Here is a 1,153,433-nt window from a genome sequence, read left to right on the forward strand (position 1 = left end):
GTTAGGATAAGTTGGTCACGGAATGGGTTATTTTGACACCAGGTCACCCGGAAACCTCAAAAAGTTCTGTGCAATGAAATACACTACAAAACATACCATCTCCAACCCTGTGGCACACCCCTTCTAGGTATTAGCGTGTTTCCAAGAGATCCAAGGCTGAGCTAAAACTGTTAATGTGCACATTAAGAAAAATTGGATGAGATTTTCCCTTTTGTCTTGTTCTGTCAAAGAGCTTGACTTTGGGACCAGTAAGGATACTCCACGTGGTCTTGACCATTCGGAGGACGCACTTCCCTGGATGCACCTTGGGGGCCACATGGAATGGGGATCGGAGACATGTAGTAATAAGCAGCACTCTTTGTCCAGCCCCGCCAGCCCTCAGGAATCTGTTAACCAAGGTCCTTTGTGGGCTAGGAGCTACTATCTCAACCTTTGATGCTTGTTAGGACTGGCACGTCCCATTCCAGTAGAGCCTGCCTGGACGGGTCTCCCATTTGTGGAAGTCTGGTGATACCATATGTTCTTATCACTTGTGCAACCACAGCCTTTACTCTCTCATACCACTTTTGGGAATAAACTTTTGGATAATAGGGAAAATGATTTTTTAATTCTTAGCCCAGCTAGAACAGAATCTTGGACTCAAGAAAATTTCTTCCTCTCCTTCACCACTGACATCCCTTTATAGAAGATGAGAATTTATTCTCCACACATACAATTCCTTCCTTACCCTCATCTTTCCACTCTAATTACAATTTGGGATTAGATCAATATGTTTTACTTTTCTGTGGCTATGTAAATATTATATATAGCTGACCCCCACAGTGTACTATAATTACATTTACTTTTATACAATTTTTTTTTTTTAATTCTCTGTAGTTGACTTCATTTTTTTTTTTCTACTTGAATAGCTTGCTAGAAACCCATCCCCTCCACCCCCTGATCCCTCCACCCCTCCACCCACATACAAAGTAAGAACTTATTCTTTGGTAACTTAGTTCAAACACAACAGACTTTTTATCAGCCTCATCTTCGTGGAGACAGTTGACTCAGCAGAATGTGGCATTTACCAGAGCTGTTCAGGTCGCCGTCCTCGCTTCCAGGTTTTTGAGTCCTTCACGGATTGTGAATGACAGGGGTAAACTCTGGATAAGTGAGGTTGTATTTGTGTTCAGAATGCTAAGGCTTTTCTAGTAAGGATCTTCCTAGCAATTTCTCCTCTGGGATAAAGTATTTTCAGTAGGTGCCATGTGAATATTAGCATTAGCTTGTTTCTTTTCTGTCTTCTTATCGCTCCTTTTCATTTCCTTTGTAAAGACATCAATTTCCTTAGCACAAGATTCTGTAAAAGACTTATGAACATTTTCTCAAATTCTGGGTAAAGCAGCAATGTTTTCTTCCCACATAGCACAAAATACTGCATCAATATCCAATCACGGAAAGATATTGCTGGTGGCATTAAAATTGGTACAACACTTTTGGGAACAAATTTGCCAATACGCAAAAGAACTATAAAAATCCTCATTCCTCTGCCTCTGCAATTTCAGTGTAGGAATACTTTGTAAGGAAATAACAATCCAAAACCTGGACAAAGCTGTATGTAAGAAGAGTCAAAGTGGTGGTGTTTGTAGGAGTCGGAGGTTGGAAACAATATAATGTCAATTAACAAGGGAATGGCTCAATGAATTATGGAATATATTACTTTGCCTTTACTTATATTATATGCAAATACTATAAAATAATTTGTCTAGGTTTACTGTGACTATAACTGTATAAAATGTATACATTGAGAACTGAAACTATCTCATACAGCTGTAGTCTACATGACTATGACTCCATATTCCAATGTTCATTAGCATCAAGCTTACGAGGACTCTCTTGGTGGGGCAAATAACTTTATTGTTCATAACAGGAACTTTTCAACCGATTCTATCAAATCAGCAACAGAAAGCATCAACGGACAGTTCCTATCCTAGCACTTTCTGAACCCCTAAACCCAAAATTCTCACCTTGTTATTTCCATCAAACCTGAACAATCCTATCATGATGTTTACCCAATCTTCAACAATGCCTGCTCACTGAAAGTCCCACCTTAAACAAAACTCCAAAATTCCAGTAAAATCTGATCTTGCCCTTCCCTCCCTGAAACCCAAAGAAAGCTCGACTGAGGTGTGGTGCTCTCCCCACTGGCAATGAGTCGGCCCTATATTAACTGGTTATGTTGGCGATTCTTGGGGAACCACACTCAACAATGTAGAAAAACTATGCAATAAATATATGTAGAAAAAATTAAAGGAATGTGTAAAAAATAATAATAGGGGATTGGAATTTGGTCAATTTTTCAAGGCTTTTTTTATAGTATTCTTATGTAATGAGGGCAAGGCTTATTTCAATCAATAACTAAGAATTCATTTGGTACAGCCACGTTTTAATATGTAAAGATCAAATAAAGGCAAAGCTGTGCAACTTGTTATTCTCTTTGTTGTGTTTTGTGGAACAATCAATAACCATCCAGAGAGAAGACTACTTAGGTAGGAAGCAGAGCTATTCATATTGTAATTATGCTTGTAGAATCGAAATACTTACGGGCTCTGTTGTAATGAAAATGATCCAAAAATGCTCTAAAATCACTTAGTTAATGTTGAGAAACAATCAGGAGGACATGACTATGGCCTTTAAATGGGTTTTGGTATTTAATGGGATGGAGGCTTTAGACAATGGCTTGCTTAGCACTGAGTCACATAAATGTTGTAAACCTAACACAGAAATAGATGCATCTCACATTTAACGCCAGGTTCTATTAACAGAAATCTTATAGTCGATGGGTTTTGCAGTGTTTGTCAAATAGGTTTTCCATCTTTTTATGAAAATCAGGAAGAAAAGCTGGCCCGTGGATAGAATTTGTCACAGCTGGCACCAGCAGCTATTCCTTTGCATGGTTGGCAGTTACCTGTCTTGTGTCAAGTTTTCCAATGTAAACAAACCTGGATGGTTTTAGCTTTCTTTTGAGAGAAAGAGACAGAGTGAGCACAGAAGCAGCAACGGGGCAGGGAGTGTGTGTAGGGGGTGGGTGAGAAGGGGCTGAGGAAGGAGAGAGAATCCGTAGCAGGCTCCAGGCCCAGCACAGGCCAGCACGAGCCCGGCAGGGAGCTAGATCTCAGAACGCTGAGCTGATGACCTGAGCTGAAACCAAGAGTTGGCACCCCCATGCCTTAACTTTTGAAAATGGCTCTGGTAGGTTAATTAACAGTCTCCCACCCAGCTAAATCTTGCTTCTCTACTGGTAGTGACCAATACCATTACTTTTTCAACTTTCTTTTCCTCTAAAGCATAAATAAGCTTTGTAGGCGGAAGAAGTACATCAACCAAGGCAAGACAACAACAAAACAGGATCTATCAACGAAGGAGTCTGATAATTTCGCTACGATATGACCAAGAGATACACACAGCTTTTGTTTTGGGCGAAGACACACTGAAAACAGGAATAAAGACAGTTGTATTAAGATTAATCAGGTAATTTTATTAAATATTTACCATTCAGCAGCAACCAACATGAACATCTGAGCTAAGAGTCTTTTGAAATGTTCTGCTATATAGCTGCTTCAGAAATACACGCACGTGATAAATTGAACTGTTCATTGCCAAAAAACTTCTTTAAAAAATGGCTTCAAGAGCAGATAACACTGATTTATACAGTGCCCAAGCACTAGTCAACGATCTATTAAATTACAAAGGAAAAGGAAATCAAAGAAGCTTTGTTACCTTATGCATGTCAACTTATTTAAGTGGAAGGCTTTACTGCTTAAAGCAACAGGAATATGGAGCTTCCTATGTATGTGTGTGTGTAGATAGTTTTAAGAATGTGATTACAAACACAAAGTGTTATCATCAAAAGCAAAAGCTAGTTCCAGAAATTTCCGACTGCAAAACTTGCAAGATACAAAGCTAAAATTCGTATGTTCCTTTTCTCCATTATGAATACTTTCACTAAACATAAATATTTTAACATATATTAATCTTTCTGACATTCAAAATTGTAAAGTCAATAATGGCAGAATTATTGTTAAAAGCACATATGTACAAATATTCTTTTCCATACATAAAGTATTTGGCATAATTATAACAATCATACTGCATCCACAACTGTTTGCTTTTATTTTTACTTTTTTTTTTACACATAATGGTATCTCTTATTAAAATTAACCAGTTATGTACAAAAATACTTGAACATTTATTATAGAAAACCTCTATAACCAGCCTCAACAGCATATACCTGCTGAATGGTTTCATTAAGAGAATATAAAAAAGTGGTCACTGCCTTCCAGGTAAGCTATCAACAAAAACAAACACGGTTAAACTAAAATGAGCTTCCCAACAAAAGAGGGAAAATATTTAACAGTATGATTTAAAATACAGTCATATTTATCGTCAATTGAGTGTTATAAACAGTCAGTAAAAGAAAAAGACATAGATACAAAATCCATTACTACATACAAGGTGCTTTTTTCACACTCCTGCAACTGGGGCCTTAGCATCCCTACCCAGCTCTGAGACGCTGTGCAGCAATACCCAAGCCAGAGGGGTCTGCGGCCATCTCCCCCTTCAACAAGAAGCGGGATCCGCTACGAAGGCAAGCTCCGCTCGGAGCCTGGGGAGTTGTGAAGACTTTTCCACTCGGTGCAGGACTGAAAGTTAATGCCCTTGCCTTCTGAAAGTCCTTTTGCCATTTAATCATGCTAATCTATTTTCTCCAAGGTTTTTTTCTTCATTTACGCTATTGATTTAATACTGTCCTGTATTGATTCCTGAATTCTCGTTAATGGGACACATTAATTTGTGCCTATTTAACACGTGAACATCTGCTCTTCTTCAATGACAAAGGCTGCGGAGGAAACTATCAAGTACGGAAGCACAAGATTCAAGTAAACATTTCTCCCGGGCTCCTCTGCTTAATCGAGCCGACTGCAACTCCCGACAGTCAACTGTACCTCAAGAAGAACTACAGTAGATGCCCTGGTGTCGGGGCCCTAAGGGATCCACCAAGCAATTCACAGAGCAGGGGCTTAAGAAAGCAGACAAGGGGTCGAATGTCAAAAGCAACCTCCAAGAATCAGTTTTTGTTTCAAGAACAAAATCACCTGCAGCCCTCCTCCTTGCAACTGCTTAAGTGCATGGCCTAGCGAAGGCCGCCTGAACTGGGAACTCGGGGTGGGCACCCATGAGCCCACGAGAAGCCTCCCATTAGCAGGGCCACCGCGTTAGGCTGTGCCCGGCCTTCGCTTTCGCAGGGGACCAAGTGCAAGGTCACAAGGACACGACAACTGCACGCGCCCTGTGGTTCGGCGACGGCCTACTGGTGTGGACGTGCAACTGGATTATAAAAAGAAATAAAAAGTGTGTGTGTGTGTTGGGGGGGGGGTGAACATAAAAAGATCCAAGAGAAGTCTTTAATGCTCTTTACCACTTTCAGAGGGGAGACACCTAAGGAAAGTCAGCCCCAGGCCACGACCACCCGGCGTTTGAGATCAGTGACTTTTTTCTAATATTGTGCAACGTGTTAATAAGCAGGTTTTAATTCCGCCGGCTGAAGGAGCAAGGGGGAGGGTCCGGGGCGCCCGCCCGCAGCGCCCCCCGCGGCTCACAGCTGGGACACCTTGCGGGGCAGCGGCCGCGGCCGGGGGCCGGGCTCGGTCCTGCGCGGCCCGTTCTCGGGGGGCCCGGGCCGCGGCGCCGGCGGCTTGGGGGGCAGCGCGGGCGGCTCGACCGTGGCCGCCACCGCCACCGCCACCGGGATGGACAGGCTGTGCGGCAGCGGCCCGGGCCGCCGCAGGGTCCGCTCGTACACGCTGTAGGGCGGCGGCGTCCGGCTCTCCCGGCGGCCCTGCTCCTCCGGGCCCGGCCCCGCCGCCTGCGCCGGCCCCTCGGGCGCCTGGTTCTCGAAGCCCGAGGTCTCCGACGTGCTGCACCGGCTCAGGGAGGAGATGCCGCTGCTGTAGCTGCCCGACAGCACCGGGGAGTGGGAGGTCAGGCCCGGGGACTGGTACTCCACCGGGGAGGGCGTGAACCCCTGCCCGGAGCCCTGCTGCGGGGAAGGAGACGGGGTGGTGAGGGCGGGCGGGGTGGGAAGCCGCACCCCCAGCCCCCTCCCCGGCCCCGACGGCGCCAGAGCTCCAGGGAGGCCCTCTGATGGGGTCCTCGGAGGAAGGAATGTGGGTGCAGAGGCGCCGCAGGTGTGCTGAGGCGGCGGCCGTCTGCAGGCCAAGGAGGGGGGCCCCCGCGCCAAACCAGGGGGCGGCCACCCTGACTTTGGCCCCCGCAGCCTCCGAGGCCTGGAGGAGATGCGGCTCTGCTGTTCGGGGCCTGGCTAGGGCGGCCTGCGGCCAACATCCACACTCGGGTGAGACCGCGGCATCCCCAGCACGAAGCACTTGCTGCGCATTGTCCACCTCCCTGCCCACTTTCCTCCTCCCCATCCTCCGGGCAGAAAGAGGCTAAAAGTAAGCAGATGGAGAACTCAGAGATATAGAATTAGTCCCAGGACTTGAAAGACATGGAACTGGCCAACACCAGAGAGTGCTGGCAGTGCCATTCTCCCCTTTCTGGCTCAGCAAGGTGGGGACTGGAGCCTGGAGCAGGGCAGGGGGGCTGGGTGGCAGAGGCACCAGAGGCCTGCCTTCCAGGTCTCTCGCTCCCCAGACCCCCGAGCTGAAGCAGCGGCACACCGGTAGCTCTCAGGCTCTGCTCTGAAATAGGACTTGTTTCATCCAGAGTGGTTTCTCAAGACCTGACTCAGTTGCTATTTTTTTTTTTCTTTTTAAAGAGGAAGATTTCTCCTAAACCTCAGATTTTTGGCATTGGATAAATAACTATTAGTTTTAGCAACAATGGCTTGCTTTCTCGTAATGGAGATAATCTTTCGAAACTGAGCAGGAGCTTTTCCTTGGCGATGGGGCATGAATTCTTCAGGATACCGTAGTCATCACGTGGGGTTCTACAAGCTTCCTTGGCTCATTTATGGTAGCTGTCCACCCCGCTGGCATCTGAATCTGCTACTTCCCTAACTGGTGTCCTATGGAAATGGGGGCCTAGGTGATCCTCTCTGAAAGGACGAATTTATACCAGGGAAATGCATAGTACTCAAGTCCTCCTTGAATGCATTCAAAGCGTAGGAGCACGTTAAAGTCTTACAATAAAGAAAATGAAAGGACTTTGCAGCCCAGGGTTGTCTAAACGTATCTGACCACAGACCAGTTTTTTTGTTTATCACATAATGGTACGTGATAAACGTTTATCAAAAACTAATGTTCTAAGCCAACTGCACCTTGGTCTCTCTTTTTAAACAAAATAATGCTGGGAGACACAAAGTCATTTAGCAGGAAGCTTAAAATTAAGTGTTGCCAATGAAGAGATCCAAATTCAATGCTGGTCACTGTTGATAGACGGCAAGCTTAAAATAAGGCAGGTAAGCTCAGTCTCCCCCCCCCCCCCCCAACAGGATGGACTCCATCATTTAATTGCTGAAAAAACTAAGTCAAGGCAACCAACTGCATTCTAGGCATAGCGAAACTCGTAACCTGGTAGCAGTGTGCCCTCTAATGTAACGCAGGAGTCACAACAGAAACACTCCATTCATTTTCTCTCCAAACCCCATTTGTAAAGCTATGGCCGTGAGCTACACCTGGCCGGGAGACCAGCAGCAGCTCTGCGGAGAGAAAGTAGATGCTACCTTGCTAAACAGGACTGCTGGGTCACCACTTGAGTATTTTCATCCTTCAGTTCTTTTTTACAGAATCAATCTCTAAGACTTACCGTCTTATCACTACTCTGCAAAATCAAGTTGGAAAATGCAGATGTTAATTGCATAGCAATACGTGGGAGCTCCTCGCGGGTAAGGCTAAATGTAAGATGTGGAAACATCATGATGCTTCCTCTCCCATCACATCAACGTGATGGTCCATGGCTTCCAGAGTGAAGGCAGTCACGTGCACTTTATGATTAACAGCTGCATTGCAGAATGACAAAAAAACCCCAGCAAATAATTTGCTCTCTCCAGCAAATTTCTGCATCAGAAATGTTGGCAATGCAAATGAAATCACACTTCTTTGCAATTTTCTCCATTTGGGGGCTTTTGTTTTCCAGATTCTCAGTTTCTATCAGCAACTATCCTTAGCAACACAGATGCACTGGATCACGACCTGCCCCTATGTGTTTTTAGAAGCTAATTTGCCTTTTTCTTTCACATTAGCTAGAAATACCTCCCTAATAAAAAGGACACAGAGCATGTACATCCTCAGTCACTCAGATCCAAAATCATTCTTTTAACACTCACTTCAACTTCATATTTGCCTCTGGTGCAGCAGCTCTGAACACCAATGTCTATTGGTATTGACAATCCTTGCAGCCAGTCTGATTCAATTTGGATAGAGACTAAATATTATTCTTTACCTTCATGAGGGATTTTGTATGTTTAGAGATGTTAAATAGCCTACATTTATATATGTTTAAACATCTCACCTTTAAAGCTCTTCTTCAGTTTGTTTCCTAGAAAGTTTTTATTCATTTTACTATCTTGTTTTTCACTGTCAAGTATATAACTCTAATGTAAATGAAAACCTTGGTATGAAATATTAAAGGAGAACAAGTTGGTTTTGACTTTGCCACAATGGGTGAGGCTGACAGAAGCAAAAAGAAACAGGGGACCATTTACTAGGCTTGATTACTGAGTTTTTCAATTCTTATTCTTTTTCTTTTCTTTTCTTTTCTTTTCTTTTCTTTCTTTCTTTCTTTCTTTCTTTCTTTCTTTCTTTCTTTCTTTCTTTCTTTCTTTTCTTTCTTCCTTCCTTCCTTCCTTCCTTCCTTTCCTTTCCTTTCCTTTCCTTTTTCCTTTCCTTTCCTTTCCTTCCTTCCTTTTATGTCCCTGAAGCCAGTAAGACCAGACTGAAACATCCTAGGAAATACAGTGTATTTCCTAGGAAATATGTTTCCTAATTTAGTGTATACACAGACTCTAGCCTGTATATTCTCACTGCCACCATTTGGGGAATGAGGCTAATAACCTGAACACAAATGACTCCATTTGTGGAGGCGGCCTCCTGAAAGGAAAGCCTAGTGTCTTCTTACCAATCTTCCTCCGTCCCTTCCCTAGATGTCCCTTGCCTGGTCTGTGCCTATGAAAGCAGCTCAGTGGTATGCCAGGGATGAGTCTTAAGGAAAGAAGGAAGGTGGGGCCAGTGTCTGGCCTGAGTCTAAATATGAGACTATACCTTCAACGGAGACCTTCCAGCAGGTGAGGGGGACACAGATGTAGTATGTCTTGCTGGTGAAGCTGTGAACAGAGAGAGAGAAGTCCTTTCAATTGAGAAAACCCAGGAGGTTGACTCTCTGCGAATGCCCTTGTGTACAAACCCATACAGATGGTCCAGTGCCTAAAGCCCTCCTAGGCAAGGAGAGGTAAGGGAGAAACTAGATGACGTCCATCCAAAGCAGATTCCTCACTAAGGATGGCAGCTCCAAGACATGGGCTAATTAGCGAAAAGTCACCAGCACATACCTGATGCTATAAGCAGTGACAGGGGCTCCAACTGGGCCAATGTCCCATTTCTCAGAAGTCCCAGTGCTTTTCCACTGCCTGACCCATTTCCAAAGGTGCTTTCATGTGTGAGGTGCCAGGGAGCAGTCTTTGGAAAAGAGCTTCTGACTGGTCTGAGCAGTAATGGGGAGACCCACGCCACTGAGGCAGTCTAGCAGGGGTCTGTGAGAATAAATCTATACCCGCCTCCCCTTTCACAACCTAATCCTCCTGGAATAAAAAACCCTTGGTCAGGCCCAAACAAGAAGCAAGAAGTTTTCCATTTCTCCCCTGCAAGCTTATACTCAGGTCTTCCCTCTGTCCTGGCCGTGGGGTTGGGGTGGCGGTGGCAGCAGCAGCACTCAGTGGATTTCATCATCATGGCAAAGAAATGCTCTCTTTCTGTTTTTCCCTGTAGGTTTTCAAGCCTTGCACCTGGGATGCAGCAGGAGACGGCCCTGCTCTATGTGCTGGTAGGTCAGGCCCTGCCCCCTGAAACACAAGCACGTGCGTGGAAAGCTGCCGCGACACAGTCCACGCAGCCCGTGTGAGCCCCATTTCCCAATTCCACTTGCACAGGTTTCACTGAGTTCAGGCTTTGCTGCTCTAGCACGAGCTGCCATGCTCCCTGCTGCCCAAGTGAGGTTTGCGACTCTTAGGTAAACTAGAGCAAAGCTGAAGGAAATACAGACAGACAGACCTCCCAACAGTGACCACGAATGACGACATGAGGACAGACCAGGAGAGCAATCAGTGCAGAAGGGAGGGCAGCCCTGCCGGGTTAAACTGGGAAATGTAGGGTCACCTGCGTGCTCCCGGCACTAGAGCCCAGGGAGAAGGGCCCTTGACTGCTCTGGGGGGGTATGCAGCCTCTGCCTTGCGCCCGAGGGCATGCCATCAGCACATGCCACCCTCAGACACCAGGGTCAGCTCTAGCCTGCCAGGTGGGTGTGTTGCTTACAGAAGAAAATCCCGTATGGGTGGAGAAATAGATCCTGACTGGGAACCGCAGTCCTGCCACGGCTATGTGTGGCGAAGTCAAGGTCCTCCTCCTCCTGACTCTGGCATTCCGCGACCCCACCGCGGTGGGCCCTTGTAGCCACAGCATGTCCACAGTGATGTTTCTCTAGAAAGGCATTCTCCCCCAGACACCTAATGGTCCCATCATTATTCTGGCCTCTAAGTCTGAATGGGCCTAGGATCTTAACTACCATCAATAACACTGTTCCTCTGAAAATGCTTTTTGAGTTTCCAACATTAGTGATACGACCAGTTTAAACTGCAGACTCCTTGAACATATGTACAGCGTGAATAGATACAAATTACTTGGTTGATGAATCTTATTAACCGTCTCGGGTGATGAATCTTATTCACCATCTTGGGTCACGATGGCATTCTAGTGTGGATTATTGAGTAAGCCTAGTTATTTCTTGTTCTGTTGAAAAACCTCATGTGCTCTTCAAAACCTACTGGTGACTTTTAGCTTTGGCAAGTACCAAACACACTGGATAGCACATGGTTTGTTTTAAAAAGACAGAGAAAGTCAGTAAAAAAAGAAAAAGATGAGATGCTAAAATATAGCGAATGAAGTATGAACGATCAACTCAGGAACATCTGTGAAGAACATGTCATATTTCCTCTTGCTTTAGGCCAGTTCTATTTGTAAAGCTTCAAAACTACTCTAGATGTGTGCAAATGTTGAAAAGACTCTCCTTATCACCAGGATAGGCAGAGTCAGCAGAGTAAGTTAAGGACTGTACCATGTCAAGGTTACCAAGGTCACCAAGCAAATGGCTTATTCGGTTGGAAAGCCCTGTTATTGCTATAAGCTCATCAAGAAAGTTTCTTCAGAATTTTCACTGGTTCCCAAAATCTAGAAAGGTTTGGTAAAATACCAATTCTACGGCCTTACCCCAGAAATGGTGAACTTCTGATTCAGTAGGTCTGAAATTAGGCCTAAAAATTTGCTTCTTAAACCACCAGCTGAGGGGATGAAGTACCCTGAATCAACCCCTTGAGAAATCTCACCTTTTTTTCTTTTTCTTAAAGATGTATTTAGTTTAGAAAGAGAGCGAGCATGCAAATGAGTGCGTGAGCAAGGGGTGGGGGAGGAGCACAGGGAGAGGGAAAGATCTCAAGCCGACTCCATGCTGAGCCCTATGTGATGGGGGGCTCGATCCCACGACCCTGAGATCATGATCTGAGCTGACATGAAAAGTCAGACGCTTAACTGAGCCACCCAGGCACCCTGCGAAATTTCACTCACTCTTGAATACAGACCCCTCTATGCAAGGGACATCAATGGATGGGAGGTTGGATGCTCCCCACAAGCCTATCAGAGTTAGAGTTAGTTCCTATGCTGGGGCAGTGTGAAACCCTGGCATCAGTCCTGAGTAAGAGTGAAGTGGCTGAGTTAGCAGAAATTGATAAGAATGAGGCAGTTCAAGCAAAGGATCCAGAAAGATACTAATGGCTTGGTGAGGGTAGGGGACCTCCTCAAATTCTGAGGATGAGGCCTAGAACATTCTACAAAATCGGTCTATGGGGTTTGTAAGGAACGGAGCACGGTGTGACTTAGTGTAGTTAGAAGTTCAGGGAAGAGGGAAAACATTGTAAGTGGATTGGGAGACTAAGGTTTTACCTCAGAACCAAATGCCTACCTTTCTCTGAGGAATTCACGACAAGCTGGAGTAGTCATAAAAGTTATTTTATAAAAGTGATTGTTCAAATGCTTCAAATACCCACCAGTTTGTGTGGGTCTTGGAGGGACAGGGGGAGAGAGAATTTTCCCACTATCCGACATGTTCTTGGCTTCTTTCCCACTGTCCAGGCTCCAGCTGCTAGGGGTGGGATTCACAGCTGGAAGGGAATAACACAGCTAAAAACACACGGTCCACTTTGCCTTTTGAACACCTGAGATCTTAGAAGAAAGTCAAAATTATCCAGAATGAAAAAAAAACCAACTGGATTAAAGAAAAAAGCAAAAACAAAAACAACCCAGGAAACCTCCTAAATACTAAATCTTTATTTAATTTTCTACCTCACAGTTATAATTGACATTTAACTGGACGATGTCATGTCTGTTTATTTCCCCTCAAGCAGTCCAACAGAACTACCACTCTTGACACCAGGCCGCGGGATCTTGTTGAGAATCACAAATGCTGGATAACAGATGGAGGATGGAGTCACTAAAGTATTTTAAAACTCGGTTTTTAGTGGAAACTTCTGGACAACTGGTGCCCAACAAGGGGGAAGGCAGTAACAGGCTAAATATTTCAACTACCTGGCAGGATTGCCCTGCCACACCACCCTGTTGACGAACTCTTTGGGAAAAGGACCCTCGTTCCTGAAATCAATGGATTACACTGATCTATGTCCTAAGAAAAATGATTTGGGATAGTGACAGTATCATTCCTTTTTTTGTAATTTGTCTGTTCCACGCTTCAGTAAGATGCAGAAATATGGAACAACCCTTGTTGGGAGCAAGGGCAAGACACACCAGATTATAAATAGCTGCTAGGAAATCAAGTTTACAGAAAAGCAAGTCTTAAGATTTCCAGTGGCTTGCTCCCTGTACAGACACTGCCATCTGATGGACACAGCTAGGATTTCAGCATTTTACTCTAAATTACCACATGGATTTAATGGATAGTGGAATCACCGGTCTTAAAATAATTTTCTCAGTCGTTTTAAATCGCCTTTGCGGTTTTCGTAGGTAGAAGGGCTGAGAAAAACACCAAGTTCTCCAGGCAAAGATTCATATTTGACTTGTTAACATGAAAGCAAAATTTGTGTCTTAAAGTCATTTTGGCCACCGTCTCACTAACTTCAGTCTCCCAAGGAAAAGTTTTAATGTCAATCTCTCTGTGGACTCAAATGACAATACAGTTTAGCTCTTAACGAGGACAATTAAAGTGCACTTTACGGGAACGTTTCATTAGTCACTCGATTCGTTGGCTTCCGAGACTGGCTGGGCTTTTTGAGGCCTGACCCTGAGGGAGGCGAATGGGGGACCTGCTGCGAGCCCCCACCTGCACCGTGGAGCAAGTCGCGCTGAGTCCGCTCTCCATCTTCTGCTGTGTTGCACAGACTGCTGCTAATTGGCTATTAAGGGCTATGCACGTGTTTTTCATGTTTTGTGCGACCTTGAGGCAGGGCACACTCCATTATGCACTGGATTGCAATTCTTAAATAGTACCTGAGTCACCACAAACAACAGATGAACTAGCAGAATGAGCTTCGTAAGGGAAACAAAGGGTGGGACCAGAGAATCCATCTGGGCAGGTGCTATTTTCACTGTGCTGAACAAGGAGCCTCACTGGCAGCTTTGCTGCGGGGACCACAGGAATCGCCTTGGTGACCCGACACCAAAAGCCAGCTCGCAGAGGAGTTCCTAATTTGCCTAGATTCTGCTGTTACACCCTACAAGAAAACAGTTTGGAAAGACTGTATCACGAGTGACCGACCGCCTTTCACGAATCCCCAAAAGGGCAAATGAGTCCCGATCATTACAGACTGGAGATCTGCCTTCCACACAGACACACGGTAGACTGGAGAGGATGAAGACAAAACAAAGCCGCACACCTCTCGGGACCGATGGAGGGGCTGGCTTTATACCCACCTTTCTCAGGTGCAGAAAGATTTGGGTCGCTGCGAGGCAAGGCTCCTTCTGCAATATGATTAAACAGCAGCCTCTGGAAAGCACAAGAGTCTATTTTCATGATGCAACATGCTGTCACAGTGAGACCTTCTAGAGAATGAGATGACTGTCTCATTACTGAAACTTTTTGCTCAAAATAATTTTTATATGGCATATGATGAGCCTAGGAACCAAGAATTCAATCATATTTAAGGGAAAAAAGGGGGAGAAGAGTCTCAAGTTTAAGAAGCTTGTATTAGACTTTAGGTGTAAATGGTAAATAGGTTTTCATAATAAGATGGACGGAAAACTGGTGAGTAGCAGTTAAGCTATGGTGCTCTTTATAAACAGGAATGCGAGACTGGCCACAGGAAACGTAAATAAAAATTGAGAAATATTAGCTCAAGAAATCTCTAGTGGATGGGCACGTTTTCGATCCTAGGTTAAAAACATGAAATGGATAATATGCTACAATTTTTAACCCACGAAAATGCCGATTTTACGTGCTTCTACCTGACACATTAGAGGGAAAAGTGCAAGTCCTTAAAAGTAGAGGCACCATAGCAATGTGTATTACTGAGGTTTTGGCAACTACACACTGCTTCACATTTTACCAAAAGCGGACAAGGCGGAGGCTAATCAAGGAAGGTTTTCAGGGTCCCCCGCGCTGGCACCGCGCTCCTGGAGCAGACGGGAACAAAGGGTGAGATTCGCTTGCAACAGCAAGTGACAAAGGGAAGGAAAACTGGTGAGCTGGTTCGGCCAAACGCACTCAGAGAGAGTTTCTGCGAGACATCAGTGCTGTGCAGAGGAGGTATCCTGGGGCTTTCGGGAAGATTACACAATCAGCAAAGATAAACCAATCAAGCCACATCCCACTCGCTCTCATCCATTTCCAGATGCAGCTACCGACTTCTGCCAGGATGGTGTAGAAAAACAGAACAATTAGCCGGAACATACATAAGTATTGTTGTCCGCTCCTAAGTTATTCCCAGATCATCGGTAAACCTCAGGGCTACCCAAGAATCTTCGCCTCTGAGACCCCCCTTCAGAGCCCTCGAAGTGCGTAGGGGGGCAAAGCCCTGCCCTCACCTGGCGTGAGAGAGGCCACGTCAAAATCAAGTGGGAGCAGGAGCTGAGGGCCACGCTCCTTTGCTCTTGGGGGGGGCGGGGTGCAGGGAAAGCCCAAGCACCCAACCGCTCTTCCCTCGGTGCATTGAAGAACGGCAGGGGTGACCAGGATTGTCCTTGCTCTCCTGGGTACCCCAGAAAGGAACCAACTGAGGCTGTCTCAGACTAGGGGGAGGCCAAGAGGAGAGGCTGCTGGACAAGTCCTGTTTCTGCTCAAGGGTCTTTTGCTAACATCGAGAGTCGCTCAAAATTTTTGCTACACACGCATGCAAACACACCCAGACACTCCAACACATCCACCTAATTACCCCTTGTGATGGTTACATCAGGTCAAGGAGGGCAAAATCACTTCCCATTTTCCGCTCAGCTTTACTGCTCAGGCAACCACCCGTGTATCTGTATCGGAAACATGGCTCCAACAGAAATTGCGAACAACAGGCATGGGACAGAGAGGTTGGCTCTTCACTCAGCTTGCCTTGTCGTCTAACAGCCCATCTGGTTGCCTCTGGCAGGCACAGGGCTTCTCTGCAGAGGTATGTAAGCCATTCCAGACACTGGCTTGTTTCCTAGTATCTCCATCCCATAAGGACTACCTGAGAAGGTTCCACAGGTGTCGGATAGATGGCACTGCATGGCCTCTCTCGCGGGGACAGGCAAGAGTTTTCTCTGGAATGTTTGTGTTTGTCAGACAACAAAGGGGAAGCTGAGAAGAGAAGGAAAGGAAGGGTCAGCAGGGGGTGGTGCTGGACCTGCCTGGAGGGCTTGTGTGCTGTGGCAGCTGGCCAGGGATGAGGAACCTGAAGCCACAGCTCCGGGGGCGCCCCGGGTCAACCCCACAGCCCGGCACTGACCTCTGGCACTCGATGGGGCAGAGCTTGTCACGTTAGGCGAAGCGGAGTGAGTCGAACTCAAGCTTGAGGTAGATGGACTTGGCTGCAAATACATGGGAGCTGTTATCACCCACTGCTTAGAGGCCCCAGACAACACTGACATATTGAAAACAGCATCGCTGCTCTTTTCTTTCAAAAAGGCCAAAAAACCCAAACAGAACAGAACGAAACAAAAACGAAAAGAAAAAGGCCATTTAGAAATCTAGAAAAATCTCAGGGACCCCTGGGTGGCTCAGCGGTTGAGCATCTGCCTTCGACCCAGGGCGTGGTCCCGGGGTCCCGGGATCGAGTCCCACATCGGGCTCCCTGCAAGGAGCCTGCTTCTCCCTCTGTCTCTGCCTCTCTCTCTCTCTGTCTCTCATGAATAAATAAATAAATAAAATCTTAAAAAAAAAAAAAAACCCTCAGACTGATAAGGAAGACTGTCTGGATTAATCAAGAATCCGAGATTTAAAAAACAAACAAAATACTCTAGGGAAAAAAAATACTCTGAGATTTTTGACTCCTGCCAAAGGATCGCACTCGCGTTAGTTTCGTGGACGTCCTGGGACTTAGGCCCGGGAGCAGTGCCCCCCCCCCCTGACTAAAGTACACTCGGGAGGGCCCCGGCCTGGGGCCCCGAAACAGCCGATGCTTCTCAAAGGTGGAACATGCACCTGCTCGTTTTCTCCAAAAATGTGCTCAAGGCATGAGTTTGGCAACATGTATCATGCCCCCTTTTCTAAGGGTAGTGGTGAGGGAAGCTTCAGCTTATTCTTACTAAATTATTACAAATGCTGTAGCAGCGGTGTCTAAGTAAAATTTTATGTTGCAGGAGTTACATGGACTCCTGTCCTTAAAAACTGCTTTTTTTTCCCTTCAATCAAAATCTTTTGATCAGGGAAAATTTCTGACTCGTAAGTAGGTAGAGGAATCTTAGAACGACCTCTCCACCTAGTACCGTGAAGCAAAAAGGCCACTTAGCAACGCTACGAGGCGGCTAGTGGGTGGTGACAGGCTCCACGCGTCCTGAACCCAAGGGGCCAGTCCCAGGTGGGTTTCACAGCTAACCCTGCACGGCTGGCCCGGGCTTTTCCCACTCTCGCTCACATCTCCTTGGAGTGGATGGGGCGGTTTGGGGAGACACGTCTCTGGAGACTCTGCGGGGACCCACAAGGCCGTGAGAGCATTTAAAGGTGAGTCCTTAACTTAGCTCTTGCCCGCAGATCTGCCCGTTAGCACGGCAGAGTGAACAGAAACTCTCAGGATGGAGACAGAAAAGGAATACACACGAGCAGACGATTAAGAAGCCAGTCAAGTACCTGCATGTTAAAGACTTCATCAGAGCTTTCTGATTGCCCTGTAATATTGCTTACTTCAGCAGACGCTTGTGAGGACAGTGAGGAAGAGGAGTATCGGTTCACAGCTGGGTAACTTAATGGGCTGTTTTGGGGGGGAAAAGGAAAGGTCATTCACTCAGTCTCTGAATTGCACTCTATCCCATGCTGGTGCGGTAGAGAACCGAAGGGGGAAAATATATACACACACACGCACATCCCCTTTTGTTGTCTCCCGTTTGCCTCAACATAATCCAGAGTTGGAGTCTGTTTGTTTCTCAGCTGTTCTGTTTTACCAGTGGCAGATGTCTGCAGCTGCCTCGCGGGTTAATTATTTCATTAAGAAATCGCGTGTTTGACAAATTGTGCCATAAAGAATGAGAGAATCAGCCGAGATCATCTTGTGGGGCTGCCAAATTGTCAGATAATTCAGAATATGACTTACCTGCGTCTAGGAATTACCCTGGGGCCATCTGGGCTCAGAGAAGCAGGTGCAGAGTTTCTACACACGCGGGGGCTTCCGTTGGGAAAATGGACTGGGCTGGCTTGTATGCAGGCGGAGAACTCCTGGAGAGGGAGAAAAGGAAATGTTCTGTGGGCAAAACAAGTCGTGAGGTATTTGAGCCTACTGCTGTGCAGTCTTTACGTCGGGTTACAAAGGTGAGTTTCGGCATCCGTAAGTTTTCTCACCCTTTTCTGTTTTCATAAAAGTTGAAGGGGGCAGATAGAAGATGACACAACTTCCATACTGGAGGACTCCCTGGTGGAATGGTGCAGTTTGGTAGGAAAACCAAAAGATGTCACTATTGGATGCTTCATGGTCCCTCTAACAAAGAGCAACCAGCATCGGGCAGCGGGCAGCAGGCAGACTGCCTCCTATGGATGCTTGGTGGACGTACCTGTATCCCTAAACTTGACTTCATCACAAAGAACTGGTCGACTAGCTTTTTGTGGAGGGGTCTCATATCTTGAGGCACAAACTTCTCGTGCACGGCCAGACCAAACTCCAAAATCTGTGCCTGGATAATAAGACAAGGAAAAAAAAAAAACCCACATCAGTGAGTAACTCCAAGTGCCTGCAAGGGGGCCAAGCAGTGTACCACGCATTTGGCACATGTCCTCGTTTATCCTCTCAATCCCACAAGTAAGGAGTGGTCCTTCATTTACAGATGAGGACACAGAGGATCAGAAAGATCCCGCAGGTACTAAAAGACAAATGGGGATTCCAACTAAGGTCTGATTTTCCTACTGCCCTAAGCTTCCTTCCCATGTATTTTAGATCTGTGATAACAACCCTTGTAAGCAGTTACGTGGCGTTGGTCCCTTTCTGCACTTTCCAGGATTGGGCAGGAGCTGCTCTCTGTTAGTGGGTCAGGTGCTTCTCCCCAAGGGATCTCTTTTCTGGATGGCACCTCCTTTTCCATGATACTCTCTTTCTCTTCCATCAGATTCTGCTCTGCCCATCTATCCTCCCCTGGGTTTCTAAAATTTGTTGAGGAGGACATGGAGGTAAGATAGGAACAGGAGGGATGCCTAAGTGGCTCAGTGATTTAAATAATTTTTTTTTAAGATTTATTTATTTATTCAAAGAGAGAGAGAGAGAAAGGCAGAGACACAGGCAGAGGGAGAAGCAGGCTCCATGCAGGAAGCCCAACGCGGGACTCGATCCCGGGTCTCCAGGATCACACCCCAGGCTGCAGGAGGCGCCAAACCACTGCGCCACTGGGGCTACCCTGGCTCAGTGATTTAGCACCTCCCTTCGGCCCAGGGCATGGTCCTGGAGACCCAGGATCGAGTCCCACATTGAGGTCCCTGCATGGAGCCTGCTTCTCCCTCTGCCTGTGTCTCTGCCTCTCTCTCTGTGTCTCTCATGAATAGATAAATAAATTTTTAAAAATCTTAAAGATAGGAACAGGAATTCTGTAATAGTTGCTATGCTTTTTTGCTTTTTGTTTTTGTTAAAACTATTATTCTGATTCACTATTAAAATGCAATAAGGAGAAGCTCCCTTCTTTAAAAAAAAAAAAAAAAAAAAGAGCGAGAAAAGATTTCCTGCATTGAGGATCCAAAGGAGATGAACACAAACATTCAAGTTTCTTTTGTTCTTCAACTACTAATAGTGCTTAATTCCTTTGAGTATTAGCTGTCTTTTACATTTTAAAAAATGCCCCATCCTAAAGTGGTTAAAAGAACGAATTTCATGGACTGTGAGGAAAGCCCATCACAGCATCACCACAGTGGTTTTTCTCTTTACATTTTATGAAGATTCAAGATTGAAAGCTCAAGTCAAACAGGACTGAGCCTGGTGGGTTAGAGCATCCAGCACCCTCTGTACAGGGATGGGAGGGGCAGAAGCAGGACTAGACTGAAAAGAAGCCAAGACACAGAGAAGTCACACCGGGGAGCCCTGGGCCTCAGCTTTGTATGTGTATTTTGGATGTGGGCCATCCAAGACCAGGTGGTCTTGGGCCGGGGAGCATTCTGCAGCTGAGGCTGCAGCTGAGGCTAAAGGACCTGCGAGCCCAAGGTGTCTGTCGACGGCCACCACTCCCATCAGCTGGGACAACAAATCCTTTCTGGAAGAGCCACTGGGGCATCTCCGAGTCTCCTAGAAGTTTACCTGAACCAGCTCACAGAGGTCCAGAGGAGGATGGTGCCCTCGCTAGCCTAATCCCCAGTCCCCTACTACCACAGTAGTAAAGATGGCACGACCGGCCCAAGGTCACATGGCAGACGCTTGACTGCTTGACCTATGACAGAGATCTAAAGGTTCCTTGTGTCAAGGCTCTTGCCACAAGACCCTGTGAACATAACCAGGCAAGATATGGAGGAAACAAAGGTTTCCAATTTTATTTTTCTTGAGAGCCTCCTTGGCCCTTTTGATTTTAATTCTGGGGAAAGACTTCAGTCAGACACCAAGTCAGAGTCCTGCAGTGAGGCAAACCACTCGCAAGAGACTGTGCATGGGTTAAATACATGTGATTTTGAATATCAACAAAGGCCATAATCATTCCATAGAACTGAATAACCTAAGTTGCTCACTTCTAGTATCTATATCGCCCCCAGGGCCACATCGAGAACTTAACTTATTTTCTATTTCCTTGCAGGTCAACTTAAAGTAACTCTTTTCTCTTGCAGAAGCTGCATAACTGACCCTCTTCCAGCCATGGTCCCTGTCCATGGCCACTTCTTTCTCCCAAGTATTAAGTTCTGTGGGTTAAGCCTGCAGAGCATAAAATATGGATGAAAATCAGGTGCAGCCTCATCACTTTCTAACCCCAAAGGGCATGCCTTATTTGTTGATTAATTTGGTATTATCAAGTAGAAAGAGATGCCTTGGTCATATTTTATCATATGTATTCTATTTTTTATGGATCTAAAATGTCTTTATTTCCTATTGAACCCCAGCCTCTTAACCTCACATCTCCTACTTCAGAGGTTTTCAAACCATTTTCAGGCCAGGAGCTATCTGCAGGAACACAGCAGGCAAGAGATTACTCTAGTTCTTTGTACTTGCTGTAACTAAATAAATAAACCATGCTTCTCTGGAGAAGAAAATGATGAGCTTGTATCCAGTTTTGTCCATATCATATCAGCTATAGGCTTTAGTCTTTGTTTTAAAGCAAAGTCTATTGATTGCCCCCTCACTGGAACATTTAAGTAAGAATCTCATTCCTTCACTTGTTCATTTATCTATTCATTTATTTTGAGCTGGCTTGATTTGAGCCCAAATTTTTTTTTTTTTATGATAGTCACAGAGAGAGAGAGAGAGAGAGAGAGAGAGGCAGAGACACAGGCAGAGTGAGAAGCAGGCTCCAGGCACCGGGAGCCTGACGTGGGACTCGATCCCGGGTCTCCAGGATCGCGCCCTGGGCCAAAGGCAGGCGCTAAACTGCTGCACCACCCAGGGATCCCCGAGCCCAAAATTTGGAGGGAAAAGTTGGCATCAAGCCTACAGCAAGTCTTTAGGGAGAGAAACTTCAAGCATTGTTCCAAGAGACTACATGACGCGGTCTGTTGTAAGGGGCTTAGTTTACTCATAGTTTACTCATTGTTTACTCACAGTTTACTTATTGCTGATTCAAAGTGGAAAGTAAAAATAAAAATTAGCAAGCTGGAATACATTACAGATGAATCCCTAACCCCTGACTGATGGCTTCTCTTAGAACACAGACGTGGAAAGCCAAGTAGATGGTCTCTGGGTAACCATGCATAGCTAGGCAGGAAAGAGAGAAGGTGATTGGCTTCTGCCCCCACCTTACCTGCTCAAGCATCAGCTCTCTTAACCGTGCAATTTTCTCTCCATCTTCAGGGTGACTTAAGATATATTCTTTGACAAAAAATGCCTAGAGAGAGAGAAGGGATAGTCAGTTTACTTCAGGGGAGTTAAAAAGAAAGTATGAGCCACAAACCTGCTACTAAAGACCCAGCATCTTTAAAGAAGCACCAGTGTAAACCACATTTGTGGTGGCAGAAGGAATTACTCCTACTATGGACAGCTGGTCAGAAAGGGCCTATAAGGAAAGGATTGTTTAAGGGAGAGCAGAAATTATGTAAATAAGTGTCTTTGATATAGCAAGCAAGTAGCAAATCCAAATCAATAAGCTTTATATCATAAAATAAAGTGCTTGAAGAGTCAGTATGACTAAAACCGTGGCCTCACCTTCCAAGCTGTTGTGCTTTTCTGTTTAAAACCACAAGGGCAGATGAAAACTTAAAGAATCTTCTAAACAAGATCAGATTTTTCTATGCCCGGGAACCTCTTTGGTCAGGGAACTGGTTTTAGGTAGACATTTATTCAACAATCTTGATAACCTTTATTCATCCAAGAACACACACACACACACACACACACACACACACACACACACACACACTTTTGTCCTCAAAATATCACATATAGGAAAATGGAGTAAGTGTGCATCACAAATGACTGCTCTACTTAACAAAGAACTCTGTATCAGTGGGAGCCCTATATTAGCATGTGGCAATTTGTACATATTTTGAAAAAAGACTTCTGAACCCCTAAGAAATCACACTTAAAAACTTTAAGATTTTATTTATTAGAGAGAGAGAAAGAGAAAGAGAGAGAGATAAGCAAAAGAGAGCACAAGCAGGGGGAAGAGGCAGTGGGAGAGGGAGAAGCAGGCTCCCCGCTGAGCAGGGAGCCCCACAGAGGGCTTGATTCCAGGACCCTGGGATCATGACCTGAGCAGAAGGCAGACACAACTCACTGGGCCACCCAGCTGCCCCCATTTAAAAACTTTCAAACAACAACACTGAATCCTCACCTCTTGATACCTGGAAACCCCACCATTCACCGCAGCATCTATAACTCCATTCAGGCACATGGTCAAGGGATTGATATTCTGCATCTGTCTTGTCTGACACTGACTAATCAGAGTCTTCAGCTGCTGATTTTTATTTTCCAATACTTCAATTGCATTCTCCAGAGGACTCATTTCTACCTGAGAAGCAAATGAGAATAAACCACATTTTGGATTTTGTGACATTCAAGAAGAAAATAGATTGTCCATGTTCTGAATGATCTGTGCTCCCCCGTGGCCCCCATCAATATCTCTACCGGGGGGGCCATACAGTAGAATAGACAAGGATGTGGAAGACAAATGAACTGTGCATTCAGAGTCCTGGAAAGTGAAGGTGATTATACCGACTGGTTGAAATGAGGTTTGTGTAATCAGCAATCATCAATTATATATTAGTACTGCAACAAGCCATGTAATCCTTAAAAGAAAACTCGATCTCATGTCTATTTAAACTCATTTTTCTTTTCTCATGAAGGGTTAAGTATTCAGGGGCCCTGCATGTTATTATCACCTTTTTAGTTGCTTACTTAATGAAGAGCACCACAGGAGATACAAAGATGCATTTACAAATTCTCTGATGTCAAGGAGCTTTCAGCCCAGTTGGGAAGATGGGACATATGCCCATATGGACCCCATATGCATATATATCAGCACCATAAGGTGGCACAGGATGGTACTCAGTTGGGAGTTACAGAAAATAAGATAATCATATATGCTGCAGGATCTATTTGTTGAAGGAGAGCCAAACAGAATTATAATGACTTAAAAATTCTAGGTTATATGGGCGACCTGACTGTGAAAATGATGAAAGTGTTCTTCAGATGTTAAACATTGTGGCCATTATTGTCATTGACATTCTTTTTGAAGTGAAGGTCTGCCAAGCTCTTAGCCGTAAAATAATTCAAGCTTACAATAAGCACATTTAAATATTGGTTTTTTCAGTTAAGGAAACAAATTAGGTTTTTAAAGGTCACTTACATCATCTTAAAACAACACTGAAAAGTACTAGAATAATTTGACTATGTCAAAATTAAGATTATACATTCTTCAAGAGACACTATAAAGAGAAGGAAAGATAAGCCAGAAAGGAGAAGATATTAATAACATATAATGCCATCAAAGAGCCTTTGTCCAAAATATATAAAGAACTCTTACAAACCAATAAGAAAAAAGCAAGTGACCCAATAAAAATTGGGCTAAAGACTTCTATAGGCACTTTACAAAGGAAGAAATCCAAATGGCCGATAAATATATGAAACGGTGTTGAACCTCACTTGATCAACAATGTGAAAAACAATACCACAGTAATACAGTACTAAGCACCCACCAAATGGCAAAAATAAATAGGACAAGAGCAAACAAGGATGAGAAAGTACATGCTAGGCTCTCTCGATTTCGGCTGTTGGAAGTTCAAATTGTTTCAATCACTTTGTAAAACAATCTGGCATTATCCACTAAAGTTAAAGAGCTCTTTATTATACATTACGGTCCTACATGCAGTTCTCTGCAGGCATATATCTGAGAAAAAAGCGGAGTAGGAGATGTGTGTACATGTATGTGAAGAAACATACAAAAATGGTCATAAGTGTCTCAAAAATCTCTATATTCCCTGATACAAGAATGCATGAACATACTGTGGTATGTTCACACAATGGGATAGGACACAGCAATGCAAAGGTCAGTCACAGGTAATACCATGGACTAACGTCACAAATAGTACTGAGTAACAGAACCAAATTATAATAGAATATACACACTATGACACTGTTAGATACAGTTCAAAATCAGGCAAAAGGAAACTGACTTGTTTTGGGGAAACAAACTTAGATGATCAACCAAGCAAGGGAATGGATACCACTTAAGTGAGGATAGCACTGACCTGTAAGGGAAAGGAAAGGGAGCGAGTTGCAACTGGAAAGAGTACATGGGAAGCTTCTGGGTGCTCCTGGCAATGTTCTGTTTCTTGACTGAGTGCTGGTTAGTGGGTATTTATGACACTATTTATGAAAATAAACCTTTGTCTTAGAATCACAAAAGCTAAAGTATAAAGGAAAAGTCTGAGGACTCTGATGGATGGAAAGTTAAAAAGTAAGACGTCTTAGGAAGTACAACAGTGGTTGCTAGAGGCCAGCGAGGGGGAAAAGAGGAAATGTTCAAAGGATTCAGAGTTTTAGTTTTGGGAGATGAAACTGGTCCGTTGCATAACAATGCCCACATAGTTAACACTGTTGTACCGTACACTTAAAAATAGTTAAGATGGAAAATTTTATATGTGTTTTGGCTGATGGAGAAAAAAAATCATGCTCATCTCTATAGATTCAAATACTGTTAATATGAATAAATTTAAATAAAATGCAACACAGACCAAAGATAAATAATAACTTCAGGAAATGTTTCCACAAATATTCCTAATAATTGATATTTCTCAAATACTGAAGAAAATCAGACATAGGATATAACCAGTGCATTCACAAAATAAAGAGAAACAGGTAAATAATATGAAAACGTATCATCTCCTCCAGTATCCAACAAATGCCAAAAAAAAAAAAAAAAAAAAAATCAACCCTAGTATGATCACTTTTGATCTGTTATTTGGAAAGATTTAAATAACACAACCTTGTTGTGCCCAGGGTTGGAGAGGATGCTGGGAAACTGGGTATTCCCAAGAACAGTTATTCCCGCCAGACAAGATATAAGTTGATAATATGCTGTTGTTGGTCCGTGAATCAAAGGTTAAACTATGGACTCTTTGATAGATCGTTTCACCCCCAAGGAAATTTTCCTAGGGAGATGGTCGAAGAAGTGTGCAAAGAATATTGTGTAAAAAATGTTCATCAAGGGATTGTTTTCTGCTAGCCCCCAGACTGTGATCTTTAAATACCGTTTACCACTACAAAGCAGCAGGAGTCATTGGAGAAATGGTTGCTTTAAGGTCTGGGGCAGAGCATGTATAACTAAGCATGGAGTACCTAAGCCATCCCAGTAAGCCAGGAAGGCAGCTGGGAGGAAGGCATTAAAGCAGCTGGACTGTGACCCTTCACTCTCTTTAATGGAGGCATATCCTTGGGGAATAGAAAAGGCGGCAGGTGAGAGGGTCTTATCCCCTTGTCAATTGAACCTTCAAGTGAATAGATTAAGACTAATTACTAGGAGGAAGAGATGGTATCTGTGTCCTCAGCTAAAGAACTGCTTATACTAATAAAACCTAGAACTCTGCCTGAAGACATGATTTCCTACAGAATGTCCCAGGAAAGTTTTATAACTCTCTGCCGCATAAATGGAATATTTCACAATTTAAATGTGCCCCCTGCGTCAGAAATCCTGTGAGCCTCACTTAAAGACTCTATTTCAAATTATTATTGATGTGGGGAAGAAGGATCTAGAAGATAAGGCTTGAGGTCTCAGATGTCTCTGTGCTTCATCTGAGTCTCCTGATTGCCTTGAAGTTATTAGGCAAGGTTGCTGCCGATTCCCACATCTGATTTGACAATCCAGGCCTGTGTGTCAGCTCAGTAACGACTACTGGATACTATCAGAGACTCAGAAGTCGATTTGAAGAGGCTCCCAAGGGCAAAATGGAACAACCTGAAAATTAATATCAGCAATAACTGCAACGGATTTAAAAACCTAAGCATGCTTAAATCCATGAATTACCAATGATACGAAAAACAAAACCAACCAAACAAGAACTTCTGTGGTCACTTTTATAGGCTGTTATCCTATATTATAGGATAATTATATTATAGCCTATATATCCTATATTTTATAGGCTGCTATACCTCAGGGTATAGTTGATGAGAGAACGCTTCTCACTGCAGAAGTGTTCCAATGAATAAACAAAGAAGGAATGATAAGATACCACCGTTTTGTGACACCCAGTAGCTGGGGGCCATGATCATCAGTGGCTGCCAACTCGGCAACAAAAGAGAGACAACCAGAAGCATGTAACATCCCCTATGAAGTACTCTTGCAAAAGAAATAAAAATGAAAAATTCAAAATAACAGTATCTTATCAAACTCCTAAATCTAACTGCCAATTTACAAAAAAAATATAGGGGCAAAGAAACCCATTAAATTATCCCACTGGTTCAGTCTGCAGATTGCAAGGAAAAAAAAGCAATTCAAGGAGAACCTATAGATCAAAAGAGACTTTAGGAGACATTTCAACTAGCTGCAATGTATGGCCCTTATTTGGATCTGAACTGAAACAACAAACGACTATATGTTGGCAAATTGAATTTAAATGAAATATTAAAACATAATAAATAAAAAATAAGACTAAATAAATAAAATCTTTAAAAAAATAAAAAAGACAACAAATGACCAAAAAAAGACCCAAACAAAACTCATAAAATAAACAGACCCTTGGTGAAGTGTGAACACTGACTTGATATTTTATGTGAAGGAATTACTGTTAATTTTTTTTAGATGAGATGCATGATATTGTGGTGATATTTTTTTGTTAATATACATACTGGATTATTTATAGATGAAATGATAGGATGCCTGAGATTTACTTTACAATAACCCAGTATAAAACAGGTGCTGGTAAAACAATTATTGGCCTTTTGGATGGCTGTTTAAGTAAAATGATGGGCAAATCAGGTTCAATATATATTTTCTTTATTTTTGTATGATACAACTTAAATTTAAAAGGGACACTGGGTGCTCTGCACAGAGGTGATTGCAGGGGATTAAGGGAGAAGCACATGACCACTTAGGTAGGACACTACTGCAGAAACCAGACGCTAGATGGTGCTATTAGTGGGGGCTGGCGAAGAGTGGCCAATTTCCAAGAAAACAGTAGTTCAAAGGCATTGTTATCTTCAAAAGAATAGGATAATATATTCTGGGGTTATGACTTAGTGAGTAAAGGCCCACAGTCTCCTGTAACACCTCTGGTGCCAGATGTTTCACATTTCAAAAAATTTCAAATTTTAGAAATGTGATATATAGCTCGAAGCATATTACATAATCCTCAAGAAAGGCCTGGGAAGACTCTCTTTAACCAAACGCATTAATATTTCTGCAGTAAAACAGGAATATTTGTACTAAGTGAAATACAGATCATGAGTGGTCTTACATCAGATCAGGTTAGGCTTATTGCCAAACTGAGTTTTGGAGATGAGCTTATGAAAACATCTTTTGGTTTTGAGAATCTTTTAGGTTTTGACATTGTACATAAGGAATTTCAATTCAGGTTGGGGTACATGTATTTAGTACCTACTACATGCCCCTGATCTCGAGGACCTTATATGCCATGAACTGAAGCGGTAAACCAGCAACTTTAATAGAAGGTGGGGACATTCCAGGCAGTAGGAACAAGAGAAAGACATAAGGTTGTTATGAGTGGGCTGTGTTCAGAGAACAAAGTAGCCCAATTTAATTTGTTCTGTTTGACAGAATGTAAGATTATAGATATTCTAATAAAGTAGGCAGCTGACGTTTGAAAGGTTGTGTTTTGTAACGCTTCTTTAATCATTATCAGCATGGTACTTTTTATGCCTATTTGTACGTGTGTGTGTGTGTGTGTGTGTGTGTGTGTGTGTGAGGGGGAGGGGGTTATATTTCAAAGGTTAGGACCATTGGTAAGGCCTCAGAGAATTTAACAGTCTGGGTAGTAAGTAGATGAAAAGGCTCTCTGAATCGTTAATGCAGGGCTAGATGACTAAGAACATTCTGTGGGTTGGGGCAATGCCATTCAGCAGGAAGCATAATAAGACCTTCTGACGCTGTTGAGCAGCCTCTCCTCTTCCATGGAAGGCACCAGGGTATACTATGTGGGCAACCAGCTCTGGGCACCCTTGACTCACACCCTACAAGAAGACGAGTACACTGAGGCAGTCTACTGAACTGAGTTCCATTTGTTTCGGAAGCCACGTGGATTTTTCAGCACTGTGAAGGGAAGATGCCCCTAAATCCTGAGCTTCATCGACCATGATAAGCTGAGTGGTTTCAGTGCTTAGTGAAGTTTCAGGTTGGATAAGCCATTCTTGGAAGATGATTTGGGCAGGAGCTACTTACTTACTCCCTGACAGAGTAGGCTTGTCATCTAAATAAGAAAGGGGTTAAATGATATTTTCACAATTGTCAGGTTTTCTATCAGCTAGAGGGCTACGGCAATCAAAGGGCTGGCTTCTTGTAGGATGCCCCAAGGGAGGGAGAAGGGCTGCGGCTTGGGTGCAGGGCTGCCATGAGGTGCTGCGAGCCTGAAGAGTGGCAGAGGCACCAGGGCGAGGTCTCACCCCGATATAGCTGCTGTTGGCTCCAGAACTGGGGCCCAGAGCTGGAGCATGTTTTACAGCCTGAAGGGTTCTGGGGTGCTGGTTTCCAGGTTCTAGAATGCCACCTGCTGGTCTCTAGCTGGTGTTCACCCGGGACTGCTCAGTGAGGCTAAGGCTAACCCTTCTACTGCCAACAGGAAGACAGGGTGCTGGGGCTCTGCGCCAGCCCCCCTGCAGCCCCTAAGGACACTGAGCCCCTAAGGACATGGATAGAATTGGCTTTTGAGTCAGGAAAATCTGGGCTCGAATCTATCCTTTTTTATTGTCTTGATGTGAGACCTCTGGCAAAGGCTTTTAACTTCTTGTTGAAACTTGCAAAAATAGGGGTAGGGATACATACCTCATAGTTTTGGTAGAATGAGTCAATAAGACAAGGTAGAGAACCTCTTCCCTCTGGCCTACAGGCATTCGAATTCCGGATCTTTTACTCAAGGACCCGAGTTGTTCCCATGCTGTAGTCAGTCCTTTTTGAGGAATGCCTCTTGCTGGCCGGACTAGGAGTACAGTAATGCTCCCCTTCAAGCCTTGGTCACACAGGGGTCAATACCATTAACATTCACTAACTTACTCTGTGCGCTTCCGGGGACTTGGAGTCAACAGCAGAAGCAATGAATCTATGGCGTGACTCCCGGTGAGCAACTGTGATGGGAAAGTACCTGAGAATAAGCTCTGATCCTTACCACTTCACGCTTTTCCACTTCAAACCAGCGGGAAATTCCAGGTAAACTCTGCACCAAGTACAGCGATGTTCTCTCCACCCAGAGACTCTACGGAATACAAAACAAATTAAGTCCCCAAGTGTCCCTTCTCTGTAGTTACTGAGCTATGACTAATGTGTGCCATTCAATTTGGTCAGGTTTGCTTATTTCTGTAGGCTTCTCTCTAGCATGTGGGCCATCCCTTGGCACTCGTGAAGCCATCACAGTAAGACACCACCGAGGCCGGGTTAATAGTTCCAATCTATGTTGTCAGACACTTTTTCCTGCGTGGACTACATGATCTACTTCAGACAGCAAGCTTGAGATATAACAAGAGGCCACTACGTTATTTCCTTTGCCTGTTCTTTCAAATTCCAACGTAAACCCCCATCACTCTTTAAGGTCTTGCCATTTTTTATCTAGAAAGGGTAAGAGTATCAGCCAGTCAACACAGGATCAGAATAACAACATCCTCACGGAGGAAAGGTCCATGAGGAATCATGTAGCTCCATCTTTCTCTTGTAAAGAGGAATGAGCTAAGCATCAAGGAGGCAGTGCTGGGGGGTGACCTGCTCGGGGGTATGTTCTAGTTTCCTGTAGAAGCGGCACAGACCCTATCTCCTAGAACTTCTGATGTCCTCACTGGGCCACATTTTTTCATGCCCATTTCAAAGGCCATCATCCAAGAGGATCTGTATTTAAGGAGCTGAGGCTTCCCCTGGCCAGGAAGGGCATCCCCGTGACACGTGAAGCCACAGCTGCCTTGATGGGAGCCGCTGCAGGTGACAGATTTCTCTTTTGTCAACCACGTTTCTGTGTGCATGCCTCCTTTTTCTTACTTCAACAAAGTACATTCTCAAGAGGATGATAAATTTGACAAACTCCCTGAAACAGTGCCACTTATTCCAGAACAACAGAAAATGGAAGGATTTCTTCATGTCGGCCAAGATAGACTGAGACAAAAAGGGCAGGGTCCCTGGGACGGTGGCCGGGAGGTCGGCGGGGAAGGGAAGGCTCAGGGCCAAGAGGAAGGAATGTTCAAGGTGCGAGGAGAGAGCAGGAGGCTGCAGGCACACGGCCGGTGGGGGGAGGACGGCGCTGCTCAGAGGAGGTGACGCGTGAGCGGGCTGCTGACGAGCGAGTAGGAGTTTGCCAGGCGGAGGGCGGGGAGGGAGGCAGTGGGAAGCAGCCCGCACAGGCCCCATAGCAGGAGACGGGGGAGAGAAGTTCAATGTCGTGGGAGCCCACCAGGAGGGCAGGCGAGTGGGCTGTGGCACTGATGAGGCTTCTGGAAGGGCAGCTCGGAGCCAGATGCCAAGCGCTGCATGCACAAGCATGAGGAGCCAGATTTCTTATCATTTTTCTAGGGGGCCTGCCATCCCACTGACAATACTTAAAGTGATGGCCACGAGGAACTGCAGTGCAGAGAAGGTGCTAGAAGGAGTGGGTGGTCGTGTTGGGTCTCCGGGTCGTTAGGACGTGACTTTGAGCAAGTCGACTGCCTGACTCCGGGGGGTCTCTCAGACCTGGCATTCAGTGAAAACACCTGCAGCCAAAACTACATCACAAACTAATGATCGCTAATTGGTTTTGTGGGACACACAGAAAAATTTAAGTATCCAAAAGGACTAGAAAATGATCGTGGGTTTTCTCAGTGACATCCCAGGACCGTCTCTTCCAACAGGTTCTTTGCCTTGATACGTAACCCGTCAGCCTCCTGGCACAGAGGACCGCTCGGTGTGAGGCCCATCGTGACACTGCGGCCCAACCTCAGCTTCCCGTCGCGGTCACCGGGCCGGGCCCGATCCCGGAGCCACTGCTGTGGGCACTGGGAACGGACACTTGGGCGGAGGCCACGAGGCAACTTAACATCACGCCGGCAATGCTAACCGTGTTAGGAGAACGTTTCCCAGCTTAAGTAGAGACTCTGTGATGAAAGAAGCTAAGCCGATTGGCCCACAGTAACGGGTCTGTTTTGTGTTCTGACTACCTGGGGCTCTATCTGGTCTCACTGTTATCAAGAAAAGAAGAGATTATAATGTCTCTGTGGCACCCCCCACCCAGGGGGGCTGTGACAGCCCGAGAGACAGCAAGGTGTATTGCAGCTGGTGGGAACAGACAGCTCACAGCACAGGCAAGGGGTCTATGGGGCGCCTTCACTCTGTGTCTTCTCAGAAGTCCTAGTGACACCCCATCCTGACAAGAAAAAGCAGAGGATCACACGGAAATCTTCCACCGTACCAGCGGACTACCTGGCTGTTCCCCGTCTCAGAAGCTCCTCTTCCCTGTCAGTCAGGCATTCGTTACTCACCGCTGACTACTGTCTCTGAGAATGAACACCCTGAGGTCCCCTCCACTCGTTCAGCATGAAGGAATGACAGGGCTGGGCTCAACCATGACATCTTTGAGATGGTCTGAGGACCACCAGCATTGTCACAAAGAAGCTGATCCCAGGCCTTCCTCTCAGACCTACTGAGGCAGGATTCCTGAGCTAAGAGGGCTGGTTACGAAAGCACCCCATGGCACTCAACTCATACAGCTGAGTTTGAGATCAACAAGACTAAATGATTTCTGGTCCCTTCTGGTTCTATCACTTGATTCCATTCTTTTTTTTTTTTTTTTAAGATCTTATTTATTTATTTGACAGAGAGGAGGAGAGGGGGAGAGGGGGAGAGGGAGAGATGGAGAGACAGAGAGCGAGCAAGCTAGCAAGCACAAGCAGGGAGAGGGGCAGAGGGAGAAGCAGGGTCCCCACGGAGCAGGGAGCCTGACTCGGGGCCCCATCCCAGGGCTCTGGGATCATGACCTGAGCTGAAGGCAGGTACTTAACTGAGCCACCCAGATGCCCCTACTGGACTCTAAGTATTTATCCAGGGGCTTGTCCCAAGAAGCTCACAGGAAGCCGTATGTAATGAGAACTGCACGGTACCTTGAATTCATTCTCTTTATCTTTAGTGCCTTTGTGAAATGGTCTGTCATAGCGGAATTTCCAGATATGATTCACTTTATAGAAACTTTTGATGTTGTCCGGAACACCCTCTCTCTGCAGGACCTCCTGGCTCTCCGGAATAGGAGTCACGGCATATATCTGCAAATCTAGGATTAAAAAGTCAAGGAAGAAACCTGACTTGGCAAACGCCACAGAAACCTGGCTTGAGCTGCGCTGTGGCAGAGAGCAGAGGATGGGTAACAATCTGGTGCTTCCGTTGGGTCAAAGTCATTTAAAAAAATTTGCCAAGAAGGCGCCAAGAACTCAACTGACAACAAACCATTTCTCAAACTACAGGTCTTGCACTAGGTTTAGGGAGGTGATTCTAAGTACCTGATTAAAATAACTCATGAATTTATGTGTCACTGATTTTTTTTTTTTTCCTTTTTCCTCTTTTTGGTGTTTTGGTGGGGGTGGGTGGGAAGAGCTTAGATCTTAGGTACTCAGAATCGTATTAATCCTAATCCTCATTTAGGAGACACTCTTCTCTTTAGTCCATGCATGGCCCCTCTTAATTAATGTTTGTTTGTAAAATAATGTATAAATACCCATGCAACCGTGGCCAAAGACGGAAACCAGTTCTGACAGTGATTTATATTTACCTGTGTGATGCTCTGTGTCTCCAGCCTTCCCACACTTGGGGTATCACTCTCCCAAATCTTGTACTGATTAGCAGAGTGTTGTTGTAGATGATATTTTTAAAATTACATTAAAGGGTATCATATTTACTAGTATAGTTACCTTCTTCTCTTCTCATTCAAAGGATAGCAAAATCTTTTCCCTGATGTAAAGTCTTGCTTCTGTTGCATTTTATTTTCTACTTTGAAATGGTATCCATGATTATCAGTGGGAGCTTCTTGTCTCCTTAAAGATCGTAAGTTTTAGGAAGAGGCAGAAACATTCCCAAAGGGTGAATTCCGTTTGTCTCTAGGGCCTGGGTAATTTCAGTTGAGTTGTTCGTATTTTAGACCATGAGAGTGTCAATTACACAGCAATCATCAAAGGCTGTCCAAGATGCCATGGCTAAGAGTCCCCCAAAGATACTAAGGCACCTCCTTCCCTGCCCTTCCTTCCAGAATAAAAATAAAAAGGGAAAAGGGGCTGAATGGCATATGCCAGTACATATGATGCTATCATTTCCTCCAACCGAAGCGGTTTCCACAGGATATGTTGGAGGAAAGTTATTCTAAGGGAAATCACTAAAAGGAGCTTTAAAAGCAGGGCTGAGATAGAAAAGTTTTAATTGAAAGGAAAAAAAAAATCTTAACCAGAATCCTTAAGGGATTTCCTTTCATCTGACATTGTGATAATAACTAGAACAATGCTGTTTGGAAGGAACTAAGCTAAAAATCAAGATGAAGGGAAGGAGGGAGAGTAAGAACATGGCTATTGCAAAGGGGCCAGAGGCTAAACAACCCGGCACAAAAATGCTCTGCAGCTAATGGCCAATGGATCTAACCCGTCTAGGTGTGGATACACTGAGCTTCCGCCTGGAAGATGGTCTCGTCGGGCTGGTTGGCATGCTGCATGGCGATGGCGTGGGGGAACTCATTCAGCATTCTCTGTTGGAAGGCCTCCAGCCTTTCGTAGTCATGCCCTCGACACACAAACTCCTTATTCTGGAGGTGAAATAAAAAAAAAAAAAAGAAAAGAGAGCCATGTAATTGAGTGCATTAATTACAGAGAGAAGCCAAAAAGAGAGGACACTGGCAATGAGTGAACGTATGCCTCACCTCCACACACTATAACATAAAACCCCAAAAACAGTCTGAAAAATCTGCCCACATATGGAGAAGGCAGGGCAAGGATCGTGAGCTTCAGACCCGGATGCAGTGTGCCACTCTTAGTGTCAGGGTGTCGGGGACAAAGAGGCATCTGATTCTCAGAGCACCAAGATTCAAAACAAGGCAATCGTGTCCCCCTGAGCGCTAATGAGCACGTGCTAAAGTTTTTTTTTCTTTTTTTTTTTTTAATAAGCTAGGTATCAGAGTTTAGGGGATACATTCTCAATATGGAAAAAAAGAAAGTAAATGCAATCTTCAAAAATGCATTTTGCTGCATCCTTTGCAACGGCCACAGAGATCAGCCTCAACTCCGGATCCCGGCGTGGAAAAAAGGAAGGCTGCGCCTGTTTGTGTTCCTGCTCTCAGCACAGCTGGCACAGGAAGCTTCTCTGCCATCACCAACTCAGCACGGCTTCCTGTAGCCAAGGGTCTTATTTACGGGCCCAAAGTGAGATTTAGGATTTTTAGGGACTTGCCAAATGGTGGACACTTTTTTTCTGTGTGTGTGTGTGTGTGTGTGTGTGTGTGTTTTGGTCTGTTCTGTTTTACAAGATGTATGAGTATTCTGTGGCCTGGGACTGTCTCTCATTCCAGAAAAATGAAGGTTATCCTAAAGTAGGCCTGAGAGCTGGGAAGGTGGGCAGGGTTTCTGGAAAGCCCCGCACTGGTCAGGTTAGGTAAGAAGGAACTTTGGAACCACTTTGATGGTTATCAGGTTCACTGTGGACAAGTCACTGACACTCTGCACAAAACTTATTTAACCTACTAAGAGGTGGTAGCTGGCTCCCGCGTGGCACCCACTGTAGAGCTGGGACTGAGGCTCAGGATCCCCAGGATCCCCACGCACTCTGTCCACCTGCTCCACATTCAAGCTCAGGGGTGGGCCCAAGGCCTGAGCTCGGGCTCTGCTGAACGCGGCCAGTACATCCAGGAAAAAACTCCTACTTGCTACCGAGACCACGAAAGGTGGTGTTGTGGGTGACATGCCCTGAAGATCTTCTCAGAGAAAGAGGGAGACGTTCGAGGTCTGGGAGAGCTTGCTAAGGCCCAATGTTCTCAGCATTTCTCTGCTTGATGAGGTTCCTCTGTTGCACAAAACTGCCCTAAGAAGAAATCAGAGCCACCACCGGAGGAATTCGAAACCCTGAGCAGGGCGGGGGGCTCAGGGCTGTGGCTGAGAAAAGGCAGTGGCAGGCAGAGGAGACAGCCGGGCCTGGGCTCCGGAAACTGGGCATGATCCTTTGGTGACACAGGCTAAGACAGACTACCTAGATGTCAGGCCCTCCAGACGATCCCATGTTTAATATTTTCTAGGTAAAAGAAGGTATACCTTCAGATGCTATGTGCTTTTTACTCAAAAGATAATAAACTTGCTTGATAAGACTATATATATATATATATATATATTCCTGCATATTACAGAAGTCCTAAAATAAATATCTGAGTGCTCTAATAGCTGCAATTTTGTGTATTACAGCAGTTTGTAAACTCAGGGGTTATTCTAAGCATATAATCAGTCAACAGTGTTAAGGCATTCTGAAATAAAAATGAATTTGGAGTCTGGTATTGGAGTTGTCAAGAAATAAAAAGGAGGGCAGCCCGGGTGGCTCAGTGGTTTAGTGCCACCTTCAGCCCAGGGTGTAATCCTGGAGACCCGGGATCGAGTCCCACGTCAGGCTCCCTGCATGGAGCCTGCTTCTCCCTCTGCCTGTGTCTCTGCCCCTTTCTTTATATCTCTCATGAATAAATAAATAAAATCTTAAAGAGAGAGAGAGAGAGAAAGAAAGAAAAGGGAATTAAGCATTGCCCCCATCAATCCATTTTTTTCATCATAGCTTTGAGATATAGTTCATGTACCACAAAATACACCCTTTTGAAGGTTTTTAGTATATCAACTATCACCACGGTCAAATGTGAGAACATTTTCGTTACCCTGAAGAGAAACTCGTACCCTCTAACAGTCACTCCGTTTCCCTTCCCATCCCCCCAGCCTCTGGCGACCACTCCTCTACTTTCTGTTTCTATGGATTTGCCTCTTCTGACATTTCATATACATGGAATCATATAACATGTGGTCTTTTGTGACTGGCTTTTTCAATTAACATGATATGCTTAAAGTTCACCCACTATGTAGCATATTTCAGTACTTCATTCCTTTCCTACTGCTAAATATTCCACTGTGTGGATATACCATATGTTGATGTTGTTTATCCATTCACCAGTTGATGGATATTTGGGCTGCTTCCACTTTTTGGCAATAGTGAATAATGCTGCTATGAACATTCGCGTATAGGTCTTTGTGTAGACATATGTTGTCAATTCTCTTGAGTATATACCTAGGAATGGAACTGCTGGGTCACATTTGTTAATACTTAAAAAATTTTTTTTATTATCTTTTTCTTTTGAAAAGGAAATCTATATCTATGGATTAAAGAAAAATCCCAAACAGTACAGGGCATACAATGAAAAGTAAATCTCTCTCCCATCCTTGACCTTGGTCATTCTTCCCCAACAAATAAGTCCTCAGAGGTATTCTGTGCCTAAAGAAATTGTCAATAAAGAAGCCATTTTTCATGAGGGTAAAAAAAAAAAAAAATCTACTTAGATCATACACTTATATAAATGTATTAATTTATTGCAGCTTGAAAAATTATCTTGAAATTGATCAATAAGGGGATTTTTAATGTTGATATTTGCTTGTTTTTAAATTGAAGGACAGACTAGAATCTGATTTCCTAAAAAGAAGTCCAGCCCTGTGATTCTGAAGGGTGTGGTGCCCCTTAGAAACCAATAGAGGGTGACCCTTCACTTTCACTTTGAAGAAAATGCTATTTATATCTAGGAAAGCTATTTTGAAAAGACTAATAACATAGGTTGATTTATTCTAATTGATTTTTTTAGAAGATTTTATTTATTTATTCATGAGAGACACAGAGAGAGGCAGAGACATAGGCAGAGAGAGAGGCAGGCTCCCTGTGAGAAACTCGATGCGGAACTTGATCCCAGGACCCCAGGATCATGACCTGAATCAAAGGCAGATAGATGCTCAACCACTGAGCCACCCAGGCATCCCTCTAATTGATTTTCTAACAATTTTTTTTTTTTATTAGCCAATTCTGTTTTCTAATTTGCTAAATTCCCTTTAAAATTGTGGCTCCTAAATTTCTGATTTTAAAAAAACTTTACACTTTTATCATGGTTTCATTTATTAGATAAGTGTCTAGAGTAGTTTATAGTGTACTTGCAGCTGAATTCAGAATTTGAGCAGGGCCACAATATGACTTTTGTGGGCTCCTTCCTCTATAAAAAAGCATTAAAAATCATACTGAGAGACTGATTTGGCATAGGGACAAATGAATACACGATAATCTAGTGTATCAGATACAATTTAAAATATATTATAACATTTTCTTCAACAAAAAAAAAACTCACTTTTTTTCTTCTGATCTTTAAAAGAAATTAAAATACTTTGGTAGGTAATATTACAATTTTTATTTATTTATTTTTCTTTCTTTTTTTTATTTATTTATGATAGTCACACAGAGAGAGAGAGAGAGGCAGAGACACAGGCAGAGGGAGAAGCAGGCTCCATGCACCGGGAGCCCGACGTGGGATTCAATCCCGGGTCTCCAGGATCGCGCCCTGGGCCAAAGGCAGGCGCCAAACTGCTGCGCCACCCAGGGATCCCCAATATTACAATTTGTAAACGTTATACCCACTATATGTAATAGATTGATTAGTCCTGAGTATGATGTGGAAGAAAAAGTAATCTTTTGCTTTGCTTCATTTTGAGCCAAGAGAGGAAGGGCATCAGCTGCACCAGAGTTATGTCTGTACCCTCCTGTGGGGTCTCCAGCCCTCTCTCTCTGTGTGCTAGATTGTTTCTCTTCTACTCACTACCCGGATCCTGGCCATGCATTCTTGGTGGGGGTTGCTGATGACTGGACGTACTAGTCCGGGCCTAGTATGTCCACTTTCAAAATTTAGTCTTCAAAGTCAGCAAGTGTTCTAAACCTGTCTCTATTTTTGATCCAGAATCAAGCTTTCCTCTGTCCTTAGGTCCACCTGCAGAATCAGCTTTGTGACCATGTCACACACCATGACCATCATGCAGATTCCTATTTATTTATTTATAAAAAGATTTTATTTATTTATTCATGAGAGATACATCTTACTTATACTAATATAAAAACAAGTAATGAAGGAGAAGTATCTGGAGTAATTTACAAATTGAGTGAATTCATGACAAACTTTAAATCTCAGCATACAAATACTTCAGTATCTGTGTCGCTCTGCATCTTGCTTTAACTGCCAGCACAATAAGAATAAATATAGGATGGGGATACTTGAAGGAGAAGGGAGAGGAGAAAGATTGGACTTCATTGTTTGTTTAATAATCATCAACTTATCTGACTTTTAGAATGAAAGTTTTATATGTATTTGCTTATTTATATATTTACATATGAAGTTTATCTCTATACGTATATGCTAAATATAGATGTAGATTCCAAAATATCCAAACGTCATAGGCAAAAATTCATTTTAGTCTTACATAGAGCAAACACTCAAATGACAGGTTGATTGAAATGACCATATGCTTTGGTGCCATGTAGACATTACATAAAATCTCCTTGTTGGGTTAAAAGGGAATCTGCAGGGGATCCCTGGGTGCCTCAGCAGTTTAGCGTCACATTTGGTCCAGAGTGTGATCCTGGAGTCCCGGGATCAAGTCCCACATCAGGCCCCCTTCATGGAGCCTGCTTCTCCCTCTGCCTGTGTCTCTGCCTTTCTCTCTCTCTCTCTCTTTCTCTGTGTCTCTATAAATAGATAAAATCTTTAAAAAAGAAAAAAAAAGAAATTTAGGAAGAAAAATCAAATAATTGTTTGATACCTTGGGAAATTATTCAAAACAAGGTATTCTAGATTTAGTATAATGTCTACAAACTAAAAAGTTAAATCTTATGACATTATTGTCCTAAAAGGACAATAATGTCATTAGCATCTTAGTTTTCTTGACTGGGATATCTATACTGAAGGTATAACAACAAGTTAAATAGTGCATTAACTTACTCTTAAGAAAAATGGAAATTTCTTCCCATAAAATCCAACTCTGAAGAACTCTGGTTCAAGGCGTTGCTGGTCCATGATTTTATCATACAAAGAGGCTTCCATCATCTGGAAAGCAAAGGAGATGTTCCAATAATTTTATCTCACCCTTCAGCTCTCCCTATTTATGGAAGAGGATATTTCTTTTCTATAAACGAGAACTTCATTGTAGTTTCCAGTTTGCAGAAAAGAAGGTTTCACTCCCTTTCTGTGCTTTAAGGTGGGGATCAGCAAACTGGTTCTGTAAATGTCAGAGAACAAAGAGTCTAGGCTTTGCAGGCCATTTGGTCCATGTCACTACTACTCAGTCCTGTGATGTCCACAGGCTCCGTTTGTTGACCCTGTTTTTAAAGGAATAATTTTACCACATGTTCTCACCAGAGAAAATAATTTCTATGCACAAAGTCTCTCAAAAAGATATTTTCTTCACAATTAAATAAAAATCAACAAAAATGAAAAGAAAAGGAAAGAATGATTAGAGACCGGATCTTTCTGGAAGATTCTAGTGCCAAAGGTACCACACCTGTGGATCTGGTTCTCCTTGGTCACAGTAATTCAGGACATTTGGAGGGTGCAACCTTGCACAGGGATAAACCAAACCAAAGGAGACCCATAGTGCAAAGTGCTGTCTGGGCTGAAAGCCCTTAAGTGTGTCTCTGACAATGTTGGCATTATGAAGCACATAAAGCTGATGGTTTTCCATTCATGGTATTATCATCCCCAGGGTTTATAGAGAAAGACTAATATTGCACTTGAAAACTTCTCCCCCTCCCCCTGCCCCTAGTAACAGCACCCCAAAGAGCAGTTGGCGTGAAGTGTAATGCTTTGGGTTTATAAAAATCCGAGTGACTATGGTACCCAAGGGCTCTCCCGGGTAAACACTGTAACCTCACTTCTGTCACAGGGACAGTATGCCAAGAGAAGCACAGCAACGTTTTTATATAAAACTGCAGGGCCTGCCAGGGCCAGCATGATGGACTGAAGTTAAAACAAGGTTTTTTCTCTTTGGTTTTCATGTTAGGAGAAACCTCGATGAACCACTGGCATGAAATACTACGCCAGCAGTACAGGACCAGTTCCCGCAGGCTGGATCAGTTACTTGTGGGCATGGGATTTTAGGAGCTGTTAAGGGTTGACGATATCATCTCTTAAACTGCTACCTCAGAATTAAAAGGCAGCATCATAATCTTCTTCCTACTTCAGAAACCCTGCAGAGCTTAAGTGTTATGAGATGACACAAAATGCTCATGGCTCTGAAGAGTAAGGACTCAGGGTGCAAGAGGGGCCCATTTGAACCTAGAAAGAAGGGACAAAACATTTGGTTCAGGGATACAGAATATTGAACTCCTCGAAGCTCATGGGTACTAAGACCTTGGTTCAGGTTTAGCAAATAGAACATATTGCTGAAGCTAAAGGGATGACACCGACAGAATTTAGCCCCGAAATAGTTCCAAATGGGTCAGCTCGCCATGGCTACTGTTTTGCGGTGCAGATTACGAAACTAAGAATGGTATGTTGTTGCAGAGCTCTGCGTACAGGTGAGAAGCTCTTCAAACAGTGGGGAGATTTTTCTTCAATAAACCAAAAGAATTAATCGTGATTAGATTGTGTATTCCAGAGGTGATGTTTAGAAGAGATCCAAGGCTCACTTTTGCATACTAACTAAAAGCATTTGCTATTTGTATAAATAGCTGAGCATGCTTCAGAGGCAAGACTTCTCTTTCAAAAGCCTTCTGCAAGACAGGTCGAGATGATCACAAAGTTAGTTTTTATGGAACGATACGGGAAAGTGAGTGAAAAAAGGATGCCTTAGGCTGATTAGCATGCACCCGGGTGCCTTACCCTCATTTTGCTCAGGTTTCTGTAGTCGTAATAACTCTCGTACTGCTCTGCAATCTTCCGGCACAAGATGATACCGTTCTCCCAACACTGTGGACAAATGAATGATATAAATGCTTACGATCCCACATCTACTTATTTCCACCCAGAGGTCAGGGTGGGACTGCTTTCAGATCATCAAGCCTTATTTCTTCATCTTTATAATCTACCTTTAATAGTGTCACTGCCACTTTAAGCTTGATCACAGCATGCAATCAGCATGTAAATTATTAAAAATCTTTAGGAAGCGAGAAAATATAATCCACTACAACAGGCATTAACATATGGTGCGGAAACATTTTCTGGTGTCATTTCAGAATCATCATCTTGAAATAACTACAGTTCCACAATGGCCAAGTACATGAATAAATAGGCCCTCGGTGCTAAGGAGGGAATTACCACTGACCCCTAAGGCCCAATTATCCACAGCTGGCATGTTGGATGCCTTGCTTGGCTCAATTGCACTTGTAAATTGTGAGGATCTAACCCAGCTGGTTGCTATCAGCAGAAATGCAAAAATTCTTTCGTCTAGCCCAAGTGTCAGCAAACTTTTTCTACAAAAGGCCAGACAGTAAATAACTCAGGCTTTGTGGCCATACAGTCTATGTCACAGCTACTCAACTCAGCCATTAAGGCACAAAAGCAGCCACAATGAATAAACTTGTCTGTGTTGCAATAAAACTATCATCTAGGGACACCAAAATGTGAATTTCATGAAATTTTCATCTGTCAGATATTCTTTTTCTTGGGGTATCTTTCAAACACTCAAAAATATAAAAGTAATTCTTGGAATGTGGGCGATACAGAAATGGATGGTGAGCCAGTTGATCCAAGGACCATGGTTTGTAACCCCCAATCTAGCAAAAAACCTTTGGAAGGGCCAAGGTAAGCAGATAGAGATTTAATGACAACTTATCCTAAAGATGGAAACTTTACCAATGGAGGATACAAAGGCATTTCCTTACCATTAATGTTAAAAATGATATGTCAGTGTATTTAGATAAATAATAAAGGAGGATCGCAAAGAAGCAATTCCCTTGCATCAAATTATGCAATTATGTTTTGTAAAAGAACGACAGCCACTGTTTGTATTTTAGTCTCCTGTTTAACCTTGGCATTTGGGGAGCTATATTTAAATCTAAGACAGGTATCATCAAAGCAGCCAAATGTTCAAATCAAATAAACAACTGTGGTTGGATTCATAAGTTTTCCTAAAGGGCACTGCAAGCTCTTAAAGAGGGAGATGGGTGGGGAGCAGGTGAAGTAATGGGCTGAATGGCATCATTAGCTCAGTGAGGTTTTTCCATACCCCATGGCATCTCTTAAGTATATGATGGGATGCCGTAATATTCTTTAAACAAAGTGAGTTTCATTTATTTTGCCTTACAAAGAAAGTGGAATGGGGCAAAACACATGCAGATTTGGGGAGGTGGGTGAGGGTGGTAATGATTTTCCAGAAAATAAAATACCTGGTGTTAAAACCTCTGGACCAGTGTTTTTCAAAATATGGCCCCAAGTTTGCACACACTGGAATCTCCTGAAGTCCTTGTTAAAGTCACAAAATCCCCTGCTTATGCCAGACAGACCTAATCAGAATGTCTAGAGGTGGGACCTGGGAATTTTAACAGACTCTTAGGTGTTTTCAATGCACATTAAAACCTGAGGGTGCCTGGCTTGAGGAGGTGGGCATCAAAAAACTAAATGAAAGGACACATGCCACCCACACAACCACCTTGAGAGAGGCCATGGAGGGGGCGGAGTAGGGCTACGTACTTTGCCTCGGTCAAAATTCTGGATGATGGCAAGGTGTAGGTGCTCCTTTCGCTGCCATTCTGTTTGCATGGGGTAGGTCAGGAACTCCCGGAGGGGCCGATCAGACCATTCCAGCAGCTCATCGTACAACAGGAGAGTATATGCAGCCTCTGAAAGTTGAGTGGGAAGGCTGTGATCAAGATAGGATCCCAGGGACGCCTGGGTGGCTCAGCATTGAGCATCTGCCTTTGGCTCGGGGCATGATCCCAGAGTTGAGGGATCGAGTCCCATATTGGGCTCCCTGCATGGAGCCTGCTTCTCCCTCTGCCTGTTTCTCTGCCTCTCTCTCTCTCTCTCTCTCTCTCTGTCTCTCATGAATAAATAAATAAAATCTTAAAAAAAAAAAAAAAAGACAGGATCCCAAACAGCATCCCCTCAAACAGGGCTGGTTTGGGATAAATTGGAAAAAAAAAAAATTCGTTGAATTTCATGATAATGAAGAAAAAATGTTCAGAATATATGCAAGAGCAGACTAATGAGTGATAACTTCCCCCTGGAAGATGGAACTGTATATTTTATATTTTGGCTCCCTATATTAATTCTCTCCCTTACTTCTCTCTCTTTCTTGCTTTCTCTTCCCATTCCTCTTCCTTGCTTCTACAATGCTGCTGGGGTAATAAAAATGTTTAAGGATATATTGTTGGAGCTTGTTCAAAGAAATAGGGCAACATGCCTTTGATTGCTGGGGAAGTGCACTGGTAAATCCCTTGGGGTGAGACTATGGGCATCTTACAAAGGACATACTAGGAAACGAAAAATGGTAATTAAATTCTTCTTGATAATAAAAGGCTGAAAAGTTTGAAAATGGTGTTCTGGGGCAGGGTTAGGGGATCGAGGCAGAATTTGGGAGGTGCAAAGAAGACAGAGAGGAGCTAAAGGTAGAGAAGAAAAAGAAAAAAATCTAGTAACAGGAGGGACTAGGAAGGGCAAAAGTGTTGGTAAGAAGTGTGTGTGTATATGTGTAAAGAGAGAGACAGGGATATAGAGGGAGGACTGTTGTGTGGTATGATGCTCAGTTGGCCCCACAAATCTCAGTAATGACGTGGTTGGGATTTCTTGGGAAAACATGTAAAGGGGTGATATTCTGGGATCCCTGGGTGGCGCAGCGGTTTGGCGCCTGCCTTTGCCCCAGGGCGCGATCCTGGAGACCCGGGATCGAATCCCACGTCGGGCTCCCGGTGCATGGAGCCTGCTTCTCCCTCTGCCTGTGTCTCTGCCTGTGTCTCTGGCTCTGTCTCTCCTTCTATCTCTCAAGAATAAATAAATAAAATCTTAAAAAAAAAAAAAAAAAAAGGGGTGATATTCTGTATACACACATGGAAATGGTTATCTGTAGGCCTAAGCACAGTTGGCAGGTAGTGCACTTAATTGCCATTCTGCAGGTCTCTCCCTGAATCTGGCCAAACAGATCAACAGGAACCAGAGTTCCATTGTCACTGATGAAGGACTATGATTATTTTTTTTTCCTTTAATATTGTGACAGCCAAGTCATTTATTAAATTGAATAGACAAACCCTTATGTTATTAATCCATTACCATCCCTATATGTCTCTTAAATGACGTAATGGTTGGCGTCTGGGTGGTGCAGTCGGTTGGTTTACGCTTGGGTCATGATCTCAGGGTCATGAGATTGAGTCCCATGTTGGGCTCTGTGCTTGTCAGAGTCTGCTTGAGATTCTCTCTCCTTCTCCCTCTGCCCCTCCCACTCAAGCTCTCTCTCCCTCAAATAAATAAATCTTAAAAAACAAACAAACAAACAAACACATGTAATGGTAGCTTTGAACATAATACCAATAAATGGTCATACTTAATCTTCACTTATTTGCCTTAAGAGTAGCTACACATAAGGCTCTAAGGTAGCATGTTAAGTCCTACGTGATTTGGCCATCTCAGCATATAAAATGTAGCTGTAATAAGAAAGGTCTGGGTCCCTATCACTTTTTTCTTGCCTCTTCTGCACAGAAGTCCTGTGAAGCACAGGCTCTGACTTTTCTTCTTCTTAATTACCTTTGGTGAGCTTAGTCTCCGGGCTTCAATAACTGCAAAAGCTTTCATAACCCACCAGCGGTCTCTTATTCCCCTCTGTTCAGTTTGCACACTGTTACCAGTATGATCTTTCAACCGCCAAGGATCATGTCGCTCCCCTGAATCAGGGGGATTCTCAGTAGCTCACAATAAATGTAGGCTTCCTAACATGACAGAGAAGGCTGGCCGTGAACTGGTCCCTACCAACCTCTCTGCTCACATTTCCCTTTATCCCTCCACCCAGTACAGGTAAGAAGGAGCTCACCACTGTTTCTCCTAAGAAGCCTCCAGCCTCCATGGTTGGGGCCCCTGGATCCCATCATTGGCTTTTGCTGAATGGAACAAGATGTATCCTGACCTGGAAGCAGTTGTTGCAAGAAAGCTTCCCCAAGGGATGGAGGTACCTTCTGCTTTAATGGGCACTAGCCACAGTCTTTCCTGTGGAAGCTGAATGTGACATGGACAGAGAAGAGTATTGGCTAAGGGCTGTTGGTTACTTGGTGGATGCAGAAACAGAGCTGAATCGCCACAACATAGGTTGCCATGGAAGGCTGCTTTTGACAGGACAAGAATGATGATAATAATGACTGTCAGTTCTGCACTGTATCTGAATAGCTTTCTAGTTTTCGGTGAGACATCCTGAGATGATTTCCTGATCTCTAATTCCCCACATATCCTTATAATAAATGCCAAGCATCTAAGAAAGCTCTGTGTGTGTCTTTGTTCCTCTGTCTATACACTTTGCTCCTGCCACGTGAATAATCCATAGTTCCCTTCATTTACCACATGGGCTGACACCTGCAACCCCTCACAGACTGTTCCTTCCAACTCTTGCTGAATAACTCCTTTTTCTCTTAATACACAGCACAGGAATGATCACTTTTTTCTCTCAAATTTCTTGTGTGTCTCCCCCAGGCCTGCTAATTCACAAAATATTCTTGCGATTAATTATTTCATAGAGAAAAGGATGAGAAAGACTAAGTTGAAGCATTCAGCTGCCCACAGGGAGTGAATGGAAGGGCAATGAAAGTCCAGTTCACAGAGCCAGAAAGTAGAATGGTGGGGGAAGAGAAAATGGGAAGTTACTGTTTCATGGGTATAGTTTTGGTTTGTGCAGATGATAAAGTTCCGGAGGGAGGAAGGTGATGGTCGCACAATAGTGGGAATGTACTTCATGCCACTGACGTGTGACCTTAAAAACAGGTCAGATGGTAAATTCCATGTTACATAAATTTTACAATAAAAAAAAATTAAAAGTAGGGAGAGGGGCAATGAAAGGATTTTAGTCCCTAAAGTGCTTTCCAAATCATGCTTGCTCTGGGATGGTCCCAGGGCGTGATAGAAGATGGGTGTGCCCCTGAAGATAAGCAGGTATTGACAAGCCATCAGAAGCTGACGAGTGACTGAATGGGGACATGGAAAAGTGTGAAATCAGTGACACTTGTTTCAGAATCTGATTCAAGAAAATGATGTCTTTCTGGGGAAAATGGTATGTGCAATGGAAGCAGTAGAAACTTTTCACGAGGGACACCTGGGTGGCTCAGCAGTTGAGCGCTCCTTCAGCCCATGGCGTGATCTTGGAGTCCCTGGATCAAGTCCCACATTGGGCTCCTTGCAGGGAGCCTGCTTCTTTCTCTATGTCTCTGCCTCTCTGTGTCTTATTTATGAAGAAATAAATAAAATATTAAAAAAAAAGAAACTTTTCATGAAATCAAACATATATCCGTTTGAGGCATGACCGACACAGGAGACTACTGAGGCTGATTTTAAACACATTAGCAAACTGTAGACGCCTTATGGCAATACATCGGATATTTTTTCTTCTGCATCTCAAGAAGACAATAGCATGTACTGAAGAGGGAAGAATGAATCATATCCAAAATTTCCAGCAATCATTGAAAAAGTATTTATAATTTTGAACAAAAGGCATCACCACATAATTAAACACGGACCCTCTCACTCCATCATCTTGACAAATATACAGTGAGGACACCAATATGCAACAAGGAAGAACACAGGAGAAGACTGGAGATAAATTAGGAATGAAGAGTACTGTCACGGAAGGCTGCAAAGGGTTAAAGCCATTTAAACAGGATCCTATAAAGATAGAGAAGTTTTCCCATTAATTTCTCTTTCTCCAAGGACACACAAAAATGAGGACAGAGGAGTGATGAATAAAATGCTGCATGGGAGGAGAACTTATTTCTTATGACTTTGAGGGACATAAAAACTGCAAGTTCAGTAAACAAATTAAAGGAAAACAACCTGCCCATTGCTGAAATATAATCCGACAGATTTGGACTGTTTAAGAGAACCAAAATACGTCTATTACATAGCTGCAAGAGCTTGTCCTAAGTTCCCTCCCTCATTTCTTTTTTAATGACCTTTAAAATTAGTCCACAAGGTGGTTTCTACAGCTCTAATAACTAAGCTCACCATTTCTGTCAAAATTTGGCTACTAACTACTATGAAAATGGTCAGTGAAACTCCCAGACAACATACCTCCAGAATCTTAGTCTATTTAATCAAAACCATCAGCGCATCTGTGTGAAGAGATACTGGGGCTTCCTTAGTGACTCAGGAATTATCAATATTGAAGGAGAAAAATCTCTGCAGGTGTTAAAATTTAACCAAGTAAATTTATTGGTGATGCATTTATTTAAATCTCACACTGCTGGGGCACCTGGGTGGCTCAGTCGGTTATGTATATGACGCTTGGTTTTTGCTTAGGTCATGATCTCAGGGTCCTGAGACTGAGCCTCATGCCAGCTCTGCTCTGGGTGTCAGGCCTGGAGCTTCTCCCTCTCCCTCTGCCCTTCCCTCACCTCCCCCATGCACATGTGTTCTCTCTCCTCTTTCTCTCTCTCTCAAAGACAAAAACAAATCTCACACGGCTAGGCACTAAAAGGAGAAGACTAAGAAGAAAAAATTACGTCTTTAAAATTCACTCTTTAACTAGAGATATCTCAAAAAGAAAAAACCTAGAGATATCTCTATCTACCTACCTACACACACCCCTTATATAACTATTAAATACAATTTGATAACTACTTTCATGAAATCTGAAAAAAATGCAATGGTTAAAGAGTGGCAATCATCAACTCAGGGCATGGGCGAAGGGTGGGGGGCATGAGGTTGCTGTGGGAAATAAAAGGGAGAGAAATCCAGAAAAAGATGGTAAAGACACACGCCCTGAAGGATGAAGACAAGGCACGTAGTCCAAGTGGTAAGATGAGGCTGCACAGATGGGCAGGTGTTGGTTTTATGATGATGGACCCTGAATAAAGAGTTTAAACTTTTTTCTTTTTTTTGTAGAAGATACCAACTAAAAACAGTTCTATCTAGAGAAGGGGCTGGTGAAATTGTCGAAAGGGGCCAGACAATAAAAAACACTGATAATTAAAATGATCATGATTTACAGTCTAGCTTGCAGGTGATGTGATTGTTGTTGTAGCTACTCAGTTCTGCCTTTTGTGGCACAAAAGCCGCCATAGACAATGTCTGCGGAAGTGAGTGTGGCTGAGTTCTAATAACACATTTTTTAAAAAAAGATTATTTATTTATTTGAGAGAGAAAGATAGAGAGCACATGCACACATACCTGAGAGTGAGCACAAGCAGGGGGAGGGACAAAGGGAGAGGGAGAAGCAGACTCCCTGCTGAGATGGGAGCCCCATGTGGGGCTTGATCACAGGACCCTGAGGATCATGGTCTGAGCCGAAGGCAGACAACCGACTGAGCCACCCAGGTGCCCCTCCAGTAACACTTCCTTTACAAGATCAGGTGGTTGGTCTGCAGGCTGCAGTCTCTGCCCCTCTGCTCTAGGGAAGAACTCTGGGGCTACTTAAGAAACAGTCCAGGCGTGAGACCACGAAGGCCACACAGAGGCCTGGGGGGAGGGGGGGTAGGGAAGGGGGGAAACAAAGAAAGGGAAATATTTTTGAGAGATTGTTAGGAAGGGAAATGAATAGAACACGGTGAATGATTAGATTGCAGGAGGCTCAGAGATACCAAGGTCTCCACACTGAGTCAACGGAGATGCTGTTAATTGATACAGTGACACAGTAGCTGGAGGCATTATTTAAATTCTGGCCACACAAGCACCATTTCTGAAAGGATTGCTTTCTTTTAAAGCTGGAGGAAGGGCCACAATTCAGGAGTTCCTGGGAAGAACAGTGTGGCAGCAGACTCAAATTTATAGTTCCTACATCCAGCTAAAGCATTGTTTTCTGGTTACAAGGTAGGAAGCATCTCATATCCTACCTTTCCCACTGATTGTAACTAAAAACCCTAGGCAGAAAATATAAAGCAACTCTTGGAGGATTCTGAAAAGTAAAAAAAAAGAAGGCAGGAAGAGTAAGAAAAACGATACTTAAAGAATGACCATAAAATAGTGAGCTCTCGGGGAGCCTGGGTGGCTCAGTGGTTGAGCATCTGCCTTTGGCTTGGTGCAGGGTCCTGGGATAGAGTCCCATGTCAGGCTCCCCACAGGAAGTCTGCTTCTCCCTCTGCCTATGTCTCTGCCTCTTTCTCTGTGTCTCTCATGAATAAATAAATAAAATCTTTAAAAAAAAAAAAAAGTAGTGACTTCTCATTTTTTTTTTTTTTTCCTTTCCCATGTCCTGGCTTAGCCTTCCTGGTCTCCTGGAACTACAAATGGAAATGGACAGAAAAGGCTCCAAGGAAAGCTCCTCTGGTGAGAGGACTGAGGAACTTCCTGGGCTGGGTGGAGTACTTTTGACCCTTCCAGCCTCTTCTGGGTCCCAGGAACACAGAGCAAACTTGTGGAGTGGACAGTGCAAACAATCACAATGGCAGCAGAGGCGTCCACGGGCTTTTCTTCTGTTCAGTGTTTGGCTCCCAGGAAGGGTGTATGGAGTGCATCATAATGTGTGTGTGTGTGGGGGGGGGGGGGTGGAATCAAGCCTTGGCTTTGACCAATTTGGCTTTGATTAAGCTAGAGTGCTAGGTAAAGGAGCCCTTGGGAGATAGGAAAAATGAGGAAGATCACAGAGAGGAGGCACATGGAAAAAGCAATTTTTAAATTTGGTGTGCGATGTCATTCAAACATCTCATTCATTTTGGTTTTGGCATTTGATTTCCTTTTTTTTTAATTTAAAGATTTAATTTATTTATTCATGAGAGACACACAGAGAGAGAGGCAGAGTATAGGTAGAGGGAAAAGCAGGCTTCCTGCAGGGAGCCAAATGTGGGACTCGATCCCAGGACCCCAGGATCACAACCTGAGCCCAAGGCAGACGCTCAACAGCTGAGCCATCCAAGGGCCCCAAAAGTGAATGCTCTTGAATAGAAAGATATAAGCTCCCTGCAAAGAAAAGGAAGCTACAAAAAACCCCACAAAACAACAACAAACCAAACATACAAAAAACCAAAAGTGGAAAGGAAATTTTACAACTGAGTAATAAAGTAACAAAAATTAAAATTTCACTGGAAGGTCTCAGTAGCTGAATGGAAATGGCAGAGAAGAGACAGTGGATTTGCAAATGGATCAGCAGAAATTATCCTATTTGAACAAGAAAGAAAGAAGAAACATTGGGGAAAAGAAATTAATAAAGCCCCAAGAACTTATGGAACAATACCAAAAGGCCTAACATTCATGTCATCAGAGTCCCAAAAGACAAGGACTGGTAGGGAAAACACATTTGAGGAAATAATGCCTGAAAACTTCCCAAATCTGGTGAAGGAAATAAGTCTGTAAATTCAAGAGACACCGTGACCTAAACAGGATAATCTTAAAGAAAGCCCATGTCCATGTACATCATAATCAAACTGCTGGAAACCAAAGATAAAGGCTTAAAAGCAACCAGAGAAACTTAGACATTAAACATAGGGACAAAATTTAGATGATGCTGATGTCTTATTGGAAACCATGGAGGCCAGAAGACAGCAGAGCAACATTTTTCAAATACTGAAACAAAAGAACTATCCACCCAGAATTCAATATCCAGCAAATGTATCCTTCCGGGATAAAGGCAAAATGAAGACATTCTCAGATGAAGCAAAACAAAGAGAATTCTTCACTACTAGATCTAGTTTTTTGTTTTGTTTTTAAAGATTTTATTTATTTATTTAAGAAAGAGAGAGAGAGAATGAGAGGGAGAGAGAATCCAAAGTAGACTGCACTGAGCACAGAGCCCAGCACAAGGCTCGAACTCACAATTTTGAGATCATGACCTGACTGGAGACCAAGAGTCAGCCACTGAACTGACTGAGCCACCCAGGTGCCCCTCACCACTAGATCTACTTTAAAAGAAATATGAAGACAAGTTCTTTAGGTTGAATAAAAATGGTAACAAAGAGTAGCTGAGAACTTTCCTGAATGAAGAAAGAGCAATACAAACAGTAATATGGGGTTTTCAATGCATGCACATGTAATACATAGGACAATGACAACATAGCATTTAATTTGAAGTGCTACAATACCAACTGTAAGTGGACTCTGAAAAGTTAGATATGTATTTGGTAATTGCAAAAGCAACCTCTCAAAAAACAATGCCAAGTGGTATAGTGTCAAAGCCAATACATTAAAATGGAGTATTCAGAAACATAGATCCAAGCAAAAATTTCAGTTTGGAAGTACAAATGCAATGCTTGAGGCCTCAGCTCTAAATGTAAAAACCCAGGGAGTGACATGTCTAATAAACCAGTGTCCAGCCCACTCTCCCCAGCCTGAGCCAAAAGACAGAAAGAATTACCTGTAAAGTTTTGGGCTTTGAGATGCAGATCATAGAGTTTGTGGATGTAGCGTATGTACATCTCTTCCTTGTTCAGTTCAGTTTTATAGAAGTTCTGTAAAAAAAAAATACAGGTATGGACCGTTTCTCAACAGTCAGGCCTGCAAACAGCTGCCTTTTACTCTGTAGAAGTTCCATGTCTGGAACCGCGAGAATGGATGCATTCCTCCATATAAGCGTCTTTTTTTTTAAATAAATGTCTTTTTAAAAATTAAGTAAAGAGACCCAGTGATATACTTTTAATGCAATACTGTCTGTGTTAAACATTACCTAGCAACTACCGGATAAGCTGGTAATGCTTGGATAGTGTCACTACCAGTGACTCACATTTCTTTTGTACACTATTTGTTAGTTTTTACTGCCTATTCAACTAAAAATATTAAAAATATGTAACAGATTACTCTGCTTATTAAGCCTGACTACTGGTAGTCAAAGGATAGCTTAATTTCAAGTTTCAAACATATTTTGCTCTAAAGAAAAAAAAAGTTTCTAAAATCTATGGGTAAGGATAAATAAAAATAAGGTAAAAGCATTTTTTTCTTCCTCTGAAGAATCCTGTAAAGGAGGGCAAATGAAAATGTTCTTTACTGGTAAGGTACTATTCTGAGTTTCTTGTGTTGGAGTTTCAGTTTTTCCAGCCAAGGGATTATTAACAAGAGATTTCAAACTATTTATAGAGGGGCATGCTTACTGGAAATATTTTTGTTTATTTAAAGAAAAGATATCTGGATCTTATTAAACTTCTCTAAAATGTTTTGAGAACATTCAACTCAACTCTGACCTACCTGGACACATTACGTGGTTATGTGTTATGAAAAATTCAACTCTGACCTACCTGGACACATTACATTGGCTTTTTAAAGGCATAAGCTATACACACCCACATGTACTCCTCCACAACATTGTGCAAAGTACCTCAGCCCTCACTGAACTTAGTAAACATACAACAAAAATGTACATGACGTTAGGTTCTAGCAAAAAGCAAGATGCCATGAGGTTCTAAATGGGCATTTTTTGTTAGCAGATCATTCATTGTACAATATGAAATCCCTGCTCAAGTCATCCAAACTACTATCACTGTTGTTGACTGATCTAGCCAGTATGGGGAAGAAAGGAAAATGAGTGGTGATATGGGGATAAATCTGTTGACCTCAAGGAGTGACAGTTTTTTTTTAAGGGAGAAAGACCAGGAATTCTAAAAATCTTTGAAACTGATTCAAAGCTAGACAGGGATCTGGTGATGAACCAAACTAGCCAACGTGGCTGCTTAAATTGTTCTTGGCTTCAAGCCTGAGGACTTTCTGTCAAATGTACTTTCTGTCCACTACCTAATAGGTGTCTATTCTTCAATAGGAGAAGTCTTATAACCTTGAGGCACTGACATTTAGTTGAATGCATTGTAAGAGTTTTTTTTCTCCCAATTTATACCATTATCCTCCCCCTTTTCTTCTTATTGCCTATAGATCTTGGCATTCTTTAAATATCTAAGCAAATAGTGCTAGTCACATCTCTCTTATTATAAGCAAAAGCATTTTAATTAGCAAGAATTGTTGTACCGTAAACACAAGTCTAACAACCCCACAGCAGGCTTTTTACATTATTAAGGGATGATTTGCTCTAATAGCTTTCTGGTAAGAAGCAGCTTTTTTTTTTTTTTTTTTTTTTGAGAAAATAAGTGATCACTTTGTAAATGAATAATTCTCCTTAAAAAAAAAAAAAATAAAAGAAGAAGAAGAAAAATTTCTCCAGTCAGCAGATGAGAATTCTTCACATATGTCTGGCAAAACTTGTGACACAAAGAACAAAACAATAATTACATTTCCTAGTATTAGTCATGTCAAGCATTATGCATTTTTACCGATTTAACACTAGTATAACTTCAATCTTGTGAAGGATGCCAGAGCTCTCCTGAAGACTATCTGGAAATGGTCTTTCCAAAGAGTTAAGAAAAACCTCTAAGAGGAAGTGAGTAGCTGAAGAGAACCATATTACTACTAGAAAATATCAAGAACTTTCCATATGGACTAGAAGCTAAAAAGATTAGCTTCAAAGTTATGTATCTGGCACTTGGATAATAAGCCTTCTTGTGCTAGTTTGAAATTAGAACAGCTCTCACAATGTTAACATTTTCTGTGAAGATTGTTCTTAGCGCAAAGCCAACAGGATAAATTCTTTGTGTCAAGTGAATCCTGCTGGGGCTACTGATTTTTATTAGGTGTCTGGCTTATTCCTGCTGGGGGACTACACACATTTTGGGCAGAACATTCATTCCTTCATCCGAGGAAATGATCTCTTTTGTTACACCAACTGAGGAAGTGAGCCTAGAGTCTTGCACGTACCTGTTTACCTGCACACAGAAAGCACTGTGGGAGAAGATGGAGACAAGAGAAGACGATTGTTCTGGAAAAAGGTAAAGGTTGTCCTTTGAGGTTATTTCTAAGACTTTGTGGCGGGCACTTGGAAAAGCTGGGGTTAAGGAGACAGATTAAGAAGACAGAGTTTACAGAGCACTTTGGCTCTTCTTCCCAAACACTGATACAGAGGCAGCTCGGGCTGAGGATCTCGAATGTGGTAGAAGGCTGGCAAGGGCAGGCAGGACACTGGGGAAACACACACAGGAGACTTAAAATTGGTAATGACTACGCTCAAGGTTAGAAATGAGAGCCCAGGGCAGCCCGGGTGGCTCAGCGGTTTAGCGCTGCCTTCAGCCCAGGGCCTGATCCTGGAGACCGGGCATCGAGTCCAACGTCGGGCTCCCTGCATGGAGCCTGCTTCTCCCTCTGCCTGTGTCTCGTCCTCTCTCTCTCTCCTCTCTGTGTTTCTCATGAATAAGATCTTTAAAAAAAAAAAAAAAGAAAAGAAAAGAAAAGAAATGAGAGCCCAGGGAGGAGGTGAGTGGGCTGGCCTCGTGAGTCTGGCCTGGTGGCCTGATGTCACTGTTGGGTCTGATGACAAAAATGATGGAAGAAAGGGCACAAGATGTGGCCTGAGAGAGGACTCTGGGGTCTCACAGTTTTTAGTGACTGGTATTGGAGGTGGAGATGTGGTGCCTGAATTCGAAATGAGGAACAAGCAGCAAGTGTGGTTAAGAAGGACACGGGCACGTACCCGGAGAGGAGCACGGCTCAGTGAGAAGGCGAGTGAGGGACACTGGTAAGGAGAAAGCAGAAGTCCTGTGCTTTGAAGAGGGGCTCTGAGGGGAATAAACAAGACGGGCTGAAAAGACTAAAGCCAGTGAGCTGGGATCAGAGAGAATGAGAGGGGGACAAAGGACACTTCCAGGGTGCCGGCCAAGAGAGAAGAGTGGGGCATGTGAGCGATCCCAACAACCACGGTCAAGATAAGACTGTCTGTACAGGCACTTAGAATAGCTGGTGAGGCTGCATCTCTTCTGCAACATAAGTACTCACAAATTTAGAACTGGAAGCAGTCACATAGTCTGTATTTCAAATCTGACTAAGGGAAATCATCAAAAGCATCAATAAACCCTATATTAAAATATATATATACAAAACAATGTCTCTATGGATGGTTATTCTTTAGCTCTTTGGTGAGAAGTGAATCCTATCAACCATCCTATTTGATAATTAGTGATGAGACATTTCAATACAGTTCAGTTTTCCAGGAAAATTCTGGTGCAGCCTGTTTTCCTGACATCATTTTTAATTTTACTCTTAAAAAAAAAAAAGTCCTGTTTGGGTGATCGATTATATGGTTATCTTAGTTATAATGCAAAACTTAACCATAGTGGTATCAGACACTTAGTTTGCCAACAAACTAGAGAGCGAAATTAGTGCGTTAAGCAGAAACTGTCATTTGTTCACAAAAGAAGAGATGACGAGTATTCATTAAAATGTAGACTGACTATAAGAAGAGGGACAGAAAAAAAAAAAGAGGAGGGACAGAAAGAAAGAAACTGTCTGCACAGAGGTAAAAAGATCTCTACCCGGGGACCCTGTGCCTTTTCCTAGGAAAGCCACCAAAGACTCGGGGATGGTGAAGCAGTGCCACAGGAGAAGAGGGGGCATCACTCTGATCTCACGGAGCCTCGGGGGATGCAGTGGGTGCATTCTACAGTGTTCGCAGCTGAGAGTTTTCTGGGATTTAATTCAACCTGAAGCTTCTTTTGAAAACACTTTCAAGCTCTTCTAAGAAACATCCAGATTAAAAAAAAAACACACACATTGTAAACTAAAAACAAGCAAAACAGTATTTCTGTGAAAAATCAAACATTAGGCTAAAAGGAAGAAAAGGGGAATAGTTTACTAACCAGAAGGCTAACTGTGCAGCCAATCTTTTTGCCATCTACCTCTCCCATTTTCATGCAGTCCCTAAAAACAAAAAGCAATCGTCAGAACTCAGAACTCCCTTCCTAGGGACAGTTTCTTCATTTAAGGCGGGGGTGGGGAGGTGGGGAAGTACTGTTAGGGACCGAGGCAATTTGCAAGTAGTTGAGACAGAGGCTCTGGGGACCAGAGGAGCTGCCCCAGGCTATATGATCTCAGGTGAGACATTGCTGAGCACCTGTTTCTGGGGCGCATTTTACTTGCATGTGGACTGCGCTCCCTGTCAATAGATGGGGGGGGGGTCCTCTGGGAGAAGGAAGAGTGAAGATGTGTTCTTATACTCCTTCTTCCAGAGGGGTGAGACATAGCTGGAAGCCTGGCCATCAACAACAAGAAGGAGGGATTCATTCTTAAAAGAAAAACACCACGCATTTAAATGGGACGAACTGCTTTAACAGTTGAGATAATTTAAAAATAAAAAATAAAAAATTCCCGTCTATGAAAGGTAACGGTGGTGTGCGCCACACAGCACCCCGTTTCATAAGAAAGCAGCATGACTGTACAATTTTCTGTCACAATGTCCTCACCTTAAAACCCACACGGATCGACTGGTTCTACTGGCTGAGTCTAAACACCAAAAAGGATTCCTTTACTAATGGGACTCTGAGAACCTTCTCAACTCACTCTAAGACTTTGAAAGAACCGTCAACCAAAACAAAGAGAGAAAAAGGGGGGAAAAATCAACAAAAAACTCAAAGCCAGCCAGTTACAAGTCCATTATCCTACTGCACAAGGTTCTGCGATCTGATTATCAATCCTTTGCGTGATTAACTCCAGCGGAAAGTTGACTGCATTTGAACTTTGGGACTTTCTAGCTGGAGCACATCACACCTGGGAGATGGGGGGACTCTGCTTACCTGTAATCTAACAACCTCTCCATCAGACGAGTTACGGTGGCGATTAATGAAACGCCACTTTCCCTCCATGTTTCCCGCTCAATTTTCTTTAGTAGACTGGAAAAGAAAGAACCCAGGGCATTTTCAACATTTATTTTTATCAGTCACCATGACAACCATTTTACTTTCATCAGTACCTTAAATGCCTTAGCAACCACTGCAACATCTCACAAGTAGCACGATTTGCAAACAATGTCTTACCTAGGATAGGGACCAAATAGTGGAATTCTAATCCAGGAAGCATTGACAAAGCAAATTGATGTTCAGATTATCCAAGTCATAAAATACGAACACATGCATATGATCATTTTTTACAAAATATACAAGCACCCCCACAGCTCCAAGACATTTCCCCCTGGCTTTTCTCTTACACTCAAGAGGCTGGAGCCTACCCACAGCAAATAACACCACGAAAAGCAACAACAGGAGTACCTCGAAGTTTACTTTGAAATAAGATCTTGCTTTTATTCGCAGAAAAATGTTTTCCTACCTCTCGGTGGAATGCATCTTCATCCAGGCAATTTTACTGCGATGCAAGTGCTAGAGGAAAATCCTTGTACAGACGGTATGACGTTTGGCGTTCCTTCCCTTCCCTTCACATTTGCCCACTCAATACATATTGTACTATCTGTGCACTCACTCAACAGTTTCATTCATTTTGTCATTAATCATGGGGGATTGTCTATGTGGCTGTTACAGCAGATTGATGACGAGTACCGAACCACATCTCTCCTCCTACATCTCCCCTAATCTTAAGCCCCTTGGAGCAGAGGCACTTCGTAAACACAAAATCACAACAATCAGGATAATTAGGATCTGTTTGACTTTCACTCCTGCCTCTTGGCAAATTAAGCATGCGCTTGGCAAAGCCTTTAGGGACTGAACTTTCTCGGAAAGATAAAAGTAAGAGCACAGGCATGGCACTGGGAGGATCCTTCCCTACCCCTCCGCATTTAATGATCTTTTCTGTCTAAAATCTTGCATCCCTTTCATCTCGGTCTCGGGGAATAGTGGAGAGAGAAAGCATTTCTCACGACTACAATCTAAGCCAATCATATATTGTGCTTAAAGGAAAAATAAACATTAAAGAAAAAAGCCATTCTGCCAAAGCTAGCTAGCTTCCTTCTTTCCTTCCTTTCTTCCCGTGGCTCTGCTCTCTCTCAGTTTCCCTCCCCACTTCTTGCTGTTGCCATTCCAATGTCCTGTGTCTTGTTTCCTCATCTGTTGCCCAAGCATCTCTGATCATTCCTTTCGTGGTTTCCTCTGACTTGCTTCCATGGATTAAGTGGGAGGAGAGAGGGAGCAGGGGAGGGAGAAGTATAGGAAGCGATGGGGCCTGCCCTGACTAATCATTCCCCAGGGAAGGTCCCTTAGTTTGTTTAAATGTGTTTTATTTAAAAAACAAAACAAAACAAAACAAAAAAAAAACCAAACAAACCTCCGAACAGCACCTGTTTCAAGCTTAAATGCCAAACTGGTATTGAACCAAGTTCTCAAATGCAAATCTGCCTGCCAAAGCAATGCAGGATGATGGAGAAATTTCCCCAAGTGACAGCCCACACCTCATATACTTTACGGGCTGAAAAACAAAGAACTCAAGTTAAGTAATGATTCTAAAAATATATGGAGACTTCCTTTGTGGGCATGAATTTCATTAATTTGCACAGCTCCTGATGCAGTAAGAAATCAGAGCTAGAGAAGCCCTCCTGTAAGAAGGGGCACAGCTGTGCAGAGCCTCCTTAACCTCGACTAATCTCAGACCCTCAGAACAGGTCCAGAACCCTAGTCATTTGCTTTCACAGCCAGCCTGCTCTGTCAGGAAGCTTGTTCTCCCCATTTAACTGAGAAGGGGAGCCTATCAACAAGAAGAGAAGAGTCTTTCTAGAGATAACTTTGGTGAGATGGGTTTTTTTTTTTTGTTTTTTTTTTTTTGAGATGGGGTATTTTTTTATTTGGTCTATAATCATGCCCATGGGCCCAGGCTGAGTACACAGGGAATGCATCCAGTAACAGTGAAGGGTGATTTCTGATTGCCAAGTTGATAGGCAATGGGCTTCCGTAACATGGGAGAGAGGGATACATTACACCACAGTTCTGTAGGATGACATAATGCTCAACAGGCTCTTACTCTGTGAAAGAATATTAACAGGGGGAGGTAGGATCTGACCCTAAGTTGGCTTCTCTCTACATCATCGTGCCATGGCATTGAGGCCATCACTCCTACATAAAACACTCGTGTCTGTCCATGCTCTTCTTAATCCAAAGACAAGAGTTAGACATGTGTATTGCATAGCCAATGCTGGGTCTCCAAACTAAAATTAAATGTGTGATCGCCAAAGAAAGAGCTTCGAGGGATGCCTGGGTGGCTCAGCAGTTCGGCCCAAGGCGTGATCCTGGAGTCCCAGGACCGAGTCCCGCATCGGGCTCCTTATGAGGAGCCTGCTTCTCCCTCTGCCTGTGTCTCTATATCTCTCTGTGTCTCTCATGAATAAATAAAATCTTTAAAAAAATTTTAAAAATAGCTTTGCAATAACTTGGAGTCTTATTTAATTACTTAGAGCAACACACGAGAAAGAAATGAGAGGGATGGTATCTCTTTCAGCAAGTGCCCTACTGGGTGCTCTGACAGCACAGTCACTGCAATGTCCCCTGTCCCAGAAGAAAAATTCATCCCTGACACAGTGAGGTGCTTGATAAATAAAACCAAATGAGTAAATCACGTAGAGTCAGGGGAGGCAGGATTTAATTCTGGTACTCTATTCAGGAGATATCACTCTGGTGTCTATGATCTACAATTTCAGCATTATCAAAAATAATAAATCCTGACTCAACTTATCTCCAAAAGATGTTTTCTGGGTCCATGAAGATAATATGGGGGGGGCGGGGGAGGTGAGTGAGCTCTTAGGAAGGAAACTACTGCACACATTTCAAGTCTCCTTCTAAGGAGGCTACTTGGGCAATTGCTACATGTTCAGGAAGCAGGGAGCTCCTTTCAGCTTCTGAAGTTTTAGATATGAATTACAGAGAACAAATGAGAATCTGTACCATAATGGCATTTGTTCCTAATTCATAATGTGTGCGGTGACTCACTGTGCCTATACTAATTCATGGTGACTTCTATTGCCAAAGAAGCATTTCATTGTTTCCTGAAATATAGTTAGGTTTTCACTTTCTTTTCTGAGCCCAGGTAGTAATGATATTTAATCATTACTTTAGGTTTTGTTTAACCCCAATATGCTGATGAGAAAAGCATGAAAGAAAAATATTTATAGTAACATTTCTAATAATATGCTAAAAATCACAAAAGAAAAATAATCTTCATTGAATGAAATCAGGCACCTTAAAACAGTCTTAACTATAGAGGCTTAATACATTAATTATTGGTTTGATTCTAATGTCAAGGTACATCTTCTATTTCAAAGCCCCATTTATACACAAGCAATCCAAATTGCAAGCTATAGGCTTTTATTAAAGCAGATAAGAGGCACTATAAAATGATGTATTTATTAATCTTGTGAGTTTATTATAAATAATTAATCACAAATCTCAAGAGATTCATTTCACTGAGTGCTTGCTCATTTTATTTCTTTGTTCCAACCAAGGACTGGTAACTGAAATGAGAGCAGTTTTCAAAGGCAATTTATTACACTGGATGAGGTTTTAATCAGAGTTCTTGCTAAACTCCAGCTGTCATGAAACGCCGGCGCTTTGTACACTAGAATGAACAAGGGCTTGGTGAATAATTACTAAAAGTTCCAGTTTAATTACAGTATCAGAAGAAAATGGTTTTGTTCAGGATTCAGTACAAAGAATGTATTTTATCATCACCCACCACCATCCTAAGAAATCTGTATACCCTTTCTTGACTTTTCCTTTGAATATAATTTTCTTGAAGGGTTCAGGGATGATTCTGAATTAGGCAACTTGAAATCTATCAATCACTAATAATACTTCCTAAACCTGGATACTAATGTATCTACTTTTTAAAATTAATGATCATAACACGAAGTATACAACTTTGCTTTTGGCTTATCAATCCTAAAGCATTAATAGTTTTACATGACACTTGGGCATAAATACATGGAAAGGTACATTCTGTAATAGAAAAATATATTGCTGAATGATTTTTGTATTTCTGAAAGACTTGCAAACATTTTCCAAGCATCATAAGCTAGTCTTGCCTTCAAAAAGAAACACACTTTATCAATATACTAGAACTGAAGATGGTTAAGATCCACAGAAAACCACAGAGAAAACAAGTGTTAGACTTCAAATCCTAAAGTACTAAAACATTCTTACATGTCCTCACTGGCCATCTCACACAGTGCATGAAAATTTGGTATAAGCAATTCACCCTGGACTGTGATCACCTTCTATTGATAAGGACAACCTCAAAGCTCACTCCCAGCACTCTGTTGTCATTCTGTCCTCCATCTAAATCCAAATCACAGAAACTACTAAAAATGACTTGCTTCTGTGATATTCTAATAAGAAACAGGTAGACAGTAAATGATAATGCTGAGTGAGCAATTAGTATTGATGTATCAAATCAAGCGCTGAAAGACAGATGCCAGCTAGGTTAGTTTCCCCACCAACAAATCAGCCAAGGACATCTTGCCTTGGAAAGCATTGCACACGGACATGATAATCACACCACTCCTCTCCACTCTTAACCCTACTTAAAACCATGATCTTGCAGCCCCGGTTTTAATGCTTTGGCTTGAAAAGAGAGAGATTTGTTACATAACACAAGTGACCTGACCTAATCAGAGATTAAAATAAGGAGACGTGTCTAATCATCAACATAATAAGATCCATTCGCCAGAGTTAGGCAATTATCTTTTATTTCACACTACACAAAGACAAAGCACTCCTGTGAGACCCAGGCTGTCTTTGCAGCTCTCAGTCGCTCAGCACTGACACCAAATCCTCTGAATGGAACTGACTTACATACACATGCTACTCACATACTGTTGAAGAGCTCGCGGTATGTTTCATCACCTTTGCCTTCCGACATCAGGCTATCCAGTTTGTCAATGAGCTTGGCTTCCACCTGAAATATACCCAAATGTTACTCCCTTTCTTCCCCTTTACAAGTGGGATCTCTAGGCAAACCGAAACGCATTTATATCTGCAAGGGAAAAAAAAAAAACCCACAGTGAATTTTATGAAAGCAACATTATCATAAACTGTGGTTAATAGCAGACAGCCCCTTGGAATTCTAGAGGGCTAATTTAGATGGAGCAACATGACTTCAAACTCCCGGAGGGGTACCATTTGCTGCCACCAGAGACATCTATTTGTTGACTCAAACACAAATGCTTGCAGCCCAGCTTAAACACTTGGATTTTTTTTTAAGAGCTATAAAAACTGGCAAGTCCTACTTATTTATTTTTTTTAAAAAAATCACTTTATGTGTAAGAACGTTAGCAAAGAAACATACCCACAGACGTTAATTTAAATCTTTGATGTGTTTTGTATCTATTTTCTTTCTCAAAACAGTTCGAGGTTGCACTAAATCTTTGCTCAAGTTGAGAACTTGCCTTATCCATGTACAGATGGTAGATCCATAGAAATATTCTAAGTCAGCAATAAGCTACATGAGAGAGAAGGGACATATTTCCTGAAAAACTGTAGTCAAAACATTTATATCTTCAAGAACGTAAATCCTCTGGGCCTTGAATATCAGGAAAGCAGAAATAGCCCTTCATCTGTCTATTGGAGGCAGCAGAGACAGGAATGAGACACCCCCACACGGCCAGAGAGAGGTAAACAAGTGCAGGTTGGGAGGCATATTTGACTTTGTCAAAGGACGAAGCTCAATTCTTCCTTTGAATCAAATTCTATTAAGGGTAAGAAGACCAAAGGGAAGGAGTGCCCCACACCCAGGAACAGTTTTAAAAGAGCCTTCCATTTACTTATTAGTTTTTTTTTTTTTTTTTACTTATTAGCTTTCTTAAAATGAGATATTGATACAGGTGAAATGCCATGCTTCCGACAGTAGGAGGGCTCTGTGTTGCGTTCAGCTTGCTCATACCGTTTATGATCATTTTTAAAATTTGAGAAAGGCTTCATTTGGAGAAGCATGAAGGGGGGGTGCAGATCCTTCACAGGTAAGTATGTACAGGTCACTGCAGTGAGTGTGTGAACAGAAAGAAGCTATTATCCTCAATTTGAGTGACCTGGTGTGGCGAAGGCAGCTGATTTCTTATGTGATCTGGTTTTGTAAAACAACAACAACAACAACAACAAAAATGTGTTCTTTCCAAAACTGGAGCAGAGCTATCAGAACCAATGTCATGAGAAATAATAGGCTCATCTTGGAATCTCCTTTGCAAGAATTTCCACTGCTTTCCTGTTTAAATTATCCATGCTTCAAGCAAACAGCAATATAACATACTGGGCATCCAATGCTCAAAACAAAGCCATTCACCAAAAGGAATGATCAGACCACTGAAAGGTCCGTGATGATAAGAAACATTAACCTTCTGATTCCTCTGTGTTGTGTCTAACTGGGAACAGATCAAGTCTCTGCTGGCTCTTAAACAGAGACCTTGGAAATCACAGAATTTTTCAGCTGAAAGGGATTTGAAGGCTTCCCCAGAGACTTAGGGGGACATAAGACTGGAGAGGTGATCAAGGCCACAGGAATGGGAGAAGGCAGGCCGGGCTGGAATCTAAATCCCTTGACAGCTGGCTCAGTGCTCATTTCCCAACTCAGAGTTGAATCTCATAGCTCAGAGGTGCTCAAGGAGAACTGAAACTCTCCCAACTGCTCTGAGCAGCTCATCCACCTACCTGTTTAAAATTGCCGCTCCGCCTCTGCTCCCAATCCATCATATCATGAAAAATAGGAATCATGACATTCCGGAGATCTGGTTGGGGTATCAGGGTCACTTCTAGGAAAGGGCCAATCAAGGCAGGGATAAAATGAAGCTTGTGCTCTCCTAAATTGAATAACACATTTGAGTTTCAGTATATTTAACCATAGCAGGATCTCAGAAAATTAATATTATTAAATTTATTTTAAATGACTACCACCAGTATATTCACTTATAGTTGTCTCTCCAGGCAAGAAAGTATTTCCCTAAGCAGATATGTAAACAGTAAATTTCCATATGTTGATCAATGTTTCTCCATCATTTTTTATTGAAAAACCATAGATTTACTTTTTCACAGTTAAAAAAAAAAAAAAAAAGCTATAAGATACCAGGAAAAAAATTACACCACAAATTAAAAATGACATTACACCAAAAATTAAATCTTCAAGAATTGGTTATATATGTACTATTATACAGTCACGAACATTCAAATTTTTATGTAGTCACTAAAAATGAGGCTTAGGAAGGATAATCAGGCAAAGCTTTTCAACATAATTAATTGAAAAAGCAAGGTACAATACAGTATGGACAGGTACCTCTTTCATTTAAAAAAAAAAGCTATATATAATAGTCAAGAAGATCATATCGCCTAATGGTAACCACAAAGGTTATCTCTGGGTGGTAAGAGTACAGTCAATTTTTTTTTTTTTTTTTTTTTTTATGATAGTCACAGAGAGAGAGAGAGGCAGAGACACAGGCGGAGGGAGAAGCAGGCTCCATGCACCGGGAGCCTGACGTGGGAATCGATCCCAGGTCTCCAGGATCGCGCCCTGGGCCAAAGGCAGGCGCCAAACCGCTGCGCCACCCAGGGATCCCTTTAAATTTTTTTTTTTTTTTTTTTTTTTAACAGTCAATTTTTATATATGAAAAAAAGTGGTCCCTGGAACATATAAATTTTCTTATGTTTTTAAACATAATAAACACACAGCCTAAATAAAAAACTAAATGGTACTCTAAAAAAAGAATATAACAATTTTCTAAAAGATTACAGTATAATTAATAACAATGACCTCAAAATGGGGTATTACCAAAGTACACAATATATGGTACTGATACTTCTTTGAAAAGGAAGGTAGAGGGTAGGATGGACACTGACGATTTCATCTAGCAGATGAGTACTGTGTAAACCTGAAGAGACTCTCGCCATAGAAAACTTAATCCCTTCCTGATCAGCAAAGCAAAATTCTTTTTTTAAATGTCATATCATGCTGCACCTTCGTCCTTGAATATGCGCATGTTATTATTTTTTAAAAGATTTTATTTATTTATTCATGAGAGACACACATAGGCAGAGGGAGAAGCAGGCTCCATGCAGAAAGCCCGATGTGGGACTCAATCCCGGGACTCTGGGATCACGCCCTGAGCCAAAGGCAGATGCTCAACCACTGAGCCATCCAGGCGTCCCGGCAAAGCAAAATTCTGAGCTATGTATGACAACAGCAAAATAAACTTTACTTAAATGATTTCTTTTTAAACTGAAGATTTAGTATACTTTCCCCAACTCTAATTGTCAGCCACATGGTCTTGTTTTGAAGTATTTAGGGCATCTGCTACTTGGGCTGCTGGAGTTTTATATTTATGGGCACAGAACAGCCTGTTAGGGAAGTATTGATTTTTCTACAGCAGTTACAAGACACTGTGTTTGCAAATGCAGAAAAAAGAGCCCACTTTATATTTAGTAAGAATGTTGGTTCAACTAAAAATAGCAAGAAAAAACTTAACCTTGGAAGCACAATGAATGCCAAAGATGGGACACAGTAGTCAAGACTAGCCTCTTTCTTCGTAGACTATTCTTGTTAGTAGTAGTGTACAATATTTTGGGGGAAACTTTATGCCTTCCCTATTTCCTTGACTGCAGTTTTAGTCCTTCCACTGGGATATGAAAACACTGAGGAATAACACATTTAAGAAAAGGTATTTACTTTTCACTACTTGGTCCTTACTCTTCAAAAGTAAATTATTTTATCAAATCTACAAGGAAATACCACTTCACACCCATTAGGATGGCTATTTTCAAACAAAAAAGAAAGGTGAGGGGTTCATGGGTAGCTCAGTCAGTTAAGCATTTGACTCTTGATTTTGGCTCAGGTCATGAATTCAGGGTTGTGGGATAGAGCCCCACATCAGACTCCGTGCTGGGTATGTAGCCTGCTTAAGATTCTCTCTCCCTCTCTCCTTTTGCCTCCCAGCCTGCTCACACCTGTGCTGTCCAAAAGAAAGAGAGAGAGAGAGAGAACAAATGTTGGCAAGTATGTGGAGACACTGGAACCCTTGTGGACTGTTAACAGGAATGTAAAATGGTACATCACTCTGGAATACAGTATGGCAGTTTCTCAAAAAATTAAACCTATAATTACTATACGATCCATTGCTCAAAGGTAAATCTGGGGGATATAATGATCAGACTTGAAAATCGTACAGCTTTGTGCTTAAAAGCAGACTAAATTATATGCGCCCTTTAGTCCTTGCTCTCAACAGAAGGGAAAAAACAACTTGTTTCTAGCATATGCAAGAGTTTCCACACTTCTAGGTAAGCACCGATGACCAAAATCTGATTAAAAAATACTGTTCAGTAAAATCTGTGTTTGTGTATTAGACTAACTGGGTAGTTTCAAGTGGCAAAAAAAATATATATATATTCAGTACTCTCAGTATTTCCTCTTTGCAATTTATTTTTTAAAAGTTAATGTTTTTTGGTATCTACTAAAAACTATTAAGGATCTTGATTTATGAAATCATAAATCCTACTTGCTTTACTAAAACATGATGATTAGTTTTTATCAAGATTTTTCTTATTCACACAAATTGGACAAAAAGTTTAAAATATGAGATTTAAAAACTAAGCTCTGTACTGGTGTAGACCATTTTTTCTTATATCCCTCCAAATAAGTTGCACATAGCCAGTGCTTCATCAACTGTGATAAACTGAATTTATTGGCCTGATCTGTTAAGAAATGCACATCTATAATTATCTGAATAAATTCTTCTTTAGCATTCAAAACACTCAATGTGACATATTTACAGATAAACCAAATTATAATAGATATATTTTCATATTCCTAAGTAACAAGCTGACTTAAGGTCTATAAGGGGTGTTAAAATAGTACTCTGAATACTTAATTTTTCTTATCATTTTGTAAAAATATACGTTGGAAAAGAGCCTTCCACATTTCTGAACATTTTCCAATTCTAGTCGTTGTACAAAGGCAGTGACCTTTAGAATTCACCTTACGCTGTGGAAGTGTCAGAAAAGTCAGAACACAACTCTAGGGAAATACGAAGAGGATGAAATACCAAGAGGAAAAACCAAGGAACGAAGTGAAAATTTACACTCACCCTGCTTTGGAACTATGTCATGCTGGGAATTCGTAGCTGAGTATAATGAAACTTTTCTAACAGACTGTTAGAACTGAGCTAGAGCTAGTCTTTAGGGCTGGGAAAACAAAGAAAGGGGAAAGTATCTAAAACAGTGCTTTTCAATCTTTCGTCAAGAATCACCTGGAGAACCTGTTAAGACTCAGTTGTGTCCCACTCTTGGTGATTCTGTTTCAGCAGGTCCAGGCTAGAGCCAGGTAATTTGCATTTTTCACAAGCTCCCAGATGCTGCAGGCCCTACTGGAATTCCAGTGTTCTAAAGAGTACTGACATAATGCGTTACGGGGATCAATATGCTCCAGAGATTTTCCTCTAGATTTCTGAGGAAATTTTTGAGAAATCATTTCACATAAAAGCCAGAGAGGTAGAAATATTTTTGTTTTAAAGACCAAAGAGTTGGGAAAAGTTTATGAAGAATACAAAGACATCTTTAAGGAGACTAAAGGTGCTGGCTTTATTTAACAAGCCAAAGGTCATGCACAAGGTGCATAGCTATCCTGGCTTGAATAAAGATTTATGTGGAAATGATTATACGTGGCAAAGCCAATGTTCATCTAGGAAAGGAAACCCTCCATGTCTTCTAACATTTGTCATTTGAGTTCTGAGAAGAGTTTAATCAACCACAATGGCATTCCAATGCAGAATTCTTCGGAAAACATCTTGTTAAATTAATGCCAAATGCAATATGGACACAACAGGGCTTTGAAAAACAACACAAAGAATTAACAGAACATAAAGACTGAAAGGAATACTCTTTAAATAAGACAAACTGATGCTATTTTAGAGCTGAATCTAAAGATACATCATGGACTTCTTCTGGCTGGCCTTAGACAGAGTTGGAGATTGCTTTCAAGATGCTCACTTTTTTTCCTGAAATTACCAGCAAGCACTGAACACCAGGCTCAATTATATATAACAAGGCTTCCTCAAACTGCTATGAATATTGCTATACATATATACAGATCGTGGTCAAAAATCACTCTGTAACATGAGTTGAAGTAAAACGATAATAGTTCTATTTTCATTTACAGAAAACGAATCCTGCCATTTCCAAGATGTGCTTGGATGAGCCCAAGAGAAAAGATACTTTTAGATCATTACGTATTCAATTCAAATAGGCCCATCACTTTAATGAATCACAAGAAGTTTACAGTGCAGTAATAGTAAATGAATACTATAAACTTGCATAGTTAGCATACAAAATTAAATAAGTTGGAATCTCCAGAAATAAACCCTATGCCAATGAGGTTGTAAAACAATTTATTTTCCAAATATTATTCTTTTCTATGCAACCAGGTCTGGGTCATCAATTTGCTGGAGTAGTATTCTCTATCTGCTGTGTCAGATTAACAAAATTGAATTTAATAGTTTCTTAGCAATGGCAGAGGCTTTAAAATCCTTTGGCTACGCTCTTTATGGTATAGGTCCATGGTGTCAAGTTTTTAAGAGTACTTTTGTGCAAGTCAATGTTTCATGAAGTTAATTTTAAATCTGTTATGATTCATAGACTCAATTCAGAGTTCTAGAAACTTTGAATTGTTACAATCTCAAATTCTGAAAGGTTAGCTCATTGCTAAAAATGTGTATGTTATTGGAGCAATGCTAGATTATAAAATTTATCATTCATTAATGATGAAACACACAAAAGTGAGTTTTCAGATATCAATTTTAAAAATTAGTTATAACCATATTCAGTGCCAAAATATTGATTACTTTCTATGGATAACTTAATTGATTTAAACATTTGGTTTCAAATGCTGTCATTGGTAAATTGCCCTTCTTCAGTTATTCACTTAGGAATATAGTGATAAACTGTACAGTGGAGGCGGCTTCTCTTTCCATCACTTACCTAGGTTTTGCCACATGCTGAAAATTTCACAACCCATTGTCACACGCATATCACCATACCTGAAATAAAACAAAAAGCAAACCTGATACAAAACCTCCAACAAAGAAGTATTTGTGTCTCTTTAGGATGTAGCCTATCATTCTGAATTAAGGGACACTATGTTTGTAATTAAAGATGTTTACTGTAGATGTCTTGATGCTTCTAATGTAAATCCTTATATAAATCCTTTGATAAAACAGATCTATCCTCTAATTTATTTGCTTCTATAATGTATTGATTCCTGAAAGAATGAGGCAAAAAAAAAAAAAAAAGGGTAAGTTGAAAATTTCCAGAAAAGAATGCTTCTTGTCCTCTTGCTCATTGCTTCTCTATTGTCATTTCCAGTTATAGACATCTGATCTATGAATCATTTGAACTAAACACCACTTTAAAGGCACAACATTTGATTTGCCTCACGTTCCCACCCAATTATACCCTGGTACTTACTTTTCTAACACCTTTTTCTTTTTGGAAGGTGTGAACATCTCCAACTGCAGACATAACTGGTTTATAAAAATGACCGCAAGGTAAAAGTAGGAATCCCAAATCTAAAACAAGAACAAAATATCTAAATGCTATAGTGTTACAAAAATATTTACAGATTAAGTGACACGATATCTTGGATTTGCTTCAAAAGTGGTAAGTGGAGGAGGGTACAGTTGAAATAAGATTGGCTCTATGTGGATAATAGTCAAAGTTGGATATGGGTATGTGGGGGTTCATTACACCATTCGCTCTGCTTTTATATATGCTTGAAATTTGCTGTAACAAAGAAGTAAAGCAAATAAATACTGTCTATTTATATACTGCTTCAGTGCCACATCACAGGTTTCTTAAGCTCTTGGGTATATGTTAAATGTTTTGTTTCTCTTATAATAAGTCTTAGTATCTCCATGGAAGCTGAGGTATAAGCTGGGTTACTTTATTCCTGTGAGAATTCATTTTTGGAACTCCTTTTAATGGAGAATTAAAAAAAAAAAAAAGGCATACACTTCTCTGGATATGCTAATTGCTTTAAATTCAGACGGTGTATAAAAATTCCCTACCCAGACAAATCTTTTGAGACTAAGTTTTCTTATACTAAAAACAGCATCAGAAAGAGATCAGAATAAAATTCCCAGAAATAAATTTAACCAAAAACATGACATAATGGAAGGAAACTACTTCTTTACTGACACCAAGTAAAAATTAGAAATAATAAGGCAAACCATTGCAAAGAATTAATATCTTTTATATATAAAGAGCCCTTACAAACAAAAAAGAATATGCTTAGACTAAGCAAAATAATGAACAAAAGTCAAGAACAGATACTTCACAAAATATGAATTTTAATCATTTCAGGTTGGTATATACGTAGGAAATAAAATACAATTGGCATAATCTTTAACTCAATAATTTCACTTATAAATATTTATCCAAAAAATAATTAAGGAGGTATGCCAAATTTTACTTTGCAAGAAGGCACAGAGAAAGAGTAATTTAAAGAATAAAATAGCAGAAACAACTTGAATATTAGAAAACAGAGCTGTGATTATAAAATTTACATGTATTTATTATTATATGGCATGATAAAAAGACATATTATACAACCTTTAAATTCCATTGGTGTTTATTGTATTTGTGCTTGTTTGTTTTGTATTTTCGAGTTATCCAATAGGGATAATTTATTCAATGTTTAATATGAAAAATGTTATTTAAAAAGAATAATAAAGATGCCAAAAACATAAAACATCATTAAGAAGGGAAGCCAAAATAGGCACTGCCCATCTTTGTTTACCATTTAAAAAGTAGTACATCAAGAATTCTTGGGCATATCAAATTATATTATAGATGTATAGCGAGTTCTGCCTTAAAGAATTTTACCAACCTTTTATTTTGTTTCATTAATTCATTCTAAAAATATGTGAAGATGGAAAAATAAAGGAACTGGAGCATTTACTTTGTGAATATTTTCTTCACAAAACTCTACTTTAAAAAATGTCTTAAAAACTTATGTTGCAAGTTCCCTTTGCCACACATGAGGACCATACAGGAAAGAATCAAAATTTATAGTAACGACAAGGAATTACATACAGTCTCTTAAGCAATGATTTCTACTAGGTTGGTAAGCATGATTAGTTTTAACTTGTTCACAAATATAATGAAAACTCTTCAATATTATTTATCATGAAAACTAATATAGCCCAAGATTAAATTAGGGTAGGGAGACTACATGTGTTTTCCTATTATTAAGAGAAAGAAAATATGTTGGGAAGTTTCCTTAAGTATAAGGTAAAAGATTTCAGCTCATGCAGGATAGTTATCCAGATGGACACTTACCTTATAATCAAAGTTTTCATTTAAGAAGTTCTTACGAAGTGCATCTGACAGGTATAGAACTGTTGTAATAATAACACTAATGATAAAAAAAAAGAAGAACATTTTACGTTGGAAACTTTGCATTAGTGAGAATCATTTATTTGATAAGAATAAAAAGCAATTAAGGTAAAAGATAACTTTTAGGGGGCACTTTGGTGGATCAGTTAGTTCAGCCTCCAACTCTTGGTTTCAGCTCATGATCTCAGGGTCATGTGAGATAAAGCCCCATGTCAGGCTCCACACTCAGGGTGGAGTCAGCTTGGGATTCTTTCCCTCTCCTTCTCCCTCCCTTCTACTCTGCAACCCGCCCCCCCCCAATCAATCGATAGGTTTTTTTAAAAAAGGAAAGAAAACCCTCAGGAAGCATGTAAAACAGTATTATGAATATCATCTGCTAGCTTTTAAAAATTTTCTTTAAAGTAATCTCTACGGGATCCCTGGGGGGCGCAGCGGTTTGGCGCCTGCCTTTGGCCCAGGGCGCGATCCTGGAGACCCGGGATCGAATCCCACATCAGGCTCCCGGTGCATGGAGCCTGCTTCGCCCTCTGCCTGTGTCTCTGCCTCTCTCTCTTTCTCTCTGTATGACTATCATAAATAAAAAATAAATAAATAAAAAATAAATAAATAAATAAATAAATAAAATAAAGTAATCTCTACATCCAACTTGGGGCTTGAACTCATGACCTCATCCAGATCATGAGTCACATGCTCTACCAACTGAGCCAGCCAGGTGCTCCCAATGTGGAACAATATTAGATAATTCATATTTGAAATAGAAAAAAGGGACACCAGGGAAACAAACAAAAAACAAACAAAAAAATTAAAAATTTTAAAAAAGAAAGAAAAAGAAAATCAATCACTGAATTTGGGTTCTTTGTAAAATGATACCCAGATCTATAAATTCATATGACCCAGGCAGAAATATATTAATCTCTTGATGTTTTTACAATGCTTTTATTAATTTCTGAACAAATCAAAATGATGAATCCAAATATAATATTCCATATTTTATTAGGAAGAAAGCCACACTTCAAAAACAAAAGGAAAAAGAAACGGAGCCCAAAGATGAAATGGATAAAATGATAGAATATACTGAGTATTTATTAAAGGTCTTCTGTCTGGTCTCTCCTGTTTAAGGGATTAGGGGGCATGCAAGAGCTATGGAAGGCGGACTCCCTCTCTCCTAGTGACAGAGTGCCACTAAAGAAACAATTACAGACTGTGAAATTGTCTATAACGCAGCGCTAAACTGTGTGAAACTGCCAGTGGGTGTTAAGGCAATTCAGAGAATGGGGCATCTCAGGGCTGGAGAAATTAGGGAAAGCCTGACAAGGGGACATATGCAGCCATGTGTAGCTTGCTAGGGAGATTAAAAGATAAGGGTTTGGTGAGCATTCTTGGTTAATTCTAGAGTTATGCAACTTGTTCAAAACCTGCTCCCTTTTTGCAGCTATATGAGCTGACATTCAGAATTCAATGCATATCCAGTTGGTTCATTTAATATTACATACAGCATTACACTGAGGCAACATAGGCCATTCCCCCAAAATACTATAATATAAACTAATGGTATATATATATATATATATATGGTTGATACTCAAAACCTCCTCAGCCTTTGCTGAGATGCACGCCCAGTGGAGAGTTTGTGATGTGATGAGACTCCAGTTGTCACCACAGGATTTAGAATCAAGGGGTAGAGTTCTGTGGCTGCAAATAAAATGAAATGATACAGAACACTCCACCAAAGTCATTCACACCTTCATTATCCTACTGGTAAAACCTGGATTAGAGGGATATTTACTAATTAGAAGAATATTTATAGTCTTTGAAGGACATAAAGGTTCATTATTGTTATCTGCTGGAAAACCCATTATTAGCCTTCTCCTGGGATAGGAGAATATTAATGAGACTAAGGGGCTGGATGGTTGAATGAGAATAGCTCAAGGTAAAGAAAGGGAAAGAGAATCACCATTTTTCGGGCACCTACTCTACCATAAGCAAGCATGTATGTTTTATGTATGTCAATTATATCTCTCAATGAATCTTACTGTGAAAGTTAAGTATAAGCAAAGCCTATGAAAATGAAAAGCCCCTTTTTTGCAACGGGTTTGCCGCCAGAACACAGGTGTCGTGAAAACCTCCGCTAAACCTACACCAAAATGGGAAAGGAAAAGACTCACAACAACATCGTCGTCATTGGACACGTAGATTCGGGCATGTCTACCGCTACTGGCCATCTGATCTACAAATGTGGTGGGATCGACAAAAGAACTATCGAAAAATTCAAGAAGGAGGCTGCTGAGATGGGAAAAGGCTCCTTCAAGTATGCCTGGGTCTTAGACAATCTGAAAGCTGAATGAGAACGTGGTATCACCATTGATATCTCCCTGTGGAAATTCGAGACCAGCAAGTATTATGTGACCATCATTGATGCCCCAGGACACAGAGACTTTATCAAAAATATGATTATAGGCACGTCTCAGGCTGACTGTGCGGTCCTGATTGTTGCTGCTGGTGTTGGTGAACTGGAAGCAGGTATCTCCAAGGATGGGCAGACCCGTGAGCATGCCCTTCTGGCTTACACACTGGGTGTAAAACAACTAATTGTTGGTGTTAACAAAACGGATTCCACTGAACCACCCTACAGCCAGAAGAGACATGAGGAAATCGTTAAGGAAGTCAGCACCTACATTAAGAAAATTGGCTATAACCCCGACACAGTAGCATTTGTGCCAATTTCTGGTTGGAATGGTGACAACATGCTGGAGCCAAGTGCTAACACGCCTTGGTTCAAGGGATGGAAAGTCACCCCTAAAGACGGGAATGCCAGTGGAACCACACAGCTTGAGGCTCTGGATTGCATCCTGCCACCAACTCATCCAACTGATAAGCCCTTGTGTCGGTCCTCCAGGGAGTCTACAAAATTGGTGGTATTGGTACTGTCCCAGTGGGTCGAGTGGAGACCGGTGTTCTTAAGCCTGGCATGGTGGTCACCTTTGCTCCGGTCAATGTTACAACTGAAATAAAGTCTGGTGAAATGCACCATGAAGCTTTGAGTGAGGCTCTTCCTGAGGACAATGTGGGCTTCAATGTCAAGAACGTATCTGTCAAAGATGTTCGTGGTGACAGTGTGGCTGATGAGAGCAAAAATGACCGACCCATGGAAGCAGCTGGCTTCACAGCTCAGGGGATTATCCTGAACCATCCTGGCCAGATCAGTGCTGGATATGCACCTGGGCATTGTCACACGGCTCACAGTGCTTGCAAGTTTGCTGAGCTGAAGGAGAAGATAGATCATTGTTCTGAAAAAAAGCTGGAAGATGGTCCCAAGTTCTTGAAATCTGGGGATGCTGCCATTGTTGATATGGTTCCTGGCAAACCTATGTGTGTTGAGAGCTTCTCTGACTATCCTCCTCTGGGCCATTTTGCTGTTCGTGACATGAGACAGACGGTTGCTGTGGGTGTCATCAAAGCAGTGGACAAGGAGGCAGCTGGAGCTGGCAAAGTCATCACGTCTGCCCAGAAAGCTCAGAAGGATAAGTGAATATTATCCCCAATACCTGCCCCCACCAGTCTTAATCAGTGGTGGAAGCAGGTTTCAGAACTGTTTGTGTCCACTGGCCAAGTTTAATAGTAAAAGACTGGTTAATGATAACAATGCATCGTAAAATCTTCAGAAGGAAAGGAGAATGTTTTGTGGACCATTTGTTTTTTTTTTTTTTTTTTTGTGCGTGTGTGGCAGTTTTATTAGTTTTTAAAATCAGTACTTTTTAATGGAAACAACTTGACCAAAAATCTGTCACAGAATTTTGAGACCCATTAAAACAAAAATTTAATGAAAAAAAAAAAAAAGTCCTGTGTCCTGTGGTGTCTCCAGCCCCCTCAACAGCAGAAATCATCAGTGAATTTCCTATTAAAGAGATAAATCACCTGCGAATTACAGTATAAAGTGGCAATTTTCCATAGTGACTACCAAAATCAATGACGGTAACTGAAGAAATCATTAAAATTCCCAAAGTGGTTTATCTAAAACTTACATTAGGAAACTAAAACTTAATTATCAGAATATGAAATGCTATCAAGCAAAGAAGCAGTTCATCCTTACCATGTAGTTCTAAGCACATGTGGTTCTGCTTTGGTATTCAATGGAGAAATACAGTCAGTCCCACCATACCTGAGTTTTACATAAAAAAACCACCTTCTGGCCCATAACTGTAGCATGTTATGGGCCAGACCTCTTGTTATGGGCCTCTTGTTGTTGTTCAGAAACAAGAGCGTCCATGAGGCACCTGGGTGGCTCAGTTGGTTAAGCATCTGCCTTTGGCTCAGGTCATGATCCTGGAGTCATGGGCTCCCTACTCAGCGGAAAGCTTGCTTCTCCCTCCGCCCCTCACCCTACTCAGGCTCTCTCCTCCCCCCTCCTCCCAAATAAATTAAAACAAAAGAAAACAAAACAAAAGAATAGCATCCAGTGCTAGTGAAACTTGACATATTTGGGATTTAGACTATTGGGCCTAATATCCTGGAAAGCAGCCAACGAATCCAACCTTCCTGGTAAGAGGTTATTTCACAGCAAAGATGACCCATTTGTTAGTTATATGCGAGTCCTAAACACACAAACAAAATTTACAGCTTCCTGAACTGTACTCACTGGTAAACAATGTGGAGCCTCTGTGGCCTTCTTGTCAACCAGTGAGTCTTAACCTGGCTGCTCCCTGGAATCACCCAGGAGCCTTTAAAATAGATACCTGGATCACACCCCTGGAGATCCTCATGACTGGACTGGGGTGCAACCTGGACATCAGGAGTGTTAAGGTGATTCCCCTGTGCACTCAGAGCTGAGAATGGCTGCTCTAGACAAAGCAGTGCTTCTCAAACAGTGGGTACCTGGTGATCTAGTTAAAAAGATTATGACTCGGTAAGCCTGAGCTGCTGCCATTTCTAACAAGCTAAGGGGATGCTCAAGCTGTTGATCCTTGGTCTACACTTTGAAGAGCTCTACACAGGCCTAAGCCAGAAAAACTTGCAGATGGAACACTGCTTCACATTCTCCTGATTTCTAGAATCATTATGCTTAGGAGATCTTTCACGGGGCATGTAGTCCTTGTTCTAGACTGAACACCTCATCTTCTCACCAAGGCTGCTTCACTGTTAGGCACAAGAAGCACAGTGCATAGGACCTAAGATCTTTTGAGGAGCTTTGGGAAATACTGAGACCTGAAAAAATGCTGTGTGATCAAAAAATAAAACTGCAAAATAAAAACGAAAAAAAGGTTAATTACTTATGTCCACAGAATGCAACATTATTTTTTTCATCTATTGTCCAATTTCATACTTAGGCAACTCCTATAACATTAGGAAAAAGTATAGGTTACTATTTACACCTTCCAAAGAATTCCTAAATAAACAAAAGTGCTGAGAAATCACAAGCAATTGGAGTTCACTGATTCACTCATAGGTCAATAATTTAAAAAGCAAAATGTAAAAATTGCTCTTTACTTTTTTTTTTCATGCAGTAAAATGTGGTATGTGGGTCTATTCAGTACGTTTGATACGTTGAGAGATAAGACCTCCAAAAATAAGACTTCTCAGAGCTAGAAAGACCTAAAATGAGTCTACTTCAAATGCTTTGCTTTTACGCTTCTAACATTCAGCCCAAGTCACAGAGGAAGCTCCCGGAGCTTTTTATGGTAACTCAGCACTGAGTCAGGAACCTGGCACACAGGTCTCCAAGCCAGTTAATGGCATTTAACATTATTGCTCCTTCACTGTAGTCAATACCTGTGGTGTTTAGGGATCTTTCTTTACTCCTCCAAAACCACGAGGCTCCTTTGGTTTTATTCTTTTACTCATGACTCAGTTTCTGAATATAAGGACATTTCAAATCTCAGCACTCCCAATTCAATAGCCAAGAACGGTTTGCAATCTGTTACTGCAAATGGTCAAGTTACCGATAGCTGCCGTAGAAGTGCAGGCACAGGATCACTTCTGACAACCTTCATCTATGGGCACAGCGTGATAAAACTCACACATAAAAGAGGAACTGATGCACAGAAATCAAAGTTATTGCTTCAAGATTTTCAGATGCCACCTCATTCTGGCATTTAGAAAGTATTCTTTAAGCAATGCTCTCTGCCTGCTACAGAAATCTCATTATAATTTGTTTCTTGTAAACTACTCCACCCCGACAACGTGCTTAAGCAAAAGCCCACCTCCACAGAATATACTTGGACTGGGAGATGCCCCTTTGTGGATACACTGGGTATCAACAAAGACCAATGTTTACACATTGAAAACCTAAGGACTTCTAATCATGGAGGACAACAACTTCCCTTCAACCTGGTGGGTTAATAGGAGCAGAAGAAATCAACACAAAGACACGTGGGGGAGAGGAGACTCCCAGAAGGCCATCAAGGGAACTGATCTAAGCTAGTGGCTCTCAAACATTAGAGTATGTGATGATCACCTGAAGGATTCACAAGACTTCAGGGCCTCACCACCACTTATGACCTGGTGAGTTCAAGATGGGGCCCAACCAGAGGATTCTAACACACATGATCATCCTGTCTGGTTTTGGGGACTGTGTCACAGATGGAAGAGAAGACAGCCAATGGCTGGACCTTGGAGAGGAGCAATGTTGAGGAGAGCTGGCCTTGTAACTAACCATGGGTTCACCATGGACCTAGGCCACAGTAAGTCTTACTAAACGACGGTAGCCTCGCAACTATATTTAAACCTGTGATTTGTTAGACTTCTTTGCTGTACTAGGTAATTCTCAAATGAGAAGCTTGTAAAACACTATGCCTTTTTAAAAGCTATTTTGAAGGAAGGGACTGAAGGTACTCCAAGGGGAGGGGACAGCATAAGCCAAAATGGGGAAGCAGGAAATGGAGTGATCTTGCTTGCGGTCAAGGAAGCATGCAGTGTGATGAGGAAGAGTGAACCAGGATTGAAATGGAGGGATTTTAACAACTCCCTTTACCTTCTCCACGGAGTGGTACTGGCAGAAAGTCACTCATGTGTCAACAGGCTCAGTTTTAGCCTCTCAGGCTCGAATCTTACAGAAGCCTTTTGTTCATGTATTCATTCTTCCTACCAGCTCCCCACAACTCACCAGGGATGGAGTATGAGGGAAATTCTTGTGCAAATATTTGCTGTCACTATTTAAGTTTGGCACATTTCATCGTAGCAATAGATAGTTTTGTGGTAAAAATCAGTATCTTATCTCTCCCCTGGACAGAATTGCTTAAGGATTATTAGACCCTAATAGAAAAACACTACCACCACCACCACCACAAAACAGTAGTGGTGTTGGTGCGTGCTCAACAGATTAGTTGCTCCACCACCCAATTTTCCATCGTCACTATCACACACCCTGTCTTCCCTCCTGTTACCATGCCAACGCTTCTAGCTAAGGCCAAGCTTTCTTTGTGTACACAAGATCAGAGCTACTCTAAGTGTGGCAAGCTTCTTTCACTGAGAAAGTCTTACCACATTGGCAACGCCAACTAACCTAAACTGCACACCTCCATGGTTGGTTTAATTTCCAGTGCAAGCTGACTGTGGACAGGTAACAGGCAGTTCTCAACGGGCACACTGCGATACTGCATTTGTACCAACACCACTGGCCCCCACAACATGCTCCTTCACTTATTCCTGTTTTCTTTAGTATCATCGGTATTTCTGTCTTTGCTGGGCCATTCCTACTTGTAAGCCCAAATACTCTATTATTCCATATTTTTAAAAGGGTCTTAGTCCCATAATTCTTTCCAGATGTAGCCCCATTTCTCTGCTCCCTTTCAAAGCAAAACTTCTAAAGAACTGTTTTCACTTTCTCAGTTCCTATCTGATCTTGAATTCACTCCAAGGCCTCCTCCTGCATCACTGCACTCAAACAGCACATGTCATGGTCATCAGTATTTACACCACTCTGCCCAACCCGGGGCAACCGTCTGTCTTCATCATCTCCAAGCTCCCAGCAGCTCCTGATACTGCTTCCTTCATGAAATACCTTCTTCACAGAACATTATACTCTGCTGGTTCTCATCTTTAATCACGGTTGCTCCTTTTCTATCTCTTTTGCTGGATGTTTCTCCAGATCTTGACCTTTAAAATAGGAGCATGCTCTACAGCCCATTCCTAAGTACTTGTCTCTTTTTAATCTACACTCTTTTCCAGGTGCTTTTAGTCAGTGCCATGGCTTCAATTATCATCCATATGCTGGTGATTCTCAAATGCACATCTCCAGCCCTAACCTCTTCCCTCGGCTCCATATAAACAGGTTTAGCTTCCTCTTCCATGTTTCCACTAGGATATCTAAGAGTACCTCAAACTTGCATTTCACCTAAGATTCTTCACCTTCCCTGCCCCCAGAGCTGCTCCTCTGAGTATTTCCCCACCAAAGAGAATGGCACCACCATTCATCCTTCTGTTCAGGCCAAAATTCTAAAGGCCAAATTCCATCTTTTTCTCTGCCACCCACATCCAGTCATCTGCAAATTATGTCACCTTGATCTTCAAAATTGATCTTCTTTACCTTCACTGCCATCTACCTGCCCAAGCCATCAGCATCTCTTAGCTGGACTGTTGTATTAAGCTCCTAACTGGTCCTTCTTCATTGGTTTCATTTTTCTTTCCCTCCCTGCCTTCCTTCCTTTATAAGATTTTATTTATTTATTTGAGAGAGAGACAGCATGAGTGGCAGAGGAGCAGTGAGAGGGAGAAACAGGCTCCCCACTGAGCAGGGAGCCTCATGTGACGCTCAATCCCAGGACCCTAAGATCATGACCTGAGCCAAAGGCAGATGCTTAACCAACTGAGCCACCCAGAGTGCTGCCTTCTTGGTTTCTCTTATGTTTCTCTACTTCCTAATATTTGGGCCCTGTCTCCCCCTTCTAACCTTATCATTACTGGTTCCTTCTCTCCTCCTGTTCCAGCCACTCTAATAGTCTTTCAGTTTCTTGAATGTGCTGTATTCACTCTGACCACAGAGCCTTTGTGTAAGCTATTCCTGCTGATAAGAACATTCTTCCTTTGCTGTTTGCCTCTTAACTCCTGCTTTGGCTTTCAGCTCAAGTTTTACTTCCTAATGAAAGAGGTTTCCAATCCCAGTTCAGAACAAGTTCCTTTCAAAAACATATTCAAAGAACTATACTCTATCTTTATCTAGTACTAGATTATCTTTATCTATTACTTTAGGCAATGAAAACTATTTGGTGAATGGATGGGTCAGTAAATGAATGAATGACCTTCCCTATGAATTTTTGATTCCATAACCACCTATTTGCTACACTGATCTTATTTGAAAGCTAAATTAGTTGAGGGTAATAGTCAACTAAATAATTCAGGGTTTGGTGAGAAAAAGCACAAAACAAAATGTATGCTACGTTTGAAGCCAACATGCACACAAGATAAACAAAATGAGGGCCTGAAATTTCAACCAAAAGGCCAGAAGGTTTTACTTTCCTCAGTAAGCAAGGCTGTTATAAGATTTATCTCTGAAAATGTATAAAGCTGTGACTTTATTTTTGTTCTATATTTTGCAATGTGTATGGGAAGGGGGTGGAGAGAAGCTTGTCTCAAAGTGTCCTGTATTTTTGGTACTTAATTTTCATCTCCCTTATGTTCCTTCTTTCTCAAATTGAGCAGTTGTTCTCATCAGAAACATCTAACAAGAACTTAGCAGTGAGGACAATATAGCTTTGCACACAAGCAAGAGAGACACATGTCTTATCCTTGCACAATTTACGCTGGACACACTGTGTCACCTAATACTAGACATTCAGGTGGAAATAAATAAACACAAGACCATACTAATCACCAAATGTCTGGTCACAGCTTTTGGTAGGACTTCACATAAAGTAAAGAAGCTACAGGATTTGGGACATGGTTTATAGATGAAAGTTAAAGGCATTTAACTTACTTGAAAACATAGAAAGGACCAAAACATAAAAGAATACATATTTTGAAGGATGGGCTATTTAGCAGGGTTCAAGGTGACTTCTCAGCTAGTTACTATGATTTGACATGTATTAAGCACATAGTGGGTAATAAAAAATGGGAGTTTGGGTAAAAATGCCTCTTTGAGGGGCCCTGATCAAATATTTGTCTAAGAAAATTAGCACCATGGAAGAAAGGTGGTCAATTTCAGAGATGTAGATCTAGCTCCTGCAACTTGCTTCTACATAGTTTAGGAAAGTGATAATGTCTTCTTTCCAATGTATGCTCTTTAACATTTTTAAAAAGTATTTTATTCATTTATTTGAAAGAGAGAGTGAGTATGCACACAAGTGTGAGTAGGGGGAGGGGTAGAGGGAGAGAGAGAATTCCAAGCAGACTGTGCTGAGCACAGAGTTGACACAGGGCTTGAAGTCATGACCCTGTAGACCATGACATGAGCCAAAGTCAAGAGTCAGATGCTCAACCAATTGAGCTACCCAGGTGCCCCTGCTCTTTAATGTATTTCAAATACCTTTAACATCTTTCAGAAAATTACTTTTCTACCAATATTATAGTGGCTAATTTTTTTTTTTTTTATGTATAGAGCAGAAATAGTTGAAGGCTTATTTCTGGAATATATTACATTCATAAGGCAAGAAAAATCTCATATGGTTTCATAATATAAATGGGAAATGGCTAGGGTGGTTGAATGGGGAGAAAAGAGGGAAGCAGGACAGCAGAAAGCAGTGTCTGTTCCAACTTGGCCAGCGTTTTCTATCAGACTTGGAGTCCTCTCTACAAATTAGGTCGGACTTGCCATCACCCCTGGAAAAACAGTAACTATTTCTTATCAGCACCAACGTGAGTGGCAACAGTATGATGTTACTGCATTTAGCAAAGGCTGATGGCTTTTTGCTTGGATTTGCTTTGGGAATATCTTCTGTTTAAATGTTTTACACAGAGCTCATCTTTAACTCACGCTCCTGTTTGGTTAACACTGTAGATAAAAATCTCAAGCATCGTGTGTTTACTCAAAAGCAGGATCTATACTTCTGTTACCCATTTGTGTGACCATGAAGTCTTCATAAACGGAGTAGAGATTTTTAGATTGAGAGAGACGGTGTTTTAATATAAAAAAGCCACATTGTGGTCATGGTTTTCAGGAAGCTCAAGTAGAGCCAATGTGCATAAGGAACAAAATGTCACATTTATTTCTGGTTTGAATTTTTGCCATTGAGTATTCTAATTCAAGTCAAAATATCCTTCTGCACACAGGGCAGGCATAATGACCAAATGATGATGTTGCATGATGGTGATGTCAGCAGCCTGGACCTCTTCCTGCCTGGCTCCCTAGACCACTTCATAGCCCTCCGCAGGTACCCAAAATGTTAGACCTTTGGTAACAAGGCCAGATTCATGACCAATAGCTCCCACTTAAATCTGTGGCATCTGGACATCCAGATGAAAAGATATTTGATTCTACTCACAGATATCAAACTAAATATGCTAAATTCTAAAGAGAGCTATTTCAGGAGTTTCAATTAGTCTTGAACATGGAAAAGCTGCTTCTGTACTTATGTAAAACATAATATGCCATATTATACTATTTGTTACTTCACAAGTTTTTAACACATCGTTTTAACACCTCCACATCTATAAATGTATACTGCAGCAGAAGCCATATTAGGCATATCTTATCAAAATCCAACCCTATATGCCTGTGGCTCTTACCACCATCATCTCTGGCATCTGGGGAGGACAGATGGTGTCTTTGGTCTATGGATAGATACCTGGAGAATTCAACCTTTATCCTGAATATGAGGGTGTTCGGGGCTGGACAAGAGGAGGAAGGAGAAGCAGACAAATGGAGACTTGAAGGAAAGAATGCTTATGAAACAGAGTGAATTATAAGTGTGGAAGTAAACACCAGCCAGTTTCCTAAAGAACTTTACCTTCATTTTGTACCTTGAGATGACACACACAGGAAGCGTGAGAGCAGATACAGCCATGACACTGTCCACTCTGGGAAGGCTCCTGCCATTGTAGCTGCCCCCCCCCCCCCCATCTCCTTTCCTGGCTCCTATTTCTCCAGTACTGATTTCAGAGCTTTTAGAGCTTTTATTTTTTTTTTCCTGGATATGCCTAATACAAGCTAATTTTACCAACTTCCAGAGCTTCAACTTTATGTCAGTATCTCCCCAAATGTCTTCTCTAGTTCTGAATTTTGCTGAGGGCATTATTTTCAGCTCTCTACTGGCCATATCACTTGGCTGTATAAAAGGAACTTCAATCTTCATGTATCCAACTCAGGGGTAATATCTTATTCCCAGGGCTGAGCACACGGTAGATGTGTAATGTACTCTGCTGAGTTAAACTGAATTGAGAAAGATTAGAAATGACTCAAGGGTCCAGCAACAGGGCTAGTTAAAGAAATGATGGTACATCGATGCAATAGAACATTTTATGACTCAAAAAGAAAAAGGAGAAACAGAAATGAACGAGGGACTTTCTATGTATTAATGTGGAAAGACTGCCAGGATTGTTAAGTGAAAGAGCAATGTGCTAAATAGTGTATATATTATGCCGTCTGTCAGGCTCTGCATTAAGACAATGCTGGAAGGTCATGCAAGAAACTAATAAAAGTGGTTACTACAGGCTGGGGGTAAGGGATAAACACAGTAGGTGGGAGGGGGATTTTTCAATATACACTCTTGTTACATTGTTTGATTTTTGAAATATTACATTAACATGTATCATCTGTTTAAAACAAATACAGCTTTTCTAAGTGAGAGAAGTTAATTCAGAGATAAAGAAAAAGAACCCCAGGATTTGAAGTTTCCAAACTTGAGATCAAACTAAAAAAATCGTCTTATACCTCCTCTCCTCCATACAATGAGCTGCAATTATCATCAACTTAAACGTCTTACTTGTTAGCCACCAAGCGCATAACAGTCCAGTCCTTTGGAAACATCTCTGGGCGTATCAATATTCGGAACACAGTAAATATCTGCAGCAGGAAATCCTTGGGTAGGGAGGAAAGAGACCAGTTTACTGAGTTATTGTAACTGTCAACACACACACACACACACACACAGAGCACTGTTGTTACCTTTTCCAAAGCAACAACAGAGAAGAAAGCCAAGTTTTCAGGGTTCACCAGGAGCAGGAATCATCCCTCTTCCTCACTCTTACCATCCTCCACCCCCAACTGGCTTGCTACCCTTCCCAAATGTTCTCTTTTCCTTTTCTTTCCTGTACACAGTGCAGGTGACATTTCATTTCTGTTCACAAGCGCTAAACATTTCGATTTCATAAATAAAGGGGAAGACTGGTAGTAGAAGATTAGCAGGCAAATATATTATCTTTTTTTATTACAGTGTCCTCAACATCAGAACTTTTCATATCGAGCGAACCCCATCAGCAGTCCTTCCCTTTAAGCAGGTGTCAAAATTCAGAAAGTTACTTTCATTAAAAAGCATTTTAAGCAGACACTCATGTTTCTTCGAGGGCATTCTGAAGATGCCGTATTAATGGTATGCATGCAGGTTTATAGAGTTTGAGTGTGCCAAGCAGAACACACTCAAACAGGACGTGTGCTACGCTGAGCCCAGTGATGAATGCTTAGTAGCTGTGCCGGTATCAAGGAATTCTTCACCGAGATGCCATGCCAGGGGGCAGTGGTATTTACTGAGATGTTATCTTTAAACTGATCACCTGGAGACACTCTTGACAAGAAGCTACTGTCAGACACAGAAATACCTCTTCTTAAAACACTGCAAGCAAATGACAGGGCCCCAAACACTGTAGCATATTGCACTTGAAGGGGACTCAAGGAGACAACATACTCTATGTACTGAATGACATAAAGCATGCCCAATCACAAGGAGATTGGCTTCAGTCTAGCTTTTCTTTAGATTTATTACCTAGAAAACTTAGACCTAGAAAGATATGTTGTTAACCTTAAGCAATGCTAGGAAAATACAGCTCTCTACCAATCTGGTTGAAGGCAACAGTATGATGTTGTTTAATTAAAAACACACACACACACACACACACACACACACACACACACACACAAGAGTTTTATTTATGAACCCTAACAACACATTGTGTTAAACATGTAAGCTGCTTGAATATAAGATTATGGTTATCATTCGTATCATTAGAAGATAGAATCTGAAAACATAAGAAACATGTGGTAGCTGTGTGTGTGTGTGTGTGTGTATGGTTTTTTAACATTCTGTAACAGCTGATCAAGCCCATAAATATTTTGACATGAAATTATTTTAGCTTCTTCGGCATCAACATGCATTCGTTGATAGGTAGTGTGTGCCATGTGGGAATATGACTGCTAGGTCATTTGCCTTTAAATGGCCAGACAGACAGATCCTTCTCCTGTAGGCAGAATCACAAGAGAAACAATTTCGCAAATGCATTCTACTGCAGGTCAGATAATTTGGTAAAAACACTTCACATTCTAGTCCTCTCTCAGGGAAAGTAGGTTATTAGCATGCTAAGACTGTGAGAAACCCTTTTGAATGCATTTCTTTTTTCCTTTTTATTTAAATTCAATTAACATATAATGTACTATTGATTTCAGAGATGGAGGTCAGTGATGCACCAGTCTTCTATAACGCCCCGTGCTCATTACACCCCATACCCTCCTTAATGCCCATCACCCGGTTACCCCGTCCCCCGCCACCATCCCTCCAGTGACCCTCAGTTTGTTTCCTATGATTCAGAACTCTTAGAGTTTGTCTCCCTCTCTGATGTAATACATTTCTCAAACTTATTCCAAAAAGTTCTTCAGTGAATGTATATGAATATATATAATCCCTGCAAAAATGGATGTTTGCATTTACCTTTCAAAGAATTATATCCTATTTCAGTTTCCTATCTGGTTTGACTTGCTTAGAGAGATGTTATAAAAAAAAGTCATGAAGTGGGGAGCCACTTCTCATAGTCTACACTTACTTAGGAATATTTTAATTTCTAAAATATTGAAACTTCATCCTTTCCCCTCAAAACTTTTTGAGAATTGGAAATTGGAGGTAGCCCTCTTAGCGATGGGGTATGTGTACGGTAGAGGGGGGGTGAGTAGGAGAGAGTGATGCCCACTGCACAGAGAAAAAAATGGGCTGAAGAACTGGTGACAGGAGATAGGACAATCTGCCTTCTGGGCAAGCAACTTTGGTTGTTCTTTTGTAGTGCTGGGGACAATGGGTACTATAGTCCAGGTGTAGGAGCTGGGGACAGACAATCTGTTTCTGTGCCATCTTTTTTTCTTATTCCCACTTACCTCACAAAATAAAAGGTATGGCATTGTGTGACATGTGCCAATGACTACTGATCACGTATTGACTTAAATCTTTACTTCCCCTAAGAAAACCTTTTAGTGTCTTAAATAGCTTTCTAGGATATCCGCACAAGCTCATCTACCTTTATAGAACCCAACACATTGTTGCAATCTTACAATGAAAGTGAAAAAAAACATTACACTGAAAATCAGAAAGTCTAAATTTTAATCCTGGCAAATTTAATCCTGCAATGAACTAGCTCAAAGGCCTTGGTAACTTAACCTCTTTGGAACAGACCTCTCATCCTTGGAACATGTGGGGGTTTTCAGGTCCCTGGTAATTAGAGGGGATTTTAAAGTTAATATGATCACTGATCTATTCATATACTAGACAAAAATTTTTCTTATTTCTCAGCTGGAGGCTGATGTTTCATCAGATGGTACTATAAACACTTTCTACTGTGGCACTCACACGTGATTTAGTTCAGCAAGGATTTACTGTCAGCTGCCATACAACAGGTTTCATTTCAAGTTCAGCTCTACATTTTAAAGCACTAGAATGCTGGGTTCTTCAACATCTCCCTGCCTCTCATCCCCAAATCCAATGTGGTTTCCTTGTCTGCCCCAAGTACTTGTCAGTTCTGATCATTTCACTGAATGTGTGCTTTTGCACATATGTATCAAATTATTTTGTACACATAGCCATAACTAACAGATCTTTCCCATAATTTAAAAAAAGAGCATCGCTATAATAATATTCCTGTTTGGATAGCAAGAAATAAGTGTTTCATATGCCACTATTTTAAAATTGGTAGCCTGGGAGCAGTTTCTTTTTTTGTTTGTTTACTTCAAATAGCATAACATGGTAACTGCATTGCTGGTTTTATTCCAATCAGGGTTCAAAATAGAAAAAGGAACAGGGAGATGGTACTTTACAGAAGCACTTTTGCAGTGCAAGAGGTCCAAGTAAGAAAGTTCACGTGAAAACCAAAATGATAAAAAGTCCCATACTCAAATAGAAAAGAAAGCAAGAGCAATTTTTTTTTAATTTTACAAATCATCAGTGACATTTATTCATTCATAAATACTGAGCGCTCGGTTACGTACCAGGCACTGTGTTCGATGCTGGGGACCCCTAGTGGGTAAGATACATTCTTTAATTTATTCATGCAAGAGTATTTATGGAGTGCCTGTGACACGCCATAGCACAGTTAAGTTAAATGTGATGCTTGCCCTCATGGAGCTTATAGTTTGGTGGGAGAGATAAATGTTAATCTAAAAACCACACAGAACTATATATGCACTACAAAAAAGGATAAGTCTGAGAACCAGGTATTCCACACAGAGGGAAGGGTACCAGCAAGCCTTAAAGGCAAGAGACAACACAGGGTTGCAAGGACTGTACCATGGAGTGACAAGAAATGGGGATGAAAGAGAAATAAAAGGTAAACAAATCTCAGTCCTGCTTCACAGTATGGAATGCAGCAATTTATCCTGAGGGCAACGTAAGGCAGTGAGGGATTTTAAGAAGACGAGTGAGGGAATTAAATTTATGTTTTACACTCATTTCCTGACTATATTGAACAAAAAAATTGTTTTGTGTTTACACACAATACTGTGGTACCAGAAAAGCACAAGACAGAAACGAAGTTCATAAAACAAAACTAGTGAGACATGGGAGGAAGAATTCTGAGATGATAAAACATGAGGTAAGAACTCAGGAAAATAAAGCATCATGACGTGAGCAGATGGACCAAGGCACAGTCTCCTTACTTCAAAAGCAACGAACAGGGACAGAGCCTTCTAGGAACATATTTCCTTCACTTACGACTTTTGTCAAATACTATTTTAAAAACTTGCCACAAATTTCAAATGTGTAACACCCTTTGTATGGGGTTTGAATTCAATTAAAGGGTGTTAATAATCATTATCATGTTGAAATTCATATCCTTAAAGTTGAATGTTTAAGCACATTATGCAAAAATAACTCCCAAGTGGTCTTTAGTCTTCGAGAGCTATAGAACTATTTTTTAATAATAAAATGAAGACTATAAGTTGAGATAATTGTACAAAAAAAGATGGTTTGTGAGGCATGCAGATATTTATTAAGAGGGTTGTTTCATTCAACAGAAACACCGTTCTGGGCTCTGTGCTTAGGACACAAAGACATGGTCCCTCCTCTCACAGAGCAGTCATCAAGGATCCAAGGAAACAACATTACAAGGCATTGTTGGGTGCTGTCACGGGGGTGGGGGTGGGGCACTGTATTCTGTGAACACTTCATAAGTAAAGTGATCCTTGAGCTGGATTTTATAGCAGGAGCTGAAATCAAGGAGGGATTAACAGGGGTGAAATTAAGCAATTCAAGGAGTAGTGGTAGAATAGGCATTTCAGGGAGACAAAAAAATTATTCAGAAGAATTAAAAACTGTCTGTATGCTTGGTTAGGACTAGTAATTTTAAGTGGCTGTTGTGAAAGGGGTTTGGAAGAGAGTGGAAGGTAATGAGGACAGAAGGTAGACTGAGGACAGGGATGACCTGGCAGGGACTGGATCTTGTCCTCAGGGGTTTAAAGCTGGATTGTGACTTGATCAGACATGATTTTTCAAAGCTAGTGAGCCAGTATATGGGAGACAATGAGAGGTTACCCTAGTGCTTATACTTAACTTCCAGAACATGTACAATGTCATACTTCAAGCAGGATCCCCACAGTTCTTTATGAAAAGTCATAATCGACAAAGAACAGGAGACTCACTGCTCTCCATGTACAAGAAGTCCCATGGATATGGGCAAAACTTTAGCCCTCAGCAGAAGGTGGGTGTATAATAAAACATTACCGGCTACAGAAGGAGGAAAAAAAACAACTCTAATTACTTGCTAGTCTTTGCTTTTGTTCATTTCTAAAATAATGCCATGCTCTACAGAAGGAAAGGGCTACACAATGCAGAGCACCAGCCCTCGGGTCCTTGCTCCTACACAGTTCTGCTGACATCGTGACTCACACCACTCATCACACAGAGCACCTGAGGACCCAGGAGGAGAAATGGCAATATGGTTCAAAATGCCAGAAGTCACTCCAACAATAACCCTGGAGATGTCCTAATTGTTCTAGCAGCAATGGAGACAAAACACTAATAATCTTAGTAGATACGAGAACTACACACTTCCAAAATTTGCTTTCATTTAGAAAACCACTGTGAAATGCAAGGCCACATCTTTCTTTGAATTGATAAGAAGAAAGAAAAAAGCAGTGATGCTAGGGCTAAAGAACATCAAAAATATTAATTTGAGTATCTCAACATAAAATTTGTCAGTATCAATGGAGGTTTAAAATGCATATATCCCATGACCCAATAGTTTGACTTCCAGGAATTCATTCTACAGCTCTAAGGGCAGAAGTCCATAGAGACAGGGCCATCATGATGTTCCCTGCAGTGTCCTTTCTATTGGCAAAATCAGAATCGTCCTGTTGCTCAGCAAGAGGGAAATGCTTAAATTATCAGCATCCACATAGTGAAATTCAGAAGAATAAATGATACAGTGAGCTCTACAATATTCAGGACATATTATTGTGTGAAAAAGTGCAACTAATATGAAAAGTAGGATTCCATTAAAAATACATATGTGTGTATATATCATAAAAAACAGTCTATGAGGACACAACCTTATATATTAACAGTAGCTGCCTCTGGGAATTAGAATACACGTATGTGGAGGGGAGGGGGACATATACTTAATCACTTTTAAGCAGTAGGTTAAATGGGATTTTTAATGTCTAATCCCAGTATCAGTTATGATTTTCCATTAAATAGCACTTTAGTAAGCTGTACCTTTCCTTATGTATAGTTCCCTTATATATTATACATTCCATTTCTAACCTGAAGATAGTCACAAAAACCCCAAATAACCCTCCTTCCATTAATTTGGCTTTTTATCCCCCATTTCATGACCGGAACTGCCTTATTACTTTATACAGAGTTGACAAATGAAATTTCATGCAATTTGATAGCAAAGATTTTGGTTTAACAAACTTCATTAAAGTTTACAAAAAAGCTGAGTTTAGCTGCCTAAGCAAAGAGCTCAGATGTTAATAGAATTCTAGGTCCTCTCAATTACTTCCTTGCAGGGGTGAAAGGAGTTTGGGTGAGATTAGCAGGAGTAAAATGAGGCACCGCAGGAAAAAGTGTTTAAGCACTGCATCTGGCTCATGGCAGTGGGAGTGGGGGTAAGGAGATAGCCCATAACTGTCAGGGGGAACACCGTGTTTATATACGTCACGCTCATTTATAATTTAATGATTGAGATGCTCTTAATAACATCAAAGCATTGACAGAGATTGTTTTGTTAGTCTTGATATCCTTAATGTCTAGCCAGGGTGCTCAATAGATGTCTGCTGAATCAAATAATTGACACTTGTAATAAAATCATAACAGTGCCTACCTTTGGGGGTTCTTTTCAGGATTAAATGAGTTACTACAAATCAGCCTTTGAGAACAGTACCTTGCATGCACTAAGCATTTGCTGTAAGGGGTTCTCAGGTCCTTCCCCACAAGAGCAAAATCCCAAAGTAGCCTAAACATTTTGGTTTTATAATCAATTTGGCAGCAAAACCTGACCTGAGCTATATCGTTTTTATTTAATCCCACTTAGACTGAATATTTTTTGACTGCAGAAATATTAAGATGTTTGATTATAGCAGCTGTCCCAAATCCTACTGGAGGGGCTACATCATACTTGCGATGTGCACCATATTATCTTTCTGAAGTGTCAAAAGATTCTAATTTTTTTTTTTTTTTAAAAGATTCTAATTTCTAAAAAACACATGATAATAAGGACTTTGCCTAAAGGACTGGGGCCAGGGTTACTATCTTTGAAAGATCTTGTAATATAGGTTTTAGCAGTATAAATAGAGGGTGTTTGGCTTTGAGGAAAAATGAGAACAAGAAAAATTGTCTGGGATGCCTTGGGTGGCTCAGTGGTTGAGCGTCTCCCTTCTGCTCGGAGCATGATCTGAGCCTGCTTCTCCCTCTGCTTGCATCTCTGCCTCTCTCTCTGTGTTTCTCATGAATAAATAAATCTTTAAAAAAAAAAAAAAAGAAAAATTGATCTCTTAAAAGGTGATCTCTGAACTTTAAAAATACAGATTAAAACCAGATAATTAGCCTTTAGTAAAATAAGTGACCTTTAGCTTGCCTTCACCTCAGTTACCCCCCTTCCATTCTTCCTCGCAGTCAGGGCTACTTCTGTCCCCACCCCCGGCCTCCCCGCCGCCGTCTCAGGGAGTCTCACTATCCTGAGTGCTTCTTCCTTACACCTCACCTTCACCTTATAATCTACTGGCTCTGATCAGCAACATTTAAACACGCTTCAGTCTCCTCCATCATAAATACTCCCATGACACCAAAGTTCTCCTTCGGTAAACACCTTATCCTCCTTTTCTTGAAACACGGTTTACATCTACTATCTCTTTTTTCCCTTTTTCATTCCCCAGTTCATGACAGCTTGGCTTCTGTCCTCTGCACTGAAATTGCTCATCTAGTTCATCAACAACATTAAAGGACCCTTTTAGGATCTTAGTTCACCTCCTTGCAGTAGCAAGCAGTGTTCAACATTTCTTCCTTCTTAGTGCTTAAGATACTTTTTTTTAAAAGATTTTATTTATTTATTCATGAGAGACAAAGAGAGGGAGGCAGAGACACAGGCAGAGGGAGAAGCAGGCTCCCCATGGGGAGCCCGATGCGGGACTTGATCCCAGGACCCGGGGATCATGACCCGAGCCAAGGCAGACACTCAACCACTGAGCCACCCAGGTGCCCCAGTGCTTAGGATTCTATTTAGATTCCTTCAATTACATATTCTACACTCTCCTTGGACGTTCACATTTACTCTCATGATGTCGATTACTATTTATTGGCTGACAATTCCCAAATCTGCATCTGCAGCCCAGTTTTCTCCCCTGAACTTCAGACCCTATCTATTAAGACATCTCCATTTTGACGTCCCTCAGGTGACCAAACTCTAGCTGAAACTGGATTTATGTTCGTTCCCAAACCTGCACCCCCACACCTCCTGGGTTCCCCATGCAGTGAGCGGCACCAACATCTGGCCAGTTGTCAAAGAGTCTGGGAGTCATCTTCAACTCTTCTCTCCTTCACTTCTGTTATCAATTCTATCACCAGGACCTGCCAATTCAACTTCCTAAATGTCCCTCAAACTACCAATATGATCGATCACCTCACTTTCAGGTCATGGTCATCTCTAGCTCATACTAGTGCATCAGATCCTTTACAGGCTTCTGCCTCCTGTTTGACCTCAGTTAATTTATTTTCAAAGGTGCAACCAGACAGGTTTTTCTAAACTCAAATGTGATCATGGCTCTCCCTTTTTTCTTAAAATCCTCCAGCTTCCAAATGTCATCAAAATAAAGTTCACAGACACTCTAAGTCTTGTGTCTTAAAACTCTGTTCCTCATACTCTATATTCAAACAATGAACAAATGTTTCTTGAGTGCCTACAATGTGGTAAGCATGTTCTGGGATCTGAGGATACAGCAATGCTTCACACAGCCAGGAGCTTATAATCTAGTGACTAGGGGCTGGGATTCACACAAACAAATAAACTAAAACATTCCAGATTTTGAATAACTATTAATAAAAGTGGTGCAGAGAGTATGCCTTGTTAGTATATTCTTTGTCATTTTAGTTGAGAGATCTGAATATCCTAGCCAAAGGCAGGTCCACTACACTCCTACTCTCCTATCTCTTAGCTCTCAGCTGAGATCACCCTTGGAAACTTTTCCTCATATTATGAATTTGGGTTGGCAGCAATTCGCAGATGCTCCAAAGCACCATGTGCTCACCCTGGGAGTTCACCACTTGTGGGGTTAATGCCTTCTACCTGTCTGATTTCTCCCCCTACAAGGACTGGACAATTTATACCTGGCTGCATAATAAAACCAGTACTTGCCTGAATTTCTCAATCGATACTGCTTAAAGGATAGATTATTAATAGCATTCAATAACTTTCCCGGCCTGAAGGCCCAGTTAATTTTGAAGTGGGAAATTGTGAAAAGGTGTGTGGCTGACTGAAATGAGGAAAGGCCACATAAAACACTTTATTCATTACTCACTTCCATTTACTTTGTTATTATTAATGTGAATAATAAGGCATAAAATTCAATATCTGGACTAAATTAATTATGATTTTCAGTATGTTTCTCTGCATTTTTTTATTCCCAGGCTCTGTAAAAATAAGTAGCTTTTCCTATATGAAATTTTGAAATATGAAGTCATAGTCTTCTTATGTAAAACCTAATAGTTCCTGGGGCACCTGGGTGGCTCAGTGATTGAGCATCTGCCTTTCGTGTAGGTCATGATCCTGGGGTCCTGGGATCGAGTCCCCACCATCAGGCTCCTCGCAGGTAGCCTGCTTCTCCCTCTATGTCTCTACCTCTCTATTTCTCTCATGAATAAATAAAATCTTAAAAAAAACACCCCAAAACCTAATAATTCCTTAACCGTTTTACATATTTAACTTCTGAAGAAAGTTAATGACTTTCTCCTCCTTTTTAACCACATGAATTTCTGTATGTAGAGTGAGCATCTTCTAAGGCCTTTTATCTGTTTTTAATTCTAAACTCAAGATTGAAAGTAAACATGAAAAATGTATTTTTAGGCATGGGTATATGCTAACTGACTTTCTGCTAGAGCAATTACATCTGCCCAAACCTGTTCTTTGTTTTGTGATTCAGCTTGTCAACTGCTCCAAGGTAAGTGAAAGATTCTTCTGAGGTCATACAACATCTTCCTGGCAGTTAAAAATCAAAGATAAGTGATTTCTGTGAGTGATCTATATTAAACAAATATACAAGTCTTTCCCTGAGGTGCTGTGACGGCTTCTGGTCATACAAACGTTGCAGCACAACTGTTCCTACTGTCCTATAATTTAGCACCACCGGCGTGTAAGCACGCCGTCCATTACAAGGGTTTACATATAAAGGTGTCTGGGAAATTCAAGAGATGGAAGAGAAATCAAAGTAAATAAGAAGAGATGACAGGTCATTCCTCCAACTGAGGGCAATCAACTTCTAAGGTTTTAGTGAACACCACGAAGGAAATATTGATGTTCCCTAAATCTCAGCAAAGATTGAACTTTTATAAACCTGGCATCAATATTTTCTATTTAATGTCAGCCTGTCACACTAGCACAGCATATTGATTAGGCCGTAGCTGATAGAGAATATCAAATACAACTCTGCTCCCTGGTCAGAACGTTGTAGCCAGAACTCACTGTGGTTCTAGAGAGGGAGGAAATCAGCTAATATATTTACAGATTCTCCCTTCTATTAAGGCAATATTTCTAAGTCCACCTAACTAGAGTCAGTCTATTTGCTTTTGTCTTGTTAGGTCTGTGATTCTGTTTTAGTTTATTGGATTCTGCTGACAGGTATTTCAACTCCTATGTTCTTGTATAAAAGCAAAGTTAATTGCTTTGCTTGAGTCGTTGAAATCTTTAAGAGCCAAAATAGATAGACATGTGGATGAAGGTGAGAAAAAACAGCTTAGAATTTAACCGAAACAGGTAAAACAACTGTCAAGAAGCTCTCTTAACAATGATGAATGAGAACAAGGAAAGCTAGAAAGATATAGGAAATTTTTAAAAAAGTCACTTACCCTTAATTCTTCCTTTGTATTGAAACTATCAAGAAGTTGTTGATAATGTCTATCTGTCATTTGTCGTAATAGGGACAGGAGACAAGCAACAAACTCTCCCTAATTAAAAAAAAAAAAAAAGCATACTTTTTAGTAACAGTAAAAATGAACATCAGTAACTTACTCTGAACTGCCCTCATACAGAACATTAAAAAAAAAAAAAAGTAGGATCTAAAGTCACTCTATGAAGTCTTTTAAATCTAAATTAACCATAATATAATAGTCAATATTTCTTCCTGTGATGAATGCCATTTACTTGTGTGTGTGTGTGTATATATATATATATTTTTTTTTTTTTTTTTTCGAATTAGGAGTAGATATTTTCCCTTGGGTGGAAGCTTCTAACTAGGAAAGTAACTTCACACACTTAACAGAGGTAAAGGCCATTGACGGGGCCTTTACTATGACTTCATTCATTCTGTTATTTGAAACTCATTATCAGTACTATGAGGGAAGGGGTATAATATTTATTTAAAGAAGATACATTGTAGGTTCAGTGGGCTAAAAGACTTGCCCAAAGTCACATCACTCAAAAGTGGAAGAGTTGAAGTTATCTCTATGTCTTTCTGACTCCAAAGCTCTTCCTGTAACCTCATGCTCCATTTTTGAATTCACATAATCTCCTCCAACTCATCTGAGTGCTGGTCTGCTGACTGGCAGGGTATAGAAAAGCCATATATTACAATGTTGGTTTCAAACTCCTTTTAAAAACAGTTTATTATGATCCTTTTCTGCTAGGGTGCTTTGTGTTTGACTCCTAAAAAGTCCATTCTTAAGATTAATAATGAAAAAAATAGCATCCATAGATTTGAAGATCTATAAAATTGCTATCACTTGCATTTCCCAAAGTACATCTAATTTAAAATATTTGTGTTCTGATGCAACCTCTTCTGCTCAGCGAAAAATGTATCTACTTTTAACGAGAACAATAACATTTAGAACAATATGAACACAACAAGAAGCAATCAGTGGTAACTGTAAATTTACAAAAAAGTACTTTAATTGGGGATTGGTAGGGTGTTTTGTTTTGCATTTAAGTGGAAAGAGACTATAGACTTATGTGTAAAATCAGGGACTGAAAGCTCTTAGATTCGGGATTTTCCAACAGAGGCAGTTAAGTCAGGAAAGTCCCTAGCAGCTGCCAAGGAAGGGCTGGAGATACTACTTAATCACCGTGTCAGGGTAACCAAAGATGCAGGCTGGCTTCTTGCAGGAGGATAAACATCTGTAATAGACAAGTATGACAAATGATTGTTCCTTCACACTTAATGGGCCAAATATTTAAGAAACTAACTAGTAAGGGCTAATAGAAATCTAAGCTGAATACTTTGTTAATGAACAAAGAAACCCTTGGTACTTAACACAAGAAGTGGAAAATTTAAGGGCACAGTGAGTCATATTTTAGTGCATATGTGTGAGGAAACAATCCAAGGCTAGGAAAATAATGACTAAAAAGGACTGAGAGAACACCACCTGGTGCTCACACAGGACTGGGAATAGTACTTTATCTTATCGGCAAGACTGGAAAAACCTTGCCATTATTAGAGTATCAGAATACTAAAAAACATCTTCTCTCAGTAGCAGGGAAAAATTACACCTAGAACAAATGCTGCTCTGATCCTAAGAAAGCTCATACGCAAGATATATAACAATCAAATAGCTCCTAAGAAATTCAACCTCATTCCAGAGCAAAGTTCAAATATATTTCTAGGAATTAAAAAAAAATCCATTTTCCAATATAAAATTCACAATGTCTGACATTCAATAAAAAAATTACAAGGCACACAAGCAGGAAAAAATAATGATGCAAATGAGGAGAAAAAAAGATCAATAAAAACAGGCCCAGAAATGACATAAGTAACAGAATTAGCAGTAAAAGGCATTAAAATAGCTATTATTGCTGTAGTTTATATATTCAGGAAGCTATAAGCAAAGTTTGAAGATGTTAATTACAGACTTCAAAGACAGCAAAAAGACCCAAATTGAACTTTTAGAGATGAAGACTATAATGTGAGAGATGAAAATTTACTTAATAGGGCTAATGGCAGATTAGACCTCTGCAGAAGGAAAGATTACTGGACTTGAAGACAGTAGAAATTCTCCAAAAATTTTCTAAAAATGGAAATAAAAGAAAAAGTATCAGTGAACTATAGGACAACTTCAGGTAGCAGAATATATATGTAATTGGAGAGTTCAAAGAGGAGGAGGGCATAGAAAAAGCAATTGAAAAAATAGGAGAAAATTTCAGATTCTCAGAAAACTTAAATTTATGTATCAGAACATTTCAACAATCCTTAAGCACAAGAAACATGAAAAAAATACACAAAGTTACATTATAATAAACCAGAGATAAAGGACAACTTAAGGACAGCCAGTGGAAAAAAAACACATCACATAGGTACAAAGACAAGGATGAGATATTTATTAGAAATAATACAAGCTGGAAGACCATGGAGCAACATCTTTGGAGTACAGAAAGAACAAAAACCACTATCAATCAAGACTGCATTACCCAGCAAAAATTTTTCAAAAAGAAAGACAAAATACTTTTCAGACATTCCAAAGCTTAAACAATACACCACTTCTATTCAACATTATACTAGCCAGTGCAATAAAGAACAAATGATGAAAGGAATATAATTGGAAAGGAATAAAAAAATCTGTTGTTATTCACAGACAACATATTTGTGTACATAGAAAATGCTATCAAATCTATAATGAGCCACAGAACTACTTAATTGAATTAGTAAATGTCTCAGAATACAAGATCAATGTACCAAAATCAATTTTACTTCTACATATGAGAAATGAGTCATTAGAAACCGGCATTTAGAATAACATAATTTATAATACCATTGAAACATGGAAGTACTTCGTGATATAAATGACAAAAGATCTGCACACTAAAAATCATAACATACTGATGAGAACAATTAAAGAAGACCTAGCTAAATAGAAAGAATACTATGTTCATGGATTGGGAGATTTAATATTGTTAAGATGTCAATTCTACTCAAATTGATATACAGATTCAGTGTAATCCCAATCAATATGACAGCAGGCCTTTTATAGGGTAGAAAGTGACAATCTGATTTTAAAATTCATATGGATATGCAAAGGACTTGAAATAGCAAAACACCATTCAAAAAAATAAAGTTGAAGGAACTTCAAGATTTACTATAAAGTTATGGTAGTCAGGATACTGTGTTACTGGTGTCAAAATGGGAAAAAACTGATGATAGAACAGATTTGCCCAAACAAAAAAACAACCAAATGTTCACGAAAGGGTGAATGAATAGACAAATGGTAGTATATCCATATAATGAAACACTATTCAGCATTAAAAAAGAATGAACTATTGATATGCACAGCAGCAATGAAGAAACTCAGATAATTATACTGAGAGAAAGTGGTCAAAATGTCACCACCTCTCACCAAAAAAACCCCCCAAACTAACAGTAACTATGTACTGTAGGATTCTATTCATATAAAATTCTAGAAAGGCAAACTTAAGGGTAGTAACAGAAAACAGGTCAGTGGTTGCCTGGGAATGATGTAGTATGGAGGGTAAGAGGGAGAAGAGAGGGGGGGGGGGAGCAAAAGGAAACTTTTGAGAGTGATGGATATGTTATTCATCTCGATTGTGATGATGGTATACAGAATACATATGTCAAAACTTACCAAATTGTATACTTAAGAACATGTACAATTTTTTTTGAATGTCAACTACACTTTAATAAATTTAAGAAAGACATTATGACAACATTATCATTTATGGAATGGTACTATGTGTAAGTTACTATATTTTGATTATTATCAAACTCACTCCCTAACAGAGTTGGGTGGATACTATTAACTTCATTTTACAGTAAGATCTGTAAAGGTTATGGTATTTGTCCCAGGTCTCACAGTCAGAAAATGGCAAAGCTAGGATGTGAACCCAGCCATCTCTGGTTCTTCTATTACTGCTCAGACTGATTTGATTTATAGAGGAAATATACTTGAGCTTGAGGTTATATTTCAAATTTAAATAGGCATCTAAGAATCTATCAGGTGATAATCAATGTCTGATTTTTTAACCTCTCTCTTAAGTCTCAATTTAAAAATACAAATCCTACTTAGCAGAAACCTATTTAATTCCTCATCTGTTTTTCTACATCCTAACTACACTATCTCTAATATAGCTCCTAGATTAATATTCTTAAAATGTTTATTCCTAAAACATGCCATCCTGTGAATAGTGACATACCTTAAAGTTGGAAGAATTACATATTCCTACAATAATTTTAGTAATAAGAAAAAAATTATTCAAAAAACAAGAGCCTTTCATTAAGTCTTTACACTCAATGTACATAGGAACACTTCTTTGAATCCATGTTATTATCTATATTTGTTACATCTGGTATAGACTGCAAACAACTTATCCTGGTATCTCATCTTTGGCACATTTACAATGTGTTGTTAATCTGAACATCTACTCTGCAATGTCATTTTGTTTATTCACTTAATTTATTTAGGAACTCTAAGCATATGTCTATTGGCCATAGGAACATTTTCCTAGGTATATCTCCTAAGGCAAGGGAAACAAAAACAAAAATAAACTACTGGAACTATATAAAAATAAAAAGCTTTTGCACAGCAAAGGAAACCATTAACAGAACAAAAAGACAACCTACCTAATGGAAGAAAATATTTGCAAATGATATATCTGATAAGGCATTAATATCCAAAATATATAAGTAACTTAACACAACGCAACACCAAAAAAAATCAAACAATGTGATTTAAAAACAGGCAGAGAACCTGAATAAACATTTTTCCAAAGACAACATACAGATCGCCAACAAGTACACAAAAAGGTGCCCAACATCACTCATCAGCAGCAAAATGCAAATCAAAATCACAGAAGGTATCACTTCACACTTGTTTGAATGGCTAAAATCAAAAAGGCCAGAAACAACAAGTGTTGAAGAGGATGTCGGAAAAAAAAAAAAAAAAGAATCCTTGTGCACAGCTGGTGGGAATGTAAATTGGTACAGCCACTGTGGAAACAGCATGGAGTTTCCTCAAAAAATTAAAAACAGAAAATACCATATAATCTAATAATCCCACTACGAGGTATTTACCCAAAGAAAATGAAAACATTAACTTGAAAGAATATATGTATCCTTGTGTTTACTGAAGAATTATTTATAATTTATAATAGTCAAGACACATGTCCTACATGTCTATCAATGAACAAACAGATAAGGAAAAGGTGGTAAATATACATCATGGAATATTATGTAACCATAAAAAGGATGAGATCGTGCCATCTGAGACAACATGGATGGACCTAAGTGAAATAAGTCAGACTGAGAAAGAGAAATACTATATGATCCCACTCACAAACAGAATCGTAAAAAAATAAACAAACATACAAAAAGCAGAATTAGACCTATAAATACAGAGAAGTGATGGTTGCCAGAGGGGATGGGAGTGAAAGGTTAAGCAAAATGGATGAAGGAGGGTGGAAACACAGACCTCCAGTTATGGTATGAGTAAATCACAGGAATAAAAGGCAAAGCGTAAGGAATACAGTCAGTGCATATAAAAACAATGCAATAGTACAGATGGTAGGTACACTTGGGGTGAACACAGCATAAGGCACAACCATGTCCAATCACTAAGTTCTACACCTCAAACTATACAACATTGTTGTCAACTATATTCCAAAAAGATGTCCAATATTTTAACTAACATGTTTTCATCTATAATGTAATTTTTGTTTTTAAAATATTTTAAATGTCCAGGGGCACCTGGGTGGCTCAGTAGGTTGGGCATTTGTCTTTGGCTCAGGTCATGATCTCAGGATCTTGGGATAGAGCCTCTCAGCGAGCTCCCTGCTCAGTGGGGAGTCTGCTTCTTCCTCTCCTTTTGCTGCTCCCCTGTGCACTTGCATGCGTGTGCGCTCTTTCTCCTTCTCTCTCAAGTAAGTAAATAAAATCTTTAAAAAATTTAAGTGTATGTATAAAAACCCAAGACTCAACAATTTGTTAAGAATAAATGAAAACCATTCGTGGCCAAGATTAGCTTTGTTTCAGTGTGGGAATTTACATATACATCGCCTTTAAAACAGTAGGTGTCTCCGTAGCTTGCATCCGTTTTATGTATACGTTGAGTATGGTGGGCATTTCTATCAATAATTGTGAATAACAAGAGTATTAGATGGCTACTGTGGCCCTCATGAAACCTTCTATTATACATATGCACTATTTTTTCCAGAAATTTCTTACAGAATTCTGCATCCCTTTCCCTCTTCTGACCACAAGCCCACAGTGCATGAAAAGTTTAGACAAGTGTATCTTTCTTAGACATGGTCTGTGTCGAGTTGAGTCACCTGCACTATAAATGGTGATTAACTAAATTATCTGCAAAGAAGGAAGCATTTATAAATTGTAAGGAATTCTGGAGTCCAATTAGTTGAGGGTGTGAGCAAATGGCCATATATGCTGCTTTTATTAAAACTGCTTCCACACAGAATTAGATTTTTGAAAGGAACCGATTACAATGGTGTTTTTTTCTTTCTAGCAAGAGAGAGCACTTCAAAGTTTAAAGAACAGTTGGTAAAGGAACAAAAAGTACAATCCTTTTAAATAGCAAAAATAAGGCTACTGTTATCTAGAATTATGATACAGCGGAAGCCAGTCCTTCTGTCAGCTTTATGGGGGGGTAGGGGGCTAGCCATGGTACTTGCCAAAGAACTGGAACACTTCACCATGACACGCTGTGGGAACTGCTTTTACCCACAGTACGTCTACTTATTGTAGGCACTTTTTCTGCAAAGATTGAAAAGTGTTCAATGGAGGACTACCATCTAAATGTCTTGCAGCATAAAATCAAAGGAGCCAAATAATTCAAGTGCATGTTTCCTTTTTTTTTTTTTTTTAAAGATTTCATTTATTCATTCATTCACACACACAGAGAGAGAAGAGAGAGAGGCAGAGACACAGGCAGAAGGAGAAGCAGGCTTCACGCAGAAAGCCCGACATGGGACTTGATCCCAGGTCTCTAGGATCATGACCTCGACTGAAGGTGGCGCTAAACCGCTGAGCCACCCGGGCTGCCCTCAATTGCATGTTTCCTAAGCAAATTTCAATCCGCATACCTTGAGAGAGTTTGGTTTTTCAGGGGAGGTACAACGTGGGTATGCTGGGGTAAGTTTCTTTCTGTGATTTTTCCTAAAATTTAGAACAATGGAAGAATAGTCTGCCTGCCCTATTCCCAACTTCATCTGCAAACCTGATTCACTGCCTTTAAGTCTTCTAATTTGCATTGATTATTACATTGGGAAGGCCTGAGGGCCATGCGTGCATATCCCAGAGAGGTCTGTCACCGACAAAACCTGCCTATGGATAGAAGCAGTCTGAAAAAGGGTTTTAGCTTCTGGCCTCAGGCAGTCTTTATCTGCAGCCAGGATTCACTCTGAGGTTTGCTGGGCCATTATAATTTCAAAACTATGTTAGAGCTGTATTGCCAGGAAGCAGTTAAAACACTGCCATCTAAACCATAATGAAGGAGAACTTTCTCCTGCTTTGGAGAAGATGGGATAGATATATTTTTACCTAATCCTCCTGCTCAGTACCACGTTTAAAACCTCGCTATTACATAGAGAACAAACAGAAAAGTCTGAAGGTGGAGAAAAGACAGCAGTCTGGCCAGGGACCTTGTGATCTGAGGAAGGACATGGTACTGAGTTCTCTGGGTGTTCTTTCTGGTTTGGAGATGCCACACCTGGAGTTGAAGAAGCTGGCCACTCTGAAACACCAACAATTACAAACAACAAAAATCCCCAACACAAGTCTACTCTCTTTGGCCAAAGGATCAGGCAAAGGGTGATTTAGTAAGACAAAACTTTCAGTCATAATGGCTCTACTCCAGTTGAACACCGCAAAAAACTTTGGCCTCATCCACACCGAGTGGGCAGCTTAGACTTCCATGCTTACCAAGCTGTGCAGAGGTGCCCTCATATCTTCCTCAGAGAAAGCCAAATCAGGAACCAGTACTTTCAGGCTCAGTGGTCAGTGTTAGTGAAGACAGTATGGGGAACCGAACTTCTACCTCTGGCCATTAGGAGTTAGCACCCTCCCCCTTCCCCTACCAGTGGTATCACATAAAGCCAGCTAAAACAAGGTTTATATAAGATTCAGAGTCTCATAAGATAAAAATGTCCAGACTTCAATTAAAAATCACTTATTAGACCAAGAACCAGGAAGATCTCAAATTGAGTGAAAAAAGACAATATAAGTCAATACTGAGTAATAGAGTATTAGAATTATCTGGCACAGCTTATGCAAAACTTTGTTTGTTGACTCAAATGTAAAAAACAAAACTGTAAAAGTTTTAGGGAAAAAAACCTGGGAGATAAACTTTAGGATATAGGTCTAGACAAAAGAATTCTTAGACTTGACAGCAAAAGCATGATCCATTAAAGGAAATACTGATAAATTGGATTTCATCAATATTAAAAACCTTTAAAAAGACCTTGTTAATAATCTGGATGAATCTCCAGAGAATTATGCTGAGTTTAAAGAAAAAAAGCTTATTACAAAATGTTATATACTGCATGATTTCAGTTCTACAACATGCTTGAAATGACAAAATTATAAAAATGGAGAACAGATTTGTGATTGTTGGGGTTGAGGTGAAGGTGGAGATGGGAAGGAAGTGGGTTGGATTGTAAAAAGGCAACATGAAGGATCTTTGGGGTGATGGAAATATTCTGTGTCTTGACTGTATTAATGTCAATATCCTAGTTGTGATATCGTCCTATAGTTCTGTAAGATATTACCATTGTGGAAACTGGGTAAAAGCTCTGTAATATTTCTTACAACTCTAATAATTCTTACAACTGCAAGTGGCTACAATTACCACAAAACAAAAAGTTTAATTTAAAAAACATGAAAAGTAAAATAAAATCAACCCCCCAAAACCCCAAACTTCCAAATCCATAATGAACCCCAGGAGTCTTAAGCAACAATGACATGTTTTGAGCATTTACTTTGGATCAAGTAGTGTGCTAAATATGCAAAGCCAAATGTACATCCCACGATGTAGGTACCATTTTTCACATGAAACTGAAAAATCAATTGCTTGCTCCTCTCTTCTTTAAACGAGGCAGTACAGCTATTACACACATCAGGAAGCTTTTCATACTATCTTTAAATTAATTTGTTGAAAGAAAGGGTTTAATTTTGTTTCCCAAACTCAGAGCTTGGTTTCCTCAGGTAAATCTCAGCTCTGAAAGCAGAGAAAATAAAATTCAAAACAACGTGGCCATCCTGAAACAGGAGAACTTGGTAGGAGAGTCAGGGCAGACTTTTTATTTTTTTAGGTAAAAATAAAAATTATTTTCATCAGAGGCTAGGCAAACATTCTTAAGACAGAGGTTCTACTGTGGATGATTTATAGAAAGAATGGCAAACGCTGACATTTTTGTAAATATTTGTGAAAGATATATAGCATCTACTGATTTTTGAAAGAACAGTCATTTCTGATATTTGAAAGAACATTCTTAATCAGATCTAAAAAAAAAAAAAAAAGTCCCATTCTTGGTCAACTGAATGTGAACTTTAAATAGAATCCACCCATCCACCTATCCATCCATCCAACTCTCTCTACAGGCAAACACACACACGTATATATACACATACATAAACTATCAGACACATTATTTCTTAGTATTTTCTAAATCACGTTATATTAGACTCATAAAACTGTGGAGCTTGAAGGGTACTTAGAAATTACCACGTCAAACTTTCTCATTGCATGGCTGAGGAAACTGAGGCCTCCCTAAGTTAAGGTCCTTACTATTCACAGTGAAAAATCCAGAATTAGAATTCAAGGCCCTTGATTCCTGGTTCTCTATTTCACTATTCTCATTTTCTCAAGCAATTTGATGGCTAAAAAGAGAATGAAGAGTTATCAAGAGGACTGGGGACACAGAATCACACATTAATTTAAATTGGGCAAAGTGAGAGCTAATAACAAATTCGGCTTCCTGAAATTAAACATATCTTAACCCAAGATCTTGTAACAAACAGTGCTTATCTTCATTCCCTGGTAAAATGAAAGTAGCTTCATGTGTATTTGAAACAGACATGGGTCACTCCCCCAAGGTCACATTTCCCAGATTCCCATAGCAACCCACCCTCAAAGGGACACAAGCTTTTATAAGCACAACTATGCTCTGTTCCTATACCATTTGCTTTATGATCTTACAGTGACATCCTGGAACTGGAGCCGCATGGCGGAGCCGGACGGCTGAGGTCGACTGGTGATCTCTAATATGGTTCTCAGCAGGATGTCCAGCAGGCTGGCCACTATCACATCTATTTCCTCCAACACAGATTTTTCCTTAAGAGAAAAAAAAATAGAGTTCAAAAAATGGTAGCTTATGTATCAGTCTCTCTTTAACAGAAAAGGGAGGAAAAACCCATATTTCCAAATACAGAATCAAAAAGTCAGGGGACCTGAGAACTTGGATTGGGCCTCACCTATGTCACCTAAGTAAATGACCTTCTTTTCCAGAAAACAAAGGCACAGGGAAGTTCACAGCTCACTGTGAACTCACAGCTCACTCAAGAGTACCTAACGAGGCTGTGCAGTGGACACCTGACACGCAAATGAAAAGGTGAGGTGATGTCCTGGAAAGCACGCCAGGCTTACTCAGAGTAGCGGCTATGCACTGACACGGTGTGTGATGTGATCCAGTCAGTTTGCCTGAGTCTGATTCATCACTTGAAAGTCTCTCTTGGGCCCCAAAGTCCTTAATTCTTTTTTATCGTGCTTACATATACTCTTCTCATCACTTGAGTTGCACAGGTCATTTTCCAGAGCTGTCTTATAAGTGCAGATGACTACTGCTATAAAAATGATTTTTAAAACATTCTCATGTAAGATGAGCAAACAGCATTCAGTGTTAGATGAACACCAAGAGCTCCAGACTAGACGTAAGACCAGTGGCCACGGGGGGCACAGCTCCTCTAAAGCAAAATTAGTACTTGTATCCAAGCTCCTAGGACTTGAGAGAGAAACCCAAATTGCTCTGCACTGACTGTATACGTAGTAGAGCTGGATTCTTATTACATCTGCAGAAGACAAAACTCTGTGTCCAAAGGCTCCCTACCAAGAAGACTGCCATTCCAAAAAGAACCAGCCAAACAAAAATAAAAACTTTTACAAAGTATGGGTTTGAAACAGCTTTTTAGCCAGGGATTTATGATAAACTGTCTTACACTTGCAAGATAACTACCAAGGGTTCCCTTCTACCGCCCAACCCCATGCCCCATCCCCAGGGCAGAGTTTCTGTTCTGAATTCCCTATCAGGTAGGTCCAAAAGCCGACTGTAACTTCCAAACTGACACAAACAGGAAAAATTAAAAAAAAAAAAAAATCTTTTCCACTACTGCTGATACTGGTTTTCAGTTTTCAGCAGCGAGCTATCTCACTTAGCAGAATTACGGTTTGCAAAAACATTCACGCTAGGCATGCGATAGCTATTCTTTACTGAATTACATAGAAAAGTTTCAAAGCAAAACTAGCATTTCCTCCCATCGTCGCTCTTCTCACCAGTCCAGGATCAACCTTGGGGGGCCTGGGATCATGGGGATGGGTAAAAGTCAGTCTTCCCTCCCCAGGCAGGTTTCTCTTAATTGCACTTTTTATACACAGATCTTCTGACCCTTTCCTCTCAAATGCCAACCTGTTCCCATAATGTAGGGCCCTCTCACCACTAATTCCACTGGGGGTGAGTGGGAAGGGGAGGTCCCAGGCCAGCTCACCGCTGAGCCCTTCAGAAGGTGAAGGATCATAAGGATCATAAGGAAGAGTGACAAAGATGGGGAAACTATGTAGCATAGGTCTAGAAGGGAGGCAGAGAAATAAAGGTCCCTGCATTACTCTGCACACGCCGTCAAAGAGGACCATAATGCCAATTCACGGCTGCAACTGACAGAACTAGAACAGGAAATCCCTTCTATGGGAACTTCACATCAGCCCCGTGAGCCATGGACATGCACACTCTAAGAGTTGTCCCCATTTCTAAGTAAGCATGTGATTTTTTTTTCTCTATTTGTCCTGTATCCTCTAATGCAACTATATTGCATCAAGAGTCAGGTACATCCATAGGAATTCCCAAATCCATAACAATTTAGTGATAACTGTTGAGGCTGAGTAATGACTGTAGTGAGAGATACCCTCAGTCTCCTGGAGCTTTCCTGTTTCTCCAACTTCTGCAGGGCAGGGCCCAACGGCCATGGCCAAGCTCAGAGCATCACCATGCAGCCTTCCACAGAATGAGCCCAAAAAGACTTCACTCTGCAGGCAGTAATTTATTCTTGCCACAGAGTATTCATCATATCAAGATTAAAGACACATGTAGGAGGCTTTGAGATTTCTAATTTTTCTCACTGGGTATTCAGTTCTTTCTCGCAATACAAGTTTAGGGAAGCCAGGTTATTTGGGGTTACAGCAATCTTACAAGGTTAAAAAAAATTATTTCAGAGGAAAAAGAAAATGTCCGACCCAGCTGGAAGTAAAAGTTCAGAGTCTCAGAGGGTTACTCTTCAGTGTGGTTTCTCTGAAGACCTTAACATTTTTATTTCCAGAAGCCATTTGATGGGAACTACGTACTATGACCTGTATTTACTTACTGAGCTATTTTTCTTGATGAGACAAAATACGTTGCTTAGGATACGTGCGCACATGATCAGGTCCTTCTGTTCTTGCAGGTGCATATGGAGGTGATGTAACACGACGGGCAGGAGAATGTACCTGGAATCTGGAGAGAGAAGCAACGTTAGTGTCACATCTGTGGAGCCCCACACCAACCTTGCACAAATCCTTATCTACTCTTTAATCTAATTGTAATTGTTAAATGATTAACACAGTTAAAAGGTACATGACTGATATTAAAAAGCAGTGGTTCCTTTCCCCAATCCATGATTCCTGCACTCAAGAGAGGCCTTTGATTCTTGTACTGAAATATTTTTTAAATTGTTTGCTTTACCTCCAAATATCTAAATGGTATGCTTACCCGGCCATTTTCTGATTTTTTCATTGAGATCGACTATTTAATGACTTCTACTGTAGTAGATGAAAATTTAGGTTTTTTTTTTTTTTAACCTTCTTTTCTTCTCCCCAGTCTCACAAAAACAACCCCCCCCCCTCAAAAAAAAAAAACCTATCACAATTTCTGGCTAAATTAATGTTTTGTATTTGCTACCATTCTGATTTCCAGTGCTTTGCACATGACCATGTTTTTGTTTTACTTTTGTTCATCTGTCTTTGAAGGCTTTTGGGAAATTGTTTCTGGTAATTCAAAATTTCCTAATTGTGTGCCTTGCGTTGTCCCTTGATATCTACAAATTTGTGTCCTTCAGCTCTGGAAACTTGCCTTGAAATACTTCTAGGATTGTTTTCTTCTCTCTAGATTTTCTGTTCTCTGGAATTCTGACTACATTTACATCATGAATGTCTTAAACTATCTTCTCTTTTTAAGTACTTTATCATTGTTTTGTCCAACTTCTTTATCTTCAAACTTTTCAATTTTTTAATTTATGCTCTCATGTATTTAATCTCCAAGAATTCTTTCTTATTTGCAAGGCTAGTGTCACAGATGTGCCACCTGTGCTATCACACAGGTCCCTGTGCTCAGAAGGGCCCCACACTTGTTTTCATGCCCTGTGGCTCCTATCATGCAATTCCTAATAATTTTCAAAGAAGAGGCGCTGTATTTTCATTATGCAGCCATTCCTGTTTATTTCTCTGAGTGATATCCTTTTATAACATGTTTCATGGATCTTCTCTCTCTGGGTTAGTCAGAGACGATTTTGTGATATATTTTTTTTCTCCTTGAACTATCTTTTTCTTTCAAGTTCTCTTTTCTGTTTCTTCATTTTGGCCTCTGCTTGCACATTAAAGGTATTTCTACAGTATCTGGTGATTGTTGGTTGTCTTTACAAGTGAGCATTAAAATGCTAACTGGGGAACAAAACACAACAGTGTGCCTTGGCAAGCTTGCGAACTGGTAAAGCTTTACAGCAGGAAGAGTAGGTATCCAGATGTTTCATCAGGAGACCCCCAAATATCAGAATCCAAGATGCCTTTTCTTAGGCTGGCCAGTTCTCTACAGAGAAATCTGCCAATCTCCTCTCTGAGGAGCATGACACCATCATCTTTTAGTCATTTGAAATCAAGAAAGGAAGGGATAGGGGTCTCTCTGTTTAACTGTGAGGTCCCCTTTATGGTGCAGAGCCTAATTCTTGAATTTAGCACTGTCTGATTTCCTGAATCCAGGCATATCTCATTCACTTTCTTTAGGGAGTGAACTTTCCATTTTTGCCTGAATGAAAGGAGAGGACAGGGCAGGGTGCTAACTATTCCTTCTTAGGGCTTTTAAAAATCCAATTTCCATATTTCTAGCACGCTTAATCTGCAGATACCTGGTACTTTCTATTTTCCATAATTTTAAAAAAGTTTATCTTTTTTTTAGTAATCTCTACACTCAATGTGGGGCTTGAACTCACAACCTGAAGATCAAGAGTCACATGCTCTTCCAACTGAACCAGCCAGGTGCCCCTGGATAACTGGTATTTTCAATTCCTGATCCTTTCTGAAACCGTCTTGAGCCATCTGCAGTTCTGAGAAGTAAACTAGTTTGTTCCTGGCTCTACTCCAACTCCACACACCTGTGTGTGTCAGCCTTCTCTTGTCTGCTGTCAGCTGCCACTCAACTTTGTAAAAACTGTTGATATTTACATGTTATCTCCTCTCCCATGCTCCTAAAACTTGTGAGATTACAACATTAAAAAAAAAAAAAACTTTACCGACCAAAGATACAAAAATGCTTTTTACAACTTCAGTCAATCAATTCTAGCAATAGGTAAAATACATACTACTTCACGAGGAGATAAGGTTTATCTTAAAAGCAAGGTTGTTAAACATCTGAAAATCATACTTGTATACTTTCATCAGGGAAGAGAGATAAATAGAGCTGATTCTTGTTACTCATGCTAGGTAAGTTCGAACAAGTCACTGGGAACAATGAAACAGCAAATAATGAATCATTTCTCCTAGGAGAAATATACATACAAATATGATACATATCCCACATAGATAACACTGTTAAATCCTAAAAACAACTCATCCAGTTAGATTCTATTTTATTTAACAAAAGATAAAAAGACGTTCAGAAGTGGTAAGTGAGTTGTCTGAGGCCACTCTACTAAGAAGGGCCAAAGGTGGAAATCAAACTATCAAATGGCCCCAGAGCTGGAGCTTCTTGCACTGCACTGCACTGCCCCCTACTGCTCCATCCTCTAGTTATCCCTGTAAGAGAGTGGAAAGGAAGGCAGAGCATTGCCTTGTTTGATCTCAGCTGGGAGTGTCTGCATTCTGCTACTCAAATTTTTCACTGCTCTTTGCATGTCCATGAATGAATGTGAGAGTGTCACATGTATTGATTTTGAGCTTACAAATACATTTTAGTAACTGAACCCATAACTAGTGAGTTTTGACTTGACTGTACAAGTATCATTCCTTCATCAACGCAAAGTCTTATATTTATCCCGTTTGTCATTAAACTGGTATTTGAAATAATAAAGTAACTTATTCGGTATGTAGTTCAATATTCTGGAAAAGAAACAAGTAAGCATGCTTATTGTCCTGAGTGTTTGCTTTTCAATAGGATGTCATATGCACAAAACTATTATCTATTACGTGCCCATCATGGTCATATATTTGTGCATATGCCCACTTGCAAATGCCCTAGCCTCTTTCCTTGATCTGCTTGGAATTTTAAAAGATGTCAACTGTACAACAATTTAGATGAATTATTCTTGATTTATTAAAACCCATGTGTCTTATAAATAGTTGCATAAATTATAATTCAACTTGACCCACTCAAGAAAAAAAATGGATAGCTTAAATAACACTATACCTACTACAGAAACTGAACTTGTAGTTAAGAACCTTTTCACAAGAAAAATTCCAGGCACAGATGATTTCTGCAAATTCTGTAAAGCTTATGGAAGAAATCAAGTCTACAAAAATTCTCCCAGAAAATAGAATGAACAGAGAACACAACTAACTCTCTTTATGAGGCCAGCATTGATGCCAAAATTAGTCAAAGATATTATGAGACAAGAAAGCTATAGACTGCTATCTCTCATAAACACAGATGAAAAAAATCCTTATAAAATTTTAGAAAAATGAATCTAGTTTTATATATATATATTTTATATATATTTTATATATTATATTATATATAATTATATAATTATTATATATTATATAATTATTAATATATATTAATTAATATATATTAATATATTATATAATTATTATATATAATTATTATATAATATATTATATATTTTTTATATATTTTATTTATATTTTATATATATATTTTATATATATATAGTTTTATATAGTTTTATATATATATATGTCCATATATATATAAATATATAATTTTTTTTTTTTTTTTTTTTTTTTTTTTTTTTTTGGAAAACAAACAGATCTTCTATTTGCAGTCGTCACTGGGGCCGTCTCTTGTTGCTTATCTGTTTGCTGGCCTGCTCCCCCAGCTGCATGGCCAGACGCAAGGCCTTGATGACATCTTGCAGGGCTGAGAAGTGCTTGGCCCGCTGGATCACGACAGACTCTGCCCCGTTCACGAAGGTCTCCAGGTCATGATTGAATAGAATTTATCATGAAGGCAAGTTTCATATAACATTTGAAAGTCAATCCATCAATGTTAATTCACCACATTAACAGATGTAGAAAAAAATGTACAAAATTTAGCATCCATTCTTGATAAAAAAACTATCAGGAAGCTAATAATGGAAGGTAATTTCCCAAATTGATAATGAGCATTAATGAAATGCCTACCTTTAGCTAATATTAATACTTAACAGTAAAAGATTGAATGCTTTCTTTTTAAGATCAAAATGAAGGCAAAGATGGTCAACCAACAACTCGGTTCAACACTATAGTGGATTCCTAGCCAGTATAAGATATTTCCATAGGTAAAAGAATATACGATTCTGAATCCTAACAAAAATCATAGGGAATGCAAAATATTCATACCTGGGAAAGTGCTATTAATCAGTGTTCGCATGATTTCTCTTATTGGTTTACCAACACAAAGGGGTTTGGCCTCAAGTTTACTATTACAACAAACCACACAAGGTACAGGCCATTCCTCACAAGGCAACACAGAACATTAAAATCCAAACTTGTGAAATAATTCATTGCAGGCTTCCTTTAAACTGTAAGTCTGACCAGGAAACTTAAGTAATCATTTAAAAATCAATCACTTGACAAAAAGAACCAAGAAAAAGAATCCACAAAATTAAATGACAGGAGTCACTGCCTAGTGATGATTAATTAGAAAGGAAGATAAAGCTTATCGGATGTGTTCCTGCAGCCAGCAGAATTTGATTTCTAAAAATTCAGTTTGCAACCAACTGTTAAGAGAATATCTACTGCAAAAAAAGTGAGTAAGGTAGACAAATAATTCGTGTGTGGTGTGCATAAAAAGAAATATAAGACTACCTAAACTGCAGATTTGCTTTTTCTCCATTACTAGGGCAATGTCAGCCAATGCAAATGATACAGTCGGTGGGTAAATGCCAAACAAGCTGACTGGTTAAAATGCTAATTCTTACCTTTAAAAGGAAACACCTGGACTCATCAAGCAAGCTCCACCCCCACACCCCAAAAAAGAAGAAATCCACTTTGAACAGATACCAACTTTCCAAACATTTAACAATAGAATCAGTTATGCAGTTTCTGTCCTTGAAAGGGTCAGCACACTCATATTCCACATCTCAGGCAAAGCTTGCTGTATTATGTATCTCATTGAGTGTATAAAGGAGTGACTCTCATTTACTTTTTATTTTGTCTGTACACACTTGAGTGAATAAAGCCAGCTCCCATGAGTAATTCTCAATGGGTGTGGGGCTAGGAAGGAGGAGAAGCAGCTATGAAATGCTGCTAGATTTCCTGCTGAGGTTAATCTTGAAGAAAGTCAGAAACTGGTCTTTACCTCCTCTACTAACCAAGACTTAGATGAGGATCCTTGAAGTCAGCCTCTGTCCATAGAGGAGTGAGGTCTGGGAGTCCTGCGGTGCCATGCAGGGTTGCCAGCCACTCTCTACAATGGGCGACGCAGGCTGGACACCAGCAGGGCCACCTCCGTAGCTGCTCCCAGGCAGCCTCAGGAGCGGGGGGATTATAAAGCAGGTGAGCAGAGCTGCAGGCTGCAGAGAAGCAGCAGCAGGGCAGAAAACCTGAAATCGGAGCTTGGTTGGGCCCTGGTGATCAAAGCCACCGGCACCTGAAATGCCAATGCCACAGACAGCAACAAAACCGGCAAAGGAGCCTTTCACATGCTGGAGGACAGACAACACTCCGAATGGAAAGGACGGCTGACTATGCAGGGGCTCTATTCCCATGCAGACAATGTCAGGATCACAGAGGACAATGACAGGAGAGGCCGAAGGATGGCCTGGCTGTGGCTCATAGAGCTCACTCACTGTATTTAATCCCACCCTGGGTGCCTCCACCACGGGGCGCCTTCCTACAGCAAAATAGATGCTATGAACACTTGCTACATTTTTCCACTGAGCTTTGCTTCTGCTCTGGGCCTCCCACAGCCCAAGCTGTTCTGTTGTCATATTTGTGCTCATCCTGAGCTCAAAATTCACTTTTCCAGTAAGATTTCTTTATACAGATCATGTATTTACTTATTGGTGCTCTATCCTGATCCTGAATGTATGACCCAGCAGTACACAGTATTCATTCAAGAAACCTCTACTGAACACCTACTATGCACCAGGCCCAGTTCTGGAAGCTGGAGAGATCACGGTCATCAGGATAGATAAAACCCCTGCCCTCTGAGGTTTTCCTTCTGGAGCGAGGGATGAAGACAGACTTTAAATGACTAAAACCCAATTCTTTATTCAGTTACAGACGTGTCAGGTCATCCAAGAAGCAAAACGCAAAGTGAGTATGAGAGAGAGAACTGAGCGAGCAGGGCAGAGAGGAGATGCTTGGGAAAGTGAGGGTTAAACTGAGCCCCCAGCAGGTGAATCGGGATCACCCGGGATGGGAGGGCGAGGAGCAGGAGAGCAGGGGTTCAAGCAGAGTGAAGCATAAAGACATGGGACCAGGCAGGTGGGCAGGGCAAGGTCACGGGGCCTGAAAGACCAAGTCTGTTCTGTGTCCTCAAAACAGAGCACAAGCAGGGGATGCGAGCAAGGGAGCTGGGGGTGACATCACCTGGTGTGAGTTCCAGAAAGGATGGGAGAAAGGAGAGGGACGCAAGTATGGACCTGAGGGAGCGCAGGCAAGGCGGCAGTGTGGAAGGGCCCCGTGCGTGGCAGGCAGGCGGGGGGCCGGGGGTGGGGGAGGCAGATGTGAGATGCTGTGGAGGCCCCAGAGTAGTCCAAGAGAGGTGGGGATGAGGACAGAAGGGGGGGAGGTTTGCAAGGACAGCTCCGAACTTTCTAGGGTTTGGTGCTGCCATATACTGAGATGGGAGGAGCGGGCCTGGAGGGAAAGGCTTTCAAGTGCTCCCCAGTAATGTGCTTGCTCACGCCAATCAGCATTGGAAAATTTGGAAAAAAGGTAAGAAAACTGCTTAAATTGGGCCTCGATGTTTGCATTTGTTTTCACACAGATCAAGCTCGGAGTAGCAACTGTCTGCACCATACTCTATGTTCTGAGAAATGGGAACTGGCAAGAACTAAGTACTTGATCTTTGACTGATTATGTGTCCAGCTGATGCCCTGTTGTGCCCTTATCTCTACTTTAACTTGTCCTAGTTTAGATTTATAATTTTAAATTGGGAAAGTGTCATTTGTACCATCCTCCTGGCTAAGATGTATATAGTCACATAAGTGCAGCACTCTGAGTCTCATTCTTTAAAACTTTCGATCGATAAATAAAACTCCTAGATTTCCAAGTGTTTTTTTTTTTTTTTCCTTTTTTAACCTTCTTACATGCAGGTTATCCATCTGAGGGTAGACAGACTAATGGTCCTCCAAAGAAGTCCATGCCTTAATTCCTAGAACCAGTGAGTATGTAATGGCAAAATGGACTTTGCGTAAGTGACTAAGGGTCTTGAGATGATGAGATTATCTGGGATTATCTAGATCGGCCCAGTGTAAACATAGGGGTCCTTACAGGTGAAAGAGGAGAGACTGCTGAGTCAGAGAGAGAGAGCTGGCGATGCTCCACTGCAGGTTTTAAAGATGCAGGAGGTGGCCAGAGGCCAAGGAGTGCAGGTGTAAAAGGCAAGAAAACAGATCTCTCCTAGACCCTCCACAAAGAAATGCAGCTCTGCGGACTCCTTAATTTTAGTGGAGGGGGAAGCATTTTGAACTGCAGCGCTACTGAACTGTAAGAAACAAAATTTATGTTGTTTTAAACCATTACACTTGCAGTGACTGTTACAGTACCAACAGAAAACTAGTACCCCCAAACTGTATCTGAACAGGGTCTGATTTCATCAAATTTTGGTGATGCCATTCAATTCTCTAGGTTTATAGTTTCAAGGTATGTTTTAACCCATTCTCTATCATTCGGTTACAGTTACTTCTGGGGATATAAGATAAAACTGGGGCATCCAAATACCCTAAACCAAACCAAACCTTTCCTCTGTTTTAAGAAGTGTGTGTGTACATGCCCCCCCCCCCTTTTTTTCTTAATTACAGGCCAAAAACGTTAGACTTAAATTCTTTTACCTGTTGTTGGCGGTGGCCAACAACAGGAATTCCTTTTAATTCTTTGTATCCCTCTCCCCGACGCCCTTAGCTATAGTTTTATATTGTCCTTCTTCTTCTCCCTCTAGCTAGACAAAATCAGCCTAAGTTTGTGAGATGTAGGGATCTACATTCTCCTCTTAATCACAACCTAACACATCCTATCCTGTCCTTTGATACTATCTATGGAGCCTACTATTTGCACTGCACATCTTCCTTTCCTCTAACATCTCATATTTCAACTGGACAATACAGATAGGCTCCATCTATCATCTAAGTCCATAGTTTCCAACTTGGAATTTTGGAGTAGTTACTAGAAACACTCTCCAGGTTTCCCTAATGCTAGTGTTGGTGATCAGGTAATTTAAGCAGAGCATAGTTGGCGACTTGGGAAGCTCTCAGGTAAATTTGCTGTTTTCTTTCCATGAAGACAACCTGTTTCCGATATGCCTTGCCATTTATATGTAAGTTTCTGTTTTCTCCAGTGGTGAATCACTCAACGTCAAGCCAAACCTCATCCTGGGGCAGTGATGGAGGTCTTTCCTTTTACTAGATCTGTATGCTTCTAGGTGTCCCATTGATCAGGAGCTGCTTCTGCTTCTCCAGAAGGTTATGTTTCTCCATAATCGTCCTCCATGGGGAATGTCGCACATAACACAAGAGGCAGGTTTCCCCTTCTCCTCCTCCTCCTCTGCAGCACAGTGACACAGTCACCAACCTCCCAACATGGCCTCTGAGCCTCTCCTCCACATCACCAGTAGAGACACTCCAACATCCACATTTCCTGGGTCTCTTGAGTCCATTCACCCCCACCTCAAGACATAATCTCACCACCTCCCACAAAGACCCAATTACTTTTCTCCTGGATTCAAACAACTTCTTCTCTTTGTGTCTCCTTAGTCCTGATTTCTGTACCACCAACTAAACATCAGTAATCAGTAAGAACTGAGTCCACAGACAGAACACATTTCAGAGAGGCATATGATGAACACAATCCCTTCAGGTAATTTCTTTACCTTTGAGAACAATTTTCATGATCTACGTTGTTCTTTTGGTGTTAGACTTTAACAAAGAATTAACTGGCCAGTGAGGGAGAAATATGGCAGAAACAACCAATTCCTCTGAGATGAGGTGAACTTTTCTTGATTTGGTGAAAGCAAAATTGGTGCTCTAGTTACACCAGGTACCTGGCCTGGACCTCTACCCCCTACGCTTTGCACCTCTGTTCCTAACCCTGGGTCACTGCAGAAGAACCTCCATGTCTCTGAGGAGCAGAGTTTGAAAACCACTGCAAGAAACATCTTTACTCCAGGATGAGATGTTTTCCTGGGGAGAAATTAGAAGGTTTGAAATTTCTTTTATTCACTTAAGTATTATTTCAGGGAAAAAAAAAAAAACCAAAACAAACCATAAACAAAGTCTATCAACAGGAGGAAGAAAAAATTAACCATGATAGATTTGTTCAGAGTGGAACGCTATCCAATAATAATAAAAATAATAAAAGGACTAGAGCTGTATCTAGTAGCTTGGATAAATATAAAAGTATAATATTAGTCAAAAAGAAGCACTCTAGGGACGCCTGGGTGGCTCAGGGGTTGGGCGGCTGCCTTCGGCTCTCCTGCAAAGAGCCTGCTTCTCCCTCTGCCTATGTCTTTGCCTCTCTCCCTCTCTCTCTCTGTGTCTCTCATGAATAAATAAATAGATCTTTTTTTTTTTTTTTAAAAGGAGCACTCTATAGAATGTCATACAACATAATATCGTATAAAGACTAAATGGTGAAAGACATTTGAAAAGATGAAAAAAATATTTTTATAGATTTGTAATAAAGGCATAGAAAATAGAAACAGGTGTCTCTGACAGTGGGAATTTCTCTGAAATAAGTAAGTACACGCAGGAGGGTCTAAATATATCTCTAATGACAAATTTCTTAATAAAAGACCTAGAGCAAATATCTGGTATTGTTGAGATTTAATGATTTACTATCTTATACTCTACTCTTGTCTGTATGTTTAAAAGGTTTTACAATAAAATACTGTAAAAAAAAAAAAAGCTTTGCTACATTTGAAATGCTATTTCAAAAATATTATATACACATATGTATTCATGTGGAAAGATAATTTTCAATAGAGTCAATTTTTAAAAGTTTATTTGGTGATAGTGATAGAAACTTCTTAAAATAAACTTTAAAATGAGGCTGGTACTTTATTTCAGGAAAAACTAGAAGAAAACAAAAGGCAATGGGATTTAATAACAGATATTATGATAAAATCAACTTAGTAACTGGTCATTTGCTACTAGGATAAAATAAAAAATGATAACACATCAAAACTTTCACTCAGTTTCAGAACATAAATCGATGGAAACATTTTAAGAACAAAACAAACAAACAAGGATCAGGTCCCTGTAAACATTCTCTGAATGTAAATGTTAAATTTTATTGAACCAAAAAAATGAAATCTATAACAAGAAAATAAGCATGCCTGATATCACAACTAGTTTGTGATTAGAATCAATTTAATCATTAGGGTTTTCATTCTTTCTGGAAATAAAGCTTTAATAGCCATACCACTGTATTTGGCTACTAAATAAATTCATCCTACTATCCAAATACACAATGCTTCTGAGAAAAGAATTTTCTGTTTCCTCTTTCTCATTGCTTCTGCTGAACTATGACTACTGCAGGTAAGTAATGGCTTTCCAGAAACATTGTTTCTGGAAAGAGACTCATCACCCTACCTGGATTGGTGTAAAGCTGGCTTTCCACGGTTTTGCCGATGCACTGCAGTTTAACGGCCTGAAGGGAGTCATCTACATGTACGATGGTCGGCAGACTGCCCAGGGTGTCCTGCACCAAGTTGGCCACTTCCCTGACATCAAAGAGCTTCAACAGTTCTGAGTACACAGCTGGAAAGGAGCTCAGAAACACAGCCTTAAAAGGAAGAAATGTAAATCAACTCCAATATGCACCCAGAGAAATCTGCTATAAAATGTCAATGAATTTAAGACTGTGACAAATAATTGTGAATGATTAAAAAAAATGAACGTAAAACATTTCTGGTGCCTAAAGCTAAAAGGCTGCAATTTTTTAAAAAGTGTAGCAAATTAGAACAGTATTTTTAAATGTGCCAGGGTGCAATATAATAAAACTGAGAATTTCTGGAAAATCACTGACATTAGCAAAATGATTGGCAAAAAAATCCCACAGAATCAGCAAAATGCAGCATGATCGAATGGAAAGAATGCTCAACCAAGACCTGGAATGCAGTCACTTATAGTTCATTTCTTTTTGGAGAAGGTTTCTGAAGAGCTCATATAAATCTCATTTACCTTTAAGAAACCAAACACACTGATTCCCAAAAGCACTGAAGTTATGGTTAAAGAAAGAAACGAGACAGAGACTCAGTAGACCTAGATTGTATATCCTACTAGCTTTGCTACTAATCAACTCTGTGACCTCAGGTCATTTTAGCCTCTTGGGTTTCAGCTTTATCACCGGTAAAATGAAAAGATTATTATAACTAACCTTTAGGTTGTTTTGAGATTTATTGTAACCCCAGAACTGTGTGTACTCAGAACAATATTCTTTATGTAAGTGAAGAAACCTGATAATCATTTTTTAAGGAAAAAAAAAAAAGACGCCAGTATTAAATCCTAAGGGGCACAAACTGGGCTGGGATTGTACATCAAAACAAACCTAGTCTTTTAAATTCCACAAAAGGAGGGCAATGGAAGGAAGCATCAACCAGCCTCAAGTCTATGAAGTGGGGGAAGGAGGCACATGTTTCTAATATGCTGATATTCAAGCACTAGCTGGCTTACCAATGAGACCTGACACCAGCAGAAAGTAGGTCGAGTGTACATGTGCTGATGATTCAAACGCAGACTCAAATTCAAATTCATGGGTTTTGGCATTTATCTATACAGCAGCAGCAAAAATATCTAGAAGAGCCAAGACCTGTTTTTGATGCCAGAACCATCAAAATGCTTCAGGTGCTACAACTGACAGCTATGCTCTCCTTGACTCTTAGACATTATAGATTTACTTGAATGCATTTAAAATTAATAACTTGGTATTCTCTGTTAAAGACGATATTTATATAACCTTCATTTCATCTGCAAAGAGCTGAGTCATACAGATGAAGTTAAAAAAAAAAAAACAATAAAATGAGCCCAGCTGATTACTGAAAAGGCAACTATGCTGATTTTCCTGAGGAATCTTTTCATTTATCCATTAATTCTTTACTTATAGCTCTTCAAAAAAGCATGTGAATGTGCCTGAAGTGGAGACACATGTATTAAAAAGGATAAAGGAACAAGCACCTTGTGATAAGGACAGAGAGACAGCTGAACCAAGCTATCTAAAGGATTTTCATTGCAAATAAAAAGAAAAGCCTACATTTGTTTTGACCTTCCCGATAACCAAGACAAATAGATAAAGGTAATTATTAGGAACTTGGGGCAGGGTCTTGGGCCTCAACTCCTTCTGACATTCCTCTTCTGCTCTGAGGGATCCAGGATAGGTATCTATCTGTGGAAGGGAAACCAAGAGCCACAGCTCCAAGAGCTGAGTGAAATGGCAGTTCTGTTGGGGCAGGGATCCCAAAGACAGAGTCATGAGTGAGCTGGGCTTAGGGCATCCCGGTAGAACCACGGGGGCCAGATCTGTGGGGGCACTAGAAACGGATTCAATGTGAAGGTTTTCTGGGATGGTTACTCTGCCTCCAGAAGACAAAAATTGCCCTGAGTTGTAGCCTACAGGGAAAACCATGCAGAGGAGAGCAAGGGAACCAGGTTTTTGTCTTTAAGGCAATTTAATAGTAAAATTCAGACTAGTGGGTTTCCTTGGCTCTGGGTGTGATAGAATTCTAAGATGACTCCCAAGACTTTTTCCCCCTAGCGCTGTTCCTAGGACTTTGTTATATTACATGGCAAAAGCAACTTGGCAGGTATAATGAAGGTTACTAATGAGTTGATCTTAAAATATGCAGATTATTCATATGGGGCTGTCCTACTGACATGACCCTTCCAAGCAGAAGTTTTCTCTAGCTCATGGTGGGAGAACTGAGAGAGATCTGAAGCATGAGAAGGATCTGACCTACTGTTGCTGGCTTTGAGGATGGAGGGGCCACATACCGAGGAATGTGTATGGGCTCTAGAAGTGAGAAGGCCTCTCCCCTCTCCCAACGCCTCGCTGATAACCAGCAAGGAAATGGGAATCTCAGTCTTATGAACACAAGGAAACTGTTTCCTACCAAAGGCCTGGAAGATTCTGAAAGTGAATTCTTCCCCAGGACCTCCAAAGAAGCCATCAAGGCCAACACTTGGATTTTGGCTGTAGGAGATCCCAAGCAAAAAATCCACCCTACTCTCCTGATCTACAGAACTGTGAGCTAATAAATGGATGTTATATAAAGCCATTAAGCCCGCGGTTATATGTTAGGCAACAAGAGAAAAAAATCACACACAGTGTCAATCAGATTAGTGACACCTTCCTTCTTAGAAAAGAGAGCTATGAAGGTGTGGGGTCAAGAGGGGACTTGGAATAAGCAAAGTGTAAAGTATTCCCCACTCTCCCAAAATACAGAGAGACTAGGAAGTCCTCTTTGCTTAATAAAGAAAACTAACCACTTCATCATTTTAGATGAAGTCTTTTAGGATCAAACTAAAAGAAAATCATCATATCACGTGGGCTCATATTCTCAGTTCAGGGCAACTACTGAGATGCAGTGGAAACATAACTTAAGGAAAAAGAATATTTCTCTAACATTATAGAAGGGAAAAATAAAAACCTTTTGAGTCCCTAGGAAGGCATGTCATTGAGAAACCATGACTTATGGTTACTCCTAAAAGTAAGAGAATATTTTTCAGATGTGAATTAGGTAAGTTTGTCCCTTTAACCAGTAAAGGTTTAAGATTAAAAAAGAAGTCTCAAATATAATAGCTTTTATAAAAGTAGTGAGTTACTGAGAACTTTTATTTAAAGGAATACATAAGTAGCTTGTTGGATTATCCTTTTCAAATATCAACTGCTGGAAGTAGGGTTTAGCTAGTGGGCAATGTGACTTTCAGGTATCTGGCAAGTTCCTTAAGTGCAGTGATTGCACTATTGGCAATAGAGCCCAAAATGTCATTTAAAGGGCCTGAGTTGTATCCTTGCCCAGATGTAAGATCCGTCCACTTGTGTAAAGAAGAGATTAGCAAGAATAGCCCCCAAAAGTGAGAAAAAGCACAGTGCTGCTATTGGAAGGTTGGTACATTTCTGCTGTTTTACCATTCTATGTAATGCCTTCCAAATGTCAAATGGCACTAAATTATGATGATACTCTAAGGGATCTAGTTTTGTCTCTAATCTCCCATTTCTTTCCCCTAATTCTCGGTGATTATCAATCTCTACTCTCCAGGGGATGGCAGCAAAGAGGCTGCTTCTCCATCTGACAGGCTTTTAACCAAGTCATTAGAACTCAAAGTATATCAAAAGGATTAAGAAAATGTAGAGTAGATATTGAGACCAATTGCTCAGAACACTTCAAGGCCAACACTTCAAGCCACTTGGAAAGTGGCTAAATCCCGTTCTCAAACAGAACATGTGGAGCTACTTCAGGTAACGGCATGTGGCAACAGCCTCTCAGCACTGGTCATACAAGATCAGTCCCAGGGCAACTAGGGTCAAGTTAAATAAAACAAAACAACATGCAGTTTAGCCAAGTCCAATATAATGAGTCTCAAGTTGACAGATTAAAATGCAGTGAAAGGGTTGGAGTAAACAACAGTAACAAGTCAGCTCCAGTGAACTTCCTTCCTCAAGGCTGATGGTGACAGCGTGTCTACTCATCGGCATGTGTTCTGGGAACTGAAATCCAGGCTGTTGCAGACCAAAAGTCTCCCCAAGAAGAGGGAGAACAGTTGGAGGAAAGGCAGCCTAACTTCTGCTCTGCTGGGGCTCAGAGACTAGGGCACCTTTTAAACGTCTGCAAAGTTGCTTACGTTACAAATATAAACTGGAGCTATGGATTTCTCATTGGCGAAAACATTCGCTTCTGCTGCTGTGTAAACACAAATAAACTGGACTCATTTTTTGCTCTACTGAGCGGAGACGAAAAAGACATTACCTGTGATTGAGATAACGCTCCTGACCCCTTGCTCTCTTGAGAAAGGAAGAAACGGACCGACATAAGGAGCTCCTGAATGCAGCAGCGAAATTCCTCTTCATTTTGTCCACCGGTAGCAAGGGAGAAGAGCCTTCGGGATTGCACTATATACTTAAAAATATATTCTTGTGCCTTGAAACAAAACATTTTAAAAGTTAGTCTCAAAAGAAACCAAAAGCATTTAACAATGACACGGCATAAAAACCATGGACAGCATTAGGTTGTTAAATTATTGACTTAAATGCTAAGACCCCATGAGATTTTCGAACAGTATTTACTTGTGGGCAAAGAGCCATTTTTTTCTCTGATGCTAGTGAGAGAAAAGGTATAGATAATTTGAAAATCCTTTGTAATTTTCAAGATATATGAACTTGAAATGCTTTTGATCCTCAGGTGGTTTTTAAAATTTAGTTAACAGAGAGATACGTCGGTTTCTCAAAAATTACTGTGTTTTGCTGGCAGGTACTCTTGCCACTTAGCATTTTACCTCTAATCAGCCCAAGGCGATAGATTTATAATCAGTAAAAGACTTGTTTTTAAAAATGTATACCTGTCAACTTCTAGCTAGTGACCTCAAATAGAGCAGCATTCAACAATAGGACATCAGAGGACCCTTAGAGCAGCTAATGGACAATCCCTTTAAGAACCTGTGTTCTTGGGATGCCTGGGTGGCTCAGTGGGTGAGCATCTGTCTTTGGCTCAGGCTGTGACCTGGGGGTCCTAGGATGAAGTCCCGCATCGGGCTCCCCTCAGGGAGTCTGCTTCTTGCTCTGCCTGTGTGTTTGCCTCTCTCTGTGTGTCTCTCATGAATAAATAAAATCTTTAAAAAAAAAGAGCCTATGTTCTTTTATGAACATGTTTGCAAGTAAAGTGTTAACATCTCCATATACAACTGAACACAAAGGGTCCAGACACCTGGGCAGCATTAAGTCATGAGACCCAGCAAAACCTCAGGTCTCCTCACTGTGACCCCTGCTAAGCCACCCTATTCCCTTTCAAAATTAGGACAAATCACCCTCAAATGGCCTCTGTCAGGGTATTGGAAGCGAGAGCCAGGAAGTCCCAAGCTTAACTGCCTATGTGTGGTCTTCTGTCATGAAACCTCCCTCCTGCTAATCCTAGACTTCACTCCGAGTGTTCTGGAGCTCAGAGGTATAAGGATTCAATCCCAAGCAGTTCCAGTGGGTGAGCCTGGCAAAGTTTCTTTCAAATTTCATCAGCTCTGGAGGAGCATAAACTGATTAAGAGCCTTGAATTGGAAAGCCAGTAATATATCATCCCCAATTACTGTCTGTGTAGAGGAAAGCAATTAGTTTAGGCAGCATCATGCAACAGCTCCATTAGACTATATTATCTGTTATTGACAGCACGTCATTACCTTCAACACCTCCTGGATGTGCTCTTGCCGTTCTGCTTCCGTGATCCTGTCCACGTACCACTTGAGAACTTTGATGAGATCTCTAAAATACAGGGGAAAATGTACAGAAGGTGGACTTGGTCGAGTTCTTAGGTAAAAGCCAACAAATCAAACGTTGTTATCACAAGGAGGCTTCTTTTCCCATGGGTTCTCACCATTTTCGAACTGCTTGATCTGATAATGTTAGGAATCTGCACATCAGCATCACTACCCCTTTTTGAAGATGCAGAGAGAAACACTTCCTCCCACTGAGATTCTCTTCAGTATGGATATATTCCATTGACTCTGCTGTTTTCTGGCAAAGCTTTCCAATGGGCAGATACAATTACCAGAGAAAAGGTCTCTGGCCAAGAAATCTGGAAGTCTGACCATCATGGTCAATCCTGGACAACTGCTAGTTGGGATTTCTTCCCCAGTGATCATGTAAATAGCCGGATGAAATATTCAGTTGGAGGCAAAAGGGGGTGTGGGGAAGGATAAGGGAACATCTCTCTACTTCAAGTCACATGCCTGTGGGTTTATCTAGCCAATTCTCTGACCTGTGGGAAGAAAAAGGCTTACCCTCAGAGCGCCTAAGTAAGAGAATTTCCAAAACAGCCAAGTTGGTTTTTTGTTTTGTTTTGTTTTGTTTTGTTTTAAGGAACAAAAAGAGAATTTTAAAAAACCCAATAATAATTCTCAAGATTGCAGTCTTCCTACCTTTACCTTTGTTCAGTTCTTCGTTTCTGGGAAACAGAGCAATTTTTAAAAAATGCTCCTCTTTTCTCTCAGTCAGAAAAGAGCACATGGATGTTCTACTAGACAGGTGCTGCCAGGAATGTTATTTTGAAGATAAATGTCAGTGAGTCTCTGACCACCCATAGTCTGAGAAGATTCCATAGGCCTTACCTGTCTTATTAGGAATGATTATCCTGCTCTCCTGGCCAACATAAAGTGTTAGAAATTACGCCCTTCCTCTCTAGCTTCCACTGGTAATTTCAATCACAAATGGTGAGGTGCTACTAGGGCCCCAAATGTCAGGCCGAGTGGTACAGTGGGGCCAACGTCCCAAACAGTCCCTGATAGTACATTTCACCCTCTGTAAAAATCATATTGACATACTGTTCACTTAAATGTTGGAGGCATAAATCTTCACGTGCCTTGATAGGGAATACCCAAGGTAATAGGATCAGATGCTTCTTTGATTACTTATTATCTTTTATATAACACATGATGGGGAAAAACAGGCAAAAACATGATTCAATCTTTTTAAACACACTTCTGGGAAAAAGGCTCGTATGCACAGCCATAGTGCTTAAGGGATGAGGTACAAACGTGGGCAGAGTAGCAATGGCAGTGTTAGAATGGGGAGAAAGAACTTGGGGGGAACATTCCAGGGCTGTATTTAAGCAGGGCCAAAGCCCGGGAAGATATTATACATAGCACAGGAGAGAAGCTGTTGCCTTCTGGCAATTATCAACCAGGCTGCAGGGAGGCAGGTAGGAGCTACAGTTTGTCATTACTCATTTGCTTTAGCCTTGCCTGCAGAGTTTGAGCTCATCAGAAGGGATGAGCAGTTAAAACGGCAGCTCGTATCACAGGGTGGAATCCATGGCTGCACTGCTTGTGGCCAGGAATCCGGTCTTCACATTAATCAGCATGCACTAGGCACACAGTAGGTACTCAGTATACATGAACAGATAAATGAATGAATGAGTTAAAAAGGTATGATGACAAAGGCTGTTTTCCCTTCACCTCTTGTTCGTAAAGACTTCTAGAATCCCCAAGGAACGTGGTGGTTAAATGGGGTTCTTGGCAGCCAAACTGAAATAACCAGTTATTTCAGACCAAAGCGTATCACATGAAATAGAGACAAGAAGAAAACACTTTATATGTTAGGTTTTAGGAATAGAATTCAGAAAGTTTTTTTTTTCTTTTAATCAAAGTAAGTTGCAGCCATTAAAAAAAGATGTGTGAGAAAGGAAGAGACTGACTCAAGAGACACTTCAGTTGCTGTGCTTCATTTCTTCCTACACTTTCTTTTAAATTTTCCTATATTGCTGGTTCTGCCTAGAAAAGCTCAAAAGGATCTGCTTCTGAACCAATTACAAGATAAAGGCCTTACCTGTATGCAAGTGCCCCAGCAAAGTGACTCTCAATGTAGGTGTCCATTACAGGTTTAAAATGATGGAATTTGCTATCTTGCAGCAAATTTATTATGTGAACCTAAAAAGAAAATTGAGCTTTATAAACTGAATGCAAATCAAGATTTTTTTTTTTTTGGTTCTTTTTAAGTGACTCTTAAGCTATTAAGTGCACATTTCAGAAAGTCTTGGTCAAGATCAAGAGACAAAATTGTTAAGATATAATTAAAGTGAATTTAAACTCACCAACGAATCAAATACTTTAGACCCATATTTTTGGGAATTTTCATCTAAAATTCCAAATAAGGTATCCAGTGTATCTTGCAGAAACTGTCAGATAAAGAAGTAAATCAATAAAGAAAATATCACCTGTCCTTCCCCTCCAAATATTCTTTATTCCATGAATTTCCAAGAGAGGGATAACAAAATAGCATATACCTTTACTATCTCTGAGCCATCAATTTCTTTTAATTTAGAGAGACAGCCTGTGATCTTGTCTGGGTGGGTTCTCCATTTCAAGAGATCAAGCATATCACCTTTTCAAACAGAAAAGGAAGATTAATTGCCTTAGCAGAGAATAGTCCATCATGTGAAAATATTTCACTGGTAAAAGCTAGGTTCTTACACGTGTTACCTACTCTTCCCAGTCCTCTAAGTTTCAAGTTCCCCCAGACCATGACTAGCTCTCTAGGATGGCATTTATTACACTGTATTCTAATTATTTCTCCCTTCCCAATGCTCTTGATTTACAAACTCCTACTCATCCTTCAGTTCCCAGAGTAGCTGTTGCTTCGTCCAGAAGTCTTTCCTGAAATCTCCAGACTGAGCCAACTGGCCCCGCCATGTGCTCTCATCCCAAGGTGGCAATGACCCCAACTATTTCAGTTGTTTACCGGTCTTTGCCCCTACTAGTTTGTAAACTCCAAGGGAAAACAAACAAACAAACAAACAAACAAACAAACAACACAACTGACATGCGGAGTCTGGCCCTATGGCATCCCAGCACAGGTAAAGAGCAGCACATAGGAGGCAGTTGATAAATATCTATGGAATCATTTTCTGCCTCCTCCTGTTAAAATGGGAGTTTCTTGAGGGTCAGGAAGCTGCTTTAGTCATGTTTGTGTCCCCAACACATAGCACTCTGCCTAGCAATCAATTCTACCTAGCAATGAAGGTCTCCTGGACAATGTGACCCAAACCAGGCAGGACTAGAAGGTCCCCTGCACAACGATGACAAGTCTAGTCAATTGTCGGGTCATCGAGTGAGCCCGTGGAGCTGAAGAGGGCCAGTTCTTGGACTCCACGGTCATCATCCATCCCAGATTCTGGGCAGGCGCAGGGCTGAGCTCTTCAAGTCCCTCCCTTTCCTAAACTGACAAGACATGGGCCTGAGTCTAACAGAGTCCTCTGAGAACCTCTTCACCTGGTGAGGGAAAAAAAAAAAAACCCTTCTCTCAGCTTTCCTGGGCATAATTTAGAAAGGCTCCTGAGCATGGTGTCCAGCTTCACTAGTCTCCAGAAGGAGCAGAGAGACAATGGTGTCTGGAAGCCAATGAAAGCAGTTCAGAACTGACAAGGCTCGTGTATGCAGGAAGCGCACAAGGCGAGGGAAGCTGGCAGGGCTGGCTTCCCAGGGCTCAGTGAGGCTGACAGTCTAGAACAGCCAAGAAAGAAGCCAGGAGGGATTTTCCAGCCTTAACAGGGAGAAGTTCGCTTGAAAGCACTCTTTCAGGAAAGACCCAAATGGGACTTGCCGAGACACAGAAAGACCAACATGGAAACAAAAACTAGAAGAAAACAAAAACAAGAAACCAAGGAAGAAGTAGCTGTGATGAAAAAAAATATATAAATAAATGATGTAGCAAAAAGAGATGAGAAAATGTATAACAATCTTCAGAGGAAAAAGAAGCAACATTCACCAAAGCCAGATTCAAGAGAAAAACTTCACAAAGGACTTAATAGTGAGAAATTTAGTATTAAATGGAAATATTGATCTACATCAAACAGGGATAAGAGGATGGTTCAGAATCAGGAAAATGAGGGAATTTTAAGAATAATGATTTTGAAAAAATTTTGTCATATTTCCATAGTGGAAAAAAATCAGAAAATGTTTACTATTCATGTCTCATTCAGACATCCTAGAGGTAGGATTGGAACCATTAAAAAAAAAATCATTGGTTATATTTAGAATATCAGGTATTTCCACAAGTGGAGACGCGCCACAGCAGAAGTGGCTCTGCGTTCTCCCATCAGCTCCTGCCTTGCGCTTCCTTCCTAATTCCGACCCGGGCATCCTCCCTTCCACTTCCCCACTGCATGATCCCTGCCACTCCCTCTCGCTCCTTCTTGTGCCCCAGAGCCAGGCTGTTGCAGGGGCATCCAGGGCAAAGCTCAGCGTGAGGAGCGGAGTGTGTGCAGAGGAAGGAGGTGGCTCTGCAGGCCTGCGAGAGGCCTCCCCAGCGGCTGCAGTGGGAAACCAAGACCAGCACTGTCCTAGCAGAGCCGGAGAAGAGATGACAGTGGTCCAGACAATCAGATCGGAATGGGGCTGTTGACCTTTCCTGCGAGCAGTCTGATGACTCTCTAGGCTGCTCGTAATGGGGGAAGCGGAAGAGTAAAGCAGTGTGTTCATCTGGATGTAATTAATCATGTGTACAAAGTGCTCAGAATTAAGTCAAAACCGTTCATCTCTTAGGTCTCTCTTTTAGCTGCCTGAAGATACATTAGTTGCAAATTAAGAGCTATGGCCCTATTGCTGAAAACTGTGATTTTTAAGTATTCCATTCAGCAAGCATTTTAGACTATACAGTATGTTTGATCTACCAAGAGCTAGAAAATAGGTGGATGACATAATCCCTACTCTTTTTCTTCCTTTTCTTTTAAATCACACTCTCAGGAAGAGACTGAATGAACCACCCATTATTTGGGGGAGAAGGGGACGTGCGGAAGTCAGCAACTGTACAACTAACTGGTAGGCTAAATTTAAGCACTGTTTTTTATTTTTAGACTTTTTAAAACTTATGTGTAACAGCCCTAGGAAGAAAACAAAGAAGTAAAAAATTTCTTCCCTGATCCCTACATTAAGAAGCTTAAAATATCTACTTGATCTGGCAATCACAGATGTTCAGCAGGGAGCTCTGGCCTTGGTATGCTATCCATGAACAAACTGGAATACGGAATATGTGCAGACAGACACACTTTCAGGATCCTGAAATGCAAATCTTCTATAAGAAATTGTTCCTAGAGACCATATCACTTGCTAAATGCCCGGTTGTAATGGAAATGGGATTTGTGTATTTTCCAATTTGAGTAAAATGAATACAAAGCAATTTAATTCCAATTTGGAACTGGATTACTTCTGGTCAGAAATGTGTGTCTAGCATGTAAATTTCAGAAAGATCAACTAACTTCCTTCTTCCCATCTCTTTGAAACACAGTATTTATTTCCTGATTCATTTTGGGCTTTGTTACATGGACAAGGGTAATCAAAGTCAAATGATAATTAACCACTTATCAAGTGTCCAAAAATGAGCCAAGCATTGCCTTCCACACAGTGAGATGTTTAACATAATGATTTCTGAATAGGTTTATTTACCCGTATCTATTTGAAAATGTTCTCTGCTTTTACAAACCTAATTTTTAGGTTCTGGTTCAGTTTTATGTTCACAATTCTATCTGACATCCTAAACCCGAGAATAAGAACAAATTAAGTCTGCAGGGCCAAATACTTTGACGGCAGATAAGCTACTGTTAGGATTATCTGGGTGGGTGGCAAAATGATGGCCCCACAGATGTCAATGTCTTCATCTCCGGTACCTGTGAATATGTTTACCTTTTATGAGAAAAGAGATTTCACAGATGTGATTAAGTTAAAGGTCTTAAAACAGGGGGGATTATCCTGGAATATCTAGTGGGCCCCCTGTAAAGCACAAGGATCCTTAAGAGAGAGAAGATGGTCAGAGTCGTGAACATGTAAAGATGCTCTGCTCCTGGCTCTGAAGATGGAGGAGGAGCTGTGAGCCAAGGAATGCAGCTAGCAGCTATCAAAGGGCAGCAAAAGGATTCTCCTTCAGAGTTTCCAGGAGAAATGCTGTTCTGATGACACCTTGATTTTAGTCCAATGAAAAGGATTTCAGATTTCTGACCTCCAGAAACGCTCAAAGATATATTTTTGTTATTTGAAGCCAATAATGAGTTTATAGTAATTATCACTACAGCAAGAGATAACTAATACAACCTGAAATTCCTCTACCAGAGTAATCGATCAGTTAAATGTGAACCTAGGTTCTATAGCAGACATACAACTAATCTGCGCAGAATAAATAGATTTTCTGTCTAAGGGAGTAAATAAATAGCAGGTTGATTTTCTTATCTTCAAAATCTCTGTAGGGTAGACTAGCACCATAAAAAAACATCTGCTGTTTGGTGAATGCTTTATAAACATTATAGAGATCTGTCAGTGAAGTTTTAATTTAAGGAAAACCATTAATCCCTGAATACAGATCAAGTCTTGAAGTTTCTTAACTTGGTGATGGCTACCTTCAACCCAATTTACTAAAAATACGCAGCTGATTTTTAAAAAGATTTTCCCCAAAAATACTTTTGGAAGGGGAGAAACAAAAACTAATACAAATGTGAAAGTATCATTTGCCGAAGTCCTACATAAATATAACAGCGCCACAAGAGAAATCGAAAGGGATCTTAAAAGATCAATGTTATACTGTGACATTTTACTTCTTTTCTCGGGCCACGTTCTAGAGAGGAACCGTGTTTTCTCCTACAAATGCTGTTCTGTGACACAGAAGAAAGAGCTAAAAGCACTTACTAATGCTGAGGCCCAGGGACACTTTGTGAGATTCAATACCTTATTGCGAAGTGACTCTCCTCAACATCATGAGTCTGACTTATTAATACGGCACTCCGAATGCTAGCCAGAAGCCTTATATAGCAACCATGAAGAATTCAAAAATATTTAATTTCCTTCCTTCATTACAGATGATGTTTTCATGACAATTTTCCAAGGAAAAGAGCTTGTTTTATTAATCATAACTTGCTAAACAATCACTGACATAAAAAATATGGTAGAACAGAAAAGCAATATCCATCTAATTAAGCTAAAAACAGCCCCTTGTTCCAAAGCCTGCAATCAGCACTGTTTATGGCGCTATAAAACAAGAGAGATTAAGGTGGTGGTATCCTTTGTCTCTCTGTCTTCCTCTTTTTAAAAAGCAGCTGGGTTTTGATGCCTTGTGCACTTGGGTTTCCATACTGGGATAATTTTGAAGTCTTTAAATTACACGCATTAACAGACCATCGGGGCACAGCGGTTTCTATTTTGCTGGAGGTCACAAACAGAAGGACCAACAGTTTTTCTGGTGCAAAGTTCTCCAATATAACACTGGTGTTTGTTAAACATGCCTGCCAAAATTCTCATGAGTGCTTAAGTACAAGGGCTTTCGAATAAAACAGCATTAAACGTTACCATTCTGTGTGAGTTTTGTGGAACAGAGAAAAGATGTTATCCAAAAAGACTCCTTTGTGGCCTTCATGGCTTGGTGATTATTTCCAAGGAGGATGCCCTTGGAAAAGGGAAGTTTGAGGTAGCGGGTAGTATCCTGAAGATTTGTATTCTCTTCACACTGTTAAAAATATTAAAAATAAAATTAAAAAGGGAGAGATAAGAGACCTCATGAAAATTGTTAAGCATACTTTCCATTTCTGCTGTTTATAAACTGGGAAACATTCCACACGGGATTACAAGTAGAATTTGGCTTTTAAGTAAAGTACACAAAAACAGAGAGATGGAATTAAGCATGGATTTTTGGGCTCAGACCAATTTGGGTTCAAATCCCAGTTCTGCTACTTCTCCCAGGAGTAACTCTATCACGTTATCTCACCTCTTGAGATCACCATTTCTAAATCTAAACCTCAGTGTGTTGTCGTAAGAATCAGGTTCCATAAAGCCTTTCACACAGAGCCTGATATACAGGAAGTACTCAAGAAATCATATTTGCAGTAACTACATTTAAAACAAATGCTTATTAAATTCTTCCAACATCTCATCTGAGGCTGCTATCGAACAGCTCCTAACTTTGAAAACTGGCAATTACAGGAAACTTTTTCAGGGTCATCTAAGAGTCCCACCATGTGAGAGAAATCTCTACTTCACAGAACATGCCAGTTAACAAATATAAGAGGGATTACAAATTTAGAAAATATAGTTTCATATCCCTAATGTAATTCTTTCTTTAGTCAAAGGTGGTCACTTAATGCTAAAATCAGCAAGAAATTTGTTGGATAAATAACTGGACATTTGGCCATGGGGTTGGCTCGGTAGGTAGAGCATGCAACTCTTGATCTTGGGTCATGAGTTCAAGCCCCACATTGGGCATAAAGCTTACCTGGAAACCCCACCCCCCAAACTAGACATTCTTATGATGCCAATGTACTATAGCACACAGATTAATTTCCAGTGGCAAGAGGACAAATACAACTGCACACACATGGGGCAGGGGGGAATCAGGTTGTCGTTATACCGATGCACAATGGTACAAAGACAAATATCGCTGTCTGTAATGTATTCTTACTACAGATGTTGAACCTCAATCTACCACAAGTACAGATTCCACTTCCATTTCATAATAGATACAATGGACAGAACAACATGCTGAACAATACTACAGGGGAAGCAACTAGAAAAACCCCAAAGGCAGCATTTTCTGCAGGATGCCAGGCTTTGTCTCTTCGAGTCCAATGTTAGAAAGAGAAAGAAAGAAAGAAAGAAAGAAAGAAAGAAAGAAAGAAAGAAAGAAAGAAAGAGAAAGAAAGAAAAGGATTGTTCTAGACTAACCAACACTTAAGGCAAATGTGACATATAGTCCCAGATTTGGATCAACCTACTGAAAAGGATTTTTTGAAATTTATACATTGACTTAAGTTCTAGATGAGATTGAAAAAATTCAGTGATTAGAAAATCATTTACCCCAAAGATACAGATGCAATGAAACACCAGGACACCTGCACCCCGATGTTTCTAGCAGCAATGTCCACAATAGCCAAACTGTGGAAGGAGCCTCGGTGTCCATCGAAAGATGAATGGATAAAGAAGATGTGGTTTATGTATACAATGGAATATTCCTCAGCCATTAGAAACGACAAACACCCACCATTTGCTTCAATGTGGATGGAGCTGGAGGGTATTATGCTGAGTGAAATAAGTCAATTGGAGAAGGACAAACATTATATGGTCTCATTCATTTGGGGAATATAAATAATAGTGAAAGGGAATAGCGGGGAAGGGAGAAGAAATGGGTAGGAAATATCAGAAAGGGAGACAGAACATGGAAGACTCCTAACTCTGGGAAACAAACTAGGGGTAGTGGAAAGGGAGGAGGGCGGGGGGTGGGGGTGACTGGGTGGCAGGCACTGAGCGGGGCACTTGACGGGATGAGCACTGGGTGTTATTCTATATGTTGGCAAATTGAACACCAATAAAAAATAAATTTATTATTAAATTTTTTTAAATGTATTAGTCTAAAAAATAAAAAGAAAGAAAATCATTAACTGAAAAAGTAGGTTTTAGGCCAGTATGATATAATGGCCTTATGTCCTTATTCATTTGTCTGAACCCACAGAATGTACTATACCTAGAGTGGATCTTAAGGTAAACTGTGGACTTTGGGTGATTATGATATGTCAATATAGGTTTTCCTTGGTTAAAAAAAAAAGTACCATTCTGGTAAGTGAGGTTGATAAGGGGAGAGGCTATGTATGTGGTTGGCATAGAGAAATTTACCTCCTCCTCTCAATGTTATTATAAACCTAAAACTGTTCTATGATATCATTTGTGTAAAAAATCCACATAGAAAAATATCTAAAAGCATATACACTAGAGGATTAATAGTTAACAGCACCCAGGTAATGAGGGTATTGTTTTTATTTTGAATTATCTCTGTACTTCTTTATAATGATAAAAGTGATTTTAAACTACAATTCTGAAAAAAAATATTTTCACAGATACAGAGTTCGTATAACTTAGGCTATTTTGAGTATAAATTTTAAAACTCACATGAGCTTTATTCCTTTAAATGTTTTCAAGACAAGCGTCTTGGTAACAGGCGGGAGTTTAAGCAGAGAATCTCTTTGGTATTCCAGAGTACTGTGTGTGATTCATAAAATATTTTTAAAATTTTAAATAATAAATTTTAGGAAAGACCTAACGAGTTCAGAGAGATGGAATCAGAATTCTACAAGATGTTCTTACTAGCACACCTGCCCAGTAACAGGAGTACCTATAAACACAATAAGCAGCCTCTATAATTCTCCTCTAACGTTACAACTCCAAATGCTTTCTTTTATTACTGGGAGATATTTCATGGAGACAGCAGAGCGTGTGAAACACACATATATGGTTTAGAGAATCATTACAAAGTAAATGCTTCAAATGCCTTCTTCAGAAGAGCCCTTTGGCAAAGTAATTTCTGGAACCCTCGATTGCCATCCCTTCTCGTCTTGTTCTTGGTATCGGGGCTCGGAAGATAGCAAGCCAAAGCATGAGTCACAGCACCCCGCACTGCCCCGTACTTCCTGCCTGGGTCTGGTCTGTGGGGTCAGGAACATGCTCTGGTCTCCCAGCCCTCACCTGACTTGTGTTCCATCTATCTAACCGCCACTTCCTACTGTGACAAGCATGGGGGAACACAACGGACATACTGTCCAGCTATTGCCAAGCGTCCTCTTCAGGAGCTGGAGAGGCTCTAGCCTGCTGTGTTCCATCTACTCACAGAAATTGTGCCCCTACAGATATAGCTCTTATCCCCCCCCCCCACATAAAATAATTGCCTAGCTCATGAGCACTTCTGGCACCTTCTTAGAATTTCTGCTTGATACGCTCATCTAGCTCTGCTGGTGGCCATGGACTGATGACTTCTGTGACTGAAGATAGGATGGCTGTTTCATATATTTAGGGAGCCCTGTGAATAGAAGACTTGGTTGTCTTCTCTTGGGCCAATCACTGTGGCCAGATGAGTGCCACCAGCACTGGTTCACTTTACTTCTCCTTCAGCCCGGGCCGGGGGGGGGGGGGGGGGGGGGCGGGTCAAGACCTCAGCATCTGAATTTGTCTGAGGCGTGATACCTTAACAATTCTTGCAGCTGAACACTATCACTCACAGTCAAGTACAAAGACAATAATTAACATAAATATTAAGACGTAAAAATCATTTCAAGATCTCCCGCCAACAATACTGGGTATGTGTGCATGAGCTTGCATGTGCTGGTAGGGAAAGGGCAGGTAGAGAAAATTCTACCCACCAATTCAGCAAAGAAAAGCACATGATCACTCTTTGGTCTCAATGAACCTTTTGATGAGAACATGTGCCAGGAGTTTGACACTGAATTTTTTTGTCCAGTAGGAGCCCAAGGAGATAATGCTAGGTATAGGGTTAGAGTTGGAGGTTTAGATCTATTTCTGAAGAACTTATGTGGCCTCAAGAAGTTGTACAGAACAATCTCATAGCATATCTTTTGTTCTCTGAGGTTCTCAGCATGCATCCTTAACACATCATACAAACACTGGAGATTTTAAAAGCATCCAAGCAATCACCATTTATGATGGTTTACTACATGTCAAGCACTGCAAAGCACTTTATGTGCATTTTCTTATTCTCATAATCACCTCGTGAGGCAGGACACTGTAATCTGAGGAGCTATGTGATTTGCTCGATGTCACATTATCAGTAAGTATCAAGAGTTGGGATTTGAACCAAAGTTTGTGTTCATAACTACTAGAGAACACTGCCTCCTTCAAATGTTGTTTTAACCAAGTTTTGAGTTTTGTTATAATGTATAAACATTTATTGATTTATAGGTAACATACTGAATGGTAGGTAAGGCTAAGAAAGACAAAAAAGTTCACTTTTCCAAAAAAAAAAAAAAGCCTATTTGTGGGAGACACCCTGGGAGGCAGCTCAGAGTGGTCTGTGGAGCTGAAATGGATTTCTGTCAATCAAGCCTAGGAGCCCTACAGCGAGGCAGCTAGGCTCTATTCTGAAACCAGGCAGGGAGCAAGGAGGATCATGTGACATGAATGTAGTGGGGAGCAAGGCCAGGTAGGAGCAGATTAGGCATGACACAGGAGCTCGGGAACTCAACAGGTGAGTCAGAGATAACATGTCAATTCATCTGAAGAAAGAGAATCTAATGAAGTAAAAAGTAGATGAGGAGCAGTGAAGATAGAAATGAGGTTCAAGAAGGCAGACCTACAAGGCAGGGGCAAGTATCAGCAAGAGCTGAAGCCGAGAAGGTTCTCCAGCCTTTCATGAGGAAATGTACCGTTAATTAACAAAAGCTAGGCAGTGAGGAAGAGTCAGCATCAAATTCCTGGGGCACCCTCAGCCAGATGGGAGAAGGGAGGGTGTACTGGGGGCACAGATCCGAATCAGGACATAGAGTGGAGAAAACAACCAGAAGTGAACAACCCTTATCCCCCTACCCTTAGGCTAAGAGTCAATTAAGTCACAGAAATGAAGCTGGAAAAGTCTGGTGTGGCACTGCCTGCATGTTAACTGTAAATACTGGTATAAATGAGTTGTGGTTGAGTGTCTGCAAGCCTGTGAGGCTGAGACTGACCACCGCAGCTTCCCAGGAAGCTACAGCGCAGGCAGGCGAGAAGTGGCTTTGTCACCACAGTAAAATCCAGTTATACCACTAACCTAGATGAGCTGTTAAATACAAATCACTTGCATTTTGGGGACTCACACAACTGTTTGGGTTTGGGCATAAGGGAAACTTTTTTCATCAAATCTGGTGCAGGTGTGGAACAAAGCAACGAGGACATGTGAATAATAAGACACTGTCCTCCCCGTACACTTGTGACAGACACAGCTAATGTACTACCAGTGTGATGGCTATATGATGATAGACAGATGAGGGAACAGTAAACTGAGCCACTCTTTCTGGAAGAAACAAGGCAACATGATCGCAGCCTCATGAGGCTGCCACTAGATTACAGGAGCAAAACAATGTCATTGTCGCAGTAAAGGACAATTCTCTGTGTTTGCTCTGATAGGCTGGCATCTGTGCAAGCCATCTCAAAATGGAGTAAAGTTAATTTATTACAAATTAAAGAGGAAGGATTAAGAATGAGTCCTCTGCTTTACCACACTTGAGACTGAAATCAGACCTGACAGGAGAAATGTGCTCATAGAAGAACTAAGTGCAGGCTTTGCGAGGAGGCAGCGGTAGTCTCCATGAGCTTGGCTCACAGGCTATTCCCTCGCTCAGAGTTGAAACCACTTGGCACAGCAATGAGTGGTGCATCATACCCCAGGCCACTGTTTTGACCCACCGTCCTAGACAAGGGAAAGAGAGCTGTGATGGTCCGTCATGAGCAGTGTTCCAGAAATGTGGTATCTGGAGTAATATAAGCTACGTGACTGAGCATTAAGCATTTAAAATTTATGTAGAAATAAACTGGTATGGACATTCATAGTACATTAATGAACTTAAGGGGTTTATAATTTGCAAAAAATAAAGAATTAAGTTGAAAAATACAATAAGTTAGACAATCCAGTTGGAACTGTATTTTACTGGTCAATCAAAAGCAGATTTAAACAGTTTGTGGTAGCAAAGTATCTTCTTTTGGGAACACTCTTAGTATGATTAGCCATCCTGGATGATATCAGAAATTTTAGAAATTTATTGAATTACAAATTACCAGTCCTTTAATTTGGTATTCAGAACGTACCAGGGAAATAAACAGTCCCTGTCCCTCAGGGAATTACCCATCTGACCTCTGCACCCTTAACACCCATGCCAATGTTGTGATGAGGGCCCCTGGATTCCCGCCCTGCTGGGGAAGGGAAGCAGGGTCTATAGGAGCAGGTCTGCCTGACTTCAGTCAGAGAGAATAAGAGGCTCACCAAGCAGGCAATGGAGGAAAAGGCATATCATGTGGGAGACATGGTAGCTATAAAGGCCTTGGGCGAATAAAAGCACATAAGTGAGACTATGGGGCCATGGCAATGAAGTGCAATGTGGGATCCTCGACTGGACTCCCCAAGAGAAAAATGACATTAGTGGGAAAACTCCTGAAATTCACCTGTTTTGTGTTAACAGTACTGCACATGGGTTAATTTAGTTTCAATAAATATGCTACGGTTGTGTAAGATGTTAACATAAGGAGAAGCTAGGGGAGGGGTATATGGGAATGTTCTATACTATTTTTTGCAATTCTTCTGCAAGTCTAAAATATTTTTTAAACCTTTTAAAATATTTAAAAAAAAAAACCTTTCGGGATCCCTGGGTGGCGCAGCGGTTTGGCGCCTGCCTTTGGCCCAGGGCGCGATCCTGGAGATCCGGGATCGAATCCCACGTCAGGCTCCCGGTGCATGGAGCCTGCTTCTCCCTCTGCCTGTGTCTCTGCCTCTCTCTCTCACTGTGTTCCTATCATAAATAAATAAAAAATTAAAAAAAAAAAAAAACCTTTCTTCATCTTCTCCCTTTTTAAAAAAATTTTTTTTAACAAAGCACAGGTATATTCAGACAACTACATGTAGCTTAGTAAGGCTGGAGCATGGGATCTTTCAGTACAAAAAAAAGGCTTGGAACTGCCCTAGGCCTCTCAATTAGGAAAAAACCCAAGAGAAAAGCTCAGTTTGGGACCTGCTGAGTTTGAAGTGTCCCTGGAGAAGGCAGCTGTAGATGGTCAGTGGGCTGGAAATCCAGTGCGGCCGTCTGCAGCAGAGATGTGGTGATGAGCTAACCCGCCGAAGTGGCTGAGATGGTTTTAGACTGGAGGAGTCACAAATAGTGGCCAAGGATGAAACCCATGAAAATACCCTCGTCATATAAGGTGTGGATAACGACAGAAGGGTCCTCAAAGGAGAAGGAGGACGAAACTCAGGAGAACACTGTTGAATAGAGGCAAGAATGTGGGATTTTCAGGAAGGGCCATCAATGGTGCAACACGCTACAAGGAAATAAGGAAAGATTCTGAGAGTGGCCAGTGGCTTTCGCCACTTTGGGAAGACTGAAGATGTCCTGGTATAATTTGTGAGAATGAAGGTGCTTCCTGGATGTCACATTAATAGTCTTCAGCACTAAGACCACGCCCGCAGATTATTTTAGCCTTTTTTTCTTTTCTCTGTTCATCGTGGCACATTTCTGCATTAAATATACTGACTTCTAATTTTTAAAATTTTATAGGTGTTTCATTCTTATTTTTTTTTTAAGATTTTTATCTCTTTATTCACGAGAGACACACCAAGAGAGGCAGAGACACAGGTGGATGGAGAAGCAGGTTCCTCGAGGGGAGCCCGATGCGGGACTCGATCCCGGGAAGCTGAAGGCAGACGCTCAACTGCTGAGCCTACCCAGGCACCCCAGGTGTTTCCTTTTTAATTTCTGTCACAGTAATAAACCAAAGGTAATGTGACGCAGATTGGGCACTCGTGGCCTCCAGGGAAAAGTTCACCTGAGTCGGAGGGGCCAGTGGAATGCAAGGAAGCAGCCACAGTGGGGGAAGACCGGCTTTTCACGTAGACGGACAGTGCTGGGAAAGGAAGAACCAGTGTGCGGCCCTTTAAAAAGGTTTTTGTGGTTTTTGTTTTTCAGAAAAAGGCTCAAGCAGGTTGACGATCTGAGAAAACACGGCCAGAAGAAAGGAAACAGACAGAGTTGCAGGAGGAAGAGCGGACAATGGGAAGAGCGAGGCCTCCAGGGAGTCAGGAGGGAGGGAGATCCTGAAGGAAGCAGGTGGAAGAATGAGGAGGGAAGGAGTCTGGTCCCATCGCCTGAGACAGGAAGCAGGAAGGAAGGGAAGGAGGCCGGGAGGTTCGCAGGTGGCAAAGGAGAGACCATGGGAAGCTCAGAGATTCCTGTCTGGTGGCTTCTGTTTTCTCTGCTAAGTAGGGAGGAAGTGGTGTGGGGAAGGCCCAATGGTAAAATCTGGTCAGTGGCCCCTGGGGGGCTGCGGGTGAACTGGGGACAGCCACCCTTCGCAAGCTGTGTGGCAACGTGTGAGTCTGTCATGTGTCTCTCAGCCTTGATTTAGATGGTTTTACCAATAAAGAGGTCTGAAATTCTATGTAGTCAAACTTCCACGGTTTTTTTAGTACCTGATTTCTAACACGTGAGCCAGTCTTAGAAAGACCCTCCTTACCTCGATAGTATAAAAATGTTCAGTCATATTTTTATAAGGCTCTTACAAGTTTTTTTTTTTCTTTTTCTTTTTGACCTTTAATCTGGAACATGTTTTGGTCTAAGAAGCAAGATAGGAATCCAGTTCTTCCTTTTCCCCCAATACCCATCATGGTCATCTCAACACTACTTATTAAACAGGCTATTTTTTTTTTAATTTATTTATTCAATGCTTTGAAATCTACTCTGCCTCCATTTTTTTTTTCTTTTCTACTTCTTTTTTTTTTAAATAGTAAATTCAAGGCTGCAATTATCCGCAGGCCGTGTGCCTTCCTGCCATGGCAGAAGAAGGATAATAAGCATTATCCTCATAATATGGTTTTATAATCATTACACTACAAGAGGCCTCAGGCTGAAACTGAACTTGTTGGCTCAGTACTATGAAAAAGAAAACCATGGCATCAATGAGACTAAAAACCAAAGTTGTTATACTTGGCGAGTATCCCACACCTCTTTAAATCAGCAATACCGAAAAACCCCAATCATAAGACAACACAGCTACTTAGGTTTCTTCTGTGGAACTAACACTTCCTGATGGGTCTCCTCAAAGTAAGTCTGCCCAAAATTAGACAATCTATAGGCTTCATCCTGAGCCTCCCTTGTGGTCGAGAAAGATTACTGGGAACACCTGCCTTTTCAATTGCTCAAGCTCAAATAAATAAATTTTCCTGTGCTTTATGGATCAGAATTCTGAATACTCCATGAAAACTTGTACAAAGGCCTGAGCAGATCCACAGCTCTGCTTCTGAGAAAATTTTTGCCTTTGCCAAAGGACACAGGCCTCTGATATCAGAGTAGAATGGTTCCCTGTCTGGGAATCGATATCAGTTGAACTCCTAAATGCTTCTGTAGAGAAGCAAGCCCTGAGACCTGTCCTCCTGGCATTTTAAGTAGATGGATGTCTCTAAACACCAGCTATGAATCTTGGTATTTTTTAATATTTAGAGTCAACCTGGACTTGACTGGACACTTAGCACCTGCCCTAAAACACTGTCTAACCCACAGGTGAGAAAGCCTACACCTGATGTGTCATATAAAAGTGATTCATTCTTCTATATATTATTAGGAAACGGGAGCTCAGTTTTAATTATCTGAGCCTTGCCTTTTCCGAGTCAAGATTTAATGCTACACAGAGGTAATAGCACAAACATTCATACAAAGTACCATATGTCCTTTGGGAAATTGTAGCTAAAGACATTGCCTGTCATATCTCACGTAGGGCACCTCTCACCCAACGGTAAGATAAACTGATCCTCTCGGATGTCTAGCACATTGAGCTCCTCTATTTGCTTTACTGATCACTTTAAGTTGTTTTTTCTTTGTATTTGAACACTGTAAGCATATTTAAGTCCTTTTTGAAGTAGAGAGAATATAAGTGTCAGAAATGGAAGGGACTTTACCTGTTTTGTTCACCACTACATTTCCAGTGCCTGACTTGTAGTGTGTGGTTGGTAAATACGTTGAACAAATAACCAGAAAATGAATGATTAAACGTGCACATAGCAGCAGAAATTACCAGGTGTGTTGTGCATCGACACTCATTTTATTAGCAACAATCCAAAGGTAAGGAAAGTTTTTGTTTGTATCTTCTTCATTCATTCCATAAATCTTTGCTGCACATGTACCGTGTGCCAAACCCCTGACACAGCTGTCACGCTTAAGGGACACATTCATCTATTGGAATAAGCCAAGGGAGCATTAGATACAGAATACAGAGACAATCCTTTCAAAAAGACATAGTCCTTGCCAGCAATCTCCTAAAAGAGTGTTCTTTTCAGTCATTTTTTTCCTCTTTTCCAGAGTGATAATAAGATAACGAGTTAATAATTCAGTCCTGTTTATCGCAGCCTGTTGCCAACATCTGACTGATGTTACCTTATGCACGATGAGCTCATGAGTGCCATCTGGAAGAGTCCTACCATCTTCCTGCATCAGGGGGACAAAGGAGAAACCAAACAATTTCTTCTCTCCTTTCTCCTTTGCTGTGAGAAAAGAGAAAAAGAATTACTTGCTTTTCAAAATCCTCGTCTACTCACCCGTGTTCAGATACACAGACTGCCAGCAAGCATGTTCATCAAGAAATACAACCTACGCTCACCAGCTCCCTCTCTATACAACGGAGAGCAGCCTTTATGATGAGACCTCTACAGTAGCCACGCTCCAACCCATATTCCTGCCCCGTAGCCTGCAAAGTACTCTGCTTGATGAATCTTCTTCATAGGACTATCTCAGAATATGTTTTAGAAAAACTTCTGGATTGCCTATTTTTTCTCTTTGCATCCTATCCTCCACCCCCGGCTGTAAGCACCATTGAGGGCAGGATTCTTCTATTTTATTTTATTCTAACTTTGGTATCTCAAAGAGTGCCAAGCACATAGTAGGTTCTCAATAAGTATATGTTAAATCAATGAGCAAGTGAATGAATGAACATGAAATTCAATCTTTTGCTTGCTCCTTGTGCAAAGGCAGTTTCCAGGCTCTGCCTTGCTCTGTAAAAGAACTTTCCCTATGTCCATGTGTGTGAAGACAGAGAGCGCTGTGGAAGCCACTTCCTTGAGCTCTTAGGCATGTGGATAAACGACATGAATTGCTATCTATAATTTAAGAATTGCTTATTAGAGAGAGCAGTACTCTGTGAACTGGAAATGGAGCAATGAGGTTTTCAGATGCCTAATGAAGAATTACAATGGCTAGAAAGGTCAAGGATCATTGGCAATTATTTGCAGAGAAGGAAATTGAGATCACATGATATTAGGTAACCTGCTCTAGGTCTTCAGTACCATTCTGGTTCTTTCCACCAACCTTCCTTTCCTCCAAAAATGGAGAAAGCATTAAAAGAAACGGATTGGTTCAACTGGACTGTCTCTTTATATTTAGATATGTGGGAGGAGTTCCAAGCCTGCAGGCCAGACAGTTATTATTTCCCACGTAGGTGTGCAAGTGGAGCATTACACTTGATAGAAGAGTTCAGCTTTGGGATGCAGTAAGGCCTGAGCTAGAGGAGTCAGACATGGTGACCTTGAAGATCAGACAAGAGACTTGAGCAACACATCACTCCCTCACGATTGCTTCTGGCATTTAACCACAGAGAAGTGGGCTCCACATACAGAAGAGAAATTTTGGCTAGCTGGTTTTGGCCCCTAGCGTGAAGACATCCCTGAAAATGTGATTTTAGGAAATTATTTTCTTCTGAAGTCATTAATTTCAACCCCAGAGAGAAACTGGGAAAATATCCATGTTCTTTCAAGTTAAGCGAAAATCACAGTGAAGAGCTCTAGGATGTGACTTCTACATCAATGAGAGTGCTAGCTATGGAACTTATGATTTAGGGAAGAACACTTATTTAGAAGTAATTTGCTAAGTTTATCTGACTATCTTTTTGGTGTAGATTTGGTATTTAATTTGGAAGGGGAACAAGATTCCGTGAATGAATAACATTAGCAAAGGTAAAAAATAAAGCAATCGTTTCCCCAAATTTGTCTTTTGTTATAAAAGAAGAATAAACACCGAACAAAGTTTAAAGGGCACGGCCTTTTGTCCTGAGCTACTAGATCAGAATTAACAAGTTGAATGGACTATTATGCCTTTTTACTAACGAAGACCCTACGTTCATGGATTCCACCTCTTGACTTTTCCATTCGTTCTTTCTAATATCTCAACTCCAACAACTTTGCCCTGGGACCTCAGAATTTACTGATGCCCTTCTCCGTGCCCCTCTGCTCTCACTTCCCATGTCTACTAGGCTCCATCATTCTAATCACTTCGAATCCCCTCAGCCCACTGCTATCCTCTACACTTCCTGCTACACTGCTGCGCTGGGCTGAAACCCAACTTGCAACTTAGTCTACATCTATGCCAGACTAATCTCACTTTAATTAACTCACATTAACCACAGATGGGCCCTGAGCTGGGCAAACCTTCCACATTTCCTGACCAGCTCACCTTTTCACTTTTCTAGACAGGGGTTTCATGCTTCTCAGCCTCTAATACCTCAGCACTTTCCTCACTTTCAGCAGATGCAGAGAGGACTCCTCCACGCTCTGCCCATTAACGCTCCTGCATCGGCCCTCCTGCACTATTCCCGAACTCTCCACTTAACTGGGAGCACTGGCCCCATGCTTCCCTTCCTCAAGGGCACTGCTCCTACACTTGTCACCTCTTTCATCTACATCATCAGTTCTTCCTCTCTTCTGAATCATCTGCACCAAACATGTTTTAGAACTCCACCTAAGAAAAGAAAAAAATACCCTCCCATGACCTACCGTTCCATTATAGTTACTATCCCATTTCTCTGCTCTCTCATACTCTTTATAGCAAATTTTCTGGAAATCTTTGTCTGTATTTACTGCCTGCCCTTTCTCCTCCACCTCACTCTTGGACTCATTCGCACCAGATTTCATCACCACAAATCCACTAAAACTACTTGTCAGGTTCACTGACTTCCATGATGCCAAACTGGGTGATCATCCCTCTGTCCTCCACTTATTTATCACTGGCACCTGACATATCAGATCAATCCCTTCTTGAAAATCTTTCTTCAATTAATCTCCTGGATTCTATTACTGGATACTCCTTCTACCTCACTGGCAATTCCTTCTTAATTTCCTAAATGGCTTCTTCTCATTCCCCCAAGACCTCAATGTGAAAAGTACCCCAGAGATCCATTCTTCAGCTTCCCTTTGCTATCTAAACTTACTGTTTAGGAATCACATCCAGCATCACGGTTTTGAAAATCACAGCTGCCCTGTAGTGGCTCACAAGAGTGGACAGTGTGCATCTGTCCCCAACTCCAAGTTGAGTGATGGTCATGTTTGTAGCTTGAATTTGCCCATGACAGGAGTATTCACTGATGGAATTCAGGGCTCCCTTCTGCCCCAGCCCACATGCTGGTTATTAAATATTTACAGCACACCACTGTCTGTCCTCCTTCTAAAGCTTAAGTCTCTAGCTTGAATCTCATTCAACTGTCTATTTGACATCTTGAATATCTAAGACATCTCTCAGATTTCACATGCAATGTTTGGCTTTTGCTCTCTAAAAACACTTTTTTTTTTTAAAGATTTTATTTATTTATTCATGAGAGACAGAGACAGAGACAGAGGGGGTGGGGGTGGGGGCAGAGACACACAGGCAGAGGGAGAAGCAGGCTCCATGCAGGGAACCTGACATGGGACTCTATCTCCAGGATCAGGCCCTGGCCCAAAGGTGGCGCTAAACTGCTGAGCCACCTGGGCTGCCCCTAAAAACACTTCTCTTGTTGCCCTTCTCCACTTCATTAAATGATCACTTAGTTCTCAGGCCAAAATCTTGGGGGTCATCCTTGACTTTTCTCCTTCCTTCATAGCTAGTTTCTCAATAAATCTGTGAAAAAGAATTGATCTCCCAGCATTCTAATGCAAATAATTTTAACGTCTTACTTGGAGGACTGCAAAAGCCTCTTGAATGGACTTTCTGTTCACACCTACAACCTACCATACAAAAGCACCATGCTCATCTTCAGTCTAAATTCTCCAATGGTGCTCCTCACACCAAACAAAGTCTCAAGTCTTCCCTCCGACTTACAAGACAATATGGGATCTGGCTCCCCTGCTACCTCTGTGGTGTCATCTCCAAACTCTCCCCAGCTGCTCACTCTGGCCTCCTTGATATTCCTTGAAAATACCAAACATGTTTCAACCTTAACTGTTTTGTATTTACTGTTCTCTCTGCCTGTAATATTCTTTCCCATGATATCCAAAGGCTTTATTTCTTTTAGCTTATTGTTGATACATCTCCTTATCAGAGAGCTTCTTTCTGACCACTCTTTGTAAAAGAGCAACACAGCAGCATCACTTTTCAGCACTTTACCCCAATTTAATCTTCTATACTGCACTTAACAGGACCTGATGTAGTATGTGTTTATTTGCTCAGATATGGTCTGTCTTCCCTTTAGAATGAAAGCTCTATGAGGAGGTATTCTCTTGTGTTCACTCATGTATCTCCAATGCCCAGGAAAGTGCTTGACACATAGCAGGTGTTCGGTGAACATGTGTTTCACGGATAAAAGATACTTCTTGAATAAATAGATATACAGAGAAATATTTGGGAGCTTTGTGATAAAGTAATCATACTGATTACCCAGTTTATGGGATTTGGGGGATTTCTTTTCTTCATGCTTGTGGTGTTTCTTCTGAATTTTAACATCGAATATTCAAAAAAAATTGAATATTCAAAAAACAAACAATGTGAACAATGTTTGAAATACAAGGACAAGAGGACAGAAATCTAATAGGTTTTACTGAAAATAGCCTTTATTCCATTTTCCAAGTTCTGAGTTAAAATAAATTTCTCCAAATGCTCTTTCTCTCTTTTCTCTCATTTCATCTTTACTTTTCTCCTATCTTTTTCTTACCCTAAAGCTTAAAGCTCATATTTGGCTCCACTGAGAATTTATAACAAAGACTGGGGAAGGAATGTTCTGACACCATTCCAAGGGCTTTACGTTTTCCCACTCTAAGTCCTTTCCATGACACTCCTCTGGGAATTTGGAAGAATGGTAGGACCTTGCTATTCATCTCCCTATATTGTGAAACATCCACGAAAGCATAATTACTGGGGCTCCCTGAGCCAATTCCAAAACATGCCATCATCCCTGCAACAGGCAGTCATCCCCTCTCTGAATCCTGTGAGAATTGCATAGCGCTCAGGTGAGGTCACTGCATATCTATTGGCAATGCCCCCATTCTTTCCAGACTACAGAGGAGTCTGCTGCTTCTCCAGTGATGTGATTCTTCTGTACCTCTCGTTTGTTCCTGAAGCAAGATTCACCAGAACCTTCTCTAGTCACAGTGTACACTTCTGGTAGTGTCCAAGATACACGTCAGGGACACAGGGATACCAGAAGATGGGAGTGGGGGCTGGAGAGGGTGGTAGAGAGAGCAAAAGAATTAAAATAGAGATGTCAAGAGATGACAATTTTAGGGACAGTAATGCTCATATGGGCAAATCCTCTATCATCTCTACATCTTGGGTTTTTTTAGATCTGTGAAATGAAACAATGATTTCACGTCATATTTGAGGCATACTGGCATTACCTGTCATTTAAATACTGAGATTGCATTGTAATATGGAGATAAGCCACTCAGATATAAATCTGAGCCCATAAATCCTAGGAACTTCACAGGCCCAGAGAAGTCCTTCTGGGTTCCCCTAAGCTCTCTGAGAGCTGGATGAGCTCTTGGCTGGAGAGCAGCAGATAGGTCAGGACTGCCTTAGACCCCCTGAGCCAGACAAGTTTTTAATGCTGTGTCTCTCCCTTTCCATTCAATCTTTCTAGATTACGAAAATGATAAACTCACTTTTATGAAAATGATCAACTTAAGGCGAATCCTGTAGACTTCCACAGGTATTGTTTCCCTCCTTCTCCTTCCCGTATGTTTCCACAGAGGTTACTGGTTCTTCGAGAAGTAGCGAGCCCACTCACCTCTTAGGACTCCACTGGTCTTCATTCCTCCCTCTCCAAGGTCTCTGCTTTGTCACACTTTCCGCAGATTAGCCCATATTAACACTACAGCTCAGTAGGCACCCTACCCCAACACGGCAAAGCCAACCCCAAGAAACACTTACTGGAACAATGTCGAAATTCAAAGCGGATGTGCGCGCCCCTGAATTTGTCCACAGGAATAGGAAGTTTCAGCAGTTCGGACCACCTGGGACTGTTGTTATGATAAAGCACAAAGGAGTGGTACTCACTAGCTGGCGGCTCTCCAGAGCCGAAGGAGATAAAATCCTAACAAAGGAAACAAGCAGGTTAAAGACAGCTTCATTTAGAGATGATCTGAAGAGCAGCAGAGCGGCTGCTTTGCTCTGCTTGCCTGCTCCCCAGACAGCACTTCCTCTAGAATGACCTCCCCGTCCCTGGCAGGGCTGGTTTGCACTTGCTCCCGCCTGCGGCTGCACCTGTTTAATGCCCAGACACAGCCCCCAGGGCCTGCTGCCTGAAGGTGGGCCTCCGGGACAAGTGCGAGACGGGCAATTGCGTGCCCAATCTGGAGTCCAACTGTGCGGCCCAGTCCTCAGCCTGCCACTGTCACAAGGCTGCTCTGTGCCTGGCTGCCAAGCTCTGAGACTCACGCAAAAAACACTTTTGGCATAAAGGAACCTGCTAGCACCACCCCAAATCAGTAACGCCCCACTGCTCATAACTCACTTTGATCAAAATGAAAATACACGGGGCTAAAGGTGGTAGTTTTTACCTTATTTGTGTTAACCCAGTCACCAAAGTGTTCATCTCTAAAACTATGACAGATGAAAGGGGGAGAATGGAATGACATTACAAATGCTATGTTTAAGGAAGAGCTGCCACGAGGAAAGTACTGCCACAGTTCATTAAACAATCCAACCGTAAAAGCCTTTTGTTTCTCTACCTTCTTTTCTGGAAGGTATTTCAACAATTAAAAAAAAGGAAAGAAAACTACACAGGGGTGGAGGAGAAAAATAAGATGAATAGGACTGCAAATCAGAAATTAACTGCTCACATGAAAGGTGAACCCAAAATGAGGACGTGGGATTGTTTTACCAGAAAATACCCAGTATTCACATACCTTTAAGATCTGGCCACTACTCTCCACAATGAACATGGTAACTTCCACATTTCTGGCCACGCTCTTCCCTCCTTTCTCAAATTCACCCCTTTCTATAGTGATGTATAAATCATTTCTCATTTCACCTAGGAAGATTAAAACCATGTTTATATATGTGTGTGTGTGTGTGTGTGTGTGTGTGTATGTAAAACTAGGAAGTGTAATAAAGTACTCTATCAAGAAGGATCTTAGTTCATAAAATGTACTGTTATAGCATACATATAAAAGTAAAATATATTATATTTACACTTTTATATAAAGGTCCCCACACTCATTGCCAATATCCAAGAGAAGTAAAGGCCAGCCTCTGCTGGTCTGAATTTGCAATACTGAAAAATGTATAGCTAAGAGGTGAATACGGGGATTGAGTAGGAAGGTGTTGTCAAGTTTCATCATTTTTCAATATTTCCCTCATTTCATTTATGAGGTGTGATTACAAAATGACAGCCGAGCAGGGTGGCTCAAAGAAGCCAGTCTTAATACTTTATAGACACAACACTTAAGAGTAGAAGAAATACCCAAGTGGAATAAAATGACAGGACTGCAAAGGGTAGAGTTACAATTTAAATCTTTTTCAAAATTCATGGACAAAATGATCTCACTGCTAGAAGAATCCAGGTTAGTGCTTTATGAACAGATGTAGAATAAATCAGTTACCATCAAGCTATAAAAGAAGTAAGATTCAAACCGACATACTCTATGAACACATATACCATTTATTTTTTTCCTCCATTGGTTATTTATAAAACTTATGGCCCCAAGAAAAAGAGAAAGTTGATGCCAATGAGTAAACTAAGGCCAACAGGCTGAAAGCATGCTTTTACTCTATTAGAATTAAATTAAGGGTAAGTGGTGAGTGACGAGGGAAATGAGAAAGAAGTAAACAAACTGTTACCAGAACGTTTTTGAAGATGAATATTGGTGAGGTTGGCAGAGCTGAACTTACTTTTATTTAACATAGCTTTCAAACAGTAGAAGAATTATAAGCAAACTTTTTTCTAAAAAGAAACAACAACAACAACAACAAAAAACCACCTCTCCACACACACACACACACAAAACAGATCACTAGAAAGAGTGATAACCATACCATATGGTTATCAATAAGTCCACAATTGGGAGATTTACAAAACTTCCTGACCAAAGTGTGTACAAGAAAGTACCCCAGCTTTTGAAACCATAGGGGAATACCAGTGTGACTGGTCATCTTCCTCTACTAAGATCAACTTTTGATGAGGGCATGACGTGCGAATGACCTGGGCTGACCAGGAAACAGATGGGCCATAAAAGAGACAAAATGAGTAAGTCCCAGAGCAGATGAAATCGAAGCCACCCTTTACAAAGAGTATGTAAAAAATACATTGGAAATAATGGATATAATGGTCTCTGGCTTACTCATTTCTAGTGCTTTCTTACAAATCAATTTGAAAAGGCAATGAACTTGGAATTCCAAGAGAAAACCAATGTATTTCAACACATTTAAAATTATACCTGTATGCTTTTTGTTTTGTCTGAACCATCTCTTTTTTTTTTTTTTTTTTAAGAAAACGATCCAGTAAATTTTTGTAAGTTTGCTTGGTTTTATTACTATATGTACTCATTCCTATACATACACACATCCTTAATAGATGTGCATTTTAACAATTCCATTACAGAATGACGAGTACATTCAAAAACTCTGTCCTCTGAATCAGCCAATTTCAACAAAATCAAAATAGGCCTGGTATGTTGATGGTCCGCACACGTGCTATTTCAACAATATGTCTCGGAGGAAATTCTTGACAATAGTTTCCCCACTAACAGATTTGGCAGATAAAAAAGAAACAATCAGGGTAATTTAGAGCAAAAGATGTCTGTTAACAATAGCAAAATTCCTTTGCTTCTTGGAGTAGGTGACACATAATGAGTAGCTCTGCTTACAAACAGACTAAAACATACTGATTAAGGGGAAGTACAGCTACAGGCTACAGGGATTTTCACCTTAGGAATTTCTCCTAATGAGTAATTAGCTGGTCCAAACCCCATGGGGATTAATTGTCCTGCAAAAAAGAAGAGTAAGTGTTTCTTGGGGAGGGGACTTTCACTCTCATCTGTCGGAAGGAATGGCAACTTGGACTTTAACGAAGGCAAGAGGGGATGAGGGAGGTTTGCAAGGTGACCAGTTTTTCCCAGTCTGTAGTCTAGGTCCGAAGGAGGAACTGGGGTGGTGGGGAGAGGAATGTACTGCTGCTACTATGACATTCTTTCTCCGTGTAGTCATTCAGCAAAGATATTTTTAGCACCCACTACATGCCAGATATTATCCTGGGCCTTGTAGACCAGCAGTGAGCAAAGCAAAGCAAAAATCCTTTTCCCACAGAGTTTAGAGTCTAGTAATTGGGGGGGGGGGGGGGGGGGGGATGTCTTTAATAAAGAAGTTAAATATACAGCACGTTGAATAATAATAGGAAATGCTGGGGATAAAAGTCAGACCAAGAAAGGGGCATAGGGAGTGCTGAATGGGGGCAGAGGGGGTGTTATATGAGAAAAGACCGTACTGAGAAGATGAGAGATCTGAGGAAGCTATGGTATATTTTGACAAAGGAGCAAGGCTGAAAACAGCATTAGTTCCCAAATTAAGCCATAAAGCCTGTTGTACTTATACCATAGTTGGATTCTTAGAACTCTTCTGAATTCAAAAGAGATTCTGGGTTCAAATAAGCCTAAGGAATATAAGGTCACGGGAAGATTGGAATAAAAGATCCAGACTCCAGTCTTTCTCTCTCTACTGTCTGTTGTGTGTGATATCAGTCTAGATAGGTTACTGTAAACCTCTGGGTCTCAAGTTATTAAAATGGGGGCAGAACAAAGACAGAGGTACAGGTAAGACAGGTGGTAGGAGGGACAAGACTACTTTGCTATGTCACGCTGAGTCTGTGACTTAGGAAATTCTGAAATATAGAATTCATAAACGAGAGGCACTGATGCACAAGCTTTCCTTTTCTGGTCTTAAACGGTCACTATCCCTGCAACCCCTTCCTCCTTTGCAAGTCTTTTAGACTCGAGTAAGATTTCTTTGAAAAGAGAACACATGACAAGGAGAATATTTCTGCTGGATGACATTCTACATATGTCTCCCCAGGAATTCCGCAGCTTGCTATGTTCCAATACTGCAAGGTACCACATCTTGCCAAAATATGCAGCAGGATAAAGTTGAAACATGTGCTAATTAAAATCAATACACTTGAGGTCAGCTCTGGAGAAAACTAATAAGCCCAAACGGTGTTAAGAAAGCATCTTGGGTAATTAAGAGAGAAACCATAAAGTGAGTACGAAATGGAGTCATAGCACTAGTGTGAAAAGCTATTTTCCTGACAATGTTTATTAACACCTTGCACCTCTCTCTCATATTTAATACTCTGTAAATTTGATGTGCATAACACTTTTCTTCTGTTTAGCAGGCCCACTGCCTTTGCACACGTGAAGGCTTCTGAAAATATCACTGTAGACAGAAAAAATATAAGGTCACAACAATGGGAACAAAGTCAAAAGAGTTCAGCGATTGCAGTCAAATGGGGTCAATTTATGGCTTGACCTCCAGAGCCAAGAGGTTTCCATCAGTAGCTGAAAACCTTGATCTTTGATTCTGTGCTATGAACTCCTTGCAGAGTGCAAGCTCACCACATCAAGTAAACCACTGCACTCAGCTACGGGCTGACCAAGTGCCTTAATCTGTGCTGGATGTTTGTTAAGATTATGGAACTGGAAAAGAGAAGCTCCTGTCCTTTAGTTATAAACAAATCAACACGTGTCTAAGACTAACAACTTAGATTACACTAATGATGATGACAGTAGTAGACAGATGGTAGTTAGGTCTCTTCCAGGTGCTACAAAGAGAACAGTTCAATTAAGTCCTCACAATGACATTCTAAGAAGGCCCTATTATTTCCATTTTATAGATTAAAAAAAGGATATGTAGAGATTAAGAAATGTGTCTAACGTATTAAATTTTTTTAGTATGAAAATATCATTTTTTAGTATGAAAATCATTTCTTTTAGTATGAAAAATGGAATTCAACAGGGTGAGAATGGCCATTGAATAAGCAAGTGCAATTCAGCTTTCTTCACCTTGAGCAAAGAAGGTATGACTCCTACTCTATCCTGCAATGGTCAGACCAGGCTTGAAGCACCGATTTCAGTTCTAGAGACTATCCTTACAGGACTGGCACAGACATGAACAATATCCTCCAGGCCATAAATAATACAGAACAAGGACTCAGAGCCTATCGGAGGAGGAACGAGGGTCCCAAGAGAGTTAAGTGAATTTAAACATGTTGAGGTTTCAAATAGAAAAACTCAATGCAATGGGTAGAAGGTAGAGAGAACCTGGTCCAACATGACAGAGGTCATTCTGAAATATGATGTGTTCTTGGTCATTATTAATATTCAAGTAACATGCCAGAAAACCATTACCAGGAACCTGAGGAAGAAACTCATGCACTGGACACACAGCTGGGCTGCATGACCCTTCATGTGTGTGGCAGCCAGGATAATGACACCACCTGCACTCCCAAAAGATGTCCATGTCCTAATCCTGGGAACCTGTGAATATGTGACCTTACATGGCAAAAGGGACTTTGTAGCTGTGATTAATTAAGTTAAGGACCTTGAGATGGGAAGATTTGCATGGATTATCAGCATAGGTTCAATATAATTACAAGGGTCCTTACAGCAGGGAGAGGGAGAGGGAAGCAGGAGGGCCAGAGTCAGAGAAGGGGATGTGATGAGGGAAGAAGACACTGGAATGATGTGGGGCCATGAGCCAAGGAGTGTGGGCAGTCTCCAGAAGCTGGATGAGGCAAGGAACTCAATTCTCTCTTAGAGTCGTCAGAAAAAAATGCAGCCCTGATGACAGGCCTTGCTTTTAGCCTAGTAATACCTCTACAAATTTCTGATCTCCAGAACTGGAAGACAACATTTTTTTGTGGTGTTTTAAGCCACCCTGTCTGTAGTGATCTGTAACAGCAGCCATAAGAAACCAACACAATGTGCCATCCATATCCAAGATTCCATCACTTCATGAAAACTTCATGGGTGAGGGAAGGGACAGGGACACTATCACAGGTAACTGGAAATCAAAGCAGAACACAGAAAGGGGAAATTTATGCATGGGTTGAAAATTCAACTTCAGATTTCTTGCACAGAGTGCACTTCTGTGAAATCTATTAATTTTTTTGTATTTTTTTGTGTCATTCTTATTTTTGTCTTGCTTTATTTTAGGAGAGTATTATGAGATATTGAACTTTTTGGGGGTGTAGTTTTTACTTTTTTGCTTATGCCTATTAAGCAAACAATGGTAAACGCCACAATAGCATCCATGATAGGCTGGCCAGAACAGTGTTGTGTAAAGACAGGAGTAGGGATGGGCGGGGGCTCCCTGATGTCCATCACATTCTAGGACAAAGAACGGTCTTCTGGTAGGGCCAGCTGGGGAAAGTCCTACCCCCTTGTGTAATGGGGCCTGTAAGCTTCAATATTTTGGAGGAACCAGCCCCCCACTGCTTTATGGTTTGAGGCTGGAATCCCATCTCAGCATAACATGGGAGAGCCTTAGTCCTCACCTCTCTTGGATCACTGGGGTATTCACTGGTTGGAAGACCATGTCTCCCTTCCCTAGCATGATCATGGGGTTCAGGCTAAGTGGTTGCACATACATGGCATGGAGGCCCAGTGACATGCACTGAGAGGTGGTGGGGTTTGGTTAGATTTAGGATGTATCTTAAGGAAGATCAAATCATATCACACTGGCTCCCACCTGCTTTCGCCAAAAGAAATCTCAGGTAATCCCATCTGCTGATATGTATGTGTCTGTCAGTGACTGGTAGAGAATAATAATATTTATATTTAAAAGAACAAAACTGCGTATCTTCTTAAACACGAGACAAACATATGTACATTTTTCTTACCCCAGCCAGTAAATCATTATCTAGTCATCTTTGACCAAAGAGAAATTTGACTTATGTGAACTATCACCTAACAGTCAAAGAAGAAGGCAGCTTATTGAATGATGCTTGAAAAATAAACTTAAATAAATCTTGAGATCACTGTCAAAGCTACTTCCAAGGGCAGCCATTTGAAACACAGGCTCTGCTAATTGTTTTCAGCGTGAGCCTCTCCCCTCCAAATCTCAACCTCTCCTTCTTCCAACACTGCACAACTTTTACTTAATTCCTTTTAGGTTAGGAACTTCATAGACCTCGTATGAAAGACTGACTGTACCAGAGGTATTAATTAGGGGTTCCCTAACAAAGAGTGACAGTTTAACCACTTGGTACATGGGAACAAGTCTCCAAGGGAAGAGGGCACAAATGGGGAAGAGAAAGTAGGGAGGCCATGATTAAAGCAAAGGTCATTTTGCCTAAAAAGAACCATAAACTCAGAATAAGAATGGACCTTCAGGGTGGGGAAGGGCTCCGTCTGACCTCTCTTGACATTCCTGACACATTAGTCAGCTTTGCTCAAAAATGTCTGCTGGATGGAAACTTCGTGCTTCCCGATATTCAGCAATGGCCCAGGTCCTGCTCTGTACAGTCTGCTAAGACACTTAGAGGCAGCCTGTCCAATACTGTAACCGCTGCCATGTGTGGCAACTGAGTACTTGAAATGTGACTTGGCTAGAAAGAGATGTGCTGTAAATGTACAACCCTCACCAGCATCAGGGATGGAGGGTAAAAAAAGACAGTGTAAAATAACTCATTAGGAATTTTTTTGCAGGAATTACCTATTAGAAATGATAATATTTTGGATGCAGTGGGTTAAGTAAAATGTATTATTAACATTAATCCCAACTCTTTCTCCCCACTTTTTTGAAAGCGGCTACTGGCAAAGTTAAAATTACATTTGTGGCTCTCATTACATTTCTTCTGCAGAGCATGGGTTGAAATATTTTTGCTGCGCTCCCCGTCATGGGCTCAGAGAGCGGATCGGGGAACTTCTGGCAGAGCTATTCGGTTTGTAGGTAGCAGTGATGGAGCTTCAAAGGAAGTGACTTAGCCTCTTTGAAAATTACACACCCTGAGAAACAAAGTGCTGGGTGACCGACCCTTAACAACAGGGAAGGGTCATGGTAGCTCGAAAGCGCACAGCTGGATCACCTCCTCACACTAGGTGACATCTTAGACACGTGCCCCTGCCACCGCCAGACCAAGGGGAAGAGTTCCTGTTCCTGTGCCACTCCCCTTTCCATAAAGAGTCTGGCACTGAGCACAATCTATGGGCCTCGACGGGAGTGTCAAGACCACAGACGACTCCTTCTGCAGAGAGGCAGCAGCTATGTTGAGGAACCTGTCCTGCTGGTCTGAGCGCGGCCTCACCTGTCCTGACCCCCATCAGCACACAAATCAACTCTGAAGGATGAGTCTAGAAAGCCAGAAAATAGAGAGTCAGGCCAACAGACTGTCACTGCAACCCCGGCAGCGGAAATGCTGTCCCCACCCATTTTCTCGTTGGAGAATTCAGCTCAAGTGCTCATGAGAGGGTCACCCTGAGAATCGACTGACAAGTCAACATTCTGGAAATGACCAAGGGAAAGCCAGCGCCATGTCTGCCCACGTAAAACAATCCCAGGGAGGTTCGAGGCTGCTTTCCGCTGTGGATGTAAACACACACGTCTTTCCCCTCTTTGTCTAACTCGGAAGATTAAGACGCTGCAGGAGAAAAAGGAGGGGAGAAAAAGCAGCAAGTGCTTTGAAATGATGTGCTGGCGTGCCCAGCTCGGCAGACCTGGGCCTGCAGGCCGCGGGCGGGCAGCGCGACCGTGGCGGCCATCACGGGGCGCCAGGAGCCCCCTTCCACACAGAGCTCACTCCGCCATGAAAGCCAGACAAACGCGGCCTGAGCGCGGCACATCCCAGACAATTATTCAGCTGGTGAAGTGTCATGTTGCTTTATGTTTTTCCACTTCTCGGTGATACTGCCCAGAGACCAAGCTGAGGAATTCTTCCAGCAGCTGTCTGCATTCTGTTCGAAAATATGTTTTTTATATTAGATTTGCCCATCAATTTGCTTCCCAGTGGCATGAAGGTTTTTCTTTTTTTGTTACAAAGGAAATACCAGTTATTTATAGCAACTGAAGGAAATAATGAAGGGGGTGCGAGAGCCACCGAGTAACAGGCCACCAAGTAAACAGTTCTATAAACAGTCATTTTCAACGACAGTGGCATGAGATGCTCAGGCAGGGCAGGTCCCTAAGCCAGGTCAGGTCATCTCAGGAAATTTCCAGGCTCTCTCTCTCTCAGCCTTCCTTGCATAAACAGATTTGCATAAAGAGATCACGGGATGCTGCAACAGGGCGACGCTGGTCACTTGCTGCATCACGTTAGGTCTCTGTCCAGAGCAGTCTTACCATTCCTCTCTCAGCTGTGCCAGAGGCCTTGTCAGATGCAACTTCCCGTGCCTGCTTTCATACATGGGCCTTAAACGGAGATTTACACAATCTCGTTTCTAAAAATACTGTTAACAATTTGAGGGTATTTCATTTGGTCTCCTTTTTGTCTTGGTTGTAGAAGGTGGGATGTGGGGCACTGAGAAACTACTACTATGTGGCATTTACTTCAATAGTGTGACTCTCACTAACTGCCACCTTCTCCACTTAGAAACAGACACTTGTTTTCGAGTCCTTTTAGGTTGCTAAAAGAGATTTGGATAGATCTCAAACAGAACTAGGAAAGGTGCAGAAATACATATGGTATTTGCATATGGTTGCTTATTTACATATACATATTCTGGGTAGAAGAATCCTCCAAGAAGGGCCAACTGCTGCTCAATAATTACTCTTATCAAAACCTATAAGGATTTCCCCTAAGTGTCTTTGCTAACATTTTCCACCAAAGTGTAAAATATTTTCTGGATCCTACCCCAGTTCTCCATCATATCATGGTCATACAGAATATGCAGCACGGCCCTATAAGTTACTCACCCTAATATAATAAAAATGTAAAGATTAAAAAAAAAAACTTTTGCTTATTTATTATCACATACCTCATTTTCTTCTTTAGCAATGGTCCATTTGAACTCTTCAAAACTGACCATTTCAAAAATTTCTCAAGTGTCAAAAACAAACATAATACCCATATGTCAACCTTTGGTCCATCCCACATCACTTACCAGGCATAATAATATTAGAAAAACCCAACTTCCTCGTTATAGACACTCCGTGAGAAAATACTGATGAGTATTCTCTTCTGATTTGCTCAATGTCTCCATGTAATAGCTGTAGGGAAACCGCTAAACCTAAAATAAATGAGAGATACCAGAGTAAAAAATAGGAGGACAGAAATAGCATGAATGGAAATCTGAACTTGTTTCAACAAGCCCACAACTATAATAGCATTGTTGTAAACGAAAGGTTACTATTCAGGCATAATCAAAAGAATCTATAGAAATAATTTCTAGAGAACACTTTTCCAACATAAATATCTGAGTTTGGCTGTGTTTAAGGAGGTTCATAGTGACTGGAAAAAACTTGAGCAGGATACTAAGAAGAGGAAGTCTGGTTCCTAGCCCCTATACCCTCTTCTCCAGGCCTGTGCCAGACGGAAATATCCCTGCTGCAAGGACGCTCATGCCAGCAACTGTCAGTGGCTATCTGGCCCTAGAAGACACTGATCTCAAAGGATGAGTTCTGATTTCCTTTAACTCCATAAAACCTATGAGTAGTTACTAAGTAAATATATATGGTATAATAAGTATCATAAAAAGATACATAAATATAAAGTCATATCATAATTCAAAGATTTTTAAGGATATTCATAGAGATTTTCTTAAAATTTAAGTAACAGGGGTGACTGGGTGGGTTAAGTATCTACTCTTGGTTTTTTTTTTTTTTTTTTTTTTTTTTTTTTAATTTTATTTATTTATGATAGGCACACAGTGAGAGAGAGAGAAGCAGAGACATAGGCAGAGGGAGAAGCAGGCTCCATGCACCGGGAGCCCGACGTGGGATTCGATCCCGGGTCTCCAGGATCGCGCCCCGGGCCAAAGGCAGGCGCCAAACCGCTGCGCCACCCAGGGATCCCCTCTTGGTTTTGATTGTGATCTCAGGGTCATGATATCAAACTCCTATAGGGCTCTGTGATTGGCAAGGAGTCTGCTTGGGATTCTCTTGCTCATGCACACACACACACACACACACACACTCTCTCTCTCTCTCTCTCTCTCTCTCTCAAATCAATCAACCTTTAAAAACTCACGTAACAGAGGTGCTTATAACAAAACCAAGACTATATTATGTGCATTAGAAACTCATAGTGGCATTATTTTCTACCGAGAATTTAGCAGGATACAGGCTACTCTGACAAATAAAAGAATATTTAGTCAGGAAAGTAGTAAAACTGTCTTTCTTTTAATTGCAATTACAATGACATTACTACAGTAGGATACATAAAAGATGAATGAGATACATTTTTCTTATCTTTTTTCCCCCAACTCTCAGTTCTTCTGTAGGCAAGAACTACAGAAAGGAAATTAATGCCAACCTTGTGACTATGTTTGTATGTTTCTGAGATGCTACTTCTTTCTGCCTTTTTTTAAAAATATTTATTTATTTACTTATGATAGACATAGAGAGAGAGAGAGAGAGACAGGCAGAGACACAGGAGGAGGGAGAAGCAGGCTCCATGCCAGGAGCCCGATGCAGGACTCGATCCCAGGACTCCAGGATCGCGCCCTGGGCCAAAGGCAGGCGCCAAACCGCTGAGCCACCCAGGGATCCCCTTCTTTCTGCGTTTTAATTCCTTCTTGTTTTTCTTCTATTATCTTTAACAAGAAAGACCAAAAAAAAAAAAAAAAAAAAGGAAAGAAAAACAGCAAAAAAGCCCCTTAGTGATAGAAAATGAACCCGATCAAAGGGGGCTGATTTTTAAAGCTTCCAGTCATCATTGAACCGAACTCAATTTTTTTCCTGTTTATTTTATTATTTGTTTTTAATTTTAGGTAGTTGCAACAGTGCACTATTGATTTCTGTAGAATTCAGTGATTCATCACTTACATACAACACCCAGTACGTATCACAAGTGCCCTCCTTGATACCCATCACCCATCTAGCCCATCCCCAGCCCACTTTCCTCCATCAGCCCTCAGTTTGTTCTCTATCATTAAGAATCTCTTATGGCTTGTCTCCTTCTCTCCTTTTTTCTCCCTTCCCCATATGTTCATCTGTTTTCTTTCTTAAACTCCACATGAGTGAGATTATATGGCATTTGTCTTTTTCTGACTTATTTAACTTAGCATAATGTAATCTAGCTCCATCCATGTCATTGCAAATGGCAAGATTTCATTCTCTTTGGTGGCTGAGGAGTGAATGTTGTGTATATGTATATACATATATTGTGTATATACGCTATATATATATCTATCTCACATCTTTTTTTTTCAAAGATTTTATTTATTTATTCATGAGAATACACAGAGAGGAGAGAGAGAAGCAGAGACACAGGCAGAGGGAGAAGCAGGCTCCATGCAGGGAGCCTGATGTGGGACTTAATCCCGGGTCTCCAGGATCACACCCTGGGCTGCAGGCGGCGCTAAACTGCTGAGCCACTGGGGCTGCCCTATCTCACATCTTCTTGTCCATTCATCAGTCAATGGACATTTGGGCTCTCTCCACAGTTTGGGTATTACTGATAATGCTGCTACAAACACTGGAAGGCATGCATCCCTTCAAATCTGTATTTCTGTATCCTTTGGGTAAGCACCTAGTATGAACTCAATTTTAAAATGCACTTGGATGGTAGAGTTAAGAGGATGATAAATCTGTACTCCAAAGACTATCTATATCATTACTTACCACGTGCAAGTTATCATTCCCCTTTCATAACTTACAATACTACAATGCAATCTCCAACATGAACCATAAGAATGACAACAATCACACTGGGATAAAAAAGAAATGCAAAGCTTATTTAGCACACATCTACATTAGGATCTTCCTTTTGTTCTCCCTCAGCAGTATGAACAAACAACAACAAAAACAGTGTCTTGTTTGTTGGTTTTACTTGGTTTTCAATTAAGTGGTAAAAACATCAGGAAAATTTGTTTAAAAAGAAGCATTTGGTTCAGGGAGAAGACGGAGCCATTTCTGGGGTTCAAGTCTGACCTAGATGGGGCATACCTAAGGGGCAAAGCCAAAAAAAAAAATGACAGGTAGGACAGGACTGCATCATTATGTCCTCACACCTTCCAGTGTGCGGGCCTAATAGGATGTGTCAGAAAGCTGTTGTTAGAATAAGGTTGAATCTGGCAGGATTCAGGAACTTTAATTGAATGCTCATTCCATTTTACTTACCTATCTTTTATCTCCCTCCCTGCCCCCACTCCATTTGAGAAGGCAACAAAATGGAGGCACTTCTGTCCCTGAGACCCACGGGGAATGAAGGAGGGGAGTATAAGTGGTCTGGATGGGTTGACGGCGAAACAGTCAGTGCAGCTTTGGGATACTTTTATGTGGTGTGATTGGTTCCTTTTAAAACCCAGAGGCAGTGGATGAAGACAAAGTGTAGCATGTGTTATAATCCATCTGTCCCAGCAGCTATTTCTTCCTGACTCACGCTCTCCCACTATCCCTACCTCATTACTGGTGTTTCTGTTCTCTTCCCACTTCTGTCCTTTTGCCTTCAAAATACTCACCCACACCATCACCATCATCATTAACATCATCAGGAGCTGGTATCTGTAGAATAGCAGTGTGTGCCAGACACGGTACATAAGAACAGTCCCTCCTGCTGGGAAGAACACTATCCAAATCTGGGGGACCAGAAACAATGCTTTCAAATAGAGAATCAGATGGATTTAACAAAATCCTTGGGGTCCTACAATTTTTTTTTCTTTTTACAAGTGAAGGTCAATTCACTAGGACTTCTCATCAGTGTCTGATCAGACACTGGCGACATTACGTGCCATGTGTAATATAGGAAAAAACCGAACAGTAGTGTAAAGCAAAGACATCATGCTATTCAGGGTAGGGGCTGGAAGAAGGAAAAGTGACTAGAATTCTGGTTTTGCCCTACTGGAGCCAGAATTCATTTTAATCATCAGTGATTTTCTTTTTTTAATGTAAGCTGAATACCTAACAGAGGATAAGACAATGAAAAAAGAAAAGCATTCAGTCAGAGACGAAGCTTAAGAAAATCCAGGACAGACAAATACTACATGTTACGGAAGGATATAGATGTAAACAAGAAAAGAAAAATACATCAATGTACTCTAAACAGTAAATGCCATAGAGATTAGAGAATGCAAAAGGATAGAGAGGATTCAATTAGGGAGTAACAGGAAGAGACAGCTAGTAGATAAGTGAAGGGAATGAAGAAGTGACAGGGGTAAATCAGACAAATACTATGGGTGGGTTGGGGGGAAGGAAAATACTGTATTTAGGAGTTGAATGCATCTTAAAATTTGGTTAGACAGTTCAGCAGTTTTCATTTTAGAGGTTTAGAAGATGCAGATTTAAGCCCTAGGTGTAATGATTTCATTTGTCTTGCCAAGTGACACCAATCTGGAGGAGAGGGGAAGGTACTGCCATATAGAGGTGACCCAATTTCTTCAAAATAAAGAGCTCACAGAGAGTCAAAAATTGGAAAGGCCAACAGAACTGAGGACTTCACCACAACTTACTTGGCTTCTCCTAAATCATTGACTCAGTTTTCATTAAAAAAAAAAAAAAAGAAATTAAAAACAAAAAACCCCACAAGACTCAACATGCAACACTCAAGAGCGGGTGTACTTTCAATAAAACAAAGAAAGAACATGATATAATGTGAGTCCACAGGCACTCACCCGCAAGGAGCCATTGCAATACTACTTATTTTTCAATCAAGGAAACTCCTGATCCTACTTTCATGGTGTCCCTTAATTACCATGACAAAAATCAGCAGGGTGGGTACAAGAGTCATCAGAAAAGCAAGAAATAATGTATTAAGATGAGGAAACTACTCATCACCACAAAGGAGAGACTCATCAAATACTCATTTCAATTATCCAAGGATTAGCCCTATCCTTTCAGGAATGGTCATTTATGTGTCATAAATTTTGTTTGTTCACAGAGCAGTATTTTTATTTCTATTCTATTCCTTGTCAGTCCTTACCGTACCTTCTATCTCTGGGGCCGGGACTTCTAAAATGTTATGTGCCATACACCTTAAATGAATGTAACACTATATTCCAACTATACTCAAATAAAAATTTTTTAATTAAATTTTAAGGAATAGAATTTTATTTGTACACTAGTTTAGTCCTGCCGCAATTCACACTGCCCATTTTGGGTGTGGCACTAACTTTCAGCTTGAGAGGAAGGTGAAAGGTGGGCTATAAGGATATTTTTGATAAGGTTCCTACTCCAAAGGAACTGATATTCTAATACTGACTACAAGACACACACACATAAATAAATGTAAAGCAGAATGGGTTACATGTATGATAAGGATATTGAAATAAAAAAATTACTGACTGAGGAAATTTTAAAGTTCAGGGTAGATTTTGGGGGGGACAAACAAGAATTTATGACAACCAATAAGCTGAAGAACTAGGTTAGATTTTTAATTTCACAAAATAAATCAATAATGTTTTACAAGCACTTTTTCCTGGTCCTTAATCTAAGTACCAAAAATGAAATTGCTAAGGGAGAACTGTCCCTTTTATTAAAAGATGCAATCATTAAACTGAACATTTTTATCTGCCTAGATGCTTAAGAGCCAATTATAATGATTTGATATCTAATTTTAAACAAAGGCATAGGCATTAATTAATCTAGAGTCTGTCACAAAATAATGTATTTTTCATGATGCAGCTACACTTACAGAGCAGTAGTACAGGAAAGAAAGGCTTCATATCTGATAAATCAAACATGGCTGACTATTTGTTAGCTCCAATTTCACAGGAATTGAAGTTAACTCACTCCATAAGATGGTTCTTTTCAAATTCATGAAATTCTGCACTTTTATATAAAAAAATGCCAAGCTCAGCATGACTTATAAGTAGCAGGCAAAATTAATTTTAGACTAGATAAGCCATTTTGCCACCATTGAACCAAATAACATGGAGCTGTGAATGTACAGCAAAGCAAAAATAAAAAAAAATGACAAATACATTTGATAAATACATGTTGTGATTAAGTGTGCAAGTTAAGACCCTGCCAAATGTTAACTTCTCTGTGCTCTGTTTTCCACATCTATAAAATCAAGATAATAATGATACCAACTCCATAAAACACTTTGGGTGATATCTAGCACAACGGAGGTGTTCGACAATGTTGGCTGCTGTCACTACAACTACCACTGCCGCTACCATTATTATATAATATCATTGTTTTTTTTTTTTTTAAGATTTTATTTATTTATTCAAGAGAGACAGAGAGAGAGAAAGGCAGAGACAAAGGCAGAGGGAGAAGCAGGCTCCATGCAGGGAGCCTGATGTGAGATTTGATCCTGGGTCCCCAGGATTACACCCTGGGCTGAAGGCGGTGCTAAACTGCTGAATCACCGGGGCTGCCCATTGTTTCTGTTCTTATTCCTCCCTACCATGAATATCAACAAATTATCTTCTATCAAAAAAATGTTCAACATCCTATGTGCCATATGCAAAGACTATTCCTTTCAATAGTCATGCACACTTACCACTAGATTAAGCCAAGTTTTGCAAACCTCCTGTATATTTGAAAGATGAAATTCTATGGTGGCTTTGGAGGCAAATCTGTCTATCATGAGCAAGACTCAATTACTGGAGATTTGGCAAAGACAAACATGATAAATACAAGTAGGTAATATGCACAGATAGACACATGTGAAGATGGGGAAATTCCTAACAGCACAGGGGAAGCCAGGAAAATAAGTAGCAATCACAGAGGTCATAATTAATTACTGATGAGCACAGGTATGAAGGCAGGAAATGATGGAGGCCATGCTGACACAGTTACAACAGAGATGGGAAATAGTGTTTAAAAAGTTACATACTGGCATACAAGAAGTCATTTCTTTTTGGTACATGAGATGTGGGGGAATGAGGGAAAATAAGGAATCATGAAAGACTCTTTGAGTGCTTGATCTGAGAAACTCTGTAGAAAAATGTGGCTGTACACTGAGTTGAGAAGATTAGTTAAGAAAGGAGAAGAAACAGCAATCAATATTGTCTTTTATAAATGCATAGTTGACCTTGAGTGGTGTTATTTTTCATGGAGATTTGGATTATGGTCTGGGTCACTTGCTTTCAGCCTGAACAACTTTAGTATTTCCTGCAAAGCAGATTTGTTAGCAAAAAATTCTGTTTTTTTGTCTTGTCTTTATTTTTCCTAGAATTTTGAAAGATAGTTTTGCTGGATATAAGATTCTTGATTGACACTTTGGTGGGTTTTTGTTGTTGTTGTTGTTGTCTTTAAAAAAAAAACAAAAAACAAAACCATTAAGCACTTTGAATATGTCATCACTGCCTTCTGACCTCCACTGTATAAGAAGTTAGGTAGCAACTTCCTTTAGGTTCTCCTGGGTATGAGGAGTAATTTTTCTCTTGCTACTTTCAAAAATTCTGTCATTGTCTTTTAGCATTTTTGCTACGATGTGTTAGGATGCAGATCTCTTCCCACTTATCATACTCAAAGTCACTGAGCAGCTTGGATGTACAGATTAATGTTTTCCATCAAATTTGGGAAGTTTTTCTGCTACTATGTCTCCAAATATTTTTCTACTCCTTTCTTTCTCTCCATTCCTTCTGGTATTCCTATTTTGTATATGTTGGTGCACTTGATGGTATATTTTTCTGCAGTTTTTTTTTTTCTTCATTCTTTTTTTTAAAAAAACCTTTTTCCAAAGTCTCCAGTCTCAAGAAGTCCCACAGGCTTGTTTCTCCATACTCTGTTTTAAATAAAGTCATTTCCTTTCAGGAGGGCTTCTTAATTTTCTCTCCTCATGAACTACCACTTCTCCTTGGGCCAAAGCTTTGATCCATTGCTCCAGAGTTGGAAGTGGGTACAGTGGTCTATTTTTTAGAGGGACACCCCTGCTTCATGGGTTAGGTATCAGGCTGAGATAGTAGTCTCTGGGTTTTCTTAAGTTGCCTCTCTTTGTGCCTCTCTTTGTGGCAGCTCCATCCAATGAGCAAGCTGGGACAAGAGCAACTGATGCCCAATATTCCTGGCTTGCTGTATCTCAGGTAGAGCCACTGTCCTATGACTAAGCATTGGGCAGAAGAAGGGAGACTCCTCTGTAACTCAAAGCTAAGGGTGATGAAAGGTACTGGGAGCCTTTAACTCTCAGCCAGATATGGTATCCCTTGACTGAGAGCTCAGAGAAGGAGTCTCATCTTCTTGGTCACATGTGCCTGGAGCAGAACATCCATCATGATGAGCAGAGGCAGGGGGAAAGGAGTAAATGGGTATTGGCACAAGTGTCACCAAATCTCTCTATTAAGATTTAGTATGACTCTTGAATAAGTTTCTCTCTATATGCTGTACGCTCTTAGAAAAATCTTCAGATTTTAATGTTTTTCAAATATTTAACAGTTATAGCTGTTTCAGTTTGGAATGCATCCATGCAGCTCCTCAGGCTGCTCTTCTGTAGCAAAACTCTAAAAAAACTTAATTTTTAAAAAATATTTATTTATTTGAGAGAGAGACAGATGCATAAGTGGGGGTGGGGGGGAGTGCAGAGAGAGAATCTTCAAGTGGATTCCCTGCTGAGCACAAGCCTGAGGCAAAACCAAGAGTTGGACACTTAACTGACTGAGCCACCCAGCCATCACTAAAAACATTATTTCTTCACAGTATTTGCATACTAAAACATAATTGCTAGGACTTCTAAACTTGGAAGTACAAAATCACTAACATAATGAGATAGCAGCAAAACTTGCAAAAGATGGTATTATGGCGCACCTAGGTAACTCAGTCAGTTGGACATCTGCCTTGGGCTCAGATCATGATCTCAGGGTCCTGGGATCAAGACTCACATTGGGCTTTCTATTCAGCAGGGAGTCCGCTTCTCCCTTTGTGCTTGTTCTCTTTCCTTTTTTTTTTTTTTTTTTTTTTTGCTTTTTCTCTGAAATAAATAAAATCTTTTTAAAACAAGATGGTATTATTAGATTCTTTCATAAAATTATCTTTAGTAAAGTCTGCTTATTTCTAAAATATTTAGGACCTCATTGTTATCAGAAGAAGAATGTTTACTTCTATTTATTCCTATGTGCTTGATTTACAAAAACCTATCAACAGAGTTTTGCTTTGAGTACTAGAATATTATATGTGGAGTCTATAAGGTAAGATAACTAACTTTTAGTATTATTATTTTTTTTTTTTTTTGAGAGAGAGAGAGAACGAGCATGCGAGTGCAAGTGGGGCAGGAGCAGAGAGAGAGAGAGAAAGTCTTAAGCAGGCTTCACATCTAGCACAGTGCCTGACATGGGGCTCAATCTCACGACCCTGAGATTATGATCTGAGTCAAAATCAAGAGTCAGACACTCAATCGACTGACCCCCACCCCCCCAGGCATTCTTAAGATAACTGACTTTTAAAATAAATACACTAAAAGCATGTATCTAATGTGGGTCCAACTCAAAGCCGAAGAGAACTTTCAAGAGTAGATTCTGGCTGCATCAATAAAAACCTGGCAGGATTAAGGGAGTATTTACACAGAGAGGTCAGAGACAGGATCTCATAGTCTCTGGAGTAGAGGAGAGAAGGGAAGCCAAATGTCTAGCAGGAGTGCTGTCAAGTAAAACAGCACTGTTGGAAAATGAGTTAATGGAGCAAAAGTCAGAAGCACTAAAAAGACACTAGAGTGTCAAAATGAGTCAGATTAGATAAAGAAATAAAATGAGAGCCATGACAGTACTAGAAGCCCACTGAATTGTTAAGTACATGGTAGAGGGGCCTAGTTGCTTAAATCCTCTGCCCAGCAGGACCAAATTATCCAAAGGACAAGTGTCCTTTAACACTGTCATCTTGAAAATACAGACACTATATTATTAATGTTGCCAATGCTCAAATTTGGGGATGTATCTCTTCTTTCAGATGTAGTTTTAAAGCCAACTTACATTAAAAAAAAAATTGAAGAAGAGAAAAAGAAAAGAAAGATAAAGTAAAAGAAAATCATTCTCCTTTCTTAATAGTCTAGTCACACCTCTATTTTGACTTTCAACCAGTATTATTCAGTTTGTGAATAAACTGAAATAAAAATAAATAAATTTAACTCAGGAAGGTGTGATTTTGACACCGCTGAGGATAATCAAAGGGTCTGACTATAGGCTCACTTTCTGAAGATCATTTTCCTGAGATCTTTGAACAGGTAACCCTACTGATTGGGATGCTATGGTCTATCATGTAAAAGGTATGATAAATATGTGCAAATATTCTTGTAATTATAACTGCCAGTCCACAGATCTGCTATTTCAAAGTCTTAGAAAAAACTTTAAAGCTTTCTTTAAAGAAGTGGTTAGCCCATGGCTAAGGGTTATAGCCCAAATAAGACTGAAGTAATACATAACGAGTTATGGAACGTCAAACTAAAAAACAGAAGAGACATCTGCAATTGTTTATTTTCATTGAGTCGTAACCAGAAAAGAAATTTACTGACCAGAAATGAGGGATGGAGAGGGCATGTGCTGGCATGCAGTGGAAGCTGTAATTATAGGAGTGGATGAGACCATTCAGAGGAAATTCACATTTCCTTCTTAACAGAGGAGAATTTTCATCTTAAAATTTCCTTCCTTGTTATGATTTTGGATATCAACATTTCAATGGTGTACATGAGGGTTCTGTCAAGGTTCAAAAGGGTTTTGTTTGTTTGTTACAGGTATATAATAATCATCATTATTATTGATTTGTAATTTTTCCAAAACATGAAGCAGGTTGTAAGCCCCTGGATGAAAACGATTTTTTAAAAATGTACACAGAACATATCATATATGAGTATAATTTAACATCTGATTAGTTTATTCAAACACTTGCTTTTATAAAATGCAAAGTTTTTCTATATAGCAAATCTTCCAAACAGTTTTACTAGTGACTAAATTAGCAAAATATAAGTAATTTGGAGAATAAAATCAAGCTCTAATCACTACTTTTTTAGTTTATGATTTGTTTTTTGTATATTTCATGAAGCTATAAAAATACTTTATACATATAATACATATTTTGAACTCTTTTTTGTTCACTGTAATTAAAGGAGAATGGTTTAGATTAAAGGAAACTGAAAAGATATTACAACTGCATGTGATACAGCCTGGGTCTCTTTAATTATAAAGGACACTGAGAAAACTGTCGAAATACGCGTATGTTAATTTCCTGATTTTTATCAATGTACTTTGGTTATGTTGTCATGTCTTGGAGTAAACAGAAGTATAGAGGAATCATGCCTGCATTTTGTTCTCAAACAGTTCTGGGGGGAAAAGTATTTGTGTTGTGTATGTATTATACGTATTGTACACACACGTTTAAACATTAGGAGCACTGAGCCAATCTTAAGAATTATACTAATTCAGTGATGCTAAATTATAAATTATAGGAGAAAGAGATTGAGTGAGTATGAAGTAGAGAAGGATACAGCAAAAGTAGTAAAATGTTAACCTTTGAGAAACTAGGAATTCTTTGTACTACTCATGCAACTTTTCCGGAAGTAAATTTAGTTGAAACTAAAAATCTCTAAAAGAATAAAAGAGAGAGCATGGTTTAATAATTAGGTAATTTCTAAAGCGAGCAAAAAGGTCACATCCCACATTTTCAGCCAACAGATGGTGCCAATAAGTACCAGCTTCTTTTAACAATATTAGAAAGCAAAGTTTCTAAATGCCATGCCCAAAAATCAGGAGCATTGATACAATCCTCAAGAATTCTAGCAGTTCAATAACAATGAATTAAATAACCACACTGCTCTATAAAGGTAGGTTACTCAACCCCAAAATGCAATATAATGATCAAAACCCTCCTTTTACTTCAGCCAAAGAAAGAACACTACTCACTTCCTGCATAGAGTTAAACTGTTCTTCCTGCACTCATGAGTTCCTCATCTAGGTAATTCCTCAATCTTTTGTGGGGGTTAAAATGCATAGTTGGCAGGAATGCAACTCATCTTGCTAAGGCAAAAAAAAAAAAAAAAAAAAAAAAAAAAGTGCAGAAATTGACCTAATTAGTTGATATGATTTCTTCTAGCTGGAAACTACATGTGTAAACTGCAGGAAATAGGATTTCATAAATATACAGATAATATGAAAAGATTTTGAAGTTTCTCTCAGGACATACTGAACCAGAGCCAATGATTCTTACACAATTTACTTCAAGTCACAGAACTGAATTTGCTTCAGTAAATCACACTGGCTCAGTCTTAGTACACATTCCTAGCATTTCAATTGCTAATGCCTATTGGAGGTGACATTTATAATAACCATTTGCTCAACAAACCTAAACCAGGCTCATTTCATGAATATTTTTAGAATTTCAAATTCTTACAATATTACTTTTGGATTTTAAAATTCCCACAGAGCACAAAAATTTCAAATTATTCAGCCTAACTAAATCCAACCAGAGAGAGATATGTTAATTCAATTATTTTTTTCTTCATCTTTAAAAGATAAATGGATCACTTGCAATTTTCTCCCAGCTTCTAAACTCAAAGATAGTGGTTAATGTGCCTTTGCAACATAAGTCTTAGTTAGGGGGTAAAAAAACCCAGTTAACTAGACAAATCCCTTTAACTATTTAACAGACAAGATTACAACTCCAAGAGATAGGAAGACATCAATGAAGCATAAAGGGCCTGGAAATTTGTTGGTAGAATTTGTTCCGAAAACTGATTTCAAAGTTCTTTTTTTTTTTTTTTTTTCTTTTTTAGTATCAATGACCAAGGAATAGTGGGAGGAAAGCAGGAAAAAAACAATACTTTACTGAATGAACTCAATTTTCTTGAAGACATCTGACCACACTGCTTCCATTTAATCAACAATCCCGTGGTTCAAGGAGAAAACTATGTAAGTCAACAGATCTAATCACTGTGATAGTTTGAACATTAGGTATCCCAATTTCCAACTTCAATTTTGTGTACCCTTGTCTCCCCCACTTTTTGTTTCTAAGGATTTTAAGTAACCTCTACACCCAAAGTGGGGCTCGAACTCACAACCTCAAGAGTCACATGTTCTTCTAACTAAGCCAGCCAGGCACCCTGCTTCCCCCACTATTTTTAAGTAAGTCATTAAGGGTCTCCCTTTCAATAATAAAGCCAAACAACTCCTATTTCTCTTCTGTTCTTATAACTGTTTTCTACAAGAAGGAGAGTGATCCACCAAGACTGAAGGGTAGAAATTTCAGTGGAGAGACCAGAAGAGTGGAAGGCAGACAGATGTTGGCTGTGGGCAGCTGGCTGAGGCTCAGGCTTAAAAGGAGAAGAATGGAGAGGAGTGGCCATTAGAACAGGAATAGATGGGGCTCTGCAGCAGAAGCCAAGTATAAAGCACATAAATCTGGCTGCCTCAGCATCAAAGTATCACAGTAGGCAACAAAATGGAGGAGGATGGATTCTGCTAAAGGCAAAACCTTTCATTCAGGGCTCTACAGTACAATGGTTCCTTTCACTCTTTCCAAAGATGCAGCAAATAGTTTTTCATTTCAGTATGATGGTTGTAAACAGAAAAGGGAACACTCAGGGAATATGGTGGTTTATATGTCACTAACTGGTAGTCTCACTCCGGAGCAAGGATAAATGGTCCGTAGGTCAATAAGATTGACAGATCACATGGAATAGAAGGGCATGTCTAAGCTCCAGGAACTACCAAGGAAATAAATTGTGCTGCCCTCCTTCAGAGTTAATCTGCATAATCACAAGGACAACAATTAAATTTCAAAGAAGGGAGGGATCTTAGCAATTAAATCAGCAGAGACAAGATGAAAGAAACAAAGTAGGAAGGCCCGTTCAATGATCTAACCTATCAATAATCCAACACACTTTGCAGATGCTTTCTCCCTGATAATCCTTAGAAGATGATATTATTATTATCCCAGTAAAACGGTAATTCAAACTTAGGACATCCTACTTCCTCAGGCAAAGTTCTTAGAGGCTATCTGTTGTTTGTTTGTTTGTTTTAAGATTTATTTATTTATTCCTGAGAGACACAGACAGAGAGAGAGGCAGAGACACAGGCAGAGGGAGGAGCAGGCTCCCTGCATGGGACTTGATCTCGGACCCCGGGATCATACCCTGAGCGGAAGGCAGACACTCAACTGCTGAGCCACCCAGGCATCCCAAGGCTATCCTCTCTTTAAGATGACTCTCATCTATAAGCAGAGAGAAATGTGCAATTTGGCATTACTGGAACTCTGACCTCACAGGATATAGAATCAGTGATGTTAGGAATCTATCTGGAGGCATAAATCAAAGCGCATCATTGAGAACTCCACCATGATTCAAGAGGCAACTGGGAATCACATCAGAGTCTGGACAACGATATGCGCAAACAATCCAAGAACAGAGGAATTTTGTTCTGCATGAAGCATAGTGGAAGAGGAAAGGCTTTGGAGTCAATAAGGAGTTGGGGAAAAAAAAATCTACTGGGGCAGGCCAACACACACTGCTTAGGCAAGAATACATCTGTGATGGTAGTGAGAGAAGGTAATCCATGGGAAAAAAAAATCACAAGGTCAGGGATTTGTTTATTCATAGAGGAGGCAAATGCAGGCAAATTAGGAGTAGTAGGAATCCTGAAGAGGCATGGAAAGAACTGAAAAAAAATTTTTTTTAAGATTTATTTATTTATTTATTTGAGAGAGAGAGCGAGCGCTAGAGAGATCCTGTGCGAGTGTGAGCAAATGTGGAGAAGCAGGGCCAGAGAGATAGAGAATCTCAAGCCAACTTGCCGCTGAGTGAGAAGCCCAACGTGGGGCTTGATCTCATGACTCTGAGATCATGACCTGAGACAAAATCAAAGGTTGAATGCTTAACTGATTGAGCCACCCAGGCGTCCCTGAAAAAAATCTTTAAGTCCAGGGCAGCACTATCTAATAGGGATACAATTGGAGCCACCAGTGAAATTAAAAATTTTCTAGTAGCCATGCTAAAAAGTAAAAGGAAACAAAATTAATTTTAGTGATGTATTTTAACCCATTATCTCCACAATGTTATCTTTTAACATGTAATCAATATAAAAGTTATTAATGGGATATTTTACATTTTTTTAAAGTACCATGTTTTCAAAACCCAGTACATATTTTATAATCACAGCACACCTCAATCCCAGTGCTGTAAGCCTTGTATCTAGTGCTCAAAAGCCACATGTAGATACTGCCCAATGAACTGGACAGCACAGGTTTAGAGGGTAATTAATGATAAAAAACAGTCAGTGGTTTCATGAAACCCCAGAAGGTTTAGAACAAAACTAACCAGGGTTTTGCCTAGAAGTCTGCCAATGAATTTGGCATGATTAGTTTTTAAAAAGTGGTATCTTTGCCATCTTACCAGGCGTACATTTAAAATAAATCATGTGGTCTGCACACAACTAGTGTTATAATTCTTTACCAGAAAAGGTGAAGACAAATACACATACCAGATTCTAAAGTATCTTATCATCGCTTCACCTTGTATACTACTACTACCATCTCTTCCCGACCCTTTAGGGACTCTGCCTTCTACTGCTCCAAGTTTCTTTGTTTATTTAGCCGGTAGATGGAGGACTTTGTGTGAATTAGGTCAAACTCAAGTTACCTCCCCAACTCTTGGGAAAGGGAGGAGAGGGTGATCTCACCACTCATAACAACCTGAATGCTGCCACATGTGTGACCTGCTGATGCTTAGGACTCTCACTGAAGCAGAAAGTTTCTGTCTATGGTTACTTTTTCTTTGTGGGTCGGTGTGGCCTAATAAGATGTGTACGGGTCTGAAAAAAAGGTGGTTTGAGCTCAGATTCTTGTTCTAGATTACCAGGAAGGTTGGACAAGGGCATAAATATCTATACTCAAGTTACTTTGAAAACCAGTCTTAAAAAATAATGCATTCAGTTCTAATAGATGACTTAATGTCAAGTTTTTTCTTATGTCAATGAAACCACACAGCTACACAATCTGTTTTGCTTCAACTTGGATTTGAAGGGGGGCGGGGGACAGGGAGCTAAGAATATTCACCTAGTTTTTGTCCACTGACCAAACGTAAAAATGTCACTATATATGCTGTATGATGCAGTATCTATGAAGTTTCCAGGTTAAGAATATGTACCACGTATCATATAGAACTTGTAACGCTCTGTATTTCAGTTCCCCCTCTTACTACGCGTGCATACATTTTTCTGTACGTGAAACTGCAGTCAACACATTTGTCTCCCTAGCCGATTTCAACACACGAACCTGTATGTTTGCTCTCCAGTACGTTGTTCTGCTCCCAGCTATAGGCAGGGAAGCATGTCTTTCTTGGACCTAACTTCCGTCCATCAACCCTATTCCACACCGCAGTCAAGAACCCAAGCATATTTGTCATTTGGGTTTTAGTGACTGGTAACAACTCAGAGGCCTCACCACTTGGTATTACTGAACAAATCCACATACTCTGCCTTGTTTCAAACCAGAACAGAATACATTAAATAGAGCTACTTTAAATAGAGTTATAGCTATAAGCCCATCTTAGCACAGGGAGACGTACCAGATTGTTGACTGTACGTTTTTAAAGTTACAAAGTGAATGCAGAGAAAAACAAAGCATGGTTCATCTCCTTCTTACACAGATACATAAAATAAAAGGCCTGAAATGAAAAGCGGAGGGAGAGTCAGCCAGTCCCACACACTCACCTGCGTTGGAGCCTGTCAGATTGTAACGTGCATTCAGTTTTTTGATGATGTTCTCGTGGATTTGGTACCACTCACTCTCTGTGTTACACCTATGAAGACATTGACACTCGGTTAAGCTTCCATAATGGATGAGATCAAACAATGGCCTTAGTAGCACACCTGTTCTGTTTGGAATAACCATCAGAATGTACGCCCTTAAATCTCCTTGGGAACTCCCCCAAACTGGTCAGTGATAGCATAATTGCCCCAGGATGAGCAGGATGCCCATATCTGGTAAATGCATGACCACCTACTTCATGCGAGGAGTGGCTGTGAGGAATGAACAATTTATGAGAGTCCCCCTCGCCTCAAAATCTCAGAGAACTAATGCACACAGTGAAAGGCAGTGCAGATGAAATGTGCTACTCCCTGGATCTGAACCCTCACCAATAACTAAATTACGTTCTTTGGGCAAGTTATTTACCCTCCTTGTGCCTTGATTTCCTCATTTGTGAAATGGGGTTAATATACTACAATTAAATAAGCTTGGGTTTAAGATGATTCTGGGCTTAGGATAACACCTGACATATAGTAAATGCTCCATGAATTAGTTCTCATTAGTGGGTCTCTGCCTACAACAACATGACCAAGTTGGGCTAGCATCAGAATGCAACAAAGCAAGCAAAATGCAACTGAGGTTAACACTACTTGAAAGAGGGTAATTAAAAATTACCCTTTGGACACCTGGGTGGCTCAGCAGTTGGATGGCTACCTTCTGCTCAGGTTGTGATCCCGGGATCTGGGATCGAGTCCCGCATCGGGCTCCCTGTGAAGAGCCTGCCTCTCCCTCTGCCTATGTCTCTGCCTCTCTCTCTCTCTCTCCATGTGTGTCTCTCATGAATAAATAAATAAATCTTTTTTAAAAAAAATTACCCTTGCACTGAAAAGTTAAGCAAAGCTCCCCAGCTTTTCCTCTACTGGTTAAAAGGCATCTTTCCATCTTCTTACTGTCATAGCCATCTGTATCTTGCTCTTTTAGCTCTTGTCACTTGCTAGCTCATGTCATCTTTGTTTTACATGCTGTAGTTCACCCAGGAAACTTTTAAGGTTTCTTGAGGAATGGATCTAGGACATGTGTCCCCCTTGGGACTCTGAATACCAAGGGTGCTGAAAAATTAATGAGCTGCATCAATGAATGGATGGAAGTCCCTCTGACTGGCAACTCCTAATGGCCCCTAAATATTGAGGCTGGTTATCCTTCCTTACTGCCATGACTGCCTCAGTTAGCGGGGACAGCCTCCCTCATCTGACTATGTAAATCACTACTTCTATTAGCCACAAATGCTCCTTTCCTAAGGGCCGTGAATATCAAGCTTCTATACATATCAGTCAAAGCATTCCACGGTAAGTTCCTTGTCTGTGGCTGAGAGTTCACAGTTCGATTACATACTTAATTTCATCACCATAGGCTTTTCCAGATGTACATGATGGAGGGCATTTCTGAGCTACTCAACAGTAGGGCACCAAACAGAATACGGCATCTTGGAAGGCTGAGAAATTAAGATGAAATGAAACCATCCCACCATCCAGCTGCAGGATACCAAATTGCAATTTAGTATATTCAGCCTCTAGTTTTCTTATTTCAGCTCAGGCGGGGAAGGAAGAGACTTCCTATTAGTGAACGGACTCCCGGATTCATGCTTTTAACCTACAAAACTCTACGTAAAATCAAAGCTCAAAGGTGTGACTGAAATATCTTCCGGGCTCAGATGAGGTATTTGTTACTGTTCCGTATTTGAGTCCCAGATGGGTGAGGGATTCAGTCATATTAACAAATAGAAATTTCTTCCAAATTGTTTCTAACAGGCACTTCCTTAAAATGTTTTACTAAAATCACACTTTCTGTTTCATCTACAGTGACTGTTTTGATTGGCTAGCATTCCTCCTGAAACACATTCATAATTTGCTGAACTGGCATTTTCAAGGGGATCTCTCTTCCAACAAGAATAATCGAAAGCCTTATTTGATGCTTATAAAAAAACAGATAGTGACAACCACAAAGAGAAATACAATTTATTTTTATGAGAGTGAGTGTCTCCCATAGGCAGAGCTGGAATTCATGGGTCTTTTTCAGCAGGTTGCATAGCCAAGGGTGATGCATGCAACTGTTGGTCCTGTTTTCCCAGTGGCAAGATAAATATAGTGCTTGCTAGCCACACCTGGAAAGACTACTCTAAGAAAGGATGAGACTGGGTTTCTAAGGAATTCCAGTTTTCTTAAAAAGCAATGCTACACAACAGCATCATTATCACATCACTAGACAGTGGTGTCAAATAACACCCGAGAGCATGGGACCTGGTACATGACAGCTTGCGTTCTGGAGTCAGATATTCCTGATTTCACATCTGGTTCCTGTTCTGATTAGCCAAGTGATTTTGGAGCATTATCCAGCCTCTCTGTCCCCTTACATGGAAACCAGAGGCAATAGCATCTGCTTTATGTGTATGTCATGAAGATAAAGTGACATGACACATGGAAAATGCCTAACAGTTCCTTGAACATAGTAAGCACATATTAAATAGGGGCCATTCTCGCCAGAATTATTTCAAATACATTATATTTTATGATCACCAGAATGTGGGAAGAGGATTGTCATGGAAATTGAGGTCTGCCACATGATAAAAAAGTCATGAGTTTTCTACCCACTAGTTTCACCCAAAGTTTTCAAGTTTAATATCAAGGTCACAGATTTTATTCCTCTTAAAAGAGATAAAATTAAAAAAAAAAAAAGAGAGATAAAGTTTGTGGTCCTAAACCACAGGCTATAGACAAATCTCTGTCAACTAATTAGCAAATGTGTGGCACAGGTCCTGGGGGCACTGGATGGAGAATTGGATAAATCCATGAAACCCTCCAGCAGTGGTCAAAAGCAATTTGAAGTCTATGTCCTACAGGCTGCTTATATTAAGCCAACATAGGAAAACTATTGGCATCCATTGGGTATATCAGCTCCACAAACAGAAACGAAACTAGAGCACACTCACTCATGGAGGTGACCAGAAGTATGGTCCTCAAATCAGGAATGAGGAAAACCCATCCCACCCCCCTACCCAACTCCCTCACCCCAGGGTGGGGACACCACTGTATGTCAACTCTCAATTTCCAAACCTGTGGAGAGATGCTCAGGGTGGGGTGACCTGAAGCCATGTGCATTTTAAAAAATCACCTAATTTAAGATTTAGAATACATTAAGTGATTTTCTTAGTGGAGTGCTATGAGTTGAACTATGTGTCCCCTTAAAGAGAGAATCATGAAGTCCAAAACCTTAGTACCTCAGAATGTGACTTTATTTGGACACTGGGCCTTTACAGAAGTAATCAAGTTAAAATTAGGTCACTGAGGTAGGGCCCCAACCTAATATAACTATGCCCTTAAACAAGGGGAGATGTGGACACAGAGACGAAGGCAGGGGCTGGGTAGTGCATTTAAAGGTCACAGAACACCAAAGGCTGCCAACAACCACCAGAAACCAGAAGAGAGGGACAGACTGTCCCTCCCAGCCCTCAGAAGCCTCAACCTAGCCATCACCCTGACCTAGGACTTGCAGCCTCCAGGACTGAGACAATCCACTTTTGCTGCTTCAGCCTCTCTCTTTGTGGGACTTTGCTGGGCAGACCTAGCCAACTAATATTATAGGAAATAGAAGGGAATTCCCCTACCTGGGCTTTTTGTTCCTAATTCTAATTAGGTTATGTTAAAAACTATTTCCATTTTCCAAGAACAAATGAACTCTCTGGAGGTAAAGACAGGTTAGGTTTTTAATTCAGAGAAGGTACTCTGTGAAGTAGATGGTCCACCCAACTGCTAGTCTGTTTATACTCTTGGGTTCTTAATTTCAGAACTCCTCTGATTGGTGAATGGTGGTTTGTGGGCTCACTTGTAGTTGAGTCTCCAGATTGAGTTTTGGGGGAGTGGCTCATAAACCCAATCGTTCCCTGCTCTTCCATCACCCTCCTTGGAGTAGCGTTCACCACGGAGGGTCCACATGGGCCTCTGCACCCGCCCCAGCCCCTGCCGTGGTGTGTGTGCTTCTTACATGTACACTTTCAGGATGAGGTCATCTTTTGTCTCGCCTGTCAGCAGGTCAGCAATGCTCAGAACTGCACAGCCAAAGGGTCGCCGGTACTGGACACTACAGGCATTCTTTTTCTCTCCAGCTCCCATTCGACCTGTTCAATTGAAAAGCAAAGATGGCCCATGCATGGGGCCATTTGACTGGTGCCCCTTAAACAAATACAGAGGTCATAGTAAATGTAACTGGGCAAGTAAAAGGGCACAGAAGATGTTACTTCAGTTCTTGATTCTCCTTTCTAAGCACCTAGCTGGGTGACCTTGGGCTTATAGATGAATCTCTGGGCTCCAGCTGTCACCAGTGAAACATGGAGACTGGAGCTGATCCCAGGTTTGGGAACCCTCTCCCAAGGATTCACCAAGGTAACCCAGAAGGTTCGACTTAAGAAATGCAAAAATGGTGCCTGTTTCATTTTTCTATTTTTTAAAAATTTCCATATTTAAAGAACTATTTCAAACATTATACCTTTGAAAGGAAGCAGTTTGAGACTTCCTGAAAGTAGAACAAGTAAGCACAGACGATCAAATGAGCATGCATGCCCCTTTCCTGACCCAGGGCTCAGGCTGATTATAACTCAGCCAATGGCTGAAATCTCCTGGGATGCTTTTCACTCTCATATAGTTTCAACTTGTTATATATTTTTAAGTATTATTGAGATACTGTTGTAATTTATTATTATATTTACCAGTGGATTATTGTGAAGACAGGAAGCAGAAAGTATACTGAAGCTGAAATATAACAAGTTAATGTGAGGAAAAATAATGAAAAAAAATATGCAAATCTGTTTCCAGATGCTTGGCAACAGATACATAAATTGTTTTCCATCTGAGCAAAATTCTCCCATAGCACATCTAGAGGACTTAAGCACTTCCCCAATCCAATGTTAAACAGTGTAAAAATAAAAGGGGGTGGGGGAGGATGGCAATATCCAATTTGGCTTCCATTCATCAGTAATAAAGTAAAACTACCATGGCAATGCATCATTTTTAGGGAAATGGTTACAAACAGCATGAAAATTTCTCATTTTATCAGCTAGAATCAAAACTAAAAAACATGCCAGTTGCTTTGTAGAGGTGCGAAATTCAAGGAAACATGTTTCATGACCTGATGCTGTAACGTGTGGCTAAATTTCAATCCATGTTTTAATATAAATTACACTGGAAAATCATATACTTTACATGTCATACTTGAATTTATCAACAAATCATACGTTTATTCACAAACCTGACAATCTTAAAACTCTAATGACTTATTAAATGGGAAAAAAATTCTAGGTCATCTCTGTTTTGAATACTATTACAGATTGGATTAGGATGAAGCATATTCTCCAATCTTTACAAATATCATGATTTATTTTTCCTTCTTGATCATTCCCTTGCAAATGCAAGACAACTAAGTGATTAGAAGATTTCTGAGTGGAGTATTTCAAAGTCCTTTAACATCACACAAGAAATTCAGTACTAAAAAACAAGAAAACCCTGAAACTCTCACCATGATTATTCCCATGGATTCTCCTAGCTCTAAATTCCTAGAAGTTTATGCAGGGCAAGGCTATCATCCCAATTTTTTGGCCCCTTTTGGTTAGAACTGCATGAAAGAAAACCCTGCAGGAGCCTGGGGAGGACAGCCAAGTACAGGGGATGCAGGAGGCCATCCTCACAACCAGAGGAGACTGCAGGGAGGTTTTGATCCCTCCCTCTAACTGCAGGTCAGCATCACTCCTGAGCCTCTGCAGCACTCAGGTCCTCAGACCTTCAATTTCAAGTTTTCTTTCCTGGCTCTGCAGGCATCACCTCTTTGAACACCAAAACTTTGGTCTAAGTCCTGTACTGAAAAGACTGTATGATGCCAGCCCTGGCGTTCCCAACTCTAGAATTAATAAAAGTTCACGGTTCTGGTCAGATTTCTAGGAAAATTCTCTAAGCAGAAAGGAAGGTAGGCGTGGGGAAGGTAAAAATATCTAGCTGTATTTAGTAAATAGTTTCAGCAACCAGCTAAAAGCCAAAAGGAGAAACACTGAGGTGGGAAAACCTTTAGCAGGATGGCTATGAGGATATGGAACTATTTATTTCTTTTTTTCTCCTCCTCTTCTAACCAATCAAAGATCCAGGCTTAGATTGTGGGGCAAGGTGCCACTGCTCCTGTTTTCTGCAATCGGTGAGGGTCAGCTTGCCCTTTTCTTACTAAAGCAACACTCCAGAAAAAGTAAGAAGTATCTGCCCCTGATAGACAAGAATCTTCCACTCCTTAATTTCATTGCAGCAGATGAAGTCTTGCCCTTTCTTAGCGTTTCTTACCTTCAATCTTATTTCTTGTCAGTCTCAAAATGTCAAACCAGTAAATGTGACCAACCATCAGGCAGTTTTGGCGGTAATCTCAGGGAAGGATTAATTTGACCAAAACTCGGTGGGTGGGTGGGCAGGGGGTACAGGTAATGTCTGATTCAACATTCATTAATGATCATAAAAATCTTAATAAAGAATGCAATCGCTAATCCAGGACCATGTATTTGAAAGGCAGCCCTATGACTGGTAACACGAAAGCAGCTTCCTCAGCAGTAGAGCCACCTGGGCCACAGGTGAGCAGGGCCCAGGGCCCCGCTGCCACATGGGCTACTACCACCAAAGACCTGCAACTACCTTTTAAAAAGTTCTGAAAGCAAAAGTAATATACTTTTTCTCTCGATACTATAGAAGATTATATTCAAATGCAACGTTTACAGGAAGGTATCCAAAGCCACATTTTACATTAACAATTGGCATTACAAATTTGAATTAAAAAAACACACACACAAAGAATTACTTGACGAACTGTACCCCTGCCATCCTGGGAACACAAAAGCTTCATCTTATAAATACACGGTAGCATGCATTCCAACCTTTTTAAGGATTCTTTCTGATTTTTTCTGCATATACTCACTTATAAAAAGAAAACTAACACAAAAATGTTTAATTTTTTTTATTTCAACTGTCCCTCAAATAAAAAAAATAGCATAAAATGAAAACAGGTCCCCAGAACTGACTTTTATGAGAAAAATGTATAGAAAATCTATGTTAGGATAGTAACATGTTTTATAGTCTCTCGATGCACGGTGCACTTATCAGATGCATAAGATACAAGACTATAAAAATAAAGATCACTATGCAGGATTGCCTGGCAATATATTACTATCCTGCAGAAGCATTCCTAAGCAAATGATGCAGTACAGGTAGTGAAGAAGTGGGAACCAGTTTCCAGTATTAGCTGGTTAGCTTTAATACAAAAACTGTGTAGGCTTTACCATTCCTCATTTTACCTAGTTCCTCTGCCATTAAATACCCGCTTTTGGAGGTATTTTATGGGTAAAAACAAGTGAACACATTCTGGCTCTGTTGTGCAAGCTCCGTGTAGAACACCCAAAGTGTGCTCTGCAAGATATTAATAAATGTTACTTTATATAAATGTTTCCATGGTCAGATCAAATTTGGAGAAAGCTAGGGCCAACCAAGTTAGAGAGGCATTTTAATATTTCCCGGTAGGACTTCTCAGACCCTTTAATGAGCTGATGATATTATAAAAGTGGAAAAAAATACATAGCATTCAGTGTTCCATAGCCCTTTAGTCTTTAGTTATAGCACTTTTTTTTTTTTTAAGTTGTAGCACTTTTTGCAATAATGCTCTGTAGCACCCTGCACTTTGGAACATGTCAATTAGTATAAAATTTTCAAAAACTTGTAGGAAATCCAGATTCTAAAAGTAATTTATGCTGTTAACAGAAATTAGAATTTAAAAAGACAAATGCCAAATTTTGAATCAAATCTGTTTAGGGAGTCCAATAAAACAAAAAGAAGCACAACAGACTACCTCGTGACTTCTATGGAAAGAAAAAAGTCTATTTGTGATGCATGGGGAGGTTGGTGGTGGGTTTGGAGAGGCAAGAGAAAAATTTCCAAATGCGGTGTTTCTGGGATTCCAAACTGGCTTTCACTTCTTTCTGATCCAGATAGCAAAGAAATCACAACACAGAGACCTTTCAGCATTTCTTCCCCCTGCTGTGCTCCTATCACACTGACAAATGTTGAACTTACCAATTCGGATAATGTGCACAGTGATATAGATGTCTCTTCTTAGCTCGCTGCTACCCAGATCCTATGAAAAGAAAAAAAAGCAAAGAGAAAAAAAAAGCATGATTATTTTAAAACTCATAATTTATATAGAAGCATTAAAGGTCAAAGCACATTATTTCCACAAATAACAGAAGACAAAGATAATGTAGACACTCCTAATGGAATTTTGTAGCAGAGGTATATAATTCAAATCCTGTTCTAAAAATACCACTCCAATCAACTTAACACTCTAAGTCTACTGATGTCAAATAATACTTTAAAAAAAAAACCCATTCTTATTTTAATCTCTCACTCACTGATTCTTTAAACATTTAGTACATTCTAAATACCATACGCTGTGCGGAGCGTAACAGGCTCTAACGTACACCAAAGGAAGAGAGGTGTGTCTATGAAGGGTAATATTCAGAGTTTGGGGCACTACCGTATTTCGTGTGTTATTTACAAAGTTTAAGCAAAGTCACTGTGTTCTCTCACAATACTTCATTCCCTTTAAATATAAAGTACAATTGGAAGAATTCGCCTATAGATGAAATAAGATCCACCTACCACAAAGAGAGAGCAATGTCGTTCTGGTTTATCTGGGGCTTTGGGAAGTCCATTTCTATTCAGCCTCAAGAAAAATCTCTCACTACAAGAGAAAAAAAAGTTTCATTTTCTGAAAATTATTTAATATCTAATATCTTGTCACTCTTCTAGTTGTTCTTCATCTTAAGTTAGACTCGAAACATATTAGGTCCTTCATTTGATGTCAAAATTGCTTGTTAATTAGAAGGACGCCCAAGACAATAAACATTTGCTTCACTTCTGACAATACTGGCAAATCAGCAACTACAAAAGCAGAAAACATAAATATACATGCAAGCGAAAACTTAATTTTTAAAAGAATAGGTTTCCATATCCGTGAAATCATTCTTATTATTCCAAAAAGTAGAAACAGGTGCTGTAAGGGAAAAAAAAAACCACGATCTAACATCTTTTTTGTGTTTGTATCCAAGAATATTGTTTTTCAAGTTGTATGTCTTAGTAGTTAATTAACATCATACAAGGACACCATCCTGAGTGGCAATCCTCTAATAGAAGGCTTAATATGTTATGCTCCAAAACATAAAGAGAAGGCCCAAGAAATGAATTTGCACTGGTCCACAAAGGAAAAGGAGACCTCAAACTCCCGACAGAACTTGCGTTTGAAAATAGAGGGTCCCCAAATTTAATACAAACACAAATGCTATTGGTCAGTTACTAATTCAAATCAATAAATACTTGTGGATATCATTTAGACCCAAGGTAATGTTATCTCATTTATAGTCAAATAAATAAATAAAACAGGAAGACTATCAACCCCCCCCCCCCCCAAAATGAATGTATCAGCAACCATGAGCTTCTAAATTTCAATATCCTGGTGCCTACAACAGTATCAAGTGGCTGCCTGCCTCGGGCAGAGAATACAGAGCCAACAATCCACAGAATGTGGTACTAGGGGGTATTAGCACACCGTGTGGCCTTGCTTGGAGTAGCTTCAGCCTGGGGACCGAGCGGAGAAAGGGACTGTAGGGCATTAGTGAGGCTCAGAACTACCAACCCCATGCTTATTCACCACCCAATCCTTGCCTTAAATAATGGCTCTATTGACTCCAATCTTCCTTCTCTCAAACAAGGGGAGAAATGAGAGCCATAACCACATCTCCAAGGAAGCATAAGGATACAGATTTATGGCTGTTTTGAACATTTTTATTCTCTTTTGTGATTTAAATCTAGATAGATCCTTGTAACAGATTCAACTACCTGACTTACCTTGTTCTTTTTTTTTTTTTTTTTCCTTCCATTATACCTATTCCTGACCTCTCATATGAGAAAGGGCAAACCAATGCACATTTCTGTGGGGTCATTTCCACACCTATTATCTATGGGGTTTTTTGGGTATTTTTCCATAGAGCGGTGGCTGATGAGGTCTGAATGAAGAGAATATAAATTGCCTCAAGGATTCTCAAGTGAAGCTAAAGTTCCCACAATATACAATTCTGAAGAAGAGGTGGGAAATGACAGCTCCAACTGAGGATGCAGAATTAAATTAATGATACCCAATCATTATTTCCTATAATGAAAGGAGAAGAACTGTAAGCTTTCTTCACCATAGAATATAATTCACTATTATTTCTAAATTAAGATATGCTAAAAGGGAATATGTAAAAATCATCTTCAGATAAATGAAATAATCATATTAAGTATTACTATTTTTCCAAGAATTTACCATTTGATGGCTATTCTGCTAAGGACTTTACAGGGTTTAATTCATTTAATCTGGGCAGCCCAGGTGGCTCAGTGATTTAGCGCCACCTTTGGTCCAGGGTGATCCTGGAGACCCGGGATAGAGTCCCTCGTCGGGCTCCCTGCATGGAGACTGCTTCTCCCTCTGCCTGTGCCTCTGCCTCCCTCTCTCTCTCTCTCTCTCTCTCTCTCTCTCTGGGTCTCTCATGTATGAATAAATAAAATCTTTAAAAAAAAATAAAAAATAATAATTCATTTAATCCTCACTATGTCCTTATAAAGACAGTACTATTATTCCCATTTTGTAGATGGGAAAACTGAGAAAACAGTAAATAGTTTTACACCCAAGATCACAGACCTGGTGTGGCTGAGTAGTGGCTCCAACCCATGTGTTAATTCAAAACCTATGCACTTCATTTGAATGCTGTATGGTAAATCTTTCCTCTGCTTTGTAGAAATAGAGAGCCAATATTTCCAGAATACTGAGATAAGGGAAAAGTCATTTATTTGCTTGGGACAACCACTGATTCAGTCAAGCCTGATCCTAAGAGTACAGGGTCACTGTCCCCACACCCTTCCTGGCCTCTCAGGAATGAAAGAAGTAGAGATCTAGTTCAGCAGGTTTCAAACCAGTCCCTGGCTTAAAATAGTTCCTTGGTAGTTTGTTCAAGGAAACATATATAGAAAAATAAATTGGGGAATAAATTATTTTATTAAACAAATGCAGAGCTCCAAAATGATGTAAGAACTTGGCTTCAGTGAAACAAAACTCTTGAGATTTAAGACTGGTATTTGGTTTTGCTTCTTAGTCATCAAAGAACATTTATTGATTATATCTTAGCCCCAAACACAAGCAGTGTGACCACTTTCCCCTCTTCTGTATCACAGATGGCACATACTACTTTATGTTTTTATATTTTGTTGAGATGCACTTAGGTTGGAGGTTCCTCTTTATCCAACATAAGTGGTAAAACAAATTTCACTTTATCTTCTGACAGGCCAGTCTAAAATAATGAATGCCAATAAGATTACTATACAAAAGTCAACAAGGCATTCTAGATATTAAAACCTTAACTTTAATACTGATATGAAACACCACTCCATATTTGTAAGCTTCATCAATATTCTGGTAAAGCAATGTTTCCTAAAGTATTCTATTTCAGAAAGAGATTCCTTTCACTCTGTCACTATTTTAATTTCACCAGTCTAGACAGAATCCTGATTATGTAAGTATTATACTATATCATATCCTGTTTCAGAAAGAATATCAATATGTACTAAGCCAATGACATATCCCTGAGCTTAAGCATGCCTTAAGGGGGAGATAAAAATAGACCAACGATGGGTACTATGGAAAAATAACTCATGTGCAATTTTTTAAAAACCAGACTTCTATTCAAAGGAAAAAGAAAACCTCTGTTGCTAATTAAAAAAAAAACAAAAAACAAAAAAACGAAAAACAAAAAAAACCCACCTTTTTATTCATTTAGTGACAATTTATTTTACAAACTCAAATCAGGGTCTCTTCAGCTTTGGTGATACAGAACCTATTTAACCAGCAAATGACTTCAGAGTAAACAAAAGACTTATAGCGACACATTTCAGAATTCTAAGTAGACAGGTGGCATCTCTCATTAGAAAACAAAACTAGTTTTTGTGAGTTTAAAAAGTGTTCTATGATAAGATGTAAATCCCTCAATTACATCCTTTACGTTTTTTCCCTCATCATAGCAGGTTTGTGTGTTTCTATTACATTGTGAGGAACTAGAGTACAGGGTGACCATTATTAACCTTGACATCCCCAGCTGCTAGCCAATGACTCGGTACTTCCTCAGTGTTTAACTAAAGACTGAACACTCTTTTAGGAAAAAATACAACACAATCCAAATAATTGGGGAGCTTTATTTCCCTTCCTAACTTTCTCTCTCTTCTCCATAGTGTCCTTTACTTTATGGTGAGAAATGTAGGAAATTCTCCAAAGAGACATTTCAATCAATGGTGCCTCCCCACCAGATGTGAGAGCCACCTAATTAACTTCGTGGACCTCCCACATTCTAGATCATGCTTTTAACCTTGTCCTCATGCGCATTTTATATCTTTATTATATTAAACATACAGTAATGGAAAAATCTACAGTGACATCATATATTTCCAAATAAGAATACTGCATCCTTCATCATCAAGAAATGAATAAGCAAATAGAAACACTTCCAGAAACACTGAGAAATGTGAATTGGTATTACCAGCAAGGAAAAAAAAAATTCCTCATTTGACTTCTCCATATACTGCCATGTTCTCCCAGAGGAAATTTCACTGCCAGAGAAATTTAGTGTCCACTTGAATTCCGCATGTGAGCCCTTATAAATCATTCTATATTATAAATCAACAAGGAAATATGTTCTTTGGAAATAAAGAATAAAAAAGCCATAATTATTTATTATCTATGACTTGCCTTTTTCTAACAAGGATGCAAGAAAACCAAGATAATGAAATAGAGTGTAAATAAGCATTTCCAGGATGGCCTCAGGGGAAAAACAGTACCAGTAAATACATACCCTGTGCTAGGCACCACAACTTACACTTCACATGGATTTTCTCACTTAATTGTCACAACTGCCCTATGTGGTAGGAACCACCTCTGTGTCCCTACTTTACATATGAGAAAGCTGAGGCTTGGAAATATTAGGTAAATCAGCCAAACCTGCATGATCAGCAAGGATGGAGCCAGGAAATCAATTATTCAGGGCTTGACTCCAGAATCTCAGCTCTTAACCACAACACTATTCTGTATTTAAAAGAACAGATTACCTTGAACATAGGAGAGCAAAACTAACCATGTCATGTTAACTGAGGGTTTTTATTGTGAATATTTTCAATAAAATATAAAGTAATGAAAATGCATGAATCTGGAAAGAAATTAAGAAAGGCAGCCAGCAAGCTACAAACGTATCTGTGTTCAGTGTACATCTGTGAACCTGTTCAGCTGTACTACTACATTCTGAAATATTCAAAAAGATCTCTGACAACGAAGGGTGTATTTCCATAGCATAGTTTGATAGAAAAGTCCTTGCTAGTGATCAAATACTGTGGGGTGTGCAGCAGGGCCATGAAGCCCCCTGATGGCTTCTGTTCCCATTCTCAGCAGGGCAGGATGCTCCTGTCTTCCTGCCCCTCTATCATCTTCACTGAGAAGTATCACCCTTTTGTAGGAAAGGCCCTGCCTAGGGTCTTGGAAGCCTGCAGGCCAGATGCAGAAGGGTGCTTCCAGCCTTCTGAGTAACCTCATCAAGTGGTTCTCCCGTAGGGTGTTCCTAAGATACTCAGTTGGCTTCAAAGAGCAATGCACCTAAAGTTAGGAATGGCCAATGCCAAGGAGACTTTTACATTTCTCTGTATGGATTCATGTTTACCTCCCTTCAGTTCCCATCTTGTAAGAAGCAAAACTGCCTGATGATTTCAGGTATGTGAAAATTGTACAGCCTGTACTTCGTACAAAAATATATGACTGGGGAATATCTTGGGTAGAAACATGTGGTGTAAAAGATTAGTGGTCTAGTCTGATCAATCTACAAAAAATTACAAAGAATATTTCTAAAATCATTTGAACAGTTAAATCATTGAAATAAACGTATGGTCCCCAAGAGGAATAATAAAAAAAGAGCGAAAACATCTAGATGCTCATGTTCTGGTAAACTAATCGGAAAAAAACCTGAACTGTCCAGTTCTTTTACACTCATACTTTATGGAACCATTGGCCGAAAAAATACTCCATGTAGTGCCTTTGAAAATATAAAGTCACTTGTAAAGTTAAAGGATGACAATATCGACTCTACAATGAACAGAAGTGAGGTGAGATGTGCCAGGAGGCAAGGAGGCAGCAGTGGGAGCGAGAGGACAAAAGGAAGAGTGAGAAGAGGTGAGGGAATAGTTCAGCTGTGCTGACTCCAGAGCCTCTATCCAAAAGGCAAGAGAACGCAAACATACAGTGATTTCATGCTTCTATTTCACAGCTTCTGCCTTTTTTCAAATGCTTTCTGACTGATGAACAGTTTAAGACGCTGCCAACAGTCTGAGGGCGACCATTACTGTGTTCTTTTCTAGAACAAGTGGTGAAGGACAACTCAAAACAGGAAGACTCAAGAAACTTTCTAAATGTGGACTAATGCCCCCCATGATCTGGTGCTATGGCTGGTCAGGCAAGACTTCGGGGAGGTGGGTGGAAGGTGTGCTGGCCGCTGGATCAGGGGATTCATTGCTCAGGGTGGCAGAGAGGAAGATGAAAGGAATGCTCAGTAGGAAAAAAGACACTGCTGGCCTTCTCATCCAGGGGCTCCTAACCCAGGAGTGCATGACATGCTCTTGGGAGTCATATAAAACCCAGACCCTACCCTGGACTTCCTGACTTCTGAGGTCAGGATGGACTTAAAAGCTCCCTGCATGTTTAAAAGCCCAATCGTGTTTAAAGACCACTGTTTTGACCCATATGTCCAAGCCCTAACAAGTCAGAATTGCCTGCCGTCTGTTACGAGACTCATATATACCAGCAAGCAGGCAACACATGCCTGGTACCTTCAGGACAAAGACTCTTTTCTCAACCACAGGACCAGTAAGGGACAGAGTTTCTCCTTGGCAATAAAGAAAGCAACTCCTCAAACAAGACTTCCTCAATAAACCTATTAACGTGCTTTCTAAATTTAAAACTAAAGCAACACTAGGGTCATGAGCTTTTCTGATTACAGGGAAATGGAAAGAGAGTGATTGTCGGTATCAAGGTTTCTGAAGTTCACCTAAAGAGTACAGACTCTGAGTTTTCTTTTTTTTAATATTAATGTCCATGCCCACATTCACCTTAAGAATATTGGAGGGTGAGGGACTAAGCAACCAACTAATATAATGCCTTTGTCAGGACAGCAAAGGATTTTTAAGTTGAATGATACAAGGGGAGGTAAGTTTTTAAACTATAGTCAACTGCATTGCCGATTTTGAACATGAAACAGATTCTTTCTTACTACTTACGATGACTGGGAAGTGCTATTTCATGTTATTTTTCTTTTCAGAGAATAAAGTTACCTGAACTGAAACTCTTTCTAGAAAAGTATAACTCAATGAAAAAAGAAATTCCGTGCTTTGTAAAGTTATAAATAAGTGATATATACGGCACCTGCCATTTTACCTTACCTGTGCTATTCATCACTGATGAATTTTAAAAAGTGATCCCGGTTGACTGTTTATTTGAGAAAAACAGTAATGACTATAAGTTCAAAAGACCCAAGACCCCAGAAGTCCCAAGGTTGTATTCAAGTAAAATCCTTAGAAATAGTTATACCATTGGAGCAATGCGGGAAATACTCACTTGCATCTATCTCAAGAGAACTCATTAAGAATTTCACTAGAAAACAAGTTTCTCAGAGAAGTAACAAAAAGCTGGCAATGATAGGATCTGGTCAACAGAAATGGGAACCACAAAATAAGAAGGCCTATATAGGCAGGATATCTTATGCTTATTCTTCTGGGAATTTACATAATTTGATCATTATAAATACTGTATCTCTGACATGCTGTGAGGGAGGAAACACTCTGGGTAATTATTCTGACCTTTCTAACAATGCCTCTTTGTTAGGAAAAGCACCTGTAAAAAAGAATCTTGAAAATAGAGCAAACCAGGGCTTAAATATTCTCTGGATTGAAGCACGCAGGTCCTTGCAAGGAAACTTTACATGAAAACAGAATAAATAATAAAACTGGAAGTAAGTCAAGCCCTGCAAAACCACTAAGTACAACACATCTTTCATGCATTTATTACTTCAAAAAGATGTCCTATTTTTTTAAAAGACAATAAGTGAAAATCAAATTTCCTTTCTACAGTTTACTGACAGATTCTTTGTATTCATTACAAGTTTAAAAACCGAAAGCTATCTAAATCATGATTAAATACTACTTATTAGCTAGATGACACATGCAGCTGGGCTTTTTAAAGGTCAAATGATCTTTTTTTCTTAACAAGACAGCTACAGTCTCTAAACTGATACACAAATGTTAAGGTGCATGAGAATAGGTACATTACTTTCCAGAGAGATTTACAGTTTCTGTAAGTTTGAGAAGGAGCTGAAGGCACTAAAAGGTTAGAAAGTGCAGTACTTTAGAGACACTGCAAATATTTTTGTGAAATGGAAACAGCATATTGGTTACAATACGAAGAGATGGTACAGAAACTGTATTTTAAAAATACTTCTCGACTTAAAGCTTAAGAGTATTAGAATCCAAGTTCTGGAAGAGCAGGATTTTTTTCTTCCCCTGTATTACTCACTGATGTGTCCCCACTGCCCAGATCAGTGGCTGGCTCTGGGGAGGACGGCAGGAACAGCTCAATGAATGAGCATCAGTGATTCAACAGCAACCGTGTGAAACCATGATCAATGGAAATAAAAAAGAAGACATAGGCTCTGCCAAACGTGCAATCAAAAATCTCTAAATAGAAATACTTAGGAAAAGACACTGTATTTGTCTCCACCATTTTTTATTCACATTTTTTAGCATGACAGATTTTGTAAATGATGCCTCCATAGGGACAGGTCTGATGCACACAGAGTAACAGGAAACGAGTCCATCGACGCTCTGGAAGCCCTCAACAGCTTGGTTTCTCCCTCTCACTGATAAGCCATCCCCGCTGGAATAGGATGACCACAAAAATGAAGACAGTAATGGCATGATCTTACAATGTTTTGCTTCAACAACCACAAAAGACTTGTAAGCTTCCTTTAGCCGCATCAATGCCCCACCCAGTGGGCACAAACAGATGATTAGAGGATAAAGTCTTATCTTCAGAACAGGAGCCAGTGAGGGCCAAACCATTCATAATTCCTTTGTCAGCGTTCAACAGTCTTACAACAGAAATGGCAGCGAATGCCGAAGAAGTCCTTGCGAGATGGGTTACTTTGTGTGGCTGTAGCTTCTTCATTGGGGAACTTAGGAAAATGAAATCTGAATTCCCTACAAGCAGCAAATGCAGCGCAGGGAAAGGGAGGCAAATGACCAGGTTCACCGTCTTCTAAAATACGGGAAGAGTGGGGCACTTGGGCGGCCTAGTCGGTTAAGCGTCTGCCTTCTGCTCAGGTCATGTTCTCGGCGTCCTAGGATTGAGCCACGGTCGGGCTCTCTGTTGAGTCTGCTTCTCCCTCCCCCTCCTGCCTTTCCCCTCCCTCTTGCCTCCCACCTTGCGCTTGCTCTCTTGTGCACACTCTCTCTTTCTTTCAAATGAATGAATAAAATTTTAAATTTTACACACAAACACACACACACACAAACACACAGGAAGAGGGGTAAAAGGGCCTTCTGGTCACATTCTAAAATATTATTACACTGTTTAAGTAGGAAGAAACAAGGGGCCAGAATAACTGGGAAGAGCTAAGAACAAGGAAGCCAGTACTGAATCCACTGACTCTATGAATAGTTTTGTTTTTTGTCACCTTGAATTTCCAGCCACTTATCATCACAATAATGTACTAATTTGCAATTTGAAAAATAACTGGAATTGTATGGCTTTTAAAATGCTACGGGGAGGGGAAAAGAGTGGATGGCTGGTACCCCGGGTATTCTCAGCACAAATGAAGTTATTTCTCGCTTCTTTTATTCTAATTTAGATCTTCCTCCTGGTCCATTTCTTAAAATGTCTCCTATTAAAGACATCACCACATCTCGAAAGCAATTATATGTTGTTGTTGTTTTTTTAATACATGACACTGAAGTGCGACCAAAGAGGAAGCAAACCACAAAATCTGATTAACTCCAAAGGGACAACAGTCCCAATTTTCACACACCTGCTGGAAGAATTAAATGATGGTAAAGAAGAGGGGGAGTGGAAAGCAGTAGTGCCTTTAAACAGGAGGCCCCAGGGAAGGTCACTGCGGGTCACCGCTGCACAGACACCCACAGTGAGATGTGTGCCAACATGTCTAGACACAGCAGGAAATGCTCTGGGCCGTATGGAATAGTTGATATTGCCACAATCCAAGGAGGATCTCTGAACGCCTTCTTCATCTATTTTTGTTCTCAAGCAGAGTTGTGCCCCCTGCACGTATGGCCAGATTTTTTCTCTGCATTATTGCTGTGCTTTGGAGAGGTTACAATTTTGAGTGAGCTTCATCACAGAAAACTCTAAGAAGAGATCTCCGCCAGCTATCTTTCAACATTCACAAACCATAAATGCTCTTAATTTATGACAAAAATATAAATGCTGAACTTATGTGATCACACTCTAATAAGTTGTAAATGATGTATGAAATGAGAAATTCTAGCACAGTGCTCAGAGAATTAAAAAATCTTATCCACTCTCTTAACTGTGTTATGTACTACAATACATACGATCTACCGTAATACATACAATACAAAAAATACATTTTTCCTGGTCTGGGCTGAATAACTATTCTGACAGCTGCCTTCTATGAGCCCTTGAAAAATGTTCCCAGTAACCGCATTTTTCAAAAACAAAACAAAACAGCACTTCTTTAATTTCCTTTAAAAACTGAAAAGGCTATTATTAGATCACCTCTGCCTCTGAAGAGACCTATCGGAAGCTTCAGTTGTAATTTCTTTGATTCTCCTCCCCATTATGCTATATTCCCAATCTTCTCATCCTTTTCCAACTCTGATACTTCAAACTCTAACTCCCATCACCTGCATCTGATCCCTACTTCCTGAGCACCACTGGCAAAAGCTGTGTAACTTGGGAGCCAGGATTCAGTACCCCTTTCAGATGTCCCTCTTGGGAGGTGCCTCACCACACGCAGCAATTCTATTATTCCTCACTACCTCACTTCCTATCACACTTGTGCTCAGCATCCACTTCCCTTGTTCCTATAAATCACTTTCAGCCCCCCATTCCTTCCCTTGCTCTCCAATGACAGCAGATCTTGCTTCCCAGCCTTGACTATACATGATCGAGGCCACAAACCCCATCTCTCCATCTCAACATTTTCTGTCCATTTCACTGGCCTTACCTCCCTTCCTCCCCCTTTAGAAGCAGTGTCCTTCCTCTCAAAGTAGATTCCTTCACCTGAATCCTGGATCCCTTCTGCCATTTGCTCCAGGATTCATCTTTGAATCTCCAGTAGGGTCTCATACTGCTGGCACACAACAGATACTACTATGTGCTTGTGTAATGAGTGAGCAAATGAACACGTGATTGGTTACAGACCAACACGCCATTCACAGAACGGTTGCATTTCCTCACCTTCGAGAGGACAAACTTGTACTAATTCAGAGTTTCTGGGAAGCTGGCCCTAATGAAAGCATAGTATTTTGTTTGAGCCTATAATGTACTTCCTCTCACAGGATCTTTATTAATCTTCTAAGAACTGCTATTTTGTTGTACATCATACAAATCAGAGTTTATGCTTTAAAGGTAATATTGTAATGTCCACGTTATAAAATACTGATGTCCTAGACCTTAGGAAAACACTCCTTTTAGGCTTTGTCAAATACATTATCAAGAGTATCACTCAGTTTATATGAACCCAGGAACACTATTATAGGCAGAATGGAATCCAGACCATCCAAGCAACTAGCAACTAGACCAGACTCACAAACTAGTCTTCTTCAAAGAGACTGAAGAAAATGCCTGCCCTCGTTGCTTTTTTGCCAACATGCACAAAACACGTGAAGCAGGCAATTCATTAACTATACATACTATATTGCTAAAAGTTAAATCAAGAGCCCATATACCTACAGGGAATATACAACCATTCAATTTTATCACACTAGCTTCACCTATCCTTTTTTTCTTTTTTGTTTTTCTTCTTGTTGAAGTATTTTAAAGAAAATCATATCCCTGATGCCATTCTGTTTACTAGTAAGCTTCTCTGAATCTTACCTAAATATAACAACATACACCTAAAAAAAAAAAAGTCAAGAATAATTCCTTGTAAAATATAAGAATTCAAGACCAAATACTATGTATCATTTCTGGTTATGTTAAAGTAGATTTCCTATTTTGGGTTTTTGAAAATCATAATCTTTATAGCTAACATTTACTGCCCAATTACCAGGGGTCAACCATTACACTACAAAGTATATCTATTATCTCATTTAATCCTCAAATAATCCCAAGAGGAAAGTGCTATTATCATCTTCAGTTAGCAGATAATTAACAGCCATAAGAAAAATGGATTAACTACCCAGGCTGATGCATCTACTAAACTAAAAAACCAAGATTTGAACCCAGACTATGACACCAGAGCCAGGCCACTTTTATACTATACAGTGGTGCCTACATTAGATATAGGAAGATACATGTCTTGAGGATGGAGATAAATTCAGACTTACTTCATAGTTCTATATAAACTCATAAAAACCTGTACTCCACTAATAATATTTGCTACTTCTCTTTTTCTTAAATGACAGAATTAGAACAATACACTAGAAAAGAGGGTGATTGTGGGTAATATAAAATTTACATGGAAATGAGGCATTTCAAGAAAATGGAGAGTTTACATGTATGATGGGAGGAAACATAACATGACTTCAGGAAATAATGTGAATAAGGTACTGGAAGAAAGTAAATTTTATCTGAATTTAACTACTATGAAAAGACTTTTGGAATTTACAGAATAAGACTTTCAAGGAGTACTACCCTCCTGTTATTTTCTCAAATAAAAGCCCATGCTAGCAGCGTGCATGCATGAGCAGCCCTGTACTAAGCTAAGTACCCATTTGTGGCACTTAGGTCCTATTAAATATATTCTCTGATGAGAATGAAATACAGTAATAGATTAGTTGTGAAACAAATTTACAGCTTTAATTAATGAAGCCTTAGAATACATCAGTAAACAAAGTAATGAAAATTATAAGGGAGGTAGTCAACCAGTGAATGATGTCATTTTCATTGGCCCATATAATTTACAGTCTGTTGTAGATTAATTGACACATATCCACACAGGGAAGATATGAATGAGTACACACATGCAGATCTGTACAGCCTACGGAAAACAGAAACACTAGGAGTATTTCTGTTACCAAATTGTTCAACAACCAATTTTAAATGCAAGCCAAAGGAGACATTTGTAGCATATAATGTTACATAGCTTGATTTCTTTATATATGTATTTATTTATTTAGTTTAAATAAAACACACACACACACACACACAGTTTAAAAAACCTCCTGATATTCCCAATCCTATAGCTCAGCTTATGCACATCCATACCCTTACTGTTGTCCCTTTCTCTGGTTCCTGGCTCATCTCTCTGCCTGCAGTCTCAAGTCCATTTCCTGAAGCCTCTGAAGGGACAATGATCCAGCCTTTGCTGGATTACAGCCTCTTTTGTTACTGGATCCTTCCTGTCAACAAGCTCCTTGTCTCTCCCAGTTTCTTAAAAACAACAACAACAAAAAAAAACACAAACCCTCAGCAGATCCCCTACTCCATACTGGTGAGTAAAACTGGGTTGAGGAAGAAAACAGAACATGGTAAGTACTGAAGATGAAGAGAATAGGTGTAGAAAAGTGATGCAGAGTACTGATGAGTGCTGCGAGTGAAAATACCAGCCATACAACATACCAGCCATGTCACCTATTAAACGCTCTATGCCTCAGTTTCCCCATCCGTAAAAAATGGGAATGTTAATAGTGCCTACCTCATTGGGTTTTTGCAAGGGATAAATAAGTAAATATTTTTAAAAGAGCTTAGAACAACACCTGGCACGTCATAAGCATCATATTAGTGCTTTGTTAAACAAATAGAATAGAAAAGAATAAAACAAAATTATAGATGATATCTAGGGAAATGGCTGCCTGACTTTTCCAGCTATACCCTTGTAAGACTAGGGAAATTATAAACTTTCAACCAGAGAGATGTTCTCTAAAATCACTTTACTCATATAAAACTTAATAGATCAAACTCATTTTTTTTTTTTTTACTAATTATGCTTTATGGTGATAAATCATGTCAAGACTTTACAAAACTCCAATAAGTAAAAGTATGTTATATTTGCTGATAGTTGAGTCCAATGTAGCTTTATCTGCAGGGAGCTCTGGGCTGGTGCTGTTATACAAGTGGCCAAGGAAGGTAAGCTGGAAAAGTGCAGGGTAGGTGTATGTTAGCAAGATGGTGTCAGAGATTGAGTGGAAGTGGATCTAATCAATTATCTGGAATTCCAGATAAGGAATTTGTAAAATTATATGAGTCAACATGGAAAAAGTGAAGACTGGCTGGAGATGGATATTTGATCCTGAGGGAATACTAATTTCTTAGGTAGTAATTTCTTTGGATTCCTCTTTTTCAGGATATAGCCCACAATATTTACATTTGAAAATACAATGTTGGGGATTTGCTGTCAAATAATCTGGGGGCAAGGAGGAGGACAGGAAAGAGGTGTGGTTAAAACAAGATCGGGCCTGAGCTGATCATTGTTGAAGCTAGAGGCAGGTACATGGGGCTTCAGTGATATCCTTCTACTTTTCACACATCTGAAATTTTCTTAAAAAAAAAAAAAAGTTGAAAAAAGAAATATAAGTTGATTTTAAAATATCCCTACAACTTACACTGTTGGGCCTAAGAAGAAACACAACAATGTCTCAAAATCATATCTTACCTTTATAATACCCTTTCCTGAGAAGATGCAAATACTTCACACTCACGAGTTAGGGTGAGAGCAATGAGGGAAGCCAGACTTGTCAAAAGTTTCAAGATGAAGGAAAAGACAGATGGAAGTGAAGGGTTCAGGGCAGCAGGAGTCAACTTCAGAGATCAGAATCCAGTCCAGTTTCCAGATCTGTGCATCCTCTTCAAAAGGTAATGATGACACTGACTTGTGCTATCAATGGAATCGAAGCTACTCACAGCAAGGTTTTGAAAACTCCCCAAAGAATAAGCACGGTGCTGCCCAAGGCCTCAGAAAGTCAAGTAAATAAATCTGAGCCTGTCCCATCACCTAGTAAGCACATACTTTCACCCATATTCATTCTTTGGCTGATCACCTTTAAGGTGATTATGAATTTGGCTGCTGAGAGCCGATGGTCAAGCTCAGTGAGTAGAAGCAGTGAAGAGGATTTTGACTTGATTTCTTCTCGGCTTATATGTATCAGGGGGATTATTCAAGGGAGTGTGTGTGACAGAGGGGAGTGGAGGGGAGAGGAAGAGAAAAAAAAGGGGGAGGGAGATGGAGGAGGCAGGCACATGTGGTAGCCTAACCATGTCAAAAAAGGTCCAGCTCCTGGTCTGAACTTTGGGGCCCCAAAAACATACTTTGGGGATCCCGCACCCAGGTTATTTTCCTACTCTCAACAAGTACATAGGAATAAAACAAGGGAGAAGTCTGTTGATCAAAACCTAAAAGGATGTTTTAGGAAAATTCAAAATGTTTATAACAAGACAAAACTAAGTACTATTAATCCTAAATTAATGCCCTCCTATAGTAATACAATGTGAACACTAGTGGCAAAGGGGAATCTATCGTCTTCAAAACCTTAATGGAAGAGGAATTGAGTCAAACAGTAGAAGCTCCTGGTTCTCATACATTTCCTATAGTTTGTTCAATATGTTAGAGACAACATATTACATAGACGATGTTATAAGGAATTTTTGGTCAACTACCTGGAAGCCAAGCTTTCTAAGACACACTTCAGTATGTTAGTAAGTATTACTAATCTTTCACATTTCCAAAGCAAGTGCTAAGCTGTAATTTGGATCTGTTCTTCAAGTCTTTGTTTTCTTCCCTTTTTAGCACTGCCAGCTTGTGAAGGGGGAAAAGTTTTCTAACTTACCGATTCATTTCCTCCTAAAGTATATAAAGCAGATTTTGAAACTATTATCATTGTTATTTACACATCCCATAAATTCTGTCCTTGCCACCCTAAAATTGCTACCCTTTAAATTCCATGGATTTAGTCCACTGTCAGGACTAGGAAAGTACTCTTACTAGCAGGTAATGATTAAGATATAAATTAACTCACCAAAGATTTTGTGGCTATAAATGCATTAAAAATAAACTTTACACATATTTTGTAGAAAAAGAATATATATCAAAGATTTTATTTATTTATTTGAGAGGGAGAGAGAGTGAGCAAAGGCAAGAACACAAGCTGGAGGGTGGGGGGGATGGGTAGAGACAGAGAGAAGCAGACTCCCCACTGAGCAGGGAGCCCCATTAGATACTGGGACTCCAGGATCATGATCTGGGCCAAAGGCAGACACTTAACTGACTGAGCCACCCAGGCACCTGGAAAAAAGCCCTTTTGATGAGGAGAGAAACACTCCAGAATTATTTTGTATTTATAAAACAATGTATTTGACTCAGAGTTGCTTCAAATTGTCAGCATATTCATTATTTAAATAAGCATCATTTTTAAAATGATATTTGATCATTTTAAAAACATTGTAGAGTTGGGTCATTATGCGTGAATTGTGTGATACGATTTTAAGTTTAAATTTAAAATTTTTTTTTTTTTTAAATTTAAAATTTTTAACGTAAAAGGTTGTGTGCACTGTGTCCAACTTTAAAACAAATACAAAAGAAAAAACTTGAAACCTAAAGAAGTCTCAACAAGAGTGGAAGTTTTCGAATACCAAGCAAAACATCTACTACAGCTTTTTCCTAAATATTGAAAACTTGCCCTAAGAGAAGACTCTGAGAACTGAGAAAGGAAAAAAAAGTGAAACTGTTTACCATTTCACAGCTCTGAAACTCTAATGAGGTTTCCAAATACTTACTTCCTTTGTGATTTTACCTGATGCAGACAGGATAAAAATAATGTAATTGTTTACTGAAGATTTGAAAAAATAAAACGTGTTTACCTTAATAAGCAAACTTTGGGCTTTAGAAATATTATGTCTTCCTTGCATTATCAATACAAAATAACTCAAATAGCAGACCTGATATCAATGCCATATTTTCATTTAGTATTAATTATTATGGTTCCACACCCCTGTTGAGTTTCTCAAAGCACTTCAGTACGCATCAGCCCATTCAACTTTCGTGGGAGCCTCCAGAGGGTAGGCAGCTTAGAAATCCAGAGTTCTACAAATGAGAAAATTGCGGCTCACAGAGGAAAAGTAGACAAGGTCATATATCCCAACGTTTGCCAATTACAAATGCTCACCATTCTGACACTAAGAAATTCAAATCATGTTTCCGTACGCAGTTACCTGATTGGTCGATTCTCTTTACTGTCAAAGAGTGAGAAGATGACCTCAAGCTCCTCCCCCAGGTTGGAACACATGAGGCTCTTCATCTGCACAAAAAGGTGGTGATTGCTGGCCTGCACAGGGGTATCCTTCTTCCGATGCCGGTGTTCCATCTGAGTAACACCCACCCCGCCCCCAACAAAAAAATGATCAGCATGAACTGAAGAAAACAATGTGATCCAACAACTAATTAGCTATGGCATGATTATGATGTCCTGTGCTATCTTTTTTTTTTTTCCCTGTGGATTTGGCATCTGGTTGGATATTACATTCCAAATTTTCTTCCAACTTCTAAAAAAAGAAGCCATGAAGTTTGCAGACTATTAAGGAATCTTGCTTTAAGAATTTGGTATGTATGTATTTATTTATCCACTCATTCATTCAATTAGACAGGGAGAGGTGGGGGAGAGGGAGAACCCACACTCAGTGCAGAGCCCAACGTGGGGCTCAATCTCATGACCCTGAGATCATCATCTGGGTCAAAATCAAGAGTCAAGACACCTAACCAACTGAGCCACTCAGGAGCCCCAATAATTTGGTTTTGAATCATTAATGTTAAAATGATACCAGCTTAAAATGAGTAGATTCAGGCATCATGACGTTCAAAAGATCCTACTGTTCCCTTATCAACTCCCAGGGTGAGAACAAATTATTAGTCATCTTTAAAAAAACAGACTCAAGGGATCCCTGGGTGGCGCAGCGGTTTAGCGCCTGCCTTTGGCCCAGGGCGCGATCCTGGAGACCCGGGATCGAATCCCACATCGGGCTCCCAGTGCATGGAGCCTGCTTCTCCCTCTGCCTGTGTCTCTGCCTCTCTCTCTCTCTCTCTCTGTGACTATCATAAATAAATAAAAATTAAAAAAAAAAAAAAGAACGTTTAAAAAAAAAAAAACAGACTCAATGGTATCTATCTGGTCATTTCATTGATGGTAGTTGAACAATGCAGCTATGATTTTATATTTTTCATAATTAAAAGTCTTTTTAAAGTATACTAAATTGTGAAATTGTGGCAATTTTCTGTGATGTGCTGTGGCAAGTGATATTCAATCACAAGAGCAAGAAAATGTTTCTAACTTGCCGTGGAGCTACAGGGAGGCAGACTGGGAAAGCCAGTGAGATAGATGGCTAAGGGGTGGAGCAGCATCTGTGCCCATCTTATGTCTGCCTAGTGTAGGTTACACTTGGGAGGCAGGATCAGAAGTGAGAATTAACAGAAGTCGAAGGAGGAAAAGAATCACCCATAGTTCCAGGGTAAAGAGTCAGGCAACACATAGTTGTTAAGTGTCTACTATGTGTCAAGCAGTGGAATGCACTGATGAGCAAAAAAAGAAATAGCCCCTACCTTCATGGGTCTTATCTACCAGGGGGAGCAAACATCAACAAAATCATCCCACATTCAGATAGGAAACTGCAACTGTGACAAATGGAGGGGAAGAACCAGATACTCATGAGGATCTGCAAGGAAGTGATCTGACTTGTGTCTGAGCGGTCAGAGCAGGCGTCCTGAGAAAGTGACACTTTGGCAGAGAGGCAAGGAGGGAGCAGAGCGATGAACCATCTAGGACAGCACTTCTCAAATTATGTGCAGGAAAAAAAACAAGTTGTTCTTCCTCCTAACCTACTATAGGCAGATATTTCCACGAAATACAATAAGAATGTCATGGTAATGTTAAAATGTTAGGAAGGTTCCTAAATCTTTACTCACCATTTTTGTACTTGGACCAGTAATAATCAGTTCATGGTCCAGCTAGTTCTTGGACCACCTTCAAGGAGAACTGGCTCAGGGTAAGAGCAGAGGGAAAACATATACAGAGGACTATGTATTCACCGAGTCAGTGCTAAGAACGTGGAGGTTTTTTCTTTCCTAACAAAGATTACTAATGACCACCTCTTTTGGATCACTTGACAATTAAAAAAACAAAAACAATAAAACAGCTCAGGTATTAATTCTACAGTAATAGGGTAATATCCTTCGCTTAGGATTAAGGTACATAACCTGTTTCTACATTAACCATCTTTTTAAGTTTCTTAGTTCAGCAATTGCTAACTGACCAACATTTGAAAGGGAAAAAAACATGATCTATATTTACAGGTGTAAATGCAACAGCTTGAAATTACCAGAATTTCACTTTTATCTTTTAATTTGCACTATTCAAAAAGTAAACGGTTAAAAAACGTAATTAAGCAAATGCATCTGTAATCACTGTATCCTCAACAGGTACAATGGACATCTCTCCATGAAACTGAAGAGTAAGTACACTTTCTTGTAAAGTGCACCTCGGCATCGTGTTATGTGTTAGTCATAATTGCTAGAAAAAGCCTCCTGCAGAGAAATATTCTAACTATAGGGGAAAAAAAAAACAAGTATAATTCTGTCTTGTTTTCTGAGAAGGTTGCTCTTTTTGTGCTTTTAAAGTTCTTTTTTACCAGAGGAAAAGCATCAGACATTTATAAAACTCTATCTCTTTAACTCACAAAGCTTTTTATTTTCTGAAAATGCTAACTTATTTTCTGATATACTTAAAAGTTTAGGTTAACACAGCACAGAGTACTATGAAGAAATGAATAACTACCGAGGACCAGAGTGGGAAAAACAGGTATAAAAACCTTATTTAAATAAAGGACCTCAAGGAGGCATCTGGTCTTTACTTCAAACAGTGCAAGGTTCCTAGCATCAGTCATGACATTTGCTAAAAACAGAGAGAAAAAAAAAAAATTAGCTCCTTTACTCATGCAAGGAATTCAATATATCTAGATCAGTGGTTCTCAACCTTGACTGCACTTTAGAATCACCAAGAGAGCTTTTAAAAAATACTTATGCCCAGGATCTATCCCAGAACAATTAAATTAGAATTTCTAGGGGGTGGGGGTCCAGACAGTGATAGTTTTAAAAGCTCCCCAGGTGATTCTAATGTGCAATGAGGGTGGAGAACTATGGATTGAGATCATATGCAAAGACATGCAAATCACAGCCAAATGAAAAATGCATTTTTGCATCTTCTGGGCAATTACTGCCTTGGAACCTTGATCTTTGCATGTATGCTTGGCCTAAGCCTGCCTGCTTCCACCCTGATTTTGCACATGTGATGCAGGTCATCACAAATGGCACTGATATCTCTCCTTCCTCACCCACCTCTCTTCCAGGTCTAGAAAAGATGTGGATGTAAGTAGATTAGGATGACCTGTTTATCTCTTGGTAACTCCCTACTATGGGGAACTGCTAAAAAGGTCTCTGTGAAGATATTATAACAAAAACAAAATTAAAGAGGCATGTTCATACCTCAAGGGCTGTAACTTGGTAGTTATAAGAAAGAGACAAAAATCTATCTCGAAAATAAATTATGGTTACAAAGGAACTTACCAGATGCTCTAAATGTGCTTACAGTTTAACTAGACCTTTGAATAGGAAAAGAAACAGATTTATTCCAAAGATTTATTGGAAGGATGCAAATTTTTAATCTTCATATAATGTATATGTTACTGGGTGAACTATCCAAAGTTTTTCAACCTCAACACTACTGTTAATTTGGGCTGGATATTTCTTTGTTGTGGGGGCTGTCCAACATTGTAAGATGTTTAGTAGCTTTCTCTGGCCTCCATGTATCACACCCAGTAGCACCTCTCCCCACCCCCACCCCTACCTCACCTCTAACTGTGACACACAAAAATGTCTCCAGACATTGCCAAACATCCCCTCCTCTCTGTTTGAGAACCCCTGGTCCACCCACTAAAGATCACAAAGCAAGAAGTTAACATGATCTTATAAAACCAAGAAAGGCTCATAAAAAAGATACTCTGTATGCACAGATAACCAGAGAATCTAGCTACGGCTCTCTTTATTTATAGAAGGATTGAAATCTGGCCTTTGGCAGAAAACCAAATATTCCAAGTGGACATATGTTAACACTGTGAGGTTTAGCACGTTTTACTGCTTAGATGAACATAATTAGGTGAGAAAGACCTGTTAACAGGGCTATCAAAAACCTAAAGCAAGACTTTTTTTTTCTTCTAATGATGCAATATGGATTTAGCAAGGCACAAACACTTGTGTTTCAAATAGGACACAGAAAAGACATAGTAAAAAAAGACAAGTGGCAACAATCAAACATCTACTGGGGCATGCATTGCCATGGCCCTTGATCCCTAAGTGACAATAAACACCAAAACAACAACAAAAGCAACAAGGGGTTGGTGGGAGTGCCTGCAAACTCTCCCTGGCGAAGTCAATATAGTCAGTCACTTTTATGCTGCCCAGAGATTGTCCATCGTGCTGGCTAACATGCTGGACAATCTGATTATTGCTAGGCCAGGGTACTAAACAGAATCCTGAAGCTTCCTTAAAGATAACATGTCCTTCTGAGGCTTGTAATAGTTTGGATTTTTCTTGGGCTATTATCTATGCTTTACAAACAGTAAAATACAGCCAGTACTGGGAGAAATTAAATTTTTATAGAAAATCACAAATGAAGACCTTGAGCTAGGATCTGAGCTATAAAAATGGAAAACATCTTGGACTGGCAGTCACTGCTCATCAGGGATAGTTTCTTGCACCACCAGCAGCTACTGCTCATCAGTCACAGACCAGATGAGACCCCAGAATTGTTATCAACATAGCCACCACTAACAAATTTGAATATTGAAAGACATAAAATCAATTTGCCATCCCATACACAACATTAAGTGAAAAGAACAAAGACAAAATCACACACACAGAAAATTATACTAAAAAAAGTAAAATGTATTTGTGTCAGACACTGTTAGTTGCTTATTAAATATAAGACATCCTTAGCTAAATATGGGGAATGTGACTATGTTCTGGCCAATGAAATATAATTGCAAATATTGTGTGGAATTTCCAGCAAAGCTCCTTACAGTCGTTGAACTAAGAACCTTTCTCCTTCCTATTGCTGGAGAGCAGATGTAATGGGCTAGAGCTCTTGCAGTTGTATCAAACTTTGAAGTACCCTTGATGAGGAAGCCATCTACTATACAGCAGAAAAATAAGAGCCTGTATCACTTTTGACACCATGAAACCACATGCAAGCCCAGGACTTCCTGCCTCTTGGCCTGCATATTGTGAGAGATAAATAAATTTCTTTTGTTTTCTTTTTTAAAGGTTTTATTTATTTATTCATGAGAGAGAGAGAGAGAGAGAGAGAGACAGAGAGAGAGAGGGGCACAGATACAGGCAGAGGGAGAAAGCAGGCTCCATGCAGGGAGCCCGACATGGGACTCAATCCAGGGGCCCCAGGATCACACCCTAGGCTGAAGGTGGTGCTAAACCGCTGAGCCACCCAGCTGCCCGAGAGAGAAATTTCTATCATGTCTAAGCTTCTACTATTTCATTGAACACAGCTGAATCTAATTTTAGATTAGATTTAATCTTATATACTAAGATTTAGTATATAAGGTATCAATTATTCTTGCCATCTTGCCTCTGTAGTAAGGAAGAAATAAAAGTGAGCAAGGAATGAAAATCAACTGAGTGTTTAGATGCTCTGCAAACATTAACTGTCAATGAAAGGTATTTTACATGCATTTCTTATTTAATCTTCGTAACACGGTTAGAATTAGTTCCTTACTTAATAGAGGAACAAAACTGAAGCTCTGAGAGACCAAGCAATAAGCTCAAGACCAAAGATCTGATAAAAGGAAGAGACGGAATTCAAATTTAGTTTTTTGGATCTATACCCATGGTCTTTTCATAATACCATAGTAACCTCAAAACACTGAGTGATTGCTTATTAAGTGCAAAGCACTAAACAAGATTATCTGGGGCATGGCAGAGGAAGTATAAGACAGTGCCCACCCTGAAGAAACTTAACAGTTGGGTGGGATTTAAAAAGCAAGAGGCAAATTTGATGCTCAGTGAGTTAAATAAAGTAACTACAATGAAGATGTTCCATGAGAGGATGTGACTGGCAAATAAGTTATACAGATTTTATTTGTTATACAAGTGAAGAATTACGGATAATTTTATCTCAAAATACTCGTTTCCTTCCTTCTCCTCTGCCTCCCTCCAACTCACCTTTAACTGTGTTTTTGCCATGTGCCAAATATTCTACTTAGCACTGATGCCACAAAGGTGTGCCACATGAAACATCACTCTCAAGAACCTCAATATGAAGGAAGTTATAAAAAGCAGAATGAATCCTAACTGACATAATACGGTGTAGATAAACTGAATAGATCAGCGACTAGGGAAAAAGCTGAAAGTGAGAGAATTACTTTCTAAAATCAGACATAAGCTCTGATGGGTTTACTGATGATTTTTTTTCCCACATTTCTCAGACCCAGATAATCTCGGGTCAAGAATACCTCACTCTTCTATGAAGAATATTGTACACTTAGGAAGCTATCCAAAAGGGGCAGGATCCTCCAAAAAGAAGTCTAGTATTTACCACAGGCATTCTTCCTTTGAACATGACAGTAAGATGCATGGGAAACTGTATCAAAGTAAAATTACACTGGTGTAATGGCCTGGGAAAGCCCTTCCCACCCACATTCTTTTTTGATTTGGGGTATTAACTAAGAACTTAGTTAATATTGAGAGATTAGGTAATTTTTAAACAAGTATTAAGAATACAAGGCAGATTGGACCAGATTTGGGGAAACCTAGATACCAAGCAAATAAATGAATCTTAACATGTAACTAGAAAAAAATCTGAAATCGTAGGTGATGGGCAATATGATCAAGTATTTTAGAATTATTAACAGACTTCAGCACTTTGGATGGATTAGGGTATAGGACAGCAGTTGGAGGCAATAGAGGAGATGCTTTCAATGGTCTTTGCACATTGTAGTAATGGGGGCAGGGAGGGGGCAACATGTTGGGGAACAATAAATGGATATCACTGGTCACAGCACTGTCCTGGAACACGATAGACAAATACGTGTGATTTGCAGGCATTTCACTAACAAAATGTACAAAGACGTGCAAAAGAACTTAAAACTTCTTTGGATTTACTTCCTAGTATCTAAGACTAAAGAGCTCAGTAGAGCATATCAAAGAATTCTCAAACAGGTAGAGTGCCTCAGTTTTTTACTTAGGGCATGGTCACCTCAACTCTCAATTCTCTTCACTTGCTCCAAATTAAACCTGGGACATCCTGTTCTCACAAAATCAATCAAGTATGAAGAGCACCATGGAAACCACAAAATTAGCAGTGAGGTTGTGAGCCAAGGTTTCTTGTACCTACCAATCGGTAGAGCTCGGTAATGCTGATGTCCTCTGGGTCCACCATCGCATACTCTTTCCTAGGCACCAGATCCAGTCCCAGTTGTCTAGAAAACACATGGCAAAAGATTGGGGGAAAAGTCACCTCTATAGAACATATCAAAAATCATTATTTTTATTATATCACTCCGAAATTACATATGTCGCACACCATGCTTCTTTCACTCCTATTTTTTGCCTCGTATTAACTGGTTACCCCATTTGGAGTAGCCAATATAACTAGGCTGGACACTGGGCATAACTCGACAAACAGAAGATGATGAAGGAAGGGAAATCCGGGGGATGGGCAGGCACTGTGAATGGAGTGCCTCTGCCACTGGAGGCCTGGTGCTGGGTGGTGGGGAGCCATCAGCACCTCAAGAACTATCACCATAGAAACCCCTCCAACTTGAACTGGGGGAGAACCAAGAGCGAGACCTAATTTTGTTCTAGAAATCAGAGTTGAGAAGAGGGAAGTTTGGCCTTTAGGATGCGACCTGGCATTAAAATTATATCCAGAGCTAATACATTTCTTTTTTAAAAATATATTTTATTCATTTATTCATGAGAGACACACACAAAGAGAGAGAGAGAGGCAGAGACACAGGCAGAGGGAGAAGCAGGCTCCACGCAGGGAGCCCAACGTGGGACTCGATCCTGGGTCTCCAGGATCACGCCCTGGGCCAAAGGCAGGCACTAAACCATACACCCAGGGATCCCGAACTAATACATTTCTAATGTGAATCTCTGGCAACGTGTGTAGACCTCAGTCAGAGAGTTCTGCAGTCACTCATTAGAAGAAACTCAGAAAAGGCAGATGACAGAAATTAAGGCACTGTAGTTTTAGACCTGGGGTGGCGAAATGGTTTAAACTCTTGTGTCAGCTTGACATGATTGACATGTGGCTCTGAGGTCATACATCCAGCCTCAGTGGGAAGCCATCTGGTGACTGATTTGCGAGGTCCTACCACAGAGGAAAGTGTAACTGCCAAGTTGCTTCTACTGACCTTGGTGACAACCTCCTCTCCAGGGTGCCCACTTGACTACATTGCTATCAATGTTGTATCACTCTATTCATCTCCTTAACCTTCCATGACTATCCCAAAAATGTCACAATATCTGTGTAATGCTACTGTCTCTCCCAGACCCCCCTCAGTTACCCCATTCCAGGTATCCTGCAATTCTGTGGTGCGAATTTGTTCCGTGTCCTTTTCACATCATTTTCTAACATGGAAGCCTTCTGGCATGGCATTTCCAGTTATAAAGCCAGAGCTTCCTCACTTGTACTTTAAAAAAAAAAATCCTGAAATTCTGTATCCTACTCAAAACTTCATTAGAGGTTTCATAAGTAGACCTTACTAATTCGGCCCTTACTTCAAGCCAGGCACTGACCCAGCCATTCTGAGGGATGGTTGTTCTTAAGAAGATCACATCTGGACCCTCTCAATGGCAGTAGTTGTTTTAGACATGGAAATGGTTTCTTAATTTTCTTTAGTTATGGTTCTCTTTGAGAAACTTAAAAATCACACTCCCCCGTTCTCTAATTTTTGTTGAACTTTCGAATCATAGACGCACTGTAATCTGTTCTCAAAATACTCATGTTTCCCTGTTATGGACTGAACGTGCCCTCCCAAAATGTATATGTAGAAGCCCAATATGCCAACCCCATCATGGCTATATTTGAAGATAGGGTCTATATAGTAATACACATTACATGAGGTCATAAGGGTAGGGCCCTGATCCAACAGAACTGGTGTTCTTACAAGAATAGACCCCACAGATTTCTCAATGTCCATGCAAGCACAGAGAAAAGGTCATGTGAGGACACAGCAAGAAGGCAGCTGTCTGCAAGCTGGCAACAGTGTCCTCACCAAGGTCCATGGTACCTTGGTCATGGATGGACTTCTAGCCTCCAGAGCTGTGAGAAAATAAATGTGTCGTTCAAGCCACTCAGTCTATGGTATTTTGTTATGGCAGCCCTAGCAAATGAATACATCACCCTTGGTACACCTCACCAGGGATTCTGATAGGATCTATTCCCCATTCTCTACTCCCTCCCAAGAGAGAGCCACTGCCCTACAATGTAAGACATCATTTGACACCAGGTCAGTATCACTGAGGAAAGATGATCTAGCAAAGGAAAGAGGATATATAACCACGTATGAATTCACCTCACCTACCCTACCCACAGCTCCTTCTATGAGAAGCTGTCCTACCCATCCTCTTTGCCAGGAGGCATGAGGGAGAGCTGAGGCAGTCTAGTCATCTGACCATCTCGAGCCACACCTGCCTGGGCACCTGACCTAAGGATAAATAATCTATGGACTGGCCAGTAGCTTAGGAGTGACTGGTATAACATGCTCAGTCTAAACAGGAATAGTAGATTTTGGCTTTCAGTGAGATTCCTTTTTTGAGAATTTAGACCTAGAGATTCAGAGCATCAGCCATATGGCGCAAGGAAGCAAAGATACATGAAGGGCATCTGGTTGACATCACTGTAGAGTAAGCCAAGACCAACTCTAGCTGCACAGGTGCTGGAGCAGGTGTGAAGTCCAGAAACTTCACGAGCTTTGGGGCCCCAGGAACTTGTAACTTGCAAGTCTCTTTCTCTCGTAAGGCTTTCATTATTCAACTTCTGCTGGCTTCCTGGGTCCTAGCTGTGTGAAGAGAGTCCCCTCTGTTTCTGTTTTGTTTTATTAATTCCTAGGTATATGGTTAGGATAACTCTCCCACTGTGAGATTTCCTTAGCTCACAGAACAGGATCATGGCAGTGCTTTTCAAACCAAGAAGAAGATAGGAGGCAAAGTGAGAAAGGAGAAAATGCGAAGAGAGCTCTCAGGATGCAGGAAACCAGAGCAGCGAGGTGGGGGTGGGGGGCAAGTTCTCTCTCATTTCAGGCACTGCACTGCTCTGGGACATCGGGAAAGAAGGATGAACAGATTCTCCATCCTGTAAGATCTTAGCAGGAAAAGTCAAAGGACAGTACAGGACTCTATGGGCAACAGAAACAGACACCATTATTTTAACTCTGTGTGACACCTCCAGGTGAGAATATTTCTTTTCATGGCTCTGTTGAGGAACAAAAATGAATAACTCCTCCTCCTCTGCCCCCCGAGCTTCCCACATCCAGAGGGCTTCTCTTTACCACTCTTCAGCAGTTGTGATACACAACTCGAGACTGAACATTCTTAACTCCGTTTCATCCAGAGATCTACGTGCTAACAGATAATTTCGCAGGACAATCTGATCCAGTTTAATATGCGGGAGCATTATCTGAATTTGCTTTCCAATTAGTACTATTCCGTAAGAAAAATGACGTTTTCTTATAGTCCGCGCACAATCTGTGTGCTACAAGCTGTTTTTAACTAAGTGGTCGAAGAAAAAAATGAGACCTCAGAAAATTCGTGAATTTGAGGATGAGCTATATAAACTATACTGTTCATTTTCACACATCAATGTTTTAACAACTTACCATAAATTAGCCACAGAACTGCCCAAAGTACAGGCCAGAACTTACATGAGTCAAAACTGAGTCATGATTCAGTCAGAATTAGTGTTTTTTCTCTCGGTCATCATCCTCCTTCCTACAACTGAAAAAGTAACTTCTTGCCTGCTCTATATTTCTAAGTTATTTTTGATAAGCGACTTCAACCAACTGCCTTCCTATTTACAAACTAGGCTTTAAGCAAGGACAAGCATAATGACTAAGAGCCAATATAATTCAGTGAAAACTCAAAGTTTTTTTCAAAATCAAAAAGAAACACATTCCTGTCTAGAATGGGTCCCTTTCAAAGGGCCTTGAGATCCACTCTGCTCGGCCTGCCTCATCTCACACAGCAAGACCGGAGGCTCTTGGGCAAGTGGCTGCCAAGTTCTTTTCCTCAGGAAATGCTATGTGTTTGGACTCATACTGTCCTGGAGCCAAGAGGGCCCATGGACCTCCTCTAGTTTAACATACTCCTTCCACAGGTCAAGAAGGCAAAGTCAAGAACAGCTCAGACATTCGTCTCACATCTTATAAAAGCAGCGTTCCTAGTCCAATGTCTTTTTGCCATTCCACACCTATGGTTGTTCTTTTTTAATTCCCTCCAGGAATCAATCTCGTAGATGTAAATAATTTAGGGCAACCATACTGGTTGGTCATCTTTAAAAGGATGAATGGCACATCTTACTCAACAAAATAGCGGAAGTAGTCTGCGTGAGCACGAGGCTTAAAATGTGTCAGGAGGTCCATGTGCTCATGTCTGTAGTATGTCACGTCTCAGCAGAATCAGAAGTGGCTTCTGATAGAGCTACTCCCTGTCATCAGAGGAAGCAGCACTCTAGCTTCAAATCGGTTTTTCCAGATTCAGTAAGAGGCGAATTTATCTGTGGTTTATGTCCTGCCATTTTCTCCTTTCCTGCCTGCTTTTCTTTTATTCCGTAGCCCTAAGATCCTCTGAAGGTCCAAATAGCAAATGGGGACTTGGGGAGAGAAAAGGAAGAGAGGATGTGACTTTGACGTTGAGACACCTTTCAACGTCTTTCAACAAGCCTAGGATCACAGTCCAAGCTTTTCCTAATTTCTCACCCACATTTTAACATTCCTACTTGGTACAATATCAGCTTTGATCAGGGCTTTAAGTGATGAGATTTACTAAAGTGCTTTGCTCTTATTTTACATTAGTCATAGTTTTCTTTAAGAGTAAGTCTTGGTCTGCCTTTTACGGAGTTCTCCCAAGCAGCTCCTCCAAGGGGCCACTGCATACACACACAGGCGGAATCAGGGCAATCGTGAATGCCCCACTGGTGCACCTGTTTTAAGACTTTCAATAGGCAGTGTTAGCATTAGTATCTCCCTCCAGATTTCTCCGGTGACATATTACGACGCTACGGAAGGGGTATATATTAAAAGCAAATACACAGGCCAAACCTAAAGCCTATTTTTAAATAAGATCTATTTAGCAGAAGCCATATGTGGCTGATCCCTGTGAACACTCCCTACTCTGTGGGCACATGCACACCGTCTGCCCTCACGGGGCACTAGTGAACAAACAGCAACCTGGTGCCCTCGCCAGTTGGACAGGCTGCGGTTCTCAACTCCATGGGTGACAGTTTTCCCCTAAGTCCCCAAAAGGAAAAAAGAGCTGAAACAGCCCCCTAGGGGGTTTTCTGGAGACATTACCGTGCAGTGGCTCACACCTGTGCGCTGCCAGCAGAGATCCCCCCCCCGCCCCCACTGCGGCGGACGGTACTCACTCATTGCCCCAGTCCAGGCGGGCCGTGATGTGGCGTTTCACGTCCTTCATCCGGTCGTGGGTTAGGTGGCCCACCAGCACCTGCCGCCGCAGATCCAGGATCTCATTCATTATGTGCCACAGCCGGTGGAAGAGATCGCCTTCGTTTCTCTGAGAGGTACACAAACGTGGCATCGCGGGTCAGTCTCCAGAGTGAATGGTGAGGAAACTAGGCGGGAAAGGGAAGGACAGGGACGCCCGGGTGGCTCAGCGGTTGAGCATCTGCCTTTGACTCAGGGCGTCATCCTGGAGTCCTGGGATCGAGTCCCGCATCGGGCTCCCTGCACGGGGCCTGCTTCTCCCTCTGCCTGTGTCTCTGCCTGTCTCTGTGTGTCTCTCACAAATAAATAAATAAAATCTTGAAAGAAAAAAAAAAGAGAAAGAAAGAAAGGGAAGGACAGTCGTGCCCACCCTCCATGTGCCCACCCTCCACGTGCCCGCCACTCCGCAGGCAGATCCTCTGTTCACAGGCCCCTCTCCCCTCGGACTCTGGGCTACACACCTGCTCTGCACGCTTTCACCCAGCTTCGCGACTCCGCTCTCCTGGCCAAGAGTCCAACTTCACCTCTCAGACCGCCCAGCGTCCTCACTTCGCCTCCACACCCGGAGCTCACCTTCCCTGCCTCCTTTCCCACTTCAAATCCTCCTTTCTTCAGCTCTATCCAAATTCTACTGTCCTTCAAGGCTCCGCCCGTATCCCACCTCGGTCAGGAATCTTCCCTGGTAACTCTCACCCATGTTCTTTTCTCCCTTCTCTGAACAGTGGCTGCATGCAACGAAGGCCACTTTAACGGAAAATACCGTTTTCTAATTATTTCTTGCATGTTGGTCTTAAGGCTCTCCGGTCTTTCCCACCATAGCTGGGTACGCCGGGGGCTCTCAACCTCATTCGCGGCTATTACCTGGTCCCTATTCAGACCTCTGCAAATAAACACTGTTTTTTTTTCTGACTGGTTAAACATTCGTGTAGATTCAAGATACTCTCCTGAGAAATTCGTCCAGCAAGGGCGGCTTAATGTAAGGTAAATGGGTTAACTGGTTTCAGATCCTGGTTTTGCTACTTACTTGTTTTACAGGCTTTGGAACGAGTCTTGTCACCTGTGAAACAGACAGTACTACCTTCCTGTGAGGTTGTTTGGTGGATTGGAGATAAGGTTCGTGAAGAGAGCAGAACGGCACAGTGACGAAGAGCACAGACTCGGGAGCCTGACTACCAGACCTGCTTTCCAACTTTGCCCCTAACTGGCTGAAAAACCTTCGGCAATGTATTAACTTCTTGGTGTGTATTTTCTTATCTGTATAATGGGTATTATAATAACTATCTGATGGGGTCACTGTCAAGACTGATGAGTTAACATACCAAAACTCTTGAGAATAACACCTGGCCTAGAATAAATACCACCCAAGTGTTGGCCATTACCAATACTGCTACTGTTGTGGGTTTCATCTAGAATAAGCCCTCTACAAATGTTGTGTCCTTACCAAAAGCTAGCCTATCTCTCTTACTCGGAGACATTGAGGGCAAAACCATTTCTCAATATCCACCTTTCATCTTTCTTAACCAGAAGTTATGCTTTTACTTTCTACTAAGATAATAGTAGAGGACAGAGACAGTGTTATGAAAGGATTGAGATTATCATACACGTGAAGTCCTCTGCTGTGATAAACTACCAAAAATAGCAAAAATCCTGTGTGATGGGTAAAGATGCTCGGTTGGAACACAATTTTTTTTATTTTAATTTTAAAAAGTCGTGACATGTCTTCTACTTTATCAAGACTTGGTGACTTGGAGTATTTTAATGTACTGTGCAGGTGAGACAAATGTGCTGGCTAAACAGCAAAGCATTCTCCATGACACCACCCCTGAAATATAAATAATTGTGCTTCTCGACTCGTAAAGCACTCTATGGAGCTTCTTCGTCTCGCTCTTTACTCATGTTATATGCTACCATACAAGTCACGCCAGGGGCATTGTGATGCAAGACTCTGGTAATTCGCCACTCAGTGTCTGTGCTCTCCACTTGGTGTCAACTCCCAACCATAGATGCTGGGTCGGCCTTGGGTAGCCCCAGCAGCTGGAGAATGAATAAATAGATACTTGATTTATAGGAGGTCATTCTGTAGATCTTGAGAGGTAGATCCTGTGTAAGTCATGTGAAACAATAAGGGAAGAAGATCAGGAAAAGCTTGAGGAAGTCAGTGGTCATTGGAAAGGTCCATGAGAGTCAAAGAAGTCCCATAAGGAGGATGTAAAATAAGTCAAGTCTCATGCAGCAAAAGGGAGAGCCAGCTCCATAGACCTGACTGTCACAGTGTGAAAGTCATCTGCCCTGCTCTTGGGAGAGGTGTTCTGCAGTCGTTCAGTAGGATGGACTTGCTTTTCTAATGATGTCACCTCTAGTACTTAGGCTGAAGAGAACGCTGACATGAAAAGGAAGCTGGATCCTTTATAAAAATGAAAACCAGCTGGTCAGCTTTCCCTTTAGGGGAGGGGAGGCAGGAACACTGACATCCTGCAGTCGTGACCAGCACACCTGCCCTACTAATGTGCAAGTTGTACGTCTCTCATCTGGTCTGACAGCAGGTCATAAAATGATGATTCATCAAAAACTGGATTTCAAACACTGGACACTTATGAAGACTATTTAGATAAAAAGTGCTCTTGATTTTAACATTAAATGAAAAGGGTAGGGTGCAATACCAAGCACTTAGAGTAAAGCCATATCTAAAAGTTCCTGCAATATATCGGAGCTGTAGCAAAAAGCCAATTGGATTTTAGTGTTTTAGAGAATGGGTAGGTTTTCATTTGCCTCAAATGAAAACAGTATAGGGTTTAGAGCAGCAGATCTACCTTCAGATGCAGGCCTTACCACTTAGCACGGGACCCTGAATACGTTATCTCTGCTAAGATTTGAGAATAAAAACACTCTGGCAGAGCCCCGAGAAGAAAGATATAAAATTTCAAAAATAAATAAATAAATAAATAAATAAATAAATAAATAAATAAATAAATAAATAAATAAATAAGATATAAAATATCCAGCCAAAGGCCTGCGCAGAAGTACTTAGTAAAAGATGGCTGCTGTATTTCTCCTAAGCTTTTTGCGGTTATGTTACTGGTATTTTATTAACTGATAGTTGAAAGAACATTATTTAGGCTCTTCTCAATGATATTAAAAAAGAGCAACTAGCATTTCTCAAAAAGTATTTACCATGAGCTTTTAAAATACAAGTTCTACTTATACAAAGTAGACCTCATAAATGGCTTACAATTTACAAGATCTTAGTATCCTCATCAAACATCTACCAGGGGAGAAGCCAGGCACCTTAAAAACTACTAGAAAAGAACATGCACCGACCTGAACCAGAACACTGGGCTTGGAACACCTGGATTAGGAAAAAAGAACCCAGAAGGTCCGACACAGCCAAGTCAGCCTCATTCTCAAGGTCGAAAATCTATTATTTCCAGGTCCAACTTCCTATCTGTCCCTAACATAAGTGACTACCATGCCAGTCTCCAGGGGCAACTTTCAAATCATTCTCTCGGTGTGTCCATTACTCAGGACGTCAGGAAGTGGAAAAGTTACTCCTGGGGCTTACAGCACATAGATTTTCAAGCCAATCAAGTATGTCCCCAAAATAGATGCTCGCAACCTGAAAAGCAGGTAAAAATAGCTAGATAAGACAGACTCAAGAGGCAATTCAACTTTGTTCCCCACAAGCTGCCGCATAAAAGGCAAAGTGCTGGGGCTCTAGCTCAACTAATGGATGACACTTACACTGCCATTATTTTTATAACTCTTCTGTTGGGTATTTAAGATGCAATGATTTGAACGTTTCAAATAGCTTCATTCCCACGTTAATATTATGCACAATGTTATTTTAAGTGAAATAATAGTTGGATTTTATACTCGTTCTAATACAATTTTTTTTTCCCAAAAAATCTCAAGAGGAGATCTGCGTGCATTTCCTTTGTAGCCTCTCAGCTCAGACCCCTTGAGTTCCGTTATCTTGACTTTGCATTTACCTCATTCCAGCAAAGCTTAGACTGGCATTTAATCTAAGACTGCCCTGTGGATTTTAGGAGTGAGTCCTAAAGCCACCAGCGCCAGGAGGGCATGGTCAGAGAAATCCAACATCAAAAGGGGTTTTATTTTTAAGATTTTCTTGCCTCAATGAAATATCCTATTGCATTTTATATGTAAGAGACAATAAAAACTGTCATTCCGTGCCAATGTCCTTCGCTAATTTGGATTTTCTCTTTGACAAGCTGTTTCAAATCGTTTTGTCAGGCTAAGTACACCTTTGTATTTTGAACGCATCCCTTCAAATGATCAAGCTGTTCTATAAATGTCTTTGAAAATAAAAGGAGAAACAGTGTTCCTCATCCTCAAACCTTCACCACCCCCAAATTTGTGCTTATCAGAGATCCAAAGCACTAGATTCACATCAGAATCCCAGCCCTGCCATTTTCTGGCTGCGTGGGCCAGAGCCAACACTTCACTCTCTGCCTCTTGCTCCTCATTCGTGAGCTGGGGATGATCACAGTCATCATTTCCTTAAGTGGTTGTAGAGATCGGAGGAGATGCTGCACATGGAGGACTTCCACAGGGTTTGCAACATAGTAAGCTCTTCATAAGTACAATTTGTTATAAAAAGTAAGTACATGAAAACATACTCCCCAAACATTGACCTGACCCCCTCCCATTTTGTTTGAGAAGCATTCCTTTCTCTTATATATTTAGAATATTCTTGTTCATTCTGCCTAAGGAGTCTATCATTTTCAGTATATCTGAATTACTTACAGAAAATTAATATAAAATACCACCAATACTCCAATTGTATGCAAATAAATTTCTCTCTCCTTGAAAATTAAAAATACTCAGGAAACCTGACACTAACTAGATCCATGTAAACCATTCTACTTGATGAGATGCCAGAAAAATCATCTTTTACATTCCTGCAGCTTGAAAAAGAACTTAGCCCATGCTTAGTAGACTCACAGATTGCAGCAAGGCTATGTGTTATTAGGCTCTGTATGTGATTTCTAGAGCAGTGCTAATGCCTTAAAGTGAGTGCTCAACCATTGGTCGATGCTGACTCTTGCTCAAGTATTTCTTAAAACAATTCGCAATCCAAAAAATTACACCATTAAAAAGTTACCTACCACATACAGCTGCTTCCACATAGTTCCCCAGTCTCTTAATGTCGATGTCATTTCTGTTATAACGGAGTCTTCGGTGGGAATAACCATTTCAAATTGTCTGTGAAATTAAAAGAGAAAAAGTATATATGCAATTGTCATAGATAACAATTTTCTTTTCAATCCTCCGAAAGATAAAACTAGGAAAGGAAACTGCCTATTAGTTTGGGTTCTGCAGACAGTAACAAGGATCTGATTAGAGACCTGTGTGAGGCATGTTATGTGGGTCATGGCAGTACAACACCAAAAGGACCAGCCACTTTATCCACATCAATTTTGAGGAGTGTGGTGAGAAGCAACAAAATCAGAAGACTTCTGCTCCAGCCACAATGTGACCACTAAACAACAACTCATTTAAGTTCCCAAGCCCAAAAGCCTTCATGTAACATGAGGTCACTGAGCCCACATAAACTATGAAATAGCTTTTGCTTTTCAAGCACCATGACCATACGATTCAAAGGGAGTAACAGACTTGCTCAATGATCAGGATATTACGGCTGCAAACGTCCAACCTAACCTAGTGTTATAAGTACCTAGACACCGAGGTACCAATTAAACACTCGCTTGATCTTATTAACACTTCATTTTTATTATTTGTAAATGGGACCATGAAAAATGATTAATATATTAGTAATGTCATCATGCGTCATTGAACTTCAAAGCTTTTGCTATCACAGACGTTCGGATATCCATTGCACAACGCTCCTCTCTATGATTAGGGTAATATATTTTTCCTGTTTCTTTTCTAAAAGTGAAACACTATACTGGGAAAACACTCATACCAGCATCTACTGGGGTACGTACAGTGGTCTGTTGTTGAGGAGATCCATGAAGCTATGGACGAAAAGAAAACCCAGAAGATTTTCTTTATCCCCTGCGTCTATCTCTGATGTACAACAACCTTTTCCCTCATCTCGAGTTTCTTTTTTCAATTTTTTTTCAGTTTGTGTGCAGGTTAAAATGCTTAAGTGGCTATTATTACTACAACTTCTCATAAGAATGCTGCCAGCTATTTGATGGGGATTATTTTCTTAACATTTGAGTATGTATTTTTTTCAAGGACAACATCTAATATGTACAAGGTAACAGCATTTTAGACACTGAACCAGGTTGTCTAGATGATCAAGGGAAAATTACTTCTTAGCATGAGGCTAATAACTGCTCTGTAGCTCCTTTGTGATGTTATATCCAAAGGGTGTATAATTGTCTTTTGTAAAGTCTTCTTGACAGCGAGTAAGAGAACGAAAAATCTTCACCAACAGAGCCTCATTTCCTCATTTCATACTGCTGCTAAAATACGTGCTCTGTGAATATTTCCCTTCTTTCTAGAGCTGAAACACAGCTGAAAATGTAAAAGTGGGATTCAAAATTAGAAATAAAAGTAAACAGTAGTATATGAACTGCGACATATACAGATCCTTACATCAAGTCTACGTGTGACATTTTCAAATGGTAGCGCCTTTATTTTGCTTTTGAAGCAGCTGTTGCAATTTAAATGATGAATATTTGGAGACAGAGATTATAAAATGATCAGATGTAAGGTCAAAAAGGGAATAATGAATTTCCAGGACAACTCGACAACCTACTTAACATTTAAAAAGTGGCATGACCTCAAGCAGCAATTAAACACTAGAGAAGTGGCCTCGTTGTTCATAAACCATCATTTAATTTAAGGACCCCCATCAGCCCAACATTGCTCTGAAGACCCAGGAATGAAGAAAAAGGCAATTCAGTCTGTGAGAAGTTGATTTGGTATTTGTTCACCAAAATGTAAATTTTTAAGAAGCTTTACAAAATCACCGTTTTCGGCAAGCCAGCTGTTTCCTCTTAATTACACCAAAACCAAAGTCGATGTTCAAATAGTTGTAAGTAGTGGCCCCTGAAATTACATTTTGTTTAGTTATTCTGATACACTTTGCAGCTACTTCATCCTTCCGAGATACATTTTGCAGCAGCCATCAGGCTGCTGATCTTAAAATAAGAGAGGTTAATGTCAAAATCCAAAGAAGTTCCTCTTTGGGAAAGCAATCATCTGGTAATGTGTGTTCTCAAATGTTTTCAGGCTCAAGATTTTCTTCCAGTTAATGGTCCTAGAATCTGGAGTCTCAATTAATTCCAATAACTTTTTTCTTGTTAAGAAAATAAATTTGTATTCTCCCCCCAACGTTCTCCTGCTACTTAATGCTCATTATGCCCTGTGTCACATGAAGAACCCACAACCAACTCTTAAACTTACACAACAAAATTCTGAGAACACTTTATCGTTACTTAAACTTCCTCAGGCTCAGGGAAGGGGGCCAGATCTGTAGTTTCTCCCTGGGACAAAAATAAATAAAAAAAGGCACTTGTTTTGATAATGCCCCACCCCAATCTGCTCTGAGGTAGGACTTCCATGGGGTAGAACGATGCTTGACATTATCTTTGCTAGCATTCTCTACTTCCCTTGGTCAGAGTGTATGGTGGGGGTTGATCATCCCTTTGCTCTGCATAGTTAAAGGGGTAGGGTTGGGCTTGGGGTATAGGCAGCAAAGAGAACTGACTGCATGGGTCAACCCAAGTGGACATTTTAAGGATCAGGGTAGAGAGCTTGGGGTTTCCATATTGCCCAGCCCGGATCACTAGAGCAGAAAGCTCAGAACAAAGAGTGAGCCTATGGCCCAAGCAACTGCTAGTTTCCTCTGGTTTGCTGGAGGGGAGCTAGACAGTGCAAAGTAAGCCTGGCGGGAGAACTCCAAGCTTGACTCATTTCTGGTGCAACATTCCCAAAGGACACACACTGATTAAAACAGTAGCAGCAGTGGTAATTATTCATATTAGAATTATCATGTTTTTAATCTACTATTTTAAATAATTACTACGGCTACTACTAATGATGGTAATATTGCTTCAAGCAGTATTGAATGACATACAGTATAAGATCTCCTAGAGATTTATCCATATAGGTAACTCTCAAGGTACTTATTCCACAGATGCTCACCCACCTGCAGAAGTTATTTCAATGAATTAAGATTAATACTTTACCTTTATAGACAGTGGATATAAGAATCATCCATTTAAATAGCATGCCTTGGAACTTCTTTAGTAAAATTCAAGTTTAAAGATCTCATTTACTATGATTTAAAATGTGCTTTAGGGGGATCCCTGGGTGGCTCAGCGGTTTAGCGCCTACCTTTGGCCCAGAGCATAATACTGGGTTCCCTGGATTGAGTCCCGCATCGGGCTCCCAGTGTGGAGCCTGCTTCTCCCTCTGCCTGTGTCTCTGCCTTTCTCTCCCCCTGTGTCTCTCATGAATAAATAAATAAAAATCTTTTTTAAAAAAAGTGCTTTAGTAATTCAAATAAATGTTTTTTATTTGAAGTAAAATATAATTTTTTAAAAAAGATTTTATGTATGTATGTATTTATTTACTTATTCATGAGAGACAGAGAGACAGAGAGAGAGGCAGAGACACAGGCAGAGGGAGAAACAGGCTCCATGAAGGGAGCCCGACATGGGACTCGATCCCGGGTCTCCAGGATCACGCTCGGGGCCTAAGGCGGCGTTACACCACTGAGCCACCAGGGCTGCCCCAGATTTTATTTATTTATTCATGAGAGACACAGAGAAAGAGGCAGAGACACAGGCAGAGGGAGAAGCAGACTCTCTGCAGGAAGTCTGATGTGGGACTCGATCCCAGAACTCTGGGATCATGCCCTAAACTGAAGGCAGATGCTCAACTGCTAAGCCACCCAGGCATCCCAAAATGTAATTTTTAAGGCTGAATCTGTATTCTTCCTTTTGTCATAAAATGACAATCATTCAGTGATCTAGTGCATATTCATTGTGACACGGGCAGTGAATGTTTGGGTCCAAATCCATGGCCTACTTATAATGATCTGCTCATGACAACCATTAAAATAAGCAAGTTCTACTGTTTTATACTATGATATTTTATTTGAATGATCTGTTATCCTGCAACGACTTTAAGTCCTTTTGGAAACAGACTGGAAAAACTTTAAAAATGTATAAGAAATCTTAGGTGATCAATGAGCTCAACCAAACCAAGTACAGAAATACCATTCCCTAAAATAGAAGAGTGGCTTTGTGAAGTGGTCACACAAGAATATGGTATTATCCCCAATTAGGAAAAAACAGTCAGGCTTGGCTGCTTATAATCAGTGGTAAATCTAGGAAATGCCTGGGGTTTGAGACATGACTCAGCACTCCATGGGTTGACTGCCATGCTTCTCTATATAGCAGGAAACCAAAAAGAACCAACCCCTTCTCCTTAAGATTAGGCTGATTCCATGATTTGTGGACAATGAAAGACCTCTGAGGCCCTAGATTCCCCTCTGGTCTAGCACACACAGATGCAGGGTATTACATTTTCTCCACCAACTGCCTTAGTGTAATCCACCTTTATCAAACCACACAGACAATAGCATGATCTCCTGTAGTTCATTTTCAAGACAATTACTAAGCCTTTCAATTTCTCGAATAAGCAATGGTTCTGTGAAAATCCCCTCACTATTAATAAAACTCATTTCTTACCCTTTGTTCTTCACACAGGCATTTTTCAAGTGAACGTAGCTGGAAGGAAAGATACCCTGCAGGAGAAAACATGAGGTTATGGTGCTAGGTGACTGATAAGGCGGGGGTGTTTTCACAAGTTATACGTATAAAACACAGTCATACAACCATACAGTACTGGGAACAGGGAAAATCAACATCTCTACCACACTGGATCCATTTCTCTTATTTTCTGCTATTCATTAGTTGACAAATTCAGGGATTCTCTAAAGTAAATATAATAAAAAAAATTAAATCTCACTTAGAAGTATTTTCTTTATAAAACAAAATTTCTAAATTTTCAGGAATTCTGCATAGAATAGAAAGCATGTTATACCAAATAAGATTTTTTTTAGTATTGCATAGTTTAATATTGCATTAGTTTTTGTTTGTTTTGGTAGTTCATTTTCTTCTAAAACACTCGTGTCTATTTTAAAATACACACTAAAAACAAAATACCACAATGAATTGGGAGACAATACATATACTATGTGTTAGGGGAAGAACTTTGATGAAAACATAGTAGCAATTAATCACCAGGCTGCATTGTGATGGAACAAAAATTAAACAAAAGACAGCATGCTAGCTCAAAGCTTTTTATTGTAGACAAAAGATAGGACTAGGAAATTGTTCCTTTGTTCTAAATGGGAAGTTGAAAGAAACAACATAAAAAAACATCAGCATCAATTTTATTGTCCATTAAATGACAATATCTTCTGAATGATTTTTGATGTATCATCACATGACAAATTCAATTAAATATTTAGGAAAGCAAATGTCATTTGAATATGTTATCACCATTGTGGATCCAAGGATAACATAAAATTTAATAAGCAAATTCTGTACAAACAACAGTAGTAAATAGATATACGTGTTAAAAATATTTTCTTCAAAAAAATAAAAAATAAAAAAAATAAAAATATTTTCTTCAAAATTTACACTAACTCAATATGGTAGGATTAACCAATAGAGTTAATTATAATTTTTAAAAAGTCAGAATTTGAGGTTAGAAGAGGGGCAGAAATAAGTCAAAATAAATTTTTTTCAAAATTACTCTAAATGAATAATTAAATACTGAAGCTACATTGGCATGTGCCTTGCAGATGTTCAAAAATAACTTTAAATGACAGCTAAAGTATTTTAAAAAAATTAAATTTCTGTAGTCTTTTGTCCCTCAGCCTCTCCTTTAGAATGACCAAAAATAAATGAAATACAGTTATTAAACATAGCTAGGTGATCCAGAGAAAGGTATATTTAAGGAGAAAGGCAGGTAGAAGAACTTAGCTTACACTGTATTTTGAGAGTAAGAAATGATACATTTTCTTATCTACAATCCTAATAAAGCCAGAATTAAACCAAGAAATGAACATGACATGCAAGAGAGTATTATAGAACCTGGGAAGTGTGGATGAAAGTTGGAGAGATTAGAATAAAGTAGACAAACACAGAAAATAGTAAGGATTAGTGTCAAAGTCATAAGGTATACAAAAGAAAGGTAAAATAAAAATCATACTACCTCCTTACTATAATTTCTGAGGATGTATATAAACATATAAAGGACAGTGAGTCTTAGTTTCTGTCTGGAATCGTAGGAACAGGGAGCTCTTTGTAACACGGCTTCCCCATGTTTCACCTGCCCAAACCCAGAAGGGAATCTTACTAGGCTGCTGAAATAAACGTGTTTCTCCACATCACTCTTTTACAAATGATACCACAGAAATCTTAACACCTCTATTCAATTTTTCTTTTGGAATATCTATTTCCCCTGCTTGAATTTTAATTTCACTCTCTGCTAAACTAACACTTCAAAAAGATTTTGTTTATAATATAATGAGCTTATTAAGGTCTTCTCAGCACAAACTGCAAGAGCTACCTAGGATTATCATTTGAGTAGCATGTCTTAATGATAATCCAAGTTCAAAGGAATTCCCAAAATTATGAAAATCTGTATTGCCATTTGGCACTTTAAGAGTCCCAACTGTAATTTCAATTGTAAAATGAAATAAAATAACTTTTTTTAAAAAAATCCCATAATTATGATTATGAGTAATATTTTTTATTACCTTGACATTTGGGTTTTTTAAGGCAAATCCTCTGTACCAGCCTGTGGAGAAATAATCATGGTCATTATTTTGATAAACCATTATAATATTTTAAAGAAAATAAATTATTACAAATCAATCTGTCCTTTACTGATGGAATTTTACCCTACCAGTAAATATTCTGTGTATGAATAAAATGGGGGTTGGATTGGGCTAGACTATAGCTCAAGTGACTAATAGTTTAAGCATTCTATTAAGAAACCATTTAAAAAAATTGTAATGGAAATCTATATGAAAAATAGAAACATGCATAATGGAAGTACAGGGTTTGGAATAGCATTGGGCTTAAATTCTGGCTTTGCTACTTATCAGATTATTTTATTTTGGGCAAGTTAATTGACATGAGCATGGTTTCTCCACGTTTTATAAAAGGCTACATTATGTCTCAGGGAAATTCAAGAATCTGCACAAGATTTAATAAGTTTCCAATTTCTCTTTGCCTGACTACAAGGCCCAGACCCTATTGCCAAAGAATAGGGCTCAGCCAACAGTCATAGAGTGAATTTGCACATCCTTCAGCCCATCATCTAGGTTTAGGATCAGTCTGATAGCATAAGAAGAGGAAAATCAGGTATCACCTATCAAGGAAAGTGATGGGCACTCTTATCAGCAAAATGTCCTACCACCTGAGCTCACCTTAATGTTTATTCTGTGGAATGCCTATGGCTTAACCTCTAAGCAATTCTGAATCAAATTTTCAGCACTATCCTGAAAGAGGAACTTACCTTTTTATACCTTAAAACAAGTACAGGGTATATATATATGAAAATAAATGGTAAATATATACTCCCTCTAAATGTATTATTTTCAACTTACAGTTTCTTCAAGTATAGAACCATTTTGTTTATCGGTAAGAAGTTACCATGTAACAAATATTCTGTTGAATTGGTTTTTTTTTTTTTTTTTGATTAATTGAATTTTTAAAACAAAATATTTGAACTTTATATTTCAATACTCTGTTCCTTTTAAATTTTTTTAAAAAGATATATTGTAAAATGTCATATCTAACAGCTTTAAAATCAGTCTGAAGAAAAGCAAAATGAATTGAACAGAAACTATCTCAGGATTTAAAAATCCCTTAAAGACACATCCAAGAAATATATCCATTCTTAAATAATTACTCTAACAGAACCACAACTTTTTGAGAATTGCTAAAGTCTTAAAAGGAGGTCTCTGTTCAATTATATTGCAGGGGAAGGTTTTTAGGTTACAAACCAGCTCCCAGTAGCCATGGAGCCCATTTTCATGCACCAATTCAAAACAGATTTTATATTTATCTGTATACAGGGTAAAAATAGACAAAATGCATCTGACAATAACATGAAAGACCTGATTATACTTTTAGAGATCTCATTTACAGGGCACAGAATAAATGTCCATGTACCATCACCATTTAATGCCAGGTTCTAAGTAATTTTAAGAGTTCTGTTTGGAGGAACACAGTTTAATGAATCTTGCTACGACAGAATGTTATCATATTATAAATCCTATTAAGCACAACATTTCAGGAGAAAAATGGATATTTAAAATGTGGTCATCTTAGCAACAATAAAAAAAGAGCAGTCATTTCAACTGGGATCTTTTTAAATATGAGAGCTTAAGCATGTCTTATGGAACAGGACTGGAAACCTTTGAGATCATGCTAAGTATCTTGATTTAATGAGTTACATGCAGTATAAATTAATAATCATAAAGCCCTTACAATAGATTCCATTAACATTTCATATGCATTGAATAACTTTAGTTCAAGTTTCGGGGTGGCAGGGAAGAAGACAGCAGAACTACAGCAGAGTTGGCCTTGGCAGGAGTCTTCCCCAAGGCATCTGGTTACTTAACCTTGGAGAAGCCATTTCTGCTCTGGATCTGTTTCTTCCTGTCCCGGGGGACCTATTAGACCCCTGAGATCCTGAGAAAGTTTGGCACTGAGTCATGAATCCCCTCAAATACAGTAGCCTCAACTGCTTTATATGTTGGCATCTAGTGAATATAAGGAAATAATATCAGGAAAAATATATCAGCTTAAAAATAGCAAATGATGCTTTTCCATAAGCCAAATACTGAATCTGCAAGAAATAAGCTTTGTCAAAAATGGATCACTGTGACCACTGGAAAAATCCCAGAAATTAACAGAAGGACAGAATTTGCAAACACTATGAACTGTCCAATGGTGACGAGGTTGGTTATACAACCTTGAACAATCAGCACTAGCCCACTTACCATCACACTTCTCCAGGATCTGAACTGTATCTCCAATTTCCAGTGACAGGCCATATGGGACAGTTCCTCGAAAACTGGCAATAACTGTAAGAAATGTTATAGAATATATGAAGATAATCATATCTGTTATAGCCAGTTATACTGCTTGCTATTAAATGTCACTGACTAGAAAAACGAATGCAAAGAGGAAGTATACTTTGAGAGCTAAAACCTGCTGTCATATTTAACTTTTATATGTTTTTGCAGAGTATCACTCAATAACGTATGTGACAATGTTATTTCCCGAAGAGCTCTGTGCCACTCTTGTATACTGCTATATTCACTGTGCATCCAGACCCCTTGCCCACAGTAGTTACTCAATAAAAGTGTTTGATAACAAATGAGGAATACATATCCTACTTGCTGTTCAGCTTCATCTACCTTCCAATTATGTTGCTTGTAGGAGATTTTTTTTCTCTTAGACTGTAAGCTCAAGAGAAGAGGCTGCATTTATTTGCTTACTAGTATGTCCCCAGGGCTTGGCCAAGTATGTGGCATAAAAGCGGTCATCTTGAGTAGTAATTAAGAGTAACATTTTATTTAGTCTCGACTAAGGTCCGCTCCTAGGATTAAATATACACCCACTCTGACAACTCCCACATGCTCCAACTCTCTCGGAATAGGGCACGTATGTCCAGGGGAGAGTGGGGTGTCACTACCTTACCTAGTGCCTTACCTAGTGGTTATGGACTGACTGGTTTCTGAAACATTTCACAGAGCTGGGCAGGGCAAGGATGTTAAAGCCAGAAAGAAATTGTGTGTAGGTTAGTTATCTCCGGATACCTCAGAGAGTTACAGAGAGAATGAAGCACAGTGATTCTCCCCGGGAGAGTAATGCCTGAGTCAAAAAGGAGATGAGGATGGAGAAATAACAAAAATGCACCTCACTACATGAGAAAAAGAAGAAACATCTCCCGCTCAATACAGTGCACTGTAATCAACTTTCCATTCACGTTTGAAAAATGATAGTAAAAGCTTTGACTGAGTGATTTTTAAAAGACCAAAATTTTGAAAGTGAATTCTATAACTCTGTCTCACATAGTAAGATTCAGATACAACCCTAAACCCCCAAATAAATCATGGCTACTGTCGAGAACGTATTTTAAAAGCTTGAAGAAACACATGAATCTGTCAAAAATCAGGACATGCCGGTAAGTAATGGGCTTTTACAAGAGGTCTAAAGCCCTTTCATAATCTCAAAACAAAATTAACAGTAGAGATCAAAATGCAAGACAGAAAGCGTAACCCACAGTACATGAGATGGATGAAAATAACTGTAGAGTAACCAAGTTAGAACATTTTAGACAAGCATTAATCCGTGATGTCATTTTCCAACCTAAATACCCTAGGACCTCATATTGACGTGCTAGGAGATGTTCACTCAGAAAATAATCTAGGGTCTGTATATCTTGACAGATTATCTTAACCAACTTTCAGAGACCTCTTCTTACAAGAGATCACAGCTGCACAGTCAATAGACTGATTAGAATTTAAAAGACTTCAGAGCAAGCCTGCACCCAGAATCGCCTTTCTACATTCATGAAGTTATCTAGACTCTTGACGACCCTAGTGGTTCCACGCTGCACCGCTTCAAGATTTGAGAGCACAGACTACCCAACACGGCTCTCTCTATAGCTCTTACCACTCACAAATGGCTTTGTAATTCCCAGACTGCATGTTCTCTCCCAGCCCCTTCTTGAACACAGTGATACCATCCATGGACTTCATTTCTTCCTCCCCCGTTCATGCTCCAGCCCACTCAACACAGCCTTCCATGTGCTCTGAAACCACACTAATGAAGTCACTATCCCCTTACTGCGACCACGAGCATATCGCTTTCAGGAGTCCACCTTCGTTTGAACCTCATCTCTCACACTCCCCAGCCTTCCTCTGTAGACCTTCTCTTCTTAGCCCTCTCCTTAAATGTTGGTGTCACCTAGCATTCTATGCCCAAGATGCTGAAGCATAAAGGCTGAGGTGCAGGACAACAGCGTCATCATGAGACATGAAGGGAGAGCCCAGATTTTAGCAGTTATTAGCTGCGTGACTATAGTCAAGATACTTCTCAAAATCTGCATCACCTCATCAAGCAAATGGGGGTAACAGTAAAGGAACTGCAAAAGATACTGGAGGCTTAAGTAAGGTGCCTATTGGAAATAACTTACTACACTCAGGAACGTTCTAGTCATTTCATAAATACCTCAGTTATTTAAACTAGACTTTTCCTTTTCTATCCATATATATTCATTCTTCCTCTTTGGAAAGAGTTTCAAGACTTCTAGCATCACCTGTTGACAGATGGCTTGCCAAGTCCCTCTCTAGTTCTGATCTGTGCCCCTGAGAATCTGACACAGACTTGCCAGGTGTGTATCCCTGTTCAGATGTCTAAGAACTTAGCATACTTCCAGCTAAACCCATCATCTCCCCTCATTCTCTAACCAAATCTAAGATATTTTCTCTTCCAATTACCTAATCTGAAATGTTAGTCTAAAATTGTACTATTGGCAGTCCTGCTTTATCCTGCTATTACTAGGTGGATTTCTCTGTATCGCTCTACAGGGCCACTGGGAAGCCTTCTCGGATGTCTCCCTGGTTGTCCTTCCTCAACACAAGGTCCATGATGCCACCAGTTACCTTTGATTCTGTCGCATTTGGCCTAAGGGTTTGTGGGTTTTGTTGTTGTTTTCTGTGTGTGTTTTTCTGTTTCTGTATGTAGCTTCAGGAAGATTTTTATATTTCTTCCATTAGATTTCTATTTCTTTTGTACTAAAAGATGATTAAATAGATCGTGCAGTGCTGGACAAGAGCTTGATCAGCCTGTTTTCCTCTTATTTCATGTTGCCATTTAGTTCATACAATACTTAGGTGTCTCCAAACCAGATCCTCCTCCACTGTTCCCAGTTTTATCGAATGTTAGCACTGTTCATTGACTGGTAAGGTCAGGAACCCGGGGGTCATGAACTAGCCCTCTCATCCACGTATCCAATCCAACACCATGTCGCAATCATCTTATCTCTGAAACACCTCCCGGAGGCACCCTCTCTCAACGTTTCCACTCCTGCCACTTCCCAAACTGACTGGCCCTCTCCTGTGGTCTCTTAACAGGTCCATGTTTAGATACTCAGGACCCTTTCCAATCCTTTTTTCATATGACAGTTAAAGAGGTCATTTCAAAATGCACATGTGATGATGTCATCCTCCTCCTAAATATATTAGAGCTCTGAGAATGACAAAGAGATCAGTACCACAGCCCATACGGTCCTGCCCTTCTCTCTGGTACCATCCTGTACTCCTTGACTCTGACTTTCTGTACTCCAGTTACAGAGACCTTCTGTCAATACTTTGGTTACTATATTCCCTCATATGCTGGACTTTGCACATGGCTGACCTCTTGCAAAAGTCTTTCCTTTCACTCCTTACCAAGTTAGGCCATTTTCATCCTACAGATATGAGTTCAGGGGTCAGTCACTTCTAGGGCAGCCTTCCTTGATGCACGTTCACTCATCCCAACTACGTGCACTCGTAGCAACAGACTACTGAACCACAATCCTTATTTGTGCAAATTTCCACAAATGTAAGGATTGTGCTGGTTTTAGCTCCCCATTGTATACCCAATTCAGTACTGACCTTGGTACTCAATCTGAGTTCAGTAAATAATCACTGAGGGAATGAATGAGGGTGTGGTCATTACTGCTAAACACTCTGATCTTAAACAAGAAGCTTCCTTATTATTGCAAATACTATTTTTAGAGGGTACTTAAAATTTCAAGAGCCAAATTATATTATCTGTCAAAACTCACGCTTTCATAGGAGTTGCTGAAAGTGGGATGACACTTTGTCTGGGTTTTATTTGTGTATCATCTCATTTCTTATCTAAGTAGTCTATATGGATGAATACTGATTTTACTCTTCAGCTACGTAATATTTGAAAACTAATAAGAGCATGCTAGTAAGTTCTTCAATCCCACTGGGCTTCAGGTGCCTCCTCTACAAAACAAAGGAGGTAGACAGGGTGCCCTGTGCTCAGCCATACCCCAAACTGTATCAAGATCTTTTTTGAAGGCCTCAGTGCCTTTATACATATTATTCCCTTTTGAGGGGTTACCTATGCCATCCCTTCTATGCGGGGAACTGCCAAGGAGTCTTCGTTTAAGTTCTAGCTCCAAGGTTAGCTCTTTTGATTTCCTGATGCTACCCTTTTTCCTTTCCTCATCCTTGCTTCAAGTGTAATCAATTATTCTCTCATCCGTGCTCCAAAGGGACTCTGACCACACCTTCAATAGGATTAAGGCACCATATGGTATTCTACTACTTTATTCATCTCTGCCTACCTGAGAACATGAACTATTTCTAATTCACCTTCAAGACTCAGTATATGGGTGTCTGAGTACATGAACAGAGAATGAACACACACATGGAATACATGAAGCCACTTAAAAATGGCATCCAGGTTTTAGAGATTCACAGAATGTTAGGGTCACCTCTTTTAGCCGAGAACACCGAGGGGCAAGCATTGAACTGCAGATCACATTAGGGTGTGAAGCTTTTTCAAGATATAGTTCAGGCATGATTTTGAACTTTACCCTCTAAAATGGCAAGCCACTTTCAATCTTTGACTTACACAAGTAACTCCACCTTGCAGTGTACTAAACTTGTCAATGGATGGATGAATGCTATATTATTTATGCTTCAGGTTATGAAAGAGAAAAGTTGAAAGAGAAAGGCAGTTCTGGGCAAAAAAGCAAAAGATTTGAAAAATGGATTGGCTCTTGTTTATTAGTGGTAGTGTGTGATATATCATAAAGTAAGCAAACTGGTTTAGCAAAGCAAAGATTCAGGAGATAACACAGGCATTCACAAAGCCTCAATTTGCATTTTCATCAAATGTACTACATGTTATTTTTAGATTCCATTGTGGATACAACTTTCTAACTAAATCCCTTTAAGATCCTTCAGGCATTTTTGCATAAAACACGTCTTTTTAACAAATAGCTGAAAATCTACTTTGTCCCCAGTTATTCTAATGAAGTTATATCTTTCTACAAAAGTCTTCAGCGTATACTTTCCAGGGGCGTCTTTCCCCTAATAATATTGGGGCCTACTGAACATGACCACACATGTCTTGATCCTTTTTGTTTTCTTATAAATTGAACAATTTTAGTATAGATAGATCATTGAGAATGAACTCTTCACAGAACCAAAAATGTAAAGGTCCAATACTATTGTTTCAGTCATAAACCTTGAGAGTATAATTTTAAACAGCATATATAAACTACCCTATGGTATTGTGTTCATCTCTGCTCACTTGCTATTATGTAAAAAAAAAATTATTTGGATTAACAAACATCATATAACCAAAGTTATAATCAATTCTTTAAAAATATATAGGTAAAGTCAACATGTTCAATGTAGAGCATAATCATCTTGAAAATCGTATCAACAGCTGTCTATTATCACTCATAATGTTATTACTTTATATGATAATCAGTTTAGTACCTATTGGCCATTTATTTAAAATTAATGGCTGTGAGAAACATCCTCATATACACTCAAACATATCTTCTATGAAGAAGGTAAAAAGAAAGCAAAGTTGTTCTGTGAAGTAGGGACTCATACCTCAGTTTCAATGACACTATTTGTTCACACAAGCAACAAATTCACATTTTAAAACTTTTAAGCAGTACAGAGACACTCCATCATAGAGTTCTATGACTTTTAAAAGCAAAACTAGAAAACCAATGTTTAAAAAAACCTACTCTAAGTCAACCATTGAGCTCTACAGCACAGACAATAACAAGTTGTGCAGCATCATTGTCAAAATAATATTTACGCAATTCTGTCCACTATAATTCAATTCAAGCCCTTGAATTTGAATTCAATTCAAAGGCTGCCCTTGCCCTTTATGGGCTGACAATCTAAGATGAATGGAACATACTGTAAAAAATAAATAAATAAAAATAATGAAAATGCTTTGTCTCTTGTGGCACAAAAGAAGGAAACTCATCTCTCAAAGTCAGAGTTTTGGCTTCATCTTTCTAATAATAGGATCTCCAACTCATGAACAGGTTGTGGTCTGAAAGGTCACTTGGGGGCTGACTACTTACAATACAGAACATGGTTCTATTGTTCTCTAATTCTGGGATTAGTCCACAGAATCCTATTTAATACAAAAATGAAACTGCTGTTTTGCTCCACAAAAAGCGTGTTATGGCTGCACCAGAAACCAAATAAACATGTTGATGTGAGCAGTTGTAAAATCTTGAGGCATAGCAGGGACAGTTAGAAGACAATGATGAAGCAGGTGTTGACCATAGAGGCATGCTAAGAAAAGTCTTCCTGAGAGCCCATTTAAAACTGGTTCTTGCCTGTGTCCACATTCATTTCACATTTCACATTGTTCAGCTCTGGCTGGTCATAGATGGATCTACATTTAGGTTTATCAGTTTTGAGTGCCATTGGTAGCTGGGGGAGCACAAATGGATAAGTGGAGAAAGAGGTAGGATTTCTGAAGGTCCTGGATAAGGACTGGAGGAAACAGAAGAGGGAAATAAGCTTAATGAGGAAGTCTTTCCTGGGGCCTTATTTCATGAAATGGTGAACTGTGGAAGAGAACAAGGGGTCACCTCCTTTGCACATGCACAAAGTCCTCCTGTAGGCAAAGATACAATATGGTAGGGAAAACCAAGATACTAGTCTAATCAAAGATTCTTCTTTCTTTATAGCTGCCTGGAATAGGGCTTGAGGGCAGACAGAGGTCGCTTGAGGATTTCTGTTGGTATCATCACTAGTACAGGACAAAACTGTCTTTCTCCCAGGTCCTCTTCTCTCTTTTCCCTCCACAAGTTAGGAGCAAAGTGGTCTTTCCTAACCCCATGGGATTTCAGGCTGGCTATCAGTATGACAGCGGGACTGTGCAAGCAGATGGCTCAGAAAGACTCAAGAAAAAAAATTCAGATGAAATGTGGGTGGGGGGGTGCCTGGGTGGCTCAGTGGGTCAATGTCTGTCTTCAGCTCAGGTCATGGTGCCAGGGTCCTGGGATAGACAGCGGGGAACCTGCTTCTCCCTCTCCCCACCCTGCTCATGCTCTCTCTCATTCTCTCACTCTCTCTTTCTAATAAATAAATAAATCTAAAAAAAAAAAAAGGAAGAAAGAAAGAGAAGGAGGAAAGAAAGAAAGAAAGAAAGAAAGAAAGAAAGAAAGAAAGAAAGAAAGAAAGAAAGAAAGAAAGAAAGAAATGTGGGACCAGAAAGAAAAATGAAAAGAAGAATGTGAGGGGGGGAGATGGAATGGTAGCTCCTGAATGTCGCTCTGATGCTGAAAATGAACTAAGAAAATGAAAGAAATGCTGTGCTCCTTCTTCTCATCCTCTGCGACTTGCCAGGAGTTTGCGATCTGGCTCAGTCCTGGAGGTGGCCCGTGCCCACGGGCCCCATACACCTTGCAGGCGCACCTGAGGGGCCCACGCGTAGGCTCGCTTACAAGCAGGGCTCCATTCGTTTACCATTCATCAGTCTTGAGACTCCCTTCTGGCCCAACTGACTGAAAAATCAAAAGCGTACCGAGTAAAATATATTCAGTTCTGACATGTCACACGAATCACCTGAAAATGTATTGCTGTCCTTGACTGTTACGAGGATAATTCTATCAGGAACTGCAGAACTTCATTCTGCTTGAACCACTGCCATTTGGACTCCAGGTAAACATCAAGTCTGTGGTGGCTGCTGCGACACCAAGCTTCCTCTTCAGAAATGCATGACTTATTCTCCCAGCTGCTGAGAGCATCAGGGCAGGTGGCCCTTGGCTGTCAGCCCCCTTCTGGAATTATCTCAGCTGAAGAGAGCTGCTTTCCCCAAGGTCATGCTTTCCTCCCAAGGTGGCTTGCATGTGGTGACAGACTGGGTGGGAGTAAGAGGGTCAGATCCTCCTGCTACCACTTGGTATAATTCTGAAGGGTCATTTTAGCTCAAGTGACCAAGGCTGTCACTGGCCCTGCCTCACAGGTCTTCTCCCTCTGCCCTGTCCTGCTTCCTTCCACTGCCTTCCCTGGTAAACACCCAGCAAGCTCATCTCCAACCCAGAGTCTGCTTTCTGGAGAGCCCAACCTGCTACCAGCATTAAAGCTTTAACCACTCAAAATTTATTTCTTGCAAAATTTGTTTCCAAGGGAGAAGGAGAGCAATCTTATTGCATGGCTACTTTGTGTTAAGGGTTTTGCTAAATTCTTTATGTATTATTTCTAATCTTCTATGATGTAAATGTTTCTATTCCCATTTTAGAGAGAGAGAAAATGAAGAGAAGAGAGGCAAACAAGGAAACAAATCTACGATATCAGGAGGGAATTATTCCACATTAAGATTCATCGGAAGATACTGTTGCCGTGGCAGTAAACGAACCACTTTTATTCTCCAGAGTCACAAACATATTCTTCACCTTGGTTTTAATGCTACAAAAGCAAAGGCATTTGCCTAAGTGGCTACAAGAATAACTGAAGGTCAAACAATAAAGCTCTGAACTAATTATTGCATCCGCCTATCTGTACTTTTAAAAACAACTTAATATGATAGAAAGGTTATGGTTTTGGCCAAGTGCCCGCCAAGAGGAGGGAAGAGACAGAGTTTAAACAATTATCTCAAAAGCATCCCAGCACTTAGGATAGGGAGACAAAGTTGAAGAGCGAGAGGAGGCCTGGGGCTCAGCTCCACTGCTTATGAACCTGGGTCCTTCCATTTACTCTCCTGGGATGACATCACCTGCCTGGCCTTGCTCACAGACATGTCACGAGGATCACACAAATGTATGAGAATGGGATTTATGAGCCTACAAAATGTAAGGAAATATAGGATATATAGGATATTATATTTTTATCATCATTGCTAACCAGAAACTTGGTGTCTGGACCTGAGTCTGTCTCAGGCAAAAACACATTTACAACAGTAAGTCAAAAACTTTCTATTATTACAGCTTCTTGGAAATCATTATTAACAAGTTAAACTTAGATTCAGGCTCAGCCATTCGAGAGAGGGGGGAGGAAAAGCTGATAAAACGGAAATCTTTGGCAACTGAGATTGATAAGGAACGTAAAAGAGTAAAGAGGCATCTTCCTAAAATGCAGAGACAGGACAGGAAGGCGATGCAGCTTCAAGTGTTCACTCCACCTCAAGAGGGTTTGTCTGAGGGAAAAGGGCATCAGGATCAAAAAAATCACAAGACAGCCTTCGTGTCACAGAGTGGAATGAAGTGACAGGAAACAGTCATTGCTTTGCCTGGATCCAAGTGAAGAATTGCCACTAAGAAGCAAAACACCATTTTCCAAGGAAACATTAAATCTACCACCAAATATTTGGTGTAGATAGATGATATATATAGGACGTATATATGCACATATATACACGTGTATATATATCGCATATTATATATGCATATCCATAATGTGCTTTTTTTTCCCAATGTGAGGCAGTTAATATGAAAATTATGCAATTTAGGAGAGTTTCTGAAACACAGGATTAAGTTTCCTGACATTTTTTTGGTTTTAGTTTTTTTTGCTATAAGAGAAAAAAAAATCTGTTATGTCTTCCTGTGCCTTTCCTTCCCTCTGATTTCTCTCTCCAAGGACTAAACACTCAGTCACAAGACAGGGCAGGAGAAATGAAGGGCACACCTGAGCCCCAGCATCTGTGCCTTCTGCACCGCGGCGGAATGACCCCCAGGCCGCCCCCAAGCGGGGAGAGCCTGGCTTCCTCTCCTCTCCTCTAACCTTTTGTCCAAAGCAAACTATTATTCGGCCCTGTCCCATCTCTGGTCATTCATTTCCCCCTCACAGTGAAGCATGCATATTTCTAGTTTTGTTTCCACAGGCTTTTCTTTTTCCACTTTGAAGTTTGACTTCCATTCCCAATGTTGACTTCTCAAGAAGTCTGCTGGTCTGTCACCTGCAACTTGCATAACTCCCATGCGAAGAGAAGCAAACTCTACATTCCTATTTATTACCCTCCCTCCTGCTCTGAGAACTAAGCCAGTTTCCAATTTTGAACAAACACTAGTTCTAAGTGGTTTCGGCTGCTGAAAACCAGTCACAACTTCTTTAGAAAATAGGGAGCCAGTGAACAGTTCAATGGAGGAATAAAGCCAAGTCCAAAGGTGGTGGTGGTTGTTTTTTTTTTTCCAAATCCGGTTCCTACACACTTGTGCAACCTTCCCTTTATAAACCATATTCAATGGTCACAATAGACCTCTCATGAGTCTGAGCAAATGCTTTTCACTCTACTTGGGATTCTGGATTCTTGTTGCCTTTCCCTACCAGGTGTTCTTCAAAAACACTTAAGCATCCTCTTCAAGGAAGGCTTACTCCCCCGCCCCTGTACCCCTCCAGTTATACATCCTTCTGTTAACACTCATCCCCTCTAGTTTTGCAGCTCCTTTTCATTTCCAACACCCAGCACAATGTATGACACCCAACAGGTACTCAAAAAGTATCTGTTGAACATACAATGTAATGAAATCACCAAGGTGTACAATTCACTCACTGACTTATTCAGCCAATGGCCACCTTCTTGTATATGCCAGCTCCATGGTAGGCACTGGAAGCACAGTGAAGACAACGCTTTGGCACCCACTTTGTTGAGTTCATAAATCACAAGAAGGAATGTTTCTTATACTTTTTGGTTCCTATGAAATATAGTTATTTTTCTATCCCCAGTAACTTTTTTTTTAAGATTTTTATTTTTAAATAATCTATACTCCCAATGTGGGGCTCAAACACACAGCCCCAAGAGTCACATGCTCCACTGACTGAGCCAGCCAGGTGTCCTTCCCCAGTGACTTAAAATTACACAAAACTGACACACTTACACAGTTCTGTTTCTTCTCATGTGAAAAAAAGAGAATCCACCATCTATTTTGTTAACTTCTCATTTTGAAATAATTTTAGATTTACAAGAAACATCAAAATTGATACATCCGTCATTTCCCATCATCGAATATCAAGATCTTAAATACAACACGCTTACCAAAACCAGGATGTTAATGTTGATATAATACTATTAACTATTCAACAGATCAATATGTGAATTTCCCCAACTGTCCAAATGATGTGTTTTTTCTGGTTAAGGATCCAATCCAGAATTCCACATTACATTTCATGTTATATTCCATTAGTCTCCTCCCATATGACAGTATCTCAGCCTTTGTCTTTCATGACCTTGAGGCTTTTAAGAATACTTAATAATAAGTTATTTTGTACAATGCCTCTAAATTAGGTCTGATATTTCCTCATGATTCAATGTAGGATAGGCAAATTTGGCAAGGATACCAAGGAAGTGACCATATGCCCTGCCCAGTGTACCTTATCAGGAGGTATACAATGGCAATATGTATCACTGCTGGTGATGTTAACCTTGATCACTTGGTTAAGGCAGTTTTCCCACCATAGAGTTACTATTTTTTCCCTTGTAATTAACAAGTATCTTTGAAACTATGCAAATATACTGTTTTTCATCATATTTTATAGCATTCATTGATGATTCTTGCCTGCAACCTTAGCCATTTAACTCTGATGTTTTTTCATAGGGTTACCCAGACACAGATGAATTATCTTAATTGCAGTAAAAAAATACAATGGACCCTTTTTGAAGTGGGCACAATATCCTGAGTGTAGGCTTGATTTTTTATGCATAAGGCATAAAATTAACACCACTGCTACCAGAGGCAACCTTGAGATGATCTACTCATATTAAACAAAATAAAACCGTAACCTTCACTTGTTTCAGCAAGTGAAAAATAAACTATTTTTCGCTCAGTTTTCAGTATATCCCATGACCTCTTCAGGTCCATTTCCTTAACCAATGAATGTGTGTGTATATGCACATGTGTGTGTTTGGTCAAAAACAGTTTTTGAGTTGAGTTTCAACTCAACATTTTTAAGAAAAATTGGATGGGTCCTGTCATTAACTGTAGCCATGTGCAGGTCTGAATCAAACTCTTGGGTCTTTATCATACTTACTGGTACCTAATAAGGGAATCTGGGTAAAATTCTCTACTTTTATTTCACAGAAGGAATCTAGCCTTCTATGATGGCTAATTTGTCAACTTGACTGGGACTCCAGGTACCCAGATGAAACATTATTTCTGATTGTGTCTGTGAGGGTGTTTCTGGAAGAGATTAGCCTTTGATTTGGTGGGTTGAGTAAAACATATTGCTCTCCTTGAGGTGGGTGGGCATGATCCCACCCACTGAGGGCCTGAAAAGAACAAAGGTAGAAGGAAGAATTCCATCTCTGCCTGACTCCAGGCTGGAACATCAGTCTTCTCCTGCCCTCCGCGAGGACCTCTAGTTCTCAGAACTTTATCACCAGCTTGCATTGTGGGACCTCTCTGCCTCCATAATCACAAGAGCCAATTGCTTATAATAAGTCACATATATTTAAAATATAATAAATCATATAGAATCCTATTGGTTCCATTTCTCTGGAGAACATTAATACACCTTCCTAATCATTTTGTGCCATAATACTTCTTTTTAGCCAAAGTCTTAGGTTTTACTGGTGTTTACATTGGCTACTATTATTTATTAATTCTTCACATGCTGTATTAGAACTGATGACTAAAATTTCACTTAAAATGGGACAATGACTTACAAACTACAGTGAATCTCTAATTTGCAGGTGACTTACATTTTATAAATTTGGTTATTTAGAATCAATAAGTAGAACCTCAAGCTACCACATAATAATAGCCTACTTAATCGATTAAGCAGCTTAAACAATAATTTCACATGCATTGAAAATTAGGGGATGAGAGAGACTTTTGTCAAGGATATACTTTGGGGGTGGTGGAGAGGTACTGGCCAATGTGGAGAGACAATGGGCTAACTCCTTCCTGATAGGATGCTTCTCATCCTGGTCTCCTGGAAAACCTCCATCCCAGAGAGGGCCACCATACCTCACCTTGCCACGACCTCGTAAGCCAACCACACTGCTCAATGCCCCCAATAGAAACTGCATAATTATGAAGACATCTTGCTCTTCTTCCTTTCTCCCCAGAGGAACATACTTACAATAAGAACACCTCTCTCTTTCAACTCCACTCCCATCCCAATACCCAGTGCGGACACAAGAGCCACCTGAGCAGTGGAAGCTGAGAGAACACATGCCCATATAGTCTACGATCTAGTAGGTGCCCAACCCAGCCCAGATTTGCAAAGTGGTATGACCAAAAGAACCTTATAGGAACGATCACAGCATATATACAGGGTACTTGTAAACCTGGTATTCGTGTAGCTCATTTTATCCAAGAAATTCATCTAACCCTATTATTTCTACTTTATAAATTCTCTATGAAGCCTTTCTGTTCCCCCTCAATTACTATTTTTAAAATTAAAAGATATTAAAAAGAAATGCTGCCAGTTTATCTTTGAGATTTTAATGACAAGTTAAGGCAAACTCATGAAACTATAATGGCCAAATCAGGGAACCAGGATAAAAATGAACATTACCAATTCAGCACTTATCAATTATAAATGAACTTTTAAATCCTTCCTCAGGGTTTTTAGAGGGCACCAAGTTTCTCTGGGGATAGTGCCTCTTCCAATTTTATCAAGTAATGAAGCAACTGCTTCCCAAGCCTTTCTTCTCACTATGAATTTCAGCTATTGATCCCAGATGTTGTCTATAATAACTGAAATCTGGATTCTTTGTTAGCAAAATGTGGCACTTTTTAGAAGAAACTTCTTAAAACTCTGACACCCACCCCCCTCGGCCACATTCCTCCCACACAAGTATCTCTCTCTCTCTCTCTCTCTCTTTTTTTTTTTTTTTAATAAAAATCAGAAATCACTGTGCTCAGCTGGGGTTAAAAGTCTTTGTAAATATTTATTCTTTCTCCTTATACAATGGAACTCGCCAGATAAACTAGCTAAGTTTCCAAAATATCTTCAAAAACAGACAACAGGTCTGGTGTTAGAGCCAAAACCAGTCATTTATTTCACAATATGTTAATTAGGAACAATCCATCTATTGCAATTCCTTGGTCTGAATGATAATTTTGCATTTGTTTTTATTTTCCTGAGTATTACCGGAGGTGACTCAGTCTGGTCATGAACTAAATCTGACAACGTGAATGCCCTTGGGGCTTACGTACAAAGTGACTGCCTTTAATATTCTAGCCAGTGCAGAGTAAAATAACAAGTGCCCAAATATAATAAGATTAGAAAAAGAGAAAAAAATTTCAAGCAACACAGAAAATTTGTTTTTTCAGAAGATAATCTCAAACAGCCCAAAATAACCTTAACACACAAAATTAAAATGACCACGGTGTGTGTTCTTCCACTGGCGTGTGGGAATTTAAAAATAATTCCACTTAACAAAATTAGAAGAATTAGGATCTCAAATTCCTAAGCAGCACTAGAATCAGTTACACATCCATGAAAAGTATATATGAGAAGATGGGTGTATTTCTTCTTTTATTAGCGACTACAATGAAAAGTATCTTGTTTCATAGCCTCTGGTGACAGCGGTATGTTAGTTATCCCTTATAAAGCATTGGCGAATTACTAAAAGTTTCATTATTAATTATAAACATAGGTAAACAGAGTGAATTCTTAAAGAGCAACCTATATAAAAGAGTAATGTAGTTATTTCTAAAAACAAATGAACAGATCAAAAAGTAACTATAGGCTACCAAGACTCCATAAGCTCAAAAATTCTGAACTTACCAACTTGTAAAATTCAAATTAAAAAATGTAAATAATTACAAATGTCCCCATCATCTCCCCAAACTGTAGCACTTATATAGCTAAGTGAAGTATCAGAGTAAAGGATTAGATACTTCTTGAAAGTTTTTTCAGTTACTAAGTTTGAAGGTCTTTTTGTGTCATTGTTTGTGTCTTTTTTTTTTTAACCCTTTCAATGAATCTGTAGTAGCAGATTTGCCTATTGGAGAATGCAACTTAAAAAAATTCTGCATTTTCCTCTGAGTTCTTAAAAACATGGGTGTCCAAGAAGGTCATTTGTTTGTCTGTTTGTTTACCTAGGAGATAAATGTAGAACTAAGCTATGCTATGCCAGGAAATTCCAATTTACAATTGGAGCTGCAGTTAAAAATACCAAACAGTACAGGGAAAAACTTTCCTATGCTGGGTTTGAAGCTATGTGACAGATATTTAAAAAGTCCTAAGTGCTTCTCAATCGTCTCCTCCCTACCAGCTGCCCCAATTCTGACAAACACAACAGGCAAAAAGGACATATTAACCAAGATCTCATCAAAACAGATGAGTTAAAATGTACCCACCCTTCCCTCCATCAAGCTATTATTTCCCTTTCTTTGCCTTAAGACTGAACCCTTTTCGGTTCATGATACATAAGTAGAAATAACAGATCATTCTGTCAGTTTCCCAAAGACAAGTGGGGTCCTACTAGATGTAAGATATGTCAAGCGACTCAATATGCATCAATCTCAAACTCCCAAGGTGAAAGAGTTCAGCTTCATACAATTCCCTCGACAAGGCAGCCCTTCTGCTTGTTTTTAAAAACAACAAAAGAAACAAAAACCATCTCAGTTTGAATCCTTGATGCCCTTCATTTAGTCTGCAGCTTGCACCTAGTGGCCTTGAGAAAATGAATTTCTGAATTTACAATTGTCTTTGAAAATGAGTTGATGTCAATCATTTTTTGAAGTCTTTGGCTTAAATGATCAAACTTTTAGTATCCCAAACCCAAGGGCTGGGTAAGATCACAGGATTCAGAAGAGAGGCTGATAAGGATCTTGCATTCTATGCCAAAGAGCCACTTGTACTTCACAAGTAAAATTTTTAAAGGAAATGTAATAAATGAACAAAAGCTAGGCAACAGAGCCAGGGTGCTAGAATAAGGAAAAGCGGAGGGCGGTAGCTACTAATCACAACGGCCTGGCTTTTAGATGAATGTTATCTCCAGATTTAGGTCCTCAAGACTTGAGGATCTATAAAATAGTGTAGTTTCTTATAAGGAGTTAGAATTGGCTCCTGTAATCAAAAAGCACACAGCCTCACTGTCTTCTTCCACACACTCAAATACTGTCATGAGTAAGTTAGAACATCAGGTCATTTGTGGTAGGGAAGGTAGCCAGGTTGCGGGGGTCGGGGGGGGGGGGTCTCTTGAATTTACAGGTCCACATTTGATTCTACAGCTGGATTTACAGGTCCACATTTGATTCCACATAATACGCTTACATATTATCCTCTGTATTTCTCATTCCCAGCGATTTCCTATGCCCCTGAGCCCTCCTCCCACTGTGGGAGCTGCATGGCTTCTAAGGGGCAACTAACAAAGGAGGCGAACTTGATTTGTTTCCCAAATCAGCTTGCTCATTTCCCAGTCAACAGTTGTGAAAATTGGGGCACCCCTGGGTGGCTCAGTGGTTAAGCATATGCCTTTGGCTCCTGGGGTCCTAGGATCAAGTCTTGCATCAGGCTCCCTGCATGAAGCCTGCTTCTCGCTCTGCCTCTCTCATGAATAAATAAATAAAATCTTAAAAAAAAAAAAGGTTGTGAAAATCAAGGCTTTCATTAGCCAGAGGCTGGCTTTGCAAGGGCAAGCGTCTTCTAAACTCCAAAGGGTGTCCTTTAAATATCAAGGCTTAGAACCTGGAGGACTCAGAATCATGCTCTAAGATATAGAGCATGAAGTTGCAGAAGGTATTCCCACCATTGGAAGGAGAAAAGCTCTTCCAGGAGGAAGAAAGAGGCAAGCCACGGAGGGTGGCATACAAACCTAGGGCCTGTCTGGAATCCTACTGGGGTCAAGACCCATTGAATGGAGAGAGATGCTTAATGGAGATTCCCTGATGGAATTTGGAGATTTCAAAGCAAAGAATTCTGTGCTCACTGCTCCATGGTCCTCTGGGAGGGGAGGAAACGATTAAGCAGAGTACAAATGGCAGGCCGGTGTTGTTAATAAGTCGGGTCAGAATTAGCTAGCCTTCACGCCTTCCCTCAAGACAGCCTCTTCCCCTCGAGAGGCAGTAGAAGGCAGCTGAGAATACAGAATCGCATTCCTGCTGGACCTGCGGAGGCTGTGGGGTGGACAGCTCAGAGTCAGGCTGCATGGACTGTGAGCTGAATCTCAAAGGCTCAACACCACCAACTAGATCGAAGGTGGAGGCCAAGCGAGGATGGGAGATGGGCCCTTGACCATGTCCTGCACTTATCAGGAGACACACACCGGACTGGACATGGAAGACAAAAGGTGATGCCCAAAGCTACCATAATATTTCTCCATTGTTTTGGTTCAGAAATCAGCCCTTTAGATTTGAGCATAAAAAAAAGAATCAATAAACTGCTAGAATAAATATCATGAGCTTTAAAGCATGGACTTCAGCAAATCCATGTTGTTTGTTCAGAAAATTACTTGCTAGTTACGGGCCATGTTGTATATAGGTGAGGTGAGTCCCAGAGATAGAAAAGGTTATAAATATACCTGTCCTCTAAGGGCCTATACCTATATGAAGAAAAGGGCAGATACAAATGAAAAAATAAGGGAAAACATCAATCCTGTTTATCCTTTGAGTAGCTCAAAAAAAGAAAGAAGTAGTGTGTGAATTTCACACATAGTTCTAGCACGTAGGCTGAATAAAAACTCCTTAGGCTTCCTGCAGTATAGGAGGAAGTCCAACGTCTTCCAACAGGCAAGTCAGGCTAATCCTCTCTGGGAGTCTGTCAGTTGAAGCATTTCGTATCATCCACAAAGGATCTCATCATTTCCATAAATGCACCCAAATCTACTCCGTAAGCTAATTTTCCCCCATCTGTTAACAGTTTCCTTAAAATCTATGCGTTTTCATTTACTTACTGCACAGAGTACGACTCTCAAATCATTTCTCTCTGTTGGACAGGACTGCACAAAACAACAGATCAAGACTTGCTTTTTATCAATCTTTATCAACTAATGTGTGTTTGATACATTTATATATATATATATATCAAACATATATATCAACATATATATATATCAAACATATATATCAACATATATATATGTTGTTTATATATATATATATAAACATATATATATAAACAACACAAAACTGTCTAAAGTACAAAAAGACCGTTGACCCCATCTCCAGCCACCTTCTTTCAATCCCACTCCCTGGAATTAACTGTTCATTGTCTCTTTCTTGCCTCTCTCCTCCCTCTCACAGAGTGTTTTTATTCATTACTGTTAAAACATTGTTTTATTGGGATCCCTGGGTGGCTCAGCGGTTTAGCGCCTGCCTTCATTCAGCCCAGGGCATGATCCTGGGGGTCCCAGGGTCGAGTCCCATGTCGGGCTCCCTGCATGGAGCCTGCTTCTCCCTCTGCCTGTGTCTCTGCCTCTCTCTCTCTCTCTCTCTCTCTCTCTCTCTGTGTCTCTCATGAATAAATAAAATATTTTAAAAAACCAACAACAAACTTTGTTTTGTTTCTACAGACAAGACAATTCGGGCTCACCGTATACATAGTCCTCCACGGCCTGCTTTCCACTCGGCGACACAGCATCAGGGAAATTCCTGTCAACCGCTGGTGCCCGGGATGCACGGTGTGCAGTCCCAGAATTTACCGAAGCGACCTGTTATCAACGGGCATCCGGGCCGTCTCTCATTTTTGGCTAATTCAGACCCAAGCTCTTTGTCATGGGGTTCCCTGCTCCCCCAGCCGAAGCAGGCCCACTGGGCCCCCGCACCCACGGAAGGCGCAACCCACAGGGCCCAAGGCTGCCCAAAGGCCCAGGACCGCTGTGTCTATAAAATATGCACCAATCATTTGTGCTCCTCAGCAGGGGGACAATCGAAGGGGTCCAGCGGGATGCACGGCACTTGGCACTGTCGCGCACGGTGAGCGCAGGTGCGGCGGGGACCCCGAGGCCTCGGGGCTGCCACCTGCACCTCTGCTCTGTCGCCGCAGGGCTCCCGGGGTAGCGGTGATGCTCTGCGAACCCCGCGCCTGCCCAGACCACAGGCCGGGGCTCCTCTGGGGCCTGAGCTGGGGGGCCACAAACGCCACCCTGGGGCACTCTCTGCAACACCCCGGACGGGGCCCGGGTATGGGCACCCTGGCTCCCGGGGAGGAAGACCACCCACACGGTGGTACCCGGGACAGCTCCAATCCCAGGCGGCTGATGGCTGTCCCAGCGGCGGCTTCCTGCCCTTGCCGGGGACAATCGCCTGCACGGCCGCGGTGGGGGGGGTCCAGCCCCACTTGCACTGGCAAGTCTCCTCCATCTGTCACTGGGGCACCAACAGTGGGTGCCCCGAGGGCTCGCGGAGGGCACCCCAGGCACCTGGAGCAAATTGAGGGCAGGCAGCACAGCGACAGCCACCGCCCCGGGCAAGCAGCTCAGCCGCGACAGGCTCCCTGCCCAAAGGCTCTTCCCTCCACTTCTGCCCCCATGACTTACCCGATGCACGTTCCTTCTAAGCGCTAGAAACCAAAGTCTGCAGCCTGCTTCTATCCTGGGGGCCGGCGCCCGCAGAGCCCAGGCAGGCGCCCGCGTTCCCCGGGGGTCTGCCGCCCACTTCCATCCAAGTCGCACGGAGCACGCGATCAACCAGGCCAAGCAATGGGGCACCTACACCCCGACTCACGGAGACACAGCCGCCGCTTCCCGGGGGCCGAAACCTTAGTACGAGAGTACGATGTCAGACCCATCATCCCTCCTTCTGAATCAGGAAAGAGAGGTTCTGGGGTATTGTGCTTTCCATGAGGCTTCAAATCAGTCATGGGGGGGGGGGGGGGCTTTTTTTTTTCTTCTCCCTTAAACTTTGTTCCTGGAATCCAACCACTAGAATACTAATGAAAGAGGGCCAGGCATTTTGCACTGCACCCCCCGCCCGAGTGGTGGTAGGGCGGCACTTAGGCCGTGTCATCTCCGCCACTCACACATCTGCAAGGAAAGTCCTCAACAGGCAGCCCTGGTGGCACAGTGGTTTAGTGATGCCTGCAGCCTGGGGTGTGATCCTGGAGACCTGGGATCGAGTCCCATGTCGGGCTCCCTGCATGGAGCCTGCCTCTCCCTCTGTCTGTGTCTCTGTCTCTGTCTCTCTCTAAAATAAATAAAATATTTTTTTAAAAAAAAGGAAAGTCCTCAACTTAACAACTCATACTATGTCTCCGAGGAATTAACAAATACTCAACGTCAGACTTAACTCTTTAATCTACAGTAGAGCTCTCTTCACGTCATTAAACAAATTAAACTTTGATATTTAATGCTGCTAACTGCTAGCCAGGAGACCTAGGGATACCAGTACTGAAGGGTGTCTCCTTCCCTTGCTTGGTCATATGCTGGTCAACAGCTTTCCTTCCTAAACTGCTTTGTTTATGCTCTTCAGAGGCAAGACAGTATTAATCCCGTACACGTTGGTTAACCTCCACTTGCTTCTCCAAAAAGACTATGTATCTCTGAAAAGATATCATCGAGGACACAATGCTTATTATTTTCTAGTAAAATGGCTTCATAAAGATAATCAATTTGCTTTAAAACTTAATGAGTATGTAGTTCAGGTGTCACAAGAGGGCTTTTTCCACCTGCTGGGCTTCAATACCATCTAAATCCTGAGGATTCCCAAATGGATGTATCTAGTTGTGACTCCTCCCTTGAATTCCAGATCAGTACCCTCAACTGTCTGCTTCATATCTGCATGAAACCCATCTCCCCATCTCCTTTTCCCACCCGCCCTAGTCCCCAGTCTCAACCCTGCTCTACTCCTAGCCCTATGTCTTAGGAAAGTATATTATCCCTTCTAGCTCAGGTCTAAAACCCAAGAGTCACCCTTGCCTCTTTTCTCTTACATCCTTTAACCAACCCACCAACAAATTCTGTCGCCTACTGTAAAGTACATCTAGAGTCCCACCACCTCGTCCCCCTCCACTAACACCAGCCTAATCAAACCACCATCATCACTAACCTGGATTATTGCAGGTATAGCCTCTCAAAGCTCCCCCTGCTTCCAAAACCTTGGCTTTCAGTTAATTCTCCACAGGGCAGCTGGAGTGATTCTTTTAAAACTTAGATCATATCATCTCTCACTCAAAATAACATAATTTCTCCTCTACTGTTTCTTGACAGGCATTGATTTGTTGTTTTTGTTTTTGTTTTTTTTCACATGTTGGGTTCTCACGAACAGCGCAGCTATCAAGACCTGTTGTACTCAGCCGTGTATAATCTAAAATTAGCAAAGTGATACAAAATCTTTCACAAAATTAGCAAAGTGATACAACTTCTTCCTCATTATTTCATGCTACTAAATACATTTACAAAATAACCAAATTTCCAAGTTTAGAAACTTGGCTTGCATAACACAGCTGGTCATCGCGAAAGCACTAATCAAGAGAAATGTTCAAGACCCACCTAAAGCACTCAGTGACAGTAATGATAGTACAGATGTCTTCCAAATGCTGATATAAGCCAAATCCTCAGCGTTCACTCAGCAGCTCCCATATGCCAGCACCACACTGGGTGCTAGGGATTGGGTGATGGATAAAAAAGCCCTTTCCACCTTCTCCTCATTGAGCTTCCAGGTCAGCTCGATTCCCTGCCTGTGAAATCACTGACAGCTCAGAGACCCCCAGATGAGGACAAGCAATAAACACAGGCCCAGCTTCTGATCTGTACCATGGATGGTAGCAACACATGGTTTATTTGAGCTATTTTGGGTATTTCTTGGCCTTTTCATCTTAAAGTGCTGAGATATCAGACCAGCCAAGGAGAAGAAAACCTACTCCACACTATGACAAACTCCTCTTTCAGCCACCCTCACGTTCCCTCTGGCCTCAGCCCCTCGGATTCTCCCTGCATGCGGGTGTCAGCACAACATACTGCCGACAGAGATGGGTCCCTTCCATGTAAAACCCTTCAGTGGCTACCCCCGTGACTGCTAAGATAGAGTCTGCATCTTTAGTGGCGTGACCCATACCTGCCTTATTTGGGGGCTTCTCCTTCACCATCTTTTAATTGTATCAACACCACCAGAACCTGTAGTTCCTCTCACTCATGAGGCAGTTTCTTAGCTTCTACTGTCTCATGTGAGTCCGTCTACTGGGAGTAGCCTTCTGCTTCATTCCCTACTTGGTTTATTATAAATCACTTTAAATTCAACTAAGACTGTGTCACCTCCACCAGGCAGCCTTCAGGCCTAGTCCTGCGCACACAGCTATCTTCCCACCTACAAGGCTCAGTCAAGTGTCCTGGCTTGGTACCCCCATTAAGCCCAGAACAAACCCCTCTCACTATACTTACCCCTGTGTACATATAAGCATCAGTCTTCCCCACCAAACTTTAAGCTTCCAGAACTTTGCCTAACACACAGTACATTATCTAACACACAGGGGCTGCTTCATAAAGGTCCCATTACCACCTTTCCAACTGTCCCCTAGAACAAAGGTCAGAAAAAGATGCACCACTGGCCACATACAGCCTGCCACTTGTTTTTGTAAAGCCTATGAGGCAAGAATGGTTTTTTTGTTGTTGTCTTTTTTTTTTTTTGTCTGTTTTAAAGATTTTATTTTTTTATTCATGAGAGACATAGAGAGAAAGGCAGAGACACAGGCAGAGGGAGAAGCAGGCTCCACACAGGGAGCCCTAAGTGGGACTCAATCCCAGGTCTCCAGGATCATGCCCTGGGCCGAAAGCAGTGCTAAACCGCTGAGCCACCCAGGCTGCCCAAGAATGGTTTCCATATTTGTAAATGCTTAGAATAAAATCTAAAAAAAGAGAGCAATAATTTGGGACTTGTGAAAATGTTATAAAGTTCAAATTTCAGCTTCCGTCAACTTTTATTGGACCTTCATGCTCATCCATGCTCACACTGGCTAAATGTGCTTGGCACTACATACTATGGCAGAGTTAACTTGCTGCAACAGAGACTATAGGGCGCCCAGAGCCTCCAATATTTACCATCTGGCCACTTACAGGTTTCCTGCCTCTACTCTTCAACCCAACTTCTTTGTCTATTACTATCCTAGTCCTTGCAAATCAGTAGCACTTTGAATTGATATACGAAATGCAACATAAGTTCAAATTAAAGAGAATCAAAAAGATCACAAGTGGCAAAAGAAGGAAGATGTGCTCCAGCTGAAAACAGGGTTGTTCAGGATAGAGTTTTATGGCAGAGGAGCTTAGCTTCACCACCTGAGGACAGAATGAGTTTGGATGAACTCATTTGCTACTCACTGGCACTTTATAATTGGGGGCAACTGTTCAAAATAACAAATAAGATAATTTTTTAAAGACTTTATTCATTCATGAGACACACACACACAGAGAGAGAGAGAGAGAGAGAGAGAGAGAGAGAGGCAGACACACAGGCAGAGGGAGAAGCAGGCTCCACACAGGGAGCCTGATGTGGGACTCAATCCCAGCACTCCAGGATCATGCCCTGGGCCGAAGGCAGGCGGCAAACCGCCGAGCCACCCAAGGATCCCCTAAATAAGATAATTTAACCCACAAATATTCTGGAAAAATTTGATACTTTCATAGAGTTCTAAAGCGCCAGATCCTCAATACAGACAAAGTAACTTCGTACACAGGCAGGCTACCTTTCTTTACTTATGTCTTTATGGACTCTAATTTCTATTAACTAAAGAAAATAATTTATACCAAATTGATAAGCAAATAATAAACTAAGCTCATTCAGCTTTGGTATTTTTGTCAAAGCAGAAGACTATACACACTTTAAAAAAAACAGGACACTCATGTGCTAAACCAAAGGGCTTTGAGTTTGGGGGGCCATAGACACATAGCGCAGGAAGGGAGGGAAAAGAAGGGAAAAAAATACTCTTGATTTTTTTTTAAAAAAATTTGACTTCCTTCACCACACACAAATCCCCTTCAATAGTCTTTCTTAAGCACCTGAGTGCCAGGCAGAAAGGCTAAGATACAAGGTGAGTAAATCTCAGCATTTCCTCCAAACTCACAGTCTAGGGAAGCGATGGACACTTGGGGTGCAGCCCAACAATGACAATGCAGTTTGAGAAGAATGCTATAAAAGGTGTATACCGAGCGGTACAGAGAAGAGGCTTATCGACAGATCCGGGAGATGGAGGATAAATCCTCAATAGAGGCTTTAATAGAAGAAACACAATACCTGACTTGAGTTTTAACTAATGAAAAGGATTGTAGAGAGAAGGGGGGGCGGAAAAAAACAGCAGGCCATTTAGGGACCCGCAAGTTGGTGAGTCTCACTAGAGCCTAACATACAGATCCCACAGGGAAGAGAAGGCAGTGGAATTAGTCGATCAACTTTTTTAAAGATTAATTTGAAGAAGGCCCCACCAAAGGAGTAGGTTCCAAGTCCAAGATCTCCAAGGGCTGAGACGCTCGGACTCAGGACCTCACAGGTGGCAGCAAAAATAAGAAATGAGCTCCAACATCTTCGCAGACCTCTATGAAGACACAACTTTCCCAAGAGCAAAAGCATTTCGTTGGCAGAGCAGAGGCTGAGAGCCTGCATCAAAAGGACCCGTCCGTATTTGTTTGAAAACTGCCACCCCCTGATCCCAGCACAGAACTACCTCATCTCACTGGCATGGTCTCAGCAGAAGTCACTGGCTAGATTGTAATTGCCCAATAATACCTTAAAAAGACCGACTTAACCTCTTCATTTAAAGAATCATCACATGGCTGAAATCAATGGGAGCAATTTCAACCCAGAAGAAAAGCTTTCTGAAAGAACCTAGATGAAGTGAAATGGAAACTCTGGAAAGAATGAACATCTCCGATCATCCTCTACACAGCAAGTCCCAGCAGTGCTCCGTTCTCTGGCACAAAAAGGCTCTAACTGCCTCACTGCCTTCCCTCAGTCCACTCCTCTCTCGGCACAGAGGACACACGTGCCACACTGAATCATACTACCGCTCTGTCCTCCTTGTGTGCTGATTTTTTTTTCAGACTTCCAATTGTTTAAAAATAATAATGCTGGGGCTAAGATTTTTCAATCGAATATATCAAATGTGCATCAGACAGCCAAGCCAGCAGGGCTGATCCTACAATGCTACAATACAAGCAAGGTGCATTCGGAGCTTCCCCTCCTTTGTCTCTTGGCATCCAGCTCCTCCCAGCTGCCCTTGAAGAATCTGTCACTGAGCTGGGGGCACCCAGCTTGGAAATGTAGCTGCTCATACCTGAGTTCTCTCCTATCACTGGGGCCCATGAGATCTGAAGCAAATCTGATAAGCTAATCATTATGAATGTGCAGGCACAGAAAGGCTGAATGGCCGGTCTCTGGGAGCATCATCATTTCAACGACAGGCTTTTGTGGGAAGAACAGACATCTATCCTCCCAGACTTCCCACTCCTGCACATCTGATTCATCAGGTGACCACAGGAGGATGAACAGCATTTTGGACGTCTCAAATTGCACAACACAAAACCACTTCTTTCACAGGGAGGCCTTGGATATGCATCTGTTTTGTAAAAATGAAAATCTGAAGCAGCCTCCAGGGGTAAACATAAATAGGAAAAAATTATTCATAAAACGTCATCATTCATTTTCAGCACAGGACCAGCACTTGGTATCTGCAACATCTTTTGCAAAGTCAAATCGACATTGGAGAACTGTCATTAACCCCTGAACTTCCTTGCTAACATGAAGGACAGAACTTACCACTTTCATTTGGATAATCTAAAATGTCAGCCAGCAGTCACTCCTGAACTCATGGAAATTCATTAGTTCCAACAGACAGCAGTGTTAATGAAGAGAGTAATTGCGGTCACTGGGTGGTTTCTTTGCTTATGTTGACAGGAGATTCTATTATAAACCAATCTGATCCCCTTTAATCCTTGGAAGTACAAGGGTAAACTACTGATGCATCACAGAAAGTATTTTTAAGGAATATGGCCGAAACCAGTGTCATGATTCATTGTTTTTCTAGACATTCATGGTCATTAAATAGCTGTAATATTTCAAAAAAAGATCTGAATGTCTAAATCACTACAAATGTAGCTTTCCAGTTCAAAATGACTTGAAGAATTTGCTTCCATAATACAAGCAAAGCAGTTAAGAAGGAGACCACTACCTATTGGTGTCAAGAATTTTGCTATTGGCATGTCATGTATCTAACTCGAATGCTGGCTTCTGATTCATAAACACCAAAAAGGGGACCAGGACTTTGGTTTTGCAGAAAGTAGAAGAGATGCCCTTTTAAGCCCAAATTAGCCTTTGGGCATGAAACAGCAAGTTCCAAGTATTGATTTCCTAAGGAGAACACACAGCCTCACTGAGCGGGCTGCGACGCGAGCTCAGGTGGGGTCTGAACAGAGAACCATCAGATCTGAGACACACAAACCCAGCTGTACAAATACAATCCCTGTCTGAAGCCAACCCTACAGAATCCTGTGTTAATGCTGCCTCAATTAATGCAGCTAAAGAACGGATTCAGAGTGTCTGTAAAATCACACTGAAACTACAAACATCATGAAACACTCGCAAGGTGAACATTCTGCAGAGCGCTTTTATCTTTTCTAACCATTTCACTCAGGCCCCATACCTTGGAGGGAAAGGCCCCTCACATTTTATACGCCCTCTAGCCAGGCACTGAGGAAGGTCTAGCAGATTCTTCTCTCCAACTTCAGCCAGAGCTGATGAGAAAGAAGAGCTTTCATCTTTTTGGGACTTTGAGCTGTTAGAGATGTGAAAGGCTGGAGCCATACAGACAGAACTTGCTAGAAAAGAAACCTTCCCAGAGGGATGAAGAGAGCTCTGCTAGTACAATGAACTCCTGGAGCCAGCCGTGCTCCAGCAGCAGTAAATACCGCAGATTTCTCAAGTTAATGAACATTTTTAGCTAGTTTGAATTTGGGGGAACTGCCAAGAACAGTGTAAGAATAGCGACCATCTACTATGCAAATACCCAGAAAGGGATGCAACTGTAGGGCAAGGGTTGGAGCACTCTAAAGGAGAAGTTACTGGCTTATATTCTCTTGTGACTTGCAGTTCATCATGGTGAACTCATGCCTGTCTGTCCCCTTCAGTTAGTGTCACCAAATCAGAACAGAGCAGAGAGAGAAGAGCAGGAGCATTACACAAACAGCAGAGACATTACGCAACCATGGCCATGACCTACCAACAATTATGCCATAAAGTAAGAGACACCAGCAACCATGAAAGCCAAGCGAGGATGACCGTGGATGGGGAAGGATGCTGAAAAGCCTGGGCTGGTTCACCTCCAGTCTGACTTCAGGCTGCTATAACAAAGTGCCAAAGGCTGAGAGGCTTATAGACAACAAGATTTTACCTCTTGGAGTTCTGGAGGCTGGAAGTTTGAGATCAGGGTGCCAGCATGGTTAGGTTCTAGTGAGAGCTCTCTTCCAGGTTGCACACCATTGACTTGTCATTATACCCTCATGTGGCAGGAAGGCAGCCAGCTGTTCTCTGGACTCTTTTAAGAAGGGCCCTAGTCTCATTCATGAGGGCTGCACCCTCATGACCTGATTACCTCCAAAGTTCCCACCTCCAAATACCATCCCAATAAAAGTAGATTTCAATATCTGATTTTTGGGAGAACACAAATATTCCATCCAGAACAGATCCCTAGCCAGCAAGGGTAGCCTTCTCCCAATTCCCCACTGACCCAAGTCATCATGCATGCAGTCAACTGACTCCCTTTCTTGTCTGCGGATCTTCAGTGGAGCTGGAGCATCACCCTCTCATTTACTTAAAGTAGGATGCCAAAGGGTTTCTCTTTAGGAAAGCTTAATTCCACTCTAACTCTTCATGGTTCGTTCCCTCCCTCCCTGCCATCTTCCTTCCCACCTTCCCTCTCTCCCTGTGATCTGGCCTTCCTCATATGAGCTTTAATATTGTTAAAGATGGATGACATCTTCCTACAAACTTTTCAAAAAGCACACCCAGCGCAGTATTCATAACCTCCCATTGTGTGCACTGCTTGCGAACCCATAATCAAGCCAGAACCTCTTCCTTACGCCTCCCCCTCCCCCTCTCATCCTCTTGAGCTGTAACTCATGGGCGGACTTCTTTTCAAAGGGAATTTGCTATGTGCAGTTCATATTTCAAGCTTCTTCAATTAATCTCATTGCTACAGGGCAATTTCTTGCTTCAGCCCAAGAACATTTTTGAAACTATTAGATTAACCCTTGAAAAATAGTCTTAGAAGGGAGATACTGACGAATCAGAATTCAGATGAGGTGAACATCTCATTAAAATGTCTCCTGCCAAAATGCCAAGAGATGCATGCAGTGTCCACTAGAAACTCAAATCAACCAAATCAAGTGGCATTCCCTCTTGAGAGTCACAACAAAAAGCATGTCTACCAAAAAAAGAAGGCAGTGGGTTTGCATGACAAGGCTGGCCATTATCTCCATAGGAACAAGACTGGAAAACACAAGTGTAAATGCTGAATTCACTGCAGTCTGCCGCACGAAATTCACCAGGATTTTTAATCTTGTCATAAGACCCTTAAGTAGGTCATAGCAAGCTTAAAAAAAAAAAAATGACAGCAAGAAAAGTGTGATGGGTGACAATGTGTACAGTATTTTGCTATTCTGACCAAATCTTGACTGCATTAAAATTATGAAATATTTAGGAAGAGAGGGTATAAAAATACCTTCTCAAACAGAGAAACTAGAAATACTATACCACCTTCAGTCAAAATATTTGGTGACTGATTAGGCTTGAGGTACTGCTTCCCTTAAATTGGAAATCCTAAGGGAATGGCTATAAACATCGAATACAATTACGAAGTTATTTATGCAAGTAAGCTAATTAAATTTTTGAAAATAAACCTTTTACATATTACTACAGTGAGGTCTCACATGAAGGTTGTTCTTGGCTTCCATTCGGGGAGCTGCTCGCGTTACTTTTAAAAAAGAGTCTTTTGGTATTTTGGTATTCATTGCAAGGTGTCCAAATACTCAAGAAAGATAGGTCTTATTCTGAATTCCTCACTACATGATATTGTGTTGCAGTCCGATTCCTGTGTATTATGTGAACACCATATAAAACAGCAAGTCTGGAAGTGGCTGGAAGGTAGACTAAATTGTATTTCCAACCATACCTTTGTGAGCCCACATTGGTTACTTCTATTGTCTTATTCATGCCCCCAGGACCCCACTCTCTACTAAGATGAGATGGGGGGGGGGGGCAATAGCCTTTTATTCACAGTTTCAAGTGAACATTTCAGTATTAACTGAATAATTTTCTCCAATATATTTTGTTTTCTATGAGGAGAAAACATTCTAATCTCCCAGAGAAAAAAAATCTTTTCTCATAATATCCCCAAAGGAAAGGAGAAGGGAAGTGTTATAGCACTCATTTATTCAGCTAACCAATGTAAATATAATAAAACTCAGTGGAATTGTTTCTAAGCACAGTTACTAAATGCATCTGTTTATTTCAGCAGTCATAAATTTGAGCAAACCATCCAATAAGACACAGAGGTATATTTTAAATTTTTTCCCAATTTGTATATTGCATTTATCCCTGGAAAGCTCAAGAGAAGGCAGATAATTCCGGAAAAAATACAATATACAGACAGACAAATACAACAGAATTGGAAAATAAGCCAAACCTCTTTATCTTTCTAGACAAGAAAAAATGGGCTAAGAAAAGCAAATATAAAAATGATCATTTCTCTTATTATCTATCATTGAGGCTTAATGAAAAAGCACAAAACTTCAAATTTATAAATGGATATTTGAATAATCTCAATCCCATTCCTTAAGACAAAGCAAAGCCAAACAAACAAACAAAAAAGCACCCATGGGAGGGTAGAGGTAAATGCCTTTTATTCTGATGGCACTTGCTACAACCTGCTATTGCATTCAGCAATACTTTTCTAGGTGTGCCTAAAATTTCTTTTGGAAATTTACTTGAAATGCTTTCTCACCTTCATTCAAAACGTTAACGCTGATCCTCTTTTAGGATGTATCCATCACAGCGTAGCATTGTTTTTCTGACCATATCAGCTAAGACAGGGCTTCTTTTTCTTGACTTTACAGGTTTTGACTGCTTGATCAGCTTGTGTGGACACAGGATTATTAAAGCAGCTCTGCAGAGGACAGGCACAAAGAGCTGACACTGGTTCCCAATGTTCACTGCCTCAAATAACACAGTCCTTGAAAATCTGAGCCACTACACACTTCACTGTTAGGGGATCATAATCATCTTTACACTTAAAAAAAATTAAATCTTTAAAGAGAATGAGTAAGCTCAACATAAAATCCACATCAGCATTAATGTTTCACTGTTAAATATAGTGCTCAGCATGAAGCAATCCCTAGAAATAGAAGTTTCAATGATAGCATCTAAATGTATGAATCCTGCAATAAAAGAGCACATTTTCAATTCATGGGCTCATCTATTGTGCTTTTGATTGGGTTTGGGTTCTGAGCTCCCTCTCAAACCTTTACTTTTTATTTAAAGAGCCTACTATTTTCACTTGCATACACATCTGGGGTAGGGGAAAGAGAGAGGAAGAGGGGGAGGAAGGCGAAGTTGATTCTCATATGTATCTGGGGGCAGAAAGGGAGAAAGTAGGAAGATATGAGGATACATCATGTGACCAACTGAGTTTTACAGGGACTGAGTAACAATAGAGGAATCAAACAGGATTACTAAAAGTACCTCCTCAAATGCCTAATGGGTCATTTTAAATATCTTTTTAAAGTGATTAAACAAGGGAAAGAAACTATGTGTGCCATCGTTTGGAATGTGACCCCTGAAAGAAACAGACTCTAGCACAGTTCTGAGTCCTGCCCCCCAAGTTATTCTGCCCAAGAGTAGTAATAAGGAAAAACAATGAGCTGACTACACCCTGAGCATTCTTACTTAAATGCTCTCAACTGGAGAGATCCAAATTGGAGAGCCTAAAGAAAAAAAAAAAAAAAAAAAGCCTGACACTAGAATCCTGCATTTCTTCAGGTACCCCAGGCTTGCCATACTCCAAGACATTAAACAAAATTAGGGTCAAGTTAAACTAGCTCTGGCTACATGGAATGGACACATATCTAGGGAATTCAAAAATACACAGAAAAGAGAATACCCCAATAGGGTGACCAGCCATCTCAGCATGGCTAGAACTAAGAGGGTTTCGTGGGATGTGGGATTTTGAATGCTAAATATAGGAAAGTTCCAGACACATAAGGATGGTTAGTCACCCCAGGTCCAGATCCTCCAGCAAAGACTGTACTCTGCTCCAACTGACTTCTTCCCTTTCTCATGGCCCATGAGGCTGACAGCCAGCCCTCAAGTTGTACATAGGGATTTGAGAGACAATTTAATCCTGGATAAAGGAGGAACAGGATCAAGTGAATTGATCAGAACAAACAGATGTTGTGGAGAGTGGCCTCCATTATGCATGAGTGAGATGACATAAAGGTAATTTTAAAACTCTACTAAAACAAAAAATACAAGAAAAGGATCTCACTTGCAAATGGCAGATGTGGAACTAAGACTGTAAGAACATCACCTTAGAAACAGGACTTGCAGTGAGAGTTTCACATTCTATAAAAACTTCATACAACTATGAGGCCTATAAAGCAAGGACTCAAAAACTAGATGACAGGACAACAGGCTAAGATGAAAGGAAGAAAGTAGAAATAAGGAGATTCTTATAAAATAAAACAACATTAGGTAGCTAGTAAACAAATTAGAGCAAGGGGTAGAAGAGATAAAAATCTAAGGGCACAAGTAAAGGTCAGAGATAAATCTTGCTGCAAGCAGCAGGAAAAGATAAAACTAAGGGAAGAAGAGAGAAGGTGACACATAGAGAATCAAGATAATCAAACCTGAGGATGATTGTTGTTCTTGAAGTAACACATATACACACACACAGGAAAGAGAAAAGCAGTGTTCATATTTAAAAACCAGGCTACAAAGAAAAAGGAACCATCATGCATTGTTGGTGGGAATGCAAACTGGTGTGGCCACTGTAAAAAAAAAAAAAAAATTATGGAGTTTCCTCAAAAAAATAAAAACGGAATTACCATATAACCTAGTAATTCCACTAGTAGGATATTTACCCAAAGAATATGAAAACACTAATTTGAAAAATTATATGCACCCCTATGTTTACTGCAGCATTACTTAAAATAACCAAATTTTGGAAGTAACCCAAGGGTCCACCTATAGATGAATGGATAAAGAAGATGTGGTCTATATACAGAAAGGCGTATTACTCAGTTCTAAAACAGAATGAAATCTTGCTCTACTCAACAGCATGGAAGGATCTAGAGGGTATAGTGCTAAGTAAAATGAAGTCAGAGAAAGACAAACCCATATGATTTCACTCACATATGGAATTTAAGTAACAAAACAAAGAGAAAAAGAGACCAAAAAAACAAAAAACAAAAAAACAAAAAACAAAAAAAACCCCACCCCAGACCCTTAGATACAGAGAATAAACTGGTGGTTACCAGAAGGGAGGCGGGTGGGGGATCGGTGAAACAGGCAAGGGGATCAAGAGTACACTTATTGTGATGAGCACTGAGTAATGTAGAGAATTGCTGAATCACTGTATTGTACACCTGAAACTCATATAGCACTGTATGTTAATTATATTGGAATTAAAAAAATTAAAACAAAACAAAACCAGAGAACAAAGCATTATAACACACCAAAAACTTTCCAAAATAAAGGATGGAACTAAAACTGCAGCTCAAAAGGGCTTCTCAGGCCAGGAACAATTTATACATAATACAAAAGAATTGAGACAATGTTTAAATTGTTGAACAGAAGAATAAAAAAATTTCCAGACATCAAATATAAAAAGCAAGCCATCTACTAGAAGGGGAAAGACCACAAAACTAGGTGGAGAAGATGACTACAGACATCTTCATAATAATGTTCAACGTCAGGAGATAGTGGGGCCGTGTGTTTAAAAACAGAAACATATGACCCAAGAATATCATATTATTAAATACAGTTAATTTGTGGTTCAAGTACAAAAGCAAAACAAAGGCATTTGCAAACATTTAAAAACTCAGGAAATAGATAATCCATGAGTATTCCTTTAGAATAAACAAACCAAAAAAACAAAAAAAAAACAAAAACTACTTGACCATGAAATCTGGATAAACAAGAGATGAATCAAAATAAAAAATTCAGAAATGGAAAAACTGTGGCAAAAGAACCCATGGTGAACACAGAATCTATTTAAATATAGAACTAAGACTAAACAACTAGGGGATTATGATTGCAGATCAGAGTATGAATGCTATAAAACCTGAAAAAAGAAAAATGAATTCAAGTAACATAAGGGGCGGTGGGAGGAAGCACCAGTTTGTTCATTCTTCTCATTTTTTCACAGAAAGACAATCCATAATATGTAAGATGCTTACATTTAGTTTGCTTAAACAATTTTTAGGTTGAGGTATACTTACAATAAAGTGGACAGACCTTAAGTGTACAGTTTGATGGGTTTCAACAAATACATACACTCATAACCAATACCCCAGTGAAAATACAGAACACAGATGTTACCAGAGGACGTTTCCTTTCCAGTCTATCCTCCAATCATGTCACAGGCAACTACTGTTCTGATTTCCAACACCAAAGACAAATTGTACCTGCTCTTAAACATAATATAAATGGACTCATTTAATATATGTGCTTTTGTGTCTGCCAGCTTTGCTCAATGCAATGTTGTCTATGTTGTGCATCCTTTATAGTCTCTTCCTTTCTTTCTTTCTTTTTTTTTTTTAGTCCCTTTCTTACTGATGGATACAATTATATTTCATGGACATATCACATTATCACATTTTGTTTGTGGATATTGTTTCTAAGTACTTTTGAAATGCACATTCGTGCACACATCTTTTTGTAGGCATGAGATTTCATTTCTAGGGAGACTCAGTGGATTACTAGATCCTAAGATCTTAATTTTATAAGAAAAAATTTCTAGGGCCTCTATCATTTTACATTCTCACCCAGAGTGTATGAGATTTCCAGTTGTTCCATAACCTCATATAAACTTCGTGTTTTCAGTATTTTTCATTCCAGCCATTCTGAGGGTTGCATAGTGGTAGTATCATGATGACCCCAACCTCCTAATGGTTCTTAACTCTTTTCCTTACCTTAGAGGCATTATTCTAGATATTAATGTTTTAGGATGAAGAAACTTATTCAGAAATTCAAAAATCCCTCCAGTTTCATTTCATTAAATGTAATGCCTTAAATTCTAAAACAGCATGTACAACATGAAGCCACTGTTATAAAAGTATTCATACCAACCTACCTATCCACTCATTCGTCCTTCTAGTCGTAAATTTAGCAAAATTAGCTTCAAAATTTAGTAAAATTAGCTTCTGCTAATACTCCACAGACGATAATATTTTATTTCTGGCAGGTATGATGATTTGGAGATGATTCGTAACTGTCTTCTTCGTGTTTTTCTGTATTTTTGGAATTTTATAAAATGAGTATGTCTTATATTTTTAAAAGTGTTATGAAGTCATTATTTGTTGCTTAGTGGAAATCACAAGCCACATAAATGCAAATAGAGAAAAATATGAAGGTGAGACCCCAAGTCCTTTTGAAAACTAGCTATCTCTATTTCAGGGACTTATGACTCCTCAAAACTGTAGGGAGGAGCAACAGAAGGGGTTAGTGGTGATAAACACTAATGTCATCATGCCACACAACTGGATGAGAACTATAGATCAATATGTCAAGTGAGGCCAAGAACAAACAGCTTGGAGGTGGCAGTACTGTCACTCCAGTGCCAGCACTGGCTGTGGAGTTTCAAGCGCACTCTGGACAGCTATACTTTATACTGTCATTGAGTGTGTATCCTGAAAACCACCACCAGTGGGACCATGTATCTCTTCTAGGTGACAAAGTAAAAAAAATGTAAGAACCGAGTTGAATCTGGATAATCCTCAATTAAGTCGAACCTTGTTTGGTTCTAGAACCAACTTCAATCCCCACTCCTGAGTTACCATCTCCAATGTTGTATGAAAATTAAAAGGCTCATGTCTATTTCACTCAGTGGGAACTTTTTTTAAAAAGCCACAAAAGAGGCCAACTGGACCAATCAGACTACCATCTGGGCCTAAGAAACAGTGCCTCTCAACAAGTTCACCCTCACAGAGGTGTTCATGTCCACTTTGGGCTGCTCCTTCTCCTCTGAGAGGTGTTTAGTCTCTGCAAGACAAAGACTAAATAACAGGAAATGGGATTTAAACACGGGAAGCAGACAGAGAAACCAGTATTAACATTCTTATACCATAACATATTATATTGCTTCAGGCTCAGTGAATCTCCAAGATCCTCCAGAATCATCCATATTGAAACAAGCACTTCAAATGCATTCCACACTTAAGTCTAAGTGATATCAGAACTGTCCCCAATGCTTACATTATTATTTCAATGGAAAGATACTTGCTGATTACCTACAGTATGAGGAACCCTGTCACAATTCCTGCTGATATGACTGAATTATCAAGGCACTTACTGTGCTATGCAGAAAATTGAAGATTTTAAAGAGATTTTAAAGAGAATTTCATTTGGGAGCCTTAGAAAGGAATGAAGTCTAGTTTTAAACTGTTATTCTTTTTCCTTGAGTAATTTCTTACTCAAAATCTTCTGGTTTTTATATATTATACCTACCTTTTAGTAACCCTGGAAAAAAGAGTGTAGAAAGCGAAACCTTGTCTTTCCAAACGATGTCCAGATTCCTAAAGAGCTAAAAACTTCCCCCTCGGGCTACCTCTATATCTAGACCTGTGGACTCTATTAGATGCACAGATGTCTCCTGTTTCCTTAGCACTGTGTTTTAAAACAATTATAATTTCAGCCAACATTTATGAATGAGGAGTTTTTCATAAATAAATTTAATTTCCAGCTTTTTTTTAAAAAAAATCAGAAAATCCTGTTACTCTGGATCCTTATTTCCCATGTTAACAACTTAGTTTGATTTACATAACAATTGACCCCTTTAGGTGAAAGACATAACCAATTGCCCCTATTATTTATTACCTGGCCCCTCCCACTCATGCCATGAACCAATCAGCATTTGAATTTTCAGCCCCCACTAACACAACAGGTGTCTTCTATAACTACCTTATTCATACTGCTGCTTTCATTAATACAGTTAAGAGTGAGTTTGGCAAAATTTTAAACCATCTTGTATGCAGCCCAGTAGCTGAGAAAATACTCTCCTTATATGTATGCTGACCCAATTTAAAGTGAGGTCAAAATGTTTTACAGAGAAAATTTAATGAGATCAATATGAAATAACAATGTGTGAGTAGATGGAAATCCTCCAACAAGATTCTCAAGCAATACACTAAATTTCCAGTTTCTGTGCTATCAACTCTTATGATTAGAATTCTATGTAAAAAGGTCATCATATTTAAGTGACACAAATAGGGAAAATTATGTCACAGGTAGACTGTGCTTTTGTTTTTAAATGTTCAATAAGAGTTTGATTAAATAAATCGCGGTGCACCATACAAAGGAATACTAGCATTAGGAATGATGTGACACAAGGAAATTTAACCACGTAAGAAACTGATCAAGAAGTAACATTCAGTGAAAGAAGCATGTTCTAAAACAGTATGTCCAGTTATTATACATATACACATTAAGCATGTGCAATTATATATACGGGATTCTATAAATACCCATTTTAAAAGACAGAAAGTATATACAATGCTTAAAGTAGTTACCTCTGGGTAGTAGATTCAGAATTATTATTATTATTTTACATTTTAACATAACCAAATATTATTTTTTAGTATGACAATGATAACATAACCGGTTCAGCCTGAGATATAGCCCCAAGTTGAAACCATTGTTTGAGACACCGTATGAACTATTTTCCTTAGGTTTAACAAAACAACTGATGAACACTGCCGATAGAAATCCTTCCAGAGTGTCCAGCATCCATCTATTGTGACAGGAAGGCCACAGAATGCCCAATTATTATAATTCTTTTCAGGAGAGGTGAGGTCCTGAGGTGTAGCTGTCAAAGCAGATAAGAATATACAATTGTAGGAGTTAAAAAATGTATTTCCTCTGACTCAAGGAAATGGGAGAAGAGAAGAAAATGGGATCATAGTGTATTTCCATATTAGTCAACATTTTTCACCAATTCACTCAGTTATAGCCTTGAGTGAATTTTAAGTATGAAATGTGGCACAACTCACTATATATGAGCAGACAACAGACAAATTTTAGACAAAAGGAGGGTCACTGACAAATCCACTGTTCAATGGATAAGTAATTTTAGGAACAAGGAATTTTAATTATTCCAAATCGCAACTACTGTGTCCCAATAGACCCGGACATAAAAACCCCATCTTCAGATTGCAGACCCAACACTGTTTCTACTCTATCATTCTGCTTCTTGTGTCATTTCACCACGGGTATAATACAGGACTCAAAAGACATTTTAGTTATGGTTCCTGTATTCCTATCAACTTTCACGTTGGCAAAGACACTTAGCATTTATGAGTTTCCTTTCCTTACCAATAAAATGAAGAACTAGATCTCCATGATTTCAATGACGCTCTAAGACCTAAAATTCTATGACTCAATGGCAAAGGAAAGACGTTTGCTTGGACCCCAGTCTGCCCCTCTTGGCACCACATAACTACTTCTAGCCCATTGGGTCAGGAGTGCCAGTCTGTGGGCTCACAGGGGAGCACGCTGCCAACATAAAAATTGTCCAGTTCCTAACAGAATGCAAGCAACCAGCTTCAAGGTGAAAAGGGCAATGTTCTCTAAAGATGTCTATCAATCATTTTAGTGCAACTCCACTCACTGGAATAGACATCACTGTAGTCCAGAGGAATCAATGACTAGGAGATGAACACTAAGACCCAGGCTCAGGCCTTATTTGCCTTAGGACAGGAAGATCATGCCAAAAAGTCTCTCAGGGCACCTGGGTGGCTCAGTGGTTGAGCGTCTGCCTTTGGCTCAGGTGTGATCTCGGGGTCCTGGGATCAAGTCTTGCATCAGGCTCCCCACAGGGAGCCTCCTTCTCCCTCTGCCTATGTCTCTGCCTCTCTCCGTGTCTCTCATGAAAAAAAAAATAAAATTTTTTTAAAAGGCCTCTCTCTCTCTCAAATAAATAAATAGTTTTTTTAAAAATGTTAAAGAGGCTACGGGACTACAGACAATGAGAAAGGATCAGAAAGTTATCAAACACTACTGACAAAACTCACGTCCAAGACAGCAAAGATAAATAAAACCTGTTACATGGGAAAAGGGGGAGAAGATGATTTTGTGCTAAGTAAAATTCCATAAATGCCACGTGACAAAAACTAGAGCAAACACACCAGGGCGGGGAAGAAAGGTATTCAGCTGATAATGCACAACCTATACAAAATAAAATTGCTGCTGTCCAACCACTTGCTATGTGAATGACCAATCATGTATGGACAATAATAGGTCTATTAACACACTTTACCTGACACTTGGCATGTCAGGCACAAGAAGGAAATAAGCAGACATTATAATCTACCCATGAAGTACACAGTGACTTGTACATGTCTTGACCAAAACTGTGTCCTCAAATCTTCTTTACAATCAAAAAGATCCTAATCAATAATCTTACTATCTCTCTGAAAAATTTAACAGTTTTACTAATAAATCATATTCATTTCTTATACCCTCAAGAAACTGCCAACGAATCCACTCTTAACCACAAAGGATGGGGTCTTAAAACCAGGAACTTACTTGTTTTGATCTGTACACACTGATGCATTGATAATGTAACAACACACCAATGAGAGGTTACAATGTAGATAATCAAGACATTGCCTAAAATGTTAAAGGAAAGATTAAGTCCTCTATTTAAAAGGCATACATAAAAGCCATCAATGGAGAAAATGAGGTGTCACAAAATCATGAATCTTTAATAAAAAGGCAGGCCATTCTCACAGAACATAGTCAATTTAAAGTACAAAATAATGCAAAGGAGCAGAGTTTGTTAGCAACCAATTACAAGCGCCAGTAGACCCAAATGTCAGGGAGAGAACAGACATCTCTGGACAGAAGGGATATGAGAATATTTGCTTCACCATGGCTTATACATGATATCTGAATAGCTCCCGATATCAAGCCAATTCTGGGTCCCCCAGACGTTCCAAGGAAAGTTCTAAAGCTTCCATTCTGAAATAAGAATCTTAGATGACATTTAGCAGGCTACATTATTTTGCATTTGAGGCAGGACACTCAGGTTAACACACAGACTTTGTGAAGCTCTTGCAACTAGTAAATTAGAAAAAGAATAAAAATTAATTATTATTATTATTATTATTATTGGAGCTGCAGCTTTATTTGGATCCCACTACCTAAGTAACAGGTATTGTTTGAAGTGCTTGACATACATCCTGCCAATTTATCTTCTCAATTACTCTATAAGTATTATCAACCCCATTTACAGATAAGGAAATTGAAGCCCAGAAGAGCTAGGTTATTTATCCAAGGTCACTCAGTGATTAGAACCTAGGAAGTGTGTTCCAGAATCTGTGCTCCTTAACAGTGCCCATCACCACTGTTTACTACATGTGGCTTTTATGTTAGTGGGACTTCACCCCTTCTATTACTATAACTTCATGGATAGTAGACTGTGTGCTGGGTTAGAAACAGTAGATGATGAGCTAAGTGACATGGGTTTCACTAACAATCTGTGTGTCCCTGGACACTTCATTCTACTTTCCTAGGCTTCAGAGTCTTCATTTGCATAAAGTATGTTCTGTTTCATTATTTTTGTCTAGTGCTCAAAGTACATGAATTTGTTCCTCCTACTTTCATCATAATATGCCATAACAAATTTATCCTCTAGCCCAAACTTCTCCTCTCACTCTACACACATACATCCAAGTACCTAACTAATATCTCCACTTGTGTCTACTATTTACCTCAAACATACCAGGTCCAAAATCAAATTCTTTCATTCTACTTAATCCCTCCAAATTGCCTGATCCCCATTCCTAATCACCTTATTAAACATGACTCTCCTCTACCAGTTCAAGACCAAAAACATTACAGCCATTCTTGATTCTGATTCTCCTCTCTTTTCGCACTGTACATCCAATCCTTCGGCAAACTCAAGGATTGGTTCTTCGAAGTATCACCTGAATTGACCACTTTCACCACACTAGTACCCCATCCCTACCCAAGCTCTTCAGAATCTCATCTGGGCTGCTTTGACAGCTTTTAATCACCCCCACAATATCCCCAAAGTTTCTTCCCCGGGCAGCAACCAGTGGGTAACTTCCAATGCCAGGGTTCTTCAAGTCTCTCTTCTCTGCAGAATCCTCCAGGGTCTTGCCCTAAAGCTCACAAAGAACACTCCATCCTTCACATCATGCTAATTAAGTCCCCGCGATCTGGTTCCTCACCCCACACCCATCTTCTCCCCACCTTGGGGAACTTACCTCCTGTCATTCTCCCCTTGCTCATTCCACCTGCCACTCCAGCCTCTCTGTGGTTCTTCAGATACACTCGAGCACACCCTCCTTTGCTAGTTTTCATACCTGCCTCTATCTAGAACATGCTTTCCTTAGACAGCTGTGTGATTTGTCTTCTCACTTCTTTCAGGTCTCTGCTCAAATGTCACCTTACAAACAAAGGCTTTCCTGACTTACTAGATAAAAATAGTCCCTTCCCACTGTCAAAATCTATCCCATTACCCTAGTTTACCACATTTCCTAGACCGCCACCTCCTCACTGCCTCATTAAAATATTACTTCCATAAGAGTAGACAACAATTCACTGCTACAAATACACAGATTGGAATAGTATCTGACACACAGCAGATTCTCGGTAAACACTCACTAAACAAATAGACAAACCAGCAAATAATTATCACAATGTGTTACAATGATCATTTGATACCGAATGCTTGTCAACAGAGAACAAGGATTAAGTCTTTTTTTTTTATCCACACACACACAAAATTTAGCCCTTACCTAAAAGATGATAATTGTTCAAGAATATTTATCTAACAAGAGCATTTTTTTTTACCCCAAAACATACTACTTTCCATAACAGGGTAAGAACTAGTAGATTCAAAAGTCATGCCTCTAAATCTGATAGGCTGGTGAAAGCATGCCATTTTGTTCAAGAGAGCACTGTTGACCAAAAAAGCCCTAACAGACATTGAAAGCACTGCCATAGCAAATGTTACTATTTAAAAGATGAGAGAATATAGGTCAATTGCCATTTGCCAAAAGTTAAAAAAAAAAAAGTATATTAAAATTCATGCCTTATAATGTGAAGTTCAGAAAAGTAATAGGATTTTTTCCTTAGAGTAAAAAGAAAGCAAGTTCCCTTTAAGCTACCATTTTTAAGTTTACATTCATGGCATATGGAACTACTGCTTAGGGAAATCATTGTTCAACACCCTGCCCCTTGAATAACAACTGCACTTAAAATAAACAGAAGAACTTGCCAACTAAAAACCTACATCTCATTTGAGCTTGTTTTTTGTGCTGGATATACTTGTTATTTGCTATATTCTGGGAACTTTAACAAGCAGTTGTTAAAAAAAAAAAAAAGCAATCCTAGGCCATTATGTTTTAAAATCTCTACAAGACAACCTAAAAGGTAATAATTACCCATATCCATGCAAATAATCATCATTTATTCAACTTTGGAATCAACAAAAAAAGACAGCATCCATCAGGGATCTTTGGGTACCAGTTAGCCTTTGTCCAAATCTGGGGCTGGCATCAGGAACCAAAGGTCTCATTTGTTCCACTTGAAACATTTAAGAAAATTCAGACAGCTGAAAAAAATGTAATTATACTCCTTCATAAAACATAAAGGCCAGTAATAAAAAAGTAAAAACCAAGATAAAGGGAAATAGTCTCCCAAAAAGCTGCCAAACTGAAAAAGAAGAAAAAAAAATCCTTCAGTGTAATATTTCTTCACCTAATATTTCTTCAACTAATATTTCTGATTCCAAGATGAACAAATAGGAAAAAGATTTAATCTTCTGCCTACAACACTGAAACACCAGATAAAATATGCCTAACAGTAAAAATACACACACACACACACATACACACACACACATACATACATATATATATGTAACAGTGGTTTTTCAAGCCAGTGGACATGGGGCACTGAATGACAGGATCCTTGAGAAAGAAATACACATGAGGTGAGTTCTATGACTGCCCCAGCTTAATGCCTTGGGAGCATACCCAGGCCAAGTAGCACTGAGGAAGAGTACAAATGGAGCCCAGCAGGCTCCCTGAGTTGAGGAAATAGAGTTGGAAACCTGGGGAGACCAAGGAAGCTTTGAGTGGAAAATAGGATAGAAGAAAACAGAGAATATTCAGGAGAATATTGATTCGTGCATGCATCTGAGGAAACTACCTAAGTCTGGGGAAAGAACTACCTTGAAGATTTGAAAGGAATAGTGTCTGGAACTCACAGAAGGCCTATTCCCAACAGCCAGATTAGAAAACCTCATAATTTACTGGGCATTAGGTAGAGAAGGGTTTTGCCTTAGTAGTGGGGCAAAAGTAGCCCCAGACTAACCACTACTCTGTCCTAAAGAAAATCTTAAAAGATCCAAAAGGATAAAATTAACTGTATCCCAGAATGAAGGTTAAGAATATTTATAGAAATGTCAAATATCCACCCAAAATGGTAAAAGCTATTAGAATGTGCAATGATAAATACCAGAAATGCAAATAATCAAGAAAATATGGCTCTTTATGTAAAGAAAAATCAGCCAATGAAAAGTGACTCAAAACTAACACAAATATTAGAATTAGCAAAGACACTGGAATAGTAGTATAACTGCATTCCATATGTTCCAAAGTTAAGTAGAGACATTGAAAAGATATTAAAAAGACCAAAATAAAATTTCTAGAGATGAAAACTACCATGCATAAGGTCGAGTGAGGGGAAGAACCACTATGAGATTAATAGAAAAAAGGACTTGTGAATTTAAAGACAAAAATAGTAACTACCCAAAATGAAATAAACAGGAAAAAATTTTAATGAACACAGTATCAGTGATCTATGCAACCTCAAGATGCCCATCACATGTGTAACTGGAGTCTCCAAAAGAAGGGCAGAGGCAAAACATGCATTGAATAAGTAATGACAACAATTTTTGTAAATATGACAAGAACAGAAATCACAGATCCGATAAACTTAACTAAGCCCAAGCATAAGAAACATGAGAAAACTATACCACATGCACAGAGATTGCTTAAAATTAGTGATAGGACACATTAATGGCATAGTGAGAAAAATATACATTATATATAGAGGAACAAAGATAAGAATGACAGATTTTGTGTCAGGAACAGTGTAAGTAAGAGGAAAGTAAGGCACTGAAAGAAAAACAGTCCATCAACCTTGAATTCTACAACCATAAGAATATTTCTCAAAGACAAAAGTTAAATACAGACTATTCAGACATACAAAAGCTGAAAAAATTTTTCACCAGCACACTAAGAAATATTAAAGGAAATAACTCAGGCACATGAAATGCATGGAGGAAAAAAAAGGAATAAAAAGCACCAGAAATGCTAATTACATGCTTAATTCTTTTAATTTGCTATAATTTAAGTCATTTTAACCGTAAGTTGACTGTTTCAACAAAAACAATAATAATGTACTTCACAGCTTAAAATGTATGTATGAATAAAATGTATGACAACAAGCATAAAATTCTGAAGGAAAGAAAGAAAAGTACACTATTTTAAGTTCTAATCTACATGTGAAGTTCTGTATCACTTGAAGGTAAACTGTAAGTTAAAGATGTGTGCTAAAAATTTAAAGTAACTGCGACGCCTGGGTGGCTCAGTGGTTGAGCATCTGCCTTTGGCTCTGGGCATGATCCTGGGGTCCTGAGATTAAATCCAGCATCAGGCTTCCCACAGGAAGTCTGCTTCTCCCTCTGCCTATGTCTGTGCCTCTCTCTGTGTCTCTCATAAGAAAATAAATAAAAATCTTTAAGAAACTCTAAAGTAAACATTAAATAAACAATAGAAGCCAACAGAAGTTGATAAGCCTATAGAAGAAAAAATATAACCATAAAAAATACTCAATCCAGGGGATCCCTGGGTGGCGCAGCGGTTTGGCGCCTGCCTTTGGCCCAGGGCGCGGTCCTGGAGACCCGGGATCGAGTCCCACGTCGGGCTCCTGGTGCATGGAGCCTGCTTCTCCCTCTGCCTGTGTCTCTGCCTCTCTCTCTCTCTCTGTGACTATCATAAATAATAAAAAAAATTAAAAAAAAATACTCAATCCAAAAGAAAGAAAAAGAGGAAACACATAAATAGCAGATGGGGCAAATAGAACACACACATCAAGATAACAGATAAAATCTAAACATATAAATAATTACATTAAATGCAAATGGTCTAAACACCACAATTAAAAGGCAGGGATTGACAGATTTAAAAAAATGAAGACCCAGTTATATACTGCTACAAAAAAAGCAATTCAAATATAAAAGCACAGGTTAACTTCAACATGGCAACATTAACCAAAAGAAAGCTGGAGTAGCTGTACTAATATCAGACAAAGTAGATTTCAGAGCACAAAATATTAGCATGGATAAAGTCATTTCATACAGATAAAAGAGTCAATTCAATAGGAGGATATAACAACCCTAAATGTTGACATACCTAAAAACAGAGCTTCAAAATTAAATACAGTGAGATCAAGCCAGAGGTGCTAGAAAGAGTATGGTGTTTAGAGGCCTACAGACCTAAATCTCAATATTAGCCTAACCACTAATTTTGAAATCCAGGGTAAGAAAGGAAACCCCTCAGGGTTTCATATCTTGATCTATAGTATATGTATCCTCAAATCTATTTATTTGACGGGTGTAAGAGGACTTGTCTCGGGGCGCCTGGCTGGCTTAGATGGTGGAGCATGTGACTCTCAATCTTGGGGTCATGGGTTCAAGCCCCACATTGGGCAGAGCTTACTTTAAAAAAAGGACTTGCCTCAAGACTTCATGTAATGTCTGATGGAGAAGAAAAACTCAAAATTGGTTATTATTCTCTCCTTTTACTTGTGACTGTGTCTGTTTCAACATTCCTTCTAAAATGAGAGATCTGTCTTTATAATAAAATCTGGCATTTTCCTCCAGAATTTAAAGAGGTTTCTCCTAAAAGTATTTAGAATATTGGTCACTTTTAGACCAGCCTTGTTTTTGTTAAAATTTTTAAGGGGGGGCCTCCAACTGAGATAAAAGGAAAGTTGACTGTGGTGGTAGCTCTGTTACCATTCAAAGCTAGGTCAATGGGTCTATTCCCTGATTTTAAATGAACTGTACAGACCTCAGAACAATTCTAAACCTGGTGTTTATTTTCCCCAATGCCTTTTCAGTATTCTGTTTAATCCATATGTTATACAGTTGACCCTTGAATAAAAGCGGTTTGAACTGTGTGAGTCCACTTACACATGGATTTATTTCCCATAAATGCAGTGTAGCACGGTAAATGTATCTTCTATTCCCTATGACATTCTTACTAACATCTTCTTTTCTCTAACCTTACCGTAAGAGGAAAGGATATAATACATATACAAAGTATGTGTTTATTGGCTATTTATGTTGTTGGTAAGATCAAAGTACGCTATTAGTTAAGTTTTGGGGGAGTCAAAAAAGTTATATGCATATTTTAGGCTGCATGGGGAGTGACTGCCCCAACCCCTGCATTGTCCAAGGGTCAACCGTATAATGTTACATTGGTCCAAAAAGAAATACTTTTGAGTATTGGACTCCAGTCGGCCTTCCAAGTTGTCAAATAGCTATTTATGTAGAAAATTAAAGGTAGTCTTTGATACGAATGACTTATAAAAGTATTCCTAATAATACCTTTTTTTCTTTTCTCATAACACTTTTTAAACAAAAGGCAAGAGTGGGAATTCATTAAAGAATTATTTTTAAAAAAACAACAACAGCAGACAGCTCCAGCTTTGAGGACATACTTCTTTCACAGTAAGGAAACTGGCCATCTCATCTGATTTTTCACTGACTTAAAAGTCTACATAAGATTTCATGTTGTCCGGGGCATCTGAGTAGCACAGTCAGATCGGTGTCCGGCTCTTGATTTTGGTTCAGGACATGATCTCATGGCTGTGGATTAGAGCCGTGCATCAGGCTCTGCTCTCAGTGTGGAGTCGGCTTGAGACTCTCTCTCCCTCTCCCTCTCCCTCTCTCACTCATGCGCTCTCTCTCTCTCTCTCTCTCTCTAATAAATAAATAAATAAAAATTTCAGGTTGTCACAACAAGTTCAGATTGCCAAATATTACTAAAATCCAAATTCTGAAGCTAGAACATCCATGGGCTGATTTTAATTTTTACTTTCAAAAGTAGTAATTCCCAATTACAGCATTATATAGATGAAAATGTATTGTGAAAATCCACCCTTTGCAAGATGGCCTATTGGGCTAAGAGTAAAGTACGGCCACTGACCACAGTTTAAAAAAGGGGGGGAGGATATGATTAGGTACACATCTATATATTTGTGCTGGATAATATTACTGTACTATATAATACTATGCTGACACAAAGAACAATGAGTGTACAATTTCAAAAGTAAAGTGTTATTTTTAAGGTTAAGGAAAGCAACAGAACAGCAGAAGTAGGGTGGGCAGGAGTTGTGAGCGAAGGTTTCGTGAATAAGGCTGGAATTGCTCCTGGCTTTCAGGGTGGAAGGTTCAAAACTCCAGAGAGGATGAGGTGAGACACTTCAGCAACAGGATTTATCCCTATGATGGAGGGCAAATTTAATGGCACCAGATTAAAAGAAGCCTTGAAGTTTCTGCAGATGCATTACATTTTTAAGACGGAAAAGTATCAATGACATTAAATTAAAGAGAGGATCTTTTTAAATGACCTCTTTTGTAGAGGAGAAGACGAGCCAGGAAGAGTGAAGAAGGAGTCAGAAGAATATGTAGGCTCGATACTTTCTGATGTTAATTTCTGAAATAAGATATCTGAAAATGACTGCAATCATTTTTTAGAGAAGCCATTAATAGGTCAGAAAAAGATCAGACAAAAGCATGGCATTTTCGAATAATGAAAAAAATTTAATTTGCACCTGGCTGCAAATATTTTTTTCAATAAAACTTGAGAGCATGAAGGAAAAGAACCTCAGGAGTTGTTCAAATGGTACATTATATGAGATGATTTGATATCGCTATAAAAATATTCAAGCATTTTTAAAAAGACCAAAAACAATGTTCTTCATCTTCCCAAGACTATTCTAAGAAGACTTACCTTTTTTTTTAAGATATTATTTATTTATTTGACAGCAAGAGTAAGAGCACAAGTAGGCAGAGTGGCAGGAAGAGGAAGAGAGAGAAACAGGCTCCCCTGCTGAGCAGAGAGCCTGATGGTGGGCTTGATCCCAGGACCCTGGCATCATCACCTGAGCCAAAGGCAGACGCTTAACCAACTGAGCCATTCAGGTGCCCCAAGAAGACTTACTTTCAATTAAAATCTTAGAAAGTTCTAGCTAGACAGGTATCTTATATGTATATTTATAGATTTATAAGTACTAACTTATGAAATATAGACATATTTTAATATTTTAAGTGTATACATATGTATATATACATTTTAAGCTATCTTTTGCTATCCAAAGCTTAATATTCCTCTTAAAGAAAGCCCTATAAATACATGTTACATTCAGAAGAATTTTGAACTTTCATTTAACATTCTTTCTTATTTTCTATTCCTACTTGCTTTTTGGGCATGTAATATATTACAGATACCCATGCTAGATTTCTTCGAAATCCATTATAAGGCTATCTTATTTCAGTGATGGATCACCAGACCTGTTTCCAACATACCAATTTACCATCTGTATTTCCACATTCTGTCTTGATGCCCTAGACCCAGCCCTGGACCGCTATACAAAAAGCTTCACTGCTTCCCACTCACCGACTAGGAATAATAGTGGCTGCTTCCTCACAGAAGCAGCTGGGCTTATACACCCACCCCCTTCCACCATTCTCCTTTGATGTGTCCCTGAATTGATTTCACACTCCTCTCCAATATTATTATTAAGCTCTTAATTCTTCCCCTCAACAGTCTTATTTTACAGTTTTACAAACGAAGGCCCGATACAATTTGCATAATTTATACAACATATACAGTCTGTCCATTTTAGAGTCAATTGACAGAACACAGCCATCTGATCCCAATTTCATGTTCTGCTTTCTATATCACCAAACTTACAGAGGTTTAGAAAAAAAACAAGTAAACAAGTAAAAGCCCAGTTAAATGCTATAGTTCCCCATACCTTGTGTTTGTTTATTTCAATTATTATTATTTCAAAGGATTCATATATAATAAGACTCAATTTTCCTACCCATTCAAAGCCTAGAGCTTTTATTAGCTCTGATTCTTACTGACCAGCCATCACTGTGGAGAGGCAATGGCAGGCCATAAACCTTACTAATTATAGTACAAGATTTGGCCACATGCAAGACCCCAGGGTGCTATTTATATCCTTCTCAGATCAAGTTCAAAGGTTTGAAGTTCAAGGGAAGGACAAGCAAGGTGTCACAGTCAGACTCTACCACTGCAGACCGTATCACAAGACGAAACACAGGCAAGTAAAAACATCCTTGTCCCTCTCATTTTTATGACTTACTCTGTGTGTATATCTTTAAACAGAGTTTTCTATAAGAAAAAGAAATCATTCCACTTATTTCATCCCCACTCCAAACCCCTCTTTCTCAAAAGTCCAAGAAGTAACCCTGACCTTTCTCAGAGAAGAAAGTACCACTACCTAGTACAACCCAAGGCATTATCCAGCTTAATTACAGTGTCACTAACATCATAATAATACCACACTCTTTGCAAACACTTGCCTATACTTACACTACACAATATGAACATTTGTTCTGACAGTTTATTTAGAATTTTCCTTGCTCTTCCACTCAATGGTATGCATACAATTACTAAATCTTGCAAAACCAGTAATGTCCATCAGAACCTGTGGGAGAAAGGTCCAAGGTAAAGGCACTGTCAGCCATATAGTAATCCTCACACCTTGAGTGATCATTTGGGCTGGAACTTGACGCAAGTACCTGGGGGGAGGAGTACTAATTGCAAATGAAAATGGGAGCTGGCCCTGGTTGCTGGATAGGGAAACAAATGTTCAGGAGGTCACCCTCTGAGCTTCTCCAGCATCCATCTCAAGGCTCTGATTCTCAGAAAACACTCCTTTGAAGAAATCACGGACTAATGAACAAATTAACATATTGAGAATAGCGAGGTTCAGAAAATGAGTACCCCAATGTCTGAACCAGGTCACTTTCCAATTACAAAATGATGAGATCTATCATTATATACTTAAATAATGTGTCTCCATGACAAGTGACCCCAATTTTCAGAGAAAAGAACCCCCATTCTCTGGTAATCCTAGCATTAAAATCCTGACTCTGCTGCCAACACCACCACAGAAGCCATGAATTTATTAACTGACTTCCAAGTTAAAACTAGAGAACCCAGATGTTCCTCTTTTGTAAACTAGCCTCCTGAAATGGGAATCACTGACCAAAAAATTTTACAAAGTAGTAAGATACAACTAAATATTTTCGAGTTTTTGTGGGTAGAAAAAAAGGTTTTCATATAAAATTGGACTTACCTGTCTCTCCTTCCAAAACCTTTTAAATAAGTCATTCACATTTTGAAATCACTTATTTTAAATGTATCGAGAACTTTTCTCCCCAAAATATTAATTTTTGAGTATTAATAAGATAGGCAATATTCTCAAAGCCCTTGTACTTATTCCAAAAGAGATTAAAGTACTTTAAGCTGTATGTATTAAGGGAAGTTAAAATAAGTATGACTTGTTTAATATAAACAGAAAATATAAATCAAGGAACTATGAAGCAAAAGAATATAAAAGGACAAAAGTACAAGAAAGCCAGGAGTGGGCCTGATGTCCCAAATGTATTCCATGCATTTCCATATACTGCGAAAGACCGAACAGATGGAACTTAACACTGTGTGTTTAGTACAAAGGATGGAACTGGCTCTAAGCTCTTCCTACAGAGAGGAAAAGAGGGAAATGATCATTGACAAGAATGTCAAGGTCCATAAGCTAAAAACCAAAGAGAGCAAAGGAGAAGCACAATGAGATGGTAAGATCTGAAAAAATGTTTTCCTTCCTATCTTGAATCCAAGAGTGCTCTGCTAGCTATGGCTGGGGAGGCAGGAGGGCGGCAGGTGGGAAAGAAATAAGGCAGATGAGACTCCAGCTCTTGAACACTGCATCAACAGCAGCGCTGCTTATTTTTACATTTATATAATTGGCCCTCTGTAATAAGTTATATTTTTTGTAATAAGTTATTTTTAAAAAGGGTTATGTGGCTTTATTTTAAGCAAATTGACAACCATTGAAAGAGGTCTACAAGATGAGCCACTGAGGTACACAGAACAGATTAGAATTTCTGTGTGCATGTGTGCATGCACATGTATATAAAATACATATATGTACTTTTTTCTACCTTAAAAATATATTAAGCCCTACTAATGTCTACTGTCCAAACTCTCCCTGGTACATTCTCTATGTCACATGGTATGGGAGCTGATGAGGCATCCAGAGAGCAGAGGGGAAACTCCCCACCCCCTACCCAGAGGGAAGGGCTCATTCGGTTCCTCACTTTTAGCAGGTTGTGAAAGACAGCAATGCACCTGGGTCTGGCTAAGTGGATTTACAAACAAGATTATATCAGTTTAAGTGAATTTGCTTATAAAATGAGCAAATGCTTAAAAAGATTCTTGAAATCAAAACACAGATTAAGGATAATGCTAATAACATAAACACACGCACACAAAAAATGGTAAAAGTGATGCTTTTCATGGATTTACCTTAGTCAACCATATGTTACAGGTAAAAATTGAAGATTTAATTGAATCTGGAAATAAAAGGGCTACACAAAGCATGCAACACAAGGCTGAAATAATCAAGAAAACTATTTGAAATATGTATTTTATACCCATTATTTCTTAAAAAGATTTTATTTATTAGAGAGAGCATGAGAGAGAGCACGATAGAGAGAGCACAAGTGGGGTGGAGGGACAGAGGGAGTGGGAGAAGCAGACTCCCCACTGAGCAGGAAGCCAGATGTAGGCTCCATCCCTGGACTATGGTATCATGCCTGAAAGCAAGGCAGATGATTCACCAACAGAGCCACCCAGGTGCCCCTTATGCCCATTTTTTTTACCCATTATTTTTTAATAATGAATTATGACTGAACTATAGTTTGTACATTAGATATCCTCTATTAAAATCAAATATTTTTTAAAAAACTTAATCCAAAACTTATTAAAATACATACTTTAAAAATGGGTGCAATATCATATACAAATTATAATAAAAGCAATGAGGCCAAAGATAATAAAGTACTTAGAAACCAACCTTCAAATGGCTGTACCACAAAGAAGCTAAGATTAAAAATAATGAATCATATTTAAACACACTGCTTTCATTAAAATTATGTATTATGTTATCTGATTAAAAGAGTTGTACAGTGTTAGTAAATATTAAATGACAAAGCTTATTTAACCTTCAGCTCTTCCTATAAGGATGTTTTTGTAAGTGCTTTAAATTATGCTTTAAAAGAGTATATACGACACATATGCAATTTGTAGGTAAAAATACCTATTTTGGGAGTGCGGCTCATTCTTTCACCAACAGAGCTTTATCAACAGAGAAGATACTGTATGAACTATATAAAGTAGAAACATCTGGAAAACATCTGGATAGATACTTGCAGAGAAAGACTCCCAGTAGCAGTAATAGCACCTTATCATTGCCCCCATATCCCTGTTTATATTCTTCTAGCTTCATCTCTATCATGGTAAATATATTTTTATGGGACGCCTGGGTGGCTCAGCGGTTGAGTGTCTGCCTTCGGCTCGGGGTGTGATCCTGGAGTCCCAGGATCAAGTCCCACATCGGGCTCCCTGCGAGGAGCCTGTCTCTCCCTCTGCCCGTGTCTTTGCCTCTCTCTGTGTCTCTCATGAATAAATAAATAAAATCTTTTAAATAAATAAATAAATAAATAAATAAATAAATAAATAAATAAATAAATAAATAAATAAATTTTTATAATGTGTCATTTAGGTAATTTTTATAAATAAATCATTATGGGCAGCCCAGGTGGCTCAGCGGTTTAGTGCTGCCTTCAGCCCAGGGACTGATCCTGGAGACCTGGGATCGAGTCCCACATCGGGCTCCCTCCATGGAGCCTGCTTCTCTCTCTGCCTGTGTCTTTGCCTCTCTCTGTGTGTCTCTCATGAATAAATAAATAAAATCTTTAAAAAAATAAATAAAATAAAATAAATAATTAAAACCTCTGTTATAAGGAATAGCAAGTACTGTCTCCTCTATTCCATGAAGGCTCCAAATCAATAAGAAGTGATGACACGATCTAATATGCCTAAATTATTTTCATAATATGAATTACCCAAGCATAATCCACATTACATTTCATTGGTGACCTTTCATCTAAGCCACCCTACTTGATTAGAATCTCTATGTCTTCTCCGCCCTTTCAAATGTCTACCATCACGCATGGGGCTCACGCATGGGGCTTCCATAAACTAAATTTGTCACCTGCTCCCTGTTTCATTAACCCAATCATGAACACATTAAATATTGAGTCCCTTGAGTAAAGGCTTCGTGTAACCAATTCTCAGAGCTTCAGTCAGGCAAGAGCCTTGATTACACTTTTGTCTGCTGTCTTGCAGAGAACATGGTCAGATAATAAACAGGAAGACAATGAAGTAAGCTGGACAGAGGAAGGGGAGAGAAAAGGAAAGAAAAGCAAATCTGGGAGTGGGTTCCACGGTGTACACTGACAAAGGTCAAAGCCTACTACTTCCACTTCCTCTTCCCACATCTGCAAGGATCACATTCTCCTCTTAATAAGTAAATGCAGGGAGCGACAGCTCAGAGAGGAGGAAAAAGGCTCTTCTTAAGTCACAGTTTAAAAAAAAAAAAAAAAAAAAAAAACCCTGAGGGAAACACTGATTTAAGTAAATGGCACTGGAAAGAGACAGGGCTTTCTGAATCTGATCTGGCCTATGTTTCATAAGACTCAAGAGGAAGACCTTGTTTCAACTGCTCAGGACTCTCAGAGTCACAATAATATTCTTACACACATGTAATAATTACCCACTCATAAAATTACACCACTGCATTTCAGAATTTTTCCAATTCAATGAATATAAAATCACCATAGCAGAACTTAGGAACCTATTCCCTTTCACCTATCAAACCAAGGTATAAGGATGACCCTCTATTTTCCTTCACTTTCATTTAACAGCAAAAAGTGACACACAATTATTTTCCCAACTCAGGAGGGAATATATCAAAGAGAATTCTAGATACACAATCCTGACTAACCAACCCCGTCTCCTCAAAGAAGTTTCTCCCCTAGATTTAATAGGGATGGTTGACTAAAGCAGTAATTTTTTGATTAATATAAAAATTAACATAAACATGGACACATCAAAAGAAAAAAAAAAGATGAAAGCCACGGGACAGGAAGATTGATAAGAGGCTCTAGAAATGGGCGTATGGACACTTGCCAATGGCTCTGTCTAAAACCTTAAATCTTCCTTTTCAGATACTGGCATTTACTCCCCTCCCTCACCAGTCACTACTGCTGCTGTCAGAGTCTACGCCAAGTCATGATAGGAAGACGATATATGTAAGGGCCAACAAAAACTTTTTAAAGAAATTCTTAAGAGAAACCTTAGAAAATTTCCTCAATATAATGGAAAGAATTAAGATCATATCCAAGGTGGGGGCTAAACGGTTTGCCAGAGAGCTGATTTTATTTCTGTCTCCTTCAAAGAAGAATTACAGAGAGAATGAATGGATGAACTTTCATCCCTCATTTTCACGCCATTTCAAGGTCAAAAGCACAATCTAACAGGAGAGGAATGGCCTGAGTTCATCATGTTGAGATGTACTGAGGTAACAGCGAACGACCCCTCAGGTCCCACTCTACCTCGTGTTCTCTTCCTGCATGCCTTTATTTCACACAAATGAAAACTTTCCAATACAAAAGGGAACGGATGGAGTTGCAAATGACTCCCCTTCCCTCCCTGTATCTCCCCCCTTCATCTTCGGGGGTCTCTCCCACCAAGGGCTGATGATCACACATGTGTGAACAAGCATTTCCAGTAACTCTTGGGATGGACTCGAGGTGCGCCCTTGGGGGAGCAGCTGCACCCTGCCCTGACTGGCCTGCTCAATGCCCTCGACGACTGCAGAGGTGGTCACACGACCAGGCAGTTGCAGAAGGAAACCACGGAGACAGTCACGTCAGGAAGAGAATGAGAGCCACACTGGGAATGACTGTCCCTGAGAGCCAGGCTCTGCTTCAGGAAGTGGCTCAAGGCGGACGCCCGGGGGCATCAAACTCCAACCAGGCCTCCCCTCAGGGGGCCAGGCCCTGGGCCTGCTCCACACCAGCCTGCCCGTCCCCTGCCTGCTACTACTACCCCACCCTCCTATCTGATACCAAACCAGGTTGGCACCAGCAAACTCTTCATAAACCCTCCGTGACCACTTGAGACAGTCTTGAAAATAAATACACCAAAGTTTTCCTTTAAAAATAATTATGATTCGCAGTAGCCTTTCCCGAAGTTCATTATGTGGAACAATATTCTAGGAACATGTTAATAATGTTCCACCCACACATAAAAATGGTGTACATCATTTTCAAAATGTCAACAGGTTCTTCTGTTGGAGAACTTCCCAGTGTCTTTGTTATGTTAATCGTCCCTGGGAATCTCCCAGAGGGGAATAAAGTCATGGTAGAAATGTTGATTGAGGCCAGACCAGCCTCCTCTCATATTTTTTTTTACATAGATTACTTAATCCTTAAAACAGGCATATGCAGTAACCAAAATTATACAGTAAAAAGATGAGGAAAGGGAGGATCAGAGACATCATGATAAGGCAGGTAGTAAGGAGCAGAGCAGGAATCTGAACCCAGGTCTGGCTCCAAGGCACGTATCTTTGTTTTTTTACTAATTGACTCACTCACCAAATAAATATCTACGGTAAGACACTCCCAATATGTACTCTGCCCTAATCATATTGGTAATCATGACCACCGTCTCTCCTCCCACTTTTTAATTTTAAAAATTTCGAAACTACACAAGTTGAAAGAAAAGTGCAATGAATATCCATGTCTCCTGCCCTGGAAATTCACTTTGTGTAACAGGAAGTTTCAAAAGGAGAGAAGCCCATAAAGGAAGCCATGAAACTGGGGGAAAAGCACTATAAACATTCACAAGACATTCTGAAGGAGCTTTTCTGCCTCCAGTAAAAACAAGGCTAATTCTTAAATCTTCTATTTTATTCCAAAGCAAAGACTGTTGTCAACATGCGTATATGTAGATAGTGCTTTATACGGCACTTCCTAATGAATATATTGTGATGACCCCGAGATGTGCTGATGCGTCCTTCTCTCTGCTCTATCTTCAGGGCCAAAACCAGGGATACCGTGGGCGATGCCTGAGGGTTGACTTCAAATAATTCTATTTGTAAACCCGTGCATACCGACACGTCTACAGTCTATGATTTAGTTGTGCCCTTCCTGACTGTACAGTAGCTCTCCCTGCCTTGACATCACGTGTACACTCAGGTGTGGCTGTGACATCCACACACAGTTGACCTCCCACCCCCATCCAAAGGTAGAAAGTTGCGTCCAAAAACCTCTTAGTGCCCACCTAACAGACACAGAATCCCTCAGTTTAAAATAAACCACATTGGGCAGCCCGGGTGGCTTAGCGGTTTAGCGCCGTCTTCGGCCCAGGGTGTGATCCTGGAGACCCAGGATCGAGTCCCACGTTGGGCAAACTGCATGGAGGCTGCTTCTCCCTCTGCCTGTGTCTCTGCCCCTCTCTCTCTCTCTCTCTCTCTCTCTCTTTCTCTCCATGTCTCTCATGAATAAATAAAATCTTAAAAAAATAAAATAAAATACAATACAATAAAATAAAATAAACCACATAGGGGAAGACATCTACAATACTTCCACTGTGACCAAACAGGAGAGGGCCATCCTGAAGATTACAGCTAGGGTTCAAGATAAGCCCCAGGACAGAAGCCAGGGCATCTCGAAGCGGGGTGTGCACTTGCTACAGGCCAGCCTTTCTTCCGCAGCCTCCTGCCATCCCCCTACCTCACATAATGCAATCGAGTAATGGAAGGGTCTTTACCGATGGGGCTCTCATGATTTCTCCACGCTTCATCTCCTACTTTGTGTTCTGTGTATCTCACTCGTGCCCTCTCAAAGATGTAACAGACACTGAACACAGCCCCTGCTCATGTGTTACAATTTTTGCCAGGATAGGACTGGAGATGTCAAATGTGAGCGTAACTTGGAAAAGTGGATTGTGGAGAACATATGTCATAACTTCAAGTGTGGGCACCCAAAATATCATTCTTCCTTGGTCCTTTTTTTTTTTTTTAATGAAGAAGGGGCCATCTTTGACAGCTCCCCATACTGGGAGACCTCCCTTGCACCTTGAGTGCAGCCGTGAGACCAGGTACCATCACTCAGATGTGAGTTTTGATTTGGAAATGATTTATGTGAGGGAACAAGACAGGCCTAGGACGTCCAGTTTGCTGGCACAGATGATACAGAGGTGTGAGTGCTGGGTGGGTCACAGCAGAAGCAATGTGGCTCTGGGGTTGGTGACAACAGCCAATCTCTTGTCAGACTAGTCCCATGAGGTATTTCTAGAAAATTCTAGAAATTCATGGAAATTTCTCCTATGGCATGTTTCTACATCCTTTCAAGGAGTCTATAAAACAGCTAAATCTCACTTTAACCAGCGAGGGTAGATTCTAATATCTGCATCAAAAAACTCTGGTAGATAGAGAATTCTCTGGAAAGGAAATATTTTGAAACTGTAAAAAGTCCCAGCCAGGAGAGCAAAAATTTCATAAGCCAGTTCCAAATCACTTCCCACCCTTCCAACTCTAACAGAGGTTGCAGGGACACTAAGCCTGTCTCTCGTTTGTTTAGGGTATTTCAATTAAAAAATCGAGCTAATAATTTACTAAAGTAATATACATGTCTCTCTTGGCCCGAATCGCAGTTGACAAATAGGTGCTTTGCTCTGTAAGACTGACTCCTATGACAAATGGGGGATTTTGTCAACTACATGAAGGCAGTTTGTATGGGCTGAACTATTGCCCTGCTCCAAATTCCTATGTTGAAGCCCTAATGTCTAATAGCTCAGAATGTGACTATATTTGAAGATGAGACTTTTAAAGAGGGGATTCATTAAAATGAGGTGATTAGGGTATCCTAAGGAAAGGAAGCCTGGATACATACAAGAGACACCAAGGATGCACAAGTACAGTTAAGACCATATGAGGACACAGCTAGACGGTGGCCACCTGCAAGGAGAACCAACCCTGCTGAAACTTTGACCTTGGACTTCTGGCCTTCAGAAATGTGAGACAGTAAATTTGTTATTTAAGCCCCCTGGTCTGTAATATTGGGCTATGGCAGCCAAAGCTAAGACGGAGGCACAGGAGACACTGACTAATGGGACATAAAATTCACAAAGTAGGTTCTGGCCACTCTACCAGTTGCCAGCACAGGTACGTGGGTACTAGTAACAACAACCTTAAACCCATCTCTGCACGCTCCCATCTTTCACTGCCTTGCAGACATACCACCCTTCAATTCCCGAAATATACCACGCTTTTGCTCACCTCAGGGTCTGCGTGTGGCATGCCTCAGCCTAGGGACTCTTGGCCACACTCTTTGCATGAGCGGCTCTTTCTTAGCTTGCAACTCCTGAGACCTTCTCTGAGAGGATGCATCCACTGACCATTGTATCTAAAATTGTTCTCTCTCGGTGTCTTACTTTCAGACGACTTACCATGATATAATGATTAAATTTTTGCTTGCTTGATATTTCACTGTCTTCCCTAGTAAGACACAAACAGCATAAAGGAGACTATCATGTCTACCCTGGTCATCACTGCATTCCCAAGCTCTCAAATTCCAGCACACTGAATGGTGGGGGGCTACCTGTAGAAACCTTCTAGGGAACTTCTTATTCCCAGGCTCTAGCTCGAAGATTCTGTTTCAATTGGCCCAGGATGGTAGCAGTTTAACCAGTTCCCCAGATACCCTCATCATGCACAGTGGCTTTGGAGCCAGATAATCTCCAAGGTGCACTGCAAAACTCATTTGTTTCCATATCTTTGTGTCATTATAACTGTTTTCCTTTCAAACTGTCATGTGAGGGGTTCCCTGGGTGGCTCAGCAGTTTAGCGCCTGCTTTGGGCCAGGGCGTGGTCCTGGAGTCCCCGGATCAAGTCCCGCTTCAGGCTCCTGACATGCAGCCTGCTTCTCCCCCTGCCTGTGTCTCTGCCTCTCTCTCTCTCTCTCTCTTTCTCTATCATGAATATATAAATAAAAAATCTTAAAAAAAAAAAAAGACTATCCTGTGAGCTCTTCCAAGATAAAACAAATACCGTTTGTGGAATTAGTAAGGAAGAGCCACTGCTATCACCATGTGATATGACACCAGGCATCCAAAAGGGGGTGTCTGACCAAGAAGCAAATAAAATAAAATAAGATAAAATAAAGATTTAAGGGAGTGCCATGGTGCTACCACATGATATAAAAACATCAGATGTCCAAAATGATAAAACATCAGATGCCAGGGGCAAAACAAACACACAGTGCTTCTCATACCTGAGAGTAAAAGTAAATGGCCCAAGATATGAACTCTGGCTATCCATAGGGTTGACCTTTCCTTTCAACTCTTTTAAAAATGTTACACAATGGGGCTCCTTTGTAATCAATGCTTAACAGGCGGCTTAACCATTAAATGTTAAGTGCCTGCCTTCTGCTCAGGTCAGGCTCAGGTCATGATCCCGGGGTCCTGGGATGGAGTCCCACATCAGGCTCCCTGTTCAGCGGGGAGCCTGCTTCTCCCTCTCCCTCCCGCTCCCCCTGCTTGTGCTTGCCTTCTCTCTCTCTGTCAAATAAAAAAAATAATATCTTTAAATAAAATGTTACACAATGAGTATTATTAAATTTATAACCAGGAAAAAATAAACATGCAATTAAAAGAAAGGAAGAAGAAGATGCCTATTCCTGGAATCAAACCGGATACTGCCATGACACCAAACAAAACACACCGGCAACCCTAATGTGGAGAATCTGCCCAGGAGGGCCACAGAGGGAGGGCACCTTCCTGCCTGGCATTCTGAGTAGACAGGAGAGAGGGTGGGATTCCCAGGGGAGGTACTTCAGCTAAATCTTAAAGAATGGAAAATACCCTGAGCGAGAAAATCAAGTCTTTTGCATCCTCACCGGGTGCTAACCAGAGGGCTGCAGAGGAACGGCAAGTGTGAATGACGTGGTAAGGTCCTGGGGCCCTTGCCCGCTGTGGAGCAGCACTGCTTTCAGGAAACAGGCAGGGACAGGTTTCCCGACAGCTCTTCTAGAACTGACAGCCTTGACTTACTTCCAGTACCTATGGGGACAGGGGAAGGGGGAAGCTCCCCAAAGATGGGCGGACATATAAAACATGCCTTCAAAGGCCACCACGTGGACTCCTTGGGAACCCTCCCACCCCTGCCACATCCATGATGTGGAAAACCGCAGCAGGCACCCACCACATCTCTGGCTTGTCCGCTACCAGCAGTTTAACAATTAGCACTTTGGGGGAAAGATCTATAAGGACTTAGGCGACAGCACAACTGTGTCCAATCTCAGCCCATGAATCACTGCACTTAGATTTCATCTCAAAGCAGATACATGATCACGTATACACGGAGCCAAGAGAACCATCCATGTCCCACATGATAAGGGAAAGGAGAAATGAATGGAAGGACAATGTAATAAACTTTAGATCTCTGCTCCTGCACAGTACGTTGTTCCTGTTTAGCTGCTACTGGGGAGTCGGACAAGGAGAACTGAGCTGTTCGATTCACAAGGCAGTACTGCTACTTAATAAGAAGAGCGGGGATGTCAGTCCTGCAACCCCTCACGGTCAGCTTCTTCTACCATAAAACGGGAAGGGTGTCCTGTGTCCCTCAGTGGGTCCTTGGAATGATCACAGGATGTCAGATGACCTCGTAATGACCCTGGCAGTTTTTTCCCAGGTTGCTTGGGTTAGACAGGAAGGCAGGGCAGCACAGTGGCTAAGAGCACTGGCTTTGGGTATGAATTCCAGCTGCATTCCTTGTAGGTATATGAATGTGGGCAAGTTACTAACCTCTCTGAGCTTCAGTTTACTCATCTCTATGATAAAGGTAATAATACTTATCCCATAATTTTAACATGAGATGTTTTAAAAATAATTCATGTGAAGTGCCTGGCACAGTTTCAGACACATCATAAATACCTACTAATTACTGTTTAATTATTACCTCCATCTTAGGCGAGGAGAAGCCAGTAAGGCAACCTAGAAGAAAACCAGGCCTTCCCTGACAGAAACTTCCAGACATCCCCACAATGGCCTGAGGCAGACCCAACTTCCTAGAGAGTCTTATTCATCCCTGCAACCCTGGCATCTCCCACAGTGCCTTGCACTCTGGTTGTATTAATGGTCCCAAGACCCTTCTTGGGGATTCAGAGAGCCCTCTGATAGACGCAGGATCTCTACCTCTGGGTTACCCTCCAAGTGGTATAGCAGAGAATCACTTCTTTAATGACCTAACATGAGAGTACCCAAGTGAAACAGTTAAACACAAAAAGAGGAATGTTCGTAAATGATATCATCAGGGTGAGTTCCCAACTTCTATCTCTAATTCCACACTTACACAAAATGTGTCTCCTTCAGAGCAGTGACTATGCCTGACATTTAAAATGCATGCTCGAAAAAAATAAAGTAAAATGCACTTGCAAGTACCTTGAATAACAGTGACCAGCTATTTTGAGCATCTAATGATTATCTGTTGCTTGACTGTCAGGCAATGAATGAAACAATGAGCCTTTGTCATCAAATGGATGATGGTTCCATGCTTTTCTTCTGACAAGAATGTGTTATCTTCAGCTATGCAGGCTAAACACTTCTATAACGTTCATACCTTTGCTCATCTTCTCCTTCAAGCACTCATTTGACCAATTACTAATTCCTGCCTTCAAGGGGCTCTCAGGAGGTCCTCAGGAGGACCAGCACCATGTCACTGGTAAAGGTTGGGCTTCACAGTGAAGAATAACTTATTTAAATATCAATTTTACCTCTTGTTGGAAGACTTGGAGATAACAGTTCAACTTCTCCAATTTTCTTATCTGTAAAATGGGGAAAATAGTATTTACCAGTCTCTTGACTAGGATGAGGGCCCTTGTAAGCAGAAGCCAGAGAGCCAGCTAACTCTCCCTCACCTTGCGAAGGCTACCCCTCTGTAAACCAGGAAGAGGCTCTTGCCAGAAACCCAACCATGCTGGCACCCTGATCTCAGACCTCCAACCTCTGGAAATAAATGTTTGTTGAGAAATAAATGTTGTTTGAGCCATCCATTCCATGGTAATTGCCTATAGCCACCTGGACTAAGACATTATTACTATTATTAATGGTGGTTGATGTGCACTGACCTAACAAGAGTAGCCAATTCAGAAGGAGGAAATGGAAAACTCAGGAAAGAAACTACTTACTAGAAACAGGTAACAAGCATAGAAGGAAGGGAAGATAGCAAAGCAAAAATGGCATTTGCCAGCACGCCCCCTCCCCCCCCCCCCATTTTTTTTTTTTTTACTATGAAGGTAGAAAGAGGATGTAGCTTAAGGCCTGCATTTCTTTGGATTTTTCTTTGAGTAACTATTACTGTTTACCTCACATAAACATATACTTATTATTGTAAAGCACTGGACAGAGGATGGTTCACTATACTGCATTTCCTTCAGCCAAACCAACAGTGCTTTGAGTTATTTGACAAAAACAAAAACAATTGGTTCTACAAAGCCATTTTGTCTTAGAAATGGTAACACCAGTTACGATGTGACTTTACTACAGCCCTCAACAGGACCCTCCTCCTAAAACATCTGGCAATTTTGATGGTTTCTGACGCTGGCAATGAATGTGATTGCGCTTACACAATTTTTTCTACTGTCTTCAATGGGTATTATTTACTTCATCAGTATTACTTAGTTCCCATTTGTTTTTATTTTTTTGTCCAAAAGCAGTTTGAAGCACCTTCAGGTCAGGAATCTTCTACTTCTTGTATTTCTCTTGTATCTTCTGCAGCTCCTCCCTGGCGGAGCATACTTAAATGTCAGAAAAATCAATACATGTTGAGTGAAGGGGAAAAAAAAAAAAAAGAATTCCTTGGCATTATCATTAAAGATAGTTTGAAATTTAACTGCTCCTACAAGATTTAAATTATAACTCTTTATTATTCTAGCATCTGAGAGTAAAAACATTTTTTAAAAAGTTATAATTCTATTATTTATTTTTTAAAGATTTATTTATTTGAGAGCGAGACAGAGTGGGTGGGAGGGGCAGAAGGAGTGAATCTCAGACTCCCCACTGAGCACAGAGCCTGACACAGGGCTCGATCCCATGATCCATGAGACCACGGCCTGATCCTGATCAAGAGTCGGGAGCTCAATCGACAGAGCCAACAGGCGCCCCAGTTCTATTATTTCTTTAACTGAAATGAACTCGGGTATGATTCTATCTCAAGAGGAATGTTATATGAATTGTAAAATATTATATTCTCAGAACGGTTTCAATCTTCTCAAAGGAATTCCAGTAATTCAAATTCTCTTAAATATTTGCTATACTTTGAATGTACTTTTATTCAGTTACCTGTTGAGTTCTTATCTTCATCCTGGCATATCCCTGCCCATAGCACAGAAAACTACAAGCACATTAGGTAGAGGAAAATGCACCAGGAGCAGTAGGCAATACTGCCAAAAATAAAGCTAGCAGGGAGTTACTATCCAAATCCTGTCAAAAGAAGAGTAGAGCCTTACCTCCTAGTTTTTAAAAAGATTAGACTAATGAAATCCCAAATTACTCCTCTTTCTACAGTTTGAGAGGAATTTGCCTCTCAGAAGTTGAATGAAATACATACCCTTCATCCTGCTCAACTCCCTTTATTATAAACCAATACGAAAATTAATTCCTGAGTCATAACCTGCTACAATACCATAGTTACTAGGATTTGGAAATATCTTCTGTTTTCTTCCTCAAAGGCTCTAACAAAAGGGTTTTCCATTTTCATTTGCAAAACTCTAATACACCAGAATATTTTTATGTACTCAGGAACTACAAAGAGCTCATAAATTTATTACCCCTTTAGAAATTCTCATGTGTAAAAAAACTAGCCATGACCAGATTATCAGCTTGAAAAATGATATAACAATAACAAGCCAGTCAACAAGCTGTTTTTATTTCATTGAATCTTTACCAACACCTACAAAAGACATTAAGCATAATATATAGGCCATTATACGTGCCCTTGCGATCCAGATCCCTTATCTGAAATCTTGGGGCCAGATACATAGTGTAATTCAGCATTTTTCCAAGCTTTAAAAAGGAAATTGGGTTAAATCTAACTTTCCCAGACAGATGCCCATTTAGGATCAGTATTTCTGCAGCAACGTGTATGTGTATAAATATTTACATCAATAGGTTAGATTAGGTTTTACTATCAAGTGAGTTAGGACAATTTTTAGATTTTAGACATTTGGGGATTAGGGGAAGAAGATAAAGAAGATTCACTTTCAACATCAAAAAACTCATAGTAGGGGGAATCCCTGGGTGGCGCAGTGGTTTAGCACCTGCCTTTGGCCCAGGGCGCGATCCTGGAGACCCAGGATCGAATCCCACGTCAGGCTCCCGGTGCATGGAGCCTGCTTCTCCCTCTGCCTGTGTCTCTGTCTCTCTCTCTCTCTCTCTCTCTCTGTGACTATCATAAATAAATAAAAATTAAAAAAAAAACCTCATAGTAGGGCACCTGGGTGGCTCAGTCAGTTAGGCATCTGCCTTTGGCTCAGATCATGACCCCAGGTTCCTGACTCAGCAGGGAGTCTGCTTCTCCCTGTGCCTGCCCTCCAGGCACCCTTGCCCATATGCACCCTCTCTTGCATGCATGCATAAATAAATAAATTCTAAAAAAAAGGGGGAGGAGGAGGAGGAGGAGAGAAAAGCAGTATTTCATTAAAAAAAAAAAAAAAAAAGTGCAGGGCAGCCCGGGTGGCTCAGCGGTTTAGCGCTGTTTTCAGCCCAGGGCCTGATCCTGGGGACCCGTGATGGAGTCCCATGTCAGGCTCCCCGTGTGAGGCCTGATTCTCCCTCTGCCTGTCTCTGCTGCTCTGTGTGTGTGTGTGTGTGTGTGTGTCTCATTAATAAATAAACAAAAGCTTTTTTTAAAAAAGTACATAGTAAACTCAAGGAAGTTATTTCATTATCCTTCTCAGTTAATAAGCCAGTACCAGCTGGCCTTGGTCCCTAGGGGCACACAGGGACCCGGTTCTGAACTCAGCAAGAGCAGCACACTCTCTTCAGTCTGTTTCAGTTCTGTGGTTTCTAAGTTTTCATAATCTAACCTCTGCCCTCAGAGGCTACCTTCCCGATACTTGAGTGGTCTCTTCTTGCCTTGTCAGCTTCCTTGGTAACCCCTCTATACCTAGTTAACAATTCTTTCTATTAAAGTATCACTGTTCAAATAACTAGTGTAGTTACTGACCCTGACTGGATTCTGGCTGAGGAACGATCCCACAACACGCTATCATCAATATGGGAACACATATCATGGAACAAAATATTTCAACAGCAGGGCCAAGGAAAGATAACTGAAGAGCTAAGAGCTGAATTAGAACCGTATATGACAAGAAAGAATTCACCCATTAGAAAAAGGGGAAAGGAACACTTTGGTAGAAAATGCAACAGAAGCAACCACACAGAAAATGCAGAGCCTCCTCATGAAAATCATTTTTGCAGGGGAAGAAAAGGAGGCCAGGCTGGAAGGCAGGCTTTTTGCTGTTACTAAGAAATGGGGTTTTTTTTTTTTTTTTTGTAAACAAAAGAGAGCTACTGAAGAACTCCCATGCAGTTCCCAGCAATGGGTGGAACAGCACTGATGGTGGTGTAGTGGACAGCTTCTAGAGAAAGTACAGCATACCAGAGAACTTGGAGATCAGTAAGAAAGCTTAATGCTAAGACAAAGTATTTCCTTCAAAGATTTATATAATTTAACAGGAAATTCAGACACAGCTCACTAAATACAGTATAATTAAATATAACTAGTTCCCAAATTTGGCAGCAAACAAGGGAGTTTTATCCCACTCCCAAAAGTGGGATAACAACTTTAATTTCTGATGAGATTTTTATCATAAAGTACTTCTACACAGAGTCAACCACCCTCATGCATACACTATACAGAACCACAATGAAACTTGTGAGTGTGTAAAAGGCTAAACTTTGCCTTTATCTGAAGGGGGGAAAAAAAAAGGAAAGCTCCCTAGAGAAATGAATAGCATACCAGGAATAAACTCTTCCAGTCCAAAGGAAGTACCCAAATAAATGCAGTGACTACTGATTTCTTAACTTGATTTTCTTTGAACTCCTAGATAATATAATTATCACTTACTCATATCCGTGCATTATCTGTTATTTTATCTTCTCTTAAGCTAGATCATAAAATTACTTTGTCAAAGAGAAGTATCACATGGGACACTTTTCCTATATTTTTCTAGAATCTGTCATAGTGAATCAAAATTCCTAAAGTATTTCTTGATTTATATGCTAAAAATATAGTATTCTCAGATATTCATTTTTTCAGATATTCATCTTAAAAACTCTAACACATACTACATGAAACCGTTTTGTTAGAACAGTTCCCAGTAATTTGAGGTGAACAGTGGGATTTCTGTACTTTTATATCCCTTGGAAACAGGCATAACACCCTGTCCACAATCAGTAGATAATACATTATTTGTTGATTTGAGCTGACCAGGGAAGAGATCAGATGAAGATCTTTAAAATATTTTGAAATCAGATTCTTCATTATTTTAGTATCTGGACAATCAGAATTAACAAAAACAAATTGGATTTGGCAAAAAATAGTTTAAATTTTTGGAACCATTTTCATATTAAATAGGTTATTTAAAAAAAAAAAACATATGAGGAAAGCTTAGGACACCTTGGCACAATTCCACAGACTATTTGATGATCAAAGACATCTGGCTTTTTTGACTATTTACGGAATTCCACCCTAAGGCCCACTTGATATTTTCAAAATATGTTTTGCAATATTTGGACATTCTCCAGGTGGTTGGTTTAATTCACATTTCCCCAAACACTCATCTTATTGGAAAGCTTGATTATTATTATTCCTTTATGATTATAAATAAGCCCTAAAACCTAGGTAAAGTGTGTTCAGGGTTTCATATAACAAAGTAAGATTTTTAAAATTCATTTTTCATTTAAAATTGAAATGAAGCTTAGAACCAGTGGCTCAAGGAGTCGTTAAGTCTCATCTCTCTGTATAATAATATAGGTAAAAACTAAACATTACACAGAGTTTTATTTTTCAGGAATAAATACTACATTTAATTGTGAGATAACTAAATATACTATTTCTTAAAGGTGGGCAGGCACAAGTGTTATTTCCATAGCGTATAACAAACACAGTCTCATTTAGAAATTCTTTTCTCCAAGAGATCTGTTAAACATAAATGTCAAGGTGTCTATGGTAAGTAAAATAGTTAGACATGTTTGATTTTATTCACTGTGAAGCCAAAATGGGAAAAGGGGTAAGACACATCAATGGGACAGGGGAAGAACAAATGAATGCCAACCAATATCCAACAAGTAAGATTATTGTTGGTCAGTAGTCAGAAGTTCAAAACCCAAAAGCGATACGCTTTTCTGGTGAAAATAGCTTCTGAGATAAATCTTTCCTCCATCTCCAACACGGCCAATTACATAGTCAGTGAAGCTATCCAAAAAGGAAAAATGGTACAGAAGTTGCTAAATATCTTACTAGCAAAAAAATGCAACACATTTGGGATCCTTCAGAACATTAAGAATAAAAATGGGAGAGTATTTACATCTGCATGATGGGAAAAACAACTCCTAGGAAAGGAAACCAAATGAGAACTATTTTCATTTTATACTTCTGATACTATAAAAATAATTTAAAATATTTATAGACACTAATATATCTTTTAAAAATATATGCTGTTTATAAAGCAGAATTATGAATCAGTTCTGCTCTGTGGTAAGAATGATGGACTAAGTATTTGGAAAAAAATCTTTCACTAATAAATCACTTATAAGTGTTCCGTAATGAATTGTGGGTACCATGTATTATATAATATCATGTTTTAAACCACGGTGTATAACAGATTGCCTTCAAAGAGCATCTATAATTTATTTATATGTGTGTGTATGTGTATTTCTTAACATGCTAGCTATTTGCAGCATCACAGCAACATTTTAGGCTGAATGTTGATATTGGAAAGCAGTGAGTAATACTTATAATTTTCTCCATAATACCTTTGGGAAATAAGAACTATAATCAGTAAACTTAATGTGTTAAAGGTAGCTTAAAAATGTCAAAGCAGTCTCAGAAAGAATAATAATAAACATTAATCACTTTGTGGTAGTTATTCATTAAATGTACAAGCCAAAGTGAGTGAAATTATGACTATTTATTGAACACATCTGCATAGTTAGCACCCTAATTATTGATAATGTCGATGAACACAGGAAATTATTCTCTACTAAATGGTACACTGATAGACGATCAACTCAGGATACATAAATATACTGGATTCTTCTTGAAACTTTAGGGCTATCAGGTATATGAATATAATTTTACCTCTCATCTAGTTTTAAGAGGTGATAGAAGATTCTTTCTTTATTAAAATCTATATCTGAGGTTCCCTAAAACAAACAAGAAGTGCCTTTTGTCTCCCATTCTGTCCCCAGCTATATCTAATACCATTAGAGCTGCATATTGTCTAACGTGAAATAGAAATGGTCTGTAATCCCCCAGGTAAATACTTTTTCCACTTGTTAACTCTCTGCTACTTTCATGATTACTAAGCAAACTATTAGGAGTCTTACTATTTGAGGAGGAACTTTACAGGTATAAGCAGGGCACAGAATGACATGGTGATTTAGGGATAATATATCTCGCGAGGCAGGATCACTGTGAATGATCAAAGGAAGGTGATTTAAGAGCCTGTCAGGTTATAAGGAAGCAAAATGCTGTAACATAGCTCCAACCTTCTTCCCTAAGATAAGATGGTCAAAGAGCACACAACACATTGACATCACCCCATTCATTGTATGCCCATTTAAGCCAAATACAAAGACAGGCAGAGGCTAGGAATGTCCAAGTAAGAACACACACAGGAGATACTCACATATTCATACATGCACTTTCCTGCAGAGTCTGGATCTCTATTCTAAATACAAATCATTACCACCACTATGATTTATTATATGACATGATACCAGGCAGGAAGAGGGAGGTAAAATGAAATAATTTCTAAAAATCAAATACAAGTGAATTCCTATACATTTGTTTAAAAAAAAAAAAACTGCACAGAAACTGAAAAAGACCCAGCTTGCTTGCATTTTGTGTAGATAAGGAAGCTAGAAGTTTTACTCAAAGAAAAGCTCAAGCAGACTCAACTGTGTTAGGTGAAAGATTGTTCACCACTAAGAAATAAAGTTATTAAAATAAAAATTCACATAATCCTTGGACCACTATTAGAACTATAGCACCCAGTAAAAAGGCCACTGAAAAATCCCAATGTACTCTACTTATAAATTATATTACGCATAAAATGTACTTTTAAATTTTGACCATAATACATTCAAGGTCACTCACATACTGTAGCTAACCCAGAGCTGAACGAGGATAGAAAGGAGTCTAGACACATTGCCCTACAAGGAATCAAAGGGGTGGAAACTTTTAAGACTACAAAAGAGAAAATACTTCAAGAGTTGACAAAGAGATGTGTCCTTGGTTAAGCTAATTAGCTTCTCTGTGCTTTAGTTTTCTGATTGATAACAAGCAGAAATCAGAAAAGTATCGGTCTCAAAATTTTGTTGTGATGATTAAGGAAAGTAAAACAAACTCTACAAGGGTGCCTGGCACATAACTGATCTCAGCAGGGGCTGGCTGTCCTTAGTAATACCGTTATTTTCTAGAGCCTCCAGAGGGCAGAATTAGGAGCCATGGGGAAGTGAAGGTAAAGGAAAACATATTCACTGAGTATTAACTATAAATCCTACTTTCCTCTCTCTAGGATTCTTTACCCTCACTTTAAATCTAACCTAGTTGACTTCAGATAGGTCAGTGTTTAAACTCCTATGCTTCCTTAACTAATTAAGTTTCTATCAGAAGAGCTAATCTTAGACCAATACGCTTTTATACGCATTATTTTAAAAAAAAAAAAAAACATTCTTAACTGACCTAAATGTGGATCAATACACTTTCTTCAAAGTAGGATTTCCAGATTAAATACAGAATGCCTAGTGAAATACAGATTTCAGAAAAATAACAGAGATGTTTTTAGCGTAAGTAGGTCTCAAATATTGTATGGAACGGACTCACGTATAAATTTTTTTCGTTGTTTACCTGAAATTAAAATTTAACAGGGTGGCCTGTACTTTTTATTTGCCAAATCCAGCAACTCTACTTAAAAGGGTAAATGTCACAAACCTCAAAGGAACCGAAAATGTTTTTTTAAAACAAATTTTCTGAGGAGGCTTTTTCACCTAGGATGTTTTCTAGCACTGATAGGGAAATGTTGCATATTTGCCACTGTTTTGCCTAAACGACACTTTAGAAAATTTCTCTCCCTGACACACCGTTTAGTCATATCTCAGATTTCCTGTGTCAGCTTAAATTGCTCAAGAAGAGGTTACCATGAGCCACGTACTTGTGGCAACTTGCAGGGACATCACTTCCCACTTGGCTAAAAAGGAAGACGGACCTGATGGTAGACTTTTGTTTTCACCTCTGTTAGGCACAGATAACACAGTTCTTCTGTGCCAGGAAGATTTACACAACTAATGCAACCAACCATTTGAGATGACCACTGTCAGAAAACACATGTGGTACCATCTTCTCAGGCTCCACAAGTATCCCCTCACCTCAGCGCTGGAAACTCATAACTGGATGCAGATAGTGAGGTATTCTGAGGTCTCAGCATTTATATATTTATGTCATTAAAAACTTACCCTGTGTGACTTATGGGGTATAAGAAATGAGAAAGCAGATTTAAGTAACTGTTCTAGCTGGTGTTCAACAACATAAAAGAATTTTTATTTTTTTTAATAAAGATTTTATTTATTTCTTCATGAGAGAGAGAGAGAGAGAGAGAGAGAGGCAGAGACACAGGCAGAGGAAAAAGCAGGCTCCCTGCAGAGAGCTCAATGCGAGACTTGATCCCAGGACCCCAGGATCATGCCCTGAGCGGAAGGCAGACACTCAACCACTGAGCCACCCAGGCGTCCCTAAAAGAATTTTTAAAAGGACACAAATGACCACTGTGGTGTACTTCTGGAGGATCTGCCACTAACAAAAATGCCAAGACAGGAAGGGGCACGGTGGTGCCAGAAACAACAGCTCTGCAAGAACTGCATCAGGAGGAGGAGCCCCCAGCAGAGAGGAATGAAGTCCAGAGGACAAGGCAAGGAAGTAGTGAGGTTTGGAGGAGCTTCACAGAATGCGGGCAAGCTGCACTCCATGACTCAGTTTCCACATGACCACTGCTTCACAGGGTTGCAAGGAACAAACAAGACAATCCATGTGAAAATATTCTGCACACTATGAAATCTTTAGGAGATGCTCGTCATTGTGGTCATGAATCAGGATGGCCCACATCCAGGGCTCAGGGTGAGGGCAGAGGCCTCTAGGGAAGTCTGAGATGGAAAGTGGCCATAGCAGTATTTGTTAGGTAGGCAAATAAAGGACATGAAAGCAAGCCCCTCAAGTAGGACTCTTCTAGGCAGCCCCCAAGGGGGAAGTCATTTTATCCTGATGATCTGGGATTTATTTTTTTTTATCCTTTTCTTATTGTATCTATTTTATCAGCTACCCCAAATGTTTTGTAGACTGTAAAAGAAACAAATCTTTATAGCTCCATATCCTAACATAGGAAGCGCTCTTCACACAGCTGATGTTTAGGACATGTGTATTAAATAAGTAACTAATGGCTGTTTTCTTTAAGGGATCCAAAAGAAAGATGGCAACTGAACTTGGGACTTGAGAATGAAAGGAGGGAAAATGATCTAAGGCACCCGGATCTAAAATGTCAAGACCAAAGGAGGCGGATCACAGAGGAATGGGGCATTTAGCATAGTGCTCATGAGTACAGGCTCCAAGGGAGACAGATGTGGCCTGGAGCCCTGCTCCCTCTCTTACCAGCCACATGACAAAATGGGCAAACCGCTGATCCTCCTTGGCCTCAGAATCCTCTGTCAAATGGATATCCTAACAACACTTACTGCAGAGAGTTGAGGGAACTAAATGAGATTATATATGGAGAGTTTGCAGGGGGTCTCTGACATGAAATAAACACTCAATAAATGGTAGTAGGAATAGCAATAATAGCAGTAATAATGAAATACTAAAACATGAAAAACTTCTTTTAAAAAACATATTTTATGACTAGAGGAAGAAGAAATCTAGGCTAACAGAACCATGCTTTCTTTGTAAGATCTCAAGGACATAATGTTTGGGTGACTTGGGTTGATCAGTCGGTTAAGTGTCCCACTCTTGATTTCAGCTCAGGTCTCACTCTCAGGATCTCAGGGTTGTGAGTTCAAGCCCCGCACTGGGCTCCACTCTGGGTGTGAAGCCTAATTAAAAAATCATAATAATAATAATAATGTTTGATCCTGAAATTCTCATAAATTACAATAATATCACTAGTAGATAAGAGTCATCACTACACCCTCATCTGTGGTCTGGAAGGTCAAGAACACTCCCAATAGGGAGTTGATAATTCCACAGTAAAATCAAAGGGAAAGGAAGAATGGGTAGAAAGAAATAGGGGTGGTGGGCTCTGTGGTACGAAATCTACTTTCTTCTCCCCCTCGACTGGGAGATAATAGAACTGGAAAACCCTCAGTGGGCTGGCATTTCCCATTAAATCAAACATCGCAACTGTAGTTTATTTCAAAATTTGTTTCTCTTCCTATAAGAAACTGGAAAATCTTACAGAGAATATACTGTTAAATGAAACACTTAACTAATGGAGATGGGGAGGCACTTAAGGATAGTGGCAACTCCATCTCTTTCCTGCTTGGATTACATTACATTTTTACTACATTGAAAGCTCTATATATTAAAGAGAAAGAGAGAGAGAGAGAGAGAGAGAGAGAAGGGAACGAAAAATACTAACCACCATATCACTTGGCTGAGACACTTCATATCAAAAGCAACTGAAGATCAGCCGTGCCTTTTACGCATCTGGAAGTATGTAATTTCGTAAACATGGCAAAAATCCTACTCATGTGATTTAGTTAGAAATGAATTTGAATTAAGGAAATATCACTTATTGTGAAACATATTTAAATAAAAACCACTTTATTACTTTCAATTCATTATGGAAATTGTCAATTCAAAGTCCATTGGGCGTGCTTTGTGAATAGATTAAGCATACTTCAAATTAGCACTAATTATAATTAGCATTGATTATACCCAGTAAAATAAATGTTCTAATTTTTATAATGTACTATGTTTTAATAGGTTCATTACACTAATCTTTTTAATAAACCCTTTCTCCATCAACTGCACCAAGGTAAATTTCAATGAAGCTTAGGCAGAATGATTGCTAATTAGGAATTAGAATTTTATATTAATAAAATTTTAAAGTATTTGAAAATAATTTTATTTGATATGTGATACCACCACAGTTGCCTCAGGCTTTCACATCTATCATCTCCACTGGTTTCATTTACAAGCACCCAGAGATTAGGCAACTTGACCCTGAAGTTCTGTGAGTTGGTTGAAGATAAAAGATCAGAATCTGAAAATTCTAGAGTTACTACTAGTGTGGTACATGACCCAGTTACTATAACAAATTAAATTAACCTCTATTTCCTAGAATTTTACCTTTACATGCTGAGTTAACCCCTTACTCCCAGAAGTCAAATTCCTGGTAATACCAGCGATCCTTTTTGAGACAAATTGTGCAGAGAAAGGTAAAGAAAAAGGTTACCAAGTATCCAAAATAGCCATAAAAATGCTTCACTTCCCAGAAGGTGGCCTTAAATCCTCTTATAAGATTTATTTTTCCTTACCCAAACATGATTCTTGGCAACATCACCTAGAACTCTCCCAGCCATTTTGATCCCTGTGTCTTTTTCACACATCCCATCAGTCTTTGATCAGGTATGGATTTTTAACCTCTAATCTTGCTTATTGATTTCTGAAGGGTGTTTGACAGTGCTCTGTGAGCATCTTGATGGTTTGATTACATGCAAGCATTTCGAGGTTATGAGGGAGCCGTGAAGTATTTCTTTATATGTTACCGTGTTAGACCTCTTCAATTTGAGGAGAAAACATTGGAAGAAGGCTTTGTGGCAATATCTACATGGCAACTATCTACATGGTAACTTCGGATGTCAAGATGAAGATACAAGAAGTATTTTTTCATGGTATAGGATATGAGTAAGAGCGCTGGTGTGAAGACAGCCCAACTTCAAATCACTGCCTAACCACTTCCTAGTTCTACAGCTTTACCAAGTTACATTTTAGCTTTTTCATCCTCCAAAGTGCAGAGGGCAATAATACATACTACTTAGCTTACCACTTGAAGGGATGATGGGGAAATGCCCATCACCAAGCCTGCCACACATGGCAAAGGTCTAGTTAGTGACAGAACAAAACGGTATCAAGTCACATCCCTGGAATTTGGCATTCCATCTTACTCTGTGTAGATATAAAGGGGGGTTTTCTAAACAAAACAAAATTTTTTTAAAAAATGAAGATTTTCTTTCTTTTCGTTATTTAGATCTTAAAATTTCCTGCATTGGTTAATTTGTGGGATGTGAAGGAAACATTTTCTCAACCCACAGCATCATGTGACTGTTTCTTATTGCTAGTCAGCAGTGTGAAACCTGATGAAAGTGTATTAACTCAGGGTCCAGTACAACTGTTCAGCAAAGCTAAGCAGACTTTATTTAAAGAAAGTGCTTGTTCTCTTTTTATGAACACACAATTCATAAGAACGATGTATCACACTGTTAAGTAGTGGCTTTGGGATATTTTCCATATAAATGAATTTTCCAGTGAAAGCTAATCTCTTCAAATGTTAAACTTCAAAATATTTTTATAGCTTGATAGAAATGTTACTAAAAGTGTAACTGCCTTAAGCAGAGACAATTTAAACGTCTCTAACTTTTTCTCTATGACTGCATCAGCCAGCTATTGCTATATAACAAACAGTTCCACTACTCAGCATCTTAAAACAATTTTTATTCATTTCCATTCTCCAGTAAGCTGATTGGCCAGCAGTGTTCAAGGCAATGTTGCCTGCCTGCCTGGTCTGGGTTTGGGTCCTCACTGTGGAGTAGATTTAGGTCCATCCCACAAATATTTCTTCTGGGGCCCAATCTGCGGGGACAACAAGCCAAGGGAAGCTTTTCTGATGGTGACTGTGGAAATACAAGAGGGTTAGTTCAAGGGTACCTGTATCACATCTGATTTGATTTCACTGGTCAGTTACTGAGCCTAACATCAGTGGAACAGGGACCACCTGACCTATGTATCTTGAGTAGATCCACTGAAAGAGGGGAAGTCAAACATCATGTCCTTGTTGAAAGAAGGTAAAAGCGCATAGTGTCACCAGTGAGATATTTTTGCCAAAGGAGTAAAGGAACAAACAAGCCTGAATCTAACCACAGTTCTAGATGGGATATTGAATTTACAGGTTATAGAGGAACAAGTGAAAGGACAGTGTACACCATGAGAAAGCCAACAGCAATATGGCACATCTGAACATACAAATGAGCTCATTTTGGCAACAAGTCAATGGCATGAAGAGAAGAAAACAGCAGCAGGGGAGAAAAGGACAATAATAAATAAAAAACTTAAGAGACCTAACAATGACTGCAAAATGTGTACTTTGTTTAGATCCTAAATTGGACCAGATGCAGGGAACATCTATAAAAACACTTCCTTAAGATCACCAAAAATATGGGCTGGCTGTTAATATTAACTTTTGAAATTACTGTTCGTTATGTTAGGTGTAATGATTAAAAGATAATCACTTTTTAAAACTAGTCCTCAGTTAAAAATGCATATTGAAGAATTTTGAGGTAAAATAACATCATACCTAGGATTTAACTTAAAATTCTTCAGAAATAGGGAAAAAGAGGATAGGATTGATAAAATGTGTATAATTCCTGAAGTTCAGAAAATACACACAGATATTTTAAACTACTTTTGTATACCTAGATGTTCCAATTTCTATAACAAATTTGGGCAGAAAGTGAACTCAAGAAAAACTAAGGCACCACAGCTAACACTCTTTTAGGTATGGGGACTGTTAGTAATGCTTCAGTTAATGTTTACTTTGCCTGTCTCTTCTCTCTTTTCTTTTCTTTTTGAAATTATAGTTCTGTATTAAATAAGTAAGTTTGAGGGAAGTTGTGCTTTCTGCAACTTGAGAATCAATGAGACAGAAAAAAAAAAATAGAACTGAGTGTACCAAAATTCATTCATTCAATAGTAGTTGAATCTCTACTTCTCTACCTCAGTCAAAACTCAAGGCTGTGCGGATGGAACAGTGTCAAAGACACAGGTCCCTCTTGTTGAAACAGTGGTTGCTAAAAATCTGGCAAATGTCAGCTTCCCCATTAGAATCAGAAATAAGGATGTGGTAACAGACGCAGTTTCCCAAATCAACTTTGGCACATAAAGTGTCCATAAAACCCAGCTCCAAAGTCACATCTAACTGATCCTGATGGGCTTTATGCTGAGCCCAGGCCATCCTGCCCAAGCTCATTAAATGTTAACTGTGAAGCACAAGCAGGAGAATTAAATAGTATTCAAAGATCAGAATGGGGTTTTGTCCCAGTTTACATGGTCAATAGCACCAGGAAAAGAAAAGCAAAAGCACTAAAGAAGGATTGGAATACTCCACCACCACTCCCACTACCCCTGGTGGAAAAAACTCAGGAAAGGACACAATTTCAACAAGTTAAATAACAATGCATGCCAAACCGTTTGCACAAGGAAGAAAAGTTAGAAAAATAAAGAGGAAATCCTCAGGATTCTCAGTTCTACATTGCGTGAAGGCAGCTTACCACAGCAGGACGGTGATAAGCTTTTTCAACTTTTAGGTTCCAAGATACCAATTTAGATGATGTCAATTCCCAGTGCTGATCTTTTCAATGGCAAATTTCCACCCATTAAGCTTCCTACCTTGAAGGATAGTGCTAATACAGGCAGGAAACCTTGATGGTGAGCATCACACATTCTGAACTGGCACGTTCAGATTCCCCTAGCTCTGCCAATGAGTTGCTCTATGACCTTAGGAAGATTCCTTAACCTTAGTGTCCTCATCTATAAAACAGGAATAATACTAGTATCTACCACTGAGAGTAACTGAGAGGATTAAACAAAGTAATGCATTTAAAGAGCTTAACATAAGAGACTCTTAACTCCAGAGAAGGGCTGGTGGAGGGGTGGTGGGTGGGGGACACGCTAGATGGGAGATGGGGATTAAAGAGGGCACTTGTGGGGGATCCCTGGGTGGCTCGGCGGTTTGGCACCTGCCTTTGGCCCAGGGCACGATCCTGGAGTCCCGGGATCGAGTCCCGCGTCGGGCTCCCGGCATGGAGCCTGCTTCTCCCTCCTCCTGTGTCTCTGCCTCTCTCTCTGTCCATCATAAATAAATAAATAAATCTTTAAAAAAAATAAAAAATAAAAAATAAAAAATAAAAAAATAAAGAGGGCACTTGTTGGGATGAGCACTGGGCATTATATGGAAGTGATGAATCACTAAATTCTACTCCTGAAACCAATACTGTAACACTATAACACTATATGTTAACCTGAATTCAAATAAAATAAAAATAAGTAATAATAAAGAGCTGACAAGGATACTTGGTAAGTGCTCAAGAGTGCTTGTTATATGTTGTCAATGGGAAAGACACACCAGATTCTGAAGGCTTTCTTCTAAAAAAAAAAGAATATGTAACATCTCAATTTTTATGTTGTTACATATTAAAAGGATCTATTTTGAGGATATATTAAGTTAAATGAAAGATTACCAGAATTAATTTCACCTTTTTTACTTTTATTACTTTTTAACTTTTATTTTTTTTTAAAGATTTATTTATTTATTTGTTTATGACAGAGAGAGAGAGAGAGGCAGAGACACAGGAGGAGGGAGAAGCAGGCTCCATGCCGGGAGCCCGATGTGGGACTCAATCCGGGGACTCCAGGATCGCGCCCTGGGCCAAAGGCAGGTGCTAAACCACTGAGCTACCCAGGGATCCCCAGTTTGTAACTTTTAAATGTGGCTACCAGAAAACTTAAAAGAACATGTATGACTGACAGTGGACAGGGCTGCTCTGGAAGGTTGTCTTTAGACTAGAGACCCATCATTTTTCCTCCTTTCCAGAGCTGATTAGATTTACTTGAGTTCAAGAACAGCTGTGCTACAGATGATCAATAAGGCAATCTGTACCCCACCCAGCGCTCCAGCCCCGTAGAAAGCAGAGGAGACTCCCAAGGGTATTTCTCAGGTCTTTCTTCACCTGGAGAAGAAGACTAGACCCACTTAAGCCCCCATTCACAGCGTATGTGCTACTGAGATTTGAAATGAACGGCAGTCCCTAAATGACACCCAGAATCCTCCCTGTACCTGCTGAAAGCATCAAGAACTGAAAAGTAAGAGACCTATGAAGTCCATCTTATAAGCTTATTGTCTCTTCTGCAGTATCGTTGGCGCAACCCTATCAACCCATCTCCCCCTTGACCGCATCCGCAAGCCACACGCATTCCGTCCAGGTATGATGCTCTCACGGACTCCCCAAACACCCAGACATCCAGGTGAGCACTCCACAAGCAACCCGCTAAAGGCTCTGGTGTGTCCCGCACAGAGCCTAGGCCCACCCTCAGCTCTGCTAACACCACGTCCTCACCAAGGCCGCTGTGCAGCAACTTTAATAAATGAAGACACCAGGGATCGCACCAACTATTTCTTGCCTGACACACTATATTCGCATCGTGCCTGGTCTTCGCCCTCCACGGAGTACTGGTGCCACACTGGTGCCACACTGGTCTGTCACGAAGGAGGAAATGAATGAACATTTACTGCCCACCGTGTGTGAAGCATTATTTTGGGGTTTTCACATTTTATTTCTTAATCCCCGCAACAAGCCCCTGAGATATTTTACACTTTCCAACAGATAAAGATGTTGAAATCCAATTACGTGCCTACAAAACAGCTCTCTGCACATCTGACACGTGCTCGCTTTTGATGTCAAGGATCAGAGAACCGCAGCCGGAGGAGCGACGGCCTCTCTCTACCTGCCCGGGAAGAACTGGGCCCCGCTCGCCCCTGGACCTGCACCAGGGCTGTGCGCCCCAGCACCAAGCCTCTGCAAAACAACAGCTGGAAGCACTCGGGGTGAGAAACGGTTTCTCCAAAGGCTACGGCGCCGTGAGACAGCTGACGATGACCCTGCCTCGAACAGACCGTGATTTGCATTAAACTTCTCTGACTTTTCTTTTTTAACATGCCCGACAGGCAGCCCCAGATCAGAAAGCCATAATCACTATTCCAGTTTTGAAATTGCACTGTCCTCCTTCCCCAAGAAGACGGAACAAAATGCACAGACAGCAGGCTCCGGGCACCAATAAATTACAGGCCCGCACAGCTCAGGAGGCCGGAGGGGGCTGCTCTCTCCGGGGGCGTCTGGGAGAAGCTGGAACAGAATGCTAAACCACCTGCCGGCCTAGGCCCAGGAACCTGGTCCTGAGCAATCAAGCTCCAGTTTAATGACAAAGGGTTTACAGCCTCCCCCTTCCCCACGTTGGCACTATTACTGAAGATCAGGGCGCTTGTGGAGGTAACTGCAATAGAAGACAAAAGAAAGTAACCCAAGCGTGGGGAAGGGGTGTTGCTGCCTTCCTGAGTAGGCAGACAGTTTTACACCCACTTCCAAGGACATAGAGGGCACAATGTTACCCTGGAGTCGCTTCCAGGCCACCTGATCATGACTAAACATTGGTTCCTGTCACATGTGCTTTCTCTCAGTGCCTCCACCTCCACCTCCACCTCCACCTCCCCACAAGCCACTGTTCTTACTAACCCAGGAATGAACGCTCTCCAGGCAGCTAACCTGTTAAAAGTATCACTTAAGCTAGTCTACCACCATCATTAATCTTCACAGAAATAACCGACTACTTAATATTGCAGGTTAAGTGAAAAGTCATCAGACATTTCAAAAGAGGAAAAAAACATTATATTAATATTACCGCTCTGGCCTCCAGCGGCGACTGCCCTCCTGACTGATTCGTGTGCACCAATAATTCTAAGAAGCACATCTGCTTTTCTTGTTTGAAACATCGTTGCAGTGGAGCTGGGAATTAGCAAAGATGTTGTTTCTTTTATTTGTTTTACTTTTATGTTTTTAAAGATTTTATTTATCCATTCATGAGAGACACAGAGAGACAGAGAGAGACACAGAGACACAGGCAGAGGGAGAAGCAGGCTCTATGCAGGGAGCCCGACGTGGGACTCGATCCCGGGTCTCCAGGATCACGTCCTGGGCTGAAGACGGTGCTAAACCGCTGAGCCACTGGGGCTGCCCAGATGTTGTTTCTTTTAAATGAGAAACAGGGTATAAGCAAATCTACCTTTCTGTAAGGAAACTCTTCTGACTAGAATTTGTTATCTCAAAGACTAGTGCAAAAAATCCAGGGATTCTGATCCTAATATTTAAGGAACAGAAGGTCCGATACATACTTAATATGAAATTAGCTTTATAAAACTTGTCTTAAAAAAAATTAATAGCTTGCAGAAATATAAAGGAAAATAAAAGAAAAAACACAAAACTGTTTAAAATGGTTATTGTAGAAATTTTGTTCAGATTTCATTTTTATTTATTTGACAAAGAGAGAGAGGCGGAGAGCATGAGCAGGGTGGGGGGGGATGAAACAGAGGGTGAAGGAAGAAGCAGACTCCCCGCTGAGCAGGGAGCCCCATGCAGGACTCGATTCCAGGATCCCATTATCACGACCTAAGCCAAAGGCTGACACTTAGCCAACTGAGCCACCCAGGCACCTCAGTTATCGTTGGAATTTAAAAACTGTAAATTTAGTTTCTGTCTCACAAAAAATTACTGAGCCTAGATATTATAAAAGACTATTTCATTCATGTGAAGTAGATAGAAAAATACACTGAAATACCAGCAAGTGACTAGAAAATCTTTATATACATTGTTTCTTTCAAAAGCATATTCGTGCCATCTTTCAATTAAAAAAATAATCCATTTACTCCCACTAAAATAGTATGCTCCTTACTTCAATAACACTGGTCTGTTATAGATTAAATTAATAGTCATCACAAGGAGGAAAAAACGCAATATTCTCAGGTCAAAGCTCAAGAATGAACCACAGGGAATTTTCTTCTTTGACACAGTGACAAGTTTTATAGATGAAGGGAGATATGAGAAAGAAAACTACATTTCAGTAAAGTCCATTTCTCCTAAACTGTAGGTTTATCAAATGGAGATAATTTTAAGTCAAAACATCTTCCAAAGATTTTGAGTTTACATCTGGGGAATCTCCAGTCTTTATCAGTATTACAATTTAGAAAAGGACACTTTGCAAATTACACCAACTTACTTGTAGCTAGCGTGAAAGAAACATGATAAGCGCCTATTAAAATAAAATGTGTGGGCACCTGGGTGGCTTAGTGGTTGAGCATCTGCCTTTGGCTCAGGTCATGATCCCAGGGTCCTGGGATTGAGTCTTGCTTCAGGCTCCCCACAGGGAGTCTGCTTCTCCCCCTGCCTATGTCTCTGCCTCTCTGTGTCTCTCATGAATAAATAAAATCTTTAAAAAAATAAAATGAAACCTGTACATAAGGATTTAAAAATGTGTATGATAGAAAATAGCAGAATCAGCAGCAAAGAAAGTTCGGAAACAAACTGAAAAATGGCCAGCTCTTAACAGTATATTCCAATGATCTTAATAGGAATTTTATTGTGAACTTTTAGAGCAGAATAATTTGCAATCCTGAAAAAATAAAAAAACATCCCTCTGCTTACCATTGATCAGCCTCCCAAACATATAGGGCAGAAGGCAGAAGTTAGGTTCATTTTATACAGAACAAGGACCAGCTGGAGTCAAAAAAGGCAATGCAGTAAGTTGAGAGAATAATGCTGAATTATCTAGAAATGAACAATGACTTGCAGTTACTAAAGGAATATAAAAGGTTAGGAGGGAAGCAAAGGGGGGAAGGTAAGGGATTTCAACTGCTTTAAGAAATATTTAATTTAGATTTACTTTAAAATCAAAGGAGAAATGGTGAATAGAACACAAAAGGGAGTCAAACCCCAATATATACATTTACATATTTATTTATTTATTTCCTTATTTATCTGTTTTAGAGAGGGAGGTGGGGAGGGACACTGGGAGAGCGAGAGAGAAAACCTTAAGCAGCCTCCACACCCAGCACGGAGCCTGACTTGGGACTCAATCTCACAACCCCAAGATCATGACCTGAGCCAAAATAGGCGCTTAACCAACTGAGCCACCCAGGTGCTCCAAACCCCAACATTTTAATCTCTTATGAGACAGAATATATATTTAAGTACCCAACACATTTCTTGAAATTATTTGGCTCCATGAATCCTATGAATAGAGAATTCAGCCAACTTTTCACAGAAGTCTTTTTTTCTCCTAATTGTTGCAGTGATAATTCCATCCACAAATGGCTTCATTCTTTCCAAAACATGCCTAATAATTTGAAAAACTTTTATAAAGTTCGCTGAAGTAGAGAGGGACAAAATAAATGCAAGAAATTTTACAAAACAAAAGTATTTCACCAAATTCTCTTAAGAAAACTGAATAAACAAGTTTCATGAAACTTTAGGTGTATCCAGAAGTGAAAAAGCCTAGGTATAATTAGGTCTCTCTAAGCAAGTTCTACAGTGAAATAAAATTTTGTCTGTGTGTGTAATTTAGGGGGGACATTCTTTTACCCACCATGTGTCATGTACTAATTTTGTTCTCTCAACTGGTTATATGGCTCTAGAAATTGGGATCAGGTCTCACCTGCCTCTTTGTCACAACTCAAAGCATTGCTTTATTATATACAGTTGGGGTTCAATAAATGTTTATTCAGACACAAGGAATTCTAATGCTTTTGAATTCCACTCAGGAGTCAAGACAATGTTAAAAATCAGTGAGGTACTCCAGAATGAGTGAGATTTGGTGCCGGCCAAACCCAAAGACCAAGATGTAGCTGATTAGTCAAGTTCCCAGTGAAAAGATCAAGACAGACATCAGACATAAGCCAAGCCAGCGCAGAGATGAGCAACTGGACATCCCAGCAGTGGATCACCGGGTACGCATCGAGGACTGCAAGAACAGAAAGTCAAGTGGCATCACAACAGTTAAGTATATTTGTCTGTGTAAGAGACCCAATTGGTGGCCTTGTAGATAAGTAAGTAGTCTGTGTAAGAGAGGCAGAGTAGCAGGGTCTTAGGGACAGGATTCAGTCCTGGGGCATGGTGTGAGTGCCTGTCTATAGGAAGTAGGACACCAAAACAGAATAAATGAAATGCTTAAGAGATGGAGCGCACTGAGGCAGGGCATGGGAATGGACCGAGGACCTGGGGACCACCACTGGAGCAAATTCTTATCCAAAGAGAAAGTGACTAGAACCTACCTAAGTGACCAATTCCAACCCAAACCAAAAGAACAATAGAAGAGTTCCAGCACTAAGTCACCAAACCATCAGATCAAGGATCCTTACACTTCTTAGCTGGGGAAAGGACTGGTTCCAAACCCCGGGGGAAGGTCTGGACATACTGGAAGGCAAACTGGAAGGTTTAAAGAGCTCTAGGTAAAGGGATGAAGATTCAGGTTGTCCCGTGAGCCCTCTGTAGACTACACACTTATGTTCTGAACATTATTTTGACAGTGAAAAGCTTAGTCACGCATGCCTTTGCTGTTCTCATCAGTATTGTGTGTAGTCATCACACAGGTGGACGCAAGGACAGAACTTTTTCAAAAGTCCTGGGCCTGTTAACTCAAGGACAATCAGTACCACTAAGCTGAGAACAGCCTATTAATAACTTCCAGAGTCATCAGGCTAAGATGCAGGAGGAAACAGAGAATGTCGGAATGCCAGAGAAAGCCCGGTCCTAATACAGACTTTAGGGTACCAGAAGGTTGCCCACAGCAAGCAAAAATGCCTTAGGGGCAATGAAATATTGTTATGTAACAGGGCTTTAAATACTCCATACAAATGCCATGCCGTCTCAGGAAATATTTTCTCCTCTTCCACCCTGTGCATCAAATGTTTCCATGCTGCACAATTATTAGAAATGCCTTGAATGTGAGTTAATGTCAAAATTAAAAGGCATAAGCACTAAAAAAAAAAATAGATCATCTACATCCCTCTGCTCAAAACCTCTGAAAATAGTGAACTGCTCCAGAAATTTGCAAGTTTTTATTCTATACAATACATATATATAATTAAGTTATATATGTATATGAAAACATATATGTAATTTCCTCTAGTGGTGAATAATTTAATATACACATATGCATGCGTATGTCACACAATTTGAAATAAGATAAATACTAGCTCCAAATTAACACAGACTGAACTTTAAATAGACCAAGAAACACTTCACAACGCCATAAAAAAAGCGCATATTCAAATTTCTAAAACTTACTATCACCACTTACAGCCTAGAAGGGCTAATACATAACAGTCCACAGAAACAGCAGACACCAGCCCTGATAACCCGATCTGTAGTAGGATCCACCACACACATGCCTCTCTTTAACAGTAGTCCCTTATTCTCTTTAACAGGAAAAAAGTAGTTTATTGTGTTCCTTAACACAATTGATAACTATGCACTGACTTGTTTGTTGACTCACTCAATGCCGCCTGAAGTACTTCACTGTTAAGTTCCATGAGGTCAAGAAAGGGGCTAGTTCTTTTCACCACTAAGCAACTATCACAGCACATGGTGGGCATTCATTAAAATCGATAGATTGATTGACTGAATTCACGAACAAACGCTGCTTTCTTTTAGGTTCATAGATCTTACATCAGTCAGAAGAACTTGCCTTTCAAATCAACCAAGGATGAAGTTGGCTCAGAAACCCCATAATATGTGGGTAAAAAGAAAGTCAAAGAGACAATTAAACAGACGACTGGCCAGATGGACACAGCAAAAGACAAAACTACTCCCCTTCACTCATACTTAGAAATGTCGCTGGTGGTATTTGAGTCAATTACTATATTACTACCGACATGAGGATAGGTACGATACGAAATTCAGAATCAATGAAAAAATAATGAACAGGTTTTATTTTCATGGAATTCTTGCACAAATTAAACACTGATAAATATTTGCAAAACAAGGACTCGCAAACAGTCTTTTATCCTTTTAATTCTAGGCTATTATAATTTTACAACCATATCTTTATTTTTAGACTCCACGAAATAGTTCAACAAAAATAAATTCTGGCAATGAAAATGAGCTGTGTTTCAAGCCTACATATGCCAAATATCATACCTCCTTCCAACTGTGAATAAGGAATATTATGCATGAAGCATTTCATATGTTTTGGTATAGTTGCAATTCAGGTATTAGTAACCATGTAAAGCAATTGTTAAAATTGGACATCTCCAAGGAAAAATTAGACATAATTCTACCCAAAGATAAGTTAGTTATTATCTAACTAGAGAGTGCTCTTTGATCTATCTTAAGATCTTGGGCACTCCCCTGATTGACATGCATTTGGATGCTGGGTTAATACAGTATACCAGGCTATCCATTCCCTTGGTGTGTTTATTTGTGTAAGATTTATTTATTTGAGACAGAGGGAGCACGTCTGCAACTGCGAGCTGGGGAAAGAGCAGAGAGGGAGGGAGAGGCACAAAGAGACTCCCTGCTGAACCCAGAGCCCAAAAGAGGCTTGATCTCAGGACCCTGAAATCATGATCTGAGCCAATATCAAGAGTCAGGACACTCAACTGACTGAGCCAGCCACCCAGGCATCCCTATCCATTCCCTTTGAGAAGATACAAAGCAGCTATTCAAAGTCAATTTGTTATCCAACAGAGGCAAGTAGGCATGGAAGCTCCAATATTTTACATAAGCCTGAGAACACCCCCATCTTCTCCCACCAAGCCTGCCTGAAGAACTGCTTCTTTCTTAGGACTCATCTGAAAGGGCCCACCTTTGCCCCCACCCACTGGGAAAGCCTTGCCACAAAAAAGCGGTAGCGATTCCCTCCTCTGGACTCCCACTCCACGTCCAGGATTGCATATATAAAAGCGCAACAGAATTACTTGTTTGCATCTATTTCTTCCCACTAGAATAGGAGCTTGGTAAGTTCAAGAACCCCACCACCTTTACTCCCATATCCCCCAGGCCCAGCACAAAGTAGACATTCAAATGTTTACCAAAGGCAAAGATGAGGTCAGAAATTGTGATTAGTGAAAGCTCCTGATTTCTTCCTCCATCTGTGTCTGTCTGTCTGTCTCTCTCTCTTCCACATGTTATCAGGGCTAAGGGAAGGAAGCATTTAAAATAGACTCCACCCCTAAAGAATGGTTTATATTCCAAACTCTGATCTTTGAATTCAGACTTAAATAACCAAGTGAACAAAGCAATACTCACAAGTTTCTGCGGAATAGCCATTCATCTATTGTGAGAGTCTCCTAGGAACTGAGTCTGGGTGTGTTACAAAAAGACAGGGTGGAGTGACACACAGTGAGAAGATTTCCACTTTTGGCACCACTTCTAAGGATGAGAATTACAGTCAACAGCCCACCAAAAAATGTCATCTACTCAGAATTAACAAGCAATTTTATCACAGGCAGACAGTCCCTCAGTATAAATTCAATTCCACTAACCCAGTATAAGGTTTACTTTGCTATATATTTCATATGCTAGTTAAGAAACTCATCTATGACATAACCCTCAAAATGTCTTTTGAATCAGGATGATGGTGACCCTGCCTACGCCACAGCTCCAGTCCCCAGAGGGGTGAAATATGTGCTATAAAGGAGAGAGGCTTGATTTTTACACAGGGTTGCTTAGCATCAAGTGCTTTTATGTCAAAAGACAAATGGCACCAATAAAATAGCTTATTACAAAGGCTACCAATCAGCCCTAGAAAAGTCATGACCCAGTGCCAACTTCCCAAAGCAATTCTCTCAGTTGAATTTGATATTTATTGTTGTTATGATTTTCCACACAATGAAATCCCTCAGAATCCCCCTCTCTTGGTATTTTTTAACTCGAATGCTTCACTATCCAACCGTAACTTTTTTGCCTTTCCCACACTGGCAATTACCATCATTTTTTTCCTTTTGCCCCCAAATAGATCTGTAGTTCATTCCTAAACCTTCTACATTATATACCTGCTGAATGATTTTTTTTTAAGGTCTTTTTTGTCGAGCCCTTATATTTCACCCTTCCTTTAAATGCTGATGTTCTGAGGCCTTAACACACACACACACACACACACACACACACACACACACACACACACAGAGTAGATCTCTCCCTTCTACTCCCAAACTCCTCATTCTGTGGTTTATGTATCTATCTCCCACTGCCAGGCTGAGGTTTTTGAGGACAGGAAACATCCTTGACCGCAACACCTAATTGATAGCAGGTCTCAATAAATGTGAGACTAGTGACCAAGCAAATGAGGAACTGTTATGTGGGTGAGGAAGAAAAAGAAAGCTAGAAACACTGGGATTTCTGAAAGTAGGTGTAGTATGATGGTTAACAGAGAAAAGACTCCAGAGCAAATCACCAGGGTTCAAATCCCAGCCCTGCCATTTTGTAGTCGTGTAGCCCTTGGAAAGGTACCTACCTTACGATGTGTTACGATGTGTTATGAGGAATAACTAATAGACATCAAACACTTAGAAAAGTGCCTCTTAACATTCTAGACACTCGGAGTATTGGAAATTAACATTTACACAGTGAACTGATCTAAGAATTCTGGTTACTCTAAACTAAATAAAATAATTCTTTTTCTTGAGTTTTCTTACTGAAAGGAAGCAAACCCACAGATGCCTTGACTTCTGCCTCTGGTAATGCTGACTTATATATGTGTCTGAGTTTACCTGTTACAACACAGAATTCATTTAAAGTATCTACAACATCAACTCAACTTAGATGGAACGCTTCCATTTATGAAACTTATAAATCATACCCACTTATAAATTTTTCCCACAATGTTTTAGGAAAACAGCATGTGATTAGGGTTTTTTTAATTGTTGGATCAAAACTCCCAAACATGGAGAACATGGAAGAATAAAGTGGAATTTTTCTGACAAGACTGTAGGCACAGAGAACCTGAAAGAAGAGTAGGAACGTGAGGCTAGAGAACTCATGACCACAAATTCCCAGCATTACATGCCTCCCTTTCCAGCCCCAGCCCAAGGCTCCTGGGAGCTTTGTGGGAAAGCCCAGAGGACCACCCCCTGGCCTCAGCCGGAGGCATCTGACCCAGAGGAATCAGACCAGATTATTCACTCATGGCCCTTAAAACCAAAGTTTGAGTCTTAGGGTAAGGTAGACTGGTAAAAGATGACCTATAAAGGATTTTTTTAAAAAAAATGATAAACCTATGACTGCTCTTGCCTTAAGAACAGTCCTGAACAATCTCTCCCTTTTTCTGAGACCCAGGACCTAGTCCTACCTATCCCTCTGGCACACAGGGCCAACTCTCCAAGGACCGCCTGTCCAGCCTGTGCTTTATGCTGACAGGGAGAGGAAACTCAACCTCCTGCACCCTATGCTCTCCTCTCCTCTCCCTACTGAGGCCAGGTTGCAGGGCAGGCTCTACAGGAAAATTCAGTCTGAATTTTTTCCCTAGAATTGTGGTCATTAGAGAACAGGGGTTAGGTAGGTTAATGCTCTCTCCGTCTTATAATGATACTTCCACAACAGATGTGTTATTGCTACTGTATGTTCTGGAATATGAATCATAGCATGCAGCAATTATTACTGAATTACTTTTAAGTACACCACTGAAAAAGAATGCCTCATTAACCAAGCCGTGCTCTCTCCATTCGAGAACAAATCATTAGAGTAGGGCACTCTAAGAAGAAATGGGGAAAAAATTCCCAACTCAGAACCTTTATAGCTTTTTTTTGCACATAATTGCAGGCCACGGCTTGTGAAATGTGGCTCACTGATTGCAAGGGAAGCACCCAAATTCAAAATTAACCTTGACTTGCTACCAAACTCTGAGAATCAGTCATCAGAAGAAATCTGCTTTCCCCCCTATATTGGACAGCATAATTTAGAATGGACAAGTATAAAATACCACTTCTTAGGAGAAAAATATCAAGTGACCTCCTGCGTTTTAAATTTCGGCTAAAAAATACAGAAAGAATATTAAAAATGAGAAGGCAGATGTTTCAAAATGCTTATAATGTGGTGGGGGAGAACAGAGTAAAAAGTAAGTTTGGAACAAAATAAGGTAGCATATAATTAGCCCAATGCTAGATGGTGTGATATCAGTAATAAGCTGTACACAGGCTTATTTACTGAACCAGAGTGAGATCAGTAATGCTGGAGGTGGTAGGTTTAAGAATAACCATTAGGAATCAAGAAAGGGATTAAAGCATTGTGTAAACAATTCCTCAGAGGCTGGTGGAATAATCTTCTGGGATCATTAAAAAATGGGAAAATACTGGCCATTATCAGAAATGTGTCAGAGATCATATGGGAGACATTATTCTGTTATCATATCCAATGAGAAAAACTCCTAGTTCCTATCACCTTGGGTGGTGATCTGAAACATTTAGGTTAACTCAAAGGTGACAGTATCCTGTTACTTTTCCTTATTTGCTAGCTTTATTTTCAACCTTTGTCTAAATATGTATAGGAAGCTACAATTAAGAATATAGCAATACGATCAGAAAAACAATTGAAAAACTAATGTGAAAATCTAAAACTCTAACATAAAACAGATTAAAAAAAAAGTAGACACTAACCACGAGGGTATATAAGGACCTCTTTGTATTAATTTTTACAACTTCTAACAGTGCATAATTATCTTAAAATGTTTTTAAATCATCATGAGAGCAAAATCAAAATGCAAACGTAACTACATGAGTTTAACTTAAGTAACCATGGCAAAATTTAAAATTTGGTAGTGACCTTCCTTGAAGCAAAGGCATAAAGCCACCTAATTCTAAAAGAAATTTCTTATAAGCTTTATGGTTATATGAAGGATGGGAAAACACATAATGGACAATGGACTCCACAGCAGATTCTGTTGGGCAGTTCCCAAATGCTACGGTTTGAATGTCTGCATCCATGCAGAATTCAAATATTGAATCTTAATCCCCAAGATGATGGTGTTAGGAAGTGATTAGGTCAAGAACAGAGCCCTAATGAATGAGATTAGGGCCCTTATAAGAGAGACCAGAGAAAATGCCTTCTCCTAACATGTGAGGAAACAGCAAGAAGAGAATTGTCTATGAACCAGAAAATGGGTGTCACCAGACACTGATTCTGCTAGCACCTTAGTCTTGGACTTCCCAGCCTCCAGAATTGTGAGCAATAAATGTCTGTTGTTTATAAACCACCCAGTTTCTGGTATTATGTTACGGCAGTCTGGTCAACTAAGACACGTATACAGTCTTCAGCAAGGGAAGAGAGCGTAACATTCAGGTATGGCACTGGGAGGCACCCATGGAACCGAAAAGAACATGGTACCTCAAGGTATAACTGGATACAAGTCCTTCAGGCACAGTGAATGCCCCCCCCCCCCTTTTTAGGCAGGCTTCAGATACAAGCGGTTTGCCAGAAAGGCTGAGGGTCCACTCTAAAATGCTCCCCGGGACTGATGTTCCCAACTGATGATGAGGCCAACCCTAAACACAAAAAGGTCAGACTAGCAGAGAGCAGAGCAGAGCCTGGAGTGTCAAGCTGAGATATTTAATCAGTTCCTTCCAAGCAAAGCACAGACACAGAGGTGGGGTGCCGAGGAGGCTGCAGGCCAAACAAGACATTTTCTTGGACATCAGCAGAGATTTTCCTCTGACATGAAGATATGTATTTGATCGAACTAGGAATCTGCTGCACATTGGACGATGGCAGAAATGCTCTGAATCTCTTAAGTTTTCAAAACGTGAATAACCAGTGTCTTGGTCTAACCAGTGTTAACTTCAAAAACATTTCCAAGGAATATCTAATTCCCAGGACAGTGGCTTCCTGATAAGGCCTTTGACGTCACTAGTCCCAGAGAACTGAATGAACTGGTGAGCTACACCCAAGCATCATTCAACATGTGCCAACCGAATGCAGAGAACGACTTCGCAAAGCAGTCAAGATGTGTGGATTTAAAAGGGAGATACATTAAGTTCATCTTGACTTCTCCTTTCACCTTGAGTTTTAAGAATGAGAGAGGATATATGCAAAATGAGTATTACTTAGGTCTGAAGGAAAAAGAAGAGTAACCTATTATTCTGGCAATGTTTTGTTTTATTAATGACTTGGCAGCATTTTGCCAAATCCATAAAGAAATCTTAAGTATCATGTTTTGGCCATAGATCATTCTCATAAAAACCTAATAACTACACAAATTTATGAAGAGTTGATTTAATTAAAATTAAATTCAACAGATATTTACTGATCATTTATTATGTATGAGGCTTTAAACTAACACCAGATAAGCCCATGTATACAAGGCTCTATCTTCACATACCTCACAATCAAATCAGGGAAAGGAAAGCGAGGGTACATAATATGTATAAATAGCCACTGTTCTGGATTGAATTGGCTTCCTCCTCTCCCCTCTCTTCCCCCCAAAATCAATATATTGAAGTCCTAAGCCCCCCAGTATCTTAATATATGACTGAACTGTATTTGGAGACAACCTTCAAAGAGGTTATTACAGTTAAATGAGGCCATATCCAATCTGATTGGTGTCCTTCTAAGAAAAGGAAGGGATGTCAAGGAGGTATGTGAGGCCATGAAAAAAAGTCACTAGTCAAAGAGAGAGGCCTCATGAGAAACCAAACCCACTGACATCTTGATCTTGGACTGCCAGCCTCCAGAACTGTGAAAAAACAAATTTCAGTAGTTTAAGGGACCCAGTCTATGGTATTTTGTTATAGTAGCCCTAAGAGACTAACACAGCCATTCTCTGGGGGAAGTAATGATACATATCATAAAAGGAAAGTTGTATTTTATTTAATCAAAGGAATCAAGAACAACTTCATGGAAGAACCTAGAATGGATGGAATTCTAAAAAATGAAGGTGCAGAAGAGGGGAGAAATAAATCATTGCAGGAATGAGCCAAGATCTCAGGGTGGCAAGGAGTAGACAATCTGGCAAGCAGCCAGTTGCCCAGTTTGATGACGTCCTCATTTCCCGTAACCAAGGAAGTAAAAGCCATAGAGCAAGAGCTTTGAATGTCAGCATCAGGAATTTGTCCTGAATTTGGTAGAGGCAGGACTGCAAATAAAAGAGAAATCACCAATTATATGATTTTTAAGTGCAACAGGAAGGACTATTTCAGAATATGGAGAAGAATCTTATACAGGGTAATGAAGTTAATAAAGTTTCTAAGCTTTTCTTTAAAAAAAAAACTCATACACACTAAAGTTCTAAGTATAATTTATTGTAAAATTCTAATATTATAATACGAACATTTAAGGGATTGCTGGCTTAGATATACAGATATTATTTCATGCAAGCTAATCCGAATTCTGAAGAGCTTGCAAAAATAAATCACATTCTAAAAAAGGAAACTATCCCAAATTCCAAATTCATATCCATTTCATAATGTTAGGTGTCACATCTAACACAGAAGTGATGCGTATCCTTCTAGGAAAATGAACAGAAAGTGACAGAAATAAACAAATCCCTATTAGAAGCCTCCTATGCCTCTAAACTTGGATGGTACAAGTCAGGGAGACCCCTCCTCTCCCTCTGAATTGAAATTTCTACCTTTGTTCATAAATGAAAATATTTTCCACCATTAATTACACTAGTTATTATTAGACCACTGAGGATACTGTTAGATCACTCTCTTGGTAACTAGGCATTTATTTAAACTCCCTTAATTTGCAGACCCCAGTGAAACTTAGATAATTAAAAGGGCATTTAAAACTTAAGTCAGTAAAAGAACACTGGCCAAAACCCTAACTTTCCACAGATATCAAAATAAACTAAAAACCCATTTCAGGGGCTGACCTTTAATTACATTCTTTCTATTTATTGCAGACAAATGTCAAAATGCCCACATGAATGCATTTCAATGCCAACAGGAATCCAACAATTGTTGAAGAAACCATAAAAATGGATGCTGTAATCCTGCCTCTGAGGAATGTAATATAGTAAAATACAGGGGATTTTAATTTGCAGTAAATAAAGCCAGACTCATTTCTCAATGTTGCTAAGGAGCAGGGAGATAGATGTGACCAATCACTTTCAGTGTTTGGCCCAGTTTTAGTTATTGAAGGAGGAGAAAAGGAAAGAAAAAATATCCCAATTCTAATCCCATTTCAAAAGATGGACAGGAGAAGAAAGTGCTTTGCCTCTCTTAAAGCGTTAATCTCCATAAGAGCCGTTTCTTGCCTTTAGGCCACATGGTGACATCCCATTGGCATGGCTGGGAGGCCAGGGTTTCCTCTGGGCAGCAGAATGGGCAGGATGATGCCCAAGAGCACTCCAGCAGTGCCTCCAAACATCCCTCCTCCTACTCCCATATCCCCAAGCAAACAAAACAATATAAAAAACAGGCATGAAAAAACAAAAAAAAACAGGCGTGAGCAACAGGAGACCCTTTCTCGATTGCCATACAGACAAGATGAAAGTTCTCGGCTGATGAGGAGTCATTCCCCCAGTTAGGAATACAGAGGAGGCAACACTGAAGGGTAGACCGCTGACCAACTCATCTCTTGGCAGCCCTGAATGAGACGCAGAGAAGGAAAAAAAAAAAAAAAAAAAAAAAAATATATATATATATATATATATATATATATATATATGACTTCTTTCAAAGAAAATGCTATAGATAGTGGAGCAATCCAACTCTCACATAAATGGTACCAGTTCTCATGATAAAAAAAACTCCTGGGCCACCTGCTCTCTCAAGGTAAAACTAGTGAACTAAAAATACGATTGTATTGATTTTTAGGGATATTGTGTCTCAGAAGAGAAGGTCTTCAGGTTTTAAGAAAGTTCAGGGATGCTGGTTATTGAACAAGTGCTACTTATTTGTGAGCAACCAGGGTGCACTTCTATATATAGCACTATTTTTTTTTGTTGAGCTGCAGTAAAATCACCTGTAAACACAGCATTGGATCCAAAAGCGAAGTCATCTGTGGATGCCCTCCCAGAGAAGCCAAAGGACTGCCAAACACGAATATGAGCCTCCAAGTCTCCCGATGCCAGTTTGTTTTATTAATATGCGGTAAAAAGAAAAGTAATCTATTAGCAGATAATTTCAATAAAGGTAAGAAAGACTTTAAATACTAAAGAGTCTTATTTTAAAACATTGTTAACACTTGCAGAGCTCAGTTAGGATTAGAATAAAAGCCTAAGGAAATGAGTATTTCGTACTGCTAGGTGCAAAGGCAGCATCTCCTATCCACGCATATTCCCTAGTTGGTGCACTGAGTCCCACCCCGTCCATCTCACAGCTTAGTCTTCAAAGACCTGATGAAATTATTACATGCCAAGATACTAAATTAAATAGGATAGGACACGTTTATGTGCTATTACCCCTGTACTGGAGCCCTGACATTGAGCCTGTCTATGCCTGCCCACAGAGGAGGGTATGGCAATCAGGATCTTCAGGTCACCCTCATTGACAGATGAGGCAGGGCAAAGGTCAAATCTCATAACCATGATGCATAGCAGGGGTGGGGGATTCATCCAGAAATCTCTCGGCCAAGAAGACTGAGGTGCAGTGGTTGGGGTGACCTCAGCCCTGCCTGCAATGCCTTCCTGATTGTAGCCTTCCAGATCTGGTATTCCCCACTGTGTCTCTCAGACACTCCCACTACGGACCCAGTGTCCACCACTCAGGGAAATCAGGCAGGTGGGCAGCTGGAGGCGGCGTGTGGCCCACATCCCACAGGGCCAGGGTAACCTACCTCCCCATGGTGCAATGTGCAGACACGTCTGCCTGCATCTTCGCCATTCAGAATGCACCTGTACCTCAGCAGAGACTTCTCAGCTATGTCCCATCTATTCATCTCCTACCAGCTCCCCTAACCCTTTGGAAATCCTCAGGCCTTTACATAGCAGAGTACTGAATCTTCAGGGGAGCCTCATTGGAAAAGAGGTGTGGTCATTTCTGAGAAGCAGACTCAGCAGGTGATATCATCAAGGTAGAGCAAGAGTTGGCCTTTTCAGCTCACCATTTCTGGGGCACCTGCTCCTGCTATAGTTCAAGAGCTGGTTCTAGACAGAAAAGATGACACTAAGGGAGGGGTTGTGAGACTACTGGGGAAGGATGGAGCCACCTCAGCCTAGGCAGTAATGGCTTGAGGTATGAGCAATGGACACGAAGACACTGCCTTCTGCGTGGAGGGGATAAGGGACTGACTGCCTTAGTTCCAGTTGCTTCTGTCTGCTTGTCCTTAGGACATTTGTGAGAGTCCTGGTCGCAGTGGTGTCTGTATCAGGCTTAGAAAAACATTTTCATTTTAATTTCACAAATTGGTTGAAAGTCACCAGTTTACATTTAGATCATTAACCATACACTGAACTACCACCTATGTGGGGCATGTATGCTCATCATTTGTCATCACTTTATTTTAATCCCAGGCAGTAATTTCTATTATACATATTTAGCCATCCTTTGCAATTTTTCATTGAATACTTTTAATGAGTCCTTACTCAGAAAACTTATCCCTCCACGACACTTGGGTTTTGGCTCTCAGAACTCATGTGATAGTGCCCTGGCCTGGATAGGCCCTGGTCCCACATATGGAAGAGTCAAGGGTGAGGTTCCTGTTCTGGACACAGTATGACCTGCCTGTCTCACCTGGGATCACTAGCTATTTTAATTGAGTACAATAGTTTCCCCACCCCCACCCCGTTTTGCTTTCTGCAGTTTGTGTCTCCCGAGGTCAACCACTGTCCAGAGGCAGATGACCCTCCTCCTGACCGTACGTACAAGGTCAACAGTCACCGAACACCACGCCACAGCACCTAATTCAGTCACCTCACTTCACTCATCTCCCCAGGTGGGCATTTTCTCAGCTCATCATGGTGAGTCCAATAAGATATTTAGAGAGACAAAGACCACATTCACATACTTTTATTGCAGTGTCTTTTTATCATTGTTCCCTTTTATCATCAATTACGATTGTTAAACTCTCCCTATGCCTAGTTTATAAATTAAACTTTACTATAGGTATCCATAGGAAAAACCATGGTATACAGAGGGTTCAATACTGCCCGCTGTTTCAGTCACCCATGGGCGGGGGGGAGGAGTCTTGGAAGTATCCTCCCCCCCCCATGGATAATGGGGAATGGCCATACAGTTATCCTCATTCATGAAAAGGAGAGATGAACAGTCTATGTAAGGCTCATGATTCTTTGCCAAGGCCGTTGTATTTCAGCTCCAACCTGGGCGAAGACTTTTTTCCACATTCATCAAGAAGATTCTTCTCAGAGTAAACTGTGAGTAAGCAATATGGATTTTCCTAGATTTCAGGGGAAGAAGCGCCAGGGTGTTCCCACCCACAGAACCGAACCAAGCCCTGCAGGCCTCTCTTCCCTCAACTCTTTCCCTTCAGCTCCAGCTCCCAGAGAGCCTTCCCTTCAGCTCCGCAAGGCAGTGCTCTGAACCTCACTGGCTTCGGGGTCCCCTCACCTGCCAGTCAGGGAGACAGCTGATTCCAAACTCAGCAAACCACAGGTTTTCCACGAGGAGGATCCCTGGAAGGCAGGAGGGGATTGGGGGGAGGGGGGTTATGCGAATGCATATTCAATAAAAAACGAGCTTGCAAATCAACAGCAGCAACAAATTAGGTCAGAGGCTACCGTGAAAGGAGCCATTATTAGCGAATTCCCGAGGCAAAAGTGGGGCGTTGGCCAGTTCTAGCAGTTTAAAAACCAAAGAGATTTGTTCCTGAGTTCTCAAATACAAAGCCCAGTATCTGAGACCAGGAAGGAAAGTCTTAAGTGACCCCGGGGAACAGAGAGGGCGGCTGTGCAGAGTCCAGGCCTTCTGACAAGGGGTCAGCAGCCCGAGGGGGCTAACCTCTGGGCCATAAATGATTTAAAAAATGAGACAAAAAAGGAAATGATGACTATTAAGGTAAGTGGAAGGGGGGGGAAGATCTTCGAAAACTGATTTCTCTAGGTCTAACTCCATAAAAGTCTTCCCCAAACAGAAAAGCTTTGATAAGCGTAGCTTATTTCGAATACATTTGAGGGAGTATATCAGAAGTCAGCCAAAAGCAAAACATCCTTTTTCCCCCCCTCCCCACAACCAGTACCCCCACTTGACTTCCCTCTAGAACTACGACCCCGGGGAGGCGGTGGCAGATGTGTGCGTGTGACACAGGTGAAGGGGACCAAGGGCACACTTACCACGATGAGCACCGAGCAATATACAGAATAGCGCAGCCACTATACCGCGCACCTAAAACTAACAGAACACTGTACGGTGACTACACGGGAATAAAAATTTAAAAATCCCCTGCAAACATAAAGACATACGTACACTTCTGCACAAATGCTAGAAAAAACGCGGTACAGTCTATACAATGGAATACAATTCAGCCATAAGACGGAATGATGCACTGATTCGTGCTGCAACACGGATGAACCCTGAACACCTCAAATCAAGTAAATTAAGTGGAACACAAAAGACAACATAGTGTAACTCTGAACACATTAGACTAAGTAAATGAAGTCAAGCACAAAACACAACACAGTGTATTCCACTTATATGAAATGCCCAGAACTGACAAATCTAGAGAAACAGAAAATAAATTACTACTTGCCTAGAGCTGGGGGTTTGGGAGGAAATGGGAAGGATTGCTAGTGGATATAGGGTTTTGGCAGGGGGTGATGAAAATGTTCTGAAATTGATTGTGTTGATGGTTGCAAAACTCTCAATAAACAAAAATGTACCAAAAAAATGTACATTTTAAATAAGTGAATTGTATGGATGTGAATTTTATCTCAATAAAACTGTTCATTTAAAATAACATAACACAAAGTAGAATAAAAGTATTACTAGTATATATGTTCCTTGGGCTCAAAACATCTGTGGTTTTGGGGTTGTTTTTTTCATCTGACCATCCCCCCAAGTAGGGGGGATGGTCAGATGAAATGCTGAAAACCTAACCTACCTTACTGTGTTCCCCAGATGAGGGCACGAACATACCAGCCATCCTGGTCAAGCTCTCATGGCACAGTCACTCCCCATGACGAATACTGAAATATATTGGCTGACTTAGTAATGCATATCTTCCAAATGTTGATGCACTTCGTTACACAATATTTAAGTATCACAAAATCACATCCGAAAAGTTTTAAAGTATCAGTACACTAGTGAGTTGACAGTGACAGACACAAATTTTTCAAAATTCTCATTTTTTGCTAGAAAGGACAAATTTTATCATTGGCAATAACTGCTGTCAAACGCCTTGAAGTGACAGGCTCGTGTTGTTCATTTCCAAGAAAATGCCTGCCAAATATCCAAGTCTGAACGATTATGTCAATTAGTCTCCCATGAAAAAAATGGTGCTCCCTGAAAAATGCAGCTGGTTCATCTTGCAACCCAAACATTTGTGGAGGTGATCTCCCTCCAGACCACCCACATCCTCTAGCATGCAGCAGTGCTATCTGAGCACTTTTCATTTTGTCACAGAGAATATTAAAAAGATGTGAACCTGAGGGTTGAGATTTTTATTGCTTCATCAAGGGCACTCTTAAGTGAAACAGGTATTTTTTTCCTGCAGGTCCAAGAAGGTGAAAAAGAGGACTACAGCTTGTGCCGTGACCTTGATTTCAGCTAAGGCACCAAGTTTCCCAAGCATTGGTTTTGTACCATTAATACAAATGCTCAACCCAGCGAAAACCCCTAGTAGTAACATCTTGCCATTATTATAAAAATAGCTTTGTCTTTGCAGGCTCTCCCCCCAAAACAATCTAGGGAGACACCTAGGAGTCTGCAGACTCCACTCTGCAAACCTCTGGTTTAGATCATTAAAATTCATTCCTAATAGGACTCCCTATCTCCAGCAATCTACACAGCAGATAATTTTTATCTCAAAATGCTGCCAGATGCACTTAACCTAAAGAACAATTACAGATATCTATCCCTCCTGCCCCTATCAAAATCCTTGGAATGCTCCCCACTGGAGACAAAATTAACTGCAGATTCTTACACTGACATTAAAGATGCTCTGTGAGATTGCCAAATTGCTCACTCTGCCTGGCTCCTCCATCTCCTGCACTCACGCTTTGTCTGGTCAAAAAGAACATAGGTTCTCCCAGCTGGACATTCGCTTCTATAATTTCCTCTGCCCAGAACATACCTGTCAATATTTAATGATTCCTTAAACCTGTGGTTTTTATCCCTGGCTGCTAGTAAGAATCACCTGGGAATTTTGGGGTTTTTTTTTGTAAATACCTATTGTTAAGCCCTGCCTTCCAAAGATTTTGATTTAATTTGAACACGGCCAGGCCTGAGAACAGATGTTTTTAGAGCTTCCTAGGTGACACTTAGTTCACCTAGTTCACACATAGCTCTCCCCCGTGAAACCATCTTTTGTGCTAACTGCCTGGAGGAAAGCCTTTTTGGATTTCTCCAGAAGGGCAGGTACATTTCCCTCTCTGGACACTTGAAGCCTACTGTTCTCACCTCCTCCACAGTGCACTTCAATTCTGCTTTATAACCTAACTATTGTTCCATTTACCTCATCTCCCAACTGAGCCGCAACATCCTTTTTTTTGTTTTAATATTTAATTTATTTATTTGAGAGAGAGAGAGCACGAGGAGAGAGCACAGAAAGGGGAGCAGCAGAGGGAGAGGGACAGACAGGACCCTGGGATCATGACCTGAGCTGAAGGCAGACACTTGATCTATAATCCATTGCGACAGCAAACTTGCTGCACTTCTTCCTGGGTCCCCTGTAGTACCAAGCACAGAACTTTTTCCAGGAAAACAAACCCAAAATATGAGGGGGGAAAAGGAGGGATAAAATACATCTTACACAACTACACAAAGTTTACATTTTACCTCTTTTAAGGTGTACAATTTAGTAGCACAAAGCAGATTCACAATGTTGTTGCAACTGTCACCACTACCCAGTTTCAGAGCATTTTCATCACCCTGAGAACCCCATCCCCGTTAGCAGTCATTCCCTAAACAACTCCTAACCTGCTGTCTCTACGGATTATATGACATAAAAGCCTATTAAAACAGGCCACACAATTGATGGCTTCCCACAGCCCATCATTTCACAGTGACTCACAAGCTGCGACCCCCGAACCTACCTTCACAAGCAACTTCAGACAGTTTTCAAGTGAAAATGCCCTATTTATTCTGGTATTTATGGATTTCTTAACCACTTAACATGTGTAAAACCATGCTACCGTTTGTACTTGGTTCCCATCCTTTTATGAATGTGTCACTGAATGTATTTTTAAATGCTAGGTCCCTAACCCTGTTTTCTAAGTGCTGTGGTTTTCATTGTGCAATTTTGTGCAGCATGGTGATTTTTAGGAACACAGAAGTTGCATGATAACAGAACTGTCTATATATATGGCTTTTACTTCAAAATAGAACCCTAGGTCCAAGACCAGGCTTTCATGACCTGCTTCTTCTTTTGCTCTGACTCAATCCTGGACATCCAAAGACATCACTGCACTTATTAAAAGCCTCTCTCCACCAAACTACCTTCAGAATTTATCCTCACACCATATTAAGCAGGTACAGCCTCCTCCTCCACAGTCAGAAAAATCCGTGTTAAGATTTCCTGCACAAGACACTGAGCTATTATATAAAGAAACTCTTGTTGCCCTCCTCACATCACCCATTTTCCACACAAATCTCTGATCCGCTTGCAGGTCTCTTATTTACAAAAGAATGACAACAGAACCAAGATTGAAGGAATCGTTTCTCTCAAATTCCCTGGAGCTTACTTCCCCATAGCCAATTTTCCCCGTCTTAAATTTTAGAAAATTTATGGGGATTATTGAGCAATTTATTGCCACGCTTAACTAGACTTAATTGGACTGCTCCAAATGAAAATCATTCAGAGAGAGAGAGAGAGGCAAGACGGTGGTTAGAATAAACAAGTGAGATCTCAGAATAATTTGAGAAGAACATTTTGGCCTCTCAGCATTGCCAAATAAACCATCAAAATAAAATTGACACTTCATGTAAAAATAGAGTAACAATTATCCAATAGCTCTGTCACATGTAGAGAAATAACTGCTGAAACGCCTTCCTCTGAAGTCTGGCAGTTGGGTGGCCAGGAGGACCTTGCTCACTTCAGGAGGCCTTCCCACTTCCTCCCCGCCGTAATGCAGACTGAAGCGTAAGAGCATCTTCTCTTCTAACTCCTAGACCCCCGTCCAGGGCCTGGCCTCAGCCCCTGAACCAGACAGGCCAAAAGTGGCGTAGCTGTCAGGATACTCCACCTCTGGAGCTGCTTCCCACACCGCTGCACCTGCCGTGTGCATGGGTCTGCAGGCCCAACTCCTTCAACGACTAGCCCCGAAGACGCACCCCATCCGCACTTCCCCCTCAATGCAGGTACGTCTTTCCCTGGAAGCTGAAATGCTCAGTGCCCACAAACAGCCCTCATGTATGTCCGCCTCCTCCGAAGGAGACTGCAAGTATGTGAAGAAGAAACAGCGACAGGGCCAGGCGAGTCCCTCCAGTTAGCTCCCTGTTTCCAACAATCGCTGGCAGGAAAAACCTCTTCAGACAACAGCCAGGGACTTATGTCATTCCCTTAAGGACCCGGGGCAGGAGAGGAGATAGGAATTCTGCTCCAAGACAAGACCAGGAAACTAGAGCAGGAAAACAAAACAAAACAAAACAAAAAACAAAGGGGGGGGGGGTGTGGGATGGCAGAGGAAGAGGAATTCCATGAACTGCAGAATCCCAGAGGCTTTACTAGAATCCTCTCCCTAACCCCTCCTGAAGCCCAGAGGCTTAACCTCTGTCCTCCTCCCCACACTGCAGTAGATTACCACCAGCTCAAGCGCTAGGGGGGCCAGGGAGGGTAGAGATGCCCGGGGACAGGACGAAACTGAGGAGAGAGGAGTCCCCAGCCTTCCAAAATTAAAAAAATCAACACTGTCTCAAGATGTCAGAATGGCTTCATGATCCATAGCACTGAGGCACCAGACACATCGGAACATCTAGGCAACCTGCAGGCCAAGTCCCAGCCCCTGCACCCTACACCAGAAACACGGCCCTTTGATAAAGATGCAGTGCAGGGCAGTGACAAGTTCTGAATAGCTTCTGAAGGCAGGTAACCAGGGCTCAGATTCCAGCACCATCTCCTCTGCCTTGGTTTCAGGCAGTCACCGTAGAGAGGAAGCAGTGATGAATTAGCAGTGTTGAGGACCTACTGTGTGCTAGACACCATGCTATAGATTTCATATAGGTTATATCCTCATATTCAAACTGCAGGAGTAAATAACTTGTCCATCACATAATGCAGAAAATGGCAAAGCTGGGATTTGGACCTAGGTCCTCCTGACCCCAAATCTCATGCCTCCTACCTGCCTCAAATGGGATTTCTACATTAAATGCGGTATCTTCTGAATCTCTCAATAAAGAATCTCTGAATTCCAAGCAGTCTTCTCCCTTCCAGGGACAGTAGCAGGACTTCATGCTGTGACCAGATTCGATGAATTTTCTCACATGTTCTGTTGAGCATAGTTTCCCTAGTGCCTCCAAGAAGGCCCACACCCATTCTCCACTGACAAAGGGTTTAGCATAGTCTCCTACAAATCCACAGAGAGAAAGTCTCTTCTCCTTTTTGTCCACAGCCACTAACCTCTTGGCAGGAGGTTCATTTTCTCCTTTGAATTTTCAAAAGTTTCCCTTCCAAGCTTCTCACCTCTCTAACTTCATCAACCTTGTCTAGGAACTCTTCCTCCACTTGAACATGAGAGAACAGAAAATACTCTTTGAAAACTTTTACCTTTGACAAATTAGACTCTATTTGCAAACAATCAGGAGAGAAAATAACTCCAGGCAGAAAGACTCACAGGCCAACATATAGGTATCTTAGGGTCTGTGGTCCCCTCTGTCTGGTTCCCCATTATTCTCCTATATGAGGAATGTGGTTCTGACCACACCCATCCACAGAAACTGCTCCCACAAAAGTCACTGATGACATTCCGGATGCCAAATGATAACTGAGGTCTTCGTGAACATAGACGAAGTTCCCTTCCATTTGAATCTAGAATATGGAAGTTCTCTACCACAATACTCTGTCAATTTCTCCACCCAGTTCGATTAGTATTTGATTTGCATTTATTCTTGAGCGCAAAAAAATCTTTAATTGAATTCTGCTTTGTCTGATATTAATAATGTCATACTTGCTTCTCACCATTGTTAAGAAATGTTAACCTGTCTTTTTTAGTTTTAGTTTTGGTGTGTCGTGTTTTTTTTAATTGTGGCAAAACCCGAAATGTAGAATGTACCATCTTAACACACATCTTCAAGTGTCTAGACTGTAGTTGTGAAGTATATTCACATGGTTGTGAAATAGATCCTGGGGACTTTTTTGTCTTGCAATTCAGAAACTCAGTATCCATTAAACAGCAGCTCCCTCTCCTCTCTTCCTCCCAACTCCTGGAAACCACCATTCTACTTTCTACTTCTATGAATTTGACTACTTTCGAAGTGCATCATTATGTTGCAAGACTATTTCTTATAAACAGCCTTTAGTTGGATTTGTTAAAACCCAATCCAGGGACACCTGAGTGACTCAGTGATTAAGCGTCTGCCTTTGGCCCAGGGCGTGATCCTGGCGTCCTCGGATGAGTCCCACATCGGGCTCCCTGCATGGAGCCTGCTTTTCCCTCTGCCTGTGTTTCTGCCTCTCTCTCTGTGTCTCTCATGAATAAATAAATAAAACCTTTAAATTAAAAACAAATAAAATAAAACCCAATCCAAGTTGGAACCCTGTAATGTTTAGTCCAAATGCATACACTGAGATGAGAGAGATGTATGCATTTACTTTTTATATTTTGTTTAATCCTTTTTCTGTGTTAATTGCTGTGTACTGTATCTTCCATTTCATTATAAAGACTAGGATATGTCTTTAAATTATCTTTGTCTTTAAGTTATCAAATACACAGTAAACCCTAAAAAGCAAGGTCACTTCCAATTCTGTCATATGCAGCAATAAAAAATTCAGCATCACAAAAGAATGACAGGAAAGGATGGTTGTCTTTGTAAAAAGTACCATCAACAAATCTTTGACTTAAACTCAAAGGCCTAGTTAACTAAACCTAGTTTCTATCAATCATTTCTTCCATTCGAGCAAATCACATCTGGAATTTTAGCTGCTATCAAGGTAAGTAACCTCTTACCCCTGGAATACGGTAATTTTTACATTCTGGGTCCAGTACCAACTTGAACTATCTATTCACTATGTCCATCTGTTAGAATTCAAGGCATGAAAGGTAAATCTCCATTCACCCCTGCATCAGCTGTAATGAGGAAAGAAATCTACTTTAAAAACTAAAAAAATATGCTCCAAACCATAATAAGGAATTTTTCTAGAAGTAACAGAAGCTAGAAGGAATTTTTCTAGAAGTAACAGAAGCGCTATCCACACTTAGGTGGCACCCCCACTGCTCCATCCTTGTACTAATTATAATCAGGACTCTATTGTGAGAAAAAGGTATTAGCTTTCCAGATCATGGAGAAAACGCTTTAAGTGACATCATAAACCAACATTCTCTACAGCTTATTCTTATATGTAACACATCAGGTGAGTGAGAAATGGTTAACATGGACAAACTTTTTCATTTATACTTAAATAAAAAATAAGTGGACGAGTATTCTCCTTAGACCTCACAGCCACACTAAAGGATACTTCGTCAGCATAACCTCTCTTCTGGCCAAGGAACAAATCCCCGCCCTATTTTCCCTTCCCCCAGTATCAGAGGAAAAAGATCATGGCCTACAAACAGAGAAACAGTAATTGAAGAGCGGACTAGCGACTCATTTGGCCATGTGACTTGGAAAATCTCCTTTTCTCATTTATAAAATGGTGACAGTATCACCAATTACTTCATAAGACCATTTTATTTATTTATTTATTTTTAAATTGATCAATAGGCATTTTTTTTAAGATTTTATTTATTTATTCATGATAGTCACAGAGAGAGAGAGAGAGAGAGAGAGGCAGAGACACAGGCAGAGGGAGAAGCAGGCTCCATGCAGGGAGCCCGATGTGGGATTCGATCCCAGGTCTCCAGGATCGCACCCTGGGCCAAAGGCAGGCGCCAAACCGCTGAGCCACCCAGGGATCCCCATAAGACCATTTTAAAGATAAAATAATATTATCAACTGCTTAGCATAGTGTCTGGCCCATAAGAGCTACTCATTAAATACTATTTAAAACAAATGAATGAACAGAAAAACATTTGTTCCATTTCCTTGTTTTTAATTCAAGGAACAAACCCACATTCATTAAAGTGATAAATTTACTGATACATCTCATATATCATTTAGTTTCATTTTTTTCATCACTTTCCCACCTATAACCTTCTTAAACTTCTAAAACATAGGCTGTATTTGAATCTATTCGTGTACTGACAGTGATAAATAAACAGGCTGCAAAGAGATATTCATACCAAAAATGAAGCTGGTTTCACAAATATCACAACATCTTTTCACAGGGAAGCTTCGTGTGTAAGCATGGCCCTAAAGCACTGGGTTAAACCGGGGCCTCACTGTGAAAACAACAAATCTGAAATTCCAAAGCTCCACCAAATTGGAAATTATAAACAATACTGAACTATATGTTTTAAAAGTTACATCCCTGATGAAGAGATGGGTGGGTTAACTCTCAGGTAACTGTAATATCTCTTACTTTCATATCTTTATGATTTAAATTACAGTGTGTGGGGAAAAATCATAGGTTTCAGAGACAATGCTTCCCCCTCCCCCACAGGGTGACCCCAACCCTTCTCTATCGTGTCATTTAGAGTAATCATCTTGCCTCTCAAAAATCCAAACTAGTTATTTAAAACATAGTAAGGTCAGTCAGATTCTTTCTTTCTGAAATATGAGGTGATTTCGTATGTGGGGTTGCTTACATGGACTTCTAGACAAAGCTCAAAAGTACTTCTCAGTAGGTTGGCTCCCAATGAAGGCAGCAAACCCAAGAACTCCAGTTACCATCTGTACCATGCAGAGAACTGCATTTGAAAAAGCAACGGACACTAAAGAACAGGTACAGAATAATGGCTACAGCACTAGAGGCAAGACAGTTAAGACAAATTCCAGCTTCCTAAGATCTATTGATCTTCATCCAGTTAATTAACCTCTGTAAGCCTTGGTTTCCCTCATCTGAAAAGTGGGTATTATAAGCATACGTAGTCATGGCTCTGGTACGAAGCTCAAATGAGACATGCTTACCAAGTATGGCATTACACTTGATATGTTATCAATAAATGAGACATTAATCATGAGTGTTCTTCTTATTAAAGAGTCAGCAATAGATTTTTTCTCTTTTGTAAAACTAGAGCTAATGAAGACATAAGGAATATTAATCAACATAAAAATTAACCAAAAGGGCATAATATTGAAATAGTCAGAGACAGAGGATCTCTGAGGATCTACCATAATCCAGGAAGTCAAGATATTATCCTACTCAGTGCCCTCAACAGCCAGTGTATTAGGTATTATCATCTGCAATTAAAGATGAAGCTGAAGCTCAGATAAATACCCACAGCTAAAATGGGGAAGTGTTGTGAGTTAAACACCATCTCCATCACCCCTAAGTCTATATATGCACATTAGATCAGAGTATCCCCCGTGGTGTCTGATACTAGCAAGTGTCCTACTAAATGTTTGCCAGTGAAAACACTGAAGAGAATCAACAAAAATAAATCAGTATTACATAACCTCTTGGTATGTGTGCAAGTGCCTTTGCAAAGAACGTCTACTACGCTTATGGCTTACTTATTTAGAAGATTCTGAATCCTGTACCTCAGATGACTCTGTGAGGGTTAAATTACTGTCATCTTAAAAATCAAGCCCTCTCATACAGTACGTGAAAATGTAAAATGCTATAGTCACTCTGGAAAGCACTTTGGCATTTTCTTATAAAACTAACCATGCACTTACTATATGACCTAATAACTGTACTCTCAGGCATTTATCCCAGAGAAATGAAAACTTATATGGACACCATTACCTGTATAGCAGCTTTAATCATTATAACCCCAGACTGGAAACAACCCAAATTGTTCTCCAGTGCAATGAATGGTTAAACAAACTGGTTTATATACTAGGGAACAACACTCAGCAATAAAAGAAATGAACTATTGATATAAGAACAACCTGAACAAATCTCAAAGCATTATGCTTGGGGGTGGGGGGAGCCCATCTCAAAGATTATATACGGTATGAGTCTACTTACAGAATATTTTCACAATGACAGGATTATAGAGATGGGGGACAGACAAGGAGTTAGAAGGAGCCAGAGACAGCCAGAGATGGGTGCACTTACAGCAGAGTAGCTCCAGGGGGATCCTCTGTGGTGACTGAATAGTTTGTATTCCGACGATGGTGGTGGTGGTGACATGAACCTATATACGTCGGATTAAACTGCATCAAACTATACACACACACACACACACACACACACAAGGGCACCTACATGCTGAACAAGGCATGTAGTCCAGTTAACAGTAATGTGCAGTATCAGTGTTGTAGTCCTGATGCTGTATCACAGCTAAATGAGCTATCACCTTTGGGGGAGCTAGGTGAAGTGCACATGGAACTCTTCATGTGTAAGGAACCTTCTGTGAGTCGATAATTTTAATTATTTTAAGATTAAAATAAAATATTTTTTAAGGTCCCTAGCAGCTTTTTTTAAAATATTTTATTTATTTATCCATGACAGACACAGAGAGATGCAGAGAGAGAGGCAGAGACACGAGCAGAGGGAGAAGCAGGCTCCATGCAGGGAGCCCGACGTGGGACTCGATCCCGGGTCTCCAGGATCAGGCCCTGAGCGGAAGGTGGCACTAAACCACTGAGCCACCCGGGCTGCCCCCCTAGCAGCTTTTTAGCTCAACTGTATGTAGATACCTGCAAACAGCCTGGGCAACATTCTTCTTTTCTGAAGTTGTGATTTCCCCTAAAGCTCCTCAAACTAGCAGCAGATTGCAGACTCCTGTCACTTACCTCACAAAACAGCTCTCTATCACACCTTTCATAATGGAGGAAAAGGCAAATGCAAAGGTATAAATGAATTCACGGTCTCCGCCATTAAGTGAAGCCATTCCCTCAGTGTTGAGTCCCTGGGGATCCTGATCCAAATGAACAGGGCCTTGATTACATCTAGACTTGGAAGCACCTAACTCTGCCTGGAAAGGTCATGGGAGGCTTCCTCCAAAATGTGAAATTTGAGCAGTTTGAAGGTTGGGGAGGACGTCACCTGGCATGACTAGAAGGAAAGAGCATTCCAGGAAGCCACAGGCCTGGGACAGCACCCCAGGTTTAGAGAGCTGCCGGGAAGGGGGTGTGACAACACACCCGTGGGAAAGAAGCAGTCTTAAAGGTCCACAGGACCATACTACAGGTGCAAAGCCTTAAAGCTCAGGGACCCCCACCTGCCACACCCCACCATTGACAGGCAGTCTCAACACTTCTCTTCACGTTTTAAGAGACTTATGCAGTATTTCGCCTCCTCACATGGTTAATATAAATAAGGCATCATGGTTTGAACAATCCCCCGAATAATTATGATAATGCGATGCTTTGTCAGTGTGTCTTCTAAACAAGACAAGCGGGTTTCTTGAGCAGTAAAATTAAGCCAATGATGAACAATATCAAAATTACTAAGCCAAATTATACACAAAAGCTAAAGGAATCTCACATAACATACCCCAAGTCTGTTTTTATTCAATCTTGCCCTTTCTCAAAGCTGGTCTATACTCAAAATAAACTTAAGCCATGTTTTAAGTTAGTTGATTGTGGGGAAAAGTAAAATATACAGGAGGTGACTAAAAACACAGAGGTGTCCTACCAAAAGGAGCCAATAATTCTTGATTTAAATTTAACAGCTTTGTTCACTATGGCAGTAAAATATTAATGGCACTGCAAAGTTGAATTCGCATGAGCAGTAATTCACAATTTCTGGAACAGAGTCTTTATTTTATGTCAAGTCATTACATCAGTAAAAGTTACCAAAAATAAATCCATTTGACTTCCAGTATTTTAGACAATAAATAGAGCCATTTCTCCCCATGTCAAGTTAGCTTTGAAATACACAGACTTATAACAGTGAAAACTCCCATGTTATCAAAGAAATGGCATGCCAAATCCCATAAATATGTCTTAAAACTAACAAATGTGCTTCTGCTTCTTGTACTTTTGAGCTGTCTTCTGTTCTTTGAATTAATCTAAAACTCTGAGTATGAATTATATGCCATGTGCTGAATAGAATCAGCTCTCCTTACAGCTCCTAAGATTGTTTTCAAATGTGCTGGACCCACAATTAATCAATGAGTCTACAGTGACCAAAGGATCAAGTACATGCAGTAATGTGATCTCCTGTCTAGCTGGAGAGGCAAGTAACTCTTGCAGGACGCAGGGATGCCAACTTAATGGACAATCATCATGGTGAGTCATTCACCTCATGAGGTACGTAATTGTCCACAGCTTTCATAAGACAAAGAAGAAATCAAGAGCTTTCACATCTGATAAACTACGGGCCTTTTGTCAGTAATAACTGTCCTTACCTCTTTGTAGCCCCGGTCCCTAATACGCTGCCTCTCAATAAATGTTTTTTGACTAAATGAATGAATAACAGAATGAATGCATGCCTGGTGCAATTCAAGAAACGGTTAAAACGTGACATATACATTATTTATCCATTCACTTTTTTGCTATAAACATTGATCAGTGCTTATAACGAACCAAGTATCATGCTAGCTAATGAGGAAGACACACAAAAATCCTATGTCACAAGGGACGTAACAAGAGATGTGATAGGAGAGAAAGACATGACCCAAGTGACCCAAGAGAGGATAAAGGGAAAAAAGCCAAGTATGGTCATAACAAACTGCATGCTTTCAAACTGATACACGGGTACGGGGGAAGGGGAAGGAGGAGATGCTTTTAAATTCCATCCCTGCTTAGAAAGCCACTGTCCTGCTGGGAGGCAGAAGACTAACTCAGACACAAGGGGCCTTCATATGCTTATCATCTATAGGCCTGAAAGCTTAAAAAATCTCCTTTCAGAAGCATTTATTAATAATTGTATTGAGGGCAAAGATGAAAGGGATGTGGGAGCACAGGTTGGCAGTTCCCCAGACCATTAGGAAAACAGTGGACAGTCCTGGTGTGTAGTTTAGGAGTTTCACTTTGATAGGATCCCTGCACCCCATGTAAATTGGCCCCCCACTTCAGAACCCGAAGTCATTTTCTCTGTGGTTGTTATGTCTTAACGACAGGGATTCCTGAGGAGGTTGAAGCCACACAGTTTCAAAGGCACAGTTTTACTTGAAATTCGGTTCAACACTGTTAAAGAACAGATTGCCATCCCAAAAGGATTTCTAGCTATCACGAACAAAAGAATGGAACTTAACCAGGAAAAAGCTGGGGGGAAAACAGGACATGTGGTCATCCCAGCCTGGTGGCAGCTCCTACAAAGGATGCAATGCTAAAAATAGAATCAACAAACATTCACACGGAGATGGTATCTAGAAACAGCATGAAGATTGATGGCATCCCTCCCCTGAAAGGACCTTCAAGGAGGAAGCTACAGACCACAGGCACGCATACACACAGCAAGGCATGTGGATTAATGGTTTAAAGGAAACATTTTTTTAAAAAAACGCCTTTAGTCTTGCTAATTCACCTACATTCAATGTCCTTGGTTACCAAGTAGGAGGTAGCATGGACCACATGGAGAGCAGTTAGTAAAAGATGAGCAGAATATTCTCTGGCATAGGGAAGTTTATTCCTGGCTTCTGCTTGCCCTTCAGCACTGGCCCCATGGCCTGACAGACCCATTGTCTTTGCAGAATTCATTACTGGGAGGCCCCCATTAACCAGTCCTGATGGTCAGAAGTTCCAGCTTTCACTCCCGGGTTTCAACTGACAATGTGAAGTGAAATGGATGACTCCAGTTAGTATTCAGGTTCCTTAGAATTCAGAAGCCCAAATTCCAGAATCACCACCCACTCCTCAACTCCAGAATTATCTAAGTCTCTAATATTGGAGTCCTGAGACTTCCAGGTCTTCAGTCCACCAGAATGGTGCCACAGGCCCTAATTCTCCTTTCGAGAGCTGGAGGCGGAGGAGGTGACAGGTGAGGGTGAGGTGGTCATGTGTCTACCCACCCAAGTCACTGAGTCTCTGGAATGCAGAAGCATGTCCAGGTATAATTCTTTTTAACTAGACTGAACCTGAAATGGAAACCAGGCTGATTGAGGTGGAATTTATCTTGCCATTCCATAAATGTTCTTGTCGTGAGCCTTCTTAAACTTCCTCAAGCATATAAGCAAGCCACGCTTTCTTCTGTAATCTTATAATTAAGTCTTTAATAGTGCACCTCCTTGCCCAAATGAAAAAGAAACACGGTATAAAAAGGCTGCTGGGGGGCGCTTGAGTGGTACAGTCGGTTAAGTGGCCAAGGCTTGGAGTCAACTCAGGTCTTTTTTTTTTTTTTTTTTTTTAATGATAGTCACACACACAGAGAGAGAGAGAGAGAGAGGCAGAGACACAGGCAGAGGGAGAAGCAGAGGGAGAAGCAGAGGGAGAAGCAGAGGGAGAAGCAGGCTCCATGCACCAGGAGCCCGACGTGGGACTCGATCCTGGGTGTCCAGGATCGCGCCCTGGGCCAAAGGCAGGCGCCAAACTGCTGCGCCACCCAGGAATCCCTCAACTCAGGTCTTGATCTCAAGGTTGTGAGATAGAGTCCTGTGTAGGGCTCTGTGCTCATTATGGAGTCTGCTTATGATTCTCTCTCTGCCCCTCCCATACCACATGCTCACCTGTTCGCACCCACTCTCTCTCAAATAAATAAATACATCTTTAAAAAAATAAAAAGACTGCTTGGATGTGTGCTTACAAAGGACAAAGACTGCGTGTTTGGAAAATCATATACAGGCATGTGTTTATTACTTTGGACCAGAGTTTCTCAAACTGTGAGTTAATGTCTCATTAATGGTTCCTAAAATGGTTTATGAAATCAATTTTGTGAATGGAATAGAATAGGATGGAAAAGAAAATATCAGAATGTATCACATGTTTTCAGGTTCTTATTTGTTGAAATTTGTACCATAGTAGAGGCTAGGATTTGGCTTTCAAAATAAATTAAAAAAAAAAAAAAAAAAAGAAGAAGAAAAAAGAACAAAACCTATTCTAATAATGTCAACTTAGAAAAATATAGATGCAGTATTCATACAACTCATATTACTTTGAATTCCTCATTACAGTGATTCAGAAACATTTTAATTAGACAAAGTCCCATACCCTTTACAGTTTAGTCTCAAGATAAACGATATTAATAGACTGAGTTGAACCTTTACTACAATAACAACATTCCTCCTCCCTTGGGCACAGAAGGCTTGCGGTGACACCAACAGCTTGCGGGAGGGGTAAACACATTTTTGAAAACTATTAAATTCCTAAATGCCTCAAGAAATCTATTCCAAAGACATCAGAGGTGGACATGGCAGTTTGAACCAATGAACTGCAGAAACTGACCCAATGAACTATAGGAGTGTTTGCACTAATATTTCAAAATAACTTTAAAAAGTTACAATAGAAAATATATCTAAGAACAAAAAAAATAGATTTTAAAATAATTCTATCAAGATATGTTTCACAAAACCTTCATGTATATGATCCTATTTAATAAGAAAATGCTTGGCCTTTGATTCAATGAGGCAAACTCCATTTCTCAGGGTGGCAGTAATATGTCATGATATAAGAAACCTTTAGCTTCAGTAATTTTCTTAATCCGTATTCGCTCTCGATTGCTATAAAATTTATTTCACCCTTAAAAGATATCACACAAATAAATTTTAAATACAAATACAATCTTTACTTAATCAATAAAGTCCTGTATAATTTACTCTTTATATATTCTTGGTCAATTTTAAGGGTCAATCAATTTTAAGACATAATTTGCTTTAACTAAGACGTAACTATTCTGAGTGGGGCTCCTCAAATTGATTCTTTTACATTGCTAAATTAAAGTCTGTATTTTTTCAGGTAAATATGATCCAAGCTTATTGATAAATGGAGTAAACTTTAAGTCGTTTAAAAATAGTTAAAACCATGAAAGTAAATGCCTTTTTAGTATCTACTAAAGGTTTACCTTTCTCTCCTTTATGCTTTTGTCAAAACTAGGGCATTAAAATCTCAGTATCTCTCTCTCTCTCCTTCTCCCTCCCCCTTCTTCCCTGAAGAGTACCATATTTATAATATGTACTTGAAAAAAATTCTTTTCTGAATGGAAAAATTACACAGGACACATTAAACTTCTTCCAATAGCCAATCACAGCCAAACTTACTTATTAAATTTTACTCCCTAATACAAGTTTTTATTAGCTATATAATCTATCTCCTTCAATCAACAGAAAGCCATCAATCCGAGCCTTCAGTACTACACCCACTCAATTGACAGCTTGCTGCCTTGGTTAAGCTGCACACAGACTATTATACAAAGTATTACAGAACATCTAGATGTGAAATTCAACCATGAAAATCTTATTAAAAAAAAAAAAAGACCCAATAGCTTTCTCTCTCTCTTTTCCAAGGGTTACATTCAATTCTCAACATTTCTCCCACCAAAAAAATTAAACTACTCCAAATTACAATCAAAATATAACAATGAAAAACTGAATTTTGTTGCTGTCCCAGGAATATCTGAAAGGACAACTGACAAGGCTAATGGGTATAGAAAATCATAAGAAACACAAACCATCCCAACCATCCTTGTCAATTCCCTTCCACATTCATCTGAATTCCAGACCACTTGCTCCGAGATAATTATTTAAATCTTCAGCCAAAAGGAGAAAAACCAACCATTAAGCAACAATGGAAAACTAATCAGATTTCTCTCTCCTGTCATCCTCATTGCCACAGGTTGAAAGGAGAATTCTTTGGACCAATTTCCAAAGATGTCACTATAAATTAAACATACTCTCCTATCTTTTTACCTCACTATGGTTTAGAACCCAAACCAAGAGCTTGCAAAATTTCAGATCTCTGAAGAAACTGAGAAAAAGGGGGAAAAAAGTTTTATTTTACGTCTGCTGTAAGCATTTAAAAAAAATTTTTTTAAGTATAGAAACTATAAAGAACTAGCAACACACAAAAAGGCATTATCTCCTTTGTTTTTTTCTCTCTGTGGTTCATTTCTCATCTGCAGTCCTAGGCTGCCTTCTAAACCATTCAGCCTAAAATCATGCCACAATTCCCACTCCCACATACAAGTACATTGCACTCAGGCAACACAGAATAATTTTTATTAGCTTAATCCAGACATTTATGAAAAGATAAGTCAGCTACAAAATTCAATAATTCATTCACTTAGTCATGAATGTATGTATGTAGCACCTGCTATGTGTCAAACTCTCTGTGGGAGGATTACGTGGCGAAGATTTGCCTCTGCCCTCAGAGCTTGTAATCAGGTGGAGGACAAAAGATCAGATACAAATAATTAGAGTTTGAGGTCAAATGCTGTAAATACCATCAGATGACATAAACAAAATACTCTAGGAGTCAAGAAGAGGTAAATTATCACTGGCTTATGTGATGAGGCAAAGCTTTTTGGAGATCCAATTTAAATGGGGTCTTGAAGGATGAACAGGATTCTGAGAAGCAGAGATGAATGGATAATTTGAGAAATGAGAGGGCAGAGAGCACCGACATTTCCCAGAAGGCTGGTGTGTATGTGGACACTGTGCTATGAGTTTTCACTTATAGTGGCTCGTAATTCCTTTTCAATGAGGAAGCACAATGGGATTCGGCTGTAAGGTCTGGAGGGGAAACAGAACAGCAGAGAAGATGGGGTAGGAGCAAGTGTAGCATGTCTCCAATTCTGAGCCAGAAAGTCTGGACTCCATGAGAGAGAAAAGTAAAATAGACTATTACCAGCTAAGCTTCTGAATGACAAAAAAAAAAAAAGAAGAGAAAAGAAAAGAAGGGTGGGTCCCACGCTGCTATGGATAATTGGCACAGAAAATTGCTAAGCGCATCTATTTTTTGTGACTGCTATGTGATACTCCTTACATTACATAAAATGTTAGGATTTGAAGAGTCCTACAAGGTCATTTATTTCACCTTCTACCTAATTGTGTGAATCCCTTTACATCATCCAGGAAAAATGTTCTGGCCAGTTTCAAGCATTTACATGAGGAGGAGCTTGACACTGAGCCACTGCTACATGGCAAGCCCTGTGACACAGGAGGTTACATTTCTCAGCTACTTTGAGAGGGTAGGAACCGTTTCCTAAAACTAAAGTCTTCCTACAGCTTGGTGCTTCAGTCCCCAACCTAGGAGAACACAGGACAACATTTTTCCACTTGAGAAACGCTTTCTTCACATTGTAACAACTATCAAATCAGAAGGAGTCTTACCATTAATTGTGTGTCATAATATTAATTGGCAGCAATTTTTCTTAGTGGCAAATAAAATAATGATGCATCCTAAAATCATGGGTTTCTCCAATGCAATAAAACACATCAGATAGTCGTGTCTTACACAGCCTTGGCCTAACCCCTCTTCACAAGCTAATCTCTTCTTTGACAAATGTCCTCCAAAGCAGAGGCGATGAGTATAGGCCCTGGACACGTAGGCTCCCATGGCAGTCCCTCATATGCTGGATGGTTGACTTTGACCTGAGTGATGCTCCTTTGTACTTCAATTCTTTCATTTGTAAAATGGAGCTAACAATACCTGCCTCCCGGGCTCTGTATGTGTGTGTTGCATGGAATAACACACGTCAAATCCTTTGCACAGTGTTTGGCACACAATCAACATTCAGTAGACTGTTGGCCATTATCATCAACGATGTCTAGACTAAATAATTCCCTCCCTACAATCATCCTCCATAGGACATGGTTTCGAAAACTTGCCCACTTCTGAATCCACTCCAATTTGTCAACATCCTCCTACAGGGATCCCTGGGTGGCGCAGCGGTTTAGCGCCTGCCTTTGGCCCAGGGCGCGATCCTGGAGACCCAGGATCGAATCCCACATCAGGCTCCCGGTGCATGGAGCCTGCTTCTCCCTCTGCCTGTGTCTCTGCCTCTCTCTCTCTCTGTGACTATCATAAATAAATAAAAAATTAAAAAAAAAAAAAAAAAAAAAACATCCTCCTACAAAATCTTTTGTCCAGAAAGGAATAAGGTATGTTCTCAGTGGTTTGGCTTGAATATAATACAGGAGGACAATTATTGCCCTTACTCTTGACATTGAATATAGAGCAAGGGTGACTGTTTGGTAGAGCCGAAGTAGAATGATCAAGAAAGCATTTGCCCAAGAATTTTACAATTTATACATTCAGTTAACACATGTGGAAACCAAGTACGAACACCAGAACAACAGAATACCAGGGCGCCTGGGTGGCTCAATCAGTTGAGCTACTAACCCTTGGTTTCTGCTCAGGTCCTGATCTCAGGGTCATGAGACTGAGCCCTGCATCAGGCTCTGGGCTCAGCACAAAGTCTGCTTGAGATTCTCTCCCTCTCTTTCTGCCCCTCCCCGTTCTCTCTCTCTCTCATATAAATAAATAAAGTCTTTAAAAAAAGAGAATGAGGGGATGCTGGGTGGCTCAGCGGTTGAGCATCTGCCTTTGGCCCAGGGTGTGATCCTGGAGTCCCGGGATTGAGTCCCACATCGGGCTCCCTGCATGGAGCGTGCTTCTCCCTCTGCCTGTGTCTCTGCCTCTCTGTCTCTCATGAATAAATAAATTAAAAAATAAAAATAAAAACAGAGAATGACACAATACTGTACCAGAAGAGGGCATGACTAGTTCCTGACTTCAAACAGATTAGAAAAGCTCATCACATGCCCAGATTCTGAGAGGAGACACCACAGGACCCCTGTCCAGACCCAACCCCACCACAGTTACCCAGCTTTGCAAAAAGCTGGTGGCACCACCCACAGCAGCAGCTCCTGCAACCACCTGCAGCCACCCATGTTCCAAACCAGGGCTGCTGGGATTCGGGAAACAACCACTAATGACATGAAATCTGGCAACCTCTCAAATGACACAAGAACCCACCTCCCACCTGGTAAGTAGGAAGCCCAAAAGGAGTGATTCCTTTGAACAAAAAACATTATTAATTCCCAAAGCATGGCAGTCTGCCACGAGAAAAAAGGGTTTCTGGTTCCAATAACCAGTAATCCCAATAGCAGGCACTCTCACCAGTTTTTGCATAGAGGTTTCATCAAGATTATCATTTTTTAAATATAAAGAGCAATTTGTGGAAAAGACAGAGCTTAGGAAAAGGGCAATATCGACATCTAATTTTAAGATATAAGAGAATGGAATTCTCTTATTTAACCGAAACTGAGAGAGCTGAGAAAATATCAAATTAACAAATCCAGCAGCAGGCTGTACTTTCTGTAGCCAGGTGTGACAAAATAGTATGTGTTTTACGGACTAACAGTGATAATTAAAAGTTCCCCTGAAAAAATATATTAATAAAGTCAAGGTCACAGAATTAAGAGGACCAATAAGGAAGTACTGTTAGGACAGTGAGGTCACTAACTGAGGAGGAACAAGGAGATGGTGGAGCCTGGGGTTTGAAGAGAGCAAGACAGATGAGATCCTGACAAGAATGATTGATATGACAGGCCATGGGCGGTGCTGAACAGAGAGAAGATGTTAGGGAAAGAGCAGAGCCATCAAGGGACCACAAGAGGCTCCATCCAAACTGTGCCAAGACACAGTTTATGGAAAGTAAAATATATATCCCTAGAATTTTAGTTATCACCCCACTCAAGCACCCTGTGGTTAACATGAGGGAAAAGAGGCCCAAGTCACTTGCCTTAAGGCTGTGAAGCGAAGGCACCCACTGAAGCAAGATTGGACACCACAGCTCCCAAGTCCAAATTCACTGCTCTTCCCTCCCAAATTCTTTCAACAAGTCCAAGAATAAACACTAACACAGCTGGAAATCTTTCAAGAAAAATCAAGGGTTGAGCTGCATGGTTCCACTGAAGGATAAAAGTAGGAGGTCAGTTAGACTAGCCAACCAGCCAATATCAGGCTCTATGCTGTCTCCTGGTACAAGAAACTCTGAAATGTAGACATGTTGGTGCCTCTACCCCCCTACCTCCCTCATTGGACACTGTCCCTCACTCTGATGCAGCAATGTTCAGACCACACCAGATCCCATGGACTCGTCCCCTACATGTGTGCTCAATGGTGTCATGGTATGTTCCACAGAGAACATAGTCTTTCAGATTAAACTCTGAGGCTGAGCTTCCAGGGTTTTTGTGTCCTTCCTTAAGATTAATTTCAGATTGGGGTGCCTCGGTGGCCCATTTGGTGAAGCTTCTGCCTTCAGCTCAGGTCATGATCCCACGGTCCTGGGATCAAGCCCCCATTGAGCTCCCTGCTCAGCAGGTAATGTGCTTCTTCCTCTTTCTCTGCCTCTTTCCTTGCTCGCACATGCTCTCTCTCTCTCTCTCAAATAAATAAATAAATAAATAAATAAGATTAATTTCAGATTTTTTAGCCAGTTTATGTTTTCGTGGAAATAAAACAAATATTTAGTATTTTAAGTTTGAATTCTGAAAAAACATGCAGAAATGGAATATTGAGGCTTTATTCCATGTCTCTGCTCCCCTACCAACAAAAATAAAAAAACTAAGCTCAAAATCATCTTACCTGATGCATTAAAAAAAAAAGCAAACAAAACAGTGCAGAGACAAACACACATGGAAGGATTGTTTTTTGTCTTGCCTTTCAGCCTCTCTGTAGCAGCTCTGCACAAATCTCAGAGAAACAAAGAAGGCTTTGGGAGAATGCTTTTTAAGCCCTGTTGGCATCCTTCCAATGCACAAAGCCACAGGAGGCAAATGGTGGTGATATGCATTCAGAACCTGTATTAATACCTGACCTTGAGCAGAAAGAGCACAAGCCTGTACACCTGGTTCGCAGGAGGCTCTACAGTTGGTGAAGAAATCTATCCTTCCCAAATGCCCTGTCCCCCTCCTAAGTCCCCTATGAGGCTACTCACGACTATTTCCAACCCTGAGCAGATCACCAGAGCTACCAAACCCAGCTTCCCTGTCACCCCCCACCCAACCCAAGTAAGCATCCTGCATCATCCATCACCAAGGTACTGCCTCACAGATCCCAGCCCAGACACAGAAGGTTTATTTGCAAAGCTCAGAAGTTCTCAGAGATTTCTATATTCAATTCCTTCAAAAATCCTAAATACCACCCCAATCCTCTAAGGAATGGGAAAAAGTCTATAGGTGGTGCCACATATATAAGGGTGCTCAAAAAGACACAACCTGTGATGGTTATTTCCTGTGCCAACTTGGCTAGGCTCTAGTACTCAGTTTCCTACCAACACTAGGCTAGATGTTGCTGTGACAGTGTCTTGTAAATGTGCTTAATATCTAATAAGCAGGTGACTTTAGGTTAAGACAATCATTCTTGATGATGTGGGAGGGCCTCATTCAATCAGTTGAAAGGCCTTCAAAGCAACACAGAAGTTTCTCTGAATAAGAAATTCTGCCTAGAGATTGTTCCATCAACTACTGCCCAAGGGTATCCATCCATCCATCCATCCATCCACGAATAGAATATATATAAAATCTCCTACCAGTTCTGTTTCTCTGGAAAGCTCTAAAGCTCTGACATAATCCAGTTCCCTATCTGCATCACTACAGACCTTTTAGAATCCAGGTTGCAAATTCCAATTCCAAGGGGTGGCCAGGCAGGTGACATCACTGGGCAGAGGAGCTGTTAGGCGACAGATGGTGCTGAACGGGCTGCCTCAGTGACCAGGAGACACAAGGGAGTGCTGGGAATTACACTCAACCAAGGACACTTATAACCTAGAAGGGACAGTGTTGTTGCCAATGGGAGACCAGGGTCACTCTGTGTTCCGCTTGTTCAAGAGAAGCCGGTAATACGTGCTTTGTAAATGTAACCCTCACCCGATCCTTAAGTACAGGTAACTCATTCAAATTTAAGACTCCCAGTAATCCGATCCTATGAACATCAAATAGGTGGAGTTTGTGAGCCAGAGGGGAGAGAAGAGAACAGGCTCTACAGGCTCTACGTACATAACTCAGTCCTGAGAACACCCCCTGGGCCCCCTCTGCAGATGACCCAACTGGAGGGGGCTAGCCAGGCAGCCGCGCAAGGCCGCACGGCTAGTAGGCGGGCTGCCAGGACACCTCTGCTTACCTCGTCTCGAGTCCTCAGACTGAAAAGCTTGAGGCTCTTCGTTTGCTTTTCTGCACGTTATATGAGGCTTGTTAAGGCATCGTGGAAACTTCAGAAGTGGAGAAAATGTGACACAGAAAACTAACGGCAGGGCGAAGGCCTCACCCACATAGAAGAGCCACTGAATCAAAAGCTGACTCCCTCCTTGACCTTGCAACCCTGCAGGTGCACTACTCTCTCTCAGGAGCACGAATCCTGGCTGGGCTTCTGCAGGATCATTATTTTCTAAGTTTAAAGTCGAACATTTTAGCCACTGAAAGAGTTTAGAAAATGATGCAGGGAACCACGGAGTGCCTGCCATTCCGTTTCAAAAATTACACGCCACAAGCACACCAGATAGCTCACACACAGTCCTCCCCGCTCACAGAAGTAATCAGGAGCCTGAATTGTTTCTGTAATCCTTCACGTGCCAGTGCCACTGCTTCCACTAGCTTCTAGTACTACTCGGCATGCTTTCCCCCTGAGGTGAAGGGTGTCCTCAGGCATATACACCCTTCTACAACTGGGTTTCACTTCTTCAACATGCACATCTGACATTTATTGATGTCTACTATTACATGACATTCCCTCACACAAAAATTACACACGTTATATATCCATTTGCTTGAATTTACTTTGCATTATGCACAATGCAACAAAGCAATATTCTTAAAAGATTTTATTTGAGAGTGAAAGAGAAAGGGAGGGAGGGAAAGAGGGAGAGGGAAGGGGGGCAGAGAGAGAGAGAGAGCACAAGCGAGCACACAATCAGGGTGGGAGAGGGGGAGAGAGAGGGAAAAGCAGGCTCCCTCCTGAGCAGGGAGCCTGACAGAGCTCAACCCCTCGACCCCAAGATCATGACCTGAGCTCAAGGCAGACGCTCAAACGACTAGGTGACCCCAAAGCAAATTCTTTTTTTTTTTTTCCCCAAAGCAAATTCTTACATAGGTCTTCTTGTGGACAAAGGTGAGGCTTTCTCTGAGGGTGGATAAGCAGGGGTGACAATTACACGGTTCTGCAAAATGTTAACATTTGGGCAAGTGGAATGAATGACAGATGTGAGAAGATTCTGTACAATTTTTGAAAATTTTCTGTAATTCTAAAATTAGTTCAAAATAAAAAGTTTTAAAGGAAAAAGAAGGACTCCTCCTTCGGGCCACTTAAAGCAATTCCAAGGGCTTCTGGGTGGCTCAGCTAGTTAAGTGTCTGATCTTGGTTTCCACTCAGGTCACGATCTCAGGGTTGTGAGATCAAGCCCAAGTCAGGCTACCTGCTAACCATGGAGCTTGCTTGGGATTCTTTCTCTCCCTCTACTCCTTCCCTCCCTTTATAAAAACAACAAACAAACAAACAAACAAACCAATTTGCCCTAAGATTGCAAAGCTTTGGGCTAAATATCAGGCACAGATGAAGCCTCCACAGCCAGTGGCAACAGGAAGAGGCTCAGTCCTGAGCAACCAAACCCAGAAATTTCACAACACTGCCCTAAGAACATGGCTGTTTGGAGCACTTCAAATAGCTGAGCTTACATATGGTCAAGTATGGATAAGTAAAATCAAAGCAATTTTTTGAATATCTATAAACCAAGACTGGAAGGAGTTATTTAAATGGAAAAGACAGGAAAGATTCATCAGAGTCAAAAGTCTCTTAAGCTACAGCACCTCTATCCAGAACATCAAATGACTTGTCTTTTTCATTTGATCTAAATCGGATATGATATATGTACTTCATTCTGTGTATTTGGCGACACGTCTAAAAGTTTGAGACCCCCTAAACTATCAGGGGGGGAAACTCTGAGCGCAAACATCTCTTCTTTCCAACCAGTCAGATATCCTGCACTATTAGAAAATCATGTTTCTGTAAAAGCCCAGCAACTGAGACTGAGGAGAGCTGCATGGGCCAAACCCAAGCCCAGCCATCTCCTCTCGGAAGCCTGCCAGGACTAACCTCATCTGAACCACATCACTCATCTCCTCCTCTCTCCCTTTGGACTTCCACATTCCCTTTGGCCTCAATCACTTAGCACTTGTACATGTTGTGATTGGGATCATCTGTAAGCCCCTGTTATGTTTTCTCTTCCTACACGGACTGCAAACTCCTCAAGGCATTATGTCAATCCGTCAACAGGGGCAATTGCTAGAATAGAGCACAAAGAAGCTGCAACGGAAATGGGGGATAAAGCATAGTTTCTAGTAAGATCTCTGCAACCACAATCTAAAGATGTTACTATCTTTTGGGGGACTTGGTTTCTTTATCTTTCCTCAGTTTCTAAGACAGTTTCCTCCCATTGATTTCTGTGTGTAAATCACTCATACATTCCACCTCCCTCTACTGACAGTTTATTAAGTGCGATTTACATGAACCATGGGAGATATACTCTTTGCCAATAAGAAACATCTGATAATTTTATTGCAGATTTTGGTATCTTCCACAACACAAGCAGCCCACTATCAACCAAACACTACTTACTAAACGTTGGTTAAAGCGACAAACTGATAAAGCCAATAGCTGGGGAATAAAAGCCTCAGTGGATCCTTTATCTAAAGGGTGTTTTCTCTATCTAGCTCTTCAATCATGGCCCACGCTCAGGAACAGTTTGACATTTTAGCACCATATGGCTCAGCGAGGATCCAAAGGCCACAGCAGAACTTGCCAGGCCATTTGGCATTTCCTGCGTTTGCCCATGTGGATGGCACCAGGCCCCCAGCTCACAGCTGCAGCCTGAGTCAGGTCTAGGAAGACCAGGGTCTCTCCAGGATGCCAGGTCAACAAGGAGCCAGGGCAGTGGCCATGGAGCTTTGTGGTTCAGCATCATGTCGCCAAAATTAATAATCTAATGCTCATTCTACCAAATTTCTGGCACGGCTAAGAAAATACGCCAGTGGTTTTGCAACTGACTGTCCTTCCATCTGAGGTATCCTGTAATCACACCCTACACGAAGATGCCATACCTCTGAAATATGTTGCAGTAGGCTCACTCTCTTTGGGATGCCTGCAAACATCAAGGAACCTATCAGGACAGGGAAAGCACAAAGGTGTGAAAAGAAGGATCCCATCTCAAAATGACCTCCTTTTCCATAGGCCTGGATTTCATCATTAGAGATCTTTTTCCAACTGGGTTATGAAACATCTCTTGCTTGTTAAAACTTTTTAAAGTGCTACACTTTATAAGCTATACACTCAGAACTTCTCTTGTGCGTCAGTAAGGGCAGCTCCCTTTGTGATGGAACAAGATTTACACTGAGAAAAGGAGGAAAGCAGAAGGTACCAGGGCAGGGACTGGACACCATGGAGGGATAAAGGTAGCAGTACCAGAGAGAAGAGGGATCAAGCAGCAATAAAGCCCTACAGAAAGGAAAGGCAAGTGTGCATTTAAGACATTTGCCTACCCAAGTCTGTAATGAGGGCATTTTATAAACATAAGTATTTGGATTTAGGCTGTGATCACTGAACCACATCCCTAAGCAACACTCCGCTTTAACTGGCCATGTCTCATTACTCCAGGCCCTAAAACCTCTCTTAAACAACATGCACACACACACATACACATATGCACTAATAAATTCCCATACTAGACCTAAGATTGCTTTGGCTCACAATAAAACAGAGCCACACACAAGCATATGTTGTTCAAGAAAAGAGCCTTGGGGCTTGCAATAATGCAATGCTATCTATGCGGAGACACAATAGAAGTCTTCCCGGTTTATAGTGCCAAAACTGGCTATTCAGAGGATGAGCTATTCCAGACGGGCTTACCATTCCTCATTTAATAACATTAATCTATATAAAAACCTAACAGCGTCATTAAACAGGATTTTTATACTTCCTTCAGGCTCACCTAATTTCATCCTTTCTCTAGAAAGCTTTGCATTCCACTAGACACGCATACACTCTAGGGATGATTTTAGAACATGATTTGCATGGAAATGCTTATACTCATCTGACTTATCTCCTAAAATCAGAAGTCCAGGTCACAAGTTACAAGTCACCAAACTTAGTTAACTTGAAGAAAAAAACTAAAATGGTGCAGGGAGGGTATGAGATCAAGTACACAAAAATTAATTTATGATAAATATTCCACGTCATCTAACTTTTCTTAAACTGCATACTTTATGAGAATGTGCACGAATGTTTGTTTCCAATATAGAAAATGAGAGAAACAGACTGGAAGTTATAACATCCTAATAGGATAAAGTGTGCCTCCCACAGCCAGAAGCCCATGGAGCAAATCTGAAGATCCAACATCTAAAATCACTATGGGGCAGTGGTTAACAAATACCTATAACATAGATCGGTTTTTGTAGCAGAAACACAAGGTGACTTTACACATGGATTCAGCTTTGAGAAGCTTTGGGAAGCTTTGGGAAGTGGCTGGGTCTTACTTAAATGGTTTCCCACACTTTGTGAAATAAGCTTTTTTTTAAGGCTCATGTGGGAAGGAGTTTCAAAGCCTCCAGCCCAAGGCTACAGAGGTCTTGAGAGCTTGGTCATCATGCAAAGAGTTAGCCTGAGCTTTCCTTTATAAACTAGCAAAACTTGATCACCCCTGCTTCTTAGTCACTGTAACTTCGGGAATGCCAAATAACAGGCAGGAATTACAGCACGCCCTGTTGTTTTATTATCTGTGTGACAAAGAACTTTGATACAGAAAGAATATTTGACAACCAACGTTCTCAAGAGGCATTTATATATATACCCTCATCCCATCTAATTTTTTAATTTATTTGTGGTTAAGGGTTTGTGATAATTCAGTAAGTTTAACATTATCTAAAATTTTAACATTTTCTCTAAAAAAAGGATATGATAGGGAAACCAAAAATGCCAATAAAAATGATTTTCCAGATATTTGAGACTTTCTTAAAAGTTCCAAAGCATTTTATAAACATAACTACCGGGATCCCTGGGTGGCGCAGCGGTTTTGCGCCTGCCTTTGGCCCAGGGCGCAATCCTGGAGACCCGGGATCGAGTCCCACATCAGGCTCCCGGTGCATGGAGCCTGCTTCTCCCTCTGCCTATGTCTCTGCCTCTCTCTCTCTCTCACTGTGTGCCTATCATAAATAAATAAAATAAATATATATATATATAAACATAACTACCTAACAAATGGCATGTGTCTAAGATATCCTATTTATTTATTAAAGCAGAATCTTTAGTAACATACTGGACAAGAATTTGTTACATTAGATCTAGTTATTAAAAGTATTTGAAAACAATGTAGTTCTTACCTAATAACGTTTATATATACTGTCTTGTTTCTAATTCAGATTACCCTCAATCTGAATTCAGTGCTGTCATTAGAAACATACATATGCAAGCAATAAATTGTTGGTTTTTCAGAGACTATAATCCACATAAACCCAATCATTCATTAAAATCTTCTTTTCCAAATGGTAAAACATGTTTCTGGGGTCTCAAGGCAATCCAAACGTAGGTTCTAGTATTACCAGAATAAACAGTTTTTTAAAAAATTCCCTAGAATTAGTGTTTGAGCATAGCTATTTACAGATATATCAGTGCATGCTTATGCACTTTGAATTCCTTTCTGCATCTACTTTCCCTGTGATATTTCCCTTGTGGCTTAATAAAGATTCAACATTCTGTTACTGGATATTTTACCTAAAAATATTCTCTTTTGAATCAGTTTTTACCCTTTGCCCAACACTTCCAAATCCTCAAAGGTAGGCAATATCCCCTACAAACCAACAGTTTGCTGACTTCCTTCTATTCGAGACAAAATCTGGACATACCACATCATAAAGATTCCGGCAACAACTTGAACTAAAATAAGGGAGTTATCTGGGAGGTAAGGAAGCCTACAGAAAGCCCTGAGTCACAAAAGCTCCATATTGAATTCAAGTAATTGAACACACGGGTGAAAAATCCATCCTTAACTACATAGGAACAGTTCCCAGGAGCAAAAGTAGATTTTGATAAGGAGAAGCTTCCATCAAGAGTAGGCTGGAAAGCCTCAATTTAATTACTTCTCCATCTCCTTATTATTCCACCCGATGTACTATTTCCCAACTCATTTCACAGCCTCTACAGGCTCTTCCCTCAGGCCTCATATTATCCCATCCACCGTCTCCCCCGCACCCCCCCCCACCACCACCTGCCCCACTCCCAGGGCTCCATGTTCTCTGCTCTCTGTCTTGCTTTCACAGAGGCCAGCTTTCCAATAAACGGTCACTAGATTAACACCTTTCACTGGAAGTTTATGTAGACAGGAATCGTACTGATGAGCCAGAAAAGCTAAAGGGAGTCTCTTCCTTTAAGATGTGTAAACAATACAGTCGAAGAATTTTGGTTGCCAGAGTCAAAAACATAGAAATAAGGTGCCAGCGACACAATAGATATTGAGCCTTTCAAAGTGCACATGTCAGCTCTCCAGTGCAGGCAAAGGGACATGGTGGAGAAGAAAACAGAGGAATGGCTGAGAATTGAAACTAATAGAGAGGCAAAGGACCGGAGTCCTTTTCTGTAAATTTTTTACTCCAGACCCCCACAGGCAACCTGGGGAAGCCCATCAACCTCTTCTCAGAATAATGTTTTCAAAAGCATAAAAGACATAGGATTACAAAGGAACACAAATATATTGAAATACAGTCATCAAAATATTAAAAAGAAATTCTAATGTATTTATACAGTGCTGCTTTATTAACACATTAACTCTAGTGGCATATTTCACGAGTGTTGTAATTTCAAAGGCTAAATATGAACCTGGTAACTAAAGGAAATGCTAAATTTCAGCTAGGGATTAGCGAAAATGAGGATTTTTCCCCCCATTCAAGTTCAGAGACCTTGCAATTCTGTTCATGGGCTTCCAGGTTACAAATCTCTGCCACAGTTATTTTTCCCAGATTCTAAAATGGTTGAGGTTTCTTATAGGAATTACCTCTAAGTTCATGTCAATACAAATCCAATGCCAAATTCAAGTCAGTGATGATGGGACACACCACTACTGGACCCAAGGGGTAACTACCTCCTGTGTTTTGGGGATGTAAGGAAGCCTCTGCAGCCCTGAAGTCCAAATCCCTAGCGCTGAGGGGAAGGCTCTAGCCATGGAACATGCAGCTCTTGCTTTCAATGGATAGGTAGAGAATTGCCTTCATTCCCAGACACTGATTTTATACTTCTCAAACAGAGTACAGATTCAGCACATTTATGTGGACCTATGAATCATCATGCTTCCTTGATGAAAGACAACCAAGTTCTTTTTTCGTTGCAACATTAATTAAAGCTTTATTAGGGGAGGGGTGACAACATTAAACAGATCCACTGATTTTAAGATATGCATAATTTTCAGACATTATAGTGTGTACAGCAGAATGTCTCACAGAATTAGATAAAAAAATATGTGATTTCATGTTATTATGAGGATCTGAAATATTATGCTTAGGTTGAAGACCTCAATGAAATATATCAAGCTTCAAAATATTAGCCCTTAGATTTCATGCATTCATGGAATCCATCAGATCATTTATTTAACCAATGCTTACTTGTATTTTAGCCTTTTGCATAAACACACCAATCAGCTCAGCAGATAATCATTATTCATCAATTTATTTAACAAAAAATAATAATTACTATTATTTAACAAACATTTATATAGTGCCAGGCATCATTCTAAACACTTTTTAAATATGAACTCAGTTAACTTTTAAGACAAGCCTAGGAGATTGCTAATATTCTCGTTTTACAATGAGTCAACTGAGGCACACAAAGGCTGAATGGCTAGCTTGGGATTGCACAACCACTAAGCTGCAGAGCATGCTTCAACCCAAATAGTTTGGGCTGCAGGAGCCAGGTTCTCCACTGAGCAATCCTGCTTCATCTTGCTCTGTGCCTGCTTCTTTGAACACCACTTATTGAATTAATTTTTTTCAAAGTTTGAATAAGTGCTATTTGCTAATATATCTCTTTTTGGCATGTGGATATAGAGACTCTCCATGGAAATTTTTCATACCAGTCAATAGGGACTTTGGACTCTGATCTATGGAATAAGAGATGGTACCAGGGGGATGCCTGGGTGGCTCAGTGGTTGAGGCGTGATTCTGGAGTCCCAGGATAGAGTCCCACACTGGGCTCCCTGCATGGAGCCTGCTTCTCCCTCTGCCTCTGTCTCTGCCTCTCTATGTGTCTCTCATGAATAAATAAATAAAATCCTTAAAAAAAAAAAAAAGGCCATTATCAGGCTCTACAAGAGAGTGTCAATGCCATCTCTTTGTCATGATGGATTCTTAGCCTCCCACTTGAATACACCACTATTTCTATGTTCAAGCATTGAGTCCACTGGCTGTCTTTGGCAACTGGGGCTTTCAGAGTACAGACTCAAAGCACATAACTTTTCTCTTGCCCCACCAACACAGGTCTGATAACCCCTCTGTATGTGAGAATATAGGGTCTTCTTAAAGACTCTGTAGAAAAAAAAAAATAAAACAAATTTAAAAGAAAGGGAGAGAACATTATAAAAAAAAAAATACACAATTGTATCCTTATTTTACAGAAGATAAAAGAAGCCGCTCAAAGAGAAAACCCACTATTCTACCGTGGACAAGAGAACAGAAGTTCACAGATGCTGTGAGAAGAAATTCAGCCCTCATGAGAAGATATTTTTCTCTAATATGTCTACACTCTGGACTCACTACATCTGGAGGAAGGATAAAAACCATTGGTGGAGGGGATCCCTGGGTGGCGCAGCGGTTTAGCGCCTGCCTTTGGCCCAGGGCGTGATCCTGGAGACCCGGGATCAAATCCCACGTCGGGCTCCCAGTGCATGGAGCCTGCTTCTCCCTCTGCCTGTGTCTCTGCCTCTCTCTCTCTCTCTTCTCTCTCCTCTCTCTGTGTGTGACTATCATAAATAAATTTTTAAAAAAAAATTAAAAAAAAAAAAAAAACCATTGGTGGAGAAAACACAATGAGCTTCCAGGCCAAGCCACAATGGGCAAGTGCGCAAAGGCTTCTGAGACACGCCCTAGGGCAGCCCCCAGAGGAGGCGGCTGGGCCTGGTTCAATTGCCACATGCTCAGCTGATGGGAAGGGTGGAGGACACACGACAGCTGCTGACACTTACTGAACATTTACCCTGGACCCAAACAAGGTGTAAAGTGCTTCACAGACAGTCTCTCAGGCTCACAAAAGCACTTTGTGTGTTATTATTGTCCAATGTGTTAGAAAAGAAAACGGGGACTCAGAAGTAAGTAACTTGTCTAAGATAACAGAACGAGTAGGAGCCAAAGTCTGGATTTGAACATAGGTCTTACTCCAAAGCTTTGAAATACTTCCCTGCCTGCGGAATTTCTCCTCCTAAGACCCTAACATTTCCTTTATAACAAAGCATTTCCCAAAAGGTCCATCGCAGATGACAAGTGCAGAGGTAAATACATATTGTTTTATTATAGTTGGCAGAAATATCGGGGGAGCAAATACCCAGTGATTGGGTAATTTATGGGTAAAGAGTCTCAACCAACTCAATTATTTTGGCTTCCTGGATGAGTCCATCTCCATGGGTACCCAGTTCCAGACTTTCTTTGAGTCAGGTGGCTCTCAGCCTCCACCCCTCACCTGAGAGATAGCCTTGCCTCATCTTGCTTTTCCCGCTTAGGTAGCACTGTGGATTGATTGTTTCCTTCAAAAACAGAAACAAAGCCCACCATTTCAACAGCAAGCCATCCCTGCTCCCCCTGCAAACCTCCGGACGTTGGACTTCTCAGCAGCCTAGCTGCCACTCACTGATCTTCCCTGAGCAGCTTTTCCAACATGTGCTCAGCTCACCTCTTGCCCAACACTCCTAGTTTCTGATTCAGCTCCAAGTCCTCTGCTCCGGCACTCCCCACAGCTCTCAGTACCACGGTGACCTCCCCAGGACTTTCAAAGGCCCTGTGTGTGTGACTACAGCCCTTTCCCAGGGCTCCCAAACATCCAGACACCATTTCTGAGTCACTTCCTTCTAAAACATTAGCAAGACCGACAGCATCTCCCCAACTTAACTACAAGGCACCACTTGGCTCCAGGAGGACTGGGATGCTGACAGACTCGGCAAGGTTCATTTGTGTCAGTCACACAAACCTCTTCAAGATTGGTCCTCCAGAGTTCTTGGGTGGGGTCACTGCTTCGTTATCTCCACTAAGCACAACACATCTAAAGGAAGTGACATTCAGCTCTGGGGAGAATAACTCAGGTCTGTACACTCTTATTTACACCTGGGACCAGCTACTAGGACAGGTGATGCAATACCCTTCTTTGAAGCAGTTTTACAGCAGGAAAGGTGCACCCACAGCTAGGACAGGGTAATGGCTAAAGCCTGGAGCTGTCGTACCTGACCCTGAGTTAGCTGCCCAGACTCAGTAGCTGGTAACTCTCGCAACCGCAGCTTGCTCACATATATGACACTCACAATCTCTACACAATATCTACCTTAGAAGACTGGAGGAGGTGAATACAATAATTCATGTTAGGTACTTATTTAAAATCCAGTAGATATTACTTAGTAGTAAAAAGGGGAATGACTCAACAGTGTACACACTACACCGCAACTGTCACCCAGGGTAAGACAGCTGCATAAGGATCCACTTGATTTTCAGTTCCATGGAAAGGCAGGCACATTTGAGATTCAGATGGACACCCCTGTGTCTGGAGCTCATCATCAATATGCATCTCTGAGTCATTCACTGTAGTGGAGCATCCTTTCCCAAATCCCATTTTCACGCTGAGGTTAAATCTAGTGAACATGAAGTTGTGTTATTGTGAGTCACTGAATGCTTTTCTTACAAAGAGCTTGGTTGTTTTTGTTTTTATCCAATGAATGTCTTTCTTCAATGAGGGAAGTTCAGCAAGAAGCAGAGAGATAAAGGACAAAAAGTGTAATTTAATATGAAGGTTTCTGTGACCCAACAACCTACACAAATCTGTTATTGAAAAGGAACCTGTGTCTGGCTACAGATACAGCCTGATGGGCAGAAACAGCAGTCACACACAACTACGGAAGGAAGAATCACCTATCTTTAACTACAGCAGCAAACTGCTGCTAATTTCTTAGAAAATGAACTCCAGCTGATTCAAGCTAAAATGCAGTTACTAGATGCCTCGTTGCATCTGAGAGAAAAACTAAAATCCATTAAAAGACATACAAAAGAATAATAAATGCTATTTTCTCAAATACTCTATTTATATAAAGGCACATGCTCAACTTTAATTTAAAAAAAAAAAAGCTCAAGAAGAAATAACTCTTCCATTTACTATGTTAGTAACAAGCTCAGAAAATGGACAATAAGACCATTCCATGACACAAGATTAGCATTTAACAAACTTGTATAAATATAAGCAATAAACAGTTTCAGCACAGCTGGCTTCTAAAGACTTCAATATTAACAAACAGACTTAATATTCTTGATTTACTACAGATTTTCCCATCAAATGAAATAGTCATGGTGATGATAATTGGCCCCACATGCCACACGGCATGCCTCCTAAAGACACAGCTCTGTAGTGTGATGGGGTGCAAGTCACAGATTCCAACAGGAAGGCCATGTGTGCAGCATTTCTTAGCTTGCAGTAATGAGAAGGTTCTGTTTCCTCAATGCAACTAAAAATAAAGAAAAGGGGTATATGCCCTCCTAATGACCCTGTCACAGATTTTAAATCACACACACAAAAAAACTCATCCATTACTCAAAACATACCAAAGATGACTGACTCTGAGGAGTACTTCCACAGTTTACAGCCACCAAGCTAAAGGACGTGTCTCTAGTCCTTGAGTAAAACAGGAAAACATCAACATTTATTCAAACTAAGATCCTGGGCACCTGGGCAGCTCAGTGGTCGAGCATCTGCCTTTGGTTCAGGGTGTGATACTGGGGTACTGGGATCGAGTCCCACATCCAGCTCCCCACAGAGAGCCTGCTTCTCCCTCTGCCTGTCTTTCTGCCTCTCTCATGAATAAGCAAATAAAAAGCTAAAAAACAACAACAACAACAAAAAAGATCCTATGAGGGTTTATGATGTCTATGATGTCATAAGATTTTAAGCATATTTCTGTGTTTAACCATTTCAAAAACATGACCCAAATAGGATCAGGAATCATACAAGATACCAATATCAATTTCAATAGTAATTTAGAAACCACAGAATTTGGAATGACAGATAGGAAATATTTATCTTATAGTCTTTATACCTCAACATTATTTTACAATGAATTGTATTTACCTTTGCAGAATGGAGCACAATAAATTCTTATGCCTTTGTTACTACCACCATGTACTGACTTGCTGAGTTTTTAAGGAATTCTCTTTTCAACAAAAGAAAACCAGTGTGAATCAATAAAATGAGATCATTTTAAAACTGCATTTAATCAAAAGAAATGAAATATAAAAGCCACAGTGCTTTTTAAAAAAGCAAAACTTTGGCAAATAAAGCAGACACCATGAAATTTAGCTCCGCTTCCACCAGTTGCTAAATTTTGATTTATTTTAGCTTTCAGGTTAAAGTTCCTAAGAAGGGAGGAAGCTCCTACACTAAGAAGTCAGAAATAAAGTTTTAACACATATGTTATTTGGAATTTATGTTTTTAAAAAACGAGTTAGCGGTTCCCAGCTTACCAACTGAAGTTGTTGGCTGTGAAAAATTTAGCTCTAAGTCAGTTTTTGAAAGCATCTTCAGATCCTAGCACATATGTTTCTCTACCAGCTAAGCCATTTTATGGGTTAATTTAGTTTGGTGGACCATTCCGGGAACCAGCTCACTATTTACAACATTATCCCAACTGCAAAGTTAATTGCCAGTTCCAACATAGAATGTGGAATGTGTGCGAAGGACACATTGTCCTAGCAAAACAAAGAGATAACCCTCCAATTCCTACCAACCCCAGTTATTGAACCAGGAAGCAATGTGTGCAAGGCAGCACATGAGGTCCTTTGAAGGACTGTAAGCAACAGCGTGTCAGTGGTATTGGCACCCAGGCCAAAAACCACCAGTAACAAACATTAATCATTGTGATGGAGAGGACAAACCCGTCAAAATAATCTATTGATGGCACAGTTTTTTTTATTATTATTAATTATTATTATTTTAGGTAAAAAGAATAAGGAACCTTTACTTAGGTCAGGTAAGGGACACCATGCCTAAAGAAAGTATAGGTTGGAGAATATAGGTTAGTGTCAACAACCACGAAGCAAGAGTCTGCTGCCCTTCTAGTGAGGGGTGATATCTCCAATACCGCTTGGATATTGTTTGCACAACTCTTTTGTCTTCACACTTGCTTCTGAAATACAGACTTATACGAAACCCTACGATGATGTTCTACATTTGTCACAACGTCCTTCCAGACTTAACGAGTAGAAGTGTTAGATAACTTCCCCCTTTCATGAATAAAGATAGCAGCTGATACACAGAGTATTGTCTACTACATATCAAGACAACTGTTCTCTGGTAAAGAAGTGCTAAGACGGAGACTGGTATTTATTCCTCCACGAGATAAAGACTCTCTCATCTCCCAGGAATATTGGCTCAGGGTGAACGAGTTCATAAAGGGAAGACAGCCCATGCATGGCACCAGGAATCCTCCTCGTCAAACAGAGTATTTTTCATCGTGTCAATCATATCACTACTGACCCTCTATTAAGAACAAGATCCTTCACTATCAGTGTGTGTCAGGGACACAGAACAGCAGCAGAGAGCGGACTTGGGAGAGCTAAGCCTCAGGCAATACCTTGCTGTGGCTCAGATTCCACTAAAGGTTCAGACAAGAGGGGACCCAGGAGGCGATGCCTGCTCACATGTGCACAGCACTGGTTGCTTCCTAAGCACTACCACGTAGACGATTTCATTTGAGTTGCCAATGTCTCTGACAAACAAGGCAGGTAATATTATTCCAATTTATTGATGAAGGAGTGGATAAGGAAAGTGACAAAGCTCAGAGAGGTTACACAGCTTTTTAGAGATCCACAGTAAAGCCCTTTTTCCCATTACAACGCTGCCTCACTTGGCAAAATGACCTCTTTTGTCCTACTTCTAAATGCTGTAATAATAAAATATGCAGACAGTTAAGTTAAAACTCCTTTTATGTATTCCCATCCCCAAAAAAGTCCTTTAAAAAGCCTATTCTCTGTGTCAAAAAAAAAAATTACCTACAGATTACTAAGAATTTTCATTTTAATGTGTTCAAAAATTCACCACAGTACATCCTGAATTTCAATTTTCACTAATTCTTCCTCATTTTGGTTTATCCTTCCCCCAACTGAATTAAGACTCTCTGTTGAGAAAATATTAATTGAATTTAAAATAATAATTTGTACCTGACATATCGACAGTTTGGAACTTATGCAAAGAAACAGAAATCACTACCCTTCTCACAGTCTAACCTATTTTCTTTAAAAATGTCTTTTAGGTAATATTCCATCAACTAGTATTATGGTTAAGATGCAATCCCCAACCAGTGGGTTATGCAAGTCTTCTTTAACTTTTCAGTCAGGAGGCCCCAGACTGTGGACAGTGTAGATTCCAGAGTTCAGAAAGATGAGAGTGTAAGTGGCTAAGAGCAAATATATGTTCAAGTCCCAAAGAAGTATTTATACATTAGTGATTCTGTTAAGACAGTGGAAAGAAGCCAGTAAGGACTTTCTCAGATGCAGCCTCCAGACCAGTATGGTCCAACAGAACTTTGTGATGGCAATGCTCTGTATCTGCACTATCCAATGTGGTAACCCCAAGCAACATGGGACTATCAAGCACTTGGAATGTGGTAGTGTGGAAGAGAAACTGAATTTTATTTTATTTATGTTTATTTTGATTTAAATGCAAAGAACCAAATGTAGACATCCCAGCTCTAGAGTAATGGCATCACTCCATACAAAAATCTTAGCCCAGTTTTTTGTTCATGGAGCTCATGGATCCCAAGGCACCTATAGGTAACAGAAAGAACATGGGCTTTGGAGGCTAACAGACCAGGGTCTCTTACAAGCTGCACAACCGTGAAAGGTAACTTTATTGAGTCTCAGCATCTTCATCTTTATAATGGGGATCTCAATGCTTTCTTGGGATGGTTGGGAAGAAAGGGGTTTCCCTCTCACTGTGTCCAGCACATAACCTAGAAAACATTAGTCTATCTCCTTTCCATCCCAATCCAAAAGAATTTACACTTGGGACTTACCAGGCAATTATGAGATACTTCATCAATAATCTATAAAAATGTCTGAGTTTCTTAGAACTGAGGTAATGAAGAAAAAAGAAAATTACACCTGAGCTTACATTTTAACTTGGTAAAAATTTTATGTAAAGAATTATGAACTGTATGCATTTTTTAATATTTGGTTAATTATAACTACACTTTATTAATGAGCCGGAAAGCTAAAGCATGTTCCTCTCTTATCTCACAAAGCATGACATTCTATAGCAGAAACTATAAAAACCATTTAAAATTATTTAAATGTTACTTTATATGATGTCGTTTTCACAAGTAGCAGATACGGAGACTCTGTATTACTATGTAGGGGAAGAATTACTTAGCAGTGTTCTACTTCTCAATAAATGTTTGACTGTAAAATAGATAGAAATAATTATAGAGAAAAAAATGATGGTTACCAGAGGGGAGGTGGGGGGTGCATTTAATAGGTGATGGGGATTAAGGTGTGCACTTGTTGGGATGAGCACCAAGTGATATACAGAAGTGTTGAACCACTATATTGTACACCTGAAATTAGTATTACACTGTATGTTAACTGGAATTAAAATAAAAACTTAGGGCACCAGTGTGGCTCAGTTAGTTAAGCATCCAACTCTGGGGCTCAGGTCATGATCTCAGGATCATGAGATCAAGGCCCAAGACGACAGGCTCACACTTAGCACAGAGTCTGCTTGACATTTGCTCTCTTTCCTTTTCCCTCTCCCCCTCCTCTGCCCCTCTCCTTGTTGGTGCTCTCTCTAAAATAAATAAATCTTGGGATCCCTGGGTGGCTCAGCTTTTTGGCACCTGCCTTTGGCCCAGGGCATGATCCTGGGGTCCCAGGATCAAGTCCTGAGTCGGGCTCCCTGCATGGAGCCTGCTTCTCCCTCTGCCTGTGTCTCTGCCTCTCTCTTCCTCTCTCTGTGTGTCTCATGAGTAAATTAAAAAAAGAAAAAAATCTTGAAAAGAAATAAATCTTTAAGATAAAAACTTTAAAAAGATAAAACAGAGTTCAAGAATAATTACTGACATCCTTAATTACATACTCAGCTAGAGAGATAATTTAAAGACTATTCACAAACACACAATTTGAGATAGTCAATGAAGTTTTATTTATAAAGAAAGCAAATGGACTTAACATTCCATTACAGTGGAATTACATAAGTAAGCAAAGGTGCATTCATTCAATGGAATTTCATGTAGAGGTTAAAACATGGATTAAGGGGATCCCTGGGTGGCTCAGCAGTTTGGCGCCTGCCTTTGGCCCAGGGCACGATCCTGGAGTCCCGGGATCAAGTCCCGTGTTGGGCTCCCAGCATGGAGCCCGCTTCTCCCTCCTCCTGTGTCTCTGCCTCTCTCTCTCTCTATGATAAATAAATAAATAAATCTTAAAAAAAATAAAATAAAACATGGATTAAGAATTTATAGTGAGGGGTGCGCCTGGGTGGTTCAGTCAGTTGAGAATCTGACTCCTGAGTTCAGCACAGGTTGTGATCTGTGTCCTGAGATCCAGCCCTGTGTCCGGCTCCACACTCAGTGGGAGTCTGCTTGAGATTCTCTCTCCTTCTCCCTCTGCCCCTTCCCCCACTCACAAGCACATGCACTTTCCCTCAAATAAAACAAATCTTAAAAAAAAAAATTTATAGTGAGCGATTTTCACTAGGAGATAGAGCAATATATAAATTTTTCCCCTCATACTTTTCTCCCATCTCCCTAGATTTTGATAATGACTATGTGTGACTTTTATACTGGGAGGTTGGGCACAAATGTTTTTAAAGTTATTCACTGTGGTTGAGCCCCAGTCATCTATATTTCCCATCATTTGAGACAAGAGCCCAAACCACAATACCTCAAATGTGTTTTGGCCCCCAGCAGCCTGGCAACCAGACAAGGAGAGTAATTACAGAGTGCCCATCCCACACCATCCTTGTGGCAGCCACTGGAGACATCTCCTCCTGCCCCGAATGAAGGCATACTCGGTTCTCTACCAGCTGTTGGCTTGCTCTCCAGAGGTATGAACGTTTTAAAGCTGAACAAGCAGCCTCCCGGGGCAACTACACACCAAAGTAATCTGCTTGCAAGGTCTTCATTGGGTAGCAAAGATTTTTAAAATATGAAGTTTGTGGTCAAATAATTTTTGGAATGCTCACTTTGGCAGCATACAAATGATTTTTGGAATGATTATTTAAAGGAAAAAACACTACAACAGCTCAGAGAACAGAGCCACTAACTAGCGCTGCCTGGGATGCTAAAGAACACCTGGCTATAGAACTTAAGTGTGACTAGAAGCTCTCCAAGCAAGGAAGAAAGGGAGGGATGTTCCAGGTAGGGGAACAGTCAACACAAAGGTGAAGATGACATGGTACAGTCAAAGGACTGTGCAATCATTTCTGCTGAGGCTAAAGTACAGCAAGAAGATCTTTAAAATGCAGACAAGGTCTGGACTAGACCACGAAAACTTCTTGCAAGCCATTCTAAAGACTATGGACTTGATCCCACGTGACCGATGACAAGTTACATGATTCATACCTAAGAATGATTCCTTTGGCTACAGTGGGGAGGATCCGTTGGGGGAGTGGTAAGCCTGTTGAGGCAGGACACTCGGATTGTGATTTCAATTGCTGAAGAAGGAAACGAGTCTTGAGCTAAATTAATAACACTGAGGATACAGAAGAAAGGGAAGATGTGAGAAGTACTTCAACAATTGAATCCAGAGGATATGATAAATTGGTGGATTATAGAGAGAAGGAAGAGAAAGGACAACAGGATTCCTAACTGATCTTTTCTGTGCCATAGACCATTTGTGCAGTCTGTTGAGTGCAGTCCAGAAATGTTTCTCAAAACGTTAAGTGCATAAAATAACAGAATTAAAAGGGGACTATTGACACCGACATACAGTTCTCCCCATGAAAACCTTTAGCCTTTATCAGAGTCACTAGGGAGGGCTTGTTAAAACTCATTGTTGGGTCCCACCCTCAAATGCCCAGATGATGCTGATGAAGCTGGTCTCAGGAACACAGTCAGGAAGCACTGGTCCAGGGTGATGCCCAAGTTTCTAGCTAGAACCCTGAGTAGACTTGGTACTATTGACAGATTTGCTTACCTCTCTATCCTAGTGCCTATTATAGCTTAGTACGTAGTATGAATTCAGTACATGCTTTGTGGACAAATGAAGTAGGAATACACCCACAGTAATGAGTTTAGAACTTAATATGCTTGGATAAGTTATACCTTTATTTGTTTTTGTTATGCTTTTTTGGTAATCTTTGGAACTCCCAAAGACAACGGATTACACCGTTTTGATCTAATTTACAAGTTTTTGTAAGATTCACCAGCTCTTCAGGTGACCCATTCTATTCCCCTATATGAATAAATATGTACAGCATGCATTTACATTTCAAAATAATACTTGCACAATCTGTTAAAATGCTGAATCCTATTTTTTCTTATATAAGAAATCTCTCTATTAAGGCAAACAGTGTCAAATCCTGAAAATTTCTAAGGAACTGTCACTTTTCATAAATTCGGCAAAGTCCAAAGGTTTGCTTGCCCAATAAAAGCCTCTAAGGAATCTTTTGAAATAAATGGCTGAAAACTACTTTTAATTAGCATCTCAATGGTTTATTTAAAAGACTGTTTCTCTAGCTCCTGACAGTGCTTTAAAAATCATGTTTCCATGACTGGTTTGTTCTCATTTACTAGAACTATGGTGTAAGGTTTACACTTAAGGTAAGATTCAGCCCAGCTTTATTTATGTTACTACAAATCAACTAAAAGAATCTCAGTTCTGAATTCAGTATGTGTTGGTAAAGTGGCCTGATCCGTGCTGGATGCTATGGAGGATGCTACAGAAGCCAGAGAGAAAGTCAGCCACGATTTAGCTCTGTGAGTATAACCAAGTCCCTTTGATATTGTACCTGTCGGTATATCACCACAAATGTGCCACCTCAGAAGCACATTATCATCTCTTAGAATGAAGCTCCAGGATCTTTCCGAGTCTACACCACTCTACAGATCACATAACCCACTACCTTCCCATCACATGACTGGGACTGTCCTTTTTCCTTCCCCCCTCTCTCTCATATTAACATTTCTTACCATCACCCCCACCCAGGTGCTTTCCAGGTAGACCTCTGCAGCAGCCTCTTAATCCTTCTCCCCATACCCAGGAGCTCCTGGCTGTATTCCCACCACACACCTTTATCACTTTGGTCCCTCCGTCAAACCTGCTCTTGGCCCAACCAAGATCCTTGGTCTAGCACCAAGGTATTCCATCATTTGATCTCAACCACAGCTTCTGACCTATTTCCTTTTTGCTTCTCTCAACAAATTTCTCCATTCAAATTATCCTACATAAAAAAAAAAAAAATTAAAAAAATATTATTCTACTTTCCTCTCCTCAAAACATGGCCGGTAACTCCTTATTTCTCTCGCTCTGTTATCACCCTGACAATGATGTCCTGTATCTGTCAAAGACTTACCCATATGCTGAAATCCAGCACCTTTCTGCCCTAGAAGCCTTCCTTATCCCACTAAAGAATCCTCCTTTCCCACTTTTCTGCAAAATAAACTGTCACATATTTTATATAATAGTGCCCAACTTCTCCTCTTGGCCTGATTGAAAGCTTCTACCTAACAAGAGCTGTGCCTCACTTTACTGTCATCCACTGGTCCATGACAGACCACTTTCACTCAGAGCAATCGCCCCACAAATATTTAACTCCAGGAGCCCATCTCGGTGCCTCAGTTCATCTGCAAATATAGGTTCCTGCTGTACCTCTCCCAAAGGGCTTTTATGACTATCAAACGAGATAATAAAATATTTGTTTTGAAAACACTCCACAGAAGGAATTGGTGGGATAATATAATTGGGGAGGCAAATGTATACTCACACAGTACCAGAGAACCAAAGGAGACAGCGCCGTCCCTAGCTCTCAAAGCATTAGAATGTCACAGGAGTGCAGACAGCAAGCACCACTCCGGGCTCCTCAAGATTACTGTGGAAAGTTCCCTCTGGAGGAAAGAATTCGAGGCAAGTCCTGAGGGAGGTGTTGGGTCAATGTGTGTAAACGGAAAAGGGGCAGCGAGGACAAAGGAGGCCTACCAGCCCGTCCAGACTCTCTGAAAACTATCTTAACCTCCTAGTAAATCATCAAGAATCTGAACATGGTAGCCAGAGGTTACTTAGAAATCTTCCGAAAGGCATTGGGTGGTCTCCCTCAACAGGCACCATCCCGTCCCCAGCCACAGGTCAGTGGCCAAGCAGGAAAGAAACCAGAATGTTGCTTCAGCAGGAACCAACAATAAAGTTGTTAGACTTTGGCTTTCTGTACATTTATCTTTCTAAACGAATGGCTTATACTTGGCTATGGCCTCTAGGAAAGAACCTATCAGTGCATTCATCAGTTTACATTTCACAACTCTTTCCCGAGAATGCAGCTTGGCAAACATTTTCACACACAACATGGGCTCCGAGTTCTGAAGGCCGGACCCAAGGCCCACCATCAGGATCGCCACTGTGATCCAGCATTTCCTGTACTCTGATACAGGCATGTAACTAATATTTGAGGGTGGACAGACTTAACAACAAAAGTGAGTCATATGATTTTAATAATTAAAAACTGGCCTTGAAAGCTCACATGGACAGAAATGGCCTATCAGCGGCCCACTTCCCATTGTTCCCTTTCCTGTTATGATGTCTACCTGCTGACAGCTACTCTTCAAATAAACCCCATACGCAAATACCTCTAGAGTATTGAACATATTTATTACAACCCATATAAATCCAATACATAAGAAAAGGTTGGGAAGAGACTTCTGTGAACTAGTGAATTTGCTGGGCTGGTTGAGAAAACTGAATGGGACACATGCCTATCGTGGAATCCAATTCTTCCCCTGCGTCACATACCCTAGTACCGAACAGCACAGAACAATCTGGCTAAGCACCCAGTAACAGGAAGGAAAGCTAAATACATCTTTCACGTCTAGCATGGAAAAATCTAATGGAAGGCTCTATTTCCCATAAATTCTAATTAGACTAGAAAGGGTTATCAGAGGATTGTGCTTTGATCTCATGATCTGTCTTTATCATAATACCAACCTGTGAAACACAAAAGCAACTTATTAATTCTGCACTTGAATTTCAGGCCGCAAAGCCTTTTAGGGTAAAACAAATTGCAGTTCATGCTGACTGTCTAGAGAGATTGGGCTAATTTACGTGATATAAGGGATGCTTTATTTATGGACGAAGGTAGGCTAAGCTCTCCTGGGCATAACAACTTGAGCTCTGGAACAATCTCTCTGGACCACTTAAGCAATATCAATAGTTCACTTATGACATTTACACATCTTGGTTAATGCGGCATAACAAAACTAGAGGACCTTTATGCCAAGAATTTCTTTCCACTGTGACTGTAAGTAAACGATGACAAAAAGCCTTCATCATGGGCATCCTAACTAAAGAGTCTTCTGAACTCACAGTTGCTGCTCCCCATCCACACTGGTTTCAACTTTCCTCTCAAGATTTGGAAGGCAGAAATGGAGTACGTCATTTACTACTATGGCGGTTAAAAAGCTGATGAAAAAAAAGTGCCCATTTCCATTACAGAATCAGTATTACAAATTTGATTAAAAAAAAAAAGATAGTGCAAGTAGTTTTTTTTTTTTTACATGCACAATTTTTATTTTGCACATTTCCAAAGAGAGCAAGTAACTCCAAATAATGTGAAACCTCATTTATCTGGCATGGAGAGAGCAGAGCTCTGGAGGAGTGGTTTCCTGAATAACAAACACTCTGCCATTCATTTCCCTGGAGTGGAAGTCTCTCTCCTGCCAACACTCCTTCTCTAGAAAACTTCCCCTCCTCCACTCTGCGTACTCTGGCGGGGCTCAAGTAACTCAGCCCCTTTGCCTGAGGGGGAGCATGTGACCAGATGGGACCAATCACACCCAGTGTCCCCCTGGACACAGTGGTAAATCCATAAGCAAGCATGGAACCCAAGCAGGACCTGCATCCCTTCACTTAGGTTTGTAGACAGACCCTGGGAGGAAGAGGGTCTCTTCTCTCCTTTGTCCAAAAGACCCAACCATGTAGACTGGGAGCAAAAGCAACAGAGTCCTAAGAAATTCCGTATAATCTCCCGAGTACTGCTTTGCCCCCAAGCCAGCCATACCTTTGAACCACCGCTTAGTTTTTATTACTGGCAACTAAAAGAATTCTGATTCATACAATGGACAAATTTCATCTGATTTAAAATTTTCCCAAGGTTAAAGGAAACCTTCCCAAAACAAACTGAATGCTTCTACCTTAGTCATTTTTTTTTTTAAGCCATAGTAAACACAATTTAACCTTTTCTTATTGATCCAGCCACTTACATGGTAACATGTGATGTTCTCAAGCACTATTGAATTATCCAGGGATACTTAACTCTTCACTAAAGAGGTCAATACTGCTTTGTAACAGATTTCTGTGTTTATTATATTGTAAGCAACATAACACCTTCTGAGTGTGTTGGGGCCAAATGTGAATTTGTCCTCCCTTGTAGCTGCTACTGATACATCCTACAGCAGGTGGACTTTTTTTTCTAAACGAACAAACAAAAAAACATTTGCTAAAGGGAAACAAATTAAGACATGCCAGGCAAGTTGCTGTGCATGACTAATCACCCCAGGTCCTTTGTCTCACAGGAACAGAGCTTCAATCAAATTACAATACAAAGAAACAAAAAGATGAGGGGAGAGTGAACAGGAAGTGCATGCTACATATATGCAGACACCCTGGCATGGCCAGTCCCCAACCTCTCCTCTGTTACTCTGCACAACATGCCCCACTCTCACTGCCGCCTGGCCCATGGCACCCCCTGCAGCACGCATCCTCTAACCGATACCCACCTCTCTGGTTTGTAAACTGCCTTTCTCACAACCAATTGGCTTATTTTCTCAACTTCCCAAGCATAACTTCCTGGAAGGGGGATTTGACCGAGCTCTTCTTCCTAGACTGGCCCCCATCATGTCAGTGTCAACCAGTGTCAGTCTCTGGGTTGGATGTCCACTCCTGGCACAATTAGCCGTAGCCAAAGAGAAGTTCCTTTTATTTATTTGATATTTAATCATTTATTTTAATCATTTAAAATTTACATAGAGCTTAATAGAGGCAAGGCACTCCCCTAAGTGCTTTACAAATATTCATTAACTTAATACTCATAATAAACAAATGAGGTAGGTACAATTACATCCCCTTACACAAATGAGGAAACTGAGGCATACAGAAGGAAATAATTGCCCCAAGGTCCTTAGCGGGTAAGGGCATATGACCTTAAGTTGTCTCAAGCCACAATTTATACTCTTAACCACTATGCCAAGGAAAAATTCATCATCAGTTAAAGGGACTGGGCAAGCACACATTCTTAGTATACATTTATCCATTCATTCCAATTTTCTGAGCATCTGTTAAATATCAGACACTTTCTATTCTCTGAAGAAAGAGCAACGAACACACAAAGACCCTGTCTTGAAAGAGTCTGCATTATTTTTATTTTATTATTTATTTGAGAGAGAGAGAGCACACACGTGTGAATATGCGCAGTAGGGAGAGTCAGGGGGAGAGGGATAGAGACTTGTAAGCCGACTCCATGCTGAGTGCAGAGGGGCTCAATCTCATGGCCCTGAAATCAGGACCTGAGCAGAGACCATGAGTCAGAGGCCTAACCAACTGCACCATCCCCGTGTCCCAGGAGGAGTTTATATTCTGATCACATTAATATTACCCTGCATGTTTTTACTGGTTATAAAGGACTTAGTGTTTTTTAAATATATGTGGGGGTTTTCTGGTGTGTCTACATATAGCCATATTAATTTTATTATTGTTTTACAGTCTATCTATAGTCATATTAATAAGGTATGGACTTGGTAGACTTTCTGAAAATGGAATAAATAATAATTGTAGTTGTTGTTCTCTAACCTGTCTGGATTACTCATTCACCCTGTGCCATGAACTATACTAAATGTGCACTACTTCATTCATACAAATATACTCCAGGCCTATATGCTCTATCTAAAAAAGCAAACAAATTGGATATCCATCTCACTTAAACAGACTTAGAACTGCCCAGAGAGCCTTGACTCAGGCTGTATATTTACGATTTTTATTTACGATTTAGTAAATAATTTTTTAAGTAAATTTTTACGATTTTTACAATTAAGTAAATGCTTTCCAGAGCATTAAGTGTGCCAGGCATTGTGCTAAATGCATTACATGCTTTACTTCATGCACTCCTCATAGCCGTCCTGAGGAGGTATGATTAGTCCTTCATAGACATGCGAAAGGTAAGGCTTAAACACCTGCCAAGTGGCAAAGCCAGAATATAAACTAAGGTCTATAACCCATTCGGGGGACATGTCGCTCATTGGTGATAAGCATGTTCTTAAAATCTCATGCAACAGGGAACTATCTATTAAGGAGTACGAAAATCTTTAAGTACTAACATCAGCAGAAACTCTAATTAATACCACCATTAAGCAGAGTATTAACTGGGCTTTCCATCTATGACTACCAACAAAAACTGTCCACTACATGTGTCTAAAGTGGATTTCTCTCCCTGGGTTATAATCAGCTCCAATATGAGAACTACTACTCTATTACCTCAATATTAAAATATCAAGTGCATTTCTTAACATGACATAAGGAAAAGCAAAACCTTTGTATCTTTCTCTAAGAAAATGAATTAAGCATAAGGTTTAGTTCTGTTAGAAGTACTTTGGAAAGCATTCAAAAAACACCAAGATGACCAACCAAACCTAAGACTTAAACATCCTCTTCACCTTCTCCACTCTGTTCCAAGCACTGGATTGTCTTGCGACCCCTCCCCCTGAAGTAAGGGCCACCTTCTGGGACCTGGGGCATGGTCACAACCTACAGCGTCACTACCGCTATGGAGGAGTAAATCAACGGGCCACTCTTCCTCACCATTTCTGTCATATCTTTTCTCTCTTTCCAAGAGGAATATCACATGCTGGGCTGCTGTTTCTTTTTTAATATCATGTCCATAAGTGGCAAAGACAAGTGAGAACCCTTTAAACACCACTGCCCACTACACAATCCGAACCAGGTATCTCAGAAAATGAAAAGGCATATTGGAAGCATGAGATGATCTAGCTAATAGAACTACTCCATTAAAGAGAAAAAACAAACACTGCCAAGAGTAAGTGTTTTGTTCTCCTACGCAATCACTGAGGGAGACCTTCACAATTCACTTTGGCCATACCTTGCCACTGAGATGCCGTCAGAGCCTACAGTATATTTCAAATCAAAACCCTTAAGGGTGAAAAAAAAAAAAAAACCCTTAAGAGTGGATTTGACTTTAAATTCAAATCACAATTCCCTCAAGATAATGAGGTATGCCAACCCAGCTACAACCCCTTAAAGTAACAAAATTTTATAGGTGCTATAAGGCTGTAACAAATTCCAATTTTCAATTCTGGCAGGATTACTGAAAAACAGATTAAATATTTAAAGTAACTTCTCTTAGGTCATACTAGTTACTTAGAAGAATAAATTCTGGGGATCCCTGGGTGGCGCAGCGGTTTGGCGCCTGCCTTTGGCCCAGGGCGCCATCCTGGAGACCCGGGATCGAATCCCACATCGGGCTCCCGGTGCATGGAGCCTGCTTCTCCCTCTGCCTGTGTCTCTGCCTCTCTCTCTCTCTCTGTGACTATAATACATAAATAATAAATAAAAATTTTAAAAAAAAAGAAGAATAAATTCTAATAATTATATTTGTTTTAAAATCTAACAGGTGAAATGGTTTAAATGTTCCAGGTTCCCCCTAATACACCTCCCCAGTAGTTCTCAACTACAAAAGAACTTGTTTGTGGACAAGATTTCCTTCAGCCTAATGGCCTATAGCTGGACCAAAGTCCCAAGATCTCAGCTAAGAGCTGCTATTCTTCAGGGAACAAAACCAGGAACCTGGATCATTCATCCTCCTCCCCTTTCCAAGGTCTTCCAAGGAATTTTTTGCAAATGATGTTGATGCCAGAAGAACCACCTCCATTTGCAAGTGAAACAGAACAACAGAAGCAGGTGGTCAAGGAGTTAAACTGGCCAAGCCCCTGGCCAGTGGCCACATGACCTGCATTCAGTCTAGGCCAAGGTTGCCAATAACTGCCCAGTGCACAGCTGTCCAGGAGCCAGTCCTACCTTTACAAGAAAAGTCAAGTCTTGTGAAAGACAACAAAAGGCATGGCCAATAAAGTAAAATACTCACTTGATTACAAAGTTGCTAATGCTGTAACAAACATTAGGAAATCAGCCTATTCATTTGAAAGGCTCATGGCAAAAGAAAGAACCCAGCGAAGACAGGTTAAGTCTGGTGAGATGGGTCATATATATTCAAGGAATTTACCTTAGAATATCAATCATCAAAACTGTCCTATGTCACTCTTACAGTTCATTTTAACACCTCTGGCTTTTTTACTATTTCCTCAATTACTGGTTCAAATTCAACCTGACTCAACTTAAGAAATTTGATTAACAATGCTGGGCCTTGATTGTTTCTTCAGGGAAAAAAAAGGTACTGCACTACATAATCTCTAAGATCTTTTTAAGCTTCTTAATTTCATCACTATAAAATTAAAACTCCTTGGCTTTCTCCTAGGACAGTAAATATCTCAACAGCCCTTTCCTCACCCTTCATACATCTCACAATTGTCCTACATTTTGACATCTGTTAACTTGGATTCATAATATAGTCATGATTATGATTCACTTAAATCCAAAGTAGAAAACTGTATGACTTTTGAATCATTGACTCCACCACACATCACATTTTCTGGCAGAAAAATGCTATTATTCATGAGTACTTAAAAATACTCTGTTTGGAATAAAAGTTACCTGGTACTTTCAAGTAAAATATCAAGTACTGATCAAGTTTAAATGTCTTGAGGGGATCCCCAGGTGGCTCAGTGGTTTAATGCCTGCCTTTGGCCCAGGGTATGATCCTGGAGTCCCAGGAACGAGTCCAGGAACGAGTCCCAGGAACGAGTCCAGGAACGAGTCCCAGGAACGAGTCCCAGGATCGAGTCCCACATTGGGCTCCCGGCATGGAGCCTGCTTCTCCCTCTGCCTCTCTCTCTCTCTCTCTCTCTCTCATTCTTTCTGTCTCTCATGAACAAATAAATAAATATAAATAAATAAATAAATAAATAAATAAATAAATAAATAAATAAATAAATAAAATGTCTTTACATCTCAGATCCTCATTCTGGTATCTGCTTTCACCTGGATATATTGTTTGGAGCTGTAGAAATCAAAGTCTCTGGAGAAAGTGATTCTTCATTTTGGGCAAAATGCCAGCATACACACAAAAATTTTCTTTAGGAACATAGTTAAGCAACACAAGAAATTAGGCAAGGTAAGTGCTGACCATAGCTGATGTTGTAAATCACTGAGGGGGAAAATCGGGTTCATCTGTCATCCCCAGTTTAGGTCAGAAGTCCATGAAAAATTGCAAGTTAAGCATGGCAACCCTAAGGAAAAAAAAATTCAGCACGCTGGTGGTCCTTTTAAGGACGATACACATTGATCTGTTTTATCGCTATTGCTCTGAAGCTCTAGTTTTCCAAGCAAAATCAGCAGTTAACAAAGCTAAAAGGATGACATTTTATAAACTAAAATTAAAATACCACTTAGAACAAGATCATTGAAGTCTCTGAAAGACTAAATGGAGAGTTCTACAAAGCAGGTATTTGCTTTCATAATGGAAGCACTTTGGGGGAAGTGAGGGGATTATAAATTAGTCTGTGCTTGACTCCATGAAGAAAATTTTGAAACCCATTTTGCTGATAGCTAAGCAATATAGAATTAGTCACACGAGCCTCAATTACGCATTTGTGGATGAGCCATGCCTTTCTCTTGCAGCCTTTGATAAGAATTATGGCCTCTGTTGGAAAGTACAAATTAAGACTGAGAGAAACAGAAACTTTTATTTTTCAGCTGCAAAAATGGTCAGAGCTGACAAGACAGGAGGGAGACAAATCACTTCTGTGATTCACCAGCCAGAATTCAGGGCACTGGCCAGTGCAGCACAGGGTGCAAACTCACCTACAGTAGGCACCCCACAGAAGTATATTAATCTGAATAGGTAAACAGCTCAGGAAGATATCACACACTCCATTTGTACTTTTTTTCTGAAGCAGAGCTCCCTAGCGTTCTCAGGCAGCTGACTTGTACACAACCACTCTAAGTTCAATTATCATAATCTTCATTCCCACAAGCAAAGCAGACACAGCAAATTACAAGGAGGCAAGGGGCTACAAAGCAGCAAAGAAAATTATAAGTGATGATGTGACAACAAAATAGAGGAAAAAAGTATAAAAGGCAAGGAAAACATTCAAAAACCATATATACTTAGGTTTATTGTAGGAGTAAGCTATACTTAACTCAATAGCTCCAAACACATCATTACATTCCACAACAAGAATTGCTTTCATAATGATGACCTTGATTATTTACACAAAAGGTCAAGCTATATTCAGAATACTCTAAGAGGGAGAGGATATTTAACACCTTTTACGGATATTTTCTTAAGAAATATTTTCAACTGGATGCTAAAAGGGAAACCCCAGGCATCCAGAATGCCTGAAAAAGTGCTCACGTAATCGAAGAGATTTTTAAAGCCAAATGCTCCCTGTGAATAATTATCAAGATACTGAGATACATAGAAATATTGTCAGCTACTGCCTCAGAAGATAGTATACACTCAGAAGCAAGACCATATGTGCTTAAAAGAGTGTTTTTCTAGCACAATGATCTAATCAGACACTGTACCTTGCAACCACTGCATTTAAAATGTGATTGATCAATGTGAAAAATCTCTACAGTCACAGTACACAGATGCACACACGCATGCACACGCGCGCACACACACACACACACACAGGCTAAACTGACATGAACATACATCAGACCCACTTCCACTAAACACCCACAACTTACTCTCCAGAGGATGGTAAATATTCTCAATCCTAAATATTAGAAAAAGCTTCACAAGTAGTCCTGACCCTCCTTTGTAGCAGGTATTTGAGGATGATCACGCTTCAATGGTGCATGCTTCTGCATTTTTTTATCACATTGACAAGGCTGAATGGCTCCCTTCTGATATTAATTTTCCCCTTAAACAGAAAAATAATTAACCTATTTCCCATAAAGAAATAACTAATGAATACAATCACAATCTGCTTCCCAGAACAAACTAGCTTTTGAAAAGAAAAACTATGAAAATGATAGTAATAATAAAAAAAATCTGACAATGTCTTACCTTATTTCACTAAATATAATCCACATAAATAAGTTAATTTTTCCTTCTTTTATATCTAAATCTAATGCTTTTTCTTTTATCTTTAATATTTGATCCATGGGGGATCCCTGGGTGGCGCAGCGGTTTGGCGCCTGCCTTTGGCCCGGGGTGCGATCCTGGAGACCCGGGATCGAATCCCACGTCAGGCTCCCGGTGCGTGGAGCCTGCTTCTCCCTCCACCTGTGTCTCTGCCTCTCTCTCTATCATAAATAAATAAAAATTAAAAAAAAAAATATTTGATCCATGGGAAATTACATAATGTTAAATAACATAAGTTAGAAAGCATAATAATGTAATGGAATGTTGAATCAACCACACAATCCAGTCGCTAGAGCTTTCCCAAAAACCTGCATCCAACTAGGTACTTGCCTTCCCTTATCCCATGCCCCTACCCTCCCAAGGGGATATCTTCACACCCTCATGGAAATGTTCTCCGTATTATTATAGTTGGAAAACATATCCCCAAATATATCAAATGACTCTTCTGCAGCCTTATTAGTTTGCTAGAGCTGTCAAAACAAAATACCATAGAGTGGGTGGTTCAAACAACAGAAATTAATTTTCTCACGGTTCTGAGGGCTACAAGTCTAAGATCAAGGTGTTTGTAGTATTAGTTTCTTCTGAGGTCTCTCCTTAACTTGCAGACAGTTGCCTTCTTCCTATGCCTTGCACATGGGTGTCCTTCTTTGACTCATATCCCTGGTGTTTCTGTGTGTCCAAATTTCTTCTTATAAGGACACCAGTCAGATAGGATTAGGGCTCCCCTAAAGGCCTCATTTTTTTTTTAATTTAAATTTTAGGTAGTTAACATACAGTGCAATATTGGTTTCAGGAGTAGAATTCAGTGATTCATCACTTACATACAATACCCAGTGCTCATCACAAGTGCTCTCCTTAATACCCATCACCCATCTAGCCCCCCCACCCACCTCCCTCCATCAGCCCTCAGTTTGTTCTCAATCATTAAGAGTCTCTTACAGCTTCTTTCCCTCTCTCCTAAAGGCCGCAGGTTAACTTAACCACCTCTTTAAAAGCTCTGTCTCCAAATGCAGTCCCATTCTAAGAAACGGAGGAGTAGGCCTTCAACATAAATTTCGAGCCCATAACACTGTCCAAATGAAACTTAAAGCAAATATTCCAGTAAGTTTCCAGGGCTGTGAGTGTTGGGATTCTTTACAGCAATTTAAAGAAAACGTCCTCCCTCTTGGCCACACAGGAAATGTCCACAAAAAAAAAAAAAAAAAAAAGACAGAAACAGAAACACTCCTAGAAAAAGAAATGCCAGAGCTTTTATCTCTTCTTTGTGAACTCCCTTCAATATGCCAGGCTCTCTCTTAGGTCCTGCACTAACTATGTCTTTGTAAGAAGTTTTCCCGAATTTCTGGGAGAGCTCATCCTCTATCTCTAGTGAAAGGTGAACAATTAGAAGCACCTGATTTCAGATGAAGGCCAGGTATTCCTCATTTCCTCTGTATGGAAAAAAATGACTTTTAGATACTGCCAGCATTAGAAACAGAGGTAACAATCAGGGCAATTGCTCCTCTAAAGCTAGACTACACTAATTGCCTAAAATTACAGTAATTCACATTTTCAAGTGTTTATCTTGTGTAACAGAGATAAATCGATTAGCTTGCAATCTATCATTAAGCAGAAAAACTATATTATATGGTAAATATTATATGATCCTGTTATTAAAAAGAAGGCATCAAATACATTTTAAAAACGTAAAGACACAAAGGAAGCACTGTAAAGAACAATAGCAGGTTACTTCTGGTATTGGCATTACAGATAAGATTTTGGTCCTTCTTGACATTTTTTCCCCACATTTTCAGCCATGGAGTGTTAAATCTTATTTCCTGCTATACAGAAGCACAGGTAAAACTGATGGCCCTATTGTCCCCAAGGACCCTTATAGATAGACCTTAACCCAAAAGACACAGTCTCAGATAGGAACAAAACCTGGGAACCAGAGAGAAGCTTAATTACCTCCACTGAGCCCTTCGTGACAACCAGTCTGATCACACAGACATTTATCATTTCACTGATACCAAAGACATCTGGCATGTCAACAGCTCAAAGGCCAACCAATGATTACCCAGAATCCAATGTAATCCCCCCAACATTCTATACATTTGCCTGATTAATTTAGTGTCAGGTTTTACAGGCATCCTGTCCAAACACCAGGGAGGAAAACAAACCGCTAAAAAAGCATGATCTCCCTCGTGTGCTGGGTGAGAAAGAAACCGCAAAAGGGATGGTGCCTCCCCAGCCCCCAATTTCTAATTACTTTTCCATGTTTCAACACAACTGCTTCAACTCAAGGGAAGGAGGGAAATGTCACTTCCGGACAATAGACCTTGTTGTATTAGATTATTTTCCATTGTCTCTTTCTAAAGACTTAGTGGCCAGGCAGCTGTTTTGCAGGCAGCAGGTCCTCTTATCCCGGTTCCCGAAGGAATCATTTCCTAAAGAGATTAATAACGGGGCAAAACAGAAGTGGCTTTGAAGCCTGCACTGCTCTTTCAAAGGCAGTCAGCAGTTAGTTCAAAAGGGTTCCACTGGGATCTCGTGTGGCTTTCCAAATAGTTATTAGTTGGGCAATATTTAGGAATCACCTGCTCCCAAAGGCTCCCGCACACTCGCAACACACCCCGAGGACGCGCTGGACACCCCAGCAGGTGCGGGCCCGGCCAAGCCCCATGGCAAGACACTGTTCATGGCAATCCCAAGGGCCAACTGGCCCCCAGGAGAGCCTACGTCAAACAAGGCACCAAAGTCAGAGTATCGACTGGCCACAGGGACCCTGGGCCCCGGCAGGTGTCCCACAGCATGCCAGCAAGAGGATCCCCCTCCTCCTCACCCAGCACCCAGGCTCCCTCGGTTCTCCCCCTACCCTGCACCCTGCCCAGGCACACCAGGTGTGGCCTGAACCACGGCCAGAACCACGCCAGGTGCCAGCTCCCACCCTGAGCAGCTGAAGTCAACTTTTCAGTTGGCTTTAGGAGTCTGTGGGGTCCTATCAGACATTAGTACACCATCGGACATGACTCCTGCTCTCTGAAAACTGTCCACACAAGCACACATAATCTGGAAAAGACGGCTGTGATCCTTGAAACACAACGCCTTTCCCAGTTCGAGCTTTTCTCCCCCGATGGCTTTAACGAGTCAGCAGCTCGTCCAACTCACTGCTCAATTCAATGATGAGCTGCCGGCCTTCCATCACAGAAATGCATGTGAGTGCCATGCTGCACAGGATCACAGGCTGATTTTCACCTTCGGCAAAAGGACCCCAAAAGGACCCCACTAGCACACCAGATTATTCTCACTCTCACACATACATGCACACGCCCCCCCATATACATACCTCCATTTCTATGAAAGAAATCATGATTATAGGGAATAAAGGCAGACTTTTAAATAATAAATTCTTATTACTATTTTAATTAAAAGTTCTCACCACCTTAGGATAGAAGATGCTCCTCCCAACGCTTTTCTTCATGTGGTCCCAAAAGCCTCCAGAGCCCTCCTGATTTTAGGGTCTGTCCTTTCCATGTTGTATTCCCAGAAGAATGGTACTTGTTTCTAGATGATGCTTTTTCTCCATGTTTTCCCTAGTGTTTTTGCTTGCACGGCTACTAAAAGACTTACAACTATGCTTCCCCTTATACATGTTTAAGTTGACATCCAAAATTTTTCATCTCAAGTTTAAACAGTTACAGAGGATCTAATTGCCCAGGTATCATATAATTTGAAAACTAAATTGTAACATAATTCTCTAAAGTGAATTCAACTAAATCAAAACATCAGAACTATTTGCTACCTATCATTATTCATTAAAAAAAAAAACTGAAGAAGCTCTTGAGAAACAGAAATATTACACTGTTCTTTATTCTCTCTGATTTTGTAGTTCCATCCCAGTTCCCCCGCAGAATTTTCTTTCAGTGTAAAATATTCTTATGCTTGAAGTTTTATTAACCATCCTATGTATAGCTTTGTAAATTAAGTACACATAGATATGCATAATTCACAGAAGACTTTAAATGTTATAGGTGTGTAAATATGGTCACAGAAAAGTTGAAAATTTTACATATAAATTATTTTATGGTCACAGGGTCTTTGTAGATTTATGAAAACATAAATGTGAATTCTTTTAGTTTCCTGCGACCCTAATTTTTTTTCATCTGGATTTATAATATTAGTCATGCACAAATGATAAAATCACATACTACATATTTCATAAATGATTATTAAAAATAAAAATTAGTTGCTTCAGAAATGCACCACTTAGGGACTGACGAACTTTTTCCAATTAAATTACACATCTGTAAATGAATATTGCTAAAATGAGACTTCTTCATCAATTTTATTCGTATGTGCCCCTCCCCCTTTGTTAATCTAAAGGCTCAGAAAACTTGTTCACACAAATAACTACATGGAAATTTAAATGTCTTGTAATGATGTTCCTCAATAGTTTGAATTCCTTCTGGAACATATGCCAGGAACAATCACAGGGTGATCTATCATCAAAATTATTTTTAATGATCAACTGACAACTCAATTAAGTCCTCTTTCAATTTGTAGAAGATAAAGAATTGGACGCCACCTGAATTGCCAAAGTATTTGTTATCCTGTCATTAGAGTCATTAATTTTCATCAACACCAACACCACTATTTCAATCATCCCTTTGTTTGGGTTCCAGGAGTTTTTCCAGCTCAGGGTCTGACGAGCACCCTAGTAAGATTAGGAATGCATGGGAGACAAGACTGGCCTTACTGCCAGTGGGAAAAGACCTTCAGGGGAAAACAGAGGTAGGAAAGGAGACGATATGTAGTAAAGAAAAAATATATATGAAATTGAAATCTGGAAATTGATTACCTGAAATCCACTGAGCCCCCTCACCTGCTCATTAGTAGCCTATGGGTCTGTGAGCAAGTCTAAAGATCTCCCCTTGACCCCAAGGTGTTCTACTTGGCCCTGGCTCCAAAGACAAGGCAAGGCTGGCAGCTTTGTTCTTCCTTCCTGCAGTAGTAATGCAGCTGTCTGCGTGACCTCTCCTTTTTACCTTCCCATTATTAATAATGATACAAAATTCTTTTTCTTAAGGTTTATTTATTTTTATTTTAGAGAGAGAGCACACATTTTATTTTAGAGGAAGGTGCAGATAGAGAGCACACTCCCCTCTGAGTGGGGAGTCCACCATGGGGCTCGATCCCTAGACCCTGAGATCTGAGCTGAAATCAAGTCAGTTGCTTAACCAACTGCACTACCCAGGAGCCCTCGATACAAAAGTCTTAATGGCTCAATTTGTTGGTACTGAAAAAATATGTTGGGGGGGGGAATTCTCATACATACAATGCCCTTATTTGGCTTTTTCAGAATCAAAACAGAAAAACCTGTATTTTGCGCAAACCTGCCAATTACTGTATTTTAATTACAGCAATTTTTACCCCCCAGAGTCTTCTAACCACTAAGTCCTGCTCGGTAACAATGTGGAATGTGGAAACTGACTCATTATAGTAAGCTGTCTCCTGAGTACCTACTTCTTTTAACCAAGTGCATTTGCTCCGAGAGTACTGAATTCGGCGAGGAGATTGCACATAAAATAAAAACAAGTTCAGTGGTTACTGTTTGTATTTGTTTTTAATGAAAGCACTGCACAGATGTCGACTGTCTAGGTGTGAGCAGCCTCATAATAAGATCTTGGGTAAGGTCGTCCTTTTGTAACCTGAGTTGCCCTAGGTTACGGGGATAGTGAAGTGGGGTGAGGATTGGGAAGAAAAATAATTCTCCTGCCAAGCAACTTCCAATTCCAGTCATCCCTGTCCGACAATTCAGCTCCAGGCCAAGTCGTTAGGCAGAGACACTGGGAATCTACGCTGCCCCTGCAAAGCTGCGCCCGTTGTGCTGCTGCAGACGTCAGGACACAATCAGCATAGCCTGAGGACTTGCAGAGTTTCTGTTCAGGGATCAGAGAGCCCTGGGCCCAAAGTCTGATACCACCCCTTACCATAGCTGTGTGACCTTGGGCAGGTAATCGTTCCAAACCTCACACAGCTCCTCTAAAACATAGGGATGATAATAATAGCATCTACCTCACAAGGTTATTGGGAGAAGCAGACAAGGTAATAATGCATTTAAAAGCACTTACCTTGGTGCCTGACAAATACAACTATTCACTTAATAGTAGCTATTGTTGTTAAATAAAATATCCTCTCATACCTCTGTAAACCAAATTCTTTGGAAGTCAATTCACAGATGGTACGTCATATGCAATAGGGGGATATTGATTTTTTTTTTCCCCACAGAAATCTGAAATGAGCCCTTTTATGAAGGTAAAAAAAAAAAAGTCACCTTTTGGGGAAATCTGGATCTCTATGGACATGGCATTAGGTTTGCATTACAGAAATGCTGTGCTTCCTGCTAGGGAGACACCACGTCCAGTCTCTTGGGCATGAATGGCCATCGGTGGTCACCCGTTTAGCGAGCTGTGTGCGGGCACGCCCACGTGGGGACACACGCTGGGACACTCCTCCTGGGACTGCACGGCCACAGCAGAAGGCTGCAGAGCTGCAGGCAGTCCAACAAACGGTTTCAAGTACCCGGCATCAAGATCAGAAAACTCCCCGAATGCCTAATGACACCAGCAGCACTCTCATTCCCTGGGACCTCTGTGAAGGCTGCTTCTGGCCTCATTTCCCTTCCTCACAGTCGGGGACGTGACGGTCATGACAAGGCGCTACCGCGGCAGCTGGAAGGTGGGGGTCCTCTGCACGGCCTACCTGCTGCAGGCCCCGCTCACCTGCGCACCTGCGAGCTGAGGCCTACGCCCCGCCTTTGTCCTGCTTAACCTGGAACCGTCTGAAGTCATCCCACAATTTAACTGAGTCAAGAGCTTTCTCAAAAGCGAATGGAGGAGGGAAGGTGCTGCAGGGGAGGCCGGAGAGTGGGTCCCCCCTTCGTGTCCAGAGGCTCCTGGGTGAACCCCCAGGTGCGCGGCCGGGCCAGCCTCTCGGGACGAAGCCACATCCCTCCTCCAGCTGACCCAGGCGCAGCCAGAGCTACAGCGGGAAGGACACAGATCATCACATGGGGGGCATGGCTTTGGTGCGCTTTTAAGGGATCCTAAACATTGATTTTTCACTCCGCCGTCCATGTCCATCCACGCTCCCCTCCAACCGCCCCTTTCCTCCTCAGTTGCGAACCACACGCGAGTCCACACGTATGTTCACACCGTGCAGACGGTGCAGGCCACGGCATCCGAGGCTGCGGTGAACAGCTCACCCTGTAACCGACCCCGGCCCCCGGGCCCCATCCATCAGAAACGTTACTGAAACATGCGGCACCGTCAGACATAAAATGAACCCATGATGATAAAAAGAATCAACATTTTAAAAACCTGTGTTGGGAGTTTAGCCAAGTCCTCAAGAGTTAAGAAATGCCCAGTGGGGCACCTGGGTGGCTCTGTCGGTTAAGTGTCTGCCTTCCACTCAGGTCATGATCTCGGGGTCCTGGGATCGAGCCCCATATCGGGATCCTTGCTCACCGGGGAGTCTGCTTCTCTCTCCCTCTGCCCCTCCTCCCCCATGTGCCCACACTCTTGCGCTCTCTCTCTCTCTCAATACATAAATAAAAAGATCTTAGGAAAAAAAAAAAAAGAAATGCTCAAAAAGTTGAGATCCTTACTTAGGAATACAAAGAGACATGAAAGTGACCACAGAGAAACACGGCTAAGTGAAGTCTCTAGGAACCTTGTCTTATAGGTATCAAATAACACAGTGGTAGTGTATCATTACCTGTTAGGGAGCTGCAGGAAAATGCCCCACACAAGGAGTTGGTTTTTTTAAACCTATGTACACAACACACACACGCGCACACACACACACACACCCAGAGGTGAATTAAAGAAATATCCCTTCAAGGAATATGCAAGTGCCTCAAAAGGAAGTTTTTCTAGAATCACAACACGATTCTAACTGACACATAAAGTCACCTCAAAACCCTTTCTTCCACACTCCACAAAAACCTAACTTAATTAGAAATATGGAAATAAAACTGGCAGTTCTACAGTCAAGATTTAGGAGATTAGAATAGCTTTGTTGAAAGCCCTCAAAATCAGACGCGTGCCAGGGAAACAGGCACCTGAACTGCGTGATGAATACTGAATGTACACTAGCATCACTTTAGTAAAAGCATAAACACTTTCCATTTAGACTCTATTGTGCAAACTTCTGGCCTGTCAGTAAGCTGACAAGTTGTCAATTCAGTTTGAAAAAGAGTGGGAGGGGGGGCCACATCAGCTCCTTGTTCTGTAGTAATAAGTCCGAAAAGCTAAAAGAGAACATGACTAGACAACAAAATTCCAAAATAAAAACCCAAAACTTGATCGTCTCAAAGTCAACCACTGAACAACTTAAGTACCATTCACCCATAGCTCATCATGCAGACAACTAACCATACGAAAAAAAAAAACGATGTCCGCTGAGCCCAAGGTTGAGCAGCAGCAGAATACAGCAAGGACCTCAATCCAGACCTCCCTGGAGGCTGCAAAACCTCCTGGGGAACCCTGACCCTCAAACGGCCCAACCAGCATTCAAAGGACCAGAGGCCTCAGGAAAACGGAGGCACAGCATCCCCCAACACACAACATCCTCCTTCCTTTGGCAAACAGCTTTGGACTCCACACAACACAATCTGAGATCAGCTAGGGAGATTAGATGGAAAATTCTGCTCCCCCAGGCTTGAAAGTAAGTGTGAGTTGATCCTGTGGAGCCCAAGCACCCAGAAGTGGAATCTGTGTGCACGCAGCTCAAAGCACTGGCTTTTCCTGAGAAAACTCAAAGAACAGCACCGACGATAAAAGCACAAGCTCCGGAGTCACTTATGGAGTTGTCTCAGTTCCATGATGACAGCACGAGCTTACTGGCAGCTTGTAAGAGGCACTGTCCCAACGATCGCATCCTTCTTTGGAGCCGCTGGGGACCCCGCAGAGCCGCCCAGCACTTCGTGGCTACGCACTGCTTCACCACGTCAGGAGGAGGGGTGTGCAGTGGGCTGGCCTACGTATTAGAGGACACTAAGTCCAGACTCCCAAATCAGTAAGTGCCTGCGCTCTAGGAAGCCTCCCAGGCTTGATGACATGGGGCAGGCTGTTTTCCTGAAGTTGATAAAAATGCTTCATAGTAACTGCATTATTAAAGAAAAAGAAGAGAAGACATCTCTTAGTAAAGCAGGGAGTATATGCATAACTTGCACACAACTCTTCTTGAGCAAATGAATCCCAGCGAAGCTGGATGAGCTAAAGATAACGAACTGTAAATGCTATTGATTTCCCTCACCTGGTGTACTGACATCACTTAACAAATACAATATTCGAGATACTATCCAATGCTGGTGAAGGACTGGGGAAACAAAGACATTAGTAGGAGCACAAAATCATACATATTTGTGGGGAGATCATTTGTCAAGATCTATAAAAAGCTTACTGTGCACCCCTTTTTATTTTTTTCTAAAGATTTTATTCATTTATTTATTTATTCATTCATTCATTCATTCATTCATTCATGAGAGACACAGAGAGGCAGAGACATAGGCAGAGGGAGAAGGCGGCTGCCTGCAGGGAACCCAATGCAGTACTTGATCCCAGGACCCCAGGTCACGCCCTGAGCCAAAAGCAGATGTTCAACTGCTTAGCCACCCAGGTGTCCCTTTTTAAAAAAAAAAAAAAAAAAAAAAAAGCTTTTATTTATTTATTCATGAAAGACACAGAGAGAGAGAGGCAGAGACATAGGCAGAGGGAGAAGCAGGCTCCCTGCAGGGAGCCCGATGCTGGACTTAATCCCAGGACCCTGGATCACGCCCTGAGCTGAAGGCAGATACTCAACCACTGAGCCACCCAGGTGCCCCACATGCACCCCTTTTGACCCAGCAATTCTACTTCCAGAAATATACTGTACAGAAATATTCACATGTGTGATTACATGATTGCACATATTTGCCTATAATAAACAGAAATATCTTTGAGGTGGCATTGTTTAGAATAGCATGATACAGGGATCCCTGGGTGGCGCAGTGGTTTGGCGCTTGCCTTTGGCCCAGGGCGCGATCCTGGAGACCCGGGATCGAATCCCACATCAGGCTCCCGGTGCATGGAGCCTGCTTCTCCCTCTGCCTATGTCTCTGCCTCTCTCTCTCTCTCTCTCTGTGACTATCATAAATAAATAAAAAAATTTAAAAAAAAAAAAAAAAAGAATAGCATGATACTGAAAACCACAAAGAGAGGTGTTTAAATAAATCATGATACATTCCTACTGTGTAACAGTATTCAACTATTAAAAAAAAAGGTAATTATTCACAGTAGTCAAGATATGGAAACAACCTGAACATCTACCAAGCAATGGACAGATAAAGAAAATGCGGTACGGAATATTATCCAGCCTTAATAAAGAAGCAAATCCTGCCGTCTGTGACAACATGAATGGACTTAGATGATACTATGCTAAGTAAAATAAGCCAGACACAGAAGGACAAATACTGCAAGATTTTACTTACACGTCAAATCTAAAATAGTCAAACACACAGAGCAGAGAACAGAATGGTTTTTGCCAGGGGCTAAATAAAGGGTGACAGGAAGCAGTATCACAGGATTGACATGGATGGACAACAGATGTATTTGTTTCTCACTGGTATAAAGGAAAAAAAAATTATGCCCGTGTACTGCTTTCTGTGTTAACAGGTCCACAGTGGACACTGGCCACGTGTACCCAAGTGGCTCACAATGAACTGACAGAGGGCTGCCCCAGGGATGAAAACTTCAGGATAAGCGCCAGGAACCTCAATTGCCATCAGATCACTAATTTTTTGCACCTTTTGAATTTTATACTATATGCTATCAAGCAGATGTAAAAATGTCCGTTCTGAAGCCATGACACCAGCTTCAAATACTAATACTACAACCTTGCCCTGCATGATCTCAGACAAGGCACTTGATCTCTGCACCTCACTTTTTTGGGCTGAAAAATGGTACAAAATAGTACCTATTCCCATAGAATTGTCATGATACACGTAAAGGGCTTAGAGCAATGAAGAGACATGGCGAGCTTCAAGTTTAAGTATTATGGTTGTTATTATCATACATAATTTTGAAAATAAATAATTTTGAAAATGTAATGGTTTTTAAAAGACAGCTAAATTCATAATATACTTCTATGGAAAAATATAATGTTCAAAAAAGTTGTAAAACTTAAAATACTATGAACGTATTTTTAAGATTCATTTATTTATCTTAGAAAGAGTGCAGGAGTGTGAGCAGCAGGAAGGGCAGAGGGAGAGGACCAGACTCCCTGCTGGGTGTAGAGCCTGCTGTGGGGCTCTATCCCACAACCCTGAGATCATGACCTGAGCCCAAATCAAAAGTCAGAAGTTTAACCAAGCCCCCCAGACACCCCCAAATGATCACATTTTTAAAAAGACGCACAGCAACAGAATAGGAAAGAATCAAAGAGGCTCTCCTCCAAAGCATCAGCAATGATAATTTTTTTTTAAAGCAATGATAAACTTCTAAAGTTTTTTTTTTTTTTTTTTTTTTTTTAATTTATGATAGTCACACAGAGAGAGAGAGAGGCAGAGACATAGGCAGAGGGAGAAGCAGGCTCCATGCACCAGGAGCCTGATGTGGGATTCGATCCCGGGTCTCCAGGATCGCGCCCTGGGCCAAAGGCAGGCGCTAAACCACTGAGCCACCCAGGGATCCCCTAAAGTTCTTTTTTAGCAATGATAAACTTCTAAAGAGGAGAGTGGGGGAAGGTGAAGAGAAAGTTCAGCTTCATACTCTATACTCTTCTATGCTGTGAACTTTTAATCACAAACATGTGCAAACTGTATGGGTGAGAGACAAAATCCAGCGCTCACAGAGCACCAAAGCTTTGTTTCACTAAGGAAACTAGAGGGCCAGGTAAAGTAATGAATAACACCCCTTTCATCCCCTGGAATGAGAGAGGAAGCAGGTCAAACCAATGTCAGCTTTCCTAGCAACCAACCCCACACGGAGCGACACAGCTGGAAGTGTACACATCCCGCTCACTACCAAAGCAAAACCTCTAAGACTTAGAACAGCAGACACAGAACACAATGAGAACACAATGGTGCCCTCTGACGTTGTGCAACATGGTGGCCACTGGTCTACACAATGCTCCCGTTCAAATGAGCAGAAGGCACAGCTCAGGTCCCAGCACAGCTGGCTGGGTACAGCGGAGCTCTGGCAGGCTCCCAGCCACCACTTGCTCTCTTTGTGCAGTACACAAACCACATCACTGTACACGGGGCCCAGCTAACACTCCAATACTGAGTTAAAGTCACAAGCATGCAGGCCTCCCACACCATGACTAACCTCGCAAATCAGAAGGCAGATTCTCTGCAGGGACAGACACCCTTGGGAAGGAGGGACTGAGCCAGGCCAGCCAAATACCTTCTCTCCAAGTAGCCAGCCAGTTGCCAATCAAGGGAGGCAAGCGGCAGAAGCAGCAGAGGAAGGGCAGGCTCTCTCTTTGATGGAGCCCCTCCACTTGGGAACAAGAGGAGAATTAAGTATTTCCTCTTAAAAAAAGATGCTATCAACTAAGGTATTCTCTAGAATTGAGGCAGAATGGCAACAAAACATGGAAACCAGAAAGGGTGAAAGAAATTCCAAACAAAAGATATTCACAGAAAAGGGATTCCAGACGCTACTGATGGCCCACAAACTGTGAGGCCTTGGCTTTCATGCCTTAATTGAAAATTGCAAGCATGCTTCCCAAATTGTTACGTCATGGGATTTTTGTCTACTAGGGTTTCCAAGAGACAACACCGTAGGCATGTGGGATGGAGGCATCTTTCCTTCTGGAGGCCACGTAGCATTTCCAGGTAGGTCCAATGAATGCCACTAGGGCTTCCCAGTCACTCTATTAATGAAGAACAATATATTTCCAACACTCCTCAGAGTGAGGGGTGAAGAGTTCACCTAGGCTGAGAGCCACAGATCTAAAATGGAATAAGGTCATACATCAGCTACATATAGGGGTATTCTGGTAGTAATTTTCCAGGAGTAATCTAGTGCAGCTTCCCAGCCTTTCCACACACCCCTACCCTTAGGCTTACTTGCCTCTACCTACACTTTTTTTTTTTTTTTGAGAGTTTATTTATTCATGAGGGACACAGAGAGAGGCAGAGACATAGGTAGAGGGAGAAGCAGGCTCCCTGAAGGGAGCATGATACAGGTCCTGATCCCAGGACCCCAGGATTACGCCCTGAGCCAAAGGCAGATGCTCAACTACTGAAACACCTAGGGGCCCCTATTTACACTTCCCTTATCCAAGAAAGTCCTTCTCCAATTCTCCCACCTACCTAACTTCTACAATCACTTCACAACTCTTTCCAAACAGCATTCCAAACACTCTTGCCTGCGCAGATATAAGGAGACCTCCCAGTGGGCCCCCTGCCTTCCCAAGGACCACAGTCCATGATCCCTCCTGTCTTCTCCATGCAGATTTGAGCTCCGTGGAATTCACTGTTCACCTCGGCACCCACAGCACACTGCTCTGCCTAACACACGTACCTGACACATACTTAATGGAGGAGTGAATTTCTAAGCTTTCTGAGATCCGAAAACCCCACCTTCCCCAATGTTGACCCATCCCCTAGCACAGCGCCTGGCACAAAGAAGTAACTCATAAATCAGAGAATACTGCACAGATAACAGGTGCATGAGTGACCATCGCTTGCTAAGAACATCTGGCCAGGGTCAAGTCTTCCCAAGGCCTCCCCTCCGTCCCCCTGCATGATCAGTGGGCACTTGACATGGACGGTGCACAAGAGTCTCCACCTCACTGTCACACAGGAGTGTTACAAAGTAATCATCTGACTTGAGGTTTAATAAAGCATATACTCCCCAAAGTATCTTTCATTTTTATTCTTTTTTTTTCCCCCTTTCTGAGCAAAAGGTATAAGCTACTCTCCATGTTTTGGCTAGTTTCAGTGAGTATGGCACTGAGTCAACTCATCAACGTGCAATTCTCTGGAGATCAGCTGGTGACTTCCTGGCAGTGGAGCCCACCCTGGTCCTATTGTCATATGCCTTGGACAATGGCTTCCAGAAGAGTGAGCCAGGTCTTTCCCAAAGAGCTCTGTAAGCTTTTCTGCTCCTTCACAAACATCTGCGTGACCCCCATAATTCCTCATGAGGCTTGCAGCAGGTCTCGGGAGAAGGACTTATGCATGGTATCAGGACCAATTACTCCAACTAGAGCTGATTGCCATCTTGAACTTAAGGGTCATCCATAGTAATTCCTCATGCCTGTAAAGCCCTTTATAATTTCCATGGCTTCACAAGAATGATCTCACCTGATCATGATAATTACATTGTGAATAAGCAAGATAGGTATTATTATCCCTGTTTACAGGGCAAGAAACTACAGCTTTAGCACCTTTCCCACACTTAGAAAATGTTTAAATAAAACTGACATGGGCCATACAAATGATAAGGAAACCAGTAGTACTGAACTACAGGGTAACCAACACACACAGCACTGACGACGTGGAGGCAGAGCGTGGTCTGGGGAATACAGTAACAGAGCACGGGCTGGCACACTGATACGCTCATCCAAATGTGGTAGCCACCCATCAGGATCTCGTTTGGTCCACTGCTCACACGTGTACATGCACAAAGCATGTGGTAAATGGTCAAAGTTCTGCAACGGGGAAAATATGTATACAAAGAACAAAGTGACATAGTCCTTCAAACAAAGAGCAGAACTGGGCTGTCTTGACCCTTCACATTTTATCTGTGCTCCGCTGGTCGCTTCATTCCCTGTGCCTCAACTGTGTCATCATTAAAATGGGAACAATCTCCTCCTATCTGCTTCTGAGACGATGAGAGGATCAAACAGGCTCAGTGAGACAGCACTGCCAATTAAAAAAAGCCCCAAATCAATGGAATAGGGTATTATTATTCTACACACAGGAAAGGTATAATTTAAGCACTCAAGTCATTTTCTATCAGACCTGATGACTTCATAAGGGAGTTGGAACATGGGTCATCCTCAGGGAGCTATCTGGGCCAAAGCCACTTGAAATAAAAGACACAGTCTGAACACAATACTTAATTTATGGGAAGTTGTTATCATCACATCTCTCTGGTATTGCCATAGAGCTCTCCCTCCACCCCATCCAAAGACATGGCAGGTCTCTACTGTTGTGCGTTGTTTTCATAACCCGCCTTTCCAACATTTTTTTTTTTTTTTTAGATTTTACTTATTTATTCATGAGAGAGAGAGAGGCAGAGACACAGGCAGAGGGAGAAACAGGCTCCATGCAGGGAGCCAATGTGGGACTCAATCCAGGGACTCCAGGATTACACCCTGGGCCAAAGACAGGCGCTAAACTGCTGAGCCACCCAGGGATCCCCCGCCTTTCACACATTATGAGTGCACTGTCCTACACTGCCTTTTCTAAGTGGAATCTAGCCTTTTCTACATCACTTGATGAGGTGAGGACTACCACAAGGTGAGAAAGTACCTGCCATCACTGGCTGCAGCTGAGGGAAGGGGTCACTTTGGTAGATGTGTCCATCCCTAGCTGCACACTTAGGGATGCTCCAACACCAGGCTCCTGGAAGCAGTCCCTCTCAGCTGGGTCTCAGTCCAAACTCACTTCTGATGAGCCCTGGGGCAGTGATGGGCTGGGCTGGAGAACCTCTGGGACATCATGCTTATTCTCAATAAAGAACAGAGGATCAAGGGCCCAACCCAATGTGAAGGTTTCAAAAGCAAAGGCTGTCCAACCAGTAGCCTTGGCTCTGTGTCAGTTAACACCTTACACTCATCCATCCTAGTGGAGTTGCCTGGTTTCAGAAGTAACATGTGCTGCTATTATAACCATGGATTTTGTCAACAGCTTAACTTTAGGGCAATCGACACCCCAAGTCCCATACTACCACCACCAACCCAAGCCAAAACAAATGGGCAAGAAAGACATGCCCGGGGAGACACCATGACACAGTGGTGAAGGCACTGGGCTTTGTAATGTGACAAAAAAATCAGAGCTATCTTGGGCAGGTTCTGTAACATTTCTGTGCCTCAGTTTCTCATTTGTAAAATTGGGATGAAATAGTATCATGCAGCTGTTCTATTAGCACAGAACAAAATGTATACACCACCCTGGCATGGGACCTGACACATAAGTTTCAGTACACGTTTACTATTATGCTATATGAGGTGCTGCCTATAATAGTCTATATCATCACAAAATATGGTTGCATTAACCATCTGACATCAAATTAACATTAGTACTGAGGCAGAAATATAAATACAAGAATCTTCTCATTGTGCTTAATGAGACATCCACAGAAAAACTGCAGGATTTGGACCTAGTGTTCACCAAATATGGCACAAAAGTTTTCCCTTTTGGAAATACTAAAAACACAAAAAAATGCCACTACCCCTTAAGAGTACTGCAAAAACTGCATGGCAACAGAATTTTAGAGACCTACAGAAGATGTGGCTTATTAGAGCAACAAAGGTCACTCAGCAAAAATGCCACGGCTATCAAAAATACCCCACAAAAACAGATATTAAGAGGAATCAGATTTTTGTACACATTCATGTATTTATTTGAGAGAAGGGGGAGGGTGAGAGAGAGAGAGGAGGAGGGGGGAAAAGAGAGAGCGAGCGAGCGAGCACATGCACACACACACACACAAGCAGGGTGGAGAGGGGCAGAGGGAGAGAATCCCGAGCAGACTCCACAGAACCTGAAGCAGGCCTCAATCCCATGACCCCAAGATCACGACCTGAGCCAAAGCCAAGAGTCAGACCTCTAACCGATGGAGCCATCCAAAAGCCTATTTTTGTTTGTTTTGTTGTTGTTATTATTGTTTTAGGAGAAAAAAAAGCAGTTAATAATGATGGGGGGCATTAAATATTTTTAAAAGCCAATCATGACGGACACCTGGATGGCTCAGCAGTTGAGCATCTGCCTCGGTCTCAGGGCGTGATCCTAGGACCTGGGATCAAGTCCCACATCGGGCTCCCTGCATGGAGCCTGCTTCTCCCTCTGCCTGTGTCTCTGCCTCTCTCTCTCTCAATCTCTCTCTCTGTATCTCTCATGAATAAATAAATAAAATCTTTAAAAAAACCAATCATGAGACAGACTAGCATTTGGCAGTTGCCCTTTTCTTTTAAATCCTGCTTAAAATGTGCAAATGCCCAAATAAATTTTAAGTATGCCAAAATACTACGAAATTACAAAACTCAATACTAAAATAATTCATGTGTTACAACCATAATTACTTCTATAGTTAGAGAATTATTACCCTCCTGAGAAAATTCTGGCAAACTGCTTAAACCATTTCCCTTCTGAGTAAATCTAGGAGGCACAAAATGAAAATTCAGAGTTCAGTCACTTTGCTGTCCCCATACCTAAAAAGACTTTATCTCCATCAATTACTTACATGCAAATAATTTCAAATGTCTATGCAATGATATAATTCCATAGCTTTGAGGTCTTCCTTCTACCTCCACCCCATTGTCACACCCGTTTCTGTGGAATAAAAACGAAGGAAAGCTTTCTTCCTGTTTTGTGCCCTCTGCTTTTTTGCAACTCTTTGTCTGATCTATTCCAGACAACTACAGCCAGAAAGGAAACGGGAAGGAGAGTAGGGAAAGGAGGGTTTGGTTTTATTCTCAGAAGCCACCATTTCTCAGGTGGAAAATAAGGATGTCATGCCATGATGACATTTTGCCTTGTGTCACCATGATTAATAGTCCTAATTTTTTCCAATTAGGGACGTAATCTCAAACAGTCAGTGGAATCTGACCACTCTTGCACAGTGCGGTCTCTGAGTGCTATAATTTGGATGTGAAATGAGATCTAAGATGATTCTTTTCTTTTTGACGGTGAAGTGTAATATATTTCCATCCCTGAGCTCTTTTTTCACAACTGAAAAAGAAAAAACGCTTTCCAGAAACAAATTACTTCCAAATCTGACACACACACACACACACACACACACACACCCCAAACCAACCAATTTGTTTTCTTTAAATTGGTACAATGTGACTCGCAAATAGACAATGGGGTTTGGTTTATTCATTTGAATAAGTTAATAACCCTGGCCAATGCCTATTAGGGATAGAAAGACGTAGGGGAATAGAGTGGAATAGAGTGGCCTAATGTGATATTTATCAAACACTTACCAAAATTCACAGAACCAAATTCCACAGGGAATTGCCCACAAGGTTTGAGATAACACATAAAGCTGCAAATACAGTAAACTGCCTGGCACAAGAGACCACCACAAAGAGTTAAGTGTGTCACATGCTTCACATTCAGCTACCTAAACACAAACGGAAACATTTCAGGTACAGAATATTCCAGTCAGTTCCACTGACACCTAGTCTGGGTGCCCAAGGAAATCTCTGACTTACAATGGGGTTCTAGAATTTCAAGGAGCCCTGGAAATCAGTTCATCCAACTCTCATTTTACAGAAAGGCCCTAAGAAGTCCCTAAGAGATAAATACATTCATACAGTTCATACAGTTATTATAGGGGGGGATGAAATTAGAACCCTCACTAAAGCCTAGGGGTTCTCTCGTAAGATCAACTCCCATTAACCCTTTGAATTCGGTTCTTTATAGTATGATGGTATCAAACAAATGCTTTTCTCAGGCACGAAAGCTTTACGGCATCATTATAAATGGTGCAAACTGGACCATATGAACAAAAGCAGTGGTTTGTACCCCCCCAGGCCAGACTTCCCCACAGCCAATGAAAACAGCAAGGTGGCGCCTCATCAACAGAATTCGGACAGTGACTGCAAAGACTGCTCTAAGAGAGATTCAGCTGTGACACTTTAGCCTTGTTCCAAGTCATTCTGCCAAGTGAGTGGTTTTCAAACTTGGATTTTCACAGTCAGGTTTTCTTATTTCTATTTATCTATTTATTTTTAATGAACTCTTGGATAGAACCCCAACATATCAAGCCAATAAAAACAGCATTTTATCTTAATAAATTTGTTTATATTTTCAAAATTCTATCTGCTCAATATCAAGACCCACAGCAAGGCAGTCATTAAGGACAAGGACTGGGGCTCCTGTTAGCTCTTAGCACACTACTGTGTACTGCAAATCAGAGAAAGTGAGCATCCCTCCTTCTAGAGACAACGTTCCCAAACCAGCCACGTCGTGCAGAGCACAACCTGCAGTGCCACACACGAGGCACGACAGATGGCCTCTAATAAAATGTTCTCACGAATAAGCTGTTCTCATGAAAAAAAAAAAAAAAAAAAAATAGAAGCTGGGACACCTGGGTGGCTCAGTCAGTCAAGAGACAGACTCTTGATTTCAGCTCAGGTCATGTTCTCAGGGTTGTGAGGTGGAATCTGCATAGGCTCTGAGCTCAGAGGGGAGTCTGCTTCTTTCCTTCTCCCTCCACCCCTCCCCTTGTGTGGGCTCTCGCTCTCTCTCTCTAAAAATAAATAAATCTTTGTTTAAAAAAATGAGAAGCTAAAAAAAAAATTAAAAAAAATTAAAAAAATGAGAAGCTATGAATGACGAGTGTAGTCTCTCTCTCCAGCATGTCATAGATCTGTTATTTTTTTGCTTTCAGTGGAGTGACGATGCTGTTTCTCACCAAAGGCTAAGTGCACACTTGGTAGCAGTTTTGTGTCTTTGTCTTTGATAACAGCCATGCAATCTTAGGAAACTCTTATCCTGAAAGAGCAGCAGTACGAAACTTGTGTTGCAAAGCTGAATTACTGGCAAGTTGGAAAAGCACCCACAGCTTGCAGGAAGCACTACAAATGCATAAGATACAGACTCTTACCTATAGAGAATGAACCAGTGGTTACCAGAGGGAGCTGCTGGGGGAAATAGGCGATGGGGACTAAGGAGTGCCCCTGCAGTGATGACCACACCTACAGGGTGACACGCACAGAAATGCTGAAACACGAATGGCACACCTGAAACCAATATTATGCTTATGTTAATCAATTGGGATTAAAATTTAAAAACTTAAAAAAAAATGTCTAAGACACAGTGTTAGCCAGAAGATTTTCTACAATTGCTTATTACGTGGTGGCCAGACCATGTGACAAACAGATGTGCTGGAGCATCTTCTGGCATGTGAATGGAGTCCGACAGCCACATGCTGCTGTGGAGATGTCACTGAACAGGCTCTTAAAAACTGAGACCTACCCACACTGACTCAAATACAATGTGCTTTATTTCTCACAGTATAAATTATGCAGTAAATGTTACACTAAGAGCAGAGAATACAAGAGAAAAAAAATCCAGTCCTGTCACCACAGAGGTTAGTGGTTAGCCGTAGATCTCGTCATGCAGAAGCACTCACACCTTTCTTATTTTATTTTCTATGTGGATTTTTTAATGCCAATTTTATATGGTCACAAAACAAACAGAACCCTGCTGTATGTTTCAGAATTTGTGTAGGTAGTTTCATATGCTCTTGACAAATGCTGTCACTTCTCTGACAAATATCTGTCTTCCTCTGGACCAACACTTTAGCATGTTGGGGGCATTCCCCAGTCTGGTTGCTTCATCCTCTCAGAGGCTGGTTTATGCATTCTGGCAACCCCTGATTCATAAACCTAAGGCAACGCCCCAGCCTTAGAGATCTCCTCCCTCATCCAAGGAACCCATTCACTTCGACCTGAATGTCCGTGCCCCTCCCCAATTTGTATGTTGAAATCCTGATGCCCAGTGAGATGGTATTAGGAGGTGGGGTGTTTTGGGAGGTGCTGAAGTCATGGGGGTAAAGCCTCATGAATGAGATTAATGCTTGTATAAAAGAGACCCCAGGGCAGCCAGGGTGGCTCAGCAGTTTAGCACCACCTTCGGCCCAGGGCATGATCCTGGAGACCTGGGATCGAGTCCCACGTTGGGCTCCCTGCATGGAGCCGGCTTCTCCCTCTGCCTTTGTCTCTGTCTCTCTCTCTCTCTCTCTCTCTCTGTGTATGTGTGTGTGTGTGTGTGTGTGTGTGTGTGTGTGTGTCGTGAATGGATGGGTAAAATCTTAAAAAAAAGAGAGAGAGAGAGAGAGAGAGACCCCAGAGAGCTCCACAGGTCTTCTGCAATATGAGGTCACAGCAAGAAGTCCACAATCCAGAAGAGTGTCTCACCAAACCTAACCATGCTGGCACCCTGTTCTTTTTTTTTTTTTTTTTTAAGATTTTATTTATTTATTCATGAGAGACACACACTGAGAGAGAGAGAGAGAGAGAGGCAGAGACACAGGCAGAGGGAGAAGTAGGCTCCATGCAGGGAGCCCTATGTGGGACTCAATCCCAGGACTCCAGGATCACGCCCTGGGCTGAAGGCAGGAGCAAACCCTCTGCGCGACCCAGGGATCCCCATGGCACCCTGTTCTTGAGCTCCCAGCCTCCAGAGCTGCAAGACATGAGTTTCTGTGGATTATAAAGCCACCTCATCTGTGGCGTTTTGTTATACCGGCCTGCACATGGACTAAGACACCATTAACTCACTGATTCGCCACTTACTGAGCCCACTAAACGTCAGCTCTTTATCTATCATCCAGGGAAATCAGAGCTGAACAGCACAGCATCTCTGGCTTCAAAGGCTTCACAGGCATACAGAAATGGCAGACAGTTTCAAAGGGCAGCAGAGAGGGTCCTGAGAGAAGCAGCTGCGGGCACAGATGTGCAATGATGGGCAAGAGTCTTCATTTCTGTAAGAAGTCAGAAACGGAAACTCTCAGAGAGAAGACACCACAGTTAGGTTTTCAAAGTAGAGAAGGGGAAACAGGGTGGTCAAGCAAGGCAGACCTCCAGCAAGCAGAGACCTAGAGTCTGAGACACTGTTCGTGGTTCCCCAGGATGGAGCCCAGCGTGTGGGAGAAAGAGCCACCCGACACTAGACTGGATTGCACACAGGTGCCAGTTTACGAAGGGCCTTGTGAGCCATGAATTGACTGTGGACTCTACCCTAAGTGCAAAGAAAACACCACAAGTATTGTTTCTCCAGATGAACCACACCAAACAAAAATCTGCTTTACAAAAGAGATCGCTTGCAGTTTAAGCAGAGCATGTTCGAGAGAAAAGAAGAGACTACAAGTAGGAGACAAATTAAGAGGCTACCGCAGTAATTCAAACAAGGGGTATCTCCAGCACACCAAGGTTGCTGAAGGCCTAGCTCAGTGGCTCTGCACAGTGAGGCTGCCCCGAGCACAGACGGGAGTGAGACGCCTGGGTCCATGCAAAGCCAGGGCTTCCAGCATCAGAGCTAGAGCTTCACAAATTAGGGCTTCCCTGGTTCCTAAAATCAATGCTGACACTCCCACCTTTCTACCTCTCCTCCTTCCAGTCTCCCAGACACAAACCCCTGGTCACTGAGAACTTGAGATTTTTACTCCAGGGCTCCTCCATGTTCCTGGTCAGGCTTGGCTAAGGTCCACTCTCATGCATGGATACATACTTCTGTTCCCTTCTGGTCACAGAGCATGGTCTCATCCTTGCCTCTCACCCCCCTCCCTCTTCCCCACACCCTTCTGGCACCATCTTCAACTCCTGATCCCTCCAGTGACCCCCTGGGCACCACTGTGCTCTATCACAACCCCCACCCACAGGCAGGCAGCACACAGTGGGGCTGGCCACCACCACCAGAGACTAATGTTGGAGCAAAAAGACAGTGTGAGTACAGGCTTCCCCTGCTGTCCGAAAGTAGGGCGTTCCTATGAAAACCTTCATAAGCAGAACTAGCAGAAGACAAAGAAGCAATGGCCATTAATTTACATGGAACAATTTGTGAGCATTCCCAGACTCAAAAAATAACCTCTCTCAGGCTTTTCTGATACGTTAGGACACATCTTGCTAAAGGATGCATGAAATAAGTGGAGATAAAGCACAGAAGCTCACAGACACAGTTCAGAGCTACAGTGGCTTGATGCTGAGTTCCCGGGGGAAGTGCTTGGTGGCACCACTCTTGCAGCCAGGGGGTGGGCACTGCCGCCCTAACAGCTCTCTGCAAAACAAATGCTAAGTGCAATTTTCACTTTTTGCCTTTTTTTCATAAAAGCAACAATCCTCTTTGGATTTCTTTCAGGTGGCAAAAACAAGTACTAATACAGGTCTGTCATAAAAGGGAAGTGGTGTAAGGTGAACTTTGGCAAAGCAAAGGATACCTGTACTTAACTGCACACACTTCTGGATTAATACCAGCAGTTATTTAAAAAGTAAAGAGGGCAGCCCAGGTGGCTCAGGGGTTTAGCGCTGCCTTCGGTCCAGGGCATGATCCTGGAGACCTGGGATAGAGTCCCACATCGGGCTCCCTGTATAGAACCTGCTTCTCCCTCTCTCTCTCTCTCTCTCTCTCTCTCTCTCTCTTTCTGCCTCTCATGAATAAATAACTAAAATCTTAAAAAAAAAAAAAAAAAGTAAAGAATGATGACCAATTTCTTCATCACCGTCCATGGAACCCCAAAGCCGGGGGCTAGGCCTCCAGACCCGGGCTTACGTGCACAGAGGAATGTGGTAGGTGTCACAACAGGCCTACAGCTTTGGGCTTGGACAATGTGTCCAAATCTCAGCTCCGCCACTTACAGCTGGGTCACCTGGAACAAACCACTCACCTCTCTCGATTTGCCATTAGGCTTTAGTGTGTCCGCATGGACCAATCACACAGGCACAGACACACAAGCATTCATCTTAAAGTTAGTTTCTTCTCTGTTCACCTACTCTAAGTTTTCTGTAATTTAAACTACTATGGTTTTTATTTATCGCTCCAAAATTCTCTTGAAGGGAGAGTAAGAAATACTGAGTCCATCTTTCTTCCTCTGTCCAATTTTAGAAGGAAACTACCAAAGGAAAAAAAAAAAAAGGCAAATCATTTTCCATTTTCTAAGGTATTTGATGTTGGTGAGGTGATAGGAATGCGCTGCGGGATGGGGGGGGGCGGGGGGATGTGGTGGGTGGAACATGGAAAATGCTTAGTAGGAAGAGGAAAAAGGTTTTCCAGCTATTTAAAGTACAACACCGCTCAGGTGTTTATATTGGACAATCCTAGCAGCTGGTGACTCACTTCTATGCAGAGTATCTTAAAATGAAACTTCTATTCTTTTGTACAAGTTCTCAGTTTTCCAGGATATGAGACACTCCCTCCTCAGGGTTGTTTCCTCAGGCTCACAAGTGAATAATATCACCATCCCAAGTCCTTATCTTCATTTTAAAGCTTGAGGGGAAATAACTGTCTTAACCTTCACACTGATTTCTGTTTATGCACTGCCTTACTGAATTTTTAAAAAATAGATAACTACCTTGAATAAATGTATAAATTAAAGGAGATAAAAAAAAATAGGATACGTGGCTCACTTTCTCACTTGTTCATGGATCCAGATCTGTATCTCCTTGTACGCCCCACCAAGCTAGCATATTGTCTTATACGTAGTAGGCATACTCAATAAATAATCATCCAATGTAAGATTTTCCATTAATGTGTCACAGGAAATGCCTGTATAGTCACCACTGAGGAAAACAAAATACGTAGCAAGTAAATTCTTAGAGGGATGTGCTACCAGCCATCAGGAAAAACATATTTAAGGATAGAGAATGGGAGGACAAAAAATTTCCCCAAATATTGCTTTATTCTTCTCAGAGACCTGGCATTCAACACTCAGGCCTTTCAAAAACAAAGGACACCGAAGTGATGTCGCCAACCAAATTGCCATATGATAAAACTGCATCTACCTGTTTTAAACGCTAACCTAAATGTCAAAACTATCACTTCAGGCTCTTTATAAATAATTGTAGCGGGAAGACTTAAAGCACCTCAAGACCTTACTTCTCTGGATGGCTTTCTAGTTGGAGGCTTTGCAGGCACCGGAAGTGATTTGATGCCTTAAAACAATGTGAGCAACTTTGCAAAAATGCCATTATTCAAACATGCATATGCCTGGAGAGGATAATCACCATCAGGCTGACTCAACTGAGTCTGTGCTTCCGAGTGTGGACCAGGGGAGTGAGATCTCAGCCACGGCAAGGATCTACACTGATTGCATCTATCACGCTGAGGTCCAGGATTCAGCTTCTATTTATTTTGTCCCTCTTCCCAGTACCCAAAACTGTTCAAATCCATCCTGTTAGCTTGGGCTGCCATCAGAACACCACAGGTGGTTTAAGTGACAGGGATTTATTTTCACACTGTTCTGGAGGCTTAGCAGTCCAAGAACAGGGGCAGGCGGGATTGGTTTCTGGTTAGAGACCTCTTCCTGGCTTGGGGATGGCTGTGTCTCACTGTGGCCTCACATGGCCCCCTCAGGTACACGTGTGTGCAGACAGCGAGCAAACTCTCTAGGGTTTCTCAAGGGAACACTAATCCTATCCAATCAGGGCCCCACTCTTGGGGCCTCGTTTAGTCTTTCTTACCTCCTTACTCCAGATACAGCCATGCTGGGGGGAGGAGCTTCCATACACGAATTCGGGTGCATGGGTGGGGACATAAACATTCAGTCCCTAACGTCCACCAATATGCAATTATTCCTCTGATTGCCAACTCAAATCTGCCAGTTGTGGACTCTCTGTGTCGACGAATTTCTGTCGCATAAATTATCCCAGGGCCCACTGCCTCACAGGACTGAGATCACAGAACAAGGGCAAGTGGGCAGTGACACCAACATCCGTTCTCTAAATGAATACGTCATGGAGAGAACAGCATTTTTATCTTCGGTGAATTCCTCTGAAGCTCTTTTTCAAAGAAGGATTAGGGCTCTTTTTCAAAGGCTTCTACCTCAAGGCCATCTGAAAGCACAGATTCACTGTGGCTGAGGAAGAACCAACAGGGCAGCAACATCACAGGTAATCAAGACGGGGAAAGGCACTTTGAAACTCTGGAACAGAGTACTTCCTGGACATAAATGACAAGTACATTCAGGCATTCCAGACTCAACTTCCACCAGTCTCACCTCTAATCCTGAGAGGAAACTCTATACAGGAAATAATGGTCAGCTTATAAAAGACTGTAGATTGTTATTTCTGATTATAACAGAAATTCATGTTAATTTTGTAAATTATTAAAAGTACAAAGTCAAAACAAACAATGCCACTTCTCAACTGAAACAACTGGTTACAGCAACACAGCAACATGTGCTTTTGTATCCCAGTTCTTCACTTCTCTTAAGCACTTTCCCATTTCAACACTCATCATTGTATTTCTAACATAACTTATACCAAATGTTCCCCCTTCTAACATGGGGCCAGGACTGAAAATATCTGGTTGTCTGAATCAATTTCTATAAATTACAGCTGGGAGTATTACAGTGAAATGTAGAGTGCAATTAATACACATATAACTCTCCTTTAAAAAGGCAAATTGAAGAAACAGCACACTTTTACTATGTGTGTAATTTTGTAGGAATATTCCTATCTTTTTTTTCAGTGTTTATTACCCAGATTTCTAGAGAAAAATCTCAGCAATTTCTTCTACCTTCATTCTTTCTAAAACTACCAATTCGTGTTTGGATTTTCCTGTTTCTTTGAGAGCCCAGGTAACCTCTTACACCTGCTAGCAAAGAAGCTCCACTACCAACAGACTGTTGAACCAATTTTGGACACCTCAGGAAAATGACCAACAGGCTCGCTCTCCTCTCCCCAGGACCCAGATGAGAGCTATTTTTAGTTGCCTCACATACAACCATGCCCATGTTACCGAACGTGTTCACCTATGGTCACCAGTGACAGACAAGATATTTTATTTTGGAGAAAAGAAAAAGACATAGAACCCAATCTCTACCTTTCTTTTTTTTTTTTTTTTCCTCAATCTTCACAACCAATCTCTACATTTCTGCTTAAAGATATCAAGGAGATATTTTTAGGTTACTGTCCAATTAATACTCTTCTAAAAAATAAACAAATTGCTTGGTTTATGAAAATGGTTCACAACTTGAGGGAGGAATGGTTATTCAATTCACCAAGGGGAAGACTTGCTAATGTCATAAACCAAAGAATCACCACCAACCTCCCTCCTGCCAAGCTTCTCTTTCTGGCACACTTACCCAGGACATGAATTGAGGTGGATAATACACATATGTACTGGCAATTTCCAACAGCCTCCCCATACAAATGTCATGCTTTCCCTTCTTCCTCCCCAGCTGAGAAGCAGTCATGTTTTAGTTTATTACTAAGTGACAGATGCCTGTTTCCAGATTTAGTTGCTTTCCTCCTTCCGTAGGGACACAAATGTGATCAGTGACTGAGGCAGCCTGGTTCTCGAACCTCCCTGCAGTGCTTTGAACATGGCTGAAAATGAAAGTATGTGTTGAGTCCTCCTTACAGGCCTTCCTTGGAAATCCGGTGGATGTGCACAACTCTGAGTCAAGTTCCCAGCTATAAGCCATCATGTTCCATGTGCCATGGTTTTTGGCAATTCAGATGAGATCATCTTTTATCCCACTGCCTCTTTCTCTGTCACCAAGAGACTGCAGGCAAAACTACAATATCCATCATGCTTTGTTACTGCAGCACTTCAAGGGCACCCATGAAATCACTTTTCTTATGAAGACCACAGAGCACTTCTCAAAGACAGAGGGGCATTTTTCATAGACTCCTTGCTACCCACCCACCCCCTTCCCATCCCAGTTGTTTCTGGAAGTGGTTATCCCTCAATGGAAATACAAAGATGGGGTGGAATGAGAAGGACCAGAGATGCCTCGGGCAGTAAAGGAAACACTCCACGTTCCAAGTATTGACCTGACATCTAAGCTGGAGACATGGGGAGAGATAGTGGTCTTCCTGCCCAGGTCACTAATGCTGCTCTGCTTAAGGAAAGAAAGCAGGGAGAAACCACCAATTGGTTTTCTTAATCCAATTCCATCTGCCTGAGGGAAATTACTCCCAAGTCTTGGCAATAGGCCTTCTGTCAGACTTTATTTTTAATATTATCAATGTTTGCCTCTTTATGTGCATTTCTTGATATTTCAGTGGGAAGTTACAACAGGCTACATTAGGGGAAGAGAGCCCAATGCCATCTTAAGCTGGAATCCCTTACTTCAAATGACATGTTTTTCAGAAGTGCAGTGGTATAACTTTAAGAGTTCTAAATTTGACCTTGTGGTTCCTAAGAGGTATTATATATTTACCCCCCCACACACACAGACACACACAATCTGTATGTATTAATATATTGCTTTGGATATCTGAGCATTTTCCCATTTTTGGATATGTAAATACACTTAAATGCTGTTTGAGGGATGTATAAATCTTGTTTATCGAAATATTTGTTCATTCTGTTTTTCAACATCCTGTTGGTGAAATCCCACAAACATGCATAATCTGGCATGAGATATTTGCTTGAGAGAGAACTGTCACAGAAATAGAGGTAACTGATGCCTTAGCCAGACAAGGCACTAACGGGAAGCAAGAAAAGACCATAAAATTTAGTTTACTACCAAGTCTGCCTAGACAGGTAATATTTCTTCCTTTAGAGTACCCTGCACCCATATTAATAAAGTGCTCCAAGATGACTGCTCTTTGGAAATTTAGGACCTGTCACCTTAAAATTTAGAATGAACAAGCAGACTACGTAATCAAAGTCAATACAATGAATAAAGTCTTATCTAGGTCAACCACTTCAATCGTCATACATAAACCTAAAAACTCTAACTATACTCTTTACTTCAGAGCCTCCCTCCTTTGCTTCAGGCTGACTACCTACCAGCTACTGCCGCCTGAACATTTGATAGGTATGGAAAACTGTAGGTGGCCAAAAGAAACTCTTAATCTTACACCATAAACCTGCCCTGCCTACATGTTTACCATGCCTACATGTTTACCCATTGCCTATGTTTACCCATTGTTGCAGCCAGAAACCAGGGAGACATCCTAAACTTCTTCCTTTCCCAACTCCCCACATCCAATATTAAGCCCCGTTGTTTCCCATTTTCTAACCATCTCAGATCCATCTGGTTTTTCACCTTGCAAAGACTGCTAAACTGGTTCCAGTACTACTCTCTCAAGTCATCTACTGCAATAATCTCTCTTTCTCATTTTTAAGCCAGTTTCCTCTTCCAGTAGCAGCAATAATATGTGTGCTTTAAAGTTTCATACTGCCCATATTTCCAACAAAAGTTTTTAAGAAAGAACGTGCTGATAATTCCCATATTGTAACAAAAGAATTATTCTCATCTACGCATTAACTGCATCTTCTCTATATGCTGTACCATCTACAGTTTCAGGCATAGTTGACTGGTGGCTCAGGTGGTTAAGAGGCTGACTCTTGATTTCCGCTCCAGTTGTGATCTCAGAGAGTGGGATTGAACCCCATGTTAGACTCTGCACTGAGCATGGAGCCTGCTTAAGATTCTCTCCCTCTCTCTCTTAAAAAAAATAAAAACAAAACAAATTAAGGCATTAAGGTGCCTTAAAAAAACACAAAAACAAGTTATACCATCTGCCTTGTTCTTCTAATAATCAGCAAGCAATATGAGAAAAGGCAGAAAATAATGATAGGTGGTAATCCTAAAACTGACAATACTGCTCAGTAGATTTACTATAGTTATTCTTGTTATAGTGGTCAGAAATCATTCTCAAAAGAAATTACGTAGAAAACATCCAAAATCAGTCACTAAGTAGTCCATATCGGTCTTTGTCAAGAAGATCCTAGTTGGAAGACACACATGAACTTGAAGAGACAACTTATACAATGCATGTGATGGCTTTGGATAGTTGTTTCATCTTTAATAAGAAATAGTACAATAATAAGGCAGATTTTGACAACACTAAAGGAAAAAAAGCATGGTTACTAAATTCTAAGTCAAAAATAAGCACAAATATCTGACTGTTAAAAAACAAAACAAAACCAATGTCATAAATGAACCTGACTAGAAACCCAACAAGAGTTGAGTTCCAGCCCTTCCTATATTATGAATGTAGTATCTAGAGAAGTGTTTTTCAAACTGTGGGTCAGGATGCATTAAGGAGTCATCAAGTTAGCAATGAGCTTTGCTTTTTTTTTTTTTTAATTTAATAAAGAATAGAATATCACACAGAGCAAATATCGTTATACTCTATGCGTGGGCTGGTGCTGATGGTATTTGTGTATATACATCAAAAGACAAAAGTAAATGTATTTCCTATTATGAATGATATTATGGATTAATAGGATAAATTTATTTTCTATTCAATGTTCTTCCTAAACAAGATTAACAGCCACTGACATAGAGTAAGTCACTTAATCTCTATAAAGTTCCTTCCATATCCCTTAAATGGAACTTATTGTTCCATTTCAGAGAGTATACCAAAATAAAATAACTTCACAATGTTTTTTCCAACTATAAAACATGTATCAATAGGTTATGGTTACAGCATCTTGGTTGGATTTCCTTAGAGTATAATGTTTCCCTGTCATATATGCTCACAGCATAAAATCACTATGCTAGAAATTTGGACATCCTGAATCAAAGATAATTCTGAAAATACAGTCTCCTAAGAGTAGAGCTGGAGACAGGAAAGCCTAAAGCTTCTCACAATTTGTATAATCTCCTTCACAGTGCCTATCATACTGCCTCTGGGGTGGGGAGGGGAGGAACTAAAGAGGAAAGGCAGCATAGCATCTCTGTGTTTCTAGGGCCTCGTGAAAGAATCCTCACTTAGTAGAACGGCCAAAAGAGGGAAACATGTTTATAGGCTATTCCCACAGGAGGCCAGCTCAAGAACATCAGCTGCCATCCTGCTGTCTGCACAGCCCTTCACTGGTACTTCGCCTAGAGAAGTACTGGTACTTCATCCTCTTTGCTTCCCATTTAAAGTGTACAATCGGTGCCAGGCTCTAAATGCCACAATTTCAGGCAGCACATCATTATTTATCTATACATGTTATCTGGACACATCATGGTACCACAAATAGGAAACATTTTAAGACACTAGTAGCTAAGAAACTGACAGCAGCTAAGAGGACAGGTACGCTCGCTCGTAACACTCCCACACAAGCTACCATTAAAGCACACTTTTTTAAAGGAAAAGATATCCTAAAGATCCTGTATAACAAGAGAAGGTACTTCTTCCCCTAAAATAGAGGGAGCTTTAGTAGGAATGGGATTCCTACTTGAATGAGTTCAGACCACTTCAAGAGAAATGCAGGACAGGAATAGTTTTGAGGACTCAGTGATACAAGTACTAAATACTTCATTTTTAAAATGACAGTTGTAACCTTCAGATCAGCTTGTTTTGAGTTTTATTTCTTGTCAGGCTCATGAATTTTTTGCACTTATCAATCCAGCACATAATCTTCCTCCAAGCTTAACCAGGCTCACACATGTTAAACATCTGGCTGGGGTTGAGAGGTGCAGTTTGCAGCTCAGTAAAACAAGCTGGCTCACCTGAGAAACTGGTGCATAAATGGATACTGAACAAATAAATACAGAAATGTATCTGCAATGGTCATAAAGTAACTTTCTCTGTGATGAATCCCCAACCCTCCATGGGAGGGGAAGGGAGGTATGGCTGATGAGAGCACGCAGGAACCAGAGTGATCATAAGGAAATTTGTGAGGAGGCTATCAAGAAAGCTTTGGTCACTGCCCATGGAGTTCCTACTAGAGAGAGAGTATCAAACAGATTGAAAAATGAACTCTCACCTGGGTTCTGGCAGTCTGCCAGCTCACTTTTGCTTACCTTTGATCTTAGTTAAAAACCATATGGGATGTGTCACAACAAAAGTCTCTTCTTATAACAATCTCTACACCATGGAGATATTTTTCTAACCAAAGGACACATTTGTTTGGAAGAGCTCTCAAGAATTTATACTGGGAAGGACCTTGGATACCATTTGTCTAAAAGACTGGTACTCGGAAAGGCTAAGTGAATTACCTAAGGTCACACAGCTAGCAGCTATGTCTAGCCTAGGACCAAGAGCTAACCAGAATTTCCCAAGATAAAATATGTCTATCATTGTGCCTACTAATATATTTTTAAAGAGACAAGGTCCCCTATCCCTCAGGACTACAGCTTTATCACTATGCGTTCTAATTCTCTAGAACCAGAACTCTTAGGGTTATAAGTATCCATTGTTTTTAAGACCATCCATCAATTGGACGGAGAAGAGAGTGCCCACATGTCAGATTTGAAAAGGTATTTCTATCTCTGATACATCTTAGTACAGGTATGAAATTTAAGTAAGTTTATCCATATTAACAATGTTGTTTCAAATTGAAACGTTTATATACACACATATATATAAATAAAAACACATAATCATCTCATGTATAATCGATGGTGGGTAAGAAGTATCATTGGAAAAATATACAATTTGCACTAAAACTTGTTATTCCAAAGTTACAAAGACTAATTTATGTCGAAGAATGAGGAAGTGAATTACTACTACACCCGATAACAACCAAACATTTTTGCCCATAAAGTATCTCTTCTTCAGTATTTATGAAAACTAGATGCGAAAAGCACATGTACTAACCAAGGTTAAAAAAAAAAAACAAAAACAACTTGCAAGTATAGACAGCTACAAATAGTGCTCTCCATGGTGAGAAATGAAGTCCACACTTAAGTATCCTAGCAAAATTTTCACCACACAGACACACACACAAATGCACACGCCTAACAGATGGATTCTAAAAAATAACTAAGCATTCCATAAGCCAAATGCTCAAAAATTAATAATAAAAGATTAACATCCCTGTATGTGTGATATTGTATAAATGAGCAGACCCTTCTGTCCTCATCTCAACCTCCTTTTCCCAATGCTGTACTCACCCTTCCACCTCCCTCTACTCTGCAACCAGATCATAACCACCCAAAAGCAAGGTGTCTGCTGCAGCCCAAAACACTTGACCGATAATATCCGGTTTGCCATTCCAGGAAATCCCAGAGTGTGTTTTAAGCCTCTGCCCAAGGCTTATAAAGAAAGGCGAGAGAAAAACTAATCAATACCAGCACCCAGCTGTGACCTGGCACGTAAAGGAATCAAGAAAATAAATCCCATCCATAATCTGTATAATTTAACACTTGGAAGAAAGCAACATCTGGGATCGACTCCAAGCGGGACAGTGTTGCTGGATGGATCTGTGCCTCTTGCAGTGAGTGTTAAACCCAGTGAGTGACCGACCGGGGGCGGGGGGGATGCTCCAGTTCCTCACCATTTCAGCAAAGGCAATATAGTTTCCTAGTAAGGGTTAATCTGCTCCAAAAGGAGGTTGAGGGGATGGTATCAGCAGGAAAATAATAACCACCAACATCTACTCTTTGCCAGTATAGTGCCTGGCAAAGCCACACACACACACACACACAGTTTAAAGAGAGGGAAAGCTGGAACCCCTTCCCAAAGGTGGATCTAGGGCAAACTATTGTCTTGCAGAACGGTGACAATCAGAATGAAAGCTAATGAAAATATGGGAATGACTGGTTCCTCATACAGTCCTTTCAGGGGACTCCAAAGTCCTATCCCCATGCGAAGTTAAAAAAAGAAAAAAAAAAGAAAAGAAAAGAAAAAAAGAAAATCCCCTATGACTCTGATTCCCTGGAAAGCCTTTCCAGATTTTTTAAATAACAGGCAAATTAATTTAGACCATAAGCAGATACCTATACATTGTCTAAATCACTAGCTCTGGACCCAATTTTTTTTTTTCCTTTCTTTTTAAAAAGTACACCAGTCAGCAGGACCTGGCATCATAGGAAATAAAGATCGTTGGTAAAATCCAAAATGCTTTCGCCCTGTTAAACCTTCCGAGGGGTTATAATTGCATTTGGCCGCTGCAGGCTTGTAGAAGAGCCTGGCTTCTTAATAGCCACAACCCTAAAAGGAGTTAACTGTCAAGGGGGGGGGGGGGGGGGAACCCAGCTGAAATCAAACAACAAAAACGGGAACTGTGATCAGCCTGAACGGGAGGAGGGAAAGGAAGGGAGACTCCTGTATTCATCAGTCAACATTAATGTCCTTTGTTGTTCACCTTTGCACAGAACAGCGAGCGCTACCCCGCTCCGCGGCCCTGGCCCCGAGGACCCCGGCTTCCCGAGCTCCCCTCCGCATCCCCACCCCACAGCTGTCCTCCGCCGGCCCCCAGCGCGCTCACCCCGGGCCGGGAGTGAAAACGCTGCTGAGATGCTCGTTCCCCTGCAAAGCCCAAAGGGGCGCGGATGCTGAAATGCACCGAGCCCCCCAGCGCCTCGACCCGCGCACCCCCGCAGCCCGGGATGGGAGGGGGGAGGAAGCTGGGCTCAGGCTCGGGGGCGAGGACCGAGCCACATTCCGCGCTCCGGGAACGCCGGAGAGCGCCGGGGGCAAGGCTGTGCGCCCCCCTTCTGCTTGGGGGTGTCCGCTCCGCTCCCTCTCCCGCCCGCCCCGGGGAATCGGCGCAGCCCCCTGCCCCTCTCCGGGGAAGAGGCGAAGGAGGGACACGGGGACGCCGTTCGCCTCCTCTTCCAACTTGACTCACGCGCGCCCCGTCGCCGCTCCAAACTCCGCAGCGGGAGGGCTGGCCGCGCGCCTCCCCGGCCGTCCCGGCGCTCCCGGCGCTCCCGAGCCCCCGGCGCACGCCCCTCCGCCCGGAGCGAGCTCGCCACAGCCCCGAGCCCGCAGCGCGATGCCACGACCGGGCGTTCGCAGCCCCGCGCAGCGACAGGGGCGCAGGGGCAAGGACGCGGAATGCGCACCCGCTCGGGCCAGCGCGGAATAAAGTTCGCCCCGCCGAGACTCACCCACGCCGTATTTCTCGTGCTCCGTAGGTATCCACATGGCTGACGGGCGCTCCGGGGTCTTCGGGCTTTGTAATCCCCGCGCCTGCCCCGGCTCGCAACAATGCACCGCTCGCGAGTAGCGGCTGCAACGCCGGAGCCCGGCGGCCCCGCGCGAGAGCTGCGGGCGCTGGGCAAGGTCTGCGCTGGGAGCTCCCGAGCCCGGCGTTGACGCCGCGCGGCTGAGGCTGCGCCGCCCGCCGCTCTCTCCGGCGGCGGCTGCTCACAGTCCTCCGACGCGCTCCCGGGGACCCGGCGGCGCAGTCATTGTTCTGATTCACTGAACTAAGCTACACGCCAGGATACTCTCCGGCGCACCCCCCGCTTCCCCCCGCCCGCCAGCGCCTCTTCCAGCCCTCCCCGTCCCGGAGCCCCCCGCTGCACGCTGGGAATTGTAGTTCTGCGCCTCTCCATCCCGGAAGGGGGCGTGGCGCTGGCGGCCGGGGGCGGGGACAAGGCTGCGCTCTCCGCGTCCTATTGGTCCAGGACGCGACGGGGAGGCGTGGACGTCGAGGAAACCCCGCGTTGATGGGGAGTTCGCCTCCAGGCGCGTTCCCATTGGTTGCGAGGCCTCCGGGCGCTGCCCGCCCTTTTCTCGGCGGCGGCGTAATGGCTGCTCCCGAGACCCGGGGGGCTGCTGCCCGAGGGGAGGAGGACTGTGGCGAAGCCGGGGGTGTCAGTTATGAGGGTGAGTACGGCGCCTCCGAAGCGCAAGTGGCTGGTCCCGCTTTCTCTCCCAGCAGGCGTGCGGCTGACCGGCCGGCTCTGAGGCCCCCGGGGCGCGAGGGGGCCCCGGGCCGGGCCCAGCCCGACGGGAGGCGGGAGCAGAGGGGCCGTGGGATGGGACCGGGACACTCCGCAGCCGGGGAGGCTCCCTGAGCGGCTGCCTTCGGTTCGGAGCTCCCGGCTTCGCGCCCGCTCCCGGCGGGCGTGTGTCGGGTCACGCTGGCGCAGGTGTGGTGGCCGCTCCGGGATTCGCGGCGCGCCCCTCGCGGTTCCCCGGCGCCGCCCCGCCCCCCCCCGGTGGCCTCGGCAGAGGTAGGTCTTCCCGGGGTGCGGGAGGGTTCCCAGCTGCAGGCCGGGCGCTCTCCTGCACTCCGCGCATCCGCTCGGTGGGAGCTGCAGCGGCCTCCGAGGGGACTGTGCGGCGCGCAGAGCCCCGGGGCGATCGCCTGCGCTGGGGCTGAGTCCTCAGGCACTGCCCGCAGAGCGGGTGGAGGGTTGAAGGCGGTTCTGAAAATCGTCACCTCGACCTTAGCTCTACTTTTAAATTGCCTTCTGATCCGCCGGAGGGAGCGGAAAGCAAACTTTGGAAGCCGCCAGCGGATTGTCTTGAGGATCCCTCGAGGCCCTTGTTCTTTTTCCCTTTAGTGCACCCGTCCTTGCCCGCCTCCCTTTGGTCTTTTTTTTTTTTTTTTTTTAAGATTTTATTTATTATTTATTCATGATAGACAGAGAGACAGAGAGGCAGAGACACAGGTAGAGGGAGAAGCAGGCTCCATGCAGGGAGCCCGAGGCGGGACTCGATCCCGGGACTCCAGGATCACACCCTGGGCCAAAGGCGGGCGCCAAACCGCTAAGCCACCCAGGGATCCCCTCTTTTTGGTCTTTTGATGTGTCTAATCTAGCCCAAGTTGTCTTTTTTTCTCTTGGACATGGTTTGGGGCTTTAAGGTTCTCTGCCCTTGTTTGAGATTTTTTGGGGTGGGGTGGGGGTGGGGGGATGGCTTTTTTGTTTTCACAATTAAATTGACATTTAGTCTTGGGTTTTTCATCTCAGCAGCAGCCCAGAGATAAACTGCAGTTTATGTTGGGCTGCCCATCAGTGGAACTACCTACTTTTGAAATTATTTTAATATCTGTACCATTGGTAGGCTCTCGAATTTATTTTTTTTTTAAGATTTTATTTATTTATTCATGATAGAGAGAGAGACAGAGAGGCAGAGACACAGGAGGAGGGAGAAGCAGGCTCCATGCAGGGAGCCCGACGTGGGACTCAATCCTGGGACTCCAGGGCCAAAGGCAGGTGCTGAACTCCTGAGCCACCCAGGGATCCCCGGGCTCTCAACTTTTTTTTTTTTTTTTAAGATTTTATTTATTTTTTTCATGAGAAACACAGAGGGAGAGGCAGAGACAGAGGCAGAGGGAGAAGCAGGCTCCACAGAAGCAGGCTTCATACAGGGAGCCTGATGTGGGACTCCATCCTGGGACTCTAGGATCACACGCTGAGCCAAAGACAGATGCTTAACCACTGAGCCACCCAGGCATCCCCGGCTCTCAACTTTAAATAGTTGTAACCATGCCCTAAGCAGTTCATTTGGGGGGTGGGAGGCTCTTACCTGATGGTAAGATACTTACTAAGGTTTTCCAGATTCTCAGAGTTCCAGAGGGCTGCCTTTTTAACATTTAGAGATGAAATCTTTGACGGGTTTATCTCACAGAGTAACTCATAAAAAAGAAAATTGGGAACTCCTTTCCAAAACGTTGTGGAACTTTTAAATATCTTTAGTTACTATAAAAGTTTTCTTTTCTTTTTTTTATGTAAGTTTTCATTTTGAATATTTGAAGCCAGTGGGTGTAAGTTAAATGAAAGTTCCTCCACACAGTTTACTCCCACAATAACAACAGTTAAAAGCTCATTGTGTGTTCTTTCTCACGTATTCCTACATGATCACACATCTGTATTGTTTTGATTTTGAAAAATAAAAAAGGACCATTTTCGGGATGCCCTGGTGGCTCAGCAGTTGAGCATCTGCCTTCAGCTCAGGGCGTGATCCTGGAGACCCAGGATTGGGTCCCACATCAGGCTCTCCACATAGAGCCTGCTTCTCCCTCTGCCTGTGTCTCTGCTTCTCTCTCTCTCCTCTCTCTCTCTCTCTCTCTCTCTCTCTGTGTCTCTCATGGATAAATAAATAAAATCTTAAAAAAAAAAAAAAAAAGGCCATTCTACGTAAGCTGGAAGATCCACAATCTCCTTTTCCCAATGATCTATTATATACACTCTTCCATGTTTGTATGTTTGTTGCTTCATTTTTTTAAAGGACTGTGCCAATTTTTTTCCATAATATGAATGTGCCATATTCACCATGCCTCTGTTAATGAAAGTGCAGTGTGGCTTAGTGAGCAACTTTATATACATATCCTTCCCCTCTTTGTGTGTATTTCTTGAGGAATTGCTGGGTCAAAGGTAACACGAGTTTGAAATTTCAATAGATGTCAGATGTTCCCTTTGAAAGATGACAGCACACAGTCCTATCAGTAATATAGGAATGTCCTTTTCCCATGTGCTTACTTACTGCAAGGAAATCATTAATCAAGGACCCATGTTTAAGTGACTATTGGATTAAATTGAGTAACTGCTATAAAGCTTAATTTTATGTTCCAATTTGTTTTCAACAAAAGTACTGAGCAGCAGTGAATTTGAAGTATCTGTAACCAAAAAAATTCCTCACCCTGGCTTACAGCTGACAAGTGTTCTTACTAATTTGTGGCAGTCATTTGGAGAGCTAATGGTTGAATTTTATGTCATTCTTAGAAGGGAAGGTTGTCATTAAAAATCCCCTTAATAAATTTTGTATCATTCTATAATTTTATCCAGATTCTTTTCTTTTTTCTTTTTTTTTTCAAAAAAAGATTTTATTTATTTATTCATGAGACACAGAGAGAGAGGCAAAGACCTAGGCAGAGGGAGAAGCAGGCTCCTTGCAGGGAGCCCGATGTGAGACTCCATCCCCAGACCGAGATAAAGCCCTGAGCCAAAGGCAGATGCTCAACCGCTGAGCCACTCAGCATCCCTATCCAGATTCTTTTCAAAGCCTGCAGAGTATGATACAAATTTTGGGTGGAAATAATGATACTAAAAGTATATTCATATTTTTTTGTTAAGCGGTTATTTAGGCCCTCAGGAATGCCTTCCCCTATAAAATCATTTATTTCTTGAAAACTCTCTGTTTTTAAGAGGTTTCACTCTAGGTCTAATTAAAATATCAATCTGTGTGCTTAATATCCCGGGACTGAAGATTTCTACTACAATGTCACTGAGTGGTGTGCAGGCAAGTACAGCACCTTACCTGAGATCTATGCTTCCAGACTTTCTCAGGCTCCATCCTTCTCCAGAAAAGTCCCTGATCTTGCACAACACTGCTTTGCATACATGTGAACTATAACTGGGATTTCATATTATCCTCTGAAATTAAGAACAGATAGTAAATAGACTCAATTTCTCATACTTGGGATGTATTATTTGTATTTTTTCTTTTGCTGTTTTTAGTTAGAGGCAGTAAGATAACACCTATAGTTTATTAACTGACAGTATTACTTACAGGAAATTCTTCTGATGAAAGTGATTTTTTTTTTTTTCTGACAATTAACCTTTGTATCTGTATTGTAGTATTCTGACAGAGTTCACTTTTTTCCCTGCAAATGGATGGTCAGTAGATGATAATTATAGGAATGCTACTTTGGATTTATAGTGTACTTCCTCTGGAGACCTTATTAACTAATTTGTGATGTCTCTAGAAAGAATGGGAGTAGCAGGTGGTGTCAACTCATTCTTATGTTTCCTATTTCAATAAATAGCAACACGTCTTAGCTAGAAACCTAGGAAGAATCCTTGATTTCTATCTTGACTTCACGTCCTGAATCTGATCAGTTACTAAGTCTTATTTTTCTGTGCCTGAAATAATCTTTTGAATTTGTTCTTCTCTTCATCTCTTTAGCCACTATTCTATTTCTAACCCTCACCGTTGCTGAGAATTACCTGTGTCCCCCATCCTCCAAACTGTGTTCTTGGGGGCCAAAACTTTGACATGTTTGGTTTTGTCTGTCCAACCCTGTCTTGGCACTTTGTCAGTGTTTAATCATTGTTTAACTAGAAATGAATTCTAGCCTGGGTGATTGCAAAATCTTCCTAGTGATCTCTCTGACTCTTGATTTTTGTCTCCTTTAGTCCATATTCCAAAATGCAGATGTGTTCATTGGTCCTCACTTCAAATTTTCAGTGTGATTTCTGATGCTTGTATAATGAGGTCTAAATTCTCCACATGGCTCTAAGGATTCAAATCTGCTTTTCCAGCCTCATCTTCAGTCATCCTGCTTTCCTTCCCATATCTCCATTATCACACTTGCCATATAAAGCCGTAGTTATTTATTGGCAACTTTGTCTACCCCAGTAGACTGAACTTCTTGAGGGCAAGAGTTGTCTTATTTTACTTTTATACATCCAGTGCTGATCATGAAGTAAACACTCCAACCGTTCAATGGTTAGAATCTGTTTGAAATTTATTCAAAGTACTTAAATGGCTGCTACTTTACACTAGAAATTGAAACCAAATAAAAAACTGAATGTTTCATGCTTGTGAAAGTTATACACACCAACTAGAAAATGCAGATTATGTCATGAAGATGATGTTCTGTCACAGGTAATCATAGTTAACAATTTCACATAGTCTTTTTTAAGTTAGTGTTGTATAGATAATGAATGATTTAAAAAAAAAAAATTCCCAGGACACCTGGGTGGCTCAGTGGTTGAACATCTCCCTTTGGCTCAGGGTGTGATCCCGGAGTCCCAGGATCGAGTCCCACATTGGGCTTCCTGCATGGGGCCTGCTTTTCTCTCTGCCTATGTTTCTGCCTCTGTGTCTCTCATGAATAAATGAATAAAATCTTAAAAAAAAAAATTCCCATCGGTCCTTAATAACCTTGAACCCATAACTGAATGAGTTGGTGCATTAGAAATTGAAATCAGTGTTCCATCATCTGCCTGGCAGTTACCTGGTTTTCCACAGGTTGTCATCTTATTTCCAGTGTTGATGCTTAAGTCCAGCCTCATACATTTGACATGACAGTGGAAAGAGAACTAGACCCTATCTTGGAAAAACTGTATTTGAATTTCAATTCCAATGTTTAGTAGTTGTGTACAGCTTTATTGCACGTGCTGTTGCATTTATGAAAATATGAATATAATACCTACTTTGCAGAGCTGCTACGATTATTTCATTCAGTTATATATCTATGACAGCATAGCATTTATTCACTGGTACCATCTTGGAATTCAATAAATGTTAGTTCTCAGTATAAAGGTATGCCTAAATGAACTATAAAACTGCCTATTGTCTGATTTTCTATTTACTTAGGAAGCAGTCTAAATTGTTTATTGTCTTATAACCAAGGAGAGGCTTAGGAATGTGTTATCTTCATACCCATTCTCACCCCTACTCAGTGCTGCCCCCTCATCCCCAGCTCACCACACATATACCCACATTCAGAGTCAGCAAGAAGCTCAGATAATCTTGCACACTGGGATGGCCTTCCAAGGTACAGGCTAGAGGATGTCATGGAAGAAAAAGAATTATAGAGACCTTGTCTTTCGGGTTTGGTGTAAAACTCTGAAGAGGTCCCCTTCAGAGGATCCTTTATTTTCCTATGAAAAATAGGTGGAAACTGGCTCGTAGGATATTAAGAAGAAATGTTATAAAAGAGGATATAATAATAATGGTGGTGCTGTAGAGCAGTAACTGTGCTAAATATGGTTTCAGATGCTGTCATAGGTCTTAGGCCATTTCATCCTCACAACATCCCTGAAGTGGATACTCGTATTATCCTTTTTTCATATATAAGTGAGGAAACTTGTGCAAGAGTGGCTTGCACAAGGTCACACAGTAATGGAAAAAGACCTTTTATCCTATTTACTATTATAGTGTTGCTTATAGAAACTAAATTCCATTGGATAAGGTCAGAAACAGACTTTCCTTAAACATATATATGTTCCAAAGCTAATGTTACTGTAGAAAGGCCGTGTGGTTACTTACCACCTATAGGCAAGTTAATTAACTTCTGACCCTCAGTTTCTCATCAGTAAAATGGATAATAATCAAATCTGTTTTGCTGGACTGTTGAAATGAGAACTGAGATGATAGATATAGTAGCCTGGTCTTCAATAAATGGTGACTTATTGTGGACACAGGTGTGGGCTCATCTTTAGCTCGTGTACCAGAGGTGATGCACGTCATGATTTTGAGTATTACGACCGTAAAGTGTCTTTCCATTTCATGTCCAGGTTCCTGTTGAGAGATTACTTGGAGTATCAGACACAGAATTTACATACACTTTTCATTGTGTTGACAAAGACCTTCCATTCATGCAAAAGAACAGTGCTACCTCCGTAACACATACTCCTATACTTCCCATCTTGAAAAATTGAAGATAATGTTGACCAGGTTCCTACTTTCTTCTAAACCTAAATCCATGAGTAAATAGAAACAAAGTAGTATACCGCCATCCCCAGGGATTGAATCTTTAAATGTTTCTGTTAGCTGTTCTTGAAGAACTTTGCCACAGAATTAGGGTTCAGTTTTGCTACAATTTAATAAACTCATCAGACTCTGAATAGATTGGCCTTTCATAGACAGCATCTTAAAGAATTGCCATCTCTTGCTGAAACAAGAGTGTTCTTACTGACCTCATTGACTCAAATGTGCATGGGGCAGCATTTTCCAAAAGTGGTGATGGATTTGACTGATCAGTCTTCTGCCTCTCTTTACATCTCAGCCAATACCCTTTGTGACCAGTGTCATTTATTTGTAAGATAGCCAACTGTAGTTGAATGCTATTTTTAGCTCTAGGGACCAAGTAAAGTTTCTAGAACTAAACAAGACTTGAACCTTTGCCTCATTTGGGGAGGGGTTGTCAACAATTGACATCATATTGTGATGTAAGTCAATGTGGGATACATTGAGTAAAAATGTGTGGAAGGAAAAACTGGTTTGAAAGTCTGAAATACTGGACTCTGATCTTGAATTTGCTGCTTTGTAGCAGTGTGAACTTGGGAAATATTATTTAACCTCTTAGTCCCCATTTCATCATGAAAATGCTGCAGTTAACTGCATATCTTATTGGGAGATTGAGTGAAGCAGTGAATACAAGGATGAATGATGCTGCTGATGGAGGTGTCTCACATGAGACTGTGACAGGTCTTTGGAATACAAAAAAATGGATTCAAAAGTAACTGTCAGATACAACCTATGTGACCTCAAGTCATTTGACCTCATCATTATTACTGCTACTAAAAAAGTCAGTATGACTTTTAACTGATTGCAGACTAATCAACATTAGAATTTGAGTCAAGGATTTATGTAAACCCTTGGATTTATGTAAACCCTTTAGTGTTAGGGACTGTCACATGTACCTTGGAATCACTTCATCTTCTACAGTGCCATGCTATGGTGGGATTTGGTGTGGTTGAGTGGTGACTGTGGATTGGCCCCATGCTGGGTCCTACATGGGGCACAAATGAGGAAGAACCCCTGGCTTTATCTGTGGGAACATTTCAATGTAGTTGGTGGGGCTCTACAGTCATATTTTATCAGATTTAATTGGAGAGTCCTTTCTGTTTCCATATCACAGTGTGGGAAGAAGTGGATACATTTGAATCTGCAGTTTGTATGCATTGACTGAGGAGCTGAAAGCTTTTAAATGTGCTTATTTATAAAAGAAAGGAAATTCATGTTCCGGCCTCTGGTTTCTCTAACACTGTCCTCATTTCATGCTATTTCTTCACTGAAAGATGCATCCTCCCCCAAGTAATTAGAGGCCCTGCCTTATAAAAAAAAAAAAAAATTTTTTTTAGTGTTTTTATCCAAAAAAGAGATTTGTTTTTTAAGAGAAGGACCTCAGAATTGTAATTGTGGTTATTTAACACAATCTTCTGTTATGTAACAAGCTGCTATTCACCAGTAATAGCCAATTAAAAAAGAAAATATCTTGTACTACTAATTGTAATTATCATTATAAAGCAATTAATAACAGGAACTGTTGTTGAACAGTAACATAACAGCAATCAAGCTATCTTTGTTAAAGCAATCTTATACCTAATTTCCACAAATGGAGGAGGGGAAGAGTAGGAAAAGTAGGTGAAAAAGAGCCCGAAAGCCTATTGGAATATTTTACAAACCAGTTCGCAAATGATTTTTGAAAGTTTTATTTATAAATATGCACACGCATAAAGAAAAGCAATGCTAATAACTCACTAAGACTTAGAGGTTTTTTCCTAGCAGCAGTGATCACAGATAGTAGTGTTCCATAAAGAGCTCACTGGACAAAGATCCAGAGACCTGAGTTTTAATCCTATTTCTGCTTCTGACTCTCTGACTTTAGAGAAGTTATTTGCCCTCATGGTTAAGATTTCCTGGTTTGTAAGTGAGGTAATTCATTTATATTAGCATCCTCTCAGCTGCATTTTTCAAATATCAATAAAAAGAAGATAGGTTTACAGCTAGGGAACCCAGTTATACATATCCTAGAATCTATGTAAAAAATCAAGTATCTCTGGGAATTCCCTTAAGAACTCATTGCACATGTGAGTGTAATTAGGTGTATCAAGGTAGAAATTTTGTGGAGAACCACTGCAATAGTTGACTTCTCCAGTCTCAAATTCCGAGAGAGTGTAGCTAGATCAGTAGGGCATATCACATCTCATTGTATCCCCCTCTCCTTTCCATTCTTTAAATAAACGGTGTGAATCTGAAGGAGCTTTTAAGAGAACTGAGACTTAGTTCAAAATTTTTATTAAGCATTGCAATATACAAGCTTCTGTATTCTAAATGCTATAGAACACAAAGATCAAAGATATCAAGATAGGTCTTGCCATCAAGTATCTTAGAGCCTAAAAGGGAAGATAGGAGAAGTACATAAATAACTATATTACAAGGTAGAAAATGTTAAGGACCATCAGAGTGATCAAGATGGAGTTGAATAAGAAAGAGATTAAGACCAGCAGGTGTTGCTCTGCCTTGAAGTGGAATAAGATTTAGACATGCAGAAATAAGGAAAAGCACTTATTACATGCCTAAGCAAAGGGAAGGAACAATAGAAAAACTAAGGGCATATACGGAAGATAAAGTCAGTTCATTTTGCCTGGAGAAAAAAGGTAAATGGAAGCAATAAAAACAAGTTTGAAGAGGTAAGTTGAAGCTATATCATTTACTCTCAAATGTTAGACCCCATCTCTGCAGACTTAGAGGAAGAGAATGACAAGATCAAAGTTTAATCAGGTAGCAGTGTACCAAAGAACAAAGGATGAATCAGGAAGCATGAGTATTTACCAAAGCAAGAGATAATGAAGACCCACACTAGAATTTAATAATATGCCTTTGTTAATGAAGTCAGAGATAGTTCAATCCTGTAAACAAATTCCTGAGATTAGAAAAATAATGCTGGGACACAGCAGGTAGCATATGAAGATTCTCCCTTTGATAGGTTGAGCTTCTTCTTAGGCCCTTTCATGACGAAGGCCCAGAGACAGCAGGCAGAGAATGCCACAAAGCTGATAAAACAGCCATCAAATGGAGCACCTGGGTAGCTCAGTTGGTTGAGTGTCTATCTTTGGCTCAGGTCATGGTCCTGGGATCATCCCCACGTCAGGCTCCCTGTTCAGTGGGGAGCCTGCTTCTCCCTCTCCTCTCTGCTTGTGTTCTCTCTCACTCTCTCTCAAAATCTTTTTTTTTTTAAACGTATCAATTAAGTCTAAACAGGTCTAGAACCATGCTCAGTTCCAAATATAAGGAAAGATGGGGACTTTCAGCCAAGGAGCAAGCTGGGGGCAAGGGTTCGGAAGTTCCTAAGAGGAAATCTGGCTGAACAGACTTGACAAGGTTCTTGCTAAAGGCAGGCCAGGGTGAGATATCAGGTGACAAGATACCACCTGGAGGGCAGTAGAGGATGAGGAACCTCATCAAAAACAGAGAAGGGGAGAGTCTCTGAATTGACTTACCAGGATTCTTGCAAAAACTGGGCTGGTGAGGCCTAATCAAAAGGATTCAGAGGACCCTACAGGAAACCAAAGTTTGGTCAAGAAGAGAATTTTTGTCAGTAGCAAGAACACAATCACAAATAAACTGGTCTATAGGAATAGGTCTTAAACCATTAAAAGACCTAAAAGAAACAAGAGCAACATGGATTCTTGGTGAGACGTTGAACGGACAGCTTACGGAATCAGGGCAATGGGTTGAGGACTCAGTTACTAGAAAAGGTATACAAGCTGAGGCTTGGTTCTAAGACATCAGTCACATGCCCAGTGACTAGCATCCTGGACCCAGATGGAGATGAGGAAAAGCCTGGGTTGACATAGAGCCACTGGTTTAGGTGGTCCCCTGCTGGAGCAGAGCCAAATTGCTGGTAGGTCTGGGGACCCCTGCCATGCTGATTGGCAGTATTGGCAGAGGCCTAGCTCCAGGCAATTCATTACAGTTGCCCATATGGCCACTGAACTCCTGACCCTGAGCTCATTAATCCTGAATAATCAGCCAGTTGTAATATAATTCTCAAGTATAAGGTAATAACACCCTTTCTTTCACATGACCCCTGGACTCCATGGAATTTGATGCCTCAGAGAAAGATTCCTGTTCTTGATCTTTTTCCTTGTGAAACATCTTAGAGTTTATTGACAGAATAGATTATGATGTTAATAATTTCCACCCTGTTAATGTGATATTTTAAGGTATCAGTAGTTATTGTTGTTTCTATAGAGTATAATCCTGTTTTCCATTTATTATATGAAACTCCAAGTACATCCAACCATATGAATTTACACATTCTTAGAGCCTAAATGAATTAAACTTTTAAGTAATGGACTGAGAAAAAATTCATTTCTTGCTGTCATGCTTTTGAAAGATATTCATAGAAATTGTGTTCTCATTGTTTTCATTCATCTATGTGATCGAAGTAGGTAGGGCTAATGTAAATTTAGTATGCTGTTTATGTTTTTAGGGACAGTATTTCAGGACTCCATAGAATCATGAGACAAAAGTATTATAATACCTTCTTACACAAAGGATTTCATGATCAAATAATTTGCAATGACTGTGTTAAACTTTTAGTTTCTTTAGGACTTTACTATGCTCATTTTTGTAACCAAGAGATAGATATTATACTGCAGTTTCCCAAATGCTTGACCATAGTATCTTTTTCTCAACCAGCGCACATTAACATTTCATGGGATGCTAGTGTTCTATGGAATTTCATTTGGGAAATGCTAGTCAAGGTCATCTTCCTCTTAGGCAGGTATTTATTAGAAGCTTAGACATCCCAAAGAGTTTGACTTTTACTTCAAGCACTTAGTGGGGGGAAAATAAGCATAGAGTAGTAGGCACAGGGTAGAAACAAAAAGCCTAACTATTTGTTCTGCCTCAGGGAGATCTAACACCCTGTAAAGAGCATTTCCCCCCTGTTATATCCAGAACACCAGTGTTCTTTCATGGTAATAATGAAATAAATACTTGTATAAACAAAACCTAGCCCTGGAGCACAATATGAGAACTCTTCAAATCAGTGTCTTTTGTTTCTTTATTTTAGTATCCCTTTCTTAGTACATTTGAATTAAGATCTGAATATTGAACAATAAGAAAGCAAAGTGCTCCTAAGTAACCAATTTCTGACCTACTGTTCCAAGGCACTCAAGCCCGTGCTTCTTATTAAGTCAGGTAACCATAGCTATTTAATGCATTATTTAAGGTTATAAAAATTTAATTCATGTTCCTCTATCAACTTTCATTGACTTGAAGAATGTAGGTTGGTTGCAATTTTTTTTTAATTGCCTGTACATGGCATCATTGTCAGAAATGTCAGAGTTTCTGAATTACTGTTTATTAATGAAATGATGAATCCAGGCAATTCTTTGATGTAAAATCCACAACTAGTATGATGTAGAGGAATTTTTTAGTGAAAGGTTTTTTAAAACAGCTTAGAAATGATTCATTGGACCATTGTTATTCACTTCTAGTTAGCGGTATTCAGAGCCAACTGGCAAATCTCCATTTCTTCAGGATTCTCACTTAAAATGTGATTTCAGAGTAAACCAATTTAGGCAAGCAGTGTATAAGTGAAAGAACTGGATTGTTCTCTTTATATTGTCACCTTTTTCTAAAGTTTCATGTTTGTTGGTATCCCTTGTGATAATACATTACTCAGATTCTGAATTCATCTTATATATGGATAGTTACCAAAAGTGATTGTCATATTATTAATATTAGTTGATCTTTGGACCCTGCTGTGAAAGTCAAACATACTTGTAAAAATTCAAACATGTTTTCATGTACTTATGAGCATTTTTAAAGTTATAACCTGCATAAGTTATACTTTATAAATATTATAACCCTCATTAAAAATGTAGACCTCCTCCCTTTTTCTTTGTCATATTTAGAATCTTAGCTTAAATGTCACTTCTTACATGAAGCCACTCTTGAACCATAAACTGAATTAGCTACATACTTCTTTGTAGCTTTAATCATATAGTTATCTAGGAGAATCCCATTTGTTACCTGCTTGTAAAGAGAGAAATTTTTACTCAGTTCAACTGTTATATACTATATGAGCTTCCAAAGGCTGCCTGTAACAAATTACCACAGACCAGTGACTTAGAACAAGAGAAAGTTATCCTGTCTCAGTTCTGAAGGCCAGAAGGCTGAAATCAGGATGTCAGCAGGATCACATTCCCTTTGAAGCCTCTAAAGGAGAATCTGGTAGCATCAGGCATTCCTTGGTTTATGGCATCGTAACACCAATTTCTTCTTCTGTCTCATATAGAAAGCCCTCTTCCCTATGTCTCTTTGTCAGTCATTGCATTTAGAGCCCACCCTAATCCAGGATCATCTCAAGCTATTTACATTAATTATATCTGCAGGGACCCTTATTCTACATAAGATCACATCTGAGGTTCCAGGTGAATCACTCTCTCAAGTCACCATTCAATCCACTATACATACTGAAGATATTCCCTTTTTTCCAGATTGCCTTGCCTTCTTTCTGACCTAGTCAAGGAGTACGTGCACAGGCGAGTGCTTGTTTTTATGTAAGTTGAGAAAGGGAAGGGTCCTTTCTCTCTCTCTCTCTCTCTCTCTCTCTCTCTCTCTCTCAAGCACTCTGTAGCACGTGGTACATGCTATTTGACTTTATGGACATTGGGACTTTACATTGACCTTATTCTCATGAATATTAAACTCTTTATAGAAAGTCACTGGCAAGGATTCGGAAAGAGCTTATTAAAAATCTTTAGTCTTTTTATGCTGGGGCTTTTCCATCACTGTTATTTTTACTTTCCTCGTCTTTTATTGTTTTAGGTACTCAGATTGTGCATAATATATGCACAATCCTTTTGCTTATGGACTGTCAGCTCTTGTTCTTTGTACTTACAGCCTCTGAAATTTGGTCTTTTCCTGAGATCAAGAGCATGGTATAGTGAAAAGAACACTAAACTTATAGACAATAATCCAGTTCATATTTTAGTTGTATGACTTTAAATAAATTATACTCCCTAAAAAAAAAAAAATTATACTCCCTAAACTTCTATTTCACATAATAATGATAGAAATAATAATCTTTCTTACCTGGCAGTTTAATAATGAGGTTTTTAGGAGATGACTTTATAAAATGTAAAGGGTTATATAAATAAATCAGAAGTACATTAATATCATGCTTGAAATGACCATTTTTGAATTTACTGATCAGTGCCTTTCTACCCTGACTATCCTTTCTATCTTGAGTATGACTGGGCCCTTCCCCCTTTAAACTGTCAATCACTTATCAGTTAATATAAATACTTGTAGACTCAAAACATAAATAAATAAATAAATACATACATACATACATACATAAATGTAGAATATTTGAGCTGGGCATGACATTAGGGTAAGTCATATTGGAATATATTTTAAAAGGCCATGATATAGTTTCTGTCTTGCTTGTACTCTGAATGGAGAAGAGACACACATACGGGTAACTAGGTTAAGCTCCCATAAGTGGATACCGGAATGGATAGAGAAGAAAATTGCTTGAAAGGGATGATCATAGTTGCCTTCGTGGAAAAAGTAAGAGAAACCAGGGGGCTAGGAAAGATTCCTGCAGGCATGTGGATGGATAGAGTACCTGAGGCTCAGGGGGAGGGGAAGAGCCAGGTGTCATGCAGCCAGTGGCATTTCAGAGACTGCTTAAAGCTTCAGAGTAAAGAAAGAAGTAGTGAGAGATAAAATGGAATAAAAGACTATATCTGATAACTGTCTTAGAAGAACCAAGAAGCTCTTCAGTGCTCAGGCCCTTACTTACAAGGATGTAGATATTTCACGATTTGGATCTTTGTTCTCCTTCAGGCCAAATGGTCTCCAAAAGCAGTAGTAGAATCTCCCTAATTAAAAATAAGAGGGGCAGCCCGGGTGGCTCAGTGGTTTAGTGCCTGCCTTCAGCCCAGGGTGTGATCCTGGAGTCCTGGGATCAAGTCCCATGTCGGGCTCCCTGCATGGAGCCTGCTTCTTCCTCTGCCTGTGTCTCTGCCTCTCTCTCTGTGTCTCTCATGAATAAATAAATACAATCTTTAAAAAATAAATAAATAAAAATAAGAGAGCTCACAATTTGCCTTACAAATCAAAAAGAACACATTTGATTTTCTTAGGCTCTGAGTTTTATCGAGCATTTATTGAGCACTACTTATGTGCTAGGCCTTGAAAAACAAAAAAAAAGAACAAGACAAAGTTCCTACCCTAAAGGAGACACTTAAGTAGCAGAAGATAATAATGCAGAAGTGCAGTAAAAGAATCACACTGAAGCAATGAGATAACTCTGTCATATGTGCTTCTAACCCATCAGGGAGGTTTGGGTAGGCTTCTCCAAGAGGTGATACATAGTCAAGGTCTTTGCCAGGTGAGGTAGGCCTCCTTGATAGAGGAAACTGCATGAGGAAAGGCTTGAAGATGCCCTACAAGTACATATTATCATAGTCTAAAAATGATGTAGTAGAGACAAAGCTGGGAGGTAAGACTGAAAAGAGGCAAGAGCTGTACTAAAAAGGAGTTTGAAAAAAACAAAAACAAAAAAAAAGGAGTTTGGGGCAGCCCAGGTGGCTCAGTGGTTTAGTGCCGCCTCCAGCCCAGGGCATGATCCTGGAGACCTGGGATCGAGTCCCACATCGGGCTCCCTGATGGAGCCTGCTTCTTCCTCTGTCTGTGTCTCTGCCTCTCTCTCTCTGTGTCTCTCATGAATGAATAAATAAAATCTTTAAAATAAATAAAAAGAAGTTTATGGGCCTAGCAAAAGAATTTAGATTATCTCCTACATGATGGAGAGTGTTTTAGGTGAGTGAATAAAATGAATCAGATTTCCTGAATAGGAACAACCTCATGGCAGTCCTGATGTGAAGATGCATGTACAGAGGCAGGACAAGTAGTTCAGAGGCTCTTGTTAATAGAGCATGTTCCTTAGGCAGTTCAAACTGGATGTCAAGGTAAATAAGTCTTTCTAAAATGTGCCTTACATTTTAGAGAGTAGTGAGAGTATCATACCACCTTCCAGCTCAAAAGCCAGCTATGATTTCTCTATGCCTATAGGAAAAAGCCCAAAATGAAAATATATCCCATTCAAGACTCCTCATTGCCTGTCACCACTAATTTAATCTGCTACTTTACCACAGAGATAGCTGAGTGTTTTCTTTTTCTCCCTTACAGGTGTAGCCACTCCTCAGTTGTGAGATAAGTATTAGGAGAATAATTAAGAGGCCAGATGGAGGAGTAAGCCTATCCATTGAGAGCTCACTTTGTCATGTGGAAATACACTTTCAAATTTTATTTTTTAGATGAAAGTAATTTTTAAGTTATGTTTCTTCCTAATTATTTCTAAGAAATCTTTTTTTCCTAAGAAAAGTTGATATCTTTTCCACAATTAACAGTGGCCATGTACCCCTACATTTCTATATTTTTGTTTTGATCCATGGCAGATTTTACCAGATACTTGTAATTTAGCTCCAGATTTTGTATGAGTCTTCCAAGAATTTTCAAACAAGACCTTATATCGTTTGTGAGGGATGGTGATTGTGTACATTTAAATATTTTTGTGTGCATGTATGTGAGTGCAATAAAAATTTTGATTTGTAAACATTTTTAAATGATGTGTTCATTGGAGCAAAGATAGGTCTGATTAACCAGAAAGGTGAAATGCTGATTTGTTGCCATATTTTTTCTCTTAATGAAAACTTAGATAATATCTACTACCAAATCTTTCATTCTGGTTTAACACAACTAATATAAGTCTAAGGTCATCCTTACCCAGTATTCAGAGTTATTGAATTTTCCAGTAGGGTACTTCTTTTTAATGATAAACTGCATTTTTTTGTGAGGAGCTCAGTTACCTCTGAAGTCTCTGATGACTGCCATCTGGTTCTTTTTTTTTTTTTTTTTTTTAAGATTTATTTATTTATTTATGTGAGAGAGAGAGAGAGGCAGAGACACAGGAGGAGGGAGAAGCAGGCTCCATGCCGGGAGCCCGACGTGGGACTCGAGCCTGGGACTCCAGGATTGCGCCCTGGGCCAAAGGCAGGCGCTAAACCACTGAGCCACCCAGGGATCCCCCTGCCATCTGGTTCTAATGAAGGATCACAGTTTTCCAAATTGCTTTTGGTTCCTTTCATCTCCCTGTTCTCCTATCTTTTTTCTATTTTCATAATTTATTATTGTAATATTACTTCCTTGCCTATGAATGTTTTTACTGCTTTTTCTTTAACATGAATGACATCTCAATTATATTTGAAAGTAAGCAAACATGCCATCACAGTACTATTTTAGATCATGTATTGGGATCAAGACAACCATAGAACTTCCCTCATTCAAAGAAATCTTTCATTTGATCAATGTATAGCTTATTTTATGTATTCCTCCCTAATATCAAGTATATTTGCTTGACATAGGTATTTTGGGGGAAGAAATCTTGTCTTTTATGATGGTAGTTTCCACTTCATTAGGAAAGAAAATTACTATCAATTTAAAGTATTCTGTTTTCTCCTCTTAGCTCCCTTGGTGAAAACAACAGCAGTATCCAGGGACTGCCACCTCCGTTTCAAAAGGAGCTCCCCCCCACCCCCGGCCCCCAGCCTTAGCTACAATGATTTCAAAGCCTTTATCCCATAAGGGACATATATTGAAGACTGAACAGATGATTTTTAAAGTGAATAAAGAGATCTAGGGTATTAAGATACTATTGGGAGTCAAGATAATTGGGATTAAAGTCTCAGGGGGAAGACAGACAACATGAATTGCAACCACAAGGAACAAGGTATCAACTAGACAAAAGAAGAAACCTTGTGAAATCAAATAAGGTGTATCCATTTGGAGATTAGAAGAAAGTAATCTGAAATAGTTTGTGGATTAGCACTTAATTCATGTAGAATAATGCTTTGAATATGCCTCTTCCTATTTTGAGTTGATTTTCCTACTTGGAATTAATTTCAAAGCCAGATTACAAATAAAGTACTGAGTATTGAGGCCACTTCTGAGGTTACTGGGAGTGCAGTCATGTATGTGTCCACAAACAATAGCACACCTAGTGTTTGATGACAATCTAGGTATTATAAGGGATGAGCAAGAGTCAGAGCTATTCTCTGGGATGATATTCCCTCAAGATCTCTGGAGTCCTGACTCTGAATAGCAATTGTGTATCAAATGTTATGTGCAGTGTCCATATCAAGAAATTAGTGATGCAGTTTTTATCTCATTAACTTTACCGCACTGAAGTCTTATGTGTTGTCACTGGTACACCTTGTAATCTTCAGAGTAATGACTCATCATTCTAAAAGCCTAAAGGTACTTGAAAAAACCACTTCCATTATCTCTGCATATTTTGAGAAGATTTATCATCTTTGGACCATTCTAACCGTAACTCATATTCTCTCTGCCAAAAATATCTTTTTCCTGCCTGTCTACCTTACAACTCCTACTCATTCCTTAAGACTTAAGTTTAGGTATCATCTTCACCTTTTCTGTGGAATGTTCTTGCTGACTCTTTGCCAGTACTAAAAAGGTAACCCAGCATTTCCATTATCAATTTCTGATGACAGGTCCCATTTGGGGATTGTAGCTGTGATACACGTTGCTCTTTCACACACACACACACACACAAGTTTTTAAGTTGTTTTTTTGTTTTTTTAGTTTTTAATTCCAGTTAACATACAATGTGATATTAGGTTCAGGTGTACTAGTGACTAAACACTTCCATACATCCCTCATGAGGACAAGTGCACTCTTTAATCCCCTTTACCTATTTCACCCATCTCCCTACTCACCTCCCTTCTGTTAACCATCAGTTTGTTTTCTGTAAGAATCTACTGGTTTCTCTCGCTCTTTTTCCCTTTGTTCATTTGTTAGATAGGAATGAAATCATATAGAATTTGTCTTTCTCTGATTTACTTAGCATTATACTCAGTCCATACGATTGGCAAATGGCAAGGTTTCATTATTTTTTTTTTATGGCTGAATAATACTGCAGTGTGTGTGTGTGTACATCTTCTTTATCCATTCATCAATCAATGGACACTTGGGCTGCTTCCATAATTTGGATATTGTAAATAATGCTGCAGTAAACTTAAGGGTGCATGTGTCCCTTTGAACTAGTGTTTTTGAATTCTTTGGGCAAATACCCAGTAATGTGATTGCTGGCTCATAGGATAGCTATATTTTTAACTTTTGAGGAACCTCCATACCCTTTTCCAAAGTGGATGCACCAGTTTGCATTCCCACCACAGTGCATGAGGCTTCCTTTTTCTCCTTGCCAACACCTCTTGTTTCTTGTGTTATTGATTTTGCTTTGCTCTTATATTTTATATTCAGATGCTTAGTAAGAGATATCAGAGTTACTCCTGACTTGACACCTGCCATTTGGATGGGATTAGACATCTGTCTGCTGTATGTCCAGGGCTGAAACCAAGGCACCTCTGGTTCCGTCTTCTTTTTTTCCTTCCTGCCTCTTAGCTAGTGGAGGCTTACTGTCTTTGAAGAGCCAATAGCTATACCAGCTCCCCTCCACAGTCTTCACCATATCTTTTAGCAAGTCATATTTTCTAGAGCATTGTTAATGCTTGACTTCATTTTATCTCCTTGGCTACATTTAGGAGATGAGCAAATTACAAAGTAAAAGTCATAAGTTACACTATTAGTTTTTAGTAAGCAGCACTGTTATCGGATCCCTTATTGTATCCACTTACCCTTAGTGCATTATCATTATACCACACCCAAAATCCTTTCGTGCTGTCATTTTAAATATCTCTGCTTTGAAATAATAGCATTTTTTGAGGATTTTATCTATTTATTTGAGAGGAAAGAATGATAGAGAAACAGCACAAGCAGGGGGAGGAGAGGGAGAGGCAGACTCCCCATTGAGCCCAGAGCGCAATGTGGGGGCTCAATCCTAAAACCCTGGGATCATGACCTGAGCCAAAGGCAGATGCTTAACTGACTGAGCCACCCAGGTGCCCCAAATGAATAGCATTTTTGGTTAATTTTTGTATATGATATAAGGAAGTAGTCCAGCTCTGACCTTCAGTTGTTGTAGCATCATTTGATGAAAAGACCATCATTTCCCCAACTGAATTGTCTGGGCATCCTTGTGAGAAGTCTATTGACCGTAAGTGTGAGGGTTTATTTCTATACTCTGGATTCTATTCCAGTGATCTATATTGATTTTTTTCTATGCCTGTACCACCCTGTCTTAATTACCATAGTTTTTTAAGGAAGTTTTGAAATCAATTAAGTGTGAGATCTTCAACCTTGCTTTTCTGTTAAAAATCTTTTTAACTTACCTGCTGATTTTTCCAGCATCAGTGTACATCAAAAGAAAGACACATCAGTAGTAACTCTTTGTTTTAGCATATAAACAATCTCTTGAAATCTTTTCTTAATGGGCTATTTTTAGGTACTGCTCTTTGGTTATACTAGACCTCTTTTGGGGGTGGGGCTTTAGTTTTTTTCTAGTGTTCAGTGATTGAGTCACTCTCTCCGTTCTTGATAGCCTTTAAAAATTTGGGCTCAGTAATCTTTTCCTTATGTAGTTGAAGATGTACATAAAGTATAGGTGAGAAAAAGAGTTTCCTGATGAGTCAGTATTAATGAAGCTTACATGGTATACAATTGGCAGTAAGTTTTAGAATGAAAAGCTAACTATGATAAATACCCTAAATTTTGTTGACCCTAGAAGTTCTACATAATCTTTCACTAACAGTCATCCATATTTCATATTAGAAATTAAGCACAATCTAGTATTTTTAATTAGAACCCAAAAGGCAATTTTAGAAACACATGTCAAAGTGTCTCTCTGTGCAAATAAGATATATTTCCTATGACAGTGAGGTATTAAACCTGATTTAAATGTATAGATTTTTATATTTCTTACTATTTCACCCATACTTCTTGTAGCAAGCATTGTTCCTTCTAGGTTCTCAGTTTATGCAACCTGTTGAGATTCGAAGTAGGTTCTTTCTGTTGTAATTTTAGATCATACTATACCTCTTTTCAGCATGTTGGGCCCATTGATCTTCTGGGTACCAGTGACTTCAACTTCTTTAGAATTAAAACAGAAAAACTCTAGAAATGAATGTATATTTACAGAGATAGAATAGAAAAAGAAAAGAAGCATATTCCCTAAACAGATGTTTTGGTGTTTAATACCATATATGTATTACGTATACATAATTGTATGGTATACAATATACATATATGTATATGGGCTTGTTTGTTTTAATTACCTCTTTCTAATAAAGATACCCAACAATCTATTTATGATGTCACTTGGTGGCCCCGTTTTATTAAAGTATCTAGATTAGGGGCACCTGGCTGACTCAGTTGGTATAGCACACATGCAGCTTTTGATCTTGGTCGGGGTCATAAGTTTGAGCCCCATGTTGGGTGTAGAGATTACTTTAAAAAATAAAATATTTTAAAAATTAAAAAGTAAAGTATCTAGATTAGAATTTATGGTCATGTGATTAGTTGATATGTTTTCTAAAGTGTTGATCAACATTTTCTATTTGTAATCTTGATACATACATTAAATGTATGTTTATAATTTAGTATTTTAAAGCCTCCCTCATTATATGCAATTAATTATTTTGTGATTAGAAAAGAATTTCAAAATGCAATTATAAACACTTTTCACAAATGAAATATAATGTACTCTGTCTACTGTTACCTAGGAAAAGTAGCATAAATCCTGTTACTGTATTTCTACTTTGAATGCCTAGTTACCATCACAGAAGAGCTCAAATTATATGTCTTTTGAATAAATGCTTTTATTTACAATGCCCAAAACTATTTTTTTCCACACTCTTCATTTTTAGCCTTCCCTTCAAAAAATTATTCCTCTTTCTCACTTTCTGATGTATTAGTGACCACTCTTTCCCCAGTCATTTTGATTCCTGATTCAAGTCTTTATTTCTTTTCAGTTGCCCCTTCACCCCTACTCCAAGACACTGATAGCAGTAGACCTGTACATTGTTTTGGGATCCACAGGCTATGAAGGGCAGTGTAGCTACATAAAGGTTAGAGAGAATGCTAGCTGAAGCTCCGACTACCTTCTCTCTTATTAGGGTTCTCACACAGGTTGAAAGCAGAAGAAAGAGAAATGGAAGGAAAAGCAGACAGAGGGAAGGAAGATTCTGGGTTTGCTCTTCTATCCTTACAGACTTCAGAAGTCAGGCAAAGTTGTTTTTCTCCTAGAAACACTAAGGGTATATACATATAATGTATCTTTTTGCAAGAAAAGAGTTTGGGGCTTCTATTTCTGTACTGGACACATGAACAATATTACCATGCTACTCTACTCTTGTCACTCACCCTTTTAAGGAAATGCGTAAAGAACAGCAGGGTCTTATGGTGACAAAGGCACTTTATTCTCAGTTTAGTATTCCACTTGTGGCCTTGTCTTTTGTCTTCTCTTCAATTGCAATTACAATAAACTAGCCTCTTGCATCTCAAATGCAGTTGTAATTCCAAGGAAATAGCCATATCAATGAATGTTTCATTAGCTGTATATTTCTTAATAATGAGATAAGAAAAAAATAAAAAATAGGTCTTTGCAATGAACCAAATCCTGTATTTGTGCGTCAGTATAGAAAAAGTTATGTAAACCCAAAAGACATGAATGGGATTGAGAAATTAGCAATGACGTCACAAAACTGGGTCATTCTCACAAATTAACTGCAAATTTCAATGGCCTGATTTGAGTGTCGTTGGAAAGGCCTCTATTCCTCAAAAATCTGTCCTGTAAGTTTGCTGCTGATTTTAAAAAATCTTATCTTTATCAATCCATTATTTTGCACTATACACTACCTTCTATCAAGAGCTATGTTTTGGGTTTTTTTTTAATGTGAGATATTATTCACAGGCAGCACATTGTGTCAGTCACCTCAGAATTTGTCACATCGGTGTGATTTTTACCAGATCATTTGCCAAATGGATTTTAAAATGAATCAATCAACAGAATGCACTGCTTTCCTTGGCTCTAAGCTGAGCACAATGGGGAAAAGACAGGTAAGCTACTTTTAAGGAGCTTTGAGAATTTGAGACAAAACATGTAAAACAAAAGTATCAGTAACAGTATTTGTTAAGTGGCAAAAAGATTTAGTATATTAGAAGTATTTCTCACTATTGTTTTTAAGCGATAAAACTATTTTCCGGATTATCTTATGCAAAATCCCAACGTATAAAACATATAAAAGTCAAGCCTCTTTGACTGGGAGCCATCTGCTCTGGCTGTCCTATCATCCCTAGTGGGGTTCTTTGAGATTTGTGGCATCTCAGATTACAGTTAAAAATACTTAAAATTAGGACATAAACATGGGGTCTGCCAGGGACAGAAAAACTCCGAGTAGGGGTTCCTTCCAAGTTGATGCAAAAAAGGACATAGACAGTGTGAGGGATAGTAAGAAAGTAAGTTGGATAAGTGGATGGATGGGGCATCCAGGTGGCTCATTGGGTTTTGTGTCCACCTCTTGGTTTCTGCTCAGGTAGCGATCTCTTGGGTCCCAGGATTGAGCCCCATAACTGGCTCCACATTGGGCAGGGAGTCTGCTTGAAGATTCTCTCCCTCTGCCTTTCCCCCTACTCATGCATGCATGCACATGTGCTCTCTCAAGTCTTTTTTTTAAAAAAACACCTCATTTTAAAAAGTGATAGACATTAAGTATAACCTAGAAAAACAGGCAGAAAAGTTGAGGTATGTTGAGAAAGAAAATAGGGAGACACCAGGGTTTTAATTTTAGGAACTGATGTGATAAAAGACTTGAAGAATGGAGACTGGTAGCAGGTGCAAGATGGTTTAGATGGAGAATTGATGTTTATTTCAGATTCTTCCTTTCTCTCTGGCTCTTGCTAGTTTTTTGTTTTTTTGTTTTTTTTGAGATTGATAGCCGGCCATCCACCTACCTTCTCCCTTTCTCAGTCCCTGGGACTGTGTATCATACCTGCCTGAGCCTTCCATCTCCATATTGTTTAGAACTGGATCCAAGTGAGCAAAATGCTCCTTTTTGCATAGCCACTAGCCTCAGGGCCATCATGCCTAACTGTACTTGATAAAAGCCCCTAATGCCATTTCCTTCTCCTCCTTTTTAAAAGATTTTGTTTTAAATAATAATAATAATAGATTTTGATTTTGCTTCTCTCCCTGAATTGCAGAGGAAGTATTCATCTACCAAAGATGGAACGATCTATATGTGGCTTTATCTCATTGTTAAAGAATTTATACCTTAATTTATGTAGATGCCAGAAATAGGCAATATAACTTAGTTTTATTTTCTCAGAAATGTTCTTGTTTTTATTGTTTTAATTCATTAATTCCTTGCTTTTCATTTTCCTGTGTACTGATGATTCCTCTCCAGTTGGTCCCCATAGCAACACTGGATCATGCTAATGAAACTGCAACATCTAAGCTCTCCCACAGAGCATCTCTGTTAAAATAGCCATGAAACACAGTTGCATTTATTATTTTCTTTCCTTGAAAGGAATTGATACTTTGGAATCTTTCCCATGATCAAGACTTAACCTCCTAACTGTCTGACTAGAATTGCAATCTAATTTAGAGAAGCTTTTTTTTGAAGGGTGCTAAACCATAATTGGAATACCACCTTTTCCTTGCATTCACACCCCCCTTATTGGTGTATGACAGTGGTTCTCAAAATGTGGTTGCCCAGCTGCATCAGCATCACCTGGGAACTTGTTAGAACTACAAATTCACACACCACACCCCAGACCTAAAGAATCAGCAGCTTGGGATGGAGCTCAGCACTCTGTTTTGACAAGTCCTCCAGGTGATTCAGATGTACACTAAAGTTTGAGAACCACTGGTGTACAGGGTGAACAGTACTGTAGTAGGCAACATCACACCCAGTTTGTGATGGATTTTGCCAACATGATTAGAAATATTAGCTGAATTCCAATTTGTGTTAAGATAAAATACAGCAGTGGAGAGTGACTGATGTCAGCCAATGAAAAGAAGTATTTCCTATTCCTTATTTATCCATTACTAACTAGCGTGAAGAAAGCTAAGTAGTTGCCATTTAATTATGAAAACAGGTAATGACTCAGACTATAAAAGCATGTGGGGTATTTTTTTCCCCTGGGGTTTTTTTTTTTTTTTTTTGGTTGTTATTGTTTCTTATGTTTTGATGTGTGGATGAAGACCTGTATCCCCCTTTTTGAAAGGAGTATTTTAAAGAGTGCTTTTTCTTCTTGTAGTAATCCATCCTTTATATACCATAATGCATCCAATGCCGGCAGTAAAAGCAAGAATCTTTTAGAGGCCATAATGAAAAATAGGAAGTAGATGTAATAGAGAATTGCAAAAAGGACAAGTTTACTTTGTCATGTGAAGTTGTAAGAGATAGGTAGGCCCCTGAAATTCAGAGATCCAGGCAGAAATTTGAGCTGGAGCAGCAGAGTGAAAGTTAAGGTCTTTAAAGTTTCTGGTTACTGCATAAAGGGAACTATCTGTATACCAGAACCTAAGGCATTGCATGTGTTGATAGGTCCAATTGGAAAGCCAGGCCATCAGACAAAGTAAAAAAACAAAAACAGCCAAACAGCATTCAAAAATCAAGATAAGTAAAATTCGTCTGGTCAGGAATCCAGAAGTCTCTCAGTCCAAGGAAACAATAGCAGCAGAGTGATTCTTATCACTCACCTGATAAGCACCTGGCTTTTGCTCTGTTGATCATCACTGCCCTAATTCAGACCCTCCTGTATTCCACCAGAACCATTGTTACTGCTTCCTTATTGCGGTCAGACCTCTGAATATTAGTAATATTCATAGTTCCATGATTATGCTGTCTCTGCCCTTATGCCATGTTTCTCCTTGAAGTGTTCGTGGTCTCCCTGCTGTTTCCTACTAGGTTTGTTTCTACCATATAGTACTCATATTTGCCCTTTCTGTCTTAATTCAGGTAACTTCTGGACTTTGATTGGCAGATGTAAATGCTCTCCATATCCTGGATTTACCTTATACCTTGCACATATCATTATTTATAACAAAGGCCATTATTGCTTGTGTTTCTACCTGTGCTTTGGGAGCAGGATCCATGTCTTCATCTCTAGTCTTTTCTTCTAGTTTGGTGCCTAGTATACTGTAGATTTTCAATAAATATTTTGGAATGAAGGTAGATTTTTACATGTTATAGGCATGACAAACAAATTATGGATTTTCTTTCTGAAACCTGATTTGAAATTTTTTTGTTCTGTTCTCTCTGCTCCAGTAACTTCAACTATTGCTGTAACTCAAAATTATCTCTTTAACGTCTTACATGCAGAAATAACAAATCCTTTAAATGAGTTACCATATACCAGGGATTGGGAAAAAGGAAGAATATATCTCTACCCTTGAGGAAGGATGTGTTAGCCATTTAAGAATATCTCGAGGGAACTCCATTAATGAAGTCTTAAGCTAGGGGATAGGATAGAGTGTTTTTGTGCTTGTTTATGATAATTACTATAATTCTTGGACCAAATTGTCAGACCTTATAAAAAAAATCTTCCTTTGAATTTCCACACTCATCCAAAATTCAAAGTACTGGGGAAATGTGATTAGAATTGGGAAATTTTTTTTTAATTTTACATTCGTTCTATGGGGTGATGGATTATAATAAGCTTTAATTTATCTGGTAACATCTCAGAAAACAATACAATGTTTTGTATAAGGAGTTTACCAGGTTTCTGAAGATTATTATATTGGGCAGTTATTTTTCAAAGGGATTACATAAGTCCCTGACTACAAACATCTGATCTTGATGACTATCGATATAACATATATTTTTATCTACTAATTATTCCTAAATTGCTTTATTTATTTTTTGTTTTCATAGTATTCCTTTGCTTCAAATAGTATTCCCTCTGATGCCCATGTTACTTTGCAATTCTTTTTGTACTTTTTGAGATTCTTTTATTCTTTCTTTCCTGATATTAACCATCTGTATTAATGAGATAATAAACTAGGCTTATTGTTAATGAATTGATTCATTCAACTGCTGGATTTAATTAGAAAAACATTTAACATGCCATATGTTAATCAGATATTCTGATTTTGTTTCATTATCTCCAAATATAATAAAATAAAATGAATTTTTTTATATTTTTGCATGAATTAAAACTAAAGCAAGTTTTGTTACTCTACCATGTATTATAAAAGGCTAACTAAGGAGTTTTGTCTTCATTGTATTCCATATTTCAGAAGGAAAATCAGTTTTCTTCTTTGAACACTCACCTAACTCTAATTGGCACAAGAATAAAGTCTAAGAATAAAGATTATCATGACCCTCAAATAAATAGAAAGGAAACTAAGCCACAGATCTATCTCCAAAGACTTTTTTTTTTTTTTAGTACTTTGGTAGGGGATGCATTTTCTGAATTAAGCAACCACTGGAAAAGTTACTTAAGAACTTTTATTCCAGAGACACTATTCAGTGAGTTTGTTTTTTTGCTTTTCATGTTTTTGCCTATAGTGTCCAAAGGGACTTTTACTTAAAGAGGAAAGAGAGAACAAGGCAAGGTTTTAGGAGAGATTTTAATGTTCAGAGCTTTTCTTTTTTAAGATTTTATTTATTTATTCATGAGAGACACAGGGATAGAGAGAGAGAGGCAGAGACACAGGCAGAGGGAGAAGCAGGCTCCATGCAGGGAGCCGGACGTGGGACTCAATCCCCGGTCTCCAGGATCACACCTTGGACTAAAGGTGGCGCTAAACCGCTGAGCCACTGGGCCTGCCCAATGTTCAGAGCTTTTATTAGAGAAATTGGCAGAGAAAGATTTAAGTGTACTGGCACAAGCACAGAATTAACGGCTCAAACTGAGCAGTTGTCACTTTGGACCTTCGGCCTCTAGTATGCCCCTCCAATTCATTTAATCGTTCTTTTATTGTTGGATATCAGGTCATTTCTATTTTTTTTTCCTATCATTAAATTAACATAAAGATGTTCTTGAATAAACCAACTCAGTCTTGCATATAGGCCAGTTATTTCTGGGAAGGGATCACCATTAGTTACCAGATAAACTTTAATATTCATATTATATTTCAGAGTATAAAGAATGCATCAGTTTTCAAAACTAGGGCCGTAAGAGAATGAAATCAGGAAGTTAGGTAGAGAGCAAAGCTGATGGAACCAGAAAGTTGTGCCTGCTGTGGTGTCTGTTGTATCTTCTCTGACTTCTGCAGTGAGCACTTACATTAGAGAGTGGTTGCATTTTTCTCATCTGAGGTTCACTTCTTATAAATTTGGAATATTTTTTTCTTTTAGTCTTAATTCTTTCAGCATTTGGTGGAATTGTTCATGTCGGTCATATCCACTCACAAGACTGTGTGTGAGAAAGAGATTAGAGTTTATGATGATAGGCCACTGTCACCCCTAAGAATGGTCTTTAAGTAGAATTTGACTCAGTGGTTCTCCTGCTTATAGTTTGCTTAGAAAGCTTGGGAAGATACCAGCCACCAAAAAATTTCATGCATTAAGTAGCTTTGGAATTAAAGATGTCTTTTGGGCACTGCATTAGTCTTTGAATTTCCTACTGGGCTTTCCCTATGCTAGAGGCTATCTAATGTCTGTTTCAACCAGGTGCTTGGTGATTAAAATGAAGCTTCAGCCCTGACATTTTCCTTCAAAACTAGCAATAATATACCTGAAGACCAATTGTGTTCCATTTCATCATTTGTAAAGTCTGTTTTACCAACCAGCCAACAGTTTGGTGTTCTGCCTATAAAAAATGAGAGAATGCAAAATAAATTTGCTAAATCCCAACAAGAGCTAAATGGATGGCATTTGGATATGCCTAGCTACATCTACTTTCTGTTTTTTTATTTTCAAATAAAGAAAAGTGATTGCTTCATTTGGGCTCATATTGATAACCATTTCTTTTTCTGTGAGAAAAGAATGATAACTTGTGTTGCAAATGGAAGCAAAACCTCATTTTTTAGTAGTAATCTTTCTCATTTGTTTTTATGCTTCTTTTCTGAATATTACCACATGTAATATTGGTCTGGCTCTTACATTCTTTTAACCTTTGTGTTCTCTTTAGAATTGTGTCTGTTTTCATGAGTTTCTTCATAATCTTCTCTGCATTAAAAGACACCAGTGCTCATTTGTGTAAGCTTTTTGAATATCAAAGCCTCCACTCAAAGATCTTATGTCATTCTGCTTGCTTTTACTTGAATGTTCTGTAGTAGAAAACTCTTTTAAAGCAAGGTGACCTGAACTATCCTTTGTTCAAATTAAAGTTAGTTACTTTGTTTTTAAATAACATCCTTTGACTTATACCAAGGCAATAAACATCTTAGAATTCTATTTAGTTTTTTAAGCACTGTGCTAAAAGTTTAGTCTTGTCTTTATTCTTCTGTTCAGTGTCTTGTAGCATATGAGTACCAAGGGTATACTCATTTTCTGTAGAATTTGATGTTGCCTAACTCATTACTTTATATTTCTCTACAATGAGTTCTGTACACTGCTCTCAGCCTGCTTGCATTTAATAGTCTCCTCCTTTCTACAATCTGCCCTTCTAGTTTTGCAGGCTCAGTAGAGTTCATTTCCCTTTATGTTCTGTTTTCCAAATTACTAAGACATTTTAAAAAGCAATAAAATAAAAAAAGATTATTATTGAGCCATGTGTATAGACTGCTTGCCCATATTTATGGATCTTAAAATGGCCAAGATGCTGGCCAAGAATTTTTAGCTTTATATTAAAGCTCAGAAAAAAAGCCAAAGGGAGAGCATCATGGGGGGGATTGTCATTACCAAGAGAACTTGGACTTTCAGTTCCCATGGTAAAAGTAATTTTTAGTTTCAGGGGGTTTTTTTTAGAGATTATCGGTCTTAACTTTTTATTTATGAAAAATATACTGCACATGATTTATTTTCTATATTAATAACCTTGAGAGCTGATAAGTTAATTATATCAGTAAAGGTAGTTTAATGACAGGAAAAATTTGTTCCATGGGATTATCTCTGAAATGTTTTGTAAACAATATAGAAGATATGTTTTCTAAGATATATTTTGTCTTATTAATACAAAAATATGTTGTTTATATTTAGAAACTCTTTGCAGCTTGGCATTTAAGAGATTATTATGTTGTTGTTTTTAAGATTTTATTTATTTATTCATGAGAGACAGAGAGAGAGAGAGAGAGAGAGAGAAAGAGAGAGAGAAAGAGAGAGGCAGAGACACAGGAGGAGGGAGAAGCAGGCTCCATGCAGGGAGCCCGACATGGGACTCGATCCTGGGTCTCCAGGATCAGGCCCTGGGCTGAAGGCGGCACTAAACCACTGAGCCACCCGGGCTGCCCCGAGATTATTATGTTTTAAATGTGTTTCAGTTTTTAAAACTGGATACTTTGGGGTTATAAAAGTTGGTAGATAATACTGCTTAACTTTATAAGGACTTAACACATTCACAGTGTCCATAGGAGAATAAAATTAGGTATAATAATAAATTACCATTACTGTCTTTTTAAAAATATTTTATTTATTTATTTGAGAGAGAGAGCTTTAGCGCATGAGCCTGGTGGAGGGGCAGAGGGAGAAGGAGAAGCAAGCTCCCCGCTGAACAGGGCGTCTAAGGCAGGACTCCATCCCAGGACCCCAGGATCATGACCCGAGCCGAAGGTAGACACTTAACTGACTGAGCCACCCAGGCGCCCCCCACATACTGTCTTTAAATAATATTTCAAAGGTTAAGAAAAGGAAGGGGAAATCAGGGCCTCCATATAAACCATCATAATCCAAATATTAAGATATTTGTTTGAGGTGAGGTTAATGACTTAAAAAAAAGATTAGGGTCTGGAGTCAGACTGCCTGGATTCCAATCCTCTTGACTCTTACTGGATGTATAACCCTCTGTAACCGTCCTCTAGTCAAGGAAGAATTCACTCACTACTCAGTATCTGAAACAAAAAGCTAGATTGACTGTTGCTGGACAGTGGAGACCTGTACTTGCAAAAAACATAAGACCTTCTGAACAAAGCAGGCTGCTGATTATTTTGGGTTTGGGGAACTGTAGAAGTTGGAACAGCAGGGCCCTAGAAGCAAGTGTGTGGGGATTGGTAGAGCTTTAGCTGGGGCAGTTTAGTTACTGAATGAAGCTATTGCCACTATTGGTTGTCACTGACGTATTGAGATGAGTTATAAACTGTTTATGATTTGAGGCACCTGGGTTCCTCAGTTGGTTAAGCATGTAACTCCTTGTATCATCTCAGGTCATGATCATGGGGTCATGAAATAGAGCCCCAGATCTGGCTTGGCACTCAGTGGGGAGTCTGCTTAAGATTCTCTCTCCCTCTGCCCCTCCCTTTGTGCGTGAGCGTGCTCTCCTAATCTCTCTCTCAAATAAATAAATCTTTTTTAAAAACGTTTTTATTATTCTCTCACTACTTAATAAAAAAGCTACCTTTTTCGTAGGAAGTTTCTGATAATTAAAATGTATATAAATTTCCTAGCATAATGCTAAGAAACAAACTATCATCTTCATCAATTTGGCCTTGAAAAGAGTAAAACCCCTCATATAAAAGCCCCAGATTCCACAGCATTTTCATCAACACTGGGGCTGTGTTGCACCTCAAATTTGTCTCATTCTTTGGCGTTATTTAGTACATGTCATTAGTTTTCACTTGGGTGTATGCCTAACGCACAGCTCCACAATGTCAGCATTTTATGTACTGTTCATCTCACTTTTAAAGAGACACCATTCACTTCCTAGACAAGTGGGCTTTTTGTGGATTTGGTTTGGTTTTTAAGCTTTTATGAGCGTCAGAGATACCTTTAAGAACCTAGTAAAAGCTGTGAACTCTTTCCCCTGAGGAATATATATGTGCATATACACATTTTTGTATTCTTTTCGTTTGTTTGTTTGTTTGTTTGTTTCTTGGGTTCTCGAACTCCATAAAGGTTAAGGCCCTGCTCTTCAGAACTATATCAGAAAGATAGTTCTCAGGGCGCCTGGCTGGCTCAGTCGGCAGAGCATGCAATTCTTAATCTCAGGGTCATGAGTCAAACCCCATTTCGAGTGTGGAGCCTACTTAAAAAAAAAAAAAAAGGTGATTCTCTGTCAGATTCTCACCTCCAAGTTTCAGTTGCAGGACATTAGGTAATAGCAATTTTAAAAAGCCCTTTATGGTAGAAAACATAAAGCATATCTTGGAGTTTGAGGGTAACTGGATTAGACAGGAAGGTGCCACATCCTAGAATCTACAGTGACCCTTTCTAGGCAGTAGTTCAGGCTGGGGCAGTAGGTTCTGAAGATCAGTATATGTAAGCACCACTGGGAATGCTGCTCTGGGCCTTACCATAGAATTTGATTAATTAGGTCTGGCACTCGGTGACTGTGGTCCTAATCCCTCTAGGAGGAAACCTGAATTACTTTACTAAGTCCCAACTTGGTTATGACACAGCAAGTTCTCTCTGACCAGTTACCTGCCTTCCTCCAGCCCAGTTTTGGCATCTTTACCCCTTGCACCTATGGATCTTGTGAAACAACCTAAGAATTTTTCTAGATCTTACGGTATTAGATCTCTAGGTTAGTGGTTCTTAACCTGGAGGGTTTATTAAAATGCAGACTTCTAGACTGCACTCCCAGAGATCCTCATTTAGTTGGTACTGGACTGGGGCCCAGTAATTTGCATTTCTAAGGAGTTTCTAGGTTATACTGATATTGCTGGTGTGAGGGTCACACTATGAGAACCACAGTGCTCTAGTCACAGATACATCATTGGTCCCCCAGGCTCACTTACTGCTGGTACAAACATTAGATTGTTTATACCAGTTACTCAAACCTGTAACTTAATTTGTGTTAGGTAATTATTTATAGTGAGTCTAGGTCAGATGAAAGGGGTCATTGCTCTTGGTTATTGTCTAATAATAAAAGTATTACAGAAATGTCTTCAGGCTTGAGAGAGTGGGACAAGGGCAAAAAGTTTAAATAAATTATTCAATAAGATTTAAAAACAGAAATAAAAAAAACCCTGATCTTAGTAAAATGCTGACTGTTTCCTCTGGTCCCTAGCCTATCTCTGGTTAAAAGAAACTTTTGAACAGAGGCTGTGTCCCTACCCAAGAATAGGTCACACTTGTAATAGGGCCTACTCGAGTTATGGATATAAAGAGCTCCTGCAGCTGAAGAGGTGGTGGCATATTGAGTGGAGAATATGCGTGTATCAAGAAAATATATTTTGGATTTTTAATAAAAATATATGTTGAGGGATCCTTGGGTGGCGCAGCAGTATCCTCTTCCATTGTAAATTACTGCTTTAGAACACAGCAGAAATGACAGCTGGTAGTGAGATTCAAAGTGAGCACCTTTCTACATTGCATAGGTTCCCTTGACCACTACCATGTCCTCTTAATATATTCTTAGGTATATTGGATATATTGAATATAATTACTCTCCCATTAGCTTATTTTATATAACCCAAGTAACTTATTTTGCTTTTTACATTTTATTTAGTGGCTGTCATACAATATCAATGATCATTGTTCAGTGGAGTGTTAGGATTTGCCAACATTTTATTAGCTTTGCTGGCTATTTTTCTATTTGTTTTTTGTTTTCCTTGTGCCTGCATCTAAAAGTCCTCTTCATTTTTCCCTTGCCTGTTTTTCCATTCTTCTTTTTAATGTACTCCTCTTTGCTAGCTGACTGGAAGAGGACTAGGAGTTTTGAGGCATCATATCTAAGAGGCTGAGAGGCAGTTTTCTCTCCTGTTGACATTTCCTCATTCCACAAGGGGATCTGAGCCCATTGCACGTTCAAAAATAGCCGTGGTGGGAGCTCCCCCCCCCAACAGAGATCCTCCCCAAGATTTCTCTAGATGTTCCCACAGATGATTGAAATTCTCAAGCAACAGGAACTCAGTCTCTCCTCTCATAAGCAGAGCTAAGCATTTTTTATTAACTCTGGCCCAGTGTAAGACCCAAGTTGAGTGGTTTTGAGCGCCATTTCTGGAAAGTCAAAGGTACTGTTTGACAATTTGACATGAAGGCAAATTTATATGTTCCTTAGGGTTTACAGTGTGTGACCTTTCCTTTCTGGTTTTTTGTGGGGTTTTTTTAAGATCTTTTTTTTTTTTTTTTTTTTTTTTAAGTAATCTTGACATCCAGTCTGAGGCTTGAACTCAAAATCCCAAAAGTTGCATGCTCAGAGCACCGGGATGGCTCAGTTGGTTAAGCAACCAACTCTTGATTTCGGCTCAGGTCATGATCTCAGGGTTGTGAGATTGAGCCGCACATCAGACTCCATGCTCTGAGTGCAGTCTGCTTGAGATTCTTTCTTTCTCTCCCTCTACCCTTCCTTGTGTTCACACTCATACGCGCTCTCTCTCAAAAAAATAAATAAATAAGGTCTTAAAAAAAAAGTTGCATACTCTACCGACTGACAAATAGGAGCCTCTCCTCCTCCTCTGAACGTTATCTTTTTTTTTTTAATAAAATCATTTGGTGAACAGTAGAAATTTGGAATGATTTTATAATGGGAGAAGTACAAAGATGGTTTATAGATCATTGTTTCCAAATGTGTTTTTGTGTACCCAAAATTCAAATCCAAAGTCAGAAGATTTTCTGGAGTCGTGTATTCTTATATCAAAGTAAAACACACCAAAACTTTGGATGGATTGCTGTTGTTTTGTCGGTACATATAATCTCTCCTTGACTTGTTTATTTTGAATTACTCTCAACTTTTTAAAGATAATTACTGTATGTCTGTTTTACGTGGTTTATATAAACACCTGATTAGATTTCATTGAGTACCACTGAATAACTTCAGATATGCAGTCACTTAAGCATTTTGTTTTAATGTAAGTTTTTTGAGTTTCTTCACTTTGAAAACTACATTTCTTTGATGTCAGTGTTTTCTTCCATGAGTCAGTACCCCAGATCTTACAGACTGGGACTATTGAGTAATACTTTATTATCTTTCTCCATTGAATATTTTTATCTCTCTGTATGGCAATTTTATATTTGGATATTTTTAGAATAGATCCATTCCAGTAAAATTGGTTATGAAGCAGTTTGAGTTTAAAAAAAAAAAAAAGAAAGACACTATTTCCTCATTGTTTTGCAGAATAAAACTGGAACTGCATTGGGGAAGGACAAAGCCTCCTTGTTGACTTGGTTATAACATGATGCCAAAACAGTTAAAATAGCCAGTCATTTCGCATAATGAGCATTGGCCTATATAAGAAGGCTCGTAAAGCTTTACTAGGGATGCAAGTGAAGTAGGAAGAAGCTGTTAGGTTTTCTTATCTTTAAAGTGGAGTTTTGATTCTAGGCTCTTATTAGTAACCTATGATATGCTATCCTGGAATCAATTTTTCAGTATTTAGAATACCCTGATTCCCAAGCCCTACTTCTTTTATTAAGGTCTTGTAAAAGTCTAAAAGCTGAATTGTATTGACTTAGCCAGTAGATGCCTTAGTCTGTCCCAATGTATTGTGCCCTAAAAATACTTTGCTATATACAAATAATAGAGGTGCTTCTGTCCTAGTAACCTTAGATTTATTCCTGAAAAACTTTGCATTCCACAAAATCAAACAGTAAAAACAGATCTCAGGTGGGTAGTAGAGTTAAGGACAGATCACTCAAAACCAGTAGAACTTTGTAACCCGAGCAGTCCTAATAAAAAAAACTAGCAAAGTTAAGTCTCTACTGGATTTACATTCAGAGTCACAGTCCAGTTGATTCTTTGCATCCTTGAACTCAGGAATTCATGCTGCCTCCTTCAGAATGTGACATTTGCTCCTAATGAAGATATGTTTCATCAGAATTAAACAACTGACTCAGTGTGTAGACCTCTACTAATCACGTGTTTTGTTATTAAGACTTTATGTTTTTAGAGCAGTTTTAGGTTTACAATACAATTCAGAAGGAAGTACAGAAGTTTCCCATATTCCCCCCTGCCCTTCACATGAATAGTCTCTCCCATTATTAACATCACTCACCAGAATGGTAAATTTTTTTAAATAAGGATGAACCTACATTGACATTATAATAATCACCTGAAGTCCGTAGTTTATGCATTCTAAGGGTTTGGGCAAATACAGAATGGCATAAATCCATCATTAACTTACAAAGTGTCTTCAGTGCCCTAAAAATCCTCTGTGCTCTGGCTAATCATCTGTCCCCACCCCTAGTAGCCATTGATCTTTATTTATATGGTCTCTGTTGTTTTTACCTTTTCCAGAACATCATATAGTTGGAATCATACTGTATATAGCCTTTTCAAATGGACTTCTTCCACTTAGTAATATGCATTTAGGATTCCTATCTGTCTTATTATGGCTTGATAGCTCCTTTTAGCACTGAATAATATTCCATTATGTGGATATACCAGTTTATCCATTTGCCTACTGAAGAACATCTTAGTTTCCAAGTTTGGGCAGTTAGGGATAAATCTGCTATAAATATCTGTTCCCAGGTTTTTGTGTAGACATAAGCTTTCAGTTCCTTTGGATAAATACCAGGGAGCAAGGTTGCTGGATCAAATGGTAAGAATATGTTTAGTTTTATGAGAAACCACCAAGCTGTCTTCCAAAGTGGCTGCACCATTTTGCATTCTCAGAAACAGTGAGTAAGAGTTCCTGTTGCTCCACATCCCCACCAACATTTGGTGTCAGTGTTCGGGATTTTGGCCATTATTACAAGTGTGTAGTAGTATCTTATTTTAATTTACATTTACCTTAACATATGTGGAACATTTTTTTAATATGCTTACTTGCCATCTGTATATCTTCTTTGGGGATGTGTGTTAAGATTACTGACCTATTTTTTAATCAGGTTTGTTTTCCTTTTGTTGAATTTAAGAGTTCTTTGTATATTTTAAGTAGTCCTTGATTATCGAGTGTGTCTTTGGCGAGTCTTTTCTCCCAGTCTGTGACTTATCTTCTGACGTTCTTGATATTGTCTTGCAGAGCAGAAATTTTTAATTCTAACAAACTTCAGCTTATCAATTGTTTCTTTCATGGTGCATGTCTTTGATTTTTAGATAGTACCTAAAAAGGCGTTACCATACTCAGGTCATCAAGGTTTTCTCCTTTGTTATCTTTTAAGAGTTTTACAGTTCCATGTTTTACAACTAGTGCTATGCTATATTTTGAGTTAATCTGTGAAGGATGAAAGGTCTGTGTCTAGATTCACTTTTCTGCATGTGGATGTTCACTTGTTCCAGCATCATTTATTGAAGAGACTCTCTTTGATAATCAGGTGTTTTTTAAACACAGGAAGAAATGCCTTTGCACCTTCCTCATCAGCATCCTCAGCTTCCTTGAGTAGCTTAACAAAGTGGAAAGGGTGGGAGTTTTTTTGGTTTTTAAAGATTTTCTTTTTTAGGTAATCTCTACACCCACTCTGGGGCTCAAACTCACAACCCCAGGATCAAGAGTTACATGCTTCACTGACTAAGCCAGCCAGGTGCCTCAGGGATAGCAATTTTTGAGGCCTCTCCCTAGAATTTTCAGGAGTTTTGTTAAAGATCTTTCTATATTGCTTAGACTTTCTTTAATAATGTCCTGATTGAGGGATCCCTGGGTGGCGCAGCGGTTTGGCGCCTGCCTTTGGCCCAGGGCACGATCCTGGAGACCCGGGATCGAATCCCACATCGGGCTCCCAGTGCATGGAGCCTGCTTCTCCCTCTGCCTGTGTCTCTGCCTCTCTCTCTCTCTCTCTCTCTCTGTGACTATCATAAATAAATAAAAATTTAAAAAAAATAAAAAATAAAAAAATAATTGTTGCAGCTCTGATAGTGTCTAGCATATACTTTTGGCATAGTAAGCACTTGAGTTTAAAATGGTAAATTTAATAGAAAATTTTCATCTTAAATGTCAAGACTTATTTTTTTCTCTTAATTTCATCTTTCACAATCACATTGAGAAACTCATAAGATAACTTTCAAAAATTTTTCAGTGTGGGATGCCCAGGTAGCTCAGCAGTTGAGCATCTGCATTCAGCTCAGAGCATGAAGCTAGTCCTGGGATTGAGTCCCACATCGAGTCCCTGCTTGGAGCCTGCTTCTCCCTCTATGTCTCTGCCCCTCTGTGTCTCTCATGAATAAATAAATAAAATCTTTAAAAAAAATTTTCAGTGTTAGGGCACCTGGGTGGCTTAGTCAGTTAAGCATCCAACTCTTGATTTCTGTTCAGTATATGATCTCAGGATTGTGAGAACAAGCTCCATGTTGGGCCCTGTGCTGTGTGGAGCCTGCCTGAGATTCTCCCTCTCCCGCTCCCCCCCTCCTCCTCCCCTGCATGCAAGCACGAGTGTGCTTTTGTGTGCTCTTTCTCTCTCTTTAAAAATAAATTTTAGTGTTAAAGAAAATTGGGGGTAAATGAATGCATTCATAGTCTCTGATTGTTTTTCTTTTTGTTTTCTTTCAAGCCCTGTACTTGTATGTGGGGTTTTTTTTTGGTTTTTTGGTTTTTTTTTTTTTTTTTTAGGTTTTGTTTATTTATTTGGTAGAGAGACAGAAAGGGGCACCTGGGTGGCTTAGTCAGTTAAGCATCTGCCTTCGGCTCAGGTCATGATCCCAGAGTCCTGGGATGGAGCAGTACATTGGACTCCCCAGCTCAGTGGGGAGTCTACTTCTCCCTCCCCTTCTCCCTCTACCCCCTGCCCCACTTATGCTCACTCTCTCACTTGCTTTTTTTCTCTTTCAGATAAATAAATTTTAAAAATCTTTTAAGGGAAAGAGTGAGAAAGCACAAGCCAGGGGAGGGACAGAGGAAAGTTAGTTAAACATAGATGTTAAACATCTGACTTCAGATGCTTAACTGACTGAGCCACCAGGCACCCCTGCCATATATTAAAGAACTGATTTTGATTTGCATGACACTTAGGTTGTATCTATTACTTTGCTTTATAGGGGATGTTGTAATAAAGTTTTCATAGCTTTTCACTTGTGTTAAATTCATTCCTTAAATTTCTAAGCACACGTTTATTAGGTTTAAGGGTTGAATGTGTTTATAACTGTATTTCCACACCAAAGGCCGTGGCAAACCTGCCATCTATAGTTGAGTGTACTAATTCAGCACAGCCTCATCAGCAGTATAGTGTCAAGAATGTATAAAAACGCCCACTTAAGCTTATTTCCTCCTTGCCCATATTCCCCTACTCATAGTAGTTGTACAGTAAATCAATCCTTTTAATATTAGGCCTCAGTAATTTACAAAATGAATTATTAGCCCAAAAGTAGTTAAATAAGGGCCTACAGTCTTACTCTGAGCTTTAGAGATAGATTGTGGTTAAAAAGACCAGACCCAGTCTTCTCCATTTTTTTCAAATGCATCTATATGGGGCACACACTTAAAAATTAAGGAACTAACAAAAAGAGAGAGAAAAATTAAGGAACTAACTTATTCAGGAAGTAGAAGATTTTTTTTTTTTTTAAGTTAAGAGAGAAGTACCCTTAACTTCGAAAGAAAGTTACCTTCCTGGAGTTTAACTTTCACAATAAAACGAAGACATAATAAATGAGATTGAGTTGGCATTGGAGTCTTATGGAAAAGGATGATGTTTACTGAATTAAAAGCTTAGAGAATAAGCCTGAAAATATCATCCAGTCTTGATAAAATACTAAAACAAGCTATCATCAAATAAATGACACTAATGTAAATAAAGAACATACATAAAGGAAATGTTTGCTTTGGAAATTAGGAGTTTGTTTACACATTTTCTAAGTTAAAACTACAAAAATAAACAAAAATACCCTGCCCATCTTTATATTCCAAATTTTATGATTATCAATTAGATTATCAGAGTGTGATAGGAATAGCAACTAAACTTATTTGATCTGGGTTCACTATATCACCAAATTACTGCTTTTTTTTTTTTTTTCAAAGTTTTAGCAGTGTGATGGTAGTTTGCAAAGCAAAGTGTGGGTACTTAAAGGGGAACTTATGGGTCACGTGTTCTGCAGTTCCTCATGAAGGAATACTGAAAAACTTTTCATCAATTATTTGTTGATATGGGCTTTTATTTTCTCATTTGACTTAAGGGGGACAGAAACTTCAGAAGCTGCTTATTTTTCCTTCAAAGCACCAGCAGCTTTTATCTACTTGGCAGGAATGATACACGGTAAAGTCTAGGGTTGTCATTTTAGCACATCGAGGTATTATGAATTCATGACTGGTTTTGTTCCTAGATAGAACCTTACTACTAAAACATGATTGTGGATGAGCAGACTGACATCTTCTGGGAACTCTGACATGCAGAATTTCAGGCCTTTTTTACCTCCTAGACCTATTCTGTTAATTCATGTCCTTCAAGAAGCACACACCAAGATGAGATTTGAAGTGTAAGAGATTTTGAGGGGAAGATACCAGAGGAGGGAAAAAGGAGAGAGTGCTGGAGGAGGTACCAATGTAGGTCTGACCCCTGTGAAGGAGAGAGGGAAGGAAGGGTGGTGGAGTAGAATGTCAGACTATAGCACAGTTGTAAGCAAGTTTCTGACAAGCTGATGGGAATCCTCCAGCCAATGTCACATGTCAGTGAAATTCCATGGCTCACTGGAACAAGGCTGATTTCCTATTTCTGCTGCCTCTAATCATTTACTGAGAGCAGCCTATGGAAGCTTGGCTTCAGTGCAAGTAGGATTTCAGAGCACAGCACCTGAGACTATCTTTCAATTATGTTCCTAGCAGCAGGAGATTAGATTGGCATGTTTCCCTGGCCACCAGACCTCCTGATTCAGGATCTGCATTTTAACAAAGCCTCCAGGTGAATTATAAGCACATTAAAACTTTGGGAAGCATGATTCTAGAATAATAATTTGGCCCTTTGGGATCTTACCCAGAGTCAATAAAATTGTTCACAATCCGTATAGGATCTCCTCAAAAATTCGGCTCTCTTGGGATGGTATTTTTTTACAGTTCATTGGAACAGAGTTGCTGTTCAAAGTGAGAACTAGAGCAGATAATTTGTTGTTGTTAATTTATAACAAATGTGTGAAGCAGATTTGGGGCCAAAGCAGACTTTCCAAGATGCTTTGCCTCTTTGCTGAAAGAAGCTAGATATAGTTTATTTCCTCTTGCCTTTTTGAGTTCAAGGTCCCTTTAGCAAAGAATTCTGTATTTTTTTATTTATTTATTTTTTACCATGTGGTAAGTTGTAGCTATGATTCTTATGGTGGCAGCTAGAAATAAACAATCTGTTAGACATTATCTTACTGAGTTATCTCTACTGACCCAGTGCTTAATATTTGAGAAGCTCTCTCCATAGGACAGAATACAGTGCCAGGTAAGCTTCATCACAGGCCCTGTTCCTTGTTTACAGACTTCCATGTGTTCAAGATACCCATACTCTCATGTATAATCAAAATGTCCACAGTCGTGTGGAATCATCCTTTGAACCATTGATCCCAAGACTTCAGTCTAGGGACAACTGCTTGGTAAAGTCTATAATGAAGTCTTGAAATCGTTACTTTTAAAAAGCCCTCCAAGTGATGAAATGCAAACAGATTTGGAAACCACTGCTCTAAAGTAAAATACATCCTTGAGATGCATGCCTTTCCCATAAAAACATCCTCTGATGGAGTGGTATAATTTACTCTGCATTCCAAATGCCACTTGTCTCTGTCTACTGGACAGTATGCATGAAAAATTTTAAAAGAACTTAGAAATTCCTAATTAAACATAACATACTTCTATTATTCTCAATAATACTTTTTTATCTTAGAATTTAGTGTAATTTTTACATCATTCTTTATTATCAGTGGGCTCATTATACCAAGGCCCATAGACCTAAAGATCTAGATATAATTATTCTGGACTACTCTCATTCTGGGTTAGAGAAAGTTCCCCTAAAGATAGACAGCCACAGGTGTTTCCTGAAATAAGGCTTAACTGGAACCTGAGTTAAAGGTACAACTCCAGTTTTGAGTATCTCTGACCTTATTCATTCTTTTAGACAATTATAAAATACCATCTACGTTTCAAGCACTCTATAGCGTACACCAGAGATAGGAAAATAAGATTTAGTCCTTGACCTTGAGGAGTTCCCATACTACCCTAGAGACATTACTACAACAGATATATTTGCTATTATTGGACATGCAGAGATGGAGTGAGTCAAGCCTTCAAGAGGAGTGGGTGGAAGGGTGCTGGAAACCAAGAAAATAACACTAACGCATCACATGAGACTAGTCACTGCTGCCCTTGTCCAGCAGCCATGCCAGGAATATCTAACTTTGAAGCAGATCATCTGCACTCTTCTAAAGCTTAACTCATTATCCATTCCTCCAGAACAAAAAACCTGCTTCTCTGCATACATTCCTAGATTGGTGACTGGTACCCCTCATTTATACTGCCTCCCCAGCCAGAAACTGAAGGCATCCTAGTCGTCGTCTTCACTTCCTGTGGCCAGCCAGTAATCAGGGAACTATCAATTCAATCTCTGCAGCTTCTCCTCTGTCTGTCACCTCTAAGTGCTACTAACATTCCTGTCTTCATCCTGGACGCTGCAGTAGTCTCCCAACTGGCCAATCTCATCATCTTGAGACCTGCCTCTTTCTAATCTACTCTCCCTATATCAGTTCAAATATAGGAGTGGCTCTACTGACTGCCTCAGTGTTATGTATAGGGTAAGAGTGCTAAGGCTTAAGCCAGACTGTTTGGATTCAGATCCTGGCTCCACCACTTACTAGCTGTCTAGAGCAAGGCATTTAGCCTCTCAGTGTCTTGGTTTCCTCAACTGTCAAGTAGTGAAGGAAATGGAATCTCTGTCCGAGGGTTATTGTGAGGGTTGATTGGATTAATACTATACATATAAAGTTAATACTGAATACATATATAAAGTGCTTAACAGTGTCTAGCACAAAATGAACCCACAGCGGTGGTGACAACCATGGTGCAGTAACCTAGTGTACATACCAGGTAAATAAAGACAACCAGGACTCATCTGGCCATCCAGGAATTAAAAGTCTGAAGTGGGGAAAGAAAAAAAATAGGTAAATTACTTCTTTTGATCAATGCTGTTGTAAATTTGAGCGTGATGCTAAACGATTAAGGAGTCAGAGAGAACACTAAAATCTTGTCCAAAATGTTCTATTAACATTTCTATTTTTCTGGGAGTGCCTGGGTGGCTCATTTGGTTGAGCATCCAAGTCTTGGTGTTGGCTCAGGTCATAACCTCAGGGTCGTGATATCAAGCCCCAAGTGGGGCTCCACTTTCAGCATGGAGTCTGCTTAAAGTTTCTCTCTACCTCTCTGACCCTCCTCCCTGTACACACACTCGCTATCTCCCTCTCTCAAATAAATATCTTCAAAAAAATTTTTTCTGGATTACATAGTACCTTGAGTTCCCAAAACAACTTAGTACCCCCTAAACCACAAGTTCCTCATACATGAAATTTGTATATTTATGATTTTGTTCCTGTATGCCTTTACCGTAACCATAAGAGTTTGGTTCTAGTGTGTGTGAACTTTAAGTTTCATTCTCTTAGGAATAATTTGAAGAGAACTGTGCATTGAACATACAAAAAGGAGGAGAAATGAACCACAGAATATTAGAGAGTTTGTAGTGAAACCCCAGAAAAGCATACCGACAATGACAGAGATAAACTGTACCCAGTGGCTCTTGGAGGATGTGGACTACCGAGGTTTTTTTGGTGAAAGTAGTACCAGGGAGACTTCAGGACTCTGTAATCAGGGCAGATTACACAGAAATTAAGTGTGGCTTGTAAATACATAGGAATTCAAAATAGCACCGAATCGACACATTAAAGAAAAACACATTTGGGGAAATACCTTTTGGAACTGGAGGCAGAATAATGTAGTATTTGAACTTAGGCTTAACTTACTTATTTAGGCCCCTTGATTTAACTTTCCTAAGTCAAAAAAAAAAAGAAAAAAAAAAAAGGGATCCCTGGGTGGCGCAGCGGTTTGGCGCCTGCCTTTGGCCCAGGGCGCGATCCTGGAGACCCGGGATCGAATCCCACGTCGGGCTCCCGGTGCATGGAGCCTGCTTCTCCCTCTGCCTATGTCTCTGCCTCTCTCTCTCTCTCTCTCTCTCTCTGTATGACTCTCATAAATAAATAATAATAAAAAAAAATAACTTTCCTAAGTCTCAGCAGTCTCATCTGGAAGACTTTCTCTTAGTAATAGTACTAACTGAGAAAGGTAGCTATGATTGAGCAAGTGCCTTGAAGACCTTTGCTGGTAATTTACAAATATCAAATACCTAGTAATGTTTGTTCTTGCTATTGGTGATGGCTAATACTGTTGTTTTCTGAAGTCAGGCAAAATGAATTCATACATACATCATTCAGATTTGGGGAGAAGAGTGTAGGACAGTACCTGTTATTTTCTAGATGGCAGGCAGTGTTTACCAAAGGTACCTTTATTTAGAATATATGTTGTCTTTTGTTCTAGTAAATGTAAAATATAGATTCATAAGAGTATTGCCTCTCTTCCCCCATCCTATTTTTAACATGAGGGTTTAATTTCCCACAGAATTTTTTCTTAAGATTTTATTTATTTATTCATGAGAGATACAGAGAGAGGGCAGAGACCCAGGCAGAGGAAGAAGCAGGCTCTATGCAGGGAGCCCGAAGTGGGACTTAATCCTGGGACCTTGGGATCACACCCTGAGCCAAAGGCAGATGCTCAACCACTGAACTACCCAGGCATCTCGAATTTCCCACAGAATTTAACCTACAAGTGAAAAACTATAGAACTCCTTGGTTCCATTGTATAATTTAATGAATGTAAAAGTTGATAACACATCACTTTTGTTAATAGTGCTTCTAGAAGTATTGTATTTTAAATAATCTTGTATTTTAAATATTCTCTCCCTTGTCATATATACTCTATCTCACCTTTTCTGGTATTAAATAATTTTATGGAACTAAGATAAAAGTTTAATTCAGCATACTTTAATATGAGCAGAGTATTATGAGCGATGTACTAGAGGACATGTCCTTTGGGACACTTTCTCACTCCAGCTCAGTTACATGACTCTCCTGTCCCCATGTTCCCACAAACGCTATACATTCTATCTCTCTTTATCCTTTCAATTTATTTGTGCTGTCAAGCAGGTTGCAGGCACCTTAGCCTTGATAATAAGGCTATGCAACATTAAGCAGAAAAAACTAGCATTCAGTAGCTACTCAGCTGGTTTTTGTGGAGTGAATGAATGCTTATCCAGTGTTGAGGCCATGGTCAGCAGCCCCCCAGTGACTGATTCCATGAACTAGGCAATTAAGAAGGTCTTTAGAAATGAGGTAAGGTAAGATTAAAACAAGAAATAAAGTTAGTAGGAAGCTAATTCCAAAGACTTTTCTGCGGAATACCTGTCTTTTTTTTTTTTTTTTTTTTTTTTAGATTTATTTATTTTATTTTAGAGAATGAAAAAGAGAGAATGGAGGGGAGGGACTGGAGGTATAGGGAGAGATAGTCTTAAGCTGACTCCACACTGAGCCCAGATTGAGATTTGGTACTTGACCTTACGACCTTGAGATCATGACCCTGACTGAGATCTGGACCTGTGCTGACACCAAAAGGTGAACACTTAACCTACTGCACTACCCAGACACCCCAGAATAGCTGTCTTTCTTTATGAAGAAGATTCCCTATCCTTCCTCAGATACTACATGTTTTACCATAGTTGCCTAGTTACTAACTACTCAGTAGCTTGCATAAGGTGACAGGTCTAACCTTCTCCCCTGAAAAACTAAAGAGGGCTCCTGACACAACTGGGTATGGTTTGAAACCTGGATTCAGACCTATAGACCTTATACAGCTCAACTCTTATAGATACCATAGGTGATGTTAGGAAAATGAAAGTTTAGGCAGGAAAAATGTTTACCATGTATGTCTAATAATCGAACATTCATCTCTTTTTCACAAGGACTTGAATTATGGTACATAATTGTGTAACAAGCAAATGGTAGACATAAATCAACATTAAAAATTGCCACCTGGGCCACCCAGCACATGCTGTGTCAACCCAGTGTGAGAGCTATCTTCCTTGCACATGACAAATAATCAGAAGCAGGAAAAGAGTTTGCAGGTGCAACAGGAAGCAGCTTAAAACACTGGCGTGGTATCATCTGGAGCCTCAGTATATACCATTTACTTCCCATAGTGTGATGACTATCAACCATAGGTCACAATCAGGCCATAGAACCTTAACCCAGCATGTTGCAGCCATCCCCCTACAAGTACCCCCGGAATTGCTGCCATTGGCCAATGTCCAAGAATGCTTGAACAGCTGCTCTGACAAATGGGTTTCCCCCATTCAAGCCGGCAAATGGGGAGTTTGAGCAGCTTTGCAACACTCCCTGCCTCTAGGTTGCAGAATCTATTTAAAATGATAATAAAGTATCCTGCTCTCTGACACTGTATTTTTCATTTTGGAAATAAGTAAATATCATTAGAATCCTTTTAATGCAGGAGATGAGAAATGATCCTAAAGAGTTGATTTCAGCTTTTCCTTTTGCTTTTTTTTTCCCTCCCCGCTTTTGCTTTTGCTTTTTCTCTCTCCCAGACAGTAAGGATTGTATCCTGGAGCCGCTTTCCCTGCCAGAAAGTCCAGGTGGCACCACCGCTTTAGAAGGTTCTCCATCTGTGCCTTGTATTTTCTGTGAAGAACATTTTCCTATGGATGAACAAGACAAACTTCTGAAGCACATGATTATTGAACATAAGATGGTCATAGCTGATGTCAAGTTGGTTGCTGATTTCCAAAGGTAAATTTTGTTTTTTACCATAAATGAATTAAATCCAGTATTCCATAAAGGAAAGGCATAACTTATATTTGTTTATAAATAAAATTATTCCTATGCAAATAGGAAAACTCATATTCTTTTTCAAGCATTGTTGGGAATGGAGATCTTTAGTTGGAGCTGGTCAAGCCAGAAGGGTATTGTCCAAAGAATTCTCAGTTTAAGTGCTGTGATGAGATTGAGAATCAGAGGGGGAGAAAAAGTCATTCAAAAACCAAAGGGGTATAAGAGTAGACAGTTGTTGAGGTCAGTATATGAGGTACTAAGAGGAAGAAGATGAGGAGGATGAAGAGCAGATAGATAGAGGCGAGTGGTTGCAGAACTGCCAACAGTGGGCATGTGTGAAATGTAGGAACTTCACCTACATAGCCAGGACTCAGAGTGAGCTAAACTCCAGTTTATGAGCACCTGACTTAGAATATCCACACCAATCCTTATTACCAGTTGTAATATAAGCAATTATTTATTTTTTTCCAATTTCTAATTGCTGGAACTGATTGTTCAACAGAAATGCCTCTTTTTTCCAGTGTAATATCTTCTTCCCTTTTTTTAATTTAAATTCAATTAGCCAACAAAGAAATGCCTTTTCATAAGCAGATGGAGTGAAGTAGTTATGTTCATGTTGTTGTTGGTTGACACTTGGAAGCATTTTCCATACCCACAATAGCATGGTAATTATCTGGCTTTGTATAGTTACCGAAAGCTCGCGTTTTGGTGTATCTGGCCAGGACCCATTTTGCAATATTCTGCCCTGATTTCCCTACAAAATATTTCAGTAGCCCAGATGTTATGGTATCTCTGCATCTAAACTCTGTGTCTGCCAGACCACATCATTCCTAGCACGCAACATCTTTTTTATGATGGGTCTTGTAGAGCAACAAGCTATATTACTAAAAGCGGACTGTGAAACCAGGCAGATGTTGAATGCAGGCTTGGTGACTTCCTGACCATGTGACTTGTAACAAATTACTTAAACCACTTTAAGGAGCAGTTTCCTCATCAGTAAAAGAGGATAACAGCAACTCAAGTAAGATTGTTGAGTATTATGTAAAACAGGATATGTGTAGCACCAGCCAGTGCCTGGGACATCTTTTATTTTTATTTTTATTTTTATTTTTATTTTTATTTTTATTTTTTCTGAGACATCTTTTAAATCCACCAGATGGTAGACAAAAATTTTATTATATTTTGATTACAAAAGATATATTTGAAATCATAGTTTTCTATAACTGAGTTTTCTATAGAGGTATTTATGCTGGTCTGGAAACCTAGTTATCATTTGTAAACTATAACTTTGGAGAAAATTTAATTTAGGATCCTAAATACTCTAAACTTCAAGAATGAGGGTTTTCTTTTTTAAGTTGTAATAGCCAGAATGCCTACAGGAGTAATATTAGCTATTCTCTAACTCTTCATGTTCCTCTCAACTGCCTAGCACTGATACAGAATGTCTCTGGTGCTTTCTGTATTATTATGGCCCCTTAAATCCACTCAGCATTGCAATTTTTGAGTAGATTTTAGTGTCGCCTGATTAAGCAGAGATAGAGCACAACAGTAAAGGACAGTTATATGAGTGATACATGCCACTAGCTGGTAGAATAAACTAATTATTACATAATTGCAGAGGAAGCACTTAATATTTCTCATTCTCATTCCTTGGTCTTTATTTTCAGTTAAAGTATTTATGCCTGTGTGTGTGTGGATGTGTGTGTTTGGAAAGTATTCTGGGAGCTTCCTCATGTATGATTTCTAGTTATATGTAGTCAGGTCTGTTGGTTTTGTTTTAGATACTTTTTAGGCTAGAGATCTTCAAATTCTTATCAAGTAACCATTGACAGGACTATCAAATGAGATATTCTTTTATAAGTTGTATCGCTCAGCTTTTCTTTGATGTAAATATCTTCTTTATTTTCTTTTATTCTGCTTAGTCATGTAAATGCAAATTCTCCCTCGGGAATTGGAGAAAAATATGATCTACTAGTGATAATTGAGTAACATTGAGATTTTCTTTCTCCTAAAATCTGTGAGGAGTATTTAGAGTTTGTATTTTCCCTTTGTGCTTATGTATGATAGCTAAGTAGCTATATTTTTACAAATCTGTCTTTTGTATGATTGATATTAATCCCATCTGCATGTGGGCAAGAAAATCAAATTATTTACTAGGTCTCAGACTTAGGAGTCAATCATTAAATGTTGGAATCGATCACCCTCTAAATGTAGTTATGCAATAAAATGGGTGTTTTAATTTAAAAGAGAAAGAACATAGCTGATATATATAAGTGCTTTCTAAATAAAGTGTGTGGTTAACATGTACTTTAAATTTGGAAACCTAAATTTTCCTTGTCAGCTGTCCTCCCAATAAGCTTTACTCTGGTGGTTCATTCAAATTGACCAAGAATGTATGTGAATAAACTCTTGCTTTTAAATGCTTTTCGATATATCCAGTCTCTTTTAGATAATATCTGTCTACTATTTAGGGAAACTAAAAATTCCTCTCTCAAACAATACAAACATTGACTGTGAGAGTTAAGTTTAAATCTTCTCAACGTTTTATGACTTTTTCTTCAGAAAAATTGTGGGAGTGGGTGTATGTGTATATATTTACATGGATATGTGGATAGATAGATAGATAGATAGATAGATAGATAGATATTTACATGGATATGTGGATAGACAGATAGATGTATGTATGTATACATATATAACTTCTCAGAGAGGAATTGTTTCTTCTGAGTACAGTAAGTAATAAAGATGATAAATAATAGATGAGATAGACTTACTTTGTGCTTTACTGGAAAATTGTGCTGTAAATTTTCATATAAATATATTTAACATTTTCTTTATTGGAAAAAAGCTAACAGTAAAACTGTTCTTTCTCAGACAGAATAAAACAAAAATAAAAATCTTTCCTTCGAGCCATTTAACATAGTATTTATACTGAACCATTTCTAGCTTTATTCAGTAAATAATTTTTTTCCAGAAGATAAATGCTAACTCCTTAATTCTTGCCCCTTTCTATATTAAATTCCACTCATTCAGTGCTACTTAATTAACAGCCATATCTCAAATCTTTATACCTCTGTCAGTAAGGACACCAATTACAGTGAGGGACTGAGCAGGCAAGATTACTAGAAGGATTTTTTTGGGAGACAATTCTGTGAAACATTAAAATTCTTTCAAAAGAAAAAAGTATTTGCTGATGACCTAATAACTACTCTTACAGCTTTTTAGCAAAGTACGAGATGCCTTGATAACTATCCTCCAAATAAAGAATTCATACTGGCATGTCATTTCTTGGCTACCTTTAAATATTGAGTGACTGCAGTTGTAGCTTCAAATAAGCCAGAGAAGTAAGAAAACATGAAAAAAATGGTCCCTTAACATTGAATAGCCCCCACATGGTCTTCAGTAGAGTGGTAATCAGGAGTGAGGAAACTCTCCATTGTATATTGTAGGAGTAGCCATGATGAAACTCCCTGTCAAACTTGACTGTCCTGGTTTTTGTTTAAGTCTGTTATCTCAGCACCCAGTTTTGCTGTATGAATTTGATTAGTCATGAAAATAGATGGCTGTGTAGTACAGTTTGGAAGAACAATCCAATTTCTATTCCTGACATTTCTAATAGAGGTTCTCCTGTGTTCCTTCATCCCTTGCACCACTTTGCAGTAGAAAATATACTAAAGGGAGAATAAGAAAAGTAGCTGAGAATGTCATTTTTGTTTTATTAAGTCTTCTCTTGCCTTTTACTTCTCCCCTTTTCTCCCTCCCCTGGTCTGGGAATAAGTAATGGAGAATGGAAATGGAGAATAAGAGTACCTCTGTAAGATACTGAGAACTGGATGGTGCTGTCACTGCCCTAGGTGACCAAAGAATAATATTTCTGCCCTTTATAGATACTTTTCTTCTTTTTGTGCACATTAATGGATCTGACATGCACTTGCCTCCTGTATCTGACACTTCCAATATGGAAGCCAACAAGCTAGCCATAGTGTCAATATTTATGGTTTGAGGCTAATATTTATGGTTTGAGGCTGGATGCAGCCTCAGATCATCATTTTCAGATCTCTTAAGATAAGGTCTTGCACTGTCTTATAAGAAAAGAGTTCTCCCCTCACATAATCATCCAGGTCAACAGTGTGGTTGTACATGAGAAGAAAGAACTAAAACATGATTTTATTTTCATTCATTATTCATTTACTTCTTTTCCTTATATGTTCTATATTCGGTGTTGTCATATTTATATTTTTAATTGTCACAGTTCTCTTTCTCTCAAACCTCTCCCAGCACATAATTTTTTTTTTTCAAATACATGAATGCTCTTTCTGTAGAGCACCATGGGGTTGGGACATTAATGTTCAGACAAAGGGGGAGAAATATAAAAAGGAGACAAAATAGTGCGAGTTGAGGGCTACTTAGAGAAACTTACAGGAATCTTTAAATGCTCTTCTATCTCTTAAAACCATTTCTTATTAACCTACTATGTACAGAACATTGCTAGTTGCTATATCAAACCATTTAAAATTCCAAACTTTTACAATCTATCACTAAATCTATTTCAGTAAGTTCCATCCCTTTCAGGGATTTTTCTTTTTCTGTTGTAAGTTTTTTGGTTGTTTTTTATCAACCATGTAGCTTGATAAACTGTCAGCTATGGAGTCAGCCTTTCCATGTTCCTTCTCCCCATGAAAGAGGCTACCTTCTCTTCTTGGTACCATTTGATAAATGAGATGCAGTTGCCAATGTAAATCGCGTTAGATAAATGGGAAGATGAACAGGTTGTTAAACCGTTTCATCTTGCTCCTTCTTTTCCTCAGACAGTGCAGGTCTGGGTGTTACGCTTTGCTTTAAAATTTACCCAGGGTGCTTCTTCTAACTCTGCTTATTGGGTACAAAAATTGTAAGCTTGGCCATTTTTCCAAAAATCTGCCTTGTTTCAGATACAATGTGCACATGCAAAATTTTTCTATCTTGTCTTATAGGTATTTAATTTAGGCTAACCTCTCATTGCATTATTTTTTTTTGCCTTCAGTTCTTTTTATGTATAAGATAACCACCCAACTTTCAATTTCTTAGAAATGTGTGATAAAGCCTATTTAATCATTGTTGCATTTTAAATTCACATAAACTTAAATGTGATTTCTAAAATCTTCATTATCACATAAAAATAATTCATTTTAACTTTCCCATATGTCTATTTATTGAATTTGGGGGTAGTAAAATTTAATCACGTCCATGCCTTTACAGAGTAATTTCATTTCATTAAATATTTATTTCATATTTCTAAATGCGCTACTGCCTTTCTATTTGTAAGTTTTCTAGCAGTTATCAGTCAACATTTGATTTATTGTTTTGGGATAATTAAATGGTCTTATAAAACCCTGTCACTCTACAGTAAGTAGTATATTGTCTTCTTACCATCCTTTCTGTTTGATTATTCTAAGGTACATTTTATATTGGAGGAAAAGGTTCACTGAACAGCCCATTACAGATTTTTGTAGTGTGATAAGAATCAATTCCACAGCTCCCCTTGGTAAGTATACATCTTAGCTACCATCTTTTCCCTACAATCCAAAAATTCAAAGGAATAATCGTACTTTCTTAAATTAGAATTCTCTCACTTTCATGATAGCTAAAATTAAATTGCCCTGTTTATGTTGCCTAACTTCAATAAAGCTAAAACAGTACTGTATACCAGAAGAGATATCCTAATGGACATACATATATGTATGTTTTTTAAAGGAATAAACTCTTCTGTAAAAAAATGATAAATATCATTTCTCCTTTATTTTCCTAATCTCTCAACAGAAGAACAAGACAATTACTTTTTGTTATGTGATGTTTTACCAGAAGATAGACTACTTAGAGAAGAACTTCAGAAACAGAGACTGGTAAGAATGGTTTTAGATGATAAACAATGTTGGAAATATATGCAAAATCATTTTTGTTATTCTTTTTTGTTTGTTTTCACTTTTTAATCTGTAAACTTTCAAACATACACAAAAGAGATAATACATAAAAATCTTAAAACAGAAGGAAAGTATACACTTGATTGAAGATTAAAGCGTTTCATGTTAAAAATGCAGTGAGAATTTTTGGCTTTGTTTTGCTTCCTGGATTATCTCTAAAATAACAACAGAGCTTACACATTTAGTGTAATTTTAGCTGCCTGGCACATGCTAGGGTTCAGCAGTCGTGGAAAAATGCCCTCAGCTAAAATTGAGTTGAATTAATTAACTTTTTTTTTTTTTCTCCTCTTCACTGGAATGTGCTATGCACTAGCACTTCTTTTATTCCCCTTTATGAATTAAGCATATGGTTTGATCATAGTAGCCTTTCTCACTTTCAACTTTAACCATAGCAAGCTAATTTGAAAATCTCAGCATTTTTGGTCTTTAAAAAAGGTAACAACATATACAAGTGTGAAAATTTTTATTTTCCTAAGTTGAACAGAAATTGGTTCATTTTTTTTAAAGTATGCAGTTTTCCATTATTTGTGATTTAGCCTCAACAATTACTTGAAAATAACTTGTTCCTCCTTTGGTGATTACCTGTAAGTGTTCCTTGTGTCTTTGGATTTGGCTAGTGTTATGACAGAGAGCTATGATTTCAGTGTTTCTGCTAAATCCTCAAGACATCTAAGAAAATAAATTCTATCATAGTCATAGGATTTAAGAAAAAGTCTCCTGAAGCACATTATATTCTGTAAACATCCGCTATGATTATTTCTCATATAGGAAGAAACGATATGGTTGGATTTTGATTTATATGTCAAAAAAAGTATACTTTTACTGTGGCAACAAACCCAGTAAGTAAACAGGACTTCTTAAGTCTTTCTTCTTTCCCTATTGTAATGTCTTAAGAAATCTGCAAACAAGGATGAATTTGTTTACTTGTACTTACTCATAATTTTTTATTGCTTTGAGTTTTTTCTCAGTTACAGTGGCTTAATCAAGAATGATCAAACTGAACTATTCCTGGTACCTCCCAAGAATTTCTTTATATCAAACTACTGTTTCAGCCATTGCTAGTGCTCTGTACACAAAATCTACTATGTATCTGCAGATAGATTCAGTTCCTAGAAATAATAGATGTATAAAATTTAGGTGACCTTTTAAGATTCTGACACCAGTTTCAACATGTTTTTCCCCCCAAGCCACTAAGCAATTCTCCAGCACCAGCTGGGTGTCCTACAATTCAACTCAATTCTAATGCTATCTGCCCAGAGATATTATCAGATTCCACAGATTGAGGGCTCAGTCCCACAAAACTGTCCACCACTTTAAATGACAATTTCAAGTCCAGGTTGTTACCTCTGCTTCTGACCCACTGACGATAAATCAGAGGTTTCCATGATCCCCTTGCCCTGACCTTAGGTTTGATTAATTTGCCAAGCAAATTCCTCTAGGAAACCAGTTTACTGTCTACATTACCAGTTTATTTACAGAGGATATCCAAGAATATGCGTAAATAGCCAGATGAAGAGATACATGCATGGGATGAGATCTCAAGCAAAGGAGCTTCTGTCCCTACAGAGTTTGGGGCCCAGTAAGACAGCACATGGACCCTTTCTGATTCATCAGCCTGGAAGCTCTCCAAACCTTGTCTTAGTGGGTTTTTTGTGGAGGCTTCATTACTTACACATGACTGATTAATTCATTGGCCTTTGATGATTGAACTCAATCTCCATCCTCTCTCTCCTCCTAGACAGGAAGGAGGGCTGCTGAAAATGCTTACCCTCTCATCACATGGTTGGCTCCACTGGCAGCCGTCCCTCATCCTTCGGTTACTTGTGTGCTTTCCAAAAGTCAACTCATTAACATTCAAAAAAATACTTTTCTATAGCTCTGGACACTTAGGACTTTAGGAGCTATGTACAAGGACAAAGACCAAATATGTGTTTCTTATTAAATCACATCACACCTTCTTACCAACTTTATAGTCTGACTAAGTGATAGTGTTAGGGCAGCTAAACAAAGTGTCAAATTACACTCAGTTCATATATACATATATATTTGTTGAATTCCTGCTTAACTAGATAATCATACAAAGGAAAAAAATGCAAGGCATGGTTCATGTCATAAAAGAGCATAAAGTCTAGAGAAAAAAGGCAAATATGTTCTTATCTCAGTACTGGCAATGATAGAATATCTTGTAGGGCTTATGAAGATTAAGTAGATACTGCATATAATATACTTAGAACAGTATCTGCCACATAGAAAGCACTCAATAAATATTACAGACAAATAACAATAATAATAATACTAGGTCTTAAACTATGAACTGGGTTTGGGCAGTTGGAGAGTTGTGGAAATGGGAGGAAAAATGCATGTGGACCTAAGTAAGTATTCAAGATGTCAGGAAAGTTTATTAAATCCAATCTGACTAAGGTAGAAAGATTTGTGGAGGAGGAGTATGAGATGGATTTAATGATATGAGATGGAGCTGAGTTGTAGAAATCCTTCAGTGCCAAGAATATTGACTTGGTAGTGAAGACCCATTGATGTCTCATCATTGTCTATGGGAGTGAAGAGGAGAAAAGATGATAAGTTCAGCTATGTAAAAATCCACTTAAAGCTGACAAACTCGGGACGCCTGGGTGGCTCAGCAGTTGAGCGTCTGCCTTTGGCTCAGGTCATGATCCTGGAGTCCCAGGTTCGAGTCCCACATCAGCCTCCCTGCATGGAGCCTCCCTCTCCTTCTGCCTATGTCTCTGCCTCTCTCTCTCTGTGTGTGTCTCTCATGAATAAATAAAATCTTTAAAATGAAAAAAAAAAAACTGACAAACTGGCAAAGAGCAGACCAACATGGAGATATGGAAAGAAGCTGACAGTTACTAAGTGCCAGCCATATGCCATGCCTTGCCTTAGGTCCTTGCATTATGTCAACCACATGCAGTAGCTATTAAACGCTGTTCTATTCATGAGGGAACTGTGTCATAGAAAGACTAATTTTCCCAGGACCACATAGTGAACAAGAAGCAGAGATGGGACTTTAAACCAAATGTGCTTGATGTGTGCCTTTTTAAGGAGTGCCATGCCAGTCTAGTAGTAATTTATTCTGCTTCCCATACACCTTCCTCTTATTCTAGACTTTGGGAACAGCTCTGTCATGGATGCTCATAGTCTGACAGGTCTGTGTAAGTAGGGAAGGGATTCAGGCTAGGATTGGAGTTAAGGGAAAGCAGAGGAGATTTACAATAGGCTACCTCTGGGAATCATGGCTAGAGAATCATTAAGAAAAGATTTGCCAAGTAGCAGAAAGCTGGGTTGAATTTACAGTTAGCCATTTCATCACAATTTTGTGCTCTATAGTTATGGAAGCATGAAGATAGTGTGGGTGATCTTCCTTTGGAAGTTTGGGACGATGACAGAGTAGCTCTCTTTTATGTATAATGAGCTCTACATATCAGGAACAGGCATTTCCGAAAAGAAGTCCCTATGATCAAATGGAACAACTTTGAGCAAAAGTAGTAATACACCTTTTTTCTTCCATTAAGGACGAGAACTTTTTCAGCCCCTTTTAAGAATATGAATTGCTATGCCATTCCAGAAAGGTGCTTTGTGTAGGTTGTCATGTATTGGAACTCTTGAAGAGATTTTATGCCCTTGGTCCTTATTCGCCTTCTAAGAACTCCTTCCAAGAATCATACACGCAGAGGGTTAAATCACTCATTCTGCCACAGCTTGGTAGTTTTTTCTTTGTTTGTTATTGGTTGTATTTTATCAAACGGTTTCTCTTCATTCATCAGAGTTTAAATCTAGCTTCTGGAAAATGTAATTTAAACCAATTAAGTTGCGGCAAGATGGAGTAACTGGGTGACGGGCACTAAGGAGGGCTCTTGATGGGATGAGCATTGGGTGTTATACTATATGTTGGCAAATTGAATTTAAATTAAAAAAAATTTAATTGATTAAAATTAAAGGAAACCTTTTAAAAAATAAATAAACCAATTAAGTTGCTTTATGGTACTAGATATGTAATGTAATCTGTATTTAATTGAACTCAGTTTAATGTCAATAGGATCTCAACTCAAGTCCATGAGGGAAGCACCCTCAAACTGGAGTACTAGTGTGACATTTGCTCTCCTGATTTGCATTAATGGTAACTTGCATATGGATTATATTCTTTGATATTTACTCTTGTTTGGAATTCTCAATAAAGCATTTATTTTAAATGCCTTTATATGCTTTGAGTTCAAATTGACTTTGTCATTTCTTTGAGGGCAGGAATTTTGTCTTATATTTAAATGTTCTTCAGTAGTACTCAATATATCACTAAGTTCTTTTTGGTATTTTTCCCCTAACTCCATTTTTATTTTTAATTCCTGTGTGACTAGCTGAACGTATATAGAGTTTAAATCATTCACTTGAGGTTACCAAAGCAGACTTAAGGCTAGAACCATATTTCTTTTTCCATTTTCTTCTAGACCTCACTGATTCCTTGTGACATTTCTGAGATTTGTGTGTGTTCCCAGTTTTCTTTTTGAAAAGCTTGATTCCTATTTAACACTTCTTTGAATTTTTTTATTTGTACTCAGAAGGGAACTACAAAATTAGGAAAGATTCTTGAGAGTTTAATAGCTTGTATACCTTCCTTTCTCTAACTTTGTTCTTTAGAAATGTTCCCTTGGACGCCTGGGTGACTCAGTCAGTTACGAACCCAACCCGATTTTGACTCAGGTCATGATCTCAGGGTTGTGAGATCAAGTGTCGCATCAGGCTCCACACTTAGCATGGTGTCTGCATAGGATTCTCTCTCTTTCCCTCTGCCCCTTCCCCCACTCACACTCTAAAGAAAGAAAAAGGTCTTTTTAAAAATAAATAAAATGTTCTCTTGATCTCATCATTCTACTTCAGTATCCTCCAAAGGATACCCTTTACCCTCTTCTCTCTCCAGTGAGTATATAGAAGTTTCTCAGGGTCATTCCCTCCTCTAGGCTGTGCACTCCCATAACTACTACTACAGTCCTGATAGCTCAGATACTGGTGCTGGTGCAGAGTAGGTGGTCAGAATAAATACCTATTGATGGAGTTCATCTACAACTTTCATGCTGGCTCACCTCTAAACCCCAGTTCTAACTTCCCTTAGGTTAAACTTCTCCATATGGATTTCCAGTCAACACTTTAAGTTGAACGTGCCTATGACATATTCCTTTCTCTGCTGAAATTTGTGATCTGCCTATGTTCCTATGTAATGAATGGTACCACCATTCTCCTAGTCTTTCAATTTGGAAATTTCTAGGATCATCTCTAACTCCTGTCAGTTCCACTTCTAAGTCCTGACTTAGATACCCTTCTTTGTAATCCTGATGCCTTTTTCTTACCTTACCTATGGACTTACCCTTCTTTGTAATCCTGATGCCTTTTTCTTACCTTACCTATGGACTCACCTCTCCGGTCAGTTGACATTGCCTCCAGAATTTTAATGTTAATATGTTAATATAACTTAACATTTTAATATTAAAATATATAACAGATCATTTTATTGCTAAGCCTGCATTTCCAGTGTTATGTATCTTTCAATTACCCAGTGTCCAGCTTATTCATTTATTGAATAAATATTTGTCTTGCATCAGATAGTGTTTTAAATGCTTTTAGTCTAGCAGTGGATGAAATAGGCCACAGTCCCTTGCAGGCCCTTGTAGAGAACACACTCTAATGAAAACACTACTTGTCTCACATTTACTTGAGTGTATTAGGTACATACTGGACTCTGCTTCATCAACCAGGAATGCTAGCCCCACCAATCCACCTATATAAACGCCCCCCCCCCCCCCCAGGATATTGCTTAAATGTCACATTTTCCACAAAAGCTTCCCAGATGCCATCTATGAGAATTAATAACCTCTTCTGAGCTCTCTTAATGTACTATTTTATTTGGCTTTTCAATTATAGTTAGTTGCTTAAAAATCTGTCTTCCTTACTGTGATAGATGCCTGTTAAGGTTGGGAATGTCCTGTTTACTTTGTATCTTCTCTGAGCCTTGGTCATAAAGGTTTAACTTAAAGTTAATCCTCGGGGATCCCTGGGTGGCACAGCGGTTTGGCGCCTGCCTTTGGCCCAGGGCGCGATCCTGGAGACCCGGGATCGAATCCCACGTCAGGCTCCCGGTGCATGGAGCCTGCTTCTCCCTCTGCCTGTGTCTCTGCCTCTCTCTCTCTCTGTGACTATCATAAAAAAAAAAAAAAAAAAAGTGTTAAAGTTAATCCTCAAGTATTGGTGAGATATTTCTATAAAACTGCATAGTCAGATCTCCCTGATTTTTAGGAGAGATACAAAATTGTGAGACAGACATCTTTAATCACTGGGTTATGCCTTAGCATTAAGAAGCACTAGTTTTTCAGTTGCCCTATAGAAGAAGATGATGCATTTGTAAGCTCTCAATAGCAAGATGTAACTTTTAATGAAATTGGGATAAGGGGAAACATCCATTTAACTACATGGAAGTTTCTCTTTTTTTTTTTTTTTTTTGTAATCATTCTTATGTCACCTTGAGCAGTCATTCATGACAACTACAAATATAACAATTTAAAAAAATTTTTTTAATCTAAAGATGTTTGATTTTGTGCACCTCGACGGTTCAGTCTGTTAAGTGTCTGCCTTCAGCTTAGGTCAGGATCCCACAGTCCTGGCATCAAAACCCGCATCACATCAGGCTCCCTGCTCAGCAGGGAAACTGCTTCTCTCTGCCCCTTGGCCCCTCTCCCGCAAGCCTTCCCCCTGCTCATGCACACTCTTTCTTTCTCTGTTCTCAAGTAAACAAAATCTTTTCTAAAAATAAAACTAAAAATGTTTGATGTTAATGCTACTTTATATATCCCACCTCCTCCCACAATAGCACAACAAAATGAAATTCTGTATCTCCCAATAAGATTTTGTTTCCTCATGCCACTTTTCTTCATAGATCTTAGAAGTTTATACCTTTCTGGCATGATTCCTACCCTTGTAGCGCACACCCTCTAATTGCAACTAGAATAACTTTTCCAAACATAATGTGATATCTCCATAGATCTGTAGCATTATATCAAGTTAGCTAAAATGACCACTGAGCGATTTTAGCCTTCAGATTAATGTTTCCATTTAGGAAATAAATATAAACTCAGTCTGAAACTATACTAAACTGAATCCTAAAGTTTACCACTTTGAACACCTTTAACAGAATTAAATTTTTTTTTAAACACATTGGCTCTATGAGGCCAGTAAGGCAATATCATTATTTCTGTTTAGATGGAAAAAACAAAGTCAAAGTTGTTGGGAGAAATGTTCAAAGCCACAGTTATATAATGTATAAAATAGGAAGGAAAGCAACGCAGACTCCTACTATTTCCCAAACCCCATGTGCCATTCTTTTTCCAATTGTACCAGGATCTTTTATTCAATTAGATCTTAACTTCTATAAGCAAAAGTGACATTTTCTAAATTGACATTTGTTGCAATGAATAAAAACGAATGAGTGGGACTTAGATGCATATGTAAATAAATAATAGTGTTTTGTTTCTGTTGCTAAGTTTTTTTTTTTAAGAAAATCTAATTTCCTACTTTGTTATCCTAAGTCAGTGGTAAATAGTAGATTCTTATTTCTTTGGGCTTAAGCTTCTTACATTTTCTTTTAAAACTTGAATAGTGTGTTTTCAGAGTTTTCCCTATCTTTAAAGAAATATAGGGGTATATCTGACCTTGAATTTATCTAAGAAAATGCTTCCACAGGCAAGGTTATACTCTACTGATCCATGCCATGCCATAGCTCTCTCTCCTTTTAGTGGAAGAGGGGAACATTTTGCAGTCTCCTGTAGTCACCTTTCTATTTTTAAAATCCTCCTCTTCTTGCCTCAGCTAGAATCCCTCATATCTTCAGTACAATTTGAAATTAGGCTTTTCTAATTTTCATGTGTTTAACTCTTGCAATTTTTTTTCTTCTGTACTTCTTTTTTTTTTTTTTTAATTGTAATGGTCTGTTCCATGTTAATGGTTACCTTTATGTAATCTTTTTCTCTACTAGTTAATTCTTTTAGATGTTCTGTCTCTCCTGTCAATTCCCTTCTCTTCAGGAGCCACCGCAGTACAACTCCAACTGGAAGAAAAATACTGTCTTTCTATCCTGTGTAGCAAGCAGATGGTTGTTGCTGTTATCATTGCTGTTTCAGAAAGGGTGGGAGGTGCTGATGTCTTTCAAGAAGGTGGAATATTAGTCACATCAAACCTCGTGGATTTGTGGGAGTATATCATAAACCAGTTAAGAAATTTCTCTCTGGCTTTTTTGTTTTACTGTCTTGCTTTAGTCATTGACATATCTTTTTTCATTTATTTATTAAGATCCTTGATATTATTGTCAAAGTTAACTTTTTATCAGCTCTCATAAAATGCAGGTTTTATTTTAAGAAACAGTATATGTCATTGATAATCCATGCTTTAATATAGTTATTCCTGCCTCTACATGAAGAGGTGTGTTTTTAAGTATAGTGAATGTATTATACGGGCGCCTTACTAACATGAATTCAAAATGCTCAAGTCCTCAGATTCTGGCAGACATATTTGTCTTTTCTGGGGCTACCTAGCATTTTTTGACACTTAAAAAGGAATCCTTTAGGGAGAATACATACCTTTTTACTTGACCCCTGCTCAAGAGGGTTTCTAAAATATTTAAGTAAGTTGCAGGCAAATTCTGTTCTGAACATGGTTGAAACTACATCAATATCTTTACACAAAATTAATTCATTTCCATTTTACTTTGTTAATCAAACTTGTTTTCCATTCCTGAAGTTGGTGGAAGCTTACTGAGCTTTATGTACTTTAATTTCCTCATATTGAGTTTTTACCTTAAAGGATGTGATAGAAAAATAAGCCTTCACCATAACTCTGAGATCAAAATGAAAATACCATGCTTACTATAAGAAGATATGAGAAATGGCAGAAAGAACAGAGAGGATGGTGTTATTTTTTTTTTATCCTTCCTGATTCTGAAACAATTTAAACACCATTTCAATAGTTTATATAATGTTCACTCATTCAGTTCATATAACCCTAGTATATCAAATTTTCCAATACTTTCAAATTTATTTAGAATAAAAATCCAGACCCCTAACCAAGATCCCAAAGGTTCTGTTACCTGTTTCTCTCCCCCTCTCTGGTCACCATATCCAGCCACATAGCCACATCTCTATCTCTCTATCTCTTAGACACACCAGGTTCTTTCCATCATTACTTGTTGTTTACATTTGCACTTGCTATTGACTCTACTTGGAACACTATTCTCCAAAATCTCTTGGCTTTTCTGAAGAATGAGGGAAGAGTTTTTGGAGAAGCTGATACCTGGGGTAAGCCTCTAGAATGGAGCTACAGACAAATGAATGCTTTGGAAATTCTTTTGGAAGATAAAGACATTCAGAGTCTTTCAACTGACTGAAGTGACTTAGGAAGAATTGGTTTCTGTAAACCAATTCACGTTAGCTATGAGCTGCAAGATAGACACTCAAAACTAAATATTGACTGATTAATTTACCAAGAACCTTTTTTTCTCAGGGAGTATGAAGGATTTAAACCTATTCTTAATTCCAGATTATGACCAAAGAGAAGGCATAGATCACAGTGCCCCCTATAATACCAAACCTTCCGTTAACCTTTGGGAAATTTTTGCTGAGTAAATGGCATTTGTTTTAGCCAACTGGAGTGTCCCAAGTCACCTGTTTTCACCAAAAAACAATATAAAACCTTCTCTATGTTAATTTTAATTCATTTAACTTCTTTGAGGGGAGTAGGGATGTGGAGAACAGGAAGTAGATAGCAAACAGACTTCCATGGTTTCTTTTTTATCACCAGAGATAACTGAGGCACCATTCTCCATGCCTTGATGTCAGTTTCTCAAAGGAATGCCAGCCCAGAATCTCCAGTGCTGTACTTAGAAGCTGCAAATGTTCACACTCTTAAAGAGAAAAGGCTGATCAGTGTTCCATATGCATTAGGGGGCTTTGCCATTTGGTATGCAGTCTGGGTTCTGGTATTGTAACTAAGTCACTTCAAAAGAAAGCTAGTACTTTGTGACTCATTTATAACAACAATACAGACCTTTTTCTGGTCTGACAAATGTAATTTTTCATATTTGTTACTTTTCTTTTAAACCTCCATTTTGTTGATGATCTCCTGTTTCATTTTTTGCCCTGAACTTATATTGATGGCTGAAAACCTACGAATATCTAAATTCTCAACCATTCCAGGTTTGATTTTTCTGCAAAGTTTTAACTCCTCTAAAATTCCTAAATACTCATGTTAAAAATCATCCCTTTTTTTGAAGGGATGACCTTTTGTAACCCATCATATAAGTAAAGAAATGTGCTGATCCGGGGACATACAGGGGAATAGAATGACCAAGGGACGGTGCTGCAGGTCTCTTTGTCTACTTTCTCTCCCTGCTATCCTCCCATCAAGTTGTGGCAAACCTTCATTTCCATAAATTTTATTTTTTTTTAATATTTAAATCCCTTAACTCCAAAATACATCCCTATAACTTGCTTGAATCTAAGAAGAATGCATTGTAGAACTTGCTGGACAAACTACAGGTTAGGGTCTCCTGGGCCTGTCTTCATACCCAGCTCTCCTACTACTGAACGCTGTTGTACAGTCAGAAATAACTCAGGAATGATACTTATTTCTCAGCGTTCCTGCCCTCTCTCCTGGCAGCAATAAACCTCTGCTTTCTGGTAAGGCAAGGCTTGGGGCCTTCCCCCAGCAGCTTCTGGCTTTTGCTCTAAATGCTAAAGAATGGTCCTGGGAAGCATCGTGCCTGCTCACCGTTGATAGGCTGTCATTCATATTTCTTTCCCCTACACCCAATCTTCCTCCTGAGAACTTAGAGGAAACCCATGGAGAAGAGCTGAACCGTTTTGTGGCCAGGGTTCCCAGGGACTTAACCTTTAAAAACTCTGTGAAACTTCACTTATTTTCTTCTACTTGCCTTTTCCTCACATGTTCTGTCAAAAGGGGAAATGATTTGTGTGTCCCTGTCTCTCCTGAGGGAGGTTCATTGCTTTTTGGAATTCAGTTTGTCTGGTTGCCTTGTGACTTCAGATTTCTTCTTTTCCTTTAAAAATAATAACAGCTCTGTTGAGATATAATTCACGTAAATACAATTCACCTTTTTAAAGTGTACAATTCAGGGGTGCCTGGCTGGCTCAGTTGGTACAGCATGTGGTTGGTAGGGGTCATGAATTTGAGCTCCATATTGGGTATAGAGATTCTTTAAAAAAAAATTAAATGGGGCACCTGGGTACCTCAGTCAGTTTATGTGTCAGACTATTTTGTCTTGAGTCATGATCTCAGCATCGAGGGATCGAGCCCTGCCTTGGGCTCAGTGCTCAACAGGGAGTCTACTTGAGATTCTCTCCTCTAACTCCCTCTGCCCCTCACCCCCTTTCCATGCTCATGCATATCCTCTCTCTCTCTCTCTCTGTCTAAAATAGTAAGTAAATCTAAAAAAAAAAAATTTTAGATAATTAATTAAAAATAAATACAGTGTACAATTTCATGGTTGCAAGTATATAGATTTTTGGATTCAAAGTAAGGAATGATTTTCTTTTTCTTTTCTTTTTTGATTTTCCAGCTTTTTTTCATTGTAAAGATATTCTCTGTGACTTTCTTTTTTAAGATTTTATTTTTAAGTAATTTCCACACCCAACGTGGAACTCAGACTCACAACCCCAAGATCAAGAATTGCATGCTCTACCTACTAAGCCAATCAGGCACACCTCTGGCTTTCTTTATCCTAAGCAGGGTAGCAGAGCAGAACTCCTCCTCCTCCCTCTGTTTTATTTTAATTAATATCTTAGTGATTAAGTGCCACTTTTGGTTAAAGTAGATGCTTTTCCATTCACAGAGTTCAAAAAGACACATGTATTTGTCTATTGAATGACAGACATAGCTCCAGGAGACAATTGACTCAACTAACTAGTTATCATAAATAAATTCTAAAACCTATTCTTATTTGGTACCCAATCTTGATCTTTTAACCAAGTTGTTAGTGATAAATATATCGATAAATTGTAGTAGTTACCTTAGTATATATTTTGCCTTTGTCTTTGGAGGAGATGCTAGCAAATTATGTCCCTCATTGCCAGGTGTTATTTGGATAATATTCTGACAATCCTCCACCCACTCATCCCATCAGGGCTAGACAATTGGTGACACCTTACTTAAAATTTAATCCATGCTAAAAATTATGACCATGGTAAACAAAATACAACTTTAGAGACCAGTAGTGGTGTCAGAAGGATGGAGTGGGGATTAAAAGTTATTTTTTAGGGGATTTTTTTGTCTAGTTTGTGGCTATTCTCTTGAGTCATTTTGAGAAATAATAAAATGACTTGCCATGCAAGATCCAGTCCATGTTTAGGATTATGCAATTTCTATGAGAATATCAGCCCACATATTTCCTCATTACCTCCTAAGACCTGTGGCTTTACATCCAAGTGAGAGCTAGAAAAGCAGCATTCCAGGTGTTTTACTGGAAATACAAAGTCCAAATTATTACCAACCAATATTTATAAAAACCACATTTGGGAAAACTTTTTGAGTTCAACAGTTTTTCTAGATAGTCTTAAACTTTCAGCCTCCAATCAGGAAGAGGCAGGCATCTGTACCCTCACCCAGCAACCCTCACCCAACCCATCTGCACTTCACTGAGTTTGGAATGTACTTTGGCATGAGAGTGAACTTGTTTTGAAGATCGTTATGAGAACAGTCCATGTTGTTTAGTCTATTCCAATATATTGGTATATATTGTCCATTATATCACATGATATACCTATTGTCAATGACTTCTAGCTCCCTAAGCTAAGCTAAGCTAGACTTCAAAAGCACAGTGCCCCACACAAGACTGTCCTTACTTTAACACCAGCCACAAGTGAGGAGACCTTCAGGCCACCTTCATTTGTGACCAGCTGGCTACAAATTCGGGGGTTCCCACTACCCCACAGCCTCAGAACTCAGGAAACCACTGTACTTAGGATTATAGTTTTGTTATAAAAATAGATACATATCAAAATTAACAAGAGAGATACATAGGGAGAGGCCTGGCAAAGTCCTAAACACAGTTTCCATAGTCTCTAGGGACCTGTTGCCCTCCTAGCACATCAATATGTGACAATACAGAGTACTGCCAACTAGGAAAGCTGACCTGAGCTTTGGTGTCCAGCTTAATGATTGATTGAATCATTATTCAATCATTCAATCAATGATAGCTGAATTCAGCTACCAGTTCTTTCTGAGGTGAGACTGATGTGGCTCAAAGCCCTAACTCACTGACCACGTGGTTGGACTTTCTGGCATGGCAGCCTCCATCCTGAGTTATCTCAGCATTAGCTATCAGGTGCTGTCAAAGGGCTCACCCTGAATAACAAGGACACTAGCCACTCGAGAAATGCCAGGGGTTTAGAGGTTACCTCCCAGGAATAAGGACAAAGCCATCACAAACCCCTGTCTGATCTGTTTCCCTTATCTAGGAAAGCTGATAGCCAAATTTGGGGTCCATCTTTATGTTTGAATTTGTGTGTGTGTACTTATTCATTCATAGTTCTTATTTTTATTTTTTTAATTTTCAGTTTATGTGTCCATCCTACCTAATACTTTCTTTTACTCTCATCTTTATGCTGCATTGTTTTATAGCTGCCTGAAATACTTACTGAGCCAAGGAGGAGGTGTAAATGAAGTAATACCAAAAACTTCAGAGAAAGTAGGGAGCAGGAGGATAGGAGATCCTGTTGTCTGCCTTTGGAGGCTTTGGGCCACCACTCTGACTTTAGTAGGGACATACTTTGTGTTCTCTATTGAAGGAGCTCAGCTGGGCTTCTAAACCAAGAATGCCTAACAGGTTCTGCGGTGCTGCTGCATGTGATGTCAGATTGGGAAGGAACCTTAGGAGTGTGTTTTTTGTGCTCATAGTCACTCATACAACCATTCAATCCAGAAACTGTTGTGCATCTGTTATGTTAGTATCTATAAAATGCTTTTAGTATCTATAATTAATAACATCAGCTTTAAGTTTTACTTCCTGATGGTAACGCAAGCTGTCTCCATTGGATGTATCATTCTAAGCATCCGTTTCTGCTTTCCTGTATACCACTACTTAACTAAATTGAGATTTTTCTAAATTGCTTTTTCCTAAATTGCTGATTTTTATAACTTTCAGCCTAACTCACATTTCCATTTTCTACCTATATATGTCAATCCCCTATGACTATTGAGTGCCATCTGCTCTATCTGCTGTTTCATTAATGTTTCCTCTGCCTTCGGCTTATGAATAAAGATGAAAGACTCTGCACTGACCCTTTTGCTGCCATTCTTGACATTTTAAACCAATTAGACAAAAAAATACAGCTTGTTATTATGACTCCTTGCCTAATACATAAGCTGATCTTGTATTCTTATAACTGTGGTTTTTATCCATGCCTATTTTGTAATGAAAATTCTATCGGATTTCATCAGATAAGTTTGAGAATTTCAAACATATAACATCTGTGACTTTCTCTTCATCCCTCTATTCTATAAATCCGTGAATAAAAACTAGTATGCCTACCCAGCATGGGATTTTTTTTTTTTTTTTTTAGAAAAATAAAACCACAAAGCTGGTGGGCTTTGATTTATACATCTTTGTGTTGCTTTCTATGATTGTCTGTTAATATCATATTTTTTTGTTTGAGAGTAAGTTAAAAATGTATGCTTGAACTAATCAGATATCAAGCTTAACAAAAGAAAAAGGAAAGAAAAGAAAAACGATTTTTCTTGATTGACTTCTGCTTTCTATTTATTTAATTTATATAAGACTTCTCTTATTTTAAAATTATCAAGCCTAGGAAGAGCAGAGAATCCGAATAAATCTAGTCCTTGTGTTCATTTTTCCCGGAAGAGCAGAGAATCCGAATAAAACTAGTCCTTGTGTTCATTTTTCCCGGTTATGAAATTCTTCCCAGATTTGTTAATATTAAAATGAGAAAAGTTTTATGCAAATGAAATAAACAGAGGAAGAAAGAAAGCAGAGGTGGAGCAACAAATGGCTTAAGTTGCTCCCCTTGGAGGAAGATCTAGAACGAAGTTTAGAAAGAGTTTGTGTTGTAGACAAAAGGCAGATCTTAATGGAATGAACTTGAGTAGAAATTAGAGTTGTTTGGGGCCTGCAAGATCAGGAATGATGGGGGACACTCCAGAGTTTTTGTCTCTCTTATTGTGGTTGTCGATTGTGCAGGTAAACTAGCTGAGAGTGCACAGTACCCTGCCATCACCATATGAGAGAGACCCCAGAACAAAACAGCCTGGTTTTAGTTAACTTGCCATTAAAGTGATTTTGCTTGTTGTCCTGTCTATCCCATGCTGCCTCAAGTATACCAAAGTGTAAATTAGGCTCTCCTAAGAAGAATTTATATCATTTCTAATGTTTACATTGCACATTTTGCAATATAGGGTCAGTTGATTAAATTTGGCCAAAGAAAACCTTAGGTGGCTTAGTATCACTCTGGTTTAGATTCACAATTGTGTTTGCGCTGAGCCAAAACCAAGGAGATTAAGGTGAGTAAGATTTTTCTTTAGCCAAATGGATTAGATCATCACAAGCTTGAGAAATGTGAGCCAGAATGGTGACTCTTAATAAGCACTGAGTCTTGTGGACTGAAAACAGGAGCAGGCCGAGAAAGTACATGCTCCGTCTTGCTGTACCAATAGAGATAGGATTCTTTATCAAGAGCTTTGTTGGCTGGGTTTTTGTTTTTGCTAACAAAGTTGTTGATGCAGAGCTCTGAAATGTGTTGTTTTGTTTATTTTGTCAAACTGTGCATGTTTATAAAAGTTCAGTTTCCTTTAACAACACACCCCTTTTCTTTGACTTCTGTCCTTTTCAGTTTTGACATAAGGTTCACTTAAATTCAAAAAGCAATAATTAAGATGGTCTGATAAATCCACCGTAGCCCTTTTATTTCTCTAGCTTTTTATCTATCCACTTGCTACCAGCATAAAGCTTTGGCCTTCATAAATTTAAAAGTTCTTCTCTTTCTTTTATATTTGCTGTATGCCTAAAGTGTTGAGCAAGGTCTTTTCATTCTCCATATCAGAACTCCCAACATATTCCAGTGCTATAACCTCTGGAATCTCTACTAAGCTTTACAGCCCTTGGAAATTCCTCCAGCAGGACTCATAGAGTCCTTCTTTGTACATGTACAGCTCAGTATTTAGACAAAGATCCAAAGAATCCCAGTACAGGTCTCTTGAGCTCCCTCTCTTCAGCTCTCTTCTCTCTAGTACCTTGTCTCACAAAGTGTACTCACTATAGTATCCTGAACTCCAGGCTTTTTTCCCCCTCTATCCAATGAGGTATCTACACCTCATTTGGGTTTCACTTCCCTATGTTGCAATTTGAAAAATACTACCCAGCAGAAAACTAGCAGTGTATTATTTTCTTCTTTCATGGTTCACAACCCTGAACTGTCTATTATCCAATGTCTGAAAACATAAAAATATATGAAGCAAGTTATTTTATGGTAGTTTTCAGGGGAAGGGGAAGTGTGATCTCCATTATTCCATCATGGTTGAAACCAGTTCATTGAATTGATTTTTTTCATGGCAACCTTAATTTTGGCTCTTCAAGTGGATTAGTATTTCTAGATGTTTGGTGATACATTTCCGGAAATGCCACATAGAATTTATTACACTTCTAGGTATTATTTCATTTTATGCTATTCTATAAATATTCACAGAAAACAGCAATAAACTTTATAAAATTCCTATTTTGAGCTCCATGTATACGAGAAGCTAGAGAATAGAATGCCTATTATAAGAACAGCATAAAGACTTTCTTTTAACTTCAAAGAATTTTCAAATCCCTTCAGAAGACAAGGCAGACAAACAGTTAACAAATATGATGGTAATAAACCGTGGAAATTGGCATTGGCTGGATAACAATGATATCCAACATGTAATGACCCATGCACAATTTGAACTCTTTACATAAATTACCTGAGTTAATCCTATAAACATTTCTGTGAGATAATATTTCCATTCTCATCTAAAAAGTGAAAAAACTGATGGGGTGCCTAGGTGGCTCCATCGGTTAAGTGTCTGTCTGCACAAGTCATGATCCCAGAGTCTCAGGACTGAGCCCCCAGCTGGGCTCTCTGCTTAACTAAGAGTCTGCTCCCCCTCCCCTCCACCCCATGTGTGCTCTCTCTCTCTCTGTCTCAAATAAATAAATAATTTTTAATAAAAAAACTGATGATTAAAAATTATAAATAAAATATTGAGTAGCACTGAGGGCCAGAGTTCAAATCCAGGTCTAGTGTTTCAGAGCCAGAGCTTGTAACTCTTTTTTGTTGTTGTTTTTTAAGATTTTATGTATTTATTCATGATAGAGGCAGAGGGAGAAGCAAACTCCCCACAAGGACCTGGATGTGGGACTCAATCCCAGGACCCTGGCATCACGCCCTGAGCCGAAGGCAGACACTCAACCACTGAGCCACTCAGGCGCCCCTCGTAACTCTTTTACAGTAGTCTGGAAATGGCTGCATGATAAAAATGCAAATCTTAAGTTACAGGTTAAGATTTGCAACAGGCAGAAAGCAAAGAGAAATAAAATGACGTCAAAAAAAGATTATATGTAGAACCACCCTGATTGGAGCAGGTGTTACCAAAGCGTATTTAAAATTATTTACGTTGAAGAATGATAAGATAATTGTGTAGGAAAGCAGTGTTCGGAAAAGTTTGTCTGGGAGTACAAAGAAGGATGGATGTGAGGAAAAAGGGACTGAGATCAAGGAGACCCTCTAAGAGACTTATTTATAGTAATCCAGTGACTGATTAAAAACTGGACTCAGGGTGATGGCATGGGTAATGGTGGAGAGAAGTCAAAAGATGGTTCAAGTGAAAATTTTATCAGGACTTGATTACGAACTAAACTGAGAAGTTACTAAAAGGGGCAAATCAAAAAGCCCAGCACATTTTTGTTTGAGGAAGAGGCTGAGGATGGGAGTTAGCTGACAAAATCAGGAGGAAAACCAGGATAGGGAAGGGTGCTGAAACCCAGCTGACTGAGTTTTCTGCATAGCTCTCCAAATGGATTGTCTGTCAGCATTTTACAGTGTAGACTTGGAGTTTTGATTCAAGGACAGACATGGAGAAATTTGAAATGTTGTCAGTATTCATATATTCCCCCTTGTGCTTCTTCCCCAGATTCCTCCCATCCAGACTGTAATATTTTCCATTAGCTAACTGTACATTTATTAAGATAATATCAAATATCTGTTTCTACTTTACAGAAAGAAATTCTGGAACAACAGCAGCAAGAAAGAAATGATAACAGTTTTCATGGTATTTGTATGTTTTGCAATGAAGAATTTTTCGGGAACAGGTTTGCCTTTATTCCTGTCTTCAAATATTATTTTCACCTGAAAACTCATCAAAATGTTCATAATGGTTATTTAAATTGAGTTATGTGGATTAGCTCAAGATCCTTTCATGTATCAGCAGTAATTTTTTTTTAATATGCCTCACATCAAAGATGGACTACAGTTCCTCTAAACAGAATGAGGAAAAAATTTCTTATTTTCTTCTTTCATTGTTTTACCAACTTTTATTTAATTTCTAGTTAGTTTACAGTGTAATATTAGTTTCAGGTGTAGAATTTAGTGATTTATCACTCACATGAAACTCTCCAATACCCAGTGCTCATCATTATAAGTGCCCTTCTTAATCCTTGTCACCTATTTAAACCATGTCCCCCACTGCCACTCCTCTCCAGTAACCATCAGTGTGTTCTATGTATATAAGAGTCTGTTTCTTGGTTTGCCTCTTTCTTTAAATGCCAAGAATAAATTTGTGTTTAATGTCATAGGACTTTTGCAGTTGACTGGTAGGCAAGACCACGTCCAACAAACTACCACAGACACACCCTTCTATATTGTTAACTCTAAACCTTTAGAAGTTTTTGATGTTTCACTTTTGAATATTAAAAATGATAAAGCTCTAAAAAGAAAAAAACCAAAAACAAAAACTAGGGTATTGATAATTCTTTACCATTCCCAACTGGGTCCTAAACCAGCTGGCAGATTATGATTCAGTTCTAACACTAATTGCCCAGAGTTAGCATTAGGCTCTGCAGATTAAAGGGTATCATCCCCAGCAAAACTGCCTCCATTTTAGATACCAGCCACAAGTTCACTTGACCAACTGGCTAAAAATTCACAGATTCTCACCAGTAACTTGCATAGTTCAATAATTTACAGAATGACTCACAAAAATCAAGAAAGTAGTATGACTGCAGTTTTGTTATAAAGGAACAGCCAAGTGAAGAAATTGGGAACAGCCAAATGAAGAGATACACAGGGCAAGTTCTGGGAGGGTCCTGAACTCAGAGCTTCTAAGCCCTTTCCCCCCGAGGAATCAGGACACGTCACCCACCCAGCACATCAAGGTATTCACCAACAAAGAATCATCACTGAGCTTTGATGTCCAGAATTTTTAATAAGGCTTTATGACATAAGCATGATTGATTCAGTCATTGAACTTAATTTCCAGACCCCTCCTCTCTCTGGAGGTCAGGCTGGTCAAAATCTCTGCCTTCTAATCATGTGGTTAGTCTTTCTGTTGACCAGCCCCCCCCCCCCCCCCCCTTGTAAAGCTAACTAAGGGCCTTCAGTGAGTTGCCTTGTCAGCATAACAAAGTTAATCCTATTGCAGAAAAATTCCAAGGATTTTAGAAGCTCTGTGCCAGGAACCAAGGACAAAGACCAGACAGATTTCTCATTACACAGCATTTAATATTACAAATGTATATCACTTAAATACAAGTTATAAAGTTGTAACCCCTAGGAACTGGCAACATAAAGTGGACAATCAGAAAAGTGTCATTTTTCTGCCCACTTCAAAAAAGGCAGTCTACTGTATTAAAAACAAAAAACCTACCATAGTAACTGATACTGTTATCTGAAAAACAATAAGAAGAGGGTAGCTACAGATACAGTATTAATTTGAATTTAGAAAAATGGTTTGGTGGCAACACAATGTTTAAAACACTGATTCTTCTGTAGGGCAATTGGCATAGAGAAAAATCTGTACCAAACGCACTGTGAAATACTTGGTTTATTCAGAGTTATCAGCAATAAATAAGTGGCTAGCCCAAAGAGCATATTAACTATGTGATTAATAAATATGACTCCTACATAGTCAAAAAACATCAACATTTTCATAGAGATGGTTGCTTCATTTTATTTTCTAAAAGAAAAAAATAATAACCCTAAAAAACAGTGATTTGAGGGCCAGCTGAGTGTCTAAGTAAGCTAGATAAACTGTGTAATGTGTCAGTGTGTCAGTGGTTTCTGTACCAGTAAGTTCCCCAAAACTGTCATCTTTATTTTATGAACTAAAATAATAAAGAGGGTGCCTGGCTCGCTAAGCCAGAAGAACATGCCACTCTTGATCTTGGGCTCCTGAGTTGAAGGCCCATGTTGGGTGTAGAGAATGAAAGAATGGATGAATGAATGAATGAATGAATGAATGAATACACACAGAAACATACTAACTAACTTCAGGAGCACCTGGGTGGCTCATTCCGTTAAGCATCTGCCTTCAGCTCAGGTCATGATCTCAGGGTCCTGGGATCAAGCCCGTAGGCTCTCTACTCAGCGGGGCATCTTTATCCCTCTGCTTCTGCCTCTCCCCCCTTCTCATATGCACTCTTTCACTCATCCTCAAATAAATGGATAAAGTCTTAAATAAATAGATGTTAAAAAGTAATAAATAAAAATAAAGTTGTGATAAAGACCCAATCAAATAATATATTTTACACACAGACATTTTGCTAGGTAAAACTTAGATAAATTAAAATTTTCCTTTGGGAATAAACTAATCAACAGGCTGCCATAGGTGTATTCAGGTTATGGTACTTGGATGTACTTAGATGTGTTAATTGTGGGTTCCAGGTCTCAGATAGTGAGCTGATTAAATGTCTGTGATCCCAGGACATGCAGTGCAGGGCATATTTCCCTTTGGCAGTTGTCCCTTCCTCCTCACCAGGATGAATTGGAAAAGTAGGCAAAGCACAGTTTATTTAACAGTTTAATTCATTTATAATGAATCATCTATAGATGAATGAATTCATCTATAGAGTATGTTCCTGTCCACTAGCAGATAATGGAATGCACTTAACCCACCTTAAAGAACTGTTGTGATTGTGTGTATACTTAAGTACTTGATAATGAACCAGTCTTTTATAGCCCAAATGTGTGTTTTAGTGTTTAACCTTTGCATGTACTTTTGATTAGTGTTATCATTATAAAAATGCTATTCCAAGAGCACCTCAGTCAGCTGGGTGTCTGCCTCAGCTCAGGTCATGATCCCAGCGTCCTGCTTCTCCCAATCCTGCTCCCCCTGCTTGTGCTCTCTTTCTGTCAAATAAATAAAATCTTTTTAAAAAATGCTATTCCTGACCTGATTTGTTACTAGATGGTTCGTAAATAATATAAATTGCTCACATTTGTTCCTAGATCTGTTCTTTTAAACCACATGGCCAGAGAACATGCTTTCAACATTGGATTGCCAGACAACATTGTAAACTGCAATGAATTTCTATGGACATTACAGAAAAAGCTGGACAAGTAAGTTTTTTTCCATGAAACACAACCTGAAGCGATTTTAATTTTGGACTCTGTTGGGAATTTTTTTTAATTGTCTGTTTTGAACTTCTTAAGATTAATCTAGCAGAAGTAATTTATAAAATTACTTCTCTCCATCTGTCCTGGAAATAGAACAGGGGCATCTGGATGGCTCAGTCAGTTAAGAATCCAACTTTTGATTTCAGCTCAGGTTACAATCTCAGGGTCAAGTCTGCTTGAGATTCTCTCTCTCCCTCTGCCCCTCTCCCCTCCTCATGCATGCTCATGGGCATGTGCTTTCTCCCTCGCGCTCTCTCTCTCTCTCTCTCTCTCTCTCTCTCAAATAAATAAATCTTTTTTAAAAAGAAATATAGCATTACTAATTCTCTTGAATTTTCATGTGTGTCCTTCCTCAGTAGTAGCTCCCCATTTCTTAATTTTGTATTGGTAAATCATTTGCTTTTCAGTATAATTTTTAACATATTTAATAAATATATTGTCAAAATGTTGGCATTATTCAGCTTTATGTGAGACATTACGTACTCTGTGCATTCTTTTACCTTTTAGTATTTATTCACATTTATATATCATAACATTCCATTTTTCCTAAGGTCATATTGGGGTGACTGTGGGTATCTAGAGCTTAGCTTGTAAAAATAAAGAAGGAAATTCTCTAGGTCACAAAAATGGCTTTCAAAAATCTATCCACTTTTCTCTCTAGGAGAGGGACCAATATTTTTTCTCTCAAAACCTAGGAGTTCTTTTGTTTGTTTGTTTTTGTTTATTTCTTTTTAAAGATTTTATTTAGAGAGAGAGAATGTATGAGTAAGGGGATGAGCAGAGAGGTAGGGAGAGTGAGAATATCAAGCAGACTCCTTGGTAAGCATGGAGCCTGACATGGGGCTTAATCCTACCACCCCAAGATCATGACCAGAGCCAAAATCAAGAGTCTGTCGCCTAACAAACTGAGCCACCCAGGTGCCTATATTTATATATTTTTTTTTCTTTTCTTTTTTTTTTTTTTTTTAATGAAATCTCAGCTCACAATATTGGGAACAATAACATTACAAAAGAAATATTAAATGACATAGATCACTTATTAAAAGTTCTGAGTTCAAATTCTGGTATCAACACTACGTTAAAACAAGTCCTTTCACGCTTACTAAATGATACTTCATTTATAAAGTAACAGTTGTACTTTCTATCAAGATTAGCATAATCTTTTTTTAGCATAATCTTTTTTTAATGCCATAAATTACTTGCTGTAAAAGAATATAGTTATTTCTGTGACACAAGAAATAGCTAAAAGCATGTTTAGTAGTGATGACAAAAGAATTTGAAATTGAAACAACTGATTTCACTCATTTGAGAGTTTTCATGTAGAAGGAGCTTAGATATAATCTGTGTGACTCCAAAAAGTGGAACTCTAATGACTGATAGGGAGAAGTGATAGGCAGAATCTGCTGTCAGACTTAGGTTAGGAAAGACATTTTGTTAGTAATATGTTCGTTTTCGCTAGAAAATGAATGTCACCAGAGCAGACCAGTAACTTGACCGAGTCTCACAGGCAGTATGTACTGGAACTAGGCATTAAACCCTGCAAATTAGTCACAGGATATACCAAACCATGGACTAATTTGTTGCACTCAATGGAGGCAGCCACTGCTAGTTACCATAATTGAAGAACATACCTACATTTTCATTTTTAGAAGAGATAATTCTATTAGAAAACAAAATAACTTTTGGGTATTACCTATCTCTGTCACAGCATGAAGTAAGTACATAGCCAAGTTGGCCAATGTAGCCAACTACAAAATAAACCAAGCAAAATAAATAAATAAGCAAACAAACAAACCAAGCTTGCATCCCACAAAACTGAATGAATGAAGTAAGACAGATTCTGACAAGGATGTCGTATTCTGCTTGAAGATTCTGTGTGACCTAAAATAAATAATCTTAAGACTTAAAAATTAAGGACTTCTGCAGCAACTGTCCAAGAGACTTGTGTATTTTGTCAGAGTTTGTGTATTTGTTTTAGCTTGCAGTGCTTATACTGTGAGAAGACCTTCAGGGACAAAAATACACTTAAAGACCATATGAGGAAAAAACAGCATCGGAGAATTAATCCTAAGAACAGAGAATATGACCGATTTTATGTCATCAATTATTTGGTAAGGCTTCCTCTTCACAATTTAAAATTTGATTGAATTTCCATAGACAAAAATCTTTCTAAGGGCTATCTAATATTTAAACAAGCAATTAGTATAAAGGTCAAAATGTAATCAAGGAACACTTCTGAGCAATGATTAGCTTCAGAATGGTTAGTTTACAGAACATAACTTGATTTGATTTGTCTTTGATTTGCCAGATGTTTACACAGTAAAAATGTCATTTCTCTAGAATTCATAGTGATCTGGACCAAGAAAAATAATAACAAATTGAAAGTATTTGGATATCTATACACTCCCTCCCATTTGTTCTATTACCTTGAGTCCATAGACATCTATATTCCAGTAAAAAAAAAAAAAACATCTTTTGACCTCCAGATATGCTAGGTATTCTATGCTAGATAACTCTTCAAAAACCAATCTCTTCATAGGGCACCTGGGTGGCTCATTTGGTTGGACATTTGACTCTTGATTGCTGCTGGGGTCATGATCACAGTGTTGTGAGATCAAGCCAGGCTCACGCCCTGGGTATGGAACCTCCTTAAGAGTCTCTCCCTCTCCTTCTGCCCCTCCCACTCCCCTTTAAAAAAAAAAAAAAATTCTCTTCATTCCTCCCTCTCTCCCCATTTAAAAAAATAATAATAATAACTTATTATCCTTGGCCAGCTTACCTTTGGTGGAAAATTTAGGGAAAACAAGGCATTTCACTAGGCAGAAGGACATTGATTTGTTTGGCTAATAGAATGTTATAATGGTGTTACCATGTCAAGGGTTTTAAATACATTGAAAGCCTTCCTTGCCCAGAAACTTCAATACCATTTGCTGACCTTTTTGGTTAAGAAGATTTCCAGTTGGAGGCAAGTATCACTAGGGGGGGCATCTAGAAATGTAAGAGGGGAAGGAGTATCTAGGTGTCAGTCCGTTAAGTATCTGCCTTTGGTTCAGGTCGTGACCAAGGTGCTGGGATTGAGCTCCATGCTTAGTGGGGAGCCTGCTTCTCCCTCTCCCTGCTCATGCTCTCTCTCTCAAATAAATTTTTAAAACCTTTAAAAAGAAAAGTAATTTAAGAGAGTATTTTGTCTGACACAGTGACTGGAAGTGCTATGGGTCCTGTGCTACTGCTGAATTTGGGGTGTACATAACAAAGGTGAGAATCCACTCGTGTAAAGAAAAGGATTAAGTAACTCTCCACTGGAATTAGTAGAAAAAGTGTTGCTTCTGACACTTTTCTTAAGCAAATGGAAACTATTTTTTTCCTCTCAATAGGAATGAATTAGAATCCAAACTCATGGCCACAGAAGACATAACCATTTTATCTATTGGACAGAAACAAGCATATCCAGAAATATGTTGGAAATCTCAGCTTTGGGGTAGAATTTTTGTCTGTTCTAACTAATCCTTTTAGCGTTAAAATGAAATTCCCCTTGAGAACCAAGTTTGACATGTGTTTAAAGATTGACTCTAAGAAGTCGCCATGATCTGCTACAAATGTTTTACAACCAGCTAAAGGCAAAGGCACTCTTGGAATCCTTCAATCTTCTCTTGAAATCACTCAGTCATTAATTCCTAGAACAAATGCCGCTTCAGGGCCCAGCCAAATCCAGTGGGGAGTGGACTTCAGTGTTAGCTCTAAGAAATATCAGCTACTGCAGAAAGCTGTGGAAGCAATTTGATAGTACTTCCTTCTGGGGATCTTTTAAAATAATATTCAAGAGCTTGGGACAAGCAGAACATTATCTATATAGCTGGAGGTATTTACCTTTAGAGGAGACTTCAGAGGGACTGTTCACTCAAATTCTGCTGGTACTTTTAGAAAATTATGACACTTTATTCTCTGGGCATCAAGTAGTATGTCTGTCAAAATTGAAATTATCTGCAAGGACCAGCTGTCTCTAGATGAGTGTGCTAGATTTTACTACCCACTGAGTGCCCAGATATGATGTGGCATGAATCATAGCTTAAGAGATGTGTTTCAAGAGAATATAAGGACTTTAACAATATATAAAATGAAAACTAAATCATTTTAGGAGAATATTAATAGAAGTAACTTTTTCTTTTAACTGGCAGCATTTGAGTAGTTGCTAAGTGTCAGGCACTGTCTTGGGTATTTTCTTTAAGTCATTTACTCTTAACCATACCCATATGTCACAAGTTTTATCATTATCCCCATTTTATAGATTTGGGAACGAGGCACAAATCTTTTCCCAGAGTCACATAGTTAGAGCAAGGTACTTAACGTCTCCATGTATCAATTTCCTTCAGTTTTTCCTCGGTTGAAATAAGGTACCTACCTTAGTTTTTTAGTTGGTTTTTGGTCAAGTAATAGTGATGAATTCATAATGATCTATTCACTACCTCCTGCCTGTTCTCTTTTGTACCAGACTAGAAAGTGAGTCAAGGTCAAAGTAAAGCCAACTTTAATAAGCTCATCAAGGGCTCTGACCCACAACTTTAACCTTCTTAGTCCTGTATGCTTTCCCACTGAGGTAATAGCACACAAGAAGAAGAATGAATTAAAAAACAAAACCTAAAATGTATTATGATTAATCTTAGCTTTTTGGAAATGATGTAAACTTACCTTAGAAAAGAATTAAAGAAGCTAATAAAGTCTCTAAAGATGTTGAATTGTCCTCACATAGAGAAGTGCTTACCAGAAGTATCAACCTTAATACCATCCTGAGTATTGTAGATAAAAGGTATAATAATACGTGGAATGAGTATATAAAAGACTGTTCCAAATACTAGTATGTGTAGTTAGAGGAAAATTTGAGATTGCTTAGCATTATTTTAGTTTTCGTTTAGACCCCACTAACGAAAATACTTATTATTTCACAAAAATATTTAATATGAAGAATAAATTCTAAAAGTTTACTTAAGCAATGAATAATGACATTGCTTTAGTTTTAAAAAGGGGGGGGAAAAAACATGGAGAGACACTCACTGTGTATCCCTCTGAGGGAACAAGTGACATGAGCAATGAATGTGGGCCAGAGAAAAGAACTGTTAATACTAGCTGTCAGGCTCTGCACATCCATTTCTCACGTCCTCTTCCCTGCTTCACTTTCATTGGCTTCATACATTCTACACACATTTAAGTGCCCTCCATTACTAGATGCTGGTGGAATAGAAAGAAAAATACTACAGACCAGGTGATTAATTTAAGTCACTACTCCGAGAGTTTAGAGGTTGGTATGAGAGAGGGACATGTAAGCACATAATTCAGCATCTCGGAATAGGTGCACCTCAGAGTGCACAGAGTTAATGCTTGGACCTCTCAAGTAGCAGATACGTGCCCACAGAGTTCCTCACATCCACTTGGAACGGAATCTCCAGGCCAGCAGTGATGGCAGCATCCAGGATATTCCTGGCAAGATGCACTCTCATAGTCATCAAAGGTGGGAGAGCTAAGGGACAGAAGCTGTTTTTGACCCTTTTCTGAGCTCGGCAAATTGACAGATTCCTTTTTCTTCCTTAGGTGAGATAATTTCTGTATTTAATAATTAATATGTTTAATAATTTTAGAATAGTAACAGACTTGTAAATACATAAAAAGTCACTATGCATACTCTAGATTACCTACTACGGATTCTTTCTTTGTTTTCTCACAAACAAAAGGAGTCCGGGGATAGTGGAGATGGTCAGGGGGACAATTTCCCAGGCAGTTTCACATTCAGATGCCCCTGCCTCAGAGGGCAACACACCATGTGCATGGTGACTGAGCTACCTATTCCTAAGGTGTTCATGTTTCAAGCCCTGAGTTTTCCCTAAAGGAAACTATTTTTGCAGTGATGTTACCATTTTTTATTTATATTTTTTATTCTTAAGATATACAAAGCCATTGGTAACAAAAGTAAGCTCTTCACCTGTTTTTCATAGCTTTAGTATAGTTCTTTCTACTGAAATTATTTATATTTAAAACACTTTTTAAAAAGAAAATTTTATTTATTTATTTGAAAAAGAATGGAGTCAAGTGGGCGGCGCAGGGAGGGGCAGAGAGAGAGAGAGAGAGAGAGAAACAGGCTCCCTGCTGAGAGAGAGAGAGAAACAGGCTCCCTGCTGAGCAGGGAACCTGACACCAACACTGGGGCTCTATCCCAGGACCCTGAGATCATGACCTGAGCCATCCAAGTACCTCCATTTAAAACATTTCTCTATCAGGAAGGGAGACAGAACATAAAGACTCCTAACTCGGGGAAACGAACTAGGGGTGGTGGAAGGGGGGAGGAGGGCGGGTGTTGGAGGGGAATGGGTGACGGGCACTGAGGTGGACACTTGACGGGATGAGCACTGGGTGTTTTTCTGTATGTTGGTAAATTGAACACCAATAAAAATTAATTAAAAAAAAATAAATAAAAATAAAAAGACTATAATTAATTGCATACTAATTATGCCCTAAGATATATCTGTAGATATAATGACCATTGTGTATTCAATTTATATTATTAATTTATCTTTCTTTTTGTAACCAGAATAGGATATTCGTTAAAATGGTATTTGTATTGCTTGCCTATGTTGAATTAATGGACAAAAGTGAGGGAGAAAAAAAAAGAGAAAACATGGATACTTTAGTATTTAATTTCCCTCTGCTTCTACTAGTAGCTTTTTTTTTTTCATAATTAACAAAAGGATTTATTTTTATTCTAGTTCTATTAGCAATTTCCCTTTCATAGTTAACAAAAGGGCAATTATTACAGTGAGTAATGCCAATCGTTTGGATACTAACTCCACTACCAGGTGGTGTAGTTGGTGGAGCAACTGACTCTTGTTTTTGGCTACCGCTCTGACCTCAGGGTCCTGAGTCTGAACCCTGCATTGGCTCTGCCCTCAGTGCAGAGTCTGCTTAGGACTTTCTCTCCCTTTGCTCCTTCCTTCCACATTCTCTTTTACTCTCTCTAAAATACATAAATCTTTTAAAAAATAATGCTAATTGCTTTTAAAAAAATAGTATTTGGTAAAGTGGAAAAATCCTTGAAATCATACCACAATTTGACAATGTAGATGAAATAATTTTCAAAGACAATCATCGTCAAAAGTAAGAAAATAAATGTATTTTTTCGTAAAAAAAATAAATAAATAAAAATAAAACATTTCTCAACGTACTAGAATTTAAATAAAAACTTGAAAAAATTTTAAAAACACTTTTCTTTCTCTGTTTATAATGGATTTTTTTGTATAAGTACTTATAAGTGTATGTGTTGGAGTGGTGGAGATGCTAGGTGAAGGAGATTTCTTTTTTTTATATGTTTTTCTTGTCTGCCCTCTCATTGATCATAAACCATCTGATGCAGGGGGTTGAGGGGGTGTGCTGAACATCTTTACTGACATGCTTTCCAAACTTTGTTTTTCTTGAAATCTTTGCTTTCCTAACATGATTCATTAGCAGGCACAGCATCTTAATTAGAGAGTTCTGTGCGTTGGGTTTTTTTTTTTTTTCCTTTTTGGGTCTTGTTCCTATAATAAATCATATATATATGACTATACAAGCAGAGCATTCTAGGAAAGTCTGAGCCATGTCACATGCAAATCACTTGTTTCTTAATACACTAGTGATCAGCAAGTTCCATTTTCCTCTCAAGTGGTAAACGACTAGTGCTCTTGCCTAGGAAAATCCCTACATGTTATAATGAATACTTAGAATACTCAAAATAATGATTTGGATTTGGAAGTTTGATACTGAAAGATATTTTAAGTCTCTTTGCCCAAAATATCTATCGATAAGCAACATTTGTCCATATATTGAAAATGGTAATACCACTGATGGCCCTTCTTTGAATAATATCTCGCAGCAATGACTTTAAAGTACAAGTCCAGAGAGACCAAGTAATCCATGAAAGATTTAATTCATCACCAAAAATTCCAACTAACGGATCCTGTTGGCATTGTTGAAGCCATTCTTGGTGTCCATAATGAGGTCCAGACACTTCATGGCAACTTTGAAAAGTACATTATAGAGTCCAAATTAACTGTCTCTAATGACATTATGGTAAATCTCTGCATGTCTGAGTTTATGCATCATTTAGCTGATAGATAATGACAGCTTCAAAACCTCTCATTAAGTTGATGAATGATAGATTTTCTTTTTTCCCTAAATCATAATGGACCTCGTAGTTCTTTGTTTTTTTGTTAAGTGAATACCTTTTTTTTAAGGGAAAAAAATGTTCAAAACTGAGTAAATTTTTTAAGATTTTATTTATTTATTCATGAGAGACACAGAGACATAGGCAGAGGGAGACACAGGCTTTCCACATGGAGCCTGATGCGGGACTCGATCCCAAGACCCCAGGATCACAACCTGAGCCAAGGGCGGATGATCAACCACTAAGCCACCCAGGTGCCCCAAGAGTAAATTTTAGTTATTTTTTCAAAAGAGAAATATCAAACAAGGATATCTATATTTATAGCAGGTCAGGTTGCGCCTGACTGTAACCATAGGTTAGCTGCTTGGAAAGGTGTGCATTTTTGTTCTTACATCCTTCTTTAGTGTAATGTCTGCTTTTGCATGGCACAGTGGGGAAATCAGATGGAGAAAAAAGAAAAGAAAGATGAACAAATGATTCAAGAATAGAAAAGATAGATGATTAGGCCAAAAGAAATCATTCCTGCTCATTACTCCATAAAGTTTTGCTAAAAGTATAACTAAATTTGCCAGACAAAGCCCTGAGTAGGTGAAATTGTAAGAGAAGAAAAGGGACTAAAGTAGATATTTGAGTACTTACTATTGCCTGGTGCCACATACTTTATATACAGGCATACCTTGTTTTATTGCGCTTCACTTTATTGTGCTTCGCAAGCATACATTTTTACAAATTGAATGATTGTGGCAATCCTATGTTGAGCAAATCTATCAGTGCCATTTTTGCAACAGCATTTGCTCACATTGTGTCTCTGAGTCACATTTTGGTAATTCCCGCAATACTTAATTAAGGCATATACATTATTTTTTTGGACATAATGCTTGTGCACATAATAACACTGCAGTGTAATGTAAACATGACTTTTATATGCACTAGGAAACCAAAATATTCATTTGACTTTCCTTACAGTGGTAGTCTGTAACCAAACCTGCAATATCTCTGAGGTATGCCTATACATTAGCTAATTTATTTAATCACCTTACAAAAACCTTTTGAGACCGGATCTAAATTGGCATTGAATTTTTAGATTTTTTCAGTTACAGTTCAGTTTAAACAATACTTTCTAGTACTTACTATATATGCTTGGCTCTGGAAATGTAACAATGAACAAAGTCCATGTCCTCAGGGACATTCTGGTGGAGAAAATAAACAGCAAGTAAGAAAACAAATAGATATACAGAATTGATTTCAGGAAATGATTGATGTTTTTAAAAAAAAATCACAGGGGAATAAAAAGTAACTGGGAGGAGAGATGTTGTTTTAGGCAGAATAGTTAGAAGAAGAGATGGTAACATTTAAGCAGATGCCCCAAGGACTGAGCCACGTAGTTATATGAGAGAGCAATGTCGAGGCAGATGATGCAACAAGTCCAGAAGTAGCCAGGTAGAGGGGAGATTGCTGCGTTTAAGGGATAGCAAAGACACTGATGTGTCTGGAGCAAACTGAGCCAGAGAAAAAGTGGTGAGACATAAGGGATGGAAAAAGAGCCAAGGCAGAACGTACAGATCTTACAGGCCATGATAAGGCTTCTGAATTTTGTTCAAGTGTGGTAAGAAGCCATGGGACTTTTGGACAGCCCGGGTGGCTCAGTGGTTTAGCGCCACCCTTCAGCCCAGAATGTGATCCTGGAGACCCGGGATCGAGTCCCACATCAGGCTCCCTGCATGGAGCCTGCTTCTCCCTCTGCTTGTGTCTGCCTCTTTCTCTCTCTGTGTGTGTCTCTCATGAACGAATAAATAAAATCTTAAAAAGAAAAAAGAAAAAAAAAAAAAGAAGCCATGGGAAGGTTTATACAAACAGGGAAGTGTCCTTTAGAAAGATCACTGTGGCTGCTGTGTGATACAGGGAACCTCAAGGAGAAACAGCCAGCTAAGTGGCTGTTTTAGGATCCCCATCAAGAGATTCTAATGTGCATCCAGGGTTGAGATTTAAGAGAAAGGAATTTGAAAGAATATTGCTGCTTCTCCAAAAAGAAAAACATATTAAAAACATTTTAGGGGATCCCTGGGTGGCTCAGCGGTTTAGCATCTGCCTTCGGCTCAGGGTGTGATCCTGGAGTCCCAGGATCGAGTCCCACGTCGGGCTCCCTGCATGGAGCTTACTTCTCCCTCTGTCTGTGTCCCTGCCTCTCTCTCTCTCTCTCTCTGTCTCTCATCAATAAATAAATAATCTAAAAAAAAAAAAACAAAACAAAACATTTTAGGATACATCCTTCCTTGTCACTGAAATAACTTAATAAATCCTACTTGTATTGATTTAAAACCAGTGAGTGTATGTGTTTTTGAGTGGGTTTATTATGGTGGCTTTTTTTTTTTTTTAAGTCTATGCCTATTTTCTCTCCTTTCTCCTCTTCCTCTTGCTCCTTCCATCTCTAATTTTTCTGTTCTTCCCACAAAAGGAACTTGGAAAATCGTGGGAGGAAGTTCAATTGGAAGATGATCGGGAGTTGCTAGACCATCAGGAAGAGTAAGACTTCTTATAACTGCTAATTAATTGCTGTGTTTTAAGAGGAGGAAAACATTTCTTTAGTTGGGTTTAAAATTATTATTCTGGAGAGAGAGTAGAAACGAAGAAAACTTTCTCTCTGAGCCATGCATCTTTCCATGTAATAGTGCAAAAGCTTGAATTCAAAGTAACTTTGACATAAAAATCACTAAAGCAATTGTTATTCCAACTAAATACGGTTTTGTCATTACAACAGTTAATTGAGGGGTGCCTCGGTGGCTCAGTTGGTCGAGCATCTGACTCTTGGTCTTGGCTTAGGTCTTGATCTTAGGATCAGGAGATCAAGCCCTATGTCAAGGTCTGCTTAGTGTAGAGTCTGCTTGTCCCTCTCCCTCTTCTCTTTCTCTCAAATAAATAAAATCTTTAAAACTGAATGAATAAAAATTTTTTTTAATTTAGGATCCTGGAGTCCTAGGTGGGTCAGACAGTTAGGCATCTGCCTTTGGCTCAGATCATGATCCTGGGGTCCTGGGATTGAGCCCCATGTCGGGCTCCCTGCTGAGTAGGGCGTCTGCTTCTCTCCCTCCCTCAGTCCCTCCCATGCCCTCTCCCTCACTTATGCTGCCTCTCACTTTCTCGTGCTCTCTTTCAAATTAATCTTTTTTAAAATAAAATAATTTTTAAACTGTTAATTAAAAACACAGATAAAATATAATTCAGAGAAAAATACATTCCATTGGTGTTTTGCTCACCAATGGTACCCAGACCTTGAAGTGATACGACTTTTGGCTTCTCCACGCTGCTTGTCATTGAAATAGAGAATATAACGGAATTCAAGTTAACCTTGTTCCATGTGCATCCCATTGACCTAGTTAAAACATTCGCAGCTTCTTTCCTTGGAATTACAAGCTTGAGAAGTGTTCTTTTCAACTAAAAGGATTCCCTGCTATTCATTCTCTTTTCCTTCAAAGCTGTTTAGCCTTTTTTCCTCTCTTGGGATTTCAATTTTCCAGGCTTAGGAATGACAAGAAGTTGGCAGTGTCTCAAAAATAAATGCAGGGTGTGGGGGGTAGGCAGGATTAGTAACATGAGTTCTGTATGTTTTTTGACTTCTCTGTCTACCACCAGATTTAACACTTGCCCATTTAAAATGATCAGTATTTCTCACATGAAGGATGTACGGTTTGCCTTTTTAAAACACACCATTTGTCATGCAGAGAGAGACACACTCCCAGCATTGCACCTCACAGCATGCGTACTTAGTGGTTGTGGCTAATGAGAGACAGCATCGCATCTACTGATATGCCTCCTTTGCAAATTAAACCTAGTTGTCTCAGAAAAGCATTATACTGATTCTGTAGTGAAATAGTTGCTCAGAAGAGAAGCAAATAGAAGAAAATGGAGCAGCACCTGTTCGCTATTTATATTAATTTCATGGTGCTGCTTTGAATTTCAAAAGCTATATCAAGGAGTCATAATATGATGTGACAGTCTTTACAAAAATGTCAGAGTTGAAAGAGATTGGCAGGGTTTCCCGGGGAGGAGGAAGTAATACCAAGTGACTGTGTAGTACACCCTTTTAATGAGGGGAATCTCCCTATTTGCTGTTTTTTTTTTTTTTTTAACACAGTGATTGGTCTGATTGGGAAGAACACCCTGACTCTGCTGTCTGCCTATTTTGTGAAAAGCAAGCAGAAACGATTGAGAAATTATGTGTCCACATGGAGGTGAGATACTTTTATTCATTTGAATTTTGTTTTGTTCTGACAGGGGAAAGCTGATCATGATTGTAATCTTACAGCATTTATACGAAATTTCTGTCACTATCCTATTCCTAAAAGTGTTGTAAGCAGAGTGCCTGGGTGGCTTAGGCAGTTAAGCATCCAATTCTTGGTTTTAGCTCCTGTCACGGTCTCAGATTTATGAGATAGAGCCCCAAGTTGGGCTCCTTGCTCAGCGTGGAATCTGCTTGAAAGATTCTCTCCCTCGGACCCTCCCCCTGCGCTCACTCCCTCCCTCACTTTCTCTGTCAAATAAATAAATGAATAAATTTTTTTGTTTCTTCTAAGTGCTATAAGCAAAGCAGAAGAGACAGGTCAGAACCATCAAGAAGAACCAGAACTCAGGGCAATTTAGTACATTGCCCTGGATGGGTGTGAACTGTTAGGGTGGGATTTCACAGACCACTGGTGCCTCCTACCTCTGAGATGTTCATGAGATAATTTTAGCTTAGAATGTGGGACCTATAACCATGATTAATAGTACTCAAGATATGGACAGGTTCTGAGTCTTTTTCCACTGCTTTCTGTGCTGGTGAATGAAGAAAGCAAGAAGGGAGAAACTTCCATTTACAAAGCCCTTGATGGAAATGGAATAGTAGAGCATGGGGGGAGGGGAGTGGGCAGAGAGAGTACAGAGTATGGCTGTGCAAGCTCCTTCAGTCACAAGGATTTGGAGGGACGATATTTGAGGGCATTTCCAATTTGTGTGTTCCCTTCTGTGGATGCCATTTTTATGTTATAATGAAGCTTGAAACAAAATCTTCTTTTTACCCCAATATATCTGAAACATGACACATTACCAATATCTCTGATCCTCAGCTGGACAGTGGAGGTGGAAAGGGGGAACATCTAATGAGTCTTGACAGTATCGCAGCCTGAGGGTTGAGGGGTGATTTGAATATAAAGAATATTATACTGGATGATTCTAATATGCTGTCCCTACCCTCCCCCAGCCATCTCTGCCAACCGTCATATAGACTGTCCTCTTTCACCCACCTTCTCCCCACTCTCATTCAGAAACACTGTTCCTAGTTCCATGAAATAAAAAAACTAGAAGGTGTCTAAAAGGCCATGAGCATTTACCCCTCCAAAAGCAGTCTTTTTTTTCTGAAACAGGTTGCTAGTAGTATGTGGGTATAGTTACCAGTATTTAAATTTAGTTCATAATATCCTAATATCTTTGAATTGAAAGGAGTCTTAGTACCCCCTACCCTGTGTAGGAATTCCCTTTGCAACGTCCTTGACCTGTGTCCTCGGCCTCTACTCAGTCGCTTTCAATCATGAACTATCATGGAATTCCTAATTATCCTGCCTCTGATGTTACACTAATGCCTTCATAGGGAGTTGGATGGTCTTTATTCTCTGTAAGCTTTTAAGTTCAAACATTTACCCAGTTGGACGATTACAGGAGTAGAGCAGAATAAGTCTGCATTGTAAAAATCAAAAGAAATGTAATTTATGATATCAGTGAGGAGAAATTTGCATTAAACCGTATATTTGACAGCATAAAATGAAAAGCAGATTTGTAAAATTACCTATGTGCTTGTGTAGCAAAGGACCTATATCCATAATTCTAGTCCAGGCGCACAGTATAGTAAGTAGGGCCACATCTTACTAGAGACTGAGGACACTTTTGTCAGACTGCAGAATGCATACACAGTAAATTGTGAAAACTGTAGATACAAACTGTGAATAATTAAAATGTTTTAACTGATTGGCATGACTTGTTTGGACTGTGCTTTAAAAAGTAGTTGGATGTGGTGGGGGGAAGTAGTTATATTTCGAATACTTCAAAAGCAGAACATGATGAACTGAGACGAGTTTCAACAGTGTTCAAACTCCTATGAATAAGCCGTCTGTTTATAACTTCAGCCTGAAAGATTAAATAATTTATATGCTCACAGATATTCATTCCTTTTTTTAGGATGCTCACGAGTTTGATCTCCTCAAAATAAAGTCAGAACTTGGTGAGTTTGATTCAGAAGTTGTTTTCCATGATGTGGCATTTTTATACACCATCCTGTAAGCGATGCCTGTGTTCGGTGTCGTGATGGGAGGGTGCACAGCCAAAATGTGTCTCTCCACAGATGGTCTCAATGGGACCGCCTGAAGCGGTGATTCACAACCATTTTGAACTGTAATATTCAAGTATGGTTTTTTATTTCATATGGTCTTTCTTCTTTCCTACATATATGAATGCTTCAAATAAAATACAAGCTACCGGTTAGTATCCGTCATAAATAAAGTGGAAGGGGCTAATGGAAAGACCATGGATTTTGATGTCAGACTAGAGTTCATATTCCAGCTCCAGCACTTACTGGCTGTGTGACATAAGGCCTCAGGTCAACAGAATGTGACAAGGAGTAGATAATGTATATAAAACACCTACTGTACTGCTTGGCAGTGTAGCTGGATTATTTATTTATCACAGATGTACCCAGTTGCATCATTCTCAGTATCACTATGATGGAAAGATTAGGGGCATGAAGATGTAAATTACTGACTCGCTAATGGATCAAAGACAGTAGAAAGCCTACTTCCCATTCCTCAGCTCACTGACTGCTTTCCTAGACTCTGGTATGTGTTACTTTTCTTTGCTCTTCTTACAGACATGTATGTACGTCAAATGCTGGTTCTACCCACCCACTGGCTATTCAACCTTGGGCAGTTTCCTAATACGTGGCTATGATAATACTACCTATGTGGTAGAGTTCTGCAAAAGCTAAGCGTATTAATACATGGAAACTGATTAGAACAGTGCCTAGCACATAAGCCCTATAAAAGTATTGGCTGTTATAGTTTGGTATCTATTATTATGCTTTGTAATCAGACTGTCTCTTCACGTTGGTTAATAAAGAGAAGTGACTCAGGCACTTGGGTGGTTCAGTTGGTTAATTGTCTGCCTTTGGCTCAGATCATGATTTCAGGGTCCTGGGATTGAGCCCTGCCTTGGGCTCCACACTCAGTGTAGACTCTGCTTGTCCATCTTCTGCCCCTCTCCCTGCTCATGTCTCTCTCTCTCTCTCTCTCTCTCTCTCTTTCTCTCTTTCCCCCCTCTTTCAAATAAATAAAATCTTTTTTAAAAGAGAAAGAGAAGTGGCTCCTTTAAAAAATCATAACAGTGCAAAAATGAGTCTGACTGATTCTAAAGATTGTATAAACTCTTGTTTTCAGGATTAAATTTCTACCAGCAAGTGAAACTGGTCAATTTCATTCGGAGACAAATTCACCAATGTAGATGTTATGGCTGCCATGTGAAATTCAAATCCAAAGCAGAGTTAAGGACTCATATGGAAGAAGCTAAACATACATCACTGCTTCCTGAAAGAAAGACCTGGGATCAACCAGAGTGAGTGCTACTCAACCACACATATACTTCTTTACTCCATATCCCTATTTGTTCCTTTATTCAATTTCTCCAAACTTAAATAAAAGAGAAATATGTGTTTATTTTAAAAAAAGCAAAAATCTTAGAAAACTTTTTTTTTTAAGATTTTACTTATTTATTCATGAGAGACAGAGGCGGGGGGGGGGGGGGGGGGGGGGGCGGGGCAGAGACACAGCCAGAGGGAGAAGCAGGCTCCATGCAGGGAGCCCGATGTGGGACTCAATCCCGGGACTCCAGGATTGCACCCGGAGCCAAAGGCAGGTGCTAAACCGCTGAGCCACCCAGGAATCCCAAAAACCTTATTTTTAAAGGAATCCCCTTTTGGGATCCCTGGGTAGCCCAGCGGTTTAGCGCCACCTTCAGCCCAGGGTGTGATCCTGGAGATCCGGGATCGAGTCCCACATCGGGCTCCCTGCATGGAGCCTGCTTCTCCCTCTGCCTGTGTCTCTGCCTCTCTCTGTCTCTCATGAATAAATAAATAAAATCTTTAAATAAAAAAAAAAAGGAATCCCCCTTTTATATGTGTCACTAACTCTCAGATTTTGTGGCATGAAGATAAAGATGAGGTATAGATTTTTTTTCATTATAGTTTATTAATAATATTGTAAACATTTTTCTATATCAATACATATCAGTTGCATTATTTTTAATGATTGCCAAATATGCCATTCAGTAGATATACCCTAATTTGCTAGATACTGAGGTTTGTTTCTTGCATTTTACTCTTATAAATAGTAATACAATGAGTATCCCTATGCCTATCTTATTGCACACTTACCCAATTTTTCATTTAAATAAACTCCTAGAAATAAAATTACTATGTCAAAGCACGACTATTAGAGCTTTTGGTATATATTTTGCATCTTAGCATTTTATAAATGTTAGGCAGTTGGCCCACTGATCCGTACCTACACAGAAATAAGAAAAATTACTTTGTAGCTATATTGGAACAATAAATATAGCCTATAAAAAGTATGATACACTCTGTGTTTTATCAGGAAAAAGAAATCCTACAGTGGGGATGTGTTCTTCAAAGGGCATCGAGCCTAATCTATAATAGTACTTAAACAATTTTGTTAAAGATTTGTATTCATTTATTCATGAGAGACACACAGAGAGAGAGGCAGAGACACAGGCAGAGGGAGAAGCAGGCTCCTTGCAGGGAGCCTGAAGTGGGACTCAATCCTGGGACTCGAGTATCACGCCCTGAGCCAAAGGCTTAACCACTGAGCCACCCAGGCATTCCCAGATTGTGAGTTTTATGGGTACATCAAGTACAGGCTGAATGGGCAGCTAGCAAGGATGCTAGTGAGATTGACGTCAGCCAATAAAGGTTAAAGTAAAAGTAATTCCAAAGTTGACACCCATACCACCTTTGCAAAATGCTGTTGGAATTGTGGGCAAGGAAACTTAGCGGAATTAGAGTAATGTGTATGTTCAACTGCCTAGAAACTTTTCTGGATATTTTATATAGTTTGATTATTCACTGTATCTGTGGTTGTTTTCAGGTATTATTTTCCAACCTATGAAAACGACACTCTACTGTGTACACTGTCTGATAGTGAAAGTGACCTGACGGCTCAGGAACATAATGGAAATATTACCATCATCAGTGAAGATACATCTAAACTGCATGCTTTGAAACAAAGCAGTATTTTGAACCAGTTGCTACTACATGAGGGCTTGAAAAACTAGAAGAAAATACCACAGAAGCAACTTTTCATGTTTTTCTCTTATGAGACAAACTCAGAAAAATAGTTTAAATTTGGACATCAGCAAAGGGTTAGTCCTTGGTGACAAATTTTTTAAAAAATACTTTTCAAAAAATAACCTGAGGACTTTTTGTATTTTTGGCTGTAAAGCTCTACTATATGATCATTATAAGTGATCTCATTTCATTATACTTGATTGATTATCTGTAATAAGAAGGACCTGCAGGGTACCTGGCTTGCTCAAGTGGTTGAGCATGTGACTCTCAATCTCCAGGTATGAGCTCGAGCCCCATGTTGGGTGAAGAGATTATCCCCCCTCAAAAAAAGTTTTTAAATAAGGAAGACATACAAATCACAAAGAAATGAAATGTTCAAATTATTTATAAAGTTAATTTCCACCAGTAATTTCAATTTCCTCTCCCACACTCTTTCTTCATCCAGCAAGTCACAAAATTTGACTATTTGTGTAAACTGTAGAAGTAGTGACCAAAAGAAAGGAAAAATGGTCAAAGACCTGGAGAATGTACAAATTGGAAACTATTTCAGAAAAGTCAAGATCTGACTCTATTATTATTACTGCTTCCTGCCTAATGTAACCAAACTCCCTATAACTGGACATCGAGCCTCTTCTGCAATGCATATATCACTAACAGATCAATGCCATTTTAAAAAAACAAATACATACCATTATGACATCTAACAAAATTAACAATAACTTCTTAATATCTTATGTTTTCAGTTTTCCCTAGTTGTCTCAAAAATGTCCTTTTGAGTATTATCGGTTATAGGAAAAATATTGTATGTTTCCTGATTAGATGCACTGAGGAAGAGAAAGCATCATGCTTGAGGAATTCTTCAAAAAATGCATAATGTAAATATAACAAAGAGATAGTAGTCAAACCCAAGTTGAGGGACAGTCTACAAAATAATCAGCCTTTATTCTTTAAAAGTCCAGGTCATGAAAAACAAAGACTGAAATACTATTCCAGATTAAAGAAAACTTTAGAGATACGACTACATGTTATACTGGATTGGATTCTGGACCAAGAAAAAAAATTTTTTTTTCCTGTAAAAGATCTAGTGGGACAAATGGTACACTTTTAATAAGGTCTGTAGCTAATGTTAATTGGTATTAATTTCCATATTTTGATAATTTTACTGTGGTTATATATGAGAATGTCCTTGTCTTTAGTTAATACACAGTGAAAATTAGGGGTAAAGAGCATTTTGGCTGCAACTTACTCTCAAAAAAACAATGTGAATATGTAGAGAGAAAATGCTAAAGTGAATGTAGTATATTGTTAACGTTTGGTTAGGTGAAGGTTATATAGCAATTCTTGGTACTACGGCAACTTTTCTGTAAGTCTTAAATGCTTTTACAGTTGGTTTGTTTAAATCAGGTCCCAGGTGAGATCCATATATATTGCATTTGGTTGGCATGGTTCTTAAGGGTCTTTTAATCTATACAGTTCATGTTCCGTTCCTTTTGAAATGGCACTTTTTTGTTAAAGAAACTGAGCCATTTCTCTCCCTTTCTGAATTTGGATGATCATATGTTCTTTGTATCATTTAACGTGTTCCTCTATCACCCATTTTCCCTGCAGACTGGTAGATTTAAGAAATTCCAGTAAATTTGTGTTCAAACAATTTTTTTTTGCAAGAATAATCTATAAGTACTGTTGTTGTTGCATCATATCAGGCATATAATACCCCATGTGCCAGTTTTAGAGATTTTAGAGCTAATAGTCCATTCAGGTATCAGTCCATGCACCATTACAAAGTTCTCCATCGGTCTTTTATCTAACTAGTTTAGTGTTCATTGTGATTGTTGTCTATTATTTTTTTAGTGTCTTCAAAATGATGATATTTTAATTCTCTCATTTCTTTTACAGTCAGTCTTTACACAGCATGTGTACTGTAGAGAACTGTAGTTTGAAGTTCTAGTTTTCAACTGTTGATACCAACCTATGTAGCCAATACCCAAAGACTAATCTTGAAGTCATATGGCCTGTCAAGAGTCCCAAGAGTAATCTCCCACCATGTGATCCAAAATTTACTGGATTTGTGAATTTAATAGGCTCTGACCAAGGCTTTAGATTTCTAAGCCTCCAGGTTTGCAGATATCCACACCAGTCTTTTATTAAAAAACCAAACAGTGAAGGAGCACTTGGGTAGCTCAGTCAGTTGAACATCCACCTCTTGGTTTTGGCTCAGGTCAGGATCTCAGAGTCGTGAGATTGAGCCCCACTGTAGGCTCTGCTCTCAGCAGGGAGTCTGCTTAGGACTCTCTCCCTCTGCCCCTTTCCCACTCTAAAAAAAATAAATCTTAAAAAAGAGAGAGAGATAGAAAAAAGCAAAGACATAGAAGCCTTACTATAATGGAAAATGCCTAAGTTAAAGATACAATTGTGTTAAATAATTCTAAAAGATTAAGAAGGTAGTTAGTCCTAAACCTAGAACCTTGTGTGTCTAGGAATCAGATTTGTTCAGGAAATCAGGGAATGTTTAGAGTATTTCTAGAATGTACTTCAGTTTTAGAACAGGAACAATGAAGGAATGAGAACAAAATTAAGAATAATTAAGTTTGTGAAGGAGAAAGATTTTTTTGGAGATAAAGTTGAGATCTTAGAGAACAGATCAGATGGATATAAGAGGAAAAATGAAATTGAAGGACAGATAAAAGGGAAAAGATGATGTACTTAGGTTTAACTCATGTAAGAGGTTATTTTTAAAATGAGTAGATGTTTTGGAGGTTTGGTTTTTTTTTTTTTTTTTTTTTTTTAGCTCAGAAATAATAACTTGGTCCCAAAAAAATCAAACAAGAATAGAAGCAAAATTTCAGCCAACTGTGCTGACTCTCAGAGGGAGCAAGAATATAGACCACTACTGGAAAGTACTCTCTTAGAGCTACACAGAGAATAGAGACTACTTGCCAAAAACTATTGGGAAGTCCTCATTAAAGGCTGGGACACCGATGCCAAGTGTACCCCAAAAGCTGGACAGTTCAAAAGAGGAGGATCAGTCAGATGGAAATACTCTACTCAAGGGATTATTAAATGGTGGAGGTGCCATCTCATCTCTGGTGATAAGGTTGTTTGTTCCCTTCCTGATATGGAAAGTAGGGGATGCTGAGAGGAGGGGGGAGATACCTTCATAAGGGAAATTTAGGATCTTGTTTTCAGGTAGATAGGATGCCACAGAGAGGTCATCCTATGCCTACTTTTTCTCAGTTGCCTTCGGCTCAAAATAATCCTTATGCCAGAGTGGCAAAGATTAGGGCGTCATATTCTGATCTCCTACAGTCCCATATTTCACCCTGAGAGAAATAACAGTTGATTCTCCCCACAGAAATGGTTAAAGCATGTTGCCAGTGCTAACCTCTTGGGGGAGACTCCTCCCAATCGAGTTTAAGTTTACTTGAGCATCCTGGTGAAGCTGAAATCAGGATACCACTGAGTCTCTGTTATGGAAGGTGCAGTGTTCTGGGAACATCATTTTATCTTGGTAATTACTTAAAGATCTTGGTATTGATTTGTTTTCTTCTGTTTAAGTATGTTGGTGTTAAGAATTTTGATGATACTCTTAAAACTGAGGTATACCAGGGGCACCTGGGTGTGGTGCATTCGGTTAAACGTCCAACTCATAGTTTCCACTCAAGTCGTGATCTCGGGGTTGTGAGATCAAACCCCAAGTCAGGCTTTACGCTTAGCACAGAGACTGCTTGAGATTCTCTCTCTCCCTTACTCCTCTGCCCCTCCCTCAGTTTTCACTCTCTCTCTAAAATAAATAAATCTTCTCAAAAAATCCTTTAAAAAGTGAGGTATGCCAGAAATTTGGTGTATAATTTAACTTTTGAGATTCTGATAAAAGCCACACCAGTGGTTCTCGTGAGACCCTGTCCAGGTTGCTGAAAGAACCACAGTGCTATCCAAGGCATGAAGAACCTATCTAATTCAGATCAAGCACAATCAGAAGGATGAGTTTAACCCAAGCATATAAGAGAATCTAATCTTTTTTTTTTTTATAAATTTTATTTTATTTTTTTATTTATTTATTTATGATAGTCATACAGAGAGAGAGAGAGGGAGAGAGAGAGAGGCAGAGACACAGGCAGAGGGAGAAGCAGGCTCCACGCACCGGGAGCCCGATGTGGGATTCGATCCCGGGTCTCCAGGATCACGCCCTGGGCCAAAGGCAGGCGCCAAAACGCTGCGCCACCCAGGGATCCCGAGGATCTAATCTTTTAACTTTTTCTCCCTGGGAAATTCACAATGGTAGAGGGGTCATATTTAAATCAGGGGACATCAATATTTGACTTTTTTTCTATGAAAGTATCTTTACATCGTCATAATCTCTTTTCAGAGCCTCTGATAGACTGACCAAACAACATAGTTAGACATGATTAGGACTGCAGAGTGAAATGGGAAACTTTCAGCTGGGATTCAGCGTGGCCCTGGAATTATTTCATTCACTGAATTACCTTGTGAGGGCAATAGCTATTCTCTTTCAACCATTCGGATGGGAAGAGTAGGGGTATATGCTCATGGTGGGAGCAGCACTGTCAGGATAGATTCCTGGTCTTCTACCAAGGAGAAGATCACACTCTTGGTTGGCCTTGAGCTTAATGGTTAAGCCCAGTGAGCTACGAGAACAAAAACCCTGGGAGTATTGGAAAGGGGAAACCCCTTTCCCTAGCATCATGTTTCCATAATAAAAGGAATTCTTAACAATAACTTGCGCGGTTTCTTTCTGCTCTCCTGTTACTGCTATGAACAAGGAGAATGAATTTTGACTGGAACAGGAACTAGACATCTATGACTCAACCCCTTCCTTCCCGCACCCCTTTGTCTCTTTTGGATCTGTCTACAGAGAGAGCACATCCTGTTCTCCTCCTCCATTCTGCAAACTTTAGAGTGGCAGGCTCTGCCTCTGAAGTTGGAGGCCCGTGGTTACCCACCACTGTCTGTGACTGGATAAACCTGCCTGACTTTGGGGTTCATCATTAGTGCTCACAACTGTATGCCATGCTCTCCAACGGCATCTTTATTAGCAGTAAAGGTTATATTTCCTGTCTGCTTGACTCATGTATCACCTGTCCCCCTAAAAGGTACACAGTCTCAGGGGATGGTAGGTATAATCAGGATTAGTAGGAAACCACTTCTTGGAGAGTTACGGGAAATACTCTTAAGCCCTGCTGGTCAGGAGGCAAAACAGACTTAGTTCCAATCCAGGACTAAGGCTGGGCAATAAAGCCAGAGAATTCTAGGTTATCATTGGTGAGCTAGCTGCACGTATACTTTTTGAAAGACCATTAGAACTAGGGTCTTAGGTTGAGTTCCACGAAAAGTGGACCTGAAGGGCAGCCCTGGTGACTCAGCGGTTTAGCACCGCCTTCAGCCCAGGGTGTGATCCTGGAGACCCAGGATCGAGTCCCACGTCGGGCTCCCTGCATGGAGCCTGCTTCTCCCTCTTCCTGTGTCTGTCTGTGCCAATCTCTCTCTCTCTCTCTCTCTCTCTCATGAATAAATAAAATCTTCAAAAAAAAAAAATGGACCTGAAGATAACTTGAGTGCAGATCATTTATTTCACAGGTAAACTCAGAAAATGTAAAAAATGAAAAGTGTGTATTAATGAAGAATTACTGCTGTGGGAATTGAACCTCAACCTTTCTGAGGACTTGTAGGGGATTGCATAGCACACATAGTGTGGCCCTCCACCCACCTCTGCCACCAAAGGGCAAAAAAAAAGGATATTCATCCACCAACCCCCAACGGTCATGGATCTAGGACTGTTCCCACGGCATAAATTGCCTGGCACTCCCAGCCTGCCTTGCACAGATCTAGTGCCTTTACACAGACTGAGGAAGCAGTAGTGCAAAAGGACACTAACAGTAACTGCTACAACTATAGATGGTGTGTGACCATAAAAGAAATGTTTTATGTAGAATTTAGCAAGCCTCACGACTTTTCCTTGTATCATCTGACCTGCCCCGCAAAACAGTGTTATGAGCTATCTAGTCAGGAATTTTTATCCTCATTAAGAGTAAAGAAATGATAAGAAAACTGAGAAAGAGATGGGGACTTGTCCAAAAGAAAAAAGCCCCACCAAGTATTTTGTATTTTAATGACAAAATAATATATGGGAATTTAAAATGAAATAAAGCCAAGTCCAGAACTTCTTTACAGAATGGAGGAATAGCAATTCTTTTTGAAAGGACAGACTTAAACTTGAATCAGAACAAGACTAGATCGTGATCCCTGGGTGGCGCAGCGGTTTAGCGCCTGCCTTTGGCCCAGGGCGCGATCCTGGAGACCCGGGATCAAGTCCCACGTCGGTCTCCCGGTGCATGGAGCCTGCTTCTCCCTCTGCCTATGTCTCTGCCTCTCTCTCTCACTGTGTGCCTATCATAAATAAATTAAAAAATATATATAAAAAAGAACAAGACTAGATCCTTTAAAATGTAAGTGCTTTGCTGACTTCATATGCAGAATTAACACACCAGTCCGCTTCCATCAAGGGCATCAAACTGCAGCTATTGTTTACCTGGTCTGCAAAAAATAGCCACCCTACATCCTTGAAGTTTAATTCAACTCTTTCAGGAAGCTTTAGATGATGGATAGCTAGAGGATTAAACCAGGAGCTGCAGTTGAACTCTTATGCCTCATAATTGATACTTTGAAAAGCTAAAACATGTTCACTTCCTGATGATAGCAATTTGCAAGATTGAATGACATTGCAAGCATATTAATTCAAACTGAAAACATTCAGCTAAGTTAATATTAATTTCACAGTGTTGTAAGATTCAAGTAAAGCTGAGTTCTTGTGGGCTTATAAAATTAGGCTACAGAAAACAGGATTTTTTGAAGATAATTTCAGTCAGTTGACTTGGATACAGGGTGAGCAGTAAATCAACCTAATGAAATCATAGGCTTTCATTTTGGTGTTTTCGTCACTTGGAAAACAGTAGAAAAGCAAAAGAATATACTGTGGTAAATTGTAAAAACTAAAAAAGAAAAATTGAAAGACATCCAAAACCAAAAATTCTTAATCTCTTACTCTCGCAAAAGGCAACTCATTCCAACACCTCCATCATTGTCTACAAAGATAATATCCAAAGCCTGTCACTTGAGACTTCTTAGCATCTGGACACAACTACCTCCTCCATCATCCAATCCATCACTAGGTCCAGTCAATTCTATCCCCCAAATGCATCTCCATCTGTACCACCATCACCCTGGACTGAACCACTGCAACAGTCTAGTAGTTAACCTTCCTCCTTCCTTCCTGTCTCCTCCAGTCTGCCCTCATAGCAGCTAGAGTGATTTTTAACAATGCTTCCATGGTACAATGAATTTTGGAGTTACTTGCCCAGCATCCACTTCCCTTTTCTTTCTTAATTGTTTCCAAATTGTATTGGGAGGACCACTCCACCCTAAGTATCCGCATGCCATTTGGGATTGACCCCAGCCCTAGCGTCAGGAAGGAGGGAATCCTGACTGGAGTTAGAGCTTCACTGCAGGTATTGAGGTGTGTAGAGATATGCCCACTGTGACTGGTCCAGGCTGATCGAAACCCAGTGAAGGTGAGGGATTCTGTTAATTGGCTTACAGAAGCTAGACTCTCCCTCTCCTTGTGAAAAAAGAAACAGGTACCCTGGTTGCGGCCCAAACCATCTTGCCATCTTGGGAGAAAGTAGGCCAAGACAAGATGGCAAGATGAGGAATGGCAAATTAAAATGAAACCAGAGGGGATCCCTAGGTGGCGCAGTGGTTTGGCGCCTGCCTTTGGCCCAGGGCGCGATCCTGGAGACCTGGGATCGAATCCCATGTCGGGCTCCTGGTGCATGGAGCCTGCTTCTCCCTCTGCCTGTGTCTCTGCCTCTCTCTCTCTCTCTCTCTCTCTCTCTCTCTGTGTGTGTGACTATCATAAATAAATAAAAATTAAAAAAATAATAATAAATAAAATGAAACCAGAGCCCTCACCTCAAGACCATCCTCCTCTGGACTTTTCAGGTATTCAGGTCAATAAATTCCCTCTATTGCTTAAACTGTTTAAGCTGGGTTTTCTATTACATACAGTGAAAGTGTCTGAGCTTATATACATGGCTTCCTGTTGAATATGGAATCAAGTGTAAACTTCTTACATCACACCCAAAGCCCTCATGATTTGGACCTGGCCACTCTCCTGCATGCCCACCACACTTCAGGCAACCAGGCCTCCTCCAATAGACAACACTTCTTCCCACCTCAGCGTTTTTGCACATGTTCTGTCTGTATATTCTTGTGTGGACTCTTTACATGACTGTTCTTGTTATCCAGGCCTCAGCTTCACCCTCACATGCTGGTCCCTTCCACTTCAGAGTCCTACGCTATCTTGGTGACTGCCAGTGCAGTTTCACTTTCAGCAACCCCATGAGAAAAGAACTGGGGGAAGGTCAGGCTAGGAGTTGGAAATAGTCTTGGTGCCACAAGCCAACATGCACTTGGTCTCTCCCCACTCTTGCCTCTGAGGAGAAAATTATAAATGTATGGGGGCATCACATTTTTCTGGGGTTAGGATGGAGAATTTTATTCCCAAGAATGCCAAGAGGCTGCTTGCCATGAGACAAAAGCTGGACTGCACCTAACTGCCGGCTCTGTGGGATCTAGAAGGCCTTCTGCTGGAAGCTGGTGCAATAGCACATGAAAAGGTAAGAGATCCAGAGGGCAGCAAGTCAGAAGACTGGAGAGAGATTGCAGGGCTCAGAGAGAGGACAGGCTCTTCAGCACTGGAGGGAGGGTGAAGAGAACTTTGAAGATATATTCACGGACAGCAACACATGGTGTACTGGTGTCTTCCCTAAAAATGTTCCTGGGGAAACAGAAAATTGGGTTCCCAGGGAAAAGGGGAAATGGAGAGTTACTGTTAGGTGGTTACAGAGTTTCTGTTTAGATAACGACAAAGTTCTAGAAATAGATAATGGTGATAATTGCACAATATTGTGAATTTTTTTGAAGGGGTGTTGGGGAAGAGCAGAGGAAGAGAGAATCCTAAGCAGGCTTCATGCCTGGTGCAGAGCCCCATGTGGGGCTTGATCTCACCACCCCAAGATTATGACCTGAGCCGAAATCAAGAGTCAAACTTAACCGACTGAGCCACCCAGCCACCCCCAACACTGTAAATTTAATTAATGCCACTGAATTATTTATTTTAAAATGTTCGTGATGCCTGGATGGCTCAGCAGTTAAGCTCTGCTTTTGGCTCAGGGCATGATCCTAGAGTTCAGGAATCGAGTCCCACATTAGGCTTCCTGAGGGGACCTGCTTCTCCCTCTGACTATGTCTCTGCCTCTCTGTCTTTCATGAATAAATAAATATTTTTATTTTATCTTTTTAATATTTTATTCATTAATTCATGAGAGACACAGAGACAGAGAGAGAGGCAGAGACACAGGCAGAGCGAGAAGCAGGTTCCATGCAGGGAGCCCAACGTGGGACTTGATCCCTTGTCTCCAGGATCACGCCCTGGCCTGAAGGTGGCACTAAACCGCTGAGCCACCCGGGCTGCCCATAAATAAATATTTTTATTTTTTTTTAAATTCAATGTTCAAAATGATTAATTTTGTGTTATGTATATTTTATCACAATAAGAAAAATATTTTAAAAATAAGCTGAGGGGATCCCTGGGTGGCTCAGCAGTTTAGTGCCTGCCTTCTGCCCAGGGTGAGATCCTGGAATCCCCAGTTCAAGTCCCATGTCGGGCTCCCTGTGTGGAGCCTGCTTCTCCCTCTGCCTGTGTCTCTGCCTCTCTCTCTCTCTCATGAATAAATAAAAAAAATCTTTAAAAAAATAAGCTGAAAATGAGCAAAGGTCTTGAACATTTTTCCAAAGAAGGTCAATAGGCACATGAAAAGATGCTCAACATCACCATTCATTAGGGAAATGCAAATTAAAACCACAGTGAGATACCACCTCATAATGCCAATATATCACCTATTAGAATGCCATCATCAAAAAGATAAGAGATAACATACTAGTATGGATGTGGAGGAAAAAAAAGCCTTGTGCACTGTTGGGACTATAAATTGGTACAACTGCTATGGAAAACAGGATGGAGGATCCGTAAAAAATGAAAAAGAGGGTCACCTGGGTGGCTCAGTCAGTGGAACATGTAACTCTTGATCTCAGGATTGTAAGCTCGAGCCCCATATTAAATACAGAGATTACTTAAAAATAAGATCTCTAAGGAACACCAGGGTGGCTCAGTTGGTTAGGTGTTCAAACTCATGCTTTTGGCTCAGGTCATAATCTTGAAGTCAAGGAATTGAGCCATGTGTTGGGCTCCACACTCAATGGGGAGTCTGCTTGAGATTCTCTCTCCCTCTTCCTCTGCCCCTACCCCTGCTCGTGCTCTCTCACAAATAAATAAAATATTTTTTTTAGATTTTATTTTATTAAAGATTTATTTATTTGAGAGAGTGAGAAACACAGAAACAGTGCATGAGTGGGGGTGGGGGGGTGAAGTGCAGAGGGAGAAGCAGACTCTCCGCTGAGCAGGGAGCCTGATGCAGGGCTCAATCCCAGGACCCTGGATCATGACTTGAGCTGAAAACAACCACTTAACTGACTGAACCACCCAGGCACCCCTAAAATAAAATAAAATCCTTAAAAAATAAAAAGAGACCTACCATATGATCCAGCAATTCCACTTCTGGGAATATATCCAAAGGAAATAAAAACACTAAATTGAAAATGTATCTGCACTCCCATGTTCATAGCCTCATTATTTACAATATCCAAGACATGGAAACAACCTAAGTGTCCAGCAATGGATGAATGAATAAAGAAGTTATGGTGTATATAAATACATACATACAATGGAACATCATTGAGCCATAAATGCGCTTAGAGGAAGTTCTACTATTTGCACCAACATGGATGGACCTTGAAGGCATTATGCTAAGTGGAATAAGTCAGACAGAGAAAGACAAACACTGTATGATATCACTTACAGGTGGAATCTAAAACTCATAAAGAGATCAGACTTGTGGTTACCAGAGGCATAGTCTTAAGTTGGAGGGAGGTAGTCAAAAGATACAAACTTCCAGTTATAAAATAAATAGAGTTGTACAACACAATGACTATAGTTAGCACTGCTGCATGATATATAGGCAGTTAAGAGAGTAAATCCTAACTGTTCTCACACAAGGAGAATTTTTCTTTCCTTTTATTTTTAGTATATTTATATGAAACGACGGGTGCTAGTTGAACTTATTGTGGTAATCATTTCACAAAACATATAAATTTAAAAAGAAATATTAATTTTTAATTATATAAATATTTGTATAAATATTAATTTTGTTTTTAATTATATGAATATTTATATAAATATTAATTTTGTTTTTAATTATATATTTATTTAAATATAAATTTTATAAATATAAAATACACCATAATGCTGTATGCCTTATAATTATACAGTGATGTATGTCAACTGTTTCTCAGTAAAACTGGGAAAAGCATTTAAAAAATAAACTATATAAAGCAGGAACTAGAGCAGGCCAAGCAAACCAAGAAGGAGATCACATCAATCTTTATCAGGAGCTGATGAAAACTTGAACTAGGGCAACAAAATCAGGAAAAATTTGGAAGTAGAATGGTCAGGACCAAATGCCTATTATTTTGGACCTGCTGAATTTGAGGCATGTGGTGGACACTCCAACTCCCTCCTTCAGGATTGAGGCCCTCATTTCCCCATAGCTGGCCTGGGTATAGATTGATAATGGCCCACAGCTTTATCCCTATATGGGCATTGCCCTTGGGCAAATGGAGCTTCATTGTGCAGTGTGTCATGGAAAGTTGAGAAGAAATGGTGACCAGAATGAGGGAGTGATGGACAGAGAAGGCAATCTGAGAGTTTCTGTTGGATTTGGCAACAGAGAGGTCTTTGGTGACTTTGGTAGGAATTTATTCAGAGGGACAAAGTCTGGATTGCAGGGAGATGGAGGCTACATCGGAGGCAATGAGAAGGGGCTAGGGCTGAGTCTTGAAGGAACGGTAGGAAGTAGGCCCCCGGAAGACCACCTGCCAGACAGGGAATAGGTATGAGCCAGGTAACCCAATCTGGGGAAATCACCTCATCTAAATGGAGATAGAGGAAGTTGGAGTGGGTGACTGGAAAGTAAGTAGTGCCAGCCATAGCTGTCTAAGTTGTAGGCTGTGGAGTTTGAGCAGAATCAACCAAGCTGCCTCTACACATATGCCCTAGTTCCACTGGGTTTGGGAAGCTGCCCCCTAGTGGGAACTAGGCCTTCTCTCCCCTGACCGCTGACACCTGTTGGATGTTTTGAGTGGTCCCTTGGACTCCAGGTTTATGAATGCAGATGTAATACATTTTCTGCAGTGAATTCCATTAAGCTAGTTTAATTCCTTGATCAGTTTCTTATTCTTTCTTGTAAATTTGTCTCTAATATTTTTTACTTTTATTTTACTTATTTTCAAAGAACTCAATTCTGTTTTGTGTAGATTGGGAGGTATTTATTTTATTTTGTTAAGATTGTATTTATTTATTTATTCATGAGAGAAACACAGAGAGAGAGGCAGAGACACAAGCAGAGGGAGAAGCAGGCTCCATGCAGGGAGCCTGATATGGGACTTGATCCCGGGTCCCCAGGATCGATCCCTGGGCTGAAGGTGGCGCTAAACCGCTGAGCCACCTGGGCTGCCGGAAAGTATTTAATACATCCATCAAATTGTATCCATTATAACTTCTGCCATTGTAATTTTTCTTTTGTGAACATTGTTTTTGTCAAATCCAGTTTCCCTAGATAAATATCTACAGATATAAATTTTATGAAGACAACTTGATCTTTTTTTATTCTCTAACAAATTGTAGAGTGTGAAATTTTCACCATTATCAGTTCTTTTTTGAGGCAATTATTCCTTCTAATAAAATTCATTATGATTAGGAAAAATAATTCCTCTGTAAAAACCTATTGTCAAAAAACAAAAAACAAAAAACTATTGTAAAAGCTTCTGGAGTTGGATCTGTGTTCTTTTCGAATGTGCCCCAAAAAGGCAGGACTCAAGACAACCTTGTTGTAGGCCAGTTACAAATGGAGAAACACAAACTTCATAGTGAAATTTAGTGCATTTTACCAAGGACATTCTGAGGCACTAATGAGAGAGTCTTTCTTTTCTTTTTTTTTTTTTTTTCCTCATCATGTCCCTACTTCGTAATGAATGAATGGTTTCAGGTCTGGAAAGAATCTAGCTTAATAACATATAAGATACTTTTCCTTTTTGCACATTATTCTTTTCCTTAGAAAGTGACAACATGGTGATTTTAAATCTCCCTTGAAACCAATGACGATATTAATAATTTTATTTATTTATTTGTTTGTTTGTTTGTTTGTTTAGGGAAAGAGGCAGGGGATGGACAGAGAGCGAGAGAGACTCTTAAGCGGGGCTCAAAGTGAGGCTGCATATCATGACTCTAAGGTCATGACCCTGAGAATGTGACTTGAGCCGAAATCAAGAGGGGGAGGCTTAACCAACTGAGCCACAGTAGCGCCCCAGTTAATCACGTTTTTTAAATACCTTCATTAGTCAAGGTCTTTCTTTCAGCAGCATTTCATTACCTCAGCCATGGAAAGGTTGTTATTAAGACCAACTCTCAGGACACCTGGGTGGCTCAGCAGTTGAGCATCTGCCTTTGGCCCAGGGCGTGATCCCAGAGTCCCAGGATTGAGTCCCACATTGGGCTCCCTGCATGGAGCCTGCTTCTCCCTCTGCTTCTGTCTCTGCCTCTCTCTCTCTCTAAAAGGAAAAACAAAAACAAAAAACAACAACAAAAAAAAAAAAACAACTCTCACCATGGTGCATCAATAAGCAGATTTACAATTAGGTGAACCCTGTAAAATTCCTTTATTTCTAGCATTTGGGACCTGAGAAATGGCAAAGTCATACGGATCAAGCTAATATGATTGGTTTTAAAAGTTAATGTTGGAGGTAAAAATTATCCGGCAGCATACAACATACCAAGATGAAAACTGTCTCCATGTTAGGATAGAATAAGAAATCCTTGTCAGATCTACTGTCAGTCAGTAGACAGTCAGTAGACAGTCAGTCTGTCTTGGCAGTAGATCTGACATCAAAGCCTAAAATGTCCACCAAGTCCATGTTTAATACAAATGGGGTGGGCAAGGCAGAGACACTGCAGTGACTGGAGACGTCCACTGGCACATCCTCCCCACCAGGGACTCACTGCTGGGATCCTGCTCATTTTCTGCTGCCAGTTATGACATCACAAACTCAGGCCCAGGTGTCAAATCTACTGTTTTCAGAAGAAGTCAGAAATCTGTATTTTTTATGTGAAATTTCCTGATTTATAATTGTTGTCTGATGGCTCATTCCTGTTTATGACTTCTTGATATAGATGGCATGATAAAATAGGATAACAAATTCATCATTGCATTGACTATAGACCAGTGTTCTCAAAAGAGAGAAGGCATGCACTTGAGATATTTAAAAATTTTTATTTGTGTCTACTTATGGTATACATAATACACTAGAACCACAATACCTACATATTAAATCATAAAGAGTAATTTACAAAGAATGTATATAATTTGGAGAAAGAATGAGAATATCCGAGAAAATATCTTTTAAAACATCTTACAGATAAAGGTATAGAATCAAAAAAAGTTCCGGGAACCTCTGATGGAAACTATACCTCAAGAGTATGTCAGTAAGCCACAGTTCTCAAACTTGGATGGACTGAAAAATCTGGTTTCGGATGCCTATCCCTAGACCTCATACACCATAGTTTCTGATGCATTAGGTCTAGGGTGGGAATGAGAAATCTACCTTTCTAACAAGTGCCCTAAGTGATGTTGGGTCAAAAACCCATGAACCAGACTTCAACACAGACATATTGTTAGGAGTAGAGGCTCTTGAGTCAAAAGGTCCTGATTTCAAATCTTGGCCCACACTTATCAGCCACTGGACTTTGAGAAAGTTAACTTTAACTTCTGAAAGTCACAAATTTCTCATGTGTAATATGGGAATAATACAAATGGGGCTACCTAAGAAGTTTGTAAAACAATATTCAGCACGAAGGAGAGGTTAAATAAATATTAACTATTTTGTTATGATTGATTTATTCTCAAACTCTGTGGGAGGGATCTGAAGTGTTTCAGGGCAAGGTGAGCTGTCACCCTATTTCTTTTGTCATCCATCTTACAAAAAGCCTTTGTCTGAACAGGACTCCTCCCTTTTATCATGACCTCCTTTGTCTGTTCTTTCTCAAATTCTTTTCCTCTTCAAAGGTGCCCTTGATGTTCTTTTTAACTTGACTTCATCTCCATAAAACATTCACAGACATGGGCGCTCATCATACTAATCTCTCTACTTATGAATATGTTTGAAATTTTCCTTTAAAAAAAAGTCTTCTAAGGTCTTTGTTCACACGAACTGCTCCAAATGTTGCCCTCCCTAAGGTTACCTCTGACCAATGGCGCATGAAATTTACACCCGGACAGTGAATTTTAGACACCATCTCTTGAACTCTCCTCACTGGAGAGCTGCTGTCAACACGAGTATGTACAAGGTCTGAGCCTTATTCATGATCCCAGCATGGCCTTTTCCATGAAGAACACCAACCATCCTAGCACGTATAACGTCAGTCTGTCAGAGCTGTCAGGGAGGTTGTTTCCAGGTGGACTGCCATCTCATTGCTGGGATGGATGATCCAGTTGGCTAGGCCCTGTCCTGGGTTCTGGGGCCTGATCCCCAACTCCAACCAAGGTACTCCACAGATAAATGCAGATGATCCTAGGAATAAGGTAAAACTAATTTAGCTAGATGAGCATTCATTATTACTGCTAGAAAGTAAATTCAAAGCATATGCCCTAATTTCCATAACTCAGTGCCAACATCTTTGTAAAAAGGTACTAGATGGGGAAGTGTAACTTAAAAATTACCAAGAAAGTTTAAAAAAATACCAGCAAGTGATTTTTCTATTCTCAAGTAAATCTTTGAAAACGTCATTCTCCTAAATACAAAAATTCCAAGTGAAACTTCCCCAAACCTACTACTATTAGGATTTAGGCTATCCTGCTGTAACAAAGAGACCAAAGGATACATTGGTTTACCTCAGGTTCTATTTGCCTCTCTCATCACAGTCTTGAGGTGCTCCAGAGTGTAGGGCTACTTGGCCAACCCTGCACAGGGCTTCCAACCAAGTCGGGAGAAAGAAGGGGAAGAGCCACAGAGTAGCTGAGTGTTCTCTATCGGTGCACATCTGAGAAGTGCACAAGTCACTTCCAATGACACTCCACTGGACAGAATTTAGTCACCTAAGCCGCACTTAACAAGTCTACTGGGACATGCATTCATCACATGGCCACCCAAACCTCAGAGTCCTATTATTTTTTTTTCTTTAAAAATTTTATTTATTGGGCAGCCCGGGTGGCTCAGCAGTTTGGCGCCGCCTTCAGCCCAGGGTGTGATCCTGGAGACCCAGGATCGAGTCCCACGTCGGGCTCCCTGCATGGGGCCTGCTTTTCCCTCTGCCTGGGTCTCTGCCTCTCTGTGTGTCTCTCATGAATAAATAAATAAAATATTTAAAAATGTTTTTATTTATTTATTCATGATAGACATAGAGAAAGAGAGAGAGAGGCAGAGACCCAGGCAGAGGGAGAAGCAGGCTCCATGCAGGGAGCCCGATGTGGGACTCGATCCCGGGATTCCAGGATCACGCCCCGGGCTAAAGGCAGGTGCTGAACCGCTGAGCCACCCAGGGATCCCCTTAGAGTCCTATTATTAAAGAAAGGAAGAATAGGTATTGGTGAAAAGTAGCTGATTCCTTCTGGTTCCTCCTCACTTCTTATACAGTAGAAGTGCAGAAACTTTTTAGGTCATCCAAATCCTCAGTGGGAAGTCTGTTCAAGATGATCATGGAGTATATGGTATTTGGAGTCTGGGTGCAAAACGTGGTTTTCTCACCCATTGTGTACCTGTAGGCAAGTTACTGAACATCTTTGTGCCTCCACTTTATTATGTGTATTTGGGAAATAATAATAGTATCTATCTCACAGGGTATCATACAAAATAAATGGGAATATATTATTAAAGTGTATAACATAGTTTCCACAATGCAACCCCTGTCAAAAAAATTTTTTTTCAAAAACAGAAAAAAAAAATCTTACCTAAAATTCACATGGAATTTCAAGGCCCCTAAGTAGCCAAAACAATCTTGGAAAAGAAGAACAAGGTTGGGAGATCTCATACTTTTTTTTTATATATAAATCTATTTCTGGATTTTTCTTTTTTTAATTTTAAATATTTTTATTTATTTATTTATTTATTTATTTATTTATTTATTTATTTATAAGACGCACACACACACACACACACACACACAGAGAGGCAGAGACACGGACAGAAGGAGAAGCAGGCTCCATGCAGGGAGCCTGATATGGGACTCGATCCTGGGTCTCTAGGATCACACCCTGGGCCAAAGGCAGGCACTAAACCACTGAGCCACCCAGGGATCCCCGATCTCACACTTCTTAATCTCAAAAACATGTCATAAAGCTATAGGAATCAAAGCAGCATGGTACTGGAATACAGACTTCTAGACCAATGGTATGGAATAGAGAGCTCAGAAATAACAGTTTCTAGCATGTAGGATGCACTCAATAAGTGTGCCACCATCATCATCATCATCATCATCATCATCATCACCTTCATCACTAAGCTGGATTACTTTTCCCAGCCCACTTCTCCATATATTGCATACTAATGTCAGCCATTTAGTTCAGGTGCATTTCTTTACTTCTTTACCAACTTTGAGTTTTGCAAGTGTTGACTGAGTACAAGGAGAAATGTGATTTAGGCAGGGATTAATTGAGGAAGGGCAGATTCCAATCTTATTGGGCCCCAAGGATTCAACCTGACCAAATCTTTTCTACTTTCCAAAGTTTTAAATAGAAATGAAAAGACTTATTGTTGTCCCATCATTGGGAGTTGGTGGGTGGGCAGTGGTCAGCAAGTCTATAGGCAAAGGCATAGCTCACACAAAGCCAATTATGGACCCCTAGGGGCTGTTGCTCAGAAGTACAGAGTCTTCAGAGCATGGGAGGCCATACGGGGCTTGTGGTCTTAAATGCCGCACTGCTGGGTGAATCTTTGATATCTCACTGCACAGAGAACAGAACAGTCAAATGAACAGTATATAGGGGAACTTTATTGTTCAGGTGATTTCAGACCCAACCTGAGGTCAAGGAATAAAATGTTGGGCTGACAGCTCAGAGGTCAAGGCCTGAGCATGCATTTTCCACAATTGCTTCTGGAGTTTCAGAGGAGCTTAATGAGAGCCAACAAAATGTCTGAGTGTTTATTGGTAACTATGCCAGAAAGCTGGGTTGACATTATTACATGGCAACATCATTTGATGTCCTAGGTGGAAACAGTTTGCTTTTTTTCTCCTCTTAAATAATAGCTACAATTGAAATATGATAAATGGTAATGACCAATTCGAGTTTCATTTCATGTGTTAGGGTCTGAAAGTGTTAGTCCCAGCTTGCCACATTCAGACCACTGTGAAAGTCTACTGCTGATTTTTATTTAAAAGTCTATGTCTGGAAAATGGTCTATTTCAGTCTTCCTTTTTTTTTTTTTTTAAAGATTTTATTTATTTATTCATGAGAGACACAGGCAGAGGGAGAAGCAGGCTCCATGCAGGGAGCCCGACGTGGGACTCGATCCCGGGTCTCCAGGATCAGGCCTTGGGGTGAAGGCGGCGCTAAACCGCTGAGCCACCCGGGCTGCCCTCAGTCTTCCTTTTTACCAGGAGATAATTATAAATTCATCAACCTGCAAGAAGGTATAACTCTTACAAACACAGTTAAGAAGGGCATGTCAGCCATTCCTCTCCATGATGTGTGCTCTTACTGCTGTTAGGTAGCAGATAGATTCTATTGGAGTCCCCTTCTTTTCTCGCTTAACCACACCCAGAGCAGTTGGTGGTGACTCCCAGACTTCCAGCCCATAACAGGGAGCTGTCAGGTCATGAGTGCCTGAATCCTTGGTGTCTGCAGTTTCATTCTATGGACCTTGGGGCAACCTGAACCTTCCAGAGAATTAACACAATAGGGAGACTTTTCTGTTTTCCCAGGAATCAGGCCATGATTTGGGCCATGATGAAAACCAGAAGAACACTTGCGTGCCTTACCACTACCACCCTCCAGAGTCAGGGGATGATATGTAATTAGGTAAACAGGCATTAAATACCGATATGCACAGTTCTGGACTTCAGTGAATACCAGTCCTGGATGTCTTAGAGAACAACATGACAGACCAGGGGCTGGGGCTATGCTACAGTCTCAGTTACGGGTTAGAAACCTGGGGTCCCTGAACTCTCCCCGCAGGGATCCATAGCTAAAATCCGAGGAGTCTCTGAACACAAATGGGGAAAAAAAATGACATCTTTATTTTCACCAACCTTAAACTGAAAAGTGTTTCCTTCCACTATGAATGTAGGCAAGACATCACTGTAGAGGCATCAGTGCTTTTGATTATAGGAACCACAAATGTATTCATGTCGCATTCGCTGTTGTAGACATCTCAAAATATCATCTATACTCATTAGTACTCCAAAATTCAACAGTTACTGGGCTCACCACTGGATCTTGTTGAATGCAATAATAAAGATGCACATATATTACTGTAGCTTAAATAATTTCTAGTGTTTTTAGTTGACTGTATCTAACATGTTTGGTTTCCCTTGTATTTAATTTTCTTTTTCGAAAAGCATTACTCTGAACCAGTGTCCATAGTCTTTGCTAGGTGGCAAAGGGTGGCCATGACACACACCCAAAAAGCTTGGGGGAGGGGGAAGCCCTGCTCTAAAAGACATCACCACTACACTACTGATGGGACCTTTTCTCTCAAAGACTGGGTATAACTTTAGAATCCTACTCAACATAGTGCATCCAGTAGCCACCAGCAATCAACTAGGATGACACCTATTTACCACCTCTGGTCAATAAGAAGGAACTGATATAATGCCAGGCATCTCCTGGCCCCCACAAGGTTCAAGTTGATTTAGAGAGTAGGACCTAGCCCCGGATTACATCTGCCCTGGATAGTTCTGCCCATGGGGAAGACTTTAGCTGAGTGTTTGCAGCTGAGCCCCAGGCATCCATGGAGCTCCGAAGCAAGACAGTCTCTGGAAGAAATGATCAGTAGCTCAAAGATTTTTTTGATCATAACACCTGTGTTGTTTAGGAAGCCACCATGTGTCGTCCGTGTGTTCCCTGTAAAGCAGCTACCAGTACAGCAGTGTGCATTGGTACAATATTAAAAGCTCCTGGAGCTCCTGGGTGGCTCAGGTGGGTAAGTGTCTCCCTTCAGCTCAGGTCATGATCCCAGGGTTCTAGGGTAGAGCCCCATGTCCAGCTCCCTGCTCATCGGGGAGTCTGCTGCTCCTCCCTGTACCACACATTCTCTCTCTTTCAACCTCTCTCTCAAATTAATAAATAAAATCTTAAAAAAGAAAGCTCCTTTCCAACTGGTAAATAGACAGTGGCTCAAGCTCCCTGAATGCCCTTTTACCACTCCAGCCACATCAGGCCTAGGGAGCCCTGGTCAGCACTAGAGGGAAATAGCCTTATAACTGGCTAAGGCTCCGGCATGCCTGAGGCTGTCCTATATGTCCCCCATCCTCTCTCTACCTCTCACCATCAATGATGCTATGAGTACGTTCAGACACCAGTCCCTCTGGGAGCAGGATTGTTGTCCTGTAAGGAAATATGTCTAGTGCACACCTGGCCACCCCAAGGCTGCTGTGTCCTGCTGCCTACTGCCAGGAATCACTTTTACTTGGCCTCTTTGGGTCTATAGTGTACAATAATGGTTGAAATATTTTGACTATTCCCCTTATCACAGCCACTCTACCTGCCCCTAAATATCTGCCACTTTCACCAAGCAGGAGTTTGCACTTACTGAAATGGTTGTGTAAGGGATCCCAGCATCACTTCTCCATATTTTCCTTGTTTACCACTGGATGAGTTGGAATTCACAAGGAAAGGCAGTGTTGCACTGGAGGGGAGGCGGCTTCTAGGCACTTCGGCTGTGTCACATCAGCTATCATTCTTTGAGCCAAACCTATTCACTGGGGCTCAACCACTGTAGTCCTTGGAGGGCTAAGGCCATGGCATCTTTGTTCCATCTGAGTGCACCTCTACTACTACCTCTAACAACTGCCCATCACTAACATCTAGGTTTGGATCTCTGAGTGAAATTGGCCACATAGCAGCTCTCCACCCCAAGAGGGGGCAGGGATAGGGCTTTTTTTTTTCCCCCCCCAACCCACAGCCCTCATATATGTAGATAGCTTCATTATTGCTTTAAAGTTTGGTATGAAAATTAACAGAAAATTTGGGAAATTTGATCCAAGAATGTCCCACCCAAACATTTTCTTCACAGTCTGGTATATTATTTCAGACCCTAAATGGTGAAAAATGCCTTTTGAACATCATTCAACAACAAAGTGTGTGCTGATTTCTGTGGTGTGCTGCTGAGCTGTTGCTAATGGCACCGCAGTTGTGTGCCAGCTGGGAGCGGCTTTCCTTCTCTTCCAGTGGGCTGGGCACTTGCAGTCAAAATAGCTGAGTGGATTTTTTTTCTCTACCACTTCCAAGCTGCATGCCTTGGGGAGCCACTTAGGCTTTCCAAGCCTCAGCTATTTATCTAAAACGAAGCTGGTATGGGGTTTAAAGGAATGTAAAAGGCCCAGCCCAAAGGCTAGCATGTAATAAGAACTCAGTCATTTGTTATTTTTGTTGTTTTAATGCTCTTTGGTATTTCAGTGAGCCAAGAGGCTGCACGCAGGCAAAGCAATGGCGCATTTGGAAGGATGTAGGGAAGGCTCAACCTTATTATTACATAATCGTTGCCGGAAATTCTCCATTAGAGAAACATTCTTTGGATAATCACTTTTTATTTTAAAGATTTTATTTATTTATTCATGAGGGACACACACACACAGAAAGAGAAAGTGAGAGAGAGAGAGAGAAGCAGACTCATCCTTGGACCCGGGGTCACGCCCTGGGCCAAAGGTGGTGCTAAACCACTGAGCCACCTGGGCTGCCCAGATAATCACATTTTTTGCTAGATAATCACTTTTTAAAAACGCAAATACCTCTCCGGGTGTACTTTATTAAACTATTAGCATTAATTTACATTGATAGGATATGTGGGATTGGCCCAAAAATATAGCATGTCCTAAGCGTTCCCTCCCCTGGGGATTGACAGTAAAGGGAGAAGCAGAAAAAGAAACAAGGGAGAGAGCGCGAGCTGGAGAGGTGGGGGTGGAGACTGGGGCCCACTTTGCGCTGCGGGGCCTGAGCCCTGAGAGCGCGCTTTCGGTAAGCTCTAAAAAGAGAAAACTGGAAGCGGATAATATTTAGGGGGAAAAAAGCTGATGGGAGAAGGAAAAAAAAAAAAAAAGGGAGGGGGAAAAAGTCTAAACAATTCCGGCCGTGCTTGACACAGTCCTTGTCTCAGGTTGGTTCTGCAGGAGCAGACGCCGGGAAGATGGAGCTTGGGTTGCCCTGGTCCTCCTAGGGGCGCACACCTGGAGAGGCAGGTGAGCGGAAGTGGGGGGGGCGGGCCGGCCCCGCCCCCCCGCCTAGGCCAATCACGTGAGGAGCCCTGGGCTGACCCCGCCCCTTCCGGCCTGCGACCCAAGGCCACGCCTCCCCGCGCGTGCGGGCTGGGCCCGTCCATCTTCCCCTCGCGCGGAGGCTCCTTTCCGACCCGGTTGGCGGCGCAGTTGTCTGGGGCTCCAGGGCCTCGCTTCCTGAGGGAGACTTGAGGAGAGCGGCGAGCGGAGCACGACCCTGCCCTGTCTTCCTGCCTCCTGAGTTCCCGTCAGGCCCCGCCTCACCCGGGAAGCCCGAGGTTCTGGGCACGAGGCCGTCACCGCGGGGGGTGGGGGTGGGGCGGGAAGGCGCCAGGAGGGCGGCGCCCTCGTCCTCCGTCCCCAGGGCGGGACCCTGAGGGCCGCAGGCAGTTGCCCCCGCGATGTGGTAAGTTGTGTCCCCCCGCCGGTTCCTGGGCTCGGGGAGCGGAGGACGGACGGCCGCCTGCTCTGTTGCCGGCCGCCTGGACGCCGGGTCTCGCGGCCCCGCGGAGCCTCCATCCGCGTTGCTTGGTCCCTCCGTTCCTGCTCGTGGAGACGCCGCGGAAGGCCCTGCGGCCTGGGAACTCAGCCGCATTCCAGGGGGTGGACGCCGTCCTCCCAGGGGCAGGGCCTTGGCAAACCCTCCCGGGCCAGCAGCTGCTTCTGAGGAACCGGGCGGAGCCGCCGTGCGGGGCTCACGGGCCGAACCTGCTGCTCCGCCGCTGTGACGTGGCCCCTGGTCTGCTGCGGTGCCTGTGCGACCTCACACCAGGGGACACAGACCCTCGGAGCCCTTGACGGTGTGGCCCCTGGTCTGCTGCGGTGCCTGTGCGACCTCACACCAGGGGACACAGCACCCTCGGAGCCCTTGACGGTGTGGCCCCGAGCTCCGCTGCGGTGCCTGTGCGACCTCACACCAGGGGACACAGCACCCTCGGAGCCCTTGACGGTGTGGCCCCTGGTCTGCTGCGGTGCCTGTGCGACCTCACACCAGCGGACACAGCACCCTCGGAGCCCTTGACGGTGTGGCCCCGAGCTCCGCTGCGGTGCCTGTGCGACCTCACACCAGGGGACACAGCACCCTCGGAGCCCTTGACGGTGTGGCCCCTGGTCTGCTGCGGTGCCTGTGCGACCTCACACCAGGGGACACAGCACCCTCGGAGCCCTTGACGGTGTGGCCCCTGGTCTGCTGCGGTGCCTGTGCGACCTCACACCAGGGGACACAGCACCCTCGGAGCCCTTGACGGTGTGGCCCCTGGTCTGCTGCGGTGCCTGTGCGACCTCACACCAGCGGACACAGCACCCTCGGAGCCCTTGACGGTGTGGCCCCGAGCTCCGCTGCGGTGCCTGTGCGACCTCACACCAGGGGACACAGCACCCTCGGAGCCCTTGACGGTGTGGCCCCTGGTCTGCTGCGGTGCCTGTGCGACCTCACACCAGGGGACACAGCACCCTCGGAGCCCTTGACGGTGTGGCCCCTGGTCTGCTGCGGTGCCTGTGCGACCTCATACCAGGGGACACAGCACCCTCGGAGCCCTTGGCGGTGTGGCCCCGAGCTCCGCTGCGGTGCCTGTGCGACCTCACACCAGCGGACACAGCACCCTCGGAGCCCTTGACGGTGTGGCCCCGAGCTCCGCTGCGGTGCCTGTGCGACCTCACACCAGGGGACACAGCACCCTCGGAGCCCTTGACGGTGTGGCCCCTGGTCTGCTGCGGTGCCTGTGCGACCTCACACCAGCGGACACAGCACCCTCGGAGCCCTTGACGGTGTGGCCCTGAGCTCCGCTGCGGTGCCTGTGCGACCTCACACCAGGGCACACAGCACCCTCGGAGCCCTTGGCGGTGTGGCCCCGAGCTCCGCTGCGGTGCCTGTGCGACCTCACACCAGCGGACACAGCACCCTCGGAGCCCTTGACGGTGTGGCCCCTGGTCTGCTGCGGTGCCTGTGCGACCTCACACCAGCGGACACAGCACCCTCGGAGCCCTTGACGGTGTGGCCCTGAGCTCCGCTGCGGTGCCTGTGCGACCTCACACCAGGGGACACAGCACCCTCGGAGCCCTTGACGGTGTGGCCCCGAGCTCCGCTGCGGTGCCTGTGCGACCTCACACCAGGGGACACAGCACCCTCGGAGCCCTTGACGGTGTGGCCCCTGGTCTGCTGCGGTGCCTGTGCGACCTCACACCAGGGGACACAGCACCCTCGGAGCCCTTGACGGTGTGGCCCCTGGTCTGCTGCGGTGCCTGTGCGACCTCACACCAGGGGACACAGCACCCTCGGAGCCCTTGACGGTGTGGCCCCGAGCTCCGCTGCGGTGCCTGTGCGACCTCACACCAGCGGACACAGCACCCTCGGAGCCCTTGACGGTGTGGCCCCTGGTCTGCTGCGGTGCCTGTGCGACCTCACACCAGCGGACACAGCACCCTCGGAGCCCTTGACGGTGTGGCCCCGAGCTCCGCTGCGGTGCCTGTGCGACCTCACACCAGGGGACACAGCACCCTCGGAGCCCTTAACGGTGTGGCCCCTGGTCTGCTGCGGTGCCTGTGCGACCTCACACCAGCGGACACAGCACCCTCGGAGCCCTTGACGGTGTGGCCTCGTTCTCCACTGGGTGCCCTGTGCGACCTCACACCAGCAGACACAACACTCTCGGAGCCCTTGGTGTGGCCCGGGACCTGCAGGTGGGAAGGGCAAGCCTTTCCTCAGAATATGCAGCTTTCCCAGGATCCAAGCAGGATCCAGGCAGCCCAGTTGAGGTTAATTTGTTGCCAAATTACCTAGTCAGTCTCTTTGGGGGCGTGGCGCCATACCCGAGGCTCAGCGCTGGCGTCTGTTGCTGGACCTTCAGCAATGCCATTCGTGGACCTTATACCTCTTCTCTTTACATTCGAATTGAATCACCGGTAGCAAAATCAGTTTGCTAAGTGAGAGTCCATGAATACCATGCTCCTGGCCCAGGTATTGCCCCCATCTTTTCCACTGTGACCAGATGCCAGCCCTCGCATAGCTGATGGCAAAGGGTGGCAGGCACCAACTGACGTGGTTCTGTTACCTGCTTGATTGCTCATTACCTTGTCTCTGATAGACACTGTCTGGTGGATGCCAACATAGGGTACACAGACCTTCATACTTTGTGTCCTTGTCCATATGTCTGACTACATGCTCTTTGCTAGACCTCTTTGTCCCCCATCTCCTGATATTTTTCCTTCCATGCCCCTGACCAAAAGCTAGCCCTTTTAATTCCACCTGTGAATCCATAAGTATTCTAACCTTAAGCCTTTTCTCTTACTACACAAAATGAATAACCAGGTGTACCTACAGGAAGAATATTCCCTTGCCACTGTCTTGCAAGGCCACCCCCGAGTGAGGCTGAAAGGCAGCTGCTCTCTATTTTCAGGTTGCCCGCACATACTGACGTGACCCATCCATAAATCAAGCTTAAGCTTTCTCCTCCATCTTCAGTTAGTCATACAGAATCACCCATGCAGCCGTCAAGTGGGAGCTGAGGAAGGGAAGCTGGTGCAATAGTAGCGGGTACGTTGGGGTCTGGTCTCCCTTCTCATGCAGCTTGCTTATGCCCTCTGATCCTATTCATGCTCAGTCTGGACACCACTTTGATTTTGTTGGGCCAGTCCAACACTGTCTTTTTTTTTTTTTTTTTAAGATTTTTTTATTTATTCATGAGAGACACAGAGAAAGAGGCGGAGACATAGGCAGAGGGAGAAGCAGGCTCCTCGCAGGGAGCCTGACGCAGGACTTGATCCCTGGACCCGGGATCACGCTCCGAGATGAAGGCAGATGCTCAACTGCTGAGCCTCTCAGGCATCCCCCAACACTGTGTCTTAATGGGGCTTTGGATGGGCAGCTCTAGAAGCTGGTCCCTTGGTGTCCTATGTCAGGCACTCTGTCTCTACCAGTGCCCAGGAGCATGCCAAGAGTTTTTTTCCCCAGAAGACATGGCCTTGCTCCCAAGTCTTAGGGACCTATGTTATGATTCTTTCAATGGGGCTTGTCACATACTTCACACATCGTATTTTCCTTCCATTGGTAACACCAGCGGATCCACTGAGTCATATGACTCAAACAGGAGGGCTGCTTGCATTGGAGTCTGGACTTGCTGCAGATCCCTTCCCTGTCTTACAGCTCTCAAATCCAGCCCCTATTCACCCCACTCCATATTTAGGTCATAAAAGTATTGCTAACGGTATAAGACGATGCCTCCAGAACCCAGAGACACCTACATGGCATTGGGCATCCTTCTTCATTATAGTTAGTGAAAGATGTAATAGCTTGTCTTTTTGGAGGGGATGTCCAGCATGTCTCTGACCATACTTTTTTTTTTTTTTTAGGACCATACATTTTTTTAAAGAATTATAGTTCTTGTACAGTTTTTTTTTAAAGGATTTTATTTATTCATTCATGAGAGACACAGTTAGAGAGGCAGAGACACAGGCAGAGGGAGAAGCAGGCATCATACAGAGAGCCTGACATGGGACTCGATCCAGGGTCTCCAGAATCACGCCCTAGGCTGCAGGCGGCGCCAAACCACTGCGCCACCAGGACTGCCCTAGTTCTTGTATAGTTAACACGTAATGTTATATTAGTTTCAGTGCATGATATAGTGATTCAACAATTCTGTATATTACTCAGTGCTCATCAAGGTAAGTGTGCTGTTAATCCTCTTCACCTATTTTACCCACCCCCCCATCCCCTCCCCTCTGGTAATCATCTGTTCTCTGTAGTTAAGAGTCTGTTTTGTGGTTTGTCTTTCTTTTCCTTTGTTTTGTTTCTTAAATTCCACATGTGAGTGGTGAACTCATATGGTATTTGACTTTCTCTGATTTATTTTGTGTAACATTATACTCTCTAGTTCCATCAGTGTCATTGCAAATGGCAAGATTTCATTCCTTTTTTATGGCTGAGTAATAATCCACCCTGTGTATGTGTGTATACATATGTGCACACATACCAAATCCTCTTTATACATTCATCTATGGATGGACACAGGCTGCTTCCATAATTTGGCTCTTGTAAATAATGCCTCAGTAAACATAGGGGTGTATATCCTTTCAAATTAGGGTTTGTGTATTCTTTGGGTAAATGCCCACTAGAGTGACTACTAGAACATGTTAGTTCTATTTTTATTTTTTATTTTTATATTTAATTTTTAAAAAATTTTATTCATTCAAGAGAGAGAGAGGCAGGGAAACACAGGCAGAGGGAGAAGCAGACTCCATGCAGGGAGCTGGATGTGGGACTCGATCCCAGGACTCCAGGATCACACGTTGGGCCAAAGGCAGGCGCTAAACCGCTGAGCCACCCAGGGATCCCCTATTTTTAATTTTCTGAACAATCTCCATACTGTTTTCCACAGTGGCTACACCAGTTTGTATTCCCACCAACAGTGCACCAGGGTTCCTTTTTCTTCACATCCTTGATAACACATGTTGTTCCTTGTGTTTTTTACACAGGTGTGAGGTGATATCTCACTGTGGTTTTGATTTGCTTTTTCCTGATGATGAGTAAGTAATACTGAGCATCCTTTCGTGTGTCTGTTGGCCATCTGGATATTTTCTTTAGAGAAATGTCTGTTGATGTCTTCTGCTCATTTTTAAATTGGATTGTTTGGGTTTTGGGTGTTGAGTTGTATATTCTTTATATCTTTTGAGTACTAACCCCTTATTGGATATGTCATTTGCAAATATCTTCTCCCATTCAGTAGCTTGCCTTTTAGTTTTGTTGATCACTTATGTGCAGAAGCTTTTTATTTTGAAGTAGTCCCAATAGTTTATTTTTACTTTCATTTCCCTTGCCTCAGGAAACATATCTAGAAAAATGTTATTATGGCCAATGTCAGAGAAATGACTACCTGTGTTCTCTTCTAGGATTCTTACAGTTTCAGGTATCACATTTAGATACTTAGCCCATTTTGAATTTATTTTTGTGTGGTGTGAAAAAGTGGTCCAGTGTCATTCTTTTGCATGTAGCTGTCCCCAAATAATTATTGAAGAGACTCTTACCCATTACTTATTCTTGCATCCTTTGTTGAAGATTAACTGTATAATCGTGGTTTGTTTCTGGGCTCTCTATTATGTTCCATTGACCTGTGTGTCTGTTTTTGTTCCATTACCATATGGTTTTGATTACTACACCTTGATAGTGTAACTTGATATCTGGAATTGTGGTTTCTCTAGCTTTTTTTCTTTTCAGATTGCTTTGGCTGCTCAAGGTCTTTTGTGGTTCCATACAAAATTTAGGATGGTTTGTTCTGGTTCTGTGAAAAATGCTGTTGATATTTTGATAGGGATTGCATTAAATCTGTAGATTTTGGGGCACCTGACTGGCTCAGTGGTTGAGCATCTGCCTTTGGCTCAGGTTGTGATCCCCAGGTCCTGGGATAGAGTCCCACATCAGGCTCCTGCAGGGAGCCTGCTTCTCTCTCTGCCTATGTCTCTGCCTCTCTGTGTGTTTCTCATGAATAAATAAAGTCTTTAAAAAATATATGTAGGTTGCTTTTGGAGTAGTATGGACATTTTAACAATGTTTGTTTTTACAATCTGTTATCATGGGATATCTTTCTATTTGTTTGTATTGACTTCAGGTTCTTTCATCAGTATTTTATAATTTTCAGAGTACAGGTCTTTCACCTCTTTGGTTAAGTTTATCCCCTAGGTATTTTATTTTCTTTGGTTCAATTGTAAATGGGATTGTTTTCTTAATTTCTCTTTCTGCTGATTCCTCATTAGTATATACAAATGCAATGGATTTCTGTACATTGATTTTGTATTCTGCAACCATACTGAATTCATAGTAGGTTTTTGGTGGTCTTTACGGTTTTCTATATATAGTATGACATCATCTGGGAACAGTGCATGTTCTTCCTCCTTACCAATTTGGATGCCTGTTATTTCTTTTTCTTGTCTGATTGCTGTTGCTAGAACTTCCAGTACTATGTTGAACAGAAGTGGTGAGTGTAGACATCCTTGTCTTGCTCCTGATTTTGGGGAAAAGCTCTCATTTTTCCACATCGAATATGCTGTTAGCTCTGGGTTTTTAATTTTATTATTTTTAAAAAATATTTATTTATTAGAGAGAGAAAGCACATGTGCGAGTGGAGGGAGAAGTAGAGGGAGAGAATCTCCAAGCATACTCCTTGCTGAGTGTGAAGCTTGACACAGGGCTTGAGCCCATGACCCACGAGATCATGGCCTGAGCCTAAACCAAGAGTTGGAGGCTCAATCAGCTGAGCCACCCAAGCACTGCAGCTGCGGGTTTTTAATATATTGTTTTTACTATGTTGAGGTATGTTCCCTCTGAACCTTCTTTGCTGAAGGTTTTTACCATGAGTGGATGTGGTACTTTGTCACATGATTTTTCTGCATCTATTGAAATGGTCATATGATTTTTATCATTTCTCTCATTGATATGATGTATCATGTGGATGGATTTGTTAATATCAACCCACTCAGACATCCCAGCAGTAAATCCCTGACCAGAGCTATCCCTGAAAGGTATTGCCAATTAAGAGAAGGTAGTACATTTTCTATCATTTTTTAGGTTTGGATTTCTAAGATTTCTCTTTGAATATTTGGAATTTCTTTTAGGTAAACAGTGGTAATTTGAGCAAACTGTTCCAGAGAGGTTAACGGTATCTGAGAGATATTTGTGACTGTGGTATTGGCAGTCCAACTTTCCATGGATATGAAGCAACTTTGCTATCTACTGTGGCCAAGGATTGTGCAGCTCCCTAACACCACAGCTGCATGAGCTAATCCACCCACCTTCCTACCTACCTACTTATCCATCCATCCATCCATCCAGTTAACATTTACTAGTACCTATTGTCTGTTAGACTCTGTGTAATTGGTGGATACACAATGGAAAACACAATAGTCACCATCCTTATCTGTAAGCTTATGGTATATTGGTGAGGAAATCAAATAAAAAGTCCTTTACAACACTGTGAATCTAATGCTATCAGAAGTAGCGTAGGATTATGAATGAATAGAGGTCTACCCTGATAATTAATCCAAACAGTGCGCACTTCATCCAATCCTTTTTCTATATAGATGGCCTTCCTCAGTTTTCTTTCTTCCTCTTGCTCCCAAATAACCATTTTCTCTTACTCAGTTAACTTTAAGATGAGTAATAAATGAGGGAGTAACAGGAATATAAAATTCTTACTCTATATAAAGCATTTTACTAAAGTACTCTTGGGATATTATAATTTTATATCAGATCCTTGCTGCTGTATTATAAATAAATGACCATACTGTCAAGATCACAGTCACATGAATGTTCTAGAAACATTGTAGCAAGAAGCTCAAATTCATTGAAATAATTGGATTAATTACCTTCTCTTCTGAGACTTGAGATTTTTCTTTCCCTAGTAACTCTCTTTAGACAAGTTTTATTGCATAGCCCTAAGCATCTGTCTCCATCTGTCTTAGATGGCTGGTTTGGGTTTTCCTGTGTGGTTTTAGCAGTTCTGGAAACTTGTTTGCCATTATTCCTTCAGTTCTGTTAAAATTTGAGGTCCTTTGAAAGACAAATGGTTTGTTGCTGCCTGCATTATACTGACCACATCCTCACCCTTGTCAGTGTACTTCAGAGTTCCTTTATTACCATATCATCAATCTCTGTAATAATGACTGAGTTTTTAAGGATTATAGGTGCATTTATATATATATATATTTTTTTTTTTTTTTTAAACTTATGTAGCCTCGTAATTTAGAAGAAACCTGATGGGGCGACTAGGTGACTCAGTGGGTTAAACATCTGCCTTCAGCTCAGGTCATGATCCTGGAGTCCTGGGATCAAGCCCCATGTTGGGCTCCAAGCTTAGCAAGGAGTCTGCTTTGCCCTCTGCCACTCTCCCTGTTCATGCTCCCTTTCTCTCTCTCAAATAAATAAATCAAATCTTTAGAAAAAAATTAAAAAATAAAAGAAACCTGGTATTCATACTTCAAGAAGATGTGGGTAATTTCTAAGATTTTGAGTCCTTTGAAGTAGGATATTGCAGGAAATATAATGTCTTAACATTAAAAAAAATTAGAAATGAGAAGAATTTAAGAAATATGTAGATCTAGATATTGCTTTGAGAGATGAAAGAAGGGCGATTGAGTGCTATTGATTTATAGGAGAAATTTAAATATTATATAATCATTTCTGCAATAAAGACTTCATTATAACATTTGAACATGAGATCAAATATCATAGTTTGTTTCCAACCTAAGTATTGCTTTAAAAGGTTTTTGAATATTCCATTTGTTTGTGCATGAGCAGAGTGGTATCTTCAAATTCAAACTAATTAAGGGAAAAACACCTAAAAATTTTACTCAAGAAAGATTTCGAATTTGTTATTACTGTCAGTAGCACTCAAATTATGTCAAAATCTTGACTATAACTGCATAATGTGTTTATATTGAAATGAAGACAAGAAAAAGATGTGCAGAATAAATATAAAATACATTGTGAGGGTGCCTGGGTGGCTCACTAGGTTAAGTGTCTAACTCTTGGTTTCAGCTCAGGTCACAATCTTAGAGTCATGAGATCAAGCCCCATGTAGGGTTCCATGCTTAGTGGGGAATCTGCTTGAGATTCTCTCCCTTTCCCTTTGCCCTTCCCCTCTTCTCTTTCTCTCTCTCCCTCTCTCCTGCCAAAATAGTAACTGGTATATACTTATATACTTGTAAAGCAGCTTACAGTTTTAATTAAAAGAAGCTCACAAATAATACAAGTGGTGGTACACATATCTGACAGAATTTTCATGTAACCTCATGATACAATAAAGTGAAATATGACCTCTCTTTCGGTCATATTTTAACTTTTTATTTATGAGCCCAAATCATAATTTTTCTGGGCTATAGAACCTTCTGGGTTACTAAGGTGGTTTAGGGGTTGTCTATGTCCCATGTGCCCAAATCTAGCTGCAGGCTAGAACCAAGTCATTTATGTTAATACTAGTATCTCTGATAGATGGACTCCAGGGTTATGCCAGCAGGGGCAGCTCGCCCCAATTTCCCTAATTGTAACAGGTTTTAATTCAGGCAATAATCAGAATTGAGCCCTCTTAGCACCTAATCTCTTAAAGGAGAACTCTATTCTTAGGGGTGCAGTAAGTCAGAATGAAAGACCTTAAATAGCCACCCACTCCTTTATGCCCAGATCTGAGAATAGGGTATTTTTCCTGGATGACTGCTGTAGTCCAGGAGGGGAGGGTGGGGGGTTCTTCTGTGTAGAAACAGCAGGTGGTATGGCAGATGCTCTGCCTCCCACCTGTCTTTGGGGCCAAGCAGAGGAGTCCCTTGACATAGTTGCAGGAAGGGCATGAAGACCTGGGTCAGGTTTGACATGGCTTTTCTCAAGTAGTGTAGAGGCCCCTTCCAGTGACTCATCAGCTTTCCTGGTATGATGTGGTATATGTGACATTGTTATAATTATGAGATCTTTTTCTCTATTTCAGAAGAGGAACATGTTCTGAGATTGATTAAATCCTGTATCTGGTTGACTGTAAGGGATTCAAAAAGGATAGCCCTTTTATGTCTCTCTTCACTTTTTTTTAAACATTTTATTTGATAGAGAATGCACACATGCACAAGCAGGTGGGAGGAGTAGAGGGAGAGGGAGAAACAGACTCCCCACTGAGCTGGGAGTCCAATGTGGGAATTGACCCCAGGATCCCAGGATTATGACCTGAACCAAAGGCAGGCACTTAACCAACTGGATACCCTCCGTTCATTTTTTTTAAAAACACATGATTTCTGATTTGTATATGTGCTTAGCAAATTCTCCAATCTTTCTCCTTCTTTATTGATTGAAGACCCGTGGTACACACAATGCATGAGGTTATACTGTTGGTCAGAGGACCTTTGGAACATTTTTGTCTTTAACTGTAGTCATTTGATACAAGCCCTGTGGACATAGGTTTGCCAGAAATGGGCCATTTACATGATACATGACATTTCAAGGATGGATTTGCTAACATTTCACTAAGAGTGCTCAATTTGTGCTTAAAGCTAAGAAAAGAAGTTTAGTAATTCCAATTATCAATGAAAATGAATAAAATATAGCAGAACAGGTTATTGTACATTAATATGAATATGAGCTATGAGACATATCTGGAGAAGAGAACATTTTTAAGATTACTTTGTTCTGGGACTTGATACTGAAATTTTAGATTCCCTGTCTTCTCTTATTCTCTTTCTTTCCCCCACCCTTCTTTCTCTGTTACAAAGTTTGTTGCTAACGGACATTGTATTGCTGTTTTAATCAAGTAGGGGAATGTTTGGTTTGTTTGCTAGTTTATTTGCCTGGTATTACAAGTCCATTCAAATATATATTGATGTGGGGGGATCCCTGGGTGGCTCAGCGGTTTGGCGCCTGCCTTTGGCCCAGGCATGGTCCTGGAGTCCCGGGATCGAGTCCCACGTCGGGCTCCCGGCATGGAGCCTGCTTCTCCCTCTGCCTGTGTCTCTGCCTCTCTCTCTCTCTCTCTCTCTCTCTCTCTCTCTTTCTATGTCTATCATGAACAAATAAATAAATAAATCTAAAAAAAAACCAAACTTATATTGATGTGATATTTTCTAAAGTGTTCTTAAGCTATGATATATGTGAATTTTCTTTATGGAGTCACACTTAAGGATGCATTGTTACTTAACATTATTATACCTGTTGTTATAATCCACTAGTGACATGTGATATTTTTCTTTTATTATTATTATATAAAACATAACAGAGGTACCTGGGTGGCTCAGTCAGTTAAGTGTCAGCCTTTGGCTCAGGTCATGATCTCAGCGTCCTGGGATCCAGTCCTGCATGGGACTACTTAACTGGGAGCCTGCTTCTCCCTCTGCCACTCCCCCTGTTTCTTGTGCTTTCTCTCTCTCAAATAAAATCTTAAAAAAAATATAACCAAAATTATAATTAAAGCAGTTGAACAGTACATAAAATATAGAATGTAATAATCTCAGATATTGCTGATTATAATTCAATATAATGAACTATTTTTAAATTATTCATTGATATTTATTTGCACTAAAGGGAAGCTTATTTTGAGGTTTTTGGCTATCTGCCTAGACAATTTAGTGTAGGTAATAAAACAATGCTGAATTCTATAGTAATATATATGTATATATATACACACACACACACACACATATACATTTCATTTCTTTTTGCAGATTTCCTACATGAATGAGGAAAGTTTACTTTACCAGTTAAAACTTGTTAGTGAAACTACTCATTTGGGTAGGGAAATCATGAAGTATATATAATGCCCTGAGGTTTAATAAGCAGTTTCTGGAAAGTTGCAAGGCTGTTGTTGGGTAGCTATTACTATGAGGTTGTTATTATTTGATTAGCTCATTACAAAGGAGTCTTTCTCTGAGATTTAGCCATGGATCACTGTCTGCATTTGAGAGTTTTCTCTCCTTAGTTGCAGGAGTAACCCAGCCATTCACTGTGGAGGATCGACCCAGGGATATTGCCATCTTAGGTTTGTAGGAAACATCACAAGTTTGCTCAATCCCTTTAAAAAGGCTGGTTATAAGTGAATTTCCACTGCCTATTTAGGGAAAAGAGAAAAATTTTCTTGTTGATAATCCCAGAAACAACTCTTGAATATCAAGAAGTATATTCCATTTTTGAAGAGTTAGAAACCTGGTTAAAAAGTCACTTTTGGTGACATATCTCCGTCATTAGGAACAATCCTTCTCTTAGTATATTTTGCCTCAGGTCCAGCCCTACATGTACCTGGAGTGCCAAGGGAGGAGGAACACCTAGAAGATTGAAAGAAGCATAAAAAACGATGCAGCCTAGGTGGCTGGACCCTGAAGATTCATAGGGATTTTAAAAAATAGTATTTATTCTGAATTGTTTTAATTATATAAAGAAACAATAGAAGATTTAAAAAATATAGAGAAGAACAAAGAAGATTTAAATTTAAGAATTTAAATCCTTTAGTAATTCTTTATAAATAATACTGTGATGAACATCTTTGTGCATAAATTTTGTGTGTGTCTCTATTTTCTCAGGATAAATTCTGAGAGCTGAAATTGTTCACTTTAAGCCCTCTGAAACTTACTAACTCAATTGCCCCCCCAAAGAAGTCAGACTGATTTATCTTCGTATCTACAATGTTTGAATCCCAAAGCTCCTGCATCCTCAGACAGACATAGGGAGACAATAGTGTTGTCCATCTTGAGGGTCATGTGAAGGCTACATTCAGGTTACAATGCCGCTGCTACTCCAGGATCATAGGAAGCAGCTATTTGGGAATTGTTAACAGTCAAAACTATGTCACACAAAAGTTCTTTCTTCGTTTTGCTATCAATCTCTGGGATTCTTTTTTGTTCTTATTGGTGGTATTAGTTTTACTTAATTTTACCAAAACTTAATATTATTAAAGCCTCGATCAAAACCTTATCAATTCCCACTGGGATGAATATTAAAATACAGATGGGGCACCTTGGTAACTCAGTAGGTTAGGTGTCTGACTTTTGATTTCAGCTCAGGTCATAATTTCAAGAGTTGTGAGATCAAGCCCCATGTCGGGCTCATGCACTGGGTGTTGAATCTGCTTAAAATGGTCTCTCTCTCTGCTTCCCCCCCCACACACACACACTTTAAAAAAATACAGATAATAACAAGTGTTGGTATGGATGTGGAAAAAAATGGAACCCTCATACTTTGCTGATTAGAATGTAAAATGGTGCAGCTACTTTACAAAACAGCAGTTCCTCAAAAAATTGAACATAGAGTTCCCATGTGACCCAGTAAATCCACTCCTAGGTATATACCCCAGAGAACTGAGAATTGAAAACGCATGTCCATGCAAAAATTTGTGCACAAATGTTCATAGCAGCATTATTCATAATAGCCAAAAAGTGGAAACAACACAAATGTATGCATCAATTGATGTATGGTTAAAGTGTGGTGTGTCCATAGAATATCTGGTATTACTTGCCACTAAGAAAGAATGAAGCACTGACACATGCTATGACATGGGTGAACCTTGAGCATATTATGCTAAGTGAAAGAAGTCAGTCACAAAAAGCTCCACATGGTATGATTCCTTTATATGCTCAGAATAGGTAAATCTATAGTTAGAAAGTAGATAGGTGGTTTCTAGGGGATGGAAGGAAGGGAAAATAAGGCATGACTGCTAGTGGATACGGGATTTCATTTTAGGATGATGAAAATGTTCTGCAATTAGATAGTGATTGATAATGGTTGCATAACTCAGACTATACTAAAAAGCCTTATTCAACAGAATAAAACAACCACAGAGAGACATGCATGGGAATGTTTATAGCATCCACAATAGCCCCAAACTAAAACCCAAATGTCTATCATCTAGAGAATGTTTAAATAAAATATGATATACCCATACAATGAAATACTATTCAATGACATATTGAAATAAAGTACTGACAGGTGCTACAACATGTATTAGGATGAACTTCAAAAACATAATGCTAAGTGAAAGAAGTAGGAGCAAGAATCACATGCTGTATGATCCTATTTAAAGAAAATATCCAGAAAAGGAAAATTTATAGGCATAGAAATAAGATCTGTGGTTGCCTAGGGCAGTGGGGATTAAATGTATGTGGGCACTGGGGAGCTTTATGAGATAATGAAAACTAACGTCCTAAAGCTGGGTTTTGGTGATGACTACACAACTACAGATTTATCAAAAATCATCAACATAAATGTATAATGGGTGAATTTTATGGTATATAAATTAGATCTCAATAAAGCTGTTAAAAAGAAAAACTTGACCAGTAGAATTGGCTATAAATTCCATTTGACATTCCCCAAATTCCTTGCTGTAAGGATGAACATTTTCTACATGCCAAAGGGTATGAGTGGAAGAGGAGTCGCAAAGATGTTTTGAGGAATAGTAGCATCAGATTTCTACTCAAGAAACTGATTTGAAAAGAACAAACTTCACTTAGATGTAGCAGTGCCAGTGTGCTCCTCAAAGCACAGGATCCTTAAGTACCAGTAAGACTTCAGAGAGTGCTAGAGACTGAATGTTTTGTCATCCTCCCTCCACCTCTGAATTCATATGTTGAAACCTAAACCCCAATGTGATGTTATTAGGAGATGGGGGTCTTTGGGGTGTGATTAGGTCATGAGGGTGGAGCCTTCACAAATAGGATTAGTGCCCTTGTAAAAGAGACCCTGGAGAGATCCCTGGTCCCTTCCACCATGTGAGGACGCAGTGAAAAGGTGACCATTCATGAACCACCAGACACCACATCTGTCAGAGTCTTGGTTTTGGATTTCCCAGGCTCCAGAATTGTGAGAAATGTTTGAGTTGTTTATAAACCACCCAGTTTATGATATTTTGTTATTGTAGCCCAAACAGACTAAGACAGGGAATAATTTAATCTCTCTACCTCAACTTGGTCACATGTAATATAGTGATAATAACACAGCACTGATTACATATCCAGATTTTTGTAAAGGTCACATAATGTGTGGATAGTGCCTTGGAAAGCAGCAACCCTTATGTAAATATCTGGGCTTTTTAATCATGGGTCTATGTAAATTACTTGGAAACACAGTGGCTGTCACACTTGCTGAGAGGTCAGAACACTATTTCCTCCTGTGTCTAGCTAATTCCTTCTCTTCAAGTCTCAGCTTCAATGTTACTTCTATAGGAAAGCTTTCCTGACCTCTCTCACAATGTTTCTAAACTTTTCTGAACATACCGTACCTACTTCTACCATTGCAGTTAAGAAAAAAAAAAGATTTTATTTATTTATTCATAAGAGACAGAGAGAGGCAGAGACACAGGCAGAGGGAGAAACAGGCTCCCTGCAGGAAGCCTGAGGCAGGACTTGATCCCAGGACCCCAGGATCACAAACTGAGCCAAAAGCAGACACCCAACCACTGATCCACCCAGGTGCCCCTTTTGTAGTTTTTATATGTATTGTAAATACTTGCTTACTGATCTGATTTTCAGATCCTTAAAGACAAGGATAACTATGTCTGTGTTGCTCACCATTTGTGTCCTTAGCACTTGTCAAAATGTCTAGCACATAGTAGATGTGCTCAATAGGTATCTGTTGAATGAATAATTGGGTGAATGCCTGGAAGTCATGATGCTCTTTTAGAACAACACAAATATGGATATATTCAACACCATGATACCAGAGAGGAACAAGTTTATTATCAGGCCATGTGTACCATACTTACACAAAAATGTCAAAAACATACACACAAGCACTTGTGCCCATGGAGGGAACCTGAGTTGATGAATAATGTATGAATGATTATTTGTGTCAATGACCAAACATTTTTGTGCATATTTTCCTATCATTCTTCTTTTTATTCTATTCAGACCCATTGCTCCTGCAGTTTTCTTTTATTCTTCTATCACCAACTTTTCTCTTTTTTTTTTCAAAGATTTTATTTATTTATTAGACACACACACACACACACACACACACACACACACAGGCAGAGACACAGGCAGAAGGAGAAGCAGGCTCCATACAGGGAGCCTGACGTGGGACTTTGATCCCAGGTCTCCAGGATCACACCCTGGGCCGAAGGCAGTGCTAAGCCACCCGGGCTGTCCTCTCTTTTAGATCACACTCATCAGTACACAAACAGGCTGTGCTACCCCTGTTCTTAAAAAATAACAACAAAAACCCTTAAATTTTAAAAGCTCTTTGACCCCACATCTCCCTCTGACTGCTGTCCCATTTCTCTGCCTCTTTTTTCTTAAACTCGAAAGATTGGTCTGCGCTCCCCAGTTCCAGTTCTACTCTCCTTTCCTGAACTCCTAAGAAAGGATTTTGCTCCCCTCATGTACCAAAACTTGTCTTTTTGAGATCAACAAGCACTAGTATCCTGCTTATTCAATGGCCAACTCCTAGTCTTCCTTTTATTTGACCCATTAGCATCATTTAACCCATTTGACAGAGTTGATCGCTCCTTCCTTCTTGAAACTATTATTCTTCACTGGGCTTCAAAGACATTGCACTTTCCTGGCTTCCCTTCTTCCCTTCTAGTGTTTTCTTTTTTTTTTTCTTTCCTGGTTCTTTCTAGTTGTCTTGATCTCCAAATGCTGGAGGGCTCTTGGCTTAGTCCACAGACCTGTGTTCGCCATCTACATTCACTCCTTTGGTTGGTCTCATGCAAGCTCATGACTTGAAATACCATCCGTGGACCATCTATGCCCAGCTTAGACCTCACACCTCAACTCTAGATTCAAAGAGCCCAGTGTCTACTGGACATACCCACCTGGATGAGGTTGCTAGAGCTCTTAAAATGTTCAAACCTAATCTGGCTCTTTGTTAACTCTCTGACCTATTTCCTCTGACTCCTGGGTGTCCACTCACTCTGTTCTATGCTTTTCTAAACACATTAGGCATACTTCCACTTCAGAACCTTTGTAATTGCTTTTCCCTTTTCTTGGAACACTGTTCCTATAAAGCTACATGGCTTGCTTCCTCTCCTTCGGGAATTTGTTCCAAGATCCTGTTTTGTTTTGTTTTTTTTTTTTAATTTTTTTTAAATTTTTATTTATTTATGATAGGCACACAGTGAGAGAGAGAGAGAGAGGCAGAGACACAGGCAGAGGGAGAAGCAGGCTCCATGCACCGGGAGCCTGATGTGGGACTCGATCCCGGGTCTCCAGGATCACGCCCTGGGCCAAAGGCAGGCGCCAAACCACTGCGCCACCCAGGGATCCCCACAAGATCCTGTTTTTACTAAGGCTTCCCCTGACTACTCTTTTAAAAATAACAGATCACTCTACCTCAAGCCCTTCCCACCTTCTCTTCTTATCTTATTTTTCCAGATAGCCCTTAATCACCATCTCAATATTATTTATTTGCTGATTTGTTACTTGTCTTCCCTCCCTAGCTTGTAAATACCACAAGAGCAGGGATTTTTTAAAATCACTCTTATTTGCTGTTAATCCCTAAGGTCTAGCTAGAATAGTGCCTGGTACATAATAGGCATTCAATAAATATTGTTTGAATAAATAAATCTTAAAGTGTTTAGAAATGTAAAATTTCCTTTAGGACTTAGGGTCATCCAATTTGGGTAGTCTTTCCTCATTAACCCTTTCTTCCATTCTCATTGGAGCTGAGTTTTATGCTTTCTCTTCTACTGCTGTTTCTTGCATGTACTCTTATAATTGGACTCTTCACACTGAATTCTAATTTGTTTATGTGGAGGCTGAGAAAAATTAAGGCCATTCCACCTCAAGTTTAGCATTAGCACAAGTACAGCCATCTTAGGCCCCTCTGAATAAGAACTGAACTTTACGGGAAAAACTGCAGAATGTCCTCGGCAGGGAATCCCATATCAGAAAGACAACAGAGCCCACACCCATGGCAGAAAGCCCCATATTAGAATGAGAACAGAGCTCAATGCCCTTGAAAGCTCCATATCAGAATGTAAACAGAACTTGAGAAAATCCTCCACCCATTCTGAAAATCCCCTAGACCAGCCCATTAAAAAACCCAGCTGTAACCCACTTCCGGGGTCCAAGTCCCTGCTCTGCTTTGTCGGGTATACTTGGACCCAAGCTCCAGCTTGCAAATAAACCCTCGTGCACTTGCATCGGTGTTGTCTCCTTGATGGTTTCTTGGATTCGCAATCTTGGACACAACAATTTATAAACATGTCTGCCTTCCTTTCTACACTTTAGGGCAGTAGCTGTATCTCATCTATTTCTAAATCCCCACCACCTTGGATAGTGTCTGGAACTGGTTAGACGCCAGTTAAATGTCAGTTAGAATGAATTGCCCACACGTAGAAGAGTAGATGCAGACATAGAGCATGGGACATTTGATTCAAAGCGTGATTGAGTTTGTTGTTCTACTATGTACGGTTAATGTTACCCTCCTTTTCTCTCAGCTTACTGAATCATGGGATCAGAGTACTTCCACTTGGCATGTGAATTACAAGTAACTAGCTGTCTCCTCCACCTTCTGCTCCCTCTACACAGTAAAATCTCCCTGCATCCCCCTTTCTGGAGTTAAGAACAGAGGCATACTCCTCCCGACTCTTCTTTGCCTGCCTCCTTCTCTGCCTGCAGCACCCCTCCCTCCATCTGGGGCTGCTGACAGGACTGCCTCATCCTGGTCCCACCTCTCTTCTTCATTCCTGAGTGTAGGATCCTCCAGGCTCTGCTCTGAGCGCCTTTCTTGTTTCATATACTCTTTCTTGATGATCTTATCTAGTCCTTCACTTCCACCTATGAAAATACCATCAAACCTATGATTTTAGAGAGAATTTAGGACTATTTTGTATTAAGCACCTTCTAGACAACCTAAAATTTGGCCTCACAAACTTTGCATTTGCAAGCTATCTGCACAATTTCCACCTTACCAGACTATTGCCTTTATAATGTAATGTTGCTTAAAAACCAACATGCCGAGATGCCTGGGTGGCTCAGATGCTCAGTGGTTGAGCATCTGCCTTCAGCTCAGGGCGTTATCCGAGTCCCGGGATCAAGTCCTGCTTGGGCTCCTTTCATGAAGCCTGCTTCTCCTCTCTCTGCTTATGTCTCTGCCTCCCTGTGTGTCTTTCATGAATAAATAAATGAAATCTTAAAGCAAACAAACAAAAACAACCAACATGCCTTTTTTCTTTACTTAGCCAAAGAAATAATGTCAATGAAATCAAGGCTTTCTTGTGCAAAATATATATATATATATGGCTTTCTTGTGCAATATATATCAGTATATATATACTTATATACTTATACTTAGTAAATATATAAATATATACATATATATGTATATATATTGGTAAAACACATGAAAATAAATAGAAAACATTAAAATGAGGTTTCCGTGTGGACCACCTAAAATCCTGCAGTGTATGTGTACCATGCTTTGGGGACTTGGATTTAACACAGCATTTTCACTTTGCACGGGACGAAGTTGAAAATCAAAGAGACTTAGCAACACAACTTAGGCCACAATTTGAATTGGCAGTGAGCCTTGACTCCATCCTTGACCCTGAGACCTTTAGCCCTCTACCCTCTCCAGGACCAGAGACTAGTTTTCCCAACTCCCTGCTCTCATATCTCCCTAGATAATCCCAGCAGCATATTAGATTTGGCCCTAAACAGAACTCCTTTTTCCCCCATCTCAAAAGCTGTTCTCCTCTTGGCTTTCATTATCACTACCCAGACTCCAAGCATCTGCTTGATTCTTCCACTCCTATATCCAACTGCTGAGACTGTCAGTTTTACTCCCTCATTATCTGGCCTGTCAATGGCAAAGCTGTCCTGTGAAACCCAATGGCAGCCAGCTTTCTCACCTCTGAGCTCTCTTAGTACTTTGTATGCTTCAGTTTGTGGCATTTATTAGATACTACCTCTCCTATTCATTTTATCTGTAAATTTATCTACAAACTTTTCTTTTTTGAGGAAGCATTTAATTATTATTGAATCTCCAGTGTCTTACACATGTATACAGTGCTCTGTGTAAATGAATGTTTGAATGAATGACTGAATCAGTCAATCAATCAATCAGTCGATGAATGGATAGATGAGTTAACTACAATTAAGGCAAGGTAAAAGCAGAATAGGGAGTTACGATTTTAAAGTAATCATTTTGTTAATATTTCAGTAGTAAACTTTTAGAAAACAACTTACATGTAAGTTTTCTGGATGTTCTATGAACTTAAAGGTAGTGTTAGTATAGAGTCAGTCGAACTTGGCTCCAGGTATGAAATATGAGATATTTCTAACTCAATGCTACCTGTAAAAATCCAACTTGTTATTGATCACATGTGACTTATAAAAAAAAGTATAATCTGTTAGTCAAACAATTAACCTATTTGAAGTATAAACAGAAGGATAATTAATAAATATGTTAATTACTTTTTCAGGGCATAGTGCCAGCAGTCAGCTTTTAACTCAAGCATGTATACTGTCTTGGTAGTAGAAGTATAAATCTGTAATACTGTTGTTATGACACAGTATTTACAAGTTACTAAATTGGGAAACTCTAGAATTATGTCCTTAAATATTTTTTTGTCTTATACTAACTAGAATGCCATATTCTTGTTTCTTTGGCCAGTGATTTCCTTACCGCCTTATATCATTCAAAATCAGCTTTAAATCTCATTTCAATATGTCATCTCCCCTGGTTCCTGAGGAGTAACCTAAGCATTTTCATTGAACCACTGCCACAGGTGGCTGTGATTCAGGGGGTTCCCACGCCACACTTTGTGTAACTCTCTACAAGACTAGAAGTGTTTTAAGAATGAAAGTCTTGAGTGCCTGGGTGGTTCAGTCAGTTGAGTGTTTGCCTTTGGCACAGATCACGATCCCAGAATCCAGGTATTGAGCGTCTCATCAGGCTCCCTGCTTGGTGGGGAGTCTGCTTTTCCCTCCTTCTTACCCTGATCATGCTCTTTCTTTCTCAGATAAATAAAATCTTAAAAAAAAGGGGGGGGGGAGTGAAAGTCTTCATTCATTTGTATTTGTTAGACCTCTATGGACTATATGCTATGCAGAGACACATAATGGAGATGCAGTCTGTTAGTCAAACAACCTGTTTGAAATATAAGTAAGACAGTATAAGCAACAATCTACAAATACACATTGAATGAATGACCTCAGCCACTGTGTATGTGTCACTGGAACACCCATCCCAAACCCAAACCTTAGTTTTGTTTTTAAGTACAGTTCTGTAATAGCTGCTTTCTTGCTATTTGCCTTGGTATGTAGTATTAAAGCATTTTTACTATTATTTCAGCTTCAATACAGTATAATTTATTTTTTAAGATAATGTTTACTTACTTTGTAAAATTCAATTACAAAGATAATAAGTACTTATAGTAGAAGACATGGAGACCATAGACCCAAAGAGGAAAATACAAATCACCTCTAATCCCTCCTCTGATTATGTTATACCCATTGCTAACATTTAGGCCCATGCTATGATTGAATTATACGTAACTGTACTTTACATTTTTTAATTAACAGAATTATCTTTTAATACCTCTCTCTGGAGGAGATATGTAAAGATAGAGAACAGTTTCAGACATTTTGTAAGTCATAAAGAGTGATGACCTGTTTGAGGAGCAAAGTACTTTCTTAGTTAGCTTTCTAATTAAACATTTTTACTTTATTCATTAAAGCTGTTGTTCAAGCAGCAGAAACTAATTATCACTAAGTTGACCGAAAAGAAGCTTTACTGGAAAAATATAAGGGTCTCATGAGATTGAAGAGAGGCTAAAGAACAGAGTTTATAATAGAGAGGGATCTAGCAGTCTCAGCCTGGCCTGCCTTCCTTGCTTGTACCTTTGTTCTCAAGAATCAAAGAACTGGGAGAGAATGAATTTTGTTTTGTTTTGCTGAATTTGGGTTACATAAAAGTAGCTGGACTTGGCAATAGACTAAGTATGGATGGATAGGGGAAGAGAGGGACCAAGAATAATTTCCAGTTTCTGGCTTGCATAAATACATTGGTAATGATGCCATTTCCTAAGATTGGAATAATGAAAGATGACCAGTTGGCTAAATCTTGGGAGGGGTTGCATGAATGGTTTCATCTGAGGCATGCTGAATTTCAGGTGCCTTGAGACATCAAAAGATGTTAAGTAGGTAACTGGATATATGGGTTGTTCCCCACATTTTCTGTCTGCCCTTCCAGATCACCTCTCCACCCTGCTTGCAATCCTATGGGGCTGACCTGCATCAATGAAGCGCCTGGCTTCAGATCACATTAGTTCAATGGGGGTGCACTAGCAGGATATCAAAGGAGGAAAAGGAGTGAGTTGGGTCTTTGTTTTCCTGGCTTCTTCCCTGCCAAGTTGCTGTGGAAAGGCTGCAGCTCTGAACCAAAGGTCACAGCTCTTGTCAGACACCTCCCCATCCAAGCCTTGTCTCTTGAAGGTCTGGCTGCATTCTTGCTTGTTCCAGAACACTGTGCTACCTCTTTTAATTTCCCTATACCCTGTCTACCCACCCAAATTGTGCCAGTCTGAGTGTATCACTCATTTCTGACCGATTCATGCAAACAATTCAAGGGGCAGGCTAAGGCTAGAGATGTATTTTGTGACCCTCTGTTTATAGATATAGCAGAAGCTGGTGTGGATGATAAATTCCTTTGTGGGAGAGCAGTCAAGAAATCGAGAGGACTTAGGACTGAGCTTTAAAACACTCTGCCTTGCTTCTCACTGAAACAGGACTGTGAGAAGGACCTGATGAAAGGAGACTTGGATGCATTAAAGAGAGAATGACCATCCACGACAGCCTCACACAGCAACAGAGGGGCAGTTCAATAAAAGGAAATCAGAATGATATTAAAATGAGAGAATGGATGTTAGGTGGCTGGACCTAACACACACACCTACATAACTTTATTAAAATGGAGTACAAATATTCCTGCTTTGTCATCAATAATAATTCTGCTGTGGATGACAGAAAATCCAAAATGGTAGTAATGTAAAAAAGATATCCATTTATTTCTCTGTCATGTAAATGAAGTTTGGAAATAGTTCAGAGCTGATGTAGACATCAGTCACAGTGTCAGGGTTCAAGGCCTCCTCGATATTGTTGCTCTGCCATCCTTGTCATACAAGTTCCGTCTCATGGTTCAGGATGGATACTTGTGTTCCATTCATCTTGTCTGCATTTAAGCCAGCAAGACTCTCCTCAGATAGTGCACATAATACTAATCCTTATATCTCACTGGCTACGACTTAGACAAATGACCATATCTACTGGTGAATTACCAAGAAATATCTGTTTCCAATGGCTGTTTAAAATCAGAAGTTCGGGGCAGCCCGGGTGGCTCAGCAGTTTAGCCCCTGCCTTCAGCCCAGGGCGTGATCCTGGAGACCCGGGATCGAGTCCCATGTCGGGCTTCCTGCATGGAACCTGCTTCTTCCTCTGCCTGTGTCTCTGTCTCTCTGTCTCTCGCTCTCTCTCTCTGTGTCTCTCATGAATAAATAAATAAAATCTTAAAAAATATATAAAATCAGAAGTTCTAATATAAAGGAAATGGGGGGAATGGAAATTGGAACACCACTAGTGGTCTTTGCTAAACATGTTATTTTGTTATGTTTTCTTTTTCATTCACCTATTTCCTTTTTTCAACTAGTTTTGATGACTCCTTGCCAGCCATAGCTATATTGTAATATCCTTCCATGTACACGGTGTCTCATAATCCAAAGCACCCATGAAAAATATCATATAACATCAAGGATTTAACACATGGCTAGCACAACTTAGGAAGATTCCGTAAACAAACTCTTCTGGTCCACAAATATTATAATATTAGAGTGAAAAGAACCTGTAGAGAACTTCCAGCCCAGGAAATGGAGCAACAAAAGATCAAGGCACGTATTTCAGGAAAGTGCAGCCTATCTACCAAAACCTGCCTCTTGTAGCTTGTTGTGACTTTCTGTGATTTCAAAATACTAAAGAATCTTTGATTCATGGGCACATTGACACCCTGCTTTAGGCAGATGTGAATGTGCACATGTTACCCCTGGCTACACATCAATTTCTAGACGGGAATAAACTACCCATTGCTTCTTTTTCTAGGAGGCATATGATGCTGTGGTGAATGGGGCCATAAATTTCTGCAGGAGATGAAAATTCCACAGTAGGCAGTCATTACCATGTCATTGGACTGCCTTTTCCCATAACAAATATGGTCAATTTTGTTTATGGGCTTGTAAGGAAGGTAGTTGTTGGCTCAAAGAATTTGGCTCATTAACCTAGAGTAAACCTGCCCCCCCCCCAAAAAAAATGCCTTAAACAATGTAGAGTAGAAAAAAAATCCAAAGTCCAGTGAAGGGTAGGTTGAGAAGGCAGTAAGGTAGTAGGATTTTTCTTATCATTATAGATCTACTTACTTTTTATGCAAGCATAAGGAACCAGCAGTTACTCTGTGTCAAATTGTTTTTGAATTCTAGAATTATCAAACCCTGTCCTAAATATATAGCAAAGAATAAGCATGGTAAAAAGGGCTTGTGATAAAACATTTAGTACACAAGATTTTTGGTGAGAAACAAATGTAACTGTAAATGATGAATAATACAAGCTTTAACCTTTAAACCAATGCTATTTTAATCATCATTTTCTTTATCTTATGTCTCCAGCATGGACATTATTTAGCCAGTAAGAGCTATATATATTAGTCTGATATAATTATTAGGTCCCAGAGAGCCTTAGGTTGTTAGTCTCAAAGGTGCTATCTTAGCCAGATGGCCAAAAGGTTTTGTGGAGCTCTGTTCAGTGGGAGAACTAGTGAGTCACATAATTTTACCCATTTGTGTGGGTAGAAAGTTGTTTAACTTGAACATAGCACCAGCAATTAAAGATATCTCTCTGGAACACTTTTAAAAGAACCTAATAATTCTCTAAGATTATAAAATGAACCAAGTGTTACTTTGGTTCCTGGCAAACTCTGTTCTCTATATCCTACTGCTTATTGGTGACAATAGTTGAATATGTTATGGTGCCAAATTACTAATTTATTAGATTTTGAATCTTCATGTAAAAGCCTGCTACATGTTGAGTTGTTTACTGACCCATGAAAATACTATGGTACACAAAGTAGGAAGTAGGATTATTTTCCCCTATATTATCTAAAAAGGATCTTCAGGGCAGCCAGGTGGCTCAGTGGTTTAGCACTGCCTTCAGCCCAGGGTATGATCCTGGAGACCTGGGATCGAGTCCCACGTCGGGCTCCCAGCATGGAGCCTGCTTCTCCCTCTGCCTGTGTCTCTGCCCACCGCCCCCACCCCCAATGTGTCTCTCATGAATAAATAAATAAAATCTTAAAAAAAAATAAAAAGGATCTTCAGAGTTTCTTTTTAAGATTTATTTATTTATTTATTCATGATACAGCCACTTCTCTCACAGACTGTTGTCAGGGACCTGGTCTATCCTGAGTGTAGGACTTAGATCTTGTCTGGCTTTTTTTTCTTGGCCTCTTCAGTTTTCCTAAAGCACAAGTCCATGTAGAATCCTGTCACCTCTCCACACCAGTTCCAAATGATCTAGGTCTCTCCCACTGCCTCAGGCAGACCTTCACTGTACCTGAGCTTTTGACTTCTGCCACTGCAGCTGCCTTAGGAACACCAGGGCTGGGGGGCGGCATGGGGAGCCGGTTCCATTTCTCCTTTTCCTGGTTGGACTCGCTCAACCACGTTCTTCTGTTGGCAGATCTGCTTCCAGGTTGATTTTTAAGAACCATCACTTTCACATTGCTAATTTTAAGGCTCAAAGTTTGTGCTAATTTGTTATGTAGCAATAGAAAATTATCCACGAATTAACCAGCAGTTGGTTAAGCATCTGACTCTTGGTTTTGGCTCAGGTTATGATCTCAGGGTCATGAGACTGAGCCCTGCAATGGGCTTCCCACTCGGCATAGAGTCTGCTTAAGACTCTCTCTCCCTGGATGCCTGGGTGGCTCAGCGGTTGAGCATCTCCCTTCAGCTCAGGATGTGATCCCAGGATCCGGGATCGAGTCCCGCATCGGGCTCCCCATGCCTGTGTCTCTGCCTCTCTCTCTCTCTCTCTCTATCTATCTCTGTCTCTCATGAATAAATAAGATCTTAAAAAAAAACCTTAAGTATCTTATTTAAATAAATCTTTAAAAAAAAGGACTCTCTCTCCCTCTACCACTCCCATGAAGCAGAGAGAAAAAAGACTAACGAAGCATTGATGATTGTGAGCAATATCAAGTATTCTAATACATGCGTAATTGAAGTCCTAGGAGAAAGGGAAAGGGCATATTTAAATATATAATGGCCAAAGTGTGTATAATATTTAGGCCAATTATGTAATATATAATAAATGAAATTCTCACTATGAAAATTTACTTTCTCTTCAATACTTTAAAAAAACTGAGAGTTGTGGAAATTAGTTTGCTATTTAATTTACTGAAAGAGAAGTTACTAGATGAAACATATAGAACCTATAAAAAACAGTATGTATATTTTACAGGCTCAGTGCCTAAAATATTGATCATAAAACTTGACCCAACCTAAGCATTTCAATATTAGCTACTATGTAAAAGCAAAATAATTTATTAAAATCAAGACCATTTGTCAGACAATCATTTCAAAAATATAAAACTCCAATGCCATTGTTGTAGGAAGCCTCTACAATAATACCTAATGATCTCCACTATCTGATGTTCATGCCCGTGGGTACTCCCCACTAGTGCTCTGGAACAGAATTACTGACTCACTTCTAATGAATAAAATATGGCAGGAGTGACATCATGTTACTTTTGAGATTATAAGAAGACTGCCTTCTGTTTTAGATTCTCTCTTTCTCTCTCTCATCACTAACGATGGAAAGCCAGTTGCCATGTTTTGAGGCAACCCTGTGGAAAAATCCAACTGGCAAGTGATTGAATCCTGCCGACAACCACAAGTATGGCCTGTGGAGTGGATCTCAGCTTTACCACCAGTCAAGCTGTTGGATGAGACTACAACCCTAGGTAAGAGCTTGATTGCAACCTCCTAAGAGACCTGGAACCAGAGGCACCCAATTAAGCTGCACTCAGATTCCTGACACACAGGAATTCTGTCAAGTCTCTGTGGGTTGGAAAAATTTGTCATACAGAGTAGGTAACTAATACAATACAGTTTAATTATTCAGTAGTTTGATCCTTTTCATTAAGAAATTCTGAAGATCCAGGGATCCCTGGGTGGCTCAGCAGTTTGGCACCTGCCTTTGGCCCAGGGCGTGATCCTGTTAGGATTTAGGTCTTCCATTTCTCTCCTCATAATGGTCATGTTTCTCTACCTTCTTGAATATTTATAATAACTCTTTCAATATCTTTGCTAACTCATCATATTTTTCTTTTCTTATTTTTTAAGTCAAAATGTCTCCTGGTTATAGATAATATTTCCTGCTTTCTTTTGCATACATGGTAATTTATGATTGGATGCTAGACATTGTGAACTTCATATTTTTGAGTGTTTGGTTTTGTTGTATTCCTTAAAATTGTGTTGGATTTTGTCCCAGCACATAGTTAAGTTACTTGGAACCAGTTGGATCCTTTTCACTTTTGTCTTTAAGCACTCTCTGTCAGGTAAAATCTAGAGTCACCTTTAGTTAGGAGATAGTTTAGCCCTACTACTAAGGTGGCCCACTTTTGAGGATTCTACACAATGCCCCATGTATTATGAAATCTTTCCACTCGGGCTGATACAAAACAAACCATTCCCAGTTCTACATGACCTCTGGGAATTGTCAGGACTTCTCATGTCCCATGTTTCTTTTCCTGACCTTGGGTAGTTTCCTTTCAGCACTCAAAGAATAATAGTCAACTAGAAATACTCAAGAGCGTGCTTCTGAAGATCCTCAGAGCTTTTTCCTTCTCTTTTAGCAGCTCCTTCTCTTCTGGTAATTTGTCTTGAATATTTTTCCTGCCTTATCCAATATTTCTTTTTTGTTTCTTTAATTCCACAGATGAGTGAAATCATGTGACATTTGTCTTTCTCTGATTGACTTATTTCACTTAGCATTATACTCTCTAGCTCCATCTGTGTTATTGCAAATGGCAAGATTTCATTCCTTTTTGTGGCTGAATAATATTCTATTGTATATCTATACCACCTCTTATTTATCCATACATCTATCAGTGAACACTTGGACACTTCTATATCATGGCTATTGTAAATAATGCTGCAAAATATGATCTATTCTGGAGAATGTTCCCTATGCACTTGAAAAGAATGTGTATTCTATTTTAGGATGGAATATTCTCAATATATCTGTTAGTCCAATGTGTCATTCAAAGCCACTCTTTCCTTGTTGAATTCTTATTTAGATTATCTGTCCATTGACGTAAATGGGGTGTTAAAGTCCCCTACTATATTGTATTACTATCGATTATTTCCTATATATTTGTGATTAGCAGCTTTATGTATTTGCATACTCCCATGTTGAGTGCACAAATCTAAACAATGGTTATATCTTCTTGGCTTGTTCTCTTTATTATTATACAGTGTCCTTCTTTGCCTCTTGTTACAGTCTTTGTTTTAAAGTCCATTTTGTTAGATAGAAGTATCACATCCTGGCTTTCTTTTTACTTCCATTTTCATGATAAATGCTTTTCCATCTCTTCACTTTCAATCTGCATGTGTCCTTAGGTCTGAAATGAGTCTCCCGTAGGCAGCATATAGATGGGTCTTTTTTATATATTCTGTCACCCTAAATCTTTTGATTGGAGCATTTGGTCCATTTACATTCAAGTTAGTTATAGATGGGTATGTATATTTTGCCATTTTGTTGCTTGTTTTTGGTTGTTTTTATAGTTCTTCTCTATTCCTTTCTTCCCTTCCTCTCTTTTCACCTTAACTTGGCTTTCTTTGCTGATATACTTAGATTCCTTTCCCTCTCTTTCTCTCTTTTGTATATCCATTACTGATTTTTGATTTATGATTACCATTAGGTTTATATATTACATCTGCATATAGCAGCCTATATTAAGTTAATGGTTAAGTTTGAACCCATTCTTTACCCCACCCCCCATTTTTAGTACATGGAGTCATACGTTACATCCTTTTATTTTGTGAATCCCTTTACTGATTATTACAGATACACTCATTTTTACTCCTTTTGTGAAACTTCCTACTTTTCTTACTCTTAATTATGGTCTTTACTTTCCATTCAAAGAGTCCTCTTTAACATTTCTTGTAGGGGCAGGAGTCAATTTGGAGTGATACTGATCACTTTTGGAGCTGCTTGCACGCTGCCATGTTTATTAAAGGGGGTGGGACGGGCAGCCCTGGTGGCTCAGTGGTTTAGTGCCGCCTGCAGCCCGGGGTGTGATTCTGGAGACCCGGGATCAAGTCCCACGTCGGGCTCCCTGAATGGAGCCTGCTTATCCCTCTGCCTGTGTCTCTGCTTCTCTCTCTGTCTCTCATGAATAAATAAATAAAAATCTTTAAAATAAAAAAAAAATAAAGGGGGTGGGTGCAGGAGAGCACTGAGGTGGGGTGTGTAGTGTTTGCTAGGTTTGTACAGGTCTGCTATGGGAGGTGGCCAGATTGGAGGGGGCAGTTTTCCAGAAGTGTGCAGGGGTGGGGATGCTGTTAGCAAGCTGGGGGGGGGGGGAATGTTCATGCTGTGCTGATTTGTGTATCTAGGCAGGGGGATGAGAGGTGGAGATGGCACCTGCCACCCCCTTTGTTCTTAGAGAAGTCTCCCAAAGATCCCTGCCCCTGCAGCAGAGGCCCTAAGATTAGCAAACAAATCACCTTCCCATACATTCCAGGTGTCTTTCAAATTACCACTTCTGTGCTATATCTCAGCAGGGCTGTTTCTTGTGCTATTTCTTTGAGAGCAGTTACTCAGTTTTCCATCACTCTCCAGGTTTCCTAGAGCCAAGCCCACTGATTTTTAAAGTTTCAGGTGTTAAGCCCCACTTATTGTAAGAACTCTAGAAGTTAAGCCCCTCTGGTTTACAAAGTCCAATGTTATGGGGAATTGTCAGCGTGGTACAGGTCCTCTGTGCCTGGGGTACTGGAGTGGAGTCTGATCCTTTCCCCTCCCTGAACCTGCAGGGTCCCTTTCTCCTGTGGCCATGCCTTTGGGTCAGTTTGGCTCCTGACTGCATCTCTTTCCCACCTACTCTCCTTGATGTGGTCTCTTCTCTATATTTTGCTGCCGAGAGTCATTTCTGCCAGTCTTTGGGTTGTTTTCTGGGTTATTTACAGTGATGTTGGTGTTATCTAGGTGTATCTGTGGGACAAGGTGAGCCTAGGATCCTCCTACTATGCCCTCTTTCCCAGAAGTCTGGATACCCATTTTAAAGTGTCAGCACCTAGATCTTTAGATCCAGGCAACATGGTTTCTTTTCCTTTTCCAACTGGCTTTTGGCACCAGTATTTCACAGACACAGAAAACATATAAGGTTCTCTGTCACTGTGATCCAGAGCTTGGCTCTCATCTAGTACAACCTATGACATTATGCCTCTATCCTCAGGGTTAATACTGTTCAGGACGTAGCAAAATATTTATCCACATCTTTTGCCCAAAGTACTTTTAAACAATAGGCATTGGGATCTGAATGCCCTGAACATCTGTGTGTTTTTACCACTATAGACATTGGAGATGGGCACTGCTTTAGTGTGGGAATTTGAGTAGCAGAAATGTTTAGTAAAGAAAAGACAAATTAATTAACTTTTGCATGCCTGCTCTTAGGTAACTTGAATGTAATAGATTCTTGCACAACAAAATATCATTTTTCAGTAGTGCAAATGTCCATGTTCTTGCTTCTCCTCATGTTTCAATCTGTGTTTCCAGAGCATTGTGTCCACAAAAACTGCAAATGGTGGCCAAGAAATAGTTTGTAACATTAATTCATATTATTTAAAATATTGTATATATGTGGGCCTAGATGTCACATGAATAGAATGCAATACCAACTCTATAGGCTGTCAACTAAATGGATACTAAATGCTAAAAAGTTGTGCCAGTTTGGGTTTTTCAGGAAGCAGATGCCAAGACAAAGTCAGAAGTACAAGGGATTTATTTGGGGAAATATCTGTTAAAGAGAAAAGGGAGCAGGAAGGAATGGGTCAGGAAAGTCTTCAGACCACAATGTACATCTGACACCCAGGAAGGCAGAGAGGAAAGTAAGTAAGTTTGGGAAGGAGGATACCCTGACTGTAGTACAGTTCTGAGGCAGTGTGGCCCAGCATGGTGGGGATCTCTAGGGTAAAGATTGTGGGTAGAGGAGTCCTGGATTGAGCAGAAATGGCTAACAAATGGAAAACAAATGGCATTTGTTTTCAAATGAGAAACATCTCAGCAGCATCTAGCTGAGAGCCCCCATGAGATTGGTATAGCCTCAGCCTGCACACTGAGGTAGATAGATCCTGAAGGTATGGCTAGAAACCATTGATGACTGCATACTTCATGGCCATTTCTCTCTCTCTCTCTCTCTCTCTCTCTCTCTCTCTCTTTTTAAAGATTTTATTTATTTACTCATGAGGGACACAGAGAGAGAGGCAGAGACACAGGCAGAGGGAGAAGCGCTCCTTGCAAGGACCCCGATGTGGGACTCCATCCCAGGACCCTGGGATCACAACCTGAGCTAAAGGCAGACTTTCAACCACTGAGCCACCCAGATGCCCCCCATTTTTCTCTTTCAACTGAATTCTGAATGACTTACCTCTATGGCTGGCAAAAATTGTAAATCATTTTATTTTTATAGAAAACGTAGTGAGATTTAATATTTCCAAAAAATAACTTAAATATCACTAATCATGCTACAACATGGATGAAATTTGAGGATATTATGCTAAGTGTAATAAACCAGGCACAAAAAAACAAATACTGCATGATTTCACTTATATAAAGATCTAACTAAAGTAGTCAAACTCTTAGAAACAGAAAGTAGAATGGTAGTTGCTAGAGGCAGAGGGGGAAGACAAAAGAGAAGTTATTCAATGGGTATAGGAGTACATATAGTTTCAGTTTTGCATGATGAGAAAGTTCTAGAGATCTGTTTACAAGCCACATATAGTTAACAGTATTGTCCAGTATACCTAAAAATGGTTAAGATGGTAAGTTTTATGAGTTTTTTACCACAAAAAATAGCTTTTATTTTTATTTTTGTTGTATTTTATTTTATTTTTAAAAGTAGGATCCACACCCAATGTGGGACTTGGACTCATGACCCTGAGTTCAAGACCTGAGATCAAGAGTTGGACATTGCACCTACTGAGCCAACCAGACGCCCCAATAGTAGTTTTTTTTTTTTTAAGATTTTATTTATTTATTAATGAGAGGCAGAGAGAGAGAGAGAGAGAGAGAGAGGCAGAGACATAGGCAGAGGGAGAAGCAGGCTCCATGCAGGGAGCCCAAACTGGGACTTGATCCCAGGTCTCCAGGATCACGCCCTAGGCTGAAAGTAGCACTAAGTGTGCCACCCGGGCTGCCCCCAATAATAGTTTTTAAGAGTCATTTGTTATAATTACTATTTTGCCTTTTCATTTTAATATAACATTTTGAAACATGAATTAAAATTAAGTGTTTTCTTTTTTAATTGAGATATAATAGACATATGAGTGTCAGATATAGAACAATGATTCTATATTTGTATTGTGAATTGATTACCACAGTAAGTTTAGTTAATATCCATCAGCACACATATTCACAAAAACTTATTTTTTGTGATGAGAACTTTTAAGATCAACCCTCTCAGCGACTTTCAAATATACAGTAGAGCATTGTTAACTGTAGTCACCATGCTGTGCATTCCATTCCATGACTTAACCTATAACTGGAAGTTTGTGCCTTTGTTTCACCTTTTCCATTTCTCCCACCCCACCCCCCACCTCATGCCTCTAGTAACCCCCCTTCTATTCTCTGTATCTGTGAATTCAGTTTTGTTTTATTTTGTTTTAGATTCCACACATTAGTGAGATCATGGTATTTGTCTTTCTGTGACTTATTTTAGCTAGCGTAATACCCTCTAGTTCTACTCATGTAGTCACGAGTGGCAAGTTTTCTTTTCCTCTGTGGCTGAAGACCACATTTTCTTTATCTACTCATCCTTTGATAGGTACTTGGGTTGCTCCTATGTCTTGGCTATGGTAAATAACGCTGCTGTGAAAATGGGGGTGCTTTTTGAGTCAATGTTTTCGTTTTCTTCAGATAACTACCCAGAAGTGGAAACGCTGGATCATATGGTAGTTCTATTTTAATTTTTGAGGAACCTTCATACTGTTTTCCATACAGGCTGCACCAATTCATGTTCCCACCAACAGTGCACAAGAGTTCCCTTTTCTCCACGTCCTCCCCAACATTTTTACTCTAGCCCTAGGCGCCACAAACATTGAAATCTGCTGAGCTTCCATTTCTTTCAGACATAACCCTCTCTGCCCTAAGTATAGCAATCAGACACTAACAGCCTGTTTTTTTGTTTTGTTTTGTTTGGTTTGGTTTTTGTATGTCCAGTCTGTTGTTTCAGAAATCTGAGTCTTAACTGTAACTTGTCCCAAATGGTTTAAAACAAGAACCCCTGCCTCTGGCACATGCTGGGTCATGTAGACAGAGGAAGGGGTAAAATGGGAGGAACGAGGTCTCAGAGGGAGAGAGCAAGGAGACTGCTATAGTATTTTAGGTTAATGTTACCAAGAGTGAAACCAGCAGTGAAGAGTGGGTATTATAAGGCAGGAAAGGAATATCATCTTTATAGGAAACCGAACAGTGATGTTAATTACAGCCCATAACTAACATAACTGTACTTTTCATTTGTCTTAAAAAAAAATCACATAACTGACCCATTCTTAAGATAGAGTTTCAGCTGTTTTAAGATGTCAAACACAACAGTGTATATTCAGAAATATTAACTAGAAACTTTCAATTCATTCTCAAGATTTTCATTAAATCAGACCCACCTAGTGTTAAGCTGTTTTCAAAAGGCCAAAGGCTGGACGGGAGGTGTGCAGAAATTTTGGATATGTGGAGAAATTTTGGAACTGCACCTATCAGAGGAAACTGGTTGTGTCCAGAAAGTGCTATTATTGGGAGCATTGAATTATTGTGTTATTATGTGAATGAATACAGAAGAACAGGCCCAGCTGGGCAGTATCCAGGTGGCAGTACTTCCAAGCTGTTTGGCTTTGTAATAGTCACTTAACCTCTCTGTGCTTTGGGCTCCTCATTGATAGCAAGGAGAGATAATGATCTAGTGGTCTGCCCTATTGGCAGTTTTGCTTTCTGTGGTTTCATTGACTTGCAGTCAGTTGTGGTCCAGAAGCAGATGATTTTTTTTCTGCTGAATCATCAGAAGATCAGTAGCAGCCTCACTCTTACAATACCTACGTTATTCACCTTACTTTGTCTATCAGGTAAGCATTTTATCATCTCATATTATTACAAGAAGACGGGTGAGTACAGTACAATAAGATATTGGGGGGGGGAGACTACATCCACATAACTGTTATTAAGTCTATTGTTATAATGGTTCTACTTCATTTTTTGTTATTGTTAAACTGTTACTGTGCCTAATTTATAAATTCAGTTTTATCACAGATAAAAACATTGTGTATCTCAGGTTCAGTACTATCTCTGGTTTTAGGCATCCACTGACAGTCTTGGAATATATTTCCCATGGATAAGAGGGAACTTCTAGTACTTCTTACCTTACTAGACTACTGTGATGATTAAATGAGATTAGGCATATGAATAAAGTACTAGAACAGGGCTTGGCACATACCACACCTTTATTAAATATTATTCATAATTATTGTTCCTTATCCATGTGTTTTTGGCCCCCTCCATGAATTGATTATACGTCTACGCTACCTGCTGCCTTGCAAAATGTATTCATTAGGAGCATGTTGAGTGGACCAGTTTAAACTCATCACCACCACAAATAAAAATAAAACTACTCAAAGATCCTATGATAATGGCAGTGCATCCACTGGTATCCTTGTACCAAAAGACTAGTATTAGATTAGAGTGGATAGTCCATTTTTAAATCCCTACCATAAATCTACCATTAAGGTTTCAAAACGATTCTTTGAAAGGGCCTAAAAGCAGTTTATTTTTCATGCTGCTCTTAAAGTATACTATAGACTCTATGAAAAATGAGGAGAGGAAGTAGGAGGGAAGAGTTCTTAGGTGAATGTGAGATTTAGGATCTTGCTTGCCAAAGAGTTTTAGTCTTGTTTTTACACATTTCAAAATTGTGTCCCACAGGTTTCAATGATGACATCCAAAGTTGGTTGAGTGGCTGATGAGAAAAGCATATGGCTCTGTCTGGCACTTCAAGGCTTCTGCTCTGCTACTATCTGCTCTTCACCCCCAACTGTTCACTACTATTCACTGCTCACCCCAAGAGCCATGGGGCCAGAAACCCCCATATCTCTTTGCAATTCCAAATTGGTGATATCAACAAGAATATGGGAATCTGAGGGCCTTGAAAATACCTTGAAATTATTATATGGAATTCTATTTGAATTCTACTACATTGAGTTCTATTGATTTTTTTTCTTTGATTCTGACCAACCTCACTATGTGTGAGAACCCTCTCATTGCCCTCCCAGGAGCCAGCTCTGAAGATTTTTCTTCCTTGAAAGCCAGACATAGGAAAACAAGGCCTACAATATCCAATTTCATTCATTGCCTGCTTCTCAACCTTGAGTTCCAATTCCATGTGTGAAGAATAAATCTCTTCTTGTCGCTGGATGTTTCAAGGGAGAGGGAGCTCCCAGCAGGGAATGGCCTTGCTTGTTAGACCTTAAGATGACCCTCTCCCCTAAAAGATAGCTAGGAGTTGTTTTGACACAATGGTTCTAAAGACAAAACCAGGCACCCTCTCGCGCCTCACGAAGTGGCAGGTGTGCCATCTAGAGGCACACAGAGTGACTGCTACCACGATGCCAGTCACAGCTCTTGAAATGGGCTCCTTAAGTCTCTTTAGACTCAACATCCCAGCTTCCTTCCACTTGCTTGTTTTTTAGGGCTCCAAATCTCCTTCCTCTCCTGTTTAAAAATTCTTCTATTACTTTTGGGCCACTTCCCTCTGAAAGGGAGGCCCCTGGAATGAAATATTTGACTCCAGATGTGGCGTGACAGGACCAGGTACATAAGTGATAACTAGTCAAGGAGATTATTTTTCCTAGCTTCTGGAAAAAACCTTGACTATACTCAAAACTTCAGTCTACTCTTAGGATGTCCAAGGTGTCATTTTAATCTTTTTTGCTTTGAAGTTTTGAGGAGAATCTTATGTCACCTTACTCTTACCCTCTGACTTTATTTAAAAGACTTCTTTATCTCATCTAAAACCCTGCCTCAGAATCCAAAGCCTCCCTAGGCTGCATACAAACTTATGAGAGTCAGCAGACATTTTTTTTTTCATCTCTTGGCTCTGGATGGTCAAACTTATGTAGCCACTTTACAAAATGAGCTGTCCTCAACACAGCATGTTGGATTTTCTTTTCTGGCTCTGTGGACATCTTGGGCAAATGACATCCATTTCTGGTCTCTTTCAGTTATCTGAAGAGTCTTGTCTTCAGGTATTAAAAACTACTATCTTGACTAAGTCAGGAATGTAGATGTCAGTTTGGAAACCAGGCACCCCTTGTCCACAGCTGGTATGAGGGCCACCCTTCTCTTCCTGGGTGCTGGCAGCTTTAGCCCTTTAGAGGAACATGGGCACCAGTTTTTCTGTGGGGGACATGTGTCACATTTTCTCACTTTGGTTTCACACGAAGCTCTTCCCTGACCGCTCTCTCCCCACCACAACATTTCATGGTGTGCTGGCTGCTGCTTCAGTGAACTCCCCTACCATCTGGCTCCTTGACAGGAATTCCCCACTGAGCTGCACTCTTCATAGTTGTGTAATTTTCTGCATGTATGTCAAACTTCAAAAAAGTTTATTTAAACGTTTGACAGTTAATCTTGCATTGACAGGCACACTTCATCTTTGCTTCGTAGTTGTGTGGCTGTAACCTCTGACAAGTTTAGGAGTCCATGTGTGCACGTAGGGAGCTTCTTTATCTCCACCGGGACCCAACACAGGGTTTCCTTAAAGCGGAGGTGAGCACCCTCATGTGACCTGGGGGTTCATTTGCCATCACCATTAGCCAAAAGAAGGAGGCACCCGCTGTGGACCCTAAGGGGTCTAACAGAGGAGTTAGAGGTTTTCATGGGCTGCAAGCTGCCTGGGAAAGCACTCCAACAGCTAAGGCACTTGTAATTTGATCATGAGAATAGTAGGGTATTTGTTCCTTTGTTATGTAACTTCAGACTTGATGAACAGGTTTTTATAAGCTGAGATATATATATACACTGTTTTTGCTGAAATTAAGAAGAGCCAGTTGGACTGCAGAGTAAGCTAGGTGCCTGAAGGGCATCCCTTCAAATAGAAATGTATATATACATTTTTGCTTGTCGCTTAAATGCTATACTTAGGATGGTGACAAGTGCCTTAGACCTTTTGCATCTTGCCTCTCCTTAATCACTCCCTCAAAGAATGTGTCTTACCTCGTAGAAACAAAAACTTCCCCTTTGGGAGATGATTCTGTATTTCTAGGTAATTCTAGCAATTGTTCTGTAAACCCTAGAGCCCACCCCGGCTATTCTGGGTACCCGTGGTGGGACCTTGCTTTGGTTGAAAAGCTCTGCCTTAACCTCGAGCAACTCTTTTTCTCTTATTGGATGACCTTGAAAAGCACGCCACTTCCTTGCTGTCTCTGGATGTTTTCTTTTTAAAGCGAGAAAGACTGTTAGAGAAGGTGACCTTCTGATTCAGCTCTTCATGCTTTAACATGAGGCAGAACAGCTGTGTTCTGTGGAGTAAGCAACTTTCCCAAACAGTGGCCCTTATTCATCATTAAGGTTTTCACAGGGAGGTAAAAATTACCACTTAAAGTTAAAAATAGGTTAACCAAATTTGCAGACCACTCATTTTAGTGTATTGTGTTACGGTGCAGTCCAAAAAGTGGAAAGACACGGTATAAGGCTTATAGAAGAAAATATGAGAATTTGCTCATAGGTTGAAGATTTTCTGATGACTTACAAAACAGATTTCACTCACCGGGGAAATCTTTATCTTGTAATCCTGGAGACATCTTTTTCTTAAAAAAAAAAAAAAAAAAATCCAGAGCTATTTTATGCACAATAGTTTTGACACTTTATCAGCATGCAATTAAAATCCCTTTGTCTAAGGTTCTGGTTCTAACTTCTTAAACAGGCAGAAGCTCAGAGTGAACTATGTTCTACGTTTCGAAAGAAGAAATGAATTTGGCAACTGGTACAGTTGCGCCCGCAGGAGGGCGTGAGCAGTGCAGTGCTGCACTCTGTTGGGCAGCTGTGGAAACATATAGTATGCATATTGTTGGTCTGCCAAGAGAATCGTCCCCAAGAAATGTCTCCAGTCACTTCCCTGGGAATAACCTGGCTGTTGATTCAACATAAAGACTCTTCTTTTAACAGAAGAGCAAGGGAAACACAACAGGCTAAGCAACAGAATAGAAAATTCAATGTTAAAACTCTTTTGGTGGGTGGTGTCTGTATGCCCCAGCCCCCACCCCCAATATCCTGTTGGAGCCCGAACCCCCAATGTGCCGGTATTTAGAGTGGGGTCTTTGGGAAGTAATTAGGGCATGAGGGTGTAGTCCTTGTGAATGGGATTAGTGCCCTTATAAAAGAAATGCTTTTTCCCCCTACATCTATTGAGATGATCATAGGATTTTCATTCTAAATTCTGTTAAATGTGGTGTCTAGCATTTATTGATTTGTGTAGGTTCAGCCATCATTGCATCCTAGGGATAAATCCTCCTTTTTTGTGTTGTGTGATCCTTTTTATTAGGCTGTTGAATTTGGTTTGCTATTATTTTTTTGAGGATTTTTGCATTTGGCTGGCACATTGATCTTCGATTTCCTGGCATCCATAACTGTTAAGAAATAAATGTAAACTAGTTCTGGCCAATGAAATATAAGAGCAAGCAGTCTGGGGGAAAGATTTTTCCCTTTAATAAGAGCAAAATCTGCTGGAAAAGAAAGTTACACCTGTCTACTCATCTGTCCCTGCTCAAGGAGCTGTTATGTGAGACTGTGCTGCCTAGAACCTGGCAGATACCTTGTGAGCATCAGGTGTTAAATCTGTGGATGAAACTACTGACCTGATGACCACCCCTGGAAGAGCCGAGCTCAGAGCTTCTTGTTCCTTATGGCTTAAGCTTCTGTGGTTGAATATTCTGTGACTTAAAGCTGAATGCTTTTCAGCTGCTGCAGATGGTTTAAAGTTTGGGTAGGAGGTAATGCTTCTTCACACCATTGCCTGGAGGAGTGTTAGAATGGGCCATCTTGCCTTCTATTAATTCCTTTAGTTAGTGCTTTGATTACTCAGTGACCTAGGAGCCCTAATGATTACAGTTCAGTAAGGCTTGATATGTGTAAAAGCAGACTTCTAACCTGAAGCTGGGCTCTAAAAGTGTGGTTTGGGGGTGCCTGGCTGGCTCAGTCAGTGGAGTGTGAAACTCCTGATCTCGAGGTTGTGAATTTGAACCCCATGTCAGGTGTAGAGGTTACTTAAAAGTAATATCTTTACAAAAATAAAAGTTAAAAAATAAAATCTTTACAAAAATAAAAAAGTGTTTTGAATGGCCATCAAAATCTTCTACTCAGCAGATAAATTTTCTTATATCCTGCTTTCAGATCTACAATTCTATTGGTAAAGATTATTTTTCTCAGAGTCTTTAAGAGTTCTTTCTTAAATTACATATTTTTCTTGAGCAGAGGCTAGCATCCTATAGCCTTACCAGCTCACGTATCAACTGAGATGGAGGAGTATAAGATGGGGACAAAATAAACAGAAATCTTAGAATCTGTGAATCAGTAGGGATCTTTGACATCACTTAACCTCACACCTTTATCCTGTAGATGAAAAATACTGCAGAGTGCAGAGTCAGTGGTTTACCCTCCTAGTGTCCACCCTCCAGCCAGAACCCTGGTTCTCAGACTTCCAACTCAGGGAATTTGATACTCGGTTGCCACACCTAAGGTAAGTGTTTTAACAGTATGCCTGGAGAAACCTTGTTGCAGTTTGTCTCTCTGGGTCTGAAGTCTGTGGGCTTGAAGCTTTATTTGAATAGTAAATGTACTTTTTGCAATTGCAGGGGTGAACAGCAGGAAAGGAAGAATGGACCCGGAAACTGACTGGAGGGAACACATGGCCACTGGCCTCGGGATTTTGTTGAGGTCTAAGCCTGCTTTTGCCCTCTGTCTGTTGGAAAGGGCATTTCCTTCTCTCCCTCTCCCCACCTCCATTCTTACTGACCTGTAGGCTAAATGCATAATCATCTTTAATCAACAACCCATTTAACATTTTGACACTTGTTAGCTCATTTAACAAATGTCACTGCATTCTGTATTTACGGTAGCATCACATTCTTTAAAGAAATCCATTTTTTAGATTTGTAAAATTAATCACAGCTATGCGTGTTTATTAACGTTTCAGAGACTTTATTTCTGTGAGATTTTCAAATAAAAGTATTTCTTAAAATTTAGGTTAAATTATTTAGACACATTCCCATATTTTTGTCAGGTATTTAAGGCTCTATAAAGAAATGCATCATTTAAACCATTTAAATAAATTCTGACTTTTTATAAAACAAGAATTTGTTACAGTGTCAACGGTAATTAGTCACTGCCTTGGAAATGCTGTTTTTAAATATGATCTTTCAAAAGAATCACACCTGTGGTGTTTTTGTTGTTTAGTTTTGCAAAGACACCTATAGAGTCCTTCTATTCCAAACATTTCTCGGATCATAAATCTTGGAATGGTTTCTGTGTTCTTTTGCCCTCTGCTGGCTAAATTGAGACCTTCCTAAAAAACACATCAATCAGATAATCTTAAGGTCACCAGTGTACCAATGGTCCTCTGTCCTGCTCATCTTTAGGTCTATGTGGCAAGCCTTCTTGACAATCTTTATGCCAGAGATAAGAATCTAGCTTTAACTGCTGCTTTTTTATCAAGATATCCATGACCTAATGGCTCCACCTATGAGATCTGTCCATTCTCCAGCATCTTTTGTATTTATCCATGGCATCCTATGATCAGGACCTTATTATATACTATCCTATTTCTGGGTTGTCTGTACTGCATAATTTAGTAGATATATCAGTGTGTAAATATAAACAAGCTCTATCCTGTCTTGTTTACTAATTGCTTGGTATTTATCTTATTTTCTCAGAGGGACTCTCAATTCTCTAGGCCTTCAACCCCATCAAGTGGATTCAAAAGAAGCCTCAGGCATGGCAGCTAAGCCCTCACACATCCTCTAGACTTGAATAGGAATGATGAGGGAGCCTTCATTCTTGCTGTGAACCTGGCATGCCCAGGCCTCCTCCAGTCTGCAGTGGTCATGATGGAGCACACACATATGGGGAAGGTCCACCCTTCCCTTGTGGGCCCCGTGGAGGAGAGTGAAGCAGCTCATGGTCTTAGACCTGTATTCTGCTACTCATCTCTGGCGGTGAGGCCAGGCTGATATTTAGGTTCTACTAGCAGCAAGACCCCACTGCTCTTTTTCTCTTCCACATAATTCTCACAAGTCTGAGCTTCTGGACTGGGCTCAGGAGTGAAGGCTGCCCTTGGATTTCTACTGTCCCACTTACATCTAAATGGAAAAGTGTTCTCCCTCCCTCTTTATTAATCTGTTGGGAGTTTTTTTGTTTTGTTTTTTTTTTCCCTAGAGGGAGAGTGTGTGAAAGATTTGAATCTGGGTGGCTGGTGTTTTTATCCCAAAGGAAAACCGCAGAAGCTCTCTTCTGATTTTTCGGGTTTTGTTGATTTTATTTCTCAAGGAGATAGAAAACAAATCAGCTGAACAAGGTTGGGGGGGGAGGATATGGGGAAGGGAGAGGATGTGAATCGCTGTTGGGGGGTGGGGACCTGGATGCTGAAAGGGCAATGTGACTGGCTAGGAGCAAGAAGGTACCGCTTGTGGTCTGTGGTAATACATTTAAAGTAAGACCAGTCAGCATGACCATGGGCTTTTCTCCAACCATGGTCAGCTGCATCCTGTTGCGGTTTTACCAAATGGATGCAAAGAAATGTGCAAGACAGATAGGAGGACAACTTGAAAGCACTCAGTGAAACACAAATAGAGGTGAACAAATAAGAAGACATCCTACCTTTTTGGGTTAGGCAATATAGCATCAAGAAGATGCCAGTTCTCTCCAAGTTGATAAATACAATTATTGTGACCACATTAAAAATGCCCCCCCACCCCCACCCCCGGAGTCAGAAAAGTTTCCAAAGTACTTTCCTGAAAAAGAGGCACAATGGACAAAAGATATGAACAGGTGGTTAAAATTTAAAAAAAAACATTTTTTTAAGGGGATGGCCTCTATCTCAAAAGCTACTCCATCTTATATTAAGAGGAAAATGAATTTAAAAAATATTTTAGGGCAGCCCCGGTGGCTTAGCGGTTTAGCGGCACCGTTAGCCCAAGTCGTGATCCTGGAGACCCGGGATCGAGTCCCATGTCAGGCTCCCTGCATGGAGCCTGCTTCTCCCTCTGCCTCTCTCTCTCTCTCTCTCTGTCTCTCTTTCTCTCTCTAATGAATAAATAAAATCCCCTTTTTTTTAAGATTTTATTTATTTATTCATGATAGTCACAGAGAGAGAGAGAGAGGCAGAGACACAGACAGAGGGAGAAGCAGGCTCCATGCAGAGAGCCCGACGTGGGATTCGATCCCTGGTCTCCAGGATCGCGCCCTGGGCCAAAGGCAGGCGCCAAACCGCTGCGCCACCCAGGGATCCTAAATAAAATCTTTTTTAAAAAAAGTATTTTAAAATATTTCTACTCACTGGTGGTAGCTACTACACTTGCAGTGAGCATAGCATAATGTCAAATCACTACCTTGTACACTTGAATACAGCATTGTCAATTATACTAAAAAAATATATAACTGCTCATCTATCTGACTGGCAAAACTCAAAATGTTGGCTAATACCCTCTGTTGGTGAGGCTGCGGAGAAACAGTTGCTGTCATAATTGTTGGGAGTGCAAAATGGTACAGCCTCTATAAAGAATAATCTGGAACTAACTAATAAAGCTACATTTGTTTCACCAGTGGCCAGCAATTCTACTTTTAAGATTCTCTAGAAATTTGAAACACTGTGTGCAGGGAGTTATTCATTATGACATTATTTATAATAGCAAACAATTAAAAACATATATTCAGCAATTGGGGACTTGTTAAATAAAGCAAAAGAGAAAACACAATAGCTGTTAAAAAAATACAAAGAAACAGCTCTCTAGAAACAAGATTCAGAACAAAAGATTAGTGAAAGACATATATAGAATACTGTCTTTTGTGTAATAAAGGAGGAGAAATATGAATGTTTGCTTATTTCTCCCAAAACCAAGGCCTTGGAAGGTTAAGTAAAAAATTAGTAAAAATCACCTTCTAGAAGGAGCAGGATAAAGGACTGAAGAGATGGATGATAGTGGGGAAGACACTTCTTTAAGTACAGTGAAAAGTATAAACATTTTACAAATTAAAAAATAAAATGAAATTAAAAAGTAAAATAAAAGCAAACCCTCATACTGGAAATAAGTGAATTTAAAATGAATAGTAGTGGTGCCTGGGTGGCTCAGTCAGTTAAGCATCTGCCTTGGACTCAGGTCATGATCCCCCCGGGGTCCTGGACTCCCGGTTCTAATCAGGCTCCCTGGTCAGCCGGGAGTATGCTGCTCCCTCTCCCTTTGCCCCTCCCTTCACTTGTGTTTGTGCACATGCGCGCTGTCTTGCTCACTCTCCTTCAAATAAATAAAATCTAAATGAATGAATGAATGAACAGTAGATTGAGCGACCCCATGCCTCTTTTAACCCATCACTTATGAGCTTCCCCGGTAAAGCCTGCACTTCATAGCAAATTGTGGGACTCTGTGGAATTTGCACAACTTGTCTCAATTATGTTTATTGACTGTCGTCCAGCTTTTCCCACTCAACAACCAGCTCTATAGGGTAGGGATCTTTAATTGTTTTGTTTACTGCCATATCTGGTCTATACAGTGGCGCATAGTAGGTGCTATACAAATACAATAAATATTTGTTGATTGGATGAAACTCTTTGTGGGCAGGGAAGCCATTTATTGTATGTATGTATTTTAATGCCCCAAACCTTGTACAGGGAGGGCTAGCATAGGGATTGCTTAATATATATGGTTATCTGAGCCCAAAGGTTTTTAGCAGAACTACAACTACATTTCTGTCCTCGCTGTCATTTATTCATGTCTGGGCAATAGCTATATTGCTAGAGCTGCTATAACTTTGCAGCTGGACATCCCTGGAAACCAAGACATTGCCCAGGTTCATGCTGCATTGAACGTGGCCTAAACTGTCTAAGATTTACTCTTTCTTTTTTGGTACACCCCTAGCTGAGTGGCTTTGTAGTTGATTCAGAGCCTATCTCTCTGTTTCTTTCTACTCAGCTTACAATGACAGTGATATTTTGGATTCATGGAGAAATCACTCCCTCTTTGAAAATGTCTATATACAAATGAGATTTCTTTCAGTAGGTCTGGTGTAATAATAAACTGGATCGATCCAACTCTCACTAAGAACAGCATCAACCTTCCCACATTCTTCTCTGGAAGTTTCCTTCTCTCCATAAAATTCACAAAAAGGCCTCAGCTGGGAATCCATTTCATAAACCGTTTTGCCCTGGGAGAGACGAGGATTTGAATCCTCACTCTGACAAGTTATTAAGTCACCTTTCTAGGGCTCAGTTTCTACAATTTCAGCAACATCTGGCTTTTGGAGCTGTTGGAAACACCAGCAAATGTGTATGTCATCCCCCTTACACAGCCCGGGTTCTCTGCTGAAGTTTGCTAGTAATAAAAATAGGCTTCCTATTCTTACTAAAAATTGTAGGAAAAAAGAGACAGGAAGGAAATAGATCAAAACATGGAGTTGGGATGCCCGAGTGGCTCAGCAGTTGAGCATCTGCCTTTGGCTCGGTGTGATCATGGGATCTGGGATGGAGTCCCATATTGGGCTCCTTGCATGGAGCCTGCTTCCCCCTTGGCCTATATCTCTGCCTCTCTCTGTGTCTCTCATGAATAAATAAATAAAATCTTAAAAAAAAAAAAAAACATGGACAGTTATGGCCATGGGGTGGTGAGATTTTTGTCCTTTTTATCTTGGTGATTTAAACTTTCCTGGATTCTCCACATCTTATAAAGCCATTAGACAAGAGTTTTATAATCAGAAAACATCAATAAAAGTAATTTGTATAATTCTTAATAAACAAAATTATCGGTTCTCCTTTCATGATTCTGTCCAGTTTCCCAATAATAAGTCTTTTTTTAAAATATTTATTTTAAATTATTTATGATAGACACACAGAGAGAGAGAGGCAGAGGCACAGGTAGAGGGAGAAGCAGGCTCCATGCTGGGACCCCGACCCAGGACTCGATCCTGGGACTCCAGGATCGCGCCCTGGGCCAAAGGCAGGCGCGAAACCGCTGAGCCACCCAGGGATCCCCTCCCAATAATAATTCACAACAAAAATCAAACTAAAACAAATTGTGTGTCCGATCATTTCATTTACAACCAGGAGATTACAAGCACACGGACCTAGGGCCTGAAAAAAATTTTTAGGTTCTGCAAACAAATATGAGTAAGAATGAAAACTGAGGACTTGATCTTTAGCACAAATATTGAAGTCAGAACTTTTAGGACCTGCTGAGCAGATGGCAAGTCTTTTATAGTGTTGGCCAAGAAGAACCATCTCAAGATGAGGCTCAACAGAGTGCCCCGTGTGAAGCAGAGAGAGCCGAGGTGGGGCGCATATTTCCCATCAAGCTAGGCACCCTCTCTCTGCAGGGAAGGCATCTTCAATGGCCCTCTGGGGAGCCAGGCATAGAGCAGTGAGGCAGCAAGCATCACCCATGCTACAGCCACCCTTGGTGATCCGTGTGGATTGGTGAAGATGCCACAGCAGGGTTGTACGCGCCCTGCGGTGGAAGGGCTACATCTGCATCGCCTGATGGGGGGAGGGGACAGGGGCGGTTATCAGAGATTGAAACCCAAGGGGGAAGGAAGTGGTACAGTTGGTGGTTAGTGCTCTTCAGACCTGCCAGCCTCGCCCACCGCCTGTCAGTCGCAGGGACGGTGATCAGGGTTGCAGGAGAAGTGGGGACAGAGGAGGCATTTGTGACCACTCAGTCCTCATGCATCAGACTTCTAACCACTCCTTCTAACCACTTGGTGTTTCACCACTGAGAAAATAGGAAGTGAGGACTTAGAAGGGAACATGGGGGCTGGGAGCAGTAGACTCAAGACTTCCAAGGGCAAGTATTTTTGCCAATACAGGTTATTCAGTAAGCAAAGATGCTGAAAAGCATTTCTCATGTTTTTTTTTTTTTTTAATAGTGTTGTTGACCAGCTCTATAACTCAAGACATCTGCAATCTGTTGCAGGGCTCTGAAGCCTGAAAATCAAACCAAACCATTCATCTCACTGGCCTACAGCATAGAGCAAAGGTCAATTAGCTACCAAAATTGATACTTATTACAGGGAGAATTTATAACAAAGAATAGATGGCAAGCCATCTTTAAAATTCTGGCAGCACCCTTAAATTGCATAGATAAGATCAGGAAATTAATAAAGTAGTTGTGTTCTGGAAAACATATCTAATTTTTTTCTTCTGCTTCACTTTCATCCATGTCCTCTGTGAGCAGGTTTTTAATTTTCTTCCTCCTCCCTCTCATTTAACTCTTTTAGAAGAAAAACTTGAGCGGTGTTTTCAGGAAGAAAGCACCTTTTTCTGTTCAGGGCATTCCCCTGAGTCACAGGTGGAAATTCCCAGTTATCAGTAGGAGGACCTGCCCATTTGGCTGCAGCTCAAGAACTGAGGTCAGGAGGCTCCTGCCCAGAGAAGGAAAATAACCAGTTGGATCAGTGGGCGAGAGGTGAGAGCGTAAATAGGGCTCAGACAAAGAAGAGGTCAACTACAAGTGGGTCAGGAGATCAGAGTGGGCCCAGTCGGCCCTGGAAGGCTCTGCTGGGAGGCCTGCCAGAGAGGATTTCGGTCCCCAACACCCTCCAGCCTCCTGCCCCGCCCAGGTGTGGGAGGGGGTGGTAGGATGACTCAGCATTTCCTATCATTGCTAATAAGGCCAACTCCAGAGGCCCTAGCAAGGCTGACTACTGTTAAAACCAGACTGGTCTCCTTCTGGCTTCTGGTTCATTCTAGGTCTACATAGCAATAGGGTGTTCCAGAAGGGATCCGTAAGTCATCCCAGTATTTTATGCTCTTTCATTACTTTTTTTTAACTTGGGCCAACAGCCTGAGCTGGTCAGGCTTTGGGCTGATACCAGCTACTTTATCTGGGTGCATTGTCACATAATAACAAGTAACATTTTTCAGTGATTGTCGGGTCCTGACAGAATGGGAACTTTACACAGACATCCCCTTTAATTCTCAGAAGCAAGCCGCGAGGTAGGTGTTATATCCATCTGCATCAGCGGATGAGAACTGAGGCTCAGAGATGTCAATGAAATTGCTCAGGACTGAGAATTTAACTCATGCCTTTCACTTATGAGCCCATGTACCCTCTAAACCTGTACTCTCTGATGAAGTTTTGGAATATAGGTAAGGTTTGGTGGGGTGAGGTCCAGAGCCGAGACCAAGAAAGAAATTTTGTTTTTTTTAAAGAATTTTTGAGATGTCTTTGGTGCAAAATGGTGGTTTTCTTAAAGCACAGGGACGGAACCCGTGGGCAGGAAGAACTACTGCCCCAGGCCTGTGAGGGGTGGCTGATTTTTTTTTTTTTTAAGATTTTATTTATTTATTCATGAGAGACACAGGCAGGGGGAGAGCAGGCTCTATGCAGGGAGCCAGATGTGGAACTCCATCTGGGGACTCCAGGATCACACCCTGAGCCAAAGGCAGGTGATAGATGCTCAAAACCGCTGAACCACCCAGGCTCCCAGGGGTGGCTGATTGGGAGGGGTTTGAGGTTAGCTGTACTGTAAGGAATTTTGGAAGCAAGGTTTCCAGGACCTTGAGGGAACTAGCTATTGTTGGGAAAAGGTTACTTATTACCGCCTAATAAAACCAGAGTCATGAGATCCTTCAGATGTATATCGGTGGGCCGTGTGCTTGGAGGATGATTGCCAACATGTATCTTGGAGGGTAAAGATAAAGAAGATTTCTAAAGGAATTTTTCTATGTTAAAGTATACTCACAGGATCCAGGGGGTCGGGCTAAGATAGGAAAGTATGAACATCGAGGCAGTTGAGTCTATAGAGGAATGTCCTTTGGCTGTTTCAAGGGCTCGTCAGCATGCTGCCCCAGGCTCGTGCTTTGTCCTCAGCTAGCCCTGTGTTTCCCCATCTCTCTCTTCAGCCCAGCAGAGATTAGAAATGGCCTATTGAGTTTAAATGAAAGTCAGAAGGTGATCATACGCAGGAGGATGTGGAGAAAATTAAAAGCAAACAGAGGGCCAAGAATGTGATGAGCAACACATCACATTCTGTGATGAAGAACAGGAGAGAAGCATCTGCTCCTGCTGGAAAATGGAGGTGATAAAACCACTGGCTCTTTATGATCACCCAAGGCCCTACCTAGAGGCTTGTTTACCTATTAACATCTCTTCAAGATGGACATGGTTTGTTGACTCCGTCTTCTGTGTATGAGTTCTGCGAATGTATTATCTAGATTTGTATTCTTCAGGCCACCAGAGGATAAGTGTATATTCAGTGTGACAGTGTGTCCTATGTGTCATACTGTTTCCTCCCAGAAATTTTCACTATTCAGGTAACTTGGTAGCACAGCAAATACTGGACTTTGTCTCCAGGAGGTTATTTTTGAAATGTACGTGTTGTCCTCCATGTCAGAGTCCATGAAGGCCAAGATTTTACTTGTCCACCTGGGAATGTAGAAGGTAATCTTTGTGTATTGAATTAAGAGCATATAGCTAAATGGATTAGAGGGGAGCAGGAGATAGAGTGTCCCTTGAAGGCTTTGTTGAGACTCTTGTTAGGTGATTCATTGACTTTGCAAAGTAGAAAATGGGACTGGGTAACAGGTAGTATTTTGGGGGAACGTGGCTGGGTAGGATAAAGGCAGGAAAATGTGGGGCTTGGGACTCTGTGGTGGGAGACCTGGTGGGTAGGGTCAACTTTCCCTCTTCCTTCCACTTGAGTATCAGTGTCTCCAGACTGGCCTCTCCTCTGGCCCTCAGCTCCGGGAGAGCAGTCCCTCTGACCCAACAAGGCTTCCATCTCCAGCCTGAGGCTGTCTCCAGCTTGATCCTTATCTCCACTGCTACCTTCAAACAAGCATGTGTAGTCTTCCTCCAAGAAAGATGGAACAAAAACAAAACAAATCTGGTTCAAGTCTATAGTTCTTGATGGTCATCAGACTATTTCTCTTCTTCCATTTACTGTTAAACTCGAATAAATAGTCTGTACTTTTAATCTTCATTTGTCCAATACCCAGTAACGATAGTTCCTTGAAATCTGGCTTTTGCTTCTACTGCTTTACTGAAACATTCTCTTTCCCTCTCTCTTGTAGAAAACCAACAGAACAGAACACTTTCCGTCTGACCACTAGTCATCCCTGGTATTCCTTTCTTCTTTTTTCCTTTTATGGATAAAACTCTCCTGAGTTTCAGCTGGTCATATTCATGCCCAACTAGAGTCTACATTTCCCAATATCCCTTGCAGCTGGGTATGGCTGTTTGGCCGGGAACTGGGGGCAACTTGCTGCTTCTGTCCTGTTTTCCCTGCTGACTAGAAGCAGCCTTGGAAATTGGCGGCCGAGAGGCAGGGCAGGCATGTTGAGGATAGCAGTGCTGCTCCACTGGCTCTGGACTGATCACCTTTGGGTCTTTACGTGAGAGAGAAATAAACTACTGTATTTTAATAATTTTATTTTGGGGTCTCTCTGTTTGAGCAGCTTAGCATGTGCCCTAATAAACATTTTTTTAAAGATTTTATTTATTCATAAGAGATACAGAAAAAGAAGCAGAGACATAGGCAGAGGTAGAAGCAGGCTCCCTTGTGGGAGCCCGATGCGGGACTTGATCCCGGAACCCCAGGATCATGACCTAAGCCAAAGGCAGACACTCAACTACTGAGCCACCCAGATGCCCCATAAACATTTCTTATTTGAAAAGTTGTAGGGGCAGCCCAGGTGGCTCAGCGGTTTAGTGCCTGCCTTCGACCCAGGGCCTGATCCTGGAGACTGGGGATCGAGTCCCGTGTCGGGCTCCCTGCATGGAGCCTGCTTCTCCCTCTGCCTGTGTCTTTGCCTCTCTCTCTCTCTGTGTCTCTCATGAATAAATAAATAAAATCTTTAAAAAATAAATAAATAAAAAGTAGTATGCATTCACTGTAGAAACTATAACTTCATGATAAATAGAAGATGACACAATTCCTGTTAATCCTTCTACTTTTCTGACTACTTACTCTCAGTAGCCTATGCTTAGTTGCCTTCTTTTCTTTCTCTGACTTACAATAATGGGCATAGCCCAGAACTAAGTTCTCTACTCTTTTGTCTCTCTGTACTTTGACACAGAGAATGACTCATATGGTGATTGATTCAGTCATTAATTTATTCATTCAAAAATAATCTAGTGAGGATGGACATTCTGCTAAGTGCTAGGGATACAAAATGAGTCAGACATGACCCCTACCCCAGAGTTAATGACAGGCTGGAAAGGTGAGGAAAAGGGAGATGGATACAAGTCTTAACATAGTGTGCTGTGTACCTGGAGGGAGGTAGAAGGGAGGAAGATGAGGAGAAAGGGAGACTCTGAGCTAAGAGGTCAGCCAGGCACCAAAAGCCTGGATGTGAAAACCTATAAGGTTTTTGCAGGAAAATACAAGCAGTTTGTTGTTGATACCGTAAAAAGTTAAGTGCTGAGGGTGGAGAGGTACAATGTACCAGGTCATGGAGGCCTGCTTGTCATGCTAAGGAGGCTTAGAGCTTTCTCCTAACTGGGGCTTTGATGAAGGGTGCTCCATAGATTGTGAAATTGTAGATTTACCTTCTGGATAGACAGAGTGTTCTAGGTACAAGGTCATGGATTTCTGGGAGGTAAACAGGAGTGGGAACAGGGAACCTGTTAGGAAGCTATTTGCAGTAGAGTAGGGAAGAGATGCAGATGGCTAGATCCATGGTGTCGGCATTAAGAATGAAAAAAGAGGGGCACCTGGGTGGCTCAATAGGTTAAGTGTCAGACTCTTGATTTCAGCTCAGGTCATGATCTCAGTTCAGGGTCGTGAGATTGAGCCCCACCTTAGGTTCTGTGCTTGGTGTGGAGCCTGCTTAAGATTCTCTCCCTCCCTCCCTCCCTGCTGTAACCCCACCTCCCTCTTCTTTCACTCTCTTTCTCTTAGAAAAAAGAGAATGAAGACAGAAATGGATTTGAGAAATAATTAGGGGGGGGGGAATGGGCATGACTTGGTGAAAGGAGGAAAGAAGAAGAAGAATCAAAGACAATTTCTGGGTTTCTAGCTAGGGTGGTCGGACAGATGGGGCAACAGTGTGAGCGGCTTTAAGCTATCACTTGCCCATAAGGTAGCTTATTGTGAAGGTAAGAAAGCTTAACCTTCACACCTCCTTCCTCGTATGGGTCCATTCAAAGGCTCTGGGTGTGGCACCAGCAGTTTTGTAGTCTTAAATATATATTCTTTTTCTTAAAGACAACCTACACCCTCTTTAAGCTGATAATAGCTTCAGACACACAGAACCTGAACCCAACCTTGCCCATCCTCTTTCCATTCATTCTTCTGATTACTAGATTAATATTCCTATAAAAACCATGGACGACATGTCAGTCCTCTCCTTGGAAGCTGTTGTTACCGTGTTAGTGGCGATTTTACTGGAACACTGCCTTTTACCTCTTTCTAAAATTGCCTCCCAACAAATGTTTATGATTTGAGAAAAATAACTTTGACCTGTCTGCCAAAGAGCAAGGACATCAATTACAAATGTCCTTGAAGATCCATCTAATCCATCTACTGAAAGTTGCAATTACTCTGCTGCACTTTCTTATTACCACTCTTCTTTCTTTTTCTTTTCCTTTTTTTTTTTTTTTTTTGGTTCTTTCTTACTTGCTTTGTTTTTATACCAGTTGTGACTTTTCTATGTTCCTTGCTATTCAGACTTGGCCATTCAGCAGCAGCTGGTGTTTGGAATGTCTCATACCTATAGAGAGCTTCTTTGCTAAAGCCAACATCATTTTGCATTTTGGCCGTGGTGTATGTACCTCTATCATTTGATTTTGCTTTAATATTCTGTTTTTGATAATGTTGAATCAAAAGTGATGTGCACTCTAGAATGTTCATCCGGGCTATAAACCTTTGAGCATTAGTTACTCAATAGTTCCAATATCTGGAATATAATGTGCTGTCATCTGCAGTCGCAGAGCTATCCCGGACCATTCTCTCATCTGGAAGAAGAGTTGTGCTGGTTGTTGTTTGCCGTGTTACCCCCTGATCAATTATTTCTGAGGGTTTTTCTGCTATCAAGCAGCCACTACTCCATGTGTGAAATATCTAATTTCACTTCCTAAGCATTTTTCCCATAATGTCCCTTCTGCTTCAACAAATTCTCACTCAGATGCACTAAAACGGGACTCATAATAATCAGTGTATTATTTTAGCAGTCTCAGTAAACGAGACAGTCTCACCATGTTCTTTTTCACCATGTTCTTTTCTCTTTAGCAGTAAGGCACACCTAGCAGTTTTCTATAAAAGAACATACTGTATGGCCTCATGTCACAAAAATTTCAGCTTGGTTAAATTTTAACAGACAGTCCTTCACTTTTTCTTACAAGATGACTTATTATGGAGAAAATTTGTTACATAAAAGAAGTAAAAACAGGATGTTACTATTAGGAGAGATTGTGAGCAGCGGAGCCCATTGCTGACCTTTTATATTGGATCTTTGTCCTCTTCCTTTTTCTCAGCTTCTTCCTACTTCTTCAGTCTCTCCTTCTCTTTGTCATGTGTTGACAGATCCAGGTCAGAGGTGTAGGGGGCTTGACAGCACCCACAGAGGCCCAAGGACTTCTCTTGGATAAACAGATTTAGATTTTAAGATTTGTGTGGAATCAGAAAAGACCCCGAATAGCCAGGGGAATTTTAAAAAAGAAAACCATAGCTGGGGGCATCACAATGCCAGATTTCAGGTTGTACTACAAAGCTGTGGTCATCAAGACAGTGTGGTACTGGCACAAAAACAGACACATAGATCAATGGAACAGAATAGAGAACCCAGAAGTAGACCCTGAACTTTATGGTCAACTAATATTCGATAAAGGAGGAAAGACTATCCATTGGAAGAAAGACAGTCTCTTCAATAAATGGTGCTGGGAAAATTGGACATCCACATGCAGAAGAATGGAACTGGACCACTCTCTTTCACCATACACAAAGATAAACTCAAAATGGATGAGAGATCTAAATGTGAGACAAGAGTCCATCAAAATCCTAGAGGAGAACACAGGCAACACCCTTTTTGAACTTGGCCACAGTAATTTCTTGCAAGATACATCCACAAAGGCAAAAGAAACAAAAGCAAAAATGAACTATTGGGACTTCATCAAGATAAGAAGCTTTTGCACAGCAAAGGATACAGTCAACAAAACTAAAAGACAACCTACAGAATGGGAGAAGACATTTGCAAATGACATATCAGATAAAGGGCTAGTTTCCAAAATCTATAAAGAACTTATTACACTCAACACCAAAGAAACAAACAATCCAATCATGAAATGGGCAAAAGACATGAAGAGAAATCTCACAGAGGAAGACATGGACATGGCCAACATGCACATGAGAAAATGCTCTGCATCACTTGCCATCAAGGAAATACAAATCAAAACCACAATGAGATACCACCTCACACCAGTGAGAATGGGGAAAATTAACAAGGCAGGAAACCACAAATGTTGGAGAGGATGTGGAGAAAAGGGAACCCTCTTACACTGTTGGTGGGAATGTGAACTGGTGCAGCCACTCTGGAAAACTGTGTGGAGGTTCCTCAAAGAGTTAAAAATAGACCTGCCCTACGACCCAGCAGTTGCACTGTTGGGGATTTACCCCAAAGATTCAGATGCAATGAAACGTCGGGACACCTGCACCCCGATGTTTCTAGCAGCAATGTCCACAATAGCCAAACTGTGGAAGGAGCCTCGGTGTCCACCGAAAGATGAATGGATAAAGAAGGTGTGGTTTATGTATACATGGAATATTACTCAGCAATTAGAAACGACAAATACCCACCATTTGCTTCAACGTGGATGGAACTGGAGGGTATTATGCTGAGTGAAGTAAGTCAATCGGAGAAGGACAAACAGTGTATGTTCTCATTCATTTGGGGAATATAAATAATAGTGAAAGGGAATATAAGGGAAGGGAGAAGAAATGTGTGGGAAATATCAGGAAGGGAGACAGAACATAAAGACTCCTAACTCTGGGAAACGAACTAGGGGTGGTGGAAGGGGAGGAGGGCGGGGGGTGGGGGGGAATGGGTGACGGGCACTGAGGTGGACACTTGACGGGATGAGCACTGGGTGTTTTTCTGTATGTTGGTAAATTGAACACCAATAAAAATTAATTTATTAAAAAAAATCTGCCTGCCATGATCCCACAAGAGTCATGAACCAAGGAAAGCAAAAAATGATAATACTAAGAAATGTGGGACAAATGCAACGTGGGGCAGGAGGAGGACTTGGGAGTCTGATTCTTGTTCGGTAAAACACTGTTTTCTAAACCGTGAGTTCTTTCCTGTGGGAACAAGCCTTCTGATCTTCCCGGTGCTTTGAGGGATTCGGACAGAGGTGAGTGTAAGTGGTGGCAGGAGAGCAGAAGGGCAAGGCCAAGAGCAGCCCAGGGAGGGGGTGATGACCCAGGGAGCCACAACCTGCGGAGAGTGGAGCTGCTGCCTGGCTCCATGCTCCGTGCTGCTCTCTGCGGGCGGATGGACAGACGGTGGCCAGCGCAGATGTGCAGAGCCAGTGAGCCGTCTTGAAGGATTCTCAGAAGCACCTGGAAGGAGAACCTGATGTAAGAAAAATGCCCTTCTTGTCACACATAACGAGAGCTTTAGCTTTGATCCTTGTTACCCGTGGAAGACTGGACTAGTCATAACATCTGGCCTACCCAGAACAGACACCGGTGAGCACATGTCAAGCAGCCCCCACCTCCTTTCCACATACACACTCCCTCCCCATTGGTGTTCATATGACTTCTATCTCTTCCATTTGGAGTTGCCCAAGTGAAAGGGGAAGACTGGAAGGTATTTTATATAAACAGAGCAAAGAAGATCTCAGTCACTCGCCACCTGTTTGTAGCTTAATATCCCCAGAAGTGGCCCTGGGCACTAGTGTAATCTGGTGTCCGAAATAGAGGGTTCTCCCAGCATCCTCTCTCATATAAGGCAGCATCATATTCCTCAGCTAATTAATACAGATTAATTAGCCCCCCCAAAGGCCAATGGGGGTGAAAGGGCCATTCATCAGAGCTCCTTCAGCTCCGTGTTCTACAAATTAATCCTTGATATGGCTGGACCTTGTTAGATTGATTTATTATTTCTTACTTTTCTTTTCCCCTCCCTCCCACCTTCTCCCTGCACTCCCTTCTTTTGCTCTTGCATTTTTGGTCCTAGAAAATTTTCTGTTCATTATTTTTCAGGCAGTGTTGCTGCCACTCTCTGTATCTTGTGTTACCTATTGTGGTCAGAAATCTGCATTTATCATTAAAAGCTTAGAGGTGACACAGGAGGCTGGCGGGGAGCTTCATGATGGGTCTCGGGGTTACTGCTTAGACCTTTTTGCCAGGAAAGTCTTGTATGAAGACCTGTAACATTGTTTTAACTCTGTGTCCTATTACATTTTGAATTAAGGATCTCAATGTAAAGACGTGTGACAACAAAATTCAAATTGGTAATTCAGCATGACAGTCCTGAACTTTTTCGTCCTCTTTGATCAACAGTACTCTAGTATGGCTTATGGACTTTACTTCCCCATCTGTGTTGGAGGAGAGGAATGACACATAGCAGCAGGGACTTTTTTAGGTGAGATCACTGAAAAGCCAAGTGACAGATGAGGTGCAATCATTTATCTTTAGTCTCATGGTTAGAATTTATCCTCCCTCCACCCATTCTTCATGTCTGCACAGCCCTGCTTCCCATGGTGTTGTAATTATGGGAGGATAGTATCCAGGGCAGTAGGAACTCCCTTGTCCTGACCTCCAGAGTCATGGTTCCTATACTCTCTGTGTTTGTAGCAAAGATCATAGGCACTACCTCCCTCTGTCTAAATGAGTGGGAGCAGAAAACTCAGTTATGAGAGTAGTATTTGCAATAAAGAGGAAAAGGGACTATCAAGTGTCCTGTATGTTCACTGTGATCTTTTTGAATCTACTTTACATGGAAAGCTGAGTTGTCTAGGCCATCAAATTCTTGGAAAGTAAACACTTCATGTTCGCCCCTGACATCAATGTACTTATTCATAAATATGTTACCCATTTTGTCCTTTGCATCCTACGTGCTCAATATTTACTAAGCAAATAAGTGACTCTTGTTGGCTATAATCATGTTGTGTTGGAGGTATACGCATAATTTTATAGTAGAATGTGTTAGTCATCGGGCCAGTCATTTAGCCACGTCCTCTCATGCCTTTTCCAGTAATTACATGATAAATACACAGGCATGAATGCCCATAGCAGTCTTTGTATCCTTTTTTTGTTTTGTTTTGTTTTGTATCTATTTGTTTTCAAAATCAAAAATCAGTTATTGGTGCCTCCTATGTACCAGGCACTGTAACTGTGATTGGCATTTTATATACATTCTTTGTAATTCTCACAATAGCGTTGTAAGGGATTATCTTCATTTTTTATTCATTCACTGGTCCATTCAAAAATAGCCAGGCTCTGTGTTAGATGCGAAGGACAAGCAGTGAACGAGACAGACAGCATCCTACCTTCATGGTGCTTAAAAGCTGAAGCTTACAGAAGGAACGGGTAGTTAGGGGACACAATAAGTGACCAAGCCTGGATGTGAGTCTGCTTGTTTCCAGAACTCTGAAACATAGTGACAGTCAGTTACAAAGGACCTCTAAGTGCCAGTCCTTTATAACTGAACTCATTTTTAAACCTTCAGACCACTCCCATGTGTTAAGGGTTATCTCCATTTTACAAGTGAGGGAATGGGGCTCTCTCTGGGAGGCTAAATAACTTGCTTCTGATCATAGAACCAGTAGACAGCAGGACTAAGACCTGGATGCAGGTCGGCCTGTCTCCAGAGACCATTTTGCTTCCATGTGACCATGACAAAGGTCACGGGCCCTGCCCTGTAGGAGCTTACAGGCAAGACAAGCAAAATATAATTACAGTGCAAAGCACAACAGCATAAGGCCAACAAGAAGAGTATAAATATAAACAAAATGCTCTAAGGTTGAGAGGGAATTATTTTAGTCTAAGGAGTCCTTGAAAACAGAGGACAAGAAAAAATGCTCTATTTGATAGATCTATAGGGTGTCTGTCATTGTTCAAGTAGAAAATGACCTATTATTCTGAGTGAAGTATAAAAATAGAATTCAGAATTATTTCACTTCCTTGTTTTTGCTTAGCAAATGTATTCATTATATAAAATATATTGAGTGGGGCTGACTGTGTAGAGCACTGTAAGGAACCTCAATTTCAGAGATGTAGAATTGTTTAAAAATGTGGATCTTGGAATCAAATACAATTCTCTTTTTAAGATTTATTTATTCATTCTATATATATTCATTGAATATATTTATTCAATGAATATATATATATATATATATATATATATATATAGAGAGAGAGAGAGAGAGACAGACAGACAGACAGACAGACAGAGAGACAGAGAAGCAGGCTCCTCTCAGGGAGCCTGATGTGGGACTTGATCCCGGATTCTGGGATCAGGCCCTGAGCTGAAGGCAGAAGATCAACTGAGCCACCCAGGCGTCCCTACAATTCTTTTTTTTTTTTTTTTTTAAGTAAGAGTGTATACTGTATTTGTTTGAAGTATTTTCTATAGAAAAAGTATGGAAGAGTCCTAGGATATTTTCACTTGCATTGGCACCCAAATGGGGCTGCTATTTAGAAGTTGTATTGTTTGTGTGCTGTACACAGGTACCCAGCTGGGGCGGGGGGGGGCGGTGCAAAAGGGTTGAAATCTAATCACATTTCCCATGCTGAGCAGTGCTGCCTATTGGAGGACTGCCTCCCTCTCACCAAGGGGAAAGGCAACTTGATGAGTTTTAAAATTTTGGAGAAGTTAGAAAAGATTCTCTAGGGGCTAGCAGTGACCCTGGGTCCTACAGCAAGAATGCTGATAACAGCACTGCAGCAGCTGGGGTTGAAGTGTCCTTGTTATTTTGAAGTTGAGGGATACTTGATATACAGTAGTCTATTAGTTTCAGGTGTACAACATAGTGATTTGATATTTTTATAAATTATAAAATAATCACCTCGACAGGTCTAGTTACTCTCTGTGACCATACAAAGTTATTGCGATATCATTGACCATATTCCCTATGCTGTACATTATCATCCCAATGACTTATTTATTTTATAACTGGAAGTTTGTACCTCTTAATCCCCTTCACATATTTCCCCCTCCCTCCTCCCCCTCCCTCTCCCCTCTGGCAATCACCAGTTTGTTCCCTGTACCTCTAAGTCTCTTTTCTGTTTGTTCATTTGTTTCTTAGATTCCACATATAAGTGAAATCATATGGTATTTGTCTGAGTTACTTTATTTGCACAATATCTTCTAGATCCATCCATGTTGGTGCAAATGACAAGGTTTCATTATTTTTCATTGTGGAGTAATATTGGAATATTATGTATAATGTATATAAACACACACACACATATATATACACACACTCACATAACACATCTTTTTAAAAAAGATTTTATTGATTTATTCATGAGAGACACAGAGAGAGAGAGAGAGAGAGAGAGGCAGAGACACAGGCAGAGGGAGAAGCAGGCTCCATGCGGGAAGCCTAGTGTGGGACTCGATCCCAGGACTCCCTCAGATTAGTATACCCATAGTATTATACAGAATGATTCAAAAAGAATCAAACACTTAACAAACAGAAACATGTGTTCAAAACCTAGTACATTCCCTATGGCTGGACACTTAAAAGGTCGCCCACAGTTTAATACATATGTGATCGTGTATTACCTGGTCACGGAGTAGTCCACTTTGGAAGTGTTCAATACTTTTTGAATCACCCTGTATCATTTTATCAACTTCCTCTGACAGGTTTTAAGCGCCAACCTGGTGGTCCTAGCTTTGGGTGTTATTGTGCTATGGATACATATTTATTATAGCTCACTTTGCAAGTTAACTTTTATAGGTTGGATTAACGATGAACAGAGTAATTCTTTATTGAATGACAATAATTATACTTTATTATTTTTATTTTTTAATTTTTATTTATTTATGATAGTCACACACACGGAGAGAGCGAGAGGCAGAGACACAGGCAGAGGGAGAAGCAGGCTCTATGCACCGGGAGCCCGACGTGGGATTCGATCCCGGGTCTCCAGGATCGCGCCCTGGGCCAAAGGCAGGCGCTAAACCGCTGTGCCACCCAGGGATCCCCTAATTTTACTTTAGATTTGCATGAGTGATGATGCCATTAGCTCCCTACTGCAATACTCAAAATCAGGTTGAAAATAGAACTTCCCCAGATCTGAAGCATCTCTTAAAGGTTAAGAATGGTCCTAGCGACCACTTAATTATAAGCTCTTCTACTGTCAGAGAAAGTGAAGTTTCCCGGGACAATAAGTCATTGTTTAAGCAGAGAGAGCCTCTAAATGGTTCCCTCATTAGACCAGCCAGTGTGCAACTGTAAAACATGCATTTTGACAATGTGGTTTTCATCATTAGCCAGAGGCTATCTTCCAATTCACAGACTGTCTCGTGAAACTGTCATGTTAAGTATTTATTTTTCTGGCCAAATGTCACCTTTAAGAAATACTATTTCATTAGAGAGTTTTCTGAGAGGAGACTGGCTTTTTCTTCTTCTTCTTTTTTTTTTTCTTTTTTCTTTTTTTTAAGATTTACTTATTTTAGGGGGAGAGAGAGAGCGTGCGAGAGAGCATGCAAGTAGGAGGAAGGGCAGAGGGAGAGGGAGAGAGAGAATCCCAAGCAGACTCCATGCTGAGTGAGGAGACTGATTTGCAACTTGATCTCATGATTCTAAGGTCATAACCTGAGCTTAAACCAAGATCTGGGGCTTAACTGACTGATCCACACAGGTACCCCTGACTTGGGATTTTACCATAATCTAGAGGAAATCTGCTGCAGGTAGAGGGAGTGGGGAATCACTAGTTCACTAGCTGAAATGCCACATAATCTGACTGCAACTATATACATGAGCTCTATCAGCCAGTATAAATTAAAGCTGATTTTAACAGCAGTGTATTTATCTGCTCAGTTTAGATAATAGCTCTTTGTAAAATTTTCTCTTATTAGTAAGAACATTCGTATGTTAGTATAGCATTAATTTGGAAATGTTTTATCCATTTTACTCTGTTGATATTTTTCTTCTTGAAGGCATCAAATAACATTGACTGATTATAAACCACATTTCCTTAATTTTTTCCTTTTTAAAACATGCAAATATTTGTTCAAAGAAGACATGTTTTAACCAGGAGTGAAAGCTGAGTATAAGTAATTCAGTATGAAATCACCAGGGCACATGGCAAGCATTTTGCTTTACTATCTGGAGCAACAGGTATGAAAGTGTTTGCAGGCAGGATTTATATGTGAGGGATATTCAACTATCAATGGTTCAACAGGTGGCAGTTTTCCTTACCTAACACATAGATGATCCGTAATATTGGCTGACATTTTGTTTACCTGACAAATATTTGCTGAGTGCTTCCCCTGTGCCAATCATGGAGTTGGGTGGCTGGGATACACAGATCAATAAGGCAGGGCCTCTGTGTGTGGCATCCTGGATAATCAGTCGTTCATGAAAGAGGCAAAAGTTTCTCTGGGAGCACAGAAGAGGGAGGGATGGGCTCTAGCTGCGAGGGAGCCAGGGAGCTGTGAAATCTGGAAATGCAGATACATTATTTCATCCTGTAAGGTAACATAATACCAACAAAATTACTATGTATTTGCCTGTGTTTCTGGAGTTGGTGGCCAGCTAGAAGATGGTCAAGAAAGACCTTATAGGAAAAGATACTTGATTTGGGTCTTGAATGTCAAAAGAAATTCACCAGGTTTGGAGAAAGGGCCTGGGAAGACATTCCCAGTTGAAGGAGATGTTTGTTTGGGGAACTACTACTGATCTTGCTTAGCTGGAAGGTAGACGATGAAGCAGGATGGATGTGTAGAAGCCAGGTATCCGAAATTTTGTAAACCACGTTGAAATGTGTGGATTCTATACTACAGGCGATCAGGAGCCAATAAAGGGTTATGAGCCAGGCACTAACATGGTCAGTCAATCAAAAAGTGTTCGTATAGTGCCTACCACATTTCAGACCAGTGCTAGATGCTGAGCTACAAAAATTAGATGCAAGTATCTCAAAGCCTGGTAAAGAAAAATATAGAGAAGTCGGTACAATAGAGCTCATAGATTTTTCTGTGATCATAATCATATTATTACGTTTATCGAGTATTTACTGCATGTCTGGCGTGTGCTAAGTGCTAACATGCATTGTCTTATTTAATTCTCCCAATAATCCTAAAAGTGCTATTGATTAATGCCATCTTATAGAAGAGGAAAGCGAAGTACAGAGATTCAGTGACTTGCATCTGGTAAAGGGGGAGCCAGGGTTCAAATCCTAAACAGTCTGACTCCAGAAAATGCACTTTTTACCACATCAGAGGGGACGATCCATTCTGCAGGGACAGAAGTAGGGTTTGGAAAGTCTACATGGAGACAGTGATGAAATTTGCCTTAAGGAGGATCACTCTTGACTAGGAATGGCAAAGAGGGAGAAAGAAAAGGATACTAGGGGGGAAAGTCCACAAAACACTCACATACACTAATGGAGTGAAGGAAGGGAAATTCTCCAAATAGTTTTAACAGGGTGTCCTTGGACAGACTTCTGCGGAGGCGGCATGAAGTGGGCAGTGGCACTATGTTGGTACATTCTATGTACAAAACAGCAGATGACAGGAGTGAGGATTTCAAAGACATTTTCTTTCTTGGAACATATGGAACTTTTTAAGGGTTGTAGGGGAATAGTCGAAGGATTATTTTTATTCAACTCACTTTTAAATACATATAAGAATGTTAGAGATTGCCAAATGCTACCATCATTTTAAAGAGATTCTTAGATGTAACGGCATCAGTTGGGATCCTTTCAGCCCCAAGTCACAGAAATCTCCGGTTAAAACAGACTTAAGTAATAAGTGCTTTTATTATCTCACATAATGAGTGGTCTAGAGGTGGTAGGTGATGGTACTTGGTAATTGAGTGTCTCAGGAATCTCATCCAGTTTCTGTAAACCTTCTCTCTTGCAGTTCCTGGCATATTAGCTTTATTTGCCATCAGTGGTCTCAAATGACAATATACACAGAGAAAGACCATCTCTTTTTGGTCTTGGTCTCGGTCTCCTGGGAAGGAGAAGTCTTCCTGCCAAACCCCTCAACTCTTAAACACCATTGGTTAGAATTATATTGTGTATCCAGGACTACACCAACCATTTGTAGGAGGAATCAGTCATGGGATCATTCATGACCCAGTGCCTGGAGCTGGGACTAGATCCACCCTTCCCTGAGGCACATGCCACTCAAAGGGGGTTGGAAATCTGGACAAAATTGGAGTTTTGTAAAGGAGGAGGGAGGGTTGGATAGATTTGGAGTAGGCATCTGCTTCAGATTAACTACTACAAAAGCCTTTCTTAAGTGGAATGGAAAAATAATTGTTAAATGTATCTTATTAAAATTTTCAGTCTTTTAGCAATGTGTCCAATAGCCAATTTTCTCTTATTTTTAATAAAATAATTATAATTTTAAAAGTACCTAATATAAATATTTCAGTGTGATGAGCCTGGTATGGTTAGTTCAGTTTGGTTTAGGTTTTCAAACTAGCTCTTCAGAATTCTTTTGGCTGGGATGGTTCACAGTAAATATCACTGATGATGAATGAAATTTGGCAGTTCAACTCATTCTTCATAATTTAGAAAAATGCTAAAATGCTAACATGCCTCCAAAGTGTTGGGAGAATCTGTTCCTACTTCCTACTGCCTTTCATCTGAGAGTAGAGGATAGGCTCTGCAAGTCCCATTTGCAACTGCCTGAACAGTTTCCTGGGTCTCCAAGAAACATTAGATTCAAGGAAACAGGGGAGTGCCAAGAAGAAACTATTAGTTACTCCGGCTTACAAGAAATAGAAACAGACTAGACCTAACTTGAGTCTAAAGAAAGGGTTTATTTTAAAAGTTCAGGGATGATCCTGGGACCCAAATTCAGCTGAGTCTCAGGAAGTTCTGCTATCTGAAAGTAGAAGCCCTTCAGGAGCCTGGCAGTTTATCTCTTGTTCCTGCTTCTCTCTACAGTACTGTTTGGTTCTTTTCTCTCTACAAACTGACTTTCTTGTTTTTTCATATCTGTGGTGGGCAGATGAGAGCTAATTTATATTCTTTGATATCATATCCCCTCTACTCAAAAGACTAGTTCAGACTCTGACCGAGTCTCTACATTCTAACTCTGAATTCCCAGTGGAGAGAATCTAATTTACAAATGAGGAAGCTGTGGCTTAGATTAAGTATCTTGCACAAGATCACCCAGCTGGTAAGTGTAGATAAGGCCTTTTGACCCTAGGTCTGTCTTGATCTAAAGCCTGGTGACCTTCCAGCAAAATATGTGGCCACAGTTGGATTCTCAGAAGCAAAGCTGGATGCCTTGTTGACTCAGTCTAGTCTTGTCCTGTTGGTAAGCCTGATCTGGAGGCTTGGTGCAGCTCTTCGTCTTAACCCCTTTATCAGCTCCTCACCAAAAGACCTTCCCTTGCTGACTGACATCTACAATTCCATCTTGAGGAGAGTCATTTTTCCCTTTGGCTTAACACATGGACTATCTCATCATTACAGAATACCTGACAGATTGTGAAGACTATATAATGATCTAATTTTTTTTGACAATCCAGTGACCTAATAGGCAGGGTTATTTACAGCCAGTTAGACATAAGGAAGGACGTTCCCAGGAGCAAAGTGCTTTGCTCCAGAAGAGAGGACTGACCTCCCTGGGGACGGGGGTGGGGGGAGTGGGGGGGTGGGGAGGGGGTGCCTGTGGACTAGTTGCTTGGGGGTAGATGAAGGCTCTCATTGGTCATATCCCTGAGGAACGTAAAAGCATCACTTCTACAGGGCTATGAGGGCAGGACAGCCACAGGCCACTTGGCACTGAACTCTTGATAGACTGGGGACTTCATGAGGGCACTGTTCTCACCCATCTCTTTGTTCTCAGGTTCTAGCATAATGTTTTGCACAGAGCAGCCACTTGATGATGGATGTTTGTTGAAGGAATATGGGACTTCTTAAAATGATAACTATCTGGTATTGGAATGATCTGCCTTGAAATTTGTGTGATTCTTAATACTGGCAGGGTTTAAGAAAGATGGATAAATATCTGCTTCCTAATATTAAAGACTAACATTTATTGAATGTTTACTATGTGTTGGGCCCTGGGCTCAGTGCTCTGCATAGTATTATTTCATGTATCCTCATTACAAGTCAACGCAATAGGTTCTTTTATTCTTCTCACTGAAACCAAGGCATGGAGAAGTGAAGTGATTTGCTCAAGAATCCATTGCAAGCAGTGTGACAGGATTTGAATCCTGGTAGACTGAGTTAGAGATCAGGATCTTGGTCGTGTTGCCCCAGCGTTTCCTAGATGAGACAGGAGTTTGAAGTAGATGACCTCAAGTCTATTTTATTTTATTTTATTTTTTATTATTTTATTTAATTTTACTTATTTTATTTTATTTATTTTATACTTTATTTTATTTTATTTTTATGTATTTTTTCATGAGAGACACAGAGAGAAAGATAGACAGAGACATAGGCAGAGGGAGAAGCAGGCTCCTCACAGGGAGCCTAATGTGGGACTTGATCCCTGGACCTCGGGATCACGCCCTGAGCTGAAGGCAGACGCTCAACTGCTGAGCCACCCAGGCGTCCCCTCAAGTCTTTCTTGACTTTAAGATTCTCTGGTTGTTTGACCAGAAAATTGATGCTGCCACAGAGAAAGTGGGGAAGTAGAACTGGCTGTAGGGTTTTAGGAAAGAGAGGTCAGTAGAGAACAGATTGATTTTGATTATATTTGGTATGAAGTATCAGAGGATATCCAAATGAAATAGTCCAATGATAGCTCTCTCTTCAAAGAAAAGAAAATCCGTATGTATGCCGTTCTCATGAAAAGCCCGTTCATTACAACATGTGATGAGCATTACTGTCTGGCTGCATATATTATGTATGGCTCACAGCCCTCTTCTAACATACCTAATACTGTATTATTGATACTACCACAACTTTGTGAGATAAGCAACATTCTCTTTTTAGAAGACAATTGACAACCCTATTTTTTTTTTCAGAAATTTCATTAGAGAAAGTGTATGTAACTTCAAAATCGATGACCACAAAGAAATGTCTCCTACATAACAAAAAGTGAAAAGGCAAACAAAATATATCTGAAGCCTTAGGAGTTTTAACTAACTTTGCTGCCGTATCCCTTCTTAAAACAAATAAACAGAGACTTCATATTTAGCATGTTGTATTATCACCTTCCCTGGCAATGAAACAAAACTTGCAAACAGGTTAAGAAAACAACATACAGGGAGGCCTGGGTGGCTCAACGGTTGAGTGTCTGCCTTTGGCTCAGGGCCTGATCCCAGTCTGGGGATCCAGTCCTGCATCAGGCTCCCTGTGAGGAGCCTGCTTCTCCCTCTGCCTATGTTGCTGCCTCTCTCTGTGTCTCTCATGAATAAATACATAAAAAATCTTAAAAAAAAAAAAAGAAAGCAAAATACATTAAACATGAGTGATAATCCGTTTAAACGTTATTTGATTGAATAACATTGCTATTTGATAATATAATTCTGCTATAGCCTTTGGAATATCAGAAAACTCTAAATCTGCCAAATAATCAAACGAGCAGTCAACAACAGTAGGGGTCAAGGGACAGTAAAAAGTGGGGGAACAGGGCAAGATTCTGCCCACATGGGCCCTCCTAGCAGGACTACGCTCATAACCCATGACTCCTGGGAAGGAGCACTCAGGGTCCCATGTGGCTGAGGTCAGCCAAGGACAACCTTGGGATCAGACGGGCCTGGGCTTTAATCACAGATGAACTATTTACTAATGGTATAACCGTGGGAAAGTGGCTAATCCTCTCTGAGCCCAGTTCTTCATCCACAAAATGTTAAAACTAATCTGTCCTGTGTATGGTCACTATAAGAAGTGTATGAGATATATAAGATGAACCTAGAATTAAGTGTTCTTATCACACACACACAAACACACACAAGTTGTGTAGAAGGAAATTTTTTAAGATGATGGGTATGTTTATGGCATTGATTGCGGTGATGGTTCCACTGGTATATATTTATTTCTAAACTCATCAGGTTGTATCCATCAAGTATAGCTTTTTGTATGTCAATCATACTGCAATAAAGTAGTAACAAAGAGAGCCCTACAACAGTGCCAGCAGCAGAGTGGACTTCCGGTAATGGTTAAGTGTCATCTTCTCCCTCAACCTGAGTTTCAGTCTTTAAGAAAACTGCTCAGAAGAAATTCTGAGTTTTACAAAATTCTGAGTTTGCAGTTTTACAGGAGAAATTCACTCCCTCACTGAATTAAACACTTACTAGGGCCACTTACCAGGGCCACTGTGTACAGATGGACAGGTTGTTGCCTGATGAAGGGGGAAAGGGGGCTTGAATTCCAGCTTATTATCACCCATTAAACTGGGTGCCCTTGCCTGTCTTTCTAATTTGCACAAGAGTACTACATGTATTTTTTTTTTTTTTTAAGATTTTACTTATTCATGAGAGACACAGAGAGAGAAGCAGAGACACAGGCAGAGGGAGAAGCTGGCTCCCTGCAAGGAGCCTGATATAGGACTCCATCCCCAGACCCGGGATCACGCCCAGAGCCGAAGGCAGACACTCAACCGCTGAGCCACCCAGGCATCCCAAGAGTGCTACATGTAAAGCTCAGGTGCTTGTAAACTTTGGTGTCTGATTCAGTAATGATGATCTTGGACTTTGCCCACTCTGTCTGATGGGAAGTGGTCATCAGGAATTACAATATGTATAACTAATGCTATTCTAGGGAAGGCACTATAGGATTGTAGAAGAAAGATATTTAACCCTGATGCTATGGGGGCGGGAGGCCCAGGATTGGTGACTTAAAGGATGAGGGGAGATTGTGGAGAAGGATGTTCCAGGCAGAGGAGTGACATTCAGTTATTTGCCCATTTATTCATTTGGCAAACATGAATATCTACTATGTGCCAATACTGAAGATACAGCAGTGACTAAAACGAAATCTCTTTTCTAATAATTCTGACATTGTAGTAGGGCCAAGAGAAAACAATGATTGAACATGAGAAACAGGTGGTGAGATGTGCTTTAGGAGAATAACATACATGGGGGCGGGGTGGTAAGTGGGGTGAGAGGACCACATCAGGATGGAGAGTAAGGGTGGGGCCTCCTAAGGGAGGCGTCACTTAAGCTGAGATCTGAATGGCAATTGTGGAAGCTCAAGGGTGAGGGAGGGCTGGTACAGAAGTCTAAGGGGTAGGGAATGAACTTTGTATTCTGAGGTGGCAAAGAAGACACTTAGGCAAAGTGTAGTGGGTGAGAAGTCAGGCGGGAGAAGTAGCGAGGCACCAGGCCTGTATGAGGCCTGGTGAGCACGATGAGCTCCGAGACCTGCCAGGAGTTCCATATGGTCAAAGGGAAGGGACTGTGTTGTTAGGTGATGAGAGGTGGGTTGGAAGAGACAGGCAGCAACGAGGTTATGATAAGTCTTAGCTGGATCTGGGAGACATTTAATTTTGCTTAATACTATGCAAGGAATCCCAAGGAAGCCATGACTAAAGTCATTCAAAGACAAGCTTTTATGTTTGTTTATGCCTTCAAAGGAGGTTTGAATGCCAAGTCTTATTTGTGTTAATTGTTCTTGAACCATATTTCTCAATATACTGACCCCATGAGCAGCTTAGAACTCTTCTCAGATAGGTGTGCCCACAAATTCAGATTAATGTACCCTTTATTTTTGTAACAATGAGTATATTTACTGTGATAGTGATATCTGAGTAGGTTGTTATTTCATAGGAGGAGGACACATCTTTCTACTACTCAGAGGTGAGAGGCAGCACATAATGTCAAGTTGGTAGCAAACATGTGATATTTATTAGATCATGGGAAAACTTTGTCTCAGAGTACAAGAAGCAGACACTGCTAGCTGCCCACCCCACATCCATGATCTCCCCTTTTTTCTTTTTTTTCTTTTTAAAAAAATTTTTAATTTATTTATGATAGTCACAGAGAGAGAGAGAGAGAGGCAGAGGCAGAGACATAGGCAGAGGGAGAAGCAGGCTCCATGCACCGGGAGCCTGACGTGGGAATCGATCCCGGGTCTCCAGGATCGCGCCCTGGGCCAAAGGCAGGCGCCAAACCGCTGCACCACCCAGGGATCCCCCCTTTGTTCTTATTAACAGAACCTCAGATTTGACTGTCAGTAAGCCCAGCTGAAAATACTTATCTCCTAGACTCCCCCTGCCCATTTTTTAAAGATTTTATTTATTTATTTATTTATTTAATTTATTTATTTATTCATGAGAGAGAGAGGCAGAGACATAGGCAGAGGGAGAAGCAGGCTCCATGCAGGGAGCCCGACGTGGGGGACTCGATCCGGGGTCTCCAGGATCCCGCCCTGGGCTGAAGGCGGTGTTAAATCGCTGAGCCACTGGGGCTGCCCCTAGACTCCCCTTTGGCCAAAGATCATCGTGTGACAAAAGTCTGGCTAGTGAGATCTAGGCAGAAGTCCCTGGAAAAGGTATTCTTTCCTGGGTAAAAAAAGGCAAATTCTGGCTAGGAAGAGGCCCTTGTGTCCTGTTCCCCTTTCCTCCTGCTATTTGTAGTCATTTGGTGACTCAATGTTGTTGGGAGTCTGTAATTTCTTTAAATATGTTGTAAAGCCAATGTGTGGAATTAAGGTCCACTGTCTTGTGAGAACTGTGCATCTTTCTGGCACTTAATCTGAGGTAACTACAGGCATAAAAATATAATATAAAATATATATTAAGATGAATTTATCAAAAATACGTCTCAGAGTTCATAATTTGAAACTTATCTTCTGTGTATGTAATGTTTTTCCCTTTTTTTTACACTAGAGAAATATAGTCAACAATTATTTCCTAGAAGTTCATTTAACATATACTGGCTATAATTACAAAGATAACACTTCTTTGTATGCCATGAAGAATAGAGATGATGAAAACAAGGTTCTTGTTCTTGGGGAGCTGGCAGTTTTATTAGATGACGCATGTGTTCATAAATAAACGTAAAACAAGTACGTATGTCATGTGGTAGGCCGTGGCTGGGCCTGCCCAAGAAAAGCCTCTAAGTGGACATGAACATGGATGCAAATAAAAGGAACGTGCCCCAGAGGCAGGCAAGGCACAGATCAAAGCCTGGAACCTGGACATCCAGCCTGGGAAATGGGCTCAGACTGTAGTAAAATTATTGCCTTCTGTGTAGTGTTAGTTATTTCTGGATGATGGAGAGCCTGGTGTTATAAAAGGTATGGAGTTCTGTGCTCCTCCAGCCTGGGGTCACCTCACTCAATGCGGGCCAAGGTCACTAGACTTCAGATGTGTAGTCGTCTGGAGGGCTGATGGAAGGAGCTCAGTGGGAGCCGTGTCCATCAACCTGTATCCTTATTTGGTTTACATGCTCTGTGCAGTTTACTTGCTGCTTCAGGATTCAACAGAGTAAAAGCTACCCCAAAATATGGCCCCTTGAAGAACATCTTTGAATAACCTGTGTGGCCTGTAGGGATATAATAAGTGGCGACAGAATGTTACAAAGAGCCCTAAGAGTTGTCAGGAGGAAGAAACAATTCTGGTTAAGTATTTATGAAGGAGGTGGCATTTGAGCTAGATCTTGAAAGGTGGGATAAAGTGTTAAGATGAAGGTGAGAGTCAGGGCATTACAAGAACATGGAACTATGTGAGCGATAAAATGGAGGAGGAGAGCAGAGCTGTGTCCTGGGAATGACAAGCAGTCGGTGCAGTGTGGCTGAAGATTGGGATGTGTTTGGGGAAGCAGGGAGAGGTGGAGCTGGACAGGGAGCCCAGGCCGGGCTAAGACGGTTGGCATCGAACACAGTGGTAATGGAACCAATGAATGTTTTTGAGCAACTATTAAATTAGTGAATTAGTAATATAGGGGAGCCATAAATAAGCCTGGCAGCATTATCGTGCGTGAAACCTTGGTGAAAAAACTGGAAGGTCCCTTAGAGTGCCCAGGTATGAACTGAGGCCATGTGTGAGGAGAACAGGACATGAATTTGAGTTTTATTGTAAAATTGATTGTTCTGGGGGGCATTGGAGAGAGAGTGGAACCATGTATGAAGTTGAGTTTTTGAATTTGGACATATGGGGAGAACAGTAGTACTGTGGAGGCACGAAGGGCAGACAGGAAGAGGGAAACAGGTGTCCTTTTAACGATATTGAAGTGCAGGTGGCCCATTCCCGTGGAAATGTGCTGCAGGAGGCTGAGAACAAGAGAAGGAGCCGAGGAGAGAGGTGGAGTAGGGGATGAGTCCCCCACACTGGGGTGAGGCCGTTGAGTTGGGGCTGTCCTAAGCCTAAGACACGACACTAATAACAGGTCCTAAATACACAACAAATGTAACGAGGAAGACCTATCTAGGTAGCACCTGGGAAAATACAGACCTGTCTAGGAGCACCTCGGAAAATGCGAACCAGGGGATCCCTGGGTGGCTCAGTGGTTTGGCACCTGCCTTCCACCCAGAGCCTGATCCTGGAGTCCCGGGATCGAGTCCCACATCAGGCTCCCTGCATGGAGCCTGCTTCTCCCTCTGCCTGTGTCTCTGCCTCTCTCTTTCTCATAAATAAATAAAATCTTAAAAAAAAAAAAAAAAAAAGAAAAGAAAAGAAAATGCAGAGCCGTCTAGGAGCACCTCGGAAAATGCAGAACACCGTGATGTTGGTATTTATAGTTCATGTTTGTTTTACCAGCTGTTAAATTCTCAGAAACCACCTCTTATCCCCGGTTGACCGCTTGGCAGGCCGACTTGTCAAAGGGCTCACTCTTGTGCAGAATTTGTGACTCACGTGACACCGAATAGCCAGATCTTTCTAGTTCCTAATAGGAGAAATACCCACACTACACGACTAACTAGACTAAAGCACAGCCTTTTTGGGGGGGTAGGAGGCACACGGGGGGGCGGTGGTTAGAATCGCACAGCTCGATTACAGACATTGGTGACCGCTAACCTAATTAAACAGCTAAAACCTCGGAGGTGTTCCCGAGGCGGGCGTATGGGGGCGCCCGGGGGCGGCTGCACGGAAGCCGGGGGAGGTTAAGCAGGAGGCCAGCCGCGCCCCAGAGATGAGCTAAGCGGGTGGCGTGGCTCCCAGCTGGAAGCTGGCCGTCGTCACCAGGCATACTCGCTCCATTGCTCATCGCCGGGAACAACTCAGGCTATTCCGAGGCGGGGCCGCTGGGAAGTACGCGAGAGGTCACGAGTCGGGAGGCAGGAGGGAGCAGGAGCGTCCCCACCAAGGCGTACTACATTTCCCAGAGGCCAGTGCGGCAGCGAAGACTTGCTCCCTGGGCCCCGCTGGCAGATTTGCGGCATGGGATTGGTAGTCAGCGTCCCTCGGCCGCCGGAGGCGGGCCTCTGGTGGGGAGATCTATAGGGATTGGCTGGTCGGCGTTCGAGTCCCGCCCACATATGGTGACGACAGGCGGCGGTCTTGCTACTTAAGGCGTCGTGGCCCACACCGCCCCGCCTTAGCTCCCGCGCTAGAGAGAAACATGTATCGTTTCCGATCACAGCTCTTCACGGGGATTTCTGCTGCTGCCACCGCCCACTCGTACCCCCGCCGCTTCTCGCCTCTGTTGTTAGCCGAAGACTCGCCTCTTAGCCGCCCGCCGCACAGACGCACGAGTAAAAAGTGCAGCTCCATCGGCTGATCCTCGCTACGTTCCGAGTTTAGGCGGCACCGGGCGTCCCACGATGCCGAAGAATAAGAAGCGGAACGCTCCCCACCGCGGTGGCAGTGGCGGCAGCGGCTCAGGGGCAGCTGCAGCGACGGCGGCGACAGCAGGTAAAGGGGTGTCCCCGCCGCCGGCATCCCGGGGGCCGGCCGGGCCAGCTAGCTTCGGGCACCGTGGGATTTGTAGTTCCGTCCGTCTGGACGTAAGCGTCGGCCTGCCGCCTCTGCCTGGCTGGCGAACTACAATTCCCAGAGTGCCCTGGGGGGCGGTACCTCGCGCGATTTGGATCTGGCGTGCGAACCGAAGTCTTAGGCACCGGCCTTGGGGGCGGGGGTGGAGGGGGGAGCGGGGCGAGTAGGTCCTGGGGCCTGAGAGTGGGTTGGGGTCCGGGGTGACGGAGTCCTGAGCGGCGGGGGCACGGTTTTCCCGAGCTGGCGCTCGCTCCTCGGAGCCCCCCCCTCCCCCCACGGAGGGTGGGGCCGAGCTAGGGTTTGCGGCTTGGCTGTCAGGGGGCGCCTGCGGCCCCCCGACCCCAGCCTGGGGTTCGACCCTGCCGAGGGTTCGGCGGGTTCGGCGGGGCTCCTGCGTCAGAGGCCCGGCCTCGCGCGGTGCGGCGGGGGACGCGGGGGACGCGGGGGACGCAGAGGCGCCGTGGCATCGTGGCATCCCGGTGCGCTGCCTCCTGGGGAGCCCGCGAGGCCACCTGGCGGCGGGGCGGGGCGGGGCGGGGCCGCAGTCCCAGCCCCGGCTCTGCTGCTGCTAACCGGCACCTGCAGAGATCCCGCGCCCCCCCCCTCCCCCCCCCCCCCCCCGCAGCCCGCGGCCCGGCGACCTCCTCCCCCTCCTCCTCCTTTGTGCTGTTCTCCCGTAGGTTCTGCGCCCTGAGGCCCGGACGGGCGAGGTGTTGAGGAGCTCAGGTTGCAATTGTGGCCCCAAGTGTAGATTGTGTGTGTGTGTGGGGGGGGTCACTGCGGAGGTGAAGCTGTTCCCGGATGGGTAGGTGCTTCGATGAACTAGGGATTCTCTCCTGCTCACTCTAGGCTTAAGGAGAAAGGACTTCGAAGCGGAAAGTCCTAGGAGGCACGACCGAACTCAAATCGAGTGTTCAACCGGGTGAAATCATCCCATTTAGTAATTTTTTTTTTTTTTGGTTGAGATTTTTGCAGTTAAGCATTGGAATATTCTCAGATGTGGTCCCATCGGAGCTACTGCTGGCCGTGAGGTGTTTGTCAACACAGTTGCTAATCCGACCCTCCGAGTCATAGGCCTTCGTTCATTAGTAAACAGTCCAGTTTTTTGTTAAATATCCCTGGAAAGTGGCATTTCAAACGCTTTCCTTGGGGGATCCCTGGGTGGCGCAGCGGTTTAGCGCCCGCCTTCAGCCCAGGACCGGACCTTATCCTGGAGACCCGGGATCGAGTCCCACGTCGGGCTCCCTGCATGGAGCCTGCTTCTCCCTCTGCCTGTGTCTCTGCCCCTCTCTCTCTCTCTCTCATGAATAAATAAAATCTTAAAAAAATAAGTGAATAAAACGCTTTCCTTTAGGATTTATAGCAGCACGAGCACTTGTGTTCCTGCATTAAACATTGGCAATAGGAATGGGTTTGGGTTACCTACCATACTTGAAGTTTTTCCCTTTTCTTCATGTCGCTCCTTGATTGTATGCCCGCGGTACTCATGAAATTCGTTCGTGATCAAGACGTAAAATACAAAATTTGCTTATTGCAGCATCTCATTGCTGTGTGTGAATAGGGAATACCTCTGTTCTTTTCTGTATTTCAGCTTTTCCTTCTTCGTTTTATTTTCCTTTTAAGTTTTACCTCTTGGTGGTGGAACAAACAATGATGAAACAGCAAGCCAAAGTCACGTTAAAAATTGTAACTGTGTTATTAGTGGCTTCCTCCATTTGCAAACAAACCTTTATTCCGTCTGAAGCTCCCAAGTTTCCTTCCTTCCTGGTACTAACAGAATAACCTCAGGTGGTAGTGGGGGTTGCCTTTCAAAATGTACTTCCAGGCTCTTTCCTTATCTCCCATCAGCCTTATTGCTGTTGCTTTTTTTTTTTTTTTTTTTTTAATATTTTCAGTGGAAAAGGTGAATTTAAACACTTAATTTAGCATATCTAAACAAATAGAAAAGAATTCAATTAGTTTATAAAACTGTACAGGCTTTGGATATCTTTCGAAATTTAATTTGTTATCCGTGCTTCCCTCTGGTAAGTGGAGTATGCAGTGCGATTTATTTTTTAAAATCTGAATTTGGGGGTATCCCTGGGTGGCTCGGCAGTTTGGCGCCTCCCAGGGCGCGATTCTGGGGTCCCGGGATCGAGTCCCGCATCGGGCTCCCTGAATGGAGCCTGCTTCTCTGCCTGTGTCTCTGCCTCTCTCTCTCCCTCCCTCTCCCTCTGTCTCCCTCTCTCTCTCTCTGTCTATCATAAGTAAATAAATAAATAATCTTTTAAAATAAATCTGAATTTGGTTCCAAGTGGCTGTATTATTCAGTAAATGAATAAATGAGAAGAGATGGAAAGTTGTCACAAACTTGTGCTTTTCTAGTTGCTTACTTTGTTGGTATTTTTAAATATCTAGAAGAGTTGGGATTCAAATGAGATTTTAACATGTACAATCAAAAGATAACCAACTTTCCTTTCACTTCAGTTGATTTTCCATTTAATTCTCTTTTAAGTTAGTGAAAGGTTCTAGAAAGCTGATAAAATTGACAAGTATGCATACTTCCCATTGTACTTAATTTAAAGAAAGCATCTTTTATGAAAGAACCAAACCTTGTTAGTTAAGTAAACCTAAGAAATAAGGACTTCATGTGTCTAGAGTGCCACCTAATTAATATTACTTGAGATGGCAAGGTGGGTGACTTTGATCTAGGTATCAGGCATTCATATAGGGTCTTCTTGAGTTTTTGGCTGTTGAACTTTTCTTTCTCTGGAGTCTTGGAAACTGAAACGGAGAGAAAGGAGCTGAGTAGGAGCTCAGTATAGGAATACTCTTCTTGGCAGTTTAGAGGCAGACTGAATATGAAAAAAAATGAGTTGACTTGTGACTAGGTATTAGTAGTAGTAAACAGATGACTCTGAACTATCCCCATGACTTCAAATCATGAAGACAATGAAGATAGACCCAGAAATAGAGTATGATATCATAGGTCTTGGGTTGTTTATTCCTGCACTAAGCACTCTGATTAATACATTATGGTATCCTGGCTTCTTCATGCTTTCCTGCCTTGATTGGCAAAGTTACTCCTTTGGGATACCAAACAAATTTGAAGGCTGCTTGGCACCTTCTGTTGATTTAAAAATCAGCCAATTCTCTCTCTTGATTTTTAAAAAACTCTAAAAACCCCTAAACTTAGCAAGCTTAAACTTAGAGGATTAAAAAATTTTTTTAAAGGTAATTAAGTGCCATGAATTTTTTGAATATAGGCACCTAGTGATATTTGATGCAATCTTTGACTTTACTGATAAGGAAACTTGGGCTCAGAGGTGAATCAGGTGACCCAAAGTCACTTCGGGGGCAGAATTTGGAACTTTAACTCCATGCTCAATGTAATTCATGACTGAGCATTACTTCTGTTAATATTAAATCCCCACAAGACAAAACATTACTATGGATTTATTTATTTATTTTTAATTAATTTGAGGAAAGATTCTAGTTTTAAAAAATTTTATTTTGGGGCACTTGAGTGGCTCAGTCAGTGGAGCATACGATTCTTGGTCTTAGCGTTGTGAGTTCAAGCTCCAAGTTGGGTATAGAGATAAATCTTTTTTTTTTAATATCTTATTTTTTAGTAACGGCCCTGATGCTTTTTTTTTTTTTTTAATTTTCTTATTTATTTATGACAGTCACAGAGAGAGAGAGAGAGAGAGGCAGAGACACAGGCAGAGGGAGAAGCAGGCTCCATGCACCGGGAGCCCGACGTGGGATTTGATCCCGGGTCTCCAGGATCGCGCTCTGGGCCAAAGGCAGGCGCCAAACTGCTGCGCCACCCAGGGATCCCTCCCTGATGTTTTTAAACTGTTGGATTTGTTAACCTTTCTTTTAAAGATGAATTATCTAACAGGCTTTTATACTATATTAAAAACCAAAATTTCTATTTTACTCCTCCTCCCCTTTTAAAAAAATACTTATTTATTTGAGAGTGAGCCTACACACGTGCAAGCGAGCAAGGGGAGGGGCAGAGAGAGAGAGAGAGAGAGAATCTCAAGCTGCAGACTGTGAGCTGAGTCCAGAGCCCTACATGGGGCTTGATCCAGAGCACGTCCTGAGCTGAAATGAAGAGTTAGATGCTTAATCAACTGAGCCACCCATTGCCCCTCCTTTTTTTCCTCTCTTAATTCAAGTTATCTTTAAAACTACTGTCTCTTAATGTCTTAGTTCTTCACACATGGTGCATAACTTAAAAATTAACCCATTTGCCATGTTTGTGTTTGCTAAGCTCACTCTCCTTGAAAATAAACTTTTCTTATTCTCTAATTTCACACTCTATTTCTGGATCTATTTTTGTAGTTTTCATGATTTGAAGTCATGTTTTGGAGATACTTTTTTCAACCATAATACCAGTTTTTGATACATTTCTGAAGTTGATGTATATTTATATTGTAAACAGTTGTTGGCCTGAAAAACAGGTGAATTGACTTATTTAAGAATATTTATGTTTTTTTGTAGCATAATAATCTCTTTTCTTAAATAAGGTTGGGTTTTTAGTACTGGGTTTCTGCTAAGTAAATTTAAAAATTCTCAAGTTAAATATTTGAGTATATGGCAATACAGTTATTTACTTCCACTTTCTTTTACCTAATAGGTGGCCAACATCGAAACGTTCAACCTTTTAGTGATGAGGATGCATCGATTGAGACAATGAGCCATTGCAGTGGTTACAGCGATCCTTCCAGTTTTGCTGAAGATGGTATGAGTTTTAAATTTAAATTGACAACTTTAGATAAAAGGATGTTTTAGGTAGAAGAATTTTTAGAGTTAAGGCACACTATCACTGTTCCCTGCTTGTTTTCTACTTAAATTATAATGGTTAGTTTATATTATTCCTTAGGACCAGAAGTCCTTGATGAGGAAGGAACTCAAGAAGACTTAGAGTATAAATTGAAGGGATTCATTGACTTGACCCTGGATAAAAGGTAGGAGATACTGGAAATTCTGTTCATTCTGTGTGATTCTGATCAGCCACTATGTATATTATGTGCAGTTTCCTGATTTAACAATATGTTTTTCTAAGCTTGATTTATTTACTTTGGATGTTTTAATGTTTCTTATTCCTTTGGACTTTTAATGTGGGTAGGAACATGCTACTAGAAATTAGATCGACTCAAGTTAGTCATTGTTCTAGCATAATAGCATTAAACTATATATGATTACAGTTGAAATAGATTTGTTGGATTCAAAGTTCTTCTTCAGCTAGAACAGGTAAACTTTGCTTTAAGCCTCTTTTCTGTTCATTTTGTAGCAGACAGAAAAAAGAGCAAAGCTAAATTTTCATATTTCACAGTAGTTCTAGAGCTGACTTATAATAACTAAAAAGCCCCGAAGATTCACACATGAACTCTAGACTTTTGAAGCATCAAAAAAAGTGAGCTTACTTAAATATGTCATATAGAACATGTCTTTTATGTCTTTTGTGTAATAAGATGAATTATGGATAAAAATTTAAAGAAAAATGGTTAGAGCTTGATGACAGCGATAGAGGGAAAAAAAATCTACAAATCTATGAAGAGAAATTGAGGGAAATAGTGAAGTTTTTACAAGTCATTGTCTTATGGTACACTCCAAATGGGTCTTCTGTTTTGTTTTAAATAGTGCGAAGACCAGGCAAGCAGCTCTTGAAGGCATTAAAAATGCACTCGCTTCGAAAATGCTTTCTGAATTGATTCTGGAACGAAGAATGACTTTGACAGACAGCATTGAGCGCTGCCTGAAGAAAGGTAACCTTTTTGAGTCAGAGGCACCAAACTAAAAAGGGATTTGCCACCTGCTTTGCAGTAATGCTTATTAAGGGAAATGGAAGACTGGCTCACTCTTTCAACTTTAGAGTTGTCAAGGAATATGCCATGCTAATTCAAATTAAAAATGAGACTTGCGTTGGTGGTATAGTGGTGAGCATAGCTGCCTTCCAAAAATGAGACTTGTGAGAAGTGTTGTTTTTGTTTATGTAATAAACAGCTTGAAACTTGAATTGTGGTGGATTGCCATCCTTTTTTGTATTGGAAGAGATGATCACCATTCTCATATATAAGAAAGTCTTGAAAACCTGTGTCAGATTTTCACAAAACTTATTATTAAAGCCATTCTACTTCATTCTCCTGAAATTTAAAAAGTATTATAATCACATAGCTTATTTTCCCTTGCAGTTACTGAAAACATCAATTATACCTGTGAATGACATCATTTTTCAGGATATCCCTTAGAATATTTGAATTCTAGAATTCTGTGCTAGAAATTCTAGAATTCATATTGTTGTGATCATAGAACTTTTAAGAATGAAGAGAGACCTGAAAGGTTAAGTCTGGTATTACTGGACTTCATTCAGCTTTAGGAACCACCAAAATTAAAAAGACCTAGAGATGCCATGCCAGCATAATTATTTTGCCAAGTAAGAATATTGTGAGAATAATGACCTTCTGTCATTAGGTCTTTATTAACAAAATATTTCTAGCACCAGAAATGTGGGAAGCACACGTGCTCTTTTAAATTGAATGAGCTTACTAGGTTATGTCCTTGTTTTTCTTATTTTACTTCAGCTGAAAGCTTTGTCATGAATGGGTATTTGGAAACCTTACATCTATTCCATCTCTCTCATTGTACAGAATAAAGGCCTAGGAAACGGGAGATTGGTCTAAGGTTATATAACTTCTTGTGGTATAGTTGATAGCAGAGCCAACTTTTTTGAGATAGTACAAAGGCTTTGATAGAGTTGTTTACATTGGAACTATTTCCTATAATGGTAGCTGGATTAGATGACCTTTAAAAACTATATTCCGATCTGTTTATTTTATAAATTTTTAATTTGTCAGGTATTCATTCAGTGTCTGTAATTTCTGTATGGTCTTAATCCTTTATTTTTAACTTTATTGTTATTTTTAAAAGCTTCTAATTATTTGTTTGTGAGAGAAAGCATACACATGCAAGTGAGAGGGGAGAGAGGAACCCAGGGCTGGATCTCACAACCCTGAGGTCATGACTGAGCCAAACTAAGGGTTGGATGCTTAACCGTCAGAGCCACCCAGGTGCTCCAAGAATCATTTATTTTTAATTCATTGTTTGTTTATTTCAAAAAAAAAAAAAAAAATTGGAGGAGGGGAAGCCCTGAAGGCTTAGTTTACTTCATAGCCTGCATACATCTGAAATGCTTGAGCAATTAATTCAGGGACTACCTGAGCACTGTTCTGTGAGTACATGAAAGATTTGGAAGGTCAAAGCAGCTTGGAACACGTTATTTTGCTGATTTGTTACACTACTCCCTAAAGAGCAGTGTTAATCTTCATTTTACTGCTGAAGAAATATGTTTTGAGAATAAGAATTGTAAGTCATTTGGCTAATAAGTGGTAATCTAGGATTTGAGTCAGGTCTGTTTCCAGAGTTTGAGCTCACTATATTTGCAGCTCATGTCAAAGTTTAGAACATATTATGGGATTTTATAAATGATAGATGATAGTTTGGAATTGTACAAATTAGGGAAATTGCTCTTTTAATAAGTCTTCTCAAAATAATTTTTCATGGTTGCACCTTTGCTTTCTTATAGGTAAGAGTGATGAGCAGCGTGCAGCTGCAGCATTAGCATCTGTTCTTTGTATTCAATTGGGCCCTGGAATTGAAAGTGAAGAGGTTTTAAAAACTCTTGGACCAATCCTAAAGAAAATAATTTGTGATGGAACAGCTAGTATCCAGGCTAGGCAAACTGTAAGTATATAATTTTTTAAATTTCTAAACCTAGAAACCCAGATACTCAAATGAATGATCTAGGAAAGTTACATTTTTTTAAAATAGATTTTTTTTAAAGATTTTATTTATTTATTCATGAGAGATACAGAGAGAGAGAGAGAGGCAGAGACACAGGCAAGAGGGAGAAGCAGGTTCCATGCAGGGAGCCTGATGTGGGACTCGATCCCAGGACTCCAGGATCACGCCCTGAGCCGAAGGCAGGGGCTAAACCGCTGAGCCACCCAGGGATCCCAGAGTGAGCAGACTTAATATGACAGTTGTTTCCTTAAATTTTTTGAGATGCCACAGACCATCCCAGATAGGGCAAATTTCTATGTCTTTGCAATCAAAGGGCATACTCTGATAGGAAATACTATCTTGAGTTATTTAGGATGATTGAAGAATAATTTTGGTAGGAACTTAAATGATCTAGACAGTGTTTATTGGGTGGTTATTTTTTATTCTAAGAAATGTAATAGGTATTTTAAAAAAAAATTGGCTGCTGTGGCCTACAAGTCCTTATGAAAAAGCTGAATGCTTTATTTCCATGGGTGGATTTGGGTATTAGATGTAGGAATCTGTAACTTGTGAGATACTCATCTAGTCATGTCATGGGATTTGAAAAACCTTTCATTCTCTAATTTGATATTTATCACCCATAACTTTAGATTGTGGGGTTTGTTTTTGGTGTGCTTTTGTGATTGTTACAAACATCCTTCTGGGTTTAGAAAGTGGATTTGGATCTTAATGGATCTTAAGAATCTTTATCTTAAGAATTTAATCTTAGTAGATTTGAATCTTAAGCTGCTTTCCTAAGAAGAAACCAGTTCAGGTTTAAAACTTTTTTAATACTGACTTTTCACATTAGCCTTCTCTTTAGTATTACTTAAAGTAAATGGTGTTGATCTTTGTGTCTGATAAACCCTGAAACCTTAGTGGGCTTAATAAGTTTCTTTCTTGCTCATATCACTGTGTAAGTGGGCAGAGTCCGTGGGCGCCCATTCTCGGCCCTACCTTTAGGTCCTCTGTATGGCAGCTAGGATGGCTAATGGCTAGGTGGGGAAAGAAAGAAGGCAGATAGATGCTCAGGCCAGGACACATCACTTCGTGGCCCGTTGCTTGGTTTACCGACTATATAGAGGCTGGGGATAGTTAACCTGTTTCGCCATAGGCAAAGAAATAGGATTTTGGTAACTTCATAGGAATCTCTGCCCTCTAGCAGTTAGTAATCCCCAAATAGCTAATTAAACTTTTGCTCTTTACATTTTTATCCGCTCTTTTTGGATTTTCACGCAACTTTTGAATCATGTGGGATGGTAGAGGTATTTTAAAATGCTCGACAGAAAACACTTGGGTAGATATTTGTAGTGAGCCGTTAATTTTTGTTGCATGTGTGTTTGTTGTCTTTTTTTTAAAATACATTTGATGTTTGCTGTGAATTAAAAAAAATACTTGACAGTCCTCATTAGCAGAAGGAATATAGGCAGTTCTAATTGTTAAGCTACCTTTTTTTTTTTCACTTAGAGGCATCAAAAGAAGAGATGTGGTTTTGCCTCTGCTGCTTGCATAGAACAAGGGTTTACAGATTGAAAGTTTTGAAAGTTGCCTTTACTGAGAATAATACCTAGACTACTTTTTAATTTTAGCTATGTTTAGTTTTTTTTAAGATTGATTTATTTATTTGTTTGTTTATTTATTTATTTATGATAGACACACAGAGAGAGAGAGAGAGAGAGGCAGAGACACAGGCAGAAGGAGAAGCAGGCTCCACGCCGAGAGCCCGATGCGGGACTCGATCCCAGGACTCCAGGACCACGCCCTGGGCCAAAGGCAGGCAGCAAACTGCCGCGCCACCCAGGGATCCCCGCTATGTTTAGTTTTTACCAGGATGTAATAAGAAAATAAAATTGTGATCCCAAGCAGATTAGTGCTGCAAATGTCCTCATGATACCAGGCACTTGGGCATGTGTATGGTGACTTTAAAGACTTAATGCTTTAGTGGCACTCAGAACAGCACGAGAAAATTTAAAGTGAAGACGGAAATGGAGAATAAAAACTCACAAATTTTAAATTGTTTTCATATGATTTATTTGTTGAGAGCGGTGTTCTGAAAATTAATGGCTCTTTTTTATGTTGTAAGCAGATTGCATATAAATTTTGCTTTTTTTTTTTTTTAATTTGTATTCTGAGCTCCATTTTATTTGGTAACTTATACCTTGGTATGGTAGACCTCTAGTGTAATCACTTGTTGAGCCCCCTCTTTCCCCTAACAAAAGGCAATTATAAGATTCCTGACCATTTTTCAACATATTCGGAAAAAGGTGAAATCTGAATTAATGAGATCCCTGTTTAGGTGGCAAGTTTGAGGACCTTTATTTGTTTATCTTTAAGATTTTATTTAACACAGAGAGAGAACCAGAGACTACAAGCCAGAGGGAAAGCAGAGTGGGAGAAAGAAACAGACTCCCCGCTGAGCAGAGAGCACAAGGTGGGGCTTGACCTCAGAACCCTGGGATCATGACCTGAGCCACAGGCAGATGCTTAACTGAGCCACGCAGGTGCCCCAAGGACAATTATTTAAATTTTGGGAGATTTCTTCTCCAGGTGTGCTTATTTCTTGGAAAATGATTTTTTTTAGAAGTTTTCATAATAGGGTCTATGTAAAAACAGATGAATGTAAATAGTTTTCAGTGCTTAAAAACCTATAACAAACACTGTGTTTTTAAGGTTTTTAATAGAGTAGGCTTCTCTATCTCCAATGTGCAAACTTCATCTCTGTCTTTAAATTGGAGTTGGAAGTTTGGAAAGGGTCTGTTGGGTTAATGAAGGAAGACCTAGGAGAAATTGAATAACTTTCCTAAGGTCATACTCTCAGTTTGGTAGCAGAGTTTGGCTGAAACCCATTCCCCCCCCCCCTTTTTTTTTTAAGATTTTATTTATTCATGAGAGACACACACAGAGAGAGGGGCAGAGACACAGGCAGAGGGAGAAGCAGGCTCCATGCAGGGAGCCCGACATGGGACTCGATCCCGGGTCTCCAGGATCACACCCTGAGCTGAAGGTGGCACTAAACCGCTCAGCCACCCGGGCTGCCCCATTTCCCCCTAACTCTTGATCCTATGTTCTTTCTCTCTTTTTATTCATTTTTTAAAAAGATTTTATTTATTTGAGAGCGAGAGAGAGCATGAGTGGGCATGGTGTGCAGAGGGAGGGGCAGAAGCAGACTCTACCGAGCAGGAAGTCCAACACGGGACTTCATCCCAGGACCGTGGGACCATGACCTGAGCTGAAGGCAGATGCTTAACTGACTGAGCCATCCAGGCACCCCTCTCTCTTTTCATTCTGTATTTGGGACCAGTGTAGTCAGTAGTTGAGAAAACTTCCACATTGAATTCTAAAAGCAAGAAGATGCAGAAATAATAAGAAAATTATAAATATTAATGTCTGTATTTACTTTTTTTTTTTTTAGTGTGCAACTTGCTTTGGTGTTTGCTGTTTTATTGCTACAGAAGACATTACTGTAAGTAGAAAACCTTGACTCTACATATTTGCACATTTCAAATTTAAGGTGGTTACCTTATTTCATGTTCCTTATTTTTATTTTTTTATTTCATGTTCTTTTACATTAGGAGCTGTATTCAACATTGGAATGTTTGGAAAATGTCTTCACCAAGTCCTATCTAAAAGAGAAAGACACTAATGTTATTTGCAACACCCCTAATACAGGGCTTCATATCAGCTCGCTTCTTGCGTGGACATTATTATTGACCATATGCCCAATCAATGAAGTGAAGAAAAAGCTCGAGATGTATGCACTCTTGGTTTCATATTTTATAAAAACAAAATTTATTGGCATAATTCGTTGTGTTCACACAGTAATGACTGTTTTTTAGGCATTTCCATAAACTTCCAAGCCTCCTCTCTTCTGATGATGTCAACATGAGAATAGCTGCTGGTGAATCTTTGGCACTTATGTTTGAGTTGGCCAGAGGGATGGAGAGTGTAAGTATCTGATGCATAGAGGAAAAAGATTGTATCGCAGGGACCATTATTCTATCTTTATCTTCATAATTAAGAATTTGATGGTAACCTTGGAGTATGGCCACCTTGAGAATCAAGTGATTGCCCTGCCTCTTGGCAGTGATGATACAATAATTTTTTTTTTTTTAAGATTTTATTTATTTATTCAGGAGAGACACAGAGAGAGAAAGAGAGAGGCAGAGACATAGGCAGAGGGAGAAGCAGACTCCATCCATACAGGGAGTGCCTTGTGGGACTTGATCCTAGGACCCCAGAATCATGCCCTGGGCCGAAGGCAGCCGCTAAACTGTTGAGCCACGCTGGCGTCCCTGATACAATAATTTTAGGAGCATATACCGGTAGGGGTTGGTAGAGCAACATTTGATTATAGTTAGTTAATTACGCTCTTGCTATCTAGAGAACTCAAGTTTAGGGACACTGTTACTCATGGAGAGAGTTGTTTACTGCAGTCTGTATGGATCTGCTGGGATTTCTCAGACACAGGGCACATTAAGGTGATTGAGGCATGGATGCTTTATAATAAATGTCAAACAAATGGATGAGATACTAAATTGACATGAGTTTGAAATCCGACGAGTTTAGTCGCTGTTGTTTAACTTCTCTGAGCCAAAGCTAGGAGCAAACATGGCCCTTTGGACTAGGATGTGTGCTTTGCAGTCCCCCCCGCTGTCTGTCCATGGATGTTTGTTACATCCATTTGGCTCTCAAAGGTATTTGAGTTTGTAATGGGTGATCAGCTTTACCAGTTTGCCTGGCTCTGTTCCAGGGTTAGCACTGAGTTCTGTGTTCCAGGAAACCTTTCATCTTAGGCTAACGGGGGACATTTGGTCACCCCATTTCACGTCCCCTGTTTTGAACCTTGGGTTACTTATTAGCTACTTTTTAGTGTAGGAACAAAGACTATATTTCTGGAACGAAACCTTCTCTGGAGTGAAAGATGTCATTTAACAGTTAATAATTCCATTCAAGTCCTGTTTAGGAATATCTGAGAAACGTCTTTTTTAGGCTTCCCCCAGCCTATCGCCTTTTCTTTGAAGGATAGCAGGTAGGAATGGAAAGAAGTTATTAATGCTTTCAGTAGCAAATGAATCTGCTTATTTGAGAAATTGGACTAAAGTTTAGCAATCAATCTAATTTTATTGAGCTAGTTAATGGCTCCTTAACCTCAAGGCATAGAAGCCAGATGTCCCAATTTTTTAATCTTCTGTTTTTCTACTGGCTAGAAATGGTAATTTCTTCTCTTTTTCCTTTGAAGTGTATCTTAAAAGTAAAGTGATAGTACAGTTTAAATGATACATGTTGAATTTTTTAAAAATTTCATAAACATACATTTATTATTGCCCATGTATTGTACATTCTCTGGGTTTAATAAATCATATAAGATAGCTAGGAGAACTCTGATCAAATTAAACATGTTTGGATAAGTCCTTGTCTAAGGACAAAAATGAATGGATTACAAAACAGAACCTAGTGTTTTGTTTGCTATTTTTGTTAAGCTTTTTCAAAGGAGCCAGTGTGTGGTGGTGGTGGTGGGAGTAGTTATAGGGTGTTCAAAAAATTAATTAAACCAAGTGTTCATGTATATATAGGCTCATTTAAATTAGGGTTTTGGTAGCAAATTCATAGCATTGAAATATTCAGAGCCTTTTGCTAACATAGTTTTAAGTGGATATGAGGAATTAGGAGTTGTTTGTGAGAGCTCTCTAGTTCATTATGCATGTTTGTTCTGTAACCAAACTGGTAAGAGTGTACTCTGCGTCACTCTCCCAAGTTCAAATCTCTTTTTCCACCCTTACTAGTTGGATGATGTTGAGCAACTTCTCTATGCCTCAGTATCAGTATATTTAAGATGGAGAATAAAATAGTAACTACCTCATGGGGTTGTTGAGAACATAGGATAGATACAGTGTAAGCGGTAGCTATTATTGTAACACATTAAAGTGAGGATTATGTCCCCCTCTTTGGCAGTCATCTTTTAGTAGTGGCCTTTTAGGAGCTCTCTAGGATAATCTGTAATAAGATAGACTATTTACCGGGCAGAGTTAACAGACATTTTACCAGGCAGCCACATAACATACTGACTCAGGAAAATATACCAAAATATAGTATAGACAGACCTTCCCCAATTCCTTTTTTATCCCCCACCTAACCTGCGACAGGGGAGGTGCTGCGGGAAGGAGGCCGACCCGCACACACCCTTGTGTGTTAATGATTACGCTATTTTCTTTTTATTATTGCTAAGAGTTAAGGTGTGTGTCTCCGAGAGCCCAGTTTTCATTTGTCCCTGGGTGAATAGTTTTACTGTAGAGTTATCCTAAACTCCAATAAATTGGCTTTTGGATGCTATTTTATGGACTATTTTTTATGTTTTACATTTTCTTTTTAATGCCCAAAAAGGTTATGGAGAAATTTCCCTACAGTACTTAACATTTATTTTTCCAAGTTAGTGCTATATTGAACTCAGTGATTCAGACTGTAAAACTAGATTGAGTTTTACTGATTGCAGGGGTCATTTACAGTGGGATTTTTCAACTGTGCATGTTGATATATTATTGGGCTGGATAATTTTTTGTTGGAGGGAGTCAAACCAAGGTAGTAGCAAATAGTAATATATTTCGTGGCTTCTCTTCAAAGGGGATTAAAATATTTTCTCTTAGCTTGAGTAATTTAATTACTTGAGTTGTGCACTTGATTTAAAGATTTTTTAGAAATGAGGGTGCTTTAGGCATTACTGATAGCTTGTACTTTTAGAATAAGAATATTTGGAATCCTGGGGATGTGTGCTTTGGGGACTGAAGAGTGCCAAAGAATAGAAGCTGTTATGGTATTTGTGGTATCTTCACTGAACTTTGAAATCTCAGAAATGTCTTGGATATGGTAGGAGCACAATAAGCATTTGTTGAATGTGTCTGGATATACTTGGGAGGGGAATGTTAATTGTTTAGTGGGAGTATATCATCTTGTAGTCAGCATTTCTGGATTAAAATTTTTGCATGATATTATAAATGCGTTAATGTGTGCCTGTATGCCAAGATCTCTAAAGAGCTCAGAGATAACGTGGTGCTTTTACCCCTGCTAGGTATTCTTTGTTAGCTAGGAAAGGTTGGGGGTGGAAAAGAACCCAAATAACGAACTAAACAAAATTGTTTTTCCTGACCAGGACTTTTTTTATGAAGACATGGAGTCTTTGACTCAGATGCTTAGGGCTTTGGCTACAGATGGAAACAAGCACCGTGCCAAAGTGGACAAGAGAAAGCAGCGGTCAGTGTTCAGAGACATCCTGAGGGCAGTGGAGGTAGGTCTCTTAATGCTCTCTCTAATGGCTACTCCTTTTTTTTTTTTTTTTTTTTTAAAGTAGACTCCATGCCCACTATGAGGCTTGTACTCATCATGACCTTGAGATCGAGAGTCATTATGCTCCACCAACTGAGCCAGCTAGGCGCCTGCTACTCATTTTGAAATGAGATTGTTTTAGGCCAACCTGGACAATTGGGTCATTTTTTTTTTTTTTTTAATTTTACCTTTCATCAGAATAATTTTCTCATTTTAAACCTGGAGTAGGTTTTTAACACAGACATAAAGACAGCTTTTTTTTTTTTTTTTTTTTAAAGATTTTATTTATTTATTCACGAGAGACTCAGAGAGAGGCAGAGACACAGGCAGAGGGAGAAGCAGGCTCTTTGCAGGGAGCCCGATGTGGGACTTGATCCTGGATCCCAGGATCATGCCCTGAGCCAAAGGCAGACACTCAATGCTGAGCCACCCAGGTGTCCCAACAACTTTTTTGTTTTTTTAAACTAAGGAAAATTTAATTCTGACACATAAAGGTACTTTTTTTTTATGTTAAAAAATAAGATTCATAGTTTACAAAAGTGTATTTCAGGTGGTTGTACTTGCCATCATTTAAGCTGTGGTACTTAGCACGTACATACTAAGTACAGTGCTTTTTATGGATGGTAAATTATTGTCTACCCCTCAGTACTTTTAAGGAAAGACCTTTGTATTCTCCCTAGGAAGCCTAGGTGCTAAAAACTGAAATAAAGCAGCGTTTATTTTTTTTAATATTCTTTTTTTTTTTTTTTTTTTTTAGATTTTATTTATTCATGAGAGACACAGAGAGAGAGGGGTAGAGACATAGGCAGAGGAAGAAGCAGGCTTCTTGCAGGAAGCCCGATGTGGGACTCAATCCCAGGACCTCAGGATCACTACCTGAGCCAAAAGCAGATGCTTAATCACTGAGCCACCCAGGGATCCCAAACCCAGTGTTTAAATAAGGGTTTAAAATCATCTGATGCTTGAGAACCTTGTACAGTGTTCTAACCTGTTTCTATCTGCCTGGCAAAGAAATTGATTTAGAAACCTTCAGGGATTTGAACAGAATGCATGGTTAAAAGGAACTGTAGGATAAGGGCAGTTTTACTCTGGAGAATATCAAATTTTTTGTTTGTTTTGTTGGCCAGGTAAGAAATATTTCTTGGATATAAAGAATAAATATCTGGGGTTCTTGCTATATCTGATAGAGCAGTTCATTTAAGAATGTCACCAAAGAGTCATTAACTTGACATGTATATGAAAATTTAGAATGGGAATTTAAAATAAAGATGCTAAGGCTTCATTCAGGTGCAGTTTTGAAATGTTGCAGTGATTCTCATACATAGCCTGCTTAAGAACTACTTTCTTCTAAAGCCTGGGGTATAAAATAGTTTAGAGATCTTCTGGGATCTAAACATTTTGGTTAATGCTAACTCTTATTTCATTACAGTAATATTGTATATTTACTCTGGTTTTTATAACGTAAAAAACAAAACAAAATCCCCAAACTTGAGCAGACATCTATATTAACAATTGATCCCTTTGGTTTTAAAATTTTAGTGTGGCTGTATCCCCAAATTAAGCTGTTTTCTTGAATAATTACAAACTACGCCTCTCTGGGATGTTGCCTCTAAAGAGAAGATAATGGTGTGTTGTGGGTTTTCTGGATTAGACCTGACGTCACATTTTCTGTCTGGATGCATCCTCTCTGGATAATAGATTTTTTTTTAAGAGTCAGAACAGGATGTGAGCTGATCCTGTGACAAACCCCTCAGCCTAAGCCACCCACAGCACACGGCACTGATTCTTCTTAGAAAGACACAAGCCAGATCTCCGTGTCCACCAGCTCTAACAGGTCTCTGTGTGCCTGTTGCTCTTGCCCAGCACCACTCAGTGAAAGCGTTTTCTTGGCCTCGTGATTCTGACCTGTGGTGCTCTCCCTCCCAGGCCTTATGCACCCTCTCCTCTCCATCTCGGGATTTCTGCTTCTCCCCTTCCATTTGACTGGCTTCCCTGTGCTCTGCCTCAGTGCACCTGCCAATGAAAGGTCTGTCCTCACAGCCTTGCTGAGTGTTCTTGTTTCTTTGCTTAGAGGAGAATTTTCCCTTTTAGGTGTAGTTATTGGTGCCTTTATCATTTCTTTTCCTCCAGAAATCTTTCTTTAAGCTCATGTATTTCTTAAATCAGCAAGCAATATGTTAGGTCCCTTGACATTCAGTTTTCTTATTTCATTTCCATTATAACACTTAAGCAACAGAATTGTCTTTTTAAGGAAAAACAGACTAAAGGCATAGTTAAAGATCAGTAAGTAGCATAGCTGGAATTTGAACCTACCGTGCTGTCTTTCAACTGGGTCAGTGCTGCTGATAGGGCAAGGGACAAAGAATCAAAGTGTCAGTGGGCTTTGTCAGGTAGGTCATTGGTAATGACCTTTGTAAGTGCAGCTTCAGCAGAGTGATGGCAGAAAAGCATGATTGAAGGGAATTGAAGAGTGAATGGAAGTGAAGAAATGGGAGATGGTCTTTTTTTTTTTTTTTTTTTAAGATTTTATTTATTTATTATTGAGAGAGAGGCAGGCAGGCAGAGGGAGAAGCAGGCTCCATGCAGGGAGCCCGACGTGGGACTCAATCCCGGGTCTCTAGGATCACACCCCGGGCTGAAGGTGGCGCTAAACCACTGAGCCACCCCGGCTGCCCGGGAGATGGTCTTTTGAAAAATGGATTGTAATTGAAAGGGGAAGAGAGTTGATCAGTGGACTGGGGGGAGGGTTTGTTATTTTGTCTTGTTGAAGATGCTGGATCAGTTTATGGGAGAAGGAACCCATGGAGAAGGGAGCATTTGAAAATATAAACGAAAGATTGAGAGTGTGATGTAAACAGTATGATCTGCCTTGAACTGGAGAGGTTTAGGAGAGGAGTGGGTAAGGGTGCGGATGAGTTAGGAGGGAGTTCTTTCCTGGTGTGTTAGTATTTTCTAAAATACGGACGGCTGAAATAGTAGAACCCTTGTGGGTTTCTTTGAACTGTTGTGACAGACCAGGCAGTGTATGAGGCTCACAGGTTTATCTCACACATCTAACAACTGTGGTACAGGCAGGGAAAGCCCCACCTGACAAGCAGGGGAATAGACCCAAAGCAGTTAAATTACTTACCAAATTGACAAGCCGGCAAGTTGTTAAGTCTAGAGTTCACGTTCTTTTCTCCCATATTACATGCCGTGTCTGCTGACAAAGAAAGGAGCTAGATAGATGTGGGGAAAGCAGTTGGTGTGCTCAGGTTCCATCTCCTTTCTCCCGTCCCTGTGGTGATCCACTGTTCGCTACCTGCTTTCTCTTCCATAGTCCTCATTCATCAAACAATGGAGCGGCCAGGTCTTTTTCATCCCAGGTTCTGCCCCTATTCTGGGTGACTCCTCTGTGTTTTGAAAAACCCTATTCTGTATTTGGTACAATGATCTTTACATTTTCTCTATTTCCGTTCACTTGATTCCCTCTCAGAAATTATCTTCTGGCAAAATTTTTCCATCTCTAAAGTCTTAAACTCAGTTCCCTCTCCTTTCCTCCCTCCCTCCCTCCTTATTGTTAGAGAGTGAAAGCACGAATGAGCACAAGCAGAATGTGAGAGGGAGAGGGAGAAGCAGACTTCCCAGCCCATGCGGGGCTTGATCCCAGGACCCCAGGATCATCACCTGAGCTGAAGGCAGACGCTTAACCGACTGAGCCACCCAGGGATGCCCCCTCTCATTTTCTTAGTAAGCCTGCTCTTAGACCCTTGGAGTCGTCTAGTTGGTGGTCCTTTATTTTTTGGTTGGTGTCTTAACCCCATTTGTCTTCTCTTGATCCCTGCTTCCCCTCAGTACCATCGCTGGCATGTGGGGACATCTTGTCTTCTGACTTGTCTTGCAACCTCCTCCTCCTCCCTCCCCATCTCACCCCCCATTGGCAGATCAGTACAGATATCTGATTTTTTTCCTTCAAGTTTATTTATCAAGTGCTCTTGAAATTTAAAGACATTCACAACAATGTGGTTTTGCCAGTATTATTTATCTGAACTCAGTTGTGCCAAGTCTATGACAACTTGGCAAGTTTTAGTACTTTCTAGTCTATTCACATCTCAGGGATGGAGGTATCAGGTTTAAATCATCTTTTCTTACCTCAGCATGTAAATGTGTCTATTTAGAAATTATATTTATGTATCTCTTCAAGCCATCTTAATTCCTCTTAAAATTTTGGTTCTTTTGTTGGCTAGGAACGGGATTTTCCAACAGAAACGGTTAAATTTGGTCCTGAACGAATGTATATTGATTGCTGGGTCAAAAAACACACCTATGACACCTTTAAGGAAGTTCTTGGATCAGGGATGCAGTATCATTTGCAGGTGAGAGAGTGACTTCTCTGTGTGTTTGCTTTTAAATTAGGGAGCACTTGACGGGATAAGCACGGGGTGTTATGCTATATGTTGGCAAATCGAACTCTGATAAAAAAATATACAAAAAAAATGAGAGAGCAGTTTTAAATGTAGTTCTCTTAATGGGCTTTTGAAGTTGGTTGTGCAGAATGCTTTCAGCAGGATACAGACTACAATCTATTATTTATTTATTTATTTATTTATTTTTAAAGATTTTATTCATGAGAGACATTTTTTTAAAAGTAGAGTTGAGTAAATATGAAACTGTTCTTTTTGTATTGTATAAATCGGGTGGAGCATCTATAAATTTAGTAGAGCACTGTTGCTTTCCTCATAACTTTGTTGAATTTGAGGCATCAGAAACAATTTAGTCTTAGAATCAAAGTAAGTGACCTGAGTGCTTATTTATAAACTCCACATAACTTCCGTTAATCAGATTTCACTGTGTAATAAAAAAAGAGCTGGTATTTAATAATGTGCCTTATTTTCTTTCTGTTTTACCGAAGTCCAATGAATTCCTTCGTAATGTATTTGAGCTTGGACCCCCGGTGATGCTTGATGCTGCAACACTTAAAACAATGAAGATCTCTCGTTTTGAAAGGGTAGGTTTTGTTTTTGTTCTCCTCAAAACTAAATGCATCGAAGAAAAGCAGAGCCAAAGCTTTGATTCTCCCGGGTGTGTGTGTGGGGGGGGGGTGATAGGTATTTAGTGGAGTCTGGGCTTACAGTGCTTCATGCTGTATCAGATACAGAACAGCGGTATTAAAATTGTAGAAACTTTACTGCGTCTAGAGTATGGAGGGGTGGTAATGAATAATTTTATCCATAATCCCATTAACGTAGAAATTCTCTCCCTTTCTTGTTCTGTTAGCCTTTTATATTTAAGAATAAGTCCATAGTGCTTTTATATCTGACAACTAAACCTACTTAATAAGTACCAGATTCATTTTGCAAGTTAAGGAAACATGTGCTCAGAGAATTTGTAACATTCCTCAAAATTTCCCTTAACATTTCAATATTCTTAATTATATTTTTATGTTTTTACCGAGGTGAAATTCGTGTAACATGAACCATTTTAAAGTGTACAATTCAGAGCATTAAATACACTCAACAATGTTTTGCAACTGTCTGTCTAGTTTCAAAATATTTTCATCGCCAGGAAAGGAAACCTAAACCCTTTAAGCATTCACTTCCCATTCTCTCTCCCACTTCCCCCCCAGCTGCTGTCAGCTGCTAGTGTGCTTTCTGTCTCTGCATTTACCTATTTTGGATATTTCTTATGAATAGACTCATGTATCGTGTGACCTATTGTTGGCTTTTTTCATTGCGTGTAAGGTTGCCAAGGGTCATCCATGTTCTAGCGCACACCAGTACTTCAGTCCTTTTTGTGGCTGAATGAAACCCCATTGTGTGGCTGACACCACATGATTATCCAGTCATCCATCCATTGATGGACATTTAGCTTGTTTCCAGTTTTGGGCCATTGTGAATAGTGCTGCTATGAACATTTGCGTACAAGTTTTTGTTAGAACCGCTGTTCTCAGTTCTTCTAGGTTTATACCTAGAAGCAGAGTTGCGGGGTCATATTCTGTGTTTAACTTTTTAAGGAACTGTTTTCTGTAGGGACTGATTTTGCATTGCGACCAGCAGTATATGAGTATTCCAATTTCTATGTCCTTATCAACACTTGTATTGTGCCTTTTTTGTTTCTGTTTTAAATTATAGCCATATTAGTGGGTGTGAAGTGCAACATTTTTGTATATATATGTACATATATATATAATTTTTTAATATAGATATATAAAACTTTTTTAAAGAATTTGCTTGTTTGAGAGAGTGCGCTCAGGAGCGTGTGAGTTGGGGGAAGGGCAGAGGCAGAGACTCCCAAGCGGACTCCACCCTGAGCAAGAAGCCCAATGCCAGGCTCGATCTCATAATACTGAGCCAAAACCAAGAGTAGGAGCTTCACTGACTGTGCCACCCGGGTGCTCCTGAAGTGCTTAATTAGATTTATAGACTTTTTATAGTTAATCATTTTTATGGCCATGTAATTGATTGTTGGGTATTTTAATATTAGTATCTTTACATACTATTTCTCTTGAATTTTTTCTCTTCACATGGGGATATAGGGCTGGATTACTACTTTTTGATATGTACTGCCAAATTACCTTCTAAAGTTATTCTATCATTTTGAATTGTTTCTAGTAATGAACAAAGGCACATAGCAATTACATTCTTGACAGCATTGAGTTTTAGGATTTAAAAAATTTGTTAGTTTAATTGGCATGGAGATGGAAGCTTATTGCTTTTTTCCATATTCTTTTAATTAATTGGATATTTTGTTCACTTTGGTTCATGATTTGTTTTTTCTTTGATCAGATGAAATGTTGATGCATTTTTTTTAAACTTTTTGTTGGAATTTTCTTGGTATTTTACATATTTGATTAATATTTTTTCTTAATACAGAATAGCTATCATCTATTATTTGTTTTCCCCCTTGTTCTTTTTGCGTATGTGTTTTATAAACATTTAAAAAATTGATAAAGTTGAGTTAGCTCATTTCTTTCCTGTGATTTTTGTTCATCCTTTTCTTTATCAGGATACCTTAAGCTTTAGTGATCCACATGTGTTTTCCTTTCCTCCATTTCAGCACCTGTATAACTCTGCAGCCTTCAAAGCTCGAACAAAAGCTCGAAGCAAATGTCGAGATAAGAGAGCAGATGTTGGAGAATTCTTCTAGATTTTCAGCACTTAAAGACCACTTTCTAATATATTTTTTTTTAATTTCTAATGTATTTAAACTAGAGACAGTTTTTATCTTGGGTCAACATAGATAGCTTTTGTAGCAGGGGTTGTATTATAATTTAATGTACAATATTGCAAATGGTGAGTTCTGATTATTAAATATTCTCTGTAAATCATTAAACATCAATAAAGTGTAATGTTTGGGCCTTTTCTATTTATGAGAGAACAAAAATACAGTATTTCACAATGAGGAAAACTATTACTCAAGGTTAAATTTCTTGATTGTGGTTGTCCAAAAATATTGATTATAATGGTATAAATATACGAGGCATTTAACTTAAGATGTTAGGCAAGTTCTGAATACAGTTATGGGAGCTAGTTCTTCTGGAAAAGCTGCTATATTTTAATTTTTAAATGGAACCTAATTTAATTTTGTCACTGGGATCAACAGAATTACACCACGAGAACTTACAGCTGCACTTCAAGGTCATTCAGTCCAGCTATTGGGAGTTCATGAAGAATTAGCATATGCCAGAAAGGCTACTAACCTTGACCTCTGAGGGTACTAACACATTTTATCTGCTATATTCTTGTATTTTGAAATAAAGATTTTTCACATAAGAAGTGCTTCTTTTCTAATAGAAACAGTTACGAGTTTCAAGTAGAGTTCACAGTGACCAATCTAGATAGGGAGGGAGACAAAACTTGCTTTGTATATTTGGATGCATAAGAATAAATGAAAAAAATGTAGCCATGTCACCGGGAGTAGTACTGTAGAATAATAGTGCAGTATATCATTGGGATTCTAGTTACTGATTTCTTTGGTATTAGTGTAGAAAACAGTAATAAGAGGGCGGGTGAAGCATGTACACTGTAGAGAAGAACCCAAGTCAGTGAAGGTGCTTCCCAAACTAGCGTTTTTCCTCTTTCTCCTCCTCAACACCTCCTGGGAGGTCTGAAGTGCCGTTGAAGACCACCTTGGAATCCAGAACTTGAGTCCGCGTGCTTTCACCTCCTTGTACTCCCAGGTAGCCTAGAACCTTGGAAAAGAGATTGCAAGGAGTGTTTTTCCCCCGTAAATCTTCAGTTGCCTGTATGTATATACTTTTAAATAGTGAGTTATTAAAGTGATCTATGTACATAGCTCAGTGGTGCTGCGAGGATGGTAAGGGAAAACACTCCTTGCTCTGTCCTTTTCCATTTCTCAGGGGACATTTCAGACTTGAGGTTTCTGCTAGTGCTTTGGCTTCAGACTTCTAAGTAATAGTCTTATGCTGTTTATTTATTAATTTACTGTGTTTAGGCGTCTGACAGCTTCCCATTTGATACATGAAGATTTCTGCCTTTTTACTTTTTTCTCATTCTCCAGTATTTTTGCATTAAATTGGCATCATTTCATTAGAGTGACCAAATTTCTATGTTCCTTCCTGAACTAGTTTACTGTGTTTCCATTTCCATTCTCAACATTTGGTCTTGGTTTTACATACACATCACCACTGCTTCCAAAACAGCCCCAAATATGTAAAACTTAAAATTATTTTCAACTGGTCAAAGCTCAACCGCATACTTAGTTGTTTCAGTCTAAACTAATTGGTCTCATTCATGTATACAGCTGTTTCCTGAGACTTCATCCTGTGATTTGTTTTCCTCTCATGTTGGGAGTCCACGTTTCCTGGACCCTCTGTCTTTGTTACTAGATAATTTGCTAAAGTGGAACACTTCCTTCAATAACTCCGGCGATGGGTACATGGGAGGTCAGTTACTTCTAAGAGTACTACATGTCTGAAAGGTAGCATGGCTTGGTATTTAAATTTTAGCTAGATCATCAAATTAAGAATTTCGAAGGCATTGCTCTATTCTAATTAAAGCATTGTGATGTGTAATTTTTATTCCTGATTTGGTTTTTTGTTAGGGGCTCTTTAGTGTTCTAAAATTCTGTGATACTGTGCTTTGGTGGCCCCCGGCAACCCGGAAGGTATTTGTAAGTTCTTAACCCTGCCCTGCACTGTCCTCCTCACTGCCCTCGCCAGAAAAACCCAACTGAATGCACACACGTTTTGTGTGTGAACCCCATGACCTACTAGAGCTGCTGGATTGAGCCTCTGGCCTTACTTTTCATTCATTAATTTTTCTTTCTGGATTTCTAGAACACAGTTTTCCAATCTTCATGAAATTACCTTCCTGTATTTAGCTCCTTACCTGTTTCCTCGAATTCTAGAGCCTGCCAAGATTCTGCACCTCCCCCATCAGTGATGGGCCTCTGGAGGTCTGCTAAGGCAGATTAACAACCACTAGCTCTTCCGTATTCAGCACATTTGTTGAAATCTTGTTCAGCATGGTTTCTTTCAATTTTCATTCTTGTAGTATTGTAATTTTTATTCCTATTCTGCCTTTTTACTGGGGTTTTAGGAGGAAGAAGAGAGAAATGAGTTAATCTGCATATTAAATTTATAGATGAGTACATTTTTAAAATAAATTTATTTTTTATTGGTGTTCAATTTGCCAACATATAGAATAACACCCAGTGCTCATCCCATCAAGTGCCCCCCTCAGTGTCCATCACCCAGTCATCCCCCCCCCCCGCCCACCTCCCTTTCTATAGATGGGTACGTCTTCATGAAATTTATTTATGGGTGATTGCTCAACAAGGATTACTGGGGATTCAGTGTATAAAAATGTTTGAGTTTTCTTGAAAGTAGTAAAATGGTATATGATAGGCCAGCTTATTCCTTGATTCTTTGTTATTCCTGCTGGTTTAAAGGAATTTTAAATGGTCCCTGCCTACTAAGTTCTTTATTTTGAGGCTCAAGCTTTAATTTTGGAGCATCCAGTGTTCCATGATTCAAGTCTTTAATGGCATTGACTGAATTTCCTGGGGGTTGAATCCAGATAAAATATTGAAATAAAAATTAAATACTTTTTTTTTTTTAAGATTTTATTTATTTATTCATGAGAGCGAGAGAGAGAGAGAGGAAAAGACACAGGCAGAGGGCGAAGCAGGCTTCATGCAAGGAGCCTGTCATGGGACTCGATCCCAGGACTCCAGGATCACGCCCTGGGCCGAAGGCAGATGCTCAACCGCTGAGCCACCCAGGGATCCCCAAAATTAAATACTTAAAAATGCCCCAGACTAAACAATTCAGGTGAGAATACCTATTTTCTTCTTGTGACTCTGAACTCTTCTTGATGTGGTCTTTCAGGTATGTAATAGATAAAATGAGGTATGTTATCTTGCTTTGTTGTTAAGTGGTTCTCCAGAACTGGAGACAATTGGTCATAAGCCATAAAAACTTTCATCCCTTTCACTAGCTTAAAATAATGGTTTTATTCAGATTTGTGGTGTAAGGATTGCTTAGGCTCCATCTTCTTTATCCCTGAAGGGGAAATGATACTTCACAGGCTTGTAAGGTTATAGGAGAGAGAAAAACACAGTAAATGCTCAAAATGAGGCTATCCTATTTCTTCAAAGGTTCGATGGTTTAAGATAGATCAGATAATTGGAAGATTATGTCAAAAACAGGTTCATAACAGCAAACACATTCTCATTTTTCAAGGAATTTGGCATAGTTTTGTTTTTTTTTTTTTAAGATTATTTATTCATGACAGACACAGGGAGAGAGAGCGAGAGAGGCAGAGACACAGGCAGAGGGAGAAGCAGGCTTCCTGCCGGGACTTGATCCCGAGTCTCTAGGATCACGCCCTGGGGCTGAAGGCGGCGCTAAACCGCCCAGGCTGCCCTTGGCATAGCTTTTTAATGTATAATATACCTCTGAGAAGACAGAGGTTACATTGTTTTCCTCCATGAACTGGCCTGCTGGTACAGATGAAGCTTAAGAAAATGGCATTCCTTTCCTCTAAAAATACAGTGAGGTCTCTACTGAATATAAATGTAGATTGATTTATTCATGAGAGACACGGAGAGACAGAGACACAGGCCGAGGGAGAGGCAGGCTCCCTCTGGGGATCCCGAGGTGGGACTTGATCCCAGGACCCCAGAATCATGCCCTGAGCCAAACGCAGATGCTCAACCCCTGAGCCACCCAGGCATCCCCTGAATATAAAAGTAAAGGGAGTTGGGTGAAGCAAACATTTTCTCATTGACGTGCAAAATGTTTCAAGGATGAATAACGTCCGTCTAGACGTAGCAAGGGAAGGTGGGACTAGACAGGACTGCACGTCCGCTGCCTACCTCGCCCTCAGTGTCCTGCTGGGGCAGTCGGTCCCTGTGGCCTGCAGATGGGACTGGGGATGGCAGGTCTCACTGTAGCTTCTTTCGTGTACACCAGAGGGCAGAAGCTCCTTGGCATGTGAGTGAGGGAACCACGCAGGAGAAAGCCTGACGTTCCTGAGAAACGTGCCTAAAAACTCAGAAGGAATCAAGCTTCTGGGTAGAAAGGGCCGTGGATGACACGTGCTCTCAGGCCATCCGACCTCCCACTCAGCGCTGTTTGGTAGCTGCTGGAAGCCCCAGGGGGGCTCTGACCCGCCATCACCCTGGTTTGTCACCACCCTATCCTGCCCTTGTTGGCTGCGGCCCTCTGGGCGGGCTGGGGTCCTGGGCGAGCTGGCCTCTGCGGGTCAGTGCCCGGGCGCCTAGGGTGGCGCAAGTGCTGGCAACGGGTCAGCTTCCACAGTCACAGCGGCCAAATAAGGACATTAACTTCGGCCCAGTAAGAACCTTCTCGGTTACCAGTTGAATCAAGGCAAAGTGGCTTCTTTTGAAAGCATAGTTTCAGGAATATCTTCGCGAGAAACCTTAAGACATTTTGAAAAAGATTAGTTTTTGGAACCTGACATTGCTTGGCTAGACGAACCCTAAATAGAGACCAGCATCGTGCTGGGGTTCCGGGGCCTGCGGGAGCACCCGTGCGCTGAAGGAAGGCAAAGGACCACCGAGTTTGCAAAAAGTTTTATTACAGTTGCTTCTGAACAGGTTTTTTTTTCCTTTTTTCCTGGTAACCTAGCAGGCAAAGCTCACACTTTTGTAAGTAATCTGCATGCTATTACTCTCCCCACCCTGAATTATATGATTCTTGAGGCTGGGATGTTTTTCTGTTGCATGCGCTCTGTGCTTTTAACTTTTGATAGAAGTGATTTAGACTTGATTTAAAAAATTAATTCCTGAATGTGAAGAGGCACCGACTCTGAAATGGAATTAAGGAACAAATTACCATGACTCACTCAATAAAGCTCCCTATTAGCTTTGAATTAAGCCCTATTATAACAATTCTGATCCCGGGGCAAGCAGTACCCGTGTGCTATTTCTGTGCTTTGATTCCGAGCACCTATGGGAAAAAAAATAAAGAGCAAAGCAATTTTCCATAGACAACTATTTTGTCAGAATATTTATTTGTAGGTAGTGAAAGGATTCTCAAATGATAATAAGAATCAGCTGTGAGGGTTGATCTAAGCTGGAGGAAAACGGACTTACTTACATGTTGTGGGGCAAAGGTCTGAGAAAGGGCTCCATTGACCGGCTGCTGCTTTGGTGGCTCTTACTGGGATCTGCACAGCAGCGTGAGGGAGGAGGGCTGAGCTAGTGTGATGCAGAATTTAGTGACTGTGGCCTCTCCCGCCCGCTGGTTGCTGCCCTTATACGGAGAGATAGCAACAACTGGAAGTCAACAGCATGGGCCCCGGTTTCAGGGCCATGCGATCCTATATCCGCTTTCTCACAGGGTCATTGGCAAGCCCTTGGGGGCCACGAACCACAGCCAGCCAACTGCATTTTCCTTACTAGTTCCTTATTGTCCTCTTGCATGTTGAGTTAATTTAAAAATACATGAAAGTGGCATCCATTTATTTTTGTGACTTCACCCTGAAGAAGAAATTCACTTTCAGGGGCACTTCCTAGCTTATTCTAAGTTCCTGCCTTAGTGCTTTGGGGTTTGATGTTGTGCTGAGTCACCTTTGTAGTCACTAGTAGCAAGGCTCATAATTTGGAGATTTAATCAGCTGCCCTGCTCTTAGGTTAGCTCACCGCGGCCAGGATTTTCTGGTTGGTCCTCCACTTTGTAAACGTCGATCGAGCTTCAGTATGAGATCTGAGCAATCGGAATTCCGTTCCTAAAGGGGAAGCTAAGGCCTAAGGACGTTATGTCAGAGATCCAAAAATGAACCACACGTCAGTCACCAGGCCCAAAATAGAAGCTGTGGCTGGAGTGATGATCCTGTGATGTGACACACACACAACCTTTAGCCCTCATCAAATATTAGTATTTGGGATAGTAAAGTATAAGAGATGATAAAATGCAAAACATTTCTAAAAGAATAGAGATCTGTGACCGGGGCTCAGCCATTCCGGTTTCATCTATGAGAGGATAAGATCGGATTGATCTCCAAGGCTCCTTTATTTTACATGCTGCTGCTGCTGCTGCTTTTTAAAGAAATGATCATGTCATTCCCTTAGGAATGCTCCATGAGGTATATTTGGAATTCAGTAATATCAATATCTAAGGTGCTTCAGTAGCAGCTAATCTAAGATACCCAGAGAATTCTATTTTTTTGTTAATTAAAATTTCAAGATAACTGAACCACCTTGTTTAGTTTTTAGCTTTGAGAAAACGTTTAATTAGACCATGACATTTTTTAAAATAAATATTTATTTATTTATGATAGTCACAGAGAGAGAGAGAGAGAGAGAGAGGCAGAGACACAGGCAGAGGGAGAAGCAGGCTCCATGCACTGGGAGCCCAACGTGGGACTCGATCCCGGGTCCCCAGGATTGCGCCCTGGGCCAAAGGCAGGCGCCAAACCGCTGCGCCACCCAGGGATCCCAGACCATGACATTTTTAAAAAAGATTTATCTGTTCATTTCAGAGAGAGAGAGCATGTGTGATGGGAGGACCAGAGGGAGAGGGAGAGCATCCCAAGCAGACTCCCCGCTGAGCTTGGAGCTGGGACCCTGAGATCATGAGCCGAGATCAAGAGGCAGGTGCAGCTGACTGAGCCACCTAACACCCCAGGCCATTTTGAACCCACTGTCTTCCTTAGGGCTTCGGGAGCATATTTTTTCCCAAGTACTAGTGGGTTTCAGGTATCACTGGGACATTCTTGGTTTTAATATTTTATTTTATTTATTTTTTTTTTAATTTTTTTTTTAAATTTTATTTATTTATGATAGTCATACAGAGAGAAAGAGAGAGAGGCAGAGACACAGGCAGAGGGAGAAGCAGGCTCCATGCACCGGGAGCCCGACGTGGGACTCGATCCCGGGTCTCCAGGATCGCGCCCTGGGCCAAAGGCAGGCGCCAAACCGCTGCGCCACCCAGGGATCCCGGTTTTAATATTTTAGACTGCAATGTAGTCTACTTAGTAAACGGCTGATTCTTTTATCCGATCTTCTACAAGTGTTCACACCTTTCTTTTTTTCTGAATTTGGTTTCTCCTACTTTTCTTCATTCTGTAACTGCTATTAAAGGAGAATTTTTAAATGCTTATGGGAAGTAGCGTGTGGCTTTATATCAGCAGGCAAAGAGTTTACGGACTTTACCAGAGTCCAGGTGGATAGCACATGGGGGTTTTTTACACTCAGTTTTATTTCTTTATTTCTCAGTGTATTTATTATTAACTCCTCAAATTCTTTTGGAAATGGTGAGCTTCAAATCTTGAATGAGATATTTTAGTTGCTCCGACTTCACAAAAGTCACTGGCTTATACGTTTGACATTGGGCATTTGAAGAATAGGATTGGTGCCCACCCTAAGGAGTTTGCAGGCAGTTGGGAAAGTCAAAGATGTGGCAATAAATGCTGGAAAACTGTAGAAGTGTTCTGATGGGAGAATGCACCGCATCGAGCAAAGGCACAAAGGAAAAGCAGGTTGATTCTTAGAGGACGTGAGGTTTGATGGGAGCCTTGAAAGACGGCTAGGGAGGGATGTGGAGAAGAAAGGAGGACACGGCGACCTCTGAAGCAAGAGGCCCGCTCGCAGCCCTGCAACTAACTGTACCATCTGGGCCTTTCACCAGCCGAGCTTCGATTTCCTCCCTCGTGGGAAGGAGGGGGACCAGACCAGAGCGTGTCTCTACTCCCTTTCACATCAAGGCCCTGAATCACCAGTAGACTCATTTTAGGCAGAGAGGTAACTGTGACAGAGACGGCTTTGACAGTAATTTGAATTTGTCTTCCTAGAGCCCTTTATTTCATGTACTTAAAAGGCCACAAGGTCTCTGTTGTCCTGGAGAGACCTCTTAAAATAGACCTTTGGAACCATTCAGGCTTTTCAGGGTTGCTTGAAGTTGTGCTTCAAGAAAATAGTACCTTAAATGTAAGCCTCCCCCTTTTTTTTTTTTTTTTAAAGATTTTATTTATTTGAGAGACAGAGAATGAGCAAGAGAGAGAGCACAAGCGGGGTGAGGGGCGGAGGGAGAAGCAGGCTCCCCATTCCGCAGGGAGCCTGATGCAGGGGTGAAACCCAGGAATCCGGGATCACTAAGGCAGACTTAACCCACTGAGCCACTCAGGTGCCCTGTTAGCCTCACTTTTAAAATTATATAAGTGACCTCGATCTAAGGAAACTCAGGAGGAAGAGACCTCAGATGTCCCAGAGTCTAGCCTCCAACCCGCCGTATGGTTCCTGTCTGTAGCCCCTGAGCTTGCAAAGATTTTGTCTGGAGGACTGAGCCAGCATCTCCTGGCTAAAGGATACATTTAGGGTAGAGACTCTTTTGCCATTTTGAGGGAGAATATAACAATTGCAGTTTTGCACAGTCGATTGAGCGCCCAACTCCTGATTTCAGCTCAGGCCGTGATCTCAGGGTTGTGGGATCAAGCCCTGTGTCAGGCTCCTGTCAGTGTGCTTGAGATTCTCTCTCTCCTCTCTCTGCCCCTCCCCCCTGCTATCTCTGTCTCAAAAAACCCCAAAAACAAACCACATAGAATCTTTGAAAGAAAACTGCAGTTTTGTTTTAAAGCCCCATGCAATTAGGATGGTTCATGGTGCTGTTCTCTTCCTCCCTCGGAATCTTTGGGCCACAGGCCGACTGGCTTAGTCTTATCTTTCTGTGCCTTTATACCTAGTTTTCTTGGGGGAAGAATTTGAGGCATCTCAGCAGAACACACACGCTGTCATAAAGAAAGCTGTGTAGGGCAGCCCGGGTGGCTCAGTGCCACTTTCAGCCCAGGGCGTGATCCTGGAGACCCAGGATCGAGTCCCACGTCGGGCTCCCTGCATGGAGCCTGCTTCTCCGTCTGTGTGTGTCTCTGCCTCTCTCTCTCTCTCTGTGTGTCTCTCATGAATTAAAAAAAAAAAAAAAGGCTATGTAAAAGCGAATTACAAAATGAAAAGCAGGCCCAGGGGAAGCAGGGAGAGCTGAGAAATCCGAGGAGGCAGGGAGGGGAGGATGTTCAGAGAAGTGAGACATCAAGGGCTCAGCTTGGGCCGCTCACTGGAGCTGAGCCGCCAAAAAGAACAGGCCCCAAGGGGTCCCCACAGGCTCTGGGCCCCTGGACGACCCGGCTTTTCCGGGCCTTCAGCTGGGGGTAAGGCATGTGGCTGTGGCCTCCCGCAGCCTGTGACTCCTGTGACGTGGGGCTCCCGGGCCCAGCCTTCCATCTCATGGCAGGTTTTCTTCCAGGAACGATGACTCACTGCTCCCCGGATGCCGGCTCTCGGGGTTCGCCCGAGGGGAGGAAGCTGTACGTCGTGGACTCCATAAACGACCTACACAAGCTCAGCCTCTGTCCGGCCGGGTCACAGCCCCTGTTCCGTATGTGTGCCCTCCCAGCTTGCTGGCCCCCCCGGCTTCCAGGCCACCTGCAGACGGTCGCTGCTGGTGTGGACCTGGGTTGGGGGAAGGATGGTGGGGGGACCGGGGTGCGGGGTAGGAACAGCTTAGGAGGGAAGTGCTAGTTATTATTAGGCAGTTTTTGGTTTTGTTCTCTTAGTCTTTGACAGGCTTATGGGCTTCCTTGGCCCCTAAGCAAGATTTGGGATCTGTCTTCAAGGGTGCTGAGAAGTCCTGGGGCGCTCTCAGAGGCTGGCGTGGGGGCTCCCAGAGGCTGCTCATCCCTCTTGGCTGCTGCCGGACCTCCCGGGGACCACAGCCAGGCCCCCCGGGTGCCCATTTCCCTGGACAGCTCTCGCTCATTCATAGCGGATTGTGGAGCAAATGCCACACATGTTCATCCCGCTTTTACAAAGTCCTGAAAATGTTGTTGGGCTAAGAAGTCCCCTTCGTCTCCTACTTCCACGTTGCAAATGGCCCCAGTTAAAGGGTGAACACGGGAAGGGGAAAAGCAAAACTCTACTAAATACTAAGCCCCATTTTTCCAGCTTCAACTCTGACATTCAAACACAGGCCCTAATTTTCCACTGGCCGCCTGTTCCGTCCCCGCCCCAAATTCACATCTATTCTTCCCCTTCTAAATCCTCCCGGGGTCTCACTGTGTGCTTCATTTTGGTGTGTTCAGGTTCTCACTTGCTTTCACTGCCGCCAGTCTCATAGACAGGTACTGGGGGCCAGCTAGGGCCGTCGCTTCCATGAGGGAGCATGGTGGTGGCAGGGGCACGGGGGCTGTGCTCCGCAGCCCAGGACAAGGCCACCCACCGGGCTAGGCTGATGCTGCGGGAGAGGACACACGGGGTGGCAGCAGCCTGCGTTACCCTCAGTTTCTCGATGCCAGTTAATTTACCTAGGGGGGTGTCACTGGGCACACAGGCCTCACGGCGTGATGGCCAGACGCAGGCATTTCAGGCTGCGGGGACCCCAGCTGTGTTCCGGGGTGCAGGCTGATTCCAGGGCACCGCATGGGAAGAACCCTGTTTGGGGAGCAGGGCCCTCCCAAGGAAGCTCCAAGGAGCCCGAATACCTCGGGCCGTTTTCCTGTTTAAATGGACAGAGGCTCCCCTATGGCTCCTCCATAGCTTCCCCGATGGCTCCCCTGATGGTTCCCCCAATGGCTCCCCGATGGTTCCCTGATGGCTCTGGATGGCTCCCCTGATGGTTCCCCCCCCATGGCTCCCTGATGGCTCCCCCATGGCTCCCCTATCGCTCCCCCATGGCTCCCCAATGGCTCCCCTGATGGCTCCCCAATGGCTCCCCGATGGCTCCCCTGATGGCTCCCCCATGGCTCCCCCATGGCTCCTGGGATGGCTCCCCGGATGGCTCCCCCAATGGCTCCCCGATGGTTCCCTGATGGCTCCCCCATGGTTCCCCTGATGGCTCCGGATGGCTCCCCTGATGGTTTCCCCGATGGCTCCCTGATGGCTCCCCTATCGCTCCCCCATGGCTCCCCCATGGCTCCCGGGATGGCTCCCTGGATGGCTCCCCCATGGCTCCTCGATGGCTCCCCCATGGCTCCCCCATGGCTCCCCCATGGCTCCCCGATGGCTCCCCCATGGCTCCCCGTGCAAGGAGCCCGCCAGGTGACACCTTCTACTCAGGAGATGGCCCCAGGCGGCTGTTTCCCTCCGGGGTCACTTCGGGAGGAAGGGCGGAGGCCTCCAGGACTCTGACCCCTGATGGCACCTAGGGGACCCCCCCCCCCAAGCCCGCGCTCCCTTCCTCAGGGTCACCAGCACCTGGGACCACGGCAGGAGGCTGCGTAGCCCCTGCGTTTTGAACCCCGGCGGGAGGAGGCGACCCCAACCCCGGCCCGGCCTGTCCTGAAGCAGGTGGTCCCGGGCCGGCTGCGCTCCGGCTCCGGCTCCGGCTCTCGTCACTGTCCCTCTGCTCCCTGACAGCCCCCCAGGAGGAGCTCCCGGACACCCGCGACCCGGGACACGGCGGGCGGGGCCTGCTCCTGATGGGGCTGGTGACGGTGCTGATGGTCAGCCTGGCGCTGGTCTCCTTCGTGATTTTTCTAACAGGTAAGGCCGCGCACCTGTTCTCATTGCCTACGCGCTGCTGGCCGGGGCCCGGGCTGTGTCCTGCGGCGGCGGGTGACGCGGGGCTGCCCGCTGGGGGGGGGGGGGGGGGGCAGGTCACGGCACCGGGACACACGGGCACCGGGACACACGGGCACCGGGACACACGGGCACATCACGGGCACCGGGACACACGGGCACATCACGGGCACCGGGACACACGGGCACCGGGACACACGGGCACATCACGGCCACGGGCCACGCCCGCAGCGCCGCAGGTCCCCGGAGCCGTGGGCGAGCGCGATCCGGGCCTGACCCCCTGGGGGGGGGGTGGGGGGTGCAGGGTTCCCGGATCCCACCTCCGCCCCGCAGGGCAGGGCCGCTGGGGGCACGTGCGGCCGCAGCCCGGGGCGGTTTTCTCAGGTCCCGGGGATCACCTGCAGGGTCCCGGGTGCAGCGCGCGGGGGGACGAGCCCACTCGCTTCCCGGTCCACACCTGCGGCTCCGCGGCGGGGCCCCCAGCGTGACCCGACCCCTCGGGCCCCTGCACGTGGCCTCCGCCCCTGCAGCCGCAGCCCCGCGAGCCCCTCCGGGTCCGCATCCCTGGGGCGCAGCGTGGGCGGGAGTGTCGCCCCCTCCTTCCCCAGGCCCGGTAGCCCCGAAACTCTTACGCGGGGCGCGGAGCCTGGTCTGGGGAACGCCTGCAACCTAGACTCACTCAGGATTAATCCTGCGGTAGTGGCGGTGATGGGGGTGATGGGGGGAGACAGGCGGGCAGAGGGCGTGACCTTCTTTAAAAAGAGAGAGAGAGAGAGAGAGAGAGAGAGAGAGCGGAGGGGGGTGTAGGGCAGAGGGAGGGGAGGAGCAGCCTCCGCAGGGCGCAGGGGCTTGCGCGGGGCTCGACCCCAGGACCCCAGGATCACGCCTTGAGCTGAGGGCAATCGCTTAACCCACTGAGCCCCCGGGCGCCCCAGGTGCGACTGTTCTAGAGCTTCAGGCCCCTTTTCTTCCCCAAGGCCCTCCTTCCAGCTGGAAGGTCTTTACGCAGCTGGGGGCAAGGACCTCCCGGGTTGGGGCTCCCGGGCCCCGCCCCGCCCTCTGGCACTTAGAAGCCGCAGTGGCAACCTTGCATCCATCAGCTGCATGTGGCTTGTTCCTGAACCTTCGGGGCCACAAAGGTCCCCTGGGGAGTGCTCTTCTGAAATGTTGTTATACCAACAAAAATGACTGCTCCACAGACCCCCAAAAGAACTCCTCTCTTCTGCGGGATCATAGGTAGGATAAGGATGATGACAAATGCTAGATTTTGGGTGCTCACTGTTGCACACACTGTGCTAAGCACGTGATGTCTGTTTGCTCACACTCTCTCGACTCTGTGGTGTAGGATCTACTATTATTCCGGTTTTACAGATGCTGAGGCTTCGATTCATGACGGTGCCCGAGGTCCACAGCTACTAAGTCCCCAAAGACACTCCTGCCTGACCTCACAGAGCATGCACCTTAGCACCGTCATTATAAATAGGATTTATTTTATATTTGCTGCTGGTGTTTTATATTGAGGGTAAAGTTATATTAAGAAACAGGAAGACATGAATAGAGAAGAATGTCTTTATGGGGCGGTTGCTCTGTGCCAGACACATAAGTACGTTATCTTAAATCTTTACCTCTTGGGCAGCCCCGGTGGCTTAGGGGTTTAGCGCCGCCTGCACCCCGGGGTGTGTTCCTGGAGACCCTGGATCGAGTCCCACATTGGGCTCCCTGCATGGAGCCTGCTTCTCCCTCTGCCTGGGTCTCTGCCTCTCTCTCTCTCTCTGCATCTCTATGAATAAATAAATAAAATCTTAAAAAAAAAATCTTTACCTCTTAAGATAGTATTTAATGTTTCTATTTCACCGAAGCAAGACAAGGCCCAGAGAGCCTACCCCTCCGTGTTTACCGTGCAAATCAGAGCAGCCCTGAGATCCAAGCCCTCATCTGTCCGGCTCCAGAGCTCCCCTGGCCTCAGGTGTTTAAGGTGAAGCAATAAACGAAGGACCTCGTGTGGTTTTCAGACAAAACTTAACCTAAGACCAGAGTCGGCACAGGCATCTGGAAGTGGCCTTGGCCTGTGCTCATCTTTAACATGGAAATCTTTTTGCTCTCAGTGGGATTTAGTGCAGATTTGTAGCCTTTTCACTGAAGTGAAAGAACCTGTATTCTTTATAACTCTGGGCTTTTTACATGAGAGAGAGAGACAACTTATTTTATACTGACTACTTTTTTTTTTTTTAATTTTATTTATTTATGATAGGCACACAGTGAGAGAGAGAGAAGCAGAGACATAGGCAGAGGGAGAAGCAGGCTCCATGCACCGGGAGCCCGACGTGGGATTCGATCCCGGGTCTCCAGGATCGCGCCCCGGGCCAAAGGCAGGCGCCAAACCGCTGCGCCACCCAGGGATCCCTATACTGACTACTTTCTTATTAGAGCATGGGGCCTTATGTTTTTGTCATAATCTCTGTCCTATAAAGAAATAATAGACAGCAAGGGTGGATGACTATGGATGCCTCAGGTCACGGTTTCTAGTGGCCAAGCCGTGTATTCTAGAGACTACTTAGGGGCATGGGATGTTACCAAGTGTTGCCTGTAGAGAAAGAGGATTCTCTGGTCAAATGCATTTGAGAATTGCTGAGTCAGATAATGCTCAAAGGTTTTTTTTTTTTTAATATTGTAATTTTTTTTTTACTTCTGAGTTTCCAAGAGACAAGTCAGTATATAATTTTTCTCTGAAATTTTTGCACATGCAACTTTTTTTGGGGGGGGATTTTAATTTGGAATTAAATTAAAATTTTTGCACATGCAACTTTTTTTGGGGGGGGGATTTTAATTTGGAATTAAATTAAAATTTCCACTTAAGCCAACATGGCTGCTGCTTCCTTCTCTGACTAATGTTCTAGAAGGTTCCCAAGAGGGGAAAGGATATCATGTGTTAGGAATTTACTTCAGTTTCACATTTTTATTCCCAGAGGCAAGTGGTATTTCTGCCTTGCTCTGCAGCAAGTCTCAATTAAGATCCTTCCTTCATGTCTTGGGCCATCCTTTATCCAGCATAAGTTTTCAGACGTGAGGAAGAAGCAGCTTCTGAGCAATAGTTTGTCCCGAGCCTGGAAGGGGAAGCTCTGATGTTTAGTTTACCTTCCCACATTAGTTTATCCACTAAGCTTCATGGCACGTTACCAATATCATTAGCTCCTGAAAGATACCTTGGAAGAAACTTGCCTAAAATGGAAATCAAGAAGCTCAAATATTAAGTGTGGATTTTGTGCTGCGTTTTCTGGAAATTTTAACTCTGATAAGCAGACCTTGGGGCGTTCTGTTCCATAGCTGACTGTGTTGCCAGGAGTTCTGTTTATTTTGAAAATATTGTCTCTGCTCTTAGGATGGTCCGAGGGGAGTTATTACATATTCATTTATGGGCTGGTAATTCATAGCCAGCAGAGCCTATGTCAAAATAGGCTGAAACCCAGAAAACCTCATTTCCCGATGAGGAGCCAAAATCCTTTTGAGATGAAGTCTCTAAAAAAGACAATGTAACAGCCCCTTCTCTGACATGCTCATAATGAGGCACGCTGGAGGTTTCCTCTGGTTGCTCACAGTGATGTTTCTCAGCCAAAGTGTGTGCAGAGCTTCCAAAGGTAGTCTAAGCTGGCTCCAATAAATTGGAAAAATAATCCATTTGGTAGAGAACTGTAGTCTTCAGCAGTTTCTCTCCCGGGCTTCTGGGCTGCGTGGGATTATCGGAGCAGGGGACTTGCCAAGAGGGCCTTTCAGCATTCAGCTGAGCACCAACACAAGGCACTAACGAGTCCCGATGGAACAGTCTGGAAACCAATGTAACACAGTCTGTTTTCTATTTTGAAGTTCAGACTGGAAACAAGATGGATGATGTGTCAAGAAGACTAACAGCCGAGGGAAAGGACATAGACGAGCTTAAGAAAATCAACAGCATGATTGTAAAGCTACTCAATCAACTGGACGCTGAGCAAAACTAAAGAACTGAGCATCTAAGAGCCGCTGCTAACACCTGAGCTTTGCACTTTTTCTGGGTGTGCGTGGGGTTCTGACCTGGGCACGTGCATTTCTGCAGGACACCAAAACATCTGGTCCGTGACCCCCGCCCTGGGGCCAACTTTCTGCTCTAGGGAGGGGAGCGGCTCCTAGGCAAAGGGGCTGGGGACAGCAGCCTTTAGAAAAGGGCTCGTTTTCTGGAAGGGTCCTCCCGCCCCTTTGGGGTTAGGGGTGGCTGGCGTGGCGGGGAACCAGCAGCGAGCAAGAGAATTCGCCTCTGTACCTACAACTTCTCTTACAAGAGGAGCTTTGTCAGCAGAGTAAGTTCGCTGGGCCGGGGAGGTCCGTGGCACCCCGTGCAGCTTTATGACTTCCTGGGGGCGCCTCATGAAGTCAGCGAATGATTTGTAGTCAAGAGAACCAGGTGATAATTCTTTGCAATAAAAGATGTTCTGCTCAGGTGATTAAACTTTGACTCTTATTTCCCCAGGGGCAGGGGATGGCTGGACATCAGAGCTAGTGGCCTTCTGGTATTTGCTAGTAGTATTTCTATGTGTATGGGGGGAGGGGGTGGGGGGTTCACCTCGGGTGAAAAGCGAGAGCCTAATTTATTCAACCAATGTTTATTGAGCTCTTCCTTTGTGCAAACCATCTACTTTTCTTTTTTTTAATAATAAATTTTGTATTGGTGTTCAATTTGCCAACATACAGAATAACACCCAGTGCTCATCCCATCAAGTGCCCCCCTCAGTGCCCGCCAACCAGTCACCCCCACTCCCCGCCCTCCTCCCCTTCTACCACCCCTAGTTCGTTTCCCAGAGTTAGGAGTCTTTATGTTCTGTCTCCCTTTCTGATATTTCCTACCCATTTCTTCTCCCTTCCCCTCTATTCCCTTTCACTATTATTCATATTCCCCAAATGAATGAGACCATATAATGTTTGTCCTTCTCCGACTGACTTACTTCACTCAGCATAATACCCTCCAGTTCCATCCACGTCAAAGCAAATGGTGGGTATTTGTCATTTCTAATGGCTGAGGAATATTCCATTGTATACAGAGGCCACATCTTCTTTATCCATTCATCTGTCAATGGACACTGAGGCCCCTCCCACAGTTTGGCTATTGTGGACATTGCTGCTAGAAACATCGGGGTGCAGGTGTCTGGCGTTTCATTGCATCTGTATCTTTGGGGTAAATCCCCAGCAGTGCAATTGCTGGGTCGTAGGGCAGGTCTATTTTTAACTCTTTGAGGAACCTCCACACAGTTTTCCAGAGTGGCTGCACCAGTTCACATTCCCACCAACAGTGCAAGAGGGTTCACCATCTACTTTTCTTAGAAGAGTTTACATTTATTTGGGGAACCAAGGAAATGATTTGGTTATATATAAATTATATAAGTTACATAAACTTTGTTGGCGTCCTTTCTCATGAAAAAAATCCTTCAGTGTTCTGAGGATTCCTTTGGAAGAAATCTGATAGGTTTGTGGTCTTTACTGAACTACAGTAGGAAATTGTATATTTGGAATATTTGCAACCTGCCCTGTTTTAGCCCCAAAGGTAAGATACACAGTTTATAAGACAGGGTGTGACATAAATGAGCTTAAAAAGCATATGAGTCTTAGAAAACCTTTTACTTAATACAAATATATCGTGCAAGTTGACTGAAGAATGCATTGTGATTCAGTCATTTGGGGTTGATCAAACACCTGCCATTAACTATTAAACACGTACACGCGCACTTATGTTTTATGACACTAGTTGATGAAATAAATCACAAGATATTTTACTTACCCATTTTTGCCCTCAAAATCATTTGTCCCATATACTCCCTTAGTTAAAATTGATAGATATCATATAGAGTATTTTAATAATCTAAAATTTGTGTTTACTGGAAAATTCTTATTGAAACTGTTGACGGGTTGTGGCAAAATAATTTTATCTGGAGGGAGGGAGGGAGACAGAGAAAGAGAGAGAGAGAGAGAGAGTCCCAAGCAGACTCTCCACTGAGCAGGGAGGTGGACACAGGGCTCAATCCCAGGGCCCTGAGATCACGACCTGAGCTGGAATCAAGAGTTGGACGCCCACCCAACTAAGCCACACAGGCGCCCCTTTGCTTTCATTTTAAACAGCTTTCTTGAGCTATCAACATATAAAAATTGTATATATTTAGGGTATAGAACTTGGTGTTTTGATGTATGTATACATTGTTGAATGAGCACCACAATGAAGCTAATTAACATATGTATCGCCTCTGTGGTTACTGTTTGTGTTTGGGGGGCGTGGGGGTGAGAATATTTAAGATCTATCCTCAACTCATTTCAGGCATACAGGACAGTATTGTTAACTGTCATCACGGTGCTGGACATAAGGTCTTGAGAGAGGATTCGTCTTGTGTTACTGGAACTTTGTACCCTTTGCCCACACAGCTGTCAAATAGGGTCATTGAGACGCGGGCTGGGGAACTCAAACCTCCTGGTTCAGATCCTGCTGCCACTATTTACTGTGAGTTTTGGAAAATTAACTTCCGGTTGTTTATCAGCACAACCGCATAATTATAAAATCTATTTTTTAGTATTGCTGGGAGGCCTAAAAGAGATGATAAACCACTGAGCACTATCAGAAACAAAGTAAGTACTAGTTGTTCCAGTAATTATTATTGTTAAACGCAGCAAGTGTGGGATGGTGGAAATAACCAACTACATTTAAACCTCTGCATTAAATCTTTGGGACTTAAAAAAAAAATAAAAAATAAAAAATAAATCTTTGGGACTTAAAGCCAAAATACCTTTTCTGCTGCAGTGTTCAGGATCACAGCATCCTGAGCTCATCTGGCCTTGGATGATAGGGTGAGAGCCTTTTTTTAGCAAAAAATTTACTGTGCTGTAGGAGGTGATCAATAAATGCAGGAGGATTTTATTGTTCCCCAAATAGTCTAGTCTGAAGACCATCAGGATCCCCACTTGCCTACTCTGAGATGGAGCCAGGAATCTGTGTGTCTGTCCTGCGCTAAGGGCTTGACCACAAGGTTCTAGGTGGAGGCAGGAGCTAGCAAAGGAGGAGAAAAAGAAAGAGAAGAGACAGCCGGCCTGAGACATGTCCTGATAGGAAAATAATGTTTTGCATCATGCTTTGGACCCTGTGTGTGTTCACAAGAGGCTGAGAGTTTTTTTTTCCCCCTGGCAATGGGCTCCGCTGTGTTGGAAGGATTCCACACACCTTCTGCCCCCCTCCCCCACTCCCAGGCCAGGTACTTTCTAGTCCCCCTTCCCTGAGCCCCTCCGATTGTGCTGCTCTGGCAACCACCTGCAGGTGAGCGTGGCCGAGCCCTTGCCACCACACTTGTTGACACCTGGCTCACTCCTCCAGAAAGGACCTGGGCCATCTGCCCGAGGCCCTGCGGGTGGACGGGTGGACGTGGACGCCAATCTCCAAAGCCCAGCTTCTGGGTAAGAACAAAGCAACCCTGCAGGGGTAAAAATAACACAAAGCCATTGTTTGCTTTACTAAGGACAGCCCGTGGCAAAGGGCAGCGTCCTGCTGTGCATGTCCTGGGGAGTCACCCAAGGGTCTTAGGAAATGCAGCTCAAACCATTGTGTTCTAACCCATTTTTATTGCTTCGAAAGATAATTTCAGCGGAAACGAGATTTCTCTGAGTCAGGGTGTATAAAATGACTTTATCCCAGCTTAACCATAATGACCCCACTGGGGTCAGCCCAGGAGGAGGGAAGCTGGTAATCTAGCCCCTTTGTAAAGGAGTTTGCCCACAAGCAGCTGCGAAACGGAGGAAGGGCCACGAGCTGTCGCTCCGCGGGGGGCAGGAAGTGTATTTTTTTTTTTAGAGGAAAAAATGAAAATATTCTTATTGGAACCTCTGTGCCCCTTTATTCTTACTTGGTGAGGACAAACGCTTCTCAGTAAACATTTTTATGGGGAAAACATTACTGAAATGTAATCCTACTCTTTACGAGGGCGAAAAGGGTTATTTTTATTTTTTTAATTTAAGATTTTATTTATTTATTCATGAGAGAGGAGGAGAGAGACAGAGGGAGAAGCAGGCTCCCTGCAGGGAGGAACTCCATCCTGGGTCCCAGGACCAGGCCCTGAGCTGAAGGCAGACTCAGGCACTGAGCCACCCAAGGGTTTTTATTTTTTATTTTTAAAAGATTTTATTTATTTATTCATGAGAGACACAGAGAGAGAGAGAGGGGCAGAGACACAGGCAGAGGGACAAGCAGGCTCCCTGCAGGGAGCCCGACATGGGACTCGATCTCGAGTCTCCAGGATCAGGCCCTGGGCTGAAGGTGGTGCTAAACTGCTGAGCCACCCAGGTGTCCCCCAGGGGGTTTTAAAGACAGGTTGAAAAAGCAAGTGGGAAGCGAGCAGGGTGCCGTATCCAGTGGTGGGGGCCGGGCTGGGCTTCCCGGAGTCCACGCTGCAGGGACCCGAGAGGAGGCTGTGGGGTGGTCCCTTCTCCTTCTCCCCCCAGGCTTCTGATCTAGGTGCTATGGTAGGTTGGTGACAGATGATTTTCCAACCTGGGGAAGTTACATGGGACATGCATTACCTTTGGTTGGGGATGGGGGGCATTTTGATCATCATGTAGGTTTTATGAGAACAACTGATGAACTACATCCACGTCAAGTGCTTATAATGGTTATACTTCCAGCAGCTGATGATAATAGGCTGTCTTACGGTCTTACTCTGAGAGGCTCTGATATTTAAGGTTTTTAAAGAGAAATGTTATTCTTTGAACCAGAAGATTTGGTTAACATCCCCATATTTCTTGTTTTAAATTATAACTAGCCAGAGAAAACACACAGAAGCATCTAATGTGCTGCTAAATGCCTGGCTCTGTGCTGGTTTCTTTATATAATTTTTTTTAAATCACAAGAAGAGAACGTGTTAGATTTCTTAAAAAAAATGGGTCAGATGATTACTTGAGGCTGAAAAGTAAATTTAAAAAATGTTTTCTTGTTTTCAGTTTGCTTCTATGGAACAAGTGAATTGTAATCACTGGAAACGGGGGTGGAGGGGGGAAGAAGGTTTGTACAAGTAAGACATAAGAACCCAGTATGAAGAAAAAAAAAAAAAAAAAAAAAAGAACCCAGTATGATCTGTAACCACAGACAGATGGCAGGTCCCAGCGTGCCCACAGGGGGTCGCCTGGGAGGCTGAAGGAAAACCCTGATTCCAGATCCTACTCTCAGAGATTCTGATCTAGCAGGCAGGGGTTGGAGACTCATGTGTGTTTTTTTTTTTTTTTTTTTAAGATTTTATTTATTCATGAGAGACACAGGCAGAGGGAGAAGAAGGCTCCATGCAGGGAGCCCCATGTGGGACTCGATCCCAGGACCCCAGGATCACGCCCTGAGCTGAAGGCAGACGCTCAACCGCTGAGCCACCCACGTGTCCCGGGACTCATGTTTTTAAAAGGTTGCTGTAATGATTCGGGTCCTCACCTTGGGTGGGTCGCTGCTAGGTCACACTGTGTAAACAGAGTCACTTCTCATTTCCACTGCTTGTTTTTGCTCCTCGGTGCTGAGGACTGAATTCATCATTTGCCTCCCTTCACGGTCCATGACTGTCACTGGCTTCAGCTGACGTTGAGTATTTTGGCTTTGATTATATATATATATATATATATATATATATATACACATATATATATATATATATATATTTTTTTTTTGGTCCCAGCACCTGTGTAGAGTTGACCTGCGGGTTTACTGGAAATGTGAGACACACAAACCTGAACAGGCAGGTAGACCGTCCAACAGTCTGTCTTTTCACATACATTGGAAAGTGGTGCCTTTGACCTTGATCTAAAGACACAAATGACTCAGATTTTAGGTTTTTGCTTGAGATAGGCGGTGCTGCCCAGGGAGTGGCCTGGCTGCAGGTGAGAACGACCCACCTTTGCCCCATCCCTGCAGGTTATGTCAGAATCCACCTTGTCTTCATTTCGAATGAGAACGTCCTGTCTTTCATATAGTCAGTGAAGACATTTTATAGGTCCTTTGATGGAATATTGATGTTCCCTAGGGATTAAAAATAATGTTGAGGAATGGTCAGGTGCCCCACCTCTTTGATCCAACAGTTATAAGTGACCTAGAAACAACTCTATGGAGGTGGTGGGACAAAAAAACACAACCCGGTTGAAAACTGGTCTTACGTGTAGTTGAATTTTCTGTCTTTGCAAGAGTTCATCTGGACAAAGCTTGAGTTGCCCCTGAATTTCCTTCACCATCTAGAAGAAATCAAACGGGGCCTGTAGGAAGTCACATGATTGGTCAGAAGGAAATTCGAGGAAGCTGTTACCTTTATTTCAGGTCTTATTTTTTCCCTTCAGAGTTGGTCTTGCCAATAAAATACTAAGGGTTTTTCTGTAGACCTTTGCTTTCAGGTGGGGAGCGTGGGGAGGAGGACGTGAGGGGAATGAGGGCAGAGGAGCAGAGAGCCCGTGGGCAAGGCTGTGGCATTTGCCATCTTCCCAGATAGAGGAAGACGTGGCTACTCTGCGCCTCCCCAGAGGGATGAGGAAGCCATGGGCTGTGGGAAAGGAAGTCATGATCCTAACTTTTTCTTGTTTTTGGCTTCCTCTGACTCTCATGTCCCTTTTTAAATTTCGAAACCTGATGCATTATTCATGCATGAATCCTCAAAGACACAGATTGTAACAGGCTTGTTCCATCAGGAATATTCTTCCTGAAAGTGGAGTGCTGCTGCCACAGAGCATTTATTATCTGATGAACAAAGCAAGTAAGCCAAACAATTGAAAAACCAGTTAATAATTTAATTGTGGTTTCTCACGTGCCCGAAGGGCCTGATTTCCCAGGCCCTAGAGTCATTTTAAATATTGCCACCAACGAATTCTAATTCTTTTCCACATTCTTCCTCGCCCAAGCTTCTTTAATATTGATGAGTTGGGGTCGGCTTCGGAATTACACTTAAGGGCTCAGAAACAGTTTCTTGAGGACTCAGGACAAAACCAAAACAAACCAGGAGGGAAAACACATCAGGTAGCCTTTGAGGTACGACCTAGGACCTATTTTTAAACCTTCATTCATCCGGATGACAGAAAACCCAGGTTCTTTCCATAGTACTTGTAGAAGTCACAGAGGAATCTTCCATAATCATCACCTCCATCAATTTGATGCAACCTATTCCTCCTTTGTGCCTAGGACTTGATTTGACCCCGATTTTGCCTTGTCATTGTGTGCCCGTGGTGGACCCTTCGCTTGGCTCTCTCATCCGGGCTTCCTCAGGGTATATAGTACGCTGCTCAGTAAGGTGAATTTGTGTGATTGAATGAAGCCAGGAAGTCTTTCCAGTTTGCCTGCGTTGCCTCTGATGGCAATTAGGACAAAGTGTGGCTCACCAATAGGAGAGGAGGGACACCTGGTGGCAGTTGGTTATTTCAGAGGAAGGAGGTCACTTTGAAAGGAAGAAAGGAGGCAAGAGTGAGAACAGAGTGTGTGATCTCCATGGGAGAGTGAATGGTTGTTTCAGACTTGGGACAGCTGAGGGCTTATGTCTGGAGAAAGGCCACTAGGCTAGGGGGCCGCCCCCATAGGGGCGAGGACTGTGTGCTCTGGTGTTGAAGGGGCTACCTCCGAATCTGGTTCTGTGGCTCACCAGCTGTGTGACCTTGGCTGGGCTCCATGGCTTGTCCTAGTGTTGATCATCTTACCTGTAAAATGGGGATGATTCTACCTAATAAGGTTGCTGTAATAGTTGAACAAAATGATGCCCCTGGGACTTGGTGAGCACTTAATTACGGGGAGCGGTGTTATTTTTCTTGTTCAGAGCAAAATGGTGAGAGTGGGGTTTGATGCCAAGGAGCAGTTTTCTGCTGGCTCTGGTGAGAGGCTCATAGTTTTCTTGTTATGGGATGATCTGCAGAAGGGTCCTCTTTGATCCCACTTTTAGGTGACCTTGTTTCAGGTCTGTTGGGAAGTATCTCCCCATGAAGCAGAGGAATTTATCAAGCTTCTCAAGTGTCTTTCCACCACCTAGACGTGCCACCCTCATGGAGCTTCTCCTTAAGTGGGGAGATGAGATCACCACACAAGGGCAGAACAAGAAAGAAGGCATAACCCCAAAGTTGGGCCCAGAGAATAAGAGCTCCGGGTTCAGGGAGGGAAGGCATGTCCCCGAGCAGACCGTGGGCGGACCAGCTGTCCTGCAGGAGCCTTCTGTCCCCAGCAAACTGGGATTGTCAGTCACCCTACCTTCGGAGACAATACTGGGACCATCAGGAGGGTTTCTCTCAGGGTCCATCTTCTTGCTCTACAGACCTGCCTACAACCGCACCCCAACTGTGGCTTTTCCCCAAGACCCAGGTCAAGGGCGCCGCCTTCTATCCTGGATCTCAGGATCTCTTTTCCTAACTTGGGGCCATGCTCTCCAGTCACTCTGTCCTTTTGCACAGCGCCTTCTCTTGTGGTGGATACCCGGGGAAGTCTCCCCGAGCCTCTGAAATCCTTCTCCTGCTATCTCCTCTAGCCTCTGTCTTTTCTTGCTGTCCTTCCTATGTGTGTTCCCAAGACGGTGGGCTACCCCCGTTGTCTCTTAGGGTTGGACCCCCTTGTCTAGTCCTCACTGCCTGCTGCAAACGGGCATTCAGCTCTGCCTGTCTTTGGATACTGTCCTTGTTGAGGTCATAAAACGTGTGACCTCATTGCTAGACCCAATGCTCATTTCCCAAAGTTTTTCTTAGTGGACTTTTTTGTTGGATTTGACATTGCTGATGCTTCCTTCCATGCACCTCTTCACTCTCTTGACCTCTGGGTGAGCACCCTCCGGGGTTTCCTTCTGTACTCCTGGGCTTTCCATTCTATTTCCTGCCGGGGCCCCTCTTGCTCTTCCTCCCTCCTCATTGTTGTCATTCCCTGGGGCTTTGCCCACTGTTCTGTCTCCACATACTATTCCTGGATTAGTTTATCTTATGGCTTTAAATGCCACTTATATATAGATGACTTCCGTATCTGTTTTTTCAATCCAGATCTTTCTACTGTGCTTCAGATATGGAACGAATTGCCTGTTTAATATCTGGGCTTGGATAAACAGAACACGTTTAATATGACTGGACCATAACTGCCACGAAGGTAGAAACTACGCTCTGTTCATCCTTGAATCTTCAGCACCTGTCAGCCCTTGGCCAGAGGGGGACTTTTTGCATGCATGAATAAAAGGCTGTAAAGAAAAATTTTTTTTTAAAAAAATGGCTGTAGCTGTTAGAATGTATTACATACGTGTGTATTGCCTACAACTGCTTGCTTATTAATACTATTTTGGGATAAGAAATCTCGAATTCTCTTAGGCCTTGTAGGTCTGCTCTACTTTTTGCTAAGGTAGCTTTTACTCACCAAAGACAGATTGTGGATTCTGCAAAGAGACTGTGGATTTAATCTGGAAAGATTAGAGGGGTCGCTTGACCAGAGAAAGACTTTATTAACATGTGGTGACCCTTGTGGGGGAACCCATTGTTCTGTGGGCTCTTATGATGCAGCTCATGCTGTCAAGGCACATTCTCATTAACCTTGTGCATCGTCCTGGGGAAGGAAGACTGGGGAAAGTCAGTCGGCAGGTGTGACAGAAAGAGGGGGCGAGTCTCCCAGATAAAGGAGGTGGATGGATGGTCCTTGTTCTTGCTTTACTCTCTCTCTAGGTTGATCTGTTATCTTAGGTGGTGGTGGTGGGGGAGACATTTTGTGAATAGTGGTAAAATTCTTTACAGTCTTGGGTTTATTGCAGGATCAGCTATCTAATTTATGGGGTCCAGTGTAAAATGAAATTGCAGGCCCTTTGTAAATGATTAATTCCAAGATGGAGATAGGAGAGCATTAGACCGAGCATGGGGTCCTGTGCTGCTGCATGTGTTGATTGCTTATGAAACTGCCCTGTTTTGGGGACTGTAACTTGTGTCCGAGACAAGAAAGTCTTTGTGTTGCTGGCATTTTATTCAGTATTCAGCTCAATTTCTGACTCATGAAGTTTAGAGAAAGAGCTGGCCGGCAAGTCCTTTCTCCTTCATAAAGCTGGGTTGTGTTCCCTGTACTTCACATCAGTTATTTGTTTGCCCCAAACCCCAAAAGTCTTTCATTATAGATTTTTCCAGGTTTGATTCTTTTGTCCTCCTGTTCTCATCCTGCTCTCTTCCTGTTAGGATTTGTGCCCTGTTTTTATGACTAAATTTCATCCATGCATCCTTCTTTGCTTTTCCTGTCTTTTAACCAGATTTCCATCTTTAATTAATTTAGATTGTCCTAAAAAAAATCTGCTCTTCTGTGATCACTTTTAGTTTTCCTTGGATTCTTTCCAATTTTCATTTGTTCCTCAGCAAATAAAGTACTTAAAATGGAGTGTGGTGTTTGAGGAGCCATGGATGTGTAGGCAGCACTTGGCTGCCTTATCTTAGGAAACCTAGCTTATCCGTGGATGGTTCACCAGCCCCCATCCATTGTTATGGTCCAAATTATATCCTCACTCTTTTCTCATAATTGGCTCCTGTTATACAATATATTTGGCATTTCCTCTTTTTAATCTTTTCCTACATCTGTTCAGTATCAGTTTCTTAGGTAGAGTTGCACTTCCAAGTTTTTTTAGTTAGCACTCACCTTTAGTTGAATCTGAATTGATTTTGTGTCTATTTCTTGGCATTCTTTGGCTCCATACCAACTTATTCTTTGGTCCTAATGGTTGTGTTAAGGGAAGGAGGCCCACTCATATTAGGGCAGATCAGAGATTTATTTGGTTTAGAATTCTGCCTTTGGGCAATCAAGGATCGTTTAATGGGCGAATATGGTGATTCTCCATAGCTCCTCTGAATGATTACGAATTAAAAACATATTGTGGGGACGCCTGGGTGGCTCAGTGGTTGAGCACCTGCCTTAGGCTCAGGTCGTGATCCCGGGTCTGGGGATTGAGTCCCACATGGGGCTCCCTGCAAGGAGCCTACTTGTCTCTCTGCCTATGTCTCAGCCTCTCCCTGTGTGTCTGTCATGAATAAATAAATAAAATCTTAAAAAGTATATTGTGGATCTGTATAGCCTATGATATTACCTAAATTCTTTGTAAATACTTATTTATATGGTCTATTTATTTTCATTTTTTACTTCCCAATTTCCCCTGCCAGTCTCTCCCCTCTTTCAGAGCTGTTTGATGTCCTCTGCCATTAGCTCTCTTTGTCCCTTTTTAAGGAAGTGATGTGTTGTTCATGGGAGGGTACTCATATTGGATACTTCCACATGGACTGCCTTGAGTTTTTTTTTTTTTCCCCAAGATGAGGAGAATCGTTACCCCCCAGTGAAGAGATTTAAAGATACAGGAGGTGAAACTATAGTTTTAGTTTTGTTGTCATTGTTGTCATTTCTATGAAACCCCATGAGTTCTACTTGTTCAATGTATCAGATACTGTCACATAGGCAAAAAGAATTTTCTGGAAAGATATTAGCTAATATGCTGACATCCAAGGAAAAGTCAAACATTAAACCTTAGGAAATGGGAGAGGGATTTCTGCTTCTAATCAAGACAGAGTAACAAGGACTGGATTCACCATACTCCTGTCCCCCAAGATATACCCAGCTAGGGTTTCAAGATGATGGACTCAGGCATTGGAGGACCATTATCTCTAGAGTTTAGAAGCAAATAAGGTAAGTCCTACCATAGTCCCTGTTTACTGCCTTGAATTATATTCAATATGTTTAAAAAGCTAGAGAAAAGGGAAATATAAAAAAGACTGAAATTAAGCATCTAGATGAAAACTACAAGGCATGAGATGAAAAATATACTGGATGCACTTACAGCAGATTAGACATTGCAGAAGACTTTTTCAGTGAATTCGATGGCGTGGTGGTAGAAATTGAAGTAAAGATAAGCCAACAGAAGTAAACAGAACTATTTTACAGAATAGAGTTCCTCAGTGAGCTGTAGGACAACTCCAAGCAGTCTAAGATTTGTATGGTTGAAGAACTCAAGGAACAGAAAGAAAATATTTGAATAAATGCCCCCAATTTTCCAAATATGATGGGAGCTAAAAATCTCCAGGTCCAATAAGCTCCATGAAACCAAACCATAGAAACATGAAGAAAGCATATTGTAATCAAATAGCTCAAAGCCAGTAAGAAAGAGAAAATCTTAAAAGCAGCCAGAGGGCAGCCTGGGTGGCTCAGCGGTTTGGTGCTGCCTTCAGCCCAGGGTGTGATCCTGGAGACCCAGGATCGAGTCCCACATCAGGCTCCCTGCATGGAGCCTGCTTCTCCCTCTGCCTGTGTCTCTGCCTCTCTCTCTCTCTCTCTCTCTGTGTGTGTGTCTCTCATGAATAAATAAATAAAATCTTAAAAAAAATGCAGCCAGAGAAAAGGGTATGTTAAATAGAGAGGTATGGTGATAAGGATGACAGGTTTTTCATGGAAAACAGTATAAACAATATAAAATGAGAATATAGTAAAACAATTATCTTTAAGCTACCAAAATTAAAATAACTACAACTGTCAGCCCAGAGTTCTGTACCCAGCAGAAATAGCTTTTAAAAACAAGAGAAAAGAGATTTTTTTTCAGACCTACAAAAGCTTAAAGAATTAACCACCAACAGATCCACACACTCCATGAAACGCTAAAGTTCCTTTTCCAGAAGGAAGTGAGAGGACCTAGAAATGAGAAAGAACAGATGAAACAAGGGCATTTTCTCAGTCTGACTCTCTGGGACTCTGTGGTCCCCTTGTCTCTGTTTCATTCTTCTTTCTTTGCAGATCAATCTTTGCTTTACTGTTCAAAAACTTCATGATAGCCCATAAGCTTATATGTCCTCAGTTCCAGAAATGATCTGGCTCTCTTTGAACCCCATCCCAAGTTCCTAGGAGAATCCGTGGCTCAGTTTTTACCAGGTGGCTATTTCTGGGCCCTTCACATATGGCTGAATTGGAGTGGCCATCCTGTATGAACAGGGTAGTTCTCAGAGAAAAGGTTTGTTATGAACTGGACATATACTCTAGGAGGTGACAAATCAAGCCTCCAGACTGCATCCTTCTCCAACCCACCTTTGAACTCATCCTGGAGATATATCAATCTGGATTAATCCTAATGTTTATTGAGAAATGGGGATGCTAAGGAGTTATCAATATGGATATTCAATGACCAAATCTGATGGAATAAAGTGAAAAGGAAGAGTTAACATTAGTTTGGGCACAGACTTGTCAGAATATGAATTCTGAATGTTGGGGGGGAATTGGTACTGGGGACTAAGAGTGTGGTGTAAAAATGGGAGCTGAAGAAAGTAGAGGATATCTCTGACCTCACCTCCTCACTAAGACAAGAGAATCCAGAAAATATTAAGGCTCCATTTAAAAGCACAGAGAGGGGGATCCCTGGGTGGCGCAGCGGTTTGGCGCCTGCCTTTGGCCCAGGGCGCGATCCTGGAGACCCGGGATCGAGTCCCACATCGGGCTCCCGGTGCATGGAGCCTGCTTCTCCCTCTGCCTGTGTCTCTGCCTCTCTCTCTCTCTCTTTGACTATCATAAATAAATAAAAAATTAAAAAAAAAATAAATAAAAGCACAGAGAGGGAGTTTGTTGACAGGAGACAGCCAGCATTTTCCTTGACTGAGGAGATAGGAGGAAAGGGATGACATACATGCAGATGCAGGGCACTCAGTCAGGGTAGGGAATTGAGGCGGTTAATTTCTAGAGTGTGAAATATGAAAGCTGAAGGTGGTCTAGGGAAGTGGGACACTGTTGCATGGTGCAGGAATCCCGAAATGAATGAATCAAAGGACAAAAAGATGTGCAGGCCACTGGATCCTCAAGTAGAAGAGCAGGTAAGGCATCACACATGTAAGGTAGGACCTTGGACTTCTGGAAGTATGATTTCTGTGTCCCTATTGGCAGGTTTTTTTTTTTTTTTTTTTTCTTTGCTGACTGAGGCCAGTGATGGGATGATCTAAAACCAAGATTCCCCTGGAAGGAGGAGGAAAATCTTATTTTTCTTTCAGTGTCACTTCGTGCAGATTTAGTACTAGAATGGACTGAAGTCTCCTGGGAAAATTAACCATTTTCTTCCCTCTCTTCTCCTCCCCTTCGCTTCTCTTCTGCCTTGGTCAGATCCTTGGTCCATAATCTCTACATCAATCTCTGTGCCTTCAAAACTACTGCATGTGATGGCATAGTCAAAGTAAATAAAGCATTGGAAAGTCCTCATCTATGAATACACATAGAATTGTCTTGTCACTGCGAAATGTAGCCTCAGAATTTACTGAGTGGGATCCTGCTTCACAGTCTTGAGGGAAAAGACCTGGTTCTTTTTCGATTTGAGTGACTCCCATAGACTGATGTGGCTTTATCATGCTTGACACATCCAAGAGATTAAAGCTGTGCCTGATGTTACCCACTTGTGCATATATCTTGATGGTGTCCATACTAAATGAATACAAAAATGAAAAAAAAAAAAAGTCCTAACAATGGATCTCTGCAAGTCCCAGTAGCTATTGCTTGTCTCAGAAATGGAAGCATTGCTGAAGCCTCTGAGGCCCAAATTTACAGCATCTTTCATTGATTAAAGTGTTTGAACAGTTCATTCCTTTAAAGCAATGTTTTCAGAGTGACCTACATAGGTAGCTAATGGCTAGCAGCTAATGTATTCTAAATTCTAGAAAGGATCCAGAGCGAAGGATGGAGAGTTTTTCCACTAGGTGGTAGAATTTTGCCATGGTCCTAAGTCTCAAACTACGGGGAGGAGGGAAAGTAACTTAATTAAGAAGAGTTGAATTAAGATAGGAAGTGAGTGTAATAATAACACTACACATTGATCGAATAGATTTCTTTTCTTGGTCCAAACACAGAAAATTACTCCTAATGCTCTTCTTGCCGTGGGTCCAAAATAAAGCATCAGAGATTCTAAATTTCCAGAACAAAAGTGGTCATTTTAAAAAACACCCTTAGAGGGAAACTAGTTGTAGCTTATACCCTTTTATACCTGTAGAATTTTCTACCAATGTGCATGCCTTACATACTCAAAAAACCAGTTGCCTTTTGACTCCCTTTCGGCTTGAGGGAAGAGAAAAGACATGGCTCTTTCTCCCCTTGAGTGACTCATGTAGATGAAGGTGGATGTGGATTTTTAAAGAACCATCTTGGACCTCTGCGAGACCCCAGTCCTCCCTGATTATACTACCTTTCAGCGAGTATGCTGCTCTAGCATTTGTCAGAATTGGTTATTTTATTAACACCTTCCTTCTCCTATTAATGCTTTGAGAAAGAAAGCCCAGAAAATGGAAGAGAGAAAAATGTCAAAAGATACAATTATTTACTGTCAAAATAGTTTTTTAAAATTGAATTTCTAGTTTTCTTTCTAAGGAAATCTTCCTCCTAGTACCTAGCCTCCCTCGCCTGCTTCATTTACGTGCTGTGGTGTTGGCAGGTCATCATCTCACTCACATACCACCAAACACGCTTGGAATCCATTATTCCCACTTGTAATTAGGAAGTAAGATTAGATAATATTCCTTGTGGGTTTTTTTTTTTTTTTTTGCAGGTTTTTACTTGGCCAAGGAATTCACATGTTTTCATTTCCATCGGGTTTTTCTGAATAAAATCCTGGCTTCCTAGCCACACTTTACTTTTTCTTTATCTAGGGAGTAAATCTTTCCGATTCCGTCATCATCCCCCAGTGTGACCCCCTGGTCCTTTTCCCTAGATCTTTTGAGCACCATAAAGGCCTCTGCTGAAATACGATTCAGCTCAATAGATGTGGGTCAAGATCTATGATTAATAATTAATTTCCAGCCTTAGATAAAGGTCAGCTAGACATTGTTTCTCTCCCAGTCCGTTTGTGGCCTAAACTCACAGTATAATTTGCCAGCCAGCATCCTAGCTCTGACCCTTTAGCCTTTCTGCTATCTGGGTCTTTCTTCCAGCTCAGGGCTTGCCTTCTGTTCATGAAAAATTCACACACTGAAGCTGTTTTTTTTTTTTTTAAGATTATTTATTCATAGACACACAGAGAGAGAGGCAGAGACACAGGCAGAGGGAGAAGCAGGCTCCATGCAGGGAGCCCAATGTGGGACTCGATCCCGGGTCCCCAGGATCACACCCCAGGCTGCAGGTGGTGCCAAACTGCTGCGCCACCAGGGCTGCCCTGAAGCTGGTCTTGAGTGGATTTGGCTGAGGCTCTTGTCGGCCCTCGCTGACCTGAAGTGCTTTCCTTCATGCAAGAAGATGATACATCTGATTCACTGGGTATATGTTCTGGACTGTTTTTTTCCTGTTGTGTGATGCTTTCCATTGTCTAGTGCCCTTGTGGCAGCTACCTTATTGGAGATTTGTTGGTCAGTAATTAAGATTCCCTATTTTTTACTAGGCATTGTGCTGAGGAGATATAGACACGCAGAGGTAAATGTGGTCTCTGACTTCACAGACTAAATGCCTAGTGTGGGGTAGAGATGAGCAAGCTGGCAATGACGATTCAGTATAAAAAGATGATCTCTCGAATGAAAAAAAGTGTAAGATGCCGTGGCAGTCCAGAGGATGGAAGACTGAGCCAGACCTGTGTGGCCAGATATGTGTATCAGTCAGTGGTGCTGGGCAACAAATTGGCCCAAAACTTAGTGGCATAATACCACCATCTTATTACACTCATAGAATTTTTGTGGATCAGGAATTTGGGAAGGACAGAGTGGAATCAGTTCTCTTCTGCTCCACAATGTCTGGGACCTCAGTCAATAAGACTTGAGTGGCTGGGATAACTTGATGGCTGGAATCATTGGCGGCATCTTCATGCACACGTTTGGCACCAGGCAGAGGCTATGAACTGGGGTACGAACCCATGGCTTCTCACTGTGGTCTGGGCTTCCTCACAACATGACAGCCTTGGAACAGTCGGACCCTTATGTGGTCAGCTCAGGGGTCCAAAGATCATGTGGGCTAAAAGACAGTATTGTGGCCACCTTCGGAAAATCCTTCCTAACCCGATTCCCACCTAATGCTGCATAAATCACCCTGGTAGATTATCTGCTTTGGCTGAGGGTCCCCAGGTAAACAAAGACGTTCTTAACAGGAAGGACCACTGAAGGGCCTAGAGATCAGTTTTCGGGAGCCAAGGGCAAAGGCCAGACTGCCCTTTGCACAAGGTTAATTCTTTACTAAGCAGTAGGATTAATGGATGGAAAGTAAAAAGTAACTTGGTGGTTTCAGTGCAGGTGATTGGGAGGACAGAGGTGCTGTTTTCGGAAACAAAGCCAAGCAGCAGACCTGGTCGGGACATAAGGAGGACGGGAAGAAAGGAGACGTTCTTGAGTTTAGCTTTTGAGTTTGAGATGATGGCTCCTTATCCAAGAATAGTGACTGACTTCACGGTGGCAGTGGCAGGAGCAGTGCTGCATCACTAGAATGGGAAGTGGAGGCCAAGGGCAAGTGTGGGAAGACCCTGGAGGGAGGGAGAGAGAGAGAGAGAGAGAGAGAGAGAGAGAGAGAGAGAGAATATAAAGGAATGAATATATGAGGACTTCAGGGCACCAGGAACCACCACTTTCTCTGCCAGGCAAGTCTCAGATTAGGAAAATGACCTCCGAACAGCCCCCCTGCCAGGCACTTTGGGGAATCGCTCTTTTTATAAACGCCTTCAGTCACAAACCTGTCACTTTGGGCCATTCCGTCACACTGTAAAATTTTAGCTACCCCATGATGTGAATTATTTTTTTTTTTAACAAAAATACACAACACCTTTGAGGTTTATTTCTGTTAGGGTATTTTGCCCCCATTTCAATTTTTAATTTCCAAAGTCCCAGAATTATCTGCCAGATAATTCAGAGCACACGAGAGATCTCAGACTGGCTGCTTTTGGTAACTTCCAAATGTTCATTTTCCTAGTACACCCATAACACTTTCTGTTTGTGATATCCCTTACTTAACTCTGGTCTAAATTTGCCTTTGATTTTTCTTTGTAAAGACGCTTTGGGGATTAACAGCGCACAAATGCCTCCCCTGGGTATGCTTCTGCTTTCGGTGTTTTCTCCACTAAGTGAACTTTCCCAAGACCCCTGGGCCATCTTGTCTACATAGTCATTGAATTGCCATTGCCTTTGCCCAGAGCCTTCCTGATGATGGCAGCCAAATCGCAAGCTGGTATGTAAATGGGACTCTGCAAAGCTCTAAGCAGATGTTCCTGGAGGCTGGAAAACAAACGTGTCCAAGCTCTCAGGGAGGTAACAGGCTGGGCTGAGGCATGAGACGGGGGACTTCTCCTCCCCTTACCTCTGAGCCAGAGGAAGCAATGCATCACATTTTTCATTCTCCTGAAAGATTGCAAATCCTCCTGTTGTTGACTCCCCTCCTTGCACAGATGGGCTGGCTGAGCGCCTCTTGGATTGTAGAAGGGGGATGAGCCTCCTAAATACCCCATTTCTCAGAACGCCCCATACCCTTGGCAGAGCCTTCATTCAGCAGGGGGAGAAGCCTATCGAAGAAGGGTCTTCAAGAGTCAGTCTCTCACTCTTCCTTCAGGTAAGTGGCCACTGATAACGTCCTCCCTGTGCTCTGCCGGGTGCCACTACCTTCACATCCCCCCTCAGCCCTTCTCCCAGAATTACCTGAGTGGAAATTTAACTAAGAGGCCTCAACATAGAGAACAGATGGGTAACTGTGTATGTGTGTCACAAGGCCGGGGCTAGAACAGAGGTATAGCTGTGTCTGGCATATGGAATGACAGCCTTTCCCCTCATGCATCTATTTGCCTCCACGTGTATAACAAGGTGTCCTATAGGCTGCTTTCTCTGAGCCTTTTTCTTTTCTTTCTTCTTCCTTCTTTTTTCTCCTTTGGAGAAATTAACGGTTGTATTCATAATGGAATCACCTGGGACCAGCTCTTTCATTGAAGATTCAGTTGGAGTGGGTCCTCTTAGTTCATTAAGTTAGTTTAGCTGGCCCCTGCTCTGGGCAAAGGGGTGAGGGGAGTTTTTGTCTGACTTGGAAGGGCCAACCTCTCCCTTGGTGTGTAAAATCTGGGGACAAGATAGATCGGTTTGCATAAGAAGCCGTGGGAGTGTACACCCACCTCTTCTTCTGAAGATTCAGGGCTTTGCGTTAGGAAAAATGCAGCCTTTTGAGCGAGCCTACGTGGTCCTAATCAAGGCCCACAGCCTGTAACATTGGGGCTTGTGAGGCTCAGCAGCTGTTTCCCAGAGAGATGCCACCCTTATCCTGTATCCTCGACAGAGAGCCTCTGAGCGGCCTACACACCTGGAGGAATGAGGTCAGCAGGATGGTGATGAGGCCCTGCAGGGCCATGGGGAAGGTGGCGCAGCAGAGGCTGGAGTCTAGGCACAGCTCCAACTGATCTGTGAGAACGTGTGGGATAATTTTTTTGGAGTCCTCCTGAGCGGTTGTAGAGGATCTTCATGGGACTGGAATAGAGAGGACGCCATAGAGTCAACAAACATTGGCTTGAAATATCAACAGAACATCTGCATGGCTGAAGGGATGACCCACCTTCTTGGCTTGTCTTCTCACCACTGCATTGCCTCATTCCTTTCAGAATCCCCATGTACTCAGCTAGGTTTCCTGGTGCCTTAATCTGGGTGGGCCATCATAACAAAATACCATAGGCTAGGTGACTTAAGCAACAGAAATTTATTTTCTCACAACTTAGGAGGCTAGCACTTCTAGATCAAGGTGCCAGCATGGTTGGGTTCTTTTTTTTTTTTTTTTTAAGAGTTTATTTATTTATTCATGAGAGACAGGGAGAGAGATAGAGACATAGGCAGAGGGAGAAGCAGGATCCTTGCAGGGAACCCGATGTGAGACTCGATCCCTGGACCCCAGGATCACACCCTGAGCTGAAGGCAGATGCTCAACTGCTGAGCCACCCAGGTGTCCTGCATGGTTGGGTTCTAGTGAGGACTCTCTTCCTGACTTGTGCATGGCCACCTTTTCACCATGGCCTCTCATGGAGGAGAGAGGAAGCAAGCTCCTCGTCTCTACTTATAAGGGCACTAATCCCATTGTGAACATACTACTCTCATGACCTCATCTAATCCTAATTACCTCTCAAAGACCCCCAATTCCAAATACCATCACATTGGGGATTAGGGCTTCAAATATAAACTTTGGTGGGGCGGGGGACATAATTCAGTCTGTAGCACATGGGTTGCTCTGAAATCCTCTGCTCATATCTCAGTCTTCCTAGAAAGGGGAAACTGCACTTCTTCTTCCTTTTAAATCTATGAATGTAGGTATATATTTGTGCTTATTTTTTGATAGTGAAATGAAAGCATCCACAAATAACGCTAAGTCCTCATTTTTACCAGTAACTGAACTTGGATTAGATTTTGTGATCTAATTGGCTTGATGTCATCTATAAGTTAGGCAAGAATATCATACTTTACATGGACGTTAAGTGAAGAAAAATGACATGAAGAGCATGAAATCTGAAAATAGTGGATCTTACCTTTTCACATTCATGGCTGGGGGAGAGGACCTACGGTATTCCCACTCAAGCAGCAGGCTCTGTGTGAAGGCATTTATGCGTGTATGTACGTGCATAGTCTTAAGTTCTTGTTTAAATTCCAGTTAACATATAGTGTAAATCAGTCTCATGAGTCAGAATTTAGTGATTCATCACTAACTTAACACCCAGTGCTCATCATCACAAGTACCCTCCTTAATCCCCATCACCCATCTAGCCCATCCCCCACCCATCTCCCTCCATCGGCCCTCAGTATGTTCTCTGTAGTTTAGAGTCTGTTTTATGGTTTGCCTCTCTCTCCTCCCCCCCATCTCCATCGGTTTCATTTCTTAAATTCCACATATGAATGAAATCATATGGTATTTGTCCTTCTCTGACTTAGTTTGCTTAACATAATACAGTCTAGCTCCATCCATGGCATTGCAAATGGCAAGATTCCATTCTTTTTTTTTTTTTTTTTTTATGGCCAAGTACTATCTACCATATCTTCCTTACCCATTCATCAGTGGATGGATGTTTGAGCTCTTTCTATAATTTGGCTCATGTTGATAATGCTGCTATAAACATTGAGGTGCGTGTATCCTTTTCAATCAGTATGTTTGGATAAATACCTAGTAGTGCAGTTCTGGGTCTTAGGTTAGTTCTATTTTTAACTTTTTGAGGAACCTCCATCCTCTTTTCCACAGTGGCCGCACCAGTTTGCATTCCCACCAACAGTGCAAGAGGGTTCCCCTTTCTCCACATTCTTACCAATACCTGTTGTTGTTTGTGTTGTTAATTTTAGCCATCCTGACAGGTGTGAGGTGATATCTCATAGTTTTGATTTGTATTTCCCTGATGATGAGTGACGTTGAGCATCTCTTCACGTGGTGCCATTTTCCTAAGGAGAGCATCTGATCTTTCTCTGAGACTCATTCTTCTGAGCATTCTCAGAATGACTTGGCTCTTCCAAGTCAGTCTTTCAGTCTCTTCCTTATGGCACATACCCATAGGCCTTGCATCCTCCCTTGACACAGGGGCTGTGTCACAATTATGAAGAATAAGGAGTTTGACTCTGCCCTGCTGCCGTCCTCTTCACACCTCAGGGAGAGAAGAGTACCTTCAGGCCTTATGTCAGCCTCCTGCTAAGGTGGGAGTTGGGGAGGCAGCCCCAGGCTACAGGGTTTGGAGGCTGCCTCCCCACAGCCGGGAAAACACTGCTAACCATCCCTACTATTGGGTCAGAGTTTTTACACTAGAAGCAATGGTGATAATCAAAATATTAAGTGACCCGTAACACAGGACAGATGCTGGTCCTAAGAAGACAGATACTGCCATATAGTTGAAAATTGCCTCAATGTTATTTCTAGTTGCAAGAGCTAGGACTCTAACTCCAAGTGAATTAAATCAAAAAGGGCTCCTGCAACCCTTGGTAGCATCGGATAGAGATGCTATGTGCATATGGCTTGAAACTTGACTGGATCCAGGGGCTCAAATGACATTGCTAGGGCTTTGTGCAAGTCTGTCAGTCTCTCCCCTCTACCTTTCCTCTGGCCCCCTCCTGCACACTGACTCTCAGTGTGGTGAAGGAGAGAGTTAATGAAAGTCCCATAGAAACATCGTTTCTGTTTAGCAACACCAGTGGCCAAAGGCACCTCTCTGTCGCCATGTCCGTAGGTCACCATAGGGAAGGGCTCTGATTGGTCCATCTGAGATCATGTGCCTTTTCCTTGCCTAATCACTGTCACCAGAGGGATGAGGTCAGTTTTGTTGTTTTCTGCATGTGGTTTTGCTTGATTGCATCATGAAAGTCCTACGGAACAGAAAAAAGAATAGTTCCCCGAAAGAAATAGAAAAGTACTGGCAGGGAAAAACCAGATTCATCCACTACCTTTACTTGTTAATTGATAGCAAGATGTCAGGTGAAGAGTAGAAGAACTTCTCTCCCCACAAACGCGTGCACCGCTGCACTTGATGCGGCCTGCAGCTTGGATGCTGTTTCTGTAACAGGTGGGCGGAAATCCCAAAAGGCTGATTCCTGGGGAGTAGCAGGGTGGAGGGAAGGGGGGATGGCCTGTGGGACTTGGCTTTCCTTTTGTGCATTTGCAGATGAATTATTGGGTGCTCGGCCTCTGTCTTTGTTCTGGGAGCACCTAGTAGACACTCGTGCAGGGCGGGGGAGGTGACGGGGCCCAGGGCACCTCCGAGCAGCTTTGTCTCCTGAACGGTTACCCACGCAGGCCTCCCGGTCTTGCCCAGGCTGCCTTCCTGTGCAGGGTGTGGAGACAGAGCTCTTCCTGGTTCACTGAAGAGAGGTTGGATTAAACTGACTCATTCTATTTTTCAAAGGTTTATTTTTATCAGCAGTGGGTGGATTGAGGTTAGAAGGTAGCTGATGATGTTTAGGTGTGAGTGGGAACCTGCCTCCTATTTCCATTCACTATAATTGGACGTCGATGGGTTTTTGAGGAGCAGGTGGGATGAGAGGGGGGTGCTTAGGGATGGGAGGGCCCACGGCGGGAGGTTGCTGCAGGCCAGCAGCTAGAGAACAGGAAAGAGTCACAGCTGGAGGTGGGCAGGCGGGCAAGGGCACCTTCGGGGAGGGAAGGCTGTGGGGGCAACAGATGGGTGCAGGGAGGGGGGAGCTGGGGAGACCCCCGCAGGGGAAGGAGCTGAGGACACCTGTGAGGCTTGTGGATCAGCCAGGAAATGCGCATCACAGCGCCCAGGAGCCAAGAGATCAGGGATGGGAGGTCGGGTGTCGCCTGCACTTGGTGAATTTGGATTTGCGGCTGAGTCGGGTTGGCTGGGGGCCTGGCGTGGGCCGGGCTGTGCAGGTGACCCTGTTTTCTAGGCGGAGGAACAGGTGCACAGAGCCGCGCTCTGGGCCACGGTGGCTGCATCCTGGCGCCCGGGGACCCATCCCCTTCCACCTGCCAGCTGCGCCCTGCGGGTGACCTGGGCTGGAGGTGTCCGCAGGGCGGGGTGGGGGGACCCGTCGGAGGCCGCCCCACGGCACCTGCAGCGCTCCGCGCCCACCACACCTGCCTGGGCCCGTGTCTGTCTCTTCGCTTGGTGTGCTTGGGGGAAAGACACCAGCCCTATTGGATTAGGGACCCACCCTGCCCCGGGTGACCGTGTCCTAACCCATTACATCTGCAACGCCCTGTGTCAGAACAAGGTCCCATTCTGGGGCGCTGCGCATTAGAACTTGAATCTGGGGCGCGGACTCCGGGGCCAGGGGGGGGGGCACGCCCGGTGGCAGCCTCGCAGCCCGTCCCCACCTCCTGCGGGGCGCCTGGCTGGGCCCAGCTGGGTCGCCCCGGGGGCAGGTGCTCACCTCCTGCCACTGGAGGCCGCACCTTCGTCATCACCGCCCGGAGCCCCTGCGGTCCTCTGCCAGGAGCCTCCCGGCCTCCCTCTGCGGGCTTCTCTGTGGATGGCGCGGCCGATTGTTTAATAAATGCCCTAATGCCCTAGTCCTGACTGCACACACGGCGCCATCATCTCCTCCCTCCTCTCCATGGACTCAAAGATGCGTCTCCACCTCCACCTCTGTCCCTGCTGAGACCCCAGGTCACTAGGATGCCTGCCTGGGGCTGTCACCGCCCCTGAGGATGACATCCTCAGCATCCTCGCTCCCTCTCAGAGTGACTGGGGGGCTGAGGCTTAGCTGGGCTAATCTCCTGGCTGGTTTCTAGGCAGCCGCATACTTGGCAGGGAGCTGTGATTTGAACGCGGGTGTTAACTCCCCAGAAAAGCAGGACCCCTTGTCGTGCCCCCCTCTTGCGGGCCTGGAAGTCTGCAGAGGACACACACAGTCACATCCCCCCGGACTGTATGATGTTCCAATCAGCAGCCAGCGTGATGAAATCCAATTAATGTGTTAGGCTGTTGTGATTCTAAAAATATTTTACATCCCCCCCCCCACCCCACCCAGGGGCTGAGGAAATTGGAGGAATCAAGGTATTATAGTGAACCCGTAATTTGCAGGAAGGTTCTTCAATCATTTTGGAGGTGGAGGATTTGTTCTTGAGAAAACAAAAATAGATCACCTCTCCAAAATGAGGCTGTCCCTGAGATCATTCCGAGGATTCTTTATTCAGACGCTAGGCCTTTTGCGCAAGTCTAATGATCCCTCGGTTCGGATACATATGAATTATTAAGGTCAGTTAATTAACACATTTTTCTTCTGCTGAAGTAATTAGATGAATAGAGTTCTTGCCCTCTTTTTTGGCTTTCCTGGCAGTTGCTCAGAGCTGAATTGAGGCAGTAAACATATTGCCACCCAGATGCCAAGCAGAGAAGTAATTTCTCGGTCTCCATCTGATTTCTGGAGTGTCACCCTGCAACCGTAGGGCGCTTTCACTTGGGGACGGTAGTGGGAGGGCAGGGGGAGCTCAAGGGGAGGGACGAGAACCAGTGCTAAGCCTTCGTCTAAAGCTGCCCGGAAGCATCTTCTAGATAACCGATGCCCGTTTGTCACTCTGCCTCATTTGAGGTTTTACATCTTTTGCCGAGTCTCGGTGTCATTTATGTAAAGGTTATCCGAAGTGAATAGTCACCAGAGCTGTTTGTATTAATATTCCAAGGCCATTTCCTCTCGGCCCCCAGTGTGAACACAGATTTTACAGTCGCCAGAAATTAGAATTTGGTATGTTTGAAGTGATTTTTCTGTAATTTGCGTTTCCTGATTTTCTAGGTCAGTGGTTCCCAAGATTGCCTTTGTCGCAGAATCATCTGGAAGCATAATGAAGTGCAGATTCTCAGCCTTCCCCTCGCTTCTATGGTCTCAGAATGTCTTGGGATGGGGCCTGGAAATCTGGATTTAGAAAATCTCCCAGGGTGAGTCCGATGCTCAGTCAAGGTTTGGGGACCCTGATGCCTGGTAACGACAAGGGAAATGCCAGCGCACAGCGTCCCTCCCCTTCCTCGCTCACAGGCAATCTGCGAACGTTGTGCACACGCTGGGCTTGATCTCCAGCCCCTCGAGGCTCTTGCAAATCAGCCCAGGCAAACACACCAAATGGGACCGGTGGCTTGGGGTCATGGGTCCTGATCTGCGTGGCCTGATGTTTGCGTCTCCAGGGCTCTGCTGACCAGAGCCCTATGTTTTATAGAAATGTCCTGCTGCAAGAAAGCCTGGCTGGTGAGGAGGCCTCTAGAACAGAAGGATAGAGACATAGGTCCCCACTGTGAGGTGCTCTATTCAGAGTCCCAAGGAAATTTGAGAGCCTGTGTCGCGGAAGGATGATGATGGTGCCGGTGACGGTGATTCAGCAAAACTCCGACTCAGGCAAGGGAGCAGAAGGGAGGGTTGGGGAAGAGGAGGCAGGAGCTGTGCTGTCTTGAAGGTGGGGCAGGTGGCCCAGCAGTGCTACCTGTGGTCCAGAAAGGCTTCCTCGCTCACCACGGCCTTGCTGAGGCTTCATGTGTTCCCCCCGCCCCCCATCTTTCACCCTGCATGATTACTTTTGCTAATTTTAATAATATTTGCCCTAAAAAATATTGTGGCTACGGGGAAGGTCTACGCTGGTGTGATTTTACCCAATTCCCACCTTCCAGAGTGGCTCTGCGGACAGGTCTTTGCAGGGCCAGTCTATAGCACCCCTCTTAGGAACTTGGGGACTCTGCATGAAGACTGGCTTGGATCCCCAAGAACAACGGTCAAACAGGCTTTATGACTGGTGGTAGGGCTGACAGCCGGCAAAGACGAGAGTTCAAGATCAGAAGCCGGAGTGAAGATGATGCCTCTAGCTTTGGTGCTTTTTGAGATAGCAGAGTTGAGGCACCTGGCCTGAGTAACTGGGATATTGGGTCACGTCTGGTGTCATTTTGAAGGAATATCAGATAGGAAGTGCTTTACATGCATTGCTTTTTAATTCTTACAGACACTCTGAAGCAAATATTATCATGGGGGGCACAACCCCTATGTGCAAATCTGAAATCCCCCAGAGCTTTGAAAACCTCCAGGTTTTCATAACTCATTTGAATATAAAACTGACATGACCTGAAAACTTGAACTTATGTGAGACCGTTTATAGTTTCAATTTATCCTGCCGAATGTGAATATTCATATGTTGTGCCGCAGAAATACATTTTTCTGTAGAAATATTAATGGACTCGATTGTAGGAGACTGTGTCAGACCTTGCTGGGTGTAGTGCGTAATACGTGGTATGGACAGCGCATTGCTGTTCTACAATCCAGAAAGTCTGAATTCTGGGGACACATCCGACCCCACTCTGAGTTTTGTGATAGGGATTTTCATTTTGTTTCTCCACTTCTCTAGAAACATGGAAGCTTAAGGGGGTTAAGTAATTTGCTTGGTGTCACAAAGCTGCTAAGTTGGGGACTATGGTTCCAATATAGGTCGATTTGGAGCTTTTCTGCTAAAAGTTGCTATTTCTTCCTTAGTTTTGAATCATGTCCCCAGAAGCTCCACTTTTTGTTATCTTGGTTTGTATGGCAGGCCCCAGGAAGAGGGGTGTGTGTGTGTGTGTGTGTGTGTGTGCCTACCGAGGTGTGTGTCTATGTATGTACGGGGGTGGGTGTGAGCGTGAGTGTAGGGAGTAGAGTCGGTCTTCCTGCCTGGCTGCCCTCCCTCTTTCTACCCTCCACTCTGTAAACACTTGGCATTTGTCCTAAAACACAATTCTGATCATTACACTCATCTGCTTAAAATCTCCCGGGGCTGCCAGAGGGTCAAGTCCAAGGGTGGGATATAAACTCCTCTCTGAACTGGCTCTCCCCTGACTTGAGTAGCACGGAGTGCTTACGGCTGTGGACTCGGGAGCTGGACCAGAGGTTAAAACTCCCTCTCTGCTGCTCCGTGCTGGAGCATGACCTTGACCTCTCTGCCTCAGTTTTTTTTTTTTTTTCCTTCTGCAAAATAAGGGCACTAGTCGTCTCCTTCCTGGGGTTGTAGCGAGGAGTGAATGAGTTAATGCCACGTCAGCTCTTCAGAGAAGTACACACAGCACTCAGGTGAGGTCAGCTCTTATTAGTAGGGTTTCTCTAGTGGTTTTTTGCTGGCTGCTGAGACTCCTTCTTTTCCCTGCCCGACCCCATCCTTGGACTGTCTTCCCCAAATAGGGAAGCCTATCATAACCGTCTTGACCTTGATCATGTTTTTGCCTTGGCCTTTGCCCCACTGCCTGACTGCCAGCAACTGTTTATCTTTGGCAATTCAAGGGTCATCTTCCCCTTGAAGGCTTTCCCAACGCGCCCTGCTGCCCCCTGTCCTTTAGGCCTCCATGGTGCTACATTTGTACTTCTGTCACGGCCACCTTCTTGGTTTGCTGATCATTCTGTTTCCCTGAATTGGAAGGCCCTCGAGAATAAGTCCTGCAAGTGTCTGTGTCTCCTCTCTGGCAGAGAATCTAAGTCATATAATCAATGTGTGTGAGTAGCTTCTGTGGAAAGAATTCTTTCCAATTTGGGTGGGAATTTCTGCTATAGACGCTATTTACAAGCAACAGAATTCACTCTTGATAATTTGAGCTCCGAAGCAATTTATTAAAGGATATTAAGTAACTCACAGGATTTCCAAGAAGCCAGAGAATGGGACGTGGATGTTTTAAAGCCAAGAGTAAGATGGAGGTTATTATCAGTGGGTTGTTCCAGGGGGGGCCCTCCTGCCATGGTGAGCCACATGGTTAGCAAGGATCTCCCTTGCTGACGGTGAGCATGGGGCACTGCCTGCAGATCACTGCCACTGCAGCCTCTGAAAGCTGACCTTCTCTATTGTCACCCTCCCCCATCCTTGCAGCATGTTGTCATGCAGTGCCTGGCCATTGCCTTCCAATTGAATAGCTTTCTCCCCTGAGTGAGCCTGATTGGTGGATCTTTGGTTACACACTGCATGTAGCCTGCAATGGAGTCTGGAAGTGGAAGAGAAAGTGAGTTCAGGAAGTGGGGGAGGGATACCAAGCACAGAAGGGGATTTCCAAGGTGCGGAGTGGCCAGGGTGTCTCGTGTGATGAGGTTGGCCGTGGTGGCAAGGCTGTATCAGTAGCAGTGGGGGTGGTGCAGGAGTGGAGTGCACGGGGTTTCCCGGACAGAAGGTGAAGAACTTTTATAGACCAGGAGTAGGAGACTCCTAAGACTCGATGCAGAAAAATGAGAGGGACTTTTCGAGCTTAGAAAAGTCAGACCATTGACTTTCTTCCATGTGCTTGTCATTATCCACTCTCAACCTTCCCTGTGAAGACAGGTGTTGTCTGGAGAACTGAGGATCACACTGAAGCATCACAGTGGCTCTCCTTTCTACACTGTTGACTGCAAGGTGTTCATGGAGGAAGGAATTATTGTCTAAACCAGGCGGTTCAACAGATGTTCTTTATCTGCACTGCCCACTAGCCACATGTGGACAGCACTTGAGGTGTGGCTGATGGGACTCAGGCACTGCATTTTTAATTTATTCAATGTTAATTTAACTGTAAATAGCCACATATAGCTAGTGGCTGACTTACTGGATAGCAGGATAGTGCAGGTCTAGATAATGTGACCTGTTGAAGAATGTAAAAAAAATTCACTTTTTTATGTGTGAAATATACATATAATATATATGTTATTTATATAATATATATATATATATATAAAACACCACACATTGCTTCTTTCCAACTAAAGCCTTTATTTTATTGATAGAAACATTGGGGTGACTGGATGGCTCAATGGTAAGCCTTGGACTCTTGATTTCAGCTCAGGTCATGATCTCAGGGGTGTGAGATCCAGCCCGACATCTGGCTCCACACTGTACATGGAGTCTGCTTAAGATATTCTCACTTCCTCTCTCTCTCCCCTTCTCTTTTTCTCTTTCTCTCCCTCTCTTAAAAAAAGGAGAAATATTTGGTGGCTTGTTGATTTAGTGACAAACATGTACATAGTAAAATATTGGATTTAATCTTTAATCGTAATTCCTCACTTTAGGGTTTGTTAAACTAAGAATCTAAAAACTAGAGTTTGCAATAACACTATTATTTTCCAAAAATAGAAGGGTCAGTGTTTAGGATATTGGTCCTCAAACCACGCATCAGAGTCCCCTTGGCAGGCTTGTAATAACATAGATTGCAGGGTCCCACTTCCAGAGTTGCTGACTGCATAGGTCTGAGTTGGGCTGAGAATTTACATTTCTAACCGGTTCTCAGGTGATGGTCATGCTGCTCACCTGGGGACTGCATTTGAGAATCCTTGACTTAGGAAATGCTCTGTTAAATAAAGTGAAACCGAGCTTTTCATTGTAGGACATCTCTGAATCTTTCATCTGCAAATAGTAGTCTGGTGTTCTGAAGTTCCCGAGGGGAGCCATGTGTGTCACATTCTCCCACCTTGATCTGATCCGAAAACCCTTCTTCTGCAGGGTATCCCAAGGACTAAAGCTGGAGAGACACAATTCTATGAAATTCTGTTGAGTTAAACATAAAGCTCAGTTTCTCACTCTTTGATTTCCTGTATCCAGCCACAAAATTGGAGTTCCCCTGGGCTCCATTCCGACATGCTTTTTTTTTTTTTTTTTTTTTTTTTACATCTCACCTCAGAGGAGAGCTCATCGAGGGCCATGACTTTAAATGCTGAGGACACCCAGTTTGACATGTCTACCCAGTCTCTCCTCCAAACACACGGTGTATCCATCCCCTGCCTACCTAGCATTTCTATCTCAAATAGAACATGGCCCGAACTGAACTTCTGTTGGCAGCTCTCCACTGACCCGATCTGATTCCTCAACTTGGTTTCCCCTTCTTAGTAAAGCGCATTGCCCTTCGCTGCCTTGATTGTCTTCAAATCCATCAGCAAGATCCATCATTTCTGATCGAAGTAGGTACGTATGAGAGTATATGTGTGTACACTTGATACACACGAGCTCAGCCACAAGACACATGTGTACGTGGTGTGTACGTATGCCCACATTCATGGATAGGCCTTTTTCTTATTGATAATGCCACATGCTAGTTCAAGATATGACTCATCTCTGATTATATCATCACGCTCTTTTAAAATGGGATGACTCCCGTTTCTCTAGGCTGTGCCATCCTGGAGGTTACGATGGTGTCATAATGTAAGAGAAAAAAAGATATTTCTCTAGCTCTGCTCCCATCTATGATTGTGGAAACTCATGCAATTCTCAGATCTTTGCAGCTAGTTCAGGAAGACCCTGAGATGCTTTGCATGTGTTTGGGAGCTAGCCCTCCGTGTCAGCTTGCCGACTCTTCCTTCCCCCGCTGTGGCAGTGTCACCTGTCACCCAGAGAGGGACTCAGATGCATATCATTCTCTCCTACCTCTCCTCTATTTCAGAAAGAGGTGGGTCCAACTTCATGCCCGGGCTGCTGTATGTCTCCTCTAATGAGCTCCACATTCCTCTGAAGTGGGATATGAAGGGATACTGAACTCTTCTCTATTCTGTTATACAGGCTGTCAGAGTTCCTTTTTAACTTTTTGCAGAGTACTGCTTTTTTATGTTCTGTTCCTAACTGAAAATTTAGCGAAATAGATCTTTCATTTTTCATTTCTTTTATTTCAGGCTCTTCTACTGGAACTCAGGCAAACAAGCGTCCCTAAATCTCCTTTTCTTTCCCACACCGACCCGGTGTTCTTGGATCAAGTTTGTGTAACTTTATTCTCTTCTCTTTTAGGAAGACTTTTAGAAGGTGGCTGCTAGTGTCTCATACAAACAGAACTGTGGGAGGTCTGCGCCTGGTGACCCTCCTTGTTTTCTTCAAACTGGGATATACTGAACCTCTCGCTTACTATGTATCCTGCCCCCCACACTGACATAAATGTTCCCGTCTGTGTGTGTGTGTGTGTGTGTGTGTGTGTGTGTGTGTATTATGTAAATGATAGGTCTAAGCCTCTCCATTTTATTTGCACCACATCATGAAGTCCAGAAGTGGATATTCTGTAGGCTTTTCTTTTTGTCCTCTTCCTTTTCGAGTGTCCTGAATTGTTTTTAGTTACCTTCAGAAACCATGTATGAGAGTCGGAGATAGAGATTTTATCCTTTGAACCAGGTTGGTTGGAAATCTAAAGATCATTAAGCCCCTGAGTCTACTTCCTCAAGCTTTATGGACTGTGCTCACATTAAGAGAAAGATCCAAATTGCAATCTGAGCTTCAGAGGAGAGCCTCACAGAAGAGCAGAATGCTCTATTTGTCTTGCTCTGTCCACCCCTCAGTTATGCTCTTTCCACCAGAGCCAACTTTCTTGCAGCTTGCAGGGCACTTGGGGGCTGTAGAGGCCACCGGGAGTTGGGTAGGTGGAGTGGGGCTTTAAGCACAGTTTAGCATGAGTGCTGCCTTGATTGCTCATCAGAAAACCATGTGGACAGATGGTGGGTCTTTTTAGTTTTTCACTTATTAGCAGTTTGTTATGTAGCATAATCCTACTTCCTACTTAGGCAACTTGATACACTTAGGGCTATGTAATTTAAAAGATCAATAAACAAAGAATGAAAGAGTTGTGAATTTAGTGTGTGGTGTGTATCTTTTCAAACTCAAAACAGCATGCAACATGGTTTTAAAACATACATTCAAAGGGAGAGCGTGTCTATGGTTGTATCATAGTCCTGAATAAATAATTGAGAGATTCACTTGTCCAGGACCTATGCCAGTTTAGCCCCAAATCATTCAGGTCAATGGATGGATCCAATTTTCACCTGACACTTTTTCAACAATTAAAATCTTACAGTAGAAAGATAGAAACATCTTCCCCTGTATGTCTGTTGAAAGGGAGAGTCTAGGAAGAGTCTTAAACCTTAGGAGGGAGGGGGAAAGAGTGGGATTTGTGAAACCAAAACAGTGATTCCTGATTTTTTTCCTGAGGCTTCTGAAGGCCTGCTGTAGACAGAGGACCAAATGTGTCAACAATAGCTTTAATCTCCCCTCTAGAACAGTGGCTTCTGAACCTGACTGCACAATTGAATCACTGGGGGAGCCTATTAAAAATAGAGATTCTTAGTCCAGTTTGGAATATTAGATTCAGTAGGTCTACGAGTGAGGAACTAACCCACCTTCAGAGTAGATAGCAGCCTCTTGATTTGCTTTGCTTCTGGGATTTTTGCCGAGGAAGAAAAAAAAAAAAAACACAAGCTAAAGACCAGGTGTTCCAAGTTTTCATTAAAACCTAACCTCACTGAAGAGCTGCTTCTACAGGGTGACTCTGGTCCCAATATGATTTCTTATAAAGTATTTGGAATAGCATTTTATTTCTTCTCAATTTTCTTGCAACTCTCTCTTTAAATTAGATTCTTTGTGCAAATTTTTATTGCCTGCCTGGTGAATTTTTGGTCGGGCACTAGGTATCTCCCAAATGCCCTCATTATCATTAGTGACTATTATTAATTTATTGCTTCCAATAGAATCATCCTTTTTTTTAAAAAAAAAATATTTTATTTATTTATTCATGAGAGACACACAGAGAGAGGCAGAGACAGAGGCAGAGGGAGAAGCAGGCTCCTTATGGGGAGTGTAATGTGGGACTTGATCCCAGGACCCCGGGATCATGACCTGAGCCAAAAGCAGATGCTCAACCACTGAACCACCCAGGTACCCCACAATAGAATCATTCAAAAAGCATTGCTTTTTGGCATGCATCTTGCATTGCTTTCAGAGCTATATCATTTATTCAAAGATCTATTCATCCAGTTTGCCTGTGATTTATTATCTGGTGTTATTTGTACAATTTAGATAATCAGTACATAGTGAGTTTACTAATCATAGTATTCAAAATATATGTATATGTGGATGTTTGCTTGTATTTATATAAGTAGGTAAAATAATCAGCCATTTCTTCCCTAGAAGTGACATATAAAGGAAAAACGTAATCAGTTGTTTAAATATTAGATGCAAATGAAGTTTTGTGCATTATTATAAACATTTCTCTGTGTTTGAATGCTCAAAATCTGAAAATTCTCATATGGCTCCTCAAAAAGTGATGGAAAGAACAGAATCCTTTAAGGCACAAAACAACTTAGAACCTTATAATTTATTTTCTTGCTACCATGAAGCTAATTTGAATAATCAATTTTTTTTATAGTGTAATAACTCTGATTTAAAATTCATCATTCAAGTAAAGGGCCAACATCACTTATGTACTCACTAAATTTGAAATGGTTGTGATTCTGTCTCAACTTCACCTTTCTACCCTGGTCCCTTTTCTTCATTAAGAGACAACTCTTTATCTTTTGCCAGGCTCAGATCCATGCCTCATGGCCACTGGCATGGAATGGCTGGTAGCAGCCAATGCTTCTGGATTCACAGAAGTGAATTTCATTTCACAGTGTTGAAATTATTTGCTATCCTTTCCATTTCACACTTGGTTTCCTTGTTAACCATTGATCAAATTCCACCCAAATCCTGTGATTAATAGCATTTAAACATCTCTACTTGCTCTCTATCTTTCCCTTTTAAGGAACATTGCTGTTTTCTATTTTTTTTCTTCAAAGTTAAGTTTCTTCTGAAATTCAGAACTTTTTTGCAGGAGACAATTTTTCTCACAGGAAACAGTTTTTACCTTCAGGCAGTTCTTGCTGTAGGGAGCACTTTGTACATAAAATAGAAGTAGACTCTTTTGGGTGTCTGCTCAGCCCGCAATAACCATTCCACCCCCCACTTTCATCTGAGAACTGTCTCCTGATCCACAGGGGTAACCCCCTCCACCCCCCTCCACTGCAGCCCGGTTTATGCTAATAGCCTTGACTAGCCTCTCTAGTCATGGGGGGCAGGGAAGGGACAGTTGACCCAAACTGAATCTACTGTAGTCTCTTTCCTCAGAAAGAAAATTTGGGATTCAGGCACAGAGAGGCTTGGTGAGTGACTATAATTGCCACATGTGTCAGTTAACTCTGAAACAATAATGCTGCAAAACAATCACAAATCCTGGTCCTATGATCTTCGGAGTTTCTTTATGTCTATGTTTGGCTGATTTAACCTTGGCCCAACTGAAGCCTTCCATCCTCATCTCAGAACCAGTGGCCTAGGCTGGGCATGTACTTATGCTGCTCTGATCTGAATGTTTGTGTTCCTGACTGCATTTGTATGTTGACATTCTAATCCCCCAGGAGATGGTATTAGGAGATATGGCCTGTGAAAGGTAAGTAGGTCATGTGGGTGAGGAACAAAGTAAGCACAAAGAATCACGAAGAAGGGATGGAAAGTCCTGATGATCTTCCTGTTTCTGGTTCCAGGTCCTTTTTGAGTCTTGACTGCATTTCTGTCCTTGGTTTCTATGCAAGATCTCTGAATACTTTTTTACTCAATCTATTCTCTGTGTGGATACTGATTGTAAAGTGGAGAGGTGGTCAAGTGGAACTAGCTAAATCACAGAACCAGTGCAAGCTCATCTGAGCCACAGCTCTAAGTGTGGCCAGGTAAGCAGGTGAGTAGAGGATGCTTCTGCCAAAGACATTTCAAAAATTATGAACAGATCAAGGGCATAGGCAGCTTCTCACTTCTCAAGAAGCAAGATCAGTCGGAGGAAGCCCTGGATGGTCCCTTAAAAGATGGCTTTTGGAGAATCTTCAAACATTGGGAAGCTTTACACTCTTTGCAGAAAGCCTTTAAACTTCCCTTGGGTACCTTTCCTCAGTAGGAAAGTAAATAGAATGCCAAGCTTTATTGGTCAAGTAGATAGAGTAGAAAACCCTATTCTAATGTTGACAAGTTACACATGATTGATGATCTCCAAATTTGAATCTCCAATCAGTTCCAGCTTCACTTTAAGCTCCAGATTTGGATACCATCTGCCTTTTGACATCTCTATTTAGAAGTCTAATGGGCATCTCAAACTTAAAATGTCCTAGGTGAAATTGCTGACCACCCTCTTTCCCTTCAAAACACTTGTTCCTGTCCTCATCTTCCTCCACTACAACGGATGGTACTGCCAGGCACCCCTCCATCAAACTTCTAATAAAATTCACATTTATTTTGGCTTGCTCCTTCATATCATTCAGGTTTTTGTTTAGTTATTACCACTCAGAGAGGTCTTATCTGCTCATCCTCTGTAAAATAACTGACCTGCTTTGCCCACCCCTGGTCCCTGCTAATTTCCTTAACTTTTGTTTTTCCTCATAGCCCTTACTAGTTAAAGTTATATATTTACTTTTTTAAAAAAAGATTTTATTTGAGAGAGAGACAGAGACAGAGAGAATATGCATGAGCAGGGAGAGGGGCAGAGGGAGAAGCAGACTCCTGGCCGAACAGGGAGCCTGATGTGGGGCTCAAGCCCGGGACCCCAGGATCATGACCTGAGCTGAAGGTAGACAACCAACCAACTGAGCACCCAGGTGCCCCTATATTTACTATTTTTTATAGTCTCTGTATCCCATGAGAATGTAAAATCCATGAATACAGTGACTCTGCCACTTATGTTGCTATATTCTCAGTTTCTAGAACAGAGCCTGGCCCAAAGTAGGTGCTGAATAAAAATATTTTCTGAATGAATGATTAAATGAATCCTGAAGTATGAGATATTCAGGGCCACTATGCTGCACGACTTCATTGGACTATGTTTATTCCATAGCCACACATGGCAGTTCTGAAATTTGCAAAGGACAAACCTATATAGTAGATATTTTATGGACAGATTGTTTTCTAAAATTATTTCTGCCCATTCCTTCTGGAAGTTTGCAGGATCAAATGGGAACTTTAGTTGGCCAGGTAGCAAGAAGCTGTGTACATGAGCTTCTTTTCTGTTTCTTATAAGATGGAATAAAGGCACCCTTATATATTTTCCTCCGATTGCAACCTTCTGTTTTCACTCTGGTTATGTTGGGTTAATTTGCACATAAGAGCTTTTGGTCATTCTGTGAACATAGAGGATAGAAGCAAGATTTTTATATATCTGAGAATAGTTCTATTCAATTAACCCTAAGTATTTTGTCTCACTCAGAGTAGAAGAAAGGTGGATTCCCATAGCAGCTTTTTAAGACGGAAAGAAAATCCTGAATTGTGGCATCAGGATAGCATGATGATGAATTTCTGGGTCCCTTAGGGGACCCCATCAGTTGTAAAAGGTTTACACATGTTAGGTTAATATACCAGAGCCTGCTGCTTGCCCTTATTTTCTTCCTTCATAATACAGCTAAATGAGGTTACTAAGAGGATTATTTTTACCTTAATTCCCAGTTCAATTGCTCTTATTCCTTTAGGCCCCTTACCTGGCCAGAGGGGAAGAGGCCAACCGTCACTGATATCCAGAGAGAGAGCTGTTCTTGACAGCTCCAGACCACCCACAGGGATCTTCCCCAGGCTCATGAGCAGCTTACTGGAAGTGGTCAAGTCCCCCTGCACAGCCCAGCAAAAGTCAATGACATCGTCACACACCAAATGTTTCTTCTTTCCTCATCTCTCCATCTCAGCCTCCTGATGGCAGCTCAGTGTCCTTGCATATTCTCATTCTAGACCCTTCATTTCTCCAAAGCAATTTCCTCTTTATTTTCACTTCTGTTGTTCTGGTCTAGAAGCTCCCTTTTTCTTGTGTGGAATATGTGGCCTAATTGAACAGAGTAGAAGTTTGTGGACTTTCCCAGTATCATCTCCTTCCATTTGGGTTCTCTGTTCAGTATCCTAGCCAGATTGTCATGGACTTGCCTGTTAAGCAATTCTTGTTTGATACAAGATCCAAAACCCAACTGTTCCAGCTATGATGCTGACTTGGCTGGCCAAGGTGTTCTTAATTTAATCTTTACCTGGGATTTAGGTGGGAATTTTTGTTTTTAAGATTAAGCAGAGGCAGCAGCACGTTCTGTTTGAGAGGTTTTATGCAAATTTACTCCTCAAATGTTCAAGCCCAGTTGAAATAGACCTTTTCTTTCTTTTTTCTTTTTCTTTCTTTCTTTCTTTCTTTCTTTCTTTCTTTCTTTTTTCTTTCTTTCTTTCTTTCTTTCTTTCTTTCTTTCTTTCTTTCTTTCTTTCTTTCTTCTTTCTTTCTTTCTTTCTTTTTCTTTCTTTCTTTTCCTTCCTTCCTTCCTTTTTTCCTGCCTGCCTCTCTTCCTTCCTTCCAACAATTACTGTACTCTTTGTGTTATATCTTTTTCCTCTTCTGTTCTCAAAAATATCCTGGCAACTCATATGCAGTTGGATATCCTAACAAGGGAGTGTCCAGTCTCTTTCATTTCTGAAGAGATACTAAACTTTTATCAAAAACAATAGTGAACATTGTAGGAGCCAGTTAAGTCAACAAATTGTCAAATATACTGAAGCTTCACCATGAGACACACTTTGGAAGCTGTGTTATAGAATTATGTATTCATTAAAATAGGGTGTAGTGACTTCTTTTTTCTTGAGAATTAAAATCTGTGGCTCAGGATCCAAGACTGATTTTTGTCTTAAAAATTTTAAGCTTTATGAGACTGGGTTATGGTGATAAATCTCTGGCATCCTTATCGGGCTTTAGAAAGTCACTTACACTGATGGTAGGGCTAGTATGTGTAACAAGAGGACAATGACTCCTCTATAGCTTCTAAAAAGACCAGAGATGAACTAAAGATTATAGGGTTTTATTTTAACAGTTTGTTTTATTGAAGAGATTTTAGCACTGGCTTTTTCAGACAAGATATCATTTTTTAAAAAAAGACTTTATATATTCGACAGAGATGGGGAGAGTGAGCATGAAAGAGAGAGAGAGAGAGAGAGAGAACCATTTCGGGAAGAGGGAGAGGGAGAAGCAGGCTCCCTGTGGGGAGTCCAATGTGGGACTCGATCCAGGACCCCGGGATCATAACCTGAGCCAAAGGCAGATGCCCAACCAACCGAGCCCCCCGGGTTCCCAGGATTTCATTTTTATAAAGCATTTTTCTTTGCAGTTTTTCTAAATTTCCCCCATAGGGCTATTTACATTGCTAGACATATTATTTTGGGAGTTTTTGCTATTATTTTTACTTAGATTGGCTGCCTAGCCTGTCCCCAAATCAAGAGATAGTTGAGTTTTCCAATATTTTCCTCTGGATATAGGCGTTGATAAAAATTAATGTGGGGAAGAACAAAAGATTCATGACATTTTGAGTTGGCCTAATAGGCATATCTCTAAGCATCGGTCTTAAATTCAAGCAATGTGCTTCATAGATATCCCCGCCCTCTTCGGTTCAGGGGTAGCATGAGGCTTAGGGAAGCCTATTGTACATTTCTAATTTTTTTTTTTAAATACAGAGAATGCTTATATTTGATAAGGCTGCATCCACATGACTACATCAAAATGTTCCTTCAAGTCAAAACCACAGCTGCGAATTGACCCTGCTCTGATATCCTGCTTTTGAAACCACTCCAGTTGAGACACTCACATTTAAAAAGTATAGAATACATGGGGCACCTGGGTGGCACGGTCGGTTCAGGTCCGACTCTTGATTTTGGATCAGGTGGTGATCTCAGGGTTGTGAGATGGAGCCCCTGCTTGGGATTCTCTCTCCCTCTCCCTCTGTCTCCCCCACCCCCAGCTCCTGTTCTCTCTCTAAAATAAGTAAATGAATCTTTAAAAAGTATAGAACACACAACAGATACAGAACAGAATGTAAGTGATGTCAACTTCAAAAACAGAAAAGCAAAAAGGTAGCTGCCGATAGATGGGAGTGGGAAGGGGGAAATGAGGTGGAAGTTAGGGCAGAGGTGTTAATATTTTCACTTTACAAACTGTGGAGTCAAGAGATGGCAATTTAATTATTTAACGTTACAAAGGCAAGCAATAGATGAGGTAAAGGTAATTATTTAAACACAAAAGATGAGGAGGCAGGAGGAGGAGAAGGTGGGCAATGGTGTGCACTGAATCCTTACTGCTTGGGGCAGAAAATCCACAGATTCACAGGGTCTAAAGTTGAGAAGTCAAGAAAGAGGAGTGTAGGGACATTCTTTAAAGATATTGAGGTAGTAAGTGGAATGACTTAAACTGGAAATGGTTTCAAGTGGTGTTCTCTGTGGAACAGGACTGGAAGTCAGAAAGGGTTGGGTGAGGGATGTTGGCTTTTCAGGAGAAGTTTTGGGCCTATTATTTATACGATAGATACATAAATTCACTTTAATTTTTAAATCAGAAAGTATTTTGGTACAAGTCTTAAGATCTAAAAGTTATTTATTTATTATTTTTTTTCCAGAAAGGGAAAAGGGCCAGAGTCTTCTGTAGCATAAACTGTTGCTTAGTGCCGACAAAAGAAATCTCTAAGAGCTGCTGTGGAAGCCACAGGAGTGTGACAGCTAATTAGGGAGTGGGGAAGGCCTTGGCAGCAGGACTGTCATTTTGCCTATATATATATAGAAAGAGAGAGAGAGAGAGAAATGTGTGGGGTAGATGAGGATTACTCTCCTGTCCACCCAGGGCCGCCTGTACAGAGGGCTCATTCCAGAGCCTTCTTTCCCGTTCGCCTCCCACCAAATTATACCCGCCTCATCCAGCCCCCTCAGGCCCCGTGTGCTGTCTACAGTTTTAGCTCTAATCAGCGGAGGTAACCTGCCTGAGTAGGATAGTGGTGGCTACATTCTTGTTAGGAGAGAGCAAGTTCCAGGGCTTTCCTCCCATCTTGCTGCTGCCCTGGAAGCAGCTGCCTGTACCTTGCTTTGTGGAGCTCGGGCTTGCTGGCTCTCTGGCCACACATCCACTGACCCTTCTACCTGAGGCCCTCCCTCGTCAGTCTGCTTTGCTGGGGGGGTGCCGCAGGCCTCGGTCTGAGGGTGTCCTCTCCTTCCATCCATAGCCTCATTCACGCCTGGAACAAGATTGCCTGATTTATATGTATGTCCAGGCTCTATACTTAGTTGCCTACTTCATCTCACCATTCAGCACCTCAAATTTAACTTCTCTCCAACTGGACCCTGCATCTGTTCCCTTAAAACTGTGCCTTTGAATGAGTAAATGAATGAATTGTGGTCTTCTGCAGATGGTGCTGCAATCAAGAGAACTGGATCTAATGGTGAAAGTTGCAGGCAAAAATCAGGCCTTTCCGTGACGTGGGGTAGTCTGTATCTTATATAAAACTCTGGTTCATTGAAGCAAATCTCTCTCTCTCATACACTTGCCAGAGGAAAAAAGTATAATTCCTCTGTGGCCTCCTCTCCCCCTTCCCCAAGAAGGAGAGATCCTTGGGGAATGAGGGACTGAGGGGGTGTAAATCGTCTTTGTGTGTCTTAGAAAGCAGGGGTGGGCTATGCAAGGAGGTGGTGAAGAAAGAGAACCCACCCTGGAGATAAACTGAGGCAGACTTTTGTGTGGAGGACACGGAAGAGTTGAAGTAGGCGGTAGCGTCCTGTCGACCTGCTTGTCAGATGGAGAAGAGAAAATGGAAGGTTTACAGATCTGTCTGAAGAAAACAGCTGGGCCCCTGTGGGAGGACAGTTGCCACGTTGCGAGGTGACAGGGCCTTAGAAAGGTCATGGAGAGGATTGGCCATGAAGTACTTGGCCCTGTGGATAGTGCTGAAGGTTTCCTTGGCCAAGCTCCGTAAGGAGGAGGTGGAGTTACTGTTGAAACTAGTTCCTTCCCATGGTGGGGGGCACTACCCACATGGACTGAGAATCAGATCTCCTTCCGATTTTTCTAGATCTTGTAAGACCAAGGGTTTTGTATGATCCAAAGAGAGAAGATGATATCCTTGAAAATCCATAAATATATTTTTTAAAGATTTTATTTATTTATTCATGAGAGACACACACAGAGAGAGGCAGAGACACAGGCAGAGGGAGAAGCAGGCCCCATGCAGGGAGCCCGATGTGGGACTCGATCCTGGGACTCCGGGGTCATGCCCTGGGCCAAAGGCAGGCGCTCAACTGCTGAGCCACCCGGGGATCCCCCGAAAATCCATAAATATTTAATGTCTTTTCAGTCTTGTTGAGAGCAGAGGAGATCAAATGAGATCGATTTAGAAATATATCTTTTAGAGAACTGGGAGGGAATTCCTATCTGGGATATTTGTGATAGCATTAAATCACCCCTGACCACTGCATTCTCTGTGTTTCCAGATTGACCCAGGGTTTATTTCTAATCACTGGCACAAGAACCAAGGACTCATTCACGCAAATACAAATTGGCCATGAAAACAACACCTTCAAAAACACTTTGGTGGCACTCTAAAAAGAGTTCTAAATCATGTTTATTAAAAGCAAATATTATCTTTTAAATATTTGTCCTAAGCAAATTCATGGGTTTTGTCTGGGAAGCCAGCATAGTGGGGAGAAAAAAACAAAACAAAAGAAAACACAAAACAATAAAAAAAAACCCCCAAAAGTTCTTCATTTGTTTGTTTGAAACTGGGAAAGTTTGTTGCAAAGCATTTCAGGCATTATTATATCTACCATCTGTTGATGGTCTCTTCTGCTAAGTCACCGTGACACCTGTCTGAGAACCATGGCACCCATGTGAGGGGTGGGGCGAGGGAGACAGAGTTTCCAAGAACTCTGCACTAGCACTCCTGGACTGTAGTGACAGGAGATCTAGAGTGGACTTTTAACTCTGTTTGCAAGAAGAACCTGAAATACTCTGGACGAGTTGCATGTCCCACGTTACCAGACCTAGAAATCTAATAAAGCAAATTCTCAGTCTAAGAGCTTTTAGCACGATGTCCTTGCTGGCACCCACCGTTGTTGTTTGGGGCCCAGCATTAGCCCAGAGAACCTAGCACAACAGCCACAGACTGAGACTGAGCCTGAGCCTGTAGCCCAGGTCATTTGTGGGAGAAAAGTGTTGGAATCCGGGCTGGATAAAAATAATATGAAAATCACTCTGTCGGTTAAACATTTGTCAGATTATATTACATCTATTTTTGGTCGGAGCTCTTTAGTAAAGTAGGGTAGAGACAGCAAAGAGCGTGCCAGAGGGACTAAGATCAAAAGATGGAAAGCACAGCAAGTCCTCATTAGCCGGAGACCCAGGTCCTTATTTCTGTGTAAAATATACAAAGTCGAGGTACCTCATAGACTTTCTGTTTCTCTTTGGGGCAACTTTGGCCGTATTGACGTAGCAATCAGAATAATTGCTGCTTCAGAAAGTTGGATTTATTAAAAATTGTAAAGAAAACCACCATGCTTTTACATGTCTATCCCTCTTTGCTTTAATATTTCAGGGAGTAGTAGTACAGGTGTGGTGAAAGCCCCCTTTGCAATTTTACTCACTTTTTAAAACTCTTTCCCAAAGCTAACCCATCATCTTGCAATGTGTGTGTGTCTTCCTGCCTAAATTATTATTATTAAACAATCTTTTATCGTAAAGTACAGTTGACATACAGTGTTGTATTAGTTTTGGGTGTTTAGCATAGCGATCTGACAGTCCTGTACAGTACAGTATGCCACACTGACCACGCTAAATGTGGTCACCATCTGCTACCACACCATGGCATTGCAGGGCTTTGGACTCGATCCCCCACGCCATTCTTTCCATCCTCGTGACTGACTTATTTTATAACTGGAAGTTTGTACCTCTTAACCTCCCTCTCATTCCTTTTTTGTGGCCGAATAATATCCCACTGTATAATTTTACCTCGTCTTCTTTGTCCACTCATCTACCTAAGGTTGCTTTCCTATCTTGACTTTTGTAAATAATGCTACCATAAACATAGAGGTGGATATATTTTTTTTGGAATTAGCATTTTTGTTTTCTTTGGGTAAATACCTAGAAGGGAAATGACTGGATCAGATGGTATTTCTGTTTTTAGTTTTTTGAGGAACTTCCGTACTGTTTTCCAGTGACTTCACCAATTTACACTCCCACCAACAGTGCATGAGGGTTCCCTTTTTCTCCACATCCTTGTTAACATTTATTTCTTATCTTTTTTTTAATTTTTTATTTTTATTTCTTATCTTTTTGATACTAGGCACTCTGACTGATGTGAAGTGGTATCTCATTGTGGTTTTGATTTGCATTTCCCCGATAATTAGTGATGTTGAGCATCTTCTTCATTTGTCTTTTGGCCATCCCTATATCTTCTTTGAAAAAATGTTCAGATCCTCTGCTCATTTCTAATCAGATTTTTCGTTTTGTTGAGTTGTAAAAATTTTTTATGTATTTTGGATATTAAGCTCTTAATTGGGTGTATTATTTGCAAATATCCTCTCCCATTCAGTAGGTTGCCTTTTTGTTTTGTTGATGGTTTCCTTAGCTGTGCAAAAGTTATTTTGATGTAGTCCTACCAGTTTAATTTTGCATTTGTTTCTCTTGCATGAAGAGACATATCGAGAAAAATGTTGCTAAGGCCAATGTCCAAGAGATTACTGCCTATGTTTCTTTAAGGAGTTTTATGGTTTCAGGTCTCACATTTAGATCTTTAATCCATTTTGAACTTATTTTTGTGTATGATGTAAGAAAGTCCAGTTTCATCCTTTTGTATGTAGCTGTCCAGTGTTTTCAGCACCATTTATTGAAAATTGTTTTTCCCCCATCGTATATTCTTGCTTCCATGGTCATAGATTAATTGACCATATAATCATGCGTTTATTTCTGGGCTCTCTATCCTGTTTCATTAATCTGTGTCTGTTTTTGCACCAGTACTATGTTGCTTTGATTACTATAGCTTTGTAGTATTGTTTGAAATCAGGGAGTGTGATACCTCCGGGTTCTTCTTTTTCAAGATTGCTTTGGCTGTTCAAGGTCTTCTGTGGTGCCATACAAATTTTAGGATTATTTGTGAAAATAATGCTGTGAAAAATGCTGTTTGTACCTTAATAGAAATACAATTATGGAAATTTTACTAATATTACTTCTTTCCAATCCATGACCATGGAATATCTTTCCATATATTTGTATTGTCTTCCATTTTTTTTGCATCGGTGTTTTATAGTTTTCAGAGTATATGTGCTTCACCTCCTTTGTTAAATTTATTCCTAGGTATTTTACTTGACTTTTGTGTAATTGTAAATGGGATTGTTTCCTTAATTTCTCTTTCTGCTACTTTGTTGTTAGTGTATAGAAACAACAGATTTCCACATATTAATTTTGTATTGTGCAACTTTACTGAATTCGTTTATTAGTTCTTTTTTTAAAAAATTTTATTTATTTATGATAGGAACACAGTGAGAGAGAGAGGCAGAGACACAGGCAGAGGGAGAAGCAGGCTCCATGCACCGGGAGCCCGACGTGGGATTCGATCCTGGATCTCCAGGATCGCGCCCTGGGCCAAAGGCAGGCGCCAAACCGCAGCGCCACCCAGGGATCCCTTGTTTATTAGTTCTAATAGTTTTTTGGTGGGGTCTTTAGAGTTTTCTATGTATAGTATCATGTATTCTGCAAATAGTAACAATTTTACATTTCCTTCCAATTCGGATGCCTTTTATTTCTTTTTATTTTCTGATTGCTATGTCTAGAACCTCCAGGGCTATGTTAACTAAAAATGTTCCTGCCTAAATGATTTCTAAGGTGTATGCTGTATTTATGAACATTAAAATTTTTGTTTTCTATATTTGTAAACTTTAAATAAATGGTATTATAACACACATGTCCTACATATTATTTAACTCAATAGCAACTCCTTATTAGCAGCTTTACTGAGATAATTAATATACCATACAATTCACCTAGTGGACATGTACAATGTAATGCTTTTTTTTTTCTAAAATCACAGATAAATGCAGCCATCACAATTTTTAGAACATTTTCATCATCTAGAAAAGAAGACCTGTGCCCATTAGCTATCATCACCCTATCTTTCCCCTTTGTCTCACCCTCAATCCTAAGCAACCACTAATGTACTTTATATTTCTTAGATTTCCCTATTATGCACATTTTAGAGGAATAGAATCATATAATACATGGTCTTTTGTGACTTATTTCTCTTACTTAGTTTAATGCTTTCAAGGTCCCTCAATTTTGTAGCATGTGTCAGTATTTCATTCCTTTTTAAGGCCATATACAATTGATTTGTATGGATATACTACAGTTTGTTATCCATTCATTCATTGATGGACATTTGGGTTGTTTCCACCTTTTAACTATTAAAAATAATGCTGCCATAAACATTCATGAACACATTTTTGTGTGGACATATGTTTTCATTTCGCATGGGTATATATACCTAGGAATAGAATGCTGGGTGGTATGGTAACTCCACTTTTAATTTGAGGAAGTGGGCAGCTGGGGTGGCTCAGTGGTTTAGCGCCACCTTCAGCCCAGGGCATGATCCTGGAGACCCGGGATCGAGTCCCACATCAGGCTCCCTGCATGGAGCCTGCTTCTCCCTCTGCCTGTGTCTCTGCCTTTCTCTCTCTGTGTCTCTCATGAATAAATAAATAAAATCTTAAAAAAAAAAGATAGGGTAATTTGAGGAAGTACCAGACTCTTTCCAAAGTGGCTGTATCATTTTACATTTCTGTCAGTAATGTGTAAGACCTCTCATTTCTCCACATCCTCTCCAACATTTGTTATTATCAGACTTTTATGTTAGCCATCCTAGCGGGTGTCTCATTGTGGTTTTGACATGCATTTCCCTGATGACCAGTGATGTTGAGAGTCTTCTTACATGTTTATTGGCTATTTTAATGTCTTCCTTGGAGAGATATCTGTTCAGATCCTTTGCCTACTTTTAAATTGGCTATTTGCCTTCTTGTTATTAAGCTGTAAGGGTTATTGATGTATTTGGGATATAAGTTCCTTATGAAATACGAGTTGCAAACATTTTCTTTAATTCTCTGGTTTGTCTTTTTACTTTATTCCCCGTATCCCTTTAGAGCCTATTTTAAATTTTGATGAAGTGCAGTTTGTTTATTCTTTTTTTCCCCTCATGCTTTTGGTATCTTGAATAAGAATCTATTGCATAATTCAAGGTCATGATTTATCTCTGCGTTTTCCTAAGAATCTATGGTCTCATATTTATGTCTTTGATTCATACTGAATTAATTTTTGTATTTGGTGTGAGGTAGGGGTTGACTTCATTCTTTTCTTTTTTTAGAAAAATATTTTATTTATTCATTCATGAGAATACACAGAGAGGAGAGAGTGAGAGAGAGAGAGAGAGAGAGAGAGAGAGAGGCAGAGACACAGGCAGAGGGAGAAGCAGGCTCCATGCAGGGAGCCTGATGTGGGACTCGATCCCAGGTGTCCAGGATCACGCCCTGGGCCAAAAGTGGCACTAAACCGCTGAGCCACCCAGGCTGCCCAGTTGACTTCATTCTTATGCATGTGGCTACCCAGTTGTTTCAGCATAATTTGTTGAGAAGACCATTTTTTTCCCACCAAAGGTCTTGGCATCCTTGCCAAAAATCATTTGACCATAGGTATATGGATTTATTTGTGGACTCTCAATTCTATGCCATTGATCTACATGTCTGTCTTTGCGCCAGTACCACACTGTCTTGATTACCATTGCTTTGTAGTAAGTTTTGAAGTTGAGAAGTGTGATTCTACTTAGTTCTTCTTTTCAATATTGTTTTGGCTATTCTGAGTCCCTTGCGATTCCATACACATTTAAAGATCAGCATGTCACTTTCTGCAAAGAGATCAGTTGGGATTCTGGTAAGTATTGAATCCATATGTTAACTTGGGAGTATTGCCATCTTAGCCATGTTAAGTCTTCCAGTTCATGAACTTGGGATGTTTTCTGTTTATTTAGATCTTCCTTGATTTCTTACAACAACATTTTATAGTTTTCAGATTATAAATTTTATACTCCTTTTGTTAAGCTTATTCCTTGGTATCTTTTTGTTGCTATTGTAAATTAAATTTCGTTAATTTAGTTTTTAGATTTTTCATTGTAAGTATATGAAACAATTGATTTTTGTGTATTGATATTGTATCCTGCAGTCCTGCTGAATTTGTTTATTGGTCCTACTTGATTTTAGTGGATTCCTTAGGATTTCCTGTACACAAGATCATGCTATTTATGAATAGAGATAGTTTTACTTCTTTATTTCCAATCTGGATGACTTCTCTCTCTCTCTCTCTCTCTCTCTCTCTCTCATCCTCCTTCCTTCTCTGTCCCTCCCTGCCTGCCTGGCTACCTAATTTCCTGCAGTGGAACCTGCATTACAATGTTGAATAGAAGTAGCAAGAGTGCACATCTTGTTCCTGATTTTTTAAAAATATTTTATTTATTTATTCATGAGAGACACATAAAGAAAGAGAGAAAGAGGCAGAAACACAGAGGGAGAAGCAGGCTCCATGCAGGGAGCCTGAGGTGGGACTCAATCCCGGGTCTCCAGGATCACACCCTGGGCTGAAGGCGGCACTAAACCCCTGAGCCACCCCAGTTGCCCCTTGTTCCTGATTTTAAAGAGAAGCATCAAATCAATTACAATTAAGTATAATGTTAGCTGTGGGTTTTTTGCGGGTTGAAAAAGTTCCCTTTTATTCTTGGTTTGTTGAATATTTATTATGAAGAGTCAATGGTATGCTACTGAGTTTTCATCGTACATCTGTTCATTAGTTCTAGTTCATTCATCTAACTGTTATATAGTTTTCAGTATAAATATACCATAATTTATAAATTTAAATTTCTCTCTCTCCCATTTTTCTTATTACAAATTATACTGCAGTTAACATGCTTGCACATGTCTCCAGATCCATGTGATCTACGGTATCTCAAGCATTTGGTCCTAATAGATTGTTGGATTTTAGGATGAATTCAAATTGTTCTGAAAGGTTTTGGCAATTTATACTCCCACTTGTTTATGAGAGTTTCTTATTCTCATATCTGTCCTCAAGTTTATGATTGTCATTTTATTAAATTTTTGTTAATTTGATGTGTTTAAAATATATCTCATTTTAAATTTATATTTTCATGTGTTTGTTGATGAGATTTCATCTGTGATTTGCTCATTTCCATTAATTTTTGCTTGTTTTTCTTTTATTTTTTTAAGTTTTTATTTAAATTCCAGTTAACATACAGTGTAATATTAATGTCAGACGTATAATTTAGTAATTCAGCACTTAACATACAACACCCAGTGTTCGTCACAGCAAGTACACTCCTTAATCCCCATCACCTATTTAACCCATTCCCTTCCCACCTCCTTTCTGGTAACCATCACTTTGTTCTCCATAGTTAAAAGTCTGTCTCTTGGTTTCCCCCCCCCTCTCTTTTATCCCTCTGCTCATTCGTTTTGTTTCTTTTTTTTTTTTTCGTTTTGTTTCTTAAATTCCACATATGAGTGACATCGTATGGTATTTTTCTTTGACTGCCTGACTTAGTTTAGCATAATACTCTCTAGCTCTATCCATGTTGTTGCAAATGGCAAGATTTCATTCTTCCTTATGCCCGAGTAACATTCCATTGTATATATGTACCACATTGTCTTTATCCATTCATCAGTAGCTGGACAGTTGCCTGTTTTCATAATTTGGCTACTGTAGATAATGCTGCTATAAACATTGGGGTGCATGTATCCTTTTGAATTAGTATGTTTTTATTTTTTGGATAAATATCTAGTAGTGCAATCACTAGATCATATAGTTGTTCTGTTTTTCACTTTTTGAGGAACCTTCTGTTTTCCAGAGTGGCTGCACCAGTTTGCATTCCCACCAACAATGCAGGAGGGCTCCCTTTTCTCCATATTCTCAACAACGTCTCTTTTTTTCTTGTGTTATTGATTTCAGCCATTCTGGCAGGTGTGAAGTGATATCTCATTGTAGTTTTGTTTTGTATTTCCCTGATGATCAGTGATGTTGGGCATCTTTTCATGTGTTTGGTGGCCATCTGTATATCTTCTTTGGAAAAATAACTGTTTATGTCTCCTGCCCATAACAATCCATTCATAGTAAAAATCCTCAACAAAGTAGGTTGAGAAGAACATACCTCAACATAGTAAAGGCTATATATGCGAAATCCACAGGTGATATCATCCTCAATGGGGAAACACTGAGAGCTTTTCCCCCTATGGTCAGGAACGAGACAGGGATGTCCACTTTCACCATTGTTGTTTAACATGAATGGCAAGTCCTAGCCACAACAATCAGACAACAAATAGAAATAAAAGGCATCTTCTGCTTATTTTTCTAGTGGGTTTCCTCTTAATTTGTAGGGGTTCTTTATATAGCCTGGATATTAATCTTTTTCTGACTTTCCACAGTACAAATATCTTTTCTCAGTTTGTGGCTTATCTCTCTATTGTATAAAAGTTTTAAATTTAAATGATGCCCCATTCACCAGTTAGTTTCTTTGTAGTTTGTACTTTTAATCCTGTTTAAGAAATCCTTCCCTATCCTAAGACCACAAACATACTTTCCATTTATTGTTCTGAAATTTAAAACTTCTGCTGTTAAATTGAGTGCTTTAATCCTTCTGGAATTTATCTTTTGTGTATTGTGGGAGTAGGGATCTATTTTTCCTCATATAAAAGTACCATTTATTGACTAGTCCATTTTTCCCCCTTCCTGATTTGTAATACTATGTCCTTCATCTATTATATTTTTGGATGTGTTAATCTGTTTCCAATCTTTCTATTATTTTTAATTTGTTATTTACTGTATTGGTGATTCCTTTAATCTCTAGAGTGTGAGTAGATACATATGGTATAAATATGTGTGTGTATGCCTGTGTGTGTGTAAAATACAATTTAAAAGAGAAAGTGAGAAACTATATCTGGTAGGGCAAGTCCTCCCTTGTTACATTCTAAATTTTTTTTGGCTTTTCTTGATCTTTAAGTTTTTAAAGTGGATATTATAGTGAGCTGGTCAAATCCTGTGAGAAGTCTTGCTGGATTTGCATTGAGCATACATATTTATTTGGAGAGAATTGACATCTCATACGTGTGTTGATTTTGCATCCAGGCACCTTTCTGACTCTGTTTCTGATAATTTGTCTCTAGGATCTCTTGGATTTCAATGTGAAAACCATATTTTCTCCAAAATGTGACAACTTTGTTTCTCCATATTATATTTTTAACTTCATACAACTTTTTTTTTTTAGAATTCTTGCATCAGTTATGACTTTCAGTATACCTTGAACAGTACAGGGAATAATGGAAATTGTTCTTTTGGTTTTTACTTCAATGAAAATGTTTCCAAAGCTTCATCCTTTGCTGTTAGTTTTTGATAGAGTACTTAGAATCAAAGCTGTTCCAGAGCAGTGATTCTTATCTTGGATCCACTTTGGACTCCCCTAGGAAGCTTTCTAAAAAAAACTGATGCCTAGTTCCTACCCCTAGAAATTCTGATCTAATTGGTTTTGGATTCACCTTGGGCATTGGGACTTTAAAACCTCTCCTGATGCTTCTAATGTGCAACTCTGACTAAGTTAAGAACTGCTATTCTTGATTAATGCCTACATATATTGGTCAAGAGTCTCTTAGTGATGGGTAACAGAGACATATGAATAAATAGCTTGAAACAAATAAAGAGGAGGATGTTTATAAGCTTATAAGATCATGGCAGTTGCAGAGCTAGGAATAACTGGATCCAGAACTAAGGCTCTCTGGATCCTCTTTCTCTCCATTGCCTGTCTGTACTCTTGTTGCCAGGGGCAATTATTCTCTACTACAGCAGTGGGTTGTCTCCAGAGAACAGTAGAGAGCCCTGAATCCATCTTGTAATAGCCCCAGTGACAAGGGCATCTCTTTTGTACTAGCTCTAGCCAGACAGATTCCCAAGAAAGGCTCTGATTGCTTGACTTGGGTACCTGCCCTTTTCTGCACCAGTCCCTATGGCCCACATACAGGCAAGTGATTGCAGCCAAGTCTTGTTGGGCAAGCTGAGACAGTAATTTATTTAACATTTAGACTTTGGTTAACTTTAACTTTCTTGAATGCAGCCCTAAATCTGACAGTATAGGAAAGTCTCTAAGAAAGGATGAAAATAGAATTCATAGGAGAGATGTGAAACCATTCTTAAATATTGTGTTAAATTATGTTACTCATTTAATAAAATTGATAATTTGGTTTTCCCTGGCAAGTTGCCTAGGTTTTAGAAAAAAAGACAGCAGGATCAGGGAGGGATTACTGCTGATGCTGATATACTGAAAGTGGTCATTTGTAACAAGGGAGGAGAGAGGTAAATCATCTGGTAAAAGCTCAGCAACCTGGCTTATTTAGTTATAGGAGGAAACAATACTTGACAGAACCCGCAGCAAGAAATACCTATCAAAAATAACTATAAAGAGTTCTAGAGGAATGCAGAGGAAGAGAAATCAAAAGGTTTTAGAATCAGACACAACTAGATATAAATGTTAGCTAAAATACGTATTTGTTTTTGGATAATTTAACCTTCCTAAATCTTAGTGTCTTTATCTGTGAAATGGATAGAAGAATGCCTACTGTATAGGATCATTGAAGAAGTTAAGTGTTATACATTTGGCACATAGTGCAATAAATGCATAGTAATGTACAGTAAGTACACAATAAATGTTACTACTCATCCTTTCCATCTTTTACCATCATAAATAATGATAACAATGATCTTGAGTTTACATGTAAGATTGCATTTTGTCCAGTATATTGTCTGTTGGGAAGGTAGGAAAATTTTAGGGATATTTATATACAAATGGCTAAAATTAAAGGTTTAGTTCCTACGGTAATAAACTTTATCTAGAAAATTCACTTGTACATATAAGGTATTACTCAACTACTGCAATGTAGAGGGGATTGAGAGTGTCAACTTTATATTTCCAACATGTAACTATAATCTGAAATTTACTTGTTAATAGGTTGAATTGTCAACCTTGTATGATTCCATGATTTCTAAATCTTTTCCCACTGACGCGAGTGAAGAATGGGATAAACTCTTTGAAGAAGCCATGGAACTCCTGGCTGACCTGAGCTAGAAATGCAAATGAAGACTTTTCTGTCCTGGACCATCATCATCATCATCATGGAGGCCTGTGGCTGGTTTCAGGTGTCCCCAGAGGTTGCCCATGGATACTTGGACCCGAGGTCCAAGAGAAGACCTCAAACCTCTACATTTCCAGACAAAACTTCTCTTGGATTATCTGATGGGGGGAGGAACACCTGATAAGGCTCTTCTCTCTCAAAGGCTTCCCTCTTTATCTGTGTTACTGTCCCCTCCTGGTTTCCCTGTAAGTTCTCTGGTCTTTATCCTTACTCTTTTCTACATTCTACATGTTTCTCTTAGTTCTTTCATTCTCATCTACTCTGAAGATGTCAGTCACCATTTATGTGTGGCCACTCTTAAATTTATATTTCTAAAAAAAATTAAAAAGTATTTATATTTTTAGACCTCAACCCCTCTCCCAACCAGTTTTTTAAAAAGATTTTTTTATTTATTAATTAGAATAAATGAACAGGAGGGGCAAGGGGGGGGAGAGAATCTCAAGCAGACTCTGTGCTGAGTGTGGAGTCCCATGTGAGGCTCAAATTCACAGCCTAAGATCATGACCTGAGCTGAAATCAAAAGCCGGTTACTCAGACAACTGTACCCCACCCAGGCACCCTGACCAGTTTTCACATATGCCACACATGCATTTTTCTAGCAGGCTGCTTCCCCAGGTCCCTCTAACTCAGCATATTTTTCATCTTTCTCTCCTCTCATTTACACCTGTTTATCCTGTTTTTTTTCAGCCCAGTGAAAGGCATGTCTTTTTACCAGGCATGCAATCCAGAAACATATAAGCCATCCCTATCTCACTGCTCCCATCTAATACTTCTCCTCCTTCTACTAATTGCTGCTGCTGCTGCTGCTGCTGCTAATAATAATAATAATAATAATAATAATAATAATAATAATAGAAGCTGCTCTTTCTGGGAATCCTACTAAGCCAGAATTATTAGTAATAAAGAGCTAGCATTCACTGTTTCCTGAGTCTTGCTTTCAGTCTCTTTACTTTAACTGCCAGTCAGTTCTCAGGCCTCACTGATTTTACCTGGTTGTTATATTTTAGATCTTTCTTCTTAATGTGTAATGTATTTGGCCTGTTCTTTCTATCCAACTCTTACTGACTTAATCATATCCTCCAAATGGTCTCTCTGCTCCATCTTGCCTTCTTTCAGTCCTTAATATGCTGCAGTGAGATCTGAACCCCTTTCTGAGACTGACCACAAACCAAATATGCCTTTGGCATTTACCCCTCTGTGTTACACAACTCCTTTATACCACCCTCAGAACAGATGTCTCCTCTTTTCTCTTAGAGCCTGAGTGTGATAAACATTTTAATTCATTTTAAGCAACTGAAACAGTAGCTAATCAGGTGTTCTTTCAGTGCTTAGTGTCAATATATTTAGTATTCATAGAAGATTCGTTTCAGCTTTCCTCAGCAGCTTGCCATGTTCCTCCCAGCTACAGCTCTCATTGATGGAGATGAGTGCTGCAGGGCAAGGGACTTAGATGAAAAATGCTCTCATAATCTCTATCAACACAGGAGTTGAGATGCTACATGTACATGGGAGGTAGGACTTACTAGAGAGCCACAGGAGAGCTTTAGAAGAACTGGTGCTAATACAAATAGGCTGATTTTCAAGTAGAGAAGAATGCTACACTCTAGAATCTTCCCCTTGGAGCTATCATGGTTAATTAAGAACAGGTTAAGGGTCATAAGATACTCTGTACCCAATAATAAACTATGCTGGTTGGCAAATCAAGGTACACAACAGGCTTCTTTCTTTAAAGAATTAAGATGAATAAACAGAAAAGTTTGTTGGAATTCATTAACTTGCTACAATGTGGAACAACTTTTAAAGAGATTAAAAAAAACCATTGCATGCTATGAATTATTTTCCAGAGGATTTATGGAATACACAGGATTTTAGAAACCAAACTTCTTGAGGAAGTAATACACAATCATAGGATGCAAACTTCAAAAAGTGAAAAAGAGCAGACTTTAAAAATAAAGTTACTTCTACAGAAGGTAAAGCTGTTAATAGTTTTTTTGTGTTTCCAGAAATAATATATCATAGAATAAAATTTGAGTAAAAATTTTATCAAAATAAGCTTCTCCATCTTCTCAATAACAAATGTATTGTCTCCTATATAGTAGGTATTCTTTATTTTTTAAAAATATTTTATTTATTTATTCATGAGAGACACAGAGAGAGAGAAAGAGAGGCAGAGGCAAAACGAGGCTCCACACAGGAAGCCTGATGTGGGACTTGATCCCGGGTCTCCAAGATCACGCCCTGTGCTGAAGGCGGTGCTAAACTGCTGAGCCAACCGGGCTGTCCAGTAGGTAGTCTTTAAATCCATAAGCATATAGTAGGTATTCTTCTGTTTCTGAAGAATGTTTTGGATAATTTTATGAAAATATTTTCTAAGTTAAAATTACCCTTGGCTCACCACATAAAAACAGAAACAAGATGAAATTAAGCAATGATAAAGGGGAAAAGAGGTATATCTCATCTGAATTGCTTCATTGCAAGACCACAGTTAACATTATAGTCAATAGTGAAAAGTTGAAAGCTTCCTTGATAAGGTCAGGAACACAACAAGGATGTCTAATCTCACCATTTCCGTTCAACATGTACTAGAAGTTCTAGCCAGAGCAATTAGGCAAGAAAAAAAAAGCATACAAATCAGAGAGGAAGAAGTAGATTATCTTGTTTTGCAGATAATATGATTTTTTATAGAGAAAATCCTAAAGACTCACCAAAACAGAACTTAGAAATGAATTCAGTAAAGTTTTGATTTTGCAGGATATAAAATCAACATATAAAAACCAATTGTGTTTCTATATTAACAGTTAACTATCTCAAAAAGAAAGAAAACAATCCCATTTAAAATAGCAACAAAAATAATATAATGTGTAGGAATACATTTAGCCATGGAGGTAAGAGATCTGTACATTGAAAATTATAAGTCATAGATGAAAGAAATTGAAGAAAACAAATAAATGGAAAATTGTGCTATGTTCTTGAATTGGAAGAATTAATACTGTTAAAATGTCCATACTACCTAAAGCCATCTATAGATTCAATACAATATCTATCAAAATTCCAATGGCATTTTTCACAGAAATAGAATAAGCAATCCTAAAATTTGTCTGGAACTACCAAAGACTCCAAATAGCCATAGCAATCCTGAGAAAGATCAAAGTGGGAGGCATCACACTTCCTGATTTCAAACATTATTAGAGAGTCATAGGAATCAAAACAGCATGGTACTGTCATTTTTCATAAAAACCAACACATAGACCTAAAAATAAACTCTACATATATGGTCAACTAATATTTGATAAGGAAGCCAAGAATACTCAGTGGGGAAAGGAATCTCTATAATGGTGCTGGGAAAACTTGATATTCACATGCCAAAAAATGAAACTGGACCCCCATCTTATACCACTCCCCAAAATTCACTCAAAATGGATTAAAATCCTAAATGTGAGATCCCAAACTGTGAAACTACTGGAAGAAAAGCATAAGGAAAAATTTCCTTGTCACTGGTTTTGGCAATGCTTTTTGGATATGACACTACAAGTATAAGCAACAACAGCACAAATAAACAAGTGGGATTATATAAAACTAAAATTTTTTTTCATAGCAAAGGAAACATTCAGAAAAATGAAATGACAACCTATGGAATGGGAGGAAACATTTTCACACCATGTACCTGGTAAGGGGTTAATGTCCAAAATATATAAACAACCTCTAAAACTCAGTAGCAACAAAACTGAACAATCTGTTTAAAAAATGGACAGAAGAACTGAAAAGACATTATTCCAAAAAAGGACATACAGATGGCCAACAGATACTGAAAAGATGCTCAACATCACTATTCATTAAGAAAATGCAAACCTAAACCCTAAGGAGATATCACCTCCCACCTGTTAGAATGGCTATCATAAAAAAGATAAGAGATATCAAGGGTTGGTAAGAATGTAAAGAGTACCCTCACACACTGTTGGTGAGAATGTAAATTGGTACAGGCACCATGGAAAACAGCATGAAGGCTCTACAAAAAAATTAAAAATAGAACTACCATATGATCTAGCAATTCCACTTCTGAGTAAATATCCGAAGGAAATAAAATCAATATCCTAAAAAGATATATGCACCCTCAGGTTCACTGCAGCATTATTTACAATAGCCAAGACATGGAACCATCCTAAGTGTCCACTGATGGATGAAAAGATAAAATGCTATGTACACACATACATTAAATATTATTCAGCCATGAGAAGAAGGAAATCCTGACTTCTGTGGCAACATGGATGAAGGACATTATGCTAAGTGAAATAAATTGGTCAAAGACAGACAACTGCCATAGCATATCACTTACACGTGGAATCGAAAAAAGCCAAATTCATAGAAATAGAATGGTGGTTGGGAGAAAGGTTAGGGAAGTAGGAGAAAGGGGGAGATGTTTCTCAAAGGGTATAAACTTCCAGCTATGAGATAAATAGGTTTTGAGGATCTAATATGCAGCATGGTAACTATAATTAGATATTGTATTATATAGTGAAAGGGAATATAAAGGAAGGGAAAAGAAATGTTGGGAAATATCAGGAAGGGAGACAGAACATAAAGACTCCTAACTCGGGGAAACGAACTAGGGGTGGTGGAAGGGGAGGAGGGCGGGTGTTGGAGGGGAATGGGTGACGGGCACTGAGGTGGACACTTGACGGGATGAGCACTGGGTGTTTTTCTGTATGTTGGTAAATTGAACACCAATAAAAATTAATTAAAAAAAAAAGATATTGTATTATATACTTGAAAGTTAGGAGAGTATATATTAAATGATATCACTACAAAAAAGATTATTGTGTGAGATGATGGATGTGTTAAATAGCCGTATTGTGGTAATTATTTTGCAATCTGTACGTGTATCAGATTAGTATATTGTACCCCTTAAACTTACATATGTTATATGACAGTAATATCTCAGTAAAACTGGAAAAAATACCTGAGGTGAATCGGACTTTAGCGTAAAAAACAAAACTAAAAAAGTCGTAGAAGAAAATATGAGAGGAAACATCCTGGGTATAGGGTGTGTATCACTGTATTTTTTGTAAAGATTTTTATTTATTTATTCATAACACAGAGACAGAGACAGAGACAGAGACAGAGGTAGAGGGAGAAGCAGGCTCCATGCAGGGAGCCCGATAAGGGACTCGATCCCAGGACTCTGGGATCATGCTCTGAGCTAAAGGCAGATGCTCAACTGCTGAGCCGCCCAGGCGTCCCTCACTGTGTATTCACAGCATCTTCACTGTAGACTCTTGTACTTTATGAATGTTGTACTAGGTACATGTATTACATAGACAAATATTTTTTAATAATGAAATAATTAAATAAGGATATTGTCTCTACCTGAATATTCACGTCTAGTTTGTACACCAAAAGCTGAGTATTAATTCATTTCTTTCAAGCTTCATTTCTGCTGTGACAACACAAACCTGTAGGCAGTTTGTTTGTTCTTTGTCCTTACTGCTCTCTGGTGAAATGGGAGAGAGGCTGCAGGGCAAGAGAAAATTCTAGAAGTGAGAAATAAAACACATCAGATAATATTTCAAAATGTTTATTTGGATTCCTTTCTCTGCTCACTAACTCATCTTTCACTGAGGATATTTCTATGCTTTAAATCTAGTATTTCAAGAGAATGACTACAACTTTGGGGTTTCCTGATCAGCAAATAACTTCTAAATTACTAATCTGAGTAATTTACAAATATAAGAACCTTGGTAGAGACTGTTTTGTTTACTTTGTTGTTCCCATTTCAGACTGTAGCTGACTGTTATTATAGTGCATGCATCACTAACAAGAGTAGATAATATTCAACAATTTGAACCCTGGAAAGTTACTAGAGCTTAAAGCAGAAAGGATCTCCAATCTTTATTCTAGATTGGTTAATTATTACTTTAAAATTTTAAGGAGTTTACTTTTGTTCATAACACAGCGGTGAAGTGGTCCCACAAATTCCAAGCAGATAATTATAAAAGCTTGTTAAATAATTTGAAAAAAATTACAGTTTATGGAAAATGTCCAAAGCAGTTGAAAGCCAGAGGAGAGTTTAATCCCTGATGATGAACCTGACAGGGGAAGAACTATAAAATTTTTCTAAAGCCCAGGATGCAACGGAGGAAAACTACAAGACAGTACTGAGAGAAACTTTAGAATTTAGGATTTAAATAAATGGAGAGATATGCTTGTTCCTGGATTGGCAGATGCAGGATAATTAAGATAACAATGAACTCCAAACTCCTTTTTGATTTTTTACAAATGTGCTAATATAATTAAATGGAGGGAAGAAAATGTTTTTTCAACAAATACTGAGGCTATTGGATATCCATATGCAAAACAGTAACTTCCTTCCTTACCTCACACTATAAAAATTTTTAACAAAAATTAGATGATAGGCCTTAAGCGTAAAGAGCTAAAGGTATAAAGCTTTGATAGTATAGGAAATATTTATAATATTTCATTAGCCAAAGATTGCTAAGGCAAGATGCAAAAAGCATGAAGAGAAAAATTGTTAAATTGGAATTCATTACAATTAAACCTACACCTATTGGATAAGTCCTTTATTTTTTCTCCTTCTCTTCCTGGCTACATTAACAGTTGAGTGACAAACTAAACGTTTCTTTGCCAGTTAGTGTAATGCTGGGCTTTGTCAGTAGAGGGCACTGGAGCAACATTGCAGGATGATAACAGTAGGAACTTTTGGGGGCGATGGAAATGCCATGCACTGTCTAATATGGTAGCTACTTGTCACATGAAGTTATTTAAATTAAGATTAATTAAAATGAAAGTTACTAATTCTGTTCACTCAGCCTTTAAGTCACATTTTAATGGCTTCCATATTGGTCAGGGCAGATAGAGAACAATTCCATCATGGCCAATAGTTCTACTGGACAGCACTGCTCTAAATCTTGATTCTGTTGAAGGGTACAGGACTGCGTACATTTGTCAAAAGTCATAAAATTGTATACTCAAAGTTAGTAGTTTTGTTATATGTAAATTACACTTCAATAAAAATTTAGCAAAGTGCTATTACTTTTTGATTTAAAAGATGTTAATGAACTAGTCTAAGGTTTTATCCCTGAAATTGCACCATTAAATAAAAGAAAAATCTTGTGAACATCAATATTGCCCTCTCCTTTTTTTCTATTCTTATTTATCTTTCTGTGCTATAGTGTTTATAGTCTTGTGTGTGACATTAGTATGAATTTCCATTTTTTTAAAACCAGGCTTTTCACCTCTTATCTAGCTTTAGAAAATTAAAAATGCATCCTTTGAAGATTTAAACAATTTTGTTACCATTTTTAAAATGCTTTTCATGAAGCTTCATATCCTAAGAGAACTGCCAAGCATTTAAAAGTGTTTTCTAAGGTGGTTTAAACAGTTATTAAAAAATAATCTTGAATCATTCTGTTGTGCATCTGAAGCTAATATAAGGCTGTATGTCAATTATCTTCAACAATATATACATTTTAAAAATTAGTTGATGTGTGAAAGAAAATCTACCTATCTAGTTCAATTCCTAGATGCTAGATGATTGCCTTTCCTAGAAAAATGATTAGCTTTTGAATGAGGAAAACCATGGAAGTTAAACCATGGTGGGGGCAAGAAGCAGGTAGAGACCATGCCTATTTTATTCCAGAATTGCCATCTTGAGCTCTTGACTAGTACCTCATACTCAGTAAATTTCTGTTAAATGACTGACTGAGTGAATGAGTTCATGTATTGGGGGAAGTCTGTAATTGGTTTTGGATTTTGAAACACAGTGTAAATCGCCAGTAAAGAAGAGGACTAGGGAAATACATAGCTTTAATTTATTTTTTACTGAGATACGTCTCCAAGTTTTTTTTTGATTGAGTACCCAGGCCAATTTCTTAATTTCAAACTGAATTTGCTATAGCATAAAGCCAGCTGGACAACATATTCTAGGCATTTTACATGAGCAAATATTGAGCTTCTGTGTGCCATTTGGTTTCAGCATTTGAAACAGATGATTTGAACCACAACCTTGGGGACGTCTATCCAGCTACCTCCAAACTGCTTTCCTTTGATGTCCTCCAGACACTGCAACATCAGTGTGCTCAAATCCAAGTACTTCATCTGTCCCTAACTCCCCTCTTCTGGTCTGCTTTTTGCATCTTGGTAACAAGAACAATTTTAGCCCCTCACCCCAGCCAGAAACCAGGGAATTGCTAGATTCTTCCAATTTTTCTTTCTTATCATCTTTTTTTTTTTTTAAGATTTTATTTATTTATTCTTGAGAGACAGAGAGAGAAAGAGAGAGGCAGAGACCCAGGCAGAGGGAGGAGTAGGCTCCATGCAGGGAGCCTGACGTGGGACTCGATCCTGGGTCTCCAGGATCATGCCCTGGGCAGAAGGCAGGCACTCAATTGCTGAGTCACCAGGGCTGCCCTCTTTCTCATCTTCTAGAGGCAATCAGTTGCCTAACCTTTGGGAATTACTAATGCATTTTAAACTGAATTGCCTCTGGTCATGTCCAGAAGTATCATGGGATTGAGGATGGGTGGGTATGAAGGCTGGATGAACAGACTGGAACTTGGTAAATAGGGAAGCATTGGCTCCTTTGGGACATATTCTCAAAAAGTAGCCCTTGTTTTTTTTTTTCCACAATAATTGTTATTATTAGGATAAAAATTCTTAAAGGAAACAACATGAAGTCAAGACTCTGGTATAATGGAGAAAGTAGTTGGAGCAATGACTATTTTTATTTATCTTTCCAAAGCAGCCAATGACAGAGACACAGATTCATTCTCTGTTAGAATTCTTTATCTCTACTCCTACTTTTTATTTCAATTCTTTTCCCATCTTGATAACAGAGTCATCCTTCTGAAACTAAAATTTTTATTCTCTACTTAAAAACTTTTACCACTTGACATCCAGTAGAATGGCTAGGATAAAAAATACTGATAATGAAAGGTATTAATGAAGAATGAAAAGGTTGAAACCCATACACACCGCCAGTGGGATTATAAAATGATGCATCCACTTTGGGAAATATGCTAGCAGCTCCTTGAATGATTAAATGTAGAGTTGCCATATGATCCAGCAATTCCATGCCTAGGTGGATGCTCAAGAGAAATGAAAACATATGTCCGCAAAGGAACTTGTACAGAAATGTTTATGGCAGCATTATTCATAATAGCTAAAAGATGGAAACAACCCAAATATCCAGGAATGGATGACTGGATAAGCAAAATGTGGTTTATCCACATAATAGAATGTTATTTGGGCATAAAAATTAATGGGATACTGATATGTGCTACAACGTGGACGGACCTTGAAAACATTATGCTAAATGAAAGAAGCCAGGCACAAATGACCACATATGATATGATTCTATTTCCTATAAAGTATCCAGAATAAGCAAATTTATAGAGATAGAAAGCAGACTAACAGTTGCTTAGGGCTTTTGGAGGACATAAGGTTATGGGGAGTGATAGCTACAGAGTATAGTTTCTTTCTGAGGTGATGAAAATGTTCTAACATAGTGGTGATAATTGCAAATATCTATAAACACGGTAAAACCCAATGGATTGTAACTTTAAATGGATGAATCATACTGTATTTGAATTATATATCAATAAAGGTGTTTAAATAAAAATAAAAACCCTTCAGTGATCTACTCAATAAAGCTCAAACAAATTTCACCCCATTCTGTACTTTCTGCAGGTCTGGCTTCATTACTGGCTCAGTGTAATCAGTCTTGACTTGATGTTTCATTCACATGTTGTCCTTGGATATTCCAGACTGCTCGGTGGGTCCGATGAACTCTTGCTTATGCTGCTTCCTTTGCCCGGAATGTCTTTCCCAACAGTCCCTTCCTTTCAGGATCTGCCAGGCAAACACATACTTATCTTCCAAGTCTGTTCATTGGTCACCTCCATTTTGAAACCTTTACCCAAACTCCCCAGGCTGAATTGGCCACTCTCTCTTTCTCACTCTGATTCTACACCTTGTATGAACTTTTAATCACAGCCTCTCTGCTGCTTGTTTGCTTACATGTTTCTCTTTCCATTTTTAGACTCTGAGCTTTTCAGTGGCAGGGATGTCACTGTGTTCTTTTTCTCCTTCTTCCTTGACGCTGTGGAGTTGCACACACCTGCTAGCCCTTACCTACCTACCACGTACTGAAATCGAAGCTTAGGACGGAGACCAGACGGTCCTATCTTGGTTTTACTCACACCCTGACCCTATTGCCTTGTGGTCCTATGTCTCTTTCTAGATTATCTTTCCAAATGCTGAACCTGAATCTTGAACTCTGACCCATGCCACCAAACTTTTGGCACACTGCCTGACCCCTGCTGGGCTTGTGTCTCTGGAAGTTGCAGCCTCTGTATGGGACTGTAAACCTTGCCAGGTCTTTCTGGTTTACCTAGATAGCCTACACTCTCTCTCTGCTTCATTCTAAGGTTGATGGAATCAGGAACTCTAAAGCTGTGCCATGCCCAAGCTGTCCTAGTCTTAGCTCCTGGTTCTGCCCTTCCTGATCAGCCTTATCCCGTGTTAGCTTTGTCTTGGCATGGTTTCCTCTAGTCCTAATTCACTCTCTCCTGTCAGCACAGTTTTCTCTGACCCTTTCTCGTTCTCTGCATGCCCAAAGCTTTCTGTGCATACACCAGGTATGTATAGTTGCACCTAACAGACTACCGTAATCACTGTCTATCTGATTGTCTCTCTTTCCCACCAGACATCCAGGCTAGAGCTGGTCAACACTTCTTTTTTCTCCTTTGACCCATGATAGTTGAATTCCATTTGTTGACACACTCCCATGGGTTTATCCACATGATGGGCCACAGCAAAGACAATATAGGATGTGGAATATCTGCAGTTTGTGAATGGTAACTCTATCCCTTTCATTCCTGCTCAGGAATGCACATGCTGATGCCAGTAAGTGAATACAAAGTTATAAGGACAACTGAATCCATTCTAATCTTTTAAAGTAAATACTTTGCCAACTTCAACACTTCATTATTAATAGCAGATTACTTATGCTAGACCTCCAAGGGGGCTGCACTACACCAGTGTGTTCCAAGGGCCTCTGTTTAGGATTTGGAATCCCTGAGAGCAGGAACTTTACAGTTGTGTCTGTAAATCCAGTGTCTTGCCTACTTTCTGACAATAGCAGGTGCTGAGTATGTGTTTAATTAGTGACTGATTGATAAACTATAAGATGAAATTTATCTTATTATTTTTTAAAGATGAAGTTAAATTTTTAAAAAAAGATTTTAGTTATTAGAGAACGTGATAGATGAGGGGCAGGGGGAGAGAGAGTAGCTGACTCCTCCCTGAGCAGGGAAACTCATGTGAGGCTTGATTTCCAGGATCCCAGGATCCCAGGATCATGACCTGAGGGGAAGACACATAACTAACAGAGCCATTCAGGCCCCCCAAGATGAAATTAATTTTTAAAAAATTCCCTGTGTTTGCATAAAAACAAAGAGGACTGCAGGTGACCATTTCCAGCTGTCTACTTGCAGCTCCTAAGACCAAATTTCTTTAGAATTGGGTATTCCTTCAAAGTCAGGCCATGATAGAGATTACTGTTCAGAAGAAGTAATATACGAAGTTGGTCCACTCCTGGATTGTTACTTTTGCACACTGGTGAGTGGTTTTCTTTTTTTTTTTTTAAAGATTTTATTTATTTATTCATGAGAGACACACAGAGAGAGGCAGAGACACAGGCAGAGGGAGAAGCAGGCTTCTTACAGGGAGCCTGATGCAAGACTCAGTCCTAGGACCCCGGGATCACAACCTGAGCCAAAGACAGGCACTCAACCACTGAGCCCACTCAGGTGCTCCTGGTGAGTGGTTTCTATTCTGTTATTGTGGATATCTTCTGAGTATCCATATGGAACCCGCCAGGTGAATCCACAAATCCATATCATAGTCTTTTAATCAAATGTTTACAGAACAGTACTTTTATGGTGTTACTTCATGGAGCCCACAATTGTAAGTAGCACAGTGGAAATAGTTTCTTTCTTAGAGAACATGATTCTGATACAGTGCTCACTATCTGACATATGACTTTAGCCTGGTCAACTCTGCTTTGCTGATCCTTTAAAATGGGAATGAATGAATAATTTCTAATCTCCTCATTGGCTTTAAAATTCTGGATTCTAACAAGTAGAAGAATTTAGAAAGGATGTGGACAGAATGTCTTCTTATTAAACAAGAATAGGATATTATAAAGGTTGGTCAAAATCTTCATGTACCCTCCCAAGGAGGAAAGCTTGGTGCCTCAGTCCCCACATCATAGGAGATAGTGGGCTTCTTTGCCAATCCCTATATGAAATGGGTACCTGGTCTGAGGTGGAGAAACAAGGATTCCACGTTTGCTGCATGGCTGGTACATATGGATTTTGTTTTGGGGTAGTTCTATAACCAGGTCCAGGCATGATACTTTAGGGCAGTATAGTGGAATTTGGATTAGATTGTAGTTTAGACAGAGCAGTCCTTTTGGCATTTGGAATCCATGAGCCTGTAAGCATCCTCACCAGTCTGTATGATTTGTGAGAGGCACACTGCCTAACTTGCAAAACTGATATGATGGGATCCAGAGCCCAATGGAAACATTAGCCTTTGAGGAGCAGAATGACACATTTTCCATTGTAGGGGGAGGAAAGATGGAGAAACAAGCATTGACACAGGTAGGTTTTATATATGGAGATGAGGATCTGAGGGAGTTCCTATATAATGATATCTTGTTTTTTAGGAAATAGAGGTCAATATCATCAACTGAGAGTACAAAGGGAAGGATATATAGAAGGTTTGGGTCAGGGAAGGAAGTTTGAAACAATTGTCTTAGAGAGAGGGAAAGTGAGCTTACTAGGGAAACATAGTAGACATCCCAGGAAGTGTTATGTACCCATTTGAGATTTGTATTCATGAATTTAAATGATTTTCCCTAGCATCATTCAAGAAACAGGAAAAATGGGTATTCAGGTTCAACCAGGATTTTGTAAGTATAGTACACTTGAAGGAGAGAGCGTCAAGGGATTGATAGTGTTAATGGACCATAGCATCTAAGGTTGGAAAAAAGGCAATTGAAGATAGGAGATGGGTATTCCAACAAAAGATAAAATCTTTATCAAGATTTAAAATGGTAGCAGTGGAAGAGGTTGTTAATAGAATAAGGAAACTCAAAGAAATAAAGATAGTGGCCAGAAATGGGATGTTTGAAATGGAGATTATGATAGAGATGATTCCCACCATGTGGTATGGGAATGGCTGGCTGAGGTGGTACGAAAGGAAAAATCCCTGTTGTAGAGGCAGTTAGGAAATTAAATGAGACACTGAGATGTATGATAGGTCATCCATGGAGATGTTATCATCACTAAGAATGAGACAAAAGTAAGAGTGATAGTAAAGATTCTGATCTAGGATCCAGGATTGCATCTTGTCCAAAAAGGAGGGGAATAGCTTGGAGTTAAGATGATAGCATTGAGGAGGTAGAGTGGTTAGTATGGCTGGCTGGCATGAGCCTGAAAGCAATAGAAGGAAGGGAGAAATGATTTGAAGTTGCAGTGGAAAGCACAGAGGACGATCTACCCTCTAACTCTTTTCTACAGTGGGCAGGTGAGAGAAGAACAGCCTCTACTCGAGAAGATTTCCAGGGAAGCAAGACTCTTGGATGATGGCCTGGTTTTGTTTAAGGCAAAGAGGAGAAGGGTATGTTCAGAGAAGATGTTGAGGGTGCAGTGTTCACTGCTGAGGAATTTTAGAGAATTCAAGAGGAAGATGTGGAAGGGAAGGTGGGGATGAGTGCTGGGTCACATCCAAGGATGTCCTTGGAAAGCTGGGAAAAGTAATGACCATGGAAGAGCATCAGGCTTCTAAAAGGAGAGGGATAGGATCATGAATATAAGGTCTCCACCATGAGAGGGCCAAGAGAGTCTCGAAACACTTACCTTAGTGACGAGATATCTTGGGAGCCTCATATTCTAAGCGTTAGAATTGTGAAGGCTTTTAGGTAAGAAGAGGTGTAAAGCAAGCCTCTAGGGCATGCACTTAATTTCAAGTTATAATTAGGAACTTCTGGATCCAGTAGAGTTGTTCTTTAAATAAACTGATAAAAATATTTAGAGCTCAGAAAAGAAGGCTTTGGCATTTGGAGACTATCTGAGGATGCACATCAACGGGTTGAAAAGTGAAAAAATCATGTCTTTTCTCCCCATCATAAGTTCTTCACGTGGTCCAGTTTTTGTGGAGAGAGAGACTGTACCTTTTGTTAAATTCTCAAAGTGGTCTTTGATGCCAAAAGATTTCCAATCACTGGTCTATATGATCAATCAAATATTGGGTGAGTTTCTTTCTTTTTTTTTCTGAATTGATTGAAAGTAGACTGGATACCAAGTCTTTTATCATCACTTTGACACAACCTTAATCTTTAGTTTACATAATTGACTTCTCTGTGAACTCTTCTAACAATATAATGAGAAATACTATACAGTACAACCTTAGTAATTTCCCATAGTTACTAAGAGAGTTTTTGCACGTGTATTGCACTTCATAAATCAGTGAGTAAATAAATAAAGAGACATGGTAAACAGACAAGGGCATGTTGTCCCTGAGAATATACTTGACTGTGTAATTAAAAAAAAAGCCCCTATAAACTACTCGGAATGTACGGTAATGGTTTGAACAGTACTCTACACAAAAACAAACACCTCATTAACAGACTTCATTGGAATTGGTGATAATTCTGACCTGCAGAATGGAGTAGGGGGCATAACTGCATTTTAAAAAATGTGTTTGATATGAATATTAATCATGTAAACAAAGAAAATGGGTAGCTCACTGGGATGAAGTCCCTCAGTCCAATAAGCTATTTTCAAAAGCTTATTTGTAAACCATGTTGAGAGTATTTGAATAGTACCAATGAATATGTTAATGACAAATGATTAATTATTTACTGAAGAACTTGTGAACATTTCCTCAGACCCACAGCCCTGTTTCACTCCCCTGCCAGTTAGCAGTGTGACTATAGGTCTGTATACTATGAACCCCAGACTTGCTCTCCCTCCAGTTTGTGTGGATTTATTAAATGGAACCAAATTTTAAGTTTTTCTTTCCTTTAAAATCCATAAACATAAAAATAGTTTGGGGCTCTATTAAAAGAGACTATTTTGAAACAGATATTCAGGCCTATGAGTTATCAAAATCAATAGTTTCCTTTGACTTGTGATAATTTCAGATGATTTGAAATGATTAAATGATAGTTGGATAAATTGAAGTTTTTAATTTGGGATTCATTTTCCCATTCTTAGAACAAATGAAGGTAAATCGACATATAATGTTATGAGTTAAAATAACAAAATTTAAAATACAAATACGAAACTATGATATAAATTGAGCTGGATTATAAATCTCAGGATGGGAGGGCCCATATCTGTAATTTATCCTCATTACCTAGCAGAGGGCCTCGCTCATTGTGAGTGTTCAACAAATATTTTTGCTAATGAGTGAATTAAATATAAGTGAATTAAAAAATATATTTTTGATGAATAGAAAACATTGACACTTTGGAGAGACATTGTATTATAAGTCATTTTCTGTGGCTTAAACTGATTAAAGATATTTAAATTAACTTGGTGTATAGAATTAAGAGCTTTTCGACAGGTATACATTTCTGACTCAGCTGTATATGGTCAGGAAACATTTCCTTACTTACATATGCATGTAGAACTACCAAATGGTCAAACAAATCATGGTGCACCAACTAGATTTTGTATCCAAAAAAACTTATGTAAGAGAGAAATAATCTATTTCAAGTTTATTTCAAGGAAGAATAGGGGGGAAGTCCATTTAGGTTATACTTACTAGAAGTGAAAATCTTAAATATATGTTTTCTTATTTGGGTTAATTAGGTCTGCAATTTGGAACCACAGGCAACTGCTTGAAGAACAAGTTTTCTTATAGAATTAATAGATACAGGCAGAATTTATAGCTTGTCATCTTACCCAGTGCTGGTAGCGTCTCTATTCCCATTACTTAATGTCCTCGTTTGTATGGATTACATTAACAAAAATGTGTTTGGAAAGTGTACACAATAGGTGTTTAATAAATATTAAGTAAACAGATGAAAAAATAACAATAGACAATTTAAAAATATATTTTATTTTTAAGTAATCTCTGCACCCAACCTGGGATTTGTACCCACAACCCTGAGATAAAGCGTCACACGTTCTACAGACTGAGTCTGCCAGGCAGCATGATAAAAATTATTTTTTTGCATTATTTCTATACTTGAATGTTCTGGTTCATTCATTTAGCAAATATTTATTGAGCAAATATTCTATGCTGGGCACTATCCCAGGACTGAGACCCAGTTCCTATGCTCGTGGTACTGATATCATAGAGTACTGGAGCTAGCCTGGTAGAGTACTTGGTGCTAGGCAGGGTTCTAACACTTCACACACATATTAACTGTTGAATCTTCACAAGAGCTATATTCAGTAAGTGCTTTTATTATCCATCCTCATTTCACTGATAAGGAATCTGAGACTCAAATTGGTTAAGAAACTTGCCCGTAGTCACACAATTAACAAGAGTTGATGATTTCAAACCTAGGCAGTACAGCTTCAGAGCTGTCTCTGTAACATGTTCATGATTATGGGGGAAATGAAATAGGACTGAGGTTTGGCAATGGGGCTCTAAATGAGCAGCTACTTTACTAACGGGGTAAAAGTTTTATAGTAATTTAATGCCCATTGTCAGTCAAAGATCATTTCACACGTATTGCTTGGATATTTGAGTGACTTCTACTAGAATATTGGGTGAAAGATTTGGTATTAGAAGGCAAGATTCTTGGACAAAATTTTCTCTTTATAGACCACTATGATAATTCTCCCTGTCATGAGTATAAATATTTTAAACAAGAAGTATGATATATCTCGTTGATATATTTTCCCCCCACATTTTAATTCTAAAGATGTGAAAGAGAAGAGGTCCTAATAAAGAGTCAATAGAGGGATATAATGCCACCTTAGACATTCCTGAGGGGTAATAGTGGGAGAATAGGCTTTCAGATCTCATAATTACAAAGGAGTTCCATTAAATCCATTTACTTTAATACTGAGAAGTCTGCTTTTGGTCATTTTTTCGCACTCTGACCTGAATCTGAGATTGCTTGTTCTTATAGTCTATAAATACAGTTTCAGTGCTGTAGTAAGGCGCTGGCACTATGACTAGAGGAAGGAAGGGAAGAGCTGGACTATTTGGCTGATGTCTAGGCAGCCAATCTGAACAGATTAGGAGACAAGAGAGGACTGATGCTAGTCTGAAAAGTAGACTGAAGCCTAAAAGACTTAAAAAGAGACATGGAAAAGAGAATAAAGGAAGGTGCTGAAGAATATATTAGGATTAGAAGGTTGTGAGCTAATGTCACTGGGTTGAAAGGAGCGCTAGCATCCTCAGATAGGCTTTTCCAGCTCTAACAGGCCAGAGGACTCCCTGGGGAGCAATCTGCTGCTGAGGCAGGAAGCTTGATGTCCAGTTTGCGTCCTCACTCATCAGGCTGGCACAGGCTGGCCTCTCTCATTCTACAAGCAGTTGGGACTGAGCTGACAACCAGGGGCAGGAGGGCTCAAAGATGACTTGCCTGAGCCCAGACCAGAAGATATTTTTCATTAGTGTTTGGAATAGAAATCAAAGTCCTTATGATTATACATTATGTAGCCTTCAGAAGATTGTCAGGTGTGTGACCTTTAAAGTATGAGTCCTTCCTCATGCATGCTTTTTCATGATTGTGCATATTGATGAGAACAAATGAAACTTTAAATCTCCTTCGTTTATTGTCTGTAAAGGCAGCAGAAATGACAGCAATAAAAAAAGTCCTGGTTTCTATTACAGGATCAATGACCAGTCCTTTCATATCCAAGGTAGTTCATGTGACAATAAGCAATGGTCTGCAGTACCATTATCACTTAGAGGCCAGCCAGCAATTTTGTTACAGAATCTTCTGAGACAGCTTGTAATTTGGCTGTTTAATTAAACCTCACCAGCCCAGATTGCAGAGGGAAAGTACTGGGAATTGCCCACTGAACTGTCACTCTAAAACTGTGTTCTACTATGGATTTGGTGTCAGAAATCACAACAATATTATGCTGGATAATTGGCATAAAAATGATCTTGAAGGGCAGCTTGCATACTTGGGAAGTTAAATTAAAATTGATGTGCTTATTTGTGTCTCAAACTGTCAAATCAGTACATGCACCTTTTGCTTTTCCAGCACTGCTACATCTTTGGGCAGTTGGCCGCAATCACTAGTTAGCTCTGTGCCTATTAGCCACAGAATGGATTTGATTCCATGGCTTTCTTTCCTTCTTCTTCTTTTTTTTTTTTTTTAAATGTTACTGAGAATAATGAGAATGATGTTAATGGTAAATTACCAAAATGAGACTGTAAAAGGTTAAATGTTTAGGTAAATATTTTCTTGGCTTAATTCATCTGTCCAGGGAGTTTAGGACAATGTAAAGTAGCTCATAATGGCAGTGGCTACCATTATTGAGTGTTTACTCTGTGCTGGGTACGAGACTCAAACTCTACTATTCCCTCACTTAAAACTTCGAGCCTCTCAATAGAGGACCGCTTCATAGATGAAGAAATATGCCAAGTCCCATAGCCAGTTAATGGGGGCTCTGTGATTACAGCGCAGGTCTGCCTAACTCTGGAGCCCATGTTGCAAACTATGATTATGTCATAATGCTCTCTGCCACAAACTATGCCCTTTTCTGCCAAAAATCAAATTCTTTTCCTAAGAGTCTAAATTTGGAAGAAGCTTTTTTTCTATTGACTTTTACCCAGAGGAAAAGTATTTATTCTAGAGCAATATACAAAAAAAAAAAAAAAAAAGTTAGAGATAAATATAAAACATTTAATTCAGGTACTTTTACTTAAGAACAGTCATAAAACTTAATATAGTTTTACAACAGTTCACATTATTATTTTTATTTCACTTCTACACTGGCTAGATGAGAGAGAGAAGGTGAGGGAAAGGGGAAATGGGCAGGAGACATGAAAAGGAAGCACTGGGAAGTTGAGGGAAAGGAAGATTGATGGGAATGAAGAGAGGGAGGCATGGAAACAATTCCTAGAAACAGTGGGGAGAGGTCCTGGGAAGGCTCTTGTACCATGTTTGGTCATTGCTTCTGGGAACTTTCTCCCATGTCTCTCTTTTAATCCAGGTCTTTCTCTTAACATAGTCAATTTCTTCCATCCATTGACTTTATCTTCTTTGCTCTCAAAAATACACAGCTCTCTTAACATGAAAAGCCTTCCCGTGGTCTTAAGCCCTTTTTATCACTGATTGAACTAGTGATTGACTTGATGTATGAGATCTGGGCATCCACTTGCCAGGCATTAGCTTCTAGGCTCTAGGGGTGCAGAGTAACACAAGATAGAATTCCTTCCTTTTCATAAGTAAACTTTCGGAACGATTGAAAATTCATCATGAGCTAATCATGAGTCAGTAGATGTCGAAGCTCATATTTTGTTATGATCATTGAAATGAGAATAAAAAGCTGCCAAACCAGCTTATGGTGTCCTATTGATAAATCCGTCACCACAGTGATCATTTTCCTCCTTTTCACCCACTTCTTTTTGTGGGCTTTGATTACTATCTTCATTTCCTTTCTGCCCACTTATTATGATAGTTTGGTACACACCTGTCCCCTGCTAAGCTGTACCCTTGAATGTCACTAATTACTTCTTTTTTGAGAAATCATGTTTCTTTTACTCTCACACTTCCTCTTCTTTCTATTGCACATATTGTATTTATATATTGGACAGTCTCCTTCACCATTTCACCCCACCCTCAAATTATTTCTTTTTAGAACGATAGCTCAAATATTCATTTCATTCTAGAGCAGCTTTATGTCAAACTTGGTTAGGACATAAGTATCTTGAACTTGTGAGCTTGGCTTGCAAATTTAGGGTAAGCTACTCAATGGGAAATTGAGGTTCTGTTTATGCTAAGCCATATCTTCAGGTCACAAATTTCATTCTTTTACATCTGGAATATACCTTCCAGTGATAAAAGGAGATAGTGTCTTTGTTGTGTACAATTTAGGGGGAATTATTTTATTTTTGATGCACATAGATATGAAGGAGATGTATTGTAAACCTAATTTTTTGATATTAAGTGATTTAAACCCTTTGGTTGTCTGGGTATAAGGTGAATGTGTATGTGTGTGTGTGTGTGTGTGTGTAGAGGGGACCTAACTTTGATAGAAGTAACATAAGTTGAATTCTAACTGTCCAATCTACCTTCTCTTACTCTTAGAGGGAAGATCACCCATACTCCCTGGATTTTACCAAAAGAATCTTTCTTTAATAACAGTGTCCTCATCATAATGGCATAAAGTATCTGCTTAAATATTACTCATGTATTTCTGAACTCTATTTTGTGTAAAGTCACCATGGAGTTACTTATTTTGGGAATTGAGTGTTCTATGAAATTGGCTATCAACTTCATTATAGAGATACTTTCTTTTCCCCTCCTCTGTTTAGAATGACAAAACTTACCTGTTTAAAAAAATTATTATTCTGCATGTTTTGCTTACTGACATAGTAAGAGATTTGGGTTATGTCCATATGAAGAAGAACTGAATGGTTGAGAAGAGGGAAAACAGTTACTATGGTCATGAATCTATCTATATGACACCATAAAACTGGTTTGGCTGACTTCTATTCTTAATTGATTCAATTATTATTATAAAATATGGTCTTAGATATCTACAAGCTCATGATTAATTTCTGATTCATAACCTTGCCTTTTCTGACAATTTGCCTTTAGAAATTTTCTAATAGGATTGAAAACTTGAAAAATGAGTATTAGATAATTTGAAGAACCTGGAGCCCAGATGAAGGAAATAGAGCCAATTTATATAATAAGACTAATTCATTCTACTTTAAAAGACCATACAATATTTGGGCTCTAGAATTTTTTTAAAGTTTTATTTATTTTATTTTATTTTAAAGATTTTATTTATTTATTAATGAGAGACACACACAGAGAGAGAGAGAAAGAGGAGCAGAGACACAGGCAGAGGGAGAAGCAGCTCTCCATGCAGGGAGCCTGATGTGGGACTCGATCCCCAGTCTCTAGGATCAGGCCCTGGGCTGAAGGTGGTGCTACGCTGCTGAGTCACCCAGGCTGCCCATATTTATTTATTTTAAATAAACTCTACACCCAATATGGAGCTTGAACTTGTGACCTTGAGATCAAGAATCACATGCTCTTCCCATTGAGCCAGCCAGGTGCTCCGGGCTCTTGGATTCTTAAGGATATTATATTATAAGAATATTATATATCTCAAAAAAAAGAATATTATATATCTCAATTATAATTGTGTATTTTATTATTCCAGTAGAGTGGGTGTGGTTTCAGTTTTAATAGTCACGGAGAAAGAATGAGAAAAGAGCACATGTGAACTATAATTTCTATGTAACTGTTAATAATAACAGCAGTTATTGTTTTAATTACCTCTGAAAGTCAGGCTAACTCTCCATTGTCAATAAAAGAAGCGGGCAGTCCATGGCAGGTTATATCAGTCAGGATCCAGGCAGGAAATAAATGGCTCACTTAAAAGAGTAATGGAGAAGAGTTTAACAAAAGGACTGTTTACAAAGTTGTAGGCAAGGTCAAAGTGAGGCAGCAAGGAATGAAACACTACAGGACTAGCAATAGCAGGAAGCCACTATCATCCTAAGCCTGAAATAGCAAGACGAGAGCAATTACCAGAACCCCAGAGAGAGAAAACAGCTGTAAGAGAGTCTGACAAGTGTTGTGGCTTTTGGCAAAGGGAAAGAGTTAAACCATGGCCAAGGAAATAGATACCTAGTCTTTCCTCTCTGTCATTTTGATACTCTACTAGTGCCTTCCATTGGCTGAACCGAACTGGAAGTCGGAAGATAATACAGCCCAATGATGCAATTCATATAAGTTAGCCACGAGCATAGAGAGCAAGAAAGAGAAGTTTGGAGGGTGAATTTGCTCTGGAAAAGCAAGGGAAATATTTCCAGCTTAAGGGCTAAGTTTGATCTATTGCCTACCTCAATTCACTTGGGGTCTTCTCTTTTATTGGTCTAGATATTAGCATCACTCCTTTTCTTGAATGACACCAATTACTTCCTTCTTGCTATACCTAATGTTCGTTTACTCTCACACTTTTTCTTTAACTTATACACATTGGATAATCTCCCCTTTATTTTTCCCATTCCAAATTATGTATTTCTAGAACTATAGCTCAAGTCTCCATTCTAGTCCAGAAGAGCATTATTTTGAACTAGATGACTTCCTAAATTTAGAATAAGCCACATGAAGGGAATTGAGGTTCCATTTGGTGCTTCCCCACCCCCACCCAAGACTATGTAAAACTTAGATTGTTTTCCTTTTTTGGACTTCTGAAGTCCATGGATACTGTGGTTAGAAGCATGACAATATTGGCAGTATGCCAAGGTACACAATCACTGTCTTTATAGATCAATTATCTTCTGTGACAACATGTCCTGAAAACTGTTAGGCAAATGGGAAAAGGAAAAGAAAAAAGTCTTATATCTTTTTGAATTTACACAGAAACTGCTATATTAGGAAGTGTTGAGCTGTTAGAAGACTTGAGTGTCTTTAAAACATACTTTGTAATAGTATCCAACCTTACTATCTTTGTCTTGATGTGAATAGAATCTGTTGGATAATGGCTCCAGGCAAGTTTAGCAACATGCTTTGCCAAGATGAGATAACTTTTAAGGAGGGATAATTGGCCACTTTTTCTCCAATCTCATCTTTCACTATTCCCTCTAACACCCATTGTGCATGTCCACACACCCAGACATCTATCCCTAGATAAGCTCTACTCCACCATACTAAGCTTCCTTTTTAACTCTAGATTTAGTGTTTGATGTTCATCCTGCCAACAACACTTTCTCTGCTTCTTATATTTTCCCCATCCCCAACATATTTTCATTATGTTGTATTATATTTGATTATTAATGACATTAGACTATCATTAGGCTGAGAGCAGGAGATATTTCTGACTTGTCATTGAATCTCCAGGATGGTGCCTGGCATATAACTTTTCATTATCTGTTGGATTAAATGAATGAAGGAAATAGCAATGGGAGAATTTTGTTCACCAATGTTTATCCTAAAGTTAGTTCTGCTTAGGATAATCTCATTTGTAAGTGGGAAAGAAAATTGAAAAGTGTCTCAGTAATTCACAAATACAAGTTCACTACCTGACTAAGCAGCTGAGCAATAGACAGTATATTGCATCATGAGGGTCACAGACTTGTTAGACAATTGTGAGGAAGCTGGCAGCTACTATAGTGCTTCTCAGATTAGATGCCCACCAGAATGCCTTCAGATTATTTGTCACAGTTACCCAAGTTAGACTGTCTGCATCCCAGACCTTCTGAGTCAGCACCTCTGGGGGTGGTACTGAGAGTCTGTGTTTTATTAACTGCTCCCATCATCCTCCAGGTGATGGTTCTGGCATTTAGTTAGGCAGGCATATACTTTTCTTGACCCCTGAAAGGTTTTCAAGTTCCCTAAGGATCTGTGATCTTGCCATGGTCATGAGTCATCAACAACCTTAAGTTTGTAAATGATATTTGTAAATATTCACAGTTTTATGTTTTAATTTTTTATGACTTGTAGGCTTTCCCCTGGGGAGATGTTTAATTTTCTTTTGCTGTTTTGTATTGCAGGGTCTTATTCACTTGATTAATTTTTAATTGGAGAATCATGCTGAGCTATTTCCAGACTATGAGTGGAAGCAACTCTGTACTGCTTTTCCAGTAGAATTCTGATTAATGCACTTTCTTTGTGGTCCCTGGAGACCAATTTCCTTGCCCCCCAATTATGTTTTTTCTCTTGAGAGAAAGGCAGAAAGTTGGGGAAAGGTAAACACAGTTGAGCACGGTTGAGATGTGCTGTGTGACAGTGTTAAAACCTACTTTTGCATGCCTGTAGGTATGAATTTACTTGCATGTTTCTGTGGCATCGTGCAATGTAGTTCTGCCTCTTTGTTTTCACAATCACTTGCTTTTATTAGAAAATTGTTTGCTCTAAAATTAAGCATTTAATCTCATCAGATACCTCTGCTAAAACTTCCTAATATGCATCCTACTCTAGAAAATGATTGTTAGAGTCATTTTAGTTAGCTCGTTCTGCTGATTCTTCTACTTAGGCTTGTTATTGAAGCCAAGTGAGTCATTTTCCTATAACAGCTCTTCGTGGTCAACAGACCTCTCCTGACAGTCACCTGGTGGCCTTGCTGTTTCTCCTGGTGAGCCAGATTTGGAGTCTTTCTACAAAGCTGCCTGAAAATATTAGATACAATAGAAGCACGGCATGTAAAGTCTCAGAAGGATAGTACATTGGTTATCGCTTGCAGCGTAACAAATTACCACAAAGTTAGTGGCTTAAATGATACCCATTTATTAGAAGAGTTGGGTAGGTCAGAAATATGGCAGGGGATCCTGTGGGTTCTCTCTTGGGCTCTAGCAAGGCAGAAATCAAGGCACTGGCCAATGGGAGACGGGGAACTCTAATCTTGAGGCTCTGGGGAAGAATCTACTTCCAAACTCATTTAGGTTGTTGGCAGAAGGCAATTCCTCCCAGTTATGAGACTCAGGTTGCCATTTCTTTGCTGGATGCTGGCTGGGAGTCTGTCTTAGCTCTTAGAAGCTACTCTCTGGTCCTTGCATGCAGCGCCTACTGGTCCTTCTGCAAAGCCAGCAGTAGCGCGTCAAATTCTTTTTCAGGCTCACATCTCTGAGACTTCACTCTACTACCAGCCAGAGAAAATCACACAAGCTTTTACAGGGCTTGTATGATTAGGTCAGGCCTACCCATATATCCTCTGCCTCTAAAGGTCAATAGATTTGGAGCTTTACATCTTAAAAATCCCTTTATAACAGTACTGGGATTAGCGTTTGATTGAATAGTTAGGGGACAGGAATCTTGGGAGTCTACCTGAGAATTCTGCTTAAAACCTATCATTATTTAAGATGATAATAAAATGGTTATATTTATAAATATATGCAATCTATTTCATATATGCAATTTAGATTAGTCAACTTTAATTGGCTGATAATATGGCTATCTTTGGCAAAGATATTAGTTGTGGCAGGATATCATTTGTGCATTATATGAAAACCAGAAATCAGACTATGAGGATATATGATCTTTTACTGAATTTAAAGGTGAACCTCCTTTTGAGTTTTGCACAAAATAGTTCACCTCTACAGGTAGGACGTTTAGGTCTTCCAAATGCTCATTCTAATGCTGTAATCTACTAGACATTTCCCAGTAGTTTCCTGGTAGACCTGAGAGCCCATTATTTCCTATCTGTTGCCTGATTTCAAGCATTCATTTATTGACCATAATAGCTAATACAAAACTCCTGTCATGCTCAGTTTGTGTTGTGTTTAAACCACCAACATTAGGAAAACTACCTTTCCTGGCTGATTCAATAGGCCAGCTAGCATATTATATCAAAATACTTAAAATTCTTACTAAATATGTACCTTTTTTTCCTTTTTCTCCAGTTTTTTGGAGTGGCAAATAAATGAAATCTGTTTTGGATAGTGTACTTAAAATCAGTGAGAGAAAACAGTGTTTACAATGAATAGGATCATAAGAATTGGGTCAAAGATTAGCGTGTATGGTTGAACTATGAATTTGCACATCGACATTAGGACCAAGAACAAAAGCTATAGCAAGATGTGTATAGAGGAAAGAACACTCAGGAGAAGGATGAGACCAGGAAAGTGCCAGGGGGTGATGGATAAAAATAACCAAAGGCTGGAATGAGATAAGTTGTCCAAATCTATGTCTAGGCACATCCTGAAGCCCGAGTGTGAAGTAAGGCAGTGAGTCAAACTAGAAGGAATACAGAAATCAAAAGAACACAGATAATAGAGATCAGTGGTTCCTAATTTCTAATAAAACCCAATTGTTCTCCTTCCAAACACACACACACACACACACACACACACACACACATAAAACTACACATGCAATTTTGAATTTAATTCTGGACTACATAGGGATTGTGTCTCTGTATAGATGTTCAGATCCACAGACACCAACCCAGGTTCTGGAATTTAGATACAAACCCAGAATTGAGACATGGTCTGAAACCTCCTGCAAAACCATATTGGAGCAACGACCAGCAGGCACCAAGGTCCTTGATTCTGAAATTACCCACTGCTTTCACCAAGAACCTCCTTATACATTCTGGTCACTTAGTAACCAGTTTTATGGTGTGACCCCTGCGAGGTCTAGAAGGAATGAGGCGAAAGAGGGTGAACTTGGGTGTGTAAGATAGAAAGAAGTGTGAGCCCTAATACCAAGATTATATTCTCAAGTGTTCTGATGGATACTTAAACTGGAACTACCTTTTATTTTTTCTCTTTAAATATTCATGTTCTCCTTACACATTTCTAGCAACTTTATGGTACAATTCTTAAATCTGTGCATCTGAGAAAATTGTTAAAAGGATTTTTAAACTGGACGTTCACAGAAGCTTATTTAGTTTATATTCCTGAGTATTTAAATAATTAAGAAGGAGCCTCAAGAAATTGTCAGATGAAATAGGTGCCTAATAATTGATGAAATACAAATGACTTTCCACTGGAAAGACAGAGCAACAGTAGATTTAGCCTCCAAGGCAAGATAGTCAAGAGAAAGCATTTAAATACACATCGTTAAGTTTTGTCTAGGATTACTTGTCAAAAAGTCACTAAAAGTTAGGGTTTTAAGATGACACTTTCTTCTCTCCCCTTTATCAAATATGTAGCTGGAAAAACTATGTGGGTTGAGAAGTTCATTGATTATAAGCATCTACTTGGCATCCAGAAGGGCCTAAGCATTCTCTACATAGAGTGTTCCCCAGAGGGGACTATCCTGGCCTATCTGCATGTTGCATCCACAACAAGGGATTCAGTGTGTCACTTTTTCTCCCTATCACCCTCAGTGGTTTATAGTTAGTTTCAGAAGGGAATAGTTTGAGGGAATTTTAGGCTACTAAGCACGTCACTACTGTCGTAACTGGAGTTGTGTCTGTGTTCTGAGTTCAGGTTCCATTTAGGTAGGAGACATTGCTAGTAACTATGGACATCCCAAATGCTTGGGACTCCTTCTCAGGAAGGAGATTCATGTACAGGGACTAATCGAAGGAAGGGACCCTGGAAATCTATAGTAAACAAATAGGTTTGGAAAAATCTATAGTAAACAAATGTGTTTGGAAAAATCCAACCACTCTTCTAGTGAGTAATCGTTTGTATTGAACATGAGTTAATTGAGCATAAGTGGTAAATGTCATTCATAAATCATTTAATATTCCATGGTTAGTCTTTCTCTGTGTGTCAGAATGCACACGTTTATAATCTTAAACCACATGCGTCTACAGAATGCAGTGTTCTTAGCTGCAATATTTCTTTGATGGTTATAACTCTATGAAGTAGGCAGCAAAGTTGTTAGCATTCTTAGCTTTAAAAGATGTATAACTGAAGCACACAGGGATAAAATACCTTGCCCAAATTTACACACATTATAAATGGCAGACCTAGGACTTGAACCTTGTCTCCTCATTCTTGCATATCTGTAGATGCGCTTCTGCTCCACCATCCGAAGGAAAGGTATTCTGTGATTTGTTTTTCGAGAGGCAATGATAAAATCGTGCTTTACAGTGGTTCCTTTAGAAACCCCAGCAGCAACACTCATGTCAGGAATGAGTGTCGCAGCCTGGGCTACTCACGTTGGGCTTTTCTTCAAGATGCAATTAACTGTTATATTTTTATGATCAAAACACGTTTTGTTCAACTTTAGTAGATAAATGCAAACCAACTCCAACAAAACACCCGAGACAGTGTCTGGCACTTGGTAGACACATAAAAATTTTTGTTGAATTAACTGTTCTTAGCATTATATTTATGACTGAAACTTTTATAGGATGAGTTTGGTCAGAAGAATTTATTCATTTATTCATTAATTCAACAAATATATATCAAGTACCTTCTGCCCTTGGCACTGCTCTGGGCTCTAGGGATTAAGGGGTGAGAGAACAAGGTCCCTGCTTTCATGAAGTTTATAGTCTAGTATGGAGAGACAGATATTTAACAAATCAGAAAATGTCATGTATGATGAGTGATGCAAAGAAAATGTAAACAAGGGCAGCCCGGGTGGCTCAGCAGTTTAGTGCCTGCCTTCAGTCCAGGCCCTGATCCTGGAGACCCGGGATCAAGTCCCACATAGGGCTCCCTGCATGGAATCTGCTTATCCCTCTGCCTGTGTCTCTGCCTCTCTCTGTGTGTGTCCCTCATGAATAAAAAATCTTAAAAAAATAAAGAAAATGTAAACAAAGTGATAAAATGGCTGAGCTGTGGTGTGGATAGGTATTTCAGAAAACCTTCTCCGAGAAGGTAATATGCATGGTGAGATTTGAATAATACACAGGTGCCTGCTGGGCAAGGATCCAGGTGATGAGCTTTCTAGGAGATGATTCTTGGAAGTTAATAAGCTAGGCATGTTTGAGAGACCAGACAAAAGGCCTGTGAAGTTGGGGTGTCTGCATCAAGGGCACAAGGAAAATATGATGAGGGTAGAGACAGAGCCTTAAGGACCATGATAGAATTTGAAATTTATTGTAATTATCCTCAGAAATTGCAGGAGGATTTGAAGCAGGGTAGTCATAAAATCTGATTCATAGTTGAGTCAGACTCTTGTCTAATGAGTGGGCTGTAGGGAACAAGGGAAGAAATGGGGTCCAGGTGAGAGATGTTGGTGGGGGGTGGGTAGAGAGGGTATCCGTGGAAGTGTTGAGAAGTGGCTGGGTTTGACATGCATATCTTGGAAGTAGGATTTGGTTGCTATGATGGGCTGAGGTGGGAGCAGGGAAAGGCACTGATCCAGGATGATTCTAGGATGTAGTCTTGAGCAACAGGTGAATGGTAGTGCCAGCTTGTGGGGATGAAGATTTGTGTTGTGCGGGTGAGGATGGAGAATCAAGAATTGCTGCCCAAGAGCACGTTTGCTACCAAAAAACTCTGCTTGTAAAGGAAAAAGATGAGAGAGGAACGGATGGAACTAGGATGTGAGAAATTTGGGCTTTCTTTGATTATTCCCTACTGTGGTATTAAGTCCAGGAGAGTATATTCATAACTCTTTTTTTCTCTTTCTTCACTTAATGAGTGGCAAGATTAAATACTCGAAAATGCAGTGCACAGTAGCCTCCCCCAAGTGTCTTGAGCTCCTTGGATTTCAGTGTTATACAAGTGTAAATGGTTCCCCCAAAGGTCAGGCAGTTTATCTCCTTGAGAGTGATTTATGTTAGCAGCCCTGGTTGTTTATCTCTTCAGCAGCTCTGCTGCCAAGAATAGAAAGAAAATCCTGAGACATCTTATTCTTCATTAGGTGGCAGGGAAAGTGGTTTAAAGCTGCTGTCCAAGTTATTAATTAACCACTTAACTCAGTTCTATAATAAAATATAAGGAATTCTTTCTTCTCATCTTAAAGGAATGTTGAAGAAAACAAAATATGTAAACTAAACAGTGTGAGCAGCATAGGTTACTGAAAAAAATAGCACTTGTCTCCTTGCTGTGCTTCAGCCTTTAAAAATAATTCAGGGCTTTGAGCATCCATTAGTATTTGGTTATAATTTAATCAACCTTTTCATTCACTGGGTAAAATAAGCTGTCACCAGGGGATGATTCTTGGGTGCCAGTAAATGACTTCTCTGATTCCACCAAGGACTCTAGATGGTCTTTAGATTGGCATTAATAACAGGAGTAATGAGTGAAGTTAGCCAGAATGATTATCTCTCATAGGGTGATGCGATTTTTTTTTCTCTGCACATATTTGACACTCAAAGATTGCCGAGCATTTTTAAAACCCTAAACTTGTGAGACTTTTAACAGCTGAGAATTTGAGGTATTGAAGGGGTGGAGGGTTTATCTAATGGCACGCCAGAATTAGACTCCGAAGAATCTAAGTCTATAGTAGATGAAAAGGTGGAAATGTATTTCCAGTGACTAATGCCCTCACCTTCTTTGTCTGTATTATTTCCCACCCAGGGGGACCAGGGCCCTACTGGATACACTTCCTAGAGCTCTGGTTTCAGTGGAAAAGGTTATTATTGATGAATTCATGATTGAATCAGATTGGTGACAATTTAAAGTGTGTTCCTCCAGGGAGGATTTGAATTTTTAAGAATAGTCAGAGATGGGATCCCTGGGTGGCGCAGTGGTTTGGCGCCTGCCTTTGGCCCAGGGCGCGATCCTGGAGACCCGGGATCGAATCCCACATCGGGCTCCCGGTGCATGGAGCCTGCTTCTCCCTCCGCCTGTGTCTCTGCCTCTCTCTCTCTCTCTCTCTCTGTGACTATCATAAATAAATAAAAAATTAAAAAAAATATTAAAAAAAAAAAAAGAATAGTCAGAGAAATGCTTTACTGAAGGAGGGGAGAAAGCTAGTCTCTAAAAGTGGACTTTTAGTCATGCGATCTCTGGCTGGACACATGTTTGAGGCCAGGAGCATCTTCCTGTCATAACAAATCAAAGATTGCCCACTCTGTCACTGTGAAGACGGGTCCTGATGTGGCTTCCATTGATTCTCTGAAGCCCAAGAAGCAATAGAGACAAAAATATCCATCCCACCACTCATAGATCTGTTTTCTTATAAATAAAAATGAATAAAATAAAAATAGAGTATTCTTACTCATGCACTCTCTATTAAATATTATTTACATAAATGTATTTGAGAAAAATAGCAAAACGTTTCTTAAATTCTCCTTTCTGCTACGCTTCCTCCTTTCTGCTAGTACGTAAACAAGAGATAGCTGGTTAAATTAAAGACATTAACTGGTCGCTTACCTTAGTATAGTGGTTCTCAAACTTGATTGTGCAATGGGCATCAGAATCAGGTGAACGGTTTATTAAAACACTGATTGCTGGACCCCTCCGTGGAGTTTCTGATTCAGTAGGTCTAGAGAGAGTAGGGACTGAGAACTGGCATTGCTAACAAGGTCCTAGGTGATGTGGATGCTCCTAGTCTGAGGACCACATTTTGCGATCTACTGAGTTAACCTGTACTCTCATCTGACTCCCCTCACTTGCGTCTCTGTAGGAAAAATGAAGAGTGGACATAACAGTGACCAGTACTTTTCACTTCGAACCAGAGGAACTTAAGTCTTAAAACTTAATTGCTATATTACTCTCCCCCTTAATTTTATCCAGAACATCTATTTCACATGACTTAACTTTTTAAGTTAAGTCCAGAGACCTCTCACGGTTCAACCAGATGCATCTCTGTCTTCTCACCGACTCAGTCTCTCTAGGATGCTGGAAATTTGTGTTGTCTATCATTTGGTTTAAAAATCAAGACACAAACTGGGGTTCTTCCCTGGGTTGACAAAGATCAAATTACCCAGTGGTCTGATTTCCATCAGCTGCACTGTGATAGAATGGAGTTCAGGTACTATTTCAAATGTCACCTTTTCATGAAACGCTCCTTCTCTCAAGCAGGAGTGAGCTGCCCTGGCATGGTCTACACCACACTTAGCTCGCATGCTGGTGTTTCTCACAGGGAATTACAATATATTCTAACACAAGTTTTTTCCCTCAGTAGACTATGAGCTGTTCAAGAAGGGTGAACTTTTTTTGTAACTTCCACGCCAATTATAATGTCAAACATGTAATAGACACTAAATGTTGCTAAATGAATAAAATTTTTAAAAAAATATTTTATTTATTTGAAAGAGAGAGAAAGCATGAGCGGGTGGGGGTGGAGGGACAGGGTGAAGGGGGGCAAAGGAGACAAGCAGACTCCCCCCTGAGCAGGGAGCCCGGTGTGGGGCTCCATCCCAGGACCCCAAGATCATGACCTGGGCCAAAGGTTGACACTTAACCCACTGAGCCACCCAGGTGCCCCAGTGAATGAGATTTTAAAATGTTATTGTTGGACAAACATTGATAAATAGCAGAAGATGATAATCTAATTTTATCAATAATGGTGCCCCATTTCCCTTCTGGAATAAATGATAAATTAAATGATAACAGATACAATTTGTTAATCTTGTGGCTGTTGTGAGGTATAAAGAACATTTGGTGAACTGATTTCGATTATTAAAAAGGTGACTTTTGTTATAATACTAACATATTTATTGCAAGCAGTCTGGAAAACACAGGAAGGAAGATATTTTAAAAATCACGCCTGGGTTTATACCTAAATTCCATAACAAAAGTGTATGGAGTTAAAGCAAAGTTTCTGTTTTAACTATCACATCCATCCTTTCCTAAGACATAACCATGTTAACAATCTGGCTTACCAATTTCACACAGATGAGGTACTATTTAACATGTTGTTCTTACTTGACTTTTCATTTAATATCCTATATTTTGATCACTCTGGGTACCGATATCATAAATTTGTACTTCATTCATCTGCGTATGTCATATTTTTGCATAGTTTGGCTTCGTAAGGAAAGGAAACCAACAGGTTAGAGAAATCTCCATTTTCCCAGATCTACTTCTTCCTCCCATCCAGGGTGTTAGACCTGGAGCCATCTGCTCCCATCCAAAAAGTCATAAACTTACCTCCTCCAAATATGGAAACATTCCAGGCTTGTAAGCTCAGACATGCTTGTCTTATCCTTCCCCTGGAGACATTTATTTATATTCCTAGCATCCTTTCCCTTTTGTTCCCAGGGACAATTTATTTATATTTGGGAACAGAGGTCTCTTACCTCTCAGGGGAGAAGCCAGGGAGCAGCTGTTCCTCTTCTGTATAAACTCCCAGGTTTATGTTTATGGAGTTCCCCGTCTGTAGTACAAACCCTTTTATAGGCGCGGTGACATCTATCCAGCTCTCATTCTCTCGTCCTAGAAAGGGGAAGACTTGGGACAAAGGGGAAATACTAGTTATTATGAGTAATAATCCGTCCCTTCCCCAGAAATTTTGTGACTATTTTTAAAGATACTATGAAAAAGTATAGATGTTAAAAACTAATCATTTATTCCATAGAATAGCTATACCTAAACTACTTAACACTTTTTCCTTTTGAAAGCATTTAGGTTGTCTATCTTTTCCATAATCACAAATAATGCTTCATTAAACAGATTTCTGTAAGTCTGATTCTGAGGAGGGAAAACATTCTGTTGAATGGCATGTGCATTTAAAATTTTGTCAATATTAGGGGATCCCTGGGTGGCTCAGTGGTTTGGCACCTGCCTTTGGCCCAGGGCGTGATCCTGGAGTCCTGGGATCAAGTCCCATGTCAGGCTCCTGGCATGGAGCCTGCTTCTCCCTCCTCCTGTGTCTCTGCCTCTCTCTCTCTCTCTCTCTCTCTCACACACACACACAAGTAAATAAATAAATACATACATACATAAATAAATATTTAAAATAAAATAAAATAAAATTTTGTCAATACTAAATGGCCCTCCAAAAAGGCAACACTGACTTATAATTCCATGAACTATGTATATTACCACTTAAAATTTTTTTTCCTGCTAATCGGATAAAAATAATACTACCTTGTTTTTATATGCATTTCACTCTTTACTGGTTTGGTTAAGAATCTTTTCATATATTTATTGTTCATATATATATTTCTTTTTCTGTTCATTGTTTCCTCTGATGTTTTGTTCATATTTATCCTCTGTTGTTTTTCTTAGTGATTCGGAGATCATATATTAGGAGCACTGGTGTTTATCTGTCCTATATACTGCAAATATTTCCCCCCCAGTATGTTTCTTTTTGTTGTCATTGTTATTGATTTTACTTTGTTTTGGCTCCTTTTGTCACATCAGAATTATAAACTTTATGTAGTACATCTATCAATCTTTTCCTAGCCTTCTTACTGTGAGTTTTCCATTTTTCTTATTGTGAAAGGAATCACAGATTGACCCCCGTGGTGAAATTCCAGCTCCCCTGTAGAATGACTTACTTCATCCTGAAGGCTGGGGAGTAGAAAGGCTAGAATGTAGAAAGACTACATTTCACAAAATCCATCTGAGCTTGAGTTCTACATGTGAACTAGCCTCTGGGAGAGAAGCCCCTTCTCCCCAAGATTTAGAAGGTGCCAGTGAGAGGGTCCATGTCTTTGCTTGTCTAGCTCCTTCCACAGGTGAGCATGATGGAAAGGGTATTTGGTTTTCAGAGGTAGCAGAAGAAGTCTCCAATTCCTGCTTTTACTTTCATGGATGTCAAGAAACAGGTAGATGGGAGCTCCATTTAGCTGGAATGGAAGGGCTGATGGAGGTGAAGTGGTCTTAAAGTTAGGTGATTCTTCAACTTTCTTTTTTTTTTTTTTAATTTTTATTTATTTATGATAGTCACAGAGAGAGAGAGAGAGGCAGAGACACAGGCAGAGGGAGAAGCAGGCTCCATGCACCGGGAGCCCGATGTGGGATTCGATCCAGGGTCTCCAGGATCGCGCCCTGGGCCAAAGGCAGGCGCCAAACCGCTGCGCCACCCAGGGATCCCCGATTCTTCAACTTTCTGATCATGGAATTTTCTGAGCAGAGGAGGGTGATTTTTTAGGTGGGCCAGATCTACAATGATGTTCTGGAAATTCTTTTTAAAAATTCTACTTACATCTTGTTCTTCCAATCCCTTCTAATAATTTTCTAAATCATTAGGTTCTGTGTGTTTTCTGCTTAAGCCAGGTAGAATAATTTCTGTTATGTTTGGTTAAATCCTGATTCATATACTTTGCAATACTTCCTTAAGGTTACATACCCATTCTCTTATATTTTCTCTCTTTTAAAAAATAAAATATTTTAAAATTAATCTCTCCACTCATTGTGGGGCTTGAAAACTCACAAACCTGGGATCAAGAGTCACATGCTCTATTAACTCAGCCAGCTGGGCATCTTGCTTATATTTTCTTCTAATACTTTTATAGTTATGGTTTTTCATTTAAGTTGGAACCACATCAGGAATTTATTTTTGTTTTTGGTATTAAAGATACAATACATAGTGTTAGTACCAACAAAATTCTTTGAACAGTCCATTCTTTCCCGTGAATCTTAAATGTTAACATTTTTCTTAGATCATATCCCACCTTTACAGAAATAGGAAACTGTTTAAGCTCTTTATTCTTTATTATTTGAAATATTTATTATTTTGATGAATATGACATTGTTTTTATTATTGAAGCTCTCCAACGTATGCTTTGAAATGATCAAGTTGGATCAAGTTCCCCATTGTAATCTTAAGTTTTCATCATTTCCATAGGTAGTTTTTAATATTTACATTTGTATTTGAACTTAAGAATTATCTTTTTCATGCTCCATAAAAATTTGGGAGGAATTTTATTTAGAACTGCATCAAAATTATAGAGTAATTTGAAGAGAATTGACATTTTTATTGGTAACAATTATACCTTCTGTAAATTAACTCATTTAATTCTCATAAGAACTTAATTAAGTAGACACTATTTTCATTTCTATCTTACAAAGGGGAAAGAAGACACGGAGGTTAAATAATTTACCCTACTTTATAAAACTAGAAAAATAGTATATCCAGAAACGTAGTATGTCATTCCCTTTATGCGGTGCTCAATATCTCCTTTAAGAAGTTCTATAATTTTTTTCTCATAGGCTTGACACATTTTTTATGATGTTTATTCCACATATAATAGGTTTTGTTGGGATCTCTGGGTGGCGCAGCGGTTTGGCGCCTTCCTTTGGCCCAGGGCGCGATCCTGGAGACCCGGGATCGAATCCCACGTCGGGCTCCTGGTTCATGGAGCCTGCTTCTCCTCCCTCTGCCTGTGTCTCTGCCTCTCTCTCTCTCTCTGTGACTATCATAAATAAAATAAAATAAAATTCTTAAAAAAAATAGGTTTTGTTGCTAGTGTGAGTGAATATTTTTCTCATTATTTTGTGGATTGGTTAATTGCCAGCATGCAGGAATGCAAGTCACTTTCGTATGTTGATCTTATATCTAGCCATCTGATAAAATTCTCTTATTAGTTTTCATAGTCTTAAAAATATTTCATAAATGCTGTATGTTCACTGTGATAACTGATAATCCAAATCCAGAACATCACACATGGGTGTGTACACGCACACAGATGTATGTGTGCACGCATAAACCACACACGTGGGCACAATATGCTGCAGAGCCCTTGGAGCTCTCAGCGGACACCCAGGGTTTTAGCCCTGTTGGTTCAGCTTCTACAAGCTTTGACATCTATCCCTGTGACAATAGGATCCCTGCCCACTTGGAACCGCATCATTCCCTACCCTAATCATCCCCACCCTCATTCCCCAAATCATCACCTCTCTAAAAACTACAGTGTTTTCCTTATTTGAGTTTTCAGTAGAGCCATTCAGGCCTTTCAAATTCCACATGTCAAAAGCCTTTTCTGTCTTTAACTTGGATAGTCTAGTTTAAATGCTCTCGGTTAACCAGATCTCCCAAAAGTAGAGCCTGATTATGCTCAGGGCAGCCAGTACTTGAGTGCTAACTTCTCCTTTACTAGCCAGGAGACACAAAGCTCCATCTCAGATCCAGGAAAGGAAAACCTGGGCCATGGCTTGGCTGGCTATCTTCTTGAAAAGAGGTAAAACTATCTTTTATCCCTCACTTATGTGTTTAAAGAAGTAGGAACAAAACTCACATAAATTTCTTGCAGAACACCCTTTCTTTTTTTTTCTTAAGATTTTATTTCTTTATTTGACAGAGAGAGAAAGCACAGCAGGGGGAACAGCAGAGGGAGAGGGAGAAGCAGGCTCTCTGCTGAGCAGGGAGCCCCATGTGGAGCTGAATCCCAGAACTCTGAGATCATCTGTGTCTCTCATGAATAAGTAAATAAAATCTTAAAAAAAAAAAAAAAAAAAGAAGAAAAGGCTATTTGGGGCAGTCTTTACTCAATTTGGTGTTATGCTAGCCTTATAGAACAAGTATGGGAATTTTATGTCTATTCTATGCCCTGAACAATTTAAATAAAACAAGGGGGGGAGATCTGCCCTTTAAAAAGGTTATGTAGAACTCACTCATAAAATGGTGAGTTTTTAAAAGAGTAGATTTTTAAAAATTTACTGATGCCTTATTTATTTATTTATTTATTTATTTATTTATTTATTTATTCTTTTAAAGATTTTATTTATCTATTCATGAAAGACAGAGAGAGAGACAGAGAGAGAGAGAGGCAGAGGGAGAAGCAGACTCCATGCAGGGAGCCCGACATGGGACTCGATTCTGGGTCTCCAGGATCATGCCCTGGGCTGAAGGCGGCGCTAAACCACTGAGCCACCCAGGGATCCTCAGATGCCTTTTTTAAAGAGTAGATTTTTAAAAATTATGTTTTCAGTTTTTTCTATGGCTATGTATTCAGTTTTACATCTTCTTTGATATTATTTGATAATCTATATATCCCAAACAATTTGTTTTTCTAAAATTTTAAATTTATTGATATGCGTCAGATACAAGACTTCGGATTTTGTAGGTAATTATCTGTATCTTTGGTTATGTATTAATTCTTATTTCTTGTGTTAGTTCTTTCTCTCCCTCTCTATCATCAGAATTACCAGGGGCTTGTGTATTTTATTGGGCTTTTCAAAGAACTAATTTTATTTTAATCAATCTAGCTGCCTTTTGGGGGCTATTTTCTATTTAATCTAGTTCTGTTTTATCTTTTTAAATTTCTTTCTAATTTTTTTGTTTGGTTTGGTTGTTTTTCTCTCATCATGAGGTGAAAGTTTAATTCATTTATTTTCTGTCTGTCTTGTTTTCTAATAAATGCACTTAGAATGTACATTTCTGCTGAGTATTGCTTTGGCTGCATGCCATAGATGGGATGTGTGGAACTCTGCTGTTCATTTTGTCAGTAATTTAGGGTTTTTGCTTTAACCCAAGAATTACTTAGATAAATGGTTTCAAATGTCTCAAAATGCCTTTATTTTACTCTCATGTCTTTTTTTTTTCTTTCCTTTTAAATAGATGAATTCAATTGTGCTCTCAATGTCACAGACAGGTCTTAAGTATCATTTTCCATAGCTCGGCAGCTCCCAGATGTTATTAATCTGCCTGTTGAACTGTTCCTTTATCAGAGACAGATAACATCCAAAGCCTTTCTGATTTCCTTGTTTTTAACTATCATGGCTTTTTAAATTGAAGCAGCTGAATTCAACACAAGTTTAGGATTGTTTCCCTCAAGAATGAACTCCTCTTTCTCACCTTGAAATACTGAACAAGTAAGTAAGGCCTGGTCTTCTCCAAACCTTGCAGATATGTTTTTTACCCAAGCAGTTTCTAATTTCAAGGAGAGACCACAACGTTGGTTGAATCACAACGTTGTTGGAGAAGGAAGCATACGCAGACCTCATTCTGTCATGAAAGACCAGTGTTGGGGCCTGGGATGTTTGTACGTAACGACAGTGGGAACTACACGTAGCAACTTCCTTTTTACTGCCCCACTGTTTGTCAACCAGGGCCTTATTCTTCCTCTTTTCCAGGAGACTGAGTTCCACCCTGATGTGATGGAAATCTCTCTATGACCCTTCTTAATAAATGTGCATTGCTTCAGGTTAACTAAGCTCTATGCTGTTGGAGTTAAAGATAAACAAAATACAATCCCTAAAAGAAAACAAAACAAAATACCAGCCGAGTATCATTCTTTCATCTTTCAAAACAGGGAAGACTCAGACACTTCCATGGCTCCTTTGTAGCTTCCTAATGGACAGAAAGAATAGGGAGCCAAGGATCTCCACAGGCTAAGCTTTCTCTAGAATCCTCAGCTACTGGTCTGCTTTCTTCCTGCTGGTCCCTGGTGTGCCTTAGGTTCACCTCTCCGCTTGAAGACTGACCAGAGCCACACACCCTCCAAGCCCGGGGGCCATCTGGCTGGAAAATAGTGTGGCAGTTGGATTGGAGGTGAGGGCCAGTGAACAGGAGAGCAGAGACCAGTTCAAACCACCACCTTCCTCTCCCAGACTTTTGGTTTTTATCAGTCTTATGAACATAAAATGAGATTTCATTGCATTAATTCAACCTTCTCTAATAACTAAGAAGGTTAAGTACCTATTTTTTTTTAAGATTTTATTTTTTTTTTTCATGAGAGACACAGAGAGAGAGCAAGCGAGAGAGAGGCAGAGAGACACAGGCAGAGGGAGAAGAAGGCTCCTCATGGGGAGCCTGATGTGGGACTCAATCCCAGAACCCCAGGATCAAACCCTGACCTGGGGCAGATGCTCAACAACTGAGCCACCCAGGCGTCCCCTCAAGTGTACCTTTTTGTAGGTTTCATTTTTGCCTTCCTTTCCTGGACCCTCTTTCCTTCCTTCCTTGATCTCTTTTCTTTGAAATCAATTGAACTTGCTTTTTTTCTTTTTCTTTCTTTTTTTTTTTTTTTTTTTTTTAAGATTTTGTTTATTTATTCACAAGAGACACACAAAGACAGAGGCAGAGACATAGGCAGAGGGAGAAGCAGGCTTCCTGAAGGGAGCCCGATGTGGGACTCGATACTAAGACCCCGGGATCACACCCTGAGCCAAAGGCAGATGCTCAACCACTGAGCCACTCAAGGTTAAGCATCTTTTTATGTGACCATTCAAACTCTCTCTTTTGTAAATTGCTACTATTATATTCCTTCCCATTTTCCTATTATTTATTTTTTCTAATTTGTAGAAATATATATACTTACATATATATTTTATAATGTCCAATTTTATATTATATATAAAATTTTATATAATTTTTATACATTGTATAATATGAATTTATACATTTTCCAGACACTAACCCTGTGTTGTTAAATGCATCACTACACTCAGTGGTATCTTCTCTTCATTTTGCAGTGTCTTCTGTATAAAAGATTTTATTGTTAATCTAAGACGCTTGTTTTTTTCCTTTTAAAGAAGGAAATAAAATTGACGGAGGATGCCTTGTCTTCCCCACTGCCTCCAGTTCCTAAGAAAATGTGGAAAGGGAAAAATTGATGATTCGCTTCTCTGACTATGATCATAAATAATCGGCAATGTTAATAGGAAAAAACCCAGGCTGTTTTAACATTTTTATACTAGAGCTTTAAAAAGCTGCTTAAATGTCAATTTGTGCTAAATGACAGGCTTTAAAGAAGGCCCACAAAATGAACTGTCAGGGTCATAAATCCTAAGAAAAAAACCAAACCTTAGGTCACATGAATGTCTGCCAGCACCGTGTAATTCTCACTTGAACCACGTTTTAGTTGACAGGAGTAATCTGTAAATGCCGAAACCTTCTTATTTACAGGACAGGGTGGCTGAGTCATCTTGATATTCAAAGCAGAGGGTTTAAGTGTGTTGTGGATCATCTTAATGCTGTAATATTAATGGGGAAGACACATATATAGAAGGAACAGAGTTGAAAGCAGTGGGTTTAAAACATTACTACTCACTTTTATCTGTTATGAAAGGAAGGTCTCTGGCTACCATGGTAACTGCTTTTACTTGTGAACTCATATCACATACAGACACAGGGTAGACTAGAAATAATAAAGATGGCAACTTTTGCTTTTCAAAACCAAAAGTGAACCATCTCCTACCAAAAAAAAAAAAAAAAAAGTGTTTTTGTGATTATATATCTAATGGCCCCAATCCTCACCCAAACTTCATATTTAACTCTTTTTTTTTTCATATTTAACTCTTGATAAGAGGTTACACTTGTTTCTAGTTGACTTAATTCTGGAGAACTGGCTTATGATATTCTTAACAATTTAGTGGCTTTTGGCATTTTTTATATCTGTGCATGGCATAGGGAAAACAAACTCAAAATAATCAACTCCTAAACTAATAAGCAATTTATTTCTCTGGTCTTTCAAAGGTAACCTCCTACAAGCTTCTGCCCTCTTCCCAGCCCTCTAGGGCAAGCTGAGTCTCTCATCTTGAGATGGACCCCTGTCATAGGGTCAGTCTTTTATTGGCTCCATTGTTGGGGGAGCCTGAAGACCAGATGCACCTAGGGGAGGGCAGCTATCCCCTGTGTTGTTTCTGGTAGCTGACCTGGCACCCAGTTCTGTATGACCTTGATCCTACTCCCATCTTCTAACTTAATTCAGGCCTTCTTCAACTACGACATCTTGACCTGTGACTTGGATCCCGGGCAGTGCTACTCAGTCTCAGTGGTTGACCAGATGGTTCTCATTTCCAGCCCTGTCATCACCTCCCAGGCAGCCTATTTTAGATGGTGATAGACAACTTTAAATCCTTATAAAGATGTTCTTCTCTCATAATAGTTTGTCTTTTTTAATTAGAAAAGCTGATGTGTTGCTGGGAATGGCGAGCAAGCGCCACTTTCTACTCCTTCCTTGTTCCCTACTCCTTCGTCCTTCTCCCTCAGGTCAGCTGTCCTCAGCTCCTTCCATGCAAGGAGCTCTTCCCTAGGGCAGTCTAGCTCTGCGGGCCTCAGCCTTTAAATAAATAAATTTCACATTCTACCCCCAGGATGAGAGAAATCCCAGCAAGACTGGGTAGGGTGGGGGTGGGGCACCCCAAGCAGGGTCCAATATATGGTGAGTTTGTTGTCATGATTGTTGCTGTTACTCTTGTTAGGTTTTTCAGTTTACGCAGAAACAACTGGTGTTTCCTATTCCAAATATACCTGGGTTTCCAGGATCACAACAGTTAGTATGTGTTAAATTCTCTCTAAAGGCTTTACATGCGATACCTCCATTTATCTTCGCAGCTGCCCTATGATACATGGACTGTGATGATTTGCATCCCCATTTTAAAGATAAAGACACTGAAGTCTAGAGATGTTAAGTACTTGCCAAGGTTAAAAAGGAGGTGACGCCCCTGTCAGAAGAGTCCAGAGGCCTTGTTCTTATTCCCAGAACAATGCTTTGCAGGTGTGTCCTGGAACCATTCTGCTCTTCCAGCTAAATCTGGCCCCATGTCAGACTCTTCCTTCCCTAAGGGGGATTCCCTTTCAAGGGCCCACCTGGATTCTCTCGGCTCCCCTCATTCTTACCCTGGTGTATCAGATGAGTCTTTGAAATCTGTACATATGAATTTGATTTATGGTTCCAGATTTTTTTCCCCCCAAGAGGTTCTCTAGCACCTACTTAAGTCAGAGGATGGAAACAAGTATTTAGTTGTTAAGTGGTTCCAAGTTCTGGTTGTAGTCTAATCAGAACCTCCACTACATGTAGGAATCATGATCCGGAAATGCAGATGCTTATCTCTCCCTCCCTCCCTTCCTTCCTTCCTTCCTTCCTTCCTTCCTTCCTTCCTTCCTTCCTTCCTTCCTTCCTTCCCAGAAGCTCTATATTTCCTCCTGCTCCCTAGGTCTACAATGCAGGAAAGTTACTACTGGTGAGCAGTTACACATGGATTGCATTTTTAGGGTGTAAATATAGATTTGGTTTACTGAAAGTATGAGCAAGCCACCTTTATATTCAAATCAATATATCTTTGCTTTCATCTTTTTCCTTGCTGAGCTGATATTCAGGAGGAGTGAGTTGGTATGACCATATTGGTTGTTTGCAGCCAGCCTCTGTTATGATTAGTTGATGCTGAACTGGTTGTAAAATATTTTGAATATCCCTTTTGTGTGTGTGTGTGTGTGTGTGTTTGTGTGCACACACACGTGTATATATTCACAGAATCTATCTCTATTAAAACAACAAATCCATAAACTCGAGGCATACTGCTTTTAAAACTGCAGTACTGTGGTTATAAGGTATGTTAATTCCTGGCATTTAAATTCTTCTAAAATATCTTTGTAAACTTTGGATCATATAAGAGAAATAGAGGACATACTTCCTGTACTTAGGATATTTTCTCTAGTTTGGCAGAGAACTATATTTATTTAAGTTTCTAAAATAAAAACATAAATACATACAAAACCATCACATCAACAATCTTCACAAGTGATTGCCAAGTGCAAGGTAATATAGTGTCAACCTGTATCAAAATCGTTGCCTTCTTCTGCCTTCAAGATAGTACTAGATGTTGGTTATTTGTTGAGTGCCAAAGGATTTTCAAATACCATTTCATATGGGTTGAATTGTACCTCCACAGAAAAAGGTCAAAATCCTAATCCCTAGTGGCTCAAAATGTGACTTTATTTGAAAGTAGGGTAGTTGCAAATAGAATTAGTTGGGATGAAACCATTCTAGAGTAGAGTGGGCCCTGAATCCAGTGTTAAGGCTTCTCCAGGAAGAGCTGAGGAACACAGGGAGAAGAGGGTCATGTGATGATAGAGGCAGAGATTGGAATGATGCATTTACAAACTAAGGAACACAAGAATTACCAGCAAACACCAGAACCTTGAAAAGTCAAGGAAGGATATTCCCCTACAGGTTTTAGAGAGGATATAATCTGACTCCCATGTCAATTTTGGAGTTCTAGCCTCTAGAACTGTGAGACGATAAATTTCTGTTGTTTTGAACCACTCAAATTGTGGCATTTTGTAATGGCAGCCCCTGGAAACTAACACACCACCTCATTTAACCCTCTCAATAAACATATGACTTAGGTAATATTATTACCCCCATTAGAGAGACTAGAAAATGGAACAACTTGCTGAAAATTACATAGCTAGTAAAAGAACAAGAGTAGAGGCAGGATTTGAAGCAAGACTGTTAAATAACTATTGTCCTTAAGTACCACCCTCAATGCCTCCCACAGATGCAGGGGTCCTCATTCTTTCCTACTGGCAGTTACCAAAAGGTCATCAACTAGCCTGCACCTGCTAACTAGATGGAGCTGTCCATGCAATCCTATCCAAGTGCAGCATTGCAATATATTATCCTAACCTCCCAGCTCAAGCAATGAACTTTCAGGGTAACTGGTTTCTATCTAATATTCCATGAAAGTTCATTTTTTCCCATTAATAACTACCCGAGATATTTTAGAATAATTTGTAGAAATAAAAATTTTGAAGAAAAAGTCCTCATGTAATTGTGTTATTTCTAGAGGCAAATAAACTTTAGTTTATTATACATAATATATGTAGTCAGTTCTGTGTTTTAGAAAACTTTTCTGGCTTCCTGATGTACCCAAACACAATCTGACACATCCTCAGTAAGCTAGCAGAACCTCCAACTATCTCCCTGAGGAGTATGGCTTCCTGACACTGTCCTTCCCTCAGACCCACCATTTCTAACGTTTTCCTACTTCTGTAAAATCCTATGTTCTCATCTTGAGCTCTCCAATTCTTAGACATACTTCAAGGCTCAGGGGCCATTTCCTTCATTCAGCCTTCTCCAATCTTCTTAGCCCCGGGGCTTAGCCTGCCTTGATGCTTCTAGTGGGTGAAATTATGTATCCTCTTAAAACATGTCTAAGTCCTAAACCTGATAACTCTGAATGTGACCTTGTCTGAAAATAGGGTTTTATAGATATAATTAAGGACCTTGAGTTGAGATTATCTTAAATTTAGGGTAGACCCTAAACCCAATGACGTATGTTCTTATAAAAGACAGAAAAGGAGATGACCCAGAGATACGCAGATACATGGGAGAGACGCAAGGATGAAAGGGCCAAGTGAACACAATGGCAGAGATTAGAGGGTAGTCACAAGCCAAAGAATACCAAGGTAAATCCATTAGTAGAAGCTAGAAGAGAGTCATGGAACAGATTCTCCCCCAGAACCTCTGGAAGAATCCAACCTGCCATCACCTCGATTTCAGATTCTGTCCTCCAGACCTCTGGGAGACTAAAATTCTGTTGTTTTGAGACACGAAATTTGTGGGAATTTGTTACCAATTTGTCATTATGCTAGTTAAACTAGTCATGTTAGTAAGAGACCAGGGAAGTAATTTATTTCTGGTACCTAAATTACTTTGGTGATATAGCACCTGCCGTTTACAAACCATTTATTAGCATTTGTGAATTATAATTTAATATGAAAGCAGCCCAAGTTGTATATTGATCTTGACTGGAAGTAATGGCCATGTTATTTTCCCTTGTTAATGCTGCAACAGGGAGCAGACATAAATACTACGCAGTTTCTTCATTCTAAGTAAGATTATTTTAAACTTAAATAACTGAGTAGATGGAATAATGTATTTTTTATAGACCTTGAAGTCTTGAACTTGAGATATTTTAAAATAGAAAAGCTGAGATGGACATTATTCCCACATTAAAATTTCTTTTTAGCTTTTTAATTACAAAGCAGTATATGAGAAGATTCTTGTTGGATATGGAAACAGTATAGGTAATAAGTGAAAAAGTGAAAGTTTCCTTTTATGAATATGTGTTAAGTATTATGGATACATAGCCTCATCTGTTCTGGATTATTAAATATTTTCTGCTCATTTGTCCTTGATTTCCCCTTCTTAAAACTTTCTTCACGGTATCTTTTACCCTATAGAAGGTTTACATTTCAATGTAGTCCAGTTTTTCACCCTTTTTAATTTTAGTTTCTGGGGTTTGTGTCTTGCTTAGCAAGACCCTTACCATCTCAAGATTTTAAAATTTTTCTCCCTTTCTTTCAAAGCCTTTTTTGCTTAGATAATTAATTTTATGTTAGGTAGAGAAAAGAAATTTAGTTCTCCATCATATTTAGTGGAGTTCCATCATTTCCACACAGATATTAAGCATCAGTTTCATCAAATATTCTATTGCCATATATCTGAAGAGCAGTTTCTGGACTTTTTAGTCTGTTTCATTGATTTGATTTTGTATATTTCAGTGCAAATTCAACTCTGTTTTTATTATCAAGGCTCCATAGTATGTTTGAATAGGTGTTTCAAACATTTTCAATATTATTGGGTATTTTTTCTTCCACATGAATTTTAGAATCAGCTTGCTAAGTTATATATACAACAAATGTCCATTGGGATTTTGAATGAAATTATATTAAACTAACAGACTAATTTGAAGAAACAATCCAAGAACAAGGTGGGCTTCTGTATTTATTTGAATATAATTTTATATCCTTTAAGCTTTGTAGTTTTTCTCATACACATTTTAAACATGTGTGTTCCTATATATTTTACATTTCTTTTGCTATTACAAATGACAATTTTTCTACTATATTAAAAATTGATTACCACTAGTATATCACAATGTTGTAGAATTTTTTCTAGATCCATTTTATTTTTACCTATGTTACTAAACCCCCTAAAAAAAATCTAATAGTTTTTCAATGGGTTTCTCTTGACTTTCTACATAAACAATCATATTTCCTTGCAAAGAATGACAGTTTGATTACTTTTTTATTATTTATCTCACATATTTTGTTGTCTAATTGTGCTGGGCAGGATCTTATGTTCATGACTGAATAGTCCTGGTGAGGGCGGACATCTATATCTTGTTTGTGACATCAATGGAAATACTTTCATTGTGTTCACATCGAGTATGATGTTTGCTCTTTGTTTCTGGTATTTTTATAAATTAAGAAAATGTCCTCCTATTTCTACCTTTTTTTTTTCCTATTTCTACCTTGATAAGATTTTGTGTTGTATTGTTTTTAATCAATAAGAGATGAGCTTCATCCAACGGCATTGGGTTGTATAATGTACAGCTCTTCTTTTTTAATCTGTTTATGTAGTGAATGACATCAATTGATTTGTTAGCATTAAGTTATCTTTGCATTACTGGGATAAAGTCTACTTTGTCAACATATTAGTGTGTGGTTTTAGTTACAAGCAAGAAAAACAACTCATGCTAAGTTATGGAGAAAAACAAGTTATTAAAAGCTATCAAGGAACTCTTGGAATCCCTGGCGAGTCAAAAGAATCAGGCTTATATGCTATGTGGTCCAGAACAAAATCTCACATTATTTTGTGGAACTGGTCCAGCAAAGACACACTATAGAAACTACTGAACACTGACATCCTAATTTTTATCACCTAGGTTGCACAGCAGACACACCCTTTGGTTCTACCATTTTTGTACTTGAATGTAGCCTCTACTGCCCAACAAATGAATTCTGAGCAGTTCCTGCTTCTTTGTCAGTTGCTTTCAACCAAAGTCTGCAGGGGTAGTATCTGATGCGCAAAGCTTAGGTCACATACCTCTTGTTTAACTTCAGGGGAAACTGGGAGTGAAAATATGTGGTAAGAGTAACATCTTTGATGGGAGATTAGGAATTCCCTAAACAATAAAAAGGTTTTCAGATACTCAGTAGCACAGAAGGATGTCTAGTGTCCCTGATGGTTCTGATGTATTATTTAAAAAATAAGCTGCTGGATTCAGTTAGATAATATTTTATTTAAAATGTTATGATTATATATTAAAATGAAGTTATCTATAGTATTCTCTTTTTGTGCTGTCCTTGTTTATTTATTTATTTATTTTTATTTTTTAGATTTTATTTATTTATTCATGAGAGACACAGGGAGAGAAGCATAGACAGGCAGAAGGAGAAGCAGGCTCCCTGCAAGGAGCCCGATGTGGCTCTCTCTCTTAGGCTGGGATCACACCCTGAGCCAAAGGCAGATGCTCAACTGTTGAGCCACCCAGGCATCCCTATTTATTTTCGATATAAAGTAGGCTATTATTATAAAATGATGTGAGAATATTTGCACACTTTCTATGCTCTGAAAGACTTTACATAGCAACTACCTGCCCTTTATAGCTTTAGTAATACCTATAAAATCATCTGGGACTGGATCCTCTTTTTAGGTTAGAGTTTTGACAGCTGGGGCAGCCTGGGTGGCTCAGTGGTTTAGCACCTGCTTTCGGCCCAGGGCGTGATCCTGGAGTCATGGGATCAAGTCCCACATCGGGCTTCCTGCATGGAGCCTGCTTCTCCCTCTGCCTGTGTCTCTGCCTCTCTCTCTCTGTGTGTCTCTCATGAATAAATAAATAAATAAAACTAAAAAAAAAAAAAAAAAAAAGAACTTTGACAACTCTTGCAATTATTTTTACAATTATTGCTATATTCATGCTTTTTTCTTCTATTTGGTTCAATTCGATGCTATCTATTAAATATATAATATATAATTGATATTATTTCATCTATATTTTCAAATTAATTGGTATTAGAAAGTTTAGCATTCTTTTATAGTTTAAATAGTATTGAGGCACCTGGGTGGCTCATTCAGTGAAGTATCCAGCTCTTGATTTTGGCCCAGGTCATAATCTCAGGGTCTTGAGATTGAGCCCTGTGTAGGGCTCCATGCACAACGAGGAAACTGCTTGAGGTTCTCTCCATCTCCCTCTGCCCTTCCATTTGCCCTCACACTCTTTCTCTCTCCCTCTAAAATAAATAAATAAATCTTAAAAAACAGTGTCTTCTGTAGATATATCTTTTTCTTCATTATGAATGGCGTTTATTTTTCCTCTTTCATTCTTAGTAAAAGATTAAAGCTGTTATCTATTTTATGGGACTTCTTTTCTTTCTCCAGGGGTATTTTATTATTGTTTTTACACCTACTTGATCCAAACAATTAACTTACTTATTTTGTCTTTTTTTCTTAAAATTATAAATTATATCAAGCAAACAGGAAAATGTAGAGAAGGATATGATTATATTCTCAACGCAACTTGGACAAATCCTAATATTTTGCCAAGTTTGCTTCAGATAATTTAAAAAAGAAAATATTTCAGATATTAAGTCCCTCATGTATTCCTCCCCGGGAATAACTACTGCCCTCCATTGTAGTAGAAATGCTTTTCTATTTATTACATTTGTATGTGCTCACAAGTGACACAGAGTTTATGTGTTTTTAAACCTCATATAATCGGATCCTACTTTATATGTCCTTTTGCAAATTCCTTTGTGTTTGCTGAACACACTATGCTTAAGATTTATTTGTGAAAATACATATAGCTTCAGTTTATAAATTTTAGCTATTCTATAACTTCTTTTGATGAATGAGTCACAATTTATTTATACAGCATCATGCTGATGAATCTGGGGGAACAAAAGCTTTATCCAGGATATTACTGAAAGGAATAGAAGACTGATGGTGGTAAAAGATTTATTTTGGACTTCAGACATTGCTACAAGAGTATAGCCAGAGCCTCACTTGGCATCTTGTTTGAAAATTATCACCTTTGTCATTTCTTTGTCAAAAGTGGTAAACTATGTTTATTCAGAATTATTTTTGTAGGACTTAGATAGAAACCACTTAGATAATGTAGTTAAAGTTTATTTTTCATTCAGTGGTCACAAATTTTTGTAAAGCCTGTTTTCCCCTCCAACTTAAAATTAGGAAAAGAGAAATAATTGCAAAAAAAAAGTTGGATTTTCTGAGGTTAGAAATAACTTAAAGTAATACTGGTAAGTCTGCTCAACTTTTATACTTTCAGAATATGATGAATACTGGATTTTCTTTTACCTACTTTCTCAAATTCCTGCCTCCCTGTTGTCCGCCCCCACCATCTGTTACATTCTACCTTAACTCTGTAACTGAATATGGTACAGAACTAAAATATTGAATGGCTAGATGATCTCTGTTCTAAATTTTAATGCAGAATATTTCTATTTCCTCTTTAATATAAAAATCGTTTTTTGATGGATTTTTATTCAGGTCAAAAGTCTCAGTTTAAAAATGCATGGTTGAGGGTGGGGGAGGGAAGTGGTCCTCATGTGATTTAAGGCTTTTGAAACTACAATAAAGTCCTTGAAATTGCTACTTTACATATTGTTTCACAAAAACCTCATTCTATAGGATTGACTTAAGCTAGATGGTTTGTCTACATCACAGCATCAAATCTTTCATTTAAAATATCTGCTGTAGCTCCAGGTCAAAATTTTATATATATATACATATATATGTATGTACATGTCTAATACATACAAATTATATATACATATATGTATATATATTAATTAATTTTAAGATCTTAAAACACCTCTCTATCCTTTGGCATTTTGAATTCAAGAAATATCTATGTGATTATTAAGAACGGATTGTCTTTTTTTTTTTTTTACTTTAGGCCTGTTATTACAGAGGTAAAAAATAAAGTGCCAAATATATGTTGCTAAAGCTGTGTAAGACTAAGAAAAAAATGATTGATTCATAGAGAGTAAGAAGAGCTATGATATTTTGAGATGTATTACCAGAATATATTTTAAATTTGAAAACAAAACTTAAAAGAAAAAAGCTCCAAGGAAGAGTATCAAAGAATTTGAAGCAAATCTCTGCCATTCATAAACGTTCCTCAGTGGAGGTGCCAATGGTGAGGAGTGGGAGAAGGTGGGTTTCTCCTTACCATCTAGCATTTTGGCAGCAGGGCAAGACCTGAGAAAACTCATGAAAACAGTCTGAAGTTCCTACTCACTTCTCTGTGACTTAAATCATAGTGTTAAAGTAAACTTCTGAAACATCTTTAGGCATTCACCATTTATTTATTTAGTCAAGAAAAATATATTAAGTACTTATTCTATATTAAGTAGTGTGCTACTTTCTGGGTGTTTTGGTAAATTGAATAGATGCAGTTGCTGCCCACAAAGGGACTTTGTGTGTAGGGCATTAATTTGTTTGGGTCTACTAGAAGTTTTGTTTTTTAACCTGTTCTTTCTGGATTGGAGGTTTTTTTTTTTTTTTACTATTTTACCTCTCATTAAAGATCTGAAACATGTCATTTGTCATCTACTTAATGGACAAAAATGTTCTCTGTCATTTGTGTCCTTTCAGAGAGGGACACAGTGAGCATGACCTCATTAATAGCAGTAGGTTAGAGCCAGCTAGGAAGTTCTAGCATGTGGGTTATTCTTGCCCCCTGCTACCAGAAAGACACTGGAGTACGGATGCATGTTGGGGTGCTGAGACTCTCATCTAGTAGATAAAATATAGCCCCTAATAACAATAGCAAATACTTGCATAGCATTTAAAATGTTCCATGTTGTGTAACATCATTCTTGTATTAACTTGTTTACACCACACCCCCATGAGGTAGATACTGGAGTTTACCTTCTTATCTTAATTCAGAAACTAAACAGATTCAAATAATATGGGATGTCTCTTATTACCACCATTTTAGAGAGAAGGAAACTGAAGCATGCAAAGGTTAATGGCTTGCCCAAAGTCACATGATTGAAGAACTCGTCATTCAAATTCACATAGTCTGGTTGTAGAATCTGTGCTTTTAACTACTGCACCATACAGCCTCTACTTCTCTCCTTTTCCAAATCCATATATCAAAATAAAACTTCAAACACCAATGTAAATCTGAACATTTTTACTAGCAAGTGACTAAATCCAAGATAGTCTTCTATGGGTTAAAGGAGGGCCTAATTATAGTGCTAGCTGCAGAGAGAGCATCTGTGTGGGAATGGCAACCAGGCAGGACTGACATTCTTGAAGGTCCTTCTGTCAGAGCACATTCTGTGTATTTCTGTCAATACATTTAGCCATATTCTATTAAAAGTATTTGCTCATGTGTCCTTATGTCCTGTCAGAGAGAACCCTAACTTATATAGTCCTGTGATACACATGAAGTCCCATGCTTTTTTTTCATCATGGTCCCCTCCTATCTGATTTGGATGTGTCCCTTGAGAATGACCCTTTCCTCCCTCCAGAACCTTATGTGAAATCCCAGCTTATGAACATAAAACTTCTTGAAATCCTAAGACAACAGTTGTGTTGATTTTTCCCCCTTTGTTTTCATGTTGACATGATATCTCTATATTACGGAGAGACGGAGAATCTTGAGAAGAGTTTTGTAGCATGGTAGAGACTGACTTAGCTACCTCAATATATACATTATCCCCTTGCTGTTTGGTAGTAAAGCTCCCAATTTAAAGCTGAGTACGTGGCTGTCTAAAATCAAGACTAAATTCCCCAGCCTCTCTTGCAGTTAGATATGGCCATATGACTGGGTCCTAGTCACCGAGATGTAAGTGGAAGTATTATTATGCGCAGCCTCAGGAAGTTTCCTCAAAGAGGATTATGTCCTTCTTCATGCTTCTTCCTTTCTGTTGACCAGAATGCAAAAAGATAGTTGAAGCTTAAGTAGCCACCTTGGATCTGTGTCTTGAGTATGATAAATCAGTAGGACAGGAGAAAACTAGCGATCATGAAACAATCGTTCAGCTCTGAATAGATAGAGATAGAGACAGAGATTTATTTATTTACCTCCAGGCTTTATGAGAGAATAAAATTCTAACAAGTTTAAGTCATTATTATTTTAAATTTTTATTTCTCATAGCTAAACCTAATAGCTAATTTCTCACAGCTAAACCTAACTAATACAGATATAAGGTAAATGTAGTCTCTCTCCCTTATCTTGGGGGCAGTACCTGCTCTCATTCTGCTTTCCCACCAACCACCATTACATCTCCTTATGGAACTTCAATAGACTTTTCACCACAGTCCACTTATCCTGCCTCCAAGATCTCAGAATGGCTAGGCCCTGGAATTGGCTGATGTCTTAGGAAGCACAAGGGGATTTTGAATAGCATAGTAAGGTTTTCTAAGTATTAAGGATTTGTTATTGTTGTCCTGTGATTGTTGGATAGTCTATTTAGAGACAGTGGGGATAAGGAGGTATGGGGCCTTTGTGACTTCTTTGCCTTTTGGGTTATATTTCCTTTGTGATAATAGGTTGTGTGAACTGGTATCCTGAGAATAAAATGATGACCATGCTTCGTCCTTTAGTTATAATGAGTGTTCGGGTTCCTGATGACTTGCTTGCTTAGCTAGGTGGCCTGAGTTCTGACTCCACAGTATTGTCTAGCTTTTTGATCCTAGATTTTTAAAAAATATTTTATTTATTTGAGAGAGAGAGAGAGAGAGCGAGTGAGTGCATGATCTGGCTGTGGAGCAGAAGGCAGAAGAGAAGCAGACTCCTCCACCCACTGAGCAGGGAGCCTGACATCGGGCTCAATCCCTGGGATCTTGACCTGAGCTGAAGGCAGACGCTTAACCCACTGAGCCACCCAGGTGCCCATCATCCTGATTTCTTATTTCTTCCTTTATCTGGTTTCTTCTACAGCAAAGTCCTTAACCTGGAATTCATGTATCCTTAAGGCATTGGCTGGAGGTGAGGGGAGCTTGTGAAAACTTCATGCATTATATATTCTGTGGTTATGTGCATGGATATGTTTCTTTCTTTTTTCTTTTTTTTTCTAAGTGGAAACCTGCATTTCATTAAATTCTCAAAGGGATTTCTAACTGTGAAAGGCTAAAGATTTTCCATTTGTTAAATGAAAGCATGGGACTTATTATTGACATCATAGAGCCTTTTTGTTACTGAATTACTTTTTTAAATTAAGAAAAATATTGAAATACAATTGACATACAACATTATGTTGGTTTCAGATGCACAACATAATAATTTCATATTTGTATATATTGAAAAATGATCACCATAAGTCTACTTAATATCCATTACTATATTGGGACGCCAGGTGACTCAGTGATTGAGCATCTGTCTGCCTTCGGCTCGGGGTATGATTCTGGAGTCCCGGGATCAAGTCCCACATCGGGCTCCCTGCGTGGAGCCTGCTTCTCCCTCTGCCTGTGTCTCTGCCCCTCTCTCTATCTCTCATGAATAAATAAAAAAAATATTTTAAAAAAACCCATTACTATATATGGTTATAATTATTTTTCTTATGAGAACTTTTAAGATCTAGTCTCTTAGAAACTTTCAAATATATAATCTATTATCATTAATTGTAGCCTCCATGTTTTATATTACATCTCCAGGAATTATTTACTGTATAAATGGAAGTTTGTACCTTTTGGCCATCTTCACGAGCCCCTCCCCAGTGCCTCTGACAAGCACCAATCTGCTTTCTTTATCTATATGAGTTCAATCTTTTTGGTTTGGCTTGGTTTTTGTGTTGTTTTAGATTCCACATATAAGTGAGATCAGATAATACTTGTTTTGCTCTGACCTATTTTTCTTAGCATAATGCCTTCAAGGTCCATTTATGTTTTTGCAAATGGCAAGATTTTCTTTTTTTAATGCATGAATAATATTCCATTTTATATATATACCACATCTTCTTTATTCATTCATGCATTGAGGGACGCTTATTGTAAATAGCAATACTTGGACACTTGGCTATTATAAATAATGCTGCATCAAACATGGAATTATGTGAATTTTTCAAGGTAGTGTTTTCATTTCTTTTGGAATTCCAGGGTGGATTTGGTGGATCATGTGGTAGTTCAAGTTTTAATTTTTTGAGGAAACTCCAAGCTGTTTTTCTTTTCTTTTCTTTCTTTTTTTTTTTTTTTAAGGATTTTATTTATTTATTCATGAGAGAGAGAGAGAGAGAGAGAGAGAGAGGCAGAGACACAGGCAGAGGGAGAAGCAGGCTCCATGCAGGGAGCCTAACATGGGACTCAATCCTGGGTCTCCAGGATCCCACCCTGGGCTGAAGGTGGCGCTAAATCGCTGAGCCACTGGGTCTGCCCCCAAGCTGTTTTTCATAGTAGCTTTGCCAATTACGTTCCCACTAACAGTACATGAATGTTTCCTTTTCTGCACATCCTTGCCAACACCTGTTATCTCTTGTCTTTTTTATAAGAGCCATTCTTACAGGTGTGAGGTCATCTCTTTATCATTTTCATTGGCATTTCCCTGATGATGTTTTTGAGCACCTTTTCTTGGAACCTGTTGGCCATCTGTATGTCTTCTTTGGGAAAATGTCTTTTTAGATCATCTGCCCATTTTTAAATTGGATTGTTTGTTTGAATTATGTGAATTATCTATATTTTTAATATTAACCTCATATCAGGCATATGATTTGCAAATATTCTCTTCCATTTAGTGAGTGGTCTTTTCGTTTTATTGATGATATTCTTTGCTGTGGAGAAGCTTTTTAGTTTGATGTAGTACCACTTATTTATTTTCACTTTTGTTGCCTTTGCTTTTGGCTTAAAATTCAGAAAATCATCACCAAGACCAATGTCAAGGAGCCTTCTACCTATGTTTTCTTCTCGGAGTTCTGTGGTTTCAGGTGTTACATGCAAGTCTTTAATCCATTTTGAATTAATTTGTGTGTACAGTGAAACAAAGTGGTGCAGTTTCATTCTTTTGTATGCACCTGACCAGGTTTCCAAGCACCATTTATTGCAGAGACTGTCCTTTCCCCATTGTGTATTTTTGGCTCCTTTGTCATGAATTTTTTTTTTAAGATTTTATTTATTTATTTATTTATTTATTTGAGACACACACAGAGACAGAGACACAGGCAGAGGGAGAAGCAGGCTCCATGCAGGGAGCCCAACGTGGGACTCAATCATGCTCTGGGCTCAAGGTGGTGCTAAACTGCTGAGCCACCCAGGCTGTCCATCCTTTGTCATAAATTAAGTGACCACATATGCATGGGTTTATTTCTGGGTTTTCTGTTCTGTTTCATTGATCTATGTGTCTGTTTATAATGCCAATATTATACTGTATTGATTACTATAGCTTTGCAATATAGTTTGAAATCAGAAAATATAATGCCTCCAGTTTTAGTCTTCTTTCTTGAGATTGCTTTGACCTAGTGACTTCTGTAACTGTCATTTCTCTTATTTTTACTGTATAAAACTCAACTACAATTTGTGGCCCATCTCTAGTTTACCTATAATTGTATCTTATTTTTCACACCCAGCTTTGTACACAGCTCACTTTTAATCTCTTGTATGTATATTAAGTAAGTTGCCTTAAATTCTTCTTTTGAAAAATATATGATAAAAATATACAATGATAACTTATTTGAAGAATTATCATTAGTTTCTTGTGAAAGACTCTTATGTTGTGCTAAGGGTTGTACTAGCCATGTATGCCCAACATTAAACATACTTTCCCTATCCTGAGTCCAAAACAATTGTGACTCAGGATGGTATCAATCTAAATATATCTGTGGTCGACCTAGTGGGTGGAGAATTGTGAAGTTTAGGATTGAGGGAAATGGCTGAAAAGAATTGGAGAGAAAGCCTGGGAAGATGACATAGATTTTGAAGGAGAAAGGGATTATTTCTTCTACAACAAAAAATAAAAAAGGATAGAAGTAAAGATAAAGACATTTTAATATAGATATAGGATGAAAAATAATATACAAATGACAGCTCAGTGTGTTCAGTAAAAAAAGTATAGGGGAGATTTTAAGCTATCTGCATGACAAAGGGAGGGACAGGGGGTCCGGGTTATTCTGAAAGTAACAGTCCCATTGGGGTAAGAGGAGTCAATGAAGGAGTAATGAAAATAAGTAGGGAAAGAAGGTCACTTCAACAGTTCAACAAACTTCTATGACCATTACCCCTTTCTACAACACTGTGCAGGCACAGGATCAGAGAACATACAATCCCTTTCCTTGGAGTTGTCACACTAATTAGGAAAGCCCCCAGCAGGGCCCGGTTGAAAGGAGATGAAAGCGAAATGTAGGCATCATCACATGATGATCTTCAGTGATGTTAGCTGGATGTGGCAGGAGAGAAAGTAGAGTTGAGGGTGGTGATGATTCAGGTTTACTAACAGCCTCATAGAAATATTCAAGGCAACACTGGTCTTGGTGAACGTGATGTTGGTGAACATGATGTCCAGATGGGGAAAGGAGATATGTAGAGTAAGGGAAAAGCCCTGCTCCTGTGGGGAGAGGTGGCATAAGCACCAGGAAAGGTGCCACCTTTAAAGCAACCATAAAGTGGGAGATCATTCAAGTGATAAGAGGTCTCACAGTTAAGCCCTGACGGTGGGTCGTGGAGACAGGGTAGAGGGACAAGCATGAGCAAAAAGTGCTGTAAAGATGTAATAAGGGCTTACACATGTCATAATATGTCAAACAAAAAGAAGCATACAGGAGTTGTGGGGAGTTTTTATCCCCACAAATATGAGAGATACCAAGACACATAAGGTCCAGCTCACCTATGAAAGTCTAAGTACAGGAATTCTGATTCTAAAATCACCTCCACTTATATTGGTTTATCTTTCTGAGACACTTAATTGCTTCTGAGTGGCCTTGCTATGAAGATTTATGACCTTTTCTTAGCTCTTCTTTTATTTGGCCTGTTACCTGCCTCAGGTAAGACTTTAGCAATAATAAGGTAAGAGTCGATACAAATGAGAAGGCTATGTGAAATGACACAACAGTTGCTCTTGGTAATGGTACATTGTAGGTGCTCAAGAATGTTTTGAATGAATGAATCGTTGTTTCTTTATGAGTGACCCCTGGAAAATAGAGTAGAATTTGGAGAATTCCAGGATTCCCTTTCTATTTCATACTAAATTTCTCATCTCCGTATTGAAGTAGAATCTCAGATTATTTCCAAGAAAAGGTATTTAGAGATTATCTGCTTTGCCCCCTCATTTTACAAAATGATTTTGAGACCTTGAATCCAGGTCCTCTGATTTCCAGTACACCACACAATTTTTATTTCCATTGTCATTTTTCTCTACCTGTTTTAATGAAGGTACAAATAATGTCCATTTTGTAGAGTTTAATTGTGAACCTTAAATGTGTTTATCCAGGTAAAGAGCTTTTAAGGAGTACTTGACAAAGAGCTTTTAAGGAGTGCTCAAGAAACATTAACTATTATTATCGTCATTACAATTATTGCCTCTTCTTTAGTTTATTCCTTTCAGTAATTTTTCCTTTCAGTTCAGAATGAAGATGATTCAGTTCAGAATCAGGATGAGCCCAGAAAAAAAAACCCCATGAAATTGTTTATCTTTACAACTCCAGGTACTCATGCAGTGATAGCATCTTGATAGGATTAAGAATGGAAAGGGAGAGGGGAGCCTGGGTGGCTTGGTTAAGCATTGACTCTTTTTTTTTTTTTTTAATTTTTAAAAAAGATTTTACTTATTTATTCATGAGAGACAGAGAGAGAGAGGCAGAGACACAGGCAGAGGGAGAAGCAGGCTCCATATAGGGAGCCCGATGTGGGACTCGATCCTGGGACTCGATCCTGGGACTCCAGGATCACGCCCTGGGCTGAAGGCAGGTGCTAAACCCCTGAGCCACCCAGGAATCCCCAAGCATTGACTCTTGATTTCGACTCAGGTCATGATCTCAGAGTTGTGAGATCAAGCTCCTGTGTTTGGGGACACAGCTCCTGTGCTCAGTGGAGAGTCTGCTTAAGGTTTTCTCTTTCTCCCTCTGCCTCTGCCCCTCTCCTCCATCCCCCCTTCATGCCTCCACTTTCTCCCTAAAACAAAACAAAACAAAAATTTAAAAAGGAAAGGGAAGGATGGGATGAGGAATAAGAGATAACATCAGGAAGATGAAAACATTGATGGTATGAAGGTGAGAAGAAGGAGAAAGAGTCATTGATGGTACCAGGGGATTAGGTTCAGTCGTTTAGAAAGTTTTGGTGACATTAATAGAAATGTGAATGCGGGGAAAGGAAGCTGGTTTGGGAATGAAGCCTGTTAAAATGATTTGAGAAATGGTTACTTTGAAGTGACAGTAAGGCCTCCAAGTGGAAATAATCTAGTAGACGGACAAGCAGAAATATGAAACCAGGAGAAAGCTTGACTGAATAAACATTGAGGGATCCTCCACAAAAGTGTGTTGGCTGAAGTTCTGTGGATAGATTACTATTCCCTTCCTTTATCTCACAGGTGTGCTCAGGGCATGGGGATGATAAGCTCTGTGTGTTAGTGGAAGACAAAGGCAACACCTTCTCTCGCCTACTTTTTTTTTTTTTTCACTCTTCTCCCCATTTTGCTCTCACTTGATATATATTTTTCCTGTTCCTGAACACGTAAGAAATTTCACGAGTTCAGTGAAATATGTTTTTTTTTAAAGCTAGATAATTAGTAAGAAGACTCAGACAGAGGAAAAAAGCTTAGAAAAAAGTAATTTGGAATAGTGATGATATTATGTTCCACAATGATCCCCGGGTGAGGTGCCTGACAGTGGAGAATAGAGGAAGACATTGATGCGGATTCCAGTTTGGAACATCCTGAGAAACTTCACTTTTTTGTACCTGCTTGTTCTCACCTGCTGGAACGGCATGATATCCAGCATGGCATCATCTTCTAGGAAGTCCAGTTCTGGCCTTTCTCCTTAATTCCTTAATTAATCCAATAATGCTGGGCTTATTCAATCCAAAGGAAGGTTAATCAGTCTTTTATATCAAGTCGGGAGCACCTGCAGTCCCTGTCAGTTCCTTCTACAATGTATTTTTTTAAACCTGATTAAAAACTATTTTGTTCTGGGATGCCTGGGTGGCACAGTTGGTAAAAGCACTTGACTCTAGGTTTCAGTTCAAGTCATGTCAGGGTCATGAGATCAAACTCTAAGTTGAGCTCCATGCTCATCATGGAGTCTGCTTGAGATTCACTCCCTCTCCCTCTGCCCCTCTCCTTTTCTCTCTCTTGCTCTCTCTTTACCTCTCTCTCTCTCTCTCTCTCGTTCTCAAAATAAATAAATTAATAAATATTTTTAAAAACTGTGTTTTGTTCCCATGGGCCATTGCCACTAATTCTACAAGTTGTCCTATTTGCAATCTCTGCTAGAACTTTGTGAATATATCTGCAAATAAATGTAGTCCCCTGTTTTGCTTATTTGTTATCTATCTGCTTAATTTTAGGAACTGAAGATGATTATGTGATCACTAGCTTTCTGGACTGTAAAAATCAAACATCGTGTAGTTCTCCAAACGAAAATGGAAGCTGTTCTCATGTTAATGAGGAGGTTGGAATATGTGTCTTGCGTTTTAGAAAAAAAGCAAAGCAACCAGCCATAAAGAAATAGAAAATTAGGAAGACAGAACAATCAACACCCTTGTCTTATTTAAAAATAAAATCTGTTCTCTCTTCTCTTTTCTTTTATAGTGACACATTTATTTATTGACAATTTTCTTTTAAAGATTTTATTTATTTATTCATGAGAGACACACAGAGAGAGGCAGAGACACAGGCAGAGGGAGAAGCAGACTCCATGCAGGGAGCCTGATGTGGGACTCATCCTGGGATCACGCCCTGAGCCAAAGGCAGACGCTCAACCACTGAGCCACCCAGGTGCCTTGATTTATTGACAGATTGCACAAAAGTTTATAAAGGAATTACAGTGAGAGCCAACATTTTTTTTTTTCATCCAGACAGATCAGAGAATGCAGAGGAAGAACACAAAATAAGACCTATTCTTTCAGGATTGGGGTGGAAATTTGGAGGAGCATGAAGTGTGAGAGGAAAAGATCTGAAGGGGCATCTGTAGTGTGTGTGTGCATGCGTGTGTGTGTGTGTGTGTGTGTGTAAATTGTGGAAAGGGAAGATGGAGTAGAGGTTACTATATTTTACTGCATATTGTGAATGGAGCCTTCCCTCCATGTTTTGTAGATTTGGGTGAAATCTTAATTTCCTTTAAATGATTATTGTTGGCTCAAAATCTCTGATCATAACAAGTTAGTGTTTGTATCATTACCTGTGATTTCTTTCCTTGACCGTAGAAGCCAAGTATACATACTATCTTGGCCTTGGTAAAATAAGAAAGTGAGTCTTTGAGCCTGGGACTCCCTGCCATAGCCCCTGGAGCCTCGGATGCCCATGCTCTCTGCAGCAACCCTAGTCTTCTGCTTGCAGGGCTGCAGCCCGGCCAGGCTGTCCTCCCCAAGTACCTTAGCCACCAAGATCCACTGATTGCACTATACAGCTTCCCTCTGAAACTGCTCTCTTGGCTTTTCAGGAAAAACCCACACGAGTGAACAATTCTAATTTGGGTACAATAGACTGCCTACCCATGCAGAAGTATTTGCATTTTAAATAGGAAGCGTAGTGCTAGTAGGTGAATTTCAAACTGTGTAACTAAAGTGAAGAATTTCAGGCAAATATGGGTTTACCAGTCAGGGCTCTGGGCGGAAACAAATGAGACATTCAAAGAGGTTCCCAAAGGTAGGAACAGGCAAGGTCATCAGACAGCTGGGGCAGCCACCAGGGAAAGCAATGTGGGGAAGAAGTCTTTCATTGACAAGCCTCGCCTGAAGGGGAGGAGGGAGTTAGCAAGGGAAAAAATTAGCAAGTGAACAATACAGCTTTGTCTTTTATTATTAATAGAATGGGGGCAGCAGTGAGGCGTGCAATGGAAATATTGGTATGGTTGTGCTTCAAGGAAAGAGTTTTTGTTTGCCTGCTTGTATTAGAATTCAGGTCACATGTGCAGGACCCACCTGTGGGGTCTAAGTGGCCTGATGGGCCCTGTCCCCCACACTGGGTTCTGCCCCTCCCCAAGTGAGCTGATCCCTTTGTGATGCTGAGGTGAGTGTCCAGGAGGGCCTGTGACAACCACTCCCTCTCCCCCCCATTCTCAGTCTCTACCTGCCACCTGCCCTGGGCAGAAGTTCCTGTCAGATGTTCCTGTCATCAGGCTTGGGACGGTGAGCAAGGCAGTCCCCATGCCACCAGCAGCCAGACATGGTCTCCGTGGAGCTCCTGACTGAGGTAACCACACAGATCTGGGCTGTGGTGTTAAGGCCTGCCGCAGCCCCTCCCGGTTATATGAGGGATGTGGGCTGGGCCAGCTCTGCAATTCATCTTCCCACAAAACCCTCCCTGCCCTGTGGATCATGAAGATTATAGCCCTAGACCCTGTTTCCAACATCCTGTGTGCTTTAGAAGGTACGTTGAAAACATATAAAATGTACTGTTCATGCCTCTCACTCCTGTAAATGTATCATTTTCTATTTCCCTACTTGTCTCCCACCCCCATCACCACCCCTCAAATGTCCAGGGATGGTTGCACTAGTTTTCCACATGGCCTCCCAGCCTCAGCCTTGTTCTCAAATTCATTCTTCATTGTCCCAGCAGAGAGAGAGAGAGAGAGTGTGTGTGTGTGTGTGTATGTGTGTGAGAGAGAGCAAGAAAAGAGAAGAGAAGGGAAGAGAAGAGAAGAGAGGGCTGGGGGAGGGGATTCTATGGCTTATCTATTTTGCTGAGGGCAGGGATCTGAATTTTATATGCTGAAATTCATGTGTTGTTGACTGGTATGACTCAGAGAGGACTTCTGAGTATATGATGTACTTACAGTCTCTGGGAAATGAGTGCCAGAGAGTCCCATGAGCCTTGCTTTTGCTTTGGCAAGCCAGTGTTCATTAAGAACCTAGCCTCTGATCAGCAGAGCTAGTAAGTTAGAAAGAATGGGTCACTATTCCTGTGGCCATGTTGTAAACTGGATGGAGTTGCAAGTAGAACGCTGCTCAACCCCATCCCCACCCCCCAAAACAAATGAACAGAAACAACAACAAGCAATGGCGAAAACAGCCTGGCAAAAGGGCAATAATTAACACTTCTAGTACGTACTCGATATGACATAGGTAGTATTTACCACTTGTGTGAAGAAACTGAGGCCCCTGAGGATTAAAGAAACTTCCTGGGATCATGGGGGTTATACGGGATGATGTCGGGGTTCAAATCCAAGCAGAAGTCTTTACCCACTCTCCAGAGAAGGCAACTAGAAGCAAATGTGTATATTAAAGGTATAAATTTGACACAACATACGGTGACTGGTCCAAGTTCAAAGCAGACCAAGCCAATCACCTTGATTGAATAAAGGTGGGAGATCCCATAATTTCTACACAGAATCATGTTGACTTTTTAAGTGGAATATTAGGGAGCTGGAGAGAGCAACAGGACCCACGGGTAATATCCAGAGCAAGAACCAATTTTAAAACATAGTCTGTGTTGAAAAGGTCCTTTCAGTCTATAGTAAAAAGGAGTCAGTCAAAAATATAAACACAAGAGACTGCAATCTCCTTTAAGAAAAATAATCATATGTACTAATACCAGGAAGATGTCAATGGGAATAAACCCTGATCTAATCACATTATGATTAGACAGTGAAGCCAGAAGGCTTTGAACTTATTTAAGGTATATTCAGGGTTTGATGTCTTATTCTCAGGGTAACCAGAAAATAGAGTAGATATCAGTAAATTTACATGTGAATTTATACTGATTGATTGGCAAAAAAATATGTTAGGCTTTGCTTGCACATTCACCAAGCAGTGTTAAAAACATTTAACAAGATGATTGTGAAGTTCCAAGCTAAATTTGGAAACCTTGCTATTGCTTTTCCGGCTCCCTGAGCAGCCTCCTGGTAGTGTCTGTGGGGGGTAAGAGTCTGCAGGGGGCTGAGCTAACCAGCTGAGCAGTCTTGGGACCTTCACACAGCAGAGGAAGCAGACATCGGAAATTATGCTTATTAGAAACAGACTGTGAAAACAGATGATCATATTTTGATTTCAGTTTAATTCAGCAAGTTGATTGGGTATTTATGACGTTTGCGACATAGTCCCAGTTTAAACACTACTCTGCATTTGGGAGTCTCCTGGGCTCCTTTATGTGGGGACACCATGTATGCTTCATAATGTGAATTATTTCACACAGTTGCCTGAGATGATGGGATGATGTTTTCATCAACCAGGTTGACAAAGACCAGAGAGTTGGTGAGGGGGTAGGAAAGTTGGAATGATCTTTCTGGAAAGCTGTCAGTCTGCATCAAGAGGCTTTAAAGACTCTTTAACTTAAAAATTTCACTTCTGGTGTTTTTTTCTTGTTTTTTTTTTTTTTTTTTTTTTTTTTTACAGGAAATAAATAGAGGTATGCCTAGAGATTGGGTTAGAAGTGTATTTATTGCAGGCCCCCCCCCCCCCTTGTTGCTCTCCTGTCACAGCTGACCACAAGGTTGGAATTCCTCACTCTTCCCAATCTTCTCTTTCCCAAGTCCCCTTCATCTTGTCCATAGTTTCAGTTAACCTTCTCTTTATAGAAAACTGCAGACCTTCTTCTTCTCTCACAGAGCAGCCAACTGACTAATTGACATGTCTACTTGGATATCATGAAGGCATTTCTAATTCAGGAGGCCCAAATGGAGCTCATGTTTTTCTACCTGGTCCTCTTCCAGTTTCCCTATGGGGAAATCATGTTATTCCTGTACTAAAGAGATTTTAGCGGCTTTTCGTTGCTCTTAAAATAAGGCTGTGCCATGTAATTATAAGGGTGAAGATAAAATTCTAAAAATTAATATGACCAAGCCATTAGACTCCCTTTTGCCTTCCAATTTTAGGTTGTTGAATATTACAGTGAATATTACAATATTACAGCGCTAGACATTCTAAACCAAGCAGAAATCCAAGACATCTGCCCCTCATGTTCCTTTAGCTCAACTGGTAATTTCTGACTTAATTGCCAAAGAGTCTTCTTATGGGTAGTAGTAAGGTGAACTTTGAAAATAGAATTGAATTTCTGGAATAAAAAGTACAAAGTATATATTGTGATATTCATTATTGAGGGTTTTTAAAAGTTATTTTTACCCTAAGAAATATTCTGTTAAGGATACAAAGTAAGTTTTTGTTTGTGGTTCAGAAAAACCAGTAAGACTGGATCAGAAGCAGATGTGTTATTCGTAACCCTCCTTAAATGATTTATGCAGCGTCCTTCTGTTGGACTTACCTTTGCAAAGCATAGAACTGAAGAGAAATCAAAACAGTAGACAGAAAACCCAAATCTATCCACTCGGTTCTGGGAGTGTTACAACCCAGTGAGGCTGATAAGCATATAAACTTTGTGGTGTCGACAGCACCAGTTCTCTGGAGCAGTACGTCTCACCAGGGGTTGCACATTAGACTCTCCTGGGGCGCTCAGAAAAGTTTGGATACCCTGGCTGTACATCAGAATCTCTGGGGCTGTGACCCAGGATGAGTATTTTTTAAAGCTCCCCAGGCAATTTCATTGAACAGTGAGGTTGGAGAATTAAGTATGAATGTATCACCTTCTTAATGAATTTCATTCTTTGAATCCCCGAGAAAAGCCTTTTAAAGAGGAGTCTGAATTTAAAACAAATGCAAATTTTAATGTGGGGATCACAGAAGCAGATTTGGAGTTCTTTTAATACTGTTTCACTGACACTGACTTCTACCTCTGAAACCAATAATATGTTAATTAATTGAATTTAAATGAAAAAAATTTTTAAGAACTTAAAAAATAGTAATATTCATACTTTGGACCAAAGAAAGTCTAGATTGTGAACATTTAAAAATTAAAATTTACAATGTTAAAATGAACTCATCCTGCAAAAATAAAAGCTCTGAGTAAAATTTCAAAATTATTATTATTATTATTTTTGAAGATTTTATTTATTCACGAGAGACACACAGAGAGAGGTAGAGACATAGGCAGAGACATAGGCTCCTTCCCCACAGAAGGAGCCTGATGTGGAACTCGATCCCAGGACTCCAGGATCACGTCCTGAGCCGAAGGCAGATGTTCAACCACTGAGCCACCCAGGCGTCCCTAAAATTTCAAAATTATTCTTAAAAAAAACCCCAAAACCAAAAAACGATTTCACTGACTGAGAAGGGGGGAAGTTAGGGACCAAGATGGTGTGACTTTTAGGCAAGAAAGCAGTGTGTGAAAAGATTCTTAAATCATTGAGGTTTTTCAAAACTCAATTTCTTAAATTGGGGAAATGAAACATCTGAACAGACAAACTTGTTTCGTGGCAGTCTCTGGAAACATGCTCATCAGCATGCCTTGTAACCCAAGTGTGAAAAGAAGTCTCATCAAGGCCTGTTGTATTTTCTATGCTGGCACTACCAGTGTTGATTTTAGAAGGGCTCACCTTTTTTTTTTTTTTTTTTTTTGATTCCAGATGATTTTCATTCATTCACATGTGCAGATCAGAATTGCTCTGATTAACTTATTTTCTTCCTCTTGAAGATACTGAAGAGGTACAACTAAAGCTACGCCAAGTGCTTGAATGTGCACTTGGAGAACTGTCTCTGTGTGTCTTCTATGATGATACCCTGCATCTTGCCAACCAGCACTTGGCTTAGCATCTTAGTGGCACTCCTCCTCCTCAGAAAGCCACCCCACTCGTTCAGAGCTCAATAGCAAAGATGGGGTTTTCATGCTTCTGAGGTACGACTGGTATTCAAAAGCTCATTGGAACAAGCCAAAGCAAAGCAGAAAATCAGTGCCAAGGCATTTTCCAGTTAAGGCTCTTCCCCCATCCTCCTTTTTTTTTTTTAATAAATTAATTTTTATTAGTGTTCAATTTACCAACATACAGAATAACACCCAGTGCTCATCCCGTCAAGTGTCCCCCTCAGTGCCCGTCACCCATTCCCCCCCACCCCCCGCCCTCCTCCCCTTTCACCACCCCTAGTTCGTTTCCCAGAGTTAGGAGTCTTTATGTTCTGTCTCCCTTCCTGATATTTCCCACACATTTCTTCTCCCTTCCTTTATATTCCCTTTCACTATTATTTATATTCCCCAAATGAATGAGGACGTACACTGTCCTTCTCCGATTGACTTACTGCACTCAGCATAATACCCTCCAGTTCCATCCACATTGAAGCAAATGGTGGGTATTTGTCGTTTCTAATGGCTGAGGAATATTCCATTGTATACAGAGACCACAGCTTCTTTATCCATTCATCTTTTGATTTCCCCCATCCTCCTTACCCTCTTAACATCACCTAACCATTTTAACAAATCATCTTCTAAACTATTACCTATTAAAGATTATTAACTGGAGATTTTGAATTCCCCATTTTTATTAATCACCATAAATTTTGTTGATCTTACTGTTTTTTAGAGACAACAGACCCATCCAAATTTATTAGGCAGCACATATTTAGAGGATTTTTTAAAAACTGAGCTGAAGTTGTAGTTTCAATCAGTGAGATTCAATATGCTTTGTAAATAATTGGTTTCCATAAATATTGTTCCAAGTATGTTGGTGGCAGTGATATCTGATGGAGAGCTTATAAAACAATAAAAATGACAGTGTCATGCTTAAATAGAAAAGATTATTTGCCAAGATTATTCTGGGCAATATTACCAAAATGATCGTGGGCCTGACCACCATTTGTATAAATACCGACACTCGTGGAAACTCTGCTTGTTGAATTGCCCATCGGATTTTGAGTTGGCCTTCTGCCTCTAACAATGATAAGGGATATTTTTTGGAGCTCCTGGTTGCTTTTCATGATACCTAAAAAGACTAAGCTGTCACTCAGACATCCTTACTATTTTTTTTTTTTTAATGTCTTGGCTATAAATTAATCATGAATTTTCCTAACCATTTTCCGAATCAGTTTAGATTTTGAGCTTACGCTATGGGTTCAGTGTGGGAAATGAAAATGGACAAATGCTACCTTCTTTAAATGTTAGCATTTTTCTCAGGATTTATATGACTTCTAAACACATAATCCATGATTTAATAAATTACTGTAAAATTTTTTATTTTTATCGAAGTAATATTTGGATATAGTGTTTAAGTCAAACGCTACTATAAGATTTTTAAGGAACAAAGAGTAGCCCTCAGATACAACTGCATCCCAACCAGGGTTCCTGTTCTGAGTCTTTCAGTTCAATGGTTTTCTCCTAGCATTTACCTCTATTTCTCAATAACATGCATATAGTCCTATTTTTTTATGTTTCTGCTGTAGACATTGCATATTGGCTTTCCACTCTGGAAGATGATATCTTACTCTCCCAAATCATCTCTCTCAGAGACTATCTCACAGGTACACATGCATATATACGCACACTGCCAGCAGCGTGCACTCTGCACATACTTGCCCTTTCTCCATCTTCCCAAGGTAATTATTGCACAAGATTTTGGTTAAGTCCATATTTAGTATTTATATCATTAGGACACAGTTATTATTCACAGATGTCCCACACATAGTGTATGATGATTACATTTCCTTTTTTGTATAGCTTGTTGTTTTTCCTGGCATTAATATACTTTGGTTTTTTGTTTGCTCGGTTAGCTATTTTTTACTGAACACTTAGCAAATGGCAGACATTGTGCCAAATACTTTATAATACAGTGACACTTTATCTCTTGCACTTCTCCTATGAGATAGGTATTCATACCATCCCCATTTTACAAATGAGTCACAGAGAGGGTGAATAACTTGCCCAAGTCAAGTTATTCAGTTTTGAGGCTAGATGCTTGAGATAAGAGGGGTGTTATTAGTGAACATGAAAGATCTGGAGAAATTATCTAGCTTGAATTTTTCTTGGCAAATGGAGAAGAAGGAAATGAAATTTTGAACATATTAGAATGATGTACCTCAGGATATAAAAAGATCTGCTCTCTGGACAATTAGACATATGTGATTGGGGTAGAAACTTGCACTGTGGATATGGATTGGAGAATCTTTAACATAAAAAAAGATAGGCTAATGGGTTAGAAAGTATGGAAGTACATATACAGAAAGAAGCCCGGAGAAAATGGAGTTGAACTTTATGGTAAATACCTGGTTAAAAATGGGAGAAAAGAAGAAAACGTTAAAATCAGAAATAATCATAAAGGTGGGAGTAGAATCAGAGTAAAGCTAAGACCCCAGCTAGGAGACACTTACCAAAAGATGAGCACAAAATAAAGATGGTTAAGCCTTTCAAAGAAATAGAGGAGAGAGATGAATGAAAAAAAAAAAGATTTAGGAAGTAGGTGGTGATTAGTGACCTGCAAGAACTATTATAAATATTAAGTATAAACAGTGGTAGATGATGCTACTCTTTATTTTGTGTTAAATTTTATTTTGTTTCTGCAATGTTATCGTTTGTTTGTTTGGAGTAGACACAAAGAGTGAACTGGTGCTTCTCTAAGTGCTTCCAGGTCAGGCTGCCAAAATCTTGCCCAGGGATTAGGTGCCAGCAAAGATCGGAGAACCACAGAATGTCAGCAATGAGAAGGACCTTAGGAGTTCATCTTGGTTCATTTCATGTTGGGGGGTGGGTAGTGGGAGGGAAATTGAGGCACAGAGTATTTGAGCGACTCCCATCAGAGAAGCTCCCTGAGTTGGGCCGGGAGATCTGAGCTGGATCTAGATCCCCCCTCTTTCTGATGTGTCTTGATGTGGCTTTGGAACAACAGATGGAGTCAGTTAAAAGCCTGACACTCTCTTTTGACTTCCATATATCTAGCTTGCACCAGCGCCACATTATGGAGGGAGACCGTAGATCCAATGAGGAATTTTTTTATTTTTATTTTTTTTCTTATTTTTTATCCTCCATTGTTGAATCAGAACACTGAGCTGTGCCTGGTTTGTTGGGTTCAGTGCTTTGGATGCCTTGGTGCCTCTTTTAGATCTAATAAGAGCATATTTAGGATCAGTAGTGTCGGAAAGAAATACATGTTCCTTCTGGAAATGGATATCTATTTAAAGACTTTAAAATTGTGACACATACCTTGTAGCACTGAAAGATATTGAAAGTAACAGTGGTTGAGATTTTAAGAATAAATTTTCAGATGTTTGTGTGGTTTAGCACATCCCCAAAGAGACCGGCTACTGGAGCCAGCCTTGTGACTTTTCCAACTGTGCTGCTCCCACAGGAAGTGTGTGCCACTGTTTCAAGAAGGAATTGTAAGCTAGTTTGTGATATAAAAGAATGTGACTGCAATTTCAAACTACTAACCTCCTAGACCAGTGAGAGCTTGAGGCTGCACCGGGCAGGGATCCCTGGAAGTGTGACCATTGCTTTGTGAGCTTGCTTCAGCTTTGTGTATCTTTGGACTGGTCTTTTCTCAGTGGCATTGGCGAGATAGAAGCAACTAAAAACTGACTTCCTGGATGGTAGAAAGAATAATCTGTTTCATTTTATTTTATTTTTAAAGATTTTATTTATTTATTCATGAGAGACACAGAGACACAGGCAGAGGGAGAAGCAGGCTCCATGCAGGGAGACTGACGTGGGACTCAATCCCTGGTCTCCAGAATCACACCCTGGGCCAAAGGCAGGTGCTAAACCGCTGAGCCACCCAGGGATCCCGAATAATCTGTTTTATGGTTTGAATTGAGCTTGGAGGTTGCTACCTGAAAAAAACCAAAATGCAACAAAACCAACCCAAAAAACCTTCAGTACTTTGATACCATTTTTATCTTTCTGGTCTATGCGAGACATTCTCGTTTGGCAGTAGCTCTCTCAAACCTGAATCTGCACAAGAAAGCCAGATAGCAATTAAATGCTGTAAAAACTGCCTCTGTCCCAAAGGTAAGCCTGGGGAGCTATTGCTTAGAATTCTCAAAAATGTGCAAATTGTAGGACTATAACGTGCTGGCTTTATCATGGTGCATTTATTTGAAGGTGACTGACAGCCAGTTTGTTTGCAGCAGCAATACATGACACCATGGAAAATACATGAAATTTTCTAGGCCAGGAACACAACACATTGCTTGATTCACATCAGGCGGTACCACAAACCATTTTTCTGAATATTTTGTGCTGCCTCATGTTTTTTTTTTTTTTTTTTTTTTTTAAGTAAATATTTTCACCTTGTAGAGGGCATATGTACTGTGTGGAGAATTTGGAACATGAAGAAAGGCACAAATCCTACCAACTGTAGCATCTGCATTTCCTAAAGTGTCGGTGTCACTCTCAAAGATGTAAATGAGAGACTCTTGTTAAGAACAGAATTTTCCTTTTTTTTTCTTTTGTTTTATATTAAATATGTGTCTAATACCACATGCTTAGGGAAAAATGAACTCTTCTGACTGTTTTACTTACATTGATATTATTATTGTTACTACTACTAAATTCTCTCCCTGAACACTTTGCATCAGACGAAGAGCTAAGCTCTGTATATGAATAGTCCCCCTGGGTCTACACAAGAAACCCAGGAGGCTGGCACCATCCTCAGTAATGCCACACAGATGGGTTAGTGGAAGCACAGAGTGATCTATAACATTCCCTGGCCCACAGAGCTTGTAGTGAGGGACTAGGATTCAAACTCACTGCTCTCATGGTGAGACTACCTCACTCTACTACTGCAAACTCACTACCTCATGGTGAAAGAAGTGGAGGGAGGAGCTAATTGAGTTGCTCCATTGCCTATGGCACTGTGTTTTGCTCACTTCCCTTACAGATCCCAGGCAGTCCTCCCCACCTCACAAAGTAGGTAATGTTATGGTCTTTTGTAAATGTGGAAACTAAGGTTTAGGGTATTAGATGCTTCAGTAGAAGTCCTACAGCTGAGAAGTGGTGGCGCTAAGAAGTGACCCAGCTTTCTGTTTCCAAAGTTGTCATTGCTAGCCAGCCAGACAAGAGAACTATGTTTATGCTTCTTTTTTCCCACATGGATTCATAAGATAAAAATTGTTGCCTCTTGGGCAGCCCGGGTGGCTCAGTGGTTTAGCGCCTGACTTCAGCCTAGGGCCTGATCCTGGAGTCCTGGGATCGAGTCCCACATCGGGCTCCCTGCATGGAGCCTGCTTCACCCTCTGCCTGTGTCTCTGCCTCCTTCTCTCTCTCTCTGTCTCTCATGAATAAATAAATAAAAATCTTTAAAAAAAATTGTTGCCTCGTTTAGATTTGTACAGAATAATACACAAAGTGGACTTGAAGGCCCTTTCGCCTCATAGATTCACACCAACTCAGACTTTGATGTCCAGCTTGGAGAATGCCACCAGATGCACCATCAGACCCAAAGATTCTATTGAATGCACGATCTGATGTCTTGATATCTTAAGGTGTAATCTCAATTTCAAATAAATTGTGAATAGATTTGATGCTCCAGCCAAAAATGGCATTTTTAAACTGAATAGGAGGAATTTAAGCATGTTGCTGAAGTTTTTCCCCAGTCATTTACTGATTAAATAACAAATGAAAAATAAATACATTTGGCATATTATGTAGAATGTATTTTTGTCTGTTAAATAGTTTTTTTAAAGAAATTATAGATAGAAAAAAAAAAGAAATTATAGATAGTAGAGGGAAGTGATAGGAGATACCTGGGTTAAGAGTAGTATTACAGTTTGTTCATTCAAGAGATAACTAGTGAGCATACTTTTCTAGGTGCTGAAGAATCAGCAGTAAGAACAGCAAAATCCCTGCTCTGAGATAAATTTCTGGTGGCAAAACACAGACAGTAAGCATGAGACAAGTTGATAAGTAGTAAAATGGTGTGTTGTGTGATGGAGAACAATGAAGGAGGATAATGGAATGTAGGAGAGATTATTGTTTAAATAGGGAAGTCAGCAAAAAAAAAGAGAAGTCCGAGATCTCCCTTGTAAAATGGAAGCTATAATTTTTTGCCTTATAGTGATGATGTAAGAATATGGGATAAAGTATTCAAAGCTCCCTGTGCTGAGCATAGAGGAAGATATTGCTGTATTTTATAGAGGAGAAACAGATGTGTATTAACGAGGTCAGATCCACTCAGTTAGTTCTAACTGGCAAAGCTAGGATTTGAACTTAGGTTTTCCGACTATAAAATCTGTGATCTTCCCCTTCCATCTTGCAGTTGTGCTGTTTCCCAGGGGTGTTGATCACTCTCGGACAGACACTGAAGATAGTATTTGCCTGCAACCGAAAATAAATGCTTATTTTTTGTTTTCATAAATTTTTCTGCGTGATGCATTTGTTTTGAAAGTATATTTAGTGTAATTTTGTATGTTTATTTAAATGTGTTTTAAAAGTTATAATCTCTAAGGACGTGGATTGATCTAGATTAATGTGTAACTGATGTTATAGCTCCTTTTACAGCCTCTCGGGTTTTCACATTGTTTTCAAGAACTGAGTGCGGTTACAGGAAACACATTTGAAATGATGGCATAAGTCAGCCCTAAAGGAGTAGGAAAAGTCCTGGGAGTAGTCTTGTAGATTCCTGTAAAGATAAGAGTGGTGATTTAAAATAAGGAACTAATTGTGCTAATGCTATTATGGTATTAAATATATTGTTAGATTTGTCCTGAGTAATTTTTGTATTTGGCAATTCATTAAATCGTTCTGAAAAATTGCAACATCCAAGGAAATGACAGAGAAAAGTGCTTTATTATATATAATCAGAACTCAAGACGAAATATGAAGAGTACATTCAGTTATAAGGAAAAAAACAAGACCCCAGTATAATTGGCAAGCATATAAATAAAATGACATCAAAGTAGGACTAGAAGTAAAAATGTCTGTGGTCGCTAGTAATCATAAAATGCAAATTAAAAGGCAAAATAAGTTGTTTTCACTCAATTGAGTTAAATAAAATCATTGAGAAGATATAATGAAATGGTATTTTTATACTACGCAAGTGGGGAGATAAATAATGCAAACACTCTTGAAGAACAATGAGGCAATATAAATCAAGAGCCATAAAAAGAGCAAGCCAATTTATTGAATTTATCTTACAAAACTAAGCTAAAAGAAGGGGAAAACCTTGTTGAGGAAAATGTTCATTGCAGTATTATCTATAATGGCAAAAATATTGGAAGAAAAAATAGCTAACAATATCATACTAGGTAAACGAGAGTAGATCTATTTGTTAGAAGCTTGTGTGACTAGTAGAAATGATAACGAACCTCACACAGCAACACAGAAATGCCTCAGATTGAATGTTAAGAGAAAATATGAAATAGAATGTAGGCTGTTATTAGGAATCATATACAGTTATGTAGGGAAAACCAAAAGAGAACATATAAAATAGGTCATAACTTATTTAAGGATAGTGAGATTCCATACTTCCTTCTCTATTTTTCAAATGTTCTGCAGTGTTGTTATAATGCTTTATTAATAAATTTTAAATTCATAATGTATAAATGGTATTCTTCACTTATTTCCAGAATGACTGTTAGCATTGGCTGTAAATATGAAACTTTTTTCCACAACACCATATTCTTAAGAATGGCATATTCTTATGCAGTATGTGGTAACATGCATGATTACCCTCTGAATTGGGTGGTATTTTCATCCTGTTTCCTCTACAAAATTAAGTTTCCACAAGAGACCTCATGGTCACTGTACGTAAGCAGTAATGAACAAAAAGCCATTATTCTGAAGTGTCAAGTGCTTCCTATGCTAAGATGTTTATTTATTTATTTATTTATTTATTTATTTTTCTTTTTTTAAATTTATTTTATTTTTTTTTAAGATGTTTTTATACATTTATAAATCACAAACAATCAGCTTGATTTAGGTACTGGGATCTTAGAAATACGTGCGACGTCTTCATATGCCCAGAAGACACTTCAACCCAGAGATTCAAACACAGAACTATTTATGAGGAAGATCATGGATGTGGTTTTTTTTTTTTTTTTTTGGTTTTTGTTGTTGTTGTTTTGTTTGTTTGTTTACCAGTTAGGAAAACCATGCTATGGGTCTCAGAAGAGCAATGCTTGCACCCCTTGGAAAATGAAGATCACTTTGTTTCTATCTTTTACCTCCTAGGTCTCCTAAGACCTAACTTGGAGAGAAATCCACTTCTGTGGGTTAGGCAGAGAATGGTGTAAATAGCTTGAGTATAGACGCCGAAGTTATACTCAATTTATACAAGATTCCACATCCCTAGCCCTTTCTCGTCAAGTCTGGATCTCTTTCTCTATTCCCTCCCTTGATTCACAGTTCCATCTTTCAGGAATTTACCTAAGAGAAATACTTCAGTTATTTCAGATTTCCCTCTCCTTCATCCAGGGACTGTCACCTGTCAGCTAAACTTCTAAAATGCTTCTTGAGTTGATTTCCTCTTTATATCTACATCTGGACTACTGTATTAGCTTTTGATGGTTTTCTACCAGAGTTATCTTTCCCAAATGGTATTTAAAATTGTTTCAGAGGTGCCTAGGTGGCTCAGTTGGTTAAGCGTCCAACTCTTGATCTCAGCTCAGGTCTTGATCTCAGTGTCGTGAGTTCAAGCCCCACATTGGGCTCCATGCTGGGCATGCAGCCTACTTAAAAAAATATTTTTACTTTCATATAAAAAACAATTTTTGGTTGCTCCTTACTGCCTGTAGGAGAAGATCCAGATTTCTTTTAAATTGAAAATTAAAAGCTGGTAATTGGTCATCTACCTTTAATTCTCCTAGCTTTCTTTTTTAACTTTCCCTTTATGTTCTTCACATCTGATTCAGACACAGCAAACTATTTTAATTTCCTCAGTCTAGAAGGCCTGTGCTTGAATATCTTTTCTATAGCATATTATAGATATTTGGGGGATCCCTGGGTGGTGCAGCGGTTTGGCGCCTGCCTTTGGCCCAGGGTGCGATCCTGGAGACCCGGGATCGAGTCCCACGTCGGGCTCCCGGTGCATGGAGCCTGCTTCTCTCTCTGCCTGTGTCTCTGCCTCTCTCTCTCTCTCTCTCTGTGACTATCATAAATAAATTAAAAAAAAGAGAGAGAGACATTTGGCCATTATCTGCTTATACCTGTCTCCCTCACTAGATTGTCAGTCACTCAGGACAGAGACCATGTCTTGTTCATCACTGTATACCAAACAAATAACAGAATTTAATTAAAGGAACATAGGTTCTGTGTTATCTTTCCTGTAGCCTCCCATAGATAGCTTTCCATAGCAGATGGGCCAAAGTTATAATTTCTGCTAAGATCCCAAGATAGAAAGAATCTGTGTAGGTAGAGTGGAACCCAATATTTGGACAGGCAGCTGAGTTGAGGACAGAGCTGACTTCCACTCTTGAGTATTAAAGAGCTTAACCAACACATGCGTGCACCAACAGTTAGAAGTGGACCAAAACAGTCCAGTAAGAGGAAACAAAGTGAAAGAAACAGACTCAGAGATGAGGGCTTTCTAATAGCCTCATTTAGTGGAAAAATAGGATATGAGGGAGCAATAGAGAAAAGGATCATTGACATTTGGAAAACAGTGAAAGATCTGAGGTGTCTGATCCCTGTCTCCTGGTGTTCACATGTAATCCTTTCCTCTTAAATGGATAGAAACTGTGATTTGATTTTAACAGATAGAACATGGCACAGGTGATTAGATGTCAGTCTCACGATTGCATTACATTCTATAATACTCTGTCTTGCTAGCAGATTCATTCCCTCTCTTACCTTGGTGGTTCTGAAGAAATAAGTGCCATGAATTTTATAGTCACACAGAACATGTGAGCAGGGAAGAAAATCCCTCCCTAGCTGAGCCTCCAAAAAAGAATGCCACCTGGTAGGTAGTGAGGATTAAGGTGCGCATCAGTGCAGGATTAAGGTGTGCATCAGTGCGCTTGCCATGATGAGCACTGGGTGATTAAAATAAAAACTTTAAAAAAAAAAAAAAGCATGTTATCCTCATCAGCACTTTGAAAACAGCCTTGTGAGATTCTAAGCAGAGGACCCAAGTCATGTCTACCCATTGGCCCACAAAAACTACAAGATAATAAGTGCATGTTGTTTGAAACCACTAAGTTTGTGGCGATTTGGTATGTAACAATGGCAAACAAACACAGACTTTAGCATCTGGAACTGGGATACTGCTGCAGCAAACACCTAAATATGTAGGAGGGGCTTGGAAACCAAACAATAGGTGGAATCTATGGAAATTTTAAGTGTCCTGCTAGAGAAGGCCTGATTTGCCTTCAACAGGTTGGTAGAAGAAACCAGGGCTTCAAGGACCCCGTCAGAGGATCCAGAAGGAAGTGAGGAGCATGTTACTGAAGAATGGAGGACAAGGAATCCGCGTTATGTAATAGCACAAAGTTAGGAAGATTGTTTCTGGCAGTGATGTGGAAAGCAGAACCATAGCTAAAGATATTTCCAAGCCAAGTTTTGAAAGCTCTTACAGAAAAATATGAGAGAAGAAAGAGAGAGATTGTAGAAAGAACTATTAAAGAGCAGGGAACCCAGGACCTGATGATTTTGAAATCTCTCTGCAGATGATGACATGCTAGAATTAAAGCAATGTGACCTAGAGAAAAAGCTGAGGACGTGACTGTACCACCTTTTGTTTAATCCTGGAAAGATCAAAAGGTGAGAATATTCCGTCATACAAAGTCTTTTCAAGAGATGAAGGGTTTCCTCCCAATCAAACCACAGGACTCTAGGAAGCTTTAGTTTGTTGTTCTTTAGGCATCTCAATCAGAGCCAAAGAGAAAAAAAAAGATTATCTTGAAAAGATCAGTGGGTGTGGCTTTCAACTCATGGAATGAGTCCCATTGAAATCCATGGGAGACACACAAAAGTTTTGAGAAAATTATTTCAGCAGAAACACCTCCATTTTGCGTGGGAAGAGAGTACAAAATGAAAGAAGGCAGTTGGACTCCCAACATTCTCCTGTCGGCAAGCAGGCGGATAAAACTACTTGGTTGTAAATATTTGCTATCATTTATGAGAAAGGAAAGATGTTTCAAAGGGCAGAACCAAGATCCCAGATGCCTGGGCTGAGAGCCATAGAGAATTACTGAAACTTAATAAAGAAACTCTCAATTTTTGTCTGGCTAGATTGATTTTTGAGCTGCTACAGGCTGGTAACACTTTTTGCCTTCCATTTCCCCCCCTTTACGAACTGGAATGTCCATAGCTGTTTTCCCACACCTATCCCACCATTGTGTGGTGGGTCTGTTGGGACAGATAACTTTAGTTTCACGGATCTGCAGATGGAGAAGAATTGTCTCTCAGGAGCTGCACTGAATAGATTATATCCAGAACCCGTCTTAGATGTTGACTTTGAACTTTGGTGCTTTAATGCACTGAGACTCTTGGGAATCTTATGAAGAGAAAATCTATGTTGCATATGGAAGAGATGTGAATCCTAATGGCCAGAGGGTAAACTATGGCAAACAAACTCTAAGGTGGTCCTCATGGTCCCCACTTCCTAGTGTCATTACCTTTTCTTGCAGGACCTATGACTTGATTCTAACCAATAAAATATGGTAAAGATAATGGGATGCCCTATGATGATCATGTTATACTAGATCCTGTCTGGCCAGTAGACTTTATCTCTCTCTTTACTTGCTGTTTTTATTTATTTATTTTTTTTATTTTTTTTTTAAATTTTTTTTTTTTTAATTTTTATTTACTTATGATAGTCACAGAGAGAGAGAGAGAGGCAGAGACACAGGCGGAGGGAGAAGCAGGCTCCATGCACCGGGAGCCCGATGTGGGATTCGGTCCCGGGTCTCCAGGATCGCGCCCTGGGCCAAAGGCAGGCGCCAAACCGCTGCGCCACCCAGGGATCCCTACTTGCTGTTTTTAAACAAGACATGGAATCCCGTAGCTGCAAGGAAGTGAATGCTTCCATCAACCACATGAGTGGGGAAATGGATCTTTCCCTAGTTGAACCTCCAGATGAGAGCCCAGCTCTGGCCAGGGGCTTTGTGTTGCAGTAATTAGTTACCCAGCAACAGATGCCTAGTATGTTAGCATAGGAGGCAAAAGCTCTTGATAAACTCCACTTTCATCCCCAGGGTATAAAAACAGTTAAAGTATTAAGTTTTGATGGGGGAAACAACTACATTTTATCTTACTAAGCTTTGTCAAAACCTTCTCAAGCATTTTCTTAGTTTTCTATTCAAAAAAGTAAAGAATTATTAAAGCCAGTTTTCCACTCAGACTAATCTTCTACTTTCTTCTCCAGCCTTCTATATCTACCCATCTTTGCTTCCAATACAAGCTATGTCCAAAGCCAGCTCTGGGGGTCTAGTTTCAGGTGGTGAGCCCTTAACTGCCATCAGTTGCTTTTAGATTACTCCAGTGACCCATTTTCAGTTTAACAATCTTTTTGCACTTCATAAATATGTGAGAATTTCAGCATGTCCTGTAGTGACGTTCAGTGAATTGTAACCATTTATGAACGTATTATGTAAATGAATATTAATCAGAATATTGAATCCATTTATTATCCATTTTGTTCTTGACAATAAAATGTAAAGAGAGACTATGGAAAAATATATACTCTTGACATTCTCTATATTGATTTAGGACGGGTGAGAGAAGCAAAGCTATTTCTTTAGACATTCTGAATGCTATAGTTTGGTGAATTTGAAAAGTAAAATAAATGACTAATAATGGTGTACTCTTCCTATGATTCTTTTCCTTATCATCTCTGCTTGCTATTTTTTTTAGATATTGTAATTCTTCCTATTTTTATGTCTATCTTGCCATGGTATATCTTCTTGACTAGTTTTTAAGTCAGTGGGAATTGTGCACGTTGGATCATAAGAGCAAAATTGAGGAAGACTTAAGCTCTAAATTGCTGTAATTAATAATATTATACTATAGCTGATTTACTGCTATACATCGACATCATAAACTATGCTTCTAAAAACTTCACTTTCAGAGGCACCTGGGTGGCTCAGGAGTTGAGCGTCTGCCTTTGGCTCAGGTTGTGATCCCTGGGTCCTAGGATGAGCCCCACATCGGGTTCTCCGCAGGGAGCCTGCTTCTCCCTCTGCCTGTGTCTCTGCCTCTCTGTGCCTCTCATGAATAAATTTTTTAAAAATCTTGAAAAACTTCACTTTCAGTGAAATAGACTGGTGAAGTGTTACATGAATATTATTAACAATTTATCACCAAATGATATATACAGTTTTCTAAAAAGATAAGCAGAGCTAATGAGTATAATGAATGTAAATGCACGGAAAAGATGACTATGAAGCTTGAGATGACTGTATAGCTTGAAAAGCCTGAAAGATACTTGTTTCAATTCTCTCATTTTGCAGGTGAGGAAACTGAGATCCAGGGAATTGATTGAAGTTATATGGGCTCAAGGTATATGAGATTGTAAAAGACCCCAATACTGAGAGGCATCGTTCGCATGATCTAACTTAGATCATGTGCATGGTGCTCCTGAGTTTCCAGTGCACAAGCTACATGACTGCAAATTAGTACAAATGTGTTAGTTAATGCAACTCATGGGACCAAAATGCAGATCTTTGAGATCCTGGGCTGGGGCTCTTTCAACTATGCTAGCCTGCTTTATATCTTTTTCGCTTGTTTTGACTCTGCTTTCTAAAAAGCCTAACGATTAACCACTTTTTTCTTTACTTTTATGTTTTCCAGAATGTGTACTGTGTTAGGGCTCTCATGTGGAATTCATACAAAGAAATCAAAAGAGCCCTTTATGGTTTGAACTATGGCCTCAGGTTAAATCCTTCCCACATTTGTACCTTCATATTCAGAGGTGCCATCGTCAAGTCTATTATAAATGAAAATGAAGAGTTTGATGAGCATGAAGATCATGAAAAGGTAAATGTAATTTTCAAAAAGCTTTTGACATTATGAATCTTAAATTAATATATGTTCCTTCTGTTAGCTAAAATTTTAACCTTAATATGAAATGTGGAGTGAGAACACTAAGTTACTAATTATAAATCTGGGGGGAGAAATTTAGAAATCATGGCCTCATGATAACATAAAAAGCCTGGACAAAAATGATAAAACAGAAGACTTGAGTACATGACTGATGTAAAGCTGTATCACATAAACTCTCACTGACATGCTTTTTCAGTGTTACGTATCTCTGAAAGAAGATCTTTAAATCTTTGCAGATTTTAGATATCTTTGGAAAATGTCTGAACGAAACGCTTAGTTTTATACCTGGTACATCAGTGTCACACTGATGGCACTTGGTCATTAATTAAACATGAGATGAACTGCAAATAATCCTTCTGTTTTTGCCAGGAACCCACTTTGCAGGGTATGAAGCTGCCTTTTGGTATTGTGATACATGCAACTCCTGATCAATCTGATGCAATCTTGTGGGATTCTTTTTGAGCTCAATTAAAACAAACTTAGAAATCTTAGATTTCTCGACCTTTAGTTTCAGTCCAATTTATTGCCACATAGTTCTTGCATCTGTGTTTTTGGGTAGGAAGTCAAACTTCATCTGATCTTTGCCACACATCTTTACACAGGATTTCTCAATCTCAGCACTACTGGCATTTTGAACCAGTTAATTCTTTTTTTTTTTTTTTCCAGGTTTATGAAGATATAATTGACTTTGTGTAAGTTAAAGGTATACAATGTAATGATTCGATATATGTATATGTTGGAAAATGATTACCACATTAAGGTTAGTTGGCACATCTATCACCTCACAGAGTTGCAATTTTTTTGTGGGTGTGTAAGAGCTTAAAAAATCTTTTCTCCTACCAACTTTGAAATATAGAGTATTATTAACTATAGTCACCACGCTACATAATGCATCTTCAGAGCTAATTCATCTTATAACTAGAAGTTTGTACCTCTTGACCAGGTTCAATCATTTCCCCCACACCCACCAATGGCAACCACCAATTGGTTTTCTGTCTCCGTAAGTTTGGGTTTTGTAGATTCCACATATAAATAAGATTATACAATATTTATCTTTCTCTGTCTGTCTTATTTTAGTTATTACAATGCTGTCAGGGTTCATTTATATCACAAATTGCAGAATTTTCTTCTTTTTTATGGCTGAATAATATTCCTCTCTGTGTATTTTTTATTTTTTTGAGAAAGAGAGAGAGAGTGCACGTGACAGCAGGAGGTGGGGAGAGGCAGAGAGAGAGGAAAAAAAGAGAATATTAAGCAGGCTTCATGCCCAGCACAGAGCTGAACATGGGGCTCAATCCCATGACCCTCAGATCATGACCTGAGCTGAAATCAAGAGTCAGACACTTAACTGACTGAGCCAACCAGGTGTCCTCTGTATTTTTTTCTTTATCCATTTATCTGTGAATAGACATTTAGGTTATTTCCATGTCTTGACTATTATAAATAATGCTGCAGTGAACAAGAGGTTGCTTATATCTCTTCAAGATAGTGATTGGGTTTCGTTTGGATTTATACCCAGTAGTGGGTTTGCTGGATCATATGGTAGTTCAAGTTTTAATTTTTTGAGGAACTTCCATACTATTTTCCATTCTGTCTGTACTAGTTTACATTCCTACCAGCAGTGCACGGGGTTCCCTTTCCTTCACATCCTCAGCAGTCCTTGATATCTCCTGTCTTTTTTATTTTAGCCGTTCTAACAGGTGTGAGGTGATACCTCCCTGTGGTTTTGATTTGCATTTTTTTATGATTAGTGGTGTTGAGCACCTTTCCAAGTATCTGTTGGCCATTAAAATTTCCTTTCCTTCCTTTGGTCCTTTGCCTACTTTTTAAAATTAATGAATTGATTTATTTAGGGACCACACAAATGGAGGGAGGGGCAGAGGGAGAAGGAGAGAGAGAAAGCCTCAAGCAGACTCCACCAAGCACAGAGTGTAACTGGGGGTTTGATCTCACAACTCTGAGATTATGACCTAAGCTGAAACCAAGAGTTGGACGCTCAGCCAACTGAGCCACCCAGGAGCCCCTTTGCCCAGTTTTGATCAGATGAAGTTGATGGTGGTGGTGGTGGTAATTTTGCTATTGAGTTGTATGAATTACTTTTGGATGTTAACCCCTTATCAGATACGTGGTGTTCAGATATTTTCTCCATGCCTTAGGTTGCTTTTTTATTTTGTTGATTGTTTTGCTGTGTAGAAGCTTTTGAGTTTGATATAGTCCCCTTGTTTATTTTTGCTTTGTTGCTTGTGCTTCGTGTGTCATATTTATAAAATCATTGCCAAGACCAATGTCAAGGAACTTTTTCACTATGTTTCTTTGTAAGCGTTTTGTGGTTTCAAGTCTTGGTTGAATCTGTACCATGTGGGGCTGTCCTGTCCATTGAAGGATGTTTAGCAACATCCCTGGACTCTACTCAGTGGATACCAGTAGTTCCCTCTCAGTTATAAGAACCAAAAGTGCCTCTAGAAATAGCCAACTATTCCCAGGAGGGGAGGGGGGGGGGGCACTAAGCTGTAACCAGTTGAGAATAATTGCTTTATTCCTTTGGACTCATGTAAGGTTTTTGAAAAAGGATATGAGCAAAAACATCTTCTGTTGTTTGGGATTTGCTGACATTGTTAAACTTCCAAGTCAAGCCCCAGACTTATAGATACTCTATCCTTTTACCTCTTGCAAATAGCCAGTCCTTACCTGATCTCATCTCTCTTGTAATAACTTGCCAAAAAGTGGCAAGGAGCTGCAAATGCATAGTGACATTCTGGCTTTTTTTTTTTTTTTTCAGGTGCTTCCATTAGAGCTGTTGGCATGATAAGCATATGATTTATCTTCCAAATTATCACAGGAGACCCTGTTACCAAAAGTTTTGCTGTGGCATAGCAAGAGTCACCAGATTTTTAGTGTCCTTTATTCTTGTCATCACACTGCTAAATCAATAGGATATTTTAGGCTTTTATTATGGCAACACTCCACTTCTGAGTATTAGTCTCGGTTAAGGGTTTGAATGACAAGAATAAAAAAAGATTTTGAATGGAAGAAACAGCTAATGGAAAGATGCAAGAGTAGGAACATGCTTTGTGCATTTGAGGAAACAAAATAAAGCCAGTATGAATGGAACTTAGTGGGAAAAGGGTGGGACAATCTAAGAATGAGGTCATAGAGCTAGGCAGGGCCCAGGCTTGTAGGGCTTTCTAGCTAGTGTAAGAAGTAAGGTTTTGTTCTAGGAGCAAGGGGAAGCCATTGGAATACGTTAAGCAGAGAAAGAGAAAAAGTTGGGTCATTCTGGGTACCTTGGGTGAAATGGAATGCAGGGAAATGAGCAGGAAGTCTTCTAAGAAGTTGCATGAGGTACAACAGTTGCTTGGATATGAACTATAGTCAAAGAGATGGAAGAAAATGGATGGGTAAAGGAAGTTCTAAGGATAAAGCTGGAAGGACTTCTTGATAAATTGAATATTGGGTGTAATTAAAAAGAGAAATCAAGGATAATTCCTGGATTTTGGCTTCAGTACCTGGGGGAATCGTGGTTTAACTTGTTCAACTAGAAAGGACTCAATGATAAAAAGAAGAGTTCTATTTTTTTTTTTTTTTTGTCAAATTAAGTTTGAGATGCCATTAGTCAGCCATGTGGTTATATTAAGTGGCCTATTTAGTGGCTATATTAAGTGGCTACGTGATTCAAAATTTCCTGGAAGATATAAGGAAGAGAAGTTTTGACTTGAGAGTCACAAGCACTTGAGGCTATTGAAAGCCATGGTCCCTAAGAGAGGTCATTGATGGAGAGTGGAGAAGAGGAGGGAGCTCAGCATAGGCTCTGGAGCTTAGTAACATTTAGCATTTAAGGATAGTAAGTAGAAAAGAGAGGAAACTGACAAGGGACAGAGAGAAGGGTAGAAAGGCCCAGAGAGATTGGGTGTCAGGGATGAGAAGTGAATCTTACTTCCGCTGATTTCCAGTCCTCTTGACGGTAGCAGTTTGGTCCAAGAGGTATAAGCAGGTAGTTAATACAAGAGGATTCATGTTCTTTAAAGAGACTCAAATCCAAACAGGAAGATATAATACATTTTTGCAACTTACTTTCTTAATGGTAACATCTTAAAGATCTTTCCATATTAACACACACACATTGACCTTTTCCATGACTTCATAGTATTTGAAATTTATCTTCAAAGTCTAAGCAACTCTCCATTTTTGGATATCTTATAAAAGGATGCTCTTTCCTCCTCTTTCATTCTCTCACTCTCTCTCTCTCTCTCTCTCTCTCTCACACACACACACACACACACACACACTAATAGTAAAGAATAAGAAGAATAAGAAATCCTTCCAACATGAAACATTCCAATTTGAAATAATGACTACTTGGAGCATCAGATTTGACCTTAACTTTGAGATTTAATAATTGCTCGAATGGAGAGTTATGGAATAGTAGCCACAATGTTCTCAACCACTAGAAGAGAGAAATGTGGAAAAACAAGAGAACATGTTCCCTTGTATGGATTTCATGCACTCAAAAGTAATAGAATTAAATGAATACCCTCTGACAATGCAGTGGAATGGAGAGTTATTAAAACTATCCAATCATAACCCCTGATTGCTGGAATCCTTGCTTCAATTAACAAAGCAGCTTACTTTGCTTTTATTGAGTTATAAATAGAAAAATTCAACCTGTTGCCATCTGAAAATGTTAGTAACCAAGGGTGTAAAAAATTTCTTCTATATATTTCTGAACAATTATGTTTCTTACTGCAATGAAGCAATGAGCCTGATAAAAAGACTAATCGCTGAATGCTATTACCATCAAATTATTCAGATTCATTTGTTAGATTGCTTGTAATTGTAAAACAGCGTTTTGAACCACAGAAATAGACTTTGTATAATAATAAGTATGCAATTAGTTGCCATAAACAAACTTAAAACAGTAACAACTTTTGAGATAAAAATGTCTCACTTGTGTTCAGTAAATGATCATTGCATTTAGGCATCATTAATGAGGTGCTAGCAATTCACATTAATACAGTTGAGATGTCATCTTTTTTCTTTAATAGGTTTATAGAATATGCCCAACTGATAAGCATTTTGTGGATGTTACAGACTTCAACAATCCTGAAAAGCCTGATTTCTATGACAAGTAAGTACTGTAACAGATGAGAATTTAAGCTACCTAAAAAAAATTTCACTGTTATACTGAAATAGGCTTAATTAATTTTTTTTTCCAAGCTGTTAGTATAAACACACGCCCACACCAAGATCTGAAGGCCTGGGAGGGAAGGAGACTCAGGCCTGGGCACCTATATCCACACTATGTGCTTTTAACCTGAAATTTTGTTACAAACCCACTCAGAAGTCACGCTACAACTTGGGGTTTATATTTTTTCCTGGAAGAGCTTTTTTTTCTTATCTGATATACAGGCTCCATGGCCTCAGGCTTTCCCTTACTCTCATTTTTCTCCCATCTGGTCAGGCCTGTATGTACTGTCAAGATCATTATCCTTAAAACATTTTTCCTTCTACCCTCTTTGCCTTTCTTCTGCTGGTAGAAATTTTTAAAGAACAGATTCTGTGTGATTCTTTCAGCCTGGGCTTAGTCTCTCTTCACTGATATTAGGGAATAAGGATTCATCTTCGGGTATTTTTATTTTTATCAGGGATTATCATACTGGTCCCTCAAAGCAGGGTTAATTGTTTGTTTCTCAGAATTTTGTCTGTTTTCTTCAGCAACTTATTTCTTCTGTTCTTTTTTTTTTGAGAGGCTATACAGCATATTGATTGATTCCTGGCATTAAAAAAAAATTGTTCCAAATTGTTCTGGTTTAAAATAATATTTCTCAAAATGTGGGGCCTGAGTTTAGGATCCTTTCCTATTGTCAATGCTGACGGATGGGCTTCTTAAATTCTGCCCCAGACTACCAATTGTCTGGGACATAAGCCCCCAAGGTTCGGATCTTGTTTTATAATCCACAATCTGCTTAGTTCAAGATTATTTTGGAATAAAGAATGACTCACAATAGCTTTAGGGGTATACTGAATGACAGTTTATATCAGGTATCCTCTGACTCTGGAAACTATATTCAGTTGAGTGGTGTGGACCTACTAGACTTAAAGCATCCGGCTGTGTATGTACGTTTCCATCACAACTGTCAGCTCCTTACCCAGGTGGATAGTCCTTCCTTCCAGTTTGTAGTCTCTCTTGCCTCTCCTGCTCCCCACAAGAAGCTTACCTCCAGACATCTGCAAATCTCACTGGGCACTGAGAATTACAGGGGATGAAGTGGATTTTAGACACTTGGTCTGATTCAAATGAATGCTATATGCTAAGTATTAAGTACTTATATATAGTTCTTCTCTAGAAGATATAGAAGAGGTCTTATAACATAAATATATTTATTTATATTCTGTAATATATTTATTATATATTTATATATAAATTATAGAAATATATTTTTATATAAGTATAAAGATTATATGAATATAAAATAATTTTTCTCAACATGAACAGTTATGCATGCGTTGATGAAACAAAGAGGTACCTTGCCTGCCCGCTGTATGCCTGGCCTTGAGTACCAAATACAGTCATGACTGGGATAATCCCTGCCCTCAGAGGGTTTATGATCTAGTGAGAGAAGAAAGTAAATACAGATTATATACATTTGCACTTGGTTTCAAGGATTGAATGAAAACAATTCAAATCCTGCAGGATCCAGTCATTATTGATAATAGAGATGAAAGTTGAGAGAAGTCTTTACATTTTATTCCCCGGCAGATTGGAGGAATAGATTGGTGATTGTTTTTTTTAAAGCAAAATGCTTTTGAAATTTTGCCTGAAATTCAAATAAAAATTTTGCATAACATTTCTGGGCTTTAAAGAGAAAAAAAAAATATTTGGCAACCTAAGGTATCTTTACTTAAGATAGATAGGAATCTTTTCGTGTTCCCTGAGTACTTACGCTTAAAGTACACTTCAAGTCAAGGATTCACACCAACTATTCAAATGCAAAACTCTCATTGAATCCCACAGCTTTCTCTTCTGCTTTAAGCTACTAGTTTATTTTCCCCTTGCTCTTTGAAAATCAATGCTGTATGCAAATTGCTAGGTATCCTTGCTAAGGTGTAGGCATAAATGGTACCATCTGGTATTATTAAAATGCATTCTTACCTAAATAGCTGTACCATGGAAGAAAGTTAACCGCTATCTTATTTACTAAACCAGGAAAACCTGCTGTGTTTATTTTAACCCAGTATCTTTTCATGACTGTATTTCCAAAGTTTTGTTAAGACTTTTTTCAAGAGAAAATTAAAATTCTGTGGGTTTTTTTTTTTTTTCCCCTCAGTAAACCTGAGTTCTCCTTTACGAAGATCTATTTCTCATACGTTCTTGAAAAAGCTAAGCAAATCCATGTATGTATCTTTTAACTTTGTGGAATAAAAAATAAAAAGGATAGGAATGCCAAGATTTGAGCATCTTTTAGATTTTCTTCTCTATTTTTCTATTGATCCCAACTATCTTAAAGCAGATTTCTTTCACAGTTCCAAGGAAATGTCTATAGCAATGCCATGTTCTCATTCTAGATGACAAAATAAGATGGATGGCTTCACAATTTCTTTTACAAAACAAAACTCTTACTATTAAGCCTCATTTATAGCATTAAATGTGTGACTGATATCATTCATAAGCTTGGAGAATTTGAAACTAATTGAAACTGCATGGAAAGAAACAATATTTGAATAGTACCTAGATCAAAAAATAAAAAGTATACATTTTCCAAAAAAAGGTTTTTTTCAACTTATACATTTAAAATAGGAGATAGACAAATATGTACTGCATTCCTTTCTGCCCTACCTTAGACCTAAATTCTATGATCACTAACTGACCTTTTCTAACAAAATGAAGAATCTGCCTCAGGCTTCACTAGCGGCAAGAGCAATGACTAGACTTGGCAGTAGAATATGCAGTGGCCTTGAAAATACAGACAGCCCTGGCTGAAATTCTGCCTCAGACTTCATCTTCTTCATCTTTCAGAGCCTCCTCATATTGATGTGGGAAAGAACTTGGGTTAGTTCCATGAACCTTGACCAAAAACTCTAGGACTTTCATCTTGGTGGTTTCACTGTGGGCTCTTGGGCCCCAGAGAAATTCAAATTGTGTAGGAGCATTATGGAACCTGAGTAATCACTCCAGGTACATTTCCTTTATGAAATCTTGGATGATGAGCTCACTGGGCTCCCCAAAGACAACGGTGCTTACTCCCAGGATCCATCCCCATCCAATTCAGAGCTTCCTAGATTTCCTTTTCAGTGACACCATCACCCTTCACAGAGATCATACCCAAGATAAGTATCAGGATGCTGGTCTCAGGCACACCCTTTTCACCCATCAAATGTGAGGCCCAATTTGATGAAGAGGTCATAATAGTAGGTGGTGAATCTACTTCCTTCACATCAAGGCCAAAGATCACTTCCATGTGCTCAGACTCTCAGGAGGATCTCAGTGAAGTGGTCCTTCAACAGATCTGCCTTCGTTATTGATTCATTCATTTGATACCAGAGCAGCATGAAACTGACCGATGAATCTACTTACTCTCTTATCTATGGGCACATTCTTGGGGTCTGGCCCAGACTATAAAGTGCTATTTTAGTTCTTCTTGGCTATTGGATCCCATACCTATGTGCTTGATGAGGTGGCTATGGTGACATTGGAAGATGAATGGAAACTCTTGAGGATTCTGAGGAATACTAGTTATACCAACATCAGGAGCCTCCCTTCAGCTTGCTAGGCTTTAGAGGATGAGAGGAAAGACAGATCTCCTCCAGAGGTTTGGATACCCGTGTATCTCCCAGGCTTGGGGTCTCTCATTTCAGGTTTGAAGAGGTAGATCATGTAAGCACTGAGGACTCTTCTGAGGTAGAGGCATGATGTGTCTCTCGTGGATGGCAGTGAGCAGGAATGCGCACCAGAAAGTGGGCAATGAGGAGTCACTGCCAAATGTCAGTAATGAAGCAGGGAAATGATCCACCTCATACATTGCTGGTAGTAATTTAAAATGGTACAGCAACTCTGCTTTTTTTTTATTAATAGTCATATCCCAGAAGAAAATGTCTTCTTGAGACTGAGTCAGTATAGCTTGAATTTCTGAAATCTGATGGATATGGATTTTCTTGGGGATAGCGAAATATCCTAGAAGGCTCAGTTCTGTCACATATAACATAAACTTGGGCTTCTTTAATTTTGAGGCATTCAAGAGCATAAAAGATAGATCACTAGTTTATCATAAAAGGATATAACTCAAGAACAGCCAGGTGGAAGAGATGTATAGGGGAAGGTAGGGGGAAAGTACACGGAACTTCCACATCCTCCCCAGGTGTGCCACTCTCCCAAATCCCCACATGTTCACCAACCTGGAAGCTCTGCATTATTGTTTTTTAAAGCAAGCAGCTTTCATTCCATTTGCATATAGCACTTTCTATGAGAAACAAGGGACTTATGCATCCTTAAGTTATTCTTTGTTCTTGGTAGCCTGAAAGAAAGCAGCATGGTTGAGGTGTATAGGTCGGACAGGGCACAGTGTGATGTGATCCTGGACAGACAGACAGGGACCAGACCATATCGAGGTCTTGTGGAATTGGGGATTTTATTACAAGAGCAGTAGGAGGTCACTGAAAAGATTTAAGCAAGGGGCTGGTGTGGAGAAAGGTAGTCAGGGTAAGGTGACATGCCCCCAAGTCCCTAGATTCCTTGTGAGTTTAGCCTCCATAAATATTCTAACCTATTTTTTTCCTTTACACATTGCCCATGTTAAAAAACAAAAACAAACCTAGTGAAATTAAAGACCTGTTCGGCTTTATCCAACAATTCATGACTCAGACAACATCCCATCTAACAAATAGAAGTGTGCCTCCAGGAGTCTACAAAATGGAAGGTGTTTATAGGCAGAAATGAGGTGGGATAAGGAAGTTATTAGCAAAGAAAAGAAAGGCTTGTTTCAGACAAGGTCACCTTCCCTTAGGGGAAAGGGCAGGAGGTCTTATCCTGCAGATTGTCTCCCAAGTGCTAATCAGGAAATTCCACACTGATTGGTTTCAGATTCCACTCCTGGGACAGGCTGAAACTGCAGTTAGGTTAGGTTTTAAGTTGGTGGCGCTTAGCAAGTGACTCCCATTTCGGGTCTGTTGTTTCTGCTTAGCAATAATCAAACCTATTTTTATTTTCAAATAAATGATAATGACTCCGAGTATATAAATAAGTCTTGAGGCCAAAAAGTTATTGCTATTGAGAAAAGAGAGAAATTTATTATTTTTCTAATGAAAATTTCTACCATACTACTTATTGCCTTGATCAGTCTGAGATTTTGCTCCTTTTCAGATGACAAATTGTATTAGTTTAGTGCCTACTCTGTGAAACACTAATTTGTTTTTTCATCTTTAAACTACTTTTATTCTCAAGGAGTGCCCCCCAATCTCTTTCATGTTAAGACAATCCAAACCCTTAGTAATTTTTTTTTTTTTTAATTTTTAAATTTTACCTCCTCTCAGCCTTTATATGTCTGGATCAGAGAGGCCAGTTTCTTTGAGGATATTATACTGCAAGTCCATTTCTTTGAAGATCCTTGGTCAGATCTTCAAAGAAATAGAAGCCCATAGCCAAATACTTACTTGCTCACCCTTCTCTGTCTCAGATCTGTCTTAATTTATCTTTACTACTTTGTAGCTTAAGGTCCAGATAGAAAGGCAAGTAAATTATCTGCAAGTGTTCTACATGTGCACAGGTGTATCAGTTAGAAATTGTTGATTGCAAGCAACAGACTAATAAAACATGAACCCTATTAGAAGAATTTGCTCACTGGGTTTCAGAAGGAACAAGAATCAGGGCTATTCCAGGATCTCTGTAGCAGTCTTAGGAGGGTGCTCTGGAGACATTTTGCTTCATGTATTTGAGAGACGAACACATTAATGTATTGTGGCAATGGCTTCATCTTAATATTGTAATTTAAAGGACCAAAAAAAAAAAATAATCAAAAGCCAAATAAAAAAAAGAAGAATCTAACACACAGAAATGAACCTATTACTCATTTATGGAAGGTAACTTGATTATGTATTGATAGCTAAAGAAAATGATCCTGTCCTCTGACCGGTAATCTTAACCTTATAACAACAACAACAACAAAAATGTTTGTGTTAGTTATTAAGTTTACATTTTGGGGAAACTTTCAAAATGCATTTAACTTTGACTTTCATTTGGAGAATACTTTCATAAATTATGATTCTGTGGAATTGAAAATTTAATCACTATTTCACAGTATTTCCTGGATAGCTTTGTGACCATGGGATTTAACAATCCCAGTCAAATTTGTGACTTAGAGTTGTAGCGATCCCTCCCAAAGGGTACCATTCCTAAAGATGTACAGTCTGAGTCAGTGACTGAGGCAGAAAACCTAAATTCACAAAGGGCTGCGTTGAAGCCAGTTCCCTGAATCTGAGACTGACAAACATACCTCTGCCTTCAGCTAAGTGCACTTAAACCTTGGAATTTGAATCAAACTTAGCACCAAGTCTTATGAAGTGAAAGGTCAGCTATTTAATGGCATAGTTTTAATTAAATGATAATGGCTCTTTGTGTTATATTAAAAGAAAGTAAGCAAGTTCCAAAATGGAGGACTGAATAACTAATTCTAATGAGGAAATCAGACTTAGGAACACAGACAGCTAAGTTCTTATTAATTACTTTTTTTAATGAAAATTTATTTTGTTCCATTTGCCTCTGCACTAACTGTTATAATGGAGTGTATTTCCTATATTTATATTAAGTTTTTAATTATAGTAAGTGTTGCTGAGTCATCTTACCCAGAATGTGGAAAATAGAACAGGAATACCAAAGACGTATTGCTATTGGAACTTAAGATAACTGTATTGATCATTAAAACTCACTTTTCAATATCCAGTATTTTAGAAACAAATTTGGAAGTTAGATATCATGTTAATTCAGAGTCAAAATTATTTTTCCTTCAATATTGACCCATTTCTATCTCAGAACTGAAAATGGTTTTTGTTTTTCTAGACAGGGTTATAAATGTTCATTATTTAGTTTATGGTTACTATGGTTAATTTACATCATAGGAACCAGAGTGATTTTGTGAAGATTCTTGTGAAAGTGAAAATAAAGATTGAGTAATTAACAAATTTAATGTACATGGAAATAGGCTGATGCACTGTGTATATTTGGGGGAGCTGGTGCTGGTACTGCTTGACTCTTTTCAGCGTTGATCTGACTGCCTCCCTTTGCTTCTCACTTTTGCCTTATATAAAAACTTGAAACCTGCCTTTTAGGCAAATTACCCTTTTGAAAATGTTCTGAGAAATCCAATGATTTTCTAATTGCTAGTGCCAGTGATTTTTAATATATTTTTAACGGAAGCTTAAAATAACACGTTGAAAAATGCACAGATGATAAAACTGTACATCTCAATGAACCCTGTCTTCTAAAGGCAACACTATTCTTCCCTTTATGGTTTAGCTTTGCCTGAGTTTTGACCTTTATGTAAACACAATCATACAGTTCTCTCTTCCTGACTTCTTTGTTCCAGTGTGTTTTGAAAGTTCTTCTATATTGTTAGATGGAGGTATTTATTTTCATTTCCGTAGAGTGTTCTATCATAGAATGTGTCGTACTTTATCCATTTTCCTGGGGATTTGAGTTATAGCCAGGCTTAGCCATTTTGAATGCTTCTATGGACACTTTTGTGCACATATTTCTTTTGAGTTATATATTTAGGAGTGGATTGCTCTGTCATAGAATGAATATTCCAACTTTTATAAGACATGCCAAAAATTGTCTCAAAATTTTTTGCCTTCATCAGGGATGTGTATAGATTTTTTTCATTATACAAACATGTTTTTCTGAGGTGAATTGAAGTATTTTGGTAGGTGATTAGTAGTGTCTCGTAGCATTTTTTGTTTGCATTTCCTTGATTACTGATGAAATTTGTCACTTTTCAACAAGTCTGTTGTTTGGATTTCCTTTTGTGCAGTACTGGTTCAGGGCTCTTGCTCATTTATTTATTTGTTTTAATGCATTGTTTTTTTCTTATTGATTTGTAGTTATATGTATACACTACACATATCTCCTCCCAGTCTGTGGCTTTTTACTGCCTTAACTGTGCCTTTTGATGAACATACATTTTTTAATTTCAATATAATCAAATTTGTCAATTTTCTCTTTCACCGTTAGTGTTACCAGTGAGAGAGTCTGCCTTCTGTGAATGGAGGTCTCAGTTCTTGGATTGTCGGTGAAAAGATTTGTGTGAAGATCTGCAATCAAATAAAGACAGCCAGAAGGAAAGTAGCAAGGACAAAGCAGGTTATTGAAGTGAAAGTATACTCTTCAGGTGGGAAAGAGCACAGGTTTCCGAGGTGGAACCAGCCTCTAGGTTGTTTTGGGATTGGATGTTTTGGGATCTTTCTGAGCTGGGAGGAGCTGGGAGGTATACTGGGGTGGTCTCTAACGGAGGCTGCTTCCACTCATTGTCAACCCTTGATGCAGTTTGTACTGGAACTGTCATGGCCACCTTTCTCAATGGGGGTGGGCTTGTGCCCCAATGCACATGTATTATAATGAGTCTAAGGGTTACCCTGGAGCATTGGTGGAAGAGGAAAGCACATGCTACGCGTCTGTGGCTCTTGGTCTGTCAGTCCCGAGTTCTTGGAAGTTACAGCGTGGGGATGTTGTGCTCCTGGGGTTCTAATGTGTAGAGCCTATTTATCACCAGCCTTGCCTCCAACTTAGGTCTCTATGGTTCCCTTCAAGAACTTGGAATTCTGCCTGGGGTGCTTCTTCCACGGCTCACAGCTAGCTTCTACCTAACATTAGTACTTCTTACATTCAGTTGAAGAAGTCATTTTCTATCCTGAAGGCATGAAAGTATTTCCTATACCATCTTCTAAATGTTTTATTGATTTACCTTTTAAAGATCACTTGGGCATTGTAGAATTAGAGAGCAAGTCAAACAAGGCTTGTAGGAGTGTTATCGAGGAAAAGTGGAGATATTAAGTTCAATATAAATGGCTCCAAGTCAAGAACTCAAGCAGTTTTTACTGAAAAAAAAAAAAATTACATAGTCTTAGGTTCAAAGGAGGGGAGGTATAAATAGCCTTTTTTGGGGGACAATGATGGTTGTTCATCCTGGGGTCAGTGGGCTTTGTGATTTGCCACTAACCAGGTTGCAGTATTCCTGAGTGCACTAAAAGAATGAATTGCTTTGGGATGTGAGGGATGCAAGCCCAGCTTCCCTGAAGACCATCAGGGGAAACAGCATACCTCATTCAGAGGAAGGGCTTTGAAATCCTTCCTTGTAGGAACAGTAGTACATTTCAGCTAAGAGATGTTTGGAGAAAATCATAGTGCTGTTTTTTCATAGTTGGATTTTTATCTGAATTCTAGTGTGTTTGTCACTGAACAGAAAATAAAACATGAGCCATTTAACTGAAAGAAAAAAGTATCAAGGTAATCAGCTTCACAATTACTTAAATGGAATCTACTCTACAATTGTTCTTTTTTTAAAAAAAAAATAACTCCTATTTTACAATTCCCAATTAGCAGTATTTTCATGGAATAGCTAGCAAATGAAATAAAACTATATATAGATATGGAGACAAATATACTGGTTAAATTAGCTTCCAAACAAAGTGGTTGCAATACTCTCAGTTGAAGACATTATTAATGATGAGAGTAGTCGGGATTTCTGGAAAGGGGCAAGACTTGAATTGAGTCATGAATGACTTTGATTTTAGTCATTTGAAAGGTACTGAGTGAGGGAATCCCAGAAATGTGAATGGCATGAGCTGGGCTAGATCCTTGATGGGTTGGAGATGGCAGGAAAGTTTTCGAATTTAAGCGAGGCGTGATTTGGAGGGCGTTGAGAACGAGGCAGAGGTGTGTGAATTTGATGTGTTTGGAAATGTGGGAAATTGTTGGAGAAATTAAAGAGTGATGGAAACAATGCCTCAGAAAGGCTAGCTGTGCAGTAGTGATTCTGTGGGGGGCAGGCCAGCTGAGGGGCTATGTGGTAGGTGAAACGGGCAGGTGCTTTCAAAACACAAGAGCCTAACTGTGCTCCCTACTGCTCTACCATCTAGCCTCTCCGAGCCTCTTTTTGTCTTGTGTTAGTCAGTAATCATTTCCTGGCAAGCGATGGAATCTCAATCTAGGTTTAAAAAACAAAATCTGTTGGACAAGTACTGGATTGACTGCCAAAGCTGAGGGATTGCAGAACAGCCAAGCCTTGGGAAAACGTGAACTGAGGGTGGGACTCAAGAAATGGAACTCGAGATTTCTCTTTTCCTCTCTGGGGAAGATTAGGGTGCAGGGTAGCTTTCGCTAGGGAGTAGCCACTGGAGGTGGCTGCCCGCTACCGTGGGCTCACTCACCTCTTCCTTGTTTCTTTACCAAAGAGAAAAGGACTCTTTCCTTGGCTAGAGATCTTAAATCCTGAGAGAAGAATTTATGACCTACCTTCTGACCTTAGGCAGGTTCCCTAACCTCTCTGTACCTCTATCACCTCATCTGATAAATGAGAAAAATACTGGTTCCTATGTCGTAGGGTTGTTATAAAGGATGAAATGCCTTAAGATGTTACAACTTTTGGAAGAGTTGTTGGCACGAAGCTGTAGTGGCACTGGTGTGGTGGTACCATCGCTCTTGGGCAGCCCTGGACCATCCCTGTGGCTGGGAGTGTGTGGTTTCATGGTTGACCATGTTTAGCCTGGGAGGAGGGGGAAGGGCTCTATCATCTATATCTGTCATCTATCATCTATCATCTATATCATGAAAATGGATGGGGAAGGTGCAATGCCCCAAAAGATGATGAGGGGAAGACAAGGGGTGTCAGGCAGACAAAAATAATAGCTTTTCTCCATTTCTCATTTGTAAAAGCTTTAAGATTGCGTTGCAGTGCTACTGTGAAAATTAATAAAAATGTATGTAAAGTGCCTGTCACATGGCAGGCCTATAAGATGTATTAGTTTTATATAATCAACACATGAATAAAATCAAGGCCTGGGCTAGATACCAGTAAGGGGGATTAATGAAATGAACATTTGGAAGGTAAACCAGATGGGCTCAGTTTGTAGATCATATCAATGGTGGACAAGGGGCTATCACTTCAGCTGTTTTGCCTTTTGGCAAAACAAACAAACAAACAAAACTCCTTGTTGTGCCTTATGACAAGGAGAAGTTACATACATAGAAGTTCACATTAAAAATATGAGTTTTATTAGTTCCTCCCTTGGTTGGGGGAGTTCCTCAGAGGGCGGGAGGTATATCTGGGTGCTATTCAGCCCATGCTATTAGAGACGAAGGTCTCAGCATCCTGCAGGTCCTCTAGGACCCTAGGTTATGCTCCCTTCAATCAGAAAGAGTGACCTCTTCAGTCAACAGTTCCCAGCAGAGAAAGCAGTGTGTGTGGCTGGCCAGAAAGATATTCTAATCCAACAGGTTTGTGGAAGAGGAGTCTCCCTTTTTATGAAGCTAACAAGGTACTGTGGTTCTTACCAGTGCTACCAGATGATCCATTCATATACTCTTTTCTCCTTGCTAACATTCACGTTATTCAAAATCCAAACCAACACTTAGATCATCATGTTGCATTGTTCATAATTTGGGGTCTATAGGCTTCCACTAATTAAATTACTACTGTAGGGCTCATTCTTTAAAAGAAAAAGAATCCATTATTTGGTGAATTGAATAGGTAAATCCAGTATGAGAGATGATTCCAGACCTTCCCCCAGGCTCAGAAATGAAAGAGAGGCATGAGTCAGGGATAATTCCAGGTTTTAAAGCTTTAGCAAAGAGGTGGGAAAATATGTTTTCATTTCAAAATCTTTGGAATGTGCAGGTAAACAAGCACTCAAAGATCTTTGCGTATATGATGTCCTAAAAAAGAGCTACACATTCCAGCAAAACTTAGCATTGTGACATTGCTCTGAAAAAATTTTGTGAAAGGAGTTGTGTAAAGATTTGATTGACACAGATGATCCCTGCAGGAAAGAAAAAGCCTAGGAAGGGAAAGAGGAAGAGAAAATGGAACTTTTGATTTATCTTACCAGAGAATAGCAGACCAGAGGGGTTTAAAAGAGAGGAGGTCGGGAACAAAACAGGGAAGGTAAAATGCAGGGGTAGAAAGAGCCTGCAGAGAACTTTGTAAAACAGGAGATTCTGAGATATCTTTGCCTCCAGACAATACTCTCCAACGTGTGGAAAAGGGTTAGAGGGGTTCTTATTTCAGAGTGGTTTATTTGGCCTCCTGTTAGATGCTTATGGCATTCACTGACCAGTTTCTTTACCATCTTAATCATTCCTGGGTCTGCCATATGTATGCACACCCCCTCCCCCAAAACACACCTGTATCTATATGTATAAATGTTATAATTCTGTTAGAGAAGAAGAAAGCAGTGCTGGTCACGGCCATTTGTGGTGTGTGCCTATGGAGGATGTCCCTCAGTTACTCCGATATGTTGCATGTTAACTTTATTATTAATGTATCAGTTCACTTTGCACTTTGAGTCTTCTAAATTAGCTAATTGTATTGATGAAATGAATTCATAATCACCAGTCACCATCCTAATTAATTCATAGCAGCGGAAGCAGTAGCAGTAACAACTTTCTGCCTCTCCAGTATCTTACAGTGTGCAAAGTGCTCTCACAGATTTATCTTATTTGATGAATGAGCTTGCGAGGCCTGTCGCATACATTCAATCAGCCCTTTAAGGAGACAAAGAGGCCTATTTAGGTGAGGGCATCTTTTCTCACAACCACAGAGAGTGACCTCTGTTCCAACGCCTATTTAAATAAAAAATTCATATAGACACGAAGAGACCAAAATGTCATCCAAAATGACAGTGGTCTACCCACTGGGCAGTGGTCTGTGCTGAAGTCATGCAAGCTCCACTGTTGCATAAGATTGGTTGGAAGGATTTCTATGAAATTGGAGGGGCCAGTTCATTTCTGCTTGAATAATGTCGAACATACTGAACACTTAGTCCTTTTTTGTGATTATTTTATGGCTGATAACTATTTCTAAAATAGTTTTTGGTCTAATGTTTCTCTCAGTTTGGCTGAGGGTTAATGGACATAAATGGCATATATTTACTATGTCTGTTTTGAGGAGCTTTGACTTACATGTACACTGTGAAACCCGTCACCACAACCGAGATAGTAAATATAACCATCACCCCCAAAAGCTTTCACAATGCCGCTTTGTAATTCACGTTCCAAGCCCCCACTTCCGGACAACCACTAATGTGCTCTTTGTCACTACAGATTAGTTTGCATTTTCTAGAGTTTTATTAAATAGAATAATACAATAGGCACTCTTTCTTTGGGTGGGAGGGTCTGGGTTCTTGCCGTCAGCATAACTGATTTACCATCCATGTTATTAATGTAGATAAATACTTCTTTCCTTTTTATTGCTGAGTTCTATTCCATTGGATGGCTAGTCTCTGATTTGTTTGGTCATTCACCTATTAATGGACATTCTTTTTTTTTTTTTTTTCCCCCTTCAAACTTTGGGCTCTTGCAAATCTGCTACGAACATTTATGTACCAATCTGTGTATGGCTATGTTATTGCCATTATCTTGGGTAAATGCTTAGGAGTGGGATGGCTGGATCATATGGTAAGTGTATGTTTAACTACTTAAGAAACTGCCAAACTGTTTTCTGAAATGGAAATCAAGCTGATTGTTTACAAAACAAACCTTTCTTCCACATGAACTTGCACTTGCACTCTTTAGAGCAGTTGATTCCCCAAGTGGGGGTGTGTGGGGCGTTACTGTTTAAACTAGTTAATGAAAATTCGTCTTGGTGGAGTTAATACATGTTTTAGAATTCCTGATTGACAAACTAATGTTTGCTCCAATAGAATTTTTTCAAGCTATTTAGCCCTGATATGCCAAATATAATCCCATTATCCATTTGAGGGATCCATTTCACTGCCTGGGCTATAGCACAAATATGTCAGTCACTTGTCCTGCTTCTTCCTTTGTTCATATTGAAATTAACATATAGAACATACAGAGAATTGAATATTAAATGTATAGGTATTTGTACCCAGCCCTCCTCTTCTATTTTATAAGAATTTTTTCCTTTAATGTGAATGGCATGGGGCAGTCATTTCTGCTTTAACATGGTAATGGCTGTCATCCCCATTCCACACATGGACCCAGCAACCTCACCCCTTCCCACTTTACTAGAGATTTGAGAGCCTCCTAATCACCTTTTGCTTTGAGTTCCTGCTTGTACCAAGCTCTTGAGCTCTGTATCTTGCCTCCTGCAGTTGGCTTCTGCCCCACACCAACACAAATATGGACTAGCCTGCTTTTCTGCATTCCCACAAAGTAATACAAGAGCAAGTCTCTTGCAGTTAGCAGAGTAGTATTGCAGGTTTGGGGACATGGAGGAGCAAAGGATTGTATCACATCCCAGCAAACAAAAGACAAGAGTAGTCCTTCTCAAACCTGATGTATATACATGGATCACTTGGAGATCATGTTGAAATACAGATTCTGAGCCAGTGTGTCTGGGGTGGGGCCTCAGTCTGTTTTTTTTATTTTTTTATTTTTTTTTATTTTTAAGGAGGCTCCACACTCAGCATGGGGCCAAATGGGACTTGAACTCAGGACCCTAAGATCAAGACTTGAGCTGAGATCAAGAGTCAGACACTTAACTGACTGAGCCACCCAGGTGCCCCTGAAATTCTGCATTTCTATCAAGCTTCCAAGTGCTGCAGCAGCTGCTGCTTGTATACAAATCATGCATTTAGAACCTCTGGTATGGCATAATCTAACTCTGCTTATCTTATTTTTATTCTCTGCTATGTTGGCATTAGGAACATAGGGAAGACCTCAGGCATCCTGCTAGCATTAAGAAAAAAAAAATGTTTTATACATGTATGAGAAAAGAAACTATTTTACTCCATAGAGTTCTGAGTTAGGTTAAAAAAAGAAAAAGTAGTCTATTTTCCTCATCTTCTACTGGTAACCTACCCATCATAGCTCTAGTCCTATTTAGCTAGAGTTTAAAACCAATATGCATGATAATGAGTAGTCTCCAAATAATATAATAGAATTGACCCTGATAGAATCAGGAACTCACCCATAGTAAGCTCGGAGGGGTTGATATTGCCAACGTTATCTAACCATAATCCCACTGAGGCAGGAATAACCTGAAAGTAAAAAGTTCTAGGTTAGTGTAATGGTTAAGGAGAGGGGCTGGAGCCAGAGTGCCTGGGTTAGAATCTTAGCTGCACTGATTACTAGCCCAGTGGCCTTGAGAGCAACTGCATACAGCAGTGGTGGGTGTATAATGGTGCCCACTGGAGTTGGGTGGTATACAATCTGGATGGCCATATATATATAGCCTTGCACCTTGGGCACCTCTTGAAATTATTCTCTTTTTCATTATTTGTAAATGGAGGTAATAACTACCTGCTTCATAGTAGCAGGGCAAGTTTTAAACGACTTCATAGTTACAAAGTGTTGAGAACAGAGGCTAGCATATGGTAAACATTCAGTAAATGCCATGTTGTCATTAATTTTCTCTACAAAAGGGTAGTAGGGATTTCTGCAAAACACAAGAATTTTTTTGTGGCTTTTGAAAGAACTAAGGAGTCAGAAATTGAGGAGATTACGGAGAAAAAATATTCGAGATGTACCCTTATTATTAGTACAATTCTATTAAGAGTTAATAAAACAAAATACTAGACAATTAATATTTTTGACTCCAAAAATCCAGCTTCAAGCCTCTTATGCCCAAACGAGAGACAGACTGTTTGCCTAGGAAGAAATTGGGTCAGGATCAAGAACAGTAGAAGCAGCTAAAGGAGAGAGATGTGGGAAGGTTTTCATTCAACATTATTCAACAAGTATTTATTGAACACAAAGGATAGGTGCCAGGGATACAGTGAGGGATGAGATTACAAGGTCTTGCCCTCTGAAACTTATTTATCGTTTAGCCAGAAAACAGACAAGAAAACAAGCAATTACAGTATGATAAGTGCTGTAACAGGAAGGACAGGGTGATTTGAGGTCAAGCATTTTCTGTTTCAGCCTAGGATTTGCTGTTTTTCTGAAAATTTTGAGCAGATATGTTTAAAACCATTTTAATGGAAACAAGTGAAAGGGAGGTAAATACCTTCCTCCTAAGGTTTTCCATGCGTCATGCTCCTCTCTGGCCATCTCTGGGGGAGCATGTGACTGCCTGCCCAGACCTGCCCTGCATACTCACAATCCTTGGTGTTCCTTTACAGGCCACATGCCAAGGAACAGGTTGGGATAAGGGCATATGTGATAATTTCCTATTGCGATGAAAGATGGTTTGGGATAACTTGGTGATGATCCTGTCAAAGTAATAGACTCTTTGTTCCCTATCAGTGAGATCTCAGAGAAGACAGGGAGATGACCAGAGGTTCCTGAGGAAACATGGTCGTGTTCTCTTGAAGAAACTTTGTGCTCTTGTTCCTTCACTCTTGGACCTCTTTCCTTTTTTTGCTCCAGAACTCAGATCGAGTATCTCTGGCACAAGAAGGGATACCCTCTGACCTGCCTCTCTCTCCTCTGGCTCCACGTCCCAGTTGTGAGCAGGCTGTTACCTCCCTGCTTGATTCATATCAGACTCATTTCATTTCGAAAAGCCTTCACAGCACTATGACTTAGACCTTGCCCACAGATTCTCTCAAGTGTTGACCAGTGCATAGTCCTACAAAGAACATTTTCTGTAGCTTTTAAGGAACCACTACCAGAACTATCTCTATTACAGGCATATCCCGAAGATGTTGTGGGTTTGGTTCCAGACCACCGCAATGAAGCAAATATTGCCGTAAAGTGGGTTGAATGAAATTTTTGGTTTCCCAGTGCATCTGAAAGTTTTGTTTACACTATACTGTAATCTGTTCAGTGTGCAGTAACATCGTGTCTGAAAAAATGTACAAGCCTTAATTTAAAAATACTTTATTGCTAAAAAATACTAACCATCTGAGCTTTGAGTAGGTCATAATCTTTTTACTGGTGGAGAGTCTTGCCTCAGTGTTGATGGCCACTGACTCATCAGGGTGGTGGTTGCTGAAGGTTGGGGTGGCTGTAGCAATTTCTTAAAATAAGACAACATGAAGTTCGCCTCATTGACTGACTCTTAAATGAGTGATTCCTCTACAGGTTGCAATGCCATTTTGACAGCATTTTACCCACAGTAGAACTTTCAAAATTGGGATCTCCTCAAATCCTGCTGCTGCTTTGTCAACTAAGTTCACGTACTATTCTAAATCCTTTGTTGTCACTTCAACAGTCTTCAAAGCATCTTTACCAGGAGTAGATTCCGTCTCAAGAGACCACTTTCTTTGCTCATCCATAAGAAGCAACTCCTCATCCCTTAAAGTGTTATCATGAGATTATGGCAAGTTAGTCATATCCTCAGGCTCTACTTCTCATTCTGGTTCCCTTGCTATTTCCACCATTTCTGCAGTCAGAACACACACACAACATTTATCAGTTAAGTTTGCCGCCTTATAGGGACACGGTTTGTGGCACCCCAAAACAATTATAATAGTACTATCAAAGATCAGTGATCACAGGTCACCATAACAAATACAATCATAATGAAAAAGTTTGAAATACCAGAATTACCAAAATGTGACACAGAGACACGAAGTGACCAAATGCTGTTGGAAAAATGGTGCTGATAGACTGGCCTGACGGAGGGTTGCCACAAACCTTCAAATGCAGTATCTGTAAGAAAACACAATATCTGAGAAGAGCAATAAAGTGGAATGCAATAGAATGGGTATGCCTCTACATTATTTGGGAGAGATCAGTGTGATTTCTTCCGGAATTTACTGCCAGGCAGGTGATGGAGTCTAGAAGGAGTATATAGATAGTCACAGCTGTGAAGCCACCTGCTTCAGCTGCAAGGAAGCGCAGAGCTAAATTTAGTACTCAGGCAGAGGATTATATCACCCTCACTTTCCTTTTTTTTCTATTAATTTAGATCTCTGTCTTAATTTAACTTCCTTCTGTATATATGTATGTGCCTTTTCTCTAAGAAGACTGGATTCCATGATGAAAGTAGGAAAGTTGTAAATTATGCATGTATTTTTGAAATAGTAATATATTTGATAATGTCTCTATCATTTTTCAAGTCATCCAGGCCCAAATCTTACAGTCCTCTTCTCCCCTCCCTTCATTCCCTAAAGCTATGTCGCATCAATTTTTTTTTTCTCTAGCAAATCCTTAGAGCCGCTTTCACTCTCCGTCACTATCACCCCCACTGAGGTTCAGGCTCTAATTATGTGATGCTTAGATGATTCCAGCATCCTCTTATTACACTCTGCAGTGTGTCCCCTTAAATCTGGCCTCAGTATCCACATTCATTAAGTGCTACTTTCATCGTGCCACTCCCATGCTCACAAACTTCCAATGATTCTCAATTTCTTTGCTAAGTTTTGTTTTCATTGCCAGGTCCTTGGCCATCATTGCATGCTTGTCTGACCTTTCTTCCTTTAACCTCTATTATCCAAACTCCATTCTTGTCTAGCTTGTTTCTTCACCACCTGGTGCCTGTCTCCAAACTTTGGTTCGTACATCTGTCACCAAGGATGCTTTCCTTCTCTCTCCTCCTCAGAGATGCTTTTTCCCTTTTTTTTAAAAAGTATTATCTTAACCAAGTGGCATCAGAGTTTCTCTGAGGGAGAGAACTATCTTTGTTTAGAGAACATGTAAGAACAAAACTTTGATAAGCTGGTTGGGTGAAAAATGGGACCTTGCGGACATGGGTCAGTAGAGGCTAAGGCAGAAAAATACGTGATGCCTCTGCAGTAGAGATGGAATGGGAAGACGAGAGAGCAGAGGAGAGTAAGGGGGGCCAGAGAAGTTTGATTTTCTTTTTCTTTTTTTAAAAAATATTTTATTTAAATGCGATTTGCCAACATATAGTATAACACCCGGAGCTCATCCCATCAAGTGTCCTCCTTAGTGCCCATCACCCAGTCACCTCATTCCCTCCGTCCTCTACTTCTGCAACCCTTTGTTTGTTTCCCAGAGTTAGGAGTCTCTCATGGATTGTCTTCCTCTCTAATTTTTCCCCGCTCAGTTTCCCTCCTTTCCCTTAAGGTCCCTTTCACCATTTCTTATATTCCACATATGAGTGAGACCATATGATGACTGTCCTTCTCCGATTGATTTACTTCACTCAGCATAATACCTTCCAGTTCCATCCACGTTGAAGCAAATGGAAAGTGTTCATCCATTCGGATGGCTGAGTAATATTCCATTGTATATATTCCACATCTTCTTTATCCATCCATTTGTCAAAGGATATCTTGGCTCCTTCCACAGTTTGGCTATTTGTGGACATTGCTACTAAGAATATTGGGGTGCAGATGTCCTGTTGTTTCACTACATCTGTATCTTTGGGGTAAATACCCAGTAGTGCAATTGCTGGGTCGTAGGATAGCTCTATTTTTCACTTCTTGAGGAAACTCCACACTGTTTTCCAGAGTGGCTGCACCAGTTTGCATTCCCACCAACAGTGCAAGAGGGTTCCCCCTTCTCCACATCCTCTCCAATATATTTTTTTAAAGATTTTATTTATTTATTCATGAGAGTGAGAAAGAGAGAGGCAGAGACATGGGCAGAGGGAGAAGCAGGCTCCATGCAGGCATCCTGATGTGGGACTCGATCCTGGGTCTCCTGGATCACACCCTGGGCTGAAGGCGGTGCTAAACCACTGAGCCACCCAGGGTGCCCTAGCCTTTCCAACATTTGCTGTTTCCTGCCTTGTTAATTTTCCCCATTCTCACTGATGTGAGGTGGTATCTCATTGTGGTTTTGATTTGTATTTCCCTGATGGCAAGGGATGCGGAGCATTTTCTCATGTGCTTGTTGGCCATGTCTGTGTCTTCTTTGGTGAAATGTCTGTTTATGTCTTCTGCCCATTTCATGATTGGATTGTTTGTTTCTTGGGTGTTGAGTTTAATAAGTTCTTTATAGATCTTGGATACTAGCCCTTGATCTGATATGTCATTTGCAAATATCTTCTCCCATTCTGCAGGTTGTCTTTTAGTTTTGTTGACTGTTTCTTTTGCTGTGCAGAAGCTTTCGATCCTGATTAAGTCCCAATAGTTCATTTTTGCTTTTGTTTCCCTTGCCTTCATAGATGTATCTTGCAAGAAGTTGCTGTGGCTAAGTTCAAAAAGGTTGTTGCCTATGTTCTCCTTTAGAATTTTGATGGATTCTTTTCTCACATTTAGATCTTTCATCCATTTTGTGTTTATCTTTGTGTGTAAGAGAATGGTTCAGTTTCATTCTGCATGTGGCTGTTCAATTTTCCCAGCACCATTTATTGAAGAGACTCTTTTTCTTTTCCCCCCAGTGGATATCCTTTCCGGCTTTGTTGAAAATGGGTTGACCATAGAGTTGAGGGTCCATTTCTGGGTTCTCTATTCTGTTGCATTCATCTATGTGTCTGTTGTTGTGCCAGTACCTTATGGTCCTGATGATCACAGCTTTGTTATACAGGGAAGTTTGATTTTCTTTTTCTTTTTTTAAATTTATTTATTTATTCATAGAGAGAGGCAGAGACATAAGCAGAGGGAGAAGCAGGCTCCCTATAGGGAGCCCGATGCAGGACTGGATCACAGGACTCTGGGATCATACCCTGAGCCAAACACAGACACTCAACTGCTGAGCCACCCAGGTGTCCCAGAAGTTTGATTTTCAATTTCTTTGCTGTAATGGAAGAGCTCTGTCTTCCATTTTCCCCAGCCTACACTTTGATTTGCTCTCTACACACAAGCCTAGTATGAGGGTTTCCTGATAGAAACCACAGAGAGGAGTTGTTTCACATTTGATTCAATGGAGAATAGAATATCTGTTTTCTCTTGAGCTGGATTTTAAGCTCTTTGAAGGCAGAAGTTACAATATATTCTCCTTCAGAATTCCCCACAGGGCCAAGCCCAAAGCTGAGCAGTCACATATTCAACTTAGCAATGATGAAACTTGCCCTCACGTAGACATGATGAGCAATTCTCAGGTACATTTACAACTGGCATGGTGGATAACATACCTATGTGTAAGAGTAAAAGCAAATGGTTGTAAAACTTGTTTTTTTAGGAAGTGAGTGAAAACATTCTCATTTATAGCAGAGGTTGGCAAACTTCTTCTACAAAGGGCCAGATAAAAACATTTTTGGCTTTGTTGGCAATAATGTCTTTGTCATAACTACTCAAGTTTGCCCTAATAATGTAAAAGCAGCCATACTCAGTAGGTAAACAAATGGCCATGGATGTGTTTCAATAAAACTTTACGGGCACTGAAATTTGAATTCCATGAACATTTCATGTCTCATGAAATATCCCTCTTCTTTTGATACTTTACAACAACTTAAAAATGTGAAAACCATTCTTCGTTGGTGGACTGTACAAAAACAGGTAGTGGACTGGTCTTGGTGGGTAAGCCCTAATTTAGAGAATCTATGTTGCTTGCTTATGTACTTTATGAAGTAAGCTCTTATTTTTAAAATATCTACATTCCACTCTGGGAATTCCATGCATAATTTTGTTTGAAAATAACGTTGTCCTGCTTTATAAAAAGTTTGAGAACTCGTGGTAATGATTTTAGATCACCATCAAATGGCTTTATTTCCCTTGAGCCATTAACAAAAGTATGAAGTGTGCATCAGTGCTGGCAATTTATAAATGACTCAAAGACATGGGTCGGGAGAGAACACATATAGGATGTGAATACCCAGGCATTTGTATATTAGAGGGCTAAATCACAGAGACTGGGTGTTTTTCCAAATCTCTAGAACAGTTGGAGGCTGTTTCAATTAACTACTTAAATGTATGCCCATTTGCATCTTTGCCAGTGTTGGAGTACTTAAAATGTGTCTATATTAAATTTGTGCAACATTCCTGAGCTTGGTATCTGGTGGCTTTAGGAATATTATGTAAGTTTTTAAGCCAAAATTCAAAAGAATACTTTGGCTTCAGACTGAGAATAATGCAAGGTTGTTGTTTTCTTACAGAAATTCCTAAAGTTAGAGCTTGACTTGCCTAGGGAAGAAATTCATAATTCAGTAGACCCTGTTACTTTTCCTGAAACCCAGAAAAGCTTGAGTTTAACTCAAGTACTTACACCTACCAAACTTTTATTTTGCATTTCTTCCACTGAGGGTCATTTAGCTCTAAAACTCACTAACCATTTTCATAAGGATATCACAATATTCTGCAGGGATGATTGTAAACAGTAAAAAAAAAAAACAAAACCTCATTCTGATAATACATTTTACATTGATTATACTCCTGACTCACCATGGTTACAACATATTCTGTTCTAAATTTGTCCATAAGGCCTAGAGAAAAACTGAAGACAGAAAAAGATAATGATACCAGGAAAATGAAAATGCACTTCAGTAAACCCCTGGAAAAGAGGCATAGGTATTATCACAACAAATGAATGCAGATGTACTGGGTCCCTCAGTAGAACTAAATATGACACGATTCCTAACCTGATTGCCTCCTGGTGTATATCAATATGATTTCCCTTCTTATTGCTGTAGTGAATTGTATTTGGAAAAGATAACAATTTCATCTAGTTTAATGGTTTTTCTTTCTATTGTGAGTAACATTTAATCTTTTAGTGTTAAATAAAAATGAGTGCAGTTCATAGCACATTTAAGTTAACCAAAACAGTGAAGAAAACTTGAGAAGGAAAGGAAACAGTTACATTTATCTTATTAAAATTGTCTTTCTTTTAGATTCTCATGGTCATCCCTAGACATCTCTCACACTATCACAGTGGTAAAACTATCAGAAAGATGTACTTAATCTTCTAGCAGTACACATTCAGATCCAGGTATGTATGTGCAAAGTTGAGAATAAAAATTAGAAAAGCTGTGTTAAAAAAAAAAAAGAAGAAAAAAAAGCTGAGTTTGACTTTCAAGCCATTAGAACCAATACCGACGAAAGAAGGAATCATAGTTTTTCATCTAGAAGTAAAGCTACCAGAAGGACAGGCAAAAATAAGAGACAAGTTTGGGCCCCTACTGTGTGTATAGGTGATGGATAATTAGTGTCGGTTCAGTTTTGAAAATCCCATCAAACTGCTTTGTAAATAAGTAAAATTATGAAATGGTTTGTTGACTTTTTCACTTTTTTTTCTTTTTTCCACTTTTTTTTCAAGCAGTTTTATGTTACTTAGCTACAACCTGTGGAACAAGTAATTGGAAGTGTAAGGTTATGAATGATCATAAATCATGGACAGAGAGAGAGAGAGAAAAGGAGGATGAAAGTGTCTGATGTTGGCCCCTGGGAATGGTAGGATGATCTTTTCCCCTCAGTGTCTAGTTTTCAAGATTCCAGTGACTCTAAAATTCACTCAGTTGAAGAGGATGAAAATCAATTTTCAATTTACAAGCTTGTCATGCATGTTCCCAAGCAGCTTGGGGGATTGTTTATTTGTTTGTACTTATGTTTTCAGTCAACACTAGAATTAATTTTAATTGTACACAGTTTTATTTAAGAGGTCTTTTTTTTTTTAAGTTGTAAATATTAAAACCACAGTGAGAAGCTTTTGATTATTTTCTTCCCAATCTCTACCCAGTGCCCTAAGTGAGCTATGTGGGGAAAATAAATGCTTTTAGGGGTTAAAAATTATTTTAGAAAATTTTTTTTAGTTATTTCTCTATTCGGTCATAGTCAAAGACAGAGGTCAACAAATTGTGACCCATGGGGCAGATTCAGTCAGCCACCTGTTTTGTAAGGTTCATGAGCTAAGAACACTTTTTTTATTTTTAAATGGATGAAAATCATCAAAAGAAGAATAATATTATCCCAACATTTTGTACTTGAAAATAATATGAAATTCAAATTTCCATGTTCATAGTAAAGTTTATTGGCACACAGTCATGCTAAATTCATTAACAAATTGTCTGAGGCTGCTTTTGCACCATAACAGCGAGTTAAGTGGTTGAGACAGAGACTTGATGTCCACAGAGCTTAAAATATTTACTATCTGGCTCCATAGAAAAGGTTTGCCAACCTCTACTCTAGCAAAGTCCTGTCCACAAACTGTGCATATAATTCAAAGAGAGGACAAAGAAAAGAAAAAGCCCAACTATTGACTGATAGCAACAAAGATAAATTGGTTACTGAGCAAGTCTGTTTTACTGATCTGTAAATGCCTGCCCAAGAGATTGGAATTTGGTGAAGGGAATTAGAACGAAAGAGATGAGGCTTTATAGTGTTTAGACTCTACCTGTTTTTGTTCTTGGATATAATGAGATAGGAACTGGTTTTAATTTGATCTGTGGAGTTTCACCCTTTTTTACTGGAACTCATACTGGCTCGTAAACAACTACAATTGTAAGTGAGACTATTTTATAACTTGTAAAGAATGATATAACTCAAGAATTAGAATATGTTTTTAATATACTCATCCATAAAGAACATCTAATGAGTGGTCTCAATCTTTTTTGATTGTATGCCGTCAGCAACAATATGGAATGTGACTTCCATTCTTTTGTTAGAAACATTTTTATTGAGATACAATTCATACACCATAATTTATCCACTTAATATGTATAATTCAATAGTTTTTAGTAGGTTCACAGGTATTTGCAATCCCCATCACAGTCCATTTTAAGACATTTTTATCACCCTATAAAGAAATCCTATGTCCCTTAATTATCCCATTTTCCCATTTCTCCTAGCCTGATAAAACTTCTAATAAACATTTTCTGGTATAGCTTTACCTCCTCTGGGCTTTTCTAATAAATGGGATCATATAATATGGGGTTTTTTTGTGACTAACTTCTTTCACCCAGCATATCGTCTTCAAGATTCATCCATGCTGTAGCATGTATCAGTACATCATTCCTTTCATGGCTGAATAATATTCCATTGTATTAATATACCACATTTTATTTATCTGCTCAAGCTGATGGACATTTGCATTGTTTCCACCTTTTGGCTTTTATGAATAATGCTGCCATAAACATTTGTGTATAAGGTTTTTTGTGGACATATGTTATCATTTCTTCTTGACATATACTTTATAGTAGAATTGCTGGGTTAAATGGTAATTTTGTGTATGACTGTTTAAGGACATACTGAAATGTTTTCCAAACTGACACACCATCTTAGATTCCCATTAGCAGCATATAACTGTTCAGCTTCTCCACATTCTTACCAGCACTTGCTATTATCTGGCTTTTTAATTAACCTTCTTAATGGGTGTGAAGTGGTATCTTATGTGGTTTTGTATGTGCTTATCATATGACTAATGATATTTAACATCTTTTCATGTGCTTATTGGCCATCTCTACATTTTCTTTGTTCATAACTCCTTTTAAATTGGTTAAAATGGGTGTTAGTCCATTCTATAAATAAATAAACTATGACTATATAGGTGAAGTCCAGCTTATCAATTTTTTTCATAGATTACGTCCTTGGTCCTGTATCTAAAAGTCATCACCATATTTCAAAGTCATCTAAGTTTTCTTCTATTTTATCTTCTAGGAATTTTATAGTTTTGCATTTTGCATTTGGATCTATAATCCATTTTGAGTTAATCTTTGTGAAGAATATAAGGTCTGTGTCCAAATTCACTTTTGGGGTCATCACTTTTTCCAGCACCATTTATTGAAATCACTGTCTTGGCTTCACTGTACTGCCTTTGCTCTCTTGCCAAAGAACAGTTGAGTACATTTATGGGAGGTCTGCTTATAGGCTCTGTAGTCTATGCCATTGATCTGTCTATTCTTTTGTCAATACCACACTGTCTTGATTACTGTAGCTTTAGAGTAAGTCTTGAAGTTGGATAACCTCAGTCCTTCAGCTTTGCTCTTCTTCAATATTTTATTGGCTTTTCTAGATCTTTTCCCTTTCTATATGAGCTTTAGAATTACTTTGTTGATGTCTGTTAAAAGAAATTTGCTAGGATTTTAATTGTGATTGCACTGAAAGTATAGATCAAGTTCAGAAGAACTGACAACTTGACAATATTGAGTGTTCCTGTCCATGAACATGGAATATCTCTCCAGTTATATAGTTCTTTGTTTTAATTCATTAGAGTCAAAGTTTTCATCACATAGGTCATATATTATATTTTGTTAGATTTATACTTAAGTATTTCATCTTGAGGGGGTGCTAATGTAAATCATAATGTGTTTTTAATTTCACATTCTACCTTTTTATTTTTGGTATATAGAAAAGCAGTCGACTTTTGTATATCCATCTTGTATCTTGCAACCTTGGTATAATTGCTTACTGATTTGGGAGCTTTTTGATTAATTCCTTAGGATTTTATGCATAAATGATTATATTATTTGAGAAAAAAAGCATTTTCATGTCTTCTTTCCAAATCCGTTTGCTTTTTATTTCCTTTAGTTGCCTTATTGCATTAGCAAGGACTTCCAGTATGATGTTGGAAAGGTAGACCTTTCAACCAGATCTTGCCTTGAACCTTATTTTAGTGGGAAAGCTTCTAGTTTCTCACCATCAAGTATGATGTCACCTGTAGGTTTTTTTGTAGATAATCTTTATGAAGTTGAGGTGATGGATTGCATTAATTGATTTTCAATTATTAAATCAGCCTTGCATGCTGGGATAGATTCCACTTGGTAATGATATATAATTTTTCTCACATCTTTTAGCTTCAATTTTGCTAATATTTTGTTGAGGAATTTTGTCTGTGTTTATGAGAGATATTGGTCTGTAGGTTTCTTTTTTTATATATAGTGATTTTTTCATTTCAGTTATTGTAGTTTATAACTGCAATATCTCCATTTGGTGTTTTTAAAAATAATTTTTAATCTTTCTATTGGTATTCTCTTTTTGATGCAACATTGTTATCATACCTTTCTTTAAAGAAATTTTTAAATTTCTTTTTTAAAAAAAATTTATTATTGAAGTATAGTTGACCTACAATGTTGTATTAGTTTCAGGTGTACAACATAGTGATTTGACAATTCTATACATTATTCAGTGTTCATCACCTTCCTTCACTTCAGTAATCATGATATCCTTGAGCTTTGAAACATATTTATAATGACTACCCTGAAGTTTTTGTTAATTCCAACATCAGGTTGGTCTCAAATGCAGTTTATGTCATATGCATTTTTTAAGATAATGATTGCATTTTTTTAGTTGTTAGAAACTAGATGTTTTAGAAAATATATTGTAGAAACTCTGGGTACTGCTCCCCCTCCCCAACACTAGGGCTTGTTATTGTTATTTGCTTATTTGTTTAGCGGCTGGCTGGATTTTTTTTTTTTTTTTTTTTAGTGAAGTCCATTTCCTCCCACAGTATGAAATCTCTGATGTTACTCCACTGAGGGCGGGGGGAGGTGGGGTGGGAGGTAGGGAGGTGGGCATGGGAGGTGTGTGTAGCCTTGAGTAGGCCATAGTTAATCCTGGGTTTTGGCAGAACTCTCTTAGATTATCTTCTTCCTGACCATACCCATCTCCTAATTACCAGTACTGTTGACTGGTTGCTTTAAGTTTCCAATATGCCCTGGTCATAAACTGTATTATAATCTGATCCAATAAAATTCAGGCTCCTTTGAAGGGATATTCCAGATGTGAATGCTGAGATTTCTACTGAGCCTAGGAGTGCTCCTCCCAGATGTCTCATCCCAGCTATCTGTTTTCTCTGACAAAACTATGTGATATATGGTTTAGCTTTTATCTCCAGTGAATCTGTCAACCTCTTCCTAGTTGCCTTTCCTCCACAATCTTCACTGGTTTTGAAAGGATGCTTAGGCTTGCTTTAACTTCTCTATAATCTGTTACAAATGAAGTCAGTTACTTTAGGAAGAGATTTGGAGCTCTTTTACATCCTGATTCCCACTCTGAGCAAAATCTCTTGAGTCAGAGCTTGAGTTATGGATAAAATAATGTTGCTTTTCTATCAGAGTGATATCTTCACTATAGGAGTTGATTGCTAGTGGAGGGGATGGCAATAGCTTCAAGTCTTCTCAGCTTGCCTCTCTTGGCTGGGAAGACCTGATTTATAAACTACCAATGGAGTCATGGCAAGGATGATCTTGGCCCTAGTATTCCTAGCATGTTGCGCCCAAGATAGAGCCTGTATCCTACCAATGAGTAATGGGTAGAAGAAGGGAACTCCACTTCTTAGTTGTACTCATCTGGAATTTAGCTTCAGTAATAAGGAACTGGAAGCAGGATGAGGAATATTGGCATCTTTCTTCCCCTGGGATGATAGCCCTCTAGCCAGGATGTGGTGGAGAGGTAACCATGTACCAGTCTAGAGAGTAGTTTTTGTCTCATTGAGCTGTAAGAGGATAAGAAAGAAGCAGGTATTAGTTCATATTTCATAAACTCTGTTTTTTTAGCATGGGTAGTGGATTTTGAATAAATGTTTATTTATTTTAATGGTGAAAGGGCATATAAGGGAAGGGAGAAGAAATGTGTGGGAAATATCAGAAAGGGAGACAGAACATAAAGACTCCTAACTCTGGGAAATGAACTAGGGGTGGTGGAAGGGGATGAGGGCGGGGGGTGGGGGTGAATGGGTGACGGGCACTGAGGGGGACACTTGACGGGATGAGCACTGGGTGTTATTCTGTATGTTGGTAAATTGAACACCAATAAAAATTAATTTATTAAAAAAAATGTTTATTTGCTATATGCCCTTAGTACCATTTCCCCTGACTTAAATTTGATTTTAAGATACTTTTCACCAGGATGCCTGAGCAGTGTAGTTGGTTGAGTGACTGACTCTTAGTTTCTGCTTAGGTTGTGATCTCTTAGGGTCTTGAGATCAAGTCGCACCTCCTGCTCTGCACTCAGGGTGGAGTCTGCTTGAGATTTCCCTCTGCCCCTCCCACTCATTCTCTCTCTCTCTCAAATGAATAAATAAATCTTAAAAATAATAATGATTTTCACCTATTTCACCAGGGAGTGGGTCTGTGGAGCTTTTGCTTCTCACAGTGTCTTGCCAGAAGTGGAATTTGATTTTAATTAATTGAATATCACACACACGTGCTTTACTAATGCATTATGTACATCATAAATAATTTACTAGAATATAAATTTTTGAATGATTAAGTCATTTCAAATAAAGTATTTTAAGAGATACTTTATATTGTACAAAATATGGCTCTTATCAAAATATTATATCATTATATTGTAAATGATTACAATTATACTAATATTTTTAGTGAGAATAGTGTGACTGAGCTGCTTCCTTATTTTTAAAGTCTTGGATCTATTTCAATGTATTTGGTAGTTGCTTTTAATAATGCTCTAGCTGGAAAAACACCTAACAAAGAACTGCAGATCTAAATGGAAGAAGCACATCATTGGATGTACTTACTAAATCACTTCCAATTCTATTCAACAAGGAGCCAAAGGCTTTTGTTGAAATTTGACTAGTAAATTTCCATCTTCTGTTATGCCCATCAGTTGCTTTTGTAAATGAAATTAGATAGTTTTGCATTTTTATACATTTTTAAAAGGGAGTTCAAAAGCCAACGAAATTCTCTATTTGAAAGATTTTAAAACAAATTATAAAGCTCTGTTTCTAATTTTTTAAAGTGTTCAGATATAACAATTTGTCAGTGATAAATTACATTGTTTTGCCACAAAGAATGCATAGCATGGGAAATAGTTTGAAAATACTGTTTGGGGCAGCCCCACTGGCTCAGCAGTTTATCACTGCCTTCAGCCCAGGGCCTGATCCTGGAGACCCAGGATGGAGTCTCACGTCGGGTTCCCTGCATGGAGCCTGCTTCTCCTCTGCCTGTGTCTCTGCCTCTCTCTCTCTCTCTCTCTGTGTCTCTCATGAATAAATAAAATCTTAAAAAAAAAAAAAGAAAATACTGTTTGTATAACACAATTTATTTTGAAATATTTTCCTTCAAAAAAAAACATCAGGTGTTCTCTGTGTTTCTCTCTCTCTCTCTTTTAATCTTTAAAAAACAGATTAGTTGTGTTCACGTGTTTGAAAACATTGGATGGCTGGCATATACTTCACAGCCCCTTGTCATCACAGAAGTGGTCAGCAAGTTTGTCTCTGTAAAAGAGAAAAATCTGGCAGCTTTCTTAAGCATGAGGTAATCAGTGAACCTCTGGTTAAGATTTTAAAATTCACCATCAGCTGCTCGTCTCTTTACAAAATATTGGTAGGATACTTTATTTCAATGTCTTGTTTTTACATGAGTAATTACATAGCTATATGCTTTAGTACTATGCTCACTAGTAACTTTACTACTTTGCTGCAGTACTTTGCTTGCTATATTGACCTAGAATCATTTTTTAAAAACAGTTCCAGTTAAGGTAGCAGTTCTAACTACCATAGTTTTCCTGTAAAACATTTTTTTTCAGGCTAGGAAGTGATTTACTGTTAAGACTATATCTTCTCTGATGCATCTTTTCTTTATTGACTCACAAACCAGGAGCTCTGTGTGTTGTAGAATTGAGAGACTTATCCATAACAATTGTAGGGGTACAATATTTCAAATATTATTCTTTTCTTTCCTTCCTTCCTTCCTGTCAAATCTAATTTCATCATCATTGTTTTTACTTTGCAGTATAGCTACCAAGGGTTTATACTAGGAATCGCATATCAGGTCTGCCATTTTCTTACTGTTTGCCTGTATTTACATTATTAGGTCTGTCTTTATTCCCTGTTTTCTTTGCAGACATCTTTTTAAGCTGTTTATTTATTTTGTGAGGTTTATTTCATTATAATTATAGAATATAGTCTATAAACTCCCTTTCCCAGTGCAGGTAGCTATAATACATTGCATCACACTGAAAGCTAATGAGGATGAACATTACGTTTACAACCCATTACCCTTCCCTGCATTATAGGATCCTTATCCTCCTTTAAGACATTCTCCTGTCATATGGACAGACCCATGTGTGGAAGGAATAAGGGCACCACTGTCTCTCTAAATATTGAATAAAGCCTAATTTATTATTTTTAGGAAAAAATATAAAGAGAAGTCCTGATTTTTTTCTGTTTCCCAAAAGATTTTCCTATGCATCTCTTGAGCATTCACCTATCTTTGGAGGCTTAGGGAAAAAAACCCCTCACAACCCAGCAGTTATTTTTAAAATGTGAATATTCTAAAAGCCAATGAGATCTAGCAGTTTCTATTTACAGAAGGATTTGCTAACTCATCAAAGGAGTTATATTTTACTGACTTTATATGGCACTTAACTATGTACCAAGCACTATTTTAAGCAGTTTATACATATTATCTCATTTAATCCTTATAACAATCCTGTGAAGTAAGCATAACTACTTACTTAGGGAGCTGAGGCCCTGGAGCTGGGAAGCTGTTTGGTTCTTATCCAGTACACTCAGCTATCTCTGCCTATTGAACAGTTATTAGAAAAGTATAACCCAAGTCTGGAATGCAAATGGTAAATCACAGTCCAAACTTCCTCCTCACTCTCACTCCCACCAATTCCAAGGTCAGAAGTCTGTTCACACTTCATTCTAGGTAGCAAGTCCCCCATAGAATGTTGTTTTCCCAAAATAAGTTTCTAGATAATAGTTTGGGAAAACAAGTGGAATTAGAATATTCTTTTATTCTTTTAGAATAAACTCTGCTCTTAGGAAAACCAGGATTCAAGAGACAAAAATTTATTGTAGATTTAAAAAAAAAAAAAAAAAGAGGCCCTGTGAACATAGGTGGTAATTAGAAAAACAGAAAAGAAAGAAAACAAGGATGCTTTGGAAGGAAAACAGAATGGGCTGACCACAGTTCCTATATATTTGGGGGTGGGAGGAGAATATGAAGGATAGCAAAATGACAAGATAAAGCTTGAAAGGTCTGCCAACAAAATTAGGGGAATGAGAAGGAGGTGAAGTTTTTAAACTTCATTTCATTTTTAAAACTTTTTGTGATTTCTAAAGCCTCTTTATTATGAGAAGCAAATACTAAAACAGATATAATTATGTGCATGACCCCCTGTGTGACCATGACCAACTTCCACTCATGGTTAGTCTTATTTCATCTGTATAACCATACTCCCTTTCCTGGAAGAGGTTTTAAAAGAAAAAGTTCATACAACACGTATGTTCATCCATAAATATTTTAGTATACATCTTAAAAAGATAAACTGTTTTAAAAAATAATTTCAATAACATCATCACACCTAAGCAAATCTAGCAATAATTCCATTATATCATAAAATATCCACTGTTCAAATTTCCATGATTGTACCATAATTTTTTTTTCCAATTTGTTTGCATCAGATTCAATATAAGAACAAGGTTGATGTGTGTTTTAAGTCTCTTTAATATATAGGTTTCTGTTACATTTCTCTCTTGCTTTTTTAAAAATTGCAATTTATTTGTTTAAAAAGGGGTGAGTCTTGGGGAAACGAATGATTTGGTGTCACTCACATTGTGTTGAAGGTGCCAGTTAAACATCCAGGTGGAGCTGCATAGGAAACAGCTGGCAGTGAGGGTCAGGTGTTTAGGTCAAAGCAAATTATATTGACTTGGTAAATATTTAAGCAAAGGTTTATATTGGAGCCATAGGAGCAGATGAGATCTCATATTGAGAGGCCACAGTACAAGAGGGCTGGATGAAGAACTGAGCTGTAAGAGTAAGAACACATGGGGCCAGGACAAACCAAGGGAGGAAAATGCTTCAGGAAAATGTTGCCAACAGTGCCAGTCTCTGTACAGGACTGAGGAAGATAACTGACAAATGAATTCTAGTATATGGTTATCCCGGGAGCTCTGGCAGTGAAGAGGAGGATTGGAAGACAGTTTGGGGAATTGTACTTTGTTTTACTTTAAAAATACTGGAACTCTGAATTTGTTTTGATAAGCCCAGAAGAAATAGTAGGGAAGGAGAGACTTGTGGTTTCTCCCTGGTGAGGGAGAGACAGTGGAGATAGGAAAGAATCATGGATGTAAAAGATTTTGAAGGTTATGATTGACCATAGAAGCAAGGATACATGTAGAGGAGTTGGCACTGGGAAGGTGGAAGGGAGACAGGATGAATAAAGGTCCAAAGAAACTTGAAGTGCAGAGAAAGGGAAGTTGAGGGAGCCAACACGGAGGGGACTTTGTCTCCTGAGACTGAGAGAATCTAGGAAAGTGAGGGTAAAATTTGGGACATGAAGAAAAGTAACTAGCCTTTATTTCTGCTAACATGGTTCTCTTCTCCTAACCTTATAATACCAACCTGAAAGCTGAAGAAGTGGGGAGTTAGGGACTGCTAAATTGATGTCATGTCAGCCTTAGAGTTAATCCTGAAGTTTGTGCAAGCTTTCTGGCTCTTGTAAAATTTCTACCCTCCAATAAATGATCTTCTTGACTCTGGAAAAAAATTTTTTTTTAAGATTTTATTTATTTATTCATGAGAGACACAGAAAGAAGGCAGAGACATAGGTAGAGGGAGAAGCAGGCTCCTCTCAGGGAGCCAGATGAAGGACTTGATCCTGGAACTCCAGTATCACGCCCTGAGCCAAAGGCAGGTGCTCAACCGCTGAGCCACCCAGCTATCCCAGATAGGATTTTGCATCCTATCTCTGGAAAATTTTAAAACATGGAGCAGATTTCACTGTTTGAACACCCTCTACCAAAGAGGAAAAAACTACTATTACAAGATAAATTGTGTCCTCCCCAAATTCCTGACACGTAGTACCTCAGAATGTGATTATATTTGGAGATAGGGCCATTAAAGAGGAAAGTAAGGTAACATGAGATCATATGATGGGGCTCTAATCCAATATGACAGATGTCCTTGCAGGAAGAGGGGATTGGGACATATAGACACAGAGGGAAGACCAGAGGAAGGCACAAGAGAAGAGTTATCCACAAGCCGAGGAGAGGACTTCAGAAGAAACCGACCCTTCCAACACATTGATTTTGGATTTCTAATCATCATAATTGTGAGAAAGTAAATCTGTGTCATTTAAGTCACCCAATCCGTGATGCTTTGTTATGGTATCCTTGGCTGCCATACATATACCCTCTTGTGAAAGCCATTTGCATCCTTCAGACATCAGAATATGATTCCCTACAGCAGTGGCCACAACTGTAGGAGTAAAGACAGTCATCGCCTCAGGTATCACTCCAGTGGAGAGCACAGAACCGACGCTTCAGGCAAAGTAAGTGCACTCTCTGAGGTCATCACAGTCTCTGGAGAAATCATCAGAGCACAGTATCCTCCTGGACAGTGTGCATTTAATAAAGGCTGATGCAATGTGGAAAAAATATTAAAGGAAATTGATGTGCTGTTAAAAAGTAAAAATGGAATTTGGAGAGCCAATAAATAAAAAGCCGTTTAACAGTGCTTTTTATTAAACTTGCCAAACTTTCATTAGATTCTTTTAAATTTACTAGATATTATCATCCATCACAGAGCATTGCTTATCTCTCACATGCAACATCTAGCCATATCAATTTTATTTTCCTCCATTGTAATGCTAATTATTAAGGTTCACAGCACCCACCTCCACCCAATCTCCTTATTCTCCTCAGACTACATTTTCTTTTTAAAAGATCGTTTGATAAGGAATTGAAACAAGGTAGGGGAAAGCTTCTAGAGAATTGCACAGGACAAACATGTTGATATAGTGGAGATGGGGAATTATGTACATTTATTATTTTTGTGGTTATCTTAGATGGAGTTCTTTTTCTTTAATCAGAAAAAGAAATTTGCCAAGCTGCATGGGCAGGAATTGGGATTAGTCAAACAGAAAATCTTGATTCTGTTACCTTTTGTTGTTTGTCTTAAATTAAATCTGTCTTCTGGTCAGTAGACACATTCCAGTGGGGATTGATAACAAGATTGCTGTAGGACCTTTAGGGCTCCCATTGGGCATAAAGTCCAATGTTTATGTGCATGACTAATTGATTTTGGTGGCTGCCCATTACCCTAAGAGGGAGCAAAGACCTCTTGGTCAGATAAAGCTTTGATAAAGATCTGTGCCTCAAGCATTTCTTGTCTGCTGCAATGCACCACCCAGATGAGTTCTTAACATTCTTAACATCTCTAGGCCGTACCAACTTCAGGTTACACAAATATTGATATTCTTTTGTTTTCTTTTACAAGACTCGTAGGGATACTATTAACAAGAAACAAATAGGAATTCCTAATCCTTGAGTAGACATGAAATGAATAGGCTAAGTCATGGGAAAAGTGTGTAGGCAATTTGGTATAAAGGAGACCAGGCTTCTTAATCTAGCCAGAGCAACTTCCTATAGAATCATTAGAAGTATGAATAAACGCTACCTCCTCATATCCCTCAATCTGACAGTCTGGGTAATTCTATTTAGCCTGTTTCTGATAGTTGTGGGAGAGAGCAAGGCATACTGCTGAAATGGGTGTGCCATGATTTACCTTCTGGGTGTGGGACTTGTTTAAGCAGAAAAATTGGTAGTAAAACAGTAAAGCTAACTGGGGGATTGCTTGGCCTTGCTGATACTAGAGGGATAGTTCCTATTTTAGCCTGTGGGAAGGTTACCACTTAGCAGCTTCCACCCACCATCCAAAAACCAAAAACAGAGTCCCACAGCCAGAAGACACACTGCTCACAATGGTAAGCGGGGAAAGGGCAGTGTTCCAACTGCAGCTGCCCATTGGGCCACCCTAAAGTTTGCCAAGTAACTCTCTTTCATTCCTTGGGTCTTTTGAGTGTGCACTTGAAGCTTTCTTAAAACTAACCCTATAGCCGCAGGAATCTTTTCTTTGGGGCTTGTTTTGGACTATCATTTCCTATTTTTTCTTCAGAGATATGACCCTGTCTACTTTTTATTTTTCAGGTGTTTCTCAAAAGTTTTGGTTCTTCATATTGTTTTCTAGTGTTAATAATTTATTATTTTTAGAAACACATTTCTTTCCTGGAAGTTGGAAGGAATCAGGAAACTTGCTGTCTTGATCCAACTAAAGATGAAAAGTTACTTTTAAAAGGAAATCATGGTTTGTAGGAAGAAAATTCAACTATTTACACTGGGCGTTAAGCTATCATCTTGCCAAGGAGTGCTAGATAGTTAAATAAATACATAAATATTTTGAAAAGCTATTTTCTATAAAACCATATACCAAGGTCATAAAGACCATAGCTAATAAAACCTTGAGATTCATTTTCAAATCATATTATCCTAAAGAGGCTACTTTATTTATATAAAATTAAAATTATTTTATGTTAAAGCAAAAGCAAAATTTATAAGACAGATGAAGACAATATCACATTTACCAAACAAATGCTTAAATAAATACTCTGACATTTTTCTGTTTTCTAGTTAGATGTTCCATGTTATGTTACAACTTGTTCCCCTATTCTTACACAATGTTGAAGATTTTTAGCTAATAATCACTCTAGAATTCCAGAAGTAATCAGTTATTTATTGTTGTTTTTTTTTTTTTAAGATTTTATTTATCCATCCGAGACACAGATAGAGAGAGGCAGAGACAGAGGCAGAGAGGCAGAGGGAGAAACAGGCTCCCTGCTGGGAGTCCGATGCAGGACTTGATCCCAGGACCCCAGGATCATGACCTGAGCCAAAGGCAGATGCTCAACCACTGAGCCACCCAGGTGCCCCACAAGTTATTTATTGTTAAACATACACATACGTATATCCATTGGATTCTATTTATCCTACTTCAGAATTTAGAATTAAAGTAGTATTAAGTACTTTGAGTACCGCAATGATATTGCTGGGGCATAGGAAGAGGAATTAGTGTAGAGTTTTCTTCCTCTTGATCAGGAAAGCACCTAGAGAACAGAGTAGACTCCCACGTAAGGACCAAAAAGCACAGGATCCTGGGAAGAGCATGACCTCAGAGAGCTGGACCCTCTGTAGAAGGAGAAACATTAATCCTGCATGAACATACCATGTCTTCCTGACTCTCTTCCTGAGGTTAAGTAGTTGCTGAATGGGTGAGCCAAACCTACACAGCACTTGATAAATTTGGATGTAGAAAGACCAGGGACACCTGGGTGGCTCAATAGTTGAGCATCTGCCTTTGGCTCAGGTTATGATCCCAGGGTCCTGGGATCAAGTCCTGCATCAGGCTCCCAGCAGTGAGCTTGTTTCTCCCTCTGCCTATGTCTCTGCCTCTCTCATGAATAAATAAATAAAATCTCAAAAAAAAAAAAAAAAAAAAAAAAAAAGGAAGACCAAGTTGCAGAGAGGTTATCACCAATATCTTAGCAGAGAACTGGCTCCTTGTCTACTCCATAATAATTATCAGCCCACAGAGGTAGAGATCTCTTTGCCTGTCACCATTCACTTAATGTATCCTCAAATCAGACCTGAGCTCAGTCAGTCAATAAGGAGAAATAACATCAAAGGGAATCTAGTATCCAGAAATAAAAATTGGGCCAAAAAAGCCAAGCACTTAGTGAAAAAGAGCTGTTAGATAAGACAGATTAAAAACCTGAGTTATAAAATATCATTATGACTTGAGGGGATTCAAGTGAAAACCATAAAACACTCCTTTAATTTTATAAACGGTAACAAAACATAATTCTTTAATTAAGTGATTCAGTAAATAAAATGAAGTTGATTTGAATTAGTGACCTGGAACATCTAGTAGAAGAATTATCTTGCATCAGTTTCCTAGGGCTGCTGTAACAAATTACAATAAATCTAGAGCTTAAAACAACAGATATGTATTCTCTTACAGTTTTGGAGACTTAGAAATCTAAAAAGTCAACAGGGCCATGCTTCCACTGAAGTGTCTGGGGGAGAATCCTTAAGTCTCTTCTTAGCTTCCGGTGGTTGCTGCTAGTCTTTGACATTCCTTGTGTTGGCAGCTGCATCACTCCAATCTCTGTCTCCATCATTATATGACTTCTACTTTGTGTCTCTGAGTCTCCAAATTTTTCTCTCCCAATAACAATACCAGTCATTAGATTTAGGCCCCATGTCCTCTTCACTCTTTACATCTACAAAAACCCCATTCCCAAATAAATTCACATTTCATATGTCCTGAGGATTAAGACAGCAATATATCTTTTAGGGGACACAATTTGACCCACAATATATCTCAAAGTACAAATAAAAATATAATGAGATGTAAATCATTAGAGAAAAGGTAATAGAAATATATAGTATCTCCAGGAAAGTAAACCTGGAAATAGTAGCAGCTTCAACTGAAAGGTAATTCTGTAAATGAAGATAAGGCTCTGATGATAGCTAAAGAGGAAGACAATGTCCTTGAGCTAAAGATCTAATGTTTAGGTTAAATATTCATCACATTCCTGGCCAGATTGATGAGAATACATATAATTAGACATATCATAGGAAGTTTTTGAGTTCTAAGGATAAATAGAAAATATTCAAAACTTTCTTGTTTCTGTATTTACATTCACATTTGCCACCCAATGAGTTAAAAGATTATGCTTACACTGGGGTGTTAAATTATTATAAAAAAATTATTAGGCTTTGATTCATTGTTTAAAATACCAACAAAAGGGGCACCTGGCTGCCTTCAGCTCGGGTCATGATTATGGAGCCCCGCACGGAGCCATACATGGGGCTCCCTGCTCAGTGGGGAGTCTGCTTCTTTCTCTGCCCCTCCCCCCACTCTCATGTTCTCTCTCTCAAAGTAAATAAATAAAATCTTTTTAAAAAATAAAATGAAATACCAACAAAACACATACAGAATCATATTTTAGTTACTGAAGGGAAGAATTCACAATCTGAAATTGTACATTGGTAAACAAACTTTGCAATATAAAAAAGATGTGATATAGAAAAATTTTGTACACCTCGTAGTTCTCATAGATTCTCTAGAGAGCACTTTTTAAAGAAGGTTTGTTTGTTTATTCATCTATTATAGATAGCATGGTGTGGGGGAGAGAATTTTCAAGTTGACTCCATGTGGAGTGCAGAGCCATGTGGGGTTCGATCCCATAACCATGACATCACAACCTGAGCCAAACCCAAGACTTATTCAACTAACTGAGCCGTTGAGGCACCTCTGGAGAGCACAAAGACAACACAAAGAATTCCAGGACTATCTTCTTTATCTAATAGTAAGACTGTCTTCTTTATCTTAATAGTGAGACTTCCATGAATCACCGATAACAAAATCATCCACTATCTCTTTCAGGTAAAAAATAATAAAAAGATTTTCTTGATTAAAAATAGAATAAACATACAAACAATCCCCTCTATTAGCAATATGTATACCAAGAACTGTGAGCTTCACTTCTTTCTCTGTCAACCCTCCTTATTGATTGCTTTATTCTTTATTAAACAAGCCTTGAAAATTATGAAATTGTTTCAACTTAGCATTTTCCTCCACCTTGCATTAATATATCAGGATATAATTGATTTTCTTAATTCCTTTAATGCTAAACATTATGTAAAGTCTTACAAAACCACTGATTAGCCTTAATCACCTCCACTCTACTCAGAATTTTTCTAAACTCAGTTTTCTCTCTCCTTTTCACTATCCACATTATTTTTGGAATTCTTAAAATGTTTGGAATATCTTTACAAGTATCACTCTGTAGCATAAAACTTTTTCCTCATTATTCCCTCCTCCCTCAAACCTGGGACAGACTCTTGTGTTTGAGCCTGTGTTTGCCAAAGGTTCTTCGATTATAAGGATAATTTAAGACAAGCAATTTATTTAGAATGCTCTAAATAATTTTAAAACTAACATTAGATTTTTATAAGGGTGTGATGATCTAATATCAAAGGACAAAGGAACCATAAAAGTGCCTAACTGGAATGAAATAGACCCATGAGTTCCTTAAATTTGTTTGTTTGTTCATGATTACAGAGGTAGTAATATATGATCATTGTAAAAAAATGTGGAAAATTCAAGAAAGAATAAGAAGACAATAGAAATTATTGTAACGTCTGTACCCAGATGTAACAACATTTTGATTAAATTTTGTTTTAAAATAGACTCTAAGCTGCCATAGACTTCCAGAAGACAATCAAAATAAATGTCTTTGTCTTTTTTTTCCGTTTGGAGAATTCAAAGAGCAGTACTCATCAAAGGAGAAAAGAATAAGCAGGAAGAGGAAAAATTAAAGGCTTAATGGCTACCATGTATTAGCATGCCAAAAGAGAGCCATTCACACGCTTTTTCTGCAACAATGTATTTTTTTAGAAAACAGTTAAATTTGTTTGTTACTTCCATTTGGCAAATTATATTACACCAACCATCTATTGTAAATATTGTGTTCTATATCAGTGTTTGACATTTTTGGTTAAAAAATTAAGCTGTGGTGGTTTAAATATGTCTGATTCATGGATTCTGCATGTATCTTCATTTTTCTTTATTTTGTCTCAGTCTATGCATTATTTCAGTGCTTTAATCAAACATCTTCATGTGTGTTTGCAATGTTATTAAACAAGACAATGAGTGTCAAGATCCATTAGTTTCCCTGTGCTATGAGTTTTATGAAACATCTTGTCTCCAGGTCAGGCTTTTCTCATCTATTTACTCTGTCTTGGTGTGTTTAGTATCTATCTTTGGAGCTTTTCTAACACATATACATACCTTTGAAGGATGTTGTACATTCCTATTCAACCTCTCTTCTTCTAGCTACTCTTCTTCATATACTCTTTCCTTGAAATCCAATTTTTATAAATGAATAATTCTTATTTCCTTCAGGAGCGCCCAAAGTTTTACCTTTTCCTGTCTCCTTCAGGCTTTACTTGAAAATAAAATAGTATTCAAGACAAAAGAAAGTTTTTGACAAATTGTCCCACTACTCGCACTCCAAGATTTTATAATAGGTAAATATTTAAAGACTTACAAAGTCAGGTCAGGGATTGACCTTCTACGCTGATTCCTTATGTGCAAATTTCTGTCATTCTTGTTTTCTTTATCTTATTTCTTCATTATAACTTATCTTTATCACCCTTAAATATAATTCACTGACTTAAGCTTGAACAGAAGAAAAGTTATCCTGCCTATTTTATAACAACATCATATTTAAAACTTTTCTATAACATAGTTATACATTTCATTTTCAGAAAATATTAGCAAGATCACATTTTCAATGTAAAAGACAAATCAAAGCTTGATAATTGAGAAATAAATTAAATCCATAAAAAATGAAATGGCTTTTATTTAAATTAACTGTAGCGTCTAGAAATACCGCTTGAAAACAGACAACAACCTGATATTATATAATAGGTAGCTTGGAGAAAAAAATGATTTTATTTTATTTATTTATTTATTTTAAAGATTTTATTTATTTATTCATGACAGACACAGAAAGAGAGGCAGGGACATAGGAAGAGGGAGAAGCAGGCTTCATGTAGGGAGCCCGATGTGGGACTCGATCCTAGGACTCCAGGATCACACCCTGACCGAAAGCAGACGCACACAACCTCTGAGCCACTGTGAGGCATCCTGAAAAAATGATTTTAAACAAAATATTTACGGCTTAGCTGTCTCGGCTAAGTATATTTTAAAAATAAATGGATAGATATAAGACTAGTTATACATGATTCTTCTAAAATATATTTTGAAAAAATAAATTGATCACTTTATCATGTAATATTAATATATTTTAATGATAAAATTAATTGATTGATTGATTATAATGCCCAGAAACATATATCTGAAATAGAGGAAGCAGTTTTTTAAAATCCCTAAAAAGGATCTCCTCAAAACTTAAAAGATTTCAAAATGCGGCATTAGCCTATTAGTTTCTTTTTTTTTTTTTTTTTTTAGCCTATTAGTTTCTAACATTAAAATATATGTATCAGTAGAACATTGAAACCTAACAATTTTTCTAAATCTGAATATTATAAAATCTGTATATGCCTTGATTTACCTTGGAACTAGTTTATTGGTTACATGATAGGTAAGATGAATTTCAAGCCAGAAATCTTGGCTCAGTCTTTCAACATGTATTATACTGACAAATGGAGAATCAGCCATTATTAAATAATATGTTTCTCAAAAGATATTAAGCCTAATTCTTGAATCTTTTGAATTTAAGAGATTCCACTAAAACTTTTAATTTGCTTGAGGACACTCCTATCTAGTTAATGCTTCCCAAACACTCTCAAATTAATTTTCCTCCTTCCCCCTCTTTTCCTCCTTCTCTGAAATCATTGATGGACACATTAATTCATTATTGATTTCTTGTTGATTGCATCCAAAGGCCAGGATCCATGCTAGATATTGGGAATGGAAAATTGAATAAGGAACATTTCTGCTTCTAACTATTACAGAGTAATTGACACTAGATTAGTTTTCATGCTGTAAGAAATCAAATAACTGCACAAAGTACATGACACCATTGTTTTCAGTTATTGGACAATGAACAGCATAAGATTGTGAACCCTGAAAAGAAAATTCATCAGATAATATCCCATAATCACCCTGGCTCTTTGCCTGGCAAAGATTAATCAACTATGGCACAATGAGATAAAGTCCAAGCAGAGCATGGAAGTCCTGCTTGGAAGAGATTCAAAATGGGGAAGATATAGTCACTGCAATGTGTGGGATAGGAAATGAGGAGGGAGCAGTGTGGGGGAGGACATAGAAGTTTATATGTTCTAAACATGCATGAGATGAGACTACACAGGGAGTATTTGCAGTAAGATAGGGATTTAAACAAAGATTCTCAAGGTTGAACAATTTGGAGGCACATTATAGTTCTAGTCCAGAAAGAATGTTAACACTCCAGACATCCAGATGAGGCAGCAGAAAGCCATGTCTTAAGAGCAAGACCCATGCTTTTAGAAAAAGTCTATTCTAGAGCTATCCTAATAAAACTGAAAACCAACAACCTTAAAGTCTGTATCTAATGAAATCGTCTTTCAAATGTGAAAGAGGAATAAAGACTTTATTGGACAAACAGAAATTGAGGAAATTTGTTGCCTGTGGACTTGCCTTGCAAATGGTAAAAAGAAGTTCCTCAGAAAGAAGGATAATAATAAGGACAAAACATTAGGCCTACATAAAGAAAAGGAGAATGCTAGGGAAGGAATAAATGAAGGTAAAATAAAATCTTTTTTATTTTTCTTAACTCATCTAACAGAACAGTTTGTTCAAAATAATAGTAGCAACAATATATTTGATGATTATAGCATATGAATAAGTGATGCAAATGGCAGTAATATTAGACAGGAGGGATTAGGAATACTCTGTTATAAAGTACCCACACTATCCATGAAGCCATATGCTATTATTTGAAAGTGGACCTTGGATTGGATTAGTTGAAAATGTTTATTGAAAAAAAAAAAAAAGAAAGAAAGAAAGAAAAAAAAAGAAAATGAATATTGTAAACTCTAGGGTAACCACTAAAAAAATTAAGAAGTCTTACTGATAGGCTAAAAGAGAAGAGAAAGGGTAATCGTATAACATGAACAGTTAAAAGCAGAGACCAGAGAAGGAAAAAAAGAAAGAAGAGGAAGAAGAAAGGGCAGGAGGAGGAGGAAGAAGAAGAAAAGAAAGAAGAGAAAGAATAAGAACAACAGCAGCAACAATAAGTGCAATGAATAGAAAACAGTTACAAAAATGATCAATATTAATCTATCAGTAATCCCTTTATATGTGAATGGTCTGAGTACATCAATTAAAAGGCAGAAACTGTCAGAGTGGATACAGAAACAAGACTGACTATATGTTGTCTACAAGAAACCGCTTTAAATAAAAAGATAATTTAAAGTAAAGCAATGGAGAAAGATACACCACAGTTAACATCCATCAGAAGAAAGCTACAGTGGTTATATGAATCTCAGACAAAGCGGACTTCAGAGCAAAGGCAATTATCAGGGATAAAGAGCATCATTACATAATGATCAAAAGGGGTCAATTCTTTAAGAACACATAACAATCCTTACTGTCTACTTGCCTAGTAACAGAACATCAAAATTTGAGGCAAAAATTGATAGAACTGCAGGGAGAAATAGACAAATCTATTATAGTTGGAAACGTCAACACCCCTCTATCAGTAGTTGATGGTTCCAGCAGGCAGAAAATCGGTAAGAATGTAATTAAACAGTCCATCAATCAGTATATCTAGTGGACATACATAGGATACTTCATCCAACAACAAACAGCAGGACAAACAAACATTCTTTTCAAGGTCACATGGAACATTTACCCAGATTGACAATATTTTGGTGAGCCAAATAAAACACACCTCAACAAATTTGAAAGAAGAAAATCAAACAAAGTAAGCTCTTAGACTACAATGAAATTAAAAGTAGAAATTAAATCTTCAGAAAGAACTGGAAAATCCCAAAATATTTGGAGATTAAACAACAGACTTCTAACCATGGCTAAAAGAAGGCTCGAGAGAAATTTTAAAAATACTTAGAATAAAAATGAAAATACAACCTATCAAAATTTGTGGGATGCCGTGAAAGCAATAATTAGGGTGAATTTTATAGCACTGAATGAATTGCAGACAAGAAAGATCAATAATCAACAATTTAAGCTTCCACCTCAGGAAACTAGAGGAAGAAAAGTAATATAAACCTAAAGCAACCAGAAGAAACAATAAACATTGCAGCATAAATCAATGACATTGAAAACAAAAAATTAATAGAAAAAAATCAATAAAACCAAAGCTGGTTCTTGGAAAAGATCAATAAAATTGATAAAACTCTATTTAGCTGACAAGGAAAAAAAGAGAAGACACAAAATATTAATACCAGAAATGAAAGAGAGGCTATCACTGCTTACCCCATAGACATGAAAAGGTTGTGTTTCTCTGGTGGAACCTTGAATGACACAGGTCCATAGATGTAAATTCATAGATGTATGCCAAATACAAGATATGAAAAAATACTCATCAAAATCAATAAAATGTTTGAGTTTGAGGAAGAACCTGGGATAGAGTTTGAATGTGGAAGTGGGTTTTGGTCTTATTAACTAACAAGAGAAGATACTCATATATTTCTTGTACACTTAAACACTTTTCAAAGTAAAAGAACAATTGAAAGTCTGGATTACTAGAAAGTCTGGATTACTACCTACTCCACACTACACAAGCCAAAGGGGAAGTGTGCAAAACAAAGGTGAAAAGAAAAGCTTTCTGTCATTTCTGATCACATTATACACTTTTGGTAAGTGCTTGCAATACGCCAGCAAATGTAGTGGGGCTAAAAAAAAAAAAAAAAAAAAGAGAGAGAGGGACAAAATGGTGTCTACTCTTCTGTGAGGGAGATGTCCTCATCAGTACCATGTTTTGTGCATCTACTCTTATCCCTAAGAGTCAACATTTATCGAGCACTAACCAAATGCCAGGTACAGTTCCACCTGTTGGCTGTGTTTTACCTGTATTTTCCAGTCAGCTTTCAGAACAACCACACTCATGTAGGCATTGTTTTTATTATGTTTTATTTTTTTTTTAAGATTTAATTTATTTATTCCTGAGAGACACACACACAGAGAGAGGCAGAGACACAGGCAGAGGGAGAAGCAGGCTCCATGCTGGGAGCCTGATGTGGGACTGGATCCCAGATCTCCAGGACCACACCCTGGGCTGAAGGCGGCGCTAAACTCTGAGCCACTTGGGCTGCCCTATTATCTCTGTTTTAAAAGTAAGAGCCTAAGCACAGGCAGGTAGGGACTTGCTTCAGGCCATCCAGCTAGAGGCTGGGAACCCAAACAAGCAGCCGGATCACAAAGCCTGACTTCTTAACCACAAAGCTTTGCTACCAGTACTGCCTTGTGGTCTTATTTGATCCTCATCAAAACTGGGCTAAGCGTCACCCACTATTATTTACAGATGGGGAGACTGCAGCCTGAAGAGGTCGTGGAATTGGTGTGGGTCACGCTGATAGACGGCAGAACCAGCTCTTTTTCCAGGATTCTTCTATATGAGGCTGTAGAAATAGATAATTGTAATAAAGTGTCGTAGAGGCTTGGATAACAAACACCTGCTGGCTACTGGGCCTCTTTGTCTTCTGTCCCTTAGTCCTCCCTCCCCTTGCTCCTCCTTTTCTTATTTCTTGGCATAGATTTCCTCCTCCAACTCTTGATGGCTTCCTTCTCTGTCAGCCTTTCTCTCCCTCCTCTGTCTGCCTGCCTCTCTTACCCCACCCTTTCCAAATGCTCCCAAACTCCCAAGTTAAAAAACAAAACTCTTTAGTCCTCAGTCGAGGGAAGGGAAGGAGAGGAAGTGCTTATGCTCTTGTTTAAAGTCAGGTTTTTGACTGTTGATCAATTATTGCCTGAAAAGTTAACAGTGTTGTCTTCCTGTCCACATCTCACAGTTAATATGATTGCAGTGGTTTTGCATATGCATCTGTGTATCCTTCTACACAGCATATACAAGTGTTGATGGAATATTCCTTTTATTGGTAAAAGTTGCCAGCTGGTGCCTGGGTGCTTATACTGCCTATGGCTCTTGAATCACATGCTGAAACTTCATAATGAAACCCGAAAATCACAGAAGCATAAACACAGCTGCTTATGCCTATAAAGTAAGTGGTTTACAAGGGAAAGCATAATCAGTAGAATCTAGTGTTTAGTCAATTACATTAACAGCAGACAAATAGAAATCATATGTATTTGACAGGAGGCCATTTTAAGAAACTGTATATTTGTATGTTGCAAGCATAATGAGACATCTTAAATGTCATCCATTATTCATGAATTTGAATAAAATAAAAGGGCTTTCCCCTAAAGACAGAATATTAAGATTCTGTTAAAAATGTGAGGGTTTTGATTTTAGGAGCTCATTTTATTTCTTAAATTGGTTCAAAAGTGTTTTTTTTTTTTAAGTGATTACAACCAAAGAGATTTAATATCTCTTAAATATGCCAAAGATACCATGTCAGAAAACCTGTACGTTTGGGGATATCCAAGAGTGTAAAAAATACAATCTCTATCAGAACTTGAACTGGGTTGGGGGAGGGCCATAGAGAATAATTGGACCCAGCAGAGTGTGGCAGGTGATTCGGGAAGTTACCTTGGTTGATGATAAAAGGTACTCAGTCAAGACAGGGAAACTTGTAGCAGTAAAGGTCAGAGATCAAGCCAGAAAGCTCGAAAGAGTTGAGTTCTGGCCCTTGGGATTGGAACACACACAAGAGATATCACTGATAAAATGAAAAAGGAATCTGAAAGACCCGTGTGCCAGGACAAGAATGCATGGCTTTGGCTATTGGATTTGGGACTCAAGGCATGGGACTGGTATAAGGACCATTTCCAGGACGTCCAGACATAAGGTAGTGTAGTCATTTTATTTCTTAAATTCTACTGATTAGGTGCTGTTTTGAGAGCCTGGAGTGGGGCTGAGTCTTCAAGTTCCAGGAATTGTGTGTTCATTGTAAGGTCTGTGCAGAATGGGGGAATACAAGTTCCAAATGATATTTTACTAATCTGTTATAATTACAGTGGTGATAAATCAATAAAGTTCCAGTGAGAACAACCAGTTGTTATGAATTTCACAAAGCATTTCTCAAAGGGTTTCTAAATTTTAATTATTATGGGACTGGGAGTCCTTAAAGTCTCTGTTAATAAATAATAGGTAATAAATGGATAAGATACATAGGTTGTGTAATTAGAAGAGATCCCCAAAAGACTGCATGAATCAGTTGCATCAGAATCACCCGGTGGTGCTTTAAGAGCAGCTTCCCTGGCCCTTAGGCTGTCTATGAAGTCGGCATCTGAGAATAGAGCCTAGGAATCTGATTTTCTTCAAACTCCCCTTTAGAACCTTGTCAAATTTATTCCACAGAGAGCGTTTCAAGTCCTGCAAAGAATTTAAGAATTTTTAGTTTTTGTTATCTCAAATAGTTGAAGCATCCTGCCCTCTTTAATGGTATCTTGTATTTACATGGACAAATACAGTTCCTTGTTATACTGGGACACATAGTTTTAGCTCAGTGCCCCCCAGAATTATCATGAATTCCAATTTCATAAGTCTAAAATTGATGACTTAATTCCAGAAAACCGTCCCTCTCAAATCCTCCTGTCCTCTGCAGTTTATGGTCCCCCCGTGGGGTACATCTTCTCTTGAAGACCGTGTGCTTAGAACAATCCCAACTGTATCTTTGCGTACTTCATTCCTTACTATCTTCCCTGTCATGCTGAAGGGAGTTTTGTCTGGTGTAGTAGAGATGTGAGAAGACTTGATCCAGGTCACCAGTCAGATTATTGCCCCCTCCCCCCCGGGGTATAGATGAAGACAGAGGTGCAGAAGACTTGGCCACCTAAGGAGGCTTCTTGCCACCAAACCTCTTAGCAGGTCTCTCTGCCTAGCAGAGGATGGTTTCCGAGTATGCTCATGGTCCCTAGCAGTTATTCCAGACTTGTGGAGAGGAATCGGGACTGGAATCCTGGTTTTGCCTCCGGAACTAGCCTGCTATGTGGCCTTACCTAAAGAGCATCATTTCTCTGGGTTCTAGTTGCTTGTAGTAGTAAAGAGCTAGGGTTCAAATGCTGACTCCACTTCTATAGATATAATTTGGGGCAAGTTATTTAGCACCTAGTGTCTCAGTCTCCTCATTTATAAAGCAGAGATGGTCAAAGGACCCATCTCAGAGAGTTGTGGCACTTTACTCAGATTGCCTATTCTTAACACAGTGGCACAAAGTTAGATTTTCTATAAACGTTAGCTATTGTATTTACAAAGAAGTGGGATAATAGAAGTGAGAAACACTTTGAAATGGCTTAAAGTGCATGTGTAGACAAGAAGGTAAGTGAGAAAGATGATATAGTATTAGCTATCTTAACGCTGTGCATCAAAGTAGTAGCTTAAAAACTGACCTACCCCAAATTAATTATATTATCTTCCAGTTTCTGAAAGTAAGTTTTTTGGCTTAGGATCCCAGCTACCAGGAGCTTGGCTAACCCAAAGAGGGAGCTGAGCTGTTAGGTTTTGGTGTAGCCAGGAAAACATCAGGACAAGATGGAAGTAACTGAAGCCTTCAATCACTTATGCCCTACTATAAGAGGCTAAAACCAGAGGAGGTGAAGGCTGCCCCCAGTTCCATTTTGCCCCATGGAACAATATGCCTGTTATGGGGGAAGAAGAGGTATAAATAAGAGCTAAGGGTGGAGCATGGGGTACTTGATCTGAGAGGGGGAAAAAGTGTCTTCAAGGTCCTCCCCCAATGAAGAGGCCTCCACAGAGTCCCCTTGGCTGAAGGTTGCCTGAGCTGGAATTGCTAATATACATGAGAGCCTGGCTGACCAGAGGAGCTTGAGTCCTTGACTGAAGCTCCCTTTGGAAACATTAAGCTATTGGCTGTGCACCAAACTGAGTTTGCAGAGGGCAGCGTTTCCCCATGAGGCCTGCCAGGTAAAGACCTTGTAATTGCCTGTGGTCAGGCCTGAAAAATCACACATAGGTTTTGCATCAGGAGCTGGACTCCTCAGCCAGCCCAGATGGGATCAGCTGTGGGGGCAGTGCCAGGCTGCATGGACAGGGCAGGCTCAGGAGCAGGCAGCTGAAGCAAGGACCTATAGCTCAGTTAGATAAAAGCTAGAGGGGAAATGGAGGGCAGGATCAAACGGATCAGATCAAACAGACATGTGTAGACATAGGAGGCAAACAAAGTGAGCAAATATCCGAGGGCCAAGAGTAATTCCAGCATCTAGAATCCAGGCCCAAGAGTCGCTCCGTGTGAGGTGCTGGGACCAGCTGTGTGTCACCTGAGAAACTTATAAACACTCTAGACCCCCCACCCTCAGTTTCTCACTAGTTTTAACATAAAACCAGGACCTTTAAAAAACATTTTTAGCAAGTTCCCTTGTGATCTTAATGCATACAACAATTTGAGTACCACTATGAAGAGGTCAGCCATGAGGAGGAGAGACTGGGCAACCACAGGGTCAGGCCATAGGCACTGAATGAACACTGTGCCCTCTCCCCTAGGCTTGTTCCCCTTTTTCAGATGGGAATATTCTGTCTTTGGTTAGATCTAGCCTAGAAATATATACACACAAGGTAGTTGGGAGTGGCTTTAAAAAATTTAAGACGTTAGGGGCACCTGGATGGTTCAGTTGGTTAAGTGTCTGACTTCAGCTCAGGTCATGATCCTGGATGAGCTCTGAATTGAGTGGGGCTTTAAGATCAGCAGGGAGTCTGCTTCTTCTTCCCCTTCCCCAACTTGTGCTCTTTCTCTCAAGTAAGTAAATAAGATCTTTTTTAAAAAAATGCAAGACTTGGTAACAAAGAACAGGTGTGGCTCTTAAGAGTGGTCCTTAGTAATTGCACCAGGCCAAGCACCAAGGCTGGTCTTCACCTTCTCTGTGGCATGGATTTTCCACCGTAGGTGGAAAATGAAAACTTGGATTGACCTGTGAACTAGAAGGGCTGCTTTTCACACATGATCTGCACCCTTTGTGGCAGGTTGATGAGAACTATAGAGCTTGACTTGATTTATCCACTTCAACCTCTTAGGAATATTTCAGATTTCATTGAACTCACAATGATGCTAAAGAAAAGACTGTGTTGTATTTATAAAACAGCCATCTGGACTTCAGTGGTCCTCTGAGATAGAGTTCATTGTTTGAGTGGTGAGTGATTATGGTCACCAGTCATGATCCAGTGAATGAGCAGTTAATAAAGTGTGCAAATCCTAATGACCAGTACCTGAGCAAGAGGGGGGAATCAGAACTGAAAAAGTCACAGCTTTCGTTCTTGGTAACATGCTAGAGTACCATGAGCATTTGATATTTGTGTCTTCCATCCCTACTGGCCACAATCAACAGTCCAGAAAATTCTGGAAAGAGCATTCACCAAAATCTAAAGGTCTTTAGGATCTTAAAAAGCCCAATGGCATAGCCTTAAGAAATGTGGATGAGACTTGTGTTCATCTACTGATTGTTTTCTGACCAGATCAAATGTTACACAGAGGTCCACTTTAGTGAAGAGAAAGGTTTCATACTAAAGAAAGAGTGGGGATCCATTTCTAGCATTAATATGGGTCAGCTATTCTGATAAACCATTTTGCCGAAATACACATAAGTCCTAAATAACAAATATACTTTTAAAAATGGCTGAGTTTGCAAGGAAGAGTCCCAAAAACTAAAAGAAAAAAACTGTGAGTTGAAATCAGGGTGGCAAGTGAACACAGAAGCCCGACTATCCTGGAACAAAGACTGATGGTGGGAATCTGGAGTACCGGGTTTTATAATTGTTAAGGAAATGAAAGGGTAAGACCTGTAGCCATGAAAATGAAGGAAATAGAACTTGAAATGTATATATAAAGTCATAACCTATTGAAAGGGCTATGTGATCTCCACAGAATTGTGTGTGAGAGAAATATCTGACACTCAGCAGAGAGCAGCTAAGAGGAAATCTGCCTGGGTTGTAGCACTGGGCTGAAAACAACATTATCATCTCATCTGAGAGTTTTTAACCTTATCCATTTGTGACTTTGGGGTTTTAATTTATATTCTGCATTGAATTTATACTACCCACAAGCAGGAAAATCCCAAACTGGAAAATAAGGTAGTCCTGGATTGAAAGTATTCCCTGGTCCCTGACATAAGCAAATAATAATCCTAGAGAAAGCATCTCTTACTTGAGGCCTTCAGGATTCCAATATATTTGATTAAAGCAAATAAAAATTCCCAGTGAAAAATTGCCAGACATAAGAAAACAAGCTCTAATGAGTGAAAGCCAGCAAACATGACAAACAATAGGTCTAGATCATAAGGAATTCAGAAAAGGGAATTATCTAATGTTGACTATAAAAAAGCTATTTTAAAAAATGAATGAAAAATGCAAAAATGAAATATTAGCAAATGGAATCCAATACCACACTAAAAGACTAATATATCATGACCACATGAGATTTATTCTAGGAATGTTGGTTTAATATTAGGAAATTTAGTAATATCCTAATACCTTATTAATAGTTGGAGATGGACATACGCTTTTTAAATAGCCTTATTGTGATATAATTAACCTACAATAAATAGTACATATTTAAACTGGATAATTTGGTAGGTTTTGGCACATATGCACCCCTATGAAACCAGCACTGAGGTCAAAACAATAAGCACCACCTTCAAAAGTTTCCTTGTGCCACTTTGTGATCCTTTCTTTTTCCTTTTTGTGACCTCTCTACAACTTAGTGTGACAACTTTCTGTGCCATAGATTAGTTTGCATTTTCTAGAATTTTATGTAAGTGGAATCATACAGTATATACTTTTGTCTGGCTTCCACTCTGCATAATTTTATCAAGCTTCATCCATGTTGGTGCATGTATCAGTAATTCATTTCTTTTTTTTTTTTTTTTTTTTAGTAATTCATTTCTTTTATTGCTGAATGTTCCAATGGTTGGCTCACTTGAAAAAAAAATCACTGGTAGGTTCTCTCCCCTTGAATAAGCCCTAGAAATTTTGCAGCTGAAGAACAATGGAAGAGAGGAAAAGACCTCTACTTGCTTCTTGAGATTTTAGCTCAACAGCCATAGGTCTGTGTGGATTCACATCAATAATCCTTAAGTTTGGATCATCCCATGGGAGTGAGTAAAGCTCTTATTGGAAGTGGGCCTGTGAATCTAACTTTAGTTTGTGACTGCAGGGAGGCAGAAAACCGGCCAGTGTGCTGGGCTCCCAGGTGTTTGCACTAATGTGCACGTTGGGGAGTTGAGCCACAATGTGAGGCTTTTCTTTTGATCTGTTTGGAAAAACTCAGTCAATTCACTCCACCCAGGGTTGGGTCCCTCTTTATCATGGGAGCCCAGAAAGAAAATAACTCAGCTCTTCAATGAAGATTATATTTCATGGGGAGAGAGAAAACTGCTTTGAAATTGGTAATAATTAATTACTGCCCACTAGTATGCCCATTATTCCTTGGATTTTTTTATACAAAATGCTCGGGGGGCGGGGGGAGGAAATCCAGGACAGGAAGCAAGAGAAAAGTTCAAGAGGACTTCTAACTCATCAAAGATACAGAAATCTGTGGGTCCATGGCAATTTCCTCAACAAATTGCTGCCTGTGAAGGCAGCAACAGATGGAACTGTAGAGACCGGAGGGTAGGACCAGAGAAACTGCCACAGGGTCTGAATAAAGAGTATGGAATCAAGGGATAGAATAGTTCAGAGGTGAAGTCCAGTGGTCACCCTGACCTGATAGTCCAGGAAGCATTGAGAGAGGCCTAGAAAACCCTGGCTGAGGGTCAGGAGGACAAACTTGGAGTGGAAGTAGAGAATAATCATCAGGGGTGGGAAAGGAGACTGAGATCTAGTGTATGACCATGTTAGGAAAGGTAAGAATGACTGATAATGGAAAAAGTAAATAAGAAATTTTCAGACTTGAAAGACGTATTATTAGCAGGGGCACCTGGGTGGTTCAGTGGTTGAGCCTTTGGCTCAGGTCATGATCCTGGGGGTCTTGGGATCAAGTCCCACATCAAGCTCCCCAAGAGGAGTCTGCTTCTCCCTCTGCCTATATCCTTGCCTCTCTCATGAATAAATAAATATAATTTTTTTTTAAAAAAGGAAAAAGATGTATTAGCAAGGGTGTTTGCCATCTCTGGTCTTGGAACATACTCCCTTCTAACCCACACTCAAACTGTTCTCAAGCAGGCTGTCACAGAGGCAAAAGGAAAGAGTTGTGGAAGAATGTAGTGACAGAAGGGAAACTGACTTGAAGGGCATACTCAGCATTCCTGACAAAGCAATTGTATGCTTAAACAAATTTTTTGAATTTTTAGTCCCTTCTAGTCCCTTAAAAATAATTTGTATATACAGAATTTCTGTTTAGTAGCCAATGTAACCTATTGTAAAATAATACTTGTACTTCCCACATTGCTGTCATCCCCACCTCGCGGGATCTCAAATGCAGCTAAACATGAACCACGTTTGCAAGTGGTCACAGCAGTGGCAGCAGCCAACGCTCCTCTGGCTTGCTTTGTGTCAGAGGCTGTTCTGAATCCTTCCCAAACATTAATTTATTTAATTCTCACAGCAGTCTTATGAGGCAAGCATCATTATTCCCATTGTATAGGCTAGCCTGTTTGCATTTCACTGGGCTAACAATGCATTCATTAGACCAACAGTATTTTTTGCTAAGATCATGTAATAAGTATGTTAATAATATTTGGGAGGGATGCCTGGGGGCCACAGCGTTTGAGCATCTGCCTTCGGCTCAGGGCATGATCCTCTGGTTCTGGGAACGAGTCCCACATCGGGCTCCCTGAAGGGAGCCTGCTTCTCCCTCTGCCTGTGTCTCTGCCTCTCTCTCTGTGTCTCTCATGAATAAATGAATAAAATCTTTTTAAAAAAAATACTATTTGGGAAAATTTAAAATCTGTTCAACTAATGATATAAAATCAGTTATGCTAATAATCACATTTATTCAATGACCTTTATTTACTAGAGATTTTTAGGCAGTCATGTACTGATAAGAGGGTCTCAAGCAGAGTGTAGCTGTAATCTCTATCTTTGGAAAAGAAATAATTTTTCATGATTATGAAAGAAATGTTTAGTCATTACAGACACAGCAAAAGGTTCTATGGGTTTTTTTTTTTCTTTACTGTAACTCTCAGTGACTTCTGATTTTTCCATTTTTGGTGACAATTTATATTGACTACCTAAGACAGTTTACATTCTAACAAGCGCATTGTCCTAGAAAATAACATTGAGACATGGATAGAATAAGCACATTACATTTTAAATTAATTGTCATAGAAGATAAATAATTCTTGGGGTGTCCAACTCTTGATTTTGGCTCAGGATCAAGGTCATGAGATCAAGCCCTGCATCAGGCTCTGCTCTATGTGTGGAGCCTGCTTAAGATATTCTATCTCCCTCTGCCCCTCCTCATGTGCTCTCTCTGTCTCTTAAAAAAAAAAAAAAAAAGTAATTCTAAAAATGAAACTGGTTCTAAACTGGTTTTGACCAGTTTGGTTTTTAGAAGTTTTGCATCTTTAAAAATGGTCATGCTATGAGAAGATACAATTTTTAAAAATTTTTATTAAGGACAAATTACATGTAAAATGTATACATTCAAACTCATTTGATCAGTACAAGGATGCTGAGGACGCCCATGTTCATGTAAAAAGAAAATACAAAATGTCTAAAGGCAGTGTTTTCTTCCCCCACAATAAATTAACTAATATGTCAAGTGTATGTAGGGGATGGCCAAACTTCTTTCTGCTCTGGATGCATTGAGAAGAGGGAGAAATAGGAGAGTGGATTTTTTCAAGAAGCAGAAGGAAGGACTTTGTCATGAAGACAGGTGGAGAAAACAGCTGACTTAATAAAGGACCTAGACGTACCTTCCTGGCTAAAAGTATATCCTATCGGCCTAATGGGACCTGACAGGATGAGAAAAGCATTAAACCTCCATCTTCCATGACAACTCGGCAATACAGCCAGGTTGCACTTTAGACTTTAACCATTTTCCTAATTTCTTCCTTCCCACTTCTCCTGAAAGGATGGGGAGAGAGGAATAATAACACAGGACAAAGGGTTGAGGATTCCGGTAGGACATGGCCAAGCGGAATGCACGTGGGAGACCCTGGGACCTAAACACTGTCAGGACCCCTTTTGAGCGTGGACTACACAGGATCTCATTCATCTCAATGTGATGAGAATGATCACGAAGTGCTTTGGCAAGCAAGTCAGCGGGACGCCAGGCCTTGATCTTCCTTTTCCACCCTCCAGCCTTCTCCAGTAGAGTTTGGCATCTCCTGAGAGCATCTCTTCTGTTGACTCCCACATATTAAATTCCAACCCAAACCTCTCTTCTGAGCTACAAATCTATATAATTAATCTGCCTATTCAACATCTCCATTTGAATATCTCTTGAGACATCGGTCTGCAGTAGTGAACAAAATAGGCAAAAACCCTGTCTTTGTGGAATTCATTTTCTAGCCCATCCTCAGTATGTCCCAAACTGAAGCCATATGCCCAAAATCTACCCAAGCCAGTCAGTTGCTCTGGGTAAAAACCACATCTTACTGTGGACGCCTGGGCAGCTGAGTGGTTGAGTGTCTGTCTTCGGGTCAGGTCATAATCCCAGGGTCCTGGGATCGAACCCTGCATCGGGCTCTGCCTATCTCTGCCTGCCTCTCCCTCTGCCTATCTCCCTGCCTTCTCTCTGTGTCTCTCATGAATAAATAAATAAATCCTTAAAAACTACATCTTACTAGCTTTACCTCTAAGGTATTTTTCTTCTTTGGCGCCAGCACATGGATCCAAGAAATCCGTCATTTCTCTCCTGAGCATCTGCAAAAGCTCCTAACTGGCCTCCCTTCATCTACTTATATTCTCCACCCTAAGCTAGAATGGTTACTTTATTTCATTTTCTAAGAGGGATCCTTTTATTTTTTTATTTTTTTTTAATTTTTTTTAAATTTTTATTTATTTATGATAGTCACAGAGAGAGAGAGAGAGAGAGGCAGAGACATAGGCAGAGGGAGAAGCAGGCTCCATGCACTGGGAGCCCAATGTGGGATTCGATCCCGGGTCTCCAGGATCGCGCCCTGGGCCAAAGGCAGGCGCCAAACCGCTGCGCCACCCAGGGATCCCTTTTTAAATTTTTTTTAAATTTTTATTTATTTATGATTAAGAGGGATCCATTTATTTATTTATTTATTTATTTATTTATTTATTTAATTTTTTTTGAGGAGAGGGATCCTTTTAAACTGCACATCTGCTCATGATGTGTGTAGGGGGGTGGATCATGACATTCCCCTGCTTAAAATTTTTTCAAATGCAAATTTGAATGACCTGGCTCCTGTTCTCCCCAGCTTTTGCCTCTTGACTCCGAGTTACAGCACAGTGATTTTTCAGTGCATTCTTACCTATGCCAACGTTTTTTTTTTTTTTTGCCACTTGAGTGATATTCATCATGTCCCATTCTCACTCCACTCATTTTCAGATCTCAGGATGAACACCATTTGTTCTAGTCTCTAAGTCCTGCCATATCACCATAAGACCCCTTATGTATATATTCCTAGTACTTTTTTTCTTTATGGTTGCTAACAATGGAATTACTTACTTAGGTGATGATCTGCTTACTGTCTGTCTCCACCATTAGACTGTAAATGCCATCCGAGCAAGAACTGTACCCATCTTTCTCACCACAGACTTGCAGAGAGATCATAGTGGAAATAGTGGCCACTCAGTAAGTATGTATTGTACTTGTTAAATATAAGGAAAAGTTCTAACTCCCTCAATTAAGCCACAATTACAACACATCAATGAGAAATAAAAATTCACCATGAAGGGGGTGATTATGGAAAAGGAAGGAGTACTAGTGGGCTAATTAGAGAAAAATAATGTAAATAAAACCTTTACTGTCAAGGTGAAAACAGTGTATTAATACAAATGTTAAAGGGGGAAATTAATGTTGCTACGGAATGAGAGTGATAGGAATGAAGAAAAAACATAGGAGCAGTTCCAACCTGGAAAGATTGATAGTGGAAATGTCACTATGGATGGGAAGAGATCTTTCTATAAAAGGATCCTGCAAACCTCCCATCCTACACTAAATGTCTTGGAAGCTGTGATGTCCCTACACTCAGATATTTAGATGTAGTTGAATAGAGTTGTGTAGAGAATAGCAGGAAATGGTAAACTGGAATGAGTGAGAAGCTATGCAGCTGGTAAACAGAGAAAGAAGAAAATACTAATAGTCTTCATGAAGGTTGACTCCCATGATGACTTTTAACATATGCTTTAGAAGAGATAAATACTTCACTGAAAAGCCTCAAGGTTGGGAATGGCCTAGTGCATGTAGAACATAAACATCTTCACATATAACTCCTTTAGATTTCATATTTCAAAAGAATGGACTGGGCCAAAATTACTTGCTGTGCAATAATGATTTCATAAGGAGAACGTGTTGTCTCAGGGTTTAGAACCTTCTACATTATTCAGAAACCTTCTGAAACTTTTATTTTTCAACCTCAAATGATAAAGTTTATCTTGTTTTGGGAAGAGAAGGTGCATCTGTATTTCTGAGAGCTTGTTCTGTAATAAAAGTAAACCAAGATAAACAGGTTTACATATTGGGAACATGCAGACTATGTTTGCCACATTTTAATTTAAAAATGCGAAGTTAAACATTCTGAATATGCTCCATGTCAAATATTACATCAATATATCAAGTGCTACTGATACTGGGCTCTTAGGTCAATGTTCAAAATACTTATGAAATCTTCATTTGCATTTATTAATAAGTTGCTTTTCTTTCAAAGACACTTCATAATATTACACTGTCACCTTTTCTTGTTAGTTAAGCTATGAGAAGAGGGTCTGCATAGAATTCTAGTTTCCTATTCCTGTAAAAGACCTAAGCTTGAATAAAAATGTATCTTCCTTTTCTTTGTTACGTGGTCAGTGTTAACAATACACAGAACTACTTTTTGAAAGATAATTCTTAGTCACTCTGAAAAAGTTTGGCAGTTTCTGTAAGAACCAAATATGCAACTGCCATCCAATCCAGTGGTTATGCTCTTGTGCATTTATCTCAGAGAAATAAAAACTTCTCATATAAAAACTTATAAATGAATTTCTAAATAGCTTTATTCATCATAGCCCCAAACTAGGAAATAACCAAATATTCTTCATTAAGTGAGTGGTTAAACAAACTGGTACGTTTATACCGTGGAATACCACTCAGAAATAAAAAGAATGGCTTATTGAGAGGTACGTAAAAACTTGAATTCATCATTGGGGAATTACACTTATTGAAAAAATGCCAATCCCAAGAGGCTGTGTACTATGTATGATTCCATTATATAACACTTTTGAAATCATCAGATTATAAAAGCGGAGGACACATCAGTGGTGGTTGGGGAGCAGACAGGAGATGGGGGAAGGGAGAGGGGCAGGGAATTCAGTAGCAAAGGAGTGGAGTGTGGTTATCAAAAGGCAATATAGGGATCCTTGTCTTGATGAAAATACACTGTATCTTTGTTTATCCATTCACTAGCCACTGGACATTTGGATTATTTCCAGTCTTTGGCGACTGTGGATAAGATTGCTATGCATATTCATGTACAAGTCTTTGTATGGATCTAAGGTTTCAATTTCTTGGATGGGTATCTTGGGGCAAAATTGCTATATAATTGTAAATTACCTATAGCAATAGTTGTGTTTAACTTTTGAAGTCATTGCTGAAATGTTTTCCAAAAATGCGTCATTTTACATTCCCACCAGCGATCTAAGAGCATTCCAGATTTTTTTTTATACTTGCTAACACCTGAATTGCTGTATGAGTTCCAGCAATTTTGGGGTGAAATCTTTTGGGTTCTCCATATTCAGTATCATGTCATCTGCCAAGAGTGAGAGTTTGACTTCTTCGCCAATTTGAATACCTTTTATTTCTTTTTTACTGTCTGATTGCTGAGGCTGGGACTTCTAGTACTATGTTGAATAACAGTGGTGAGAGTGGACATCCCTGTCCACTGACCTTAGGGGAAAAGCCCTCAGTGTTTTCCCATTGAGAATGATATTCTCTGTGGGCCTTTCATTGATAGCTTTTATGATATTGAGGCATGTTCCCTCTATCCCTACACTCTGAAGAGTTTTAATCGGGAAAGGATGCTATATTTTGTCAAATACTTTTTTCTGTATCAATTGGGAGGATCATACAGCTCTTGTCTTTTCTTTTATTAATGAGATCTATCACGTTGATTGATTTCTGAATGCTGAACCACCCTTGCATCTCAGGGATAAATCCCACTTGGTTATGGTGAATAATCCTTTTAATGTGCTGTTGGATCCTATTGGCTAGTATCTTGGTGAGTATTTTGACATCCGTATTCATCAGGGATATTGGCCTGTAACTGCCCTTTTTGATGGGGTCTTTGTCTGGTTATGAGATCAAGGTATGCTGGCCTCAGAGAACAAGTTTGGAAGGTTTTTTTTCCATTTCTATCTTTTCAAACAGCTTCAGTAGAATAGGTTTTATTTCTTTTTTAAATGTGTGGTGGAATTCTCCTGGGAAGCCATCTGGCCCCGGACTCTTGTTTCTGGGAGGTTTTTGCTGACTCCTTCAATTTACTTTCTAGTTATTGGTCTGTTCAGGTTTTCTCTTTCTTCTTGTTTCAGTTTTGGTAATTTATAGGTTTCCAGGAATGCATGCATTTGTTTCAGATTGCCTAATTTGTTAGCATATAGTTGCTCATAATATTTTCTTAAAATTCTTGTATTTCCTTGGTGTTGGTTGTGATCGCTCCTCTTTCATTCATGATTTTATTAATTTGAATTTTTCCTCTTTTCTTTCTTAATAAGTCTGGCTCTAGGGGTTTATCTACCTTATTAATTCTTTCAAAGAACCAGCTCCTAGTTTCATTGATCTGTTCTGCTGTTCTTCTGGTCTTCATTTTGTTGAGTTATGCTCTAATATTTATTATTTCTCTTCTCCAGCTTGGCTTAGGCCTTATTTGCTATTCTTTCTCCAGCTGCTTTAGCTGTAAGGTTACCTTGTGTATTTGTGATTTCCCTAATTTTTTGAGGGAGGCTTGTATAAACTCTAATTTATCTGATATGAGGATTGCTACCCCAGCTTTCTTTTGAGGACCATTTGAATGGTAAATGGTTCTCCACCCCTTCACTTTCAGTCTGGAAGTGTCCTTAGGTCTAAAATGAGTCTCTGGTAGACAACATCTAGATGGGTCTTGCTTTATTATCCAGTCCGATACCCTGCGTCTTTTGATGGGATCATTTAGCCCATTCACGTTCAGAGTAACTATTGAAAGATATGAATTTAGTGTCATCATAATACCTATTCAGTCCCTGTTTCTGTGGACTGTTTCTTTGGGCTTCCTCTTCCTTTCATAGGGTCCCCCTTAATATTTCTTACAGAGCCAGTTTGGTGATCACATATTCTTTCAGTTTCTGCCTATCTTGGAAGCTCTTTATCTCTCCATCTATTCTGAATGACAGGTGTCTGTGGAGGGGTCTGCTGTTAATCTGATATTTCTCCTCCTATACGTTAAGAATCTTTTGTCCTGATCTCCTTTCGGGATTTTCTCTTTATCACTGAAATTTGTAAGCTTCACTATTATATGTTGGAGCATCTCCTTGTGGACCCTTAGTTGTTTTTCTGTTTCTCAGCTTCCTTCTTTTCCATCAACTTGTTTTCTATGTCACTCTTCTGCCTCATTTACCCTAGCTGTTAGAGCATCCAGTTTAGACTGCATCTCAGAGTATTTTTAATTTCAGCCTGATTAGATCTCGTTTCTGCACTAAGAGATTCTCTAGAGTCTTTTATGCTTTTTTTTCAAGTCCAATTAGTAACTTTATAATTATAATCCTGAATTCTGTCTACGACATCTTACTTAAATCCTTTTCCATTAGATCTGTGGCAGAGAGTATTACCTCTGGTTCTTTCTTTTGTGGTGAATTCTTCCTTCTAGTCATTTTGTCCAGTGCAAAATGGCTGTATGAGTGAGCAGAGTCAAAAATATCAACCATGACCCAAGCAAAATACACACTAGGCCATTATGAAGAGACCAGGGGCCAAAAAATAGAAGAAAAAAGACCAAGAAAAAGGAAAAGCAAGTTAAAAAAAAGAGAGGGAAACAACAACAAAAAAAGGGGAGGGGACATGAGTGGGGAAGAGAGAATATAATCTCACAGAGTGGACCAAAATAGTGATCCCCTTGGTTCTGAGTCTATTTTGGTCTGTATGTTAGAAGGTACTAAATTCTAAAATTAGGGACGCCTGGGTGGCTCAGTGGTTGAGCGTCTGCCTTTGGCTCAGGGCATGATCCCAGAGTCCCAGGATGGAGTCCCACATCGGGCTCCATGCATGAAGCCTGCTTCTCTCCCTGCCTATGTCTCTCCCTCTCTCTGTGTCTCTCATGAATAGATAAATAAAATCTTTAAAAAATAATTAAATTCCAAAATTAAAAGAGAAACAAAACATATATATACAGAAATAAAATTGAATATGGTGAAAGGAAGTAAAAAATGAAGAATATATCTATAACCTGCAGCTGTAAAATGTGAAAGTTAAGAAAAATAAACTTAAAAATGAAGAATTGATAAAATATTACAGTTAATACAGGGAGAAAAGAAAGAATATTGGAATATTTTAACCTGAAAGATAAATGAATCATAGGAAAAATAACCTCGAGTTCTAGATACTATTTTCCCTCAGTCCTGGAGCTTTCCAGTACTATTTGGTCAGTAACCTTGCTCTTCTCCTGTTCTTCCAGCTGGTCTTCTGGGGAAGAAGCCTGCTGCGCTGATTCTCAGGTGTCTGTGTGTAGGCAGAGATGCCCCGCCCCTTGCCAGGTGGCTGGGCTCAGTGTAAGCTGTTTGCTTACAAACAGCTTACTCAGTGTGTGACATGTTTGCTTACAAAAGCTTACTCAGTGTGTAACATGTTTGTTCCCTGGAGGCTGCTCCTCTTTTGAGGGTAAAAGGGGAAAAAAATTGGCTGCACACAGATCTCCAGCCCCAGAGCCAAGAGAGCCCAGTGTGTGCCAAAGTGCACACTCCTACAGTGCCCACCCACTCAGATCCTGTCTGGGGGCAGGTGAGGGGACACTGATTTGTGCAATTTGCAGGGCCCCAGTGGGGAGACTGGCTTGGCACGCATCCACTCTGCCCTTCCCAGAGAAAGGGGAGGGTTGCCCTGCTTCTGTCCATTGCAAGGCCCTGGAACAGAGTGGTCACCTGGTGGAGTCTGCACCCACTCAGCTCTCTCAGACAAAAGCGGAGTATTGCTGCCTTCCAGTCCTTTGCAGGGACCCAGCTCAGAGAGCAGTAACCCCATCCAGTCCTGGTTCATGGTTTATGGCACAAGCTGAGCTTTCTCCTGGGCTCACTGACCCAAATCCATTCCTCACTCCAAAGCTTGAGAACTCTGCTGGCTCAGGCATCCCTGTACTTTCCGTGTCTCTGGGAATATTGAGACCTCACTGTCTCTCCTTCCGTTCTGCCCCATTTTACCACTGAGCACCTTTCAGGCAGGGAAGTCTCTCACAGGAGCTTCTAAAGATCCCTATTTTGAGTTCCAGGGCCAAATCTCCTTCCTGCAGTGGGTCTACAAAGGCTCTCTCCCCTCCACCATTTATCTTCCCATATATCCCCTCCCTTTCTCTTCTCTGCACTCCTACCTTGCAAAAAGTGGTCATTTTTCTATTTGTAGAGTTCCAGCCATTCTTTCTTTGTATCTCAAGTTGAATTCATAGGTGTTCAGGATGGTTTGATAGTTATCTAGCTAAATTAGGGGACTAGATGAAACCAGGGCTCCTACCCTTCTCCACCTGGCCTCCTCCAACCTGTTTTTCTCCATTCTTAAGAAATCTTTAGTGTTGGTATCGAGGTACAATTAGCCTTTCCTGCTCATTACTGCTTTTCTTCTGTTTGTTTTGGGTTTAATTTGCTCTTTGTTTCTCTTAAGGAAGAAATTTACATGATTGATTTGACACTTCTTTTCAAATATTGGTGTTTAGAGCTATATAATTCTTACTGTCTTGACTTCATCCTATACATTTTGAAGTATGCTTTTTTCATTCTGGGTTAAAAAGTTTTCTACTTTGCCTTGAGCTTTCTTCTTAGTCTCATAGGTTGTTTAGAAATATGTTATTTAATTTCCAAGTATTTGGAAATTTCCCATTTGTGCTATTGATTTGTAATTGTATTTATTGAGGTCAGAGGACATACTTTGATTATTTATGGTTTGCCATATGGTCTGTCCTAGAAAATGTTCCATGTGTACTTGAAGTGACTCTGTATTTCTCTATTGGGTGGAAGATGCATGTTTATATGCATCTTAACTTATTATAATCTATACCAGGTTAAATGGATTGATAGTGGGACACCTGAATGGCTCAGTAGTTAAGTGTCTGCCTTTGGCTCAGGTTGTGATCCTGCGGTCCTGGGATCGAGTCCTGCATCACACTCCCCCAGAAGGAGCCTGCTTCTCCCTCTGCCTGTGTCTCTGCCTTTCTGTCTGTGCCTCTCCTGAAAAAATAAATAAAATCTTTTAAAAAAAATTAGATAAGTAAATGGATTGATAGTGTTGTTCAGTTTTTCCATTTGATTTTTATGTCTATTGGTTCAATCCATTACTGAAATTGGAGCATTGACTTCTCTAATTATAGCTGTTTATATGTCCTTTGAGTTTTGTCAGTTTTTATTTCTTTTGATTTGAGGCTCTTTTGTTAGGCTATTATAAATTAAAAATAGCTTTATTTTCATAATATATAGACTTATTACTATAAAATATATTTGTCTTTAGTAAGAATTCTTAAAGTTCATTTTGTCTTAATGTAGCCACTCCAACCATATTAATATCCTTTTATTTTCAACTATTTTTGTCTTGCAATATGTATTGTATCTCTTATAGAGAGCATATAATAGGATAGTGCTTTTTAAATTCAGCCTGACAATTTCTGCCTTTCGATTAGAGTGTAATCACAGTTATGTAACTATTGATTTTGTTGGAAATATGTCTGCTTTTCACTATCTGCCTCCTAGATGTTTCACGTATTTCTTCTCTATATGTTCTGCCTTTACGGTCTTCTGTGGCAAATATGTAGTTTATCATTTAAATTCCTTTGCTAATTTTTTAAAGTATACTTACGGGGTTATTTTCTTAGTGGTTGTGTTAAAGATTATATATGTCATTATATATATAATATGTCATAATCAGTGTCAGGTTAAGACTTAATTCTGGTAAAATAAGGTAATTCTGCTCCAATACACCATTTTTCCTTTCTTCTTTGTACTATTATTGTCATATAGAGCACTTCAACTTAGTGTTCTAATTACTGCTTTATATAATCTCATGTCTTTTAAAGTAATTAAAAGAAGAAAAGAAAGAATATTATACTTTTTTTTTTGGTAGTTACCCACATATTTACTACTTCTGGTGCCCTTGGTCTCTTTTTGTAGATTCAGGTTACCATCCTGAGTCACTCCTATCAGTATAAAGGGTTTTCTTTAGTATTTCTTTTTAGGCAGATCTAAGTTCTATCACACTTTGCTGGATATAGAATTCTTGACTGGTAATTTTTTTATCCAGTGCTTTGAATGTGTTTCTCTACTGTCTTCTTCCCTCCACTGTTAAGCAATCCTAAGCAAATTTGGCTCCTACTTTATTTTTGAACTCAAAACCCAAGTCCTTTCTAGCTTACAATTCTGGCCTTTATATCATCCTATTTTGGGCTTTCTTGGCCTGCGTTTCCAGTTATCCCTGAAAACTCCTGACCCCAGGCAATTATACCTTCCCATTACACCTAGAATAATCTCTGGAAGAAAATAACTTTGTTAGTTGTTCATAAAAGCAATGCTATTACCATGGCTTGCCAGGAAATCTTCATGAGAAAATAAAATCATTGACTCTTGACGTAATTACCTCTTTCTTTATAGAACTAGCCATCTTTCTACCAATCTTTTAAATGTTGGGGTTTTAAACACCCTGATACCAAATTATTAAAGAAACTAGGCCTCTGGTTAGGTTTAGTTTTTAAGCTGCCAGGACCACTGTTTTCATTTTATTTACTAAGCTATCAAATATAAAAATTAGCCCTGGGGTGTGGGGCTTTCTGACACATATGTGATTCATGCAGTCATGGGTTTAAAACAGCTTATTTATACATTCAAAGAATGCAAACTACAATCTTTAAGAATTTTACCAAAAATTAAAAAGGGAATGAAACTGTTCTATGTGCTTTCTTGTTAAAATAAACAAGATATTGTGGGAACATCTTTTTAATAGCTCAGGAAAAGTATGTGTCAGGAGACAGCAGTCACACTAGCCATTTAATAGAAAATAACCCAAAGAATTATCCATTAGCTATGAAGTTAATTACCCGACAAAATGCAAAAAAGAGAAAATAAGGAAATCAACTACAGGAAGCTGCTTCCACCTCTAGGACTGGGTACACAAAGGGAAAATATAGGTGTATTAAAACTTAAAGTTTGGTGAAGAGGCCACATGGAGCATAAACTCAGATTTCTAAAGAGAGGCCTCCAGGCAACTGGTCCTGGGTATCTCTGAGGATGACCAGCGGTTATAGGAAGTGTCGTTATGGTTGTGCAAGTGTATGTTGTGGAAAGGAACTAGCTTGAGGTGCTGAAGTGTTCCTGGGTTGATGCTCCCAGGAGCAGGAAGCACACTGAAAGCAAGTAGTTACTTCTCCTTCCACCTAACTCTATCGCTCTATCACCTCCCAATGCAAATACACAAACCCACACCCCTCGACACTCACACATTACTGCCACCACCACACACACGTACCACAGTCACATACAACATACATACACATATTACCAAACATAAAAACACGACCATATACACACACCACATACACACATCACCACACCCACATACATCACCACATACACATCACCACATATTCACACCACATGTACACAAACACCACATACACACACTACTACAAACAGACACACCCACACACTGCAGTTGGCTGAGCTTAATAGGGAGCCAGCTGGCAAAGCAGAAATGTGGCTTGCAAAGTCCACATTCTGACATCAAGTAACACAGTAGGAAAAGTATATTTGGTGCTGAGGAACAAAAACTTAGCAACTGGGATGCCTGGGTATCTCAGTGGTTAAGTACCGCCTTCAGCTCAGGGTGTGATCCTGGAGTCCTGGGATCGAGTCCCACATCGGGCTTCCTGCATGGAGCCTGCTTCTCCCTCTGTCTGTGTCTCTGCCTCTCTCTCTCTTTCTCTCTCATAAATAAATAAAAATCTTTAAAAACAAAAAACTTAGCAACTCACATATTTAGTTTTCAACAAAATCTTTCCCCTACCTATCCAGTGTCTTTGTTTCCTATGTATCTGAAATCAGGAGGATGTCCAATATGAAATAATCAAATGTTATTGTGGTTTATGTTTTCCTACAATTTAACAAAGGTTAAATCAAAGTTGACTTGGATTTTCTATTTGGAGGGATTAGTAGGACCAAAGGAAAGTGATTCCTTTACGTTTCCATCATGGACCTAATTTTATTGTTGACCACCTCAAATATGTTGGAGATACATGGAGTATAAATTGTAAATAAATAAAACTAAGCTGTGCCAACTAATAAAGGAGATTCCCAACAATTCCCTAAGTGTGTAACCTGGAGAGGGGGATGCAATTTTAATGGTGGATATTTCAAGTGAGAGAGCAGGAGATGATGATAGAAGAAAGAAAAGACAGTTTGAGGGGCACCTGGGTGGTTCAGTGGTTAAGTGTCTGCCTTCGGCTCAGGGCATGATCCTGGGGTCCTGGGATCGAGTCCCGCATCGGGTTCCCTGTGGGTAGCTGCTTCTCCCTCTGCCTGTCTCTGTCTCATGAAGAAATAAATAAAATCTTAAAAAAAAAAAAAAAGTGCTGTTTGAGCAAACAGACACAGCATTTCTTCAATCTCACCTGCATTTCTCATTCACCTGAAGGCCAACAGCCTAAACAAGTACCAATTTCTGGATGGAAAAGCCACTTTGGAGAAGAAAATGACCAAGAACGTACATATCTAAAATAATAGAGCTGGGCACCTGTGTGGTTCAGTGGTTGAGCATCTGCCTTTGACTCAGGGCATGATCCCGGGGTTCTGGGAGGGAGTCTTGCATCATGCTCCCCCGCAAGGAGCCTGCTTCTCCCTCTGCCTGTGTCTCTGCCACTCTCTGTGTGTCTCATGAATGAATAAATAAATAAATAAATAAATAAATAAATAAATAAAATCTTAAAAAAAAAAGTAATAGAGCTTAGATTTCCTTGAATTAAAAGCAAGATGGAAATAATTTTACTCTGAAAACCTTCAGAATACTGTTGAATTCTCTTTGGTACGTTCAAAGGAGTCTTTAATTACTCTTTTACCTTTAACCAAGATTTTAAAAACAGCGTCTTTGTCAATTTAGGTGTGAAGGAATCTTTAAAATTGCTGCAAAAATATATACTGATACATCTTGTTATGCGATGGTACTTAACATAAAACAGTATGTTTTTACTTATGCTTAGGAAAGCTTGTTACTTATCTGCTTTCAAGCATAGAGCCCTCCTCCCAGTCATAAAGAAGTAAGTCTATACATTCCTAAGGACCTTAAAACTCTTGTTAGATTGAAGAATTTTGAAAAATTAAGGAAATATAGGCTATACTCCATATTTTACAAGAATGGTGTTTTGTTTTGTTTTGTTTTTAAGAATGGTGATTTTTCAACATAATATGATCTTGCCGAAGGGAAGAAGAGACTGGTAGGGGTTATTTAAAACTTTTCCTAGGTAACTTTGATATCTGCCCGCCCCCCACACACCAGGTTTACAACTAGCGGAAGGAGGAACATGGAGGTGGAGAATTGGAATGTCAGAACAGATGTTACCCTGCACAGAAAGATTTTCCATCTAATGATATTTGTGATTATTTTATTGTTTTGCAATACAGACTGTTTTAAATAACAATAGCCAGGGCACTAACAACCACCACTGCCACCACCAAACAAACAAACAAACAAACAAACATTGATAACTGGGGATTAAAATGGCCCATCAAGGCAGGCAGCTCAGTGTGACTGGAATCTGTCACAGGGAATATTGGATTGCACAAAACAATAGGAATGAGGACCAAATTTAATTAGACAAGGACTAGTCATGATGAGACAAGGCCAGGGGACATGGAGGTCAGAGCTTGTGGAGATTAGAGTGGGTATAAGAGACAGTAGGCCTGCTGGGGGCAGAGAGCTGACCAGGGCGGGGGCCCTTCTCTGGGGACAGGGCCCTGGATACAGGCTCTTGTTTCTAATTCTTCTGTAATACAGCTAAAAACTTCATCCTGCCAGGTCACCAGCCCAGCTGAGGGCTTTTCCTTTTCCTGATTGTGCTCCTACAGTTTCAGATTCCCTTGACTTGCAAAAGCAGTCAGTGAACCAACCCAATTTCCACATTATCTGAACATTATTATTCCATATTTCTCCTATATTATCTAGGTTAGAAATACTTATCAGAATAACTTTATGTTATTATCTATGGTCTCAAGTTTTGTTTTTTATTTTAATTTTATTTTTAAGTAAACTCTACTCCCAACATAAGGCTCAGGCTCATGAGCCTGAGGTCAAGAGTCCTATGCTCTACTGACTGAGCCAGCCAGGGGCCCCTGGCGGTCTTAAGTTTTTAAGGTAAAACTTTTCATGAGAAAATCTATAAAAGGGAGGTAGGGATATATTAAACCCTTGGCATTTTTAGAACATCTGTGGTATCTTCTGCCCTCGTTTGCAAAATGTCCATGTCATGTGTCAATTTATTTATTTATTTTTAAGATTTTATTATTATTTGAGATAGAGAATGAGCAGGGGTGGGTCAGAGGCACAGAGGGGGAGGGAGGAGCAAACTCCCTGCTGAGCAGGGAGCCTGACTCCAGGCTCCATCTGGAGAGAGTAGGGAACCTGACTTGGGGCTCCATCCGGGGACCCTGAGATCATGACCTGGGCTGAAGGCAGATGCTTAACCACTGAGCCACCCAGGCACCCCTCCTGTGAAGATAATCTACTGTAATCCATAGGGTTGTTGCGGGAATTAAATGAGATGATAGAATCCTGAGCAAGAATTTACACGTCAGAGGCTGAAAGTCTATAGGGTATTCTTTTAGGGAGGAATCCAGTGAAAGTCCACTAATCCAGTTAATGATCGACTCCATTTTGAACATTCTTCAAGGTTCCTATGTATACTAGAATTTCACCACATATTCTTCTCTGCCTTGAAAGAAAACATTTTGAACACTTCAACTGAAGAGAGACAGCTTAGACCAGGACGACAGAAACAGGCTTCAGAGCAGGACCACCCAGGTTAGATCTTGCTTTTTCCTGCTGAGTGACATAGGCAGGTTAGACTACTTCCCTGCCTCATTTTCTCATCTCTAAAATATCAATAATGATAGTACCTCCTTCATAGGATTGTTGAAAGGATGAAATGGGTTAATATGTCATGGCTTTCAACAGAGGTTGGCTGTTGGTCAGTATTAGCTATTCTCTAGTGGTAAATTCAAAAATGTCTCTCAAATCAATCTGGCTTCTGGAAATTTATTTTTTAACTTAGTTCCAGTAACAGCAAAGCTAGTCTTAACAATTTTTCACACCCCCACCATTGAGAGCAAACTCGCATAACCCTGTTTATTTTTTTTATTTTATTTATTTATTTTTATAACCCTGTTTAAAACCTTATTTTCTACTTAGTTTTTTTTTTTTTAAGTCAGTTTTTAAAAAATATTCCAAGGAACTCTACTAAGCTCAATGAATTGTTTGCTATGTCTGTGGAATTGGCATCTCGAGAATCCAATTTGAAAATTAATATATTTGGCTCATTTTGATCTGCTTTGTTTTGATGTACAACAGTTTCCAAATCTGTTATCTTTTAAAAAATATTTTATTTATTCATTTTAGAGAGAGAGAGAGATGTAGAGTGGAAGAGAAAGAGAAGGAGGGAGAGAGAGCATGAGCCAAGGGGAGAGGCAGAGGTAGGAGAAGCAGACTACCCACTGAGCAGGGAGCCCAATGTGGGGCTTGATCTCAGGACCCAGAGATCACGACCTGAGCTGAAGGAAGATGCTTAATCATCTGAGCAACCCAGGCAGCCCCTAAATAGTTATTTTTCTATCAATAACAAATACCTAGTGATGCAGACGGCCTGACTGCGGAATTGTCAGAAAAGTTGGCTGAAAAATGCCATGGAAATACATTCAAAGAAAGCAATGGTATCTTCATTTTCCAAAAGTATTTTCACGACATGTTGCCAATTTTTAAGGTCACCTCAAATCAAGTAGCAATTATAGCTGCCACAAATAATTAGTAATTTGTATCACAAAACAACACTGGCTCATCAGCTCTGTTTCTTTCTGAATTATTATTTGCAATGCTTTATATAGATAATATAGTGAGAATTACAATGTAACTAGTTCATCTTATAAAGCTTAATTTAAAATGTATATAAAGAATGGTAGAAGCTCATAAATGATGAACGTAGGCATTAAAAATCAATTGCTGATAGAACTTGGGCATAAAATTAATGAGGCAGTTCATGTTTTCTGGTAATTTTTCTTCTATTGCATGGGATTTTCCATTAGAAACAAGAGTTTAAGGGATGGTGTGTCATCCATTTATTTTTTCTAGTGACAGTTTTTCTTCTCCAACTTGTTCTCTTATAATAGTCTTGGGACAAGCTATCATCACTTCAGCATTTATATTGTATATTAAAATACAGTGAACAGACCAGTATAGAAGACATTAGGAATTAAGCAGTAAAAAACATGAAGAAAATAAAATGAATGGACCTGGAAATAAGTGACCTGCAGGAAAACCATCAAACTCTTCCTTTTTTTATTTTCATTTTTATTTTTTTATCATTTGGGCAACAAAGTTCTCATTTTGTGGTAGATAATACATTCCTCATTTCTGAAAGAGTATGAAAATAGATTGAATACTTTTAAAAAGCAATATAGTTGGACGATAACTGTGCTGTATAAAGAATCATAGCCAACATCAGTTTCTTCCTGGGAAGTCATTAAAAGAGAATTGATTAGCAGGTTTGATATTCTTTGGCATAAATTAGATTTTATTTTGGACAAATCTTGGCTGGAAATGAATTTGCAAATTAAAATGTCTCCTAATGTAATTACATTGTCTTCTAGTATAAATCATTTCAGAAATGAAAACTCTAGTTTTAACAAGAAATGAATGCATATTCTTAGCAGAATTAAATGGAGATCCAAATAGAAACTGAAATGCATATGCATTGTGGACCACAAAATGGAAAAATATAGGTTGCATAGCATCTCCAAAATGCTTTGAATATGAGTAGCTGCACACAGGACTATAGGCTAAGTTTGGTGCATTTGTTTTAAGAATCTATGTATTTGTAACTTGAGAAATCTCAGGAATTTGAATTTTTAAAAGTGGGATTTGTTGCAAAACTTTTGTCCATCTGTTTCTTCTAGGCAATTAACTTAGGATATATTTAAATAACATGACTAATGTGTGTTTACTAAATGGTGGAAATTATGTCCTAGTGGGATGTGTGTTGAGGTTGGGATGAATTTGAACTGGTGTGAATCCTGTTTCTCATTTACTATCCGAGCAACCTTAGGTAAGCCTCATCTTCAAAATAGGGATAAGAAAAAACTTACCTTGCAGGTTCATGGTGACAGGATAGAAGAGAGTGACTTGCTGGTGCTCTAGGTTCCTGAAATATTCAAGAAGTAGTGGTTTTTAAACTTTAGGGATCTTATTAAAAAGGATGTCTTAGGACAAGGCAAACTGTTTGACTAAATCAATTACTCTCTTTTCTGTCATACTCCCATGTACTATCCATATAGGTCTTAAAACAGCAAATGTGGGTTTAAATATACCTTATTTCTATGAGTCATGCCTTTTGTATGTTCTGTTTTTCTCCCTTTCTTGCTTTTGAAGTCATTGGGTTTTTTAAATTCTATCAGTCTGAAAATGTTCCCTTATTTTATGGGAATAAATTTATGCCATTTTTTTACCCTAGAAATTACAAGTTGGTATTTTAGCCCTACTCCAGGAAAATATGACCAAATATGCTCCTAATTGCTTATGCTCTTTATCTTCATTTTCTCTGTATTTTACACCCAAGACATTATTATTTAACATAGTTTGTATTCATTTAAGTTCACCCATATGTGTGTGTGTGTGTGTGTGTATGTGTGTGTGTGTGTGTGTGTCTGTCTTTCTTTGGAATTCTTCGCTTTTACAGTCCGTCTTCTAACTGGTGTCCTTTTCCTTCTGCCCAAAAAATACCTTTCCTTCCTTCCTGCAGATCTGCTGGTAGTAAATTAAGCTTTTGCCTGTAATATTGTTACTACATCTTCATTCCTGAAGGATATTTTTGCTGGGTATAGATGTTGGTCATTATTGTCTCTCAGCATATTGATTATATAATGCTTTTGTCCTTTGATTTTTCTCATTGCTGTTACTGAAACAAAGCTGTTAGTATACATTCTGATTCTTTGAAGCTCCTTCTCTTTTTCTCTCTTTTTAAATCTAACTGCTTTAGATTTCTCTTTGTTTTTTTCTACAATCTCATTATGAAAGTCTGGATATAGATTTTTCAAAATTTCAATTTGATCAGGATCCATCACTAAAATAATTCCTTTTCTCATCAGAGCTAAAGTTATAAGATCATTCCCAGTTAGAAACCCCCATCTGCAAAAACCTAGTTTTAACCACAATTTTCTACAATCTTAACACCCACTACACACAAAGAAAACAATTTCTTGACTTATAAAATAAAGGAACATTAGAAACTTTTAAATTTATTTTCTACCTCTCTTCTGAATGACAGAACGTGAATATTACACTTATTATTTTCTTTGGCTTTCCACTCCTACAGGTGGGAGGTTAAAAATGAAGGGTAAGTGACTGCTCAAGGATGCAAGAAAAGCAGTCGAAAGGTTTTATTGAACTCTTTTTGACTACGAAAATCCTGTTGGGTCTGAAAAACATTTTTAAATCTACTGTAGCAAGTGTGACCAGCCAAAATGTTGTCAAGTATGACCCAGTGTTAAATGGTTGAATCCATAGATTATCCAGAAAGGCCAGATGAAAAGACCTGACATAGGGTACTTCAAGTCCTTCAGAGACACTACAAAGCAATCATGGATTTTGTTGAAATTCTTACCTGGAAATCTTTTATCTCAGCCAGAACCAAACTGTTATCCCTCAGCCTATGACAGGAATGTCTAATTTTTAAATGCCAAAAGAAATGCAGATGTAGCTCCTGGTAAATAGTCCTAGTCACAAGGGGCTAAAGTAACTGTATACAAGGGGAAGAATCATTTCCTAAAGTCAGCCCAGGAGTTCTGTTGAAACATTGTCTTCTTTCAAGACATAGGGAGAATGGTTCCATGTGAGGAGGGTCTGTGTTCTTTTATTTTGGACATTGTATCCTTCATGGCTCTGTAATCCTCCATAAGAGGGACCCTCAGGACCCTGGATTGAAAAATGGCTTCAAGTTTCTTATATATCCTATATATCCTTGGAGAAACCTCTGTGATTTTGGTATCTAAAATATGCCTTTACCATATATATTAATTGACAAATTCGTTCCAGATATCATTTGACATGATATATATATATATAGTATATATATATATATATATATATATATATATATATATATATGATATATATAGTATAGTTAAAAGTGAATTTCTATATTTGGTGTTTGGAAAGTGTAAATAATCTTGCCTCCATGCTGGTTCTACTTTAGCATTTGCTTAAAGTACCAGCAAAGTAGAGGTATAAAAACAAAGTAATTTGAAGAAGCTTGATATTTAATAAAAATATTTTTAAATTTCCCTTGCAATTTTGAACCATTATTTACTGAGTAGTTTGTTACTTTACAGTATTTGGGGATTTCTTTGGATGCTTTTATGATTGATTTTAATTTATTTTTGTTATGGTCATAGCATATATTTTGAGGGCAGTCATTGAATTTTAATGAGACTTGTTTTTTGACCCAGCATATGGTCTTGGTGAAAATTCTGGGTGCACTCAAAAAAAATATATACTCTGCAATTATTGAGTACAATGTTCTGAAAATACCATTTAAGTAAGTTAGTTAAAAGTGTTATTCAGGGGCACCTGGTTGGCTCATTTGGTTAAACGTCCAACTCTTGGTTTTGGCTCAGGTCATGATCCCAGGGTTGTGAGATTCACTCCCTTGTTGGGCTCCATGCTCAGTTCAGAGATTTTTATCCCCTTCCTCCTGCTCCTCCCTCTCTCTCATGTGTACGTGTCCTCTCTCTCTCTAAATAATAAATACTTTAAAAGTGTTGTCAAATCTTCCATAATCTTACTGATTTTCATCTAGTTATTCTAGCAATTACTGAAAGACCAGTGTTTAAATCTCCACATACGATTATAGATCTTTTTCCTTTGTTTCTGTCAATTTATGCTTCATGTGTTGTTTTGTTTTTTGTATTTTGTTTTTTTTTTTTTAAGGTTTATTTATTTATTCAGAGAGAGAGAGAGAGAGAGGCAGAGACAGGCAGAGGGAGAAGCAGGCTCCATGCAGGAAGCCCGACACGGGACTCGATCCCGGGTCCCCAGGACCACACCCTGGGCTGCAGGTGGGGCTAAACCACTGTGCCACCGGGGCTGCCCTTTTTTTTTTGTATTTTGAAGCTCTATTATTTGCATGCACATTTAAACCCTTTGGATAGGTAGGTCTTTTTATCAGTTTGAAATATCTCTATTTCTGAAAATGCTCTTTGTTTTCAAATTTGCATTGTCTGATACTAACATAATCACACCAGCTCTCTTATGATTAATATTTGCATCTTTTCCCTCATCTTTTTCCTTTAAAATGATTAGTGTCTTTATATTTAACATCTATTTCTTATAAACAGCCTGTTGTTGGATCTTGTTTTTCATCTAGTCAATTGGCTCTCTATCAGGAGTGATGTTGTTCCCCAGGGCACATTTAGAACTATCTAGAGACAATTTTGGTTCTTATAACTAAAGGGAAAGGGGTGATGCTACTGGGTAGAAGCTAGAGATGCTGTCTAACATGCTGTAATGCACAGGACAGTTTTCTACAACAAAGAGTTATGTGGTCTAAAATGACAATAGAGCTGAGGTTGTGAAAGTGATTTAGTTTGACAATCTCTGACTTTTAATTGAAGCAATTAGTCCATTTACATTTAATATAATTACCAATAAGGTTAACTTTAATTTTGGTATCTTGGTATTTGTTTTCTATTGTCCTATTGGTTCTTTGTTTCTTTTTTCTCTTTTCCTATTTTACTTTTTTTAAAGATTTTATTTATTCATGAGAAATACAGGCAGAGAAATAGGCAGAGGGAGAAACAGGCTCTCTTGGGGGAGGGGGGAGTCCAATGTGGGACTCAATCCCGGGACTCTGGGATCATGCCCTGAGCTGAAGGCAGATACTCAATCCCTGAGCCACCCAGACGTCCCTCCTTTCCTACTGTCTTTTGAATTAAAAAAAAAAAAATCAATTTTTTAAGCTTTCTATCTCCTCAATTTATTATTCCTCTTTGTTGTAATATATCTTGTTCTTCAAAGTTTTAATGTAAACATGTATTTATATCAGTATGGACACATAGTCTCCTATTTTACTCCGTGGGCTATAGTCTGCTACTATCATTATATATTCAAATTGTCTCCACTCTGGCCATTGGGAGTTGTTTTTAGCTGGTGTTTGTGCCTTTAAACTGTTACCGCATATTCTTTGAGCACTGACTGCTTTCTAGAACTAACAGATATTCCAGGCTTATCTTGTTCTTTTGCTTCTCCAACAAGAGTTACAAGAAGTAATCAGGTATTTCTCCAAAGAACATTGGTTTCTTTTAGTGGAGAATAATATTCAGAAGTCACAATATATGATATAGATGTATTCATTGCTATTGGGGCACTGCTAATCTCGAGCTCTCTTACAGGCAAAACTAAGTATTATATGTATAAAACACACACACATAAATGTTTAAATATATTTACATCTCTATTAATTTCTCTATTAACCACTTCCTCTTCCAACCCGACATCTTAGAGGTCATTCTAGTTCTCTCCATTTCATATTTGCAATTGCCCTTTGAAAGAAAAATATGCTCCTATCATCCTTAATGTATTTTTATATTTGATAAATCTCTCCTGTGTAACCAATCTCCTGTTACCCTCTCCCCCCCCCCCATCCCTAGTGTTCCCTTCTTAGCACATGCCAGATCATCCCCTTTTTTGTTGTTCTGGCACATTATGACATCCCATGCCATGGATTAACCACCCCACCATGATTGCCATCCAGGGATTTTTTTTTCTAATATAGTTATCAGTCCTAGAATATCTATTTGGTTCTGAAATTTCCTCTTTGCCTATTGTATTTGTCCTTTCCTGTAAATTCCTCAACACATTTTAGTTTTTAAAAACATTCTTGTCTGCTAGTAGCCTACAACTGTCAGTTGCCTGCATACTCTTTTTTAAAAAAATCTTTTATTGTTTTTTTAAATTTATTCCAATAAATTGAACATATAGTGTTGTATTAGTTTCAAGTGTACTATATCGTGGTTCAACAATTCTACACATTACTCAGTGTTCATCATGATGAATGTACTCTTAATCCCCTTCACCTATTTCACCCATTCCCCTACCCACCTACTCTTGTAACCATCTGTTCTCTGTAGTTAAGAGTGTTTTTGTGTCTCTTCTTTTTTTTGTTCATTTGTTGTTTCTTAATCTCACGTGAATGAAATACTGTGGTATTTGTCTTTTTTGACTTATTTCACTTAGCATTATACCTTCTAGACCCATCCATGTTGTTGCAAATGACAAGATTTTATTCCTTTTATAGCTGAGTAATATTCCATCGTGTGTGTGTGTGTATACACACATCATCTACTTTATCCAATCGCCTATTGACAGGCATTTGGGCTGCTTCCATAATTTGGCTATTATAAATAATACTACAATAAACATAGGGGTGCATATATCTTTTCAAAGTAGTGTTTTCATATTCTTTGGGTAAATATCCAGTAGTGGAATTAAAGATCATATAGTACTATTTTTAATTTTCTGAGGAACCTCCATATTGTTTTCCACAGTTCCTGCGTCAGTTTGCATTCCCACCAACAGTGCATGAGTGTTCCTCCCCCCCACCCCCCGATCCTCTCCAACATTTATTGTTTCTTGTGTTTCTTATTTTAGCCATTCTGACAGGTATGAGGTGGTATCTCATTGTGGTTTTGATCTGCAATTTCCTTGATGAGTGAGTGATGTTGAGCATCTTTTCATGTGTCTGTTGGCTATCTGTACATCCTCTTTGGAGAAATGTCTGTTCATGTCTTCTGCTCATTTTAAATTAGATTATTTATGGTTTTGGTATTGAGTTGTGTAAGTTCTTTATATGTTTTGGACACTAACCCTTTATTGGATACGTCGGTTGCAAATCTCTTCTCCCATTCAGTAGGTTGTCTTTTTGCTTTGTTGATAATTTATTTTGCTGTGCAGAAACTTTTTATTTTGATGTAGTCTCAATAGTCTATTTTTTCTTTTGTTTCCCTGCCTTAGGAGATATATCTAGCAAATTGTTCTTATGGCCCACATCAGAGAAATGACTACCTGTGCTCTTTTCTAGGATTTTTATAGTTTTATGTCTTACATTGAGGTTTTTAATCCATTTTGAGTTTATTTTTGTATATGGTGAAAGAGTGTGGTCCAGTTTTCCCAACAGGATTTGTTGAAGAGATTGTCCTTTTCCCATTGCATATTCTTTCCTGCTTTGTTGAAGACTAATTGACCATATAATTGTGGGTTTATTTCTGGGCTCTCTATTCTGCTCCATTGATTTATGTGTGTACTTTTGTGCCACTACCATACTGTTTTGATTACTACAGCTTTATAGCATGTCTTAATATCTGGGATTGTGATATTTCCAGTTTTGTTCTTCTTTTTAAAGATTGCTTTGACTATTTAAGGTCTTCTGTGGCACCATACAAATTTTAGGATCATTTATTCTAATCTAGTTGTGAAAAATGCTATTGGCATTTGGATAGGAATTTCAGTGAATCTATGGATTCCTTTGGGTAGTATAGACATAAACAATATTTGTTCTCCCAATTAATGAGCATGGAGTATCTTTCCATTTATTTTTTGTCATCTTCAATTTCTTTCATCGGTGTTTTATAGTTGTCAGAAAGGTCTTTCACCTCTTTGGTTAAGTGTATTCCTAGGTATTCTTTTTGGTGCAATTATAAATGAGACTGTTTTCTTAATTTCTCTTTCTGCTACTTCAGTATTTGTGTATAGAAATGAAATGGATTTCTGTATTTCTGTATATTGATTTTGTATCCTGTGGCCTTATTGAATTCACTTATCTGTTCTAGGAGTGTTTTGGTGGAGTCTATATAGTATCATGCCATCTGCAAATATTAAGTTTTACTTTTTCCTTACCAATTTGGATGCTTTTCCTTCTTTTTCTTGTCTGATTGCTGTGGCTTAGACTTCCTTTTGACTACTTACTCTTGCTAATGGGTCTGATTCCTCCCTTCTTTGTGTCTTATGTACAATGCAGAACACATTTTTAAAAATTATAACAGTGGAGAGTAAAGTGTACATTTGAGTCTGTTGAGGGAGTGCATGCCTTTCATTCTCTGGTAATTAGGGTGAGGAACTTATCCTTCAGAATTCTCCACAGGTTGAATTGAGCTAGAGGTGGGCTGCAGCTTTAATTAGACTGAGTTCACCTTCAGTTAGCCCAGTCCCTAATCTCCCATGCTACATCTGTCAAGACTGAGCATCTTTTTTTTTTTTTTAAGATTTTATTTATTCATGAGAGACAGACAGAGAGAGAGAGAGAGAGAGAGAGAGAGAGGGAGAAGCAGGCTCCATGCAGGGAGCCCGATGTGGGACTCAATCCTGGGACCCCAGGATCATGCCCTGGGCCGAAGGCAGGTGCCAAACCGCTGAGCCACCCAGGATCCCCAAGACTGAGCATCTTGATTATTTTAGTGTTTGAACTGGAATAAGAGTTGTTTTAGATAGTTTGGATCCAAATGTGGCAATTAAGTGTGATGCATAAGGCTATATAAATTCTGTCTCTAAGCCCTGCTCCACTACCAGTTTCTTGGCAAAATTCCAGGGCAAGGGGGCATGCTTGTTGGGTCAAGCTTTTAATGACCTTTCAGACCCATCTCGCCAGCCCACGATATTGTCAAAACTTCAGCCAATTTCTTTTTTCCTGCACAATCTTCTCACCTATGGCAGTTGCACTTCTAAGTCACCAGCACCCAGTCAGGCATTTGCCCCAGGTATAGAAGCTGCTCCAGTCTTTGTTACTTATGAACTCCTCTCTCTTTGGGATAGACATTGTCATTTTATTGTTATTGATGAATTAGTTGCTTTATGTATAAAGGAAGATAGGAATCCAAAGGGTAGGTGTTAGAGAAAAAGAGCAGTACAGAAGAGAAATTGGTGAGAATGGATATTAATGTAAGTGGATATGGATTACAAATTAAAATCCTCATTCCATTTTCCCTACCAGTACCTACTTGTGTAGAAATCATTATATGTTAAGGACTCCGAAGAACCTAGAAATGTCTATTATAAAACTGTTTTATGATGGCATAGGTGTAAAACTCCATATAGACAGAAACAAAATTATTTGCTTTCAGAAAATTCATTGCTATTTCTATTTCTAAGTCAGAACACAAAGGATTTCTTAAAAAAAAAAAAACCTCCATATATAGTGTGTCAATAACATTCAATATTATACCCAAAGAATCTTCGATGTCCTGGGGTGGGAAGGATAGAACAAATGACCTGCTACAAAAATAAAACTGCTTTGAAGTCTTCTGACTTACACTAAAAGCTAATGTAAGTCCTACCTACCAATACTTTTTTTTTTTTTTAAGATTTTATTTATTTATTCATGAGAGACCCAGAGAGAGAGGCAGAGACACAGACAGAGGGAGAAGCAGGCTCCTTGCAGGGAGCCCGATGTGGGACTCGTTCCTGGAACCAGGATCACGCCCTGAACCAAAGGCTCAACTGCTGAGCCACCCAGGCATCCCACTTTGGTATGTTTTAACATAAAAATGCTTTTACTTTACATGGAGTAAACATTGCTGGTCTATATCTAGGAAGATACACCATGTTCCTCTCTTATCCTTGGCACACTACTAAAAATCTTCAATTTGTGATAGATCGATATTTTGTAGGGACAGAAATGTAGTAACAATCTACTAAAATTGTCTATTCTAATTTAATACCTATAAAATGCTGTGAGGTCATTACACAAGATGACTGGTCAATTTTATTTTTTAATCAAAATGGTTTTTATGTATTAATATTTAAAAATTTACTGATTAACCTACAGATTTTAGTTTTGAATCAGCTTTGGTCTAAGTAAGAATAACAGCAACAGTACTTTCTAATACACATAAATGTAAATTACTGTCAACAAAACAGTTGCTCAAGGTAATTACTACTTAAATGTCATTTTTCATACTAGTCAATATGGAAGATACCCCAAACGTGAGATACTTGTAGTTGCCCTAGCTTGTTCTGTGAACCTGTTTATGTTGATAGGCCAATTTTTTGACTTTATAGTCTAGTTGTCACTGATGAGCATAGTAGCTATCTTCTTTGTTCATCAGACTTCTTTTAATAATTTCCATTTGTGAAAAGTCTCCAATTTGTCTAAATGTTTCTAAAGGGAAATCAATGAAAAGACTCAGTCTTTATCATATCAATGTCCTGATGAAAATGAATTCAACAAAAAGCTTTTTTGTGACATGAGCTATGTTTTAATTCAAACCTGAGGTTTTCCTTCTTTAATCTTGACATTTACTACTTTTAAAAAATGTGAAATGTTTGGGGCACCTGCCTGGCTCAGTTAGTAGAGAGCACAGTATTCTTGATCTTGGCGTTGTGAGTTTGAGCCCCATATTGGGCATGGGAGTTAGTAAGAAAAATATATTTTTAAAAATGTGACATGTTTTCCTTTGGTGATTCTGTAATAGTCCTTAATATTAACTGACTGAAGATCTTGAAAAAATATCGTTAAAATTATAAAGAAAATGAAGTGATTTGCAATCAAGTTATTCCAATTTCTCCTCAGGATTCTAAATTCAATGTCAAAAATATTCTTTTAATACCTCATCATGAGGAAGGCACTCTTCTGGGTAATTATATACCAGAAATATCAACATGTGTAAGCTTCTGCCTGAAAAGGGAGGAAGATCTAGTATGTTTCCAAAAAGAGGAGAGATGTTCAAAAAAGTACTGACTCCTTTGAGCCATTCACTATGAAATATACCTAACAGAATTCTTAAAAGTAAACCACTTTCTTCTGGCATACATAATGTTAGCTATCCCTTATGGAAAGGTAATGTACAACATTACTTTGAAGGAGTCTAAGCTCTAAATGGGAAAGAACACATATAAAAAGGCAGTACTCAAAACATCATATATATTTAGACCAAAATTTACAAAATGTACAGTTACAAATAGATTCTAATGAAGATTTTACTTTAAAAAAATCTACCCAGTAATGCATTAAATATAAATGCATTTTAATTAGCAATGCAATTTTTAATACACTTATGAAAACACTGGTCATAAAAATGGTCTTCTGTACAATTTTGTATTTATTAAGAAGAGCAAGATAGAAAGCTACGCAAGGATAAATCCAAATATCCCCAGGAAGAAGAGTTTAGTCAGAAGAAACTAAAAAATTTTTAATGAAATAATAGCATAACTGAAAAATTATAGGAAGAGAACTTGGTTCTCTTAATTAAAGAACTTGGTTCTTTAATTCATCACATAAGAGTATATACTTTTTTAAAAGACATTTTTTAGGGGGTGGTGCTTTTGTGGTTTCCTCAAGGCATCATGTAAGAAACAAATTAAGTCAACATTTTGTTGAAAAACATCTCCATGTCAACTATTGAAGCTATTTAGTGGACTGGTAAAGTTTTGCCCTAAAGTAATTCCTATTACTCCCAGTAACTCCTTGGTAAACATATGGTATATAAAATGAAAGCCGTAAGAAAATTGTCCTAATTAATGGTCAGATCGAGTTTTTAATCTCTAAGTTAGAGTAACCAATTAAAGTGGCAATTTTAATTTAGGATGCCACCTCTTAACTGTCCTTTTATAGTTTCTGGTTTGGGGAGGAGAATTCATTGCAGTGGATATTCTGTAACTTTGTGGTTAATAAATCGGCTTGAGTCACAGTTTTAGCTCAGAACTTTTTTGGTCATAGAAAATGTGTACCGAAATAACAGCCCTGTGGCTGTAAAGTCAGCTACCTTTTGAATCTGATGATTAGTACCATCTTAATATTACTTTATAAAGAATGCATAATATACCTTTATATTTGGCTTTCTCAGAGTAAAGACACATGCTTTAATTAAAGCTAATTCGCTCAATATTGGCTCGGAATTTTAAAAGATTTTACTTAATGCTAATTTAACTTTTTTGTAGCTATTAGCTCATAATTTTAACACCTGACTTTTCTCCTATACTAACTCTGAATAATAATGAAACATTATGCTATTTCATCTGGAAAATGTTGATATAAATATGTAACCAAATAGTGGAAAATTTCAAATCAACCTACCAACTCTAATAGATGGGCATTTTTTATGACTACCACTTTTAATATATATTAAAATTATTCAGTAACTAAAGTTTTTTGCACATTACATGAAAAATTAATTTTTAAAATTTTATTCAAAACATTAGGAAAATCATATTCAAAACACAGAAATAATCAGACCGTAACAGCGCTGCATAGATAGTGGTATACGAGTTCCCTGACACTAAGTGACTTCTACCTAACAAAAACTTCAGTTTTCAAGTCACCAGGTAGAAAATGGTAGAGGCGTTACTTCCTCTCTGAGGCTGGAAAAATGGCTTCAATGGTGAGAAGTCACACTTTAAACGACAAAGATTAGATTATCCCCTAACTTAATTCTATTCCCCTCCTGTTACTTCTCTGATATGAACATGTAGAATGTAAGGATTACTGGAAGGGAACAGGAGGTAAATTACCTCTTAGGGGATACCCAGATCAGTGCCTGCTTTAATCAGACAAAACACTGAATTAAGTTTTAAAAATTACAACCACACCATTATGCATAACAAAAACTGCCAATATGAGTACTTTTTTACATAATACATTACATGTATACAAGAAAAAAAATGACCTGTTTCCAATCCCTTGACCTTCAATAGAAAAAAATGGCATCACTAATGAGAGAGCTGAAAGATAATTTTCATGGCAGAGCATTAATTCCCAAGATCAAAATCATTTCTGAATAGTGAAAATAGCCTAAATCAACGAGAAATTGCCTTTTTTTTTTTAAAGTTTACTTTTTGAAAGGGAAGACAATTAGTAGCTGGAAACACTGTTCATTAAAAGTTACCCTGAGAAAGACTTAAAATTGCCAGTGCTTTCAGAGCCCCTCCTCCGCCCCCAACAATGCAGGAAGGAGCCCTCTGTAGGCTTCTAGCTTCTTACAGTTACCTAAGGGAAGAATGTTTTGATCTCAACAGTCACTTGGGCTTTTCTGCTACACTGGTAACAGGCCACAGTGAAGACATCAGGAGACTATAAGCAAATTTTTGCATTCATTTCAGGCTTCTCCCTTTATCCTTTCTAAAGAAAGAATTTGTCATTCTTCAAATGGTCTTGGACTCAAACCTACTGTTCACAAAGAAAATCCTTTGTAAGCAAACTGGAAATTTTCTTATAATAGTAAACAAACTGTCTGGTCTACATTCTCTAATCATGCCTAGAAAATAAGGCATTAGTAATTCTTCATCGGCCACTGCAGAGCACAGACAAGTGTTTTCTTTCTAATCTGAGGCATAGGCAAACATTCTTCAAAGTGCATTGTTATTTTTAACATCTCTTATGCATTTACACAGCATCAGCATTTATGACTCCTTACATACTTGTAGGATAAAACGCTTATTCCTAACATCTTACAATACACCATAATTACTTGAGAAAAGACAAAGCGAGAGCGGCTACAGAAGTAGCAAGAGATTTTTCCCAAATAAAAAAAACAATATACAAAAAATGGCAAGTTAGTGATAACTGGTAGTATGAACTCTCAGTAACATTCCACCTTGGGTTCCAAATTACGATTTGACAAGTTTGAAGCCTTGTCCTGTGTCCAGCACAGTGGGAAGAAACCAACTCATTTTTAATCTTTTCAAACACCTAAAGCAAGTTTTGCAGATCCAAAAGAGGTTCAGACCACACAGCCAATTTGCCAAATGCACCAGTGGATATGTAATACGAGGAAAGTGTAACATCCAGTGCTTGGCCACGTCGCTGCCTGTTGGCAAATGCAGAGTGTAGTCGCTCCAGCGCTTTGACACACCGTACACAGCTTTCACAGCGCGGCCCTTTTCAGTCCAGCAGATGTTATTGCTGGGGTTGCAGTTATACTCCACCCAGTCTTTTGTAAAGTCACCCAGCTGTGGTGGGTCAGCTTCTTCAATATCTATGGTCTTTGTCATCTCTGCTCCTTGTACCGCAACGTACTGATCATTGATTTTTCTCACTTCTTTCACCCACGGGACTGAATTCTCACTGTCTAATACGATAATAAGGCGAGAACAGAAGGAGGCATTCTTTTCTCTCCACCACTCTAAAAGTGTGTCAAGGCGCAGTATGTCTCCACCTGTGAACAAAAGAAGACTCAATAGGGTAATAATTTCTGAAGCCTCCTCTTAAGTATATTTTCTTTAAGTTCCTGGAATTAAATATATGTAGGACAAAAAAATAGATGGAACATTCCTTTCAAAGAATTTTTAAAAACAGACTCTCAATTTCAGATTAAAAAAAAAAATCCTTATTACAGTAAAAAAGGAATATGTTACAATAAATTAAGAAAGTTGTCTCATGAAGTTTAGTTTTAAAAAATTAAGATTTAGTGAAAAAAATGAAATCCTACTATTCTGCATCAGGAGCAGCAAATTATGGCTTATGGGCCAATCCAGCCTGCCATCTGTGTTTGTATGGCCTGAGAGCTAAGAATTTATTTACATTTTTACATGGTTAAAAATCCAAAGAACAAAAGTTTGTGACATGTGAAAATACAGGAAACTTAAATTGTATACTATTATTTTCATAAATAACATTCATTTACATTCTGTCTGTGGCTGCTTTTGTTCTATGGTGCCTAAGCTGAGCAGTTACTATTGGGTCTTTATGGCTACTAAGCCAAAAATATCTGGCCCTTTACAGAAAAAAGTTTGTTGGTCCTTGATAATCACTGATCAATTAATGTTACCTTGCCTCATATGTAGGTACCTACCAAAAGAAAAAGAAACACTCTTCCTACCTGTGCCAATAATAAATTTAGAATGGCTATTTAAATCTGTTTTATTAACTGAAAAACAACACAGGACTAAAAAAATACATACCCAGAAAGGTCTAAAGCAAATGTGTCTTAAAGCTGGTAGGTTTTACATCTAGTTCATTAGACAAAGGTCTTCTTGTATTAATTTTGATTTTTAAATATATTACACTAAAATACTATCCTGACTAATTTTTGTCATCCTCTTAAATTTTGGGCCCCAGCAATTGCCATCCTTATTCAACCTACTCCTGGCTCTGTTTCAATGGTACATTAATATTCATACAATCATTCCAATTCTAGGGAATTTATCCTGAGGAAAGGGCAAAAATGGGGACAAAAATTACATATAAAGATCTTCTTCCCACTGTTACGTGTAAAATCTGAAACAACTCGGAGGAATGGAAATAAACTATGAGGGAGAATTGTAATAAAATGGTATTGGGACACCTGGGTGGCTCAGTGGTTGAGTGTCTGCCTTTGGCTCAGGTTGTAATCCCGGGGTCTTGCATCAGGCTCCCACAGGGAGCCTGCTTCTCTCTGCCTCTGTCTCTGCCTCTCTGTGTGTCTCTCATGAATAAATAAAATCTTTAAAATAAATCTTAAAATAATAGAACGGTATTTATAAAGAAATTTTGATGATGAGAAAATGTCTATGATACTAGGAGAGAAAGTATGACATGGAAGTGTATCTATAAAAACAATAGTTATTGCTGGGTGTTTGGATTTCAGTAATTTTTTTTATACTTTGCTATATTTTCTACCATTTTTACATTGAGCATATGGTACTTATATGATTAGGAAAAAGTCTTAACATGGTACAGTTTACTGGCACAAGCTCCAACAACCTCAGATACACATCTCTACCTAGAGCAACCATTGTCTTATCAAAATGACAACACTGGGGAGAGAGAGACAGGGACAGACAGAGGGAGGGAGGGAATTTTTTAGTATTTACATTCAATTAGTAATATGACCTCTGAAGCCAGGGCATAACACATTCTTTACGAACAATTAATATTCTTTTATTCAGCAGTCTACTACTATACTCAGACTCTTGACAATGAAAAAGTTGTTTTTAAAGTCATCATTTCAGAGGCACTATTTCAATACATGGTGTCCATATATTACTAATGTGTTGCTTCACAAAGAGCTCCAGAAGGTATCTTTTATTATATGGTAAAACGTTAACTTTTCATTATTGCCAGTTCTTTCAATTTCTCTAGAGATCAGAGAATGACACAAGATTACAAGAGCAATTATACAAATTCCATCTGCCACAAAACAACATCATTGTCTAACTTGCCTTCTACAACTATTTCAACAAATATTCTAAAAGCACATTCTACACTACTTCTATGTGCTCTTTACATATCAATAAGAGATTTAAAGGAGCATTTAAGCCTTTCAACTATTTCTCTTCCCCTGTTTTGTTTTGCTCTGCTTTCTCCTATGAATAGGTCCTATGTTGCATCTGGCTTTTGGCCAAGATGCAAAGCACTTAACATTTATCTCAGCTAACAGCCATCTGATGCAGTTAAAGTAATTGAGACTGCTTTTTAAAGGCTCTGTTTATCTGTGATAAACTGATTCACAGATTATCTACCTTTTTTGTCATTTCTCTCATCATTATCATAATTATTTTTTACTCTCAGAGGTAAAAATACCAGGGTCCATATTATGAAGCCTCATAAATGTAAGGAGTCTACATCGTCTAACAAATATTGTCATCGTCTAAGTAAAGATATATAAAGGCAGATACAGAATTCTCTTTCTCACAGTGGTATTTAGTATTTAGTTCTGGACCCACTCTTAACTTGCTAACTCAGGTAAAATCCAGTTATCATGTTTCCTATTTTACAGGTGTTTAGAAAGATGTAATTTTCACAGCTTACAGCTCTTTGTCACACGGGCTGGAATGGATTAAAGCATTTTCCTCCAAGCAGGAGGAAAATTTTTAGTTCTATTTTTTAGTACTATCTGCCTTTCAGGGCTATGGCACCCCCATAGCCCAGGGCTATGTCTCTGTCAGTCAGGAACTGACTTCAGTTCCTGAGGAAGGCTCAGCCTCTACACCTGGTCCAACCTGGTTACCTTCAAGTGGGCTTGGTGCCTCAAGCTGAGAGAGTATACAGGATGAAGCTACCCTTCTTGGAGAAGGCAGGGCCATGTCAAGCAATGCTTTCTCCACTGTGTTCTACTTTTTATTGTAAAAAAAAGTAAAAAAATGTCTACCACCAAGAAAGTTATACATACAAGAATAAATCTTCCTGGCTAAGAGAGGAGTTGTATAACGGTGTTAACTTATTGGTGACATATTAAAAAAAAAAATTCTATAAAGATACCATTCCAGAATATAATTGCTAGATATCTATCTAAAATATAGCCACACTTTAGAATATTTAAGTCTTCATAAATTATTGCTAACTCAGTGAGTGAAAATTTAAGAACACTGATATATATGTTATTTGTGTTGGTGTCTATTATTTTTCCTAGGAAAAGAAAAAGCTGATATAAATAGCAGTAAACTATACATCTAGAATTTATTTCCAATGCCATCTTTTAAAAGATGCTTGAAATCTTAAAAGATTTAGGAGGAAAAATACATATGTTCTGAAAAAAATTTATATTAATCTTTCATGTAAAAATACAACAAGCTTACTTTTTAAATCACTTTCTTAAAATACTTACAAATAACCAAGGATATATGCATGACCACCAAAATTATATCTTTTATCCCTTTTGATTTGGAGACAGTTCATTATTATAAGCATTGCAGTAAGTTTTCAATAATCAATCCTAGGTTTTAGGTCTGAAATTCTATTTCTGTAAAGATTTTTGAATTGACGACAACTTTTTCTTCTGTGTTCTAAGGTCAAGTACACAGAATACTATACTTTATCTAGAATTAAAATAGCCATAAAGGTTAAAAAGTTGTTTTCTACATTGGGTTACAGGTTAAGTAAAAGATTTCCCAAACTATATTCAAGTAATTTTGATGTTGACTACATTCTTCTACAGTATTTTAGAAAATGGGTGAACCATGCTACCAAAAATATCTACTAAAACAGAGTATGTGATTTTCTCTATCTTAATGGTTTTTGCCTTTGGCAGCACAAGGGGGAAAAATACTTCAAGGGGTTAGGCAGGTCTGGATTTGAATCATGGTTCCATCACTTACCAAATGTATGGCCACAGAGATGTAACAACTTGGAAGTTTTCATTTTATTCTTTAAAAAATGAAGAGATGAGAGAGGTCATAGTACTTACCTCAAAATATTTCAAGTGAAGATTAAATTTAATGTATATAAAGTGCCAAGCATCATAACTGCTTCAAATATGCCCCATAAATGTTTGTCTTTACTTCTAGACAGCCAATAAGTTATTCAATAATTATTTGCAAAATCAAAAATTACAACAGTATTTTTTGATAAAACCCTCATTACAAATCTAGCATGAAATTAGTGAGACCATGATGGTTAAGATCATCTCTACTTGGAGTTCCAGTGTTGAGGGAGGTCTCTCTGTCCTTCCATAATACTTCTGTTGATATTTGTCCTTGATCTGAATATCTATTTCTACTTATGTCAATTCTATTATTTCTGTGTGTTCTCGGTATAAAACATCTACAATATTTAAGGAAAAAAGAGGATAGAATTAAGTTCCAGAAGAACTATTTCTAACATAAAATAAGAAAAAAATCCCCCCCCCCGGCCCGCCATGATTCATTCAGTGATTTCATCCATCTATCCATTACTTAAGGATCCCTACTAGGGATAGCCAGGCTCTATTCTAGGTGCTAAGCAAGTAATTCATAAAGCTCATGACTTACATATACAGAGTTTCTAATCTAGTTGGGAAGCTCAACAAATTTACATATAAAATAGATCTCAATCTCCCTCTCTCATGACAGGGAGATTTAATACTACCCCCTCATTTTACAGAGGAGAGAATTGCTATAGAGAAGTTAGGTAATTTGTCAAAAATAAAACTTGTGACAAAACCAGGACCAGAACCAAGGTCTCCTGATCTAAGCGCTAGTCCCACCATTCACATCACTTGCTGTTCAAAATTTTGGTGAACTGTCTAACATAAATAAAACTGCATATGTACAAACTACTGAAATGCATATGTACAAACACTGAAATCAGCATCCATAACATTTAAAGACTTAGAAGTATAGGTCAAATTAATCAGCTTCCAAAAAATGGAATTTTAATAATTCTGAAAACACATTAAGCAGATTTTTTTCTTCCAGTCAATATAGGACATAATTCTCATAATAATCTCTTTAGAGATTACTAATATTATGCTAAACAAGTATGCTAGAGAAAAGAAAAATAAAACAGAGTCACATGTATACTTAGTAAACTGTGAAGTAGAAAATTTGAGAATTTTTGGAAATTAATGTTTCAGTGTGAAGGGTTTAGATTTCCATGAATAGGTCTATCTTAGTAATAGTGAAATTGCCAGAGGTGCATTTACCTGCAAGAGCCCACTCTCCTGTGCCATGGGTATGCCCACTGTAATACAAAACATATGTATCATGTCTAGGTCCATCCACAGTCCGAAGTTCAAGGAAAGCTTTCAGTTTGGAATGCAGAGTATCAAAAGACAGTCCACTTGTGGAATAGTCACATCCATAGGTCTCAATCATATGATATGCAAAAAATCTTTGGATAGCATTGAGCATGCCAGTAGACCTCAAATTTAACTCCTGTACGTGTTCTGGTGGAAGAAGTGTTGGCTGACCATCAGGACTGAAGAACAAAAAAATGATTTTTGTGTTAAAAGAGTGTTCATTCTATGTCACAGTCTTACCCTTCACTTATAATTATCTAAGAATCATTAACAGTTGCTGATAACTAAATGGCAGAATTTTTTTAAAAATCCTTTTTTCAAAAGTGCTAAGAATTAAGCTTGAACATCAGAGCCTAATTTCTAAAAGTTTTACTTCTAACCAATAAAATAATTACCAAACTGAAAGCTGGGAAAATATCTCCAAATGTAGATAATACTATTTTTGGTTCTGTATTCATAGTTTTACCAAATGTAAGATATGGAATAAGACTTTCTAAAAGCAAGATCATACATATCTTACCCTGTGTTTCAGGAACACCAAGGTGTAGGAACTATAATGAAAGAACTGTTTTCCTTGACAAAATTTTAACAAAATATGGAAGCAATGTGTTTTATATTTCTATATTGAAAAAGCTTTATAAAGTTCAAGTTCTACTAACATAAGTAACATAAATGACAGAAGAAACTACATTGTAAGTGGCATTTTGAAGCAATTTTAAAAATTTAGGCCTACTCCCTTATACTACAGAACACTAACCAGAGACAGATCTGATCCTAGAACAAATGTAAAATGGTAACCTAGTAAAGATGATTAAATCACATCTTAAAACTAGCAGAATCAAAATACCAATATTGAGGGAGGAAAAATATGATCACTCCTTTTCAGAAAAAGAATTTTCAGAAAAGGAATGTCTTTCAGTAGTCTTGAAAACGTCATATATTACCAGTATTATTCTATTACCAGTTTTCATTACAAAAATAAGGCATTTTGTTCTCCATTTGTAACATTTAGCAGTCACAAACAGTAAAATAAACAATGCATTAACAAAAATTATAACAGAATAAATATCTGTGCAAATTACTATTTCCACATATTTTCTCACCTGAACTATCACATCTTACTTTATGGGACCCTCTTAAATCTATTTCTTTTACTTCTCATATGAATTTGCCACTTTTTATAAAGCCTTTACCAGGGAGGAAAATATTTAATACAAATAGTCCATTTTTGGTTTTTATGTCAAATATTTGAAATAAAACTTTTTTTATTTCAAGTCTTCCTCCTCCCCCATCTTGAAAACCACCACAGAAAATATGAATATTTGGCAATCAAAATTTATTAATAGCAAAGAACTATTTTTTTTTTTTGTATTTCAAAGTACTATTAAAAATTTTTATTGTGGCAGTATTTACAGATTCAAAAAGACCTGCCACACATTTAGGGGCGAAATTATTTTGGAATAAAACTACAATGAAACAAATAATGCTTAACTTCATTCCCAACTTTGTAAATTTCTGGTATTTGTATGACATTTTCCAATGGGCACTGTTTTTACATTCATATTCTCATTAGCTCTTCATGATGTTCCTCTGAGATGGAAAGAATAGGTATTATTTGCATTTTGGGGGGAGGAGGTGGGGCAAGAGGGGAGGGAGAGAATCTTAGGCAGGCTCCATGCCCAGCACAGAGCCTTCTCTGTGGGGGCTCTTTCTTACCACTCTGAGACCATGACTTGAGCTAAAATACAAAGTTGGACACCTAACCAACTGAGCCACCCAGACACCTCCTATTGCTTGCATTTTAGATAAGGACACTGAAGTTCAGAGAAGTTAAGATTTGCCTAGTGTAATAAAAAACCAGAATTAGGACTCTCGGGTCCAGAATACGTTTCTATTACATTTTGCCATGTTGTTTCACAGGACATTTTCATAAACAAGATAACCTTTAGACCTTTCCTTAGAACTGTCATGCATATTTTCTGATTTTTAGCTAAGTACAAGCTAATCACATTTATCAAAATATTTAAATTGAATCCTCAAGATTCTATCACTACACAGCATAAATAAAAGTCTTTCAACATTTGGGGTAAAGGAAAAAAATTGCAAGGGCATCATATTTTGAAAATATTATACTTTTGAAAAAATGAGCTATCACACTTAATATTCAAATTCATATAAATATTATGAAAATGTTCAAGTAGTTACTGCTAATTATACTAAATTACTGTACCTGCAGAAGTTGGTGGGAATCACAATAGCATATCCAACAGACGTTCCTCCTAAACAGCTACCCAATTCATGGAAGAGCCCATGAGCCATAGATTCCAAAGGTAAAACTATCAGAAACATGCTCAAGAAGATTCCATTTGTTGGCTAAAAGAAATTCAAAACAGCGTATTTATACAGTGTGTGGCACTGCACTTATGTGTGTGCATTTGTATATATATTTACATACAGGCACATTTAAAGTTTTTGCCCAAAAATGACAAAAAAAACAATAACCTAAAAACAATTACAAGTTGAAGCAGAAAAGTATAGGAGGGTAAACAATGAAACCTAAATTAATCTTGAAGCTTCTTATAGTTGTGGCAAAACAAATACAGCACATAATTTTTTTTATTTTGTCAGGTAACATCCCACCCAAATTAAAATAAAAAACAAAAGCAGAACCCTCGTGCTATGACAGAAAAAGCCAGAAAACAAATCCTTTCCTGTTCAAACCTACATAGTCTAAATCACTTTTCAAATACCATACTCGTTACTTTATCTGAAAGTTACCTTAGAAAGGGCTCATTTTTTTTCCTGTGAAAAGTCCAAAATTAGAGAGTAAAATATTAAACTTCTAATGAAGTTTTCCTTTGAAAAGCCCTAGACTCTGTAAATTCAAAGTTGAAAAAAAAATAGTGTGCATTTTATATATGTTCTATATACATAAAGGGCACAAAGTGTCCTAAAAGTAAAAGAGAAAAGGGGAAGCTAAAAGAAATAGTTAAAAGGAGATAAGATTGGGTAGTAATTGCAACTGAAAAAAATAATAAAAAATAAAGGATCTAAATAAGCGGAAAGCAAATGAAAGGCTACTAGTCACTCAGTCCTGACAGCATTCCACGTTCTGTGTTGCTACTGCATATACTATATGGTTATGTGCTTCTGTACATGAACATGCATTTTTCTAATGCTAAGAGATGGATGATTCCTTCAGAATTTTAATAAAAAATAGGTGATTTCCATAATGGAAAAATAGATAAAATGCTCTATTTTGGGTACACTATTATCAACTGCACAAAATACAGTACATGTTCAGTTTAGAAACAATAGAAAATACAAATAAGGAGATAAGTGATTAAATCATTACAAGTACTGTCCTCCACACACGTTGTTTGAAATATTCTAGACTTCACACAACACGTATATTCGTTTTGTTTTTTACCAATGTAGGATAATATTCTATATACACTAATATATTGTAAGCCTACGAATATACTAATATGTAAAGAACAAATGGCATTCCTATCATTAAAATCCCTAAAATTTTCATTAGCTGATTCCCTATTTCTAGATTCCATTTAAATTTTCATTTTAATAAAACCAGAATAAGTATTGAGTTCCCTAATTCTTTAAAAAATTTATTCATGAGAGACAGACACAGGCAGAGGGAGAAGCAGGCTCCATGCAGGGAGCCTGACGTGGGACTCGATCCTAGGATTCCAAGATCACACCCTGGGCCAAAGGCAGGTGCTAAACCCCTGAGCCACCCAGGGATCTCCCAAGTTCTCTATTATTTTAAAGCCCTTTGATAGTTTCAGTTTCATCTTTGGTGAAGTGTTAAATATTTTGCTCATTTTTCCATGGGGCTGCCTTTTTATTATTAATATACAGCTTTGTTTTGCTCTCAGTATATTTAAGGCTTCTGTGGGTTGTATGACAAATGCCTTTCCTCTTCCCTTAATGCTGTTGATTGCTTAGCATTTTTTTTTTTAAAGATTCTATTCTTTTGAGAAAGTGTGTACATGTACAGAGGGAGGGGCAGAGGGAGATGGACAAGCAGACTCCACACACAACACAACTGGACGCTTGATCTCACAACCCTGAGATCATGACCTGAGCCAAATCCAACTCTGACACGCAACCAACTGAGGAACCCCAGTGCCCCTTGCTTAGCATGTATTTGGTTGTAAGGTCATTTTATGTAAGTTAAATCTTCCTCTACCCAAGTCAGGAAGATTATTTTACATTACCCTTGAAAGGCTTTATTGTTTTGACCTTCACATTTTTAGGTCTATAATCCAAATACAATTGATTTTTGTTTATGGTCCAATTCCATTTTATTTGTATACTCAATTACCAATCACCGAAAATCTAAACCATTCAACATTACTCTACAGTGCCGCCTTTGTAATAAATCAAGTGTTATAGGACTTGTTTTTGTCAGTTTGTCCTTTCAAATATTTCCTTTGGTCTTCATTTCCTCATTACTTTTGGGACTCTGATGAAAATAGAGCTCTTCTCACTATATCCTCTTTGAGTCTTCTGTATTTTCCCTACTTTTCTTTTGTGTTCCTTCTTGCATAGCTTCTTCTGAAATCTATCTTCCAATTCACTAATGCTCACTTCAGCTTTATCTGTTAATCTTGCACACTGAATTAATTTCGGGTATTTTATGATTCTAAAGCTTGTTCTTTTTCAAATCTGCCTTGTCACTATTTTATGGTTTCCAACTTCCTACCATGATGTACTAACTTTGCTTTTATTTTTTTCAACTTGTTAAATTACCTTTGATAATTCCAGTATCTCAAGACTTTCTGGTCACCTCTTGTCTGTTGGTCCTGCTGCTTATTACTCTTGATACCATGTACCTAGCTACACTCATGAGCTGAACACTGTATGCAAAAATACACATGTGTATGTATATGTGTGCAAGCACACATGCGCATGTGTGTAGAGTTACATGGTTCTATGACTAATTTCAGGCCTAGAATAACGATAACTTTCTCCAAGATTTTTGTTTCTTTTGGAGCTCGAGCTGGGGGAATTACAACTAGGTATCTTAATCCAGGTTTGACCACTTAACCCAGGTCAGATCTCTAACAGGACACAAGATCAGGATGCAAAATCATGACAGTGCTGTAATGTACACAGTTCCACCCTTTTCTTTCAGGGTGTCATCTTAAAATGGGAGTTAATTTACCAGAGATATCTCCCACCTCTGAAGTTCTGGGCTTTGATTTCTGCTCCTCTTGATGGCACTAGAAATGCAGTTCAGCTTTAAACTAATATGTCCACAAGGCACAGTGTTAAGTATTACTGTCCCAGGAAGTATGATATGTATTTTCATTTATTCAAGTCTGTCTTCAAAACCTTTAGTGGAGTTTTGTATTTCTTTGTAAAACTGTCTTTTAACCTTCTCTTTTCTCTTTAACTGTCTTTAAACCTTTTTCTTATGTTTGTTTTCTATGAATGAAATGATTTCCATTACATCTTCTGATTATGGGCTTCCAGGATACTGACTTTTGTATATTTACATGTTATTATTTGCCACCTAAATGGTATTAAAAATACATATTCCCACTATTCACCATTTATTTCTTATGCTACCTATGTCATACAATTCCATGAAAATTTACAGTTTCTATACTGGCTATGTTAATGATAACTTCAAAATCAAATTTTTATGACAGCATACAATGTTAAAGATGCAGCCTAATTCTCACAACTGTTACTACAGCATTTTCAATTGATTTTCCAGTTAACTCTTATGTTTGCCAGGTAAATCCTCCTACCTACAAATACTAATAATTTCATTACTTTCTCTTTTCTATACTTTCTATTTTATGCGTTGCTCCAGGATAACAAAAAGTCTTTTAGGGGTTTAATTGATCAAAGCAATACTTCTACATTATGTCAGCCATTCACATAAAAGAATTACTAAAGAATGTGACCACCATGACAACTTTATTATTTCTACCTTTAATTAGTACTTTTCTGATCAAGATGGCAATATAAGAAACTAAAAAATTGGGATGCCTGGGTGGGTCAGCAGTTAAGCATCTGTCTTCAGCCCAGGGCGTGATCCTGGGGTTCTGGAATCGAATCCCACATTGGGCTCCCTGCATGGAGCCTGCTTCTCTCTCTGCCTATGTCTCTGCCTCTTTCTCTCTGTCTCTCTCATGAATAAAAAATATGAAAAAAACTAAAAAATTCACTATGCTATAATTTATAGCAAAGGTCACAAAAGCCTTCAGGGGCCAGAAAAGTGTTATGTGAAGCAGGATTCTAAAGGAAAGTGCATTACTGCCTAAAGGCATATTCTTAAGGCATTTTTAAAAACGTATTGAAATATAATTGACATACAATATTATATTAGTTTCAGGTGCACAACATAGTACTGTAACAATTCCATACATTACTCACTGCTCACCACCATAAGTGTAGTCACCATCTGTCACCATACAACATTATCACAGTATTATTTATATTCCATACGCTATATTTTCATCTGTGACATATTTTATAACTAGAAGTCTTTACCTCCTAATCCCCTTCATCTGTTTTGCTCATCATCCCATCCGTGTCCCCAGTGACAAGTACCAGTTTGTTCTCTATTTAAGAGTCTGTTTTGTTTAGATTCCACATATAAGTGAAATCATGCAGTATTTGTCTCTGTCTCACTTATTAAAGGCACATATTTTTTAAAAATGTTCTGGCTAAATAAAGCTGGTCTATTCAATCTTACAAGCATGTATATTCACTTATTTTGCTATACAGACATAGGATTTTAAAAAATGGAATTACAGAAAAATAGCACCATCTTAAGAAAAATAAAAAAAGGCCCTGCACGTTATTCTTAAAATCAGGATAGTTTCTAGAAGCAAGAATGAGAGGTTCAGGTTTGTAAACAGCCTTTCTGTACTAAGAGTTACTAGGAAATTTCGTGATATAGATACATAAAGAGAATTCATAAGCAAGGAATTTGATATTGTACAGTGGGGAACTAAATTTTGACATGTAAATTGTAATAGAATGCTGTACCATGAAAAAGTGTTTAAACAAAATGAAAAATAATCAAATCATTTTCCTTTATTTAAGACTATTATCTTGCTAGCTCCTCATCTTTCTAATTTCCTACAGCCAAAGGAATGGAAGTTCCCATTTCTGAAAGGTGGCCCAGAAATATTTAAAATTACCCTTACTATGAAATTATGTCAAGGGTACTGACTTAGCCTTTGCATGTATACATATATCCATGTGTATACAATACCAGTGGTTATTACTGACCTCTTTACTACCTTAAAGGATTTTATAAACCTACTAAGATTTTTATTGTGAAATTAAAATATTATCAGTTTTACCATTAGGAAAAAAGGATTGCACAGTTTTTAATTTAGCAATGAACTACATTAATGATAAACTTCAATTGCAAATCACTTTGTACATGACTCAAGTAGGAAGCCTTATTAACTAATTTAAAATTCCAATTAAAATGTTAACTGATAGTGATGTTATTCAATACTCTCATGTCAGTTATACAACACAGATGATAATATTTAAAAGGACTAAGGCAGATATTCAGAGGTTTACTGACAACAATTCATATACAACAGATGATCTGTTATAATCTTAGTTGATAATTTCATGTTGTCATTAATTTTTAAAAGTCAAATTTAACAGAAAAAACATTAAATATTTGTATTAGGTAATTTTGAGTAAGCAAGTTTAAAAAACAGTTTTAAATACACTATTAAGATAACACACACAAAAGCGAGCACTTTGGCAACACAAAAACTTAGTAATCTTAACTGAACGGATGGTAAATATGTCCGGGGGAGAAAAAATAAATTTAGAATGTTTTTATCCACTTGCCACTTTCAGAAAGCTTCAATTTTACTAGCATGCAAACAGTTATAGCTGTAAAAGTTATCTGTGACTTCAGTGCGTCCTTGTATTTTAACTTTACTTAATCAAAACTATTACATATAGGTACTTTTCTTCCTTCATTTCTCCAAATCACTCAAAGCACTTACAATCTATAGGACATGATGCAAATTTCAAAGCAGACAGAATCTGAATATACTAGCAGACCAATAAGCAACTGTAAGCAATATCCTTTTCTAGAATAGTTACTAGCTATTCTTTGCTCAGCTGGGCTTTCAAGTCATGGTCAAAACATTCAACATGTTCCTATCATAAAAGTTCTCAGGTAACAGGAACAAAATCTCTATGCAATATACAATGTTGGAATTTCATTTTTAAAAATCTGGCATTTACATAAGGGATAAAATTATTGTTTAGAAGTATTTTTGTATGAGTCATCTTAAGTAAAGCAGATTTGGGGAACAGTACACGTGAAAATCTAAAGAAAATGAAGTCCAGCTAAAAAAAACAATATATAATATGTATATTACAAAGCAATATATAAATGGAAATATTATGTTCTTTGATATGAGAAACCCATATTTAAGAAACAATGGGCAACCTCCAAAAATCTGCTCAGTAGAGGAAATTTTAAGAACATTAGGAAAGCTACCTCACAGTTTTAAAGTCAAATGACTGTTTATACAGAGGCAATAGGGTCCAGTGCAAAAGACTTAAGCTTTGGAGTTAGACTTTGGTTCTATCCTAGCTCAGCCATTTACCATCATCTGTGTGTACATGGGCAAATTAACCTTTTGAGTCACAACCTATAAAAGAGGACTACAATTTATTTTGTGAGCTTGTAGTATAGATTAGAAATATGTGAAATATGGCTAGTACAATAAATGGTAGCTGTATTTTGCAGTGAAGCATTTTTAAATTGAAATGAAGTCATTATGAGGAAGACAAAAGAAAGCTAAATGACTTACTGTGTAGGAGATACTGATGTAGAGTTAAAGATCTAGTAAATGCATTAGGAATCTCTTTTCTTCTTTTGAGTAATCTCAGAATACAGATAGCAAAAACAGACATTTTTTTTAGATGACAATCCTGATAAAGGTGAAACAGTGGTGGCATGGGAATCAAACTCAGGAAGTCTACCGAATTCTACTTTTCCCGTTGGCAGAATAAGGAGGTTACATTAAATAATCTCTATGCTCATTTCCAACTCTAAAAATATGTGGAACTAAGTAAAGTGGTTAAGAGCTGTGAAGGCAGATTGCCTGGATTCATACCAGCTCTATAGCTTTGAGCAAGTTTCCTTCTCTCTCATGCATGTTTCTTATCTATGAAATGGGAATAATAATGGTACCTATCTCAGAGTGTCATAAGGATTAAGTAAACACACAAAGTACACAGAACAGTGTATAGCACATAGACAATAGTAAATAGTAAATCTTACGGAAAAAAATTTTCTATGGTCATTAAAATTTTTTAAAGCTTAGAACATCATCTGGGGAAAAGAAGAAAAACCTTGTTACTCCAAGAAAAACAAAATTAGAACCTTTGTTGGTCTTTTGGAGGAAAAGAAAAAGTACTCCTGTTTCATAGTGTTCTGGCAGAAATGATAAAAAAAATCAAATTAAAAGAATGCCTTCAAGCTAAAAAGAATTAGTGTCCCCCCCTCCTCATCTAGACTAAAACAGCTCAAAACTTTAGAAAGAGAAATGAAACAACAAAAAAAAATTATGAAACATGTGCACTTCTAGTTTTGGCAGCAGATTTGAAAACTCCCTGCTCCCCATGCCAAGTGAAGTAATATGGCTGATCCTCCCATCTTGCTAGAAATGAAACTGCTACATCTGTGGATTTCATCCCTTCATTGGATGTGAGGCTGATCTTGTTCCATCTGTCACACCCAGTGATTGCCACTGCTTCCTTTATAGAGAAATCAACTGTGATTATGGGTTTTCTGGTTTTGGTCAAAAGTATTCTACAAAAAGTTGCATCATACTCCCATGGAATCTGCAAATGACAATGATTGGCAAGGAAAGGTATATTAAACCTCATATGAATGATATCAGAGAGAATCAAACATAAGAGTGAGCCATGGGGGTATCTGGATGCTTTCCTCCCCTTTTATTCTTATATGAATTATCAATTATCACAATTTCTGAAAAGCCTATAAGGTAAGCAATAATACTAGCACAAAATGTGGTACTGTATAAGTCTGTCTTATTGACTTATTTAAAAAAAAGGATAAAAGAGGAAAGCAAATAGTACACTGAATGAACATAATACAAACTGCAGGAAACATCAGCTGTAATGTTCCATTTTAAAGTTAGAATGAGATTATGAATAGAACACAACAGAAGTTAATGGTAAATTCCAGATTTTTAATGGAAATGACTTAGAATGATACTATTGACTCATTTTGAGAATGTTATTAAACTCAGTAAAACTAAGGAAAAATAAAGCTATCCCTGTGAGAGTAGCTAAGATTCTATTTAAATGAAGTCAAAGATTTCCTAGGCAGGATATCAAAAGATTCATAAAAAAAAATTGATAAAATGGACTGTGGCAAAACTTAGAACTGCTCTTCAGAAAACATGGTAAGAGAAATGATAAGCCACACTGGGAGAAGATATTTCCAAGTCATATATCTGATAAAGGACTTACATCTAGAATATATAAAGAATCCTCAGAACTATTAAGAAAACAAGCAATGCACATTTTTAAAAATTGCCAAGAGATCTGAATAGGTACTTCACCACAGAAGACCTACTGCAGCAAGTAAGCAAAAGAAAAGCTACTTAACATCAAATGAATTACCGCCAGACACCTATTAGAATGGTTAAAAAACAGATAATACCAAGTACTAGTTATTATGTGGAGCAAATGAACTCCTATACACTGCTGGTGAGAATGCAAAATGGTGCAACCACTTTGAAAACAGTTTGGTAGTTTCTTAAAAGTTAAAAATGATTCATGTTTATCACATGACCCAGCAATCCCACACCAACTAAAATAAAAAACTACCTTAACAAAAAACCCTGTCTATAAATGTTTCTAGCAACTTATAATTACCAAAAACTAATTTCAACATCCCTCAATTGAGAAATGAGTAAACTGTGAGATACCCATACAATGGAATACTGCTATGCAATATAAACAAAAAAACATACACACAACATAGATGAATCTATACGAATTATGCTAAGTAAAAGAAGCCAGATTCCAACAGCTATATACTGTATGATTTCATGTATAGGACATTCTCTGTGAAAGAAGAGTCTAGGGACAAAAACAGATCAGTGGTTGCCGCCACTGAGGACTGAGAAAGGCATGACTTACAAAGGAGCAGAAGGGAACTCTGGGTGGTAAAGGAACTGCTCTATATTCTGATTGTGGTAATGGTGGCCACACAACTATTTGTATTTGTCAAAACTGCAGAATTATATACAAAAAAGGGTAAATAAAAAATTTTGTATATTACTAGGTAAAACTAACAAAACCAAAATTAATATGTGAGTAAGTAGCTAAGCCCTTTTTTGGAAATTAAGGTCCAAGCTACAATTGTATTCCACAAGGCAGATTAACCTTATGCTTTTGTTTGTTTGGTTTTACTCTAAGTAGTAAAATAACAGTACATTTAGCTCCTTAAAAATATACTTTAAAAAAATAAGCCTACTATAAAATGTTTTGTTAATTCCAAATTCCTGCTAGGTCATTAACTCAATGAAATCCATCATCCTACATTCCCAACTGCTCCCTTTATTCCAACATTTTTTTTTTTTTAGCATTTTTAGGCTGTCCATGTCAGAACAGTATTCAACTCTATTTCATCAATTTATTTCTAATTTAACTTTTAAGATTTTATTTATTCATGAGAGACACAGAGAGAGAGGGGGGCAGAGACTTTGGCAGAGAGAAAGAAAAGCAGGCTCCATGGAGGGAGCCCCATGTGGGACTCAATCCATGGACTCTAGGATCATACCCTGGGCTGATGGCAGGTGCTCAACTGCTGAGCCACCCAGGCGTCCTCATCAACTTATTTCAAGTTCTCTTCATAGTCTCCTCAACAAGATATTAGGGAAAAAATTGCTGTTCTAAGTGTAAGACTAGCACTTTAGTCAAGCTATACTTGATTTAAAGCTAGCTCTACTCTCACTGATCCTAATTTTTTTTTTTTTTTCCTGCCACACAGGGTCTGTGCCAATCCCCCCTCCCAATCAGTGGAACTAATTTTCCAGTGTAAATCCATTAAAGGAAATTTTAATGAGACAATGGAAAATATGTTTGCACTTGAGCATTATGCTCACAAGAATGTGAAAATATGGGTTTAGAATATATTGTTAAAAAGCTAATCAGTATATCATTTTGAAATGTTAAAAATTGTTCAATTTCTACAGAACAAGATCTAATTAAAAGAATCTGAGATAGGACTTAGGATTTACTTGGATTAACAATGATGTTATACCAAGAATGGTCCTGAGCTTATTTATAAAACTCTTAATTTATTGACTTTCACTATATAATTTTCTGATGCTTCAATCAGTGAAAAGGGTGGGATCTTTTATAAATCCAGTGGAGTGTTTCCTAAATTATGTTTCACACAGAGGTTAATAGGTGTGGTGGTGGGGGAACTGGTTAATGAGGCATAATGAGGGGTATAGGCAAGGACTTCATAGTAAGTAAGTTTGGAAATGTTTCTCTCTTTGAACACTTTTTCTTTGAGTATACTCATTAACATCTCACAGAATACTCGGCAGAGCATAGTTTGAGAAATGTTTAAAAAGAAGATTAAATCTTAAATTTAATTGCATCAAAGACACAATGCCTACATCATAGGCAGCAGTTACCAAATAGCAACTTATCAGGGAATGCGGACAAAACTCTGGTAGATGCATGTTAGTCTTAAATAGCTTAATTAATACCTTGTTACTCAATGGGTATACTTTTGACCAGGAGTTTCTGTATCACCTTAAATTGTTCAAGCTTTCTCCCAAAATAAATTTCAGTCTTCAAAATTTAACATCCCCACATGATTTCAATGCATGTTAAAGGTTGAGAAGCATTGGCTTACAACAGGAGTTGGCAAACTTTCTGTAAAGAGCCAGAGAGTTCATATTTTAGGTCTTGTAAGCCATAAGGTCTCTTCTGTACTACTCAACTAGGCTATTTATTATATTGAGAAAAAGGTCTATATATTAAGGTATAGTAATTAAAGATATACTTGGATATATTTCAAAATATACTTGGAAGAGAAGCCCAAATACATGAAACAAGAAAATGTCACTTTAACAATTTATAATGAAAATTTTTAATATTCCTCTCTGTCCTGATGGAAATCGACAGATAATCAGCAAGGATATAGATTAGGAAGAAAACCACCAGCTTAATCTAGCTGCTATTAACCAGTAACAACAGACTGCTCATTCTTTTCAAGTGAACATGGGTATATTCTCCAGAATAAAATGCATGTCGGGCCACAAAGCAAGTCTTAATAAAAGACTAAAACCATACTAACTATGTTCTCCAATCACATGTAAGTAAATTAGAAATCAGTAACAAAGAAATGTGAGAAATCCCTCAAACGTCCAGTTATCAGACAACCAACTTTTAAATAACCCAAAGGTCGAAAAGAAACTTCAAGGGAAATTTGAAAATATCTTACAGCATAGTACTAGTATAAGGTCAGACATATAGATCAAAGGAACAAAAAAGAGAGCTCAGAAACAAAGCCTTATATTCCACTGATTTTGGACAAAAGTGTCAAGGAAATTCAACAGGGAAAAGGATTGTCTTTTCCTGAACAGTTAGCTGTATTTTAAAACAATTAGATCCTTACATCATACCATTGACAAAAATTATTTCAAAATAGATCTTACACCTAATTATTAAAGCTAAAATAAAACCACTAGAAGAAAATTACTATAGAAGAAAATCTTTGTGATCTAGGATTGAGCAAAGACTTTTTAGATAGGATATTAAAAACACAGTACTTAAAGAAAAAGTTGATAAGTTGGTCTTCGTGAAATTAAAGACCTGTGCTCTTCAAAATGTGTCACTAAGATGGGATCCCTGGGTGGCTCAGCAGTTAAGCGTCTGCCTTCGGCTTAGGGAGTGATCCTGGAGTCCCGGGATCGAGTCCCACATCGGGCTCCCTGCATGGAGCCTGCTTCTCCCTCTGCCTGTGTCTACCTCTCTCTTCTCTGTGTCTCTCATGAATAAAAAAAATCTTAAAAAAAAAAAAAAGGGTCACTAAGAAAAAAAGATAAGTCACAGACTAGGAGAAAACATTGTCCAGTCATCTGATAAGACTTATAACCATAATATAAGAACCCTTAAAATTCAATCATAAGAAGAGAAATAACTCAGTTTAACAATGGGCAAAATATTTGAATAGATATTTCAAAAATAAAGATAAATGAACGACTAATACACACATTAAATGATACTCCGCATCATTAGTCATTAGAGACATACAATTAAAACCACAATGAGCTAGCACTCCGTACTTAAATTGAGAGGCATTCTCAAGTAGACCAAGTTAAATAAAATAAAATAAATAAATAAATGTGGAATGGAAGGACAGAATCTTGCTGACCTATTCTTTGGAAAGCTTCTGTGTACCTCCAGTGGGGTACATACCAGAGTTGAAGTCACTGGTGTAAGAAAACAAGAAAGATATGGTGGCTTAGAAAGTAACTGGTTGACAGGATCTGATGGTCTGGATAAGTGTCAAGCATGAATGAGGCTGAGGAGTGTGCGTGGGGAGTAGCTACAGCCGGAAAAGTAGCTGACGAGAGAAAGGTGAGGGAAAGAAGCACAATTTTTTTTTTAAGAGTTTCTGACATCATCTTCTTATCATCATCATCATCATCATCATCATCATCATCATCATCATGATTCTGATAGTCCCCAGCACTGGCAAGGAAAGTGAGGAAGACAGCCTCAGGTTAACACCCACAATGTTTTTATCACTTAGTTGACTCCTACACAGGCTCCCTGCCCTAGCCCACACTGACAAAAAGGTACCATGCCCAGGCAAGTCTCTCTACATCTCCCTTCAAACACATCTAGAAATCACTCTGTAGCAAGTAATTGGAACAAGGCAGAAAATTGCACCAAGCATAGATGACCTTCCTTTTTCCCCTACATCCTAATCTGACGTACTCAAATTACAACATTTCTCACACTGTAATAATTGTTTACAAGCCTGCCTCTTTCCCAGCCCAACAGATTGTGACTTAAGACCGACATTTCTTATTCATCTTGAGATCTTCAGCAGCCAGTAGAATACCTGACATATACCGCAATCAATAAATGTTCAAAAAATGGAAGACTAAGCTTAATATAAACTCCAACCGTGCAATTTAAATATCTTTGTCTACAAAAGACCTTTTTAAATGTCTTCAACATTTCATGGGCAGCAAATGTATTATAAAACCCATTTTTTTCTTTCTTAGGAGGAGAGCCCACTAATCTGTAATTAAGAACCTGATTCGTTATCTAATCACCTTTTACATAAATGGGAAGGGGCTATATAAAAAAAAATGTGTTGTAGTGAAAAGACCAGTGGATTAGATAGAAGCTAGGTAACCTGTTAAGGCTAGTACCAGAGATTCTGGATGTGTCTTCTTGGGCATTCACGTTCCTCCTAGGTGAGATGAGAGGATTAGCGTGCAATCTCAAAGCACCCTCAAATGTTAATATTCTAAGGATCTTTAATCTCAGTGTTTAAGGAACAATTAGAAAGCAGAAGGCATGTCACTTGCTGAGTATTCCTAACATTTTGGTACCTCTTTGGTAGAGATCAAACTAAATTATACTGTCAATATTCATTCAGTACTTCGATTCCATGAACAAAAATAAGCACCAAAAAACAATCTCCTTTTGAAATCAGGAACTTGACTTTTCGATTCTGATCATTTAACCCTTGAAGGAAGCATTTAATCACACATCACAGGCACTGACATCATAAACAAACTATATGCTTACCTGCCAGGAAACTGCTCCTAAAATCGCTGTTGCAAGAAGACTAAAAAAAACTAACTGCTCTGAAATTAAGCAAAAGTGACGCATCCCTTTGGATGCCATGATTCTATCAAGGCTATTGTTATCTACCCTGTGGGTGAAATATACTTTATGGCAGTCATTTAATTTGGTATGGAATCCCCAAAGAGTTAACAGAAAAATAATATGGCAAATCATCCAGAAAATTCCAAAAATGGAAAAGCCTGGTATTACAAAATACCAGAGGTGAGTGTCTCTAAGTTTAAATGCTGAAAGAATAAAAAAGGTAAGCTCAATCATTCCTGTGAAAACTACTGAAAGTCTTCTGCATATCCTTCCACGGTACAAAAAGGGTTTCCACCTTTCAGTGACTGAAAGTCCACTAAAATAAATGTCAAGGAAAGGGTCAGTTATCAGGCAAATAAAAAAACATGCAAAAGCAACTGGATTTTTTGGAGTTTCCAATGAGGAGAAAAACAGCAAGACTGCAAAAATAACTAAGTTGGGAATAGCTAAGAAAGACTTCATTCTCAGGTCAATAATCAGCATGGCCAAAGCAACAACAAGTAAAATGACACTCAGCGACTTCTCCACCAACATAGTTGTGCTGGCAATAGCAAATCCAACAAGTTCCAGAAATTCAACTGTGGTTAGTAAAGTGGGTCGATGACGGACATACCCAGAAATTCTCTCCACCAGAGCACATAATATCCTTAATACTATGGAAGTTAGAAGCAAATATTTGGTTGATTCTTCTTTCACGTCATTTTTAAAGGATGAATTGTCAAGAAAACACAGGAGGCCAAGCAAGAATCCAAACCAAAGATTTGAGAGACTTAAACTTGCTGCTTCCATTGAAAAATAGTAATAGAGTATGCTGGCAATTCCAAGAACAAAAAGACCAAGGATAAAAATTACCAAAATTAAGGAATTTGCGGTTTTTTCCCATCTTACATAGAGACCTAAGCATATAGCAACCAATAAATTGATTCTGGCTAAATAGCCAAGATAACGCACTGAAGAATGCATATTCACTTCTCTGTTGACTTCTTCCAGTCTCGTCATTGCTAAATACAGACAATGACTAAAGCAGTAACGCAGTGATTTACACATGTAATCTGGCAATTTGGGCTTTCTCCCCACGGCACAAAAATTAACTGCTTGTTTTTCATCCAGCAAATCCAATGTATCCGTAACTCCTATTTCAGCATTTCCTCTGGTGGAATTATTTATAGTGCTCTAAAAAGAAGAAAAAAATATGTCAGTGTTAGTTTTATATAATTTACCTTTTATATTTATCTTCTTTGTACAAAATAATAAGTAAGAAAGTTTCTTCTGAAACTCTGTTTTAAATTTGACTTGCATGTCTCTTAATGGTAACTGTCTCTGGTTTAAAAACTCAGTTTATCCTAACAAAAATGACAGTGCCTTCTACTTAACATATGCTAAGATAGTATGATTAAATAACCAAAAACAGTGAAACTGATTTTCCAAAGACTAGAAGCCTTTCTTACTTTAAGGGCTGGTGTTTCAACTACATGCGAATATGAGATCTTGAACCTAGCTTAGATTGTAGTACATGGATTCGGCACAATTGAAGCAACTCCGCAGATAAACTGAATGATGAAAACCTACCTCTGATTTGAAAAGCACTAGAATCCAGGAATAGTGACCATTCTTACCTGCCTAAAATCCTCTGCATCTTTTTACAAGGCAGCTCTAACAAGATAGAAAATCGTAGTCTTCACATTGTTTCTAACCCACTTACCAGAAGTAAAGTTTAATTTTATTAAAGTTAGTCCCTAAAGTTGACGCGTAATTTTCCCTGTACTTTTATCTCTACTAAATTACTTGGGTTATCAAACCTCCTTTTAGATCCAGATACCATCTCTATAGCAAACCAATTCCTGAACTTTCTAGTCAAAATTGTGAAGTTAGAATGCTAACCAGTATTTATTGTAAATTAAGAACTTCATACTTTTTAAAAGTTAACAACTATTTGTTAAAGGATCCAGATAATTATCTTAATCTTTGCTCCCACAAATTGTACTTAAAACATGACAGTGGTCAAAAAAATGCTTTATCTATCAGATAATTCTTCAAATTTTCTGGTATACTGTTTCAGAAGAACTGATCCATTCAACAGCTCATGGTTACACTAAATGTCCATGGATAACTCAACCAGATAAAAATTCAAAAAATGACTTGTGATCAGCTTATTTATACTTTAACAGGACACTAAAAGACAGACCTGACAGAAACATAACCTGGAATTAACACCTAATGACCCACTTGGCTGGGGAACAACGCCACTGAATGACAGACAGCCTTCTGTTTCTTTGCTCAACACTCTGTCAGTCTTTGTAACTATTCAACCCCTCTTCCTTGTCCTCAAATCTCACTTCCCATTCCCTGCATTCTCACTAGATGACTGCAACCAGGTGTCAGAAGAGAACCTCCTTAAGTCTCCAACACCACAGACCCACTCTACCCAGCATCTCCCGATACACCTAAGGCTAAATCTTTAGCCATACTGATTAGCTTTTCCCCTCTAACTCTTCCAGAACTCCACAATCTCCTCGTTCTTCAAACTCCCACTCTTCCCTTATCCATTAGCACTTAAACATCTGCAGAGCTCTTTTTAAAAACAATACCCCCCCCAAAATCCCAGAAACAAAAGCAATCTTCACTCAATCCAGTCTTCTCTTCCAAGTTCAACCTTCTGTCCTCTTGACAGCTTTGACCACCTCACTTCTCACACCACTAAACGACAGTTCCCACTAAACAACAAACTGCTCTAGCAAATTCTAAAACGATGGATAAGCTCCTAAAACCAATGTGTACTTTTCACTTATTATCCTGCACTTCTTCAAACAACCTTTGACATCGTTGACTCCTCTCAACTTCTGAAACCTGCCCTTCCTTTAGCTTTCAAAGACCAACCTCCAGATTTTCTTCCTAACTCACTGACCTCTCCTTCTTGGTCTTCTTGCAGACTCTCGATTCTCAATCCATCCTTTGGATGTTCAATCACAGGTCGAGGCTTTCCTCTTGCTATACACCTTCCATGAGCAATCTCGTCTATTTCCAGGTCTTCAATTATTCTCTCTTCCCCTCCTGACATAACATATGTTAATCTACCTGATGCAAATAAAGCACCAGCTCTGTTCACTCTTAGAGCTAAAACCTTGGGGGATCCCTGCGTGGCTCAGTGGTTTGGCGCCTGCCTTTGGCCCAGGGCGCGATCCTGGAGTCCCGGGATCAGGTCCCGCGTCCGTCTCCCGGCATGGAGCCTGCTTCTCCCTCTGCCTGTGTGTCTCTGCCTCTCTCTCTCTATCATGAATAAATAAATAAATTGTTAAAAAATATATTAAAACCTTGGAAAAAAGGGAAGCTTGTAAATCATATCCATAACATCCTTATCATAGAATATATGCAACCCCACTGTCAAAAATCAACATAATTGAATATTCTTAAACGGCCAATATACAAGTCTTTCCACATTGTAAACCTCTTCAAAGGAGAAACTGGCTGAATCAGAGAGTAAGACCACACAGCATCCCAATGTTTTCAACTGGTCTGCCGTTACTTGATTCAATGAGAAGTTACTTATGAGACAGATAAAAAATGGAGCACAGAAGAGCTATTTGCATAACGGAACTTCCAGAGTCTGTTTTATAAAACCCCATATACTACTCTAACTCTCCTCTTCTCCACCACCTATATGTAATCTCCACCGAGTCCTGTCCACTCTTCTTGGACACATCTGAGATGTTTCTTTTTTCCAGCCCCAAAGTCAAAATCCCAATCCCGGCCGCCATCATCTCATGCTTGAATGTCTCCCTGCATCGAGTGGTCGAGCCTGGCCTTCTCCAACAAGTGTCCCTTTTAGAATAAAAAAATTGTTAGGGGGATCCCTGGGTGGTTCAGTGGTTTAGCACCTGCCTTTGGCCCAGGGCGTGACCCTGGAGTTCTGGGATCAAGTCCCACGTCCGGCTCCCAGCATGGAGCCTGCTTCTCCCTCCTCCTGTGTGTCTTTGCCTCTCTCTCTCTATGTCTATCATAAATAAATAAATCTTAAAAAAAAATTGTTAGGTCACTGTTATGCAAAACCCTCCAACGGTTTCCCATCATCTTAAGCAACAGAGTCGAGAGTCCTTATAAAACTATTCAATTGGAGGCGAACAACTTTCCTGCCTCCTTTCTCTTCCTCTTGGGACTTTGTATTCCACTTTCAGCTCTGAATTGCATGAACGCTGTCCCCTCGCAGGTGCCCTCCTTCCCTCCTCCCGGGCTCCATCCCAGTCCTTACACCTGCCTCACTCCTGCTTTTCAGGTCTCCCTCAAATCAATTTCTTAGTGAGGCTGCCCCTGACCCATTTATACGGTCCCTGCACTGCTGCTAGAATAGTGAAATGCTGGTGGTCATCTGTCCGATGTCTGCAGTCCCTCCCTACTAGATTCACAAAGTCTCACAGTTTGTCTTTAACACCATGTACGTGTATCTTGGCAGAAAATTTGGCACCGGGCCGCCCGGGTGGCTCAGCGGTCTGGCGCCTGCCTTTGGCACGGGGCGTGACCCTGGAGACCCTGGAGACCCGGGATGGAGTCCCGATGGAGTCCCGAGTTGGGCTCCTGGCAGGGAGCCTGCTTCTCCCTCTGCCTGTGTGTCTCATGAATAAATAAAAATCTTAAAAAAAAACTGGCACCGAGTGGGTGTTCAACAAGCACCTATGAGAGGAATATAGACTAATGAAGAAATAATTATGTTTAACGCCGATGCCAGGTACTGGTCACAGAGGCGCGGGGGCTCCCCTCAGCCTCCCTCAGCTCCCCTCACGCCCCCTCAGCTCCCCTCAGGCCCCCTCAGGCCCCCTCAGCTCCCCTCAGCCCTCCCTCAGCTCCTCTCAGGCCCCCTCAGCTTCCCTCAACCCTCCCTCAGCTCCCCTCAGCCCTCCCTCAGCTCCCCTCAGCCCTCCCTCAGCTCCCCTCAGCCCCCCTCAGCCCTCCCTCAGCTCCCCTCAGCCCTCCCTCAGCCCTCCCTCAGCTCCCCTCAGCCCCCCTCAGCCCTCCCTCAGCTCCCCTCAGCCCTCCCTCAGCTCCCCTCAGCTCCCCTCAGGCCCCCTCAGCTCCCCTCAGGCCCTCAGCTCCCTTAGCTCCCCTCAGCCCTCCCTCAGCTCCCCTCAGCTCCCCTCAGCCCTCCCTCAGCTCCCCTCAGCCCCCCTCAGCCCTCCCTCAGCCCTCCCTCAGCCCCCCTCAGCCCTCCCTCAGCCCCCCTCAGCCCTCCCTCAGCTCCCTCAGCCCCCTCTCAGCCCCCCTCAGCCCTCCCTCAGCTCCCCTCAGCTCCCCTCAGCCCTCCCTCAGCTCCCCTCAGCCCCCCTCAGCCCTCCCTCAGCTCCCCTCAGCCCTCCCTCAGCCCTCCCTCAGCTCCCCTCAGCCCCCCTCAGCCCTCCCTCAGCCCTCCCTCAGCCCTCCCTCAGCCCCCCTCAGCCCTCCCTCAGCTCCCTCAGCCCCCTCTCAGCCCCCCTCAGCCCTCCCTCAGCTCCCCTCAGCTCCCCTCAGCCCTCCCTCAGCTCCCCTCAGCCCCCCTCAGCCCTCCCTCAGCCCTCCCTCAGCCCCCCTCAGCCCCCCTCAGCCCTCCCTCAGCCCTCCCTCAGCTCCCTCAGCCCCCTCTCAGCCCCCCTCAGCCCTCCCTCAGCCCCCCTCAGCTCCCCTCAGCCCTCCCTCAGCCCTCCCTCAGCTCCCTCAGCCCTCCCTCAGCTCCCCTCAGCCCCCCCTCAGCCCCGCAGCCGGCGCTCCCGTGTCCTGCCCCGGGTCCTGCTCGCCGACGCGCTGCACCCTGGGCCCGGGCTCCGGCCGCAGCTGCCTCTGTCCCGTCTGCGGGAAGAAGCCTCAAAAGCGAAAAGGCCCAAACCGAGCACCGAGGTCGGGGGAGGTCGGGGGAGGTCGGGGGAGGTCGGGGGTTTCGGGGCTTCGGCTCTAGGAATCACGTTAACTCCCGGGCCCGCGACGGGGAGTCAAGGGCCCCGAGCACCCGGGCTCTCGGTCCTGCCCCCGCCGCCCAGAGGCTCGCGGCCACCTCGGCCCCCCCCCCCCCCCCCGCCCCACTGGCGCTCCCAGGGACGCGCAGCAGCCTCGGCCCCACAGCCCGCGGGGCGGAGCCCGGGCGCTGCCGGGCGGGGGCCGCCCCCCGCGTCCCCGCCGACCCCCTACCTGACTCGGCCGCCGCCGCCCGTGCGCGCCCAACCCCCGGAGCCGGCGCTGGGGGCGCGGGGGGTACGGGAGGGCGCGGGGGGGCGCGGGGGCCCGGCCTGCGGCTCGCGGCGGGAGGCGGCGCGGCGGGGGGGCGAGGGCCGCACGCACTAACGCAGGCCGGCCTCGGGGGAAACTTTCCGGGGGCCCGGCCCGGGCGCGGCCGCCATGTTGCCGCCGCCGGATCGCGCCGGTACGGAACGCCGCCGGGGTCACGGCGCGCCGCGCTTCCTCCGAGCCCCGCCCCCCTCCCCCCGGGCGGCCGGACCTGGGACCCGCGGCGGGCGGCGGACTCGAGGCCTCCGGGACGCCGCCGCCGCCGCCGCCCTGGGCAGCGCCCGCAGGACGGGCCGCACGGGGGCCCGGAGGCCCCCCAGCCCGGCCGCCGCCCCGGCCCCGTGGGCCCGCCTGCCCAGCCGTCTCGCCCCGGCTCTCCCTAGATCACCGCCCGGGGCTTGAGCCTCCCACAGCACGGGGTTCCCAGCTCTGGCCTGCTCCAGGCCCCCCGGCCCGTACACCGGCCCCCCAAGCCTTTACACCATCCCCCCAGCCCGTACACCGTCCCCCCATCCCGTACACCATCCTCCCATCCCGTACACCATCCCCCCTATCCCGTACACCATCCCCCCTATCCCGTACACCATCCCCCCTATCCCGTACACCACCCCCCATCCCGTACACCATCCCCCCTATCCTGTACACCATCCTCCCATCCCGTACACCATCCCCCCCCAGCCCGTGCACCATCCCCCCCATCCTGTACACCATCCGTACACCATACCCCCATCCCGTACACCATCACCCCCATCCCGTACACCATCCCCCCTATCCCGTACACCATCACCCCATCCCGTACACCATTACACCATCCCTCCCAGGCCGTACACCATCCCCCCAGCCCGGACACCATCCCCCCTATCCTGTACACCATCCCCCCATCCCGTACACCATTACACCATCCCCCCTATCCTGTACACCATCCCCCCTATCCCGTACACCATCCCCCCTATCCTGTATACCATCCCCCCTATCCTGTACACCATCCCCCCATCCCGTACACCATTACACCATCCCCCCTATCCTGTACACCATCCCCCCATCCCGTACACCATCCTCCCATCCCGTACACCATCCCCCCTATCCCGTACACCATCACCCCCATCCCGTACACCATCCTCCCATCCCGTACACCATCCCCCCTATCCCGTACACCATCACCCCCATCCCGTACACCATCCTCCCATCCCGTACACCATCCCCCCCCCAGCCCGTACACCATCCCCCCCTATCCTGTACACCATCCCCTCTATCCCGTACACCATACCCCCATCCCATACACCATCCCCCCAGCCCGTACACCATCCCCCCTATCCCGTACACCATCCCCCCAGCCCGTACACCATCCCCCCATCCCGTACACCATCCCCCCTATCCTGTACACCATCCCCCCATCCCGTACACCATCACCCCATCCCGTACACCATTACACCATCCCCCCCATCCCGTACACCATCCCCCCTATCCCGTACACTATCCTTCCTATCCCGTACACCATCCCCCCATCCCGTACACCATTCCCCCTATCCCGTACACCATCCCCCCATCCTGTACACTATCCTTCCTATCCCGTACACCATCCCCCAGCCCGTACACCATCCCCCCAGCCCGTACACCATCCCCCCTATCCTGTACACCATCCCCCCCATCCCGTACACCATCACCCCATCCCGTACACCATTACACCATCCCCCCCATCCCGTACACCATCCCCCCATCCCGTACACTATCCTTCCTATCCCGTACACCATCCCCCCTATCCCGTACACCATCCCCCCTATCCCGTACACTATCCTTCCTATCCCGTACACCATCACCCCCATCCCGTACACCATCCCCCCATCCCGTACACCATACCGCCGTCCGGTACACCATACCCCCCCCCCGGCCTGTACACTGGCCCCGCATCCCTTACACCGCCGCCCCATCCCGTACATCCCCCCCATCCTGTACACCATCCCCCCGCCTGTATACCGCCCCCCCAGGTGGTACACTGGCCCCCCTATCCTATACACCATACCCCTCCAGCCCGTACACTGCCCCCACAATCCTTACACCTGCCCCCCCATCTCGTACACCCCTGCCCCAGCAGTACACCGGCTCCCCCACCGGCTCCCCCACCGGCTCCCCCACCGGCTCCCCCACCGGCTCCCCCAGCCGGTGCACTGACCCCCCATCTCGTACACCGCCCCGCATCCCTTACCCCGCCCCCCCAGCCGGTACACCTCCTCCCCAGCCCTTACACCATCCCCGCAGCCGGTACACCTGCCCGGCCGTCACCAGCCTTTCTTCCTAAGGGTCCTTCAGACGCCAGGCCCTGATGCTCATTTATACTCTGAACTCACTGAGTGAACCTAAGGGGATGTTGCTTAGGGACCACGATTCACAACAGCTGTGGAGTCCAGTGTTTGGAGTTTGGATCCTCTTAATATGTGCGATTATGTTCCTCTGTCAAAAAAAAAAAAAAAAAAAAAAACTTGCAAAGATACTGTGAATGTTCGTCGAAACAACAGGCCTTCAAAAAGTGTGAATTCCTCTCCAAGAAGCCTTCCCTGCCAGCCTGCCTTCTATCCTTCCCATCCTTTTCTGCTCCTTGTAGGTCTCAGGTCACTTAATCTCCCTCTGAACCCCAGTTTCATTGTGTGTTAACGGGATACTAGTAACATCCACCTTACAGAGTTGTTGCAGGGATCAAATGAGATGATGTATGTAAAAAAAAAAAATAGCTTAAAACATCTAAAACCCTTAGATGTTTTATCCTCTTTAGGATAAGGCTCAAAATCCTTCAACAGATATGGACCAGTTCTGTAGCCTGGCCTTTTTTTTTTTTTTTTTTTTTACCTCCAGCTTGACCTCCACAACACCTCCAAATTGTCTGCACCCCAGCCTGCTTTCACATCCTCATATGCCAGGACATGTCCAGTTTTGCTCACCATTAAATCGGCCTGGTGTAGTGCACGATATAGGGTTGGCACTTAAACATTAAACAAAGAGCACACAATAGGCCTTCAACAATCATGAGTTCTCTCCCATTTATTTTCTGTTCGTACCACCTATACTTTTCCTATCTCCGCTGATAGAATGTGAATTTCTTCATTTTCATGTAATAGACGCTGGGGATTAGAGTGGGCAGCAGATCGGTAGCGATGAAGCACTCTTAGACTCCGATCCCTCCTATGTAAATAAAAAGTGTGAGTGTCTGTCCAGATTCCTGTCTTAACTCGAAATGCAGTTACTAGCCAACTCCCAAATCTGTAACTCTGGCTCTCTGGGGAACACGTGTCACATGTTTCTACTTGAATACATTGCCACCACTTCTCATCCAGCTTACCCTTTCCTGGATGTATATAGATGTGTACGTGTATATGTCTACATACATATATTTGTTTGTTTTGCATGCCTACCCTCTGAATCACCATTCTGTGTTTGCAGAATTCCCCACCTTAGGAGTCTACTGGCTGAATCTGAAATGCCACATACTGGTTCTACCAATCATGTACACCAGCCGGGAGCTCTTGACTCAGAACAGCAAACGCAGAAAGCCGTGTGCTTCCTGGGTAACTGCAGGAATATTGCTAGGTCGGCTCCTGGGGCAACAGTGAGGGGGGTTCTAGGGGTGAGCATCCAGCATCCAGGACTAGTGGCGTCAGTGACTCAAGGCGCCTGTGCATTCCTACAGCCACCCTAGAGCCCCCTCCCATGGGTCCAGTGGTCTGTTGTTACCGGTTGTAGTCTCTGACCATGCAGGTCTAATGCTCCCTTTCCAGCCATCCTCTGAGCTACTCCGTGTCCTCTCATAAATTTCTTTTCTGCTTAAACCACAGCTGTTTCCTCTTCCTTAGCACTATGGCTCCTCATTAAAACAGTGCTTTTTCATCTTCCTCAAACATGATCCACAGCCTGGTGACCTTGAAACTCTCTTTGATGCTTGTTATCTTGTCGGTATACTTTAGAATACTTCAGTGAGACGTGTATGTGTTTGAGCCTTAACTTTAATCTGCACACTCCAGGGTGGATAATTAGCATTTGAAAGACTAATCAGGAATCTTCACTACAGAGATGGATGCACAAGTGCTTCCAGTATCACGGTTATTCTGCACTAGAGGTATGTTAATTAACATAAAAGATTATAAATAATTTTTCATTGTGGAGATAACAGGTGTTGGAGATATGTGGCTGGTTAGAATAGTGTACAGGCACTTTTTTTTTTGGCATTTCTGTTCTTGCCTACATGTAGTACGTGTAAGCATCTTCTGAATATGGCACACCGACAGCCTTTAGAATGGCTCCCTGAATCTAGAACTCTGTTTAGTACTTTGGCACAAGATATTTTTTGTGTGTAGTATTTTTTTTTTTTTTTTTTGTTTTTTTTTTGTGCCTGCTTGTTGATGATGGTCTATGTAGTTGCATGAAGCCTGCAAACTTGCTTTCACTGGAGGACACCACCTAATAGTGAAGGAAGAGAGGGTAGCCCTCATCAAGCTTTAGTTGTTGAAGGCTGCCAGTATTTACTGTAAGAACCCGACAGTTGTGAAGGCCAAGAGTTCGTTTTCATTCACTACGTGTCTTGCATTTATCCTTTCTTTTCAAATTCCATTGTCACTACCCTCGCCCCTGAATTACTTCAGTAACTTCTGTGGTTTGTCATCCTGATGTCAGCCTCAGCCCCATCTCATCCATCACACTGACTGATACTCTCGGAGCACTGTTCTGGGTCACTTCTTAGATTAAAACCAATGACTTCTACAGGCTACAGAATAAAGGCCTAACCCCCCCACTCGGGCACCTGAGGCCCTCCAGGGATGAACTAAACCTCCCTTTGCCTGGTACTATTTATCCTGAAATTAGAAGTGTTAGGGTCAGGGCACCTGGGGCTCAGATGGTTAAGCAGCTGCCTTCGGTTCAGATCATGGTCTCAGGGTCCTGGGATCGAGCCCCACACCAGGGCCCCCTGCTCAGCGGGAAGTCTGCTTCTCCCTCTCCCTCCGCCCTTCACCCCTGCTAGTGTGCACTCTCTCTCTCTCTCTCAAATAAAGAAATACAATCTTAAAAAAATAAGTATTAGGGTCAATTTTTGCCATCTGGCACATCCTCAGCTGAACACCTGGACATAAAACAGCCACCTGGGAAGCCTCTCCGTGACAGGAGGTTTCAAGCAACAGTTCCGGATGGCAGTGTAATGATCCTAATAGCAGACATAGCCATTCGTGGACACATAGTTCCATGCAGGCAAGGTCTATGCTCCAGGCCAAAACTTTCACCCAGAGGAATTAGTTCAGACTAGGAACACCTGTGGAAAAAAGCATTTAAAAAAATCAAGAGAAGGAGGGAAGGCAGCACCCGTGGCAGGAGAGATGGATCATTTCTATTTCGGGCCTCTGTGGCGCAGAGTCGTGGAGGAGTCCTACAATATTTCTTCCTATCTCTTCTCCCATTTACCCTCCTACGTCTTTCAAATGTTGGATCCTGTTCCAGAGCTGAACCAACTCGGGTTCTCCGTCCGTGATCTGCTGGGTCTACTCCCTTGTTAGGTCTGTGTAATACTCGGAGATTACAAAGTGCTTTCACCCATGTCCTCTCATTCACTCTCTACGAAACCAGATGATGTCAATATCATCATCATTTTATAGGTAAAATAACCAACGTCCAGAGAAACTACTGTCTCGAGCAGTGACCTCAGTCTTTTGGCTTCAAGTTCTAGGTCACCAAGCGCAGTTTTCTAAATACCATTTCCCTCTGCGGGGGAACACAGGTATTTCTGCCTCATTGGTGCTATAAATAGTAAGCAGCAAAGGGTTACAGTGTTCAGTCCCAGCATGCTCCTTAGAATCATCTCGAAGATTTTTAACCTACACCTCTGCTCAGACCAGATCAATTAAATCAGTCTCCTCTGGAGTGAGTTCCAGGTAGATGGTGTGTTTTCTTAAAGAACCTTCCTTCCCCTGGTCTTGCCTCCCTCCCCAGGGATTCTAATGTAAAGCAAGGGTTGAGAACCACTGGGTTTGTTTTTTTTTTTAAGATTTTATTTATTTATCCATGAAAAACACAGAGAGGAGAGACAGAGAGACAGAGACACAGGCAGAGGGAGAAGCAGGCTCCATGCAGGGAGCCCAACGTGGGACTCAATCCTGGGACCCCAGGATCATACCCTGGGCTGAAGTCGGCGCTAAACCGCTGAGCCCCCTGGGCTGCCTGAGAACCACTGGGTTATTATCTCCCTCAGTGCAGTGGTTCTACAAGTGTGGTCCCCACACCAGATGTATCAGCACCATCTGGGAACTAGTTAGAAATACAAATTATCAGGCCCCACCCCCAGATCTACTGAATCAGAAACTCTAAGGGTAGAGCCCAGATTTTAGGATTAGGTACTACAGGTATGTGTATCAAAAAGCTCAACAACCGGGGCTTAATACCACTTTATTTCTCACAAAAAAGTCTAGAGGTAGGTGTTCTAGAGCAGATGTGGTGCTTCTTGGTGTTAAAGATGCTGATTCCTTCTCTCTTGTTCTCCTTCCACTCAGAACATGGCTTCCTCAGAGCAATGTGGCTGCTTAATTTCTAGCTCTCATTCCTGAATTCCAATCAAGAGAAAGGAAGAAGTATAAGAGGCAAATGTACTCCCCTCACCTTTACTTTAAGGACACTTCTTGGAAGTTACATGAAACCCTCCAGCTTCTATCATTTTGACCAGTATTTAGTGTTCATAGAATCAGGGGAAAGTTTCAGGGTAGCTATATGCCCATCTGAAAATCAGAGTTCTTGGGGTGCCTGGGTAGCTCAGTTGGTTAAGCGTCTGCCTTCTGCTCAGGTCATGGTCTCAGGGTCATGGTAAGGGCTCTGCAATGACCCCTCGGGCTCTGGGCTAAGCACTCAATGGGGAGTCTGCTCATCCCTCTCCCTCTGCCGCCCCCCCCCACCATTCATGCTCATGTGCTCCCCCCCCTCAAATAAATAAATAAATAAATAAATAAACTAAAAAAAATTTTTTTTAGTCAAGAGTTCTCTTTCTGAGAAAGAGGGAAGAAGAAAGGGGATCCCTGGGTGGCGCAGCAGTTTAGTGCCTGCCTTTGGCCCAGGGCGCCATCCTGGAGACCCGGGATCGAATCCCACGTCAGGCTCCCAGTGCATGGAGCCTGCTTCTCCCTCTGCCTGTGTCTCTGCCTCTCTCTCTCTCTCTCTCTCTCTCTCTCTCTGTGCGACTATCATAATAAAAAAAAAGATTTAAAAAAAAAAGAAGGAAGAAGAAATAATGGGGAGAAACAAGCCATGTTTGCCAGTTTGCACTTTTTCCTTATATCCCTAATTCTCAAGTCAGAAAATAGATGTCATTATTGTTTGAGCCACTTTTGACTTGCCATTGACTATTGCCATTATCTCATTAGCACTTACTCTGTATTAATGATGGCAAATATTGCATCATATAGCTCAGCCATGATTTAGTTAACCTTTTCCTTAATTTGGAGAGTTTAGGATGTTTTTGATTTTTGTTATCAAATTCTACAACTTTGGCCCATTGCACTTGTGATATGTTACATTTCTGATCATCTTTTTGGAATAGATTTCTAGATAGGTTAAAGAATATGAATATTTTTAAGGCCATTAATTTGTACTGCTGATTTTCTTGTCGGAAAGAAACCATTCTGTGGGCCCGGCTGTCAGCTAACTACATTTTTGGCAACAGAGAGCTTTGTTTTAAACATTTTTTATTTTTTGCTAATATTTCTTTAACATTTTGAAAATAATGTTTTTTCATTGCATAGATTCTTGCAATCTAAAGATGCCGATGAAAAGTCTGGTGCCAACCTGAGTCCCATTCCTTTGTAGTAATATGCCTTTTCTCTCTCTTAGCTTTTTGAAAACTGTCTTTATCCTAAATCTTCCGAAATTTCATATGTGGAAGTTTAAGAAAACCCTATATTTTCATTTAGCAATCCTTTTTTATTGAAAGATTCTAATCATTCTTAAATTCTGGAAAAATATTAGCATTACTTTTTCCAGCATTTCCTTTCTCCTGTTTTCTCTATTTCTTATTTGGAACTCCAATTTCTAAGATATGTTGGAACTTTATCTGATCTTCATGTTTCTTCCATATTTTTTACCTCTTTATTTCCTTGTGCTCTTTTCTGGAAGAATTCTTCAGTTTAATCTTACAGCCAGTAATTTATTTCTTAGGCCATTAATTTTTTTTTTCCCTAGGCTTTTACTTTCTTTTTTCTTTTTCCATTCTTCCTTCCTTCCTTCCTTCCCCCTTGAAATATCTGCTATCCTTTAATGATCTCTGTTATTTTATGGCATTTTCCTCCTTTGAGGATACTAAACATGCATGTTTTAACTTGTATTCTGAATTCTTATTTTATTCCATTTCGTCAGCTTCCAGGTTCTTCCATTTGTTGGATTTGTCATCTTTCATGGTGTTGACTTTCTTTTTTTATTTTATTTTATTTTTTATTTTTTGGTGTTGACTTTCTTTAGGTATTGGTGGAGGGGTGGTGTGAAGAATTAGAGAGAAAGACAAACCATGAGAGACTCATAACTCTGGGAAACAAACTGAGGGTTGCAGAAGGGGAGGTGGGTGGATGGATGTGATGACTGAGTGACAGACACTAAGGAGGGCACGGGATGTGATGAGCACTGGGTGTTATACTATATGTTGGCAAATTGAATTTAAATTTTTAAAAAAATTAAGGAGCTTCTCCCTTTGTCACTTGGGCTTTCCAGCTGTGGTCCCTGAGTCTTCCCATTTTAGTCTTTTAGACTGAAAAAGTGTTCGTTGCTCTCTGTTCTTAAAGAGGCTTCACAGTTCTCTGGGGACTTACCTTCCAATTTTCAGTGCAGCTGTATTTATATTAAGTGATTTAAAACATATTCTCTATTATTTCTCTGGAATCAGTATAGGAAGGAGCTATTATTGCATATGCTGATTTTGCCTTCCTGAATTTTGTTTTCTATTTTCTGAGTCTCACTTTATAGAACATATATTTTTTAAAATTTGGCCATTGCACTAAATTTTTTAATATTAAGCACTTTTTTCTAAAAATAATGATCACTTCCTTGCTTTCCATTTGTTTTCCCTATTTTTAAATCCAGATTTAAAACATTGTTTAATAATTTTTGTTTAAAGTAAGTGGTGAAAGCAGGTCTTGGCATGTTCCTGACATTAATTGAAACACTTCTAGTATTTTCATCGTTAAATATAATCTTGATGGTTAGTTAATTTAAAGGAAGTATTTAAAGAATACATTTTTTCAATCTTATTTAACTAAGAAAATTTTCATTGTGTGTTTTATTTCAGATATTGGTTTTGAATTCAAATTCTTTTTAAGATCTTTTGAGATGTTCACATGGTTTCCTTCACTGATGCACGGATAGGTTTACCTCTCATACTAACCACTACTATTGATCTATCCATGTGATTCTGGAACAAATCCTCATTGGTCTTTCAGTGAACTGTTAAATGCAGTATCCAAGATTTTATATTTGCTATTGATATGTTTTTAAGTGAGGGAGCATAGGTTTTATTTTCTAGTATTATCTCTTTTAAGTTTTGGTGTAAGTGGTATATCTGTTCTATTGAACAAACTGGGTAGCTTTCCTCTTTTTTCTACTCTATGCAACAGATTATTTGGTATGGAAATCAGCTTTTCTTTAAGTTTGAGGGAACTAAATCCTAAAGCATGTGGATCTAAAGGTGTCATTTTGAGAGGTAATTCTTTGTTACTATAACATATTCTATGCTCACTGGTTTTACAGATTTTTATTCCTGGTTGAGTTTATTTTAGTAATGGATATGTTTTCAGAATATTGATCCTTTAATCAAGATTTTCTAATTTGGTAGTTTAAAAAGTATCCCATATCACTTCATATATTTAATTTATAAATTTAATTTTTGAGAATTTATTTGATATCTTTTTTTCTGTTCCCCCACATACTTTCCCAAAATATCTTGTCCAAAGTGTTGTACTGGTTTATTGCCCAATACAACTTACAACAATAAGTCCCATTAATTCACAAGTTTGCCGTGAGAATTAAATGAGTTAATATATGTCAAGTATTTGGAACACTGCCCAACACAGAGTAGGTTCTCAGTTGCTAAGCCATTTTCCTTTTTATACAGATCAATAGAGCCTCTCAGGGCTTCATTTAGTTTTCCCCTTCTCTCATTTTTCAGATCAGCTGCTTGATTAATACCCTGAGCTCAAGACGGATCAGAAACCTTGTTATGAAGCAGGGGGAAGGGAGAAGGCTACAAATACTCAAAATATAATATCCTTTCTTTTATCTTTATCATATATAATTATAAAAATAAAGAAAAACAATCATGTTTGACTTTTATAAGTAAAGAAATTTAGCTCAGCTTTGCCTTTCTCTGCCGGTGATTACTTGTCCACGTATCCTAGGAATATTATAGTTTTCTTTGAAATGTGTAACAATTTTTATGAAAGTTGTTTATGCTTTATTTCTGCGGGTTACTACAGTTTCAGTGTTCACTACCTCTCCTTTCATACTATAACCCAAATTATATCTGGCTCAGTGGCCCCCAAACTGTAAGGGAACTATTTAAATACACAAACTTTGAGATGCCACATAAAACCTGCTGAATAAGAAGTTGTCGGGTTGCTGCCTCCATCCTGGTATTCTTTAACTTAACGTCCTCATTCCCAGATGATTTTGAATAACTGCTATGTTTGGGCACCACTTTTCCTGCCAATAGAAAAATGAAACTAAAATTTCAAGACCAGGGAGGATAGTGGTGGAGAGGTGGTGGCGTGCTTGACCAGGATCCCTTCTGCCTTAGTTGGGGACACCCAGTGTTCTACTTCTCATCCTACATCTCTAATTGTTCTTTGTTTGAATTGTCTGAAACATTGGTCTAGTACCTCCTGAGTAGATTTTTCTCTAAAGTCCATTTTGGTCTTCTTTTCCTTTCTCTGCACCCTCAGCTAGACCTTGATGTCAATTTGGACTGCCCTGCAGCCACCCCCAAGCCTATCCCCAAGCTCTCCTGAAATCTGGCCATGTGTTCTACTTCCCTAAATGCAGGACCTCCCAGAGCGAACTCCTCCTCTCTCCTCACCCCTCCCTCATGTATTTATTCTCTACTCATAGCCCTGGCTCCAGCTGCCTCTGCCCTCTCTGTCCCTACGTCTCATTTCTTTTGCAAAGGACCAGCTTCTTTTAGCGTCCAGCTTCTACTTAGTGCATCCTAGTATCCAGCAATCTTCCTAGGATATTATTTATTACATGATTCTTAGGCTTGAAATCTTTGTTACTTTGCACTCATTTTGTAAAGTCAAAATTTTTAGCCTGATAAGCAAGATTCTCCAAAAATACTGCCTTAGCTATGAAACTTTTAATTCCTAATAATTTCTCTTCAGGGGCCTAAATTCTATGAAATGGAAAGATTCCCTAATTCAAAGCCCTTATTTCCCCTTGTGTGTTCATATCTCACTCCTCTACCTAGAATACTTCTGCCTCAGCTTTACTTGTTCTAATCTTAGCTTTTCCTTCAAGGCTCATTTTGAATTCTAGGAACATTCCCTGATTGCCCCAATGCTATTTTCTTCCTTTGATTTCTCCTAGATTTTACCTGTTAGGTGACTGAAGTCACCTCACTTTTTTTTTTTTTTTTGTATTTTCCTTTCCTTGTTGTTGTTATAATTGCTCTAAAATGTACAAACTTAGGGGCACCTGGATGGCTTAGTTGGTTGAGCAACCGACTCTTGGTTTGGGCTCAGGTCGTGATCTCAGGGTGATGAGTTCGCTCCTGGCATCAGACTCTGCTCAGTTTGGAGTCGGCTTGAGAGTCTCTCTCTTCCCCTCCCTCTGCCCCTCCTGCTCTTGCTCTTCCTCTCTCTCTCTCTCAAATAAATAAACCTTAACATGCACAAACTATACTAATTTACACGGTGCAGGCCACTTAAACTATATTGAGTCATATAGTTTACAAGTTCCCCTTCAGCGCTTTGCCAAAGCCACTCTGAGCCTGCAGGATAATAGTAAATAGTATTACTCTTTAATAAACTGTCTCCTTCTAAGTCAGGATTTCTCCAGATGCGGGCCATAGACTAAGTACAGTCAGGTGGGAGCTCGTTAAAGCTGGAGGTATCTGCGCATGAGCCCAGGCTTCTGGAATCACCATCTCATGGCAGTGTCACCTAGGAAGCTGCCCTTTGGTCATTCTTAATCATACTAAGTTTTGTGAATCATTGATTTTATCCTCTTACCATGTGTCAGTAGGTGTTCTTATACAAATGTATAATTTTGCTTTTTGTTTGGTTATGTTTCTTCTGTTATTCATCTTGATTTTTTTTGTTTTTAGCAATTATCTTGGAGACGTTTGCAAGATAGGACACAAAGATCCCTGTGGGGTTTGGCTTTAATTTATTGGGATGCCTGGGTGGCTTAATGGTTGAGTGTTCCCCACAGGGAGCCTGCTTCTCCCTCTGCCTGTGTCTCTGTCTTTCTCTGTGCCTCTCATGAATAAATAATAAAATCTTTTTAAAAAAAGATTTTATTTATTTATTTGGGAGAGAGAGAGAGGCAGAGAAAGAGAGCACAAGCAGGGCGGAAGAGGGGCAGAGGGAGAAGCAGGCTCCCAGGGAGCCTGAGGCAGGACTCCATCCTAGGCCCTGGGATCATGACCTGAGCCAAAGGCAGATGCTTAATTGACTGAGCCGCCCAAGTGCTCGAGTTGTATGTTTTTATACCAAAATTTCTGGTCCCTTTTCTCTTTCATATGAAATTTTTTCAGCTTATAAAATCAATACAAAAATCTTATTTGGAAATTGAGATTGCAGTGGATTATTGATTGATTGGGGGGAGATTTGACATTTTCCAAATCTTGATGTCTCCCCAAATCACAGACTTTTCTGAAATTTAGTCTTCCTGACAGGGAGTTGGCAGGGTCTGTAGCTATTTAGTCTTATATTTGATAAAGTTTTAGTATGTTCTTCATATAGGTCTCGATTTTTTTTTTTAATGTTTGGGTTATTGCTAGTACTTGTCATAGTATTTTTGTGCTGTTAGTTTTGCAACCACAAATGGGATTTTTTTCGTGGTATTAGCTAATTGGTCCTTGATCCTTGATGATGTATAGGAAAGCTAACCTACCAAACTTTGGTATTAAGTCTAGCAGTTTTTTGGTCATTTCTCATACTTTTTAGTCAATGATCTGTATAGATAATGAGCTTTATCTCTTCCTTTCCAGTGTTATACCTCATTTATTTATCTCCTTTTACTACATTAAGTCTGTACATTGAACAGTCACAGTGCAACTGGGCATCGTTTTTTTTTTTTTTTCCTCCTTAATGAAAGGCTTCCAGTGTTTCTTCATTATGAAGTTTTCTATAGGTTTCTGATAGATTCTTTTGTCATGTTAGGAAGGTTTTCTATTAACCTAAGAGTTTATTAAGCCTAAGAGATTTTGGGTTTAATAAATTCCTTTTTCAGCATCCAGATGATCATATGGTTTTTCTCTTTAATTGATGGATAGAGTGATTTACATTATTCCTTGCCTGAATTGATTCTTGGAAGAAAAAGAGCTCTCTTTGATATTACTGAATTGTGTCAATATATGACTTTTAATTGTTTTTTTTCCTCAGTATTTTATTTACTAGTTTTGCACTCATAGTTGTAGCTGATGTGGCCTGTGAAACTGGCAGAATAATGGCCTTCCAAAGATTTCCCATTTCATGAAACCTGTGAAGAGACAACTGCATGTGATGAAAGGAACTTTGCACACGTGCTTTAGGTTAAAGACCTTCTGATAGGGTGATTGTCCTGGATTATTCTCATTGGCCCAATCTAATCAGGAGTCCTTAAAAGGGGAAAACTTTTTCCAGCTGCAGTTAGAAAGACACAGAGAGAGGTATGCTGAGGACAGTAGGAGGTTTGGAGCTATGATGTGAGCAGGACTTCGCCTGACATTGCTGGTTCTAAAGATGCAAGGAGAGAGAGCTGTGAGCCGAAGAATTCAGGTAGTTTGCAGTTGGAAATGGCAAGAAAATGGATTGATTCTTCCTTGGAGCCTCCAGAGGGAACACAACACCTTCACTTTAATCCAGTGAGACCATGTCAGACTTCTGACCTACAAAAGTGTGAGATAATGTATTTTCTTTTTAAGCCAGTAAGTTTGTGGCAATTTGTTATAACAGCAATAGAAAATTAGTACAACTTGTAATTTTATCTGTGTGCTCTCTAAATTTGACTCAATTATAGCTCAAAATACTCTTTTTCTTTTTGAATTCTTTTCAATGCTTTAGAAGAGATTTTAGGGAAAAAAACCCCACAGAAGTTCAATAAAACTCATCTGTAATAGTGTGAGTTTTAAAAAAAATATTTAAAAATATTTATTTGAATAAAAAAAATATTTTGGAGAGTGAACACGTGGAGAGGGGTGGAGGGAGAGAATCCTCTGGCACTCTCGGCTGAGCTCAGAGCCTGATGCAGGGCTCCATGTCCCTACCCATGAGGATAATGAGCTGAAATCAAGAGTTGGATGCTTAACTGACTGAGCCACCCAGGCACCCCTCTCCTGCCTTTTTAAAGGAGAAAATATTTGACTTCCTTTTCAGTTTCTTTGTGACATGCCTTTTCCTTGTATTAAGAATTTCATGTATACGTTTTTGTCTTTCTTACTAGATGGAAGCTTCTTGAAGGTGTAATCTGAACTTATCTCTGTATCAGAACTCAACATGTAAAAGAATGCCTAGCACAGTGAAATGCAAACACTAAACCTATGCATATTTTATTCGATTTTATGCCCATTGTTTATGAAATTATGTTCAAATACATATGCTCTTTCAGACAGCCAGATTGATGAGGCAACTTAGACAATGTGGTGAATGAGCATAAGCTTTGAAGTCAGACCCAAGTTACTTAGTGGCTAAGCCACTTTTCTAACTCTAACTTTAGACAATTGCTTAACATTTCAAAGACTTTCCTTACTAGTACCATAATGATGATAGTACTTTGGAGGCTTGCTGAGATCATGAAAATGAGGTATTGTTTGTAGAGCACTTAGCATATCTAACACATAATAGTTGCTTAATAAATGATACTTGTTATTATGAATATTGAAAGGACTTTATTTGGAACTGAATGGTATTTTTCAAAAATGTGTCTTTTCTGTTGCTCCTATAATTTTCTAGGCTATTATGTATTTTCTAGGCTATTATTACTAAGTCTTCAATCTGTTCTTCTGTTCAAGGCCTCTGTAATGTCATACTTTAGTTGGTGGATTCAGACAAATATTCCCATGGATGGGCTTCTATTCGTAACTTGGAATGTAATAAAAGCAATAGTGGGTGTGCTTTTGTGGAGCTAGAGAAGTCAGTCCTTTAGAAACTGAACTATGTTTCAAGACTTTTCTTCCCACTTAAAGATGAAATAACCCTAATCTCTTCCTACTCTTAAATAAATCGGTTACATTTATTCCTGTTAGGGAAGGTGATGAAAAGCCATGACCCCCAATTGACCTACGAGCTGGATCTGGTGGGTTGGAGGCTCCTTACACCCTCCCTGTCCTTGAAATGTGGATTCTGCTTGTCTTTCCCACTCCCACAGGCTGCTCCGAGAACACCTGAACAATATGCATGACTGAATCCAGTTAGGGTCTTTTTGTGAGCTTTAATGATTTCATGAGCAGGTGTGGAGATCCATTCGCCTTGTTGCTGCCCAAGATGAGCCTTGTGTAATAAGTTCCCTTTGCTTATTAAAACTGTCACCGAGCAGTCCAGGTGGCTCAGTGGTTGAGCGCCTTCAGCCCAGAGTGTGGTCTTGGAGACCTGAGACTGAGTCCCACGTTGGGCTCCCTGCATGGAGCCTGCTTCTCCCTCTGCCTGTTTCTCTGCCTCTCTCTCTCTCTCTCTCTCTCTCTGTCTCTCTGTCTCTCTGTCTCTCATGAATGAATAAATAAATCTTAAAAACAAAACTATCACCTATCAGGCTGGGGTGGTCTTTTTCTTTGGTCCCTCCCTGCCCTTCACATCCAGGCCCTGTTTCAGATTTCATCCAGGAAGCTCTTGAGAGGGTTGTGAACCAACAGCTACTTCATATTAACTGCTGTCCTTTATATTTATGGAAACTCTTTAATGATTAATAGTTGAATCAAACCTACTGAGGAAGTGGTTACCCATCTTTCTGAATTCATCTTCTAGAGACAAGATGATCTTGGGTTGAGGTTTGTTTTGTAGTTTCCATTGAAATCTTACAGGGTAGGTTGTAGTGGATTGGGTATCCTCTATGTCATTTTCTGGGAATTCATGGGGAGAAAATTGAAGATGAGAAAATCAAATGCTATTTAACTTGCTTAGTAAGATTCTAAGGAGTGGGTATCAGATTTTGAATTGGTGGTGGATGGCGGAGATGAAATGGTCAATGTTCATGGGAGACACAGAATAGTTAGGACTAAGAAAAGAGGAATAAGGTTATTAATGGCTATTTGCTAAAATAGATAGCATAATACACAGTTTCTATCATGTGACAAGATTGTGTTATTTGCTTTACAGAAACTTGGTAAACTTATCAGTAATCCTGTAAATGAATTTTGTGGATTAAGAAGCAGGTTCTATGAAGAAATTTGCCCCAAATCTCAGTGTTGAGTGGTAGAAACCTATCTGCAAAGTGTATCCCTTCCATGAATTAAGAAGCTGCTGGAGCGCCACCTCTCTTGTGGAACTGAAGAGGTCAATTGGCTCAATCTTCCTTAGATGCAGTAAAGCTAATGATTATGTACAAACTTCCATTCTTTCATTGCCATTGAGAGGGAGGTAGGGATTGGATAGCATTGACAGAGACATGGTAAGAAAGTATGATCTGAGAATAAGAACAAATGTAAATGGGTAGGAGTAAATAGAAGGGAGAAAAATTTTATGGCTCCAAGTCCGTTAGTATTGATCTAAGTGACATTTTCTACAAACCAATTCAGACTTTTCTTAAGTATAAATTGACCTATATCCTAATTTTGAGAATATATTAATAGCAAAACTGAACCACTGCACAAGATTCATAAACTAAGATCAGCCATGGCCCTTTGTCACCTCCATTGCATTTTAAAAGGTAAGATGAATTTATAATAAAATTTATAATAAATACATATAAATTTATAAATATTTATTGATCACCTGCTTTGTTGCAAGACACTTGGCTAAGCTGAAGATACAGAATAGATGAGGGCCTTGCCTCTACATATAGACAAGGAAAAAGATAATTAGTTATGCAGACTTCACAGCGATGTGAAGAGACTACTTGATTATGTGGACTGGGAAGCACCCCTAGGAGGTGACATTTAAGCTAGCAACTGAATAACAAAAAATGAACTACTCCTACAAATCCAATATAAGAGGAAGAAATTCTGGGCCTGGTTGGTGTGAAGGTGAGCACAGGCTTGTTCCCCTCCTTCTCTCCCAGGACTTTATCATAGAGGTTAAGGAGAAAGCATGCTGGAGGTTGACTTGGAGAGGTGGGAAGGGGCAACATTATTGATGTTTGCACTTGCATGATGAAGAGGGATATTCATATTTGAGTAAATGGCATCTAAATTGGTTATGGACATAATGCCAAGAGGCCACATGAACAGGTTTTGTTGCTATGTACCACCAAACGCTGCAGTGCACTATGCTAGCCTGCAATTTTAAAGTTTTTGTTGTGGGATCCCTGGGTGGCCCAGCAGTTTAGTGCCTGCCTTTGGCCCAGGGCGCGATCCTGGAGACCCGGGATCGAGTCCCACGTCGGGCTCCCGGTGCATGGAGCCTGCTTCTCCCTCTGCCTGTGTCTCTGCCTCTGTCTCTCTGTGACTATCATAAATAAATAAAAATTAAAAAGTTTTTGTTGCTTCATATTAAAGTTAATGCATTTATTACATTGTCAGTCCTGAAAAGCACCTAGTATCTAGTCCAATGTAATCATGTAGTAATTAGGTCTCACCTTATAAGTATTGAAATAAATAGTGAAAGAAAACTTTGCTTTTAATCCTTGCCACAAACTGTATCCCCAACTTCAACTATCTATTTCACAAGTAATCCTCATGGTTATTTAGGGACCATGAGGCCTAGTTGATCAGTGAAAATTCATCATTACTCAAAAACAACTCCAAATATATTTCTTAAGCAATACTGTGTATAATCTAAAATGACCTGTTTTATAAGAGATTGTACAAGAGCAAGATTTGTACTTGCTCCCTTCTGAATTTCATGCTTCACACTCTCTGGGAACTGAAATTAATCTATTGAAGTAGTATTATCCACCTGTATTTCTCTACAATACTATGACCACACCAATGATGTTAAAAATGGTGTTGCTTGATCACATTCGAGGACTTGAGGGAGAAAAACATTCGTTCATTTCATTAAAAAGGACTTGTTTTGTCTTTTTGAAGTATAAAACTGGTATTAGCAGTTTTTGTATGTGTCTAGTCACAAGAGTAAAGGGCTGATTTATGACTTCCTAACTCCCATGACTCCTCATTCCAACTGGCACCATTCTCCATGCCACCAGGGTCCCCTCTATCTTGGTAATACTTCTGGTTACACAAGCTCCAAACGATCACATTTCCTCTTGATAAAATTGTTTTCCTATTTAAAATTCCCAGGTCCTTACTGTTTCTCCAGTAGTCTCTTTGGGACCTTAATCTGTGCTAATGCTTCAGTGAGTTTAGAAAACAAAGCTCTATTTTTATAGTCAAGCCATAGCCTTTCTTTCAGGGCTGTTTCCTCAAGCATTTCATCTTGCAGGCAGGCTCTAGGAATTAGGTCTGCCTACCTCTCTTCTTTCCAGCAGTCACCCATCTACCTTTTTTCCAGGGAATGCTTCATCCATCCTTGGCTTTGGGAAACCTGTTAGTTCTTGGATTCCTAGTGAAAAAGCCTATGTCAATTAAGAGGCTGCCTTTATTTTTATCTTTTCTATGTTGTACCAGTGTCTGCAAACTCTCTCATCCAAACACAGATGTGTTGCGGAACAGGAGTTTGAAGAACTAAATTAATACTGACCATGTTTGTATCCTTTCTTTGGGGGTACAAGGTGATAGGCATAGCTAAAATGTGGCTTTGGTTAGCTGTAAAAAATATCTGTAGGTGTGGGGAACAAATATAAAGAGCTTAAATGTGAACTCTACAATAGCTTCATATAGAATATCTCTGTGCCTACAAATAATTTTCTTCTGGATATGTTTCCCCCATGCCAGCTCAAAGAACTATAGAATGTTTTAAGGACATCACTGAATGATTAACTTGGTTGTGACTGCCTTTGGAAGGTAAGACATACATGCAATAAACATATGCAAGGTAAGGTAAGGTAAGACATACATGCAATAAACATATGCAAGTATATTCTCCTGGCTTTTGTCCCTTTAAGAACTGCAAATAGACCTGAGTTTAGGAAAACTATTGGCATTCTTTTATCTTTTGAGCAATGCTCTCTACCATTTTTATGATTTATGTGGGCATTCTAATCCAATAATACTAAAAATTTGTTTTACAGCCTTTTAATTACTTATGACAAATTTAAGAAACAATTCTGCAGTCAATATCTATGACCCAATTCTTTGGATTTTCCTTTAACTTAAAAAAGTACCATCTTGCTACTACTGATGGACCCAATATTAGAAATTATCCAAATCTATGATGTAAAATACTTGTCAATATTTCTGATAACTAAAAACAATGACCTTAATCATGTTTCATATTGCAAAAAGCAGAATAGCTTTCTATTCCTATTTTCTCTTGAACAAAGGTGTTATGGTTAGAAAAACTCAAAGTAAGTTGAATACACTGATGCTGACCAAAAGTTACCACTCAGTGGTACCAGATGTAGCAAGATTCTTGGTTGAAAAATGCATACTTAAATTTAGGATGATAAAACATTGAAATCTAAGTTTTAGATAGTCTTTCCGATTGTTGAAGTATGAATTTCTGTAATAAGAGAAATAGGGTTTAGAAAACCCAATACTTCCCTCCTTTTATAATAGAAGTCCTTAATGAAATTAACTATTGTAGCTTCTTTGCTTACTGAGTATTGTGTAATACAGTCCACCACTAATAATCTTGAGGGACTTTTTTTTGGCAGTGGATCATGGCCATGAAATTTTTGTGAACCATCATGAAGATGACTGCAATTAGGTTTTTTGGGTAAAAATCAAATGTTTATAATACATTCTTTGTAGTAAACACGTTTTTTTTTTTTTTTTTTTTAAGTAAGAAAAATTTGTCTTTCACCTTTGCTATTACCTGCCAATTTGTAACACCAAAAAGGAACCAACTGTTAGTGTGTGGACTCTTGGAAGATCACTATTTTAGCTAGCACTGTGCTAAGAAAAATGTGGGGAAAATGGAGCAACAGCCTGATGACCCTTTCCTACTTACCTTGTACAATAGGAATTGGTTTGTAGCTTGCACTCTTCTAGAGATGAATAATACATCCCTCTTACCTACAGTGTGTTTGTGATTTGTTAAGCAGCTGTGTTTAAAACTTTTCTGCATTGTTTCATTTTTGGTAAACATATTAAGGGACTTGAGCAGGGGCAGAGGTGTAAGGATCAGTAGGCAATCATTCCTAGAGAGCGATGTTAATTATGTAGGATGCTTGTCTTCTCCATTAGATCAGCAGCTCCATGAAAGAGGGGACTGTGACCACATCCCTAATGTTTCCCCAGCATACTGGGTAGAATTCAAACACTCATTCAGTGGATAGAGAACTGTTTGACATCATGAGGAAGCCATCTGCTGCCACAAAGTAACTAATACACTTAATGATCTCTGACAGACCTAACTTTCAAGGAAAGTAGACTTGCAATGAACTAGAATTTATGCTGGCTGTTGTCCTGGCTCTTTGATAAACAGCATGACAATACATAACAATATGGCAGTCATTTGAGCTCTCTGTATCTTGGTGAATGAATTTCTGAAATTAAGGACTTTGAGTAGGTGGACCCAGCTTGAAAATTCTGGATGCCATTCAAATTCTAAACTGCTTCCCAGTTTTGAAATCACTTAACAAAAGTCAAAGAGCACAGAACTTTCAGGTTATAAGTAATAGACAATGATTATTAGAAAATTTAAAATTTTTAATAAATGTGCTTTGTTCACAAAATGTGAAAAAATACAACAAACACAAACATACATTTTCAGGTATGCCATCTCCCACCGTTTGGCAACTACGATATAAACCATTTTGGATCTAGTCATGATCCTGAAGAATCTAACCGAATATCATTTAGTTTGAAACTCCAAATATTTTGGAGAATCCTGTTATGAGACAGGAGATGCCTTAAAATTTACTTATATCCAAATGAAATCACTCTCAAGAGTACCCACACAGTATTAAAAGGCTCTGTTAACTTCTCTTGTCATTACATATATAATCTGGCACCAAGCCACAAGGACTGCTTATATTTTAACACTTAAATGTTAAATTGGCTTTGGTGGAATATGTATTAGTTTAAATCCTGTACCAACCTAATTTGAAGCTGAATTTACAGTAACAAATGATATTTATAAATCCAAACAAATTTATACTAAGTGGGAGTAGGTTTTATAAAGAGACTTTTCTTTTAAGTACTACTTAAAATAAATCATGCACACTTTGGAGCATAAGCAGAATCAACATCTGTAAACAATCAGAAGAATTTATAGCACCAACATTTTAGCTGTAACACAAAGGCTGACTCCAAGGTCATACTTACACCAGCCTCTCAAAAGCGCAGTTTTCATTTACTTTCAAAGCATTTTAATTAGATATATTGTTTGCCTTTAAGATTCTATTCAGCCAAATCAAAGGAAATGGGCAGTATGGTAAAAGAGGTACTACGAAAATACAGTTTTGTGTTACCTGAACACAGTGGGGGATTTCCCCCCCCTTCTTTTGGGGAAGATACAAGATATGACCTGTAGTACTTAACTGGAAAGAGAAGTCAATTCTAATTATTAAGGACTCAGGCTATTGAAAGTAAATGAAACATTTCAAATTACTTTTGGCATAGTTGAGCAACCAATATTTATTGCATTCATTCAACTGACTTTTCAGGTTAATTACAATCCTGTTACTTTCATTAATTTAGAATGTGAAATTTAATTTGAAGTATCAGGTATATATATCCAAACACTGATATCTTAAAGGGAAGTTTTGTCTTTCTAAATAAAGTTTGACATTCAAAGTTAACTACAGCAACTCACAATAAGCACAAAAACATCAGTTTTACCAGAGTAAAGAAGTGCAGTTTATGAAATTTAGGATCAACTATTGAAAATGCAAGTTTCCTTTAAAAACACCCACACACACACACCCCCCCACACACGCACACACACAACATTAACCATGAATTCTGAAACTGTGATATTTCAGTGCAAAAACCTCAGTATGAGGTAATTTTAATGTAATAACCACTTGAAAAAAAATCCACACAGTGGCACTCTTAAAAATGACAGTTTACATGACAATTGCTGGCTGACAAGACAATGTGGACCAAATGTTCTTAGCTATTTAAACTAATCTTGTCTTGTTTGGACATATTTTTCTTCTTAATCATTTGCTTCTGATTCAGAAACACAAAGTTATTTATCAATGTGGAAAGGGAAAATTCCCACAGCCAACTAACGGTTTATATATTGAAAGAAAATTTCCTGCTAGAATTTTCATAGAAATTAGAATATCGAAAGGTCAAAACCATTTTATGAGATTGCTAGCAGAGGGTTAATTTAAAATGTTTCTATATAATTCCAGACTTGTAGTGCAGCACACCTCCTTAATGGAAAGGTGAGGACCCTAACAAGGTTGGTCTAGACAGAACATAAACTCTAACAAGTGCAAACCCTTTCACAAAGGTGTTTCAGGTCAGGATTGAGTATTGTTCCTTGCTTAAATAGAAAATTTTGTAAATGAAAACTAAATTTAAAAAAGGTAAGAGTGAACTCTCACAGTTAAATATACTTAACACCAAGGCCTAAATCAATATGAAAGATACGAACATTCTACTTTGGCAATGATGTTGATTATACTGTACTAATGAAATTAGAATACATACTTGGGGGAAATCTTTCCCCAAATGTCTGATGCTGCCAAATGAGCAAAAAAGAAAACAAATTATCAATTCCAAAATGTTGATGAAATGCTGGATCATCAGACAAAACTGCAGAAAATGGCTTTCTGTAACAGATAACAATTTAGCTAGAAAAGAGAGTAAGTGCATCACAAAACAACTAAACCAATCTATCTCTGTGTCACATTTAACTTGTGAGTCATCAAAGTGCAAGCTACAGCTTTCTACATATCTTTCTCATTGCAATGGTTTAAAAGTCAACACTGAAAGATTAAAAGAAAATACATAGCAAGTTATGCTTCACTTTTCACAATAGCACTAAAGAAAAAAGGTACCTTTCTATGATATCTTAGTGCTAAATGCTAAAGTAACAGTGGTTTCTGCTATGACAGGAGTCACTCTGCATGAAACTTTAAGCTTTCTATATAAGAATAAATTTTAAAATCCAGAAGTAGAAAAAAATAGCAAACTCTGTAAACCTTTGCATTTCTTCTATGCAAACCAGGTTTAAGTACTGAGTTCATGTTAGTATTTCTGATTAGTGTAAGCAATTAGTTTAGGAGTCTGGACTGAAAGGGCCTTTTACTTTGATATTAACTTAAAAGTAATATAGGATCTTCTAGCTCATAGAAAGGAATAGAGCTGGCTTGACTTTCTCCAGAATCTGAGTCGTATGGAGCATCAGGGAGCTCTGTGAAACCATATGCTAGTTGTTCATCTTCTATATCTGATCGAACGTAGCACGAAGGATTAGAATATTCCTCCTCTTCTATACTGTTGAAATCTTGAGGAATATATAACATCCCTGGGTAGTTCCTACTAACCAAGTCACTTGTGGTTTTTAGGGAGGTTTTTCTAAATGCCATCAAATGCATATGTGAAAATTTTGAATACTTGAAACGTTTAAAGCCCAGGGATTCTATAGCAATCTTCCAGCTTTTCATCATCATAGCATGACGGTTCTGATGGGAGGAATCAGGTGTGATGATAAGCAATAAACCATTTAACACTAACAGTTCATGGGCTTTCTTGCAGCAAATCCACCGTTGGTAAGGCGATGGAAAATAAGAAAGGAGGAGAGAGAAAACCACCACATGGAAAAGTTCTCCAGGAAGAGAATCGATAGGGTTTTTCAGCTGCTTCAAAAAGGCATCTATAGCATCCTGCGCAAGCTGGAGTGGCTGCTGAAGCTGCAAGTTCAGGAAGTCACATTTATATACACTCTGCAGAAAGGGAAAAACAAGGCCTATTAAGAATTTGAGGACTGACTTCCAATCCTATTACACAAATTTTACACCAAACTATGTCACAGCATTTCTACATTACCCAAGCTTCAATTTTGAATCTTTGCCTTCTACATTATTCCACTTGCACATACATTCAAACTAAACTTATTAAACACTCAAGAGTAATTAATCAACCCCAGAGAATTTCTACTCATCATTAAAAAAAAATTTTTTTTAAAAAAAAATATTTCTAACAATTTGAAGTTTAATTTGGGCAAGAATTTACAAGAAAGATTTATCTAAACTTAGTCCTATTTACATTCACAGTTAACAAAGACAGGCCAGTATAAAAACTTTAAACAAGAAATACCATAAAATAAAGATGAATCAAAGAGGGTAATGAAAGGGGCATTATAAATTTGTAAAAGCACAGCACCAAAACTTTTTAAGATCATGAAAAATGTCTTTAAACCATTAACTTGAATCCTCTTAATGATTTTAATGTTATATTCAATTTAAAAGTTAATACTTAAAGTATATGTGAAAGTTAACTTAGACGACCATGGGAAATACCACAACAAATGAACACACAGCATTGCATAATTTGCTGAATATTACAACTCCATGGAAATGATCCAGAATAAAACAGTTCAAGATCAGATAAAAATTAGTTGCCCTTTTCATATAATAGTTATTAATTAATAAAGATATGGGCTAATACCTTATTCGGTCTTTTTAGAAAGATTTTATTTATTTATTCATGAGAGACCACAGAGAGAGGCAGAGAGAAAAGCAGGCTGCATGCAGGGAGCCTGATGTGGGACTCGATCCTGATGCTCAACCACTGAGTCACCCAGGCATCAAAAGTTTTAGTTCTTTCCAATCTTGATGACTATTACTGCTTTTTTTCTGGCTCTATTGCAATGGCTAAAACTTACAAGGAATGCTGAATAGAAGTGGTGAGAGGATATACTCTTGTTCTAGTAGGGAAAACATTTTTAAGTATATTGTTAGCTGTAAGTTTTTCATTATAGCCTTTACCAGGTTGAAGAAATTGAGCTCAATTCCTTCTGAGTGTTTTCACTCAGGGAAAGAATATTCGTATTCTTTTTTGAATATTCGGATTTTTATCAAGACTTTTTCCTACGCTTATTGAGAGATTATCCTTTTCAATGTGCTACTAACATGAAAAAATTGTTTTCTGAAATTAAACCAATCTTATAAACCAAACGTGGCCATTATGTGTTATTAACCATTTTGAGATCCTGCATTCAGTATGCTAAAATTTTGTATAGAACACTTGTATTTTCATTCATTTTTATGGACAAATACTCCATTAGATATGCACACATCACATCTTTATCCATTCATTCATCAATGGACACATGGTTGTTTCCAAACCTTGGCTACTGTAAACAATGTGATGAATATAGGGGTATATATCTTCTTTTCAAATTAGTGTTTTCATTTTTTTGAATAAATACCCAGATGAAGAATTGATGGATTAAACAGTAGTTTCATTTTTAATTTTTTGAGAAAACCTGTTTTTCATAATGGCTGCACTAAATTTATATTCCCACCTACGGTGCACAAGTGTTCCTTTTCTCCACATCCTCAGCAATACTTGCTACTTCTTGTCTTTGATAACTGCCATTTTGACTGGTATAAGGTGATACCTTACTGTGGTTCGTAGTTGCATTTCCCTGATAATTGTGTAAAGCCTGTTTTCATGTACCTCTCTGACCATCTGTATGTTGTCTTTGAAAAAATGTCTATTCATATCTTCTGCCCAGTTTTTAATTAGACTGTTTCTCTGCTACTGAATTGTGAATTTTAAAGCATATTTTAGATAGAAGTCCCCTACCGCATGTAAAATCACTTGCAGATACTTTCTCCAAATTGGTAGGTTGCCTTTTCATGCTGTTACTGGTTTTCTTTGCACAAGGTTTTTAGTTTGATGTAGTCTCACTTGTTTATTTTTGCTTTTGTTGCCTTTGGTTTTGGTAGATTTAACAAATCATCACTATGACTGATATCAAGGTGCTTATGCCCTATGTTTTCTCATGGGAGTTTTATGGCTTCTGGTCTATATTCAAGTCTTTAATCCATTTTCAGTTTTTGTATGTAGTGGGGTCCAGTTTCATTCCTTTGCATGGGATGTCCAATTTTCTGAGCATCATTTATTGAGGAGACTATCCTTTTCCCATTGTATATTCTCTGCTCCTTTGTAAATTAACTGACCATATATGCAAGGGTCTATTTCAAAGCTCTCTATTCTATTTGTTCTATGTGTAGGTTTAAATACCAGTATTATAATGTTTTAATTACTACAGCTTTTTAATATAGTTTTAAATGAGGGAGTGTGATGCCTCCAGCTTTATTCTTTCCCCAAATTGCTTTACTCTTTGGGGAGTCTTTTATGATACTGATTAAGTTTTAGGCCTGTTCTATTTCTGTGAAAAACGACACTGCAATTGTGACAGGGATTACACTGATCTGTGTATTGGTTTGAGTAGTATGGATAATTAACAATATTAATACTTATAATCTGTGCTCATAGATTCCATCCTGCCATTTATTTATATCTTCAGTTTCTTTTATTAACGTCTTGTAGTTTTCAATATACAGGTCTTCACCTCCTTGGTTAGATTTATTCCTCAATATTCTTTTTGACACAATTGTAAATGGAATTGTTTTCTTAATTTCTCTGATACTATTAGTGTACAGAAATATAATGGATTTTTGTATTAAATTTTTTTTATCTTGCTACTTTACTGCATTTCTTTATTCTAACAGTTTCCTGATTTGAATCTTTGGGATTTTTTTTTTATATAGTTAAAATATTATCCTGCAAATAGGGACAGTTTTACTTCCTTCTTTTCAGTTTGGATGCTAATTTTCTTTTCTTGCTTAATTGGCCTGGCAGTACTTATCTAGTACTGAATAAAAGTGGAAATAGTGGGTATCCTTGTCTTGTTCCTGATTTTAGTGGAAAAACTTAAAAGCTTTTCATAGTTGAATAATGATGTTAGTTTTGGGCTTGTCATATATAGCTTTTCTGCTATGTTGAGGTATGTTCCATCCATAACCACTTTGAGAATTTCTATCATAAATAAAAAAACAAATTCTATTTATTAAATGCTTTTTCCACATCTATCAAGATACAATTTTTATCCTTTGTTAATATGGTATATAATATATTGATTTTGTGGATGTTAAACTATCCTTGCATTCCTGGAATAAAGATCAATCATGGTATATGATTCTTTTAATGTACTACTATAATTTCCTTATATTTTATTGGGGATTTTCATATATTATGGATACTGTCCTGTAATTTTCTTTTCTTATGGCATTCTTGTCTGGTTTTGTTATCAGGGTAAGGCTGGCTTTATAATACGAGTTTGGAATGGTTTCCTCCTCTTCCTATATTTTTCTGGAAGAGTTTGAGGAGGATTTATGTTTGTTAGGAAGGTTTATTTTTTTTTAGCATAAATTTTTTAAAAAAATTTAAAATCAATTAACATATAGCGATAACATAACTACCAATTATTAGTTTCAGAGGTAGAGTTTAGTGATTCATAAGTTGCACAGAATATCCAGTGCTCTTTAGATCAAGTGTCATCCTAATGCCCACATTCAGTTACACCATCCTCAAACCCAGCTCCCCTCCAGCAACCCTAAGTTTATTTCCCATAGTTTAGAGTCTGTTAGGGTTTGTCTCCCTCTCTGATTTCATCTTATTTTATTTTTCCTTCCCTTACCTCATTGTCATCTCTTTTGTTTCTTAAGTTCCACATGTGAGTCAAATCATATACTTTTCTTTCTCTTATTTTGCTTAGCATAACACCTTCTAGTTCCATCCACATTATTGTAAATGGCAAGATTTCATTCTCTTTGATGGCTAGGTGGTAATCCATTACATATGTACCCTGTATCTTCTTTACCCATTTATCTGTTGATGGACACCTGTGATCTTTCTACAGTTTCCACAATGTCTAGTGTAGACATTGCTGCTATAAACTTTGGGGTGCATGTGCCCCTTCAAATCACTATGTTTGTATCCTTTGGGTAAATATCTAATAGAGCAATTGCTGGGTCCTAGAGTAGCTCTATTTTTAACTTTTTGAGGAACCTTCATACTGTTTTCCAGAGTGGCTGCACCAGTTTGCATTCCCACCAACAGTGTAAGAGGGGTTCCCCTTTCTTGGCAACATTGCCAACATCTGTTGTTTCCTGATTTCTTAATTTTAGCCACTCTGACTGGTGTGAGGTGGTTATCTCCCTGTGGTTTTAATTTCTATTTCCTGGGTGATGAATGATGTTGAACATTCTTTTCATGTGTCTGTTGGCCATTTTATGTCTTTGGAGAAATTTCTGTTTATGTTTTCTGCTCATTTCCTGACTGGATTATTTGTTTTTTTTGGGTTTTGAATTTGATAAATTCTTTACAGATTCTGGATACTAGCCCTTTATCTGATTAAGAGATTTGCAAATATCTTCTCCCATTCTGTAGGTTGTCTTCTAGTTCTGTTAAATATTTCCTTTGGTGTGCAAAAGCTTTTTATCTTGATCAAGTTCAAATAGTTCATTTTTGCTTTTGTTTCCCTTGCCTTTGAAGATGTGCCTAGTGAGAAGTTGCTGTGGCTGAAGTCAAAGAGGTTGCTGCCTGTGTTCTCTAGGATTTTGATGGATTCCTGTCTTACATTTAGGTCTTTAATGTTGGAAGGGTTTGGATTACTTATTTAATCCACTTACTATTAACCAGTCTGTTCAGATTTTCTATTTTATCTTTTTTTTTTTTTTAAGATTTTATTTATTTATTTGACAGAGAACGAGCAAGCAAGAGAGCACAAGCAGGGGAAGCGCCAGGCAGAGGGACATGGAGAAGTAGGCCTCCTGTAGAACAGGGAGCCCAAGGTGCGGCTTGATCCCAGGACTCTGGGATCATGACCTGAGCCAAAGGTACACTCTTAACTGATTTGAGCAACTTAGGTGCCTTTTTTTTATCTTAATTCAGTCTTAGTAGGTTGTATGTTTCTAGCAATTTATTAATTTCTTCTAGGTTGTTCAATTTGTTAGCATATAATTATTTATTGTAGTCTCTTATGATCCTTTGTATTTCTGTGGTAGCAGTTGTAACATCTCCTGTTTCATACTGGATTTTATTTATTTGAATCCTTTTCTTAGTGAGTATAGCTAAAGGTTTGTCAATTTTGTGTATCTTTTCTAAAAAACCAGCTTTTAGTTTCATTAATCTTTTCTATTTTTCTTTCTATTCTATATTTCATTTATGTCTTCTCTGATCTTTATTTTCTTCCTTCTATCTTTGGATATTTTTTTGAACTTAGGTCCTTGAGGTATACAGTTAGGTTGTTTGAAACTTTTTTTGTTTCTTGATGTAGGCATTTCTGGCTATGAACTTCTCTCATAGAATTGGTTTTCCTGCATCCTGTAAATTTTGGTGTGTTCCATTTCTATTTTCATTTGTCTCAAATTATTTTTTGATTTCTCTTTTGATTTCTTCTTTGAGCCACTGGTTGTTTGATAGCTTGTTTCATCTCCACAGATGTATAAATTTTCTAGTTTTGTGTAATGAATATCTCCCTTCATACCACTGTGGTTGGTAAAAGCTGGTTGATATGATTTTAATCTTCTTAAATATAAATATTTCTCAGACAAAGGATTTGTCTTGGAAAATGCTGCATTTTCACTTGAGAAAAAGGTGCATTCTGCTGTTTTGGATGAAGTGTTCTGCAAGTATCTATTAAGTCTGTCTGGTCTAATGTGTCATTTAAGGCCATTGGGCTATCAGTTGATATAAGTGGGGATACTAAAGTCCCCATTACTATTGTATTGCTATTTATTTCTTCCTTTTGATCTAAATATATATTTGCTTTATAAACATACAGATGCTCTTATGTTGAATGCATATTTACAAATGCTGTATTTTTCTCATTGGATTGGCCTATTTATCATCCCTTATTAAAATCTTTAAGTCTGTTTTGTGGGACGCCTGGATGACTCAGTGGTTGAGCGTCTGTCTTCGGCTCAGGACACAATCCCAGAGTCCTGGGATAGTCTCATGTCAGGCTCCTTGCATGGAGCCTGCTTCTCTGCCTTCTGTCTGTGTCTTTGCCTCTCTCTCTGTCTCACATGAATAAACAAAATCTTTAAACAAAAAATAAAGTCTGTTTTGTCTGATAAAAGTATATCTACTCCAGCTTTCCTTTGGATTCCATTTACATAGAATATCTTTTTCCAACTCTTCATTTTTCAGCTGCATTTATCCCCTTACATCTAAAGTGAGTCTTACAGGTAGCCTATAGAGGGGTCTTGTTTCTTTTATCCATTCAATCTGTCCTTTTCTTGGAGAAATTAATGCACTTATATATTTAAAGTAATTATTGGCAGGTATGTGCTTATTTCCATTGTGATAATTATTTTCTGGCTCTTTCTGTAGTTCCACTTTGTTTTCTCTTGTTCTCTTTTTTTGTGGTTTGATGACTTTCTTAGTGGTATGCTTATATCCCTTTCTCTTTATATTTTGTGTATTTAGTATAAATTTTTGCTTTGTGGTCACTCTGAGGCTTACATATAACAACTCAGGTCTCTAACACTATTTTAAGTTGTTCACATTGTAAAGCTTATTACCCATCATGTTTTACGTTTTTCATGTGACATTTTCTCTTAATCTTGTGTGCCCTTTAACCATTATAATTACACTTATTTTTACTACTTTTGTCTTTAAATCTTCATACTTACTTTATAGGTGGTTAATCCACTCTATTTACCATATATTAACCTTTCCAGTGAGATTTATTCTTTTGTATTTTTTCTTAATACTAATTAGTGCCCTTTTATTTTCAGCTTAAGTAAGTTCTTTTAAAATGTCTCCTAAGATCAGTTAAGTGGTGATGAACTCCTTTAGCTTTTGCTTGTCTGGAAACTCTCTCTTTTGAAAATCACACCTTAGAAATTTACTGTTGATTTTAGATAAGCAACACATAACCAAATTTCCTCAATAATGCCCCAAATGATTTCTTGCCATGATAAGTATACTCTTTAATCCCTGTTATCTCTTGTATCTCTTGTATCTTGTCTCTCTTTTTTCCCCCCTTTGCTCATTTGTTTTGCTTACATTCCAGTATAAGATGATACACTATTTGTCTTTCTCTGACTAACCTATTTCACTTTGCACTATACTCTCTAGCTTCAAATAAACAATCTTTAAAACATATATATATATATATATATATATATATATATATATATATATATATATATACTCTCTAGCTTCATCCATGTTGCTACAGATGGAAAGATTTGAGTTCCTTTTTATGGCTGAATAAGATTTCTTTCTCTCTCTCTTAAGTAGGCTCCATGCCCAGTGTGGAGCTCAACATGGGGCTTGAACTCAAGACCTGAGCTGAGGCTTAACCGACTGTGCTACCCAGGCACACCTTAAGTAATAATTCATTATGTGTTTGTGTTTGTGTATACACACACACAATGAATAATACGTATACATATCTCACTTATATGGATAGAATAGTCTAGAAATAAACCCACAATTATATGGTTAACTAATCTTTAACAGAGGAATATATATATATATATATATCTCACTTATTCATCTATTGATAGACATTTTAGCTGCTTTCACAGTTTGACTATTGTAAATAATTCTGCTATAAACGTAGGGGTGTATATATCTGTGTGAATTAGTGGTTGTGTATTGTTTGGGTAACAACCCAGTTAGTGTGAATGCTGTATTGTAGGACAGTTCTATTTTTAACTTTTTTTTAAAACTTTTTTTAAAGCTTTATTTTATTTATTTATTCATTATAGACAGAGAGAGATGGAGAGAGAGAGAGACAGAGACATAGGAAGAGGGAGAAGCAGGTTCCATGCCGGGAGCCCGACGTGGGACTCGATCCCGGGACTCCAGGATTGCACCCTGGGCCAAAGGCAGGTACTAAACCACTGAGCCACCCAGGGATCCCCTATTTTTAATTTTTTTGAGAAACATCCATTCTTTCATGGTGACTGCACCAGTCTGCATTCCCATCTGCATGAGGGTTCCTTTTACTCCATCCACATTCTTGCCAAACCTTGTTTCTTTTGTTTTTGACTTTTGCCATTCTGACAGGTGTGAGATGATATCCCATAGTAGTTTTAATTTGCATTCTCCTGATGATGAGTGATGTTGATCATCTTTTCATGTCTGTTGGCTATCGATAATGTCTTTTTTGGAGAAATGTCTATTCATGTCTTCTGCCCATTTTAAACAAGATTATTTGTAGTTTTGGTGTTGAGCTGTATAAGTTCTTTACCATATATTTTGGATACTAACCCTTTAACAGATATCAGTTGCAAATACCTTCTCCCATTCAGTAGGTTGTCTTTTTGTTTTGTTGATCATTTCTTTTGCTGTGTAGAAACTCTTTATTTTGACGTAGTCTCAACAGTTTATTTTTTGCTTTACTTCTCCTTGCCTTAGGAGACCTACCTAGAAAAATTTTAATGGTTCATGTCAAAGAAATGAATGCTTGTGTTCTTTGCTACGGTTTTTATGGTTTCAGGTCTCACATTTAGGTCTTTCATCTATTTTGAGTTTATTTTTGTGCATGGTGTGACAGGATGGTCTAGTTTCATTCTTTTGCATGTACCTGTCCAGTTTTCCTAATACCATTTGTTGAGGAAGCTGTCTTTTCTCCATTGTACATTTATTCTTTGTCAAAGATTAATTGACCATATAATCATGGGTTTATTTCTAGGTTTTCTATTCTGTTGATACATGTGTCTGTATTTATGCCAGTACTCTGATTACCACAGCTTTGTGTTATAACTTTGAAATCTGGAATTGTGATACCTCCAGTTTTATTTTTCAAGAATGCTTTGGCTATTCAGAGTCTTTTGTGGTTGCACACAAATTTTAGGACTGTTCTAGTTCTGTAAAAATTGGAATTTTGACAGGGATTATATTCAATCTGTAGATTGCTTTGGATATAGTACAGACATTTTAATTATATTTGTTTTCCAATCCACGAGCATAGAATGTCCTTCCATTTCTTTGTGTCATCTTCCACTTGTGAAAAACTTTGTCAGGTAGGGTATTCTTGGATGGCAGTATTTTTTTTTCTTTCAGCCTTTTGAACATAAAATGCCAATTCTTCTGGCCTGCAAAGTTTCTGCCGAAAAATGTGCTTATACATCTATGTGAGGTCATTTGTTTGTAGTAAGTTGTTTTCCTCTTGCTGCTATTCTTTTGATTTTTCATTTTTGCTGTTCTGTTTGAGTTCCACTGCCTTGTCTTCAAGCTGACTGATGCTTCTGCTTCTAGTCTCATGCTGAATGCCTCTACTGTATTTTTCAGTTATTCTATTCTTCATCTCAGTGACTTCTACTTGGTATCTTTCTCATATGTTCCATCTCTTTGTTGAAGTTCTCACTGTGTTAATCCATTCTTCTTTCCAGTTTGGTGAGCAAGATCTTTGAATTCTTTAATAAGTAAATTACTTCTCTATTTCATTAATTTTTTCCCAAGTTTTATCTTTTTTCCCCCATTTGGAACATATTCTTCTTTTCATTTTACCTGATTCTCTGTATCGGTTTCTATATTGCAGATGACACCACAGCCTCTTCCAGTCTTGAAGGAGTGGCCTTGTGTAGAAGACGAAACTTGTTATACAACTCTGTCTCAGTGCTTGGGTGTCTTTCAAACTTTTATGCTTGTCTAAGCAGCCTATTACATTTTTAATAGCTGCCAGTAGCTGAGGATGTGCCATGACCTGTCATTGTCCTGGAGGGGATGATTTCAGCACCTAGATTTAGGCTGACTAGAAGCCAGACCTTCAGGCATCAGTTTTTAAAAGTATGCAAATATATATAGTCCTGTGAAACCACACATGTAAGCCCCTGCTGGCCATTAGAGCCAGGCAATCTGGAGGTATCCCCTGTGTGGCAAAGAGATCAGGGCTCCAGATGAGCGTAATAGGTCTTTTCTGGGTGACAGTAGCAAGGTGGAACAAGGCAGATGGAGAAAGATGGCATCCTCAGCCTAATATTCCTTGAAGAGGAGCTTTGTACGCTCCAAAATGTGTGCCAAATCTGAAAGAGGTCCTTCCCTCAGGCCAAAGCCCAGACTGAGCAAAGAGGCCTCCTTCACAGAAAGACTGGGGAGCGGTGCCTCATTCTGCTTTCTGTGCAGTGCCCTGGGGGTGGTAGCCTACTAGTCTGTCAAGAACCACCTTTCCAAGTGCCACAGTCCCATGGGACCCAGAAATGCTAGTCCTCTACCTACCCTTACCCCAGCCACAAGAGCCAGGTGATCAAAGGCTGTTCCCTGGAAGGCAGCTGCAAAAACTGGGGCATCAGATGCATGTATAGCTCCCCTCCAGGAGACACTGGCACTTGAGAGCATAGTAGAGAGTGAGCTCAAAGATAGGATCCTCTCCTACAAAAGAATTCTCTGGAAAGGATTATAGTCAGCCCCAAGATATGTATTTAGTTAGCAGCCTGCCATCACAATGATTAGTTAATAATCTTCCTTCACAGGAAGACTGAGCTCCTAGGTCTGATGCCTCTTGCTGTGGCCTAGGGGGCATACCTGTTAAGGAAATTTCCTCACTGATTACAGTTCTGTGGGACCCATAAGTGTAAGCCTTACTAGCCACCAGAGCCAGGCAATGCAGTGATATATTCTGGCAGCAGTTGCAAAAACTGAGGTGCCAGATGGGATATGAGCTCCTTTCTGGGTGACAATATTACAGTGCCACAGAACAAGGAACACATGCCTCTTGGCCTCTGTAGCCAGGAGATGAAGAGTGCAGCCTATTTAATGTAATTATTGATTTAAACACTTAGGTTTAAATCTATACTCCTATTTTGTCTCATCTCTTCATTATAACTTTTGTCCTCTTTCTCCCATCTTTTGTATTCAATGATTTTATGAGTTTTACCTTACTGCCCCCTTATTAGCCCTCTTTATTTCAGTAGTTGCTTTAATGTGTATATCTTTAACTGATAATCTACCTTCAAATATTTTACCACTTCATATATAAAACCCTTAAAATAGTATATATTTCCACTTCTCTCATTGTCTTTTTTTTTAACATATAAATGACACTCCATATCATTCTTATTTAAATGGATATATTAGTTTGCTAAGACTGCTATAACAGAATACTGCAAATCGAGTGGCTTCAACAGAAATGTACTTTGTCACAGTTCTGGAGTATAGAAGTCTGAGATCAAGGTGTCTGCAGAATTGTTTGTTCTGAGGGCTGTGAAGGAAAATCTGTTCATGCCTTTCTTCTAGTTACTGGTTGTTTGTTGGCAATCTTCATATTCTTTATTTGTAGAACCACCACCCTTCTGCTTTTACATGACATTCTGTGTGTTAGGTTTCTAAGCCAGAATTTCTTTTTATAAGAATACTACAATCAAACTGAATTAGGGCCCACCCTAATGACCTTATTTTAACTTAATTATCTCTGTAAAGACCCTATCTCCAAATAAATTAACATACTGGAGGTTAGGACTCCAACATATCTTTGCAAGGAGGAACAGGACAGAATTCAACCCATAATAATTGTCGGTTATCTTTCAGAGAGTTTAAATAATAAAAAAATTACATTTTTTACAACTACATAGTTCTCACTTCCTATATTCTTCATCATTTTGTGTAGATCTGTATTTCCACCCGGTTGAAGTATTTCTTCCTTAACATTTCTTGTAACGTAAATTGGCTGATGTTAAATCCTTGAAGCTTTTGAATGTCTGAAAAAAAAAATCTTTGTCTTTATTTTTGAAAGACAATTTTGCTGTGTATGGAATTCCTGGTGACAAATTATCTTTGAGTATTTTACCTTTTTTTAAAAAAATCTGTCTGCTTTTAAGACTTTCCCTTTATCATTGTTTTGATTTTTGTGTGTGTGTGTTGGGGGTAAATGATGATTACCATGTCCCTTGGTGTAATTTTGTTTCTTGTGTTTATGGATTTCTTAAGCTTCTTGGATCTGTGTACTTATAGATAGCTTTGATCAAATTGGAAAATTTTAGGCCATTATTTCTTAAATCTCTCTGCCTTGTGGGAGAGACTCCAATTATGCTTGTATTTGGCCACTTGATATTATTATTATTTGAGAGAGACAGAACAAGAACGAGTAGGGGAGTAGGGTAGCAGGGGCAGAGGGAGAGGAACATGGGACTTGATCTGAGGACCAAAGGCAGAAACTTAAATGACTGAGCCACCCAGGCGCCCCGGCCACTTGATATTATCTCATTGCTCACTGATGTTCTTCCAACTCAAATTCTTCTGGTGTTTAGTTTTGAGTAGTTTCTATTGTCACGTCTTCAATTTAACTTTTCTTATGTTCTGTATCTCTATAAACTTTTTGTACTTAAACAATATTGTCATACTGTGCCTATATTAATGTCCTTGTTTCCTAATTTTAACATCATTAAAACATTTAACATCATTTAACATCAACATTTTATATCAGTTCAGGGTTAATTTTTGTTGATTATGGCCAGTTATTTTTTTATTGGATGTCCAATATGGTGGATTTTTACCCTATTGGGTGCTGGATGGCATTGTATTGCTATGAATATTCTTGAGCTTTGTTCTGGGATGTAGTTATATTACCTGAGACACTTTGATCTTTTTGGGTCTTCTAAGATTTATTAGGTGGGACTGGACCACTGTTCAGTCTAAGGCTAATTATTTTCCAGTACTTAGATAAGACTCATGTATACTCTACTTAACGCACTGTGATTAGTTTTAGGTTTCCAGTATGGTTGATGGGAACAGGTACCATATATAACCCTGAATCCTTTTGAGTGTAGTTTGAGTCACATGTAGCTTTCTCACACATATCATGTACTGTTCAGTATTGAGTTGAGTACATAAGGAGGACTCTTCACCTTCAGAACTCTGAAGTTTTCCCTCTGTGCAGCTCTCATATAATCAGTATTCTGTTCTCAGAATCCTAGCTGCCTTGTGCCCTTCAGGACTCTAAGCTCTGTCTCCACAACTAAGGGAAGCCGCTGGGCTTTGCCTGGGATTCTTTCTGTGTCATGTCCTAGAAGTTGTCTAATGGCCAAATGCTGGTGCAAGAGTAGGGCTCAACTCATTTGTTTTCAGTGATCATTGTCCTTTACTACCTGATATCCCATGTTTTGTAAATTATTACATTTTGTCCACTCTTTGTGGTTTTAGGTAGGGGAAAGAGCAAACTGGTTTTTGTTACTCCATCTTGGCTGGAAGTAAAAGTCTCTTTGTTTTAAAATTAGTTACAGTATTCTGAAACTATAGAAGTCTGATTCTACTCCTGAACTTAAATCATTTGGAAGGCAAAAGAACTGCTATATTTAAGAGTTTAAAGCTTAAAGTTATGGTTCTCTATATAAACAAATTTAACATTTATTTGAGCCCAAAGTTTAGAGCAAATAGTTGTCATGTTTCAGCACTCCCTAAAGGACCTCCCTAATGTGTCTTGAGGAAAGAAGAAAATCCATGTACTAAAGCCAAATGCATTTTAAAAGTATAGGTCCTGATGGTACAGGAATTCTTTGCAGTGATAAGCTAAGAACAGATGTTTTAACATAAAGCAAACATTTGTCCACTTTTTCAGAAGTAGAGATAATATAATAGGTTGTTAGCATTTTTTAAATCAAAATTCAAAAGATTCATATGAAAGTTGAATCTCCATGAAGGAATTTTTTTAGTAATAATGGCAAACATTTCTTTAGTACTCACTATGTAATAGGTACTCTGCTAGGTGTTTTAAATACTTAACTAGACATTAATGGTCATTACTAACCCCATCACACAGATAAGAGAACAGGCTCAGAGATGCAACCTCAGGATGAAAGTAAGATTCTATTCTTTTATTCAAGATGTATTTAATGAGTACTTCATGTGCTAGGCACTCTTCTAGGTGCTAGGACTATAGCAGGAGAGTGAAAAATTTATACTGTAACACATATTCTAACATTAAAAATGCAATTTGTAAAAATTTTTGGTGCCTACTGCTTTAAGAAAAAAAAATTTAAGTACAAATAACTGGGATTTAATAAAGTTTTAACTGTCTCAAAAACCCTTGCTCTTGACATTCCATAATGGCTCTACATCATAGTACACTTCAGAAAAGGATACCTCAAACAAAAAGCCCAAACCTTACAGCTATCTGGAAATCTTTGCAATCTACTAAAGTCTCTTGATTACAACAATGGATAAACAGGGAACAAAATAAATAAAACCAGTATTATTTTGACCAGTACCATACTTGTCAAGTAAATGATCAAAAATTTTCAAGGAACATACATTTGCTTTTGAACAGAAATTTTTTACCAACTTTTCTTAGAAAACAAAAACACTTGTTTTTTCAGGATTGTAAAGACAATGCTTTTCCTTTATTAAGATCTTTAAGTTTCAAAACAAAACAGAACTATGCATACCTCTACAGCAGGTACAATGTCTATGCCAACAGTTAGAAATTCTTCAAACTTCAGAAATGGGTTAAAGCAGCTGCCAACATCAAGTAATCTGATCTTTCCTGAGGTCTGTAGCAACCTAAAAATAGATGATTTTCAGTTTGCCTTTTATAGGATAAAGAGTATAAGAAAAAAATTCAAATTTATTATATAATTCATAAATTTAAAAATTACTGAGGGCCCTAAAGACCTTTCATAAATGTGGGTTATAAGTACCAATAATACCATATCTGAAATTAAAACTGAATAATGAAAAAACATTAATTCATTTAACATGCTACGGCAGGCTTTTTAAAAAAGGTAAATTATACTTTTTATTTATTTTTTTTTCTTTTTAAAAAAGGTAAATTATACTTTTTAAAGGAAAAATTTAGGGCAGCCCAGGTGGCTTAGCGGTTTAGTGCCGCCTTCAGCCCAGGGCCTGATCCTGGAGACCCGGGATCGAGTCCCATGTCAGGCTCCCTGAATGGAGCCTGCTTCTCCCTCTGCCTCTCTCTCTCTTGAGTCTTTCATGGATAAATAAATAAAATCTTAAAAAAAAAAAAAAGGAAAAATCTAGATTAGCAAGATTAAAAAAAAGTGAGGCATTGTTTTACATTTTTTTCAAATGTCTTTAATGCCTGGCTTAATAGAAGACAGATGAATTCTCACAAGGGCTTTTGTGTTCAGGCTGTTGTAACACCATATGCCATGTAGTTTGGAAAACTCCACTCTACACTCAATGAAAGAAACAGTAAATAAAGACAAATGACATCTTAGCGTTATTAAAAATAATTTTTCACCCACAGAGATCCTGGAAGGGTCTCAAATCCCCAGACCACACTTTGGAAACTGTCCTTATAGATAAAAGAATGCATTCACAAATCAAATTTCATTAGTCAATCTAACAGTGTCCTTGGACTTCACTTTAATTTGCCCCAGTAATTTAAAGGGAACAAAGAAAACATCATAAAGAGAATAGTATTTTTAAAGTTACGAAAAATTATGTCCAAGAATTTTCCTCACATTCAAAAGTAGTCATTTCTGGTTTTATCTTCTTTTTTCTATTATTGTATAATCAATCTATATAGCAGCAAGGATAACAGTGGATTTTATTGGGCTCAAGCCTGTAGTCCTAGTGATCAGACAGTAAAGGAATAATAAAATTAAACTTCAGATATATTCCATTACCATTAATAAGATAATTTCCTTTAAGACATTTGAGAACAAATTGTAAAAATAAAGGAAAGAAAATGCAGGAGAATAATTGGGTAAAAACAAAATCTTGGCTCTTTGAAGTATAAGGGGCAGAAGAAGCTATCCAGCTTCTCTTCCTTATACCGTGACTACCACTTTCCTTTCGATCTACTGGGAGATGTTAAACTATAGACAGAAGGTTAATCTCCTGAAAAAGGCACTATAAGTCAAAATAACAAAGTTTATTTTTTTCAGAAAAGGAACGCAGTAAATAGGGGTTACATTTTTTACGAAGAGCATGATGTCCTAACATTTTAGAGATCTGATTATAAATGATATAGGACCCATTTGATAGAATATATGGCAGGGTATAATATGAAAAAAAACCCCAATATGAACTGATTAAGAACTCATGTGAAGAAGAGCTATGAGGGTATAAGGAAATAACTCGAGGGCCTTCACTCTCTATATTTGTAAAAAGACTCAATACCTCTGATAATGACGTCCAGATGAAGGTCAGTTCTTATAAGGAATAGGTAACAATTCTGCCAGTGAAAAGAGCAGCTCCAAGAGGTAATTTCCAGTACTGCAGTCGTTCAGGAAGCAGATTAATATGTATAGTTTGGGTAATGGATATGTAAAAAAAAAAAAAAAATCTATAAAGTTGATTTAAGTTTGGTGATACCTGAAGTATCACAATACACTAGGTTCCAGGGAAGAAAGATGCCAGCAAAACTTATGTGGCACAGGTTCCAAGCTGCTAAACGGAGCAAGATTCAGTAGACAAGGGGCCATAGAAATGCCTGGCTTTTAGCTGATATTTGCTGCTGAATTAATACAAGTTTGAATACCCACATCATAACCAATTAGAATAAATGAAAATGAAAATCTGTAACAATAAGAACATTATATACACTATATAATTATATACACTATATAACTCTAGCCTCAAGTAAAGATTACAGGGACTAAGAATAAGAGTTCTAAAATCAGAGAGAATAGGATCAAAACCTGATTCTGTCCTTTACCTTTGTAAGATGGGGACAATTATGGTATCCACACTTAAGAGTTGTTTCCAAGATTAAATGAGATAATGCATTTATAATGCTTGACCAGTATCTGCTATATGGCAAGTGCTCAAAAGTGGTAAATACTGTTAGCTATTAATGTTTATAGATGGATTTTTTTTTGTGATTTATCCAGTAATGATTTTCCTGAACATAGTAATAGCAGAATTTGCCTCATATTAAATTTTATACTAGTAGATTCTGGTAAACTGGCTAGCACATTTCTGATAGAAAATCTAATTTACAAGAAGCACTTTTTAAGAGACTATCTGGATGGAGTATTCTAAATCATTCAAGTCAATTCAACATTATGATACAATAACCAATAACTGTATCATGGATTTATTCCCAGTATGTACTTAAGTCCATTTTAAATTCTTTGGTTCAGCTCCTTACTCTTTTTATTTGCATCAAAGTAATTACCACCCAGGTCAAGAAATGAAATATCACCTACACCCTGAAAACATGACCCTCCCTGATGACATTCTTCATCCTTTTGTGTAATGGTAGCCACTATTCTAATTTTCATGGTTATCATTCTCTTCATTTCCTTTTATAGTTTTACTACCTATGACCACATGCCTAAACAATACAGTTTTAGACTCTGCTTTGTGATTCTTCTTTCATTTAATGCTGTTTGTAAGAGTCATCTGTGATTCTACAGTTATTTCACATTCATTGCTGTATAACAGTAAATTCATACACTATACCCCATCGGGATTTTTGACTAGAATGGCACTATGTGTAAAGATCGTTTTGGGAGATTTCTCAGCTTTACCATACTGAGTCTTCTAATCCATGGGCATAGCATAGTTCTCCCTCTACTTAGCTATTTTTTTAATTGTCTCCCATATCTTTTGTTGGATTTGTATTTTTTGGTATCTCATTTTTTTGATGGTTTTATTGTTTTCCCCTTATGGATAAATGTTATTTTTTTTTTTAAAAAATCATGGTTCATTGCTAGTTACATAAAGGAAATCCATACTGTGACACAGTAATTAAAAATGTTAAACACTATAGATAAAGAGAAAAGGAGCAAGAAAGAAGCAAAAAGTTCTATACAAGGGAAACTCCATAAGGTAATCAGCTGATTTTTTTCAGCAGAAACTTTGCAAGCTAGACAGGAGATAGCATGATAGATTCAAAGAACTGAAAGGAAAAAACCTACTGCCAAGAATACTCTATCCAGCAAAATTATCATTCAGAATTGAAGGACACAGTTTCTCAAACAAAAGTTAAAGGAGTTTATTACCATAAACCAGCCTTATAAGAAATGTTAAAGGAACTTCAAGTGGAAAAGAAAAGGCCTTAAGTAGAAGAAAATTATCAATAAAAAGATGTAAAATATGACAACATATATAACACAGAGGAAGATGGTAAAAAAGTTATTTTAAAATGTGTTCAAACTTAAGTGACTATCAAGACTGTTATATACTTAGGATGCTTTATATAAACCCCATGGTAAGCACAAACCCAAAACCTGTAATAGATTAAAGAGAAAATCAAGCATAATACTACAGAAAGTCTTCAATCACAAAGAGAGCAAGAAGGAAGAGAGAACTATAAAATACAGGAAAATATTAACAAAAATGACAAGAAGCACACACCGATCAATAATTACTTTAAATGTAAATGGTCTAAATGCACCAATTGAAAGATGAAGGACAGCAGAATGGATAAGGAGACTCATTTCATACTTACATACAGACTGAAAATGAAAGGATGAAAGATACTCCATGCAAATGGAAGCGGGGCGTGGGGGGAATAAAGGTCAGGTGATAATACTTGTATCACACAAAGTAGATCTTCAAACAGAGACTAACACAACACAAGGGCAATACATAATGATAAAGAGGCAATCCAACAAGAGGATATGTAATTGTCAATATGCACTCTCAACACTGGAGCACCTAAAGCAAGTATCTGAGAGTAACACAACAACATAAGGACTTTAACACCCTATCTACATCAATGGATAGAACATCCATATACACAGAACATTTAATCCCAAAAGCAGAATACATGTTCTTTTTAAGTGCACAGGAAACCTCCAGGGCTGATCACACGGTAGGCCACAAAACAAATCTCAAATTTAAGGTTGAAATCATATAGTGTATCTTTTCTGACGATGACTATATTAAACTAGAAAGCAATCATAAGGAAAACACTGGAAAAAACACAAGTGGAAATTAAACAATATGCTAATGAGTTGCCAATGAGTTGATAAATCAAAGGTACATGGAGAAAAATGGAAACAAAACCACAATGGTCCATATAAGGTCTACCACAAACAACAAAAATCTCAATCTAACCTAAACCTAAAGAAACTAGAAAAAGAAGAACAAAGGTCAACGTTTATAGAAGAAAGGAAATAATAAAGATTGGACCAGAAACAAATGAAAGACCCAACAAAGGAAAACATCAATAAAACCAAGAGGTGGTTCTTTGAAAAGAGAAACAAGCTCTGGCTTGTCTGGCTAAAGGTTTGTCAATTTTATCAAGGAGAAAAGAGGATTCAAATAAATAAAATCAGAAATGAGATAGAAGTGACAAGAGATTTTAAGATAATATTATAAAAAATTATATACCAAAAATTGGACAACCTAGAAAAAAATGGATAAATTCCTAGAAATATACAATCTTCCCAAACTAATTAAGACACAGAAAGCTGAACACATTGAATTTCATTACAAAAAAAAAAAAAAAAAAAAAACAAAAAACCCAGCTATTAAAAAAAAAAAAAACTCCCAACAAACAATAATTCAGGACTAGATGGATTCACATGAGAATTCTACCAACATTTAAGTAAAAGTTAATACCTGTTCCCTTCAAACTATTCCAAAAACTTGACTAGGAAGAAAGATTCCTAAATTGATTCTACAAGGCCAACATTAGCCTGATATCAAAAGCAGACAGAGACACTACAACAATGGAAAACTATATGCCAACATCCCTGATAAACATAGATGAAAATATCCTCAACAAAGTATTTTTTTTTATTTGCACCTCAACAAAGTATTAGCAAACAGTTGTATTCAACAATCCATTAAAAGGATCAGTCACCATAATCAAGTGGGAAGTATTTCAGTGATGGAAGGATGCTCCAATATTTGCAAATCAACATAATAAAACACATCAACAAAAAGGATAAAAATCTTAAGAGATGCAGGAAAAATGCCTGGAAAAGCTCAACATCTGTTTGTGATAAAAACTTTTTGTCGGGATCCCTGGGTGGTGCAGCGGTTTAGCGCCTGCCTTTGGCCCAGGGCGCGATCCTGGAGACCCGGGATCGAATCCCACATCAGGCTCCCGGTGCATGGAGCCTGCTTCTCCCTCTGCCTGTGTCTCTGCCTCTCTCTCTCTCTCTCTCACTGTGTGCCTATCATAAATAAATAAATTAAAAAATTAAAAAAAAAAAAAACTTTTTGTCAGTTTAGAAGGAAAAAAACCTCAATATAATAAAGGCCATATATGAAAATCCCACAACATCATACTCAATAGTGGAAAAGCTTTCAGTTTTAAGATCAGGAAGGAGGCCAAGGATGTCCACTCTCACCACTTTTATTCAACATAGTAATGAAAATCCCAAGTACTGAAATCACATGAGAAAAAGAAAAAGCCATCTACATTGGTAAGGAAGATGTATAAAACTCTCATCATTTGCAGATGACATGAGAGTATAAATAAAAACTACTAGAATAAGTGAATTCAGTAAAGTTTCATGATACAAAATTAATACACAGAAATTGGTTGTGTTTCTATACACTAATAACAAAGTAGCAGAAAAGAAGTTAATAATCCTTTTTACCATCACACCCATAAGTATAAAATACCTAATAAACTTAACCAAGGAGGAGAAAGACCTGAACTCTGGAAATTATAAAACATTGCTGAAAGAAACTGACGACAACACTGACTAATGGAAAGATATTCCATGGCCATGAAAGAATACTGCTGTTCTGCTAATACTGCTAAAGAAAACATCCATAGTGTCCTAAGCAACCGATAGCTTCGATGTAATCCCTGTCAAAATACATTTTTCACAGAACTAGAACAAATAATATTAAAATTTGTATGGAACCACAAAAGACCCGGATGAATCTTGAGAAAGAAGAAAAAACTGAAGGTATTACAATCCCAGATTTCATAATAAACTACGAAGCTATACTAATCAAAATAGTATGGTACTGGCACAAAATCAGACACATAGATCAGTAGAAAAGAGTTCAGAAATCAATGCAAACTGAAATGGTCAATTAATCTACAACAAAGAAGGCAAAAAATATACAACAGAAAGAAGACCATCTCTTCAATAAATGGGAAAACTAGACAGCTACGTGCAAAATAATAGAACTAGACAACTTTCTTATTACATGATACACACCAAAAAACTCAAAACTGATTATGATTTCATGTCTCACATTTAGATCTTTAAAATTCCCGAAAGAAAACATGGGTAGTAATTTCTTTGACATGGGTCCTAGCAACATTTTTGCAGTTCTGTTTCCTCAGGCATATTAACTCAGCACTAAGAAAACCCAAATAATCCAATTAAAAAATGGGCAGAGGACCTGAGTAGACATTTTTCCAAAGATGACACACAGATGGCCAACCATACACATACATGAAACATGTTCAACATCACTAATTTGGGAAATGCAAATCAAAACACAGTGAGCTAATTAACTTACATTTGCCAGAATGGCTAGAATCAAAAAGACAAGAAATGACAAGTGTTGGCAAGGATGTAGAGAAGAAGGAACCCTTGTGCACTGCTGATGGGAATGCAAACTGGTGTAGCCACTATGGAAAACAGTATGGAAATATTCAAAAAATTAAAAATACCATATGACCCAGTAATTCCACTGCTGAGTATTTACCCAAAGGAAATGAAAACATTGGTTTGAAAAGATAATATGCAGCCCCCCTATGTTTACCATAGCATTATTTACAATAGCCAATATATGAAAGCAATCTGTGTCCACTGGCAGATGAATGGATAAGATGTGGTGTCTGTCTCTAAGTGAGAGAGTATTAGCCATAAAATAGATTGAAGTCTTGCCAATTATGACAACATGGATTAACCTGGAGGATATTGTGCTAAGTGAAATAAGTCAGTCAGAGAAAGAAAAATTTCATTTACACGTGAAATCTAAAGAGCAAATGAATCAACAAACAAAATAGACCCATAAATACAGAAAACAAACTGATGGTTGCCAGAGGAGGAGGGGGCCATAAAATGTGTGAAGCAGCAGTGAGAGATACAGGCTACCAGTTATGGAACGAGTAAGTCCTAGGGATAAAAGGTATAGCGTAGGGAATATACAATCAGTGGTACTGTGATTGCATGGTATGGTGCCAGATGGTAGGCATACTTGTGGTAAGCATAGCCTAAGGTTATAGAGTTGTCAAATCACTGTGTTGTCCATCTGAAACTAATTAATTGTGTGTCAACTATATATCAGTTAAAAAAAAATAGTGGATATACTCATTTGACTCCTATTTGTTCCATAAATTTTTATAAAACATTTTTATAAAAGATACAGGAATTGTTGAAATAAACATTTCTTTGCAGTTTTGGGGCATACTTTCTATATTTAGCCATCAGAGCAAGTTTTTAAATCATGTTCAAATACTCTATAGTCTGCTTTTTAATGCTTGCGCTCTCAGTTCTTGTTAAAAGTCATCCATTTGTTTTTAAGGAAGAAAGATCTCTGTAAATTGATTTGAAAGGATATTATTGTTTTCATTTTTGCAAAAAAAAAAAAAAACCCTCAGGATAGAAAACCAGAATTAGTAAAACCTCAGAGGATTTGGAAACAAGGTTCATTTTTAAGGAAGGGATGGGACATCTAAATACACTTTCCTTTGTACCTCTACTTTGTAGTTCAGACCTTTTAAAGTCTGTAATGTTTTACCTATTCAAAAAATAAAATTAGATCATAGGGATAAAAACCAAAACAAAAAGAAGGGAAAGTAAGGAATCTAGCTAGCTATGCATCAAGTAACAGGAAGAAAAAAAAATTAGTGGCTTTTGCACATAGCTTTCTGACTATGATAATTTAAATAGGAAATATTTTAAGAACAAAAAAATAAGAAATCCTGAATTTTACTTAGTATGTTGCTGTAGTACTGACTGGTACAGTAAAAAAGGAAGTTGTTCTTTAGAGAAGAATGAGAACTTATAAATGTTTAAGCTAGTAAGATATTGAAAAATTACCATTTTCTAACAACTACAGTACAACAACCTTGATGTAGGCAAAATCATTAATGGATGCTAAAGCCACTGGTGGAAACTATTAAGGAATAGGAAATGCACTCAGTCTTCATGTATAACCCCACAGAATACAGAAACCTTTATCATGAAGAAAGCTGGTAAACACCACTTTAGTCAAATGATCAAATTTAACATCACTGAGAATGGGACAAATGGACATGTGCCCTGTTACTGAGAACACAGTATCATCTGTGTAGTATGCCTATCAAATATGTTTATCACAAATCCCTATACCAAGGGAATTTCTAGATTAATGAAACCTAAGAGATAATTCAATTAAAAATAGTATGTAATCTTTGGTACTCGGATCAAACCACCAATCTATAGTTACAAATACTATTACAACACTCTGGAAAATTTGGATATGAACTCTTTTACATAACTATACCAGTGTTAATTCCTGAGTGATGATAATTGTATTGTGGCTGTGTAGGCAAATGTCATTGATCTCTGGTGATACTTCAACCCTAAATACTTGAGCATGTAACTCAAATGAGTTCAGAAACAAACAAGAGGGTAAACGTATCTACAAACATAGACATGAAACAAATATAGCAAAATATTAACTATTAATGAGTCTTAGGTAATGAATATAAAGGCATTAGCTATAGCACTCAAAATTTTCCTTAGAAGTTTGAAATTTATCAAACTGTAATAATGGGAAAAATCTCTCTAAAATGATTGTAGATTTATCTGTCAATTTTTGTTATAGTTTAAAAAAATTAAAGCTACAATATTAGGCACACACAAACATTGTTGTATTTTCCTATAACATCATACCTTCTATCATTTTGAAAAAAATCTTTATCTCTAGAAATATTTATTCTAAAGTCTTATGCTTTAGATTATGTCTCTCAGCAGTATAAACTGGGTTTTTAAATCTAGTCTGATAATCTTTTAACCAGAGTATTTAGGTCATTTTAAAAAATTATTTATTTGAGAGAGACAATGCAAACATGGGGGTGGGAGGAGTGAGAGACAAACTCAAGCAGACTCTTCACTGAGCCTGGGGTCTCACGCACAGGGGCTCAATCTCAAAGCCCCGAGGTCACGACCTGAGCTGAAACCAAAAGTTGGATGCTTTAACAGACTGAGCCACGCAATTGCCCCTAGATCATTTACTTTTGATGTGATTTACTGTCATATGTTGATATATCTATTGTCTTACTTTACACTTTTCATCTGTTCTACTGTTCTGTTTCTTTTCTCCTATTCCTTAGAATCACTTTGGGAGCTTTAAAATCACTCAGATATCCTGATTTAATTGGTGTAGGATGACGTCCAGGCATTAGGATTTTTAACAATTCCCCAAGTGGATGTATTATATAGCTAAGGTTGAGAACTGGTTTTGGATTTTTCCTTTAAAAATTTCACAACTATATATATTTTTTCATTTTGCTGATTTGAAAATCGTAGTTTCTATTCTTTTAGGAAAATGCATATTTAACTACTGAATAAATATAGCCTTCTCTTAGACCATACAAAGGCTTCAGGAATTTAAATCTGTTACACACAACTAATGTTAATTTTTCTGTGTATTCTATTTATATATGTTTAGACTTACCAACATGTTGACCAGTTTTTTGGTTCCTCATTCCTTCTTTCACCTCAGGCTTTCTATCTAGGATCATTTTCCTTCTGCTTGAAATACACCTTTAGATTTCTTTTAGTAAGGGTTTGCTTTCCCATTCTTTCCTCTCCTTCTGCAAGTCTGATAAGAAGTTAGACTTTCTCATCATTTTATCTTTTTTGTCTTTAACCATTTTAGTTCTATATTTTAATATTGTCTGTACATGACATTATGGATAATTTCACTCAATCTGTCTCACCCAATTTAATAATTCCCTCTTGATGTTCTACACTGAGTTATTACTTCTAGAAGTTCTGTTTTTAAATTTTGGCTTTGCAAAGGGTTAACAAGTCTTTAACGTTTCCAGTTCCTATAGAAATTGTCAAGCAATTCTCTTTTCTTAAGAGAGGAGGAAAAAAGGAATTCTAAGCAGGCTCCATGTCCACGTAGAGAGCCTGATGTGGGGCTTGATCGCACAACCACCCTAAAATCATTACCTGAGTGGAGATCAAGAGTTAGCTGCTTATCTGACAAAACCACCCAGGTGCCCCTCTCTTCTAGTTTATTTTATAAATTTTTTTTTAATAAATTCTAGTATCTGAGGCCTTTCTAGATAGATCTGTTCTTGCTATCTACTGGCTTTACATTATATTGCACTTTGTTTCCCTACATGCTTAATTACTTTGAGCTGTTTACTTTTCTTACACGTGAAGATTTTTGAGCAGAAGTATTTATTTTTGCTTCTGCTAGGCAACCAGGAATACCACTAGTGTAGGACCACTTTCAACTAAATAAATTCAGAGGTTTTTTTTTTTTGGACAAACTTGGTGATGTAAATTTGGACTATGAGTGTGCTTGGGATGTCCTGTAGTTTCAACTTGTCAAAGTCTGTCATGCTCTGTGTGAATGGGGTAGATTTACTCTGGTTCATTCTTAAACTGAGAAAAGCAGCTCTTTGGAGCTTCAATTCTAACAGTGGATTATGAAAACCAGAGTTCAATTTTGCCAGTTTGGACAAATGCTCCCAGGACAAAGGCAGCTTTGAGCTATGCTTTCTGTTCTGGGTTTCTGCCAGAATTTGCATTTTGGTCTTATTAGTTCTTTGAAGTTTTTAAGACGATTTATCCAACATGTGAAAAAATTACTTTCAGGTTTGGGGGATTAATTACAATATCTAGGTAGCTATACTCCAGCTTAACTTTTAAAGTAGAATATAAGAACAGACAAAATTAACTTAGTATAAATGGTTGGCATAAAATCAGTTTGTGAGAGCCAATAGTTATAAAAAGATATTTAAACGGACACAACTAATATTTCATTATTGTTAACGGACATGAAAGTACTGTCATATGTGAAAACATCAGGTGTGCTAAGGGCAAAAGGAGGCTGTGAATAATCTATTATTAAATGACTAAAGTTTCTTCAAAAAAGGCTAGAGAGCCAAGTGATCTTAACTGACAGACTTATATGTTATTATATACAATACATATAACATAGCAACTTTAGAATCAATTGTTCATGAAATAATTTAAAAATTAAAAACTACAGGGGCGTCTGGGTGGCTCAGCCTGTTAAGTGTCTGCCTTAAGCTCAGGTCACGATCCCTAGGATCATGCGGGCTCCCTGTTTGGTGGAGAGTCTGCTTCTCCCTCTGTCTTTGCCACTCCCTGTTACATAAGTATCTTAAAAAAAATTTTTTTAAACCTACAGTAAAGTACTAATTATAACACAAGTTCTAAGGAACTCCCTGGAAATGCATGCTCATTGTTACTAAATAAAGTTTTTAAACAAGTATTAACTTGACTGCAAAAAATATTTATGACATTATGTTGAATTCCAGTGACTATTCAAATAATCCAATTTTTGGATGAATATGAGTTCTGAAAGGAAGAACCTAATATACAATCACGTGTGTGGCTTCCTCCTCTCAGAGATTCTTAAATATTTTTTGGATCATAAACCCCTTCAGCAATCTGGTGAAGTCTATGGATCCTCTTCCAAAATAATGCTTTAAATAAATAAACTGAAATACAAAGGAATATACTGAAATTATCTACTGAAATGTTTACTGAAATACTTAAAAATTGATGCAGTAACATGTGTTTCTTTAGTAAAATTAAATGAGGATGTAGCAATGAATCTAATAACTATAGTAATCTTAAAGTTGTGATGAGAATAAATAAGTGAAAAAACCAGAGATAGATTTTGCTGACTATAATAAGAGAAGAAAACTGCTATATTTTAATTAGAAGTGACTGAAAGACTTTTTTTTTTTTCTCATTCAAGTCCATGGACTCTTCTGAATTCTATTTATGGACTGCCAATAATGGATTAAGTGCAAAATAAACTAAGCCTGGACAGGTCATTTTACTTAGATGAAAGCTGTCCAATTGAAAGAAAATTATTTTGAAGGAATGGAGTACTTCCTTTCTAGAAAACCCATGGTGATTATGAGCTAAATTCATAACTCCTAACAATTATACAGGAATTCTCAGTAGGTATTGTTTATATTAATCTCAACCTGTGGCTTCACATTACTCTTTATACATTTTATTTACCTCATTCACAGCATTTTTCATATTGTAAAAACTATCTGTTATATTGTTTTTGTAAAGCACTATCCTTTTTGGATTATGGGCATTCTAGAAATTTACTGCAAACAAAATAGTTAAAATACCAAAAACAGATAAATGATTAAGTTTTGCAATTTCCCTTTAAATCACTACTTATAATTTTACCACAAAGGAAATAAACAAGGTTTCCATATTAATACTACATAGAGCTATCCTGTTCTAAGAATTACCCTTAAAAAAAAAAAAAAAAAAGAATTACCCTTAATAAATTCTTATGGGATCACTTATCACATGGTCCAAAATAAATCAATCTTGTAAGTACTATTTTCACATTGAGATAATTTCTATTGATAAAAAAATTTTCTGTATTTGAAGTACCAATACTCCAAAATTCAAAAACAAATAATTACCACTAGTTTTGAAAATTTTTCATAGTATAAATTTGCTTGCAGGAAGAGCCCCTTTTATTTGCAAGTTAAATGATGGTTAAGTATCTGGAATTTGAAACATTGGCCTAAACAAAGAAAGAAAAAATATCACTTAACAAAAGAAACACTTAACAGGATTTGATTAAAAAAATTTTTTTTTCCCTGTATTGTACCAACTGAACCACTCTCCCTCACTGTAGCTGAAGGATCTGGAAATTTCAGTATCTTGGCATCCAAACCATATTTCAGAGAACCTTTTACTCACAGAATATAAAAAACAAAAGTTTGTATTAAAAAGCCATAATTATATGTAAATTGTATATAATGAAGACATTTAATACTAGTTTAGAAGTCATTTTAAAATAATTATCTAAACAGATTTCAAATTTTTTACCAAAAAAATTCAAGGACCTTTAGTATCATTTAAAAAATAGCTTTAAATGTATAGATGTGTAGAATATGACAAATATTTAATGAATACCGATTGTAACTATCTGCTTCCGGTTAGGAGTGTGAGAGAACAAGTTGAATAGGAGTACTGACACCCAAGGAATTGAGTACAATGAGGAAGACACCTTGCAAATATATAACATGAATACAATGCAATGACTGCATTCTAGAGGAGTACACAAAATGTTACAGGGAGTAAAAGAACACTGGTGGAAAACACATAGATGACCAACAGATATATGCAAAGACGTTCAACATCACTTAATAGGAAAATGCGAATCAAAAATACAAGAAGATATCACCTCACACCTATCAGAATGGCTAAAATGAAAAACACAAATAAGTATTCGAGAGGATGTGGAGAAAGAACCCTTGTCACTGTTCGTGGGAATGCAAACAGTCACTGTAGAAAGTAGTATGGAGGTTCCCAAAAAATTAAAAAGCAGAACTACCATTTAATCTAGTAATTCCATTACCAGGTATTTACCCAAAGAATATAACACTAACTTATAAAAAGACATATGTACCCCTATGTTTAATGCAGCATTATTTACAATAGCTGAGATATGAAAGCAACCCCAGTGTTCATAATAGATGAGCGGATAAAGATGTGCTATATATAGAACATGGTATTAGGTATAAAAAAAGGATGAAATCTTGCCACCTGTGACAATATGGACGAATCTAGAGTATAAGCAAAATAAGTCAGAGAAAGACAACTGTATCATTTCACTCATTTTAAGAAACAGCAAATAGTCTGTTGGTTTCTCTTTTTTCATTGTTTAACTATAAAGAACAAGCTGATGGTTGCCTTCTGAAGGGAAGTGGATGGGAAGATGGATGCAATAGGTGAAGGAAATTAAGAATACACATCATGATGAGCACTGAGTAATATACAGAACTGCTAAATTACTATATTATACACCTGAAACTAAAATAATACTGTATGTTAACTATACTTGAATTAAAAAAGAACAGTATCAGAAGTCTGATACAATAAAAAAGGTTCTGCAGACAGATAATAAAATTCCATCTTTACTCATGCTTTACTAACTAGTGACCTTAGATTTTTTTTAAGATTTTATTTATTCATGAGAGACACCGAGAGAGACAGAGACACAGGCAGAGGAAGAAGCAGGCTTCATGCAGGGAGCCCGATGTGGAACTCGATCCCGGGTCTCCAGGATCATGCCATGGGCTGAAGATGGTGCTGAACTGCTGAACCACCCAGGCTGCCCATGACCTTAGACATTTTAGTTATTATTTGGCATTTCAGTTTCCTCATCAATAAAATAAAAGGTTGGAATAGATGACCTGCAAAGGTCATTCTAAATTTTCGATCAGTTCTTGAGAGAATAAAATACCACTCCTTTGCCTGATTCAAACTTGTCTATATGAACTTCTAACTGGAAATAATTAAATTAACAAAAATTAAGCCTTCTTAGAAAAAAATTACAACCTAGTATATTTTATTTAAGGGCTAAATTTTATAAACATCTATCAGATTACATATCTCATAGCAGCAAAGCTCTAAGGGGCTCCTTTTTCAATATGTTATATACAGAATATAAACTTGTGTAACTATGGCACTGTTAGATCCAAATATAATAACCAAAGGTTGCCTCTGTTTCAACATGGAGACAGAACAGAAAGGGACACTGTCACTGTGGAGGGAGGGAGGGGCCTCCATGCTCTCTACCAGGGTTCTTTATCTTTTCAAGTAGCAGACTCCTTTGAGTATCTGATGAAATCTATGGCTCTCTCCACCCTCTACAAACAATGTAAAGACACACACATCACATTTTGATATAATTCAGGGTGGTTCATGGGGCACATGGGTGGTACAGTGGTTGAATGTTTGCCTTTGGCTCAAGTTGTGATCCTGGGGTCCTGGGATTGAGTCCTGCATCAGGCTCCCTAAAGGGAGCCTGCTTCTCCTTCTGCCTATCTCTGCCTCTCTCTGTGTCTCATGAATAAATAACTCTGAAAAAAAAAATTCAAGATGGTTCACAGACTCCACTTGAATCATCTGAGTTTCTGTGCACAGGCAGTGATAATGAAGACAAGGGTTTATAGAATCATTATCTTAATCCACTATAATTTAGCTGCAAGAACAGAAAACCATTAAACTAGCTTAAGCAAAATGATTTTTTTTAAATATGAAAAGATATATCTTGTGGAATTCAATTTTAAGAAGTACAGGTGGTCTTTATGAGAACAGAAAAGTTACTAGGAAGGTATTCTTCTGTCTCCTTCCCTTCTATTTTTTTTTTTTTAAGATTTTATTTATTTATTCATGAGAGACAGAGGCAGATACATAGGCAGAGAGAGAAGCAGGCTCCATGCAGGGAGCCCGATGTAGAATTCGATCCTGGGACTCTGGGATCACGCCCTGAGCCAAAGGCAGGTGCTCAACTGCTGAGCCACCCAGGCATCCCTGTCTCCTTCCCTTCTAGAAAGCTGCCTCAGTTGCCTACAAAATAATTTCTGGACTCCAATGACTAAAGTAGACCAAGTCCTGTATCCCTAGATCATATTATTAAAATGTAATTAGTTCTTACTTCAGGTTAGAATACTTAGCATTTACATACAGCCAGAATTACAAACTAGGAATATTAAGTAATATTTGTGATCCCATCTCTAAATTCACATTTTAGCATTGTTAGGATAAGCTCTTTAAATTCCCTTCCAAGACAACTATTACCCTCAGATAGCTCTTCTCAGGTTACACTTTCCAGGCTCTCCCCATAGCAATTTATGACCTATCACAGCCATATAATTTTCTACTAAAACATCTCTACAAAAATTAACACCAAATTCAACCACAATAGACAATTTACCAAAATTAAGAATGTTCAAAAGGAATGTGGTGTAGGTATGGTAATATCATTAAATAGTTTTAATACATTTTGTGGTATATGACAGTAATGTAGAAATATGCTTATGTTTTCTGGAGAGTACTCTGGGGGTATTTGAACACATTTTAAAGAATGTACACTATATATAAAGCCATTTTTCCACATGCAAAATTTGAGGAAAGATTGGGTAATTAAAAAAATATTTTTTATCATACCTTATAGAAACCAAACAAAAAGGAATGGCTGAATTTATTAATGCTGATAAGGCAAATATGTGGAAAAATTAGCTCATTCTAATAAGAAAAATCTATGTAACAGGTCAAAAAGTTATTAGGAAGCAAATGACTTACTGAAGCACAACTTTTTCAACAAATAAAGTACTATTAGACTGACTTTTATTTTTAGCATGTCTACATTACCTCTCCTCATTTACATTCAGTCAGGTGATAAAACACATTGATTGGAAAACCAAATCTGGCAGGGCTCCTGGATGGCTCAGTTTGCTAAGCATCCAACTCTTGGTTTTGCCTCAGGATATGATCTTGTGGTTGTGAGATGAGCCTACCTTGGGCTCCACACTGAGTGTGGAGTCTGCTTCAGATTCTCTCTCCCTTCCCCTCTGCTCCTCCCCCCACTTGCTCACACTCTCTCTGAAATAAATGAAAAAATAAAATATTAAAAAAAAACACAACAAAATTTGGCTAAAAAACTGATCTTTCATGCTTCCTTAAAGCCTCTTTGAAATTCCCCAGTAAATTTTCATTTTTTGGTTGGTTATACAGGGAATCTTAAAATTTCATTATTTGAAAACATTTTTAAAACTCAAGAATTCAGTCTTCATTTGATAGCTCCTCATTCTTTACACAATAAAAGTGTTAAGGAAAATTCTTATTATAAGCAGAAACGTAAAGCCTGTTCAAATAACTTTCCATTTAGATTTCCTATGTTGTTTTTTTACTTAATATTGTCTTTGATCTCTTTTCCAAAAACAGTTATGACTGTATTTCTTTACTCTTTTCCTCTCAATTCCCACCCTGCTTGGTTAAGTAGTTTAATAAGGAAATAACAGGATTTTATTTCCTACATAATTTTCTCTATGGCATGCTGCCAGTGTCAACAACAGTATCTTAAACTTCTCAAGACATATTAAGAGGGAGATACATACTCTGTACAATTTTTTACTCATTAGAAAAGAGAACCTGGCCATTTTTACCCAAGTGTGTAGTTTACCTTTTTTTTTTTTTAAGTGCTTTCTACAGAGCTGCAGGTATTTTCTGGAGTCCAATCGAGGGCCAACAAAGGTAGACACATGATATACTGGGAGGCTACAACTTCTATATCCTTTGAGCAGATGATAAAATGTTTCTTCTTAAGAAAAGTTTCTATAGTTAAAATGGTCAAATCAATGCTGTAGGCCTTATTACCCCTGCTGGTCTGAAGTAGAAGAAAGGGAAAAATAGATTTCTATCTCATATCTTTTTGAGGGAAAAATACAAGATGAAAATGTATTTTTAGAGTCAATGTATAAATAGCACTATTCACTCTTTGAATCCACAAGTCAAATATATATGAGAAAGTTTTCTAAAGACAACGTTTAGAGCTTCTAGATGACAAGTAGGTAAAAATTATAGCTACCGTGCATCACATAAGAATAGTTAATTCCAGGCAGCCCGGGTGGCTCAGCGGTTTAGCACCACCTTCAGCCCAGGGCCTGATCCTGGAGACCCGGGATCGAGTCCTGTGTCAGGCTCCCTGCATGGAGCCTGCTTCTCCCTCTGCCTGTGTTTTTGCCTCTTTCTTTCTCTCCGTCATTCTCTGTCTCTCATGAATAAAATCTTAAAAAAAAAGTCTCTGAATTCTTAAAAAAAAAAAAATCATTAATTCCAACAGTCCTTTGCTTCAATCATTTCTTCAAGAAACAGCAGAAAAAAAAAACTTAAAATAGATGACTTCTGACTCTGATCAGAACATCATTTATTTAGCAACATATTCTTATCACTTAGCACAAAGAATGTATTAGAAGGAGATTAAGTGTGGTGAGTTATGGTTGCTTATGATCTAAATAATTTGCACTAAGTAGATGAAGTCAAGCTTTATCAAGGAAAGAGAAACTAAGTGTTGTTGGCTACCAAAGTAGATTTCATGAGATAGTCTTATAAAATGCACCTTTGTCAATATTTTAGTGAGTATAGGAAATATATTCTCTTTTTAAAGAACTCTGGGCACTTAATCATAAAATAACTCTATAATAAAAAAAAACTCAATTTAATTTTTTTAGTTCAATGTTTTCCAAAATTTATTCTGATGACGTTCCCTTTTCAATTATGTATTATCTATTTTACAGAATTTCTCTGGATAACTTTGGAGATTGGAAATAAGAAAATAGAATTTTCAAGAGAATGGCATGAAGATCTAGTTTCTAAGCAAAACATCTGAAAAAAAAAAACTGAACAGATAACCAAGAAACTCCATATACAGAGATCAGAGAAGGGTATAAAGAATTAAGTGAAAAGATCTCAGCCATGCCTTCACAGGAATGCTAAAATTCCTGCTCTTACTTCCTCTGTGTTGCTATCATGGTGATCATCAAATCATAACAATGGCCACTACTTACCAGTGAAGTTCTTATGAGTAGGTATATTTACATATATATGGAAAAATGATATAAAGAGATGAGGTAAATGCTAAAAGTAACTAAAAGCCGATAATATTAGCCCACACTAGCAATCCAAAAGAAATACAAATATATATCTAAAGTTGCAGCCTGCAAAAATTATAAAAATATTTTGTATTGGGGTATCTGTGTCGCTCAGTGGTTGAGTGTCTGCCGTTGGCTCAGGTCATGATCTTGGGGTCCTGGGATCCAGTCCCACATGAGGCCCCCTGCGGGGAGCCTACTTCTCCTTCTGCCTATGTCTCCGACTCTGTGTCTCTCATGAATAAATAAAATCTTAAAAAAAATACTTTGTACTTACTGAAGTCAAAGTAAAGTTTATATACATGATTGTCACACTAATGATAATGGAAAATGATAAAATTCCTGAACCGTGCTGGTCTCTATGGTGTCTTTGTGATTTACAGAAAAAGTAACCTTCCTTCAAATAAAAAAATATTAAGATAGTATATTACTGCACAAATTAAACAATCGATGGAACAGCTTAGCCTGGCTCTGCCCAGAGAGGCTTTCTAGAGCCCAAGAGAAGTAACCAGGCTGTGCAAATATGTGCAAACACACAGCCCACACCCTGAAGTGCACACACTGCTAGTGACCTATTGTAACCTCTATGGTACCTCCAGTAAGATGAGCTTGTCAGTGTCAGAGGAGGAGGTGCACAAACACTGGGCCTTTAGACAGCTAGCAGATACAGGGGTAACCCCTGGGATGCCTGGTATGGATGGGATAAAACAGGCAATGTTATGAGTCTGTAGGTACTATTTTATGAATGATAGTGTTTTGGTGCTCCAAGCTAAGACCGGAGGTAACAACACCACCACCACCCTTATTTAATTTAGTCATTAGTAGCATATATGCCAGCCATGTCAATGGCTCCCTCCCAGGATGTGATGTGTTTATTAGTGCATAACCTGAATATTACTTGTAGCAACCTTTTATAACTTTTTGTAAAACGTAAAACAAAATGGAAATATTTAGCAAGAACGCTGAAATATTCCTATCTTTTAACTTGCACTATTATCACTATAAATTTTAAGGAAAATACTATCTTGACAGAAGATATCAAACATGAATTTGATGAATTAAAATACATCTGTTAAATACTAGGACCACAGCAGACACCTATGTTTACCCAGTGAGTGAAAACAGAATATACATATATATATATATATATGAAAACAGAATACACATATGTGTGTATATATGTGTGTACATATATATAGAAGTACACATATATACTTTGAGAACACCAATGTAAAAACATACACACATATGAAAGGTAATAGTAATTTTGAGATGGTAAAATCATTCAAGAATGTTTTTTAAATGTTTACAGCAACTTTTTTTTTTAAGTTTGAAGTTCCCATTCTTAAACATTTAAATATCCCAACTGTAATACTTATATTAATTTGTTTAAAAATCTCAGTTACAGCAAAGATAAATTTTTCATGACATAACAATTATGAATTTCAAATTAATGAGGTTTTATTATGTCAGAGATTTACTTCTGAAAGCTCATATACTTAATGAAACATTTCGTATTTTCTTTGAATGTTAACAATTAAGGTTATTTGTAAAGGTTACTCACTACAATGCTTCTAAAATAGAGAAAATATAAAAATTATCTGTCAGCATAGAAAGCCAACATTGGAACCTCTATCTGTGATTTTTATTTCTATAAGAAATTAAGCTTTACTGGTACATGAAACGATACATTCTGTGATGGTTATTTTTATGTGTTATCTTGACTAGGGGACAGTAACCCAGTATTCGGTCAAATACCAGTCTAGATGTCACTGTGAAGGTATTTTTAAAGATAAGATTAATGTTTAAATTGGCAGATTGAGTAAAGCAAATTACCCTTTATACTGTAAGTTGAAGGCCTTAATAGAAAGAGACAGAGGTTATCTGAGGAAGAGGAAAGTATGCCTCTAGATTGCCTGCAGACTCAAGATGCAACATCACCCCTTGCCTGGGTCTCCAGCCTCCTAGCCTACCCTGCAGATTTTGGATTTGCCATGCCCCACAATCATGACAGCCAATTCCTTAAAATAAATTGTGTCTCTTTTTATATATACTCACACAGTCTGTTCCTCTGGAGAACTCTAATACACAGCCCCAAAGAGGCTCTGTGTTTAGTAATCAAGCTTCCTATTGTTGTGTAGGGTTACTTGAGGGATGAGAAGGAGTTCCAAAACGTGGAGAAATGACAGTGACATCTCTCTACTATTTGGTCGCTAGCAGTGGAGCATCACATACTGATTCCTTGCTCCTAGGTAAGTGAATAGACAGACTGAATTACTAGTTTTAAGCTAAGTCTTATGAAAGAGTAGCTTATTAAGATTCCTGGCAAAGAAACTAAAGACTGAAGATAATGGAAAAATGCAAATACAAGGGAATTACAAAAAAATCCCAACAGATCTGACATTTCTATTCCTAGTAAAAAAAAGCTTTTTAGTTGGGGATCCCTGAGTGGCTCAGTGGTTTAGTGCCTGCCTTCAGCCCAGGGCGTGATTCTGGAGTCCTGGGATCAAGTCCCACATCAGGCTCCCTTCCTGGAGCCTGCTTCTCCCTCTGCCTGTGTCTCTGCCTCTCTCTCTCTCTCTGTGTATCTCTCATGGATAAATAAATAAAATCTTAAAAAAAAAAACCAAACTTTTTTAGCTATACTAAAGCAAAAAATGACTATATCAGATCTGGCAAAAGTTGGAAAAATTCAAAATTATAATGTTAACTGAAATGCAGATTTATATTCACTAATGACCCTGGCTAAGTGATTGTCTTAAGATATCAGTTAACATCACAGGGAAGCTATTATAATTAATAAGGTATTTCTAAATGCTGTTTATTTTGACTATTTCATATTATTATTTACGACAAGCAACTTATTGACAACCTGCACTTCAGTACTTTTTAACAACTCACAACTTTGATTCTTTAAAGGGGAGGAGCTAGTGTTTGAGTGAGAACGTATTTCTATGCAACAGGAATCTTTTTTAAAAAAAGATTTTTTATTTGAATGAAAAAGAGAGAGAGAGAGAGAGAGAGAGACTCTCAAGCAGACTCCCCACTGAGCATGAAGCCCAACGCAGGGCTTGAGGCCACAACCCTTGAGGCCACAAACCTGAGACAAAATCAAGAGTAGGACACTTGACTGGCTGAGCCACCCAAGTATCCTTGTAATGAGTTGTTACAGATCTAGCTGTCTTTTTATTTATTTTATTTTTATAGCTGTCTTATTAGAAATGACTTAGTGAACACTATCTTTTCTTGACAATAGGGTCATTCATCACGATCATTAATAATTTTTATAGATGTGTAAGACTGTCCCTACAATAAATATGCCTGTTTCTGGAGTTTTTTTACTTGGTCTTCTATCATATTTTGTTATAATCTATTTGACCCTTCTATCTTATTTAAGGTCTCTAAGCTGTTATGCTTTGAAAAATTCTCCCCTTCCCTTTTTGTTTCTTCCTCTTCACTGTTGTGTATGAGGCCCTAGTTCCCTGGCAATTACCTGAACTTATCTTTATCCAAAATGTTTAAATACAAGTTGGCTGAAACTGGATATACTGTCTTACATTAGCAAGGATAAGAAGTCAAGTGGAACAGAGACACTAGATTACCAATGTTTTCTGAAGATATAAAGTCCTCCTCCAACCCCCTTTTTAAAACCTCAGTCTACTTCTAACATTTTAATTCTTTTTCTTCTTCTTGGGATCATCTATAATCTGATGCCTTTATGGATCCATCCTACTCTAAAATATTTTGGGCCAATATTATTTTAATGATATATAGAACTGAAAAGATATTCCAGGGATAAAAAGAAAACAAAGGAAACAGAGTACTCTTGACCTCAGAGTAACAAGGGGGTTAGAGTTGCCAACCCCCTGCAAATTGAAAATCCACACACAACTTTGGATTCCCCCAAAACTTAACTACTAATAGCCTACTGATGACTAGAAGCCTTACTGAGAACATAGTTAAGTAACATGTATTTTGTATATGTATTATACACTATATTCTTACAATAAAGTAAGCTTTAGGAAAGAAAACATAATTAAGAAAATCATAAGAAAGAGCAAATATATTTATAGTACTGAATTTATAAAAGAAATCTGCATGTAAGTGGACCGATGCAGTTCAAACTCATGTTGTTCAGTGGTGAGCCACTGTACTCTTAATTCTCCATTTCTAACCTTCATTACCATTTCAATTACGTCATCTTTACGTTCTAAAGTTAGAGTTAAATTAATCATGAGATTGGTACTATTGGAGATTTGCTTAAAACTGATTCTACAGTCCCTTCTAACAGAGAATTCATTCATTTACTGATTTACTAGGTTCCCTTATATGTAAGACTACTATGCTAGGCCCCAGAATTATAGCAGAGAATAAAATAGTTGCAACATCTGTGCTCATGGAGTTTTACACACTAACACAATGTTTTGCAAAATTACAGTGGTGAGGAAGATTATGATGCCTCTTGGGCCAGTAACTAAACAACTTACTGCTCTTAGAATTCTCCAACACTTTCTTAAATTCTCAACTACTATTCAGGCCTTAAGAAAACCTGGCCTTCAGACACAGGTTCTCTTGTGACTTTATGATAGACTGGATCAGTTTACTTGAATGCCGTGAATTCTGTCAAACTATATACTTTCTCAGGTTTTCAAATTTGCTTCTACTTTTGAGAACATGTATTCAACCTAGAGTTAATCTATAATAGTAAATATCTTGGGAGAAATAGGCTTTTCCTCTTAAATGGCTCTTAAAGCAAATAAACATTGCCTAAAGATCTAGCGAATGAATGAGATAGACAATGTCATTCTGAAATACTTTACTATTCTGTATTTGCATTTACAGCTTAAAAGTTCTGTGCTTTGACCTCTCCCACTGCTGCTTTAGATAAAAATTAAGCATGTAACAATATTTCTTTTAAATCTAAAAACTAATTCTTTGAAAAACTTAGGTGGGAAAGAATCCAAGGTTCTTTGACAACTTACATATTTCAAAGAAGGCTTCCACCTAAAGTTTACATTTTATCTCTTAAGTTCTTAAGGCCATGCTCTTAATTTTAAAACATTCTCCAGAAGTAAAGCAATAACCCTCAAACATACAATCTTAGATTATTCAACAGTTTCCATATTTTTCTTTTATTTATTCACATATATACTGTGTATTTACTTATGTGCCAGGTATTAGTTGGATGTCAACGATAGTGATAAACAAACCAAAGTTACAATCCTTAAATTTACACAGAATATAATTTAGGTAATTGCTATATAATTAGAACGTATTATGAATTATTTTCCCATGTCTTTCTACAAGTACAGCTGAACTGAAGAATGGGAAACACACCCAGCAAAATAAATACATAGTACTATATGAAGAATATCACTTCAAAAAAAATCAGAAATAAAATGATTTGAGAAATGAACTATCCATATCCTCCTCCATGCAGTTACCTAGTATGATGAATTTGGCTACTGTCAATATACTGGAAAAATGTTATTAAATTTGGTGCAGGGAAACCATTTCAGAATTCTGTGCAACATTGTGGTTAATCTAAAAAAGCCAGCTCTGACTTTGGCAGATCCACACATAGGTTAGTCTCCCCGGGCCAAGTGAAGCCAAAGAATGGAGAAACCCAGAGAAGGAAGGGAATGAGATCCAGGGGTCAGCCGCCTGTGACTACAACAGCTGCTGCCTGGTGAAACAGAAGAGGTAAGAGAAACTCTTGCCACAAGAGGTAAGAGAACTTGAGGCTGAAACTCAAGAAGGCTCTTAGGCTGATTACAGAATTTCAGCTCCTATTGTATCTCTTTAAATAACAGCTTCCCCATAAACTTAATGGTAGAAGTTTTAGAAAGCCAAAAGACACTTACCCTATTCTTTCTTCGAGGCCTCAAACAATAGATCCTGTCCAGGCATGAGGACTAGATCTCAGAAGAGTTTTAAAATTCCTTTCTTTGTTTTACAATTAACAGCAACCTTCAAATTTATCCATACTTTTCCTCCTCCAAACCAGGGCTTTCAAACAATGTTACAATTCTACTTCCTCAAAAGAATGCGGTTTGTAAGCAAAATACAAGACTGTTAAATAACACCAGATGTAGATATTTAAAAACTGAGGTTCATGATTTTCCCCTATATTTGCCATTGTCATTTAAACACAATTTATTGCACTGTCCAGTATTTCATGCAACTAATGGAGAAATTAAAATGCCAGTGACAAGGAACTAAGTTTTTGGTCTTAGCACAACTGAGACAAAGATCAAATTCATTAAGCCTGCTTAATGCAGTGAATTTTTAACTTCTCCATTTTATACCCACTGGATATATAATTGAGAAGCTAAAATTAAACTGTTTATTTGATTTCATAATTATTAAAGAACCCATATAACATACTGGAAATCTATTGTCACTAATTTTGTTTAAAGCATGAGGTATAAATAAGAATTTTATATTTTAAGGAAATGGGAATAACAGACTTTTTATAACCCTCCAACCTTTACATGAATTCACTTGACTTTTAAACATTTTTCAGGAATTCTTCACGTATAAAAAAAATTACCTGTACACAAAGAGGTATAATAATATGTCTACAGGCATAATGCCACTTAGTACACTAGAGTCTAGGTAAAATTAATCTGCTCCATATCTTTTTCTTTGCTACTGAAATATGATTTGCATGTACCAAAAAATTTTTAATTAATACTCCTAAATGGATAAATTATAAAATAAAGCATGATTCTCAAAAGCACAAGATCTTTTTCCTTCACTAAGAAATTTGTTTAAATTAAAATACAAACAAGTCTATTAGTTTGACTACTGAATACTGTTAATATTTAAAAGCAAAACATGGGAAATAATAGCTTTGCTCTAGGTACATCTTACACTTACAAACTACTGCATTTACTATTAAGCAACCAAGAGTAACATACAGAAACATGGAGCTTAAGAATTAAATGTAAACTAAGCCACCTAGTACTTTTACATATTTATCTCTCAGAATTATCCTATTTTTTATTTTAAAATTACATTTATTTATCTATTTTCCATGTTACCTAGCACAGAGAGCTAGAAATATAGTAGCACTCAGCAAATACATTTTGAGTAATGTAAAATACTCCTGCCTTGGTGTTCTGATTGCTGAGGCGAGGTGATGCCTCACTCTACTGGTCGCCAGCATCTCTGCCTTTCAATCACAGATTTTCAGACTGAATGCCTGTTTCAATTTCAATAGTCTCTATCCTTCCTGTTTGCTTGCTTTCTAAGTCATGAAAAAAAAATTACCCAGTTCTTACTGATTGGGAGAAGTGAAGTTATCAGCTAAATCATGATGTCTATTTTGTCTATTCTCTAAATCTACTTCTTACTGTATATTTCTAACTGAGCTATGGTTATATTATCAGTTCTTTATTTCATAGATAGGATCACCATATATAGTCCAAACTTGGACACTTATGAAAATAAAAGGAAACTCTATTAACAAGCATAAACCAGTACTGTACAAGACAAACCAGGGCATACGGTCACCCTATTTATAGGCAGTGTAACAAAATAAAAATTATAATACAAATTGATGGTCAAGCATTCCACCAGTTTAAATTTGTCCTTTCCCCTTTAATAACTGATTCTTCATTGTCTGGGTTAGACGTGTCTATGTTCAGTACGTGCTAGTATGAAATTTATCTAGATTTATCTAAGATCTGAAAATCGGTATTATACGCATGGCATCACTAGTAAAAATCTGCATAGGACTATCCTTAGTCATGACAGTTACCATAGCAATATTTTGACACTTTCATATTCAAATGCTGTGATAAGGAGTTACATTTATCAAAATGCAAGTAATTTAAGAAAAAAATGGCAAAAAAGTAGCATCACTCTCCAATACCCTATATAAAATTAGTAAATGTTTTCTGAGGTTCAATACCAAGAAACCAAGTTATCCCAATTGACTAGGCAGGATAGTACGAACTAATGGAAAAATCCATTCTCTGAGTGTAATCAGTAATTTCAAGAAGTTAAAGAAAAAAAAAATGGACCAGAAAGACTTATCTACAAGTGACGGGAAATAAGAGCAGAGCTTTTAGGTAAAGTAGGTCTTTTGAAGAAGTACTAAATAGGAGATTTTTTTAAGAAAGTGATCCTTCTAAGGATAAGAAGGAGGTGATGATTAAAGTTGTAGCACTAAAAATATGTTTTATTATTCAACCCACCCAACTCTCTCCCCTCCATACACACATCTTCTCTTCCTTGGCTTTAGCCAAGTGCTGCTCACTTTTTCCATTCCCCAGTTTTGTTAAAGCTGTTGTATTTGCATTAAAAATAAATTCAGGGGGCACTGGGTGGTTCAGTAGTTGACTGTCTGCCTCTGGCTCAGATTGTGATCCTGGGGTCCTGGGATCGAGTTCTGCATCAGGCTCCCTACAGGGAGTCTGCTTCTTCTTTGGCCTGTGTCTCTCTCTCTCTCTCTGTGTCTCTAATGAATAAATAAAATCTTAAAAAAAATAAAAAAATAAATACATAAATTGTTACATTTTTATTTCAGTGATTCAAGATAATAAAAAATTTACCCTATAGACTAAAATGTACAAAATAAAGTATGTGTTGTAGTCACTTGGGTAGAACTGATCTTAATTGCCCTCAAGGCTTCCTATCTTAACCTTTCTACGCCCTTTCATACTTCTCTTAGAGTACCGTTACTCTATAAACTTCCAATGAAAGATCCTCTTAATCTGTATCCTACTGATGAATATCCTTCGAACTCTTAGGTTCACTGTAGCTTAATTTTCATCCCTGTTATATGTGAGCATTCCCTTAAGTTCCAAAATGAACGTTTTCTCTCTCCTCTTTTTATTCTACCATTTTTCTCCAGACTGATTTTGGTGATATTCTGTATCTCCAGATAGTATCACGTCATTCCACCAACCAAAAAAATTCCCCAAGGCAGAGGAGACTTCTGTATCTATTTCCTGATTTTTGAATTCCTTTCTTACCTTCAGACTCACATTTTCAACAATAAGCAAGACAGTAATAATCAACATATGCCTGTTGAATTCATTAATTTAAGGAGTACTTCTTGGGAACCTAATATGTGTTGAAACCACACTAGGAGTTGAGTTACCCAAAGCATGTGAATATTATCTTCACAGAGAGAGAAACCATGAACAGAATCAGGAAAATACAATGTGTTAGAGCAAGGGTTTTTTTAAACTTTTAGTCTCAGAATACCTTTGTACTATTAAAAATTACTGAAGACCCCAAATAACTTTATGTTTATGTGCGTTATATTTATTGATATTAACTATATTAGAAATTATAGCTGAGGGGCAACTGGCTGGCTCAGTTGGTTAAGTTCCTGACTCTTAGTTTCAGCTAAGGTCATAATCTCATGGGTGGTAAGAGTGAGCTTAGCTGGGAGTCTGTTTGAGGGATCTCTCCCTTGCCTCTCCCCCAAATCACAAACACACATATGTTCTTTCTCTCTAAAATAAATAAATAAATCTTTAAAAAAAGAAGTTATAGTTGAAAATTTTTAAATTTACTCAAAAATAACAATTATATATACATTTTTTAAAAAAGAATCTATTTTCCAAAATAGAAAGTTTAATGAAAAGAGTCATTTTCCTTTTCTCCACCCCCCCCTTTTTTTTTTTTTTGCAAATTTCTGATGTTTAGCTAAATGGAAATAGCTGGGTAATCATCATGACATCATGGCTTCATTTTAGTATGCAGCAGAAGCACTTTTTGTTTACTTTTCATCACATGGCATGTTAAAAAAACAATTGCTCAGGAGTTCAGCTTAATTTATATCTTTCACTACTTCATCAATGACAGTCTTAAGTGAAACTGTCCTTTTGTGAAAATTTTGAGCTTATGGTAAAGAATACAATGACTATTAATATATTTTGGTGCCATGCTTTGATTTGTGCTAAGATGCTAGCAACTTTACCTACCACTGCTTTTGAACTATCAGTACAAATGACCACACAGTAAAAAAAGCAAATATCTTAACATTACCATGGAAATAGTTTGAATTCACAGCTCTTCCCAAAGGGCCTCAGAGACTCCTAGAGATCCACAGACTACACTTTGAGATCTGCTGTGTTAGAGAAGTATGTGCCTTGTTAATGATACCAAGTAAGCCTAGGAGTAAAGGAAGTTCTTCCTGAGAAAGGTTTAAGATTGTGTGTAAAGATAAACAGCAAATTTTCAGGTGACAGGTGTGAGTGATGAGTTGTGAGAGAATGTTCTAGGCAGAAGGAATAACACCAGGCAGGAGCTGGAACTTTACATGAATAAAAGGGAGATCAATCTTATTGAGTTGTACAGTTAAAAAGAAAAAGTACTGAGAAATGAAAGAGACAAAAGTCAATCATGAAGGATTTTTTATGTTAGCAGTTTGGATTTAGTCACAAAGGAAAAGGGAAATCATTGAAAAACTTTAAATAAGAGAATATTATCAGGTTTTATTTCTGAAAAAATTCTCAGGTTGTACTGTAAAGAATGGATTAGAAAAAAACTGGAAGTAGGAGACTGTGCAATAGCCCTTGCAGGAGATAAGACTAGAGATAAAAGATTGAAGCAATATTCAGAACTTAGAACTGATAGTAAGACTTGTGACTAAACTCGATATGGCAAGTTAGATAGGGGAGGGAGTCAAGAATAAATCTTCAAGTTTCTGGCTTGGGCATATAGATAACATTTAATGAAACAGGGAACACTGAAAGAGGAGCAGATTTAGGTGCTTCATAGAGCAGGAAAGGGGAGAAAATTAGCTCAGTCATGATATCTCACAGGCATAAATACAGAGATGTCTAGCATGCAACTAGGTATCTGGACTTCAAGTAAGAGAGCTGAACTGGAGATACACAGATTTGCAATCACTGGCACACATGTGTTAACCAAAGCTATAAGAGTAAATTAAGCTGTCCTGGGATGATACGCTAAGTGTGAAGAGTAGAGAGCCCCAGGGCCAGCATTTAAGAGACAGGCTGAGAAAGGGAATGTATTGCTATTAGGAAAACACACGTAAATGGGCTGATAAAAGGACACATTCTTACAGCACATGAATTATGATGAAGACAGTTTTTAAAGACAAAATTGCAGCTGTAAGAAGTATATGGAAGAAGTTGATTGTTAAGAACCACCAAATTACTATTAAGACTCATGAGATAATATATAATGATAGCACATCCTTCTGACACTCTCACAAAATTAATAACATTCATTGATATTTGTTTCAGAAGAGTTTTAGTTAATTCATAAGAAAATAGTAATTTGCTAGTTAAACAAAAAATACAACTCTGTTTCCTAACTTATCTTTCTGTTCCCATGATCCCATGGAAGTCTCATTAACTTTATATATTTTTATTAGATCAAATTAGATTCAATTCCAGTTACTAAAATAATAAACCATCTGGTTTAGATGCTAAATGTTTACTAGTTGAGAACATCGTACACAGAACTACATTAAGAATTTTATAAACTTAGATTTATAAGCAATTTTCTTTGCTGTATGTTTTACTCAGGAAGCACATTTACTTTAAGAATTTCTCGAGACAATTTTGTTTGGTAGAAAACATTTTGTAGTCATCATTTTCCTTTATATACAGTCAGGTTACAGAATTCTAGATCACAGTATTGTCATGATGATTTGCCAATTGAGCTGTTATCCAAATTATGTTTTGAACTTATATAAATAATCTTCACTACTTTCATTCTCAACATCTAGTACTTTGCATCATTATCTGAAAACTCAGAGCTCTGGGGTTTTTACATATAGTTCTTCCCATTATTTTTATAGCTATAAGCCTATATAGTATTATTTTATTTTTATAAAGGAGGCTTAGGAATGTTAGATATTTCTCCAAGGTTATTCTCTAAGCCAGTGCTAAAACTGGGAAAGGAATTATCTTTCTAACTTTTTAGAAAGGAGCAACTGATGCATGGATTATTTGTAGTCAGCTTATTCATAATTTTCAATATACATATTTTATTTTATTTTTAATTTTTCTTAAGATTTTATGAGAGACAGAGAGAGAGAGAGAGGCAAAGACACAGGCAGAGGGAGAAGCAGGCTCCCTGTGGGGAGCCTGATGCAGGACTTGATCCCAGGATCCTGGGATCACGACCTAAGCTGAAGGCAGATGCTAAACCACTGAGCCACCCAGGCGTCCCTTTGATACATATCTTTTAAACCAAGAAAATCTATGGAGGAAAACTTTATAATGTGGAATTGGTAATATACCTTGTTTCTGTAGAAACAGCTTTAAAACATTATAATATACATGACATTAAATGGGACCTAATATTTTGATATTACTAGAACTCCAAATCTGGTATATATAATTATAATTTATTAACATTTCAGTAAGATAAATGAAGAATTTTAGTTTCAGGTTCAAATTTGTATTTGTATATATACTTTGATTAATATGTAATACATTTCAAAGTAAAAGCAAAAATCATTGAAAACCATAACTGAAACACTTAAAATTTTTTATTTATATACTGAATTATGTTCAAAAGACATTTAACTTCTTCCTTTACCACTGTAACACCTTTTATTTACAAGAATAAGCTTCAATATTAAAAAGCCCAAGAAAATAAAATAAATGAACAGTAAAATTAAATAGAAACTAAACTAACTAAAACTTAAGGAAAAAAAGAATAGTAAAATGGTGTTCAAAATCACTATTTAATTGTTATAAACTAAACTCCCCAAACTGGCATTAATATGTCTAATTGGGTTTTCTTTAGTGTTATTTTCCCTCCATCACAAACTTTATATAGCCAATATCTTACATTCTAAGGCAGAAAGGAGATACGGCCTATAAGTAAGATTCCTGGTTTAACAGAGACCATCCCATTAATAGTCTTTACAGTCTTGCCTTTCACTCAGTGCCACCACCTCTTCTTCCTTCCTCCTTTTCTCTACCAGTTAACCAAGTCTCAAGTAGATAATCATAAACACATGATTCTGCTGCTTTAAAAACATCCTATCTTCCTTTCTTTCATCTGTCCTTCCACCCATAAAGCATGTTAAGTCCCTACCCCAAGAACTATAAATATGAAGATCCTTAGCACTGAAAAGAGCTCATACAATAATAAATTCTTCAGATCCCAATACTCGAGTGAGTAAATGACATAAACAGTAATTCTAAAAAAAGGAAATAAAGAAATGATCCTATTGCCTGCGCTAGCCTTAGCTGCTAAGATACTTAAGAGTCAAACTGTGGTTTGACTATTTACAGCAAGAGTAATGGACATAAGTGGCAGATGAGTTTCATCTCTTAATACTGACTAATTGGTAATGGCTTTTTAGGTGCTGTGTAAAAAAGACCCTAAAGCCAAGTACAGGATTTGCAGGAAAGATCCAATTACCTTCATTTATCATGAATTTTGGAAAGTATAATGACAGCATGTATGCCATGTTTCAATGCCATGTCAAGTACTAGAACTTCATAGAATGAATTTTATTTTCCTGATTTAATATGATTTTCCTTTATTTTATAAATTTACTCTTCCTTATGTATTTATTAGAAGTGCCTATTAACCCAGGATGCCATTTTATTCCAACACATTAATAAGGAGTAAAAAAAAAGAAAGAAAGAAAGAAAGGAAAGAAAGAAAGAAAGAAAGAAAGAAAGAAAGAAAGAAAAGAAAGAAAGAAAAGAAACGAAAGAAAAGAAAGAAAAATAGTGCTCATGAGTCTTGACAAAGTGGACACTCATGTTGCTAGGAATAATGGATTTAGTATCATATTTTCTGGAAAGTCATTCAGTAATATGTACAAGTGCCTTGAGTCACTCAAAGTCTTAAACTCAGAAATCTACTTCCGGAAATCCATCCCAAGAACACAAAAATTTAAGCACAAAGAGATGCTTAATTCAGAGATGAAACAACTGTGAGAAAAAAAAGTACCCAAATGTCCAATAACGTATACAAAGCAAGATCCTTTCCACTATATTATCCTTCAAAAAGAGGGCATTACATTTGAGTCCTTACAAAGTCTGCATTATTGAGCCCTCTCAACTTCTTTAACCAATAAAGTACTACTTGAGAAAAACAGCCCAAAAATGACTTCACACAATGTAGCTTAGATGTTCACTTGTTGAAAGGCAGATGATGAACCTGACCAAAAAGAGGGTGGGGAGCAAAAAATTTAGTACAGATTTGGTAATTAGATACAGAAGTACAGTTTTACAGTTTTAATTGGTAGATGTTTTCTTATAAAGATCATATTAAACAGAAACATCGTGAGACAACTAGATGAATTCTCCAGTTTCTCACCTTAGATTTGTTTCCATCACAAGCAACTAAAGCATAACTTAACCCCCAAATACAGATAATAATACAGTCATTATCTAATCATGTTTACATAGTCAGGAACACATCAATTTTACTTTAGAATAGGTAATGGGAAGACGGTTCAGTATCTTAAACTACATTCTGTTGGCCTCACAGCACAAATTAGAATTGATCTTCTGGAATAGACTGAAGAACTGGTATCAGTTTTTCCCTTAAATGTTCAGTAGATTTCACCAGTGAAACCAACTCAGCCTTCTCTTTGTGTTTTGGAAAGCCATTCATTATTGATTAGACTTCTTTAATACATATAGACCTATTCTGATTATCTATTTCTCCTTGCGTGAGTTTTGGTAGATTATGTCTTTCAAGGAATTGGTCCATTTCATCTAAGTGGCATAGAGTTATTCATTACATTCCTATGGTAAATAAATAAATAAATAAATAAATAAATAAATAAATAAATAAATAAATAAATAAAATCTTTAAAAAACAAACAAACAAAACAAACAAAAACCTAAACCAGAAACAGTAATTTCTTGACTCTGGCAGGGTAGAGTTGGCAAATCCACTCCTTAAGAAACTACAAAACCAGACACAATCATCAAAAACAACCATTTTGGAACTCAAACAAAGGCAAACAAGTTGAGAAGTGTTTATTCATGAAAACAAGCTGATTCTAGGTTCAGAGCAGTGAGGATCTATGGTGTTTTTGCCTAAAGCCACTCATCACCCCCACCACTTGCTCAGTTAGTATGGAAGTTCCTCAAGGACAGGGTTGGCTATGAAAAGCAGCATCTTCGCTGCTGGAAGGGGCTAACTTGATTGGGACTAAAGAGTAAAAAACCCACAAAGAGCATTGTCAGTAAAAGTAGAAAATAGAGAAAGTCAGCAGCTATGCTAGTCTGAGGTTGTAGCTTTGGTTGGGCTGAGCTGCAGACTGGATAACTAGTAAGAAATTTAACAAGAAAAATCCTGGAAGTGAGAAAGGCTACTTAAGGTCTCCACATAGCCTTTACTGATCAGGAGCCTAAGTGAACATGCAAAGGAGATCAAAGCGGGTCTGGGAAAAAGTAATTGGTCAGGCAGACTTGAAAACTACCTAAGTGTTAAAAGCACTCCCCAATCAACACACCCACTGGCAGAGGGTGGAAGCCTATCTGGCTTGAGATATTTGAGTACTACAACCTGCGCTATCATTGACCACTAAGATGTGCAGATGAACTCTAGGAAACAAGTCTAAAAAATAAAAATAACAATACAATACAAACTGCAAGGAAGGCAGATCCCACAGATTAAGCCTAAGCAAATTATTAAAAAACCATCACCACCATCCTCCTTGGGGGAAAATCCAAAATGTGAGTTTCTACAATATAATGTCAAAAATACATTGGGTGGCTTTTAACAACAACAACAAAAAAATGTAAGACAAAGAAAGATAGGAAAGTATGGTCCATACTCAAGAAAAACAGCAGTAAATAAAAAATGGTTCTTAGTGAGCTCAAATTTTGGATTTAACAAAGACTTCAGAGTAGCTATTATAAAAATGTTCCAAGAATTAAAAGAAAACATGTTCAGAGAATTAAGGGAAAGTCTAATGACAATGACTGAACAAATATGGTAATCTGAATAAAATAGAGACCATAAAAAAGAACCATATAGAAATTCTAGGGTTACTATTTCCCATATGTACCTTTGATAGCAGCATACCTATATATTTTTTTACACTGTCATCATTTAAAAAATATTCAAGAATATTCATTACACCTGAGTTACAGGATGTTCAGTAAGTCACTATGTTTTGTAAGCTCTGTAGTAACTTTTGATAAAAGGTAAAGAGAGATGCCTTATCCTTTCCTACTGAACTAATCAAAAATATGTGAATTAATTTTTAAATGAAATTGCTTACAACTGACTAGATATTATTTTCAACATGGTGTAAAAGAGTAACCAGAGGTAATTCTATGTTTGATACCTACAAATTTAAATTGTTAAGAGGCTAATCAATTGTATTTTCATGGTTAGCTCTTAGTGTCTATCAAGAATGTTTTTTGAATTATTCAAGTTTAGCATTTTCAAGAGATTAAGAAAGTTTTACTTGATATTACAAATCTATTCCGGTATAAGTTATATAGAGAATTTTAACACTACCAATAAACTAGATTATAATACTTTTTCTACATATATATATATATGTAGAAAAAATATATATTTTATGCCCCTCCTCACCATCACCCCAGAGCCAATGTTATTGTTGGGTGTTTGTTGCTCTTTTTTTTTTTTTTTTTTTCCTTTGGGGGAGTTTATTTCCCAGTCAGAAAAGGAGAAGCCTAACCCTTTAGGCTCTGGAACATCCTAGGCCCAGGCCTAACAAGGGAGGCGGGGGGGGGGGGGGGGGGAGGCACAGGGGAGGGCTCCGACTGTGTGGCTTGGTCCCACAGCTGTCCTGGCTGGGTCCAGGGACAGCCTGCCGGGGATAGTGGCACTGAACCTAGGGGCAGAGGTGGCAGGCCAGGGGGCCCAGAGGACGGCACATGTATATTTTTTCTACATATCTATACATTTATATATATATAGATATATGTAAAATGCAATGAAATACTATTCATCCATAAAAAAGAATGAAATCCTGCCATTTGTTATAACAAGGATGGACCTCGAGGCCATTATGCTAAGTGAAATGGGGATATAAGTGAAAAGAGGATGTAAAGTACAACATGATGACTATAGCTAACAACACTATAGTAGGCAGAATTTCATATCAACAATAAAATAATAGGAATTGGTTCTATTAATAATCCATTATTCCTTGTGATTATTTTTTTTTAAATTTTTTTAAAATTTTTAATTTTTTTTATGATAGTCACAGAGAGAGAGAGAGAGGCAGAGACACAGGCAGAGGGAGAAGCAGGCTCCATGCACCGGGAGCCCGACATGGGATTCGATCCCGGGTCTCCAGGATCGCGCCCTGGGCCAAAGGCAGGTGCCAAACCGCTGCACCACCCAGGGATCCACCTGGGTGGATTTTTTAGTTAGCAGATACCACCTTTAAATTAAACACAGTTTAAAATGGGTTTTGCTATTTTGATTCTTTGTATTCCCCTAAGAGTAATTATTACAACATTTAAGAAACTATTCTTTCTCATTTTTCCTGAACACAATGTTATAGAACCATTAGTTTTCCAGATATCCCTTAAAATTTTATGCTAGTTTTCTACCTAATAATATTACAAATGTGCTTTTTTTCAGCCTAATCTATTATCAGGGGAACAAGCAAATGGCCCACTACTTGTGGTAAATCATTATACTACTTTACATTATTAATACAGCTATCCAAAATAACATTAATAATTGGAGTAGAGAAAGTATACTTACTCAGTTATAAATTCAGGGTTTGTAAAGCTGAGGTTGGTTAAATGACCTTCAAGTTTAGAAGACTCATGTGAATTTAAGGCTGGAGTGGTCTTAGTGGCGAGTACAGCTCTTTTTTCATCTTTTTCAAGTGCTTTTCTCTTCCCACCATTTTGGAAATATTCTCTGCATACACTACAAGGCAAAATGAAATTATATTTTAAAACACTAGGTATAAATATAAAATAAACTGGAAAAGCATTAGCCTTTGTTAAAACGGGAAACTTTCAATTATAAATTCTTCCTTTGAAAATATCACAGAGGTAAGTTTGAGCACTCTGTAGCACTTTTAACTACCATACAACAAAGCATAATATAGATTATATTTAATAAATAAAAGTATGTTGGAACGCCTGGGTGGCACAGCTGGTTCAGCATCTGACTCTTGGTTTCAGCTTCAGGTGGTGATCTCAGGGTCATAAGATCGGCCCTGCATCAGGCTCAGTGCTCAGCACAGAGTTGGCTTCAGATTCTCCCTCTTCCTCTGTCCCTCTCACTTGTGTGCCATCTCTTTAAAAAATGTTTTTAAAAAGTATGTTTCCAGGGGTACAGATGTGCCTATATGTTTTGCTGAACTGTATTCTTAACTAAAACAAAGTTCTTCCAGAAAAGCTGAGATAACTCTGCTATTCAATCACAGCATATGAAAAGAACAGTCATTACAGTTAATTCTCAGCCAGCTTTGCTCGTAGTAGACAGATCTCCCAATAGCCGCTTCCTAGATCCCTGCTGGTTTATGAAAACAAAGTTGGGCTGTCAACATATTAAGAATCATTAATTTTCTTATTTCTCTGAGAAAAGGGAATAAAAATCTAGTTCAAGTAAAAATGGTACTATATCATACAGGTAAACACAGACAACAGAAGTTTGAACATAATAGTGGTTTTTATAACACCTGGAAATTATTCTTATCCATCAAGAGATCATTCCTGCTTCTCCCAATTCTTGCACTACTAATATGAAGATTTTTTGAAGATGTATCATTCTAAGCTCATACAGTTTAGAACTTATCAGGTTGCTATCCAGAATCAGAAACTGATGACTGATATAACCTTATAATTTTCTTCATACCTAATATAATTTTAGAGTGAATACAGTAGGGTACCATTCCTGGGTATGTAATAGGACAACAAACATGAATCTCAGGATCTCTCAAGTATTTATTAGCTATTGAAGCCAGGAATCTTAAGGTAAAAAAAAGACTAATAAGACCTAGCTCTGGCCCTTGAGCTTACACTGTGATAAGAGATACACAGGTGAAAACAACCAATATTATTGTCAAAGCTTTTCTTTTTAGATTCTGTTTTTAAAAAATATTTTATTTATTTATTCGAGAGAGAGAGAAAGAGAGAGAGAGAGAGAGAGAAAGGGAGGCACAGATCCAGGCAGAGGGAGAAAGCAGGTTCCATGCAGGGAGCCTGACATGGGACTCGATCCCGGGTCTCCAGGATCACACCGTAGCCTGAAGGCAGCACTAAACCACTGAGCCACCTGGGCTGCCCTTCTCTTTAGATTCTTAAAACACATTATTAGTATATAGAGCTCATACTCTGAACAAAGCTAGACTATTTATCTCCATACACACTGGTGAATTTTCAGAAACATGGCAAGAAAAATAAGAATTGAAGAATTAACTTAAAAAACTGGTTTCTACAAGTATAACTGTGGTCTAAGGGAACAATGCCCATATCACCTCACACTTACAGGATGCTATTCATTTAACTTCAGTTTTTCTCAGTAATGACTATTAGGGAAAAAAAAAGACTTCCTTAATTTTTCCTATGTAGATTTAGCTTTAAATCTCATACATAGGAGTTGAAACGCATTCCTCATAAATCAAATATTTATTAAGCAGTAAGAATAGAAAGCCTCCATGTGCCAGGCACATCTATAATTGAAGAAATGATTGCTGCCCTCAAGGAGCTGAGATTAGTAAAGGAGACAATTATACAACTATAAAGAAAATAAAATTGATAAAGATAAAATATAATTGATAACACAATCAGTAATATATGCTGACTTTAGAAATATAAGTAGGAATCAATCAGGCAAGGAAGAATGTTAGTTTGGGAGGTAAGTGCTGCCCTGGCAGAAAGAACAGCATGAATGAAGGCACAGAAAATAAAAGCAGCATGGATCCTGCAGAGATGGACGTCTATTCAAGATATGTGAAATGTAAAGTGCCGAGCAATGGATGGGTGGACTCACAAGTAAAAAGGCCCTGAGGCCAACACAAATATAGCGCAGAAACGTAACCTGGTGACAATGGAGTGATAAGCAAGCTTCAGATCCAGCAGGACTCAAAGGGGAATTTAGAGATACTGTCTTTAGAAATCTAATCTAATGACAGAAAGTGATTTAGTGATTTCCTGGGGGTGGCACTAACTGCAAAAGTATACAAAGGAGCTTTTTAAAGTGATGGAAATACTCTGTATCTTGACAGTGGTGGTAGTTAAAGAAGTGTAAACAATTGTCCATATCCACTGAATTGCACACTAGAATGGGTGCATTTTATTGTATATAAATTAAACCTCAGTGAGGTCAATAAAAAATGTAGACTTTACAATGTTGAAATGAATACTAAAAATAATGCCTCTACAATATGTAACATTTCACTAAGGCATGAAACATAAGAATCAAGAGCTTGCTTAGCTTTCTATTAGTAGCACCATATACAATAGCTGATATTCAAGAATTTTTTAAAAATTTTTATTTATTTATGATAGGCACACAGTGAGAGAGAGAGAGAGGCAGAGACATAGGCAGAGGGAGAAGCAGGCTTCATGCACCAGGAGCCCGATGTGGGATTCGATCCCGGGTCTCCAGGATCGCGCCCTAGGCCAAAGGCAGGCGCCAAACCGCTGCGCCACCCAGGGATCCCTCAAGAATTTTTGAATTACAAAAATTGCAATTTTATATGGTTCAACATCATAATTATCTAGAAACTTGGCAGCAAAATACTTAAAGGACTAGAATTCCAGATTCTCATAAAATAGCAGTCATTTAAATTCTAATCCTTCTGCATACCGTCCAAAGACAGTATATAGAATACATAGATCTTTCAATATATAGATCTTTCAATGGAGCAAATAAAAACACATATAGTTCATGCCTATGGCATAACTAGGAATCAGAATAGCACTTCATTTAACATGTAATTGGAAAATAAAAATCAGAGGCCAATTGAATTGGTGTTGGAGCCCCTCAAAGCACAGTCTGACGAGTCTATAAAAAGAGGGGGTCTTACAACTGCCAAAAACCAGATTAACACCAGCTAAGATATACTACCCGAGAGAGGGATCTAACTCTGAGTGGGGAAATTTTAAGAAAAGATTTGGGACACTGTGAATCACAGCATTAGCCACTGGAAGGTCAAAAGGACATATACACAGACATATACAAAAGAATCTGTTACCAAAAAGGAGAGCCTTGAAAAGATTCCTTCTCTGCGAGAAAAGAGGCACTTTGGAAAAAGGAGGTATCTTTGGAGGTTTGGTGACAAAGGAAAAAAATGAAGCAATTAAGGATAATAAGCCCGCTGACATGTTATGATCTACACATTAAAAAATTGTAAGTCAGACCAAAAGAGGACGATATTTATTAAAGGAACTATACTTTTGTTATTTGTAGCAATCAAGCATGGTTCTTTGGAATTAAAGAACAAAGTAACTCACCCAAACCCCTACCTACCCATCTACAGACACTCCAACATAATAGACAAATACAAAGACACTCAATGAACCTGGAAACCAAACAAGGTTCTATTAGAAGGGAAGAAAAAATAATCAGAACTTTTCAGCAAATGAAAATTCTCAAAAAGAGAACCAAAAACAGCCATAAGAGAAAAAAAAAACCTGTCACATTTCATTATTAATTACATATAATTGAGGAAGCAACTGCAGATATGAACATTTCAAATTTGAAATAAAAACTGAGAACAAAAAGGAATAAACAATGGAGAGATAGAAGATGCAATATTGTCATGAGGTTGGTTCTTCCCAAATTTATCAACAGATGCATTACAATCCCAATTAAAAATCACAGCAAATTATTTTGGGGATACCAACAAACTAATTTTAAAGTTTATATGGAGAGGCAAAAGACCCAGAATAGTCAATACAATATTGAAGAAGAACAAAGTTGGAGAACTGACCACTATCTGACTTCCTATAACCTACTATAAAGTTATAGTGATCAGAAATGTGTGGTGTTGGTGAAAGAATGGGCAACTAGACCCATGGAACAAAACAGTATAGCAACCAACCCACACAAATATATTCAATTGATTTTTAATAAAAGAGCAAAGACAATACAATGGGGTAAAGAGAGTCTTTTCATCAAATGGTGCTGGGATGGTAACTACATACTAAAAATGATCCTAAACACAGATATTACACCCTTCACAGCAATTAACTCAAAATGGATCATAGTAAAACACAAAACTCTAAAACTTTTAAAGGGTTTTATAAATTTCCTAGAAGAAAATCTAGGTGACCTTGGGTTTGGCAATGCCTCTTCTGATACAACACCAAAGTCAAGATTCATGAAAAAAAGAATTGAGAAGCTAGACTCCATTAATATTAAAAACTGCTATGTGAGAGGGAATGAGAAGACAAGCCACAGACTGGGCAAAAGACAAATAAAAATACTTGCAAAAGACATAGCTGATAAAGGACTGTTATCTGAAATATACAGAGAACTCTTAAAACTTAACAATAAGAAAACAAACGACTCAGTTTAAAAACAAGCAAAAATACTGACTCACCAAATAAGATACAGAGATAGCATATAAGCATATGAAAAGATGCTCCAGGTCATATGTCATAAGGGAAATGCAAATTAAAATAGCAATATACTACTACACACTAATAGCATAGCCAAAATCCTGAACATCAAAACCACCAACTGTTGGTAAAGATGTGGGGCAACAAGAACTCTCAATCATTGCTAATGGGAAAAAGAGATAAAGTTGCTTTGGAAGACAATGTAGCAGTTTCCTACAAAAAGTAAACACACTTTTACCATACAATCCTGCAATCACACTCCTTGATATTTGCCCCCCAAAATAAAAACACACTTCTACACAAAAACCTGCATATGAATGTTTACAGCATTTTATTCATAATTGCCAAAACTTGGAAGCAATCAACATGTCCTTTTGCAAGTGAATAAAGAACTTGTGGTATATCAAGACAATGGATTATTACTTGGTGCTAAAAAGAAATGAGCTATTGAGCCATGAAAAGACATCAAGGAACCTTAAGTGCATATTAAGTGAAAGATGTTAATCTGAAAAGGTTATATACTGTGATTCCAACTGGATGACATTCTAGAAAAGGTAGAACTATGGAAAGAGTAAAAACGTCCATGATTGTCAAGGGTATGGGGAAAAGACAGAATGTGCAGATAAAGCAGAGAGGATTTTTAGGGAAATGAAACTATTCTGTGTGATACTATAATAATGGATACTTGTCATTATACATTTGTCAAAATCCACAGAATATAAAACAGCAAAAGCAAACCCTAATGTAAACAAACCATGGACTTTGGATGATAGTAATGTGTCAATGTAGTTCATCAATTACAAACGTATCACTCTTGGTGGATGTTGCCAGTGGAGGATACTGTGCATGTGTGTGGCCAGGGTGTATATGGGCATTGTACTTTCTGCTCAGTATTGCTGTGAACCTAAAACCACACTAAAAAAATAAAGTCTACTTGAAAGGGAAAAAAAAACCCAGTTCAGAATAGATACCATGTGCCTTCTGATGTAATACACTAAGAACACAGTATCACCTATGTAATATTCCTGCTAATATGCTTCATTTCAATCTAATTACAAATAAACCATGCAAATACAAATTGAGAGTCTATAAAACTTTGTAAAATGTCCATGTCATAAAAGATAAAAGAGAGAGAGAGAGAATTCCACATATGAGTGAAATCATGATATATATCTTTTCTGACTTACTTTAACTACAGAGAACAAACAGGGTTGCTGGAGGGGAGGTGGGCAGGGGGATGGGCTAAATGGGTGATGGGTGGGGTGCCCGGGTAGCTCAGTCAGTTAAGCATCTGACTTCTGCTCAGGTCATAATTTCAGGGTCTTGGAATCAAGCCCCATGTCAACTGCCCACTCAGCAGGAAGTCTACTTCAGGATTCTCTCTCTCCCTCTGCTCCTCCCTCAGCATGCTCTCACAGTCTAAAATAAATAAATTTTTATGGGATGCCTAGGTAGCTCAGTTGGTTAAGTGTCTGCCTTAGGCTCAGGTCATAATCTCAAGATCGAGCCTCACATTGGGCTCTCTGCTCAGTGGGGAGCCTGTTTCTCCCTCTGCCTCTGTGTGTGCTCTCTCTCTCTCTTTCTCTCAAATAAATAGATAAAATCTTTTAAAAAATTAAATAAATAAATAAATCTTAAAAACCTATTCTTTAAAAAATAAAATAAATGAGAGATGGGTATTAGGAGGGCACTTGTGACAAGCACTGGGTGTTAAATTTAAGTGATAAATCACTAAATTCTATTTCTGCAACTAATATTATACTAAATGTTAACTAACTAGAATTTACATAAAAACTTGAAACAAAAAAGAAAGAGAGAAGGGAGAGTTAGAGAATTTGCTCAACTAAGTGTAATGATACACCCTGAAGTATTCAGGAATGAAAGTCTTGTGATTTCTGCAACTGACTCCCATACAATTCAGCAGAAAGTGAAGGGAAAAGAAGGGGGAGGGGCTGCAGAGAAAATGGAAAGAAGATACAAAATAAGACTAAAATAATTTTTTTTCAGAAGCTGAAGGAAAGAAAGTGTGAGTCAAGAATTTTTATCTGGCCAAGCTGTGGATTTTGTAACAAAGCTATAGAAAAACAGCTTTGGGTACGTCAGAACTCAGGGAACATCACAGTTGGAAGCATTTACTTCTGGAAGATGAACTTCATCCATGAGATGATTGAGAAAGGCTGGTGAAGAGATTGGTAATGAATAAAAAAGGGAAACTTTTTAATACTGAAGGCCACAATTTCCAAAGAAGATGTAACAGTTACGAATATTTGTGTGCCATTTATCAGAGCAGCCATATTCATAAAGCAGAAACTCCATGAGGTGCATGAAGAAACAGACATAACTAACAATAGAGAACTTTAGTATATAACTCAATCAAGTGAATAAATACTAGGCAAAATTAGAGAAGCTGGAGGGAGTAGAATAAAATTTATCTTATCTAGGTAACAAACTTTGCTTTCTAATAGAGTATAGCTTCTTTTCAAACGCACATGGAATATTCACAAGAGTTACCAATATGCGTGTATTATGTCATGAAGAAATTCACAGCAAGAGCCACAGAAAAAATTACAGATGAAATCATCCAGTCACAATGCAATAAAAGTAGAACAAAATGAAACAAAAAATCTTTCACCTATAAATTTAAATCCATTAATATAACTCACTATATTTACAAATTTAAAGAGGAAACTCATATTCATTTCCATAGATGCTGAAAGGACACTCAACAAAATTCAACACCTATTCCTAATAAAAACACTCAGTAAGGGAGCCCGGGTGGCTCAGCAGTTTAGCGCCACCTTCAGCCCAGGGCATGATCCTGGAGACCTGGGATCAAGTCCCATGTCAGGCTCCCTGCATGGAGCCTGCTTCTCCCTCTGCCTGTGTCTCTGCCTCTCTATGTGTCTCTCATGAATAAATAAATAAAATCTTAAAAAAAAAAAACACTCAGTAAAATAAGAATTGGTGAATATTACCTAATAGTAGAATTATACATATACATTAGCCCCAAAGCCAGCAATATTTTAAGTGGGCACACACCACACACACATTATTGCTAAGTGAAAAAAGGCACAGCTATGTAACAGACAAGAGAAAAAGTATTAGTCAAAAGAATTGGAGAGAAAAAAATAAAACTCTGTATATATTCATAGATGAGTTTACCTGGACAACCCAAAAGAATCAATCAGAAACCAATACTAACAGTACAAGAATTCACTAAAACAAGATGTAAAACATAGAAAAATCAGAAGCCCCTCTCTATATACAATATACCTATATTATACACACATATATTAGTAACCTGTCTGAATATATAAAGGAAGATCACATGTACAACAGCAACAAAAATATAAAATACCTAGGAATAAATATAACATGAAATACACATAACCAGTGTTCAGAAAACCTTACAATACTTTTGAACAACTCAAAAGCAGACTGGGAACAAATGGAAAGATCTATACCTTTTTCATGGACATGATGATTCAACATTACAAAGATGTCAGTTTCTCCAGTTATTAAAAAACTTAATGTAAATCCAATAAAAACACAAACTTTTACAGATTTAATTAGACCAGCTGGTTCTAAAATACTTATGGGGAAAAAAAAAAGAACAGCTAAGAAAACCCTGAGAAAAGAGCAGGTGGTGGGGTAGGGGGAAGATGTTATAGAATAACATGACAGAGACAATGAAACAAAAAGTCCTAAAACAGAACCAACTATAGCATATAGTTGGCCAACCTGGCATAATGTCATGTCAAATCACTGCAGAAAAGGGAGATTTTTTCATAAATAATATTGGGGGAAATGGATAATTACTTGGGAGGGAAAGTTCGATCTATCTTTCCCAACACACACCAGAATGAATTCCAAACAGGTCAGAGAGCTAAACGTAAAAAAAAAAATGATATCATCCAAGTACTAGAAGAAAACTAATGAGTAAATGAGTGAATTACTGTTAGGAATTCTTATAGTCTGGCAATCAGGAGAGCTTTTCTAAAGACAACTGAAATCTGGAATCAATAAAAGAGGTATATATCTGATTACATAAAAACAAAGTCTTCTACATGGTAAAACAAAATCCTGCATGGCAAAGACATAAAGAAAAAGGGCATATATCTGTAAATCATATAAAAAACTATGAAAAAATCAAGATAAAAGAAACCAAAAACCAATGGGGAAAAAAAAGTCAAAATATGAACACATAACTCACCAAAAAAGGGCAAATCATTTTTAAATATATGAAAACATACTAACCTCACTCACAAGAGAAAACAAAACCACAGATACCAGTTCCCACATATCGAACTGGAAAAACTTTATAAGGTAGGTGAGATTGTGAAGAAACAGATATTATTGTTTTTTGCTGGTGGAATTATAAAATATTTTAACCTTATCTAAGGTTATCTACGATGATTTGACAATATCTAACAAAATCACATATATATTTACTCTTTTACCCTGCAAGTCCATATACAGTATTCTACAAATACACAATGCCAAAAATTTAAAATGAATATGCACCAGGTTATCTCCATTATAGTACTATTTGTAAAAGGAAAAACTTGTAAATACCTTATTAGAATGAGGAAGATATCTATATACTTGTGATTGGTTAATTTATGTTGTCAACTTGACTGGGCGAAAGGGGTACCTGGATATCTGGCCAAACATGATGAGTGTTTCTGTGAGGATGTTTCTGAATGAGATTAACATTTAAATTAGTAAACTGAGTAAAGCAGACTGTCCTTCACAATGAGGGTGGGCCTCATCCAATCACTTGAAGGTCTGTGTAGAACCAAAGACTGACCCTCCCCAGAGTATGAAAGACTCCTCCTGCCTGACTGCCTTTAAATGGGGACACTGAATTTTTCCTGCCTTCAGAGTCAAACTGAGACATCAGCACTTCCTAGGCCTCAAGCCTACCAGCTTTAGGACTGGAACTACACCACTGATTCCCCTGGGTCCCCAGCATGTCAACTCATTCTGCAGATCTTGGGACTTGTCAACCTCCATAAGCACGGGAGCCAACTCTCTGGAGAAAACTGACCAATACGATACCAAATAGTGATCTCTAAGACATACTATTAAGTAAAAAGGAAAAGAGTATATACATGTCCCACTTGAACATAGACAAGAACAGGTGGATATATGTGTGTATGTGGATATGGTTAATTCTGAAAAACAAAACAAAACAGGATAAAACAAGAAACAAATGAAGAAAATGGATGGGAGCCTTTTCTGAATACAACTTTTTATAAAGTCTTGATTTCTGAACCATGTAAATATTTTATAACATTTACATTCCCACAAATTAAAATAGGGGGAAAAACCCAATAAAATGAAAGTGAACACAACCCTATATAAAAGAACTATTTCAAGTAATTTTTAAAAAGTTGTCTTGATCCTTAGTGGAATATGTTCCAAAGACAAAAGAAGTTCAAAGAAATTTTAAATTTCACCCAGTTTACTGTTAGAAGTAAAAATGGCATTGTAATTTTCCAATCATTTTATGTGAACTGTAGAACAAAGCAAGTATATTAATGTTATTCAGAACTAAGTCCTTCAGCAGCACATCTAGTACCCAGATCTTAATTTAATTTCTAAATGCTATTTCCCACTAAAAGAACTCTGTGAAGAAATAGTTTGATTCTAAGTCTTGGACAGCAAAAGTAAAGGCTCATTTTGTACTAGATAGTAAGAAATTGCTCATAGGCCATGTCCGAACACAGAAGCTAGCTTTGAAGGGGCTCCCCCAGCTATCTATAGAATAATTTGAATATCCTCTCCTCCCCTCAAAAAAAAATTAATAAAGACTGGTGGAAAGACTGAATAAATAACAATGCAGGAGGCTACAGTGATATCCCCAAAATTTTTAAAACCTCAAAACCAAAAAACTTACTTGTCACAATTGGAACTAATACACCAATTTCTTAATTGTGAAAATTGCTAAACAGAAAGAATTAGGTATATGTATATATTTATTTTTACCCAGCCTTTCTGGTGAACATGTAATCATTCCCTGTTCATAAGGAAAAGCTTTTATTTATAGAAGCTAGCAAGCACAAAGAAACGATACAATTTGACAAATCATTTTGCAACCCCAAATTAAACAGTGTATTTAATAAACAGAAGTAAACTTGTTAGCTAAAAGACTGTCAGGAGACAGGACTGATCCACAGGCCAAAATGTCACTCTACACATTCCTTGCTAATTGCAAAGGGAAAACATAAGTTTATAATGGGAGGATCACCTTAACCAAATGGCAAAATTTAGTATCTCTACTGGTAGAATAACCTGTGATAAGAACCTGCTAATTTAAGCAATAAGAAGTGTGCAGGTTCACCTCACAGATATTTTGGTAAAAATAACGTTAACTGAATCGACACTTTAGATCCCAATTTTAAATTATAAGAAATAAAGGAGACTGAAAAAGTAGTTAAATGGCTCCATGAGAAAAAAATCAAATAAATCTAAAATAGAAAACACAAAGTTAGTTTTGGTTTAGGATACAGACAAATACAACAGGCCCCTGGTTATGCTGTTAATAGGGGAAAAAGGACTATACAATCGAAAAACAGTGTTTTAAAAAGAAATCAAGAGAGCTGATGATACAAAAGGTCTAAAGGAACTAAAGAAAGGCCTAGATGAGAAGAGATCACAGGCACTTTGTACATTTGTTGAGAAGGTACATGGGCAGCAAAAGATCAAGTCCTCCATAGTAGAGGCGTTTTGTTTGATTAAAGAGAAACAGGCAGAGCATTCAGTGGTTGCTTAGAATGGTGTGACAGACTGGAATCTTTAAGAAACCCAAACGTAGAGATGTTCTCCTTGTTCCATTACTGCATCCCTCCCGCCTCCTATAGGTCCTGATTTTGAAATATGAAAAAGGCAGTAGGGGCAGCACTAGAGGCTCAGAGTGGGACTAAAAAGCAGAGAAATTCTTTGCACTTTTCTAAGGTCCCAGAGTCTTGCTTGACTGTAATATACATAAAACAGGACTCACCCTCAAAGCAGTTGAAGCCAGAGGTGAAATCAAACTATGTAATCGAGTTTCAACTCAGCTTAACCGACGGGATCAAAGTTGTCAGCCTCTCATCCTAGCAGACTGCTAGGGCAGGGCGGGGGCGGGGGCGGGGGGGAGAGTTATGCCCTCTCTAGGGAAAACTAGTATTTATGCCAGTCTCTTCTAAACACAGTGCTAGTGTGTGTATACATTTTTTTAAAAAAATTATCAGACATACAATGAAGCAAGAAAAAACTGATCAATAATCAAAAGAAAAAACAGCCAAAAGAAACAGATCTAGATAAAACATATATTGGAATAAACAGACAAGGACTTTAAAATAATTATTATAATTTTAATTCAGAAAAAGATTAACTCAATAGAACTTCAACAGAAAAATTAAATCTCTAAAGATGAGCCAAATAATTATTATACAAAAATTGAGAAAAATGATTATCTTGAAAATATCTCTTGGTAACAGAACAAAAAGCTAAGAAGAAAAATCAGTAAGGATATACAGATTCTTTGAACAGTACTATTAACCATCTTGAAACCAAGAACCACAAAATACAGAATGTGGGATATTTTACAGCTAAACTGACATTTCTCTAAAAACTCAATGTTATGGAAAACAAAAATGAGAACCTAAAGAAATGTAACCACCAAATGCTATGCATAAGTCCTGATTGGATTTAGAAAAAGAAATTACAAGGACATTTTGAGAACAATAAAAGAAAACCCTGAATTTTTGAACTAAATATTTTAGGAAATGGGAAAATTGCTGTTAATTATAATGTGTTGATGGTACTGTGGTTATGCAGAAGAATGTCCTTATTCTTAGGAGATGTGTGGGGATGAAATGTCATGTTATCTCCAATTTACTTGCAAATGGTTCAGGAAACAATGTGTTTCTCTATGTGTACAAAGAGAAAAAGCAAATTCCTTTACTAAATATACAACTATACCTTTGTATTGTGTTTTGTTTCTAGTTTTTAGTGTTTCATACTATAAATCAAATTTTATTTTATTTATTTTTATTTTTTTATTTATTTATTTTTATTTTTTTATTTTATTTTTTGAAGGAAAACATGTAGAATTCTTCAAGCTAAACAGCCAATAAAATCTTAGAAAAGTAATGTCAGGCAGGTTTATCTCACATACCAAATTCCTATAAAGTTTTTTTTTTTTTTTAAGTTTTAAGTATAACTGGAAAAAAATTTTGTCAAACCCTTTTTATTTATTTATTTTTAAAGATTTTATTTACTGGGGATCCTTGGGTGGCTCGTTGGTTTAGTGCCTGCCTTTGGCCCTGAGCATCTGATCCTGGAGTCCTGGGTTCGAGTCCCACGTCGGGCTCCCTGCATGGAGCCTGCTTCTCCCTCTGCCTGTGTCTCTGCCTCTCTCTCTCTCTCTCTCTCAGGGCGAGGGAGAAGCAGGCTCCATGCAGGGAGCCCGACGTGGGACTGGATCCTCAGACTCCAGGATCACACCCTGGGCCAAAGGCAGGCGCTCAAGCTTAACCGCTGAGCCACCCAGGCTTTTCTGTCAAACCCTTTTTAAAGCCCACTTTAGCTTTCAAATTACCATTGCTTTCCTAGAATTATCAACAAAGAAAGGAATTATATAAAATACAAGTTAAAATTATAGATAAATCAAGTTTCAAAATTCAATATTGTTTTGAAGCCTTTTCCCTCAAGCTAGTTTTAAGTTTAAAGACATTATAAAACTCCTCATGGATTATTTCCCATAGTAAAATTAGTTTATGATATTTTGTCACTGTTCTTTTTTAGCAGTTTGACCTAAATTCTGATGAATGTTCCTTTTCAGCAGTTTGACCTAAAAATGACCTCTTTCAGAATGCATGTAGATATGTTAACTATTGATAAAATCCACAAATCTAAGAAAAAAGAAAGACGAGTGAAGTGTGAAGTAGATTCATTATTCAAGGAAGGTATAAGCAAATGCTCCTACGAGAATGCTACCTATCAAAGTCCATTTAAGAAAAAAAAGTCTGAGGGATCCCTGAGTGGCGCAGCGGTTTGGCGCCTGCCTTTGGCCCAGGGCGCGATCCTGGAGACCCGGGATCGAATCCCACATCAGGCTCCCGGTGCATGGAGCCTGCTTCTCCCTCCGCCTGTGTCTCTGCCTCTCTCTCTCTCTGTGACTATCATAAATAAATAAATTAAAAAATTAAAAAAAAAAAAAAAAGAAAAAAGTCTGAGAGCTTGCCTGGTGTATTTTAATATTAATTTTATTTTATTTATTTATTTATTTATTTTAAAGATTTTATTTATTTATTCATGAGAGACAGAGAAAGAGAGAGAGGTAGAGACACAGGCAGAGGGAGAAGCAGGCTCCATGCAGGGAGCCTGACGTGGGACTCGATCCCGGGTCTCCAGGATCACACCCGGGGCTACAGGCGGTGCCAAACCACTGCCCCACCGGGGCTGCCCTGAATATTAATTTTAAAGCAGTACTGCTCAAAGCCAAGAATGATGGTCTTAAATAGCGATGGTGCTGATTTCCTGACTGGATTACATTATCACTCCATGTATAAGGCAAATATTTTGTTTAGTAGTGTATCTCATTTTGTTTTTCTTAGCTTGAGAGACAAAAGGTACATTTTGTATAAGTCAGATTTATACAACCATTTCCTTTCCAGAACCAAACAAAAAACACCAAACATTTTAATTTTAAGCATTCTATTTCCTACTATTCTGGCTTGTTCTCCAGCTCCACAATTCTTGGGGTACACAATTCATGGGTGATAAATACCACCTTTTCACTCTCCCTCCACCAACTCATATTTTCAACTCTGTACTTACATATCATTATAACCACAATACACACACCATCATTTCCCTCTTTCCTCAGGAGTCATTATACTTTGAGCATTAATCTTATGATACTAATGTTCTATCTACTTTCTCACTCGCCAAGAAAACTGTTTCCCTATAACTCTGTACATCAATTATTACATTAGCTTCCTAACTGGTTTCCTTACTTACACCCTCCCCTTCCTACAGCAATTAAGTCTTAAGAATTTTGACACATTATAAAAAGTTAACAAAATCCTGCTAATCTTCTTAAAATATCCAATGATTCATTCACACAAAATAAAAGCCAATGTCTTTACAATGGTTTACAAGACCCTACACAATCTAGCCATTCATTATCCTTTTTTTTTGTTTTTTTAAAGATTTTATTTATTTATTCATGAGACACACAGAGAGAGAGCAGAGGCACAGGCAGAGGGAGAAGCAGGCTCCCTTTGGGGAGCCTCATGCGGGACCTGGATCCCGGGATCCCAGGATTATGCCCTGAGCCAAAGGCAGACGCTCAATCACTGAGCAACCCAGGCGTCCCACTGTTCATTATTTTCTACTACTCTTCTTCCCCTCACGTTTTGCTCTAGCCACAATGGTCTCCTTACTGTTTCAGAAACATGCCAGCATAGTCCTACCTCAAAACCTTTGGACTTGTAAGGCTTGTTCTCTCACTTCTTTCATGTTTTTTGCACATCTCACTTCAGTGAGGCCTACCCTGTCTACCCTACTTAAAATAGTTTTATTTTTGCTTGCTTCATTTTTCTCATGGCACCTACTATTACCGGATTTAGCATGTTATTTATGTATTGTTCCTTGCCTCTAAATTCTACTATCATGTAATAAACTATAAGAGAGCAAAGATTTTGTTCAGCTGATTATGGTACTCCCAGTGCCTATGATGTGACTAGTATACAGTAGACAATCATTAAAAATTATTTATTAGGGATCCCTGGGTGGCGCAGCGGTTTGGCGCCTGCCTTTGGCCCAGGGCGCGATCCTGGAGACCCGGGATCGAATCCCACATCAGGCTCCCGGTGCATGGAGCCTGCTTCTCCCTCTGTCTGTGTCTCTGCCTCTCTCTCTCTCTCTCTCTCTCTCTCTCTCTGTGACTATCATAAATAAATAAATAAGAATTTTAAAAAAATTATTTATTAAATGAATAAGTAAAATAACTAAATTAAATACAATCTTCCCCCTGGATTATTTGTTGAATGAGTGAAATATGCACTACCACATAGCTTTTAAATGAGATTAAAACAGAAATTTTAGATTAAAATAACTGCAATGAAATGTAAACCAGAAGTTATCATAAATTTATTGTCCACACAGAAAGCTAATACTTTGTTTTCTGGGAATTCATTATTATTATTATTTTATTTATTTACTTTTTAGAGCGAGAGAAAAAAAAGAGAGAGAGAGAGAAAACAGAGATAAAGGGCAGAGGGAGAAAAGGAGAGAGAATCCTAAGCAGGTTCCATGTCCAGGGTAGAGCCCCCGGGGCCCTATCTCACAACCCTGAGATCATGACCTGAGCCAAAAACCAAGAATCTAAGGGACTGAGCCACCCAACCACCCCTGGGAATTCATTTTTAAATTCAGTCAATATACATATCCATTCTTCTAATTTTACAACCTTGAGAGAACTGACCAGCAGTATTTCATTTTCTGATATTTTAAATATTAGAAATATACTATGAGAAAATAAACATTATCCAAAGTAAATTTAAGTGATGGAATGCTCTGAATTACACATCCAAAATTCAGGATTTTAACACGTTTAATGTTTTCAAATTTTATTTTATTTATTTATTTTTTTTTGTTTTCAAATTTTAAATTATAAAGTATTCACTTTTATTTGAATCCAAATATGGATAATTATGAAAACAAATTTCTATACTATAACTTATTTATGAAGAGTCAAGTGTTAAAAATTCATATTTTAGGGACACCTGGGTGGCTCAGCAGTTGAGCATCAGCCTTCGGCTCCGGGTGTGATCCTCAGTCCTGCATTGGACTCCCAGAGAGAAGCCTGCTTTTCCCTCTGCCTATGTCTCTGCCTCTTTTTCTATGTCTCACAAATAAGTAAATAAAATCTTTTTAAAAATAAAAATAAAAAATAAATACTCATATTTTAAATGTATTGGTGTTTAAGTGCATTGGTGTTTAAATGCATATGAAATGCATTTAAAGCTATACTTTTATTTTAATACTTTTAAAAAGTCGAAACAAAATTTAAAGTTAGGCCAAAGAAAAACATTTCGATTAAAAAGAAATGAATAGGGGATCCCTGAGTGGCTAAGCGTTTAGCACCTGCCTTTGGCCCAGGGCCTGATCCTGGAGTCCCAGGATGGAGTCCCACATCAGGCTCCCTGCATGGAGCCTGCTTCTCCCTCTGCCTGTGTCTCTGCTTCTCTCTTTCTCTCTCTCTCTCTCTGTGTCTCTCATGAATAAATAAATAAAAATCTTAAAAAAAAAAAAAAAAGGAATGAATAATATAAACCTAGGGAAAGTGAGTCAAGGGGGAAGAGTTATTTAACACACATTATCTGTTTTAAAACAGTTCTGTTTTGGTACAGTGAATAACACAAAGAAAGCATACTTGGATTTAAGAGTCTAAACAATACATTAGAAATAAAAAATATTAGTTTATAAAAATACTCACCTACAACACCATTCAATACGACCTTCGCCCTCACAAGTTTTTGCCCAATGGTTATCTGCCAAATTTTTCATTGCAACAGCGTATTCACAAAGTGTTTCCTCATCCTCACAATGTTCTCGCCAGATCTTATCAAAATCTCCCACTAAAAACAAGGGAAAAAAATGAATTAACTTCACTTAAAAATGTCTCAGGCTTTTAAAAGTTTTTTTCTGCATAATCTTAAATTACTTAAAAATGAGAAAAGCAAAATCATGAAACCAAATTTCATGAGGTTTAAATTTTGTAACTTTAAAACCTTCTTCATGCAAATGGATTATTTTAACTATGGCGATCTGATAATCAGATAAATTTCACCATTTTAAACAGATGGATTTGTGAAGCTGAATGAAACTAATAAGCATAAACAGATATGAGTTATCAGTTTATAAACCAAAAACACACAGGTAGGGGACCATTATGGCTGGGCATAATGCTTGAAAGCATTAATTATCCTGCTACCCTAGGGCAATGTGACCTTGAAGCACAGAGTAAAGTTACTTAAGCCTGCTTCTTGCCTGTTATTTTCTTGGATCTCTACATACTTAACAGTTTCCTATATTAAAAAGGGGTTGATAGGTGAGATGGAAACATAAATTAGCAAGCAATTTAAATATATTTACTCACTCTGATGTGCTCCTGATATACTGTACTTTAAAAAATTATAATCCTAGGGTAAAAATGTTGCTAGAGAAATTACTTTGGAAGCCTCTCCAAAGTTTTAAGACTTTATAAAATGTTCTGAATAAAAGCTGAAAGCTGACTATATTATCTGGCCACCACCTTTTAAAAACATTAAATCAGTCACCATTTTTAATATGAAATCTGAAACAGCAATGTGAGTTCTCATAAAGAATGGGATGAGAATGCTACGGTCAAGTAAATGACATTAACATAATTTTAAAGGTAAGAGGATAAACAAAAATTATCAAGGTAGCTTCACTCAAAGTCCTTAGACATAAGATTTAGGTTTTCTTGCCTCATGTTCAAATGTAGGCAAGTTGTTTCATGACAGAATAAACTTAAAGACATAAATAAAACAGCCAAATTTGAAGATGATAAAGTTATACTCAAATTCTCTCCCCAGGTGAGGATATTAAGATTCTAGTATTTAAGAGGTGTTTTTTTTTTTTTTAACACAGAAAAAGAATTAAACAAGTTCAAATATATCAAGACTTACTCAAAATTTGAAAAATTTTATTATTATAAGCACAGAGTCCAACAAGGACTGAGTTGACTAGCCCTTTAGTTTGACTAAATTAAGAAACAATAATAAAGGTACATACATGCCCTCACACATTTTGTTAAAATGAGTATATATCAAAGTCTCAACCTTGACCTGAATACCAGCTATAAACCCAAAAGGGATGAAGGGTTCTCTTTGGGGGGTTTATATATTTACAAAACAATACTTTCATTAAGTAGTAACAGAGCTCTCAATCTGTTATACAGTGGATTAGCAATAACTGTCCACTAAAGCAAGCAGGCAAACATATTTCCTAAATTCTCAAAAACTCCTTTGTTTTAGCAACATCTTTCAGATGTAGTTATTTAACAACTCTAAATAGAACTACAAGAAGTCTTTAAAAAAATATTTGATTAATAATACATTAATAAACCTATGATGGTTCCTAACACTCTTCGTGACCATATTCATCAGACTTGATATCAAATGGTTCATCAAGGTATAGTAGCATTTTAAAGATGCTTTATTTATTGTTTATTAAGATGGATGTCTTCAATTCTGAAAGGCCTTTTGTTCGAACATGCAAGTTTCACTGTCCTATTAATATACATATTATAAATAAACATATAAAATTACTACTTTGTTGGTAATAAGAATCACTCGAATAAAAAGTTGTATGGTCAAATATATTTGGTAAAAGCTATGTTTAACATATTTAAACAGATTTTCTTTCCGTAAGACTTTTTAGTTTAGATTCTACAGAAGATAAAACATAAGACAAAGACCTGGGTACAAGTGGTTTATCTGGGAAAGAATCTTAGGATACAGAAGTGGGGGAGTGGGGAGAATGAGCCAAGGCGGGGAAAAAATGATAATAGAAAGGTGCATTATTGAGTTTAGCACTATGGGCAAGAGCATATGAATGCCTCTGGGATTGTGTACCTAAAAGACAGGAGGCTGGGGCATTTTATGCATCAGCTATGATCCCAATTAACTGAGAATTGCTGAGAACTGTTGAGAACCTGTACTACTAGTTTGCACTTAGACAATGAATAAGGGGAACATCCCTAGCAGGCTACAGCAGTGTTGAAGAAAGGCAGAGAGCAGGAAAGAAAGCAGTACTCATCTGAAGTGCAACTTTGTTAGGTCTGCATACCTCTGAGCTCACAGTGTCCACAGCAGTGAAGACCAAGGGTAAGTTATGTGGGGCACCAAAAGCATCTAATACAACTCTATGTCACTGTATACTGTGAAATTCAATCTATTCTAGAATTATTTTATTAGCTATGAGATGCAAAGACAAATGCATATACACAGAAACCTACTGCCCTTCAGCTTTTAAGAAGACCTCTAGTATTTCACATTCAATAAAATTTTTTATGCATACTATCAATTTCTTGTAGAGTTTTGAAGCTTACTATCTGCTCCACTGAAGTTTTGAGGAAGGATTAAAATTTTGTCTGTAAGCCTATTCAACTCAAATGGTTTGAAGAAAACTTCCAACTTAATATCTTCACTCACATTTAAGCCTCCAAACTCTCTCCAAGTATGCTGATACTGAAATTGATGTGTGATTAGTAAAGTGTAGTACACTTATATATAATCGGACTAAACAATACGATTGTATATATTTTTCATTCTTTCAATGGATTTGCTGGGGAAAAAAAAAACCCTCTATGTCAAATGCTACCCAAAATAACAAAGTTAATGAGCTAGCACAGGCAATCAAAGAAAGGGAAGAAGATATGTAATAAAATGTGGATGCTCTAATGAACTTGCTATGTTCCCCATGTCTATGTAAGGCATCGTGGACCCAGAACATTTAAATTATATACAAGAATGTATCAAACCCTGTCTGCTAAGAATACCCTATGTTAAATGGTAGTTACAAAGTTGAATAAAAAACATAGTTAACCTCCAGTTATGAGAAAATTCCACTTTTCATAACACTCTTGAAAGCTTGTTATTTTTTAAATAAAGTTATTAAACAAAAATAGAAAGGGAAAATTCAGATTTTTTCCCCATAACAGTACGTTATTTGTTTTAACAGTATTCAAAATAATGGTATTTATCACGTAAGTAAAACATTTTCTTTTTTTTTTTTAAGGGCTTTTATTTATTTATTCATGAAAGACACAGAGAAAGGCAGAGACGTAGGCAGAGGGAGAAGCAGGCTCCAGGCAGGGAGCCTGATGTGGGACTCGATCCTGAGACCGCGGATCACGCCCTGAGCCAGGGGCAGGTGCTCAACTGCTGAGCCACCCAGGCGTCCCAAGCAAAATATTTTCAAAATAATTTTTATGATTTGGTTCTAAACGCCAAAACCAGTTAAGGTTGACCAGTGCCCAGTGTATATATATATAACCAAAAACTTCTGCTAACTTGGTCAAAATGCATACACAAAAAATGCTAAAACTTGATTCTAGGACAGCCCTGGTGGCTCAGCAGTTTGGCGCCTGCCTTCAGCCCAGGGTGGGATCCTGGAGACCCAGGATTGAGTCCCATGTCAGGCTCCCTGCATGGAGTCTGCTTCTCCCTCTGCCTGTGTCTCTGCCTCTCTCTATTGTCTCTCATGCATAAATAAATAAAATCTTTAAAAAAAAATACCTTGATTTTAATAATTTTACTTATCATTTAGTAATCAAGTCAACTAACATTTAAAAGACTGTCTTATTGAAAATAATACTTTTTCATTACCAAACAGCAAATCAGGAACTAAGAACTTCCTGAGGTCCACATCAAAGATCTAAGTCAACAGAACCAGAAATCCTTAAGTATTCAAGCTCAATCAATCAGAGCTCTCAATAAATTAGTAATTATTCCTATAACGATTTTACAAGGACTCAAAATCATTGTAATTTATATCTATTTTCTTACTTCTTACAGACAGCCTCTAAAAGTATGATTGTATCTTTAAAAAAAGAGAGAAAGAAACAAAGAGGAGGAAGAGAGAGAAGGAGAGGTCAGTCTCCAATAAATATATACATTTCATTTTGCCCAAAAACAGATAATTAAAAAATTATTTTTAAAAAGCACAGTTGAAAATATATATGCCCTCTAGCCTAACTTGAAATTAATAGTTAATAAACATTTCATGATCAAACTAAAATAACATAGAGAAGAAATAAGCAATCATTTGTTCAAATACATAGTTTTAAAGAGGAACTTAAAGCTCTGCTTAGCCTAAAAGATAAAGTCATCAATTTGCCATTTAAGATTCTAGAACAAAGTTCACATTAACATGCCCTCTATTTATTATATGCATCTTATATTTAAATTTTTAAAACACTAATTAAAAACTAATTAATAATTTAAAACACAACTGATACCAATTTACATTGTCAAACCAAGTTCAATAACAGAAATCAATGAACCAAGTTATTTTGAAGATTGGTCCTAATATCAAGACATCATAATTATTGACTAAATTCACCTCCGCAAATATTATATGTTACAACTAAAAGAAAAAAAATATGGGCGTGACCCTGGGGTCCATGGATTGAGTCCTGCATCAGGCTCCCTGTGGGGAGCCTGCTTCTTCCTCTGCCTATGTCTCTGCCTCTCTGTGTCTCTCATGAATAAATAAATAAAATAAAATCATAAAAAAAAGAACTACTACTTCCTATGAAAATACAGTAATAACTAAGAAAAAATTAATAGTGCATTAATTCATTAATTCAAAAGACAATTCCATGGAATCTAAAACCAAAACCAAAACCCAAACACAAGCTCATAGATACAGAAAGCAGATTCATGGTTGCTACAAGTATGGGGTGGGGTATGGGAGAAACGGGTGAAGGGGGTCAAAAGATACAAATTTCCGGTTATAAAGTCATGAGGATGTAAGAAAAAAAAAAGTTCCATTTTTAATAATTTTGTGATTAGTTTAAGATATTACTTTGAGTGCAACTGTCTTTGTAACAACCAAGTATAATGGAGTTAAGGAGTTATTCATCGTTGCTTTTACTAAATAACCTCAAGAACAGGTCTACACTCAAGTGAACCAATGGAATCCATGAAGTTGATACTATTCTTCCTTTTTGAATTAACCTCTCTCCTGCCATTTCTTATAAGCAAATTTCTTTCCTTCAAACTAAAACTGAATTCACATATTCAAAAGAATTTATCTACTTCTTACTTGATAATCTTCTAATTCCCTACTATATGCATCTGCAATCCTTACATTGTCACTTATTTATATATATTGTCATATTATTATGTCACTATTATATATATTGTCATTTTATTACCATATAATGGTAATTTTCCCATTAGAAAATATAAATTGAAAGGCAAAGACTATTTTGATTTATAACTTGTATAAGCTATAGGAATTAGTCATGATGCCCCATTAATGGGGGAGAAAATGTTTAAATTTTTGCCATGCTCTAAAAAGACCAGGAACATCAAAATTACAAATTAAATTAGGTGCCAGAGTAAAATTCAAATTATAGTTGACAACTATCAATGGATAATAGTGATGAAAAAGAAGTAAAATTTGAATACTTCAAAATAGTGTTCTCAAAATTATACTAGAAGCTTAGAAAAACAATAGATCCAATGTTAATTTTCTGGAAAGTTTCTGCTATTTTATACTGATGTATGTATTTTACTTTGTTACTGTCAAAAGAAAAACTTGCAACTGGAAGTGCAGTCATATCCATTAAGTTCTTTGATAACAGTACATATACCTAAATAAAAATTTGAAAAAAACAAAATTCAAATGGCATTTTCTTCTGAAAGAGAAAAAAACCCAATAGTACTTCTATCTTTTAGGAAAAGCTATAGACTTAAGGATAAATTCTTGGTAACAATACTAAATAATGAGCTACTTTATGTGGGGGAAAAAAGATAGATGATGCTAAAGTGCATGCACTTTTACATGCCAGGGCCATTTGATGTTTACAAGTATGTCAGAAATAATAGGGGCAGCCCCGGTGGCCCAGTGGTTTAGTGCCTGCCTTTGGCCCAGGGTGTGATCCTGAAGCCCCAGGATCGAGTCCCACATCAGGCTCCCTGCATGGAGCCTGCTTCTCCCTCTGCCTGTGTCTCTGCTTCTCTCTCTCTCTCTCTCTCTCTCTCTCTCTCTTCCCCCTCCACCCCATGTCTCTCATGAATAAATAAATAAAATCTTTAAAAAATAAGGAAAGAAATAATAATATTTTCTCTAACTTTCACTCTAAAAAGAAATAAAGCACAGAAGATAAGAAATTTTGTTAAATGTAAATCTGAGGCTAATTTAAGGTAAGAATAGTATGTCATTATTCTTAGTGGTTTACTCCTGTGAGCCATAATACCAAAGATTAACCCTGAACTATTTGGTTCTTACATGGTATAATACAAAAGAAATCACATGATTCCACATACACAAAACTCTGAAAAAAGAAGACAAACTTAGAGTGAGAAGAGCTCAGTGGACATGAAGAGAGAGAGAGAGAGAAAGAGAGACACACACACACCTGACTACAAAGGACTTTGAGAAAATTTGGGAAACAAGAGAAATGTTCTATACCTTGAATGTATTAATGCTTCATGGGTGTATACATTTGTCAAACCCACTGAATTATATACTTTAAATAGGTTCAGTTTATTGTACATAAATTGTACCTAAATAAATTTCACTTAAAAAATTATGTGCCATGAGTACAATAAAAGTTATGAAATTTTAAAAAATTGTATTTCATTAAATTTGAGGGTCATCAACTTCTCTAATAAAAACCAATTTGCTTTGAGTATCACAAACAAATCCTGAACTGGTAGAAATTCAGAACTAAAAATTTAAGTTTTACTTAGGAATATTACCAAATATGGGCAGTAAGATACATTACTATAGATGACCAGGTTACCAAATTCACATTCCAAGAACCTTTAAAGATCATTTCCTCTAATATGAGGTAAAGAGATAAACCCATGACCAAGTGGAAACAAGTTCAACAGCCATTTTATGGCATTAAAGCAAGGTGTTCAAGACCAGACTGTCTCACAAATATGGTTAAACCAGCCTTCTCAGAATTCCTGAGCACTCAATATAGTGACACACCTAAAGGGGAAAATAAAAACATCCAAGGTGTATGGAGTCAAAGCAGCTCCTGAGATTTAAACACAGGAACACCTGAAAACCTGCATCTTAGATCCAACATGCCATGAATAGAGATTTCCCTGAAGAGGGGAAAAATAACAATATTGCAATGTACTAAGGTCAGACCTTTCTTATAAAAACAGAAATACAAGAAGCAAAGGTGGGGCGGGGGGCGGGGGACGGGACAAAAAACTGTTACAGCCATCCCAATACTGAAGAAGACAGAAACTACAGAATTTCTAGGTAGAAATTCTAGGAACCAATCTTCAACATCATAGCCCTTAAATACACCCAGGTAGTTCAGCTAATGATACCTCTATTATTTCTCAAACCATGTATTTAACAAGTTTAATGCTTCCTATGTTGCAAATACTGTTTTAAATACTTCACAAATATTAACTCCTTTAATTCTAATACCAACACGAGGAGGCAGATATTTTACTGAATGGATAAGGAAACTGAAGTACAGAGAGATTAAGTAAACTTCTCAAGGGTACACATCAAACCTAGCAGTCAAGTGCCAAAGTCCATGCATGCTTCTACCCACCATACTACCTTGCCTCTCTTTACAAGTTTTTAATTTATGAACTTTCACAGATATGAACAAAGCTTTGCATCAGAGCAAAGTACACTGACTCTACTTGCCACAAACAAATGGTCTTTTGTCAGTCAAATGCAGTTATTTAGTCTCTGCAACTGCATTAATTGTTAGATTTCTGGCAATGGTTTCAACTCTGGCTGCACACTGGAATTACCCAGAAGTTTCATTTAACTGATCAAAAGTGGGAACTGGTTATTTATTTTAATGCTCCCCAGATGAAGCCACTGTGCAACGACTCAAAACCACAGGTCTACTGTATGATTGTAAACTCAAATGCCTATTGAAATAATTTACAGATCAGTGAGGCTTGGGGCAACCTGAAGAGTCAAATTTAATTAAAAAACAAAAAGCTGCATGGATGAAACTCAGCATTTACAAACAAAATTTAGCCCATAGTAATCTTGTGTTTGTAGCACTCTCTTTTTATAAACGTATTTATGATAAAAATAGTTAATTCAAAATGTGAAACTTTGAATATATCCTATACATGAGATAGCAAGAATTAAGAAAAGAATCAACAGTGTCAACAACTGTTAATTCCTTATGAAACAACTTTACTGATGTGTGTACAATCAGAGAGATCACTCAGTATAAACAAAGGACTTATGAACTACCTTCTGAGAATTAATTTTTGTGGGATATTCAACAGAGCAATTTCTGTATAAATGAGAAAATGGAATACTCAGATGCCCCTCTAAAGGCATGGTGACTAGCCATGTATTCTAAAATAACCCTTACAACGGGCATCAATATACCTACACTCAAAGCACAATAAATTAGTACAGTTTATATCAGTGGTTCTCAGATGTTTGGCTTTGCAACTAGTACAAATTTCACCCCCAAAATTCAGGAGATTGATATTGAAGCTGTAAAATTTTTATCTGCAAAGTTAAAGGATATAAATATAAGTAAATACACACACAATATTATCATCTTCTAATACCAACACACACAGACACACAATACAATATCCTTATTAGTTCTCATCTTTCTATGGACAAAACTTTATTATCATTTTTTAATCATTTTCTAACACTGGTATATAGGAACAAATGGTAGGGAAAGAGTAGCAGATAAGAAAGAAAGAAATGAATTCACGGTATACAGTAAAATAAGGCAAGTTAATCCAACAAACATGTATTAAATGTTAAGGACAAGGCATTTTACAATATCTATATTCTCTACTATTTACAGTTTTACTTATAGAAAAACAGTATGATGTTTATATTAATAATTTGAACAACTTTTAAAAGAATAAAATTAATCTACTAAATTTAAAAAGAGGTGACCATAAATGCTTTACAAAAAATTGTATCCAAAATTTACAGTTTAAGAATATGAATGAATATAAAAAGATTAAACTCAACTATCTGGAAGTATCTGTGTTAGCTTCTTTCTTTTCGTGTGTGTCTTTATTTACACGGCATGGTTCTACATACTTGGGATACAAAAACAAAAAGCAGTGTGTCCTACTCAAAGAACTATATTTAGTGGGAAAGACTGGTAAATGAACTGGTTAGTGACAAATATAATAAAGGCTAGCACAACTGTGTAGGAGCATAAGGTAGAAAGAGGAGCACTTATGCAAAATTGGACACAACTGGTGTCTTCCAAGGATCTGTACTCAGTTATAATGTATAACTCATTCCTTCATTGGGCATTCATTCATCCTCGAACTTCAACTTCCACAGACAGGGCTTCCAATCCAAAGGATGTATTCCAAACGAAACCATTACACTATCCCTAAGACAATCCAACCTGTTTACTCTATTCTCCTTGCCCCCATCCCAACATACACAATATCCAAAATGGATAAAAAATGGGCACGTTTATTTTTTCCCAGACAGAAAACCTTGACACCATCTCTGACTCTTCCCCTTTACTCACTGAAACAACACACTCTCACCTTCAAAACTTTGATACATCTTTCTCTATTTTCATGATCACTGTTGTTATTTATGCTATTATTACCTCTACATCAGATCAGTAGAAGAGTCTTCTAGTTGGATCTCCTTTCTTCCAGGTTCCTTCCTACTCTAACCTATAGTACTTTATTTAGCTCAGAGTTCTTTAACTCCTCTGCCCATTATAAACCTATATAGACATCTGTATTATTTGAGGTAAGAAGTTCCACAGATGATACTAATGTGGAATCAAGGCTAAGATTCACTGCATTTGTTATTGTTTTTTTCCCCCCACAAAACAATCAAAAGGAACTACTTAATTTTTAGTGTACCTTTTGAAATGTAAAAACAAAACAAAACAAAACCCTAAAAAGATACCTTACTACAAAGATAGCTAAAAATAAAAAAAATCAAACATACTACATACCTCTCACTGAAATGACTGCTTAGTAGTCAATGTTCTCTTTTTGTGTTACTAATTATTAAACTCTTCATTTTTTCTACCTACTTGAATGGCAATTTCAACTCTCCTTGCGCAAAGTTAACAAGCCCTTCTGTGAACAGTCTTCACCTTACTTATTTTGCTGACTGAACAAAGATTCTATCACAAACACTTTCTGATTCTATATCAGAATGAGCGTGACTTAACACAGAAGGAGAAAAAAATAGGAAATCTCCATGAAAAAGTCTGCTATCCTAGTTTTAAAAACAATTTCAAAACTTTGTTTCAGGAAAAACACGAACATTATATTCATCCTTCCATTTTTAGGCCTTTTGTCGTTAGTTTAAAATTATTTCTAATTCAAGAGTTTTTTCCCTCCCTGCCAATTCTCTTGTTTGAGGTGTTAAAGAACAATCACAAATGTATTTTTCAGCCTATCCTAAACTGTTATTCTAGCTCACCCTTAGTCTCAAACTATAAAGAATTTCAGTAATCAATAAGAATTAAACATCTCAACTAGACTACTCAGTTGTTGCCTTTTATTATGCTGCTCACAACTATTTATCTTTGAAACAATTTTTTCTGGACTTAGTCTACAGAACCAACCAATCCTGTGTTCTTTCCTGCTTCAGTATCAGTAATGTGTCTTAACTACTTTTATAATATCATCATTGCTACAACTAACATTGATTTTAATATAGGAAACTATAATAAAAATCACCCATAATACCATAACCTTGAGACTATCACTGTTAACAGGTTATTACGTATTTTTACTTTTTTCTGATTCACTTATAAGTTGCATGGGTTTGCATGACAAACTGTTTTAACTTGTTTTGGCATATAGAATAAGTAAATTCAGAGTGAATAAACTAATAAAATTTGCTAAAGACATTTGCAGATGGGTTAAAAAAATCAAAACTAAATGGAAAGAAATCACACTTTTATTTCTAACAACTGCAGCCTTTACATTTTCTCGGTATTTTTACATGAATATGTTTGGAAAAAGAGATGCCAAGCATAATAATAATCACTATAGGAACAGGATTATGTGACTAGGGTTATGGGAAAAAAACAAAGACAACTGAAAATACACATGGCTCTACTTCAGTTCTCAATTAGATATGTACTCATCAGGCAGATATGACTAAACAATGAAGTCCCTGTTTGGAACACAAAACTAGCTGTTTCTCATTAAAAAGCTGTCTACAACTCATGATACATTTAAAATATTTCTGGTTTACATGGAGGGGTTATTTTTAAAATTCTGTATAGCAGACAAAAGACACCTATATCTGCAAGCTTGTTTCCATTTATATAAACTCAATCTAAAAGACAGTTCCTTAGCTACAAATGCTGACACCACAAACACCTCTTCTCACCACTGCCAGACACTTCCCTACCATTTCCTCTTGGTAACTATTTAAGATATCAGCACAGCTTAGAACACTGACCATCATATCTCCAATTCTCACTTTACACAAATAGTCTAAGTGGTGACAGAGGACAGGCAGTAAATGGGAGTAGAGAGGGGGAAAAACTAATAAAAGAGTGCACTAAATCCACCTGCAGTCTTTATCATTCTATCTACCACCCCCCTCTCCCGCCCCCCAAACCCAAGCCTGCTAATCCCTGTCAACAAGCTTAGTTGGGACAAATGAATTGGGAAGAATGGAAAGAAATCTTTTTCTACCACAGTAGGAAAATCTCAGTTTCATTGTTATTCCTGCTTCATTTTCAACTCCAGTACAGATATAAGGAAGGGAGAACTACATTATCTACCCCATACTGGTTATCCAGTGCTCAGTCCTGTCCTTACGATCCGGTGAATGTTTTACCTCCTTCTTCATTCTACCTCAACTTCCTTCTTTTCCTGCCATCTCTCCCCAAAAAACCCCATACCTCATGTAGTCTCTACTCAGCTAATCCTACCTCTCCAACGGATTCCTCCAGTCTTACCAATTTACATCTTTTTACCTAACACACATTCTAGAGCTACTTCCTGCCTCCCATTTTCCCTCCTATTCTACCAACATGTGGAGTCACCATTAGGTGTGCAACTGGGGAAGAAAAAACTATTATTCCCATAAAATATGTACACTGCTAATGATGAACTATCCAAGTTTCAAGCAACTTGTTTTAATATTTTTGAGATTTGACACACTGATGTGTAAAAGGAAGGAACTAGTTTAAATCACCATTGAAGGGCAGCCCCGGTGGCGCAGCGGTTTAGCGCCGCCTGCAGCCGGGGGTGTGATCCCAGGGACCGAGGATCGATCGAGTCCTACCTCAGGCTGCCTGCATGGAGCCTGCTTCTCCCTCTGCCTGTGTCTCTGCCTCTCTCTCCCCGAATAAATAAATTAATCTTAAAAAGAAAAAAAATCACCATTCCAAAACTGGCTGATAAATTTCCAGGCCCCAGTGAAAAGGATTCTGAAACTTGCATCCGAGGTGGAAGACTGGAATTTTTTAAATGGCACCCCAGGTGAGTGATAAATGCTACACAGTTCCTTCTAATCTAACATTCCAAGATTATAAACTGGAATTCTCACCGCATTTTCTGATAGGAATATTGTTACAAAAGGTGTGTAGTTTCCACCATTGTTGGTATTACAATTACTGACCAAACAGGCTTCTGTAACCTGATCTAGCACCTAAGCACCATGTATGTTATTATTTTATAACCACAGGTGACTTGCAAATGAACTTATAAATTATATGTTTGTAGATTGTGGACCACCAGTATTATAACAATACTAAAACTTCAAAGGAAAACACTTTTTCCTTTGAGGAAAAATTATTTCCTTGGGATTATGTGCACAGTTAGACTTTTCTACAGATGGCCTTTTCACAGATTTGTACCCAGTCACACCTAAGATTTCACATACATGTCAGAAATAAAAGTAGGAAGGGCATACTCTTTGGATCTCTTACTTTGCTAGTTCACTGATGGGGCTTTGTGTATCAGTGGAATAAAGCCTAGAGAAATCTAGATCATTGATGGAATTCAGGGCATTAAAATGCCTAAAGAACAGTCTCACTCAAATGGTTACAGACTGCCGGGACTTCACCTTCCCAGAAGCACACTGGATCATTTATGAACCACATATATCTATTCTAGCTCTGGTAACTTCCAACTACCGATTCTCATTATAAACAAAAGTTGCCTTGGTTAATATTCAAGTTTAAAGACCTGTTTCAACATGTGGGAACTAATCAAGTATAAACAGCATTCGAAGACATGATGACACATTATTAGCGGTTGGTTTAGGTGCAACTTATTCATTTCTGAATCAATAATGATATTGTCATAAGGTAAAAATGGAAATATGGGCTAGTCAGTTTCTTTTTCTTTAAAAAGACATACTTGCTTTTAGAGTCGTAAAAAACAGCATGATAAACTTAAGGAAATTGTGTCCATTTATTTCTTCATTTCTCCAGTGGATTCCTCCAATCTACAGTGAATGCCATTATGTAAGCGTATTCTCTGAATATCAGGAATGATGCAATGGTTGCCATGACAACTACTCATTTTATTGAATAAATTGTGTGTGGAGGGGTTAGAGCATTCTTTAAAAAAAAAAAAAAAAACAAATTCTAACATCCTACCTACGCCTCACGAGTCTCTATTGTCACCTACTAAACAATAACGACAGGCCATCTTTGAGGAGGGCTATTTAAGCAGCTACGTAGATCTGAAAGCTAAGCTGGAGTCGCCAAAGGGAGGGAAAACTTTGAATTCAAGTTCGAAAAAAATGAAACACATCAGCCGCATTCACGGGAACAAAAGACGCTTCTTTTTAATCTTCTAGAATAATTGAAAAAGTGTCGAGTAAAGCGAAAGTAACATGCAGTGGCACGGCGCTTGTCACAATTTTGCTTCTAACCCCGAATTTAACGAGGTATGAAGCTAACCCTAGAAGGCTGCCGTCTTTTCAGTGTGCGATTAAGTTAAAGTGAGCGCAAGCGGGAGGTGACCTCCCCCGCCGCCCGCCCCCCCACCCCCCCGTTTCGATGCACGGAAGAAATCTCTCCCGAGCGTGTGGGGGCGGGGGGGGGGGGGAAGAACAACAAAAACAAAACAAAAAACTGGTCATTTTCATGTGGTCAGCGCAGTCTTCTACAACAGCTCCGTCAAGCAGCCTGGTATTTAAAACCACCACGGAGGGCCGCAGATCCAACTAGCAACGCTCCCGGGGCGGCAGCAGCAGAGGCTACTTAAGATCTTCCACGGGATAAGGTTCCCGGCGACGGCATCCGCGTCCTCAGGAGCTGACCACTCTGGGCTATAGCAAGGGGATTTCGAGAACCTGCCCCACAGCGCTTCCCCGGCGAGACGCGCGCGGAGGTGAGGCTGGAGGCAGGGCGGGCGGGGGCGCCCCTCCCCCTCGAGCAAGGTGAAGTCCGGTCGGCGCGGCGGCCCGCAGACTCGGCAGCCCCGGGCCTCCGAGGGGTCAGTCGGGGGCTGCACGTCACGCAGGCTGGTCAGCGCGAGGCGGCGAGCGGCAACTCAGGCTTCCTCCGCATCCGGCGCTCCCCAGCGGGTTCTACCTGCCTCGGCCGTTTACCTTCGCCTCTGCGGGGAGGGCGCGTGCGCGCGCGTGCGGGTGTGTGAGCGTGTGTGTGTGTGTGAGCGTGTGTGTGTGGTGACAACACGCCCGGCCCCCCGACGGGCCCGGGGGACTGACCCCGAGGGGCGGGGACTCCGTCCCTCGGCGGCCCCGGAACTCTCCGGGAGGGCCCTCCGCGACCCGGGGGCGGGCGGAGCGCGCCCGACGCCGACCGAGGGCTGGACCGAGGAGGGGGCGTCCGGGCCCGGGAGAGCGGCACTGGCAGGGGCTGACGTGCAGCTCCTTCAGGTTGTAATGGTGGCCCCTTGGGGGAGGGGAGAGGTGACAGGGGGCTGGGGGCGACGACGCCTCCCCTCCCCCCTCGCTCGAGCTCGCTGTTTACCTTCCCGGTACTTCTTGCGGAGCCGCCGGTGGACGCTCTTCACCACCCCGGAGAGCTTCTCCTGCTCCAGCTTCCGCTCCTGCTCCCGAGGCGGCGGGGTGCTCGGGGGCCCAGCCCCAGGCCTGCGAGCACCGCCTCGGCCGCCGGCCTCCGGCTCCATGTCGCCGCCGCCGCCGCCGCCGCCGCCCCTCGGGCCCCCGCAGACGCCTGCCTGACGGAGGAGGTGGGGAAGGAGGAGGCAGCAGCAGCGGAGGCAGCAGCCGGGGGAGGCCGGGGGAGCCGAAGCGTCGGCCTCGGAGGCGGCCCCTCGCCCAGGCGCCCGAGCCGATTGGCGGACGGTGGAGGGCTGGGCGGAAACGGAAAGGGCTGAGGGCCAATGGTCGGGGAGCGCCGGCGGTGCGCCCGGGTGTTTGGGCCGGCGAGCAGCTGGAGGGGGCGGGGCTTGCGGGCCCGGGAGCGCGGCGGGGGGAGCGCGGGGCCCGGACGCTCGCGTCTGTCTGCTCCCCGCCCCGCTCCCCGCTCCCCGCTCCCGGCTCCCCGCTCCCCGCTCCCCGCTCCCGGCTCCGTGCGCAGGCGCCGAGAGCCCCCCGCGCTTGCGCCGCGGAGTTTGCTCCGTGAGGCTCGCGGCTCCTGCCCGCCCGCCCGCCTGGCGTCTCCCGGCCGTGCGGTCCGCAGAGACATCAGCGTTCTAGCGCGGAGCGGCTCGGAGCCTGCGCCGGGAGCCCCGCCGAGGAGCCCCGCCGAGGAGCCCCGCCGAGGAGCCCCGCCGAACTTTGTCACGTAGAGGTTCTCTGCGGCTGCGCAGCGCGGGGAAGCGCTTTGGAGCTGAGGCGACTGCACCGACGGGAGTTTTACGCTCCGAGGGACCCGAGCGGAGATGCTCTCGTTGGCGCCCAGGAGAGGTCGGCCTGCGGAGCGTGGACTTCGTGCACGGGATGCACGGCTGCTCGGGCTGCACGGGCTGCACGGCTGCACAGGCTGCTCGGGCTGCACGGCTGCTCGGGCTGCACGGGATGCACGGGATGCACGGCTGCACGGGCTTCACAGGCTGCTCGGGCTGCACGGGATGCACGGGATGCACGGCTGCACGGGCTTCACAGGCTGCTCGGGCTGCACGGGCTGCACGGGCCGGCAGTGCCTGCAGCGCCAGAGCTGCGCAGAGGACCCAGGAAGTGGGGAAAGCCGAGGGCCACGGAAGGAGGTGACGGCGGAGGGGCTAGGAGAGACGGAGAGCCCACAACGCATGCCCTCGAGAACTGTCGCGGTGGCCCAGGGAGCGTGCCCCGATTGAATTTGCATCAGGACCGAGTGCTTTTAACCTCGGCTTGAGGGTGTTCTCCTTTAATTTGGTGGGTCCGTCCATGTGGAGGGTCGCCTGCGTGGGCTTGGCAGCTCACACCTGCGGCCCCTCCTCGCCCTCCTCTTTGGAAATTGCTGGGGAGTGTGGCTGCTGATTCCGTCCTTGCTCCCCGGAGATGCGTGCGCGGGCTGTGTTAGTTCCTGCGGTTGGTACCGAGGCGGCTGCCCGAGGCCGAGAGCTCCTGGAGGGTCGGGTAGGGTTGCAGAGTACCCTCGAACCGCGTGATGCTGTTTGTAAATCGTTGCAAAAACTTTTTGACCTATGACCTTACGAATATAAATAAAGCTTGCGTTGTGCGACGCTTATATGCCACCTTCTGAATAATGAAGACCCTGAAGAGCAGAGCATTGTGCACACTCTCCAATACACAGGAAGAACAGGACAGGGGAAATGAGGGAGAAGGTGCATGGAATATAAGGATGGAAGATGCAATCATACCCGCACTGTGAAGAGGCAGGTCAAATACAGATAAACCTCAAAAGAACTAGTTATAATGAAATGACACACATAGGCCTAATAAGTTGAGGCTAGGGTAGTCTTATTTTTTTTGTTGTTGTTGTTGTTGTTTTTTTGTTTTTTCATTTGGAAAGAAAGAGAAGCTTTAAATGACACATTTGTTTTGGCTCTTTCCATATTTTACTATATATGGGAGGTGAAAAGAGTTGCAAATGTTTGGAAGTCACAACCACTTAAAAGAGGGCATTCAATTTCATTTGTACTGTACTAAAAAAAGAAACTCCCTGCTACTACTAGCAAATGAGTTTTAAGGTCCTTTTTGAAAAGTTAAACGCGCATCCCGAAGGAAATTGGGGAAATACAGAAAGGAGTAAAAATTGCTGAGAGAAGATCTTAAGTGTTCTCATCACAAAGAAGAAATAAATGATACACTTGTGGTGGGATGGAGTGGTAGCTAATTTGATAGTGGTAATCATTTTGCATTTTATAAAAGTATCAAGTCAAGATGTCCTGCACCTTATACTTTCACAATGTTATTTGTCAGTTATTTATCAGTGAAGCTGGGGGGGCGGGAAGGAGAAGTCAGCTGGAAACCAATCACTGGGAGATAACAACTTAACATTTTTTCCCCTTTGCTTGTATATCTTTATTTCAAATGGGATATTTTTGATGGATATAAGGTAATCTGTTATATGAATAGCCTGTCACTTTAGTAACCAATTTCCAACTATAGTATATTTATGTTGTTTCCAGTTTTTCTGTGTTCCAAATAATGCTGTGATGAACACCCTTGTATACAAACGTTTGTCTATATGGGACGCCTGGGTGGCTCAGTGGTTGAACATATGCCTTTGGCTCAGCTGGGGATTCTGGGGTTCTGGGATTGAGTCCCACATCAGGCTCCCCACAGGGAGCCTGCTTCTCCCTCTGCCTGTGTCTCATGAATAAATAAAATCTTAAAAAAAACTATATTAAAAAATAAATGTCTATTATATATTTCACTACACTAAATTTCTAAAAGTCAAATTTTTTTTAATCAAAAGGTCAAATTTTTAACTAAAAAAGTTTCAAGGTTTTCAATGTATATTGTATTGTCAAATTGCCTTTTCTGAAAGGTGGTAGCACTTTATGTCACCTCCAGCAGTATATATGAATGGCTATTTCACTGGACCCTTATCAAATATAAGTGTTACAATTGGCAAAATCATTAATGAGATTTTTAAAAGGTCTTTGTTTTTAAGAAACATTCTGCTGTTTTTTAACTAGCTATTCTGGTTGGTATAATATTAACATTGAATATTAATATAACGGCAAATAAAAGGAACTTATTCAATACTCTAGTTGTCATTTTTCAGGCAAATCAAAGATGTATTTTACATTGTTTTTTGGTTTCATACTTTCTTGAGAAGCAATTTGAGAAAGGAATTGGAAACTGGATTTTATTCTAAAGTTGCATGAATTCAAATAGGGCAAAGGCCAATATGACCAATACTGACTTTTCTTAGGAGGACTATGGCAATTGGCCATAGACCACAGTTTAAAAGGAAGTTTATAGCCTTCCTCTGGTGTGATTAATAACATTGGAAAAAGCTTTCCCTCTGTTAAGGTAGCAGAAGAATGGTAATGAGATTTTCCATTTAAGTAAGACATTTGCCCTAATTGCTGCTAAGAGTGGTTCTCTGCAGGAAGTATGTTTGGTGCCATATTCAACAAGCATATCCTACATGCAGGAAAATATCAACATCTTCCCCCACCTCATGTGATGACAGGATTTCATTTACTGTAAATTTCTTATTTTTAAAAAAATTCTCTATTATTTTAGATGGCTATTGGAAAAAGAGATGTTGGAAGAAAACAATATTCACTGAGCAGGATAAACCAGTCTGGGAGGAAGAGGCATTTTTCTAATGACCGAACTAAACCCCTGATAACTAAATTTCTCATCCTCATTCTTTGCCTCACCTGACCAACTTTTAAACTCTTCCCCATGCACATTTGGTGTGTCATAGTAAGCTTCTCCGTCAAGGAATCACTCAGTATAGGAAAAATATCTTGGCAAGAAAAATACCTGTCTTCTTTGTTTGCAGTTATATTCATTTTAAGGGAAACAAATTCCCATAGACTGTAAAGACTGTAAGAGTCAACATGTAAAATTAAATGCATTCTAAGAGTTCAAAAAAATATTCATTGGTGATGAAAAGTAAAATTTAAAAATCTGTATCAAAATTTGGGTGATGAGGGGATCCCTGGGTGGCTCAGTGGTTTGGTGCCTGCCTTTGGCCCAGGGCACGATCCTGGAGTCCCGGGATCGAGTTCCACGTCGGGCTCCCGGCATGGAGCCTGCTTCTCCCTCCTCCTGTGTCTCTGCCTCTCTCTCTCTCTCCCCCTATGTCTATTATAAATAAGTAATAAATAATAAATAAATAAATCTTTAAAAAAATTTGGGTGATGGCACTAAGTTAGTGAATAGAAAGATTCAGGGTACACTTTGTGTAAATGGAACACACTTTCCAAACACACTTTCTAAACACACTTTCCAAACACACTTTTCATTATGTGTTGAGTATTCCTGTAGATAGGAGAAGACTACACAGTAGAAATTGGGGTTCTTTAAATGATCTAAAGCATTAATCATTTATTTTTATTTTCCATTATGTTATTATTTATTCTTCTTTGACCCTCTTTAGTATCAAAATCTTAAAAAAAATAGATTCTATTTTTCTAGTTCTCATTTTAACTGAATTTCTAAAAATTCTATTTCTAAATAGCCACGAACCAAAGATTTGGCCAGCTTGGAATATATCTCTATCTTCGGTAACAAAAAGGTACATCAAGTCTTTTTGTACTGTTGATATGCACCATTATATATTTTATAAATGTAAATTTAACATTAATACTTCTCTTAATTAAACTAATAGTGGAGAACTAGCAAGAACTATTTTCAGTGATGTATTTCATTCAGTATGGTGAACTGATTACAAACTTTAAAATTCCTTCTATTTATTGAAAATAGAATTATTTTCTTAAAGAATTTGTTTATTAGTACTACCCAATGTCTCCCCTGCAGTTCTTACCATATCTGCCAACATACAAGTCTTTAAAACAGCACAGATTACCTCTCTTTTCAGAGTTATATGCAGAATTGTGTTTAAAACTAGTATTAACTACAGCAAGTGAAAACCATTAATTAGTACCTAACTCCCAATGCAATGATAAAATTCACAATATTTTTGTAATATACTAATTAATGAAATGCATTTAATTTTCACAACAGGACTAATGTAGGAAGATATCTACATAGAACATGGGGAGTAAACTTCCAGGTGATAAATGATGTTCTTACAATGGAGCCTGGTACTAAGAGAATTTCTGCGTCCTAATTTCAGCTTTCTGTTAACCACTAGAGCATCAATCACTTGATTTCTCTAAGTTTTATTTTTCTTTCTTCATATGTTAAATGAAGAAGTTAGATTTGACTAGTGTTTTTCAATATTTTTTTTACCATGATACACAGTAAGAAATACATTTTTTTAACTAATACATTTTACTTATCTTTTTTTTAAAGATTTTATGTATTTATGAATGAGAGAGACACACACACACAGAGAGACAGAGAGAGAGAGAGAGAGTGGCAGAGGGAGAAGCAGGCTCCAGGGAGCCCGCCATGGGACTCGATCCTGGGTCTCCAGGATCGGGCCCTGGGCTGGAGGCGGTGCTAAACTGCTGAGCCACCCAGGCTGCCCACTCATTTATCTTTAAAGACATTCAAATGGCCAACAGATACGTGAAAAGGTGCTCAGCATCATTAATCATCAGAAAAATGAAAATCAAAGCCATAATATTATTAAAAGATATTAGGTGGCCCCCAATCTCCAGAAAGACCAAAGAGGCAGACTTGGAGACCACCCAACTTGGATCAACACCTAAGTCAGACCCAGTGATTATGCTCTCTGGCCAAACCCCACTGACTCTTGCCCCTTTGTTTACAGGGCAAATGTTGGACATTGAATGAGGGAACTTCAGTCACTGTAATAATAAAAGACCCATGCCTCCACAGCCTCCCTCAACAGACTAAAGGATTCCCTATAGCATCTGCCTCATTGTTTTGCACTTTTCTAAACAGACGGTTTACTCCAGAGAATATAGTTAGCAGAGTCAAAGTCTCTTATCTGAGCCTGCATTCATACTGGAGGAAATCTCCCAGATGTAAAAATGATGTTCAAAGGGAGCTGAGTAGCCTCTATATGGCAAGGTGCATCTCACAAAGTGTTCCGAAAATTAAAGTGAGTCACAGAATTATAGTGGTTTGGAGGCTGAAAGGGATCTTTTAAATTAGTAGTGTTTTCCAAATTTTAGGCCAATAATAGCGGGCCATAAAATCAATGTAGTATACTCCATAGTTTTCAAAACATTTAAGAATAGAATTGAAAATACCACCATGGTCCTGGCCTGAGCCTGAGCCCTGGCCTCCCGAGTCGCCCTCTGGCTCTCAGAGCAGCATGAGCTCCACCACCCACTCCCCTTCTCTTCCAACTACGGGTCCCCGGGCTCCGTGCAGTCCCAGCCACCGGGTCCGGCCCGTCAGTAGCACAGCCAGCATCTATGCAGGCATCGGGGGCTCGGGCTCCCGGACCTCCATATCCTGCTCCACCAGCTTCCCGGGCGGCTGGAGGTCCGGGGGCCCGGCCACGGGGATGGCCGGGGGTCTGGCGGGCATAGGGGGCATCCAGGGCAAGAAGGAGACCATGCAAGACCTGAGTGACTGCCTGGCCTCCTACCTGGAGAGGGTGAGGAGCCTGGAGGCTGATAATCAGAGACTGGAGATGAAAATCTGGGAACACCTGGAGAAGAAGGGGCCCCCAGGTCAGAGACGGGGGGCATGACTTCAAGACCACCGAGGACCTGAGGGCTCAGATCTTTGCAAGTGCTGTGGACAATGCCTGCATCGTTCTGCAGATTGGCAATGCCCGGCTTGCTGCTGACGACTTCCAAGTCAAGTATGAGATGGAGCTGGCCATGCGCCAGTCTGTGGAGAGTGACATCCATGGGCTCCGCAAGGTCACTGATGACACCAACATCACTCGGCTGCAGCTAGAGACAGAGATCGAGGCTCTCAAGCAGGAGCTGCTCTTCATGAAGAAGAACCACGAGGAGCAAGTAAAGGGCCTACAAAACCAAATCGCCAACTCTGGGTTGACGGTGGAGTTGGATGCCCCCAAATCTCAGAGCCTCAGCAAGATCAGGGCAGATATCCGGGCCCAGATGACGAGCTGGCTCAGAAGAATTGGAAGGAGCTGGACAAGTACTGGTCCCAGCAGATCAAGGAGAGCACCACAGAGGTCACCACGGAGACCTCTGAGATCGGAGAAGCTGAGATGACCTTCATGGAGTTGAGATGCACCACCCAGTCCTTGAAGATCAACCTGGACTCCATGAGAAACCTGAAGTCCAGCTTGGAGAACAGCCTGAGGGAGGTCAAGGCCTGCTATGCGATGCAGATGGAGCAGCTCAACGGGATCCTGCTGCACCTGGAGTCAGAGCTGTCCCAGACCCGGGCAGAGGGGCAGCGCCAGGCCCAGGAGTATGAGGCCCTGCTGAATGTCAAGGTCAAGCTGGAGGCTGAGATTGCCACTGACTGTTGCCTGTTGGAAGACGGGGAGGACTTCAGTCTTACTGACACCCTGGACAACAGCAACTCCTTGCAGACCATCCAGAAGACCACCACCCGCAATTCGTGGACAGCAAGGTGGTGTCTGAGACCAACAACACAAAAATTCTGAGGCATTGAGGCAGCAAAACAGGGTACCTTTGAGGAGCAGGAGGCCAATAAAAGGTTCAGAGGTCAAAAGAAAAAAAATACCACCATGTATAATTGCACTAAGTGAAGATAAGTATTGTCTGGTGGAACTTTTGTCCTAATTATATACAAGTGTCTATATTTACATATGTAAATATATATGTATGTAAATAGTATATGTTTAAGTGTTCTGAGCCCCAGTGCAAAATGTAAAGATAAACAAGTAGATCAATGAAACAGGAGACAACATTCAGGAATAGACCCACACATGTATAGACAACTTATTTTTTCACAAAGTTGTAAAGACATTTATTTTTTTAATTTTTATTTATTTATGATAGTCACAGAGAGAGAGAGGCAGAGACACAGGCAGAGGGAGAAGCAGGCTCCATGCACCGGGAGCCTGATGTGGGATTCGATCCCGGGTCTCCAGGATCGTGCCCCGGGCCAAAGGCAGGGGCCAAACCGCTGCACCACCCAGGGATCCCTGTAAAGACATTAAGTGGAGAAAGGATAGTCTTTTCAACAAATGATGCTGGAACATTTATATGCAAAGAAAAAAAAAGAAAAGAAAAAGAACTTCAGCCCATGTCTTATGCCATATATGAAAATTAACTCAAAATGGAACACAGACCTAAATATAAAACTTAAAACTATTAAAATTCTGGAAGAAAACCTTTATGACCTTGGATTAGGCACACATTTTTTTAGAGATGACATAAAGTATAACCCACAATAGGAAAAATTAATAACTTGGACTTCACAAAAATTAAAATTGCCTGCTCTTTAAAAGACACTGCTCAGTGAATCGAAAGACAAGCCACTGAGTGGAAGAAAATATTTGAAATCATATGTCTGTCTCATAGGGGCTTGTATCCAGAACATACAAAGAACTCTCAAAACTGAATAATAAGAAAACAACTTCCTCCTTCACCAAAGGGGAACAAAATACGAAACAATTTCCTAAATATGATGTACAGATAGCAAGAAGCACATGAAAAAGTGCTTACTGTTATTAATCATCAGGAAAACACAAATTAAAAGCACATGAAATATCACTACACACCTATTTGAGTGTCTAAATTAAAAAGACCAGCCATAAAAAAAAAAAAAAAAAAAAAGACCAGCCATACCAAGTTCTGGCTGGAACACAGAGGTAGGGGAAGTCTCACACAGTGCAGGTGCAAATGTTAAATGGTACAATCACTTTGGAAAATAGTTTGGCGGTCTCTTAAAAAGTTAAACGTACACCTACCATGTGATGCAGCCATGCCACTCCTAAGTATTTACACAAGAGTACTGAAAATGTATATGTGTATGATAAAAATAATTTTTTAAGATTTATTTATTTATTCATGATAGACAGAGAGAGAGAGAGAGAAGCAGAGGCACAGGCAGAGGGAGAAGCAGGCTCCATGCTGGGAGCCCAATGCAGGACTCGATTCCAGGTCTCCAGGACAGTGCCCTGGGCCGAAGGCAGGCGCTAAACCGCTGAGCCACCCAGGGATCCCCAATAAAAATAATTTTTGACTATTAGTCTCTTACCAACACTTAGAACTCTAAAATAGAAAATGATTGACAAAGTTTTAAATTCTTAATACGTTCTGATTCCAAATAGTTGATAGTTATAGGAACTGAAAACATTGCTTAGATTTTTGTGCTGAATTAAAATATGTACTACTTAATTTTAGAAGAATTTGTATTTTAAAGAAAATCTCTCATTGAGGTTTCATACCAGTTGAAGAGAACTAGTGATAGACTAGTTGAGAAATATATATTTTTGTTTTATTCTCTGGTTCACTTTTTATGTTTGAAGATAAGCATCCATTGGAGAAAGGCTTTTGCTAGTTACTTAGACATATTTGTCTGCCTAGTTGATTTTAGTCTATAATAAACTGGCACATGAGACAGTAGTTAATTTTTATCAGTTGAAAAAAAGACTACCTGGGTGCCTGGCTGGCTCAGTCGGTAGAACATGTGACTCGTGATTTCAGAATTAGAGATCAATTAGAGTTCAAGTCCCACGAATGTAAAGATTACTCAAAAATAAAATCTTAAAAACAAAAATGAACAAAAAACTATTACATAAGTGACATGGTACTTTTAAGCAGAAAATTAAGAAGGAAAAATTGTGAGCTAAGTAACTTGAAGGAATGTAGCTTAAATGGGATACTATGGGTTCCTATATGGTGATTTTATACCTTTTTTTCCCTTTCTTCTTTATTACATACTCACTCTTACCCCCCATCCTTTTAATTCTGGCACTTGTATCTTAAAGATAAAGATATTCCCATCTTACTTTGTTAAAAGATAAATAACATTAAAAGGGACCCTTTAGACATTTTTTAAAAAATAAATTAACCAATCATGATATGACATGGGTTTTAAGGATCATCACTTATGGTCGAGTGGAAGAGAAGACAAAGTTGAAAATATGAATAAGTGAAGCAAGAAGTCCTCACAGATAAACTTTGCTTATGTCACACTTTTAACCCATTTGAAGAACAAAGGCAGTTATTCACACCAAAATTTTGTGATTTACAACAATATCAATCATTTATTTGCTCAAATTTCTGAAATTGAGGTAGGGCTCAGTAATGGTATCAGGTGGGTAACTCAACCAATCTTAGATGACCATTTCCAAGATGACCTCACTCACATCTGGCGTGGTGGTGCCTGCTATATCAGTTGGGAGCTCGGAGCAAATGGCCTCAGCTCTCTACCTGACCTCTCCACATGGGCTGCATGAGTTGGGCTGCATGGTATATTCACTTACAGCATGGGAATTCACTAACTTCCCCCAGAGCACAAGACACTCCAGGCCTTTTTGTGGCCAGACTGGCCTAACAAATCTGAAGCAAGTCTCCCTCTCCTTTGGGTTATCAAATTGTCTACTCTACATCTAATACCTTCCCCAGGCCTTTGGGCTCACTCCCCGCTTAGATTTCCTCCATGATCCGGCACGAGGAGCACTTCTTGAAACCTTTTTAATTATCCCATATTGATACGGTAGCTCTTTCCTTTCGAAATCTGATTAGCTCTTAGTATCTGTATACTCATTCCTCCCTGAAAATGTGCTATTTTATATTTTCACTTACTTTCCTATAGATGGCACGTCCTATCTCAACGGATCATATGGTTCTCAAGGACACAAACAAAGGCCTGTATTTTGTCAGTGCCCACCATCTAGGATGTGCTAAAGAAATGTTGATAGGGAAGATAGTTGCACACTAACATTTTAATTCTTTTTTAGAAGGTATTATTCCATTTGAAGTGATGTAGGTCTTAAACTTACATAGATGCTTTTAAAAGTGTATTTGAGAAGAATTTACCTATAGCACCAAAGAAGAATTTAAATTACTCATTAGGTATAATGAACTCAGATCATTTATTTTATTACATTTTTTAATCTTTTGTTTTGTTTTGTTTTCACTTCATATCTCTTGGTCTTTTCTCACTGATCCAAATAAGTAAAGGCTTTTTAGGACATTCAGTATCAGTGAGGTAAGTCTAGAAGATGCAAAGATAAAACTAGTTAGCATGGAAATAATGAGTATAAATGTTTATAAACCTAATTGTCTTCAACTGGAAAGAGAACTAGAGAAACTTTAATAGTATTCCTTTTCTGAACCACATTAGCTCTATCACCACAGCTAGAGCTGTGATCAACACATGAACTCATTTTGTACTTTACTGCTCTGTATGTTTGCTGCTATAGTGACTCGGAGAGTAATAAATGTACCATTGCAAGGGGAGAGGAAAACTGGTGCAAACAGAAACTTGAAATGGAATCTGTGAAACAGTGAATTTAATCCAAAAAAATGTCTCCACTTACAGACGTGTCAGCATCTTCAAAAGTAGTTTCTTTTCAGGACACTGCGGTGATTTCAGTTTGAAGAAGTTTCTGAACTTTTAACTTAGGGTAATGAGCCAGTTAATAGGAGCCTGGGTTTTGTGTAGGAAGCAATTACCCCAATAGATAGGAAACTTGAGAAAATGAACAAAGCGTTAATGAGATTGGCAAAAAAGGTCATGTATCTGAGAGCTGAGATGGAGTAAAAAGGGATGATGGTGGGAGAAATCACCAAAGACAATGCCATGAAAACCAATGAAAGTAAAGATGAGATATTAAATCATTGGATCTACCTCTCTAAAAGGCTACAGAATTAACTTACCTAAAAATAAGGTGATCTCTAGATATCTTTTATTTTTATTTTTTTTTATTTATGATAAATAAATAGAGAGAGAGAGGCACACAGAGAGAGAGAGAGGCAGAGACACAGGCAGAGGGAGAAGCAGGCTCCATGCAGGGAGCCTGATGTGGGGTAATCCCCGGTCTCCAGGATCACACCCTGGGCTGAAGGGGTTGCTAAACCGCTGAGCCACCCGGGCTGCCCTCTTTTCTCACTTTAAGTGATCTTCCCGAATGATCATATGCAATCCTCAAGTCCTAACTATTACCTATGTTCTTCTCAAATATTGATTTCTCAACTCTTTCTTGAGCTTTCAATCTGTCATAGAATTTACAGTAACTCCTCATGCTCAGTATCGACCCCTCAAACTTTTTTGTTTGTTTCTTTTCCTGTTTTCCATGTCTCCATTATCAGCAATCCTACTCACCCTACTGCCCGAGCTAGAAATCTTGGAATAATCTTTTCGTTCTCATTCCTCACTGCCTTTGTTTAAATCTTGTCCATTCAACCCCTGAAACGTGTCTGGTATCTGTCTATACTTTTCCATTACTACTGTACTGCTGTCCCAATCCAGGCTCTGATTATTTTTTACATGCAATTTTTCTTAGTAGTTTCCTAACTGGACTTACCTCTCTGACTCTGATTAGTCTCTATTCCCTATCTATTCTTTATATTGCTGCTGGAGTTACTTTTTAAATGATGAGTTTCATTATATACTTCCATGTTAAAAAAAATATATCTTTTCTTGTGTCTTCATGGTTTGAGAGCTTCCTGATTAACTTCTAAAAAAGTTATCTTTTATGAGTTTGAATGCTGATCCACAATAAATGGATCTGTGTGATAAGAAAATTTTTTGTTTTTCTGAGTTTTTGAAACTTCTGAAAAACAAATTTTGTTTTTCTGAGTGGCTGCGTCGGCATTTTACAGAATGACAATCCTCCTCACACTCAGAGTCTGGGCATTTAAATAAGATCTAAGTTTAGGATTTGTACTGCAAGTTCTTGCTTTATTTCTCCTGGGTAACCATTTAGAGGAAAGTCCCCCAAAAGTTAGCGACCTTCGCCCCAACCACCTTGTAAGTGATTGGTGTTTGCTACCCTGCTGTCTACCTCTTTCTCCCTCATGACCTGGAACAGAGGACTTCCCTTCTCCCAGTCATGGCAGCCCCAATACCATCCCTACCCTGCCTATCCTGTTTCTAGAATTCGTAAAAACAAAAACAAAAACAAAACAATCTTGTGACTTCACTCCTTTTGTGTGGGTGTATTGAAACTGTGCCTTCAATCAAAACAACCCCAGGTTTGGTACTTTCTCGAAGTAGGAGTTTGGATGCTAAGGAAACTACCTGCCAACACTGTGTGGGTAGTTTGTGCTTCCTCATTCAGCAGGTCATAGACTCCATATTTTAACTTTAACACACCAGCTTTGGCTTCTCAACATCGCCTTTGGAAACCATGCTTATTCCAGATGATCCCCACTCTCCAGTCATATTTGATTGAAACAGGAGATGACACCTGAACTGAGGCAGTCACTCTTCCTTCTATAAAAAGTATACTTATGAGCTATGGGGTCACAATTTTTTTAATAAATGGAGAAGAAGTAAAAAGGTTGAGAAATCTATTTTACATTTAGCAAAAGGAAAAATCTTATATGTATAAATTCTATCATGCCATGTTGCAGATGAAAATCATTTAATAGATTTATATTGCACTTAGAAGAATAAAATACAAACGTTATACCATACTAGGCTGTGAATTTAATACCTCTTATTAAATTTTTCCTATTTTTTCCACTTTCAGCTTGTTCTAATTTCTATTCATGCTCCAGCCATTGGATTCTTTCGGACCCTTGAACAAATTTTTTTTCTAAGTCTGAGTATTTTGAACATGTTATCTCCTCTCCTAGAAACCTTTTATGCACTTTGCATTTTTGCCTTCTCACCATTAAAATCTTAACACAAATATTTCCTCCCCAAAGAGGCATTTTATGACCATTCAATTCAAAATAGTGCCCTCCATCTGACCAAAATTCTTTATCACACCATTATAATCATTTCCTTTATACTATTTATCACAAATTATTTCTTTATCATCTTTCTCTTTGACTAGACAATAAGCTCCTTGAGGACAGGTATCACATTTGCCATGTTTGCTGCTACATAACCTGGCACACAGTAAAAGTTTAATGAATGGATATTGAATTAGGGACTAAGTTAATGAATGTTAACGTGCTAGACTTTCTCTTCACCACTAATCTTTAATAGCCTGGGAGCTTTTCAAATGCAGGACCATGTTTCATTAACATTTATATACCTTACTCTGAGCACAATTCCTGGCTCGTAGAAAGTGCTTGATAAATAATTAATAATTTTCAGCTAAAATTAATACAAATCATCAAACATTTTTTGTGAAGTAAGTGCTTTGCACTCCTATGCTGTGCATCATCTAGAGGAATCCTGTCATTATGTACACGAGGTCAAAATTATTCTTTGACTTGTAATAACTAATTTGTCACTCATTCATTTATCAAATTTTGAGAGCCTATTATGTGCCAGGCACTTTTCTAAGCTCTGGGGATATAAGAATGAACAAAGTAGAAAAAACAAAACCCCTGAAATTGAACTGAAGTTCATATTTCATTGAGAATAATACCTCAAATATTTTGCTTTAATTAGTGAGGCTTGAGGCTTAGTACACAGTATTTAAAAATCTGCCTAGCTGATTCCAATGTTATAGCTAGGGTTGAGGACCATTGTTTTAGGATGAAACAATCCTTTTTTTCTTTTTTTTAACCATGCATCTCTGGTGACAACTTTTCCTATTAGGGCATGTTAGTTCTTAATGCATAACTACAGTATTTGCTTTTTAACTTACAAGATTTTATGATAAATGAATATGCAATAAAATATGCATAAAATGCCAAGTTATAGGGATTTATTCTACCTCGCTAGGCACAGAATCCATTCCAAAGGAGTGGACAAATTTGAATTCTCTTCCACTTAGTATGTAAATTTGAGTCTTGAAGGCAAAAAAGAATTTTAACAAGGAACAGAAAATATCTTTGGTAGTTTCCCTTTCCTAAGTAAACACTATTTTGTAAGATTGGAAAATTTCTTGTTCCTTTTTTTTAATTTGTATTCTCATTGCTTTCTATATTTGGTATTTTATATTTGATTGCATGGAGAACTATATATAGTGATCAATTTTCATGGAGAATAAATATATGCAATAGGTCCATATTCTCTGATGGAGCTGAGAAATTTAAATTTTATAAGAGATCCGTGGATACTTTCTGATACCATTTTTATTGACGAAAAATATACTTACAATCTGGTGAGGTACAACAGATGAATACAGTCATGTAAGCCTTCATTCGCATGAGATAGGGAACATTTTTATCACTCTAGAAATGTAGAAATGCCCCTTCTAGTTGGTCTCCACTTAGCCATACGTAATTGATTGGAGCACTATAGTGATATTTGCCTGTTCTGAAGCTTCGTATAAAAGGAATCACGCAGGGACGCCTGGGTGGCTTAGTGGTTGAGCGTCTGCCTTTGGCTCAGGGCATGATCCTGGGGTCCTGGGATCGAGTCCTGAATCAGGCTCCCTGCCTGCTTCTCCCTCTGCCTATCCCTCTGCCTTTCTCTCTGCATTTCTCATGAATAAATAAATAAAATTTAAAAAATGAAAGGAATCACACAGTACCAGCTCCTTTGTGTCTGGCTTCTTTCAGATGACATATAAACCTTTCACATTTATTCATGTTATGCAATAGTATATTATTTTCCTATTATTGAATAGTATTCTATTGTATAAATATTGTAATTAGTTTATTCACCTAATGATGGTCATTTGAGTTGTCTCTGCTACTAACATTTGTTTTCAAGTATTTGTGTATACGTTTTAATTTCTTTTGAATAAATACCTAGGAATGGAAATGGTAGGCCATAAGATAGCTATACATTTTACTTTATAAAAAACTGCCAAAACTTTTTCTCCAAAGTGGTTGCATCATTTTATACTCCTACTGGCAATATCTGAAAGTTCCAGTTGCTTTATATCCCAGTCAACAATTGGTATTATCATCTTCTAAATTTTAGCTATTTCTAAGAATGTGAAACAGTATTTCATTGTGTTTGAAATTTACATTTTCCTGATTACTAATGAAGTTGAGCTCAGCTGGGTTAAACGATTGACTTTTGATTTCTGTGCAGGTCATGATCTCAGGGTAGTGAGATTGATTAGTCAGCAGGGAGTCTGCTCAGCAGGGACTCTGCTTGGGATTCTCTTTCTCCCTCTCCCTTTATCCCTGCCCTCCCTGCCCCTGTGTTCTCTGTCTCTCTACAATCAATCACTCAATCTTTAAAAACTTTTTAAAAATAATTAAAATTTTCATTTGGTTCTTTTATGTAGAATCATTTCTTTGATGAGATTCGTCCATTGTTTACTTGTTGTAATTATCTTTTCCTTAAGTCATGAACATCTTCATAATTATTTCTTTTAAGTCCTTGTCTGCTCATTTTAACATCTAGGTCAATTGGGGATCTCTTTCTATTGAGTCTTTTTTCTTTTGACTAGGGATTATACTCTTTTGTTTTTTGGCATGTTCTTTATGACTGAACATTGGATATTGCAAATGATGCCTCATAAAGACTCTTGGGTTCATTTTAGTTCTCAGAGAAGTGTTCATTTTTGTGTGACCAGGCAATTTAGTTACTGACTGATCACCATGAACTTGTGGAAGCTTGGTTTTTCTACTTTGTTAGGGAAAGTTTTGTCTATAATCTGAGGGATTTGTTTTGCCTTTAGTCTTAGAATATACAATTTATTCCTAGAAAGTAGTCTTCTTATCAACAATCATGATTGTTCTGGGATTTCAATGGAAAGTTTGAGGTGTTTAAAAAGTAGTTCACTTTGACTTGACTCAAACTCCAAAGTCCATTTTTCAGGGGGCAGTCAAGAGCTGGATTCTTTGCTCACTTTTCCCCACTTTTTTCATTTAACCTTCTACCTGTTGCTTTTTCCTGGTCTCCTTGTATCTGTCCTAAACATATGCAATTTGGGGGCTACCTAGGGGTTTGAAGGTAGTTTGTATCAAGACTTTGGGGCTTGTCCCTCTAGCCTTTTCTTTTCTGCATTTATCCTCTAAATTTTCAGTTACTTTGAAAGCCCCAAATTCTGCCTTCTGATACTTAAGGAATTAAGACTATGGTTTTCTCTTTATGTTCTAATTGCTTCATATCCTCAGGGGAGGAAATGTAAAAATGTGAATCTCATCAAGATTCCTTCTTTCAAGTGTTGAATTCTTCTGTAGTTCCTGTTTGTATTTCATCACTATACCTTGCCTTCAATTAGTGTGTGTGTGTGTGTATTTTCAGAATTTGTAATGAATATAAGATATTTAGTCTGATACTAGCTAGTCTGATATTACAGTACTGTTACCATTATTGTAAGGACAAATTTCCCTAAAAATGCTATCTTTTTATAATCCCTCTTCATGAAATAACAAGAATTATGGAAAGCATGGTCCTAGTACAGGGAACTGAGACTATTTAAAGAAAGGAGTAGCCAAATTCTCATTCCAACATAAATCTGCCAACAAAGTTATCTTATAATGTCCCTGTATTGTCTTTCCTGAAGATAAAAGATAAAATCATAAGATTTTGATCAGAAGGAACATTATGCAGAGATGTTCCTTCTGATTAAGAAGAAACTTGTGATTGTCACAGTTAATGAACATCTTATGCCAATTATTTCTAACGTGGCCTAAAGCAGAGAAACAAATATTTTGAGAGATTTCCAATGGCTATCCAGTGCTACAGATTGAATTGTATCCCCACAAAATTCTTATATTAAACCCCTAGCCCCCAATGTGACAGTTGAAGATAGGGCCTTTAAGAAGGTAATTAATGTTAAATGAGATTGTAAGGGTGGGGCCTTAATCCAGTAGGACTGGTGTCCTTACAAGAAGAGCAAGAGACACCAGAGCTCTTTGTCTTGTCTCACTCTCTCTGTCTCTCAATCTCTGCACACCCACACAGAGGAAAGACCTTGTGAGGACACATAGAGAATGTGGTTCTTTGAAAGCCAAGAACAGAGCTCATACCAGAAACTGAATTTGCTAGCACCTTGATCACGGACTTCTTCTGTGAGAATATTAATTTTTGTTGTTTAAAGCCATCCCATCTTTGATATCCTTTTATGGCAGCTTGAGCAATCTAAAACATCAAGATTAAAATCTTGACTGTTCATTATTCAATTTTTGATGCTAATTACTAAGGTTTATAACTAATAGGTATTTAGAACCCTTGACCAGAGAATACTATTTTTTTCCTTAAATTTTCTCTTCCTTTCCTTCTTTATATTTTGAGATAATTCATATTTACAAATTCAATTTACAAGTAGGATCTGATTTTTAAGATTTCTTGAATGATTCAGAAATTCTCAAGAAACATGGAAAACCTGATAGTGCAAAGCAGTATCTCAGTCACTGTATTTCAAAATGTGCCATCAAGCTAACTTTGGCTTCATATGATATCAAATGCACCACTCAAGTTTCTCTTCAAAATAGGCATCACTGAACTCCAAACATTAAACAGAGTAAGGAATCTTTCACTATCATTCCTGTGTTTACTTTTGACAAGGGGGGATGTTTTTAGTTTTTCCAGTTTATTTCACATAACTACACTGCTAATGTTGTTAAGCAAATAAACAAGCCAAAAAAAAAAAAAAAAACCACCAACAAAATAAAACAAGAAACCTCATCTTATTACTAAAATCTATAACCCAACACTATAATAGATTTTATAGAATTCTATAATAGCAATGTATATTATTGTACTTACTCAGGGCTTTATTATTTGGTGTAGAATAATGCTGACTTATTGTCCGTTTTTAACTCAGTTTTAGCCACACAAAGGAAATAGTTCTAAATCTAAGGGTGGCATTTAAATGTATTAAACAATTGCAACTTCAGAGAATGGTTACCTTATTTTATCTTTAAAATTCTAAATATTTTCTAGTAAGTTAATTGGGTTACTACAATGTCTATCATATCACATGTGTTGTAATTTTATAATTAAAGAGACTATGGCTCCATTCTTCTGTAGACCTGCCACCATAGCGGAAAAATCTCATAACTAGACCTTTATAGCCTATAGAAAATGATGTTTATTGAAAACCTAAGTTTACATATGCTGGATGAAAGGGAAGATGCATTTGCTGGCTAACAAGTTGCTAGGCTACATTATTATCTGATGATACTACTATGGAATGTGATAAATGGGTACTTAAATCTTCTATAATTAGCTTTTAGATTATATACTTTAGTATCCCTATTTTATAGATGAGGAAAGGTTCATTGAAACTGATTGTGGAGATTCTCCAAAGAAGTGAAAAAACACATTAAAAAAAATTTTTTTTAAAGATTTTTTTTCCTTTTTTTTAAAGGTTTTATTTATTTATTCATGAGATGCAGAGAGAGAGGCAAAAACACAGGCAGAAGGAGAAGCAGGCTCCTCACAGGGAGCCCGATGTGGGACTCAATCCCAAGACCCCGGGATCACACCCTGAATCAAAGGCAGACACTCAACCGCCGAGCCACCCAGGCGTCCCGAAAAAACACATTTTAAATGATCTTTTATTCCCTTATATCTCCATTCAGTGGTAAACATGCCTCTTTGATGCTCATTTCTCTAAGTGTATCATGTCCCACGTGTATAGAAACTCAGAAAAAGTCCTTTGTTTGCAAATGTAAATGTTTATTTCTGGTACTTGAATTTAAAAAAAAAACTATGCTATGAGAGTAAGAAATGAGAACTAAGAACGAGACATGGGATTGCATTGACAGTGCAGATTGGATAGAAGAAATACCTTGAGTTTTAGAGTGGCATACTAAAAAGCTCAATACAAAAACATATGGTCAAAAAAAACAAGAAAATACCAAGCTAAATCTTCCAAAATTTAATCATCAACATTCAATAATAGTTAGACATTCCTAAGTTATTTTATATCTTAACTGACTAAGTTATTTTGCACCTTGCATGGCTCTAACAGATGTTAGGTTTCATACATAATTTGGTAGATATAAAACATCTGCATTTGCCGGGTGGCATACATCATCTTATCACCATACTTTCTGATGCTGTGGAGTCAGCTATTCATTCGGATGCAGTACTAGTCAGGTTTTCTGGCAGTTACCAGGAAGTACTGAAAATACTGAACTGAAAAATTATCTTGGTTTTGGGACAGAAGAATCCACTTTACAGTCTCATTTATTTATGGATCTATCTGTACTTCGATAATTCGGGTAAAGTTGAAAAAAAGGATAGGGAAGGAAGTCAACAGTTTCAGCAGTAGGAGCAAAATTATTATTCAGAGAATGACATGTGAAAAGGATGCTTCGAGTGTAGTTCCAATAGTTTATTTTTGCTTTTGTTCCCCTGCCTAAGGGGACATATCCATAAAGATGCAGCTAAAGCTGAGATCTGAGTTTACTGCCTTTTTTCTCTTAGGAGTTTCATAGCTTCAGATCTCACATATAGGTCTTTAATCCATTTTGAGTTTATTTTGTATACGATGTAAGAAAGTGGTCCAGTTTCATTCTTCTGCATGTGGCTGTCCAGTTTTACCAATGTCATTTGTTGAAGAGACTGTCTTTTTTTCATTGCACATTCTTTCCTGTTTTGTTGAAGATTAATTGACCATATATCTGTGGGCTAATTTCTGGGCCTTTTAAATTCTGTTCCATTGACTTATGTGTCTATTTTTGTGCCAGTACCATACGGTTTTGATTGTTATAGCTTTGCAATATATTAGAATCTGGGATTGTGTTGGCTCCATGATAGTAAGTGAAATAGGTCAGACAGAGAAAGACAAATATTGTAAGATTTCACTTATATATGGAATCTAAAAAATAAAACAACAAAAAACCAGACTTTTAACTACAGAGAAGAAACTGATGGTTGCCAGAAAAAGGTGGGTGGAGGGATGTGCAAAGTAAGTGAAGGACATTAAAAGGTACAAAATTCTAGTTCTAACACAAGTAAGTCACAGAGATGAGAAGTATAGCATGGGAAATTTAGTCAATAATATTGTAATAACATTGTATGGTGACATGGTGACTATATCTATTGTGGTGAGAATTATTGAGGTACTCTGTTGTACACCTAAAACTAACAGAACATTTTATGTCAACTATACTTCAATAACTAAAAAAAAGAAAGAAAGAAAGAAAAAAAGACAAAGATAATTCGGGAATGGCTCAATCAAAGCTAGATCTTTAGGGTTCCTAATGTTATATGATGATTTCACAGATATAAAAGACAAGTAAGAAACTGTAATCTGGGAATATGAAAGAGAAAGTACAAAAGAGATAGAATTTTTGTTGTTAATGTCAAAGAGTTAATTTTTCTCTTCCTTAGGGCTTTTATCTAGGTCTAAACAATGGAGCTTGAAATTTCCATCCAGATTTTTTTTTAAAGGAATTCTGATTTTATTTATTTTTTTAAATTTTTATTTATTTATGATAGTCACAGAGAGAGAGAGAGAGAGAGAGAGGCAGAGACATAGGCAGAGGGAGAAGCAGGCTCCATGCACCGGGAGCCCAACGTGGGATTCGATCCTGGGTCTCCAGGATCGCGCCTTGGGCCAAAGGCAGGCGCTAAACCGCTGTGCCACCCAGGGTTCCCTCCATCCAGATTTTATTTCAAATTTACCATACTTTGCCACAGAAATGTTAGCTTTTCCAGACTGTTTCAGGAAAAACTTTAATGAATCAGACAATTGACTGCAGAAGTGTGTAGTGTCCTTGGGGAGAAATGGCCCAAGGAAGTCAGGAAGTCTGGATTCTGGATTCAACTTTGACACCAGCTTGCTGGGTAACTGAGCAACTTGCTAAATTTTTCTGAAAAATAGTTTACCTCCAAAAATAGGATATTGAACCAGATGTGTCTGAGGTCTTTAGCAGATTTTCTGTTTCTAACAATTGTTAGGCCTCTGTTTTCACGGATATCCTGTGATCTGAGAGCATGGTGTACAATTCATGGTAAGATGTGAACTATTTCTAGATGAAAAGAATTAAATTTGGTTGGTGATTTTCCTGTAACCAAAGATTTAATTCACAGTGTAGAAGGTGGCTTCTTTTTGAGGATCAAAGAATATGATATGCATGTTTTGAGTTAAAGTTTTGTTAAAAGACATAAAGAAAGATCATATGAGATTGAAAAATTCTAAATATTTTTAAAATGTATAATATTAGAGTGATACCAAGACTGAAATAATCCATCAAGTACATAGAAGATTCAGATTTGCAGAGAGGGGGCTGGGTATTTAAATTTATGTGAACTATTCTTTTTTTTTTAAGTTTATTTATTTTAGAGAGAGAAAGAAAATGCACTTGCAAGCTGGGGGAGGGGTAGAGGGCGAGGGGGAGAGAGAATCTCAAGCAGACTCCCTGCTGAGCACAGAGCCCTGTGTGAGGCTTGATACCACGACTCTGAGATCGTGACCTGAGCAGAAACCAAGAGTTGCATGCTCAACCAACTGAGCCACCCAAGTGCCCCTTATGTGAACTCTTCCTGAGATTACATTGGACTTTAAGTAAAAACATCTTTTTAAATAGATCTAGAGGGGATGAAATTTCAGGAGCTGGTTAACAAATGATACGTGGACTAGATGTCTTAAATTTTTGTAGAGAAAATTAAAAAGTGACACACCCAAAAGTAAAACTGACAAGAAGGTAATCTTGTCCAAATGGGCAACCATTATTTCAGATAATACAGGTAGGCTGACATTGCTAAATTTGCACAATTAGAATGAAAATATAGGAACTTACATTATAGAGGAGTCAATTTTGACTGAATTCAGACTATTTTGCAGTTATCAGAATGTGTCAGAGCTTTTAGCATATGTCCATATGATAATACCCCTCACAAAGAAGAGGCTCCTTGGGTGGAAAATTGAGAATATAATAGTGATCTCAGATGACACAGGAAGGTTGGGGTAGACAACTCTGTAAATTTGCTAAAGAATTTTAAAGACCATGTCAATGTCATGACTAGATTGTACATTTAAAATTCTACTTCTGTATTTCTGGGATCCAGGTATGACAATTGGGAGGCAGGATATGATGCTGACACTATTTCCAAGTTTTCACCTTCTCAAAGCTCCCACACTTCTCACCCCGTTATAAATTTTTGCGAATTGATATAAGGTAATTTAATCACTTATAATGATTTGTTTTTTGAGTAGATACATGGCGTGACCTCCAGTAAGAGTTAAGTGAGGGCTATCGGTCTTCTCCATAATTTCACCATGAGGGGATATGTTACAATGAAAGCAAAACCAAATTTGCCACATATGTGAACATAACACAGCAGTATTTATTGGGAAAAGGTCATACAATTGTTCTTTAAATTGTATCATTTTCAGCACTCTGCCAGAACCTTGCGTATAAGCTTCAGTGAGGATGAACGTAACTATATTTTAATGCCAAGTATAGCTAACCTTTTAGTTAACAGTCAGGTGACAAAATCTTTCATTAGGCAGCCAAAAATTTATTCAGAATCCTAAACCAAGGCTTCATTCTAAAAGGTAGAAGATACCGAGTTGCCTAAATACTAGGCTATTCATTCAAAAGTGGGAACATCTATACAGTATGTACATCTTGAACACCATTCATTTCGCCAGTGGAAAGTCACTTCTAAGATCTAACAAGGCCTCTGGTAGTTGACTGGAAATAAAGATACTTGAAAGGCTGGTGTAACAGCGTCTGGATTATATGCATTGACTAGAGCTACTCAAAGTACCAAACATCCCATAAAGTATAGGTTTCTGATTAGGATACTTTGAATGATAATTACCTGCTTGGAGAGTAAAATTAAACTGAAACCTATATATCTGACTATCTACAGTGGAGTATCCTAGTGTAAATTACAGGCAATATTGAACAATTTCTTCAAAATGTTTAAATAATAATTCTGATTTTGTTTTTAATATAGATAAATAAAATAATGAAAATAAATACTGGCCTGTAATTCCATCACCAAGAAAATATGTTGACATGTTAAATAAATACTTGGATGATAGAAAAATCCATGCTGTAGAGAAAGATACAAACTGGAAGGTGAAAGCCTCAGTTTCCCATTTCCCTTCAAACATCTTCACTCACAACCCCAGTTTTTTTTTTTTTTTGTGGGGTTTTTTGGGTCATACTCCAGAGTAGGCACCATTTTCCTGCTTTCTTTTGGAAAAAATTATTCTTCTGTCTCTGTCACAAAATGATCCTCTCGTGTTTATTGATTTATATAGTTCCTTATAAATTAAGGAAATTAATTCTTTTTTACATGCTACACAAATTTTTGTTTGCATTCTTTGACTTTGCTTATGTTTATAATTTTAGTTTTCACCATACACAAGGTTTTCCACATTGATTTGAAACACGACTCTAATGTAAAGGAAATCTCTTTACCGATGTCTATCACTTTTTTTTTTTTTTGGAGATATAATTGACATATAACCATATGTAAGGTTAGGGTGTACAAGGTGTTCATTTGATACATTTATATATTGCAATATGATTACCGCCTTAGCATTAGCTAACACTTCTACCCTGTTACATAATTGTGCTAGATTTCTTTTCTCTTCCATTGATCTATTTCTTCTCAAGTTTCAAACTAATTAGGGAAGCTATCCTGTGTCTTAAGAGTTAGTAGGGCTAGCCCCTTTCATTTTTTCCTTTTAGAATTTGCTTAACTTGTCTATGTATGTTTAGTTTTCCAGATGATCTTTAGCATAATTTTTTCCAGTTGAAAAAATAAATTCTTTTGGTGTTTGGTCATTGCATTTAACTTATTAATTTACAGGAGAAATGGAACATTTACATTATATTCTTTTTAGGCAATGCATGTGTGTATTATAATTTCTTTGAATCTTTTTATATATTCCCCAGTATTGTTTTAAAGCCTTAGGCATATAGGTTCTGCATATTTACTATAAATTTATAGTTAGACATTTTCTTTTTATTGTTTTTATAAATAGGATCGTTTCTTCCCATATAGTTTCTATCTGCTTATTACTTGAATATTAAAAAGCTATGTATTTTTAATGTTAGGTATGTAATCTATGAGCTTATGGATTTTTTCATTATTTCTAATACTTTTCCCTTATCCTTAACACCTCCCCCCTCCCACACACACACATGCATGTGTGCATCCTAATGGGAAATAGTCAAGGTATGGACATATATATTATTTATTTAATTTCCACAAAATTCAGTGCCAAAGGGTAAGTATCTTGTGAAAGTTTATTTCTACCTCAAGCAGAATGGATGGACCAGATATGTATATGTTATTTAGGCAATGACTGTACTGGACAAAAGAGAGAAAGAATTGTGGCTACTTACAACATTGTTACTGTGGTTGAGCTCTGTCAGATAGATTTAGGATTTATAACTATGACTGAAACACTGCAATTTTGTGAACAGTTTGGGGAAATGGTAACAGGTTAACCACCCTTTCAGACTTTCTGACACATTACTCTAAGATTAAAGCCTAATAACAACTTAATTGGGTCATTAGCCTTATCCTAGGTTTTTGATTGAGCCTTTTATAAAAAACCTTTTTGCTTCTATCATGGTCTAAAAGGAAAAACATTGAGCAGAAACTTTGCACAACCAGCTCATAACTGAAAACAGGGCAGACACAACTCTGTCCATCTCTATCGAATAGGCCTATAATGGGGAGCAGCAATTTTCAGACCTGAAGTGACTAAGCCTAGAGTAGAGACTGTTGTGTTAGCAGTGGCTCCCAGAAAGCCTCGTGTGGAAGTAGGGACAAGGAAGTAATCACGAGTCCCTGGAGAACCAGGAAGTGGAGCTTTGTCAGGACCATTCCCACCAGAATATAGGAACATAGTATTTTGAAATAAACATCTTCTTCAATGTTTTCTCACAGGATTTATGAGATGTTGTAGCTTATTTCCATCTCAAATGTTTGCTTCCCATTCTTCAGACTTGACCTAACCTAAGATAGAAAATGGTTTCAGATCAGTTTCAGATAGTTATAAAATCTTAATTTCCTTAATTTATAAAGAACTATAAATCAATAAGAACGAGAGGATCATTTTGTGGCAGAGACAGAAGAATAATTTTTTCCAAAAGAGAGCAGGAAAATGGTGCCTACTCTGGAGTATGACCAAAAAAAAAAAAAACTAAAAGGATGACTTTTTCAGGGGTAAGCTTTTTCGATTTTCTCCCCACTTTGTCAAACTCATCCAATGTATCTGCGGGTAGTTTAAAGGACTGGTACTTAAAATTTGTGACTGCAAAATAATTTCAGAAATAATTTCTCCTGGCCTAGACCAACAGGCTCTTTATGTTTAAAATGTTTACAGACATGAATGAAATAAGAGAAACTCATGTTAGGAATAATATACCAAACCAAAAAAAGAAAACAACTTCCTTAAGAATTAGCATGAATGTGCAAGTACACTATTCAAATATGGGGAAAAAATAGCTTGTCTCTATTGTAAAAGTGAAGAAGGAAAATGAACTTTGCACGATATTCTTCCTTAAATTCTGATATAGAGAAACTTATTTTTAAATAAGTTGCCTGCTTTAGAGTAGTTTGCCATTAGTTAGGTATTAGATAAATTAATTTAGAAAGTCATTTGGAAAATATGAGTATAGACAGAGTTTTTAATATTATAAACTCATGTTTATGATCATTAAAATGGGAACTCTGGAAATTTCTTCTTGTTCATTTATTGTCTTCTCCACAGAGTATAAAACAGTGCTTAGAATGGCACATGGCCCATAATAGACATTTAGACACAAATGAATCACCAATATTTGGGAAAACATACATAAGTATGATTTTTATCTGTATGAACTTGAGCCTAATTCAGAACAAGGTAGCATTTAATTTGTAGATATTTTGCATAATTAAACTCCAAGATCCTATCATCAATTGTGCTCTTTTTTTTTCAATTGTGCTCTTTAAAGCAAGTTCATTCTAACTACTTTAACTATTCTTTTATTTAAAAATGAAAACATTAATATATTAACTGCATTAATCCAATGTAGTCATTTTATAATATATTTATTTCCTTATTGGCTAAGTATTCACAGAATGCTTTCAGAATTTAAAGAGTAAAAGACAAAGGTGAAAGTAATGGCTGATACGTTCATGCCTTCTACTCTTTGCCATACATGGTTCTTTATATATATATATATATATATATATATATATATATATATATATATATTTATTTATTTATTTATTTATTAGAGAGAGAAAGAGGTTCCATGCAGGGAGCCTGATGTGGGACTTGATCCCAGGTCTCCAGGATCACACCCTGGGTGGAAGGCGGCACTAAACCGCTAAGCCACCAGGGCTGCCCACCATACATGGTTCTAAGCATTTACCTGTGTTGACTCCAGTCTTCTGTTATGGGCTGCAATGTGTCCATTTAAAACTATGGACACTTCACAATTTTCTTTGCAGCTATGAATGCCCTCGTGTTCTAGTTCTAGCTAGTGAGATGTAATCAGAAGTCATTAGATAAGGAATCCAGGAAGGCACAGACTCAGTGGACAGGGACTGAAAGTAAAGCAGCCCTCTTAAATTTGTGAGTAAGGAACCTCATGCTAAGGGTCATAAGAAATAAGGCACTATGTGGGATTGCCTACTTGCACAAGAAAAATTAACTCCTTTATAAATCACAGTTGTTGTATTTCTATTATACACATCTGAACTCTAAATCTTTAACTGATTCAGGTGGTCACAGAAATATTTTCCAATTACCAATTCATTCATTCTTTAATTCCACAAATATTTTTTGTAGACTTATTGGGTACCAGATACAGTTTTAGGTGGTTGGAAAATATGATTGTATAAAACAAAGATATCTTCTCCCAACGAACTTCTACTATAGTTATGGGGACAAACTATAAATAATAAATATAATAAACACATTAATTATTTGGTTTATTAAAAGATGATACATGCTAAGAGAAAGGGAAGGTAGAGCAGTATAAGCAACATCATTAATGGCAGGGAGAAGGCAAAGTTGCCATTTTAAGCAGGGTCCTCATGTAGCCTGATTGAATAAATGATACTGGACATAGATTTGAAGGAATTACAAGACCATGGCAGGTAGGCAGCACAGGCTATGTGGAGGCCCTAAGTGATGGAATGGCTGGTGTGTTTGAGAACAGCAAGGTGGAGTGAGCTGGAGAAAGAGGTCAGGGAGGTAACATGGGAGGTAAAGTGGAAAGTAGACCACAAAGGTCCTTGCTGCCACTGTGAGGACTTTGGCTTTTACTCTGAGTGAAATGGAGAAGTGCTGTGGGGTTTTGAGCAGAGAAGAGCAGGCAAATGTTTTAAAATGATCTCTGTGGCTTCTGTGTTGAGAAAGCATAGCATAGAAAGGACAGAAACAGAGAAGTTTGGAGGCAATTATAATTCATGATGTAAGAATCCATGATGGCCTAGATCAGTGCTAGCACCACCGTGGGTGCAGGGGAGGAGTGAGAGGTGGTCAGATTCTGATATATTTTGAAGGCAGAGTCACCAAGATTCTCTGAAGATTACAACGTGGTTATGGGACAATAAGATGAGCAAGGATGAGTCCAAGGGAAATGATACAGAGGCTTTTAGGATAACTTATTTTAGGGGATCACTGGGTGGCTCAGCGGGTTAGTGCCTGCCTTCGGCCCAGGGAGTGATCCTGGAGTCCCGGGATCCAGTCCTACACCGGGCTCCCTGCATGGAGCCTGTGCTCTGCCTCTCTCTCTCTGTGTGTCTATCATGAATAAATAAATAAAATCTTTAAAAAAAATACAATAACTTATCTTTAATAGCTCTCATAACTAAGATATTATCTGGAGCCCCAGAAAACAGCATCTTCATGATACATGAGAAAATCCCAAGGGTTAGAAAGCCCAAGCCGAACAAATAAACCCTGGAAGACTCCTCAGTTAATGATGGCTGGATGTCCTTCAGGGTTGTTGAACAAACTACCTGATTTGGCATTGTTAAGTTTTGCAAATATCTTTCCCTTCAGCAAGAATGGAATTGATTGTGGGTAATGGTCATGAGAAATGCCTTAAAGACCTTATTTTTGACAATTGCAGTGTTGGCGGAGACTTCTAACATTTGGTGTGTAGAGACACAATGAGTGTAATCCACTGAGAATAAGAGGCAGTACTGAAGGCTAGAGTAAGATGATCTCAGAACTGGGACAAATGGCATGGAATTCTTAGAGCTGAATTACTAAAACCTTTACACAATTGATTAAATTAGCAAATCTATGGGTATTTTATTGGACCAAGTTAGAATTGGTCTAGAAACATATTTAAATGGGATTAAATGTGGAAGGAGCTGGAGCCTAATGAATGATATGAACACGTATCTGAAGACAGATTGGTTTACAGAAGAGGGAATATCTGAAGGGACCTGGAGAATAGGAGCAAGAGTCTGTATGTGTTTACTCACACTCTGCATACTCTCATCTGAACATCTGCACAGTTTTATAATTGTTTCTGTTGGAGAATGGCTTCTCACTACCTTGAGGAATAGAAACTAATTTATTTATTTTAAAGATTTTATTTATTTATTTGACAGAGAGAGAGAGACAGAGCTCAAGCAGGGGGAGCAGCAGAGGGAAAGAGAGAAGCTGACTCCCTGCTGAGCAGGGAGCCCATTGAGGGACTCAATCCCAGGACCCCAGGATTATGACCTGAGCCCAAGGCAGACGCCTAACCGACTGAGCCATCCAGGTGCCCCTAGGAACCAATTTAGAACCTAGTTTAGAACTAGAATCTTCTCCTTTTCGGTTTCTGGACCCAGTCCCAATGTTGTGGGGGGAGTGGGGGGAGGTTCCCTACACCAGCAAGCAATATTCAGGACACAGCTGGGCATCCTACAGTTCAACTTAACTCTGACACTAGAACCAGATCCCACAGGTTAAGGGCTCACTCCTATCCAGCCCCTTACTTCAGAGGCCTGTCAACAGCTCAGATTGTGACCTGTGCTTCTGACTAACTGGCTACAAACTGGAGGTTCCAACAAAACCCCTCCGAATCAGGATGCCCATCACAAGCCCAGGTAATTTATTACTTGTACTTCTGACCCAATGGCTATAGACGAGAGGTTCCCACAACCCCTTCCTTGGTTTCTATGAATTTGCTAGAGCAGCTCACAAAACTCAGAGAAACATTTTACTTACTAGATCATAGGGCTAAAGTGTGGAGAAAAGGCACAGAGCTTCTCTGCCCTCCCGGCTCTCTCCTCTCCATGAATCTCCACATTTTCACCAACCCGGAGGCTCTATAAGCCCCATCCTTTTGGGTTTTTATGAAGACTTCATTACATAGGCATGCCTGATGAAATCATTGGGCATTAGTGCCTGGACTCAATCTCCAGCTCCTCTCCCTTCCTCAAAGGTAGAGGGTGGAGGGGGACTGAAAGCACCACCCTCTAATCACGTGGCTGGCTTCCCTTGCAACCAGCCCTCAGCCTTAGGTTACCCTTTAAGGGCTTTCCACCTCATTAACGTAACAAAAGACATCTGTAGGGTTCTCATCACTTAGCAAATTCCCCGGGTTTTAGGAGCTCTGTGCCAGAAATGGGGACAAAGACCAAGTATATGTTTCTTATTACAAATCACAATATCACACCTTTCTAGCCCACTCACAAGTTTTAGCCAAAATAAAGGCTGTACTCCCAGTGCCTTTGAAAAAGAAAAAGATACCTGTACGTGTGAATATTGCCGACATGCAAGATTTCATAGACTCTTGTTTCTCAACCCTGCCCCTAAAATAGGGTTAAACGGAGTGTGTTCTTCCTCAGGATAGCCTAGCCTGGTGATGGATGGGTATTAATCACCCCAATGAGTTATTCTCTAATTTTTTAATTTTAATTCATTAGTTAGCATATCCTCTAATTTTCTGAATCATATTCTTATCTGTTTATTCTTGCTTTTGTGGAGAATATCTTGTGAAATCCATCCACAACTATTTGCAGTTTAGCCAAACCGTATGGTGCCTTGGACACAAATTCTTAATTAGCAGAACCAATTTCTTCCAAGATTTTTTACCTTACCTTTGAAGTGGGGAAAGTACCTTCATGAAAAACAGTATTTTGTATTGTACAACTGCTTTCCTTCTATTTCAGAGAAAGACATATTTTGCTTCCTTTCTAGGTGTTGTAGCTCTAACCTGTGTTCCTAATTTCAGTACTACTGGTTCGATTTATTTTTTTCATTAAGTGCCTATGTGCCATTTATCTTGTACAAGCTACCTTGCCCTTAAGGATCTCACACTCTACAAGTGTTTAAAAAGAAGTGTGCCAAGACCTAGGGGATTACAGATAGTGCAATGAGTGATTCAAATCTGGTTGTTAATGATGGCTTCATACGGGACCTTTGAGCTAGTTCTAAAATATGATTATGAATCTGCCAAATGTGAAAAGAAATCCAAAGAACATTTCAGGCGAGTAAATATAATACTGGGCAGGGAAAGGTTAGCAGTAAATGAGGCTGCAGACATGATATTTTTCCCCTATTATGACATAACTAGAGTATTTTTCCTGATAAATACAAAAAAACCATCAAAATAAAAACATTTTAAACAAAAATGCAGAAGAGTGTATTAAATTTACTTAGTATTTTTAGAATATTTAATTTTAGTATTAGGTGAAGTTCATTTTTAATCATTGGAAGTGTCTTGTAAGCTGGTATTTTATTATACCTGTTTCTGAACATGCAACATTATTTGTTTTATCAAAAATGTAATATAATCATATCAGTAAGAAATGTGATGACATTTCTGAATACTGTAATTTGTTTTCTAGGAATGCTGAATTAGGAAAATGTTGTAGTACATTAAATCTGTGCTTCTAAGCAACTGTGAGGATGGTTTAGTTGGTATAGAAAAAGAAACAATCTTATACATCTGTTTAAATTATGTTATACTCTGTTCCACAATGCAAAGGGCACGGTTGTTGTTGTTGTTGTTTAAATAACAACCATAAAACAAGTAGATTTATAGGTGAGCTAAGGTCTGCTATACCCACTACCAGGGGAAAATGCAATGTGAGCCAAAGTGTACAGTACAGATATGGATTTCAACCAGCCCTGGCTTCAAAAAGGTAGAAGGGGGGGCATAAAAAAGAAACATGGTGAGAAGAGGAAGTTTTTCTGCTGACTTGAAAAATGCTGTCACATGGAAGTTATACTGGGAAATGTAGGACACATTCAACCTGGTCTCTTTCTGTCAAATTCTGTAAGGAAAGAAAAGTTAGAACTCTGCAGCAAAGGGAGTTAAACCTCTGGGAAATTACTTCACTAGCTAAGTCAAAGGTGAGTTGAGATTGTAAGTAATTATTAAAATGAAAAAGGGTGCAGGGGCGCCTGAATGGGGCAACTGGTCAACTGTCTGATTCTTGGTTTCAGCTCACGCTGGGATCTCAGGGTCGTGGGACTGAGGCCCCAGGCCAGTGGGGAATCTGCTTGAGATTCTCTCTTGTACATGTACATGTGTAGTTCCCCTTCACACTCTCTCTCTGTAAAATAAATAAGTCATATTTAAAATAATAAATAAAGGTGTAATAAAATTTTAACTCTGACGGTTGAAAAACTCTGGGCTTCCAAAACTTGGGAAAAGAATGTTCCATTGAAATCAGTAGAGAACAGGAAAATTGGATTAATATTCATGATTGTTACAAATTAATGAAGATGCTTTCAAATTATGCCCAAGTATTTGTAGTCCTTTAAAGTTTAATCTAAATGATCTAATCTTTCAAATAGATTGTTCTTCACTTTCTTATTTGTTCTAAGTTTTGTAATCTTTAAGATATATGACTATTTATTTTGATATTGATATTGATTTACTATGATATACTAAAATATGATTGCATTTTATTTTGCGTATTTGAATTCTGGTGGGGTCGAACATGTTTTTCAGCCAGTATTTTATGTGACCTGTTGATTCAATCACCTTCGCTCTCATCTATTGTGGTTCTGATGTCTTTTCTTACTAATTTGATGAACATACTTGGAGGAATGTTGAAACATTGCTGTTTTTACTTCTGAAATATAGTATTCTCTCTTTTTTAAAGATTTTATTTATTTATTCAGGACAGACATACAGAGAGAGGCGACTGAGGCAGAAGGAGAGAAGTGGGCTCCCTGTGGGAAGCCTGATGTGGGATTGGATCTTGAGGCTCTGGGATCATGCCCTGAGCCAACAACAGATGCTCAACTACTGAGCCACCCAGGCGTCCCATGAAATATAATATCCTAATACGAGTAAATGGTTCATAAAAATATCTTTTCATCACAAAGTAATTGCCTATTGAAAGTCAGACTGCTGGGATCTCGGGGCTAGCAGTGGTGCTCCCACTCATTGGCTAGCTAATTACGGGAATTTCAGGTATGTAACTTAGAGGAAATAATCCTCAGAGGGCTTTCCTTGCAACTGAAGATCTGCATAGTAGCACCCAAGTGATAGCTTGAGAAATCAATTAACTTAAAAAAATTAATGATCTCTGTGTATAATAAGCTAAAATAAGAGTGTTAGACTCCTCAGGAAAATTATTCTACAGATGGAATTTCTAAGGATAGTGCTTAGGGTCAAAGGCATGAGACACTGGGCTTCACATCTTGCTAAAAGTTCATGTCAAGTCCTGCTACAAAAAGAGCTTTGTAAATAATAATATTTAGTATTTACATTGAACCAGATTTTCCCCTCTGCTTGAAAATACCAAATCAGTAATTCTTGAAGGCTGAATCACATTTTTACCAAAGAGAGAAAAAGTGAGACACTGAGGAACATTTCAGAGGCTGTATAAGCACACCTTTCCATCTCACTGATGAGATCTATCATCTTAGAAGTTTCTATTTCTTTATTTGTCACACTGCCGTGGAGGCAGCTCACAGCAGATACATTTAACAAATGTTAAGGTACACCAGGTTCAGGATTGCTTCTGACACCAAGCGCATAGATAGAACTTTACTGTTTCCAAATACAGACTGATCCTTAGCCAAGAAACTCTGTAATTCTAGATAGAGCATCCTGACTTGTAATGAGGACTCAGTTAAGTTTCCATGGACTAACTCGTTTGGAAGGCAGAAGGATTTGTGTTAAATGTTTGATTGCAGGGAATTGGTGCAGTGAATGGTTATTTTGGCCTTTCTCTAGCATTCTCTTTCTTAGGCAGAAGATATAATCCTTCCACCCAGGTACAGGGATGACTCAGAACATTCCATAGTGATTTATACCTCTATTAATATTTTGACTTTTGCAATAAAAGCATGTGCCTCTCTTGGTTGTAGAATTTCTTATTTTACTGTTTCTGGGAGAAAATCAGAGTTTTGCAACCTGTGACTGTCTCTCAAGCCCCATTCCATGCCTAGAACAGTCCTTGCAAAGAGTAATCAGTGACCCTCTAAGCCACTTCAACTGTATACTTTATAACACTTGTTTCATGCCTCCTGAAGAATCCAGCCATGGAGAAAATTCTAGCTCACTATGTGTCTACCTCTAGACGCTACTGTCTAGAAGATTCAAACCGAAGCTTTTTCCCATTCTATTACCTAACTTATGTTACAAAAAGAAGAAAAAAAATCCTTTAACTTATTTTACATAGTCAACTATTCAACTTTTTAATTTGCTGGGTACTTTTCTTGGGGTATAAGTAATGGTGATTAATTTCTGGATACTCAAAAGGCACGTTTTTTTCCTACCATATATATTGTCCTTCGACCAAGTTATGTATTTCCCTGCATTTTTTGGAACCAAGATAAACCTAAGTTTCAGGTAGCTTAGCTACCACACATAAGTCAGAGTTCAGAGTAAATGAGACACTGAAAAGGATTCAAGAGATGATGGTTATTCTGGTCATTGAGTCGGGGCAAACTGCTATCATTCGAAAAGAAGCAGAAGAGAATAATTTAGGAGACAATGATTTCCTTTATGCTTTATGACCAGCAGGTTAAAGCTCAACTGGCTTTTTAACATAACGGGGTGCCAAGGATCCTTGTTAATAATGCACCACTGAAAAACGTTTACCCAAGGTATAAAGAGCTGATAAAACTTGATTTATGTCTACCTGTCAAACATCAGGGTTTCAAGGTCTTTAAGCACTTTGTGTGCAGCAGGGAGTTGTATTCATGACTTGAAAAGGTGACTGTCAATGGGATCCAGTGGTATGGGAATCTGACATACAATGTGGAGATAAAATTGGATGAGCTGGATAACTTTTTGAAATGAATTTCAGGACAGGAAAAATTATATTCTTGATCAATATGAAATAATGCCAATATTGTGCCCAGGGGGATTTCCTTGCTATATGTTAGCAATTGTTCTGGAAAACAGCTTAAATATTTTCACGCTGATACCCCCCACTATGAGATGTGTATGGTGTGTGTGTGTATGTGTGTGTGTGTGTGTGTGTGTTTAAATCAGAATCTAATTTCCATCTCCTAGGGGCTTTTAAAGGCTGTCTCCATAGTAATAGCCAATGAGAGGAGAGGATTTCACAGGTTTCCTTCTCAGTATATGTAGCATAGTCATCTCTTTTTATGTCCTTCAGTTTGTTCCCTGTACGCCATTACTGGCTGCCTCCATGGCAACAGCCAATGAGCTCTTGCACATACATCACTGCACCCTCTGTGTGTGCTCCTCTGTGTGTGCCCTCGTACACTCAGTGGTATCATAAAGCATCTGAGAGCCATGCATGTCCAGTCAGTTGGTGCTGTGTGCCTGGCAACCTCCTCTTCTTTCCATACCCTAGGGATAGCACCAATCACGATTATCTTATAAACTGCACCTGTGTGAGTTGTCCATCTGCATCTGGTACACTCTGATCTTCTCTGATCTAGGTCCCATGGATACAAGATGTTATAGTATATTTAGAGATGGAAGCTTATTGGCCGCATAGCTGTGGGAGAGCCCGAACCAGTAAAATATCAAGGCTTGATGAGAACTAAGTCAAGCAATGTCTTAACATAAAAGGAGACATTCTGTTCACACATTTTAGCATTTCATGTTATTTCTTAGTAGGATTTAAATCCACTTAGCTTTAAATTTTTACTGTCTTGTGAATAATGACTGTTCTGATTTCTCTGCATGTGGTAGTCTATTATTCCTTAGAGATACAAGGAACCATTAAATTTGCCCTCAAGAATCTTGATTACTTTGGCAAACAATCATTTGCTATATGCACCTTGATGAGATAAATGCCTAAGAGAAGACATTGATGGTGATCCCAAGTAATATACAGACCCATTGATTAACTGACCTATGAAAAAAACCTGAAGAAAAAAAAAATCCTGGCCATGAATGCAGGTGACTGAAGGTCTATATTCTTTGTATTTTTTTTATAAGAAAGGAAAAAAAAATGAGAAAAAATTTGATGTAAAGTCTATTTGCATGAAAGTAAAATAAAGGTTATTAGTAGCATAATAATATGCTATTATCGAACAATTACTGCTATTCCTCAACACATGTATTTGGGAAATGTATGGCTGAAAGATATTATTCTTTGGAATTGGTCTAAGTTATTCATGAATAAATAATTCGATAGCTGCAACAAATTGAAGACTGATTACTAAAGTTTCTTATCATATTGATACTTTAACTTGGCCTGATAAATTTGACTTAGACCAAATGGCATTAATGATAAAAGTTCCCAATTCAAAATATTTAGCTCAGAGTAAAGTTCTGAACCAAAGGATAGAATGAACCTATACTATTATTAATCATTTTCTCACTTATTTTAATTGCTTTCATAGAGAAAGTATTTATTCATTCTCCGCAAACTCAGTAATGAACTGCATAAACTGCAAATGTACTCATTTGGTACGCTGGGCCTTGGGGCCTCATAAATATAATTCTATTATCAAATATCTCAAAGGAAAGACCCTTTATAAATAATAGCAATGCAGAGAGCCTGGGTGGCTCAGTTGGTAAGCATCTGAACTCTTGATTTCGGCTCAGATCATGATCTTAGGTTCCTGGAAGTGAGTCCTGAGGTCTCTGCACTCAGTATGGAATCTGCTTGAGATTCTCTCTCTCCTTCTCCCTCTTCACCCTCTCCACTTGCTCTCACACTCTCTATCAAAAAAGCAAAACAAACAAACAAATAAAAACCAAAAACAAAACCAATGCTACTCATTCAAAGTGGGAAAATATTAAATATTTTTGAACTTTCCAAAACTTCAATGACAGATTAAAAGAATTGCAAAATGTGAAAGTGGAAAAATTTAAAGTCTAAAATATTACATTTATAAATTTAAGTTAGGATAGGCAAAAAATTAAAAAGAACAGAATGTTGATGAATAGCTCACAAACATAAAGGCATTATATACATTTAAAACATTAATATGCAATTAAACTAAAGAAAAACTACTCCAGTATTTAGATATTTTGTTATTTTGCTTACATTTGACTTTTAGATTTTATTGAGATATTTTAACTAAAATTCACTCAAATATATCACATTTGTACTTGCCATTTCAAACTCTAAAAGCATCATTTAATTCAAGTCAATTTGAAGTTTAGGAGCATAGTTTAAACTATTTGAACTTGACTATATCCAGCTATTATCATCATGTTATTTTTTTTTAAATTAACAACAAACATTGCAATTATATATAATGTGTTTTTAAACTGGTGATCAATTGGCAGTAGGACTCCCTGCAATGATACACTTCCAAAGACAATATTCTCTTGAGGGATAGGGACATACTGAATTGGTGTCACCCTTTGTAAGGAAAAACAGATACTTGCTCTTCACTGATTGGGTCCTGCCCTGGAGTCCTTCTAGGTGAGATACACGGGTTCAGGATTGAGTAGACCCCCCGGAGATCAAAGAGCCTGAAACATAGTTATATGAACATCATAAGACTTCTTAAACTCCATAATTGTCCCATGCATTTTGGTTTTGTCATCCACTTAAACCAGAAGTCTTGTGTGTTTGTGTTTGGAGACAGCAAGAAAGCTAGATGCTGCAGAGATTATTCTTTGCTAGAGCAATAGTATGATTGCATCTGAAGTTGTTATTAAGCCATACTTGGGAATCCAACTTGTTTGGAAAATTTCTGATGCTTTTAAAAAGCACCTTCGTATTCCTACAGCTACAGAGCTCTACTTCAGTAACTCCTCACATGCCTCTGTATTTTCCTCTTTAATTGCACTCACCTCCTGGTGCAGAATTCAATGACCAGCCATGGAACATTTGCAATCGTTCTTTGTTTTTCTCTGTTTGCCAAGTGCCATTTCACAAATTGTCCAATATCTGCTTCTTTGACCCACTCTGCCTTACTCGCCGGTGTGAGGTTCTAGCTCATTTATATGTAGGATATTCAACTTTCAGGTAAAATGAGTGACTTTTTCTAGTGTTAAACATTATTCTTTTCTCATTAAAATAGACATAAATAAGTAATTCTTTTCTCGTTGCAGTTTTTAATCATGTATCTTCATGTATTTCTATTTCCCCTAACTGAGGTTGAACCAAAAGTTATGCAAGATCAGAAATATTTTAAAATTTATACCCTCGCTATAGTTATGCAAACAAGTAAAAAGTCATTTCCAGCACTAAAATTCACATTGTCAGCAGGGAATGAAGTTTCTGTTCCTTTTTTTCCCTCCAGTGTTCACACTGACAACCAAATCTCATTGACTCCTAAGTAAATTATAACTTTTATGCATTATTATGGAATCATTATTATTGAGAAACCTTCATATTCCTCCATTTACAGGCTGAAATATCCTCAAAGGATCAAGGTCCTCAAAGGATCAAGAAAGTAAAGACAGCTCCTTTCTACCTTCAGTCACAACGCCATGTAAGCCATGGTGTAAGAGCTCCCAACAAGCCACAAAAGTGAACTTGATCCTTCCAATATTAATGGCCAAGTTTATTGATGGTTTCCTATACATTAGACAATGTCCTAAGCACTTGATGTACACCCACTCAATTTATCCAACTCTATAAAGCAGGTTCTTATGATCCTAACCTTATAAATGAGGACCCTGAGATGTACAGAGGTGATGTAACTTATCCTCAGTCACATGAGGGAGAGGAACAGCTGGGGTTTCAACCTGGACATTCTGGCTGTGGGTTAACTGTTACTCTACAACTCCTGTGATCTCCAGATGTTTTTATCTTAGTGCACCTGGAGACTCAAGTTACCATCTCTCACCTCCCAAGAGGTGAGGTACAAATGGGCAGCGAAATTTCCGAATAATAGAGTTTATTAAACTATAGAATAAAAATTGAGGTTAGGATAAGAAAGACTGCAAGAGAAATCAGTGCGGGCCCAAGCTGCATATGCTCTGTTTTTGCTAGATTCTTTGGATGTCATTTTCATTAAAAAAAAAAAACAACTCTTGCCCGCAAGGATTCTTTAACTCTTTTTGCTTGTGTTCTTTTGAGGCGTTGAAACTGAGAAAGAAAGAGGTGAAGGAGCTGGGAAATCATGAGTCAGGTAAGTGTAAATCGGTGATTAAAGACTATTTAATGATTTTTGAAATGTTTTTAAAAGCTAGGGCCCCACTGCTTTCAGTAATTATTCCCTAAGATACATGGCATTGAACTGACCTCTCTGAAAAAGACTCAGTTTATATACTATCTTACTAATCTTCACCATCCTCCTTCAAAGAATTGGAAGTCCTCAACTGAGAAAACATTCTGGAAAACCAAGAAGTGCTGCTAATAAATGTCACTCTTTCTTTTAGCTCCCTTTACCAACTGTTTTTGATGGCACGTAGAGTGGGTTCTCTATCACTGACGTGTCTTGAATTTTGTAACCATGTTTTTAGAGGGCACAGCCATCTCTGCTACTGGCAGGCTCGCTGTGTCTTTAGGATGCCCAGAAGCCTGGTCTCTGAAGCCCTGCGTCTGTTTGGGGCCTGAGTCCTGAAAGCTCCAAAACCCACAGGGAGGTGTGATATGAGTCTCCGGCAGAGGCGATGTGACTCAGGCCAGGCTGGAGAGAGGACCTGGCGGGAACTTGTACATAAGGACAAGTATGTACATACTTGAATGCAAAGTCCTTTCTTGGAAACAAAAGATCTATGTATTGTAAAAGTGCATGCTAATGACAACAGAAAAGAGAAAAGTAGCTTGTCACCACTCTATCGAAACAACTTTCTTTTATTTTGTCATAAGCATATATACTTTTACACATGTAAGTGGAGTCCTGAGGAGAAGGCTTTGTTTTACGTTAGACTTTCCTTACTCAACCCTGTAATTTATCTGCAAAAAGGGGGGCTAACTCCAATTATAAGGAGTGGATATTTTCCGGAGGATTTAGTAGAGAATTGGGAAGGGGACTCAGAGTGCAGAGGACACAACAGAGACTTGATAACATCCCCTGTTAGATGGCTCAATACTCTCCAGCCTCAGTGCCTCTCTCTCCTGCCCAGAGTCTCTCCTCTCTTCCAGTCCCCCATCCAACCCCTGGTGCTCCCTTCACCTTTCAATTCAGCTCTTCGCCTCGGCTCTCATTTCCATCATGGCAAAAGAACCAGCCCTCTATTACCGGTCAGGTGTGCCCCTCTGAGGTGTAACTCCCTCCTCCCCAATGCAGATTCTGACTGGCAAGCTTCAATAAGCTGTTTTGCAAACCTTATCCTTGGCAGTAGACAAACGATGGAGTGTTCAGGCTGTGGAAAGTGATGGGGAGTCCCTGGAGGTAGAGGGATGGAGGAAGGAGCTTTGACCCAAATTTATTTAGGGCATTGCTCATTGTTATTTAGTATTTGAAGTAAAAAAAAAAAAAAAGGAAAGAGAGGAGGAGAAGCTGTTGAAAGGAACAGAAGGGGTTTATCGTTTCTCACTGGGTGCTTGTCTAAGCAGCCCTAGACATTTGGTATCGACCAAATTTGTATTGGTATCGACCGCCTTCTGTTATGACCCATCTTCCTTTAAGACTTCTGGGGTTCTTTGGCGGTCCCCAGACTTCCACACTCTCTGCTGGACCAAGTCTTCCATTCAACATCCAGGCCTCCCATTGCTGATACGCTTACAAACCATATGCCTTCGCTCCACTCAGCAAGGCTAACTTCAGCTGGCCGTTTTGAGGATGCAAAATCAAGTCATTTACCAATAGGAATAAGGTATCCACAAATAGCCCAGGAGATCGCACTTCACTCTTTCAAGAGGTTATTTGTGCTTTAAAGAAAGATGTAAAGGAAAAGGTCATCTTAAAAAAAAAAAAAAAAAAAAAGGAAAAGGTCATCTTTTTGGTAGAATTCTATGGAGGGTGAAAACTGAAGTGCAAAAAACCCAACCAAACCAGGGAGTCTTGGGGGGGCGGGGGGGATGTGGGACAATACTTAAGCAAGAAGCTCCGTTTGGGAATCTGGATTCAAGGTCTGTTTATAGTTTTCACAACTTCTTCCCTTACTCCGAATGCACGGGTTGTCTACAAAAACCCACCTACCTGCACTCCTCCTCTTCCACACCCTCCGATAGGCCACCTGACAGTAGTCCTGAGACTTTTCTGTGGGCGTGGCAGTGTGTCCAACTGAAGGGAGACAGGGGAGCAGTGGCATTTGGGGGTCGTTAGTAAGGAAGTGATGTTTCTCTAAGTCAGAAATTGCTTGAACTGACAAGCTGCATTATTTGACATCTGGCCAAAAGTTTTAACAATTGATTTTTAAATTATTGAAGTGATTTATAAGCATTATAACCAATTAAAAGTATTCGAGCAGAAAATACATGATATAAAATTGATCATTCTAATCCCTCCCCAGCTCTAATTCCATCCAGTGGCAGCAACCACTGTTAGAAATTTGAGGTATTTCTTTTCATACTTTTATCCATGCTCAGCTAATTCTGTCTCTGCCTAGTCCTGGTATTTAGCTTTTCTAGCATTCTCTTGGGCTATCTTGTGCAAAAAAGGTAGGTCAGATTTACATCTGGGCTATGGCACATAATGTTTAATAAAAGACAAGGTGCAGTAAAGGATAAAGTTTTCCATAATATTATTTTAGAGTCCGGGACTGAACATCCAGTACTTTGTAGACATATGCTGGTTTATGATCATCTACACACTTTTTTCTTGAAAATATGGCTATGCTTAGACTACTCATTTTTATGTTCCTATTTTGTTCTTTTGTCATTTTCGCCTTAGGTGTCGGTTCCTGTCCTTATTCTTTGCATTCTGTTCATTTGGGGATACATTTGAAATGGAGAAGTGGAATATCAGTTGGAGCCCAAGACCTAAAACAAACAAAACCCCTCTCGACTTCAGATAATTTCCTATTTCTTGATGAATGATGAACACTTCTTTTTCTTCATCTATAAATGAGGATACGTTTTTGAACAGGTTTGCTCTTTGGTATTCTTTTTAAAATAATCTTGTATATCTTAAAATGCTGACTGTCTTCTTTCTGTTTTCTTCTCTCCAGATGGACTAATTCAGGCAATTTTCATGTCAGTTTACCATCATCTCTAGTAATTGTTCATTTGATTCAAACGCTTCCAGATAAAGACTGTTTTTTGAATGTGGAATTTGCTTGAGAACAGAGGTCAGCTTTTGTTTTTACTTACACCACACTTTTCAGGTACTCTCCATTTGAAAAACAAATTTACCTGAATTAGATTGATTGCACAACTGCTCTACGCTTCAGATACTATTTTAAAAATCTAGGACTGGCAAAACCAATGACAATCAGTTACAGGAGTAGAATGTTTAGTGGTAATGTTGGAAAATAACTGCATGCTCTAGGAGTGTTAGCATACTTTAAACTTGATGCGAGTCAGCCATGAAATGCTGTTATCAAAAGAGAGAACGCATAAATGAGGCAATTACCTATGCAAATTTTGCAACAATATGCCGAATTTATTATCATTCTATTTAAAGGATTAACTAAACAGTAGAATATAAAAACGGAGAAATTAAAGTCTGTTCAAATACAGCACTATATTTTAAACCCAGAGACATATGAATAGTGTAGATGCAGAAGCCTGAAGAACCAGACCTGTGTGGGGAGAAAGGCAACATTAAATGTGAAAACAATTTTTATCACGAATCCTAATGACTGGTGTAAATTCTTGACCGCGCTCTCAACTCTACATTAGCATCCATGCCTCAAAAGCAATGCACTCTTTACTGCTTGCCTTCCTTTCTCCCAGGACATTTTTCCCATAGATTCAAAGGGGTAAAGGATATGTGCTTCTCTCCGAGCTATTTCTACCAATCTCATTCTGCTTTAGAATTAGTATTGATCTTTCCCACATATGAGAGTTAGGCTTGCTTTCGCCCTAATGATCAGTGTAGTCCTAAATTTCTTCTTTCTGTGTCTTTATGGCCATTTTATTTATTTTTTTTTTTACAGATTTTATTTACTTATTCCACACAGAGAGAGAGAGAGAGAGAGAGAGAGAGAGCGAGCATGGGAAAGCAGAAGCAGGGAGAAGCAGGCTCCCCGCTGAGGAGGGAACCCCACATAGGACTCCATCCCAGGACCCTGAAATCATGATCTGAGCCACAGGCAGACGTTTAACAGACTGAGCCACCCAGGCTCCCCCATTTATGGGCACTTTATTGAAAGGCTGCTTGTAGGGCTGCCAAGGAAATGCTGGAAGAACTCATGTCAGAAGCCTGGACGTGGCATGGACCAAGGACATAGTTACTAAATGAACAACTGCAGGAGCAAAGTTTAAAGAGCAAGGATGCCTTTTTGCATAGCAGGGAGGGCCAAGAATCACGTGACATGATTTGACTGGCCCTGGGAAGACTGTCTGGTCCCTTCACTCGGCAGATACATATAGCGCCTGAGAGTCTCACCTTGGGTTGATGAAGACTTTATGTTGAGGTATTGAATCCTGTTCTAAAATGGAAGTGATTCTGGAGGTGAGTCCTAATTAACAATGACAACCTAGTGTAAACCAGTAGGGCAGTTTAGCCAGTTTGTCATCAGCCTGAGAGATGTAGTACAGAAACAGGCTTTGATTTCTGGAGCAAGGGCTGAAAGGAAGAAGTGGGAGAGGTTCAGAACCTGGAGTTTGTATTCAGAACATGTGGAGCAGTGAGGAGAGGGCAGGCCCACATGGTGGACATCCTCTCCCAAAATGGGGCCAACACTGAGAAAGTGCAAGTAACTGTGGGGATGGTGGGGGGTAGGGGGTGGCACACCTGAAGAGAAATGTAACCTGGCTGTAAAGGAAAGAGAACCAGCCCCATTTACCACTGTGATTTTTTCTTTATGACCAGAAAGGCCAAAAAAGGAAAAGGAAAAAAAAAGGGCAGAAAAACTACTTTTAACTGGTTGCGTGTTGAATTCTCCAGAGAATGGCTGAACTGTCACAGTAGTTGCTTTTGGGGCCTTGAAAAAAAGCCACTTCCTTACCTTGGTTTTTGTATTCGGGAGTCTTTGTCTCTAGATTTTGGGGGAAAGGAAGGGGGTTGTAAGAAGCCAAGGGAGGAGGTGAGGGAGGACACTGGGGCACATAATCTCTCAGCACACCAGTGGGGCCTGCTTCTTACAATTGATCTCCTTGTCCTCTCAGCGGCTTGCAGGGCTGGGGACAGTGCTGTGCAATCCCTCAGCCTGGTAGGAGAAAGGATGAGTAGAGAAAGAGCCCTGCCCTCCTACTGGGACATGTTCTCTCTTCATAGAAATACTCCACTCATTGCCGTCGCCAGTGTGGTCTGGGAGGCAATCGAAATGGAAGAAGGTTTTGAATATTTCTGATGCTGCCATAGATTTTCCATATAAATGAACTGTACATAAATACAAACTATAGCCCTATAGTTATATTAAACTTTATTATTATACTTTTTGGGGGTATTAGAACACTGAGAGATAATAATACATAGCAAATTGATACGGAATCCTTTCTTTCAAGAGGGCAAATTTTATAAAGCAAGTGATTTCAATTTTATTTTTAGTTGTGACAAAATACACATAACATAAAATTTATCTCAATTTTTCTCTTTCAATTTAGAGACTTTATTTTTTAGAGGAATTTTAGATTCACAGCAAAACTGGGAGGAAGGTACAGAGATATCCCATATACCTCTCCCCCTTCCCATTATCCCACCCCAGAGGGGTACATTCATTAGAATTGATGAACCACATCATTATCACCGAAAGTTCACATTAGGGTTCACCCTTGGTGTTGTACATATAATGCCACTTATAATGCCACATTTCTGCCATTATAATCACACAGAATAGTTTCATTGCCCTAAAAAGTTCTCTGTGTTTCACCTATTCATCCCTCCCTCCCTCTAGCCACTGACAACCAGTGATCTTTTTTGCTCTCTCCATAGTTTTGTCTTTTCAGAATGTCATATAGTTAGGATCAAATAATATATATGGCCTTTTTAGATTGGCTTCTCTCACTGAGTAATAGGTATTTAAGATTCCTCTGTGTCTTTTTATGGCTTGATAGCTCACTTCTTTTTAATGTGGGATAATGTTCCATTGACTGGATATACCACAGCTTAGGACATCTTGGTTGGTTTGGGGTTTGGGCAGTTGTGAATAAAGTTTCTATAAACATCTGTGTACAGGTTTTGGTGTAGATATTAGTTTTTTATTCCTTTGGGTAATACCAAAGAGACTGATTGCCAGATCGTGTGGTAAGAGTATGTGTTTTATTTTTGTAGGAAACTACCAGTCTCCCAGGGTGGCTGTACTATTTTGCATTCCCGCCAGCAATGAATGAGAGTTCCTGCTGCTCAACATCCTCACCAGCATTTGGTGTTGTCGGTGTTTTGGATTTTGGCCATTCCAAGAGGTGTGCAATGATAGCTCATTGTTTTAATTTCTTACCTATTTTTTAGGTGTACAACTTAGTAGCGTTAAGTTTATCCACATTGTTGTGCAACCAATCTCCAGAACTTTTTCATCTTCCAAAACTGAAATTCTAGATCCATTAAACAGCAACTGGCCAACTCTCCCTCCACCTTGGACCTGGCAACAATTCATTCTACTTGCTGTTTCCATGAGTTTGATTGTTCTTGATATCTCATCTGAATGAAATCGTACTGTTTTTGTGATTTTTGTGACTGGCTTATTTCACCTACCATAATGTCCTCAAGATCTACCTATGTGTAACAGGTGTCCAAATTTACTTTCTATTAAAGACTGAATAATATTCCATCGTATGTATATATCACATTGTGTTTATCCATTCATCTATCAATGAATGACTATTTAATAATTGTGAATAATGCTATTATGAATATGGCTGTACAAATATCTCTTCAAGATGCTGTTTTTAATTATTTTGGGAATATATACAGATGTGGAATTACTGAATCATATGGTAGTTCTATTTCTAAGTTTTTGAGAAACCACCATACTCTTTTTCATATGTTTGCACCGTTTTACATTCCCACCAATAGTGCACAAGGGTTTCGATTTTTCCACAGCCTCGCTAAAACTTGTTTTTTTTTTTTTGGTGGTTGTTTTTATTTTTTTTGGCTTTTTTGTGTATGCTTTTTGTTTTGTTTTGTTTTTGATTGCATCCATAGCAACTGACTTTTTAAAGGTCACTTTCACCAAGCTGTCATCTTTCCTTTCTGCGTGCGGAAGTTACAGTTCAAAGGAGAAGTGACTATCTTTAATTGTAGCTAAAGGACTGAAACCCAGGTTTTCTGAAAATAAAACAAAACAAAACAAAACCCCAAAAGCCTGATAATCCAGGTTCTTTGTGTGATAGCAGGTTTTCTCAACACAGGAGACCAAACTACTGGAAACAGCAATCAAGAGTATCTTAAAGTAAAAGAGATGAGGCATTAGAAGCATAAAGGAGGTTTCTATTTTTTACTGTTATGTCTGGACTTGCAAGGATAAGAATCTGTTGGTAATAATACTGTCAAAAGGAGGAAATTAGTTTTTTTAAAAATTAGCTGTGGGAATGGTAATGCTTGACCTTCATTAATATGCACACATTAGCATTATCTGATTTACATAGGTGTTAACCCAGGTGTTTGGAAGAGCATCCAGGAGAATAACCTCTGATCATTACAAAACTGAAGACGTATCTTCTGTCCTTCTCTGAGGATTTTCAAATAAACAGTAATTATAATGGCACCAATTTAGGAATGGCTGATTACATGATTTCAGCAAAACTGTCATTGTCTGTGAATATTTCATGAAATGCAGAAATGTGGTATTTTTTCATATTTTTATGAAGAAACTCTTTGAGAAAAAAAGCAATCAAGAGCTATGTTTCTTATATAATACCCAGGTCAGGCAAATACTACTTCTGGAGCATGGAATTATACCTACAGATTCAGATATCATGATTAATCTTCCTGGCTTTCTGTTATGCGTACAGTGTAGCAGGAACCGCTGAATGCTTATGTGGTGACACACTTGCCCTTTTACATTAGGGAGGGAAGTAAGATGCTGTGATGATATAAGTGCAGCGCAGTGCTCTGCGTTGTTCAATATCCTGCAGTTTCTTTGTGCTCTTCCTGCTTGGTATGCAAGTTGCTTCTAAGCATCCTGAAAAACCACTGATCGTGGAGAACTTAAAAGTAACACTGGGCACTGTGACAGCATTGTGCTGACAAAACAGCAACAGAGCCCATTGAGAGTCATGTTCAGGCCACTCTTGTGCCTCTTCGTAATATTACTTCAATTTTATGGATGACAGATGTGAAGAACAGAGAAGCCAGAAGAAGACAATGCCAAACTAACCTGGAAATGATTGGCTAATCAATGGATTCATTTATACCAACAATATCTACTAAGTACCTAATACGTGCCAGGCATAATATTGGAGGCGCACGGAGTGATAAAAGACAAAAAGACCAAAAAAAAAAAAAGGAATCATTCATGTTCTTCAAGGACCTTAAAAATAATCTCTATGATACAATGGTTGTCAAATATCAGAATCATGTGTAGGGCTTGTTCAAACACAGGTTGCTGGATGCCAGGCCTACACTTCCTGATGCAGTAGGTATGGGCTGGGGTGTGGTGTCGGGGGTGGGGAGATGGGGCAAAGATTTGCATATTCTGAAACATTCCCAGATGATGTTGATGCTACTGGTCCTGGGACCACACTTTGAAAACCACCATTATAATGGAACTTTTATAGCAGCAAAAGGAGAATCTAAGTCTTAGAAATCTTAATTTGTAAAACCATTCTTTGCTTATATGTGATAAAAATATTGAAGTTTTAGGTAGTCAGCTGAGACTGCACAATTAACATAGGCTTTAAAAGAGAACTTCAAAGGAATAGAATAATTATGCTTCTGACCTATATATGTATTTTAAATAGAAATGAAGAAATGGGACTTACATGAAACCGCTTTGAAGACTATGAATGATATTTAGTGTAGTATCAACAAAAAGAAATACCTGTAAAGAAAATGAGACATAAGTAAAAATATTTGGGGGGGAAAAAGCACTTCAAATTAAATTATATATACATGAAAAATATCCAAAAGCTCATAGCCAGATAAAGGTATACAAATATTAGAGAACTAATAAAAGAAGAATAAAAAGCCATAAGGGTTATTCTGTTACATTAAAAATGATATAACAGAGGACAAAATCATTGATATGGACTTTGATATGATGCAATAGCAGTTGTATTTGATTTTAAGGAAAAGATCTAGTTTCCCATGGACTGGCTCCTTGATGGCATCTTTTCAGTTGTTTACTGCTAAAACCAATTTAATGATGAGTGAGTAATGATGAATACATTTCTGTAGGTAACTGTAGATACACATAGTGCAAAGTACAAGCAATGACTTGCAGTGATCAAGGAAGATTCTAGTGAAATAAAATGAGCAGGAGGGATGCCTGGGTGGCTCAGTGGTTGAGCACCTGCCTTCTGCCCATGGCCTGATCCTGGAGTCCCGGGATCGAGTCCCACATCAGGCTCCCTGCATGGAGCCTGCTTCTCCCTCTGCCTGTGTCTCTGCCTCTCTCTCTCTCTCTCTCTCTCTCTCTGTGTGTGTCTTTCATGAATAAATAAATAAAATCTTAAAAAAATAAAAATAAAATGAACTGGAGTGGCTAAAAGTAAGCAAATGGGAATTCACATTGGAATTATGTGACATCCTTTTTCTAATGACCTCAAAAAACATTGACAATGAAAACTCATTGAGGAGCACCTGAGTGGCTCAGTCGGTTAAACTCTTGCCTTTGGCTTTTGACTCTTGATTTTGGCTCAGGTCATGCTTTTAGGATGCTAGGATCAGGTCCCTTGTCAGGTTCTGTGCTCAGTGCCGAGCTGGCTTATCCCTCTGCCTCTGTTTCCCCCCCTACTCTCTCTCTCATAAATTATTTTTTAAAAAAGAGAAAATACATACTTATTGATCTGTACTCACAATGCCATGGAGAAGGAAAAGCTGTACTTATGTTGCTGTATGTTTAAGATGGGAAGAAAGAAGCATGGAGATTGCATGATGTTCCCAAGGCTTGATAGTAGAGGAGGAAGTTAGGATCAGTTTGTCTTGTTTGACTTGTTTGTTTTAAGTTTTAGTTTAGCTTTTTTTTTAAAAGCTAGATTTTATTATTTATTTATTTGAGACACAGCATGAGGGAGAAGCAGACTCCTCACTGAGTAGCGAGCCCCCCACAGGGCTCAATCCCAGGACCCTGAGTTCATGACCTGAGCAGAAGGCAGACACTTAACCAACTGAGCAACCCAGGTATCCCATTAGTTTAGCTTTAAATACCATCTAATGCTGTTTTCTTTATGTAGGATTTCTAGGAGCCTTTGTTTGGGAAGGAATTTCCAGGGTTTTAAATTGGTTAATTTTTACATAGTTGAGTAGGTACTGCAGACAGCTGCTCTTGGTGTGATCCAACTTTCCCACAACACAGTCATCATTATCTTTCTTAGTAGCAGCAGCCTAGAACACTAATCTTCTTTTCTATTTTACCAGATATTGCTCCGTCAATAGAGTCAATATTGCAGATGGTGACATGCGTCAGTTCTGGAATCAAGCTGTCATGGTTCAAATCTCAACTCTGCCACTTACTATGTTTGTGGCCTTGAAAAATTACTTAACCCTTCCAAGTGTAGGTTTTCTCATCTGTAACATGAAACTGTGCAGGAGCTGGGCCTGAAATGATAGGCAGGTCAAGGAACTAGAATAAAGCCATTCTGGAACCAAGCCAATTTGTAAAATGCAAAGGAGGAAGAATCTCTTATAGATTTTGTTTGGTTGTGAAAAGTGACAGGAGAGCTGGTCAGTCATAGGTCAATTCATAATCATCTAAAGCTTGGGACATATTTGGTTAAGCTATTTTGTCACTTGGGAGGCTTCTCCAGACTGAGGATTCCCTGGTCTGAGAGGAACATCTATTTGTTTGGGCTGCAAGTTTCTCAAATAGGCCTTGATCCTAATGTAGTCTAATAGGATATTTCAGTAGGTTCTAGAGCTACTTGAGGTACTTTGAGATTTGGGCTCATGTCCCTGTAGCTCTTTGGAATTAGGTGCCCATCTACTGGCAGTGACTAATCCAGCCACTTTAACCATTTAGTGGAAAACAAAGTCGTACTCGTCTTGGGGTAGAGGATACATGTCAAACTCTAATAAGCAGACAGAAGCCAATTGTCTTTCATTAAGAACTGGGCTTGTAATGCAGGTGGTGGGAATGACAGAATAAGGGAATCTGGAGGAAATTTTCTGTGTATTTTTATATTGAAGAAAAAAGATAAGATGTTAGTCTATAAACTAAAAAAAAAAAATCCTTATTTTATTTCCTAATTAACAACATCTAGGTTAGAGTCTGCATATGATTGTGCTAATTCTTAGGATGCACAAAAAAATAAACTAAAGTCTTTTTGAGGGGTTAATTTTTTTCCAACAAAGTCATACAATAGCACAGTAGGGCATCCTTCATTTCTCACTTTGCTTTTGTAGCATGCTCATAGTTATGTTTGCAAAATATTCAAGGGCTTCTTCAGGGCCTTTTTTGAGGGACTTACTTAGTCATCAGATCTTTATTTTTCAATAGCTTAGCTGTTTTCTGATGTTTTATGGGCTTCGTGAAAGCCTGTACCTTTTGTAAGGTTTTCTGTTTCATTGATAATTATAGCACGCTATATATTTTTTTATATTTTAAAGATTTGTTTATTTTAGAGAGAGAAGGAGAGTGTGAGTGCAGTGAGGGGCAAAGTGAGAGGGAGAATCTCAAGCAGACTCCTCGCTGAGTGCAGAGCCCAATTTGGCACTCCATCTCACCACCCTGAGATCATGACCCATTGGGAAATCAAGAGTCAGTCGCTTAACAGACTAAGCCACCCAGGTGCCCTAATATGTCATAATTTATTATTATTATATTTCTTAATATTTTATTTAAATTCAATTTCCGAACATACAGTATAATGTTCAGTGCTCATCCTATCAAGTGCTCTCCATGTCATGATTTTTAAAGAAAATGGCAAAGATATGAAAATATTGCAAAAGATAAAGCTAGCATAAAGCAGAAAGGGATTTTTGAACAAATTTTCCAAAAAAATTTTTTCAAATTTTCAAAATTTTAAACAAAATTTATATGTGATAGTTTCCTATCAAATATTTTTGTGTAATAATATTTTTGCTTGTCTGTGAATCTTATAAGTTTGAGAACTTGAATAATAAATATATGGATGATAAAGATGGCCTGTATAATTTTGTTGTCTACACAGATAGGGCAGCAGTCTTGTGGCTTTGTCCTCCTGATGTGTTACCGCCAATAGAAACACCCATATTACTTTGATATTAACTCTATTTCCAAGAATTAGGATTAAAAGAATTGATTATTATCTTCCCAAATAAAATGTTCCTAAGTAAAGGATGCCTATATTCATAGAGTAGTTTCCCAAGTTGTAATTATTTGATGCATATCATAGAGTTGATAATCTGCACAAAGTGAGGACACCCAACTACATGAATCCTTAAAATGGCAAATCTGTTCAGTGGTTGCCTTACTATGGTGGACAACAGATTTCTTCCTCTGGCATCATGAACCTGGGACACTTGGTAGGGCAAACTCCACTTAGATTTATCTCTATATGTTGTTCCCTCACTGGCAAGAAAATCAGCAGGAACTTTTTATAAATGTAGACTTCGGTGGCTCCTGTAGAGACTGGGTTCTGGATGTCTAAGCAGAAGTCCTGACTTTGGTTGCCCTCCATGTGGATACATTGGTGGATAAAGTCACCTCTGAACAGCCTTATGCATTATTCTTAGAACATGCCCACTGGGGAGGTTTCTTTCTAATTTAAGCTTTCAGTCCATTGGCAGAATGAATTTTGCTGGTGTGTCCTCTTTTGAACAATTGCATTAGCTTAGTGTCAAATTTCTTGAAGTGGACTCTCCTAAAGCATATAGTTGGAGAACTTGCAAAGTAATGTTGTTGCAAAGTGCAACAAGAACAGGGATTCTCAACGTCAGCACAATTCACATTTTACACTTGGTAATTCTTTAGGTAATTTTTGAGAGAAACTATCCTCTGCAATGTAGGATGTATAGCAGCAACCCTGGCCCTGGCCACTATTCCCTAAATGCCTATAGTATGCCTTTAGTCATGACAATCAAAGATGTCTCCAGATGTTGCCAAATACCCCATTAGGAGGAAAAATATCTCCTAGCTGAGACCCAATCAGCCCATATCAGGAAACCTGTTGACTGTATCTTTTAAACCAACCACCTCTCATCACTTCCATTTTCTTTGTTCGAATCAACATTATTTCTTGCCTGGATTACTGCAATAACTTCCTAATTAGACCCCTATAGTCTGTCCCACCTTATACTCTTTCCTTTTCAGTGTCTTCTCAATACAGCATCCAGAATGATCCTTTCAAAACATACCAGTTCATGGCACTCGTCTGCTCACAATCCTTAAATGACTTCCCATTTCTCTTAAACTAAAATGGCCTACCAGGTAGGTTCAAGGCAATGACATGCCAGGATCCATGTGATACATCACTATCATCACTATCATACATCACTATCACTATCACTGAACCAGGGATCTGCACAGGGGCCAGACATATGGGCAGCCAATTCCTCCTGACAAAGCTATAAAACCTTCCAGAAGTCCTTTCTGAAGTTGTCTTTGGAGCCAGTTTAGTCAGACAAGAATGCCACCCCTACTCCTTATAGTCAGGTACTTTTTCTCCTAAATGGTCTCCCAGTCTGCTCATTAACCTATTTACCAGACAATGGATGACAATGATCTCTATCAAAAAAGAAAGATCCACCCCTAAAGGATGGAGATTTACTACCACTGAGTTGAGTAAAACAAAGCAGCCAGTTCCAAAGGCAAATCCACAAGAGGAGTTCCAATTTTTTTTTTTTTTAAATAGTAAGATTGGGGCTGCCCTGGTGGCTCAGCGGTTTAGCGCTACCATCAGCCCAGGGCATGATCCTGGAGACCCGGGATCAAGTCCCACATCGGGCTCCCTGCATGGAGCCTGCTTCTCCCTCTGCCTGTGTCTCTGCTTCTCTCTCTCTCTCTCTCTGTGTCTCTCATGAATGAATAAATAAATACATAAAATAAAATAAATAAAATGGCAAGATTGGTGGAATAAAAGTAAAAACTCCTAAGGCAGTCATATGGAAGGAGATAATATTCATTTAGATTTTTAAGTTTGAAGGGTTCATTAATATAATCTTTTCTATAATATTCAAAAGTAAGGGGATCCCTGGGTGGCTCAGCGGTTTAGAGCCTGCCTTCATGCCCAGGGCATGATCCAGGAGTCCCAGGATCGAGTTCCTTATCAGGCTCCCTGCATGGAGCCTGCTTCTTCCTCTGCCTCTCTCTCTCTCTGTGTCTCTTGTGAATAAATAAATAAATAAATAAATAAATAAATAAATAAATACTTCTTAGAATAGTTTAGTAATTCGGTATTTTAAAATAATATTTTGTAAAATTCTAAGAATGTGCTCTAGAAATATGAAAAGCTAGACACAAAATCAACAATAAGAGAGATAAATTAGGAGATGGAGAATTATAATTCCAAAAGGACCAAAAGGTGTTTTTCCCCCAGATCAACACCAAGTAAGATCCTGGGAGAACAGCAAAAATAAAAGACAATTAAAGGTGGCATTGTTACCAAAGAATCCCTCACTCTGATAAACAAAAAAGGTCAGCAATCTGGTAGAGCACAGAAATAGTGATTGCCCCTTTTACTATACAACCAAGGCGATCACACTTGGCTTTGCTAGTCTACTTTCAGTCTCTCCAAGTGGGAAACTGGGTAATTTTCAGCCAGGAAAAAAGGAGCATAAATTCTTTAAAGAATTATGTAAAAATTGACAGAAAATGATAAAAATGTTTGGTAAGTTCTAAATGGGAATGCACATAGGAAAATATTCCACAGCTGCCTGTAATGGGCTGAGGTTAAACAAAAGCAGAGATGAAAGTGGAACATCACGGAGAAGATTCTGATGATAAATGATAATGTCCTGTTGCACAACAAGAGCCCCATAACACAAGGGAATTTGAAGGTAAACTGGGAATACTCGGAGAGGTTCTCAGACGTACAATCCTTTTCCAGTGAAACTGAGATCATTCCTTGGGTTTTTTCTTCCTGACACATTACAAACGCCTCATTTTTCAAGGGTTTGATGAAACATCATTAGGTGTTTCTTCTTTTACAGTCTGCTTTTTGGCCATCACATTTCTCTTGGGAGAGAAGATGATAATCTGACAGACATGTTAGCTCATATACCCTGAACTTTAATCTCCTGCTGAAGGTTAAGTCTACTTTTTTTCTGTAGGCTTTTGACTTGGGATAACCTTTTGCCGGCCATGGAACACTGCCATTTTTCATAGACAGTTGCAAAAGTAAACTTCCTCTGGTAATATTCTTAAAACTTGATTATTAAACACAATGATGCAATCTACTGGGAGGCATGGCCCATAAAGACATTTGTTAAATGCATTCATTAATAAAACACATTTTCCCACACTAGAGACTCCCTAAGTGGTGGTTATGGTCTCCAGCTAGCCTGCCAAGTTTATTTAATTCACAATGCAGTTGAAACGGAATGTTCCATAAATCAGATACATTATGGGTTAATAGGGCCTTTGGGGAGCCTGAGATTGGAGGCAGTGAGAGGAATAGTCAGGGAATCTGACTGCCATTACAAATTATTTCTAAGGCAATTGATTTCCAAGTCAGGGCTCAAGATGCAAAGACAGCAACTATAATGTCCTAGGAAATTGAGAGATTGGGACAGGAAAGAAAGGAAGGATAGGACATGGAATTTTCTTCTTCTCAGGCCATGAGCGTCAATGGAAACTCACCCAAACTCAACTCTCACCAAACTACCCAGTATGAAGGGGCCTTGTCTTCCTTGGCACCAGAAAAGTCATCAGGAAAGGATTCTTTCTCTGTGCCTCCGAACTCTTTCCCCAGAAATCACTGCTTACAATTGTTGAAAGGCAATGCTCCATGAGTCTCTTTGCTCTTGCAAAGCAAAGCACTGACTGTCGTTTGTTCTCAACCAACTTTTCAAGAATGTTTGCAATGAGAAGATGGGAGATGGACATATTGTCTCCTTCCAGTGGAAAGGGTGAAGTTGCTTACAGCCTTGGAACATAAAAATTGTACCTTTGTCTGGAGCAATGGGCAGGTGCTTTTACTGTCCATTATAAAAGATTTGAATTCCCTAGGTTTAGGATTCCTCTCTTCTCATGCAATCCTGTAGGAATTGGGGCTCTAGGTATCAGTGCAGACGCTGATACCCCCTGGCTATTGCTATTGCTCTGAGTAACAAATTGTCCTTTGTTTCTGATCCAGGAGACTCGTGTCTTCTACCAGTAACCACAAAACTGTGGCAGGCTAACTTGTTAACTTGCAAGTAGCTGGTGTGTTAGCTTGTGGTAGACTAACTTATTAGCTTACTGCTTTTTAATAAAACAGCACATTTTGATTATGATTCTGATGTATGTATACTTCAAAATCCAAAAAACTATTAAGTATATCACCTATTTCTTTACAGATAAAACTGTTCGTGTATATAGCAAAAAAATTAACACAACAAACAGTCTGTTTTGTGAAAAGAAAGAAATGATTGGTAAAAAGAGGTTTGGGAATTAACTGTGGATGTTAATTTTTATGCTATTCAAAATTATACTTTCAATGTAATACTCAGTTTTATATACCCAGGCCTACAGTTTCAGGTGCTGTGTATTGTTTTTTTCCTTTATCTAGGTATTTGGAGGGAAAAAAATAGAAAAAATAAACTTGCTCAATGGTCCAAAGGACGAACACAACCAAAGTTTCCTTTTCTACCTTCAAATATTTTGAATTTGCTGTGTTATTGGGGAGCTTATTGTTCTTGAAGTCACCTAATGTTTATGGCAGAGGATGGCTTGGTCTTGACTAACATGACTTTAAGAGTAAAACACAAAAATAAGACCCACATAATTTTAAGGGTTAAATGCAAACACAGGTCCCACATTTTATGTCTTTAAAAATATTAACTTTAAATGTTGATTTAGTTTATCATGGATTTTTTTTTTCTCAGTCCACATTTATTCCTTCACTCTTCTTACTTCATAGTTTAGATAAAGCTCTCTCAATTGTTAAAACAGCTTCTGAAGATCTACCAGCTTCTGGAATAGACAAACAGTTATAGAAAATGCCACTGCTTGTCTTGCTTTTTAGTGACTTAATTATTATTGTATTTTTAGGGCTTTGCACAGAGCAGGATAGCAGTGAATAGTGGTTAAACACAAGAATTGAATATAAGTGTATCACTGTTCTTTAAGACTACCCTAGCAGGGGCAGCCTGGGTGGCTCAGTGGTTTAGCGCGCCTTCAGCCCAGGGCGTGATCCTGGAGTCCTGGGATCGAGTCCCACATCGGGCTTTCTGCATGGAGCCTGCTTCTCCCTCTGCCTGTGGCTCTGCCTCTCTCTGTGTGTCTCTCATGATTAAATAAATAAAATCTTTTTTTTTTAAAAGACTACCCTAGCACTAAGATTAGAATTTTATCCAGATAATTTCAATCAAACAGCAGAGTAGCATTTGCCCTTTTCTTTTATAAATATAAATAAAGAGCTATCTTGCCAAAAAGCCATTCTTTAACTAATTAATAACCTTGAAAAATCCAGATTGTAGTGGGAAGTATAGGCATATTGGGATCTTTAAAAGACTGGATAATTGGAATTTTCAGGATAATAATCACTTCATTTCAGAAGGTCTTCAGAAAAAATCTGTTGAGACTGATTTGATACAAAGGGATAATAGAAAATAAGTTGAAAAATCATTTAAAATGTTTGTCTTTGCTCAAGCTTTGAAGCTCAAGTTTGGTTCTGCAAATTAAATACCCACATGCATGATTATTTAACTGCAGGATAAAACAAACTCTTAAACATTTGATAATAATAAAAAGTTGGTGGAAAATATTTAGCTTCCAAGGAAGTCTTAAGTCTTATTCCTGCATCATCTCATTTGATAATACAACTATTATTATCCCTATTTTATGGGTGAGGCAGCTAAGGCTTATAATAAATTAAGTCACTTGCCCCAGGTTACATACTAGTAAGTAATAGAATTTTAATTCACGACTGTGAACTTTTACAGTCAGAAAATGAGAGCATTTTTCAATGAAAATGAAAATTCTGTTATTTTTAAGAATACTGTCTGGTGCTTGATAATTATCTCAGTAAACAAATCTGATGAAGAGATTTACATCTCTCCTGTTTCATCCAGTTCAACCTGGGACTCTGCATAGAAAAGAAAAGGAAACAAATTATGCATATGCCAAGAATAGCTTGTTAGAAAACCATTAAGTTTTAACTATCAAGATTTAACCACTGAGGGTATTAGGTTAAAGCTATCACTTAAGAAAATTACAAAATGTCTCCCTTGGGAGGAAATTAACTCAATTCTATGACACTAAGACTACAAACTCTACAACTAGATGATACACACTTTGGTGGCACTAATCAATTAAACCTCATAATCCTGCTGATTTTGAGTGCCAGTGTTCCCAGAGGCCACATGAACAGACACCTGTAACCTTCAGTGGCAGATGTGCTAGTAGGTCTTTATCCTGAGCAGCTGTGAGCCTGCTGCTGGTCCCTATTAGCTGCTCGGGCAGTGTGAGTGGCAGCAGTTTCTGGATTACCAATGTTTGAGCAACCTAAATTTCCAGTGTTGGTCAGGAGATAAAGCATTTGTTTTTGATTCTGCACTCCCTTTCTCCCCAGCAGTTCTGCAAAGCAGGCAATCTCTCCAAACCATTATTACTTTACTCAGCCAATCAAACCTAAGGGTGGCCTTGAATGTTATGAAAGAAGGTAACTGTTTCTGTGGTGTGATTTATAAGACCCCCCAGTAGAGAACCTTGTTACACCTTACCCCACTCTTTCATTCCCTATCCAATTGCAAGTTATTGATCTATTATCTTGGTGTGCCTAGAAAATCTCATCTTATCTCATAAAGGATTTAAGAGATTTAAATGATTTTAGGGGGGGGGCATAATTTTCCCTGGATGACATTTGAACTTCTGCACACTTTTAATTTTTCTTGTTTTTACAATTCCCTGTTAAACAACACCAACCTGTCTTCTCTCTGCTATCTAGGTTCTTTGTTCTAGAGGGGATGTCTGACTTTGTTTTAGCTTATGCTCTTGCCTTAGCCAAGTGAGACCACTACCAAAGGCACTTAGCTCTGAATTCTCAGCCTTATGCCAACCACTTAACCAGCATCCCTTCCAGAGACCTTGTCCAAGTTCTGACTTGTTACTATGTTTATTCAGGTCTCAAAATTGAGTACTCGTTCACAACCAAACTGCCCCAGCTTCATAGGTAATAATCATCAAACCTCCCAAGGTCTAACAGTCTTAGCCTTAGCCTGTCCATACCAGAAGGCAGTTCTGTTTAGGTGTGCACCCATTGTTATTCCATCTGAAAGGCACTGCCAAGGGAAATTGTAATAGTACAGCCATTGCCTCAAACTCACTCAGATGGGATTGAAAACTGTATATTCAACTCTGATCACTTTAATTGTGATAGTTTTCATCAGAGGAACTGTTTTATTCAAACAAAATTTCACCTAGAACCTCAGTATTGATTGATGTATTCACAACTATTGAGCACATTCATCCATCATATAGGTCTAGCCCAAAGCCTACGAGCCATCCCTGATTTCTCTCCTTCCCTCACTGCACATATCTAGTTTACCAGCAAGGTGTGTCAATTCCACCTCTAGTGTATTCTCCATTTCTTCTACCTGTCTCTATCTACACCTGATCCAAGACACTGCTGTCTTCTATATCTGCTGGGGTAAACCTTCCTGCTGCTTCTGCTCTTGCTCTCCTATAATCTATTCTGCACATAGGAGGCAAAGCAAAATGCTTTAGTATGATCTATACTGCTCTGTATAATCTGCCCCCTGCTTGCTATTCCCATCTAACCCCACTCCTGTCATTCAGAACCCCCCAGATATGGTGGAATTCTTTATATCCCTTTAGGTCAAAAATTTTCCAGCCTTAGGTCCTTCACACTCTCTGTTTGCTCTGCTGGAGTGCTCAGCCACCATGTCTTCTCATGGCTGCCTCCAGCATTTCATTCCCACCTCAACTCAGTGTTACTTCCTTAGAGAGGCGTTTCCTGGTCAGGTGATTTCAATGAACTTGCCCACTCTCAGTCATTCTTTATCACATTTTCCTGTTTTCTTCAAAGCATTGGTCACCTTCTGCAATATCATTATTTTACTTGTTTATTGTCTGTCTTCCTAGCTCCCCCCTATAATGTGAACTCTTCACAACTGTGTCCCTTAAAATAGCTGGCACAGAGTTGGTACTGAATGGCTATATGTTTAATAGACAGTGGGGGCCAAAGCATAGTCCCTGAGTTCACAGAACTTTCAGTTAGACCAAAAAAAAAAAAAAAAAAGTAAATAGTGAATAAATGCAAATTGGAGTGGATGCCATGAAATAGTAGATGCTTTGTGGTTCAGGAAGGCAGCTTGAAGAAAGTGAGCTAAATGGAATTAGCCATGTGGATATTTGAGGGAAGAGTATCTGAGAAAGAGGGAAGAGGCAACATGAAAGCCTTAAATGCTTTTTTGAAGCATGTCTGGGCTGTTTGGGGCTAGAAGGCAACGAGCCAGAGGAGAAAGTAATAAGAGATGACATGAGGCAGGTGGTGGGTTACAGTATCAGGGCTCTCTCATTGAGTATAACTCCTAATAATTTAGGCATTAAATGTACAGTCCTCTGAAAAAGGCAGTACACCTGGCGAGTAGTTCAGACTTCATGGAAAGTTCATTTGTTCCACTGAGGTTGATATGGTATCAGACTGTTCTGGTGTACCCAATCACAATATGCATAAAAATCCCAGAAAACAATGCAAAATTATGAAGAACAATCATATTTTAATCATACTGGGCCTCCTAGAATTATTATTATTTACTCTCAACAATCAGGTAATTAAACTGTTTGAATTTAGATCAAAATGATGGGCTCAGTTTGATTCTAGTACTTGAGTCCCAAGTAATCTGATTGTTTTTGGCAGCTTGTAGGCAGAGTGTTCACATTCCAGAGAAATATTTTGTTTAAGTTTTCAGAAACACTTCTAACCTTCTGGGGGAAGCAGTCCACTTCTTAAAGTAAACTTCTAATGAAATGTAAACTTTTTGATATATAAAATTCTCACATAGCTCAAGTGCATGATTAGTACACAGAACTTAGGTAAATTTATGATTTATTATCAAGTACAGATACAGGGAAAACCTTGGTACTTAACCTCATGTTGTTTGTAGTTTGATGGCTAGAGAAGGAACACACATGAAAAAGGAAATATTGTAGTAACCATATATCAGTACCAAAAAAGACTATTTCTATAATATTCTACCTATCTTCCTACTACTATAATTTTCTAGTCACATCTTAGCTCTCATCTGTGGTTTGGAAAAATCATATTCCTGATCCAGGGGAATTTAAGAGGTAGTTGGCTGGTAGCAATGGGACTCAGGGTCAGTCCATCAGTGAGGTCGGTCAAACTTTGAACTCAGACCCTTATTCCGATAGATGGATCTGCCTTTTGCCTTGGGACTGACCAATCTCTCCTTGCATCCTGGTTATCTGCTCTGTCAGCCTCATGCCTCATTTCCAAAGTTAAGGAGATCACAGTCATCCCCAAACCAAAGCTGGATACTTGCTTCCTGTGTCAATCTGCCTGAGGCCACCTGCCCAAGATCTTCCCACAAGGTATCTGGCACCAGAATACCTGTGATGTAAGCCCAATTCTTAGGTTGAGAGGTGATGTTATTATAATACTAAAATATAATCAGCAGATACTTTTGCTAATTTCCAGGAGACAGAATGTGGGAAAGAGGGTCACTTGTCTCACTGTAGAGTTTTGATTTTTTTTTTTACCATATGCATATAGTATTTTAAAATTAATCTAAAGTAAAAGAAAATTGAAATAGCAAAAACTTTAAAAACCAAAAATATGGTATTTTTCCAGCAAAGAAATGTCTGAATATTACCTCAAATGAAGTACCTGATCCCAAGATCCCCAAGACAGCAATTCACACAGAGGAAGCAAGGTAAGCTAACCCTTGATTGCAAACTGAGGTTTTCATGTTATACTTGCATATCCAGTGAGCTAGACACTGGGAGGGTGGACTCTACGATTACCTACAGCTTCAGTGTGGTTTGTGAGTCAATGTGAGAGCAAGAAATGTGAGAGAAGAATGTATAAGAGACTGGAAATTTGCCCCAAAGCCCACGTGTGATTTGAGGAGAGGAAAAGATTTCTAGGCCTGTCTTCTTAGCTGCATGGACACAGAGAGAAGACTGTGGCCCTGCCTTACTTTTCCAGTGCTTTGGAAGGAAAAGAACCTCAAAGAACTATTTTTACATCTGTATAATCTTTCAGTCCTTTTTAATACTCTACCCTGTGGTACTCTGTAGTCTGACATAGAATGCAACCCACCCTTAGGAGAGGGGATAAGGAAGGAAAAGGGATTTTTAACTTCCTTTCTAGGAGGTAAAGTGATTGGATAGATGAGTCCATGATGGAGAAGAAACAGATGTTGAAGAAGATAGGATAATAGGAGGTGAGGGTGATTAGGTAATGTCAGGTAGATTGTGGAGAGACAGGAAGTCATGAGGAAGAGATTGGACTTTTTACTTTTAGTTTCTTTATTCATTCAATAAAATTTCCTAGGTCCCACATGATGCCAGGCCCCAGTTGGTGCTGAGGTGACAATGATGAACAATGTAATCCTTTGCACTCGAGCAGTCTATATTCTCTAGGGGGAAATAAAGTAGTAAAGAGGCAATTAAAATAACATATTAGTGCCATGTCTGGAGCAGATGGAACTGTGCCAGGAAGACATATAACCTACTTCTGGGAGGCTAGAGAAAGGAGGGGACATTTGAGAATTAGTACTAAGGAGCTCAACCAGCAGAGTAGCAAAAGGCACTTAGCCAAAGGACCATCATGCAGAGAGATCAGGAGATAAGCATGGCATATTAGAAGACCGGATTACCTTCAGTTTGTGTGCAGTGTGACCAGGGAAACAGTGAGTAATGAGACTGGAAAGATCTTAAGAGCTAAATTGCCAAAGGCCTCGTATGTTTTATGTTAAAGAGTTTAAAATTTGTCCCAAGAGCAGTGGAGGCCGCTGGCTGGCTTTAAGTAGAGAAGTGACATGATCAGTTTAACACTTTTAGAGTCACCGCTGTCTGGTATGGAGGATGGGCTGGAAGAAGGCAAGAGTAAAGGCGCAGAGATCACTTAGGAAGAAACCGGTAATCTAGGCAGGAGACAATGGCTACTTACTTGCAGTAAAATCATGCTATGGCAGATGTATTTGGACTCTTCTGTTGCATCTCCAGATCCCCTCTCTACCTTTCTGGTTGCTACACAGGCCCTTGGGAATGCTGCCCCACATGAGTTACATGACTTTGTCTCTTCCAGCTCCCAGTTAGATGTAGCCCTTTCAAAGGAGAGGCCTGTAGGTGATCAGAGGAGAGAAAAGGGTGAGGTCGAGGTACTGACTCCCCCAACACCCAGATTCTTCCCAGTTTGGCCACTGCAGTCCACCGGTGCCCCATCTATATAGCTCTCCTCTCTGGGTCTGGCAACCACTCACTCTTCTTGCTGCTTCTGGCTGGGTACTAGGCTCCCAAAGCATGGCATTACTCTTATGGCTCCCTTCAGCCCCGCACAAGCCTTTGTAAATAGTCTCATTATTGAACTCTCCTCAGATTACATGACTTGAATGTACGACCCGTTTTCTGCTGGGGCTCTGACTGATGAGCAAGCAGAGAGTGAGAGTAAATCAATATAGGAAACTGTAAAATGGTTATATTGAAAGGATCCTGTGTGAGACAGAGTATAGGAGAGGGAGCAGTTGCTGATGAAAATTCCTATAGATCATACATTTGACAGATGTTTCAAAGAGAGAGGCAAGGCAAGAAGGCTTGTTGAAGAAATGTGGTGTCAGGAAGAGAAGGAGTCACAAATGCTCCTGCCACTGAATATATGGAAAAGATGGAAGTCACCCCTGACAATGTTCTTCCTCATATTTTTGGCCAGAAGACTGGCTGTCAGTTTTGGGTAGTTGCAGAAGGCTGTATTACTGTGAAGGCGTTTTATAGTTTTCAATAATTTGCCTGTATTGCTTTGAAAAGCCCAGAATTCTATTTTGGCCCATTCTTTCCTCCTTTCCCCCAGTAATAGAAACCCAGAAATACTTTCCAATGACTTCTTGCAAGTTCACCAAGGGGAATATCTGCACAGAGAGCGGGTCGGGCAAACTCTTGTTACTGGCTGACAGTTTGGCTTGAATTGGGTGGAAGGCAAAGCAGGCCAAGTAGCTTTCTCTGCTTTTTCTCTTCTATATTCATACTTGAATCTTGGATTGTACTTTTCTGATGGAAAAAAATAAGTCAGTGCTAAGGGAAAGAGCAATGATAAGAGCTTGAGGAGGTGATGGGGTCATAGGGCAACCTTGGCCCCTCTTACTTTAGCTGCACTGGCAGGCGTCCAAAGGCAATATGAGATTCTCAAGAAATGGAATCCCAGACGACAGATGGACCCTACACCCAGCACTATGGCGCATGATGGTGCTTTTACCCCTGACCAATCTAGATTAGCATTTTCACTAGTAGGAAAGATACTAGTAGCGATGCAAAGTGTCTATATAAATAAGATTCGCAACAAAATCCTTAAACATGTACACCCGTGCCTATGTATATGTATGATTAATTCAATCACAAAGCTAATAACACTCCACAAAGCAACAGTAAAGAGATGAGGACAAATAACCTATTTTAACTCCTCAGTCAAAACTGTTAAAACAGACGTGCGCATAAACATCATTTAAGTCACGATCAATTTTTCATGTTGTATAGGCCAATTATTTTGTTAACAAGTGCAAGAAGCTTTTATCAGGAGATATAAAAGTGCATTATTACCCTTCTTGTCTTACAGTAAATGTAAAAGATTCTTAAGATATTTTCTCAAGATATTTTCTTTCTTGAGAGGAAAAATTTTGTTGCCCCTAAATCCATGTTATCCCTTAGCTCAAAAAGAAGCATTGTCGTATTGACTTGAGCGACAGAAATAGAGGCAAGTTTGATTGGAAAGGGGGATTCTCTGGTATTCCAGGGCCGCATTCGAGGTGGCATGATAGACGTCAAGATACTGTGTGCACAGCTTCATTTCTTCAGTGTGTGCATTTGCTTAACCATCACTTGGAACATGGGCTCGTGGAGGCCGTTCCTTGTGTGAGCTTGGTCTGATGGGAACCTCACATCTCTACCTCAGCCAAGGCTATCGCTGTACATTTCAAACAAAAATCAGATAAAAGGCTCAGATTACTAGCTAGTGTCTTACTAAATGTCAGACATAGTGCTAGGTCTTTAAATACATTGTCTTATTTGATCCATAGCAACAAGTTCACAGCATCATTCCATTTTGTAGGTATGAAAACCACATCTCACAGAGGTTACATGACCTGGCTTAGGGTACCCATGCACCAACTGGTAAAATTCAAATTCATCTCTGGGTGACTGTACATTTCATATGGATGGAGCCCTGAGGGTATTTTCTGGGTGTAGATATTTAAGTTTACTTAGATTAACCTTATATTTTACATGAATGGACTGTGTTTAGAGGATTTGAGATTGAATTTGGGGGGTTTGTTTTCTTTAATTATTTTAGAATTTTTATATTCTGGTTTGATTGTTAAGAGCCTGCACAAACTATTTGATACCATCTTCTAGACTGAGTTTTGACAAAGAGATTCAATCTAGGTATTGATAGAACCAATAACTTTGATTGAATCCCATCATTATAGTGGGTATATCAGATTGTGGAGAGCATCAGCATTAGGTAGAAAATAAAACTTCAGATGAGAAAGAAACAACAATTGACTATATGAAAAGAAATGTAAACTTGTATATTTCTTGAAAAAAATTAACATTCCATGCTACATTTGCCACCAGAGGGAGTCATATGAATACCATAACATATGACAAAGGCAAAGGAAAAATCTTTAAATGTTTTCTTCCAGCTCCATTGATATTTCAACTAGTATTCAGAATTTGGCAGAACTGGTATAGCTATGGGAAAGAGCTTACACATTTCACTATAGGATTGAAAACAGAAGAAACATCTTGCTTAAATTAGTCATGCAGGGTGAAAGATAAACCACAAAACAAACTAATAGACAGATTCCAGATTTCAGCAACAGGGGCCTAACGTTAAAAAATCAAGCTGTGATCTCTTTTGTTCCAAGAACCACTTTCTGCTATTACCAAAACATTGTTCTAAAAAGAAAAATCCCTGGAATCAACAATTTCATTGATGTTTCATTAACCACATTTCATTTATCATTATATTGCTTGTGCCAAGATGACTGTGCTTTCTATTGTCAGTAAATAAAATAAAAGTGCACTGAAAAGAAACTCCATAGGTAGAAAAACTCAGTATCTAAAGGCAATTTTATGTACCTCAGCTCTCTGATACCTAGGCCAAGATTTTCTCGGTTGGGGAAAAGATGGATTGTTTAGTAATTGGTCGGTTTGTAATCCAATTTATTTTATGCCTAAATTTAGATCAGTCAACAGTGTTCACTGAAACCTACTGTGTACACAGCTCTAAATTGTCTATTAAAATCAAGATTCAGTGATGATTAATATTACAAAGATGAATTCTGAAGTGATGTTTAATGCCTTGATATAGATCAATAGTTCTCAAAATGTGGTCTCTGGATCAACACTACCACAACTGTCTAGGAACTTGTTCAAAATACAAATTCTCCAGTCTCAGTCCAGATCCATTGATTCAGAAAGTATAGAGGTAGGGGCTCAGCACTCTGTTTGGACAAGCCCTTAGGGGTAATTCTGTTGTACACCTAAAGTCAAGAACCACCGATAGAGATCTATTATGTATTTTCTTGAAACCAAGTCTAGCAGCTTACACAGATTGGAACATGTGCTTTTTGTGTCCTGTTATATAGTTACTGCCTTATCCATAAACTAAATTTAAATACAAAAATTGAATGATTATGGGAAAATCACAACTTTTTGTAATACCAAATAGTCATAGATTAAAGTAATTAATTAAAAGATAAACACGTTATTAGAAAAGCATGAGTAAACGATGTGTGCTTTCCATCTTGTGGCAGAGGAATTTGTTTTTTTCTCTCTCTCCACAAGTATTGTTTTTGCCTAAAGATCACAACGTACTGATTTTTCCATTTATACTTTTGAGATTAAATGATAGTTTAGGAACTTGGAAAGAAGATGGTCTAAAAACACAAATTTTGCAAGGGTAAAGTAAGATTTGCCCAGAAAACTTAGAAACACGGTTCATATCACAAGATGACTTGAACTTTGTGTTTCATGTGCTTTTTTCTTGTCTGAATTTTTTTTATGAGATGAATGAATTACTATGCAACAGAAAAAAATATTTTTATTAGAAAAAGTTTTCAAATCAATCTCAAAAGTCCAGTTGAAGAAAGTAACTTGAACATGACAAAATAAGCCTGGTTTTTACTTTGGTTTACATAATAAGTACCGAATTGCTGGTGTGATTATTTTTGTATCATAATAAAAACAGTGGCTGTTTCAGATACAGTCAAGCACAATGCAATCAATTAGATTATAAGTGGATGGTCTAATCAATTCTTTGTGATTGATCTACATGAATGTAACTGGTTCCACTGAATTGGTCTTAAAGATTGACCTCGATCATTTTGTTACAATATATATAGGGCATAAAATAGTAAGCACACCAAGAAAATACAATTGCAAAGATTTATTTGATGCTCATCCAATTAGATGGGCACATCAGACTAATCTCCCTCTAGTTATTTGCTTTCCTTATGTACAAAGAATACTGTCAAGATGAATTCTTTCTCCTGGTTGTGAGGAAAAGTAAGGTTATATACACATTTGCTGATGATTGGACAGATAGATAAATGCCTGAATTTTCTGACCCTTTTGTAGAAAGTATTGAGAGTTATTCATTTTTCTTCCTGCTCTTGAAATGGCCAGATTCACATAATAGAAGGCAAAGTATTGACCTGGCAACTATCTATCTATTGTAAAACTTCTGAAATCTGGAAAGTTGCAGAATGAGGTCACAATAAACTTTCCAGAACTCCTCTTAGGGCTCAGAATTATAAACTGCTGATTAGTCTTTTGAGATTATTCTCATGATTGTGGATGGTCATTGGTTGGAGTTATGTGAAGTGCGTATTTTTAGGGTAATGCAGTTCCCCAGAGAGAAATCATGGGCTTCCATTGTGGAATTTAACCTAAATATTGTTCTGGCTATATTATCCTAAGTTTTAAAAAAACATTCAGATTGGAAACTCAGAATTTTTACAATAATGCTTAAAAGAAAGAATGTGCAAGAGAGTTTTGTAAACAATATAGACATATAAATTATCATAATTCATATGAACTATGATTGTTTTCAATGTGTTTCAAAAAACCTATATTTATATTGATTTTTTAAACACTTGAGAAAAAGGATTAGTTTTGAAACTCCTTGATAGTTATCTAAAGGAGCCAGTATATTCTGAAGATGGTGACCATGGGTTTTTGAGTCAGGTTTGAATTGGAATCTCTACCTTGTTTAGTCTGTGTGGCCTTGGCCAAACATTTTTAACTTTTTTTGTCTCCTGTTCCCATTGCTTCCTCCATAAAATGGGAATAATAATAGTTCATCCTTCATGGAGGGGTTATATGTGATGATGCAGGACAAAAATACAGCTACCTTTTCATTAAGTATGAGGAGGTATCTTTTGTGATTTCCCAAAATGTGAAGAACTAGACAAAGTTAAGTTTTTGACTTTTGACTATATAAATAATGTCTGACAGCATCCCTCTTGAAACTTGAACACAAATTATTTTTATTAATCTTTCACTTTATTTAGTGTTATTGCTTAGTGGTGTGTTCTAATTCTAGGACAAGAAAGCCATCTCAGATGAAGAGGTTCCCATCCTGATGACTACAATTATGTAGACTTTTGAAAATCCCAAGAATACTTTTGCATTTGTCATTCTAATTTCCAGTTAAAATGTTTGTGAATCAATAAGAGAAAGTTCAGGAAATGGAGAGAGCATCTTGGTTTTTCTTCAATAGTACCTATACTGATTGAAATTTGGCATATTCTTTATGTTTTAGTTTTAAGAAAGATTGTTTTGTGGCTGCTAAATGAATGTTGTTGAAATTAATATAAACATGAACTTTATTTTGTCTCCAAAACTAAGAGATGTTTAAGGAAGATGTGATAATTAGTAAAACTGTGGGGCACTAAGCCATCACTGGGAGTGATTTAAGGGCCACAGAGCTAGGCAATCACCTGACACAGCTCGATTAAGGAAAGAATATTAAGCAGCTGGAAGCGGTACTATGATGTGGTTTTTTTCCCCCTCTCTTAACAAGAAAAGAAAGCAAGGAACAGAATAGAGGATTATCCCTTCATATAGTTTAAAAGGCAGAAACTTTTAATTCCTCATTACTAAAAAGATATCTTTCAATATAAGAAAATCCCTGCAAAATGGGAAGGGTAGATGTATTATGATAAGAATATCGCCTTAATTCTCTATTTCATTATTTTAAGTAGTATTTATCTCTCCATAAGATCCTATTTTTGCTGTGCTGTGAAATTAGCTCAGATTCAAATATCATAAAAAAGTTAACTATCCAAGGGAAAATAAAGCAATTCTTAAAATTTATTTTGGACAGATGGTGTTGCAAGGTGGGGGTGAGGCTAATGTGTTAAACATTTTTGTTATAAACATCTTTCACAATATTTGAAAAACAGTTTATTCTAAAGTTTTGTATTACTCTTATTTCCAATTTGGTTTTCACTGTACTTTTGCTTGATTAGGAGAAAAAAAGGCCTATAAATGAGATAGATGTTAATGATTTATGAAACCCCTGGTATCAAAGGCTAAGGCTACCGTCCCACTGCCCTCAAGCTTCACATACATTGAATTAGGAGGTCTTTAATGGTGAGTCATTGGATTTCCTGACTTTCTCCTGTGGTTTTAAGGCTTTTGTTTTCAAGACTAATATTCAGACTAACCGTTCAGCCTAAATCACAGGTTGGAGTAACCTAACATGCCCTTAACGACTTTAGAACCACACTCTAACCAGTGAAGCAACTTGCTCATTTTTTAAATGTTCATTTGGTAGCCATTATTTACCAACTCTCCAAGCATTTATTACATCCTTTGATCTATCTGCTTCTCATTTCCTTTAAAAAATGATTTTGTCTTTATAATCTAATTTCTCAAAAAAGTATAATTTTTCAGTGACAGATTTAAGTTTCAGTGTGGTCTGCTATTTATTTATAAATGTAAACAAGGAGTTCTATTGTTAATACAATGATTGGAAATAAAAATAGTGTTATTATTATTTTCAATAATACAACTCCCAACTGGTACAGAGGCTTTTTCTACCCATTATATTTCAAAAAGTTTTTCACCAATTCTAGTTTCTACTGTTGTTTGGGAGAAATTACTGTAGTTTTGCTTGTATATTTGGCCAATATTAAGATAATTATTAAATCAGATTTTAAAACAATTTTACACATATAAACACATATATTATTATTATCGTTGTATATCCATTGCTACTCCTCCTTGTGAGTTGGTGCATGTACGCCTGTGTGGACAAACAGAACCAATGATACAAATTTATATTGAAAAATAGATTATCTTGTATAGTCCAGGAAAACTTTTTTGTTGTTCTTCTTAGTCTGGTATTAAAGAACATAAATGCAACCATCTTGAAAACAGTACCTGAAATATTTCAAATTTTATAATGCCATTTTGTCAATCCTTCTTACTCTAAAGAAATTTGAAATTAACATTGATTACAGGTGGTGATGTGCTAGTAAATGTTCAATAACCAGCTCTCTTGGGAAAAAAGCCTTGAGTAGTAGTTTTGCTGATTTCCAGGATGTAAATACTTTCACCTAGGCTGCTATCAACTACCAGCTTGACATCACCTAATGCTGAGTGTGAAGAGATGCACATAATTTTTTTTTCAAACCAGTGTGACCCAGCTCCAGGCTCCCCATGATTGTACTTTCGTTTATAATCCCATTTATAAATATAGTCACTTGACCTAATAAAAGCTGAAATTTTAAGATCGTTTTAAATGAAGTTTTAAAAAAGCCCCAATAAATTCTGTTACATGTTAAATTTATATATATATACATATATATATAAATATATATATGTATTTTTTTCTTTTTAAGAGGAGTAAGACCAGAAAATGAACTGAGTACTTCAAATAGATGATTGTTGCGGGAAACTGTGCTAGAACAAATCCCAGGCATCAGAAATAGTGCCAGGTAGTCAGAGACATAAATTACTCCAAATCTTTTTTCATCTGGAGAGCAATCCCTCCAGGTTAACATTGAGTTTTATTGCTGCTATTTCTAATATTTGCTATCTATAACAATGATGAGGAGAAAACAGCCCTCTACTGTGAATTTCATGATTTTGAAAACATAAAGCTTTATTTTGTTCATAGAAAGGGTACTGTAGAGTAGTGCTCCCCAAACTACAGTTCACAAATTGGTGTGGATCTGAGAATTGTGCGTAACTGTTTTGTGATAAGAAAAGTGCAGAAATTGAACTAAGGGTTTAGGAGCTTTTGTAGCAATTTGACGTTGCTGGGACATACAAGTTCACTACCCACAGACTTACAAGACAGGGCTGTACTTGCTGAACAGGGAATAGGCCAGTTTGGGCTTTAAAGGTTTTTTCAGAGGGTAATTTGTTAGCTCTGGCTAGGATGAAGGATTGAAGATGAATTTTGAAAGTATATCAATTGTCTCATTGTGTATAAAAGTTAAAAATAAGGTAAATATCCCTGAAGAAGCCAAGCATGCTCTCCCTTCGGGAACTTGATGTTCTCCCCTCTGCTCGCATTCCGACCAAGCGTTCAGCCTACAGTCTGAACCCACTAGCTACCCTCTGCCAAATCTTTCCACAGCTGGCTCTTCCTCATCTTTTGAGATTTCAATCAATACCACAGTCCAGACGGTCTCTTCCCTTATTTCAGTGACTCATCATGTGGCCTTCTTTTACATCTTTGTGGCTCATACTACTATTTGAAATTATCTTGGTTATTTGTTTACTTACTTATTGTCTCTTTTCCTTTCTGCTAGGAGGCAAGCTTCATGAAAATGGGAACCTTGTATTTCTTGTTTGTGTCTGTATTCTTAAAGCCAGTATTCTGGGTAAGATCTTAACATACAACAGGTTCTCAATAAATATCAATTTATTGAGTGAGTGAGTGTGGGGAGAACTATTTCACTTTTACTGGCAACACGGAGCCACTTGAATTGGCAATGATGAGACCAGGAGGAGATGTCTCACCAAAGATGAATAAGCCAATAGAGGCCCTTCTATCACTAATAAAAGTGTTCACCTACAGAAATGAGATCTGTCTCTCAACAGATAGATAAACTCCACTTCCAATGCCATACGTAATCACCTCCCCAAATCTTCTGAGATCTCATTCAATGAGTTCACTAATCCACTTTTCTTTGGAGAAGTTCAGTGCATTTCATGCAGCCCATCTGAAAAAATAAAGTATTTGTCATAGAACACAAGTTTTTAAGCAGGCATCCATCAATGCTGTGAAATCACATGCAAACTTAATATGTCCTTTTTTTTAAAAAAAAAAAGGAAAATATCATAGCTATCATCAGATTCTAGGTAGATCCATAATTCCTAAAAGTTTAAGAATTTCTTTTACATGAACTTCAGAAAACTTAAGCAGGAAAGGCTCAGAAATAACATACAGTCTGTGATATTTTGGCAGCACTTTATAATACACACAAAGAAGAATGTAGAAATTTTAAAAAATACTAATTTCTATGCAACTATTTTTGGATATGTCTAGAATGAAATTCTCCATTATGCCTGTAAGAAGATTGATAAAGAAAGTTAAGTGGCAGCTTCTCTGAAGATAAGGTGTATTCTGCGATTATTTATTTAAATAAAACAACCTAATTGATGAAGCTCACTGCATTGATTTCAGATAACTCAAGAGATATCAATAAAAATCATATGGGATTATTTTCTTGATAGGTGAAATTTTCCCCTGTTAAGTGTTCTAAGAGCTCTTATCATGACTAATGGCTGAAATCTGTCACACTTGATTTTTAGTCTACTTTGATTCTGATCAAAGGGTTTATTTGAACTTTGTTTTTTGTTTGTTTGTTTGTTTGTTTGTTTTTAAAAAGGCCCTGAATCACTGACGTGATTTATCACTGCATGTCCACTATTTAATTTCCAGTTTAGGATGCATTAAATAGATTTAGATGTAGACTTCATGTAATTTATTTTATGAACAGAGGTGCTTTACCTTATGTCATTTAGACATACTCAGTTTTAATCTATTTTAGATTATTGAAAATATCACATATGCCAATTTATGTCATCTCATTTTAATCTTTATAATGAAGAATAATGAAAGTGTCACTTTGAGGGACGCCTGGGTGGCTCAGCGGTTGAGTGTTTGCCCTTTGCCCTCAGCTTAGGGCATGATCCTGGAGTCTGGGAATCGAGTCCCACATCGGGCTCCCTGCATGGAACCTGCTTCTCCCTCTGTCTGTGTCTTTGCCTCTCTCTCTCTCTCTCTCTCTCTCTCTGCGTGTGTCTCTCATGAATAAATAAATAAAATCTTTTTTTTCTTTTTAAAGAAAGTGTCACTTTGAAAAATCTATTTTCAGTGGATAATATTTTGCAACTACAATTGCTAGATGTTACTAGACTGGCTGTTATTGCCTTCAACATTATATTGTTAGATGGATGAATATACAAGCATATATTTTTCTATTTTAGTATGTTGAAACACATATAATACACACATATATCCTCTATGATATTTTTTTCACAAGATACTTACCTAAGTTGTTGAGGTCACTCTGAACACATAGTTGATAATATTATGTGAGTCATGTGATAAATGTGAAATATTTTAGAATTTCATAGCTTTGCTCTTTTAATTTTCAAGTGTTTTATGGAAGCCTTCTAGCATTCTAGTGTGGATTCATAGTTCATGTAAGACCAATATGTTAAGAACTCATAGGAAAAGTTTAGGAATTCCTGTCTGATTTTGATACTCAATGTATCAGAATGAAAAGATTAAAATGTAATTAGAACAATTCTGATATCTTTTTCTTAGTCATGGCATTAGCAAGTTTTATATTCATTCTTTCCAGGATATATTATGTAAAATCTAAGATGTATCTTCTCCAAAAATATAAGAAAATCTTTGAACATTCCTGAGGCTACTCTAATTTCTTCCATGTTTTTCTTAAAATGAAGCAATTGAGAGACCTACTAGAAAAAGTCATTACATGCCTTGCTGGCACAAAAATGTCTTCCATTATGTCAAGCACTTATTATCTTGTGAATCATAACAAAAAACAGTTACTATAAAGAGGTGTTCCTGACCACTGCTGCCCTATTTTTTGGTGTTGGGGCTGGGCCTATGCATAAAATATCAAATGGTATTGAAGTAGTGGCTGCTTTCTGATCAGGAAGAGTATCATCTATAGAATGGAGCATAACTCATAAACTGATAATGAGATCTACTCTTTTTCTATGGGTCCTAAAGTTCCACAGTTAATTCTATTGCCACAATATTACAATTTGTACTGTTTGAACAAATTGTATGGTTTGAATCTCCTTGGGGTCTATATGCTTTCCCTTAAAATATGTTTTTTTGATTGTAAAAATATCCTACAAGAAAGATTTATTTTTATTATCAGAAAAAAAAATCACCAATTAAGATTATTTGTTTTTAAAAATTGTTTTTATATAGAGGATACCATAGTCCAGTGTTAAATAATGGGGCAGGTTAATTGCCAGCTTTGATTCAAATTGTCTGGATTTGTAATGTAGCTCTGACCCTACCTAGTCAAGTAATGTGAAAGATTATATAGTCTCTCTTTGCTTCAGGTTTCAAGTGAAAAACAGAAATAATAATCCGTACCCAGAGGATTGTTATGATGATTAATCGAATTATTACATAATAAACAATTTAGTCCTGGTACATGGCATGTACTTGATAAATGTAAGTTATTAAATGGACATTATAACAAATGTAGTTCATATAGGAGCTTTTTACAAGAACATAGTTTTTGTGTTCAAAAACTAGTTTGCTAGTTTTTATTTTTATTTTTATTTTTTTTAATTTTTATTTATTTATGATAGGAACACAGTGAGAGAGAGAGGCAGAGACACAGGCAGAGGGAGAAGCAGGTTCCATGCACCGGGAGCCCGACGTGGGATTCGATCCCGGGTCCCCAGGATCGCGCCCTGGGCCAAAGGCAGGCGCCAAATCTCCAGGATCGCGCCCTGGGCCAAAGGCAGGCGCCAAACCGCTGCGCCACCCAGGGATCCCTAGTTTTTATTTTTGATAGGTTGAATTGAAACAGATATTGAAAAGACTATTAAAAGGCTGCCAATTGTAATGTACATAATTCTTCAGTTTTTGCCTAGGAAGTGACCAAGAAGTCTTGATGAAGAATCTATTTTGATTTTTTTATTGAGATGTATTTGACAATGAAAATTGTATATATTTAAGGTATATGATTTGGTTATTTGATATCCATCCACACTGTAAAATTATCACTACAATCAAGATAACTAACACATCCAGACCACCTAGGTGGCTTAGTCAGTTAAGTGTCTGACTCTTGATTTCAGCTCAGATCATGATCTTAAGGTTGTGAGATCAGCCCCTCCACTCAGTGGGGAGTCTGCTTAAGATTTTTTCTGTCCCTTTCCCTCTGCCCATCCCTAAAAAAAGATAATTAACAGATCCATAATTCAGATAGTTACCATTTTCTTTCTTTTTTAAAGGTGAGAACACTTAAAATCTGCCTTATTAGTAAATTTCAAGTATACAATAATTATCATTAACTATAGTTACATTGTTGTGCGTTCTATCTCCAGAATTTATTCATCTTACATAACTAAAACTTTGTATCCCCTGACGAACACTTTCCATTTTTCCCTTCCCGTTCCCTTTCCCTGGTAACCACCATTCTACTATTTCCATGGTATTGACTATTTTAGATCCCACATACAAGTGAGATCATGCAGTATATGCATCTGGATTATTTCCCTTAGCATAATAACCTCTAGGTTCATCCATGTTGTTGCATGGCAGGATTTCCTTCTTTTTAAGGTGTAGTAATATTCCATTATATGCATATATTACATTTCATGCACTGATAGACATTTAGGTTGTTACCATATCTTGGCTATTGTTAATAACGTTGAAATGAGCATGAGAGTGCGGATATTTCACCTGGCTAGGATTGCTAGATCAAAAGTAAGTACTACTATTTTTAGTTTGGGGGAAACTTCCATACCATTCTTCATAATGGTTCTTCCAAATTACATTCCCACCAACAGCTTACAAGGGTTTTCTGTTCTCATCCTTGCCCATGCTTGTTATCTTTTGTTTTTCTCTTAATGACCATTCTAACACCTATGAAGTGACATCTCATTGTAGTTTTGATTTGCATTTCCTTGATGATTAGTAATGTTGAGCACCTTGTCATACACCTGTGGGGCATTTGTATGTCTTTTTTTTTTTTTTTTTTTTTTTGAGAAGTCTATTTAGACTCTTAGCCCATTTTTTAATTGGATTATTTGTTTTTTTGTTATTGAGTTGTATGGATCCATAGGTTGCCTTTTCACTCTATTGTTTCCTTTGCTGTGAAGAAATTTTTTATTTATTGGTTGGTTGGTTGCTTGCTTTTCTTCTTTAGCTAGGACAGAAGAAAAGATGATTTATTGTATACATGTTACATTTAGCCACAACTGACAACAGAACTAGCCCAGAATGTCATAGGCCAACAGCAAAGACCATAAAGAACTATTTTGATATGAACAAGGTGGTTATGGTGATCATTTGGGGATAGATGTTCAAGATGTATTGAGAGAAATTCTACAGAGTAGCATACAGTCCAACAATTTCTACCTGTGTCCTGGACCTTCAGCTTTCTATATTTCTGCTCCTGGGGCTTGCATGGGTGCACAAGCTAATGGTTTACTTGGACCTCTGCCTCAGCTTTCTTTTGCACTTCAACTTTCCCATTCTCTTCTTCCTCTACTTGATTCACATGGCATGGACATTTCTAAGAAGATAGAGCTAAGGTTGAGAGCCATAGAAAATTTTTAGTTTGTAGTTACTATTGCTTTTGCTGCCTGTGCTTTGGATATCATATCCAAATATCATTGCCCAGAATAATGCCAAGAAGCTTTTCCTCTATGTTTACTTCTAGTAGATTTACAGTTTTAGGTTTTATGTTTTTGTTAAATTTTGCAATAATTTTTAAATATGGTGTGAGATAGGGTTCAATTTTATTCTTCTGTATGTGGCTACCAATTTACCCAACACTATTTATTGAAGGGACTATCTATTCCCCATTTTGTGTTCTTGGCATTCTTGTTAAGGATTAGTTGACTATAGATGTATGGATTTATTTCTTGGCTCTCTATGAATTCATTTTTATTTTGCAGAGCTATTTCAGGGCAAGAGATTTTTGCGTATGGGAGAATTTTTCTTAAAATAAATTAATTCTGCTCCTCCTACTACAAAAAGTAATAGTTTGTGTTAATAAACTTCAACATACAGATTTACAGTCACTTTTTTTTCTATTCACAAGTCAGACCTTACTTGAGTTGAGTTCATTGACTATGGGGAGAGACGCTCTCCTGTAACATTTTTATCTCATAAGCAGCAGGCAAATGGTGAGGCTCAAAAAAACTCGCAAATGACAAAAGTGTCCTTAAGCTGATTTTTCTGGGGGGAAACTAACTTCTCAAACTTTCCATATTTTTCATTACTAAGCATGCTCTGTAGAGTTGTTTCATTCATTGAGAGTGTTTATGAATGAATTTCTGCCTATATCTACACATTGCTCTATTTTAAAAAAATGCATAAGGGAGGACGTGCTAAATTTTCTCTGACTGATAAACCCACCCAAGGAATGTTTTTTGATCCTTATACTTGCTATGAGGAGGAATATTATGTTTGCTGGGCACGTTTTTGTAACTTTTAAAGTCACTATAGTAACATTAGGCAGCAACTGGGGCTGGAGCTAGCTTATAACACTTACTGGGTTTTCTTTTTTGCCTAGACCTATCTACAGTTTCACGCAAAGCAAATATATATGGAACACTTAGTATGTGCCAAGCATGGTGCTAGATACTGGCAACATAAAAATAAGTAAGACATGATCTTCTCCAAAAAAGAAATAGTTTAAGACAGACTTGAACAGAGAAGTTACAATACAATATAGTAAAATCTGTGATAGAAATAGAAATAAATAGCTAGCTGTGCATTCGCAGTGGAGGGCATCCCGTAGGAATTTGACAACAGAAATGAAGAATAAGGACACTGGAGACAGAGGAACAGCATGTGCAGACACATAGACCTTTTCAGGATACTGTCTTCTGGGATGTATAAGGGTGGCTGGAAATAGGACAGCAGTAATTCAATGAAACAAATTATATGGATTTTTGTCTAAAGATGTCCAAGTCAGCCACTGAGCAAGTGGAGAAGCAAAAGCTTTTAACCAGAAAGGATCAGATTTCATAAAGAAAAATTTGACAGAAGTTCTGGAAACAGGGGGTGGGCAACATCTAAAATTCTATCTGTAATTTTAGAAAAATATGATTGCTGCCTTCATTGTTGAAAAAACAAACTCTAGCTCCCCAACCTCCCATCCTTTTAGAGATATTTATTTTAAGGGGCGGGAGGGGGAAATACACCAACTTAAAGCTGGAAGAGGCCCTAGGAGATGTGTCTGGTTTACTTGCTTTGTGGCGCACATGAGGAAACAGATTTAGGCAAGAGTTGGCCCAAGAGCCAGGGCTGTAACTTGATCTGCAGTGCTTTCTGCCTCACCAGTCTAGTTTGTTCTGGTTTGTGAGAGCAGATCAAATTGGGAATGCTGCTCAGTTCACCTGCATTATGTGTACAACAGAAAATTTCATTAGGACAAATGGATAGTTAAATGAATTCTGATATTCCTGGAGGGAAAGAATGGAATAAAGTTTTATTTGATTTGGACTTGATTTATTTTCTCTACACCATCTTCAGCATGAAAGTGATTTGTTTGACAATGGATTCACATTGTAAAATCCAACTTTACACACAGACATAACACTTAGAAACATACTGTATATATTAATATACATAGACTTGCAACTATTAGTCATCTGCTCTGTTTTACATGAATATGAGAATCATTTTTCTTTCCTATATTCTCTTTACAGACTAAGCCTATTATAAAATACCCAATCCCCAAGCTACTCATTCAGAATCTTGCAATATATTATAAATATTTTGAACAGTTACACTGAATAGAAAAAATAATGTGGCAAAAATTTAATCTGCATTAGTTAACAAATGTGGCTAATCTCCAAGGTGTCTATTCTCAATATTAAAGAATTTTTAGCATTTTCCCAGAAAATCTATTTTTGAAGTTATCTATTTTAGCAATCTAATAAAGTTGGCCCTTTTTACACTATTTAATTTGAGCTTTATAGATTTGCTGCTAGAGAAAGCAGCTAGGGAATTCATATTGCTTTAGCCAAGGAAATGATCTCCAGAGGAAGAGTTTTATCTTCTAATTCAAAGAAGGATATATTTCTAATATAAAAATTTATCCCCAACATATCCCCAACATAAAACATTGCAAATAACCTTGGAGATGATTAAATTTCATTTGGCTCTTTGTTGCAAACATATGTGGTAGGGCCATTTTAAGTATGGAAAAAGTTCATTAAAATGAGTTTCTTACTTAAAGATATGTAACCTCTAAGGGCTTCTTCATGGAAAACAATGAGGTGACCTGCTGACAAGAAATTGAACTGGACTTAGCATGGGAACTGTGATCATTTCAGTCCTTGAGCCAATAAATGCAGATCCCTTCACACTTGCCTGGCTTTTATAATCAGATCAAATATCCTTCAGTTTGGATTTAATGCCTTGAACTGTTCACGCACACAGATGGAATAGAGGTTTCAGAAGGTCGTTAGATAATTTCATTATTGTAGATGATTAAAATGTATATTTCTGAGCCACTGTAATTTCTCTGAGGGCTAGAATTATCTAGATTGGTGTTTATTTTGCTACATCCTAGTTCGTCTTGTGAGCCTACATAGTGTGAATCATGCTGAAGTAAAGGCTACTACTCTCCAGACATACACTGTATGATACAGGCAAAACTTGGGTCATGCTGAAATCCAGCATGTCGTATTCCAGAAATAACCTGTCTGGTTAATTTTCAGAATGGATTCCTGGAAGTGAAGTGTATGTTCATCCAGTCCTTAATTTATTCAACAAATATGTATTTGTTAAGCTCTGAGTATTTGTTTGGCAGGATTCTAAATGCTGGGGTACAGGAATGAGCAAAACAGTTGAAAGTCTTTATCAAAAAGAAACTTTTTGTTATAGTGAGGGGAAATAGACCATAAGCGAATGAATATATAAAATGGCAGGTGGTGAAAAGCGCTCTGAAGAAAAATAGAGCCGGGTGAAGGACATGGAGGCTGGGGGGTGGTGTGTGTGCTATGCTATGTGGGATGATCAGAGATTTCTGATAAGGAAACAATATAAGCAGAGGCCTGAAGGAAATGAATTAGGTCTAAGCAGAGATTTGGGCATAGTGATTACCAGGCAAAGAGAATTGCAAGATCAATGGCTGGCCTGATTATGTAGTATTATTTCCACTTTCATGGAAAAAAAGACTGGGATAAAGAATAGTAACCATGGCAGACAACTGGTGGTGGGTTGTGCTGGGATTTGAACCTTGGTCTGCAGAAATATGTGTAGAATGTGTGCAGAAGATTTAGCTATATCCGGGGAAGGAATATTCTAAGTAAAGCCAAGGCTCTTAGGAGAGCATGTCTTTCCTGTGTTGCAAGAACAGCAAAGAAGTCAATGAGGCAGGAACCACAGGGATCTAGAAGCCCTGCAGGTGGCAAGGGGTGGGAGTGGAGAGGCGAGCAGATCGTGTAGAGCCTTATAGGCTATTATAAGGGCTTTGGATCCTATTCTAAGTGAGGATTTAAGAAGAATAATATGATTTTACTTATGTTTTCTGAAGATACTCTAGCTGTCACAGCTAGAGTAACTCTAGCTAAGAATTTTCTAGTATTCTCTACCTGAGAATATCTTGAAAAGGTGGCAAGGGTACTAGTAGGGAAATAACTAATAAGCCATTGCAATAGTCCAGATTAGAGGATGATTACTGTGGCTTGTTCCAAGGTAGTGGTGGAGAAAGGGATGAGAAGTATTTGTGGAATACTCCTTGAGGAAGAGCCGTCAAAATTTGCTGGCATATGACAGCAGATATTATAGTGAGGTTCTAGTAGAAATATCATGATAATTATATAGTCAAAGCAAGAATGTTTTGAATTGGTTCACTGCGAATAAAGCCCACATTCAAAATCTGCATTTCTTTAACTTGAATGCTTCCAGCAGCTTCCTGTTAGTACCATTTTCTATTTGACCTAAATAATGCTGCCTAGAAATTACTCACGGAGCCTTCATTTATACCAAGAAGGCATGATCAACATCTTAGACTCCTGCAAGATATATTTATGGAACATTGTATATCAGTTTTCGTTGCAGCAAACTCTACTGTGTTTGGTTATTTTTAGATAATGAAGTCATCTCAAGCCCTATTATCCACAAGACAGAATCTGGTCTTTTGGTGACATTTTAACTAACTCAAGCATTTATACTCACAATAAAGACATAGTGTGTTATTATTAAGGATGGGGTAGGTGACCCTGCCAATTTAAGAAAGACAAAAATAGCAATTGGGAAAATATGCAAATGAGAGTTCCTACCTAAGATATCTGAAAGAAACTTGTTTTGAATTATTAAATTATGTATTATTTCACTGGGCCATTTGTTTCCTATGTTCTATTTCTCTTAAGTCAAAGTTATTGCATCATGTTAGGCAGAGTAAAAAAAAATCTCTTCAGCATTTTTTCATTTATAGTGATATATACATTAGCTTATTAATTAAAGGACATGAATTATATGCATGTATTTCAAATCCTGTACCTTATGAAGTTAAAACAGCAAAGATTGCTACATCTTCATGTAGCCTCAAAGTGGCAGGTAATCTAGTCTCTTGTGGTTATGTTTAGAAATAATGAGACATTTGGATGGAGCTACTTGGCAGTCTCAGGCTTAAAAAATAGATAAATTTGGATTGAATATTAAGATTTGTGATCTTTAAGTGGATAGCTGCTTGAAGTCATGGAATAGATGGGACCTCCTGGGAATGTGTGTAGGACAAAATAGTGCCTAGCACAAAACGTCAGTGATACTACTGTGTAACGAGCAGGTGAAATTAAAGGAACCATTCAAAGCAGCTGAGTAGTAAGTGAGGCCAAAGAATAAGGAATGAGATCCATGTAGACACATTGGAGAAAATGTTAGGAAGCATGGAGTTATCAGTGTTAAATATTATGAGGGAACAGAAAAGACAAGGGCTGGAAATAATATATTGGATTTAGTAACTAGATCTTACTAAGAATAGTTTCAGTGGTGTGCTAAGGATTTAGTGAATTGAAGAAAAAGTTGGTGAGAAATGAAATCAGAATATAGACAACTCTTTCTATGGAGAAGGAGAGAAATACTATGTGATAAACTGGAAGAAGTAAGGGCATGAATATTACCAGCTAAAAGCTGGGATCCCATGGAGAGGGAAGGGTGGAGAAGAGGAGACTAGTTGTTAGAGCAAGGTCCTATGCAGAGATGTCATGGAGGGCATTGAGAAGAGAGTTTTTGTAGGAGAAGCCTTATTCCTGTCAATACAAAAGTAGAAAGGATGTGTGGGGTGGAGGTAGATTTTCAAGAAGTCTGGAAAGTGGAGACTGGGGAGAGAAGAAGCCTGGGGAGAGAAGAAGCCAGTGCTGCATTTGTATCTATGATGCAAATAAAGAAATTTCTATTTATTTGAAACTAATTGATCAAATTTTGTTTTCCTTATCCCCAGCCCCAAACTGGATACCTACAGTGTATTTGGGAAGATTTTGTCATGTGATTTTAGTTATGTGTTCTTAGCATGTGATAATGTAGTCAGGAAACTGGTGGAATGGAAATATCAACATGATTATCCTGCATATTTTCATAAAAGGAAAACTAGTAGGCAAGCATATCCAAAACAGCTTTTTAAATTTAATTTTGAAAAATTTATTGTAGTGACAATTAAGTTTGCTTGGGGAAAGAACACTAATATTGAACCAACTATAGAGTTTATGTTCTGGCAGAGTGAGTCAGAATAATTTTTGTTTCACGGAGGAACCATTTGAGAGATAGAGGACATATCTCAGACTTTTCCAGACAACTCAAGGCCTGAAGTCAAACTAGATTCATTTCCTTTCCCCCATCTGAAGTGTCCCAATGTGTAAGACAGAGTCATTATTTAGGTAAAAGACTGTGATGCTTTTCACAGGATAAAATTTCAGTAGCTAAATTGTTTTATTAAGTGATGTCTAGCTTCTATTTTGTTATCAATTTATTGTGTAGAGATGAACTGCCATGTAAACCGTGCTTCTGAATGTTTTGGATGTAAAAGCAGAAAGAGCAATAGAGACAATAGAGTTAAAGTTCCTTTAACTTTCCACTTTCTTCTCTTTTAGTGAAAAGGAACATATAGCTAAATTGCACTGTTAAAAGAAGAAGAAAGAAGAAAGAAAGAAAGAAAGAAAGAAAGAAAGAAAGAAAGAAAGAAAGAAAGAAAAGAAAGAAAAAAGAAAGAAAGAAAGAGTACTGTATGTAGGCCAAATAGGATTATCTTCTTAATGATGCTAATGTGAATTACTTTTAATAGGATTTAATCTCATGGGGCTTAGAGTAATAGAGAAAGAATCATCTCAGCTATATATAAGGATTCCAAATAAAATATTAGCATTCTATAGGTAAAGCATTTACTGGATATGATTAAAACTCATCATTCAAAATTGGAAATTATATTCCCATTAATATTTAATTTCTTTATATCAATTTACTTTTTCTTTAGGAAGGGTAGGGAGTGTTGGCTAAAATGTTTATACATGGCACCATCCTATGCAGCATGATACATTGGAGAACACTTTTTATGAATCATTTTCCAATGAGGGTCCTGAAAATGGATGAAAGATTCATTGGATATTAGTATAAGAACATAGAATATGATGAAGATGGCATTTCAAAACATCAAAAAAGATAATTTAAGAAATGATATTGTAACAGTTGGACTATTTGAGAAAAAATAATATCAAGAACTTCCAGATAAACTAAACATTATATATTTATATGCACACATATAAATATGTATATATGTACATATATAATTACTACTAAAAGTGCAGAACAATATCTACATAATCTTGGAGGTGGAGAAGACCTTTCTAAGCATGATTATCACATCAGAAATCATAAAGAGAAAGACCTGAATATTTGACCCTGTAAACTAAAAGCTTCTGCTACCAAATACCATAAAAAATTGAATACAAATATCATAATGAGAAAGAATAGTTGCATTATTTATGGGAGATTTAGTATTGCTAGTACATAAAGGGCTTTTTAAAAAAATCAGCCTTCCCCTTAGAAAACAACCCTCACAGAAAATTGGGCAAATACCATGAAAAAGCAAGTCATGAAAAAGGAAGTACAAATTGTCGAGAAACAAGACATCATTACTCACCCTTCAAACAACAAATATTTGAAATAACTAATGATAGCAAGTGCCATCAAAGTGAGGGGAACCAGGCACCTTTCCACAGCACTGGAGGTATTAGATGGTGGACACCTTCAGGTCCTCCTTTAATGAAGCAATTACTGATCCAGTTGCTGGGGCCATCTTACCTACAGGGATCCAGGAAGAAAGTCTCATCTAGAGACACATCCTTTCCTTGGGTGGCCCCTATCCAGTGATTGATCAGCGTGGAGGCCTAAATCCCTAGTCCTCTCAGCCTAACTCACAGTAAGTCTGAAGAGCCATTCTAGCTCTAGTGGGCAACTGTTTTTCTTGTTTTGTTTTGAGGGCAAACTGAATGTGGGGGGGAAAAGGCTTAAATATGGCTTGTCTTTTGATTAAAAACTTGCATTTCTAAAAAAATAGTTGTGTGTAAGAAAAGATGTATTTCTAAGAATGGCATTGCAGCACAATTGATGGCAAAAATAGTTTTGAACCATACAGTTATCATGAGGCTATGAAAAATAATATTGTGGGAAAATGTTTAATAAAGTAGAAAAACATTGATGATATAATATGTAAAAGTAACAGATTTCTAAGGTGTGTATTCAGCATCATCTTTTTTCCCCCAAAGTATTTATCAATGCATACAAAAAAGATAAAAAAGAATTATAATAAAACATTATTATTGGTTTTCTCTGAGAAATAAGATTATAAAGTTTAATGTTTTCTTTGCATTCTCTTAGTTTTCTAAATTTTTAGCAATAATTATAAAATTCTTATAAATTTAGAGAAAAAATTCATATATATTGAATTGTTTATTTTTAACCCCTTCACTAACTCTTAAGACCTGCCACGGAAACTACTTTGATTCTGATTTATTTTGTTCCAGTAGCAGAGGACTCAATAGAAACACGCTTCTCTTTGGCAGCCAGTTGGCAACTATTTCCGGTGGGACATCCTGCTCCCCTATTCTGTATATCTTGCATGTGATTGTTTTTTGCAACAACATGACACTCTAGAATCTTCCCACAGAGTTTAACAAGCTCAGGCTGACTGCTATTCAGAACCTGTCAAAGGCTAGTGGATATGGGCTTTATTTGAGAGATAGTCAAAAGACCAGTTAACTAAACATTTCTTCTAGGACAGTGGTTTTTGAAAAGTCCTCTGGGGAGGTTTACCCAAACCTTGGAGCTAGCCAGATAGAGATAGGGCAGGGGAGTGAAGTACAAGGGATAACGTAAAGGTAGGGTCCCAGGCCTCCCCTCTTTCTTCTTCAACCAAAGCAGCTAAAACTTTGATCTGTCTTCTGTGTCTGGCTTCTGAGTTAGGTATAGTTGGAGCAGAGTTATCTTTGGTCTGAAATACTTTGAATGACAGTGTTGTGCGGTCTTTCAGGTCTATCCCTTAGATCACTCAAAAGTATTTGGACTGCATTGGCTTAGCTACCCTTAGAAAGGTCTTCAGTGACTTACAATCTAATATCCAGTTTATTTAAGGGGTGAAATAACGAAATAGTGAATGAAAAACATTTTCACATTTTTCAGAAACACTTTGGAAGAGTCTTTTATGTTATTATTCAATCTCCCTTTTATATAAGAAGGCATGTAGAAAATTTTTCCTAGAACTTAGGATAAGAAGGACTTTTTTCCTCTAGTGCAATTGACATGAGATTTTTAATCAAGGAGAGCTAGACAACAAATTGAGTTTCCATTTATGCATTGCCAAAGGGATGCTCTGAGTCAAATTCACTGCTCAATTTTTAATGGTAATTATGTTATTTTTCAACCACTGTTCTGCAAATATCTTTCTTTTCCATGATTCAGTCTCTTTTATTTCCATATTTAAAGACCCTATATACCTATTGCTACTTTTATTATAATCTATCCTAAAGCTTTTTGACAAATAAATGAAGTAAGTATACATTCTGAATGATATTTTAAAATGTCAGAGAATCTTGCAAGCACTTTATCAAATATGACTTATTTGTTAATTATTTGAATGAAAATATTCCTATTGGCCTTGGGTTGAAGCTGCTCCACTTTACAAATTAGATCAGTACTTCTCCCTCCCCATGCTTCCATCACCACAGATTAGTGTTCTTGCGTTACAAAGGTCCTATATGCCTCCAGAGCACATGGACTGCTCACTCTAGACTAGATATTTCCCTTAAACACTTGCTTTTCTCCTCACTGCGGGGAAAGTGATTCTTGGTGCATAGAGTGAAATTACAGCAGAATCCTGATATGTAGAAATGTTTTCCTAAGATTCAAAATTGCATTGCACACACACAAGAAGCAAGTGTGTGTGTGTGTGTGTGTGTGTGTGTGTGTTATGTGTATAAATATTAAATCTCTGTCTTTAGGGGACATTAATTTTTGAAATTCACTGTCTATCCAATTTGAAGTATAGGATGTTTCCATAGGAAATAAATGATTCAATTACAGAAAAAGGCATTTTATTAGTCAAAAATCTAACCAGACAAGAATTACATGAATCTGCTAAGAGATTATTTTTCTAGTTTATATTCCTAAGTAGTGGAGCAAAGCCTTGTTTTTATCTTCTTTTAGCTGTTGGTGAACATTGTCTCTGTGTTCTTTTTAGGATTATTGGGCAGCCTATCTGGTTTTAAACCCACTTAGCTACTAAGATTTGGGAAAAGAGATTTTCTCTCCCATTTTGGTCCTCTAATGTGGAATTGCGATATTTTGAGGTTGTGTGAAAATCTGCATTTGGCTATTTGAGTGGGATCTTTGGTTCTTAGTGGGGGAGTGGTGATGATGCCAAAGGGTCTTTCTTCCTTACAGCCCATCCCCTGCAGGAACCAAGGGCCTAGAGATGATGAGAGATGTAGGAAAAATAAATTTATAAAGAATGTTATGGGGCAGCCCAGGTGGCTCAGCGGTTTAGTGCCACCTTCAGCCCAGGGCCTGATCCTGGAGACCTGGGATCGAGTCCCACGTCAGGCTCTCTGCATGGAGCCTGCTTCTCCCTCTGCCTGTGTTTCTGCCTCTCTCTCTCTCTGTGTGTGTATGTCTCTCATGAATAAATGAATAAATAAAATCTTTTTTTTTAAAAGAAGAATGTTATGAAATAGATATGCTATTATCTTCCCTCTGTTACCAGATCTAGTTAAGCAATTTGGAGTAAATATTGTTTACTATTTGGTTCTTCTACCTTAGTCTTTATTTACTCACTCAATAAATATTTGTGGAATACCTATTAGGACTGGGGGTACAGTGGCAAGCAAGACATCATCCTTCCTCTGGTGAAGTTTAGAATCTAGTGCAGAGAGGCAGGAATTAAACAATTTTCATAAATACAAATGCAAGCTGAAACTAATAATTTGAAGGAAAAGTTCAAGAAACCTTACTTAAATTGAGGGCAAGGCTTGTAGTGGGAAGTCAGCCCAGACCTAAAGATGAGTAGCGTTAGCCAGGTGAGAAGTAGAATATTCTAGCCTCATTTTTCGTTGACTTAATCTCTTTCTCTAAATGCTAAATTGCAAATGTAATTAATGGGAACCTTTCTAATTATCACATAGATAACAGAATGAGGAATCATTTAAGAAGTGAAAATAAAAAAATCAAAGTAAAATCTTTCATGTCATCCTCCATGTGTATTTTCAACAGTTTCATATGTCAGGACATTTTATATAAAATTTTCACTTTAGTCTTTTTATTATTTTTTGGAACACTAAAGGGCAAGCTTCCTTATTAAATTCTTAGATCCTTTTGAGGGATTCCTTGGAAAACCAAAGGCATAAAAGGTGAGTATTCTTCTAGATGGCTAAAAACCTTGGCTTTTGAATGTTGTCAGCTTTTCCTAAAGGATTATTAGAATTAGACCTATCTAGAACTGATTTCTGGTCTCCCAGGGCTATCTTTTATTCTATTTCTGAGAAACATCTTCAATGAAGGACCATTTGTCTTCAATAACTTTTAGATCTTGACATGTTTTAATTGTGGTTCATCAACCTTGTATTGATTGTCTTGTGGCCTGAGGCTGAACTCCTTCCAGCTTTGCAGAGAAAACATGATGGGAATTCAGGATGGGATGGTAATGCTTGTCTAGTGGATTATCATATCACAAATTTGCCATTCTTTGCATTATTCCCACTTCTAAACTTGCACTTGAATGACTTGTATCCAGTCATTTCAGCAGACAGTTATATGCACACAGGTTGTGTTTATGAATATATGAATGTCTAAGCATCCAGATAGAAAGCAAGTACTTCAGTCAATTATCCAAAGGCTGTGTGCATGAGGCCAAACATGCAGAAGCTTGCCTTTACCTGCTTTCTCCCCACTTCTAGACACTGTGAGAAGACATCAAAACCAAGTTTAGCTCCTTAGGAGACTGGATCTCACAACTCTGATTCTACCAACATTTTGCTAAGTCCACCATTATGGGTTGAATTATATTCCCTCAAAATTTATTTGCTGAACTCCTAATTTCCCAATATCTCAGAATATGAGCTTATTTGGAAATAGAGTCATTATACATGTAACCAGTAGGGATAAGGTCATGCTGGAGTAGTAGTGTAAGCCTGTAAGCCCTTATTCCAATACAATGGTGTATTTATAAAATGGGAAAATTTGGACACACACACACACACACACACACACACGGGGAACACCATATGAAGACAAAAGCAGTTATGAAGGTGACATTTAAGGCCAAGGAATACCGAAGATTGCCAATAAATGACCAGAAGCTAGGTGACAAGTATGGAACAGATGCGCCCTCATAGCCCTCAGAAGGGTCCAACCATACACCTTGATCTTGACCTTCTAGCTTCCAAAACTGCAAGCCAATAAATTTCTGTTGGTTAAGCCACTCAGTTTGGGGTACTTTGTTACATCAGACCTGGCAAACTGATACAATCACATTTTGGTTGGTCCACTGGGACTGGTTGAGTCTCCAAGCCACTTAATTGAGAAAATTTTGCCTATACTGCAGCTCTGTGCTTGGGTCTTCTGGCTTCCTTCATGTCTGTGACACTCAGTGCCTCTTCCCCACTCTGTCTTTTATGTAATACATACTTATTCCAGTTTAGCTCCTCTCTTGCCCATCTACTCTATCACTTCCCCTCATCATCCTCTACTAGTTTCTTTCACCACACCTTCAAAAAAAATCCTTCCATATTTTTTGACTATTTCTTCTGCTTTTTAAACTTTCAAATAAAAATTGGCAATTAACTATTGGCATAAACATACTTTGATATCCATCACCAGGAAATAATGTTCTGTGGCCAAAATCTTGTCTCTGATTCTTCCTCTGATGGCCAACAACCATTTTTTTCTCCTTCCTCATGCATGCTCTTTCTGCTTCCCCTTTTTGTGATCCCCAAGTCCTGGACTTCTCATTCTTCTGCAAGGCCACTGATCCTGTGCATTTATTTTGCCTTCAGTATTTCCTGTGACATCCTAAAATTCTTTGCAGTCTTGACTTTCTGACAGATCCATCATCAACCATAAGCTACTCATATTGCTCATTTTTCTGTTCCAATTTCGTTGGATGAAATGACAAAATCATGCTGTTGGGTCCAACATCTATTCATGCTATCTAATTTCAGCTGGACCGACACTATTGCATATCCAGGATAGCATTTTCATTGCAATTATTCTGTTCTCCTCTCTAATCAAATTCACCTCAGGTAAATCATCTTGCTTTCCACTTTGTTGGGGTTCAGCTTCTATGACTTAGTGGCCCCAGTACCTGAAAATGGAACTCATTAAAAAAAAAATGGAACTCACTGCATTCCTTCTACAAATAATTTCACTCTTTATATTCCTCATAATTGTCTATGCAGGCAGTCAGTGCAAGTCTCCAAATGTCAACCCAAATTTACTTTCCTGGGAATATTTTCCATTTATATCTTGGGTTATAGTTCAAGTAGAATATATGGCATTTCCCAAATAGGCTTTAAAATATCCCAACTTCATGCCTCTGCTGATATTTCATGCTTCTGAGTGCTGCTATGTTTCATTCTCCATCTTGTCTCTATCAAATAATTTCCATCTTTCAAGAGCCAACTGAAAGGCTGCCTCTCCATCAAGCCATTTCTTATCACCTAGCTAGTAATAATCTTTGCCCCTCTTAAGACATTCCACAAATATTATGGTAACTACTTTATTATTTTAATATATACATTCACTTTTTCTATATTAATAGATTCTAAGCTTCTTTAGGGCAGGTATGCAATCTTACTAATCTTTCAATCTCCCGTGTTGCCTACATTTAATAGATGTAAAAGAAATAGCATTACTATTTTTTTAAACAACCATTGAATAATCATAACCAGATAACTAGCTGTGTGTCTAATTTATTTACCCAAATATTTGAAGATATTTCAACATAGAAATTTCAGCATAGAAAACTCACCTTTTTGAGATGATAAAATAGTTTTCTAAAACCAAACTAAACCAAATCAAAACAAAAGGAGAATAAAAATACTAGGGAATCTAATACATGAAGTTCAATTTTTTTATAAGTGGTGTGCTTTAGTCTTTCTTACTGTGAAGTATTTCCTAATTCAAAGGAACATTGTGAGGGTAAATGAGAAAACAGGTCTGTTTTTTTCTCTGTATGTAGGTGAATAAAGGTGTGCAGAGCTGCCAAAAGCATCCTTTTAGTGTGTATGTCTGTGATAAATTTTGTAGATTTACTCTGAATACTATTTATTGTTTCCCAGAGGATTTTCAGTGTAGGTATTTTTTGCCTTTATCCTGTTTACAGCAAGCCACACTAACATAATTCTGAGAAATGTAAATACAAAGCCAAGAGGTTAAATCCTGGACTTCTCTATTCTGTAACCTCAAAAAGGCAACAATGCATAAAATGCTGTCATTCGGGAACACAAAAAGAGATTCATGCCAAACATTCTGTTCTACTTTTTTTTAAACACAGCAATAGCCACTGTATCTAGTGCTTTAGCACATTAATTAGACACATTTTTTTTTCCTGAGGTTATGCCTAGGAATTGCTAGTGTAGGTTTTCCCCCATTTAATCTTAGTTTTCCTCCTGTCTTCTAATCCTTCTGTTTATAACTTCTCTCCTATTCTTGCTGTCTAGGCGAGTTGACAGATGGAACTAGAAGACCTGTGAACAAATTTGTTTGGATTTTAACACTTAACATTTAATTTTTTTATAATCTTGTGGACTTGATAACACATATTGTTATTGGCGAATACAGCATGTGCTTTAGATTAGATAAACCTAAATTTGAATTCCAGTTCTATCATTTATCCCTGGCGACCTTTTTTGAAAAAATATTTTATTTATTTATTCATGAGAGACACAGAGATTGAGAGAGAGAGAGACAGAGGGAGAAGCAGGCCCCACACAGGGAGCCCAATGTGGGATTCAATCCTCCGTCTCCAGGATCACACCCTGGGCCAAAGGCGGCGCCAAACCGCTGAGCCACAGGGGCTGCCCTGTCCCTGGCGACCTTAAGCAAATTGCTTGATCTCTTTCAGCCTCAATTTCCTTATCTTTTAAAAAGAGATCATACCATTTACTTTGCAGAGTGGTTGGGAGTTTTAAGTGAATTAGTGTATGTAATGTACATAGCACAATGCCTGACACATATGTGCATAATAAATTGTAGTTATTAACCTGTTTTTATTTAGGGAGACATATGATAATGTTCATTTAAATACAAGTTTCATTGGCTCTAAATTCTTCTTCTTTTTTTTTTTTTTGAAATGCTAACAATTCATAACTGTGAATCAAGTTTACCCCCATGACTCCTCCACCATTTCACCCCCCAACTTACTTTTGGAAAGTAGTTGCCCTAAGAAGATGGGAGATGATCTCCAGAGTTTGATGAACTGCTGTGCCGAGAGCAGAGCAGGGGAGGAGACTGTATCTTCCGCGTCATTCTTATGTAATTTGCCCACATTTCACTGTCTTTTCTGTCTTCTATTTCCCCAGGGTATTACTGCTGAGAAGAAACTTTCTTAAGTGCCAGGCAAGGAACAATGTCTGCTGCGAAGGATACCAAAGGACCCTTCTGGGCAAAGGATATCTTCTTTCACACCAAAGTCTTGATTCTACTCAGGATTGGACATCGTCATGGACTTCTCTTCTTGGAAAAAAAGCTACTTAGGTCTCTCTTGAGAAAAACCTTCTTAGGTACCCTAACCTGTTTTTCCAGATCATTGATATTATGACATTTTCAAGAAAAGATTACCTTTTTCCATTTGATGGAAACAAAATTTATACAGGACAACTCACCTTCAACTTACATAAGAGACATTACAGAATTTTGCACAAATTATAAGCATTAATAGCTTTAGTGTTTTTTTTTTTAATTTTTACTTTTCAGAAAAATGTCAAAAAAAAGAGCCCAAATGAATATTTGACAATGTTTTAAAAATAAACAGAAATTTTAATTTTCATGTGGTAATGGTTATAGAAACATTTTACCAGCTCATTAGGTTAGTTATACACACTCAGGGTACTATTTTTATTGGGATGAATATGCAGTGTTCTCCAGTTTCTTTATTGCCTTTATAATTATTCAGGTTCCTGAGACTATGTAGACAGCCACAGTCACTTTTTATTTGAAAAAGTTAATTGGCCATTATTTTATAAATTCAGTAGTTTATAAAGTATTTAATTTTGTTTTGTTTTTGAATGTATATTTATTTCATTTTCTAACAGAGTCATTTATTATGACATTAGATTTCAAATGACTAGTCATTAAAAAAAAGAACTAAGCACTGGTAGGATTGTCCTATTTTCCCTCCAAAATTAGGTTTCCATTTCTGTAATGTGTTTTGAAGAGCATAGGGCAAAATTAATTGTATGGAATTTGTGGTTTGCTTATTGGAATTAAACTGGTTACAACAAAACCTGCTGATTCCATTCATGCTGAGCCTATGAACGAAAAGTATAAAATTTGTTTTAGATAAGAGTCAGTGAATTTAGTCCCCATGAATGATGCCAGGTTGGCAACTTTTGAATGGTGCCAGATGGACATGGGAGATTTTATTTTTTTTATTTTAATGAACAGAATAGAGAAGCAGGTGCTACAGGACTACTCTCAGGGTGCCGTGGGGAATTTGGCTTCTATTTCCATTCTAGCATTATTCCTTGTTTTGAAACAGCTTAAAACTAGGGATCAAAGGAGGGAGGTGAATGGTCAGCAGTTGGGAATTCCTGTGATATGAATTACGATCATAACTACTACTGTGGCATAGCTAGACTTGCAATTAGGATTTCAGTACACCAACATTTAACATATTAGAGCTGTTAGACTCATTAGCTTAGCATCACTGTATCTCAGAATAGAGAGGGGTCATAGCAATGTCCTATCCCCAAACTGTATTTTACAGATGAGACAAAAAGGCCTACAGAAGGGAGGAGATTTGCCCAAAGTTACATAGCTAGTTAGCATATACCCACACCCTAACTCCTGATTCCTGACTCCTAATCTATCACACTTGCCATCATGCTATTTTGCCAAACTCTTAACCAATATCATCTGCTGACTTTTCCCCCTACAGAATGAACTTGTGAAACAGACAAACAACAAACAAACAAGGGAAATAGCTGCTTATTGGTACTTTTACATCAAGATACCTCTTCCACATCTGGTAGATTTTCCCCATGAGTTTTTTTCTTTTTTTTTTTTTTTAAGATTTTATTTATTTATTCTTGAGAGACAGAGACACTGGCAAAGGGAGAAGCAGGCTCCATGTAGGGAGCCCAATGCAGGACTCGATCCCGGGACCCCAGGATATACAGCCTGGGCGGAAGGCAGCGCTAAAACGCTGAGCCACCGGAGATGCCCTGCCCATGAGTTTCTATACAGACTTTCTTATTTGGCAATTAGCATATTAGAAAGGAAAAATATTTGCAGCCTAATTTAAATCTTCTAATTAACAGTCATTATTATTTTTAATATAATCCGATTGCACTACAAACATTAGAGAAAACAATGAAGACAAACCCAGGAGAGAGAAAACCTATCACAACCACTACGCTGCTGATTTCTTCTAAATCATTGTGGATATTTTCTTGGAGTTAAAAAAAAAAAAAAGATCATTCCCCAGTCTCTTTATCTGGATTGTTTGGTATATGACTGTGTCCACATAACCTAAAAGATATGCTCTTCATTAAATGATTATAGCAGTGAAAATTCTGTTTCATCACAACACTACAGAAAGATGAATGAAGTTATAGGATATAAACTTCACAGAAAGAGAAACATGTATAAATGTGGAAATGTGTCTTCGTTTATAGCCAGAGCTTTTGCTAATCAAACTTTAGCTGGTTAAGATGATTTTATACTGCTTTCTCCACATCCTTCCTTTTCCCTTTTACTATTTCTATTAGCAGCCACTCATTCTTGGCTTGATATCTAGCCATCAACTCTGCTGGCCTGGAGCCATTTGGTCCTCTGGGAAGTCTCTGTCCAGATTGCCTGGCACTCCTGTTCCCTTCATAGACCTCTCCCTGTAGTCCATTCACCCCCCTGACCCCTTCTGACTGGCCCCTACTCATATCAGTTATATCCAGCACTGCAGGAAGGATTCAAGCCCTTTCTCTTCTAGCTCAGAACTGAGAGACTCTACTGCAATTCATCCTTGTTAATCATGTGGCCCTAACCCAGGACCCCTGTTTTGGTAAAGATTTTTGAAAGAGGGGTAACAATGCAGAGCATAAGCATTTGGGCTTTGGAGACAAGCAGACCTAGATTTAAAATCCAGCTCCCACTCTTATTACCTGACTGACATTAGGCAAGTATTTTTCTTTTAATTTTTAAAAAGATTTTATTCATTTATTCATGAGAGGTACAGGCAGAGGGAGGAGCAGACTCCTGGAAGGGAGCCCGACCGATGTGGGACTCCATCCCAGGACCCCAGGATCATGATCTGAGCCAAAGGCAGATGCTCAACCACTGAGCCACCCAGGAGCCCCAGGCAAGTACTTTTTTAAGTCTCAGTGTCTAACTCTTAGAGTTGTAGGAAGGTCTACATGAGATAATTAATACAATTGACCTGGTAGAGAGTAAGCATCAAATATGGTGTTTATTCTGATGCAAGGCAAGAGAGCTGTAGAATAAGAGCTTGGGCTTGGAAGACAAGCAGATATATACTTGAATCTTAATACTATCCATCACTAGCGAGTTATTTTCTTCTCAGTCACAATTTTCTCATCTGCAAGATGGAATGAATAGTAGGGCTTACTCCAAAGAAGTTTTAGTGAGATAATAGCTCTAAGTCACCTGGCATTGTATGTTATATCTGGAAAGAGGATACAAGAAAACAGTTCAAGCTGTACTATGTTGCTTCCCATGACTTCTTTACTGTCAAGCCAGTTTTTCCATTGGGAAATTGTGTTACTGTCTTGTGGGCCTCCCAGAAGCTGAGTGTATTATCCAGAATATTGGAGGGAATCTGCACTCATCCATCTATCCATTTATTTATTCATTCATTCAACAAATACCTATTATTAACTATTGTCACCCTTTCTTTCACCTCTGTGTTGGACTTCTTCCCAGAACTGACAACTAGATCTAACCCCAAAGTCTCCCATTTCTTACTGGGCAGGCTCAATTTGAAGTCACCAGCAATGTTCAGTCTGCACTATCCTGCTATGGTTATTGGAGCCATATCCCATGGCCACTGACCCCTCTCTCCACTCCGAGCTTGTCCTCTTACTTGCATCTGATTGACGCTACTTTTAATTCAGAACTTTTTGCTTTTAAACAAATGCTCAACCCTTTCCTCCTCCTGAAACTTACTTCTCCTTTATTTCCTTTTTTCACATTCAGGTTCCCATGCCATCCAAAAGGATGATGAATTAATTTGATGAGCTATTCTGAACTTATTGGGGAAAATTTATCCAACCAATAGAATATCCAACCAATATTCTGTGGATCTATCATATGCCAGGCACTGTAGTAGCTTCTGTGGAAGTTAGTGGTGAGTTAGATGCAATAGTTGTCTTTATAAATCTTATAGTCAAGAGGAGAAGATGGGGAAATACAGAGACAAAATACTGTGTGCTAAAAATTTCCACAGCAAAGGAAGCACATAGGATTCATACTTAATCTAGACTTGAGGGGTCAGGGATGTCTTGTTGGTAGGAGAAATGTCTTAACCAAGAAAGAGGGGTGGTTGGAAGTCAGTGATCTAGGCCAAAGCAATTAGAAAAGCTCTGGTAAAGAGAAGGCATGACTTGCTCATGGTAACAGCGAACATTTGGCATGGCTGGAGAATGGAGTGTAAATAGGGCTTGAAAGTAGATTAGGTGAAAGAACTTTGCAGGCCCCAGGTTAAAAGTAGCTTTATAAGATACATCAAGGAATTTAGGCTTTATACAAAGCATTAGGAAGCCATTCAAGGGTTTTTAATAAGGCAGACACATTCTCAAGTTTGGTTTTAGAAAGCTCATTTTGGCTGAAGTGCAGAAAATAGTCTGGAAGGATGGCAATTCTAGAAAGGGTCCATATAGTTAGAAAGCTTCTGCTGTGACTCATGTGAGCAATGAGATTGCTTGAGCCAGAGAGATGGAGGAGATAGACTTTGATGCATCCATTTATTTATTCATTCAACAAATACATATTGACCCTGTGCCAGGCACTATGCCGAGTTTAGGGGGTTAAAAGGTGGATGGAATAGACTAGAGGGCACCAGGCTCTCATGGGTGATTCTGACTGGTTCTAATAGGGACTAGAGTTGAGCACTAAAGTCCCACAGGGCAAGTGTCTAGCTGAGACTCAGAGGAGTCATCTTAAAGGCAAGTAAAATAAGTAAAAGGCAAACTCGTATCTGAATCCAGTTATTCCAAAAATATTTATTATATATTTTATGTGTGCCCAAAATGCTTCTTGGCATAGAGGATATAGCAGTAAAAAAAGACAAATTCTTCAGGTCATGGGGCTTATATTTTAGTACAAAGCTTCCTTTCTAGTCTTCTGATTCATGAGTAGGAAGCTAGAACAGGGGATGGAGATAGAGAAATTTTATGAGATCAATTGATAATCAAAGGTGAGAAAGATAAATAAAGCAAGATTATTATAGAGAATTCAGGAGAAAGAGCAAGTCTGGGTAAGAAATGAGAAGCTCAGTTTTGTACATGTTGAGTCTGAGGTACCTGAGAGATTTGATTTGATTGATTTTAAGCTGCAAGTCCCATATAAAGCTGCAATTATTTCTAAGTTATCTAAACTCTCTTGAGCTTTCATTGTTCATTGTTAGTTTCTGCCACTATTGGTTACTAAAACCGTAAATAAAATACTAACTGGCTCCCACCACCCAAGTCCCCATGGGATCTGAATCTGGATGTGTCACATGTCCCATCCATCGGATATGTTATTTCAGTCATTCTCTACCTATCTCCTTAAAAGCATCAAAGTGACATGATTTATTATCTTTCTTCCTAGTATAAAGAATATTTCCTCCTCAGTCACTTTATAGCTTGTATAACTTTCAGAATATGTATATAATTTATATATATATATATATATATGTATATATATATATTCCTTTCTAGGGGTGCCTGGGTGGCTCTGTCGGTTAAGCATCTGACTCTTGATTTCAGCTCAGGTCATGATCTCAGGGTGATGAAATTGAGCCTGGGGTCTGGCTCTACACTCAGTGTGGAGCCTGCTTGAGATTCTCTTTCTCCCTCTCCCTCTGTTCCTACCCACCACTCATACACACTCTCTCTAAAAAAAAAATAAAATAAAATAAAAATAAAGTTCCTTTCTATACATGGAAGGCTTTATATGTGTAATGTGCATCCTTTACATTTAGAATCACCATAACTTCTTTTCTACAATTCAGGTACTAGTCATGGAAATAGGATTTATTGTTATTATATGGCTCCACTTTTCTTTAATCTAGTGGAAAGAAATAATGCGGTGTATGTGAATTAAATTTCATCATGACAGTCTTAGTAGAATAAAAAAGCATAGTTGAAACAGTGAAGAAAACTGGTCAAGAGTCAGACCAGAAAGAGCTTGTCTTAAAGTTGTTTTTATTTATTTTTTATTGTTTTTTCAGAAGATGTTTTAAGAGTGATGAAACTGAGGTCCAGTTTCAATAGGCTAGTGGCAGCATCCGAATTAGAATTCATGTCTTCTGATCTATAGAACTGCACTTTTTGTCATATTTTAAAAGACCTATTCTGATTATTTCTAAAATATACCAATCTAGTCAATTTAAAAGTAAAAAGTAATAAACATAAATAATAAAATAATAAACATACATTTTTTGGCCACATAGTATCTATGAATAGGTTAACTAACATTTTTGCCCCATAGAGATTTTTGTTCTATGTTAATAGGCAACCAGTGACTTACTGTCAATTGATAACATACAGAAACTGGAAGACATAAATACTCTCAGGGAAGGCTTTCAGGATGACCAACAAAACCCTTCCTGCTCCCCTGAAATGTCACTCTATCCAGACTTTGTAATTCGTTTTATTTCAGTGAAACAATGTGATGTGCTATAATAAGAATTCAATCTGTTGTGGTATTATTGCCTGCGAATATTCATCAGACTCATAAGCTTAGACACGATTAGGTCTGTCTTCAGAGCCTTTCAGACTCCCTTTTCCTATTAACTTATCCCTGATGTGGTATTTACTCTTTAGAAATGCCTTTTTATTTCATAGACTTAAAATAGCTGTTTGTATTATTCATCCCACGGTGCCATTTATTTCGTCAGCAGGAATCACGACCTTTGTTTTGTGGTTTTTCTTCTATTACTTTGATGGGTGCATGAGACTGAGTCTTTGGGCTCCTGAGGGCAATGTGGGGTGAGAAGCCTTGGTCTGGTGGCCCCTCATTTTCCCTTCTGGGGGCATCTACTCACAAATGAATTTATTAAAATCCCTTATACTACAATAACCTGGAAAATCTTAATTTTATGGCATACCCCTTACAGTGAGGAAGCACCTACAATTTTAAATCTGTACAATGATGATGAGGAAACAGAAAATTGCATTTTTCATTTGCCATCTTTTAAAGTGAATGCAGTGTAACTGTATCTGAATTTCTCAGAAATAATGCTCACTAGTAGTTTTCAAATAATATAGAAATTTAAAGTGAAAGCAATACAAATTTAGAAGCATGCAATTTTTTTTAAAGCACAATCAATAGAGAAATGTCGGAATTGGTCATAGTCATTCAAAACAGTCATTTGAATCTCTTGACCCAAAAAGCATTGCTTATTACTGCTGATGTGTTTGGCATTGATGTGATGGAGTCAGGCTAATATTAGCCTTTAGCCCTTTTATGAAAGGATGGCAGGTGAATTGTGGAATGGAGAGGTCGAGCTAGTCCTAGAGAAATAACAGCTGTTGATAAATTTTTTCTGCTTTCCAAAGAGGCTAGTTTCTCCCTCATCTTACTCCCACTGCAGTGTTGGCTTGTTCAAGTTTCAAAATGAAAACTCACTTGACTGCCGAGTAGGACCAAAGCCACCAGTGGATCAACTCTCAGCCTTCCCAGCCCATTGTGCTATAATACCATTCTCAGGGAATTCATTCCAGCCACAGGTCTGTTCTTCTCCTAGGCTTGTCCAGCACTGCCCATATTTATGGAAAAGGTGGCTTTGGGGTAGATATTTCAAAGGCAAAAAAAGAAACCCATGCTGTCCTCCATTTTGTGGCAGCTGTCCTTGCAACTTAAAAACCAATGCTAATCAGATCAATAATAATTCGTTTCTTTCCTACTAAGTATAGAATATACCAAAATCACACATTCCTGATAGATGAATACTCTTGCTATATTGCTGAAACTTGACTTTTACCAGGAAGCCTGGGGAGCTGGCCAGCAAAATGACTTCACTGAATCACTGCCCAGAAATCATATACCACCCTGTTGGGAACTGCTATAAGCTCAGAAGTTAATGGTCTCCTTCCCCCAGCAGTGCCTGTTATCTATGAAATGCCATTTTATGATAGAACTGATCTTTTGCTGAAGTTAAGGTACCTAGAATTCAATGCTTTCTAGTAGGATGGGAGCATTTGCTTTCCTGATTTGGGAAATAAGCTGCTTCAGGTATGAATCTGTGGGATGGTTTTATTTTCTTTAATCATTAACATTTAAAAGTAAGGGTAAAACATTAGTTATGGCAATACTTTTTAAGTTGGTAAAATTCTTTCTGGAGTTGACATAATCAATTTTCCAGATTAGCAAAACATGTATAAAAACTACATATTTATTAAAAAGTGGTCTATATGAAACATATACTGTGTTTTATTCACTATTATATCTTTGTACTGAATATGTACAGTGGAACATAGTAGGTGGTGCATAAGTATTTGTTAATGAATGAGTAAATGAATGAGTTCTCTTGAAAACTGACTTATATAATTAAAACGTTCTTTTTTATGATCCCTTCTTAAGAAATAAACTACAAGCCATGTTTGGTTAGCTGAAAAGAGAAAGACATAACTTTAAGTCATTCTGAGTTAGTAAAATAAGGGGTTATAATTATTTGTCTCTGATTTTTAGAATTATTTAACTCTCAAAAGAACTTTTAAACTAAAGGTTTCAGTTTCTTTTTTAAGTATGAGCTGTAGAAATGGGTTATGTAGGCATATGCCCAACTTTTCTTTTTCCTAAATAATTGTAAACCAAAAATTTTGTCATTCAGTTTTATTTATCACTGATAAATACCCAGAGCATTAATTTCTCTGAGAAACTAATAATATTTAAAGGCTCTCTTACTCCCATGTCCAACTGACACATAAATTGTCCTCATTTATTTTGACTTAAAATAACTATGATCATGATAGCAATAATTTAACAAAATAGGTGCCCTCATACACCACATTCAACAACATTTCTGTTATTGTTAAGAGCCTATTATACATTTGAAATGAAACAAAATTATCCTAAAGTATACTTGAATATACATTAAACATTCAGTTGCTATTAGGAGGTTAACATTCTTAGCACATAAAAAATAGAAATAATGGGGTTATATTCTTAGTGGTATTTCAGAAAGATTTATAATCACTGCATTTGAATCATCTGATAAAAATTAGGTTACTCTAGGATATTTTACAAATTTATTTTAATTATTGAGGAAGTGTACCAATACTAAAACAATATTTATTTGTACTTGATAAACCTAACTCTTGTTTTTGATCCTATTCTGAGTGATGTAAAATGCATTAGATTAGTCTATTTAAAAAAAATTCACTACACTTTAACTAATTTCCAAATGATGATGTTTTTAAAGTTGTGATGAGTTATCTATCAGATTCTAATTTAAGTCCTTACTGAAGCATAGATTAAGAGATATCCTTGATTAATACAATATGCTCCACTGTAAATATTGTCATGTGAAGAATATTCCAAAACAAAAATGTCTTCAAAAATTTTCAGATATAGGGACACCTGGGTGGCTCAGTTGGTTAAGTGTCTGCCTTTAGCTTGGATCAAGATCCCAGGGTCCTGGGATAGAACACCCCCTCCTCTGCGTAAGGCTACCTACTTAGCAGGGAGTCTGCTTCTCCCTGTTGCTCTCCCTCTGTGCAACACCCCCAACTCCTGTGCATATGCACCCATGCTTTCTCTCAAATAAATAAAATCTTTAAAAATATGTGCAGACATAGGTTCAATATTGCTTAGCATGTTTATATTAAAATTGTGAAGCTATACAAATAAAACATTACATAGCCTTTCTGGTCATATGGCCAATTGTGTGAAACTGATCACAAGGAAGACAAGTAAGAAAGTGTGAATAGATCAAATTTCATCACCACTAAAGACAACTTTAAAGTTCATTGACTTTTAGAAGATTAGTAGTATATTATTCGTTTACAAAGGAAAGGGCAAGATGGTCTAGATTTTGATTATAGATTCTCTCTCTCTCTCTTCCTATTTTGGAAATAACATTTGAATTAACATTTCAACTTGGACCAGGACAAAGAGATTTCTAATAAAAAAATTTCTAAAATTAATATTTTTGCTCTTCTATTTTTTATGTAAATAATATTTCTACTTTTTAAGCATTTTATTTTTGCATATTAGTAATATAGGATTCTTTGTAGGGGTAGAAAATAGGTAGATCACAAAGCCCATGAGCTTACAATCTTACTAGAGAAATCTGAAGTGGTCAGAGAACACTGTTATCTCAAGTAAAACCACACAGAGATTAAATATAATTGAGATATGCAGAGAATTGAGAAATTAATATGGGTCAGAGTGATCAAAGGTGAAACTTGAGTGGACCTATGGATTGACTTGGATAGCCTGCAGTGGAAGTATGTGCCTGTATATTGGGAAAGGTATCTGTGTGTATTTATGTGGCATTGATAAGGAATAGAAAAATGGAAAAGAATGAGAAAAATATGGATAGGTGAGAACATTGCTGTATCATGAAAGGTCTTCATAAAGACCTTTGAATTTGATCTTATGTACACAATAGAGAGACACTGCAGGCTCTTAAACAGTGGGGCCAATTTCTAGACCACTTAAAATATTAGCCCCATTCTTTCTTCCTATTACATTCAAACTTTTTAAACCTTCCTACTAATGAAATTTCTTTCTGGTATCACTTGTTTCCATCATGGAAACCACCTTACCATTCCCTCACATTTCTTTATGTGGCTTCCCTTTGGTCATTACATACATGTGTCCTGCTACATCTTGGTTTCTGCTACTAATGAAGAAATGTATTTAGTTGTTTTCTGCCTACAGAAACATCTAAGGAGGAAGTTAAGTCTGTGATTTCCTTTATATTTCTTCTCTCTACATTATAATGAACACTCTATGTTTGATCATTATTATCAATAAAAGTATAGCTTTAGTTGGCTGAAAATAGAATAGTTCTTAGTTGAATATTATGAAGATGCTTTATCATGTACATACAATTTAAATTTGTCTTAAAATTACAACAGAAAGCAAATAATTTTCAGCAAAACTCAGTATACAAGAAAATGTCTTTCTCTCTCATTTTTTCTTCTTGAAAATGACATTATCTCATGCCCATGATGAAAATACAAAGCACTAGAGCTCTGGCACTGTAGAAAATGCTCAAGACCTTCCAGGCATAACAAATAATAACACCACTGAGAAGAACACAGGTTCTTTCTGCATCAGGGAACTGAGTGGCATCATATCTAAAAGCACTGATGCAATAATTGTATAGAATTCCCAATGCACTGTGAGTGTATCAGGGCCACGTAGACACAGGAACATTTGTTTCCTTGAACTGTAAATTCTAGGATGCATGAATATTTTCCCCACATCACCTACCAAACTCTTTATCAGTAGCTAAAAATTTACTACCATATTAAGGATATTATTTTTTCTAGTTCATGCTCTTAAAAGTCAACAAGCCACCAGACTCAAAATATATTTTAAAAGGGTGTTTTATGGTAACTAGTTTTATTGCTGCAAATCAGAAATTGTAAATAAAAAATGCACCATTAATTATAGCCATTTAAATCTAAGCATAGGGTGTGATTAACAATAATAGGAAAACACTTTTGTACTGGGTGGAATTTAAAAACCAATGTCTTCATGCTCATAAGGCATAACAAAAACAACTCTAAAAAGAAAACTAGATTTGTGTTCATTTTGCAAGTCTTTAAAACCTCAGCCAAACCAGATTCAATAACAAGATTTATTAAGCACCCAGTACAACTCCTTGTACACAGTAGGTGCTTCTTAAATACCTATTCAAAGATGGAACATTCTATAATTGCCAACTGTGGAGATACTAAAATATCTTCCAAAATTTTATGTTTCATATATTTGCTACAGGAACTTGAAATAAATTCGGTGCCCTCTAAAAAAAAAATCCATGAATTATTTATAATTGAGAATAGAACATAAAAAGGAATAATAGGGCACAAATATCTATAATTTGATCATTTGAAATGGAAGTGGAGCATCAAGTATGTCTTATTAAAATTAAAAGTGCTATTACGAAGTTAGCACATGAATAAAGCAAGAGCCCAGTGAAAAAGTACTTTAATATGCTATAGATATTCTCTAGTGTTGATGTCAACAAGCTGGGATCAGGTTGGGTCCACACTGCTTAGGTAAGATCCTAGTTAGTTGAAATATTGTACACAGGAAGTGGCTCTCAGTGGACCAGTGTCAGCCGTGGGGGAGCTATGTTTGTTAGAAACAACCATGTCATTAATGTCCTTAGGGCATCAGCGACCCAGATGGACAAACCATAGATTTTTCCAAGCTGGAGAAATTTTAGAGATCAACCCCTTCATTATACAGTTGAGGGAACTAAGAGGTCAAGTGAATTGACAGCAGCCTGTAGCTGGTCAGCAGCTTGGCTCCTGACACCCAGGCTGGCACCTTTTTTTCATGCTACACAGGATAATTAAATAAAAACTGTGTTTACTGAGACTGCAAACACCACCAAACTGGAGTGGGGGGATGACAGCAGCTGTCGCTTTAGTAGATGAAATCACTTTGGTACAATTACTGGTAAAGAAAGAGGTCAGATAAAAAGACTAGAGCTCACTTGGGATGAATGTGGGGGAGGGGGAGGGGTTCAAATGGGCAAAGCAACAGCTTTAAAAAAATGCAGTGAAGGATAGTCAGGTGTGTAAACCACTGAGTATGAGTCTATAGTTAGAGAAGTGTGAGGACCATGTGGATGCATGAATGCCAGGCAAACAGGATTTATGAGGAACTCCTGCCATTGTAGAGTTATGAATGCAGAGGCTACAGAAGCCTCTGGAAGGACTGCAGAGTAGGGAAATAAATGTCCATAGTTGGAAAATGGCTGGGAATGGTGATCCTGAAAGGCGGATCTTTAAAGGGAGATTTGACAGGAAGCCTCCACGAAAGGCTCTTGCTCAGCTCAGTGAACAATCAGTTCAATTGTCCACTAGAAAACCTCCCCTTATGTAGACTGGGATAAAACCGATTTAGGACTGAAGAATATGAGCCAGATCTAGAAGAAATTCTCCACGCAGCATGAATTGTGTAGCCCACTTTGAAAATTTGAGTGACGCAATTTGAGCAATGTCCTTCTAAAGAGTAGATGGATTTTCCTATTTTCGCAATAATATGACCTTCTCTGAAAGCAGGCGACTGCTGTTCTTGGCTGCCTTTAAATTCTTGGTGGGTAAGTGGGGAGAAGGGCAAGGTAAAACTACAGCCTGAGGCTGCAGCTCTGTGTCCCTGTCACTTCAGCCCCCGTTGGTCAATCTCTAACTTTCCCACTTATTGTGCGAAAATCAACAGCAGCAGCAGCAGCAACAATAGCCAAACCTTTATTGAATGCTCGCTCAGGCCTGGGTACCACGCTAAGTGCTTTGCATCCGTGTTTGCTTAGTATTAATCTATGTAAGTTGCTCAACTTCTCTGGGCTTCAGTTTCTTTGTTTGTAAAGTACAGATAATAATAGCATCTACTCATTGTGATAACCAAATGAGTTAATATATGAAAAGCGTTTAGAACAAACTTTGGCACCTAATAAGTACTTGATAATGGTTAATATTATTTTAGCCATTGTTTTAAAGATTTTATTCTTAAGTAATCTCTATACCCAATGGGAGGCTTGAACTCACAACTCTGAGATCAAGAGTCTCGCTCTCCACCGATTGAGCCAGACGGGCACCCCTGTTTTATATACTTTATTATACTATCTCATTTAATCTTTAAGCAATTCTTATAAAGTGATAGTTGCTACTACTTACCACCCTCACCCCTGCCACGGCAGATAAACAAATTGAGACTCAAAGTGTCTAATGAACTTGTTCAAAATCATAAAGCTAGTAAAGGGCAGAAAAAGGACTTAAACTTTCAAGTCTTGTGCTTTTTAACCTCTGCACCACATTGGCCCTCCCCTTGCAGAGTCCTGAGCTCCAGCCACACAACACGAAACTTCTCTAATGGGTGAATTCCTATGTGGAACACATCAGGAGCTTTAGATTCTCTTTGACTTTTGCTCATCTTATTATTTCCTCTGTCTGAGATGGCTTTCCCAACTTTGTCAGGCGGATGAAATTAAAATGATCCTTCAAGACTGAGTTCAGTTGCCACCTTTTCTGTCTCACCTTCCTTCTGCCATCTTCACAGAGTTAATTGCTTGTCGGTGTTTCTTTAACGCTAATCTCTCACAGCACTTATCACATTGTCTCATAATTTGTTTGTATCTCTGCTGCTAGATGGTGAACTATGAGAGAGCCACTAAAAAGTAAAATTTATTTAACATGCCAGACTCTCTCCTAAGGGCTTCACAATAACCCCAGGAAGTTTGTACTATCATCTCCTTTTTCTTGATGAAGCCTAGAAAAGTTAAGTAACTTGCCCAAGATCATACATGCAATAGGCATACAATAAACGATTGTTGGATTGAATTATGTCTAACGAAAATGCTTACTAAAAATTACCCAAATTCCTCTTTACTCTGGAGAAAATGAATTCTCTCGATTCAATCTGCCACCGCTCCCGCCCATGAATGAGAAGTACACAAACCCTTCATCTAGTCAGATTTTTGCTTTCTTAAAGTTCTGAAAAGAAATGATTAACTTTAGCTAGTTGAAGCTTGACCGTCAATTCAGCTTTAAGGTTTTTTAATCTTATAATAACCTTTTCCAAGTATTATAATAACTTACTTCCTCATCCCATGATCTTGAATACCCATATACGTTAAACGTTATTTTATTATCTATTCAAAACCCCATAAAGCAAGAGGTGCATTACAATATGTTTTGATATTTGTGTAAAGAATCTATTGTTTTCCAAACACACAGAGGGGAAAAAAGAGGGACTGCCCTCTGCCTCGAAGCCAAGCTTGAAAACCTTTGTCATTTCGAGGATGATGTCGTCCAGTGGCACCAGAAGGAAAGAGGGGCTGGTTGTGAATGTCAAGCGTGAATAATTCCAAACCCCAAACCACCTGTGGCTCCTTGAGGGCTTTTTCTACACTCAGAGGTAAACACATTCTCTTTGCTTTCTTCTAGAGCTTTTATAGGACTCCAGCCCTTGTATAACTGTCTGATCTGGTGGGAGGAAACTGGCTTTAAAAGCCTTTTAATCCTAAGGGTTTGAGCAACTAATGGACATCACCCCTTTGGCAAAAGATGATATAAAAGCTCCATCTCCATTTTAAAAACCAGGTCTTATTTATATAATCCTTTTATAAAGTTAAAGCCTCTTGGTCTTAATATATTTTTTAGAACTCGTTATGTTGCAGTATAAGGCAAACAGTTGGCCAAAAAAAACCCCAAATCTTCCCTCTGTTGCTCAAGTTCTCAATAACCCTTTAACTTATTTGTTTGACTAATGGCAAAAAATAATCCGGTCGTCTACAAATGATATCTTCATTTTAACCACTATTTAGACTAATTATGAGCATATGCCTAAAAATGAAGCAATTCTATCATTTTAATATGGTGTAAAAAAGAGTCTCTGAGGGAATTGGGGAAGTCACAGAATACTAGCATGCGCAGATTTGAGACCAACAATAAAAAAAAAGTCAGCAATAAACAAGTATCCTAGTAGACCCTTCAATTTCCATTCAAAACATTTAGAAGAGAATATTAACAAACATGAAAATGATGTATTTTTACATAGGAAAACAAACTCACAAGGTTTTGGAATTGTAAATAACCCACAATTCTGGCAACCATCTACTTTAATTAACGTGTTTAACCAGTATTTGAAACATTAACATTTATCATCTTATTTTCTTTCTTTTCTTTTTAATATAGAATTAATATAAACTGGTTTTTGTTTGGATAACAATGTGGAGTAAAATCTTAAAAAATGGAACAAAGTAAACTTATCTAATGGTGAATACACAGAAGTGAAGTTTTGGTTGTTTACAAACCGTCCTACAGTAACCCCCGTTGCAACACAACTCACTATTATTACATGGCTCAGCTGAAAAGAAATATGTCTCTATAACTGTAAAGATGTTTAATCCTATTTGCAATAGAAATACATTTTGGAGGCCAAACTTTTCAGATTATGGGGTTGGGGAGTTTCACAGTATCTACAACAAGGGGCATTGTCAACTTTGCAGTGGCGTGCTTTAGCAATAAAAGATATGTACCCTGTTCTGCAGATTATTCCCTCCCAGCTTTGCTTGAGCACCATGGGAGAGACCGAGGAGCTGGCTTCTTAGTGCCTTCTTTGATGACACTTTACCCAGGCATTCTCATGCTACCTTATAAGGTGTGTGTATGTAAGGAAAGACACCTCCATGTTTCTTGAAGGAACTGAATTATCTCTCCTGTGGAAGTGGACATTGAGGACATGGGGGGGGGGGTCACTTTAACACTCAAATTTCACTGTTATTTTGTGTATAGCATTCACAACATGGGAACCCGGGTTCCCAAATGTAACATGGTGATTCATCTAAATGAAGTGCGAGCAGTACAGCATGTTCCTTCTGAATTGAGGCAATATGATATATAAAAGATGCCGAGGGGTACTGGGAAAAGATGAGGGAAGGCACCGAAGGAAAAATGAAGAACAGTCCATTTATGGCCATTAATACCAAGTCCATCTTAGAAATGCTTACTATCTCAACACTTGTAACTCGTTGCTACTACATATTTAATTGTCATACCCACCAGACTAAGAAATCTTCGTGAGAGACTGCTCTGTCTTGTTTTCCACTCTGCTCCCAGCACGAAACCTGGCACCCAATATATATTTGTTTAATGAATAAATAAATAAACATTCAGGTAGCAGTCATGAAAGTAGAGGTAAATGGACAAGTGGCTATAGCCACGTGTTAGCAATAACAAATCAGCTATCCTCTGAAAAATGCTGGTGCTGAAATCCAACCAGCTAATACTTGAAGAAGGTGATTCAGTCAGTAGGTTATCTTACACATACTTTTTCTAATTACTATGGTTAATTTTAGGTTATTTATATGGGGCCTCTGTGGGAAACCAGGCAAGTTACTCACCTCCTTTGGCCTCAGTTAATATCTGCATAGGATTCCACAGTGACAGACTGAATGCCTACGTCCAGCCAGGCATCTCACAGAGAAATCCACTGTGCACCAAAGGAACCAGATGAGGTAGTATAGACACATCCATGCAAACATATCACCACTATTAAGGAAAACAATTTAAAGACTGTTCAGCTCAGACGTAATTAGTCCAGGAGGGACACATTATTATCGGTAATGGGTCTTTCTCACAGGGATGTTGGACTCACCAGTGGGGATATTTTCAGGGGTTGAAAATTAGTAACACTTTCAAGTTGAATTAGTTACCATTTTTAAATACTGAATTTTGGAATGGGTGCCAAAATAGATAATGTGATTGGGTCATTAAGACACGGAAGCAGACTTTTATATGATTGCTACCATTACTCATTGACTTACAAATGGCATCGATTAACTGGAGATGTATCTCACCCACTGTTTGCCTCTTGACCTGAAATGCCAAGTTAGTTGAAAATAGGCTTAAATAAAAGTCACTACAGTTCTGCATTACTGATCACTTACCAAAGCTGTTGGAATCTGTTATTCCAAATAGCTAGGTGGAGTCAGGCAATCTCACCTGGCTCCTGCTCTTGACTCAAGTCTCCACCTTTATGCCTCAGTTTTCTGGTCTATGTTGTAGACATTGATCATACCTGATCTCCCTGGCTGCAAGACAATTGCTGAATGTTTCACTGATTGCTGGTGATATCTGAACCTCTAAGCAAAGTTCTCTATAATCATTGTAATTATGCCTCTCTTATAAATTTTTTTGAGTTGGAAACATAATGTTATCAGAATATCTTTTGATAACATTTCCATTATTGCATTTTGGATAATGATTTTAGTACCAACAAAGGGCCTTTATTGCTAGATTCAACTCCTATTGTACATTAAACTTTGTCTCAGATCCAATCAACTTTGGTATAAAGTAAAATGAGGTCAAACACAGTGCTCACTAAATCATGGCTTGAGCTGTCCTTATATGAGCAAAACTGAATAGTTGCATATATCATTGACACATTCCAGTGATTTATTTTTCCTTATTTATATTTATATTGATATTCTCTTTACAGAAGTACTGTAGCAATAAAGAATTCTGTTCCATTAGATTCCTAATCTTATTTTTCAAGTACCAAACCAAACAAAACAGAACAAAAACAAAAAACAAATGGAAACAATGAAAAACAAAGACAATAACTTTTCTGGTTCTTCATAATGTTATTAATCATTTCTCTTAGATGTTATATAGTTAGAACCCAAAATTTCTGCTATGCTCCAAAATAAAATGTGATATTAATATTAAAATTCCGAACCAATCAACTAAGTAGGTATAAAAATCTCTAAACATTACTGGCTTGTAAGAATAAATGGATAATTATGATAAGCTACCAAATAATGCTTTTGTAGATAGTATTATTTGTCAGTTTATCAGCTTTAATCTCCCTATCATTCGTGCATGTCCAGTTCCAAAATATAGTAGCTACAAAACTCAGAAAGTAAAACCACAATAAGGCTAGTCTTCCTAGTTTGTGCTTGCCTCCCAGGTCAAAAGAAATTGTTAATTGCCAAAAATGTAAAATTTATTCCAAGAAAAGTAACAGGCTACACGGGTAAATTTTGGCAAATGCAACTTTATATTGAAATTCACACATCTGTATCTTAAAGAATGAGACTCACAGACTCTAATGTATTTCTAAAATACCAGAAATCATATTATAAGCTTTCACAAGTTAAAACTGAAATAATTTAAACGACCAATACACTGAATGTGCAGAAAGTATAAACAAGACTGTGCCTTCGGTAGAATAAATGCTTCACAAATTGTGCAGGATGTCATACTAAGGCTGTGGTCTCCCTTTGACAGCTGATTTAAAATATAAACATATCAACTGCCTGCTTCTTAGAACACACTAGAATGGGTAGCACACCTCAGATGAAAATCTCATTATCCCGGTGATGTGCACCTTAATTTTCAAATCATGTGAGGAAAAAGGAAAAAGAATATTAAATGATCGTCCATGCACTTCCAGATGCATGACCATGACCAGTTACTAATTCGATTTCCCTTGACTATTTGCTCCAATGCTAAATAAGATGAAAGATACTAGATAACCCTTTAAGGCAACATGTGTTTATTCTGCATTATTAGAACTGCTCAATTATGACCAGTTGGTACCATTAATGTTGCCTCCCAGACCAATATCTAGCATTTGTAAAATATAAATGAATTGGAAAAACTTTATACCAAATCAACAAAAACCACATAATACAGTTCAATGCTAGCAATTTCACTAGTAGGTAAGGAAAGTGGTATTTAGAAATAGTAATGTATTAATACAAAAAAAAAAAGAGAGAGTAAACCCTAATTGGAACCAATATACTGCTTTGGAATGCTCCCCAAAACTTACAAGGCGAATTTTTAAAAGTGTGATAATCCAATAATTCATGGCACGTCTTTAGTGGATTACAGTACTTTAAGTCCCCAAATATTTTAGTCTTTGCAAAACAATAATAGTATGAAATGTTTTAAAGTCTTCAAACTTCTAAAATTAGTTTTTATCAACACATTTACCTCATGTCAACTTAATTTATTAAGATGTCCAATGCTAATTGTTTTTTTGATGGTTTTTTTTTTTCATAAGTAGTGATATACACAGCATTTAGCACTGATACTTAGCACCTGCTACTTTCATTATCTAGTTTTCAACCACATAAAGAAACTTAGGGCAGTGGTTCAAGTCCTTTCTTAATTACAAACCTTCGCCGGCAGTCAGCAGGATCACTCTGAGATTTAAAATAGGATTATAGGTGAACTATTGCAAAGACTGCAGAATGTTGCCCAAATCCTTATAACCGCTGATCCCATTCTTGATTTTCTTCTCAAGATATGGCTACAGGCCACGATTGCTTAGCAGAGAAGGTTAGTGTTTCACAAGGCTAAAGATTTCCAGATGCTCCTTCATATAACACAGTAAGGTTCCCTTGGTAACCTGGATTTTCTGCAGTAAAGGAGGGTTGTGCTGAAACAGCGCCTCAGCTCCCTGTTGGAGAAAATGCAGACAAAAGGATTGATTCCTGCTTGGGCAAAACTCATCCAGACAGCGGCTGTTAGAAATCCCCCTGGTACTACAGGCCCTCTTGCAAAAACTCTCCAATAACAGGCCACCAGGTATGGGCCCCACAAGGTTAGGAAGAGAAAAGTCATTATATAGAACATTCTGCTGATTCTTTTCTCCATTTTGAACTCATCTAGGACCAAGAGCCTTCTTCTGCCCGTGGTGTTTGCATTTTGCCTGATGCCCAGCAAGGTGGGTGGTGTGGGACCCCTTCCAAATCCTGCGAGCCAATTGGCGGCTGCCTGGCCACTGGCTCCAGGGCCATGAAAAGTCCAGTTCTGGCTGACTGCTGCTACAAACTGGACTGGCTTCATTTTCCTTCGGTCGTGGACAAAAAATATCAGCTTGAGGTAGACAAGCTGTGTGGCTAGGAGGATGAGAGCAAGGAGCAGCATAAATCCTAAGGAATCATTAGCCCTGAAGGAGCGGTGTTGGAAGGTACATTGATCTTCCTCCCTAATGAATGAGTAAGTGCCCACATCTAAAACTGGGGGGAATGCCATGGCCACAGACAGAGTCCACACCATGCAGATGACAGCCAGACACGTCCAAAAGGTCAGCCTCTTTGTATAGAAGCGGTGATGGGCGATAGCTAAGTATCTGGTGACGCTGATGCAGAAGAGCATGAAAGCAGTGTGGAAACAGGACAAAACCCCCAGAAAGGCAATCACTTTGCAAGTCAGAGTCCCATAAGTCCAGGTAGAGCCATTTTTGACAGAGTTGAATACAAATGGGAAACAAATTGCAGATCTGAGGATATCTGAACAGCAAAGATCCAACAGGAAGTAGTAAGGTGCTCTATGCAAGGTCTTATCTTTCACTAGCAAAATGGAGATCAGAAGGTTGCCCACCACGCTGACTCCTATTATGAAACCCAAGGAAGTCAGTTTCAGAAAGGCTGTTAGAGGAGAAAGATTTTGCAAAATGTTGTCAGCTGCATGGCTATAGTTCGCCATAGATGGATGGAGGATAAAGATACAGCCTCAGTCAAGTCTCATGATCTAGATATAAGAACAAGGAAAAGATAGATCCATACATTTTACTGAAAATGTAATCCACAAAGAGAATTGATGCGATCTGCAGTCATGCTTCCTCTTTTCTTCCATTTGATTTGCCATCAGAATATCTGGAAAAAAAATGAGCTATCAGTTCTTGAGTTAACAAGTAATGATGTCAGGCAGTGCTAACATAAAGCTGTTCATTTGTGGGGAAGCAAATAAAGTTCTAATTTTCAATAACATTATTTGCTTTAGTTAAGTCTTTTTTGTGTGAGATTTCAGAAAATTGGCTGGTTTAGTTTTCTGAACTAGATGAATTGAAAAAGGATCCCTATTCTGGAGAACATAAATTTGTTTGGGTACCTTTAGGACAGAAGGAATAAAATGTTCCACACTCATAAAATATGCCAGGTCCAGGAATTAATCACTAATGTTACAATGGAATCTACAAGATTGCTAATAGGAGACAGAGATGACTACCCACATTTATTGGAGTTCTGTTAGTATTTGTCAGTGTTTTACAGGCAGCTTTGCTGCTGCTGCTGCTGCTATGGATCCAAAGAGCCCTTGCAAAATATGTCTTTTAACTCAAGTGCCACTATTCATGCTGCATATCATAAGAGGAGTATTTGTTGATTCATCTTAAAGCATAATTTCAACATTAGACTTTGCAATGAATAGGAACTTATCCAGGATTTGATGTGATTTAATCTTTTGTCTTGCCCTCCCCACCCTCCCCCGCCCGCGCTCCCCCCCCCCAATTCTTTGGTAAATCTTTTCTCTTTTAAACCCACATGATTATTAAAAAAATGGTTAATGTAAATATTGGCCAGGGAAACACACCCAGAGGAATAATGAATGCACTTCCATTTGTAAACCTTGGCTGCCTGGATTCAAATGAATCCAACATGAACCTGTATTTCTTGGGCAATTAAGCCTTTCCTATTTACACTGATCATCTTTGTTGCAAATCGCAAGTGGCTTCGTTTTAAAACAAAATGCACACTGTCTCTTGGGTGCCCGAGAGCCACACCAGGAAAATCGGCTTCCTCTGTTATTCCCAGGAAGCATGTTTCCTCTGCCACTTCTCACTAGCCCGGAATATGCTGATGGAGGAAGCCCATGCAAAACTGCGTTCGATGATTTTAATTTCCCCACCGGTACATCCCCGGGTAAATACCGATCACATCATGCAACATTACGAAACCTGAAATCCGCCACCCCTGGATTTATAATGTGGGGCGGAGGAGGGGGAGGGGGAGAGAGCCATGCATTACATACGCGAAGATGGGGAGAGAGAGATTGCTTCTGTGCTGCAAGGGGGAACAGTTCCCGGCGATTCGCAGCAGCCTGCTATGCCTCAGTCTTGCAACGCTTTGCAGAAATGGAGCTCTCAAGAAGCCCTAGCGAAGATGCATTGTCTGAATGCACTTCCATTATGCAGTTTTATTGTGCAAAAAAAAAAAAAAAAAAAAAAAAAAGCCACCAAAAAAAAAAAAAAAAAAAAAAAAACACACACACAACCAAAAAAAAAAAAAAAAAAAAAAACCTCAGGGAGGGCTCGGTGCCGGGGAAGGAACCTGCAGTTTCATCAACCCTGTGCGCCCCCTCCCCCCCCCCCCAAACTTAACCGAGAGTATATCCTCCTACCTGTTGGTGCTGGATATCCCGACAGACTAGAGCTGCTTCTTTCTATAAATTGCTGATTTTTTTTTTTGCCTTAGTGCCTTGACTGAGCATCCAGGCAGGGCTCGGCGGCGCCTGCGCGCTGGAGCCTCCTTGAGCTCCCGCCGCGTCCTCCCCTGTCGCAGCGGCACCGTCTCCCCCAGTAACGCAGGGGCCGCGGCGGCGGCGGCGGCGGCGGCGGCGGCGGCGGCGGCGGCGGCGGCGGCGGCGGGACCCGCTTCAGCCTCGGCGGGGCCGGCGGGAGCCTCGGCGCGTGTCCGGAGCTGACTGCGTTGATTGCACGTCCCGTCCTGTCCAACCGGCACAATTAGGCTTTTGTCCCCTTGCGGCTGCTTCTGAACTTTTGCCTCCGCACGTTAGAAGCGGGGGCTTGCAGCGGCAGGCTCAGGACCTCAGGCCCCTCCTCGCTCCCTTAGGGCCGCGCCCGGAGGGGCCCGGGGGTCGGGGGCGCTCGCCCCCCCTCTTCGCCCTCCCCGAGCATCTCCTTCCGTCCTCGTCTAGGGTGGTCCGGCGCCTTGGAAGCTTGTTCTAGATTTCCTCTTGAGCGATTTCCCCAGCTGACCTTTGCATTTGCAGGTTAGCTGGGAGGGGGGGGGGGGAGGATATATATTTTTTAAAAAATAAATAAATAAATAAAAAAGAAAAAAAGAAATAAAAGACAGAGAAAGAAAGAAATTAAATATATAGTTTTAAAAAGCGCAGTCAAGAAAAAAAAAAATCTTTGTCAATGGGGAAGGAGGGAGAAAGCAGGTTAGGGCAGCCCTGTCTTTGTTAGGCAGCTTCGATTCGCAAATGCACGCAGCCGTGTGTCAAGTGGGGAGAAGCTAAGTTCAGGGGACAACTGCAAAAGGACTCACATCCATTTTACCCTAACGAATATGACTATAGGATCAGGCTGACAGCAGTTTCAAATGACTATTCCTCGCGTTCCACCCCACCGAGCAACAGCCTTTTCTTTTTCCCTTTTTGCAAGTACAGCTGACCAGCACATTGGAAATGTCAAGGCAGGGGTGTGTGTGTGTGTGTGTGTGTGTGTGTGTGTGAGTTTCCTTTCCCTCCCCCTTTGTTTTTACGGAAGAAAAAAAAAATACTAGGAATATAACGAATTCATAAAACTTACACCCATCCAAAAGGTCCGATGATATCACAAGACACCCCAGAGCCTGACAACTGGGTGCTTAGGGATGCCTCTGGAATCATGCATTTCCTTATTTTACCATTTCCGAAGAGTTTTGTTTGTGGGGATGGCAAAAAGATTTTCAACAACTCCCCACGTCCAAAAAACAAAAACAAACAAAAAAACAAAAAAACAAAAAAACGAGCAGACGTGCTTTCTTTAATTCCCAGTGTAAAACGTCTGCTTCTCCTCTTGCATGCTTATGGCTTTATAATAATCTGTTAATGAAACAGAAAAAATAAAGATCTTCTCTACAGTAATAATTTGATCTCCAGACAGCAGTAAAATACCTCATTGCTGGGTGGTGAGATTGTGACATTCGGGGGAACTCAAGCCAATCAGCATACAGATAATATGGGTTAATTTACATATTGTATTTCTATTGGACACACAGAGGTAAAGCTTTCTCCGTTTAAAGCTTAAAAATGAATACTTCACTGTCATGGTGTCACAGTCATTACACAAAGCCCTATGTTGGTAACACTGAAATGATGTTCCGTTTTCCTGATTTGTTTTGGGATGTCCTAAACCAATTTAAAGAAATAAATAATCATTTGTTTAAAAAAAAAAAAAAAAGAATACATATAAAGCACCTAACTTTTACATTCCCTTAACCCAGAAAAATCCATCCTACAGCAATACTGGAAGTAACTTGAGGGCATTTCCATTCAAGTGAAACATTCCACTTTTTTGCAAAACAAATATATTCGGAAGACCTCAAAACTGTAGGATGGCTTGCAAATTCTAAGTGAAATGTCAAGTTCGTTTTTTTTGTGCAACTACAAATCAATTCAGTTTGTTCTATTTTCCTTCCCAATTAGGGTCTCAATGTACTTTGCAAAGAGTTATTATTTCCTGAAATTTTACAGTTAAAAAAATCTATAGAAAAAGAGATTTAAATAAGTTTACTGAAGATTCATGATTGGCCAGATCTTAGGTTGTATGGATTATGGAAATGCTATTTAAAAGTAAATTAAAAGGGTGACTGCACTGCCAGGCCATGAGGCAATAATTTACTCTTCCAAAAGGTATAGGGCCAAGATCCAAGGGTTTAACTATCCTCATACTTTAAGATGCGGGCATTGATTCCTTAAAAATAAGAGAGGGAATGTGTGTGTCTGCAATATTCTTTCGTATCTACATCCTTGGGTTATTGTATTGGAGCTGTTACTTCCTTTGCTACTGAGTGCAGTTACATTCACTAGTTCTTCAGTTTTTCCAGCTGTTAGATGAGAATGTCATTTTCTTGCCTCACAAGGGGGCTCAAGAAATTAATGAGATATTTTCCGTTCAGTTCATTAACTCCCCTGGAGAAAACATTGAAGTCTGCATCTTCAGTCAACAGGAATTTTAAAAATATATTTAATAGCTGCCAAAGATTTCCTATCTTCTGTAAGTTCTCAAATGTAAAGGTATTGCTTCAGATGGGTCAGATTTTAACCTTATGTAATCTTAACTAATTTCTTTTTGATTCCTATATCATCAAATCTAGAAAAATTAGTTGTAAGGTTAAGACTAAGGGACAAAGCAAACAACAGCAAAATACTATATTCCCTCGGTTTGAAGGAGCCCAAAGGTTTTCAAGTTCTTGGCATATTACATTAACTCTTGATCAGGGGATTAGGAAGACTGATGTAATTTGCTTAATTTGGTTCTTATAATAAATATATACAATTTTATTTAAAGCAGCAATTATCTTCTTTTCAAAATTAATCAGACAGACACATCAGATTTTTGCCAAGTGATGCACATCTCATGATGGGCAAATGCAGTATTTTTGTTCTATGCATTGTTTATGTAAAAATGTGTGTGTCAGGAAGTAAACAATCCTTGGCAAATGCAGAGAAAGAAAGGCTAGGATGAAAAACATTCTAAGAAAAGATTTTTTAATCATTCATTTAAAGTGCTGTCTCTCCCACTTCAAGCTTTTCTTTAAAACTTTAAAAAACATATATCTTGGATGCTCTTAATTCTTAACAAAATCTCAAATTATGTGTGAAAAAGAGACTTTTCATAAATGTTCTGAAAATTATTTTGATAAGAAAGCTCCCATCTCCCAGGGACTAACATGGAAAACTTTTCTTTTTCTTTTTTATTTATTTAAAGATTTTATTTATTCATTCATTCATGAGAGACACAGAGAGAGAGGCAGAGACACAGGCAGAGGGAGAAGCAGGCTCTATGCAGTGAGCCGGGTGTGGGACTGGATCCCGGGTCTCCAGGATCAGGCCCTGAGCAGAAGGCAGATGCTCAACTGCTGAGCCACCCAGGTGTCCCGTGGAAACATTTACTAAGAACTTATTTTTAAAAATTCAGTAACATGGAACAAGCGACCAATAGAAAGGGATATTATACATTTTTTTTCATTTTTAAAAGAAGATTTATTTACTTATTTTTTAATTTTTACTTATTTATGATAGTCACAGAGAGAGAGAGAGAGGCAGAGACACAAGCAGAGGGAGAAGCAGGCTCCATGCACCGGGAGCCTGATGTGGGACTCGATACCGGGTCTCCAGGATCGCACCCTGGGCCAAAGGCAGGCGCCAAACCACTGCGCCACCCAGGGATCCCAAAGAAGATCTACTTATTCATGAGAGACATAGAGAGAGAAGCAGAGACACAGGCAGAGGGAGATGCAGGCTCCTTGCAGGGAGCCCGACGTGGGATTCGATCCTGGGTCTCCAGGATCAGCCCTGGGCCCAAGGCAGATGCTCAACCGCTGAGCCACCCAGGTGTCCCTATTTTCGATTTTTAAAAATATTTCATTTATTTATTTGAAAGAGAGAGAGAGAGAAAGAGAAAGAGAGAGAATGGGGGGGGGCGGGGAGGAGCAGAGGGAGAAGGAGATACAGACTCACCGCTGTGTAGAGAGTGATGCTGGGCTCCAGCCCAGGACCCCAGGATCATGACCTGAGCTGAAGGCAGACGCTTACCCCATTCAGCCACTCAGGCGCCTCTATGCATTTATTTTTGATAATGGTACTCACCTCCTAGTTTGTGGCAAAAAGTCATCTTTTTCACAATGACATCTAAGTAATTGAGAGTTTCTAGGGCTTTCTGCTCCACCTGCTTGAGGAGCAACACAGGGAAAGAATACTCTCGACCCCAAAACTGCCACTGGGTTCAAAAAATTGTGCCTTGAGAGTTAGGAACCACCATAATTGTGACCACCTCAAATAGTGAGATTTTTTCAGAATTTTAATGAGTTTTTTAAAAGATTAAGAATATGGTATATTCCTTTCCAAAATGCTAAAAGGTTCATTCGTTAGATTTTTCTCTCTGTCACAAATCAGGCTTCAAAGTGTTAATATAATTCATTTTTAATTTTAAGGCTAACATCTCTAAGATCTCCTCTCTCAATTTAAGATCCAGGCTTTTAAAAATTTAGTGATTTACTGTCTCTGACCTTTATGTTGACAATTTCCCTCTCTCTGAAAACTTGTTCCTTTATTGAATTCATTTAACAAATATTTGTTGAGGTTCTACTCTGTAGGAGTCATTGTGCTGGATCTTGCAAGAAATGAAAAATCAAGAGATAGGACCAGTGTGCCAGCAGTTGCATCAATGTAGGGAAAGCCTAAAATGGGTAGAAGTGGAGGGGATGGGATGAACAGAAACAAAGGGGTGGATCTGATTGTTAAGAGGAACTACAAACTGTATGTTTTTAATCAAGTGATTAAAAAAAGGGAAGCCAAGGAGATTGAAGAGTTAGAATTGACTCTAAGGTTTGGAGTTTGGATAACTGGGAAGCATAAGACATCATTAACTGGGACAGCAGAAGTTATAAAGAGAGGGTTGGTTTGATAAGTAAGCTTCTGAGTTAATTTTAGACATATTGAATGTGAAATGCTGGTGGAACATTCCAGTATTGATGTATATGCTGCTGGAAGTGAAGAGCCCAAGTTTAGGAAGTACCCATAGATGACTGTAGAGCTAAGATGAGTGTTGAGTGACATTGCCAAGGGAGAGATTGTTGGGGGAGAAGGAGATTGAGGTTAAGTAAATTAAAAAAAAAATACCCATTCTGCTCCCTCTGGGCAAACTGAAAAAGGGAATGCCTGTATTTAAGAGATAGAAAGGAACATGGGAGAACCAGAAATAGAACACACTGAAAAGAAAGAGGACCACCAGTGTCACAGACTGTAAGGAAGGAAAGGATTTCAAGGAGGCAGTGGTCAAGTGTAGGTTGTATCTAGGAAGTTAAAAGGAAGAGAAGTGAGAAGCTATCATTGGATCTGGTGTTGAGGAAATTAGCAACCTTTGACAGAACAGTTTCAGAAGATCAAGTCAGACAAGGATTAATAAGTGAGGGGCACAGGCATAGAGGTTTATGAAGTCAGGCTAAGAAACTATTTTGCTATTAATGACAGCACGGTCCAGATGATAAAGGTTTTAGTGGATTCCCTTGATGTTCTAAGAACAAAGTGGTAATTATTTAAGGAAATATAGCATGCCTTCTTCTTCTGGAAGTCTTTAAGCCTCTTCTTCTATTGCACATTATTTAAATGTGATCCTGCGAATGAGGACAGCAAATGTAAGTTTCCCTACTAATAATGTCTAGTAAAACTTTAGAGCTTTTTTCAAAAGCATTTGTCTGTTAAAATATTTGTCTGTTAAAATTATCTCATTCCTCTTTGTCTTTTTTTTTTTTTTTTTTTTTAAATGGAGTCAGTCTCGACCATGAAAAAAAAAGCAGTGACCCATGGCTTGAGAGTGGGTGGCGTATGTGTGTGTGTGTGTGTGTGTGTGTGTGTGTGTGCGCACACGTGCGTGATTGCATGGGTATATGCATTGGGAAGAAGTGGGAAGGGAAAGTAAGTGTTGGTAAAATAATGAAGGAACAGGAAGTTTAATTTAATAATCAGGTTAATGGAGAGTCCTACATATTATACGTGGATTGTAAATTTTTACGAAATAAAAATGCAATATAATTTTTAAAACTCAGGACATATAAGGCATTTTTTTCTTTGATTATTCAGAGGTTACATCAATCTTACAGTGCATTAAGGCCATTATTATAAACACCAGTTATATGATCATATAAGCAGATTATGGTTATTTAAGATTTGGTGGTGTTTAGCTTTTTGACAAATGAGAGAATGTTAACTTAAATTCTAATTTAAGAGCTTCCTCTATTAATTGTCTGGTCCTGCATTCTGATTTTCTGATTTTTTTCATTTGTCTTAATTTTGAAAAACTTTATAATTTTCTCTGTATGGAATAAGACCTCTCTAAAACAAAGACATAACAAAATTCCCATAGCTCATAAATAAGGTTATATAACTTATTGGACATTTGATAAAAAATATGAGTGTGTTATTATCTGCCTGATTTTACATAAAAAAGGATTTTGAGTAAGTCCTGGAGCAATGTTATTTCATTCAACTAACAAACTCTTAGTCTCAACTGGAATATGAACTGTATGGGAATACAAGTATGGTCCTATTTTGCCCTGTTCTTCCCTGGTGCCCAAACAGAACCTGGCACACAAAGGACCGCCACCCATTCTTGTTGAATGTGTGATTATGAACCTGCTACATCAAGAGTACTATGCCAGGCACTGTGAGGAGAACATAAAAGCAAAAGAAGTAAAAAACAATGACACAGGCTCCAATTGAATTATGTTTTTCTTAATTTAATAAGGTTGGGATAATTATTTGTACTATGGGCAGAAAGTTTTCTTGGCCAAGGATTTACTCTGGATTTGGGGGAATTTTGTGTACTTCTTAGCTTTACTATGTTAGAATTTACATGATTCTTTGTTTGCCTTACTATTTAGTAATTTCAAACCATTTTCTAGTAACTGAATGTCTCTCATGTAGATTCTAAACCAAGAGCAGATTTTTTTTTATGCTTTGAACCCCTAACCTGGTACTCAAATATGTAATGAGACATCTGCAGCTTTTATTTGGCTTAGGACTTATGATAATGAATTTTTAATAGCCTAAGGGGTGGTATATTCCAAAAACAAAATCAAAACTGATTTATCAATACAGAAGTAAAATGCTCAGTAATATAACATTTGAAATGATGAATACCCTCTACTCTAGTTTTGCCTATGGATTATTCAAATTGTCTATAGGAGAAACAGGAAAGGAGTTGAAATAGAAATTGGCCATTAGCTATTTGGAAAAAGACTTCACAAGGATGATGTTACTCTTCAGCAAAAATCAGGATTATCTTTCTTGTTTTTTCTTTGTCTTCTTCTCAGAAGATACTTCTGTCCCTTCTTTACGAGGCATAAATAAGAGCTAAATATAAGAGGTTCTTATGTAAAATAGTGCTGATTCATCTTACTAATTGAATACAATTAAAAAGATACCAGCCAAATCACTCTTTAAGTCCTTTTAGTTTGAACAAAGGCCAGAACTGATGATAGAGTTCATAATCTCTGGAACAAGGGGAGCAAAGAACAATGCTTCCAGCAACTTGAAACAGGGTGGTAGCTCATTCTCAGAAGGCAGTGATGTCTACAGCTGGGTTTATACAAGTTCACCACTTAGAAGAATTTGGTCAACATTGCCTTTCTCCTTTATCTGATCTAGAATTATGGCGTTATGTATTGGCATTTGGTATGTGAATTATAGCAGTTGTTTTCTGGCTTGGCTATTGTTAAGGATCATTAATCATTTCCATGGGGTATAAGGAATACTGTTGTATGCATGCATTGTGGCAAATGTGAGTCTTGTTTATAAAGATTCCAAATACAGAGTGTCTTACATCTACAAACTCTATAATTTATACTTCTAGCTGTTACCCATCATCTCTTGGAATGTCATGGTGCTGCATGGAGATGGGCAGGTGAACAAGCTTAAGAGGTAGATATGGAAGCGGCCCAATGCAGAGCTCCAATATTTGAAATATATTTTGGCTATGGGTTTCATATCACTTAGTTCTAATTAAAACTGTAGAATAGAGGTGTGATTCTAGCATTTTCAGAACTCGTTGCTAGTTGTTTGGGCAAGCAGCTGTCTAGGTAAGCTGGAGGGATATATACCAGTGAAAAGCCTCCAACTAAATAATTTGTCTTCCTGTGATAATTCTTAATACTGAAATTTCTGTCAGTATTAGTGTAGTGTCTCTTCTCGTCACTATGGGGTTGTGGTGTGCAGGTCTAGGACTATTGTCATTTTGCTCTGCTTTTATTAAACCCTGGGCTCCTTTTAAGCTCCGGGTTTTTTACTAGCAGATTTCTTCCAAGGGAATCATGAGGTTCTTGCATTTCTTGCATAGTAAATCTGATCAGTAAATTAAAAACAACTCTATCATAAAAAATTTAAAATTCTCTAGCAATTAGGTATTTACTCATTCGGGTATGTCTTATACGTAGGTCCAAGAGTATTTACTGCTTAGCATTATATAAAACTCTTTCACATACATTGGTTCTTCTGCATCTAGAAATTTTTAAGTTTCTTGAGCTAGAGATGAAAACTCAATCGGTCTGTAGACTCCCAGCCCAGGAAATGTTTCCACTGCACCATGCAGCCTTTCCAAAATTCAGCCTCTGTTAAGCCAAGTCAGCACATGTTTAATCTGCTCCCCACTTACAACCTAAACAGTTCTAAAATTTAACTTTAAAAGGCTCTTATCAAAAATACACGCAAAATTTGAACTTTTAACTTGGGGGGATGGCTTCAACATTTTCACTTTTCAGAAAAGATCAGTTAAGGATCTTTTTTTTTTTTTTCATTCATGCACTGTTAATTCTCATAAATTCTAATGGGAATTAAGCACAGAAATCCCTGGCACTCAGTTGAAAGACTAGGAATCATGTGGAGACAGCACTTTTGTATATAGCCTACTTGTAATCCCCTCTATAAATGGCTTGTTTTTGTGCCATCTGGCATTGAATAGGTGAGATTCTTGCTGGGGTTTCATAATGAGTCTTATTACTACAGAAGATCATGCATACACTGAAATTTAGTAAAGAGATGGACTGAATTTTTGATCCTACTCGCAAAATAAGTTCAAAAGTGTGTTTTAGTAAAAAGTCAAAAGAGCTCAGAATCGATGCATACCAACATAACCATCTAACTTGTATATATGCATGTGTTCCATATTTAACTTGCTCTCTCAATAATTTTGATACTGCATAGCCTCATGGAAGCAAGATTTCTGTCTATGTTGATTATGTCCCTGATACCTGGAATAATGCCTGGCACATAATAGTCACTTAGTAACTATTAGTGAAATACATGAATAAATGTTCATTGAAAAAAAATTATCCTAAGAATTAAGTATTTTTTTCTTTTACATCTGTTATTCCAAAATAACATATAAATCTCCAAATATGCATGGTATTTTGAAAAGAAATTAAAGAACAGTCCTTTCCTTATCCTCAGGAGTTATATCATATATTGTAGCTGAAATCTTTTCTTACAATATGTTTAAATACTTCTAAAGTACAATATGTTCTGGAAAGCCTCAAGTCAACATAAAAACTATGCAGTATCAAAATTATTGAGAGAACAAGTTAAATATCCCAGTATATGTATATAAACATGACTTTGAAAATAAGGTTGGTATCAATCCTACACTCTTCTGATGTTTTACTAAAAGGTCATTCTCAGCATGGTATGTAATAGGATACAAAAATTATGTACAGGAGACCAACTTACTGATAATTTAGGATGACAGAATATGAATGCTGAACTCATATTTCCCCTGGAGGACTGAAACTTTGTAATGACCATCAGGGTTGCATAAATTTAATGACTTTTAGAGCTGACCAGTTACTAGCATTTACTTAGTTTTTATGATTTATAAATTCATTTTATTTTATTTTTTTAAGATTATTTATTTATTTATTCGTGACAGACACACATACAGAGAGAGGCAGGGACACAGGCAGAGAGAAAGGCTCCCTGCAAGGAGCCTGATGCCGGGACTCTATCCCAGGACCCCAGGATCACACCCTGAGCTAAAGGCAGATGCTCAACTGCTGAGCCACCCAGGTGTCTCTTTAAATTCATTTTAAATCCCTTTAAATTCATTTTAAACACATTATTAGACTGTATTCTAACTTTATCCTATGAAGTATCTATCCATCTTTTAGTGTACTAAAATAAAAAAAAAAGTTTTGAAAGATGACTAATTAGTAGTTATACGGGTTATAATGTGACAGTTGCTCTTTGCATTTATTAACTTATTTGGTTTTCACAAAACCTCATAAGGTCGGTTGCATGATTCATTTTACTGATGAAAAAACTTGAGGCACAGAGAGAGCTAATTAACTTGCCCAAGTTCAATGGAAAAGTTGGGATTTGTGCTTAAGTGACTTACCTCAAGGAGGGTAAAACCAGAAACTTGATTTCATATTTTCTTGCCACCAGGTCTTATGCACTCTCAGTATACCACAGTGCCTTTAGAGTCTAAACCAGTCTTTTCATATATATTTAACGTGAGCCACATACGTAATTTAAAATTTTCTAGTAGCCAAAATATTAAAGTAAAAAGAAACAAGTAAAACTAATTTTAATACTGTATTTTATTTAAACTAATATATCCAACTAATACATAATGTAAATCAATATATAATCAATACAAAAGTATTAAGGAGATATTTTGTATATTTTTTCTCACTAAGTCTTTGAAATCCAGTGTGTATTTTGCAATACCTACAGGCATGTCAATTCAGACTAGCCACGCGTTCAGTACTCAAACCAGGCCTGAGCCATTAGGCCTAAAGCCTTTCTGCGGAGATAAGAATAATAAGTCTAGAGAGGTGAATTCTCATACTCAAAGTTAATCAGGTGCATAAACGTCAAGGTGGTGAGCAGACTTGAAGAGAAAAATCAATCGCCAAGACCTGAAGCCTGGATGTGGTCTCTGCAGCCTTGTGTGTGAAGTGAGGCTCTGTGGCCGTCTGCCGGCTGGGTTTGCTCAGCGGCTGGTTTCCAGACCTCAATCACAGAGCCCACTTACTGCATTTCACCTCCTGCACCTTGACAGCCAAACCAGTAGGTTTCACGCTCCAGGGGAACATATGTTAAATGCCATTTGTTTATTTGTTTACTGCTGCAAATGGGCATGAAACAGAAAGGAAAAGCCAAAAAGTTCAAATCTCCCAAATCTCCATGGACAAGGAGCCCAGAAACTTCCTCTGTCTGTTATAGATGAAATACAGGTAGGCTGGAAAGCATGTCATCATGATGTGCTTCAGTTTGGGAAGCAGGCTGGGATCCTAAGGACTTCAGAGAGTGTTGTCTTCCAGATGTTCCCCTACTTTACCTCAGATGCTGTGGACTCACAGAAGCTTACTATATTATCCTATTGACTGTTGGGAAACTCAGAATAATGCCTATATTTTTACCGTAAATTCATTCAAATTCTTCAGCTTACCAGTGCCAGAATTGATCTAAAAATACATGTAAGTAGGAGCTTAAATGAGGAATTTTTTAAATACTATCTTACTAATTAAATTACCAGATTCCATAGGATTTGAATTTTAGAGTTGAGGATCTTAAAACATCACCTAACAGTTTTTTTTTTTTCAAACTTAGTTTTCTTAAGGTAATGTGACAAGTTTTTTTCGGATAAGATCATACTTGAAATTCACATATGAAACAGATAATGGTGAAGCTGCTGTGGGAAAAGTGGGATTGGGGGCAGGAGCCATACTCTACTGGTCTTTTATTGTTTGATTTGGCAACTGCCAAGGCAGCTTTGTAGAGCCTAGGGGTCTAATTAACACAGATGAGAAGCACTGATTTAGTTCATACCCCCACTCCCAATTTTTTCCTCTTTGACAGGCTGGTGAAAGCTAGAGACTTGCAATTCTAAAATACTTGAATTTATGAAAAATAAGTCCGGGCACGAGTACTAGAGTGATAGAACAGTCAATAGAAAGAACTGTGAGGGGAATGGGTGACGGGCACTGAGGTGGACACTTGACGGGATGAGCACTGGGTGTTTCTCTGTATGTTGGTAAATTGAACACCAATAAAAATTAATTAAAAAAAAAAAGAAAGAACTGTGATGAGAAGGAACCAAGGTAGGTCAAAATTATTGCCTGGTTATTAGAATAGTACAAATTCAAACTTGGCTGGCAAGTGGATTGATGGTCACACGCACACACATGCACGCATACACTCATAGATGCATGCATGCATGCACACGCACACACACAGAGAAATCAGACAAGGCATTCAGTTTTGACACGAAGATAAGTTTAATTTTAGCAAATGAACATGAAGTGACAGCCATTCACATGGCATCATTTATAAGTGCTAGTCCGTCTTGAATTGGAATGTGAAAAATCAGGGCCAGCCATATGGGAGTTGTCTGCTTGTAATGGAAAACCTGGGACCACACGGGCGAGCGGAGGTAGAGTGGAAACAGAGGGATTCTCTAAGAAAGAGTACGAAGAGAAGGCCAACATCTGAGACGTGGAGAATGGATGAACAGTAAGGTATCAGAAGAACAAGAGAAAACAGTTAAGGAGATAGTAAAGGAATAGAGAGGTAGGAGGAAAATAATCCAACTCTTCTCAGCTACTCCCCTGCAGCTCTCTTGACAAAACAATCAGCTTCTCTTCCTAAAACCAATGTGATGGCTCCTAATTAGACCAGTTATGCATCTTTCTTTTTTTGCTTTTATTAAAAATAAAGACATAAATGAAAATTCATTTTATCCATACAATTATTCATTGTAGTAGGTCTTTAAAATGACTATTGATTCCCTTAAATAGAATAATTTCCTTCCTCCCTTTCTTCCTTCCTGCTTTCTTTTATTTTTTTAAATATTTTATTTATTTGAGAGAGAGAGAGGGGTGAGGAAGAGTGTGAGAGGGAGGAGGGACAGAGAGAGAGAGAGAGAGAGAGGGAGAGAATTTCAAGCAGATTCTGGCACCAAGCAGAGCCCCACATGGGGTTCAATTTCATGATCCTGAGATCATGACCTGAGCTGAAACCAAGAGACACATGGCCAGCCAACTGCACCGCTCAGGTGGCTTTTCTATTTTTTGAGTCTTGTCATTTGAGCACACTGAGGGGAACCTCTTCTTTGGAGTAGGAGTGCCACTCACTTAAAAAACCACTATAGCAGGGTGCCTGGGTAGCTCAGTGGTTGAGCATCTGCCTTCAGTTCAGGGCGTGATCCTGGAGTCCTGGGATTGAGTCCTATATTGGGCTGCCCATGGGGAGTCTGCTTCTCCCTCTGTCTCTTTCTGTGTCTCTCATGAATCAGTAAATAAAACCTTAAAAAAAAAAACGAGTATAGTAACCATTTTATGCCAATATTATATAGAAAAGTAAAATATACAAATTTGCAACAGCCACCATAGTATAAAATCATACAGTGCTCTTCCCTTGCCTTAATTTTATATTTTTATGGTAATGCTACTAATTAAATTTTATTTTGATTCTATTTGGTTTTTGTTGGGCTATCAAAGTAGATTATATTTTTTCCTATCAAATCCTTTGTCATTTAAACCATTTGGGTTATTTTGTGGACAGAGTCCTTGAGTCAGCCGACAAATATGTATTGAATGCCTCTTGTGTCAATAAGATTTATCTTGGGTGTTTAAGAATAATGAAAAATAAAAAGACAAGTTTTCTGCTTTTAAGACTGTTGCTATTAGGTTGACATGATTAATTTAATGGACTATAGGGCAAAATTAAACATTGTTGGTTTTTTATAAATATTTATTTATTTATTTGAGAGAGAGAGAGCATGAGTGGGAGGGACGGGGGAAGAGAGAGAGACAATCACAAGCAGACTCCACACTGAGCACAGAGTTAGACACAGGGCTGGATTCCACAACCCTGAGATCATGGCCTGAGCCAAAACCAAGAGTTGGACCAACCAACTGCACCACCCAGATGCCCCCCATTAAACATTGTTGTGAGCAGGGCCAAACCTTGGTCACACAGTTTAACTGTCTGTATATTGTGTGGTGTGTGTGTGGGGGGGCGGGGGCGGTGGGCATTCACACCCTTGGGCTCTCCCTAGGAAATTTTATCCATCATCCTCTTCCTAGTCCCAATCTCAAGAGTCTAATCCCAATCTGGAGTTCCATTTGGAGGTTCTTGTTTTTAGTTTAATGTGCAGACCCCCGGTTATATTAGCATTCAATAGAGGAAGACTTCAAGACTTAGAAGAGGCACCATTAGCAGTAGACTTACAGATATCACAAAAATCCTGAAGAGTGTATAGCACATAGGCATTTTGGTTTTGGGTGTCTCCTGCTGGTTTTCCTTAAATCATGTCATCTCTCAAGGACCTACTTCCGTCTTTTTCCAAGACTGGCCCCACTTCTGGGTAACTTCCCTGACAAGGCCTTCTTTTACCTTGCACATCCTTTGTCAAAGAGGAACTCTTGTTCAAACTGCCTGTCAGTGGAATAGGTGTATTAGGTAGACCATTTCTACTCATTTGTATTTTTCTTTATGGATTGAGAAAATAAGGCCCATATCAACTTGTAAGTGATTTGCCCAGTGCCCCATTACCTGTTTGCTTACGCTGTAGCCAGAGCTAGGGTCCTTATCTCTTTGACTCTTCAGTATTTTTTCACTATATCACACAGCCTTTCTGAGCTGTATTTCCATAAACTTCTTCATAAACTTCGGTCATGTAGCAAAAGCACTGAAGAAAATGATTAAAATAATATTTCTTGATAGCTATCATTATTACTGACCACTAACAATAATAAATGTAGGAATCATTGGATAACTAGTGGTTACTTCAATTATGAAAACCATAAGAATAATTTTGAAAATGAATACTCAAGAACATATGATGATCTTTATTTTCACATTTATAGACTATCATAAAATTGCACAGTGACTCTGGGCCTTTTACTTAAATGTTATCCAAAAAAAAAAAACCCCTGGAAAACAAAATGGTATGTATGCCCTATTCTATCTAGTTTTATTAAACTTATGCGTGGGGAAAGTGACATGGAAAAGTGAAAGTAGTTTTACTGAGGACAGGTAAGGTATAGGTCATTTTTTTACTATGCTATATCATTATCCATGTTTATTTCATAATTTCCATAGTCAAAAAATAGTATATTACACAGTGTAATAACCAGTTAATTTGTTTATAAGTTGCAGAAAACATTTTTTTGGTTACTTTGAAGTCACTTGTCATTCATTTATCAAACTGTGTAACCACTTGTCCACATAACTTGACCTCTCCAAACCTTAGTGTCTTCCTCTATAGAATGTGAGACCACAGAGCTCTCATACAGTTTGAGAATTAGCTCACTACATGGTTGTTCTCTCTGTTTTTGGTCACCTACCTTAGTCACACACAGGACTTAGCTTAGATTTACTTCTGGTTCATTTCGCAAACCAAAAGTTCAATGATGAAGTCTTCCCTTCATTGGGGGTATTTGAAGGAGTAAGTCATAGGACAAAGATGAGTACCGAATATGCGTTAAATAATGGCAGCATCAAAAAAAATTAAGTCTACATTTTCCTAGGAGAATTATTTTTTAGATGCCCACATATTTAGATGAATGAGTGAGTATGAAAAAATGACTTTTATTGCTTCTTTGTGCATCAGTCATACCTGGGTACTGAATTGATTTACTCTTCAGAAGTGGAAGTCATAGGATTGAATGAAAGATCCAGCAGGACAGCAGGGTGGAATCATGAAGTGGGTACCTGATAGTCCACTCACTGTGACTAAGGATGAGAAGTGGAATCCTATTTGGGGCTCTTTATTTGGGAGTTATCTTTGGAAATGTAGAAGGACGCATGGCTCCAGGTATCATTTCTCTTTTCCAAAATTTTTTTTTCTGATAAAGCTTTCTCACTTTGAATGAAATGTAGACTTTGACATCATCTGTCATTTAGTATTTAGGAACTGAATTCAACACAAAAATAAACCACAATCTTGATTTTAAGATTAAGATATAGGTGATGGGTTAGAGGTGGATGGAAGAGAAGGGGTAGTGGGGGGGGGTGTAAAAGGGATAATAAGTATCTAAATAACCACAAAACAAGGATTCATGAAATACATTATTATAGGTATAAACAATGTACTGTGGATCCTGGAGGATGGATATTATTAACTTCTTTTAGGAAAGGCTTCTTGGAGGAGGCCAAGCAAATGAAAGCAAATGAAAGCATGCATAGCCCCTTTATAAAGCAAATGAAAGATGAGCATGGAAGTATGGCAAGGCATTTGATTTTGGTAATTCAGTTGAGTCTGGTGTTGAATATGAGAATGAGAATGAGATCAGGAGAAGATCATCCCGTGTTTCAAAATGGTGGATAATTTCTAAACAAAACATTAAATATGCATATATGATTCAAGATTTTTATAAATAGTGTATGTAATAAATCAGCTAATGAGATTACATGTTAATACTTATTAAAATTGTGTTCTATAATTATTTAGATGTCCAAGAAAACGGTAAAATCTTGCATTGAATCTTGCATTTTACCTGTGTAAAACCTGAAAGGTTGGTGGTAGAGCTGTACTGAGGACAGTAAGGGCACATACAGGCTCAGTGAGAGGATGCTAGGAGCCACTGTATATGCTGCGCTGGGGCGTCCCTTTGCTATATTGACTTTGTATCTCATATTCATTCTATAAAAGATTGAGTGAGCAGTAATTTCTATACGCCAGGCATGGTGCTAGAAGCCAGGAATACAATAGTGAATTAGTAATTCAGTCCCTGTCCTCACAGAGTTTAGAAGCCTGAGAAGAGGCTGAGTTTGGTTGAGACAAAAATAAGCAGAGATTCAAATCCAAAGTGATATGTGCCTGATAGGAGATGTAAAGACTGCTGGGCGAGCACACAGTAGAATATGTATTTCAGACAGGAAGGATCAGGGAAGACATTCTAAAGAAGTGTTGTTCAAGCCTCAGAAGGTGAACTTGAGGAAACTATAGACAGAGGAAGGAACATATAGATCTAGAAAGCAGGGGAAGTAGGGAAAATGACAGAGACCGAGGAAACATACACAGTGTTTTCTAGGAAGCGAAAAAACAGTATGGCTGAAAGCTAGAGTGTAAGGTAGGTTGAGGGTCAGAGACATAGAAGACACTGGAGAAAGAGGTCCTGGTTGTGCTGAGGAGAGATCACAGAGGGTTAAAAATGGGAGGTCAGAAGACTAGGGTGCTGCTGTGGATCTCATCCACATGGTGGTGGTCTGAACTTGGGGTAGGAGCCATGAGGATGGAGGCAAGTGGGTGAATCCTAGGCACAACTTGAAGGTGGATTCCCTAAGACCTAGATGTGGCCTGGAGGCGGATTATGAGGGAGAGGAAGGGGCTATGCATGCTCTCAACTGTCTGTCTTGGCCACTGGAAGATGGTGTCTGTTAGCTCAGTCCCATCGGTAGTGCCAGAAAAGACTGAGCACACGAAACTGCAAGGTTGCTCGTTTCTGGATACTGCCGGGCCGACATCAATTAGCATGTGGGCTATTTGCTGTGAGTGGGAGTGGCAGGGCTACGGTTTGTTTTTATTCTTCCTTTTTGAGACAATCCCTAATCATACTCGTTCAGTACAGAAAATGAGCTGCCCCCGCTTCGCTCAATTGAAATCCAAAAATGTACCAAATGACTAGACTACGGTTTTCAGTGAGGAGTTCGAAGAGGAAATCAGCTCCTCAGGCTGCCGAATGAAAATGGGTAATTACAATATTTTTAACACATTAGACTTTATTAGTTTTGAAATTAGTAAAGCTCCTTTTGTGGAACCAAAAAATTCTATCACTAGGAAACCTTTTAGAGATTACTAACAAATAATTTTACAGATGAAGAAATTGTGTAGGTTAACTTATTGACTCAAGGACAATTGCCTGGTATTTTTTTTTCTCTCTAAATTGCAGTGATGATATCTTAAAAAATGTTGATTAAACAAGAGAAAGTGGGCGTATGTCATCACAGGACCCATAAAATTGTTTCATGTTGCTATCTCAGGGGTCTGGTAATTTTTGTGGTAAAATGAAAGAGCTGTTCTGACAAATCATCTGAAATAGAATATGGTATAGTTTATGTTCTTGGTGATCATGCCTGCTTTTAAATTCTTTTGTTAAGTGATTTATGCACATTTATCCAGAGCATAATTATCTTGATTAATATTGAGAAATATGGTATTTATAATCCCTATGTGTAACAAAGTGCTACATGATTAGCCCTTTAAAAATAATTAACCCTCTTGTATATAAAATTTCATAATTTCATTTCAGATTATCAAGTGCCAACTAATATTTTCAAAATTCTAATCACCCATATATAATGGATTCAGTGGAAATATGTTAGAGGGTTATTATAGCTCTGATATTACAAATCAATGGAAAATTAAACCACATTTTAGTATTTTGCAGCAACCACATTTTTCTGGTCTTCTGCCTTTTGCATTTAGTCGTTAGATGTTTGTTAGATGTCTATTAATTAATCACATAGATTATTTAGAAAAATGGAGTTATTAAAGATTAGAAAAAATTTAAATATGCTATTCTATACACATATTTATTGATTTGGCTCTGTTTTCACCTAAGAATAAAAATTCTGTCTGGGATTAATAAGTCTAAATAAGGGCTCCCTCTCCACTCCCTACCACAGGAAACACTGAACACATTTTATGTTGCTTATATCTTCATGACTTTTAAGGAGATGAGATTTGTCAGGATACTTTTCCTAGTAGAATATAGACCCAATCCACTATTTTTCTGAACACTCAGAACCAAATTCCTTGCATCTCCTTAAATGACTAAGCAGTTACTGCTAAGCTTTTGTGTCAATTAGTAAAGACCCATGGTCAACACATTAGGAATTACTAAAACAGAATCAATCCTTTTCTTTCTTCCCCTTCAACATTTGGGGAAGCTCTAGGGAAGCCAAATTTTCTTTTAATCATGATGACTTTGAGTTTCATCAGTTTGTAAGCCTATAATGGTAGAAGAAAAATTATGGTAACGAAAATAGTCATGGAAAAACGTCAGAATTAAAATATAGTGACTGTTTAATATTGGATTTATGTAATATATAAATACAAAATTGATACTTATCAATTGGACACGTCTAGAAAAATAGCTCCAAATACCAGTAATGACCTTAAGCATGCCAAGCCTTTCACACTTATTTCATGTGTTCCTCATCTATCTATGAAGTAGGTACTGTTATTATTCCCATTTAACAGATAGTGAGACAGAAATTTAAAAGAGGTGACTCGCCCAAGATCAAATTTTAAGTGGTGGAAACTGGCTGTGTATGTTGGTTGGATTTCAGAGGTTAGATTCTTCACCCTTATTGTGGGTACCACCAAAGAACGTATTTGAAACTCTGGGAGATGGTTTGTACAGAGAATTCTCCCTTCATTATGTGCTTCAGGCTGTATAGATAGCTTCATCATCTTTCCTATATTCAAAGTTGGAAATGGCATTTGACAAGCTTCTGCGGAGCTTAGAAAGTCTAAGAGGGCAAAAGTGCATATGATGTTTAGCTTTTGAGATTTTCTGGGCCTAGCTGGTTCCTTTACAGCAGGTACATTTGGCATCCCATCAGTCTTTCAGGAAGCTGCCCTTAGTCTTGTTGCTGAGACAAAATATTGATATAGCTCACTTTTTTCAAACTTCATCTGCACTCCTGCATTCTTGTTAGTCATACTCCTTAAGTGGGCTTACTGAGTAAAGACAGAAATATGATGATTGGGTGAAGAGGGGACGACAGATGTGCATCATATGATAAAGGTCTGTTAAATGAAATATCTTCAATCAATCGTTTACCTGGCATTTTCTTTCTCCAGAAAATTCACTAAATATGCAGAGGAGACGTTTGATTCTAGGAAGATGGGAGTAGACATCCTTTTTATTTCTTCCCCTAAATACAGCTAAAAACCCTGGACAATGTATAAAATAAACGTGAGATACTGAAAGGAAGGGCACCTGGGTGGTTCAGTTGGTTGGGTGTCTGACTCTTGGTTTCAGCTCAGGTCATGGTCTTAGGGTTGTGAAATGAGCCCAGTGTTGGGCTCTGCACTCAGTGTCGAGTCTGCTTCAGATTCTTTCCCCCTCTGCCCCTCCCTGCACTTGCTCATATGTGCTCTCTCAAATAGAGAGAAATTGGATTCTGAAACATAGAAAGAAGGCCGACCAGCTAGGAACCTCAGGTCCAGAAGACATAGTGGTGAATTCTCTGAATTTTCTTTTTCCTCCTAAATCTCTGACTAGGTACTAGGTACTCTGAAGGTGGCAACCCAGAAATGCCAGTGGGCTCAGATGTGGCCATGGGCCAGTGGAGACCATGTAGAAAGTTTGAACCCTACCTTTAGGGTCATTGGAGGGCATGTGGGGAGCAGTATGAGGTGTCCCTGGACATCTACCCCTATCTGGCAATAAGGAGACTACAATCTCCCTTGCCCTGAGGCAGCATTGTCAGAGGCCTGCTAAAATACAACCATTAAGGATGACCCAGGCTTTAATATAGTACTCAAAATGTCCAGGTATTAATGGAAATCACTCATCATTCCAAGGAAGATCTCAACTTGAATGAGACAAGATAATCAACAGATGCCGATACTGAAATGACATAAATGTTAGAACTATGACAAGGGTTTTGAAGCAGCCACATAAAAGTTCAATGAACAATTACAAACACGCTAGACAAGGGAAAAAATATCAAGTCTCACCAAAGAAATAGAAGCTACAAAGAAAATCAAATGGAAAAATTTAGAACTTAACAATGCATGGGCATAATCAGTGAACCTGAGAATAGGACAACTAGAAATTACCCAGTGTGAACAACAGAGAAAAAAGACTGAAAAGAAAAAAAGCCTTAAGGACAAGTTAAGACTGCAACAAAAGATCTAACTGGGTCACTGGAGTCACAGAAGGAAAGGAGAAAGTGGATGGGGCTGAAAGAGTAGTTGAAAAAATAATGGTTGAAAATTACCTAAATTTGGGAAATGACATAAACCTATAGGTCCAAAAAGATAAGCAAACCCCAAACAGGACCCAAACATATTCATGCCAAGACACATCATATCAACCTTTTGAAAATTAATAAGAGAAAAATCTTGAAAGCAACCAGAAAGAAGTGATACAGGAAACACACTGATTTTGGATGTCAGAGGAATGGGTGGGTTACTAGACCTTCTTGCTGATTTTAACTAGTAGTGTTCTGCCTTTGTAACTGAATTTAACTGAGCTAGCATGCACAGAGCATTTAGTAGACATCTATAAAGTATGCTGGCCCTTGGGGGATATGTGTCCATCTCATTCTTCCTATAACTGCTCCACAGCAGGTGTTACCTATCAGAGCAAATCCAGAAATCTGAAAGAATCTAAAAAAAAAAAAAAAAACCCAAAACCAAAAAAAGGACAGAAATTTTTAATCTGGATTTCTGGACGGGCTTCAGTTCTGTGAACTACTTGAAATTAATCTAAAAATGCAAGCATGTTTTCATCAGACTCTCAAAGGAGCTAGTAGACCTTAAAAGGTTAAGAGCCACTGTAAGTTTCTGTTCTTTTCAGGCTAAAACCACATAATCCAGCCTGTGTAGAAAAGAAGCTAAAAATAGAGAAGGCATTCCTCATCCTATCTGTCAAAATTTCTGAATGCTACCTCATGATAATTTTCTACTTTTAAGGGCAAAACAAGAAAATAGTTTTCTTTCTAGGTACCTCTGGAAATACATTGTTCATTAAAGAATGTTTGCTTGTAGTCTTATTTTGATCATTTAAAAATAGTACCTGAAGGTGACAAAATGACCAATGCACCATGACTTAAAATGTACTTTTTGACTTCTCTTAATGCCAGTGGAAAAAGTTCAGATGTACAAGGAAGCAGCAGCAGCCTCTCTATACCAGAATCAATGGGCTGGTTCATGAGATAAGACCAACCATTCCACAATCTGCATTCCTATTTCCATCTTTAAAAAAAAAAAACGTTGGGGATCTGTGGGTGGCTCAGGGGTTTAGTGCCTGCCTTCGGCCCAGGGAGCGATCCTGGAGTCCTGGGATTGAGTCCCGCATCGGGATCCCTACATGGAGCCTGCTTCTCCCTCTGCCTGTCTCTGCCTCTCTGTGTCTCTCATGAATAAATAAAATCCTGAAATAAAATGAAAAAAAAAAAAGCATGTAAAATTAAGTTCTATTAATTACACAATGTGTAACTGCCAATTTATCTGAACAAAAAATGTTAGTGCATTCTCCTGTGAAAAAATAAAACAGCTACGACAAAAACAGATCCACGCAGTTTCTGCCTGAATAGCATGGCTGTCTCTCACTCCTACCCTCTACCCAATTTCCCATGCAAGCCAAGTGAGCTCAACCTGCAGGATGCCACTATAAAGAGGGTTTCAGGTTGCTGCTGGTTTTCTTTTTTTTTTTTTTTAAATTTGATTCATTGATTAGGTTTTTTGGTCCATATTGAGTATGCCAATTTTGCTTTTTCTATTTGTAATTTTTGGATCCCCTTCTGATCTTTATTTGCAGTGAGCCTAACTTTCCTGGGTCAGATTGGAGATTTCATAATGTTGCTGCTTGTTTTCTAATCAAAATTAAGACTCTCAATGTTACCTGGAAAGCTAGATTGGATAATGCATGGTTTCAGTAAAAAACTTGATTACTTGCTTCCAGTAGGACCCTCATGTAGTTTGATCCAATTGGTCTGGATGAAGTCTGAGATTTTAACAAGAAGCCAGGTGGTAATGCTAGTTTGAGGACATTTTGAGTATTAAGGTCAGAGAGGGTACGTCTCATCTGGTTAGTGTAAAAATCAGTACAGGCCATTAACTTTTCCTTCTGTATCTGTGGATTCTCTACCAGGGGCTTCTCCTACCTTGATCCTGTCCATTTCTCATTTATCACTGATAGTGTTCCTATAAGCCAGTGTGATCACTTACGGTAAGGCATTCCACCACTTAGCTGACATAAAAGTCTATACAAAGATATAAACACAAATGAACATCACACATTAACTTAAAACATAATGGGTTTATATTTAACACATTACTTCTCATGATGGAAATGTTACTCAGTTAATATAAAGCTTTTTTTTACACTAAATCTCGTCTCCATTTCAATGTCAATATAACTTTTTTACATTAAATATTTTCTCCATTTCAACATTAGATACATTGGATACATTTTTCTTACTTCTCCCCCCAAGAAATAAAAATTTTAATCTCTGACTGACTGTATTTAATATCTAAATACAATATTAATTTGGGAGATAACAAAACGAAAAATTAATAAAAATATGGAGGAAAGATTCCTCAGTGATGGAGGAGGCACGGGCAATTTCCTAGGATTCTGGGTAAGGGTTTCCTGCTTCCTGTTTCACTTTGAAAACTCTGAAACTATGAAATAATATGAAAATTTCAGTCATCTGACTTCTTTGACCCTTTTTCTAACTAGCACATATGAATTTTAGACTGCTTTTTACAGTGTATTATTTGTTGTGATGAAACACACCCCCCCCCCCCCCCCCCCCCACTGAACAGGTATCAATTTGTTCCCACTTACAGGGAGATAATTGAGAATGTGAAAATACTCTATTTCGTGGGATCTTCTAGACACTAAAGCTCAGTTTTTAACCTCAATAACACAAAGGTTTTCCGGGCAAGGTCTGATTCAGAAGGCCCATCAAAATCACATCTGTCCATTCCTCTTTCGTGCATAGACGCCCAAACAGGCACAAATGCCTGTAATGCTGAGAGCCACACCTAACAGGAGAGCGATTGCATCTCCAGCTTCTACTGCTTCAACCACCGGCAGCACCAAAAGCAGTGAAATGACGACCAAGAACAACTGTGTTGAAACTGAGGTCATGATGTTGGGATCTTCCAGGTTATCTCCGGATCTTGAGGGCTGAAGGTTTCTAGAAATCAGACAAGGAAACAAAAAAAAAGGAATCGTTAGAAATTCCCACCTTTCCAGAGGACAGTAAAAATCCATCAGTAGCAATCCACACACCTTTTCAATGTAAATTTCAGACCCCTCTCCTCATTTTATGGTAGGGAAACAAAAAAAAAAAAAAAAAAGAGGGGAAGTCGACAAAAGGCATTTAAAGAATGGCCTTTTGGGGCTAATCTCCCCTTTTCATGTCTCCAGCAATTTCCCCACACGCTATCGTGCCAACGTCGTGAATCGGCTAAGCAAACTGAACGGAATGAAGAACAAAGAGAAAACACACCAGGCACTCGGAAACTTAAAACATCCTAGAAGTTAAGTAAAAAAAATAAAAAAATAAATAAATAAAAAATTACATTTTCTTAGCATTTCTGTCATCCGGGCGATGCAGACCGGTCTGGCAAAAACTCATGCAACGCAGAAGTCCGTGAGACTGTGGGGAATTAGTACAAACTTACCAAAGGAAGGACGTGCGTGTGGAGCGTATCCGATTGGAAACTGCCCCTTCCCGGAGTTGGGGCGCTGAGGCTAAGAGGTCCCACGTGACGGAGCCTGCGATCGCAACAGGGTGGGATTTAGGATCTACTCCCCATCCCCACCGTCCGCGTCCTCACTCAGGAGGCGGCCGGGGTCCGCGCAGAGCGAGGGAGGAGCGCGAACGCACGACGGAGGGAGGGTCCCTAACCCGTGGGACGAGCTCGTCGTTGAGGCAGCACAACTAGACTTAAAGTTGGTCACTCCGCCCGCACGGGGATCAACGTCCCAATAAATCGAGCCCCGAGACCAGTTCCCGCCAGGACTTCACATTAAGACCTTAAGAACAATCCCTGCTTCGCCCCCGCGCGGCGCAAACCGGACCCCCCCCCCCCACCCCCGCTTTACAAACACACCGAAGCGACCCCAAGTATCCTTCGGGGAGGAGTTGGCACCTCACCTTCCTGGAAGCGGCCATTAGAGGAATGGCGGAGAGGGCGGGGCCTCCGGACTACACTTCCCACAATCCCCGCTGCCGACGTAGTGGGCGGGGACTCCGGACTACACTTCCCACAATCCCCGCTGCCCACGGCTCCCCGGGACGCGCGCCTGGCTGAGGGAGTGACGGGCGCGCCGTGCGGGGCGTCCTCCCGCGGCGGCGCAGCGTGTTACGGGTGAAGTGGTTTAGTGTGTTTGCCCCAAACGCTCTCTCAGAAAGGAGACGAAGACCTGACAGCAAGTATTTTTTTTCTTTACCCTGCTTGACGTTTTAAGACAAACAAGTAGTTCTGTTTATTTTTTTATTTTTTTATTTTTTTTAAATTTTTCTGCGACTAAAATGAAGACACGCGCGCGGGAAGATAGCGCCCGAGCACAGCCGTCTGTTTCGGACCCTGTTAAACGAGCGGCCTCCAGCGTTTTGCGGCGGGGGAATCCCCCGTCACCATCCTCCCGATGTGACCTGTGACGTGTTCGTTGATCCCCTTTTAAGCGGGGGGGGGGGGGGGGGGGGGTGTGCGTGTGTGAGAGAACGCGTTTGATTAGACGTGGTTGGGAGGCGTGAAAGGCGTTTGTAGGGAAGACCAAAGTGTAGGAAAAGTGGTTTGTGGGACGATGTGCTGTGTCGGGGCTCCGGAGCGGGGAGGACCGACCCCCGTCCGGGAGCGCGTGTGGGGCGCGCTTCGTGGCGTCTCCCCGTTTCTGCCACACCCACCGTGACCTGACCGCCCCCGGGTCCTGCTGAGAAGACGTGAGGTGACTGCTTTTTTTTTTTTTTTTTTTTTTTTTTAAATCAGGAACGAGTTGTTTGCGTGGGGAAGGCCACCCTTGCTGAGGGGCACCCTTGACGTGCGGTCCCTGTGAAGCCCTCAGGTGAGCCTCCGCAGGCGCCCGTGCGACGATTCCCTTGGCACCCCCCCCCCACCCCAGGTTGTAAGTTCCTGGTGGCGCGGGTTATAGGGGTTATAGCTGCACCTTCAGCTCGGCGACGGCGACCTCGCATCTTACATCTTTTTTTTTTTTTCTTTTCCCTTAAATGTTACCAGTCTCTCTAGACCGACGGCAAAGCTTCATAGTCCTGCCTCCTAACACGCCCCCCGCAGTAAAACTGGCTGATCGTGATTATTTGAATAAATACAAACATCAAATAAATGAATTTGATAAGTACATACATTCAAATACATTTGAGTAGGTAATCGTAATTATATAAATACACAAATAGCTAAATTGAGACAAATGCCAAATAAGACAAACCAAGGCCTCTTGCGTATCGGAAGTCCGAGGATGACGCCACAAATAGTGTGGTTAGCATTGCTTCCCTAACCTGGATTGATCTTTCTTTCTTTCTTTCTTTCTTTCTTTTCTTTCTTTTGTTCTTTTTCTTTTCTTTTTTCTTTTCTTTCTTCTTTCTTTTCTTTCTTTCCTTCCTTTTCCTTCCTTTCTTCATTCTTTCTTCTTTCTTTCATTTATTCATTTATTCATTTATTTATGATAGACCTAGAGAGAGAGGCAGAGACACAGGCAGAGGAAGAAGCAGGCTCCACGCGGGGAGCCCGACGCGGGACTCCAGGATCACGCCCTGGGCCAAAGGCAGGTGTTAAACCGCTGAGCTACCCAGGGATCCCCTGGATTATTATTATTTTTTTTAAAGTTCTGCCTTGGCCTCATTTGCTTGGAGCTGTTAGTCTTGCCTATTTCTAATCAAGTACGTCCGAAATGTACCAGGAAACATTCCCTTGTAGTTGAGCGTGAACACTTTGGGGATTTTATCTGCCCCCCCCCCCCCCCCTTTATTTCAGTTAGCCGAAGTCAGCAGGGACGACTTTGAAGTTAAGTGTTATTACAGGTCTGTTTCAGGTGTGTCAACGTTGAAGATGATGGTTTGAAGTTGGAGAGTCTGTGGATGGTAAAATGCCTTTTTTTTTTGAAAATATTAAGAGGTCATTTCATGACCTGAATCATCTGAAACGGTGGCTGAAGTTGTTTGTGGAGCAGTGTTTTGGGCCCAAGTAGTTTGATTGATTGATTGATTGATTATTTATTTATGAAAAAATTTTATTTATAAAATAAATATAGAGAGGCAGAGAAACAGGCAGAGGGAGAAGCAGGCTCCATTCAGGGAGCCCAACGTGGGACTCTATCCCAGGATCACACCCTGGGCTGAAGGGAGGTGTGATCACACCCTGAGCTACCTAGGGACCCCCCAAGCCCAAGTAGTTTTAAAATAAAGTTAATTAGCTTTCTCTAACAAGCACCCATCCCACTCGGGCAATTTGGCAAAGGTGTTGCCATATATGCTTTTGTGTGCCGTATCCCAGTCCCAGTATCCAAGTAGTATGGTATCCTAGTTCTCAGTTTTTTCTTACTACCCTAGTGATCAAAAAAAACAAAAATAGATCATTTTTTTCCTTTGCTTGAAACTCTCCATTTCTGACACGTTAAGCTGAAGTCCAGACTCTCTATCAAGACTCAAAAAGCTCTACATTCTGGTCTCTCTATGCTTCTCTGATGCCAACCCACCACTCACTCGTGCGTATCCATTTCAATTTCATTCACATGTTTGCTATTTCTTAAACGTGCCCATTTTGTTGTTTCCTATTGAATTTGCCCTTGCTGTTGCCTCTGCCAGTAATACTTTTCTGGCTCTTTAGTGGCTGTTTTCTCAGTGTCATTCAAGGTTCTGCTTAAATATCATCTTCTTCCCGGAGTATGTCACAAAAGATACCTCTTCCATTACTGTCTATCCACTTTTTTGCCTTATTTTTTCTTCATAGTGCCTATCACTAACTGAAATTCTATATGTATTTATTTATATGTGTAGTAGGTAAATAAAGTGAAAATTCCATGAAGGGCAGGAAATATTCCTGTTTTATTCACTACTGAGTTCCCATCTACTAGAACAGTGTCTAGCATGATACATACTTAGAAGGTATTTTGTGATTGAATAATATTAGTATAACTACAATTTGATTACTATTTACTTACCTTTATACTGCTCGTGGTATAAACTACCTTATATGTAGGAAGTCAGCTTTTGGGCTAAAATATAAAGATCCTTGATGATCTAGACTGAGCTTACTTTGAGTCTTCATTCCAAATTTGGGCTTACATATTTCCCCTATAATATTATTTATGTACAAATAACATGTAGTAAGCATCTAAAACAATGTAATTTGTTCAGGAACCTGTCTATAAAGATCCCTACTTAACTTCCTCTGTCCACTTGGAGCATCGGTACTTTGACAAAAATGTTGATTAAGTCTACCTGGATCATGTATTTTTTCCTTAGCAATACTTGAAAGGTTTCCTTTAAATACTTCTTAATGTTGGACAAACAGTATTGGCATTTTTGGTAGGACAGTGCTTTGTTGTGCAGACACAATACTGCAAGATGTTTAGTATCTGTAGCCCATGCCCACTAGGTGCCAGTAGGATCCCCCAGTCATGAGGACTACCAGCTGCCCTCACACGTTGCCAGACAACTCTTTGATTGTCGATACTGTCCCTAGTTGAGAACCACTCCAGATTTCATGAACAAAATGAAAGGTGTAGTTTAGAATGGAATGAATCCAAAAAGCAAGGAGTTCACCCACGTGTGTATGTGTATATATGCACACAAACATATACACAAACACCCCAAAACTGCAGTGTCTTAATGATTAGGTCCTTTTCCTCTAAATATCTTGTTTTGTGTTTTGTGTTATTTATAGATTCTTTTCTTTTTCCTGTCAGCATCTCTACAAGGCAGGTTCCACTGGTCACTGTCTTATAACAGCACTGGTATGTAGATTGAAGTGAGATTTCTGTTTTTATATCTGCCACTCAGTTTAGTCTTCAAGCTGCAGAGAGCTAGTATGGTGTAGTATAAGGAATATTCCATTTTTTCCCCTTGCTGGCTTTGTGGATTTGGGTGTTTATTCTCTCTGAGACTCAGTTTCCTTTTACAAAATGCATTGTGAGAGGATTAAATGAAACGTTTTAAAAGTGACCGAAAAGACAGCCTGGGTGCCTCAGCAGTTTAGTGCTGCCTTCAGCTCAGGGTGTGATTCTGGGGTCCCAGGATCCAGTCCCACGTCGGGCTCTCTGCATGGTTCCTGCTTCTCCCTCTGCCTGTGTCTCTCTCTTTCTCTGCCTCTAATGAATAAATAAAATCTTAAAAAAAAAAAAATGACCAAAAAAATGACCAGAGATCAATACTCCTCAATTCCCGCTTTAATTCTATTTCTATATCTCTGGTTAGTGGTTAAGAGTTAGGGTCTGTGGGTCAAAGTGCTTGGTTAGAATTCTACCTCGGCTGCTTATTAGCTGTATGACAATACTAAACCTTTCTAAGACTCAGTTTATCTATCTATAAAATTGGGTAGGGCAGTATCTATTTGATACGTACAGTATGAGGATTAAAGGAATTCCTGGGATTAGAAGCTGGCATGGAGTAAGCCCTCACTGAATATTAACTATTTAATTTGTTACTATTTGCTGTTACTCAAATCCATGAAATACAAGGTCTCTCACACATTGTGAATGTGCTGTTCTGCATAGTATATAGCAAATGCTCGTGGAACCTTGGCTGCAGACGCATTTTAGGCCCCCTAGGCTTTGGATTGAGGGCTGATTAGACATATTCTCCTATTACTCTAAGTCTGTGGTAGTGATAAAACACCACCCAGTTGTTGCCTTGATGGCAGTTTCTTTTTAACTATTTTGTTCTTACTGGGCATTATATTTATGTTTAAAACCCATTCTTCACCTAGCTGGTATTACATCATTAATTCATTATATTGGATGCAGGAAGTTTTGAAAAAATAGTTGAAAGGGTGAAGACATGGGTGAATAGCCTCAAGAAATCATTCAGCTGGAATGATCTCTACGGAAAACGCAACAAGCAAGCAAACGCTCTAATTCCTTTTGAATTCTGTTTCTAATTATAGTAGCTAATCTGTAACTGTACTGCTTTTCCCATAAATTGCAGCAAAGTAAAAGGCAACATTAGAAGCTTTGCTAAAAGGGAATTGTAATAATTGAGACTCCGGACTCAGAGGAATGTATTACTTTTGATTGTTAGGGATAATTAATTGTGGATCTTGTAGGACGGATAGAAATTCTTTTTATATTATGCCTGAGAAATGGTACTTCACACAGTGAGTGAACAGGGTACCAAGATTTTTACCTTACTCCATTAGTATCAGTAAGGTTTACTATCTGAAAAGGACAAATACTTCCTGTAATCCCTACTTAGACCTCATTTGCTTATACTCCACAGATGAAAAAGCTCTCTATTTTCTCAAATAGCTCACAAAAAAATCGTGATTGTTTCTTCTTAAAGTTTGTTTTTTGACTTATAAGTCAAGGGTCATATAAATGATTTTCATTAGTTAATGAGGTACAGTGTAATTGGAAATATAAACCCAGGGGTTATTAGTATTAAGTGATATAGAGATAAGGATTAATTTCTGGAATACAATAAATATAAGAATCTCTTCCACTCCTTTGACCCAGACCTCCTTTTTTGACTTTTAATATGCCTAAAAGCCATCCTAATGAACTATTATTATCTAGCTATAACTCAGATTTAGATATTTTGTCTAGATCATAGACCAGGACAATAACTGGCATGTTGTACTATGTAGTCCCTCTTCTAAAAGAGACCATCATTTCCTTAACAGTGCTAGAGAGATGAGCAGCTTCTTCTGTGCCTAGCATCTGCCAGCAACAAGTTCTCACTGTGAACATATTTGGAAGCCACATGAACCACAATTCTTCTGAAGCATTGCCACATTCCATTTTCTCCCTCAAGCTGTCTGAATACTCCTGCAGGCTTTTATATAGTTCCTCTTTAGCATTAAGTATCTAGGGTTATCAAATCCAGAATTTAGTCTTTCAGTTTAAGAGAAGCTAAGCCTACAGTACACCATCCTTCACTAAAATAAGAGACCACTGGTAGCCTGTGATATTCAGAGACGAAGAACATTGTTTTGGTCACTTATCTGAGCAGTAGAAGGCAAAATTTATCAAGTCAGTTGTTACCAAAGAAATGGTTTCAGAGAAGAATGGGAAAGTATTACAATTGAGTCATTGGTAGGCCCTGAATGAAGACACTTCTGGGGTCCATCAGAAGAAGCAGGATGGGCTAATATCAGGATTTTGCAGCGTATGTGTCAGGGAATTCATAAAAATCCAGATTTTCTCATTAGTAATTGAGCCAAGCCAGGTGAATAGAGACATTTAATTGGAGCTTCACAATTAAAAAAGACTAACCCAGAGCTGGCCAGTATTTTCTTTTTTTTTTTTTTAATAATAAATTTATTTTTTATTGGTGTTCAATTTGCCAACATACAGAATAACACCCAGTGCTCATCCCTTCAAGTGCCCCCATAAGTGCCCGTCACCCATTCACCCCCACCCCCCGCCCTCCTCTCCTTCCACCACCCCTAGTTTGTTTCCCAGAGTTAGGAGTCTTTACGTTCTGTTTCCCTTTCTATATTTCCTACCCTCTTCTTCTCCCTTCCCTTCTATTCCCTTTCACTATTATTTATATTCCCCAAATGAATGCGAACATATAATGTTTGTCCCTCTCCGATTGACTTATTTCACTCAGCATAATACCCTCCAGTTCCATCCACGTTGAAGCAAATGGTGGGTATTTGTCATTTCTAATGGCTGAGTAATATTCCATTGTATACATAAACCACATCTTCTTTATCCATTCATCTTTCGATGGACACCCAGACTCCTTCCACAGTATTTTCCATGAAAAATAGGAGACTTATCACCAAGATCATTACATAAGAGCTAACTAATCATTAGGAAAACAGGATAAGTAGCACTTTCCATAGCTGTTCAGCCACTGCAGAAAGAACACCTGTTGAGGCTAACTGGTGGCAGCATCTTACAGAGGTATATGGGCAAGCTGCAGATGTCATTGTTGACGTGGTTCCAGGCACCATCTAGAGCCTACTGCAGATGTGGTACTCACTTCCACCAATGAACCTCAGTAATCTATGGGAATCAGTTACACACACAAATCTATGGTATCCAGGGAATTAGAGGAACCCAGCCTATAGGTACTGGCAAATTGAAATTTTACCTATACTGATGGGCTTCTAAGAGTAGGTTAAGAATTCTTGGATGGGACACATTTATAGTTTTGAAAAGTTGTAAGATTATCTCTTATATAGCACTTTATTCACTGTGCTAGTGGACTGATTAAGAACATTGTCTTTGGAGAGGCCATTGGAGGCCCCAAATTTATCTCTTTGCTTACTAATTTTGAATTTGTACAAATTATCTAACTTTTTAACATATTAAAATATTTTACTCCTTAAAATAATTTTCTGAAGGAAATATCATTACTATACCCTGTCACAATGAGGAAACTGAGACATAGTTAAGTAACTTATCTAAGGTTATCTAACTAGTGAGTGGTAGAGTCAGGATATGGGCCTAGGACAAGTCTATACTTGTCCTGTATCATTGCTCATATGCTTAAAAAATTTTTTTATGGGGGAGGGGGGAGAGAGAGAAGGAAAGGGAGTGGGGGAGGGCAGAGGGAGAAAGAGAAAGAATCTTAAGCAGGCTTCTTGCCTAGGGCAGAGCCCACTGTGGGGATCAATCTCACAACCCAGAGATCATTAATTGATCAAGAGTCAGGCACTTAAAGGGCTGAGCAACCAAAGTGCCCCTAAAAAAGTTGTAATTAAAGTATGGTTGATGTTCAAACCTGTATGCTTTTATATGGAAAATGTCCAGAGGATCAAACGCCATTTTAATTTTCTTTGAAGTAAAGTGCTCTAGTTAGTGTTGCTTAGGAAACCTAACCATGATGAGTCATTGAGGAGTTGTTGGTGTTTGTGTACTCTTCTTTAGTCCTGAATTTGGTGAATGAGTACCAATATTTGCCTAATTTGTCAATTGATTTTGGCTTAGATTTAATATATATGTATACAAAAGTTTTTTTTTCTTTTTTAAGTATGTCTGATCCAGACAGAGCAGCACACTTAGTGATACAGATATGACATGTCAGAAATACAGATTGTGATGCATTGGCAAATCTCAACTATCATAAAACCACTGAAGTTTACATAATATATAAGATTCAAAAAGAAAGAAAATAAAGTGAAAAGAACCTTTTGAAAATCTTTGCTTACAGGTCAGAAACCTAAACTAGTCACTGTCAAAGTATAGAGAGGCTATTAACAATAAGTCCACACAGTTCATAAGGAAATATTAATTCCTCTGTATAGACCAGGTGTTCATTATGATTAAGAGCTGGTAACTATGGAAACAGCATAAAATTTATAAAATTAAAAAAATACCAGATAGAAAATGCAAATAACATAGGAGAATGAATCATGCCCCAACTGATCTTCGCTTGATTTCCCTTAAATCGAAAGACTTATAAAATTTGTATCTGGCAGCTTTCTGAGTAAATCACTCATTTTTCAGACTCTGAATCTCTGGATATCTCAGCTTGTTCATTTGGTAATGCCTTTTATCTAGAGTCAATTTATACATGATAGAATGTATAGGACTGGAGTTTTTATAGTAAGCAATAGGTGGGAGTGGTGACTTTAAACTGAGCTTGGAAACTTGAATGAGTACCTGAACCTTTTATGTAGACATTTATTGTGAATGTTCAGTTGACATATTATGATCAGTCACTTTCAGTTTTTAAACTTATATCTTTTGCTAAATCATATAGATGGTCTAGGTAGAGAACTTTATGGTATACTATCAGTTGCTGTGTCATGGAGTGATTTATGCTATGAAATGGCAAGCTGGAGAGCAACAATAAAGTTTCTTTACTCCTTGCCTATAATACTTTGATTGTTTATAAATCTGTTCCTTGAGTCCATTATGCCAACAGGCTACTTGTCTGTAGATATTCTAAAAGTGGTATTATTAGGATTAAAATTCTTCATAAAAATTAGGACAAAATAATCTGACTTTCTGGAAGAATGGTTTTATTCAAGGAAGTTAGCAGATTTTCTCTTCAAAGGAAAATTCTTTAAAAGTAGAATACGTTATTTAAAAAAAATGATTGAAACTGGTTCAATTGAGGAAAAAGTCCCATACAATGCTATTCACAGTTTCATTTGATTGTGATTTGGACCTGTTTTCATGCATTTTAAGTTCTCATTTCTCAGGGGAGTCAAAATAAGTAGCTGACCTCAATCTGACAGTCATAGTGAAGCCCTGCTTTTGTGAGCATGCCTATCAACACTAGGACGCAAAAAAGTGAATGTGGTATGCTGTGTAAGAGAAGGGACATAATCCTTTTATCTGCTGTGCTTTAGTAGGACCTGTGGTAAGAATATTCTACCTCCCTTGGGTTACCAAGCTTTCAAAGGGATCTAGGGAGACAGCAGAGAGCCCAGGGATGAGTGGCAGAGTTGAAGTGATCCAAAAATCAGTCCTGGAAGAGTGTCCTCAAAATGTGTTCTGTGGTCCACTTCCCAATTACACAGGGAGTGTATATAAAAATGCAAATTTCTAAAAGTTCTCCAGGTAGTTGTTAGGTTCATCTGATCTTAGAATCTTTTTCATTGGGGAAAATAAGTTCTAAGGCTGATTATTTGGGAAGAGGAAACATAAGGGCAACTGAATAATGATGTTTAAACTTAATTAACAGTAAATATTTAATAAGACCCAGTTAGAATTATCTGTCTTACTCTCATTTCAGTTATTGATGGAACAAAAAATACAAATATTTCATGCCACTTGTGAGTATATCAAATATTATTTTTTCTCATTTCTTATAGACTCATCTTTCATGAAAATTTACTCATTTTAAAAAATGAATAAAACTATTCTGATGATTTCTCCTTTTAGTATTGTAGAAATATCCCATTTTTTTAGAAAAAAACAAAAGAGTGAAAGGGACTCTGAGTAATAAAATGGACAACATCCTCAGTTTTAAAACATAACCATGTAGTTGTGACTTTCACATGGTTATGTCTTTCAACAATCTTGGTAAAAATTAGGATGAAGCATTAAATGCAACTCACTGAGGGTGATCAGAAAAGTGTTGTGTGGTGGGTTGCTAATATTTAGCTTTCTGGTGATTCAACATTAACCAAAGATTGAGTTTATAAGGCATTGGACCTATTTTCCCTAAACATTTCTTCTCTCAGTAGGTACTTGGAAGGGAGCCTAGATAACCTGGAGTGCTGGTATTCTAAATTGCTGGCTAAAGGCCCATCCATATGCTTTGGAACTGAGACCAGCAAGCAAGATATTATTCTCTTAGGAAGATTGAGTAGCTCTAACAAGTATTCTTGCCACACAGCTACATCTGGATAAACTGGAGCTTGGGCCCATGGTCTTATGTGTTTCAGGTATATCTCACTGATTTATCTTACTGTCCTTAATATTATAATATTTTTAAAAAAGATTTTATTTATTCATGAGAGACACAGAGAGAGGGAGAGAGAGGTAGAGACATATGCAGAGGGAGAAGCAAGTTCCATGTAGGGAAACTGATGTGGGACTCGATCCTGGGTCTCCTGGTGATCCAGCTCCAGGATCACGCCCTGGGCTGAAGGCAGCGCTAAACCACTGAGCCACCCAGGCTGCCCAATATTATAATATTCTTGAAGCAGCATTCCATAAATATATATTGAATAAATGAAACAGACTTCGTAGTTTTAGTCAACGTAAAGCCCAGTTTGAATCAACATGTGTGTCATAGCCATGAAAACAGTGAGTGTAATCTTGGATTGCAGGAATAGATGTGGAATACTTAGCATGGGGAAGATAATTTATAATTTCTGCTTTGCACCATATCTAGCAAGGTGATGTCCTTTATGGATTCTCTACTTTCAGAGAAACATTAATAAACTGGATGCTAACCAGGCCTCTGATAAGACTAGAATCATTAGTTGAAGAACGTAGTTGAAAGACTACGGGATGTAAATGAGAAGACTCAGTGAGGCTGACCACTGTTTTTGGTGATTCAGTCCATAGGAGAGGCACTAAAAGAAATAAAGTGGATTTGTGTAGGATGCTCAGTAGGTGAGAGAAGCATGTTTTAGCACAATATAAGGAAAAGCTTTCTAACGTTCTAGGAGAGAAATTGACTGCCTTGGTGAGCAGTGAACTCTTGATCAGAATTGGTTGGTTTAATGAATACTTGGCATGATGTAGGGAGGATTCGGACTTCAAAAGTACGATTGGCTTTAATGGATGTCCTGGAAGGTTTTCTCTGAACTTGACAGTCTCTGATTCTCTTATCTCCTCCTCCCATGACCCCAAAGTCTTACGCTAGTTGTCTGGTGCTTATTACAAGGGTTTGTTTCAAGCCTCTGACACACTGCTATTTATCTTTCTGAAAGCATTGTTGTTAGTATTTCTTTCTTTCAAATTGGAAGGAAAAAATGGACTGTTCTATTTCTGAAAAGGAAACCTTTGCTAATAATTTGTTGACATTTATAAATACATAAAATACATTAAATATTGCTAATATTGTTGTTCAGCCTGTGTAACTGATACTATTCTGTAAATAATCATGTAGGCTAAAGTGAGCAGATAAAAAATGGGTCCTGTGTATTTTATGTAGACTGACAAAGGTTTATAATCTGAGGATTAAGAGGTGAATTTATAATTCAGCTTTTTTGATGTGTCCTGAAAATGGACTCATTGTGGAATACCTACAAAATGCTTCCTGTCATCAGTCAGAATGATCTTAACAGACTTGTGAATATCAGGTCATTGTATGGTACATTTCTGAATATTTAAATTGTAGATCAAAGTAAGTTTTCGTATTTCATGTTCTAAATTTCATATTGTGCTTTTCTGGAAATTAACTATTTTTATTTAATTTCTGAGTGAATTAAATCCTTAAACACTAAACATAAAAATCTATTTGACTTTTGAGCATGTGAGTACCAAAATATGTGCAGTGTATAGAACTAGAAACATGATGATACTATTTATTATACTGCCTAGGTGCTTAGTTTCTCAGGTAAGCAAAACCTGAAAAAAAAGTGTAGGTTAAATTTGTGGTTCTTTTTTTTCTAAGAAGTTTCCTGGAATCTGTTGTTTAGGTCAGAGATTTTCTACCTGTACTGCTAAGGAATTTGTTAAGAAGATATTCAAAATATTTTTATAATTATTTTCCCCCTAGATAATAAGCAATACAAATTTACTGAAATCTACCATGTGGTTTTACACTGATGGCCTATACTAACCACATGTCAAATAGTCATATGTTCTGAAGAGTCACTGGCTATTTTAGGGAAGAGTGAGAATTAACCATAGTGCCTGCCTTTATTTATTTATTTATTTATTTATTTATTTATTTATTTATTTATTTATTTATTTATTTATGTGCCCATATTTATTAGCTCATTTTCAACATACAACAGTTCATTTTAGTATTTGGCTAAGTGCATAAACTATAGTACTACCCAATTTTAGTTCAATTAAACTTCAAAGAGTATTACCAAAAACCATGGATTGAATATAGTACTAATCGCTCAAAGGAATGTAAAGGGAATGTCATGATTTTATAAGTTCAGCCAATAATGTGCTTCATCTTTTTTGGATCTATTTATCTTTGAGCAGCCTTTTCTTTCTTAACTATGACAACCATAATTGAATTTGGAACTAGACTCTCAGGCGGTGCGTTCGGCAGTCCTATGGATCTGTCTCTTGCTTCAACAGTGTTTGGATGGAACACACCCAGGGTGGCCCCTTCTACCAGCCAATGGCCACCCTCCAGCCTTTTTTCCGGTCGCAACCTTCGGAGCCATCTTCCTGGCCATCTTCTGCCACCGGGAGCGAACACCCAAGTTTGAATTTAATTCCTTGTCCCGGATCTACCCTGAGCTCCCAGATTGGTAAGAATTATTCCACGAGGTGGAGGCTGCCGTCAGTCGCCTGGTCAATATGCATCTGCGGGCCTCCTACACCTTCCTCTCTCTGGGCTTCCATTTCAGGCCATGCGGCTCCGGAGTGTGTTGGCCACTTCCACGAGTTGGCTGAGGAGAAGCGTGGGGGCACCAAGCAAGCGTTCCTTGAAGATGCAAAACCCGCGCGGTGGCACCCACTTCCAGGACATGCAGAAGCCGTCCCAAAGTGAGTGGGGGTAAACCCTGGACGCCATGGAAGCCGCCCTGCTTCTGGAGAAGACCCTGAACCAGGCCCTTCTGGATCTGCATGCCCTGGGTCTGCCCGCGCGGATCCCCATCTCTGTGACTTCCTGGAGAAGCACTTCCTAGATGAGGAGGTAAAGCTCATCAAGAAGATGGGCGGCCACCCCCCAGGCTGGGCTGGGCGAGTATCTTTTCTAAAGGCTCACTCTCAAGCACGACCAGGAGCCTCCGGAGACCAGCAGCCTTTGAGGGGCTCCTCTGGCACCCCCCTTCCCTTCGGGTGCCAGGGCTTGTGCCTGAACCTTTTCCCCTGCAGCCACTAGGCAGCTTTTTAACCATCCTGGAGCCAAAACGTGGACCAAATGGAGACAATAAAGCTTTTTGCAGCAAAAAAAGAAAAAAAAAAAGAGAAAAAGAACTAGACTTTCAAATCACAGCATCAATAAATGTTAAGTAAGGATCGAAAGAAATTATGTATATTTGATTGCATTGATCTTTACCTTAAAATTATTAATAAGAATATTTTGATGTGAAGAAAAAAATTGGGTTATTAATTAACAAACCAAAGTTATATAAAGTTTAAATTTATTTTTAAAACATTTATTTTATGTTTTGAAATGTATCTACTAACACAGTGATACCTGGATATAATTTATATATTTTATATATATATGTGAATGTTTAAAATATTTGTATTCATGAAGGTGTATAGTGTAAAAATTTGGAGACACTAGCTTAGATTTGATTCACTGGAAGTAATAGGGGAGGGACATGTCATTTTATTGTTTTTGGAAAATGTAAAAAGAATTGGTCTCTGCTCGCATTTGCATCTGTTCCTTTCTTAACAAGAACCAGGCTTTGTCATTCAATTATCGGAAGCCACTGTCAAGTTAGTGGTTTTTCTGTACTTAACAAAAAAATTTTTTTTAAAGATTTTAGGGATTCCTGGGTGGCGCAGCGGTTTGGCGCCTGCCTTTGGCCCAGGGCGCGATCCTGGAGACCCGGGGTCGAATCACACGTCGGGCTCCCGGTGCATGGAGCCTGCTTCTCCCTCTGCCTGTGTCTCTGCCTCTCTCTCTCTCTCTCTCTCTCTCTGTGACTATCATAAATAAATAAAAATTTAAAAAAATATTTTAAAAAAAATAAAGATTTTATTTATTTATTCATGAGAGACAGAGAGAGAGAGAGAGGCAGAGACACAGGCAGAGGGAGAAGCAGGCTCCATGCAGGGAACCTGACGTGGGACTCAATCCCAGGTCTCCAGGATCACGCCCTGGACCGAAGGCAGGCGTTAAACCACTGAGCCACCCAGGGATTTCCCTTGACAGAAATTTCTACTTAAACAGAAGATTAATTTTTGTGGGCAAGTTGCCTTTATCATGTGGGAGCCTCTGCCTACATATAAAAGTTATATTTTCTTAAAGGGATGGCACATCTGCATTTATTCACTATTGTACCCAGGTCTGTTTAGGAGTTTTCTTATCCATGTGCTCTGGAAGAGAAGCTTAAGTCTAAGACAAATGAGACTGCCATTAGGGGGGAACAGCTGATTTAATTTCTACTGTTTAAAACGGTAGCACCAAAACAACAACAAAACTCAAAAATACAAAGGCGTTCAAACCTAGAATCTTTTCATATTGTTTGGATTGAGGAGTGATATTGAGGTATGTTCTTTCTATCCCTACATGACAGAGAATTTTTATCAAGAAAGGATACTATATTTTGTCAAATCCTTTTTCTTCATCTATTTAGAGGATCATATGGTTCTTTTCCTATATTAATGTGGTGTATCACATTGATTGATATGTGGATATTGAAGGATATTATGGATATTGCCATTGCAGCCCAGGAACAAATCCCACTTGGTCTTGGTGAATAAACCAGTAGAAATGGATGTGGGAAAAGAATCAGTTGATTCAACCTTTCGTTCATTTCAAAAGGAGATTTTGAAAGATTGAGAACATATGAAGTAAATGCTATCTAAGTCTTTTTATTTTTATTAGAGAAGAGTTGAGTATAAGTCCAACAGAATACATTTCACATATATTTAAGAACATAATGATCTGCTGTGGACAAGTCATTTTTATTCTGCTTTTCTATTTGTGCTCTTTCAATTAGAATTTTATCTAGAATATTACCCCTCTTATAATTGGGTGATGATAAAATTATCCAATAACTTTTGCCAAACATTCAAAATTGTTCAGTATAAAGGATAGAAATTAGGTAACTTTTAATACCAATGAGTTAGTTCCTAAATTTTTTAAAGCAGGGAGCCTTTGTTCCTAAGTATGAATTGACCATTGACTGTTGGCTCTGCCCTGGGAGGAGCTTTAACCATAAGTGAGATAGTTCCTTGTGGCCAAGTACACTTCTTTATGCGGAGCACAACTGTGAGCTGTCAAAAGATGGTATTTCTGACATTTGGGGGAAAGATGCTTTTACCCTGAGGAGGAAGTCTGGGTGGAGCATCCAGTACCAACTATATTTGATAGATAGCACAATATTCTTTACTCAGCCATACAGAATATAGAATAGCAGCTTGACAGGGAAGGTGAATCTTTATGGATTATGGTTTCTGCTACTGGTGAGATTATGTGAAACTGTTCTTACCAGACTTGTTGCCTATGAACCATCAGAGCAGGCAGAGAATACTCACATGTTATCCTCTTCCCCACACATCACATTCAAAAGTAAAACTTAGATACTGTGTTTGAGAGTTGAACCTTAGACTTCTTATCTAAGAGATTTTGTAAATTGGACAGATAGTTTATCTTGATGCTAGCTCGGTTATCACAGAATTTAACGTTATGAATTTCTAAGTTTTGAGTCACCTCAAGTGAGTTCTAAAGTATTTTTTTTGTTCTAAAATAAGGTCTACATTTTTTTTGTTAGATAACTACTATTATGTTAATCACTGAGAAAGTGATAATTTTTTTTTAATTGAGTTTGCTTCTAATTGTCATACTCATTTAGATTTGGGTACCATCAAGTGTGTTAGAGCTGGGTGAGTCTGTCCTTTGTTAACCAGACGGTTCCTAACTACTGTGAGAAGAGAACAGTTGATCAGTTTTCAGACGATTATGTGTCACTGTGATCTTGGAACAATAAAGTTTGACTTTTATATTAATAAAACTAGAAAGATCTCCTAGGAAACTCAAGCCTTGGTTTTCTAGAAACATAAACCCATCTATTTTTATATTTATAGAACTTGGATTTGATGATATCGGGGTCCCTGTCAACTGTGAATAGTTTAGAGTTAAAATGAACTGGGTGTATGTATGTCCAAACATTTGAATGTGGGATGCAAAGCTGAGGAGCTTCATTCTTGGATCTTTATATACACATACTATAGTCAAACCAGATGTCCAACAAAATGACTTGAATTTTTTCATTTTTTTCAACTAATACATTTTAGGGAAGCTAAAAGTGAGCACACACTGTGGAAACATCAAGCAGGTAGGATAGAAGGTATCCTGGAAGAACTAACATCTAAGATGAATCCTTTACATTGATTAAGAATTGATTATGTTAAAGGCAAGGAGAGTTTTCTAGTAAGAGGGGCAATGGGTGCAGACACCTTAGAACTTGTCTGTAGTTCATGATAGCGAAAACACAGGTAATTTTTGTCAGGATCAGTGATGAGAAGGGAGGTTAAGAGATAGATAAGCAGAGATGTGATTATAAAAACATGTATTGTGAGCATATAAGACTTTATCCTAAGAACATAGAGAATCATTGAAGTGACTTAAGCAGATGAGTACGTTGACCAGATTTGCATTTTATTTTATTTATTTTTTTAAGATTTTATTTATTCATGATAGTCACACAGAGAGAGAGGCAGATTTGCATTTTAGATTGATTACTCTAGCTACAGTGCAGAGAGTGGTCGGAGGGGCCCATAATGGAAGCGTGAAGACAACTGAGGAGACAAGAGATTGTGGGGGCCTAGATGGTAGACACAGGGAAATGGTGGGGAGTGAATAGATTTGAGAGGCTTTTAGTAAGAAAGCAAGTTACTGGATGTGGGAGGATGACAAGCTACCGTGACCTGCCTAAATTTTTGGTACAGGCACTGAGATAAGAAATAAGAAATAGAAATTTCTTTCTTGCTGGGGGGGTACTGGGGTGGAGAGGTGATAGGTTTACTCTATGTAATAATCTCTTGGTATTCTACTATAGCCTGACGTAAAGATTGAGGTACATGTAGACCTGCTACTACTACCTTTTTTTTTTTTTTTTTACTGTTGGGCAAAAGAAAAGACAAGATGGAAAGACGGAGAAAGGAAGAGTATGCGGGAGGAAGGAAAAAAGGAAGGGAACCTAATTAGAACTTACAAGAAAAAAAAGGTCTTATTCCATGTCAGTTGGAGGTACTTAAATAGCATTACATGAGTGCAGCCATTAGTGTTATTGTTGCTACCAGTAGCCATCAACCTGCATGAAACAGAGAAGGAGTTTCTCCATAAATGATGCTTTACTGCAAAAGCAATTCTACTTCTATTTCTTTTGAATCCTGTTGCTGTGTGAAAATACCTCAGTTTGGTGAGAAAATGTTTTAGGAAACAGTTGACTTGTAAGGTATGCTGTTATGTATTTCAAATACTTCTGGCAATGGAAATAGTATTGTCTATTTTGAGATTTTCTATGACAAGTGAAATCTCTGATTTTTTTTTTGTATGCTTAAGGAAATCTGTAGGACAATTAAAAAATATTTTTGAAAGGAATAGAAATAGTACCACCACTAAAATATCTGGTAGAATTTATTACTAGAAATTGTTTCTATGTTGAGGAGAAAGCAGTATTTCACTCTTGAAACATTTATGAGATCATTAATTTCTCTTCCATTAACTTACATATTTTCAGTGCTGAAGCTGGTGGAATGGTACTAGAGGCCTTTTCTTTTGCATTTACATAAATTGAAATATATACATCATATGCTAAAATGTTTGTGTAAAGGTTTGTGATATATTGTTATTTTAATATATAACTACTGTAGAATCACTTACTTTCCATTTTATCAAATTCTTTTGCCTCATTCCATCTTGATCAC

General features: G+C 39.4%; 9 protein-coding genes, 3 long non-coding RNA genes and 1 pseudogene across 25 annotated transcripts; 8 read left to right on the plus strand and 5 right to left on the minus strand.

Annotated features, from left to right (window-relative positions):
• Positions 1 to 5,409: 5,409 nt before the first annotated feature.
• Positions 5,410 to 412,628, minus strand: DOCK4 (dedicator of cytokinesis 4). 7 transcript variants are annotated; one of them, XM_072764771.1, is made up of 53 exons: positions 412,209 to 412,628; positions 228,208 to 228,291; positions 225,952 to 225,992; positions 223,871 to 223,926; positions 219,305 to 219,401; positions 214,100 to 214,248; positions 208,844 to 208,928; positions 201,606 to 201,757; positions 184,748 to 184,829; positions 184,163 to 184,223; positions 180,060 to 180,192; positions 175,985 to 176,073; positions 159,356 to 159,481; positions 150,173 to 150,297; positions 149,196 to 149,358; positions 143,466 to 143,572; positions 132,874 to 133,030; positions 127,830 to 127,927; positions 127,638 to 127,721; positions 127,373 to 127,473; positions 125,230 to 125,311; positions 123,813 to 123,983; positions 119,440 to 119,632; positions 108,583 to 108,710; positions 106,151 to 106,285; positions 95,852 to 95,950; positions 84,812 to 84,906; positions 71,904 to 71,979; positions 70,032 to 70,132; positions 69,546 to 69,604; positions 64,239 to 64,387; positions 62,408 to 62,493; positions 57,642 to 57,668; positions 57,402 to 57,497; positions 56,469 to 56,529; positions 52,160 to 52,253; positions 43,381 to 43,529; positions 41,572 to 41,658; positions 39,694 to 39,798; positions 34,317 to 34,458; positions 32,780 to 32,946; positions 29,833 to 29,919; positions 22,833 to 23,009; positions 21,804 to 21,887; positions 18,441 to 18,560; positions 17,987 to 18,108; positions 17,527 to 17,647; positions 16,187 to 16,268; positions 15,929 to 16,038; positions 14,187 to 14,259; positions 12,311 to 12,424; positions 9,261 to 9,322; positions 5,410 to 6,076 (listed from the first exon to the last, which is right to left on the minus strand). In XM_072764771.1, the coding sequence occupies exons 1-53, from the start codon at positions 412,243 to 412,245 to the stop codon at positions 5,636 to 5,638; spliced, it is 5,922 nt and encodes a 1,973-aa protein (XP_072620872.1). In that variant the 5' UTR covers positions 412,246 to 412,628; the 3' UTR covers positions 5,410 to 5,635. The 7 variants fall into 7 exon arrangements, with proteins under 7 accessions (XP_072620872.1, XP_025867962.2, XP_072620877.1 ...); XM_026012177.2 differs by having other exon boundaries at positions 5,410 to 6,079; XM_072764776.1 differs by lacking the exon at positions 412,209 to 412,628 and adding an exon at positions 258,094 to 258,332 and having other exon boundaries at positions 5,410 to 6,079.
• A 126-nt stretch (positions 412,629 to 412,754) lies between these two features.
• On the plus strand, positions 412,755 to 506,155 carry ZNF277 (zinc finger protein 277). Of its 2 annotated transcripts, none has more exons than XM_026012163.2 (12): positions 412,755 to 412,932; positions 459,027 to 459,228; positions 464,706 to 464,794; positions 465,070 to 465,152; positions 483,548 to 483,639; positions 486,773 to 486,883; positions 488,919 to 489,051; positions 497,581 to 497,648; positions 499,258 to 499,354; positions 501,333 to 501,375; positions 502,583 to 502,757; positions 504,305 to 506,155. In XM_026012163.2, exons 1-12 carry the CDS (start codon positions 412,773 to 412,775, stop codon positions 504,489 to 504,491), a joined length of 1,440 nt encoding a protein of 479 aa, XP_025867948.2. In that variant the 5' UTR covers positions 412,755 to 412,772; the 3' UTR covers positions 504,492 to 506,155. The 2 variants fall into 2 exon arrangements, with proteins under 2 accessions (XP_025867948.2, XP_025867949.1); XM_026012164.2 differs by having other exon boundaries at positions 412,802 to 412,932; positions 459,031 to 459,228.
• A 93,510-nt stretch (positions 506,156 to 599,665) lies between these two features.
• On the plus strand, positions 599,666 to 624,234 carry IFRD1 (interferon related developmental regulator 1). The gene is made up of 12 exons (XM_026012162.2): positions 599,666 to 600,014; positions 604,720 to 604,824; positions 604,966 to 605,050; positions 605,727 to 605,851; positions 607,669 to 607,826; positions 611,317 to 611,367; positions 611,477 to 611,655; positions 611,741 to 611,849; positions 615,049 to 615,183; positions 619,448 to 619,576; positions 620,113 to 620,208; positions 622,257 to 624,234. The coding sequence occupies exons 1-12, from the start codon at positions 599,924 to 599,926 to the stop codon at positions 622,344 to 622,346; spliced, it is 1,353 nt and encodes a 450-aa protein (XP_025867947.1). The 5' UTR covers positions 599,666 to 599,923; the 3' UTR covers positions 622,347 to 624,234.
• LOC140599747 (uncharacterized) lies at positions 599,722 to 611,533 on the plus strand. The gene is made up of 7 exons (XM_072764778.1): positions 599,722 to 600,014; positions 604,720 to 604,824; positions 604,966 to 605,050; positions 605,727 to 605,851; positions 607,669 to 607,826; positions 611,317 to 611,367; positions 611,477 to 611,533. The coding sequence occupies exon 1, from the start codon at positions 599,722 to 599,724 to the stop codon at positions 599,878 to 599,880; it is 159 nt and encodes a 52-aa protein (XP_072620879.1). The 3' UTR covers positions 599,881 to 600,014; positions 604,720 to 604,824; positions 604,966 to 605,050; positions 605,727 to 605,851; positions 607,669 to 607,826; positions 611,317 to 611,367; positions 611,477 to 611,533.
• Positions 624,235 to 627,025: 2,791 nt separating the features above from the next.
• Positions 627,026 to 638,673, plus strand: LSMEM1 (leucine rich single-pass membrane protein 1). Its single transcript, XM_026012178.2, has 4 exons — positions 627,026 to 627,335; positions 631,927 to 632,058; positions 634,035 to 634,160; positions 638,058 to 638,673. The coding sequence occupies exons 2-4, from the start codon at positions 631,932 to 631,934 to the stop codon at positions 638,186 to 638,188; spliced, it is 384 nt and encodes a 127-aa protein (XP_025867963.1). The 5' UTR covers positions 627,026 to 627,335; positions 631,927 to 631,931; the 3' UTR covers positions 638,189 to 638,673.
• A 218,240-nt stretch (positions 638,674 to 856,913) lies between these two features.
• TMEM168 (transmembrane protein 168) lies at positions 856,914 to 887,713 on the minus strand. Of its 2 annotated transcripts, none has more exons than XM_072764780.1 (5): positions 887,500 to 887,713; positions 881,272 to 882,525; positions 867,647 to 867,789; positions 865,321 to 865,595; positions 856,914 to 860,157 (listed from the first exon to the last, which is right to left on the minus strand). In XM_072764780.1, the coding sequence occupies exons 2-5, from the start codon at positions 882,397 to 882,399 to the stop codon at positions 859,610 to 859,612; spliced, it is 2,094 nt and encodes a 697-aa protein (XP_072620881.1). In that variant the 5' UTR covers positions 882,400 to 882,525; positions 887,500 to 887,713; the 3' UTR covers positions 856,914 to 859,609. The 2 variants fall into 2 exon arrangements, with proteins under 2 accessions (XP_072620881.1, XP_025867945.2); XM_026012160.2 differs by lacking the exon at positions 887,500 to 887,713 and adding an exon at positions 884,258 to 886,203.
• On the plus strand, positions 887,089 to 925,958 carry LOC140599748 (uncharacterized). The gene is made up of 3 exons (XR_012002755.1): positions 887,089 to 887,211; positions 919,705 to 919,824; positions 921,483 to 925,958. It is a non-coding gene; the product is annotated as an uncharacterized lncRNA (long non-coding RNA).
• Positions 908,636 to 995,938, minus strand: SAMTOR (S-adenosylmethionine sensor upstream of mTORC1). Its single transcript, XM_026012176.2, has 5 exons — positions 995,643 to 995,938; positions 980,442 to 980,583; positions 963,126 to 963,296; positions 926,320 to 926,434; positions 908,636 to 911,850 (listed from the first exon to the last, which is right to left on the minus strand). Exons 1-5 carry the CDS (start codon positions 995,800 to 995,802, stop codon positions 911,221 to 911,223), a joined length of 1,218 nt encoding a protein of 405 aa, XP_025867961.2. The 5' UTR covers positions 995,803 to 995,938; the 3' UTR covers positions 908,636 to 911,220.
• A 6,019-nt stretch (positions 995,939 to 1,001,957) lies between these two features.
• LOC112929903 (keratin, type I cytoskeletal 18 pseudogene) lies at positions 1,001,958 to 1,003,246 on the plus strand (annotated as a pseudogene).
• Positions 1,003,247 to 1,034,877: 31,631 nt separating this feature from the next.
• LOC140599749 (uncharacterized) lies at positions 1,034,878 to 1,043,246 on the plus strand. Its single transcript, XR_012002756.1, has 5 exons — positions 1,034,878 to 1,034,936; positions 1,037,589 to 1,037,783; positions 1,037,866 to 1,037,985; positions 1,038,796 to 1,039,313; positions 1,041,075 to 1,043,246. It is a non-coding gene; the product is annotated as an uncharacterized lncRNA (long non-coding RNA).
• A 62,892-nt stretch (positions 1,043,247 to 1,106,138) lies between these two features.
• Positions 1,106,139 to 1,110,589, minus strand: GPR85 (G protein-coupled receptor 85). Of its 2 annotated transcripts, XM_026012158.2 has the most exons (3): positions 1,110,292 to 1,110,566; positions 1,109,923 to 1,110,044; positions 1,106,139 to 1,108,769 (listed from the first exon to the last, which is right to left on the minus strand). In XM_026012158.2, exon 3 carries the CDS (start codon positions 1,108,597 to 1,108,599, stop codon positions 1,107,487 to 1,107,489), a length of 1,113 nt encoding a protein of 370 aa, XP_025867943.1. In that variant the 5' UTR covers positions 1,108,600 to 1,108,769; positions 1,109,923 to 1,110,044; positions 1,110,292 to 1,110,566; the 3' UTR covers positions 1,106,139 to 1,107,486. The 2 variants fall into 2 exon arrangements, with proteins under 2 accessions (XP_025867943.1, XP_025867944.1); XM_026012159.2 differs by lacking the exon at positions 1,109,923 to 1,110,044 and having other exon boundaries at positions 1,110,292 to 1,110,589.
• A 13,096-nt stretch (positions 1,110,590 to 1,123,685) lies between these two features.
• SMIM30 (small integral membrane protein 30) lies at positions 1,123,686 to 1,135,325 on the minus strand. 3 transcript variants are annotated; one of them, XR_012002757.1, is made up of 5 exons: positions 1,135,255 to 1,135,325; positions 1,134,779 to 1,134,872; positions 1,133,248 to 1,134,288; positions 1,124,953 to 1,125,088; positions 1,123,686 to 1,123,700 (listed from the first exon to the last, which is right to left on the minus strand). XR_012002757.1 is itself a non-coding variant. In XM_026012157.2 (3 exons), exon 3 carries the CDS (start codon positions 1,134,237 to 1,134,239, stop codon positions 1,134,060 to 1,134,062), a length of 180 nt encoding a protein of 59 aa, XP_025867942.1. In that variant the 5' UTR covers positions 1,134,240 to 1,134,288; positions 1,134,779 to 1,134,872; positions 1,135,255 to 1,135,310; the 3' UTR covers positions 1,133,388 to 1,134,059. The 3 variants fall into 3 exon arrangements, 1 of the variants encoding a protein (XP_025867942.1); XR_012002758.1 differs by lacking the exons at positions 1,123,686 to 1,123,700; positions 1,124,953 to 1,125,088 and having other exon boundaries at positions 1,133,388 to 1,134,288; positions 1,135,211 to 1,135,304; XM_026012157.2 differs by lacking the exons at positions 1,123,686 to 1,123,700; positions 1,124,953 to 1,125,088 and having other exon boundaries at positions 1,133,388 to 1,134,288; positions 1,135,255 to 1,135,310.
• Positions 1,135,326 to 1,135,366: 41 nt separating this feature from the next.
• Positions 1,135,367 to 1,149,206, plus strand: LOC112929879 (uncharacterized). Of its 3 annotated transcripts, none has more exons than XR_012002759.1 (5): positions 1,135,406 to 1,135,764; positions 1,136,090 to 1,136,165; positions 1,136,788 to 1,136,882; positions 1,147,953 to 1,148,128; positions 1,148,228 to 1,149,206. It is a non-coding gene; the product is annotated as an uncharacterized lncRNA (long non-coding RNA). The 3 variants fall into 3 exon arrangements; XR_012002761.1 differs by lacking the exon at positions 1,136,788 to 1,136,882 and adding an exon at positions 1,145,426 to 1,145,626; XR_012002760.1 differs by lacking the exon at positions 1,136,788 to 1,136,882 and having other exon boundaries at positions 1,135,367 to 1,135,764.
• The last annotated feature ends 4,227 nt before the right edge of the window (positions 1,149,207 to 1,153,433 follow it).

Source organism: Vulpes vulpes, chromosome 7 (genome assembly GCF_048418805.1).
Source record: "Vulpes vulpes isolate BD-2025 chromosome 7, VulVul3, whole genome shotgun sequence".
In the NCBI taxonomy this organism is placed as follows: Eukaryota; Metazoa; Chordata; class Mammalia; order Carnivora; family Canidae; genus Vulpes; species Vulpes vulpes.

Excerpts from the sequence above, each read along its gene's own strand:
- GPR85 (XM_026012159.2), bottom strand. The coding sequence starts at position 1,108,599 with ATGGCGAACTATAGCCATGCAGCTGACAACATTTTGCAAAATCTTTCT.
- IFRD1 (XM_026012162.2), top strand. The coding sequence starts at position 599,924 with ATGCCGAAGAATAAGAAGCGGAACGCTCCCCACCGCGGTGGCAGTGGC. Across the intron at positions 604,825-604,965 it reads TTCCAGTTTTGCTGAAGATG|GACCAGAAGTCCTTGATGAG; the intron begins GTATGAGTTTTA and ends ATTATTCCTTAG. Across the intron at positions 611,850-615,048 it reads TGGCCAGAGGGATGGAGAGT|GACTTTTTTTATGAAGACAT; the intron begins GTAAGTATCTGA and ends TTTCCTGACCAG.
- LOC140599747 (XM_072764778.1), top strand. The coding sequence starts at position 599,722 with ATGTATCGTTTCCGATCACAGCTCTTCACGGGGATTTCTGCTGCTGCC.
- DOCK4 (XM_026012177.2), bottom strand. The coding sequence starts at position 412,245 with ATGTGGATACCTACGGAGCACGAGAAATACGGCGTGG. Across the intron at positions 208,929-214,099 it reads CGCCTGGACTGGGGCAATGA|ACAACTGGGACTGGATCTGG; the intron begins GTGAGTACCGTC and ends TGTGTTTTCTAG. Across the intron at positions 180,193-184,162 it reads TGTGCACATTATCCGAATTG|GTCGAATGGGAGCTGGAGAG; the intron begins GTAAGTTCAACA and ends TCAATTGAACAG.
- LSMEM1 (XM_026012178.2), top strand. The coding sequence starts at position 631,932 with ATGACTCACTGCTCCCCGGATGCCGGCTCTCGGGGTTCGCCCGAGGGG. Across the intron at positions 632,059-634,034 it reads CGGGTCACAGCCCCTGTTCC|CCCCCCAGGAGGAGCTCCCG; the intron begins GTATGTGTGCCC and ends GCTCCCTGACAG. Across the intron at positions 634,161-638,057 it reads CTTCGTGATTTTTCTAACAG|TTCAGACTGGAAACAAGATG; the intron begins GTAAGGCCGCGC and ends TCTATTTTGAAG.
- SAMTOR (XM_026012176.2), bottom strand. The coding sequence starts at position 995,802 with ATGGAGCCGGAGGCCGGCGGCCGAGGCGGTGCTCGCAGGCCTGGGGCT. Across the intron at positions 980,584-995,642 it reads CCGCAAGAAGTACCGGGAAG|TGGGAGATTTTGATAAGATC; the intron begins GTAAACAGCGAG and ends CCTTGTTTTTAG. Across the intron at positions 926,435-963,125 it reads AACCCTGAATTTATAACTGA|GTTGCTACAGACCTCAGGAA; the intron begins GTAAGTATACTT and ends ATCTATTTTTAG.
- TMEM168 (XM_026012160.2), bottom strand. The coding sequence starts at position 884,410 with ATGTCAGGAGGGGAAGAGAGAATAATTGAAGACCTGGAAATAGACGAG. Across the intron at positions 882,526-884,257 it reads AAGAAGACCAAGAAGGAGAG|AGCACTATAAATAATTCCAC; the intron begins GTCAGTGAGTTA and ends TCTTCTTTTTAG. Across the intron at positions 865,596-867,646 it reads ATTCCCACCAACTTCTGCAG|TCCTGATGGTCAGCCAACAC; the intron begins GTACAGTAATTT and ends TTTGTTCTTCAG.
- SMIM30 (XM_026012157.2), bottom strand. The coding sequence starts at position 1,134,239 with ATGACCTCAGTTTCAACACAGTTGTTCTTGGTCGTCATTTCACTGCTT.
- ZNF277 (XM_026012163.2), top strand. The coding sequence starts at position 412,773 with ATGGGGAGTTCGCCTCCAGGCGCGTTCCCATTGGTTGCGAGGCCTCCG. Across the intron at positions 459,229-464,705 it reads TTGGTTGCTGATTTCCAAAG|GTACATTTTATATTGGAGGA; the intron begins GTAAATTTTGTT and ends GATTATTCTAAG. Across the intron at positions 483,640-486,772 it reads GAAGAATTTTTCGGGAACAG|ATCTGTTCTTTTAAACCACA; the intron begins GTTTGCCTTTAT and ends ATTTGTTCCTAG.